The sequence below is a fragment of the Neoarius graeffei genome, chromosome 2, assembly GCF_027579695.1.
Source record: "Neoarius graeffei isolate fNeoGra1 chromosome 2, fNeoGra1.pri, whole genome shotgun sequence".
NCBI lineage: Eukaryota > Metazoa > Chordata > Actinopteri > Siluriformes > Ariidae > Neoarius > Neoarius graeffei.
Genome location: NC_083570.1, coordinates 89,895,536 through 91,048,968, shown reverse-complemented (window position 1 = coordinate 91,048,968; position 1,153,433 = coordinate 89,895,536). Strand labels below are relative to the sequence as shown.

Genomic DNA, 1,153,433 nt, shown 5'->3' with positions numbered 1-1,153,433 from the left:
TGATGACATGGCAAGTCCATCTGGCTTGGGCTTTCTGAAGAAGAGTGCTAATGCTGGGAAGTCCAGTCTGTTTTAGGACTGCTGTGTCCAGGATTTAGTCCTGCCACTTGATATGAAAGAGTTTGCAGAGGCAGTTCAAGTGGAAGTGATTGAGCTGCTTAGCGTGTCTGCTGTAGACAGTCCAGGTCTCACAGACGTAAAGTAGGGTGGTAAGTATCACAGTATGGTAGACCTTCAGCTTAGTGGTAAGGATGAGCCCTCTCTGTTCCCAGACATTCTCATGAAGTCTCCTGAAAGCGGCACTGGCCTTTGCAATCCTGTTGTTCACTTTGGCATCTATGTTCACTGCTCGGGAGAGGGTGCTGCCCAGGTAAGCGTATTTGTCAACTGCCTTAATGTTCTGCCCATTCACTGTTATGATGCTGTGGTGCTCATTTCAGTTTGAGAATTTGATCATTGCTGTAATGTTGAAATTCTGGATGAAAAAATGGCAGTTCAACCAAAGTATTGTCTGTCAATAATAGTTTGTTTGTCCACAGGAATGGTCACCCAGGCCAAGCAGATTTGTTGTTATAATAATAATAATAATAATAATTATTATTATTATTATTATTATTATTATAACAAAGGTCTAAAGTCCTTCCCGTGCCATGCAGTCAGGTGCATTGGGCAGCACCGATCTCCATTTTCATAGCCCTCAGCCTTTCACCTGTACAGCTAGGGTTACAGTGGGGGGTTAGTACTCTGGTAACTGCGAGAGTTTGACTCCCCACTTGCATCTGTATTGCAGCATGCCTTGCCAGATGGCAGTAGGTATCATTTTTATGATGGTCTTTGGTATGACCCCATCGGGAGTAGAACTTACTAGTTCCCAATTGAGAGGTGGACATGCTAACCATTAGGCCAACTCGCGTTATTATTATCTCATCTCATCTCATTATCTCTAGCCGCTTTATCCTTCTACAGGGTCGCAGGCAAGCTGGAGCCTATCCCAGCTGACTACGGGTGAAAGGCGGGGTACACCCTGGACAAGTCGCCAGGTCATCACAGAGCCATTATTATTATTCATCTCATCTCATTATCTCATTATCTCTAGCCACTTTATCCTTCTACAGGGTCGCAGGTAAGCTGGAGCCTATCCCAGCTGACTACGGGCGAAAGGCGGGGTACACCCTGGACAAGTCGCCAGGTCATCACAGGGCCGTTATTATTATTATTATTATTATTATTATTATTATTATTATTATTATTATTATCTTTTTTAAACCACTGTAACTTTGTTGGAGGCGGTTATGTTTTCACGTTTCATTTCTTTGTTTGTTTATTTGTTTGCTTGTTCCCAATGTAACTCAAAGTAGTGAACAGATTTTGATGAAATTTTGAGTGCCCTTCTAATTTATTTGTATTTTTCCAAAAAGAAGGGAAAATAGCCCTACAGTGGTGCCTGAAAGTTTGTGAACCCTTTAGAATTTTCTATAATTAGATTAGATTAGATTAGATTAGATTAGATTAGATTAGATTAGATTAGATTAGATTAGATTAGATTCATCTCATCTCATTATCTCTAGCCGCTTTATCCTTCTACAGGGTCGCAGGCAAGCTGGAGCCTATCCCAGCTGACTACAGGCGAAAGGCGGGGTACACCCTGGACAAGTCGCCAGGTCATCACAGGGCCGTTATTATTATTATTATTATTATTATTATTATTATTATTATCTTTTTTAAACCACTGTAACTTTGTTGGAGGCGGTTATGTTTTCACGTTTCATTTCTTTGTTTGTTTATTTGTTTGCTTGTTCCCAATGTAACTCAAAGTAGTGAACAGATTTTGATGAAATTTTGAGTGCCCTTCTAATTTATTTGTATTTTTCCAAAAAGAAGGGAAAATAGCCCTACAGTGGTGCCTGAAAGTTTGTGAACCCTTTAGAATTTTCTATAATTAGATTAGATTAGATTAGATTAGATTAGATTAGATTAGATTAGATTAGATAAAACTTTATTGATCCCTTTGGGCAGGTTCCCTCAGGGAAATTAAGATTCCAGCAGCATCATTACAGATAAACAGAAAAAAGAAATAGAGAAAACTTCTAGATAAATTAAAATAAATTAAGTATTTACATATACAAATATAAAATAAGATATGGGGAAGAGAGGAAAGGGGAAGGAGGGGGGAAAAGGTGGGGAGAAAGGGGGACGGCGGCAGGAGAGATATTGCACTTTATATTGCACATTATATTGTACATTGTCCGGTATTGCTTATTGTTAGGCCAGGCTACTGCTCCTTCCCGTTCTCTGTCCTCCTGTTACCCCTCCTCCCCCAGAGAGGAGTTGTACAGTCTGATGGCATGAGGGACAAAGGAGTTTTTAAGTCTGTTCATCCTGCACTTGGGAAGGAGCATTCTGTCACTGAACAGGCTCCTCTGGTTGCTGATGATGGTGTGCAGAGGGTGACTGGCATTGTCCATGATGTTCAATAGTTTGTCCATAGACGTCTTCTCTGCCACCGTCACCAGAGAGTCCAACTTCATGCCAACCACAGAGCCGGCCCGCCTGATCAGTTTGTCCAGCCTGGATGTGTCCTTCTTGGATGTGCTGCCCCCCCCAGCACACCACGGTGTAAAACAGGACACTGGCAACCCCAGACTGATAGAACATCCACAGGAGTTTCCTGCAGATGTTAAAGGACCACAGCCTCCTAAGGAAGTATAGCCTGCTCTGTCCCTTCCTGTATAATTGATTGGTGTTGCAAGTCCAGTCCAGCTTGCTGTCCAGCCACAGCCCGAGGTACTTGTAGGAATCCACAGCCTCCACCTCGACTCCCTCGATCAGAACTGGTCGTGACCTTGGTCTGGACCTCCCAAAGTCAATGACCAGCTCCTTGGTCTTCGAGGTGTTGAGCTGCAGATGGTTTCTGTTGCACCACACAGCAAAGTCCCTCACCAGGCTCCTAAACTCCTCCTCTCTGTCATCACTGATACACCCAACGATGGCTGTGTCATCAGCAAACTTCTGAATGTGACACAGCTCCGAGTTGTAGCAGAAGTCCGCGGTGTACAAGGTGAAGAGAAGAGGGGCCAGCACTGTGCCCTGGGGTGCTCTGGTGCTGCTAATCACAGTGTTGGACGTGATGTCCTTCAGCCTGACATACTGTGGCCTGTCAGTGAGGTAGCTGGAGATCCAGGTGACCAGGCAGGGGTCCACTCGCATCCTGTTCAGTTTGTCCTGAAGCAATAGGGGCTGGATGGTGTTGAAGGCACTCGAGAAGTCCAAGAACAGGACCCTCACTGTGCCATTTCTCTTATCCAGATGCAAGTGGGCTCGGTGTAGCAGGTAGAGGATGGCGTCTTCCACACCGACACCTGCCCGGTACGCAAACTGCAGACAGATCATATTTTAGATCATATTTCTGCATAAATATGATCTAAAACATCATCAGATTTTCACACAAGTCCTAAAAGTAGATCAAGAGAACCCAGTTAAACAAATGAGACAAAAATATTATACTTGGTCATTTATTTATTGAGGAAAATGATCCAATATTACATACCTGTGAGTGGCAAAAGTATGTGAACCACTAGGATTATCAGTTAATTTGAAGGAGAAATTAGAGTCAGGTGTTTTCAATCAATGGGATGACAATCAGGTGTGAGTGGGCACCCTGATTTATTTAAAGAACAGGGATCTATCAAAGTATGATCTTCACAACACATGTTTGTGGAAGTGTATCATGGCACGAACAAAGGAGATTTCTGAGGACCTCAGAAAAAGCATTGGTGATGCTCATCAGGCTGGAAAAGGTTACAAAACCATCTCTAACGAGTTTGGACTCCACCAATCCACAGTCAGACAGATTGTGTACAAATGGAGGAAATTCAAGACCATTGTTACCCTCCCCAGGAGTGGTCGACCAACAAAGATCACTCCAAGAGCAAGGTGTGTAATAGCCGGCGAGGTCACAAAGGATCTGAAGGCCTTTCTCACACTGGCTAATGTTAATGTTCATGAGTCCACCATCAGGAGAACACGGAAAAACAATGGTGTGCATGGCAGGGTTGCAAGGAGAAAGTCACTGCTCTCCAAAAAGAACATTGCTGCTTGTCTGCAGTTTGCTAAAGATCACGTGGACAAGCCAGAAGGCTATTGGAAAAATGTTTTATGGATGGACGAGACCAAAATGGAACATTATGGATAAAATGAGAAGAGTTATGTACAGTATGCAGAAAGGAAAACACTGCATTCCAGCATAAGAACCTTAGCCCATCTGTGAAACATAGTGGTGGTAATATCATGGTTTGGGCCTGTTTTGCTGCATCTGGGCCAGGATGGCTTTCCATCATTGATGGAACCATGAATTCTGAATGATACCAATCAATTCTAAAGGAAAATGTCAGGACATCTGTCCATGAACTGAATCTCAAGAGAAAGTGCGTCATGCAGCAAGACAATGACCCTAAGCACACAAGTCATTCTACCAAAGAATGGTTAAAGAAGAATAAAGTTAATGTTTTGGAATGGCCAAGTCAAAGTCCTGACCTTAATCCAATCGAAATGTTGTTGAAGGGCCTGAAGCGAGCAGTTCATGTGAGGAAACCCACCAACATCCCAGAGTTGAAGCTGCTCTGTATGGAGGAATGAGCTAAATTTCCTCCAAGCTGTTGTGCAGGACTGATCAACAGTTACTGAATACATTTAGTTGCAGTTATTGCTACACAAGGGGGTCACGCCAGATACTGAAAGCAAAGGTTCACATACTTTTGGTGCCACTCACAGATATGTAATATTGGATCATTTTCCTCAATAAATAAATGACCAAGTATAATATTTTTGTCTCATTTGTTTAACTGGGTTCTCTTCATCTACTTTAAGGACTTGTTTGAAAATCTGATGATGTTTTAGGTCATATTTATGCAGAAATATAGAAAATTCTAAAGGGTTCACAAACTTTCAAGCACCACTGTACTCTGTATTGACTTTCACAAAACAAATGGTTTGATATGGAATGTATTTTTTTTGGTGGTGAAACTTTTTTTCCTTTAAATCTTGCTACTGGCCTTACTTTCCTGCCCATATTTGAGAGCACCATATTTTAATCTTCAATAAGGATTCCACTTACTTTTAAACAGATTTATTTTTCTCTCCTACAAAATTGTCCTGCTTGAGCACAGATTTGTCTTGCTCACAAAACTGAATGCATTTAAAAGCACTCTGTGCACGCATACATTTGCTTTTCTTGCCTGTGGAAAATGTGCATGTGGAAACCATTTTTTCCCCTTTCAAGTTTTTTTTTCCTCTCAGCAAAATAAAAATGCCAAACTGCTCAACCAACAGAGTTTATGAGAGTAAGAAGAATGGATCTTAGCTTGTGGATACACTTTCCAAAATACGTCATTCATTTACTTTGGTGACTGAGCAAGACAAAGTCATGCACCAGAAGGGTAATTTGTTTGAGAGAAAAATGAATCTCTGCAAAAGTAAATTAAATTGTACTCTTGATTTTTTGGCAAGAACGTACACAGTATCTTGTTGGTCTGTACACATCAGGTGAAGCAAGAACAGGTTGTGGTAGAACGGTTTTTACTCTGAGGACTAGGTTGATAATTGGAGGTGTGGCATAACCGTGCACACACACACACACGGGGGGGGGGGGGGGGGGGTTACTGAATTTAACTCAGAATGGGTGTTGAGGAAGGTATACAGCTGTGCTCACTGAGTTTCAGTGTATGTGCTTTGTGAGAGCCATGGTTCATGAAAGTGGGAGTTCGAGCATGGTCCTGTAGTTTACTGGTCCTTAGGGGGGATATAGAAAGCATATGCTAGCTGGAGAGAGCTAGAGTATTTTGCTCAGTGTTTGATTTCATCTGAATTAAAATTGAAACAAAATGTATGAGTGCTAACTCCATCTATAAACCTATAAGGTGTATGTGAAATAGAGTCAAGGGTGTAATGAACACACATAAGATGATTTTATTTATTCTGTCATCTTTTTTCTTTTTTTTTCCAGAATGCATTTGGATTTGAGGACAAATTAGAAGAAAACACACTGACCCATCAAATTATAAATTACTTGAAAGGAAAGAAAGAACCAAACTTTAGTATTTGTTGTTTGTTTGTTTGTTTAAATGAAAGGGTTCCAGCTTTTCAGCATAAAGTCAACAGAGGCTTATGGACTTGAAATACAAAATTAGAAATTGTGACTGCAATAATAATAGTTTGCCCGACATCATTCTTATTACATCATCAATGATATCTGTCATGCATCGCTCAACCCTTATAAATGAATTGCTGAACCACTGGTAAATAATTAAGTTATTCCACAAAATTGAGTCGTACATTAGCTGATAGCCGATGAGGCACATAGTGCTGAGTTGACCTTCAGCCATATATGATGAGATTGAGTGGAATAATTGTTTTATTCTATCCACAATCACTGTATTTTGCATTTTTATTTTTTGCAAATTCGAGAAATAAAAATTTTATACAAAATGTCAGACAAAATCATTTCCGCTTCGGCGGACTTCTTAAAAACCTATTGATTGCTGCATGAATTGACTTTAGTGTTTTGGGGTTTTTTTTGGTAGAAAATGCCATCTTGCTGTCTTGCCGAGCTATAGAACAGCTTTAGACATTTATTTAATTGTTCCTTCGACATTTCAGTTCTGTAATTTTCAAACTTCTTTGAGCTTTTGAACCAGTCTAAAAAATTCAACAAATTTTAATGCTTAAAGATGAAGAATGTAAACAAACCAACGAAATGGCAGAAGCAATTTGTGAAAAATGTTATAATAATAATTCTTGAAAAATTAAAAAAAGATACATTCTTGCCATCAAATACTTTCCATATTTTGTTGCTTTTTTATGTTTTGGGTTTTTTTGTTTTTGAGTAGAGTTTTTAATTTCGCCCTCAGTTGGTTCATCAACACACTTTTTTATGTTTTGGGGGTTTTTGTTTTTGAGTAGAGTTTTTAATTTCGCCCTCAGTTGGTTCATCAACACACTGTAAATAATTAAGTTATTCCACAATATACTCACAATACTGTGAGTTTTTCTCTACTCACAGTATTGCTGGGTTTCAGTCACGTGACTTTTCTTAGTGGTTTTACTGGAAGTGAAATAGCTGATGGTCTAAAGGGCTGCCATAATGCAAACAACTAGCGATAACTTATCAGCGTATGCTTGTAATCTAGAAGCCACTGCTTGCTTTAGATATATTCAGAAGATTGCTGTGTGCAATGGAATCGACCCCTACAGTCTGGGAAAGAAGGATTTGTCATATGATCTCGAAAACTACCCTTCAGTCGAGTTCCCCGACATCTCAAACTATCTCGTGTTGCAGACATCCTTCTACACCGCAAAACAGCATGGAAGAGTATGGAGGCTAACAACTTTTTTGTATGTGTCTGGGTAAAGGACCTCAGTATCAAGTCGCTGCCGAATGAATCTTGTATTGTTTTTGCCAGTGTAAGTATGTTTTTTTTTCTAAGCTTTTCATTCACGTCTTTACAACGAAGCGCTGCAAGTTGAAGTGTAAACAAACAACAGTTAGCTTGATTCTCACTTGTGTTGGCTCTTATCTCTCAGGTAAATCATTCACAAAGATCATCAGAAACCCCTTTAAAGACCTGGATCTTAGTTAAACAAGACGGAGAAGTGATCATGGCGCATTGTAACTGTATGACTGGGTAAGAATTTTGTCGCGAGCTTCATGCATATGGACTTTGTGAGGAGTAAACAAAGAAACTGGGGACTTTAGCGCTTCATGACTAAAAAAAGGTATTGTAAAATAATGACACATAGCAAGAAAAATACTTGGAAAACACTAAGGACATAGCTGAGAGGGAGATACAAACCTTTCACGAAGTGATCACTGCAAACTCGAGAATGCTTCGGCTCCCTTCAATTTTAGTCAGAGGTTCAAAAGCCACCTTTCTCGACGTCTTTTTGTGAAATCCTGTGTTCATTCACCCTTTTTATTACTTCACAGGGAACCCTGAAGAAACTTTTATCAGTTTCACGGTTTGATCGCTTCGAGCAACCTAAAACAATGCAAGCATAAGGCATTTTTCATGCGAGCAGTGCACCTCCGTACAAACGCTTTGTCAACTCAGCTTTGTTAAACCATCAGCTAAAGTTTTCAATAACTAATGAGGTGGATGTGATGTCACGTGAAACCCAGCAATATGAGCTGATACTACTCGAGTAGTAGGGTAGCCAATCAGAGCATGCAATTACTCATATCCAGTGGATGTGGATGTAATAATAGATGTTAGACTCCAATCCAATATCACTCTAGATCTTTGACATTTTGGTCCACTTTTCTGGCCACAAGCTTCAGAATCTGGAAGTTTTCACACACACATGCACCAACATCAGAAAATTCTCTAAACAATACGGAACATTGTGTTAATTCAACACACATTAGAAATGTAAAATTAACTCACCAGAGGCTCGTGTTTAGATGGTGTTTTTGATGTAACAGAGCCAAGGGCTATGGTAGCAGGAACCAGTGTGGAACCAGTTTCTAGTATGTGCAATACAGCTCTGTTTTTCTTCTGGCTGCTGAAGTCGTCCCTGCTGTCATTGTTTAAAGTCCCTATTATTTGGGTGGTAGATCATTTTTAGTGAATGGTATGCTGGTGCAATATTAACAAACATGGCAGTACTGCAGACAGACAGACAGACAGACATGGACATGAGTGGATATGAATGTATTCAGCATAGTGTTGATGGTCAAATAATAATTTTGCAAAAACGGTCAGCAATTTAGTAAGATCACAGAACTTATTGCCAAACATAACTCACGGTTGACTTTTCCTTTGTTTAAGAATGCATTTTATTTTGGCCTTGAGCAGTTTAACCACCTGATCTGTCATGTCTGCTCTACTCGTCTGATCTTTAGCACTGTATTGGCAGGCGAAGAGAAACATTAAATTGGCTCAAATTGTCCGTCCAGTCACTGCTACAGAATCAATAATATTGCAACCCAGATTGGTCTTTCTGTCAATACTTGAGCATGTCCTGCTCCCTTAGTTCCAATTACCTTCTTGAGATTGGTTTCAACTGGCATATTTAATAAGAACCTAGTCAACTATATAGATTTGCAATGCAATAAAATTTGTGTTTAATTGGCCAGACAGAGCTAATTAAAGTTTCTCATAGTTTTAGGGAGAATTTCTATTCATTTATCTACAACTTTCAAAGAGAAAAATTCTACTCATATAAACAGAGTAACTACTGGGTTCAGATGCATTGCATAGAGACGTTTCACACACACACACACACACACACACACACACACACACACACACACACACACAGACACACACACATCCCAACATGTAGGAATTCTGTCATGTTTCCTGTCCACATCCTATCCCTTGCCATTATATATTTGTCTTTACCCATCTTTCTTCTAGATGTTGATTGAACCAATAGGCAGTTTCTTATGAAAAGGTGCGGCCTTTAAATGTCAGCTATAACCTGACATTTGCCTACCTGTTCCCATTTATTTTGTCCTGCACATACTAGGACACGGACACACATAATAATAATTGAAAAAAAAATGCATGCCCACGTATAGTATAAGAATTTACATACAGTATATTTTAAAAACAATTACACACATATTGGTTCTTCATTGCGTGAAGCAGTTAAAATACAGAAACAACAAAGGAGAACCATAAAAACGACAAACCCAGATGAAATGGAGGCCACACAAATTCCAACCTTCAAAAACTTACAATAATTAATAGGAGTCGGAAAGTAAGGTAGTGGACTGAATGTAAAACTGAAAGCGCTTGTAACTCTAATGCATTCATGCAGCTCTCTCTGCACTGGAAACAACTTCGAAGAGTCCATGATACTGTAGCAAGGGTGTGTGTCTCCTGTATGAATCTGTTCTAAAGGTCACTACCCAAACACAGAGTCCATTTAATGATATAATGGCCAATTTAGCCCTGAGGAAGTTACGAGACCTCATGCACAGTCAAACACGCATCAGTTTAATCCCCTGCTGCTATAAATGTCCAACATGCACACACAAATAACAGCTCCCAGAGATAAGAGCAGGGAGGAGATGAACAGTGAAGAAGGAAGACATAGATTAGCATTAACATGCAGCAGGGTTAAAGGAAATGCAGTCTATAACATCAGCCATTTGCAATATGTAGGTCTGGGGGAGTGCCTGAGCATATAACTACCACAAAAAATCTTGCAAAAGGAAAGAGCTACCCCTGAGCAGTAAACAGCTCAAACCAGCATGGATAGGAAGAGTTTCATGAACTTTGAAAAAAAGATGCCAAATGGCACCCATTTCCTTTTGACCTTGTGAAAAACACAGTGGTATAAAATGTTGGTGGTTGTAAATCTGAAACAATTTGATGGTATAAGTGGCCTTGTCATTTTCTCCATTTGTTATTTATTTAGCAGAAGCTTTTGAGGATCTGTTTCAATCACTGTTGGTCGTTAACATAATTTCAAATAAATTCCATAATTACATTTCAGTCAGGTTACATGCCTGAAATTCCTAGAGAGACTCTGCTCATTACTTAACATAAAGTTTGCATTATTTATTTTATACATGTGTGATGTTGACTGACACAACACTGATCTGCATGTCGACAGCTCACACAAATCATCTTAAAGGAGTAAGCAATTGTGGAAGAAATTCGATGTCCACGGTTCTCTACAAAGCGACAGCCCTTAAATGTTCACACGCTGCCTAGGTTAGAACAAATGAAGACAGTCTTTAACGGCTAAATTCATGATCATCAACCTGTGATCAATTTAACAATTAGTCCACAAAATTGAGTCGTACATGAGCTGATAGCTGACGAGGTGCATAGCACTAAGCCCATGTTTACATTAGACCGTATCAGCGGATCATCAGATTAATGTTTTTAAAACGATTAGTGTGCACACAGCAACACCAATACACAATTAGCGTGCACACAGCAACACCAATACATGATTTGCGTGCACACAGTAACACCAATACACGGATACGCTTGGCTCCGCAGGCATCCTGCGCTCCAAATCACTCCGCCCTGAACAGCGAGTGCCCTCTGGAGGGTGCGCACTCCGGCCTTGCGCAGCTCACAGAGCGCGCGAGTGTAGTGCACAAGCTGTGATTCGGGACTGAGCCGCTGTGTGTGTGATCCCAGCGCATATCACTTACCACTTGCAAGTGGAAGGATAGCAAGCCTAAAAACAATCATAACTACACAATGGGCAGTATTTGCATCAGTATTTGCAGTATTTTCATACTTTTATACTCTTTAACGAAAGGTGATACAAGGCGGAAGTCCGCGCCGTTTTTCAGCAGTCGCGTCACATGACCAACGCCAGCGAATCAGGAAGGTGGATGTCACAGTGACGTTGTCCAATGACGACGCCAGCTAGAGCTGATAGACGCCAGCTAGAGCTGATAGCTGACGAGGTGCATAGCGCTAAGCCCATGTTTACATTAGACTGTATCAGCGGATCATCAGATTAATGTTTTTAAAACGATTAGTGTGCACACAGCAACACCAATACACGATTTGCGTGCACACAGCAACACCAATACACGGATACGCTCGGCTCCGCAGGCATCCTGCGCTCCAAATCACTCCGCCCTGAACAGCGAGTGCCCTCTGGAGGGTGCGCACTCCGGCCTTGCGCAGCTCACAGAGCGCGCGAGTGTAGTGCACAAGCTGTGATTCGGGACTGAGCCGCTGTGTGTGTGATCCCAGCGCATATCACTTACCTTTTCACAGCGTATCTGCGTATCCACAATGTTTACACAGCACCGGAGCTGACACGATCTGGATTGAATACGTGGACCCTGGCGGATTCCCGTTTCCCGGCGTTTCCAGGCGGTTTAATGTAAACGGACAGTGCATCCGCGAAGAAAACGAGACAGATACGGTCTAATGTAAACTTGGCCTAAGTTGGCTGTAAGCCATGTATGATGAGATTGAATGGAATAACTGTTTTATTCTATCCTCATTCACTGGATTTTGAGAAACAGAACATTTAAAAAAAAATTGTGAATTTGATAAGTTAAAACTTTATACAAAACGTCCAACAAAATCATTTCCACTTACAGTGGTGTTTGAAAGTTTGTGAACCCTTTAGAATTTTCTATATTTCTGCATGAATACGACCTAAAACCTCATCAGATTTTCACACAAGTCCTAAAAGTAGATAAAGAGAACCCAGTTAAACAAATGAGACAAAAAATATTATACTTGGTTATTTATTCATTGAGGAAAATGATCCAATATTACATATATGTGAGTGGCAAAAGTATGTGAACCTCTAGGATTAGCAGTTAATTTGAAAGTGAAATTAGAGTCAGGTGTTTTCAATCAATGGGATGACAATCAGGTGTGAGTGGGCACCCTGTTTTATTTAAAGAACAGGGATCTATCAAAGTCTGATCTTCACAACACATGTTTGTGGAAGTGCATCATGGCACAAACAAAGGAGATTTCTGAGGACCTCAGAAAAAGCGTTGTTGATGCTCATCAGGCTGGAAAAGGTGACAAAACCATCTCTAAAGAGTTTGGACTCCACCAATCCACAGTCAGACAGATTGTGTACAAATGGAGGAAATTCAAGGCCATTGTTACCCTCCCCAGGAGTGGTCAACCAACAAAGATCACTCCAAGAGCAAGGCGTCTAATAGTCGGCGAGGTCACAAAGGACCCCAGGGTAACTTCTAAGCAACTGAAGGCCTCTCTCACATTGGCTAATGTAAATGTTCATGAGTCCACCATCAGAAGAACACTGAACAACAGTGGTGTGCACGGCAGGACTGCAAGGAGAAAACCACCGATCTCCAAAAAGAACACTGTTGCTCGTCTGCAGTTTGCTAAAGATCACGTGGACAAGCCAGAAGGCTATTGGAAAAATGTTTTGTGGACGGATGAGACCAAAATAGAACTTTTTGGTTTAAATGAGAAGCGGTATGTTTGGAGAAAGGAAAACACTGCATTCCTGCATAAGAACCTTATTCCATCTGTGAAACATGGTGGTGGTAGTATCATGGTTTGGACCTGTTTGGCTGCATCTGGGCCAGGACGGCTTGCCATCATTGATGGAACAATGAATTCTGAATTATACCAGCAAATTCTAAAGGAAAATGTCAGGACATCTCTCCATGAACTGTATCTCAAGAGAAGGTGGATCATGCAGCAAGACAATGACCCTAAGCATACAAGTCATTCTACCAAAGAATGGTTAAAGAAGAATAAAGTTAATGTTTTTGGAATGGCCAAGTCAAAGTCCTGACCTTAATCCAATCGAAATGTTGTGGAAAGACCTGAAGCGAGCAGTTCATGTGAGGAAACCCACCAACATCCCAGAGTTGAAGCTGTTCTGTACGGAGGAATGGGCTAAAATTCCTCCAAGCCGGTGTGCAGGACTGATCAACAGTTACCGGAAACGTTTAGTTGCAGTTATTGCTGTACAAGGGGGTCACACCAGATCCTGAAAGCAAAGGTTCACATACTTTTGCCACTCACAGATCTGTAATATTGGATCATTTTCCTCAATAAATAAATGACCAAGTATAATATTTTTGTCTCATTTGTTTAACTGGGTTCTCTTTATCTACTTTTCGGACTTGTGTGAAAATCTGATGATGTTTTAGGTCATATTTATGCAGAAATATAGAAAATTCTAAACGGTTCACAAACTTTCAAGCACCACTGTAATTGGAGTTCTTAAAAATGACTTCGCAATTTTTTTTTTGTAGAAAGTGCTGTCTTGCTGGGGGTGGCATGGTGGTGTAGTGGTTTGCACTGTCACCTCACAGCAGGAAGGTCTTGGGTTCAAGCCCAGCAGCTGGCAAGGGCCCTTCTGTGTGGAGTTTGCATGTTCTGTCTGTGGGTTTCCTCCAGGTGCTCTGGTTTCCCCCACAGTCTGAAGACATGCAGGTTAAGTTAATTGGTGGCTCTAAATGGCCCATAGGTGTGAATGTGAATTGTTGTTTGTCTCTGTGTCAGCCCTGTGATGATATGGCGACTTGTCCAGGGTGTACCTGCCTCTCGCCCATAGTCAGCTGGGATAGGCTCCACCTTGCCTGTGACCCTGTAGAACAGGATAAGTGGCTACAGATAATGGATGGATGCTGTCTTCTTGTTGTGCCAAGCTATAGAATAGCTTTAGACATTTATTCAATTCTTCCTTGGATGTTTTCAGTTATGTATTTCAAACTTCTTTGAGCTTTTTTACCAGTTAAAAAAAAATCAACAAAGTTTAATGCTTAAAGATGAAGAATGTAAACAAACTGGCAAAATGACAAGCAATTTGTGAAAAAAAATGCTATAATAATAATTCTTGAAAAATAAAAAAAGGTACATTCTTGCCATCAAATACTTTCCTTCCATATTTTGTTGCTTTTTTAAAAAATATTTTTTGGGGTTTTATTTTTGAGTAGAGTTTTTATTTCATCCTTGGTTGGTTCAGCAAAACACTCCGCCATTTTGTTTTTCTCTACTCACGGTATATGAGCTGATATCCTAGTAGTAGAGTAGTCAATCAGAGTGCATGATTGGTCATATCTAGTGAATGTGGATAGAATAACTATATTTATATGGAGGAAAGTTCTCTGTATTCATGCCCATACTACATATGTATGAGCACTATGGACTGTATGAGCACTACCTTTTAAAACAAGCATTATGTAAATGCACACAAGGACCATCAACCATGATTTATTTCACTGAGAAAGGACAGCTGTATTAAACCACCCACTTGTCGACCACCGCAAGGTTCTTCATTATAGAAAAGGAAGTTGGTGAACTCAGATCATGTACTGATTATTGGATTATTGGTGTTAATACAATAAGAGTGAAGCCTTTTTATCTGTTACCTTCAATACACACTGCCAGAGGGTGATGAATATATTTACTAAAGTAGACTCACAGAGGTCCAATAAATTGATTAGGCTTTGAGAGGGGAATGGATACAAGACCATAAGGAGCACTATGAATATTGCATAATGTTATAGGGGATAAATAGAGTCCTGTCCCTCGTTCAGGAAATATGCTTAACAAGGGGGTACTTGCCTGTAGAGATGTCTTATTAGTGTGCTTGCTGCACAAAGCAGCGCTGCGCACTTCACATTTCTTGGTGCAGAAAGCACACTATTGTTCTTCTTAAGTTTACTTTATTTTTCTTTATTTCTGTCCACCCGTTTTTTGGAGCCACTACTCCTCCTACAGTTTTTGAGATACCAACACCGCTCCAACTCAGAAACATCCGTCCTGAACCAGTGTAGTGTGCTTATATACAGCTTTTGGATCAATGCCCCCATTCTCTCGTTCTTGTCATTTTTCTGTATTTTTTTCCCATAGAGAATGAATGGGGCTTACAAATCGATTCGTCCTGCTCGGACACGCTTCATCGAAGACACACCAAACCTCATGTGATACTTCAGGCCAACTCCCCTGACACATACATGCAATCGGTTCTGATCTGCACTTGTTTTTCCTTTCTTTTTGCTCATCCCTTTTTCCTCCATAGGCTTCCATTGATTTTTGGCCCCATTCAAATGAATGGAGTTTTGCTCAGTAACACTTCACCACACATCTACCAAACTTTATATGGCACCTCAGGCCAACTCACCCATCACACACATGATATCAGGTCTGACCTGCACTCATCTTTGATCCATCTCTTTTTCCTCCACATTGCAGCTAATTATTGGATGCTTGACTGAGTCATCCCTCCATTCCCCCATAGGTGATAATATATTTGGCAAGGATCTGCTCATTTGATACTTTGACAACAAATCAACTTCAACTCAATGGGCACTTTATTAGGAATACTTGCATGTGCACATGCACACAACACATATTATCCATTAGCATATGAGCATGCTAGCTGTTAGCAAATAAGCCTTACCATGTTAGCATGCTAACTGTTAGCCTGCTAGCATTAACATGTTAGCATGCTAGCTGTTAGCACATTAGCATTAGCATGTTAGCATGCTAACTGTTAGCATGTTAACAGCTAGCATGTTAGCCAGAAAGTGTTAATGCATTAACCTTAGCATGTTCAGATGCTGGCGGCACGGTGGTGTAGTGGTTAGCGCTGTCGCCTCACAGCAAGAAGGTCCTGGGTTCGAGCCCTGGGGCCGGCGAGGGCCTTTCTGTGCGGAGTTTGCATGTTCTCCCCGTGTCCGCGTGGGTTTCCTCCGGGTGCTCCGGTTTCCCCCACAGTCCAAAGACATGCAGGTTAGGTTAACTGGTGACTCTAAATTGACCGTAGGTGTGAGTGTGAATGGTTGTCTGTGTCTGTGTGTCGGCCCTGTGATGACCTGGCGACTTGTCCAGGGTGTACCCCGCCTTTCGCCCGTAGTCAGCTGGGATAGGCTCCAGCTTGCCTGCGACCCTGTAGAAGGATAAAGCGGCTAGAGATAATGAGATGAGATGAGATGTTCAGATGCTAGCTGTTAGCTTTTAGCACATTAACATGCTAGCTTTTAGCCAATTAACTTCAACATGTTAGCATGCTCACTGTTAGCATGTTAGCATATTAGCTGTTAGCATGTTTGCCATTAGCTGATTACCATGCTAGCTGTTAGCATATTAGCCTTAACATATTCACTTGTTACCAGTTTGCATGTTAGCACTAGAATGTTAGCATTAGCTTGTTAGCATCTTAGCTGTTAGCATGTTCCCTGTTACCATGTTAGCCATAAGCATATTAGAATGTTAGCTGTTTACATTTTAGCATGATAGCTGTTCTGCTACAGCTCAGCAAGCACACTTTGCATTTTCTCTGTGGAAATGCAGTCTAGATTATTTTATTCTCACAATCTTTAGGAACATTTTCCACACAGAAGAAAAGAAAAGAGGTCATTAAAGAATGTCAAAGATTTTGCTATAAAAGTGTTATCAACATTATACTTATGTATCCAGTCCCATACATGTAGCCCCCAAACTATAATTAATAAAGAACGCCATGGCCCGAGTCCACATACAGGTCCCCCACTACCTTTTATTATAGAAGCAGATGCTTTTGAAATTGATCTGGGCTTTGTATTCTCCCAACACCATGGGGCCACCTGTTAGCTATGTCATTGTGCACTCTCAGAAATAAAGGCACCAATCTCTACTTTATCCTTAGGGTGGTACCATCAAGAGTACATCTTTTTCAAGTTTAGTATGTATCTTTTATGTGTGAAGGTGCATTTGGTGTCTATTTAATTATCTTTTATTACAGTGCCTTATAGGTATATCGGTCTGGTACGTTTATTTCTGAGTGTGTGTGTGTGTGTGTGTGTGTGTGTTTGCTTCTTCTGCAAGCATATAACCATGAAGAAAAATGTGGGAAATAAGGAATTATTAGCTAGAAAATTGGCTCCCAAATGGTGGCCTGATTTACAGTGCCTTGGAAAAGTATTCATACCCTTTGAACATTTTTCACATTTTTCCACCTTACAACCACGAACTTAAAAGTTTTTGATTGAGATTTTATGTGATAGACCAACACAGAGTAGCACATAATTGTGAAGTGAAATGAAAATGATAAATGGTCTTCAAAATTTTTTAAACAAATAAAAATATGAAAAATGTGGTGTGCATTAGTATTCAGCCCCCTGTTCTCTGATACCTCTAAATACAATCCAGTGCAATTAATTGCCTTCAGAAGTCATTTAATTAGTTAATAGAGTCCTACTGTGTGTAATTTACTCTCAGCATAAATACCCTTGTTCTGTGAAGGCCTCAGTGGTTTGTTAGAGAACACTGAAGAACAAACAGCATCATGAAGACCAAAGAACTCACCAAACAGGTCAGGGATAAAGTTCTGGAGAAGTTTAAAGCAGGGTTAGGTTATAAAAAAATATCCCAAGCTCTGAACATCTCAAGAAGCACTGTTCAATCCATCATTCAAAAATGGAAAAAGTATGGCACAACTGCAAACCTACCAAGACATGGCCGTCCACCTAAACTGACAAAGTGAGCAAGGAGAGCACTGGTCAGAGAAGCAGCCAAGAGGCCCATGAACACTCTGGAGGAGCTGCAGAAATCCAGGGGCTGCATGGTGGTGTAGTGGTTAGTGCTGTCGCCTCACACCAAGAAGGTCCGGGTTCGAGCCCCGTGGCCGGCGAGGGCCTTTCTGTGTGGAGTTTGCATGTTCTCCCCGTGTCTGCATGGGTTTCCTCCGGGTGCTCCGTTTTCCCCCACAGTCCAAAGACATGCAGGTTAGGTTAACTGGTGACTCTAAATTGACTGTAGGTGTGAATGGTTGTCTGTGTCTATGTGTCAGCCCTGTGATGACCTGGCGACTTGTCCCCGCCCGTCGCAGGCAAGCTGGGATAGGCTCCAGCTTGCCTGCGACACTGTAGAACAGGATAAAGCGTCTAGAGATGATGAGAATGAGACGCTCTCCATCCAATCTGGCTGAGGTTGAGCTGTTTTGCAAAGAAGAATGGGCAAAAATTTCAGTGTCTAAATGTGCAAAGCTGGTAGAGACATACCACAAAAGACTTGCAGCTGTAATTGCAGCAAAAGGTGGCTCTACAAAGTATTGACACAGGGGGGCTGAAAACTAATGCACATCACATTTTTCAGATTTTTATTTGTTTAAAATGTTGAAGACCATTTATCATTTTCGTTTCACTTCACAATTATGTGCTACTCTGTGTTGGTCTGTCACATAAAATCTCAATAAAAAAACTTTTAAGTTCGTAGTTGTAAGGTGGAAAAATGTGAAAAAGTTCAAGGGGTATGAATACTTTTGCAAGGCACTGTACCATATAGACTCAATAGACTCCAGCATAGGGCTTAGTGAGAGTTGGGGGCCTCACATCAACATGTAAAAAGCACAGTTTGAATCTTTAACATACTGTCTTATGAGTATGATGGTAGGATCAGGGTGGCACAGGAGAGGGTCTGACATCAAATATAAAGCTTATTTAGCATTAGTATATAATTGCAATTTAGCATTTCATCGAAGTAGTCTGGCCCATAAAACTAGAGCAAAGGAAACAAGTTGAACTAATGAGCTAATAGATACAGTTCTTAACCATTGGAAATATGGCACGTATTACTTAAGTGATCAGTCCTCTTCTTCCTCTTTTGGCTGCTCCTGATTAGGGGTCGCCACAGCGGATCTTTTGTCTCCATTGCTCCCTGTCTTCCGCATCCTTCTCTACCACACCTGCCACTTTCATGTCCTCTCTCACCACATCCATGTATCTCCTCTTTGGTCTTCCTCATTTTCGTTTGCCTGGCAGCTCCATCCTCAACATTCTCCTTCCCACATGCTCTGCATCTCTTCTCAGGATGTGCCCATACCATCTCAGTCTCATCTCTCTTAGCTTAATTCCCAAGCTCTCCACATGTGCTGTCCCTCTGATGTGCTCGTTCCTTATCCTGTCCAACCTTGTCACTCCCATCGCAAACCTTAACATCCTCAACTCCGCCACCTACAACTTTGCCTCCTGTCTCTTCGTTAAGGGTACGGTCTCCAATTCATACATCACAGCTGGTCTCACTACTGTCTTATACATCTTACCTTTCACTTTTGCTGGGACTTTCCTATCACAAATGACTCCTGAAATCCTTCTCCAACTGCTCCACCCTGCCTGCACTCTCTTTCTCACCTCACTATTGCAGCCCCCATTTTCTTGCACAGTTGACCCCAGGTACTTGAATTCACCAACTTTCTTTACTTCTACTCCTTGCATCTTCACTACACTCTCATCCCCATTCTCATTGATGCACATGTATTCTGTTTTGCTACTGCTCACCTTCATCCGCAAACATCATGTTCCATGGTGACTCTTGTCTCACTTCGTCTGTCAAGCTATCCATCACTATGGCAAACAAGAAAGGACTCAAAGCAGATCCTTGATGGAGTCCCACCTTCACTTTGAACCATTCAGTTGTTCCAACTGCACACCTCACTGCTGTTTCACTGTTCTCATGCATGTCTTGCACCACTCTAACATAATTCTCATTCACGCCACTCTTTCTCATACAATACCATAACTCATCTCTCAGCACTCTATCGTATGCCTTCTCCAGGTCTACAAACACACAATGTAGCTTTCTCTGGCCTTCTCTGTACTTCTCCATTAACATTCTTAAAGCAAAAATTGCATCCGACATGCTCTTCCTTGGCATAAACCCGTACTGCTGTTCACAGATTGCTACCTCTCTTCTCAATCTCGCCTCCAATACCCTTTCCCATAGCTTCTTGGTGTGGCTCATCAATTTTATTCCTCTGTAATTACTGCAGCTCTGTACATCTCCCTTATTCTTGTATATTGGGACTAGCACACTCTTTCTCCATTCATTTGGTATTTTCTCAATCTCTAGGATCTTATTAAACAATCTCGTTAGGAACTCCACAGCCGTCTCACCCAAACATCTCCAAGCCTCAATCGGGATACCATCTGGTCTGACTGCTTTCCCAGTCTTCATTCTTTTCATGGCTGCCCTCACCTCATCCTTACTAACCAACTCTGCTTCCTGATTTGCTGTCTCCAATGAATCTGACCTTTTCTCTCTTGGATTCTCCTCATTTAATAAATCCTCAAAGTACTCTTTCCACCTTCTTAATACACTCTCTTTGTTTGTCAGCACATTTCCATCTTTCATCACTCTTACCTGCTGTACATCCCTCGCTTCCCTGTTTCTCTGCCTAGCTAGTCTGTACAGGTCTTTCTCTCCTTCTTTGGTTTCCAGTTTTTCGTACAACTCCTGGTCTGCATCTGCTTTCGCCTTTGCTACAGCTCTTTTTGCCTTCTGTCTCGTCTCTCTGTATAACCACCTGTTTTCCTCGTCTCTCTGATCATCCCAATTCTTCTTTGCTAGCCTCTTCTCTTTTATGATTTCCTGCACTTCTTTGTTCCACCACCATGAAGGGAGAAAAATACAGTAACAGAAGAGCTCATTTAATCTTGCAACTCAGTAACATCAGCGGTGAGTCTCTGCTCATTTTCTGCATTTTTCAATCTAATAATCACTGAACTGTCATTTTCAGTAATTATTTGCCAGGCTATAGCCTGGTTCAAGATATTTTATGCTGGCCTATTCATTATGCTATCAAACATTCATTCGTTCATCCACCCATTATCCGTAACCACTTATCCTGTGCAGGGTTGCGGGCAAGCTGGAGCCGATCCCAGCTGACTATGGGTGAGAGGCGGGGTACACCATGGACAAATCACCAGATCATTGCAGGGCTGACACATAGAGACAAACAACCATTCACATTCATACCTACAGTTAATTTAGAGCCGCCAATTAAAGCGCCAGTCTAATGAAAATTACATCATAAAATCCCAGGTTTTCTGTGTGATATGCTCACACAGAATATTTAGTTCACTGATAAATAAAAAAAGGTTTGATTTTATTTATTTATTTATTTATTTATTTTTTGCGTCTGAATTCTGTTCCAAAAAAATCACTAAAAGCTTGTCTGCCATTATTAGATCGCAGAGATTTATAGGTCAGTGGCACTGCATGTGTGGCATCATATGCACCACTGCCTTCTTTTGTGTCCATACAGATGCTATACTATTCTCTGCAATGCCATGCGTTCTTGATACTGATTCTTTTGAAAAAGATGATGAAAGCTCTTCAACTTTGTCCTCAATCTTTGGTTGGTTGTCTGAAGATGATTTAGAACCTATAGCCACGGAGAAAGAGGCAGAGGAATATAGAATAGAATAGAATAGAATTCTTTATTGTCCACATTGTGGAAATTCATCTTTGGCCCCACAAAACATAAAAACATATAATACATATACACAAGACTTCACAGCAGTACAACAGACACACAAGAGCTTCTCACCCTATGGGCTTACAGACCCCAAGATAAAGTGGCCCAATATAAATAACATTATAAATAGAAGCACTATAATTAATACATAAGTCCCAGCAGTGCCATTGTACAAGGGAAAGTTGGCACCTAGTAATTTATTTAGTAAAATAATGGAAGATGGTATGAAAGATTTCTTATAAATGTGTCTTGTTGTTGAGGGTACTCTGTCTCATCTTCCTGAGGGGAGTTTTTCAAATTCATGGTGAAGTGGATGTGAGGAGTCTTGAACTATTTGCAAAGCTTTCCTCTTTGTCTGAGTTATGTACAATTCCACAAGCTGCCTCTGGGGGTCTCGTATGATCTTACTGGCTGTGTTAATTATCTTTGTGAGCTTGGTTTTGCTCCTAGCCCCAAGATTCTCATACGAGCATGTGATATTGTACGTGATAACACTCTCCAACAGACTAATATAGACCATCCTCAGAATTCCTTTGCTTACATCAAAACTACTGAGTTTCCTTATAAGAAACAATCTTTGGCTTGCCTTTTTAAACATGTAATCTGTATGTTCTTTAAAACAAAAGTTACTATCCAGGATAGTTCCTAAGTATTTAAAACTGCTCACAATCTCAACATGCTGGCCCCCAATAGTGACTGGCTGACATGAAGGTTGCCCTCCCCAAGTGCTGACAAGAAGTTCTTTGGTCTTGTCAGAGTTTAGGAGCAGAGCACTTTCCCCACACCATGCCACAAGGCGGTCAATATGCTCAAAGTAGGCCCTCTCTAGCTCTCCATTTCCTCTGACCATTAGACCAATCATTGCCATGTCATCAGCATATTTAAACAGGCTGAAATTACTGTTACAAATCTGCATTTCATTTACGTACATAGAAAACAAAACAGGAGACAAGACGCAGCCCTGAGGCACCCCTGTATTCAAAATAGCCTCATCAGATATGTTACCCTGTACAAACACTCATTGAGGACGGTCAGTTAAAAAATACTTGATCCCATAACAGAAGGTGGCCATTGGCATCAAGTTTTAGCAATCGATTTAATAAAATATCAATCCTAACAGTGTTAAAAGCTGAACTAAAATCAATAAATAAGATTCTGGCATAAGCCTCAGAGTGCTGGATGTGTTTACAGACCGTGTGAATTAAAGTTAAGGTAGCATCCTCAGTACTTCTTTCTGATTTATAGGCAAACTGTAGACCAGGGGTTTTCAAAGTGTGGGAGAATCAGCCCCCCCAGAGAGCAAATAAACAACAGCCCCCCCCTTACAATTTTTGTTGTTGCTATACTTAATGTTCCATTCGTATTTAAAAAAAAATGATTGTTGTACACATTTTTATTTTTTTTCTTTTACACATTTTAAACATCTGTGCTTTTTGAAAACATCTTTTTTTTACACATTTAAAACATCTGTACTTTTTTAAAACCTCTTTTTTTACACATTTTAAACATCTGTGCTTTTTTAAAACTTTTTTACACATTTTAAACATCTGTGCTTTTTTAAAACTTTTTTACACATTTTAAACATCTGTGCTTTTTAAAACATCTTGTTTTACACATTTTAAACATCTCATAGCATTGTTAGCTAGCACCTCTTGGCAGACAACACACTGTGGCAGTGGAGCATCTTCAGATCCAGTCCATGAAAATCCAAATTTTAATTAATTGTGGTCATACTTCCTTCTTTTTTTGCTTGGCCCAGACTGTCTCCTCACTGTAGCTTTAGGTACTAAAAATCAATCCATTTTGTCTCTGGCAAAGGCTAGCTGAAATTCGCTAAATGTCCGCAATAGTAACTTATTCTGGTTTATTTTTCCTCACGTTGCCCCCCCCCCCAGAAGAATTCTGGCGCCCCCTAGGGGAGGCATGTCCCACATTTTGAAAAACCCTGCTGTAGACTATAACAAATGGAAATTTGCCAGATGCCCCAGTACTGCTCTTTCCATACATTTACATAAAATGCTGGTAAGGGCGATCAGTCTGAAGTCATTGAGTGAGACAGGGTTATTTTTTTTAGGCACTGGGATGATTGTAGAGCTCTTCCATGATAATTGGACAGTGTGTGTGTCAAGCAGAGTCTGAAATAGTCTAGTGAAAACACCTTTAAGTTGGTAGATGCACCCAGCTATGGCCCTCCCCCTAAGACCATCTGGGCCAGGTGCTTAATGAAGGTTTACTCTGACAAGACAGCCAGCTATCTTTCATCTCATCTCATTATCTCTAGCCACTTTATCCTGTTCTACAGGGTCGCAGGCAAGCTGGAGCCTATCCCAGCTGACTACGGGCGAAAGGCGGGGTACACCCTGGACAAGTCGCCAGATCATCACAGGGCTGACACATAGACACAGACAACCATTCACACTTACAGTCAAATTAGAGTCACCAGTTAACCTAACCTGCATGTCTTTGGACTGTGGGGGAAACCGGAGCACCCGGAGGAAACCCACGCGGACACGGGGAGAACATGCAAACTCTGCACAGAAAGGCCCTCACCGGCCACAGGGCTCAAACCCAGACCTTCTTGCTGTGAGGCGACAGTGCTAACCACTACACCACTGTGCCGCCCTCCTGACTTGTCTACCCATCATATTGTTAAGACATGGAGTACCATGCTTTACAGGCATCCCCTGTAACAAGCTGTCTCTCTATTTTATCTCTATGATGTTGTTTAGATTTTTTAATAATCCCCTCTGAGTTCTCGTCTCTTCTCTTTAAACAGCATCATATTTCCCTGAGCAAAAGCAATCCTTTTCTCACCAAGACATCTCTTCATTTCATGTGAGACCCAAGCCTTGTTATTAGGGTATGTTTTCACAGTTTTTGTTGTAGCAACATTATTCTCACAGAACATGATATAAGATGTTATTGTCTCTGTTAGCTCATTTGCATTTGCACAAGTATTAAAGAAAATGTCCCAGTCCGTATCCTGATAACAGTCTCTTAGTCTCTCCTTACAAATATCAGACCATAAAGCTACTTTTTTAACAGTAGGCTTCTCCTGTTTAAGTTTGGCTTTATACTTTGGCAGCAAATGTATAACATTATGGTCTGACTTACCCAGAGGTGGGCGGGACACTGCCTTATACGCATCAGGTATGTTGCCAAAACACTGGTCTAGAGTCTGAGAAAGTTGTGTAGGACAGTCTATGTACTGGTGCAGAGTAGGCAAGTGTTCAGAGAGATTGCAGTTGTTAAAATCCCCAAGAATGAAGATAGGTTGGTCCACAGAGCACAAGAGTACATTGTTAAAACGCTCACTTATCCGACTCACAGCTTCATCATATTTAGGTCCCGGTATATACAACTCCAATTCCAAAAAAGTTGGGACAAAGTACAAATTGTAAATAAAAAGGGAATGCAATAATTTGCAAATCTCAAAAACTGATATTGTATTCACAATAGAACATAGACAACATATCAAATGTCGAAAGTGAGACATTTTGAAATGTCATGCCAAATATTGGCTCATTTGAAATTTCATGACAGCAGCACATCTCAAAAAAGTTGGGACAGGAGCAATAAGAGGCTGGAAAAGTTAAACGTACAAAAAAGGAACAGCTGGAGGACCAAATTGCAACTCATTAGGTCAATTGGCAATAGGTCATTAACATCACTGGGTATAAAAAGAGCACCTTGGAGTGGCAGCGGCTCTCAGAAGTAAAGATGGGAAGAGGATCACCAATCCCCCTAATTCTGTGCCGACAAATAGTGGAGCAATATCAGAAAGGAGTTCGACAGTGTAAAATTGCAAAGAGTTTGAACATATCATCATCTACAGTGCATAATATCATCAAAAGATTCAGAGAATCTGGAAGAATCTCTGTGCGTAAGGGTCAAGGCCGGAAAACCATACTGGGTGCCCGTGATCTTCGGGCCCTTAGACGGCACTGCATCACATACAGGCATGCTTCTGTATTGGAAATCACAAAATGGGCTCAGGAATATTTCCAGAGAACATTATCTGTGAACACAATTCACCGTGCCTCCGCCGTTGCCAGCTAAAACTCTATAGTTCAAAGAAGAAGCCGTATCTAAACATGATCCAGAAGCGCAGACGTCTTCTCTGGGCCAAGGCTCATTTAAAATGGACTGTGGCAAAGTGGAAAACTGTTCTGTGGTCAGACGAATCAAAATTTGAAGTTCTTTATGGAAATCAGGGACGCCGTGTCATTCGGACTAAAGAGGAGAAGGACGACCCAAGTTGTTATCAGCGTTCAGTTCAGAAGCCTGCATCTCTGATGGTATGGGGTTGCATTAGTGCGTGTGGTATGGGCAGCTTACACATCTGGAAAGACACCATCAATGCTGAAAGGTATATCCAGGTTCTAGAGCAACATATGCTCCCATACAGACGACGTCTCTTTCAGGGAAGACCTTGCATTTTCCAACATGACAATGCCAAACCACATATTGCATCAATTACAGCATCATGACTGTGTAGAAGAAGGGTCCAGGTACTGAACTGGCCAGCCTGCAGTCCAGATCTTTCACCCATAGAAAACATTTGGCGCATCATAAAACGGAAGATACAACAAAAAAGACCTAAGACAGTTGAGCAACTAGAATCCTACATTAGACAAGAATGGGTTAACATTCCTATCCCTAAACTTGAGCAACTTGTCTCCTCAGTCCCCAGACATTTGCAGACTGTTGTAAAGAGAAAAGGGGACATCTCACAGTGGTAAACATGGCCTTGTCCCAACTTTTTTGAGATGTGTTGCTGTCATGAAATTTAAAATCACTTAATTTTTCTCTTTAAATTATACATTTTCTCAGTTTAAACATTTGATATGCCATCTATGTTCTATTCTGAATAAAATATGGAATTTTGAAACTTCCACATCATTGCATTCCGTTTTTATTTACAATTTGTACTTTGTCCCAACTTTTTTGGAATCGGGGTTGTATGTCAGGATGAAAGTGATCTGCCCGAATTCCCTCGGCAGGTAAAAAGGCCTGAATGATACTGAGAGAAGTTCATAATCGGGGGTGCAAACCTTCTCGTGAATACACATTTGGGTTGCCCATTTACTATCCACAAATATACACATGCCCCCGCCAATCAATTTGTTTGATTTATGTTTGTCCTGGTCGGCTCTAATAGTGATGTATCCAGGAAGAACAACTTCAGTCTTGTTTTTGAGCTATGTCTCTGTAAGACAAATTAGGTTGCTCCGCTTGAAGTCATTCTCGACTTTTGCCCTGGCCATCAGTTCATCCATTTTATTATTAAGCAAGCGCACATTTGATAGTGTTATCACAGGTAGAGGGAAATGTGAACCCCGCCTTCTAAGCCTGGCTCGAATGCCCCCTCTTGAACCCCTCTTCTTCAGTTTCGTTGATTTTAAGCTTAGGTTTCCATACAATTTCAGGGTAGTCATGCATTAATCTGAAATCCAGATGTCCAGCATGCCTTTGTAGAGACAGCAGGTGCTCTCTGGAGTAAATCAGACCTTGCCCTGGCCTGGAAAGGCAATTGACGGAGAACACTGATAGTAAAACGCACAGAGTTGCCAATGCTCTTGTTATATCCATAATCCACAATGTAAGGAGCTCTGCCACACGATCAAAACGGGACAAAAGTTATGTTACCGAATAAAAAGCAGTAAACAAACAACAGATATTGGCATAAGGCTCTGGGTCAGCCACCGAGCAGCGCCCCGGAAGTGAACATGCAAGCCAAGTCGCTCATGAAGAAGAAGATCAACAACTGCTCCAGCAGTTTTCTGGAACCCAGGAAGTTAATACTGTACATGGTACAAATCATAGTTTGCTTATTTGTTTTTTTTACTGACTTGGTGTTCAACTTTCACAGGTATGATAAAGCAGTGTCTCTTTGTAATTGTCATCTTTGTAACCTCACTTGATAAATAATACCTCACAAGGATAAATAATGGCAATAAATAGGCACTTTCAGTGCTAGAGCTGGCAGGAGTGGGTGGTGCATTGTGCCGTATGCATTGTGCGCAGCGAGCGTGCAGCAGCCATGAATTTGTTAGGGTTCACCTCCAAAACTAAGTTGCTCATAAAACTAAAACCTTTTCTGGTTCTAACAGTACCAATTAGGACCATGTTGTGCTACAACATTAAGTAAAGGTGTGTGTAGGGGGGTTTGTTGGTGTGCAAGTACCGTTATTTAGTTTAGTTTTGTTTTTTTGACTAAAATCAATTTACTTTTATGGTTTACTCTGCAACCATAATTTTTTTTTTTTCAAAATTCCAAAATCTATGATCTTCTTATGGTGTCCCTTTACAGAGAGCTGATTTTAAGGTGACTTTAACCTGTTTTAAATTTTAAGGAAAAGTCCCTACAATAATCATGGAATTGGCACAAAGGAAAAGGCCACTGCAAGATTTATTTAAAATCACTGTGTAATAAACTTCTCTGTGTATTTCTGAATCTTTTAGTTGCCTTTTTGCCCACTGAAACATGTGTGACTTTTATATTGCATCTAAAAACATGATTTCAATATCAAATGAATGGACACTCCATCCTGTTATCTCTCTCAACTAACTCATCATTTTTTTCTGTATTTATAGGCTCTGAAAGACATTAATCTCAGAAGGGTGACCTTCTCTTGTCCGGTTTGTCGTAGTGCCATATTCTTTCCATTTTGCTATAATGGATTTAATGGTCCTCCCTGGGATATTCAAAGTTTGGGATATTTTTTATAACCCAACATTGATATATACTTCTTCACAACTTTGTCTCTGAGTCTGACCTGTTTGGAGTGCTCCTTAGTTTTCATGTTGCTTGCTTAGTAGTATTACAGAGTCAGGGTCCTTCCAGAACAGGTTGAGTTATACAAATATCATGTGACGATTTTCTCGGGGGGACACCGAGCAAGATGGCTGCTTAGGTTGGAGGCTGTGGCACCACTAGCTTATATTTTGTGTGAATACTGAGGCATTCGCAACGTGTGATATGTTTCTTCTTGCTTAAGTTGCCAACTATAAGTTTCTCCCTTTACCGACATGCCAAATTCCCAGAAAAACGAAAGTGCTTCTCAACAACAGCAAAGTGCCAAGGCTACCGCCAGCTCGAGAGCAGGCCATGCCCCTCCCGGTTCGCCAGCTCGGGAGGCTGCGGATGAGTCCATCTCCACTGCCAAAATACACGCCCTCCTACAGAAACTGTCAGACCACCAAGTGAAAATCCTGAATGATCAAGCCAAACATTTTGCAGACATCCACAAGGATGTGTCTGAAACGAGAAGAGCTGTCGAGGCAATTGAGGGTAAGCTAGACGACATGCTAACTAGGATGACTAGCACAGAAGCTCATCTGGATATGCTAGAGGAGGTGGAGAGGCAGCGCTGTGACTCGCCCCTGGCTTCAGAGTGGGTCGAAGATAAAGATGCCATTTCATTTTTGAGGGCTACTCTCCCCGAGATCCTTCAGGCTGACTTCGAGGGGGGCCTGGATTTGGAGCGTGCTCACCGGTCGCTACTACCAGTTAAGCCCGGAGCCCCCCCAAGGCCTTTCATGGTGCGGTTCTTGAGGTTTCAACAGAAGGAGCGGGTGAGACGACTTGCTTGAGAAATGGGAGACGTCCGTTGGCAGAACCAGAAGATAAGCTTCTATCAAGACTTCTCCAAGGCCACACAGGAGCACCGACACTCCTTTCTGGAGTGTAAACGTCTGCTTCACTCAGCCAAGATACCATTTGGCATTGGCTATCCTGCTGTGCTTTCATTTACAACGCCAGCCGGAGTTAAGCATCGCTTTGAAGATCCTAAGAAGGCTTTGCAATGCATCAAAAACCTTTAATTGACCCAGCCTTTGCACTGTGATGGCCCCCTCCTCCTAATCCCTTTCTCCTTTGTTGCACCTTGCAAACTGACTTGGGTAAGACAATGATAGACAATCAGATGAACGTTTTGGTTTTATAACACTGTAAGTTGAAAAGGTTGCTTTTCACCATTACCTGTAACCTACCTCATAGCACAGGTCTACTATTTTTTTTTCTTGTCTCTTACAATTGTTATTGTCTCTATTGTTGTTATTATAGGCTCATGCTTTTTCATAACTTGTAGACCATCGTGCACGTTTAACAGGTAGGCATTATTATTTTTGCCCAGGTTGCAAGTCACGTGTTATTTGTTGTGTGGGTGTGTGGGGTTGGTGGCTTGTCCAGAGGTGCCATGGACAGTTAATGGGGTACCATGCTGCTATAAAGGAGATGTTAATGTTGAAGAAAATGTTCACACTGCTGCTATTTCGCCTTTCGATGATTGGTGGTGTCTCTGCCACACCAGAATGGCCGGACACTCTGAGTTTCTTAAGTTAGTTATCCAGTTGTGGATTTATCAGGAAGGTTTGACAGGTTGCTGTTTTCTCACCTTCCTTGCCTTTTTTGTCCTTTTGGGTATTTTCAATGTTTTTTATTTTTTCTTGTTTTGGGGTGTTTTTCTTTTTTGGATCCAGACTTCTCTCTTACTGTTGTTGGGGCAACTCTACTTTTTATTCTCCGATTTTTTCTAACATATGACAACTCTCAATTTAATTTCAGGTAATGCCAGGGGGCTTAACATTCCACACAAAAGAACCACTGTTCTAGAATTCCTCCGCAAGAAAAATATAGATTTTGCTATGATTCAGAAATCACATTTATTGCGCAAAGATGTGGGTCGTTTAGCCAAGTTTTATCACCCTATTGCAACTTCGTCTGCTGCTTCTAAGTGTAAAGAGGTAATGGTACTTTTGTAAACGCAAACTAAAATTTGATCTGATTGACACTTGGGTGGGCGGCACAGTGGTGTAGTGGTTAGCGCTGTCGCCTCACAGCAAGAAGGTCCTGGGTTCGAGCCCCGGGGCCGGCGAGGGCCTTTCTGTGTGGAGTTTGCATGTTCTCCCCGTGTCCGCGTGGGTTTCCTCCGGGTGCTCCAGTTTCCCCCACAGTCCAAAGACATGCAGGTTAGGTTAACTGGTGACTCTAAATTGACCGTAGGTGTGAATGTGAGTGTGAATGGTTGTCTGTGTCTATGTGTCAGACCTGTGATGACCTGGCGACTTGTCCAGGGTGTACCCCGCCTTTCGCCCGTAGTCAGCTGGGATAGGCTCCAGCTTGCCTGCGACCCTGTAGAAGGATAAAGCGGCTAGAGATAATGAGATGAGATGAGATGACACTTGGGTGGATAATGCAGGTCGGATAGCTATTGCCAAGTGTGGCAGCGGGGGCGTGGTCAAGCGTCGGTCTGTGAATGGAGGGCGGAGTCAGGGAAGGTAAGTGGTGGAATCACTGCACCTGACGGGAATTAACCTGTGTTTGTGCGTCTTCCCCAGTGACCGCGCCCTATAAGAGGAGAGGGAGAGCAGAGGAAGGGAGCTTCTCCCCAACCTGGATACTTATATGCGTGCGTGCGCGCGAAATATTAAGCTGAAAAGCTGTAGTAAACGAGTCTGTTGAGAACTCAGTTCTGGCCTGCTGTGCTTCTGTGCTCCACCCACTTAGACACTTGTTACACCAAAATTCGCATGGATGGGATAAACATTGCACTTATTTCTGCCTATGCGCCTAATGTGTTTGATACCACATTTTTTAAACTATTAACCAAATCTTTGCTTGATCTCACAGGATTTCATCTAGTTGTTGGAGCAGACTTCAATGCAGTGTGGGACTGGGACAGCAGCATGGACAGAACAGGTGGCACTGAGACTAGGGACCAACGTTTTGCGTCTGAAGCGTTGTGATAGTGGGCAACCGACACAGGCATGGTCAACATTTGGCATATGTTAAACCCTTCTTTAAAAGACTTTTCATTTTATTCAGGGAGACATAAATCCTTTTTGAGGCTAGATTTTATCTTTGCCTCAAAAGATCTATTTCAAAATATTCAATATGCACATTATATTCCAGTTACCTGGTCTGATCACAAACCAATATTCTGTTCAGTCACAGTTCGTCCATCTCCCACAAAAGCCCCTAGGTGGTGCTTCAATTCTTCTTTACTGCGAGATGAAGCTTTCAAAGCCCAGTTTGAAATAAATTTTAGCGAATTTTTGGCGTTTAATGTTGGCTCCGTTTCCGACCCAAGGATTCTTTGGGAGGCGGTGAAGGGCTTTATAAGGAGCAATACCACTTCATACGCATCAACATGAAACAAGGAATGTGCAGCCAAATTGGAAGCTTTAGAGTTAAAATATGCAACCCTCGATGCTGCCTTGCAACATAAGTTTAACGACTACATAGCTCTACAGAAGGAATTGACTAAAAAAGAGAGTAACTCTTTTTTGAGGCGCCGATCTGAATTTCTCATGCATAAAACAAGGCAAAATTACTATTTTAACTCCTCAAAACCCAGTCATCTACTGGCAATGAAGCTTCGGACAGATGAGCACTTTGCTGATGTTTTTTGCATTAAAGACAAAAATGGTACTATACAATGTGATCCAAAAAAAGGTAAATGCTTCTTTTGCCTCCTTCTATCAGGAGTTATATAGTTCTGAAATTAATTTTGAGAATTATGCCTGCAATAATTTCCTAAACAACATTAAACTATCCCGTCTTAGTAATGATGACTCTGTAAAGCTAGATAATCCTATCACATTGCAGGAGTGTGAGGCAGCTGTTAGGGATATGCGTAAAGGTCGATCTCCAGGCCCGGACAGAATTCCACCTGAATTTTACCTCACCTTTTGGCCCCTGATCGGCCCGCTGTTAGTGGACATGATCCAATATTCAATCAGAGTGGGATCGTTTTCTAGGGATGTTAATTCTGCATTAATTTCACTGCTTCTCAAAAAGGGAAAGGATCCGGATGAGTGCTCCAGTTACAGGCCTCTCTCACTTTTAAATGCAGATTTAAAGATTTACGCGAAATTACTGGCCCGACGGCTTCAAGGCTATATGACAGAGTTGGTTCATAGTGATCAGACAGGCTTCATAAAGTCTAGACTCTCTACTGATAATGTTAGAAGATTATTACATGTTATAGATGGTGCCCGGGGCTTAAGTTCCCCTGCTGCTGTCCTTTCACTAGATGCAATGAAGGCCTTTGACCGCCTGGAATGGCCTTTTTCATGGTCAGTGCTTGAGTTTATGGGGTTTGGTTTGCCATTCATTAATATGATTAAGGTGCTGTATAATAACCCAACAGCTGTAGTGCTCACAGGCAAAACTAGCTCTCCCCCCTTTCCTATCTCGAGAGGTTCAAGACAAGGCTGTCCTCTCAGCCCTCTGTTATTCGCCCTTTCTCTCAAACCACTAGCACAAGCCATCCGCAGCTCACCCACAATCTCTCCAATCTCTATTAGAGGAATACATCATCACATCTCACTTTATGCTGATGATGTTTTATTGTATATAAACGACCCAGTGCAATGTGTCCCACATGTTTTATCAGCCTTTGAGCATTACGGCAGGCTTTCAGGTTTCAAAATAAATTGGCAGAAATCAGCATTGCTACCTTTGAATCAGGCTATGTGTGATGCTCCCATCCATGCCACTATTCCAGTTACTAAAAACTTTACCTACTTTACGTCCTCCATACAGACAATAGTTAAAAACAATTTTTGTAACACACTTCACAAAGTTATGGCGGATCTAGACAGGTGGTTTAACCTGCTTAATTCACTTCATGGCAGGGTAGCCATAATTAAAATGAATATCCTACCCAGAGTCAATTTTGTTAGTTTGATGCTCCCCCTTCCCCTGCCCCCTCAATTTTGGAACAAAATACAGTCTGCAATAACTAAATTTATTTGGCATGGCAAACGACCTTGCATTAAACTTACTACAATGCAGCGAGAGAGGCAGGCCGGTGGCCTGTCTCTCCCGAACTTCAAGTTTTACGGGTGGGCCTTTACACTTAGACCTCTCCTAACTTGGTTACAGTCTAATGCTCAAGTGTCATGGCGAGCTTTGGAGGAGCAGATGATTGCGCCATATTATTTTAATAACTTTCTGTATTCTAATATCTCTCTCCATCACTGTCACTCGAGATTTGGTCCTATTATTTCATACTTGTTATCAGTATGTAGGAGGGTGGAGAAATTAGCTGGTCGTTCTTTTGTCTGTGGCTCACACTTCCCAATATTTAACAATGAGAGATTGTTGATTGGTGGTCATCCTATTCGTTTTCCTGACTGGGAAAACAAAAACATTTGCACACTTGGTGATATTTATGGGGAGGAGGGGTTACTTTTCAGAACATATGTATTAAGCATAGTATACCACGTACCTCCTTTTTCTTTTATTTGCAGTTGAGATCGATGTTAAAAGGCAATGGAGTCCCCTTACAGCTCTCACACCACATCCACTTCATAAAGTGTTTTACTCTGCAGGGAGCACAAGCCGTTTCGTATCAAGACTCTATTGGTTCTTATTGCAGCATTCTTACGGTCCTCTGGCATTGGACATGATGTGGAGGAGAGATGTTCCAGATTTGGAACCTACATTTAACTGGAATAAAGTTTGGACTAGTGTGGGCTTAGCATCCAGAAATCCTGATCATCAGCAAATACATTATAATTATATACATAGAGTTTATTTATGTATATAAACTCCCAGGAAGCTTCATTCAATGAAGGTTATTAATGATCCTACTTGTACTTTCTGTTTTTCCGAGGTTATTGGCACTTACTTTCATATGTTTTGGGAGTGTACCCCAGTGGCCGAATTTTGGAAGATGGTTGCCTTTAATCTCTCTAAATTGTTTAAGGTCAGATTGCAGTGTTCGCCTGCTACACTCATTTTGAACGACCTGTCAAGGCTGGATTTGACACTGGTCAAGAAAAGAGCATTGTTGGCTGGACTTACAAAAAAACTTGCAAAAAAACTTGTTGCCACACGGAAACCTCCACATTCAGTCTCTTTTCAAACATGGGTTTTAACATATGTGGATATTGTTTATTTGGAGTTGTCGACTGCTAGAGTCCACGGAGCGAAAGAGTCAGTAATAGAGGCTTGGAATTCACTCCTAACTATCCTCCGTGGGTTTCAGGAGTAATGCGACTGATTTCGGAAGATCTGGATCCAGGGGGTGGGTGGGTTACATTTGTGTGTCTCCCCCCCCCCCCCTTTTTATTATTTTTATTTTTTTATTTATTAGTTGTGGCGGCACGGTGGTGTAGTGGTTAGCGCTGTCACCTCACAGCAAGAAGGTCTGGGTTCGAGCCCCGTGGCCGGCGAGGGCCTTTCTGTGCGGAGTTTGCATGTTCTCCCCGTGTCCGCGTGGGTTTCCTCCGGGTGCTCTGGTTTCCCCCACAGTCCAAAGACATGCAGGTTAGGTTAACTGGTGACTCTAAATTGACTGTAGGTGTGAATGTGAGTGTGAATGGTTGTCTGTGTCTATGTGTCAGCCCTGTGATGACCTGGCGACTTGTCCAGGGTGTACCCCGCCTTTCGCCCGTAGTCAGCTGGGATAGGCTTCAGCTTGCCTGCGACCCTGTAGAACAGGATAAAGCGGCTAGAGATAATGAGATGAGATGAGATGAGACTTTAGTTGTTTGTTCATATGTCTGTATATATGAATATGTATGGGTATGTATAAGAATGTATATTGTTGCTTTATTTTTCTAACATGCATGTACCTATCTATATTTTTTCTTAAAATAAAATAAAAATTTGATCACAAAAAACAAATATCATGTGACAGATCATGTGACACTTTGATTGCACACAGGTGGATTTTAATCAACCAATTATGTGACTTATGAAGTGAATTAGTTGGACCAGCTCTTATTTAGGGGTTTCATACGAAAGGGGGTGAATACTGTACCTGTGCACATTCCAGAGTTCTGTTTTTTCATCTTAATTATTGTTTGTGTCACAACAAAGAGACAATTTGCACCTTTAAAGTTGTTGGCATGTTGTGTAAATCAAATGGTGCTAACCCTCCAAAAATCCATTTTAATTCCATCTTGTAATACAACAAAACATGACAAACACCAAGGAGAATGAATACTTTTGCAAGACACTGTCCATAAGTAGCTGGCAAAAAATACACCTGGGTTTTTAATCTCTTCAGGTGTGACCAGACCAAAACAATATATGAGAGAGAGGATATTAAAAGGTTGCGTGAAGATATGAAGTTTATCTTCGAGTGGTGAACATATTCACGAGTGAGCAAAATGAATGAGTGAAAATATTTTCAAAACAAGAAGATAATCTTCATATATTCATGCCACCATGTAATGTTTATATATATATATATATATATATATATATATATATATATATATATATATATATATATAATGAATTATATGGACACATCCACAAATAACTAACTAATTAACTAACTAACTTTATTTGTTTATTAAAATACATAAGTTAATCAAAAGACTTTTAATTATGAATCAGTTCTCCATTTTGACAGTGCATGTCTATCTAATCAGTAGAAAAACACTGGGAGTGACGTCATCAGAGTGAAATATCAGAAATTATTATACATACAGGACACTTTTTTGCTGGAATAAAAACGTTATCTATTCCCTTCTTGTGGGTTTCATTCATTTGGTTTGACAGCATGCAATATTGTTAGCATATCGCTTATCATATGTGTATGATAAGCAATTAGTTCAAAATGCAGCAGCAAGAGTCCTTACTAGAACTAGAAAATATGACCACATCACCCCTGTCTTATCCACACTGCATCGGCTCCCAATCAAATTTTGTATTGATTATAAAGTACTACTATTGACCTTTAAAGCACTGAATGGTCTCGCACCACAGTACCTGAGTGAACTTCTGCTCCTCTATGACCCACCTACCTAGATCAAAAGGTGCAGGCTATCTGCTGGTACCTCATATAGTGAAGGCTACATCAGGGGGCAGAGCCTTTTCTTACAAAGCCCCACATTTATGGAACAGCCTTCCAAGTAGTGTTCGGGAATCAGACACAGTCTCAGTGTTTATGTCTAGGCTGAAAACTTATCTGTTTAGTCAAGCCTTTTGTTAATGGTGTTCATGAGGTAAAGGTGTAGATCTGGAGGGTCCTCAGACATAGAGTGTTTTGGTAAACTGTGATGTATGGATGCTGTCAGTCCCCACTCGCTTGCTCACTCGAGTTTGTTGACGGTGTAGTGGCTGCTGCTTTATGTCCTGGGGCTCCATCATGCCTGTGTTACCTTGGCTCTCCCCTTTTAGTTATGCTGTCATAGTTAGTTGTCGGAGTCCCTGCTTGTACTCAGTGCAATATGTATACTGTTCCTACTTATTCAGGTGACACTGGGCATACCTAACAACCTGTGTCCCCCCCCCCCCCATGTCAGTCCTACATGTCGGTCCTGGGATTGAGATGCTGACCTCTTCTGCTCCTCAGACCTGCCTGATCCATCCTGGTGCCCTGTGTCTGGTTGGAGTCTCATCACATTGCTCCTGTGGAGGGTGGCCCCATGTGGACAGTTGGGGGTCGCGCCTGGAGGATGCTCTGGACTCTTGCAGTGGTGCTTTTGTGGCTGGGGGCTACAGTTGACTTGCTGACTTTAGGACTGCAGTTGACTTGCTGACTTTGGGACTATGGTTGTCGTGAACGGTTTTGCGCTCAGGTTTCTGTTGGTGGGGGGTTTATAACATCAATGAAGCTGACTTTATGTTAGGACTGTTAATGTTATAGTCATGTTGTCTGTTGTTGCCCGGATGGGGATGGGTTCCCTTTTGAGCCTGGTTCCTCTCAAGGTTTCTTCCTCATGTCATCTGAGGGAGTTTTTCCTTGCCACCATCGCCACAGGCATGCTCATTGGGGATAGATTAGGGATAAAATTAGCTCATATTTTAAGTCGTTCAAATTCTGTAAAGCTGCTTTGCGACAATGTTTATTGTAAAAAGTGCTATACAAATAAACTTGACTTGACTTGTATAACGTTACTCTACCCAATGGGGAATGAGTGTGCAATATTGTTACACTATTGCATGTTGTCAAGACAAGAAGATGTCACACATCGACGATGTAAAACTTCTGTGCTAGCGAGCGACTGTGACAATTTGTAAACAAACATGGCTGCCAGGTTTGCTTCATTAAAAACGGAAGATTTTGAGAGAATTTTGGCTGCCAGGTTGCTCCGTTGTGTGTAGTTGTCAATGTTGATTTTAAAAGTAACTAAGTAAATTGCACAGGGAAATGAATACTTAAGTCTGAGTGAAAAATGCTGTGGCAAGTGTGTGTGGAAGAAGAGTCTGGAGACAGATATCTTAGTTTCTCAGTCGTTAGTTCCACAGTCACTGGCTCGACTGTGCTCGCATTGGCCTTCACCAACACTAGTGATGAATGCTACACCGGCTGGAAGGTAACTGGACTTCTGTGCTAACAGCACCGAGTTTTAGGTAAGCTAGCATTGGCCTTTGAGAAGGATGATATGAAGAGTGTGTATGTATAATCTCATCTCATTATCTCTAGCCACTTTATCCTGTTCTACAGGGTCGCAGGCAAGCTGGAGCCTATCCCAGCTGACTATGGGCAAAAAGCGGGGTACACCCTGGACAAGTCGCCAGGTCATCACAGGGCTGACACATAGACACAGACAACCATTCACACTTACAGTCAAATTAGAGTCACCAGTTAACCTAACCTGCATGTCTTTGGACTGTGGGGGAAACCGGAGCACCCGGAGGAAACCCACGTGGACAACATGCAAACTCCACACAGAAAGGCCCTCGCCAGCCATGGGGCTCGCACCCGGACCTTTTTGCTGTGAGGCGACAGCACTAACCACTACACCACCATGCCGCCTGTGTATGTATAATAATAATAATAATAATAATAATAATGGCTTTTTTGTGGTCTATCAGCTATATTCCATTCAGCTAGCATGTATGGAACTTTAGCTGAATAGAATATATCCAATTTACCACTCAATGCCAGCCAATACTATTTAAATGTATCACTCAGAGCCATGACTTATTTTGTCTGAAAAATGCGAGATTTTCAACACGAGAAGATAAACTTCATATGTTCAAGCCAATGTGTGATGTTCTTTTTATTATACAGACACATTCACAAACAAAAAGTACTCAAAGTTATCAAAACAATTCATTGATTTTCTCACGAATGATATGTAGAGATTTATGTCACGGTTTTGGTTCTCCATGTCCCGGATGTGGCTCGTATGACAAATACGAATGGTGTATTTCCCAGTAAAACACTTGAGTCGCACACATGCCAAAGGGGATGAGCAGGATTCACAAACAAACAGACCAATCAGAAATAAGATAATGAGCATTAAGCCAACAAGTCCAAAGTGTTGAAGTTCCAGAGTTCCAGACAGGAGTTTGGAATTTGCAGTGAAAATTTGGCATGGGTTTTTACATGTTGCACAATAGAGAAGGAAATGAACCTCTGTCTCAACATTACCTGTGGTGCAGTGAACACACAGTCCCTCCTTTCTGAACAGCCAGCTGTTTCTCTGCCTGCCCTTTTCAAAGGTGAGCCTGTGGGCACCGAGCCTGTACCTGCTCATTATCTGTATCTGCTTTGTACCTCTGACAGTGAGGAGATACTCAGCCAATGCATTCTCCCTGTCTAAAGCCTGATAATACTCTCCTGACTTGTAGTTTCAGATGACATTGTTCCAGGTATTTGGCTTTAACTGTATTTTGAGCTGCTTGGTGTTTATATTTATGAAGGTCTGGCCATGATCTGTGTTCATATGTGTTTCAGGGTTAGTTATCCGGAGAACTAGCAGACTAAGGACACTCTTTGCATCTGTATAAAATTAAAATGCAGTAGGGATCATTGCTCAGGACTTTTTTCTGTTTTTAAATAGTGGGAGTCACCACAACATACTATTCTTTTTATAGTGATGTTTAATACTGCACCCCCTCTGCTATTGTTTTAAGTTAATTTTTAATCAGGAAAAAATAGTCAGTAATCAAACAATTGAATGTAACTTTTATAGGTAATTATTTTCTTTTTTTCTTAATTTTATACTACTACTACTACTACTACTACTACTAATAATAATAATAATAATAATAATAATAATAATAATTAAAGCTGCTAGCAGCCTTGATGGGCCCTCACACGTGTTGTTCCGCAACCCAGGACATTCCGCCACCCAACAAAACAGTCACATGTCATATATTCATCAAATGGTCAAAGGTGATGTGCATGTTGCAAATGCCATGACTGCTTGATCGATGAGAGATAGACAAAGAGTGTGTGTGTGTTTCTGTGGTGTGAAAATGTACATTTATATATGTACAAAACTATACATGTGTCTCCTCCTTATCTCTATCTCACGCTGTAATATTACAGTATGTCATCTTAGCTTTCCTGTGTCTGCAGTGTGTGTGTGCGTGTGTGTGTGTAGAGTTTTCATATGTTTTCAACAAAATGCACAATGATGGCAGGTCACTATTATTGTGTGTGTGTGTGTGTGTGTGTGTGTGTCTGTTTGTCAGAGAGAGAGAGAGAGAAAATGTGTGTGTGTGAAAGAGAGTGTGCTCATAGATGTTGCGTGTGCATACTTGTGAGTGTATGTGTGTATGCATAAATATGCATATGATGGGGGCGTCGTGGCTCAGGTGGATAAGGCGCCATACCATAAATCCGGGGACCCGGGTTCGATTCTGACCCGAGGTCATTTCCCGATCCCTCCCCGTCTCTCTCTCCCGCTCATTTCCTGTGTCTACACTGTCCTATCCAATAAAAGGTGAAAAAGCCCCCCCCCCAAAAAATGCATGTGTGTGTATGAGTGTGCACAGAATTGTATGTTACCCATTCTCGTGAGTATTCATGTATGTGTATATGAGTGTGTGTGTACTACATGTACGTATGTGAGTGAGTGTGTTGGTTGCGCTATGTCAGGCATGTCATAGATCGATCCGTCAAAGCACTGAAAATTTCCGGCACGTTTCCTGCTTGGCCAGGTGGTGGTGCTATAACAGGCAGGCCCATTGGGATTTAGACGTGTCAATATCATCAGAATCACGATATCCAATATTTTGTAAAGTTTCAGATCAATCCATCAATGAATTGAATATTTTTCCCCATTTCCTGCTTGGCCAGATGGTGGCGCTGTGTTAGGCATCTGAATTACACATGTGAATATCATCACAATCATAATACACAATATTTTGTAAAGTGTCAGATCAGTCAGTTAAGGCATTGCCAATTTCTGGCACATTTCCTGCTTGGCCAGGTGGTGGCGCTATAAAAGACAGGCCCATTGGGCATCAGGTTATCATAATAAACATTATATCTATTGAAGTAAGAAGTGTCCGACCATACAGTCAATGCACTGTGGCTTTCTGATACGTTTCCTGTTTATGTGGCAAGCTATTAAAATCATAAGGCCATTTCAACATATTACAAGATATCAAAAATCCCTTCGCAATTTAATATCAGCGACATCTTGGCATCACATATAACAAATTTCACATGAATCTCATGAACCATCTAGGAGGAGTATGTTAAAATTCATCATGTGTCAAAACACACATATTCAAAACCCTATTCTTTCCTTGGCCAGTTGGTGGCGCTATACCAGACAGGCATATTGGGCATCTAGAAGTCATAATAATCACATTCTCTAATAACCTGAAAGGTTTCAGCCAAATCATTAAATGTATTATGACTTCATGACACATTTCCTGTTTATGTGGCGAGTATTAAAATTCATCATGTTGCCATTTCAACATATTAAAAATCCCTCCTCAATTCAACATCAGCAATATCTTGGCATCATGTTTGCCAAGTTTGACATGAATCTGATGAACCATCTAGGAGGAGTACGTTAAAAATGACCATGTGTCCAAATGCATATAAGCCCAATTGCCTCACTTCCTGTTGGGCATGGCTAATGCCATGTATATACGAAAGTTGTTTGTCTTGGGACGAACTACATATGTACCAAATTTTGGTATGCGTAGCTGAAACTATATGCCAATCCAAGGACTCCATGACATTAGGGGGCGCTATGAAGTCCCTAGGCCACGCCCGGGGCCAAACGTCTGTGGCTGAGAAGCGGTTACAATGACTGATGTGTGTATCAAATTTCATGAGTTTTCGTGCATGGGAAATGCCTCAAATAAGGCCAAACGCGACAGAAAAAAAAAATATAATAATAATAATAAGAAGAAGAAGAATCCTTCGAAAAACAATAGGGTCTCGCACCGAATGGTGCTTGACCCTATTGTTTTCCTTCAAAAACAATAGGTTCTTCGCACCGTACGGTGCTCGGGCACTAATAATAATAATAATAATAATAATAATAATAATAATAATGCATTTCTACCTTATTTGCATTGTGCTTTTTTGCTGTTTAAATCAATGGATCCCTTAATATTTCTTTATTTATTTTTGTTTAGTTATTTATTTATAAATAAAAACAGGATTGCTCCTCCTCTCGCTGTCTCTCTATCTCAGTCAATCTGGGTTTCTCTGCTGTAAGACAGTCAAGTGTCCTAATCATGTCAGTTGAGAGGCACTCAGTGTGCGATTGGGGTGTCTGATTCCCAGGGTTAACAGGTTACCCACTCAGTCGAGAGAGTCCTAATTACTGCTGAGTTGGGACTTGGGGTCACTATGACAACATGGTTAAAATTTGCAGAAATGCTTGTAGAATGGAGAAATGATGTGACTGGACTGAGTGACAAAACACTGAATCTCCACTAAAAATATTGAAACATTCATTCCTCCTGGAGTGATGTCACTAATTTTTATTAGAATTATTTATTCTTTACACGTTGTGTGTGTGTGTGTGTGTTCGAAAGATACTTGCATTACCATGGTGGCCTGGGAAAACCCTTCAAATGGTGAAATCCTGACATTTTCTATTAGATCCCACTCACGCTCTCATTTTTTAGTAACTCTCCAGGTCAGGGATGCAGTGGATCTGGAGCCTGAACTGGGCTTGAGGCAGGAATACACCAATGATGGGATCCCATTTTGAAAAACTACAGGCTTTCCAGAGCAGAAAGTTATATCTCTTTTGCAGATTTCTGTGAAGTAAACTTTTAGCATATTAAGGTCTGTTTACCCCAAAAAGTGAGAAAATGCATTAAAAGAGTCCTCCCAATTCTGCCAGAATTACCTCACTTATTGTCCTGCCAAAATGTAAATAATTATAATTTTAAAATAGGAAAGGAGTTCTCACTTTAATTATTAGCTTCAGTTTTCTTCAATTAGCTTCAATTTAATTATTCTTTAATTTTCACTTCGGTTATTAGCATTTACATCAGTCTTTGTCACATCAAATGAGGTAAAAGTCATTCATTGCATTTAAATGAAAGCCTCATCTCTTCACTCAACTGAGCTCAGTTCACGTTAACATTCGTGTGGAAATAATCACTGATTCATTCAGTCACTTCTGTTGGCTAAATGTCTTGTTTTAATGCCTTTAATTAAGTCTTTTAATTAAACATTTTAACACTTTTTCTACTGTCATCTGTACAGTGTGTAAGCAACATCTTGATCAAACCATGAGCTTGCAAGGTTGTATTTTTACAATTTTTAATAGAAACTGACATTTTTGGTCAAGGGTGGTGTAGTGGTTAGCACTGTCGCCTCACAGCAAGAAGGTTCTGGGTTCGAGCCCAGTGGCTGATGGGGTACTTTCTGTGTGGAGTTTGCATGTTCTCCCTGTGTCTGCGTGGGTTTCCTCTGTGTGCTCCGGTTTCCCCCACAGTCCAAAGACATTCAGGTTAGGTTAATTGGTGGCTCCAAATTGACCGTAGATGTGAGTGTGAATTGTTGCTTGTCTCTGTGTTGGCCCTGTGATGATTCAGCAATTTGTCCAGGGGTGTACCCCACCTCTTGCCCATAGTCAGCTGGGATAGGCTCCAGCAACCCTGCACTGGATAAATGGTTACAGATAATGGATGGATTTTTGTTCAATTTTTTAAATGGTTGTTGCACTTCGTAGGGGTGGGTGGAGCACAGAAGGATGGCAGGCCAGAACTGAGTTCTCAAAACTTTCATTTTTGCTTTTCAGCTTTGCAACCACACTCTCCCAGTCACCCACGTGCACACACACACACAAGTCATCTGGTTGGGGAGAGAGCTCCTTTCAACTACTCTCTCTCTCCTTATGTAGGGTGCGGTGACTGGGGAAGACACACAAACACACGTTAATAGACATCAGGTGCAGTGATTCTGCCAATTACCTTCCCTGACTCCGCCCTCCGGTCACAGACTGATGCTTGACCACGCCCCCGCTGCCGCATACCCCCACCGCCCGACTCAGGCCGGGCGGCTGTCCGGCCTGCAGCCGACTCCCCCCCCGATGGGAGAGGAAGTCCGCCACGACCATCTGCGCCCCCGGCCTGTGGATCACCTTGAAGTTAAAGGGCTGGAGTGCCAGATACCAACGGGTGATCCGCGCGTTGGCACCCTTCATGCTGTGGAGCCACTGGAGGGGCACGTGGTCCGAACAGAGGGTGAAAGGGCATCCCAGCAGGTAGTAGTGGAGGGCGAGGACCGCCCACTTGATGGCAAGGCACTCTTTCTCGATGGTGCTGTAGCGCCTCTCACGCACCGACAGCTTTCTGCTGATATACAGCACTGGGCGGTCCTCCCCCCCCACCTCCTGGGACAAAACAGCCCCCAACCCTCTGTCCGACGCATCTGTCTGTAACATAAAGGGGAGAGAAAAGTCAGGGGAGTGTAACAGTGGCCCCCCACACAGTGCAGCCTTCACCTCAGAGAAAGCCCCCTGGCATTGCTCCGTCCACTGGACCGGATCTGGTGCCCCCTTTTTAGTGAGATCAGTCAGTGGGCTGGTGATATCCGAATAATTAGGTATAAACCTACGATAGTAGCCAGCCAGCCCAAGGAACTGTCTCACCCCCTTTTTGGTCTTGGGCCTCTGGCAGGCCGCAATCGCTGCTGTCTTGTTAATTTGGGGACGCACCTGCCCATTGCCCAAGTGGAAGCCCAGATACCATACTTCCACATGCCCAATCGCACACTTCTGCAGGTTGGCCGTGAGACCCGCTCGCCTCAGCAACCTAAGGACGGCCCTCAGGTGTTGCAGATGCCGCGGTCAGTCATTACTATAGATTATTATGTCATCTAAGTATGCAGCTGTGTAGGTGGCATGGGGGCAGAGGACCCTGTCCATAAGCCACTGGAACGTAGCAGGCGCCCCAAACAGCCCAAAAGGAAGTGTAACAAATTGGTGTAAGCCAAACGGTGTGGAAAAGGCCGTTTTTTCTAGGGATAGTGGAGTCAAGGGGATCTGCCAATAACCCTTTGTCAAATCCAGTGTCGAGTAAAAGCGAGCCGTGCCTAGTCGATCCAGCAACTCATCAATACGAGGCATTGGGTACGCATCGAATTTAGACACCATGTTGACTTTTCTAGTGTCTACACAGAACCGGACCGACCCGTTGGCCTTGGGCACCAAGACCACCGGGCTGTGCCAGTCACTGTGGGACTCCTCGACGATGCCCATTTCGAGCATAGCCTCGAATTCTTCCCGAACCACTTTTTTCTTGTGTTCGGGTAGCCTGTAAGGGCGGCTGCGCACTACCACCCCCGGGGGCGTCTCGATGTGGTGTTCTATGAGGTTGGTGCGGCCGGGCAGGGGCGAGAACACATCTGAAAATTCGGTCTGCAACTGGGCAACCTCCGTGACTTGGGTCAGGGAGAGGTGGTCTCCACAGGGGACCGGAGAGGTACGCGATGTCAATGTTCCCTTTTGAACCTCTGGCCCCAGCTCCGCCTTCTCCGGAACCACCGACACCAAGGCCATGGGGACCTCCTCTTTCCAGAGTTTGAGCAGATTGAGGTGGCAAATCTGTAGCGCCCCACCCCTGTCCGTTCGCCTCACCTCATAGTTGACGTCCCCGACTCACCGTGTGACCTCAAAGGGTCCTTGCCACTTGGCGATCAATTTGGAGCTCGATGTGGGCAACAGTACGAGTACTTTATCTCCTGGTGCGAACTCCCTAAGGCGCGTACCCCTGTCGTACAAGCGGGTTTGCCGTTCTTGGGCCTGCCACAAATTCTCCTGGGTTAGGTGTGTGAGTGTGTGGAGTTTTGCGTGCAGGTCAATAATGGATTGAACTTCATTTTTGCTCAGGGAAGGTCCCTCCTCCCAATTTTCTCGCAGTACATCTAGGATGCCGTGCGGCTTATGCCCATATAATAATTCGAACGGGGAGAACCCTGTGGAGGCTTGTGGGACCTCTCGCACTGCAAATAACAAGGGTTCAAGCCATTTACCCCAATTACGTGCGTCCTCGCGAACACATTTTTTAATTATGTTCTTGAGTGTGTGATTGAACCGTTCGACTAAACCGTCCGTTTGTGGGTGATAAACGCTGGTGCGGATCGGCTTAATTCCCAATAACCCATACAGTTCGCTCAGTGTGCATGACATAAACGAGGTGCCTTGATCAGTCAGAATCTCTTTGGGGATTCCGACTTGGGAGATGACGCGGAAGAGTGCCTCCACAATACTGCGTGCTGAGATATTGCAAAGAGGCACTGCTTCCAGGTATCGCGTTGCATAGTCCACCAGAACTAAAATAAAGCGGTACCCTCATGTTGACCGATCTAATGGCCCGACGAGATCCATCCCAATTCTTTCGAATGGGGTCTCGATTAATGGTCGAGGGTGCAAAGGCGCTTTTGGAATGGCCACTGGAATTACTAACTGGCATTTGCGGCATGCCGTACACCACCTACGGACATCGCCGCGAATCCCTGGCCAATAGAACTGGGCCATTATTCGGGCTAGTGTCTTATCCTGCCCCAAGTGTCCAGCCATGGGATTAAAGTGAACCGCCTGGAATACTAATTCCCGGCGGCTCTTTGGAATCAAAAGCTGTGTAATTGGCTCCTTAGTCTGAGTGTCCTGCATCACTCAGTATAACCTATCCCTCATAATAGAGAAATAGGGGAAGGACGGGGTGGCGTTTGGCTGGAGCGTTTGACCATCGATTACTCTCTCTTGGTCAAATGTATGCCGCATACTCGCATCCCGCGACTGTTCTAACAGGAAATCTGCAAGGGATTCCCTGAGAGAAGGAGGAGGAGCCTGCGGCTCCTCACTCTAACGCGGTGATGACGTAGACAGCTCTGTGACAGCTGCTCCCAACAATGCCACACTGGGACCTCCCCCTGCTGAACTACGGCAGGACTCACTCTTCACTAAATGCCTCATTAACTCCCGAAATCCCGGCCAATCAGTCCCCAAAATTATCGAGTGGGTAAGGCGGGGATTAACTGCCACCTTTACAGTAAATTTTTCCCCTTGAAAAAAAATGTGGACTGCCACTAAAGGGTAGTTGTGAACATCCCTGTGCACACACAACACCTTCACCAATTGTGCTCCCCCCAATGCCTCGTCTTGCACCAGGCTTTGGTGGATTGAGGTCTGATTACAGCCAGAGTCCACCAACGCCTGATATGTATCCCCTTGGACACTCACCGGTATGCAATACACTCTGGCCCAATCGAGGGCGGCTCCTGGTGCATCGGGGATCCGAACAACCGCACCCACCTCCATTGCCGAGCACTGCTGCTGGAGATGGCCCGTCTTCCTGCAGTGCCAACAAACCGGCCCAGGCTTTCTCTCTGCACCGGCGCTCTGGGGCTCACTCACCTGGGGGGGGGGAAGAGACAGACACAGAAATGGGAAACAGGAGGGCACCACGGCTGTGGCGGGTCGGCTGGGGTGGAGCCGGCCCCTGCCTCCGCAGTGGGGGAACTGGGTGAGGTCAAGACACAGAAGGGGAGGGGGAGAGAGAGAGGAGAGGGGAGAAGAGGAGATCTGCTGTCCTGCCGTCGGAACAGCCACCAAATGGTCCTCCGCGAGCTCGATGGCCTGATCCAGCGACGCCAGGCAATGGCACTGGACCCACTCCGCGGTCCCTTCGGGTAGTCGGGCGATGAACTGTTCCAGTACCACCTGATCGACGATTCCCTCGGCGTCGCGGTTGTCAGCCCTCAGCCACCGCCAGCAGGCGTCCCGGAGTTGCTGGCCAAACGCGAATGGCCGGCCGACTTCCTCCAGGCGCAGAGCGCGGAAGCGCTGTCGGTGTTGTTTGGGGGTGTGCCCCACACGCTGGAGGACGGCCCGGTGAAGGTCCGCATAGACCAGCCGGCTGTCGGCAGGGAGCTGTAGCCTCTGCGGCCAACTGCGCCTCGCCCATTAGCAGGGGGAGGAGGCGCGCTGCGCGCTGTTCCACCTGCCAGCCCGAGGCCTCTGCTGCCTGCTCAAAGAGCATGAGGAAGGCCTCGGGGTCGTCATGCAGGCCCATCTTCATTAGGGTGAGGTGGGAAGGGCCCACGGCGGTGGAGGTGGTGGACCCCGCCGATGCGAGTAGGTGCCGGAACGCCTGTCGATCTTCCTGCTGTGCCAGCACCAGGGCCTTGAACCTTTGCTCCTGTTCCTTCCGGAGGGCAACTAGCGCCTGGTGCTGGATCTGCTGGGCCATGACCAGGTCCACGAAGGGGGAGGACTCCATGTGGCTGTTCTTCTCTGTGCTCTGTCCCGGGTTTCGGCACCATTGTTGCACTTCGTAGGGTTGGGTGGAGCACAGAAGGACGGCAGGCCAGAACTGAGTTCTCAAAACTTTCATTTTTGCTTTTCAGCTTTGCAACCACACTCTCCCAGTCACCCACGTGCACACACACACACAAGTCATCTGGTTGGGGAGAGAGCTCCTTTCATCTACTCTCTCTCTCCTTATGTAGGGTGCGGTGACTGGGGAAGACACACAAACACACGTTAATAGACATCAGGTGCAGTGATTCTGCCAATTACCTTCCCTGACTCCGCCCTCCGGTCACAGACTGATGCTTGACCACGCCCCCGCTGCCGCATACCCCCACCGCCCGACTCAGGCCGGGCGGCTGTCCGGCCTGCAGCCGACTCCCCCCCCGATGGGAGAGGAAGTCCGCCACGACCATCTGCGCCCCCGGCCTGTGGATCACCTTGAAGTTAAAGGGCTGGAGTGCCAGATACCAACGGGTGATCCGCGCGTTGGCACCCTTCATGCTGTGGAGCCACTGGAGGGGCACGTGGTCTGAACAGAGGGTGAAAGGGCATCCCAGCAGGTAGTAGTGGAGGGCGAGGACCGCCCACTTGATGGCAAGGCACTCTTTCTCGATGGTGCTGTAGCGCCTCTCACGCACCGACAGCTTTCTGCTGATATACAGCACTGGGCGGTCCTCCCCCCCCACCTCCTGGGACAAAACAGCCCCCAACCCTCTGTCCGACGCATCTGTCTGTAACATAAAGGGGAGAGAAAAGTCAGGGGAGTGTAACAGTGGCCCCCCACACAGTGCAGCCTTCACCTCAGAGAAAGCCCCCTGGCATTGCTCCGTCCACTGGACCGGATCTGGTGCCCCCTTTTTAGTGAGATCAGTCAGTGGGCTGGTGATATCCGAATAATTAGGTATAAACCTACGATAGTAGCCAGCCAGCCCAAGGAACTGTCTCACCCCCTTTTTGGTCTTGGGCCTCTGGCAGGCCGCAATCGCTGCTGTCTTGTTAATTTGGGGACGCACCTGCCCATTGCCCAAGTGGAAGCCCAGATACCATACTTCCACATGCCCAATCGCACACTTCTGCAGGTTGGCCGTGAGACCCGCTCGCCTCAGCGACCTAAGGACGGCCCTCAGGTGTTGCAGATGCCGCGGTCAGTCATTACTATAGATTATTATGTCATCTAAGTATGCAGCTGTGTAGGTGGCATGGGGGCAGAGGACCCTGTCCATAAGCCACTGGAACGTAGCAGGCGCCCCAAACAGCCCAAAAGGAAGTGTAACAAATTGGTGTAAGCCAAACGGTGTGGAAAAGGCCATTTTTTCTAGGGATAGTGGAGTCAAGGGGATCTGCCAATAACCCTTTGTCAAATCCAGTGTCGAGTAAAAGCGAGCCGTGCCTAGTCGATCCAGCAACTCATCAATACGAGGCATTGGGTACGCATCGAATTTAGACACCATGTTGACTTTTCTAGTGTCTACACAGAACCGGACCGACCCGTTGGCCTTGGGCACCAAGACCACCGGGCTGTGCCAGTCACTGTGGGACTCCTCGACGATGCCCATTTCGAGCATAGCCTCGAATTCTTCCCGAACCACTTTTTTCTTGTGTTCGGGTAGCCTGTAAGGGCGGCTGCGCACTACCACCCCCGGGGGCGTCTCGATGTGGTGTTCTATGAGGTTGGTGCGGCCGGGCAGGGGCGAGAACACATCTGAAAATTCGGTCTGCAACTGGGCAACCTCCGTGACTTGGGTCAGGGAGAGGTGGTCTCCACAGGGGACCGGAGAGGTACGCGATGTCAATGTTCCCTTTTGAACCTCTGGCCCCAGCTCCGCCTTCTCCGGAACCACCGACACCAAGGCCATGGGGACCTCCTCTTTCCAGAGTTTGAGCAGATTGAGGTGGCAAATCTGTAGCGCCCCACCCCTGTCCGTTCGCCTCACCTCATAGTTGACGTCCCCGACTCACCGTGTGACCTCAAAGGGTCCTTGCCACTTGGCGATCAATTTGGAGCTCGATGTGGGCAACAGTACGAGTACTTTATCTCCTGGTGCGAACTCCCTAAGGCGCGTACCCCTGTCGTACAAGCGGGTTTGCCGTTCTTGGGCCTGCCGCAAATTCTCCTGGGTTAGGTGTGTGAGTGTGTGGAGTTTTGCGTGCAGGTCAATAATGGATTGAATTTCATTTTTGCTCAGGGAAGGTCCCTCCTCCCAATTTTCTCGCAGTACATCTAGGATGCCGTGCGGCTTATGCCCATATAATAATTCGAACGGGGAGAACCCTGTGGAGGCTTGTGGGACCTCTCGCACTGCAAATAACAAGGGTTCAAGCCATTTACCCCAATTACGTGCGTCCTCGCGAACACATTTTTTAATTATGTTCTTGAGTGTGTGATTGAACCGTTCGACTAAACCGTCCGTTTGTGGGTGATAAACGCTGGTGCGGATCGGCTTAATTCCCAATAACCCATACAGTTCGCTCAGTGTGCATGACATAAACGAGGTGCCTTGATCAGTCAGAATCTCTTTGGGGATTCCGACTTGGGAGATGACGCGGAAGAGTGCCTCCACAATACTGCGTGCTGAGATATTGCAAAGAGGCACTGCTTCCGGGTATCGCGTTGCATAGTCCACCAGAACTAAAATAAAGCGGTACCCTCATGTTGACCGATCTAATGGCCCGACGAGATCCATCCCAATTCTTTCGAATGGGGTCTCGATTAATGGTCGAGGGTGCAAAGGCGCTTTTGGAATGGCCACTGGAATTACTAACTGGCATTTGCGGCATGCCGTACACCACCTACGGACATCGCCGCGAATCCCTGGCCAATAGAACTGGGCCATTATTCGGGCTAGTGTCTTATCCTGCCCCAAGTGTCCAGCCATGGGATTAAAGTGAACCGCCTGGAATACTAATTCCCGGCGGCTCTTTGGAATCAAAAGCTGTGTAATTGGCTCCTTAGTCTGAGTGTCCTGCATCACTCAGTATAACCTATCCCTCATAATAGAGAAATAGGGGAAGGACGGGGTGGCGTTTGGCTGGAGCGTTTGACCATCGATTACTCTCTCTTGGTCAAATGTATGCCGCATACTCGCATCCCGCGACTGTTCTAACAGGAAATCTGCAAGGGATTCCCTGAGAGAAGGAGGAGGAGCCTGCGGCTCCTCACTCTAACGCGGTGATGACGTAGACAGCTCTGTGACAGCTGCTCCCAACAATGCCACACTGGGACCTCCCCCTGCTGAACTACGGCAGGACTCACTCTTCACTAAATGCCTCATTAACTCCCGAAATCCCGGCCAATCAGTCCCCAAAATTATCGAGTGGGTAAGGCGGGGATTAACTGCCACCTTTACAGTAAATTTTTCCCCTTGAAAAAAAAATGTGGACTGCCACTAAAGGGTAGTTGTGAACATCCCTGTGCACACACAACACCTTCACCAATTGTGCTCCCCCCAATGCCTCGTCTTGCACCAGGCTTTGGTGGATTGAGGTCTGATTACAGCCAGAGTCCACCAACGCCTGATATGTATCCCCTTGGACACTCACCGGTATGCAATACACTCTGGCCCAATCGAGGGCGGCTCCTGGTGCATCGGGGATCCGAACAACCGCACCCACCTCCATTGCCGAGCACTGCTGCTGGAGATGGCCCGTCTCCCTGCAGTGCCAACAAACCGGCCCAGGCTTTCTCTCTGCACCGGCGCTCTGGGGCTCACTCACCTGGGGGGGGGGAAGAGACAGACACAGAAATGGGAAACAGGAGGGCACCACGGCTGTGGCGGGTCGGCTGGGGTGGAGCCGGCCCCTGCCTCCGCAGTGGGGGAACTGGGTGAGGTCAAGACACAGAAGGGGAGGGGGAGAGAGAGAGGAGAGGGGAGAAGAGGAGATCTGCTGTCCTGCCGTCGGAACAGCCACCAAATGGTCCTCCGCGAGCTCGATGGCCTGATCCAGCGACGCCAGGCAATGGCACTGGACCCACTCCGCGGTCCCTTCGGGTAGTCGGGCGATGAACTGTTCCAGTACCACCTGATCGACGATTCCCTCGGCGTCGCGGTTGTCAGCCCTCAGCCACCGCCAGCAGGCGTCCCGGAGTTGCTGGCCAAACGCGAATGGCCGGCCGACTTCCTCCAGGCGCAGAGCGCGGAAGCGCTGTCGGTGTTGTTTGGGGGTGTGCCCCACACGCTGGAGGACGGCCCGGTGAAGGTCCGCATAGACCAGCCGGCTGTCGGCAGGGAGCTGTAGCCTCTGCGGCCAACTGCGCCTCGCCCATTAGCAGGGGGAGGAGGCGCGCTGCGCGCTGTTCCACCTGCCAGCCCGAGGCCTCTGCTGCCTGCTCAAAGAGCATGAGGAAGGCCTCGGGGTCGTCATGCAGGCCCATCTTCATTAGGGTGAGGTGGGAAGGGCCCACGGCGGTGGAGGTGGTGGACCCCGCCGATGCGAGTAGGTGCCGGAACGCCTGTCGATCTTCCTGCTGTGCCAGCACCAGGGCCTTGAACCTTTGCTCCTGTTCCTTCCGGAGGGCAACTAGCGCCTGGTGCTGGATCTGCTGGGCCATGACCAGGTCCACGAAGGGGGAGGACTCCATGTGGCTGTTCTTCTCTGTGCTCTGTCCCGGGTTTCGGCACCATTGTTGCACTTCGTAGGGTTGGGTGGAGCACAGAAGGACGGCAGGCCAGAACTGAGTTCTCAAAACTTTTATTTTTGCTTTTCAGCTTTGCAACCACACTCTCCCAGTCGTGCGCGCGCACACACACACACACACACACACACACACACAAGTCGTCTGGTTGGGGAGAGAGCTCCTTTCCTCTACTCTCTCTCTCCTTATGTAGGGTGCGGTCACTGGGGAAGACATACAAACACACGTTAATTGACATCAGGTGCAGTGATTCTGCCACTTACCTTCCCTGACTCTGCCCTCCAGTCACAGACCGATGCTTGACCACGCCCCCACTGCCACAATGGTTTTCCAGAATTAACCATAACAAAATCTAATTGTTTTACCAAGAGACAGTATATTCAATTTGTACTATGTGATGTTAAAAGAAAATGATTTGTGCATGGTATTTATAACCCTGCCCCCCAAAAAAAAGGGAGGATGTGTAAAATAATAAATAAGATAAAAACAGAATGCGATGATTTACAAATCCAAATCATGGAAACCATATATTTCATTGAAAAATAGTACAAAGAAAACATATCAAATGTTGAGCTTGAGGAAAAAAAAAGAAAATATATGCTCATTTTGAATTTTTTGCCAGCAACATGTTTCAAAACAGTTGGGAAATAGGCATGGTTACCACTATGTTGCATCACCTCTATTTTTAACAACACTGTAAATGTTTGGGAACTGAAGACACCATCTGCTGTAGTTTTGAAAGTGAAATGTTGTCCTATTGTTGCTTGATCAACAATTTCATCTGCTCAACAGTACAGAGGACACCTTTGTCATATTTTGTGCTTCATAATGTGCCAATTATTTTCTATGGGAGACAGGTTAGGACTGCAGGCAGGCCAGTTTAGCACCCGGACTCTTTTACTACAGACACATGCAGCTATAATACATACAGCATATGGTTTGGCATTGTCTTGCTGAAGTAAGCAAGGCCTTCCCTGAAAATGTGTCATCTGGATGGCAGCAGGGCGGCACAGTGGTGTCGTGGTTAGTGCTGTCGCCTCACAGCGAGAAGGTCCTGGTTCGAGCCCCGTGGCCAATGAGGGCCTTTCTATGCGGAGTTTGCATGTTCTCCCCATGTTCGCGTGGGTTTCCTCCGGGTGCTCTGGTTTCCCCCACAGTCCAAAGACATGCAGGTTAGGTTAACTGGTGACTCTAAATTGACCGTAGGTGTGAATGTGAGTGTGAATGGTTGTCTGTGTCTATGTGTCAGCCCTGTGATGACCTGGCGACTTGTCCAGGGTGTACCCCGCCTTTCGCCTATAGTCAGCTGGGATAGGCTCCAGCTTGCCTGTGACCCTGTAGAACAGGATAAAGCAGCTAGAGATAATGAGATGAGATGAATGGCAGCATATTGCTCCAAAACCTGTATATATCTGTAGCAAGAGTTCTAGGTGGGTGAAGCACGGCAGGCCAGAACTGATTTCTCAAAAACTCTTTTATTTAGCTTTTCAGCTTTTATATTCACTCTCTCACACACACACACACACACACACACACACACACACACACACACACACACACAAGTGTCCAGGTTAGGGGAGAGCTCCCTTCCTCTGCTCTCCCTCTCCTTCATAGGGCATGGTCACTGGGGAAGACACACAAACACAGGTTAATTCCCATCAGGTGTAGTGATTCTGCCACTTACCTTCCCTAACTCTGCCCTCCATTCACAGACTGATGCTTGACCACGCCCCCGCTGCCACATACCCCCACTGCCCGACTCAGGCCGGGGAGCCGTCCGGCTTGAAGCCGACCCCCCCTCCCCCCCCTGACAGGAGAGGAAGTCTGCCACAACCATCTGCGCCCCTGGCCTGTGGACCACCTCGAACTTAAATGGCTGGAGTGCCAGATACCAATGGGTGATCCGCGCGTTGGCATCCTTCATGCGGTGGTGCCACTGCAGGGGCACATGGTCCGAACAGAGCATGAAAGGGCATCCCAGCAGGTAGTAGCAGAGGGTGAGGACCGCCCACTTGATGGCAAGGCACTCCTTTTCTATTGTGCTGTAGCGGCCCTTGCGTACCGACAGCTTCCGGCTGATGTACAGCACTGGACGGTCCTCCCCCTCCACCTCCTGGGACAGAACAGCCCCCAGCCTCCTGTCCAACGCGTCTGTCTGCAAAACAAAGGGGAGAGCGAAGTCAGGAGAGTGTAATAGTGGCCCCCCACACAGTGCAGCCTTTACCTCAGAGAAAGCCCGCTGGCATTGCTCTGTCCACTGGACCGGATCTGGTGCCCCCTTTTTAGTAAGATCAGTCAGCGGGCTGGTGACGTCTGAATAATTAGGTATAAACCTATGATAGTAGCCAGCCAGCCCCAGATACTGTCTCACCCCCTTTTTGGTCTTGGGCTTCGGGCAGGCCGCAATCACTGCTGTCTTATTAATTTGGGGATGCACCTGCCCATTGCCCAAGTGTAAATAATGATGTCATCTAGGTATGCAGCCGCATAGGTGGCATGGGGGTGGAGGACCCTATCCATAAGCCACTGGAACATAGCGGGCGCCCCAAACAGCCCAAAAGGAAGTGTGATGAACTGGTGTAAGCCAAACAGTGTGGAAAAGGCCATTTTCTCTCGGGATAGCAGAGTCAAGGGGATCTGCCAATATCCCTTTGTCAAATCCAGTGTTGAATAAAAATGAGCCGTGCCTAGTCAATCGAGCAACTCATCAATACGAGGCATTGGGTATGCATCGAATTTAGACACCGCGCTGACTTTTCTATAGTCCACACAGAACCGGACTGACCCGTCGGCCTTGGGCACCAAGACCACCGGGCTGCTCCAGTCAATGTGGGACTCCTCGACAATGCCCATTTCAAGCATGGCCTCGAGCTCTTCCCGAACCACCTTTTTTTTGGGTTCGGGCAGTCTGTAAGGGCGGCTGCGCATTACTACCCCCAGGGGTGTCTCAATGTGGTGTTCTATGAGGTGGGTGTGGCCGGGCAGGGGTGAGAACATGTCAGAAAATTCTGTTTGCAACTGGGCGACCTCCGCAAGTTGGGTCGGGGAGAGGTGGTCTCCACAGGGGACCAGAGCAGTGGGCAATGTCAATTTTCCTTTTTGAACCTCCGGCCCCAGCTCCGCCTTCTCTGGAACCACTGACACCAATGCCACGGGGACCTCCTCACTCCAAAGTTTTAACAGATTGAGGTGGTAAATCTGTAACGCCCCGCCCCTGTCCGTTCGCCTCACCTCATAGTCGACATCCCCAACTCGCCGTGTGATCTCAAAGGGTCCTTGCCACCTGGCGATTAATTTGGAGCTCGATGTGGGCAACAACACAAGTACTTTATCTCCCGGTGTGAACCCCCTAAGGCATGTGCCCCTGTCGTACAGACGGACTTGACGTTCTTGGGCCTGCCGCAAATTCTCTGCGTGAGGGTGTGGAGTTTGGCGCGCATGTCGATAATGTACTGAATTTCATTTTTACTTGTTGAAGGTCCCGCCTCCCAATTTTCACGCAGCACATCTAGAATGCCACGCGGCTTACGCCCGTATAATAATTCGAACGGGGAGAACCCCGTGGAGGCTTGTGGGACCTCTCACGCTGTGAATAACAGGGGCTTGAGCCATTTATCCCAGTTGCGTGCATCCTCGCTTACAAATTTTTTAATTATGTTTTTGAGGGTGTGACTGAACCGTTCGACTAAGCCATCCGTTTGTGGGTGATAAACGCTGGTGCAGATAGGCTCAATTCCCAGTAACCCATACATTTCGCGCAGTGTGCGTGACATAAACGTAGTGCCTTGATCAGTCAGAATCTCTTTGGGGATTCCGACTTGGGAGATGATGCGGAAGAGCGCTTCTGCAATACTATGTGCTGAGATATTGCAAAGAGGCACTGCTTCCGGATATAGCGTTGCATAGTCTACCAGAACTAAAATAAAGCGATATCCTCATGTTGATTGATCTAATGGCCTGACGAGATCCATCCCAATTCTTTTGAACGGGGTCTCGATTAATGGCAGAGGGCACAAAGGCGCTTTTGGAATGGCCACTGGATTTACTAACTGGAATTTGCGGCACGCCATACACCACCTACGGACATCGCCACGAATCCCTGGCCAATAGAACTAGGCCATTATTCGGGCTAGTGTCTTATCCCACCCCAAATGTTTGGCCATGGGATTAAAGTGAGCTGCCTGGAATACAAGTTCCCTGCGGCTCTTTGGGATTAAAAGCTGAGTTATCAGTTCTTTAGTCTGAGTGTCCCGTGTCACTCGGTATAACCTATCCTTCATAATGGAGAAATAGGGGAAGGACAGGGTGGCGTTTGGCTGGAGCGTTTGACCATCGATTACTCTCACTTGGTCAAACGCATGCCGCAGAGTCTCGTCTCGTGACTGCTCTAACGGGAAATCCGCGAGGGATTCCCCGAGAGAGGGAGGAGGAGCCTGCTACTCCTCACTCTGACACGGTGATGACGTAGACGGCTCTGTGACAGCTGCTCCTGCCAATGCCACACCGGGACCTCCCCCCTGCTAAACTATGGCAGGCCCCACTCTTCACTAAATGAGTCATTAATTTCCCAAATCCCGGCCAATCAGTCCCCAAAATTATCAAGTGGGTAAGGCGAGGATTAACCGCCACCTGTACTCTAAATTTCTCCCCTTGAAATAGAATGTGGACCGACACTAAAGGGTAGTTGTGAACATCCCTGTGCACACACAACACCTTCACCAATTGTGATCTCCCCAATGCCTCGTCTTGCACCAGGCTTTGGTGGATTGAGGTCTGATTACAGCTGGAGTCCACCAAAGCCTGATACATATCCCATTGGATACTCACTGGTATGTGATACGCTCCGGCCCGATCGAGGGCGGTCTCTGGCGCGTCGGGGATCTGGACCACTGCGCCCACCTCCATTGCCGAGCACTGATGCTGGAGGTGCCCCGGCTCCCCGCAGCGCCAACATACTGGCCCAGGCACTCCCTCTGCACCGGTGTTCCAGAGTTCACTCACCTGAGGGGGGGAGACACAGACATGGAAGTAGGAAACAGTAGGGCACTGCGGGTGTAGTGGGCCGGCTGGGGTGGAGCCGGCCCCCGCCTCCACAGTGGGGGAACGGGGCGAGGATGAGGAACAGGGGGAGAGGGAAAAGAGAAGAGAGGGGAGAAGAGGAGACACGCTGTCCTGCCATCGGAACAGCCGCCATATGGTCCTCCGCGAGCTCAATGGCCCGATCCAGCGATGCTGGGCGATGGCACTGGACCCACTCCGCAGTTCCTCCTGGAAGTCGGGCGGCGAATTGTTCCAGCGCCACCAGGTCGATGATTCCCTTGGCGTCGCAGTTGTCGGCTCTCAGCCACCACTGGCAGGCATCCCGGAGCTGCTGGCCAAACGCGAACGGCCGGCCGACCTTCTCCAAGCGCAGTGCACAGAAGCGCTGCCACTGCTCTTCCAGTGTGCGCCCCACATGTTGGAGGAAGGCTCTGCGGAGGTCGGCATAGACCAGCCGGCTGTCGGCGGGGAGCTGTAGTGCAGCCATACTCCAACTCCCAGGTTTCAGCACCACTGTAGCAAGAGTTCTAGGTGGGTGGAGCACAGAAGCACGGCAGGCCAGAACTGAGTTCTCAAAAACTCTTTTATTTAGCTTTTCAGCTTTTATATTCACTCTCACACACACGCACGCACACAAGCATCCTGGTTGGGGAAGAGCTCCCTTCCTCTGCTCTCCCTCTCCTTTATAGGGCACGGTCACTGGGGAAGGCACACAAACACAAGTTAATTCCCATCAGGTGTAGTGATTCTGCCACTCACCTTCCCTAACTCCACCCTCCATTCACAGACTGACGCTTAACCATGCCCCTGCTGCCACAATATCACTCTGCATTAATGATACCTTCTGAGATGTGCAAGCTACCCATGTCATGTGCACTAACGCACCTCCATGCCATCACAGATGCTGTCTTTTTGAACTGTACACTGATAACAAGCCGGATGGTCCCTCTCCTCTTTAGTCTGGAGGACATGGTGTCCATCTCATCTCATTCTCATCTCATTATCTCTAGCCGCTTATCCTGTTCTACAGGGTTGCAGGCAAGCTGGAGCCTATCCCAGCTGACTACGGGCGAAAGGCAGGGTACACCCTGGACAAGTCGCCAGGTCATCACAGGGCTGACACATAGACACAGACAACCATTCACACGTATGGTCAATTTAGAGTCACTAGTTAACCTAACCTACATGTCTTTGGACTGTGGGGGAAATCAGAGCACCCGGAGGAAACCCACGCAGACACAGGGAGAACATGCAAACTCCGCACAGAAAGGCCCTCATGGGGCTCGAACCCGGACCTTCTTGCTGTGAGGCGACAGTGCTAACCACTACAACATGGTGTCCATGATTTCTAAAAAGAATTTCTACTTTTGATTCATCAGACCTCAGGACAGTTTTCCACTTTGCCTCAGTCCATCATAAAAGAGCTTGGGCCCAGAGAAGGTGGTGATGTTTATGCCTGGTTTTAACTTGCATTTGTGGATGCAGTAATGAACTGTTTTCACAGATGATGGTTTTCTGAAGTGTTCCTGAGCCCATATAGTGATTTCCACTACAAACACGTGTCTGCTTTTAATGCAGTGTCACCTGAGGGCCTGAAGATCACAGGCATCCGATATTGGTTTGTGGCCTCGTCCCTTGCGTACAGAAATTTCTCCAGATTCTCTGCATGACATTATGCACCATAGATGTGATCCCCAAATTCTTTGCAATTTTTCATTGAAGAAAGTTATTGTTAAACAGTTGTACTATTTGTCCATACAGTCTTTCACAGAGCAGTGAATCCCTCCCCATCTTTACTTCTGAGAGACTCCGCCTCTCTGGGATGCTCTTTTTATACCCAGTAATGTTATTGACCTGTTGCTGATTTTTTTTTAGCATTATGTAACTTTTACAGTCTTTTATTGCCCCTGTCCCAGCCTTAAAAAAAAAAAATGTGTTGCTGGCATTAAATTCAAAATGAGCATATATTTTTCCAAAAAAAAACCCCAATAAAATTTCTGTTTCAATGTTTGCTATTTTGTCTTTGTACTATTTTCAGTGAAATATAGTTTTTCCATAATTTGCAAATCTTTTTTTATTTGAATTTTACACAGGGTCCCAATTTCTTTTGGTAATGGGGTTATAAATCATTTTTTGACACAAATCAAAGAAGCAAATTTACTTTTAGATAGATTAAATTTAATACATTAAAACAAAGTTCTTTGTACTTTTGGACTTCCCTTTGTTAGGGAAGTCTGTTCGTTCTATTTTTGGATCATTGCTGAAGACTGAATCTTTAAATGGATGGGATTGTTTGAGTGGAGAATGTAATTGTCTGACACAATAAATAATGACTTCTTGGATAATTAAAAGTAACATGTGGAGAATGTCAAACTAGTGTGTAAAACTATGTGTGTAATACATCCAGAGTGACTCGCCATCATCAGTCACCTTACTGTTTAAAAGGATTTCATTTGTGTTTAATTAAACATGTCATAAATAAAACGTTTTTTAAATGAACTTGACCACTCAGTTTATCAAAGATTAGAAATTTGCAGTGAAAAAATGAGTATCATCCATATCAGTTTCTCGAAATTCATTTCCTGAGATAAATGCAGTCACGCCATTTGAGTAACTGGAGCTGCATCATCACTCTACTTGACTAGTCACTGTCTGTCTCTTCTGGTGCTGAAATAATAGCTAATTAATTCAGTGAGATTTCTTCTCTTGGCAAATTTTCCATTTGTTTAATTAGAATTCAGATATTAAAAGTTGTTTGCTCTCGTCTCTATAGAGTACTCGTGTGCACCGTGGACAAATTGTCAGGTGATATTTATAATGTTTACAAATTGGATTGATTAGGCTTATATGGCAAATAACCAAGAACTTGATCAAAGCAGAAGAGAAAGTACTGCAAGAACTTACTACTTTCTTTTTTTTTTTTTAGTTTCTTTTCCCAAAACATCTGTTTCATGAGTTTTCATGTCAGTTTGCCAGCATTGCTAATTATTTATGGGGGGTGTCTTCATTATCATTCAGAGTAATTATAAAAAGTGTCAAATAAAAAGAGACTTAAAAAGACTCAGAACAACAGTGGCATATTAGGGCCATCATAAGTAAAAATAAATTAATTAAATAATAATAATAATAATAATAATAATAATAATAATAATTAGCTATATAAATATAATATACAGGGGGATGCAAAAGTAGGTATACAGTAATGAAAAATAAAACGCTCACCCAAAATGTTATTTTATTGATTATACAAACATATATCAATAATAACATATCAATAATAAACATATTAATCCTTCAAATATTCAAACTGTTTGCCCCCGGTATTCCCACACTCCACTAGTCGAGTGTGGACACCCATGCACACTCTGGCACAAAGGTTTTATCAGCATCAACTTCCTGGCAAGCCTCCCGTATGAACTGAATCATGGCATCAACAGAATGTGGCTTGCGTGCAAAAACCCTATCTTTTACACATCTCCAGAAAAAGAAGTCCATAGGGGTGAGATCTGGTGAACATGGTGGCCAGTTAATGGCTCCCTGATGTCCAATCCACCTGTTGGGAAATTCTTTGTCAAGTAGTGCACACACATTGAGTGTGAAGTGTGATGGCGCTCCATCCTGGTCCTGCTGTTATTTGCATATAATCCTTAATGTATACCTACTTTTGCAGCCCCCTGTGTGTGTGTGTGTGTGTGTGCATATATATATATATATATATATATATATATATATATATATATATATATATATTCTGGTCAGGGTGCTTGTAGAGTATCCTTGGTGGATACCTTGGTAATCAGTCACAGGGCACCATGCAAATGCTCATTCACACCTATAGGTACTTTATCTCAGACAATCCATCAACTAGCATTTTGTGTTTGCCGGGAGGAAACCAGAGAGCCAGGAGAAAACTTGCACAGAAACTCCATACAGACATTAACCTGAGCTCATGTCAGAAATTACCCCATATCAGAAATTACCACACCTTTGTCAGCCAATCATATACACTGTGGCCATGTTCTGAAACACTACATCATCAGATTCAGATTTCTTATAAAACATATTTCAGTGTTCTATATTCTCTCATACCCACTGTACTGAAGAGCAGAAATACAATGATACATAAAATATAATAAAATAAAATATCATAAAATAAAGTTATCTTATAAGTATGTGTGCATGCAGAGAGAGAGAGGTTGAGAGAAAGAATTGCCTTTAGGCTTGCTCAGAAATAATTGTAAAAAACAAAACAAAACACTTTTACATCATAAAACCAAAATGCAACACTCGCATCTCTCTTTCTGTGTGTGTGTGTGTGTGTGTGTGTGTGTGTGTGTGTGTGTTGCTGAGTCAGCACTGAGCAGCAGATAACAGAGCAGAAGCTGCTGAGTGAGCATGTGAACCATACACTCTCATTATCTCACAATATTCTCCAGCTGTAGGTCACCTGGCAACACACACACACAGACACATACATTCAATTGATACAATTATTAATGCACCTAATTAATCTTATGTAATAATGAAAGCTTCAGTTTTAGTTTAATTAATTAAATAATTGAATAAATACATACATACATACATACATACCCTTGTGGGGACTGACCAACTTTACCCAGATAGTTAAAACTCTCAAACATTCAGGGCAGGATAAAGAAGTCACAGAAATAAACGAATGAATGAGGTACGGTGGTGTAGTGGTTAGCACTGTTGCCTCACAGCAAGCAGCTTCTGAATTCGAGCCCAGTGGCTGACAGGGGCCTTTCTGTGTGGAGTTTGCATGTTTTTCCCCATGTCTGTGTGGGTTTCCTCTGTGTGCTCCAGTTTCCCCCACAGTCCAAAGACATGCAGGTTAGGTTAAAGTGCTAGTCTTACAAAAATGACATCACCCTCGAAAATTATACCTTATTTCCTAGACATGTAAAATAGTTTACTGTCTAAACTGTATTTTAATACGAGACTTGGAACATGTTCTATTACCTGGTAAAGTTTGGCTCTTTGAGTCCGCCATTACATGAATGCGTTCCTGGTAAATTACTGTTAGTCCAAAGGAAGTGACATCATATGGCAATGCTTGAAAGTTCGTGGCATTTCTGGCTTTGTCTGCTTTGCGAAGTGTAGCACATTTTTAACGATTTATTTTTATTTCCACAACAAAACTAAAATCTAAGCATGCCTCCAAAGAGGGGTGTTGTTCAAGGCTGTTCAAGTGTAGCCGATAAAAAAAAAAAAAAAAAGCAGAATTTTAATCCAATACAACCCAAAGTCAGCAGGACATTTACAGAATGAATGGGTTTGATTTGTATGGACAAAGAGAGGCAACTTCAAGCCGACAGGATGGTTTGGAGTCTGCTCCATACATTTTCAAAAAGATAAATTTGTGAGGCAGATTCACATAGAAGGATCTGAGCGACATCTGGTACATGGAGCAGTTCCTACAATCTGCAAACAAAAGTGAGAAGTGTCATTCCAAAGAGCTCACCGTCACACAGTAAGTGTCAAGCTTGTGTTTAGCCTGTTGTTTGAAGTTATTAGGTGTCCTTAGGCTTTTATCCTTTTCACTGATAGCAGTTCTGAAGTTTTATACAAGGCTAAATAATGGCAGTAATTAGGCACTTTCACTTTCAGTGCTGGAGCCGGCAGGATTGGGTGGCGCGTTGTGCCATCCGCATTGTGCGCAGTGAGCATGCAGCAGCTGTAAGATTTCACATCCAAAACTAAGTTGCTCATAAAAGTACAACCTTTTTTTTTGGTTCTAAGAGTACCAATTAGGGCCATGTAGATCCTTTTTTTTTGTGCTACAATGCTAAGTAGAGGTGCGTATGTGTGTGTGGCGGCAGGGGGGTCAGTGCACAATTACTGTTATTTACTTTTTTACTAAAATTCTGATGCTGTAATTAAAGGAGAGGGTGGAAAGGCTGTTTCTGTTTGTGCCTGATGCAGTATTTGAAGAAGGAGGAGCTGCTATTTGTACAACAGGAGACACAGATGCTTTGGCTGTTTTGGCTACAGCACACTCAGATAAAATCCCAAAAGGAGGAGAGAGTAGTTGTTTAGACAGTTTATTTTGTTGACGGGCAGTATTTGATGGAAGATGGATATGATGTGTTAATAGTACCTGAAGATACAGTATTAATTGAACAGCGGACATTTTGCTCACCAAAACTCACAGACCGGGTAAGGAGGGCATTAATCAGAGATACAACAAAAACACCAAAGATAACACTGAAGGAGCTACAAAGATCCACAGTGGAAATGGAAGTATCTGTCTATAGGACCACTTTAAGCCTTACACTCCACAGAGTGGGGCTTTATGGAAGAGTGGCCAGAAAAAAGTCATTGCTTAAGAAATCACGTTTGGAGTTTGCCCAACAGCGTATGGCAGACTCCCCAAACACATGGAAGAAGATTCTCTGGTCAAATGAGACTAAAATTGATCTTTTGGCCATCATGGGAAATGCCATGTGTGGCGCAAACCCAACACCCTGAGAACACCATTCCTACAGTGAAGCATGGTGGTGGCAGCATCATGCTGTGGGGATGTTTTTCATCTAGAGGGACAGGAAAACTGTTCAGGACTAAAGGAAAGATGGATGGCACTAAATACAGGGCAATTCTGGAGGAAAACCTGTTTGAGTCAGCCAGAGGTTTGAGACTGAGACGAAGGTTCATGTTCCAGCAGGACAATGACCCTAAACATACTGCTAAAGCTACACTGGAGTGGTTTAAAGGGAAGCATTTAAATGTCTTGGAATGGCCTCATCAAAGCCCAGACCTAAATCCAATTGAGAACCTGTGGCATACCTTGTAGATTGCTGTACACCAACACAACCCATCTAACTTGAAGGAGTTGGAGCAGTTTTACCTTGAGGAATGGGCAAAAATCCCAGTGGCTAGATGTGCTAAGCTAATAGAAACATACCCCAAGAGACTTGCAGCTGTAATTGCAGCAAAAGGTGGCTCTACAAAGTACTGACTTCACCTATGCACACTGCAGATTTCTGGTTTTTTTATCTTAATTATTGTTTGTGTCACAATAAAACAACTTTCACCTTTAAAGTTGTAGGCATGTTGTGTAAATCAAATGGTGCTAATCCTCCAAAAATCCATTTTAATTCCACCTTGTAATGCAACAAAACAGGATAAACACAAAGGGGGATGAATAATTTTGCAAGACACTGTATAATATATTCTCATTTTGTATTCCCAGTATCTGTGTGCTGTTTTGTACAGTATCCTTCATATAATCTCAGCTATCTATAAAACCTTTTCTTTATTCAACCATTCTGCTATTGCCTGTAACAGATCATTGTCAGTCTTTCCAGGTGAAAGTAGCTAAGAAATGCCAAATCACAAGAAGTTGCCATATGACACCATAGACTGATTTCATGGTTTTCCCCAAAGCGTTTTAGCGTATCGGGCCCGATACGCTTGCTCTGCCTGCCGATACACTTAGTCGCTTTAGTTAAAATCTGATACGCTTAGATTTATACCGATACGTTAAATTTCCTACCCACAACTAACTAGATACATAGGAGAGCAAATAACAGATCCATTTACATATTGATTGATGTTTGTGTTAAGCAAGCGGTCTTTTTTCCCAATGTTTGTGTTGATTCTGTCAAAGTAATACTGTATGTCCGCGTGGTATAATCTAAACAAACTAATCTGTTGGCTATGTCAAGATCATGTGTTCAAACCGTCCAATAAAAACATCGAAAGAAAACGTCAGACATCCCGGAATTTTCCGATTCATTATAAGCGATCTCATTGGCTGCCGATGTTGTCCCCCACCAGACGTACAAAGCCAACTGATTTTAATAAGCTAGGAGAAGACTCACTGGACAAATTAATCCACATCAGCATGGATGACAGCGAGATGGACTGTGAGAGGGTTGCCCAACATTGGGCCAAGCAAAAGCCAAGGAGAATTAATCTGCTTTAAAGGAGTAGAAAACTTAATTCATTAGTTTGAGTTTGCAGAAAGATTATGTACTTATAAACACTCTCATGAAGTGAAGTTGTCCAAATGTGTCAAATACAGCATAATTTCAAATAATAATCATAAGCATTTTTGGCAGTGTGATGTCACTGGGATCCATTTAACAAAAGAAGGCTCCGGATTATTCTTTTGTTAAAGGCTCAGTGACCTCACACTGCCAAATATGCTTTCGCAATTATGCTACATTTGACACTTATAAACAAATTCCCTTCATGAAATGTGTTTAAAAGCACATAATCTTTCTGCAAACTTAAACTGTAGAAATTAAGTTTTCTTTTCCTTTAAATATATGTTTTAATCTTAATCTAGTCCATTTAATAAAGTGCCAAAATTTAAACTTTATAATATGCAGTTGCCTTACTTTTCTTTTCAGTGTATCTTAGTTCTACATATATTATGGTAATTGCATCAGAAACATTCTAAATCATTACAGTTATAGTAATACAGCAACTTATTTTAAGGTGGCAGTTCTTAGGTTCAGATCCCTTTGTGATCAACAGGAGGTCATGATCGATTCTCTTCATTGGATTGCATAAGATGGAGCAAACCACTGTTCATATCTTCATGCACATTTTTGTTACAACACTACTTGATCATAGGTAATTAAGGGATCCCTGTAGATTTTCAATCTATCATATACCTCAGTAATCTAGAACAAAACAGTTTAACTTGCATGTTGAACTTTAAGGTGAAATTTCAAATGTGTATACATTAATACTATTTAGGTCAGAAATCATTGAAACACTGGTAAAATCTATCCTATAATCATGTATCTAAAACCTCTCAGAGACCCTGAAAATGCACCTGAGAGCATCTATTTTCAAAAAATTTTCCGGGGGAGCATGCCCCCGGACCCCCCTAGTTGCGCTTGGTGCCTTTGGCGCTTACTGTACTTTCACACCATTGGCACTCAATTGTCTGTGCATTATCATGCCAGAATTTAGGGGCTTTAATTTTTTTTCTGGGGAAAACACTGGATTTGCATATCAGTATATGTTGCATGAAGAATCAGGATTTTCTGAAGACACTTGGAATAAAACAGAATCAATTATTTGTAAATAAATATGTGATTGGTGTTTGTGATTAGTTACTGTATTGGTGATTGGTGATTAAAAAAACTGTGACATGAGAGACAAGAGAACCCAAATGCAGAACATCGTCAATGGTTAAAAGAATTAAGCAATATTTATTTTTAGTTGCAGGGAAGGTTAGAGAAAGAGGAGTAGGGATGGTGAAGCAGCTAGGGTGAGCTGGGCTTGTGTGTGGATTGAATGCAGGTTTCTCTGATGACAGTGCTGTGTGCAACCGCTGAGCTGACTAGGAGTGTTGAAGCTTTAGCAGGGATCAAACCTGGACCATGGTGATGAGACTGCAGCATGCAGTGTCTGAGCCAGTGGGGAATGCAGGCAGGTGGAAGGATGAAGAAGAGCAGGAATGCAGAGCAAGATTGCAGGAGGCATGCAGAGTCTGTGGGAACATGGAGAGAAGTGAGATTAGAGCAGGAATTAAGCACATGAAAATACACTGATCAGACATAACATTAAAACCACCTGTTTAATATTGTGTAGATCCCCTTTGTGACACCAAAACAGCTCTGACCCATCAAAGGTGTGTTGTGGTATCTGGTCCCAAGATTTTAGCAGCAAATCTTTTAAGTTCTGTACGATACAAGGTGGGGTCTCCATGGATCGGACTTGTTTGTCCAGCAGATCTCACAGATGCTCAGTCAGATTGAGATCTGAGGCATTTGGAGGCTGAGTCAATCCTTCCCGGATTTGTCATGCTCCTATAACATGACTCTTTTCTGGAAGAAAACAAATGGCATCAGCTGTTGATACTGACACACACATACCCAGTGTAGGTGAATGGTCATGTGATACTGTATGTGCTTTCAGGCATGTTAGTATAGATGGAGATTATTTCTGATCCAGAGCAGAGATGTCCACAAGCACTGGTGACCGGCGGTTTTCTCCGCCTACACAGACAGTCCGCGCCAGCTACTCGATCCCAGAAAAATAAAAATAAAAGCTTGCCTTTCAATGTTCAAGCAATTTATATTGTCTCCACTGCCCATAATTTGCTGCAGATCCAATGGGGAGCTGTATCAAGTGCAGGACACTCACTCACATCTGCTCTCAAAAAAAAAAAGTTGCTTTATTTGTACTTAATCTTTCTCTCTTTAAAAAAATAAATAAATAAATTCAATAAATCTAGTGACAAAGTTAATGACACTTTGTCCTGACACAGTGGCTGACATCTCCCATCTCCCATTTCAAACCCAAAAGAGAAGAGAGAACTCTGAAGCAATTCGTGTTTGCAATCAACACATGCTTTATTTGGAACAAAAGCATCATATAAGAAATAGACATATTGTGTCAATTTAATAACATAACCCCTGTCTACAAACATCCCTGAGACACAGCCATGGAAATCTCCTTTCTGAGGAAAAAATAAATTGAGAGTGTTGCAATCCACTGTGAGTTTAGCCAGGTGTGCGTAGACACAGTAAATTGTGGCAGCAATAACTATTCCCGAATGTGTTTTTGGCTCAGGTATAATTAACCCACAGGGAGAATAACAACACACCTTCTCGTATGACCTCTGACCCTAACACCTGCTGAGTGTGCTCCCATCTCTCTCATTACATAGATGGACTTGCATGATGCAGAGCTTTATGTATTATGCAATGATGGGCATGAATACATGAAGATGAACAAGAGAAAATCAAGAATAAGTGGAGTAAATATTTGAAATTAGTATTTTAAGTGGCATTTAAGGTTAGAAAGACTGAAATTAGTACATACTTCATTAATATCATTATTTCTGCTTGTGATGAGAAGAATCGCAATGAAGCCTGGACTTGATATTGAGAGGTTTTTTGTTTTGTTTTTTAGTAATTTTTTTTAGCTCTACCTACTAGCAGTGGCCACTAATATACACTAAAATGCTACTTAAACCTTTTGGAAATGTCCTGTGTATAGGGGAAAGACCAACATTAGGTGCCATTGTGGTTACCGTGAGCCACGACAGTTTCAAAGTTTCAATTAATCTTGGCACGGATTCTACAAGTCTCTGGAACTGTACGACAGGGATGAACACTATTCTTCTCAAAGATATTCCATCATTTGGTGTTTTGATAATAAGAGCACAAACATGTCACTTCAGTGATTTGTAAATAATCTTTGAGTTGTACTGCATTCAAAGTAACACAGCAGCACATTATTTGATGTTTTACCTCATGAATTTTATTGTTGTTTTTAAAATAAATACTTATTTCAATGTTGATTCTTGCAACACGTTTCAAAAAATACATATAAAATTCACCACACATTATCTTGAGGAGGGAACAGGCACTCTCTTTTTTCACAGCCATGCCTTTGTAATGTGTGCAGAATGTGCTTTTGCATTGTCTTGTTGAAATATCCCTGGAAAAGATGGCATCTTGGAGGTATAATATGTTGCTCCAAAATCTCAATGTACTTTTCTGCATTAATACTGCCATCACAGAAGTGTAAGTTACCTTTGCCAAGGGCACTGACACAATCCCATACTATGACAGACCCTGGCTTTTGGCCTTGTTGCCAGTTGCAGTCTGGATGGTCCTTTTTGTCTTTGGTTTAGAGCACATGGCATCCATTTCTTAAAAAAAAAAGTTTGATCACAATACATGTTTCCACTGTGTGATGGTCAAAGGCATCTCTAGACCCAGTTAACATAAGGCTTCCTTTCTGTACAGTAAAATTTTAACTGGCATTTGTAGACGTAACTCCATATTGTAGTGCTTGACAAAGCTTTGCCAAAGTAATCCTGAGCCCATGTGGTTATATCAGCTATAAATGAATGACAGTTCTTGATACAATGCTCTCTGAAGGATTGGAGATCACGGGTGTTCAGATTAGGCTTGTGCCCTTGCCCGTTATGCACCAAAATTCCCCCAGATACTTTGAATATTTTAATAATACTATGCACTGTGGTAGGTGAAATATCCAAATCCCATCTTATTTTTATTTGAGGAACATTGTATTTAAACATTTCAATAAGTTTCTCATGCATTTGTTGACAAATTGGAGATCCTTGGCCCATCTTTGTTCCTCAATGACTAGGCTTTTCCAGGATACTGACTTTGTGCCAAATCATGATTACATTCACCTGTTGACATCACCTGCTTCACATCACATCATTATTTAATTGCTGTACTTCATTACTAGCCCTAAATTCCTAAATTCCTCTTATCTCAACTGTTTATGGAATGTGTTGGCCTGACATCCGGAATGAAGTTGGCCAGACAAAACATGACATATCTTGGACTCATACTGTCTGCAATGAAATACAAGTTAAAAAAAAAAAATCACTGATTACTTTTTTATTTGCATTTTCCATACCAGATGGACTTTCTCTTATTTAGGGTACAACAGTTACCTCCGTTCCAGTAATTTGATTGGTTGAGTGGCTTTCTATAAATGAGTGCTGATATTTACTTTGATGACACTGGGACATTTCTTTGTGTATATCAACGTCTCATCTCATCTCATCTCATCTCATCTCATTATCTGTAGCCGCTTTATCCTTTTCTAGAGGGTCGCAGGCAAGCTGGAGCCTATCCCAGCTGACTACGGGCGAAAGGCGGGGTACACCCTGGACAAGTCGCCAGGTCATCACAGGTCTGACAAGTAATTTAAATTTAGAAATCAAGCAAGTCAAAGTAAATTTAGAAATCACTTTTTTTTATTTGCATTTTCCATACTGTCCCAACATTTTCTGATTTGGGTTTGTATACTGGCTCAACCAGGTATTCACTCACTGTTACTGCCATTCCCATATTAGTAGTTCCCTGTTACAGGAAGGAACAATATGCTAAATATCAGGTATGGATAATGGAAGAAAGGGCTAAGAGGGTCAAAACAGTTTTGTAAAAAAAAAAATACAGAATGATATGGAAGTGATGTGAGACCCTTAACCCAAATCTATGCTTTACAGCCTTTGTCTCAACCTGTTTCTTTTCCTGATAATGTCGAAACAAGCACATTTTTCATTAATTTAGCTACAGCTTTGCGTGCAACACAGCATGGTAATGGGGTACACCATCAGCCAAGCATTTATAATGACATTTAATATCACTTAAACACAAAGAAATAACCTGCCAGAAAGCAAAAAGGTCAAGCACAGCCTTTCAAGGGAGTGTGTGACACACAGAATCAGTCAACCAAATTATTAGGGACTTGTTATACTCTGCTTCCTAGCATTTAAAAAAAAATAAATAAATAATTTTTAAGAATGGATTAAAGTGCAAGTGTACTGCACCTAAGAGTGGAGTCATGTGACTTCAGCTGGAGGTGGAAATGTCGCTTCCAGCTCTCTTGGAGCAGAATTAACGAATGGCTCGAAAAAGGCATTAAGAATAGCATTATCAACATTGCTGCCAGTCCAAAACTTATGAAGCATATGAAGTACTAAATGAAGTACAGCAACTATTTCCACTTCCTAAGGAAACCTTCAAGATGAATGTGAATGGTCATGTTCCTTCAGATTTCAGCAAAATGTTACAAAAATAATAATCAAATAATGATTCAGTGACCTCAATAGTTTAGTGCAAAACATCTTCACTAAAAGCACAAAAGTAACTGCCTTATTTTTAGAGGAACAATTGAAAACTACACAGGATTTACTGGTGTAATACAACCCTAACTCCAAAACAGTTGGGACACTGTATAAAACAAAAACAGTGTGAAGATTTGCAAGTATTTCATTGAAAATAGTACAAAGAAAACATATCAAATGTTGAAACTGAGAAATTGTAGTGTTTTTTGAAAACTATATGCTCATTTTGAATTTGATGTCAGCAACACCTTTCAGAAAAGTTGGGACAGGGGCATGTTTACCACTGTGTTGCATCACCTCTAGTTTTAACAACTCTCTGTAAATGCTTGGGAACTGAGGAGACAGGGGCAAGAAAAGACTGAAAAAGTTGTGCAATGCTTTAAAAAAATGTCGTTAATTGGCAACAGGCCAGTAACATGACTGGGTATAAAAAGAGCATCCCAGAGAGGTTGAGTCTCTCAGAAGTAAAGATGGGGAGGAGTTCACCACTCTCTGAAAGAATGCGTGGGCAAACAGTGCAACAATTTAAGAATAACATTCCTCAATGTAAAATTGTAAAGAATTTGGGGATCACATCATCTATGGTACATCCATCCATCCATCCATCCATCCATTATCTGTAGCTGCTTATCATGTTCTACAGCTGCAGCCTATCCCAGCTGACTATGGGCGAGAGGCAGGGTACACCCTGGACAAGTCGCCAGGTTATCGCAGGGCTCTATGGTTATCATTAAAATATTCAGAGAATCTGGAGAAATCTCTGTATGCAAGAGACAAGACTGAAAACTGACATTAGATGCCTGTGATCTTCAGGCTTTCAGGCAACACTGCATTAAAAGCAGACTCATGTATGTTGTGGAATTCACTGTACTGTATGGGCTCAGGAACACTTCAGAAAGCCATAGTTTGTGAAAACAGTTAATTACTGCATCCACAAATGCAAATTAAAACCAGATATAAACAATATCCAGAAACACCGCCACCTTCTCTGGGCCCGAGCTCTTTTACGATGGACTCAGGCAAAGTGGAAAATTGTCCTGAGGTTTGACGACTCAAAAGTAGAAATTCTTTTTAGAAATCATGGACACCACATCCTCCAGGCTAAAGAGGAGAGGGACCATCCGGCTTGTTATCAGTTCGCAGTTCAAAAGCCAACATCTGTGATGGTACTGTATGAGGGCGCATTAGTGCACATGAAATGGGGAGCTTGTACATCTGGGAAGGCATCATTAATGCTGAATTATATATACATGTTTCAGAGCAATAAGCTGCCATCCAGACAAAATCTTTTTCAGGGAAGATCTTCCTTCTTTCAGCAAGACAATACCAAACCGCTTTCTGCACATATTAAAACTGCATGACTCTGTAGTAAAAGAGTCCGGGTGCTAAACAGGCCTGCCTGCAGTCCAGACCTGTTTCCTATTTAAAACATATGGCGCATTATGAAGCACAAAATATGACAAAGGAGACCCCAAACTAGTGAGCAACTGAAACTGTATATCAGGCAAGAATGGGACAACATTTCTCTTTCAAAACTACAGCAATTGGTCTTCTAAGTTTCCAAATGTTTACAGACTGTTGTTAAAAGTAGAGATGATACACAGCGGTAAGCATGCCCCTGTCCGACATTTTTTGAAACATGTTGCTGATATCAAATTTAAAATGAGCATATATTTAAAAAAAATAAATTTCTCAGTTTCAACATTTGATATGTTGTCTTTGTACTATTTTCAATGAAATATAGGGTTTTCATGATTTGCAAATTATTGCATTCTGTTTTTATTTACAGTTTACACCACATCCCAACTTTTTTTGGAATTGGGGTTGTACTACACTCACATCTGTTGAATGGAAACTCTGCTTGTTTTTTCTTTATGTGAAAAGCATTTTTAATTCAGTCTCTCTTAATTCATTAGTGTATGGAGCGGGACTGTTTATAGCCCAAAGGTTACATGGCTGAGGCTGGCCCACTCCAAATGCTAAAGAGTCTAAAAGGTTGTCTCAGATAGTACATTTTCAATGTGTATATTTTATTTATTTAATTTTTTTGAAAACCATTTATAGATCTCATCTCATTATCTCTAGCCACTTTATCCTTCTACAGGGTCGCAGGCAAGCTGGAGCCTATCCCAGCTGACTACGGGCAAAAGGTGGGGTACACCCTGGACAAGTTGCCAGGTCATCACAGGGCTGACACATAGACACAGACAACCATTCACACTCACATTCATACCTACAGTCAATTTAGAGTCACCAGTCAACCTAACCTGCATGTCTTTGGACTGTGGGGGAAACCAGAGCACCCGGAGGAAACCCACGCGGACACGGGGAGAACATGCAAACTCCACACAGAAAGGCCCTCGCCGGCCCCGGGGCTCGAACCCAGGACCTTCTTGCTGTGAGGCGACAGCGCTAACCACTACACCACCGTGCCGCCCCCCACTTATAGATGGTTTAGCTAATTTTGCTTTTATCTAAATGAGCTGAGCAGAGATTAGTGACTATGGCAGTGGGGGTGTGGTCAAGCGTCGGTCTGTGACCGGAGGGCGGAGTCAGGGAAGGTAAGTGGCAGAATCACTGCACCTGATGTTGGTTAATCTGTGTTTGTGTGTCTTCCCCAGTGACCGCACCCTATATAAGGAGAGAGAGAGCAGAGGAAGGGAGCTCTCTCCCCTACCAGGCAACTGATGTGTGTGTGCATGTCTGTGTGACTGGGAGTAGTATTTGAAGCTGAAAAGCTGAAAATAAAGAGTTTTTGCAAACTCACTTCTGGCCTGCCGTACTTCTGTGCTCCACCCACCCGCTCAACATACTACAGTGACCTATTCCCTTAATAAACCCTGTGTTTTGTTTATGGTTTGTTGTTGTTGTTGTTATTACCTCACCCAGGACGGAGTCCACCAGGGGGTGAGGTATTGTTTTCAGTGGGGTTTGTTTGTTTGTTAATGATGTTACAGGAAAACAGCTTGACCAACCTTCATGAAACTTTCAGGATAGATGGGTATTGGTTTCAAATAGAACCTTCAAAATTTTGGGGGTCATCTGGTTAAGGTCAAGGTTTTTGTGGCTACTGCTTCATATAGAAGTGGTAGCCACTATGTCATTGTGCTGTAAGAATGTAAGAGTGGAACAATCATGCAATAAGGTGTGTTCTGATTGACTGAGAGCAGTACAATGTGTTCTGATTGGCTGAGAGCAGCAGAGACTCAGAATCATGTTTATTGGCCAAGTATGTTCACACACAAGGTCAGAATCAAGGTCAAGGTCACCAAAAAGTTCCAAATCATTTTTTCATGACATCTTCCTTCATATTCATCATAACTGCTACCGGGCAAGGTTTGTTTTGCCTGGCAACTATTGTTGTTGCTGGCATATTTTACAAAAGCCTGTAATAGTCTCACACATTTATCATGGTGTAAAACCCAAACTGGTTAAAACTAATAAAATTAAAAGCAAGGAAGATAGTTTGTTAAAGGGGATGTACAGGTATGGTTATTGTTAACTTGGTACATCAGATTTAGTGTTTCATGCTGTCCAGAATATAGTCTGATTCTGTTTATGCCTCCGCCACCGTAATGTGCAGGAGGCATTATGTTTTCGGGTTGTCCATCTGTCCATGCGTCCGTCCGTCCATCCGTCCGTCCCACAACCTTGTGAACGCGATATCTCAAAGGCTAATGAAAGGAATTCCACCAAACTTTCACCATTTGTGCGCTTTGGGACAAACATGAACTGATTAGATTTTGAGATCAAAAGGTTTAAGGTCAAGGTCACTGTGAGGTCAAATGTCTGTCCGAAAACCTTGTGAACACAATATCGCCAAGGCTAATACAAGTAATTTCACCAGGTCAAGATTACTGTGAGGTCAAATGTCCATCCCCAAATCACAATTTAATAAGGCGTGTAGTCTACCGGGCGGAGACATCCCCATCAACGCCGTTGGCATCAAGTTCTATCTAGTTTCTTGATGTTTTTATGTCATATTTTTTACCTTAACTAAGCCTTTAAGAGCTTTACTTTTGCATTTATTTCTTTCCCACTGCTCTCTATTCTCTTTGTGCTTCCACCTGATGTAAAAAGACTGCAGGTGCCAGATTTGATCATTGTTTTGTGCTCAAGTGTGTGAGACTCATTAGTTATCTAATTACAATTCAAGGCAAATCAAAGCTGTAGCACTTAGAGAGACGACCTGTGTTTACTTGTCTGAATTTGTATTAATATAGTCTTGGTTTACAGTTTGCGAGGGTGTTTGTGCATTTATATGCAAAGCCTGGCTGTGGACAACTTCTTGTAATGTTGTTAGCTCACATTAATCAGCCTGAAATATGACCGACCCCCTGGGAAGTCTCCTGAGTCTTCCTATAACTACTCAAGCATTGATCTCCACTTATCTCCATTCAGGTCCACTCATCTTTGTGCATCTTTAATCTCCACTTATCTCCACTTTGTCATTGTTTATATTTAATCACCTCTATTCCTGTCAACGTATCTCCTCTCCACTCATCTTCAATCAGCTCCATACATCCCCATTCAACTTCACTCACATTCTTTAATCTACATTCCTATCCACTCATCACTGCATACCTCCATTCACCCGCACTCATTACTCATCACCACTCACCCGCAGTCATCTCTACATTTTTTCACTAATCTCCATTGATCTCTAATCCTCTACTCTCATCTCCATTCATCTGCATTCATATCCACTCATCTCCTATAATCTCCACTTTTCTCCATTCAGCTACATTCCCTTCCATTCATTTCCACTTATTTCCTTTCCTCTCCACTGATCCCCACTCATTTCCATTAATCCCAAGGCTTACCTTGGTGAAATGTGAAAGCAATGCCAGTTAAACTAGAGCCATGGATGCTTGCACAGTCAGATTCCAGAGAGAATTTTAGCCAAAATTTCAGTAGATTAGCTGTCAAAGTATATTTTCATGAAAGTCAAGATGGTAGTTTGATAACAGTCAAATTCCACAACATGTTTTTAGGCCCAAATTGAGTAGATCTTCTCTCTGTTGGTTCAAGATTGGGGGAGAAGCTGTTTGTCTGTGCCAGGATGCTGTGCTAATTAAAGAAGACTGACTAGAAAAAGGCAGAAACACATGATGAAAGACAAAAGGCTGGTTTTGCAGCACTAATTCCCAGTGTGACCGAGTCCTCCTCTCCAGCAAAACTGGTGAACAAGCTGAGAATTAAATAAGAGTTTATTTATTTATTTATAAAACCTACATTACTGTGTGAGAGGGTAGCGAGGGCATATTGCACCATGTTACCCTTGTAAAGTGAATCATCCTACTTAGTTTACATAGCACTCATAAGATCACCTCCTTTTTTCACACTGATAACAGCAATGTTAAAAGCTCATCCAGCTCATTTTCTTGTGATGGTTATTGAAGAATATGATGCAACATTTATTGATAAATCACATGATGGATCAAGATGGAGTCTTTGCCAGCAATGACAATCAGGAGTGACTAATCTGGCTCTCTTGTAGAGATGTAGAGACATAAGAGCATCCCAGATCTTTCCTGCAGACTCCAAGACTTTCACTCCATCAGCAATTACTAATGAAGCTCTGAGAGCTAAAGCTACAGTGGTGCTTGAAATTTTCTATATTTCTGCATCAATATGACCTAAAACATCATCAGATTTTCACACAAGTCCTAAAAGTAGATAAAGAGAACCCAGTTAAACGAATGAGACAAAAATATTATAATTGTTCATTTATTTATTGAGGAAAATGATCCAATATTACATATCTGTGAGTGGCAAAAGTATGTGAACCTCTAGGATTAGCAGTTAATTTGAAGGGGAAATTAGAGTCAGGTGTTTTCAATCAATGGGATGACAATCAGGTGTGAGTGGGCATCCTGTTCAATTTAAAGAACAGGGATCTATCAAAGTCTGATCTTCACAACACATGTTTGTGGAAGTGTATCATGGCACAAACAAAGGAGATTTCTAAGGACCTCAGAAAAAGTGTTGTTGATGCTCATCAGGCTAGAAAAGGTTACAAAACCATCTTTAAAGAGTTTGGACTCCACCAATCCACAGTCAGACAGACTGTGTACAAATGGAGGAAATTCAAGACCATTGTTACCCTCCCCAGGAGTGGTCGACCAACAAAGATCACTCCAAGAGCAAGGTGTGCAATAGTCAGCAAAGTCACAAAGGACCCCAGGGTAACTTCTAAGCAACTGAAGGCCTCTCTCACATTGGCTAATGTTAATGTTCATGAGTCCACCATCAGGAGAACACTGAACAACAATGGTGCATCTGTTTTGCTGCATCTGGGCCAGGACGGCTTGCCATTATTGATGAAATAATGAATTCTGAATTATACCAGCAAATTCTAAAGGAAAATGTCAGGACCTTTGTCCATGAACTGAATCTCAAGAGAAGGTGGGTCATGCAGCAAGACAATGACCTTAAGCACACAAGTAGTTCTACCAAAAAATGGTTAAAGAAGAATAAAGTCCTAAAAGTAGATAAAGACAACCCAGTTAAACGAATGAGACAAAAATATTATAATTGTTCATTTATTTATTGAGGAAAATGATCCAATATTACATATCTGTGAGTGGCAAAAGTATGTGAACCTCTAGGATTAGCAGTTAATTTGAAGGGGAAATTAGAGTCAGGTGTTTTCAATCAATGGGATGACAATCAGGTGTGAGTGGGCGTCCTGTTCAATTTAAAGAACAGGGATCTATCAAAGTCTGATCTTCACAACACATGTTTGTGGAAGTGTATCATGGCACAAACAAAGGAGATTTCTAAGGACCTCAGAAAAAGTGTTGTTGATGCTCATCAGGCTAGAAAAGGTTAAAAAACCATCTTTAAAGAGTTTGGACTCCACCAATTCAAGACCATTGTTACCCTCCCCAGGAGTGGTCGACCAACAAAGATCACTCCAAGAGCAAGATGTGCAATAGTCAGCAAAGTCACAAAGGACCCCAGGGTAACTTCTAAGCAACTGAAGGCCTCTCTCACATTGGCTAATGTTAATGTTCATGAGTCCACCATCAGGAGAACACTGAACAACAATGAACAACTGAATCCCAAGAGAAGGTGGGTCATGCAGCAAGACAATGACCTTAAGCACACAAGTAGTTCTACCAAAAAATGGTTAAAGAAGAATAAAGTTAATGGTTAAAGTTAATGTTTTGGAATGGCCAAGCCAAAGTCCTGACCTTAATCCAATCGAAATGTTGTGGAAGGACCTGAAGCGAGCAGTTCTTTTTTTTTTTTTTATTTGCTAACAAATACAAACAAATACAAAGTAAAAAGGACAGAATGAAACAAATCAATACATACACATGACATACAACAGAAGCACTGACGTAACTAACAACAATTTCAAAGGCTGGACAATACTACTAATATGTTAACAGAGATGTAACAGAACACATGGAGACAAATTCAACAAAGATAAACAAGAGCTATATTGCTGTATAGAGGAGGATGGGTGGGGTTGATTAGGGGTTGAAGCGAGCAGTTCATGTGAGGAAACCCACCAACATCCCAGAGTTGAAGCTGTTCTGTATGGAGGAATGGGCTAAAATTCCTCCAAGCCAGTGTGCAGGACTGATCAAAAGTTACCGGAAATGTTTAGTTGCAGTTATTGCTGCACCAGATACTGAAAGCAAAGGTTCACATACTTTTGCCACTCACAGATATGTAATATTGGAGTATTTTCCTCTATAAATAAATGAATGAAAAGTATATTTTTTGTCTCATTTGTTTAACTAGGTTCTCTTTATCTACTTTTAGGACTTGTGTGAAAATCTGATGATGTTTTAGGTCATATTTATGCAGAAATATAGAAAATTCTAAAAGGTTCACAAACTTGCAAGCACCACTGTATCTGTCCAAGCTAATTATACACTTTCTTTCTTTTCCTAACTCGTTTCCACTTCAGTCCTCTTGTTGTTTGATAATCTGCCTTTTGAGTTTTCACTTCAGATATTAAACACAGTGTAGTCTTGAATATAATATTATATGAAAGATGAAGGCTAATGACAAATTGCATATTGAGTGAAAGCCAATGTTTTTCAGTAATGGAGAATCAGTTCAAAGTGTGTGTGTGTGTGTGTGTGTGTGTGTGTGTGTGTGTGTGTGTGTGTGTGCACGTGTGTGTAGGTGTTTCAGAATGTGTGATTATGTAGCAATTAAGGACATCTAATCTCATTTCAAATATACTGTTTATAATTTTCCACTGTGTATAAAAGTGCAGATGTGCTATAATTATAGCTTTGATGAAGCACCAAGGCTAAAAGGGACTGTTATTATTTTTTTCCCCAAAGAAAAATCTGCATTAATGTGGGAGAATAACTGAGTCATACACACAATATGTACATGATTAGAAGTGTATGTGTGTGCATTAGTCTTTCTGCACCATTGTTGGGTTGGATGGGATGGTATGTGTTGGTGTATGGTGGAAGGCGATAACCCACAGTGCAGAGATCAAGCAGTAATGAGTGATTTTCTCAAGCCCCCCCCCGTAGGCATAAGCCACTTTAATTCCATAGACACTTTAGATTCAAAGATTCAAGATTCAAAGATTTTTTATTATCAATTCACTATATATCCAGGACATATAGGAGAATTGAAATGCCATTTCTCTCTCACCTTACTTGTAAAAACAGATAAAGATTACAAAATTATATACGTTGTGTGTGTATATATATATATATATATATATATATATATATATATATATATATATATATATATAATTTATAATTCTAGATTACAAATACACTCTAAAATCAATGCACAAAATAGCAGTAGTGCAAATCCAGTACAATATCTAATGGAGAAGGTGCTTAGAAGAGCAGCTTATGAGGTGTTTGTAGTGTGATGTGCAAACGGATGAGATAGAGTTTCTTGTGTCAGTGAATGTGTTACAGACCAGGGGTAGGTAGTGGACAGAGTTCAGCATCCTGACAGCCTGGTGGATGGAGCTGTTCAGCAGTCTTGTGGAGCAGGCCCGGAGGCTCCGGTACCTTTTCCCTGAGGGCAGGAGGTTGAAGAGTGAGTGTGAAGGGTGGGAGGTGTCACCAGCTATGCTGATGGCTCTGCGGGTGAGACGGGAGTGATAGATGTCCTTAAGGGAGGACTGAGGGGTACCGATGATCTTGCTGGCCGTGTTCACTATGCGTTGCAGAGTTTTCCGGCAGGAGGCACTGCAGCCTCCGTACCACGCAGTTATGCAGCCAGTGAGGACACTCTCAATGGTGCCCCTGTAGAATGAGCACATGATGGGGGGTGGGACTCATGCACTCCTCAATTTGCAGAGGAAGTAGAGGCGAGTTTGAGCCTTGTTGGCCAGTGATGCGGTGTTGTTGGACCAGGAGAGGTCCTCAGTGATGTGCACCCCTAGGAATTTGGTGCTGCTCACCCTCTCCACTGCAGCACCATCGATGGTGGTGGGCCTCTTCATCACTTCTCTTCAACTTTAACTCCAAACAAACATTCATTTATTCACTTTTCCAAAGCTCATTAAAAGACATTTTACCATTAATTCACCAAAGGTCCCCCCACATATTTTTCAACCTGTTTTATTAGACTGACCTCCAATTTCCTTCTGTGACTGTTTAGGACTTTATCACCACTTCACCTCTAGCTTCTGTTAATGTGAAACTGTTGATTTCCCTGATGCATTCTGGGAGATGTCGTTCTAAAATTGAGCTGTCGTAGTGAAATGGAACATGATAGAATACAATAAAGGTTGATTTACTGTCGGTGTTCTGCTTCAGTCATCAGGAATCGATTTCCAACAGCATACATGAAATGTGCAGCATGAGCGAACTATATAGTCAGTGTTATTGATTTAACAAGCAAATATGTCTGGATGTTGCTTGATCTAAAGCAAATATTAATATATACAGTACATTTTAAAAGTAAAGAAGTGCTACTTTGTTTACTGTTGATGCTGTGAACAGCCATTTAGATCTGATGTCACTTGGGGTTGAGGAGGCAGAACTAGGAGGGCATTTTCTTTTTTTGATTTTTTTTCCCCAGTCAGTGGTTGGAAATAACCAATTTTTCATGAGAGAGAGAGAGAGAGAGAGAGATGTCCACTAAATGGGACATTTTAGTCTTATTACTACCATCCCTGTAAACAAGAATATGAAATAAAATAAATAGATGCTATTAAGTACAGTATTTTTCATTGTCAGCGAGTCTTCATTAATCAACAAAGTGGATAAAGGATCCTGTATAATCAAGTTGCTTGTTTTGTTTTCCCTCTGCTTTTACCTTCATATATAGACCCCTTTCACATGACGTCACCGCGCCGCGAGATTTTGTTAGGCGCCATATTGGAAGACCAAGTACATGCGCTCACAATATAAAACAAAGTACGAGCGAGAGTAAAGTGACACGATGGATGATAATTTGGGTTATGTGAGTACATTACCAGTTGCAGAAAGGGCACGGTATGTGGAGAAACTCGCTGTGATTGATGGGTTTGACCCATATGATAAGACTCAGAAAAAATTATGTGAATCCAAGCACACAGTTTAACACAAAAGTTCGTTTATATCCCGACCTTGTCAGCTGTCAGATTTATGTTAATGGACCCGGTAAGCTGGTAAATAATATATTTTTTTTTTCTGTACCAAATTCTAACAGAAAACGAGAGCGCCCGAAAGGGAAAACCGAGCCGAGCTGCCTCACGGCTGTAATGCAAATTGCTTTCCTCCTCGGTATACAAGTGAGCGTCCATGGCAGGGAAAAAGAAACTACATTCTGCCGCCTATGTAGTCCCCTATTTAAACAAATAGGAGTCATTCAGGATTCAGCCATGTTTTTGCTCCGTGCTTTTACTCGACCAAAGTTATACAGTATTATGAGCTTTAAGTTGCATAAATAAAACCATTTGGTGAAACTTTGAAGAAGAGATTGTACTGGTTTAAAGTTTTTACCTAACGTTTTCATGTCAACTCCAATTAATACACTAGTAGAATTGATGACTAGTTTAGTAGGCCAAAACTTTTTTCAATTTTTGACTGTACCAGCCTGAAAAAACTTGCGACAGTCAAATGGAAAAAAAGCAAGCTGGTCATGTTGGACTAATCTATGACTGATGAGTATAGTAAGTGATACTAGTACTGATACAATAAAACAGACGACTGTAATCTGGTAGGCAGCATGATTTATATTATTTCTCCGTGTCAGATACATAAGGAGGACCGGACATCAATTCTGCCATCTGTTGCTACCCAGACATTGTAAACTATTTGTTGTTTACACCCAGTGCCTACACTGCTGATGACTTGAAAGCCTCCAAAGGGCTGCAGGCTTACAATTATGTTGTTAGTGGCTTGGTTCGTGATATTACAGCTGTTATTAAGAATAACCTACACATAGTTATTATTATTAAATTGTAGAAGTCTGGGAGGCTTGCTCCTCATACAGTTATCAACTTGAGGCCAATTTAGCATGTTTTAAATCTGAATTTCTTGCGTTTGCTTACCTCAAAGTGTCCGCAGATCATGCACAGACTTATCCATTATATCCACAGTTTTTTGCCAAGTCTCACACAGGTTTCTTTCAAGTCTACTGTTGGGCCAATAAATCATAAATGAAACAGCTCAGATTTGTTTGTTTAAGTTGTTTGCCACTCCACTTTATTCTCGTGGGTTCACATACCGCTGCCGTTATCACGAGTTTGTTGGTCTTCCAAAATGGCGCAGGGTCTGTTTACTTCCGGTTTCGGGTGACGTCAGTGAAAGGGGTATATATATATATATATATATATATATATATATATATATATATATATATGCGCTCCAGCTTGCCTGCGACCCTGTAGAATAGGATAAAGCGGCTAGAGATAATGAGATGATATATATAATTTATTTATTTATTTTTTCCTCAGTAACCATTCTGAAATTTAACCCTGATGATTCTCCATAGATATTTTAATACCAGTTGTATTCATCAAAAAGGGTGACATGCTGTCTTCCTTTAGGGGACTCAGATAGGAGCAATCCCCCCCCCCCCCATCTAGTTCTTGTCCTGTGGGCTTGTTTTCTGTTAATGATGAAAATGTTTGTTGAAATCCTATTACAACCTTTAGCTGAAACTGCTTTCTATCCTGGCGCTGCACACAGAAGAATTTTATTTGCTTTATTTTGTAATGAAATGTGAAATAGTAATTATGCTGCACAGAAAGAGGGCAGCACTGTTCATGCTGTAAACCCTACAGTGTTTAGGGTCTCTCTCTCTCTCCCTCCTCTTTTCCCCAATTCTTCTTGCCTTACCCCTACAGGTACGCAGGGAATGAAAGAACAGCTCTTTCATTATTATTACATCAAAGCGGCTTGATATTAACACCAATTATGTGTGTGTGTGTGTGTGTGTGTGTGTGTGTGTGTGTGTGTGTGTGTGTGTGTGTGTGTGTGTGAGAAAATGAAGTTTGATTTTGTGCCTTAGGAGCCAAGGATAAATACACACAATGAAAAAGTTCATGGATTTAAAAAAAAAAAAAAGTTTATTTCCTCACTCTATTTTCTGACTTTTTCAGACTTTTGAAAGCATCTGTATGAAAAGAACGTTTAGATAGGTTGCATCAGTTCTGGGTCACTGTGAGTGTAAGGGAGTGAGAAAAGACTATTACATGCACAGATGGTCACCTGTACTTGACCAAACAGCAGATATCCTTATCCAGAATGACTTGCTGAAATTTTGGAAGCCCTGTCAAAAAAAAAAAAAAAAACTAGAAAGGCACTTGGTAGAGTGCGTACCTTCACCAAGCCACATATCTGGATTTGTATATCAAAATCAAATCACTTGAACGTAGGGTAATACTAAAGCTGTACACCAAATTTTATCAAAATCCATTCACTACTTTTTGAGTTATGTTGGAAAGAGTACAGAAAAAAATCCTGGATCCACCAACACATCTGGATTTGCATCGAAAGCTAATTAATTCTTCCTTGTCCAATGGCTCACCTTTCCTCAAAATTTCATCAAAATCCATTCCATTCCAAAATCTGATTTCCGTTGGGAACAGACAAACAAGCAAACAAACAAATGGAGGCAAAAACATAACCTCCTCCAACAAAGTTGGCAGAGGTAAAAAACATCCCTACTATAGAGGAGTTAAGCTAGGAGATAGTACAGCTACAAATTTACAAGTCAGATCATTATTTTTGGCAGCACAGTGGTGTAGTAGTTAGCACTGTCACCTCACAGTAAGAAGGTTCTGGGTTTGAGCCCAGTGGCCGATGGGGGCTTTTCTGTGTGGAGTTAGCGTGTTCTCCCTGTGTCTGCATGGGTTTCTTCCAGGTGCTCTGGTTTCCCCCACAGTCCAAAGACATGCAGGTTAGGCTAATTGGTTGTTTGTTTCTATGTGTCAGCCCTGCAATGATATGGCAACTTGTCCAGGGTGTACCCTGCTTCTCACCCATAGTCAGCTGGGATAGGCTTCAGCTTACCCATAACCCTGCACAGGATAAGCGGTTATGGTTAATGGATAGATCATTATTATTATTAGCTCGTCCAGCCAATCGATAATAAGCTCATGCCATCCTGTGTTGTCCGTTGTCTGTCCGTCATTCCTCTGACGTCGTCCACATTTCAAGAAAATCGCTTCTTCTCTCTCTCAATTATTCACCGATTTTTATTCTTCTTGGCAGGAAGGTAGGTCCTCCTGGGGTGCATATCGCGTCCAAATTTCCATAATTGCAATTAATAATGAAGATATGGAGTAATTAAGCCCTAATCTGCAGTGTCCACCAGGGCTGAACGATATGGACAAAATTTCATATCTCGATATTCATGCCAGATATCTCAATATCGATACGATACGATATGACTACGGGTTCGATGAAAACCAAGCATTTTTCAGAAAAATAAAAACATCATAATACAAAAAAAATGTGGAAAGTGCAGTTTTATTTTTAAGAACTCACTGCCAGTCATAGGTGGCACGGTGGTGTAGTGGTTAGAGCTGTTGCCTCACAGCAAGAAGGTCTGGGTTCGAGCCCCGTGGCTGGCGAGGGCCTTTCTGTGTGGAGTTTGCATGTTGTCCGCGTGGGTTTCCTCCGGGTGCTCCGGTTTCCCCCACAGTCCAAAGACATGAAGGTTAGGTTAACTGGTGACTCTAAATTGACCGTGAGTGTGAATGGTTGTCTGTGTCTATGTGTCAGCCCTGTGATGACCTGGCGACTTGTCCAGGGTGTACCCTGCCTTTTGCCCGTAGTCAGCTGGGATAGGCTCCAGCTTGCCTGTGACCCTGTAGAACAGGATAAAGCGGCTAGAGATGATGAGATGAGATGAGATGAGACTGCCAGTCATCAACATTAACAAATTATGAATGAATAAATTACAAATCAAACATTTTACTGCAGCTCTGCTTTAACAATAAATAACAAATGCAGCAGCTGGTGGAACATTGAAAGTGCATTGAAGTGCAACATCTTATATTCTTCAAAAGATCACATAACTGTATGCAGAAAATGCATTTATATGCATTATAACTCATTATAGAGTTTTGGAATGGCCACTTGATTAAAATGTGGTCGGGATGGTATTTTATAACGCTTGTCCAGCATTCGAACCATTTTTTTAAAGCCCTCTTTCGAGACTGTGTACACAGGTACCATGTCTTTTGCAATGTGGTCTGTTATAGTGTCTGTAATTTCTTTGTGTCTGGTGGACGTTGACTCGTACGGTGTAACACTACTGAATGCATCAGCAATCAAACTTTGCTTTGGCTTATTTTGGGATGACTGAGAAGTCCCCGGTGTTTCCCTCATTGTCATACACTCTTCGTGCAGCACGCGATGGTGTTGTTTCAGGTGGTGAAACATGTTTGTTGTGCTACCTTGCTTCATCGCAAGTTTTGCTAAGCACGACCTGCACAACACCTCACTCTGGTTAACATCGTCCTTTTTGAATCCAAAATACCTCCAAATAATGGAGGATGATTTATGTTTTGGCACCAAGTCAGATTCTGCACCGCCACTGGCCGCATTATCTTCTGCACTCATTTTCTTTCTTTCTTTTTAATTTTCCCACTGTGTCTGTAGTGTGTGTGTGCGTCGGTCTCCGTCTCCCTCACTCCCGCCCTCATATGTTTGTCATTGGTTGGCTTCAGCTGTCGATCCACAGCAAGCATGAAATAAGGTTTGTGGTTGGCTGGCCTTAGCGGTGCATTTAAGGGCAATTGTAAAAATGATGTTTGTTGTGACTGCCAGAGCTGTACATGCAGGGCGAGCGCGGGGAGGGGAAATCTATATCGTCTATATCGTTGCTTTTTTAATATTAATATCTTGAATGTTCATATCTAGATATAGATATGATAACGATATATTGTTCAGCCCTAGTGTCCACACAAATCACTTCTCACTCAATTCTTCACTGATTTTAATTCTTTCTGGCATGAAGGTAGGGGTACCTAGGGTGCATATAACTTCTACCAAGATTTGCTTAATTACAATTATTAATGAAGTTATGGACTACTTCAGCCTTAAGGTAGCCTAGTAAACTAGACCCACCCGCCTAGCGGCCAAAAATATTTTTGCCTAGCGAATGGGTCTAGCCTCGCACCATATAAACAAAAACACCCCGGGCATCAAATCGTGCCCGCCAATCACAACGCAAGGTTTTTGTTTGGATTCTTTGGGCGGGCTTTTGCAGGAGTGACGACAAAGCTGTGCGACGCTGGAGAAAGCACAGCAGGAAAGATGGCTACCGCTAGTGAACAGCGCGCATTTGACTCCGCTTTGGAATCAGTTTTAGAAGAATTAGACTTGGAGTTTTCATTGAAACATGAGCAGGAAGAGGCTCTCCGCTCATTCCTTTTCAAGAAGGACGTTTTCGCTGTTTTGCCGACCGGCTATGGCAAAAGTCTGACCTACCAGCTGGCTCCGCTCGTAGCCAAAAGGATGGGCTAGTTTGTGCAGTATGAAGAATTAATAAACAGCTTTGAAACATTACTTTTTGATTGTTTCTTATTTCCCTGTTATTTTAAATTTAAGGGAAATTATTTCACCAAACACCACTAAATAAAAACTCTCAAAAACAGTTTAAGCAAACCCTTGAAAAACACTTGAAAAAAATAAGAGTGTATGTTAAGTATGTGGTACAGACTCCAAACTTGTGGTCATTATCTCCAAACTTCTTAATATCTAGAACCTGTTTATTAATTAATACGCATTTTGAAAAATTATTTATTTCAAGGTCTCCGCCACTGTGCGCTCTGACTACGTCACAGTCACTGTTGCGCTGATTGGTCAGAGCGTTGGCCTATTGAGGTATTTCACCTGACATCACAGGGTCACGTGACGCCCACCATTTTGGATGGCAAGCTAGCTAATGTCAACAACAGTAGCTAGTATGTTACTGTAGCAATATTTACCTTCAGTCATTTGGATGACTGTTAAAACCTTTCAGTCTCAAGTTTTTCCTTTACTGGATTTACTAGTTTACTGAGCTAGCGCGCGATGGCTCCCGGCTCGGCCGGAGAGCGCGCGATGGCTCCCGGCCTGGCCGGAGAGCGCGCGATGGCCCGGCCGGAGAGCGCGCGATGGCCCGGCCGGAGAGCGCGCGATGGCTCCCGGTTTGGCCGAGCGCGCTAGCTCAGTAAACTAGTAAATCCAGTAAAGGAAAAACTTGAGACTGAAAGGTTTTAACAGTCATCCAAATGACTGAACGTAAATATTGCTACAGTAACATACTAGCTACGATGTTGTTGACATTAGCTAGTGCTAACAGCTAGCTGCTAGTACACTGCTACAACACAGACACCGACCCTAATAATACAGTTCTTGGTCATTGCCTGGTAACAGCAAATTTATAACGGGCCATGTCTCAACAGACTAAGAAGTTATTTCAATGACATTTAATAACATTTTGTTTATCCTGAGGACCGAAAGTAAATGAAAATGTGAACAAACCTTAGCTGTAATCAGATGGTGACCACCGGCTCCAGGGACGACCCGCTGATGTAGGCATGTTACCCAGCCTGACAAAATATTTGTAGGCATCCAAACTCTTATACGCTTTCAGATCAATACCTGTGTATGGCGATGGGTTTTTAACGACATAGGTATACAGATCCTGTGGGCCGAAGTCAGGTAAAGACGAGGGCTTCGTGTACTTCCGTACGTCAGTGAACAATCCTGGTGGAAGCAGGTAAACATCGTTCTCTAAGCCTGCTAACCTCAATTTTTGCAAATACCTCTCCCTCTGCTCGCCCTGTAAATGCCCTACATCACTGGATAGTGAAGGTGTTTTCTGCATCTCGCTCCTTTTTCTTTTATGTTTTTCATTTGTCGCCTTCCTCGCATTCAAACTGATTCGAGCCGTGCCGTCCAAAATGGCAGCATCACATGACTTGGTCACATGAGTGAAATACCTCAATATGCACAGAGACCATTTGAAAGACAGTGGTTTGTTCCACCCCCACCCTTCAGAAATGTCTACGGATCGAGGCCAGACTAAATATTCACATTTAGTCTGGCTTGCCAGGCTAGCCTTAATGAGCAGTTCAACAAAAATTGCTTCTTCTTGGTCAATTCCTCGCCATCTTGGATTCTTTCAGACTAATAGGTAAGTATTCCTAGGGTGTATATCGCTTCTATATATAGCTTGTATATAGTTTGTATATAGTGTCTATAGCAGACCTGGGCATTTTACGGCCCGCGGGCCGCATCCGGCCCTTTGGTTCATTCTGACCGGCCCGCTTAAGGTTAATTAGAAATTACAAAATAAACGTATTTTCTAATTTTACCTCATGCATGGACTGAATGTGCATTGCTTTTATTTTGAAAAAATAAAAGGCGCCGGAGCCCGAGCCGATCTGTAGATCTGATACCTACACCAAATCGACTGATAATCATCTGTCAGCTGTGCTTCGCATCTCCACCTCAGACATTCGATGCACTCGTTAAAGGCCAACAGAGACTAAATTTCTTTCACTGAACAAATAAAAAACTGAAAAACACCAAATGAGGTGATTAGACTACAAATGTGGGCATCATGAGATGAAATAAACACCAAAGGTGCTTTGCTACAAGCAGAGACTGCAGGAGCAACTATGGATGTGGATGTTTAGGTTCTATCTGGTGGAGTACCACGGTGATCACAGGGACCCCTCCGCATCCTCAGCAGGTATCTCAGGGTCACAGGTGTTTCGCCCCTTAACCTGTACACCTCTCCTGAGTGGGGCAGCGAGGGCTGAGTTAGCCTTCACCTGCGGAGGGGGTCCAGCTACGATCCCTTGACAGCCACAGCCACCTGGAACAACTTTCGGCCACTGCGGCTATCTCCCTGATAGCCTTCTGTACCTGTCTGGAGTCAAGTCCGATTTTCTGTAGAAAACTGCGCATAGATGAGGCAGGGAAACCCCGAGCCCCAACCTCAATTGGGTAGAGGGTGGCATGCCACCCTGCGAGGGTCGCCTCACCCACTATGTCCTGGTACTTAGCCTTCTTTGCCTGGTGGGATATGGCAAGCCTCTCTTCCCAGGGAACAGTGAGTTCGGCGAGGATGATGGACTTTGAGCTCCTTGAAAGAAGGATCATATCCGGTCAGAGGGTAGTTGCCACCACCTCCTGAGGAAAGACCAGCTTCTTTCTAAGATCCACCCTCAGCTCCCAATCTGATCCGCGGTATAGCATTGATGGTAGGCAGTCAGGTCTTTTCTTTGAGACTTTGCTGCCTTCTGGCTGGAAGCTTGTGAGCCTTGGTGGTATTGGTGGCTGTTTGTTGGCGTGGCACCTCTGTAGTTCGACCCACTTAGCGACCTCGGTGAGGACTTTGTCATGTCTCCACCGGTAGCACCCATCCGCCAGGGCTTTTGGGCAGCTGGTCAGAATGTGGTTCAGTGTGCAGAGGCTGGCGCCGCACTGGCCACAGGATGCCTCTTGCTCCTTGCCCCAGACCTTTAGGTTGCTTGGTGTGGGTAGGAGATCAGCCACAGCGCGCAGCAGGAAACTCAGCTTGCCTTGGTCAGTGCCCCAGAGCTCCTTCCAAGACAATGATCTCTCGAGTACCCCCTCCCACTGCATCCAGCGCGCCTGGGAGCCCAACCCCACTGCTTTAACTCGGCGGTCTTCTTCAGTTACCTCCCGCACCCTCTGTACCACCAAGTCCCTTCTGTCTCTGATGTTGCTTTTCGACCAGCTCTTGACGCTGTAGTTGCCAAGCCCGAGCCGTCCGCGACACGCAGTGCCCACAATTTCCTGGTGCCTCCAGTACGCTTCTGCTTCTTTCACCGCCTCAAGGGGTTTCCACTTCCTACCGCAGTTGATGGCGGCACTTGCATGCCTCACTTTTGTGTCCCTGGAGTCCAAAAGCGTGCATGCTGCCCTTGCCTTGGTGGCCTTGAATTCTTCTATGACAGAGGAACATGGTAACCGGAGAATTGATGACCTGCTGTAGAGGTTGACTGAGCTGAAAGCTGGAGGAACGCCCAGCCATTTACGGATAAACCTGCTACAGACCCTCTCCATTGCTTCAACTCTGGTCATAGGGAAGTCATAGAGCAGAAATGGCCACTGAAGTCTTGGTATGATGCCATGCTGAAAGCTCCATACCTTGAACCTGCCCAGCAGCAAACTCCTGTCTATTCTTCTCAGCCACTCCTTTAGTTGGGCTGCAGTATCCTCAAGGTTCCCGCTGTCTTTCAGGGTACTGTCATAGCTCTTCCCCAGGCACCGGATTCGCTCCTCCTGGATGGTTGGAATCTGTGATCCCTGGATGCTGAAGGTATTATTCGACAGACTACCCTTCACCATGCACAAGCTCCTGGATTTGCCAGGCTTAAACTGCATACGGCCCCAGGTGGCCATCTTCTCCAGTGAGCTCAGGACCCATCGTGTCCCAAGAATGGATGGGGTCATCACGGTGATGTCGTCCATGAAGGCTCTGCAGGCTGGATGCCTTGTCCCATCCGCTGCCATTGGCCCTCTACACTGAGACTCTCCGGCTCTGAGCAGCAGGTTCATAGCTGCCACAAACAGAGAAACTGATATGGTGCAGCCAGCCATTATCCCTTTTTCCAGCCTCTGCCACTCGGTGGTAAAATCCTGCACGGTGAACCTCATGTGTAGAGAGCCCATATGCGACATCACCAGGTTGATGACCTCTGATGGCACTTGGTAATGTTGCAATGCCTTGCAGATAAGCTGGTGTGGGACGTTTGGGTAAGCCTTGGCGAGATCCAGCCAGACCACTGAGAGAGACTTCTTGTTACTTTTTGCCTCCTTAATTATCTGGCTGATTACCGATGTGTGCTCCAAGCACCCAGAGTACCCCGGTACTCCTCCTTTCTGGACACTTACATCGACATAGCCATTGGCAAGTAAGTATGAAGTCAACCTTCTAGCGATGATTGCCCAGAAGACCTTCCCCTCGATGTCCAATAGGGAAATCTCTCTAAACTGGTCAAGGCTTGATGAATTCAGCTCCTTGGGAATGAAACAGCCCTCTGCCAGTGTCCACAGCAAGGGTTCTTGCTTCTTCTTCCACAGTGTGCGCAGGAGTGTGGCCAGTCTCCTTAGCAATTGCGGGCAGTTCTTATAAATCTTATATGATGTCCCTGATGGACCAGGAGCAGATCCCGCCCGAGCTCGTCTCACTACTGACCTTACTTCTTCAAAAGTGAAATCTGCCATGTTGAACGGGGTGCTTGGATTGGGCTTTGGAATAGGGAAGGGGCACTCTCCTAGTGGTAGGTCTCTGTTGGGGTCGCTATGTGCTGCCTTTACAGCATCTTCCACTTCTTCCTTGGAACATGCCAGTCTCCCGCTCTTGGGCTGGCCGAGGAGGTCCGATGTATAGTGGAATGGATTGTTGAAGAAAGATTTCCTCTGCCGACGCTTCTCTTTCTGTCTTTTCCGCGTTGTCTCTGCCCTTTGCAGCTGGAGTAGGTTTCTCCGCACCTCTGAACTTAGCTCGCTCAAGGCTTCCTTCTCTTGATGTTCTGCCTTCCGCCACCTCTTCTTGAGTTCTCGCAGATCTTTACGCATTTCGGCAATGCGGCATTGCCTTCTACTGGGGCCTGATGGCTGTTTCTCAGGCTTTCCTTCCTTGACTCCAAATCTGTCGTGGCATGCTTGGTACACTGTCTCCACCAGAGTCTTTATCTTTTTCACAGCATCCCCTTTCAAGGTGTTGTCTAGGATGATGCTGAGGTCTTCATCCAGTTGCGCCCACCTGTGGTCCGTGGCAGATGGTAGGTTTAACCGCGGCTTCTTTGGCAAGCCCTCCATGCGCTGGGCTTCTTGGCTCATCCTTGAACTCGTAGCAGGTACAGCTAGGGGGTCCTGAGCACTGTGGTGTGCCTCCTGACTCTGGACCTCCATCGACTGACAAACAGGGCTAACAAACTCTGAGATTAAACTCTGGGTTATGCTAGCTGTTTTGCGCTGCTGCAACTGCTCTTTGCACTTGGATTTGCCTTGGTGAATTTTCACGCCGTGCTCGTTCTTAAAGCTTCTCCCACAGATGGAGCACCTTCTATTTACCTCACTGTCCTGTCTTTCCGCATCCAAGTTCGTAGTCCTCGTATCGTTGTCCGGGTCAGTTGCCGTGTGATCCGTCCTTGACAGCAGATTATCCTCCCCCCCTCCTCGGTCTACTTGGGGGTATTCTCTTTGATTAGTACTCGTAGCGTTTGGTGCAGTCTGTCGGGGTGCTAGCCCTAGGACTATTGCGTGCCGTCTTTCCGTGCAGTCATCCATTCTTTCATGGAAGTCCGTGGGTCTTCCCCCACCGCCAATGGGCCTTTCCCCATGGTCACGACAGTTAAGATGAAATAAACACCAAAGGTGCTTTGCTACAAGCAGAGACTGCAGGAGCAACTATGGATGTGGATGTTTAGGTTCTATCTGGTGGAGTACCACGGTGATCACAGGGACCCCTCCGCATCCTCAGCAGGTATCTCAGGGTCACAGGTGTTTCGCCCCTTAACCTGTACACCTCTCCTGAGTGGGGCAGCGAGGGCTGAGTTAGCCTTCACCTGCGGAGGGGGTCCAGCTACGATCCCTTGACAGCCACAGCCACCTGGAACAACTTTCGGCCACTGCGGCTATCTCCCTGATAGCCTTCTGTACCTGTCTGGAGTCAAGTCCGATTTTCTGTAGAAAACTGCGCATAGATGAGGCAGGGAAACCCCGAGCCCCAACCTCAATTGGGTAGAGGGTGGCATGCCACCCTGCGAGGGTCGCCTCACCCACTATGTCCTGGTACTTAGCCTTCTTTGCCTGGTGGGATATGGCAAGCCTCTCTTCCCAGGGAACAGTGAGTTCGGCGAGGATGATGGACTTTGAGCTCCTTGAAAGAAGGATCATATCCGGTCGGAGGGTAGTTGCCACCACCTCCTGAGGAAAGACCAGCTTCTTTCTAAGATCCACCCTCAGCTCCCAATCTGATCCGCGGTATAGCATTGATGGTAGGCAGTCAGGTCTTTTCTTTGAGACTTTGCTGCCTTCTGGCTGGAAGCTTGTGAGCCTTGGTGGTATTGGTGGCTGTTTGTTGGCGTGGCACCTCTGTAGTTCGACCCACTTAGCGACCTCGGTGAGGACTTTGTCATGTCTCCACTGGTAGCACCCATCCGCCAGGGCTTTTGGGCAGCTGGTCAGAATGTGGTTCAGTGTGCAGAGGCTGGCGCCGCACTGGCCACAGGATGCCTCTTGCTCCTTGCCCCAGACCTTTAGGTTGCTTGGTGTGGGTAGGAGATCAGCCACAGCGCGCAGCAGGAAACTCAGCTTGCCTTGGTCAGTGCCCCAGAGCTCCTTCCAAGACAATGATCTCTCGAGTACCCCCTCCCACTGCATCCAGCGCGCCTGGGAGCCCAACCCCACTGCTTTAACTCGGCGGTCTTCTTCAGTTACCTCCCGCACCCTCTGTACCACCAAGTCCCTTCTGTCTCTGATGTTGCTTTTCGACCAGCTCTTGACGCTGTAGTTGCCAAGCCCGAGCCGTCCGCGACACGCAGTGCCCACAATTTCCTGGTGCCTCCAGTACGCTTCTGCTTCTTTCACCGCCTCAAGGGGTTTCCACTTCCTACCGCAGTTGATGGCGGCACTTGCATGCCTCACTTTTGTGTCCCTGGAGTCCAAAAGCGTGCATGCTGCCCTTGCCTTGGTGGCCTTGAATTCTTCTATGACAGAGGAACATGGTAACCGGAGAATTGATGACCTGCTGTAGAGGTTGACTGAGCTGAAAGCTGGAGGAACGCCCAGCCATTTACGGATAAACCTGCTACAGACCCTCTCCATTGCTTCAACTCTGGTCATAGGGAAGTCATAGAGCAGAAATGGCCACTGAAGTCTTGGTATGATGCCATGCTGAAAGCTCCATACCTTGAACCTGCCCAGCAGCAAACTCCTGTCTATTCTTCTCAGCCACTCCTTTAGTTGGGCTGCAGTATCCTCAAGGTTCCCGCTGTCTTTCAGGGTACTGTCATAGCTCTTCCCCAGGCACCGGATTCGCTCCTCCTGGATGGTTGGAATCTGTGATCCCTGGATGCTGAAGGTATTATTCGACAGACTACCCTTCACCATGCACAAGCTCCTGGATTTGCCAGGCTTAAACTGCATACGGCCCCAGGTGGCCATCTTCTCCAGTGAGCTCAGGACCCATCGTGTCCCAAGAATGGATGGGGTCATCACGGTGATGTCGTCCATGAAGGCTCTGCAGGCTGGATGCCTTGTCCCATCCGCTGCCATTGGCCCTCTACACTGAGACTCTCCCGCTCTGAGCAGCAGGTTCATAGCTGCCACAAACAGAGAAACTGATATGGTGCAGCCAGCCATTATCCCTTTTTCCAGCCTCTGCCACTCGGTGGTAAAATCCTGCACGGTGAACCTCATGTGTAGAGAGCCCATATGCGACATCACCAGGTTGATGACCTCTGATGGCACTTGGTAATGTTGCAATGCCTTGCAGATAAGCTGGTGTGGGACGTTTGGGTAAGCCTTGGCGAGATCCAGCCAGACCACTGAGAGAGACTTCTTGTTACTTTTTGCCTCCTTAATTATCTGGCTGATTACCGATGTGTGCTCCAAGCACCCAGAGTACCCCGGTACTCCTCCTTTCTGGACACTTACATCGACATAGCCATTGGCAAGTAAGTATGAAGTCAACCTTCTAGCGATGATTGCCCAGAAGACCTTCCCCTCGATGTCCAATAGGGAAATCTCTCTAAACTGGTCAAGGCTTGATGAATTCAGCTCCTTGGGAATGAAACAGCCCTCTGCCAGTGTCCACAGCAAGGGTTCTTGCTTCTTCTTCCACAGTGTGCGCAGGAGTGTGGCCAGTCTCCTTAGCAATTGCAGGCAGTTCTTATAAATCTTATATGATGTCCCTGATGGACCAGGAGCAGATCCCGCCCGAGCTCGTCTCACTACTGACCTTACTTCTTCAAAAGTGAAATCTGCCATGTTGAACGGGGTGCTTGGATTGGGCTTTGGGATAGGGAAGGGGCACTCTCCTAGTGGTAGGTCTCTGTTGGGGTCGCTATGTGCTGCCTTTACAGCATCTTCCACTTCTTCCTTGGAACATGCCAGTCTCCCGCTCTTGGGCTGGCCTCTCCCAGGGACTCCAAGAAGGCTGGATACTCTATACTGCTATTTGGCCCGTAGGCACAAACAACAGCAAGAGCCCTCTCCCCAATCCGAAGGCGCAGAGAGGCGACCCTCTCATTCACTGGGGTAAACTCCAACACATGGCGGCTGAGCTGGGGAGCTATAAGCAAGCCCACACCAGCCTGCCGCCGCTCACCACGGGCGACTCCAGAGAAGTGGAAAGTCCAGCCCCTCTCGAGGAGCTGGGTTCCAGAGCCCAAGCTGTGCGTGGAGGTGGGCCCGACTATCTCTAGCCGGTACCTCTCAACCTCCCGCACAAGCTCAGGCTCTTCCCCCCCAGCGAAGTGACATTCCATGTCCCAACAGCCAGCCGCTGTGTCCGGGGATCAGGTTGTCGAGGCCCCTGCCTTCGACTGCCACCCAATCCACACTGCACCAATCCCCTACTGGTACCTCTGTGGGTGGTGAACCCACAGGAGGTCGGGCCCACGTCACCTCTTCGGGCTGAGCCCGGCCGGGCCCCATGGGCAAAGGCCCGGCCACCAAGCGCTCGCATACGAGCCCCAACCCCGGGCCTGGCTCCAGGGTGGGGCCCCGGCTGCATCATACCGGGCGACGTCATGGTCCTTGATTTTTTCTCCATAGGGGTTTTTGGTGAACTGCTCTTGGTCTGGCCTGTCACCTAGGACCTGTCTGCCTTGGGAAACCCTGACAGGGGCATAATGCCCCCGACAACATAGCTCCTAGGATAATTCAAGCACACAAACCCCTCCACCACAATAAGGTGGCAGTTCTAGGAGGGTGCAGGTAAAGATGGAAAATGAAAAAGGCAAGCACTGAGACCTTGTGGGACTGTGAAAAGACTTTGACCTTGGGCCTGCATGAATCAAATGTCACTTGATATGACCATTCCTCCAGGTAGAAGCAATCCAGCACCATGAAGGGCCATTACTTCTGAGTCTCATGAGAATGTAAACTCCTAAGTTTACTCCTAAGCTGATCTAGCAGTGTGAACTTTGTCAATAACAGTTGCAAGGGAGCCATACCATATGTGGCTGATGTTTGGTAGCATGAAACCTTGCAGCCTGGACTAAATTTTGGACTGTTGATCAGAAGGCTGAGAGTTCAAATCCCAGCACCTCCAAGTTGCTCTGTTGGGTCCGTGAGCAAGAACTTTAACTCTCAACTGCTCAGTTGTATAAGTGAGATAAATGTAAGTCACTCTGGAAATGGAAATGTAACTAAGTGAGAAATATTGGTTATAGGCAGCATCTTTAAGAATTGTAGAGATGTAGGATAAAATAATACCAGTTGATTGTTGCTAACATCTGCATTGTCCAGTATAGGCTTTTTATCAAACTGTGTATAACACTTCCTGTCAGTATGTGAACGGAGGTTATGAAGGCGTTTACAAGGGAAGTCATGAAGTGAATGGGGGTCTTATGACAGCATCTGGAACACTGTGGATGGGATGGGATGTTGCACAGAGGTGAGAGAATTGATGAGAGAAGCATCAGAATATGATCCTGAAGCCAAAAGAGCCAAGCAGTGAAACTAAAAGACTACCTCACCAAACAGTGAATAAATAAAAATAAGAAAATTCAAGGATTGTCCAGTTTGTCAGAAAGTATTAAATAGCTATGGTGATGCATGAGTAGTTTTCATGTCCTCTCCACTCACCGTGCTTTGAGCTGCTATGCTTGGGCAAAGGATATGGAGGAAGTGTGGGTACCCAAGTTCCCCTCTCAGCCACTCTAAGAGTATCCAATGGAGAGATGAGGTCAATACATTTGTGGCTTAGTGTGACTGCAGGGGATGCCAGATGAAGGTTTGAAGAACGTATTTTGCCAGTATCTGCCTAAGGGTACCTCCCACCAGATTTTTCTCACTTTACTCCCTTAGCCTTATCCTGAAAAGGAACATCCTACAAGGCAGCAGGAGGATTTGAAATTGGAGTTACCTTCTCCTAGCCTTTGTCTGAAGGAGACGGAGCCTACAAGGCAGCAGGGGGATTTGGAGTCAGAGTTACCTTCTCCTAGCCTTTGTCTGAAGGAGGCAGACCCTACAAGGCAGCAGGGTGATTTGAAGTCAGAGTTACCTTCTCTTATCCTGAATGCTGGCTAGGCTAGGCCAAACAGGAAGCAGGCCATACAGATAAGAAGGCAGACCAGATCTACCGATAGGGACATAATCCTTAGCAAAAGGAGCACCCCAGGGCATGGTGCTGGCCCCTCTTCTCTTCACCCTGTACACCGCAGACTTCTGCTACAACTCAGAGCTGTGTCACATTCATAAGTTTGCTGATGACACAGCCATCGTTGGGTGTATCAGTGACGACAGAGAGGAAGAGTATAGGAGCCTGGTGAGGGACTTTGCTGTGTGGTGCAACAGGAACCATCTGCAGCTCAACACCTCAAAGACCAAGGAGCTGGTCATTGACTTTGGGAGGTCCAGACCAAGGTCACGACTAGTCCTGATCAAAGAAGTCGAGGTGGAGGCTGTGGATTCCTACAAGTACCTCGGACTGTGGCTGGACAGCAAGCTGGACTGGACTTGCAACACCAATCACTTATACAGGAAGGGACAGAGCAGGCTATACTTCCTGAGGAGGCTGCGGTCCTTTAACATCTGCAGGAAATGCCTGTGGATGTTCTATCAGTCTGTGGTCGCCAGTGTCCTGTTTTACACCATGGTGTGCTGGGGGGGCAGCACATCCAAGAAGGACACATCCAGGCTGGACAAACTGATCAGGTGAGCCGGCTCTGTGGTCAGCATGAAGCTGGACTCTCTGGTGACGGTGGCAGAGAAGAGGACTATGGACAAACTATTGAACATCATGGATGATGCCAGTCACCCTCTGCACACTGTCATCAGCAACCAAAGGAACCTGTTCAGTGACAGAATGCTCAGTCCCAAGTGCAGGATGAACAGACTTAAAAACTCCTTTGTCCCTCACGCCATCAGACTGTACAACTCCTCTCTGGGGGAGGGGTAACAGGAGGACAGAGGATGGGAAGGAGCAGTAGCCTAGCCTAACAATAAGCAATACTGGACAATGTGCAATATAATGTGCAATATAAAGTGCAATCTCTCTCCTGCTGGCCCCTTTCCCCCCTTCCTCTCTTCCCCATATCTTATTCTTTTTATATTTGTATATGTAAATACTTTAAGGTCTCCTTGCATCGTTTTTCATTAATTGTGTGGTGGTCTCTAGTATGAATGAATTCCCTGTGAGCTGGTTTTGGTGAAAAAATGCTGTGGTTCTCCTGTTTCAGGCTGTTCTAGTTTGCTGGACGAGTGGGTGGCGGGAGAACGACAGGATTTCAGCTCTTACTCATTAATATTCATGACATGTAAACGTGTTACCTCTGATTGGCTAACAGCACTGTGATGCTACCTCCAGTGAGTCAGAACAAGTGAATGTGGGTGTCTTACTACGGCGAGAGAGAAGGAACAAACCACGAAGGGAAAAATACTGCGTGCTGACGTCATTGAGGTGCGACGTGAGGAAATAAGAAAAATTCAACAAATGTTTGGGTTTTTACTGAACAAACAAACGAATAAAATGAACAAGTGACTTCAAAAAAAAGAATGTGGGTGTCTTTGTAAAACTGTTTTGATTGGCTATTATGGTCTCGACGTCAATGTTTTGACCAATAACAATGTAGATAACACAAATTTTACATCACATTCAACGAGATTTAAATGAGAATAAAGATGGCGACTTACAAATAATGTGTAAACATCGTTGGAGTTAATAAAGTTTGAACAGCATGAAGGAACATACCCCAACCCCCCGAAATTAATCTCATCTCATCTCATTACCTCTAGCCGCTTTATCCTTCTACAGGGTCGCAGGCAAGCTGGAGCCTATCCCAGCTGACTACGGGCGAAAGGCGGGGTACACCCTGGACAAGTCGCCAGGTCATCACAGGGCTGACACATAGACACAGACAACCATTCACACTCACATTCACACCTACGGTCAATTTAGAGTCACCAGTTAACCTAACCTGCATGTCTTTGGACTGTGGGGGAAACCGGAGCACCCGGAGGAAACCCACGCGGACACGGGGAGAACATGCAAACTCCGCACAGAAAGGCCCTCGCCGGCCACGGGGCTCGAACCCGGACCTTCTTGCTGTGAGGCAACAGCGCTAACCACTACACCACCGTGCCGCCCCGAAATTAATAAAAAAAATTCTCAACGGATTTGGCATAATATAAAAAGGTCGTTTTTTACTCAGAAAAAGTGGAAAACTCTCATCCCTGCCTAACTTGTGACCATGTCATGTATGCTGACGTGGAGAATATGAACATGCTATTTTGTAACAAAAACCTTCGAACAAAAAGTTCACGTTTTACTTACAGCTTGTGAGCTGGTGGTCGATCGTCTTGACGGCACAGATCCAGGGATTAAATGCAACCTCGAAGCAAAACCACTACTGAAGGCACCAAAGTTTGAAAAGTCACTGTGGTTGAAATGATCAGAACACAGTACTAACGCTGCATTATACTTCGCTGGTGGTGTTCCAAAGATAAATTCCAACCATTTCTTCTTCACCTCTTCTATCTTGGGCAAGAAATGCAACGTTGATGTCTTACTGCCACAAATAACACAGGCACAAACTTGTTCAGACATGTTTTCAACTTGCTGTTAGGTTCTATTCGTTAGCTACTGACGAGATGGGCTCTGCTCAGTATTGCCAGATACTGCTGACTTTTTCCAGCCCAAAATATGTTCAAATTCCGCCAAAATGCACTTAAAACCACCCAATCTGGCAACACTGGCTCTGCTGTCTCTCCTCGCGCTTAAATCTGAACTTCCTTCTCGTGGGCGGTCGCAAGCCAAGGTGGGTGAGGCCATGAATACTAATTTACGAAGTGACATAAGATCGTATGGCTTTTTCAGATTTGCTCGTTTTTCCAACTATTTTCTTTCATAAGCTAATACAGGGAATGGGGGTAGAATTACACATGCAGCATGCATATGCAACTCGGAGTGAACTATGGTATTTCAAAAAGAGCCAGTATGAAACGTTTTTGGTGGAAGGGCACCTTTAATTTAATTTAATTTATCTAGAAGTTTTTTCTCTATTTTCTATTCTCTGTTTATCCTGTAATGATGCTGCTGGAATCTTAATTTCCCTGAGGGAACCCTCCCAAAGGGATCAATAAAGTTCTATCTAATCTAAAAAGGGCCCTTTCTAGGGTAAGGTGCCACCTCTCTTCCGGTCTGCGGTTGCAGTTTAACCTCGTACCCAGGAGGAATAATACCTTATATATCACAACTTTTACCACTGAAAGAGGTTCTGAAGCTGAGTTGCTCAAGAGTGTAGTCACTCAAGACTTACACTCACTGTCCACTTTAATAGGAACCTGTTTTGATTCTAAGATTCCTGTTCTTGGTTGCAGGAGTGGAACCAAATGTGTTCTTCTGCTGTTGCATGCTGAGATCCTTTTCTGCTCACCATGGTTGTAAAGAGTTGCTAGGAGTTGCTATATCCTTCTTGGTAGCTCAAACCAATCTGACCATTTTCCTCTGACCTCTGTTATTAACAAGGCGTTTATTTCCACCCACAGAACTGTCACTCACTCAAGGTTTTTTTTTTTTTTTTTAATCTGTATGATTTTATGCATTGTGCTGCTGTCACGGGATTAGCTGATTAGATAACTGCATAAAAGAGCAGGTGTGTGGGTGTCCCTAATAAAGTGATCGGTGAGGGTATACAAAATAGTTAACTGAATTGTATCCAGTTTGGTTTGTTAGAGCATGTTAGTTGTTAAACAGGTATAATATGCATAATAAATTAAGTGTTGCTTTTTTGCCATGGCACCACTGATCAGAGCAGCCCCAAATATAATCACGTAATTCTCAGCATTGTGTGTAAACAATTGTTACATTTGTCTCAGCAGTCATGACAGTGATAAAATTATAATTATTCAACAAATATTTGTCTCATTATTCAATTTCACAGTGTGTGAGTACCTAATGTGAGCAGAAGTAACAGGAGTGAGATTTCCCCCCCTTTTGTTTCTATCATATTACCCAGATATACATTCATGTACTATTTGTCCACCAACCCTGCCTGCTGTTGAGCATTTCTAATTGAATTTGTTTGTCTTATCTCATTATCTCTAGCCGCTTTATCCTGTTCTACAGGGTCGCAGGCAAGCTGGAGCCTATCCCAGCTGACTACGGGAGAAAGGCGGGGTACACCCTGGACAAGTCGCCAGGTCATCACAGGGCTGACACATAGACACAGACAACCATTCACACTCACATTCACACCTACGGTCGATTTAGAGTCACCGGTTAACCTAACCTGCATGTCTTTGGACTGTGGGGGAAACTGGAGCACCCGGAGGAAACCCACGCGGACACGGGGAGAACATGCAAACTCCGCACAGAAAGGCCCTCGCCAGCCACGGGGCTCAAACCCGGACTTTCTTGCTGTGAGGCGACAGCGCTAACCACTACACCACCGTGCCGCCCCTTGAATTTGTTTGTATTAAACTATATTTATTAACCATTTATATCATTGGTAGTGTTTTAATATAATTACCATATATTTCTGCTTTGTGATTTTCTTCACTAAAGGAACTGACACCTTTTTTCACCTTCTATATTTTATGTGATATGATAAATGTGATATCCATTGTGTAATGCTACTCAATATAACATTACAGACTTATTACTTTATTTACACTTTGCCAAAAAAGTACAATGCTATGTTTTATGTTATAAAACTGGTGGTGTTAGAGGGGCTGACTCACCCTTCTCAGAAGCCTCTGCACCAAGTAGCAAGTCTCCATTTTCACATCCATGGATATTCCACTTTTTAAAAACAATCCACAGCAATCTGGTAACATCCTAAGCCATAGATCATAAACTGTAACATGAAATTGAAGATTTTTTTTCAAAATATTTACATTTTAATTTCTTTCAACTGCTGAATTTAGTTTATTTTATGGTTATTCCATTGTAATGGACCAGAACCAGCATCAGCCATTTCACAGGTGATCATGAAGGAAAAAAAGTATCAGGCATATTCTATTCAGAACTTCCATGTTTGGCACGAGGCTGAAGGGGAAAAAAATGCATTTGGAAGGGATCACTAATAGTAGGCATATCAGGTGGAAATTCAAATTCAATCCAAATTGCTTGAAACTGCTCTCACTGAATTCAGAATTGAATGCTAAACAACATACTTTTTTAGGGATTAAAATGTTTATCCATTTTTGAGAGATTACCAACAAAGATTGAAAAAATGGCTTAATTTATAGAAAACTGACATAATATTCTGTATTACGGTCACATGGTCCAAAATGGGCCTCATTAATGAATGAGATCAAATGGTTTTTCTGAATAACTCTTTTTTTTTTTTTTAATCTTTCAAGATATTTACAGTGCATGGAAAGTTGCAGGCACATAGATGGTTGTATACCGAGTACAAAGTTTAAAAATTAATAAAAACAAATTATGGAAATTAGTATTTAATTCAGGGTGGCACGGTGGTGTAGTGGTTAGCGCTGTCGGCTCACAGCAAGAAGGTCCGGGTTCGAGTCCCGTGGCCGGCGAGGGCCTTTCTGTGCGGAGTTTGCATGTTCTCCCCGTGTCCGCGAGGGTTTCCTCCGGGTGCTCCGGTTTCCCCCACAATCCAAAGACATGCAGGTTAGGTTAACTGGTGACTCTAAATTGACCGTGAGTGTGAATGGTTGTCTGTGTCTATGTGTCAGCCCTGTGATGACCTGGCGACTTGTCCAGGGTGTACCCCGCCTTTCGCCCATAGTCAGCTGGGATAGGCTCCAGCTTGCCTACGACCCTGTAGAACAGGATAAAGTGGCTAGAGATAATGAGATGAGATGAGTATTTAATTCATATCAATGATGCTAATTAGGTTAAATGTTAAATCAGTACACTCTCTTCTTCAAAGTTTCACCAAATGGCTTTTTTGTGCAATATAAAGCTGATCTTAACTCTCATTTATACATCACAAAGAAGGAGAAATCAATATTAATTGTAAAATATACATAAATAAGCATTGAATGCCCTTCACATCTAACATTCTCTATCAAAATAAAAAAGCAATAAAAGAATACAACCCCGATTCCAAAAAAGTTGGGACAAAGTACAAATTGTAAATAAAAACGGAATGCAATAACTTACAAATCTCAAAAACTGATATTGTATTCACAATAGAGCATAGACAACATATCAAATGTCGAAAGTGAGACATTTTGAAATTTCATGCCAAATATTGGCTCATTTGAAATTTCATGACAGCAACACATCTCAAAAAAGTTGGGACAGGGGCAATAAGAGGCTGGAAAAGTTAAAGGTACAAAAAAGGAACAGCTGGAGGACCAAATTGCAACTCATTAGGTCAATTGGCAATAGGTCATTAACATGACTGGGTATAAAAAGAGCATCTTGGAGTGGCAGCGGCTCTCAGAAGTAAAGATGGGAAGAGGATCACCAATCCCCCTAATTCTGCGCTGACAAATAGTGGAGCAATATCAGAAAGGAGTTCGACAGTGTAAAATTGCAAAGAGTTTGAACATATCATCATCTACAGTGCATAATATCATCAAAAGATTCAGAGAATCTGGAAGAATCTCTGTGCGTAAAGGTCAAGGCCGGAAAACCATACTGGGTGCCCGTGATCTTCGGGCCCTTAGACGGCACTGCATCACATACAGGCATGTTTCTGTATTGGAAATCACAAAATGGGCTCAGGAATATTTCCAGAGAACATTATCTGTGAACACAATTCACCGTGCCATCCGCCGCTGCCAGCTAAAACTATAGTTCAAAGAAGAAGCCGTATCTAAACATGATCCAGAAGCGCAGACGTCTTCTCTGGGCCAAGGCTCATTTAAAATGGACTGTGGCAAAGTGGAAAACTGTTCTGTGGTCAGACGAATCAAAATTTGAAGTTCTTTATGGAAATCAGGGACGCCGTGTCATTCGGACTAAAGAGGAGAAGGACGACCCAAGTTGTTATCAGCGCTCAGTTCAGAAGCCTGCATCTCTGATGGTATGGGGTTGCATTAGTGCGTGTGGCATGGGCAACTTACACATCTGGAAAGACACCATCAATGCTGAAAGGTATATCCAGGTTCCAAAGCAACATATGCTCCCATCCAGATGACGTCTCTTTCAGGGAAGACCTTGCATTTTCCAAAATGACAATGCCAAACCACATACTGCATCAATTACAGCATCATGGCTGCATAGAAGAAGGGTCCGGGTACTGAACTGGCCAGCCTGCAGTCCAGATCTTTCACCCATAGAAAACATTTGGTGCATCATAAAACGGAAGATACGACAAAAAAGACCTAAGACAGTTGAGCAACTAGAATCCTACATTAGATAAAGGCCCGGTCCCACTGGCCGATGGACACAAAACGTATGCAAAAAGGACACAGCGGACGAGCAAAATTTCTGGGGTGGCTCTATCCGTTTTCATCCGCTCCAGAAATGGACAAAATTGGCGAAAATTTGCGAAAACAGAACGGAAAAGAACGGACGTGGGTAGTATATAGCGAGGATGTTAAACGCATGTTCATAGGAAGCCTAGCGGATGAAAGCGGATGGAAGTGGATGACAGCTCCGAAGGGGTTACCGGTGATAACTGAGAAGCGGACGCATAGCAGAAAGAGCGGATGCATAGCGGAAGAAGGGGATGCATCACGTACGCCTAACGGAAACAAAGGGGATGTTGCGCGGATGTATATCGGATGCAGACCGATTGTCCGCTAGGTGTCCTTATACATACTCTAGACATACTCCAGACATCCTAAATATACGAGATACATCCCAGATATAAACGCTTTGTCCATTTTGAATACTTTATATACGACATGCATACGCTTACATTCTTTCTATTTCCGTGCTACTAACGATGAATAGACGTTTCATGCACCTTATCTTTCCTCCCTCTTTCCGTTTTCAGCTGCAGCGGATATGAGTTGCGAGGATGCCCAGAGGATGCAGAGAGGATACAGCAGACGTTTAACGGATGATAACGGACATAGAACGTTTGTTGCTCGTATATGTCGCGGATTTACATCGTACACGGCAGAAAATTCATCTGTTCTAAAAGTTTTGTGCAGCTCAAAACTTTTTGCGCGGATGAAATCACAGTGGACGGATGCTCGATGGATAGAGCGTATGAAGCACGTATGCAATGAGTACACAACGGATGCATAGCGTTTTCCAACGGATGGCAAAGATTTTTTTACGTTTTACATCCTCTTTGCATCCGTAAGTGCAGTGGGACCGGGCCTTAAGAATGGGTTAACATTCCTGTCCCTAAACTTGAGCAACTTGTCTCCTCAGTCCCCAGACGTTTACAGACTGTTGTAAAGAGAAAAGGGGATGTCTCACAGTGGGAAACATGGCCTTGTCCCAACTTTTTTGAGATGTGTTGTCATGAAATTTAAAATCACCTAATTTTTCTCTTTAAATGATACATTTTCTCAGTTTAAACATTTGATATGCCATCTATGTTCTATTCTGAATAAAATATGGAATTTTGAAACTTCCACATCATTGCATTCTGTTTTTATTTACAATTTGTACTTTGTCCCAACTTTTTTGGAATCGGGGTTGTATTTTAATACCCTCTTTATGCTCAGTAGGCCTTTATATTTCTAAGTAGGGCCTACTAGTGTTTATATGAAAGAATATAAATGATCATTTCAATTAATATTCACAGCTTTGGGTGGCACGGTGGTGTAGTGGTTAGCGCTGTCGCCTCACAGCAAGAAGGTCCGGGTTCGAGCCTCGTGGCCGGCGAGGGTCTTTCTGTGCAGAGTTTGCATGTTCTCCCCGCGTCCGCGTGGGTTTCCTCCGGGTGCTCCGGTTTCCCCCACAGTCCAAAGACATGCAGGTTAGGTTAACTGGTGACTCTAAATTGACCGTAGGTGTGAGTGTGAATGGTTGTCTGTGTCTATGTGTCAGCCCTGTGATGACCTGGAGACTTGTCCAGGGTGTACCCCGCCTTTCGCCCGTAGTCAGCTGGGATAGGCTCCAGCTTCCCTGTAGAACAGGATAAAGCAGCTAGAGATAATGAAATGAGATTCACAGCTTTCAAGGCTAACCTTGAAAAAACTGTATGATCCACATCCAATAAACAATTCCAGTTAATTGAATTGAAATTGACACGTTTCTGACTTCCGTTTTTTTTAAATATCATTCTGACCACTAAGATCTCAATATTTTTCATCAAAACAACTACAGTTATATTCTAAAATAGTTATTTATTTACATGAATCAGTTTGATTTGAAAAAAAGTAGGTAAAGATATGAAAACTCATTTCAATGTCTCCCGTGAAGCATAACATCAACATTAGTGGATGGAAAATTTTGCTGAATACTTCATCAGAAACAGTGAGAACTAGAGAACATCCCTATAAAAGTTACCTGATTTATATTCATGAGTAATCCAGTGGGAAACTGATCAAAAGAGAGAAAGCCTGACCGCTTTCCCGTTTCTCAAAAAGCACCGGCAGTTTCCCGACGTCCCGCGAGCAGAGAGTGAACTGTGTTGTACCAACTTCAACCTGCCGTTACTCCCAAAGTACTGAACAGGCCTGAGTTTCCCAAAAGCATCGCAGTACAAAGATAACAGTTAAATGGTAGAACGAGCAGCACAATGAATACTCTCTGTCCTAGTTAAGATGCTCTTAGCGTTAAGAGGCTTTTGGGAAACCCAACCCAGATCTTAATGAGATAAATTGCTTTGGAAAGCAGAGATTATAAGCTTTTTAATGATAGCATCACAATAGAAAATATTGAAGAGTTAAGCAATGACAGATTTGGAAACTTAAATGAGCGTCTACATGCACAATTTTCACAGCACAGCCAGCGAGCGTCTGATACGCCTACTAACAGTGAATTTGCTGAGGTTTTGCTGCACAGAAAGCTAGCAGAGTAGCAGTCATTTGCTTTCAAAATAAAAACCACAAACTGAATTCTGGGAAGGATGAGTCGGTCTCTTTAAGTAAAGCAAAATAATTTCATTCACATTCCATGTGTTTATTAACACTACAGTACATAGGTCTTTTGCTGTTGATGTTTGTGTTGTTGTTAAAAAATCATTACTGAGTCTAGGGGAAAATAGCTGTTGTGAGTTGCCATTACAGGCCTCTGATTTATGTGACAGAGGTGTTGGTTGCTCAAAGGGCGGCATGACGGTGTAGTGGTTAGCACTGTCACCTCACAGCAAGAAGGCTCTGGGTTCAAGCCCAGTGGCTGACAGGGGCCTTTCTGTGCGGAGTTTGCATGTTCTCCCCGTGTCTGTGTGGGTTTCCTCCGGGTGCTCCGGTTTACCCCACAGTCCAAAGACATACATTTAGGTTTACTGGCTACTCTAAATTGTCCATAGGTGTGAATGTGTGTGAATGGATGTTTCTCAAGCAGCAGGAGGAGTAGGCGTAAAATAATCCAGCATAAAACTATCCTCCAATAGGATCAATAGGGTCCCCACATACATACCGGTAAGTGGAACAGATGGACAAAGTGAGTGAGTGAGTGAGTGAGTGAGTGAGTGAGTGAGGTGTTGAGCTAAAATAAATCTAGCTATGTAGTGACAGCCAGGAGCTCCAGACAGTCAGCACACAGATGGTCCTTTCATGTACAAAATCCACTATTGTATGAGGTAAAAACAGCATGGAATAGATTTAAAAAATTCATTCCCACTCAGTCTTCTACCAGGGAAAATAACAGATATCATGTATCCCCACCTGACTGTATTTAATAGAATGCTATGGAGCGCAAACCTCCACGAGACATAAAAAATGCAAGACCAGATATGCCATACTGTAATTCACAAAGTGGCAAGTCTATTATTGTGAAAAGCCCAAGCTGAGACATTAGCTAATTAGAAACATGGCACAAGTCAAGCTGCATCACATCTCTATTGAGAGAGTGCTCTTCCTGTTTCTGAACATAAATTTCGTTTAAGGAAAGGCTATTAAAAACATTTTTGCTTGTATCTGCCGATGTTTTCTTTGCTTGTTATTTTGAGTTTGCTGCTGGTTGCTTTACATTGAGGCAGTATGAGTAATCCTATCGCCACATCACTGTATCATTATTTATGTCACCACCAGCAACATTATGACTGGTCACAACACGTAAATCTGATGGTTCCAATTCCCACTGGAGCCATGGTAAAAGATTCCCGTAAACATTACTGGGTTGCCAGGGGATACATTAACATTTCAAATTTACCATTTTGCTCCCATTCCCACAGGACACCATTACAGAATAATAGTAGAAAATATATACGGTTTTCAGTGCGAGTGGGAATGGGGTAAGAGTGAGAATGTGAGTGTGTTTTATGCTATAACACCAAATAAATTTAGCTATGCTGGAGTTTTGGCTTTTTTCTTGCCAAACAGGAATTTGTTCTGCAATGTGGTAGGAATGATAGGCAATTTATTCTCATTGGGGCATTTGTATTGTTAGCCAGTTGCTGTTTTTCGCTGGATATAGCTAACAGGGTGTGTTGGATGAGTTTTGTGATTTCAAACTCCATTAAACTGGCACAAGAGCAAGTCAGTTCGATACTTCTGTGTACTTTGGTGTGTGAAATTTTGAGATATCTCTGTCTATTCATCCTTTAAACTATTTTAGCCATCATGCTAACATAGGCGAGTGTATAATGAGTGTTTTAGTCTGTTGTGTTTTTCTTTCTGTAGTTTTTAACTCCTTTAAAACTTGTATTAGTGGGTGTATTTTTTTCTACACATCTGAGTGAGTTTTCATTGCTGCTCTGCTTTAGTTAGCATGATAGTGGCTAAAGGCATGTGCATGTCTTTTTTCCCCTAGACTTCTACTGTATGTATTTCAGTTTAGTTTTATTTTCTGAAAATTATGACACTTTAATTCTCATGAAACTTCTTGCCAAACAGGTGTTATGTCACCACCAGCAACATTATGACTGGTCACAACACGTAAATCTGATGGTTCCAATTCCCACTGGAGCCATGGTAAAAGATTCCCGTAAACATTACTGGGTTGCCAGGGGATACATTAACATTTCAAATTTTCCATTTTGCTCCCATTCCCACAGGACACCATTACAGAATAATAGTAGAAAATATATACGCTTTTGGGCGGCACGGTGGTGTAGTGGTTAGCGCTGTCGCCTCACAGCAAGAAGGTCCTGGGTTCGAGCCCCGGGGCCGGCGAGGGCCTTTCTGTGCGGAGTTTGCATGTTCTCCCCGTGTCCGCGTGGGTTTCCTCCGGGTGCTCCGGTTTCCCCCACAGTCCAAAGACATGCAGGTTAGGTTAACTGGTGACTCTAAATTGACCGTAGGTGTGAATGGTTGTCTGTGTCTATGTGTCAGCCCTGTGATGACCTGGCGACTTGTCCAGGGTGTACCCCGCCTTTCGCCCGTAGTCAGCTGGGATAGGCTCCGGCTTGCCTGCGACCCTGTAGAAGGATAAAGCGGCTAGAGATAATGAGATGAGATGAGATATACGGTTTTCAGTGGGAATGGGGTAAGAGTGAGAATGTGAGTGTGTTTTGTGCTATAACACCAAATAAATTTAAATAAATTTAACAAATATAACACCAAATAAATTTAGGTTTATACCTGACAGAACCACAATAACAGGAATTACTGGGGCAAATTCAAAATAATACTTGACCCTAAAATATAGAATGCTAATATACATATATTAGTTGAAATTTCAACCAAAAGACATCGGAGAAATCCAGTAAGACTGTGTGTGTCCAGGGTGATGGGGCTTATCAAGCATAACAAGGATTAGTCTTCCCCTGCTGCCAACCTTATCGTGCTACACACAGACACACAGACACAGTATGATGCTGGTGTTCCCTACTGTAATGTGTAATGGTGACCAAAATTGAGGTTACTCTATGAGCTGGACCTTGTTCCTTTTTCTTAGAAATGTTCAAAAAAGTCAACAAAGTTTAGGATCAACTCAGTCTTGTGCATACATAAGCTCACACAGCAACAGATTCCCACCATGTCCAACCTGTATATATGTAACACGGATTTATTCTGTAGATAGATAGATAGATAGATAGATAGATAGATAGATAGATAGATAGATAGATAGATATCCATACACTAATATATTTATCAGTTATTCCACAGAATCGAGTCATACATGAGCTGATAGCCGATAAGGCATGTAGTGCCGAGTTGGTTATAATCCATGTACGATGAGATTGAGTGGAATAATACTTTTATGCTATCCACATTCACTGGATTTTGAGAAACAGAGCATTTTTATTTTTTGCAAATTTGATAAATAAAAACTTTATACAAAATCTCATCTCATTATCTCTAGCCGCTTTATCCTGTTCTACAGGGTCGCAGGCAAGCTGGAGCCTATCCCAGCTGACTACAGGCGAAAGGCGGGGTACACCCTGGACAAGTTGCCAGGTCATCACAGGGCTGACACAGAGGCCAAGTTTACATTAGACCGTATCTGTCTCGTTTTCTTCGCGGATGCACTGTCCGTTTACATTAAAACGCCTGGAAACGCCAGGAAACGGGAATCCGCCAGGGTCCACGTATTCAATCCAGATCGTGTCTGGTCTGGTGCTGTGTAAACATTGAGAATACGCGGATACGCTGTGCTGAGCTCTAGCTGGCGTCGTCATTGGACAACGTCACTGTGACATCCACCTTCCTGATTCGCTGGCGTTGGTCATGTGACGCGACTGCTGAAAAACGGCGCGGACTTCCGCCTTGTATCACCTTTCATTAAAGAGTATAAAAGTATGAAAATACTGCAAATACTGATGCAAATACTGCCCATTGTGTAGTTATGATTGTCTTTAGGCTTACCATCCTTCCACTTGCAAGTGGTAAGTGACGCGCATGCCCGACATGCACTGAGATCACACACACAGCGGCTCAGTCCCAAATCACTGCTAGTGCACTCCACTCGCGCACTCTGTGAGCTGCGCAGGGCCGGAGTGCGCACCCTCCAGAGGGCACTCGCTGTTCAGGGCGGAGTGATTTGGAGCGCAGGATGCCTGCGGAGCCGAGCGTATCCATGTATTGGTGTTGCTGTGTGCAGGTGAATCGTGTATTGGTGTTGCTGTGTGCACACTAATCGTTTTAAAAACGTTAATCTGATGATCCGCTGATACGGTCTAATGTAAACCCCACCAGAGACAAACAACCATTCACACTCATGGTCAATTTAAAGCCACCAATTAGCCTAACCTGCATGTCTTTGGACTGTGGGAGAAACCAGAGCACCCAGAGGGAACCCACGCAGACACGGGAAGAACATGCAAACTCCACACAGAAAGGTGCTCGCCGGCTGTTGGGCTTGAACCTAGGACCTTCTTGCTGTGAGGCAACAGTGCTAACCACTACACCACCATGCTGCCGGGGGGAAAATAAATATATATATTTTAGCTATTTCTTTTAAATACCCACCCATCCATTAGCTGTAACCACTTATGTGTAGGGTCACAGGCAAGCTGGAGCCTATCCCAGCTGACTATGCATGAAAGGCAGGGTACACCCTGGACAAGTCACCAGGTCATCGCAGGGCTGACACATAGAGACACACAACCATTCACACCTACGGTCAATTTAGAGCCACCAATTAGCCTAACCTGCATGTCTTTGGACTGTGGGGGAAACCAGAGCACCCGGAGGAAACCCACACAGACACAGGGAAAACATGCAAAATCCACACAGAAAGGCCACTGGGCTCAAACCCAGAACCTTCTTGCTGTGAGGCCACAGTGCTAAGCACTACACCACTGTGCCGCCCCTTTCGTTTAAGTACTTAATAACAAAGTGATATATCTGACTTGATGTGCTCTGCCATTTTGTTTTTCTCTACTCACGGTGTATGAGCTGATTTCCTAGTAGTAAAGTAGCCAATCAGAGCGTGCAATTGCTCATATCCAGTGAATGTGGATAGAATAAATACATATATAATATTTCTCTCTCTCTCTCATATACATATTTATATATAACTTTACCGATCAAGCTTGGTTAAACAGAAGCTGCTTGATTACTCAAGTGTGTGACGGAAAAGTGTGGAGGACAAAATATCTCTTTCATCATGATCATCTCTCTCTCTCTCTCTCTCTCTTACATGTAGTCTGTCAACTGGAATCATAAGCACACCTTATTTCTTTCATCACTTCATTGCTTTTTCTGCTAAACACACACACACACACACACACACACACACACACACACACACAGTGGAATAAGTGTTTGAAAATGAATTGTGTTTTTCCTCTTCATTTTTCTTTCTAATGGAAAAATAATCAAGCACTTCAGAGAACAAACAGCCCTTTGAGCAATTCACACTTCACCAAGCACAGAATGCATGCTCCTGCCTATAACTCTGAGTCTGTTTCTGACTCTGTTTATATTTACTTCTACTGAAACACTTTTCTAGGACACTAATCGCCCTGCAGTGTGTCAGTAATGATGGTTGTGCAGATTCTCATACTGTTCCTGCATGCTCATACCTTTTACAGTAGTTCATTCATCAACAGCTGCAAGTCATTTGCATCTATTTCATTCATTCTTCATTCACAGACTCTGTTGGAGGAGACTGTGATGTCCATATGAAGGCCTGGATGTTGAGGTCCATGGAAAGTTTTCCCAGAAGAACATCAGCATGAGAAGGGATCAGAGGATCATTTAGATTTGCTAGATGACTCAGGACTCAGATGATTCCTTGGTAGCACAAATCAATCGATTTGACAAAACAGCAAAATTTTATATAATAACTGGTTGGTGTAGCAGGTAAGCAGATCAAAAGACCTACATTGGTCAGGATCTTTTCATCCAAGGCTGGGCTCTTGACTGATCAACTCTGTGGGCAGTAGAAATAATAAAATGCAAAAATTCTACTTGCCTCAGACATGAGTAAACCGAGCTTCTCAAAAGCCATCAACATTGCATCCATGGTGCAGATAAGTTGAGGAGGATGCTCCGAGTTAGCATCCACTGAGCAAAAAACTAAGCAAAAACGTGTAACAACTTCAAACAGTCTTTGTCATGCAGTGTCTCATGCTTCACATACCTAGTTGCTGCATAAATGAAATCAAAAACCTAAAACAATTCAGACTAATAGAATCAGACAGGATCTTCTTCTTCTTCTTCTTTTGGCTGCTCCCGATTAGGGGTCGCCACAGCGGATCTTTCGTCTCCATTGCTCCCTGTCTTCCGCATCCTTCTCTACCACACCTGCCATTTTCATGTCCTCTCTCACCACATCCATGTATCTCCTCTTTGGCCTTCCTCATTTTCGTGTACCTGGCAGCTCCATCCTCAACATTCTCCTTCCCACATGCTCTGCATCTCTTCTCAGGATGTGCCCATACCATCGCAGTCTCATCTCTCTTAGCTTAATTCCCAAGCTCTCCACATGTGCTGTCCCCCTGATGTGCTCGTTCCTTATCCTGTCCAACCTCGTCACTCCCATCGCAAACCTTAACGTCCTCAACTCTGCCACCTCCAACTTTGCCTCCTGTCTCTTCGTTAAGGGTACGGTCTCCAATCCATACATCACAACTGGTCTCACGACTGTCTTATACATCTTACCTTTCACTTTTGCTGGGACTTTCCTATCACAAATGACTCCCGAAATCCTTCTCCAACTGCTCCACCCTGCCTGCGCTCTCTTTCTCACCTCGCTATCGTAGCCACCATTTTCCTGCACAGTTGACCCCAGGTACTTGAATTCACCAACTTTCTTTACATCTACTCCTTGCATCTTCACTACACTCTATCCCCATTCTCATTGATGCACATGTATTCTGTTTTGCTACTGCTCACCTTCATTCCTCTTCGTTCCAATGTACACCTCCATTTCTCCAAACCCAACTCAAACTCCTTTCTACTTTCACCACATATCACAATATCATCCGCAAACATCATGTTCCATGGTGACTCTTGCCTCACTTCGTCTGTCAATCTATCCATCACTATGGCAAACAAGAAAGGACTCAAAGCAGATCCTTGATGAAGTCCCACCTTCACCTTGTACCCTTGAACCATAGAATCAGACAGGATGCACATGTGTATTCAAAGTATGTTTACTGAAGGGCCTTCAAGTTATTCTAGGTGACCAGTGAGTAATGCATAACCATGAAGCATGCAGACCTGCAAGGGTTTGTCATATGTACTTGGAAGAAATCTAAATCAAATGGAACAGGTAAATAAATAAATAAATAAATAAATAAATAAATAAAATAATAGGCAGGGGCTAAGAATAAAAGGAAAGTGTCAGTGAGTTAAGTGGAAAACAAAGTGGGTTGGCTGTATACACAAAGTGTGGGAAGAGAAAGGGCTCAGACTCAGTGTGTGTGTGTGTGTGTGTGTGTGCGCGCACGAGAGAGAGAGAGAGAGAGAGAGAGAGAGAGAAAGAGTAATGACTCAGGGCAGTTCAGTGTCAATCTCAGCATGTGTTAAAGTGTGTGATGTGTGTGACCATGAGTGAGTTGGTACATTTCCATTTTGATCTCACTGTGTGTTTAATGTGTGTGACTGAGAGATGAATAGTGAGGATATTTTACCTGCACACTCAGTGTAAGTCTCTCTCTCTCTCTCTCTCTCTCTCTCTCCATTTTGCATTAAGAACAAATGGAAAAAGAAATCAAACAGTCAGAAAATTAAAAATTGAAAAAGTATGGCACATTTCTCAAAAATGATGAGTCTCCTCAGCGTCTGTGTCTTTCACTGAATATTTCAGACTGCTAAATGTGTGTATATATAATTTTAATCATATGAAACCCTACAAACTCACTGTATATCTCCTGTCAGGTTTGGAGGTTGGACATTCGTAAAAGTCCTCAGTGCGGTATCCATTTATTTAGCACAAAAGTCTTTTAGCACAAATCTAAATTCTTTTAGCACAACTCTGGATTATGGTCACAATAATTGAAAAAAAAATACTCTTGATATACAGTGGCTTGAAAAAGTATTCATACCCCTTGAACTTTTTCATATTTTTCCACCTTACAACCACGAACTTAAAAGTTTTTTATTGAGATTTTATGTGATAGACCAACACAGAGTAGCACATAATTGTGAAGTGAAACGAAAATGATAAATGGTCTTCAAAATTTTAAACAAATAAAAATCTGAAAAATGTGATGTACATTAGTATTCAGCCCCCCTGCGTCAATACTTTGTAGAGCCACCTTTTGCTGCAATTACAGCTGCAAGTCTTTTGTGGTATGTCTCTACCAGCTTTGCACATCTAGACACTGAAATTTTTGCCCATTCTTCTTTGCAAAATAGCTCAAGCTTAGCCAGATTGGATGGAGAGCGTCTGTGAACAGCAATTTTCAAGTCTTGCCACAGATGCTCAATGGGATTTAGGTCTGGACTTTGACTGGGTCATTCTAACACATGAATATTCTTTGACCTAAACCATTCCATTGTAGCTCTGGCTGTATGTTTAAGGTCATTGTCTTGCTGGAAGGTGAATCTCCTTCCCAGTCTCAAGTCTTTTGCAGCCTCCAACAGGTTTTCTTCCAGGATTGCCCTGTATTTAGCTCCATCCATCTTCCCATCAACTCTGACCAGCTTCCCTGTCCCTGCTGAAGAAAAGCATCCCCATAGCATGATGCTGCCACCACCATGTTTCACAGTGGGGATGGTGTGTGCGGGGTGATGAGCAGTGTTAGTTTTCCGCCACACATAGCGCTTTGAATTTAGGCCAAAAAGTTAAACTTTGGTCTCATCTAACCAAAGCGCCTTCTTCCACATGTTTGCTGTGTCCCCTACATTTCTTATGCCTGTCTTTCAACAATGGCTTTCTTCTTGCCACTCTTCCAAAAAGGCCAGATTTGTGGAGTGTACGACTTATAGTTGTCCTGTGCACAGATTCTCCCACCTGAGCTGCGGATTTCTGCAGGTCCTCCAGAGTGTTCATGGGCCTCTTGGCTGCTTCTCTGACCAGTGCTGTCCTTGCTCGCTCTGTCAGTTTAGGTGGATGGCCATGTCTTGGTAGGTTTGCAGTTGTGCCATACTTTTTCCATTTTTGAATGATGGATTGAACAGTGCTTCTTGAGATGTTCAGAGCTTTGGATATTTTTTTTATAACCTAACCCTGCTTTAAACTTCTCCAGAACTTTATCCCTGACCTGTCTGGTGAGTTCTTTGGTCTTCATGATGCTGTTTGTTCTTCAGTGTTCTCTAACAAACCACTGAGGCCTTCACAGAACAAGTGTATTTATGCTGAGAGTAAATTACACACAGTAGGACTCTATTAACTAATTAGATGACTTCTGAAGGCAATTGATTGCACTGGATTGTATTTAGAGGTATCAGAGTACAGGAGGCTGAATACTAATGCACACAACATTTTTCAGATTTTTATTTGTTTAAAATTTTGAAGACCGTTTATCATTTTCGTTTCACTTCACAATTATGTGCTACTCTGTGTTGGTCTATCACATAAAATCTCAATAAAAACTTTTAAGTTTGTGGTTGTAAGGTGGAAAAATGTGAAAAAGTTCAAGGGGTATGAATACTTTTGCAAGGCACTGTAGGAAGGGGTTTATTATGATTGCTTAGGGACTGGAAGCCAGAATTTCTGCTGCTGTGCATGTTAAGGATCAGTTGTTGATCCCTGAAACGTGGACTGAAAATCCGATTCTTTGGTGTCTTTGGATATTTGTAGTTAAGCCATAACAAACTTTGAATTGTCGGCACCTTCATAGATAACTTCAGTCACTTCTGATCATATCACAAATTCAACTGACTGTCAATAATTACGCGTTTGTCGAATTAATTAACCGGGGGATTATGTCTCTTGCCCTGCTTAACAACGTATGTTTTGCGGACTAAGAAGTAATCAACAGTTGTGATATGTAAACAAATGAAAGAAACTCCCACTAAAGTATCCTAGAACGAATGGCAATTAAATAAAAGTGCAATATAAACATTCAGGAATGATAAAACAACCAAACTTAATATATCAGTTGTTTATAATATGGTAATCGTGAAGCAACCATATCTTCTAATCTTAATAAATGCAAATCTTGTAAATTTCGCTTAACTTTTCATTTTTTATCAAATTAGCAAATTGTAAATAATATATGAGATATAATTTAAGCTTAGCACTTTAATAAAGACAAAACAAACCTGGACGTTGGCTGTAGCGGTTTACTGTGTCAGGGTATGTGCTGTGTTAAATAATTTGGAGGGAGGATTGGTGACTAACATACGGGCTACATCAAACATGGCGGTTTCAAGATAGCGGAGTGGGGAAATACAATCGCTCGTTTTCGATTGGAATCTCAGCAACTTTCATTAAAAAATCCATCAACTATCTTTAAACATGATCAGTAAGTTCGTAATAAAGATTAAATGTTCTTGGATCTTGTGCTAAAGAACAGAGTTGTGCGAAGAGACTTTAGATTTGTCCTAAAAGACTTTTGTGCTAAATAACCATAAACCCTTAGCACACACTGTCCTCCTCGCAAAGTTTCAGTAAGTCATGGCCTCCAAATTGCCATCTACATCCAATCACAAATGTTCACAGCACAAGTCTCTCTCTCTCTCTCTCTCTCTCTCTCTCTGACTGGAATAAACTCCAGCAGAGGTAGAGAGCTGAACTGATATTAGCTTAATTTTATTCTGCACTCTATCACCGACAGCCAACTCACATAATCTCCCATTAATACTGAATCACCATCCGACTGCCATCTGCACTAGAAAACGACTTCATAAACACGATGAAAAACCTTCTACAAAGCTAAATGAGCCAGCTCCACCTAATATAGCTAAAAAAATTAGGCTTAATTGTTTACATTTTACTAATAAGCTCACATTCCCAGCAGCCATGTGATCAGGGTCCAGTTAGAGGTTTTTATGAGGGCTGACCTCACAATTTTTGACACCACCCTTGCCTCTAAAACCCACACATTATTAATTGTATATTGGTCCTGTGAGAGGGCACAGGAGTTCATTAGCTATAATTACTCTCTCTCTCTCTCTCTCTCTCTCTCTTTCTCAATGAGCAAACACAGAGTAGACAGTGAACTGCCAAATCCTGTAATAACATAGCACTGATGGTGCATTCCAGTAGACCTGGGAAGTCGGAATTTCCACGTTCACAGTCAGAAATTTCAAACAGGAATGCCTGTTGAAGTCAAATTTCCAACTTGGAAAGTTGGAAAAACTTCCCAAACTCAACCTCAAGATACAAAAGCCTGCTCCGCACATCAACAGTAAAAATCTTTAACAGTTATTCCACAAAATCGAGTCGTACATGAGCTGATAGCCGATGAGGCACATGGCAATGAGTTGGCTATAAGCCATGTACAACGAGATTGAGTGGAATAACTGTTTTATTCATCCACATTCACTGGATTTTGAGAAACAGAGCATTTTTATTTCTTGCAAATCCGATAAATAAAAACTTTATACAAAATGTGTGACAAAATTATTACCACTTAGAATGTAAACAAACTGGTGAAATGACAATAGCAATTTGTGAAAAATACAATAATAATAATAATAATTCTTGAAAAATAAAAAAAAGATGATACATTCTCACCATCAAATACTTTTATTCCATTTTGTTGTGCTTTTTTTGTATTTTGGGGGGTTTTGTTTTCGAGTAGGGTTTTTATTTCGTCCTCAATTGGTTCAGCAACACGGTCCTCCATTTTGTTTTTCTCTACTCACAGTAAGCTGATATCCTAGTAGTGGAGTAGCCAATCAGAGTGCACGATTGCTCATATCCAGTGAATGTGGAGAGAATAAATTGTAATATACTGTTTATTAGCACTTCTGTGTTATTTGACTCTCATTAAATCAGTCATACACACAATACTGTTCAACGTCTATCTTGAGGATAGCCTGCTTTATCCTCCACAACCAGCTCTGATGTGTGTTTGGGTTCATTGTCCTGTTGTAACTCCCAAGTTGTGTTCAAGTTTCTGATGGTTTATGCTGAAGAACTGTGAGGTAGTCCTCCTCCTTCATCATTCCATCCACTTTGTGCAATGAACCAGTTCCACTGGCAGCAAAACAGCCCCAGAGCATGATGATCCTACCACCACCACCAGCTGGCACAGTGTCCCTCTGTACATGGTGGTCATTGTGGTGAAACAACTCAATATTTGTCTCATCTGACCATACAGCTACCTCCTATCCTCCAAAAGGCTTTTTTCTTTGTCTGTGTGGTCAGCTTCAAACTTTAGTTAAGCTTGAAGCTGTCAATTTTGTAGCAGGGATTATTTCTTGGATAGCAGCCTCTTAGTTCATGGTGATCTGAACTGTAGACAGTGATCCATCAGCTTCCAGTTCATGGCAGGGCTGTGCCGTGGTGGTTCCCAGGTTGTTCCTGACAACCTGAACCAATTTCCTTTCAGCTAAGAACCCAAAGAAAATTAAAACTTGTACACCAAATTCTGGGGCGGCACGGTGGTGTAGTGGTTAGCACTGTCGCCTCACAGCAAGAAGGTCCAGGTTTGAGCCCCGTGGTCGACGAGGGCCTTTCTGTGCAGAGTTTGCATGTTGTCCGTGTGGGTTTCCTCCGGGTGCTCCTGTTTCACCCACAGTCCAAAGACATGCAGGTTAGGTTAACTGGTGACTCTAAATTGACCGTAGGTGTGAATGTGAGTGTGAATGGTTGTCTGTGTCTATGTGTCAGCCCTGTGATGACCTGGCGACTTGTCCAGGGTGTACCCCGCCTTTCGCCCGTAGTCAGCTGGGATAGGCTCCAGCTTGCCTGCGACCCTGTAGAACAGGATAAAGTGGCTAGAGATAAAGAAAGCCCAAATATTGCCATGACATTCATATCCAAGATGACATTCATGTCACTGTACAGTATGTAAACTTCTGACAACAACTGTATATTGTATTAGGCTGACCAGGATCATGATTTACTAAGTAATTATCAATAAGAGCTCACATCATGGCAGATTGAATTTATTTTTTTCTCGGGGGTGGGGTGGGGGGGTGAAGGCTACACTGAGTCTGTTCTGCTCAGCTGTGTATTTTGCTCGGCTATGTACAGTGAGAGTCAGTGGTTGGAATCTTTATAAAAAGTACTGATTTAATCTCAGCTCTCCATTGAGTTTCAGGTTAATTCAGTGCCAACTATGAATGCAGTCTAGTGCTGTATCTGAGTCTGTCAATATCCAGTACAGTAAAAGGAAGGCGGAAAAGTAAATACTTCATGAACAAAAATAGCAGACAGACATTGAAGGTTACGGTGGAGCTCCTGAATGTTTACATATTGAGTTGTGGCAGAAGCACAAGTATCTGTACAAAAGAATTGTGAAGAGAGCTGCCAGTGCCAAAGACTTGAACCAGTTCTGCTAAACGTTCATATTCTTTTTGCTTTCCTAATAATGGAAACTGGGCGGCACAGTGGTGTAGTGGTTAGCGCTGTCACCTCACAGCAAGAAGGTCCTGGGTTCGAGCCCCGGGGCCGGCGAGGGCCTTTCTGTGTGGAGTTTGCATGTTCTCCCCGTGTCCACGTGGGTTTCCTCCGGGTGCTCCGGTTTCCCCCACAGTCCAAAGACATGCAGGTTAGGTTAACTGGTGACTCTAAATTGACCGTAGGTGTGAATGGTTGTCTGTGTCTATGTGTCAGCCCTGTGATGACCTGGCGACTTGTCCAGGGTGTACCCTGCCTTTTGCCCATAGTCAGCTGGGATAAGCTCCAGCTTGCCTGCAACCCTGTAGAACAGGATAAAGCGGCTAGAGATAATGAGATGAGATGAGAATAATGGAAACTATTATTAATTATTGTCTTATCTTGGTTTGGTTAAGCAGTGATGAGACTTTACTCATCATATACCCTCACCAGACACTTTAATAGGAACTTGTTCTTGATTTCTAAGATTCCTGTTCTTGGCTGCAGGAGTGGAACCCAATGTGATTTCTGCTGTTGCATGCTGAGATGCTTTTCTGCTCACCATGGTTGTAAAGAGTTGCTATGAGTTACTATATCCTTCTTGGCAGCTCGAACGAATCTGGCCATTTTCCTCTGACCTCTCTTATGAACAAGGCGTTTGTTTCCATTCACAGAACTGTCGCTCAATCAGTGTTTTTTTGCTTTTCACACCATTCTGTGTAAGCTCTCGAGACTGTTGTGTGTGAAAACCCCAGGAGATCAGCAGTTTCTGAAATACTCAAACCAGTCTATCTGGCTCAATCCAACACCCATGCTACAGTGAAAGAAAGTCACACTTTGAGATCACAATTTTTCCCATTCTGATGTTTGAAGTGAACATTAACTGAAGCGCTTGATTTGTATCTGCATGATTTGATGCATTGTGCTGCTGTCAAGGGATCGGCTGATGAGAGAACTGCATAAAACAGCAGGTATATGGGTGTTTCTAATAAAGTGGCCAGTGAGTGTAGGCTACAGTGCTGACAAAAATTAATTTGAAGGATTTTTAGTTCTCTATTGCATGGTGTTGCATCAGGGTAACATATGCTTTTTCTCACACACACACACACACACACACACACACACACACACACACAGACACCAATTAAAATAAAAGGGAGGAAGTAAAGCAAACAAATAGTGTTTATTTGATCACATGACCTTTCCCACTTTTTTTTTCACTAACTGTCTTCCTCAACTGACCACATTCACAGCCACCATATTTTTGGTCTCCAAAAAAACTGTCTAAAAATGACACCATCTTGAAAATTTTAATCAACTAAAATATTTTCACAGCCATGGGTTAGTTCTGATTTCATTTTTATCAATGTTTAATGTTTTCATTAAAAAAAAATTGTAAATTGATAAAATAGCTATGTTGCTTCAAAGCAACAACATGCATCGGTGGACTGAGGATTCCATGTTGTCATGCTTGTTAGTGATATGCCACTAAGATGTCAGTAAATCAACAATTATTGTATTAACTGTCACGACATACATTTTTTTTTTTTTACCATAACCATATTTTGTATGTTTATTGATTTAGCTACTGGTAGTCACCCATTCATGATAGAAATGCATCCAATACAACCCAACCACCATGGTCCAAAGGTGGAACAAGTAGGTCAAAGAAATGGTAGAAGTTGTCCGTCCCAATATTGTATCCATTAACAGCAAAAGCATGGATGGAGTAGACCTCCTCGATTCCCTCATAGCACAAAAGTATAATCAAAGAAGTGGTTTCACTGACTGTTCTTTCATATGATGGATGTCACAATGGTGGAAGCTTGGCTGCTCTCCGGAAGGGATTCCACTGGTTGTGGTGTCCCAAAGAAAGAGCATCTCAGCTTATTGGACTTCATAGCTGAGGTTGGAAACTGCCTCTGCAATCAAGCAAAAGTTTGCAGTAAGAGGGGAAGGCCTTCTCTGAGTGTTGAGGCAAGTCTGGGTATGAAGTATGAAACAAAAAGTGGCCTTCTTACACATGGACCACTGTTCAAACATTTTCCTTTGTTGCATGTTGTTGCTTGTAGGTAAAAAACCAACACTTAAAGAATAATTGACAGGAACAAGGTTTTTTTTTCAGTGCTAATATTTTTGTATTTATATATTGTTAGGACTGGGACTGTTTTGGCCTCTAGAGGCTGCTGTTATTTCCATCTTGTCATGTTTGTTTTGGCCTCTAGAGGCCGCCACTGTGTTTTTTGTGTTTGTCTTCATTGCCTGTTTCCTGCCCCGCCCTGTTCCTTAATTAGTGTGTGTATAAATACCCTTCTGTTTGTTCCCTTGTCACGGAGTCTTTTTCCTTTGCTATGCTGTTAGTGCTAGTTCCCTCTGTCCCATGTACGTTGCCTGTGTCTTTGTATTCTTGGTTTTTTGCTTCTTTCTTTTGGACTTTGTGGATTTTGTTTTGACCTTTTTATCTTCTGAGCATTTGAGTTTTTGCCTCTTCTTTTCTTATTTGGATTTTGGACTTTGAACCTTGGGATATTTTATTTTTGTTTATCTTCTGAGCTTTGGATTATCCTTTTTGTTTTTTTCCTTGGATTGTACATATTGTAAATAAACTGTTTTTGATACTCTACTTTCGCCTCATGCCTCTGCACTTGAGTCATCCCCCTGGTGGCCTAGTGGGGGTTTGCTGGATTATCACACCAGTGACCCGGGGTCGAATCCCAGCAAAACCCTAACATATATACACATAACGTTTTGTGTCTGTCACACTCACACAGACATTTATAATCAGTATTTAAAGGATTGTCACAATTTCTCTCTCTCATATATATTAGTATAAATACACAGGTGATTATAGAAAACTGTGAGTTGGCCTAGTGGTTAGCGTGTCCACCTTATGACCGAGATGCTGCGAGTTCTACTTGCGGTTGGGTCATATCAAAGACCATCATTAAAAAAAAATGGTACCTACTACCGTCTGGCAAGGCACACTGCAATACAGATGCAAGTGGGGAAGTCAAACTCTTGTGGTTACCAGAGGACTAGCCCCCCACTGTAACCCTAGCTGTATAGGCAAGAGGCCAAGGGCTATTGAAACGGAGATCTGATGCGCACTGATTGGCCAAGAAATTCAGACTATTTCTCAATAATCACCTCAAACGACTCGGCAAAATGGCGGCCAATCGCTTTGTCACTGTAAGTGAGGAAGAATTACAAATTATGAAAGAAAATGCTGGTCCTAAAAGCACTAAAGATGCTATGAAGTTTGGTCTAAAACTATTCAAAGGTAAAGTGGAATTGTGATTTATCTATTTTAAAACAAAATATTTTTTGAGTTGGCATAGATAAGTGACACAAGTCTGCTCGTACTTTTATTACATTTTCATGCTGCTTTTGAAGTTTGAAATAAATTATTTTTTGAATATGTTTTTTTTTAAATAATCACATGTATTTATACTAAAACAATTATCTGCTGAAGGCGAAGTGAATATCCAAGATTAAGTCCAGGTTATTATTCACCAATATTCACTTTGTCTTTGCTTCAATATTCACTTATATACAGTATCTTGCAAAAGTATTCATCCCTGTTGGTGTTTGTCCTGTTTTGTCGCATTACAAGCTAGAATTAAAATTGATTTTTGGCTTGATTTTGACATTGTGTCACAATAAAACAACAACTTTCACCTTTAAAGTGGTCGGCATGTTGTGTAAGTCAAATGGTGCTAAACCCCCCCAAAATCCATTTTAATTCCAGCTTGTAATGTGACAAAACAGGACAAACACCAAGGGGGATGAATACTTTTGCAAGACATTGTGTACACACACACACATACATTATATATATATATATATATATCACAGTATACTACGCTACTACAGACAACACAACTATTATAGGTCTGATAACCAACAACAATGAGGCAGCATACAGGGAGGAGGTCTGGACACTGTCTACCTGGTGCAAGGAGAATGACCTCAACAGAAAGAAAACCAAGGAAATAATCATGGACTTCAGGAAAAACAAGAAAACACACCACAATGAGCTGTGCATTGGCAGGGAGAAGGTTGAGAGGGTCTCCAGCTTCAAATTCCTAGGAGTCCACTTCACCTGGAGCCTTAACACCACATCCCTGATCAGGAAGGCCCAGTAGCATCTCTTTCACCTGAGGAGGCTGAAACACAACAGACCCCCCTCAGAAGCTGCTCATAAATTTCTACTGTTGCACCACTGAGAGCATTTGAACTTATGGCTGTGCAGTCTGGTACTCCAGCTGCACTGCAGTGGAGAAGAAGGACTTACAGCGGGTGGTAAAAATGGCTCAGTAGATTGTTGTCTCTCTACTCCCACATCTGAGTGACATCCACTCGAGCCACCACTACAAGTGGGCCTCTGACATCTTTAAAGATCCCGCACAGCCTGTACATTCCCTGTTCATCACTCTCCCATCAGGCAGGCTGAGAACCATCTGAGCCAGAACAAACAGACTGAAAAACAGCTTCTTCTCAAGAGCTGTGGACTCACTCCTGAAATCATAAAAATGCATACACACACCTGATGGACAGGTGCAATGCACAATCATGCTGCTCTATTTTTAATACAGTGATTTTCTATATTGCTTTTATTTCACTGTTCTTTTGATTGACTGACTGACTGACTGACTTCATTTATTTATTATTACCTATTAAATAACAATGCTGCTATATGGAGAGTTGCTGAAAACAAAATTTCATTGTGTTTTATATGTAATGACAATTAAAAAAACATCTATGTATCTATCCATATATCTGTCTCTATCTATCTACTTCTGCTGCTCAATTCGGCCAATATCAGTTCTGCTCTCTACCACTGCCAGAAGATTTCCCAGAGATCATTACACACTGTGACCTCAACAGAAACGGAGAAAGAGAGGACCAGATAATTATTTAGACAGTGAGAAAGTGTGTCTTCGCTGTGTAGAATTACACACACACAAACTTGAAGTTTTAATTTTCTTTTCCAATAACTTGTGAACCAACCAGAACATTTGTTTGTTCATTCGTTCATTCATAACAGTCACAAAATAAATGACAGTAAAAGCACCTGCATTAGTGTTAGCATGAGTAACGATGCCCTTGTGAAATTGTTAAAAATATATTTTGATCTAATTGACTATTTTTTATACTAGCAGGTTACCAAGGCATTGCTTGGGTTTTGCAAAATTCTGGCTTGCCCCTAGACTTCCATGTCAAATTTGGTGAAGATCCATCAAGAAATGGTGGTGTTAACCCAAGACAAGCAAAAATCCAAACATCCACTACCCAGGGGCCCACTGGGGATCCCCTGGGGGCCAAATATGGAATTTCTTAGTTCTGCCAAATTGTGGCTATCTCCTGTACCTACGTGCCAAATTTAGTGAAGATTTGTCGAGAGTTTGTGTTGATAAATGTAATGTCAAAGGCATTGAGGGAGGGGGTGGGTGGATGTTGTGCCCCACCCCCACCCCCCAGGGATTTCCCTGGGGCCCTCACATGAATTTTGTTTACATCTGCAAAATTCCGGGTCATTCCCGGACCTACTTGCTAAATTTGGTGAAAATCCATCGAGAAATGGAGACATTAGCTCAAGACAAACAAACTTTGCCACTTATTATATAGATTACTGATGAAAAGGAACAATCCAGAATGTAGCACACCTCTGTAAATCCACTGGCACGTAGACACCCTATAAGCTCTGCAAACTGATTTGAAAGATTTAGCCTATTAGTCCGTCCTTTTACTGTTTTTGTTGGTTCTTTTTTTCTTTAGGTATTAAATCTGGTAAACAGGCCCAGAGAGCCCAACTTCACTCTAACACCCCAATTGTTCACTCTCTCTCTCAGAGGATTGTGGATAGTGGGGGAGAGTGAAGGTGTTTGGAGCACACCTCTCAACCTTCTCTAACTTTCCCCATTTTCACTCTTTTCTGTTTTCCTTTTCTGAGTTGTGTTGATTTTTTACTGAAATTTAATGCAGTTGACAGTGTGTGAGCTGGCTCCTGTTGGCCAAACTCACTCCATAATGGAGTTTAATGGGGATTTCTCCCACCTGACCCTGAGACACGGGTGCAAGTGTATGCCGGACGATTCCATACCCACTAAGGACATCCTCTCCGCATTCAGTGATGAGGTTGATGGAGCAAACATCAGATCAGCTTCTAGGATGAACAAGGCTGTGGTGTTTTTTTCTTTGCTGAGGTTGAAATGATTGACAAGCTAATCACACAGGGGTTAATGATACTGTAAATAACATGCATGTACCAGTGTTTCCACTTTCCAGTGTGTCTAAGAAAAGCATCCTATCTAACATTCGTCCTTTCATTAAAAACGAAATCTTGAGAAGCGTGCTTGAGTGCTACGGAAAACTAACAACCCAGATTAAAAACCTTTGGGTTTAAAATACCCCAAGATCAAACACGTCGTGTCTTTCCGCCGGTTCACCTACATAATCCTAAACTCGCAGCACGAGCTGCTAAATCTCTCTGTTAAATTAACAGTAGAAAGCAGAGATTACACCATCTTCATCAGCTCAGAACAGATGAGATGTTTTGTATGTGGTGAACATGGCCATGTAAGACAGGCGTGTCTGCGTCAGCACGAAAACAACCAGGCTGAGATGCAGACACCCTGTGTGTGCTAAGCATCTGAGCAAATCCATAGAACTGGTAATGACTTCCATCAAGAAAGGAGAGCAATTAACGCCCATCCCCACTGGCCAACCTGGTACAGACAATAACAGGTCACACCAATAACACCACTGAAGCCTCTGTGATCCACAGTGCTGATCTTATGGTGCAGCACAACCCCAGCACCAAGATAAAGAAAAAGGTTAAAAAGCAGGTACCGACTCCTCCGAGCCTCCCATCGGTTCCATCACCACCTCAGACTGAACCAGTTCAGAGTGAGGAGAAGTTACAGCCTGTTCCTCCAGAAGCTGATCCCAGTGTTATAGTTGAAGCTGAGACAGAGGAGGAAACACAGAGGACGTGCTCTGAGATGGCTTTAGAAAACTTGCAAGGTGACAACAAGACAGAGAACGAGCTCAAGGACATCGAGAGCTGCTCTGATGAAGACACTGACACATCTGAGGTGGTCACCAGATGAAGTAAATCCTTTAACAGTTCTCAGTTATACATGTTATCACAAATAAACTCAAAGTTTATTTGGTCTAGACTTGACCAAAGGGGTTAGAAAACCCCAAATCGATGCTTTCTTCCCAAATTTATCACGTTTCTACCTGTTCTGTCATGTAGCCATGCAGCATGCAACCCTTGAAGAGCTTGATCAACCAAAATGATACTACTTAAAGAAACTAAAGTAAAAAGAATGATTCAGTGCAAGTCCAAAAAGAAGAGAGACTATTAAAAAGAAAGGAAAAGAATCACCATATACAGTGCCTTGCAAAAGTATTCATACCCCTTGAACTTTTTCACACTTTTCCACCTTACAACCACAAACTTAAAAGTTTTTTTATTGAGATTTTATGTGATAGACCAACACAGAGTAGCACATTATTGTGAAGTGAAACAAAAATGATAAATGGTCTTCAAAATTTTAGACAAATAAAAATCTGAAAAATGTGGTGTGCATTAGTATTCAGCCCCCTGTACTCTGATACCTCTAAATACAATCCAGTGCAATCAATTGCCTTCAGAAGTCATCTAATTAGTTAATAGAGTCTTACTGTGTGTAATTTACTCTCAGCATAAATACACTTGTTCTGTGAAGGCCTCAGTGGTTTGTTAGAGAACACTGAAGAACAAACAGCATCATGAAGACCAAAGAACTCACCAGACAAGTCAGGGATAAAGTTCTGGAGAAGTTTAAAGCAGGGTTAGGTTATAAAAAAATATCCAAAGCTCTGAACATCTCAAGAAGCACTGTTCAATCCATCATTCAAACATGGAAAAAGTATGGCACAACTGCAAACCTAACAAGACATGGCCGTCCACCTAAACTGACAGAGCGAGCAAGGAGAGCACTGGTCAGAGAAGCAGCCAAGAGGCCCATGATCACTCTGGAGGAGCTGCAGAAATCCACAGCTCAGGTGGGAGAATCTGTGCACAGGACAACTACAAGTCATACACTCCACAAATCTGGCTGTGACAGTTCGTATGGGTGGGTGGAGCACAGAAGGACGGCAGGCCAGAACTGAGTTCACAAAACTCTTTTATTTTTCACTTTTCAGTGCAAACTTTTGACTGTCCCAGCCACACACGCACGCACACACACACACACACACACACACACACACACACAAGTCGTCTGGTTGGGGAGACAGCTCCCTCTGCTCTTGCTCCCTCTCCTTAAATAGAGCACGGTCACTGGGGAAGACACACAGACACATTAATTAACATCAGGTGCAGTGATTCTGCCACTTACCTTCCCTGACTCCGCCCTCCGGTCACAGACCGACACTTGACCATGCCCCCGCTGCCACATACCCCCACCGCCCGATTCAGGCCGGGCGGCTGTCCAGCCTGCAGCCGACTCCCCCCCTTGATGGGAGAGGAAGACGGCCATGACCATCTGCGCCCCCAGCCTGTGGATCACCTTGAAGTTAAAGGGTTGGAGTGCCAGATACCAACGGGTGATCCGCGCATTGGCATCCTTCATGCAGTGGAGCCACTGGAGGGGCGTGTGGTCTGAACAGAGGGTGAAAGGGCATCCTAGCAGGTAGTAACGGAGGGCGAGGACCGCCCACTTGATTGCTAAGCACTCTTTTTCAATGGTGCTGTAGCGCCCCTCACGCACCGACAGCTTTCTACTGATGTACAACACTGGGTGGTCCTCCCCCTCCACCTCCTGGGACAAAACAGCCCCCAGCCCTCTGTCCGACGCATCCATCTGTAACATAAAGGGGAGAGAAAAGTCAGGGGAGTGTAAAAGTGGCCCCCCACACAGTGCAGCCTTTACCTCAGAAAAAGCCCGCTGGCATTGCTCCGTCCATTGGACCGGATCTGGTGCCCCCTTTTTAGTCAGATCAGTCAGCGGGCTGGTGACGTCCGAATAATTAGGTATAAACCTACGATAATAGCCAGCCAGCCCCAGGAACTGTCTCACCCCCTTTTTGGTCTTGGGCAGGCCGCAATTGCTGCTGTCTTGTTAATTTGGGGACGCACCTGCCCATTGCCCAAGTGGAAGCCCAGATACCGTACTTCCACCCGCCCAATCGCACACTTCTTCGGGTTGGCTGTGAGACCCGCTCGCCTAAGCAACCTAAGGACAGCCCTCAGATGTTGGAGGTGCCTCGGACAGTCATTACTATAGATAATAATGTCGTCGAGGTAGGCGTCCGCATAGGTGGCGTGGGGGCGGAGGACCCTATCCATCAGCCGCTGAAATGTAGCGGGCACCCCAAACAGCCCAAAAGGAAGTGTGACAAATTGGTGTAAGCCGAACGGTGTGGAAAAGGCCATTTTTTCTAGGGGGTGTATCCCACACGCTGGAGGACGGCCCGGCGAAGGTCTGCATAGGCCAGCCGGCGGTCGGCAGGGAGCTGTAGTGCGGCCAGCTGCGCCTCTCCCGTTAGCAGGGGGAGGAGGCGCGCCATGTGCTGTTCCACCGGCCACCCCGAGGCCTCTGCTACCTGCTCAAAGAGCGTGAGGAAGGCCTCGGGGTCATTTTGCGGGCCCATCTTCGTTAGGGTGAGGGGGGAAGGGCCCGCGGCGGTGGAGTTGGTGGACCCCGCCGACGCGAGGAGGTGCCGGAACGCCCGACGATCTTCCTGTTGCACCAGCACCAGGGCCTCGAACCGTTGTTCTTGCTCCTTTTGGAGGGCGAGCAGCGCCTGGTGCTGGCTCTCTTGGGCCGTGGTGAGGGCGTGGATCAGGCCTGCGAAGGGGGACGACTCCATGGGGCTGTTCTATTCTGTGCTCGGTCCCGGGTTTCAGCACCACTGTGACAGTTCATATGGGTGGGTGGAGCACAGAAGGACGGCAGGCCAGAACTGAGTTCACAAAACTCTTTTTTTCACTTTTCAGTGCAAACTTTTGACTGTCCCAGCCACACACGCACACACAAGTCATCTGGTTAGGGAGAGAGCTCCCTCTGCTCTCGCTCTCTCTCCTTAAATAGGGTGCGGTCACTGGGGAAGACACACAAACACATTAACATCAGGTGCAGTGATTCTGCCACTTACCTTCCCCGACTCCGCCCTCCGGTCACAGACCGATGCTTGACCACGCCCCCGCTGCCACACTGGCCTTTTTGGAAGAGTGGCAAGAAGAAAGCCATTGTTGCAAGACAGGCATAAGAAATGTAGGGGACACAGCAAACATGTAGAAGAAGGTGCTTTGGTCAGATGAGACCAAAGTTTAACTTGTTGGCCTAAATGCAAAGCACCATGTGTGGTGGAAAACTAACACTGCTCATCACCCTGCACACACCATCCCCACTGTGAAACATGGTGGTGGCATCATCATGCTATGGGGATGCTTTTCTTCAGCAGGGACAGGGAAGCTGGTCAGAGTTGATGGGAAGATGGATGGAGCTAAATACAGGGCAATCCTGGAAGAAAACCTGTTGGAGGCTGCAAAAGACTTGAGACTGGGAAGGAGATTCACCTTCCAGCAAGACAATGACCTTAAACATACAGCCAGAGCTACAATGGAATGGTTTAGATCAAAGAATATTCATGTGTTAGAATGGCCCAGTCAAAGTCCAGACCTAAATCCCATTGAGCATCTGTGGCAAGACTTGAAAACTGCTGTTCACAGACGCTCTCCATCCAATCTGGCTGAGCTTGAGCTATTTTGCAAAGAATGGGCAAAAATTTCAGTGTCTAGATGTGCAAAGCTGGTAGAGATATACCACAAAAGACTTGCAGCTGTAATTGCAGCAAAAGGTGGCTCTACAAAGTGTTGACGCAGGGGGGCTGAATACTAATGCACATCACATTTTTCAGATTTTTATTTGTTTAAAATTTTGAAGACCATTTATCATTTTACTTCACAATTATGTGCTACTCTGTGTTGGTCTATCACATAAAATCTCAATAAAAAAAAACTTAAGTTTGTGGTTGTAAGGTGGAAAAATGTGATAAAGTTCAAGGGGTATGAATACTTTTGCAAGGCACTGTATCTCTCAGTGCTAATTTTAAGCTCATTATTATGGCGTCTCTAAACATCAGCTCTCTTAACATCAACAGCTGTCATAGTGCTGAGAAGAGGTTTGGTCTTTTCAGCTTTCTACCTCTAAAAAAGTGAACATCATTTTCTTGCAAGAGACCCACACAGACATTAACAATCAGACACAGCTGGCTAAGCGAGTGGAAAGGTCAGGGTTTCCTTAGTTATGGCTCAAACATGAGCGCCTGGGTCCCCATACTGTTTTCTGCAGACATTCAGGAGCAGCCAGTAAATGTAGCAGAAATAGTACCTGGGAGGATGCAGAGAATAGATATTGATCTCAACAAACTCCTTTTCCCTGATCAACATCTACACTCCCAACATTGGCAAAGACCACATTCAGTTTTTCAATTGTTTGAATAAAGCCGTCTCAGACATTCCCCAAAAAAGGATCATTATTTTAGCTGGTGATTTCAACTGCACATTGAACCACAGTTTAGACCACAACCACAGTGAACCTCATCCTCACTCAGCAGAGACACTCAGAACCACAGCCTAGTAGATGTGTGGAGAGAAACTCTACCCACAGACAGAGAGTACACCTGATTAAAATCCAGGTGTACTGAAAAGATCCACATAGCAAGATTAGATAGGTTTTACACTCAGTTTCAACAGAGGCAGGTTCTACAACAGTTACATCCATCCCACTCCACTCTCTGACCATCACTACATCTCCATCACTGTCACAACCTCACTGAGCACTTCCATCAGCATTACTGGCACTTTAACAATAGTTTACTACAGGATCACCATTTTATTTACGCTTTTACACTTTTGAGCAATTCCAGCGTTATGGACGTGACACTTGAACTCAAAATGGCAACAAATGACCCAATGCATGTTTTATTGTCTCCCAGTATTTAAACAGGTGTTGCATATTTTAAGGCTGTACCATACTGGAGAAGTGATAGAACAAGAACAATTCCCATAGTACATCTAGGGCATGCCAGAAAATGCCAATAAAAGATGCGTTATGGATGTGACAGAAAAAGTATCACTTTTCTTGGGTGACTGTACATTTTTATCAAACTCTGTGAAATTGTAAACCTAATGTCAAAATGGAGATATCCATTTGATAGAGGGGTCCAAGGTGAATATTAAAAAAAGTCAGAAGGAAAAGTCAGCGTTATGGATGTGACGAAATTCCGTTATGGATGTGACGCATCTGAAATAGACATGGCATATGTTTAGAAAATCAGCAATTTAACCACCATAACCCTTTGAAAAACTCTCTAAATATCAGCTAAAACTATCAAAGTTCTTAAATAATATTTAGGATGACTATTGTTTTGCTGTTTTGTGGATTTTAGCATACATTTCTGTGGCAATAATATAGAATTGTACATGATCAAAGTTGATTTTAGTTTGGGTTTTACATTATAAGAAAGAAAGACTGACAGTGACATATTAGGTTGGTTACAAATTGGTTCAACTTCACATCTGTAAAATACAGGCCTAGGTGATATCTCTGGGAGTGGTTTTGATGTATTACATGTTGCTTTATTTTTGCATGGTGAGGTTGACATTTACATGGAATTGCCCTTTTCTGGGTTTCTTGGAGAGGGAGAAAACCACAGTACTCATCACTAAGTCAGTGGTGGGACATCAGCAAAATCCAGATCCAGCTTTTCTGCCAACAACATACCAGAAACAACACCAATGAAATCAAGAAGATCAGCTTTCTTGAAAAAGAAATCCTCAGACTAAAGACTCAATAAGCAAAGAGGAAATAACAACCACAGAAATGCTGGAACAGAACAAACTTCTTCTGAAACACTTGTACGAAGAGAGCAATCAAGGTGCAATATAGGACAGCCTTGGGCTGAGGTGCCCTTAAGTGAGGCACCTAACTCCCAACTGCTCCCCAGGTACTGTTAGCATGGCTGCCTGTTGGGGTTTTGCTGGGATTCAAACCTGGTTCGTTGGTGTGATAATCCAGCAAACCCCCACTAGGCCACCAGGGGGATGACTCAAGTGCAGAGGCATGAGGCAGAAGTAGAAAAGTATCAAAAAGTTTATTTACAATATTTACAGTCCAAACACAAATATAATCCAAAAAATGCTCAGAAGATGAAGGGAAAAATAAAATATCCAAAAGGTCAAAGTTAAATACAAAAGCAAAAAACTAGAAAAGAAAAGGCAAAATACCAATGCTCAGAAGATCAAAAAACAGTAAACACAAAGTCCAAAAAGAAAAGCAAAGTGCAAAACCAAAGAGACAACGGCAAGGAACACAGAACAGTGGTAACTGGAGCTAAACATAACAGCACAAAGACTCCGTGACAAGAGGACTGAACTCAGGGGGTATAAATACACAAAATAAATTGGAAACAGGTGACACTAATGAAAACAGGCAATCAACACCAACACAAAACACAGGACACAGTGGCGACCTCTAGAGGCCAAAACAAACAGACAAAAAACAGGAAATAACAGCGGCCTCTAGAGGCCAAAACAGTCCCAGTCCTAACAGCTGCCCACTGCTCTGGGTATGTGTGTGTGCTCATTGCTCACATGTGTGTGTTCATTGCTTCAGATGGGTTAAATGCAGAGAGGAAATTTCACAAGTATGTGATGAATAAAGTTGTGCTTGCTTGCTTTCTTTCTTTCTTTCTCTTTCAATGGTACAAGCCAGGTTCACACAGTTTAACAAAATGGATTCATCAACTTCATTCTTCTTCACACTGGAGAAAAAAGTCAGAGGGAAGAACTTCATCAGCCACCTAAAACTACCCAGAGGACAATAAATCACTGATAAAAATGAAAAAAAAAATCTTGCACACACTATCCTTTTACAAAGAACTGTACAGCAGCCAGCTATGTGACCCTGAAGCCACTGAGGAACTTCTGAGCAGACTACCACAGCTTAGTGAGTGCAAGAGAAATTAACTTGAAAAACCACTCTCACTCAAAGAATTCAATGCAGCTGCCCAACAACTGTCAAACAGCAAGTCACCAGGGCTGGATGGACTGACCTCTGAGTTTTACAAAGCTTTCTGGTCTCTCATTGGCTCAGACCTGCACTCTGTTATACAAGAATGCACAAAATCTAAAATTTTACCCCTCAGCCTTAGCAGAGCTGTAATCACCTTGCTTCCCAAAAAAGGTGACCTTGGGAGCTTAAAGAACTAGCGACCTGTATCTCCCCTAGGAATAGATGACAATTTTTTTTCAAAGACACTAACAAACCACCTAAAAAGATTCCTGGCCACAGTTATCCATGAGGACCAATCATACTGCATCCCTGAACGTTCAATTTTTGACAACGTCTTTCTAGTGTGAGACCTTATACACCTCACCAAAATATACAAAGCAAATGCTGGACTAGTTTTGTTAAACCATGAAAAGGTATTTGACAGTAGACCACAGCTACCATTTCAAAACCCTTACAGCCTTTGGTGTTGGTGAACGTTTCATTGCATGGATCAGGGTGCTTTACGCTGATGTATGCAGCATGCTGAAAATAAATGGAACACTAACACAAACCCTCTCTGTACACAGAGGTGTTCAACAAGGCTGCAGCCTGTCTGAACTCCTGTATGCACTCTCCATTGGGCCCCTGCTAAAACACCTGCGAGAAAACCTACAAGGCTTCTGAGTACTAAGTCCTGACCTGACTGACATGACCACAGTCAAACTCACAGCATATGCTGATGATGTGACCATAATAACAAGATCCAATGATGACATTAGTCACCTGTATTCAAGCCTTGAGGTCTTCCAGAAAGCATCATCTGCACGTGTTAACTGGAACAAAACTGACACTCTACTCTCAGGACAATGGCAGGAGGAGAGTCCACCTCAACTGCTACAACAGTGTACATGGAATAAAGAAGGACTATGGATACTGGGAATCTTCCTTGGGACAGAAAGGTACATGCAGAAGAACTGGGATGGACTGGGAAACAAAGTGCTGGAAAAACTGGACAGATGGAGATGGATTCAACCACAACTGTCCTCCAGGGGCAGAGTCCTGGTCGTAAACAACTTGGCTGCTTCAAAACTGTGGCATCATCTGACAGTACTGGACCCACCTCCAGAGCTGCTACATCAACTACAGAAGTGCTTTGTGGACTTTGTCTGGAATGGTCACCACTAGCTACCAGCTGGTGCACTGAGCTTACCAGTGTGTGAGGGCAGGCAGGGTTTGATCCATCTTCCGCCCAAAGTGAAGGCCATGAGGCTACAAATAGCTCAGAAAATGCTGTACTGTCCTGACACTGTACCATGGTTGAGGTTCGGACTCACAATACTGAGATTTTCAGGCAGAATGGGGCTTGACAGGCAGATGTTTTTAATGTCCACCAATGCTACAAAGACTGTGCCTGTCAGAATCTTTTACAGGACCATTTTTAAAGACTGGGGCCAGGTTAGAGCACATTGGAAAGACCACTACGGTCTGGACGAACCACTCTTTTACAACACCTGGTTCTCTGAACAGATCATGCCCAAAAGTGAGATCACTGCCTTTATCTCTGCAGGAATGACAAAAGTAAAAGACCTCATTGACCAGGAAAAGAGAGAGTGGTTACCAGTATCCCAGTTGACCAGGGAGATCGGGGGCAGATCAGAGAGGATTGTGGGTAACATACTGTAGTAAAGATGGTGAAAACTCTGTTTCCCACACCACTACAAACCTACATAAATGACTATATAACTGGAGGTCCAGAGCAAACGTTCTTTCCAGAGCTGTACATAACCCCCTGCAAAGCCCTGGACAATGACAACACAGGGCAACTGCTCTTGTACAAAACAGTCAAAAACATTCCGCTTTCAACAGCAGCAAAAAAAACAACTATACATCTCCTGTATAAAAAAATGAACTTTCCAGAGAAATGAAAGGCAGAACAGACACAAAATGGCGAACACACCTGCCCATGTCTCCACCTCAGTCCCCCTCATGGACAGTGCTATACAAGAGTCCACTACCAAAGTGATCCAGAGACCTACAGTGGTAATTTCTCCACACTGTGATGCCAATAAACACCTTCCTGTTCAAGTGCAACCTCACTGGCTCTTCCCTCTGCAACTTCTGTGGATTACCAGACACCATGTTCCACTGCTTCAGTGACTGCCACCGACTGGACCCTCTTTTCAACATACTGGGGAGAACCATAAATAACCTTGGAGCACCCTTTTCAAAAAACACGTTCATTCTAGGATGCAAATATTCCAGCTCATGCCAGGAGCTCTGTACTTTGGTTAACTTTCTGACAGGCCAGGCAAAAGTAGGAATCTGGAAATCATACAAACTAAAGACTGAAGGAAAAGACATGAACATTGTAAACTCATTTAAAGCACTGATAGAAATCACAAATAAAACTAGAGCACTAATTTCACAAACAGTAACACAGAAATCTTTGAAAAAAAATGGTGTGCACACAAGGGACTATTCTCAATAGTGGATGATAAAATTGTTTTTCACTGGTGATCAATAATCCTTAATATAACCATTTTCATGCTTTTAAATATTTGAATAATTTACTTTTCTTTTAACTATCACAGTTGTAAATAAAGAGCACATAAAAGTCAAAGTCTCTCTCTCTCTCTCTCTCTGTCTCTCTCTCCCTCTCCCTATTGTGTGTAAATTGCTCAGTCATTGGTGATGGATGATTGGATGGATGAACTGTGTCTGCTGACAATATCACGTTTCAAAGTCCATGCACTCCTCTCTCTCTCTCCCTCCTATTTATTCATATCTTGTCTGCTCTATTACCTCATCCAATCCCCCCCCCCCACACACACACACACACCTCTGCAGTACAGAGGACAAAAACAGAACAATTATAACACACACACACACAGAGCTTCAGCAACAAGTGTCCAAAATCTCAATGAGTTTCTGGTGGAAATGTTTCAGAAACTCTAATGATGTTCTCCATACTAAAAAAAAAAAATCCAGTTTGGTATGACCAGCTAATGAGCACAGTACAAGGTTGTCAGACTTGTAAACCAAAGAGAAAGAAATGTACTTGCCAAGTTACCAAGCTATCAAGTTGTTTTTTTTTAAGAATGCACAACAGTAAGGCAATTAGAAAATCCTTTCTTTTTTAGATTAGAAAAGTAATAAGGGCCCTGGTAAATACTTTTGCAGCATAAATATGGTCTCCCAGTTTAACCAGCTTGGTCTGTGTTTTACCACCTGGTCAGATTAAGCAGAGGACTGATTATTGTGATTGTAAAACTAAACCTAGACTCTCAATCTCCTGTCCCACAATGCATCCTTTAACACCTCACTAATCTCTGGCTCTCAGCTCCACACGCCCTGGTGGAGCTCAGCTCTGCAGTGCTGTGGTAATGCACATAAAATAAAGGACAGTGATGTTTTTTTTAAAGCTCATCTACACTGGATGGCACTCACTGAAGCATAGAAAGAGCTGAGACAGAGCCGTGGCTGAGTTCATCATTCACTTCCAAGAAACTCCAGTCTGACATTCACTATGACAGACACAGTATGAAAATGGAGTGTGTGTGTGTGAATGTTATGAAGGTGGAATTGTAAGTCACAGTGGCTGAAAAGGATTTTAAAAAGGGCTAAGTTTGAAATTCAGCCCCCTTTTACAGAAAACGACAGACAGTTTCTGAACATCATCATTCAGTAGCCATTCCCCCTTTTTTCTTATCATTTTGATACTTTGATTTTTGAAAGAAAATAGTGATTTCAACAATAGGAAAAAAAAATGAGCAATGTACTCAGGTGAACTCTTGCAAGTGATAAGCGCCTAAACTGCACTTGTAGTTTGGTGTAATCTTTTAACATGTTTGTTCCAACTATTTATTTTCAAGAATCCCAACACTAGACAGTTGTGTATTGTTGGAGTCAAGACCACCTAAACTGAGACCAAGTCAGGACCAAGACCAGAGTGTACTGAGACTGAGATAAGACCAAGACTTTGAGGGGTTGAGACCAAGTCAAGACCAAGAATAAGGCAGGGCAAGACCAAGACCAGACCAGTGCGTGAGGGTAGGGAGGGGTGATGGCCGTCAACCGTAACAAAAATTTCAAATTAGCAATGAGTCACATTTTTTGTTGCATCTAAAGCAGGAAGTTTTAGGAAGTGATCCACTCATGATAATGATGTCAACAAATAATTCAGACAATGTACAGGCAATTTAGTGAAATCCCCACAGTTGTGGTCTTGACCGGTCTTGAAATAAAATCCTCAGTGCTCTATGTCTGAAACCGAGACAAGACAGAATAAAAATGTGGTCAATTCCAAGACAAGACCAAGATCTTCAAAACATGGTCTCAAGACTGATCTCAAGACCGAGACCAATATAAAAGTACTACAACAACACCTACTGGAAACCAACATCAAGAACTGAATTTTAAAATCTAGCAAGAACAAGATTTTCACAGAAAATAATGCAATGAACCATTCCACAATATCAATTCATGCAAAACTCCTCCAATTAAAAAAAGAAAAGAAAAAAAAGAAATGAGATGTGCATCCTAAAACACTGAGACACTGGGGAGAAGATGTAAGTTTCAAACAGAAAATAACCCCAGACAGCCAGAATAACTCAAGAAGACCTTGCATGGCCTAGCCAATCTCCTGATTTGAATGCCATTGAACATTTATAGATTTTGAAATGTGAGTCCATCAGAGAGAGACATTAGGGGATTGAAGATGACCTGCCAAGAGGAATGAGCCAAAATTGTACCACAATGCTGCAAAAAGTGAATTACTAATTGCCAGTGATAAAAGTACTAATGTTGGTAATTTACAGTGTCCAAATACTTCTCATTCTCATCATCTCTAGCCACTTTATCCTGTTCTACAGGGTCGCAGGCAAGCTGGAGCCTATCCCAGCTGACTACGGGCGAAAGGCGGGGTACACCCTGGACAAGTCACCAGGTCATCACAGGGCTGACACATAGACCCAGACAACCATTCACACTCACTTTAGAGTCACCAGTTAACCTAACCTGCATGTCTTTGGACTGTGGGGGAAACTGGAGCACCCAGAGGAAACCCACGCGGACAACATGCAAACTCCGCACAGAAAGGCCCTCGCCGGCCACAGGGCTCAAACCCGGACCTTCTTGCTGTGAGGCCACAGCGCTAACCACTACACCACCGTGCCACCCCTGTCCAAATACTTAAGATTTTTAAAATGTCTTTGTTTATCCCATTGAATACATACTTATTTGTTCAGATTCATAAGTACAAAGTGAAAAGACACTGTGTGAAGTGGTTATACTGTATGCACTACACAAAAGTGTCCAAATGCTCATTTCCCCTTACTATATACAAAATACCGTGATGAGAACAATAAGCAGAACGGCCATGCCACTCCCTGGTAGACGAGTAAAAAGTTGCAGATGTTGATTTAGTGTTAGTTATACACCCCAATTCAGAAAAATGATAAGTTGAAATTGCACTCAAAACAACACAGCAGCACATTATTTGATGTTTTACCTCATGCATTTTTTAAAATAAACACTTATTGCAATTTTGATTCTTGAAACACATTTCAAAAAAGTTGGGACAGTTAAGCACTTACCACTTTATAATTTTGCCGTTCCTTCTCACAACACTTAAAATATGCTTAGGGACTGAACACACCAAGTGATGAAGTGTTCCAGGTGATATTTTGTCCCATTCTTCCTGTAAACAGGTCTTAAGGTGTGCAATAGTAGAGGGTTGTCATTTTCATATTTCATTTCAAAATTCACCACACATTCTCTATTGGGGACAGAGGGGACAGGCACCCTCTTCTTCCACAGCCATGCCTTTGTATTGTGTGCAGAATGTGGTTTTGCATTGTCTTGTTGAAATATCCCTGGAAAAGATGTCATACTGAAGGCAGCACATATTTCTCTAAAATCTCAGTGTACTTTTCTGCATTAATGCTGCCATCACAGAAGTGTAAGGTACTTTTGCCGAGGGCACTGACACAACCCCATACCATGACCGACCTTGGCTTTTGGACTTGTTGCTGGAAACAGTCTGGATGGTCTTTTTCATTTTTGGTCTGAAACACTTGGCGTCCTTTTCTTACAAAGAAGACTGGAATACTGATTCGACTGACCACTATACACATTTCCACTGTGTGAAGGTCCATCCCAGATGCCTCTGAGCCCAGAAAAGTCAATGTTGCTTCTGGACAGAAGCAAACTCCATGTTGTAGTGCTTGACAAAGGTTTGCCAAAGTAATCCCAGGCCCATGTGGTTATATCAACTATAGATGAATAACGGTTCTTGATGCAGTACCGTCTGAGGGATCAGAGATCAAAGGTGTTCAACTTAGGCTTGCGCTCTTGCCCTTTATGCACCAAAATTCATCCAGATTCACTGAATCATTTAATAATATTATGCACCATAGAGTGTAAAATATCCAAATTCCTTCCTCTCTTTCTTTGCAGAATATTGTTTTTAAACATTTCAATAATTTTCTCAAGTATTTATTGACTGGTGTTCCTCAGCCAATCTTTGCCCCCAAAGACTAGGCTTTTCCTGGATGCTGATTTTGTACAAATTCATAATTACAATCACCTGATGACATCACCTGTTTCAAATCACATCATTATTTAATTGTTTTACCTCATCACTAGCCCTAAATTGCCCTGTCCCAACTTTTTATGGAATGTGTTGCGGGCCTGAAATTCAAGAATGGATGTATATTAACAAATGAAATGAACTTGACCAGACAAAGCATGAAATATATTTGATTCATACTGTCTGCAATGAAATACAAGTCAAAGAAATCACTGATTGCTTTTTTATTTGCATTTTCCATATCATCCAAACTTTTTTTGATTTAGGATACAACAGTTACCTCTGGTACAGTAATTTGATTGGTTGAGTGGCTTTCTATGAAAGAGTGCTGCTATTTATTTTAATGACATTGGGACATTTCACTCTGTAGATCACTCCACTCATCTGTTTTCACCTCATAAAATTCCACTTCCTAGTTTGAAATGGTTATGACAGTATTGCTAGCAACATCATTAATGTGCAAGGAACATAATATTTTTCAGGAATATAACTTTTTAAAATATGAACGCTCATCAAATGAAGAAGAAAGAGAATAAGGGAGGCCAGTTTTACCAGATGCATGATAATGTACCAGATTCATGGCAGTGTTATATGTAACAGTTATTCCACGAAATTGAGTCATACATGAGCTGATAGCGGATGAGGCGCATAGCGCCGAGTCGGCTATAAGCCATGTACAATGAGATTGAATGGAATAATTGCTTTATAATATCCACATTCACTGGATTTTGAGAAACAGAGCATTTTTTGGTAAATATGATAAATAAAAACTTTGTACAAAACATCCAAAAAATCAAAGATGAAGAATGTAAACAAACCAGCGAAATGGCAGTAGCAGTTTGTGAAAAATGCTATAATAATAATTCTTGAAAAATAAACAAACATACGTTCTTATCATCAAATACTTTTATTCCACATTTTATTGCTTTTTTTGTTTTTTTGGGGGGGGGTTGTTTTCGAATAGAGTTTTTATTTCGTCCTCGGTTGGTTCAGCAACATACTCCGTCATTTTGTTTTTCTCTACTCACAGTATATGAGCTGATATCCTAGTAGTAGTGTCGCCAATCAGAGTGTGCAATTGCTCATATCCAGTGAATGTGGATAGAATAAAAATCAATGTCAGCTAACTAGTCAGTTAGTCGACAGACTTCTTTGGGTTCTTTTTCTCCTAGCAAAGGAAAAGTAAACAGAACATATCACCATATTGTTTCTGAAAAATCAATTATTCATTGTTAATTTCTTGTTTACAGAACTATTTGTAACCCTCAAGGCTCTTGGGAAATGAGGAAGTGGGAGGCAGGCTTGACAACTCAGTACTTTTTTTAAATTTTCCATTTCAAGTTCACTTTTCAGTGACTTTATTTTGCTCTCTAGGCAAGCAAACACACACACACACAAAGCACTGGATTGCTCAGCATTTTCTCTCTCTCTCTCTCTCTCTCTCTCTCTAGCTACCAGCTTCTCTCTGCAAGAACATTAGAGACACAAATAAAATGCCAGTAATCAGACACAAACAAATCACGTTACCTGCTGGTTGTACCTGACTCCTCACCACCCACAGCTGACCCTCGATCACGCCCCCGCTGCCACACTGTTGTATGAAAGTAATATCACACTCGAGGTTGTGCTGTTTTACTGAACAACAGCATGGCTGTAATTATCTGTGTACTGATATTCAGTACAACAGCATGACCTCGTGTGATTGTTGTGCTCAACTATAGATGATGGCCAAAGAGGAATTTACAAATTACTAGTTTCTTGGGCAAGAAATAATTTATTATTCAACGCATTTCCACAGTTTACACATTTAAAGGTACTTTAAGTGAATTTAAGGATAATACTCTCATGTAGGCCTAGACTCAGTTGCATGTGTATTTAGTTATACGGTAGCATACCACATACAGTACGTACTACTACATATGTGGAAAGTGATGACCGTAGGAACAACACTGATCAAAATGAACACCTCCTAGCAGGAACACTACATCTGCAAGGCCACCAGCATTATGGATGACCCCACCCCTGTACTCCTCTCACAGACTCTTTGCCCTCCTGCCATCTGGCAGAAGTTACCGGAACATCTGTGCTGCCACCAAGAGAGCCCACAACAGCTGTTCCTCTGAGGCAGTTAGACAATTCAACACACTCCTGCCCCTGAACTAATCACCTGGTCTAGTCAAAACCCTTCCCAGCACCCACCTTCATATGACCATCACATCTGTGCTTTAAAATTACAGTAATATCTCATGGATTGTATTATGCCAACAGAGAAAATGTACTCATCTCACATTGTTGTGTATTAGTCCTGTATAACAGGCTACTGTATTGAGTGTTACACAAAGGTCCTGGAGTAATGGCATTTTGTTGTGTACAATGTATAATGGCACTTGATGTATACAAGTTCATCTCATCTCATTATCTGTAGCCGCTTTATCCTGTTCTACAGGGTCGCAGGCAAGCTGGATCCTATCCCAGCTGACTACGGGCAAAAGGCGGGGTACACCCTGGACAAGTCACCAGGTCATCACAGGGCTGACACATAGACACAGACAACCATTCACACTCACATTCACACCTACGGTCAATTTAGAGTCACCAGTTAACCTAACCTGCATGTCTTTGGACTGTGGGGGAAACCGGAGCACCCGGAGGAAACCCACGCGGACACGGGGAGAACATGCAAACTCCACACAGAAAGGCCCTCGCCGGCCACGGGGCTCGAACCCAGACCTTCTTGCTGTGAGGCAACAGCGCTAACCACTACACCACCGTGCCGCCCTGTATACAAGTTATATAGAGAAATGACAAACTCTAATTGAATTGACTTAATTTGTCACATAGTGACAGGGGAAGAATACAGGGCAAAGCCCCAAATAATTTTCAACCCCCTTTGGCATAGATTTTTACACCGGATGCCCTTCCTGATGCAACCCTCCCCAGTCTTTCCAGGCTTGCAACTGGCATTATGTATGCACTTTCCTGTACAACCCCAGTGGCTGGATATTTTACCTAATCTGTATGTCTGTGAGCCATGGGAGAAACCCACACAGACACAGGGAGAACATGCAAACTCCACACAGAAAGAAGTCAACCATGGGGTTCAGACCCGGAACCTTCTTGCTGTGAGGCAACAGTATTAACTGTGCTGCCATGTGGTGTAGTGGTTAGCACTTGGACTTGGATTAGTGGATCATTCTCATCACAGAGGTGACACTGACATCATAGTGGACTAGTAGCGTGTTGTGCTGGCAGTGATGATATTAGATGGGAGGGCTAAAATCTAATATCTGTCAATAGCTTGGCAGTGAAGCTGTTAGGGATGAGCAATGTATTACATTAAAGTTCTCAATGATGGCATAAAATGCATGATATGGGGCAAAATATGAGAGAGAGAGAGAAAGAGAGTCAGTCAGATATTCAGCTGCATTTCAGATGTCCATAATGCTCTCCTGGATTCATGCTGTGTTTCCAGAATTAACAACCAGGGTAAACAGAAAATGCACAGTTCTGTCATTTATTTATTTATTTATTTATTTATTTAGTATGTAATGTGTGCACCGTTTGGACAGTGCATTCTTAGTCCATCTACTTTTTGTTTCCCCTTCATGTAAAAAGTATAATAGAAGTAACGTTTCACAGAGTAAACAATTCACCTTGGCCATGTGCATTAAACCCGTGCCTTCTTGATCACTGCTAATGTGTCACGGATGTTTTACAAATTGGATCCCAATACACACGCAATCTTTCATGCTGTAATCAACTGATATGATTTTCACTGACATGTGGCATGAATCTACAGTTCTGAACTCAAAAGAAAAAAAATCAATGCTAGCTTTGCTTTTTTATACCACTCTGAGTAAAAGACTCTGAGTAAAAGAGGGTGAGCAGCACCAAGTTTCTGGGTGTGCACATCTCTGAAGACCTGTCCTGGAACAACAACACCGCATCACTGGCCAGAAAAGCCCAACAGCGTCTGTACTTCCTCCGCAAACTGAGGAGAGCAAGAGCCCCGGCCCCCATCATGCACACATTCTACAGCGGCACCATCGAGAACATCCTGACCAGCTGCATCACCGTGTGGTACGGCGCCTGCACCGTGTCCTGCTGCAAGACTCTGCAGCGCATCGTGAGAGCAGCTGAGAAGATCATTGGTGTCTCTCTCCCTTCTCTAATGGATATCTATAACTCCCACCTCACTCGCAAAGCCATCAGGATTGCAGGTGACCCCACCCACCCATCTCACAGCCTCTTCAGCCTGCTGCCGTCGGGGAGGAGACTGCGGAGTCTCCGGGCCAAAACCAGCAGGCTCAAGAACAGTTTCTTTCACCAGGCGGTCAGGAGGCTCAACTCCCTCCCTGTTCTGCCCCTCCTCCCCCCTCTGCCCCCTGCCACAGATTCTGCTCGCACACACCCCTTCAGCATCTGACATGCCATCCTCACAGTTTCCCCTCCGCCCAACACACACACACACACACACACACACACACACACACACACACACACACACACACACACACACGTACATCTCATCGTTCATTAACACACTGAACTCAGGGACCGCACATCTCACTTTACCTCGCTCATTTGCACTATTCCGCACTACCTCACCTTAACAGCTGCTAGTTTGTTTATTCTGCTTATTACATGTTTCATGTTTACCTGCTATACCTCAAGTGCCCTTGACTGTTTGGTTTTTTGTACCAATTTGTGTGTGTGTGTGTGTGTGTGTGTGTGTGTGTGTGTGTGTGTGTTTAGTCTAGTTAATATCTAGAGTGTTTATACTGTTTATATTGTCTGAGTGTTTAGTCTGTCTTGTTGTTATCTAGTGTTTATACTGTTTATTTATACTGTTTATATTGTTTGAGTGTTTAGTCTGTCTTGTTCTTATTTAGTGTTTATACTGTTTATTTATTCTGTTTATATTGTTTGAGTGTTTAGTCTGTCTAGTTCCTATCTAGAGTGTTTATACTGTTTATATTGTTTGTTTTTTTCAATTATTCTATTTTTATTTATTGCATTGCCAGTTTGCACCGTGGGTCAGAGAGGACTGATATTTCATGTATAGCATATTTGACAATAAAGTTGACTTGACTTGACTTGACTGTGTATTATTATGACAACCACTGGTGGTGCTATTGTGCTTGGTTCCACAAAAGTCCAAAATTATCTTCTTTGGGCATTTTATTAACAGCCAACAATCTATAAAAACAAACAAACAAAAACATCTAAATTGGCTTATTTTTACTCATGGAAATGGCAGTGCAGCTTAGCCCTGCTAGCCCATTTACAAACCCCATTTCCAGAAAAGTTGAGATATTTTCCAAAATGCAATGAAAACAAAAATCTGTGATTGGTTAATTCACATGAACCTTTATTTAACTAACAAAAGTACAAAGAGATATTTTCAATAGTTTTACGGACCAATTGAATTGTGTTTTGTAAATATAAATGACATTAGAACTTGATGCCGGCAACACACTCAAAAAAAAAAAAAAAAGGTGGGACAGAGGCATTCTTGCTTAATACAAGACTTCAGCTGCTCAACAGTCCATGGTTGCCATTGTCTGATTCTCCTGTTCATGATGCACGACACATTCTCAATAGTCGAGTCAAGTCAAGTTTATTTCTATAGCGCTTTTAACAATAGACATTATCGCATTTGAATGACTTTAAACATAAGCTAATTTTCTCCCTAATCTATCCCCACTGAGGAAGCCTGTGGCAATGGTGGCAAGGAAAAACTCCCTCAGACAACACGAGGAAGAAACCTCAAGAGGAACCAGACTCAAAAGGGAACCCATCCTCATTTGGGCAACAACAGACAGCATGACTATAACATTAACAGTTTTAACTTGAAGTCAGTTTCATTTATGTTATAACTCTTCATTGATGGAAACTTGAGTGCAAAACTGTTCATGACAACTGTAGTCCTAAAGTTAGCAAGTCAACCGTAGTCCTCAGCCATAAGATCATTACTGTAAGTGTCTAGAGCATCTTCCAAGTGTGACTTTCGACTGTCCATATGGGGCCGTCCTCCACAGGAGTGAAGTGATGAGACTCCGACCAGACATAGGGCATCAAGATGGATCAGGCAGGAGACAGATCTGGACTGGCAGCAGGCCAGTCAAGCACACACACTCTGTGTCTATGAAGCTATGCTTTTGTAGCGTGTGCAGAATGAGGCCTGGCATTGTCCTGCTGGAATAAGCATGGACTTCCTGTTAAGAGACATCACTTTGATGGCAACATATGTCTCTCTAAAATCCCAGTATACACCTCTGCATCAATGGTATCTTTATACATAAGCAACTCATCCATGCCATGGGCACTGATGCCCCCCATAACATCACAGATGCTGGATTTTGCACCTTTCTCTGATAACAAACTGGATGGTTGTGTTCACCTTTGGCACTGAGAACTTGATGTCCAGTTTTCCCAAAAACAAGCTGAAATGTGGACTCATCTGACCACAGCACATGTTTCCACGGTCTTTCGGTTCATCTGAGATGAGTTCAGGCCCAGATCAGTGGTGCTTCTGAATAGAATTGATAAATGGCTTCCTCCTTGCATAACACAGTTTCATATTGCATTTCTGGATGCAGTGGTGGACTGTGTTGAGTGACAACGGTTTTCTGAAGCACTCACAAGCCCATGTGGCTATATTTGTCACATTATCATGACAGTTTCTAAAGGCCAATTTATGCTGACAACCCAGTCCTCACAGATAGCGTCGCAGACAGTGTCTGCGTAGCCCCCCCACCTTCGCAGACGCTCTGCGCGCACCTCCCAAAAATTGTGACCACCGCAGAAGCCTCGCAGACAGCGCCGCAGACAAGAGGGCTCTGATTGGTCCACTCTACATCCGCTGTACACGCACTTCCGCTTCCCTACTTTCCCGGTTTGTTTTGTTTTCACGACTGGCATTTTTAAAAACACGAGCGAAGATGGAGCAGCATGAAGAGCGGTTGCTTGAGGAAGTACGTACATCTATTCGACTCCAGTTCTAGTCATTATAAAAAAAAAAGTTCTAGTCATTATAAGTAACTGGAGGATAAACACTCCACTAACCACACCCACCAACTACTCCTAGCGACTTCGCACCCCTTGCGTTGTGCCGGTGAATAACATCGCGCACGCCTTTACTCCCCGCTCAACAATAAATTACAACTGTCTGCGAAAAGCTATCTGCGAAAGCCTTGTCGCACGAGCATGCAGAGGCCTTCAGGCAGTGCTGCTTGAGGGCTCAAAGGTCACACATATTCAACAGTGGTTTCCAACCTCACCCTTTACACACTGAGATGTCTCCAAATTCCCTGAATCTTTTCATAATATTACAGTATGCACTTTTAAATTTTGAAAGAGCTAAATTTTCTGCAATCTTGCATTGAGATTTTTTTTCTTTAATTGAGTAACAATTATTTCAAGAATTTTGGCACAAAGGAGTGAGCCACACCCCATCCTTGCTTGCAAAGACTGAGCTTTTGGTGTTGCTCCTTTTATACACAATCATGATACCAATTAACCTGCTTATTGTAGAATCTTCCAAAATGGTGTTACTTGAATATCCTATAAACTTTTCGGTCTTATTTTGCCTCTGTACCAACTTTTGTTTGTGTGTGTTGCAGGCATCAAATTCTAGCTTTGTTTATAAAGTACAATTAAGTTGGTCAGTAAAACTATTGAAAATATTCTCTTTGTACTTTGTCAGTTAAATAAAGTTTCACATGAATTAACAAATCACAGATTTTTGTTTTTATTGCATTTTGGAAAATATCCCAACTTTTCTGGAAATCGGGTTTGTATACTAGCTTCCCCTGTGTACTGCATTGAGTATGTGTATTTTGCACAGCAGTGTTTCTCAGAATTTTAAATACTCATTGGTTGAGAATTAGTTCACTGACCCCAAATCTCCAGCCAAGAGCAGTCCTGTGGACAGAAACTGTCACAGATGAAGGGCTAGAGCAGAATCAACACTGAATATGTCCACAGTAGGTAACATATAGTAAAATACCAAGATATTTAACCTTTTTTAAAAGTACATTTCTGTATATTACTTCCATTCCATATAAACCCACTGAGTGAAAGACTTGAATGTTTGCATCCCGCACAGAGATGAGAATAATATGGTACTGGACGAAGATCAACAGTGTTTAACAAGTGCTGGTCTGATTAAACATTTGCATAGGTTCCTTATTTTATCTTTTCATGAAAGATTCATTTGAAATGTTTAATAATGTTCACAGTGCATCATGGTATAGCACAGAGATGATTAGAGAGAGAGAGAGAAATGATAAGATAGTGTATGAAAGAGGCAGAAAGAAAAGACTAAGGGAAAGAGAAGGCCATAAGTATTTGCATATTAAATGTTGGCAGTAGAAGAAAAGTCAATCCCGAGTCAAGGTCAGTCATTCTTCTACATGTCCTCTGAGAGTTATATCACATCTGTCCACTCTGCTGCCTGTGTGTAATTAATCTTAATAGCCAGTCCTTTATTTAATTCTCATTTACCGGTCACTGAGAGTCATCACTAGTCTGGAAGCACAAATTTAAATGGCAAATTTCAACTTCCTGTTTTATCTAGTGGGAAACTATTAAACTCAAATTGTGATTACATTTGATGTTGCCCAACTATTCAGATTCTGGTTAACATTCTATAAAAATCCCAGTCAGCTACATCAAATACTTACAGTACCAATAAATGTAATCAGAATTTTCTTCTTGGCCCTGAAAGTAGATTTGCCCACTTCCTTCCTTTCTCTAATGGGAAGAGGCAGAGGGAGATAGAGAGACACTTGAGAGAAATTATTATGCATCTTTCTTCAAGGAACTATCTTGCAAATAAACAAATTGAGCTAAAAGTCGGTCTTTATGTCTGTCTTTGATAAAAAAAAAGCTGCATGTTGAATTTGTTCTTAACAATACAATCACTAAAGTGATGAAAATAGACAGGACTATTTTTTGTCAGGGAGGCCGCCATGACTCCATCATGCATGATGTCATTTTCTATGAACACAGTGGACATGTACAAGTGTATGATATACTAGACTATAGTATAATATTATGGTCTAGCATGACTTCTCAGTCAATTTGTTTGCATTTCTCCACAATAAATATGGCAATGCAGGATTAGAAAAGGAATCAAAATAAAGTAGTGGCTAATTTATTGCCTGTTTAGTTAAAAATATATATATTTATCTGCTTATCTTCCATCTGTTTGATGCATGACATGGTCTGCTGTTGTGCTGCCATGTCGGTGTTTTGTGGTGAAACAGTCGGGATCATGTCTGGCTTCAGTTGTCATTTCTGCCTCGTGTCTCGCTTCTTCTCAGTGATTTTTTCATACAAGTCTTCCACAAAACAATCTTCTGTAAAATGCTCACTGCACAATATGCTGCTTTTTCCAGGAGTAAAGTTTTCTCGCTTTACTTGATGAAGTCACGCGGACAAACATCTTGGATCCAGGATGGAATGAGGAAGACATTCCTACGTCATATATCTGGCTAATCCAGTATGGCTACGCCTGTGGAAATGGCCCAACGGACTGATGTTACAACTTTAGCATGTTTTTTAAACTAAAGTCTGCTTAATTTTTTCATCTAGAACACCTTGTATTAATGTATAATGATGACATTTCATAATCCCATAATTTCAAAATTTCCTGGTTAATTACTTTCAGTAATATCAAGTGTAGCACTAACACTTTCCAGTTATAGTGGCAACCTCTAAAGGATTAACCTAATCTCTGAGCAGGGAAAGAACCAATATACAAATAACTCTTGAAAAAGCTTTGATTTGTTTACCTAAAGGTACAGTATGTCTTAGTAGTTACAGTTTTTTAAAAAGGGGCCAGGATAGGTGATTTTTAGCAATGTTCTACAACCCCAATTCCAAAAAAGTTGGGACAAAGTACAAATTGGAAATAAAAATGGAATGCAATGATGTGGAAGTTTCAAAATTCCATATTTTATTCAGAATAGAACATAGATGACATATCAAATGTTTAAACTGAGAAAATGTATCATTTAAAGAGAAAAATTAGATGATTTTAAATTTCATGACAACAACACATCTCAAAAAAGTTGGGATAAGGCCATGTTTCCCACTGTGAGACATCCCCTTTTCTCTTTACAACAGTCTGTAAACGTCTGGGGACTGAGGAGACAAGTTGCTCAAGTTTAGGGATAGGAATGTTAACCCATTCTTGTCTAATGCAGGATTCTAGTTGCTCAACTGTCTTAGGTCTTTTTTGTCGTATCTTCCGTTTTATGATGCGCCAAATGTTTTCTATGGGTAAAAGATCTGGACTGCAGGCTGGCCAGTTCAGTACCCGGACCCTTCTTCTACGCAGCCATGATGCTGTAATTGATGCAGTATGTGGTTTGGCATTGTCATGTTGGAAAATGCAAGGTCTTCCCTGAAAGAGACATCGTCTGGATGGGAGCATATGTTGCTCTAGAACCTGGATATACCTTTCAGCATTGATGGTGTCTTTCCAGATGTGTAATCTGCCCATGCCACATGCACTAATGCAACCCCATACCATCAGAGATGCAGGCTTCTGAACTGAGCGCTGATAACAACTTGGGTCGTCCTTCTCCTCTTTAGTCCGAATGACACGGCGTCCCTGATTTCCATAAAGAACTTCAAATTTTGATTCGTCTGACCACAGAACAGTTTTCCACTTTGCCACAGTCCATTTTAAATGAGCCTTGGCCCAGAGAAGACGTCTGCGCTTCTGGATCATGTTTAGATACGGCTTCTTCTTTGAACTATAGAGTTTTAGCTGGCAACGGTGGATGGCACGGTGAATTGTGTTCACAGATAATGTTCTCTGGAAATATTCCTGAGCCCATTTTGTGATTTCCAATACAGAAGCATGCCTGTATGTGATGCAGTGCCGTCTAAGGGCCCGAAGAGCACGGGCACCCAGTATGGTTTTCCGGCCTTGACCCTTACGCACAGAGATTCTTTCAGATTCTCTGAATCTTTTGATGATATTATGCACTGTAGATGATGATATGTTCAAACTCTTGCAATTTTACACTGTCGAACTCCTTTCTGATATTGCTCCACTATTTGTCGGTGCAGAATTAGGGGGATTGGTGATCCTCTTCCCATCTTTACTTCTGAGAGCTGCTGCCACTCCAAGATGCTCTTTTTATACCCAGTCATGTTAATGACCTATTGCCAATTGACCTAATGAGTTGCAATTTGGTCCTCCAGCTGTTCCTTTTTTGTACCTTTAACTTTTCCAGCCTCTTATTGCCCCTGTCCCAACTTTTTTGAGATGTGTTGCTGTCATGAAATTTCAAATGAGCCAATATTTGGCATGAAATTTCAAAATGTCTCACTTTCGACATTTGATATGTTGTCTATGTTCTATTGTGAATACAATATGTTTTTGAGATTTGTAAATTATTGCATTCTGTTTTTATTTACAATCTGTACTTTGTCCCAACTTTTTTGGAATCAGGGTTGTAGTAAGACAACTGTTCTAGGTTGTAGGATTTTGCAAAGAAAGTTGAGGTTTATTGAGGAATTGTTTTTAATCTAAAACCCCAATGGCAAAAGTCCTAAAAGCCATTTGGATATATAGTATGACTTACATGTTGAAATACTTGGACCATAGGCTCATTCATCTTCAGTAGCCACTTTATGCTCGACAGTCCCACACTGCATCTGGAGCCTATCCCAGGAACGCCAGGCAAGACCCCCTGGATGGGACACCAATTTATCACAGGGCACAAACATTCGCAAACTCATTCACAATTAGTGCACCCACTGGATAAACCATAGCTGCAACTTTTCACAGCTCTAATGAACTAATCAGGCCTAAGTTTCCCAAAAGCATTGTAGGACAAATATCATTGTTAAATGGTAGAGCAAGCAACACAATGAACACTCTCTCTCCTAGTTAAGATGCTCTTAGCCTTAAGAGGCTTTGGGGAAACCCACCCCTACTCTGTTTACCCCTATATATACCTGACTGACTCCAATATGAAGTGTCAGGTGGAAATCAGTCCAGAAAGACTGAATATGAGGTGAATATGAATGCTTACGAGGTTCAAAAATTCAGGCTGTGTGGACGCTGAAGGTCAGACAGTGGTGCAGACAGAGTTTAAACTTGTGCATGCTGGGAAAAATACTATATGAAGGTCTGAAAGGGGGAAATGGGAAGATATATGCAAGGGCACCAGGAAAAGAAGAGAGTCCTTGAATGGTTCAGGAAGCCAGTGGTAGACAGGAGTCATGGCATTGGATTTTACATTGGAAATTTAGTCTGAGCCTTTAGCTCAGGTGGAACTTATTAATGGCACCGATGAACTAGTGTTCTGGGGATATAAACTGATTCATCCAAAGTCCCCCACTTTGACTCCAGTTTGATTGGAGACTTTCTAATATTTCAAAATGTATTTCTAGTTTAAAAACTTTGAATCTTGGCCATTCCACAGCCATCCGTGGCCTAGAACCAAGGGAACAAAATTGGCCATGCTGTTTGGGTGGGAGTGATTACATACTCCCTTTTCCCTGTCAATCTCAGTAACACTCAGGAATTATGTGAGCTCATGCTCACAGAAGAGGGTAGATAGCATTTTCCTGCAGTTGTGTAATGAAGCCCTGTAGTGTTCAAAGATGCTTTCAAAGAAGAATTCAGTCCAGCCTGATGCAGTATATACACAGCTTCAATTTGCTGAACAGTTACTCCTTTTCACCAATGTGAACAAAGTGCTAGTTCTGGGTCGGGGCTAGTGCTGGTTTGGATGTGATTCAACTTGCAAACCTTCTAAGAACTACAGTGCCTTGCAAAAGTATTCATCCCCCTTGGTGTTTGTCCTGTTTTGTTGCATGACAAGATGGAATTAAAATGGATTTTTGGGGGGGTTAGCATCATTTGATTTACACAAAATGCATACAACTTTAAACGTGCACATTTTTTTTTATTGTGACACAAACAATAATTAGGGCGGCACGGTGGTGTAGTGGTTAGCGCTGTCGCCTCACAGCAAGAAGGTCCTGGGTTCGAGCCCCGTGGCTGGCGAGGGCCTTTCTGTGTGGAGTTTGCATGTTCTCCCCGTGTCCGCGTGGGTTTCCTCCGGGTGCTCCGGTTTCCCCCACAGTCCAAAGACATGCAGGTTAGGTTAACTGGTGACTCTAAATTGACTGTAGGTGTGAATGTGAGTGTGAATGGTTGTCTGTGTCTATGTGTCAGCCCTGTGATGACCTGGCGACTTGTCCAGGGTGTACCCCGCCTTTCGCCCATAGTCAGCTGGGATAGGCTCCAGCTTGCCTGCGACCCTGTAGAAGGATAAAGCGGCTTGAGATAATGAGATGAGATGAGATGAGATGAGAAACAATAATTAAGATGAAAAATCAGAAATCTGGAGTGTGCATAAGTATTCACCCCCCTTTTGTATGAAACCCCTAAATAAGAGCTGGTCCAACCAATTCACTTAATAAGTCACATAATTAGTTGAGTAAGATCTACCTACAGTATGTAAACTCAGTGTCACATAATCTGTCACATGATGTCTGTATAAATCAACCTGTTCTGGAAGGACCCTGCCTCTGCTAAACTACTAAGCAAGCAACATGAAAACCAAGGAGCCTCCAAACAGGCCAGAGACAAAGTTGTGGAGAAGTATAGATCAGGATTGGGTCATAAAAATATCCCAAACTTTGAATATCCCAGGGAGAACCATTAAATCCATTGTACCAAAATGGAAAGAATATGGGACCACTACAAACCTGACAAGACAAGGCCACCCACCAAAACTCACAGACCGGGCAAGGAGGGCATTAATCAGAGATACAACAAAGACACCAAAGATAATGCTGAGGGAGCTGCAAAGCTCCACAGCAGAGATGGAAGTATCTGTCCATAGGACCACTTTAAGCCATATGTGTGCTAAGCTAATAGAGACATACCCCAAGAGACTTGCAGCTGTAATTGTAGCAAAAGGTGGCTCTATAAAGTATTGACTTTAGGGGTGAATACTTATGCACACTGCAGATGTCTTTTTTTTCATCTTAATTATTGTTTGTGTCACAATAAAAAAAAAAAAAACAATGTGCACCTTTAAAGTGGTAGGCATGTAAATCAAATGGTGCTAACCCCCCAAAAAATCCATTTTAATTCCAGCTTGTAATGCAACAAAACAGGACAAACACCAAGGGGGATGAATACTTTTGCAAGGCACTGTACTTGGCTATTCCAAAGAGCTATCATAGAGCCACATTATTAAGTCACTGTATACGTCTCTGCTTTGCCAGCTGCTAGGAAGCCATGCTAATGCTGCTAGTCCACCACACTAGCAGCAAGCACAACAACAATGGAGGACTACATCATCTATTTTTCTTCTTCTTTAGATTAGTCAGACAAGATGCAACACAAACTCTCTTTTTTGTTGTTGGTTGTTTTTAGTCTTGTTGGTCATGATAATCCCTGATGTATCCCTTAGTCCCTGATGTAAGCAGTTGGCTCTATACTAGCAAAGAGTTGGTGCCAATCTAGAACCAGCTTTCCAGTTCTTTGGCTATCGGAATGCAAAGAACTAGTTTGAGATCAATCACTGGCTCCAAACCAGCCCTCGAACTGCCTTGGTGGAAAAGGGGCATGTGAGGATTTTTCATTAGCTTATCCATTGATTGGTACACCAATCTATTATCTACATAAACTAGCAACACAGACAAAGCTTTGACTAAACTAGTTATCTATATGATCCCATATTGTTGTCTAATTTGCAAGTGCAAAAATAAAATCAATTTCATTCTGAATTGAAATCTGAAATATAGAATCTATAGAACTGAAATCTATAGGTCTATTTGAAGCTTGCTAAGAAAATCATAGCATAGAAAGAGGGGTTTGTGTAACAACCCGAGTTGCTTCAGCAAAATCCTTCAAAGACAGAAAGCAAAGCTGAGGCCAAACTGAACATACTATAATGCATACATACATACATACATACATACATACATACATACATACATACATACATACAGGAGTTACTATATATTATATATAGTTATTCTATATATAATATATAGAACCTCCTATCATTTATTATGGTACTACCCCCCATTAACATATGCTCATAAATATAATTATTATATCCATATTCACTGGATATGAGCAATCGCGTGCTCTGATTGGCTATTCTACTACTAGGCTATCAGCTCATATACTGTGAGTAAAGAAAAACAAAATGGTGGAGCATGTTGCTGAACCAACTGAGGATGAAATAAAAACTTGACTCAAAAAATATAAAAAAAGCAACAAAATATGGAATGAAAGTATTTGAAAGCAGCTTTGCTTTCTGTCTTTGAAGGATCTTGCTGAAGCAACTGGGGTTGTTACACAAACCCCTCTTTCTATGCTATGAACAACTCATCTCATTATCTCTAGCCGCTTTATCCTGTTCTACAGGGTTGCAGGCAAGCTGGAGCCTATCCCAGCTGACTACAGGAGAAAGGCGGGGTACACCCTGGACAAGTCGCCAGGTCATCACAGGGCTGGCACATAGACACAGACAACCATTCACACTCACATTCACACCTAATTTAGAGTCACCAGTTAACCTAACCTTCATGTCTTTGGACTGTGGGGGAAACCGGAGCACCCGGAGGAAACCCACGCGGACACAGGGAGAACATGCAAACTCCACACAGAAAGGCCCTCGTCAGCCACGGGCTTGAACCCGGACCTACTTGCTGTGAGGCGACAGCGCTAACCACTACACCACCGTGCCACCCGGTAAGAACATCTTATCTCATCTCTCATTATCTCTAGCCGCTTTATCCTGTTCTACAGGGTCGCAGGCAAGCTGGAGCCTATCCCAGCTGACTACGGGTGAAAGGCGGGGTACACCCTGGACAAGTCGCCAGGTCATCACAGGGCTGACACATAGACACAGACAACCATTCACACTCACATTCACACCTACGGTCAATTTAGAGTCACCAGGTAACCTAACCTGCATGTCTTTGGGCTGTGGGGGAAACCGGAGCACCCGGAGGAAACCCACGCGGACACGGGGAGAACATGAAAACTTCGCACAGAAAGGCCCTCGCCGGCCACGGGGCTCAAACCCGGACCTTCTTGCTGTGAGGCGACAGCGCTAACCACTACACCACCGTGCCACCCCCCGGTAAGAACATATCTTTTTTAATTTTTCAATAATTATTATTATCACATTTTTCACAAATTGTTACTGTCATTTCGCCAGTTTATTTAGATTCTAAGCAGAAATTATTTTTGTCGGACGTTCTGTATAAAGTTTTTATTTATTGAACTTGCAAAAAATAACAATAAAAATGCTCTGTTTCTCAAAATCCAGTGAATGTGGATAGAACAAAACAATTATTCCAATCAAACTCATCATACATGGCTTATAGCCAACTTGGCACTACGCACCACATCAGCTATCCACTCGTACTACTTGATTTTGCGGAATAATTGTTTTATATATATTTAATATAGGCACTATCTAAAAGTGGAGTTCCCGATGAGTGTAAAATGTGCTTGTAAGTGGCAACCAGAGCTGTCATTCATTATTGATGTTTTGTTTTCATTAATCTTCATGGTGCTCAGTGTATGGTGTATGGCATTTGATGTTTGATGCTATACTCGTGTTCAAGAGGAATAAAACGCATCTGCATCCATCAGAGACTCTCTGCTATTGTTCTTAATGTCAAGAGCTGCTACAGTGTTGGTGAATAATCCAATGTTATTTTATAAAAAGCAAAATAAAAATAAGCACTGGATAAAAACCCATGTAAGTAAAGATACAAATTCCGATGTCTGGTGGTCAAGTGTTTATGAGATGCATTGCCTTGCACTTACAAAGGGCTCCCTGTGATGGTACACGTATGCTGTTCATATGTACAGATTGTTAGAACCTGCGTCTGTCCTAGTTCAGATGCGTCGACATAAGAGCGCTCTGGAGCAGGGCTAAAACGAACCACACGAGTTAAATCAATCTGGTTTATTCAAGCACTGCTCAGTGATACATAGAAAAAGCAGGGTTTATATACATCAGAAGCTTGCGTGACAAGACAAGGTGAAACTCGCCAGATAAGGAGTCGTTTTTGTTATACATGAAAGAGCAGACCATACACCCCCTAGAACAAGAGGAACCAGGAAGGTGGTTTCAGCGAAACTAGAAGGTACAGAGAAAACAAAAGAGTCTGTTCTCGCGATTATGCACGTTTACCAGGGTGTGAAAGGGTCATAAAGCTCAGGACAGCTATGCACGAGAACACACACAATCTTACAATCCCCTCTTTTATACTTTGTTTACAGAGTATAACTACAGTTTAGACTCTAACGTATTGACAGACATAACAAGACTGATTAGTATGTTGTTTAGCAGTCCAATTGGCAAATCGCCAAAAAACGTTGTCCTCGTGGCTGGCTTGAGCGGGATTCCCTGCTCCAAGCGCTAAGACCAATACCAGAAGGAAAGTCATACTGGTCACTGACTTTGTTCTTTCTGTGTCCACAGGATGTAGATAGTTGAAGGTAGCCCAGGCTCACGTGTCTTCCAGATTCCTCAGTTCAGAAGTCTGCGGGACGCACCGACCATCCCCTCTTTGTAGATCAGCCGAAACCGGATCACTCCGGATGCTGGAAAGGGGATCCCTGAAAAGGCCGTCAGCTATTGTCACAGCAACTTTCTGAAACACAAAAACCTGTTAAGCATCAACAATATAGATTTCTATTACATTGGAGCCTTCTTTATTCGACTGGCATGAATCCACTGTGGAAAAAGGTCAGTTAGTACAGCCGTTCGAGTTACAGCGAGCACATCCGTGGGTTCACTGTAGGGTGGTTCCTCTAGAGGAGTGCCTAATTTAGCGAATTTCTTTACCAACACTTTATCCCCTACCTCAAAGGGGTGAGTGGGTGCCTCAGGAATGGGAGGCTTTTTGGAATTTAGTCTCGTCCAGTACTCATCCAACACCCGCATGAGACCCACGGCGTACTCACTGAGATGTACATCAAGATCACTCGTTCCTATAGCCTGCATACCTCTGCGCCAGGGTGTAGGAAAAGGCCGGCCCATCACGAGCTCGTACGGAGACAGGTTGTCGAGGGCCACTTGAGCGGTCATTCGCATGTCAGCGAGAACTAAAGGCAAAACTTGTACCCAATTTTTAGTACCAGCTTCTTGCATGGCTTTACGCAGCTTACCCTTGATTGTTCTGTTTGCGCGCTCCACAATGCCGGAGGACTGCGGATGGTACGGGATGTGGAAACGCCAATGGATTTTTAGGTCCTTACATAGTTCTTGGGTCACCTTAGAGGTGAACGGCGTACCTTTGTCAGAGTCTATCCCTACCGGGAGACCATAACGCGGAATGATTTCTTGCGTCAATTTGTTTACCGCCGTGCGAGCGTCTTCTTTCCCACAGGGGAAAGCCTCCACCCATCGTGAAAATTTGTCGACCATGACCAAAAGATACTTAAAGGGGCCCTGCTTTGGCATGTGAGTGAAGTCAATCTGCCATTCTTGGAACGGCGTGTCTGGTAAAGGAATGTGCTGATGTACCGCGCCTGGTTTAGATGGATTATTCTGTGCGCACGTTAAACACCTGTCCAGAATGTGATGTACATCAGTGTGTATTTTGTCAATACAAAATGTTTTGGATAGATCCTCCACTACCCCTCTTCGGCCGCGGTGAGTGGGACCATGAAACTCGCGGACGAGAAATGGAGTACAATGTCTAGGCAAACAAAGGCGGCCCTGAGCATCGATCCGAACGCCGTCAGACGGCTGCGCGCCGCATGAGTCCCAGAAATGGTTGTCTGAGGCCGAAGCGGAGGCCTGGAGGGAGATCAAGTCAATGTCTGGAAGAACGGCACTAATCATACGGCTGGATGAGACCAGGGAGAGAGTAAGCGAAGGCGGAAAAACACCGGAGGCAGCCGCGGCTTTGGCAATGCGATCGGCGAGAGAGTTTCCCCTGATCTCAAAAGAGTCCCCAATACAATGAGCACGAGTCTTAACAATGGCTAAAGAGCGCGGGAGAAGACACGCTGTAATAAGATCAGTAACAAGCGAAGAATGAGAAATGGGCTTACCGTCTGCAGTGGTGAACCCACGCGAAGCCCAAATCCGACCAAAGTCGTGAGCAACGCCGAAAGCGTAACGTGAGTCAGTGTAGATAGTGACGTCTGTGTCCTGAGCAATAACACATGCACGGGTTAGAGCGTATAGTTCGGCAGCCTGAGCCGAGGAGAAAGGAAGAGAAAAAGCTTCAACAGTTTCATCAGGAAGGCGGCACACAGAATAACCACACACAAAGACGCCGTCAGAGGGGCGTGAACACGAGCCATCCACAAACAGCGAATCACCTGAAAGTAAGGGGGTGGAACGTAAGTCGGGGCGGATACTTGTCTCAAAAAGAATGTCAGAAATGCAGTCGTGTGTTTCAGAAGGAAGAAAATCATCCTGTGAATTGAGGAGGCGCTGAAGAGCGTGTGCGAGAGAATCAAAGGAGGAGGAGGGCTTAACAGTAAGGTTTTCGGTGGCCAAAAGAATAGACTCGTATCCAGAGCGACGCTGCGCAGATAAATGCTGGGTACTGAGGTTCTTTAAAACGTGCACTACATCATGTGAGGTGTGGAGAACGAGCGGGTGAGATAAGACCAGCCGTTCAGCGTCCGTGACCATGACAGCACATGCAGCCACCGCCCTGAGGCAAGCAGGGAGACCCTGAGCCACAGAATCGAGAGTTTTAGAGAGGAACGCACAAGGCCGCATACCCCCCCCGTGCTCCTGCGCCAAAACCCCAGACGCAGTTCCCTGCTGGTTGCACACATATAAATGAAACGGCAAACGGTAATTCGGAAGTCCGAGAGCAGGAGCCGAGCATAAAGCCTGTTTCAAGGCCCTGAAGGCCGACAACATCTCGTCAGACCATACCAAGGGCTGAGTCAAAGGGTCCGAGTGCAGAATTGCAGAGCGCAGACACTTGTCATAGGTGGAACAGTCAGGAATCCACTGGCGGCAGTAATTGATAAGTCCCAGAAAAGCCATGAGGGCGTGTTTGGTGGCAGGCACCTGAGTGTCTAGGATGACCTGCACACGCTCGGGGCTGAGCCTGCGGGAGCCCTGGGAGAGATCGTGACCCAGATATCGAACAGTGGGGAGGCAGAACTGAAGCTTAGTTCGTGAGACCTTGAAACCTTCTTGCGCCAGAAGAGAGAGGAGAGCGAGTGTAGCTGTAGCGCAAATGTCCTTATCCTCCGCCGTTACCAGAAGATCATCCGCATACTGGAGCACGGAGGAGCCCGAGGGGAGGCACAAATCGGCCAAGGCGTCCCTCACTACGGCTGTAAAAACCGCAGGAGAATCAACATACCCTTGAGGTAACCTGGTCCAGGTGTACTGCTTACCCCTATGCGTAAAAGCGAACAGGGGCTGCGTGTCGTGGCCCACAGGGACGCTGAAAAAGGCAGAACAGAGATCAATTACAGAGAAAAAAGCATGTTCACACGGAATCGAGGCCATAAGAGAGGGAACGTCTGGAACTAATGGGGCGACTGGGATAATTAACTCATTAATCTTACGCAAGTCCTGGGTGAAACGCCACGTGCCGTTGGGCTTCTGCACCGGGTTCACTGGAGTGTTATAAGGGCTAACACAGGGAACAACCACACCTTGCTCTAGGAGAGAACACAGAACATCATCAATGCCAGATAGTTTAGCGGGGGAAAGGGGGTACTGTTTCACATACACAGGCGAGGAATGTTTAATGACCGCCTCGTAAGGGGTACACTTAACAAAGCCCACCTCGTCCTTATGTTTCGCCCAAAGAGAATCTGGAAGGTCAGAAAGAGAGGGTGTGAGGTAGGTAGCGGCACAAGCAGCATTAAGAAGATTATGAGGAAGGGAAAGGGAAGTGAGAGCTTGGGCATCCGATGGAGCGTCGTCAGGTATATCCACACGCATGTGCGAACCACTGAAGGAAATAGAAAGCCCCAAAAGGCTCATGAGGTCCCGTCCTAGCAGATTGAAAGGGCATTCAGGCATGCAAACAAAAGAGTGAGAAAACGTTAGTAGAGGATCAAGGGCACAAGTAACAGAAAGGGGGGGCGTGCAACTGGAATGGAAAGGAACCCCTTCTATTCCCACAGAGCTTACAGACCGTGTAGATAAAGGACCCGCATATTCCCTCCCCACCGAAGACATCGTGGCCCCAGTGTCAAGTAAGAAAGAATACTCAGTCCCTGCTAGGCATAACACAATGGTAGGGAGATCTTCGTTAAGGGGGGAGCTGAATGAAAGATTTAACATAACAACGGTCGGGGTTTCATCGCTCTGAGGGCAGCCCTATGGGCGGGAAAAATCCCTCTGCCCAGAAGGGCTCGGGGCAGCGTGAATGACAGGCTTTTCACGTTCCCGTTCATCACGCTGTCTCGCATGGCACTCTCTTATCCAATGTCCCTCTTTTCCACAATAGTGGCACTTTCCATTTCTCCTCCCTCCCCCGCCGCGCGGCCCCATTCGGCGACCCCTCTCCTGTCGTCCATCCACCCGTCCGCCCGGCACAACAGATAAACATGCTTTATTCATCTTACAGTCTAGGAGACCATCGCTCTCCAACGTGCGCACCCGCTCCCCGGCCTGACGGAGGACCAGATTATTCCGGTCACTCCAGTGATGTTTTAATACGCTCTGTATTTCGGGGCGACAATTAGACAGAAAGGTGGACAAGAACATTGGGTTCGGGTTTGCCAAATCAAGTTCAAGACCTCCCAAGTGTTGCCAAACTTCCCCAAAGCGCTTCCAGAAAGCCGACGTCAGCTCAGAACGCTCCTGTTTGCAGTTAGTGACCTGTGACAGGTCTCTATTTGCTTGTTTTAAGGCGAGCAGGTATCGCGTCAACTGCTCGCGAAGCTACTGCAGCGCGTCCGGCGTGTCTTTCCAAAAGAAGGTAGTCACGGTGCGCCGACGCGGGCGACCGTCATCCCCTTCATACTCTTCCTTAATATTTTCAGCTTGATCATTGACGGGGGCGAGAACCTGAACGTTTTCTAACAGGGCTGTCTCATCATATGCGCCTCCTAATTTATTTTGCAGAATAAACCGGTAATCAGCTCCCGTAAGCTGACAATTACGAGATATATTTTAGGAATCGTTTTTGCAGCTGACGGCGATTTACCAGTAATTTTTCCGGTCTTACTATAAGGTGGAGGTTTACTATCTAACGAGGCTGGAGGAGCAGAATGAGATTTGGATTTTCCTAGCGCCGCCTCCTCCGTTTCCTTGGTGACGGGTGCAGCCCGAGGCTTCGGGATGGATTTCAGGACTGAACGGGGAGTATAAGCCTGTTTAAAATTATCCCAAATCTTCTTCATATCATACCATTTGGCATATCCATCCCGCATATACGGGCGATCCCAGCCGGGGTCCCCTAATCCCTCATAAATCATGCGATAGGCCGATGCAAGATAACCAGGATCGAAAGTACCTTGGCGAGGATATGAAGGAATTTGAGGGTTGGCCTCGGTCCAACCTGCCAAATTATCGAGCCAAGGAGAAACATGATAAGCGAAACCGCACCTAGTCATCCACTCGGCCGGGGTTTCCCCTGGCGCAGGTTTAGGGAACGAGTTTCCCATCGTACAATGACAACAGACGGATCTGAAGAGGAACAGACGGAGATGTGTCGTAAATTTGTATAGCGCGCTCTTCCTGGACTCGAACCAGGGAAAACAAAATCGAAACTACTGCCAACCAGGTAGTCAATTAAACATGTCTTACCTGATTGAGAGTATCACGTCGGGGTCACCAAATTGTTAGAACCTGCGTCTGTCCTAGTTCAGATGCGTCGACATAAGAGCGCTCTGGAGCAGGGCTAAAACGAACCACACGAGTTAAATCAATCTGGTTTATTCAAGCACTGCTCAGTGATACATAGAAAAAGCAGGGTTTATATACATCAGAAGCTTGCGTGACAAGACAAGGTGAAACTCGCCAGATAAGGAGTCGTTTTTGTTATACATGAAAGAGCAGACCATACACCCCCTAGAACAAGAGGAACCAGGAAGGTGGTTTCAGCGAAACTAGAAGGTACAGAGAAAACAAAAGAGTCTGTTCTCGCGATTATGCACGTTTACCAGGGTGTGAAAGGGTCATAAAGCTCAGGACAGCTATGCACGAGAACACACACAATCTTACACAGATGTTGTATGGTTGCAAAAGCCATCAAAAATCAGGTTGATGCATTACCATATTCTCTTAAGTATGGAGCTCCACTATTACACACAATGAAGAAGATTAATTATACAGGGCATGCCGATCCTCAGCTCTTACAGAGCTCCATGACTACAGTAAGAGAGAGAAAGCTGTGTAGCTCAGGTATATGCATCCCATTGTCTTCTTGATTCATGAGGCAGAATATATTCATTGAGTATTGATTTGAAAGAGCTAAAATCAGTCAACACTCAAAACAGAAACACACAATTTCCAATGCCCTCCAATGTAATCCAACACAGAGATCAATAGTCTCAACCATTCAAATTACTCACTTGAATGTTAATAGACTATGTGCTGCCTATGTATTTTGTATCACGTATACTGAGGAAATCTCTCTCTCTCTCTCTCTCTCTCTCTCATAACTAGTAAGTGGAGATCAGAGTTATACAGTCGCTTTGCTGCACTGCATGGCAGTAACTTTCATTTATTCTTAATGCTGTGTATACTACAGAAAGAGGAGTGTAGTATGTACATTAGTACTGCAAATCCTCTCAGCAGGCCAGGACACATTGTTGTAAGTGTGTGTGTGTGTGTGTGTGTGTGTGTGTGTGTGTGTGTGTGTGTGTGTGTGTGTGTGTGTGGTGTGCCTGTTAATTATTGAAATAGGGTCTGTAGCAGCAATGGCTCTTCCTGCGTAGCTCCTTAACAGCCTCAGCAGGCATCTGCTTGGAGAAACCTAGTCCACTTCATGTGTCAGCGGGGGTCCAAACCGCCATCACTACTGGCTTTTTCTGCATGTCTGACACACACACACACACACACACACACACACACACACACACACACACACACACCAATTCAAAATACTGTTAAGTGTCACTTTACATTTTTTTTGCCTTCTATTTTAGTGCGTGTGTGTGTGTGTGTGTGTGTGTGTGTGTGTGTGTGTGTGTGTGTGTGTTGATTTTGCAGCAGTTTGAGCTCCTGCTCTCTGAATTTATTATTAATCACCTCAAACAAACCAAATTAAAAATCTCAGCACAAAAGGAAATGTGCTCTTTCTCTCTCTCTCTCTCTCTCTCTCTCATACTAGTTTCTCAGTTTTTGTGGTCTTGAGTGTGGGTGGCAGATGGTTCACGCCGACGCTCTAACATATAATTCTATTAATCTTTTCTCTGAGAGATTCAACACATTTAGACTTCTTTGAAAGTATACTGCGTGTGTACTTGTGCAGTATTTTCACAGTTCACATTATAGCATACTGCTCTATGTGTATGTGAAGTGTGTGAGTTCCCTACCGGTATGTGTGTATGTGTATTTAGCACTCTATTTAGCACTCTGTTATAGCTCTGGTCCAGTATAATCCTGAAATGCTCGTTCTCCTTGCTCACTGGCTTGCTCTGATGCTTAAATCACCACGTGATACCCTTGTATCACCACGCCACCATGTAGTGGACCTTTGATACGTTTTGTGGCTGAGTGCCCATTATGAATTCCAATTATATAGACCTTTGATCTTAGAATCAGACAACATTGAGTTTTAGGGTCAAGGGAACTGAAAGTTTGGAGGAAAAAAAACAAAGCCTGTACTTTAATATTTTATAACTTATGGGTAATGCAACACCCAAATAGCTCTGTCTCGGTTTGCAACACTTTTCTTTTAAAGATACGATTTCATTCATTCATCTTTAGTAAGTGCTTTTATCATGGTCAGGATCATGGTGGATTGAGAGCTTATCCTGGGAACACTGAGTGCAAGGTGGTCCATCGCAGGGCACCATGCACACATTCACACCTAGGGGCAATTTAGCATAGCCTACCATCTACCAACATGTTTTGGGGAAGTGGAAGGAAACCAGGGAAATCAGATATGGACATGCAAAGAAACTCCATACAGACAAGAAGGCTGATGATACACAGGGCAACTTTCTTGGCAATGTTGCCGGGTAGTATTGCCGAGCAATTGCGCTTTGACACTTTCCCACTGAACATAATTTCTACCTAAACGAATTTGATCATTTTGGGCAAATTTTTAAGATCATCCAATCAGAGTGCTAGCAGCAAATCACATGACCACCTGAGAGCTTCTGAAATTTTCAGCAAAGATGGTGGCGTCTCCAGTAGTGAAGCAAAGAAAAAGAGAAACAACTGATATCTTTTTATACCAGTAAATTATGTAATGTGTAAACCCAAAGTGGTGAATTTACCTCATTGAATGCTTAGAAAACCAACAGACATCTATTTTTATGTGCTCAGGTTGTAATTAAGACATCGATTTTTTTCAGCTAAGTGTAAACTGCCGTTAGCTAACCACCGCTCTTGAATGGGATTTAGCTAACTAGTGGTGGTTTTTGCAAACATAGTTAGCTGAAAGTTATCACTAGCTATGTAGGGATAACATTAGCTCTCTTGCGTCAAGTTAAAGTGATGGGCAGCTCATGATTTTTTTTTGTGAGTTGTAATAGAGATTGTGTAACTTATTGTCTGATCTAATTTGACTTATAAATGTTAAAATAATGGCAGATTATCTTTTGACAAGAGTATCTATTCAGTTTTGTTCTAGAAGTGATACTTACTTGAGGCAAATAAAGGCTGAAGCCAAGACAAAAGTGATAGCTGCAAATGTTTCAGTGTCCATCTTTGCAGTGCCTGTCTTCCTGGCAGTAGATTTGCTCTTATCTGATTGGTTGTTGCCAATTGTCTGTTGCCCTAATTAGTTACCCCGTGTCTTACTTGGTTGCAGTGTTGTAGTCAAGTCACTAAACCTCAAGTCTGAGTCCAGTCTCAAGTCCCCAGTGTTCAAGTCCGAGTCATTAAAAAAAATTTGAGTCAAGTCAGACTCGAGTCCACTATTGATCTGAGTCAAGTCCGAGAACAAGATTCCAACCGCACCATTTGACGGTGTCTGTTTTAGTGCCATTAACATTAGTGTGTTCCTGAACATGACCTATGAACAGGTAAATGTGCTTCTCTTTATCAGGGAGTGTGAAGTATTCTGTCAGAGATGGTTGGGAGACGGATGTAAGTGCAGAAGGTGTTTATTAATACAAGTGAAGACAAGTAAACAATCCAAAACGGCAGGCAAAATGTAAAACAGTGAAACAGGCAATAGGTCAAGTGAGGCACAAGCAGGCTATCGTAGACTCGGCAGAATCAAAAGACAAGAAACAGGAAATCAGGGATCAGGAAACCAAACAAGGAAATAAGGCTCTGTAATGTGTCAGGAATGCAACTCAATACTTCACAAAGTAAGTGTGTTTTCACAGTTTTTATATAGGTGCACTGATTGTGCCTTAATCCTGTGCAGGTGCGAGTCGTTTACGGCATGCACAAGAGAATCCACTTGACGCACGAGCTGTCCGGAGCACACCTGAGAGTCTATCTGATGCACGCGCCAAGGCACGCAGGTGTGACACTCTTATATGAAATTAGTACAAAATTAATGTAGCTATAGATATCTTATGCCAAATTATTATGCCATGTTACAAAAAATAAAGAAAAAATCTGAGTCCTCACCTCCAATTTATGAGTCTGAATGCAGTTAATGCACAAGTCCAAGTCGAGTCACAAGTCCTTAAAATTAGGGCACGAGTCAGAGTCCTGGACTCGAGTACCACAAGCTTGCCTGGTTGCCCGTTGCCAGCAACACTGCCCCCCAAAAAAAAGTTGGCCCGTGTATCATCAACTTAAGTCAAGCTCAGGATCAAACCAGGGATTAATGGAGTTGTGAGATGGCAATGCTACCCACTGATCTGCTGCTCTGTCTCAGTCTGTTCATATATGATGTTTCCTCACATCTGTCCCATACAGTTACTCTCACAATGGCTCACGCCTTACTCAGTGTATTTAGTTCTATTAGTTTCATTCTTTTCTTGGCAAATCCTTACATTTATAGCTGTAATTCTGATACTTGTCTCTTGTAGTGTTGCAAATTCCCACTTACTAGTTCCTTTTTCTCAGTGCCTTTGCTTGACTGTGTTTTGTCCTTGAATATGTATCAGGCATAAGTCAACCATGCCTGCTAGAGACGTGAACCCTAGTATGGATTCTCGCCTGATTGTTGGAGTAACTTCAATAAAGCTTTTCAACTGCATCCAACTTCCTCTTGCTGACTGTCTAACTGACTTTGCGTAATGTTAAATAATCTCAGAATGAGAAAGATTTGATGATGGAAACATCAACAAGATAAGGAATATATCTTACATATGAAGACGTGAAAGCTCTTGGGGATTTACTTTAAGTTTGGATCACCTGATCAAGAAAGTTGGCCCTTTTATTGTGCTGGGAAATGAGCAGCATCAGTCAGACAAATGGGCAACAAAACCTTCAACAGCTCCCAAGAACTACAGATGCTCAAACTCCAGGGGGTTTCCTTAAGATAGGACATAGAGCTACCATAGGAGTTCTGTACTTTGTTTCCTGAATCAAGCTGCTATTATGTTCTCCGAGTTCTCGGAAAAGGCTTGCATGTTGGTGCATATGGTAAATTGGGAGAGATTCAGAATCAAATGAATGGCGAGTAGTTGCATGATACACTGAAGCTTGCTATGACACTGAAATGAAAGACATAGCTTATGCCTTAAAACAGGTACATTTGACAAAATATATGCTTTGCAACAAAAGATTAGTGTTTATATTTATACTATAGCACACAATTAAAATCTATTACATTAAAGGTCCTCCCCTACAATAGGCTCTGCACAATGTTAACAATAATTAAGTTACTGGTGGTCTGGGTTTTTTTTTTCTTACAGCAAAATTGCAGCGTAGACTTGCCAAAATTAGCCCACCAACAGAATTCTGTGTTAACACAAATCATTTTAAGCATGTAATTATCCATGAGAACTATGTTAGGTGGATGGGGAATTCAGATGGATGTGTAAAGAAATTAACTTGTCAAACAAATTTAATTAAGGTACCAGTGATTAAATTTTGTTGTTTGTTAATTAATCAAAGATTGCGAGCTTTAGTTACTCCATGGTAGTGTGTTAAAACAATATTTGTCATTTGTGTGTCATCAGAACTCAATAACTCAACAATTACGCCAAAAAAATCAAGCAATATCATAGAAATTGATTTTTTTAAAGTCTCACCACAATACAACATGTAATGCCCCCCACCCCACCCCACCCAAAAAAGGGTTTAAGCATCAAAGTATACACAATGTGAACATAACTGGCCTAACCAAAAATTTAAAAAAGAAACAAAAAAACACAATTCTCTCACTTCCTAGCTAACCCAAAACCAAGATATAAAGGATCACAAATAAATGGGCCAACTTCATACTAACTACAATTTACAATTCGTTAATTAAAAAAGGTGTTTACTGGTGTGTGTTATTTGCAAAATATATGAAGTTTATCTTCATATATATTGCAAATAACAATGGATCCACACTCACTGGATATGAGCAATTGCGTGCTGTGATTGGCTACTCCACTACTAGGCTATCAACTCATATACCATGAGTATAGAAAAACAAAATGGCGGAGCATGTTGCTGAACCACCCGAGGATGAAATATAAAAAACAAATGCTACTCAAAAACAAAACCACGAAAAATACCAAAAAAAGCTACAAAATATGAAATGAAAGTATTTGATGGTAAGAATGTATCTTGTTATTTTCCAATAATTATTATCACGTTTTTCACAAATTGCGACTGTCATTTCGTTGGTTTGTTTACATTCTAAGCAGAAATGATTTTGTCGAATATTTTGTATAAAGCTTTTATTTAACAAATTTGCATGTTCTCGGTATGTTTGCATGGGTTTCCTCTGGGTGCTCTGGTTTCCCCCAAAGACATGCAGGTTAGGCTAATTGGTGGCTCTAAATTGACCGTAGGTGTGAATGTGAGTGTGAATGGTTGTTTGTCTCTACGTGTCAGCCCTCCAATGACCTGGCGACTTGTCCAGGGTGTACCCTGCCTCTCACCCATAGTCAGCTGGGATAGGCTCCAGCTTGCTTGCGACCCTGCACAGGATAAGCAGCTACAGATGATGGATGTGTGTGTGTGTGTGTGTGTGTGTGTATAAAACATGGTTGCGCGAAGATATGAAGTTTATCTTCAAATGGTGACTGTATACACTGTAAAAAATGTCCGTAGAATTAACAGTGAATTTATGTAAAATCATGACATAAAAAAACTGTAAATACAAAAACAATGAAGCAGTGTGTAATTTACATCAATATACTGTAAAACTCCTAACCAAATGCCACTGTTAATTTAACAGTAAGAATATGTTGAATTGATCATATTTTTTTATATAATTTACAAATTGTTGTAGTTTAAACACAGACAAACTGTAAGACTAAAACAGAATGTGATGGTTAAAATTACATCATTGCCCTGTTAAAAAAACAAAAACATGCCCACCATTGTGGCTCAGTCAACTAAGGTGTCATACAATGAATCTGGGGACCTGGGCTCAATTCCGACCTGAGGTCATTTCCCGATCCCTCCCCGTCTCTCTTTCCAGCTCATTTCCTGTCTCTGCACTGTCCTATCCAATAAAGGTGAAAAAAGCCCAAAAAAATTCTAAAAAAAATATATCTGTCTAGTAGATCATTGCTTGTAACCATCATTTTGAATCATTGTTTATTGTACAATGAATATCCATAAAATTAACAGTTATGTACTGATTATTGTACATTGAATACCTGTAAAATTGAACATTTTCAAACTGTTGTTTTTACAAGTGTTGATATACCTTACCGTAAAGCCATATACACTGTCACTGTATTTTTTACGGTGAAAAAATGGCAACCACAGCTGCCAGTTTTTCACTGTAAATTTGACAAGATTATTTTTTACAGTGTAGATCACAAGTGAGTGAAGCAAATGAGTGAAAATATTTTCAGCATGGGAAGATAAACTTCATATCTTCACACCACCATGTAATCTTCTTTATATTATATTGACACATCCACACACAAAAAAATATGCAAGTTACTCAAAAGAATTTTAATTTTGAACTGGTTCACCATTTTGACAATGCGCATCTAGTCAATAGGAAAACACTGGGAGTGATGTCACTGGAGTAAAATGTCGGGAAATGTGTCACTCAGATCCATGATGTATTTCATATGAAAAATATGAGTTTCTCAACATGAGAAGATAAACTTAATATCTTTTTATTATACAGACATACACAAACAAAAAGCACCCAAGTCTCATCTCATTATCTCTAGCCGCTTTATCCTGTTCTACAGGGTCACAGGCAAGCTGGAGCCTATCCCAGCTGACTATGGGCAAAAGGCGGGGTACACCCTGGACAAGTCGCCAGGTCATCACAGGGCTGACACATAGACACAGACAACCATTCACACTCACATTCACACCTACGGTCAATTTAGAGTCACCAGATAACCTAACCTGCATGTCTTTGGACTGTGGGAGAAACCCACGCGCACTCGGAGAAAACCCACGTGGACACGGGGAGAACATGCAAACTCCGCACAGAAAGGCCCTCGCCGGCCACGGGGCTCGAACCCGGACCTTCTTGCTGTGAGGTGACAGCGCTAACCGTGCCACCCAGCACCCAAGTCTATCAAACCAATTCGTCGATTTCCTCACGAGTGACATATAGCGATTTATGTCACGGTTTTGAATCACCATCTCCCAGATGTAGTGTGTATGAAAAATACAAGTGGCATATTTCCCAGTAAAACACTCGGTATATATAACCAATTTGAATAACAAGGTTTTTCACAAATTTCCAGGCCTGATGTGTCCACATTAAATTCCAATGAGACATTTAGTGACAATAAATGCCTCACATTATTCACATCTTTTCTAGTTTAGTGTATGTCTCCCTCAACCCTATTCATGAGTCTCTAGTAATCTCAGGCTTAAAATATTTGTGCTCTGTGCATACTGTAATTTCAATCTACCTTCCATTTCAACCATTGCACTCCACATAATGTAACAACATGGATCATCATGAGTAATGTAACCGTCCTTCTTTACATGGGACATGTGAGTTAACTCTATCCCTAGCCTAAGAGCCAGTGTAAGATATACAGTGTCTTGCAAAAGTATTCATCCCCCTTGGTTTTTGCCCTGTTTTGTTGCATTATAAGCTGGAATTAAAATGGATTTTTGGGGATTTAGTACCATTTGATTTACACAGCATGCCTACCACTTTAAAGATGAAAATTGTTGTTTTATTGTGACACAAACAATAATTAAAATGAAAAAAAAAATACATAGAAATCTGGAGTGTGCATAAGTATTCACCCCTTTTGTATGAAACCCCTAAATAAGAGCTGGTCCAACCAATTCACTTCATAAGTCACATAATTAGTTGATTAAGATCCACCTGTGTGCAATCAAAGTCACATGATTTGTCACATGATGTCTGTATAAATCAACCTGTTCTGGAAGGACCCTGACTCTGCTAAACTACTAAGCAAGTAACATGAAAACCAAGGAGCCTCCAAACAGGTCAGAGACAAAGTTGTGAAGAAGTATAGATCAGGGTTGGGTTATAAAAAATATCCCAAACCTTGAATATCCCACGGACCACCATTAAATCCATTATAGCAAAATGGGAAGAACATATGACCACTTCAAACCTGAAAAGAGAAGGCCACTCACCAAAACTCACAGACCGGGCAAGGAGGGCATTAATCAGAGATGCAAGAAAGACACCAAAGATAACACTGAAGGAGCTGCAAAGCTCCACAGCGGAGATGGGAGTATCTGTCCATAGAACCACTTTAAGTCATACACTTCACAGAGTGGGGCTTGATGGAAGAGTGGCCAGAAAAAAAGCGATTGCTTAAGAAAACGCGTTTGGAGTTTGCCCAGCAGCATGTGGCAGACTCCCCAAATACATTGAAGAAGATTCTCTGGTCAAATGAGACTAAAATTGATCTTTTTGGTCATCATGGGAAATACCATGTGTGGCGCAAACCCAACACCCTGAGAACACCATTTCTACAGTGAAGCATGGTGGTGGCAGCGTCATGCTGTGGGGATGTTTTTCATCTAGAGGGACAGGAAAGCTGGTCAAGACTGAAGGAAAGATGGATGGCACTAAATACAGGTCAATTCTGGAGGAAAACCTGTTTGAGTTGACCAGAAGTTTGAGACTGGGACGAAGGTTCACGTTCCAGTGGGACAATGACCCAAAACATACTGCTAAAGCTACACAGGAGTGGTTTAAAGGGAAACATTTAAATGTCTTGGAATGGCCTCATCAAAGCCCAGACCTCAATCCAATTGAGAATGTGTGGCATAACTTGAAGATTGTTGTACACCAACGCAACCCATCTAACTTGAAGAAGTTGGAGCAGTTTTGCCTTGAGGAATGGGCAAAAATCCCAGTGGCTAGATGTGCTAAGCTAATAGAGACATACCCCAAGAGACTTGCAGCTGTAATTGCAGCAAAAGGTGGCTCTACTTATTGACTTTGGGGGGGGGGTGAATACTTATGTACGTGCCAGATTTCTGGGGTTTTTTTGTTTGTTTTTTTTCATCTTACTTATTGTTTGGGTCGCATTAAAACAATTTTCACCTTCAAAATGTTAGGCATATTGTGTAAATCACTTGGTGCTAACCCCGCAAAATCCATTTAATTCCAGCTTGTAATGTGACAAACACCAAAGGGGATGAATACCTTTGCAAGACACTGTATCACCATGCTGTTACCAAGCTATTGTTTCTAAATGCTCAGTTTCCTTTTCACACTCATGGTCAATTTAGAATCACCAATTAACCTAACCTACATGTCTTTGGGGTAAACCAGAGCCCCTGGAGGAAACCCACGCAGACAAGGGGAGAACATACAAACTCTACACAGAAAGACCCTCACCAACCGCTGGGCTTGAACCCAGGACCTTCTTGCTGTGAGGCGCCAGTGCTAACCACTACACCACTGTGCCGCCCCGGTATACCACTCAGTCAGTGCGTTTACATGCACATCCAAATCGAGCTACTGTAGGTAATCAAGCTAAGGGTCCCAGCAGGGGTGCCAGAGAAATCCAATCCTACATGCACACAAGGAAATCGAGCTATTGTGTGAGGTACATTGTGCACCCGAGCCACAGGTGGCGCTACACGCCCCATCGTGTTGGTACACTTCCAGTTGTCGTCATGAAGAAGAGGAGTGATTTCCACTTTACATTCACACCACATGTCATTGCCACCTGTTGGCTACAAACTGTCCTGTGCAGACCACTGTTTTGTAAGACAACTTATTTTGCACAATTGTATATTTTTCTAAAGTCCATTTTTTGCTTACAATTTAACTTATGTCTTAATAAACACACAAAAAGTTCAATTGTTTTTGTTTTTTGTTTCCTTGTTCCTCCTGACCTCTTCTGCTGCTCGCTACTACTACTGTTGTAATGCCGACCGAGGCTGTTGTGTTTCCCGCTTGTGGTCTCGTCACTCGTCACTTCCGGAAGGGAAGTAAGTAGCTCGACTACGTAGCTCGATAGGGTTACATGCACTAAGTAGCTCGGCTACAATCGCATAATCTAGGTCGCGTAGCTCGATTACAAGAAATCCAGTTCGTTTTGATTTCAGCCGAGCTAAAGTGTAGCCATGGCATTTAGAACTTTGATTTCAGTCGAGCTACGGCAGAAATTCGATTTTCTCTATGTGCATGTAAACGCACTCATTGTCAGCTAATATTATTTAAATATATTCAGAGGGTCGGTGTGTGCATGCAGAAGGAGACAAACCCACACTTTCTGAAATTAATTATGAAGTAATACCACATATAAGGTACAGTACTAGATTGCAAATATTTTAATTGGCAAGTACTTTGTAACAAATAAATAATCCACTTCCACCTTCAGTCAACTGTTAGCAACTAGCTATATACAGTGTGCTAACCTACAAACTAGCTGTATATAATGGTAACATATTAAATGGCTATCCTTACCTTACTAGCTGCTACTTACCTGCTTGCTAATAACTTGTTTGAAGAGCATACATCACATACAGCTAAAGCATTCTGTATTTAAGTCAAACAAATTGGAATGTTCAGGCAAAAACATTTCAATGTTAAAAGAAAATCTGTTCATCTCAGTTTGCTGAATTTGAATGTAGATCATGTTTCCCAGTCAGGGTTGCCAGATTAGACTGGTGTCTTTTCTATGTGTTATTGTCCCATCCATTTGGGTTGAAACTGGAAGGCGTGCAATAATGCAAAATAAAATAAATAATCGATAATTCCCATCAAATGCATTAAAACTAAAGTAACAAGCTTCATTTGAAAATGTAAGAAGAAAGTACAGTTATTTGTGTTACACTGTAGGGAGTAAAAGTAAAAAGTTGTCAGAAAAGTAAATAAGTAAAGTACAGATACCTGAAAACTCTACTTAAGTACAGTAACAAAGTATTTGTACTCCGTTACTTCCCACCTCTATACAAGGCAGGTTTGATTCATGCTGTTGATGCCAAATTCTGACTCCACCCTCTTGCGTCCTTCAACAGAAATCAAGATTCATCAGCACAGGCTACGTTTTTCCAGTCCTCATCTGTCCAGTATTGGTGAGCCTGTGCCCTCTGCAACCTCAACTTTCTGTTCTTGGCTGACAGAAATGGAACCCAACGTGGTCTTCTGTTGTTGTAGCTCATCTGCCTCAATTTTCGATGTGCTATGTATTCTGAGATGCTTTTCTTCTCACCACAATTGTACAGAGCGGTTATCTGAGTTACTGTAGCCTTTTTGTCAGCTCAAATCAGTCTGGCTAGTCTCCATTGACCAGTGTCTCATCAAGGCATTTCTGTTCAAAGCACTGTGGCTCACTGGATGGCTTTTTTTTTTTTTTTTGCCATTGTGAGTAAAATCCTTAGCAGTGGTACTCAACTGGTTTTCCCTCAGGATCTACATTTTATGTTGGACATTAAGTGGTGACCCAATATTACCCTAACACTGTTTATTATTTGGAAGTAAACAAAGAAATGCACATTAATTTGGATAATTATGCTATGAATACTACTAAAAATTATCCATTGCATAAACCTAATGAAGTTGAACAATAATAATTTATTATCTCAGGAAATAAATTCATTTTACATATTAGGTTGTTAAGGTTGTACCCCATAAGGTATGAAATCAAATGCAAATGTATTATTCACATGACATTAATGTGAAAATGGACCAATAAAAATGCATACATATAATCCTAAGTGCAATTTACCTTGCCTAACAAAAAGACAAATATTAAATTAGAAGAAGAAGAAGAAGAAGAAGAAGAAGCCTTTATTTATCACACATACACTCAAGCACAGACTTAAGCACACAATCAAATTCTTCCTCTGCATTTAACCCATCTGAAGCAGTGAACACACACTTGCACACATAAGTGAGCAATGAACACACACACACATACCCAGAGCAGTGGGCAGCTATGCTACAGCACCCAGGGAGCAGTCGGGGGTTAGGTGCCTTGCTCAAGGGCACTTCAGCCCAACCTTCAGGCCATGGCTGCCCCATGTTAACCTAACCGCATGTCTTTGGACTGTGGGGGAAACCGGAGCACCTGAAGGAAACCCACACAGACACGGGGAGAACATGCAAACTCTGTGCATGTTCATTGTGCACTCAATATGAAAAATGCACAACTATTAAATACATAAAGATAATAATGATATTGAACTCTGCCTGACAAGAACAGAGCTGAAATCAGAGCCTGTGCAAATCAATGAGTAACCTGAAGATGTGATTTCATTCTAAGTGTCTCAATGATCGGATACATCTGGTGATTCGCAGTTTGAGTGAATAATAATCACTTGCCTTATTGCATGTTATCTGGAGCTGCTTAATATGTTCAGATGTATTTTCTCCATATTCTCCTCTGTATGGTGTCATTGGAGATCCAGATTTTTTTCAACTCATTTGTGGCAGATTTACGCTGAGGATCTTTCTGGTCATGTCAAATGCAGCAGGTAAAACAAGATCCTCTGTAACTGCATGGACCTTTTTGCATTTTGAAATGCAATGAGCAAGTTTGTATGATGCACGAAGTGATTGCTCCTGAGCAGTACACATGACAAACACCTCAACAGGCTTGAGTGTTTTATCTCTAAATATTTTCATGAATCTCGATGGTTTCATGCTTTCTGCAGCCTCTAACTCACTGCATTGTGGACTGCACAAACCATGCAGGTCATATTTTCATTTATGTTGCATAGTTTGTTTGTTTTTCCAGCCTTTTATGGAAAAAGGAATTTCACTCTGTTTAGTGTTGGCACCAATTGTTACAGACGAATTATCACCAAAACCGATAGAAATCGATTGGACACACAGCATGACATCACCAAATTTTCATTGGCTATGAGGAGTGGTCATTTTTTATTAGTAGTATTATCAATATTACTTTTTTGAAACAATAATTTGCTTTATTGCTTTTTTCCACAGTTAGTATATTTTATCATTTGCATTTAGAACCTTTTTTTTTCTCACCAACAGACTGCACCATCACATAGTGCCACGTTTGTTGGCTTGGACACGTCCTGCACTGCACAGATGACCAACCCACAAAAGCCATTTATGAGTTTGATCCACCAGCAGTGGGATGGAGATGCCCTCACAGCTGACACACCCCTGTTGGAACAATGTCATTTGTCAAGACTTCCAGTAGATCAGTTTGAGGCTGGAGGACGTCCTGGGACTCAGCCAAGACCGTGAGAGATGGCGGAGTTCAGTGGCACTGGTGGGCTCAATACCATGCTGGCATGAGGTTTTGGAGGAGGAACAGACTGTGGCCCAATCTGAAAGGGCCTGTGACCCATTTTTGAGTAACAACCCACCAGTTGAGAAACACTGCTTTAGACACTGGTGTGTGTGAAAATCCCATGAGATCAGCAGTTATATAAATACTCAAACCAGACCATGTGGCATCGACATCCATGCCACGGTCAAAATCACTGCGATCGCATTTCTCCCCCATTCTGATGTTTGATGTGGACTTTACCCGAAGCTGCTGGCCCATACCTGCTTGATTTTATGTTGTATCATGATTGGCTGATTAGATAATTGCATGAATGATTAGGTGTACAAGTGTTCCTAAAGAAGTGTTCAGTGAGTGTATAATCCCACTATCTAATGTCATGCAAAAGAGGATGGGTTCTGTAATGGAAATTTCTAATAAACACTTCAGAACGCTTAACAGTTGTCTTTTCAGTCATTTATTATAGTATATCATATAAAGATATATAAAATAGGAAAGGAAAGAGAAGAATAGAAGAAGACATCACTCCTGATGATGCAGAGAGTACGCGCACTCTGAGTTGTGTTTTAGGAATGTTATCTATTATACTCTGAAAGCATTCGCTCACTGCTTGTGTCTTCACGTGATTGGCTCAAGATTTTCTGTGAAGCTTTGTTAGAGCGTGCACCTGGCGTGCGGGCGGATGCGTAGTTATGAGAACTCAGGCACCCTGCTTATCACCACCAAGGCCAGGAAAGGTGGTTACATCACGAGAAGATGCAAGCTAGGATGAACTCAAGCACCCTGCTCATTACCACCAAGGCCACAGAAAAGCGATTACAACATAGGAAAAAACATCTTTCTCAGTATAGGCCACTTGAGCTCAACACACAGAAACACAGAGACTAATAATGTTCATCCATTAAAAATTCCCTCACATTCCCCCCTTTTTATCCAATAGGATAAATTGCTAAAAGGAAAGAAAAGAACTGTACACAGTTTCAGTGATAAGAGTTCTCAGAGAGATTCGACTTAACACGTCATTGAGTGTACAGGGATAATGCTAAGGCTGTTTTTATAAGACATAGACATCTTAAATAAATGCTAGCAAGCCATATACATAGATCAGGAATAATAGAACAGGAAACAATCATAATGAAAGTGTTTTAAGTCAGGACTAATTTCATGTCAACTGTGCTGATGTCATGGAACGGTGGGTTATAGTCTTCGTGTGGGTTTAGAGGCCAGTCAGGCAAGTCATCGGAGTCTATTTTCACCATCTGGTAACCGATATTTGTCAGCTGCCTCTGAAACACAGACATACAACATTGACAGAGAACAGGGAGCAAACATAACATCACAATCACTAGGGCCAGGACCGGTATGGTGGATAGAATTAGAGTCTTCCATCCACTAAACCAATGCCACCAGCTGTCTTTGTCTCCTCCATGTTCGTCTGCTCGTAATTGTTCAGCAACCTTGCGCATCTTGTTCAGTGCCTCAATGATGTTACCGAGTTAACCCTTGCCCTTCTTGACGTGTATTGGTACTCAGAGGGCGGGCACGCCCTATCAGCCCTCGTCCTACCTCACCGGGACTTGGAGAAACTCAGGACTTCTGAAACTAGTTTTACTGACTAGATACTAAATACTCTTCTCTATTGAGGGTGCAACAGCGTAACTGTGCTGTCACGCTCAGTCCCGTGGAACTTGCTCGCCACGTGGTTTAGATCAAAGCAGGAAAGCGGTCATGTAGGGCACCTTCTGAATGATAATCGCTTACCTCTCCTCCTGAGTCTCAGGTTACCACTTGTCCCACCTTATGGTTGGGGTTCTGTTGTCAGATGTACTTAATTAACACTTCTTTCTCCTCGAGCTTTAGTCAGCATCTGGGTCACTTAGGCCTTCTTTTCCCTCCTGCTCAGCCGGTTCAGGAACCCTCCTGCAGTGGCTAGCGTGGATCCACATCACTCTGCCTGTGACTTTCACTGCCGTTGGGGTCGTGAGCAGGACCTGGAATGGGCCGTTCCACTGTGGCTTGTTCCACTTGGTTCGTCGGAAGTCCTTTACCACGATCCAATCCCCTGGTTGTAGATCATGCAGAGGTCCCTCAGCGGGTTTGGGAAGTGCTTCTTTACCTGTTTGTGGATAAATTTCAAAGCAGAGGACAACGTTGCACAGTAATTCAACATTGCATCATCACACAGTGTGGTGTCCGGCAGTGTTCCTTGAGCTAGCCCTATCCCCGTGTTGGGTACTCGTCCAAACAGAATTTCGAATGGTCTTAACCCATGTTTAGGCCTAGTTTGCATCCTCATTTGTGTGAGTGCTACAGGGAGGACCTTTGTCCATCCTAGCCCTGTTTCTGCACAAGCTTTGCTTAGTTTATTTTTAAGTGACCCATTTTCCCTCTCTGTCAGTTCAGTGAAGTCCATTTTGAGGTGATCAAATGGTTTGTCTGGTATTGGGTGTGCTGCTTGAGTTAGTTTGATACCTTGATCTGCATTATATTGTGCACATATCGAGCATTGCTTGCAAAATTTCGCAGCATAATTTGAAAACCCCTTTGTGAACCATCTCTTTGTTACTTCTGCTACCATCCCCCCTTTTTGACACATGGGTGAACCCATGTGCCAATTTTGCATAGAAAGGGAACATGTATTTTGGTAGACAGGGATGGCCCGAGGGACAAACCCAGACCGAGTTTGCAAGGATACAGCCTGCCTGTTTCCAGACTCATCTCTCGTCCTGGGTGGCAGTGCTCTGAAGGTCCGCTAGCTGTAAACAAGGGGTAGAAACCTGAGGAAAGGCAAGGTTAGAGGGTGAACTGGAAGCCAAGGCTGCACACTTAGCTGCCGCGTCCGCCCTGGCATTCCCTTGAGACACAAGATCAGTATTGTTAGTATGGGTAGCACACTTACACACAGCAATAGCTCTAGGGAGTAGAACAGCATCCAACAACTCAGAGACCAGTTTATGATGTGCAATGGGAGATCCTGTGCTAGTGAGAACATTTCTATGTTTCCAAATGGTGCCAAAATCGTGCACAACGCCAAATGCATACCTACTGTCCGTAAAAATATTGACAGATTGCCCTGCCGCCAATTTGCATGCCTCAATGAGGGCACAGAGCTCTGCAGCCTGCGCCGACAGGTTCGAGGGCAGACGTGACGCCTTGAGGACCTCGTGATCTGAGACTACGGCAAAACCTGCTTTGTTCTTTCCCGTCTCTGGGTCTCTGGAGGCTGAACCATCCACATAGAGGATCATGTCTGGATTTTCCAAAGGGTCGCTCTTTAAATCTGCCCTGGGGGAACAAAAATCGTTAGTGAGAGCAACACAGTCATGTGGCTCTCCATCGTCCTCTGTAGGGAGAAGAGAGGAAGGATTCAGAACAGTACAACGTTTCACAGTGATGTTAGGCATATCAAGTATGACTGTGTTATACTTCAGCCATCTCTGTGCTGACAAATGTGACATCTTTTTCTCCAACAGAAGCAGGGAGACAGCATGTGGGACCAAAAGGGTGAGGTTAGAATACCCCACAATATTTCTGGAGGCAGTTACTGCCTTTTCAGCTGCAGCAACTGCACGCAGGCAAACAGGAAGTCCAGCTGCCACTGGATCCAGCCTGCTGGAGAAGTAAGCTACAGGTCTCAATCTATCCCCGTGTTTCTGCAAAAGAACAGAGGTCATAAAACCCTTCTTTTCATCTACAGTTTGAACAAATGGTTTATTGGGATCAGGCAGTCCCAGTGTGGGTGTGGTCTGCAGGGCGCCTTTTAGGGCCAGGAATGCTTCTTCAGCTTCTGGTGTCCATACGACAGGTGATGAAGCGGTGAGGGACGAACCGTGCACGAGCTCTCTCACTGGACTTTCCAGGATGGAATAATTCGGAATGAATGCTCTGCAATAGGAACACATACCCAAAAATGACAAAACTTGTTTCACAGTGATCGGCTTGGGAATTTTCTGAATAGCTGAGACTCTGTCCGCAGACAGCGTTTTTCCCTCCCCTGTGATATCATGCCCCAAGAAATGCACCTTCTGTTTTGCAAACTGTAATTTTGTGAGGCTAGCCTTATGACCTTCCTTAGCGAGGTGTCGCAGTAGCATTATGGTGTCATCCTCACATTGAGCTTTAGTTGGGGCACAAATCATTAAATCGTCAACATACTGCAGCAAAGCTGATCTTGGTGACAAAGTTAACGAAGCGAGGCTGTCTCTGAGGCACTGGTTGTATATGGTTGGGGACTCACAGTAACCCTGGCACAAACGAGTGAAAGTGTATGGATGACCATCATACATAAAGGCAAACCAATACTGGCTGTCTTTATGTATAGGAATAGAAAAGAACGCATTTGCTAGATCCACCACTGAAAACCACTTACTGTCAGCGGGCACCTGGCCCAAAATGGTGTATGGGTTAGGGACGTCAGGTGCGCGCGGAACAACCGCAGCATTGACTGCTTGCAGGTCTTGGACAACCCTCCACTCATCGGGCTGAGACGATTTTCTTGCCTTCTTAACTGGAAAAATAGGAGTGCGCACTGGAGAGTCCTGGCAAGGGACAATTACATCTGCCTTCAGCAACAAATCAAAGACCGGTCTTATACCTGCGATTGCTTCTGGTTTGAGTGGGTACTGGGTCTGTTTAGGACTGAAATCTGATTTGGGGGTGATCACCACTGGTTCAGCATTCTTTATTAGGCCCACATCATGTTTACCCTTTGCCCAAACGGAATTTGAAACTCCCGCCAATTTGGGGTGCACCTCTGCTGGAGTTATGCCTGTGGAAACAGAGACAAACAGGCCACTATGGCCAGGGTCCCCAGGACCCTGGTCATCAGTGGCTAATATTACGCTGCGCTTAACATACACACACATAGCATGACTTTGTTTGTAGACCCCAAGCCTTTGACAAAACAACACACTAGGGTCCTCTGTTTGGGACCATTCATTGCCATCGACTGCACACTTCCTGACCCACTTCCCCACGTCTTTCCAATGGGTGGCTCATGGCCTTGGTAATGAGACATGGGATATAGAATTAATGATGTCAAAGAAATCATGTTGGCAGCAGTCAACCTCAGAGTCCTCTGTTCTGAGGCCGCGTATAACATGTTTGAGAACACTGCAATGAACATTGATGCAGCTGTTTGGACAACGAGTAAAATGGACCTGCACAGCGCAATAATGTTTAGACCAATACATAGTTTGAGGGTCAATCTTTCACGTGCATGGGGGTCTGCAAACCAAGTCTTTTCAAACTCTACATCTTGCCCTTGGTGAACATGTGCTGTACAATGCAAATCTTCCTCTTTCATATAATCTGTGTCAACTGATGAGGTGTTCAAGCGTGCGAGCTGTACAAGGTGTTTTGGAGTTTGTGTGAGCTGATCTGAGCAGAGCCGCCAGACATACACATACAGGGGGCTTCCAAACCCATACTGCACACCGCACATGTCACTTACTTCAATGGTTAGCCCATCTGGAGTGGACATGAGATTTACTCCTAATTTGCACATTAAATCACGTGCTAACAAATTCACTGGACATGTATGTGAGATGAGAAATGAGGGGGACGTAACTATTCCTCCCTCGCTTTCACACGGGAGGTTGACTGAGAAAGTTTCGGTTACAGGTCGTCCTGACATGCCCACTGTCTGAATAGAATTTGAGCTGAGCGGTGGGTCTACTGGAAGTACCCCATGTTGTATCACTGAGTGTGCTGCTCCAGAATCTACTAAAAAGGTTAACACATGCCCACACACAGTGAGGGGCATACAAGGGAGTTTAGAAAAGGGAGTAGTTGTGTATTTTTAACAAACTTAATGCAACTTCAGGTGTATCTATCTGGACTGGTGTATCGGGCGTTTCTGTGTAGTCTTGCTGTTGCATGCAGGTGCTGCTACTAATGTGTTTAACGTTATGTGAATGCTCCTGTCTATGTGTATGTGTATCATCAGGTGTGTGTGTGTTACCTCCCCTGTTCTCTGTGTGGGGCCCGTTCCCAGAGTCCGCCCATCAGTCTGCTTTGCTGTACTCCTCACAGGGCTTCTGGCTGCTTCTGTGGAGACAATTTCGAGCAATGTGTCCCTTCTGATTGCAGTTGTAGCAGGTTGCATCCTTTATCCAGGACGAGTAACTCCAGGTCGTCCTGTCTCGGCCCCTACTTCGATCTCTTCCTCTTCTTGTACCTTTTTCTCCAGGCTGAACAGTCTGGAAAAGAGTGATAGTGGTGGCGTGTAGATCTTGGTCTCTTTGTGTCGACTTTGCCTTCTCCTTCTCCTTCAGCAGCTTTTCTGCATGCACAGCATACTGCTCGATCTTGGTGAGACTGGTGGTTTCCCACAGGAGACAGAGCTGCTTTACTAACTTGGCCACTGCTGGATCCATACCGCTCATGAAACTGTTCCGCAGGTGCGCTTCCCAGACCTCAGGAGTGCCTTCCACTCCAGCCAGGGTCGCGGGTCTGGTCAGGCCACTGTGTTTCTCATGCACGGCAGTGAGACGGGTGAGAAATGCTGACACCCCTTCTCCATCTTCTTGCTTACACATACTGATCTTAGTCATGTCTATGTTCAAAGGAAAAGCACTATCCAGATGAGCACAGAGAGCAGTGATGGTATCTCTATACTCACTATTGCCAGCCACGCTCCAGTCTGGTGTAGTCATTCGCTGGTCAGCTTCCGGCCAATCTTTGGAAACTTTGCTCCAATCTATACCCATCTTGATCATGAGTAGGCAGCGAAGTTCATGGGTGGTCGGTCGGAATTCTCTGCAAAATATCAACAGCTCATTACCAAATGTCTTTCCTCCTACCTCTCTCACATTGGGAAGAGAAGCCATGCTTTCCTTCATGTCCGCTGTCGTCCAGGGTCTGTGGACTAAAAGCACGCCATCAGCTCCAGCCACTTCCACCATTGGAAGATTAAGGACTTCAGACTTTAGATCATGGCCTTGTGGACCCACTGGTGAGCACGTGGTCAGGTCCAGGAGAGTATCTTTTCCATCGCCATATGTAAGACCGGATCTCGTGTGTGATGGAGAAGCGAGGGGAGGTGCTGATGCTGGAGGCGGCTGGTAGGCTGGAGGAGATTCCAGAGGCTCAGTTTTTTCCTTCGTCTCAACTTCTCCCCTTCTCTGTGGGTGAGGCGCTTGTGGGAATGATGCTCCGCCTTGCTGAGGAGGCAGTGTGTGTTGGGGTGGTGGGGCAGACTCCAGGTCAGGGTCCATCTGAAATTTCAAACACTGAGAAGAGGGTGAGAGCCCTGCTTGTCGTTTCTCTCTTTTGTATTCCCTCTTAAGTGTTTCTTCTTTCCATGTAGAAAACGCCCTCCAGTCCCCTAAGAACTTAACATTATCTGCAGGCTCTTCTTTTTCCTTCTGTTTCAACTTTTCTTCTAACTGTCCTATCTGCCTGGGACTAAAACTGCCCTTTTCAGGGAATTCTAAGTCCTTTACCCATATATCAAACTGTGCCAAATAATCCTCGCCATACGAGGTTTTCATAAACTGGATGTTTGGGCTGTCATAGGAACATCCAATTCTTATTATAGCACACGTAGCTTCAGGCTTACTTGCTTTTTCTTTTCTTTCCCTAACTTACTGTTTCTGTTCCTCATTGTACACTTTTATATCAATAGGTTATGACAACAATGGCTGAGTTTTTATTAGGATCACAAGAAGAGCAAGTTGGACTATGTCCAAAAATGCGACACAATAATTTTTTAGGTGTGTTCTTATTAGTAAACAATTTATCTGACATTTGCCTTAAACCAAAGTAGGTATCATTTAACACAACAACCTCAAAGACAACTAGCGCATGTGTACAAAAGCTGTTTCTCTGTTTCAGAATTTGGAGGAGGACAGTACTCTGTTAATTCATCAATATTTTGCGTGCACACCGGTGTGTCTTTGCGACTTCGTGATCGAACCTCTCTATCCCGTTCCTCCGACGGGCCAGTTGTTCACACAGAACAAAGGGAGCAAGATTCAATTCTTTCCCAGTTATGAATCGCTGAATGTGAGTCCGTCGAGACACGCACCCGTACTTCCTTCGCTCAAGTAGGTGAGCCGTTACCCAGTCGTCACTTGGGCAGATATTTCTCTTACACAACCCAATAAACTACTCGTGGTTTATTGTCTCAAAATTGTGTTTATCCATTTCGGCAAACATATTGATGGTACCACAGCTTAGCAGTCCTCCTGGGCTCGGACAAACTTCTGTCCATCTCTTATATCAGTCTTCCTTGACTGGGACAATCTCTGTCCATCTCTTATATCAGTCTTCCTTGACTGGGACAATCTCTGTCCATCTCTTATATCATTCTTTAAATACTAGGACAAATCTCTGTCCATTTCTTGTTTCATTCTTTAAATACTGTTTCCACTAATTTCTTTACACAAGAATGCAAAGTTATCACTTACTGGTTCGGTGAGCCCTGATGGCCTGGTCTCTCGTCCGAGTTCTCAGCTCTGCACCGTAGCCTTGGGAGTGTTCCGTCGTCCGAGGATCAGACGCATAGGGCCCACCCAGGGGACGCCAAATTGTAATGGAAATTTCTAATAAACACTTCAGAACGCTTAACAGTTGTCTTTTCAGTCATTTATTATAGTATATCATATAAAGATATATAAAATAGGAAAGGAAAGAGAAGAATAGAAGAAGACATCACTCCTGATGATGCTGAGAGTACGCACACTCTGAGTTGTGTTTTAGGAATGTTATCTATTATACTCTGAAAGCATTCGCTCACTGCTTGTGTCTTCACGTGATTGGCTCAAGATTTTCTGTGAAGCTTTGTTAGAGCGTGCACCTGGCGTGCGGGCGGATGCGTAGTTATGAGAACTCAGGCACCCCGCTTATCACCACCAAGGCCAGGAAAGGTGGTTACATCATGAGAAGATGCAAGCTAGGATGAACTCAAGCACCCTGCTCATTACCACCAAGGCCACAGAAAAGCGATTACAACATAGGAAAAAACATCTTTCTCAGTATAGGCCACTTGAGCTCAACACACAGAAACACAGAGACTAATAATGTTCATCCATTAAAAATTCCCTCACAGTTCCCATTTCAGTCTGTTTCCTCTCAAGGTTTTTTGCTCATGTTACCTCAGGGAGTTTTACCTTACCATGCTTAGAGATTTAGACCTTTATACACATTCCTGCAAAGTGGGTTTGTAACAAAATCTATTGTTAAAAGCACTATACAAATAAAGCTGAAATGAAATGAAATTGAGGTTTATTGTACTTTATACAACAGTTAGTTCCAGTCTGCTAATTTGTTTGGTCGAGTGGCATTCCAAGAGTGCTTATGGGTAGTTCTTTGGTAACGAAATTACATTCATAACAAAATGTGGTAACTTTTTTAGTTGCAGTACTCAATATAATGGTATTAAATAAAACTTTCACACTGTATGGGGTATCTTTTGACCCTAAAAAAGCATAGAAAAATTGGCTGTTTATCTTTTGGGTGGCATGGTGGTGTAAGTGGTTAGCACGGTCGCCTCACAGCAAGAAGGTTCTGGGTTTGAGCGCTGTAGTGTGGCTGCCCACTGCTCTGGGTGCGTGTGTTCACTGCTTCAGATGGGTTAAATGCAGAGGATGAATTTCACTGTGCTTGAAGTGTGCATGTGACAAATAAAGGTTTCTTTTTCTGAATGCAAAATCTTTTATGAGGAAAGAAAAGTCAGTAACAGAATTGCATTAGAAAAAAATAGGTACCCGATGGGTACATGTGGCTACTTCTTATAAATAAAATTGTTTTCTGATACCATGTTCATACAGTAAATATAGCATATATACATGTTATCAGTTATACTCGCCTCATCTCTTGCAAGCATCACGAAGCTGTGAGCAGCATCAGGGCTTGTAGTATTTTGGTTACCAATTTTGTTTACTGTGTTTTGTTCAAAATACAGTGCTGTGAACTATATTTTCAATATAGTAAGAAAGCACTTGTTCATGAATTGCCTTAGAAGGATTATTTAGTACAAATGGACACATTTTGTTTCACAAGTATAGTGTAAAGACTCTAAAATAAAATTTAAAAATTAAAGTGAATAGCAGAAGTTTGATATCGGCTTTTCAATATATCTGCCAAAAAGCTTAAAGAAACTTACAAAACCTTTCATTTGACCTTTCAGAAGGACTAAACAAAAGCTGTGAGAATCAAAACATAAATTTTCTTTAACGAAACAAAACACCACTTACTTGATATTGAATCAGTCGCCTTGGTGAACCACAAGGTGAATTTTGTTTATCTTTTTGCACTGAAAAAAAAAAGATATCTTAGCAAGTGAAAATATCTTGAAAATAGTTTAAACAATCTAATATTTCCTATTAGACGAATATAAGACACCAATAATGAGATTATTAAACCTAGTTCTAGAGACACAACCAACTTATTCTAAGATGTCTTATCAAGTAAAAATATGTCCATGCAGCAAGATAATTTCACTAGTATTGTCATTTTCTACTCAAATTCAGTTTTCAATTTTTTTCAGTGTATCTGCTGATTATCTTCCAATACTACGAAGTTATAATGAGGTTTCTCTTATTTTGTTTCTGACTGGTTCCAAAGTTTATCAAGAAGAAAAACAGGTAATGGGGTGGCACGGTGGTGTAGTGGTTAGCGCTGTCACCTCACAGCAAGAAGGTCCGTGTTCATGGCCGGTGAGGGCCTTTCTGTGCAGAGTTTGCATGTTGTCCACGTGGGTTTCCCCCCACAGTCCAAAGACATGCAGGTTAGGTTAACTGGTGACTCTAAATTGACCGTAGGTGTGAATGGTTGTCTGTGTCTATGTGTCAGCCCTGTGATGACCTGGCAACTTGTCCAGGGTGTGCCCCGCCTTTCGCCTGTAGTCAGCTGGGATAGGCTCCAGCTTGCCTGTGACCCTGTAGAACAGGATAAAGCGGCTAGAGATAATGAGATGAGATAGTTGAAACAATCTAATATTTCCTATGTAGGTACAGTCCGTCTAAGAACCACAACAGTCCCTTTAAGGACTACATTTCCCGTCACCACCTTCCGCGTTGACCTGCGTCACGCGAGGGCGGGATCACCAACGTCACATCCTACAGGAAAGCATAAATAACGGAACACACTTCCGCTTCCTCCTCTTTCTGTCCGGACCAGCGGCCTGGACACAAGGAGGATCGCTTGCCCCGCCAAGCACCCAGATAAAGACGTCTTTTTCTTTTCTTTCTTGCAAGAATCAGAGTTTCGCACTTTTCTTTGTTTACCTTTGGCCACGGTAGACTCTAAGATCGCGCGATTTTAAACTCAGCTCGAGTTTACAACCGTTTTTTCATTTGTTCCTTATAAGTATGTAGAACACTGCAACCAGGTAGTTATTTTAAGGCTAAGAAGCGATTGAATTCTTTTTAACTCAAAAGCTGTGCACAGTATTTAATCAGAGACTTTCTTTTCATCACGAGCGACGCGTCGGATCAAGTAGTTCTCTGCTCCACTGAATCGATTCACGGAATCGACTCACGTGCTTCACAACGGTGAAAAACTCCAAAGTCTTGGGACATCTTCTCATAATCTCGCGTAGAAGCAGGATACAGAAGTAAGACTTGGCATTTTTGGGCATAATTAAAGCTAGTCTTAGGAATTTGCTTCTATTGAAGAGTGTGAATTTAAACCCAGGTTTATTTGTTACACTGTTAAACACACAGCGTGTTGATTTATTTTGTTCTATGTTCTCTCAATTGTTTAATAGATAGGCTGTGCATGCTTCTCTTTACTCCTACTAACATATTTAGTTCTCTTATTATACATCTTGACCGCATCAAGATTTCAGTGGATTCAGTATTGTTATAAGCTAGTGAAATTAGCCTACGGCTAATTCTTTGTTCCATTAGCCTCCAGGGCTAATTGTATTTGTCTCAAGGGATCACAAGGCCTCCACCATGTGGAGTTAGCTACACAGGCTAATCTAGGCCTACACAAACACGTGGCCACTCACAATTCCTTTAGCTAGCTCCCCTTTGTCTTAGCTTAGCCACACGAGGTTAATCTAGGCCTACCTGAACACGTGGTCAACTCCTCCCCCACACCCACACAAGGCCTCACACACACACACCCACACACACCTCACTGTTTGTTTCAATCTGCTATTATCCATTTTTATTTTTGTTATAATAAATTCATTTATTATTGAAACTGTGTGTTTTATTTGTGTTCCATTGTTTATGAAGTCACACAATCTCCCAAAGAATTCAAAAAGGTGCATATAATTTATGTAATATGATAAGTGATCATAATTTGGAATATACCATAATTTAGCTGTTTGGTAATTTATTATTAAGCACCAAAATTAATGGTATTAATTAATGAGACTGATTCCATGAGTGATTTAATGATAATATGAGACTGATTTCAATTTAAATAATTCAAATGAGACTGATTCAATTTAATTATTAACCTTCTGATTTAATGAGATTGATCACTCAATTACCCAAATGCACCTACACCTATTAGAAAAATATAAGACACCAATTATGAGATTATTAAACCTAGTTCTAGAGATGCAACCAACTTATTCTAAGATGTCTTATCAAGTAAAAATATCTGTCCATGCAGCAAGATAATTTCACTAGTACTGTCATTTTCTACTCAAATTCAGTTTTCAATTTTTTGCAGTGTATCTGCTGATTATCTTCCAATACTACAAAGTTATAACGAGGTTTCTCTTATTAGGGCCCGAGCCCTATGGGCGAAGGCCCTATTGTTCTTGTAAGAGTTCACTATTATTATTCTTCCGTCTTCTTCTTCTTCTTCTTCTTCTTCCGTCTTCTTCTTCTTCTTTATTTTTCTCCGCTGTTGGGCCATTTTCGGGGCGCTTGCCATGGGCGAAAACGCACGAAATTTGGCACCAGTTCCGAGAATTGCCACCACTACTCAGAACCAGAAGCCCAAACTTGGCCGGGGCTCAGGGCCTCCATAGCGCCCCCTAAGTCGTTGTGATTTTGGCCTCCCGCATTAAGGTGCCTGCTTGCCATATAGTTTGTAGTAGTGGCATGCAATTTGGTACGCATATGTATCTCACTAAGCCGGACAAAAATGTAATGCCAATGCATTAGCCACGCCCAACAGGAAGTGAGGTAATTTCACTTTTGTGCGAAATGCATGGCCACGAAGATGGCGCAACTCCTCCTAGACCGTTCATAGGAATGTCACCAAAATTGATACACATCATCTACAGACATGGCTGACAAAAGTTACTAAATAGGTTTCACGTAGGATTAACCGTTCAGAAGTTATACATCAATCAATTTTCGCTGCAAAATTTTACATGCTTAAAAATTCATAACAAATCTTCTGATTGCTCAAAACTGCTCATACTTCACACGCAAATCACTCATTGGGCTTCTGACATGTTACCCAATTTCTGTGATATTTCGCCACTGGGGGCGCTATTTTTGGGCAAAAATTCCAATCTTTCCTCAATTTTGGTCAAACTTCACGGCCACCCTCTTACTACCTCCCATGTCATGTATACCACGTTTTGGAAATTTTCATCCATGGGGGGCGCTGTTTTTGGCCGACGCAATTGCTCCAAAACGGGTTTTTGGTAAATAATTCCATAATGCTTTTCCTTCACACCACTTCCTTGTGATAGTACGTTGCTGTTGTAGACACTTATTTTTCCAACTCATAATCGCTCATGTACAGCATAGCGCCACCTACTGACATGGGAGAAACCAAAAAATTTATTCTTCAAAAATCTATATCTCATCTTCTATTTACTCAATTGTCATCAAACTTCATACGCAAACTCTTCATAGCTCACCTGACGTCTACGCCAAATTATGTGCACTTTCGCCCCTGGGGGTGCTGGTTATGGCAAAAATGATATTGCAGCTTCTGATTTGTCAAACTTGCCAGGCAAACTCTTTACAAGACCCTTATTGGGGCGCTTGCCATGGTCGACAACGCACGAAATTTGGCTCCTTTTTCTTAGACTGCCACCGCTACTGAGAACCAGAAGCCCAGATCCAGGCGGGCCTCAGGGCCTCTATAGCGCCCCCTAACTCGTTGTGATTTTGGCCTCCCGCATTAAGGTGCCTGGTTGCCATGTAGTTTGTAGTAGTGGCATGCCATTTGGTATGCATATGTATCTCACTAAGCCGGACAAAAATGTAATGCCAATGCATTAGCCACGCCCCACAGGAAGTGAGGTAATTTCACTTTTGTGCGAAATGCATGGCCACGAAGACGGCGCAACTCCTCCTAGACCGTTCATAGGAATGTCACCAAAATTGATACACATCATCTACAGACATGGCTGACAAAAGTTACTAAATAGGTTTCACGTAGCATAAACCGTTCAGAAGTTATACGTCAATCAATTTTCAATGCAACATTTTACATGCTTAAAAATTCATAACAAATCTTCTACTTGCTCAAAACTGCTCATACTTCACAAGCAGATCACTCATTGGGCTTCTGACATGTTACCCACTTTCTGTGATATTTCGCCACTGGGGGCGCTATTTTTGGGCAAAAATTCCAGTCTTTCCTCAAATTTGGTCAAACTTCACGGCCACCCTCTTCCTACCTCCCATGTCATGTATACCACATTTTGGGAATTTTCGTCCATGGGGGGCGCTGTTTTTGGCCGACGCAATTGCTCCAAAACGGGTTTTTGGTAAATAATTCCATAATGCTTTTCCTTCACACCACTACCTTGTGATAGTGCGTTGCTGTTGTAGACACTTATTTTTCCAACTCATAATCGCTCATGTACAGCATAGCGCCACCTACTGACATGGGAAAAACCAAAAAATTTATTCTTCAAAAATCTATATCTCATCTTCTATCTACTCAATTGTCATCAAACTTCATAGGCAAACTCTTCATAGCTCACCTGACATGTCCGCCTAATTTTGTGCACTTTCGCCCCTGGGGGTGCTGGTTATGGCAAAAATGATATTGCAGCTTCTGATTTGTCAAACTTGGCAAGCAAACTCTTTACAAGACCCTTATTAGGGCGCTATTATTATTAGGGCCCGAGCAGGGTACAGTGCGAGACCCTATCGTTGCCATGTGTCCAATTCTGTTCTTTGTCGCCATTGCGGGAGTAATGTCTCTTGCCGAAGAAGCTGTGGAAGGTATTTCGTGGGGACGCATGCCCCCGCCCCCCTTGGCCGCTGGCGCGAGGGCCCGTCGAGGCCGCTTGCGGCTTTAATTTTGTTTCTGACTGGTTCCAAAGCTTATCAAGAAGTAAAACGGATAATGGGGCAGCACGGTGGTGTAGTGGTTAGCGCTGTCGCCTCACAGCAAGAAGGTTCGGGTTCGAGTCCTGTGGCCGGTGAGGGCCTTTCTGTGCAGAGTTTGCATTTTCTCCCCGTGTCCGCGTGGGTTTCCTCCAGGTGCTCCGGTTTCCCCCACAGTCCAAAGACATGTAGGTTAGGTTAACTGGTGACTCTAAATTGACCATAGGTGTGAGTGTGAATGGTTGTCTGTGTCTATGTGTCAGCCCTGTGATGACCTGGTGACTTGTCCAGGGTGTACCCTGCCTTTCGCCCGTAGTCAGCTGGGATAGGCTCCAGCTTGCCTGTGACCCTGTAGAACAGGATAAAGTGGCTAGAGATAATGAGATGAGATAAAACGGGTGTGGCAGCGGGGGCGTGGTCAAGCGCCGGTCTGTGACAGGAGGGCGGAGTCGGGGAAGATAAGTGGCAGAATTGCTACACCTGAGGGTAATTAACCTGTGTTTTGTGTGTGTTTTCCCCAGTAAACCGCGCCCTACTTAAGGAGGGAGAGGGAGAGCGGAGGGGAGCTTCCCCAGAGGAGACTACAGTGTGTGTGCGTGCGTGTCTCTGACTGTTGGGTTACTTTGTCCAACTGAAAAGTATGGAAATAAAGCCTTCTGTTTACCTTGATCTCTGTCCTGCCGTCCTCTGTGCTCCACCCACACGTTACTCACGCTACAGTGGTGCCGAAACCCGGGAAGGTGGAGCATCAGTCCTGCAGCCCCATGGAATCCTCCCCGTTCGCGGACTTGGTCCACGCCCTCGCCACGGCTCAGCAGAGCCAGCACCAGGCACTCGTCACGCTCCGGAAGGAGCAGGAGCGCCGCTTCGAAGCCCTGGTGCTGGCTCAGCAGGAAGATCGAGAGGCGTTCCGGTGTCTCCTCGCATCGGCGGGGTCCACCAATGCCCCGGCTGCGGGCCCGTCTCCCCTCACCTTGTTCGAGCAGGTCGCCAATGGAGCAGCGCGCGGCATGCCTCCTCCCCCTCCAGACGGGAGAGGCGCACCTGGCCGCACTACAGCTCCCCGCTGACCGCCGGCTGGCCTACGCCGACCTTCGCCGGGCTGTCCTCCAGCGCGTGGGGCGCACGCCGGAGCAGCAGCACCAGCGCTTCCGCGCACTGCGGATGGAGGAAGTCGGCAGCCCGTTCGCATTCGGCCAGCAGCTCCAGGACGCCTGCTGGCGGTGGCTGAGGGCCGAAGATCGCGACGCCGAGGGAATCATCGACCAGGTGGCGCTGGAACAGTTCATCGCCCGCTTACCAGCCGGAACCGCGGAGTGGGTCCAGTGCCACCGCCCGGCGTCGCTGGATCAGGCCGTAGGACTGGTGGAGGATCATCTGGCGGCTGTTCTGGCAGCAGGACAACCAATGACATCGTCTTCTCTCTCCTCTTCTCTCTCTCTTTCTCCCCCCCTCCTCCCGTGTCCCGTCCTCACCCCATTCCCCCACTATGGAGGCGGGGGCCAGCTCCACCCCAGCCGGCCCGCCACACCCGTGGTGCCCTCCCATTTCTCCCTTCTGTGTCTGTCTCCCCCCCCCTCAGGTGAGTGAGCCTCAGAACACAGCTGCAGAGGGAAGGCCCGGGCTGGTTTGCTGGCGCTGCGGGGAACCGGGCCACCTGCAGCAACAGTGTGCAGCTATGGAGGTGGGGGCGGTGGTGCGGATCCCCGACGCGCCAGAAGCTGCCCTCGATCGGGCCGGAGTGTATCGCATACCAGTAAGTGTACAAGGGGCTACATATCAGGCGTTGGTGGATTCAGGCTGCAATCAGACCTCGATCCGCCAAAGCCTGGTGCAAGACGAGGCATTGGGGGGAGCACAAGGGGTGAAGGTGTTGTGTGTGCATGGGGATATTCACAGCTACCCATTGGTGTCGGTCCACATACATTTCAGAGGGGAAAAATCGATAGTGAAGGCGGCGGTTAATCCTCGCCTTACCCACTCTTTGATCTTGGGGACTGATTGGCCGGGATTTCAGGGTTTGATGGCACACCGAGTAAAGAGTGGGTCCTGATGGTTGACAGGGGAGGGTCCTGGTGTCGCTTTGGCTGGAGCTGCGGTCGCAGAGCCGTCTACGTCATCTCCGCGACAGAGTGAGGAGCTCCCGGCCCCTCCTCTTTCTATTGGGGAATCCCTCGCGGATTTCCCACTGGAACAATCACGAGATGAGACTCTGCGACACGCGTTTGACCAAGTGAGAGTAATCGATGGTCAAACGCTCCAGCTGAACACCACCCCGTCCTTCCCCTATTTTTCCATTTTGAAGGATAGGTTATACCGAGTGACGCAGGACACTCAGACGAAAGAGCGAGTCACCCAGTTGTTAATTCCAAAGAGCCGCCGGGAATTGGTATTCCAGGCGGCTCACTTTAATCCCATGGCTGGACACCTCGGGCAGGATAAGACACTCGCCCGGATAATGGCCCGATTCTATTGGCCGGGGATTCGCAGCGACGTCCGTAAGTGGTGTACGGTGTGCCGTGAATGCCAGTTAGTAAATCCAGCGGCCATTCCAAAAGCGCCCTTGCGCCCCCTACCATTAATCGAGACCCCGTTTGAAAGAATTGGGATGGATCTCGTCGGGCCATTAGATCGGTCAACACGAGGGTACTGCTTTATATTGGTTCTGGTGGACTATGCAACGCGATACCCGGAAGCGGTGCCTCTTCACAATATCTCAGCATGCAGTATTGCAGAGGCCCTCTTCCACGTTATCTCCTGGGTTGGAATCCCGAAAGAGATTCTGACTGACCAAGGCACCTCGTTTATGTCACGAACACTGAGCGAACTGTATGGGCTACTGGGTATTAAGCCGATCCGCACCAGTGTTTATCACCCACAGACGGACGGTTTAGTTGAACGGTTCAATCACACCCTCAAGAATATTATCAAAAAATTCGTAAGTGAGGACGCACGTAACTGGGATAAGTGGCTCGAACCCTTGCTGTTTGCAGTGCGAGAGGTCCCCCAAGCCTCCACAGGGTTCTCCCCGTTTGAATTATTATATGGGCATAAGCCGTGCAGCATCTTAGATGTTCTGCGGGAACATTGGGAGGAGGGACCTTCACAGAGCAAAAACGAAATTCAGTACGTTATGGATCTGCACGCAAAACTCCACACGCTCACCCACCTAACTCAGGAGAATTTGCAGCAGGCCCAGGAACGGCAAACCCGCCTGTACAACAAGGGCACGCGCCTTAGAGAGTTCACTCCGGGAGATAAGGTACTTGTCCTGTTGCCCACGTCGAGCTCCAAATTAATCGCCAAGTGGCAAGGACCCTTTGAGGTCACACGGCGAGTCGGGGACGTCGACTATGAGGTTAGGCAAACAGACAGGGAGGGGGCGCTACAGACCTACCACCTCAATCTGCTAAAACTCTGGAACGAGGAGGTCCCCGTGGCATTGGTGTCAGTAGTTCCGGAGAAGGCGGAGCTGGGGCCGGAGGTCCAAAAAGGGACATTGGCATCTCGTACCTCTCCGGTCCCCTGTGGAGACCACCTCTCCCCGATCCAACTCACGGAGGTCGCCCAGTTGCAGGCCGAGTTTTCGGATGTGTTCTCGCCCCTGCCCGGTCGCACTAACCTCATAGAACACCACATAGAGACGCCCCCGGGGGTGGTAGTGCGTAGCCGTCCTTATAGATTACCCGAACACAAAAAAAAGGTGGTTCGGGAAGAACTTCAGGCCATGCTCGAAATGGGCATCGTCGAGGAGTCCCACAGTGACTGGAGCAGCCCAGTGGTCTTGGTTCCTAAGACCGACGGCTCGGTCCAGTTCTGCGTGGACTATAGAAAAGTCAACGAGGTGTCTAAATTGGACGCGTACCCAATGCCTCGTATTAATGAGCTGCTCGATCGACTAGGCACGGCTCGCTTTTACTCGACACTGGATTTGACGAAGGGATATTGGCAGATCCCCTTGACTCCATTATCCCGGGAAAAAACGGCCTTTTCCACACCGTTCGGCTTACACCAGTTCGTCACACTTCCGTTTGGGCTGTTTGGGGCGCCCACTACGTTTCAGCGGCTGATGGACCGGGTCCTCCGGCCCCACGCCACCTATGCGGCCGCTTACCTAGACGACATCATTATTTATAGTAATGACTGGCAGCGGCACCTGCAACACCTGAGGGCCGTCCTTAGGTCGCTGAGGCGGGCGGGGCTCACTGCCAACCCGAAGAAGTGTGCGATTGGGCAGGTGGAAGTACGGTATCTGGGCTTCCACTTGGGTAACGGGCAGGTGCGTCCCCAAATTAATAAGACAGCAGCGATTGCGGCCTGCCCGAGGCCCAAGACCAAAAAGGGGGTGAGACAGTTCCTGGGGCTGGCTGGCTATTATCGTAGGTTTATACCTAATTATTCGGACGTCACCAGCCCGCTGACTGACCTCACTAAAAAGGGGGCGCCAGATCCGGTCCAGTGGACGGAGCAGTGCCAGCGGGCTTTCTCTGAGATAAAGGCTGCATTGTGTGGGGGGCCACTTTTGCACTCCCCTGACTTCTCTCTCCCTTTTTTGTTGCAGACGGATGCGTCGGACAGAGGGCTGGGAGCCGTTTTGTCCCAGCGGGTGGAGGGAGAGGATCGCCCCGTCCTATACATCAGCCGAAAGCTGTCAGTGCATGAGGGGCGCTACAGCACAATCGAGAAAGAGTGCCTGGCGATCAAGTGGGCGGTCCTCGCCCTCCGTTACTACCTGCTGGGGCGCTCTTTCACCCTCTGTTCGGACCACGCGCCCCTCCAGTGGCTCCACCGCATGAAGAATGCCAACGGCAGTGGGGGCGTGGCAGCGGGGGCGTGGTCAAGCGCCAGTCTGTGACAGGAGGGCGGAGTCGGGGAAGGTAAGTGGCAGAATCGCTACACCTGAGGGTAATTAACCTGTGTTTTGTGTGTGTTTTCCCCAGTAAACCGCGCCCTACTTAAGGAGGGAGAGGGAGAGCGGAGGGGAGCTTCCCCAGAGGAGACTACAGTGTGTGTGCGTGCGTGTCTCTGACTGTTGGGTTACTTTGTCCGACTGAAAAGTACGGCAATAAAGCCTTCTGTTAACCTTGATCTCTGTCCTGCCGTCCTCTGTGCTCCACCCACACGTTATTCACGCTACAACGGGTAATGAAACTTCATCAGGATAAGTGCTGATTGGTGATGAAGTTTCACTATTGTTACATTCATTCTTACAACATGATGACATCGTGGCTTTGCCACTCGTTCTTGTGTACCTTTGATAACGCGAGATCAACTGTTTGTACAGTGAGATCATGATTTGCCGTTCTGGTGATTGTAATGCTTATGCGTATGCGCAGCGCTCTAATGTTACACTCATTCTTACATTCTTACAACACGATGACATAGTGGCTATACTGCCTCACTTCGCCTCTATGAGACAGTAGCCACAAAAACTGAACTTTCATTTCTTAAAATTCAAACCGAGATTCTCTAAAGTGACATTGCTATAATCCGGGTGATAATTTTTAAATATGGATTTCAGTATATTTGGCTTGGATTCCATACTTTAGCAATATCACTGAGCTGACAAGTTAAGGCAATCTTAATCATTTCATAATTTTGGCCTCTCTGCAAGAATTGCCCTATTATTTATTTCCTACAATACAGTGGTGCTTAAAAGTTTGTGAACCCTTTAGAATTTTCTATATTTCTGCATAAATATGACCTAAAATATCATCAGATTTTCACACAAGTCCCAAAAGTAGATAAAGAGAACCCAGTTAAACAAATGAGACAAAAAATATTATACTTGGTCATTTATTTATTGAGGAAAATGATCCAATATTACATATCTGTGAGTGTCAAAAGTATGTGAACCTTTGCTTTCAGTATCTGGTGTGACCCCCTTGTGCAGCAATAACTGCAACAAAACATTTCTGCTAACTGTTGATCAGTCCTGCACACCGGCTTGGAGGAATTTTAGCCCATTGCTCCGTACAGAACAGCTTCAACTCTAGGATGTTGGTGAGTTTCCTCACATGAACTGCTCACTTCAGGTCCTTCCACAACATTTCGATTGGATTAAGGTCAGGACTTTGACTTGGCCATTCCAAAACATTAACTTTATTCTTCTTTAACCATTCTTTGGTTGAACGACTTGTGTGCTTAGGGTCGTTGTCTTGCTGCATGACCCACCTTCTCTTGAGATTCAGTTCATGGACAGATGGCCTGACATTTTCCTTTAGAATTTGCTGGCATAATTCAGAATTCATTGTTCCATCAATGATAGCAAGCCATTCTGGCCCAGATGCAGCAAAACAGGCCCAAACCATGATACTACCACCACCATGTTTCACAGATGGGATAAGGTTCTTATGCTGGAATGCAGTGTTTTCCTTTCTCCAAACATAACGCTTCTCATTTAAACCAAAAAGTTCTATTTTGGTCTCATCCGTCCACAAAACATTTTTCCAATAGCCTTCTGGCTTGTCCACATGATCTTTAGCAAACTGCAGACGAGCAGCAATGTTCTTTTTGGGGAGCAGTGGCTTTCTCCTTGCAACCCTGCCATGCACACCATTCTTGTTCAGTGTTCTCCTGATGGTGGATTCATGAACATTAACATTAGCCAGTGTGAGAGAGGCCTTCAGTTGCTTAGAAGTTACTCTGGGGTCCTTTGTGACCTTGTCAACTATTACATGCCTTGCTCTTGGCATGATCTTTGTTGGTCGACCACTCCTGGGGAGGGTCTTGAATTTCCTCCATTTGTACACAATCTGTCTGACTGTAGATTGGTGGAGTCCAAACTCTTTAGAGATGGTTTTTAACCTTTTCCAGCCTGATGAGCATCAACAACACTTTTCTGAGGTCCTCAGAAATCTCCTTTGTTCGTGCCATGATACACTTCCACAAACATGTGTTGTAAAGATCAGACTTTGATAGATCCCTGTTCTTTAAATAAAACAGGGTGCCCACTCACACCTGATTGTCATCCCATTGATTGAAAACACCTGACTCTAATTTCACCTTCAAATTAACTGCTAATCCTAGAGGTTCACATACTTTTGTCGCTCACAGATATGTAATATTGGATCATTTTCCTCAATAAATAAATGACAAAGTATAATATTTTTGTCTCATCTGTTTAACTGGGTTCTCTTTATCTGCTTTTAGGACTTGTGTGAAAATCTTATGATATTTTAGGTCATATTTATACAGAAATATAGAAAATTCTAAAGGGTTCACAAACTTTCAAGCACCACTGTATCATGGTTCTGGAACATTTCACTGTATGTATCATGCCACTTGTCTGTGTTCACACCTTAAACTTCCACTTCATTAGTCTAGGCAACATCATTAGCAGACATGGCAAATTATACTTTTCAGAATATAACATATGGACTGAAATATGAAAGCTTGTCAGAGGAAGATGAAAAGGAAAAAATGCATGCCAATTTCACAGGAAGCACCTTCAACCGGAATGTACAAATCAGCGTGAGCTAGCTAGCCAGTGGGTGTGATTTCTTTGGGATTCATTTCCACTTGTGGAGCAAAAATAAACAGAATGTTCAAGGTTTTCCATGGCCTAATGGTTAGAGCTGCAGCTTTTGGGGCAAATGGTTGCTGGTTTGATTCCCTTGACCAAACAAAATGGCTTGAGCAGGACACCTAACCCCCAACTGCTGCTCTGGATATGTTGTACATCATTCTGGATAAGAGTGTCTGCTAAATGCCTGTCATGTTATGTAAAGGTTTGGCCATCTTGTGTCTGAAATCTCACTGACTTGATATTTATTTCTTGTTTATAAAACTGTTATATAAAAGCAATATTGCACTTGCAATTGTGTGGTTATACTGAATATCAGCACAGCTGTGTTTTGGCTGTAGGTACTCATAGCCCTTCCAATATTCAGTCTAACCACATGACTGCGAGTGTGATATTGCTTTTTGCTCGTGTGATATTGCTTAAATGAAGTCCATTTTCATTCAAACAGCCATGGCGTATTCCCAGTGTCTCGTTTCACCCATCTAGAAGAGAAACCTATACCGGCAGATGCATTTTCCAATTTATGCTAAATTTGGCAGTAGATCAGAGAATACAGGTCTCACAACAGTGTCAAAGAAAAACAGTGTGTTAAAACACAACCCTCTACTGCAGTGTTTTTATTTTGTTCCTTAAGGAACAATGAATGTCATCACAGTGAGGAGCAATCCGTATACAATATACATGACTATATAAAGCATATTTTAACTCTTTAACTCTGAACATGCCTACACACACTCATTCAGAAAGGGATGGTTAAATTAAATTAAATATCACTAAAGCTGTGAGCTGAATAAGCCTCTCAGCTGAGATTCGCAGTTATCATGTCTCGGCATATTACTCACACTGCTGCGTGTGTGATTGTGTGTGTCAGTGAGAGAGAGAGGCACTTGGCGTATGAGAAAATGATTCTACACGTGCATGCACGTGTGTATGTGTGTGTGCGCACAATTTGGACAGCAGGGATGGTGGAGAAAAACAGTATCAGATACGTAATCCATCTACAAGCCTCAAATATCAGCATCACAGCTGCTAGACTCCATCCTGTAGCAGTGATGCAATCAGTCTACAGCATCAAATCTCATCCAGAGCCGTCGCTTCAGAATAGTCACCCTCTGTCTTTCTATTTATTCATCTTTTACTTTCTTCTCTTTCAGATTTCACTGGCACATTTATAGAATAAATATTTTACTTTCTCAAAAAACTGCAAGAGTACTGCTGTGACAAATACACTGCAGAAAAAAAAAGTTTTAACCACCAGTTGTTGTTGTTATTATTATTATGATTATTATACCACATCACTCTTGAATTTTTAATTGGTCAGCAGCTGTAAATTAATTTTCGATAACAGCAGCTTAGAACAGTGATACCAGCTGAAAGACAAATCACAGGTTTACTGTATATTACTGCTCATTTAGGGAAAGCCTAATGGTTAGAGAAACAGCTTTGGGACAAAAAGGTTGCTGGTTTGATTCCCTGGACCAGCATGGCTGGCTGAAGTGCCCTTGAGCAAGGCATCTAACCCTTAAAGGGGAACTGAAGGCAAATTTTTTTATCATGAAAATTCTATTTCTCATTTTATTTCAATCATGCAAACCCCAAAAGCGTGTTTCCAAAACTCTATGGACATATCAACTTTCCTACACGTGGAAACAATACTCTGGACAATGTTTACACCATGCATAAAGACGCCTACAAAGCCCTACTCCTCCCCCACCTTGGAGCCTCAGATCACCAGAACCATCTCCATTCGGGCCAATCAGAAGCCATGGCTGACAGGGGAAGTCTATAGGCTCCTGTGGGCTCGGAACGCCGCCTTCAGAGCTGGGGATGAGGTGGGCCTGAGGACAGCTAGGGCCAATCTGTCACGTGGCATCAGGGTGGCTAAGAGTCAGTATTCCAGGCACATTGCTGACCATTTCAACGACAGCAGAGACACCAGGAACCTGTGGCGGGGGATTCAGACCATCACAGACTACAAGCCCTCGCCACAAACCTGTGACAACTCCACGTCTCTGCTGATCAGTTGAACGACTTCTTCGCTCACTTTGAGGCAGACAACAGCACCACGGCACAGAAGACCCCACCACCTCCCGGCAACCAGGTGTTGACGCTGTCCCCAGACAGCATGAGGAGAGCTCTCAGGACGACAAATGCACGAAAAGCCCCGGGTCCTGATAACATTCCTGGTCGTGTCCTGAGAGACTGTGCCAAGGAGCTCACAGATGTCTTTACAGACATCTTCAACATCTCGTTGAGCCAGGCTGTTGTCCCCACGTACCTCAAAACCACCACCATCATCCCAGTCCCGAAGAAGCCATCTCCTTCCTGCTTCAATGACTACCGCCCTGTAGCACTCACTCCCATCCTCATGAAGTGCTTCGAGTGGCTAGTCATGAGGCATATCAAGTCTGCCCTCCCCCCCACCCTGGATCCTTTCCAGTTTGCATATCAGTCCAACCATTCGACCGATGACGTCATCTCCACTGCCCTCCACTCAGCCCTCACCCACCTGGAGAAAAAAGACTCGTATGTCAGAATGCTGTTCATAGACTTCAGCTCAGCATTCAACACAATCATTCCTCAGCAGCTCATTCACAAACTGGACCAGCTGGGACTCAACACCTCCCTGTGCAACTGGCTGCTGGACTTCCTGACGGGGAGACCACAGACTGTACGGGTCGGCAGCAACTCCTCCAGCACCATCACACTGAACACGGGGGCCCCCCAAGGATGTGTGCTGGAGGAGTTGCTTCACTCTGCTGACCCACGACTGCACACCAACATCCAGCTCAAATCTCTTCATTAAGTTTGCGGATGACACGACTGTGGTGGGTGTCATCAACAATGGCGATGAGACAATCTACAGGAGTGAGGTGAGCCACTTGGCCATGTGGTGCAAGGACAACAATCTCCGTCTGAATGTGGAGAAGACGAAGGAGATTGTTGTGGACTTCAGGAGAGAGCACACCCAGCATGCTCCACTATCTATCGATGGTGCTGCAGTGGAGAGGGTGAACAGCACCAAGTTTCTGGGTGTGCACATCTCTGAAGACCTGTCCTGGAGCAGCAACAACACATCACTGGCCAAAAAAGCCCAACAGCGTCTGTACTTCGTCCGCAAACTGAGGAGAGCAAGAGCCCCGGCCCCCATCATGCACACTTTCTACAAAGGCACCATCGAGAACATCCTGACCAGCTGCATCACCGTGTGGTACAGTGCCTGCACCATTTCCTGCTGCAAGTCTCTGCAGCGCATCGTGAGAGCAGCTGAGAGGATCATTGGTGTCTATCTCCCTTCTTTAATGGATATTTATAACTCCCGCCTCACCCGCAAAGCCATCAGGATTGCAGGTGACCCCACCCACCCATCTCACAGCCTCTTCAGCGTGCTGCCTTTGGGGAGGAGACTGCGGAGTCTCCGGGCCAAAACCAGCAGGCTCAAGAACAGTTTCTTTCACCAGGCAGTCAGGAGGCTCAACTCCCTCCCTGTTCTGCCCCCCCTCCCCCCTCTGCCCCCTGCCACAGACTCTGCTCGTACACCCCCCTTCAGCATCTGACATGTCATCCTCACAGTTCCCCCCCCAACACACACACACACACACACACACACACACATACATACATCTCATCGTTCATTAACACACTGAACTCAGGGACCGCACATCTCACTTTACCTCGCTCATTTGCACTATTCCACACTACCTCACCTTAACAGCTGCTAGTTTGTTTATACTGCTTATTTCATGTTTCATGTTTACCTGCTATACCTCAAGTGCCCTTGACTGTTTGGTTATTTGAACCAGTTTATATATATATATATATATATATATATATATATATATATATATATATATATATATATATATATATATATGTGTATGTGTGTATATATATATATATATATATATATATATATATATATATATATATATATATGAGTGTTTAGTCTACGTCTAGTTCATATCTAGAGTGTTTATACTGTTTATATTGTCTGAGTGTTTAGTCTATGTCTAGTTCCTATCTAGAGTGTTTATACTGTTTATATTGTTTGGTTTTTTTAATTATTCTATTTTTATTTATTGCATTGCCTGTTTGCACCGTGGGTCAGAGAGGACTGATATTTCATCTGTGCTGTATGTCGAGCATGTATAGCATATTTGACAATAAAGTTGACTTGACTTGACTTATTAAATATAGGAATGCATTTTTGATCGCTATTTTGTCACTGCTATAGCAAGTTATGAGTGTTTGAAATATGCTCTGTAATATATCAGTCCATATGTCAAAGCAATGGCCGTAAACGAGATTTGTTGAGACCTGTGCAAGACATCGTAGGATGGAAGTAAAACATACAGCGGAAATCAAAGTGACCAACATCTGCCAACGTTGTCAAAAGAAGTGCACACTCTCTTTCGGCTCTGCTCCTCCTACTCAAGCAAGTAGGACGCTTCTTTGCTTTGCTCCTGCTTTCTTGATCTTTATTTCTATACTTTACTTTCTCATTGAATTTCCACTATTTTTTTCTCATTTTATTTTTCATCTTTATAAGCTTTTAATTTAATTTTAATTTAATTTCCACTATTTTTTTTTTTCATCTTTATAAGATAAGTTAGTTTTAATACAAAATGCCAGGGAGCAAAAAATCCTGCAGAAAATGCATGGAACTAGAACAGAGGATTTCTATTCTGGAATCAAAGATTGATGCTCTGCCAAAGACGGATGATTTAAAAGCGATATCTCAGGAAAGGAGTACAGAAACAGTGGCTGAGAATGCAGAGATTGCACTCCGACAGACCGAGGACATTGCAGATCAAGTGGAAGAATTAATCAATCAAGCTGGGCAAAATGTGAGTACAGAAAATTGGCAAATGATGGGTGGTAAGCCCAAAAATAAAAACAGAAGAGTAATTACTTCAACACCAGCTCGTTCTAAAAATTACAATAGGATCTACAATCCTATGGAAAATCCACAGCCCATAAGGCTTCAGAACAAATTTGAATGCCTCAGGGATGTGGAAGAGGATTTTTCAAGCGGACAAACACATAGTAAAAAGAGATCGCACCAAGATCGAAGAGCTGTGAGAAGAGGCAAAAAGCAGCTCGTAACACCACCTGATCCCACAACCCTTGTTCTTGGTGATTCCACTGTAAGACAATTAAAAGGTTATGGGATGATTATTTGTTGCCTTCCAAATGCATCCATCTCTGACACCAAAGACAGCATTTTGAAACTCATGTCCGAGCATAAAACTATTAAACGTATTGTTGTGCATGTGGGAGCAAATGATGTTTTCAGAGAACAGCTGTTTGTCCAAGATGATTTCAGAAAACTTTTTTCTGAGCTCTATAAGACTGGAATTCAATCTTTTATCAGTGGCCCACTCCCAGCGAGAGGAAGTTTTGCTTTTTCTCGACTCTTCAGTCTTAACACCTGGCTTGGAAAAACTTGTTTTTCATTTGGTATGAACTTCATAGACAATTTTAACCTTTTCTGGAATCGCAGAGAATTTTACAAGCCAAATAGCACTGAACTCAGCTGGATTGGAGCCAAAGTCTTAGTAGACCATTACAGACTTGCAATCTTTTCTCAGCCAGCATTGAGGAAAACAGTTGATAAGATGTCGCAGACTGACATAGTTACAAAGCCTAAACAATCATCTTTGCAAGTTGTCATCAAGGACACACAGACATCTGACCTGCAAGACTCCCAACATTCAAAGACAGATGACTCCACTTCCCCTCGGATGGATTTCCCAAATAGCATGAAAAAATTGCTCCCAATGGCTACACTCTCTTTTTCCAGCCCAAATCTGTCGCGACAAGCAGTGTACCCAGTTCATCAAAATTGTGTTCACCCAGGACTTTCAGCTGGCTACAAATCTTTTTCACCATCCAAAAGATACATGTCATCTCCAATCCTTTCACCCTCAAACCAAATGGAACATTTAGAAAGTCTTGTTTGATGTACTCTGGGTCCCTGCAAATGGGTGTAGTGTTGAAAACCAGCTGGGATCCAATGTGCCTATGCCACTCTCTATTCCTGTGTTGATAAGAAACAGAAAACATAGAGCACATTTAACCCTGGGGGTGAACCAATCTAATCTCCTTCCTGTTTTAAAACAGCATCAGAGTGCACAAGCAGATATTACTTCTAGACTTTCTGTAAAGCTAGCTCTTCTGAACGTTAGATCACTTTTAAACAAGTCATTTTTAATTAATGATCTTATTTGCAAACACAATCTTGATTTTTTGCTTCTAACTGAAACCTGGCTGGATCAAGCAAATAGTGCTACCACCCTTATTGAAGCAGCTCCCCCAAATTTTAATTTTTTGAATGTTACCCGACAAGGGAAAGGTGGAGGGATCGCAAATATATTCAAAGTCTCTTTTCAATGTAAGCAATCCTCACTTGGTGATTTTATGTCCTTTGAACACTTATGTGCACTTGTTACATGCTCTCCTAACATATTATTATTAACTATTTATAGGCCTCCGAGACATTCAGCCAAAGTCTTTCTTGAAGAGTTTGGTGAACTGTTATCAGTCATTTGCTTAGAGTTTGATTGTCTTATTATATCTGGGGATTTTAACTTGCATGTAGATAATACTGATAACATTTATGCCAAAGAACTACTTGCAATTATTGACAACTTCAACCTAGTACAACATGTACAGGGGCCGACCCACTCTCGTGGTCATACTCTTGACCTCGTCATCACAAAGGGTCTTACTGTTTCTAATACTGTTGTTGACCTGGCCTTATCCGATCATTTCTGTGTTTTCTTTGATGTTTCTATGTCTCCTCACATTCAGAACAGCTCAACGACTATAGGTAGGAGAGTCATAAAAGACAACACATGTGCTCTCTTTGAGCAAGCTCTCTCTCAGAACTCAACCAAAATGTCAGACTCTGTAGATGATTTACTGGAATTTTTTAATTTAAATATGACCCAAATTATGGATGATATTGCTCCATTCAAAATCAAAAGAGTCAATGATAAGCAGAAAGCACCATGGAAGCAGTACCCGGCTGTTAAACTGCTAAAGAGAGAATGTAGAAAGACTGAAAGAAAATGGCACAAATCTAAACTTCACATCCATTATCAAATCCATAAAGAGATGCTTTGTAATTATAATTATGAAATTCGTAAAGCAAGACAGTCTTTCTTCTCCAACATCATCAGCAGGAATATGAACAATGCCCGTGTGCTATTTTCAACAGTAGAGAAGCTAACTAATCCCCCACCACAATTAGCACATGAACTTCTCTCAGTTAATAAATGCAATGAGTTTGCATCCTTTCTCAAAGGTAAAATTGATAAAATACGGCAGAATATTCCTCATAATATATCTCAGTTGCAAAAAATTTAAAAACTGCAATCACCAATGACACAGATAGATAACTTCAACACAATGTCAGAATTTTGTTTAATTGATTATGAGACTCTTGAAAAAACTGTACAAAATCTCAGTTCCTCAACATCTGAATTGGACATTCTGCCCACCAACTTTTTTAAGTCTGTTCTTCATCTTATAATTACAGATGTGCTTCAAATTATAAATACATCCCTGGAGACTGGCGTTGTTCCTGTGTCCCTAAAAAAAGCCGTTGTAAAGCCCCTTCTTAAAAAAAAATAATCTGGATCCTTCAGTATTAAATAACTACAGGCCAATATCAAATTTAACATTCTTCGGGAAAATCCTTGAAAAAATTGTCTTCAATCAATTAACTGCCTTCTTGATATCAAACAGACGTTTTGATAATTTTCAGTCAGGATTTCGTGCCAATCATAGCACTGAAACAGCGCTGATTAAAGTTATAAATGACATATGTCTTAATGCTGATGCAGGCAAAACATCGGTCCTGGTATTACTGGACCTCAGTGCAGCTTTTGATACTGTTGATCACAACATACTGCTATATTGACTTGAACACTGGGCTGGATTGACTGGTAAAGTTATCAATTGGTTAAATTCATACTTAAAAGATAGAAGCTTCTTTGTTACCCTGGGAAATTGTTCCTCAACGTCAATGTCCTTGACCTGTGGTGTCCCCCAGGGGTCGATTCTTGGACCATTACTTTTCAACCTTTATATGCTCCCACTTGGGCAAATTATCAATAAAAATTCAATTTTGTATCACTGCTATGCAGATGACACCCAAATTTATTTTGCTCTATCACCTAATGATTATGCCCCCCTTGAATGTCTCTACCAGTGTATCGATCAAATCAATAGCTGGATGTCACAAAATTTTCTTCAGCTGAACACAGATAAAACAGAAGTAATTGTATTTGGAAAAAAAGATGAAAGACTCAGGATTACCACTATTATTGACACAAACGGGATTAAAACTAAAGAAATGGTTAAAAATCTTGGTGTTTTCATTGACAGCGAGCTAAACTTTGACAGTCACATGAAAGCAATCACTAAAACGGCATTTTATCACCTAAAAAACATTTCCAAACTAAGAGGACTTATGTCAAAAAATGATCTGGAAAAACTAATACATGCCTTCATCTATAGTAGGGTTGATTACTGCAATGGCCTTTTCACAGGCCTGCCAAAAAAGACCATCAAACGACTTCAGCTGGTTCAAAATGCAGCGGCTAGGGTTCTCACACGAACAAAAAGAACAGAGCACATTACTCCAATTCTAAGGTCCCTTCACTGGCTTCCAGTAAGCTACAGAATTGACTTTAAAGTATTGCTGCTGGTGTACAAATCTCTAAATGGTACAGGGCCCAATTACTTCTCTGATATGTTGCAGCGGCCTAACCCAATCAGATCTACCAGATCAAAACAGAAAAATTTACTATTAAAACCAGTTGTTAAAACAAAGTATGGTGAAGCAGCTTTTAGCTACTATGCAGTACAGCTATGGAACCAACTGCCAGAGGACATTAAAAATGCTCCTGCTGTTGGCAGCTTCAAATCTAGGTTAAAGACCAAGCTGTTTTCAGATGCTTTCTGTTAAATAATTAATATTGTCTTCTTTACATTTTTTATAATCTTTACTTTCTCTGCATGTTTTAAATTTACTTTAACTTTATTCTATTTTATTCTTTATTCTATTCTGCTGGTTTCTTTTTTCTCCTCCTATTTGAACTACTACTTCATTTTATTATTTTATTTCTACTATTGTTTAATTCTTATTATTTTCTTTTCATTCTTTTAATTAATTGTTTTAGAATAAAAATAAAATTATTTTATGTAATTTTATTTCTCTATTGTTTACTGTTTTTGTTTTTACTTCTGTAAAGCACATTGAACTGCCATTGTGTATGAAATGTGCTATATAAATAAAATTGCCTTGCCTTTCGAATGCTGATGTAATCAAGCGGAAGTTTTGTTTGTTTTGATAGCAATCAGGAAAGTTTGAAAAAAGTATACAGTAATCATCATTTAAACTCGCTTTTGTGCAATATTTCGTTTGGAAAACAGTTTTCAAAATGGCGGCACTGACACCTGCCTGACACTTCACGTTTCCAAGTTTCGTGAAGATCGCATGGATAAGTGACACCTGCCGTGGACCAAACAAATTAAATTCAACATGGCTAAAAACCGAATAGGCCGATAAGTATAATATTTAATTGCAATTAGTTGCCAGTACGAGTCACGATATAAGGTTACTAAAACCGAAAACGTAATTGAATAACACATTAATTAAGAAATAAAGCAAGTTTAAAAATGACTTCAGTTCTCCTTTAACTGCTCTGGCAAGAGTGGTGGTGTACCATATCTCTGGTTGATTGTGTCTGATTGATTGAGTCTGATTAGCCAATGAAAAACTGATGATGTGATGATCAGTTCGGGCGGGAACTCAGCCATAACCATAACATACTGCTCATTCTTGTCATGTTGTTGATTTGTATAGCGCTTCTAATGACATTGTCACAAAGCAGCCTTACAGAAAAATAAAGACATTAAACATATGCTCTAATTTTATCCCAAATAAATTCATTTATCCCTTTATATTCTAATATGTTATCATTTCTATAGTAATGATTCATTGACATGTCCTTGTACGATGGACAAAATCTAAGACTAATAATTGAAAAATGTGTTATTTAACAAAACTGAAAGAAAATCCTTGATACAGTGAAGTTTTCTGTAAAGATACTTTTATTTAATATTTATGTTAAAAGTGTCCAGCGTCAGTGCTTTCTAACAGTCTAAAGCTGTTTCTTTATATTTTCAGACATGAAGGATTTGAAGGCGGGGTATGAAGGCATGAAGGCGGGGATCCCATTGAAAAAAAAATGATGCAGCAGCAAAGCATAAAGCAACACTCAGACCAGAATAATTCTATGAAGTTCTATCTCATTCCTGAAGAATGATGCAAAGTACAAGTGTTCCATATGACAAAAAAGAAAGAAAGAAAAAAATGATTTGGAAAAGTGGATACCAATAATAGAGTTTTGCTCATGTAGGTTTGGGACTGGAGGGTGAGGAAAATTAAAAAATAAATAAATAAACATTTTAAAAAAGAGGGAGAGAAAGCTTGTTCACTTTGGGTCCATGAGGTCCTCCTTTCACGAACAACTCAGGGAGAATATCAGGATATTATGATATTAATTAGAAGACAACACGTTGTACAACTCTGGGTAATTTGAGATTACGTTAAATCAATCTTTCTGCTTTGATTGGTCAAAACACCTGAACCCTTGCTCTATCTATTGTTGGTAACTCGCCAGCGCCCCCTATAACGATCCCACAATTCCTTGCGTGCTCCACCCGGATGTGACGTAAGGTGGAACTGCTTTAACTGTATCGAGAGCGCCTCGATTCGTCCTCTCGTGTTCTGGCTACTGAAGTGGTCGGACGGACTGTTGGCACGCTCGCCTACAGTGTTGAGACTAACCGCTATTGTCTGAGAACAGCCTGTTCAAATTAGTTTCGGCCGAACTTTTGAACGACCCGCTAAGTTTCAGCGATATAGTGGTTTTGATTCTAAACCTTTGCAAAGTTTAACTACAGTTAAGTAGTTTTCCACGCTAAGAGGCATTTGCGGACAGCTTCGCTCCTCTCAGCCTTTTTCTCGTCGACGCATCACCGGAGGTTTCTCCTGAAGCACCGTGGGCCAGCTAGGCCTCCATCTCCCTGCTTCGTTAGCCGCGGTTGGACGCAACGCGCCGCTAACCTCCTCTCCTCGGACTGCGACCCTCAGCGCGGACATCGGAGAAAGAACTTCCATCGCATTGAGTAGGCACTTGGGCAAATTTTTAATTTGTAGCTTATTCAGATGGTTGTTAGGGTCATGTTTAAGCTTTGAGCTATTTAGCATACCCGCTCAGACACGGAAGGTGTTTGTTTTTATTGTTTGTTTTGGTTCTGTTTTTTTTTTTTTTTCTTTGAACTTGTTAGACAGGGTATCTTGCATGATATCTTTCCTTAACTCCATTGCTAGCTTCCCTATCTGATTAGCAGCGCAGCGACAAGTTTGTTATTTTAAGCTCCGAGGCTAGACCGCTACAAGGCCTAGTTCTCTCCATCCAACACCTATTACACACACATATACACACACTCTCTCTCTCTCTCTCGTGTTGAGTTCTTTGCCTAGATAGTCTGTTGGAAATTGTTGTTAAGTGCAGTGTTTGGATCCAGCTGTAGCGTGGTCAGATTCTCCTTAGCAACTTATTGCTAGCTACCTCAGGGTGATACGCTAGCTCGTAGGCTTGTGTTCTCGACTAGGCCTGCAGGCGCCATTTTTCCGACGCCATTTTGATACCTTCCTCATTGAGTTACCTGTGATACGACACCTAGGCACTGACCGCCATTTTGTTCAAGCATTGCCAGAGTGGCTAGTCATTAGCATCTGCCCACAGATACCTACACAAAGCACACATTAGCCACAGAGCTAATCCTTTGTTCTATTTAGCTAACATTCCTTTGTTTTAGCTAACGACAAGCTAGGTCTCACACACACACACACACACACACACACAAGGGATTCTCTTTTTCTATCTTTTTCTCTCTCTCTTTCCCTCAAATTTATAGTCCAGGTGTAATTGTTCCATTGTTTTGTCTTGTTATTACCTTTGCCGACATTGAATGTATTTTGAGATTATTATTATTAGTGAGTAGTAGACAAATAAAAGCTAATAAAATTGAATTGCATTTTACTTGTTCCTGTTGTTTATTCACAAGGTCAACTATTTAGAACTCCTTTTTCCTTCAGAATTTAGCTTTTGTATACAACTGGGTTTCCCATCTAATACAGAGCTACCATTAATCTTGAATGTAACCATTCACGGTGAGTATTAAGATTAATAATTTAAGATTTTATGAGACTGATCTTTATTTATAAATTGATTAATTTAATTATCAATTATTACATAATTCATAATTTAATTAATCCCAATTCAACCTACATTAAAGTGGTGCCCCGTGTGAGGCATAGTTTAATGACCTTGTGAATTTCTCAACAATAACTTGTAAACTGCTGTATACCCAAAATCAACTGCCAAGGTATAACACAGATGACTTTAATGGTGAATCATTAACAGTGTGTTAATCACAGAACTGAAATTCAGCTGCCAACCACAGTTAGCTGATAGACTGGTTTAATTGATTAGTACATTAGAGTAATATCTAATCCAAGTACTTAATTAATATTATTAATAATAATCATTATTGTTAACTAATTATTAATTGAGCTAATTAATACAAGTGAAACATTAGTGAAAACAAAGTAGCTAAGAAACCACATCAATTATTTAGCAACTTGGATTAAATTAAATTCTAACCTAATCAATCCCTAGTATTAATTTCCTTTAAGTTAATTAATACATTTCGAACAAAATGTCGCGTTCCCCATCAAGGGAGTCAGAAGGGCCCCTCCTCTCGCTCTTCGACGTTGTAGGCGATTTAGGCCAAGTCCCGGAGGATAGGAGAAATTACTTCTGTGATCTGGACCAAAAGGCTCGCTTTGATGAAATACACATAGCCGTTAGGGAACTTAAGGAGCGTACTATGACTCTCCCAGAAGGGCTACCCAAATTGTTCATGATCTACTATAAGGAAATGGAACATGTGTGTATGACCCTCGAACAAGAGAAAAGAACACTAAAACGACAACTGGCCGAAGCTCAAAGGAGAGCAGAAAGCGCGGAGAGTAGCCTCGTGGGCCTGAGAGCCACACAAGATGAACTAAAGCGCGAAATAGAATACCTCAGAGAAGAAGTGACGCAAGCACGTCGCTCAGATGAGGGATCGGCCAAACCCTCCCAAGAACAGAGTTCCGCTCTGGAGGAGGAAGAACCTGAGCTTAGAACGGTAGATCAGACACCGCACTCAAGCTCAACTCGCGTGAAAGCCGCGCGGTCGCCACCTCGTGGCGCTGGGAGTTTTTACTTTACTCCCCACTACACCCCCTCGCGCTTCAATATCGCTGCAGCCTCTAGCCCGCAGAAAACGCCGCGCTACGTACCCTCAGACTCCTCTGACGGAGAGGCCGCCTACAAGCCGAAACGCAGACATAGGCGATATGAGAGCAGCTCAAATAGCGAAGACAGCGAGGACCCCTACGGGTCAAAATCAAAACACCTCGTCGCAGAACGCAAAACTAGGATCCGCCAAATCGACGTCCTTGCGAAAGACATAGAGCGTTTTGAGCCGGAAAATCATAGACACCGAAGCGTTAATGATTATTTCCGGGAAATCGAGCGTAGCCTCCTGGACCTGCCAGTGGCTACGTCGCATGAAAAGGCCAGACTGGTCTGGAAAACTTTAGGTAGTGGCGTACGAGCATTCGTTGAGACCCTACCGCAGTCAGTCCTCGACGACTACAAGAAAATACGTAAGTACTTGAAAGAGGAATACTCGTTGTACGAGGACGAGACTGCTGCGACGATGGGTGCTATTCTGATCAGACAGAAACGAAGCGAACACCCTCGCGAGTACTACCGTCGGCTCCGTGCAGCGTACTTTCAGGGCAGAAGCGAGCCCGGGCTAGAGGAAGATCGCAACTTCAAGTCCCTCTTCCTCCATAACCTTCACCCGTGCATCCGTAACCAAGTAACACTCGCGTGTCGCCAGCGCCCCCATACTATGAGAGAAATGCGTCGCACCGCACAACTAACGTGGGAGACGTTCGTCCGACCCACGGACCGCCACGAGGACGATCCCAGAGTCCTCAGCCTATATGAGCAGGAAGATCAGTCCTTAGGCCTAGAAGGGGGTGAAGCCCCAAACCGCGGGCCCCCTTGGGCGAACCCAAACCCCGGCCACCAGACGTCGAGTCAACCCAAAGGTAACTGGAAAGTTCGACAAGCTGGAGCCAAGGGGGAACAGGGCCCCAACGCCCACGGGCAAGGTAACCGCAAACCTGGCAGTCACGGCCCTAAATCTCAGAATAGCGGACAGTCAAGGCCCCATCGCAACTCCTCTCGAAGGAAGCGGAGCCCTAAGCTAGCTACCGCTAAACAAGCCAACCAAGAGCCGCTTGGGATGGCAGAACTGAGGGCTGAATTAGCACGGATTAAACAAGCCAACCAAGAGCCGCTTGGGATGGCAGAACTGAGGACCGAATTAGCACGGGTTAAACAACTGCTGAGCAATAAGAACAGGAAGGGTAAGCCGAGCAAGGACAGGGACGAACCGTCAGCATGACTAGGCCGGGACCCATCCCCACCACCACCGCGTGTCTACCTCGTGGGGTGGGGAAAGGACCCCTGCCCAATAGGCAGCGATGAGTTGAAACCACCCCCCCCGGTAGTGAAGCCTGACCCGCAGGATGCACCCCTGACGCAGTTTCTTGGAGATTTGGTTAGGAAAGGCAACGCCAAGCGTATCTATACCCCAGTGGTGGTAGAAGGCAACGTTTCCCTCCAAGCTCTCTTGGATACCGGGTCAGAAATCACCCTGATGTGTTCCAAAGTCTTTGCAGAGGTTTCTGATGCGCGGCGCGCGCAAGGTAGACCCATCAGAACCGAACGTTGTGACGTCAACTTGGTTAGCTTCACCCAGAATCAAGCCCCAGTAACAACCATTGCATGGTTAGAACTCACCTTCCAGGGCATGTCCATCACTCACCCCACTTACATCTGCTCTGTTGGGGTAGAACCGTTCCTCATTGGCCAAGACCTACTAGATAGGCTAGCGCCCCTCATTGACTGTCGTCGTGGGCAACTGTGGGCCCAGGTCGCGTCCCCACAGACCCCAGATCCTCGTCGTCACGATCGAGCCTGTTGCGATGAAGTTAGCGTGGAGGCTACTCCACCGATAGCTGAGTCAGGGCAGGTCCCCGAGAACCTCGAGACCACTCCGCTCCACCCTGAGCCGAGTCAAGACGCACCAAACTCAACCGACACTCTTCTCAACCGCAACGCGCTTGATGGCCACCCGTCTTTCCTTTGCTTTCTTGGCGAATCTGCCCCAACCAGGTACTACCCCTGGATATCTGGCAACATTACTGTCAACGGCGTCACGGCACCTGGCGTCAGGTTAGCGCTTTGGTCAGAGAAGTCAGCCATCAGCCAAACGTGGTTTGACATAGTGCGTCAGAGCACTCCTTCCCCTGTCTTTGTGCAAAAGAGCCACCGGCTACTGTCAGCCAAACAACCCCAGAGCCCCATCAAAGCCACGGGCGTCTGCGCCGTGTCGCTCGCCATCGGTCAGAGAGAATTCCTTCATTTCTTGAGTGTCGTCCCCGGACTTCCTGACCCACTGGTCATTGGGGCAGACATCTTGGTCAGACTGGGAGCCCAACTGGACCTAGTCAACCGGGTCATCTGGACCCAAGCCGACGCTGCTAAGCACCCGTTCCAAGCTGACCCGGAACAAATGCGGTCAGGACAAACGATTCCCCAAGCCTGCCATGTCGCTAGCGAATTTGACATCGTCATTCCCGCTAGGACTGCTGGTTCCCCTCTTAAGCTGGTCATCATGAAAGACCAACAGTTTCGTAGCTCCCAGGCGTTCTTCCAGCCTCTCAGATTCTTCATGGAGCTCGATTTAGCCGTGTGTGGGACTCCGCTGCTTGAAGTGAGTCATCGTTCCGCTTACCTCCTGGTTCAAAACTCCACGCGGGACGCCATCACGATCCCCGCCCGTCGGCCTTTAGGCCTTCTGATAGACCAGGCATTCCATGACTTTGAACTCACCATTCCAGTCATTGGTGAGCTGCCAACGCCGTACACTCATTCCGATCCAGTGGAACCTCCCTGGATCACTCTTCCTTTCCACATGATCCGCGTCGAACCTCACGACATGCTTCGCGACGAGCGCATAGTCATGACCAAAACTAACACCCCGAAACACATGCTGGTGTACGCTCTTGCCACGCAATCGAGCAACAACACCCCTGCAACTGAGGTCGGCGATTCAGCTCTAGGTGAACCGTACCCAGGCTTCGAACGAGAAGTTCAACAACAGCTGGTGAAAGCTGACAGCCTGACCACGGACGCCCAGAGACGACAGCTCCGTGAACTGTTCTACGACTTCAAGGCGATCTGGGCGCGAGATTCTAATGACTGCGGAGTCACGGACATCCACACCGTCCGAATCCCAACAGATCCGAACGCTCCACCGACGTTCGTGCGGCAATACAAAATCCCGTTAGCCGCATACGACTCAATACAAGAAACACTGGACACTCTGCTGGAAAAGCAGATCATTCGCGAGTGTAACTCGACTTACAACTCCCCCTTGTGGCCGGTGCTGAAACCGAACGGCAAGTGGCGTCTCACCATTGACTATAGGCAGCTGAACAAGCAAGTGCCCTTGTCAAGATGGCCCATGATCCATCTGGATCAAGAACTTGCCAAGGTGAAGGGTGCAAAGTTCTTCTCCACCGCCGACGTGGCGAGTGGATTCTGGACCATGCGCATGGATTCAGCTGACCAACACAAGCTGGCCTTTTCCTTTGGGAACCGCCAGCTAACTTTCAACCGATGTCCGTTCGGCTACGCGAACTCCCCCGCTGAATTCAACATCATCTTGCATAAGGCAATGAGCGATGCCGCAGCTCGTGGCAACTTGATCTATGTCGATGACATCCTCATTAGGTCACAGACTTTTGATGCACACCTCAAAGAGATACGCCATGTTCTGTCTCAGCTGTCCAGAGCAGGAGCGAAGCTCTCTGTCACCAAAGGGCAGTGGTGTCGCACCAAAGTCGAATACGTTGGACTGTGTGTTGGGCCAGATGGCATTGAACCCCAGTCGGGGAGGGTGCGGGCTATCCAAGACATCAAAGCCCCATCCAACGTACCCGAACTCAGGAGCTTCTTAGGGGTCTGCAACTACTCCCGACAGTTCATCGAGGACTACGCGGAGATAGCACGACCGCTCACCGAGCTCCTCCGGAAGGATAAACCCTTCCAGTGGAGTGACCCTCAAGGACTCGCGTTCAAGAGCATGAAGCAGAAGCTCTGCTCCGCTCCCTGCCTCGCGTATCCCGACAAAGACAAACCGTTCTTCTTGGAGGCTAGTTTCTCCACCCACTGCCTGAGCGCTGCACTGTCACAGCAGCATGACAAAGATTGCCGTGTCGTAGCATACGCCAGTCGGCCCCTCAGTGCTGTGGAGTTGAAATTTTCAGACTGCGAAAAAGCCCTGCTGGCCACGGTCTGGGCCGTTGAACACTTTCGCAGTTACATTGGTGGCCAGAAGGTGGTGATAGAGACCAATCATCAACCGGTCTCGTTCTTGAACAGCCAGAGGCTGAGAGAGGGAAGAGTTTCGAATAGTCGCATCGCAGCTTGGATGATGGCACTACAGGGCTACAACGTCGAGGTGAAGTACGCCCAGAACCACAAGATGGCGCTTGGCCGAGGCCTGGCGGAATGCCAGCATTGCGACTGCGAGAATAGTCCAGATCAAACCGAACTAACAACCGTACCTGCTCTCCCCTCCGACCACCACTACTATGACGAGAACGTCTGCAAAGACCTCCCCACCGCTTACATAGATGGATGCTCATTCCATCATGAACGCAAAGTGCAAGCCGGTGTCGGTATCGTATGGGCGAACGGCCCTATACAAGGGAAATACCAACATCGACTCAGGGCTAAGACTAGCCAATATGCGGAGGTAGCAGCCGTGCTCATCGTCCTGCAACAAGCTGCCCGTGAGAACATCAAGCGGTTAGTCCTCTGCTCTGATTCAAATTATGCCAGGCATAGCTTCGTCTCACACTTTCCCTCGTGGAAGGTGCAGGACATGAAAAACGCAAGGGGCAAGGAAGTGAAACACTCCGAACTCTTCCTAGCATGCGATCGACTCGTAACCGAACAGGGAATGTGCGTCTATTGGAAGAAGGTGAAGGGACATTCTCAAGTCCCAGGACCTGACAAAGTCGGTAACGATGAGGCAGATGGCCTCGCCAAAGTGGGAGCCGTAGACGGCCCCCTTTGGGAATTCCAGCCGTCATGGCTTCCCGAGACGCCACGCCATAACGTAACCGCGATTACTCACCGACAGGCTAGAGCAGGTCAAACTGACGCAGTACCCCAAGCAGGAACAGTGCAACTCGGCCGACTGCCCCAGGATGCCGACCTGGTGTCTATGCAGGAAAGGGATCCCGTGATCCACCAAATCCGTAAGTTCCTTGCGGACCCCGTGGCATCCCCAATTTCCCCACAAGAGTTGCAACAGTCCCGAGACTTAAATCACCTTCACAATCTCAAAAACGGCTTAAAACTCGAGAAAGGACTCCTGGTGTACACACCACGCAACCAGGGACCTCCCCGGTGGGTCGTGCCCACAGATCATAGGGGGGTCATGTTGCAGTACGCTCACGACAGCCCGTGCGGGGGCCATAGGAACGCTCAGGCGACCTACCAGACACTCCAACAGATTGTCTATTGGCCCTTCATGATTCAGGACGTTACTGAGTATGTCAAAGGGTGCTTGATTTGCTGCCAATTCCGACCAGCCCAACCGTTGAACCGCGCCCCACTGCAAAGCAAAGGCATCTCATTCCCCTGGTCTAATCTCCAGATAGACTGGGTTGGACCGGTGCCGAAATCGGCTCGAGGTAATAAGTACCTCCTGACCGTCACTTGCGCGTTCACGAAGTGGGTGGAATGCTTGCCCGCCCCAAACGAAACCGCAGAGACCACCGCTCTCCTTCTTATGAACCATGTGTTCAGCCGTTGGGGCTTGCCCCTATCCATTGATTCCGACCGAGGTACTCATTTCACCGCAGAGGTCATGAGAGTGTTGTGGGAGATGCTCGGAGTCGAGGCAAAATTCCACATCGTGTATCATCCTCAGTCTTCCGGTCAGGTCGAACGCGCCAACCAAACCATCGTGAGCATGCTTCGCAAGTATGTGAGTCACCATGGCAAAGATTGGGACATCAAACTCCCTCTGGTGCTGATGGCCATTCGGTCCACTCCTCACCGCACCACCGGAGTCACCCCGTTCGAAATGATGACTGGCCGTGAAATGGTTCTTCCCTTACACCTCCTCTACCGACCAGAGGACCTAAGCGTTGCCACTGCGTACACCGCACACCAGTACGTCACCGACTTGCAACGCCACTTGCAGGCCACATTTGCGTGGGCCCAGGAACACCTCGAAAAGAGTGCGAAAGGACAGAAAGCTTACTACGACAGAAAGGCGACACACCGTGAGTACGAAGTAGGCGACAGAGTCCTATACTTCAATTTCACCAAACCGGTAGGAGTAGCCAGAAAATTCTTACCCCGTTGGTCCGGTCCTTTCGAAATCGTCGGTAAACTGTCCCCCGTCGCCTACCGCATCAAAACTTCGAAGCCCAGCCAGGCGCCTTCGTATAGATGGGTCCATAGCAACCAAATAAAGCTTTTTGAGCAGTCCACACTCCATAGGGGGGTGGACAAACAATAAGTTATAGCCTCCCCAACTTAGTTGCATGCCTCTCAATCCATAAGCGTGCATCTATAAGTAACCACCCTTGTTACCACTCAAATCGGAATAACAAACTCCTGTATGTTGCAGAATGGCCCCTCTCTGGATCCTCGGCATCTTCCTAGTCCTGCAGACCACATTGGCCGGTAACATAGTGGAACCAGGTCCGCCGAGTGGCATTGTTCTCCAAGATGCCCCAGGACTGCTCCTCACCAATTGCCGCGTCCATACCCAGCGCGTGTACACCCGCCTCGATCCTTGGGACGTGTACCGTAAGCATTTTAGATCGCCCACACAAACAAACCTCGAAACCGGGCCTGACTCCGAGATTGGGTCCAACATCGAACACGCCAAGCGTACCACAGTTCACATGCTCGAACAGTTACAGAAGTTCATAGTCACTGAGGAGGAACTCAGCGGCAAAACACGCCCTAAACGGTTCCTCGGAGGACTACTTACTGCTGCATCCGCCATTGGCTCTCTGTTCTCAATGGGCCTCTCTGCCGTTAACACCGTTAGCCTAACCGCGGTCAAACGAGAAATGAACATTCTTAAGGAAGAAATGCCAGAAATCCAGGGTAGACTACTAACTCAACAGGAGGAGCTGCAGGGCCTAGGCAAAACCCTGCAGGGAACCATACTAACCGTTAACATGCATTCTACATTAATCAAGAACACAGTACATGCCGTAGACAGGCTAGCGACAATCATGAAAAGCGAAGTCAAGTACGTCCGAGTAATCCGAGACCTAATGCAGGACCTGATGAGAGAAGTAAGTAGCTCTCTCAGCACCCTGAGTGGAGGTAAAATCCCACCATATTTGATACCCCTCAGCATGGTTGACAGCATACTCCGATCTACTACCACGACTAACGTTTACTCATCACAGATTCATCTGGCTTATAGTCTTGGCAGTGCTATCCCCATTTTTGTGAACCCTCAAAACCTAGAAATAGGCTTCATCCTCAATCTCCCCGTTATTGAACGGCAAAACATATACAGAATCAAATCTGTCCTTAATGTAGGTTTCTGGAACAACGACGTACACGTACGTTTGCAGACACCTCCCACCATAGCCTATCACGATGACAACCCCTCTATCTACCTCGTCCCTAACTTAGACATGTGCACCTCTACCAAAGATATCCACTGGGTCTGCCCCAGCAATCCCCTTTATCCGAGACACCACAGACCGTCTCTGTGGATTGACAAAAGTCCCCGAGCAGAAGTGTGCAGGCAAATTGTCTATTAAAGATGAAGGAATAGGAACTAGAGTAGAAAGAGCTGGTAATCGGTGGCTAATCAACACTCCCCAAACTGAGATTCTGGTATCATATGATCAACATAACACTGCCACTAGAATGAAGATCCCTAACGAAACCTCTCTCCTAAGTGTCCCACTAGGAGCCACTGTTCACGTGGGTGACATCACCCTCCATCACCTTAGCGCTGACCAGTATGAGACCGAGATAGAAATGCCCGATGCCTTCCCAGGTCATGAACTTGAGATAAACTCCACCCTCCAAGCACAACTACTGCTGGAAGGGACCAGAACCGTGCAATTCGATCTTAAGCCCACTGGCATCGCTACCACTTTCTTGAATAACCGCGCAAACCCTTCGTCCGATCAAGGATCTTTAATAAGCCGAATTGCGCTGGGATTTCTAACTAGCGGTTGGGTTATCACAGTCTTCATAGCCATCACTCTACATAGGTACATCCTGACACTACACCGCAAACTGGACAAAACGATCTACGCACCTGAGAAATTAGATCGTGGCATTGTCCGATTCTCCATCAGGCCTAAGGCCTCCACTAACTTTCTTGAAGAGTAGGCTTACTAACACGCTAACTAACCCCTCTTTTCCATTTTCCTTTATGGAGTTTTGATTATTTTTCCTGTTTGCTGTGTGAAATGTTGTATGTAGAAGGTAGTTAACTAGCCATAGTGTAATTGTTTTCATGTCCAAGTGCCTATGCTTTCATGCCCAAGTGCCTATGCATCTTATGGACTGTATGAAATGAATTGAACTGTTGAACTGTGTCTGAAAGACTTTTCACAGAAAGGACCCTTGGAACTACCTCATTGTGGAACTACCTCATTGTGGAACTACCTCATTGTGGATTACTAGGGACCGTGGGTCGCAGACTAAACACCATGTGCCCATAGGGTATCACTCCTTTCAGCGCCTATGGCCAAGGGGGGAATGTTGGTAACTCGCCAGCGCCCCCTATAACGATCCCACAATTCCTTGCGTGCTCCACCCGGATGTGACGTAAGGTGGAACTGCTTTAACTGTATCGAGAGCGCCTCGATTCGTCCTCTCGTGTTCTGGCTACTGAAGTGGTCGGACGGACTGTTGGCACGCTCGCCTACAGTGTTGAGACTAACCGCTATTGTCTGAGAACAGCCTGTTCAAATTAGTTTCGGCCGAACTTTTGAACGACCCGCTAAGTTTCAGCGATATAGTGGTTTTGATTCTAAACCTTTCCAAAGTTTAACTACAGTTAAGTAGTTTTCCACGCTAAGAGGCATTTGCGGACAGCTTCGCTCCTCTCAGCCTTTTTCTCGTCGACGCATCACCGGAGGTTTCTCCTGAAGCACCGTGGGCCAGCTAGGCCTCCATCTCCCTGCTTCGTTAGCCGCGGTTGGACGCAACGCGCCGCTAACCTCCTCTCCTCGGACTGCGACCCTCAGCGCGGACATCGGAGAAAGAACTTCCATCGCATTGAGTAGGCACTTGGGCAAATTTTTAATTTGTAGCTTATTCAGATGGTTGTTAGGGTCATGTTTAAGCTTTGAGCTATTTAGCATACCCGCTCAGACACGGAAGGTGTTTGTTTTTATTGTTTGTTTTGGTTCTGTTTTTTTTTTTTTCTTTGAACTTGTTAGACAGGGTATCTTGCATGATATCTTTCCTTAACTCCATTGCTAGCTTCCCTATCTGATTAGCAGCGCAGCGACAAGTTTGTTATTTTAAGCTCCGAGGCTAGACCGCTACAAGGCCTAGTTCTCTCCATCCAACACCTATTACACACACATATACACACACTCTCTCTCTCTCTCTCGTGTTGAGTTCTTTGCCTAGATAGTCTGTTGGAAATTGTTGTTAAGTGCAGTGTTTGGATCCAGCTGTAGCGTGGTCAGATTCTCCTTAGCAACTTATTGCTAGCTACCTCAGGGTGATACGCTAGCTCGTAGGCTTGTGTTCTCGACTAGGCCTGCAGGCGCCATTTTTCCGACGCCATTTTGATACCTTCCTCATTGAGTTACCTGTGATACGACACCTAGGCACTGACCGCCATTTTGTTCAAGCATTGCCAGAGTGGCTAGTCATTAGCATCTGCCCACAGATACCTACACAAAGCACACATTAGCCACAGAGCTAATCCTTTGTTCTATTTAGCTAACATTCCTTTGTTTTAGCTAACGACAAGCTAGGTCTCACACACACACACACACACACACAAGGGATTCTCTTTTTCTATCTTTTTCTCTCTCTCTTTCCCTCAAATTTATAGTCCAGGTGTAATTGTTCCATTGTTTTGTCTTGTTATTACCTTTGCCGACATTGAATGTATTTTGAGATTATTATTATTAGTGAGTAGTAGACAAATAAAAGCTAATAAAATTGAATTGCATTTTACTTGTTCCTGTTGTTTATTCACAAGGTCAACTATTTAGAACTCCTTTTTCCTTCAGAATTTAGCTTTTGTATACAACTGGGTTTCCCATCTAATACAGAGCTACCATTAATCTTGAATGTAACCATTCACGGTGAGTATTAAGATTAATAATTTAAGATTTTATGAGACTGATCTTTATTTATAAATTGATTAATTTAATTATCAATTATTACATAATTTATAATTTAATTAATCCCAATTCAACCTACACTATCTATCTGTCTGTTTGTCTGGCATATCACTACAGTGATGTGGCCGCTCTGACGGCTTCAGCCATCAAAGTCTCTAGGGAAGAATTACAGTAGTGGTTTCTGATTGCCTTCTACTGGATTATGATAGAGGTTTTCTCTTCTCAACCATTCACACACACCCATGGACAATTTAGAGTAGCCAGTTTACCTAACTGTATGTCTTTGGGAGAAACCGGAGCACCCGGAGTAAACCCATGCAGACACCGGGAGAACATGCAAACTCCACACAGAAAGGCCCCTGTCAGCCACTGAGCTTGAACCCAGAACATTCTTACTGTGAGACGACAGTGCTAACCAACTGCACCACTCTTGCCAAACTGGTGCTAGGATACACTAAACTGACATTGATGAGCATTGTGCTATGCTCAGAAAGTTGAATCAAGTTTAACTTGAACCAACCCCCTGCTCCTACATCACTAGTGCAATGCTAGTGGTGGCAACCATCCCACTACCAAATCTTAGCAAACATCAGAAAATCTGCTGCTTCTGCTAGTAATACCACTGGTCAGTGTGATTCCCACTGTAGTGGTTTATGTTTCTCAATAACATGCTCCATTTTTGTGAGTTATTAACTTCAAATGATGGTGAAAGAACAGGAATTAACTTGTCACATGGATTTTCCATGACATTAAATGTGACTATAGATAGATATAAGTGTATAATGTGTTGTTGTTTTTCAGTACAGTGTTTCTCAACCACTGGGCCATGGCCCACTAATGAGCTGTGAAGCGCCATCTAGTGGCTGCGATTTTTTTTTAAGTTGAAGCTAATTTTTACTCATAGTAGGGTACTTGGTTGCATCAGATGTCACATCCACCCCATTAAGCTACAGTCACACTAGAGCTCGCAATGCTTTGCGATGGGTTGTCAATGAAAATGAGGCATTTTGGTAGCGATGCATGGCAATATACAACCCCGATTCCAAAAAAGTTGGGACAAAGTACAAATTGTAAATAAAAACGGACTGCAATAATTTACAAATCTCAAAAACTGATATTGTATTCACAATAGAACATAGACAACATATCAAATGTCGAAAGTGAGACATTTTGAAATTTCATGCCAAATACTGGCTCATTTGAAATTTCATGACAGCGACACATTTCAAAAAAGTTGGGACAGGGGCAATAAGGGGCTGGAAAAGTTAAAGGTACAAAAAAGGAACAGCTGGAGGACCAAATTGCAACTCATTAGGTCAATTGGCAATAGGTCATTAACATGACTGGGTATAAAAAGAGCATCTTGGAGTGGCAGCGGCTCTCAGAAGTAAAGATGGGAAGAGGATCACCAATCCCCCTAATTCTGCGCCGACAAATATTGGAGCAATATCAGAAAGGAGTTTGACAGTGTAAAATTGCAAAGAGTTTGAACATATCATTTACAGTGCATAATATCAAAAGATTCAGAGAACCTGGAAGAATCTCTGTGCATAAGGGTCAAGGCCGGAAAACCATACTGGGTGCCCGTGATCTTCGGGCCCTTAGACGGCACTGCATCACATACAGGCATGCTTCTGTATTGGAAATCACAAAATGGGCTCAGGAATATTTCCAGAGAACATTATCTGTGAACACAATTCACCGTGCCATCCACCGTTGCCAGCTAAAACTCTATAGTTCAAAGAAGAAGTCGTATCTAAACATGATCCAGAAGCGCAGACGTCTTCTCTGGGCCAAGGCTCATTTAAAATGGACTGTGGCAAAGTGGAAAACTGTTCTGTGGTCAGACGAATCAAAATTTGAAGTTCTTTATGGAAATCAGGGACGTCGTGTCATTCGGACTAAAGAGGAGAAGGACGACCCAAGTTGTTATCAGCGCTCAGTTCAGAAACCTGCATCTCTGATGGTATGGAGTTGCATTAGTGCGTGTGGCATGGGCAGCTTACACATCTGGAAAGACACCATCAATGCTGAAAGGTATATCCAGGTTCTAGAGCAACATATGCTCCCATCCAGACGACGTCTCTTTCAGGGAAGACCTTGCATTTTCCAACATGACAATGCCAAACCACATACTGCATCAATTACAGCATCATGGCTGCATAGAAGAAGGGTCTGGGTACTGAACTGGCCAGCCTGCAGTCCAGATCTTTCACCCATAGAAAACATTTGGCGCATCATAAAACGGAAGATACAACAAAAAAGACCTAAGACAGTTGAGCAACTAGAATCCTACATTAGACAAGAATGGGTTAACATTCCTATCCCTAAACTTGAGCAACTTGTCTCCTCAGTCCCCAGACGTTTACAGACTATTGTAAAGAGAAAAGGGGATGTCTCACAGTGGTAAACATGACCTTGTCCCAACTTTTTTGAGATGTGTTGTTGTCATGAAATTTAAAATCACCTAATTTTTCTCTTTAAATGATACATTTTCTCAGTTTAAACATTTGATATGTCATTTATGTTCTATTCTGAATAAAATATGGAATTTTGAAACTTCCACATCATTGCATTCCATTTTTATTTACAATTTGTACTTTGTCCCAACTTTTTTGGAATCGGGGTTGTACACATGAACTAAAAGTTGTGGTCACACAGCAGGTGAACACGTGACGGTCACGCCTTCACACGCTTGAGTTGTTATGGGAAACACCTGATACTAATTGAAGCGCAATTAGCACACTCCAATACAGATCTGTTTTCACAGAGGCTTTGCGAAGTATTATCATTATCACTGTCATGATTTGTTTCTAGCCATGTTTATAATGCTGTTTAAATCCTCTGCTTTATGATTCTGCTTTGCTGTCATTTTTGTAAATATCAAACCTGCTAATAAACACTCTTCCTGCACTTAGATCCATCTACCGCTGTCTATCTTGTAGTGTCCTGATCACCAGATCTTTAACCCAGTCACATATAAAAAGTTGTACTCCTCCGTGCTCTTCCAGGTTTTCATCTGTTTGTCCATCTAGAATGATGTCTGCAGCACCAAGTAGTCTGACATGTCAGGGAACTCAACGGATGGATAAATTTTCCAATTCGTAGGAAAAAAATCTCTCTTTGTTGGCGTGTAAGGATCTATCCCATTGAGTGATTTCTATATCCACTTCTTTTGAGTGAACGTCTTGGTTTTAATAACTTACTTGTTTGCTGTACACAAACATGGCAATAAGTTCTTGTGCTAATTGACCAGACTCCACTTTTGGATCATGAATCCCTTTTGAGTGAGAATGCCCTGCATGCATGGTTTGGCTTCTGGCACATCCATACAGTTTTAAATACAATACCGACAATTAAAAACAGTTTGTTTGTATTGCATTTATTTAATTCTTGGGCTTCTATATGTAACAGGGAGTGATGTTGCATTCCATTAATACATGTTAATAGATTATTGGATTCTAATAGAATCTATGAGCCAAAATAATTGGGGATCTTTTTTAATGGGCCCCGACTCGTTACAAGTACGAATAGGTGGGCCTCGAAGTAGAAAAGGTTGAGAACCCCGGTAGTAGATAAAAAATGTAACATGTTGGGAAATTGCTATGCTCTAGGAGAGGAAAAAAAAGCACTAATATTTGTTGTGGTTAAATAATCATTGTTGAGGTACATTGGGCTCTATCACCCCACCCTGTCGTGCATTGTGCCTTACTTAAAAGACAATCTATAACATCAACTTTTTTTTTAACTCGCCACACCAAAAAAAAAAAAAAAAACTACTGAGTATTTCACACACAACCTTGTGTATTTTGATGCAGGGTACACAGGGCAGTGAGAAAAGGCGAAGCACAATGATGCAATGGTTAGCACTGTCAACTCACTGCAAGAAGGTCCTGGGTTTGAACCTTGTGGATATTAGGATATTTGTTGTAGAAGCAAGCATTTGGGGGGGGGCAGTAAATCAGTGCTCCCCCCAAATACAAAACCTTGTAACCAGACAATCTCATTCAGAGAGACATATTTATAACCACTTCCTGGTTCCTGAGTTGTTTGCGCCGAATCCTTTTTTCCTGCGAGTGCTGGCATTAATTACTAATCTTTTTTAACTTTTTTCTACAAATAATTTTCCAGTATCCTCTTCATTTTTATTGTACTGTCGCTTTCCTTTTTGTACTTTTCACTTTTGCTTTCCTTTTTCCATTTTTTTTTTCTCTCTCTCTTTTTTCGGAAGAACACCAAGACCGGAAGCTTTCTTTTTCTTTTTTTTTTTCTCCTCCTGTGTAAAGACCACGAGCGGAGGCCATCTACATTGGATCTGCTTTAATATCAACAGATCTTCGATTAAGGTACGTGAATCTTTTCATCATGGCTCACCTTTAGCCTGTTCAGTGTGCTGAGTGCAGGATGTTTAGTCATTCTTCCTCCGTCGCTAGCGTTAGCTTTATTTGTGATAAGTGCAGATTAGTTAGCTCTCTGACGGAGAAGATTACAGTGCTAGAAGCGCGTGTCCAGGCTTTAGAGAAGGTCAGTGAGCATGAGAACAGTGTAGTTTCTGTAGGGGAAAGTCTGGATGCCCTAGGTGGAGTTAGTAATCCCCCAAATGGGGGGATTACTAACTCCAGTGGGGCAAAAAAGTATTTAGTCAGCCACCAATTGTGCAAGTTCTCCCACTTAAAAAGATGAGAGAGGCCTGTAATTTTCATCATAGGTACACTTCAACTATGAGAGACAGAATGGGGGGAAAGAATCCAGGAAATCACATTGTAGGATTTTTAATGAATTAATTGGTAAATTCCTCGGTAAAATAAGTATTTGGTCACCTACAAACAAGCAAGATTTCTGGCTCTCACGGACCTGTAACAACTTCTTTCAGAGGCTCCTCTGTCCTCCACTCGTTACCTGTATTAATAGCACCTGTTTGAACTCGTTATCAGTATAAAAGATACCTGTCCACAACCTCAAACAGTCACACTCCAAACTCCACTATGGCCAAGACCAAAGAGCTGTCAAAGGACACCAGTAACAAAATTGTAGACCTGCACCAGGCTGGGAAGACTGAATCTGCAATAGGTAAGCAGCTTGGTGTGAAGAAATCAATTGTGGGAGCAATTATTAGAAAATGGAAGACATACAAGACCACTGATAATCTCCCTCGATCTGGGGCTCCATGCAAGATCTCACCCTGTGGGGTCAAAATTATCACAAGAACGGTGAGCAAAAATCCCAGAACCACATGGGGGGACCTAGTGAATGACCTGCAGAGAGCTGGGACCAAAGTAACAAAGGCTACCATCAGTAACACACTACGCTGCCAGGGACTCAAATCCTGCAGTGCCAGATGTGTCCCCCTGCTTAAGCCAGTACATGTCCAGGCCCGTCTGAAGTTTGCTAGAGAGTATTTGGATGATCCAGAAGAGGATTGGGAGAATGTCATATGGTCAGATGAAACCAAAATAGAACTTTTTGGTAAAAACTCAACTTGTCGTGTTTGGAGGAGGAAGAATGCTGAGTTGCATCCAAAGAGCACCATACCTACTGTGAAGCATGGGGGTGGAAACATCATGCTTTTGGGGCTGTTTTTCTGCAAAGGGACCAGGATGACTGATCCGTGTAAAGGAAAGAATGAATGGGGCCATGTATCGTGAGATTTTGAGTGAAAACCTTCTTCCATCAGCAAGGGCATTGAAGATGAAACGTGGCTGGGTCTTTCAGCATGACAATGATCCCAAGCACACCACCCGGGCAATGAAGGAGTGGCTTTGTAAGAAGCATTTCAAGGTCCTGGAGTGGCCTAGCCAGTCTCCAGATCTCAACCCCACAGAAAATCTTTGGAGGGAGTTGAAAGTCCGTGTTGTCCAGCAACAGCCCCAAAACATCACTGCTCTAGAAGAGATCTGCATGGAGGAATGGGCCAAAATACCAGCAACAGTGTGTGAAAACCTTGTGAAGACTTACAGAAAACGTTTGACCTCTGTCGTTGCCAACAAAGGGTATATAACAAAGTATTGAGATGAACTTTTGTTATTGACCAAATACTTATTTTCCACCATAATTTGCAAATAAATTCTTTAAAAATCAGACAATGTGATTTTCTGGATTTTTTTTTCTCATTTTGTCTCTCATAGTTGAGGTATACCTATGATGAAAATTACAGGCCTCTCTCATCTTTTTAAGTGGGAGAACTTGCACAATTGGTCACATCACACATCACATTATCTCTAGCCGCTTTTATCCTTCTACAGGGTCGCAGGCAAGCTGGAGCCTATCCCAGCTGACTACGGGCGAAAGGCGGGGTACACCCTGGACAAGTCGCCAGGTCATCACAGGGCTGACACATAGACACAGACAACCATTCACACTCACATTCACACCTACGGTCAATTTAGAGTCACCAGTTAACCTAACCTGCATGTCTTTGGACTGTGGGGGAAACCGGAGCACCCGGAGGAAACCCACGCGGACACGGGGAGAACATGCAAACTCCGCACAGAAAGGCCCTCGCCGGCCCCGGGGCTCGAACCCAGGACCCTCTTGCCGCGAGGCGACAGCGCCAACCACTACACCACCGTGCCGCCCTGCACAATTGGTGACTGACTAAATACTTTTTTGCCCCACTGTATGTAGCCTCGAAAAATAAGTCTACCCAATTAATTCCATTGCTTATTATTTACAGGCCCCCGGGGCCATATTCTGAGTTTCTTTCTGAATTTGCAGATTTTATCTCAGATCTGGTTATTTCCTTAGAAAAAGCTTTAGTTGTTGGAGATTTTAATATTCACTTCGATAACCCAGAAGACCCTTTAAAAACAGTGTTTGTGTCCATTTTAGATTCAGTAGGGATTAATCAGAATGTCATAGGACCGACCCATAATGGTGGTCACACCCTTGATCTAATACTAACATTCAGGTTAAACATAGACAATATAGTCATACTTCCACAGTCTGAAGTTCTCAGATCATTATCTCATCTAATTCAAACTATGTCTGAGTAATAATATATGCACCTCACCACGCTACTGTATTAAACGTACATTCACATCAAGTACTACACAGAGCTTTATAAATGATCTCCCAGAGTTATCAACTTTGATTGGGTCACTGTCAGCCCCTGCAGAACTTGATCAGGCAACTGAATGCTTCGAGTCAACATTCCGCCATACCTTAGATAATGCAGCTCCTCTAAAAAGGAAAATGGTCAAAGACAAAAAATTAGCACCCTGGTATAATGATGACACTCACACATTAAAACAGGCCACTCGAAAATTGGAACGTAAATGGCGTCAAACAAAATTGGTAGTGTTCAAATTAGCGTGGAAGGAGAGCTTCCTGAAGTATAGAAAAGCTCTTAGTGCTGCGAGATCAACATATCTCTCCTCCCTAATAGAAGATAACAAAAATAATCCTAGATTCTTATTTAAAACTGTAGCAAAATTAACCAGGAATAAGCCCACTATAGACACATGCACACCTGCAGTATGTAATAGTAACGATTTCATGAATTTTTTTAATGACAAAATTGAGAATATCCGACAAAAAAAAATTCAAACTACTAATTTAAGGTCAGACAATGAAAGTGACCTTGTAGTTAACAATATAACTGTATCAGATCATCAATTAGAATGTTTTACTCCCCTTAAAGAAATTGAATTACTTTCATTAATCTCGGCATCAAAAGCCTCAACTTGCGTACTAGATCCCTTACCTACACATCTATTCAAACAGATAATACCTGAAGTAATAGAACCGCTTCTAAAAATAATACATTTTTCTCTCACGATTGGCTATGTACCCAAATCCTTTAAACTAGCAGTTATCAAACCCCTGATTAAAAAACCTGACCTTGATCCCTGTCAGCTGTCCAATTATAGGCCAATATCAAACCTCCCCTTTATCTCCAAGATCCTTGAAAAAGCTGTGGCACAGCAGTTATGCTCATATTTACATAAGAATAACATCCATTAAATGTATCAGTCAGGATTTAGACCTAATCACAGCACAGAAACAGCTTTGGTTAAAGTAGTAAACGACCTACTGTTGGCGTCTGATCAGGGCTATGTCTTGCTGCTTGTGTTGCTTGACCTTAGTGGGAGTTAAGGGAACGGCCCTCTCCTGGCTCAGCTCTTACTTAACTGATCGTTATCAGTATGTTGATATACAGTAAATGGTGATATTTCTAGATGTACTGAGGTAAAGTTTGGTGTTCCACAAGGTTCTATCTTGGGTCTACTGCTTTTTTCTCTATATATGTTACCTCTGGGTGATATTATTCATAAACATTGTATTAGTTTCCACTGTTATGCTGATGACACACAGTTGTATGTTTCAGCAAAACCTGATGAGAGACACCAGCTTTATAGAATTGAGGAATGTGTTAAGGACATTAGACACTGGATGCTTATTAATTTCCTTGTGTTAAGGACATTAGACACTGGATGCTTATTAATTTCCTTCTGCTTAACTCTGACAAGACTGAAGTACTTGTACTAGGACCACATACAGCTAGAAGTAAGTTTTCTGATTACACAGTGACTCTGGATGGCCTTTCTGTTTCTTCACGTACAGCAGTAAAAGACCTCGGGGTGATTATTGACCCCAGGCTTTCATTCGAAACTCACATTGATAATATTACCCGGATAGCTTTCTTTCATCTCAGAAATATTGCTAAGATAAGAAATTTAATGTCACTACATGACGCGGAAAAATTAGTTCATGCTTTCGTTACCTCCAGGTTGGATTACTGTAATGCCTTACTGTCTGGATGTTCCAATAAGTGCATAAACAAGCTCTAGTTAGTTCAAAATGCAGCCGCAAGAGTCCTTACTAGAACTAGAAAATATGACCACATCACCCCTGTCTTATCCACACTGCATTGGCTCCCAATCAAATTTCGTACTGATTATAAAATACGACTATTGACCTTTAAAGCACGGAATGGTCTCGCACCACAGTACCTGAGTGAACTTCTGGTCCTCTATGACCCGCCAAGCCTACTTAGATCAAAAGGTGCAGGCTATCTGCTGGTACCTCATATAGTGAAGGCTACATCAGGGGGCAGAGCCTTTTCTTACAAAGCCCCACAGTTATGAAACAGCCTTCCAAGTAATGTTCGGGAATCAGACACAGTCTCAGCGTTTAAGTCTAGGCTGAAAACATATCTGTTTAGTCAAGCCTTTTGTTAATGGTGTTTATGAGGTAAAGGTGTAGATCTGGGAGGTCCTCAGACATAGTGTTTTGGTAAACTGGGATGTATGGATGCTGTCAGTCCCCACTCGCTTGCTCACTCGAGTTTGTTGATGGTGTAGTGGCTGGCTGCTTTATGTCCCGGGGCTCCCTCATGCCTGTGTTACCTTCTGGCTCTCCCCTTTTAGTTATGCTGTCATAGTTAGTTGCCGGAGTCCCTGCTTGTACTCAGTGCAATATGTATACTGTTCCTACTTATTCAGGTGACATTGGGCATACCTAACAACCTGTGTTTTCTTTCCCTCTCTCTCTCCCCCCTCCCCCAAATCTGTCCCTCTGAGTTACTTGGAGTCAACAGGACATCTTTTGGTGGAGAGGGTGGAGACCTCGACTGGCTATCGTAGCTTGCAGGGAATTGGCCGTCAGACATTCTGTCGCATGTCCCAGACCCGGTGAAATGTAACTGAATTGTCTTGGCCAGCCCTAAGGGTCCCATCTGCATCCCATCATTGCTGAGGAGTGTGCTCCCATCACCCAATCAAGCATCCAGCCAGAGCAGGTCATGATATTTTTTAATCATATTAACATGCCATTGTTGTGTATTATGCCTGATGTCAAGACTCTCATCTCTGCGAGCCTACCACACAAACTTAATACTTGTGTCATTTTTAGGGCATACCTAACAACCTGTGTTTTCTCCCCCCCCCCCCCCCCCCCCCCAAATCTGTCCCTCTGAGTTACATGTTGGTCCTGGGATCGAGATGCTGACCTCTTCTGCCCCTCGGACCTGCTTGATCCATCCTGGCGCCCTGTGTCTGGTTGGAGTCTTATCGCATTGCTCCTGTGGAGTGTGGCCCCATGAGGACAGTTGAAAGTTACACCTAGAGGATGCTCTGGACTCTTACAGTAATGCTTTTATGGCTGAGGACTACAGTTGACTTGCTAACTTTAGGACTGCAGTTGTCATGAACAGTTTTGCACTCAAGTTTCCATCAATGAAGAGTTACAACATCAACGAAACTGTCTTCATGTTAAAACTATTAATGCTATAGTCATGCTGTCTGTTGTTGCCCAAATGAGGATGGGTTCCCTTTTGAGTCTGGTTCCTCTTGAGGTTTCTTCCTCATGTCGTCTGAGGGAGTTTTTCCTTGCCACCATCACCGCAGGCTTGCTCATTGGGGATAGATTAGGGATAAAATTAGCTCATGTTTTAAGTTGTTCAAATTCTGTAAAGCTGCTTTGCGACAATGTTTATTGTTAAAAGCGCTATACAAATAAACTTGACATATTTAAGATAGATTATTGTATGGCTACTTTATTTCCTAGCTTCATGAACAAACATAGTTTCAATTTCATCACAAGTCTCACAGTACCGTATCTTTTTTCCTTACAGTTCCTCACTGTTTCATTGCTGAAATTTGATCAACCATCTCCAGTCTGTGAGGGATGATTTATGTGAATCAAAAGGAAATAAGACAGGAAGAGAATGACAGCAAAAATAAGACACGGAAAGGGTCAGTTATGAGACAAACAGATTATGTGGCAAATATATAAGTGCCATATATAATATAGTGTATATAAATCCTATTTTTGTCACAGCAATGAAGCTTTAGTAATACTATGTTGTATAGTTGAAGACTAGTGAGAAATTAAGTATTCATTAACTACTATGAATTACTGAACTACAGTTAAACACACACACACACACACACACACACACAGGAAATGTACATAAAAGGTACAGTCTTTGGAATATAAAGGGAAAAAGTCAATATAAAAGTCAACATTGTGTGTGTGTGTGTGTGTGTGGTTGCCTGTGATGAACTAACTTCTCATCCAGGGTGCCTTGCACCTAATGTTCCCAAGATAGGCTTTTACAGCCACCACAACAATGACCAGGATAAAATGCTAAACTGAAGATGACTAAATGAATGAATAATTGGCCAAACTGGAATTCTCAACTGGGCTAGAGACCATATGTATCTTATTAAAGGCAGATGAACTTGAAGGGTAAATCTGTTAAGCACATACAACACAGATTCCAAAAAAGTTGGGACACTGTGTAAAATGAAAATAAAAACAACCGATTTTCAATTTAATACAATACAAAGACAAGATATTTAATGTTTAAACTGTTAAACTTTATTTTTTTTTCCTAAATATACACTAATTCTGTATTTGATGGCTGTAACATTGCAAAAATGTTAGGAAAGTGACAAGAAAAGACTGAGAAAGTTGTGGAATCCTCAAAAAATACCTGCTTAGAACATTCTACTGGTAAACAGGTTAACTGGCAGTAGAAAAGGTTCAGTCATTCACAGCAAGGATGGAGCAAGGTTCACCACTTTTGTGAAAAACTGTGTGGACAAAGAGTCCAACAGTTTAAAGCATATACGCAGAGCCATGGCCTCACTTTTGTTTATAAATGTCCTGAGACCTCAAGAATGGCACAGGAATAGTTTTAAGCGTCAACAATAAATCTAATATAGTAATTTTTATGATTAAAGTGATTTATATAGGTAGCAGTCTGATTGAATGACCTTGACGTCCATAACGTCACAGCAGGAAGTCTATCGGTCTCATCGCCATTTCCACTATACTAAAACACAGAGCTGACTGCAAGTCCGATCCTCCATTTTGAGCTAATTTATCACCATGCCACATAGATGTGTTGCAGGCCGGTACAGCAACATGACAGAAGATGGATTTACGTTGCATTCATGGCCCAAGAATGTTCAAACTGCAAAGATTTGGAGGCCTTTTGCGAGAAGTTCATGGGCACATTGGGTGCCTACGAAGTGGTCTCTCCTCTGCTTTGCACATTTTACTGAAGACTTGTACGAGACCTCTGATCCGTTGAGGAGCGTTGGAACGGGACATATCGCTCAGGCAGTGACCTCCCCGCGGTTGTTGCTAAAACCGGTGACATCCCGTTCCGTTCCGGGTTTTAGTAATTGCCTGAGCCGAGCAGTAATGGTGGAGTACACAGTATGGAGAGAATGAGTGTGGCAGCCATCTGATTTTCTCCACTGGATATTGCTGCCATCTCACCCTTACATGGAAGAAGCGAATGAATGGAGAACTGAACGAACAACTGAAAGTCAGATTGTTTCAAAACAATCGGCCAGAAGCTCGGCCTTCAAGAAGCGAGAACACAGACGGGTAAGCGCTGACTCTCATTTGGATGCAAAACAACAAAACACTCGTTGTTTACCTGCATTTAGATTAATACATGTAACTTGTACTGTATTGTGTGTTTAAGTTACCGGTATAAGATTATTTAATTTGCTTCAGAATGTGATTGTCTCAGTTCATCTGATTATTTAATTAGCCTTTTACGTTTTGTCAGTGAAAATGCATGCATGTACATGTATGTTATATACTGTAAGTTATAACACCTATCCTGTTTAAATGAGAGTCAACCCACAATCAGTGAAGTCAAATCAGTCTTAGTTGGACAAGTGGGTAACGGTATTTCTTACTTTCACCATAAATTTTTATTTATATGACTTTGGTCTATAGCTATAAAAGGCCTCGGCCTTAAAACCAGTTCCGGCTGTGACATCACACACTCAGGGCTGGCTGGCAGCTCGAATGCCAACTTTGCGGTCGATTTTAACTCTCAAAAATATATATCTTTTTTTTTAATTCCCATTTATGCAACATACAAGAGTCAAGGATGGAGATACTATCCACTCAGAAATTTATTTAAAAATAAAGGTTCTGTGTATCTGCTTTAAGAACAATGTTTCTCAAATGTACAATTGCAAAGACACCTAACCCCCAACTGCTCCCCAGGCTGCTCTGGGTATGTTGTACATCACTCTGGATAAGAGCGTCTGCTAAATGCCTGTAATGTAATGCAAGGAATTTAGGGATTTTGCCATCAACAATCCATAATAACATCAAAAGCTTCAGAAAATCCAGAGAAGTCTCTGCATATAAGAGGCAAGGCCCAAAACATTGAATGCCCATGACCTTCATCCCCTCAGACAGCACTGCATTTAAAAACTGGCATGGTTGTATAAAGGATATTAATACCCATGTATTAATAAACCATGCTCAGGAACACTTTGGAAAACCATTGTCAGTAAACACAGTTTGTTGCTGCATCTACCATGCAAAGCAAATGCCGTACATCAACAACATCCAGAAATGCTGCCAAATTTTTTGGGATAAAGATCATCTGAGTTGGAATGATATAAAGCAGAAAACTGTGTTGTGGTCTGACAAGTCCACGTTTCAAATTGTTTTTGGAAATCATGATTGTTGTGTCCTCTGGATTAAAAAGGAAAAAGACCATCCAGATTCATCTCATCTCATTATCTCTAGCTGCTTTATCCTGTTCTGCAGGGTCACAGGCAAGCCGGAGCCTATCCCAGCTGACTACGGGCGAAAGGCGGGGTACACCCTGGACAAGTCGCCAGGTCATCACAGGGCTGACACATAGACACAGACAACCATTCACACTCACATTCACACCTACGGTCAATTTAGAGTCACCAGTTAACCTAACCTGCATGTCTTTGGACTGTGGGGAAAACCGAAGCACCCGGAGGAAACCCACGTGGACACGGGGAGAACATGCAAACTCCGCACAGAAAGGCCCTCGCTGGCCACGGGGCTCGAACCCAGACCTTCTTGCTGTGAGGCGACAGCGCTAACCACTACACCACCGTGCCGCCTACCATCCAGATTATTCCCAGCAAATTTCAAAACCCAGGGATCTGTGATGGTATAGGGGTGTGTTAGCACCAATGGCATGGGTAACTTTCACATCTCTGAAGGCAACATTAATGCTGAAAGGTACATACAGGTTTGGGAGCAATATCTGCTGCCATTCAGACAACATCATTTTCAGGGATGTCCCTGCTTATTCCAGTAAGACAGTGCCAAGCCATGTTGTTCTGAATGTGTTACAACAATGTGACTTCATAATATTAGAGTGTGGGTGCTAAACTGACCTGCCTGCCTTCACTGAAAGTGTGTGGTTCATTATGAAGTGCAAAATGTGACAATGGAGACCCTGGACTGTTTACCAACTTAAATCTTATATTAAGCAAGAATGGGAAAGAAATTTCATTTTAAAAGAAAGAAAGAACAACTTTATTCATCACACACTTGTGAAATTTCCTCTCTGCATTTAACCCATCTGAAGCAGTGAACACACACATGCACACACACGCGCAATGAGCACACATACATACCCAGAGCAGTGGGCAACCATACTAACAGCGCCCGGGGAGCAGTTGGGAGTTAGGTGCCTCGCTCAAGGGCACCTCAGCCCAAGGCCGTCCCATATTAACCTAACCGCATGTCTTTTGACTGTGGGGGAAACCGGAGCACCCGGAGGAAACCCACACAGACACGGGGAGAACATGCAAACTCCACACAGAAAGGCCCTCGCTGGCCGCTGGGTTCGAACCTTCTTGCTGTGAGGCGACCATGCTAACCACTACACCACCGTGCCGCCCAAAACTTTTAAAAACTTCAGTAATTAGTGTCCTCAGTTTCCAGATGCTTACTGAGTTTTGTGAAAGAAAAGGTGTTATAACACAGTTTTAACCATGCCCCGTCCCAACTTTTTTGGAATGTGTTGCAGGTATTAAATTAAGGAGTGTACATTTTTAAAAAATCAGTTTGAACATTTAAACATCTTATTTGTATTGTATTCAATTGAATATAGGTTGAAAATTATTTGCAAATTATTACATTCTGTTTTTAATTTACATTTTATACAACATCCCAACTTTTTTGGAATCTGGGATGTAGATCACGAGACTCACGGGCAGCATTATTATTAACTGGAAGACAAATATATGATTTGCTTCAGGTGCATTGTTAGTGTGATCAAGATACAGGCCTTTTCAAGTCAGAGCTTGATTTCCGTTTCCGGTTGAAAGTACACTGTGCACATTCTGGCTGCCGCTTCTCACCAGAGCTTTTTATTTTATTTTCCATTTTGTTTTTCTTTTTTGTTTTTGTTTGAGTGCTTTGTTCGCCAGTTGTGGTGTAGCTCCGGACCCAGTTTTGCGCATTGGTTCCCTCCAGGTCTCGGTCTGCCGTAGGTGATGCTTGTGCTCCTTGCTCTGGACTGCAGTAAGCTCATTGCTCTTTTAACATCATGGTTGTCCAGCGCTCTGTGCAGCGGTGCTTTTGTGTTTGGTGGGGTTTTCCAAGCGATGTTGCTCAGTGGCATTGCAGCAGCTGTGCAGGTGGTTTGGGACATTCCAGTGCTCTGTGAGACGGTGTTTCTGTGCTAGCTTTGTGGATCCATGGCACAGTGTTCCGAGCGATGTTGCCCGGGGGCATTGCGGCAGCTGTACAGGTGGTGTGGGATTTATTTCTGTGCTCCTTTTGGCGGGACTATGGCTGCTACACCATTGGAATGACATCCTGACCTTCTTTTGGTGGACTTTTTTTCTTCCCAATTGTAACATGACTTTGGGTATGAGAAAGGTGCTACCGTATATAAATTTAACTGATTGTTATTTATTTTTTCCAGTTGAATGACAATTCACATTGATTTTTTTTAAGAATATTTAACTCCTTGGCTGAAGTTTTGAAAAAGAATAATGTACTGTGTGGTTAATATGACCGCCTTGATCGAAGCCTATAGGAGAGCAAAAATACTGCTACAGATTCTGTTACTCCCAGACCTCTGGATCCAGAGTGTGATGGAGGAAACCAACTACATACAGTTGATATAAAAACTCTACACACTCCTATTAAAATTGTAGGTTTTTGCGATGTAAAAATGAAACCAAGATAAAGCATGCCAGATGTTTTTTTTCCAACTTTAAAGTGATATTCTGTAGCAACCAACAAAATTCAAGTGAAAAATAAATTGAAATGATTTAGAGGGAAAACAAAAAACAAGAAGACAATTTACAGTATCCTGGTTGCAGAAGTGTGCACATGCCTCAACTAATACTTTGTTAAACAACTTTCTGCATATAATCTATTGAGTAAGAGTTTAGCTTTCAGTCTATTGGGTAAGAGTCTACCAACTTAGTTCATCAAAATTGATTTGGCTTTGAAAACTTCCACAGATCTATCAAATTGAGAGAGGATCTCATGCACAGCCCTCAAGTCATTCCATGGGCTTTTGATAGGATTTAGATCTGGGCTCTGACTGAGCCATTCCAAAACACTGATCTTCTTCTGAAGCCATTCCTTTGGCTCCGATTTTTGTTTAGGATCGTTATTCTGCTGGAAAGTGAAAAGTTTTCTTCATTTTCAGCTAACAGATGCCTGCAGCTTTTGTGACAAAAGAAATTGGTATTTGGAGCTATACATGATTCCTTTTATCTTGCTGCCACTACCAAGCGTCACCATCGGTATGGTGTTCTTTGGGTGATAAGCCGTTTTGTTTTCGTGCCAAAAATATCTTTTGTAGTTATTCCCAAATGGGTTTATCTTGCTCTGAGCAGACCATAACAGATTTTGCCACATTTTTTTTAAATGAGAAAGGACCATCTAGCCACCCTACCCCAAAGCCCAGACATGTGAAGAATACAAGAAATGGTTGTCACATGCAGGGAGTGACCAGTACTTGCCAGATATTACCGCAGCTCCTTTAATGTTGCTGTTGATCTCTTGGCAGCCTTCATGAAACCATTTCTTCTTGAGGAATGTCCTATTCTTAGTAATGTCACTGTGGTGTCCCATTTTCTGTACTTCTTACTGATTGGCCTCATTGTGTTCTATGTACACCCGATGTTTTGGAAATTCTTTTGTACCCCTCTCCTGATCAATCCTGTTTGACAATTAGATCCCATATATGCTTTGTAAGCTTATTGCAGACTATGGCTTCAGCATTCAAATGAAATCAATTTTGCTTGCTTTATAACATTAAATGTGGGAAAATATCTGGCATGATTTATCTTGGCTTCATTTTTTTACTTCACAAAAACCTGCAAATTTAATATGGGTGGGTAGACTTTTATATACACTGTATATAATAACAAAACTAGAGAAATACGCATAGAGTGCGAGAGACATAAAAAGAGCATAGTGATGCATAAAATTTGGTGTAATCAGCAATTTTGGAGTTCTCCCACCTCTCTAACTATACTCTTAACCTAGAGATTTTGGATTCATTCAGAATGCCTGCGTATCCATTCATCATCCATACTGCTTATCTATCAGTGTCACGAGGGAAGCTGGAGCTGATCCCAGCTGACTTTAGGCGAGAGGTGGAGTATACCCTGAGCAGGTCGCCAATCTATTGCTGGGTTTCATGTGACGTCACATCCGCCTCATTAGTTATTCAAAACTTTAGTTGGTGGTCTACCAAAACTCAGTTGACAAAGTGTTTGTACAGAGAAGGTGCATTGCTCGCATGAAAAATGCCTTACATTTGCGTTGTTTTAGGTTGGTCGAATCGATCAAACCGTGAAACTAATAAAAGTTTCTTCAGGGCTCCCTATGAACTAATAAAAAGGGTGAACGGACACAGGATTTCACAAAAAGACATCAAGAAAGGTGGCTTTTGAACCTTTCACTGAAATCGAAGGGAGCCACGCTGAAGCATGCTCGAGTTTGCAGCGATCACTTTGTGAAAGGTTTGTATATCCCTCTCAGCTATGTCCTTAGTGTTTTCCCAGTACTTTTCTTGCTATGTGTCATTATTGTACAGTACTTTTTTTAGTCACAAAGCGCTAAAGTCCCCAGCTGTTTCTTTGTTTCCTCCTCACTCCTCAAAAAATCCATACGCATGAAGGTCGCGACAAAATTCTTACCCAGCCATACAGTTACAATGCACCATGATCACTTTTCCATCTTGTTTAACTAAGACCCAGGTCTTTAAAGGGGTTTCTGATGATCTTTGTGAATGATTTACCTGAGAAATAAGAGCCAACACACGTGAGAATCAAGCAAACTGTTGTTTGTTTATACTTCAACTTGCACCACTTCATTGTAAAGATGTGAACAAAAAGCTTTAAAAAATACTTCCATGGCCAAAAACATTCATTTGGCAGCGACTTGATGCCGAGGTCCTTTACCCAGCCACATACAAAAAAAGTTGTAAGCCAACATACTCTTCCACACTTTCATCTGTTTTGCAGTGTAGATGGATGTCTGCAACACCAGATAGTTCAAGATGTTGGGGAACTCAGCTGAAGGGTAGTTTTTGAGATTGTATGACAAATCCTTTTTTCCCCAGACTGTAGGGGTTGATTCCATTGCACATAGCAATCTTCTGAATATATCTAAAGCGAGCAGTGGCTTCTAGATTACGAACATACTCTGATAAGTTATCGCTAGTTATTTGCACTACAGCAGCAGTTTAGACCACCAGCTATTTCACTTCCAGTAAAACCACTAAGAAAAGTCATGTGACTGAAACCCAGCAATTGTAGGGTTAACACAAAGATGAACAAGCATTCACACTCACACCTATGGACAATTTTTAGAGTAGACAGTTGACTTAATCTGCATGTCTTTGGACTGTGGGAGGAAACTGGAGAACCCGAAGGAAACCCATGCAGGCACAGGGAGAACATGCAAACTCCACATAGAAAGACCCCAACTGACCACAAGGTTTGAACCCCAGAACCTTTTTGCTCTAAGGTGACAGTACTAACCACTGTACCACTGTGCCACCCAATATCTGAGTATTTAAACTTTAATTTCAACTTGAATACCATGTCCACATACAGTATTAAAAACAATCCCATTCAGTCCTGCTCAAATAAACACAGTCTCACAAAGCACATATACAAACACATTTGAATTAAAATGTAAGCACCACATTGGCTCAAACTGAACCACATCTTTTAAGGGGAAAGAAAACTACATAAGAAACAAATAGAAATGAGCTTATTAAAGATGAGCAATCACATTTATGTGTGCTTATAGAATAAATAAATCAGTTTGGCCTTGTATCCATTGTTAATCATGGTCAGTAGTCCACATTTATTATACTGTGTTATCGCACTCCCAGATACTCCAGGGACCAGCTAGAGAAAGACAAAGCCTAACTGATTGTAATGCTGGTGAAATAAGATGATAGAATTTGAATTATTAAATGACTGTGATGGTGTACAAAGAGGATTATCTCTACAGTAAGAGAAAATTGGAATTCGAGCTTAGCTTCAACACCAGATAATCTAACACAGATGCTCAAGACGTATGCTGTAATTACAGTATAAACTATCACAAACATATGGTGGTCTATGTCCACCACTGATTGCACTCAGCAGACAAGTGTCCGATTTGAGTTGCGGTTAACACAAACACTGATTCCAATCGTTTTGCCAGCAGTTAAAGGTAGACTGCCTTTCAAGTGTACATCATAAAAATAAGTTTCCCTGACACCCAATTATTTTTGTTTAGTGAACCGAAAGCTATTGAATTCGAATCACAGACTTCCAATTTTATTAGGTTTTTTCGCGCAAGGCATTGTGGGAAGCAAATTTGAAATTGGAGAGAAAAATGGAGGATGTGAGTGTGTGAATGAAACATGAAAGACCAACTACAGTAACAGAAAATGAGAAGAAAAGACATTATGTTGCAAAGGAAAAGAAACGCAGGACCAAACTAATAAATATCGGCGGTCAGCGAGCACCTCGGTGTGATCAGCTGTTCGTTTAGAGACAGAATGATGGAACTGTCAGTGCACAGTCAAAGGTAAACCTGTAGATGGCAGTAATGCAACACTGTGGATGCCAGCTGTCGTAAAACCCAAAAGAAGAAGAAGAAGGTAAACCTGCACATGCACACATGGACTTCTTCTGTCTGCTTGACTGCACAAAGCGAGTGATTTCATGCATATTATTTGCTCGGGGATCACCTCAAATTAAATAACTTCCCAGCCACAGAATTGCCTTTTTTATTTATAATTTTTTTTTTAGATATTACAGAAATAAACATATAATCACAATGACCAAATTTCGGAGGAAACTAAATTTCACCGATTTTATGAAATTGAAAGGCCATCTAGCTTTAATAGCAGAGCAGAGCAGAATTAAACTGCTATTTCTCTGATTGTGGACCCATTGCCACTAAAATGAAGCTTTGGCCTGCACTAAAATGTGAGTCAAAAACTGTTCTTTCACTGATTTGCATTTTCTGTGTGACTCATTAGCATGCCATGTTATTATATATTACAAAATTCAATTACATTATATTGATTCTATGAATTTGCACTACTTGTTAGCATTAAAAAGGGTTTCCATTTTTTCACCTGAATAGAAGTAGTAAAGGTAAGGCAAAAAGCATACTCTGTCACTGGTTCAAAGCATCTCTAAACATTTTTCTGGCCATAAGATTCAGAATCTTGAGTTCTATGCATGCATGTGTGTATGAACTTCCCAACTCTGGTTTGAGGCAGTGTTGAGAAAATAAGATGATGTCAGTCAGATGGCCTTTACCCTGAAAATAGGTGGATCCTGCCTGCATTTTGTGTTAAAAAAAAAACTCTAGAGAATGTATACAAGACTAGAAAGCATGCTACAGAAAAACAAAACCATTTTCCCAATTGCCTGCCATGAACATTATGCAAAATATTGTTCTATGTTTGGTGGTAAAAGCAATCCCAGTCCTGTGAAAGGAAGCAGCTATTTTAAGTGAAGAAACTAGTAAACTCTTTTGCAACAGCCCATGTATTCATTTGGATTTAAACAGTTAAAAACTAGTCATGGGTCAGCACCTTTATTCTCTGATGGTTCGATAACTGTGGGCTCAGCTCCATACAAAGAAAAAAAGCACAACTTTATTCATCACACACTTGTGAAATTTCCTCTCTGCATTTAACCCATCTGAAGCAGTGAACACACATACACAGAGCAGTGGGCAGCCATGCTAACAGTGCCCAGGGAGCAGTTGGGAGTTACTGTAGGTGCCTCACTCAAGGGCACCTCAACCCAAGGCCAATCCATATTAACCTAACCGCATGTCTTTGAACTATGGGGGAAAACAGAGCACCCAGAGAAAACCCATGCAGACACAGGGAGAACATGCAAACTCCACACAGAAAGACCCTCACCAGCCACTGGGTTTGAACCCAGAACCTTTTTGCTGTGAGGTGACGGTGCTAACCACTGCACCACCATGCTGCCCAAGCTCATGATGATGAAGTGACTGAACCTGAACTTTCAATAAGTTAATAAAAGACTCAACTCCAATTTCATATTCATTGAAATGTTACAGACAGCTTTATAATTACACATTTTTGCACTCATTACAAATTTTTCATATGGCAATACCAAGACCAAATCATTCAGAGCCAAATCTTTTAGAACAGCTCAATGAATTTTAATTACTGAAGTGATTATCCTGCCTGAGACCATTACAAATTTTTTGATATGATAAATTGAACTTACCTGAATGAATGTTCTTTTTAATCACATCAGAGCATGTGATGCAATTTCAATGAATTTGTAAATTATGACAGGTTTACAGTGGTGCTTGAAAGTTTGTGAACCCTTTAGAATTTTCTATATTTCTGCATAAATATGACCTAAAACATCATCAGATTTTCACACAAGTCCTAAAAGTAGATAAAGAGAACCCAGTTAAACAAATAAGACAAAATATTATACTTGGTCATTTATTTATTGAGGAAAATTATCCAATATTAATTATCTGTGAGTGGCAAAAGTATGTGAACCTCTAGGATTAGCAGTTAATTTGAAGGTGAAATTAGAGTCAGGTGTTTTCAATCAATGGGATGACAATCAGGTGTGAGTGGGCACCCTATTTTATTTAAAGAACAGGGATCGATCAAAGTCTGATCTTCACAACACATGTTTGTGGAAGTGTATCATGGCACAAACAAAGGAGATTTCTGAGGACCTCAGAAAAAAGCATTGTTGATGCTCATCAGGCTGGAAAAGGTTACAAAACCATCTCTAAAGAGCTTGGACTCCACCAATCCACAGTCAGACAGAGTGTGTACAAATGGAGGAAATTCAAGACCATTGTTACCCTCCCCAGGAGTGGTCGACCAAGGTGCGTAATAGTCGACAAGGTCACAAAGGACCCCAGGGTAACTTCTAAGCAACTGAAGGCCTCTCTCACATTGGCTAATGTTACTATTCATGAATCCACCATCAGGAGAACACTGAAGAACAATGGTGTGCATGGCAGGGTTGCAAGGAGAAAGCCACTGCTATCCAAAAAGAACATTGCTGCTCATCTGCAGTTTGCTAAAGATAACATGGACAAGCCAGAAGGCTATTGGAAAAATGTTTTGTGGATGGATGAGACCAAAATAGAATTTTTTGGTTTAAATGAGAAGCATTATGTTTGGAGAAAGGAAAACACTGCATTCCAGCATAAGAACCTTATCCCATCTGTGAAACATGGTGGTGGTAGTATCATGGTTAGGGTCTGTTTTGCTGCACCTGGGCCAGGATGGCTTGCCATCATTGATGGAACAATGAATTCTGAATTATACCAGTGAATTCTAAGGGAAAATGTCAGGACATCTGTCCATGAACTGAATCTCAAGAGAAGGTGCGTCATGCAGCAAGACAACGACCCTAAGCACACAAGTCATTCTACCAAAGAATGGTTAAAGAAGAATAAAGTTAATGTTTTGGAATGGCCAAGTCAAAGTCCTGACCTTAATCCAATCAAAATGTTGTGGGAGGACCTGAAGCAAGCAGTTCATGTGAGGAAATCCACCAACATCCCAGAGCTGAAGCTGTTCTGTATGGAGGAATGGGCTAAAATTCCTCCAAGCCGGTGTGCAGGACTGATCAACAGTTAGCAGAAATGTTTTGTTGCAGTTATTGCTGCATAAGGGGGTCACACCAGATACTGAAAGCAAAGGTTCACATACTTTTGTCACTAGCAGATATGTAATATTGGGTCATTTTCCTCAATAAATAAATGACCAAGTATAATGTTTTGTCTCATTTGTTTAACTGGGTTCTCTTTATCTATTTTTAGGACTTGTGTGGAAAATATGATGATGCTTTAGGTCATATTTATGCAGAAATATAGAAAATTCTAAAGGGTTCACAAACTTTCAAGCTCTACTCATGAAACCAGTGGTATTTCACAGTTAAGTATGATGTTCAGTATTTGGCAGATCTCATAAAACTATCCTTAGAATGAGACAAAAATAAAATATCTCCCAGGATTTTGTTTTTTTTTAATATAATTCTTGTGGATATACTATACAAGGAGTGGTTCTCGCATATCATGCAATGTAGTTAGCATAGTCCATAGTTTGCACAGTTTCCCGGATGTGTGTAAATCAACTCTGCAAAATTTGTTTTGTGAATGAATCAGCAATATGAAATGTGCAAAGTCTGTCTAGTGGTCTAGGACTGCTTTCTGAGGCTTCCACCAAAGAGAGCACAAGTTTCTGAATCAGGAAAGCAGCATGGGCAAACAGATTGACTATAAAACATTTTTATGTTATCACATGACCCACAATGGTTCTGTTGACCTTATGCAAGCCATAGATAAGGAGAGTCACACACTGGCTTATAGAAAGCACCTGAGGACTCCCCCACCACAAAGTGGTCCCAGAAAGTAGATGAAGGGCAGGGAAACCTGTCCTAACCAAACAAATTGGGTTAAATGCTTTCTCCTTCAGAAAAAAAAAGAATTGTTTTTGTCTGATTCTACACAGAAGGCTCACCTAGTTCCAAAAAAGCCCCTCCATCTTTTTTCCATATGCTTATCCATAAGCCATAAGGTTTTCAGATATAATTCATGACATGCATCGACAGGACTGGTTCACATTGGCGAGATTGCACAATGCCTATGTTCCCATTGACCCAGAACACAGATGCTTTTTGAGATTTTTTCTTCCAAGGACATGGACTCCACTTCAAGGTCTACCCTTCATCCTCTCTCTGTCCACTGGTATTTGTAAGATCTAAGTGGCCCTTTCTTGCCTGATGACCAGAGACATTAGATTACTGCTTTCTTTTGCCAGTAAATGAGTTCATGCAATTAATCAGAATTAATTTAGTCTGGTCCTCAGGTTTTTCTTGCTGGTGTTGCCTGTACTGGTCCATTCCCATGCCATAAGAATCAGATATAGCAATTATTTCAGCAGCGTTATTAAGATGAAATGGCTCTCTTCAGCTTGCATGGAAGCTCTTTAAAGTTGGCCCATCCAAAAAAAAAGTTGGCCTCACAGTTGTACACCCAAGAAAGTGGCATCTGTTCCTAGAAATTGTGTTCCAGACATTGGAAAGGTTTGACAAGGTGCAGGTGGACCCCTTTGCAGATTCCAAGCCAGCTCATTGCTGATTGTGCTTCTTCCAGGCCAAGCTGGACAGCCTGTATGTCTGGCCTCACAAGCTATTGTGTACCTTTCCACCTCTACTGCCAATTCTAACCTCATCTCATCTCATTATTTCTAGCTGCTTTATCCTGTTCTACAGGGTCGCAGGCAAGCTGGAGCCTATCCCAGCTGACTACGGGCAAAAGGCGGGGTACACCCTGGACAAGTCGCCAGGTCATCACAGGGCTGACACATAGACACAGACAACCATTCACACTCACATTCACACCTACGGTCAGTTTAGAGTCACCAGTTAACCTAACCTGCATGTCTTTGGACTGTGGGGGAAACCGGAGCACCCAAAGGAAACCCACGCAGACACGGGGAGAACATGCAAACTCCGCACAGAAAGGCCCTCGCCGGCCACGGGGCTCAAACCTGGACCTTCTTGCTGTGAGGCGACAGTGCTAACCACTACACCACCATGCCGCCCAATTCTAACCTCAATACACAAAATTCAGTAACCAGGCCACAGTCCTAATCGTCTCGCAAAATGTTTGGTTTCCAGTCCTACTTTTGCTAGTGGTCAGAGCACCTTGGTGATTTCCACACCAACCAGATTTGCTTTCCCAAATAAACAGAGAGATTACACAACATACAGCCAAGTTACTTGTGCCTACACAAGAACTGTGACCTATCAGCCCAGGAAACACTCTTAAATGCGAGAGTCACAAATGCACAGGCCTTGTATGCCCTTAGGTGAAAGCACTTGATCTGGTGCACTGCCCAATCCCCAAAATACTTCTTCAGGGACTGCTAGAAAGTGGCAAGTCCCAGTCTACCTGAGGTGTATAGGGTGGTAACTCATCTTTAACTCATTCAATATCATGCTCGCTGAATGGAATATATCTGATAGACCACTGAACGCCAGCCAGTATTATTTAAATATTAAATGAGTATATCCATTCAGCCCTTGACTGGGACATTTACACTGTAGTGGCTTCAGGCATCATGTTCTTTTTCCTGTGTAACGTATTTGGTCAAATAGTCAAATGGCTAAAATGTAAATACATACTCTGTGACAAAGGTGAGAGGAGCAGATCTGCATATTCAATTAATGTTGTCTTCGACCAAGTATGTTAGTGTACAAATATTTTTAATGTCCAGTTTTACTTTGCAAATTACATTTGGTTGCAGTTAATGAACAATCTGTTTCTTCTTCTCAAACAGCTCTTCTTCTCAAAATAGCATTAAATGTCCTAATGATAAATGCTATTTATATGGAATGCTAAATAAACAGCCATGTTAATATTGTTCACTGTCTTATGTGGGATTTGCTCTGTGTGTCATCCAAAGTCTTCCGAGACTAATGCACGTGAATTAAACCACAGTATGCGCTCTCTCACACTAATGGCAGTGATGCACAGAACAATTTTCTTTTCTTGGACAGAAATCCTTAAAGCTCAAAAAAAAAGTCTTTGTTTATTTATAATGGATTTATAAGTCTTTACTGGTAGCTAACTGAAAGGAAGCAGAGAAAACACAATGACCAAATTAAACGCATTATTTTGGGGATACAAGTGCAGAATATGGATTTTACGTGTATATCTTCATGTTTAAGAATAAAAGGTTGTGTCATGGGGGTGTATGGACACAAGTTAAACAGTCCTTTGACTGTGAATATGGTTTAAATCTCAGGAGTGCATTTAAATAAAAAATGTGTTCGCTGGAGGAGGCAGAAGGTGGAAAGTTTCCAGAACATTCTTTGGCGAATGACACAGGAATGCAGAAAAAGGATAACAGTGGGGCTGAAGGAAAATAAACATGTTGTATGCTTCATTACCTGCCAAGGAGAATGACTAGAGAGAGGAATACAAATCCCTTGTGAAAAGCAGGAGCTTACACAAGCAAAGCTGTTCACCAGCTGACCATCATTATTTTAGTTGTTGTTTGTAAGAAAGCAACCAGTGTCACAAATCCGAGGTGACTAGAGTTCACAATGGACAATCCCAGATGCCCTACTTCTGGTTGGAGTTATCATCACCTGACAGTCATTCGCTGATCCTGAGGATGGGCTCACAAGGACACCCTTATCAAAAAGAAGTATACTTCAAGTTCATTTTATTAAGTATATGTAAGTAAAGTTAAAGTATATTTCCTTAAGTATACTTTTGTGTACCAAGTATACTGATATCAATGTACTTACAGTATACTTGTAAGTAAACTAATCTAATACTTCTTGGAACTAAATTGGTTTATAAAAAGTATACTTTAAATCTAAGAGAAGTAAACATTGAGTATACAACTAGTATTTTTTTTTAAATTTGTACTGCAAGTAAACCATAAGTAAACTTATATACTAATAGTTTACTAGTTCTATACTTGTAGTCCACTCTTTAGTTTACAAAAGCATACTTCATAGTATACTGGAAATATACCATGAGTTTACTTGTTTTATACTGCTAGTCCACTTTTTAGTTTACTAAAGTACACTTTGTAGTATACTGGAAATATACTATTGGTTTACTCGTTCCACACTCTAGTCCACTTTTTAATTTATAAAAGTATACTTTATAGCATATTGGAAATACACTATTAGTTACTGGCTATATACATCTAGTCCACTTTTTAGTTTTGAAGTATACTGCAATTACCCTTCTAGGTATACTATTAGTTTTCTAGCCCTAACCCTTACCTCATGCACACTACCAGTAGACAACTTAAGTGTTTTGTACCTTAAGGTACAATGAAGTTATAAAGGTAAGAATTCACAAAATAACAACAGATACTCAGGATTAAGAACATATTCATTTTCTTTAAAAATCAAAATTTAAAGCAACATTGTATTAAATGCCAAAATATAAACACATGGCAATGTAAACTGAAACTGACATCCAAGCTCTAAAGAAAATTCAAAAATTCAGATGTATTTCAGTGATGGCGTATAATGACAGCCAGTATGATTCAAGTCTGTCACAATGTTCTCACCTTTGTTTTCAAATTTGTTGGCAAATAAAATAAGAGAAAGGTTTATCTGTCTCTTTGTGGGTGTAGCTTTCCCTAGGTGTGGGTGGAGCACAGAGGACGGCAGGACAGAGATCAGGGTTGTAACTCGGCTTTATTGCCAACTTTTCAGTCTTAACCACTACGAGTTACTTTAGCAGACAGACACACACACACACTCCGTGTCTGGTTCCAGGGAGAGCTCTCTCTCTGCTCTCGCTCTCCCTCCTCATATAGGGCGCAGTCACTGGGAAGACACACAAACAGGTTAATTGCTCTCAGGTGAAGTGATTCTGCCACTTACCTTCCCTGACTCCGCCCTCCTGTCACAGACCGGTGCTTGACCACGCCCCCGCTGCCACAGTGGGTTAATAACACTATGTATGTAAAAGATAAGTTTAAGTTAAAGCACTGTTTACTCTTAAGCTATTCAACCCCAGAGCTGACCACAAATGGTACATGTAGGTTTAAAAGATGAGATTTAAAACATGCTGCCGTATATCACAAAGAAGCCAATATATGTGAAAAAGAAGTATTTTATAGGCTACTATCAAAAGGATAAGCACAACTACAGGGCAAGTACACTTAAACATAAGACACAAATATTTTAATACTTTATTACACTTTTGTTAAGTATATCTTGATCAAAAGTTTAAGTATAAGCTTAATATACTTAGACTTTTCTATATACTTTTCAGTATAAGCCAAGTATACTTATGTATAACTTTATTAAATATATCTCTGATAAGTAAATAAGAAGTAAACTGAAAGCATACTCTCTTATTTTTAGTTTAAAGGAAGTATACTAGAAGCACACTTGAATAAACTTCTTTTTTGTAAGGGCAGTCTAAAGATCAATGCAATTACTGTGAATGGTACCACACTGAAACCATAAAGTTGGCTATGGATGTTCTTCCTTGGATAGCACAGGACTGCAAATGTCACAAACACTTTTGCATCATTGAACAGTTGATAGTTTCAATAAAACAGACTTCAAATTAAAAATCTAATGAATTCAGAAATTATTCTGATGTTCATAAGCTCAGAAGTTCCTGGTTACACAATTGCACTTTTTGAATATATAATACAATGTAACCCCGTTATAATGAACTCCTTGGGGGAGGCCCAAATAGTTCGTTATACTGAAATGTTTGTAATACTGAAATGGATCCAATTGTCACACCAAACACTCGTGTTATATACAAAATTTTCGTCATACTCTCCTTATCACAAATTTCTCCTTCTGAGTCACTATCAGAGTTCAGTGACTAAGTTAAAGTATCATGAAGGGAGGCAATGGTGTCTTCGTCTGTTACAGAAATGATAGAGGTTACCGGTGTACCATTGTCAATGTCCACCCACTGACTCGCTATGTTTTCTAAATCTTCACCGTTCCATTCATTCATGTGTTGCAAATTACCAATATCACTGATGTCATGCTGTGGAGCTAGATGGGGGTATTAAAATGCTGCTGGTACGCTTTAATTATGTGTTAAGTTTAGTGGTATCATTAGTTATTTTGTTCTTTTTTTGATCCTTTGATCACCATTCTCAATAATTGTTAGTGATGGACAGCTAAGTGAGGCTAGGTAAGCCTTTGTTTTATGATGTTAACATGTATTATTAACTTGACTGCAGATTTGACTACTTATTTTTTTTCTCTGGTGGGAAGAGGAGCACATAGCTCAGAGTGTCAGGTAAGCAGATGAATGATGGATGCAATTGTAAGAAGAGAGTTTGTTTACAAAACAGGCAGGCTAACAGTTCAAAAAGGTAAGACAAAGGCAGGGCCTTGAAATGGGCAATGGTCAAGTGAGGCACAAACAGAATAGCAGAATCCAAATATACAAAACAAAGTCAAAACCAGAAAGGCAATACACAGATACCAGGCTTACATAATTTGAAACTGGAAGTAAGTTGGCAGTGTTCATGCATTGACAGAACAGCAAATTGTTAATTGGTCTTATTAAGGAAGCATAAAATTTGGTGAGTTATTTAGGGGGGAAAAGAGATATATAATAACAGGAGATTCAAAGGGATAATTAGGATTTTCCAGTATTTCAACATAATCAGGTGTGCAGTGGTCGGTAAACAAATAGTCAAAGCAAGCTTAAGCAAAAAATCAGAATCCGTATCATTAAACAAAGCAGTTAGGAGTAAGAACACCCAGAACATACACTAATAAGAGGTATGACAAGACTTCACAAAGACACTGAGGTTTGCAAGGATTTATACTATGTATGACTGAATCAGGAAGTGAAACATCCATCCATCCATTATCTGTAGCCGCTTATCCTGTTCTACAGGGTCGCAGGCAAGCTGGAGCCCATCCCAGCTGACTATGCGCGAGAGGCAGGGTACACCCTGGACAAGTCGCCAGGTCATTGCAGGGCTGACACATAGAGACAAACAACCATTCACACTCACACCTATGGTCAATTTAGAACCACCAATTAACCTAACTTGCATGTATATGGACTGTGGGGGAAACCGGATCACCCAGAGAAAACTCACACAGACATAGGGAGAACATGCAAACTCCACACAGAAAGGCCCCTGTTGGCCACTGGGCTTGAACCCAGAATCTTCTTGCTGTGAGGTGACAGTACTAACCACTATACCACTGTGCTGCCCCAGAAGTGAAACCATCCATTTTCCATAACTGCTTATCCTGTACAGGGTCATGGGCAAGCTGGAGCCCATCCCAGCTGACTGTGGATGAGAGGAAGAGTACACCCTGGACAAGTCACCAGGTCATTGCAGGGCTGACACAGAGACAACCACCAATTTACACCTACAGTCAATTTAGAGCCACCAATTAACCTAACCTGCATGTCTTTGGACTGTGGGGGAAACCGGAGCAAACCCCCACAGACATGGGGAGAACATGCAAACTCCACACAGAAAGGCCCCCGTTGGCCACTGGGCTTGAACCCAGAACCTTCTTGCTGTGAGGCAACAGTGCTAACCGCTACACTGCTGTGCCACCCAGGAAGTGAAACCAGATGTAAAAAAGAAAGTATTGTGATTCAGGAGACAGCACCCTCTGCTGGTGGGGAGGGCTATCTTTTGGAGTTGCTGTGAATATTTTTTTTCAAAATTTAGGACCAATTTTATTTGTTGTTTGCAAGCCCATTAGGCACATAAGTCCTCTTCACAGGACAGTTTGGAAGGGGAACTGGAATCCAGGGCTTCAAGAGTGTCCTTAAAGGAATACTCCGGAGTGAAATGCTTTTTAGGTCTATTTTCGCATTATTGGGAGTGCATACGTTGAGTTGCTACCACAATGACATCAATCAGATGTGTTTTGAGAAAATTTGTTTTTTGTGATTTCAACCAGAAAGCGCTAACACGGCAGTGCGCGGGGCATGTCTTTTTGCCGATACAAAACGCTAGTTTTAAAACCATTGCAAAGCTCAAAACAACATAACAGTTCTGTGGAAGTGAGTAGAGGGTTCCTACGAACAAAATGAAGTGTCCCGAGCTCTGCAAGTGCACGGACAGTGTGTAGAAGAGTAAATACAAAGCCAGTGACCTTACCTGAAGTTGGTCTTCCTCAGACGCCATCTTCATGGGACAGTCCATAAAAGTCGAGTGCCGAGTGCAGAGCCCATCCCGCTGGAAATGCACAACATACCACAATTGTGCATTTCCAGCGGGATGGGCTCTGCACTCAGCACTCGACACTCTGTCCGTGCACTTGCAGAACTCAGGACACTTCATTTTGTTTGTAGGAACCCTCTACTTACTTCCACAGAACTGTCATGTTGTTTTGAGGTTTGCAATGGTTTTAAAACTAGCATTTTGTATCTGCAAAAAGACATACCCCGCGCACTGCCATGTTAGCGCTTTCCGGTTGAAATCACAAAAAATGAATTTTCTCAAAACACATCCGATTGATGTCATTGTGGTAGCAACTCAACGTATGCACTCCCAATAATGCAAAAATAGACCTAAAAAGCATTTCACTCTGGAGTATTCCTTTAAGCGAGTCCTATAAAAGACTCAATGATTATTGTGCTAATTTCTCTTAGGATACAGTTATAATTGTGCACATGAGAAAGGTAATCTGCTTTAAGATACTGTAAACCAGGAGTGTATGATATTGTGAAAGTGAAGGGTAAAAAGAATAACATCAACCTGAATTGACTTAGTCTATTTGCATATTTAGTGTATTCCAGATTTCAAAAATCTGAGCTCCCTCTAGACAATGCCTTGACTTCTCTAAAGCTGTCTTTATGGCCTGCAATTTTCTGTTGTCTGTGTTTGTAGTTTTGCTCATTTAAAAAAAAACTGGATATATTCACAGGGGACTTACTTTGTGAGCGCTGATCCTATTCCAACTTCAGACATGTCCACCTCAATGATAAATTGGAGGGCAGGCTCAGGATACCTGCGCAGTGGGGCAAGGGTAAAATGTTTTCCAAAGATTGTAATGCTTGAATGGCCATCTGAGATCAGTCTAGTTTACGAGGCCATGCTCGGAGGAGAAAAGTCATAGTAGCATCAATTGCATGATCATGCCTGGGCATTATTTAGCCTTCAGAACCCTGAACTCCTTCTTTTGCACACACTGAACAATGCACACTGGTGTTCCAAACATAGTGAAATGATTATGATTGGGATAATTGTAGAGAGAAAAAAATAAATCAGATAAAGTCCAGTCATGCAGTATTTCAGATAATTTGTCAGTACACAATGTGATATTTTCTTTTAACATTGAGAAGGGAAAGTGAGACAGGGAAGTACTTTGTCCATATACCGTATACTCCATCTAATAGCAAGTTTCTGACGAATGAGGGGGAAACTTAGATGGATGAATCGTTCATTAATTAACACCAATTTCCTCTTTCTGTTCTGCTTTTTTCATTGGACTGAATAGATACGAAACACCCATTCAAAACACCCACTGGGTTTGGGCTACTGGGCTCAAACCCTGAACCTTCTTGCTGTGAGGTGACAGTGCTAACCATTACACCACCGTGCCGTCCAAACCAGTGAAATGACAGTAGCAATTTGTGGAAAATGCTATAATAATTCTTACTGTCTGTGCATGTTCTCCCCATGTCCATTTGGGTATTTTCAAGGTTCTCCAATTTCCTCAGACTATCCAAAAACATGCCAATAAGAGGATTTAAATTGGCCAGAGGTGTGAGTGAGTGTGTGAATGTGTATCTGCATGGTGCCTGTGATGTACTGGTGTCCCTTCCAGGGTGAATTATTTCACTTTGCTTCCTATGTTAAATGGGTAGAAATAGACATATACAGATGTCTGACATTATTGACTTTTTTTCATTGGGCTGAATAGACTCGAAACACCCATTCATTTTCTAATCATGGACCACTACAATTCTCAAAACATTGCAGGAGGGCTTCATTCATGATGTTTATAGAGCTATGACATGTTAAATTGAGTTGTCCCAGCAGAGTTTAAAGACAAAGTAATGAAGAACATCTAGATAGCAAATGACTGATGGACAAGTGACAGTTCACACTTACCACACTCATATTGCCATTGGGGGTTAGGTGCCTCACTAAGGACACTTCAGCCCAACCTTCAGGTCATGGCTGCCACATGTTAACCTAACCACATATCTTTGAACTGTGGGGGAAACTGGAGCACCTGGAGGAAACCCATGCAGAAACAGGGAGAACATGCAAACTCCACACAGAAAGGCCCCCGTCGGCAACTGGGCTCAAACCCAGAACCTTCTTGCTGTGAGGCGACAGTGCTAACCATTACACCACCGTGCCGTCCAAACCAGCGAAATGACAGTAGCAATTTGTGGAAAATGCTATAATAATAATTCTTACTGTCTGTGCATGTTCTCCCCATGTCCATGTGGGTATTTTCAAGGTTCTCCAATTTCCTAAGACTATCCAAAAACATGCCAATAAGAGGATTTAAATTGGCCAGAGGTGTGAGTGAGTGTATGAATGTGCATCTGCATGGTGCCTGTGATGGACTGGTGTCCACACTTCCAGGGTGAATTATTTCACTTTGCTTCCTATGTTAATGGAAATAGACACATACAGATGTCTGACATTATTGACAGAAATAGAAACAAACAGGATGTTATGTTTCTTCATGAAATGTCCAGTGAAAAAATGAATTTTGTACAGAGTATATGAGGCCATTTTCTGTTTTGTGAGTATGAGTACAGCATTGCTATAACCCTGGCCTTACTAAGCCACTACTCAGACCAACTGGCCCCAGTCTTTGCGGACATCTCTCACTCCCCACTCAGTAAAAAAACAAAAACCGTCCCAGCTCCCTTAAAAAAAAAATCCACCTTCATCCCCATTCCCAAAACAGCAAAAAATATATGACCTCAATGACTACAGGTGTGTGGCCCTGACATCAGTGACTATGAAGGCATTTGAATGAATAGATGAATAGTCCTGGTGCACATTAAATCAATCACATCCCCCCGATGAACCCACTACAGTTTTCATATCATCCAAATTGGTCCACAGTTGATGCCATCAACCTGGCACTGCACATCATCCTCCAACATCTGGAGTCCAAATCCATCCATCCATCCATTATCTGTAGCTGCTTATCCTGTGCAGGGTTGCAGGCAAGCTGGAGCCAATCCCAGCTGACTATGGGCAAGAGGCAGGGTACACCCTGGACAAGTCGCCAGGTCATCACAGGGCTGACACATAGAGACAAACAACCATTCACACTCACATTCACACCTACAGTCAATTTATCTATTTTGAGTGTGGATTTAGAGCCACCAATTAGCCTAACCTGCATGTCTTTGGACTGTGGGGGAAACTGGAGCACCCGAAGGAAACCCACACAGACACAGGGAGAACATGCAAACTCCACACAGAAAGGCCCTCATCAGCCTCAAACCCAGAACCTTCTTGCTGTGAGGCGACAGTGCTGACCACTACACCACCATGCTGCCTGAAGTCCAAATATACTTAAGAATTCTGTTCATTGATTTCCGTTCCGCGGCAGGGTGGTGTAGTGGTTAGCACTATCGCCTCACAGCAAGAAGGTCAGAGTTTAAGCCCCGTGGCCGGCGAGGGCCTTTCTGTGTGGAGTTTGCATGTTCTCCCTGTGTCTGCATGGGTTTCCTCTGGGTGCTCCGGTTTCCCCCACAGTCCAAAGACATGCAAGTTAGGTTAACTGGTGACTCTAAATTGACCGTAGGCATGAATGTGAGTGTGAATGGTTGTCTGTGTCTATGTTGCCTCTTTTCCACCAAATCAGTTCCAGGGCTGGTTCGGGGCCGGTGCTGGTTCACAACTTGTTCAACTCGCGAGCCAGCTGAGAACCAGTTTGCTTTTCCATAGCTCACGGTGCTAAGGGAAGACACATCATTACGTCACTGTATACGTCATTACGTCGCTGTATACGTCAGTTACGTCACTACGTTTGCATAAACCTTGGCGCGAATATCGAAGCAAAAACAGCACTGAAGAAGCAGCAGCAGCAACAACAACAATAATAATAATGGATGACTTCGCGTTTGTACAGCTGCTGCTTCTCGTCGCTTAAAAATGGCGATCTTTCAGGGTCTTGTTATTGTTGTTGGTCTTAACAACTCCATCCCCCCACTGATGTAAGCGGTTCTTTCCTCTGGCCCAGCAGAGAGTTGGTGCTAGCCTGGAACCATTTTTTCTGGCCCCAGAGCCAGTTCTTTATCAGTGGAAACAGAAAACCCGGTTCCAAACTAAGCACTGGCCCCGAACCAGCCCTGGAACTGCTTTGGTGGAAAAGGGGCATGTGTCAGCCCTGTGATGACTTGGCGACTTGTCCAGGGTGTACCCCGCCTTTCGCCCATAGTCAGCTGGGATAGGCTCCAGCTTGCCTGCGACCCTGTAGAACAGGATAAAGCAGCTAAAGATAATGAGATGAGATGAGATGATTTCAGTTCTGCTTTTTATACTATCAACTCTCTCAAGCTGCTTTGGAAACTCCAGGAAATGAACATTAACACCTCATTGTGCTTTTGGCTCCTGGATTTTTTTGAAAGACAGGAAGCAAGTTATGAGATTTAATAACATCGATTCCCACCCACTTACCAGTAGCACAAGGATGCCACAGGGATGCATTCTGTTGCTCTTCTCCCTCTTCACTAATGATTTCAGATCAACATCAAACTCAATCGGGACTCTGAAATATGCAGACACCACCACGATTGTAGGACTGATCTCATGAGACAATGATGACGCCTACAGGCTGGATGTCAAGAAATCAGTCAATTGCTGAATATAACCTGGTTCTGAATTTAAAAAAAACAGTATTGAAATTATCATCGATTTCAGAACAAAACAATCAATAAAAGCACCTATCCTCATCAACAGCCAACCAATTACAATAACTGACTCCTTCAAATTCCCTTGGCACACACATCAGCAGTAACCTGAAGTGGGACCTCAGCACCAACCATTTAATGCAAAAAGCCCAACAGTGACTCTACCTCCTGAGAAAACTCAAAAGACACAGTCAAGCAGGGCTTACACAGCCATAATCCTGAGCATCCTGTCTGGTATGGAAACACATTTAAGAACACAATAAAGAACATAGAATTATCAGAAGGCTGGAAACTTCCCACACTGTACTCCATATATACACAATGCAACATCTCATGAACAATCAAGATCATGTATAACCAACCCTCTCCACCAGCTCACCAACTTTTTCAGCATCCCCCCCTCAGGCAAAAGGAATGGCTCACTAGAAGGAAGGACAGAACACCTTAACCGGAGCTTCTTCCCCAAAGCCATGTAATTGATAAAAACACAACATTTAGACTAATTGCATGATATTTGGAATCGTGCCCTGTATGTTTTTGTCTTGTTTTGTCTTGTTTTCTATTTTGCACTCATGTCCTTATGTTTGCACTTATGTTATGTCCTTATGTTCGCACTCCTCTCTTAAAGCTGGGCTCCGCAGTCATTTGAAGTGGGACATATAATCAGAGGTTGACACTTTAAAGCTCTTACTATTTTTGAACACTGACATTTAACTTATTACATAATGCAAATTATGCCTGTCCGTAGGCGGTTCCAGTTTCTAATTGTTTTTGCCTTTTCATTTGGATGGAGATAATTTTCCATAATGCTGTTTGTGTGGATAGGATTTTTTTTAAACAGATGAGTAAAAAAAATATATGTTTTCAAAATATATCCATATACATGGGTGGCATGGTGGTGCAATGGTTAGCACTGCCACCTCACAGCAACAAGGTTCTGGGTTTGAGCCCAGTAGCTGACGGGGGCCGTGTGGAGTTTGCATGTTCTCCTCATGTCTGCATGGGTTTCCTCTGGGTGCTCCAGTTTCCCCCACAGTCCAAAGACATGCAGTTAGGTTAATTGACTACTCTAAATTGCCCATAGGTATGAATGTGTGTGTGTGACTGCACAGAATGGAACCGGCCACCCTACTGCTGCAATTCTGGCCAAGTTAATAAAGCATGGTGCACCTCAAGCCTGGATTGGGTTTGGCAGTGATGATGACAGTCCATATACATGTGGATGCAGTCTAAACCAATTAACATTTGTCATGGGATATTTGATGGATTTTTAATGGCTGGCAAAAGCAATACACATTGATTACACTAGAGCCTTTCATGACTGGGAGTCCAAGAGACCATAACTGCCCATGCTCTCTGAGTGGGTGGGGTAATTTTTCAATATCCCCTATCAGAGCAACACTAGCCAATCACTGTAATCTGTGAGCACTTGTATGCAGAAGAAGGCAGTTTGCACTTTCTACAAATACACAGTGTCATTTGCATCAATTATACTGACTGACCATTACATTGGTTTGGTCCATTGTGTAGAGGGGTGAGGGACATTCAATTAGCAAGTGTATACTGGCATTTTAAGAAACTTTATTGTTCTGTTTGGTTCTGGAAGAACCAAAACCAAAATAAGACCCAAATAAGACAGTTACACTGTATCAATAATATAAAGTACCTACACTGTCACAAAAGACAATCTATACATGAGAAGTCTTGAGAAGGAAAGAGTGGATCTCCAGTATCTGTATTTGGCAGAGCTCCCAGGAAAATGTGACCATATTGAGGCTCTGAAGACAAAAACAGTTGCAATTGCTGATTTGCTCTGTGTATCAGCACAGTGGGATCAGGATCAATCGTGCTTTCAGAGCATAGCGCAGATGTTTCTTCCAAACGCTTCTTTAGTCTGAAGCACAAAAAGCATCAGATACAGTGCAGCTGTCTAAGTCTTACTGAAGATATCTCATCTCATTATCTCTAGCCGCTTTATCCTTCTACAGGGTCGCAGGCAAGCTGGAGCCTATCCCAGCTGACTACGGGCAAAAGGCGGGGTACACCCTGGACAAGTCGCCAGGTCATCACAGGGCTGACACATAGACACAGACAACCATTCACACTCACATTCACACCTACGGTCAATTTAGAGTCACCAGTTAACCTAACCTGCATGTCTTTGGACTGTGGGGGAAACCGGAGCACCCGGAGGAAACCCACGCGGACACGGGGAGAACATGCAAACTCCACACAGAAAGGCCCTCGCTGGCCCCGGGGCTCGAACCCAGGACCTTCTTGCTGTGAGGCGACAGCGCTAACCACTACACCACCGTGCCGCCCCTTACTAAAGATATAATTCACTGATTCATTCATTCATTCATTCATCTTCATTAACCACTGAAGATCAATATGGTCAAGGTTGTGCTGGATCCAGAACTTATCCTAGGAGCACTGGGCAGAAGACACGACTGCACCCTTGATGGTACAAAACACACAAAGGTTCAATTTACCTCTACCATAGACACTTCACCTACTACCATGTTTTGAAGGTGGGACAAAACCAGAGAACCTGGAGGAAAGCCATATAGATACAGAGAACATTCACACAGACAGTAACTTGAGCCCAGGATCAAACCAGAGACTATGGAGCTGTGAAATGGCACTCATAGCCATTGAAGTTATTTTGGAGATACTGTGCATACGCTAAGCCAAAAAAAAAAAGAGTATGCTTGAAAACGTTAAGGCGGCATGGTGGTGTAGTGGTTAGCACTGTCACCTCACAACAAGAAGGTTCAGGGTTGAGCCCAGTGGCCGATGGGGGCCTTTCTGTGTGGAGTTTGCATGTTCCCCCCATGTCCGTGTGGGTTTCCTCTGGGTGCTCTGATTTCCTCCCACAGTCCAAAGACATGTAGGTTAGGCTAATTGGTGGCTCTAAATTGACCATAGGTGTGAGTGTGAATGGTTGTTTGTCTCTATGTTGGCCCTGCAATGATTTGTTGGCTTGTCCAGAATGTGCCTTGCCTCTTGCCCATAGTCAGCTGGGATCGGCTCCAGCTTGCCTATGACCCTGCATAGGATAAGCGGTTACAAATAATGGATGGATGGATGAAAAAGTTTAAGACATTTTCAGTAGACAGACCTGGATGCTGCCTCCCATGTCTGAAAGAGTTTTTTTGTTTGTCTGTTGTTTTTTTAAATGTGTTTTATTTGAAACAACCTGGTATCATCTTCTCTATGGCACAATTTAACATGTTTGAAACCACCTCCAGATCTACTGTACAACATTCAGATTTTTTTGAAGGAAGATGAAGGAAAAGGATTTGTCTAGTATGAGTCACATAGATCTGCAGCTCTTCATCTCCAGTTCTAGCAGATACAGTATTTATCACAAGGCCAGAAAACAGAATGCTGAGGACATTCGCTCTATTTCAGATACTTGAAGTCTGGATATGGATTTATCTGGACTTTTTTGAAAAATAGCATGTGCTTATAAATTCTACCATGATTTCCTTTCCTTTCTTTCTTTTTAAGCTTTGTAAAGTACTCTATTTCTTAAGATTCAGGGGAAGAGAAACAGCCTCTCTATACCGGCATTTGAAAGAGACAATAACGAAAGGGCTAAACTGGATGTGAAGAACAAGAGCAGAATGAATCCTTCTCCTGAAAAAAAAAACCCTCTTTACAACAGTGAACTTAAAACCTTGAGAGATTTCGTGGACTTAGCTGACCCTGAACTTTTTCACCTCCTAAACCTCCCAGTTCGTACTACATCAATGATCTTTGCCTATTGTTTGCTTAAATTATTCAGAAAAATCTTACATTACATTCTAATTCACAATATACCACTGTACTCTGCACTGTCTTTATTATAAAATCTATTGTAATGAATGTAATAGCATCAATGCTAAATATTATACCCCTGCTCCGAAGGAGGGGGGTATACTGGTTTACCTCTGTCCATCCGTATCTCCGTATTTCTGCCCGTCTGAAACACCCTTTTTCTCAGCAACCACAAATCATAGCCACTTGGTACTTGGTACCAAACTTCAGCTTGGGGTTCTATACCATTGGTACCGTTTTCAGGTCTGTCACACATCAACTTCCTGTTTACCGATTTAATGTATTTACAAAACATATATAGTGGTGCTTGAAAGTTTGTGAACCCTTTAGAATTTTCTATACTTCTGCATAAATATGACCTAAAACATCATCAGATTTTCACACAAGTAGATAAAGAGAACCCAGTTAAACAAATGAGACAAATATATTATACTTGGTCATTTATTTATTGAGGAAAATAATCCAATATTACATATCTGTGAGTGACAAAAGTATGTGAACCTGTAGAATTAGCAGTTAATTTGAAGGTAAAATTAGAGTCAGGTGTTTTCAATCAATGGGATGACAATCAGGTGTGAGTGGGCACCCTGTTTTATTTAAAGAACAGGGATCTATCAAAGTCTGAGCTTCACAACACATGTTTGTGGAAGTGTATCATGGCACGAACAAAGGAGATTTCTGAGGACCTCAGAAAAAGTGTTGTTGATGCTCTTCAGGCTGGAAAAGGTGACAAAACCATCTCTAAAGAGTTTGGACTCCACCAATCCACAGTCAGATAGATTGTACATCCTACAAATGGAGGAAATTCAAGACCATTGTTACCCTCCCCAGGAGTGGTTGACCAACAAAGATCACTCCAAGAGCAAGGTGTGTAATAGTCAGCGAGGTCACAAAGGACCCCAGGGTAACTTCTAAGCAACTGAAGGCCTCTCTCACATTGGCTAATGTTCATGAGTCCACCTTCAGGAGAACACTGAACAACAATGGCGTGCATGGCAGGGTTGCAAGGAGAAAGCCACTGCTCTCCAAAAAACATTGCTGCTCATCTGCAGTTTGCTAAAGATCACGTGGACAAGCCAAAAGGCTATTGGAAAAATGTTTTGTGGACGGATGAGACCAAAATAGAAATTTTTGGTTGGAAGGAGAAGCGTTACGTTTGGAGAAAGGAAAACACTGCAATCCAGCATAAGAACCTTATCCCATCTGTGAAACATGGTGGTGGTAGTATCATGGTTTGGGCCTGTTTTGCTGCATCTGGGCCAGGACGGCTTGCCATCATTGATGGAACAATGAATTCTGAATTATACCAGTGAATTCTAAAGGAAAATGTCAGGACATCTGTCCATGAACTGAATCTCAAGAGAAGGTGGGTCATGCAGCAATACAACGACCCTAAGCACACAAGTCATTCTACCAAAGAATGGTTAAAGAAGAATAAAGTGAATGTTTTGGAATGGCCAAGTCAAAGTCCTGACCTTAATCCAATCGAAATATTGTGGAAGGACCTGAAGTGAGCAGTTCATGAGAGGAAACCCACCAACATCCCAGAGCTGAAGCTGTTCTGTACGGAGGAATGGGCTAAAATTCTTCCAAGCCGGTGTCCAGGACTGATCAACAGTTACCGGAAACGTTTATTTGCAGTTATTGCTGCACAAGGGGGTCACACCAGATACTGAAAGCAAAGGTTCACATACTTTTGCCACTCACAGATATGTAATATTGGATCATTTTCCTCAATAAATAAATGACCGAGTATAATATTTTTGTCTCATTTGTTTCACTGGGTTCTCTTTATCTACTTGTAGGACTTGTGTGAAAATCTGATGATGTTTTAGGTCATATTGATGCAGAAATATAGAAAATTCTAAAGGGTTCACAAACTTTCAAGCACCGCTGTAGCATGGATTTACAAAATTTTCATAACGTTTTTCTCATCAACTACAAATCACGACTGCTTGATATTTGGTTCTGAGCTTCAGCTTGGAGTTCTATACCATGTGTACCATTTTCATGTCTGTCACACATTGACTTCCTGTTTATTGACTGAATGCATTTACAAAATATATAGCGTGGATTTACAAAATTTTCATAACACTTTTCTCATCAACTACAAATCACAACTGCTTGATATTTGGTACACAGCATCAGCTTGGGGTTCTATACCGTGTATACCATTTTAGGTCTGTCACACATCAACTTCCTGTTCACCGACTGAATGTATTTATGAAACATAAAGGGTGGATTTTGACACTATTTCAAGAAGCAAAATACTATTTCAAAATGACAGTTTACCAGGATGCTATTTGAAATACATGGGGGGAACATTGCTCTTTACTTACTTGTTTCAGGGTTAATTATTTGTTGAAGTCAACGTTCATAATAAGTGTCCTATTCCTTCGATTGCTTGTATTCTGATATAAGCGAGAGCGGGGGAATACGTAAGTGAGCAGTTGATCTTGTTTGCACTGAAAAAGTCAAACAATTCTTTTGCCTGCATTTAACTTTCCTAAAGTACAGTCTGAAGAATATTCCTTTCAGCCCACCCTCAATACATTACACACATCATCAGCAAGCAGCAGTGCAGTCGAAAGCTCATGCTGCCTCAATTATACACAGATGAGATTCATACACATCTCATCATTCTTGCTAGAGCTATCTCTAAATCATTCTGTGCCAAACAAATCAGATGTTGATAGGATCCACTGCATGCATTTCAGTCATGATAGCAGTATGTATGATTAATGGCATTAGAGAATGAAAATGATAAACAGAGAAAACAAGCACAGTTTCATCTAAAAGTTGGAACAATCCCAACATAAAAGTGCCTGTTCAAAAAGTTTCGACAAATCAATATTAGATATACAGTACATATAACCTAATCAACAGCTGTCTGATAGAGATGTTATTTGGTTAAGACTGGTGAGAGGCACAATAATGAAATAATATTAAACACAATGATTTTAACTTTTTTTTAAATTAGTGTGTGAGGTTACAGGAATTGTATGCTTCTTTGAAAATGACACTAAGTTTTTTTTTTTAAAGACGTAAAACCTCTCCTCAGTTATTACACACACACACACACACACACACACACACACACACACACACACACATTTGCTGTATTCCCATAATATACTGAATATATAAATATATAATAAATAATTAACAATTATTTAAGAAAATTGAGTCGTACATGAATTGATAGCTGATGAGGCGCATAGCACCAAGTTGTCTATAATCCATGTATGACGAGATTGAGTGTAATAACTGTTTTATTCTATCCACATTCACTGGATTTTGAGAAACAGAGCCTTTTTATTTATTTTTTTTTATTTCTTGCAAGTTCGATAAATAAAAACTTTATACAAAACATCTGATAAAATAATTTCTGCTTAGAATGTAAACAAACTGGCGAAATGACAGTAGCAAATTGTGAAAAAATGCTATTATAATAATTCTTGAAAAATAAAAAAGATATGTTCTTACCATCAAATACTTTTATTCCATGTTTTGTTGCTTTTTTGTATTTTTTGGGATTTTGTTTTTGAGTAAAGTTTTTATTTTGTCCTCAGTTGGTTCACCAACACACTCCGCCATTTTGTTTTTTCTCTACTCATGGTATATGAGTTGATAGCCTAGTAGTAGAGTAGCCAATCAGAGTTGCCGATTGCTCATATCCAGTGAATGTGGATATAATATGTATACATAATAATAATAATAATTATTATTATTATTATTATTATTATTATTATTATTATTAAGTATATACAGAATAACTAAATATATACTATATAAACCATAAACTCTCAACTTCCTTCAAATCACAAGAAAAGTCACACATAAACAGACACTGTATCACTCATGTTTAATTAGCTTCTCCCACAGATTAACCTTCATTCTTTACCTCTTTTATTGCTCATGTCCTTTTTCTTTGGACTCCATCTGTCTTCCTTTTATTCACCATTCTTCTCTCCTCTTCATTGCGTACCATTGTTTTCTCCCACCTCTGCCCAACTCTGCCCAAATAAAACCTTCTGTTCTTCAGCTGTAGATGTGATGTGCTTGAGAATATCAAGGCTGTTAATAAATGAGGTGGGGTAGGATTACCAGTTGACCATTCATTCCCCAAACTAAGGGTAGCAGTGGTGCACATTATCTAGAAGCACAGGGACCAGGAATGCAATAAAACTGCTAAAAATGAATTAGCAAGGGCTGTCTATTCAGAGAGTCTGTGTGTGTGTGTGTGTGTGTGTGTGTGTGTGTGTGTGTGTGTGTGTGTGTGTGTGTGTGAGGACACGACATCCTAACAAGATGGAGATGTTGTTCTAATGCTGAATGAGGAACTGAAAGAGTGGCCTTGGTGGTCTAAAGCAAAGTGCGTAACTAAGCATTGATTTATAAAGGTGGGGTTAGGAATGGAAGGAGACTACAGTCTAGCCAGGCTTTAGCACATGAAAGAACACATGAACATTGCATTACAGGCATTTAGCAGACACTCTTATGGCCCTTTTCCACTACCCTTTTTCAGCTCACTTCAGCTCACTTCAGCCCGACACGGCTCGCGTTTCGACTACCTTAGAGCAGCACGACTCAGCTCGCTTCAGCCCTGCTCAGCCCCCAAAACTCACACGGTTTTGGAGTGGGGCTGAAGCGAGCCAAACCGAGCCGAGTGGGGCTAGGGGCATGAGCAGACACTCCCCTGTGCACTGATTGGTGAGGAGGAGTGTCCTCACATGCCCACACACGCCCCGCGAGCACGCTGGGATCTGTAAACACCGTAAACCCGGAAGAAGAAGAATTACGAATTACGAGAATTTCTGAAGCCTTATGCGCCTCGCCTCATCTATACGCTCTTGCCAGTATCTGTTGGCGTTATCGGTGACAACAAGCCACAGCACCAAGACCAGCAACGCTAACGACTCCATGTCCTCCATGTTTATTGTTTACTATCCAGGTCTTGAGACTACCGCTTAAAAGGTCACTGATGTCACTGTTTGCGCCGCCTAACGACATCACGTGACGTCCACCCACTTTCGCTAACTCCACCCAATGGTTCCACCCACTTCCAGCCAGCACGGTTCAGCGCGGTTGTAGTCGAAATGCAACTCCAACAGCCCCACTCAGCTCGACTCAGCCCGACTCAGCCCGACTCAGCACGGCACGGCTCAGCCCAACTCAGCCACGTTGGTAGTGGAAAAGCGGCATTATTCAGAGCAACGTACAACATACGCAGAGCAGCCTGGGAAGCAGTTGGGGGTTAGGTGCCTTGCTCAAGAGGACTTCAGGCATTCCTGGTGGTCCAGGGAATTGAACCAGCAACCTTTTGGCCCCAAAGTTGCTTCTCTAACCATTAGGCCATGGCTTCCCACCAAATGAACAAATGCAGTATTCAGCTGAAAACCAAAGAATTTGTAGCTTGGTGGTGGCTCAGTGGTTAAGGCATTGGGCTACTGATCAGAAGGCTGTGAGTACAACTCCCAGCACTGATGAGCTCTTGAGCAAGGCCCTTAACTTTCAAGTGCTCCATTGCATCCTGTTCCAATTGTACATCGCTTTGGATGAACAGTCAAGTTTTCTGACAAAAGGACAGAGGGCTTTCTGGATTTTTGTTAATGATAAACTGTATTTTCTTCTTATTCACTTCAATAGAGAGAGAAAAAGAGAGAGTCTGGTGAGGGAAAGAGTTTTCATAGATTTTTACAACTTCAGTGATATCAGAAAAGAACTTCAGGACATTTTTGGAAAATAAATAAATAAATGTAGCCTTGAAAATAACCTGATATACAATACTGTGCAAAAGTCTTCAGCGCCCTATTTTTTTTAATACAAACTGTTATACAACCCCAATTCCAAAAAAAAGTTGGAACACTGTGTAAATTGTAAATAAAAACAGAATGTGAAAATTTGCAAATCATGGAAACCCATGGAAATCCCCATGTTAACCACTGTGTTGCATCACGTCTACTTTTAAGAACACTCTGTGAATGTTTGGGAACTGAAGAGACCAGTTGCTGTAGTTTTGAAAGAGAAATGTTGTCCCATTCTTGCCTGATATACTTTCAGTTGTTCAACAGTTTGGGGTCTCCTTTGTCATATTTTGCGCTTCATAAGGCACCATATGTTTTAAATAGGAAACAGGTCTGGCCTGCAGGCAGGGAGTTTAGCACCTGGACTCTTTTACTATGGAGCCATGCAGTTTTAATACGTGCAAAAAACAATTTGGCATTGTCCTGCTGAAAGAAGGAAGGCCGTCCCTGAAAAAAAGATTTTGTCTGAATGGAATCATATTGCTCTGAAACATGTATATATCATTCAGCATTAATGATGCCTTCCCAGATGTACAAGCTCCCCATGTCATGTGCACTAATGCACCCTCATATCATCACAGATGCTGGCTTTTAAACTGTGCATTGATAACAAGCCGGATGATCCCTCTCCTCTTTAGCCTGGAGGACGTGGGGTCCATGATTTCTAAATCGAATTTCTACTTTTGATTCATCAGACATTGGGACAATTTCCCACTTCACCTCAGTTCATCATAAAAGAGCTCAGGCCCAGAGAAGGTGTCAGTGTGTTTCTGGATATTGTTTATATCTGGTTTTAGCTTGCATTTGTGGATGCAGTAATTAACTGTTTTCACAGACAATGGTTTTCTGAAGTGTTCCTGAGCCCATACAGTGATTTCCACTACAGACACGTGTCTGCTTTTAATGCAGCGTCACCTGAGGGCCTGAAGATCACAGACATCCAGTGTCAGCCTTGCCTCTTGCATACAGAGATTTCTCCAGATTCTCTGAATCTTTTAATGATATTATATACAACCCCGATTCCAAAAAAGTTGGGACAAAGTACAAATTGTAAATAAAAATGGAATGCAATGATGTGGAAGTTTCAAAATTCCATATTTTATTCAGAATAGAACATAGATGACATATCAAATGGTTAAACTGAGAAAATCTATCATTTAAAGAGAAAAATTAGGTGAGTTTAAATTTCATGACAACACACCTCAAAAAAGTTGGGACAAGGCCATGTTTACCACTGTGAGACATCCCCTTTTCTCTTTACAACAGTCTGTAAACATTTGGGGACTGAGGAGACAAGTTGCTCAAGTTTAGGGATAGGAATGTTAACCCATTCTTGTCTAATGTAGGATTCTAGTTGCTTAACTGTCTTAGGTCTTTTTTGTTGTATCTTCCGTTTTATGATGTGCCAAATGTTTTCTATGGGTGAAAGATCTGGACTGTAGGCCGGCCAGTTCAGTACCCGGACCCTTCTTCTACGCAGCCATGATGCTGTAATTGATGCAGTATGTGGTTTGGCATTGTCATGTTGGAAAATACAAGGTCTTCCCTGAAAGAGACGTCGTCTGGATGGGAGCATATGTTGCTCTAGAACCTGGATATACCTTTCAGCATTGATGGTGTCTTTCCAGATGTGTAAGCTGCCCATGCCACACGAACTAATGCAACCCCATACCATCAGAGATGCAGGCTTCTGAACTGAGCGCTGATAACAACTTGGGTCGTCCTTCTCCTCTTTAGTCCGAATGACACGGCATCCCTGATTTCCATAAAGAACTTCAAATTTTGATTCATCTGACCACAGAACAGTTTTCCACTTTGCCACAGTTCATTTTAAATGAGCCTTAGCCCAGAGAAGACGTCTACGCTTCTGGATCATGTTTAGATACGGCTTCTTCTTTGAACTATAGAGTTTTAGCTGGCAACGGCGGATGGCACGGTGAATTGTGTTCACAGATAATGTTGTCTGGAGATATTCCTGAGCCCATTTTGTGATTTCCAATACAGAAGCATACTTGTATGTGATGGAGTGCCATCTAAGGGCCTGAAGATCACGGGCACCTAGTATGGTTTTCCAGCCTTGACCCTTACGCACAGAGATTCTTCCAGGTTCTCTGAATCTTTTGATGATATTATGCACTGTAGATGATGATATGTTCAAACTCTTTGCAATTTTACACTGTCAAACTCCTTTCTGATATTGCTCCACTATTTGTCAGCGCAGAAGTAGGGGGATTGGTGATCCTCTTCCCATCTTTACTTCTGAGAGCCGCTGCCACTCCAAGATGCTCTTTTTATACCCAGTCATGTTAATGACCTATTGCCAATTGACCTAATGAGTTGCAACTTGGTCCTCCAGCTGTTCCTTTTTTGTACCTTTAACTTTTCCAGCCTCTTATTGCCCCTGTCCCAACTTTTTTGAAATGTGTTGCTGTCATGAAATTTCAAATGAGCCAATATTTGGCATGAAATTTCAAAATGTCTCACTTTCGACATTTGATATGTTGTCTATGTTCTATTGTGAATACAATATCAGTTTTTGAGATTTGTAAATTATTGCAGTACGTTTTTAATTTACAATTTGTACTTTGTCCCAACTTTTTTGGAATCAGGGTTGTACCATAGATGATGTGATCCCCAAATTCTTTGCAATTTTACATTCAAGAACGTTATTCTTAAATTTTTGCACTGTTTGCCCATGCAGTCTTTCACAGAGCAGTGAACCCCTCCCCCTCTTTACTTCTGAGAGACTCCGCCTCTCTGGGATGCTCTTTTTATACCCAGTCATATTACTGACCTGTTGCCAATTAACCAAATTAGTTTTTTTTAGCATCACACAACTTTTTCAGTCTTTTGTTGCCCCTGTCCCAATTTTTCTGAAACATATTGCTGATATCAAATTAAAAATGAACATATATATATTTTTTTTAAAAAAGCAATACAATTTCTCAGTTTCAACATTTGATATGTTGTTTTTGTACTATTTTCAATGAAATATAGGGTTTCCATGATTTGTAAATTATCACATTCTATTTTTATTTACAGTTTACACAGTGTTCCAACTTTTTTGGAATAGGGGTTGAAGATTTATGACTTCTACATTATCGAGTCAGTACAAAAACATTTTAGAGCACAAACATTCATTTTCCAGCACAAAATTAAATGTTACAGGAAAAAAAAATTGTATCTGAGCAGCATATTACATAAGAGAGCACTTTTCAGATTAAAAAAGAAAACATAATGAAGGCTGCTGGGTTTTGTTACAAAATTAAGAAGCAAGTGTGAGAGTCAAATTGTCCAGAAGAACTAGGGCTGGTTCTGCAAGATTCTCAGTAAAACCTACAGCTCATTTCCTTATAAAATTGCACTAACTGAGACTACTATGTATATATTTTTTTTTCAAAGCAAAGGGTCGTCTCACACCAAATATTGACTTTGTTTCATTTGTTATGGCTTACTGCTTTTTATAGCATTTTTAACCTGTTGAAACATTTAATTTCATTGTCTTTTTAAGCCATTTTTGGTTGACATTTCTTTATAGGGGCCTAAGACTTTTGCGCAGTACTGTACATTACCGTGTAACTTTTTTTTTTGGTCATAGGAAGTTACCGTTGTTCATTTTGCAGTGGTAAACAAAAATCCACATTAATGGTAAAGACAGAATAATGATATAATGCCAGAGCTGAATATCTTAATAATTGCACTTTGTTGTGCCTGCATTATGTTTACTGCAAATGGGAGTCTACAGGCAGCGAAGGGATGTGCTGGAGATAAAATAGCAATATGCAGGTAGTCAAATCATATAACTGGGCTCAGGTTAGCTCAGGAATTAAAGCTGTGCTGGTCACCCGAAAATTGGCAGCACTGGCATTTGAACTCACAAGGCCACGGAATTGAACGCTTAAAAATAGGTTTTGAATCCTTCACTGCTAAGATGTGCACTTGGGTTGGATTCTGCCTTGTAAGTCTTTTTGGATGAAAGTGAATTTTAAATAAATAAATGTAAATATGATATCACATTGCCACACATTTTCAGAAATGACTTGAGATATGAATATAAGGCACACATTTGCATAAAAATGTAATGTCACGAAAGAACGGTTTGACAGCATGATAAACAAAAATGAGAGGGAAGGGAAAAAAACTGCAAAAAAATATTCAGAAAAAAACTGAGTTACAGACAAATACCTTCACCATCTAAAATTGTAACATTGCTCTTTTTGTGATCTCATCTCCCATTTCATGCGCAATAGAACAAAAAGTGGATGAAAATGCCTCGGTTTCTGCAATGGTCGTATTTTAAGCTATGCTTTTCTACCATCAGGAATATAAAGCAAGACAAGTGAAGGAGCTGAGAGCTCTGTACATAAAAGCCGTGAGCAATGGTGTGGAAAGAAGTGTGGATGTTTGAAGCATCCTCTAAGAAGACAGGCTTCTTTACTAACTGCATTATAACTCTGAACCATGACATGGCTCCCAGTCAGGCAGAACATGGTCAGAAGTAGAGAGAGATAGACTTCAAACTTTCACATAACTCGAGAGGAATTAGAGTTCTATAAGGACGCCTTTAGCTAAATATTTTCCCCAGCATGTCCAGTAAGATATGAAGACTTCCTGTCCAGGCAGGCAGGGACACAGTCCTTCATACTTCACTGAGATGCTCTTTTGAGAAACATATGCTTGGAACTTCAGCTTACACTGATGTGACAGAAAAGGATTCTGGGTAATGTTTGTTTGGTTGGAAAATATATAACATTACCAGTCAAAAGTTTGGATGCACCTTCTAATTCGATATTTTTTTCTTTATTTTTATTATTTTCTACACTGTAAACGATGCTGAAGTATCATAGCGAGCAAAATAAAATGTAAACAAAGCAATATGTTTTATATTTTAGATTCTTCAACCAGCTTCATGAGGTTGTTTCCTGGAATGGTTTTCCAACAGTCCTGAATGAGTTCCCAAATCTACTGACCATTTGTTGGCTGCTTTTCTTTCACTCTGCAGTCCAATTCATCCCAAACCATCCCAATTGGGTTTAGGTTGGGTGATTTTGGAGCTAGGCCGCTCCTTCACTCTCTTCTTGGTAAAATAGCCCTTGCATAGCCTGGAGGTGTTGTTTACATCATTGTCTGGTTGAAAAAAAATGATGGTCCCAATAAACATAAAACAGATGGGATGGCATGTCACTGCAGAATGCTGTGGTAGTGATGCTGGTTAAATGTGCCTTCAATTTTGAATAAATCACCAACAGTGTCACCAGCAAAGCACCCCCACACCATCACACCTGCTCCTCCATGTTTCACAGTGGGAACCATACATGTAGATACTATCCATTCCTCTTTTCTGCATCTCACAAAGACACAGCAATTGAAACCCAAAATCTCAAAATTGGACTCATCAGACCAAAGTACAGATTTCCATTAGTCTACTGTCCATTCCTCGTGTTTCTTGGCTCAAGATAAGAACAATGAAGCTCTTCCTTTTATTGGCCTCAATCAGTAGTGGCTTCTTTGCAGCAGTTTGACCATGAAGCCCTGATTCATGCAGTCTCCTCCTAACAGATGATGTTGAGATGTGTCTGCTACTTGAACTGTGTGAAGTATTTATGTAGGTTCTAATATAAGGTGATGTTAACTGGTGATTTCTGAGGCTGCTAACTAATACACTTATCTTCTGCAGCAGAGGTAGGTCTTCGTCTTCATTTCCTGGGACAGTCCTCATGAGAGCCAGTTTCATCAGATCATTTAATGGTTTTTGCAACTGCACTTGAAGAGACATTCGTTGTTCTTGCATTTTGCTAAATATTTTTCCAGGATGCCTTTAGCTAAATCATTTCTGAGTGATGTCTTAAAGTAATGATGGATGTCATTTCTCTTTAGTTAGTTGAGCGGTTCTTGACATAATATGGATTACTACAGTTGTTTAATAGAGCTATTCACTGTATAAGAACACTACCTCATCACAACACAACTGATGATCTCAAATTCATTAAGAAGGCAAGAAATTGCACAAATTAACTTTTGATGAGACATACCTGTTAACTGAAAAGCATTCCAGGTGACTACCTCATGAAGCTGGTTAAGATAATGCCATTAGTGTGTAAAACGTCAACAAGGTAAACACTGGCTACTTCGAAGAATCTAAAATGTGAAACATTTTACTTTAACACTTTTTTGTTGACTACATAATTCCATATTTGTGATGTCATAGTTTTGTTGTCTTCAGTACTCCAAATATTTTATGCAGTTATCTAATCAGCCAATCCCTTGACAGCAGCACAATGCATCAAATCATGCAGATACAAGTCAAGAGCTTCAGTTAATGTTCATGTCAAACATCAGAATGGGAAAAATTGTGATCTCAAAGTGTGACTTTCTTTCACTGTGGCATGGATGTTAGTGCCAGATGGACTGGTTTGAGTATTTCAGAAACTGCTGATCCCCTGGAGTTTTCACACACAACAGTCTCTAGAGTTTACACAGAATGATGCAAAAAACAATAAAAAAACACTGAGTGTGTGACAGTTCTGTGAGTGGAAACAAACGCCTTGTTGATAAGAGAGATCAGAGGGAAATGGCCAGATTGGTTCGAGCTGCCAGGAAGGATATAATAACTCATAGCAACTCTTTACAACCATGGTGAGTAGAAAAGCATCTCAGCATGCAACAGAAGAAGGCCACATTGGGCTTCACTCCTGCAGCCAAGAACAGGAATCTTAGACTCAAGAACAAGTTCCTATTAAAGTAGCCGGTGAGTGTATTTTTTTTTTTAATAATTACCATCAATGATTAAAGTTAAACCAACAATTTCCAGTCTGAACACTTTAATGAACATTGCTAACTGGTAAAGTTTAGAACCGAGCCTGAAGCAAATTCCACTATTTCCATCTGGAGACCAGACTTTAAAGTGTATATCACGGGTAAATTCAGGAGCAAGATCAATGTAATTCTCTTATTTTATATTAAACTTTGGTCAAATATCTGTAACATTCTGCATTCTCTGCGATTTTTTTACCTTGCGCAATACCAGAAAAATTCAGTTGAAATCAAGCATTTGAGGCGAATTGGTCTACCTCTGAAAAAACTTGGCATTTGAATTTCCTGGCAAACATTGATTTTCAGGCGGCATGGTGGTGTAGTGGTTAGCGCTGTCGCCTCACAGCAAGAAGGTCCGGGTTCAAGCCCCGTGGCCGGCGAGGGCCTTTCTGTGTGGAGTTTGCATGTTCTCCCCGTGTCCGCGTGGGTTTCATCCGGGTGCTCCGGTTTCCCCCACAGTCCAAAGACATGCAGGTTAGGTTAACTGGTGACTCTAAATTGACCGTAGGTGTGAGTGTGTATGGTTGTCTGTGTCTGTGTCAGCCCTGTGATGACCTGGCGACTTGTCCAGGGCGTACCCCGCCTTTTGCCCGTAGTCAGCTGGGATAGGCTCCAGCTTGCCTGCGACCCTGTAGAACAGGATAAAGCGGCTAGAGATAATCAGTACGTTTACATGCACGTCCAAATCGAGCTGCTGTCGGTAATCGAGCAAAGGGTCCCAGCAGGGGTGCCAGAGAAATCCAATCCTACATGCACAAGTGAAATCGGGCTATTGTGCAAGGTGCATTGTGCACCCGAGCCACACGTGGCGCTACACGCCCCATCATGTTGTTACACTTCCGGTTGTCGTCATGAAGAAGAGCTATAGTGTTGCCAGATACTGCTGACGTATTCCAGCCCAAAACATGTTCAAATCCGCTAAAATGCACTTAAAACCCCCAATCTGGCAACACTGGCAGTTCCGTGTTCAAGCTGTTAGGCTTGCTCTAACAGACTGTATGGCTACAAACTGTCCTGTGCAGACCACTGTTTTGTAAGACAACTTATTTTGCACAATAATATTTTTCTAAAGTCCATTTTTTGCTTACAAAATTTTTTTTTTTTTTTGCTTACAATTTAACTTATGTCTTAATAAACACACAAAAAGTTCAATTGTTTTGCTTTTATTGACATTCTTCAGATGTTGGACATATATACACACACACACACAAATACAATGACTTGTTTATGTACACAATTCACAGCTATGCAACAGCTGTACAGATGTATTTGGTGATACAGTAAGTGAGCTAAATTTTAACAGTGCAAACAATGCCACAAAAAGAAAAGATTCATGCCGTTGTCATGATTCGTTGTCATGCCGACCGAGGCTGTTGTGTTTCCCTTGTGGTCTCGTCACTTGTCACTTCCGGAAGGGGCAGTGCTGAAGTAAGTAGCTCGAATACGTAGCTCAATAGGGTATACATGCACCAAGTAGCTCGGCAGAAATCGCATAATCTAGGTCGTGTAGCTCGATTCCGAGAAATCAAGTTCGGTTCAATTTCAGCCGAATTAAGGTGTATACATGGCATTTTGAACTTCGATTTCAGTTGAGCAACGGCAGAAATTCGATTCCCTCTATGTGCATGTAAACGCACTGAATGAGATGAGATGAGACATTGATTTTCGTGACGTTATCTGCGGGATGCCTCCCTCTGAATCCTACGTCAGCGCTGGTTTGTTTATGAGAAAACGACCTGGTGGTTTTCTGCAAATTTCTTCAACATTATCGAGTAATTATTAAAATGGTTAACAGATGTATCATAGGAGGGTGTAGCAACACCAATCTTGATGGGATTAGTACTCATCGTTTCCCAAAAGACCGGACAATGAGAGAGAAATGGGAGCGCTTGGTCTACACAGGCTGTGCACTGAAACCGTGCAAAGCTCACGCAGCCTGCTGGCGCTTCCGCAGGTGACGTCACGAATCTGGCTCCAGACTCCCTTGGGATTTTTCCAGATGCATTTTATTTTATTTTTTTCTGCTGTAGACAGATGGCCTTGTGCAAAATTACTCTTCTGGATGAGTGTGTAAAGGGACATACTTTCATATAAAAAAAAAAACACGAAATTGGTCCAGAATATGCACTTTAACAGAGTGTTTAACACTTAGAAACATGCTACCATTTTTCTGTCCTAATCTGTACTAATGTATTTGGATTTTTAATCATGGATTGAATAGTCAACAGTCAGTGTAACTGGTATTTAGTAAACATTTAAACATGCATCAATTAACACATGGTAAGTTACTGTTAACATTACTTATGGTTCATTAATACTGAATCTCTTGGATGGATAATGTTAATTAATGCAGTAAATCCCATTAACATTAAAGAAACTTAATGCAAAGCATTACACAAATTCAATGAAGGAACTGCAGCACTTTCTGCATTATGCAAAAGCCACTGCAGTAATATAAACTTTAGGGTTATTATCCATTGTGTGTCTGCCAAGTAACACTGAATGAAAAAGCAAAGAATTAATCATCCAGCCATGCAGAACACAATTCAAATTCAGGGAATAAACAAGAATGAGATATCATCATTATTTACACTGTCTGTCCTGGAAGAAAAACAGAACTAATATTTGTGTTCAGACTTTTAAGTAGTATGTGTTCAAAATCTATAAACAGTTCTTATTAATTGTTTAGTATCACATTCAAACACACACTGACTGTATCAACAAAAAATTATGAAAAAGTCTGTATTATAACTTTTTTAACATAATTTTCCAATGTGATAGTAACAATATAAGTACAAAGTAAACATAGTGGCAAAAACTGTAAAATGGTCATCTACATGATCAATCATGTTCCTCAAACTTCAAATATTCAAGTGTTTAAATAAGCATTTATTGACACTTTGATCAAGGAACCAAGAAGCCTCACATTCAGAATGAAGCAAAACAAATACAGAAGGTATGTTATTATATTTATTTATTTATTTAATTTTTTTTAAGAAATCATGCAAAAAAAAAAAGGTTTCCAGGAAGATTAGAAGTGTGCATGAAGACTAGGATCACATGGGATGCAACAAAAATTTGGCAAATTTTAATTTAAAACAAAACAAACTTTCAGTTAATGTCACACTGACTTCAGGTTTCAAATCAAATCTAGACACAACAGATATGTGAAGCACTAAACTAAAACAGAAGCAGATAGTGTCGCTAAGTTACACCCCTAATAGACCATAATATGTTGGAATCACAGCAATGGCACATAGTCCTGGTTTTGAACTGATTGCTATCAGTTTACAAGTGTATAAGGTCATTTTCATTATTTATCCTTCTATATATGAGCCATTCTGGAATTTGGGGTACATTTCACATCTCTGAGATAAACCTTTTCTTATTTTCCACAAAAGAAATCTTTACTGAATCAGTTTTGAACAATAATGCAAATTATGACAAACTTTCACCAACAGCAATGCTTGATGTACATTTTAGACCCAATTTATCCATAAAATATTAACTAAATGACTCCCACCCCTCCCCCCACATTGTTGGCTGTCTTCGACTCCTGATTCATCCATTCAACTCGAATAAACATGAAGTGATTCAGTCTAACAATCTGTTGTTGTTGTTGTTGTTGTTGTTGTTTTGGGGGTGGGGGCTTATTCTATTAACTGTTATAAAATCAATTGCATAGAAAGTCTATTTTCTGTATGATATGAAATTTCAGTAATAAAAAATAAATTTTTATTAGGGCTGTCAAACGATTAAAAAATTTAATCGCGATTAATCTCAGAATTTCATATAGTTAATCGCGATTATTCGCATTTTTTAAAATCTATGTAAATGAATAAGGCTTTTAAAGTGAAATGTTACAATTAAAATGGTGAACACATTTTATGCTAAAAGTACTTGTTAAAAACTGCTGGGACAAAAGAAAATGGTAAGGGAATTTATTCACTCACATACTAGGCAGTACTGAACATACAAAACACAAAATTGGATTTTGTGATGGATTAGGGAGCTGTAGTCTCAAATATAAAACATGTAGTCACATTCTACTGTGTCTCAGTTCAGACATGTGTGACAAAAGAAAATAAAAATGAAATAAAACTTCAATTGTGCTGGAGTTGTATTCAGTCACAGCCTATAGGACTTCACAGTACTGTGCAAACAAAAATAAATTGCAGCTGGACTTCAATAAAGACATTTAGTGTCATATCACAGTGCTACAGCATACTGAAATCTCACTTTACAAAAGTATTTTAGAACTGCAAAGTGCATGCCAAAACCAATTCAATCACACTCTACTTTTGAAATGAAACTTCCCATTTAACAGACCTGTCTCCATCACTCACACTTACTCTTACTGATCAGTCCCCCCAGGATTCTGCGGGCCTTTTTTGTGATTGTTGCGGGCTAAAATGTCTGATGTTGCGGGGGGTTTTCCAAAAAATTGCGATGAAAGTTGCGGTGTTTTTTAGGTTTTTGTTGCAATTACATTGCGGGAGGAAGTGAAAGTTGCGAGAAATTGTTGCGATTTTCTCTTTTTGTGATTAAAATTGAGTGATATGTTAAATATTAAGTTATTACTGAAAAACTATTGATTAAAAAAAGAAAGACACTGAGAAATGGTCCTATAAACAACTTTACCACTATAAAAGATTACCAGGACTACAAAAATGCAGAAAAATAGGCTTTACTTATCCAAATGCACCTGTTGGTTCAAAAGTTAAAGTGCATAGAACCTCACAGCACAACATGAAGTTACCTTAAAATATAATATAAATGCCTCAGCTTTCATGTAAGAAAAAAAAAACTATTAATACTAGTACTTTGTGCAGGCAGTCTCTCCTGAAGACTAAATTAAACAATAATTATAAACTAATAAAATAAATGGCTCAGGCTTCATAGAAGAAAAAAAACAATTTGAACAGAATCTCACAGTATGATGCTGAAGCTGCTTAAACAATGGAAAATAAAATACCATTTTGACAAAAATGTTGGAATCCATTAATTTCTTGTATTAAGTAAAACAATGTAAAGTGCGCACAGTCCTTCACTGTAAACATAACACACTTTCAGTAACAGAATTTAAGCCTACATAAACACTGACTCGCACGCACATGCTGCTTCCCTTGAATGTAGACACGGAAGTAAGGCGGAAGGTAGTTTGTCGACATCACCTCAAGACGACGCCAACGATTGGTCAAATTTGCGGGAAAGTTGCGGTGATTGGATATAATTGCAACACTGCCCTGAATTCGCGGGGATTGGTTGAATTTGCGTTGAAGTTCCAAATTGCAACATCGCGAAATCCTGGAGGGTCTGATTGAAGCAGCGCGCGACAAGCCTCAACATGAACTACGGGTGACACGCAGGGCCAAATTAGAATTTGCGTTAACGGCACTATTTTTTTTAATCGCGATAAATTGAGATCGCGTTAATGCGTTATTATCGCGTTAACTTCGACAGCCCTAATTTTTATCCATCCCAATGTTCTTATCAACTCTGTTAACTCTGTTATAAAACCGCATAAAATCCAGAAAGACTTAATAATATGCATGACACCTGCACCGAGAGATGTTACTTTTTCTGGTGGGAAACTACAGAAAGGCAATGAGGTATGTTATCTTTCATTAATTTGAACAAAATGTTGAGGATACACGAACAGTAGATGAATTATTAATGAAATGTGTTATTGTAATATTGGAGTGAATCTCTCGCTCATTAAAAAAAACAAAAAACAATGGTACAGTGGTGCTTGAAAGTTTGTGAACCCTTTAGAATTTTCTATATTTCTGCATAAATATGACCTAAAACAACATCAGATTTTCACACAAGTCCTAAAAGTAGATAAAGAGAACCCATTTAAACAAATGAGACAAAAATATTATACTTGATCATTTCTTTATTGAGGAAAATGATCCAATATTACATAGCTGTGAGTGGCAAAAGTATGTGAACCTCTAGGATTAGCAGTTAATTTGAGGGGGAAATTAGAGTCAGGTGTTTTCTTCTTCTTCTCAGGTCACCACCTCAGTCTGATACACTCTTCCGCTCCAGTACTCCGCACACGCCCTTCCTCTGGGGGTCAGAGCTTCCAGATCTTCCTTAGTGCAAGGTTCAGGCAGGAGGGGGCAGACAAGAAAGTGTCTCATAGTCTGCTCCTGCCCGCAATCGCATGCCGTTTGTCCATCTGAACTGAGACCCCACTTTTCCATGAGGGTCTTGCATCTTCCTGTGCCTGTTCTAAGTCGGTTGAGACATGACCAAAGTGGCCATGCTTCCCCCGCTCCTGAAGGAAGGGATTCCTTCGGGGTGATGGTGAGTTTATGTGGTGCTGTCTGGAGGTGGTGAGACCACATGGCCATCCTCTGTGACTCTGCACTGCCACTGAGTGGTTCAACTGAGTGCAAAAAGCTATGTCTCGATTTTAGTCTTTTTTGTGCAGAAGCATGCAGATAGAGTACATGATGTGGATCGATCTCGTTTGAGTTTCTCTCATTGTGCTGCCACGGCTCTTCTGGTGTGTGGGGGAGCGATACCGCACAGCAGGTATAGGTCATCAACTCTAGTGGAGCGTAGGCAGCCAGAGACGGCTCTACAAGCTGAGTTCAAGGCTGTATCCAGCTTTGTGGTGTGCAGTGATCTACACCACACGGGGGCTGCATACTCTGCAGTAGAGAAGCACAGTCCAAGAGCTGTGACTCGCACAGCACTGGCATCTGTGCCCCAGTTAGTGTTTGCAAGCTTCTTAAGGATGTTATTCCTGACACCCACTTTCATTTTGGTGTTCAGGATGCGGTTCTTGTATGAGAGGGTCCTGTCTAGGGTGACACCAAGGTAGACTGGCTTATTGGTGCTAGTCAGCCACTTGCCCTGCCAGCATACCCTCAGTTGGTGGTCTGCATCCCTATTTTTCAGGTGGAAGACACTCACTTGTGTTTTGTCAGGGTTGGCTCACAAGTGGTTTGCAGCGTAGTATGGGGTGAGGACTATGAGGGCATCACTGAAAGTGTTCTCTACTTCTTTGAAGGTCCTTCCCTGTGCACTAATGCTGAGGTCATCAGCAAACAGGAATCTCCTAGTGTCGGGATGTACTGGTTGGTCATTGGTGTAGATGTTGAAGAGCAAGGGAGCGAGGACGCTGCCTTGAGGGAGGCCGTTTTTCTGCCTTCGCCATCTGCTACGGTCGCCATTGAGATCTAGAAAGAACCGTCTATTTGATAGTAGGTTCTGGATCAGTTCAGTTAGCCTTACATCCTTCATTATCTCAAAGAGCTTTTGGTGAGGATCCTGTGGTTCACGGTGTCATATGCTGTGGAGAGGTCCACAAAGACAGCTCCCATGATCAGGCCTTTCTCATAGCCGTCCTCAATGTACTGTGTGAGGTTCAGGAGTTGGCTGGTACAAGACTTTCCAGGTCTGAAGCCAGCCTGCTCAGGAATGAGGAGCTCATCCACAAATGGTGCAATGTGGTTGAGTAGTAGTCTTTCAGAGAGTTTGTATGTATGGCATAGCAGAGAGATCGGCCTGTAGTTCTTGGGTATGGATGGATCTTTGCCAGGTTTCAATAAAGCGATCACTCTAGATTTTCTCCAAATCTTGGGGATCCTGTTGGTGCTCAGGCTTTGGTTGAACATGTCAAGCAGCCACTGAAGTGCGAGAGGCCCAAAATGTTTGATCTGCTCGCATAGAATGTCATCAAGTCCAGCTGCCTTGTTGTTTTTCATGTCCTTGACGGCACTGCATAGCTCATCCATGCTGAAGGGCCTTGTGAAAAGTGAGGTTCCTTCAGAGCTCATAACATCTTTGGGGAGCTTGGCTCTTCAGGGATGATGATTGGGGTTTCCTTGGCTGTTCAGAAGAAGTTGGTGAGCAGCTTGATCTGCAGTGACTTGTGGCACTAGTTGGGCTTTAGTGTAGTCATTTCCAAGGATCCGAATTGTTTTCCATGCCTTCTGGCTGCTATGGGTTAGATCAGTCGATTCAACGAACTCCCGCCATCGCCTCTGTCGACTTTCCATGACTATGCTTGTGAGTAAGTCTCCACACTCAAGTGTTTCTGCACTGAATGGGTTGGACTCAAAGCGATTAACGTATTCGTCATACAGTGCCTTAGACTCTTCATTCAGGCCTGGGATGTACTTTGTCCGGCAGCCTCGGGGGATGTTTTGCCGTGAGGATTTCTTTATCATTTTGACAAAGGTGTCATAGTGTATAGGCAGGGCGGGTAGATCCTGGATGTACATGTCCAGGTCGTCGGCGAACTTTTCCAAGTTAGCCTTCTTCCCTTCTTCAGGTTAAACCGCCGTCGGAAGGGGACTGTTCATGGTATGATGACTGCATTTACTCTGAGCACAACTGGACGGTGTTGGTAGTGTGGGATTGGGTGCAGCACTACCGTCTCGTATTGACTAGCAATAGTGTTGGAGGCAAACACCAGGTCAGGGTTGTATCCACGTCTCCATCTAGAGCTGTTAAAGGAGGCTGGAAGTTTTGGGTCATGTATGAGAGACATCTGGTTTACATCAGCCCAGTTTTCAACTTCGTTGGTTTGCCGGTAGCCCCAGGTGGTGCTATGGCTGTTAAAGTCTCCAATTGCTATATTGAGGTGGCTATTGGTGACTTCCCTTGGGAGGTTGAATGTCTCTGTTGGTGGTTTATAGACCGAGCTTACACTGATTCCCATGAGATCAATGGACAGGACTTCAATGTTGTTCCTGTCAGACAGAGAGAACTTATCAATATTCAGCCCATGACGTACAAGGATGGCGCTTCCATACTGGTCATGTGGTCTCTCCACTATGAGGGTCATACCATTGATGCATGGGTGAGATCTTGTGGGCCCATGGTGTGTCTCCTGGAGACACAGGATATCTCATCTCATCTCATTATCTCTAGCCGCTTTATCCTTCTACAGGGTCGCAGGCAAGCTGGAGCCTATCCCAGCTGACTACGGGCGAAAGGTGGGGTACACCCTGGACAAGTCGCCAGGTCATCACAGGGCTGACACATAGACACAGACAACCATTCACACTCACATTCACACCTACGGTCAATTTAGAGTCACCAGTCAACCTAACCTGCATGTCTTTGGACTGTGGGGGAAACCGGAGCACCCGGAGGAAACCCACGCGGACACGGGGAGAACATGCAAACTCCACACAGAAAGGCCCTCGCCAGCCCCAGGGCTCGAACCCAGGACCTTCTTGCTGTGAGGTGACAGCGCTAACCACTACACCACTGTGCCGCCCGACACAGGATATCACAATTGTTTATTACACACAGTTCAGCCAGGAGATCTTGCTTGGCTCCAGTAAGGCCTTCCATGTTGAATGAGATGATGCTCAGTGCCGGTCCTGACAAGGACCCATGTGGATGACGCTGAGCCTCGTCAACCGGTCGGCCGCTCGTCGCCATGATGGTCGAGGCGAAGTTGTAGCAGTTGTAGCTTTAACAAAAGCAGTGGTGTGGTAGAAGGATTTGCAGGTAATGTAGTTGCCTGGCAGGGACTGCGACGAGAATGCTCCTTCTGTGGTGTTTCAATCAATGGGATGAGAATCAGGTGTGAGTGGGCACCCTGTTTTATTTAAAGAACAGGGATCTATCAAAGTCTGATCTCCACAACACATGTTTGTGGAAGTGTATCATGGCACAAACAAAGGAGATTTCCGAGGACCTAAGAAAAAGCATTGTTGATGCTTATCAGGCTGGAAAAGGTTACAAAAAGATCTCTAAAGAGTTTGGACTCCAGCAATCCACAGTCAGACAGATTGTATACAAATGGAGGAAATTCAAGACCATTGTTACCCTCCCCAGGAATGGTCGATCAACAAAGATCACTCCAATAGCAAGGTGTGTAATAGTCAACAAGGTCACAAAGGACCCCAGAGTAACTTCTAAGCAACTGAAGGCCTCTCTCACATTGGCTAATGTTAATGTTCATGAGTCCACCATCAGGAGAACATTGAACAACAATGGTGTGCATGGCAGAGTTGCAAGGAGAACGCCACTGCTCTCCAAAAAGAACATTGCTGCTTGTCTGCAGTTTGCTAAAGATCACATGGGCAAGCCAGAAAGCTATTGGAAAAATGTTTTGTGGACAGATGAGACCAAAATAGAATTTTTTTTGGTTTAAATGAGAAGTGTTATGTTTGGAGAAAGGAAAACACTACATTCCAACATAAGAAGCTTATCCAATCTGTGAAACATGGTGGTGGTAGTATTATGGTTAGGGTCTGTTTTGCTGCATCTGGGCCAGGATGGCGTGCCATCATTGATGGAACAATGAATTCTGAATTATACCAGTGAATTCTAAAGGAAAATGTCAGGACATCTGCCCATGAACTGAATCTCAAGAGAAGGTGGGTCATGCAGCAAGACAATGACCTTAAGCACACAAGTCGTTCTACCAAATTATTGTTAAAGAATAATAAAGTTAATGTTTTGGAATGGCCATGTCAAAGTCCTGACCTTAATCCAATCGAAATGTTGTGGAAGGACCTGAAGCGAGCAGTTCATGTGAGGAAACCCACCAACATCCCAGAGTTGAAGCTGTTCTGTATGGAGAAATGGGCTAAAATTCCTCCAAGCTGGTGTGCAGGACTGATCAACAGTTACCAGAAATGTTTAGTTGTGGTTATTGCTGCACAAGGGGGTCACACCAGATACTGAAAGCAAAGGTTCACATACTTTTGCCACTCACAGATATATAATATTGGATAATTTTCTTCAATAAATAAATGACCAAGTATAATATTTTGTCTCATTTGTTTAACTGGGTTCTCTTTATCTAATTTTAGGACTTGTGTGAAAATCTGATGATGTTTTAGGTCATGTCAGTCATTCTTGAGATCAGGGACAAAAGGGGTTTTGATTTTCTAACAATAAAATCTCATTATTTCCAAAACATATTCATATATTATGGTTGCACAAGGTGTTGGCCCTCTTATACAGTTTTCGGACAATCTCCCAGGTCAAGATTTTTAACATTATTTTCATGTTTGCGGGGCAAGTCAGAGATTTTGTCAACACCATAAGACACAAAGAAATTAAAATAATATATATATATTTTTACAAGTTTTTCCAGGCATTTTTACTCTTGGAGGTTGCTTTAATCTGTGTCATTCTGTCTGTGTTTTCAAACTAGTAATATTACTTTTAAAAGTTAATTTATTAAGATGTTATTGACTATATTTACCGGTATGTGACTTTATGCATTTAGTTTTTATCCTCCATAACAAACAATGGTATTAAGCAATATAAAGTATACACATTTAATTTGGAAATGCAGTGTTTTTATTGTAACAACTTGAAACAATGTAATAAAATATCCTTTTAAAGAAAAAAAATTAACTTAACAGTCATATTATGGAGTTGACAAGCTGTTTACGGTGTTGACACACCACTTACGGTGTTGACGAAATAGAAGGGAAATGGAGATAATTTCATTGAACATTTTATTGACATAAAATACCACTTAGGGTTAATCATATATTTGAATTAAAACCTACTTTAAAAACATGAACCAGGCAGTATGCATATTTATATCTTATACAGAGCGAAAAGTCAAATACTCTTGTCAAACAAAATAACATCCAGACATTCAACCAAACAACTGATGCAATAGAACATTGTGTGTGTGTGTGTGTGTGTGTGTGTGTGTGTGTGTGTGTGTGTGTGTGTGTGTGTGGCATGCACACATTATCATACAAATATATATGTGGCACTTATTTCTGGTGTGCTTCTCCGTGAGGTTGTAACAAAGAACATTCAGTAACTAAGCCTACGGACATCTGGAAATATTGAACTCATGAAAATGGGTTTAAAGACCTGGCAACAACCGACTGAAAAGTTCCTCATCTATGAAGTCCATAACCTCAGAAGAGAGCTGGTATATGTCCCTGGTTCGACTTGTACGGACTGGTGAGGATGGTTCACTAAGTTTAACTATGACATCAGCAAATTGGACAAAGCAGACATCCTGGTTTCCTTTGGAAGCGAGAGTTTGGACCATGAGGGTAAAAAAATTTGACTTGAACATCTCCATGTTCTTCATCCATTCTGAGGGCTTTCGCCAACCACCAGTTATGGTCGTACATGACAGCAAGCCAATCTCCGATGTGGACATCACTAGGCCCTATTGTTGTTGTTAAGCCCTCAGGTGTTCTCTGCGGCTCATTTTCCATTGCTTCCACCAACATCGCAAGAGGACTCTATTTGAGCATGGTCATCACTCTGTATTTGAGCATGTTCATCCTGGTGCTGAGAGATGCCATGGAATTGGTGTGCAACTGGATTGAAACAATGGCAAATTTCTGGCTCGTTACAAAAACACAACATCTGTCTACAGTAAATCATATTGCGCTGAGCCACAACTTGATGGATCTTTCTTGTTCCTGTGATGGATCGCAGGGGGTGGGCGAGAACAGCATCATAAGTCAAGAAGTCATCATTGGTGATATAGTGTAGGTGGACTCCACTTAGGCAACTGGACACCAGCTGATGAAATGTCACGCCATCCACAATGTCCTGACCTCTGAGAACAATTCTGTCGGCACATCTCTTAACAGTCGCCCCAATGCCATCTGGGGCACCCTTGCCATGGGATGTGGAGAAGAAGTTCCATGTTACATTCTTGAACCCCATTTGAAAAGGAATGGCAGAGAGGAGGAGGAAGTTCCTTTTGTTTTTGTATTGCTTGCTTGGACCATCAGACCAGAAGTGAACTGTGTCAATGTGTGGGAATCTGGAATGAATGTCTGTCAGCACGTTATCCATGTAGGCCCATATAGCTGCTGCATCTTGGCACCTGGACTCTGAAATTGTGTGTGTATATATATATATATATATATATATATATATATATATATATATATAGACTGAATTCAGTGTGAGGATGATGGATAATTTTCAATAAATATGAAGTATATATAAAAACTATGCAACGCGGATATGCAGAAATGTCATTAAAATACATAGGACATAATACGACTTAAATTTTAATTCATAAAACTGAATTAAATGTGGAAAATGACACACATTTGTCAACACCATAAGGCCAAGGTCAACTCCATAAGACAAAAAATCTTATGGAGTTGACGTTTGACGGAGTTGACAAAGTAGTCTACTTTTCATCATAACTTGTGTTTTTTTTGGCAAAAGCCATCTTGTTTTTCACCAGCTGCTTGTGGCCTCAATAATAAAGTTAAATAAAGCTTTCATTACAAAAAGAGTCAAATAAATCTTGAATTTTATTGACTATGGTGTTGACACACTATGGCTGTGACACAAAATTATTTCTAAAAGAGATAGTTCAGGGGAAAAATATAAAATATTAACTTACCAGAGCAGTGGCCTCATGGCATGTGTATCAAGCAGGAAGTGTAAAGGGGTCCTTAGATTGAGAGCTGCCCACAATAATGCCTGATTTTTTTCTAATTTTTGAAAAATCTTATGGTGTTGACAGAAACTCTGGACATGACTTCAATCGCTTAAAAATTACACAAAAATGTTTCTCAAATTGTAAACTTGTGTACAGTTTGAATAATTAATTAGAATACTTGATGACAGTAGCTATGATGTTTGTTTTATTTTACATTAAACAATTTTTTAAGTGTTAAGAAATTATGAAACCTGCTTTCGGACAAGGTTTATTTACGGTGCTGGTAACACATTCACTCATCTCATCTCATCTCATTATCTGTAGCCGCTTTATCCTGTTCTACAGGGTCGCAGGCAAGCTGGAGCCTATCCCAGCTGACTACGGGCGAAAGGCGGGGTACACCCTGGACAAGTCGCCAGGTCATCACAGGGCTGACACATAGACACAGACAACCATTCACACTCACATTCACACCTACGGTCAATTTAGAGTCACCAGTTAACCTAACCTGCATGTCTTTGGACTGTGGGGGAAACCGGAGCACCCGGAGGAAACCCACGCGGACACGGGGAGAACATGCAAACTCCGCACAGAAAGGCCCTCGCCGGCCCCGGGGCTCGAACCCAGGACCTTCTTGCTGTGAGGCGACAGCGCTAACCACTACACCATCGTGCCGCCCCCACATTCACTCATGTAAAATAAAATATATGTGTACAAAACCTTTAAATCATACTTTATAGTGCAAATCTGTATTTGTTTTTTATTTAAGATAATTATGTGACATATTTTATTTACATATTTAACCACAAAATGAGTTTCATCTCTCGGACATGTTTTGTCCCTTATCTGAAGAATCACTGATATTTATGCAGAAATATAGAAAATTCTAAAGGGTTCACAAACTTTCAAGCACCACTTTATGATTAAAATCCATAAATTTCTGATTTTATACATGCCATGTGGTAGCTAGTTTGAGGTTAGTGTGTGGAGGTAAGACAAAATGGTGGGAAATGTCAACTCTGTTATCATCAAGTCTGTGAAAGGAGTGCCCAGTTTAACGATAACAGAGTTGACGATGGCTGACAGAGTCAACACTTGAAATGTACCCGCAGTTATAGAATGGGCCATATGCCTTCAACTCTTTAAGGTGGGGTTTACATTAGACCATATCAGTGGATCATCAGATTAACGTTTTTAAAATGATTAGCATGCACACAGCAACGCCAATACACGATTCGCGTGCACACAGCAACGCCAATACACGGATACGCTCGGCTCCGCAGGCATCCTGCGCTCCAAATCACTCCGCCCTGAACAGCGAGTGCCCTCTGGAGGGTGCGCACTCTGGCCCTGCGCAGCTCACAGAGTGCGTGAGTGAAGCGCACGAGCAGTGATTCGGGACTGAGCCGCTGTGTGTGTGATCCCAGTGCATATCGGGCATGCGCGTCACTTACCACTTGCAAGTGGAAGGATGACAAGCCTAAAGACAATCATAGCTACACAATGGGCAGTATTTGCATCAGTATTTGCAGTATTTTCATACTTTTATACTCTTTAATGAAAGGTGATACAAGGCGGAAGTCCGCGCCGTTTTTCAGCAGTCGCGTCACATGACCAACGCCAGCGAATCAGGAAGGTGGATGTCACAGTGCCGTTGTCCAATGATGACGCCAGCTAGAGCTCAGCACAGCGTATCCGCGTATTCTCAATGTTTACACAGCACCGGACCAGACACGATCTGGATTGAATACGTGGACCCTGGCGGATTCCCGTTTCCTGGCGTTTCCAGGCGTTTTAATGTAAACGGACAGTGCATCCGCGAAGAAAACGAGACAGATACGGTCTAATGTAAACTTGGCCTAAGGTTGGATTGTTGTCATGGCTTGCTGACTGTTTGTCCCAGTTTGAAGATGAGAATCTGAAGGCTTCACACGATTGACACAGCAGTGTCTGCCACTGAAATTCCCGAATTGAGTATTTGATTGAAGCCATGACATACAGTATTCAGACACCTTAGGTGTTGTTGTTGCTGTTGTTGTTCGTTATACTTACAGTGCACCCACTTTAAATTTACACCCATAATGCTTGTTAGATGAAAATGAACAAACGTATGTATTTATAAGCAGAAACAAAAAGAATGAAATGAAATTTCAATTAAAAATGAAATTGTTATGGGGAAAAAGTATTTGGACACCACACATTGACAAAATTCGTACTTAATTGCCAAGTTCACGTTTACAGCTTAGAAGTTTACACTGTAGAAGTTTACAGCTTCTAGATATCTACAGTAAGAAGTAATTAGGTATTTACTGCATTGTGGTTCAATATTGATCCATTCCTCTTAGCAAACTCTATTCACATTTCTTTCTTTCAAGGCCCTCATAGAGCCTTGAAGGAGCCTCATATCATCACAGTCCCACCTCTGTACTTCGCCGTGTGTATGGTGTTAGTGAGATCATACGTGCATGTACTCTTTCTTCTCCAAACCTGATGAGACAAGTTATCACCAAAAAGTTCTATTTTTGTTTCACCTGGTCAGAGTATATCACTCCAAAATAATTCTGATTTGTCTAAAAGGTTTTAGATGTCCTTCTTTTCCAACAGAAGAGTTTTGTGTGATGTACAGGAATAGAGTTGGCTGTGCAGCTCATTGTTTATCCTTCTCTTTGTAACTATTGCTCATGCTGCTGTCAGGTTGTCCTGCAACTCGAATGACAGGTTTCCTGAGAAACCCCCCCCCCCTTTTTTTAGTATCAATATCTAGAATCTAGTGTCCAAATGTGTTTTTTTTCTTTCAATTTAATTTTAAAACATACATTTGTTATGCTTTTGAATGCATTCTTTTTGTTCATATTTATAAGAACAAAGTCAATTGACATAAATTTTAAATGGATTTACTTTATCTATTGGAATATTCTGCATGATTTTTTTTGTCAAAGGGAATCTTTAATTTTAATAAATTACAGCTAAAATGACAAAATATTCATTTATCTAATCTCATTATATACTGTATAATAGTTGAAAATATTTCTTGATGAAGAGTTTGTTTTTTCTCTGTATAAATTTATTTCAATTAAAGGTTGAATTTTTCTCATTTTTATATTTTCAGTGTGAGATGACGCGACATCACTGAAAGGTAGATTTTTTTTCTAACATTTAAAAAAAAATCTTTTTAAGGGGTGCCAATAATTGTGGATGACACTATATGCCCTTGTGTGCGCGCACACACACACACACACACACACACACACACAATGAAGTGTGATATGCGATATTTATGGAATATAGCAAATGGATGTAAGTGCAGGAAGGTGTTTATTATAAAAAAAAAAAGTAGGCATCCAAGTCCCAAACTTCAGGCAGAATCAAAAACAGTGGACAGGCAAAGGTCATGCAAGGCACAAACAGACTAGATGAGGCAGCGACAAAAACAGAATCCAAAATACAGCGGGGAGTCAGTAAACCAGAACAGCAATAGAACCACAACGGCTAAGTAAGGTCAGACACTGGGAGCTGAGTGGATATTTTCACAAAGTCCATCTGTGTTCTGAGTCCTTATATGCACGCACTATGATTGCCTCCAATCAGGATCAGGTGCCTTATACTTGCAGTGTGTACTGCTCAGAGCACGTGGACACGAATGATAGTTTGAGGTGTGCTAAGCATGAATGGGACACGTGGTATGTACATATTTAGTATAAACACACAGGTGATTATAAAAAATCATGCACGTTGATTCAGGGACAGATCCAGAAAAATGGGAAGGGGGGCGTCAACCCTGTAAGGCTGGGGGTCCGGGGGCCACCAGATGCCCCTGGAAGCTCTGCAGTTTTTAAATGCCTGGAGATGCATTTCGAGCTGTCAGAGACATGTTGTAAATGAAATCTCTTCAAGAAAATTACCATATCAAAAATATGTTTTAAAAGTAGGAACTTTCAGAACCATTTTTTTAGTCACAGAAAATGATATTGTCAGAGTTGTATGTATATGCATAGAATATAATTACAACTGATATATGGTAAAATTGATGAAAGTTGCATTGTCATATAATACATTACCACATGACACACTACAGTGTAGTACACTGACCACAAAACACCTCATATCAATAAATTATTACTAAATTAGCAACTGCAATCTGAGCTCCTGCTCAGGGCATTCGGTGTACAACCCCGATTCCAAAAAAGTTGGGACAAAGTACAAATTGTAAATAAAAATGGAATGCAATGATGTGGAAGTTTCAAAATTCCATATTTTATTCAGAATGGAACATAGATGACATATCAAATGTTTAAACTGAGAAAATGTATCATTTAAAGGGAAAAATTAGGTGATTTTAAATTTCATGACAACACATCTCAAAAAAGTTGGGACAAGGCCATGTTTACCACTGTGAGACATCCCCTTTTCTCTTTACAACAGTCTGTAAACGTCTGGGGACTGAGGAGACAAGTTGCTCAAGTTTAGGGATAGGAATGTTAACCCATTCTTGTCTAATGTAGGATTCTAGTTGCTCAACTGTCTTAGGTCTTTTTTGTTGTATCTTCCGTTTTATGATGCGCCAAATGTTTTCTATGGGTAAAAGATCTGGACTGCAGGCTGGCCAGTTCAGTACCCGGACCCTTCTTCTATGCAGCCATGATGCTGTAATTGATGCAGTATGTGGTTTGGCATTGGCATATGTTGCTCTAGAACCTGGATATACCTTTCAGCATTGATGGTGTCTTTCCAGATGTGTAAGCTGCCCATGCCACATGCACTAATGCAACCCCATACCATCAGAGCTGCAGGCTTCTGAACTGAGAACTGATAACAACTTGGGTTGTCCTTCTCCTCTTTAGTCCGAATGACACGACGTCCCTGATTTCCATAAAGAACTTCAAATTTTGATTCGTCTGACCACAGAACAGTTTTCCACTTTGCCACAGTCCATTTTAAATGAGCCTTGGCCCAGAGAAGATGTCTGCGCTTCTGGATCGTGTTTAGATATGGCTTCTTCTTTGAACTATAGAGTTTTAGCTGGCAACGGCGGATGGCATGGTGAATTGTGTTCACAGATAATGTTCTCTGGAAATATTCCTGAGGCCATTTTGTGATTTCCAATACAGAAGCATGCCTGTATGTGATGCAGTGCCGTCTAAGGGCCCGAAGATCACGGGCACCCAGTATGGTTTTCCATCCTTGACCCTTACGCACAGAGATTCTTCCAGATTCTCTGAATCTTTTGATGATATTATGCACTGTAGATGATGATATGTTCAAACTCTTTGCAATTTTACACTGTCGAACTCCTTTCTGATATTGCTCAACTATTTGTCGGCACAGAATTAGGGGGATTGGTGATCCTCTTCCCATCTTTACTTCTGAGAGCAGCTGCCACTCCAAGATGCTCTTTTTATACCCAGTCATGTTAATGACCTATTGCCAATTGACCTAATGAGTTGCAATTTGGTCCTCCAGCTGTTCCTTTTTTGTACCTTTAACTTTTCCAGCCTCTTATTGCCCCTGTCCCAACTTTTTTGAGATGTGTTGCTGTCATGAAATTTCAAATGAGCCAATATTTGGCACGAAATTTCAAAATGTCTCACTTTCGACATTTGATATGTTGTCTATGTTCTATTGTGAATACAATATCAGTTTTTGAGATTTGTAAATTATTGCAGTCCGTTTTTATTTACAATTTGTACTTTGTCCCAACTTTTTTGGAATCGGGGTTGTATATATAAGACAGTGAATATACACAGGGAAACTGAGGGAATGTCAGTGGCAACTTAAGACAGAGCTTAATCCCGAGATAACTATAAACAAAGACTGCAAGAGTTGCATGTCTATAATGCAAAGTCAGTAACTGCAATCTGAGCTCCTGAGGCTAATAGACTGAGATAACTCTACAGTGATTGTGTGAGTTGCATGTGAACAAGTCCTATAATAAGTCTTATTTCCCAAGACTCAGGGGATTTCAAGCAGATTTTCTTCAGAGCCATTGCAAAAACCAACATCTCTCACAGACCTATCCAGCCACTGTCGTAAAAATCAAAGTAAGTCTCACCCCCCAAACAGCACGTGTCCCATGTACATACGCAGGGTATAGTGAATACAGGGATACCCTGTTAATGAATACGAGCAGTAGTCGGACAGCCAACATGTGTGTGTATGCAGTAATCCTGCTGCAGCAACTTATCATTTTGGCTTGTGAAAATGCATGTTAATGATACCATAAACATAAAAGGATGGCGCACACCCTTTACATGTAGTCGACAGTGCAGTCCGAGAATACAGTATGTTATTATGTCAATGCACGAAGTTCCCGTGCCCTGTTAAAATCCAATGGGACTCGCCCAGCTTGCTTTTCATTGCATTTGTGTCATGAGCAAAAAAAAAACAAAACTAGGACCTACTATTAAATATAAATTTATATCAAAAATTATTCAGCTCAATCCCACATAACAGTTTATTTTGTTTATTTTCTTTAAACCTTATTAATTAAATAAAAAAAAAAATCATGCATATCTTGGTATCTGCAATACCAAAACTATTTTTGGACCCCCTCCCCCCTTAAATCCGCACCAGTGATTGGTCAAGAAATTCTGACTAATTCTCAATAATCACCTCGAGCGACTCAGCAAAATGGCGGCCAATCGCTTTGTCACTGTAACTAAGGAAGAATTACAAATGATGAAAGAAAACGCTGTTCCTAAAAGCACTAAAGGTGCTACAAAGTTTGGTTTAAAACTATTCAAAGGTAAGGTGGAATTGTGATTTATTTTATCAATTTCAAAACAAAGTATTTTATGTGAGTTGTCATAGATAAGTGACACAAGTCTGTGCTGCGCTGTTATTACATTTGTATGCTGCTTTTGAAGTTTGAAATAAATTATTTTATAATTTTTTTTAAAATAATCACTTCTGTATTTATACTAAAACATACAAAAACAATTATCTGCCTCAGGCTCAGTGAATATTGGTGAATAATAACCAAGGCAAGATCTCGGGTACTATTCACCGATGTTCACTTCACCTTCAGCTAATAATTGTAAAATATATTTCAGAGTTCATTCTGTAAATATCAGACGTCATTCAATACATATCAGTTTGATGGATCTGATTACATTGTCTATCTCAAAATAAACTTCCCATGACCTATATGTGGGTCATTCTTCAGTAACGGAATTACATGTGGTAACTGTAATTGTGTACCAAACTGTGGTAACTTTTTTTAGTTACAGTACTCAAGATAATGGTATTTAATAAAAAAAAAAATCACACTGCATGGGGTATTTTTTGACTCAAAAAAGCATCGATAAATTGTCTGTTTAACTCTGAACACAAAATCTTTTATGAGGAAAGAAAAGTTCAGAATGGAATTACATCAGAAAAAAAATTAACTTTCATTTCTTAAAATTCAAACCAAGATTTCTCTGAAGTGGCATTGCTAGAATTGGGGTGATGATTTTTAAATATGGTTTTCACTACATTTTGCCTTGGATTCCATGCTTTAGCAGTATAACTGAACTGTGCCAAGTTTCCCAAAAGCATTGTAACACAAAGATCATCGTTAACTGGTTGATCGAGCAGCACAATGAACACTCTCTCTCCTAGTTAAGATGCTCTTAGCATTAAGAGGCTTTTGGGAAATCCACTTCTGACAAGTTAAGGCAATCTTAATAATTTCATAATTTTGAAATTCTCATCTCATCTCATTATCTCTAGCCGCTTTATCCTTCTACAGGGTCGCAGGCAAGCCGGAGCCTATCCCAGCTGACTATGGGCGAAAGGCAGGGTACACCCTGGACAAGTCGCCAGGTCATCACAGGGCTGACACATAGACACAGACAACCATCCACACTCACATTCACACCTACGGTCAATTTAGAGTCACCAGTCAACCTAACCTGCATGTCTTTGGACTGTGAGAGAAACCGGAGCACCTGGAGGAAACCCACGCGGACACAGGGAGAACATGCAAACTCCGCACAGAAAGGCCCTCGCCGGCCACGGGGCTCGAACCCGGACCTTCTTGCTGTGAGGCGACAGCGCTAACCACTACACCACCGTGCCGCCCTGATTTTTGAAATTATTATTTCTATTTCTATTCTGGCAGCACGGTGATGTAGTGGTTAGCACTGTCGCCTCACGGCAAGAAGGTTCTGGGTTCGAGCCCCGTGGCCGGTGAGGGCCTTTCTGTGTGGAGTATGCATGTTCTCCCTGTGTCTGTGAGGGTTTCCCCCACAGTCCAAAGACATGCAGGTTAGGTTAACTGGTGGCTCTAAATTGACCGTAGGTGTGAATGTGAGTGTGAATGGTTGTCTATGTGTCAGCCCTGCGATAACCTGGTGACTTGTTCAGGGTGTACCTCACCTCTCACCCATAGTCAGCTGGGATAGGCTCCAGCTTGCCCGCGACCCTGCACAGGATAAGTGGTTATGGATAATGGATGGATATTTCTATTGTACTATTTATAATTGACAAAGACCCATAGAGGGTAAACAAATGAAAAAAACCTCTGTCTGAATACTTGCTTCTCCTCAATCTATTATGATCCCCGATGCCTACATTTAGAAGTCACGATTGTCTTGCACGTCATCAGACTTGGGACTTGACTCAGGCAAGCACTTAACAGGCTTGCAACGCAACCCAGATTCTACACTTGTATAGAATCTGGCTCCTTCTTGGTATGTAGAACTGAGAAAACCTTACTACTTTGTCTTCAGCTTTCAAATTAAAGATGCATTCTTTTCTGGTATCTGAGATGCTGTCGATACCAGACTCCGATGTGGTACATTTGCTTTTGATCCTGACTGTTCTCCTGCTAGACTCAGAGCACATCCCTGCTCCTCCTAAACTCATGCTAGTCCTGCTCCTATTATAGTTCACTATACATTATGTACACTGCCAATCTGCATGAAATTTAGAGTTTACGAAATCATATGGTGCTCTGTAACTTTGATCAGAAGTCATGATTGTCTTGCACATCATCAGACTTGTGACTGACTCAGGCAAGCACTTAATGGGCTTGCAACGCAACCCAGATTCTACACTTGTGTAGGGTTTAAGCATCTGTATCAGATAATTTGCTATGAACAAAGGTCTTATAGTGGGTTCTTGTGGAACCAATTAACAACAGCACAAACCGCCACAAGAAAAACACAGAATGGAATGAACAAGTGATGCTGGGGCTCATTTCTTTCTATCCCAGACTGCAGATTCATGCAGGTAGTCAGTGTGGAGCAATGTTGGGAGCAGAACTGATTTGTAGTGCAGCTCATTACCACCAGTATGCATAACAATCACAGGAGGATGGGTTCAACTTTCTGACCATTAGTTCGATTCTATGTTTCTTCCTGTTCATAGTATTTTCCTAGACACTGACTCTTGCATGTAGTGAAACCAATGCAGGATCAAATTATTTGTTTGAAATCAACCCCACACACACACATATGCACACTTATTATAATTTTTTTAACACACGTGCATGAGTGGAACATATTTGAGTAATTGTATGTCAATAATGTTTATTTATTTGAGTTTTATTGAAATTGGATGAGGTGGCACAGTGGTGTAGTGGTTAGCGCTGTGGCCTCACAGCAAGAAGGTCTGAGTTCGAGCCCCGTGGCCGGCGAGGGCCTTTCTGTGCGGAGTTTGCATGTTCTCCCCGTGTCCGCGTGGGTTTCCTCCAGGTGCTCTGGTTTCCCCCACAGTCCAAAGACATGCAGGTTAGGTTAACTGGTGACTCTAAATTGACTGTAGGTGTGAATGAGAGTGTGAATGGTTGTCTGTGTCTATGTGTCAGCCCTGTGATGACCTGGCGACTTGTCCAGGGTGTACCCCGCCTTTCGCCTGTAGTCAGCTGGGATAGGCTCCAGCTTGCCTGCGACCCTGTAGAACAGGATAAAGTGGCTAGAGATAATGAGATTAGAACAGGATAAAGCGGCTAGAGATAATGAGATCATCTCATTATCTCTAGCCGCTTTATCCTGTTCTACAGGGTCGCAGGCAAGCTGGAGCCTATCCCAGCTGACTACGGGTGAAAGGCGGGGTACACCCTGGACAAGTCGCCAGGTCATCACAGGGCTGACACATAGACACAGACAACCATTCACACTCTCATTCACACCTACGGTCAATTTAGAGTCACCAGTTAACCTAACCTGCATGTCTTTGGACTGTGGGGGAAACCGGAGCACCCGGAGGAAACCCACATGGACACGGGGAGAACATGCAAACTCCGCACAGAAAGGCCCTCGTTGGCCACGGGGCTCGAACCCAGACCTTCTTGTTGTGAAGCAACAGCGCTAACCACTACACCACCGTCCCACCCACAAATTGGATGATTTAAAATACAAATTAAATATTAATTACATTTCCAAGAAAAAATACCCCTTGTTTTTATTTGGACCTTGAAAATACTTGTTACAATTTTTAAAGAACTCTTCTCCTGTCATCCAGCCAATGACTGCATACTACTATCATTGTGTGTGTGTGTGTGTGTGTGTGTGTGTGTGTGTGTGTGTGTGTGAGCTCAGTTTAGCATCCAATTATTTCAATTTATCTTCCAGTCATTTTAATTTAGCACCCAATCAATTTATTTTATGTAAAAAAAATTGCAAGAAATACACAAGTTCGTCATCTCCTGTTTCCTTCTCATACTACACAACGTAACTAGTGCTACAGCTAACCACATGCATTTAAATGCAGATAAGCCTCCAGACTTCGGTGGTGAGGATGAGCACCCCAGCCCCACCCCAAGAAATGCTTCAATATACTGGAGTAAACCAAAACTCATAAGTTGGCATGTCTCATTTGCCTCCTTAGAAAGCATAAACTGTTTCTTCTAATGCTAGGTCAGACTAGCATTGATTACTGTAGCTAAACTAAATTTGCTCGGCAGCAAGTCAACATCTAGCTAATGTTAAATATTGGTTATTTCCAGGATATTTTACTTCTGATTAATTCAAGAAAGAAAACCAGAAAGCTAACATGCTTTCAACTGAAGATAGGCAAACTAAATTTAACACATCACAGGACAGCTGTATGTGCTTTAAGAGAGTGATAGCTGCCTTATTTTAAGAATTAGCCAATGTATTTGCGAGCATTGCTCTGATTGTCAGGAGAAAATGGAAGCCGTAGTTCCTATCCAGAGGGCAGGACCAATTATGGCACAGAAATCATATGGTTTCAATTTCACACTTGTTAGACAGTCCTGTTCTGGGTGGGAAGAATCATAATCATTGTATGTAGTTAGATAGATGACAAAAAATTATTTCATGTTGATGGGACTTTTTTGTTTTTTTGGTCAGTGTGTATGGTGTTCGGGTCTGTGGGACCCTTTTTCATTTTTTATCAAAGGAACAATGATATGATTAATTATTTTTTCAAACTCAGAATCATTGGCCTTGGCTCATTTTCTGTGAAGAACATACATCAGAATACATTTTCGATGACCACACACTGTACACCCCCCTACACATTTATATTACATACAGGATGTTCAGGTCCACTGGACCCGGGGCTAATAAAAGTGTGTACCTTCACTCTGTCCTCCTCCTGTCTGGGCCTGCTATTAGTGTGTGTGTGTGTGTGTGTGTGTGTGTGTGTGTGTGTGTGTGAGAGAGAGTTTTGTGTTTCTGCCCCTGCCGTTCAAGCACCAACACCTGTCTGCTCTCACATTCCTACACATTTTACCCTCTGTCTTGTGGGAACCAAGACAGAAGTTCCCATAAATTGGGGGCAGGACACAATAACTATAGCTTTTCCAATGTGGCTCCTTATCACAACTGATCAAGATGGCCAAAAGATTCTCTGCTCAGATGGACTTGCAAATTATTTTGGAAGAGAGAGAAGCTTTTGATGATGATGTAAAGGAAAACGTTTCAGAACGTGAGGATCACATTTCTGAAAATTCAGAGTCTGACAGTGACTTTGAAGAAGAGGATGAGATGGAGCATCAGCCAGTCCCAAAACGAAGACGAGCATGGGGATGATGTGTTGTACAGACTGACATGGTTACTGTATGTGTTCAGCTTGTGTTGTGTAAACTGAACTGAATGGGTTAAATTTCTAATGAAATTCAAAGAAATAAAAATCAGTTGTTATGAAAAACCTTGCTTCATTTGTAAATTTGAAGATAAAGATCTTTTTTCCACTCATATCTTGACTGTAATTGATTTTCTTTTTGTAAAATTACATTTTATTTGTAAATTTTTACAATTTTATACATTGTAAAATTGTTTGATTGTGTTGAATTTAAAGCACCAAAATGCAGCGGGTCCACCAGACCCACGAACACTGACTGAGTAACAAAAATACGAACACCATACAAGAGTTAAATCCAGCTCACCTCACGAACTTTAGCTGAAGCAGACAGAATGTGCCTTTTATTCAGAGCTGTAAAAGAACTTCAGGTTTGCAGGTTTTCTTGTAGCAGCTGTGTGTCATCAGACAGTTTGGCAGCAGAAACAGACACCATCTTGACTGTGGAGAGTCTGTACTGCGACAGCTTGATGTGAAGCTTCCAGAAGCACAGTCATATCTGTCGAAGCAAATCTATTCTGCTTATCTGACACTGTCATTTTTCTCTGCTTATGCATCAGCTAATTAAAAAAAAGCAGCACTGCTAATTGAAGAAGATAACACACACACACACACACACTCGCTCCTTGTGAGGACCCTCCATTTACACAATTATTATTGCAGTTAATTAATGCTATGTCTGCACCTAAACCTAACCTTAACCTCAGAAATGACAAGGAAACATTTTGGCTCTTTGTTTCTTATTTATTTACGTACTTGTTTGTTTGTTTGTTTGTTTGTTTGTTTGTTTGTTTTTTTGTTTAAAAACTAACAATAGTAACCATTTCCTTGTGGGGACCATCTAAAAGTCCCCACAAGATCAAAATTGTCAGATTTTACTATCCTTATGGGGACGTTTGGTCCTCGGTAGGACCAAATTATTATTATTGCAGTTAATTATTATTATTGCAGTTAATTATTATTATTATTGCAGTTAATTATTATTGCAGTTAATTAATGCTATGTCTGCACCTAAACCTAACCTTAACCTCAGAAATGACAAGGAAACATTTTGGCTCTTTGTTTCTTATTTATTTACTTACTTACTTGTTTGTTTGTTTGTTTAAAAAAACTAACAATAGTAACAATTTCCTTGTGGGGACCATCTAAAAGTCCCCACAAGATCAAAATTGTCAGATTTTACTATCCTTATGGGGACGTTTGGTCCTCGGTAGTATATAAACACACGCGCGCACACACACACACAAAATGTTTGCTCACTATCCTTCTGAGGACCTTACACTGACATACAGTAATTATTATTGCAGTTAATTCATATTATGTCTGCACAAAAACCTAACCCTAACCTCAGTAATGGCAAGGAAACGTTTTGGCTCTTTGTTTCTTTCTTATTTATTTATTTAATAAAAAAAAACAACAGTCACAATTTCCTTGTGGGGATCATCCAAAAGTCCCCACAAGGTTAAAATTGTCAGATTTTACTACCCTTGTAGGGATGTTTGGTCCTCACTAGTAACACACACACACACACATACACTTTTTTTATACTCATACTCAAATAGTTTTTGATGAACTCCATCTGAGTTTGTTTGTGTGTGTGTGTGTGTGTGTGTGTGTGTGTGTGTGTGTGTGTGTGTGTGTGTGTGTGTGAGTGATGCTACTGTGGTAAAGATAGGAAAAAGGGAAAAAAAGGAAAAAAGAGCTGTAGCTGATTCAACAACACTGATAGACCTGAGTCACATAATCAGTTCTACAGTCTCAAAAAAGAAGAAGAAGAGAAAAAGAGGAAGAAATGAACTCTGTTTCCATGTAGAATCCTCTACCAAAGTATTTCCATTTGTGAGAGTATAACCCCTTTAGGAAGGACCATAACTATGTAAATGACCCTTGAAAAACCTTTTCTACCAATAGTGTATATACAGATAATGCAGCTGATGAGGGTGAGTCAAACAATAGTCTCTCATAATGTGTATTTTTACCGCAGACTTTTAAAGCAAACTCTCGAGCTTGTACCGCAATTGCTGTGAATGGACTGTGACTAACCACCATGACTCCCTTGCTCCACTTATAAAAGGGTTGTTCTAAATGAAAACAGAAGCTGAATTTAATTTGTTGGATCCACTCAGGGAATAAATGGATATAACCTGCTTACTGGTGCATCGATTTCTCTCTTTTTCTGGTTTAGCATGAAAGGACATCACATGCATATTACGAGCCGCATCTAATTCCCAACTGGCCGCACCTCTCCATTTTGTTCTAAATAAATCAGTCAGAGAGAGAGAGAGACCAAGCCTTAGAAACACATTTAGCCATTTTATTATGCCCTTGTTCAATATCCCCTCATAATGCAGAGGTGTGAATCAGTTATGTCACACGTGTACTCATTTTCGGCACAATAGGAATGGACTTTTAAATCAAAATGTTCTTGCCCTTGGCAGCAACAATGGTATATTTCAGAAGTGTCAAACTCAAGTCTTGGTGTTTCAGATGTTTAGAGTTACGGATATTTGTACTTTTTCTGATAGCACAACAAATTGAAAATGAATTACCTTCAAAATTACTAACATCTTTTGTCCTTGGGGTCAATTTGACCCCAGCAAACTTTCAAAAAATGATGAAAATTGAAATTGTTCCCCAAGTTTATTTGTCAGGTACTTTGTTTGTTTGTTGACTACCTAAATAGCCCTTTAAAGAAAACAACCCCCCCCCCCCCCACCCCGCTTATACATCCAGAATACCTGTTACGCGACTATGGAGAAATATGCAGATCACCATAAAATCTCACTGACTGACCTAAAACTGGAAAGAGATATCACATCCAAGTCTTTCCAACTGTTCCCATACACACACCTCCCCTCTAAATTTGTCATCTCAAGTATGTCCTTTTCGACTGATGGTGTTATGAAGAGCTCAAATGCTGATTTTATGTCTTGGACATGGCTGACAGCGTACCTGGTGGGGCCTGGAACCATTTTGATGACATTAGCAGCACTAAGTCTACCCTGTTGTTCAAGTGGGGAGACTGACCATAATAACTCTCCATTTTTGGAAGGTAGTGTGTTTGCTGGTGGTTGAGAGACAACAGGAGGGTCAACACTGAGGGTCTCATTCTCATTAGAGGAGGATGGCTCATAATCAGGGTCCTCCTCAACATCATCGTCTGTCTCAGACACATTTTCCTCGACGTCACTTTCATGGTCAAAGACATGTGACAACACCTCATTGACAGAAAACCTTTCCTTAGATGTCATTTTCAGTTGAGAGGGAGCAGAAAGAGAAAGCACACAGAGCACCAAGAGAAATGGTTTAGAAGGCTGCTATGCAAGCTTTTATATGTTTGCTCCACCTCTTTGTTGTGTGAAGTATCAATATTTTTTGGCGGGAACCATATTTTCCCAGCCCCACAGTGTGGGAAATATCAAATTTCTCACGAGAATGATGTTTTCCCCTCCCCCATGTCATGTGAACTATTGGTGGTTCTCGCACTGCTACAGTTATGGTTATGTTAGGGCCCTAAAGCCTTTGAAGATTATAAAATTGCATGTTATAGTGACCTCAGTATCATCCAAAACAATTAAAACAGATGTGTGTAAAATGTTGATATTTCTTTTATGTTTTATACAGCTAAAACAGCCTGGGGTCAAATTGACCCCAAAGAACACCGATGCGTACAACATGTGTACAGGAAATTGAAAACATATCATCATGTTAATTTTATGTTTACCCAGTTGTCCCCATTAAATTAGGAAAAGTCATTAAATATGAAGCAAAAAAATGATATCAATCATATATTTAGAGATGTTAAAGGAACAGTCCACCGTACTTCCATAATGAAATATGTTTTTCTCTGAATTGAGACGAGCTGATCCGTACCTCTCCGAGCTTTGCGCGACCTCCCAGTCAGTCAGACGTGCTGTCACTCCTGTTAGCAATGTAGCTAGGCTCAGCATGGCCAACGGTATTTTTTGGGGCTGTAGTTAGATGCGACCAAACTCTTCTGCGTTTTTCCTGTTTACATAGGTTTATATGACCAGTGACATGAAACAAAGTTCAGTTACACAAATTGAAATGTGGCGATTTTCTATGCTATGGAAAGTCCGCACTATAATGACAGGCGTACTAACACCTTCTGCGCGCTTCAACAGCGCATTGATACCTTCACTCCTGAGTGCAGGTATCAATGCGCTGTCGAAGCGCGCAGAAGGTGTTAGTACGCCTGTCATTATAGTGCGGACTTTCCATAGCATAGAAAATCGCCACGTTTCAATTTGTGTAACTGAACTTTGTTTCATGTCACTGGTCATATAAACCTATGTAAACAGGAAAAATGCGGAAGAGTTTGGTCGCATCTAACTACAGCCCCAAAAAATACCGTTGGCCATACTGAGCCTAGCTACATTGCTAACAGGAGTGACAGCACGTCTGACTGACTGGGAAGTCGCGCAAAGCTTGGAGAGGTACGGATCAGCTCGTCTCAATTCAGAGAAGAACATATTTCATTATGGAAGTACGGTGGACTGTTCCTTTAAACATTGAATGGGGTCAAATTGACCCCAAAGATAATAGTAGGGTTAAATCAGGTGTGTTAAAATTCATTAGTGTTGCAGATCTAGCTTACACTGAAGGTGCATTGAAGGTGTCTTCAGTTTTTCCAGATAATTTGAGTGATTTCCTGTTCCAAAACAACCCAAGTTAGTGTCATGGTTCCAATAAGTTAAGCCAAGCTATGTTTAGTGGAATGTAGTGGGATTGTTTTCTCATTTAATCAAACCAACTGCCATTTTCTGGCTAGCTTATAATGTGTTGACATCCATTTTCTGGGAAATGCCTCATATAAACTCGACTTTAAATTTATTCCATCCATCAATCCATTATCCATAACCGCTTATCCTGTTCAGGGTTACAGGCAAGCTGGAGCCTATCCCAGCTGACAATGGGTGAGAGGCAGGGTGCACCCTGGACAAGTTGCCAGGTCATTGCAGGGCTGACACATAGAGACAAACAACAATTCATAATTTAATATGCCACTGTGGGAGACGGCTGCCTCTCCAGTAGCTCTATAGTTTTTAGCTCTTTACACTTCTTTTTTTCCCACTTTTTTACTTTTCTGCTCTTCTTACGAAGACATAGTGTGTTTTTCTTCATATCCCATGGATATTTTTAACTTTAACATGCAACCAGGAGCCAGTTCTCTCGCTTATTCGAGAGAGGAGCTGCTGGCCCTTAAAACAATGGGATGAGCCGGGATATGACACCCCATCCCGGCGGAGCTGAGGAGGAGACCCAGGGGCTGCAAAGCCAGGGCTAAGCTAAAGGCTAGGCTAGTAGACAACCAGCAGTGCTGCAAACCATCCATTCCCTCCATTATCATGGGGAATGTGAACTCACTGCTGAACAAGGTCAACGAGCTATCCGCACTGAACAACCAGCGGATTTACCGGGACAGCAACTTGTTTATCTTTACAGAGACATGGCTAAACCATCTTGTACCGAATGCTAACATGGATGTGTGGGGATTCACTGCTGTGAGAGCCGACAGAGACACTAAAGCATGCGGGAAAAGCAAAGGTGGGGGGCTCATCATCTACGTGAACAACCGCTGGTGTAACCCGGGACATATCTCCATAAAGACAGTCTTATGTTGCCTGGACTTGGAGCTGCTAGTCGTTAGCCTGCAGCCATATTATCTGCCGAGGGAGTTCAGTCACATGATCACCATCTGTGTTTACATCCCTCCGAGGGCAGACACAGCCGCTGCATGTGAGAGGATTCACTCTGTCACAGCAAGGCTGCAGACACAGCAACCTGAGGTATTTATGATCATTTCTGGGGACTTTAATCGTGCTACTTTGGCTGCTTTTTACCAGGTTGTGGACTGTCCAGCAAGGAACAACAGGACAATTGACTTGCTGTATGCTAATGTGAGGGATGCATACAGAGTCACACCCCTCCCCCCACTAGGGAAGTCTGACCACAACCTGGTTCATCTACAGCCGAAGTACACCTCCCTGGTCCAAAGGCAGCCTGCAACAATTAGCTCCATCAGGAGGTGGTCCCCTGAAATGGAAGATGCCCTCAGAGACTGTTATGACACCACAGACTGGGATGTGCTGCTTAGCCCACACTGTGAGGACATAGAGGGGCTGACACACTGTCTGGCGGATTACCTTTACTTCTGTGCAGACATGGTCTCCCCCGCTAAGACTGTATGGTGTTACCCTAATAACAAGCAGTGGGTAACACAGGAAGTCAAAGCTGTCCTCAACAGGAAGAAGGCCACCTTCAGGAGCAGGGACAGGGAGGCCATGAAAGCAGCACAGCAGGAGGTAAAACGCTGCGTGAGGGAAGCTAAGGACAGCTACAGGAGAAAGGTGGAGCAGAAACTGAAGGAGAACAGCATGAGGGAGGTCTGGGAAGGTGTGAAAACCATCACAGGCCACAACACAAAAACCAGAGTCATGGGGTGGGACAGTGGAGAGGGCAAATGAGCTGAATGACTTCTTCAACCGGTTCAACCAGCCCACGTCCCCCCCTCACTGCAGCCATCTCTCCTTCTTCCCTCAACACACCTCCCCCCAGTCATTGCAGCAGACCCCTTCTCCTCCTCCCCCATCTCAACACAGACTCCTCCATGCATCACTGCAAACCAGGTCAGAGGTCAACTGAGGAAGCTTCACCCCAGGAAAGCAGCAGGCCTGGACAAGGTGTGTCCCTGACTACTGAAGACCTGCGCTGCTGAACTGGGTGAACCACTCCAATGCATCTTCAACCTCAGCCTGCAGCTGGGGAGAGTGCCCACCCTCTGGAAGACATCATGCATCATTCCAGTTCCCAAGAAGAACCGGCCCAGTGAGCTGAACGACTTCTGACTGGTGGCACTCACTTCACATCTGATGAAGACATTGGAGCGGCTCTTCCTCAGCCTCCTCAGACCCCAGGTGCAACACGCCCAGGACTGTCTGCAGTTTGTGTTGATGTGGAAGACACCATCCTCTACCTGCTCTACCTCACATCCAGATAAGGGAAATGGCACAGTGAGGATCCTCTTCTTGGACTTCTCGAGTGCCTTCAACACCATCCAGCCCCTTATGTTTTAGGACAAACTGAACAGGATGCGAGTGGACCCCTGCCTGTTCACCTGGATCTCCAGCTACCTTACTGACAGGCCGCAGTACATCAGGCTGAAGGACATCACATCTGACACTGTGATTAGCAGCACCGGAGCACCCCAGGGCACGATGCTGGCCCCTCTTCTCTTCAACCTGTACACCGCGGACTTCTGCTACAACTCGGAGCTGTGTCACATTCAGAAGTTCGCCGATGACACAGCCATTGTGGGGTGTATCAGGGATGATAGAGAGGAGGAGTATAGGAGCGTGGTGAGGGACTTTGCCGTTTGGTGCAACAGGAACCATCTGCAGCTCAATACCTCAAAGACCAAGGAGCTGGTCATTGACTTTAGGAGGTCCAGACCAAGGTCACGACCAGTTCTGATTGAGGGAATCGAGGTGGAGGCTGTGAATTCCTACAAGTACAGCCCCGTCTAGCAGTATTGGCACCCCTTAATTTTATTCACAACTTTTGTAATATCTCCAGAAATAAATGGAAATGGACACAATTTGCAATACCAAGATCTTTTAATTGAAGGTCCAAAGGAACTGAAAAGTTGTTTTCATTCAAAATAGGCATTTTAATTTCTAAGACAACAAAAAACAGAAATACAGCAGGTGCAGGAATATTGGCACCCCTCCTTAGTATTTGGTTGCACACCCTTTGGCAGCGATGATGGCCTCCAAACGTTTCCTGTAGCCATCAATGAGCTTCTTGCATTTGTCTTGTGGTATTTTCTCCCACTCTTCCTTCACTATGCGCTCTAGGTCTTGGATATTTGAAGGATTTCTTCTGCCAATGGCAGATTTCAACTCCCCCCAAAGATTCTCAATTGGATTGAGGTCAGGACTCATTACTGGCCATTTCAAAACAGTCCATTTTTTTTTCTAACCATTTTTGTGTGCTTTTAGATGTGTGTTTGGGGTCTTTGTCCTGCTGGAGTACCCAAGATCTTCACCTCAAACTGAGCTTTCTTACACTGGGCAGGACATTTTGCTCCAAAATCTGTTGATAATCTTCAGATTTCCTAATACCTATGACACGGGTAAGGCCTCCAGTCCCAGATGCAGCAAAGCAGCCCCACAGCATTATTGATCCTCCACCATGCTTGACTGTTGGTAGGATGTTCTTTTCTTTGAATGCTTCATTGCAGCGCCTGTAAACATACTGCCTGTGAGAATTCCCAAAAAGCTCTACTTTTGTCTCATCTGTCCACAGGACATTTTCCCAGAAGGACTGTGGCTTGTCCAGGTTCTCTTTTGCAAACTCCAGACGCTCCTTTTTGTGTCTTTTTTTCAATAATGGGGTCTTCCTTGGCCTCCGCCCATGTAGCCCTGCTGTGTTGAGTGTGCGCCTTATGGTGCTCCTTGAAACAGTTACCCCAGACTGTTCCAGGTGGGCCTGCAGGTCCGTAGATGTTAACTGAGGTGATTCTGCCACCAATCGCACCAACCTTCGACGACTTCTATCATTGATTTTTCTCTTACCCCCACGCCCAGGGAGGTTCTTGACAGTTCCATGCTTCAAATATTTCTTAATAACATTACGCACTGTTGACACAGGGATACCAAGCTCTTTGGAGATGGCTTTATATCCTTTGGAGCTCTTGTGTTTGTCAACAACTGCATTTCTTGTTTCTTCAGACAGCTCTTTTGTCTTCACCATTGTGAAAAAGGGACTGAGTGAAACAGTTGGTTTTTCAAAACACAAATCTCATCATTCATTGGCCATTTCATGTCACATGGGCACAGACAGATCTTCACAGGTGATTTCCATTTGCAATTTACCATAGGTGAGTCAAATTAGGTTTAGTTAGGTTAGGTTTTAGGACTAACAGCAAAGGGTGCCAATACTAGTGATACAGCAAGATTTACCTTTTTCATTTTTTTCACTCTAATTGTTTATTTTTTTTATTTTGTTGATACTTTGCTCTTTTATATTAACCACGAGCTATCTGTAGAAAAATTCTGCATCACTACATCACTTTTGTTCAGGAGATGCTTAACTTTAAGTACATAAACTTCAAGGGTGCCAATACTCCTAGGCGGCACTATACCTCAGGCTGTGGCTGGACAGCAAGCTGGACTGAACTTGCAACACCAACCACCTGTACAGGAAGGGACAGAGCAGGCTGTACTTCCTGAGGAGGCTGCGGTCCTTTAACATCTGCAGGAAACTCCTGTGGATGTTCTATCAGTCTGTGGTCGCCAGTGTCCTGTTTTACACCATGGTGTGCTGGGGGGGCAGCACATCCAAGAAGGACACATCCAGGCTGGACAAACTGATCAGGCGGGCCAGCTCTGTGGTTGGCATGAAGCTGGACTCTCTGGTGATGGTGGCAGAGAAGAGGACTGTGGACAAACTACTGAACATCATGGATGATGCCAATCACCCTCTGCACACCGTCATCAGCAACCAGAGGAGCCTGTTCAGTGACAGAATGCTCCTTCCCAAGTGCAGGACTAACAGACTTACAAACTCCTTTGTCCCTCACCCCATCAGACTGTACAACTCCTCTCTGGGGGGGAGGAGGGGTAACAGGAGGACAGAGGACAGGAAGGAGCAGTAGCCTATAGCCTGATTAAAAGCAATACTGGACAATGTGCAATATAAATATGTGATATAATATGCAATACCTCTCCTGCTGGACTTTTTTTTCCATATCTTATTTTTTATATTTGTGTAAATACTTTATCTAGAAGTTTTCTCTATTTTCTATTCACTGTTTATCCTGTAATGATGCTGCTGGAATTTTAATTTCCCTGAGGGAACCCTCCCAAAGGGATCAATAAAATTTTATCTAATCTAATCTATTTAATCTAATATTTTCACACTCACATTCACACCTACGGTCAATTTAGAGCCAACAATTAACCTAGCCTGCATGTCTTTGGACTGTGGAGGAAACCGGAGCACCCGGAGGAAACCCACACAGACATGGGGAGAACATGCAAATTCCAAACAGAAAGGCCCCCATCAGCCACTGGACTCAAACCCAGAACCTTCTAGCTGTGAGGCAACAGTGCTAACTACTACACCACCATGCCACCTTAAACTTATTCAATTTGAATATTTCTAACACAAACATCAAAAACTGATTGTTAAAAGCACTCCATTGTTAAAAGCACAATATAAATAAAATTGAATTGAATGTAATATAAATATATTACAAAGATTAAAAAACCTGCACAACTTTTAACTTGTAATTTCATTACTTAAATAGCTACAACAAGTAAGCTTTCAGAATAATTTGCTAGCTTACTAATGAGCTCGAGAAGACTACAAACGTAGGCCTTTATTCTTTGTTTGCAATAGATGTCACTTCCAGTAGTGATCCGCCTCATTATGTATTCAGATTTCCAGCCGACACGCAGGCATCATATTTCTTTACAATCACTGTGCAGTAGTTTCTTGTGTTTCACCTCCAAATATGACAGATTGCTTCTTTGTATTTGGATGTTCAAACCAATCAAATCAAGAAAAAGACAAAAAGTGTTATAGGATACTAAAAGAAGTTGTGCACAAGGGTGAAAGAACAAAAAATCTCAAAAATACACTGTGAAAAATGGCTCGCAAACCTTCCACTGTGTTCAAAATGAATCAAGTCCACACGCTTGTGTTTGTTAAAGGTACGTACATCAACTTTATGTATCTAAAATCAAAACTTCGAATGTTAAATGAGTTTTCTTACGTTTTGGATGTCATAAAACAAACTGTTCATGAAACAATGAAACGAGTTTGTAGGTCGGCCCTGATTGAAACTCGATCATTTACGTGTTTTTTTCAGGTTGTCCAATGATGTCAATTCATAAGTCTGTGCTACATTTGAAATGTCATGAAATAAAATGTAAGGTATCGTTGCAAAGATGCCTACAGCAGCTCCAACTTGAATAACATACTACACTTCGGCTTACATTACTCACCCTCACAAAAATATGATGATTATTGTCCTTTAGAAGTCTTATTCCAACGTCATGAAACCAGCCACAAACGAAACAGTTATTGGCTTCAAGACTTTTGCAAGCTTTCATTTGATTTTTCATGTAAAACGATGTTTGGATGACCAGATAATTGGAAATGTCCATAAACTGTATGTTTGGAAAGCAATGTTGTAGTCGAGTCACTAAACCTCGAGTCTGAGTCCAGTCTCGAGTCCCCAGTGTTCAAGTCCGAGTCAAGTCCAAGTCATTAAAAAAAATTTCGAGTTGAGTCCATGATTGATCCGAGTTGAGTCTGAGAACAAGACTCCAACTGCACCATTTGTCGGTGGCTGTTTTAGCGCCATTAACATTAGTTTGTTCCTGAACACGATGTATGAACAAGTGAATGTGCTTCTCTTTGTCAGGGAGTGTGAAGTATTCTGTCAGAGACGGTTGGGAGACGGATGTAAGTGCAGAAGGTGTGTTTATTAATACAAGTAAAGACAGGTAAACAATCCAGAATGGCAGGCAAAATCATAAAACAGTGAAACAGGCAACAAGTCGAGTGAGGCACAAACAGGCTATCATAGACTCGGCAGAATCAAAGACGAGAAACAGGAAATTAGGGATCAGGAAAAACAAACAAGGAAATAACGCTCAGTAATGTGTCAGCAACGCAACCCAATACTTTACAAAGTAAATGTGTTTTCACAGTTTTTATATAGATGCGCTGATTGTGCCTTAATCCTGTGCAGGTGCAAGTCATTTATGGCACGTGCACAAGAGTCCGCTTGGCACATGTGCGCTGTCCGGAGTGCACCCGAGACTCAATCTGATCCACATGCCAAGGCATGCAGGTGTGACACTCTTGCACGAAATTAGTACAAAAATTAATGTAGATATAAATATCTTATGCCAAATTATTATGGAATGCTACAAAAAATAAAGAAAAAAATCTGAGTCCTCATCTCCAATTTACAAGTCTGAATGCAGTTAATGCACGAGTCCGAGTCCAAGTCCGAGTCATCAGTGCTCAAGTCCAAGTTGAGTCATGAGTCCTTAAAATTAGGGCATGAGTCAGACTTGAGTCCAAATCCTGGACTCAAGTACTACAAGCATGTTGGAAAGTTGTTGAAGTCGTTTGAACAGTAAAGTTTTTTAAGCTGTTGGGGTCCAATCCATTACATAAATATATTTTTTCTTGATATCTCCATTTTGCTTTTGGTTCTAGTCTGTTAACCTCGTCAGATGTAGAATGTTTTCCACAAGATGATGATGGACGCGTACTTGGCTTGGACGCTATCTTTGATTGTTGCCCATCACTTGGAAACCAGAAGTGAACCAGCAGGCAAAAAGCCACATGACTGCAAGCAAAGAATTGTGGAGCGAGATGGCTATATAAACCAGCAAATCAGCTATTTTAGTCGCTCTTATATAAGCAGTACTTAAGCACAGCCTCAGTTACTCATTCATCTTCAGTAACTGTTTTATTCTGGTCAGGGTTACGGTGGATCCAGACCTGATCTGAGGAACACTGAGTGAAAGGCAGGAATACACCCTGTAGGTAGGAGGAAACTGGAAAGCCTGGATGAAACCCACATGGACATGGGAAGACAGTAATCAGGATCAAAGTGAATATCCTGTAGCTGTGAGCTGGCAACTTTCCTTGCTCTACCATCTTGCCAGTCCTTTTTCTGTTTTGAAAAGGAAATTGCATTAATTTGTATAACCTTCTGGGCAAGTTCTTCTACAAAAGTATATGGTTACATTACCTCAATTGCTCGGTCCTCTAAAGGCTTATCTTCTGCATTTCCATATAGCTGATGGGAAAGAAATGAAATGGCTGTTAAGATGGTGATGATGATTACTCCAAGGGGGAATGGGGTACGAGGAGGACTTAATGAAGATATGGTAGCAGTGTACTGTTTCATGTACCATGTACTGTACAAAAAAACTTTTGTTCCCAAAAATACAGACAGTGTAAATTCACAACAGTGCTTATAAAGATTAAGATCTTATTATGTTTCTTGTCACTTATGCTACCCTTGAGGGAGCCACCGCAAAGACAAGCCTTTGTACCTTTGAGCAATGGTTTTGTACCCCTTTTGTTCTGAGACTATACTATATACTGTATGAATACAGCTCAGATTTTTTTGCAGGGAATTGTCAGGTTCTTTCTTGGTGTGAAGAAATACTGGTAATGGTTATAAAACTGGAACAGTGCTACCACACTCTATTTGGGCAAATAACATGCCAGTGGAGATATTTCCTATTGCATTCCATCATTTCTCTCGTTGTCAATTTTCCCTTTTTTCCTCACACAGACACAAGATTTCATCTAGTTAACTCTCTTCAATGAGCAGAATGAGATGATGCAGCATCTTTTCCGACAAGTCCGACTTAGACCAGGATTTGCCCCAAATGATACTGCAATCCATCACTCTGGGTGTGCATTATTCGCCGTCCTTAGCTGTCAGTCAGCACTGTGTCCGCAGCTTCATCCTCCTGATAAACACACATTTGCAGTTCAGACAGCGAGGCCTCCTGTCTAGCATCACATTGACTATCTGACACCTGTGCCCAAACATGTGTGATAACAAATAGGCGACTGACTCCACACAAAAGGTGGCTTTGTAGCGCACACATCGGCAGCCATTCATCACTTATAATTGCACATATCTCCTTGTTTATCCTGCGTGCCTTGGCTACTTCTTATGCATCACAGGTTGGAGTGTGTACAGGGATTTGCTCTGCTCTTGCACCACAAAACCTGATCTCACTAATTAAACCACCATGTTTTTGAAAGAAGGGAGATCATTAGTGAAAATCAGGCTGTGTTGTACACATGAGACTGGGAGCTCTGATGAAGCGTAATAGAGGAGCTTGTAAATTCAGCTATAGAACCAAATCTTGTGCCAAAGAAAAAAAAACATAATTTGCTATACCTTTATTCTGGCTGCTCAATGTATAAAATAGTATACACACTGCTTATGCATTTGCCAGCTTAATTGGGGACTGATTTAAAAAAAAATAGAAGTCAATATAGTATATGGATATTTAAGAGTGGGTTATGCAGCTGCTTAATTTGATTTTTGGGGGTATGACATTCAGATTATGTAAATTACCTCTATGTTGGTCCCACCTCTTGAGTAGAGAAAGATGAGATTTTTCAGTAGTCACTGCCTTTAAACCCAAAGATATATACATGTTACATTAATGGCATTTTAGCAGGTGCTCTTATCCAGAGCTACAAAAAAAAGCAGCCTGGGGAGTAGTTGGGGGTAAGGTGCCTTGCTCAAGGACACTTCAGCCATTCCTGCTGGTCCAGGGAATTAAACCAGCAACCTTTTGGTCCCAAAGCTACTTTTCTCACCATTAGGCCATGGCTTCCCCATATTATATATATACAACCTCAATTCCAAAAAAGTTGGGACAAAGTACAAATTGTAAATAAAAACGGAATGCAATAATTTACAAATCTCAAAAACTGATATTGTATTCACAATAGAACATAGACAACATATCAAATGTCGAAAGTGAGACATTTTGAAATTTCATGCCAAATATTGGCTCATTTGAAATTTCATGACAGCAACACATCTCAAAAAAGTTGGGACAGGGGCAATAAGAGGCTGGAAAAGTTAAAGGTACAAAAAAGGAACAGCTGGAGGACCAAATTGCAACTCATTAGGTCAATTGGCAATAGGTCATTAACATGACTGGGTATAAAAAGAGCATCTTGGAGTGGCAGTGGCTCTCAGAAGTAAAGATGGGAAGAGGATCACCAATCCCCCTAATTCTGCAAAGACAAATAGTGGAGCAATATCAGAAAGGAGTTTGACAGTGTAAAATTGCAAAGAGTTTGAACATATCATCATCTACAGTGCATAATATCATCAAAAGATTCAGAGAATCTGGAAGAATCTCTCTGCGTAAGGGTCAAGGCCGGAAAACCATACTGGGTGCCCGTGATCTTCGGGCCCTTAGACGGCACTGCATCACATACAGGCATGCTTCTGTATTGGAAATCACAAAATGGGCTCAGGAATATTTCCAGAGAACATTATCTGTGAACACAATTCACCATGCCATCCGCTGTTGCCAGCTAAAACTCTATAGTTCAAAGAAGAAGCCGTATCTAAACATGATCCAGAAGCGCAGACGTCTTCTCTGGGCCAAGGCTCATTTAAAATGGACTGTGGCAAAGTGGAAAACTGTTCTGTGGTCAGACGAATCAAAATTTGAAGTTCTTTATGGAAATCAGGGACGCCATGTCATTCGGACTAAAGAGGAGAAGGACGACCCAAGTTGTTATCAGCGCTCAGTTCAGAAGCTTGCATCTCTGATGGTATGGGGTTGCATTAGTGCATGTGGCATGGGCAGCTTATACATCTGGAAAGACACCATCAATGCTGAAAGGTATATCCAGGTTCTAGAGCAACATATGCTCCCATCCAGACGACGTCTCTTTCAGGGAAGACCTTGCATTTTCCAACATGACAATGCCAAACCACATACTGCATCAATTACAGCTTCATGGCTGCGTAGAAGAAGGGTCCAGGTACTGAACTGGCCAGCCTGCAGTCCAGATCTTTCACCCATAGAAAACATTTGGCACATCATAAAACGGAAGATACGACAAAAAAATACCTAAGACAGCTGAGCAACTAGAATCCTACATTAGACAAGAATGGGTTAACATTCCTATCCCTAAACTTGAGCAACTTGTCTCCTCAGTCCCCAGACGTTTACAGACTATTGTAAAGAGAAAAGGGGATGTCTCACAGGGTAAACATGGCCTTGTCCCAACTTTTTTGAGATGTGTTGTTGTCATGACATTTAAAATCACCTAATTTTTCTATTTTAATGATACATTTTCTCAGTTTAAACATTTAGTATGTCATCTATGTTCTATTCTGAATAAAATATGGATTTTTGAAAATTCCACATCATTGCATTCCGTTTTTATTTACAATTTGTACTTTGTCCCAACTTTTTTGGAATTGGGGTTGTCTCCCTGTCAAATGTAATATGATGTAAGATAAAGACAAGAAACAATTTTAAAAATTAACAATTTAAAGAATAATGTGGTCATAAATGAATGAGAGGACAGTGTTGATATAAGCATCTAATAGGACTCTAGCATATTGCCAATATATTGCAGTAAAAATAGTTCTAGGTTTTATAGTAATTCAGTAACGATGAGTGCAGTAATCACTACCTGGAGCCTGGAGGAAACCCATGAGAACATGCAAGGAGAACATAATTAGGCTTCAACTGCTAATAATATTGAATCAACACACCGATATCAAACAAATGTAGAATACCTTTCCAGAAAGAAAGGACGATATTAATCCAACTCTGTACTTTTACAGATATTTCCAGATTCAGTCACTTTCCCTCTGATATGCAGTGTAGCTTGCATAGTGAGGCAACTTGCCAATCACATAAATGGCCATTTGGTTCACATAATGAGGTACAGGTGGAATAATGTCTAATCCATTCCAAGTCCCCTTTAAAAAAGAAAGATCTTAATTCAAAGCTTTGACCACTGCATAAAATTAACATTAAGTTCTCCTCTTGTGCTTTCCTTTCCATGAGACATGAGGCAGATGGTCATGGCAAGTTGCAGGTGAACATGTCCTATGCCAAAATCGCCAGTCACTGGTGTAAACCCACTCTGTTGTGTCGTGACTGCAGGCAAGGTTTTATCTGGTTCCCTTCACCTGACTTCTGTCAGCACCTGTGGGATGCCATGAGTCACATCAGGAGACATCGTGCCTCTCTGCCTGCTCCTGACCCTTCTGCACTAATGAAATCATTCTGGCTTGATTTTGTTGCTTTGTTTTCAGTATATTCTTGAGCGATGTGCATCAGCAAAGGCATTACTGGCTACTTTAGTAGACCGGGGCTGTTGTAAAGGGCTTGTACATTTACATAATCACAAGAACTCCAAGTCTTCATGGCAGGATTAGTGTTAGAGCATTATCCATTAAGAAAAACCTACCTATCTGAGATAGTGCTACCTAGTTAGTTTGGTATAATAGATATTACAAAGTGGGTTGAAAAGTAAAAGTAAACATAACTGCTGTTCAGAAATACCAGTAGAGAAAGCAAATAAAATCAACATATATTAGGAGGAGGAATGGCTGATATAAATAAGCTAGTATGGCTAAACTGTTCTTAATTGCTGTTTTCTAATCTCTCTTGTGCTATAATTGCATTCGTCCATGAACTGCTCTGTCTCAATTTTATTTTGTGAAATATTTTGCATAATAGGTCTCTGAGCATGTGCTCATCCTCATTTCTCTCTCTCACTCCTCCTCATTAATTACTTAAAAATGCATACATTAATAATGTGCCCAGCAGCTAGTGTTTAACTGCAATTACCAAGCTGATTTGACCAGCAAGGTTATGTTTGTATTTTATCAACAACCTAATGCCCTCATAAACATTTCTCCATCATATGTTCTTAGATAAACTTAAACAGTTACACTCACTGGCCACTTTAATAGGAACTTGTTCTTGATTCTAAGATTCCTGTTCTTGGCTGGCAGGAGTAGAACCCAGTGTGATCTTCTGCTGTTGATCACAAACCAGTCCATCTGCCTCAGATAGGTAGGTTTTCCTTTTCTGCTCACTACAGTTGTAAAGAGTTGCTATGAGTTACTATATCCTTCCTGGCAGCTTGAACCAATCTGGCCATTTTCCTCTGACTTCTCTTATCAACAAGGCATTTGTTTCCACCCACAGAACCATCGCTCACTAAATGTTTGTTTGTTTGTTTTTCGCACCATTCTATTGTGTGTGAAAACCCCAGGAGATCAGCAGTTTCTGAAATACTCAAACTAGTCCATCTGGCTCAAACCAACACCCATGCCACAGTGAAAGTCACACTTTGATATCACAATTTTTCCCATTTTGATGTTTGAAGTGAACATTAACCAAAGCTCTTGATTTGTATTTGCATGATTTGATGCATTGTACTGCTGTCAAGGGATGGCTGATTAGAGAACTGCATAAAACAGCAGGTGGATGGGTGTTCCTAATAAAGTGGCCGGTGAATGTATATCATAGCTAAGTCAAATGGTTGGAATGTCTCTTAACTCAAGAAGTTGAAGTCTGGTACTGCAGCATCACATCAGATCTAAACATCTATGAGCAAACATTAAGCATCCTTTGTAAGCTGATATGAGATCAGTGTCAAACCAATCATCACTGCTGATTGGGTCTTGAAAGTATGCTGTTTCCATATGTTTCATATTGAATTTGACAACTGGATGTCCAGCCCTCTGTATCTTCAGATACATATAATCAATTTGAGCCTCCCATCTAATCACAACCAGCCATCATTGATTATTAAAGAAAAATGCAAATATAGGCTGCATTACCTACACCTAGGCCATGTGGTGATCCCTTTCCACTGACTGTTGGATCCAAGGTCTGACCTGGGAACACTGGACATAAGATGGGAATACACAAGTACTTACCAAATCACTTGACTTAGAAATAGATACTGTGGCTTGAAAATCTATTCAACCCCCCTGGAATTTGTCCAATTTGTCTTTTCCCTCCAGGTTCCACAAGACCCAGATGAAAGATATGTAATAGACCTTCACCGGTGAAATATTAAAACTGCTAACATTTTCTGAAGAAAAGCACCTCAGTTGAACTGCCATTGAAAACACTGTTAGTCTGAAGGAAAGGAGTGAAACTGAAGCTGAGAAAGCATTCTAATGAGGTGAAAGATTAGGTCATAGAATTGAATAACATCGATATAGGGTGCAAAATGGCAGCTTATCTAAAAGCTTAGACATCCCAGTTAGCACTGTTGGATCAGTAATGGGAAAGTGGAAGGTGCATCACACCACCCAAGCACTCACTGCAAAAACAAGACAGAGGCTGGAGAGGGAAGCCACAGTGAGTCACTCTGAAGGAGCTACAGAGTACAGAGGCTGAGAGTAGCATGACGGTTCACTGGATCCTTTTAGAGTTTTGCATAATTGAAGACTTTACGAGAGGGTGGCCAGAAAGAAACTGGAAGTAAGTTCATTTATATCGTGCTTTTCACAGACAAGTGTCACAAAGTGCTGTACAGGGAATAAATAAGAGGAAACGTAAGAAATGAGTCACAATATACAAGAAACAGGAAAACAGAGACACAAGAGACAGTAGATACAGATATACAATATATAAAATCCACAAAGCACAATACACAGAAGTGTAGCAATATATAAAGGACTGAAACACAAGTTACCCAAATCCCATATTGCACTAATGTGTTTGTGGCAGCGGGGGCGTGGTCAAGCACCGGTCTGTGACAGGAGGGCGGAGTCAGGGAAGGTAAGTGGCAGAATCACTTCACCTGAGAGCAATTAACTTGTGTTTGTGTGTCTTCCCAGGGACCGCGCCCTATTTAGGGAGGGAGAGCGAGAGCAGAGGAGATCTCTCCCGAACCAGACACCTGATGTGTGTGTGTGCGTGTGTCTGTGTTAAACATATTGTGTTCCCTGAAAAGTGGAGCAATAAAACTATTTGTTGAACCTGATCTCTGTCCTGCCGTCCTCTGTGCTCCACCCACACCTAGGGAAAGCTACAGTGGTGCCGAAACCCGGGAAATGGAGCACCAACCCAGCAGCCCCATGGAATCCTCCCCGTTCACCGACCTGGTCCACGCCCTCGCCACGGCTCAGCAAAGCCAGCACCAGGCGCTCGTCACACTCCGAAAGGAACAAGAGCGGCGCTTCGATGCCCTGGTGCTGGCCCAGCAAGAAGATCGCAAGGCGTTCCGGCGTCTCCTCGCGTCGGCGGGGCCCACCAGCGCTCCGGCCGCGGGCCCGTCTCCCCTCACCTTAACTAAGATGGGCCCGCAGGATGACCCCGAGGCTTTCTTCACGTTATTCGAGCAGGTCGCTGAAGCCTCGGGGTGGCCGATGGAGCAGCGCGTGGCGCGCCTCCTCCCCCTCCTGACGGGAGAGGCGCAGCTGGCTGCACTACAGCTCCCCGCCGATCGCCGGCTGGCCTACGCCGACCTTCACCGGGCTGTCCTTCAGCGCGTGGGGCGCACGCCGGAGCAGCAGCGCCAGCGCTTCCGCGCGCTGCGGATGGAGGAAGTCGGCAGCCCGTTCGCGTTCGGCCAGCAGCTCCGGGACGCCTGCTGGCGGTGGCTGAGGGCCGAAGATCGCGACGCTGAGGGAATCGTCGATCAGGTGGTACTGGAACAGTTCATCGCCCGCTTACCAGCGGGAGCCGCGGAGTGGGTCCAGTGCCACCGCCCGGCGTCGCTGGATCAGGCAGTCGAGCTGGCGGAGGATCATCTGGCGGCTGTCTCGGCGGCAGGACAGCAGATGTCGACATCTCTTCTCTCCTCTTCTCTTTCTCTCTCTCTCTCTCTCTCTCTCTCCCCTCCTTCTGTGTCCCGTCCTCGCCCCATTCCCCCACCGTGGAGGCGGGGGCCGGCACCACCCCTGCCGGCCCGCCGCACCCGCGGTGCCCTCCCATTTCTCCCTTCTGTGTCTGTCTCTCCCCCACCTCAGGTGAGTGAGCCCCAGAGCACCGGTGCAGAGGGGAAGCCCGGGCCGGTTTGCTGGCGCTGCGGGGAACCAGACCACCTTCAACAGCAGTGCACAGCAATGGAAGTGGGCGCGGTGGTTCAGATCCCCGACGCGCCAGAGGCCGCCCTCGATCGGGCCGGAGCGTATCGCATACCGGTGAGTATCCAAGGGGCTACATATCAGGCATTGGTGGATTCTGGTTGTAATCAGACCTCAATTCGCCAAAGCCTGGTTCAAAACGAGGCATTGGGGGGAGCACAAGGGGTGAAGGTTTTGTGTGTGCACGGGGATGTTCACAACTACCCTTTGGTGTCGGTCCATATTATTTTCAGAGGGGAAAAATTTATAGTGAAGGCGGCGGTTAATCCTCGCCTTACCCACTCGTTAATTTTGGGGACTGATTGGCCGGGATTTCGGGGTTTAATGACGCGCCTAGTAGAGAGTGGGTCCTGCCAGTTGACAGGGGGAGGTCCCGGTGTCGTTTTGGCGGGAGCAGCTGTCGCAGAGCCGTCTACGTCATCTCCGCGTCAGGGTGAGGAGCCACCGGCTCCTCCTCTCTCTATTGGGGAATCCCTCGCGGATTTCCCATTGGAGCAGTCGCGAGACGAGACTCTGCGGCATGCGTTTGACCAAGTGAGAGTAATCGATGGTCAAACGCTCCCGCCGAACGCCACCCCGTCCTTCCCCTACTTCGCGATTATGAAGGATAGGTTATACCGAGTGACGCAGGACACTCAAACTAAAGAGCGAGTCACGCAGCTTTTGATTCCAAAGAGCCGCCGGGAATTGGTATTCCAGGCGGCTCACTTTAACCCCATGGCTGGACACCTCGGGCAGGATAAAACACTAGCCCGAATAATGGCCCGATTCTATTGGCCGGGGATTCACGGCGATGTCCGTAGGTGGTGTACGGTATGCCGCGAATGCCAGTTAGTAAATCCAGCGGCCATTCCAAAAGCGCCATTGCGCCCTCTACCGTTAATCGAGACCCCGTTTGAAAGAATTGGGATGGATCTCGTCGGGCCATTAGATCGGTCAGCACGAGGGTACCGCTTTATATTAGTTCTAGTGGACTATGCAACGCGATACCCGGAAGCAGTGCCTCTGCGCAATATCTCAGCACGCAGTATTGCAGAGGCACTCTTCCGCGTCATCTCCCGAGTTGGAATCCCGAAAGAGATTCTGACTGATCAAGGCACTACGTTTATGTCACGAACACTACGCGAACTGTATGGGTTATTGGGGATTAAGCCGATCCGCACCAGTGTATATCACCCACAAAGGGACGGTTTAGTAGAACGGTTCAACCGCACCCTCAAAAATATCATTAAGAAATTCGTAAGTGAGGACGCACGTAATTGGGATAAGTGGCTCGAACCCTTGCTGTTCTCAGTGCGAGAGGTCCCTCAAGCCTCCACGGGGTTCTCCCCGTTCGAATTATTATATGGGCGTAAGCCGCGCGGCATCCTGGACGTGCTGCGGGAAAATTGGGAGGAGGGACCTTCACAAAGTAAGAATGAAATTCAGTACGTTATGGACCTGCGCGCAAAACTCCACACGCTCACCCACCTAACTCAGGAGAATTTGCGGCAGGCCCAGGAACGGCAAGCCCGCCTGTACAACAAGGGTACGCGCCTTAGAGAGTTCACACCGGGAGATAAAGTACTCGTACTCTTGCCCACGTCGAGCTCCAAATTAATCGCCAAGTGGCAAGGACCCTTTGAGGTCACACGGCGAGTCGGGGACGTCGACTATGAGGTGAGGCGAACAGACAGGGGTGGGGCGCTACAGATTTACCACCTCAATCTGCTCAAACTCTGGAACGAGGAGGTCCCCGTGGCGTTGGTGTCGGTAGTTCCGGAGAAGGCGGAGCTGGGGCCGGAGGTTCAAAAAGGGAATTTGGCATCACGTACCTCTCCGGTCCCCTGTGGAGACCACCTCTCCCCGACCCAACTCACGGAGGTCGCCCAGTTGCAGGCCGAGTTTTCGGATGTGTTCTCGCCCCTGCCCGGTCGCACTAACCTCATAGAACACCACATAGAGACACCCCCGGGGGTGGTAGTGCGTAGCCGCCCTTATAGACTACCCGAACACAAAAAAAAGGTGGTTCGGGAAGAACTTCAGGCCATGCTCGAAATGGGCATCGTCGAGGAGTCCCACAGCGACTGGAGCAGCCCGGTGGTCTTGGTTCCCAAGGCCGACGGCTCGGTCCGGTTCTGTGTGGACTATAGAAAAGTCAACGCGGTGTCTAAATTCGACGCGTACCCAATGCCTCGTATTGATGAGCTGCTCGATCGACTAGGCACGGCTCGCTTTTACTCGACACTGGATTTAACGAAGGGATATTGGCAGATCCCCTTGACTCCATTATCCCGGGAGAAAACGGCCTTTTCCACACCGTTCGGCTTACACCAGTTCGTCACACTTCCGTTTGGGCTGTTTGGGGCGCCCGCTACGTTTCAGCGGCTGATGGACCGGGTCCTCCGGCCCCACGCCACCTATGCGGCCGCCTACCTGGACGACATTATCGTTTATAGTAACGACTGGCAGCGGCACCTGCAACACCTGAGGGCCGTCCTTAGGTCGCTGAGACGGGCGGGACTCACGGCCAACCCAAAGAAGTGTGCGATTGGGCGGGTGGAAGTACGGTATCTGGGCTTCCACTTGGGCAACGGGCAGGTGCGTCCCCAAATTAATAAGACAGCAGCGATTGCGGCCTGCCAGAGGCCCAAGACCAAAAAGGGGGTGAGACAGTTCCTGGGGCTGGCTGGCTACTATCGTAGGTTTATACCTAATTATTCGGACGTCACCAGCCCGCTGACTGACCTCACTAAAAAGGGGGCGCCAGATCCGGTCCAGTGGACGGAGCAGTGCCAGCGGGCTTTCTCGGAGGTAAAGGCTGCACTGTGTGGGGGGCCACTTTTACACTCCCCTGACTTCTCTCTCCCTTTTATGTTACAGACGGATGCGTCGGACAGAGGGCTGGGGGCCGTTTTGTCCCAGCAGGTGGAGGGGGAGGATCGCCCGGTCCTATACATCAGCCGGAAGCTGTCAGTGCGGGAGGGGCGCAACAGCACGATTGAAAAGGAGTGCCTGGCGATCAAATGGGCGGTCCTCACCCTCCGGTACTACCTGCTGGGGCGCTCTTTCACCCTCTGTTCGGACCACGCGCCCCTCCAGTGGCTCCACCACATGAAAGATGCCAACGCGCGGATCACCCGTTGGTATCTGGCGCTCCAACCCTTTAATTTCAAGGTGGTCCACAGGCCGGGGGCGCAGATGGTCGTGGCGGACTTCCTCTCCCGTCAACGGGGGGGAGTTGGCTGCGGGCCGGACAGCTGCCCGGCCTGAGTCGGGCGGTGGGGGTATGTGGCAGCGGGGGCGTGGTCAAGCACCGGTCTGTGACAGGAGGGCGGAGTCAGGGAAGGTAAGTGGCAGAATCACTTCACCTGAGAGCAATTAACCTGTGTTTGTGTGTCTTCCCAGGGACCGCGCCCTATTTAGGGAGGGAGAGCGAGAGCAGAGGAGATCTCTCCCGAACCAGACACCTGATGTGTGTGTGTGCGTGTGTCTGTGTTAAACATATTGTGTTCCCTGAAAAGTGGAGCAATTAAACTATTTGTTGAACCTGATCTCTGTCCTGCCGTCCTCTGTGCTCCACCCACACCTAGGGAAAGCTACAGTGTTCTTAGTAGTTTCTTAAGAGTCAGTGGTGTCGACAAGCCTGATGGATAAAGGTAGAGCAGTCTTTTAGAAGAAACCATTATTTGTCACATGTATACTCAAGCATAGCAAAATTTAACCCATCTGAAGCAGTGAACATGCACATACCAAGAGCAGTGGGCAACTATGGTGCAGCACCCAGGGAGCAGTTGGGGATTAGATGCCTTGCTCAAGGGCACGTCAGTCATAATACAGAGGGAGGGGAAAGTGCTATTCATTCACTCAACTCCCCTTACATTGTTCCTGCTGGTCCTGGGAATCAAACCAGTGACCCTCTGGGCCCAAGACTGCTTCTCTAACCTTCAGGCCATGGCTGCCCCCCGTGGGCAGTATTTGACAACCTCAGAGCAATGGACCTGAATACCCGATCGCCACAGGTTTTTAGACAGGTACAGGGGATAAAAAGTAGGTTTAGGTTGAGAGCTGCTGAATAGGGGTGGATGATATTGGTTAGATAAGCAGGGGCCTGCCTATGCAGTGTTCTGTAGGTGAGTGTGGAAATTTTAAATCTGATCCTGAAAGTAACTGGGAGCCAGTGAAGAGACATGAGTAGAGGGGTGATATGGGGTGAAATCGGTTTGACTTGGTGAGCAGTCTTCTGGCAGCATTTAGAATAGCCTGTAGATGATCTACAGCAGACTTATTCAGTGATGAAAACACTCAGTACGTTTACATGCACGTCCAAATCGAGCTGCTGTCGGTAATCGAGCAAAGGGTCCCAGCAGGGGTGCCAGAGAAATCCAATCCTACATGCACAAGTGAAATCGGGCTATTGTGCAAGGTGCATTGTGCACCCGAGCCACACGTGGCGCTACACGCCCCATCGTGTTGGTACACTTCCAGTTGTCGTCATGAAGAAGAGCTATAGTGTTGCCAGATACTGCTGACGTTTTCCAGCCCAAAACATGTTCAAATCCGCTAAAATGCACTTAAAAACCCCAATCTGGCAACACTAGGTTCCGTGCTCAAGCTGTTAGGCTTGCTCTAACAGACTATGGCTACAAACTGTCCGGCGCAGACCACTGTTTTGTAAGACAACTTATTTTGCACAATAATATTTTTCTAAAGTCCATTTTTTGCTTACAAAAAATATTTTTTTTGCTTACAATTTAACTTATGTCTTAATAAACACACAAAAAGTTCAATTGTTTTGTTTTTATTGACATTCTTCAGATGTTGGACATTATATATATATATATATATATATATACACACAAATACAATGACTTGTTTATGTACACAATTCACAGCTATGCAACAGCTGTACAGATGTATTTGGTGATACAGTAAGTGAGCTAAATTTGAACAGTGCAAACAATGCCACAAAAAGAAAAGATTCATGCCGTTGTCATGATTCGTTGTCATGCCGACCGAGGCTGTTGTGTTTCCCGCTTGTGGTCTCGTCACTCGTCACTTCCGGAAGTAGCTCGACAACTAGCTCGATAGGGTATACATGCACAAAGTAGCTCGGCAGAAATCGCATAAACTAGGTCGTGTAGCTCGATTCCGAGAAATCAAGTTCGGTTCAATTTCAGCCGAATTAAGGTGTATACATGGCATTTTGAACTTCGATTTCAGTCGAGCAACGGCAGAAATTCAATTCTCTCTATGTGCATGTAAACGTAGTGAGTGAATTCCAGTAGTCTATTCGCAAAGAAATGAAAGCATGGATGAGCATCTCGAACTCAGTATATGAAACTACTGCTCTCAATTTACTGATGTTCCTTAGTTGGAAAATGCATGACCTAGTCATACTCAACTTTTGCTCAAGAAGTACCATATGAAAGCATGTGACTGACCCAGTGTTTTTTTTTTTTTGTGTGTGTGTGTGTGTGTAAACCAAGCTCAAGAAATTTGTTCAAGATGAATTTCAAAGTACTATGTCTGGCACAAACAGGTGTTGTAACGGTTAGCACTGTCACCTCACAGCAAGAAAGTTCTGGGTTTGAGCCCAGTGGCTGTCGGGGGCCTGACTGTGTAGAGTTTGCATGTTCTCCCTGTGTCTGCGTGGATTTCCTCCAGGTGCTCCAAGTTCCCCCACAGTCCAAAGACATGCAGGTTAGGCTAATTGGTGGCTTTCAATTGACAGTAGGTATAAGTGTGAACTGTTGTTTGTCTCTACGTTGTAGCATTGAAAATCCCAGCCAGGTTAAAGCTAAGTTATTTATGTTTCTTTTTTCTTTTACGTTTGTTAGTCCAGAGTGCCAGGCAAACAATACTGCTTATTTTTAAATCTGCTACAGCAGTTCAAACCCATCAAGGAAAACAGCAACACTAGTTTTAAATGGAAAAGTGCATATATTGGAGATGTAAAAATGAAGTTAATATTATAAACTGAGATTTGCACATAGTTTCATACAAAGGGAAGGCCGTGGCTTGGCGATGCTGATACCATTTCAAACACACAAAGAAAAGAAAAAACAGAGCATAAATCATTCCCAACTCAAAACTCTGAAAAGTTCATTTTCTACCATTGCAAACAATCAACTCTGGTTGTAAATCAAAGCATTACACTCATTCACATATGCATGTTTCTGTTAACAAGCAGTCATCGCATCAACCAAGGCCCGACAACGTCAGACTTGCATGCGGCATTGTATTTGAAAAAAAAATCTAAACTTAACTGGATGAACCCTGTGTAACGATAATTAAAAGGAATAATTTTAGAAACAAAATTAATTGCTTTCAACTTAGGAAGACAAAGGGCACAACATAAATTGGGGCTTAATGTTCGGAGGTAAGAGGTTTAAATGAACCGAGTTGTATGCAGATAAGCCAGTGGAATGAAGGGAATTGCAAGGGAAAGCGATAACTTTGGGGAAGAAGAGGTTTAGGACAATTTGGCCAGTGGGGATAGTAAAAGAAAATGCCTTTCCAACCTGTTTGTCCAACGTTGATTTTCTTTCCATCACCGTTCCCGTCCCCTTCCCAAGAAACCTGCAGTTCAGTCGCAATAAAATCCACACTCCAATTGCAGTTGTAGTCGGTTGCAGCATCCTCCCAGGGAAAATCCAGCAGTAACTGGGTTCCAGAGGCTACTACACTTGACTTATTGATTTTTAGTACTACCGCTACATGGCCATCTATCATCAGCTTCCTACCACTACATTCTCGACTCATTCATAAAAACCTCCTCATCAGGACGTCACCAGGTTAGCCTACCATAATTATGATGGTAGACAGTCCAACCCCCGCAGCAATGAAGAAAGAGGGTAAACAAACACTGCTTTACTGTACAGGATTTATGCAAACATTGCAGCCACCTGCTACACTCCCTCCCCCCGGAAAGACAACCCAAGGTTTGATTAAGTGACTCATTGGGGAAACCAGGGAAGTCTTCATCATTGGGTTCCTCTAATAAAATGTCAGTGATGGACTGAATCTCCCATGCATTGACTTCAGTGGCAGTTGGGTAACACGGCTTAAGATTATTTATATGGACAGTGCACATGTCCTCGCCACTGTCTTCTCTGACAACTTGATAATTCACTGGGCCTAACTGTTGCAAGACATAGTACTGTCCTTTCCATTTAGGAGCTAATTTTGCAGAGAAGTGTTTTGCTGAGGATGGTCACGGACCCACAACCGATCTTTTGGACGGTAAGTCATATCCGTCTTATTTTTATTGTAGTTTCTGATTTTTCTGGACTTTGCTTTTCTGCTACTGTCTTTTTGACTTTAAATCATCATGCAGGTAGGTCCAACCGGACTCCTAGATAGGGCATCAGGCACTACATTGAGTTTGCCCTGATGGTGTTCAATAACAAAATTACATTTCTGAAGCTGGAGTGCCCACCTAATGAGACAGCTGGAGGTTTTGGTGCTATTCATGACCCACTGCAGGGAGGTGTGATCAGTCACCATTGTAAACATCTTTGGCTCTAAATAGTGTTGTCACCTTTCCAGAGCCCAGATGACCACAAGATATTCTATCTCTGGTTGAGTAGTTACGCTCTGCTCTGTTCAAAGTCCGGCTAGCATAAGCGAGCACTTCCTCATGGCCTACTCCTTTCTTTTGTGCCAGAATTGCACCCAAACCCACATTGCTTGCATCCAAGTACACTATGAAAGGAAGACTCAGGTCAGGATGTCCAAGAATTGGTGAAGAAGTAAGAAAGTTCTTCAGTGTGTCAAATGACTTCTGACACTCACCCCCCAGTTGAACACCTGTCCTTTCCTTCTCAGGGCATTGATGGGCTCTGCCACTTGAGAAAAACCTGGCAGAAAGTGGTAGTATCAACCTGCTAAACCCATGAAGCACTGAACCTCCTTGATGTTGGTTGGTACTGGATATACTTTGATGGCTTCAATCTTGGCAGGGTCTGCTGCTATGCCTTCAGCTGAGATAACATGGTCCAAGTATTTGATTTGCCTTTTTTTTGCTCCACCTACTCAAGCGAGTAGGACGCTTCTTTGCTTTGCTCCTGCTTGATCTTTATTTTTTTACTTTTTCACTTAATTTCCACTATTTCTTCATTTTATTTTTCACCTTTACAAGATAAGTTAGCTTTTAAAACAAAATGCCAGGGGGCAAAAAATCCAGGAGATCCAGGAGATTCATGCAGAAAATGCAAAGAACTAGAACAGAGGATTTCTATCCTGGAATCAAAGATTGATGCCCTGCCAAAGACGGATGAACTAAGAGAGATATCTCTCACGAAAGGAGTACAGAAACAGTGGCTGAGAATGCAGAGATTGCACCCCGACAGGCTGATGGCATTGCAGATCAAGTGGATGAATACATCGATCTAACAGAGCAAAATGTGAGTACAGAAAACTGGCACATGATGGGTGGTAGGCCCAAAAATAAAAACAGAAGAGTAATTACCTCAACACCAGTTCGTTCTAATACTATGCAACCCATGCTCCACAGTCATGCTATTAGAAATAGAGCCAGGTCTACAAACTACAATAGGATTTACAGTCCTATGGAAAATCCACAGCCCATAAGGCTTCAGAACAAATTTGAATGCCTCAGGGATGTGGAAGCAGAATTTTCAGGCGGACAAGCACATCATAGAAAGAGATTGCATCACAACCGAAGAGCTGTGGGAAGAGGCAAAAAGCAGCTCATAACGCCACCTGATCCCACAGCCCTTGTTCTTGGTGATTCCACTGTAAGACATTTAAAAGGACATGGGATGATTATTTGCTGCCTTCCAAATGCATCCATCTCTGACACCAAAGACAGCATTTTGAAACTCATGTCCGAGCATAAAACTATCAAACGTATTGTTGTGCATGTGGGAGCAAATGATGTTTTTAGAGAACAGCTGTTTGTCCAAGATGATTTCAGAAAACTTTTTTTTACCTCTATAAGACTAGAATACAATCTTTTATCAGTGCCCCACTCCCTGCAAGGGGAAGTTTTGCATTTACTAGACTCTTCAGCCTTAACACCTGGCTTGGAAAAACTTGTTTTTCATTTGGTATGAACTTCATAGACAATTTTAACCTTTTCTGGAATCGCAGAGAATTCTTCAGGCCAAATATCACTGAACTCAGCCGGATTAGGACCAAAGTTTTGGCTGATCACTATAGCCTCTCTCTCTCCAGCATGCATTCTTTTCTCAGCCAACATTGGGCAGAACTGCTGATAAGTGCTTACAGACTGACCCAGTTACAGATATCAACAAAACCTCTGCAAAGCCAAAACAACTACCCATGCAAGCACAGCAGAGATGCTTCAACAAGGACACACAGCCATCTGGGGCAGACTGCCAAGGACCATCTGGGGCAGACTGCCAAGGACATCAACAATCACATGGAGAATGTGAGCATGCTGTTAACAATGGGCAGCCACAGATATCTGCATCGCCCATCCAGATTGAGGACCTGACCAAAGAAAATCATGTCAAGGCTGCATCAGCCACATCTTGACCCCATGCAAGTATCACAGAGACTGTCAGGGAGACAGTCACCACAGAGACAGTCATGGAGACACTCACAAAGACCTCACCAAAGTCCCAATCTCAGTCTCACTCTTCTGACTTTATTGTACCAACCCCGTCTCCCCCCTGCATGGATTTCCTTAAAAGTATGCAGAGATTGCTGCCAATGGCTGCACTCTCTTTTTCCAGCCCAAATCATTCATGACAAGCAGTGTACCCAGTTCATTGAAAATCAACCAACAGACTGAACTGTGTTCGCCCAGGACTTTCAGCTGGCTACCAATCTTTTTCACCATCTAAAAAATACATGACATCTCCACTCCTTCCCCCTCCCAACCTCATGGAATATACAGAGAGTCTTGTATGATGTGCTGTGGGTCCCTGCATTGGGTGTAGTTTTGAAAACAAGCTGGGACCCAGTATGCCTATGCCATTCTCTGTTCCTGTGTTGATAAGACATAGAAAACATAGAGCATATTTAACCCAGGGGGTAAACCAGTCTAGTCTCCTTCCTGTTTCAAAACAACATCAGAGTGCCCAAGCGGATATTACTTCCAGACTTTCTGTAAAGCTAGCTCTTCTGAACGTTAGATCACGCTCAAACAAGTCATTTTTAATTAATGATCTTATTTGCAAACACAATCTTGATTTTTTGCTTCTAACTGAAACATGGCTGGATCAAGCAGAGTGCTACCACCCTTATTGAAGCAGCTTCCCCAAATTTTAATTTCATGAGTGCTACCCGACATGGGAAGGGTGGAGGGATCACAAATATATTCAAAGCCTCTTTTCAATGTAAACAGTCCTCACTTGGTGATTTTACATTCTTTGAGCACTTATGTGCACTTGTTACATGCTCTCCTAACATATTGTTATTAACTATTTACAGGCCTCCGAGACATTCAGCCAAAGTTTTTCTGGAAGAGTTTGGTGAATTGTTGTCAGTCATTTGCTTAGAGTTTGACTGTCTTATTATATCTGGGGATTTTAACTTGCATGTAGATAATCCTTGGACCATTACTATTCAACCTTTATACAGTATGCTCCCACTTGGACAAATTATCAAGAACAACTCAATTTTGTTTCACTGCTATGCAGATGACACCCAAATTTATTTTGCTCTATCACCTAATGATTATGCCCCCCTTGAATGTCTCTACCAGTCAACAACTGGATGTCACAAAATTTTCTTCAGCTGAACACAGATAAAACAGAAGTAATCCTTTTTGGGGAAAAAGATGAAAGACTCAGGATTACCACTATTCTTGACACAAAGGGGATTAAAACAAAAGATATGGTTAAAAATCTTGGTGTTTTCATTGACAGCAGGCTAAACTTTGACAGTCACATGAAAGCAATCACTAAATCGGCATTTTATCACCTAAAAAAACATTTCCAAACTAAGAGGACTTATGTCAAAAAATGATCTGGAAAAACTTATACATGCCTTCATCTCTAGTAGGGTTGACTACTGCAATGGCCTTTTAACAGGTCTGCCAAAAAAGACCATCAAACAACTTCAGGTGATTCAAAATGCAGCGGCTAGGGTTCTCACATGAACAAAAAGAACAGAGCACATTCCTCCAATTCTAAGGTCCCTTCACTGGCTTCCAGTAAGCTACAGAATTGACTTTAAAGCATTGCTGCTGGTGTACAAATCTCTAAATGGTACAGGGCCCAATTACCTCTCTGACATGTTGCAGCGGCCTAACCCAATCAGATCTACCAGATCGCAGCAGCAAAATTTACTGGTAAAACCTGTTGTTAAAACAAAGTGTGGTGAAGCAGCTTTTAGCTACTATGCAGTACAGCTATGGAACCAACTCCCAGAGGACATGAAAAATGCTCCTGCTGTTGGCAGCTTCAAATCTAGACTAAAGACCAAGCTGTTTTCAGATGCTTTCTGCTAACTGATAAATATCATCTTTACATATTTTAAACTTTACTTAACTTTTACAGTCTTTGCATGTTTTAAACTTTACTTAACTTTTATTCCATTTTATTCTGCTGTTTTTTTACTGAACTTTTACTTCATTTTATTACTTTATTTCTACTATTGTTTAATTCTTATATTATTTTAATTTTTCTCTCTTCTTCCCCCTTTATTTAATGTAATTTATTTTCTATTGTTTACTGTTTTGCCTTTACCTCTGTAAAGCACATTGAACTGCCACTGTGTATGAAATGCGCTATGTAAATAAACTTGCCTTGCCTTGCCTCAGACAGAATTTACTTTTCTTGATGTTTAAGGTGAGCCCTGCAGCTCAAAGTCTTTCAAGTACTGCTTGCAGGTCTAGAAATTGCTGTTGGATTGTAGATGAATACACAACTATGTTGTCCAGGTAAACCAAACAAATCTTCCCCCTAAGCTCAGCCAGCGTGAGCGCCATAAGACAGTGAAACATTACTGGTGCATTCTTAAGTCCAAAGGGCATAACCTTGAACTGGACTAGGTCAACAGGGGTCACAAAAGCAGTTTTCGCTTTGCTAGAGGGATCCATGGTGACCTGCCAATAACCACTGCTGAGGTCAAAGGTGGTAAAGTCAGAACTCCCAGCAAGTGACTCCAGTAACTCATTGATGTTAGGCAGAGGGTAGGCATCTGTTTTGGTCACTGCATTGAGTTTCCTCTAGTCAGCACAGAACCTAAGACTGCCATCCTTCTTGGGGACTAAGACTACTGGTGAGGCCCATGCTGAATAAGATGGCTCGATAATCCCTTCATCAAGCATCTCCCTCAGTTGTTGTTCAACAATAGATTGTTTTTCTGCAGACATGTGATATGGTTTCTGTTTGATGGGTATTTCAGTGTTGGTGTATATGCAGTGTTGCAATATGTTGGTCTTCCCTGGCTTTAAAGAACAGAGCTCAGGTTGTTTTTCCCACATCTGTCTCAGTCTAGGTTTCTCCCACTCCAGCAGGTCACAATTCTCCACCGCAAGGTCGATGTAGTCTTGAGAAGTCAGAACAGCAGGTGGCAAAACCAAGTAAGGGGGAGGGACAGAGGACAAAGGAGTAAGCTGATGATGTTCTGTAACACACAAAGGACACTTGGAGGGTGTTCCACACTTCAACACTAGCTCATCAGGCTGCTGGAAGAAGTAGGTCTCAGGCTTATTTTTAAAACTATAGTCATGCTCACAATTCTCCACCGCAAGGTTGATGTAGTCCTGAGAAGTCAGAACAGCAGGTGGCAAAAGCAAGCAAGGGGGAGGGACAGAGGACAAAAGAGTATGCTGATGATGTTCTGTAACACACAAAGGACACTTGGAGGGTGTTCCACACTTCAATGCCAGCTCATCAGGCTGCTGGAAGAAGTAGGTCTCAGGCTTATTTTTAAAACTATAGTCATGGTCAGATGCATTGATTTGCAGACCACTTTGCTTATAGCCAAACCACTCTGACAATGCCTGATCCCATCTGATCTCAGAAGCTAAACAGAGTTGGGCCTGGTTAGTACTTGAGTGGGATCCTGCCTAGGAATACTAGGTACTGTAAGCACAGGGGGCTAAGGGGCTTTTTCTCCAGGGTATGGTGAAGTGGAATACGTAACCTCTCCTATACCAAGACTGTAGTCTGTGGTGAAGAGCCACATCCTTCTCGAGGTGCTCCTGTTAAGCTTAGTAGCCTGTTCTGGGTGATTCCAGACTAAACAGGTGAAAGGTGACAGAAGACTATGGATCTAGACTTGGTCAGTTTAAGACAGGCCAGGATGTCTGGTTAGGGGTTGCATCCACCAGTCTACAGGCAATTAGCAACTGAAAGTTAAATAATGGATATGAACCACAGCACCAGGGTTAAAGCCCCTGCATTAACACTGAGCTCCTTGGCAGCAGAAGATGATGACACTATCTTAAACCCCTCAGAAGAGCAATCTTTAAATACCCTTGGAGGGATGGTTCCTGATGGTGCACCAATGGCTGGCTCTCCAAATAAATTTACCAAACCTGAAAATACCATATACCTTTCCACATTTAATGTAAGAACTCTAACAGGACACAAAGTAAATGAAATTATAGCACTGGCTGAAAGAACTTCTCAAGAAATCATTTGTATTCAAGAACACAGGCTTATACATGAAGACTCTGAAGTAAAATATTGGCAACACCCTAAAGGTTGGTTACTTGTTACTGCACCTGGATGGTTAAATTATATCAATTGTCCTAACGGTGGTATTGGAATTCTTTTAAGCCCAAAAGCTGCTAAGTGTGTTAACAATATTACAGTACACAACTCTCGCATTATGCAAGCAAACCTACAGGGTAACCCTATAACAACTGTTATCTGTGCTTACAGTCCAACAAACTGTTCCGATCCACAAGAGTCAGATTTTTACCAACAACTCACTGATATCATTAAATCTATACCTAAACACAATTTCTTAACATTAGGGGGAGACTTCAATGCACAACTAGCGCAAGTACATCTGTAACACTTTGAGCGGGTGGGTGGAGCACAGAAGTGCGGCAGGCCAGAACTGAGTTTTCAAAACTTTTTATTTGCAGCTTTTCAGCATTCACACTCTCCCAGTTCACACAGACACGCACACACATATCATCCGTCTGGCTGGGGAGAGAGCTCCCTTCCTCAGCTCTCTCTCCTTATATAGGGCACGGTCACTGGGGAAAACACACAAACACAGATTAACAGACATCAGGTGCAGTGATTCTGCCACTTACCTTCCCTGACTCTGCCCTCCGGTCACAGACCGATGCTTGACCACGTCCCTACTGCCACAACATCCATTCCAAAACTCAACTTACCATCAAATCCCAAATAGAAATGGCCTTCTCCTCCTTGAACTCTTATCAGAATGTGAACTTATCACATAACACTTAACACTCGCTACCAGAAAAGAAAAGGGAAACTATGGGCCATAGAATATATCAACAGAATGACGGGACAGATTGACTATGTTCTAATCAACAGAAAATGGAAAAATAGTACACTTAACTGTGAGGCTTACAACTCTAACTTCCATTCTGATCATCGTATTGTAACTGCAAAATTATGGTTAAGCTTAAGATCCAACAAACCCAAGAGAAAGACCAAGCACTACAACTGGTCTGCACGTCTACAGGATGAAGAAGTACATATGAAATACCTCATGGAAGTACAAAATCGTTATGAATACCTGAGCAACAATGTTGATCTGGATACTATTAACAGCACTCAGATCTATGAAAACATTGTAAAAGCCCTCTCAGTGGCTGCAGAAAAATGTCTACCAAAACCCCCAAAACTGAGGAGAAGCGTACCTTGGGAAGATACTCAGGTTATTAAGAAGCGTGAAAAACTATGTGAGATATCTAGAACCAAAAGATCTGATCCATCTGACAAACATATCAAGGAATTTCACAAAGCAGTTGAAGACTTAGAGGAGGCTTAAGAAAATGATATAAGAGAGGCTTATGAATATGTTGAAAGGTACATAAAACAGATTGAAGAAGCTAAAGAAAACTGCAAAACATCACAAGTTTGGAAAATCTGCAATCAAGTCGCACAAAGGAAGGCTTCTAACCATGGTATACTTAAAGCTGATTCACCAGACAAATGGATGGATCTCTGGAAAAAACATTTTGAAAAACTGCTTACACACCCTAATAAACCCAACGAGTTTGAAGCCAAAAGAATTGTTAAAAATGAACTAAAAATTGATACAGAAGAGTTCACTATGTCGGAATTTGAGAGTTGTCTGAAAGGGCTCCCTAACAACAGAGCTAGTGGTCTGGATGAAATCCCTGGAGAGGTCTGGAAAATAGGAACCCTTAAAGCACAACTCCTTGATGTTTGCAACAGGACCTTTAATGGAGACAAACCAGCGATATGGTCTCTAAGTGGAATTGTCGCTATTCCCAAGAAAGGTAACCTCAGTGACCCGGAGAACTACAGAGGAATTAGCCTGACACCAATAGCTACTAAGATCGACAACAAACTTTTCTTACAATGACTTCATCCTTTTGTAGATCCGATACTAAGGAAGAATCAGAATGAGTTCAGGAAAGGAAGGGCCACTACCTCTTAGATCCTTACCTTGAGAACAATTATAGAAGGAATTAAAGCTAAAAACATCCCAGCAGTCCTAACCTTTGTTGACTTTAAAAAAGCATTTGACTTAGTTGGTAGATCTAAAATGTTCCTTTTCCTAGCAGCTTATGGAATCCCTGATAAAATGACTAATGCTATCTTGATCATGTACTCGGACACCAAGGCAAAGGTTTTGTCAGTAGATGGGGAAACAGAATATGTTGACATCAGTGCTGGAGTTCTACAGGGTGATACACTGGCTCCATTCTTGTTCATAATAGTTGTGGATTATAACATGATATGCACACTTGAAGACCATGGACATCTGGGTTTTACTCTTAATAGAACAACAAGTAGACAACAGCACTTATCATAACCGACACTGACTATGCAGATGACCTGTGCTTACTATCAGACACCATCAGAGATGCTCAATTGTTCCTAACACGGCTGGAGGAACCTGCAGAAGAGGTCAGTTTATGTGTTAATCCTTCTAAAACTGAAGTCATGCTCTTTAACACCACAGGAGCATTAAAGTCAAAGACAGGTGACAATCTAATACCGCTTTTCCACTACCAATGCGGCTGAGTTGGGCTGAGCCATGACGTGCTGAATTGGGCTGAGTCGAGCTGAGTGGGGCTGTTGGAGTTGCATTTCAATTACAACCGCGCTGAACCGTGCTGGCTGGAAGTGGGTGGACACATTGGGTGGAGTTAGCGAAAGTGGGTGGACGTCACGTGATGTTGTTAGGCGGCGCAAACAGTGACATCAGTGACCTTTTAAGCGGTAGTCTCACGACCCGGATAGTAAACAATAAACATGGAGGACATGGAGTCGTTAGTGTTGCTGGTCTTGGTGCTGTGGCTTGTTGTCACCGATAACGCCAACAGATACTGGCAAGAGCGTATAGATGAGGCGAGGCGCATAAGGCTTCAGAAATTCTCGTAATTCTTCTTCTTCCGGGTTTACGGTGTTGACAGATCCCAGCGTGCTCGCGGGACGTGTGTGGGCATGTGAGGACACACCTCCTCACCAATCAGTGCACAGGGGAGTGTCTCCTCACGCCCCTAGCCCCACTCAGCTCGGTTTGGCTCGCTTCAGCCCCACTCCAAAACCGTGCGAGTTTTGGGTGCTGAGTAGGGCTGAAGCGAGCTGAGTCATGCTGTTCTGAGGTAGTCGAAACGCGAGCCGTGTCGGGCTGAAGTGAGCTGAAGTGAGCTGAAAAAGGGTAGTGGAAAAGGACCATAAGAAATGTTGATTGTTATAGGAACATCCCCAGTTGCTGTGGTAAGTGGCAGTCACCAGGTTCTTTACCTCACTTGTGTTTGGTGGGTGATTTAAAAACACTGTGACTTGTAGCAGAATTGGGCTTGGTAGATGACACTGACATATTGTCACTCCATTTTCCAGATTTGGATTGCTTAGGATAGTTTTTAGAAGACTGATCATGTGATGGAGGAGCTTCTGTGGAGGGGTGGTACTGCGGACATAAGCCAGGTGGATGTTGGGCCTTACATTGCCAGCATATGATAGGAGCATTCTCAGGAGGCTTTCCAGTAGATCCTATCTTCTATTGTACAGCTATATTTTTACTATACACTCCAGTGTGCTCAAGTTGATATTGTTCCGGTTCTTTCTCTAATTGATGACCAAGCCTCACCAGCTTGTCAACCAGACTGACCCAGCCTTGAAGCTGACTGGGAAGCTGTGGTTTTGCATTTTTTAGTATGACTTTAACTATGCCTGCCTCAGAAATATCTGATTTCCAATGCTTACACAAAGCTCGGTAAGAGAAAGCAAAGTCATGAATAGATTCAGTTCACCCTTGTCTTCTGCTTCTCACCTGCTCAGCTAATTCATCATCATAGTCCTCTGACAGGAAAGCAGTTTGGAACTCAGCCCATGTTGTTACTTGCATCCTTGCAATCTCCCACCAGTCACGTGCAGTTCCATGAAGGACGGTTCTGAAATTTGCAAGAATGTCAGAGTCTCTCAAAGGCTATACAGCCAGAAAATCATAGCACTTAGATAAATAAAAAACAGGATCAGCATTGTTGTGTGATCTACTATATGTTGGAAATAACAACTTAAGATGGTCAGTTTTTATGGCAGCAGGAACAGGAGTTGCAGGCACAAAGGGGGTAATTGGTTGCCTTGAACTACTCACAGGAGAAGAGGTGTGGACAGCCAATTTCTCTACCTGTTATCACAAGTTTTGAATCTCCTCCTTTTGCTCATGGCTTTGCTGGGATATTTGCGTGTGCAAATTCCCAAGGGAAGTACAGAGCTGGTCCAGAACACTAACACAATAATCTAATTTTGGTAACAGGTAATCATGAGAAGCCTGAAAATCTTGGTGGTTGCTCTGTATATCTTGCTGAACCTCAGTTTGGAGCTGTTCCACCATGAAGCGAAACTCAGAGAGCTGTGCAACTTCCTGGTTTTTCCACTCTTCAGAAATTCGTGTCTTCATGCTCTTTAATACTGTGTCTAGTTCTCTTGTTATTGTTTTTGTGTTATTTGTTATAGTTGTGCTGAGTTTTGAAAAGGACTGTTCTGTTTGATCAATAAAAGACTTGAGTTTTGCCTCCAAATGAAAATGACTCCTGGCTGTCTGTTTACTGTGCTTTTCTATTGTTTCAAAAAGCAGAGACCAGTTATCTTGAGTTGTCATAGCCAATCTCCCAAGCTCTCTTGCTGAGGTAGGAAGCACAGCACGTAGGTCACACTGAGCAGAAGCTTTGGAGGAAAAGGAGGTAGCCATTTCCATACCTGATGGGGAGGTTGTTTGGTTTCCAGTCAATGTAACTGGCTCATTATGAGTTGGCAAACTTGACTACTCTGCATGCAGCACAGAAGAGGCGGGCAAGGTAGGCATTGACACCTGGAATTTTGAGGCTCAGGAAGAACAAGAGAACTAACTGTAAGGAGGTATCTGATGTGGAGCATGACGAACATATAGGCGAGTTGAAATATCAGGTAATACATGCTCTAAAAGTGGGCTGGAATGAGACAAATCCGTATGCTTGGATTGTGCTATGCTTAGGCCTACTAGTGGCTACATCATAGAAATGTTATTACTTTCAGAGTAGATTATTTATATGCCAGTACAAAGGAAAAAAAAACTAAGTAAGAAAAAATTCTCTTTGCATAGTGAAGTTACTCAAAGACAACAACCAATACCTCTAAGAAGCACAGCAAACACAATACAGAACATCAAATGGCATGACATTTCAACATGGCACATAATTGATACAACTTCAAAAGGAAGTCTTTTTTCATCTTTTTTATTTTTTATTTTTTTCAAAACATCTCAGAGTTTTAAAAGCAAGTCAAAGTCCAGTGGAAAAAAAAAAAACACTTGTTTCTCAGTTAAGCAGCAGCAAATAAGTCATTCAGTTCAACTCCCAAAAATGATTTCAATTCATTTATTTAGTTAGAATTTGTGTGTCCAATCTGGGGTGCCATTCTGTAGCATCAAAAATCACAGCCAGGTTAAAGCTAAGTTATTTATGTTTCTTTTTTCTTTTATGTTTGTTAGTCCATGGCACCAGGCAAACAATACTGCTGATTTTTAAATCTGCTACAGCAGTTCAAACTCATCAAGGAAAACAGCAAAACTAGTTTTAAATGGAAAAGTTCATATACTGGAGATGTGGAATGAAGTTAATAATTATTATACACTGAGATTTACACATGATTTCATACAAAGGGAAGGCCATGGTTTGGCAATGCCAATACCATTTCAAACACACAAACAAAAGAAAAAACAGAACATAAATCATTCCCAACTCAAAACTCTGAAAAGTTTGTTTTCCACCATTGAAAACAATCAACTCTGGTTGTAAATCAAAGCATTACACTCATTCACCTATGCATATTTATGGTAACAAACAGTCATCACATCAAGCAAGGCCCGACAATGTCGAACTTGTGTGTGGCATTGTATTTGACAAAAAATAAATACCTAAACTAAACTGGATGAACCCTGTATAATGATAATTAAAAGGAATAATTTTAGAAACAAAATTAATTGCTTTCAACTCAGGAAGACAAAGGGCACAACATAAATTGGGGCTTAATGTTCGGAGGTAAGAGGTTTAAATGAACCGAGGAGTTGTATGCAGATAAGCCGGTGGAATGAAAGGAACTGCGATGGAAAGCAATAACTTTGGGAAAGAAGAGTTTAAGGGCAATTTGGCCAGTGGGGATAGTAAGAAAAAAATGCCTTTCCAACCCGTTGGTCCAGTGCTGATTTTCTTCCTGTCACCGTTCCTGTCCCCTTCCTAAGAAACCTGTAGTTAGGTAGCAATAAAATTCATAGTCGGTTGCAGTGTATCCTCCCAGGGAAAATCCAACAGCAACCGGGTTCCAGAGGCTACTACACTTGACTTATTGATTTTTCGAACTACCGCTGCACAGCCATCCACCATCAGCTTCCTACCACTACACTCTCGACTCAATCATAAAAACCTCCTCATCAGGATGTCACCAGGCTAGCCTACCGTAACTACTATAGTAGACAGTCCAACTCCCACGGCAACGAAGAAAGAGGGTAAACAAACACTGCTTTACTGTACAGGATTTATACGAACATTGCAGCCATCTGCTACAATGTGCCAGCCCTGTGATGATCTAGTGACTTGTCCAGGGTGTACCCCACCTCTTGCCCATAGTCAGTTGGGATAGGCTCCAGCTTGCCCATGACCCTGCACAGGATAAGCGGTTACAGATAATGGATGGATATGTGTGGCACAAACATAACACAGGCTAAACTGCTTGGTTAACACCATTCCTAGAGTGAAACATGGTGGTGGCAGCATCATATTCTAAGGATGCTTTTCAGACTTAGAACCTGGGATTCTTTTTCAAAATTGAAGGGATAATGGATGGAGCAAAATACAGGTGGATATTACAGGAAAATCTACTTAAAAATAATAAGCTAAATCTTAAGAGAAATGTCACCTTTCAGAAAGACAGTGGTCCCAAACACCCAACCAAAGCATTCCAGGCTTGTTTAAAAACAGAAAGCTGAATGTTCTAAAGTGGCCAAAGTCCAGATCTGAATCCTACTGAGAATCTGTGGCACTGTTTGAAAATTGCAGTCAACAAACAACATCCAGCTAACGTGAATAACCCAGAGAAAATCTGCCAGAAAGAATGGGTGAAAATCACTCCCAAATCGTGTGTAAAGCTGGTAGAAACTTACCCCAACAGACCCTGTACTATGCTATAAGTGAAAACAATGGATGGAACAAAATACAGGGGGATAGTACAAGAAAATCTGCTTAAAAATAATAAACTAAATCTGAGAAGAAACTTCACCTTTCGGAAAGACAGTGGTCCCTACAACAACACTCCTGGGATGCTTTGGTCTGGTGTCTGGGACCACTGTCTTTCTGAAAGGTGAAGTTTATCTTTAGATTTAGTTTATTATTTTTAAGCAGGTTTTCTTGTAATATCCCCCTGTATTTTGCGCCATCCATTGTTTTCACTTCTAGCAATATTTTTTTTTTCACTTATAGCATATGGTGTGCAATAAGAATACTGGCTGGAACAAGCTATTAAAAAATCTGTCAAAACAATGCTAGAAAAAGTGTCATTTGTAATCCAAATGAATCTGCTGACTTTTAATAGGATACTTTTGCAAGGGACTATACACTGTATACTTCTTCCGTGGTAGCACAAATACAAATTCACAATGTTGTGAAAAAGAGCTGATTTGTTAGAACTAAACCAAGAGATCACCTTGGCCAGGCAGGAGGTTATCGCACGGGCGATTGCTCTAAGACAACGAGGGAGGCCCAGCCTCCTCTAAAAATGACGAACATCATGTAGGATGAATTGCACTAGGCTTATGTTATAGCCGACCTTATAACACTGCTATCTCAGATCCAGAATCATAGAAATATATGTGCTCAACCCAACTACTGTTAGGACTTGGACTGTTTTGGCCTCTAGAGGCCGCTGTTATTTCCTTTTCGTGTCTTGTTTATTTTGGCCTCTAGAGGCCGCCACTGTTCCTGTGTTTTGTGTTTTTGTTAATTGCCTGTTAGTCCTAATTATCTTCACCTGTGTCCTTAATTAGTTTGTGTATTTATACCCCTGAGTTCAGTCCTCTTGTCACGGAGTCTTTGTGCTGTTATGTTTATCTCCAGTTTCCTTTGTACTGTGTTTTGTGGATCTTCTGAGCTTTTGCATTTTTGCCTTTTTCTTTTTGAATTATACTCTTTGTTTTTGTTTTTTTTGTTTTGCCCTGGATTGTTTATAGTGTACATAGTATAAATAAACCTTTTGTTACTTTTTCTACTTCCGCCTCACGCCTCTGCATTTGAGTCATTCCCCTGGTGGCCTAGTGGGGGTTTGCTGGATCATCACACCAACGAACCAGGTTCGAATCCCAGCAAAACCCTAACAGAAAGACTCCGTCATGACCGACTCAGCAGAGGCTGCTTCAACTGTCTACCCGGCCAACCTTCAGGGAATTATGGCAGCTTTGACACGCTTCGGAGCGACCATGGACGCTCATGGACGTACGCTCACCAGCCAACGTGAGGCCCTTGCTCGCCACGAGGAACTGCTTCAGCAAATTGGGAAAACCCTGGCACAGCTGACATCTCTGCCTGCATCTCCTGCTCCTGATCCAGTTCCTGCTCCTGATCCAGCTCCTGCTCCAGTGCCTCCTGCCATGCTGCCTTCTTCACCTCGCGAACCCAGCCTTCCTGCACCACAGAGGTATGACGGCAAGCACAGTGAGTGCCGAGAGTTCCTTACCCAGTGTCAACTCACCTTTGAGCTTCAGCCTACCACCTACACTACGGATCGCCGCAAGATTGCCTTTGTGATCACCTTATTAGCTGGTAAGGCGCGAGCCTGGGCTACTGCTATCTGGCAAAGACAGGGACCTGAGTGCTTTGATTTCCAGCTGTTTTCTGAAGAGATGCTTCGGGTCTTCGATCAGGCAGACATCAGTACCGACACAGCCCGAAAGCTCATGTCCATCCGGCAAGGAGGAAGCGTCGCAGATTACGCCATCTCGTTCCGAACACTCGCAGCAGTAAGTGGATGGAACGAGACTGCCCTGGTGTCAGCCTTCCACCATGGTCTGTCTGACCCCATCAAGGACGGTCTGGCCTCTATTGGATGCCCAAGTGACCTCGAAACCCTCATCTCACATGCTATTCGTCTGGACAACAGGATGAGAGAACGCCACCAAGCCTTGAGCCCCCCCAGCCTCCCTACCTCTACCTGGAGACCATCTACCTCCTTCAGTGACTGTCCAGAACCCATGCAAGTGGGTCGTACTCGCCTCTCCGCATCTGAGAGGGAGCGCAGAAGGAGGGACAAGTGCTGCATCTACTGTGGCAAGCCTGGTCACTTCCGAGCATCATATCCCGAACTCTTGGGAAAAGGACCGCCCCGTCCAGCTGAGGGAGGGTTGTGACGGGGCCTACCCTCTCTCCTGGACTCCCTGGTCAAGGAATCTACATCCCGGTCTCCATCTCCTGGGGTGAGTCTGTCCACTCTTGTCAAGCTTTGATAGACTCAGGGGCGGCTGGGAACTTTATGGATATTCACTTCGCCCAAAGCATCAATATACCTACTGCACCTCTTGAAGTCCCTCTGTCTGTGTCTGCCCTCGATGGCCAAGCGTTAGGTGATGGAAGAGTCACCCAAGTTACTTCTCCAGTCTTCCTCCAGTCTCAAGGTCACAAGGAAGAAATATCCCTGCACCTGATTCCTTCACCTGAGTTCCCAGTTATTCTAGGCCTTCCTTGGCTTATTCGCCACAACCCTCGCATAGACTGGGTAACAAGCCAGGTTGTGGAATGGGGCCCTGCATGCCATGCCTCTTGTCTGCTCTCTAGCTCTCCTGTGTCTCCTGCCGAGCCCCCTGATCTCACCGAGTTATCTCAAGTTCCCACAGAGTACTGGGATCTCAAGGAAGTATTCAGCAAGAGCAGGGCCGCCGTTCTTCCTCCGCACCGGGCCTACGACTGTGCCATCGACTTGCTCCCTGGGACTACCCCTCCTCGTGGCAGACTGTTTTCCCTCTCTCAGCCAGAACGCAAGGCTATGGAGGAATACCTCAAAGACGCCCTGGTCTCTGGGTTCATTCGACCCTCCACCTCACCTGCTGGTGCCGGCTTCTTCTTTGTCGGCAAGAAGGATGGGGGGCTTCGACCATGTATTGACTACAGGGGCCTGAACAAGATCACTGTGCGCAACCGATATCCCCTTCCGCTGATGTCCACTGCTTTCGACCTGCTCCAAGGCGCCACCGTCTTCACCAAGTTGGACCTACGGAACGCATACCACCTCATCCGTATCCGACAGGGAGACGAGTGGAAGACTGCCTTTAACACCCCGTCTGGGCACTACGAATACCAGGTGATGCCCTTCGGACTCACCAACGCACCAGCTGTTTTTCAGGCCCTAATCAACGACGTCTTAAGGGACATGATTAACCTGTACGTCTTTGTCTACCTCGATGACATCCTTATCTTTTCCAAGACCGTGCAGGAGCACCGCCACCATGTCCGCCAGGTTCTCCAGAGGCTGCTGCAGAACAATCTGTTCGCCAAGGCCCAGAAATGCGAATTTCATGTTCCCGAGGTCTCCTTTCTGGGATTTATTGTACGGACAGGCCAACTCCAAATGGACCCTGCCAAGACCCTGGCCGTCCGGGACTGGCCTACTCCCAAGTCCGTTAAGGAGGTTCAGCGGTTCTTAGGATTCGCTAACTTCTACCGCAAGTTCATCAGGAACTTCAGTTCTGTGGCAGCACCCATGTCAGACCTCACCAAAGGGACAGGTGGATCTTATGGCTGGTCTCCTCAGGCAGAAAAGGCGTTCAAAGACCTCAAGGCCCGCTTCTGCACGGCACCCATTCTGGTCCTCCCGGACACCTCCCAACCATTCATCGTGGAGGTGGACGCCTCGGACAGTGGTGTCGGCGCGGTACTCTCTCAACATTCGGAAGGAAAGCTGCACCCCTGCGCTTACTTCTCCCACCGCCTGAGTCCTGAGGAGTCCCGGTACGATGTGGGGGATCGAGAACTGTTAGCGGTCAAACTGGCCCTTGAGGAGTGGAGGCACTGGCTGGAGGGAGCGCAACATCCATTCCTGGTTTGGACTGACCACAAGAACCTGGAGTACCTCCAGCAAGCCAAGAGACTGAACCCTCGACAGGCTAGGTGGGCCCTGTTTTTCAGTCGGTTTGACTTCACCCTCTCGTACCGTCCCGGCTCCAAGAACACCAAACCTGACGCACTGTCCAGGCTGTTCTCTGCCACTAACAGGGAGAATGAAGTCGGGCCTATTATCCCGGTGTCCCGGATTGTGGCCCCTGTCCGCTGGGGTATTGAGGAGGTTGTTCGACGAGCCCAACGCCAGGACCCCGGTCCTGGGACGGGGCCACCGGGCCTCTTGTACGTCCCACATCAAGCCCGGGCCAAGGTTCTCCAGTGGGGTCACTCTTCCCCTCTCACCGCCCACCCGGGAGCTCGGAGGACCCTGGACTTCCTGAAAAGACGCTTCTGGTGGCCTAACATGGAGCAGGAAGTAAGGTCATTTGTCCTGTCCTGTGAGGTTTGCACCAGAACCAAGAACCCACGACAGCGTCCCCAGGGTCTCCTGCATCCTCTGACCATTCCCCGGCGTCCCTGGTCCCACGTGGCAGTCGACTTCATCACGGGTCTCCCTGAGTCACAAGGTAACATGGTCATTTTGGTCATTGTTGACAGATTCTCCAAGGCCTGCCGCTTCATACCTCTGTGCAAACTCCCCTCTGCTCTTGAAACAGCGAAACTTATATTTAATCATGTCTTCCGAGTCTTTGGTCTTCCACAGGACATCGTCTCAGACCGAGGGCCCCAGTTCTCCTCCCGAGTGTGGCACGGGTTCTGCAAGGTCATCGGAGCCACTGCCAGCCTCTCCTCTGGGTTTCACCCACAGTCCAATGGTCAGACGGAGAGGCTCAACCAGGACCTGGAAACCACCCTGCGAGGCCTGGCTATGGATAACCCGACATCGTGGAGCACCTGGCTGCCATGGGCAGAGTACGCCCACAACACCCTGCAGTCATCGGCCACCAAGCTGTCGCCATTCCAGTGCCAATTCGGGTTCCAGCCACCTCTGTTCCCGGACCAGGAGGAGGACGCAGGGGTGCCCTCGGTCACACCAATGAACCAGGTTGAATCCCAGCATGAATCATCACACCAATGAACCAGGTTCGAATCCCAGCAAAACCCTAACAACTACAGTGCGAAATCATTCCGTTATAACTTTCCCCAGTTCGCCTAATGTGTGCGTGAGTTTTTCCCCCTCGTGACAGCGCGATGCAGCCCAGCCTCAGTGGACTTCAATGGCATTTGGGAGCTATGCGCTTTTCAATATCAAAATGCAAGACGATTATTGGACAAATACTGCGAAAATGGCCGCCCACCGACTCCCACAGACTCCCAGCCTCAGTGGACTTCAATGGCATTTGGGAGCTATGCGCTTTTCAATATCAAAATGCAAGACGGTTATTGGACAAATACTGAGAAAACGCCCGCCTACGGACTCCGAGCCTCACAGTGGGAGGGACATGGCAGTTTCCGCGAGGAGACTGGTGATTGGTGAAAGCGGCCGGATATTTTCTTTGATTGGCAGCTTGTTTCAAATATAGACAGGCAGCGGTGAATTTCAGTTCAGTCCCATGCGGATTCACAAGTGCTGTGGTGTATTGTAAGAGATCAGCTTACATTTCGATTTCATTCATTACATACGGTTTCTACCAGCTTTTTTAGTTTGTATATATTTTCATTGTAAATAAAGTGTAAATATAGTGTTGTCAAGTTTGCTATCTTAGTTCCAGAAATTTCGTTTATTTGAGTGACTGAACTTGAACTTGAGGGGGCTAGTCAGCTAGCAAGAAAGCTGCGCACGGATGCCAAGCATTGCTGATTTAATTTTGGCAAAGCCATTTGCCAGTCTTCCTTTCGAGGAAAAAATTAAAATTAAAGAGCAGGGTAGACCAACGCCTCAAATTGACTTGGTGAAAAAGGTAGGGAATAATACTCGTTCCTTTCAGCCCTCCTGGTACGAGAAAGTGAATTGGCTAACAGCAAGTGACCCACATCAACAACAGTAAATAGGCTACTTTAGTAATATGTCATGGATGGACCAAAAATATAGAATCTATTTAAAATGTTTATGCTGAGTATATTATATTGGAATATATATTTTTCTGGATATGAATTAAACACAGCTACAATTTGGAAAACATTTTTAAACAAAAACACAGCTGAGAACATTTCACACTACAGACCTGGACTAAAAGTGAAGGGTTATCAAAATTGTCAATAAAACATTTCTCAGTCAAAATAAGTAAAATATAGGGAAAGTGTCATTGAATGAAATGTGTGGCACCCAGCTCTATGTTTGGCTCCCCAAGGTCAGTGCTTGTGCCTATTCCAGAACACTCTGCTGTTACTGCTGAGGTTCCTGACAAAGAGCTGCTTTCAATAATGATCAATTTTTAAACAACATGCCACAATTTTAAAATATAAAATGTTAAAATATACCCCCCCAACACCACCATCATGTATATTGGACAGTAGGCTAATGGGCCAAAAGAACCTGTTATTTCACAGTTTGTGACCCTGCCAACAATCAGCCAGATCAGAGGCAAGAGTATGGGCAAAATTGATGTGTTTTTTTTTTTTTAATCTGGAAATATCGTAACCGACCAGCCTCCCCTGTTTGAAAGACTACCAGCCGCCACTGGGTTATCGGTATACCTTTCAGAAAGACACACACACACAGAGAGAGAGAGAGAGAGAGAGAGAGAGACTCACAAGCACTGTTCAGGTCCCCTTTGTTTCATTCTCCATTTGTGGCTATCTGTTAATTATACCGAAGGGGAAAGGGACATTCAGCACATTTATATTCACACTAATATTTGATACAGGTCATGAAAACAGCATATTCTCTTTGGATATTCCAAATTTGGCCTTCTTCTGAATTTAACATTTTCTAATTAACACATGTGGGATATGCCAATATTATTATTGGGTTTTCAGACCATTCTTTGTACACATATACAGCACATTTGGAATACGCATCTCAATTGGAGTTTTTATGCCAGTTTGTGACACACAGCCTCTTACCTGTTTACGGTCAGCTCTGTGTGGTGTTCATCAACCAACCAGACAACAGTTTGCAATGCTGGGGTAGAAATGTGGCTGCATGTAAACAGGAATATTAGTGGAACATTCATTTTCATTAGCCATGTACATTGTAAACAGTTTAGGAGGAATATTGTCTTTTTTCTTTTTTTTTTTAGAATAAGGGTAAAACCCAAAATATTTTGTGTATGTAAATGTAGTGACTGAGAATGAAAAGTGTGTGTGTGTGTGTGTGTGTGTGTGTGTGTGTGTAGGGTTTTCCAGTGCCATGCTTCCTCTATTATCCAGATATGGGGGTAAAAAAGTGTGTATAGGTAATAAATTGTGCATATGAAATATTAATGTTCCCATTCTGGGTCTTATGTTCCTCCCATCCCTGCTCTCTCTCTCTCACACACACACACACACACACACACACACACACACACAGTTGCGGCCAAAAGTTTTGAGCCTGACACAAACAGTCTGAAGGGGGCTTCATCAGAGAAAATAACTTTACCCCAGTCCTCTGCAGCCTGCAAAAAGTCCTGCAAAAAGTTTTCTTCTCCAATGAAGCCCCCTTCAGACTGTTTGGGACATCTGGAAAAATGATTGTCCAGAGAAGAAAAGGTGAGCGCTACCATGAGTCCTGTGTCATGCCAACAGTAAAACATCCTGAGACTATTCATGTGTGGGGTTGCTTTTCATCCAAGGGAGTGGGCTCACTCACAGTTTTGCTTAAGAACACTGCCATGAATAAAGAACTGTATCAAAACATCCTCCAACAGCAATTTCTCCCAACGATCCAGGAGCAATTTGGTGATGAACAGTGCTTTTTCCAGCATGATGGCGCACCATGCCACAAGGCAAAAGTGATAACTAAGTGGCTCGGGGAACAAAACATTGAAATTTTGGGTCCACGGCCAGGAAACTCCCTAGATTTTAATCCCATTGAGACCCTGTGGTCAATCTTCAAAAAGCAGGTGGACAAACAAAAATCCAAAAATTGTGATAAACTCCAAGCACTGATTATGCAAGAATGGGTTGCCATCAGTCAGGATTTGGCCCAGAAGCTGATATCGAGCATGCCAGGGCGAATTGCAGAAGTCTTGAAAAAGAACGGTCAACACTGTAAATATTGACTCTTTGCATAAGCTTGATGTATTTGTCAATAAAAGCCTTTGAAACTTATGTAATGCTTATAATTGTACTTCAGTATACCATAGAAACATCTGACAAAAAGGCCTAAAAACACTGAAGCAACAAACTTTGTGAAAACCAAAATTTGTATCAGTCTCAAAACTTTTGGCCACGACTGTACAGATTCACACATAAGCTCAAATACACATAAATGGTGCTTTGAGATTCTATCAGTATCAGAATCTCATATTCAAAGAGAAAATGAAGAATCAGGACATATACACTGGAAATTAATTTAATGACTGAGACACGATAATGAGTAAAGATTCCCTTCTTTTTCAGCAGATCTCCAGTGACGTACTGCTATGTATAGGCCAGGGTCATTTAAATACTGCTAATAAACAGGATTGTTTGTGTGCGAGAGTTGACAAGTCATCACAACTCCAATGCAGACATCTTTGTTGTTCCCAGATGCTGTGTGCATGCATTTATTGCCACGCCACTTTAGTTTGTCACTCACTTGTACCTTGTTCGTCTTTGTTCATTTTTCACTCTAATATTAGTGGTCACATTGCTGCCTCATCCCTCTCTCCTCGCCTCTCCTCCCTGAGAGAAATGGAGTGAGGCACTGTGCTCCTGCTCTGAAATATTAAGTGAATTAATGAAGAATTTAACAGCTGCAGAGTCATAAATATAACACAACAACAGAGAAGGGAGTTCAGGCTTGCTGATAATGGGGATATACGGTATGTATCTTCATATTTTAACACACATAGCAAGGTTATTTAATGTCTTGTTGTTATTGTTTTTTTTTTACACAAAGGCCAGATCCTAGTGGATACAGGTGTGAGTACTCTGCATAGTGCTTGCCAAGACTTTTACTTGTAAAAAGGCAGGATGAATTGTACCACGATTGTAAGAGTTGTTAGCATTAGCCTTTATATATTTCAGTGGCATCTGCTTACTGATAATTGTCTGGTGAGGCAGTAAGGGCTCCTCATTGTCACTTCATGTAATGTTTTGTGAAGCGTTCATGGGAATTTCTGACTTCCAGGTGGGGAAAAAAACCTCATTCAGGTGCCCCTCCATCTCATACTTCCTCCTTGAGAAGTCTGAGTTGTCGTTTGAACATGGCAGCCTCCATAATGCAAATATGGTGTTTTAAAGTCACCACGAAATGGCTTGAAAGTCATGGTTTGATTATGTTGATGTATTTTCTTTTGAAACAGGAAATGATGTATTGAAATTCTTTACCGATTTACAGCCAATAGACTTCAAGATACACCACACTTTCCTATCCCATTCGAAACAAACTTGATAGAAGCTAAGTTAACTTTCATAATTAGGGAAGGTGACTGCTTTCTTTGAGACACATGAAGCCATTCACCAGATTCCAAAACTTTACTTACATGGGGAAGCCATGAACTAATGGTTAGAGAAGTAGTTTTGGGACCAAAAGGTTGCTGGTTTGATTCCCTGGACCAGCAGGAATGGCTGAAGTGTCCTTGAGCAAGGCACCTAACCCCCAACTGTTCCCCAGGCTGCTTTATATGTCACTCTGGATAAGAGTATCTGCTAAATTCCGTGAATGTAATTCTGTTCAATTGAACATCTTGGTTTGACCCTTTTTTTAAACAATCTAGAGTGGATGAAGCAAAACAAGTGGATGAAATTTTGTATTAATAGTTTAGCAATGTCCCTAATGCTAGTTTCTGCAGCTAGGGATTGGACTGCCAAGGCCCCCGCCTTTGGCTGCTTCCCAATCCACAAGCGGTGGAAATAAGCTTTCTGTGAAGGGTGTCTGGGCTCACCCTTTGAGACAGGAGGAGGAGCTCAGGCATTTGAGAGGGGCTCAGATTAGAATCTCTCCTCTTCCTCATCAAGAGAAACCAGCGGAGATGGTTTAGACATCTTTCTAGGATGTCTCCTTGGTGAAGTATTCTGAGCATGTTCAATATGTCCATGGGAGGAGACCCCAGAGCAGATCCAGGACATGCTGGAGAAATTATATGTCTCGGCTGGATTGGGAATGCCTCCCTTTCCCTTTGGAAGTGCTGCAGAAGGTGGCTGGGGAGAGGACGGCCTGGGCATCTCTGATGGAACTGCTGCCACTGCAAACTAGACCTGGATATGCAGCAGAAAATGGATGGATGAATGGGGTAGTTGAGCAACTAATGGGAAGTTAACAAAGAAGTAAAGACTACAGCAATTTGAAAAAGAAATGAACCCAGAATAGCTTTCCCTTTAGGTTTTACACATGGGCGTCACAATGTTGTTCCATTCAGGCTTTCCACAGATAATAGATTAGCTGTCAAGAAGCTGTGTTTGGAGTTTTAACTTGAATGGCCTGTATCACTTTTATGGCACAAAAGAACCTGTAGAGTGTATAAAGGAATCCAGTCGAATCATTTCCCCTTATAATGCTTTCTTTCATACTGCCAGTCATAAAATACCAGCTAATAATAACTAAATAAAGCAGATTTATTATAATTGCTATGTTGTTCTCTGGAGGAAGCAGAAGCACTGGCATATGCTGGACTTATCCACCACACACTAGAGGCGTTTGAAATGTCTTTTTATTTCCTGACAGGGCCTGAGGGGGAAGCAGTGACATGCTGAAGACAGGCGTTTTAAACTCTCCAGATGGTGGGAAATCCCCTGAAACTGACTACAAAAAGAATCATGCACTGCTGTTTGTCTGACGTGAAGCGACCATTAAGTGACAGAGGAGATCGGAGATCCCAGATCAATAAACGGCTCCAGAATGGATAGGGCTTTCGAGAGTTCCCGTGACAACAGTATCTGTTAGAGTGCTCTAAGTGGTACAAAGGAGGAGAGGAAGAAGAATGTGGCCCTCTGTATGTGTGAGTGGGAAAAGAAAGGGAGGGTTAGAAATAGGGGTGTGTCCTGGTTTTTAGACAAATGAATACACACTAAAGGTTGTTGCCTAATTATTTATAGAACAAGGTTGCATTTGCATTACCTGATTGTGTGTGTGTGCAAATAATAATGATATTATTGTATTATCTTCTTTTGGCTCAAATATATATTTTTTTAGATATTTTTTTGGGCTTTTTCACCTTTATTGGATAGGACAGTGTAGAGACAGGAAATGAGCAGGAGAGAGAGACAGGGAAGGATTGGGAAATGACCTTGGGTCGGAATCGAACCCGGGTCCCCAGATTTATGGCATGGCGCCTTATCCCCCTGAGCCATGACGCCCCCAGCTCAAATATTTTAATCTAAATACCTACAACACTACAATAATGATAGGTATATTGGTTCAGGGCTATAAATGACTCTTAAAAGAGCATTTTTAAAAACATTTTTTCCCCACTTTTGACTTGTGCCATAGTCTCTGAACAGATAATGTTTTTTGTTCTGAAACTGATGTGGTGAGAATAATCACATATTTCTCTGCCCAGCTGTCTTTAAACATTGTGTTTTCATCAATTTATCAATTTTTAAAGTATATTTAAGTAAATATTTTGCAGAAGGGGCAGCATGGTGGTGTAGTGGTTAGCACTGTCGCCTCACAGCAAGAAGGTTCTGGGTTTGAGCCCAGCAGCCGGCGAGGGCCTTTCTGTGTGGAGTTTGCATGTTATCCTCGTGTCTGTGTGGGTTTCCTCTGGGTGCTCCGGTTTCCCCCAAAGACATGCAGGTTAGGCTAATTGGAGGCTCTAAATTGACTGTAGGTGTGAATGGTTGTTTGTCTCTGTGTCAGCCCTGTGATGATCTGGCATCCAGGGTGTACCCTGCCTCTCACCCATAGTCAGCTGTGATAGGCTCCAGCTTGCTTGCGACCCTGTAGAACAGGATAAGTGGCTACATGTGATGGATGGATATTTTGCAGAAATGCATATTTGGTTGGTTGCAACAGAGGATCTAGTACTAAAGCAGAGATTTCCAGCTCTTTTTTCACCCATTGATTAATAGTTAGTTTGATTCGCTGAAGTACTTTCTTGGATCCTTATCTGCATCAAAGTTCATTGATGGATCTGGTTTTAGATTGGGGGAAAAGCCCGCCAAATTATAAAAAGTAAATGCAAAAAAAGAACCAACAGTGACAGGGTCAAGGCTTGACATCAAAGGGGGAGGGGCCAAAATAATTAACAGGTATTCCATGAAATCGAGTCGCACATGACCTGATGGTCAATGAGACGCGGCGTGCCGAGTTGACTATAAGCCATGTACAATGAGAGTGAGTGGAATGGCTGTTTTATTCTATCCACATTCACCAGATTTTGAGAAACAGAGCATTTTTATTTTTTGCAAATTCGATAAATAAAAATTTAGAAAATGTCTGACAATCATTTCTGCTTAGAATGTAAACAAGCCAGCGAAATTACAGTCACAATTTGTGAAAAATGCTATAATAATTTTTGAAAAATAAAAAAAGATACGTTTTTACCATCAAATACTTTTATTCCATATTTTGTTGCTTTTTTTTGTATTTTTCGGGATTTTTTTTTCAAGTAGAGTTTTTATTTTGTCCTCGGTTGGTTCATCAACACACTCAACCATTTTCTTCTTCTTCTTTAGGTTTTTCTTTGAAGGTTGGCAAACCAACATCAAGGTGCATTACCACCACCGACTAGGCTGGATTGTGGGGGGAACTATATTCTTTTAGCTATTTCTGTTTCTTTTAAATACTTGAGAACAAAGTGATATATCTGACTTGATGTGCTCCACCATTTTGTTTTTCCACTCATGGTATATGAGCTGATATCCTAGTAGTAGAGTTGCCAATCAGAGCACTCGATTGCTCATATCCAGTGAATGTTTATAGAATAATTATAGCTGTCCTTTGATACCGAAGTATATATTGTCAGCCTCTTGAAATCCATATATGGAGGAAAATGGAACAGAAAAAAAAAACACAATTTAATGTGTCTAGTTAAGATCATTAGCTTTGTGTGATCTGTCAGTTTGGAGAGACTCTAGGAAATAATACTGATTTGCCTGTCTGGGACCAAGGAAAAAAGCCATTGAGAAGTGATACATGTCACACAGATTAAAAGCTCGATAGCCAAGCATAACAGATAATAAGGATGAGTGGTTGTGACTGATGACATTCCTTTGTCTCTTCCACTACGTTCAGACTGCAACCTGAAACGACCCATATCCGATTTGTTGTGAAATCCGATTTTTTTGTTAGGCCGTTCACATTACCAATTATATGAGACTTGTATGCGATCTCCAATATGAACGGAAAACGACCCAAAAGTGTCCCGCATGCGCAAATTGACACGTGATAAGCACATCTACGTAATACTTAAACAAAAAAAAGCGCACTCTTCATGTTTAATGATTTCTTTTTTGTTTGTTTGTTTAATTATCTGGTTAGTGTTAAAGTGTGAGGTCTCGTGTGTGTTTTTGTTTCTGAACTGAAATGAAAACGTGTAGCCTGGTAACGAGGGTTGACTAGGAAGTAATGGATTTTTAAACTCTATATAGTGCACTCGAGCTTCAGTAGGCAGTCATTTGGGATACGGCCGCTGTATTACCAAACTTAATTCAGGCTTAATAATTTGCACATATTTATTCCGTCATATTAATAAACTTTTTCTACATTTTTATAAATATTTATTTAGATTGTTTATAGCCAGCTGAATTCTGCAACTTCTCTCAGCGCTGGCTCAAGGTGCATAAACACCAGTGCAGTTTGCTATGGAGATGAGGCGAGACCTGGCGATGTGGTTTTTGTGGCGGCGGCGGAACTCACACAATAATCTGATTAATGTGGGCAGCAGACTAATGAGACCGAAGGTGTCAAATTACTGGAAATTTCCAGAACAATCTTATAATATTGTAATACAGGATGGTTTAAGTTATAAATCAGTTATAGAAACTGTTTTATTTAATCAGGCTAACAGATAAACATCCAGGTCCCTACCAAATCCACCATTAGCTTGATCAATTCTATAAAAGTCTATTTAAATTCTGAAAACTGTATAAATGTTGTTGTTTTCCACCAAAGAGGCGGGATTAGCCAATGCAGAATAGTGACGTTTGTCTCTTGTTGATGACGTGTAGGTCGCATGAATGCGACCTGTCCAGTCAGACTGCAGTTGCATGTGAAAATAACGGATATACATCGGATTTAGGACCACATATCCAAGCGGCCTGGGTCGCATGTGAAAAAATCGGATCTGTGTCGTTCAGATTGTCAATAACAAATCGGATACAGGTCGCATATGGGCAAAAAAATCGGATATGGGTCGTTTCAGGGTGCAGTCTGAACGTAGTTTTCATGTCTGTGAAGCTCCACATAGACATTTCTTGAAGTAAACTCCAGAGCAGGCCCGCCAACAGGGGGGGACAAACGGGTATGTTGTCCCGCCTGGGCCCAGGAATGGGGAGGGCCCAGAACTGGGCTCTCATGAAGTTGCGATTAAATTATTTTATTTCATTTCAAAATGTGTTGATTTGGGGGAGAAATGTGCTATATTTGCATTCAATAAATGATTTCTAGATCTTTTGCCTTTATTGTCTTTGAAAAAGGCGTCAAGAACCCCCTACCACCCCAATGCAAAAATGGTTTGGTCTGACTCTTTGATTAAGGGGAAAAAAAACGACATCGTTCGATCATAGCGCTTCATAGGGGAGAGCAAGTCACACTGATCATATCAAACGCACAGGGCATTGAATCAGTTCATAACCACAACAGCTTAATAACATTGCGTTTCATATATCTGATTGAAGCTAAGAATATTCACATTAGCCCGCAATCATATCCCGCCATTTCTCAAGCGATGTGTTCTTCTCTGCTTTTCACACTGGACAGTACGCACGCACAGTATACTATGTTCGCCCCCAGCCCTGCCCGAAATCCCCTGTCCATCGCTGCTCCTTCAAGAGCACCCCAATCGCGTGATTATAGTAGACTATCCATGAGTTTAGGAAGGCATTGCGGGGGCTGTCGCATGCAGGCTTGGGGCGTAACGGAATACATTTAATAGCGTTCGGTTAAAGGATACAAAATAACAGTAACCGCTTATTCCGTTACAGTACAGGGGGGAAAGATTCAGTGAACTGGTTGAATGGTTTTTGAATACCTGTCATTTAAGGGTTGGAGTGAGTAGAGACTGGGATAAGAGAGGTGGGGGTGTGTGTGGGTTGGCCGGGGGGGTTTTGTTAGGGGGGGCCCATTCAGAGCATTTTGTCCCGGGCCCAGCCAAAGCTGTCAGCGGCCCTGCTCCAGAGTATTCAAAACAAACCCATAGGTGGCCCATTTCCTATTAATATTACATCCCTAAACTACTCTTTCAGCTCCCTGTATGGTAAATCCGACAGTAATTACTTGAAAATAATTTGCTCTAAGCAGCTCTGCAGTCTTAAACTCTTACCAGACAAATCAACCCTTAACACGCTATTGACTGTACATGAAATGCCATTATTGAAAATCATTGGAGAGAAAACAAATAAAGAAAGGAAAGAGCTGGAGAGAAAGTGGACAAGGACAGACTCCAGATTTATTCAGACAAACATTATTTTTTTCATGAAACTGTTTTACAGATGATTTTTTTTTTAAAAATCAAATCAAGAAAAATAAAGAAATACATAAATAAATAAACAAATAAAACCTGAACAAACAGAAAGGGATTCAGCCCAGAACATCAACATTTCAGCAGGACTCAGGATCAGGGAGAGGAAGAGGGAAAAGAAGACAGGCATAAAACTGAGAACACTTGTACACACTTTGAAAGAGAGAGAGAGAGAGAGAGAGAGAAGAAGAGGGAGAGAAAAGGGTTTACATTACAGTTAAGACTACAGGGGAATTATACACCCAATATCTGCAATGCAAATGGACAAAGCCACATTACTGTATTATATTACATCATCATTTTAGTACTCTTTTTTAATCTGTTGTCTTTATCTTCATCTTTACAAAGTAAAAAATATAGAGAATTAACAAAGAAGACTCTTGCAAGTATGGCCATTTACTGTAATTAGTGGGATCTGCAATAGCATTCGCAGTACTGTTATCTGTGTGTGTGTGTGTGTGTGTGTGGTAAGGATGATTAATGAATTAACAAGGTGGTACCAAACCGAGTCATGGTAGAATGGAAGGGGCGGAGCTTCATGCTGAAGCAGGACAGACACTGGACAGTGGTCAGTAATGACCTCACACACCACAAACATCACTGCATGAAGATGTCGATTGTGTGCTTATTTAAAGTCAGCATTCTTAAATCTTCTCCGCTAGGGGCTCCTAGCTAGTTTAACTAACTAACTAACTAACTAACTAACTAACTAACTAACTAACTAACTAACAAATAAATAAATAACAAGTACTACTCAGTACAGACTTGTTTCACTGAATACAGTATAACCCAACTTTTGAACTATTACGCTCATTCTTCAAATGTGTACAAAAATTTGTTTGGTTATTTATTGCAGCCACAGATATTTTTATTTCTGAATTTTCCATGAAGAACGCATTACGTCCAAGTTGGCATTATTTCTCGGCTACTTATTTTTAAGTTATTGAGCTCTGAATTAAAATCAAGTGACCAGTCAAGCAGGATCATAAGTACAAGAGTAATATAATGACCTCATGGGAAAGTAGCAGGAATTTTAACAAACAAGAGCAATATGGTTGGTTTCATGTTATGGATATCACATCAGCCCTAACCTTCACCTTAATAACTTTTATTTGTATAAATACAGAGGTGATTATAGGAACTCACGTGTGCTGATTGGTTGAGAGATTCAGACCATTTCTCGATAATCATCTCCAGCAACTCAGCAAAATGGTGGCCAATCACTTCGTCACCATAAGTGAGGAAGAATTACAAATGATGAAAGAAAATGCTGTTCCTAAAAGCACTAAAGATGAGGTGAAGATGCGATGATGAAGTGATTGGCCGTCATTTTGCCAAGTCGCTTGAGGTGATTACTGAAAAATAGTCCAAATCTCTTGACCAATCAGCGTGCGTGATTTCCAATAATCACCTCCTATTTTTATAAAGATGCTACAAAGTTTGGTCTAAAACTGTTCAAAGGTAAGGCAGAATTGTGATTTATTTTATCTATTTCAAAACAAAGTATTTTATGTGACTCGGCATAGATAAGTGACACAAGTCTGTGCACATTACATTTGCATGCCGCTTTTGAAGATAGAAATAAATGATTTTTTTTCAATGTGATTTTTTTTTAATAATCATTGTGTATTTATACTAAAACAATTATCCACCTCAGGCTCAGTGAATATTGGTGAATAATAACCTTGACTTCATCTCAGTTGTTATTATTAACTGATATTCACTTCACCTTCGGTGAATAATTGCTAAAGATGAATGGTGTTGGGCAAATTAGGACTTACAGAGTTTTGATTATCTGGACAGATTTCTAGTCAGTTATCCGGACCTATTCTACTTCACACTCTCTTTAGCTCAATGATCAGTGTCTCTATGCACTCCTGTGCATAGAGTATGTAGTATGTAGAGTTGCATCAATAAATATGTATATTCATAACAATAACAACTTAATAGTGGGTTGTGATTTTCATCAATGTTAAAATGGTAGGCAAATAAATAAATAAAGTCCCCTAGTTATACCCCTGAGAGTCGCCAAACCCCACTTTGAGAACCACTGATTTTGAGGACAGACCTGCAAATTGAATGGCAAAAGTGTATTTTCATGCCAAAGACAAATAATATGATGGAAATCATTATATATTCCCATCTAGATCATCATCATCATCATCATCATTGTTTCTCCCTCTATCCCTCACACATGCTGATAAATATCTCAGGGATGTGTGTAAGTGTGGCTCTGAGGGACAAAGACAAATACACTGTGTTGCATGCCGTGATGTAATCACTTCTGCTATCAGTAATAAAATGCACTATAATCCGTCTCCTCACTGATCAGACTCCACAGAGGGACACATCATTATGATTAAGCCTATGTGACAACATTAATCTAATTTATTAAACCCAGCACTCAGGACTGAGTCTTAGCGCAAAACATCCCCTCAAAACTGACAACTACTGTAGTTAATCACCAACTTTTTCACCTAGTCTTATGCTGGACTGTTATACACACGGATCTACCCAGAGTGTGAGTTATCTCTGTATGATGAAGGGGAGCAAAGATCTAGTCTCAAATAACTCTATTCAAAAGTGTGTGGTGGCTATTTATTTATTTATTTATTTATTCATTCATTTATTTAGTCACCATGTTGATGGCTGAGTATGGCGGGAAAATGCATTTACAACATCCATTTTTCTTAAGACATTGTCAAAATAAAATGTTGCCTGCTTCAAAAGGAAGTGGGGGGATAAAAGGGCCATAGCTAAGGTACCAAAAGCACACAGCTTGACACTGAAGGGGCCAGGAAGAGCTTTTTTGTCCCCATCCATTATTTCTGTTCAGAATGAAAGAGCATGTCGTGGAATTGTGTGAAGGGCAGGTTGAAAAACTTGACGGTGTGTCACAAATGAGGATGAACACACCACACTACTCGGGAATGGGCCTAAACTTTCACTGACACATGCAGTTGGAAAAAAAGATTGAAAAAGAATGATTGCTTAAATCCATTATTTGACTCATGTCAGGGATGATGGGATGATATAAGTTTTGGCTACTAATTGGTTTGGACACACACACACACAGACACAGACCAACATGTTTGTGCTTTTCCCCTGGACAGTGTAGTATGGTATGGTATGGTTCCTAACCCCAATTCAGAGCTAGTTGCATCCTGGTTGAGTACTTGTCTCCATTTCCTTTAAAAGTGCTCAGGAAAATTGTATGAGTTCTCAAGAGGTTCTGGGGTGATGATGCCATTTCCCACACAATGCTCAAGTTAACATCCAACACTAATGATGGTACCAATGGAGGAGCTTCATGGTCTGTTTTTCCATTACTCTGCATTTGGAATTATGTGAAGAGACCTAAAATAGCCAGTAGTAGTGTTGTTATGATTATTATTATTATTATTATTATTATTATTATTACAGGTGACTCATGTGTAACACAGTGACAACTACGTTTCAACAGTCAAAGGTTTACACCATTTATAGCTCCAAGCTTGGTGTTCTTGACGCCTTGGCACTTGACACTGGTATTTGTGGGATCATGGATTAGTTACAGTACCACAACATCACCGTACCACACTGTCCAGCGGAATAGAAACTTTTGTTAATAGAGACTCGTGGTAGCACTGTGGCAACCATCCAACAACAGAACGAAGCAGAGCATCAGCAAACAACAGCAGTATCACAAAATAAAATGCTCATCGGCTTTTTATTAGCCACCAGCTGAAAAAAAAACAAAAACCAAACAAGAACGTCACCTTCTTCTCGCCTCCACTGTGGGGAACATGCATAGGCCCATCGAGAGTCTCACTCGAGCCTCCTAAAACACACCAGAACCTCTGCTAATTAATTCTCGCATACTTCTTGTATCTCATATATATATATATATATATATATATATATATATATATATATATTTTTTTTTTTTTTTTTTTTCTTATTTAATGACATTTTACACCACCTGAAGAACCTTCTAGAACTTGGAGTCTTCTAGAAGGCTCAGGTGAGAGACTCTGGGATGGAGGCAGACATACTCTAGCGCCTCATCTGTCTGAACAGAAAAAGAAATATTTACAGCCGCAGCTTTCAAATGGCTTCAGGGGCTCTGTGGATGGAAAGAGAGAGAGGGGAATAAACGAAAAACGATACAACGAAAAGTCGGTACAGATTCCTGTCATGGAAAAAAGAGTGGGAGAATGTGGTTGCTATTTCCAGATACAGAAGGTGTTAACGCAGCTATGAGAGTTTTTACTGGTTTATATTGTTTCGAACAGCCAGAATATATGATACAGACAAAAAAAGAGAAGGAAAATAAAATAAAACAGGTGATGCAGGTTATAGTTATTGATGTTTTATTGAGATTCTGATCCAGATCATGGGGTTGGAATGGCTTCAGAACTGTGCATTACAACCGGGGTCCCTGGCAGGCCGACGGGAGATGGGGATGGAGCTACCAGATGTAGCCAATCTCGTCTTCTTTGTCGTCCTCTTCATCTTCATCATCCTCGATGGCCCCGCGGGGGCGGAGCCTGCCTCGCTTCTCCTTCTGTCTGCGCCGCCTGTTCTGTGGAGGCTCCTCCTCCTCCTCCTCTTGGTCATCAAGAAGAATGATGGCTCCTCCGCTGCCAAAATCCCCTGAGGTCTCCTGATCCTCCTCTACACACACACATACAAACAAGTGCACACACACAAACCACACAGAGATGGTGAAATAGGTTAGCAGGTGTTCGATAGATATGAAATTAGACATGACAGTGGAAGATGAATGAATAGCTAGTAGAGCAAGAAGGAAGAGTGTTATTGTTTATCTATTATCCTCTTTTAGTGTAATGGGACAGGAAAACAGCACCATCCTAAATTATAGGTCCTCTGATGACTCCTAAAGCAAGCACTGTAAAATTACACACACACACCCACACATGTCTGATATCCTTCATTCAGTCTTGGATGTCTCAAAGAGCAGTAGCGACAGCAAACATGCTATGATGTGCTCCTGTAAATGTGTTGCCTTATGTACCGCACTGAAGCAATAAACCTGTCCTCACTCATGTAATTATGGGATTGGACGGGAACCTACCACAGATTGGGTTGCCTTGTTTCCTGGAGCCTGCAATCTCATTGCCATATTTATCAACACACCAACACTGGCCTGTGCTACTGTGACACTGTGTGGCCTTAAAGTAGCCGTCCTCCGTACAGCGTGGGACATATGCTCCTAGAGGAAGGAAGGAAGGAAAGAAGGAAGGAAGAGAAGAGAAAAGAAGAAAAGAGAAAAATTCTTACACATTTGCAATATGTGTGGTGGTCTGGGTGGTGTAGTGGTTAGCACTGTCACCTCACAGCAAGAAGGTTCTGGGTTCGAGCCCAGCGGCCGGTGAGGGCCTTTTCTCCTCGTGTCTACGTAGGTTTCCTCCAGGTGCTCCAGTTTCCCCCACAGTCCAAAGACATGCAGGTTAGGCTAATTGGTGGCTCTAAATTGACCGTAGATGTGAGTGTGAATGGTTGTTTGTGTCAGACCTGCAATGACCTGGCAACTTGTCCAGGGTGTACCCTGTCTCTTGCCCATAGTCACCTGGGATAGGCTCCAGCTTGCCTGCGACCCTGCACAGGAGAAGCGGCTGAAGATAATGGATGGATGGATGGTTCAGCAACATGCTCTGCCATTTTGTTTTTCTCTACTCACGGTATATGAGCTGTTATCCTAGTAGTAGAGTAGCCAATTTGAGCATGCGACTGCTCATATCCAGTGAATGTGGATAGAATAAAACACATTATATTAATAGTATGTGAGGTTCAGTTATTATTTTACAGAAACATCCAGTAGAAATATCTTTAAAAGGGCTGCTTTTCACCTACCGGTACATTGTGTACATTTTAGAGCCTGTACTGTTAAACTTTTACTTAAGTAAAGAAACTGCATCAGTACAACCCCGATTCCAAAAAAGTTGGGACAAAGTACAAATTGTAAATAAAAACGGAATACAATAATTTACAAATCTCAAAAACTGATATTGTATTCACAATAGAACATAGACAACATATCAAATGTTGAAAGTCAGACATTTTGAATTTTCATGCCAAATATTGGCTCATTTGAAATTTCATGACAGCAACACATCTCAAAAAAGTTGGGACGGGTCAATAAGAGGCTGGAAAAGTTAAAGGTACAAAAAAGGAACAGCTGGAGGACCAAGTTGCAACTCATTAGGTCAATTGGCAATAGGTCATTAACATGACTGGGTATAAAAAGAGCATCTTGGAGTGGCAGCGGCTCTCAGAAGTAAAGATGGGAAGAGGATCACCAATCCCCCTAATTCTGCACCGACAAATAGTGGAGCAATATCAGAAAGGACTTCGACAGTGTAAAATTGCAAAGAGTTTGAACATATCATCATCTACAGTGCATGATATCATCAAAAGATTCAGAGAATCTGGAAGAATCTCTGTGCGTAAGGGTCAAGGCCGGAAAACCATACTGGGTGCCCGTGATCTTCGGGCCCTTAGACGGCACTACATCACATACAGACATGCTTCTGTATTGGAAATCACAAAATGGGCTCAGGAATATTTCCAGAGAACATTATCTGTGAACACGATTCACCGTGCCATCCGCCATTGCCAGCTAAAACTCTATAGTTCAAAGAAGAAGCCGTATCTAAACATGATCCAGAAATGCAGACGTCTTCTCTGGGCCAAGGCTCATTTAAAATGGACTGTGGCAAAGTGAAAAACTGTTCTGTGGTCAGACGAATCAAAATTTGAAGTTCTTTATGGAAATCAGGGACGCCGTGTCATTCGGACTAAAGAGGAGAAGGACGACCCAAGTTGTTATCAGCGCTCAGTTCAGAAGCCTGCATCTCTGATGGTATGGGGTTGCATTAGTGCATGTGGCATGGGCAGCTTACACATCTGGAAAGACACCATCAATGCTGAAAGGTATATCCAGGTTCTAGAGCAACATATGCTCCCATCCAGACGACGTCTCTTTCAGGGAAGACCTTGCATTTTCCAACATGACAATGCCAAACCACATACTGCATCAATTACAGCATCATGGCTGCATAGAAGAAGGACTGAACTGTCCAGCCTGCAGTCCAGATCTTTCACCCATAGAAAACATTTGGTGCATCATAAAACGGAAGATACGACAAAAAAGACCTAAGACAGTTGAGCAACTAGAATCCTACATTAGACAAGAATGGGTTAACATTCCTAGCCCTAAACTTGAGCAACTTGTCTCCTCAGTCCCCAGACGTTTACAGACTGTTGTAAAGAGAAAAGAGGATGTCTCACAGTAGTAAACATGGCCTTGTCCCAACTTTTTTGAGATGTGTTTTTGTCATGAAATTTAAAATCCCCTAATTTTTCTCTTTAAATGATACATTTTCTCAGTTTAAACATTTGATATGCCATCTATGTTCTATTCTGAATAAAATATGGAATTTTGAAAATTCCACATCATTGCATTCCGTTTTTATTTACAATTTGTACTTTATCCCAACTTTTTTGGAATCAGGGTTGTACTTCTACAAGCGTTTTTTTTTTTTTACGCACAAGTACACTGCAACCCCGCTATAACGAACTTCTTGGGAGATGTCCAAATAGTTCCTTATACCGAGAGGTTTGTAATACTGAAATGGACCCAGTAACACTCACTCTTACATAAAACAAGACCAACTGTGTTTAATTTATATTTACACTTAATTCACTTACATATTCACGAAGTAAAGGAAATATGTTACCCTTTTATACATGTCATGTAAATGAGGTGGATGGATGTAATTGCAGAAAGACTGTTTATTTACAAACAGGCAGGCAAACAGATCCAAAACATAATGTGAAAGCAGAGTAAGGAAACAAGCAAGGGTCACACAAGGCAGAAACACAATAGCCAAGGCAAGAATGAAAGGCAGAATCCAAATTATACAAAACAAAGTCAAAACCAGAAGGGCAATACAAAGACACAAGGTACAGCGTGTATACTTCACAAAGTCTGTGTGGTTTCAGAGTCCTTATAAGCGTGCTGTGATTGTGCTCTGATCAGGAACAGGTGCATGGCAATTAGTCCTCATGAGCTTGAGCACAGTGTGCACATGAGTAGCAGTTTGAAGTGAGCTACTGCATATGGACATGACACAATGTCATTAAAAATAATGCCTAATGGTTAGTGAAATAGCTTTGGGACCAAAAGGTTGTTGGTTCTATTCCCTAGACCAGCAGGAATGGCTGAAGTGCCCTTGAGCAAGAAACCTAACCCCCAACTGCTCCCAGGCTGCTCTGGGTACGGTATATTGTTCATTGCTCTGGATAAGAGCATCTGTTAAATGTCTGTAATGTAATAAAAATAATGTGAATATTGTAAACTTTCAGTTAGTAAACGTATGATACAAGTATCCCATCAGTTTTACTTGCTGAAGAAACTTGTAATCCTGGACTGCTTTAATTTTCGGCACACTCTCCTTATCACAAATTTCTCCTTCCGAGTCACTATCGCACTTCACTGACTGAGTTAAAGGATCACAAATGGAGGCGATGACTTCTTCGTCTGTTATGGAAATGATGGAGGTTACCAGAATATCCTTGTCAGTGTCCACCCACTGACTCGCTATGTTTTCAAAATTTTTACTGTTCCGTTCATTCACATGTTGCAAATCACCAATGATATCAGCAGTCATTTCATCCCTTATTGATCATTTGTTCACCATTCTCATTAATTGTTAGTGACTGACACCTAAGTGAGGTTCATTAAGCCCTTTTTATGGCATTAACACATATTGTTAATTTGACTGCAGACTTGATTACTTATTATTTGTCTCTGGTGGGAAAGAGGAACACATGGCTCAGTGATTTTTTTTTTTTTTTTTTTGGAAGTCTCTGACTCATTGTCATTAAAGTCAGGGAACATGCTACTGCAGTAAAGGATGTCTGTACTTTTGTGATCTCTGCCTCAGAAATGCTCCAAAAGCGAGTGGAAAGCCTACGCAGAAGAGTGGAGGTTATTGCAACAGAAAAGGGGGAAGAAATCTGGAATGGGAACTTTAAAAAGCACATACAAGTGTTAGAGTAAAACACTGTACTAGTATAAGTTTTAAGAAGCCATATATGTATTTGATCAAAATCATGTTTTCTAAGATCCAGTTTGAGAAATGTAGTCAGTCTGTAGAAAGATTAAAAAAAAAAAAAAAAACTTGTTAGCCAAGTGTGATTTTCTGAGTGACTTTATATGTGACACTCAGACATAAGCCTAATCAGTTCAGTGTGTAATCAGAAACCTGCTATCAATATACCCATGATACTCCAGCAGCAACTCAGGTTGAATGCATGTGTGTATTACAGCGCCCTCCACAATTATTGGCACTCCTGGTTAAGATGTGTTAAAAGCCTTAAAATAAATTCAATTTTTATTGCAGAAGCATAATCTCACACTGAAAATTGTAGAAAAAATGTAACCCTTAACTCAAGTGAATTAAAAAAAATCCCTGACTAAGAAATAATTATTTTTCATAAAATCACCTGTTCCACAATTATTGGCACCCATAACAATTCCTAGGAAATAAATGTAATTGAAGCATTTCTGTCATTTATACTGTAGTTTATAAAGTGGATCAGAGTATCTAGGAACCTTTAATTAGTAATTCATCACATCCTGTTTCCCTGGGATATAAATATGATGTGACACAGAGGCCTATTTCTCTTATCCACTCTTCAACATGGGAAAGACAAGAGAACACACCATTCAAGTAAAGCAGATGTGTGTCGACCTTCGTAAGTCAGGCAATGGCTACAAGAAAATAGCCACTCACCTACACCTGCCCATATCTACAGTCAGAGGAATCATCAAGAAGTTTAAAACAACTGGAACAGTGGTAAACAAGCCTGGAGGAGGATGCAAGTTTATCTTGCCACCACACACAGTGAGGAGGATGGTAAGAGAATTAAAAAGTTCTCCAAAGCTCACTGTTAGAGAATTGCATCAAAGAGTAGCATCTTGTGGTCACAAAGTCTCCATAACAACCATCAGGCGCTATCTACATGCCAACAAGCTGTTTGGGAGGCATGCACGGAAAAAGCCTTTTCTCACTAACAAGCATAAAGGTAAACGTCTGGAGTTCGCTAAGTGGTACTGGGACTTCAACTGGGACCGTGTGCTTTGATCAGATGAGACCAAGATAGAGCTTTTTGGCAACAAACACTCTAATACATCACAAAAGATGAGTATGCGGAAAAGCACCTCATGCCCACTGTGAAGTATGGGGGAGGATCGATGATGCTGTGGGCCTGTTTCTCTTCCAAAGGCCCCGGGAACCTTGTTAGGGTGCATGGCATCATGAACTCTTTGAAATACCAGGACATTTTAAATCAAAATCTGGTGGCCTCTGCCCGAAAGCTGAAGACGGGTCGTCACTGGGTCTTTCAGCAAGATAATGACCCTAAACATGTGGCCAAATCTGCACAAAAATGCTTCACCAGACACAAAATCAAGCTCCTCCCATGGCCATCTCAGTCCCCAGACCTCAACCCAATTGAAAACCTGTGGGGTGAGCTGAAGAGAAGAGTGCATAGGAGAGGACCCAGGACGATTTAGAGAGATTGTGCAAAGAGGAATGGTCGAATATCCCTCTCTCTGTATTCTCCCATCTTGTAAAATGTTATAGGAGAATATTAAGTGCTGTCTTGTTGGCAAAAGGGAGTTGTACAAAGTATTAACATCAGGGGCACACATGATTTAATGTAAAAGAATTATTTCTTAATGTGGGATTTTTTTCCCACTGAATAAATGCACTTGAATTAAAGGTTGGATTTTTCTCTTTTTTTGCATTGTTGTCCTGTATTATTTAAAAAAAAATGAATTTATTAGAAGCCTAAGAACATATCTTAACGAGGGGTGCCAATAATTGTGGAGGGCGCTGTGTGTGTGTGTGTGTGTGTGTGTATATATATATATATATATATATATATATATATATATATATATATATATATATATAAAAGGTTGTCATCCATTTATCCTTACCTTCTCAAGCAGTGCTCTTAGCAAAACCTGCAGATGGCCAAGTATTTCTCTATTCCAATTTGGCAGACACATAGCTGTGACTGCGGAGGTCTTTTGGATATTTTCTGCATGACTTCCCAGTTCAATCCTTATATCTGATGACCTTTGCATGTGTGGATGAAAGGAGGTTTAAAAAGATGCCTTCTTTAAATTTTTGTTTTTCTTTTTTTGTATTTCCCCATTTTACTGAGAATGGAAAGGAAAATGGATATGAAGCGTTTTCCCAGGCATGTATTACTGATTCATGTATTAAGCAATCTACAAAAACACCATTGTGACATAAATTCAATCTGCCATATTACAGTATTATATCTGAACTAAAAGCGTTGTCGTTTTTTATACCTCCTGCTGCTTCATCAAGAGGGACCACAGAGACATGTTTGGCCTGCATTGCGCATGAGCCCGAGCAGGATGGCTGCAGCAGATTCTGGGCCTTAGGCAGTAGATATCACTAGCGCTGATTGGATTTCACTGTCTAAACTGTGACTCCCACACACTCACCCATATTAATGCACACTCAGGCGGTTGTTTTTCAGCCTGTGTTATGGCATGAGTTATGAAGCAGTTATGATTGTACAGGATTATTGATGCCTGTTGGGCCGAATGGGACCCGGGGCAGGAGCTTTGGGTGAGGGTGTCAGCTAGAGTGCACGTTATTGATCGCAGAGGAAAATATCAAGTGTGGAAGCACATAAATCACTCTGAAAGCCATTACGATTCAAATCAATTATAGCCCCACTTCTGTGAGGCTTCTGCAGCAAGACATGCATGAACACACACATCCACACATGTGTAAGTCCACACACACACACAGTTGGTTGCTTTTTGTGGATGATGTAAATTAAAACCTGTTCATTATTTTGGATGAAATAAATCTTGGGCTTAATGACTGACCCACCTATGAGAGACTTCCGTCGGCTTTGAGTGTGAATCCTATTTATTTCATTCTGACAGGGCAGACCTGGGGAAATGAGACACACACACACACACACACACACACACACACACACACACACACACATTAGCAAATCTATGCAAATACATTTAGTTAGTCTTATAAATGTAGCCCACTTGAAGTAAAATTACTTTATGCCCCACTTTTTCTATTTCGATCAATTTCCCTCCATTTCTCTCGCTCACCATCTGGTTTCTGGAAGCAGTAGCACCACTCATTGTTGGAAAGCTTCCCATCCTTAAAGGAATCACAGGAATTGAAGAGTGGGCGCATACACAGCTCGTACTTGTCCAGATAAATGGCGCTGAGCTCTGACTGATCGAGCAAGAGGTCATAGTTCATGTCCAACTTGTTGAACATCCAACCAAGAGAGTCTTTACAGATAGGGAGGATGCTGGTGTCAAAACCTATAGTAGGGAGAAAGGAGATTCGTTCTGTTGTAATCATAAAGACTGTCCCTAGAACTCTTAATTGCAGTAAAATCATACTGACCAGCCTTTCCTTTCAACACAGCGAGTCACTGTGTCCGAAATCACTCACTACTCACTATATAGTGGGCTATATAGCGAGTTTGCCATTTTGAAGTGCTGTCCGAATGTATAGTGAGACTTATTACACCCTATATAGTGGACTCATAGTATCCCACAATGCATCACGAAAAGTAGTGTACAACCAATGGTCACTAAACAAGCAATATATACACCATCATGCATTGCGGTCACGCTGAAAGAAAAAAAATGTGTAGGGAGTGAATGGACGGAGGAAGAAACACATTATAAACAGACATTCAAGTACAATTAAAAATAGTCTGAGAATAGAAAATAAGCTAAAATAGAATAAGACAGATAAAATACAGGAATAAAAGTTACAGTGCAGAGCGAGGAATTAATCAAAAGCCTAAAATTTGATTTAATAAAAGGCAGCGGCAAAGAAAAAAGTATTCAGCCTTGATTTAAAAGAACTGAAAGATGCAGCAGACACAAAGTACTTTGTATTTATTAATGTGGGAAATACGCTCAGTATAATATGGATTTATCATTTTGAAAACCCACCAGCCGACTGATCTGGCAGGCTTTAATTGTGCGACAGTAATGACGTACGGTAAATAATGGCATGGTGGAGTAGTGTCCGAAAGTGTTTTTTTTTTTCCATTTTAGCAATGAACTCACAATATAGTCCTCTATATAGAATTTCCTATATAGTGGTTAGGGAGTAGTGAACAAGTGAGTGAGTGATTTCGAACACAGCTACTGTCCTGACTGTCCTCTAAAACTGCAATTACTATTAATCCGACTTTCCAGCGTCTTTCAACTATAAATGGTGTCTAAACATACAAAAGCCTCACAAACACACCAGAAATGTACAAAAGGTTATGTGCTTACGTCCTTGACCGTTGTCACTGGCAGAAATCTTCAGATCTCGGTTGGCGTCCATGTGCAGCACACCGAACCAGTCCTTCAGTCGAGACGCCAAACTCTTCAGATCAGCATCAGTGCAAGCTGTACACACATACACACACACACACACACACACCTTGTCAAGCTATGAAATCTCATTATTTTATTATCTGTAACAGAGGCACAAAACAAATTAGTGTCCCATCTCAAGCTGGTTACATGCCAAAGTAATGAGGAAACACAAAAGTCCTGACTCTCAGCTTTTTTTTTTTCAATTTGAAAATAATCTGCAGATGAAAGCACAACAGTTCAGTCATGTACTGCTGAATGCATGGAGATGGAAAAATCCAGTAAACAGCTTTGGAGAAATACCTGCAGCAATCAAACATGCCATGTACTGATGGAGCACAATAAAACCCAACATCATAAACCGAGCCTCCGCCAGTCTGCCTTCCATTACATTTCACCTGTCTGAGCTTCACTTTCATCAGCTGATGCGAACCATACTATTCAGAAGTGCAGACTTTTATTGGCTATTTGGGAAGAGTTCATCTCACACAGTTATCAGTCAGAGATATAAAAATAAAAAAAAGAAAGATGAGCAATAACACTATGGTCTGAACTGCAGAACAGACAACAGAATTGGACCCAGTGCAATAAAGAAATGGAGTGTGAGAGTGTATGAGGCATCTCAAAGCAGCAGGCAATACAATATACCAAAATGTAGCAGCTCTTGGGGGAAAAAATGAATAAAAGCTTTGAATGTTTGGAAACATCCATTCAATGATCTGCCCAGGTTGACTTGAACTTTACTGACAGACAATTAAACAAGCATTTTGTGAGTTCTGGCCTCATTCTCAGGTCGTGAGGTTATCACTGTCACAGTCTGGTCCAGTCCAGTCCATCCTTGCCTGAGTTTGTGGGACTTCCACGCTGGCTCCAGGCCGGATCCGGGACAGGAATTCAGTCCTGCCTGGCTGAAGGCCATTTTCCTGAAATGGCACTCCCACACCTGCTGCCATTCTGCTCCCATCAGCCAGGGCCTTTTTAAGAACTGTTTGGAGACACTCCAGTTGCCAGACTGTCTCTTGTAGACTTTCCTTGTCTTGCTACAGCCCTTTGGTATTGCGGCTTCTTGATTCCCCTCTGCCTGAATTGTTCCTTGTTTTTTGCCCTGGTTTTACCTGCCTGCTCTTTTGGATTTGCTTCTTCTGCCTGGATTTCCCTTGTGTCTGTGTTCTTGGGTTTTTGTGAAGATTTTTCTGTCCTGTTTTTGTCCCTGACTGTGCCTACCTGCTCCTCCGTGTTTTTGACTTCCTGGCCCGTTCTTTGACCACTGATTTTTGCCTGAGCCGTACTGTACCTCTGCACTTCATTAAAGATTTTCTCTGTACACTGCCTGTTTTGAGTCTGCTCTTGGGTCCTCACTTCACCTCAGCTCGCCATTTGACAATTACTGCTGTTCAAAACATGTTTGTTCAAGTTATTCAGTACAAGTATGCTCTTGAGATACTGGTGGGTTTCTGTCCGCCTGTTTTAAGCATGTATTGAAGAAAAAAACAGCAAAAAGTGAAAGTTGGTATACTAAAACATGATATAAAAATTGATGACAGTGGATTTATCAAATAGAGTATCATATAATTAAAAACAAATGGGGATATTTAGGAAATGTGCATCATTTGTATTGAAATTCAGACTATTTCTCGATAATCGCCTTGAGCAACTCGGCAAAATGGCAGCCAATCACTTTGTCACCGTAAGTGAGGAAGAATTACAAATGATGAAAGAAAATGCTGTTCCTAAAAGCACTAAAGATGCTACGAAGTTTGGTCTAAAACTATTCAAAAGTAAGGTGGAATTGAGATTTATTTTATCTATTTCAAAACAAAGTATTTTATGTGACTCGCATAGATAAGTGACACAAGCCTGCGTGCATTACATTTACATGCCGCTTTTGAATTTTGAAATAAATTATTTTTAATCTCATCTCATTATCTCTAGCCGCTTATCCTTCTACAGGGTCGCAGGCAAGCTGGAGCCTATCCCAGCTGACTACAGGCAAAAGGCGGGGTACACCCTGGACAAGTCGCCAGGTCATCACAGGGCTGACACATAGACACAGACAACCATTCACACTCACATTCACACCTACGGTCAATTTAGAGTCACCAGTTAATCTAACCTGCATGTCTTTGGACTGTGGGGGAAACCGGAGCACCCGGAGGAAACCCACACGGACACGGGGAGAACATGCAAACTCCGCACAAAAAGGCCCTCGCCGGCCACGGGGCTCGAACCCGGACCTTCTTGCTGTGAGGCGACAGCGCTAACCACTACACCACCGTGCTGCCCTATTATTTTTAATATGACTTTTTATTCTTTTTTTTAATAATCACCCGTGTATTTATACTGAAACAATTATCCGCCTCAGGCTCAGTGAATATCAGTGATTATTGTATGGCACGAGCTACTTCCGGTAAAATCGTTCACTCTGATTGATTCCTTGGTGGGCAGTATTTTCCCGTAGTGCCCATGGGCGATTATGGACTTTCTTTCCAAGGCACCAGCTTTCAATGTTGCAAAAACAAAAATAAAATGAAAAAAAATATTACTTGGAAATCAAAATGGAATAAAAAAATGGCCGAAACACAAAAGACAAACAAAAGTCACCGAGTTATTCAAAAATGAGCAATGAACAGCGTTCAGAAACTGCTAACTGCTAACAGAAATTCAGTTTTGAAGCCGCTAGCCGTTTATTCTGCACGTGTGACTCAACTACGTTACGAATATGACGTGACTGAAAGCAGTGTCATGCCTCATTATAATGCTGATCTATTTTAACCTTAGAAATAAAAAAGCCATATAATAAACTCAATAACCTCACTTGTTTGGTCTTTATGGGAAAATATCAGACCGAGGTCTTTTTGTATGGACCGAGCCGTACTGTCAAGACCTCGAGCTGATATTTTCCCATAAAGACCTCATGCTTAGTTAAGACTGTAACAACCTTGATTTTATCTCTCTGTCTGTTGCCATCCTCACAGTTGAGGGTTGGCAATCCAGGAAGTTATCAACTAGCTTCCCTGAATTTTCTTGGGTGATTATGGCACACCAGAGGGACCCAAACCCTCATCTGGTGGCAGGTACACAAATACACCTACTGTATGGACAATTTAGAGTAGACAATCAATCTAATCCACATGTCTTTGAACTGTGGGGGAAACTGGAGCACCTGGAGGAAACCCACACAGACACGGGGAGAACATACAAACTCCACACAGGAAGGTCCCCCTTGGCCATTGGGCTCAAACCTAGAACCTTCTTGCTGTGAAGTGATAATCCTCACCGCTACAACACCTTGCTGCCCGTCTCTGTTATTATTCACCAATATTCACATTGCCTTTGGCAAATAATTGTTAAATAACAGCAGTTCTGATATTAGTTCTGGCTCAAATGCAAATCACAGGTTTATATTAATTCAGTTTTATTCAAATATTTTTGTATAGCTCTTTTAACAATGGGCATTATCATAAAGCAGCCAATCCAGATATAAAATTTTCATTTCAATTTACTCCTATTGAGCAAGCCAGAGGCTATAGCAGCAAGGAAAACCTCCCTAAGATAACAAAAACAGGAACCAGACTCAAAAGTGAACCCATCCACTTCTGCGTGATTGCAATGATGAATCATTTCACTTCTATAACTTTAGACTACATCTTCAAGCAGTGCTAAGTGTATTGAAAGGAACTTGAGTATGAATATCATTAGAGTTTTAACTTTAAGTTCCTTGTATCAAACAAAATGCTAATTATTAAGACCTCTTTCTCACATGTTATCATTTCCATAGTAACAACTTGCACAGGAACTTGACAAAGAAAAGATGTGTGTGACTGGTGATATGGTGATGTTTTCTGTAAGATAGTTCTGTGATATGTTCAGCATGATTAAAGGGAGTCTCCAGTGTCAGCGCTTTGTAATAGTTAAGAGGTAACGCTGTAACTTTAAGTTTTCCGCCACAGGAAAGTCTTCAGGATTTAGCACTGTGTGGTTTATCCGTAACGTGAAAAGCTGCATTTGTTTTGTCTTATTAGCTTCAAGAGAAAGAAATAACGACTGGCTGGTGAAGGATGGACTATTTATAGCTGCTATCAGTTTATTTAATTCCTTATATACAGTGGTGCTTAAAAGTTTGTGAACCCTTTAGAATTTTCTATATTTCTGCATAAATATGACCTAAAACATCATCAGATTTTCACACAAGTCCTAAAAGTAGATAAAGAGAACCCAGTTAAACAAATGAGACAAAAATAGTATACTTGGTCATTTATTTATTGAGGAAAATGATCCAATATTGCATATCTGTGAGTGGCAAAAATATGTGAACCTCTAGGATTAGCAGTTAATTTGAAGGTGAAATTAGAGTCAGGTGTTTTCAATCAATGGGATGACAATCAGGTGTGAGTGGGCACCATTTTATTTAAAGAACAGAGATCTATCAAAGTCTGATCTTCACAACACATGTTTGTGGAAGTGTATCATGGCACGAACAAAGGAGATTTCTGAGGACCTCAGAAAAAGAGCATTGTTGATGCTCATCAGGTTGAAAAAGGTTACAAAACGTTCATGTGAGGAAACCCACCAACATCCCAGAGTTGAAGCTGTTCTGTATGGAGGAATGGGCTAAAATTCCTCCAAGCCGGTGTGCAGGACTGATCAGCAGTTACCGCAAACGTTTAGTTGCAGTTATTGCTGCACAAAGGGGGTCACACCAGATACTGAAAGCAAAGGTTCACATACTTTTGCCACTCACAGATATGTAATATTGGATCATTTTCTTCAATAAATAAATGACCAAGTATAATATTTTTGTCTCATTTGTTTAACTGGGTTCTCTTTATCTACTTTTAGGACTTGTGTGAAAATATGATTATGTTTTAGGCCATATTTATACAGAAATATAGAAAATTCTAAAGGGTTCACAAACTTTCAAGCACCACTGTAATTCACTGTTCACACATCTACCAGTAAAGAAAGAGAGAGAGAGAGAGAGAGAGAGAGAGAGAGATTAAGGCAGAAACACTGGCACACAGAAACTAGAAATGAGAGGAAAAAAGTGAAGGAAGATTTGATCAGCTTCCTGTCCGCGTTCTGTTTCTGCGTGGAAGACAACCCAAGGTGTCTTTTGTGTACTGGTATGAGAGAGTAAGACGAATGGAGACAGGACTTCATGTGCACGAGTGTGTTTCTTATTCAGTATCTGATCAAAGCTCACACCAGCTGTCTCATACATAAATGCCTCCAGGCCAAGCGTACACTCATGTTGTGACCCTGTTTGCTGAATTCTCCCTTTCATCCTTCTCCATTGTCACTCCTTCCATCCTGCTGCCTTTTTATACCACAATATCTGGATTCTGTCCCTCCATCTTATTCACATTCCCAGATTTTCACAATGGGAATTGTTCTGGAGTTGAGGTACTCGCACACTGCTTTGCTTTTCACTTGCTATAACATACTGTACACTGGGTTTGTTTCAGGGAAATACAAGAGTGAGACGAATGAAAACCTGTAACATCTGACGTAAATGAGAAAGGTACTGTCACCAGTGCCACATAAAGCATACTATATAACAATGTGAATGTGCAATAAATGTGTGTACACTCACAAGCCACTTTAATAGGAACTTGTTCTTGGTTCTAAGATTCCTGTTCTTGGCTGCAAGAGTGGAGCCCAATGTGGTCTTCTGCTGTTGCATGCTGAGATGCTTTTCGGCTCACCACGGTTGTAAAGAGTTGCTATGAGTTACTATATCCTTCCTGGCAGCTCAAACCAATCTGGCCATTTTCCTCTGACCTCTCTTATCAACAAGGCATTTGTTTCCACTCACAGAACTGTCGCTCAATCAATGTTTTTTTTTGTTTCTCGCACCATTCTTTGTAAACTTTAGAGGCTGTTGTGTGTGAAAAACCCAGGAGATCAGCAGTTTCTGAAATACTCAAACCAGTCCATCTGGCTCAAACCAACACCCATGCCACAGTGAAAGAAAGTCACACTTTGAGATCACAATTTTTTCCCATTCTGATGTTTGAAGTGAACATTAACTGAAGCTCTTGATTTGTATCTGCATTATGTTATGCATTGTGCTGCTGTCAAGGGATCGGCTGATTAGAGAACTACATAAAAGAGCAGGTGGATGGGTGTTCCTAATAAAGTGGCCAGTGTGTGTATGCATGTGTGTGGCCAGTGTGCGTGTGTGTATGAGTGGCAAAAATATAAAATGGAGTTGGGTTTATGGACATTAGTAAGAGGGATTCTTAGATATGCTGTTGTGATATCCAATCAAATCATCTCCTCATATTTCCTTTAAGAACCGAGTGTGATCCAGCACAGTGACATTTTCATAATGATGTACTATTATAACAGTGTATCAAATGAAAGTCTGTGAAAGAGTGTACAGTGGTGCTTGAAAGTTTGTGAACCCTTTAGAATTTTCTGTATTTCTGCATACATATGACCTAAAACATCATCAGATTTTCACACAAGTCCTAAAAGTAGATAAAGAGAATCCAGTTAAACAAATGAGACAAAAACATTATACAACCCCGATTCCAAAAAAGTTGGGACAAAGTACAAATTGTAAATAAAAACGGAATGCAATGATGTGGAAATTTCAAAATTCCATATTTTATTCAGAATAGAACATAGATGACATATCAAATGTTTAAACTGAGAAAATGTATCATGTAAAGAGAAAAATTAGGTGATTTTAAATTTCATGACAACAACACATCTCAAAAAAGTTGGGACAAGGCCATGTTTACCACTGTGAGACATCCCCTTTTCTCTTTACAACAGTCTGTAAACGTCTGGGGACTGAGGAGACAAGTTGCTCAAGTTTAGGGATAGGAATGTTAACCCGTTCTTGTCTAATGTAGGATTCTAGTTGCTCAACTGTCTTAGGTCTTTTTTGTCGTGTCTTCCGTTTTATGATGCGCCAAATGTTTTCTATGGGTGAAAGATCTGGACTGCAGACTGGCCAGTTCAGTACCCGGACCCTTCTTCTACACAGCCATGATGCTGTAATTGATGCAGTATGTGGTTTGGCATTGTCATGTTGGAAAATGCAAGGTCTTCCCTGAAAGAGACGTCGTCCGGATGGGAGCATATGTTGCTCTAGAACCTGGATATACCTTTCAGCATTGATGGTGTCTTTCCAGATGTGTAAGCTGCCCATGCCACACGCACTAATGCAACCCCATACCATCAGAGATGCAGGCTTCTGAACTGAGCACTGATAACAACTTGGGTCGTCCTTCTCCTCTTTAGTCCGAATGACACGGCGTCCCTGATTTCCATAAAGAACTTCAAATTTTGATTCGTCTGACCACAGAACAGTTTTCCACTTTGCCACAGTCCATTTTAAATGAGCCTTGGCCCAGAGAAGACGTCTGCGCTTCTGGATCGTGTTTAGATACGGCTTCTTCTTTGAACTATAGAGTTTTAGCTGGCAATGGCGGATGGCACGGTGAATTGTGTTCACAGATAATGTTCTCTGGAAATATTCCTGAGCCCATTTTGTGATTTCCAATACAGAAGCATGCCTGTATGTGATGCAGTGCCGTCTAAGGGCCCGAAGATTACAGGCACCCAGTATGGTTTTCTGGCCTTGACCCTTACGCACAGAGATTCTTCCAGATTCTCTGAATCTTTTGATGATATTATGCACTGTAGATGATGATATGTTCAAACTCTTTGCAATTTTACACTGTCGAACTCCTTTCTGATATTGCTCCACTATTTGTCGGCGCAGAGTTAGGGGGATTGGTGATCCTCTTCCCATCTTTACTTCTGAGAGCCGCTGCCACTCCAAGATGCTCTTTTTATACCCAGTCATGTTAATGACCTATTGCCAATTGACCTAATGAGTTGCAATTTGGTCCTCCAGCTGTTCCTTTTTGTATCTTTAACTTTTCCAGCCTCTTATTGCCCCTGTCCCAACTTTTTTGAGATGTGTTACTGTCATGAAATTTCAAATAAGCCAATATTTGGCATGAAATTTCAAAATGTCTCATTTTCAACATTTGATATGTTGTCTATGTTCTGCTGTGAATACAATATCAGTTTTTGAGATTTGTAAATTATTGCATTCCGTTTTTATTTACAATTTGTACTTTGTCTCAACTTTTTTGGAGCCAGGGTAGTACTTGGTCATTTATTTATTGAGGAAAATGATCCAATATTATATATCTGTGAGTGGCAAAAGTACAGTATGTGAACCTTTGCTTTCAGTATCTGGTGTGACCCCCTTGTGCAGTAATAACTGCAACTAAATGTTTCCGTTAACTGCTGATCAGTCCTGCACACCGGCTTGGAGGAATTTTAGCCCATTCCTCCGTACAGAACAGCTTCAACTCTGGGATGTTGGTGGGTTTCCTCACATGAACTGCTCACTTCAGGTCCTTCCACAACATTTCGATTGGATTAAGGTCAGGACTTTGACTTGGCCATTCCAAAACATCAATTTTATTCTTCTTTAATCATTCTTTGGTAGAACGACTTGTGTGCTTAGGGTTGTTGTCTTGCTGGATGATCCACCTTCTCTTGAGATTCAGTTCATGGACAGATGTCCTGACATTTTCCTTTAGAATTTGCTGGTATAATTCAGAATTCATTGTTCCATCAATGATGGCAAGCCGTCCTGGCCCAGATGCCGCAAAACAGGCCATGATACTACCACCACCATGTTTCACAGATGGGATAAGGTTCTTATGCTGGAATGCAGTGTTTTCCTTTCTCCAAACATAACGCTTCTCATTTAAACCAAAAAGTTGTATTTTGGTCTCATGCGTCCACAAAACCTTTTTCCAATAGCCTTCTGGCTTGTCCACATGATCTTTAGCAAACTGCAGATGAGCAGCAATGTTCTTTTTGGAGAGCAGTGGCTTTCTCCTTGCAACCCTGCCATGTACACCATTGTTGTCCAGTGTTCTCCGGATGGTGGATTCATGAACATTAACATTAGCCAATGTGAGAGAGGCCTTCAGTTGCTTAGAAGTTACATACTTTGTGACCTTGCCGACTATTACACGCCTTGCTCTTGGAGTGATCTTTGTTGGTTGACCACTCCTGAGGAGGGTAACAATGGTCTTGAATTTCCTCCATTTGTACACAATCTGTCTGACTGTGGATTGCTGGAGTTCAAACTCTTTAGAGATGCTTTTGTAACCTTTTCTGGGCTAATGAGCATCAACAACACTTTTTCTGAGGTCCTCAGAAATCTCTTTTGTTCGTGCCATGATACACTTCCACAAACGTGTTGTGAAGATCAGACTTTGATAGATCCCTGTTCTTTAAATAAAACAGGGTGCCCACTCACACCTGATTGTCATCCCATTGATTGAAAACACCTGACTCTAATTTCACCTTCAAATTAACTGCTAATCCTAGAGGCTCACATACTTTTGCCACTCACAGATGTAATATTGGATCATTTTCCTCAATAAATAAATGCCCAAGTATAATATTTTTATCTCATTTGTTTAACTGGGTTCTCTTTATCTACTTTTAGGACTTGTGTGAAAATCTGATGATGTTTTAGGTCATATTTATGCAGAAATATAGAAAATTCTAAAGGGTTCACAAACTTTCAAGCACCACTGTATATAGCACCTTTCTTACACCCAAGGCTTTACAATTAAGAAAAAAACAAAAACAAAAAAGAGTCCACCAAAATAGGATCAGGATATAATTCTAATGGCGTAGCTACCACAGTCCCACCAGGCGCACGAAGATAAATCCCACACCTCTTGCACAGCCGCCGCGCCGCTACTGGGCAGCATCACCAAGAACACCGCACTATGGAGTCACAAAGCAAGCATAGAAGCACCACCACACAGATCGCTGGTATGTCCCAAACCACCTGCACAGCTATCATGACACCACCGCGCAACATCGTTTGGAAAACCGCCCCAAGCACAAAAGCATCGCCACACAGAACGCTGGACAACCTTGATGTTAAAAAGAGCAACAAGCTCATTGCAGTCCATAGGAAGGCGCACAGGCATCACCCGCAGCACACCAAAGCCTGAAGGAAACGAACACCAAAACTGCGTCTGAAACTACGCCACAGCCAGCGGACAAAACACTCACACAAAAAACAAACATCAGTTTACACAAACACAAAAAAAGAAGAAAAAATGAAAAGCTCTGGTGAGAAGCGACAGCCAAAACGTGCACAGTGTACTCTCAACCAGAAACGGAAACAGGGGGGAAAAACAACAACAACAACAACAACAACAACGTCAATATTTGGTGTGAGATGGCCCTTTGCTTGGAAAAAAAAAATAGTAGTCTCAGGTACAGTGAGTGCAGTTTTATTAGGAAATGAGCTGTAGGTTTTACTGAGCATCTTACAGAACCAGCCACAGTTCTTCTGGACACTTCTGGGTCCTGGTGTCTTGTTGCAGCATGATAACACATAGCCACATATTGCACCTCACACTGTTACAACCATCAAGGTCCTGCAGTTGCAGTTTGAGTGTCTGCTACATCTGCTTTATTCAGCAGATCTTATTCTGTGTGACTTTCATGTTTTTGTATGAGTAAAGGACACACCAGGTTGAAAGACCTTTCAGTCAGATGAAGAAGTGCAACAGATGGTGCATTAGTTACTGTATATGTAACCGGAATACTGTTTTTTTTTTTTCCCTTCTGGAGAATGTTTTATTGATCTTTTTTATTTTATTTTTTAACTTGACTGACCTTTAAAAGTTTGTGAACTAATGTATACAGTAGACAAGTTTAATATCATACATACTTTAGAAATTATGTAGCATTTACACCATAAAGTCCTTCCCACACCATATGGCGTATAAGGCGGTGCCGATCTCCGTTTCTGTAGCCCTTGGCCTCTTGCCTATTACATAGCTAGGGTTACAGTGGGGAGCTAGTCCTCTGGTAACCGCGAGAGTTTGAAAGTATGGCGCAATTTATGCCATATCCACAAAAACATTCATTTAAAAAATCCTTTATCAATATTCCATGCATTATGTAACCATGACAACAGACACAGATAATGGTTTTATTCTAACCTATGTTTATGAGCCATTATCACCTTCACTCGCATGTTGCTACAGTAAATGACAAAAACGGAGAAAAAATGAATAGCATTGATTTTCACAAAAAGGAATGAGTTATAGGATCCACTGGATGCAAGTGATTTCATGAAACACCTACAGAGATCAGAGAACAGAGTTGTTTTCAAAATATGGTGACACGTCTGTTCCATAAATAACTGGTCATTACATAGTTTTAAATAGATGGATGGATGGATGGATGGATGGATGTTCACATAGCCCAACATATCACAACATATAACTTCAAAGCTTCCTCAGCAATAAAAATAGTTCAATTCTTTATTATTATTACACAAATTTTTATCACTGTGTACTTTCAAATTTTCTTTGACACTGCCAAGTTATGGGAAAATAGTTTGTCCTGAAAGCCAGCTGTACTGCGAAAAAGCTTTTGCAGACATTTTAATAAATATGCCTTATTCATTTTAAAATCTCATCTCATCTCATCTCATTATCTCTAGCCGCTTTATCCTTCTACAGGGTCGCAGGCAAGCTGGAGCCTATCCCAGCTGACTACGGGCGAAAGGCAGGGTACACCCTGGACAAGTCGCCAGGTCATCACAGGGCTGACACATAGACAACCATTCACACTCACATTCACACCTACGGTCAATTTAGAGTCACCAGTTAGCCTAACCTGCATGTCTTTGGACTGTGGGGGAAACCGGAGCACCCGGAGGAAACCCACACGGACACGGGGAGAACATGCAAACTCTGCACAGAAAGGCCCTCGCCGGCCACGGGGCTCAAACCCAGACCTTCTTGCTGTGAGGCAACAGCGCTAACCACTACACCACCATGCCGCCCCCATTTTAAAATCACAGGCTAAATATACTGTAACTATGACGTCTATCACATATGTAAATTAGCAAAATACAACCTTTTTAAATAATATCAATCATTAAAAAGAACATTTGTCTCTGCATTTCATGTCAAAAACTAACTGTGAAATCAGAAGGTGTGGATAATAGCTTCCAGGGTCAAAGTTCAGAAGAATGAGTGGCAGCTTCAACCAATATTAGTAGTTTCCTGTCACACTTTACACAGTACATTATTAATTTACTTGTAAATTCTATTTTTTCTTTTGGGAAATTTGACATGTCATTGCGGTGACACCTTTCAATCTTCCTGTAAAATAATTTCATCCAAAAGAAGGATTTACAGTGTGTTGTAAAAGTATTCATCCCCCTTGGTGTTTGTCTTGTTCTGTCGCATTAAAAGCTGGAATTAAAATGGATTTTTGGAGGGTTAGCATCATTTGATTTACACAACATGCCTACCACTTTAAAGGTGAAAACTGTGAAAACAAACAATAATTAAGATGAAACCCCCCCCCCCCCCGAAATCTGGAGTGTGCATAAGTATTCACCCCCTTTCGTATGAAACCCCTAATTAAGAGCTGGTCCAACCAATTCACTTCATAAGTCACATAATTAGTTGATTAAAATCTGCCTGTGTGCAATCAAAGTGACACATGATCTGCCACATGATGTCTGTATAAATCAACCTGTTCTGGAAGGACCCTGACTCTGCAACACTACTAAGCAAGTAAGATGAAAACCAAGGAGCCTCCAAACAGGTCAGAGACAAATTTGAGGAGAAGTATAGATCAGGGTTGGGTTTTAAAAATATCCCAAACTTTGAATATCCCAGGGAGCACCATTAAATCCATTATAGCAAAATGGAAAGAATATAGCACCACTACAAACCTGACAAGAGAATCCACAAAGATCCACAGTGGAGATGTGAGTATCTGTCCATAGGACTGCTTTAAGCTGTACACTCCACAGAACGGGTCTTTATGGAAGAGTGGCCAGAAAAAAAGTATTTGCTTAAGAAAACATGTTTGGAGTTTGTCAAACAGCATGTGGCAGACTCGAGGACTGTCCCATGGTACCCCGCCTCCCACCTGATGTCCTGCTTAATGTTCTGCTGTCCTTCGCTGTCATTTTCTCTTCTTAAGAGATTATTGCCTGGTAGCTGATGTACTCTCCACACATCCTGCCATCCTCAGTGATGCACTTAGCTCTGGTTATGACTCTAATGCTGCTACATGAATATGTGACTGAAATTTCTCACGAGTACTTGATCCATTCGTATATGGCATATACTAACACTTTCATGAACTCCTGATAGTGTGTGATCCTTTTTTCCCCCGTCTTGATTTGAAACATTCAACCACACGCACGCATACAAACAGTTACAACTAAATCCATGTACAATACGGCAAGCACTAAGGAATAATTTGCTGTGTTAATTATCTATGTCATTACGCCTTTTTAAGCCATGTACTTTGAAATTACACAAGTAATATTATTATATATGAATGCAATACTGGTGTTTGTTTCAATGATACATTAGCCAGTGTTTATTCTATCCAGATGTAAATTAAATAAATAAACAAATAAACAAACAAATAAAACAAATAATTAAACTATTAGGGTGGCACGGTGGTGTAGTGGTTAGCGCTGTCGCCTCACAGCAAGAAGGTCTGGGTTTGAGCCCCGTGGCCGGCGAGGGCCTTTCTGTGCGGCGTTTGCATGTTCTCCCCGTGTCCGCATGGGTTTCCTCCGGGTGCCCCGGTTTCCCCCACAGTCCAAAGACATGCAGGTTAGGTTAACAGGTGACTCTAAAGTGAGTGTGAATGGTTGTCTGTGTCTATGTGTCAGCCCTGTGATGACCTGGCGACTTGTCCAGGGTGTACCCCACCTTTCTCCCGTAGTCAGCTGGGATAGGCTCCAGCTTGCCTGCGACCTTGTAGAACAGGATAAAGTGGCTAGAGATGATGAGATTAAACTATTATTATTATTATTATTATTATTATTAATAATAATAAACCTACATAAATTAGTGTAAGATAAATTACAGCATGTTATTAAAATGTTGATAATCAGCTGAACATAGACCATTTGGTGTAAATGCTGAAACACAATCCGGGGTCAGGTATGAATTCCAACAATTAACCACCATGAACTTGTTAATTAAGTCACTCATTCATGCCAGACAGGAATAAACATTAATGCAGGTGTTCATTATTTAGTTAATATTCTTTTTTTAAATCATACAAGTGGTAATTACTGCGTTAAATATTTATCCATTATCCGTAGCTACTTATCCTGTGCAGAGTTGCAGGCAAGCTGGAGCGTATCCCAGCTGACTATGGGCGAGAGGTGGGGTACACCCTGGAATAGACACCAGATCATTGCAGGGCTGACACATAGAAACAAACAACCATTTACACTTACTGTATGGTCAAGTTAGAGCCACTAATTAGCCTAACCTGCATGTCTTTGGACTGTGGGGGAAACCGGAGCACCCAGAGGAAACCCATGCACACATGGGGAGAACATGCAAACTCCACACAGAAAGGCCCCCGTCAGCCACTGGGCTCGAACCCAGAACCTTCTTGCTGTGAGGTGACAGTGCTAACCATGGCACCACCATGCTGCCTAAAAACATTTATAGTTTATTAATCCTCAAGTTCATGCTTTACTAATATTTATGACTGAAGTAAATCAATTATGTTAAAGAAGCTGTAACGTGGAAAAAAAATGGAACACAGGCCAAACTGAAGTTTATACACACATCTACTGCCACAGCTGGTGTGCACTCATGCTGGATGCTACACATGAACTCCTATTTCATTTTAACTACAAGATCAAATGAAGCAGAAAAAAGACAAATCTCTTTACAGCATGAACCACTGACGTGTAGTTTATGAGGCAATTCTGCTAAGAAAGCAACAGCCAAAGATAACACATCTATTTCAGTTTGTGTGTGTGTGTGTATATACACTTTACAGTCCATTCATAACACTGTCTCTGTTTATAAATGACACATTTCTATGCACACCTTTAAAACATTGAGTCAAAAACCAGGAACACACACACAAGGTCCCATGAACACATCCCCATCTTCTGCCAGCCAATCAGCTCACACTTTCCTCATGAATATTCATTCACAAAGGCAGTTTTCAAACCATGAGTGGAGATACTCAGCTTAAGGGGAAGCATAATTGTAATGATCTCCCATTGCGACATTGAAAGGAAGCCAAATCTGAACGGCTTGTTGAGACACATGCTTTCTGAACTAAACAGCCTCAAAGAAACTAGATGAGTTGACTTATTTCTGAGTTTGTGGTTTGGTAGGTATTCCAGATAACCAAATGCACTGAAAAAGTGACCAGTATCAGTCAAAAGTTTGGACACCCCCACTCATTCATATGTTTTTCTGTATTTTGACCATTTTCTACATTGTAGAACAATACTGAAGACATTAAAACTATGAAATAACATCTGGAACATATATGCAATCATGTGGTAAGCAAAAAAGCATTAAAAAACAAAATGTGTTTCATATTTTAGGTTCTTCAAAGTAGCCAGCGTTTACCTTGATGACGCTTTGCACACTATTGGCATTATCTTAACCAGCTTCATGAGGTAGTCACCTGGAATCCATTTCAATTAACAGGTGTGTCTCGTCAAAAGCTAATTAGTGCAATTTCTTGCCTTCTTAACACGTGAGATCAAACAATAACTAGTAAATAATAAAAATACAGTTTTTTATTATTATTATTATTATTATTATTATTATTATTATTATTATTATTATTTGTGTGTGTGTTTATGTAGTCTGATATTTGTTTTTGTTTGAGTGTTTTGTGTACCGGTTGTGGTGTAGCTCCAGACCCAGTTTTGGGCGTCGGTTCCCTCCAAGCCGTGGGTGATGCCTGTGCTCCTAGCTATGGACTGCGGTGAGCTCGTTGCTCATTTTAACATCGTGGTTGTCCAGCGCTCTGTGCGGCAGTCCTTTAGTGCTTGGCGTGATGTTCCGAGCGATGTTGCTACTGTAGGTGGCATCGCAGTGGCTGTGCAGGCAGTTTGGGACATACCAGTGTTTTGTGTGGCGGTGCATCTGTGCTCGTTTTGTGGATCCATGGCGTGGTGTTCCGAGTGATGTTGCCCGGCGGCAGTGTGGCGGCTGTGCTGGCAGTGTGGGACTTGTTTTCGTGTGCCTTTTGGTGGGACTGTGGCTGCTACACCACTGGAACGACATCCTGACCTCTATTTGGTGGACTTTTTTTTTCCTCCCCTTATAATTGTAAAGCAACCTTGGGTTTTGAGAAAGGCGCTATATCAATTGAACTTATTATTATTGGGCTGGCACGGTGGTGTAGTGGTTAGCGCTGTCGCCTCACAGCAAGAAGGTCCAGGTTCGAGCCCCATGGCCAGCGAGGGCCTTTCTGTGCGGAATGTGCATGTTCTCCCCGTGTCTGCGTGGGTTTCCTCCGGGTGCTCCGGTTTCCCCCACGGTCCAAAGACATGCAGGTTAGGTTAACTGGTGACTCTAAATTGACCGTAGGTGTGAATGTGAGTGTGAATGGTTGTCTGTGTCAGCCCTGTGATGACCTGGCGACTTGTCCAGGGTGTACCCCGCCTTTCGCCCGTTGTCAGCTGGGATAGGCTCCAGCTTGCCTGCGACCCTGTAGAACAGGATAAAGTGGCTAGAGATAATGAGATGAGATTATAAATAGCCCTATTCCACATCTGTAGTAATCCATATTATGTCAAGAACTGCTCAAGTAAGTAAAGAAATGTCAGTCCATCATTACTTGAATACATGAAGTGCCTTTTAATTAATAAAGAAAAACCACTAAATTGCAAGGTGTGTCCAGGTTCTAGCAGGTTATACCATACTAACCCATTACTTCCTTCTCGCCTGGACACTGTAGATTTGTACCTAAGAACTGCTGCTGTATTTATAAAGACGACCTTGCGTTTATTCCCAGAACTCTTCTTCATAATATGATCATACTGAACATTCAATTTCCTTTCAACCCATTTAATAACTAACATGCTGTCTCTAAAAGGCGCAAACTTGTTCCAGCATGACAATGCCTCTGTTCACAAATTGAGCTCCATGAAAACATAGTTTGCCAAAGGTGGACTAGGAAAACTTGAGTGACCTGCACATATCCCTGACCTCAATCCCATTGAACACCTTTGGGATGAACTGGAACACTGACTAAACCCCAGACTTCCTCACCCAACATCAGTGCCTGAACTCACTAATGCTCTTGAATGATCACAATCCCCACAACCACACTCCAAAATCTAGTGGAAAGTCTTCCCAGAAGAGTGGAGGTTATTATAACTGCAAAAGAGGATTAACTGGAATGGGATGCTCAACAAGCACATATGGGGGCGATGGTACTGTAGTACATCATATACTATATATGTATCCTCTTGAAAACTTTGGCTCTGTTGGCCATGAACAACAGAGTCAACAGCAACATGATGTTTTACAAATGCACATAAGCAAATCCTCTCATGTAGGCAACCAAAAAACAAGACACTTTAGTCTTATGTGTGTGGGTGTGTGCTTGTGTGTATGTGGGCAGGTGGGAGGTCATGAATTTGTTTGCATATGTGTTTGAAATGTTACTAGTTATTCATTTGAACTGAAATTGAGTTGCTTGGGGAGATTTTTTTTTTTAATCCAGGGCAAAGAAAGATGGAGAATGTAATCCTTTCCATTCTGCCAAGAAACAGAGCGATCAGGCCAATTTACGTGTTACTCCCTGCTGGATATGTGTGTATGTGTATGCTCCTCACCCCAATTTCCAGCGCAAACATCTAGCGCACAGCTATAACACCCAGCTCAGTGTAGTAGTCAGTTAGTTGACATGTTTAGAAAGTGGTAAGAAAGAAAGCTGAAACTTATCACAGCAAAAAATACTCAGAATTCAGAGAAGATAACCAAGAATTACAACAGTCACAGTGTGTGCCATTTCAGACCAATAAATCCCAAGAGGGGGGGAAAGATATGAGAAGCGAGAAGCTGCTGTAAACTGCAGATGACAGTGCCACAAATAAAACAGACTGAAATGGTGCAAAATGAGTCAGACTGACATTAATTTGATGAAGCTGTAGTAAAATAGAGTGAGTCCTGCTGTAAAGTGCTATAAAATGCTATAAAGCTGTAAGAGACCTGACTGCTAATCAGTGCTGGACTGTGGTGATGGATTAAGCACTTTTGTCCATTTTATTCTTATCCTAAATTCGGAAATGGTCTCATCAAAAGGCAATAACACGCATCTCTTGGAGAGCAGAGAGAGAGAGAGAGAGAGAGAGAAAGAAAAGTAATGGCTACAGGAACTTTTACATGGAGTAGCAATTAGGATTTCGAGGTCTGTGTGTCAAATCCTGTGCAATGGTCCAAAACTACCTCGTTAAACTTTGTATTAATGGAACAAATTCTGAGGCAGGTAGATGTAAAGGTGAGTAAAATCTTTAATAACAAATCCAAATCATTGTCAGCTTAAAAAAAGGCCGTGACATGAGCAAGCAGACTTTTGCAGAAAAATGTAGACTAGAAAATGGTCACCATCAACCACAAGGGGCTACAATGTATCCTCAAGTTTTGCTGGACAAAGCAGTCTTCAGACCCAAAGATATCACAAAGATCCCAAGACATCTAAAGCCTGACAAAGCTACTGGTCCTGACCAGGTTCCAAGTCGAGTCTTGAAAGAATACTGTGCAGAACAGGCAAGTCCATTATGCCTTCTCTTTCAACTATGCTTCTCCAAAGGTGTTTTCCCAGACCAATGGAAGACTGCTTTTGTTATTCCAGCACACAAGAGAGATTCAAGAGCTGATCCAATAAAGTACCAAACCATTTCCTTGCCAGATAATGGAAGCTGTGGTCTACAAGCAACTTCTAAACCACCTGCTCAATAATAAGTTGATCTCCAGCAGACAATTTGGCTTCAGACCAAATCACAGCACTGCTGACCTTCTCATCATCCTTGCTCAGATATGGAATACTTCCAGAGATGAAAATTAAGAAGTATGCATCATCACTCTTGACATCAAAGGAGCCTTTGACAAAGTGTGGGACGATGCTATATGTGACAGTTTGAGATCCAAGGGAGTGTCAGGTATGCTTCTCACATGGTTGTAGAGTTATCTTCATGGAAGGTTCATTAAGGTTGTTCTCTCAGGCCAATCATCTGACATTTCACCCATCAATGCCTCGGTGCCTCAGGGCTCCATACTTGGCCCACTTCTGTTCTCTGTCTCTATAGATGACCTACTGGGCACTTGTGAAAACCAGCTATACCTCTATGCTGATGACTCTACATTACTTGCACCAATAACATCTGCAAACTAGAGGGAAAGTGCAGTAGCTAGTCTAAACACAGACCTTGAGAAAATGAGTGTGGGCTGCCAAACGGAAAGTTGTCTTTGAGCCTGCAAAATGTAAGACCATGATACTGTTCAGGAAAAGGATGCCAACAACTCCTGATCTGTACTTTGGAAATACCAAACTGGTAGTAGAGAAGGGACTTAATATCCTCAGCATCACAATTGACAGTAAGCTTCTGGGGACCAGGCACTTCTCTGATATCTCAAAGAGGGCTGGGGAGATACTTGGAGCGCTGCAGAAAATTGCCAACAAATTTAATATTGCAGGAAGAGCAACTGACTACAAAGCTCAAATCCGTAGTAGTATTATGGAATACGCCTGTCTGTCATGGATTAGTGTCTCACCAACTGTCTTAAACCAACTTGACTCAATTCAGCAGAAAGCTCTTGGAATTATTGGAGTTGATCAAGTTACTGCTTGCAGGGAATTGGCCATCACTAGTCTCCGACACAGAAGGGGCATTGATGCTGTCACAGTGCTCTACAAAATGCATACCAACCACTGTTCCAAAGACCTCCAGGCAATGATACCAAATTTGGACACATCCCGCAGAAGTATTCATGCTAGCACATCTATGCCTGATCATGCCTTGGCTATGCCAAATTGCCAAGTTTCCTTCACTCTGCAATAAGGATGTGGATATGGCGGTTCGGTGCTATAGTGGTTAGCACTGCTGTCTCACAGCAAGAAGTTTCTGAGTTCGAGCCCAGTGGCTGATGGGGGCCTTTCTGTGTGGAGTTTGCATGTCTCCACATGTCTGCGTGGGTTTCCTCTAGGTGCACCGGTTTTCCCCACAATCCAAAGATATGTGGATTAGGTTAACATGGGGCAGCCATGGCCTGAAGGTTAGGCTCAAGTGCCCTTGAGTGAGGCACCTGACCCCCAACTGCTCCCCCAGTGCTGTAGCATAGCTGCCCACTGCTCTGAGTATGTGTGTGTACTCATTGCTTACTTGTGTGTGCATGTGTGTGTTCACTGCTTCAGATGGGTTAAATGCAGAGGAGAAATTTCACTGTGTGCTTTTGTCTGTGCTTGAGTGTATGTGTGATAAATAAAGGCTTCTTGTGTTGTCTTGAACAACCTTCTGGACACAGTTGTAGGAAAAATAAAGAGTGATGGTGTCCAGTCTTTTAAACAGATTTGTAATTAAAAAATATATATATATCCTAATATGCTGCCATAGTAACCAATAGAATCCCTGGTAAGAGTTAAAATTAATTATAAATAGATTTATAAAACAATCCTATTAATATTTTTTTCATATTGTTAAAGTCTGGAAGTTAATGGATAGATTGAAATCTATAACTGAATGCCTGACTGAAGGGATGTGGCTCTATAGCTGTAGCTCTTAGAGAAATTAAAATTGATCACTGTCCCTGATGTCACTTGGGGTTCGCAAATGATTGAATTTTCTGTATGCAGGGGAAAAGGAACAGGACGAAAATTTTAACTTTTTATTTACTTTATAATACTATCATCCATTTAACTTTTTAGCTACCAACTATCAGCTTCAGTACACAGTTATCAACTACAATTGGACTTGTATTTATAGTCATGTCATTATGACTGAATTCAATCCAGTACACAAGATCTTTTTCATTTTACTATATTTCAGGTTAACTTTATAGTAAAATGATACTATTTTCATCCTTATTCACTGAGGAGGTTTTACCTTGTGCCAACCTTTCAAGCAGTTCCGGAGTTGGACAAAAAAAATATATATTCGATCTGTCCTTCGAAAAAAATGAGTAACAAACAGAAGCAGAAGGCTGTAAAATCTTGGATTTCCCAACACCTGTTGATTGCCCTCACCCTTGGTCTCTTGTTCTCCAAAAAAAAAAACCCTGTAAAATCTGTAGTGCAACCTCATGTGACACCGTCTAGACTATCTGAGGCAAAGCCCTGCATTATTGCTCACTGTGGTGCTTACTGAGCCTACATGGATCTCTTACCGTATCTCTCAAAGATCATGTTTTGAGCAGGGTCTTGCAGAAAGTCAGAGAGCTGAAGAGGGAAAATGAACCTCTGGTGCCATGTCTCTGTGCTGTTTCTTCTTTTCTTTCTTTTTCATATGTGTATTTGATGACTTCCTTTCATTATTCAGATGTGTGTTTGAACTACATTATATAACTGGTGGCTCCTAACAGATAAGGGAAGAATTTTTCACTGTCCTATGCTGCACAATACAGTTAAAACAATTTTCTATTTTTTTCTTTGGAAAAAATAACAATAAATAAATAAATAAATAAATAAATAAATAAATAAATGTGTGTGTGTGTGTGTGTGTGTGTGTGTGTGTGTGTGTGTGTGTGTGTGTGTGGCTAATTAACTCGCAAGGTAATTAACCTGCATTCTAACTAGCATATCTAATAGCTAATGAAGTAATAAGCTGTTATCTCGGGGTGAACAAAACATATGTATTCATTAGTGCACTAAATACATAGAAGATGGCTAGGCTTAAAAAATGTGGGAGTAAATGTAATATAAAAACATTACGAGCTAGTTTGGGCCAAAGGCTGATCTCTAACCTTCAGGTCATGGCTGCCCCCAGAACATTTCTCTTCATAAAAAAATATTGTATGCTTTTATTTATTATTATGGCTGGGTTCTTGCCCAAAAAGATCATCACATTATCAGGTTTTCTCGAGCTCATCAGACACAAGGTATGCCACCACACTTGCCAGAGCAGGTGCCTTGCTTAAGGGCACTTGAGCCAATCCTGCTAGTTCAAGGAATCAGCAACTTTTTAGTTTCAAAGCCATTACTCTAACCATTTGGCCAAGGCTTCCCCAATATTCTTCCCACGCTTTTTATACTCCTTACTAGTGGTTTGGGATTTTTTAATTTTTATTTTTTAATGTTGTGTTACTTTATAAAATGACCTTGACTTTTAAAAAGGAGTTTGATGGGCTCCTGAGTGGCAAAACAGGAGAGAAAAGAGAAGAAGAAGAAAAAAAAACCTTGGCCTTTTCATTAGGAGATCACAACTTCAAATCCCAACAATGCCACAGCCATCTGTAGCTAGGAGTCCAAAGGAGCAGTACTGAAGTGACTCTCTCCTTTGTGAGTCACACTAACCAACTATGGGTATCTGTGAGTTCATGTATGCAAAAGAGGGCAGATATACTAGCACTTTCCAGTAAGTGTGTAACTTTGGCCTGTGATACAGCACAAAATAGCAGGTTGAAAAGATACAACTGGTTGGCTTCATACAGTATGTCTCAGAGGAATGTGTTAGTTCTTCTAGCCTTCACCCTCCCTGGCTGATAGACATCATGCGATAGGCAAGAGCTACACAGATAGTGGATGGGAACTGAAAAAAAAGGTGCTGGATAAAAAGCAAGATAGTGCATTAAATCTTATTTAAACCTATCAAATCAAAGAGTATTTTCTTTTAAACATGGATTTCATCAGTTTGACATTTATAAACAGCTTTGCCTGTCACCTGTTTATGATATTTTGAAAGCAAATCTGATTAGGTTGCAATACCTCCTGGACAATATCTGTTCTTAACATCTATAGTCATGCTGATTCAATGTCTTTGCAATATAAAGGTCCATCTGAAAAACTTCCTTGAGCTAATAAAGGAAAGGAACAGCCCCTAGGTTGGCAACAAGGATTCTCTTAAGGATATATGGCAGGGACAAATCTTTAAGAGTGGGTTTAAAAAGGGAAAAAAAGCAGACTGGACTACAAAGGGTATGAAACAGTGGGGAATATACTTGAAAGAAAGAAATAAGCTGAGAGACAAACTTGAGTCCTATATAGTCCACATCTAGAGTCCACATCTGCACCACCTCAGTGCTGCACTGCCAAGCGAGGAGTTCCAGTTGAGAAAAAGTGCAAAGGTCTGAGGCTAACAAATCTGAGACACTTGCTAATGAACTGACTGCCACAGAGGCAAAACCCACATCTCAAACTGGCATCAGCCCATGCACAGTTCACATCAAATGGACTTGACTGTGAAATGTAACATGATGTCATTCTACATGCTTTGTGAAACCACAATAGTTAGTCCCCCTCCATACTCTATGTCTATATGAATGAGATGATCATAAAAACTGAGACAGTGCTGAATTTCCCTGGAGCTATCATCATTAACTCTGCCTTGCATCAGAGATAACGGCGGGATGCACAGCTGTACATCATCAGTGAAATCATTCATGAGATCACCAGAAGCAATGCTACACTTCCTGACTTGGCAAGTGACAATCAACCCTTTACCAGTCATTTTAAAGGAATGTTTGTACACGTACTCATTCCTGCAATTATCCGATCAGCCAATCATGTGGACCAGGCAAACACCCCCACCCCCCATCAGTGAATCTGTGCCCACTGTAGCCTCGGATTCTTGTCTTTGGCTGACCGAAGTGGAACCTGATATTGCTTTCTACTGTTGTAGCTCATCCACCTCAAGGTTCCATGTATTGTGCATGTATTGTGATGTTTTTCAGCTCAACACGGTTGTAGAGCCTTCCTGTGAGCTCATCCATGTCTAGCCGTGTTCTGTTGTTCTGTCATCAGCAAGCCATTCTCATATACATAGATGACTTGCAACCACGCAATCAAAATGTGCTATGTTGTCGGGCGATTAGTTAATTATTGAAATTAAGTGATCAATCTCATTAAATCAGTCTCATTAAATTTGAAGGTTAATAATTAAAATGAATCAATCCCATTGAATTGTTTACTTTGACTCATTTGAATTGAATCATACCATTGAATCAGTCTCATTTGAAGTGAATCATTTAGTGAATCGTTCAATGAATCATTTAGTGAATCATACCATTAATCCTGGTGCTTAATAATAAATTACCAAACAGCTAAATTATGGTATATTTCCAAATTATTACGATCACTTACCATATTACATAACTTATATGCACCTTTTTGAATTCTTTGAGAGATTGGGGACTTCAGAAATATTGGAACACCAACAAGATGAATACACACAGCTTTGATAATAAATGGATTTATTATAACAAAGATAAAAATGGATAATCAATATATACAAATATGATATGGTGTGTGTGTGTGTATGTATGGCCTAGCTTGTTGCTAGCTAAAACAAAGGAATGTTATCTAAATAGAACAAAGGATTAGCTCTGTTGCTAATGTGTGCTTGTGTGTGTGTGTGTGGGAAGGACTTGACCATGTGTTTAGCCTCGTGTAGCTAACTACACGTGGTGGAGGCCTAGATTAGCCTTGTGTTGCTAGTGTGTGTTTGTGAAAGGCCCTATGGCCTAGCTAAAGTGTGTTTGTTAGGCCTGGTGAGGCCTACTGAGCACATGTTGCTAAAGACAAAGGAGGGTGTGTTTGTGAGTGGCCACGTGGCCTGAACAAAAAGCTAGCTTGTGGATTTCTAGCTGAGGTGTGGTTTATCAGGCCTGATGGCCTGCTGAGCACATGGTAGGCCTTGATTAGCTTTGTGTTGCTAAGCAGACAAAGGGAAGCTGTAGCTAACCCACTAGCTCATAACCATACTGAATCCACTGAAATCTTGATGAGATCAAGATGTCTCATCTCATCTCATTATCTCTAGCCGCTTTATCCTTCTACAGGGTCGCAGGCAAGCTGGAGCCTATCCCAGCTGACTATGGGCGAAAGGCGGGGTACACCCTGGACAAGTCGCCAGGTCATCACAGGGCTGACACATAGACACAGACAACCATTCACACTCACACCTACGGTCAATTTAGAGTCACCAGTTAACCTAACCTGCATGTCTTTGGACTGTGGGGGAAACCAGAGCACCAGGAGGAAACCCACGCAGACACGGGGAGAACATGCAAACTCCACACAGAAAGGCCCTCGCCGGCCCCGGGGCTCGAACCCAGGACCTTCTTGCTGTGAGGCGACAGCGCTAACCACTACACCACCGTGCCGCCGACTAGCTTAATTATTATGCCCAAATATATTTTACTCAATATCTTGCCTCAAGCAAAGTTCTGAGAAGATGTTCGCCGTTGCAGAGCTTCGCTGTTCATGAAGCATGTGAGTCGATTCCATGGACAGAAAACTTCTCTTGATCCGACACGTCGTTCGTGATGAAAGGAAAGTCTCTGATTAATGTGCACAGAACTTCAAGCAGGAGGAATTCTGGTCGCTCCTAATTACAAATTAAAACTGCGTTTGAGTGGCAGTCGTGACATCACTTCTAATACGAATAAACCGGTTGTAACTCAGGTTGAGTTTAAAGATCGCGCTATTCTGGACTTTTACCTTGGCCAATGGTTAAGCACAGAACGCGCTGGATGGTGAATCTTGCAAGAAAGAAGTGTTTTCGGGTTTGAGAGCATTTCTTTTGTGCGTCTAGATTCCTTGGAATCCGGACACGAGAGACAAAGAGCGGAGCTTCCGCCTGGACTTATGCGCGCATGGCGGACTGACGTAGATGATCCCGCCCACGCGTGACGTAGGTCACGCGGAAGAGGACTGGGAGTTGTAGTTCTTAGAGACAAAATGGCGGCATGATACCTACAATGTCATGAGCATCCGCCATGATGGTGGATATACAAAGCAACTAGGATGGCAGCCGCTGAAAGCATGTCTGTAAACAATACTGAATTTTCTCAGTATTACCATAATCTGGATGGTTGAGCAAAGATTTGATACAAAGAGAAGATAGATGTGTGTGGTTTTGACCCATATTATTTTAAAAAGTCAGACTTTTATGAAGATAAGACGCTTCTACTGACCAAGTACCCAGATATCACGTTCTATCTGGTTTGGCTGCCAAAGAATCAAGTCTGACCTCGGATGAAACATAGCCCATGTTCTGAGTGGGTGCCCAGTCTGGATTGTTTCTATCGTATAATTTTGCTCGTGCTCCTAGAAGCGAAATGGTAATACACGTGTAAAAATCATAACAACGACTGAGTGAACCATGACAAGAGAACGCTCATTTTATAACAAAATTCTAGCAACGCGAAATAAAATTCTTCCATGATCTTATCAAGAAAGATTTTGAATCTCACCTGAGATAAAATGATTACTGCAAACACAAGCTGTTTTGGTTTTAGCCTCTGTTAGATCAGCCCTGCCGATGTTCAGCTGTGCTCGTCTCCTCTCCATACTAAGCCTCACAGTTTCCTCGCCCTCTTGGGATCACAACCATATACAGCACAAGATATGGCATAGCTAAAAGAACGCTTAAAACAGTGGAAAAACAGAGTTGCGCATGCGTGACTCTTTTTGGAATGTCGCTTGACCCTGCATTTGTATATCCACCAACATGGCCGACATCTGGGTTTCTATTTTGCTTTGACGTTACTTGCAAGTCAAGGATACCACACCAGAGCAAAGAAGAAAGAACAGAGGACAGCAATCGCCTATGTAATCACAACAGATAAAGAGCAAATATAGTTCACTTCAAGGCCAGCATGAAAATGACACAAGTCAAGTCAAGTTTATTTGTATAGCGCTTTTAACAATAAACATTGTCGCAAAGCAGCTTTACAGAATTTGAACGACTTAAAATATGAGCTAATTTTATCCCTAATCTATCTCCAATGAGCAGGCCTGTGGCGACGGTGGTAAGGAAAAACTCCCTCAGACGACACGAGGAAGAAACCTACTTATGTCATTCACACAGCTCAACCACGAAAATGCTGTAGTTTTTTATACTACACAGCTACTTTTTCTACACATAGGGTTTTCAAATCCAGCAACGAGAACTCACTGTCCTTTTTTTTCCCCTATAGACCCTTTTCAGTCATGTGACCTTCATAAACGCGACCACCATTTTGGACATGTAGCGGACTTCGGCTCGAATTGGTTTGAATGCGAGGAAGGCGACAAACGGAGAACATACAAGAAAAAGGATGCAGAAAATACCTTCGCTATCCAGCGACGTAGGGCATTTACAGGGCGAGCAGAGGGAGAAATAACAACAGTAATGACACATTAGCAACACCGTACAGGTTTATGGCACAGACCCTTTCGGTTCTCGCTCATCTAGCTGCTACAATGACTGCTTAGACTGCAACAATAATACCTAACACACATTTAAGTATCCGTCGTAAAGACGTGAAACTTGTCGAGTGACGAGTGTGTTCACTGATAAGCTAACACAATCTAAAAGTAGACATACCATCACACTGCCCTGGCACTGTGTACAGTTTACCTTCTACGGTTTGTGCACTCACTATTTGCCATTACTTTCTCCAACCGTTGTGACAGATTACAGGGAACGGCCTGGATTTAAGAGACAAATACATGTTCCTCTTGTTTTTGAACACTTATTTGTAGGCAGTGCTTAATTTGTAAAGTGGGAGGTCCCGGAGCGCAGAGGATGAGCGGCTCCGGTGCGGAAAAAAAGAGGGGGGGAGGGGGCGCAGCGCTGCGCTTCTGGGCATGTTTTGTAATAACACTGCAAATTAAGTTCATCTGCAGATATTTTGTGGATGTCGTTTCATGAGAGAAATCACCAACAAGACAGATATCAAAATCAGACATTAACACTAAATAAACTTGCATTTTTTTATTTAATTATTTGGTTTTTTTTTTTGTTACATAGTCAAAAGAGGTGTCGGATCACCGGATCCAGTATAAATAGCTGCCAGAGCAAACGCCCCAGGTTCCGGAGCGCGCTCCGGCTTGCTCCCCCTCAAATTAAGCGCTGTTTGTAGGACACTGCCTCTGATCTGTCCTACAGTCTACCAACAGCAAAGGAACACAACGCTAGCTAATGTCGTTAGCTAATAGCTACTACAGAAGAACAGAGGTTACAATGGGTTATTTTAGCCTGTTTGGTTACACACTCGCCGCCACAGAATGTTAACAGCAATGTAATGCCTTTTCTGGCTAATTTTATTCGTCTTACCTCCAACAAAGTGGTCACTACACAAGCGCTGGTATGCCGAGGGCTGCCAATCTTTCCTGTTTATGGCCGCTATCCATCTTCTCCGTCGGGATCCGATAAAATGATAACCCTTGCCTTGTTTGTTGATGGTTACTACATCCAGGTGCACAACAATATAGTGGCATGATGGAAGTCTTGCTGAAAATAAACACTTTCTTTGCTGCCGTTCCTCAATGCTGGCTGTGGTAAACTACTGGTAATACATGTCCAAAATGGCGGCCGCGTTTGTCGTGACGTCACATGAAAAGGGTCTATAGCCAACAAGGGCTGTAAGGGCACCACTGATGACATTTTAACAGTCCATCATTGGTGTGTCTAGGGCATTTAACTTGGTGGAGCCCATCCCTCTCCAAGCTTGATCAATGGACAATTTAGAGTAGCTAGTTAACCTAACTGCATGTTTTTGGATTGTCTGTGAAGGTTCTCAGTCATCCAGGTCATTGTAATCCGTAGGTGCTAAAGAAGGCAACTGGACTTGCTTGAAATCCTTGAAGACGTTTCACCTCTCAGCCAAAGGCTTTTTTTCAGTTCTGTCTGACTAGTGGGGAGTTTCAGGTATTTATCCTCTTGTGGATCAATATCAACCCTTAGGAGAGTTGTTGAGGTCACATGGGTTGTTGACCCTCTCAGCCATCCTGTAGGTTGTGAGGGTCACTGGAGGCTAGGTGTGAATGGTGTTAGCAGCCTAGAGGGTTGTTAGGGTGATCTGTGGGTCGTTGGCTCTCTCTGCCATCATGTGAGTCAGTCACTACGTTTACATGCACATAGAGAGAATCGAATTTCTGCCGTTGCTCGACTGAAATCGAAGTTCAAAATGCCATGTATACACCTTAATTCGGCTGAAATTGAACCGAACTTGATTTCTCGGAATCGAGCTACACGACCTAGTTTATGCGATTTCTGCCGAGCTACTTTGTGCATGTATACCCTATTGAGCTAGTTGTTGAGCTACTTCCGGAAGTGACGAGTGACGAGACCACAAGCGGGAAACACAACAGCCTCGGTCGTCATGACAACAGTAGTAGCGAGCAGCAGAAGAGGTCAGGAGGAACAAACGAAGAAGAGAAAATGGCGATGTAGAGCTCTCTGAAGTGTGGGTGGAGCACAGAGGACGGCAGGACAAAGCTTCTGGTACTAATAGGCTTTTTATTGTCAGACTTTTCAGTTTAACAGCCTACTTTTATTCTTGAGAGAAGCGCGCATGCACACACACACACACGCGCGCTGTGTTCTAGTCCCGGGATGAGCTCTCCCCTCTGCCTCCTTAAATAGGGCGCGGTTACTGGGAAGACACAAACACAGGTTAATTACCGTCAGGTGTACCGTCGTTCTGCCACTCACCTTCGCTGGCTCCGCCCTCCTGTCACAGACCGGCGCTTGACCACGCCCCCACTGCCACAGGCAAGCAGAAACGTGCACTTCTGGAGCAATGAGGAGACAGAGTTCATGCTCATTCAGCTTAAGGAGTTGAATATATTAAAATTCATGGACGGGAGAAAAACGCGCAATGGAGAACACGGAACTGATAACTTTGTTTACACTCTTGAATAGCTCTTCTTCATGATGACAACCGGAAGTGTACCAACACGATGGGGCGTGTAGCGCCACCTGTGGCTCAGGTGCACATGTAGGATTGGATTTCTCTGGCACCCTGCTGGGACCTTCAGCTCGATTACCGACAGCAGCTCGATTTGGATGTGCATGTAAACGTAGTCAGTGAAGTCAGCTGAGTTGGGGTTTACATTAGACCGTATCAGCGGATCATCAGATTAACGTTTTTAAAAACGATTAGCGTGCACACAGCAACACCAATACACGATTCGTGTGCACACAGCAACACCAATACACGGATACGCTAATCACATGACTAATTAGACGGCACGTAAGTTGAAATGTGTTCTCCTCACCGGCTCGGCTCCGCAGGCATCCTGCGCTCCAAATCACTCCGCCCTGAACAGCGAGTGCCCTCTGGAGGGTGCGCACTCCGGCCCTGCGCAGCTCACAGAGCACGCGAGTGAAGTGCACGAGCAGTGATTCGGGACTGAGCCGCTGTGTGTGTGATCTCAGTGCATATCGGGCATGCACGTCACTTACCACTTGCAAGTGGAAGGATGGCAAGCCTAAAGACAATCATAACTACACAATGGGCAGTATTTGCATCAGTATTTGCAGTATTTTCATACTTTTATACTCTTTAATGAAAGGTGATACAAGGCGGAAGTCCGCGCCGTTTTTCAGCAGTCGCGTCACATGACCAACGCCAGCGAATCAGGAAGGTGGATGTCACAGTGACGTTGTCCAATGACGACGTCAGCTAGAGCTCAGCACAGCGTATCCGCGTATCTCAATGTTTACACAGCACCGGATCACATACGAACTGGATTGAATACGTGGGCCCTGGCGGATTCCCGTTTCCCGGCGTTTTAATGTAAACGGACAGTGCACCCGCGAAGAAAACGAGACAGATACGGTCTAATGTAAACTTGGCCTGAGTCTCCCAGAAAACTAAATACACATCCACACCAAGACTCAACTGACTTCAACGACTCCCATGATGACTGAGAGTCAACAACCCACAGATCACCCAAATGACCCTCTAGGCTGCTAACACCATTCACTCCTGGTTTCCAGTGACCCTGAAGGCCTCTGCATGCTCTTGCGACAAGGCTTTCGCAGATAGCTTTTCGCAGACAGTTGTAATTTATCGTTGAGCGGGGAGTAATAGGCATGCGCGATGTTATTCACCGCCACAACACAAGGGGGCGCAAAGTCGCGAAATCGCTAGGAGTAGTTGGTGGGTGTGGTTAGTGGAGTGTTTATCCTCCGGTTACTTATAATGACTAGAACTGGAGTCGTATAGATGTACATACTTCCTCACTTCCTCGATCAACCACTTTTCGTGCTGCTCCATCTTCGCTCATGTTTTTAAAAATGGCGGTCGTGAAAACAAACCAAACCGGGAAGGTAGGGAAGTGGAAGTGCATGTACAGTGAATGTAGAGTGGACCGATCAGAGCCCTCTTGTCTGCGACGCTGTCTGCGGTGGTCACAATTTTTGGGAGGTGCGCGCAGAGCGTCTGCAAAGGGGGGGGCTTCGCAGATGCCATCTGCGACGCCATCTGCGAGGACTGCGTTGTCAGCATAAATTGGCCTTAACAACTTACAGGATGGCTGAGAGGGCCAACAACCCATGTGACCTCAACAACTCTCCTTAGGGTGCCTTTTGGTCAGACAGAACTGAAGAAGCCTTTTGGATGAGAGGTGAAGCATTTTCAAGGATTTCAAGCAAGTCCAGGTGCCTTCTTTAGCACCCACAGATGTGTTTGGATTGTGGGGGAAACCCACGCAGACATGGGAAAAACATGCAAACTTCATACAGAAAGGCCCCTTGTCTGCGGTGAGGTTCAAACCTGGACCCTTCTTACTGTGAGGCAATATTGCTAACCACTGTATCGCTGTGCCATCCTCACTGTCCTAAACAGTGTTAAAGATCTTGCTAATAAGATGACTTGGATCTGGTTTATTTGTGAAAAAAAAAACTATTGTCCATTTGGGAGAAATCATTAAGAGACACAAAATATTTTGCTACAAGTCAGGGTCCCATGCAGAACTCATTTACAAAGCTAATAAGTCTTAGATTTCCAAAGAACGCCAAACATGGGAAAGCAAGCATAATGTGCAACATGTGTAGCATGATCTTCCCATGACCACAGCGTTAGACTACTGTTACGTTTCTCTGTACATCTGGAATTTTCACCTCAAATGTTTCACATGAAGTTATACTTGCATTTAGTACACCTTCATGAAATATCAACAGGAGAATTTCCATAGACTGCAGTTGTTGCCAGACCAAGACTCATGGACCCGAATAGTCTTTTAATTATTCAAAATATGGTCAGTTTTATACTGCAAGAGACAATAGAAAGAGTTGTTATCCTAGCCCATAGTTTCATCATAGATAATGATGAAATAGTGTTGCCTCTTCTACACAAACAGCAATAGTAGTAGAGGTAGTGATATTGGAAAAAACATTCCACAAAAAGATGGATTTTTTAATTAATAATTTTTTTTAAATGCACTTAACTTTCATCAGCCATAAAAATAACATTTTGACTCAGGTAAAACTAGTGTCCCTTATAACCTTAGACCTGAGCTGCTAAAATATATGGCACTAGACAGGCAAGAAGCTGTGTTTAAATTATTCAGTATAGTTCTCACTGCAGGCTGCTCTCCTGAACTCGGGAATATGGGGTCGATATCACCAATTCAAAAGAGTGGAGAGAAACCAAACCCCAACAGCTAGTAAAGTGTGTGTGTAGTTTAATCAATACCTGAGAATGTGCCTTTTCTAATTAAACACAGCATCTTACAGAAAAATTCATTTAGTTTCCTTTCAAATCATAGAGCCATAAAATCATACTGATTGCATTTACACACCTTAATGAACAAATATTCACGAAGCTAAGTAAACCAAAGGAAACAAACATGCAAGCTTTATTGATTTAAAAAAACATTTAATTCTATATTAGCATGAAAACCCCTATTACCGAAAGAAAACAAAGAAAACAAAGCACAAGCTAGCACTAGCTCTACTACACAGTAATAAATAAGCATGAGCTAACATTAAACCTATAATATCTACTTAACACTGTCAATCAGCATGGCATGTTTCAGTGTAGCTGACAAGTATAGGTAAGCTTATTACTCAACAAAAAGATAAAAATGAAGCTAATGCAGTTAGGTTCATAAATATTTAGACTGCTAAATTGCCTGAAGTTAATCACCTGAGCTGGATCCAATGGAGCATGCATTTCACTTGCTGAAGGCAAACCTGAAAGCAAAATGCCCCAAGAACAAGCAGGAACTGAAGAGAGCTACAGTAAAGGCCTGCCAGAGCATCACCAGGGAAGACACCCAGTGTCTGGTCATGTCTACGGCTTCCAGATTTCAGCTAGTCATTGACTGTAAAGGACTAAAGGCAAGTATTAAAAATTCATGCCATTGGCATCCAAATATTTATGAACCTGACTCTATTAGCTTCATTTTTTATAACTTTTGTTGAGTAATAAGCTTACCTTACTAGTCAGCTACATTGAAACATGCTGATTAAATAGATCTTCTTCTTTTGGTTGCTCCCATTCGGGGTTGCCACAGCAGACCATCATGAGCTGCATATTTGATTTGGCATAGGTTTTTACACCAGATGCCCTTCCTAACGCAACCCTCCCCGATCTGTCTTGGGACCGGCAGCCAATATACACGGGCTAGGTATTTTTACCTAATCTGCAAGTCTTTGAGCTGTAGGAGGAAGCCAGAGCACCTGGAAAAAACCTACACAGACACAGGGAGGCCCCTGGTAGCTTTGAACCTGGAACCTTCTTGCTGTGAGGCGACAGTGCTAACCACTACACCATTAAACATTAAGTAGATACTATAGGTTTAGTGTTAGCTCATGGATATTTATTACTGCATAGTGTTAGAGCTACATTGATCTTTGTTTCTTTATATTCCTTTGGTAATTGAGCTTTTTATGGCAAAATAAAATGAAATGGTTTTTAAATGCTAGTTTCTCCAGTTACTTTTGGTCCCTTAAAAGGGGGTGGGATGCAACATAAGCATAAAGTGTTCTAATTCCTACACTGTATCTCAGAGTTGGATGTATTTAATTTGGTTTATTTATGAAATTTGAATATTTATGAATCTGACTGTAGTTGTAGAGTACAATATGGAAGGTTTGTGTTAAATTTGGTTGAATAAACTAGGCTTCATGTTAAAACTATAATGAATTTCCTGGTTACACAATTGCATTTTTTTACTTTATAGGACACACTTATAGAAACAAGTTATTTATAATCACACTCTCTCTTTTTACCCAAATGAGGATGGGTGAATCTTTGAGTTTGGTTCCTCTCAAGGTTTCTTCCTCATATCGTCTCAGGGAGTTTTTCTTGCAACCATCACCACAAACTTGATCATGAGGGATAAATGTATAAATTCATATGTTTAAAAATTATATCTCATCTCATCATCTCTAGCCGCTTTATCCTGTTCTACAGGGTCGCAGGCAAGCTGGAGCCTATCCCAGCTGACTACGGGCGAAAGGCGGGGTACACCCTGGACAAGTCGCCAGGTCATCACAGGGCTGACACATAGACACAGACAACCATTCACACCTACGGTCAATTTAGAGTCACCAGTTAACCTAACCTGCATGTCTTTGGACTGTGGGGGAAACCGGAGCACCCGGAAGAAACCCACGCGGACACGGGGAGAACATGCAAACTCCACACAGAAAGGCCCTCGCCAGCCACGGGGCTCGAACCCGGACCTTCTTGCTGTGAGGCGACAGTGCTAACCACTACACCACTGTGCCGCCCTAAAAATTATATCATTATATTTAATTTTTAAACATATGATTTATATGTTTTTTTTTTCTGTAAAGCTGCTTTGTGACAGTGTCTATTGTTGAAAGAACTATACCAATCAAATTGAATTGAATTGTGTAAATTGGATTATTTATGTTAAATACTGTAAGTTAAATGCAACAATTGTGTTTAGATAAATATTTAAATAATACTGGCTGGCTTTAAGTGGTATATCACATATATTCCATTCAGCTAGAATGATACTGAACGAGTTGAAGACGAGTAGCCGAATGGAATATATCTGATCTCATCTCATTATCTCTAGCCGCTTTATCCTGTTCTACAGGGTTGCAGGCAAGCTGGAGCCTATCCCAGCTGACTACGGGCGAAAGGCGGGGTTCACCCTGGACAAGTCGCCAGGTCATCACAGGGCTGACACACAGACACAGACAACCATTCACACTCACACCTACGGTCAATTTAGAGTCGCCAGTTAACCTAACCTGCATGTCTTTGGACTGTGGGGGAAACTGGAGCACCCGGAGAAAACCCATGCAGACACAGGGAGAACATGCAAACTCCGCACAGAAAGGCCCTCACCGGCCACGGGGCTCAAACCCGGACCTTCTTGCTGTGAGGCGACAGCGCTAACCACTACACCACCATGCCGCCCCAATATATCTGATATACCACGAAAAAAGCCAGCCAATATTATTATTATTATTCTACATACACATTCGATGGAAAAATTAGAGTTTACAAAAAATTGAAAACTTGTCAATATTGAATGCTGATTCTGATCAAATGTAATTCAATGTTCTGTCAATCCAATGTACAAATTCAAAGTTCTAACAATAAAAATGGTACAAGTCCAAAAAGCCTGAACAACAACCCAACTTTTATACAAGCTATATCCAGGTAGACAGTTCAAGTTCACAGTTACTTTTGGTTGTAGTTAATTGCAGTTGTTGTAATCGTAGTTGCAATTGCAGTTACATTACAGTTGTTCAAAACAAAAGGGCTTTGCAGAGTGAAGTCCACGATTGAAGTCCTCTTGTAAAAGTCTCCGTCACTTTTCCTCACCTCCAAGTAGAACTTTGACAATATTTCCGCTATTACTCTCTTTTCCAGTTTTTCGATGTTCGTTGGTATGTTTTTCTCTTGTAAATATGCGTGAAGAATATCCAGTGAAGTTTTGGTAGCCTTTTGGGTGTTCATCGCGTCTTTCTCTTTAAATCTTCAGCTTTTAATAAAGCAAACCTCACGGCCATGTTTGTGTACAAATTGTCACAGTTACTCGCTAGTGCGGAAGTTTTATATCTCCGACATGTATCTTTTCCAGTTTTCCGATGTCTGTTGGTATGTTTTTCTAAGAATATCTAATGAAGTTTTAGTAGCCTTTCGGGTGTTCAGTGCGTCTTTAGTTTCAGTTTTCAGTTTATTTATTTAGTGCTGAAACCTAGCACTGGATCTTCTCTCTTTCCCAGCCAACAAAGAAATGATTGTGCGCATGCGCAGCAGAAAAGTTGTCATTGGATCTTCGCATGAGCTCCGATGTGTGATGTCGTGTTGTCTTGACAATGTGCAATATTATAAAAATATTCCATGCTCATTCTCCATTGGGGAGAGTGGCGTAATACATGAAGGATAAGTGATACGATAATATTGCATGCCATCAAGAAACCCACTTGAAGGGAATAGAATACATGTTTTTATTCCATGGAAAAAGTGGCCCGTATGTATAATAATTAACGTTATTGGATACTCAGCCTCAAGTATTTGCAAGATGCTTTATTGTAAAATATTTTGCGATTGAATTTAAAACATTAATTTGGTTTGCTTTCCTTACTTAAAAAAATAAATAATAACAAGAAATTATTTGTAAGGTTAAAGCTTGTTCAGTTGAAGAATTTTTGTCCGATATTTTGAGCTACTGTTCTTCTCATGGTTGATATCCAAAAGGTAATTAATTGTGCTATAAGTGTAGCTTTACAGCAGTTTATTTTATTTTTAAAGTATTAAGGCTAAAAATACCTTCAGTGATTTGTTTGAATACATATACAGAATAAATGAGTTTAATAATGTTCTAAATATCATTTAAAAAAAAACAGGATGGAATTATAGCTTATTGGCTGGAAAAAAAACCTGTCATCTGCTAGACACACACACACACACACACACACACACACACACACACATAGCAAATGTCAACAAATATCTCCTTTCTCTTTATTTTCTTATCCTGCTCACCTATCTTCCAAAATCTTTTGTTGCATCTCCTCTCTCATTTTTTTTTTCCTTCAAGCTTCATTACAAGCTCAGGGGAAATATCTCAGTCCTTCAGAAGCCAAAATATACATTACAGATATGCAAACCATAATGCTGTAAACAAAACAATAAGAACATTAAAGCCTCCTTCAGGATCGTGGTGAATATTGCTCATTTCATCCTGAGTGCTGTTTATGAATTACAATCGGATGACATACTGCCAGAACTACCAGATCAGTGCTAAAGCTGAAGAAAAAGTTACACAATCCCATTATTCCTCCATTTTAATCCAAAAATTCTCAAAATTTTCTAAAGTACATCATCCTGAAATCAGCTTCTTCTTCAGAAATACAACATCTAGTATAACATCCTGAAGTCTTTTTAAACAGACCTCATATCAACCGCAAAATTAATTGGTTGCTAACTCCCTTGATAAAAATGTCTCAATTGTCACTTCATTATGTGATCTACTCTATAGCATTAGCTAGTAGGATTTTAAAATTAATACAGTGTAATCATAAATTTTGCCACCACTATTCATTTTACAAATAGTGTAAGTGTACTTCATAATGTGCAGGTTGATCAGGCACGATGCCAGTGCGTAAAAATCCGTTTAACTGTGATCAATGTAAAAATAATTATCATAGTCTATTGAGTGTGTCAATGCACAAGCAGGCAGCAACAAATAGAGGAATCCAAAATAACCCCAAGAATGAAAAACCAAAATGACTGAGAAACAGGAAGTCAGAACTTCATCATAACGATACATAAATGGATGATACACCTTTGCAATGAAGAACACAGAAACAGAAGGGTAAAAGTAGACAAACTAATTTAGTGCTAAACACAAAACAGGTGCACACATTAGAGGAGCAAACCAATGACATGACAGGGGTGGAGACATCACCAAAACCAAAACACAGGAACATGGAGAATAAATAACCAAAACACCAAGGATGTAGTTGCTCATCTGGCCTGCCATCAAAACAACCATGATGCCCAAAACATCAAGCAGAACTGAAATGTGACAACATGAGAGAGGACCAACCTCCACGACAAATTGTTTACAACAGGAAAATTAACAAAGGACTAAATTTTTGTTCCCCAAAGGAAGATCTACCCGAAACGTCGATGAAAACTGAATGTGCATGATAAATGAGAGAGGAGATACAATTCTGGTCAGAAGAAAATGTGTTAAGTTGACCTAATTACTAATTTGTTCATAAAACAATTGACAATACAATGACCAAGTTTTGTGCAGAAGATCTAGTTCTTTCAAATAAAACAATCAGAAATAACTGAAATGCATTGAGAACTGAGGGAGGAGATACGATTTAACTGAAAATAAACAAAGTTGGAAACAAATTGTTTAAATCAAGAAAATGAACAAATAAATGACCAAGTTTGGTTCGCTGAGGGAAGATCTACCCAAAACATCAATCAGAACTGGAATCGGGGGAGAACTGCAAGGGGAGATATAATTCTAATGAGAAGTCCCAAAACTCGTTAAGGTGACCTAATTAGCAGATCGTTAGCAAAAAATTGACAATACAATGACCAAGTTTTGTGCAGAAGGACTAGTTCTTTCAAACAAAACAATCAGAACTGAAATCCATTGAGAACTGAGGGAAGGGATACAATTTAACAGAAAATGAACAAAGTTGTAAACAAATTGTTTACAACAGGAAAATCAACAAACAAATGACCAGGTGTTGTTCCTCAAGGGAAGACCTACCCAAAACATTGATCAGAACTGGAATCAGATGAGAAATTAGAGAGGAGATACAATTCTAGTGAGAGGCCTGGAAAATTTGTTAATTTGGCCTAATTAGTAACTTGTTTAGGTGGCATGGTAGTGTAGTGGTTAGCACTGTCGCCTCACACCAAGAAGGTCCTGGGTTCGAGCCCAGCGGCCAGCGAGGGCCTTTCTGTGTTGTCTGCATGCTCTCCCTGTGTCCACATGGGTTTCCTCCGGGTGCTCCAGTTTCCCCCACAGTCCAAAGGCATGCAGGTTAGGTTAATTGGTGGCTCTAAATTGACCGTGAGTGTGAATGGTTGTTTGTGTCTATGTGTCAGGCCTGTGATGATCTGGCGACTTGTCCAGGGTGTACCCCGCCTCTCACCCATAGTCAGCTGGGATAGGCTCCAGCTTGCTTGCAACCCTGTAGAACAGGATAAGCGGCTACAGATAATGGATGGATGGATAGACTAACTCACTTATTAGCAAAAAAAAATGACAAAACAACCAAGTTTTGTGCAAAATGATGAGTTCTTTCAAACAAAACAATCGGAACGGAAATCCGTTGAGAATTCAAAGAGGAGATATGATTTAACTGAATTATGGATGATGGATGCCATGCCATGGCAATAACTCACCGGCCTTATGGCCAGATGAGCTAACAAGTGCAAGAGAGAGGAAATTCATCTGACTTATAAAGTAGCAAATAATTCAGAAAAGTTCCTGCATAGATTTACAGGTGAAGGTATTCCAGGGATTTTTTTATATAATGAAACAATGCCCTCATAAAATAGCATTCCATTTAATGACGAGCCCCATCACTCACGTTGGACTGATCTACACTGCCTACAGCCAATGATCAATGCTCATCCTCACTGTGCCAGCCTCTGCTCATCATCATCTTTATCATCATTGACAAGAAATGAGACCAATCTGTATATAACACTATCAATGCTGTGCACCTGTGTGCTGTGTCTGCTATCCATGTGACAGACTGTCTCCTCACTGAAACATTTTACTGTCCATTAGACAAGGCAGACCTCAGGCTTCCGCTGTCTAATTCCTTGCTGCAGTGAATATGAGTTTACACACTTTTTTTTCCCTGTTAAAATTGCAGGTTTTGTTTAAAAAAAAAGACAAGATAAATCATATCAGATCTTTTCTGCCTTTAATGTGATTTAATGTAGCAACCAACAAAATACAAGTGGAAAAAGAAAAAAAATGTGCAATTTTGTTTTTCACTTGAATTCCACTATATCACAGAAAGTCAAAAGTTAAACTCCTTTGTGTGCCAGTACCTGATCTTCCCAAGCAGCCCATCCAAGTACTTACCAGACCCTCAGGGCACATTAAGCAGCACCAATCTCCGTTTCTATAGCCCTCAGCCTCTCACCTAAACACAGTCAGGGTTACAGTGGCTGGTCTTCTGGCAACCATAAGAGTTTCACTCCATACACACATCTGTATTGCGGTATTGCAACGTGTCTCACCAGATGGCAGTAGGTATCATTTTTATGATGGTCTTTGTGATAACCTGACCGCAAGTAGAACTCACAAGAGAGGTTTTGCACCATCATGTGACCCCATAGCAACGCTAACTATGCCGCCATGACAGGAGCACATTGTAGTGCTTCATTCAGCTGAGTTAGTTGTTATCCTTGACTTGCAAGTGATGTCAAAGCAAAATAGAAACCTGGATGTCGGCCATGTTGGTGGATATACAAATGCGGGGTCAAGCGACATTCCATACAAAACACAGTCACATGTGCGCAATTCTCTTTGTTTTTCCACTGCTTTAAGCGTTCTTTTAGCTATGCCATATCTTTGTGCTGTATATGGTTGTGGTCACAACAGTACTCATGACCGTGGCACGTTCCGATTTTTTAGAATTCCATCCGTGATTCGGAAACAGGGCAAGGAAACTCTGAGGTTTCGTACGGAGAGGAGACCAGCATGGCTGAACAATATCGGCAGCGCTGATCTAACAGAGGCTAAAACCAAAACAGCTTGTGTTTGCAGTAATCATTTTATCTCAGGTGAGATTCAAAAGCTTTCTCAATAATATCATGGAAGAATTTTATTTTGTGTTGCTAGAATCTTGCTATAAAATGATTGTTCTCTTGTTGTGGTTCACTCAGTTGTTGTTATAATTTTAACACGTGTATTACCATTTTGCTTCTAGGAGCACCAGCAAAATTATATGATAGAAACAATCCAGACTGGGCACCCACTCAGAAAATGGGCTATGTTTCATCCAAGGTCAGACTTGATTCTTCAGCAGCCAAACCAGATAGAACGCAATATCTGGGTACTTGATGGTCAGTAGAAGCTTCTTATCTTCAGAAAAGTCAGACTTTTTAAATAATATGGGTCAAAACCACACATATCTATCTTCTCTTTCTATCGAATCTTCGTTTGACCATTCAAATCATGGTAATACTGAGAAAATTCAGCGTTGTTTACAGACATGCTTTCAGCGGCTGCCATCCTAGTTGCTCTGTATATCCACCATCATGGTGGACACTCATGATGTAACACATTTTGATCATGTGGTTGCAAGTCATCAATTGATCAGTATGAGAAGAATTTGCTACATTTTTGGATGTACAAATCGATTTGTATGAAAAAAAAGACAGATTTTTTTAATTTACCAAAAGTAATTCATCATCAGGGGGAAGAACGAGAGAAATATCTAAACATAGAAGAGAAAATGAAAAAAAAAAGATCTGTGTTGAACAGCGAGGTCAAAAACCTTATGGTATGCTCTCTTCATTTCCATGAAGGTAAAAATTAAAAAAAATAATTTCACAAAAAACCTTATGGTATGCTCACTTTATTTCCACGAAGGTAAGAATTAAAAAAGTAATAATTTCACACCCCTCCTTGAATCGCTACCTTAACGTGGTGGAGGGGTTTGAGTGACTCAGGGATTCTAGGAGCTATGCTGTCAGGGCATTTGCCCCGGTAGGGTCTCCCAAGGCAAACAGGTCCTAGATGAGAGGTCAGACAAAAAGCGGTCAAAATGACCCTTATGAAAGGAAAAACAGGTATCTAAGTACCCTCACCTGGACCAGGGATACTGGGGCCCCACCCTGAAGCCAGGTCTGGGGGAGGGGCTCATCGGCGAACGCCTGGTGGCCGGGCTTATGTCTGTGGGGCCCGGCTGGGCCCAGCCCGAATGAGCAACACGGAACCACTCTCCTGTGGACCCACCACCCGCAGGAGGCACCAAAAGGGTCCGGTGCACTGTGGATTGGGTGGCAGCCAAAGGCAGAGGCGCTGGCATACTGATCCCCAGCTGACAAAACTGGCTTTTGGGACATGGAATGTCACCTCTCTGGTGGGAAAGGAGCCTGAGCTTGTGCGTGAGGTTGAGCGGTACCAACTAGATACAGTTGGGCTCACCTCAATGCATAGCTTGGGATCTGGAATCAATTTCCTGGAGAGGGGTTCGACTCTCTTCTATGCTGGAGTTGCCAAGGGTGAGCAGTGCCGGGCTGGGGTGGGGCTATTGGTAGCCCCCCAGTTCAGCGCCTAACATCAGAATTTTCCCCAGTGAATGAGAGGGTCGTTTCCCTGCACCTTCCGGTTGGGGAAAGGTCTCTGACTGTCATTTGCGCTTATGCGCCAAATGGTAGTTCAGAGTGCCCGGCCTTCTTGGATTCTTTGAGTGGGGTGCTAGATAGTGCACCATGAGGGGACTCCATTGTTTTACTGGGGGACTTCAATGCTTATGTGGGCAATGACGGTGAGACCTGGAGGGGTGTGATTGGGAGGAACAGCCTGTCCGATCTGAACCCAAGTGGTGTTCAGTTGTTGGACTTCTGTGCCATGCACGGTTTGGCCATAACGAACACCATGTTCAAGCATAAGGGTGTCCATAAGTGCACATGGCATGAGGATACCCTAGGCCGTAGATCGATGATTGACTTTGTAGTCGTTTCATCTGATCTACGACCATATGTCTTGGACACTTGGGTGAAGAGAGGAGCAGAGCTGTCAACTGATCACTATCCTGGTGGCGAGCTGGATCAGATGGCAGGGGAGGAGGCTGGACAGACCTGGCAGGCCCAAATGTGTAGTGAGGGTATGCTGGGAACGTCTGGTGGAGGCTCCCGTCCATTGGATCTTCAACTGCCACATCCGGCAGAGCTTCAAGTGCATACCGGGGGAGGATGGGGACATTGATTCCGAGTGGACCGTGTTCAGCACCTCCATTGCTGAGGCGGCCATGTAAAGCTGCGGCTACAAGGTTGTTGGTGCCTGTTGTGGTGGTAATCCCCAAACCCAGTGGTGGACACCTGTGGTGAGGGGAGCTGTCAAGCTGAAGAAGGAGTCCTATCGGGCTTGGTTAACCTGTGGTTCTCCAGAGTCAGTTGGCAGATACCAATGGGCCAAGCAGAATGCAGCTCTGGCGGTCACTGAATCAAAAACTTGGGTGCGGGAGGAGTTCAGTAAGGCCATGGAAAGTGACTTTCGGTTGGCCTTGAAGAGATTCTGGCAAACTGTCCAGCACATCAGGAAGGGGAAGCAGTGCTCTGTCCCTGCTATTTACAATGAGGATGGAGTGCTGTTCACCTCAACTGGGGACATCATCTGACGGTGGAAGGAATACTTTGAGGATCTCCTCAATCCCACCTTTATGTTGTCCGAGGAGGACACAGAGTCTGAGGGTGCTTGGGAGGACTCGCCCATCAAAGGGGCTGAGGTTGCCGAAGTGGTTAAAAAGCTCCTTGGTGGCTGGGCTCTGGGGGTGGATAAGATTCGTCCTGAGTTCCTGAAGGCACTGGATGTTGTTGGGCTGTCTTGGCTGACACACCTCTTCAACATTGCATGGAGGTCAGAGACAGTGCCTCTGGATTGGCAGACTGGGGTGGTGGTCCCCTTTTTTAAAAAGGGAGACCGTAGAGTGTGTTCCAACTATAAGGGGATCACACTTCTCAGCCTCCCTGGGAAAGCCTATGCTGGGGTGCTGGAGAGGAGAGTCCAGTCAAGAGTCGAATCTCGGATTCAGGAGGAACAATGCGGTTTTTGTCCTGGTTGTAGAACACTGGACTAGCTTTTTACCTTTGCAAGGGTACTGGAGGGTGCATGGGAGTTTGCCCGACTGGTCTACATGTGTTTTGTGGACCTGGAGAAGGCTTATGACCGTGTTCCTTGTGGTGCCCTGTGGGAGGTGCTTCGGGAGTATGGGGTTCAGGGCCCACTACTGCAGGCCATTCGGACCCTGTATGACCAGAGGAAGAGTTTGGTTCGCATTGGCGGCAGTAAGTCGGACTCATTCCCAGTGCATGTAGGACTCTGCCAGGGCTGCCCTTTGTCACCAGTTCTATTCATAAATTTTATAGACAGAATTTCTAGGTGCAGCCAAGGGGCATAGGGTGTCTGATTTGGTGGCAGCAGGATCACGTCTCTGCTTTTCGCAGATGATGTGGTCATGTTGGCTTCATCAATCTGTGACTTACAGCATGCACTGGGGTGGTTTGCAGCTGAGTGCGAAGCGGCTGGGATGAGGATCAGCACCTCCAAGTCTGTGGCCATGGTGCTCAGCCAGAAATGGGTGGAGTGCCTACTCTGGGTCAGGGGGGAGTTGCTACCTAAAGTGGAGGAGTTTAAGTATCTCGGGGTTTTGTTCACGAGTGAGGGTAAGGGGGAGCGGGAGCTGGACAGACTGATCAGGGCAGTGTCAGCAGTGATGCGGACACTAAACTGGTCTGTTGTGGTAAAGAGAGAGCTGAGCCAAAAGACAAAGCTCTCAATTTACTGGTCCATCTACATTCCTACTCTCACCTATGGTAACGAGCTATGGGTAGTGACTGAAAGAATGAGATTGCGGATACAAGTGGTAGAAATGAGTTTTCTCCACAGGGTAGCTGGGCTCTCCCTTAGAGACAGGGTGAGAAGCTTGGTCATTCAGGAGAGACTCAGAGTAGAACCGCTGCTCCTCCACATTGAAAGGAGTCAGTTGATGTGGTTCAGGCACCTTGTTAGAATGCCCCCTGGATGCCTCCCAAGGGAGGTTTTCTGGGCATGCCCCACCAGGAGGAGACCTCGGGGCAGACCCAGGGCACGCTGGAGAGATTACATCTCTCGGCTAGCCTGGGAACACCTCGGTATTTCCCCAGAAGAGCTGGTGGAGGTGGCCGGGGAGAGGGAAGTCTGGGCTGCTCTGCTTAGGCTGCTACCTCTGAGACCCAGATCCAGATAAGCGGTAGAAAATGGATGGATGGATAATTTCACAACTGCAGCTCAGTGCTCATTCTTATACAAAGAAGTGAAAATTAGCATCAACACAGCAACTCTGCAGAGCTTAACCATCACGAGACTTAAAAACTGTATTTATATCCGGGGATCCTTCGGAGTGTGTTACGGGGAAACACCTGGTGCTGATTTGAATGCAATCAGCACACTGTTTTCACAGAGACTTTGTAAAGTATTGTGTCTGATATGTGGCGGTAGACGGGTCTAAGTGCAGGAAGAGTGTTTATTATCAGGCATGATATTTACAAAAATCAAACACAAACAAAACCAAAAGCAGAGTCATAAACATGGCTAGAAACAAATGTGACAGTGATAATGATACTTCCCAAATCCTCTGCGTCCTTACGTACACATGCTGATTGCGTTCAAATCAGCATCAGGTGTTTCCCATAAGGACGGGGTCCCAAGTGCACACACAACGCGCTCCAAAGGATTCCTGAATGTAAATGCACTTTAAGTCTCAGTGAAGGTGAGGCTCTGCAGAGTCACTGTGTTGAGGCTCATGTTCACTTCACTGTATAAAAATGAGCACCATGCTGCTGTTGTGAAATGATTTTTTTTCTTTTTAAATTCCTACCTTAGTGGAAATGAAGTGAGCATACCATAGGGTTTTTGACCTCTCCGTTTGACATCGAGTCCTGCTGAATGTTTTTTCCCCCCATTTTTCCCTTCTACATTAAGAAATGTCTCTTTGTTTCCCCCTGATGATGAATAACTTTTGGTAAATAAAAAAAAATCTGATGTCTTTGTTTCATTCAAAACGATTTGCACATTCAAAAATGCAGCAAATCCTTCCCATACCGATCAATAACAACTAACTCGGCTGAATGAAGCACTACAAACATGCCCCCTGTCATGGTAGCATAGTTACCATTGCTATGGGGTCATGTGATGGTGCAAAGCCCCTATCTCCTGGTCGAGTGGTGGACATGCTCAACATTAGGCCAATTATATCACCGTAAAAGTGCAGAGATTTCACCTTTTTATATCAAAAAACCTCCAATTTTAACACAGGCGTGCAGACTTTTTTTTTATGTCCATTGAATGTAGCTAGGCATGAGTCATTCACTATTATTATTATAATCATCACTGCCTGGTAATTTACTCTACCTGGAGTTTATTAGCCACCCCCGTAGCATTAGGGCCCTAGCCACAGACACCTTTTGATGTATTCAATTCAGTTCAAATTTATTTGTATAGGATGTATTTGTAAAGGGTGTTTCGATGTATTCACAGCTGAGGTCCTAATAGAGCCGTGTTTTTCTCAATCATGGCTTATCATGGCTTATTTTCAATGATCCCTATTACATTGCATTATAATTCACATGGGAGAGAAAATAGACACAGGCAACAGATCTCATCACAATACAGGTCACAAAGCAATGCCAGAAGAGCATTAAATGCTATGATGCACCTATACGCTGATCAGCATTGTTATCTCTGCCAAGAAGATTATGTTCTCAGTGTGGTTTGTTTACTTGTCTGTTTGTCTGCCTGTAAGCAGGACCACACAAATCCTACCAACCCACTTTCCATGAAACTTGGTGGAAGGGTGTAGCATGAGCCAAGGAAGAATCCATTCAATTTTGGAGCAGATCTGAGTTGCAGGGCAGCTCCACAATTTTGGTTTCACATTCACTAATGTTACAAGATACGGCATTTGGAATAGAGGCTTTGCACCATCACGTGACCCCATAGCAATGGTAACTAGGGGCCATGACAGGGGGCACCTTGTAGTGCTCCATTCAACCGAGTTACTTGCTATTGGTCGGTATGGGAAGGATTTGCTGCATTTTTGGATGTGCAAATTGTTTTGAACGAAACAAAGATATGAGCTTTTTTTAATTGACCAAAAGTAATTCATCATTGGCAGAAAAATAGAGAAATGTCTAAATGTAGAAGGGAAAAATGGGGGAAAAACATTCAGCGTGACTCTGTGTCGAACAGAGAGGTAAAAAACCTTATGATATGCTCACTTCATTTCCAGAAAGGTAAGAATTAAAAATAATAATAATTCACAACTACAGCAAGGTGCTCATTCTTATACAGAGAAGTGAACATGAGCAGCACAGCGGCTCTGCAGAGCCACTTTCAACGAAATGAATTTACATTAGGGGATCCTTTGGAGTACGTTGTGCGCACGCTTGGGACCCAGTCATTATGGGAAACACCTGATACTGATTTGAGCACAATCAGCGCACACATAAGGACACAGAGGCTTTGTGAAGTATTATAATTATCACTGTCACATTTGTTTCTTGCCATGTTTATGACTCTGCTTTCGATTTCACTTTTGTTTTTGTAACTATTACACCTGCTAATAAACACTTGTTCTGCACTTAGACCCGTCTACCACCGCATACCTGATGTAATACTTGCAGGCTCTGTGAAAACAGCATGCTGATTGTGCTCAAATCAGTATCAGGTGTTTCCTATAACAACTGGGTCCCAAGCACATGCACAACGCACTCCGAAGACTCTCCGAATATAAATGCACCTTGGTGAAAGTGGCTCTGCCGAGCGGCTGTGCTGCTCATGTTCACTTCTCTGTATAAGAATGAGCACCTTGCTGTAGTTGTGAAAAAAAATTTGGGGGGGAATTCTTACCTTTGTGGAAATGAAGTGAGCATACCATAGCGTTTTTGACCTCTCCGTTCGACGCTGAGTCCCGCTGAATATTTTTTACCCTTCTATGTTTAGAAACTTCTCTAGTTTTCCTCCGTTGATGAATTAGTTTTGGTAAATTTAAAAAAAAAATCTGATGTCTTTGTTTCATTCAAAACAATTTGCACGTCCAAAATCTCAGCAAAACCTTCCCATACCAACCAATAACAACTAACTTGGCTGAATGAAGCACTACAAGAGTGCTCCCTGTCATGGTGCCCTAGTTACCATTTCTATGGGGTCATGTGATGGTGCAAAACCTCGATTGGCAGATGTCTGCACTCACCGATGCAATACATCTTAAAATCCAGTAGATGGCAGTAAAGTTCAATAATGATTAAAACAGTCAATGTAGAAATACGATGACTCCATATTACAATCCACATTCATAGCTACCAGAGGACTACTGGTGCCTGTGAATATGGATCGTGATATGGAGGCTTCAACTAGGCACAATCATAGTTTGAGCAAATTCTAATAATTTTGGAAATATATCCAGACAGGGGTGGCATGGTGGTGTAGTGGTTAGTGCTGTCGCCTCACAGCAAGAAGGTCCGGGTTCGAGCCCCGTGGCCGGCGAGGGCCTTTCTGTGCAGAGTTTGCATGTTGTCCATGTGGGTTTCCTCCGGTTTCCCCCACAGTCCAAAGACATGCAGGTTAGGTTAACTGGTGACTCTAAATTGACCGTAGGTGTGAATGGTTGTCTATTGCCGCTTTTCCACTACAAACGCGGCTGAGCCGTGTCGAGCTGAGCGGGGCTGTTGGAGTTGCATTTCGACTACAACCGCGCTGAACCGTGCTGGCTGGAAGTGGGTGGACACATTGGGTGGAGTTAGCGAAAGTGGGTGGACGTTAGGTGATGTCGTTAAGCAGCGCAAACAGTGACATCAGTGAGCTTTTAAGCGGTAGTCTCACGATCCGAATAGTAAACAATAAACATGGAGTCGTTAGTGTTGCTGGTCTTGGTGCTGTGGCTTGTTGTCACCGACAACGCGAACAGATACTGGCAAGAGCGTATAGATGAGGCGAGGTGAGGCGCATAAGGCTTCAGAAATTCTCGTAATTCGTAATTATTCTCCTTCTGGGTTTGCAGTGTTTACAGATCCCAGCGTGCTCGCAGGGCGTGTGTGGGCATGTGAGGACACTCCTCCTCACCAATCAGTGCACAGGGGAGTGTCTGCTCACGCCCCCAACCTCACTTGGCTCGCTTTGGCTCGCTTCAGCCCTACTCCAAAACGGTGCGAGTTTTAGGGGCTAAGCAGGGCTGAAGCGAGCCGAGTCGTGCTGTTTTTTGGTAGTCGAAACACGAGCCGTGTTGGGCTGAAGTGAGCTGAAGTGAGCTGAAAAAGGGTAGTGGAAAAGGGCCATATGTGTCAGCCCTGTGATGACCTGGTGACTTGTCCAGGGTGTACCCCACCTTTTGCCCGTAGTCAGCTGGGATAGGCTCCAGCTTGCCTGCGACCCTGTAGAACAGGATAAAGCAGCTAGAGATAATGGGATGGGATGGGGATATCCAGACATATGAAGTGGTTGTGGTTGCACATTTGCATATCAGAGAGAAGTCGACTCTTTCCCTTGGCGGAGGTCTGCGCTCTCCAAATGCTCTTCTAGTTATCATAACCTTTTTATAGGATTTTGTCTATTATACACTAAAGTAAACATGTCTGCTGTTGAGCCATCCATAAATAATACACATGACTATATAAAGCCTCACTCACAACCTGCTGTAAGTGTTTTGGATATGCATGGGTTGCACGGTTTGGTAGCTCGTAGCCGTCCCACAGGGTCGCAGTGAACCTGGGGGAAAGTTTGGGGGAGGAGTACGAGCAAAGTACTTGTCAAGTACAGGTTGCACACCTGACTTCCTCAAGGCATGGGAAAAATTGTGCCATTAGCCCGTGGAAAGCATATGTCTGACGCACGTGATCGGTGTGTGTTCAGTGAGTGTGGAGTGTGTGAGACTTGCATTTTACCAGTTTCCTGCACTACGAGTTCGGGCCGCACTTGTGAAGCATGTGTGATGCATGTGATTAGCACGTTACAATCACTCATAACTTGTGTGTGATGCAAGCCAGGAGTGGGTATAAAACCAGCATGTCTGCAGCATTCTGCATCTGTCTTTTGACTGAAGAACATTGGATATTTTGTGGGAAAATTTTTTTTTTTTAATTCAGTTTAAAGTTTAGAAAATGGGACCCAAGAAGAAGTGAGTAAAAGTGAAGTAACCCAGCCTGAAACAGCAGAGGGGGAGGAGGGGGAAGAGTTTGATGATGATGGTAACAGCACTGGCGAGCCCTGCACGGACAGGGAGAAGTATGCCTTCAAGCTGGCAGAAGGCACAGCACCCCGCCAGAGGGATTTTCACAGGTAAATACACATGCTTTAAAACATTCATTTCAGTATTTATATGCTTATGTAATGAATATTATATATGCTGATTTTCATGTATGTTTCAGCTAACGATGCCCAGAAGTGAGGACATTGCAATCCCATCATCGCTGTCAGGCCATTGTGCCATGCTCAGTGATCAGGACAAGGACATCCTGACACCCCGTCCCACCACTCAGCAGGAGTAGGAGCAGGACAGTGGCTTGGAGTCAGAGTGTGTTTCAGTGCTCAAACTCATCTCATCTCATTATCTCTAGCCGCTTTACCCTGTTCTACAGGGTCGCAGGCAAGCTGGAGCCTATCCCAGCTGACTATGGGCGAAAGGCGGGGTACACCCTGGACAAGTCACCAGGTCATCACAGGGCTAGTGCTCAAACTGTTGTGCTATTTAGTTGGGATTTTTACCTCCGTCAAAGAGGTTATGCTTTCGGTAGCGTTGGTTTGTTTGTTGGTTTGTCTGTTAGCAACATTACGGAAAAAGTTATGAACGGATTGCTCTGAAATTTTTTCCAGAGGTGTGACTGGGCACAAGTAAAATCCATTAAATTTTGGTGGTGATCTGGATCACCTTCTGGATCCCGGAATTTTTTAAAGGATTCTTGGCGGAGGTCTGCGCTCTCCGAGTGCTTTTCTAGTTTACAATGTAATAAAATGCATTATTCCCTTATACTAATATTTTATTATTTGATATTTGCATGGTAAATTAACATATACTCAAATAAAAACAGCAAATGAGATGGTCTTCTTCCCTTCTACAATGCTACATGATCGGTTCCTTGGTTCCTCCCCTATATACCCAGAGTCTTGCCCCTCGGGTCACGTGTGCTGTGTGCAGGTAATGTGCGCTGTGTGCAGGCTGCGTGTGCTGTGAGCATGCCACACATAGGGGTAGAAAGTGAGATGTACTTCTGTCTTGCAGGCCGCACAAATAGCAAGTATGGAATACTTATGTAGTACTTCTGAGGCACGTCACTCATACAATGACCGTGCGTCACTCATGCGTCTTACTGTCATCGCAAAACACCCCTACTATCCGTGCTGCTGACTTGGTTCAGGCGTATAAAAGGAGTACGGGTCCTGTACGTAGTGTATGCATTCTTGATTTGTCGCAAGACCCGTAGAATTTGCATGTGCAGGACCAAAAGTCTCCACGAGCAGTCTGTGACCTTCTACGGCGCTGAACACCCGCAAGTGTCGTGTTAGTCTCAAGCATGGGTTTGCCAATTTTTTTACCGTAGACCGCCCGTAGCAGCACGTACGGCGGGTTGTGAGTGAGGCTTCAACTGCTCAACTCTGAACCCATATTCACATAACTACAAAAACACACACACGGTTAGAAGGGGCTGTCCTTTCTATTAAATTTCAATAAAGCTGTGAGCTTAATGAGCCTCTCAGCTGAGAGTTGCTGTTAACACGGTTCAGTGTATTACTCACACTGCTGTGTGCGATTGCGTGTGTCAGGAAGAGAGGCCAAATGTGTATGAGAAAATGATTCTACACCACATGTCTACGTGTGGAAGATATGGTGAAGAAAAACAGTATCACATATAAAATCCATCTACAAGCTTCAAATATGAGCATCACAGCCGCTAGACTCCGTCCTGTAGCAGAGATACAATCAGTCTACAGGATCAACTCTCATCTAGAGCCATTGCTTCAGGATATTTGCCCCCTCTCTCTCTCTCTCTCTCTCTCTCTCTCTCTCTCATACACACACACATACCCACACATGCACGCACACACACTATTAAGCTTTCCTCTCTTTCACACACACTATTTTTCACTCTCGCTCTCTTTCCCCTTCTGACTACATATAACATAAAGGACCTTGTGCTTCAGTCTGAAAATAAAATGAGAAAAGTGCACTATCATTACTCTAATAATGGCATCACTCTAGATTTAACTATATTCTTCCTGATGTAAGATTGGGGAATACCAAGCTCTTTGGGGAAAAATGCTATTTTGTACATCGGTGTGACTATCACAGTTACTAGATGAATGTAAAATTATCCGTTGTTTTCCACTGAGTGCAAAACAAGGTATCATAACGGATACTTTTGGTACAGTATCTTCATGACTTTTGATGTGAGGTAAAGTGGCACAGAGTGGCAGAAATATAAAATGGAGTTGAGTTTATGGACATTAGTAAGAGGGATGCTTAGATGTGCTGTTGTGATATCCAATCAAATCATCTCTTCATATTTCCTTTAAAAACCGAGTATGCAGTCCAACACAGTGACATTTTCATAATGATGTACTATTATAACAGTGAGTTAAATGAAAGTCTGTGAAAGAGTGTATGTGTATAATTGGTATAACTGAGAGCATACAAAAATGTTAAGAATAAAAACGTGACAAAAGTGACAAAGTGAAAAGGAAATCATACACTTTTGTGACACCTATTTGCAATAAAGCAAAATAAAAAATTCTATTGACTCACTCATGTACATGTTCACAAACAGATGTTTATACCAATTGTTAATGACAGAAATAACTAGAGGACTGATTAGTTATTAGTTATTGTTAATGTCTCAAATATTGAGATTTTTTTAAATCAACTCATTATATATCATGAATTATTATACATACAGGACACTTTTTCAATGGAATAAAAAACATGTATTCTATTCCCTTCTAGTGGGTTTCATTCATTTGATTCAATAGCATGCAATATTGTAAGCATATCACTTATCCTATGTGTATTACGCCACTCTACCCAATGGAGAATGAGCGTTGAATATGGTTTACGATATTGCATGGTTGTCAAGACAACATGACGTTGCATGTCAGAGCTGATGCGAATATTCAATGAGAAAATTTTCTGCTCTGCATACACAAAGCATTTCTTTGTTCACCAGGAAAGAGAAAGACGTGCTGAACACCCCGAAAGGCTACCAAAACTTCATTAGATATACTTCATATGTATTTACAAGAGAAAAACATACCAATGGACATCAAAAAACGGGAAAAGAGACACGTCAGAGATGTAAAACTTCCACGCTAGCGAGCAACTGTGACAGTTTGTAAACAAACGTGGCCGCCAGGTTTGCTTTGTTAAACACAGAAGATTTTGAGAGAATTTTGAAAGGGAAAGACGCATTGAACACCTGAAAGGAATGTGTATTAATAATAATAATAATAATAATAATATTGGTTGGCTTTTTTTCATGGTATATCAGATATATTCCATTCAGCTACTCATCTTTGACTCGTTCAGTATCATGCAAGCTGAATGGAATATATCTGATATACCATGAGAAAAAGCCAGCCAATATTATTTAAATAATCTGCCTCAGATCACTCCAACAGCAAAATCTCCATAGGTATAAAGCACCAGTCAAAAGTTTAGACACACCTACTCATTCATAAACTTTTCTTTATTGTTACTAATTAAAAGTAGCTTCATGTCTTAAAGTAATGATGGATGTCATTTCTCTTTACTTAGTTGAGCGGTTCTTGACATAATATGGATTACTACAGTTGTGGAATAGGGCTATTTACTGTATTTTTATTATTTACTGTTTGATCTCAAACTCATTAAGGCAAGAAATTGCACTAATTATCTTTTGATGAGGCATAGCTGTTAACTGAAAAGCATTCCAGGTGACTACCTCATGAAGCTGCTTAAGATAATGCCAATAGTGTGCAAAGCATTGTCAAGGTAAACATTGGATACTTTGAAGTATCAAAAATATGAAACATATTTTGTTTTTTAACGTTTTCGTTTACCACATAATTCCATATGTTATGTCATAGTTTTGATGTCTTCAGTATTGTTCTACAATGTAGAAAATAGTCACAATATAGAAAAACCTATGAATGAGTGGGGTGTACAAACTTTTGATTGGTACTGGATGTAGGGAGGTCATAAGAGAGATATCAGAAGTGTGCATAAAGTGAAAATGGGCTATTGGTATCCTAACTGCATTGATACTGCTAACTATTATAATGAGTAAGTACTATCAATTGTTGTTTTAATAGAGTAAGGCCTTTTTTAATGGGTTTGGATGCCGTTTTTACGGACATGTTTAAAAAAAAAAAACGCCTTGCATCCATCCTGCTGCAAAGAGGGGGTCTTGGGAGGTGGTACTGCACATTATTATTATCCATCCATCTATTATCTGTAACTGCTTATCCTGTGCAGGGTCATACTGTAGGCAAGCTGGTGCCTATCCCAGCTGACTACGGGCGAAAGGCGGGGTACACCCTGAATAAGTCGCCAGGTTATCACAGGGTTGACACATAGAGACAAACAACCATCCACACTCACATTCACAACTACGGTCAATTTAGAGCCACCAATTAACCTAACCTGCATGTCTTTGGACTGTGGGGGAAACTGGAGCACCCGGAGGAAACCCACGCAGACACAGGGAGAACATACAAATTCCACACAGAAAGGCCCCTGTCAGCCACTGGGCTTGAACTCAGAACCTTCTTGCTGTGAGATGACAGTGCTAACCACTACACCACCGTGACACCCATTTATTATTATTATTATTATGTGAAACAAAACTAAGTTTGAAAATTCCACTACCCCAGTTGATGTAAATGTTACACCTCCTTTTCTGCTACTCCACCCATATCAGTGCAATGCATTACTTTATGATCATAAAAATAGCAACACAGGTCAAATATGATAAATTACCTTGCACACATCCAAAATAACAACAAGCTGATGCTAAGCGGCAAATTACACCTGCACTGGAATGAAAGGGCCCCTTATCTTTAAGCTAACATGATGCTTAGCTACCAGCTACTGTAACATGTTTGCTATGTTGCTGGTTTGTGCTTTATTGTGGTCCTGCAAGGTAATGCAATGCTGTGCTGGTGAATCCCCAGCATAATCACCCATGTTGTGGTGTAACTATTTTCACACTGACAGATTAAAGTGTAAGGCAGAGCCAATCAATAGCCACAACACCTTAAAGGAGATACACAGAACCATGGCCTCACTTTTTGTTTATAAATGCCTTGAGACCTCAAGAATGGCACAGGAATAGTTTTAAGCATTAACAATAAATCTAATATAGTAATTTTTATGATTAAAATGACTCATATAGGTAGCAGTCTGAGTGAATGACCTTGACATTTGTGACATCACAGCAGGAAGGCTATCGGTCTCATCGCCATTTTCGCTATACTGAAACACAGAGCTAACTGCAACTTCGATCCTCCATTTTGAGCTAATTTATCGCCATGTCATGTAGATGTGTTGCTGGTGGGTGCAACAACATGACTGAAGGTGGATTTATGTTGCATTCATGGCCCAAGAATGTTCAAACTGCAAAGATTTGTACGCGTTTTGCAAGAAATTCACGGGCACATTTTACTGATGACTCGTACGAAACCTGTAAACTGTTGAGGAGCGTTGGCTATAAGCCTGTATTGAAAGAGGGTGCAGTACCAACAACTAAAGTAAAAGAAAACTATAAGAAATGGAAAGTAGGTTCAGTTGCACCAGGTCTCCCGGTGTGTGAGCCGAGCAATAATGGCGGAGTACTCAGTATGGAGAAAATGGAGAATGAGTGGACCAGTCATCAGATTTCTCTGCTGGATATGCTCCCCCCCTGCTGGATATGCTTGCCTCAGCAACAATATCTCGCCCTTACGTGGAAAAAGCGAATGAATGAAGAACTGAACAAAGAACTGAAAGTCAGATTGTTTCAAAACAATCAGCCACAAGCTCGGCCTTCAAGAAGCGAGAACACAGACGGGTAAGATGCGACTCTCATTTGGTTATATAACAACAACAACAACAAAACCCGTTGTTTACCTGCATTTAGATTAATACATGTAACTTGTATCGTGTATTTAAGTTACCGGTTGTGGCAGTGGGGGCGTGGCCAAGCAGTAGTCTGTGAATGGAGGGTGGGGTCGGGGAAGGTAAGTGGCTAAGTCATTCCACCTGCTGTCAATTAGTGTGTGTGTGTGTGTGTGTGTGTGAGACTGTTACAGGGACGGAGCATAAAAGGAGAGAGAGAGCAGAGGAAGGGAGCTCTCTCCCCAACCACAATGCATGTGTGTGTGAGTGAGTGAGTAAATGAATGAACGAACGAACGAACGAACGATAGATAGATAGATAGATAGATAGATAGATAGATAGATAGATAGATAGATAGATAGATAGATAGATAGATAAAAAGGAAGCTGAAAAGCTCAATAAAGTTTTGGATAAACATCAACTCTCGCCTGCCGTGCTTATGTGCTCCACCCACATCAGGAAATGTTACAGTGGCGCCAAAACCAGGGTGCACAGAAGAGAACCACCCCATGGAGTCCCCGCCATTCGAAGAGCTCATCCTTGCCCTCGCTACCGCCCAGCAGAACCAGCATCAAGCACTGATCGCCCTCCAAAAGGAGCAGGAGCAACACTTCAAAGCCTTGATGCTGGCCCAGCAGGAAGATCGCCAGGCGTTCTGGCACCAGCTCGCGTCAGGAGGGGCGTCAACCACCGCTGCCGCCACCCTCACAAAGATGGGACCGCAGGATGATCCAGAAGCGTTCCTCGCTCTTTTTGAGCAAGCAGCCGAGGCGTGGGGGTGGCTGCAGGAGCAGCGCGTGGCGCGCCTTCTCCCACTCCTGACTGGCGAGGCGCACTTCACAGCGCAGCAGCTCCCTGCTGACAGCCAGCTGGTCTGCGCTGGCCTGACAAAAGCCATCCTGCAGCGGCTCAGCCGCTCCCCGGAGCAACATCACCAGCGCTTCCGGACGCTGGCATTGGAGGAAGTCGGCTGGCCGTTTGCATTCGGCCAGCAACTCTGGGATGCCTGCCGGCGGTGGCTGAGGGCGGAAAACCGTGATGCCAACGAGATCATCGATCTGGTGGCACTGGAGCAGTTTGTCTTTCGACTTCCGGAAGGAATGTCGGAATGGGTCCAGTGTCATCACCCGGCGTCGCTGGAGCAAGCCATGAAGCTGGCGGAGGACCATCTGGAGGTGGCTCCGATGGCAGGCAGACGAGGTGTCTCCCCTCGCTTCTCTTCTCTCTCTCTCTTTTCTCCCCCTGTCTCTCGTCCCCCTCCCCACCCCATTCCCCTGCCACACAGGCGGTGGCTGGCCCCTCCGTGGCTGGCCCATCGCACTCGTGGTGTCCTCCCCTCTCCCTCTCCTGTGTCTGTGTTGTCTCCCCCTCAGGTGAGTAACACCCATAACACCAGTGCAGAGGGAAAGCCTGGGCCGGTGTGCTGGCGCAGCGGGGAATCGGAGCATCTCCAAGGCCAGAGGTCTGCAAGGGAGGTGGGTGCTCTAATCTGGATCCCCGACACGCCAGAAACTGCCCCTGATTGGGCCGGAACGTATCGCATACCGGTGAGTATCCAAGGGGCTACATATCACGCTTTGGTGGATTCTGGTTGCAATCAGACCTCAATTCACCAACGCTTAGTGCAAGGTGAGGCATTGGGGGAAGCACAAGCAGTGAAGGTGTTGTGTGTGCACGGGGATGTTCACCATTACCCTCTAGTGTCTGTCCAAACTCTATTCCGGGGCCAAATGCATAGAATAAAGGCAGCGGTTAGTCCCCGTCTCACCCACTCGTTGATTTTGGGTACTGATTGGCCGGGATTTAAAAACCTAATGGAATATTTAACACGCAGTGGGTCCTGCACTAGTAGGTCGCGGGAAGGTCCTGGTGTGGCGTTGACTGGAGAAGCTGTCGCAGAGCCGTCTACATCAACACCGCAACAGAGTGAGGAGCAGCCCGCTCCTCCTCCCTCTCTTGGGGATTTCCCGTTAGAGCAGTCACGAGACGAGACTCTGCAGCATACATTTGACTAAGTGAGAGTAATCGATGGTCAAACTCTTCAGCCAAGCGTGGCACTGACCTTCCCTTATTTTGCTATTATTAAGGATAGATTGTACAGAGTGATGCAGGACACTCAAATTAGTGAATGAATAACTCAATTGTTAATCCCAAAGAGCCGTAGGGAACTCGTGTTCCATGCAGCTCACTTTAATCTCATGGCTGGACACTTGGGGCAAGATAAAACACTAGCCCGAATAATGGCCCGATTCTATTGGCCAGGGATTCGCGGGGATGTCCGTCGGTGGTGTGCGGCATGCCGTGAATGCCAATTAGTAAATCCCGCGGCCACTCCAAAAGCGCCTTTGCGCCCTGTTCCTCTAATCGAGACCCCGTTTGAGCGAATTGGTATGGATCTCATTGGGCCATTAGATCGGTCAGCACGGGGTTATCGCTTTATTTTAGTTCTAGTGGACTATGCAACGCGATATCCGTAAGCAGTGCCTCTCCACAATATCTCAGCACACAGTATTGCAGAAGCGCTCTTCCGCTTTATCTCCTGGGTCGGGATTCCGAAAGAAATCCTGACAGACCGAGGCACTTCGTTTATGTCACGCACACTGCGCAAGCTGTATGGGTTACTGGGGATCAAGTCTATCTGCACCAGTGTTTATCACCCACAAACGGATGGCTTAGTAGAGCAATTTAACCAGGACTCAAAAACATAATCTGTAAATTCATAAGTGAAGATGCGTGTAATTGGGATAAGTGGCTCGAGCCCCTGTTGTTCGCAGTACGAGAGGTCCCGCAAGCCTCCACGGGTTTCTGTCCCTTCGAATTATTATATGGGCGTAAGCCGCATGGCATTCTGGACGTGCTACGGGAAAACTGGGAGGAGGGACCTTCACCGAGTAAAATGAAATCCAGTATGTTCTTGACCTGCGTGCAAAACTCCACACCCTCACGCACCTAACCCAGGAGAATTTACGGCAGGCACGAGAATGTCAAAGCTGGCTGTATGACAGGGGCACGTGCCTTAGAGAGTTCACGCCGGGAGATAAAGTGCTCGTATTATTGCCCATGTCGAGTTCTAAATTAGTCGCCAAGTGGCAAGGGCCCTTTGAGGTCACATGGCGAGTCGGGGACATCGACTATGAGGTGAAGCGAACGGATCGGGGTGGGGCACGGCAAATCTACCACCTCAACCTTTTAAAACGCTGGAATGAAGGGGTCCCCGTGGCGTTGGCGTCGGTAGTCCCAGAGAAGGCGGAGCTGGGGCCGGAGGTAAAAAAGATAACATCTTGGACCACTCCGGTTCCTTGTGGAGACCACCTCTCACCGGCCCAACTCATGGGGTAGCAAAGTTGCAGAAGGAATTTTCTGACGTGTTCTCGCCCCTTCCTGGTCGTACCCACCTCATAGAATACCACATCAAAATAACCCCGGGGGTGGTAGTGCGTAGCCACCCTTACCGCTTGCCCGAACACAAGAAAAAGGTGGTTTGGGACGAACTCAAGGCCATGCTTGAAATGGGCATAGTCGAGGAGTCCCACAGTGACTGGAGCAGCCCAGTGGTCCTGGTTCCCAAGACCGACGGGTCAGTCCGGTTCTGTGTGGACTATAGAAAGGTTAACGCGGTGTCTAAATTTGATGCATACCCAATGCCTCGCATTGATGAGTTGCTTGATTGGTTAGGTGCTGCTTGCTTTTATTCGACACTGGATCTAACAAAGGGATATTGGCAGATCCCCTTGACTCCTCTATCCCGAGAAAAAAACGCCTTTTCCACACCGTTTGGATTACACCAATTTGTCACGCTCCCTTTTGGGTTGTTTGGGGCGCCTGCTACATTCCAGCGGCTTATGGACAGGGTCCTCCGCCCACACACTGCCTACGTGGCTGCTTATCTAGATGACATTGTAATCTACAGTAATGATTGGCTGCGGCGCTTGGAAAACCTGAGGGCTGTCCTAAAGTCGCTGAGGCGAGTGGGCCTCACAGCTAACCCAAAAAAGTGTGCGATTGGGCTGGTGGAAGTACGGTATCTGGGGTTCCACTTGGGTCATGGGCAGGTGCATCCCCAAATTAACAAGACCGCCGCAATTGTGGCCTGCCCGAGGCCCAAGACCAAAAAGGAGGTGAGATGGTTCTTGGGGCTGGCTGGCTATTATCGTAGGTTTCTACCTAATTATTCGGATGTCACCAGCCCGCTAACCGATCTCACTAAAAAGGGGTCTCCAGTTCCAGTCCAGTGGATGGAGCAGTGCCAACAGGCCTTCTCGTTGGTAAAAGCTGCACTGTGTGGGGGGCCACTTTTACACTCCCCTGACTTCTCTCTCCCGTTTATTTTGCAGACTGATGCATCGGACAGAGGGCTGGGGGCCGTTTTGTCTCAGGAGGTGGAGGGTGAGGAACACCCTGTGCTGTACATCAGCCAGAAACTCTTGATGCGTGAAAGCAGGTACAGCACAATCGAGAAGGAGTGTCTCGCCATCAAGTGGGTGGTCCTCACCCTCCGATACTACCTGCTGGGGCGCCCTTTCACTCTCTGTTCGGACCACGCGCCCCTCCAGTGGCTCCACTGCATGAAGGATGCCAATGCGCGGATCACCCGTTGGTATCTCGCCCTCCAGCCATTTAAGTTTGAGGTGATCCACAGGCCGGAGGCACAGATGGTGGTGGCGGACTTCCTGTCTTGTCGGGGGGGAGTCAGCTTCAGGCTAGATGGCTCCCCGGCCTGAGTCGGGCGGTGGGGGTATGTGGCAGCGGGGGCGTGGCCAAGCAGCAGTCTGTGAATGGAGGGCAGGGTTGGGGAAGGTAAGTGGCTAAGTCATTCCACCTGCTGTCAATTAGTGTGTGTGTGTGTGTGTGTGTGTGTGTGTGTGTGTGTGTGTGTGTGTGTGTGTGTGTCACTGTTTGTTACAGGGATGGAGCATAAAAGGAGAGAGAAAGCAGAGGAAGGGAGCTCTCTCCCCAACCACAATGCATGTGTGTGTGAGTGAGTGAGTGAGTGAGTAAATGAATGAATGAATGAACGAACGAACGAATGATAGATAGATAAAAAGGAAGCTGAAAAGCTCAATAAAGTTTTGGATAAACATCAACTCTCACCTGCCGTGCTTCTGTGCTCCACCCACATCAGGAAGTGTTACACCGGTATAAGATTATTTAATTTGCTTCAGAATGTGATTGTCTCAGTTTATCTGATTATTTAATTAGCCTTTTACATTTTATCAGTGAAAATGCATGCATGTACATGTATGTTGCATAAGTTAAAACACCTATCCTGTTTTAATGAGAGTCACACGAGACTGTCAGTTCAATTCCATCCAGTTCTCTAGACGGCTTTGTTCTCTGGCTTTATTTCGTAAGGTGGGGGCCTCTGTGGCCGACGTGTTACTATTGGATTCACTTTTCAATGGTTCGAATTGATATGGTTCTATGTGTATAGCAGTAGCATGTACACACACTCCAATTTCAGGAGTATCACAGTCAGATGTATTACTATCTGAGGAATCCAAAGAATCTCCAATAAATCTGAACGAAGAGGCCATCCAGTGAGGATGAGAGTAGGGAATAATGGTAAGATGAGGAATAGTGAGGTGAGAATTGGGAGAGAGGGAGCAGTAGGACCGAGATGATGTTGATGGATGATATTTAGTGCAGTATGGTATGGATTGCATCAACAAGCCAGGATTGGGGTTTTCCAAATTTCCCAAGTTCTCCTCTGCTCAGGCCTTCTATCCTGGGATGCACTCAAAAAAATCGCCCTCAAGAAAATGTGGCTGATTTTGTTGCTGATAATTTTGTTGAATCTTTACTATATAAGGCTAAAGTTAAACATCCTGCAAGCCAGGAGTCTGCATTGTATGCATCAGACAACCACATCTGTCACATTACAAATAAATGTGAGTGTGATTTTATCTCAGCATAAAGCATGTATGCACTCACTAAACTACAGCTCCTGCTGTGAGAAGACATACATAAACCCCAGTCTTCTGTGGGTGAGTAAGTGCATAAACACAAACAAACTGACAAATTGAAGACTTGAGACAATAAGCCAATATTATTCCTTATACTGTAATTCATGCTGATTTATAGCAAACCATTGATTACTCTCTTTCTCTCCCTCCCATTTGTATGTGTGCTGTCCAAAATAAATTAAGAAAACCTCGACTCAGTGTGTGGAAACAGACAATACAAAGGCATTCTGGTTAAAAATCTTGTATTATCAGCACACACCCATTCCATACACATTTACAAACACTCTGTAAACATTGCTGAGCTCGTATTCTTGATTTCCTGCATTTTTGGATTCAACCCTGCTTTGTTTTCACATTTCTGCTATTTAGCTTAGTCTAGTTTGCTAATTGTGTGTGTTTTCTAATGTTTGCGTATTGTGTTGGCCCTCTGGTTTGTTTGCCTGCACTTAATAAAGCCTTTAAGTTGCACCTACATCTTCATGTCTCTTCTTCTGTACAGAGATGGCAAATAGAAGCCCTTACAGAAATGACGCTAGCTGAGATTTACAATGTGCGGCACGGTGGTGCAGTGGTTAGTACTGTTGAATCACAACAAGAAGGTTCTGGGCTTGAACCTTGTGGTTGACTCGTGCCTTTCTGTGTGGAGTTTGTGTGTTCTACTCGTGCCTATGTGGGTTTCCTCCAGGTGCTCTGGTTTCCTAAACTGAATGGTTCTTTGTTTCTGTGATTGTTTGGCGATCTGTCTGGTGTGTATACCGCCTCTCGCCTGAAGTCAGCTAGTTCCCCGGTTCGGGGGGGACTTGTAAAACAGATGGAGAAAGATAGAAAGGGAGAACGCATGGTAAAGATTTGCTGCAAGGACTGGTCACATACGAAGTCTAAAAAACAAGTTTAAAAGAATCAGAGGTCAGGGTGGTCGGGTTCACAAATAAAGTGAAGCCCACAGCCTACGTGCTGCTTGATGCAAGCAGTATTGATGTTTATGGACATATTTTTTGAGGGATGTTCTATTATTATCATAAAACCTAGGCTCCTAGACGCACTGATGCTGAGTTTCAGTATATACTATAACACCTTTCCTTAATAATGGAAATAATAATGGAAATTCCTTAATAATTGGCCCTGTTTCCCCAAAGTATCGTTACATTAAGATAATCTTTACTGCTAAAGAGAGGAAGTTCAATGTGATGATCGCTCTAGCATTTAATGATGATTTTTCTGTTATGATGTGCCATCCTGGATAGGATTGTTCTATATTTATTATCTGCTGGAAGTAAAAAAAAAAAAAAAGAAAGAAATGTAGCACAATACTACAAGCTTGTAAAGATCTCACAGGAAGCTAACATGACCGTCATGTTTAAAACTTATGAATACTTCAATATCTATAAGTGGAAGAGATTTTACTTTAAGACATAATGCCAGATGGCGGCACGATGGTGTAGTGGTTAGCACTGTTGCCCTCACAGCAAGAGGGTCCGGGTTCGAGCCCCGTGGCTGACGAGGGCCTTTCTGTGTGGAGTTTGCATGTTCTCCCCGTGGGTTTCCTCCGGGTGCTCCAGTTTCCCCCACAGTCCAAAGACATGCAGGTTAGGTTAACTGGTAACTCTAAATTGACCGTAGGTGTGAATGTGTCACACCTTGTCTGTGTCTATGTGTCAGCCCTGTGATAACCTGGCGACTTGTCCAGAGTGTACCCTGCCTTTCGCCCGTAGTCAGCTGGGATAGGCTCCAGCTTGCCTGCGACCCTGTAGAAGGATAAAGCGGCTAGAGATAATGAGATGAGTAAATGCCAGATTTTAAAAGCATGTACTGTCTGTCACCATCCTCAAAGTTGAGGGTCAGCAATCAACTAGCTTCCCTGAATTATCTTGGGTGATTATAACACACCAGAGGGACCCAAACCCTCATCTGGTGGCACGTACACACCTATGGGCAATTTAGAGTAGCTAATCGAACTAATCCACATGTCTTTGGACTGTGGGGGAAACCAGAGCACCCAGAGGAAACCCACGCAGACATGGGCAGAACATGCAAACTCCACACAGAAAGGCCCCCGTTGGCCACTGGGCTCAAACCCAGAACCTTCTTGCTGCAAGGCGACAGTACTAACCACTACACCTGCCCAAAAGCTGCCCAAAAGCATGAACAGCTTATCAAATCCTTACCTACAAATCTGACAGTATGGTATGCATGTGAGTAAAGTCAACAAGAATAAATATCAGGTATACCATGAATAAAACCACATGCACACACAGTGACAGATGAACAGAAGCTTCTATTCTATTCTCCAGTCCCATGTTTTGGTTGTCCAGAACCCTGTAATAAAAGCTAGCTAGTGCATTATAGTTTTTTCTCAGTCATTTTGATGCATTTCTCAGATCAGAACTGAAATTCTCAAAACTGCTTGTTCAAACTCTACATCATCAAGTCAGTTGTGCACATGATAAAAGCAGTTTCTCATTATCTTGAACAAACAGCAAATGCTTTGGTACATCCAGGCAACTGATTGTGTACAATTGTATACTGTTTTTTACATTATCAATTGCTCATGTCATGTCGGTTAAAATGCATTATACTGGTTCTCTGTTGAATCGTCCTACCACCCAAAACATCTGGGTCTTATTTCATTGCTTGAGCCATGACATGTAAAAGTGTTTAAAGCTATATGGCCTTTAGATTTCATAAACTCGGTGAAATTTAGTTCCCTCTGAAGTTTGGTCATTGTGATATATATTTATTTCTGCAATATCTCATCTCATTATCTCTAGCCACTTTTTCCTGTTCTACAGGGTCGCAGGCAAGCTGGAGCCTATCCCAGCTGACTACGGGCGAAAGGCGGGGTACACCCTGGACAAGTCGCCAGGTCATCACAGGGCTGACACATAGACACAGACAACCATTCACATCTATGGTCAATTTATTGTCGCCAATTAACCTAACCTGCATGTCTTTGGACTGTGGGGGAAAACAGAGTACCCGGAGGAAACCCACGCGGACACGGGGAGAACATGCAAACTCCAAACAGAAAGGCCCTCGCTGGCCACGGGGCTCGAACCCGGACCTTCTTACTGTGAATGAATTGTTCTATTTAAAAAAAAAAAATGGAAGTCTGTGATTCGAATTCAGTAGCTTTCAGTCCACTAAACAAAAATAATTGGATGTCAGGGAAAATTCTTTTTATGGCCTAAACTTGAAAAATCTGAAAGGCAGTCTACCTTTAACTAGTTTCCATAATCTGTCAATCATATTTTATACTTTTCAATTACATTTTTTGGTAAATGTGTCCTAAATTGATGAAATGGTGTCAGGTGAATCTTAACTTTCACTTATGAGGGGGAATGTGTGAAGCATCAGATTAACCAATGATCAACTAGTTCTCTACAATAGCTCAGAGGTGAATCCCATGAGCCTTCAATTGGCAAGCATATACACTGATCAGCCATAAGATTATGACCGCTGACAGGTGAAGTGAATTAGATTGATTATCTCATGACAATAGCACTTGTCAAGGGGTGGGATATATTAGGCAGCAAGAGAAGTCAGTTCTTGAAGTTGATGTGTTGGAAGCAGGAAAAATGGGTAAGCGTAAGGATCTGAGCGACTTTGACAAGGGCCAAATTGTGATGGCGAGATGATTGAGTCTGAGCATCTCCAAAATGACACATCTTTTGGGGTGTTCCCGGTATGCAATGGTTTGTACCTACCAAAGGTGGTCCAAGGAAGGACAACTGATGAACCGGCAACAGGATCATGGGTGTTGAAGACTCATTGATTCGCATGGGGCATGAAGTCTATCCCATATGGTCCAATCCCACAGAGGAGCTACTGTATCATAAACTGCTGAAAAGGTTATTGCTGACACTTTTCTGTTTTAGCCAGCATTAACTTTTTCAGCAGTTTGTTCTACAGTAGCTCTTCTGTGGGATTGGACCATATGGGCTAGCCTTCGTGCCCATGCAAATCAATGAGCCTTCAACAGAGGTGTTTCCTGTGTTTTTTTTTTTTAAACTGTAAATTTGTAATTTTTCCTTTGTGCAATGTAGTGGTGTAAAAGCCTTTCTTTTCTTTATAACAATGTCTGTCAACAAAAAAAGGTGCTGCTTTGTGCATTTTCAGTCAGTGTTACCAAAATCCTAGTCACAGTTATCATTAAAAAAATACTTACAGAGCAAACTGCTACACTGACAACATGACAAAGCATTTTGACTATCTTGTTCAATGGTGCAAGGACTCGTCATTCTAATGGCACTGACAGTTTCATTGGCATAAACATTTGCTTTTGAGACATAAACTAAGCATTTTGAACTTTGACAGGTAATCCACTGTGTTTTGCAGTTTGCACACATTTTTTTCGAGAAACGTACTTACTTTTGTGCAAACATTAATGATGACTCGAGATGCACCAAAGTGACTGAGAAAAATTGTAATGCAGATGAAGGGGAATAGAGTACATGCTTACTATTCTCTTCTAACAAACTTCCTTAAGTATCACACTGCAATTTTGGGTACAACTCAGCAAATTGTTGGTTGTGTTTTCTGTTCTCAAATCACATGTAAAACATATAATCTGAGTCTGTCTTGAATTGTTATTTGCTTTCAAGCTGTTTACTGGCTAAGTGATTGCTGGTAGCAAACAATGGAGCTATATGACAGCTCTGTCGTACTGTCATCAGTGCATGCTGTAGTAAAAATGGTTGAACCAACAACCATGGCCTAAAGGTAAGAGAACCAGCTTTGGGACCAAAAGGTCACTAGTTTGATTCCCTAGACCAGCATGAATGGCTGAAATGCCCTTGAGCAAGGCACCTAACCCCTTCCTGGGCTGCCCACTCCTCAGGGTCCTATTGTATGTTACTCTGGATAAGAACATCTGTTAAATGCCTGTATTGTAAAGTAATGTAACCAAATCACCCTATGTGTGTGGTGCAGCAGGTGGTGGTGTTCATGGTACAGCTACAGCATCCTCATTCTTTGCCCCACCGTAAAGTTCCTTAAGTTTAAGCACAGCCACTTACCAAATGGAAACCTTTGTTCACAAGTCAATGAGGCATTGCTCAGGCATGAGATCTGCTCATCCTGGGCATCTGGGCTACTGATCTGTCAATTCTTGAATAGGAAAGCTACTCAAGGTGGCACGGTGGTGTAGTGGTTAGCACTGTCGCGTCACAGCAAGAAGGTCCTGGGTTTGAGCCCGGTGCCTGACGAGGGCCTTTCTGTGTGGAGTTTACATGTCCTCCCCATGTCTGTGTGGGTTTCCTCCGGGTGCTCTGGTTTTCCCCACAGTCCAAAAGACATGCAGGTTAGGCTAACTGGTGGCTCTAAATTGACTGTAGGTGTGAGTGTGAATGGTTGTTTGTCTCCATGTGTTAGCCCTGTGATGACCTGGCAACTTGTCCAGGGTGTACCCCACCTCTCGCCCATAGTCAGCTGGGATAGGCTCCAGCTTGCCTGTGACCCTGTACAGGATAAGCGGCTACAGATAATGAATGGATGGATGGAAATCTACTCAAACTCCACTGTCTATCATGAGAACAATATAAAACTCCAGAAATACTAAATGAACACAGAGTCCCCTTTGCCTGAGGCCTTCAGAGTCCCTAGAAATGTCCTTGGACAGAACAGTATGTCATTGTTCATAGAAAACTAGGAATTACAGAAGTATTCACTGTGTTCCTGTTTTAACAATCCAGCCTCAATGCTCAAGACGTTAGCTGTAATTACAGGCTGAACTGTCACAAACCATCAGTGTCCACCACTGATTGCACTCAGCAGACAGGTGTCCCTTTCAGCTGTTGAACACAAACAATGACTCCAATCACAACGACAACCATCACTCAGCCTCGCATGCTGCATTTAGTTAATCCTGCAGCTCAGAGTGAAGCACAATACTGCTGTTGCGCCAATTATGGACCCATCAGTAATAAAATGACAGCTTGTGCCAAAATGCCAAATAAATGTAATGCTCAAAAGCTATTAGTTCACTAATCTGCACTTTCTGTACGACCAAAGAACAAGCCTCAAATTATATTGATGAATCTAAGAACATGCAGTGCTTGTAGTCATTAAACATATAATGAACCACATTTCATCTGAAGACAAGCTGTGAGTGTGTGGTAAGTCTGAATTTTTATTTTTATTTTTTATTATCTTGAAGCTACAGTGGATATAACAAGTGTACAGACCCCGTTAAAATGATAGATTTTTCTGATGTAAAAAAAAAGAGAGACCATGATAAATAATTTCAAAACTTTTCCCACTTTTAATGTGACCTAAAGCCTGTACAATTCCATTGAAAAACAAACAAATTTGTTAGGGGGAAAAAAAACGTACAATAAGCTGGTTGCATAAGTATGCACACCCTTAAACTAATACTTTGTTGAAGCACCTTTTGATTTAATTACAGCATTCAGGCTTTTTGGGTTCACACCTGCCATCAATGAAAATGACTCTGATTAACCCCAAATAAAGTTCAGACATTTACTCAGTTGCATCCTCCAGCAAAAGCCAGGGTTCACAGAGAGCTTACAAAGCGTCAAAGGGATCTCATTGTTGAAAGGTATCAGTCAGGAGAAGGGGACAAAAAAATGTCCACGGCATTAGATATACCATGGAGCACAGTGAAGACAGTCATCAAGAAATGGAGAAAATATGGGACAACAGTGACATTACCAAGAACTGGACGTCCCTCCAAAATTGATGAAAAGACAAGACGAAAACTGGTCAGGGAGGCTGCCAAGAGGCCTACAGTAACACTGAAGGAGCTGCAGGAATGTCTGGCAAGTACTGGTTGTGTACTACATGTGACAACAATCTCCCGTATTCTCCATATGTCTGGACTATAAGATAGGGCCAAAGAAAAACATCCAGGCCCGGCTAAATTTTGCAAAAAAAAATATACATCAGCTCTCCCAAAAGCATGTGGGAAAATGTGTTATGGTCTGATGAAACCAAGGTTGAACTTTTTGGCCACAATTCTAAAAGGTATGTTTGGTGCAAAAACAACATTGTGCATAACCAAAAGAACACTATACCCATGGTGGTGGCAGCATCATGTTTTGGGGTTGTTTTTCTTCAGCTGGAACAGGGGCTTTAGTCATGGTGGAGGGAATTATGAACAGTTCTAAATACCAGTCAATTTTGGTCCAAAACCATCAGGTGTCTGCTAGAAAGCTGAAGATGAAGAGGAATTTCATCTTTCAGCATGACAGTGACCCCCAAAAAGTTTTGGAACGGCCCAGCCAGAGCCCAGACCTAAATCCAATTGAAAATCTGTGGGGTGACCTGAAGAGGGCTGTGCACAAGAGATGCCCTCGCAATCTGACCAATTTGAAACGCTTTTGCAAGGAAGAGTGTGAAAATATTGCCAAGTCTAGATGTAGCAGGCTGATAGACGCTTACCCAAAAAGACTGACTTCTGTAATTAAATCAAAAGGTGCTTCAGCAACATATTAGTTTAAGGGTGTGCACACTTATGCAAACAACTTGTACGTTTTTTTTTTTTTTAATGTTTTCCCCCTTTACAGATTTGTTTGTTTTTTCAATTGAATTGTACAGGTTATAGGTCACATTAAAGGTGGGAAAAGTTTTGAAATTATTTATCGTGGTCTCATTTTTTAATATAAAAAAAACCTATCATTTTAACAGGGTGTGTACACTTTATATCCACTGTAGCTGGCATGATCCTGTCTCCAGTGGAAGCTAGACAAGATGGAATTGCTGTGATTTAATTAGGAATAAAACAGATCAATAAACTATTGAATTTATGTCTGATAGTGTGTGAATGCAAATTCCATCAGTAATCCAGGATGTGTAATTACCGATTGCATATTAATTGCACTTCTGCACAAATTCTACCAATAGCCCATGTGATACAGTGGTATCAAGCTTAAGCTTGGGTAGGGGGACAGGGGGTGGGGTAGGTGGACAGGGAATGGGATGGGTATACAGATATACTGTATACTGTGGGAATCAAACAGGTACTCATTTTCAAACATGCGATTTTGTAAAAGAAGAAGTTAAAATATGAGAAAACAAACAAACAAACAAATAAATAAATGCTCTTTTTAGTAGAAAGCTGTCATTTTTCCAAAACATCCATCCATCCATTATCTGTAGCCGCAGGCAAGCTGGAGTCTATCCCAGCTGACTATAGGCAAGAGGCAGGGAAAAGAAAAGAAAAGAAAGAAAGAAAGAAAGAAAGAAAGAAAGAAAGAAAGAAAGAAAGAAAGAAAGAAAGAAAGGTTGAACAACTTTCGGCACAGTGGTGTAGTGGTTAGCACGGTCGACTCACAGCAAGAAGGTTCCAGGTTTGAACCCAGTGGCCGGTGAGGGCCTTTCTGTGTGGAGTTTGCATGTTCTCCCCGTGTCTGCATGGGTTTCCTCTGGGTGCTCCGGTTTCCCCCACAGTCCAAAAACATGCAGTTAGGTTGACGTGGGGCAGCCTTGGGCTGAGGTGCCCTTGAGCAAGATACCGAACCCCTGACTGCTCTCCGGGTGCTCTGGGCTGCCCACTGCTCTGGGTGTGTGTGCGTGTGTTCACTGCTTCAGATGGGTTAAATGCAGAGGATGAATTTCACTGTGCTTGAAGTGTGCATGTGACGAATAAAGGTTTCTTCTTTATTCATCACACACTTGTGAAATTTCCTCTCTGCAATTAACCCATCTGAAGCAGTGAACACACACATGCACACACATGTGAGGATTGAGCACACACACATACCCAGAGCAGTGGGCAGCCATATTCCATTTTCATCAACCTGATGGGAAGGACAATTTAGAAACATCTAATAGTCATAGTTGATTGTTTCATACTAATTAATACTTATGAGCTAATTATTATCATTTATGAGCATTTATCCAAATATTATCTCCCATTTTAACATTTAAAAAAAGTAGTTAGTGCTGAAATAAACAACCCACCAAGGGTTTTTGCACAGTACTGGAGAAGCAGGTAATTACTGCTCTTATAAGTGTATTAATAAAGATTTAAATGAAAAAAAAAAACCTGCTTGTACATGAGTACTTTTACTCCATGAAGTTTTGATAACCATGTGCTTGACTATATAGAAGCGCTTGATGATCTGGCAAATAAAGCTCTCAGTATTTAATAGAATAATAAATGACTCCATTCCATTTTCATAATTATTGCAAAATTACAGTCAATTTTATAATTACTAAAGAAAAAGTTGGACTTGATTATCATATTCATAGAGCAATTCCAAGACAAAAACTGTTTTATAGTCAGAGCAAAGTATTTTTAAATGAGCTTCATAAACTTGAATCACTTAATGTCATTAACGTTTCTTGAGATTATTTATGTCTTGGATATGATTGAAACATTTTTTTAGCTGTTTTATATATCTGCATGATCAGTTTAGGGTGGCACGGTGGTGTAGTGGTTAGCACTGTCGCCTCACAGTGAGAAGGTTCTAGGTTTGAGCCCAGTGGCCAACAGGGGCCTTTCTGTGTGGAGTTTGCATGTCCTCCCCATGTCTGCGTGGGTTTGTTCCGGTTTCCGCCAAAGACATGCAAGTTAGGCTAATTGGTGGCTCTAAATTAACTGTAAGTGTGAATGGTTGTCTGTCTCTATGTGTCAGCCCTGCAATGACCTGGTGACTTGTCCAGGGTGTACCCCACCTCTCGCCCATAGTCAGCTGGGATAGGCTCCAGCTTGCCCGCCACGACCCTGCACAGGATAAGTGGTTATGGATAATGGATGGATGATCAGTTTAATGAAATAATTGTGAATTTTTCATGGTTATATAATGCAAATGCATCGGATGTTCCCTAAATTTGAAAAAAAAAAAAAAAGGCTCACAGACACTGGACAGATTGGAAAACATTTCCTGATCTATTTCTGATCTTCAGCTGTCCAGTTTGAGTGAGCCTGTGTACACTGCAGCCACATATTCCTGTTCTTGACTGATAACCTGATGTGGTTTTCTGCTGTTATAGCTCATCTGCCTCAAGATTTGACATGTTGTGCATTCTGCATTTCTGCTCACCACGGATGTACAGAGTAGTTATTTGAGTGACAGTAACATTCTTTTTTTCTGAAATATTTAAACTTGCAAGTCTGGAACCAACAACTATGCTGTGGGCAAAGTCATTGAGACTGAGGGAAGCTTGTGACCGATATCGTGCTGCTGCCACTTGATTGGCTGATGGGATAATTGCATGAAGTTCTAGAGTCTGGATCTTCCTAATAAAGTGAGGGTATAAGGGGTGAGTATATTTAGGAATGTTCAAAATTCAAAGTGAATTTTTCTTACAGTTTGTGCTCTGAATACCCTCTGGGTACTTATATAGTGCATTTTAAAGAAATATCACCTTCACCTGTACCATGCCCCCTTTAGCACCTACAGTACCAGACAAAAGTTTGGACACACGTTCTAATTCAATGTTTTTTCTTTATTTTTATTCAATAAAAGTCACTTCATTTCTGAAAGTAATGATGGATGTTGTTTCTCTTTACTTAGTTGAGCGGTTCTTGACATAATATGGATTACTACAGTTGTGGAATAGGGCTATTTAATGTATGTTTATTATTTACTATTTACTGTTTGATCTCAAATGCATTAACAACGCAATGAATTGCACTAATTAGCTTTTGACGAGGCACACTTGTTAATTGAAAAGTATTCCAGGTGACTACCTCATGAAGTTGGTTAAGATAATGACAATAGTGTACAAAGCGTCATCAAGGTAAACACTGGCTACTTTGAAGAATCTAAAATATGAAACAAATTTTGTTTAACATGTTTTTGTTTACCACATAATTCCATATATGTTCCGTATGTTATTTAATTATTCCGATGTCTTCAGTATTGTTTTACAATGTAGAAAATAGTCAAAATACAGAAAAAAAAACTATGAATGAGTAGGGGTGTCCAAACTTTTGGCTGGTACTGTATGTGATTAGGTTATTTATCCATCAGTAAGGAAACAAAGCAAGGAAAGCTATGTTGAGCTCCCAAAACTCCAATCCAGATTATTACTTATTAGTAAATGTATATTTAATGTACAGATTTTCCTTTTGCTTAGTCTCCAAGTTAAAATAAACATTTCACCTTTATGTTTTATGATGTCTGTGTTACAGGTCAAAAAATTCAAACTTGGTGCTTTTTTTTAACCTGGGTTAAAATTTTAACCTAGTTCATAATTTAAAAAAAAAAAACCTAGGTTATAATTCAGTTCAAAAGAATTTCCTCTTATCTGTCTACCTAATTAGCTTTTTTTTAAATATCTTTTTTCATACTTAACCAGGATTCAACTCAGAATCTTCTGATTCTTAACCCAACACTACAACCACTAGACCAGCGACAGTTGTGATGGAAGGAGTGCTATCCATCCATCCATTATCTGTAGCCGCTTATCCTGTTCAGGGTCGCGGGCAAGCTGGAGCCTATCCCAGCTGACTATGGGTGAGAGGTGGGGTACACCCTGGATAAGTCGCCAGATCATCACAGGGCTGACACATAGAGACAAACAACCATTCACACTCACATTCACACCTACAGTCAATTTAGAGTCACCAGTTAACCTAACCTGCATGTCTTTGGACTGTGGGGGAAACCGGAGCACCTGGAGGAAACCCACGCAGACACGGGGAGAACATGCAAACTCCACACAGAAAGGCCCTCGTCAGCCACTGGGCTTGAACCCGGACCTTCTTGCTGTAAGGCAATAGTGCACTACACCACCATGCCACCACGAGCGATATATATTTTGAATTTATTCATGAGGCCAGTCTTATTACATCTTCAAGTAGTTTAAAATACAAAGTCTTCCCAAATCCTAACCTTAAGTCTTCCTAATACAAGTAGTAAATTATGAATTCGGTTAAAAAATCTAACCTAGGTTGATTCCACATGACCTACAATTCTGACCTGAAACATCTGCATGTTGCATATGAAGTTTAGTCCTGTGCAACGGCTGATGTGGTTTTCAAGATTTATATCCAAAATTGATAAATCTCTATAAAGCTGCTTTGTATCAGTGTTCGTTGTTAAAGGTGCTATATACTGAATTAAATTAAATTGAATTGAAGAGTCACATCAAAATATCTCTGAATAAAGTTAAACAAAACAGACAGATAGCTTAAAAAAAACCCACAATGACCTGAAAAATCTAGCAAGTAAGAGAGATCATATTAGACTTGTAATTAAGTCCTGCTGAAATCCAATCCACACTAAACACTTTCTATTGTTTAACACCTTCTCTCAGACACTTCTGAAATTAAACCCACTCCGTCTTCCCATTCACAAATTAATAAGAAAAAAGGATAAAAATAAGATCAGCTGTGAGCTACTGCTCACTTACGTATCCCCCCACTCTCGCTTATATCAGAATGCAAGCAATCGAAGGAATAGGACACTTATGATGAATGTTGACTTCAAAAAATAATTAACACTGAAACAAGTAAGTAAAGAGCAGTGTCTCTCCCCAGGGATTTCAAACAGCATCCTGGTAAACTGTCATTTTGAAATCGCATTTTGCTTCTTGAAATAGCGTCAAAATCCACCCTATATGTTTCGTAAATACATTCAGTTGGTAAACAGGAAGTCGATGTGGGACAGACCTGAAAATGGTATACACAGTATACAACCCCAAGCTGAAGTTTGGTACCAAGTGGCTATGATTTGCAGTTGCTGAGACAAAAGGGTGTTTTGAACAGACGGAGATACGGATAGACAGATGGACAAAGATACCCCCCACCCCGGAACGGGGGTATAATAATAATAATGACTCAGCAGTCCATACAAGCAATCAGCTGTTTCAGTTCAATAGCAAAGATCTTGTTCATCATTCAAGCAAATTCTTTGTATTTTATGATCCATATTTTTATCTTGTCTGACTTTAGCTTATAATGACGTTTGCTTTGAGATGGAGTATAAAGGTAGCTGTGCTGAGTGTCTGCACTGCTGTCTACTGAACAGATGTGCAACACAGATGTGATTTTACATCAAACTGGCAAAGTGTCACAGCCAGCAAAACCTCCTTTGCTGTCTAAAAATTCTGATAGTAAAGACAAATGTATACTTTTATAAATTTTTCTTCATTTATTCTCTAGGTTTCTTTTCTCTAGATATTTATCTAGCTGTGTATCATGGATCACTGGCCACTCCTCATTCGGCTTGTGTCAGTGAAACAACATAACGGGAGAGTCCTAATAATATTTTGTTGTTGTTGTTTTAAATATACTTTTGTGTCTGATTTCGCTTTTCAAGTAGCAAGAACAGTTTCTCAGTTGCTAGGCAACAGAGAATTTTCAACACTGAGAATAAGAGAGCTAATCCATCCATTATCCGTAACTGCTTATCCTGTGCAGGGTCGCGAGCAAGCTGAAGCCTATCCCAGCTGACTATGGGCGAGAGGCGAGGTGCACCCTGGAAGTCACCAGGTCATCACAGGGCTGACACAGACAAACAACCATTCACACCTACGGTCAATTTAGAGTCACTAATTAGCCTAACCTACATGGCTTTGGACTGTGGGGGAAACCAGAGCAAACCCACGGGGAGGACATGTAAACTCCACACAGAAAGGCCCTCGCTGGCCACGAACCCAGAACCTTCTTGCTGTGAGGTGACAGCACTAACCACTACACCACCGTACCACCCTAAGAGAGCTAATGATGAACAATAATATTTTAGTTAGCTAGTGATCCAGAATATTACTCTAGAGTCTAGTACTAAACATGGCTAAGAACCTTGTAACATTGCAAAACTTTTCTTTTTTTTATTTAATCCATTGATTATATCTGAGAAGTTTAGCATTTTTGTTAGAAAGTGGTATATGGGAGTGGGAGAGGATGGAAATGTGGATGGCCAATCAAAATCCTGAAGCCTGTGACCAGCTAAGTGTATAAACTTCTATCAGGTGCTCCATGAAACATGGGCAGGATACTAGCTACCATACAGCCATGAAGAATTTTATATGTACAACATACGGTATGTACACCCAGAATGAGACTGCAAATGAGACAAATGAGAAATTCAACATTTTCCACAGATTTGCTGGTAAATTACTGAGTGCCTTCGTCACTGCTTGAGGTGAAACATGTTTGGTTGACTTGGCCAGAATTACAGCAGTAGGATGGCCAGTTTCTTTGCACACTCACACATGGGCCAATTTAGAGTAGCCAGTTAAGCTAACTGCAGACAGATCCCTGTTGGCAACTAGGCTTGAACCCAGAACCTTCTTGCTGTGAGGTAACAGCGCTAACCACTGCACCACCATTCCTTAAATTACTGAGCAATTGCTTCTTACCACTAAGAATGACACTTTGATTACAATTATTACTGTAATCACAATTTTCCATAGATGTCACCATGTTGAATTCAAGAGTTATCCGAAAACTTTGATTTTCATAATTAAATAAAATGAGTTGGCTGATCTCTGTACACTGTTCTTAAGAAGTGTACACTTAAGTCTATACTGTTCTCACTCATTAGGTGAAACTGGGCATACCTAATAACCTGTGTTTCTCTCTCTCTCTCTCTCTCTCTCTCTCTCTGTGTGTGTTGAGTTACATGTCGATCCTGAGAAACCACTGATGCTAACCTCTTCTGCCCTTCAGACCTGCCTGATCCATCCTGATGCCCTATGTCTGGCTGGAGTCTCATCACATTGGAGGATGGCCCTATATGGACAGTCAAAAGTTGCACTTACAGTAGAAGATGGCTCTGGATACTTACAGTTTTACTACGATGGCTGAGGACGACAGTTGACTTGCTCAATTTAGGACTGCAGTTGTCGTGAACACTTTTGCACTCAAGTCTCCATCAATGAACAACTAACAAATTAAACAGAACAGACTTCATGCTAAAACTATAATGAATTTCCTGCTTACACAGTTGTACTTAGTGACTATATAGGACACAGTTATAGAAGCGAGTTATTTATAATCTGTTATCACCCAAATCAGGATGGGCTCCCTTTTGAGTCTGGTTCCTCTCAAGGTTTCTTCCTCATGCCATCTGAGGGAGTATTTCCTTGCTACCATCGCCACAGGCTTGCTTATCAAGGATAAATTAAGGATAAAATGAGCTCATGTTAAAAGTCTTTAATTTTCTGTAAAGCTGCTTTGCGACAATGTTGTTAAAAGCGCTACACAAATAAACTTGACTTGATCATATGGAACGTTCTCAAAAGCAAGATCAACATAACCCTATTTGTAAATAGCGTGAGCTATGCAAGTCCAAAAAACCAGAATCAAATTGATCAATGTCACAGGAAAACCATTTTCAAGAAGAGATATTAATGAAAAAACAAATAGAAACATGAAATGCCACTGTTGGCATTTACCAAAGGGGAAAAAAAAATCAAAGCCTCCATGGGACACTTTAAAATTAGCAACTATGCCTTTTATTTATTTATTTTTTTTAAGACAGTCATGAGTTAAGGACTTATCGAATGTGGATCTGGTTCAACCTTTGCATAAACATAGTGTAGAATGAGCACTGTGGGTTTGTGATCTATTTGTGCAGATGGACATTTAGAAATGAAGCAAACAAGCACAACACCTATGACATTAAAAAAAAAATGTCTTTTGTTTGAAAGGTCAGATGAAAATCTTTTACATCCAAGGATCCACTCTTTAATAAAGGCAGCTACACAAAATGAGGTCTGCCTATGAACTTTTCGATAATGCATAGCTAAAATCCCTAGTAACAAAAGCTTTGTTTAAAGAAACAGTCCACCGTATTTCCATAATGAAATATGCTCTTATCTGAATTGAGACGAGCTGCTCCGTACCTCTCCGAGCTTTGCGCGACCTCCCAGTCAGTCAGACGCGCTGTCACTCCTGTTAGCAATGTAGCTAGGCTCAGTATGGCCAACGGTATTTTTTGGGGCTGTAGTTAGATGCGACCAAACTCTTCCGCGTTTTTCCTGTTTACATAGGTTTATATGACCAGTGACATGAAACAAGTTCAGTTACACAAATTGAAACGTAGCGATTTTCTATGCTATGGAAAGTCCGCACTATAATGACAGGCGTACTAACACCTTCTGCGCGCTTCGGCAGCGCATTGATATCTGAGCTCCGTATCAATGCGCTGCCGAAGCGCGCAGAAGGTGTTAGTACACCTGTCATTATAGTGCGGACTTTCCAAAGCATAGAAAATCGCTACGTTTCAATTTGTGTAACTGAACTTGTTTCATATCACTGGTCATATAAACCTATGTAAACAGGAAAAACGCGGAAGAGTTTGGTCGCATCTAACTACAGCCCCAAAAAATACCGTTGGCTATACTGAGCCTAGCTACATTGCTAACAGGAGTGACAGCGCGTCTGACTGCGTCTGACTGATTGGGAGGTCGCGCAAAGCTCGGATAGGTAAGGAGCAGCTCGTCTCAATTCAGATAAGAGCATATTTCATTATGGAAGTACGGTGGACTGTTCCTTTAAGACCTTTTACAAATAAAAGTGAGCAGTGTGATACAAGCGTAGCTCTGAGGAGATCTTGAGGGATAAAATGGGACTTTCTGGACAAGCTCATGATGCCTTCGGAGTGTGTGAAAGGCAATGGGGACGAGGCTGTGGATGTGTTGCAATTCAGCAACCAGAGTGCAACCAGAGTGTTTGGAAGATGTGTGAATGAACGAGGGACAGAAACCAGTCAGCTCTGACAGCATGTCTGACACTCCCTTTCCTCATCACAAAAAGTGTTAGATCTCAGCACGACTGCATTTCCTACAGCAAGGTGAGCAAAGTCAATACTTTTTCATCAAGCAGCTTCTGAATCAGGAAACTAATTTAGAGTTAAATATTTATGTAGTGGAGACAAATGCGACTCTGTTTCATGTTCATGCTATTGAGCAGACTGATGAATATAGAGAATGTTCCAGTGCTGTTGTAGTGTTTATCTTTTCTCCCAGGTCATCAATAGCTCAACAACTTGGTCCTTCAGAGCTGCTTTTCTCTTTGAAATCAACGCAGTGAAGGTGTTCATATGGAACATGTTTTAATGCACATAGATTAACAGCAAGCTACATTTTAAAATTAGGTTGCCCATTCAAGTGTAAATTTTAAAGAGCTGTGCTTTAATTGAGCTCTGATAAGGTGATGTGTGGCGGCCTGCAAAAAGCTTTCACATGGCCACATTTTGAGATCTTATATACAGTTCTGAAAACTACAGACTTTCCTGAACTGAAATACTGTTCCCTTCTGCATCCAGAAATAACATTTTAAAAGTGGAAAAAGGAGAAAAAACACATTTAAAGATTTCTTTCCAATTCCACTGAAAAATATCTTACATCTATGGTTATGACCTTATCTCCTTATGGATTACATTACAGGCATTTAGCAGATGCTCTTATCCAAAGCGACATACAGCATACCCAGAGCAGCCTGGGGAGCAGTTGGAGGTTAGGTGCCTTGCTCAAGGGCACTTCAACCATTCCTGCTGGTCTAGGGAATCAAACTTGTGACCTTTTGGTCCCAAAGTTACTTGTCTAACCATTAGGGCATGGCTTCCCCCATGGGAAAAAACAACCAAAACAATAAAACTAATCTTATACTAACAGGTTCCAAATCAACAGCCTCTTCCAATAGCAGTTTTAATCTGGTCACTGGGGGTACTATTATAACCTTCACCTAGCCTGGGCCCGCCCATCCTAAGTGTGACGCAATACGAGGGCCTGTTGCGAGCTTAGTCTGGCAAGGCAAGCTATCTCCAGCTCTTCCAAGCTCCCGAAAAATCGGGAGCCAATCAACTTTGAGCATCTCCAACGGCCCTGGGTAGAGGTGTGTTCAAGGCAGTGACGTAGTAGAACTGCGACCGGAAGCCATAGACTGTTTACAGAATCTATGCCGGAAGCGCTTCATTCACTAGAAACATTACGAACATGGAGCAGCGGCAAGCCTTTGACACAGCGGTAGATGCTGTATTGAAAGCATTCAACGGGAAGTTCTCATTGAAAACGCAGCAAAGAGCGGCCCTGGAGGTATTTATCTTCTTCCTGTTACTCAAGCAGTTTCCGTCGCGTCACATACGTCAGAGGAAAGAGTGATGTGATTGGTTTAAGCTTCATCACAGCCTTTTCTGGCTTCGACCAGTAGCAAACTGAGGCATTTCAGGGAGGCGGGTCAACCACGCCTTTGGGAAACGGTTGGGCTTAATATCTTTGCCAGACCAAATGCTCACAGAGCTTTGAAGTCGCATTAGCCAGACTAACCTTCACCCACTCTATGTAACCTTGGTGTTATCTTTGATTCTAGTCTCATACCTCAGTTTAAGACAGTGTTTTTTTTTTTTTCACTTCTGCAGCATCACAGATCTCAGTCCTGTACTCAGCATCAAGGATGCCGAAATGCTCACTCATGTATTTGTTGCTTGACCCCAATATATCCAAAACTCTGCAGCCAGAGTGCTGCAGAATGTTACTCCTCACTAGCAGGGTTCTTCTGAAAATCTGAAGTAGGCAGCTAAAAAAAGTAGTAGACAGCTAATGCTAAGGGGGTCTGGGGGCATGTCCCCCCGAGAAAATGTTGAAATTTACATGCCTTCTGGTGGCTCTGGTGCATTCTCAGCTAGTAAATTACCAATCATTTCCCTATAAACTACTTGCAAAATATGTATGAAATTTCCCTCCAGATGTCTGTGTGCTTGGCTTTCTCAGTTACCCTTTGTAGTACACTGCCTGACTCTGTAACATAACTGCATATGCTACGGTGTGGTCGTGTGGTCCGGCTCAGCCAATCAGAGCACAAGAATCGATCAACAAATATGACGTCGCTTCCGGTCATGTTAGACCCAAATCGAAGAGAATTTCATGGTGGAATAATTGGATTTGCAGCAAATTATGGGCAACAGAGGTGATATAAATCACTTGAACATTGAAAGGCAAGTTTTTGCTTTTTTCTGGGATCAAGTAGCCGGCGCAGACCGTTTGCGAGGGCGGAGAAAACCGCCAGTTGCCAGCACTTGTGGACATCTCTGCACTGGTGTTGTAGTACTTGAGACCGGTCTCAGTCTTGAGACGACTTTTTGAAGGTCTCAGTCTCATCTCAGAATCGACCATGTTTTTACTTGGTCTTGTCCCAGCCTCAGGCATAGAGGACTCTGGATTTCATTTCAAAACCAGTCAAGATCACAACTGTAGGGATTTCACTAAATTGCCTATGTATTGTTTGATTTATTTGTTAACATCGCTACTTTGATTGGATGTAAAATTTCCTGCTTCAAATGTGACTCATTGCTAACTTGAAATGTTTCTTCCTGTTAATGGCTGCACCTCTCCCCACCCCCCTTCACACACACTGGTCTGGTCTTGACTTGGTCTCACCCTACCTAGGTCTTGGTCTTGACTTGGTCTCAGCCCCTTAAATTCTTGGTCTTTTCTCTGTCTCAATACACTGGTCTTGGTCTCAACCCCTCAAAGTCTTGGTCTTGTCTCTATCTTGATACACTCTCTTCTTGGTCATGACTTGGTTTCAGTTTAGGTGGTCTTGACTACAACAGATATCCTCACCCACACTGAACACTCAGCACACACATCACCCCTGTCCTCCATAACCTCCACTGACTCCCAGTTCAATATCCCATTCAATATAAAATTCTTCTGTTTACATGTAAAGCACTCCATGGCTATGTTCCTCACTATCTTACAGAATTACTCCTGCACTACTCTCCCACTCAGTCTTACAGCATCATCTACTGGTCTACTGTCTGTCCCAAAAGTTAAACTGGCCATTAAGGGGTCCAGTACATTTAGGGTCACAGTCCCCAAGCTGCAGGATTCTCTCCCTTAGAGCCTTTGTGAAACTATATCTCTACCTATTCAAAACTCAATTCATATTATCTCTTTTTTCTCTGTTACTCTTCTGTTTCTGATCACTGACTATCATTTTGTCCATTCCTTTTACCACGGTTTGAGCTCATCTGCTGTCATTTTCCTTATGTTATTTGGAATTATGTTACACTGTCAGAAATAGGGGTATAGTAGGAGTCCATTTCTGTACCCCAAGGAACAATCTACACTAATGTACCCCCGAGGGCTCATTATTGGACCTGAAGGTAACTATTGCCGCTTTTCCACTACATACGCGGCTGAGTCGGGCTGAGCCGTGCCGTGCTGAGTCGGGCTGAGCGGGGCTGTTGGAGTTGCATTTCGACTACAACCGCGCTGAACCGTGCTGGCTGGAAGTGGGTGGACACATTGGGTGGAGTTAGTGAAAGTGGGTGGACGTCAGGTGATGTCGTTAAGCAGCGAAAACAGTGACATCAGTGAGCTTTTAATCGGTAGTCTCACGACCCGAATAGTAAACAATAAACATGGAGGACATGGAGTCGTTAGTGTTGCTGGTCTTGGTGCTGTGGCTTGTTGTCACCGACAACGCAGACAGATACTGGCAAGAGCGTATAGATGAGGCGAGGCGCATAAGGCTTCAGAAATTCTCGTAATTCGTAATTCTTCTCCTTCCGGGTTTGCGGTGTTTACAGATCCCAGCGTGCTCGCGGGGCGTGTGTGGGCATGTGAGGACACTCCTCCTCACCAATCAGTGCACAGGGGAGTGTCTGCTCACGCCCCCAGCCTCACTCGGCTCGCTTTGGCTCGCTTCAGCCCCACTCCAAAACGGTGCGAGTTTTAGGGGCTAAGCAGGGTTGAAGCGAGCTGAGTCGTGCTGGTTTTTGGTAGTCGAAACGCGAGCCGTGTCGGGCTGAAGTGAGCTGAAGCGAGCTGAAGTGAGCTGAAAAAGGGTAGTGGAAAAGGGCCATATGTGTACCCTTTTAGGGCCAAAAAGGTACATACAGTGATGCTTGAAAGTTTGTGAACCCTTTAGAATTTTCTATATTTCTGCATAAATACGACCCAAAACATCAGATTTTCACACAAGTCCTAAAAGTAGATAAAGAGAACCCAGTTAAACAAATGAGATAAAAATATTACACTTGGTCATTTATTTATTGAGGAAAATGATCCAATATTATATGAATTACATAAATAATCCAATATTATACATATTGCAACATAAAGTGCAATATCTCTCCTGCCGCTGCCCACCCTTTCCCCCCTCCTTCCCCATATCTTATTCTTTTTATATTTGTATATGTAAATAATTTGTTTTAATTTATCTAGAAGTTTTCTCTATTTATTTTCTCTGTTTATCTGTAATGATGCTGCTGGAATCTTAATTTCCCTGAGGGAACCCGCCCAAAGGGATCAATAAAGTTTTATCTAATCTAATCTAATATCTGTGAGTGGCAAAAGTATGTGAACCTCTAGGATTAGTAGTTCATTTGAAGGTAAAATTAGAGTCAGGTGTTTTCAATCAATGGGATGACAATCAGGTGTGAGTGGGCACCCTGTTTTATTTAAAGAACAGGGATCTATCAAAGTCTGATCTTCACAACACATGTTTGTGGAAGTGTATCATGGCATGAACAAAGGAGATTTCTGAGGACCTCAGAAAAAGCAATGTTGATGCTTATCAGGCTGGAAAAGGTTACAAAACCATCTCTAAAGAGTTTGGACTCCACTAATCCACAGTCAGACAGATTGTGTACAAATGGAGGAAATTCAAGACCATTGTTACCCTCCCCAGGAGTGGTCGACCAACAAAGATCACTCCAAGAGCAAGGCGTGTAATAGTCAGCAAGGTCACAAAGGACCCCAGGGTAACTTCTAAGTAACTGAAAGCCTCTCTCACATTGGCTAATGTTAATGTTCATGAATCCACCATCAGGAGAACACTGAACAACAATGGCGTGCATGGCAGGGTTGCAAGGAGAAAGCCACTGCTCTCTAAAAAACTTGCTGCTTGTCTGCAGTTTGCTAAAGATCACATGGACAAGCCAGAAGGCTATTGGAAAATGTTTTGTGGATGGATGAGATCAAAATACAACTTTTTGGTTTAAATGAGAAGTGTTATGTTTGGAGAAAGGAAAACATTGCATTACAGCATAAGAACCTTGTCCCATCCATAGACATATAAACATAGACGCCGCCTTCTGCGTAGAATCATACGTCATCCTCGCCGCCATATTGGATGTGGCAAAGTGGAGATTCTTCAACCGTCTCTGGTATAGCGTCTAGACAGCAGCCGAGAATAAAGATGCCTCATTCATGTGTTGCATTTAACTGTACCAACAGGTTTACCGTCCAAACGAGATCACATGGGATTACCTTTCACAGGTGAGACTGGAAAAATAGTTTTCATTGTATTTGGTCATTTTAACGTAATTTTACAAACAGATTTTTCTGACTTTGTGGCTAATATGAAGTCTCACGCATAATAGCCGCTCGGTGAAACCTGTCTCCAAACAACGAAGTATTTCCTTCATAACTACGCTGATTGTTGTTAGTTGCTTAGCTAACTTTTCACATACTATGTAGGTTTCCCAAAAATAAAGACATGAAAAAGCAGTGGGAGACAGCTGTGCGACGGGAAGGGTTTTCTGCTACTCCGTCATCCATGCTCTGCAGTGAACACTTCAGAACGGAGGATTTTGACAGAACAGGTCAGACAGTCAGGATCAGAGAGGGAGCTGTTCCTTCAGTCTTCAGTTTCCCAGCTCATCTCCACCGGGTAGGTGTATAGTTATAAGCAGTGAGAATTAGATAATACAGTGCGACACTATGATGAACGTTTTTGAACGTATGATGAATGTTTTTAACCTTTCTGAATGTGAAGGAATCAGTGATGTATTTTGTTTTGGTATGACGTTAGAACCTGGCCTAACTCAATTTGGCGGTCATTCAGCTCACTTTATTCAACGAGAGTAGGTCTGTGTGGTGACTCAATAAATAAAACAGTAAATTTTTATTTTCATTCACTATTTCCAGTTTTTCCACTATTTCCATCATTTATCATATTCAGTCTTGTAGGTTGGTTATTTTGGCCTCAGGTTTTGGTAGCTTGCTACGGTATGCTGACTGATTAGCTTACCTGAGCTATCTATCGCGTATCTGTCGCTAGTTTGCAGTGTACAGGGTATTTCGCACACTGTTTATAACCATCACATTAAAAGTTATATATGTTGTTTTGATGCCTGTTTGTTTCCCAAATATATACGTGTGTGTCTTAATGGGTGAATAAAAGGCATCGAGTTAAATATTATTGTAGAAAGGGGCTTTATGAAGTTCAGTCCATTTACTTGCATTGGTTTACGGGGAAGATTTGCCACATCCAATATGGCGGACACTCTGACGTATCCCAGCAACGGGCCACCAGCTCAATGCGGCGTCTATGTTTATATGTCTATGGTCCCATCTGTGAAACATGGTGGTGGTAGTATCGTGTTTTGGGCCTGTTTTGCTGAATCTGGGCCAGGATGGCTTGCCATCATTGATGGAGCAATGAATTCTGAATTATACCAGCGAATTCTAAAGGAAAATGTCAGGACATCTGTCCATGAACTGAATTTCAAGAGAAGGTGGGTCATGCAGCAAGACAACCACCCTAAGCACACAAATCGTTCTACCAAAGAATGGTTAAAGAAGAATAAAGTTAATGTTTTGGAATGGCCAAGTCAAAGTCCTGACCTTAATCCAATTGAAATGTTGTGGAAGGACCTGAAGCGAGCAGTTCCTGTGAGGAAACCCACCAACATCCCAGAGTTGAAGCTGTTCTGTACGGAGGAGTGGGCTAAAATTCCTCCAAGCCGGTGTGCAGGACTGATCAACAGTTACCAGAAATGTTTAGTTGCAGTTATTGCTGCACAAGGGGGTCACACCAGATACTGAAAGTAAAGGTTCACATACTTTTGCCACTCACAGATATGTAATATCGGATCATTTTCCTCAATAAATAAATGACCAAGTATAATATTTTTGTCTCATTTGTTTAACTGGGTTCTCTTCATCCACTTTTAGGACTTGTGTGAAAGTCTGATGATATTTTAGGTCATATTTATGCAGAAATATAGAAAATTCTAAAGGGTTCACAAACTTTCAAGCACCACTGTATATGTTCCTAAGCAGTATATAAAGGGTATTAATAAGTACATTAGAAGGTACTGCCCCAGTGGCAAACTATTGTACCCCTAAAGCTACAAGAATATACTTTATTTTCTGAGAGTGTATGTTGGCTGGATGGATTCTTCTGTCTCTTATTTCTAATGATTTCTTTTTGAATGCTTTTGTTCTATTTAGGCTTTGTGGTAGTGTTTTTTATTGTTGTTGTTTATTAACCCCGCCGACAGTAGTCGGAGGGGTTATTATTTTCACCTGCGTCAGTCTGTGTGTGTGTGTATCTGTCTGTCTGTCTGTCTGTGTGTCTGCAAGATATCTCAAGAACCAATGGATCGATTTGGACCAAATTTTGTACGTGTTGCCAATCACCCAGGAAGGAAACCATTAAATTTTGGAGGTCAAAGGTCAAGGTCATGGCAGAACTTTGAAATTTTCGCCCAATGTATTTTAATAGGGAAAAGGCGGGGTTTGCACTCGTTAGAGTGTCCCTGTCTAGTTTTTCTTGAAAGTGTCCTTGGATTCATGTAAGGCGTGATATAAATCAAACTTCTTTCTCTTATTGTTGATGCTGCTGTTGTTGTTACCTCTGCCAACTTTGTTGGAGAAGGTTATGTTATCACCTCCATTTGGTTGTTTGTCTGTTCCCAATGTAACTCAAAAAGTAGTGATTGGATTTTGGTGAAATTTGGAGGAAAGTTGAGCTATCGGTCAAGGAACACGTGATTAGATTTTGATGCAAATCGGAATATGTGGCTTGATGGAGGTATGCGCTCTACTGAGTGCCCTTCTAGTTGTTGTTGTTGTTGTTGAATTACACATTTACGATGGGAAATGAGCTTTCACATTGATTTTCAGAATCATCCACATCAGTCATCTCATCAACTGAGGTAAAATATGCGTGTAGCTTTTAAATACAAGCCTCCTCATCATCTCTTCACTCTACTGATCTCTGCTCATGCTAACATCATCAGGGAAATAACTGATGATGAATTCACTATGCTCTGTTCAATAAATGTATTGGTATTAATGACCTTCCCGACATTCTAAAACTTAGTCCACTGTCATACATGTGTAAGTGCTTTTCACACTCTAATCACACTGTGATCACACTCTGCAGGCAAAAAGCCAAGGCAAGATTATGAAAGTAACCGAGATAAAATATGACGTTTTCAAAAAGTTCAGAGACTGTTCCTGTTGCAAACAAACAGAATGTAGAACAGTCATGCGTGCGCAGCAGGGATGATCAATAACTTCCTTTAGTCAGTATATCATGTGATTTTGTGCTGTCAACATGAGGCCATCTGTTACATGCATTTTTGTGACAACATGCAGATGTGCATTTTCCATTTTACACAGACAATCTGTGTCAAACTCAGGAAATCGGCAATGGAGACCCTTATAATGATTCAGCAGGCCTATAACTAAGAAGCAATGAGCTGAGCGAGGTGTTTTTAGTGGTGTTCACACTTCAAGAGGGGCAGAAGTCAGGGTGATTCAATGCTCCTGACACAATGTGTTCAGTTCCTTGGACATTTTCAAGGGTTGTGCTCGTGAAGCAGTTCAAGGGTCTCTGTTGATGATTTCCTGAGTCTGACACAGAATGTGACATTTGCTCGTTGCTCAAGTTTGAGGTCCAAACACAGGTCCTGATGCTCACAGCACAATATATATGTAACATACTGACTCCTGAAAGCTACTGCTCGCTCTTAGTGCACATGCATGGCCGTACTATGCTCTGTTAATTTGCAACAGGAACGGTCTCTGAACTTTTTGATCACAAAAACCTTGGGCTTTAACTGCCTAGTCACATGATAAATGTGAGTGTTGCTGTTTAAAGCATTTCCCTTAGCACTGAACAAGATGTGACTTTTTTTATAGAATAAAAGCAATAATAAAGACTGATGATCTCTGATTCAGGGCGGTATGGTGGTGTAGTGGTGAGCACTGTCGCCTCACAGTAAGAAGGTTCTGGGTTCGAGCCCAGCGGCTGACGGGGGCCTTTCTGTGTGGAGTTTGTATGTTCTCCCTGTGTCTGCGTGGGTTTCCTCTGGGTGCTCCAGTTTCCCCCACAGTCCAAATAAATGCACGTTAGGCTAATTGGTGGCTTGAAAGTGAATGGTTGTTTGTGTCTATGTATCAGCCCTGTCATGATCTGGTGACTTGTCCAGGGTGTACCCTGCCTCTCGCCCATAGTCAGCTGGAATAGGCTCCAAGCTTGCCTGTGACACTGTAGAAAAGGATAAGTGGCTACAGATAATGGATGGATGGATCTCTGACTCATCTCTGATACAGTGTTCAGCGGTTTCTCAGAACGCTTTTTCTCACTAATATTTGCCATAACCAGTGTTAACTGTGACATAATTAATTATAAAATGGCTACATTATGCCTTTGACTGAGACCTTTCAGAGTAAAGCTGGGCTCCTTTTCCTGTGACAGACATCTGGTCAAAAAGCAAATGGATGAATTGTATATCCAGATTCTGCAAATTACAACCCCGATTCCAAAAAAGTTGGGGCAAAGTACAAATTGTAAATAAAAACAGAATGCAATGATGTGGAAGTTTCAAAATTCCATATTTTATTCAGAATAGAACATAGATGACATATCAAATGTTTAAACTGAGAAAATGTATCATTTAAAGTGAAAAATTAGGTGATTTCAAATTTCATGACAACAACACATCTCAAAGTTGGGACAAGGCCATGTTTACCACTGTGAGACATCCCCTTTTCTCTTTACAACAGTCTGTAAACGTCTGGGGACTGAGGAGACAAGTTGCTCAAGTTTAAAGATAGGAATGTTAACCCATTCTTGTCTAATGTAGGATTCTAGTTGCTCAACTGTCTTAGGTCTTTTTTGTCATATCTTCCGTTTTATGATGCGCCAAATGTTTTCTATGGGTGAAAGATCTGGACTGCAGGCTGGCCAATTCAGTACACGGACCCTTCTTCTACGCAGCCATGATGCTGTAATTGATGCAGTATGTGGTTTGGCATTGTCATGTTGGAAAATGCAAGGTCTTCCCTGAAAGAGACGTCGTCTGGATGGGAGCATATGTTGCTCTAGAACCTGGATATACCTTTCAGCATTGATGGTGTCTTTCCAGATGTGTAAGCTGCCCATGCCACACGCACTAATGCAACCCCATACCATGAGAGATGCAGGCTTCTGAACTGAGCGCTGATAACAACTTGGGTCATCCTTCTCCTCTTTAGTCCGAATGACACGGCGTCCCTGATTTCCATAAAGAACTTCAAATTTTGATTCGTCTGACCACAGAACAGTTTTCCACTTTGCCACAGTCCATTTTAAATGAGCCTTGGCCCAGAGAAGATGTCTGCGCTTCTGGATCATGTTTAGATACGGCTTCTTCTTTGAACTATAGAGTTTTAGCTGGCAACGGTGGATGGCACGGTGAATTGTGTTCACAGATAATGTTCTCTGGAAATATTCCTGAGCCCATTTTGTGATTTCCAATACAGAAGCATGCCTGTATGTGATGCAGTGCCGTCTAAGGGCCCAAAGATCACGGGCACCCAGTATGGTTTTCCGGCCTTGACCCTTACGCACAGAGATTCTTCCAGATTCTCTGAATCTTTTGATGATATTATGCACTGTAGATGATGATATGTTCAAACTCTTTGCAGTTTTACACTATCAAACTCCTTTCTGATATTGCTCCACTATTTGTCGGCGCAGAATTAGGGGGATTGGTGATCCTCTTCCCATCTTTACTTCTGAGAGTCGCTGCCACTCCAAGATGCTCTTTTTATACCCAGTCATGTTAATGACCTATTGCCAATTGACCTAATGAGTTGCAATTTGGTCCTCCAGCTGTTCCTTTTTTGTACCTTTAACTTTTCCAGCCTCTTATTGCCCCTGTCCCAACTTTTTTGAGATGTCTTGCTGACATGAAATTTCAAATGAGCCAATATTTGGCATGAAATTTCAAAATGTCTGACTTTCAACATTTGATATGTTGTCCATGTTCTATTGTGAATACAATATCAGTTTTTGAGATTTGTAAATTATTGCATTCCGTTTTTATTTACAATTTGTACTTTGTCCCAACTTTTTTGGAATTGGGGTTGTAATTTATCATGCTCCTTTAATAAGTACTATTCATTGCAGTCTATGAATATTTTCAGAATACGGTTTAATTTGCAAACTACATTTGGCAGCTATTAATGAACCATCTGTTTCTCCTCAAACGCCATTAAATAACCTAAAGATAACCGATGCAGTGCTAATTAAACAAAGTCGTGTTAATATTGCTCACTGTTTTATGTGGGATGTAAATGTGCGTGTGTCACGTAAAAGTCTTCCCAGACTAATACACATGCAGCAAAGCCTAGTGTGCTCTCCCACGCTAATGCTTGGCAATGGTGCACACAGCAATTTTCTGTTCCGGGACAGAAATCCTAAAAGCCCTGGCTTGGCTGTAATGAGCTTTTAGGGGATGGCGAGTCGATCCTTAGCTCATAGGTTAACGATGGCTCAGCCAGGGACATATGGTGCACGTGTACAAATCCCCAAGCACAAAGACTACGCTTAGAGAAAATTAGAGCATTTTCTCTAAGCTTGCTTTTCATGTCCTTGTCTAATGAGAGTAATTCTGTCTATCTCAGCCACGTCTGTGTTTTTATAAGCCTTTACTGGTGGCTAATTGAAAGGAGGCAGAGAAAACACACTGACCAAATTAAACTCATTATGTTGGATATGTGATGTCTTTAAGAACAATGTAGAGGAAAAGACTGCGTGGTGATTTGTGTGTGTGTGTGTGTGTGTGTGTGTGTGTGTGTGTGTGTGTGCGCGCACGCGTGTCTGGAATGTGTTTAGAACAAGAGATTAAGAGCTTGTGCTGCGGGGGTGTATGAATTCTTTTTTTTTTTCTCCTTGATTCTGGACTGCATGTCTTAAATCGAGCAGCAGAAAGCGTGCTGTTCATCATTGGAGGAGGCAGTGGGTGGAAAGCTTCCAGAAGATTCTTTGGTGAAAGACAGAAATAACAAAGAAAAGGGATAACAAAGTGGCAGAAGGGAAATAAGCATGCTGTATGCTTCATTACCTGCCAAGGAATGTGAGTGTATGGAACTGTGTGTCAGAAAATGCAATGACTACCAATATCACATTAAAACACACACACACACACACACATATGAATTGCAGATAGAATCACGGAATCTCGAGGTGGGCTTCCATGAACCTGCACAATTTGAAAGTGAAAACTAAAACATAAGTATGGCTGCACAAGGTGGTTTTACAGACGATGTGACAAAGCAACATTTTGCAAAATTGAAATGGAAGCACATTTTTCGCATTGAAGTCACATGACATGATGAGGAACAAAAATCACCGTGCTAACACTTTTCAGGGCTGCATCTGAATCTGAATACTTCCATACTATTAGTACGCCAAATTTCAGTAGGCATACAGTATAATCGTAGAAGAACGGTACCTGAATGACCTTCGACATCCATAGTATGCAGATGTGCCACACTATGCTATCCCATAATTCAGCCATTCCAAGTGACCATTCCAAGTGACCTGGTTGCAACATGCAAATACGCTGACGACTGCATGCAATACCAGACAGTGGTATGCAGGATGTCATGCACTATTTGGAATCTTGGGCCACAAGTAACAAAAGGGAACTCGATGCCAAGAGAACAAAAAAGATGTGGATTTCTTTCAAAAAACTAACAATTATCTACCTCCTTTACGTGTCAACAATGTAGAGCTTGAAAGACTCACCAAGTTCAAGTTGCTTGGAGTTGTAATACAGGGTGATTTAAAGTGGAACTCTCACATATTGAGTATCATCAGTAAAGCTAGCAAACATATTTATTATGTAGGAAAGCTGGTCTTCCTACTGAAGTTGGCCTTACTACCTACATAAAGATCCAGCCATTGCTAGACTATGCCAGTCCCATTTGGAATGGTATGCCTGAGTTTCTCTGTGTGGAGCTACAAAGAGTATAAGACTGCTGTCTAAGGATCCTTGGACTTCCAAAGGACACAATGGAACCACTGGCCCAAAAAAGAGACACTTTGACTAAGAACAAACTAAAGCGTATGATGGAGAGTAACAACTTTAATGACTAATTTCAACAATCTGAACCCGTACACAACTACAGCCTAAGGAATAGGAAAAGTAACCAAGCACCACTTTCCAGAACTAAGAAACATCAGCAATCAACCATTCATCCCCAGAGCTTTGAGACTGTAGCTTTAGGACCTATCTATTCTATTATATTTAACATTCACATAAATATCCATCCATCATCTGTAACCGCTTATCCTGTGCAAGCTAGAGCCTATCCCAGCTGACTATGGGCGAGAGGCGGGGTACACCCTGGACAAGTCGCCAGACCATCGCAGGGCCGACACATAGACAAACAACCATTCACACTCACATTCACACCTACGGTCAATTTAGAGCCACCAATTAGCCTAACCTGCATATCTTTGGACTGTGGGGGAAACTGGAGCACCCGGAGGAAACCCACACAGACACGGGGAGAACATGCAAACTCCACACAGAAAGGCCTTCGTCAGCCGCTGGGCTCAAACCCAGAACCTTCTTGCTTAGACAGTGCTAACCACTATGCTACCGTGCCACCCATATACATATACAGTTGTGGCCAAAAGTTTTGAGACTGACAGAAATTTTGGTTTTCACAAAGTTTGCTGCTTCACTGTTTTTAGATCTTTTTGTCAGATATTTCTATGGTATACTAAAGTACAATTGTAAGCATTTCACAAATTTCAAAGGCTTTTATTGACAAATACATCAAGTTTATGCAAATAATCAATATTTAGTGTTGACCGTTCTTTTTCAAGACTCCTGCAATTCGCCCTGGTATACTCGATATCAGCTTCTGGGCCAAATCCTGATTGATGGCAGCCCATTCTTGTATAATCAGTGCTTGGAGTTTATCGCAATTTTTGGGCTTTTGTTTGTTCACCTACTTTTTGAGGATTGACCACAGGGTCTCGATGGAATTAAGATCTGGGGAGTTTCCTGGCCATGGACCCAAAATTTCAATGTTTTGTTCCCCGAGCCACTTATGGCCCTTTTCCACTACCCTTTTTCAGCTCACTTCAGCTCGCTTCAGCTCACTTCAGCCCGACACGGCTCGCGTTTCGACTACCTCAGAGCGGCGCGACTCAGCTCGCTTCAGCCCTGCTTAGCACCCAAAACTCGCACGGTTTTGGAGTGGGGCTGAAGCGAGCCAAACCGAGCCGAGTGGGGCTAGGGGCGTGAGGAGACACTCCCCTGTGCACTGATTGGTGAGGAGGAGTGTCCTCACATGCCCACACACGCCCCGCGAGCACGCTGGGATCTGTAAACACCGTAAACCCGGAAGAAGAAGAATTACGAATTACGAGAATTTCTGAAGCCTTAAGGCCTCTGCATGCTCTTGCGACAAGGCTTTCGCAGATAGCTTTTCGCAGACAGTTGTAATTTATTGTTGAGCGGGGGAATAGGCGTGCGCGATGTTATTCACCGGCACAACGCAAGGGGGTGCGAAGTTGCTAGGAGTAGTTGGTGGGTGTGGTTAGTGGAGTGTTTATCCTCCGGTTACTTATAATGACTAGACCTTTTTTTTTTATTTATAATGACTAGAACTGGAGTTGTATAGATGTACGTACTTCCTCACTTCCTCAATCAACCGCTCTTCATGCTGCTCCATCTTCGCTCGTGTTTTTAAAAATGCCGGTCGTGAAAACAAACCAAACCGGGAAAGTAGGGAAGCGGAAGTGCGTGTACAGCGGGTAGAGTGGACCAATCAGAGCCCTCTTGTCTGCGGCGCTGTCTGCGAGGCTTCTGCGGTGGTCACAATTTTTGGGAGGTGCGCGCAGAGCGTCTGCGAAGGTGGGGGGGGCTACGCAGACACTGTCTGCGACACCGTCTGCGAGGACTGGGTTGTCAGCATAAATTGGCCTTTATGCGCCTCGCCTCATCTATACGCTCTTGCCAGTATCTGTTTGCGTTGTTGGTGACAAGCCACAGCACCAAGACCAGCAACACTAACGACTGCATGTTTATTGTTTATTATCCGCTTAAAAGGTCACTGATGTCACTGTTTGCGCCGCCTAACGACATCACGTGACTTCCACCCACTTTCGCTAACTCCACCCAATGTGTCCACCCACTTCCAGCCAGCACGGTTCGGCGCGGTTGTAGTCGAAATGCAACTCCAACAGCCCCACTCAGCTCGACTCAGCCCAACTCAGCACGGCACGGCTCAGCCCGACTCAGCCGCGTTGGTAGTGGAAAAGCGGCATTAGTTATCACTTTTGCCTTGTGACATGGTGCTCCATCATGCTGGAAAAAGCACTGTTCATCACCAAATTGCTCCTGGATCATTGGGAGAAATTGCTGTTGGAGGATGTTTTGATACAATTATTTATTCATGGCAGTGTTCTTAGGCAAAATTGTGAGTGAGCCCACTCCCTTGGATGAGAAGCAACCCCACACATGAATAGTCTCAGGATGTTTTATTGTTGGCATGACACAGGACTCAAGGTAGCGCTTACCTTTTCTTCTCCAGACAGTCATTTTCCAGATGTCCCAAACAGTCTGAAGGGGACTTCATTAGAGAAAATAACTTTACCCTAGTCCTATGCAGACTGCCTCTGAGTAACCAAAGAAGAAGAATTCCCCAGGGAAAAACAGAAAGAAGATGGCTGCCTGAAGCGAAGTCAGTTGTTGCAGCAGTGTACAAACATATCGGGAATTGTTTAAACATTTCTGCCATTGCAGGAAAAAAATATATATATTTTTTTTTTCCTAATTGCATGGCACATATGGGTCATCTATGAACATTTGGGTCAGAGGACAGGTACAGTAAGATGGTGATGGAATACGACTGAATAGTGTCCTTACTACTTGCTTACATACACTGCAAAAAATATATTAGCAAGTGAAAATATCTTGAAAATAGTTGAAACTATCTAACATTTCCTATTACACGGTGTTCCAAATTATTATGCAAATCATATTTTCTCAGATTTTCCTAAATTATCTATATTAATGGCAGTCATCATGATTTTCCAGTCATCAACCATTAGAGTACAATTCAAATGTTTTTGAACGAACCTCCCAATGATAACAGTAAATTTTTAAGAAATAAAAAACACAAATGCACCCAAAATGCATGTTCCAAATTATTACGCACAATTGAGTTTCCAAACATTTTATTGTCATAAAGAACAAAAAATGGTCATGTGTGAAAATAGAAACATTAGCAGGTCATGACTAACTGAAATGTAACTGAAATCAAACACTATTTAAATCAAAACATTATCACAAGTGAAGTCACATCTGAACATAGGACCCCTTGTTGAAAAGGACCTTCTCAAGTCTTCCATCCATTGAATTTGTCAGTTTTTGGATAGTATCTGCTGGAACTGCCTTGCATGAGGACAGAATAGCCTCCCAGAGCTGTTGTTGAGATGTGAACTGCCTCCCACCATCATAAACACTTCTCTTGATGATGCTCCAAAGGTTCTCAGTAGGGTTGAGGTCAGGGGAGGATGGGGGCCACACCATAAGTTTGTCTCCTTTGATGCCCATTGCAGCCAGAGATTCAGATGTATTCTTTGCAGCATGACATGGTGCATTGTCATGCATGAAAATTATCTTGTTTCAAAAAGCACGATTCTTCCTTTTGAACCATGGCAGGAAATGTTCTTTGAGGAACTCCACATACGTTATGGATGTCATCTTCACACCGTCAGGGATCCTAAAAGGGCCGACAATCTCTCTCCCCATGATTCCAGCCCAAAACATCACTCCACCACCTCCTTGTTGGCGCCGTAGCCTTGTTTGCATGGGGTGGCCGTCAACCAACCATCCACCACTCCATCCATCTGGACCATCGAGGGTTGCACGACATTCATCGGTGAACAGAACAGTTTTGAAGTCAGTCTTCATGTATTGCCTGGCCCACTGGAGCCGTTTCTGCTTGTGTCCAATGGATAGGGGAGGTCGAAACGATGGCTTACGCACCGCTGCAAACCCCTGGAGGACCCTGCATCTTGTTGTTCGGGGCATGTTGGAGGCACCAGCAGCTTCAAAAACTTGTCTGCTGCTATGACAGGGCATTTTTACAGCTGCTCTTTTGATCCAACGTATTTGCCTGTAGGAAAGAGTCCTGGATTTTCCATTATCAGCACGCACACGTGTGTGCTCTGAATCAGCTACATACTTCTTGATAGTGCGATGATCGCGATGAAGTCTCTTGGCAATTTTGATTGTTGCCATGCCTTGACCCAAACATTCAACTATTTGTTGCTTTTCAGCATCCGACAGGTCCTTTTTCTTGCCCATTTTGGTTGAAAATGGTAGCCTGCTTAATAATGTGGGACAACCTTCTTTAGTAGTTTCCCCTTTAATTGGACTCACCTGCCAAACTAATTAGCACAGGTGTCTTCAATTGGTTTCAGTGATATACAGAGCCCTGATACACATTACCATTCATGAGTTTAACTGACAAACAAAAAATATCTTACCTTACCACTCTTAAACACTTGTTGCATAATAATTTGGAACACAGTGTAGAAGAATACAAGACACCAATTCTGAGATTATTAAACTTAGTTCTAGATCGCAACCAACTTATTCTAAAATGTCTTATCAAGTAAAAATATCTGCCAATGCAGCAAGATAATTTCACTAGTATTAAGTAATTTTCTCCTCAAATTCAGTTTTCAATTTTTTGCAGTATATTCAGAGTGTGTACTACAGTTACAGTCAGGTAGCAGGTACTTAACTGGCATTAGTACACACAGCCCTGGTATTGGAGATTCACTGCCATGTTTAATCGGAATGATGACAGCAAGACAAGAAAACCTGGTGAAAACCCAGTGAAACTTGGTGGAAACACGGACCATTTGCAATTGTGCTTTGTCCACTTTTTTAAATTTATTTATTTATTTTGTAATCACTTCTATTTTGAGAATGCCAGCTATCAAATCATCACCAGTGGGAGCCATATCTTAATGCAGATTAGCATGGCTATGATCTTTTAAACATCAGAGCTTCAATGTGTCTACAGATAATCCTCAGAAATTCTTTGACTTCTACCCTGATTTTGTCTTTCATTTTTTTTTTTAATCCTTGCTTAACTCCAATAACACTTGGTATAATTTTTGCAGCACAGACTTAGTTTTAAATCTGGTTCTCTTTTTTTTTTTTGTCAACTATGAACTGGGTATCTGCTAGAAAAAAATAAGTAAAATCTTGTCTTTACATATAGTATTTATAGACAATACATATGTTTATGAACACTTAAGATGCTGCCAATAATCATTCCAGGATATAAAAGTCCTTAAAAGGTATTTGGTGACATTTTAATGGCAGTAGGGGAGAGTGGGGAGACTTGGGACAGTGTGTATTCCCATAAAGTAATTCCAACCAATCAGGTTTTAGATGACATCAGAAGTTAGATGTTGCCCCTTAAAGTAACCTACTTCCTTTGGAGCCATGAAGCTGGACACTGCAGTAAGGTTTGTGCAGTTCAATATTTTTTCAACCAAAACTTGTATTTTCTGCTTCGTCCCCATCTCCATTCTATGGTGTAATGTACGCTGGTGAATTTAAGTTTGTTAGGAATTAAAGGATGGAGCCTAGAGGTACCAGATATAGTATTATTTATTAAACTTAAATTCTGGGGAAAATCATTTAGGATTGTTTTTCTTTTTTTTTTTTTTCAAAATGGCCAGATGGGGAGAGTTGGGACAGTTCATGATGTTACAGGGTTTTTTTTTTTCTCTTGTTGTTTACAAATGTTTATTTATTTATTTATTTATTGTAAAAAATGTGGGCATGTCCCTGCATGAGGATTGAACTTACTTCATTCGTTCTTGAGAATGGAACTGTTTTGTCTCATCCGGTTTTGGAATAAACTGATATTTTTCTATCATTGTGCCAGCATTGTGTATTTATACAGTTCATATCTTACAAGATTTGATAATAAATAAAAATTAAACCTGTAGGATTAAGCTAGGTATTTTATTTTTGTTCCACGTCTCCCCACTATGTCCCAAGTCTCCCAACATACCGTAAAGCTCCATGTCTCCCCTCAACGTCTCATGTCTCCCTGCAAAAAATAATGACAGAAAAAGTGAAGCCTGAAGGCCAGTATATGTGACAAGCTGAGAAACTAATGTTGTGGTAAGAGGGTACAGTAAGTACTTTCTAATGCAATATGAATGTGACGCTACCTGCAAAGAATTTCACACAATTTACAAAAGCTGAAATCTTGTCCCAAGTCTCCCTGCTTCCCCTTAATGTTCAATGTCTGCATGATGAATATTACACAAACTCTACACAGAAAGTGGATGTGTTTCCAATATGAAGCTCCATATCACAACAGCTGAGCTGCATTTATTCTGCAGAAGCACCTCAGTCCTTCTAGTGCTGTTCCTGAAATGACTGAAAGGTTTCTACGTTAGATTTTTGTTGAAGTGGATCGAGAAAAAGAGAAGCTCAGTTCAGTCCAAAGATCTGCAGCAGGTGTTACCTTACTTTTTCTCAAAAGTGTTTTCTCTGGTGTACATCATTATACTAGATATAGCTCTCCTGAACCGTGATTAGGCTGTGATGTAACACACACACACATAAACACAAAAAAATATTCTTTCTTGCCACAGGGCATGCACTGATCATTGAAGATTTGCCAACAAACACAAATTCTGTGTGTGTGTGTGTGTGTGTGTGTGTGTGTGTGTGTGTGTGTGTGTGTGTGTGTGTAAAGCACCTTTGAACTGCATAAAATTATCCTAAATGATCGACACACATGCTTCACGGTTCATTTGCGAACACAGCTGTCAGTGTGTATGCAGCTCTCACTTTGTATATCAACTGAGAAACCTGCTCAGACATAATGAATTATTTATTGCTTTACTTATTTGTGTTTTACATGCAGTGTATACAAGTGGAATGAATAAAGAAAACTATGATTTTTTTTTAGACAATTATGGAAAAATCCCCAGCCTCATTCATCGACATTATCCTTGCCCTCATCACCATCTACCCCTACAGCCTCTATTCACACCTCTTTACGTCGCTGAATATTCATGTGCGATACATCTATTAGGCGGTACATTGATTGAATCTTGGCTGGCAGGTCGAGACATTTCATACAATTTCATTTGGATCAGTGCATCTCAAAAAAACTAAACAAAACATGATGATAGATGGACTGTCCACAGTAAATTAACCCTGGGTGTGGATGAGTGTGTGAATGTATATGATGCATGCATTCTCAGGTTACACCCTGGAGCCACTGTGATCCATCCATCCATACATCCATTATCTGTAGCTACTTATCCTGTTCTACAGGGTCGCGGGAAAGCTGGAGCCTATCCCAGCTGACTATGGGTGAGAGGCGGGGTACACCCTGGACAAGTCGCCAGATCATCGCAGGGCCGACACATAGACACACAATCATTCACACTCACATTCACACCTACGGTCAATTTAGAGCCACCAATTAACCTAACCTGCATGTCTTTGGACTGTGGGGGACACCGGAGCACCCAGAGGAAACCCACGCAGGCACAGGGAGAACATGCAAACTCCACATAGAAAGACCCTCGTCGGTCGCTGGGCTTGAACCCGGACCTTCTTGCTGTGAGGTGACAGTGCTAACCACTACACTGTGATCCTGAACAGGATAAAGTACTTATGTAAAGGAGAATGCTGGGATTTTTTTTTTTTAACCTGGGCCCTATTTTCCCATCTCTTTTGGTCTAAATATGTACGGGGGGCGGCGGCAACATTGAAATCAGTCCAGCATTAAGTTAAGGTGATGATACATGGTTAAGGTGATGATACAACTTTTTGGGCAATGTTGCCAGCAATGGGCAACCAGGTGAGACACGGCAACTAATTCATGCAACAGACAATTGGCAACAACCAATCAGATAAGAGCAAATCTACTGCCAGGGAGACAGACACCGCAACGATGGACACTGAAACATTTGCAGCCATCACTTTTATCTTGGCTTCAGCCTTTATTTCGCTCAAGTAAGTCTCACTTCTGGAACAAAACTGAATAGATACTCTGGTCAAAAGATAATCTGCCATTATTTTAACAATTATAAGTCAAATTAACCACATTATTCTCTTAATAATAAACACTTTAAATCTCTTTAAAAATGCTACTATCGTCAATCACATAGGCTATAACTAATAACTGACATATGCATCACAAAAACATAACGGAAAAAAACCCCAGAATCATTTACTTCCCATCTCAGCAAAAAAGAAAAAAGGGTATGAACCCAGAGATGTCTGCTGAGGAGGAAAAGGAGCTGACAGAGCTGCTGAAAGCCTGTTTTTACATCCCGAAGTTTGTACTGTTGAAGTCAATGCAATAATAACGCATTAATCCCGAAGTTTGTGCTGTTTCGCCCTCGGGTTCCACAAGTAGTCGTGCTCTGTCTGTGAATTAGATCAGACAATAAGTTACACAATCTCTCTTACAACTCACAAAAAAATCATGAGCTGCCCATCACTTTAACTTGATGCAAGAGAGCTAACATTATCTCTACATAGCTAGCGATAACTTTCAGCTAACTGTTAGCAAAAAAGCACCGCTAGTTAGGTAAATCCCATTCAATCTCTATGGAGCGGTGGTTAGCTAACGACAGTTTACACTTAGCTGAAAAAAAAAAACGATGTCTTAATTACAACCTGAGCACATAAAAATAGATGTATGTTGGTTTTCTAAGCATTCGATGAGGTAAATTCACCACTTTGGGTTTACACATAACATAACATAACTTACTGGTATAAAAAGATATAAGTTGTCTCTCTTCTTCTTTGTTTTACTGCTGTTGAGATGCTGCCGTATTTGTTGAAAATTCCAGAAGCTCTCAGGTGGTCATGTAATTCACTGCTAGCACTCTGATTTGATGATATTAAAAGTTGCCCAAACTGATCAAAATCTTTCAGATAGAAATTATATTGCCCAATCTCAATTGCCCAAGTTCAGTTGGTCGGGTTCAATGCCCAAACTGATGATCACATCATCAGTTTTTCTTTGGCTAATCAGACACAAGGTACGCCACCACTCTTGCCAGAGCGGTTGGGGATTAGGTGCCTTGCTCAAGGGCACTTAAGTCAATCCTGCTAGTCTGGGGACTCGAACCAGCAACCTTTTGGTCCCAAAGCTGTTTCTCTAACCATTAGGCCATGACTTCCCCAAAAAGTTGCCCTGTGTGTCATCACCTTTAGAACATTATAACTGGCAACCGCAAAATAGCTACTGTATAATCAGAGATTAAACTGGGCCGGAGCCCTCCGGAGCTCAGCTCCGCTTCCTCGCCTCGGCATTACAGCCAGCAGGAGCTGAGCTCCCTCTGCTTCAGTGTTTATAATAATATAATACTTTTATTCATTTTCACCTATTCTAAAAACACCATCAATATGAGAGTTCGTCAATAACGATTTAGACAACAAAAAATAAGCTAAAGTGAATTACACCCATCAATTTAAAAAAAAAACATTTTCATTGGAATTATCATTGAATGCACATGCACTGCGAGAATGCGTGACATCACACAGCATCATCATACGTTTATGTTAATGTTAATGGACTTCAGCTCGAGAAATTGGCGCCACTGTTTTCTATCAGTCCATCATACTTTATATTTTATGAGGACTTATGTCGTACGAAGTTGTAACTATCTGCTAAACACGATGCCTTAGCAAAGTAGACAGAGGTAAGTCATGGTTCTTTTGTTTATTTTGTCTTTAGTTGAGAAACTTTCTCAGGCAAAATATACTAGTGCAGCAGATGACATAAGTAGCGTTATCTAACACTGACAGACAGGATGTTCGTCGAAAAATTCACGCCTCCATTTGCTGAAGTTCAGATCTTTTTTGTCTGTAGTTCTGTCATATTTTATCTTCATTTACTAAGTTGTAGCTGTTTTCTGTGTTTTTAGCTTTTAGGTAAATATCAGAAAATTGATTTAGCCAATTTAATGTATGCCCGCTAACCTACGGTATCTGTGCACATGGAACGCTAGCAAACCTCCCTTGTGATAGTGAGAACTGGCAGCCTGGACTTTTCCATTGGCTCGCGCACTCGATTCCCAATCCAATGCTGCTTTGGTCGGCCAAAGTTATGAGGTTGCTGTGGGGTACTAAGACTAGACTAAATAACAAAATTAAACGATTCAGACATCCCTAGTCTCCCGGATGCTCTGGGAGTCTCCCCGGGAGCATGTACAACCCTGATTCCAAAAAAGTTGGGACAAAGTACAAATTGTAAATAAAAACGGAATGCAATAATTTACAAATCTCAAAAACTGATATTGTATTCACAATAGAACATAGACAACATATCAAATGTCGAAAGTGAGACATTTTGAAATTTCATGCCAAATATTGGCTCATTTGAAATTTCATGACAGCAACACATCTCAAAAAAGTTGGGACAGGGGCAATAAGAGGCTGGAAAAGTTAAAGGTACAAAAAAGGAACAGCTGGAGGACCAAATTGCAACTCATTAGGTCAATTGGCAATAGGTCATTAACATGACTGGGTATAAAAAGAGCATCTTGGAGTGGCAGCGGCTCTCAGAAGTAAAGATGGGAAGAGGATCACCAATCTCCCTAATTCTGCGCCGACAAATAGTGGAGCAATATCAGAAAGGAGTTTGACAGTGTAAAATTGCAAAGAGTTTGAACATATCATCATCTACAGTGCATAATATCATCAAAAGATTCAGAGAATCTGGAAGAATCTCTGTGCATAAGGGTCAAGGCCGGAAACCATACTGGGTGCCCGTGATCTTCGGGCCCTTAGACGGCACTGCATCACATACAGGCATGCTTCTGTATTGGAAATCACAAAATGGGCTCAGAATATTTCCAGAGAACATTATCTGTGAACACAATTCACCGTGCCAGCCGCTGTTGCCAGCTAAAACTCTATAGTTCAAAGAAGAAGCCGTATCTAAACATGATCCAAAAGCGCAGACGTCTTCTCTGGGCCAAGGCTAATTTAAAATGGACTGTGGCAAAGTGGAAAACTGTTCTGTGGTCAGACGAATCAAAATTGGAAGTTCTTTATGGAAATCAGGAACGCCATGTCATTCAGACTAAAGAGGAGAAGGACGAACCAAGTTGTTATCAGCGCTCAGTTCAGAAGCCTGCATCTCTGATGGTATGGGGTTGCATTAGTGCATGTGGCATGGGCAGCTTACACACCTGGAAAGACACCATCAATGCTGAAAGGTATATCCAGGTTCTAGAGCAACATATGCTCCCATCCAGACGACATCTCTTTCAGGAAAGACCTTGCATTTTCCAACTTGACAATGCCAAACCACATACTGCATCAATTACAGCATCATGGCTGCGTAGAAGAAGGGTCCGGGTACTGAACTGGCCAGCCTGCAGTCCAGATCTTTCACCCATAGAAAACATTTGGCGCATCATAAAACGGAATATATGACAAAAAAGACCTAAGACAGTTGAGCAACTAGAATCCTACATTAGACAAGAATGGGTTAACATTCCTATCCCTAAACTTGAGCAACTTGTCTCCTCAGTCCCCAGACGTTTACAGACTGTTGTAAAGAGAAAAGGGGATGCCTCACAGTGGTAAACATGGCCTTGTCCCAACTTTTTTGAGATGTGTTGTTGTCATGAAATTTAAAATCACCTAATTTTTCTCTTTAAATGATACATTTTGGCGGCACGGTGGTGTAGTGGTTAGCGCTGTCGCCTCACAGCAAGAAGGTCCTGGGTTCGAGCCCCGGGGCCGGCGAGGGCCTTTCTGTGTGGAGTTTGCATGTTCTCCCCGTGTCCGCGTGGGTTTCCTCCGGGTGCTCCTGTTTCCCCCACAGTCCAAAGACATGCAGGTTAGGTTAACTGGTGACTCTAAATTGACCGTAGGTGTGAGTGTGAATGGTTGTCTGTGTCTATGTGTCAGCCCTGTGATGACCTGGCGACTTGTCCAGGGCGTACCCCGCCTTTCGCCCGTAGTCAGCTGGGATAGGCTCCAGCTTGCCTGTGACCCTGTAGAAGGATTAAGCGGCTAGAGATAATGAGATGAATGAGATGATACATTTTCTCAGTTTAAACATTTGATATGTCATCTATGTTCTATTCTGAACAAAATATGGAATTTTGAAACTTCCACATCATTGCATTCCGTTTTTATTTACAATTTGTATTTTGTCCCAACTTTTTTGGAATTGGGGTTGTAGACAGAGACAGGAAAGGCAGGAGAAACTTGATCTAAGTCCTATTTGGAAAGTTGTAAATTAAATTGTAATGACTGGCTATTGCTGATATGTGGTTTGATGTTGTGACATGTAAGTAAGTTTAGCAAACAATTGATTTGATTGATGTAGATTTATGGTGTGAGATGTAAAGAACTATTGTTAATATGTGAATTGATGGTGTGAGATGTAAACAAGTAATGCAAATAATAGTGTAGATTGATGACATGTACATAACTATTGCTAATATGTGAATTGGTGGTATATATTGTGAATAAGTTTTACAAATTACAGTGTAGATTGATGGTGAAACGTAGGCTTAATAAGTTACCAATATGTGCATTGATGTGAGATATAAATAAGTAGGCCACAAGTTGATAAAATATGTATTAAACCGATGGTGCGATAAATAAAAATGTTTTGAGAGATATTGACCACTGTGAGTGAAGAAGGGCTCCCCCTCCTTACAAAAGCCAATTTAACCACTGGCTATAATAATTGTAATTCTCTGGGGCAATCATTCGTGTAAAAGTAAAACACTTGTTTTGGCCACTGAGAGACTTAAAATGTTATTATTAGTGTCTGACAACATAGACACTTGTAGAATCAGTCATTTTCTTCAGTTTCATTACAGTTACTGAGGTAAACAGACACAGATGTATCTCTGCAGGGATCATTTCCATGTTGTCAGACACTTATAATATGCAAATATGCAAAATGTGAGGAGAGAGAGAGATTATTAAATAGGAAGCTGGCAAGGATGAACTGTTTATTAATTAACACCAGTTACCTCCTTCCTCATTTCATTGTACTGGATGGGCTTTAAACACTCATTCACCAATCAGGCTTCTCTAATTACTGATCACTACAATTCTCATGACACTGTGCTCTGTGTGTGTGTGTGTGTGTGTGTGTGTGTGTGTGTGTGTGTGTGTGTGTGTGTGTGTGTGTGTGTGTGTGCACGCTCTTACATACACAATTTTCATAACAAAAAGAACAAATTAAAAAAAAAAAACTAGAGCTGTTGCAATAATCACACAATCATTAATGCAAATTCCTTTTAACACCACTAATTTTTTTTTGCCGTGTACACGTTCTGTGCCCCTCCCCCGTAGTTTGGGAAATTACGGCGTGACGTAGCGTAAGGGCCTCTGCATGCTCTTGCGACAAGGCTTTCGCAGATAGCTTTTCACAGACAGTTGTAATTTATCGTTGAGCGGGGAGTAATAGGCGTACGCGATGTTATTCACCGCCACAACGCAAGGGGGCGCGAAGTCGCGAAATCGCTAGGAGTAGTTGGTGGGTGTGGTTAGTGGAGTGTTTATCCTCCGGTTACTTATAATGACTAGAACTGGAGTCGTATAGATGTACGTACTTCCTCACTTCCTCGATCAACCGCTCTTCGTGCTGCTCCATCTTCGCTCGTGTTTTTAAAAATGGCGGTAGTGAAAACAAACCAAACCGGGAAAGTAGGGAAGCGGAAGTACGTGTACAGCGGATGCAGAGTGGACCAATCAGAGCCCTCTTTGTCTGCGATGCTGTCTGCGAGGCTTCTGCGGTGGTCACAATTTTTGGGAGGTGCGCGCAGAGCGTCTGCGAAGGGGGGGGGCTATGCAGACGCCATCTGCGACGCCATCTGCGAGGACTGCGTTGTCAGCATAAATTGGCCTTAAGTGAGCAATGTAGTTTGGTGTAATTTGTGATGAGGTGCACTTATGTACAGAATTGACATCTATCCTTGACTTGCAAGTGATGTCAAAGCAAAATAGAAACCCGGATGTTGGCCATGTTGGTGGAGACACAAATGCGGGGTCAAGCAACATTTCATACAAAACACAGTCACGAGTGTGCAACTCTCTTTGTTTTTCCACTGCTTTAAGCGTTTTTTTAGCTCTGCCATATCTTTGTGCTGTATATGGTTGTGGTCACAACAGTACTCATGACCGTGGCATGTTCCGATTTTTTAGAATTCCATCTGTGATTCGGAAACAGGGTGAGGAAACTCTGAGGCTTAGTACGGAGAGGAGACGAGCACGGCTGAACAACATCGGCAGAGCTGATCTAACAGAGGCTAAAACCAAAACAGCAAAACAGCTCGTGTTTGCAGTAATCATTTTATCGCAGGTGAGATTCAAAAGCTTTCTCAATAATATCATGGAAGAATTTTATTTCGTGTTGCTAGAATTTTGCTATAAAATGAGCGTTCTCTTGTCATGGTTCACTCGGTCGTTGTCATAATTTTAACACATGTATTACCATTTCGCTTCTAGGAGCACGAGCAAAATTATACAATAGAAACAATCCAGACTGGGCACCCACTCAGAACATGGGCTAAGTTTTGTCCAAGGTCGGACTTGATTCTTCGGCAGCCAAACCAGATAGAACGTGATATCTGGGTACTCGATGGTCAGTAGAAGTGTCTTATCCTCAGAAAAGTCTGACTTTTTAAAATAATATGGGTCAAAAATACACATATCTATCCTCTCTTTGTATCGAATCTTTGCTCAACCATTCAAATCATGGTAATACCAGGCCCAGAAATTCATATATTTTTTCACCAGCCAGCTGGACTAGTTACCTTCCAAAGTAACTCGCCAAACAGAAAATCAACTACCCAAAATTTGTTCATGTATGAATTTTACTTCTGTCAAAAATAACGCAAAAGAGAGTAGTTACCATTGTTCATGACTAATGTGCATTTATTTCAAGACCCGAGTATTTTGATACTGTTGTTAAATACATAAATGAGAACAACACAGAGCACCATAATATAATATCAACAAATAATAATATATTGGAAAACTTGGCAACTTGGTGTATGAGTATTGAAAACAAATATGCTTACTATCATGACTATAGCACCCAAAACATGTCCAACATGCTTTCTGTATTTAACCATTTATGAGAGAGAAAGCATTAGGAGCTTCATATTGACTAGGAATCAACTTGAAAAAAGTTAATTATTCCATAAAAATTGTATCGCAGCCAAGGCCTACCCTGCTCCCACGTTTGCTTATAAGTCCTTTGTCGTTTCTCCTCTTCAGACCGAGGTCGCTTTGTCCCCGTCTCTGGCGGTTTCTGTACACCTTTCAGAAAATTCCACATCGCAACGTAGCTTTGGTAGATGTAAACAACAACAAAACACACGTGTTTAAATGGGTGATAATGTGGCCACATCTACTGAATTTGATAACGTGATGTGGTAGCGGGGGTGTGGCCAAGCGTCGGTCTGTGAATGGAGGGCGGAGTCAGGGAAGGTAAGTGGTGGAATCATTGCACCTGATGGGAATTAACCTGTGTTTGTGTGTCTTCCCCAGTGACCGCGCCCTTTAAAAGGAGAGGAGAGCAGAGAAAGGGAGCTCTCTCTCCCCAACCAGAACACGTGTGTGTGCGCATGTGGCTGGGAAGTGATAAAAGGCTGAAAAGCTAGCAATAAATAGTTCATTGAGAACTCAGTTCTGGCTTGCCATGCTTCTGTGCTCCACCCACCTGGTCCAATACTACACGTGATTACCGCAATATTCAACAAGATACGTTATATGCATGCACAGTAGTGAAAAAACCGACAGCTTGACTCGTACACGATATGATTCGGAATTCTTCGGTAGTTTCCGTCCTGCCGATAAACACATCGATTAAGACAGACACGGCACACACTTAATATGTGGCGGCTTTAGTTGACGGTGTCTCTGAATCTTCCCTTCATATATATTTTTTATTTTCAACTAGCCAGCCGGGCTGGCTAGTGACAGGAATTACCCGCCAAATGACAAAGTCGCCTCGGGCGACCGGACCACCGTGAATTTCAAGCCCTGTTAATACTGAGAAAATTCAGCATTGTTTACAGACACGCTTTCAGCAGCTGCCATCCTAGTTGCTTTGTATATCCACCATCATGGCAGACGCTCATGACGTACCGGTAGCACATTTTGATCATGTGGTTGCAAGTCATCTATTGTTGCATTCTGACTGTTTACATGAAATATGTGTATTTTTTTATAGCGGAGGTCCAGCGGAGCACCATACCTAAGAAAAAATGGTAAACCCATCGAGTCGATTTTTTATGGTTTGTCCATGTACCGGTACGTGTACCACCAGTCATACACACCGCCTAGTGGTCAGTGATAGTAATTACCAGTCATACACACCGCCTAGTGGTCAGTGTTAGTAATTACCAGTCATACACACCGCCTAGTGGCCAGTGTTAGTAATTACCAGTCATACACACCGCCTAGTGGCCAGTGTTAGTAATTACCAGTCATACACACCGCCTTACCAGTCATACACACCGCCTAGTGGCCAGTGCTAGCCAGTAAAGAAATAAAGCAAAAGAGACTGGCTATGATAGAAGATTCTACAACCCAGGAACAGATGGGAGCTCCGCTTTTAGGCAGTGCCTAAATCTATATATTATGCTTTTGATGGTCCTGAGGGGAGAAAAGATGACATGTTAAGGTCTAGGTGTGTGTGTGTGCGCATGTATGTGTGTGCGCGCACGTGTGCATGCAGGCTGCACACTGGAATGAGAGTTTGTTTTATTCTGAGAAATTTGTGAGTTATGTAAAAGTGTTTATAAATGCAGTTTTTGCTCGTGAATGTACTGTATATTTACCAGTGAGTTATTGCATTTTACTGGAAAACATCTTTATGAGCTGTGTGCCTGAACAAGTGTATTTATTTGGGTTTTGTATTTTATTTTCTTTATTTAAAGATAGCCACTCCTGTTGTCCACAGTCCACATCACCGAGTTAGTTTAGTTTATCGCATAGTTTGAAGCTGGAAGTTAAGTCCAGAACGAGAGGAAAATACTATCTTGTTTTGATCACACTGAATTGTGCTAAACCCTCAAAATAATAAAGTTAATGTTGATTTACAGTGCCTTGCAAAAGTACTCATACCCCTTGAACTTTTTCACATTTTTCCACCTTACAACCACGAACTTAAGTTTTTTATTGAGATTTTATGTGATAGATCAACACAGAGTAGCACATAATTGTGAAGTGAAATGAAAATGATAAATGGTCTTCAAAATTTTAAACAAATAAAAATCTGAAAAAATGTGGTGTGCATTAGTATTCAGCCCCCCTGCGTCAATACTTTGTAGAGCCACCTTTTGCTGCAATTACAGCTGCAAGTCTTTTGTGGTATGTCTCTACCAGCTTTGCACATCTAGACACTGAAATTTTTGCCCATTCTTCTTTGCAAAATAGCTCAAGCTCAGCCAGATTGGATGGACAGCGTCTGTGAACAGCAATTTTCAAGTCTTGCCACAGATGCTCAATGGGATTTAGGTCTGGTCTTTGACTGGGCCATTCTAACACATGAATATTCTTTGATCTAAACCATTCCATTGTAGCTCTGGCTGTATGTTTAGGGTCATTGTCTTGCTGGAAGGTGAATCTCTTTCCCAGTCTCAAGTCTTTTGCAGCCTCCAACAGGTTTTCTTCCAGGATTGCCCTGTATTTAGCTCCATCCATCTTCCCATCAACTCTGACCAGCTTCCCTGTCCCTGCTGAAGAAAAGCATCCCCATAGCATGATGCTGCCACCACTATGTTTCACAGTGGGGATGGTGTGTGCAGGGTGATGAGCAGTGTTAGTTTTCCGCCACACATAGCGCTTTGCATTTAGGCCAAAAAGTTCAACTTTGGTCTCATCTGACCAAAGCACCTTCTTCCACATGTTTGCTGTGTCCCCTACATTTCTAATGTCTGTCTTTCAACAATGGCTTTTTTCTTGCCACTCTTCCAAAAAGGCCAGATTTGTGGAGTGTACGACTTATAGTTGTCCTGTGCACAGATTCTCCCACCTGAGCTGTGGATTTCTGCAGCTCCTCCAGAGTGATCATGGGCCTCTTGGCTGCTTCTCTGACCAGTGCTCTCCTTGCTCGCTCTGTCAGTTTAGGTGGACGGCCATGTCTTGGTAGGTTTGCAGTTGTGCCATACTTTTTCCATTTTTGAATGATGGATTGAACAGTGCTTCTTGAGATGTTCAGAGCTTGGGATATTTTTTTTTATAACCTAACCCTACTTTAAACTTCTCCAGAACTTTATCCCTGACCTGTCTGGTGAGTTATTTGGTCTTCATGATGCTGTTTGTTCTTCAGTGTTCTCTAACAAACCACTGAGGCCTTCACAGAACAAGTGTATTTATGCTCAGAGTAAATTACACACAGTAGGACTCTATTAACTAATTAGATGACTTCTGAAGGCAATTGATTGCACTGGATTGTATTTAGAGGTATCAGAGGACAGGGGGTTGAATACTAATGCACACCACATTTTTCAGATTTTTATTTGTCTAAAATTTTGAAGACCATTTATCATTTTCGCTTCACTTCACAATTACGTGCTACTCTGTGTTGGTCTATCACATAAAATCTCAATACAAAACTTTTAAGTTTGTGGTTGTAAGGTGGAAAAATGTGAAAAAGTTCAAGGGGTATGAATACTTTTGCAAGGCACTGTATGATTTTAAATGCAGTGGGGGAATAAAATACCCACAAAAATTATTTTTGCTGTGTCCAACCTTATCCTTCCTGACCTGGCCACATACATTTGCATAAAGCAAGCAAAGTGTTCACTCCTAGATCCCCAATGATTGAAAGTACATTTAGAATGGATAACAGTGTGCGATTAATTCGCGATTAATTGTGAGTTAACTACGGACAATAATGTGATGAATCGTAGTTAAATATTTTAATCAATTGACACAGGAAAGGCGGCACGGTGGTGTAGTGGTTAGCACTGTCGCCTCACAACAAGAAGGTCCGGGTTCGAGCCCCGTGGCCGGCGAGGGCCTTTCTGTGTGGAGTTTGCATGTTCTCCCCGTGTCCGCGTGGGTTTCCTCCGGGTGCTCCGGTTTCCCCCACAGTCCAAAGACATGCAGGTTAGGTTAACTGGTGACTCTAAATTGACCGTAGGTGTGAATGTGAGTGTGAATGGTTGTCTGTGTCTATGTGTCAGCCCTGTGATGACCTGGCGACTTGTCCAGGGTGTACCCCGCCTTTCGCCCGTAGTCAGCTGGGATAGGCTCCAGCTTGCCTGCAACCCTGTAGAACAGGATAAAGCGGCTATAGATAATGAGATGAGATGACACAGGAAAAAAAAAAACACCACAAAACTTCCATGCTACAGATGAAAGCAGGATATGTACTTGCAGCAGTGAATTATGGGTAATCTGGTAAAATTCTATGTTGTTTGCAATGAGGTAGAGTGTAGTCTTAGAAATATACGCACTGAACAGAAATGGCAAGTTTTACAGAGAAAAATATCCTTCCTTTCTGTAATTCAGCATCTTTTCCTGCAGATGAGACAGAGTTCCTGTGCCGCATGACACTGTAGGATCAGTCATAATGGTAGGATCGAGATAATGGCAGAGTGAAACAGGTGCTTATTAGAGGGAGAGTCAGATGGCAGTTCACGGCTCAATCATCTGTTCCTTTTGCACATGTAACAATACTGATATTTCTGAGAAGTTCTTTATGCACACGTCTGCCTAAAGTACACACAAACACCCTTCTGAAGGTGAAGGTGTGAGTGGAACATGTGGGTAAGAAATCTTAGCGTGAGATGAGAAGTATCAGGTCAAGCTGGGTGTGCTCGATGAGTATTAGGAAGATTGTTGGTTTATGGACCTCAGACTGAGAAAACCTCAAGGACCATGGAGAGATTCTTCCACTTTGTCCTTTCTGTCCACTTGCTCTCAGCTAAAATGAGAAGTAGGATAGAATCGGTGGTTCAGTGGTTCGTATTATTGATCAGAAGGTTGCTGTGAGCTCAAATCCCAGCCTGTTGGGGCCTTGAACAAGACCAGATCTTGAAGGAGGAAGGACAGGAGAAAGAAGAACCTTTAGCCTGTCTAGGATTGGTGTTGCTGCAATGGCACCTTGAAGCCAGAGTACCATAACCCTACTGCTGTTCCACTAGATGAGCTTCAGAACACCAAAACAGGGCAAAGACAATACATAGCGTCACACTGGAACTTCAGGAGTCTCATTTATCGTCCATTTATCTGTTGTTTATTTTATCTGATTTATTCTTGTAAAGTGTCCTTGAGTGTCATGAAAGGCACTTATAAATAAAATTTATTATTATTATGGCGGCACGGTGGTGTAGTGGTTAGCACTGTCGCCTCACAGCAAGAAGGTCCTGGGTTCGAGCCCCGGGGCCAGCGAGGGCCTTTCTGTGTGGAGTTTGCATGTTCTCCCCGTGTCTGCGTGGGTTTCCTCCGGGTGCTCCGGTTTCCCCCACAGTCCAAAGACATGCAGGTTAGGTTAACTGGTGACTCTAAATTGACCGTAGGTGTGAATATGAGTGTGAATGGTTGTCTGTGTCTATGTGTCAGCCCTGTGATGACCTGGCGACTTGTCCAGGGTGTACCCTGCCTTTCGCCCGTAGTCAGCTGGGATAGGCTCCAGCTTGCCTGCGACCCTGTAGAAGGATAAAGTGGCTAGAGATAATGAGATGAGTTATTATTATTATTAAACAAGGTACAGCGTGTTTGTATTTGCAGTTGGTGGTGTTACTGTAATGATTTCTTGGCTCAGTTGGTTTTCCTGTTTTGTTTTGCCTCCTCCCACCTGCTCACCTGAGGCCTGTCTCACCTGGTTCAGCCTCTCTACAAGATCAGTTTGGCAGATACCAGAGAGAGAGAGAGAGAGAGGAAAGGACTGGAGGCAGCTGTCATTTTTTCCCCATTATTTTGTTTGCCTTTAACTCTTTCTTCAGTTTAAGTTTTGTTGATGTTTATTCCAATAAATCATTGAGTTTTCTAATAAAAAGACACGTCCTCCTCTTTTGTTACGGCCTTCAGCCGGGTCATAAAAATACTGTAAACCTGACACTTTCAAAATTATTCTACTTGAACACAAACACACTCATTTACATAACTGCCATATATGGGGCGTGTCACCACAAAATGAGCCCAGTGTAGCAAAAAGCAATTTGAAATGAGAGTACGTCAAAAAATTATATAAACCCATGTATTGTTTTTATTTCTAATTTTGCCATAAAAAACATTACTTAAAGGTAGACTGCCATTCAGATTTTTCATGTTTAGGTCATAAAAAGAATTTTCCCCGACACCCAATTATTATTTTTTTTTCGTGGACTGAAAGCTACTGAATTTGAATCACAGACTTCCAAATTGTATTACTTTTTTTCTAAATAGAACAATTAATGAATTTAGAGCCATGTGGCCATAAATTCTCCGCCATTTTTTTTCCTGCTTCACCATGACCTCATTCAAGATACTACATCATGCATGAGGAGGTGGGCTTTCGCCGTTCACGAAAGGCATTGTGGGATACAAATTTGAAACAGGAGAGAAAAATGGAGGACGTGAGTGTGCGAATGAAACGTGAAAGACCGACTACAGTAATGGAAAGTGAGAAAAAAAGATGTTACCGTATGTTCCGAAGGAAAGGAAACGCAGGACCAAACTAATAAATATCGGTGGTCAGTGAGCACCTCGGTGTGATCAGCTGTTCGTTTAGCAACAGAATGATGCAACTGTCAGTGCATGGTCAAGGTAAACCTGTGCATGCGCACATGGACTTCCTCCGTCTGCTTGACTGTGCGAAGCGAGATTTCATGCACATTATTTGCTCGGGAATTCCTTCAAATTAACTAAATTTTCCAGCCACGGAATGGCCTGTGGGGTGGCACGGTGGTGTCCCCCCACAGCACGGTGGTGCCCCCCATGGCCAGCGGGGGCCTTTCTGTGTGGAGTTTGCATGTTCTCCCCGTGTCCGCGTGGGTTTCCTCCGGGTGCTCCTGTTTCCCTCACAGTCCAAAGACATGCAGGTTAGGTTAACTGGTGACTCTAAATTGACCGTAGGTGTGAATGTGAGTGTGAATGGTTGTCTGTGTCTATGTGTCAGCCCCGTGATGACCTGGCGACTTGTCCAGGGTGTACCCCGCCTTTCGCCCGTAGTCAGCTGGGATAGGCTCCAGCTTGCCTGCGACCCTGTAGAACAGGATAAAGCAGCTAGAGATAATGTGATGAGATGAGAATGGCCTGTTTTTTTTAAGATATTACAAAAATAAACATATATCACAATGACTAAATTTCAGAGGGAACTAAATTTCACCAATTTTATGAAATCTAAAGGCTGTCTACTTTTAATCTATATAATATTTTGTGACATATATATTACTGTAAAAGCCTATAAATATGAATTTGTAGGCCAAATAAATGTGTATTATGCATAAATTTCAATATAAACATCACAAAACTTACAGCTGATTTTCTCCAAACTTGATTTTCTGTAATCATGATGATGATGATGATACCTTTAATATTTTCTGTTAATTTCTCTGGACTGGCTGCACCATATTTAACAAATGACCCCTTATTTTAATCCTTTCATAACACACACACACACACACACACACACACACACACACACACACACAAGTCCAGGTTGCCGACAATAACTTGAAATCAATCACTGCATCAGCTGTCAAATACATCTCTTCAGATAAAGACAGATATTCTAGGAAGCATGAGTATGACGTAATCGAAAATAGTATATTTTATTTACATTATTAAATTCATCATATAGTCATTGTGTAGATGAAGTAGCAGGACCAAATAAAGTTTGAGCTGATGACTGAAGTCAGCACTTTCCACACACATTATAAAAAGGGTTAAAGATAATAAACTATAGATTTATAATATCCAATAAAACCACTTTTCTTTTTTTTTTTGACCAATTGGATTCATGTTGTGTTGACATGCCCCAAATGGTAATCAACTTCCTTTTAAAGGAGAACTGAAGGATTTTTTTTTTTATTATCAAAATTCTATTTCTCATTTTATTAAATATAGGAATGCATTTTTGATAGCTATTTTGTCACTGCTATAGCAAGTTATGAGTGTTTGAAATAATGCTGTGTAATATATCAGTCCATATGTCAAAGCAATGCCAATGTTCCCTGTGTCTGAAATCGCTCACTCGTTCACTACTCCTTACTCATTATATAGGGAATTACTAGATAGAGGACTATATAGTGAGCTCATTGGTAAAATGAAAAAACGCTTCCGGACACTAGTCCGTCGCGCTGGTATTTACGTCATTACTGTCGCACAATTAAAACGTGCCAGATCAGTCGCCTGGTGGGTTCTCAAAATAATAAATACATGCATGTGTTTTTGTGATAAATACATATTATACTGAGTGCATTTCCCACACTAATCAATACAAAGTAGCTGCATCTTTCAGTTTTTTAAATCAAAGCTGAATACTTTCTTCTTTGCCACTACCTTTTATTAAATCAAATTTGGGACTTTTAATTTGATGTCTTTCAGTGCGGACAGCACTACAAAATGTCGTCCCCACTATATAGTGAGTAGGGAGTGATTTCGGACACAGGGGTTGTCAAAAGACGCGCGTGCCTTCTTTTGAATGCTGACGTAATCAAGCCAGAAGTTTTGTTTGTTTTGATAGCAATCAAGAAAGTTTGAAAAAAGTAGACAGTAATCATCATTTGAACTCGTTTTTGTGCAATACTTCATTTGGGAAACAGTGGCGGCACTGACACCTGGCTGACACTTCACATTTCAAAGTCTCGCACAAGTCTCGTGAAGATTGCGCGTATAAGCGACGCCTGCCGTGGACCAAACGCACTAAATTCAACATGGCTAAAAACCGAATAGGCCAATAAGTATAATATTTAATTGCAATTAGTTGCCAATACGAGTCACGATATAAGGTTACTAAAACCGAAAACGTAATTGAATAACACGATAATTAAGAAATAATAAAGCAAGTTTAAAAATGACTTCAGTTCCCCTTTAAAAGGAGGATTTTTGTAGATATGTTTGTGCAATCTACAACCCCAATTCCAAAAAAGTTGGGACAAAGTACAAATTGTAAATAAAAATGGAATGCAATGATGTGAAAGTTTCAAAATTCCATATGTTATTCAGAATAGAACATAGATGACATATCAAATGTTTAAACTGAGAAAATGTATCATTTAAAGAGAAAAATTAGGTGATTTTAAATTTCATGACAACAACACATCTCAAAAAAGTTGGGACAAGGCCATGTTTACCACTGTGAGACATCCCCTTTTCTCTTTACAACAGTCTGTAAACGTCTGGGGACTGAGGAGACAAGTTGCTCAAGTTTAGGGATAGGAATGTTAACCCATTCTTGTCTAATGTAGGATTCTAGTTGCTCAACTGTCTTAGGTCTTTTTTGTCGTATCTTCTGTTTTATGATGCGCCAAATGTTTTCTATGGGTGAAAGATCTGGACTGCAGGCTGTCCAGTTCAGTACCCGGACCCTTCTTCTACGCAGCCATGATGCTGTAATTGATGCAGTATGTGGTTTGGCATTGTCATGTTGGAAAATGCAAGGTCTTCCCTGAAAGAGACGTCGTCTGGATGGGAGCATATGTTGCTCTAGAACCTGGATATACCTTTCAGTATTGATAGTGTCTTTCCAGATGTGTAAGCTGCCCATGCCACACGCACTAATGCAACCCCATACCATCAGAGATGCAGGCTTCTGAACTGAGCGCTGATAACAACTTGGGTCGTCCTTCTCGTCTTTAGTCCGAATGACACGGCGTCCCTGATTTCCATAAAGAACTTCAAATTTTGATTCGTCTGACCACAGAACAGTTTTCCACTTTGCCACAGTCCATTTTAAATGAGCCTTGGCCCAGAGAAGACGTCTGCGCTTCTGGATCATGTTTAGATACGGCTTCTTCTTTGAACTATAGAGTTTTAGTTGGCAACGGCAGATGGCACGGTGAATTGTGTTCACAGATAATGTTCTCTGGAAATTTTCCTGAGCCCATTTTGTGATTTCCAATACAGAAGCATGCCTGTATGTGATGCAGTGCCGTCTAAGGGCCCGAAGATCATGGCCACCCAGTATGGTTTTCCGGCCTTGACCCTTACACACAGAGATTCTTCCAGATTCTCTGAATCTTTTGATGATATTATGCACTGTAGATGATGATATGTTCAAACTCTTTGCAATTTTACACTGTCAAACTCCTTTCTGATATTGCTCCACTATTTGTCGGTGCAGAATTAGGGGGATTGGTGATCCTCTTCCCAGCTTTACTTCTGAGAGCCGCTGCCACTCCAAGATGCTCTTTTTATACCCAGTCATGTTAATGACCTATTGCCAGTTGACCTAATGAGTTGCAATTTGGTCCTCCAGCTGTTCCTTTTTTGTACCTTTAACTTTTCCAGCCTCTTATTGCCCCTGTCCCAACTTTTTTGAGATGTGTTGCTGTCATGAAATTTCAAATGAGCCAATATCTCATCTCATCTCATCTCATCTCATTATCTCTAGCCGCTTTATCCTTCTACAGGGTCGCAGGCAAGCTGGAGCCTATCCCAGCTGACTACGGGCGAAAGGCGGGGTACACCCTGGACAAGTCGCCAGGTCATCACAGCAAATGAGCCAATATTTGGCATGAAATTTCAAAATGTCTCACTTTCGACATTTGATATGTTGTCTATGTTCTACTGTGAATACAATATCAGTTTTTGAGATTTGTAAATTATTGCATTCCGTTTTTATTTACAATTTGTACTTTGTCCCAACTTTTTTGGAATCGGGGTTGTATTACCTCAAGTACTGTATATTTGGATCATTTGGAAATCCAGTGTATTGTGGCATGAATGATATAAACAGAAGACGTTATTCAGTGGTTTAAGAAATGTCAATAGTCTCCAATCCAATTTCTCACTGAAATGTACTGGTGGCTGAAAACTTTAGAGCAGAAAGGAATTGAGTTGTGTGTGGATGCTATTGTTGTGTTTTGTTGGCCTTTCCATCCACAATCAGTCTTCACATGTGCCTTTTATAGGATTTTATTTTACAACCCTGATTCCAAAAAAGTTGGGACAAAGTACAAATTGTAAATAAAAACGGAATGCAATGATGTGGAAGTTTCAAAATTCCATATTTTATTCAGAATAGAACATAGATGACATATCAAATGTTTAAACTGAGAAAATGTATCATTTAAAGCAGGGGTCTTCAATCCTATCCGCAAAGGGCCGGTGTAGCTGCAGGCTTTCATTACAGCCAAATTGGAGGCTCACTTGATTGTTGACTGGAGACGAGGGTGAAATGATTAAACAAGTGAAATCAGGTGTAGCTCCTGCTTGGTTGGAATGAAAGCCTGCAGCCACACTGGCCCTTTGTGGATAGGATTGAAGACCCCTGATTTAAAGAGAAAAATTAGGTGATTTTAAATTTCATGACAACAACACATCTCAAAAAAGTTGGGACAAGGCCACTGTGAGACATCCCCTTTTCTCTTTACAACAGTCTGTAAACTTCTGGGGACTGAGGAGACAAGTTGCTCAAGTTTAGGGATAGGAATGTTAACCCATTCTTGTCTAATGTAGGATTCTAGTTGCTCAACTGTCTTAGGTCTTTTTTGTTGTATCTTCCGTTTTATGATGCGCCAAATGTTTTCTAAGGGTGAAAGATCTGGACTGCAGGCTGGCCAATTCAGTACCCGGACCCTTCTTCTACGCAGCCATGATGCTGTGACTGATGCAGTACGTGGTTTGGCATTGTCATGTTGGAAAATGCAAGGTCTTCCCTAAAAGAGACGTCGTCTGGATGGGAGCATATGTTGCTCTAGAACCTGGATATACCTTTCAGCATTGATGGTGTCTTTCCAGATGTGTAAGCTGCCCATGCCACACACACTAATGCAACCCCATACCATCAGAGATGCAGGCTTCTAAGGGCCCGAAGATCACGGCCACCCAGTATGGTTTTCCGGCCTTGACCCTTACACACAGAGATTCTTCCAGATTCTCTGAATCTTTTGATGATATTATGCACTGTAGATGATGATATGTTCAAACTCTTTGTAATTTTACACTGTCGAACTCATCTCATCTCATTATCTCTAGCCGCTTTATCCTTCTACAGGGTCGCAGGCAAGCTGGAGCCTATCCCAGCTGACTACGGGCGAAAGGCGGGGTACACCCTGGACAAGTCGCCAGGTCATCACAGGGCTGACACATAGACACAGACAACCATTCACACTCACATTCACACCTACGGTCAATTTAGAGTCACCAGTTAACCTAACCTGCATGTCTTTGGACTGTGGGGGAAACCGGAGCACCCGGAGGAAACCCACGCGGACACGGGGAGAACATGCAAACTCCACACAGAAAGGCCCTCGCCGGCCCCGGGGCTCGAACCCAGGACCTTCTTGCTGTGAGGCGACAGCGCTAACCACTACACCACCGTGCCGCCCACTGTCGAACTCCTTTCTGATATTGCTCCACTATTTGTCAGCGAAGAATTAGGGGGATTGGTGATCCTCTTCCCATTTTTACTTCTGAGAGCCGCTGCCACTCCAAGATGATTGATGATTTGTCGAGTGAAATACTCGGTCAACCATTTGTCAATTTCCTCCATTTTTCTCGGTCGTTCATTACATCTTGCAAATTTTGTATGTCCAGTCCAGCATCTTCAATTAATTGGTGTATATATGTGAAACAGGGACGTCCTCTGGTTCTTTTTCCATGTGTAGGTTCCCAGAGTAGAAGTTTGCATATTATTTCATCTTTTTTTCTCCAGCAGTGACCAATGAACCTAAGTCTTCTTATTCTTAATGTTTCCGACACTTGTGGAAGATTGCCATAAAGCTCTTTGTTGGTTTTGTGCTCTTTCCAAGAAACATTGAGAGCTAATCATAATAATCTTGTGTAGACTCCATCAAGCCTTCTTTCTAATGATTTTGTAAGCATCCAGCTTTCAGCACCATACAGTAACACACTTTCGACAACAGCTCTGAAGAAATTAGTTTTTTAATTTTCTGTTTAGGGTTGATGACCACACATTTTCCATTTTATTTGCTGCAGACCATGCTTTTGCTATTCTGATATCCATGTCTTTCTTGGTATTATCAATCCAAGATCCCAGATATTGGAAGTCGGCGACACACTTTAGTATTTTGCCATTTGATGTAGTAATATCCTCTTTTGACTGGTTATATACCATATACTCTGTCTTGAATTTATTGATATGTAGACCAATTGTTTCAGCAGCGATTTCTACTTGGTGCAGTAACAACTGTGCTTTTTCTAGTGTATCTGAAATTAAAGCGATATCATCAGCAAAGTCGGTGTCAGTAATGATTGTAGCAGGATATCTTGAACTGCGACTGTGGGATAATGTGAAGCCTATTTCTTGGGGATTAGATGTTGCAGTCATGGCATAATCCAATGCAATAATGAAAAGGAGAAGTGCTAAGGTGTCACCTTGAAGAACTCCTGCCGATATTTCAAAGAAATCTGTTTCACTATCAGGAGAAAGAACTTGTACTTTTGTATCTTCATAAAGTATTTTCACAGCATTGACAATGATTGCTGGTATACCATATGCTTCTAGGATTTCCATTAATTTACCTCGATGAATGGAATCGAAAGCTTTGCTGAAATCAACAAATGTTAGAACAGCTGATAAATTCTTTGCCTTGGTTCCTTCTATTAGTCTACGAAGAGTTAATATCTGTGCTGAAGTCGATCTGTTTGGGTGAAATTCATTTTGATTTATACGGAGAAGTGGTTCAATGTGAGGTCTAATTCTGAACAGTAGCATCTTGTTGTAGATTTTGGCTGCAATTACTGATAAACTTATTCCTCTGTAATTTTTGGTGTATCCTAGGTCACCCTTTTTTGGGAGTGGTACAAGCCCACTCTTTCCCCATAGATCTGGTTTCACTCCGTTGAAAGTTTGGTTACAGACTTCCAACAGGGGATCTATTAATGCCCCTGTCTTCCAGACTTCTATTGGGATGTTGTCAAGCCCGGCTGCTTTGCCATTGGAGAATGATTTGATGCATTTTTGTATTTCCTCTTTGGTGAAATTCTCTGTGCTTATTGGTAGAATATCTTCCACTACCTTGATGGTTTCTTTAGGACTGATTTGAGGTGGTTTACCCAAAAGATTACTGAAGTGTTCTTTCCATTTTGAGATCCGTTCCTTGGGATTGTTTGCTTTTATTTTTCCACTGGGTGTGTGTTTTCTTCCTGTGATCTCATTTACAGTTTTCCACGCTAGATGTGATTGACGATTTTCAGAAGCATTAGTGATAACATTGCTTTTCTCTGTGATATATGAGCTGAATTCGCGTATATAAGCAGCATTAAGATCTTCTTTTGCTTTTTCGAGTATTGCAACACTAGATCTAGTTGATCTTCTTGAATTTGCTCTAGCTGCATTTTTTACTGCTTCACATTTCAGTTTTATATCTGTGTTTTCCCAGGGCACCCTCTGTTTGCGTTTTTCTTTTACAGGTATGTGAATTTTTGCAGATTGTTCATGTGCTACAACGATGTTGTTGTATGTAGTGTTAGCATTTTTATTTTCTGATAGATCTTGTAGTGCTTGGAAACGTTTTATGACTTCTGCGGCATATTCTGTCTTGACTTTATCTACAGAGAGCAGTCTACTCCAGTCATAGTTAATCCTCTTTCTGCTGGTGTTTTTGTGCATCCTGAGGCTTAGTCGAATTTTTGATGATACTATTCGATGATCTGAATTTACTATGGTAAATGAATTATAGGCTTCACAATTTAAGGCACTGTTTCTCCATTTCTTGTTTATAAGTATAAGGTCAAGTTGTGCTTTGTTGCCGTTTGGGTATATGAAAGACCAAAGCTTGCCTTTTTTCTTCTTATACTGGGAACTTAAATTAATAAGATCACATTCTGTTGCAAAGTCAAGAAGGTATTGACCATTACGATTGGTAATTTTGTGGAATGATGACCCTTTAGAATCTTGTTGTCCAATTTTTGCATTCATATCTCCCCCAATTAGGATAACGTTATGCTTAGGAATAACTCTTACTAAATCTGACAATTCAGCATAGAAATGTATGACATCATTTTTGTCAGAGCAATTTGTTGGATGGTAGCACGATATGATTGTTGTTGCAGGGTTTCCATTGAAGTTGGCAACCAATATTCATGGGCTGATAGACTCAATGGTGTTAAGTGCTTTATAGCTGTGTAGGCTTAAGAGTATTCCTACTCCTCTAATCGTTGCATTGTTAGCAGCTTTTTCTGCTGATGCTGTTAATAGCATCCATCCATTTCCCATTTTGTGGTGTCTATTATTGATGTCCTTGTGGTATATTCGGTGCTCTTGTATGCATAGCACATCGATTTTATGTTCCTGTGATGCCGATGTTATCTCTCCCATTTTCTTTGCAGAATTGAGCGTGTTTACATTAAGTGTGGAGAAAAGATGTGTTGCTTTACATTTTAGAAGATGGTTGTTCCGACCAGTAGTGGATTTGTCTAACTCAGCCTGGTTCTTCACTGAGGTACGCGCTCCTTGGTAACCCGCACGATGAGCGATGCAGTATAAGTTTTCATTTTGGAAATTTATCATGATTGACTTTCTAATTGCTACCATGCCAAGATGGTTATATTAGTGGTCGCAACTCCTACTAATAGTGTAGTTCCCTGCTAACTAGGGAGGTGTCCCCTTGCCGTTGTCTGTTAAGATCTTTCGCCAAGCGCACGCAGAGATAAGAACCAGAAAGACAGTCTGTCATTTTCTGCCTCTTCCTCTATCCATCGTCCTACACCCAACGATTTTGGTTTTCTTTTGTCTAGTTCCTACCCTTTGACCTGCCTGGCTTGGTAAGACCTGCCAGGAGTAAATACTCCAGCCAGTGTAGCTCTCCGGGTCACTGGAACACTCAAGCTACTTCGCCCCGTCAAGGCAATAATCATAGATGTAGAACTCCAAGATGTTCTTTTTATACCCAGTCATGTTAATGACCTATTGCCAATTGACCTAATGAGTTGCAATTTGGTCCTCCAGCTGTTCCTTTTTTGTACCTTTAACTTTTCCAGCCTCTTATTGCCCCTGTCCCAACTTTTTTGAGATATGTTGCTGTCATGAAATTTCAAATGAGCCAATATTTGGCATGAAATTTCAAAATGTCTCACTTTCGACACTTGATATGTTGTCTATGTTCTATTGTGAATACAATATCAATTTTTGAGATTTGTAAATTATTTCATTCCGTTTTTATTTACAATTTGTACTTTGTCCCAACTTTTTTGGAATCAGGGTTGTACAACCCCAGTTCCAAAGAAGTTGGGACACTGTGTAAAACATACCTTTAAAAATTTTAAGATTTGCACATCTTGGAAACACTATATTTCATTGAAAATAGTACAAATACAACATCTCAGATGTTGAAATTGAGAAATTTTATTGTTTTTTGAGAAATATATGCTCATTTTGAATTTGATGTCAGCAACATGTTTCAGAAAAGTTGGGACAGGGGCAACAAAAGAATGAAAAAGATGTGTTAATCTAAAAAAACTAATTTGGTTAATTGGCAACAGGTCAGTAACATGATTGAGTATAAAAAGAGCATCCCAGGCAGGCAGAGTCTCTCCGAAGTAAAGAAAGGGAGGGGTTCATTGCTCTGTGAAAGACTGTGTGGGCAAACAGTGGAACAATTTAAGAATAACATTCTTCAATATAAAATTGCAAAGAATTTGGGGATCACATCATCTATGGTACATAATATCATTAAAAGATTCAGAGAATCTGGAGAAATCTCTGTATGCAAGAGACAAGGCTGAAAACTGACATTGGATGCCTGTGATCTTCAGGCCCTCAGGTGACCCTGCATTAAAAGCAGACACATGTCTGTAGTGGAAATCACTGTATGGGCTCAGGAACACTTCAGAAAACCATGGTCTGTGAAAAACAGTTTATTACTGCATCCACAAATGCAAGTTAAAACCAGATATAAACAATATCCAAAAACACCGCCACCTTCTCTGGGCCCGAGCTCTTTTACGATGGACTGAGACAAAGTAGAAAATTGTCCTAAGGTCTGATGACTCAAAAGTAGAAATTCTTTTTAGAAATCATGGACACCACATCCTCCAGGCTAAAGAGGAGAGGGACCATCCGGCTTGTTATCGGTGCACGGTTCAAAAGCCAGCATCTGTGATTGTATGAGGGTGCATTAGTGCACATGACATGGGTAGCTTGTACATCTAGGAAGGCATCATTAAAGCTGAATGATATATACACATTTCAAAGCAATATGCTGCCATCCAGACAAAATCTTTTTCAGGGAAGGCCTTCCTTCTTTCAGCAAGACTGCCAAACCGCTTTTTGCACATTAAAACTGCATGGCTCTGTAGTAAAAGAGTCCAGGCGCTAAACTGGCCTGTCTGCAATCCAGACCTGTCTCCCATTTAAAACATTTGGAACATTATGAAGTGCAAAATATGAAAAAGGAGACCCCGGATTGTTGAGCAACTGAAATTGTATATCAGGCAAGAATGGGACAACGTTCCTCTTTCAAAACTGTAGCAATTGGTCTCCTCAGTTCCCAAACATTTACAGAGAGTTGTTAAAAGTAGAGGTGATGCAACACAGTGGTAAACATGTCCCTGTCCTAACTTTTCTGAAATGTGTTGCTAACATCAAATTCAAAATGAGAATATATTTTTCAAAAAACAATAAAATTTCTCAGTTTCAACATCTGATATGTTGTCTTTGTACTATTATCAATAAAATATAGGCTTTCCATGATTTGCAACTCTTCACATTCTGTTTTTATTTATGTTCTACACAGTGTCCCAACTTTTTTGGAATTGGGGTTGTACATTTTGTCTATGTTAAATGTCTGGACGAGCTTCTGAAACCAAGGGTGTACTTACTTTCTCCACAAAAGAATATGACATCTATTGATATTTTTGTTGAATAGTTAACAGTTATTCCAAGAAATCGAGTCGTATATGAGCTGATAGCCGACGAGGCGCGTAGTGCCAAGTTGGGTATAAGCCATGTAAGACGAGATTGAGTGGAGTAACTTAATTATTCAACAAAACTATCAATAGATGTAATTTTTTTTTGTCCTTCACTACATTTTGAGTTACACTCAGAATAGAGAAACAAACAAACAGAGGCGAAAACGTAACCTCCTTCAACAGAGATTAAAAAGACAAGAGGAAGGAATAAGAGATACAGAGAAAAACAAGAGGAGGGAAGGCAGGTAAAACGATGTGAAATAAGCTGAAGCTCTATCGAGAAAGACAAGGGGACAAGGCAACAGAAGATGCCAGGAAGAACATGATGATTAAAAAAGGCGATGCTGAGAAAAGAGAGGCTGTAAAAGCCAAGATGAAGAAACTCATGAAGAAAATTAGTGGGGCTGAGACAAGAGACAGGAGAAAAGGAGTTTAGACCAGAGAGACAGATATTTGACTGTGTGAAAGCATGTAATAGTAATTGTCCTGCTATGTATTCAGATTTATTCTGGTTACTAGCTTGGCCAAATCAAGACGTGTTTAATATATTAAACACGTGGATAAGACATAGAAAATTAGAGGATAAGGGCCCGGTCCCAAAATACCGATAACCATGACTATCCCTCTGCCTGAATGTAGTTCCAGTCTGGAGCAGTCACACCACAATTATAATCCAGACTACAATATCGCTTGGTTCTGCCACTCAGCTAAATAAATGCATCAACTTAGGAATAGTCATGGAAGTTTTTCCAAGTCATAGCACATTATTCCGGGTCATACTGTACAGCTTGGGCTTCAAAACAACCCATGCACACACTTCGGCGGTTGACATAAAACAGATAGGTCACGGACTACGGAAATATGATGTTAAAAAAAGGATACAAAATACGGAGTGGTTACGGATTTTAATATGGATGCATCATGGATGCTAATAATTTACAGATTGGTCATGGACGTTTCAGTATATTACAGATTGGTTACCAATTTCATATGGATGATGCATCATAGATAAAAAAAATTAACAAGTCTAAAACAATTAAATGTTTGGACTGCTGAAGTTCATAATTAAAATATCTTACCTGTATTTATATATTTAATTTACTATTGATGTTTCACAGAGGGGGTGGCACAGTGGTGTAGTGGTTAGCACTCTTGTCTCACAGCAAGAGGGTCCTGGGTTTGAGCCCAGTGGTCCACGAGGACCTTTCTGTGTGGAGTTTGTATGTTCTCCTAGTATCTGCGTGGGTTTCCTCCCGGTGCTACAGTTTCCCCAACAGTCCAAAGACATGGAGGTTAGGCTAATTGGTGGCTCTAAATTGACCATTGGTATGAATGGTTGTTTGTATCTATGTGTTAGCCTGTGACCCTGTACAGGATAAGTGACGATGGATGTTTCATGGAAAATCACATCTGTGAATAAAAGATCCGTGCTTTGTATTATATTTTTTAATTTTCCATGAATCCATATTCTGTGACTTCATGAAGCAACAAGGATGTACACAAATGCCTGGGGAAAAATAGCATGTGCTCAGACAACATCACATGTAAACAATTACCTGATTGGTCAGATGTTTTATCGGATCAGGTTCAGGCCAAGAAAAAAAAAAAATCGGTCCAAAAGCAATCTCATCAATACAGATAAACCCAGGCCTGGGCTATACGGTAGGTATCGTTATCGGTCTGGCGTGAGCACCAACCACATAAACTGCAGGGGACTGATTTATTTATAGTTATCGGTATTGTGGGACCAGGCCTGAAGACATAGAAAATTTTCTTTTCCCTGTCAGCAAGCAACAGTCCGTGTCACTAACATTTGGCTCATGGTAGATTAGAGAATGAAAGGAAACCAAAGATCACTCATTTTTAGTAGCAAAAGTAAAATGCAACACTCAATGTTTACATCAAATGTTCTTGTTCACACTGTCTCTTTTTTCTGGTGTCATTACAGTTTATCTTCAAGAGAAGAAAAACAAAACCTTTATTCGTCACATGCACACTTCAATTCATCCTCTGCATTTAACCCATCTGAAGCAATGAACACACACGCAGCAGTGGGCAGCCACACCAAAGCACCCAGGGAGCAGTCAGGGGTCAGGTGCCTTGCTCAAGGGCACCTCAGCCCAAGGCCACCCCACATCAACCTAACTGCATGTCTTTGGATCGTGGGGGAAACCCACACAGACACGAGGAGAACATACAAACTCCACACAGAAAGGCCCTTGCCAGCCGCTGGGTTCGAACCCGGAACCTTCTTGCTGTGAGGCGACCGTGCTAACCACTACACCACCGTACCTTCACAGTTCATTCTGTGATAGTAAACAGATCTACACCACAGCGCGCACACAAACATGCTGACAAAACACACACACATTAAACATCAAAGTCATCATATAGCTGCTTTTTACCAGGTTATGGACTGTCCAACAAGGAACAACAGGACAATTGACTTGCTGTATGCTAATGTGAGGGATGCATACAGAGTCACACCCCTCCCCCCACTAGGGAAGTCTGACCATAACCTGGTTCATCTACAGCTGAAGTACACCCCTCTGGTCCAAAGGCAGCCTGCAACAACTAGCTCCATCAGGAGGTGGTCCCCTGAAATGGAAGATGCCCTCAGAGACTGTTATGACACCATGGGCTGGGATGTGCTGCTTAGCCCACATTGTGAGGACATAGAGGGGCTGACACACTGTCTGACGGATTACCTCAACTTCTGTGCAGACGTGGTCTCCCCCGCTAAGACTGTACGGTATTACCCTAATAACAAGCCATGGGTAACGCAGGAAGTCAAAGCTGTCCTCAACAGGAAGAAGGCCACCTTCAGGAACAGGGACAGGGAGGCGATGAAAGCAGCACAGCAGGAGGTGAAACGCTGCATGAGGGAAGCTAAGGACAGCTACAGGAGAAAGGTGGAACAGAAGCTGAAGGAGAACAGCATGAGGGAGGTCTGGGAAGGTGTGAAAACCATCACAGGCCACAATACAAAGACCAGAGTTATGGGGGGACAGTGGAGAGGGCGAATGAGCTGAATGACTTTTTCAACTGGTTCAACCAGTCCACGTCCCCCCCACCCTCTCACTCACTGCAGCCATCTCTCCTTCTTCCCTCAATACACCTCCCCCCAGCCACTGCAGCAGCCCCCTCCTCCTCCTCCCCTACCTCAACACAGACTCCTCCATGCATCACTGCAGACCAAGTCAGAGGTCAACTGAGGAAGCTTCACCCCAGGAAAGCAGCAGGCCCGGATAAGGTGTGTCCCTGACTACTGAAGACCTGCGCTGCTGAACTGGGTGAATCACTCCAACGTATCTTCAACCTCAGCCTGCAGCTGGGGAGAGTGCCCACCCTCTCAAAGACATCACGCATCGTTCCACTTCCTAAGAAGAACTGGCCCAGAGAGCTCAACAACTTCCAACCGGTGGCACTCACTTCACATCTGATGAAGACTCTTCCTCCACCTCCTCAGACCTCAGGTGCAACATGCCCAGGACTGTCTGCAGTTTGTGTACCGGGCAGGTGTCGGTGTGGAAGACGCTATCCTTTACCTGCTATACCAAGCCCACTTGCATCTGGATAAGGGAAATGGCACAGTGAGGATCCTCTTTTTGGACTTCTTGAGTGCCTTCAATACCATCCAGCCCCTTATGCTTCAGGACAAACTGAACAGGATGCGAGTGGACCCTTGCCTGGTCACCTGGATCTCCAGCTACCTTACCGATGGGCCGCAGTACATCAGGCTGAAGGACATCACGTCTGACACTGTGATTAGCAGCACCAGAGCACCCCAGGCATGGTGCTGGCCCCTATTCTCTTCACACTGTACACCGTGTACTTCTGCTACAACTCGGAGACGTTCAGAAGTTCGCCGATGACACAGCCATAGTGGGGTGTATCAGGGACGACAGAGAGGAGTAGTATAGGAGCCTGGTGAGGGACTTTGCCGTTTGGTGCAATAGGAATCATCTGCAGCTCAACACCTCGAAGACCAAGGAGCTGGTCATTGACTTTGGGAGGTCCAGACCAAGGTCACGACCAGTTCTGATTGAGGGAGTCGAGGTGGAGGCTGTGGATTCTTACAAGTACCTCGGACTGTGGCTGGACAGCAAGCTGGACTGGACTTGTAACACCAACCACCTGTACAGCCTGAGGAGGCTGCGGTCCTTTAACATCTGCAGGGAACTCCTGTGGATGTTCTATCAGTCTGTGGTCACCAGTGTCCTGTTTTACACCGTAGTGTGCTGGGGGGCAGCACATACAAGAAGGACACATCCAGGCTGGGCAAACTGATCAGGCGGGCCGGCTCTGTGGTCGGCATGAAGCTGGACTCTATGGTGATGGTGGCAGAGAAGAGGACTATGGACAAACTACTGAATATCATGGACGATGCTAGTCACCCTCTGCACACCGTCATCAGCAACCAGAGGAGTCTGTTCAGTGACAGAATGCTCCTTCCCAAGTGTAGGACTAACAGACTTAGAAACTCCCTTTGTCCCTCACGCCATCAGACTGTACAACTCCTCTCTGGGGGGGGGGGGGGTAACAGGAAGACAGAGGATGGGAAGGAGCAGTAGCCTAGCCTGACAAAAAAGCAATACTGGACAATGCAATATAAATGTGCAATACCTCTCCTGCTAGATTATTTTTTTATATGTTAATACTTAATTTATCTCGAAGTTTTGTCTATTTTCTATTCTCTGTTTATTCTGTAATGATGCTGCTGGAATTTTAATTTCCCTGAGGGAACCCTCCCAAAAGGATCAATAAAGTTTTATCTATCTATCTATCTATCTATCTATCTATCTATCTATCTATCTATCTATCTATCTATCTGTAGTACATTTGCTGCTTTGTAAAGACATGTTAACAGCATTCTGGATCACTATTGATGCAGAAATGTTTCTGCTTTTATAGCTTTAGATACATGCGGGTATTTAATCTGTTGCTGAATGTAGAGAGATGTGTGTTACTTGGTTAAACATCGTCCCAAAAAAGTAAATTATGTCAATTAATCAGGGGATGCAAGGGAAGAGAAAGAACCCGAGCTGAATTTGCTAATCATATGGCAAGAGTATGGAGATGAAATAAAGCATGACCAAAAGGGAGGCTGCTTAACAACACTTAAGCCCATCAATCACACATTTTTACTCAGGAATGGCTGAAAAAATTGGATGATAAGGAAATAAAAAAAAAATGTAGTAACAAATCTCCAATTAGCAAGGGCCTGCAACATCACAGGAACATAAATCATGTTGATGTGTGTGTGTGTGTGTGTGTGTGTTATCTGGAATGTAAAGTCAGAGCTAGGGATCCTAATAATAGTACTTTCTTTACACGTAGGATCATGTCTAATCCGGTCATTAGGTTTAGCGCAAATTTGCAGGATCACTGTTTTACTAACGTTCTTTTTGAAGTCCAGCATATGTTTGAGTATTTTTCATTTCTAACATTGCAGTTCCCTGCACCACTCTAGACATGCAAGGTTTTTTTTTTTCCTCCTCCCTGGACATTCTGGGCTATTTTTGTCTCCTTCGACAACTGATCACACTGTTCAAAATTGCACAAAAACACAGCAGAATTGTAGAAATGTTGACTGATAGTTCTTGGCACATTTTACAAATCATCCAGGGATTCCTGTTGGATTTTTTTTTCTGAGAGGCTACAGAAATGAAAGACAAGAAAAAAAACGATATTGAAAAATTTGAAGGAAAACATAAATAACAGAAATAAAAATGCCATGACAAAAAAAAGATAAGCCAAAACAGACAGACAAAAAAAATCCACACTTTTTTTTTTACTTATACCATGATCAAATAATGCAAAAAGAGAGCAAAACCCCATCATCCCCTAGCCGCCGGTGAAGCAAACAGGCGCCGACATGGACAGGCTGATTCCTTTAGGAGTTCAGGAGCAAATGGCTGTTTCTCTTCAAGGAGAGCACTTCAGGACCCTCACATACCCCATTTCAACCAACAGGGAATGGGCTCCTTTCTGGTTCATACACCAACTTTTGAACCTTTCAGAGCATTTCGACCAAAAAGAAATTGGTGTGGAACCTAAAAAATTGGTTCCCAGCGTGAATCAAACTATAGCTGTTTTTTCCAGTGCAAACTGTGAAGACATCAGTGAGCATGTCATTAGTTTGGAGAGGAAGCAGAGTGCAGTGATGGAGAATGCAACAGAAAAGGATACATCTTCAGAAAAAAATGGACCAAAAACAAATATCTGCAATAACAGAACAAAAGCTTGCAGGTAATCAATGCACACCACCATCTTACTACTACTGTTTACTCCCATTGTGGATTGTGCAACGCCCTCCGTTCATAATGTATCCTTGATTACAACAGTTCCACTCAAAACTGGTGAAAACGTGGGCTGGTGTGCTCGCTAGCACCAAGGTTCAAAGAATCCTGAATGGAACCGGTTCAAGAATTCATTCCCTGTTGATCGAAAAGTGTTATCTAATAGTTTTTTTTTTTTCCCCGCCAATGTAGTGCTGGTACCTGTGCTGGTTCCTCATCTAAAGCTAGTTCCAGGTGTTTCAACTGAAAAAAAAAAAACACTGAAATGGCAGGTCCCAAACTTGGAACCATTGATATCAGTGGCTATGGGAAGGACTACCACAAGACATTTGCTGCCGTTTTGATAAAATCAGAATTCCCTGCACTCAGGCAACCTCTAAATGCAAGATGCAATGACTTTAAAAGTACAGCACCAGTCAAAAGTTTGTACACCCCTACTCTACTCATTCAAAGGTTTTTCTGTATAGTGACTATTTTCTACATTGTAGAACAATACTGAAGACATCAAAACTATGAAATAACAAATGGAACAGATATGGGATTATGCGGTGCACATAAAAAGGTTTAAAAAACAAAATATGCTTCATATTTTAGATTCTTCAAGGTAGCCAGCGTTTACCTTGATGACGGTAGATAGATTAGATTAGATTAGATTAGATTAGATTAGATTAGATTAGATTAGATTAGATTAGATTAGATTAGATTAGATTAAACTTTATTGGTCCCTTTGGGAAGGTTCCCTCAGGGAAATTAAGATTCCAGCAGCATCATTACAGATAAACAGAAAAAAGAAATAGAGAAAAACTTCTAAATAAATTAAAATAAATTAAGTATTTACATATACAAATATAAAAAGAATAAGATATGGGGAAGAGAGGAAGGGGGGAGAGAGAGAAGGGGGAAGAGGAAAGGGGGGGCAGCAGGAGAGATATTGCACTTTATATTGCACGTGATATTGCACATTGTCCAGTATTGCTTATTGTTAGGCTAGGCTACTGCTCCTTCCCGTCCTCTGTCCTCCTGTTACCCCTCCTTCCCCCCAGAGAGGAGTTGTACAGTCTGATGGCATGAGGAACAAAGGAGTTTTTGAGTCTGTTCGTCCTGCACTTGGGAAGGCGCATTCTGTCACTGAACAGACTCCTCTGGTTGCTGATGACGGTGTGCAGAGGGTGACTGGCATCATCCATGATGTTCAATAGTTTGTCCATAGTCCTCTTCTCTGCCACCGTCACCAGAGAGTCCAGCTTCATGCCGACCACAGAGCCGGCCCGCCTGATCAGTTTGTCCAGCCTGGATGTGTCCTTGGATGTGCTGCCCCCCCAGCACACCACGGTGTAAAACAGGACACTGGCGACCACGGACTGACAGAACATCCACAAGAGTTTCCTGCAGATGTTAAAGGACCGCAGCCTCCTAAGGAAATATAGCTTGCTCTGTCCCTTCCTGTAAAAGTGATCGGTGTTGCAAGTCCAGTCCAGCTTGCTGACCAGCCACAGCCCGAGGTACTTGTAGGAATCCACAGCCTCCACCTCGACTCCCTCAATCAGAACTGGACGTGACCTTGGTCTGGACCTCCCAAAGTCAATGACCAGCTCCTTGGTCTTTGAGGTGTTGAGCTGCAGATGATTCCTACTGCACCAAACATCAAAGTCCCTCACCAGGCTCCTATACTACTCCTTTCTGTCATCCCTGATACACCCCACTATGGCTGTGTCATCAGAGAACTTCTGAATGTGACATCTCCGAGTTGTAGCAGAAGTCCGCGGTGTAAAGTGTGAAGAGAAGAGGGGCCAGCACCGTGCCTGGGGTGCTCTGGTGCTGCTAGTCAGTGTCAGACGTGATGTCCTTCAGCCTGACGTACTGCGGCCCATTGGTAAGGTAGCTGGAGATCCAGGTGACCAGGCAAGGGTGCACTCGAATCCTGTTCAGTTTGTCCTGAAGCATAAGGGGCTGGATGGTATTGAAGGCACTCAAGAAGTCCAAAACGAGGATCCTCACTGTGCCATTTCCCTTATCCAGATGCAAGTGGGCTCGGTATAGTAGGTAAAGGATAGCGTCTTCCACACCGACACCTGCCCGGTACACAAACTGCAGACAGTCCTGGGCATGTTGTACCTGAGGTCTGAGGAGGAAGAGTCTTCATCAGATGTGAAGTGAGTGCCACCGGTCGGAAGTTGTTCAGCTCTCTGGGCCAGTTCTTCTTAGGAAGTGGAACAATGCATGATGTCTTCGAGAGGGTGGGCACTCTCCCCAGCTGCAGGCTGAGGTTAAAGATACGTTGGAGTGATTCACCCAGTTCAGCAGCGCAGGTCTTCAGTAGTCAGGGACACACCTTATCCGGGCCTGCTGCTTTCCTGGGGTGAAGCTTCCTCAGTTGACCTCTGACTTGGTCTGCAGTGATGCATGGAGGAGTCTGTGTTGAGGTAGGGGAGGAGGAGGAGGAGGAGGAGGAGGGGGCTGCTGCAGTGGCTGAGGGGAGGTGTGTTGAGGGAAGAAGGAGAGATGGCTGCAGTGAGGGAGAGGGTGGGGGGGACGTGGACTGGTTGAACCAGTTGAAAAAGTCATTCAGCTCATTCGCCCTCTCCACTGTCCCCCCATGACTCTGGTCTTTGTATTGTGGCCTGTGATGGTTTTCACACCTTCCCAGACCTCCCTCATGCTGTTCTCCTTCAGCTTCTGTTCCACCTTTCTCCTGTAGCTGTCCTTAGCTTCCCTCATGCAGCATTTCACCTCCTGCTGTGCTGCTTTCATCGCCTCCCTTTCCCTGCTCCTGAAGGTGGCCTTCTTCCTGTTGAGGACAGCTTTGACTTCCTGTGTTACCCATGGCTTGTTATTAGGGTGACACCGTACAGTCTTAGCGGGGGAGACCATGCCTGCACAGAAGTTGAGGTAATCCGTCAGACAGTGTGTCGGCCCCTCTATGTCCTCACAATGTGGGCTAAGCAGCACATCCCAGTTCATGGTGTCATAACAGTCTCTGAGGGCATCTTCCATTTCATGGGACCACCTCCTGATGGAGCTAGTTGTTGCAGGCTGCCTTTGGACCAGAGGGGTGTACTTCAGCTGTAGACGAACCAGATTATGGTCAGACTTCCCTAGTGGGGGGAGGGGTGTGACTCTGTATGCATCCCTCATATTAGCATACAGCAAGTCAATTGTCCTGTTTTTCCTTGTTGGACAGTCCACAACCTGGTAAAAAGCAGCTATGTGATGACTTTGATGTTGTTAGGACTGGGACTGTTTTGGCCTCTAGAGGCCGCTGTTATTTCCTTTTCTTGTCATGTTTGTTTTGGCCTCTAGAGGCCGCTACTGTTTCTGTTTTATGTTTGTTGTTTTCCACATGTCTTGTGCCCCGCCTAGTCCTCATTAGTGTCACCTGTGTCCTATTTTAGTTTGTGTATTTATACCCCTGAGTTCAGTCCTCTTGTCATGGAGTCTTTGTGCTGTTATGTTTAGCTCCAGTTACCTTTGTACTGTGTTCCTTGCCTTTGTCTTTTTGGTTTTGCACTTTGCTTTTCTTTGTGGACTTTTGGACTTAGTATTTACTGTTTTTTGGATCTTCTGAGCGTTGGTATTTTTGCCTTTTCTTTTCTGTTTTTTTGGCTTTTGTATTTACTTTGGACTTTTGGATATTTTTTATTTTTCCCTTCATCTTCTGAGCGTTTTGGATTATTTCTTTTGGACTGTTAATATTGTAAATAAACCTTTTGATACTTTTCTACTTCCACCTCACGCCTCTGTACTTGAGTCATTCCCCTGGTGGCTGAGTGGGGGTTTGCTGGATTATCACACCAGCAACCCAGGTTCAAATCCCAGCAAAATCCTAACATGTTTAATACGTATGTCTTTTGTCAGTATGTTTGTGTGTGCGCTGTGGTGTAGATCTGTTTACTATCACAGAATGAACTGTGAAGATAAACTGTAATGACACCAGAAAAAAGAGACAGTGTGAACAAGAACATTTGATGTAAACATTGAGTGTTGCATTTTACTTTTGCTGCTAAAAATGAGTGATCTTTGGTTTCCTTTCATTCTCTAATCTACCATGAGCCAAATGTTAGTGACATGGACTGTTGCTTGCTGACAGGAAAAAGGAAGTTTTCTATGTCTTCAGGCCCAGTCCCACAATACCGATAACTATACAGTAAATAAATCAGTCCCCTGCAGTTTATGTGGTCGGTGCTCACACCAGACCGATAACGATACCTATGGCCCAGGCCTGGGTTTATCTGTATTGATGAGATTGCTTCTGGACCGATTTTTTTTTTCCAGGCCTGAACCTGATCCGATAAAACATCTGACCAATCAGGTAATTGTTTACATGTGATGTTGTCTGAGCATGTGCTATTTTTCCCCAGGCATTTGTGTACATCCTTGTTGCTTCATGAAGTCACAGAATATGGATTCATGGAAAATTAAAAAATATAATACAAAGCACAGATCTTTTATTCACAGATGTGATTTTCTGTGAAACATCCATTGTCGCTTATCTTGTACAGGGTCACAGGCTAACACATTGATACAAACAACCATTCACACTCAATTTAGAGCCACCGGTTAGCCTAACCTGCATGTCTTTGGACTGTTGGGGAAACCATAGCACCAGGAGGAAACCCATGCAGATACTGGGAGAACATACAAACTCCACACAGAAAGGCCCTTGTGGACCACTGGGCTCAAACCCAGGACCTTCTTGCTGTGAGACAAGAGTGCTAACCACTACACCACTGTGCCACCCCCTCTGTGAAACATCAATAGTAAATTAAAGTAAACATATAAATACAGGTTAAGATATTTTAATTATGAACTTCAGCAGTCCAAACATTTAATTGTTTTAGACTTGTTAATCCCTGTGATGACCTGGCGACTTGTCCAGGGTGTACCCCACCTTTCGCCCGTAGTTAGCTGGGATAGGCTCCAGCTTGCCTGCGACCCTGTAGAAGGATAAAGCGGCTAGAGATAATGAGATGAGATGAGACTTGTTAATTTTTTATCCATGATGCATCATCCATATGAAATTGGTAACCAATCTGTACTGAAATGTTCATGACCAATCCGTAAATTATTAGCATCCATGATGCATCCATATTAAAATCCGTAACCACTCCGTATTTTGTATCCTTTTTATAACATTATATTTCCATAGTCCGTGACCTATCTGTATTATGTCAACTGCCAAAGTGTGTGCATGGGTTGTTTTGAAGCCCAAGCTGTACAGTATGACCCAGAATAATGTGCTATGACTTGGAAAAAACTTCCATGACTATTCCTAAGTTGATGCATTTATTTAGCTGAGTGGCACCAGCTAAATAAATGCATCAACATGGTTCCTGTTGCACCACAGAGCAAAGTCCCTCACCAGGCTCCTATACTCCTCCTCTCTGTCGTCACTGATATACCAAGTGATGGCTGTGTTTGTACACTATTGGCATTATCTTAACCAGCTTCATGAGGTAGTCACCTGTAATCCTTTTCAATTAACAGCTGTGCCTCGTCAAAAGTTAATTAGTGCAATTTCTTGCCTTCTTAATGCATTTGAGATCAAACAGTAAATAATAAATAATAAAAAATACAGTAAATTGCCCTATTCCACAACTGTAGTAATCCATATTACGTCAAGAAGCGCTCAAGTAAGTAAAGAGAAATGACATCCATCATTACTTTAAGACATGGAGTGACTTTTATTGAATAAAAAGAAAGAAAAACATTGTATTTGAAGGTGTGTCCAAACTTTTGACTGGTCCTATACATTCTTAAAAAGCAAGCAAATTAAATGTGTCCTGTTCACCATGATTTTTCCACATAAATGTGACCCCGGGAACATTTCCTCTGCTATGTAACAGTCAGTTCTCAAATATGTTGAAATGTGGCAGAAGTGGCTCCGCACCAGCACCATACTGGTGGAAAAGATCTAATATTGAGATTGACTTGTAATTGGTCTTCCTGCATGTGCCAGGAGGTAATGCTAGCTTGTGCATCAAATCCCAGTTGAGTTCCTTGAGTTAGCTGGGTAGTTAATCTAAGTAGCTGATTTCATCTGCAAGCATTAAACAGCAGTATTTATGTGTGTGAGATTAGGCTATTTATTTATTTGAGAATATTATTTATGCAAGTAAACTTACTGAGTCAGAACCAGATAGAAGTTAAGAATGTAAATAACTACAACAAGTTACAAGGTCATAGAACATTATGGATTTTTTTTTTAATAATCCAACATCATGGACAATAAAAATCCTAAACTTAAAATGCTCTCTGCAGAAATTAACATTTTATTTGGTTGATATATCTTTAAGAGAAGACTGTTATGAAGCACTATTTAATAAAAAATAAATAAATAAATAAATAAATCTCCTAACCGCTCCTAAAATTTCTGATAACCATGCCTCAATTTTGGGTGAGGTTTTTTTTTTTAATTATCATATTATTAACAGGGTGGCACGGTGGTGTAGTGGTTAGCACTGTCACCTCACAGCAAGAAGGTTCTGGGTTCGAGCCCAGTGGCCGATGATGGCCTTTCTGTGTGGAGTTTGCATGTTCTCCCCATGTCTGCATGGGTTTCCTCCGGGTGCTCCAATTTCCCCCAAGGACATGCAGGTTAGGCTAATTCGTGGCTCTAAATTGACCATAGTGAATGGTTGTTTGTCTCTATGTGTCAGCCCTGTGATGACCTGGTGACTTGTCCAGGGTGTACCCTGCCTCTCACCCATAGTCAGCTGGGATAGGCTCCAGCTTGCCTGTGACCCTGCACAGGATAAGTGGCTACGGATGGATGAATATTTTTAAGAAATATAATTTTATAGTTTATGCATGCAAGCAATAGCAAAGGGAGTTCCATGTGACCCTAATCCTCTGTTTTACTTTTGCAGGAGAAGAAATAAGAAGCAAAATAACAGGAAGAAGCTGAGAGAGTGATAAGGACTGAGCGTGAAAAGGGGAATGGATGTCTCTCTCTCTCTCTCTCTCTCTCTCCCCCTCCTCATGTAGTGCAGTCAGGGTATGAAACATTTAATTCAGCATTTACTGCGACCAACCATCACCTCAAGGCTCAATCTCACACACACACACACACACACAGTTTAGCTCAGAGTGTTACTGACCTGCAAAACCAAATCACAGAAAAACACACACAAAAAAACCCAGATCAACTGTGAGCTACTGCTCACTTGCGTATCCCCCCGCTCTCGCTTATATCAGAATGCAAGCAATCAAAGGAATAGGACACTTATAATGAATGTTGACTTCAACAAATAATGAACCCTGAAACAAGTAAGTAAAGAGTAGTGTTCTCCCCAGGGATTTCAAATAGCATCCTGGTAAACTGTCACTTTGAAATAGCATTTTGCTTCTTGAAATTGCGTAAAATTCTAACCTATATATTTCATAAATATATTCAGTCGGTAAACAGGATGTTGATGCGCGACAGACCTGAAAATGGTATACACGGTATAGAACCCCAAGCTGAAGCTCAGTACCAAATATCAAACAGTTGTGATTTGTAGTTGCTAAGAAAAGTGTTATGAAAATTTTGTAAATCCACGCTATATTTTTCGTAAATACATTCAGTTGGTAAACAGGAAGTCGATGTGCGACAGACCTGAAAACAGTAAACACAGTGTAGAACCCCAAGTTGAAGTTTGGTACTAAGTGGCTATGATTTGTGGTTGCTGAAAAAAAGGGTGTTTCAGATGGATGGAAATACGGAGATATGGACAGAGGTAAAAAAAATACAGTAGCCCCCCCAGAGCAGGGGTATAAAAACAGGAAGTGACTCACCATTCCTTTCAGCGTGTGGCTTGAAGACTTCCTGTCCAGGCAGGCAGGGACATGGTCCTTCACACTTCGCTAAAATGCTCTTTCCTGAAATACATGCCTGGAACTCCAGCTTACACTGCAGACAGACAGAAAAGGATTGTGGGTAACAGACTGTAGTTCATAGTTATGCAGAAGTTTCAACAATGTGTGATGTACTTTATTAATTTATTACTTCATGTGTTTAAAACGGTTATTTTTTTATAAAGCTGCTATTGTTAAAAGCGCTATACAAATAAATTGAATTGATTTAAATAAATCGCCAAGTAAATTATAAAACCCACTGTTCACTTTTATTACAAAGATCTAATATCGAGAGTGCGGCGTTGAATAACACACACTGCATTATGCATAAGCTGCTGCAGTCATGTAAATTTTGAGATGATTACCATTCTGTGGGTGCTGTCGAGAAGAAGGGAAATGTGAAGGAAATAAGTGAATTAGCCAGCCCGTACAGGGCAAAATTAAAAAGCAGGGAGCGAATGAGGAAAAAAAAAAAATCCCATCAAGTCAAATGCTTTCTGATGGAAAAGCAAGATGGAGGTTTGTGTTCAGTGTGTGTGTTAATTCTGCTTCAAAAACCTTAAATGATCCTCTCTTATTAATCAGCGCATCTCATTCAATCAAAGACAGCTCAAACTTGTGTGTGTGTGTGTGGGGGGGGGGGGGGGGGTGGCAGTAGATTGAAATTCACCACATGAATTGATTTATGAAGGAGGTGAAATAGAAGGAAGCTGACTCTCCATAATTTCATCAACTGATTCTTCAATATTTTTGTAGGATTTTTTTTATTTTGCTTTTCACTTTAATCTACAAATAAATAAATAAATAAATAAATGCTCATCTTTACACATGCCTGCTTTCCGACCTGGCATTTCAACTTCTACTATAGTTGTGGTGTTGAATTCTCTAATCCGTTTGGTCAGAAGGCGTTGATTAATTTCCTAACAGTAGCTCTAACAGTAGTTCTTGACACAATTAAAAGGATATTATTGACTGTATACTAAAGCATGTGTTCTAATACATTATCATTTCTGTAGTAACAGCTACAGTTGTGGTCAGAAGTTTACATACAGTGACATGAATGTCATCTTGGATATGAATGTCATGGCAATATTTGGGCTTTCAGTAATTTCTTTGAACTGTTCTTTTTCTATGGCAGAATGTACAGAATGTAAATTTAATTGAACTCTACCAATTCTACCACGAGTCATGAAATATCTAACCAGAATTCTGCCAGAAGCTTGCTCATGGTAAACAAAAAATAATGTTTGGTCAAGGTGAATCTTGCGAAGATAATTTCACCCAAATATTAGGGGTGCTGTATGTATATTTTTGACCCTGCATGTACCATTTTCATCCTGTGTTGATTTCAGAAAACCCAAAGAAAATTCAAACTTGTGCACCAAATTCTAGTGTTTTTTTTTATTAAAAATGTATGATGTACAATCATTCTGCCACAGAAAAAGAACAGTTCAAAGAAATTACTGAAAGCCCAAATATTGCCATGACTTCTACATCCAAGATGACATTCATGTCATTGTATGTAAACTTCTGACCACAACTGTGTATCAAGCAGATATCATCTTTCATTTGTTCAATATCATGCTAGCTGAATGGAATACATCTGATGTACTATATATCTATAGCTATACTATATCTGATATAATCGAATATATCTGACACACTCAAACCAGCCAATATTATTTAAATATTAAATGTTCAATGGTTAGGAAGCCTGGCATATCATCCATCCATCCATTATCTATACCACTTATCCATCAGGGTCTTGTGGAAGCTGGAGCCAATCCCAGCTGACTTTGGGTGAGAGACGAGGTTCACCCTAGGCAGGTCACCAATCTATCACAGGGCTAACAAAGAGACGGACAAGCATTCACACTCACATTCACACCTATGGGCATTTAGAGCAGTCAGTTGACCCAATTTATACGTCTTTTGGACAGTGAGGTGGTAGCAATGACGAACGACGAACGTGTACCACCACAGGGAACCCAATCATAAGTGCAAGGCAACATATCTCAAACATTTGACCACCAGACAACAAAATTTGCATATTTATTTGCATAAGATAGATGGGTTTTTGTCCAGCGCTCATATTTAATTTGCTTTTTAAAAAATAATGTGGTATTATTTACTAACATGTGTAATAGAAAATATTCATGACAGTTTCATAGAAAACTAGTTAAAACAGTTTCATTATTTAACTAGCTTGTTGAACAGTTAACAGTTTCTGTCATGTAAGTGCAGGAAAAGTTTTACTGAAAACGTGCTAGCAAACAGATCCAAAATGGAGACAAAGGCAGAGTCGAAAAACCAGCAGTGGTCGAGTAAGGCACAGAGAGGATATCAGAGGTAATACAATACTCACAGCCCAAAAACACAAACAGGATCAAAACCAGAAAAGCAATACAAAATACAAGGCTTTCACAAAGTCTCTGTGTTACTGAGAGCCCGTATACGCTGTGATTGAGCTCTAATCAGGAACAGGTGCATGAAAATTAGCCCTAATGGCATGCATACACTTTGCAATGTGCTCCAAAACAAACATGGATGTGACAGATATGACCAGACAACTGTTTGACATATGAAATTTGATATTCGATGGTAACTATACAGTGATGCTGTAAAGTGAAAGCGCTGGTTCACTGCTGTCCACCAGGCACCCAGCAGAGTCACACAATAATAAATGTTGTGGTGTTGTTTCTGGCGCATGGCATGTGGTGTCAAAGAAAGGAATAAATATGTATTTGTAACTGCGATGTGTATCTCATTATTGGTATCACTGTCACAAGACCATGCAGCAATTTACTGACGCAAAATACACAAAACTACAGAATTCCATGGTTCATTTGCTGTAATATTATTATTCTATTCAGGTTGATTTTGTGCCTTTGCAAATATTTTGCTCATAAACTCATTAGGAGATCCGCTTTTAGGCGCTGCCAGTATGGCGGCAGGATGGTGTAGTGGTTAGCACTGTCGTCTTACAGCAAGAAGGTTCTGGGTTTGAGCCCAGTGGTCAACAGCAAGAAGGCTCTGGGTTTGAGCCCAGTGGTCGATGGGGGCCTTTCTGTGTGGAGTTTGCATGTTCTCCCCGTGTCTGCATGGGTTTCCTCTGGGTGCTCCGGTTTCCCCCACAGTCCAAAGACATGCAGGTTAGGCTAATTGGTGGCTCTAAATTGACTGTAGGTGTGAATGGTTGTGTGTCTCTATGTGTCGGCCCTGCGATGGCCTGGCGACTTGTCAGGGTGTGCCTCGCCTCTCGCCCATAGTCAGCTGGGATAGGCTCCAGCTTGCCTGTGACCCTGTACAGGGTAAGCGACTACAGATAATGGATGGATGGATGAATAGTCGTAGTAGTAGTATTTTAGCTTCATATGGGGTGGGATAAAAGCTCAACACTCCCGCAGAGTTAAACCAGTGTGTGAGCTCCTGGAGTTGGTCTGTGTTGAGCCCAGCTTGGTGTGTTTAAGTCAAGCAGGCCTACCTGATCTCAGCTGGATTTCAAAATGTTTGATTCACCTAAAGGTTTATAGGTTTTACTGTAACACTTCAGCAGCAGGAGCACACACTTCAGCTTATTGTTACTGTGACAACTCAGTATGAGGTTTGCAAAAGTGCAGTGATTTCTTATGATGCAAATCTGTCCTAAGTCTGACATATTCATTTTCTAATGCTCACACACACACACACACACATACACACACACACACACACACACACACACACACACACACACACACACACACTTGCATGTACAACGTACATTTCTTTCCCCTCATTCTCTGACATTCAATTTCTTGGCATCAGGTTTAAACTCGTCACTATCCTGTTACATCTCTCAGCTAATTTAAGAAGCAGCTCGACTAATTAAAAAAGCTGACACACACACACACACACACATTTGTGTATAAATGGCTACACAAATGCTGCAGTCATATCTACAAAAATTAAAACATATACATATGAATATACACACAGTTAATGAACTGTCAAACTACTAAGCCAAAGAATTTATATGAGACATTTCTGTAGAAAAAAAATCAGTTTGGTAGAAGAAGTAGGAAATGGTATCTGGATCTGTTTTAAATTAATCACAGCGTGACAGATGTGATCACACCAGGTAATCACACATGGTGCAGAAATACAGAGAGATTAAAAAAAGAACCCACAGTATACTGTTCTGTTTCAGGAACTCTCTAACAAGATAGTAAGATATCTCCAAGATATGTTCCAAATTCAATTGAACTGAATTCAAAGTAGATTTTGTGGCATGACTGCATCTAGTATAAACTGAAAACATCACTAATATCACATCACACACATCACATTATCTCTAGCCGCTTTATCCTTCTACAGGGTCGCAGGCAAGCTGGAGCCTATCCCAGCTGACTACGGGCGAGAGGCGGGGTACACCCTGGACAAGTCGCCAGGTCATCACAGGGCTGACACATAGACACAGACAACCATTCACACTCACATTCACACCTACGGTCAATTTAGAGTCACCAGTTAACCTCACCTGCATGTCTTTGGACTGTGGGGGAAACCGGAGCACCCGGAGGAAACCCACGCGGACACGGGGAGAACATGCAAACTCCGCACAGAAAGGCCCTCGCCGGCCCCGGGGCTCGAACCCAGGACCTTCTTGCTGTGAGGCGACAGCGCTAACCACTACACCACTGTGCCGCCTCACTAATATCAGTACTTATATAAATTATAATAATAGATATAACAAACCATTATACATTAAACTATAAACTAACAGAGGCGTCTCCTTTCTCCTTTCCTCAAATTATCAAGTGAACTGATTAAATGTGGTGTCTGTCTATTCCCACCTGCTTATTTCCTTCAGGGCTTTATGCAGACTATAGCAGAAAGGACTGAGAGATGGAGAGAACAGTAACTGGGAATGCAAGACATGAACAGAAAGATGGATTGGCGTGGGGAAGACTTGGGAATCCAATAACAATAGTGGACATGGTTCATCCGCAAGATTATCTATCAGCACTGACTGAGCAATTTACACATAAAATGAGAGAGAGAGAGAGAGAGAGAGAGAGAGAGAGAGAATGTGTTAACTGCTATATTGGGAGGTTAAAGATGTTGATTTACAACCCCGATTCCAAAAAAGTTGGGACAAAGTACAAATTGTAAATAAAAACGGAATGCAATGATTTACAAATCTCAAAAACTGATATTGTATTCACAATAGAACATAGACAACATATCAAATGTCAAAAGTGAGACATTTTGAAATTTCATGCCAAATATCGGCTCATTTGAAATTTCATGACAGCAACACATCTCAAAAAAGTTGGGACAGGGTCAATAAGAGGCTGGAAAAATTAAAGGTACAAAAAAGGAACAGCTGGAGGACCAAATTGCAACTCATTAGGTCAATTGGCAATAGGTCATTAACATAACTGAGTATAAAAAGAGCATCTTGGAGTGGCAGCGGCTCTCAGAAGTAAAGATGGGAAGAGGATCACCAATCCCCCTAATTCTGTGCCGACAAATAGTGGAGCAATATCAGAAAGGAATTCGACAGTGTAAAATTGCAAAGAGTTTGAACATATCATCATCTACAGTGCATAATATCATCAAAAGATTCAGAGAATCTGGAAGAATCTCTGTGCGTAAGGGTCAAGGCCGGAAAACCATACTGGGTGCCCGTGATCTTCGGATCCTTAGACGCCACTGCATCACATACAGGCATGCTTCTGTATTGGAAATCACAAAATGGGCTCAGGAATATTTCCAGAGAACATTATCTGTGAACATAATTCACCGTGCCATCCGCCGTTGCCAGCTAAAACTCTATAGTTCAAAGAAGAAGCCGTATCTAAACATGATCCAGAAGCGCAGACGTCTTCTCTGGGCCAAGGCTCATTTAAAATGGACTGTGGCAAAGTGGAAAACTGTTCTGTGGTCAGACGAATCAAAATTTGAAGTTCTTTATGGAAATCAGGGACGCCGTGTCATTCGGACTAAAGAGGAGAAGGATGACCCAAGTTGTTATCAGCGCTCAGTTCAGAAGCCTGCATCTCTGATGGTATGGGGTCGCATTAGTGCATGTGGCATGGGCAGCTTACACATCTGGAAAGACACCATCAATGCTGAAAGGTATATCCAGGTTCTAGAACAACATATGCTCCCATCCAGACGACATCTCTTTCAGGGAAGACCTTGCATTTTCCAACATGACAATGCCAAACCACATACTGCATCAATTACAGCAGCATGGCTGCGTAGAAGAAGGGTCTGGGTACTGAACTGGCCAGCCTGCAGTCCAGATCTTTCACCCATAGAAAACATTTGGCGCATCATAAAATGGAAGATATGACAAAAAAGACCTAAGACAGTTGAGCAACTAGAATCCTACATTAGACAAGAATGGGTTAACATTCCTATCCCTAAACTTGAGCAACTTGTCTCCTCAGTCCCCAGACGTTTACAGACTGTTGTAAAGAGAAAAGGGGATGTCTCACAGTGGTAAACATGGCCTTGTCCCAACTTTTTTGAGATGTGTTGTTGTCATGAAATTTAAAATCACCTAATTTTTCTCTTTAAATGATACATTTTCTCAGTTTAAACATTTGATATGTCATCTATGTTCTATTCTGAATAAAATATGGAATTTTGAAACTTCCACATCATTGCATTCCATTTTTATTTACAATTTGTACTTTGTCCCAACTTTTTTGGAATCGGGGTTGTAGATCCTGCTGCTGAGCCTGAGAGATTAAATATTGAGTCCAAGTGTCACTAGTATACAATCATTTTATATCTGAGCTTCTTATTGTCATTATACATGTGTGTAGGACAACGATTTTCATCCATCCATCCATCATAGAAGAAGAAGCCTTTATTTGTCACATGCACACTTGAGCACAGTGAAATTTGTCCTCTGCATTTTATCCATCTGAAGCAGTGAACACATGCATGCACACACAAGTGAGCAATGAGCACACACACATACAGTGGTGCTTGAAAGTTTGTGAACCCTTTAGAATTTTCTGTATTTCTGCATAAATATGACCTAAAACATCATCAGATTTTCACACAAGTCCGAAAAGTAGATAAAGAGAACCCAGTTAAACAAATGAGACAAGAATATTATACTTGGTCATTCATTTGCTGAGGAAAACGATCCAATATTACATATCTGTGAGTGGTAAAAGTATGTGAACCTTTGCTTTCAGTATCTGGTGTGACCCCCTTGTGCAACAATAACTGCAACTAAATGTTTCCGGTAACTGTTGATCAGTCCTGCACACTGGCTTGGAGGAATTTTAGCCCATTCCTCTGAACAGAACAGCTTCAACTCCGGGATGTTGGTGGGTTTCCTCACATGAACTGCTCACTTCAGGTCCTTCCACAACATTTCGATTGGATTAAGGTCAGGACTTTGACTTGGCCATTCCAAAACATTAACTTTATTCTTCTTTAACCATTCTTTGGTAGAAGAACTTGAGTGCTTAGGGTCGTTGTCTTGCTGCATGACCCACCTTCTCTTGGGATTCAGTTCATGGACAGATGTCCTGACATTTTCCTTTAGAATTTGATGGTATACTGTAATTCAGAATCCAATGTTCCATCAATGATGGCAAGCCGTCCTGGCCCAGATTCAGCAAAACAGGCCCAAACCATGATACTACCACCACCATGTTTCACAGATGGGATAAGGTTCTTATGCTGGAATGCAGCATTTTCCTTTCTCAAAATATGACCTAAAACATCTGTGGGTGGTAAAAGAGAGCAATTGCAAAAGTTGCAGACCTCAAACTAGACTCAGATGAAACCATGGTTTCCTACAATGTCACTTTTTTCACCTGCATTCCCACCACAGAAGCAATCAAATCTGTTAGAAAACGACTCCTAGATTATTCCCACTGACGTCCTCACAAGTGAAATTGATGTTGATATCCACTGCATTGATGTGCTTAGAGAAGGCTTCCACCTCATGGGTTTTGATTTTAACCCAGGTGTCATCCACATATCTGAACCAGTGGCTGGGGGCAACTCCTGAAAAAGTGGTCAAAGCTTTATGTTCCACTTCCTCCATGTAAAGATTGGCCACAATAGGGGACACTGGTGAGCCCATGGCAAATCCATGCTTCTGTCTGTAGAAACTTTCATTAAACTGGAAATAAGTGGTAGTCAGGCAGAGGTCAAGCAGGGTGCAAATCTGGTCCGTGGTGAGGTTCGTTCTATCCAGTAAGGTGCTGTCTTGAAGGAGTCGTTTTCTAACAGATTCGATTGCTTCTGTGGAATGCAGGTGAAAAAAGTGACATCGTAGGAAACCATGGTTTCATCTGAGTCTAGTTTGAGGTCTGCAACTTTAGTAGCAAAATCTTGGGAGTTTTTGACTTGGTGTGGTGTATTCCCAACAAGAGGATCCAGGATGGTGGCTAGGTGTTTGGCAATGTTATACGTGACAGAGTTTATATTGCTGATGATAGGTCTGAGTGGAGCTCCTTCCTTGTGAATCTTGGGGAGTCCGTATATGAGAGGAACGGCTTCCCCAGGGTACAATCTGTAGTACAGAGATCAGTTGATGGCTTGGTCCTTTTCTAGTTGTTGCAGGCAGCTAACAACTTTCTTTTTGTAACAACTGGTGGGGTCCCGCCTCAAGGTTTCATAGGTGGTTGTGTCGCTGAGGAGACTGGTCATCCTGGAGTGGTAGTCTGCTGTGTTTAGCACCACTGTGCATCTCCCTTTGTCAGCAGGAAGGATGGTGATGTCCCGGTCTCTTTGAAGCAATGTAAGAGCCCTCCTTTCTTGGCTGGTGAGGTTGGAGGGGGGTGCTTTTGCACTGGACAGAGAAGCTGATATCTTCAGTCTAAGTTTTACTGCCTCTGTGTTGGTCAGATTGTTGTTTCTGATGGCTGACTCTGTAGCTGTGATGAGGTCTACCACTGGTATCTGCTCTGGTGAAACTGCAAAGTTAAGTCCCTTGGATAAAACATCTTTCTCTGGTTGGGTGAGTACCCTGTTGGATAGGTTCTTCACCCATTTCTCTTCTGTGTCCAGTTGTGTAGCCTGGTCAGAGTTCTTCCTCCAAGTCAGCACTTCTGTCTTGCTGGAGGAGGTGGTTTTAGACAGCAATGTTTGAAATTTGCGCATCTGTCGTTCCTTGCCTTTGGTATATTGTGAAACTATCTAGCCACCATCCTGGCTTCTCTTGTTGGGAATATGCCACACCACATCAAAAACTCCCAAGATTTTGCTACTAAAGTTGCAGACCTCAAACTAGACTCAGATGAAACCATGGTTTCCTACGATGTCACTTTTTTCACCTGCATTCCCACCACAGAAGCAGTCGAATCTGTTAGAAAACGACTCCTTCAAGACAGCACCTTACTGGATAGAATGAACCTCACCACGGACCAGATTTGCACCCTGCTTGACCTCTGCCTGACTACCACTTATTTCCAGTTTAATGAAAGTTTCTACAGACAGAAGCATGGATTTGCCATGGGCTCACCGGTGTCCCCTATTGTGGCCAATCTTTACATGGAGGAAGTGGAACATAAAGCTTTGACCACTTTTTCAGGAGTTGCCCCCAGCCACTGGTTCAGATATGTGGATAACACCTGGGTTAAAATCAAAACCCATGAGGTGGAAGCCTTCTCCAAGCACATCAATGCAGTGGATATCAACATCAATTTCACTTGTGAGGACGTCAGTGGGAATAATCTAGCCTTCTTGGATTGTGATGTACACATTAGACAAGACAGAAGCCTTAGCATCGAGGTCTACTGGACCCCCCCACACACACACAGACCAGTACCTACTCAACTCTCACCACCCACTGGAACACAAATTGGGGGTCATTAGGACCTTGCAACACAGGGCTCAGAACATCCCTACAATGGTAGAGGGAAAAGAGAAGGAGCAGAATCACATCAAGAAAGCACTTCAGAACTGCGGGTATCCCAACTGGTCTTTCTTCAAGAGCAGAAAAAGGAACATAATGGACAAGGAGGATAACAGGAACAAACGCAAGAACATTGTCATTCCCTACATTTCTGGTCTATCTGAGAAACTCAGGAGGATCTTCTACAAACACAACATTCCAGTTCATTTCAGACCCAGTAACACCCTGAAGCAGAAACTGGTCCACCCTAAGGACAGAATAGCCAGACACAAACAGGACAACATAGTGTATGCAATTCAGTGCAGTGGGGTATGCATGGACTCGTATATTGGGGAAACAAAACAACCACTTCACAGGTGCATGGCTCAACACAGGAGAGCCAGTTCCTCAGGCCAGGACTCTGCTGTCTACCTTCATCTTAACAACAAAGGACACTCATTTCAGGATTGCAACGTATGCATTTTAGCCAGAGAGGATCGTTGGTATGAGCGAGGAGTTAAAGAAGCCATTTTTGTCAACCTGGAACGGCCATCACTGAACAGAGGTGGTGGTCTAAGGCCCTGTCCACACGGCAACGGATTCAGGTGAATCCGATACAATTGTTTATCGTTTAGGCCTGGCGTCCACATGGCACCGGCGTTTTGGGTGCCCCAAAATGCAATCTTTTGAGAACGGGTTCCAGAGTGGAAAGATCTGGCAACGTTGCCATTGCGAAGTTGTCTGGATGAGTAGAATGGATTTGTTTACGATGACATCACAACCACATGACTGTGAGTGCTTCACGCCGGGTAGAAGTGTAACGAACTCGATGTGAGTTGTCAACAAATCCTATAACTTGGTTCATGAAACGCGCTTACAAAATATTTTCACTGTGAATATTTATTGTGTAATGGTGCAAAGTGAGAGAGAGAGAGAGAGAGAGAGAGAGAGAGAGAGAGAGAGAATAGCCCTTAGGGCAGAGTCAATCCTGCCAGCAAAAATAGGGAAAAAAAGGAGCGATCTCACCTCTTCAGATGTTGGTTTAAGTCCTACAATACATTCCTCAAAAAGGGTGTAGAAGAACAAATTAATCCATCAACGTGTAGCATTCAATTTATTCCGGAGCATTAAAGACGCCGCCTTCCACGTAGAATCATACGTCATCCTCACCGCCATATTGGATGGGTCAAAGCGGAGAATAAAGATGCCTCATTCATGTGCTGCGTTTAATTGTACCAACAGGTTTACCATCCAAACGAGATCACATGGGATTACCTTTCACAGGTGAGACTGGAAAAATACTTTTCATTGTATTTGGTCATTATAATGTAATTTTACGAACAGATTTTTCTGACTTTGTGGCTAATATGAAGTCTCGCGCATAATAGTTTATGCGCATGCGTCCTTACTTCTATTGTTCTGGTGTCTCCAAAGGGACCGTCTTACAGCGCCCCTAGAGGTGTGGCATGTGTATTGTATCGTTTTCAGCAAGCGTTGCGTTGCCATATGGACCTGATATTTTACTGATCGTTGCCCATGTGGATGCGATATTTTTTTAAATAACATCTCGTTGCCGTTGTCGTGTGGATGTAGCCTAAGACACAATTTATCAGCCACCTACAATGCAGTCCTTGGCACACTTCCCAGACAACTGAATGCACACCAAACCCCAGCTGTTTTCAGTGACTCACAGGAGGACAGAGAGAATCAGCATTCCATTGATCACCCTAACAGGCAATCCATTGATCACCCTAACGACACTTAAGGTAGTTCACACCCAGCCACCAGTGACCCACACCAACAGGATGACTCAACGACACCTTAGATGAGCTTTTCATCCATGAGAGGATAAATACCTGATACTCCCTACTAGTCAGACAGAACTGAAGAAGCCTTTCAGATGAGAGGTGAAATGTCTTCAAGAATCTTCAAGCAAGTCCAGTTGCTCTCTTTTACCACCCACAGTTTACTATGACCTGGATGACTGAGAATCTTCACAGACAGACCTAAAACATCATCAGATTTTCACACAAGTCCTAAAAGTAGATAAAGAGAACCCAGTTAAAGAAATGAAACAAAAATAGTATACTTGGTCATTTATTTATTGAGGAAAATGATCCAATATTATATATCTGTGAGTAGCAAAAGTATGTGAACCTCTAGGATTAGCAGTTAATTTGAAGGTGAAATTAGAGTCAGGTGTTTTCAATCAATGGGATGACAATCAGGTGTGAGTGGGCACCCTGTTTTATTTAAAGAACAGGGATATATCAAAGTCTGATCTTCACAACACGTTTGTGGAAGTGCATCATGGCACGAACAAAGGAGATTTCTGAGGACCTCAGAAAAAGCATTGCTGATGCTCATCAGGCTGGAAAAGGTTACAAAACCATCTCTAAAGACTTTGGACTCCACCAATCCACAGTCAGACAGATTGTGTATAAATGGAGGAAATTCAAGATCATTCTTGCCCTCCCCAGGAGTGGTTGACCAACAAAGATCACTCCAAGAGCAAGGCGTGTAATAGTCGGTGAGGTCACAAAGGATCCCAGGGTAACTTCTAATCAACTGAAGGCCTCTCTCACATTGGCTAATGTGAATGTTCATGAGTCCACCATCAGGAGAACAATGAACAACAATGGTGTGCATGGCAGGGTTGCAAGGAGAAAGCCACTGCTCTCCAAAAAGAACATTGCTGCTCGTCTGCAGTTTGCTAAAGATCATGTGGACAAGCCAGAAGGCTATTGGAAAAAATGTTTTATGGACAGATGAGACCAAAGTAGAACTTTTTGGTTTAAATGAGAAGCATTATGTTTGGAGAAAGGAAAACACTGCATTCCAGCATAAGAACCTTATCCCATCTGTGAAACATGGTGGTGGTAGTATCATGGTTTGGGCCTGTTTTGCTGTATCTGGGCCAGGACGGCTTACCATCATTGATGGAACAATGAATTCTGAATTATACCAGCGAATTCTAAAGGAAAATGACAGGACATCTGTCCATGAACTGAATCTCAAGAGAAGGTGGGTCATGCAGCAAGACAATGACCCTAAGCACACAAGTCATTCTACCAAAGAATGGTTAAAGAAGAATAAAGTTAATGTTTTGGAATGGCCAAGTCAAAGTCCTGACCTTAATCCAATCGAAATGTTTTGGAAGGACCTGAAGTAAGCAGTGCATGTGAGGAAACCCACCAACATCCCAGAGTTGACGTTGTTCTGTACAGAGGAATGGGCTAAAATTCTTCCAAGCCGGTGTGCAGGACTGATCAACACTTACTGGAAATGTTTAGCTGCAGTTATTGCTGCACAAGGGGGTCACACCAAATACTGAAAGCAAAGGTTCACATACTTTTGCCACTCACAGATATGTAATATTGGATCATTTTCCTCAATAAATAAATGACCAAGCATAATATTTTGTCTCATTTGTTTAACTGTGTTCTCTTTATCTACTTTTAGGACTTATGTGAAAATTTGATGATGTTTTAGGTCAAATTTATGCAGAAATATAGAAAATTCTAAAGGGTTCACAAATATTCAAGCACCACTGTAAGCAGCTTATGGTTTTTCAAGTTAAAGAATTATATAGGCTGTATTTTGTTTGTGATATATCTGTTTAATGGTAAATTATTATTCTCCATGAGAATTTATGTCAGACGAAATTTATTATTTGTGTATTTTATCTAGTTCTCACGGCATGTTGACAACATGGATATGCAAAATAAATGCCTATAACTAGAAGAATGCCTTGTGGTCATGACTTAATTGAAGCGCTGATCCTCTCCTGCTTGGACTGCTGCAACTCTCTCCTTGCTGGCCCTCCAGCATCTGCCATCAGACCCCTGTAGCTCACCAGAACACTGCAGCTCGCCTGGTCTACAACCTCCCTAGTTCTTCCAACCTGCACTGGTTACCTATCACAGCTCAGATCAAATTTAAGGTATTGATGCTAGCTTACCAGGTTGTCAAGGGGTTAGGGCCAGCATACCTCCAGAGTCTGTTCCAACCCTATGCCAGCTAGATCCCTACACTCCACTACTACTGGTCACCTGTCTCCTCCTCCTCTCTGCTCCTGCCCAGCCCACTCAAGACTACTGTCTGTTCTGGATCCCCGTTGGTGGAATGACATTCCCATTGAAGTCAGAACTACCGACTCCCTGACCACCTTCAAGCGTTCACTGAGGACTCACCTCTTCAGGCTGCACCTCTCCCCTGTTTCCCTGCCCACTGTGTAACTGCATTTCGGTCTAGACCAACCCAGGCTGTGTATGGTCTAGTCTGGTGTTAGCTGTTTTGAGTTATCTATTTCATTATTCTTTATATGGTTGGTTTGTTTACTTGGTTGTTTGAGTATTGGGATTTTCAACAGCATATTACACTAGGTATTGCTGTCACTTGTTCAGTTGGCACTAGAACTTTCTTGTCTAGAAGTTCAGCATTTTGTGTACCTGACTTTTGCACTTGTTGTACGTCGCTCTGGATAAGAGCATCTGCTAAATGCCATGTAACCTAATGTAACTGAAGGGAGTAATACACTCACCAGCCAGTTGGTTACCAATGCCTCAAGACAGAAATTGAAGCAATCTAGCAATTACTTCTTGTGTACAGATTTACATGTTGCTACTCATTCAGCCAGGTATAAAGGAATTTGAGTATAAAAGAAAGCAACTCGGCACGAAGCATGACTATAGCTGGAGATGAAATCATAAGAGTAGCTGAGAGAAAAATAAAAGACCATTGAGAAGCTTTAAAACTAGCCAAGTCGAGTATAGAGTGAGCTGTATTTCAGACAAAACATATGCTGTTAAAACAGTTTCAGTTCATATGCAAGAAGCTGTGAAGCTCATTAAAAAAAAGGTCTTACCAAGTTTGATTGAAACACAATGTAAGAAAGTTTCAAAGCTATGGCACAGAATTCAGCAACAACTTGAGCATCAGTCTGATTTCCAGGCTAGGGGAATCTGAGCTGGAGCTAAGGAAGGAGGAGTACATTTTAATGAGTTGTCTTAAGCGCTCAGAGTAACACAACTCATCTTATGTCATGACGAACATATTAAATCCATTTAGGGGCATTTGCACCTCAATGTGTCTCATGTAATTAGGACTCACATTGGATCAGGTTAGCTAGAATACCAACTAGAGGACTCTTCTGTGGAGATTTGATACTTGAGCAGAGTTCAACGATATTGAGCCCAAGGCTTTGGGGTGGTCTTGTCTCCACTTCAAAAGCATATCATTAGTTACTCTGACACGTAGCATGTCAATATCTTGATTATGCCTCCATCCCCATCCCAGGGACCAAGACATCACTTCAACAAGTAAAACTCTACACCTAAGTATTTTCACAGGTAACTGAATTATGTAATCGCAGGCATTGCCTTTTGGTGAACTTACTTCCTATTAGTGTAGGACCTGGCTTAGATATGTATGCACATCATTTAGGAGAGGATAACTCAACTGTTATAAGCTAATTTGACCCCAAGGAATAACTTGGGATGTGTGCCAAAATCGCTATCCGGGGTGAACAGCCTGAAAATTACCAATCCAAGATGGCCACCGGTATTACGGTATTATTATTGTGTTGCTCTTCATGTTCCTGACTCTGGTTTATGTGACACATAAACAGTAATAATCTCATCTCATTATCTCTAGCCGCTTTATCCTTTTACAGGGTCGCAGGCAAGCTGCAGCCTATCCCAGCTGACTACGGGCGAAAGGCGGGGTACACCCTGGACAAGTCGCCAGGTCATCACAGGGCTGACACATAGACACAGACAACCATTCACACTCACACCTACGGTCAATTTAGAGTCACCAGTTAACCTAACCTGCATGTCTTTGGACTGTGGGGGAAACCGGAGCACCCGGAGGAAACCCACGCGGACACAGGGAGAACATGCAAACTCTGCACAGAAAGGCCCTCGCCGGCCCCGGGGCTCGAACCCAGGACCTTCTTGCTGTGAGGCGACAGCGCTAACCACTACACCACCGTGCCGCCCTAAACAGTAATAATGTAATATTAAAAGTTGTATTGTTCACTGTTAAACATTTAGGCTCTCAAGATATTGCTGCCCACTAAAGTAATACGTTTTGTTTTGTATTTTTCACTTTAAGTTAACATTCCATTGGTCATAATAATATGATTGAAAATACAATTTCTTTATGAGTCAAATGCTTGCTTTCTTATACTCTCCTAAATTATGTGCATAGGTCTCCCAATTCCATGATTTCATGTTTGGGGTAGGGTTATTCTGTTTTTTTTTTTTATGTTTTCTGTGAAACTGCAATTTTGGCCAATTTTTGGTGGGTTTTTTACCTTGTCCTTAACCATAGCTTATTCCCTTTTCCTTCAATCATGAAAATGATGTCACTAATGGATTCCCCATACCCAAAAACCCATAAAATGAGGTATTGCACTGTGGCAGTGGGGGCGTGGCCAAGCAGCAGTCTGTGAATGGAGGGCGGGGTTGGGGAAGGTAAGTGGCTAAGTCATTCCACCTGCTGTCAATTAATGTGTGTGTGTGTGTGTGTGTGTTTTACAAGGACGGAGCATAAAAGGAGGGGGAGAGCAGAGAAAAGAGGCTCCCTCCCGACCACAACGCATGTGTGCGTGTAGAGTGTGTGATAGTGTGAGTGAGTGAGTGAGTGAGTGAGTGAGTGAGTGAGTGCTGAAAAGCTAAATTAAGTGAAATAAAGAGTTTGTGTGTGACCATCAACTCCCACCTGCCGTGCTTCTGTGCTCCACCCACATCGGGAACTCCTACAGTGGTGCCGAAACCCGGGGCGCGCAGAAGGGAACCACCCCATGGAGTCCTCCCAATTCGAAGAGCTCATCCTTGCCCTCGCTACCGCCCAGCAGAACCAGCATCAAGCCCTCTGAAAGGAACAAGAGCGATGCTTCAAAGCCTTGATGCTGGTCCAGCAGGAAGATCACCAGGTGTTCCAGCATCTGCTCGCGTCAGCAAGGGCGTCGACCATCACCGCAGCTGGCACCCTTACGAAGATGGGCCCACAGCATGATCCAGAAGCATTCCTCGCCCTCTTCGAGCAAGCAGCCGAGGCGTGGGCGTGGTCGCTGGAGCAGCGCGTGGCGCGCCTCCTCCCACTCCTGACTGGCGAGGCGCAGCTCGCAGCGCAACAGCTCCCTGCTGACAGCTGACTGGTGCATGCTGACCTGAGGAAAGCCATCCTGCAGCGGGTTCGGCCACTCCCTGGAACAACATCGCCAGCGATTCCGGACGCTGGCATTGGAGGAGGTCGGCTGGCTGTTTGCATTCGGCCAGCAACTTCTCTCCTCCTCAGGTGAGTGACACCCATAATGCCCGTGCAGAGGGAAAGCCTGGGCTGGTGTGCTGGCGCGGCGGGGAGTCGGAGCATCTCCAGAGTCGGAGCGCCGCAAGGGAGGTGGGAGCTGTGATCCGGATCCCCGTTGTGCCAGAAACTGCCCCCGATCAGGCCGGAACATATCGCATACCAGTAAGTGTTCAAGGGGATACATATCACACTTTGGTGGATTCCGGTTGTAATCAGACCTCAATTCACCAATGCCTGGTGCAAGGTGAGGTATTGGGGAGAGCACAAGTGGTGAAAGTGTTGTGTGTGCATGGGGATTTGTTCACAATTATCCCTTGGTCTCTGTCTGTATTCAATTCCAGGGCCAAATGCATAGAATAAAGGTGGCGGTTAGTCCTCGTCTCACCCACTCATTGATTTTGGGTACTCATCGGCCAGGGTTTAAAAAGCTGATGGAATATTTAACATGTAGTGGGTCCTGCACTAGTAGGTCATGGGAAGATCCCAGTGTGGCGTTGACCGGGGAAGATGTCACAGAGCCGTCTACGTCAGCACCGCATCAGAGTGAAGAGCAGTCCGCTCCTCCTCCCTCTCTCAGGGATTCCCTTGGGGATTTCCTGTTATAGCAGTCACGAGACGAGACTCTGCGGCATGCGTTTGACCAAGTGAGAGTAATCGATGGTCAAAGTCTTCAGCCAAGCATGGCACTGACCTTCCCTTATTTTGCTATTATTAACCCCGCCGACAGTAGTCGGAGGGGTTATTATTTTCACCTGCGTCAGTCTGTGTGTGTGTGTATCTGTCTGTCTGTCTGTGTGTCTGCAAGATATCTCAAGAACCAATGGATCGATTTGGACCAAATTTTGTACATGTGTTGCCAATCACCCAGGAAGGAAACCATTAAATTTTGGAGGTCAAAGGTCAAAGGTCAAGGTCATGGCAGAACTTCGAAATTTTCGCCCAATGTATTTTAATAGGGAAAAGGCGGGGTTTGCACTCGTTAGAGTGTCCCTGTCTAGTTAAGGATAGATTGTACAGAGTGATGCAGGACACTCAAATTAGTGAATGAATAACTCAATTGTTAATCCCCAAGAGCCGTAGGGAACTCGTATTCCATGCGGCTCACTTTAATCCCATGGCTGGACACTTAGGGCAAGATAAAACACTAGCCCGAATAATGGCCCGGTTCTATTGGCCAGGGATTCACGGGGATGTCCGTCGGTGGTGTGCGGCATGCCGTGAATGCCAATTAGTAAATCCCGTGGCCACTCCAAAAGTGCCGTTGCGCTCTCTTCCTCTAATCGAGACCCCGTTTGAGCGAATTGGAATGGATCTCATCGGGCCATTAGATCAGTCGGCACGAGGGTATCGCTTTATTTTAGTTCTGGTAGACTATGCAACGAGATATCCGGAAGCAATGCCTCTCCGCAATATCTCAGCATGCAGTATTGTGGAAGTGCTTTATCTCCTGGGTCGGGATTCCGAAAGAAATCCTGACAGACCAAGGCACTTCGTTTATGTCATGCACACTGCGCAAGCTGTATGGGTTTGTAGGGACAGCGGCCATGCCCATAACCATGTTAACCCTTTCACAACCAGTTTGAAACACACCCATCTCTGTACTTGATGCCATGGTTTATCTCCTCCCCTTCCTCTGACTTCCTGTAATGGTATTGGACAGGGAGGATACCTGATACCAGGTACAGTGATGTCACGACTGCTTTAAATCAGCGAGGGAAATGAAATCTCCCTCACTCTGGCCATGGATGTCCTCTCTGGTGGACTCCACATGTGAAAGAGAGGCCGATGAATTGGCACTACAGAAGGACAGAGAGCAAAGACCGAGCTATTGATACCAGACTTTAGCCAAAGTTCAATGTATTTGACCTTCTCAGAGTTGTAATAATAACTGAACCGGTTAGTTACTGCAGCCCAGGCAGTGTTTCAAAGAGAAAAGGCGACCAGATCCCTTTTCCCTTTTTCAACATCGATGAATTATAAACAAGATTCCTTCCAGATCATCAGACGACCGAGGATCTCCAGCTGACGAGCTAAAGGAACAAAACCGTCTTCTTCCTGGATCTGCGTCCCGCGCTATCCCGGATAACAGAAGGCACTTCCAATCGCTAATAAAAGCGATCACCCCGAGTAAGGAGCAAAACCATCTTCACTCCAGATCTGCGTTCCACGCTATCTCGGATCAGAAGGCTCACTTTCAATACCGTCTTCTTCCTGAATAGGAGAAGGCACACTTCCAATCGCTAATGAGTAAAGCTGGCATCTGGGCAAAGTTTGTTAGTTTTACTTGTAGCTAGTTAACGTGAACAGTGTTGTTTATTTGAATTCATTTATGCTTTTAAATGTACACATTTTGATTCACATGAAAGTCGGTCTTAGACCATGTGTTGTTGATTTACTTTGTTTACTATCTGTTAGATTGTGCATGCGCTCTCTTTCTTTCTTGCTTTTTAACCAAGGCTAGTTCAAACTCCAGATTCCTTGTCTTAATTTTTGCGTGCTCTCCTTGTAGGCACGGCCTGGCACGGCTCATGCATTCCATTCGCATTCCACACACACACACACACACACACACACACACACACACACACACACCCACCCACGTGATTTTCCCTATCACATTTTAACATCCACTTGCCCTATTACTTCTGATCGCCATTAGTGCCTCAATTATCATACACACTACTGATTCTTCTCATCTCATTCTCATTATCTCTAGCCGCTTTATCCTGTTCTACAGGGTCGCAGGCAAGCTGGAGCCTATCCCAGCTGACTACGGGCGAAAGGTGGGGTACACCCTGGACAAGTCGCCAGGTCATCACAGGGCCTACTGATTCTTATATGTATATATTTTGTATATATTGTACCATTTCTATTGAATTATTCGTTGGCTGCTATTGTTGCTATATCTGATCAGTATTAGTTTGTTAATTCCTGTCAGCTATTTCAATAAATGGTATCTTTGGAATAAACTGTGTCCTGTCTATTGTCACAATATTTACTGAAGTGCCAACCTCTGCCAAGAAAAGAACTTTAATTGCCTTCACCCATTTTGTTAATGAATTTATGAGACTGATTAATTAATTTATGAGACTGATTCCTTTTTATGAGACTGATTTGATTTACTGATTAATGAATTTATGAGACTGATACCTTTTTACATGAAACTGATTTGATGAGACTGATTTGGTAAGCCCATTGCACCTACAGGTTACTGGGGATTAAGTCTATTTGCACCAGTGTCTATCACCCACAAACGGATGGCTTAATAGAGCGATTTAACCAAACACTCAAGAACATAATCTGGAAATTCGTAAGTGAAGATGCACGTAATTGGGATAAGTGGCTCAAGCCCCTGTTATTCACAATACAAGAGGTCCCCCAAGCCTCCACGGGGTTTTCTCCATTTGAATTATTATGTGGGCGTAAGCCACATGGCATTCTGGACGTGCTATGGGAAAACTGGGAGGAGGGACCCTCACCTAGAAAAAACGAAATCCAGTACGTTCTTGACCTGCATGCAAAACTCCACACCCTCAAGCACCTAACCAAGGAGAATTTGCGGCAGGCACAAAATGCCAAATCCGGCTGTATGACAGGGGCACACGCTTTAGAGAGATCACGCCAGGAGACAAAGTGCTTGTATTATTGCCCACATCAAGCTCCAAATTAATCGCCAAGTGGCAAGGGCCCTTCCAGGTCACATGGCGAGTCGGGGATGTTGACTATGAGGTGAGGCGAATAGATGGGGCGGGGCATTGCAAATCTACCACCTCAACTTTTTAAAACGCTGGAATGAGGGGGTACCCATGGCGTTGGTGTCGGTAGTCCCGGAGAAGGCGGAGCTGGGGCCGGAGGTGAAAAAGATAACATCTCGGACCACTCCAGTCCCTTGTGGAGACCACCTCTCACTGGCCCAACTCACGGAGGTGGCCAAGTTGCAAAAGGAATTTTCTGATGTGTTCTCACCCCTTCCTGGTCGTACCCACCTCATAGAACACCACATCAAAATGCTCCCATGGATAGTAGTGCATAGCCGCCCTTACCGCTTGCCCAAACACAAGAAAAAGGTGGTTCGGGACGGACTCAAGGCCATGCTCGAAATGGGCATAATCGAGGAGTTCCACAGTGACTGGAGCAGCCCAGTGGTCCTGGTTCCCAAGACCGACGGGTCAGTCTGGTTCTGTGTGGACTATAGAAAGGTCAATGTGGTGTCTAAATTTGACGCATACCCAATGCCTCTCATTGATGAGTTGCTTGATCTGTTAGGCGCTGCTCGCTTTTATTCGACACTGGATCTAACAAAGGGATATTGGCAGATCCCCTTGACTCCTCTATCTCGAGAGAAAATTGCTTTTTTCATACCGTTTGGATTACACCAATTTGTCACGCTCCCTTTTGGGTTATTTGGGGTGCCCGCTACGTTCCAGCGGCTTATGGACAGGGTCCTCCACCCTCATGCTGCCTACGCGGCTGCCTATCTGGATGATATAATAATCTACAGCCATGATTGGCCGCAGCACTTGGAACACTTGAAGGCCATTCTTAAGTCGCTGAGGTGAGCAGGCCTCACAGCTAATCCAAAAAAGTGTGCAATTGGGCGGGTGGAAGTATGGTATCTGGGGTTCCACTTGGGTCATGGGCAGGTGTGTCCCCAAATTAACAAGACTGCAGCAATTGCGGCCTGCCCAAGGCCCAAGACCAAAAAGGAGGTGAGACGGTTCCTGGGGCTGGCTGGCTATTATCATAGGTTTATACCTAATTATTTGGATGTCACCAGCCAGCTAACCAATCTCACTAAAAAGGGGGCTCCAGATCCGGTCCAGTGGATGGAGCAGTGCCAACAGGCCTTCTCTGAGGTAAAAGTTGCACTGTGTGGGGGACCACTTTTACACTCCCCTGACTTCTCTCTCCCCTTTATTTTGCAGACTGATGCATCGGACAGAGGGCTGGGGGCCGTTTTGTCCCAGGAGGTGGAGGGCGAGGAGTGCATCAGGAGTGCATCAACCTGTACATCAGGCTGTACATCAGCCGGAAACTCTCGATGCGTGAAAGCAAGTACAGCACCATCAAAAAAAAGAGCATCTTGCCAGCGTCTTGGGTGGTCCTCGCCCTCCGATACTACCTGCTGGGGCACCCTTTCTCTCTCTATTCGGACCATGCGCCCCTCCAGTGGCTCCACCACATGAAGGATGCCAATGCATGGATCACCCGTTGGTATCTCACCCTCCAGCCATTTAAGTTCGAGGTGATCCACAGGCCGGGGGCACAGATGGTGGTGGCGGACTTCGTGTCCCATCGGGGGGAGTCAGCTTCAGGCCAGACAGTTGGGCGGTGGGGGTATATGGCAGTGGGGGCGTGGCCAAGCAGCAATCTGTGAATGGAGGGTGGGGTCAGGGAAGGTAAATGGCTGTCATTCCACCTGCTGTCAATTAATGTGTGTGTGTGTGTGTGTGTGTGTGTGTGTGTGTGTTTGTTCCAGGGACGGAGCATAAAAGGAGGGAGAGAGCAGAGAAAAGAGGCTCCCTCCCGACCACAATGCATGTGTGCGTGTAGAGTGTGTGATTGTGTGAGTGAGTGCTGAAAAGCTAAATTAAGTGAAATAAAGAGTTTATGTATGACCATCAGCTCTTGCCTGCCATGCTTCTGTGCTCCACCCACATTGAGAACTGCTACATGCACATACTTCTGTGATGAGTGGTTCAAAAATTGACATTTTCAATATGGCTATTGGCAGCCATCTTGGATTGGTAATTTTCAGCCTGTTCGCAATTTTGGCACACATCCCAAGTTGTTCCTTGGATTCAAATTAGCCTAAAACAGTTGTGTTATCCTCTCCTAAATTATGTGCATACATATCTAACCCAGCTCCTCTACTATACGTGTGCTTCAGAAATGAAATACTTTTAGTTCCCAAAGCTTGAGAGACAAATCAAGAACAATGACAATTTTGCCTTTCAAACAAGCAAACAGGCAAAACCTAGATTTTTTTTATTGGCACACAACTGAACAAAATTCAGCATTTTCAACACCATGTCTCTTGATTACTCACCTTTTATGTAATGAGGTTTGGTTTGTGAATGTGCTACATGCTATGTAGTGTGTTTCTACAGCTTTAGAAGAAAGTCCTTGGAGAACAGAGGTGTTAATTGTAGGCTTCCCTGTTACTTTGTTAATTTTCCATTGGAACTTCTGCTGCTATGCCTATTAGTAGTTCTAGAAATTTATAAACACCTAAATTCAGTTAAATTGTATTTGTACTGTGCTTTTAATCATGGATATTGCCACAAAGAAGCTTTACAGAAATATTTGAATTCCAGTTTTAAATTTTAAATTTGTAAATTTATCCTTAATGAGTGATGGTGGCAAGGAAAAACTCCCTGAGACGACATGAGGAAGAAACCTTGAGAGGAACTAGACTCAAAACAAAACCCATCCTCATCTGGGTGACCCCAGATAATGTGATTATAAATCATTTCTCTTCTATAACTGTATACTATATAGGGCTGAACGAGATATAGTTATCGTATCTATATCTAGATATGAACATTCAAGATATTAATATCGAAAAAGCAACGATATAGACGATATAGATTTCCCCTCCCCGCGCTTGCCCTGCATGTACAGCTCTGGCAGTCACAACAAACATCATTTTTACGATTGCCCTTGAATGCACTGCTAAGGCCAGCCAACCACAAACTTTATTTCATGCTTGCTGTGGATTGACAGCTGAAGCCAACCAATGACAAACATATGAGGGCGGGAGTGAGGGAGACGGAGACCGACGGGGAAATTAAAAAGCGGGGAAATTAAAAAGAAAGAAAGAAAATGAGTGCAGAAGATAATGCGGCCGGTGGTGGTGCAGAATCTGACTTGGTGCCAAAACATAAATCATCCTCCATTATTTGGAGGTATTTTGGATTCAAAAAGGACAATGTTAACCAGAGTGAGGTGTTGTGCAGGTCGTGCTTAGCAAAAATTGCGACGAAGCAAGGTAGCACAACAAACATGTTTCACCACCTGAAACAACACCATCGCGTGCTGCACGAACAGTGTATGACAATGGGAGAAACACCGGGGACTTCTCAGTCATCCCAAAATAAGCCAAAGCAAAGTTTGATTGCTGATGCGTTCAGTAGCATTACACCGTACGAGTCGACGTCCACCAGACATAAAGAAATTACAGACGCTATAACATACCACATTGCAAAAGACATGGTACCTGTGTACACAGTCTCGAAAGAGGGCTTTAAAAAAATGGTTCGGACGCTGGACAAGCAGTATAAAACACCATCCCGAACACATTTTAATCAAGCGGCCATTCCGAAACGCTATAATGAGCGTAAAATGAATGTTGAATCCGAGCTCCGTGAAATCGATCATTTCGCCACAACCACGGACCTATTGTTAAAGCAGAGCTGCAGTAAAATGTTTGATTTGTAATTTATTTATTTGTAATTTATGTTAATGTTGATGACTGGCAGTGAGTTCTTAAAAATAAAACTGCATTTTCCACATGTTTTTGTATTATGATGTTTTTATTTTTCTGAAAAATGCTTGGTTTTCACCGAACCCGTAGTCATATCATATCGTATCAATATCAAGATATCTGGCATGAATATCGAGATACGAAATTTTGTCCATATCGTTCAGCCCTGATACAATACAGTCAAAAATATCAACCGTGTTAACAGGAACGTATGAGCTTATGAGAAAATTATGGGTATGAACATCAGAATAATTACTGAATTCATTATAGTTTTAACTTAAAGTCTATTGTATCAAACTGAAGTTATTAACAGTTCAGTGATGGAGACTTCAGCGCAAACTTTTCTTACAATGACTTACACACGACTGTTGAATCACATGGTTAACACTGTTGATCTTGACTGCTATGGTATTATAACCATGCCCACCTTCAGATGATGAAAATCTACCATACCAATATATTATATATATATATATATATATATATATATATATATATATATATATATTCAATGGCCACTTTATTAGGAACATCCATCCACCTGCTGTTTTATGCAGTTATCTAATCAGCCAATCCCTCGACAGTAGCACAATGCATAAAATCATGCAGATACAAATCAAGAGCTTCAGTTAATGCTCACTTCAAACATCAGAATGGGAAAAATTGTGATCTCAAAGTGTGACTTTCACTATGGCATGGGTGTTGGTGCCAGATGGACTGGTGTGAATATTTCAGAAACTGCTGATCTCCTGGGGTTTTCACACACAGCAGTCTCTAGAGTTTACATGAACGGTACATTGGTGCAGTGGTTAACACTGTCACCTCACAGCAAGAAGGTTCCAAGTTTAAACCTCACAGCTCACGAGGCCTTTCTGTAGAGTCTGCATATTCTCCCTGTGTTTGCTTTGGTTTTCCCCACAATTCAAAGATATGCAGATTATGTAAAAATACCCAACCATTGGGGTTGCACAAACCAGCGCATACTTACGGTAGTGCCAGTCCCAAGCCCAGATAGACTGGGGAGAGTTGTGTCAGGAACGGCAACCGGTGCAAAAACCTATGCGGGTCAGAATGATCCACTGTGGCAACTCCTAACGGGAGCAGCCGGAAGAAGAAGTCTCTAGAGTTTACGCAGAATGGTGCAAAAAACGCTTTGTTGATAAGAGAGATCAGAGAAAAATGGCCAGATTGGTTCGAGCTGCCAGGAAGGATATAGTAACTCATAGCAACTCTTTACAGCCATGGTGAGCAGAAAAGCATCTCAGCATGCAACAGCAGAAGACCACATTGGGTTCCACTCCTGCAGCCAAGAACAGGAATCTTAGAATCAAGAACAAGTTCCGAGTAAAGTGGCTGGTGAGTGTATATTGGGAATATAAATATAGGAAGAACATTGGTATATACAGTACAGTACCAGTCAAAAATTTTTGACCACCCTATATTTAGTAAAATACCAAATATTGTCTCACTAAAACTGTTTACTATCAGTTGCAAGGCTTACAGTATAATAGACTTACAGTAAGTAGTTGGTTCACCAAAAACTTTGGCCCCATTCACACCTGGTATTAACATGCACCCTATATTTTCAGGTCACAAGTGGTCAGCTCTAAGTACATGTCTGAAAGGGGTGAAATGTTTCCCAATGATGCACTGAGATCTGATCGCTCAGGCCACATACAGAGGTGGTCTAGGCCACACATGGCCACTTTTTGAAAAATTGTGTATGTGAATGTGTCCTCACTGAAGGGCCGCCTACTCAACACTGTGTAAAAGGAAGTATGTATTCATTCGTGTGCCAATGGTGTCATATTAAAATGCAACAACAGGCAAAATTTTTAAAAAGCTTCATTTAAATGCTTTAATTTCCAGCAGATGAGGATGTACACTGCTGCCTCCCACCAGTTAAAAACAATGCATTTGGTCTTTGCAAACGGAAATGATGCATGTGTATATTATACACTAATAAAGATTTACTTATTATTTACAGTGCCTTGAAAAAGTATTCATACCCTTTGAACTTTTTCACATTTTTCCACCTTACAACCACAAACTTAAAAGTTTTTTACTGAGATTTTATGTGATAGACCAACACAGAGTAGCACATAATTGTGAAGTGAAATGAAAATAATAAATGGTCTTCAAAATTTTAAACAAATAAAAATCTGAAAAAATGTGGTGTGCATTAGTATTCAGCCCCCCTGCGTCAATACTTTGTAGAGCCACCTTTTGCTGCAATTACAGCTGCAAGTCTTTTGTGGTATGTCTCTACCAGCTTTGCACATCTAGACACTGAAATTTTTGCCCATTCTTCTTTGCAAAATAGCTCAAGCTCAGCCAGATTGGATGGAGAGCATCTGTGAACAGCAATTTTCAAGTCTTGCCACAGATGCTCAATGGGATTTAGGTCTGGACTTTGACTGGGCCATTCTAACACATGAATATTCTTTGATCTAAACCATTCCATTGTAGCTCTGGCTGTATGTTTAGGGTCATTGTCTTGCTGGAAGGTGAATCTCCTTCCCAGTCTCAAGTCTTTTCCAGCCTCCAACAGGTTTTCTTCCAGGATTGCCCTGTATTTAGCTCCACCCATCTTCCCATCAACTCTGATCAGCTTCCCTGTCCCTGCTGAAGAAAAGCATCCTCATAGCATGATGCTGCCACCACCATGTTTCACAGTGGGGATGGTGTGTGCAGGGTGATGAGCAGTGTTAGTTTTCCGCCACACATAGCACTTTGCATTTAGGCCAAAAAGTTCAACTTTGGTCTCATCTGACCAAAGCACCTTCTTCCACATGTTTGCTGTGTCCCCTACATGGCTTCTGGCAAACTGCAAATGGGACTTCTTATGTCTGTCTTTCAACAATGGCTTTCTTCTTGCCACTCTTCCAAAAAGGCCAGATTTGTGGAGTGTACGACTTATAGTTGTCCTGTGCACAGATTCTCCCACCTGAGCTGTGGATTTCTGCAGCTCCTCCAGAGTGATCATGGGCCTCTTGGCTGCTTCTCTGACCAGTGCTCTCCTTGCTCGCTCTGTCAGTTTAGGTGGACGGCCATGTCTTGGTAGGTTTGCAGTTGTGCCATACTTTTTCCATTTTTGAATGATGGATTGAACAGTGCTTCTTGAGATGTTCAGAGCTTGAGATATTTTTTTATAACCTAACCCTGCTTTAAACTTCTCCAGAACTTTATCCTTGACCTGTCTGGTGAGTTATTTGGTCTTCATGATGCTGTTTGTTCTTCAGTGTTCTCTAACAAACCACTGAGGCCTTCACAGAACAAGTGTATTTATGCTCAGAGTAAATTACACACAGTAGGACTCTGTTAATTAATTAGATGACTTCTGAAGGTAATTGATTGCACTGGATTGTATTTAGAGGTATCAGAGTACAGGGGGCTGAATACTAATGCACACCACATTTTTCAGATTTTTATTTGTTTAAAATTTTGAAGACAATTTATTATTTTCGTTTCACTTTACAATTATGTGCTACTCTGTGTTGGTCTATCACATAAAATCTCAAAAAACTTTTAAGTTCGTGGTTGTAAGGTGGAAAAATGTGAAAACGTTCAAAGGGGTATGAATACTTTTTCAAGGCACTGTACTTATTGCAGGAGTACCATGAGTTGGCCTAGTGGTTAGCGTGTCCGCCTCTCGAATGGGAGATCACTAGTTCTACTCGCAGTCGGGTCATACTAAAGACCATTATAAAAATGGTGCCTACTGCTGTCTGGCAAAGCATGCTGCAATACAGATGTGAGTGGGGAAGTCAAATTCTTGTGGTTATCAGAGGACTAGCCCCCCGTAATCCAAGCCGTATAGGCGAGAGGCAGAGGGCTATCGAAACAGAGATCAGTGCCACACCCATACGCCTCAAAGAGCTGGTTAGTACTGGGACAGGAAACTGCCTGGGAAGACCAGATTCTGGTGTGAGAGGGACTTTGACTGCATGAGTGCATCAGATTTTTTTTGTCTTCTTTTTCAGAGAAGTTCAGAGGCCCAATCTTATGAGCACCCTGCATTTTTTATAAGAATTGTTTGCATTTTTCAGACCCAGGGAAGCTTTCGCTTTCTCCTTCTCTTTGATGACCATGATTATTTCTATATAGAGCAGGGAAGTGAGATCCGATCACAAGTGGTCCCTCAAGACACATGTGGAGATGTATATTAATGCCAGGTGTGAACAGGGCCTTTGATTTTAATAAAGCTGTAATTTCAAGTCCTCGTAGAGTCAGGCTCATAAAATGCCTTCTAAGCTCTAACCGTACAGTATGTTACCAACCCTCTCTTGCAATTCACTGGTTTTTTTCTGATATTCTTGCCTTTGTGTATCTCTGGAGCGAGTTCCATAAATACACAACATCTCAGTTTTAAGCTTTCTCTGGCAGTTTGATTTTGAGTTGCAGCCCAGGACACGTGTCTGAGCAACGCCTGATCAAAAGAAGAGGCAAAGAAACTGACTCTCTTCATTACTCAGTTTCAGATGCTCTTCCATGGGTTATGGAGTGTCTGAGGCTGAGAAAATCCGTTGAATAAATACACTTTTCTGGCCACAAGCTTCACACAAAAATGAAGCTTTTCTGAGCATTTCTCAGCTTTTCTGAGCATTGATTCATATCATCCAGTGTTTGGAAGTTATTAGTGGTGCTAAAATCTCCAATCCAATCTTTAATCCAAGTCTGGATAAATACATTTATTAGGGATAAAATTAGTTCATATGGTTAAAGTCTTTATTTTTCTGTAAAGCTGCTTTGTGACAATGTCTGTTGGTAAAATCACTATACAAATAAACGGACTTGACTTGACTAGTGTTATTAACTCTCATGTCAGTCACAGTCAGACAAGGCTCAATGCAAACATACATTCTGGAACGTCAGCATTATTTCTGCTGCAAACTGCACACATTGAGTTCAAAGACTTAATCTCTGTAATCTTTGTATAAACTGACTGGATTGGATTGCCTTGCCCAGCCATGCCTCGTCATCAACCCAAGGACTCTTATAACAAAAGGACTTCTAGCAAACTAAAAAGGATTCAGATTACAGTCTGTGCATAAAATTGGCAGTTCAAGGGCTAATACTGTGAAATAAATGCCTGGCTTGCGGTGTGCTTCTGATTTTTTTTTTTTTGAGTGTAGTACAACCCGGTTACAATGAGCATCATATTCAAAATGAGCATTTACAACCCCAATTCCAAAAAAGTTGGGACACTATGTAAACTGTAAATGAAAACAGAATGCAATAATTTGCAAATCATGGAAACCCTATATTTCATTAAAAATAGTAAAAAATAAAAAAAAGACATATCAAATGTTGAAACTGAGAAATATTATTGTTTTTGAAAAATATATGCTCATTTTGAATTTGACATCAGCAACACATTTCATGTTTATTGCTATGTTGCATCACCTCTACTTTTAACAACACTCTGTAAATGTTGTAAACTGAGGAGACCAATTGCTGTAGTTTTGAAAGAAAAATGTTGACCCATTCTTGCCTGATATACAGTTCCAGTTGCTCAACAGTTCGGAGTCTCCTTAATCATATTTTGCACTTCACAATGCGCGAAATGGGAGACAGGCCTGGACTGCAGGCAGGCCAGTTTAGCACCCAGACTTTTTTACTACAGAACCATGCAATTTTAATACAGTATGTGCAGAAAGTGATTTGGCATCGTCTTGCTGAAAGAAGGAAGGCCTTCCCTGAAAAAGATTTTGTCTGGATGGCAGCATATTGCTCTGAAACGTGTATATATCATTCGGCATTAATGATGCCTTCCCAGATGTACAAGCTACCCAAGTCATGTGCACTAATGCACCCTCATACAATCATAGATGCTGGCTTTTGAACAAGCCAGATGGTCCCTCTCCTCTTTAGCCTGGAGGATGTGGTGTCCATGATTTCAAAAAAGAATTTCTACTTTTGATTCGTCAGACGTTGGGACAATTTTCCACTTCAACTCAGTTCATCATAAAAGAGCTCGGGCCCAGAGAAGGTGGCAGTGTTTTTGGATATTGTTTATATCTGGTTTTAACTTGCATTTGTGGATGCAGTAATGAACTGTTTTCACAGACGATGGTTTTCTGAAGTGTTCCTGAGCCCATACAGTGATTTCCACTACAGACACGTGTCTGCTTTTAATGCAGTGTCTCCTGAGGGCCTGAAGATCACAGGCATCCGGTGTCAGTTTTCAGCCTTGTCTCTTGCATACAGAGATTTTTCCAGATTCTCTGAATCTTTTAATGATATTATGTACCATAGATGATGTGATCCCCAAATTATTTGCAATTTTACATTGAAGAACGTTATTCTTAAATTGTTGCACTGTTTGCTCATGCAGTCTTTCACAGAGCAGTGAACTCCTCCCCATCTTTACTTCTGAGAGACTTTGCCTCTCTGGGATGCTCTTTTTATACCCAGTCATATTACTGACCTGTTGCTGATAACCTAATTAGTTTTTTTTAGCATTACACAACTTTTTTCAGTCTTTTGTTGCCCCTGTCCCAACTTTTCTGAAACGTGTTGCTGACATCAAATTCAAAATGAGCATATACAGTTAGGTCCATATATATTTGGACACTGACACAAATTTTGTTTTTTTACCTGTTTACTGAAACATATTCAGGTTATAGTTGTAGGGTGCAATTGGTCTTAAGTGATCAATCTCATTAAATCAGTCTCATTAAATCATTAAATCAGTCTCATTAAATCAGTCTCAAATCAGTCTCATTAAATCAGTCTCATTAATAATACCATTAATTTTGGTGCTTAATAATAAATTACCAAACAGCTAAATTATGGTATATTCCCAATTATTATGATCAATACCAATGCAGCAATAATGTATCACTTACCAAGCTACATAAATGCTACAGCCAATGGCACACTGAAGGCAATTTGGAGGTCTTTTAGATTGTGTGACTTCAAGTATATAGGCAAAACAGACAATCACAGGTTCAGAATAATTGAATTTATTATAACAATGATAAAAATGAATAATAGCAGTTGAAATACATTCAAATGGTCATCAGTGATATATGTGTGTGTGTGTGTGTGTGTGTGTGTGTGTGTGTGTGTGTGTGTGTGTGTTTCTGAGAGGGGGCTATAAAGTTTGGAATTTCATCTATGTGGTTGAGACAAAGGACCTCGTGGTAAAGGACGAAGGGGGGTCACCACGTGGGTTTGAGGAGAACAAAGGATTAGCCCAGATTGCTAATTCACTAGCTTACAACATTACCAAATTCACTGAAATCTTGATGAGGTCAAAATATGTGTAATAATGAAATTAAAAGTGTTAGAAAGGATAGAGGAGCATGCAACAGCCTATCTATTAAACAACTGAGATAACAAAAATAGAACAATGATCAATTCAACACCCTGAGTGTCTACAGTGTACACAATTAAACCATTCCTGAGTTTAAATTCACACTACTTCATAAAGCTAATTCCTAAGACTAGTTTTGCCCAAAACGCCAGTCTTACTTTCCAGTATTTTGCTTCTATGCAAGATTATGCAGAGATGTTCTGAAGAGGCGGAGTTTCACAGAGCTTGTGGAGGTTTCTGTAAAAACGCAGAGAATTTCTTGGTCCGAACTTCAGCGTTCGTGAGGAAAAGTCTCTGATCAAACAATGTGCACAGCGATTGAGTCAGAAGGAATCCGGTCGCTTCTAACTTTTAATTAACTGCTTTGGGTGGCAGTTGTAACGTTACTTATAATAAACAAATGAAAACCGGTTGTAACTCAATCTGAGTGAAATAGCGCGATTTAAGTAGTTTTACCGTGGCCAGTGGTAAACGAAAACGTGCTGAATTTTCTTTCTTGCCAGGCAGAAGTCGTGATTTCGGACGGTCCGGAGAGAGTGCCTCTTTTTATGTCTGTTACCGCGTGGTTCACAGAGCCAAAGAGGAAGACGGAAGTGTGGTTGAGTCACTTATGGGCTCATGGAGGAAGTGACGTAGGTGATCCCGCCCAGGTGTGACGTAGGTCATCACGGAAGTTGGTTGATGGGATCTGTAGTTCTTAGACGGGCTGTAGCGCTGTACCTACATAGTTATATAATGGACATGGACATAAAGTCCAGACTTTCAGCTTTCATTTGAGGGTATCCACATTAAAATTGGATGAAGGGTTTAGGAGTTTCAGCTCCTTAACCTGTGCCACCCTGTTTTTAAAGGGACCAAAAGTAATTGGACAATTGACTCAAAGGCTATTTCATGGGCAGGTGTGGGCAATTCCTTTGTTATCTCATTCTCAATTAAGCAGATAAAAGGCCTGGAGTTGATTTGAGGTGTGGTGCTTGCATTTGGAAGATTTTGCTGTGAAGAAAACATGCGGTCAAAGGAGCTCTCCAGGCAGGTGAAACAAGCCATCCTTAAGCTGCGAAAACAGAAAAAACCCATCCGAGAAATTGCTACAATATTAGGAGTGGCAAAATCTACAGTTTGGTACATCCTGAGAAAGAAAGAAAGAAAGAAAGAAAGAAAGAAAGAAAGAAAGAAAGAAAGAAAGAAAGAAAGAACTGGTGAACTCATCAATGCAAAAAGACCTGGACGCCCACAGAAGACAACAGTGGTGGATGATCGCAGAATAATTTCCATGGTGAAGAGAAACCCCTTCACAACAGCCAACCAAGTGAACAACACTCTCCAGGAGGTAGGCCTATCAATATCCAAATCTACCATAAAGAAAAGACTGTATAAAAGTAAATACAGAGGGTTCACTGCACGGTGCAAGCCACTCATAAGCCTCAAGAATAAAAAGGCTAGATTGGACTTTGCTAAAAAAAACATCTAAAAAAGCCAGCACAGTTCTGGAAGAACATTCTTTGGACAGATGAAACCAAGATCAACCTCTACCAGAATGATGGAAAGAAAAATGTATGGTGAAGGTGTGGTACAGCTCATGATCCAAAGCATACCACATCATCTGTAAAACATGGCAGAGGCAGTGTGATGGCTTGGACATGCATGGATACCAGTGTCACTGGGTCACTAGTGTTTATTGATGATGTGACACAGAACAGAAGCAGCCGGATGAATTCTGAGGTATTCAGAGACATACTGTGTGCTCAAATCCAGCCAAATGCAGCCAAACTGATTGGTCGGCGTTTCATAATACAGATGGACAATGACCCAAAACATAAAGCCAAAGCAACCCAGGAGTTTATTAAAGCAAAGAAGTGGAATATTCTTGAATGGCCAAGTCAGTCACCTGATCTCAACCCAATTGAGCATGCATTTCACTTATTAAAGACTAAACTTCAGACAGAAAGGCCCACAAACAAACAGCAACTGAAAACCGCTGCAGTAAAGGCCTGGCACAGCATTAAAAAGGAGGAAACACAGCATCTGGTGATGTCCATGAGTTCAAGACTTCAGGCAGTCATTGCCAACAAAGGGTTTTCAACCAAGTATTAGAAATGAACATTTTATTTACAATTATTTAATTTGTCCAATTACTTTTGAGCCCCTGAAATGAAGGGATTGTGTTTAAAAAATGCTTTAGTTCCTCACATTTTTATTCAATCATTTTGTTCAACCCACTGAATTAAAGCTGAAAGTCTGAACTTCAACTGCATCTGAATTATTTTGTTCAAAATTCATTGTGGTTATGTACAGAACCAAAATTAGAAAAATGTTGTCTCTGTCCAAATATTTATGGACCTAACTGCATTTAAAAAATAATAAAATAAAATTTCTCAGTTTCAACATTTGATATGTTGTCTCTGTACTATTTTCAATGAAATATAGTGTTTCCATGATTTGCAAATATTCACATTCTGTTTTTATTTATGTTTTACACAGTGTCCCAACTTTTTTTGGAATTGGGGTTGCATTAAAAAAAAAAAAAAATCATAAATAAATAAATACAATTTCTTGTTGTCTTTGTATTATTTCCAATGTTGTACAGGGTTTCCGGGTTTCCAAATCATCGCATTATGTTTTCATTTGCATTTTGCACAGCATCCCATTTTTTGTGGCTACTGCCTCATAGAGGCAAAGCCACTGCAGACAAAGCCACTACGTCATCGTGTTGTAAGACTGTAAGAATGAGTGTAACAATAGCACACTATGCATGCGCATAAGCATTACAATCACCAAATTGGCGAATTGTGATCTTGCGATATGAACAATTGATCTTGCGTTATCAAAGGTACACAAGAACGAGTATAAGAATGTAAGAATGAGTGTAACAATAGTGAAACTTCGTAAGCAATCAGCACTTATCCTGATCAAGTTCAATTACCCATTCTACTTCTTGATAAACTTTTGAACCAATCAGGACCAGAAACGAAATAAGACAAACCTCGTTCTAACTTCGTAGTATCAGAAGATAATCGGCAGATAAAAAGACAAACGAAATTCACTTCATGGTTTGCCAAGGCTACTGAGTCAATATCAAGTAAGTGGTGTTTAGTTTAAGAAAATTTACCTTTTGGTTATCACAGCTTTTGTTTGGTCCTTCTGAACGGTCAAATGAAAGGTTTTGTAAGGTGTTTTTGAGCTTTTTGGCAGATATTTACGGCAAGAATTCCAGCCATTCAACAAAAACTCGAGAAGACAGCGAAGACAACGTTGGAATCTTTTGAGCGATCTGTTTGATTTGCAATTACAAAAGTCCCATGTGGGAATAAATCAGCTCCTTCAGAGGATAATTGAGCCCTTTCAAGGGATTATTTATTTTAGAGTCTTTACACTACACTTGTGAAACAAAATGTGCTCATTAGTACTAAATAATGCTTCTAAGACAATTCATGAACAAGTGCTTTCTTATTATTTCGAAAATAGATATAGTTCACAGCACTGTATTTTGAACAAAACGCAGTAAACAAAATTGGTAATCAAAATACTACAAGACCTGATGCTGCTCACAGCTTGGTGATGCTTGCAAGACATGAGGCGAGTTGATAACATGTACTGTATACATGCTATATTTACTGTATGGACATGTTATCAGAAAACAATTTTATTTATAAGCAGTAGCCACATGTACCCATAGGGTACCTATTTTTTTGAATTGGGGTTGTACATTACGATGATGATGATGCTAATGATCTCACCTTTGAAGTGTAGGTATGACCATCTGAGCCACACACTGGACGAGGATGGACAATAGGACAAGGTTTACATTTCCCATGATTATTTGCTCCCATCCATTGCTTACGGAGATGACTGCCTTTCCTTGGCCTAATGCTGAAAGAGAAAAAGTTTTTTAAATACAGTTTTATTCTTTATTCTATAATTACAGGATAATGTGTGACCTGGGTTATATCAAAGAGTGAAAGATGGTGTGACAGCAGTTTATTTGCTGAATATCAAAGACTCTTTAAAAAGAGAGAGAGCAAGAGAGAGAGAGAGATGACATTATAATAACAGATTAGAAATGTCAGCGAGGCGTGTTGCATGTGAGCCGCACTGATTAAACAATGAACTAATGTCAGGTTAGAAAAGGCCACAGCGCTGCCAGTGTGTGTGTGTGGGGGGGTCCCCCTTTGGAGAGATCCCCTTTCTCCATCAGAAAAACAAAAACAAAAAAACTTTTCAGTTTTCCCTCTCTCTTGCTCAAAACTCATCATCTCATCCTTTCATCTTGTCATCTCTTAAACACTTAAATATTCTTCCATTGCCATTCTCTGAGCTTCTGCACTGATCTGTACTTCTATTTTTTTCCATTTACTACCTGTTCACTCTTTGCAATATTTAGTGTTTGTCTCACTTTCTATCAGATACAATAAAATATCTGCTTACAGAAGAAACTCTGGTCGCCATGGTGCTCTAGGTTCACTAAATAGGAAGTTAGAAACACCTACATCCAAGCAGTCAGGATTAGAAAGTGTTCCTCCTGACCTGTCAATCATAATGTTGTCAAGTCTGAAAGCACCAGTAGTGTTTGAGGAGCTTCGCTTTCGCAGGAACCCTGAAGGGAGGGGCTGCATGTTGATAATTAGAGTTTCAAAAAAGTTAGCAACAGCTAACTTATATTTAAATAGCGGATTATAGATTTAAGGTCAAGGTCTTTCATATAGGGTGAATTTAGGTATACTGGAACGTCGAGCAAATTTGGACGGTTTAACTTTGCAGCATTTCATTTCTGGCCTGATAAGTGAAAGTCAAAACATATGTGACTGCAACTTTATTTTCTATGGCTTGCCAGATTCTACATTAAAGAGCTTATCTTCTGTTCAGAAGGCGGCTGTGAGGTTGATAACTGGAACGAAGAAGTATGATCATATAACTCCAGTTTTGTGAGAACTGCATTGGCTACCAATCAGAAAACGTATTGATTATAATATTTAATTGCTGACGTTTAAATTTATTCATGGCATTGCACCTGCATATCTCATGGATTTGGTTCGCAAGCGTTGCACCAAAGGAACATGAGCTGACAACAAGAACGTCTTACAAGTTCTGATTGTGAAGAAGTTGAATTTTGGGGGATGTAGCTTTACCTTTGAATCTCCTTTTCTGTGAAATAAGCTGCCGGAAGATCTTTGATTTGCAACTGATGTTAACTCTTTCAAGAAACATTTAAAGACATTTTTATTTTCATATTGAACACTTACTAGTAATAATGCCACTAATTTTAAATTGATTAGTTTTATTTTTTTAATAATTCTATATAATTTTAATTAATTAATTAATTAATTAATTAATTAATTAATTAATTAAATCTGTGAGCTCATCCGACCGACAGTTGATGAGTTTATGCCATCACGTGTTGTCCGTCGTCCATCCGGCATCGTCCACACTTCACAAAAATCACTTCTCTCTCAATTCTTCACCAATTTTTTATTCTTTTTGGCAGGAAGGTAGGTCTGCCTGGGGTGCATATGGCTTCTACCCAGATTTGCATAATTGCAATTAATAATGAAGATATGGAGTAATTAAGCCCTAACAAGCAGTTTCCACACAAATCGCTTCTTCTCCCTCAATTCTTCACCGATTTAGACTCTCTTTGGCACAAAGGGAGGGGTACCTAGGGTGCATATAACTTCTACCCAGATTTGCTTAATTACCATTATTAATGAAGTTATGGACTAATTAAGCCTTAATGAGCAGTTCAACAAAAATCGCTTCTTTTCGGTCAATTCTGCGCCATTTTGGATTCTTTCTGGCAAATAGGTCGGTATTCCTAGGGTGGATTTCAATTCTATATATAGCTTGTATATAGTGTATATAGCTTGCAACATTTATTGTGCAATGTGTCCCACTTTAGATCATTCCTTCTGGACTAGACAGGGCTGTAGTGAGTGACGCCATCATTGACAATCTCGTTGTTATTATTATTATTATTATTATTATTATTATTATTATCTAAGCTATTGCTTAGTAATTGGAATTGCTTGATAAAATCACATGAGATGGGGTGTGTGGTCTGCATCAGACAGGAAGTTGACCCCAAAAAGCTTTGGGAAAATGATATACACTTTGACTGGGGTTATTTTTTCTTTTTTCTAATTTTGTTAATGTAATACAATTATAACTAATAAACTAATTAAACACACACACACAAGATGTACTACTGTAATAAAATAAGCATAAATCTAATAATGTATCTCTATGTCTATTAATTAATCTTTATTAAATGTTACTTACCTTTTAGTGGTGGTTTTTACTGTGGATTGTACTTAATGTGTTTACACTGACTTTTAGAAAATACTGGTTATGAATTTGGAAAATATTGAAAACTTCATTGTATCTTAATATATAGTCAGTTTTACTCAGTCTGCAGTTTTCATACAATATTACAACCCCGATTCCAAAAAAGTTGGGACAAAGTACAAATTGTAAATAAAAACAGAATGCAATAATTTACAAATCTCAGAAACTGATATTGTATTCACAATAGAACATAGACAACATATCAAATGTCAAAAGTGAGATATTTTGAAATTTCATGATAGCAACACATCTTAAAAAAGTTGGGACAGGGGCAATAAGAGGCTGGAAAAGTTAAAGGTACAAAAAAGGAACAGCTGGAGGACCAAATTGCAACTCATTAGGTCAACTGGCAATAGGTCATTAACAAGACTGGGTATAAAAAGAGCATCTTGGAGAGTGGCAGCGGCTCTCAGAAGTAAAGATGGGAAGAGGATCACCAATCCCCTTAATTCTGCACCGACAAATAGTGGAGCAATATCAGAAAGGAGTTCGACAGTGTAAAATTGCAAAGAGTTTGAACATATCATCATCTACAGTGCATAATATCATCAAAAGATTCAGAGAATCTGGAAGAATCTCTGTGCATAAGGGTCAAGGCCGGAAAACCATACTGGGTGCCCGTGATCTTCGGGCCCTTAGACGGCACTGCATCACATACAGGCATGCTTCTGTATTGGAAATCACAAAATGGGCTCAGGAATATTTCCAGAGAACATTATCTGTGAACACAATTCACCGTGCCATCCGCCGTTGCCAGCTAAAACTCTATAGTTCAAAGAAGAAGCCGTATCTAAACATGATCCAGAAGCGCAGACGTCTTCTCTGGGCCAAGGCTCATTTAAAATGGACTGTGGCAAAGTGGAAAACTGTTCTGTGGTAAGACGAATCAAAATTTGAAGTTCTTTATGGAAATCAGGGACGCCGTGTCATTCGGACTAAAGAGGAGAAGGACGACCCAAGTTGTTATCAGCGCTCAGTTCAGAAGCTTGCATCTCTGATGGTATGGGGTTGCATTAGTGCATGTGGCATGGGCAGCTTACACATCTGGAAAGACACCATCAATGCTGAAAGGTATATCCAGGTTCTAGAGCAACATATGCTCCCATCCAGACGACGTCTCTTTCAGGGAAGACCTTGCATTTTCCAACATGACAATGCCAAACCACATACTGCATCAATTACAGCATCATGGCTGCGTAGAAGAAGGGTCCGGGTACTGAACTGGCCAGCCTGCAGTCCAGATCTTTCACCCATAGAAAACATTTGGCGCATCATAAAACGGAAGATACGACAAAAAGACCTAAGACAGTTGAGCAACTAGAATCCTACATTAGACAAGAATGGGTTAACATTCCTATCCCTAAACTTGAGCAACTTGTCTCCTCAGTCCCCAGACGTTTACAGACTGTTGTAAAGAGAAAAGGGGATGTCTCACAGTGGTAAACATGGCCTTGTCCCAACTTTTTTGAGATGTGTTGTTGTCATGAAATTTAAAATCACCTAATTTTTCTCTTTAAATTATACATTTTCTCAGTTTAAACATTTGATATGTCATCTATGTTCTATTCTGAATAAAATATGGAATTTTGAAACTTCCACATCATTGTATTCTGTTTTTATTTTCAATTTGTACTTTGTCCCAACTTTTTTGGAATCGGGGTTGTATAATACAGTGGTGATTACGTTCGGTTACTGAAATTTGATTTACTGATATCATGAATACGCAGACTAAGAATAAATGAGGGCAGATGAAAGTAAAGGACTAAACCAATGAAAATGTGTCCTAAATATGCTGTCCCAAATTATAAAACGTATTGTTAAAAAATGGTTTTCAATCAGTCTTGAGAAAACGGTAGAATATGATTCAAACAAAACAGGTAGTTAACATGTTCATGATTTCAGAAATGTATGATATATTTTTGGATTTTGCTTTATTAGTTTAGTAAAAGTAGAAATTCAAAAACTGCCTCAATATATCTTAATTCACCCTTTTAATGCATGTCTTGCAAATGCAACATAGGAAAACAAATTCAGTAGGCCAATTATGTGGATCCAGAGCCTATCCCAGGAGCATTGGGTGCAAGGTGGGATTTCGAGTATCCAATGACCTCCAGGTTAGTTTTTAGGAGGTTGGGGAAAACACTGCTAAATATAACTTGATGTACGTAGCTTTCATAACACTAATCACTGTTTCATCTAGGCCGAGCAAGAGCATAATAAAACTCAAGCTCTACCATATCGGACCATGGATGAGTGAAGTATGCAAATTGTTGTGGTGTTCTCACAAGCTTCAGTGTGATGTTATCACAGGATTTGGCAGTTCATCAGCTACTGTGTGTTTACTCATCAAGAGAGAGTGAGTAATTATAGCTAATGAACTCCTGTGCCCTCTCACAGGACCAATAAATAATTAATGTGAGTTGAATCTTAATAAGCCATGGGCTAAAGAGGAAAGGGTGGTGTCAAACACTGTGAAGAGGTCAGACTTCATAAAAGACCTCTAATGGGACCCTGATCACATGGCTGCTGGGAATGTGGGATTATTAGTAAAATGTAAACAATTAGGCCTCATTTTTGAGCTATATTACTTGGAGCTGACTCATTTAGCTTTGCAGAAGGTTTTTCATCGTGTTTATGAAGTCGTTTTCCAGTGCAGATGGCAGTCGGATGGTGATTCAGTATTAATGGGAGATAACGAGAGTGAGTTGTATATGATAGAGTGCAGAATGCACTTCAGCTAATATCAGTTCAGCTCTCTACCTCTACCGGGGTTTATTCCGGCCAGAGATCATTACAGCATGAGAGAAAGAGAGAGAGAGAGAAAGAGAGAAAGACTTGCGTCTTACCTGTGCTGTGGAGGTTTGTGATTGGTGCAGATGGCCGTTTGGTGGTCATGACTCACACAGGCTTTGTGAGGAGGACAGTGCACATTCATACAAGGATCTTTAGTCATGTCCAAACCTGACAAAGAAAGGCAAACAGATAATAAGAATTATTCTATCCCCATTCACTGGATATGAGCAATCACGCACTCTGATTGGCTACTCTACTACTAGGCTATCAGCTCATTTTCTGTGATTAGAGAAAAACAAAATGGCAGAGCGCATCAAGTCAGATATATCACTTTGTTATCAAATATTTAAAAGAAACAGAAATAGCTAAAAGAATATAGGGTTTTTTGTTGTTGTTGTTGTTTTTCCCCCAATATCTCCTGTTCCACACTCCAGCCCAGCTGGTGGCAGTAATGCACCTTTATATTGGTTTGCCAACAGCCAAAAAACCCTAAAGAAGAAGAAGAAGAAAATGGTGGAGTCTGTTGCTGAACCAACCAAGGGCGAAACCCCAAAAATTACAACAAAAAAGCAACAAAATATGGAATAAAAGTATTTGATGGTTAGAATGTATTTTTTTATTTTTCAAAAATTATTATTATAGCATTTTTCACAAACTGGTACTGTCATTTTGCAGGTTTGTTTACATTCTAAGCAGAAATGATTTTGTCTGACGTTTTGTACAGTTTTTATTTATGATATTTGCATAAAAATAAAAATGCTCTGTTTCTCAAAATCCAGTGAGTGTGGATAGAATAAAACAGTCATTCCACTCAATCTTGTCGTACATGGCTTATAGGTAACTCAGTGCTATGCACCTCATCAGGTGTCAACTCATGTATGACTTGATTTCATGGAATAACTGTTAAATATAACTCAACCTGACCTTTGACCTATTTTATATTAATTGTGATGACGGGTCTTACAGGAGAACATAAATACACCACAACTAAAAAGGTAATAGTGCCATGGCAAGCAACCCTCATTCAATGCTCGTTAGCTTCCCGTGGATAAACAAATCACAAGCATCCATGCTGGAAGCCTCAACACTTCTGGCAATCAATTAATGTCCTCTTAAGGGACTAAATAAAAAAGCAGCAGCAGGAATACTAATGACAGTGAATGCATAATAGTGTTCTTTCTCAGTTTTTTTTTCCTTTCCTATGGACTCGTTGCACAACATGCCACCAACCTAACACTTAGCTATCACTGTTACACCATGGATATCACACCACAGGCTTTCACATTTCTTTCACATCGCTCCTTTGACTGTAAATAAACACACTCCTACACAGTTAAATCCTTAAATCCTTGAACCTTTTCTGTCTTGAGCCTACTCAGCTTGATCATGTTAAATAATCCGACTTATATGGTAGCTTTCAGAGAATATATCTGATTAAATGCAAATGTGATGAGCAAGGAAGGGTTTGTCGGATTTTATATAAGTAATGTTTATTAATTGCCATGGCCTAAAGGTTAGAGAAGCAGCTTTGGGACCAAAAGGTCACCAGTTTGATTCCCTGGACCAGCAGGAATGGCTGAAGTGCCCTTGAGCAAGGCTCCTAACCCCCAACTGCTCCTCAGCCTGCTCTGGGTATGTTGTACGTCGCTCTGGATAAAAGTGTCTGCTAAATGCCATTGATGTAATGTAATTGCTTGCTTGCTTGATTCATTCATTCATTCATTGATTCTTCAGTATCTTCAGTAATCAATTTATACTTGTCAGAGTGACCATGGATCTGCAGCCAATCCCAAGAACACTGGGCACAGGGCAAGAATAAACAGAACACCAAGCATAGTAGGGAACCATTTCAAGAAGAAGAAGAACAACAACTTTATTCATCACACACACACACCTGTGAAATTCCTCTCTGCATTTAACCCATCTGAAGCAGTGAGCATACACCAAAGCAGTGGGCAGCCATGCTGACAGCACCTGGGGAGCAGTTGGGGGTTAGGTGCCTCGCTCAAGGGCACCTCAGCCCATGGCTGCCCCATGTTAACCTAACTGCATGTCTTTAAACTGTGGGGGAAACCAGAGCACCTGGAGGAAACCCATGCAGACACAGGGAGAACATGCAAACTCTCCACAGAAAGGCTCCTGTTGGCCGCTGGGCTCAAACCCAGAACCTTCTTGCTGTGAGACGACAATGCTAACCACTACGCCACCATGCCGCCCCGAGAATTACAGCTTGTCCAAATTGTTCAATTTGAATATTTAACAATTTTGGTTTCCACTCATTCTAACATTCATTCGTTTTTAGTAGACAATTTATTCCACAGTCACAGTGGATCCAAAACCTAACTGAACATGAAGCAATATTACATCACAAGGCTGTTTCCACTCCTCACTATTATTTTATGATGAAAGAGTAAACTGATACTATGGAGAAGGACCATCCTTATGCATGTCTCCACTTCACTGTGGGTAGTTGATGCTTCAGAAATGTGGGAGCAATATTATCCCAATGCCAAGCTAATATTCGAAAATGATATATTTTCTCATGAGTCACCCCTTGCAGAGAAAACAAATTATGCTGCAATCAGAACTACAAACAGTGAAATTAGCCCTGCAGGAACAAAGAAATTAACAACTTAGAAATGCATTCCCCTGACAAGACACATGGACCCCATTTTCTCAAGATTCAATTTGACCATTTCTTTTCACCCTGAGCCAAAAGGTACATGAATAAATAATAAAATGATATCCATGTGGCCAAACAACTGAACTCTGAATATGGCCCTGTGGGCAGAGGCGATTCTAGAGTCTGTTGTGGCCCCAAGCAAAAATTTCCAGGGGGCCCTTCTGACCAGTGTTCATTACCAATATGTTATAAATAATCTGACACCAACAAAAAATGTATGAAACCAAAGTTTTTTAAATTCCAAATGTGAAAATACAATGGTAAAGAACAATAAAAACAATAAAAAACAAAATAAATAAGCCCTCGGGCCCTGACTCTTGGGGGCCCCTGGGCCAGGGGGCCCCAAGCAGTTGCCTGCCTTGCCTGTTCACAAGCTGCACGTCTGCCTGTGGGAAAAAAATCTGTTTCTTTACTGTGTATACAAACTTCCAGTGTAGCGTAAGTGCTTATGATAAATTAACCAACATTCAGCAATATTTTGAGAGAGAGAGAGAGAGAGAGAGAGAGAGTGAGAGAGGCATGCTGGTGGAAAATTTCTCAAACTCATGAAGAAAAAGAAATGGGTTTTAGACAAATGTTTCATCACATACACTTTACATCTCTGATTTCAAGGAATAGCCTGCTCTCAAAGCATATTGTCATTCCTGTACTTCCTTTACAAAGACGGGAAAAAAACTGTGAGAGACAGTGAAAGAGAGAAAGAAAGAAAAAGAGAGAGAGTAGGGGATGAGGGATGCTTAGTGCAGCAGTGCAGAAGAAAAAGGAGATGCATCATTTTTGAGAAATGCTGCCTTGTGCTTTTTTTGCTCTCCCCCTGACTTTTTCTCTGCTTTCATGTTGCTGTTGCAGGGTATCACATACACTGGGTTTGGAGTCTCTACCTGTTTTTTTTTTAACCTTAACTGTGGAATGTAGACTGTTTTTTGCTTTCAATAAATCTATTTTTTTTTAATCAAAGGGGGTGGCACGGTGGTGTAGTGGTTAGCACTGTTGTCTCACAGCAAAAAGGTTTTGGGTTTGAGCCAAATGGCCGACGAGGGCCTTTCAGTGTGGAGTTTGCATGTTCTCCCCGTGTCTGGGTGTTCTGGTTTCCTCCCACAGTCCAAAGACATACAATTAGGCTAACTGGCTACTCTAAATTGCCCATAGGGGTGTGTGTGTGTGTGTGTGTGTGTGTGTGTGTGAATGGTCATTTCCCAAACCCAAAAATGGGAAGATTGTGGCAGGAAGGGCATCTGGCATAAAACTATGCTCCAATTAATATGACATGTGGCTCAGTAGGGTTCATATGGACCCCGACCTGGCAATAGTGCTGGACAATGAGGAATAAGAATAATTATCTTTGTATCAAAGTCTCTGTATGTGTGATCATCAAATGGATACAGCAATAAGCTCCAGTGGCAAAACAGAAACCAATGTAAGCAGCGGCAATGAACTCGGGAAAGAACACAGCCCACCCAATAAGTGCCAAGCTGGATTACTGTAACTTACTCTTTGTATTTTGCCCATCAATTAGGTATCTTGATTTGATAAGTTTTTAAAGTTCTGAACTATGATCTCTCTGCTCTTTGCACAGGTTTTGACCAAGACGTGCCCGTATTGTACCGGAGATGCGGGAGCGAGCAGCGCGCATCAACGCTAACTGCCCAGTCTTTCAAGGGCGGCACGGTGGTGTAAGTGGTTAACACGGTCGCCTCACAGCAAGAAGGTTCTGGGTTCAAGCCCAGTGGCTGGCAAGGGCCTTTCTGTGTGGAGTTTGCATGTTCTCCCCGTGTCTGTGTGGGTTTCCTCCGGGTGCTCCGGTTTCCCCCACAGTCCAAAGACATGCAGGTTAGGTTAATATGGGACGGCCTTGGACTGAGGTGCCCTTGAGTGAGGCACCTAACTCCCAACTGCTCCCCGGGTGCTGTTAGCATGGCTGCCCACTGCTCTGGGTATGTGTGTGTGCTCATTGCTCACGTGTGCGTGCATGTGTGTGTTCACTGCTTCAGATGGATTAAATGCAGAGAGGAATTTCACAAGTGTGTGATGAATAAAGTTGTGCTTTATTTCTTTCTAACTGGGAAACGCTAGAATAAGCAACAGCAGTCTGTCAGATCAGTTCCTATGAGTATGCCTTGTACACACACCACTTCCAGAGGCTAGAATAAAGCTGCTGCATATTGTTCAGTAAAGCACTCAGTAAAGAGGCTAAAAAAATCATAAAAATAAATTACCACATTTAATATGCATATTGATATGTCAGTAAAACTAGACAGCCTGACTAAAGACCAAAATCCCAGCAGTGAAGAATCTTCTGCCTAAGCACCATCTCCACAAGTCCAATACACCAAGCCCATGCAACGGAGTCTCAATCATACTCCATCTGATGAATGCAGAAGGTGTTTATTTCTTGGGGGAATGCCACAATTGCAGCTGGCATGGACACCAACTAGGTGTATGCCGAAAGAGACCAATTAAGCCTAAACCCCAGCAATCTCTTGGATCCTATAAAAGTCAAACTCTTACTTCATTGCCTGTTAATTATTATTGCCATGGTTTATCCCATTTTATAGGTCTCACTGTCTCTGAAGCAGATGGAAAACTTGAGGAAAGGGATTCCGTATGTACAAGTCAAGATCCCCAAACCCCCATCCACTAAAAGCACCCATTTCTTTGCCTGTATTAGATTCAAGACCAGCAGGAGCTCGTATCATCATTCTTGTCACAGAACCCACAAGCTTTATTGTGGGTGCAACTCATGAATAAACAAACTTGTTCCTAATCATCAATGCATAAAATTATTTTAGGAAACACACAAGACTGTTACTACAGGGAAATAACACCCTGACTTGTCTCTCCATTCCATATGGAGTTCAGTTCAATTTCAATACAGTTTCAAGTTTATTGCCATATACTTGATAACAATGCACCAAAAGGTTGACGGTTCAATTCCCTGGACCAGCAGGAATGGCTGAAGTGCCCTTGTGCAAGGCACCTAACCCCCAACTGCTCCCCGGGTCCTGTTGTACATCGCTCTGGATAAGAGCATCTGCTAAATGCCTGTAACGTAATGCAAACATCATTACCAGGATTGAAATTCTTAGCTTCAGAACCAACTCAACTTATATAATAAATAAAATAATTAAGACATCAGTATAATAAATAAAATAAGTAAGATGGTAATATAATTACAAATAAATAAGTAAAATATGTAACAATGTAAGCAACAGTGCAGAGTGATAATGATATAGCTAAAGTGACTAGTGGTAAACATTTGTTTCCTTAAAGTGGCCAATTGTGTGAGTTAAGTGTCCATTCACTGTGGTGAGTGTATGCCATGTGTATGGTGTGTGTGCAAGTGTTCATGTCAGCAGATTAGCAGTCTGATAGCCTGCAGGTAGAATCTGTCTCTAAACCTGCTGGTTTGGATCTGGATGTACTGTGCCACCTGCCAGACAGTAGGAGCGCGAAAAGTCTCTGGCTGGGATGGCTGGGTAAGAGACGTTCCTCCTGCAGAGCTGCCTGCAGAGGTCCTGGATGGCTGGCAGCTCAGTCCTGGTGATGCATTGTGCTGATCTGACCACTTTGAGCTTTGCATCAAGCATGGTTCAGCTGCTGTACGAGGCTGTGAGGCTGCCAGTCATCATTTTTTTGATGGAACACCTGTAGAAGTTGGTGAGTCCATGCCAAACCTCGTACTGGATGATGAAGAGTCACTGCTTCGCCGCCTTCACAACCACACCTGCGTGTTGTGACCAGCTCAGATCTTTGCTGATGTTGATCACCAGGAATCTAAAGCAGCGTACCCTCTCCACTGCTGTTCCCTTGATGTGGATGGGGGTGTGCCCCTCTCCCTGCAGACTGCTGTAGTCCAAGATCAGCTCATTGGTCTTGCTGATGGTTGTTGTTGAGCAGGAGCAGGAGGTTGAGGTTGAGCAGGTTGTTGCCCTGACACCACGATGTCAGGGCTCTCATGCCTGCTCTATAAGCAGATTAGCCTCCATCTGCGATGCAGCCAATGATGGTGGTGTCATCAGTAAATTGTATCATAGTTTTGGAGCTGTGTGTTGCTGTGCAGTCATAGATGAAGAGGACGAACAGCAGGGAACTGAGCACACACCCCTGTGGGATACTGGTGCTGAATGTCAATGGGGAGGAGGTGGCATTGCAGATCTGTACCACCTGTGGTCTGCCCATCAGGAAGCCCAAGATCAAGTTGCACAGGGAGGAACTGATGCACAGGTCTTAGAGTTTCATGACAGCATCATGGTGTTAAAAGCTGAGCTGCAGTAGATGAACAGCATACACATGTAGGTGTTTTTCTGGAGGTTGATGCCTCAGGGGTGTGGGATAAATATTATCACCACACTGTAAAAAAAAATCTTGTCAAATTTACAGTGAAAAACTGGCAGCTGTGGTTGCCATTTTTTCACCGTAAAAAATACAGTGACAGTGTATATGGCTTTACGGTAAGGTATATCAACACTTGTAAAAACAACAGTTTGAAAATGTTCAATTTTACAGGTATTCAATGTACAATAATCAATACATAACTGTTAATTTTACGGATATTCATTGTACAATAAACAATGATTCAAAATGATGGTTACAAGTAATGATCTACTAGACAGATATATTTTTTTTTTAGAATTTTTTTACCTTTATTGGATAGGACAGTGCAGAGACAGGAAATGAGCTGGAGAGAGAGACGGGGAGGGATCTGGAAATGACCTCAGGTCAGAATCGAACCCGGGTCCCCAGATTCATGGCATGACGCCTTAATCGACTGAGCCACGATGGTAGGCATGTTTTTATTTTTTTTAACAGGGCAATGATGTAATTTTAACTATCACATTCTGTTTTAGTATTACAGTTTGTCTGTGTTTAAACTACAACAATTTGTAAATTCTACAAAAAAATATGATCAATTCAACATATTCTTACTGTTAAATTAACAGTGGTATTTGGTGAGGAGTTTTACAGTCTATTGATGTAAATTACACACTGCTTCATTGTTTTTGTATTTACAGTTTTTTTATGTCATGATTTTACATAAATTCACTGTTAATTCTACGGACATTTTTTACAGTGCATGTAATGATTTAAAATTATCCATTTTGTAGAAAGTTGTCACCAGCAGAGAAAGGTTGTGATGCGAACATTAAAAGGCCTATATGAATGAAGGTTCAACCCCTGACAAGACAGGCAGGCCTTTTTCCCTCTAGATTAATTCTGACCAATTCTCTTCATACACTATCCCAAGTACATGATTGTTCTAAGGAAGCAGCTATATAAAATCATATATGAATTCTACATTGTGACTCTTGTACTCTGGAATATTAAGGAAGACATTCACAGGGTCCTAGAAGATAATCCAAGTTCACTCATGCAGCAAAGGATCAAACCACTCATGCAGCAGATCCATTTCCTGATGGTAAATTGACACCTCCATCCATATCTAAACAGCCATGGGTGCACACTGACTGTTTGATGTACTTTCAACCTTTATTAGGATTCACCAAAATACGAGCTGCTTCATCAAAAAAAATTCACTACCTACAGCATTCCAATTTGCTGAGAGACTGTCTATTACGGTATACTGGAGGACCATCATGGATCAAGATTCCTAATTTACATACAATATCTCAAGAGTCTTCAAAGAAATTTGGGACAAACCTCACCTTTGGCTACCACCTGAATTCAGGATATTCCTGCAGACTCACTGGCACAGCAACCAAGGTTAGTGGGTTCACATCCTAACCTGGGATGAAGATGTATCACAAAAATCCTTGCATTAAGAGGTATCAGCCACTGTTAACCTCAAACCACCCTGTGTCACCAAGTTCAATCATGGGCATCAGACTGTGTGTACCTCTGGGTTGTAAATGTCCACCTCGTCTGCCATAAACTTAGTTACCGATTCTTGAACCTTTTCCAGGATATACAGAGGACCATGTAGGTAGTTTATAAATTAGTTTCCACTTTCTTCTGAAGGACATCTTTCCATGTTTCCATTCTATACTTGTTAGTTCCTGGTGGCTAATGCAATGCTCCCAAAGCTCATTACAAGCTGACAGAGCTGGAGGTTTGTGACTGGGAACATGTGTTGGAGTGTTGCTAGTCTACTCACCACTGGCTGTGAGACCATTTACATCACCAATTAATCAGAATATTACCAGGCCTTTGTACATTGTTTCTTAATATGCTTCAATGCCCCTATTATTTGCAAAATACCTGCAAACGTGTTGAGGGTCAACTTCTATTTCATTATATGGCTCAAAACATGGCCTTCAGCCCCCAGGCCCCTTCCAGGCCCCTCTGGACCAATTGACTTCTCTTAGAAACCACACTTGCATGCAACTCAATGCTGACAGGGGATGTGGCACAGCAGAGGAGGGAAGGAACAAAAATACTTTGTTACTGTACTTAGAGTTTTCAGGTATCTGTACTTTACTTAAGTATTTATTTTTCTGACAAATTTTTACTTTTACCCTCTACAGTTAACACAAATATCTGCACTGTCTACTCATGACATTTTCAAATCAGACTCGTTACTTTAGTTTTAATGCACTTGAGGGGAATTATTGATTTTTTTATGATTATTTTTTATCATTGTGTGCCTTCCCAACATCAATACCAATTTCAACCTAAAAGGATGGGACAATAATACACTAAAAGACAATGCTGATTACACCTACCCAATCAGATAATCCTGCCTCTGAATCAAAACATGAGTTGCATTCAAATTCAGCAAACTGAGGTGAACTATTTTTCAATATGAGAAGATAAACTTCATGTCTTCAAGCCACTGTGTAATGTTCTTTATTTTATATAGACATAACCCAAAAAAAAAACACAAGTCAAACAAAAGAATTTTTGAACCGGTTCGGCATTTGACAATGCACATCAAGTCAGCGGGAAAACACTGCGAGTGACGTCATTGACTAATAATAGTTGACTAATAATTAATTAGTCAACTGCCTCAATCAAAGGACTTATACCTGCTTGGTGACTTTAAAGTGAATGTTGGTGCAGACCATGATATCTAGCCAGAATGCATCGGTCATCATGGAATAGACAAAATAAATAAAATAAAAAAAAACAATAAAATAAATTACGAACAAGGAAAAATATAGAGTCTCGTGGATGCACCTGAGATCACATCAATGGCACCAACTTGACCTTGTCATCACCAGAAAAAAAAACGTCTCCAAACTGTTCACAACACACGGAGCTATCACAGTGCTGACTGTGACTCTGATCACTCCCTGGTCATTAGCAAGGTAGTACTACAGGCAAGAAAACCATTCCACCCTGCAAGGCCAAAAGGTCTCCCAAAGATTAATACTGCTGACACCACTGACCTTGACAGCAAGGACAAGTTTATCTCCCTGGTTAACAAAGGGTGTAACTGCAGAAGCACGATGGTGTCAGCTCAGCTCCGCCATCCATAAGTCTGCTTTAGAGGCCTTTGGAAAGAAAGAAAAACGAAATGTAGACTGGTACGAAGCCAACCATCAGGCCATGGAACTCTCTATCCAAAAGAGAAGCACTAATCGGGTGGAAGAAAGACCCTACACAGCAAAACTTACTTGCACTCAGAAAAGCCAGGGCTAAATGTCAGGCGATAGCCAGGAAATGCGCAAATGTTTACTGATTACAGCTATGCTCTTCCATCAAACTTGCATCCTCCACTGGCAATATCAGAGCCATGTATGAAGGCATTAAACAGGCCACTGGACCTAATGTCAGGAAAACTGCCACCCTGAAGTCAAAATATGGCGACATCATTACCGACCCCAGGAGACGGGCAGGTGGGTGGAACACTATCTGGAACTGTATAGCACAGAGAATACAGTGTCTGAGAAGGCCATCAACAGCATCCCAACCCTGCCAGTACTTGTAGAGCTTGATACTGAGCCAACTGTAACTGAGCTAGAAAAAGCTATAGATGCCCTTGCTTGTGGAAAAGCACCAGGGAATGATGCTATCCCTCCAGAAGTCATTAAACAAGGGAAGTCAGCACTCCTCCCGCATCTCCATGAACTCCTATGCCAATGTTGGAGGGAGGGTGACGTACCACAAGCCATGAGGGATGCAAAGATTGGTACTCTGTTCAAAAACAAGGGAGACAGATGTGATTGCAACAATTACCATGGCATCTCCCCCTTCAACATTGTTGACAAGGTATTTGCTCGGGTCGTTCTCACCAGACTGTAGGTGCTAGCGGTCTGTGTATACCCAGAGGCGCAGTGTGGCTTCAGATCAGGCCATTCTACTATTGATATGAGCTTCTCTGTGAGGCAACTACAGGAAAAGTGCAGAGAGCAGAAACAACCATTGTACTTGGCATTTGTTGACCTCACAAAGGCATTTGACTTTGTCGGTCACAGCAGGCACTTCAAGCTACTACAGAGGACAGGCTGACCACCAAAACTACTCAGTATAATCAGATCTTTCTACAATGACATGAAAGGCACTGTGAGCTTTGAGGGCAACACATCGGAGTCATTTCCAATCCTCAGTGGAGTTAAACAGGGCTGTGTGCTTGCCCCTACCCTCTTTGGAATCTTCTTCTCACTGCTTCTGACCTACGCCTTCAAGTCTTCTTCTGACGGCATCTACATCCACACTCGACACGATGGCAAACTATACAACTTGGCTCGCTTAAGTGCCAAAACTAAGATAAGCTGTGTCCTCCTCAGGGAACTGCTATTTGCTGATGGTGCAGCTCTTGAAAGCCACTTACCTGATGGCCTCCAGCGCCTCATGGACCAATTCTCCAATGCATGCAAAGAGTTTGCCCTAACCATTAGCATAAAAACCAGAGGTCATGGCCCAGGATGCTCCCAACCCACCTCACATATCAATAGATGGCTCCATGCTCACTGTGGTGGACAGGTTTATGTACCTCGGATCACAAGTCTCCAGCAACCTGTCTCTCGATGCTGAAATCAATACCAGGATTGGTAAAGCAGTTTTAGTAATGTCTAAACTCAACAAGAGAGTGTGGGAAAATAAAAACCTGACTACAAACACCAAGCTGAAAGTTTACCAGGCCTGTGTCCTGAGCGTGCTACTTTACGGTAGTGAAACATGGATGACATATGCTGCACAGGAAGCAAAAGTGAATACCTATCACATGAGATGTCTCCGCAGGATCATGGGTATTACATGGAAAGATAGGGTCACTAATTCTGAGGTCCTCAAAAGGACAAGATCAGTGACCATTTCTGTAATGCTCAGTGAGTGTCAACTCAGATGGCTCAGCCATGTGCGCCGCATGGACAAAGGCCGCATTCCCAAGGATCTACTATATGGACAGCTGGAATGTGGAAAATGTCCAACTGGCCACCCACATCTGAGATATAGTGACACATGCAAAAGAGACCTCAAGTCAGCACACATTGACACTCAGTCTTGGGAGGACATTGCCCTAGACCATTCTGCATGGAGGCATGTTGTCCAAATTGGAGTAAAACGAGCAGAAGATGACCAGAGCCAGCTAAGAGAACACAGATACCAAAAACAGAAGGAAAAAAACACCACATCACGACATAGACTACCTGCTCCATCTGCAATAAGGCCTGTCATTCAAGAATTGGACTCTACAGCCATCGCAGATGCTGCACAAGGCGTCACTGGAGTGAAATCATGGGAATTATTATATATACAAGCCACTTTTTCCATGGAATAAAAATGTATTCTGTTCCCTTCTAGTGGGTTTATTGATGGCATGCAATATTGTTATCATATCGCTTATCCTCCATGTATTACGCCACTCTTCCCAATGGAAAATTAGCATGCAATATTGTTATAATATTGCACGTTGTCAAGACAACACAACGTCACACATCGGAACTGATGCAAAGCTCCAATGACAAAACTTTTCTGCTGCTCATGCCCACAGTCATTTCTTTGTTGGCTGGAAAAGAGAGATCAAATGCTAAGTTTAAGCACTAAATAAATAAACTGAAAACTGAAACCAAAGATGCGCTGAACGCCCGAAACGCTACCAAAACTTCATTATATATTCTTCACGCATATTTACAAGAGAAAAACATACCAACAGACATTGAAAAACTGGAAAAGAGACATGCTAGAGATGTAAAACTTCCATGCTAGAGAGTGACTGTGACAGTTTGTACACAAACATGGCCACGAGGTTTGCTTCATTAAAAGTGGAAGATTTAGAGAGAATTTTGAAAGAGAGAGACACGCTGAACACTCAAAAGGTTACCAAAACTTCCCTGGATATTCTTCACGCATTTAATCTTCTGCATTAAATATATGGAAAAACTGGAAAAGAGACACATCGGAGAAGTAAAACTTTGATGCTAGCGAGTGACTGACAATTTGCACACAAACATGGCAGCGAGGTTTGCTTCATTGAAAGTGGAAGATTAAAAGTGGAAGATATATTTTGAAAGAGAAAGATGCATTGAACTCCCGAAAGGCTACCAAAATTTCACTGGATATTCTTCATGCATATTTACACAAGAAAATCATATCAACGGACATCAAAAAACTGGAAAAGAGAGAAATAGCAGAAATATTGCCAAAGTTCTACCTGGAGGTGAGGAAAAGTTACGGAGACTTTTACAAGAGGACTTCACTTGTAGACTTCACTCAGCAAAGCCCTTTTGTTTTGAACAACTGCAATGTAACAATTGACTATGACCAAAAGTAACTGTGAACTTGAACTGTCAACCTGGATATAAATTGTATATAAGTTGGGTTGTTGTTCAGGCTTTTTGGACTTGTACCATTTTTAATGTACATGTACATTGGATTGACAGAACACTGAATTGCATTCGATCAGAATCAGCATTCAATATTGGTAAGTCGTCACCCCCCATTCTAAACTTCTTGTAAAATCTATAATTGTTCAATCAAATATGTATAATAATAATAATATTGGCTGGCTTTTTTGTGGTATATCAGATTCCATTTGGCTACTCGTCTTTGACTTGTTCAATATCATGCGAGCTGAATGGAATATATCTGATATACCACTGAAAGCCAGCCAATATTATTTAAATATGTCACTTAGAGCCACAATGTATTTTTTATGAAAAATATATTTTTTTTCAAGATGAGAAGATAACTTCAAACCAACGTGTGATTTTCTTGTTATTATATCAACATGTTCACAAACAAAAAGTACTCAAAAACAAAACAATTCATCGAGTTCCTCAATTAGGATACTGATAAACATGTCACGGTTGTAGTTCTCAATGTCTCGGATGTAGTTCGTATGAGAAATATGAAATAAAGAACATTACACTGTGGCGCGAAGATATGAAGTTTATCTTCTCGTGTTGAAAATACCTTGCATTTTCCATAAGAAATACACTGCAGATCTGAGTGACATATTTCCTGATATTTCACTCCAATGACATCAATCCCACTGTTTTTCCACTGACTAGATGCACATTGTTAAAATGGAGAACCAATTCAAAATTAAAATTATTTTGATTAACTTGCATTTTGTGTGTGTGTGTGTGTGTGTGTGTGTGTCCATATAATATGAAGAACATTACACAGTGGTGCAAAGATATAAAGTTTATCTTCTCGTGTTGAAAAAATATTTTCACCACTCGAAGATAAACAATATCTTCACGCAACCATGTAATGTCCTCTATATTATATTATATTATATTATATTATATTATATTATATTATATTATATTATATTATGAGAGCTTCAGTTAACTTTGCACAGAAACAGCTTGTAGAAATGTCCATCAAAGGGCATACTTCTTATTTTTATGGTTTGAGTACATCTCACAGCTGGTACTTTTGTACTTTTACTTGAGTAAAGAAGTTGAATCAGTATTTCTACTTTTATCAGAGTATTTATTTATTTATTTTTTTACAAAAGCACATGTATTTCGGGGCGGCACGGTGGTGTAGTGGTTAGCGCTGTCGCCTCGCAACAAGAAGGTCCTGGGTTCGAGCCCCGGGGCAGGTGAGGGCCTTTCTGTGCGGGGTTTGCATGTTCTCCCCGTGTCCGCGTGGGTTTCCTCCGGGTGCTCCGGTTTCCCCCACAGTCCAAAGACATGCAGGTTAGGTTAACTGGTGACTCTAAATTGACCGTAGGTGTGAATGTGAGTGTGAATGGTTGTCTGTGTCTATGTGTCAGCCCTGTGATGACCTGGCGACTTGTCCAGGGTGTACCCCGCCTTTCGCCCGTAGTCAGCTGGGATGGGCTCCAGCTTGCCTGCGACCCTGTAGAAGGATAAAGCGGCTAGAGATAATGAATGAATATTATATTATGAGAGCTTCAGTTAACTTTGCACAGAAACAGCTTGTAGAAATGTCCATCAAAGGGCATACTTCTTATTTTTATGGTTTGAGTACATCTCACAGCTGGTACTTTTGTACTTTTACTTGAGTAAAGAAGTTGAATCAGTATTTCTACTTTTATCAGAGTATTTATTTATTTATTTTTTTACAAAAGCACATGTATTTCGGGGCGGCACGGTGGTGTAGTGGTTAGCGCTGTCGCCTCGCAACAAGAAGGTCCTGGGTTCGAGCCCCGGGGCAGGTGAGGGCCTTTCTGTGCGGGGTTTGCATGTTCTCCCCGTGTCCGCGTGGGTTTCCTCCGGGTGCTCCGGTTTCCCCCACAGTCCAAAGACATGCAGGTTAGGTTAACTGGTGACTCTAAATTGACCGTGAGTGTGAATGGTTGTCTGTGTCTATGTGTCAGCCCTGTGATGACCTGGCGACTTGTCCAGGGTGTACCCCGCCTTTCGCCCGTAGTCAGCTGGGATAGGCTCCAGCTTGCCTGCGACCCTGTAGAAGGATAAAGTGGCTAGAGATGATGAGATGAGACATGTATTTTGACTTAAGTAATGAATGTGTGTACTTTTGTGACCTATGTGGCACAGGTCAAATGCCACAAACTTCAAGCTGTAGAATTCCTATGGCAACCAACACCTGCCTTTCCCTCTCTCTCAATCTTACAGGAGCCGACTCGCCCTTCCCAGAATCCAGTTCATTATTTTCATTGTGAAAGAATGTGACCACTACTCTGTGCAGCAAAACCTCTGCAATTTCACTGTTAGTGAGACCTTCAAAATCCATCCCAGAATTTTTCTTCATCTACATGTATGTGTCATACGTGAACATGTTTTATAGAGTATGCCTGATATATTCTTTCCTTCGTGGACACCCGCGAAACCGCTGAGGCCAGTTCTAGTCCATTACAATGGAATAACCGTACAAAAACAGAACGGATCGTTCAAAAAAATTTACAATATAATTACTGTGACAAAATAGCTTCACGGTGCAATTTGTGATCTATGGTTTTGGATGCTACAGATTGTTGCGGATTGTTTTTCAAACAGTAGAATATCAATTGATGTGAAAATGGCAATTCGTGACTTGGTGCAGAGGCTTCTGAAAAGGATGAGCTGGCCCCTTTAATCTCCATCACTTTCTTTTAACCTCTATAACCTTCATATACTCTCTCTCTCTCTCTCTCTCAAAATACCGTATCTCTCTCAAAATATCTCTCTCTCTGTACTAGCTTGATGCCAAACCTGCTGTTGTTCTGGAGTGCAGCCATGCCAGCTGGGCAGTAATTCTGCTCTGCCATTCGCTGATCTTACATTCTGTCACGATCTTGATGTCCCTACTTCATGTCATTGCTCCCCTGGCAACAGCACCGTGTGCTCTTTGTTTTGGTTTCAGGTCCTGTGTTGGTTTAGTATCCAGCCCCAGTTAGTCATTGGTTCATTTTCTTGATGGTTTTCACTTTTTTTTGCCCCATTTTTTGTTCATTTGTATACTTTGGTGTCTTTGCAACGTCTCATGTGTACAACCCCAATTCCAAAAACATTGTGATGCTGTGTAAAATGTAAATACAAACAGAATGATTTGCAAATCTCAAAAACCCATATATTTTTTCACAATAGAACAGACAACATATCAAATGTTGAAACTGAGCCATTTTACTATTTCATGAAAAATAATTAGTTCATTTTGAATTTGATGGCAGTAGCACATCTCAAAAATGTTGGGATGAGGCAACAAAAGGCTGGAAAAGTAAGTGGTACTAAAAAGAAACAGCTGGAAGAACATTTTGCAACTAATTAGCTTAATTGGCAATAGGTCAGTAGCATGATTGGGTCTAAAAAGAGCATCTTAGAGAGGCAGAGTCTCTCAGAAGTAAAGATAGACAGGGGTTCACGTTCACTAATCTGTGAAAAACTGCATCTACAAATTGTGGAACAATTTCAGAATAATGTTCCTCTACATAAAATTGTGAAAACTTTGAATATCTCATCATCTACAGTACATAATATTATCAAAAGATTCTGAGAATCTGGAGAAATCTCTGTCTGTGAGGAACAAGGCCGAAAATCAATACTGGATGCCTATGATCTTCAGGCCCTCAGGTGGCACTGCATTAAAAACAGGTGTGATTCTGTAATGGAAATCACTGCATGGACTCAGGAACACTTCCAGAAATCATTGTCTGTGAACACAGTTCGCCATGCCATCCACAAACGCTCTATCATGCAAAGAAGGAGCCTTATGTGAACATGATCCAGAAACGCTGCTGTCTTTTCTGGGCCAAAGCTCATTTAAAATGGACTGAGGCAAAGTGGAAAACTGTTCTGTGGTCAGACGAATTGAAATTTGAAATTCTTTTTGGAACCCATGGATGCCACATCCCCCAGACTTAAGAGGAGAGGGACTATCCACCTTGTTATCAAGGTGCTCAGTTTAAAAGCCTGCATCTCTGATGGTATGGGGGTGCATTCGTACCGATGGCATGGCCAGCTTGCACATCTGGAAAGGCACCATCAGTGCTGAAAGGTATATACAGGTTTTAGAGCAACATATGCTCCCATCCAGACGACGTCTTTTTCCAGAAAGCCCTTGCATATTTCAGGAAGACAATGCTAAACCGCATACTGCATCTATTACAACAGCATGGCTTCATGCAGAGTATGGGTGCTAAACTGGCCTGCCTGCAATCTAGACCTTTCACCAATTGAAAACATCTGGCACATCATGAAATGAAAAATACAACAAAAAAGACCCAGGACTGTCGAGCAGCTAGAATCCTATATCAGGCAAGAATAGGACAATATTCCTCCCCCAAAACTCCAGCCACTGGTCTCTTTAGTTCCCAAACATTTATGGACTGTTGCTAAAAGAAGAGGGGATGCTACACAGTGGTAAACATGGCCCTGTCCCTACTTTTTTGAGATGTGTTGCTGCCATCAAATTCAAAATTACCTTTTTTTTCTTAAAATGGTACATGTTCTCAGTTTAAACATTTGATATTTTGTCTATGTTCTATTGTGAAAAATATATGTGTTTATCAGACTTACAAATCATTGCATTCTGTTTTTATTTACATTTGGTACAGTGTTCCAACTTTTTTGGAATTGGGGTTGGAGGTTTTAATCCATTTCTGAGTATCAAACAGCCCTGTAATGACAGGAATACATTTCCACAATGTAATTTTCATGCTCATGAAATTATATGAGCAAATTTTTTCATGAGACCCAATCAGCATATATTATTAATGCAGTTATGGTTCTTTTATCAGTGAGACTTACCAGTAATTTAATGGAAACTTAATATTTCACTGTTTCACTGGCCACACAATATATTGTTCAAGCACTAGCATTGTTGTTTCGGAATTGATTGGTTGCTTAGATAGATGTTTCCTGATATCTTGAGAATATGACTAAAAAGTGCGAAGAAACACAAAACATTGCTTTCATCTCTTATCACCATCATCACTGCTCTCCCTCACCCTCTGTCTGGGATCACTAACATCCCTCATTTCTTAGTTTCATTGATTTTTTTTTTTCGGTGAAGATATACACACTTTGTGGAGCAGCGTTTGAAAATGAATGACAGTTTGTGGAAAGCAAAACATCACTTTCATCTCATCATCATCATCTCTGTCTCTCTCTCTCACACACACACACACACACACAGAGTGATGGTTACTGATCATCCTGGAGTATGTTAGTAGTAAGCATTACTGATTACCCTGGTGTGTGTGTGTGTGTGTGTGTGTGTGTGTGTGTGTGTGTGTGTGTGTGTGTGTGTGTGTGTGTGTATTGGCAGTTACTGATCACCCTGGAATGGGTATGAGTAATGATGGTTACTGATCGCCCTGGAGTGTGTTAGTAATTTGCTCTGGGGTGTGTGTCATTAATGATGGTTACTGATCACCCTGGAGTGTGTGTCAGTAATGACAGTTCTGCTGGTTCTCATGCTGTTCATTCACCCTCATAGCTCACAGTTCGTTTATCAACTACTGCAAGACAGTATCATCGAATGAAATCTTTCAAACTGTGAGATTCAGATAAAGGTCTCTCTCTCTCTCTCTCTCTCTCTCTCTCTTTCTCTCACCCACTCACACAGAGAGAGAGAGAAAGAAAAAGGAACAGGAACTAAAAAAAAAAAAAAGCCACAGTAAGAGCACAGCCAAAAGAGATGATAATTGAAATGGCCCACTAAGGCTGTATCTGAAGGCAGAAAAGCATGAAATCTAGGTTTTCATCATAAGTTAAATTTTTATAGCACTTTTCAATATCCCAAGGTCATTTTACATGGAAAAAAAGACTAAGCAGTAAGAGAGGAAGAGAAATGTTCATGGAAGAGATAAGTCTTCAATGGAGATTTGAAAGTAGAGACAGAAGAGCAGTCGCGGAGAGACTGAGGAAGAGAGATCCAGAGTTCGGGGGCAATGGCACTGAAGGACCTGCCTCCCATGGTGGAAAGTTTGGTGCATGGGACAGCAAGTAGGCTGTTACTAGAAGACCTGGGTGAGCGAGAGGGGGTGTAGGGGGTCAGCAGTTCCTGAAGGTAGACTGGAGCAAGATTATGCAGGGCTTTGAAAGAGACAAGGAGATTTTAAATTTAATATGGCACAGAACTGGTAGTGTAGCTGAGAGAGGATGGGGATGATGTGAGCAGAGCGTTCAGTACGGGTGAGAACTCTAGCTGCAGAGTTGTGAATATATTTTAGCTTTTTGTAAAGACTGCAGGAAAGCCTTGGAAAAGTGAATTACAGTAATCTGAACAAGGCATAATGAAAACATGAACCAGAGTTTGTGCATCATGACTGTTTTGCCTGGAATGCTGCCTTCAGAGACACCTACATCTCAGTTATTATTATTATTATTATTATTATTATTATTATTATTATTATTATTATTGGTGATGTATACTGGTCTTCAAGTTGTCTTAAAAAACAACTGATATGAGACCTCAAGACAGCTTCCTTCTGTTTCATACACAAATGAAAATTTCATTGAGCAGAATTTCAACTTGAGCATCAGTAAAAGAAAAAAATGTGAAACGAGACCGTCAACAACAGTGTAGCTCACTCCGGCCCGTCTAGTCCAGAAGGAACGATCTAATGTGGGCCACCTTGCACAATAAATATTGCAAGCTATACACACTATATACAAGTTATACTGTATATAGAAGCAATATACACCCTAGGAATGCTTATCTATTCGCCGGAAAGAATCCAAAATGGCGAGGAATTGACTGAGAAGAAGCGATTTTTGTTGAACTGCTTATTAAGGCTTAATTAGTCCATAACTTCATTTATAATTGTAATTAAGCAAATCTGGGTAAAAGTTATATACACCCTAGGTACCCCTACCTTCATGCCAGAAAGAATCAAAACCAGTAAAGAACTGAGGGAGAAGAAACGATTTGTGTGGAAACTGCTCGTTAGGCTTTAATTACTCCATATATTCATTATTAATTGCAGTTATACAAATTTACATAAAAGCTATATGTACCCCAGGTAGACCTACCTTCCTGCCAAAAAGAATAAAAATCGGTTAAGAACTGAGAGAGAAGAAGCAATTTTCGTGAAATTTGGATGATGCCGGATGGACAACGGACAACACAGGATAGCATAAACTCATTGCCTATCAGCCAGATGAGCTAATTAAACCCTTTCAACATTCAAACACCTCTTTAAATTCCACTGCTCAGACTTTACAATGAACCGAAGAACCTGAACTGCTTAAACGCTTTACAACCAGGAAGTGAACAGAAACTAGTTGCAAGCGGTTGCACTAAAATTTTAGTGACCGTGACCTTTGCTGGCAGGGAGGGGAAATGTCCTGAGCTCTCATTACAACAATTACCGTATTCAAATCCATACTGAGTTATCAGTTTATTAAAAACGTTTAGTTGGAGCTATACTTACTGGCCATTTGTATCATACAGGTTACTTTGCAGGAGCACAATTATTACCTGTAGCGCATCTGGCTTCTGTGCTTGCTGTGTATAATGTGTCAGCCTCCTTCTACAACTCCCATCACTGGTCAGCTGCTACAGGGTCGCTGATGGCCAGATGTTATTTTGGTAGTGGATCATTCTCAGCACTGCAGCAACAATGGTGTGTGTGTGTGTGTGTGTGTGTGTGTGTGTGTGTGTGTGTGTGTGTGTGTGTGTGTGTGTGTGTGTGTGTTGCTGGTTTGAGTCTATCAGTTACAGTTGACAGCAGTTGTTTTGTCAGAAATTGACACTGATAAATGGAATTACTGTAAGATGCACTGTTTATGAATAAATAATGTAAATAATAGGGTGGGGTTTATGAATAAATAATGTAAATAATAGGGTGGGTGTGTCTAATAAATGAACCAGTATTCCTAAAAAAATCTCCCTCTCTCTCTCTCTCTCTCTCTCTCTCTCAATTCTTCTTCTTCTTCTCCTTTCTCTCCCTTTGTATCTCTTTCTCTATCTGTTTTTCCAATTTCTCCCTCCGTCTCCCTGTATCTCTATCTCTCTATTGTTTTCTCTTTCTTCATACATAATCAGTCAAAAGTTAGACACACCAAGATGAAATTTACTGTATTTTTTTGTCTGAGCAACATTTTCCAATTTGCTCAAAGGAAAAATGTAAACGGTGGAAGTTAACGCTTCAAACTTTCAAACTCGACTTTTATTAAAGTCTTTACTTAATATTAAATTGTTTCCCCAAATAAGCAGTTCATGTCTTGAACTTATGAGAAGCACTGAGGCGCTCTGCCTGTTTGGAAAGCTTCCTAGTTTGAAGAAAAGCTTCTCATGAAGCTGATCAGGAAGATGCAACAAGCTTCATCAGGAATACCATTAAGAATTCAAATACAATAAAATAAAATAATCAACTCAAAATTCCCCTCCATTAATCCTCCCCTCATCCTTTCTCTCTCTCTCTCTCTCTCTCTCTCTCTCTCTCTCTCACACACACACACACACACACACACATACACACTCTCTCTCTCTCTCTCTCTCTCTCTCTCTATGCTACTTTACAAAGAAACAATGTAATGCATAATCAGTGGATTCATTTCACAGAAATAAGAAGATTGCGTTCTCCGCAGTCATTTATTAGAGAGGGGAAATAAAAGACTTCCTCCAGATTGTCACTATGGAAACAGCAGGGGCCGGAGGGCAAGTGGGGTCACAGCTGAATAGAAGTTTTATTGCATTATGGTTAAAATTAAAACAGATAGACATGGAGAGAGAGAGAGAGAGAGAGAGAGAGAGAGAGAGAGAGAGAGAGAGAAGAATTATTCAGGATATAACGGAATATGAATACTTTATCTGGATTGAACAGATAATGCTTTCTACAAATGCAGATATGAACTGGAAGTGCATCATTCTTTTTCTTTCTCCATTTTTTTTCCCACTGTTTAGAGAGAAAGCTCTCAGAAAATATCCTTATGAGTCTACTGAATTTCATAGTAATTAGCTGAGGAGCTGTAATAAGCACTCATACAAGGTGCTGAAGGAAACTTCAAAACTGCGGAAGTCAAAGGGACTGGACAATACTGCTTCTTGACATTGCCTGTAACGGTACTAGGGTATAGTGTTGTAGTCAAGACCACCAAAACCAAGACCAAGTCATGACCAAAACCAAAGTGTATTGAGACCAAGACAAGACCAAGACTCTGAAGGGTTGAGATCAAGTCAAGACCAAGACCAGACCAGTGTGTGTGAAGGGGTGGAGAGGGGTGACGGCCATTAACAGGAAGAAAAATTTAAAATTAGCAATAAGTCACATGATTGGTCACATTTGAAGGAGAAATTTTTACATTCAATCAATCACAGTAACACATTAGTACTTAGTACATTAGACTACGTTCAGACTGCACCCTGAAACGACCCATATCCGATTTTTTTGCCCATATGCGACCTGTATCCGATTTGTTATTGACAATCTGAACGACACAGATCCGATTTTTTCACATGCGACCCAGGCCGCTTGGATATGTGGTCCTAAATCTGATGCATATCCGATATTTTCACATGCGACTGCAGTCTGACTGGACAGGTCGCATTCATGCGACCTACACGTCATCAACAAGAGACAAACGTCACTGTTCTGCGTTGGCTAATCCCGCCTCTTTGGTGGAAAACAACAACATTTGTACAGTTTTCAGAATTTAAATAGACTTTTATATAATTGATCAAGCTAATGGTGGATTTGGTAGGGACCTGGATGTTTATCTGTTAGCCTGATTAAATAAAAAAGTTTCTATAACTGATTTATAACTTAAACCATCCTGTATTACAAGATTATAAAATTGTTCTGGAAATTTCCAGTAATTTGACACCTTCGGTCTCATTAGCCGCCGCCACAAAAACCACATCGCCAGGTCTCGCCTCATCTCCATAGCAAACTGCACTGGTGTTTATGCACCTTGAGCCAGCGCTGAGAGAAGTTGCAGAATTCAGCTGGCTATAAACAATCTAAATAAATATTTATAAAAATGTAGAAAAAGTTTGTTAATATGACGAAATAAATATGTGCAAATTATTAAGCCTGAATTAAGAGTTTGGTAATACAGCGGCCGTATCCCAAATGACTGCCTACTGAAGCTCGAGTGCACTATATAGAGTTTAAAAATCCATTACTTCCTAGTAACATGTAGTTCACTTATATAGAAATTAGAGAGACATTTAGGAGTCAACCCTCGTTACCAGGCTACACGTTTTCATTTCAGTTCAGAAACAAAAACACACGAGACCTCACACTTTAACCAGATAATTAAACAACCAAAAAAAAAGAAATCATTAAACATGAAGAGTGCGCTTTTTTTTTTTGTTTACGTATTACGTAGATGTGCTTATTACGTGTCAATTTGCGCATGCGGGACACTTTTGGGTTGTTTTCCGTTCATATTGGAGATCGCATACAAGTCTCATATAATTGGTAATGTGAACGGCCTAACAAAAAAATTGGATTTCACAACAAATCGGATATGGGTCGTTTCAGGTTGCAGTCTGAACGTAGTGTTAGTAATCACATTATTAATGTAATGTGTAATGTACTAATCAATTAGTACATTAGTAATCACATTAGTACTTTAGGCGCTGACGCAGAGCGGCGGCATCTCCAGTAGCTCCGTCCATATTGCCTTTCTTTGATTTTAGTGTTTTCTTTTAGCGTTTTTTTTTAGTCTTTTTACAACTATACACGTCTGGTGTGTATTATTATTATATCCTATGGATATTTTTGGTGTCAATATGCGGTGAAAATCCAGAGGCTCTACAGGGAGTGTAGTTTGTTGTGTTTCACGGAGACGTGGCTTAACAGCGACACACCGGATTTTAATGTGGCGCTACCTGGATTCACTACAGTGAGAGCGGACAGGGACGCGAAGCTAAGCGGCAAGCGCAAAGGTGGGGGACTCGCACTGTTTATTAACACCAGATGGTGCAACCCGGGACACGTAAACGTGAAGGTGATCATCTGCTGCCGGGACACTGAACTGTTAATGGTGAGTCTCCGACTGTATTACATGCCTCAGGAGTTTACACACGCCATTTTCACCTGTGTGTACATTCCTCCGCTTGCGGACATGCAGGTGGCATGTGACGTCATTCACTCCACCATAGCAGTGCTGCAGACACAACATCCCGAGGCTTTCTTCGCGATCTCTGGGGATTTTAACCATGTCACTCTGGACTCCATTCTCCTTGCCTTTCATCAGTTTGTGGACTGTCCCACTAGGAAAAACAGGACCATAGACCTATTGTATGCCAATGTAAGGGACGCATACAGGGCAATCCTACTACCACTGCTGGGGAGATCTGACCATAATCTGGTTCTCCTACAGCCTCAGTACAAACCAATGGTTCTGAGGCAGCCCACCACCATGCGTTCATTCAGGGCCTGATCTCCTGAGGCAGAGGAAACTCTTAAGGACTGCTTCAAGACCACTGACTGGAATGTACTGGTAGACCCACATGGGGAGGGCATTGAGGAGGTGACACACTGCATAACAGACTACTTGAACTTTTGCAGAGATGTTGCTGTTCCCACAAAAACTGTACGCTGCTTTCCAAACAACAAGCCCTGGATTACCAGTGAAGTCAAGGGCCTCCTCAACCAAAAGAAGAGAGTGTTCAAAGATGGAGACAGGTCAGAGCTGAAGCGTGTACAGGGGGAACTCAAAGTCCAGCTAAAAGAGGCCAAGGAGTCATACAGGAAAAAGGTGGAACAGAAGCTGAGGAGACTCCACCCCAGGAAGGCAGCAGGTCCGGACAAGGTGTGTCCCAGGATGCTGAGGGCCTGTGCTGCCCAACTGGGGGAGCCCCTCCAACACATCTTTAACCTGAGCCTTCGCCTCGGGAGGGTTCCTGTCATGTGGAAGACATCGTGCCTCATTCCAGTTCCCAAGAAAATACATGCTAAGGAAATGAATGACTACAGGCCGGTCGCCTTGACATCACACGTGATGAAGACCATGGAGCAACTGCTGCTGAACCTCCTCAGACCCCAGGTCCACCATGCTGAGGACCCACTGCAGTTTGTGTACTGGGAGAAGGTGGGAGTGGATGACGCCATCTTCTATCTTCTGCACAGGACTCACTCTCATCTGGACAAGGGGAGCGGCGCAGTGAGGATCATGTTTTTTTTTTTACTTCTCCAGCACCTTTAACACCATCCAGCCCCTTCTACTGACAGACAAGCTGCAGGAGATGGAGGTGGACACACATTTGTTCTTCTGGATCACAGACTACCTCACCGGGAGACCACAACACGTCAGGATTAGGGATGGCATTTCTGATACGGTGATCAGCAGCACAGGAGTACCACAGGGGACTGCGCTCTCTCCAGTTCTGTTTGCTCTCTATACATCAGACTTCAAATACAACTCGGAGTCTTGCCACATGCAGAAGTTCTTGGAAGATACTGTGATTGTGGGATGTGTTCATGATGGACAGGAGGAGGAGTACAGGAGCCTGATACAGGACTTTGTGTTGCGGGGTAAATCCAACCACCTGTAGCTGAACATTGGCAAAACAAAAGAAATGCTTGTGGACTTTAGAAGGTCCAGGCCGACTCTGCAGCCGATTTCTATTGAGGGGGTCGATGTGGAGATGGTCAGGACCTACAAATACCTGGGTGTACATCTGGATGACAAGCTGGACTGGACAGTGAACACTGACACCCTCTACAGGAAGGGTCAGAGCAGACTCTACTTCCTGAGGAGGCTCGGGTCCTTCCGGATCTGCCGAAAATTGCTGCTGATGTTCTATCAGTCTGTGGTAGCCAGTGTCCTCTTCTGTGCTGTAGTGTGTTGGGGAGGCAGCATTAAGAAGAGAGACACTGGAAGGCTCGACAGGCTGGTGAGGAAAGCTGGCTCTGTGCTGGGAACTGAGCTGGAGTCCCTTACATCAGTGGCAGAGCGAAGGGCCCTGAGCAAACTGCTCTCAATCATTCCATTGCACATAGCAATCTTCTGAATATATCTAAAGCAAGCAGAGGCTTCTAGATTATGAGCATACTTTGATAAGTTATCACTAGTTGTTTGCAATATGGCAGCCGTTTTGGTTTGCTTGACCACCAACAGTTTTACCGGAAGTGAAATCGCTAAGAAAAGTCACGTGACTGAAACTCAAGAATATAATCAGTTTCGATGTTCAAATATCAGATGTTCAAATATGATTACAAGTTTAGATTTTTTCAAGATTAATAGTGCTCGAAATGATGGAACATTTACAATTTGTGATCAATATAAATGTACACCGTTAATGTTGTTGGCCAGAGTTATAGTGCTGAGTAGTTGGAACATGCATTTCATGAAAACAATGCAGAGTGAAAGTGAAAGGGCTGTACTGTATGGGCAATAATCTCAAGATGACCGATTAAAAGCTTCTGTCCTGACGAAAAATACCATGGAACTAGTAACTAGACATATAAAAGCAATCTAATATCATCACATTTCAGCTTGCAGCTGATATTTGAACACTGAAACTGATTATATAGCCCAATATTGGTTTTTGTACCGTTATCAGCAACCTGGGGCTGGCCACTGGAAGTTTCCAACCGCACAGTGGATTGTGGGATATGTGAAAGGGGCGAATAGGCAATTCAGTGAAATCCCCACAGTTGTGGTCTTGACCGGTTTTGAAATAAAATCCTGAATCCTCTATGTCTGAGACTGAGACAAGGCCAAATAAAAGTGCGGTTGATTCTGAGACGAGACTGAGATCTTCAAAAAGTGGCCTTGAGAATGGTGTTGAGACCAAGACCAGTCTCAAGTACTACCGTACAACACTACTCGGGCACTCAGCAGCTGTACTCTAGTGTCTTTTGGAATCTAGAGCTAGAACTATATCCGGTTTTCTCTGAAGCTGTTTGCGTGATTTAATGTGCATAATCAGTAAAGGCTCTCCACTGGAAGTGTTAATATGTCATTAGGAAGGAGGTGGAGTGTCACACACGATCTTCCCCTGTGGAATTACCACCATTCCTTCAGTTCTACTGGTGTGTGACTTCTAATATTGCCTCCTGCAGACACGAAAACTGGAAACTTTACTCTAAATCTCAGTACATGCAGGGACTGAGGACATCGAAATATATCATATATATTAATATACTATGGGTTCCACAACGATTAATTTTTACTGCTTGTGCAGCAGTGGCGGCTGGTAGTCTTTCAAACAGGGGAGGCTGGTCGGTTACGATATTTCCAGATTTTAAAAGAAAAAACACATCAATTTTGCCCATACTCTTGCCTCTGATCTGGCTGATTGTTAGCAGGGTCACAAACTGTGAAATAACAGGTTCTTTTGGCCCATTAGCCTACTGTCCAATATACATGATGGTGGTGTTGGGGGGGTATATTTTAACATTTTATATTTTAAAATTGTGGCATGTTGTTTAAAAATTGATCATTATTGAAAGCAGCTCTTTGTCAGGCGGCACGGTGGTGTAGTGGTTAGCGCTGTCGCCTCACAGCAAGAAGGTCCGGGTTCGAGCCCCGTGGCCGGCGAGGGCCTTTCTGTGCGGAGTTTGCATGTTCTCCCCGTGTCCGCGTGGGTTTCCTCCGGGTGCTCCGGTTTCCCCCACAGTCCAAAGACATGCAGGTTAGGTTAACTGGTGACTCTAAATTGACCGTAGGTGTGAATGTGAGTGTGAATGGTTGTCTGTGTCTATGTGTCAGCCCTGTGATGACCTGGCGACTTGTCCAGGGTGTACCCCGCCTTTCGCCCGTAGTCAGCTGGGATAGGCTCCAGCTTGCCTGCGACCCTGTAGAAGGATAAAGCGGCTAGAGATAATGAGATGAGATGAGATGAGATGAGATGAGATGAGATGAGCTCTTTGTCAGGAACCTCAGCAGTAACAGCAGAGTGTTCTGGAATAGGCACAAGCACTGACCTTGGGGAGCCAAACATAGAGCTGGGTGCCACACATTTCATTCAATGACACTTTCCCTATATTTTACTTATTTTGACTGAGAAATGTTTTATTGACAATTTTGATAACCCTTCACTTTTAATCCAGGTCTGTAGTGTGAAATGTTCTCAGCTGTGTTTTTGTTTAAAAATGTTTTCCAAATTGTAGCTGTGTTTAATTCATATCCAGAGAAATATATATTCCAATATAATATACTCAGCATAAACATTTTAAATAGATTCTATATTTTTGGTCCATCCATGACATATTACTAAAGTAGCCTATTTACTGTTGTTGATGTGGGTCACTTGCTGTTAGCCAATTCACTTTCTCGTACCAGGAGAGCTGAAAGGAACGAGTATTATTCCCTACCTTTTTCACCAAGTCAATTTGAGGCGTTGGTCTACCCTGCTCTTTAATTTTAATTTTTTCCTCGAAATGAAGACTGGCAAATGGCTTCGCCAAAATTAAATCAGCAATGCTTGGCATCCGTGCGCAGCTTTCTTGCTAGCTGACTAGCCCCCTCAAGTTCAAGTTCAGTCACTCAAATAAACGAAATTTCTGGAACTAAGATAGCAAACTTGACAACACTATATTTACACTTTATTTACAATGAAAACATATACAAACTAAAAAAGCTGGTAGAAACCGTATGTAATGAATGAAATCGAAATGTAAGCTGATCTCTTACAATACACCACAGCACTTGCGAATCTGCGTGCGACTGAACTGAAATTCACTGCTGCCTGTCTATATTTGAAACAAGCTGTCAATCAAAGAAAATATCCGGCCGCTTTCACCAATCACCAGTCTCTTCGCGGAAACTGCCATGTCCCTCCCACTGTGAGGCTCGGAGTCCGTGGGCGGGCGTTTTCGCAGTATTTGTCCAATAACCGTCTTGCATTTTGAGATTGAAAGCACATAGCTCCCAAATGCCATTGAAGTGCATTGAGGCTGGGCTGCATCGCGCTGTCACGAGGGGGAAAAACTCACGCACACATTAGGCGAACTGGGGAAAGTTATAACGGAATGATTTCGCACTGTAGTTGGGTTGAGCACATATATTTCTATGATTCTGGATCTGAAATAGCAATGTTATAAGGTCGGCTATAACATAAGCCTAGCGCAATTCATCCTACACGATGTTCGTCATTTTTAGAGGAGGCTGAGCCTCCCTCGTTGTCTTAGAGCAATTGCCCGTGTTGTGCAGTAATCCAAAAACAAAAGCAGTCAAATAAGTATTCTACTTAGGGCAAAAACTGATTTGGGGACATTTTTAGACAATGTTATAAATACAGTATGAAACTGCACTTCAGCTTGTAGCCACATAGGCTATCCATCCATCCATTATCTGTAGCCGCTTATCCTGTTCTACAGGGTCGCAGGCAAGCTGGAGCCTATCCCAGCTGACTATGGACGAGAGGCAGGGTACACCCTGGACAAGTCGCCAGGTCATCACAGGGCTGACACATAGACACAGACAACCATTCACACTCACATTCACACCTACGGTCAATTTAGAGTCACCAGTTAACCTAACCTGCATATCCTTGGACTGTGGGGGAAACCGGAGCACCTGGAGGAAACCCACATAGACACAGGGAGAACATGCAAACTCCACACAGAAAGGCCCTCGCCGGCCGCTGGGCTCAAACCCGGACCTTCTTGCTGTGAGGCGACAGTGCTAACCACTACACCACCATGCCGCCCCACATAGGCTACAATTTACATTTCCAGCTCTACTGATTTATATGCTACACTGTTAACAATGAAAATGAATAAATCTGTGCAAATAATATATCATGTATAGTGTATTACACTAAATTAAAATGCACTCCTTTCCTGGTGAAAACCTGGTGGCTGATCTGAAAGCTGAAAGTGCTGATTGTATGTGCAGCATGGAAGCTCATACCCATCAACACAACTCCCCTAACCCCTAATAAGCAGACTTTCTTGGATGGAGGATGTTATGTCTATAGCAGCATTTATGACGTTTTTCCAGGCTGATAATAACCTGGGAGTTGAACCAGTATGTTCAGCTCCAGTCTCAGCAGCATCCAAGGACAAGTCTCGGTCAGCTTCCGTTAGATTGCATGCGCTGCTCGGCTCCAAACTAGCTGAATAGGATGTGATAGTAATGTGCAACCTGCCACACAGAATGCAATATTTCGCACAGCGCTGGTCATGATGGAATTCACTATGCCCCAGTGTAAGGAGTTTATTTTAATTTAATTTCATTTTAAAAGATAACAAATGTGTGGGAGCACATGGGATTGGGCAGAATTCTATCAGCATGATCTTAAAGAATATGTGCAATTAACTGTAGACTTGGATTAATTTATTCTGAAATATTTTCAGGCAAAATACAAGATAAGTACCTTTAGCCTGTTTTTTTTTACCTCGCCTGGGACGAAGTCCACCAGGGGCGAGGTATTGTTTTTGATCAGGTTTCTTTGTTTGTTTCTTTTTTTTTGTAAACAATATTACAGGAAAATGGCTGGATCAATCTTCATGAAATTTTCAGGATAGATGGGCATTGGTCTTAAATAGAACCTCCAACATTTTGAGGGTCATCCGGTCAAGGTCACCAAAAAGGTCAAAATCAATTTTGTTGTGTATACTGCCTCATATAGAGGTGCTAGCCACTACGTCATCATGCTGTAAGAATGTAAGTGTAACGACCACGCACTGTGCATGCACATACACATGTTCCGATTAAAATGGCCGGTGAGTGTATATAATTCGGTTCACCATTCGAAATAAATGGACTACACTAAAGAAATCAGTTTCAGACATGTTTATGCTTATTACAGAGGGAACGTGCATTCCATTGAGCTCTAGCACCGGGCCATTTCTGGGAAATAAGAGTTTGGGTCATGGCGACAGCGTGTGTATGTCAGCCTCAGTTCGGAGGTTTCAGTTTCAAAAACTGTAAGAGGTAAGAGTAGAATAATATAAAGTACGGACACCTGGTATATTTTACTTCTGGGATTTTTAAATTGTTCATTTTTGGATTACGCTTCATTTTTGTGGCTACTGCCTCATAGAGTAAATACAGTATATATGCGAAATTTACTGTATGGACATGGTATCAGAAAACAATTTTATTTATAAGTGCTACCGGGCGAGGTTTGTTTTGCCTGGCAACACTTGTTTTTTGTTGGGTTTTTTTTGCTGTTTGTTTGTTTGTTTGTTTGTTTGTTTGTTTGTTTGTTTGGTGTGTAACCATCTGCCTTGCTGCCTATGGTGTCTTAGTTGACTATTTGATTAGGCACATGACTACATTCACAGATGGCATGTGCTGCAAATCTGACTAAACTAGCTGAGTCGGACTGATTCAATTTTCCCACAATATTTTTGAAAAAAAAAAGAAGAAAATTGTATTACCAAAAATATGAAAGATGTATTTTCCTATTCATTATCAATCTATTTTTTTTCCTTTTGTTTAAAAAAAAACACTTTTGTGTAATATTTTAATAGGCAACAATATTTATTTACCCACATTTGTGAAAGTTGGAGTAACATATATTATTCTATCCACATTCACTGGATATGAGCAATCGTGTGCTCTGATTGGCTATACTACTACTAGGATATCAGCTCATATACCATGAGTAGAGAAAAACAAAATGGTGGAGCATGTTACTGAACCAACCGAGGATAAAATAAAAACAAAACAAAACCCCAAAAAATACACACACAAAAAATGGAATAAGAGTATTTGATGGTAAGAACATATGTTTTTCAATAATAATAATAATAATAATAATTATTATTATTATTATTATTATTATTATTATAGTATTTTTCACAAATTGCTACTGTCATTTTGCCAGTTTATTTACATTCTAAGCAGAAATTATTTTGTTGGACGTTTTGTATAGACCCCTTCGCATGTTTGTAAACAAACCAACCGTTGCCAGGATGCGCGCGCAGCCTGGACCCAGAAACAATGGCGCTGCCCATAGACCGGCATTATGAGCTGTCAGATTATGCAAAACAATTGTCGTTACAAGATCGAGAATGCTACATAAATAAGTTAACTCTAACAAGTGGACATCGCCTACCGGATCCGTATTTAATTAAAGAGTGGACGGACGATGTTAGTAAGTTCCCTGGTATACAATGGCCAGATATATACTCGTACCTTATTGACAAGACTTCAGTGTACACCCACGAAAAACTTCGTGCCTACAAGTCTTTAGACGCATATGATTATGTTATGTGCGGGCATGTACAACTTGATTAACAATGGGACATTCATATTCATTTTGTTTTAATCAAATTATACCAGTGATGTGATGGCAATGTGGCTTTAGCTACAACAGCAAATACCAACACTAAACAGCAATTTGCAGGAGGTAATGGCATGAAAGGAATGATAGTGTAAAGAGTGCAGCTAAGAGAAATCAGAGCTGCGTAAAAAGCGAGAGGCAGAGACCAGAAATGAAACTGAACGGGGCGGGAGCTACTGTAGGTTAGAGCAGTCAACGTAAGTTGGCATTAAGAGTGAGGGCACACAATTTTACCTTTCCATCCTTGCTTTAAAATTGTGATTTTCGGCATACACAAATAATGATGGCACAAAATCTGGACTGCTTGAGTCAAGCGAGACCTCTCCTACAAACAAAATTGCATACAAAGCTAAGTTAACATGCTAACAATATTCATTACATTGTGTAACTATGACCCAGCTAATCAGACAAACATTACCAAAGTATTTTGCTACATCAATAAACGAAGACTAGAAAGAATGAAAAAGAAAGATTTAATAAATAGCCTGATCTTACCTGTGATGAACTGGGTGCTGCAAACCCGCGCATTTTTGATAGTACTTTCATCCCAGTCTACACGTTTGATGGCTTGTAGCCATAGACGTCGGCGATTTTTTTGGAATGGGTGAGATCCTGCTGGAATTCTGTACATTTTAACCCCATCACTGCTATGATTCTGACACCCGACAACACAACAACTAGGCATTTCTGAGTCTTTTTGGGGTCCAGGCTGCGCGCGCAATTTCCGCTTACGTATAAATGACGTTTACTGCAAAGGGGTCTATAAAATTTTTATTTATCAAATTTGCCAAAAATAAAAATAAAAATGTTTTGTTTCTCAAAATCCAGTGAATGTGGATAGAATAAAACAGTTATTCCACTCAATCTCGTTGTACATGGCTTATAGCCAACTCAGCACTTTGTGCTTCATCACCTATCAGCTCACGTATGACTCAATTTCATAGAATAACTATTAAATACCCTATTAATAAAAAATGGCAAAAAGTTAATAACAAATAAGCTTTCTTAATAACCTTTTATGGACATTTGTACTCCCTCCTTTTGCTTCTCTTTTCTTTATCTTTCAGCAGTCTGTAAAAAGAGAGCTCTGATTTCTTGTTAAATCTATTTGAATAGTCGATTGCACAACAGCTCTTCCTAGTTTAGTTCTGGGTTGTTGGTTTTTTTATTTTTGTTTTTTTGGGGAGAGTTTTTTGTGCCTGTGTGTGTTTTCACAGCATTAGAGCTATGGTACTTCTGCCTAGAGTGAAGTCGTGCATTTGTGCTATTGTACCTTATTATGCCCCCTCCTAGAACTGCCACCTTATTGTGATGGAGGGTTTTGTGTGCTTGAATGATCCTAGGAGCTATGTTGTTGTGGGCATTACACCCCTGTTAGGGTCTCCCAAGGCAGACAGCTCCTAGGTGACAGGCCAGACCAAGAGTAGTTCACCAAACCCCTTATGGATATTAAAAGAACAAGGACCGTGATGTCATCCGGTATGGCGCAGCTGGGGCCCCACCCTGGAGCCAGGCCCAAGGTTGGGGCTCGTATGCGAGTGCCTGGTGGCTGGGCCTTTGCCCACAGGGCCCGGCCAGGCTCAGCCCGAAGCGGTGACATGGGCCCTACCTCCTGTGGGTTCACCACCCACAGAGGTAGCCATAGGGGGCCGGTGCAGTGTGGATTGGGCGGCAGTCGAAGGCAGGGGCCTCAACGACCTGATCCCCGAACACAGCGGCTAGCTGTTGGGACATGGAATGTCACTTTGCTGGGGGGGAAAGAGCCTGAGCTTGTGCGGGAGGTTGAGAGGTCCCGGCTAGAGATAGTCGAGCTCACCTCCATGCACAGCTTGGGCTCTGGAACCCAGCTCCTTGAGAGGGGCTGTACTCTCCACTTCTCTGGAGTCGCCCACGGTGAGCGGCGGCGGGCTGGTGTGGGCTTGCTTATAGCTCCCCAGCTCAGCCGCCATGTGTTGGAGTTTACCCCAGTGAACGAGAGGGTCGCCTCTCTGCGCCTTCGGATCGGGGAGAGGGCTCTTGCTGTTGTTTGTTCCTACGGGCCGAATAGCAGTACAGAGTATCCGGCCTTCTTGGAGTCCCTGGGAGAGGTACTGAGAGGTGCTCAGACTGGGGACTCCATTGTTCTACTGGGGCACTTCAACGCTCACGTGGGCAAAGACAGTGACACCTGGAGGGGCGTGATTGGGAGGAACGACCTTCCCAATCTGAACCCAAGTGGTGTTTTGTTATTGGACTTCTGTGCTAGTAATGGTTTGTCCATAACAAACACCATGTTCGAGCATAGGGGTGTCCATAAGTGCACATGGCACCAGGACACCTTAGGTTGGAGGTCAATGATCAACTTTGTTGTCGTTTCATCTGATCTCCAGCCCTATGTCTTGGACAATCGGGTGAAGAGAGGGGCTGAGCTGTCAACTGATCACCACCTGGTGGTGAGTTGGATCCGCTGGCAGAGGAGGAAGCCAGACAGACCTGGCAGGCCCAAACGTATGGTGAGGGCAGGGCTCGAAATTAACTTTTTTTCTTTGTGTCCCCCAGTGGTCCCGAATTCTGTGTTGTATTGTCCCGAATGGAAGCAATAGTGTCCACATTTTTTTCCTCTCTGAAATAACCAGTGGTTAATATTATCATATGAAGTCTCATCTCATTATCTCTAGCCGCTTTATCCTGCCCTACAGGGTCGCAGGCAAGCTGGAGCCTATCCCAGCTGACCACGGGCGAAAGGTGGGGTACACCCTGGACAAGTCGCCAGGTCATCACAGGGCTGACACATAGACACAGACAACCATTCACACTCACATTCACACCTACGGTCAATTTAGAGTCACCAGTTAACCTAACCTGCATGTCTTTGGACTGTGGGGGAAACCGGAGCACCCGGAGGAAACCCACGCGGACACTGGGAGAACATGCGAACTCCACACAGAAAGGCCCTCGCCGGCCCCGTGGCTCGAACCCAGGACCTTCTTGCTGTGAGGCGACAGCGCTAACCACTACACCACCATGCCGCCCATCATATGAAGTTACTATTATATTTGTAACTATGCGATTTTGAACCCTTTATATCATTTTTACAATAAGTCACAAGACACAAGCGACACATGTCCTATACATCATCTACTTCAAAATTACAGTTATTGCATTTTCAGTTTATTAAACTTTGGCGATCTCACTGTATGAATAGATACCCGTTTATTTAAAGGGGCCAACTAGCTCATTCAGAAAATGTTTCAACTCCCTACATCTGCAGTACACTTTAGCTGAAAATAAGACCCCTTTTATGTTCATTTCATCTACTTATACCTTCAATATCTGTTGGCACTTATAAGGCCAACTTATAATTTTCACCATTACCGTTATCCATTTTTATGAACTTTCCGTTATCCATTACCGTTATCCATTTTTATGAACTTTCCGTTATCCATTTTATAAACTTTCGCTGCCGGGTGGAAATGTTAGCACCATCAACATAGTGGCAGGTCCGAGCCTAGTTGTGCTGCTGACTGACTAAACTTTCTGAACTAGAAAGACACCAAGAAAACTCACTTATTCTGTTGAACGGTATCTTCCGTCAATATCATCCACATCATTCCTGTTGTATTTTATAACGTGTCTAACAGTGTTCATTAAGTTCATTCAGTTGCTAGTGTTGCCTGCAGACCAGGCGATGACACTTTGGATCCTGAAGGTCCCGGAGACGTTATGTCTGGGCTTTCAGTTTCTTCCCCGCGGTCGGTCCGCTTCAACCACTTAAGCATTTTTGTTCTGGCAAGAATCGGCGCAGCGTGTGCGGTAGCAATTCCATTCCAAGTCCATATAATGCGGACTCCGGCCGAAGATTCTAGAACAGAATGCGCTGCTCTGTAGCCTACGGATGCAGGTGCATCGAAAGTGTAGCTACTATGTATTTTTCGCTGTTAACGTTTTAAAATTAAAATTGACAAATTAGGTGAATGTGTACGTATGTGTTACGGCTTTGTAAATAATATTAATGTAGAACTTTTTTTCTAGATCTGTTTTTTTCCATTGTCCCGGGATTGTCCCAGATATGATAATTTTGTGTCCCGATGACATTTTTTATGGTCCCCGGGACATCGGGACACCGTTAGTTTCGAGCGCTGGGTGAGGGTATGCTGGGAACGTCTGGCCGAGCACTCTGTCGGGGAGGTCTTTAACTCCCACCTCCAGGGGAGCTTCTCCCAGCTTCCGAGGGAGGTGGGGGACATTGAGTCTGAGTGGACCATGTTCTCTACCTCCATTGTAGACGTGGCTGTTCGGAGCTGTGGCTGCAAGGTCTCCGGTGCCTGTCGTGGCGGCAATCCCCAAACCCAGTGGTGGACACCAGAAGTAAGGGATGCCGTCAAGCTGAAGGAGTCCTATCGGGCCATGTTGGCCTCCGGGACTCCTGAGGCAGCTGATGGGTATCGGCAGGCCAGGCATGCCGCAGCTCGGGCAGTTGCAGAGGCAAAAACTCAGAACTGGGAGGAGTTCGGTGAGGCCATGGAGGAGGACTATTGGTCAGCCTTGAAGAAATTCTGGCAAACTGTCCAGTTCCTCAGGAGGGGGAAGTAGTACTCTACCAACACTGTTTACAGTGCAGGTGGGGAGCTGTTGACCTCGACTGGGGACACTGTCAGGCAGTGGAAGGAATACTTCGAGGATCTCCTCAATCCCACCATCACGTCTTCCATTGAGGAAGCGGAGGCTGATGACTCAGAGGTGGACTCGTCCATTACCCAAGCCGAAGTCACTGAGGTGGCTTGCAAGCTCCTTGGTGGCAAGGCACCGGGGGTGGATGAGATCCGCCCTGAGTATCTCAAGTCTCTGGACGTTGTGGGGCGGCCTTGGCTGACATGCCTCTGCAACATCATGTGGCGGTCGGGGATAGTGCCTCTGGAGTGGCAGACCGGGGTGGTGGCCCCTCTTTTTAAGAAAGGGGACCGGAGAGTGTGCTCCAATTATAGGGGAATCACACTTCTCAGCCTCCCCGGGAAGGTTTACTCCAGGGTACTGGAGAGGAGAATTCATCCAATAATTGAACCTCAGATCCAGGAGGAACAATGCGGTTTTCGTCCTGGTCGTGGAACACTGGACCAGCTCTATACCCTTCATAGGGTGCTCGAGGGTTCATGGGAGTTTGCCCAACCAGTCCACATGTGCTTTGTGGATCTGGAGAGGGCATTTGACCGTGTCCCTTGTGGTATTCTGTGTGGGGTGCTTCGGGAGTATAGGGTTCGGGGCTCTTTGCTAAGGGCTGTCCAGTCCCTGTACGAACGGAGCAGGAGTCTGGTTTGCATTGCTGGCAGTAAGTCAGAACTGTTCCCAGTGCATGTTGGACTCCGGCAGGGCTGCCCTTTGTCACCGGTTCTGTTCATAATTTTTATGGACAGAATTTCTAGGCAAAGCCAGGGGCTGGAAGGAATCCTGTTTGGGAACCACAGGATTTCATCTCTGCTTTTTGCGGATGATGTTGTCCTGTTGGCTTCTTCAAACCAGGACCTTCAGCATGCACTGGGGCAGTTTGCAGTCGAGTGTGAAGCGGCTGGGATGAGAATCAGCACCTCCAAGTCCGAGGCCATGGTTCTCAACCGGAAAAGGGTGGCTTGCCCTCTCCAGGTTGGTGGAGAAGTCCAGCCTCAAGTGGAGGAGTTTAAGTACCTTGGGATCTTGCTCACGAGTGAGGGAAGAATAGAGTGTGAGATCAACAGGTGGATCAGTACAGCCTCTGCAGTGATGTGGTCACTTTACTGGTCCGTCGTGGTGAAGAAGGAGCTGAGCCAAAAGGCGAAGCTCTCGATTTACCAGTCGATCTACGTTCCGACTCTCACCTATGGTCATGAGCTCTGGGTAAGGACCGAAACAACAAGATTGCGGATACAAGCGGCTGAAATGAGTTTCCTTCGCAGGGTGGCTGGGCGTGCCCGTAGAGATAGGGTGAGAAGCACAGTCACTCGGGAGGAGCTCAGAGTAGAGCCACTGCTCCTCCACATCAAGAGGAATCAGCTGAGGTGGCTCGGGCATCTCTTTTGGATGCCTTCTGGATGCCTCCCTGGGGAGGTGTTCCAGGCATGTCCCCCAGGGAGGAGGCCCCAGGGAAGACCCAGGACACGCTGGAGGGACTATGTCTCTCAGCTGGCCTGGGAACGCCTCAGTGTTCTTCCCAAGGAGCTGGCCAAGGTGTCTGGGGAGAGGGAAGTTTGGGCTTCCATGCCCAGACTGCTGCCTCCATGACCTGGCCCCAGATAAGCGAATGAAGACGAGACGAGACCTTACTATGCCCTCTGCTGTCTCAACAACACAATTAGAGCTAGGAAGAACTAAGAGATTATGCAACCTGACACTCTTCCCAATACATGTTTTATTTCATTGATTCGAATCATCATACATTTGTATCGCAATTTATCATCACATAATATATCGTTACATGCCTATTGGATAGTGATGGTCGAACTGTGCATGTGAGTGGGAAGAAGGGATTGGTGCACAGAATGCTGATCAATGAAGAAAACTCTCTCAGGTATAATGTACTGCAGGCAGAGATGGAAACCATTTCCTGCACAAAATGAGAAAGCTTGCTTTCTGTCTGTATGTGTCAGTGCTTGAGTTAAGAGCTTATGTGCTAGCGCTATGATTACTGATGTGATATAATGAAAGAGGGCTGATTTAGCGTGTCCGTGTTTGTGTTTGCGGGAACATGTGTGTATCTGTGTGTGTCAGCACTTGAGTTGAGTGTTGTAGGGTTCAGCAATATGATTAGTGTAGTAGTATGATGAAAAGAAAAAAAAATAGAATAAGTGTGTGTGTGTGTGTGTGTGTGTGTGTGTAGATGTTAGATGAGGAGTTAATAGTTTCATTTGATTCCTTCTCCACATTGCTCCATCTGTCATGGTCAATTACTCATTGTGATGTCTCTCTCTCTCTCTCTCTCTCTCTCGCTCAGAGGACATGATCAGATTGGGGACAGATTGTGAGAGTCCTGTATTGGCAGATGAACTAAAATTGGTTAATTGCAAACACAACAGCAGGTGATGATATTACATCTGCATTCTCCATCTCTCTGGCTCACTTTAATAAAAGGTTATGCCATTAATCCAGCTGTTCCACAGCTATACACTGTATCTTAAACATCTGGCAATGAGCACTGTCATCATTTGTGGCTGCTCTGTGACAATTAAAAGCACTATACAAATAACAGTCATGTAAAGGGAATTGAATATGGACCCCATGATCACCCTGTAGTTATGGCAACCGCAGATGGGTTGTAATTATGGGAAAGATGGCTGAGTCAGTGCTGTGATCTAAGTACAGGTGTTTCATCCAAACAAATATCAGAGTCAAGCTGGGACAAGTTAGCTGCATGGTGTAAAACTCTCACCATGTCCTTCAGAATGTGTGTGAATTTAAAATGACAGGTGAAAGTTAATCAATCACTCCACTGTCACTGGTGTAAAATGTGTGTCCTTGAGACTGAAGACCACACAATATCAATATGCACGCACTGAACTATGGGGATCTTTAACCTGAAGCAGCAACTATCACCAAAAACAACAGCTGGTGCTGAATCTGCACCACATGAATGTAGCCCTCGATTTCCCTGTTGTAGACTAATTTCAGGGATCTGAACCAACCCCCAAGGCTCAGCGACAAATCCCTGGTCAGCCCTGCAATGTGATTTTCTCAGCCTCCAAACTGTCATAGATGCTCCGATATTTTTGATCATGTTTGAAATTCTGGGCAATGAATCAATTAGTCTTTGTACTCTTACAACAAGTTAGCAAGAACAGTGCTGAGCAATCACCAGTAAAGACTCCATCCATCCATTATCCATAACCGCTTATCCTGTGCAGGGTTGCAGGCAAGCTGGAGCCTATCCCAGCTGACTATGGGTGAGAGGCAGGGTACACCCTGGACAAGTCGCCAGGTCATCACAGGCCTGACACATAGACACAAACAACCATTCACACACACATTCACACCTACGGTCAATTTAGAGCCACCAATTAACCTAACCTGCATGTCTTTGGACTGTGGGGGAAACTGGAGCACCCGGAGGAAACCCACACAGACACGGGGAGAACATGCAAAGTCCACACAGAAAGGCCCTCGCCGGCCGCTGGGCTCGAACCCAGTACCTTCTTGCTGTGAGGCGACAGTGCTAACCACTACACCACCGTACTGCCCCCAGTAAAACTTTAAGAGGAAATCAAATTCATCTGTGGTCTCTCTGAATCCAAATTTATTGTACATCTATTTGCAAGTGTGCTACGCCTGGCCTAGGGGAAACCTGAGCGTAGCATAAAAGTGACTTCCCCTTTCCCCACTCCCAAGGACAACCAGCACCAGAGCCGATTGCAGTCCAAAACATATTTATTTCAGCACAAGTAAAATTGGTGTCAGGATCAGCACAGCTCAGAATAACAAACAAAACAATCACTAACTTACCACTAACCACTAACTTACCTGGACAATAAAAGAAAACAAAATAAAATACAGGGATCTTACCCAACTCCCTAACATAAACAGGAGAAAATGGAGTGCAACAAAAAGGATTTCTCACCCCTCCAGTTACCTGGACTGCTTTTAGGGAATTTATTTACACTGTTTACAACTCAACCACTTTCATCAGTCAACAAAACAAGACACACTCCTGTTGGGAGTCACAGTGCAAAAAAAACTGAAAACTGAATTTGAGGAGAAAATTACTTAATACTAGTGAAATTATCTTGCTGCACGGACAGATATTTTTACTTGATAAGACATCTTAGAATAAGTTGGTTGCAATCTAGAACTAGGTTTAATAATTTCAGAATTGATGTCTTGTATTCTTCTAATAGGAAATGCTAAATCGTTTCAACTATTTTCAAGATATTTTCACTTGCTAAGATATCATTTTTTTGCAGTGCAGGAGAAAATGAAGCGCATCCATCTTCTCCAGAAAGTATTTTAAAGTAGGTGTAATTGACCATGGTCCAATCCACTGCCCCCGCCTACAACTGAACATCCTTCAAGAAAAAAATCACAGGAACAGATGAAAAGCACCCCCCTCAGACAGGGAGGAAGAACAGCGACAACAAAAAGAAATCAATAATAATACACATTATGACCCAGGGGGTGGCATGGTGGTGTAGTGGTTAGCACTGTTGCCTCACAGCAAGAAGGTTCTGGGTTTGAGACTAGCGGTTGACAGGAGCCTTTCTGTGTGGAGTGGGTTTCCTCTGGGTGCTCGGGTTTCCCCCACAGTCCAAGGACATGCAGGTTAGGCTAACTGGTGGCTCTAAATTGTCCATAGGTGTGTGTGTGTGTGTGTGTGTGTGTGTGTGTGTGTGTGTGTGTGTGTGTGTGTGTGTGTGTGTGTGTGAGAATGGTTGAGAGGAAAAAAACTCTATAATAATCCAGTAGAAGGCAAGAGAAAACCACTACTGTAATGTTCCGTAGTGACTTTGACAGCTGAAGCCGTCAGATCGGCCATGTCACTATAGTGATGTGCCAAAATGGATGGATGGGGGATGACCCAGGGTCATAACAAAGTGCAAAATTTAAGCAGCAACATGTTGCATCTATAAGAAATTATTTAGTGTGTCATCCCCAAATGGTTATTAGGAATAGCAAAAATAAAAGCAAACCCAGTGCAATTTCTGCTGATGCACAATATACAAATTGCGACGTTTCTTTCCACGATACCTCTAGTTTTCTTCGTACAGCAGACGTCTCCCGAAACCAATGCTTCCTCCACTTTGTTATTCTTTTTTATTGTTGTTGTTTCCAGCTGTTTTTATTTTTGTGAGAAATTGGGATTTGAGGTGATCTGCAATCACCTGTGTAGTGTGGACACCGTTATGCCCACCAAATAACAAATTGCAAGTAATAAAAGTCATAGAGTGCAAGTAGAATGGCCATTCTGAAATTTTGAATGTTTACTAAGTATAATGTACGTGTATCTTTCGCAGCTGGAGTCTAGTAATTAGGTTAACTCTGTTTGGTTGGCAGTGCTGAAATTCTATGATACAAACAGCACTTAGCAAAGAGAAAGGTAGGTTAAAAAAAAGTTTAAACCAATAAAATTCTTTGTTTCCACAAAGTATGGACTCTATCCTAGCACAGAGCCACCAATCCCCCAAACCGGACCTGTCAGCTCACTTGTTACATGAACTGGAGTCTCAGGTTCAGCCATGTACATTACATTAATGGCATTTAGCAGACGCTCTTATTGTACAACATACCCAGAGCAGACTGGGGAGCATTTGGGGGTTAGATGCCTTGCACAAGGGCACTCCAGCCATTCTTGCTGGTCCAGGGAATCAAATCTGTGACCTTTTGGTCCCAAGCTGCTTCTCTAACCATTAGGCCATGGCTTCCACATGGAGAAAAGTGTGACTCTATAACCTGATAACAATTTTGGGTCGAGCTTTACATTAAGCTTTCTTTAAATGGCATTATTTAAGACGTGTTAACATGAACAAACTGTGCATTTCAGCATTAATACACCACCATTAACATGAGCAAAGTTACTAACTCTGGTATTAATGGATGATTTTATAATAAACCAAATACACCAAATGACCAACATCTGTATTAACCAATGAGTAAAATTAATCCCATAATGAAAACATGAACCAGAGCCTTATTGAACATGTTCATGGTTGTTAACTGGCAAAAAATCAGAATGGAAGCTGAAGCAAGTTCCAATATTTAAACCTCGAGAGCAGAGTTCAGTGACCTGCCCGGGGTGTACTCCACCTCTTGGCCGAAATCAGCTTGGATTGGCTCCAGCTTCTCCCACGACCCTGATGGATAAGTGGTATAGCTTATGGATGGATGGACCAGAGTTCAGTAAGTTCTCAACATTTAGGAATACAGTGCTTATAAATAGTTGCTAATTTACTTACTTTATTATTTTGCAAACCATATGTACGGTTCTATTTTTGTGCATTATCATGAGCAAAGAAAAAATGGTAAAGTAAGATGTACTCTTTCATGCTCTCTCGCTTTCTCTCTGCATTGGGCAATAAACAAACTCAGATACAACCTCACGGCATGGCCCTTTAGCTCAGTCACAGACCATATGCTTTTTCCAGTGAAGAGGTAAAGAATAAATACTTAGAGGGACAGGCCATTGCATTTCAAGACATAGGTTTGAGTGGTTCTTTAGGATCCTCTCCCCAATAGCAGAACCGACCAGTGCTCCAGGCTTCAAGAGGAAAACTGTGAGGGTCTCAAAAATGGCAATTACGTCTCCTGCAGCCTTGGACAACTCCTCAATCAAACTGATAACAAATACATGTGGGCTGAAACTCCCCTGTCTCGAGTCTACTGACTCATAGATCAAAATGCTACTCATCAAAATGTTGAGAAATCTAACACTTCTTTGATTTTGGAGGGAACACAAACACTCTCATAGAAAATCATGGATAATAATTGCTTGCACATAGGCACACTCATAATGATGCAAAACCTGAACTGTTTTCTCAATATAAGGATCAAATCACATTTTTCTTCATGAAATTATCTCATCTCATTATCTGTAGCCGCTTTATCCTGTTCTACAGGGTCGCAGGCAAGCTGGAGCCTATCCCAGCTGACTACGGGCGAAAGGCGGGGTACACCCTGGACAAGTCGCCAGGTCATCACAGGGCTGACACATATAGACACAGACAACCATTCACACTCACACCTACGGTCAATTTAGAGTCACCAGTTAACCTAACCTGCATGTCTTTGGACTGTGGGGGAAACCGGAGCACCCGGAGGAAACCCACACGGACACGGGGAGAACATGCAAACTCCGCACAGAAAGGCCCTCGCTGGCCACGGGGCTCGAACCCGGACCTTCTTGCTGTGAGGCGACAGCGCTAACCACTACACCACCGTGCCACCAGAAATTATTATTATTATTATGTCATGAAACTGCACTTGTTTTCCCTTGAATTCCCCGGCAGTCCTCTCTCTCTCTCTCTCTCTCTCTCTCACACACGCACACAGAGAAAGTGCTTGAGGAATAATCGGTGTTAATGTCAAGTCGCTTTGATGTAATAATAATGATAAAGCCAATCTCTCATTTCCCTTGGACCTGAAGGGGTAAAGAGTGAGGGGAAATAAAAGCAAGTGGAAAAAAACACCTCTCCTTCTTTTGGGAGTGACATGCTGGGGGAGAGAGAGACAGAGAGAGAGAGCGCGCTAGCTGTGTCATCACTCTGTAGGTTTTACAGAATTAACAGCACTGCCCTTTTTTTTGTGCAGCATAATTACTATTTCACATTTCATTACAGGATAAAGCAAATAAAATGGCTGCGTCCACAGCGCCGGAACTGAAAAAAATGTTTCGACTAAAAGATGTAATGAGGATTTAAGGGAGATAGTCACCATTAACAGGAAACAAGCCCTCATAACAAGAACACAAAGAGAGTGAAGGACACCGCTGCAGCTGGAGTGCCATAGAAGAGTATATTGTATATCAGCATGGAAAATCATCAGGTTTGAACGTAGAGGAAAGATTATATCATTGTAGAGATGTCCGGAGCTTCAGATTTTTAAAAACTGAATAAATTGCAGGCTGAACATACAGCTTACAAGCCACACTAACAACCAAGCAATGCTTAATGTACATTTTAGACCTAATTTATCCATAAAACATTAACTAAATGACCCCCCCCCCCCCCCCCCACACACACACACACACACACACATTATTGGCTGTTTTCAATTACTGATTCATACATTCAACTCGAATAAACATGAAGTGATTCAGTTTAACAATCTGTTTTTTGGGGGGCTTATTATATTCACTGTTATAAAATCAATTGCATAGAAAGTCTATTTTCTGTATTATGTGAAATTTCAGGAATGAAAAAAAAATGTCCCAACATTCTTGTAAACTCTGTTAACTCTGTTATAAAACCACATAAAATCCACAAAAACCTTTAATAATACACACGACACCTGCACCGAGAGATGTCACTTCCTCTGGCGGGAAACTTCAGAAAGGCAGTGAGGTATGTTATGTTTCTTCTCTCATTAATTTGAACAAAATGCTGAGGATACACGAAGAGTAGATTAATTATTTGTCAACTCTGTCATTGAGATATTGGAGTGAACCTCTCACTTGTTTTTTTTTAAACAATGATATGATAAAAATCCATAAAATTCTGTCTTTATACATGCCATGTGGTAGCTAGTTTGAGGTTAGCATATGGAGTTAAGACACAAAATGGTGGAAAATGTCAACTCTGTTTATACACACACAATATATATATATATATATATATATATATATATATATATATATATATATATATATATATATATATATGGTGGTGTAGTGGTTAGCGCTGTCGCCTCACAGCAAGAAGGTCCGGGTTCGAGCCCCGTGGCCAGCGAGGGCCTTTCTGTGCAGAGTTTGCATGTTCTCCCCGTGTCCGCGTGGGTTTCCTCTGGGTGCTCCGGTTTCCCCCACAGTCCAAAGACATGCAGGTTAGGTTAACTGGTGACTCTAAATTGACCATAGGTGTGAGTGTGAATGGTTGTCTGTGTCTATGTGTCAGCCCTGTGATGACCTGGCGACTTGTCCAGGGTGTACCCCGCCTTTCGCCCGTAGTCAGCTGGGATAGGCTCCAGCTTGCCTGCGACCCTGTAGAACAAGATAAAGCGGCTAGAGATAATGAGATGAGATGAGATGAGATGAGATATATACACACACACAGGGTGTTTCAAAAAATTTTATCTCATTTCACAATCTAATAACTTTGCCAATTCTCATTCAATTGACCTCAAATTTTAACAGCATGTGTGGAAACAGGTCAAAATTTTATGTTTAATGTTTTTGTTTTTATATATTTAGGTATAGAAATGCCATTCACTGGAAAAGAAAAGGCGTTTTGTGTGTTAGAGTACGCGCAAACACAATCGAACAAGACTGTGCAGCGTGCATTTATAAAAGAATTCTCTAAAAATGCACCAACTGCAATGCAGATTTGGACACGGCACAAAAAGTTCAAAGAGGAAGGCTGTCTGTGCAGGGCAAAAGGATCTGGACAACCACCAGCATCAGAAGAGACGATCGAGCGAGCAAGTTCGCGAATATTGAACATATTGTGAAATCGTTCATGGAATCCACATACCTTTGAATTTCTCATTCAAATTTTGAAGAATAAATCTTATATTGCTCAGCATTAAGCCTGTTCAGTTTCCTTTGCCTAGACTATGTAGTTTCTGGGATATTTACATCTCAAATAATATCAAATTTTTTTAAACACCCTGTATATGTGTGTGTGTATATATATATGTGTGCGCATATGTGTTCATACACGTGTTCATACTGTATCCTATATCCAGTTACTGTGACAACTTCAAGATCATTACACCAAGTCAGCAGCAATTCCCACAAACAGGTTAACTGCTGTAATCATTAGATGCCTCTGCTGGTGAGAAATGAGCTGGTATGGAGAAAATAAGATAAATCTGTGTCCTCTCTGACACTACTCAATATGGACACACACATACCTACACAAACCTCAGCACCCTTATCAGTTCAGTGTTGCATAATGGCACATCCACAAGATAACAGCAAAGCAAAATCATGGACAACCCTCAATAAACACTTCATATTAATTCACTGAAGGAACTATAAATCAAATCCTGATGACTGAAGCAGGAAACATAAATTGACCTTATTTTGGTGTATATTATACAGCGTCCTACTTCATCACTACAGCTCTCTGAATGCCATGAACTCCCGCAGGAGGAAATCTCCATTAGAGGAAACAAAAGTTGCAGAAACCAGAGTGTCTCACTCAGGGGTAATGAAATCCCAAACAGCCACAGATTAAAATTTGAGGCCAGTCTAATAAAACAGGATGAAAAATGTGTGGGTGGATTTTTGGGCTAATTAACAGTAAATTGCTGTCTTTGACGAGCTTTAGGAGAAAGAGAGGTGAGCAGTGATGTGTCTCTGGAGTTAAAGAGGATCAGCTTTGCAGGGATGGAGGGAGGAGAGGTCTCTGCACTGTGGCTGGTCACGTCATACCACACACCAACACACACCAACACACACTTACTCATCTGACTCAATGCTGAGAGTTAAATGTGGATGAGTGGTCACTACTTGATCTAATCTATAATTACACAACACATGCACTTTTACATGTGACACAAAATTATAAGAAATACATTTGCCGTGAGCTCAGGGCACAAGGTTGTTTTATTTCTTTTTCTTTCTTTTTTTTTGAAGATAGATATGCCATCTTGCATGACTTTGTTGCACCTCACATGATCCCACTGCATACCTCCAATCAGACACCCTGTGAAAATTATGGCTCCTCTTTGTATCTGTATTGCATCTGCTTAGGAAACATTATCTGTGACATTAAATATGATGTGAAATATCAAGAGACAGTATAACATAATAAAAGACAAAGAACAGGAGTAGGTTATCAAAGGCTGGGAGTAGAAAAGAGTCAGAGAAGGAAAGCATATGTGTGTGTGGATAATCAGCTCTGACAAGTAGCTTTAACTCTCCGAGCTTCAATTGTAATTGCTGATGGAGTGAAAAAGACTTGGAGGCCTGAGGAAGGATCTGGGATACCCTCACGTCTCTAAGGGAGACAGCCGAATTAGTCAGTCCTGATTAATAGCACTGGGAAAGACTCCATCTTCATCTGTTATGTGATCTATCAATATTGTTGCTTTGTATTCTTCAGAAACCACAACAATAAGGAGAATAAAGAGCATCACTGCATCACTCCAAGCTCGTCATAATAGGTGTATAAAGAGGTGATATAATGAAGGCTTCATAGTGGATAGAAAAAGTCTACACACCCCTGTTAAAATGGCAGATAATGTGAAGTGTAAAAAAATATAAAATAAAAAAAAATACAAAAAAAAAAACCTAAAATAAATAATGCCAGAACTATTTCCACCATCAGTGTGAAATTACTACGTGTACAAATTAAGTGAAAACCAAACAGCAGCATTTTAGAGGAAAAAAAATTACAATGGGGCGGCACGGTGGTGTAGTGGTTAGCGCTGTCGCCTCACAGCAAGAAGGTCCGGGTTCGAGCCCCGTGGCCAGCGAGGGCCTTTCTGTGCAGAGTTTGCATGTTCTCCCCGTGTCCGCGTGGGTTTCCTCTGGGTGCTCCGGTTTCCCCCACAGTCCAAAGACATGCAGGTTAGGTTAACTGGTGACTCTAAAATTGACCGTAGGTGTGAATGTGAGTGTGAATGGTTGTCTGTGTCTATGTGTCAGCCCTGTGATGACCTGGCGACTTGTCCAGGGTGTACCCCGCCTTTCGCCCGTCGTCAGCTGGGATAGGCTCCAGCTTGCCTGCGACCCTGTAGAAGGATAAAGCGGCTAGAGATAATGAGATGAGATGAGAAAAAATTACAATAACCTGAGTGCAAAAGTGTGCACACCACTTTAAAACTGAGAATGTGGCTGTGTTCAGAATGAACAAATCATATTTAATGTCAAGTTCAAAAGTCATCATCATGCAGCCCTTGTCAATGAAATTATTCTGATTAACCCCTAATACAGAGCAGCTGTTTCTTGACATCTTTTGGTTTCATCTGAGTGCTGAAGAAATGGTCCACAAAGAGCTTACATTGCCTGGATAGTATCTCTCTTGTCAAAAGATATTGATCAGGAGAGGTGTGCAAAAGTATTTCCAAAACATTAGATGTACTATGGAACACCATGAAGGCCATCATCAACAAGTGGAGAAAATGAAGCACCACAGTGATATTACCAAGAATAAGACATCCCTCCAATACTGACAAAAGGATGAGCCAAAAACTGACCAGGGAAGCTACCAAGAGATCTACAGCAACATTAAAGGAGATACAGGAACATTTGACAAGTACTGATTACTCTCTGTATGTGACAATAATCACTTGTGTTCTTCACACGTCTGGGCTATGGGGTAGTGTGTCTCAATGAAAGCCCTTTCTAACGAAACAACCACCCAAGCCCAACTAAAATCACCCTAAGCCATGTGGTAAAATGTGTTATGGTCTGATGAAAACAATTCCAAAAAGTATGATCATTCTATAATTCCAAAAGATATGTTTGGCAGGAAAAAAAGCACATCGCCAAAAGAACACCATACCTGAGGTGAAGCATGGTGGTGGCAGCATCATGCTTTAGGGTTGCTTCTTTTCAGCCAGAACTGGGGCATTTATCAAGGTGGAGAGATTAATGTATAGCTACAATTACCAGTCTCTTTTGTGCAAAATAATCAGGCATCTGCTAGCAAGGTGAAGATGAAAAAAAAATTACCTTTCAGCACGATAATGACCCAAATCACACATCCAAATCAAGAAAGGAATGACTTAACTGAAGAAGATCAATGTTTCTGAATGGCCTAGTCAGAGCCCAGACCTGAATTCAACTAAAAATCTGTAGGGTGACCTGAAGTGATCTGTGCACAGAAGATGCCCTCACAATTTGAGGGCTCTAGAATGTTTTTGGAACAATGAGTAAGAAAATATTGCTAAGTCAAGATATGCCATGCTCATAGACTCTTACTCAAAAAAAAAAAAGTGTTGCCAGGCAAAACAAACCTCACCTGGCAGCACTTATTTTATACCTATATGTTGATAATGGTAATATTTCTCAGTCACCAGCTGTCAGATTATAGTCCTATGAAAATCCATGACTTTGAGTTTGACATTTCAAAGTCATTCAAGGTCAAAGGTCATGGCGGCAACTGAAAGCCCATATGGCACTTATGTTGAAATTGGTAAACATCTGGCTATCATGAACCATTTTAAATTTATAGCCCTTTGAAAACCCACTACCTTGAGTTTGACTTTTCAAGGTCACTCAAGGTTAAAGATCATGGTGTCAAATGAAAGGCCATATGGGAGTTCCTATATGCTCATAATAGTAAACATTTGTCTATCGGGAACCCTTTTTGAGGTATAATGGAAAATACGTTATTTTGACCAAAAGGTTGACCTTTCCAGTGACCTTGACCTTCACCTTGAACCGATTACCCCCAAAATTTAATCAGGTAATCTACGGACCATTGCCCACCTACCCTGAAAATTTGAAGTCAATCGGTGCAACCATCTAGATGCTAGATTATTAACAGACAGACACACAAACAGACAAGCAAACAGACGAAAAGTCATGCAGAGCATGACACTTGCAAAAATCACAAAGAAACAAAGCAAAACCAAACAAAATCAAGAAAGTAAGTAAAAACAGAAGAAAACAGTGATAGTAAAAAGAAGAGTAACTGACCCAAGAACTTCAAAGATGAAATACTCTACAAATGAAATCTATATGAGGGTGTGTGTGTGTGTGTGTGTGTGGGGGGGGGGTCCCCTGATCACAATTCATGGTAAATAAAAACACACTTTCACAATTCACGAGAAATAAGCACAAATTTCCTAATCTTGCAAAATTTGACCTCATTTTTCTACCTCAAGATGATGTCACAGGTAAAACATCAGTGGTGTACTCGAAAGTGATTCAAAAATGCTTTCCAACGCCACCAGTTCCATCTTGATATGAATGCTGGTTTGGAAATTATGGCCGATTAGGTGTTTTTACCAGATTTGACCTTGGTGACCTTGACCTTTGACCTTGACCCACCAAAAACTAATGGTGTCTTTGTGTCACCCTAGTGAGTTGTCCTGTGCAGATTGGCCAAGAAATGACGATGCTAGAGCACCAACAAACAAACAAACAAACAAATGGAGAAACAGACAGATCAACATACTTGCAAAAATCTCAGATTTTTGCAAGTAACAAACAAACTGCACTGATTACAATACTTCGCCCTGCTGACTCTGTCATGGGCGAGGTAAAAAAAAAAAGGCTGAGTGGTGTAATAAAATCAAAAGGGTTTTCAAGAAAGTATTTGTTTCGGGGTGTGCAAACTTATGCAACTAGGTTATTGTGAGGTTGTTGTTTTTTTTTCCTAAAAACATTTCTGATCATTTTTCCCTTTATTTGTATACTTTGCAATTTCACATTAAGCTAGGAGAAGTTCTGACAGATTTTATCTTAGTTTCATATATATTTTTTTACTTTACAAAAACCTGCCATTTTCACAAGTGTGTAGATTGTATAATGAGTTGTGTCTCAGAGCAAGAGGAGAAACTTGGTTGTCTATTTCACGGTAAAATGGTGCAATATGCCCTCCCCATCCTCCCGCACAGTAAAGTAGGTTTGCAACACTTCTTTATGTAAAAAAGTCAGCGCTTTCTCAAGTCCCAGCTTGTTCACCGGTTCTGCTGGAGAGGAGAAGGGATTCTTGTCTTTGTGACGGGCCACACTGGGAATAACTGCTGCAAAACAGCCTTTTGTCTTAAGTTTCACTTTTTTGCCTTCTCCTAGTTCATCATCTCTAATTAGGACAGTGACTGCAGAAACCGGGCACAAACAGCTTCTGCTCTTGTATTTAACGGATAAAGAAACCCATTGTGGCCGAAAAAGCTAGAAGCATGGAGACAATCAAAGATGAGTGGAGATGAATGGGAATGAGTGAAGTGGATATGAATGAAGATGAGTGGAGTGGAGATGAGTGGACATGAGTAGTGATGGCTGAAGATGAATGGAGATGAAGGAGATGAGTGGAGATGTGTGGAACTGTGCATCTCATGAATGGAGATGAAAGGAGACAAGTGGAGATAAATGCAGATGAGTGGAGGTGAATGGAAGAGAATAGAAATGAGTGGAGATGAATGGAAATGAGTAGAGAAAAATATATATCTGTATTTCCATTTCCAGCTGCGAGTACGCTGTGCACATTTTGGCTGCCACTTCTCACTGGAGCTTTTTGTTTTTCTTTTTTTTTCCTTTTGTTTTTCTCCCCCACTGGCCAAAAGGCCCAAAGGGGGATTATGTCGTGGTGATGTCCATCCATCCATCCGTCTGTCCCAGGAAAGGGTTCTCACCTTCTGACATCAACTCCTCTCACAATTTTTGGAGGAATTTCACGAAACTTAGCAGAAGGCTTTGTTATAGGACATTAATACGCATATTGGATATGCGGGATATGGATATGGATATGGGGGATATTGTGCTCTCAGAGCACTCTTGTTCTTTTTTTTTTCTTTTTGTGATTGTATAGTTTGATGTTTGTTCTTTGTTTCAATGTTCTTTGTTTGAATGCTTTGTCCGCCAGTTGTGGCGTAACTCCGGACCCAGTTTTGGGCGTCGGTTCCCTTCAGGCCTTGGTCTGCCGTGGGTGATGCCTGTGCTCCTCGGTATGGACTGCAGTGAGCTCATTGCTCTTTTTAACATAGGGGTTGTCCAGCACTTTGTGTGGCGGTACCTCTGTGCTTGGTGTGGTGTTCTGAGCGATGTTACCTGGTGGCGTCGCGGTGGCTGTACAGGCGGTTTGGGACATACCAGCGCTCTGTGCGCCAGTGCTTCTGTGCTCGCTTTGTGGATCCATGGCGCAGTGTTCTGGGCGATGTTGCTCGGTGGCATCGCAGCAACTATGCAGGTGGTATGGGGCGCATACCTTCATACCCTGTTTTGGTGGGATCATGGGCAGCTACACCACTGGAATTACATCCTAACCCTCTTTTGGTGGACTTTTTTTTTCTGTAATTGTAAGGTGACCTTGGGTGTGAAAAAGGCACTATGTAAGTTGATTTTTATTATTATTATTATTATTATTATTATTATTATTATTATTAATAAAATACAGATGACTGAAGATGAATAAAGACGATTGGAGATAAGTGGAGTAGAGAGGAATGGAGATAAGCACAGATGACAAGAGATGAGTGGAGATTAATAAAGATGATTGAAGATTAAAAAAAAAACAACAGCAACAAGAAAAAAAAAATTTCCAGCAGAGAAAATTGACAAAAAAGGAAATTTTAGAAAGTTCCTCTTCTAACAGTTTCCTGCACCTTTAGGTGCACATTTGTCTCCGCTTTTGAACAAGATTTTCTTGTGCAGTTTCAGTTGCCTGTGTTTGTGTGAGATTTCTAATGGCTTTGTGCTAAATGTAACTATTAACACTATCCTATGAAGCTTTCCCTCAGAAATAAAAGTGGTTGCCGTATTTCATTAACTCTGAGGTTTGAGCAGGAAGTAGTGTCAGTATTCTTCTTAACAGCTTTTCTAATCCATAGGTTAATTCTGCTCCAAGAGAGCTGGAAGTCTCCTGACTCTACAGTACATTTACACTTTAATCCATCAATATTTGTAATTATTGACATCATTATATTGTATGCTGGAAAGATTAGTGTAATAAATGTAATAATTTGGTTGACTGACTCTTACACTTAGTTAGAAGATTATACTTAACCTTTTCACTTTTGGCAGGTTATTTATTTGTCTTTAAGTGGTATTAAATATAATTAAAATGGCATAGCAATTGGATTACTCAAATCACACTCCCTGCCCTGTGTTACAGTCCATGATTTAAGGCAAATATTTACAGTTTTTTCAGCCATCGAGGCCGGACTGATTGGCAATCGAAGCAAGTTATAAAATCCTGGTTCTTGCAAGCTGTCTATTACTGAAGCAAATAGTTTCTTCCACTTGTGAGCTGATTATCATCAGGATTTTCACCACCACCACCAAAAAATAATAAAATAAAATAATTGAATGTACCAAAGTGTGTACATCATATGGTATAATGAAGCCGTGATGCACAACTGTCTTAGAAAAGAAGATATTGGCTTTCAAGAAAACAATTCATCTATGAGGAAAGAACTTAGGAATTCTCAATCAACCAGTAAACTTAAATTATTCTATCCATATCCCCTGGATATGAGCAATCACGTGGACCAATTGGCTACTCTACTACTAGGATATCAGCTCATGTATCGTGAGTAGAGAAAAACAAAATGGTGGAGCGTGTTGGTGAACCAACTGAGGACAAAATAAAAATTCTACTCGAAAACAAAACGCAAAAAAATAAAAAAAAGCTAAAAAATATGGAATAAAATAATTTGATGGTAAGAATGCAGCTTTTTTTATTTTTCAAGCATTATTATTATTGCATTTTTCACAAATTGTTACTGTCATTTCGCCGGTTTGTTTACATTCTAAGCGGAAATCATTCTGTCGGACGTTTTGTATAAAGTTTTTATTTATTGACTTTGCAAAAAATAAAAATAAAAATGCTCTGGTTCTCAAAATTCAGTGAATGTGGATAGAATAAAACAGTTATTCCAGTCACTCAATCTTGTCGTATATGGCTTATAGCCGCACCTAGTCGGCTATAAGCCATATACGACAAGATTGAGTGACAAGATTGTCGCATTACAAGCTGGAATTAAAATGGATTTTTGGAGGGTTATCACCATTTGATTTACACAACATGCCTACCATTTTAAAGGTGAAAATTGTTGTTTTATTGTGACACAAACAATAATTAAGATGAAAAAACAGAAATCTGGAGTGTGCATCGGTATTCACCCCCTTTGGTATGAAACCCCTAAATAAGAGCTGCTCCAACCAATTCACTTCATAAGTCGCATAATTAGTTGATTAAGATCCACCTGTGTGCAATCAAAGTGCCACATGATCTGTCACATGATGTCTGTATAAATCAACCTGTTCTGGAAGGACTCTGAAACACTACCAAGCAAGCAACATGAAAACCAAGAAACACTCCAAACAGGTCAGAGACAAAGTTCTGGAGAAGTATAGATCAGGGTTGGGTTATAAAAAATATCCCAAACGTTGAATATCCCATGGAGCACCTATGCATGTTCCAGATTTCTGCTTTTTCATTGTAATGATCATTTGTCACAATAAAAATAAATAAATAAACTATTTGCACCTTTAAAGTGGTAGGCATGTTGTGTAAATCAAATGGTCCTAACCGCCCCAAAAATCCATTTTAATTCCAGCTTGTAATGCAACAAAACAGGACAAGCACCAAGGGGGATGAATACTTTTGCAAGACACTGTATTTAGATCATCTGCTATACAAGTCCCTGTGGAATAATGTATTAGAATGAACACATTAATATAAGCATGTGATTTACCTAGATGCAATAATGAGTCTGTGGTTCTGTAGCTGCTGTTACAGAAAATGAACCAACACTTTGGGATTAATCAATATCGAGAATTCAACAGATTATTAATAGAAAATAAATCAATAGGAGTGAACTGGACTGTAATGTAACCTTGCATCACATAGCCTTGTTAGCAACATATGCCAGGTTGTGTGAGCCTGAGTTAATACCCTGCCAGTCAGCTGGACACAGACCAAAAATAAATAAATAAATAAATAACTGTTGATGTGAAAAATATCTCGCTTTCTTACATCAAGTAAAGCAACATGAGATTCCACCTGCATGATGATAAAAACAGTAGCACCGTGGCAGCTGTTGGGGTCAGAAGTCACATAAGGAAGTGTACTGTTTCTCTCTAGGTTGCATCTCTGTGGGTTAATTTGATCAGAGAATTACAGCCTGAGAGCACACCTGGCTCATAAATGGCCCACACACATCTGGCTGAACAGTAAACCATTGGTTTTCCAGGGCTTTCTCATTCACCTTTCTTGTATTCTTTTCAGAAAAGCAAATAAAAACATGAGTGCATGCTCTCGGATGGAGACCCTTTTGCAGGAATGAATCTGTGGTTCTCTTTCATACATATTGCCTTTGTACTGAACAGAATATTTGTAGCTTCGGCTGCAATCACCAAATATTTACACGGCTCTGCAAGCTAACATTTTCTCATTATGCAGTGACATTCACCGTTGCTGCACACTTGGCCTTTAGAGTTACTTGGATATCAGCATTATTCTGGCTGAAAACAACAAATGTGTGTATTGGTAAGACAGCTCCACAATTCCAAGGCTATGTTTCATTTGGATAGCACTCTTAATAACAGACAGGCATCAGAGATCAGAAATCTGGATCTACATCTTGATCCATGATCAACAAGCCAGAGGCAGCAGACTCAACACCAGTCTCAAAGGGAAACCCATCCTCTTCTGGATTAGTGGATTTCTCATCTTAATTTTTTAGAACTTAAGTTCCTGGAGGAGGTATTAGGCTCTCTGCTCCACTTTACTCTGACTCACACATTTACCCTCTCCCCAATCCCTCATTCTGTCTCTCTCTCCCTGCCGTAAGGAGGTCAAGTGCACTAATCATACCTATTCAAAGGAACCTTATGTGCAATTGGGGTTCCTGAACCCCAGGGGTGAAATGTCATCACTTTTCCCCACTCAGCAGTAATTGGGACACTGTGCTGAATCACCATGGCAACATAGCTCAAATTTACAGGAACACTACAGAACAGACAGCCATCAAAACAACCTCTAAACTCACGAGTAATACAGTGGTGCTTGAAAGTTTGTGAACCCTTTAGCATTTTCTATATTTCTGCATAAATATGACCTAAAATATCATCAGATTTTCACACAAATCCTAAAAGTAGATAAAGAGAACCCAGTTAAACAAATGAGACAAAAATATTATACTTGGTCATTTATTTATTGAGGAAAATGATCCAATATTAAATATCTGTGAATGGCAAAAGTATGTGAACCTCTAGGATTAGCAGTTAATTTGAAGGTGAAATTAGAGTCAGGTGTTTTCAATCAATGGGATTACAATCAGGTGTGAGTGGGCACCCTGTTTTATTTAAAGAACAGGGATCTATCAAAGTCTGATCTTCACAACACATGTTTGTGTAAGTGTATCATGGCACGAACAAAGGAGATTTCTGAGGACCTCAGAAAAAGTGTTGTTGATGCTCATCAGGCTGGAAAAGGTTACAAAACCATCTCTAAAGAGTTTGGACTCCACCAATCCACAGTCAGACAGATTGTGTACAAATGGAGGAAATTCAAGACCATTGTTATCCTCCCCAGGAGTGGTCAACCAACAAAGATCACTCCAAGAGCAAGGCGTGTAATAGTCGGCAAGGTCACAAAGGACCCCAGGGTAACTTCTAAGCAACTGAAGGCCTCTCTCACATTGGCTAATGTTAATGTTCATGAGTCCACCATTAGGAGAACAATAAACAACAACGGTGTGCATGGCAGGGTTGCAAGGAGAAAGCCACTGCTCTCCAAAAAGAACATTGCTGCTCGTCTGCAGTTTGCTAAAGATCACGTGGACAAGCCAGAAGGCTATTGGAAAAATGTTTTGTGGACGGATGAGACCAAAATAGAACTTTTTGGTTTAAGTGAGAAGCGTTATGTTTGGAGAAAGGAAAACACTGCATTCCAGCATAAGAACCTTATCCCATCTGTGAAACATGGTGGTGGTAGTATCATGGTTTGGGCCTGTTTTGCTGCATCTGGGCCAGGACAGCTTGCCATCACTGATGGAACAATGAATTCCGAATTATACCAGCGAATTCTAAAGGAAAATGTCAGAACATCTGTCCATGAACTGAATTTCAAGAGAAGGTGGGTCATGCAGCAAGACAACAACCTTAAGCACACAAGTCGTTCTACCAAAGAATGGTTAAAAAATAATAAAGTTAATGTTTTGAAATGGCCAAGTCAAAGTCCTGGCCTTAATCCAATCGAAATATTGTGGAAGGACCTGAAGTGAGTAGTTCATGTGAGGAAAAAAAAATAGTCAAGGTCCTTCCCGTACCATGTGGTGCATCGGGTGGTGACGATCTCCGTTTCCATAGCCCTCGGCCTCTCGCCTATTACATAGCTAGGGTTACAGTGGGGGGCTAGTCCTCTGGTAACTACGAGAGTTTACGGAAACGTTTATTTGCAGTTATTGCTGCACAAGGGGGTCACACCAGATACTGATAGCAAAGTTCACATACTTTTGCCACTCACAGGTATGTAATATTGGATCATTTTCCTCAATAAATAAATGACCAAGTATAATATTTTTGTCTCATTTGTTTAACTGGGTTCTCTTTACAGTATCTACTTTTAGGACTTGTGTGAAAATCTGATGATCTTTTGGGTCATATTTATGCAGAAATATAGAAAATTCTAAAGGGTTCATAAACTTTCAAGCACCACTGTGCATTCATTCAACAGCAAGAGTTCAAAAGCTTGATAGCTGTTAGTTAGTGAAACAAATGCAATGAAATGGAAGTAGTTACTGAGTTGTCGACTCACACTGCAAAAAACTGAAAACTGAATTTGAGGAGAAAATTACTTAATACTAGTGAAATTGTTTTGCTGTATGGGCAGATATTTTTACTTGATAAGACATCTGAGAATAAGTTGGTTGTAATCTAGAACTAGGTTTAATAATATCAGAATTGGTGTCTTGTATTCTTCTAATAGGAAGTGTTAAATTGTTTCAACTATTTTCAAGATATTTTCACTTGCTAAGATATCATTTTTTTCCAGTGCAGTTCTTGGGCTTTGAGATAGTTCTTGAGTTATGGAGTGAGTTCTTGAATTGTAAATTCAGTTTCTGAGTATTGGAGTTAGTTCTTGATTTGTAGAGTCAGTTCTTGGATTTCCAGTCAGTTCTTGAGTTTTGGAGTGTGTTTTTGAGTTATGGGGTCAGGGCTTGAGTTGTAAAGTCAGTTCTGGGGGGTTTTGAGTCGGTCCTTGAGTTCTGCATTCAGTACCTCGACGTTGGTGCCAGTTCTTGAGTTATGCAACCAGTTCTTGAGTTGTACAATCAATTCTTTAGTTTTGGAGTCAGTTCCTGAGTTCTCGAGTCTGTTATTGAGATTTGCAGTCAGTTCATGAGGTTGAGAGTCCATTTTTTATTTATGGAGTCAGACCTTGAGTTGTATAACCAGTTTTTGTTTTAGTTTTTGAGTCTTGGGATATGTAGTAAATGCCTAGACTTTGGAGTCAGTTCATGAGTTCTGTGACCAGTTCTTGAAGTGTAGAGTCAATTTTTCAGTTTTGAAGTCAGTTTTTGATTTCTGGAGTCTGTTCTTGATTATTGATGTCACTTCCTGAGTTATGGAGTCTGTTCTTTACTTATGGAGTCAGGCTTTGAGTTATAAAGCTAGTTTTCGAGTTTTTGAGTCAGTTCTTGAATTCTGCAATCAGTTCTTGAATTGTCGAGTCAGTTCTTCAGCTGGGCGGCACGGTGGTGTAGTGGTTAGCGCTGTCGCCTCACAGCAAGAAGGTCCGGATTCAAGCCCCGTGGCTGGCGAGGGCCTTTCTGTGTGGAGTTTGCATGTTCTCCCCGTGTCCGCGTGAGTTTCCTCCGGGTGCTCTGGTTTCCCCCACAGTCCAAAGACATGCAGGTTAGGTTAACTGGTGACTCTAAATTGACCGTGAGTGTGAATGGTTGTCTGTGTCCATGTGTCAGCCCTGTGATCACCTGGCGACTTGTCCAGGGTGTACCCTGCCTTTCGCCCGTAGTCAGCTGGGATAGGCTCCAGCTTGCCTGCAACCCTGTAGAACAGGATAAAGCGGCTAGAGATAATGAGATGAGATGAGTTCTTCAGCTTTGGAGTTAGTTGCCAAGTTCTTGAGTCTGTTCTTGAGTTTTGATGTCAATTCTTGAGTTTTGGAGACTATTTTTGAGTTATGCAGTCTGTTCTTCAGTTACAGAGTCAGGTGTTGAATTGTAAAGCCAGTTTTTGAGTCAGTTGTTGAATTCTGCAGTCAGTACTTCAACTTTGGAGTCAGTTCCTGAGTTCTGCAATCAGTTCCTGAGTTCTGCAATCAGTTCCTTAGTTGTAGAGTTAGTTCTTCAGCTTTGATGGTATTGAATGCTATGATTAAATCAATGAACACCACATAGAGTCATGTTTTGTTCACAGCTTTTTTCCTGGATGTGCCTCATAGTAAATATCATGTCTGCGGTCCCTCTGCCCTGCCTGAATCCACACTGGGATTCTGGATATATTGAGTCAGCCAGGTGTTCAATCAACCTATTAAGTAGAATCTGTGCCAGTATTTTCCCTGCGATGGAAAGAAGAGATATGCCTCTATGGTTGTCACAGATGTCACGGTTGCCCTTTCACTTGTATAAATGTACAACAGAGGCATCCTTGAAGTCTTGAGGAACTGCTCCCTTCTCCCATATCAGTGCAAATAGTTGAGTGAGTTTGCTCCACATATAGGTATCACCATCTCAGCAGGAATACCATCCACACCAGGAGACTTCCCAGAAGAGGTCTGTTTGATGGCTTTCATTATCTCCTCCAGTGATAGAGGTACATCAAGTTCCTCTAGGTTCTGGGGTATTGCGTCGAGACCATCAACCATGACAGCCTTTGGATAATCCTACAGAAACTTGGCTGCCCAGATAGGTTTGTGGCAATCATGAAGTCATTTCATGAGGGGATTTTGGCTAGAGTTCAGGAATGTGGCATCATTTGACGCATTTCCTGTCACCAATGGAACAAAACAAGGTTGTGTTCTGGCTCCATCCCTGTTCTCTATTGTGTTTTCTCTTCTGCTACTAGATGCATTCCGAGATTTAGACAAAGGGGTTTATATACAATTTCGGTCTGATGGTGGGTTGTTCAACTTAAGATGTCTTCAGGCTCACACAAAGACACTGTCAATGCTAATTAGGGACCTGCTTTTTGCAGACAACTGTGCTCTAGTGGCCCATACCCTGAGGACATCCAGCTGATTACAACTAGGTTTGCTCATGCATCAGAAAGATTCGGCCTGACAATTAGTCTTGAGAAGACAGAGGTCATGCTTCAGCCAGCTCCTGGTGACTCTCATGTAAATCCTGTAGTCACCATCAATAACACAGCTCTAAAGTCAGCAGAGAAATTCTGCTATCTTGGTAGTATCCTGTCAAGCTCAGCAACTGTAGATGATGAAATCACACAGTGCCTGGCTAAAAGTAGCAGCTCATTTGGTGCACTGAGACACAGACTGTGGGATGAACATGGTGTTCGGCTTCAAACTAAAATCAATGTGTACAAAGCAGCAGTTCTCACTACACTCCTATATGGCTGTAAGATCTGATCAACTTACCGCCGCCACATTCAGCTTCTGGAGCAATTTCAACAGCACTGCTTGAGATCTATTTGTGGTATTAAATAGCATGACAAGGTTTCTAATGTTGAAGTTCTTGAGTGCTGTGAGGTCTCCAACATGGAATGTCAGGTCATTAAGGCACAGTTGCATTGGGTAGGCCACCTAGTTAGAATGGAGGATACCAGGATACCCAAAGCTGTGTTTTACTCCCTTAATTGGGAAAGATTAAAGATAGGACAAAGACCAATTAGAAGGCAAAGACTCCATTATAAAGATACACTGAAACAAAATCTCAAGGTATGCAGCATCGATACTGACTCCTGGGAAGCTACTGCTTACTGCTTAATTGTGTGACGTGGCGACAAACCTGCCTAAACAGTATTGACACATTCGAAACAAATAGGACAAGGTGGCTTAATGAGAAAAGGGCCAGGAGAAAAGCCAGTGCCAGCACCTGTCTAGACACTAGTGCCGTATAAACCTGCAGCACTTGCAGCAAAGTTTGCTGTTCCAGGATAGGATTGCTTTCCCACAAGAGAACTCATCACTAGATGTTGCTGGGTACTCATGCACCACTCACTTTCGAAGTGAGATTCCATCATCATCATCTTCGGCTTTGGAGTCAGTTCCTGAGTTTTCAAGTCTGTTCTTGAGTTTTGATGTAAATTTTTGAGTTTTGGAGACTATTTTTGAGCTAAGGAGTCTGTTCTTGAGTTATCGAGTCAGGCCATAAGTTGTAAAGCCAGTTTTTGAGTTTGAGCAAGTTCTTGAGTTCTGTGATCAATTCTTGAGTTTTAGAGTCAACTATTCAGTTTTAAAGTCCGTTCTTGAGTTTTGGAGATGGTTCTTGATCTCTGAACCCTGTCTCACAGCTTTACTACTGGCTCATTGTTGAACAATCCCTAAACAGAAGTCAGATCCAATGTGAGAGCTCATCTTTACTACCTGAACCTAAGTACATTTAATTTTCAACCTGCCTTCTACATTTAACAGATGATAGGCAAAGACACACCAATACACACTGCACACCCATCCTTTCATTTCATAGAAGACAGAGGGAGTGTTCATTTCATAGAAGACGAAAACACTACATGTGTAATATATCGAGTAACTTACCATCATCAGTCCTCCATTTAGCCTGCACTGGATGTGTTTTGGACCCTGGTTCCCCATGTCTCCTGGGCCTATTCTCTGACTCTGTGGAATAAACAGAACCATTAGAACCACTGTTGATCAATCAAATACGCCCACCAGAACTGGGGCATGACCTTGGGTAGTTTGGTTATTTTTACTCTGTTGTTTCAAGTCTGTCATTTCACTGTGCATTTATGTCCTTAAAACTCACTCGTAATCCGTTAGCAAATGAGTTTCTACTTCCATGTGTAGCACTTCCTGGTTCCCTCACCTGTATTACTGTGGATGATTATGAATATATCTATGATGACCCTGCCTACCTGTGCTTTTTCAAACGCTACAAACTTTGACATTTGCCCTAATAAAGAAAATGTTTCCATAACTGCATGTGAATTTGCTAGGACGGAGATATCAATCGTCCTGCCATCCTACTGCCACATTGCTCTTCTTTTACTCTGCTGTTCTCGCAGTCTGTTTCTCTCCATCCTCACCTGTCTTTTTGTTGTCACTCAGTCCTGCTTTGCTGAGAGCCAAACAAATAGAACAAACCCTAAACCAATTTCCTCGATATTAGTTCCTTCAATCCAATCTTGCCTGGAGTATCTTTTGTGTGTGTGTGTGTGTGTCCAAATACACAACAGCACCACTGGTGAAAGAGACCATCCTAAGCAATCACCATTTACTTTGTATCTCTCTCTCTCTCTCCCCTGGATTGATTTTGTGGTTAATCTCAGGTATGGGCTTGCACATCACTTGTTTTTCAAGGGTCTCTTGCAAATTGATAGGACTGCACAAAGAAAATCAATTTACCAACTCACACAAGCGTACACATATACACATCTGATTCTGCTTGTCCTTTCTTAACAACCACCATTTTGGGAGGCTTTTCACACTTGGTCCACAGACATGGTTCCGCACACAGGACCGATTCTGGACTTGTTTCGGGCAAGGGCCCAAATCTCAGGTTTCTTTTCATATTGAAAAAAATCCCTTCTGAATATTGAATTGATTGCACAATTCCACACATCACATTTGTGCAAGCTGGTTTGCAAAGTGGTAGGCACTGACTTCATCCATTGCATGGCGTTTCACTGTGTAGACAAACAAGCCATATAATCTGACATGAGGACGTGCATTTTTCATGAAGTTCATCTTCTCAAGTTCAACTTTAAGCATCACAAAGGTGAACTAATTACAATGCTCCGATCCTAGGAAAGTCTGGTTTTATATATCAGTAAGGCATTCTGTCTCCTCCACTGACCATTACAACCCTTTCCCCAGCATCAAGAAACTTGAAACAGGAGGTAACATGACAAACTGAACCAATCCACATCTGATGCAGATTAATCCACAGTTTAGCTACACTGAACTCCAGACCACTGTTTTCAAGAGGATCAGGGATCTGTTGAACTCTGTAGGACTGCTCCTGGGATTGAAAACAACGTTCACATTTCACCAAAAGGAGCTAACTATAGGTTTAAATGTCTGGAAAAAAAATATTAAGCTTATTATATTTATTATCAAGCTCTAGGTATAAGGGACCTGCTTGATTGAACAGGTTTAATCCAAATCTCAAGAACTCAAATAACTGGATCTATAAATAATGTCTTCAGTCTAATGATAACTAATAAAAGTGTGTTCCATCAGAGGAAACTACAAAATAAATGTCTATGACTCATATTGTTGAAAAAAAAATGAGCCTAAGTATTACTGAACTGTAAATAATGGGCCTAATACAACCCCGATTCCAAAAAAGTTGGGACAAAGTACAAATTGTAAATAAAAACGGAATGCAATGTTTCAAAGTTTCAAAATTCCATATTTTACTCAGAATAGAACATAGATGACATATCAAATGTTTAAACTGAGAAAATGTATCATTTAAAGAGAAAAATTAGGTGATTTTAAATTTCATGACAACAACACATCTCAAAAAAGTTGGGACAAGGCCATGTTTACCACTGTGAGACATCCCCTTTTCTCTTTACAACAGTCTGTAAACGTCTGGGGACTGAGGAGACAAGGTGCTCAAGTTTAGGGATAGGAATGTTAACCCATTCTTGTCTAATGTAGGATTCTAGTTGCTCAACTGTCTTAGGTCTTTTTTGTCGTATCTTCCGTTTTATGATGCGCCAAATGTTTTCTATGGGTGAAAGATCGACCTCCTTTCTGATATTGCTCCACTATTTATCGGCGCAGAATTAGAGGGATTGGTGATCCTCTTCCCAGTTTTACTTCTGAGAGCCGCTGCCACTCCAAGATGCTCTTTTAATACCCAGTCATGTTAATGACCTATTGCCAATTGACCTAATGAGTTGCAATTTGGTCCTCCAGCTGTTCCTTTTTTGTACCTTTAACTTTTCCAGCCTCTTATGGAGCATTTGCATGTGACGTCACAGCCGATCCAGATTGTGACAGACGCCATCTTGTCGGTCAAACGTCATATTTCCGCCTTCTACTTCTACTTCTGCTTCTACCTTTTCTTCTGGAAAACCCTACTATATACAATTCTACTACAACGGCTGCGGCTACAAGCTCTCCCTACCTGTGCACGTTTTTTATGTTTTTTGTGTGTATTTTTGCGTGTTGTTCATCTGTACCGGACTTCAATATCCACTACAACCGTATGGACTTACTGGACATGGGTTTCCAGCAGAAAATGACAGTTTGTAGCGATTTCCATCGCATGCACAACATTCCGGACGAGGAAAAAAAACATTCCGGACGAGATAGCGAGACCAGCGGGGTCTCCGTGGATTGTTATAGGAAGCAAAGCAAAGGAGGCAGCGCCGGGAGCGGAAGCAAAAGCGAGGCTGTAGAGCCGGCCTGTTGACTAAGCTCAGAAAACAGCTACTCAAACCTCCACTGCTAAGCCTTTACCTCTCCAACACCAGATCCATGGTAAACAAAACGGACAATTTGGAATTACAGCTGGAATTACCTTATTCTATTCTATAATCGGCTGGTCAGTGCAGTACTAGTAATACTTAAGTGACTTACCCATCCAGTGAGGATTATTTTCTTGTTTACAAGATGCCACATCTGAGTCGCTGACAAATCCTGAATTTCTGTAAAGATAACTGTGCAGAGATTTATAAGTACGCAGTGCTTCACCACTGAACAGCGAGGGAAAGTTAATGAGGTAATTATACACGTCCGGGTATTCCGCTGGCAGTTCAAAATCCACTGACACGGTCGTGAAAACTCCGTCCGGAAAGCCATAAGGGTCACTAATCTGTAGATCGTTTATTTTAGACATATATCTAGTTATCTGTTCATTAGAAAAATGAGCCGTGTAGTCCGTCAGTTGAAATTGATCCATTCTGTACACGAGTGCAGCAGTATTCAGCGGTGTTTTTGACCGACAAGATGGCGTCTGTGTACTTTCCGGTCACGTGACTGCAAGATCTCTATTTTGAGATGTGTTGCTGTCATGAAATTTCAAATGAGCCAATATTTGGCATGAAATTTCAAAATGTCTCACTTTCGACATTTGATATGTTGTCTATGTTCTATTGTGAATACAATATCAGTTTTTGAGATTTGTAAATTATTGCATTCCATTTTTATTTATAATTTGTACTTTGTCCCAACTTTTTTGGAATCGGGGTTGTATTTGAATAGCTAAAGTATGTTCATAAAATGGGTAAGCCATGGCTTAAAGGTTAGAAAAGCAGCTTTAGGACCAAAAGGTTGCTGGTTTGATTCCCTAGACCAGCAGGAAGTGTTGAAGTTCCTTTGAGCAAGGCACATAAACCCCAACTGCTCCCTGAGCTGCCCACTGCTGTGGGTATGTCAGGGTCCTGTTGTATATTGTTCTGGATAAGAGTGTCTGCTAAATGCCTGGAATGTAATAAAGTAAATCTACAGGGTTTGTGTTTTTTTTTTTTTTTGCTGCTGTTTGTTTTTAAATACAAGTGATCACTGGGTGCAACTCTGAGAAGACCTGCTGTATGAGAAAATATTAAATGCATGTCAGTGAAATAAATCTAACTTCTCTTGCAATTTTGGTGACAAAGCAAGTATGCCTAAGCCTGAGGCCGTGTTCCCATTAGACGTTTTTGGATAGAAAAAATGCTGCCAGGAGAGCACTTTTTTCTGCTCCTTACTTAATAGATCTGCCCTGTAATTGTTATGGAAATTGAAATTTACCTTGTTTAACATACTTTATAGCTGCTTATATTCCCACTGGCCCTCTACCCTCCAACTTGCTACTTTGCAATTTGGAACCTGATTGGCTGAGTGAGAAAAAAAAAAATTCTCTTGACACCATTCAGGACTTTTGTGATACTTTTTACAAAGAAAATACAGGAAACAGCAAAAACAAACACACACAAAAAAAACAACCGCATTCTGATCTGATCTCATGGGGTCACAAGTAAAGAATGTGTTGGCGGTTTAAAAAAAAAAAGCTACTGGAAAAGTAGTTTCTAATTCAATGTTTTTACTTTATTTTTATGAATTAAAAGTCACTTCATGTCTTAAAGTAATGATGGATGTTCTGTCTCTTTACTTAGTTGAGCAGTTCTTGACAATCTATACTACTAAAGGAAGGCTGTCTGTCTCTGTCTGTTCACCTATGCAAATCAACATGGATGGACGCTCGTACTCCATACTTTGGACATGGATTGGTGACATCCCAGAGGGGCCCAAGACAACATTTTTGATTTTCCAAAACATGGGATTAGTACTAATCCAACACGCATTCATTTCACATCGTCTAAATGCTCATGCAAACTGTGGTAGCGGGGGCGTGGCCAAGTGGCGGTCTGTGAATGGAGGGCGGAGTCAGGGAAGGTAAGTGGTGGAATCACTGCACCTGATGGGAATTAACCTGTGTTCGTGTGTCTTCCCCAGTGACCGCGCCCTTTAAAAGGAGAGAGAGAGCAGAGAAAGGGAGCTCTCTCCCCAACCAGAACACTTGAGTATGTGTGTGTGTGCATGTGTGGCTGGGAGAGTGTGAAAGACAAGCTGAAAAGCTAAAAATAAAAGTTTTTGAGAACTCAGTTCTGGCCTGCCGTGCTTCTGTGCTCCACCTACCTGGTCAGATACTACAGTGATGCCGAAACGGCCACATGGAGTCCTCCCTCTTCAAGGACCTGGTCCATGCCCTCTCCACGGCCCAACAGAGCCAGCACCAGGTGCTGATCGCCCTCTGGAAGGAGCAGGAACAACGGTTCGAAGCCCTGGTGCTGGTGCAACAGGAAGATCGCCAGGTGTTCCGGCACCTGCTCGCGTCGGCGGGGTCCACCATCACCACCGCCACGGACCCTCTCTACCTCACCCTAACGAAGATGGGTCCGCATGATGACCCCGAAGCCTTCCTCGCTCTTTTTGAGCAGGCAGCAGAGGCGTGGGGTTGGCCGGTGGAACAGCACGCGGCGCGCCTCCTCCCCCTGCTAATGGGCGATGCGCAGTTGGCCGCGCTACAGCTCCCTGCCAACAGCCGGCTGGCCTATGTGGACCTCCGCAGGGCCATTCTCCAATGCGTGGGTCGCACCCCGGAACAGCAACGGCAGCGTTTCCATGCACTGCACCTGAAGGAGGTCGGCCAGCCGTTAGCGCTTGGCCAGCAACTCCGGGACGCCTGCCGGCAGTGGCTGAGGGCCGACAACCGCGATGCCGAGGGAATCATCGATCTGGTGGCGCTGGAACAATTCGTCGCCTGGCTTCCGGAAGGAACAGCGGAGTGGGTCCAGTGCCATCGCCCAGCGTCGCTGGATCAGGCCATCGAGCTGGCAGAGGACTATATGGCAGCCGTTCCGATGGCAGGACAGTGTGTCTTCCCTTCTCCCCTCTCTTCTCTCTCTCCCTCTGTTCCTTGTCTTCGACCCATTCTCCCACTGCGGAGGCAGGGGCCGGCTCCACCCCTGCCGGCCCACCGTACCCGCGGTGACCTATTGTTTCCTACTTCCTTCTCTGTGTCTTCCCCCCCTCAGGTGAGTGATCTCTGGAACACCGGTGCAGGGAGAGAGCCTGGGCCAGTATGCTGGCGCTGCGGGGAACCGGGGCACCTCCAGCATCAGTGCTTGGTGATGGAGGTGGGCGCGGTGGTCCGGATCCCCAATGCGCCAGGGACTGCCCTCGATCGGGCCGGAGCGTATCACCTACCGGTGAGTATCCAAGGGGATAGATATCAGGCTTTGGTGGACTCCGGCTGTAATCAGACCTCAATCCACCAAAGCCTGGTGCAAGACGAGGCATTGGGAAGAGCACAATTGGTGAAGGTGTTGTGGGTGCACGGGGATGTTCACAACTACCCTTTAGTGTCGGTCCACATTCTATTTCAAGGGGAAAAATTTTGAGTAAAGGCGGCAGTTAATCCTCGCCTTACCCACTCGATAATTTTGGGGACTGATTGACTGGGATTTCGGGAATTAATGATGCATTTAGTGAAGAGTGGGGCCTGCCATAGTTCAGCAGGGGGAGGTCCCGGAGTGGCATTGGTAGAAGCAGCTGTCACAGAGCCGTCTACGTCATCACTGCGTCAAAGTGAGGAGCAGCATGCTCCTCCTCCCTCTCTCAGGGATTCCCTTGTGGATTTCCCGTTAGAGCAGTCGCAAGACGAGACTCTGTGGCATGTGTTTGACCAAGTAAGAGTTATCGATGGTCAAACTCTCCAGCCAAATGCCACTCCATCCTTCCCCTATTTTTCCATTTTTAAGGATAGATTGTACCGAGTGATGCAGGACACTCAGACTAAGGAAAAAATAACACAGCTTTTAATCCCAAAGAGCCGCCAGAAATTTATATTCCCAGCGGCTCACTTTAATCCCGTGGCCAGACACTTGGGGCAGGATAAGACACTAGCCCGAATAATGGCCCAGTTCTATTGGCCAGGGATTCATAGCGATGTCCATAGGTGGTGTACAGCGTGCCGCAAATGCCAGTTAATAAATCCCGTGGCCATTCCAAAAGCGCCTTTGCGCCCTCTGCCATTAATCGAGACCCCATTCGAAAGAATTGGGATGGATCTCGTCGGGCCATTAGATCGGTCAACACGAGGATATCGCTTTATTTTAGTTCTGGTGGACTATGCAACGCGATATCCGGAAGCAGTGCCTCTTCGCAATATCTCAGCATGTAGTATTGCAGAAGCACTCTTCCGTGTCATCTCCCGAGTCAGAATCCCCAAAGAGATTCTGACTGATCAAGGCACTACGTTTATGTCACGCACACTGCGCGAACTGTATGGGTTACTGGGAATTAAGCCTATCCGCACCAGCGTTTATCACCCACAAATGGATGGCTTAGTCAAACGCTTTAATCGCACCCTCAAAAACATAATTAGAAAATTTGCAAGCAAAGACACATGCAACTGGGATAAATGGCTTGAGCCCCTGTTATTCACAGTGGGAGAGGTCGCACAAGCCTCCACGGGGCTCTCCCCGTTCGAATTATTATACGAGCATAAGCCGCGTGGCATTCTGGATGTGCTACGGGAAAATTGGGAGGAGGGACCTTCAACCAGTAAAAACGAAATTCAATACATTATCAACTTGCGCGCCAAACTCCACACACTCACGCACCTAACCCAGGAGAATTTGCGGCAGGCCCAAGAACGTCAAGTCCGTCTGTATGACAGGGGCACGCGCCTTAGGGAATTCACACCAGGAGATAAAGTACTCGTGTCGTTGCCCACGTCAAGCTCCAAATTGATCGCCAGGTGGCAAGGACCCTTTGAGATCACACAGAGAGTCGGAGACGTCAACTATGAGGTGAGGCAAATGGACAGGGGTGGGGCATTACAGATTTACCACCTCAATCTGCTAAAACTTTGGAACGAGGAGGTCCCCGTGGCGTTGGTGTCGGTGGTTCCGGAGAAGGCGGAGCTGGGGACGGAGGTTCAAAAAAGAAAACTGACATCGCCCACCACTCCAGTCCCCTGTGGAGACCACCTCTCCCCGACCCAGCTCACGGAGGTCGCCCCGTTGCAAACAGAATTTTCTGATGTGTTCTCGCCCCCTCATAGAACACCACATTGAGATGCCACCGGGGTAGTAGTGCGCAGCCACCCTTACAGACTGCCCGAACACAAAAAAAGGTGGTTCGGGAAGAACTCGAGGCCATGCTCGAAATGGGCATCGTCAAGGAGTCCCACAGTGACTGGAGCAGCCCGGTGGTCTTGGTTCCCAAGGCCGACGTGTCAGTCCGGTTCTGTATGGACTATAGAAAAGTCAACACGGTGTCTAAATTTGACGCATACCCAATGCCTCGTATTGACGAGTTGCTGGATCGACTAAGCACGGCTCATTTTTATTCGACACTGGATTTGACAAAGGGATATTGGCAGATCCCCTTGACTCCGCTATCTCGAGAAAAAACGGCCTTTTCCACACCGTTTGGCTTACACCAGTTCGTCACACTTCCTTTTGGACTGTTTGAGGCACCCGCTATGTTCCAGCAGCTTATGGATAGGGTCCTCCGCCCCCACGCCACCAACGCGGCTGCCTACTTGGATGACATTATTATTTACAGTAAAGACTGGCCGCGGCACTTAGAACACCTAAGGGCCGTCCTTAGGTTGCTGAGGTGAGCGGGTCTCACAGCCAACCCGAAGAAGTGTGCGATTGGGCGGGTGGAAGTATGGTATCTGGGTTTCCACTTGGGCAATGGGCAGGTGCGTCCCCAAATTAATAAGACAGCAGCGATTGCAGCCTGCCCGAAGCCCAAGACCAAAAAGGGGGTGAGAAAGTATCTGGGGCTGGCTGGCTACTATTGTAGGTTTATACCCAATTATTCGGATGTCACCAGCCCGCTGACTGATCTCACTAAAAAGGGAGCACCAGATCCGGTCCAGTGGACGGAGCAATGCCAGCGGGCTTTCTCGGAGGTAAATGCTGCACTGTGTGGGGGGCCACTGTTACACTCTCCTGACTTTTCTCTCCCCTTTATTTTGCAGATGGACGTGTCGGACAGAGGGCTGGGGGCTGTTCTGTCCCAGGAGGTGGAGGAACGGCCAGTGCTGTACATCAGCCGGAAGCTGTCGGTGCGTGAGGGCAGGTACAGCACAATCGAAAAGGATGGTCCTCGCCCTCAGCTACTACCTGCTGGGGTGCCCTTTCACCCTCTGTTCGGACCACGCGCCCCTGCAGTGGCTCCACCGCATGAAGGATGCCAACGCGCGGATCACCCATTGGTATCTGGCACTCCAGCCGTTTAAGTTCGAGGTGGTCCACAGGCCGGGGGACCAGATGGTCGTGGCGGATTTCCTCTCCCATCGGGGGAGTCAGCTACAGGCCAGACGGCTCCCCGGCATGAGTCGGGCAGTGGGGGTATGTGGCAGCAGGGGCATGACCAAGCGGCGGTCTGTGAATGGAAGGCGGAGTCAGGGAAGGTAAATGGTGGAATCACTGCACCTGATGGGAATTAACCTGTATTTGTGCATCTTCCCCAGTGACTGCGCCCTTTAAAAGGAGAGAGAGAGCAGAGAAAGGGAGCTCTCCCTAACCAGAACACTTGTGTGTGTGTGTGTGTGTGTGTGTGTGTGTGTGTGTGTGTGTGTGTGTGTGTGTGTGTGTGTGTGGCTGGGAGAGTGTGAAAGACAAGCTGAAAAGCTAAAAATAAAAATTTTTGAGAACTCAGTTCTGGCCTGCCGTGCTTCTGTGCTCCACCCACCTGGTCAGATACTACACTAACACACTGCGTGCAGCCTCGGAGAGGAATCCCCTCCCTGACTCGCCTGAGAGTTTTGATTGTCACGGGCAATAACTACTAGTATGGATTACTACAGTTGTGGAAGAGGGCTGTTTAATGCACGTTTATTATTTACTATTGAACATCATGGACAATGCCAGCCATCCTCTGCACACCGTCATCAGCAACCAGAGGAGCCTGTTCAGTGGCAGAATGCTCCTTCCCAAGTGCAGGACGAACAGACTCAAAAACACCTTTGTCCCTCATGCCATCAGACTGTACAACTCCTCTCTGGGGGGGGAAGAGGGGTAACAGGAGGACAGAGGACGGGAAGCAGCAGTAGCCTAGCCTAACAATAAGCAATACTGGACAATGTGCAATACAATGTGCAATATAAAGTGCAATATCTTTCCTGCTTCACCCCCCCCACACACACACACACACTTAACTTAACCCCACTTCTCCCCCCTTTCCCCCCTCCACTTCCTCTCTTCCCATTATCTTATTCTTTTATATTTGTATATGTAAATACTTAATTTATTTTAATTTATCTAGAAGTTTTTCTCTATTTCTTTTCTCTGTTTATCTGTAATGATGCTACTGGAATCTTAATTTCCCTGAGGGAACCCTCCCAAAGGGATCAATAAAGTTTGATCTAATCTAATCTATCTCATCTAATCTTTACGGTTTGATATCAAAAACATTAAGGAGACAAGAATTTGCACTACTTAACTTTTGACGAGACACACTTGTTAATTGAAAAGCATTCCAGGTCACTACCTCATAAAGCTGGTTAAGATAATGCCAATCGTGTGCAAAGCGTCGTCAAGGTAAACGCTGGCTACTTTGAAGAATCTAAAATATGAAACACATTTTGTTTTTTTCTTTACCACATAATTCCATACAGTGGTGCTTGAAAGTTTGTGAACCCTTTCAAATGTTCTATATTTCTGCATAAATATGATCGAAAACGTCATCAGATTTTCACACAAGTCCTAAAAGTAGATAAAGAGAACCCAGTTAAACAAATGAGACAAAAATATTATACTTAGTCATTTATTTATTGAGGAAAATGATCCAATATTACATCTTTGTGAGTGGCAAAAGTATGTGAACCTCTAGGATTAGCAGTTAATTTGAAGGTGAAATTAGAGTCAGGTGTTTTCAATCAATGGGATGACGATCAGGTGTGAATGGGCACCCTGTTTTATTTAAAGAACAGGGATCTATCAAAGTCTGATCTTCACAACACATGTTTGTGGAAGTGTATCATGGCACGAACAAAGGAGATTTCTGAGGACCTCAGAAAAAGTGTTGTTGATGCTCATCAGGCTGGAAAAGGTTACAAAACCATCTCTAAAGAGTTTGGACTCCACCAATCCACAGTCAGACAGATTGTGTACAAATGGAGGAAATTCAAGACCATTGTTACCCTCCCCAGGAGTGGTCGACCAACAAAGATCACTCCAAGAGCAAGGCATGTAATAGTCGGTGAGGTCACAAAGGACCCCAGGGTAACTTCTGGGCAACTGAAGGCCTCTCTCACATTGGCTAATGTTAATGTTCATGAGTCCACCATCAGGAGAACACTGAACAACAATCAGTACGTTTACATGCACATCCAAATCGAGCTGCTGTCGGTAATCAAGCAAAGGGTCCCAGCAGGGGTGCCAGAGAAATCCAATCCTACATGCACACAAGAAAATCGAGCTATTATGTGAGGTACATTGTGCACCCGAGCCACAGGTGGCGCTACACGCCCCATCGTGTTGGTACACTTCCGGTTGTCATCATGAAGAAGAGCTATTCAAGAGTTCATCAGTTATCAGTTCCGTGTTCTCCAATGCACGTTTTTCTCCCGTCCATGAATTTTAATATATTCAACTCTGTCTCCTCATTGCTCCAGAAGTGCACGTTTCTGCTCGCCATTTTCTCTTCTTCGTTTGTTCCTCCTGACCTCTTCTGCTGCTCGCTACTACTGTTGTCATGCCAACCGAGGCTGTTGTGTTTCCTGCTTGTGGTCTCGTCACTCGTCACTTCCAGAAGGGGCAGTGCTGAAGTAAGTAGCTCGACTACGTAGCTCGATAGGGTTTACATGCACTAAGTAGCTCGGCAAAAATTGCATAATCTAGGTCGCGTAGCTCGATTACGAGAAATCAAGTTCGGTTCAATTTCAGCCTAGCTAAGGTGTATCCATGGCATTTAGAACTTCGATTTCAGTCGAGCAACGGCAGAAATTGGATTTTCTCTTTGTGCATGTACAGTAAACGCACTCAATGGTGTGCATGGCAGAGTTGCAAGGAGAAAGCCACTGCTCTCTAAAAAGAACATTGCTGCTCAATTGCAGTTTGCTAAAGATCACATGGACAAGCCAGAAGGCTATTGGAAAAATGTTTTGTGGACGGATGAGACCAAAATAGAACTTTTTGGTTTAAATGAGAAGCATTATGTTTGGAGAAAGGAAAACACTGCATTCCAGCATAAGAACCTTATCCCATCTGTGAAACATGTTGGTGGTGGTATCATGGTTTGGGCCTGTTTTGCTGCATCTGGGCCAGAACAGCTTGCCATCATTGATGGAACAATGAATTCTGAATTATACCAGCAAATTCTAAAGGAAAATGTCAGGACATCTGTCCATGAACTGAATCTCAAGAGAAGGTGGGTCATGCAGCAAGACAACGATCCTAAGCACACAAGTCATTCTACCAAAGAATGATTAAAGAAGAATCATGTTTTGGAATGGCCAAGTCAAAGTCCTGACCTTAATCCAATCGAAATGTTGTGGAAGGACCTGAAGTGAGCAGTTCATGTGAGGAAACCCACCGACATCCCAGAGTTGAAGCTGTTCTGTCCGGAGGAATGGGCTAAAATTCCTCCAAGCCGGTGTGCAGGACTGATCAACAGTTACTGGAACATTGAGTTGCAGTTATTGCTGCACACGGGGATCACACCAGATACTGAAAGCAAAGATTCACATACTTTTGCCACTCACAGATATGTACAGTAATATTGGATCATTTTCCTTAATAAATAAATGACCAAGTATAATATTTTTGTCTCATTTGTTTAACTAGGTTCTCTTTCTCTACTTTTAGGACTTGTGTGAAAATCTGATGATGTTTTAGGTCATATTTATGTAGAAATATAGAAAATTCTAAAGGATTCACAAACTTTCAAGCACCGCTGTATATTGCCCATATGCTATTTCATAATTCTGATGTCTTCAGTATTGTTCTACAATGTAGAAAATACAGAATCAAAATACAGAAAAACCTATGAATGAGTACGGGCATACAAACTTTTGACAGGTACTGTACATGTACAGAATTGTGAAAAAGAACAGTACATTCTTCTGTACATTATACCACATTTATGTTCCACATAAACAGATTAAAATGTGTTAATGCCTGGAACAGGAAAGACTGTTTATAGTTAAAACAACCTAACTGATATCAGGAATGATCTTGTTTTGTAGATGCAGCTGTAAACAGATACAAAGAAGTTAAGACCCCTGTGTTATAATAGAAGTGAAACGTGGACATGTTATAGGAATATAATCAACTTTAGGATGATCACATAAACGCTGCTTCAGTGTCGATGTCACCACCATCAACTACAGAATGAAAAGAGGACACTGTGCTCAGCAGTATGAACACCCTTATTTCCACAGACATTTCATCATCAAATCTTTCACACAACAGCTGACAGCATCACAACTGAATGCGAGTGTGTAAGCGTGTCTCCAGTGTTACACCAGGCAGCTTTAATAAAGCTTTCAGTCACAGCTAAACACCATCCACTGCACCTGATCCTTCACACATCTCTGTTTCTCAAAGATCCCTGTCCTTCATTTTACAGCATGGTATTTATCCAAAAGGACTTACAACAACTGAGGGTTAAGGGATTTATTCACAGGCACAGCAGTGGCAGCTTGTTGATACTAGGATTTGAACTCATGTCCTTCTGATCAGAAGGACAACAGTTTAACCATTGCACTGCCCTTATCCTTCGCAAAGCCGTGTCTCTGACAGATCCCGATACATGTCTTTTTTTAAACATTTACAGGAAAGATTTTAATAAATATATTTTACTTGAATATTTATATTTTGAGTATTTAATATAATAAAAAAAACTATTAAATGAACTTGACATTAAATAAACATGACATACAAAATATTTTAATTATCCTCTAATTATTCATACTTGCCAACCCTCCCGATTTCGGCGGGAGGCTCCCGATTTTAGCCTCTGCCTCCCGATCGTATTTGTTAAAAACTGGATAATCTCCTGGTTTGGGGAAATCCCTATCGCCAAGTTAAAAATACTCCCGATTATGTCCAATCAGAATCGTATGAGAAACACTGCTGATGTCAACTGATTTTTAACCAATCAACGAACAGAACAACAGTCACTTCCGTAATGTAGGATTCACCCAGGCTGTCTGACATTTTTTACAAGCATTCATTCATCATGGCCACTAAACCCAATACCAAACGGCAAAAATATGAATGCAAATACCAGGTTGCATGGGAGAATGAATTTCCATGGATAAGCAAATGTTCGACCAGCCAGATCAACGCATTTTGCAAGATAAGTGATTCACTGAGCGCACAGGTCAAAGTTTAGAAGTCTGTATGTTTATATCCGGGTCTTGCGAATTTATTTCAGTTGGAAAATTAATGCTGGGTCGGGTGGCCGTAACTATCGAATTTGTTTGATGAGTGCATTTGAATAGTATAGTAGTGTCTTAGTGCTATTTTGAATTTATGTTTGAAAGTTTTAAGAGAAAGTTTACAAGTGAATTATCTGGAAAGTGATTGATTTTGATAGAGTTTTGAGGTTTTACTGTAAGTGAAAGATTACTAGTGAGTGTATTTTGGTAGTACTAAAATTTTGCATTCAAGTGAATTTATTTGCGGAGTATATTTTGATAGTATGGTAGTATTTATAGTGCCATTTTTAAATTTTGTTTGAAAACTTTCAGTCAAAGTTTGCAAATGAGCAAATTCCTTTGATGCATTCCGATAGGATTTTGATAGGCTTTCTAGTGCTTTTTAAAAATTCTGTTGGAAAGTGTTTAGTGAGAGAGATGCATTTTAGTAGTACTAAGACAGTGCAGTAGTTATTTAATTGAGTTGTTACTATTTTGGTCAAATCTTATTAAAATTTAATGTATATATGATATAGTTCTCTGTATTTTTACATGAGCTTACAGAAGGAAAACACATTTGATGCAATACAATAATACTTTCATTCACTGTGACTATTTTAAGAAATTATAAACATTCTTCTAAAGCATCACTTGTGTTATTTTCTGTGGGACTCTGTATGTATACAATATTCAGGCATGAGATTTTTTGCTAAAAATCTGATTTAAGACTTCCCTTTCATTGTTATTATATTAAAATTTAAGACGAGTATTATTTCAGATTTTTCACTCTGAGCTCTCTCATGCCTGATACATGAATCCCATAACCTATAGTAATTGATAGACCAATATCAACAATTCAAAAACTCTTTAACTGTATAAATTTCAAATGGTTTGCAATTAATTGGGAGCCACTGATTTTATCATTTCAACCATGCATCATACCCTCGTCTAATTGAAAATGTCATTCATGCACTTTTCTCCCCCATGAGAATTTTGAAAAGTTGCCAAGTATGATTATTTAGATGTGTTTGAGTGGCAAAGAAGTACATCACACAGTTTTTCTAATTGTGCCACTTAACCAACGATCAAACACAGATTTCAGAGTTACACACGCACACACACACGAAAAAAAAAATTGCTTTCCACCTTCTGAAATCAGAGTTAATGACTCAGCAGGGGGGAAAATGCATTTAGATTGTGAAACTAAGATGCAACACCAGCATTTCTCTCTCACTTTCTGTTGTACAGTAATGGAATGTAGAAAGAGCTCGGGTTGAATGACAGAATTTAATGTTCAAAACTACAACGTGTTTCCATAAAAATAAAACAGACATTCGTCTCTCTACGCTTACACACGATATACTGTGACATTTATTCAGTTTATTCCTATTGACATGAGACCCATCTGGCAATGTGTGTGTGTGTGTGTGTCTGAGTGTTTCACCTTGGCAGCATCTCAGGTGTCTCAATGTGTGGAATATCTGGACAAGTTTTGGTGTGTTTATTATGGTTTTGGTGTTTGAAGGGTTTCTGGTGCATTTTTTTCAGAAAGGTTACTGGCCCAAAACCCATCACACAGATCTGGCGAGACCTGAATCAGCATCGAACAGCAGATAACAATGTAGAAGCTGCTGAGTGAGCATGTGAATCTTACACTCTCATTATACCTCATAATATACTCCAGCTGTAGGTCAACTGACCACACACACACAATTTCCTTTACCAAAAAATTGGTAGTATGAAAACCACTATTTTCTGTTCAAAACTTCAATATAACACTATGAGGGTGTAATAAAATTAAAATGCAAATCTAGATTTTGTTTTTTTTTTTAATTTTCTGAAGAAAATTTTGTTTTTCCAAAATGCAATATGTCTATGACAAGGTTTTTTTGTTTTGTTTTGTTTTGTTGATCTACACATATGACAGCTTCTGAACTTGGACAATTTTTATATCAGGCCACAGATTTTCCAAAATTACATTCATCTTGTCTACAAGACCCAATCTATTTTACACACAAAGCCCTGAGGAATGCTAATAGACCCAGTCAGATGTTTACATGGAAACTTAAAAGGACAAACTTTTTCATTCTTAACCACAAGGAACCTGATCATAAGTGCAAAGCAACATATCTGAAACACTCGCCCACCGGACAACAAAATGTCTATCTTTATTTTAATAAGATAGATGGGTTTTTATTCAGCACTTAGTTTTAATTTGCTTTTTTAAAAATAATGTGGGATTATTTACTAACCCATTTTACACTCGGGTGGCACGATGGTGTAGTGATTAGCACTGTCACCTCACAGCAAGAAGGTTCTAGGTTCAAGCCCAGTGGCTGAGAGCGGCCTTTCTGTGCCTTCTGGCTCTAAATTGACCGTGAGTGTGAATGGTTGTTTGTCTCTATGTGTCAGCGCTGTGATGATTTAGCGACTTGTCCAGGGTGTACCCTGCCTCTCACCCATAGTCAGCTGGGATAGGCTCCAGCTTGCCCGCAACCCTGCACAGGATAAGTGGCTACAGATAATGGATGGGTTTTTACTCATCAGGAGCCCCACTTTTAGGCAGTTCCTATTAAAAATTATATATGAGAGAGAGGGAGAGGGAAAGAGAGAGATATTTTAGCAGTCTACAACTGTGAATTGCTGATAGTAAATTTAGCATGTTGTATTACTCTGCGACTCCAGCAGTTAGACTCATTTCCAGCACCATGTGGTAAATTACCACTGCTGTTATCTTGAATAACACTGAAAATCGCGTAACCACACTAGCATCAATTACCATCATCTTCTCAGCAAATGTGATGTATATAAAGTGAATGACGAGCTTTCATCTCAAATAAATCTACATTATTACATTTATTTCATGAAGACAGACCTACAGACAGATATAGTTTAACAGACGATCTCACAGCAGGGATTGCTTTATTGCAAAATAATCAGTATCATGCAGTCCAATGTGTTTTATCGGTCTGATACAATAGCAATTTGACAATGATTAATTTTTTTTTATTGATTAATGAATGACAGTGGATAGACAGATAGAAAGAGAGATAGATAAATAGATAGATTTATTATGGTACAATTACATGCAAGTAGGACAATATGCTAATGTACAATTGAAATAAATACATGAAACTAAACCAAGGATAGCACAACAAAGTGTAAAACACTTATCTCAATTGTGGTCCTTACATACATGCATTTAAAAAAAAAAAAAAATATATATATATATATATATATATATATATATATATATATATATATATATATATATATATATATATAAAATATACAGTATGCATGCATAGGTATTCACTCCCCAAAGTCAATACTTTGTAGAGCCACCTTTTGCTGCAATTACAGCTGCAAGTCTTTTGGGGTATGTCTCTATTAGCTTAGTACATCTAGCCACTGGGATTTTTGCCCATTCCTCAAGGTAAAACTGCTCCAACTCCTTCAAGTTAGAAGGGTTGTGTTGGTGTACAGCAGTCTTCAATTCTGAATTGGATTGAGGTCTGGGCTTTGACTCGGCCATTCTAAGACACTTAAATGTTTCTTTTTAAACCACTCCAGTGTAGCTTTAGCAGTATGTTCAGGGTCATTGTCCTGCTGGAAAATGAACCTTTTCCCAGTCTCAAACCTCTGGCTGACTCAAACAGGTTTTCCTCCAGAATTGCCCTGTATTTAGTGTCATCCAGCTTTCCTTCAGCCAGAAAGGCCTCCAGCTTTCCTGTCCCTGCAGATGAAAAACATCCCCACAGCATGATGCTGCCACCACCATGCTTCACTGTAGAAATGGTGTCCTCAGGGTGTTGGGTTTGCACCAAACATGGCATTTCCCATGATGGCCAAAAAGATCAATTTTAGTCTCATTTGACCAGAGAATTTTCTTCCATGTGTTTGGGGAGTCTGTCACATGCTGTTGGGCAAACTCCAAACGTGTTTTCTTAAGCAATTACTTTTTTTTTTTTTTCTGGCCACTATTCCATAAAGCCCTGCTCTGTGGAGTGTATGGCTTATAGTGGTCCTATGGACAGATACTCCCATCTCTGCTGTGGATTTTTGCAGCTCCTTCAGTGTTATTTTTGGTGTCTTTGTTGCATCTCTGATTAATGCCCTCCTTGCCCTGTCTGTGAGTTTTGGTGTGCGGCCTTCTCTTGTCAGGTTTGTAGTGGTGCCATATTCTTTCCATTTTGCTATCATGGATTTAATGGTGCTCCCTGGGATATTCAAAGTTTGGGATATTTTTTATAACCCAACCCTGATCTATATTTCTTCACAACTTTGTCTCTGACCTGTTTGGAGGCTCCTTGGTTTTCATGTTGCTTGTTTAGTAGTGTTGCAGAGTCAGGGTCCTTCCAGAACAGGTTGATTTATACAGACATCATGTGACAAATCATGTGACTTTGATTGCACACAGGTGGATCTTAATCAACTAATTATGTGACTTATGAAGTGAATTGGTTGGACCAGCTCTTATTTAGGGGTTTCATACAAAAGGGGGTGAATACCTATGCACACTCCAGATTTCTGTTTTTTTTTCTTCATTTTAATTATTGTTTGTGTCACAATAAAACAACAATTTTCACCTTTAAAGCTGTAGACATGTTCTGTAAATTAAATGGTGCTCACCCCCCAAAAAATCCATTTTAATTATATATGTGCAGTTAAACGTATGTATGTAAGGACCAATATATATATATATATATATATATATATATATATATATATATATATAAAGTACAGTAAAAAATCTCTGTCAGCCAACAACCAGTCTGTCCAAAAGGATCCAGAGGATACCACAGGTCCCAGCAGTGTAGATATAGATAATGTAGAATAGAAAAATTTCACTCTGATACCTAACAGAATTTTTTAGTTTTTTACAACACTGAAGAAGGCCGAAGGCCGAAACGTTTGTCGAGAATATATTTTTAATAATGTTCAAAAGTTCAGAGTGAAATTTTTCTATTCTACATTATATTATATTATATTATATTATATTATATTATATTATATTATATTATATTATATTATATTATATATAAAACCTGACCATAAGTGCAAGGCAACCTCTGTCAAACCTTTTATGTAAAGTGAAAGCGCTGGTTCATTGTTGTCCACCAGGCACCCAGCAGAGTCACACCATAATAAACATCGTGGTGTTGTTTCTGTCACATGGCATGTGGTTTCAAAGAAAGAAAGAAATATGTATTCCTAACTGCAATGTGTATCTCATTATTGGTATCACTGTCACAAGACAATGCAGCAATTTATTGATGCGAAATACACAACACTACACAATTCAGTGGTTCATATGCTGGAATATTATTTTTCTATTCAGGTTGATTTTGTGCCCTTGCAAATATTTTGCTCATACACTCATCAGAAGCTCCACGTTTAGGCACTGCCTAAATACCTATATTATCATCTTATTATTGAGATTTGCGCTTTAATGGATTCTGTTGTATCATCAGGTTGTTTACATTTCAATGCTAAATTATCTACTGCCCGAAAACCTTTTAGTAAATTTAGTCTGAACTCAGAAGCTATGATTCGACTCAATCCTCACTTTAAACTTAGCATTTTCATCACTCCACCATAAACAGTTGTGTCTCAGACTGCATTATCGTCCTTTAACCTTGCTGCGTATTAATAATAATCTCTGTTATCCTTCACCACTGTCCATCTCCTCTCTGCTCTTATCTCTGGAAGATGTTATTAGTGTGTGTGTGTGGGGGGGGCGGGATTCATGACTATGTATAAGGTCTTGTTTCTTCCCTGGGGCTAAATTGACCATTAGTATATCATTAAATGGACTCTGTGTTCTTGTAACAACCTTTAGAACAGGTTCAGATGGGAGACACACACTCTGGCCCTGACTTAAATTAATGTAATCCATAACAAGACCGTCAGTCCGGCCCCATCTGGTCCAGAAGGAACGATCTAAAGTGGGCCACCTTGCGCAATAAATGTTACAAGCTATATACACTCTATACAAGCTATATATAGAAGCTCTATACACCCTAGGAATACCGACCTATTCGCCAGAAAGAATCCAAAATGGCGAGGAATTGACCAAGAAGAAGCGATTTTTGTTGAACTGCTCATTAAGGCTTAATTAGTCCATAACTTCATTAATAATTGGAATTAAGCAAATCTGGGTAGAAGTTATATGCACCCTAGGTACCCATATCTTCATGCCAAAGAGAGTCAAAATCAGTGAAGAATTGAGTGAGAAGAAGCGATTTGTGTGGAAACTGCTTGTTAGGGCTTAATTACTCCATATCTTCATTATTAATTGCAATAATGCAAATTTGGGTAGAAGCCATATGCACCCCAGGCAGACCTACCTTCCTGCCAAAAAGAATAAAAATCAGTGAAGAATTGAGAGACAAGAAGCGATTTTCGTGAAATGTAGACGACAACAGACAGACAACAAACAGACAACACATGATGGCGTAAACTCATCACCTGTCGGCCGGATGAGCTAATAATGATGAAGAGCAAGTGTGTATACTTTCATAATATATGAAGCTCTCACTGCTGGTGCGTGCATGCATCTTTTATGTCTACGTGTGTGTTGTGTTTGTATATGTGTGTATGTGCCTTGTTATATCTCGGGAAAAAAAAATCCACGGGATGAGGTAAAATGTCAGGATATAGCTGACAATTTAAAGCCTGCACACTTTTATAAGAAAGCACCTGCTTGGTCAACAACTGGAAGAAAGAGAGATGGCTGGTAAAGATGGATAGATAGACGGCGGTATGAAGGGCTGTTTCAGAAACTTCAGGGGCCTTAACTGAAATCCATCTTTTTTTTTTAAACAAATGTCTGCTTATAAAGAAAGCGTAATGGAATTATTACATGATGATTCCTGTCGTACTGTGTGATGTGTGAGATGTCTCTCAGCAATGCACCTGAGTACAGTACTCACTGTGACCTGTTCATCTGAGAAAAAAAATCATAATTTTAGTCTTTGAAAGGAGGAAATGGTTTAATATAATTTCCCTCAGACATCTGTGAAACTTTAATTAGCTCTGCGCAATTAAATAGCAACATTTTCCCAACCTACACATCTATTCATTTGACTAAGTTCTTAATAAACATGTCAGTAGAAACCTAATGCTACCTATAATGTTATCTCTACTAAGGGACCTGGATGTGCTTGAGTATTTTCAGAAAGTCCAATCCGAGTTGCAGAATTAATGACTCTGTCGCAGTGGCAGAACAGACACTTAATTTGGACCAATTTGATGTGTCTTTGCTCAGTAACAGAGTTTTGAAGCTCAGGTTAGGACAGAACAACATACGCACAACATACATTTTACACATAGTGCCATATTCGAAAGTTAAAATTCAATAAGCCAGTTACATTATTATGTTTGTTTGTTTTTTTCCTGAAATTATAAAAAGATTTCTACACAGAACAGCATGTTACATCCATACATAATATAAGAGACGGAGCCAACACTGAGACCTATATTCCGTTCATTAACATCATCAGTAATACTCAGGTTATCTTCAGGCCAGAGGGGCTCGTTTCTATATTACTTTACTTCTTCCTTTCTGCTTCAGTTGTTTTACACCTTAATAATAATTAAGCATCAATCAGACATCTGCATACCTAAAAATTGTGAAAAGAAATACAAGGAAATTAGTGTATACCTCACATTAATGACATTATTTCTATTTTAAGTGCCTTGCCAATATATTTCATACATTTTTTTTCTTATTAGCAACAAATCCACAGTTTGTCATCATTGAGATCAGATTGTTTGCCTCATTTCATTCCCATTGCTCATGCTACCTCACAGGCCACTGTTAAAGTGCATATCACGTGTAAATTCAGGAGCAAGATCAATGTAATTCCCCTATTTTATATTAAACTTCGGTCAAATATCTGTAATATTTTGCATTCTGTGCAATTTTTTTACCTTGCGCAATACCAGAAAAATTCAATTGAAATCAAGACATTTGAGGCAAATTGGTCCGCTTCTGAAAAAACTTGGCATTTGGATTTCCCGGGAAACATTGATTTTCGTGACGTCGCGTGCGGGACGCCTCCCTCTGAATCCTACGTCAGCGCTGGTTTGTTTATGAGAAAACGACCTGGTGGTTTTCTGCAAATTTCTTCAACGTTATCACGTAATTATTAAAATGGTTAACAGATGTATAGTAGGAGGGTGTAGCAACACCAATCTTGATGGGATTAGTACTCATCGTTTCCCACATTGCGCTCAGGTGACAATTCCATATTTCAATGCAAAATCGCTAGCTGCTAAACTTGGTCTACACAGGCTGTGCACTGAAACTGTGCAACCTCTCGCAGCCTGCTGGCGCTTCCGCAGGTGATGTCACGAATCTGGCTCCAGACTCCCTTGGGATTTTTCCAGACGCGTTTTGTTATTTTATTTTTTTCTGCTGTAGACAGATGGCCTTGTGCAAAATTACCCTTCTGGATGAGTGTGTAAAAGGACATTCTTTCATATTAAAAAAAAAAAAAACGAATTTGGTCCAGGATATGCACTTTAAGGTCCAGTCCCACAATACTGATAACTATGAATAAGTTCCCTGCAGTTTATATGGTTAGTGGTCACACCAGACCAATAACGATACCTATAGCCCAGGCCTGGGTTTATCTGTATCACTGAGATTGCTTCTGGAGCGATTTTTCCAGGCCAGGACTTGAGCCGATAAACATCTGACCAATCAGGTAATTGTTTACATGTGACATTGTCTGATCATGTGCTATTTTCCCCAGGCATCTTTGTACATCCTTGTTGCATCATTAAGTCACAGAATACAGATTCACGAAAAATTTAAAAATATAATACAAAGCACGGATCTTTTATTCACAGATATGTGATATTTTCCGTGAAATATCAATAGTAAATGAATAAAGTAAACATATAAACGCAGGCAAGATATTTTAATTATGGACTTTGGCAGTCCAAACATTTAATTGCTTTAGACGTCTTATTATTTTAATCCGTGATGCATCATCCGAATGAAATCGGTAACCAATCTGTAATAGACTGAAATGTCTGTGACTAATCTGTAAATCATTAGCATCCGTATTAAAATCTGTAACCACTCCATATTTTGTATCCTTTTTTATTATATTTCCGTAGTCTGTGACCTATCCGTATTATATCAACCACCGGAGTGTGTACATGGGTTGTTTTGAAGTCCAAGCTGTACAGTACAACCCGGAATAATGTGCTACTACTAAGTTGCATGTATTTATTTCCCTGAGTGGCAGGACCAAGTGATATTATCATCGGGATTATAGTTATGGTGTGACTGCTCCAGACTGGAACTAAATTCAGGCAGAGGGATATTCATAGTTGTAGTTATAGGTATAGTTATAGGTGTTGTGGGACCTTAAAGCAGATACGCAGAACCATGGCCTCATTTTCATTTATAAATGCCTTGAGACCTCAAGAATGGCACAGGAATAGTTTTAAGCGTTAACAATAAATCTAATATAGTAATTTTTACGATTAAAGTGATTCATATAGGTAGTGGTGTGAGTGAATGACCTTGACGTTCGTAACGTCACAGCAGGAAGTCTATCAGTCTCATCGCCATTTCCGCTATACTAAAACAGAGCTGACTGCAACTCCGATCCTCCATTTTGAGCTAATTTATCACCATGCCACGTAGATGTGTTGCTGGTGGGTGCAGCAACACGACAGAAGGTGGATTTACATTGTATTCATGGTCCAAGAATGTTCAAACTGCAAAGATTTGGACACGTTTTGCGAGAAGTTCACGGACACATTGGGCGCCTATGAAGTGGTCTTTCCTCTGCTTTGCACACTTTACTGAAGACTCGTATGAGACCTCTGATCTGTTGAGGAGCGTTGGCTATAAGCCCATATTGAAAGAGGGTACAGTACCAGCAATTAAAGGAAAAGAAATCTACAAGAAAAGGAAAGTATTTCTTTATTTTATTATTTAATTTTAATTTTGGGCGGCACGGTGGTGTAGTGGTTAGCGCTGTCGCCTCACAGCAAGAAGGTCCTGGGTTCGAGCCCCGGGGCCGGCGAGGGCCTTTCTGTGCGGAGTTTGCATGTTCTCCCCGTGTCCGCGTGGGTTTCCTCCGGGTGCTCCGGTTTCCCCCACAGTCCAAAGACATGCAGGTTAGGTTAACTGGTGACTCTAAATTGACCGGAGGTGTGAATGGTTGTCTGTGTCTATGTGTCAGCCCTGTGATGACCTGGCGACTTGTCCAGGGTGAACCCCGCCTTTCACCCGTAGTCAGCTGGGATAGGCTCCCTGGCGACCCTGTAGAAGGATAAAGCGGCTAGAGATAATGAGATAAGATGAATTTTAATTTTTAAGGAAAGTGAGTTCAGTTGCACCAGTCCTCCCGGAGTGAGCCGAGGGTCATTGCTAAAACCCGGGATGAAACGGGACGGGACATATCACTCAGGCAGTGACCTCCCCGCAGTTGTTGCGAAAACTGGTGACATCCCATTCTGTTCCGGGTTTTAGTAATTGCCTGAGCCGAGCAGTAATGGCGGAAGACACAGTATGAAGAAAAGTGAATGAGTGGAGCAGTCATCTTATTTCTAAACTGGATATTGCTGCCATCTCGCCCTTACGTGGAAGAAGTGAATGAACAGAGAACTGAACAAACAACTGAAAGTCAGATTGTTTCAAAAACAATCGGCCACAAGATCGGCCTTCGAGAAGCGAGAACACAGACAGGTATACCTTATAAGCTCCGACTCTCATTTGGATAAAAAAACAACATGTTGACCTGCATTTAGATTAATACATGTAACTTGTATTGTGTGTTTAAGTTAGCAGTGTAAGATTATTTAATTTGCTTCAGAATGTGACTGTCTCAGTTCATCTGATTATTCAATTAGCCTTTTACGTTTTATCAGTGAAAATGCATGCATGTACATGTATGATGAATAAGTTATAACACCTATCCTGTTTTAATGAGAGTCAACCCACAATCAATGAAGTCAAATCAGTCTTAGCCAAGCAAGTCGGTAACGGTATTTCTTACTTTCACCATAAATGTTTATTTATATGACTTTGGTCTATAGCTGTAAAAGGCCTCGGCCTTAAAACCGGTTACTGCTGTGATGTCACACACTCAGGGCTGGCTGGCTCAGCGGGGCAGCTCGAATACCAACTTTGCGGTTGATTTTAACTCTCAAAAATATATTTTTTTAATTCCCATACAAGAGTCAAGGATGGAGATACTATCCACTCAGAAATGTATTTAAAAATAAAGGCTCTGCGTATGTCCTTTAAACACTTGAAAGAAAGCACTGTCTACCCTCTTCCACATACACGAGCTCAGAGATGCCCTCGATTAACAAGTGTTGCTGTGACTGACAGAGGAGAGACAGAATGCCGTCCCTCCCACACAGAAAACCAGCTCATAGCTAGTTTTTCTCTCTTGACTCCTGGCCATGGATAACTGTGGCATCATCATGATTCAAACTCGTGGTTTCCTAACCTTATAATGAACACATGTCTGTTTCACCACTCAGACACCCAACATCAACATCATGATTCATAACAGGAACACATTTAGCTGGTGTCTAACACTGTAATCGCTACCATGGTGTTCTTTGGTTGCCTTTTTTTATAGATGCTCCTGATATATAGCGTTACTGCATCTCTGTGTTCTCATGAAGCTGTCTCCTCAGACCAACCTCATGTTCCTCTTGGGGAAGACAAATCTAGGACAAAATCTCCACAGTCCCAGCCTTCAGTGCTTTAAAGAAAACCGATATATAAACTTCATTAGGGCTTGAAGCTGCAGAATATTTCTGAGTGAAGTATTTTGCAGGTATGCTCTTGCACCAGTGCAAACATGAGTGACATATGATATATTGGATTAGATAAAACTTTATTGATCCCTTTGGGAGGGTTCCCTCAGGGAAATTAAGATTCCAGCAGCATCATTACAGATAAACAGAGAAAATAAATAGAGAAAACTTCAAGATAAATTAAAATAAATTATTTACACATACAAATATAAAAAGAATAAGATATGGGGAAGGGGGGGAAGGAGGGGGAAAAAGGGGGGCGGCGGCAGGAGAGATATTGCACATTATATTGCACATTGTCCAGTATTGCTTATTGTTAGGCTTGGCTACTGCTCCTTCCCATCCTCTGTCCTCCTGTTACCCCTCCTCCCCCCCAGAGAGGAGTTGTACAGTCTGATGGCGTGAGGGATAAAGGAGTTTTTAAATCTGTTCATCCTGCACTTGGGAAGGAGCATTCTGTCACTGAACAGGCTCCTCTGGTTGCTGATGACGGCGTGCAGAGGGTGACTGGCATCGTCCATGATGTTCAGTAGTTTGTCCATATACCTCTTCTCTGCCACCGTCACCAGAGAGTCCAGCTTCAGGCCGACCACAGAGCCGGCCCGCCTGATCAGTTTGTCCAGCCTGGATGTGTCCTTCTTGGATGTGCTGCCCCCCCAGCACACCACGGTGTAAAACAGGACACTGGTGACCACAGACTGATAGAACATCCACAGGAGTTTCCTGCAGATGTTAAAGGACCGCAGCCTCCTAAGGAAGTATAGCCTGCTCTGTCCCTTCCTGTATAAGTGTTTGGTGTTGCAAGTCCAGTCCAGCTTGCTGTCCAGCCACAGCCCAAGGTACTTATAAGAATCCACAGCCTCCACCTCAACTCCCTTGATCAGAACTGGTCATGACCTTGGTCTGGACCTCCCAAAGTCAATGACCAGCTCCTTGGTCTTCGAGGTGTTGAGCTGCAGATGGTTCCTGTTGCAGCACACAGCAAAGTCCCTCACCAGGCTCCTATACTCCTCCTCTCTGTCGTCACTGATACACCCAACGATGGCTGTGTCATCAGCAAACTTCTGAATATGACACAGCTCTGAGTTGTAGCAGAAGTCTGCGGTGTACAGGGTGAAGAGAAGAGGGGCCAGCACCATGCCCTGGGGTGTTCCGGTGCTGCTAATCACAGTGTCAGACGTGATGTCCTTCAGCCTGACATACTGTGGCCTGTCAGTGAGGTAGCTGGAGATCCAGGTGACCAGGCAGGGGTCCACTCGCATCCTGTTCAGTTTGTCCTGAAGCAATAGGGGCTGGATGGTGTTGAAGGCACTCGAGAAGTCCAAGAAGAGGATCCTCACTGTGCCATTTCCCTTATCCAGATGCGAGTGGGCTTGGTGTAGCAGGTAGAGGATGGCATCTTCCACACTGACACCTGCCCGGTACGCAAACTGCAGACAGTCATGGGCATGTTGTACCTGGGGTCTGAGGAGGCTGAGGAAGAGCTGCTCCAACATCTTCATCAGATGTGAAGTGAAGTGAACCTTCTTCCAGAGGGTTGGCACTCTCCCCAGCTGCAGGCTGAGGTTGAAGATGCATTGGAGTGGTTCACCCAGTTCAGCAGCACAGGTCTTCAGTAGTTGGGGACACACCTTATCCAGGCCTGCTGCTTTCCTGAGGTGAAGCTTCCTCAGTTGACCTCTGACCTGGTCTGCAGTAATGCATGGAGGAGTCTGTGTTGAGGTGGGGGAGGAGGAGGCTGCTGTGATGACTGGGGGGAGGTGTGTTGAGGGAAGAAGGAGAGATGGCTGCAGTGAGGGAGAGGGTGGGGGGGACGTGGGCTGGTTGAACCGATTGAAAAAGTCATTCAACTCATTCGCCCTCTCCACTGTCCCCTCAACAACTCTGGTCTTTGTATTGTGGCCTGTGATGGTTTTCACACCTTCCCAGACCTCCCTCATGCTGTTCTCCTTCAGCTTCTGCTGCACCTTTCTCCTCTAGCTGTCCTTAGCTTCCCTCACACAGCGTTTTACCTCCTGCTGTGCTGCTTTCATCGCCTCCCTATCCCTGCTCCTGAAGGCGGCCGTCTTCCTGTTGAGGACAGCTTTGACTTCTTGTGTTACCCATGGCTTGTTATTAGGGTAACACCGTACAATCTTAGTGGGGGAGACTACGTCTGCACAGAAGTTAAGGTAATCCGTCTGAAAGTGTGTCAGCCCCTCTATGTCCTCACAGTGTGGGCTAAGCAGCACATCCCAGTCTGTGATGTCATAACAGTCCCTGAGGGCATCTTCCATTTCAGAGGACCACCTCCTGATGGAGCTAGTTGTTGCAGGCTGCCTTTGAACCAGGGGGGTGTACTTTGGCTGTAGAAGAACCAGGTTGTGGTCAGACTTCCCTAGTGGGGGGAGGGGTGTGACTCTGTATGCATCCCTCACATTAGCATACAGCAAGTCAATTGTCCTGTTGTTCCCTGTTGGACAATCCACAGCCTGGTAAAAAGCAGCAAAAGTAGAGTCCAACGTAGCATTATTAAAGTCCCCAGAAATGATGATAAATGCCTCAGGGTGCTGTGTCTGCAGCCTTGCTGTGACAGAGTGAATCTCCTCACATGCAGCGGCTGTGTCTGCCCTCGGAGGGATGTAAACACAGATGGTGATCACGTGACTGAACTCACTCGGCAGATAATATAGCCGCAGGCTAACAGCTAGCAGCTCCAAGTCCAGGCAACATAAAACTGTCTTTACGGAGATATGTCCTGGTTTACACCAGCGGTTCTTAACATAAATGATGAGTCCCCCACCTTTGCTTTTCCCGCATGTGTTAGTGTCTCTGTTGGCTCTCACAGCAGTGAATCCCCGCAGGTCCACGTTAGCATCCGGTACGAGGTGTGTTAGCCATGTCTCCATAAAGATAAATAACCTGCTCTCCCGGTAAATCCGCTGGTTGTTCAGAGCATAAAGCTCGTCGACTTTATTCGGCAGCGAGTTCACATTCCCCATGATAACGGAGGGACTGGATGGTTTGTAGCGCCGCCGGTTGTCCACTAGCCTAGCCTTTAGCTTAGTTCCAGCCTTGCAGCCCCTGGGTTTCCTCCTCAGCTCGGCCGGGATGGGGTGTCGTATCCCGGCTCGTCCCATTGTTTTCAGGGCCAGCAGCTCCTCTCTCGAATAAGTGAGAAAACTGGCTCCTGGTTGCGTGTTAAAGTTAAATATATCCATGTTATGTAGTTAAACACACTATGTCTTCGTAAGAAGAGCAAAAAAGTAAAAAAGGTGGAAAAAAAGAGGTTTAAAGAGCTAAAACTACAGAGCTACTGGAGAGGCAGACGTCTCACACAGCACCCATATGATAATATGGGCAAACTGGTGTCTGATTCGTGACATCTGACATCAAAAGTGTAAATAATTAATCAGCTTCAGCTTGAAGGAAATAAGCTCCTGTCTTAATTTACATGAAACAAACCTGAGTTCCTGAAGGTGCTGTGATAATGAGGTTGCTGAGAATAAAATAACAGTTATGGAAGTGTTTGATTTATTTTTTTTGTTTTTGTTTTTTAATAAACCTCTTTTGGTCTATAATCAGGTAGAAATCTGAAATGTTTTCTCACCTTACTGGCAGATAGATAGTTATGTGAACACTATTTATTGCATATAGGACAGATTTAACTCAAGTCAGATTTAATCAAAGCTTTATTTATGACTACAGGCAAGCTAAGCTTCCATCCTGTACAAATAAACATATTTCCGTTCCATAGTGATGCAATTTGGAAGAAATTAATTAAGCACTGAAAATCTGACTACCAAAATAAATAAAAAAAATGTATCTGGCATGATTTTATGTGAAAATATGCAATGATTTATTGGATTACTTCTGAATAACCCAGTACTCCAGGTCAGTGCTTCATGTTTCCTCTTGTAGATAAATGCATCTATTTACTCAACTGAATGTTTACTTAGCTGATAAAAATCCATGTTTCAAATTACATACAGACATTAACCCCATAACCTACACTCACTGGCCACTTTATTAGGAACCCCCATCCACCTGCTGTTTTATGCAGTTCTCTAATCAGTCAATTCCTCAACAGCAGGACGATGCATAAAATCATGCAGATACAAATCAAGAGCTTCAGTTAATGCTCACTTCAAACATCAGAATGGGAAAAATTGTGATCTCAAAATGTGACTTTCTTTCACTGTAGCATGGGTGTTGGTTTGAGCCAGATGGACTGGTTTGAGTGTTTCAGAAACTGCTGATCTCCCAGGGTTTTCACACAAAACAGTCTCTAGAGTTTACACAGAATGGTGCGCAAAACAAAAAACATTGAGCGAGCAACAGTTCTGTGGGTGGACACGTCTTGTTGATAAGAGCAGAGGAAAATGGACAGATTGGTTTGAAGTTTTTTTGCCAGGAAGGATATAGTAACTCATAGCAAATCTTTACAATCGTGGTGAGCAGAAAAGCATCTCAGCATGCAACAACAGAAGACCACATTGGGTTCCACTCCTGCAGCCAAGAACAGGACTCTTAGAAATCAAGAACAAGTTCCTATTAAAGTGGCCGGTGAGTGGATATGCTAATTCAGGTTTCTCTTTTAATTATGAATATTACTATCTATATCTGTTTGTTGTTATTGCATATACTATTATTATCAAGTCCTTCCCACGCCGTGTGGCGCATAGGGCGGCGCTGATCTCCGTTTCCATAGCCCTCAGCCTCTCGCCTATTACATAGCTAGGGTTACAGTGGGGGGCTGGTCCTCTGGTAACCACGAGAGTTTGACTCCCCACTCGCATCTGTATTGCAGCGTGCCTTGCCAGACGGCAGTAGGTACCATTTTTATGATGGTCTTTGGTATGTCCCAACCGTGAATAGAACTTGCGATCTCCCGATCGAGAGGCGGACATGCTAACTACTAGGCCAACTCGCGGTATACTATTATTATACTTATTATATATAGTGTAATTATTGCTCATAAGATTTTTCAGGTTGAGCTCAAATTTACACACCAGATATAAAATTAATGTATACAGATACACCATAGATCAAATATCATGAATTAGGAAACTGTGAGTGGAAATTTTGGAAGCAATGTTGTTATTTTAAGATCAGATGCAGCCTTGTCAATAACTACCGGCAGCCAGCGATTTTGCTGCCTCTAGATGCTCCAATGCCGGCGACTTGTAGGTAGTTTTTTTGTTTTGTTTTTTTTAAATCTAAGTTTCCCTTGTATTTTTATGACATGCTTTATTTGTTTTTTATTCACTGAGAAAAGTGATCTTTTAAAACAGCAAGAATCGCGTTCATACTAAGAAAACAGCCATTGTTTACTCGTATCTGTGCCAGTGCTGAGCGTGCATTATCTAGCCGAGTGAGATTTACAAAAAAAATAATAAAAGTGAAGTCTGTTGATTCACATATTTTGTTGCCAGTAAAAATCACGTTTTGATTGACTGAGATCTTTATTGTCTTCATTGTAATGAAGTACAAAGTTGATAGATAAGGAAAAAGTTGGGTTTGTGCTAGCTGTTGTTTAGATTAATAGAATTACAACTGAATGGAAGTTTCAATTTTTTGCATTAAGTTTTTAATAGTAGCATAAATACATAAATGTATAAAGCATATTCAGAATGATAAGATAAGATAAGATAAGATAAGATAAGATAAGATAAGATAAGATAAGATAAGATGCAGCACTGTGGTATAGTGGTTAGCACTGTTGCCTCACAGCAAGAAAGTTCTGGGTTCGAGCCCAGTGGCCGGCGGGGTCCTTTCTGTGTGGAGTTTGCATGTTCTCCCCGTGTCCGTGTGGGTTTCCTCCAGGTGCTCCGGTTTCCCCCACAGTCCAAAAACATGCAGGTTAGGTTAACTGGTGACTCTAAATTGACCGTAGGTGTGAATGTGAATGGTTGTCTGTGTCTATGTGTCAGCCCTGTGATGACCTGGCGACTTGTCCAGGGTGTACCCCGCCTTTCGCCCGTAGTCAGCTGGGATAGGCTCCAGCTTGCCTGCGACCCTGTAGAACAGGATAAGCGGCTACAGATAACGGATGGATGGAAGATAGATAAGACTTTATTGTCATTGTAGTTATACAACAAAACTTAGTTTGGTAGCACTCAGATAAAACAGCAGCAGTAAAAAAATATATAAATAAATAAAATACAAAATAAAGTAAGTAGAGGAATTGCAGTGTAGGCGGATATTGCACTATTATACAAGGTATATTTACGTACTTATGTGTAATGTGATCAAGTCAGTAAAATAAAGTGCAGCGTGAGCAGATATTGCAGAGATTGTAATAATTGTAATTACAGTTAATTTACACTAACACAAGTTTTAGCTCAAATTCCTCATTTCAGTGTTTCCCACAGACCAGGTAGCAATTTGTGGTGCTCCACTGTGCCAATGAGGGAATCGTGCGCGGTCTGCAGTCTCAAAAGTAGCTGGTCACCAGTGGCAAATCGCCGTCTGTGGCTTGTTATTTCGCCGGCTATTGTCAGTCGAGTCACAAAATTTAATATTAAATATTTCTGACGGCAAAAAAAGTTGTGAACGTAAATTACATCCACTATGTCATGTATGTCCGTTGCCGCGTCAACTTTGTTTACATCCTCGACATGAGTGCAGCCATTACTGCCCCTTGTGCCATATGTAAGCCGTACTCTGATTGGCTTAGAGTGTTCCATGGACTGTGAATGGTTCATACCATCATGTGACTCACAAATGGCGACGAAGAGAGTTGCAAGCGGCTCCATGCTGGATGCGTGGCTAAAAAGGTCTAGAGGGAAAGGTAAGTACGTTTTGAACGCAAATTTATTCTGTCATTGTGTTGATATAGAAAAATAAATACGTCTTAGTCAACCATTTCTCAGCCTTGCTTAAGACATTATAATCGCAGATCGTAAAGTTGACTCTGCGTTTGACAGCTGCTCGAAAAAACAAACTGCGTGCGTAACAACGCTAATCAAGCTTAAGCTAGACGACCCGCCTCAAATACCCGTCCCGGGTAAATGTTATCCCAATTTTAGATGACCTGTTCCAAACCATCCCGCCCCATGAAAAATTTGTACTTGCATCTCTCTCTCTCTCTCTCTCTCTCTCTCTCTCTATAAAAAAAAATCTCCTTCTCACCCCCGGCGGGGGGGTGGTATCCATGTCATCCTCAAGCTTGGGTCCTCTACCAGAGGCCTGGGAGTTTGAGGGTTCTGCGCAGTATCTTCGATGTTCCTAGGACTGCGCTCTTCTGGACTGAGGCTTCAGATGTTGTTCCTGGGATTTGCTGGAGCCACTCTCCCAGTTTGGGGGTTACTGCCCCAAGTGCCCCCACTACCACGGGGACCACGCAACCCTTGACCTTCCACATCCGTTCCAGCTGCTCTTTCAACCCTTGATACTTCTCAAGTTTCTCATGTTCCTTCTTCCTGATGTTGGCGTCAGCTGGGATCGCCACATCTATCACCACCACCCTCTTCTGCTCTTTGTCCACCACCACTATGTCCGGTTGGTTAGCCAGGATCTGTTTGTCAGTCTGGAAGCTGAAGTCCCACAGAATCTTGGCCCTGTTGTTCTCAGCCACCTTCTGTGGTATGGCCCATTGGGACTTGGGTACTTCTATTCCATACTGGTTGCAGATGTCCCTGTATACTATCCCAGCCACTTGGTTGTGCCTCTCCATGTACGCTGATCCAGCTAGCATCTTACACCCTGCTACTATGTGCTGGACTGTTTCAGGGGCTTCTTTGCACAGTCTGCATCTTGGGTCTGATCTACTCTGGTAGATCCTGGCCTCTATGGCTCTTGTGCTTATGGCCTGTTCTTGCGCTGCCATGATTAGTGCCTCTGTGCTGTCTGTCAGTCCTGCATTATCCAGCCACTGGTAGGATTTCTTGATATCAGCCACTTCCTCTATCTGACGGTGGTACATGCCATGTAGGGGTTTGTCTCTCCAGGTTGTCTGTTCCTCCTCCTCCTCTGCACTCTCATCAGGGTTCTGCTGCCTGAGACATTCACTTAGCAGTTCATCCTTTGGGGCCATCTTTCTGATGTATTCTCGGATTTTCGATGTTTCATCCTGGACCGTGGTCTTGACGCTCACTAGCCCTCGGCCTCCCTCTTTCCGCTTAGTGTATAGTCTCAGGGTGCTGGACTTGGGGTGGAACCCTCCATGCATGGTGAGGAGCTTTCTAGTCTTGATATCTGTGGCTTCTATCTCCTCCTTTGGCCAGTTTATGATACCAGCAGGGTATCTGATGACTGGTAGTGCGTACATGTTGATGGCTCGGACCTTGTTTTTACCATTCAGCTGACTTTTCAGGACCTGCCTTACTCTCTGGAGGTATTTGGCTGTGGTTGACTTCCTTGTGGCCTCTTCATGGTTTCCATTAGCCTGTGGGATGCCAAGGTACTTGTAGCTGTCTTGGATATCACCTATGTTGCCCTCTGGTAGGTCAATCCCTTCAGTCCGGATCATCTTGCCTCTCTTTGAGACCATCCGGCCACACTTGTCCAATCCGAATGACATCCCTATGTCATCGCTGTAGATCCGGGTGGTGTGGATCAGCGAGTCTATTTCTCGCTCATTCCTGGCATACAGCTTGATGTCATCCATGTAGAGCAGGTGGCTGATTGTTGCCCCACTACGGAATCGGTACCCGTAGCCGCTCTTCGTGATGATCTGACTGAGGGGGTTCAGGCCTATGCAGAACAGCAGTGGCCTCTTCATGGTTTCCATTAGCCTGTGGGATGCCAAGGTACTTGTAGCTGTCTTGGATATCACCTATGTTGCCCTCTGGTAGGTCAATCCCTTCAGTCCGGATCATCTTGCCTCTCTTTGAGACCATCCGGCCACACTTGTCCAATCCGAATGACATCCCTATGTCATCGCTGTAGATCCGGGTGGTGTGGATCAGCGAGTCTATTTCTCGCTCATTCCTGGCATACAGCTTGATGTCATCCATGTAGAGCAGGTGGCTGATTGTTGCCCCACTACGGAATCGGTACCCGTAGCCGCTCTTCGTGATGATCTGACTGAGGGGGTTCAGGCCTATGCAGAACAGCAGTGGTGATAGCGCATCTCCTTGGTATATGCCGCACTTGATGTTGACTTGGGCAATGGGTTTTGAGTTGGCCTCTAGGGTTGTCTTCCACATTTCCACTGAGTTCTGTATGAAGGTCCTTAGGTTCCTGTTGATCTTATACAGTTCCAGACATTCCAGTATCCATGTGTGTGGCATTGAGTCGTAGGCTTTCTTGTAGTCAATCCAGGCAGTGCACAGGTTGGTCTGTCTCTTCTTACAGTCTCGGGCGACTGTTCTATCGGCCAGTAGCTGGTGCTTGGCTCCTCTGGTGTTACTGCCAATTCCTTTCTGTGCCCCGCTCATGTATTGAGCCACATGCTTACTCATTTTTGCCGCAATGATGCCTGACAGGGCCTTCCATGTTGTGCAGAGACAGGTAATTGGCCGGTAGTTGGATGGGATGGGTCCCTTCTGGGGGTCCTTCATGATTAGGACTGTCCTGCCTTGGGTTAGCCATTCTGGGTGGGTTCCATCCCTCAGCAGCTGGTTCATCTGTGCTGCTAGGCGTCCATGGAGTGCAGTTAGCTTCTTCAGCCAGTACGTATGGATCATATCGGGGCCTGGTGCTGTCCAGCTCTTCATCTTTGACACTCTTTCTTGGACGTCTGCCATTGAGATGGTTACTGGTTCTTGTTCTGGGAGGTTGCTGTGGTCAGCTCTTAGGTCCACTAACCATTGGGCATCGGTGTTGTGTGATGCCTTTCTTTCCCATATGTCTTTCCAGTATTTTTCCACCTCAGCTCTTGGTGGGTCTGACCGGTTGTTGTTCCCCTGCCATTGAGAGTACACCTTGGCTGGTTCAGTGGAGAACAGCTTGTTTATTCTCCTGGCCTCTCCTTCCTTGGTGTATCTCCTCAACCGGGTGGCCAGAGCTGTTAGTCGCTGTTTGGCAGTTTCGAGTGCCTCTGGTATGGAGAGTGAGTTGTACTTCCTGGGCGCCCCTTTATTCACCATGTTCCCTTTCTGTAGTTCAGCTAGCTGGCTAACTTCTCTCCGTGCTGCCTTTATCTTGGCCTCTAATCGTCTCTTCCATGGTGGATACTGTTTATGTCCCGAGCCCACCTTGTGTCCAAGCATCTCCATGATTACTGTTGCTGTACTGTGTATCAGCTTGTTGGTCTCAGTGATGGTTCTTGTGGAGATTGTCTTCAGAGCAGCATTCACATCTACTAGTAGATCTTCTGAAGGTACTTGGCAACTCAGCTTCGGTATTCGTTGGGGGCTCCAGGTTTCCAGTTGGGTCACGATCTTCCTTCTCAGGTCAGCAGCTCTTGTGTTGAGGCTGTTAGCTGTTGGGGCTTGGTACCCAATCTCTGGTTGTGGGGATGATGACATCTCCCCGCTGACCTGTCTTCCTGGCTCCCCCTTGCCGTAGCATCGTTGTTGTATTTCATTAATCTCTAGTTGTGATAGCAGATTTCGATTATGGATGTTGGAACACTGGGCTAATAGCTGTTTCTTTGTTAGCCTTGATTGTGGGTTTCGAAGTATCCAATGGTCCCACATTCTCTGCATGTATCCCCTCTCTCTGGGATCGCTTGTATAGTAGCATTCCAGCAAATCCGTATTTTCTGTCCTCGTCCATCGATGTCTTGTTCCAGTAGCCCATTTCTCATCAGTTTGCCCTGGTTCCCTAGCAACTGACGCAGACCTTGTTGACCCGGGCGACGTCTGAGCCGGTATGACTCTATCAGTTATGTTTTCACTCATTCCTGAGGTAGGCTGATGTATCATGAGGGGTTTTGCCTAAGGACCCTTACTGGATGATGTTTTGCCCCGACCGGGATTCGAACCCCGATCTCCTGCGTCGTAGTCAGTGAGCATTACCACTGTACTATCCAGCTGATATATATATACAGTGGGGCAAAAAAGTATTTAGTCAGCCACCAATTGTGCAAGTTCTCCCACTTAAAAAGATGAGAGAGGCCTGTAATTTTCATCATAGGTACACTTCAACTATGAGAGACAGAATGGGGGGAAAGAATCCAGGAAATCACATTGTAGGAGTTTTAATAAATTAATTGGTAAATTCCTTGGTAAAATAAGTATTTGGTCACCGACAAACAAGCAAGATTTCTGGCTCTCACAGACCTGTAACTTCTTCTTTAAGAGGCTCCTCTGTCCTCCACTTGTTACCTGTATTAATGGCACCTGTTTGAACTTGTTATCAGTATAAAAGACACCTGTCCACAACCTCAAACAGTCACACTCCAAACTCCACTATGGCCAAGACCAAAGAGCTGTCAAAAGACACCAGAAACAAAATTGTAGACCTACACCAGGATGGGAAGACTGAATCTGCAATAGGTAAGCAGCTTGGTGTGAAGAAATCAACTGTGGGAGCAATTATTAGAAAATGGAAGATGTACAAGACCACTGATAATCTCCCTCAATCTGAGGCTCCACGCAAGATCTTACCCCATGGGGTCAAAATGATCACAAGAATGGTGAGCAAAAATCCCAGAACCACACAGGGGGGACCTAGTGAATGACCTGCAGAGAGCTGGGACCAAAGTAACAAAGGCTACCATCAGTAACACACTACGCCGCCAGGGACTCAAATCCTGCAGTGCCAGACGTGTCCCCCTGCTTAAGCCGGTACATGTCCAGGCCCGTCTGAAGTTTGCTAGAGAGCATTTGGATGATCCAGAAGAGGATTGGGAGAATGTCATATGAAACCAAAATAGAACTTTTTGGTAAAAACTCAACTTGTCGTGTTTGGAGGAGAAAGAATGCTGAGTTGCATCCAAAGAACACCATACCTACTGTGAAGCATGGGGGTGGAAACATCATGCTTTGGGGCTGTTTTTCTGCAAAGGGACCAGGATGACTGATCCGTGTAAAGGAAAGAATGAATGGGGCCATGTATCGTGAGATTTTGAGTGAAAACCTCCTTCCATCAGCAAGGGCATTGAAGATGAAACGTGGCTGGGTCTTTCAGCATGACAATGATCCCAAACACACCACCCGGGCAATGAAGGAGTGGCTTCGTAAGAAGCATTTCAAGGTCCTGGAGTGGCCTAGCCAGTCTCCAGATCTCAACCCCATAGAAAATCTTTGGAGGGAGTTGAAAGTCCATGTTGCCCAGCGACAGCCCCAAAACACCACTGCTCTAGAGGAGATCTGCATGGAGGAATGGGCCAAAATACCAGCAACAGTGTGTGAAAACCTTGTGAAGACTTACAGAAAACGTTTGACCTCTGTCATTGCCAATAAAGGGTATATAACAAAGTATTGAGATGAACTTTTGTTATTGACCAAATACTTATTTTCCACCATAATTTGCAAATAAATTCTTTAAAAATCAGACAATGTGATTTTCTGGATTTTTTTTCTCATTTTGTCTCTCATAGTTGAAGTGTACCTATGATGAAAATTACAGGCCTCTCCCATCTTTTTAAGTGGGAGAACTTGCACAATTGGTGACTGACTAAATACTTTTTTGCCCCACTGTGTATATATATATATATATATATATATATATATATATATATATATATATATATATATATATATATACTCATATAATATTTGTTGTGCCTAACCCGCACTAAATAACTAGATTTATATAATTTCTATTCAGTAGGCCCCTACATGATTAGGTTGATGAGATTTGGATAAAAGTTATTTTCAATAGAAATGCTGAGACTGTCAATGAGTGCTGCTAGCTGCTGTTTTTTAATAATGATGAAGTCAGCTGATGAAGTACATGTAGCTGCATTTTATGTAACAGTTTACTGACTGCCAAAAAATAAACATTTTGATTATAATTGAAGTTGTTTTGTTCTTCATCTGTATTCAAGATTTCACCATATTCTTCAATAGTATTAGAGAATCTGGAGAAACTTGTCACCTTAGCTTAGTCAAAGTGTACATCAGACTTAAAATTATTATATCATCCATATGTGGATTTCAATCGGACTACTTTTTATGTGTTTGTTTGCAAATATTTCTGAAATTTGATAAAATGACTGAGGTATGGTTTCATATTTCAAGTTTCCAAATAGTATTGATTACCTTTTATTTTCACTGTTAAAAGTTACCAGAGGCCACCATTTCTCAGTGCATTTCATAAAATTTTCCGTGCCAAAAAAGGGGGGTGCACCCCCCTTTGAAACCCCTCCTGCACACTTTGCATGCATTATGTCTGCCACTGGCAGACATTTTACCATTTTGAACCCTGCTGTAAATTATTTGTACCCTGCTATTCTCCCAAACTTTGAAGCCCCTGCGCGGTGGTGTCGTGGCGGTCGGTGGAGTCGGTCACTGGGGTGTATGCAAAGTGTTTACAGCGGGCGGTGTTCAAACACACAGTATTTTTCTTCAGAGTCACCTGCTGGGACTATTTTAAAGCTACAAGAAGCATTTGAGATTATTCAGATCAATCTAAATTCTTTTAAGTTCTTTAAGAGAAGACAGCTAAAACAATTTTTACCAGAACCCTGCCTGGTTTCATTCCTCGACCCGACTTTACATTACAGGGCAGGCCATTAGTTTGCTGGGCTTGATGTTGGTGGAAAACCTGTCTTTTAGATTTATGAAAATTACTCACCAAAATTGAAGTTAAAGTTTAGTTTTTTGCCTTTTTTGGTGGCAATCTTTCAATCATTCTTTAGTTGACATTCAAGGAATAAATTGCAAAAAACAAGCTGGAGGTTTTTATTTTAAATATTGAACTCAACACTTACCTCAACCAATACTAAAATGAAATAAATAGTATAATGTAACAACAAAATAATAATAAAATTAGGCTAGTGGGAAATCCTTATTTATTGTGAATGTCAAGCCATTATTAATAACTTGCATGAATGCTGAAGCAGGATAAACGGGATAATGCAATAAGGCCGGTTCCTCGCGTCAAGCTGCTACTGTATGCATCAAAATTGGTTTATAGCCTGACTCAGGGATGTCCGTTTCCTGTAAGCCAAGAAGGCTATGATAAAGCTCATCACGAGCACGACGTAGGCTACCTTTTAAAATAAGGGGTCGGAAGGCGAATCGGGAAGGCTGCGTTATTTTTAATTAGCCTAACAGGCCTACTTGCAGTCCGGGTATATGCGCAACGGCAGGCCTGTGTACACGCCTCTCCGTCTCTCTCTCTCACTGTCTCTCTCTCTCTCTCTCTCTGTCTCTGTGTGTGGGTGTGTGCGTGCGCGCGTGAACGAGAAGAAAGAGCACTATGAATGAACAGAACGATACGCAACGGAATTTTTTTTTTCAAAATCGCGAGTCTGATTGTGTGGCGATAGGAATCCATTGTGTGGCGCTGTGCAACACAATGGTCTATGTATGGGAAACCCTGCATTTCAAATGTTTTGTCTCTTTAGTTCTGAGAGTTAAAGTTTGTGAAATATTTCAATTTCACAAGACCTCTTTATTTTCTTTGTTGTTGTTGTTGCTCTATTCTTGAAGCAGCTCTTCTTAGGCTTGCCTTTTTCTTATCGAATCCTCAGTCCCTGAAGAATTTTGAAGACAGTATTGACTTTCACTATAATTAACAGTTATTTCACAAAATGAGGTTGTACTTGATTTTCACTATAATTAACAGTTATTCCACAAAATGAAGTTGTACTTGAGCTGATAGCCAGCGAGGTGCGTAGCATCAAGTTGGCTATAAGCCATGTATGACAAGAATGAGTGGAATAACTGTTTCATTCTGTCCACATTCACTGCATTTTAGGAAACAGATCATTTAATTTTTTTTAAATTCTATAAATAATAAGAGTGCTCTGAGAGCACAATATCCCCAGCTGGCAACTATGCCATAACTCTGGTAAAATGCGACTGAATTGAACGAAACTGCATTATGCATATTACCGACATATAACAAAGAATCCTGCCAAGTTTGATGAAATTCTTCCAAAAATTGAGAGAAGTTGATTTCAGAAGGTGAGCACCCTTCCCGGGATGGAAAGACGGACATCACCACGGCATAATCCCCCTTCGGGCCTTTCGGCCAGCGGGGGATAAAAATTGTGAGGGGAAGTTGGTTTCAGAAAGCAAGCACACCTTGATGAAATTGACAAAGTACAAGTTTGTTGTTAATCAAGGGCATAACTCTGGTAAAATGTGCCCAAATTAAATGAAATTTCAATATGTGTATAACTGTCATATAACAAAGCCTTTTGCCAAGTTTGGTGAAATTCCTCCACAAATTGTGAGAGGAGATGATTTCAGAAGAACGTACACCCTCATGAAATTGTCAAAGTACAAGTTATTTAATCAAGGGTCAAAACTCTAGTAAGGTTTTCACAAACAAAATTAAATCGCAATATGCGTATTACCGTCATATAACAAGGCCTTTTGCCAAGCTTCATGAAATTTGTCCAAAAATTGAGAGAAGAGCTGATGTCAGAAGGCGAGCACACCTTCATGAAATTGTGAAAGTACAAGGTTGTTAATCAAGGGCCACAACTCTGGTAAAATGCGACCGAATTGAACAAAATAATATGCGTATTACCGACATACAACAATGCCTTTTGCCAAGTTTGGTGAAATTCCTCCAAAAATTGTGAGAGGAGTTGATTTCAGAAGGTGAGTACCCTTCCCGGGACAGACAGACAGACATCGCCACGACATAATCCCCCTTCGGGTCTTTCGGCCAGCAGGGGATAAAAACTTAATTCAAAACATCCAACAAAATCATTTCCGCTTAGAATGTAAACAAACCGGTAAAATGACAGGAGCAATTTGTGAAAAATTATATAATAATAATTCTTGAGAAATAAAAAAAATACGTTCTTCCCATCAAATATTTTTATTCCATATTTTGTTGCTTTTTTGTACTTTTGGGGATTTTGTTTTCAAGTAGAGTTTTTATTTCATCTTCGGTTGGTTCAGCAACACGCTCCACCATTTTGTTTTTCTCTACTCACGGTATATGAGCTGATATCCTAGTAGTACAGTAGCCAATCAGAGCATGCGATTGCTCATATCCAGTGAATGTGGATAGAATAATAACTGGATATTCAAGAATTTACTCCATATATTATCAATTGACCCAGGATTGACCTATAAAACCTGAAAATAAGTCAAACTGACATGAAGGATCATTCAGAATGCACTATTTCACACCTATATTTTAAAAAATTTCCATGGACGTACCCACAGACCCCCTGCCTTTTTTCGCAGCACAGTGGCGGCGTTGCTTACACGTTGGCTCTGCCTACTACTCTTTTCCAAATACCGCCTACTCTAAAAATTATTGACAAAGCTGAAAATTTCATATTAGATGAAAATTTGTTGTTGTCTGCAGTTATTATCCTAAAACCACATGTACAGTATTTCTATTAAAAACACACTGCACATGAATGCATTAATGAAGGGTATATTATTATCACCTTTAATCTTTTTAATATGATTTTGTTTGATCTGATGGTTTTAATCTGTATTTCTGATCATTAAGAAGCTATTTCCTCTCCTCTTTCTCTTTAGAGTTATATTTTTATTATTACTACAATTATTCCAAAGTGTTTGTGGATATAAAGGACAGAAAACAAGTTCTATCTTTAACTATGTGGATCAAAAAGAGCAGCAGAAATCTGTTATATGAAGTGAAAAAAGGCTTAACCTATTTAATGATTTAATTTGAACATGTGAAGGTGAGAGAGAATCACAGAGGAGAAAAGGAGAGGTGAAGGTACAGAAGCTTCAGAGAAAATTAATCAAGAGCAGAGCTGGAGAGCGTAGAAGTGCTGATAAAAAAAAAAAAAACTGAACAAACTACTGATGAACTGTTGAATCCAAAAGAAACACCAAACTTTACCCTGCAAAGCATGTTAGGATCGAACTTTTTTTTTTTGTTCTCTCTCAAAATAAAAGCACTGAGGCAATCGATCCATAGATCCACACTGAGTGTCTTGGGAGCCTGGTTCCACAAAGCACACAAGCTTTGGTCCGAGCCAAACCTGTCTGAATTCAGAATGTAATCTTTGCAAGCCTTGAAAAGATGGTGCTCATTCAAGGCAAGAAATGCAGATAAATAAGGTAATTATTTTTAAAACTCACTACCCTTATAAGTTTTTCTTTTTTTCTTTTTTTTGCATTGGAACTTTTCCAAAAATGTGCAATTTGTTACACAAATACTGTACATCATAAAAATATTTATAAATTTGCATACATAATAACCACAAGTTATTCTAGTCTAGATTAAAAGTGTTCATTTCACCATGAACACACTCTTCAGAGAAAGACGTTTACATAATATTTCTTGGAATGTCGTTTATTATTCCCTGCCCAAACGAAGTTTGGCATGGGATATAGAAATAGGTTCTGTCCGTCCGATTATCCATCCGGTCACGTTTCTGTTTCCGGGCTATATCTTTAAAACTACTAAAGATATCTTCATGAAACTTTTGCATATATATCAAGCAACATGTGAACTGGTGCCTTTTGCTATTTTGGATTTTTGAAACAAAAAGTATTTTTCAAATATTTACATAAAAAAATAGATTATGACTTAGTTTCTAAGAGCAATGTTCGTTTCCGGAGCATATATCCAAAACTATTCATGATATGGATTTGAAACTTGGTATACATGTTAACAAGGTGATATCGATGTGCCTTTTCAAAGTAAGAAATTTGAGAAATTTTAATTTTTCATGTTTCCATGGAGGGCGGCACAGTGGTATAGTGGTTAGCGCTGTCGCATCACAGCAAGAAGGTCCGGGTTTGAGCCCCGTGGCCGGCGAGGGCCTTTCTGTGCATAGTTTGCATGTTCTCCCCGTGTCCGCGTGGGTTTCCTCCAGGTGCTCTGGTTTCCCCCACAGTCCAAAGACATGCAGGTTAGGTTAACTGGCCTAGTTAATTTCTGACAATCCAGAGCCAAGGCCAGGGAGCAGACGAACAGGCTAAACCGACTGTCTGCTAGCTGCACAGAGTCGTCACTCAGGGCCCACTACATCAAGACTGTGTCTGTTCCCCGAGCTCAACAAAAAGGTATAAATTTTCAGAGAGTTTGTTCCAGTAACCTAATCAATATAAAATTAGATCATACTGACTGTACAGCTGCTGCCAGCACCTTTGATCTAAAGGTGGGGCTATTAAATATTAGATCTCTTACATCTAAAGCGCTAATGGTTAATGAACTCATTACTGATCAGGAGTTTAATGTACTGTGTTTAACAGAAACATGGATTAAGCCAAATGAATATATAGCATTAAATGAAGCGAGTCCTCCTGGATACAGTTATATACACCAGCCTCGTCTAACTGGCAGAGGAGGAGGCGTCGCGGTTATTTATAACGATTATCTAGGTGTAACACACAAACCTGGTTATAAATTTAATACATTTGAAGTTCTTCATAGTCATATAATGTATGTAGCCTCGAAAAATAAGTCTACCCAGTTAATTCCATTGCTTATTATTTACAGGCCCCCAGGGCCATATTCCGAGTTTCTTTCTGAATTTGCAGATTTTATCTCAGATCTGGTTATTTCCTTAGACAAAGCTTTAGTTGTCGGAGATTTTAATATTCACTTCGATAACCCAGAAGACCCTTTAAAAACAGCGTTGGTGTCCATCTTAGATTCAGTCAGGATTAAGCAGAATGTCATAGGACCGACCCATAATGGTGGTCACACCCTTGATCTAATACTAACATTCAGATTAAACGTAGACAATATAGTCATACTTCCACAGTCTGAAGTTATCTCAGATCATTGTCTCATCTCATTCAAAATATGTCTGAGTAATAATATATGCACCTCACCACGCTACTGTATTAAACGTACTTTCACGTCAACTACTGCACAGAGCTTTATAAATGATCTCCCAGAGCTGTCAACTTTGATTGGGTCACTGTCAGCTCCTGCAGAACTTGATCAGGCAACTGAATGCTTAGAGTCAACATTCCGCCATACTTTAGATAATGTAGCTCCTCTAAAAAGGAAAATGGTCAGAGACAAAAAATTAGCACCCTGGTATAGTGATGACACTCGCACATTAAAACAGACCACTCGAAAATTGGAATGTAAATGGCGTCAAACAAAATTGGTAGTGTTCAAATTAGCTTTGAAGGAGAGCTTCCTGAAGTATAGAAAAGCTCTTAGTGCTGCGAGATCAACATATTTCTCCTCCCTAATAGAAGATAACAAAAATAATCCTAGATTCCTATTTAATACTGTAGCAAAATTAACCAGGAATAAGTCCACTATCAACACATGCACACCTGCAGTATGTAGTAGCAACGACTTCATGAATTTTTTTAATGACAAAATTGAGAATATCCGACAAAAAATTCAAACTACTAATTTAAGGTTAGACAATGAAAGTGACCTTGTAGTTAACAATATAACTGTATCAGATCATCAGTTAGAATGTTTTACTCCCCTAAAAGAAACTGAATTACTTTCATTAATCTCTACATCAAAAGCCTCAACTTGTGTACTAGATCCTTTACTGACACATCTATTCAAACAGATAATGCCTGGAGTAATTGAACCGCTTCTAAAAATAATAAATTCTTCTCTTATGATTGGCTATGTACCCAAATCCTTTAAACTAGCAGTTATCAAACCCCTGATTAAAAAACCTGACCTTGATCCCTGTCAGCTGTCCAATTATCGGCCAATATCAAACCTCCCCTTTATCTCCAAGATCCTTGAAAAAGCTGTGGCACAGCAGTTATGCTCATATTTACATAGGAATAACATCCATGAAATGTATCAGTCAGGATTTAGACCTCATCATAGCACAGAGACAGCACTGGTTAAAGTAGTAAACGACCTACTGTTGACGTCTGATCAGGGCTGTGTCTCGCTACTTGTGTTGCTTGACCTTAGTGCAGCATTTGATACCATTGATCATTCCATTCTTCTGGATAGACTAGATGATGTTGTGGGAGTTAAGGGAGTGGCCCTCTCCTGACTCAGGTCTTATTTAACTGATCGTTATCAGTATGTTGATATAAATAGTGATATTTCTAGACGTACCGAGGTAAAGTTTGGTGTTCCACAAGGTTCTGTCTTGGGTCCACTGCTTTTTTCTCTATATATGTTACCTCTGGGCGATATTATTCGTAAACATTGTATTAGTTTCCACTGTTATGCTGATGACACACAGTTGTATGTCTCTGCAAAACCTGATGAGAGACACCAGCTTAATAGAATTGAGGAATGTGTTAAGGACATTAGACACTGGATGCTTATTAATTTCCTTCTGCTTAACTCTGACAAGACTGAAGTACTTGTGCTAGGACCACATACAGCTAGAAGTAAGTTTTCTGATTACACAGTAACTCTGGATGGCCTTTCTGTTTCTTCACGTGCAGCAGTAAAAGACCTCGGAGTGATTATTGACCCCAGTCTTTCATTCGAAACTCACATTGATAACATCACCCGGATAGCTTTCTTTCATCTCAGAAATATTGCAAAGATAAGAAATTTAATGTCATTGCATGATGCAGAAAAACTAGTCCATGCTTTCGTTACCTCCAGGTTGGATTATTGTAATGCCTTACTGTCTGGATGTTCCAATAAGTGCATAAACAAGCTCCAGTTAGTTCAAAATGCAGCAGCAAGAGTCCTTACTAGAACTAGAAAATATGACCACATCACGCCTGTCTTATCCACACTGCATTGGCTCCCAATCAAATTTCGTATTGATTATAAAATACTACTATTGACCTTTAAAGCACTAAATGGTCTTGCACCACAGTACCTGAGTGAACTTCTGCTCCTCTATGACCCGCCACGCCTACTTAGATCAAAAGGTGCAGGCTATCTGCTGGTACCTCGTATAGTGAAGGCTACATCAGGGGGCAGAGCCTTTTCTTACAAAGCCCCACTGTTATGGAACAGCCTTCCAAGTAATGTTCGGGAATCAGACACAGTCTCAGCATTTAAGTCTAGGCTGAAAACATATCTGTTTAGTCAAGCCTTTTGTTAATGGTGTTTATGAGGTAAAGGAGTAGATCTGGAGGGTCCACAGACATAGAGTGTTTTGGTAAACTGGGATGTATGGATGCTGTCAGTCCCCACTCGCTTGCTCACTCGAGTTTGTTGACGGTGTAGTGGCTGGCTGCTTTATGTCCCGGGGCTCCCTCATGCCTGTGTTACCTTCTGGCTCTCTCCTTTTAGTTATGCTGTCATAGTTAGTTGCCGGAGTCCCTGCTTGTACTCGGTGCAATATGTATACTGTTCCTACTTATTCAGGTGACATTGGGCATACCTAACCACCTGTGTTTTCTTTCTCTCTCTCTCCCCCCCCCCACTCCAAATCTGTCCCTCTGAGTTACATGGAGTCAACAGGAAATCTTTTGGTGGAGAGGGTGGAGACCTCAACTGGCTATCGTAGCCTGCAGGGAATCGGCCGTCAGACATTCTGTCGCATGTCCCAGACCCGGTGAAATGTAACTGAATTGTCTTGGCCAGCCCTAAGGGTCCCATCTGCATCTCATCATTGCTGAGGAGTGTGCTCCCATCACCCAATCAAGCATCCAGCCAGAGCAGGTCATGATATATTTTACCATATTAACATGCCATTGTTGTGTGTTATGCCTGATGTAAAGACTCTCGTCTCTGCGAGCCTACCACACAGATTTAATACTTGCCATTTTTAGGGCATACCTAACAACGTGTTTTCTTTCTCTCTCTCTCTCCCCCCCCCAATCTGTCCCTCTGAGTTACATGTTGATCCTCGGATTGAGATGCTGGCCTCTTCTGCCCCTCGGACCTGTTTGATCCATCCTGGTGCCCTGTGTCTGGTCGGAGTTTTATCGCACCGCTCCTGTGAAGGACGGCCCCATGAGGACAGTTGAGGGTTATACCTGTTAAAACTGTTAATATTATAGTCAGGCTGTCTGTTGTTGCCCAAATGAGGATGGGTTCCCTTTTGAGTCTGGTTCCTCTCGAGGTTTCTTCCTCATGTCGTCTGAGGGAGTTTTTCCTTGCCACCGTCGCCACAGGCTTGCTCATTGGGGATAGATTAGGGATAAAATTAGCTCATGTTTTAAGTCGTTCAAATTCTGTAAAGCTGCTTTGCGACAATGTTTATTGTTAAAAGCGCTATACAAATAAACTTGATTTGATTTGATTTGACTCTGAATTGACTGTAGGTGTGAGTGTGAATGGTTGTCTGTGTCTATGTGTCAGCCCTGTGATGACCTGGTGACTTGTCCAGGGTGTACCCCGCCTTTCGCCCGTAGTCAGCTGGGATAGGCTCCAGCTTGCCTGTGACCCTGTGGAACAGGATAAAGCGGCTAGAGATGATGAGATGAGATGTTTCCATGGAAACAATTTCAGACTTAGTCTCTCAGGTTAGTCTTAGGTGTAGGTTGTGTTTCCGGAGCAGAACTTGAAAACTATGAGTGGTATGGTCTTGAAAGTTGGTGTATGTGTTGATTAAGTAATGTATATGTGCCTTTTGATACTAAGAAATGTGAGAAATGTTAATTTTTAGCTCACCTGGACCAAAGGTCCGGTGGGTTTATGCCATGGGCTGCTGAGGTCAGTGTAAAGAGGTAGGGTTGGTTGGTTTCCTGCGACAGAACTTGAAAAATGTGACAAATAATATCTTGAAACTTGGTATATAGTTGGTATATAGGGTGGGGGATACAGATGACTCTGTCTTCGTGCTTATTTATCTTTTAATCAAGAAAAAATATGCTGTTTTTAGTCTATCATTAATTCAACAATTCTATAAATATATACAAAGATAAACAGCATCATTGGAAATCACTGTAAACTAGACAGATTTCTGTGGATAATAAAGTTTTTATTATTATTATTATTATTATTATTTCCCTGAAAGATACTGCCACCCTGGAGATGCCGGACTACTTACCATACATGGCACACACACACACACACACACACACACACACACACACACACACACACACACACTCTTCTACAGCGGTTTATGAGGCCGCTCCCTGAGGAATTCTGTGCCTCGGTCCATCAGAGACACAACAAGGCCTGAACATCATTTTGGGTCGACCTTCGAAATGTAGAGTACTGTAACAGTTACTTTAGTGTGAACTAAAGGGACGATAAAAACCCAGAGACTGTTTAAGAGCACAGCTGGAGAGAGTGAGACAGGAGAGCAGAGCTGGAGAGAGTGAGACAGGAGAGCAGAGCAGGAGAGAGTGAGATGGGAGAGCAGAGCTGGAAAGAGTGAGACGGGAGAGCAGAGCTGGAGAGAGTGAGACGGGAGAGCAGAGCTGGAGAGAGTGAGACGGGAGAGCAGAGCTGGAGAGAGTGAGATGAGAGAGCAGAGCTGGAGAGAGTGAGACGGGAGAGCAGAGCTGGAGAGAGTGAGACGGGAGAGCAGAGCTGGAGAGAGTGAGACGGGAGAGCAGAGCTGGAGAGAGTGAGACGGGAGAGCAGAGCTGGAGAGAGTGAGACGGGAGAGCAGAGCTGGAGAGAGTGAGACGGGACAGCAGAGCTGGAGAGAGACAGAGACGGGACAGCAGAGCTGGAGAGAGTGAGACGGGACAGCAGAGCTGGAGAGAGTGAGACGGGAGAGCAGAGCTGGAGAGAGTGAGACGGGAGAGCAGAGCTGGAGAGATTGAGACAGGAGAGCAGAGCTGGAGAGAGTGAGACGGGAGAGCAGAGCTGGAGAGAGTGAGATGGGAGAGCAGAGCTGGAGAGAGACAGAGACGGGACAGCAGAGCTGGAGAGAGTGAGACGGGAGAGCAGAGCTGGAGAGAGTGAGATGGGAGAGCAGAACTGGAGAGAGTGAGACAGGAGAGCAGAGCTGGAGAGAGAGACACACAGGGATACTGACCAGTCCCCCCAGGATTTCGTGGGCCTTTTTTGTGATTGTCTCATCTCATTATCTCTAGCCGCTTTATCCTTCTACAGGGTCGCAGGCAAGCTGGAGCCTATCCCAGCTGACTATGGGTGAAAGGCGGGGTACACCCTGGACAAGTCGCCAGGTCATCACAGGGCTGACACATAGACACAGACAACCATTCACACTCACATTCACACCTACGCTCAATTTAGAGTCACCAGTTAACCTAACCTGCATGTCTTTGGACTGTGGGGGAAACCGGAGCACCCGGAGGAAACCCACGCGGACACGGGGAGAACATGCAAACTCCGCACAGAAAGGCCCTCGCCGGCCACGGGGCTCGAACCCAGGACCTTCTTGCTGTGAGGCGACAGCGCTAATTGTTGTGATTTTCTCTTTTTGTGATTAAAATTCAGTGATATGTTAAATATTAAGTTATTACTGAAAAACTATTGATTAAAAAAAACAAAGACACTGAGAAATGGTCCTATAAACAACTTTACCAATATAAAAGATTACCAGGACTACAAAAATGCAGAAAAATAGGCTTTACTTATCCAAATGCACCTGTTGGTTCAAAAGTTAAAGTGCATAGAACCTCACAGCACAACATGAAGTTACCTTAAAATATAATATAAATGCCTCAGCTTTCATGTAAGAAAAAAAAAAACTATTAATACTAGTACTGTGTGCAGGCAGTCTCTCCTGAAGACTAAATTAAACAATAATTATAAACTAATAAAATAAATGGCTCAGGCTTCATAGAAGAAAAAAACAATTTGAACAGAATCTCTGAAGCTGCCTAAACAATGGAAAATAAAATACCATTTTGGCAAAAATGTTGGCATCCATTAATTTCTTGTATTAAGTAAAACAATAATGTAAAGTGCACACAGTCCTTCACTGTAAACATAACACACTTTCAGTAACAGAATTTAAGCCTACATAAACACTGACTCGCACATGCTGCTTCTCTTGAACGTATAAACGGAAGTAAGGCGGAAGGTAGTTTGTCGACGTCACCTCAAGACAACGCCAACGATTGGTCAAATTTGCGGGAAAGTTGCGGCGATTGTATATAATTGCAAGACCGCCCTGAATTCACGGGGATTGGTTGAATTTGCGTTGAAGTTGCAAATTGCAACATCGTGAAATCCTGGAGGGTCTGACTGACAGACAAGAGATTGATGGAAGTTCATGGCCCATAGTATGATGCCAGATTAGAAAGTACGGTAGGCACCTGGGTCTCTTGCCTTTGGTCATGCGCGTGCACACACACACACACACACACACACACACACACACTTTAGTCATGACAGATCAACTCCAGGAACAATATAAAACTAGGAAGATAATAAAACACCCATATGTGTGTATGCAGGTTCTGCACCGCTGAATGTTTCCCTCCACTTTCTTAGTTTTGGAGTGTGTTTCCAAGGAAACAGACTTCTTCCAGAATCAACCAGCATACTGATCAACTGCACAAACACTCAAATACACACACACACACAATCAACCACCCACACACAGCTTGCTCTTTCACTGCTTTTGTAATGAGTTGGATTTTGCATTGCTCAGATCTTTCAGTTAAATGTTTTATTGTCATATTGCATATTTTGTATTGACGTTGGCCATTTGTAGGGGTGTGTGTCAGTGAGAGAGAGAGAGAGAGAGAGAGAGAGAGAGAGAGACCTGGTGTCCTGCCAGAGCAGGACTGGCTACCATACCGTAGCCAAACAAACATTAGCATTCATCTGGAGCTAATGAGGAGATTTACAAGGGATAAATACACAAACAAGCTTCTACACACAAACACAATCAGAGGGAATTCCATCAGGAAGCGTTGTTCTGTCACAAGTGAGGCAAAGTTGTCAGGAAACAGACCACGTTCCTCGAGCAGACACACGCTTCCTCCAGTCACGTCTGTTGTCTTTACTGTGAACACCGCCCTGCCCTTCCCCCTTTTCATTAACAACGGTCATGTCCCATGTTTGTTTTGTGCGCTAGTTTCATTGCTCTGAGGTACCCTGGCTGATTAAATGTTTTTTGGCCTTTCTCTGTCTCCCTGTAGTTCAAGAGCAGCCTAATGACCCCACACTGAGAGGAACTTAGTTGTTGCACTCAGCTTCAATATCCCTGTGTGATGGATGGGTCTATGGGCTTGAGGAAATTGCCCTGAAAATCCATATCCCGAGAGACAACAGATAGCATCAGAGTGTGGAGAGAGAGAGAGAGAGAGAGAGAGAGAGACTTCCTAAGAAATCATGCATAAAATATCAAAGTACTGTATGTCTGAAATCAAAGTGCAATTTCACATTTAATCATTAAACATCTAATGGTCATAATCATTAGATTACAATCTAATGATAAACTGACCTTAATCCAGCACTCTCAGGCCTCCCAAGTGGAACTAAACACAACATCAATATCAGGCAGCTTGCTAAGTTCACTTTTACTCGGTCAGTCGCTTTCAATCACTAAGATGCTCAGGAGAAAAAAAAAAGTTCAAGCTAGAGTGCACCGTCTCAATAAAATCTCGGTAAAAGAGACAACTGACTTTGGCTTTGCGACTAGTAATAGTAGAGACTGTATTAAGATAACATTAATGTTATGCTAACTTCAATAACCACTCTTTACAGCCGTGTTGAGCAGAAAAGCATGTGGACAGTTTTGATTTCGATTTTCAAGATTGGAAAAGCATCACCTGGTCTTTAAGGTTCAGCATGTTGTGTGTTCTGAGGTGTTTTTATGTTGTTATTGTTGTTTTTCTCACCACAGTTGTAAAGAATGTGATTTGCATTAACATCAGCTCCAATCAGTTATACATTTGACTCTGAAAGTTTACATACACCTAGGTTAAAGACATTCAAAGTCAATTTTTCACAACTCCATACATTTGATGTTAGCATACATTTTCTGTATTAAGTCTCATCTCATCTCATCTCATTATCTCTAGCCGCTTTATCCTTCTACAGGGTCGCAGGCAAGCTGGAGCCTATCCCAGCTGACTATGGGCGAAAGGCGGGGTACACCCTGGACAAGTCGCCAGGTCATCGCAGGGCTGACACATAGACACAGACAACCATTCACACTCACATTCACACCTACGGTCAATTTAGAGTCACCAGTTAACCTAACCTGCATGTCTTTGGACTGTGGGGGAAACCGGAGCACCCGGAGGAAACCCACGCGGACACGGGGAGAACATGCAAACTCCGCACAGAAAGGCCCTCGCCGGCCCCGGGGCTTGAACCCAGGACCTTCTTGCTGTGAGGCGACAGCGCTAACCACTACACCACCGTGCCGCCCCCTGTATTAAGTCAATTAATGTATCAACTTTATTCCCATAAAAAGGTCATTTCGAATAATAGTTAAAATATGGATTCATTTGACTTTGCTCAGACATGTTTTTCAGTTCAGGCCACAGATTTTTATATGAGATATATGGGATTCATGGCTTTGTAATGGCCACTTCAATGCTGTCACTTATGGACAATTTGTGTCTCCTTCCTGACCAATGTAGTGTCTGGGTGGTCCCAAGATTTTTACATTTGCATACAGTTGTTTGTACAGATGCTTATGGTACCTTCAGTTGTTTAGAAATTGCTAGGGAGGAACCATTATATATATAAAATGTCTATTCCACGAAATCAAGTCGTACATAAGCTGATAGCCGACGAGGCGCATAGCATTGAGTTGTCTATAAGCCATGTATGATGAGCTTGAGTGGAATAATTGTTTTATTCTATCCACATTCACTGGATTTTGAGAAACAGAGCATTTTTATTGTTATTTTTTGCAAATTTGATAAATAAAAACTTTATACAAAACGTCCGACAAAATTATTTCCGCTTAGAATGTAAATAAATTAGCAAAAAGACAGTAGCAATTTGTGAAAAATGGTATATTAATCCTTGAAAAATAAGAAAAAATGATACATTCTTACCATCAAATACTTTCATTCCATATTTTGCTGTTTTTTGTAATTTCTGGGGTTTTGTTTTCGAGTAGAGTTTTTATTTCGTCTTCGGCTGGTTTAGTAACAGGCTCCGCCATTGTTTTTCTCTACTCTGTGCTGTATGGAGAGCTGGCCTCTGGGCACCGTGACACAGGGGCCCCAAAGAAGAGGTATAAAGGCTGCCTGAAGAAGTCCCTCAGTTCCTGTCAGATCGATCTCTGATGGTGGTCTGTCCTGGCGGTTGACCGCGATGACTGGAGACACATCATTCACCAGGCCGTCTCCTCCTTCGACGCCAACAGGCGAGACAACCTCACTGAGAAAAGGAGGAAGTGGTAGGCTCGAGAAGCCTCAACACCTGACATGGATCAATCCCTCATCTGTAGGCTCTGCAGTCTGACCCGTTTGTCCCAAATCGGTTTCTACAGCCACCAAAGGGCTTGCAGTCAGCGTGGAAACCCCCTTTCATATGAAAATCTTCGCCCGCGAAGAAAAGCCAAGAAGATGACTCACGGTATATGAGCTGAGATAGTAGATTAGCCAATCAGAGTGTGCGATGGCATCAAGGGACTGACACTAAAGTTGGCCCTTAAATACAGCTACAGGAACACTCCCAGACTGTTTTTTTGTTTGTTTGTTTTTTGTTTGTTTTTTTCACAGTGAAGCACAGAGTAATAATCAATCTGACATACAGGCTTAAAGTTCTGCACTCATAATGCACGCACACAAACACAATGTGAAAAGAATAATGCATGGCTTATCCAGTATGTAAGATTGGAAGGGGAGCATTGTGTAGTCCTACACTGTGGTTTGAACAATGTCAACGTCTCTGTTCAGTAGCTGATAAGAGAGTTGAGGGAATGCTCTTTGACCTTTTCAATCCTGTCCTCTGGTATAGACATTCTTTGTCCCCCTTGCTCACTTTGCCTCAGTCAGTGAGAACAGACTGAAGATCCCCAAGGATGGCTCGAGGTCAGATTTCTCCACTGTTCGGAGGATTGATATGGGATTCATTTTTTGATGAATGCATGTTCCCTCCAGGACACAGAAGACTGATATGGCTCTATAGCACTGCTGATCTGTCACTCAGTTTTCTTTTGTGGAATGAGTTTCAGTAAATCTAATATAATTATGCATGCCTACTTTTAAGGTTATGGTACTATATGCAGTATGCTTTATTGTAGTTCTGCAGATTGATGCAAAATTCACTTTTATGGTTGCATATATCAGAATTTAATTTCTATAGCAGCGGCTCTTTTTTCTTCAACAAACAGACTTACTCGATTATGTTTGCCCTTCAGCTCGGCACCGACCCTTGAGCTATCTCCCACAGACATAAAAATACCACACGCACTGACTCATTCATTACTGCTGCGGCAAACACAACAGCGCAACTCTACCCTTTCCCTTTTACCAATTCTATACTCATTATCAAAATTAAATTCCTTCCAATGCTCAACTACCTACCTACGTTGTAATCGCAATGTGCATGTTTATTGCAAATTATGAGCTAACGCTATTACATGCTCACAGTTTATCCATCAAACTAACTGAAGTGCTATCAATGCTATTCCTATAATTTCTCGCTTTGACACTCCTTGGAGATGCGAGTGAGATTAAACAAGTAGAGCCAAAATGAAGTGCACAAGTTGCTGTTGCAAACATTTAAAGAGGCATGTTATTACATTATATCCAACCTACACTCGGCACCATGTAGTGCTGAAGGTACATTTTAGTGAGCCAAGTAATCTCAGAGGGTTCGAAGCAGAAATGAAATGTCAGAATAAATTCGGACACTTCTACTTGGAGAAAACACACAAAGAACTACAGTTCACCCTGATGTCCACAATATACAGTATGAAAAGAATAAAATAAGATACAGCATGCTGCAACAGGAAAATAATCAACAATGTGGTGGTGTGATATACTTTGTGGCAGTCTGTGAACAGGCTTGTAGTACTCGAGTCCAACATGTGCCCTAATTTTAAGGACTCGTGACTTGACTTGGACTTGAGCACTGATGACTCGGACTTGGACTCGGACTCGTGCATTAACTGCATTCGGACTTGTAAATTGGAGACAAGGACTCAGATTTTTTCTTTTGTTTTGTAACATGCCATAATAATTTGGCATAAGATATTTATATCTACATTAATTTGGATGCTAATTTTGCGCAAGAGAATGCACATTCACCTGTTCATACATCATGTTCAGGAACAAACTAACATTAATGGCACTAAAATGCCTGGAGAAAATACCCCCAGGATTGTCCACTTTGCTTATACAGACTTCTCGTGCAGTGGGAAAAAATGCACTGCTATGTGTTCCATATGTAGAAGAACTATCGAGGAGACGAAGGGAACAACCTTGAACTTCAATTGTCATTTGGTAAGACTCCACCCATAGAAGGAAGTGACACGCTATGTTCATTGCTCTGTTGATAGCGGGGTTTGCTTGCTGAGCGATGAACTAGCTAGTGTTAACTCTCTCTCATGTTATTTGCCCTGCTGATAGTGGGCAGGGCTTGCTGAGAGATGAACAAGCTTTTTATCTGTAGCTTATTAACTAAAATGGGGCAGTCGAGCAGGAACATTAGTCCAACACAGTAGCAGGGACACTTTCACATAAAGGCAGCAATGGCCACCATCAAATGGTGCAGTTGGAGTCTTGTTCTTGGACTCGACTCAGATCAATAGTGGACTCGACTCAATTTTTTTTTAATGACTTGGACTTGACTCGGATTTGAACAGTAGAGACTCAAGACTGGACTCAGACTTGAGGTTTAGTGACTTGACTACAACACTCTGTGAACACCTCAAATTTTCCAATAACAGCATGTCCCAAAACGTTTTATTCCTCTTTTACCACAGCAATTTGCCAATGCTAACCTTTTATTTATGAAAGAAAATTGGACATACAGTTAGGGTCGGAAGTTTACATACATGAACATGAATGTCATCATGGACCTGAATGTCATGGCAATATTGGCCTTTCACTGATTTCTTTGAAATGTTTGTTTTCTGTGGCAGAATGATTGTACAATATACATATTTAATTAAAAAAATAATTTGGTGCAGAAGCTTGAATTTATTTTGGGTTATCTAAAATCAATACAGGATCAACATTATACATAGATGGTCAAAAATATACATACAGGACACCTAATATTTGGTTAAATGTCCCTTAACAAGTTCCACCTTCACCTTGATCCCCATTACATTACAGGCATTTAGCAGACACTCTTAACCAGAGTGATATACAACATATCCCAAGCAGCCTGGGGAGCAGTTGGGCAATAGATGCCTTGCTCAAGAGCCCTTCAGCCACTCCTGCTGGTCCAGGGAATAAAACCAGCGATCTTTTGGTCTCAAAGCTGTTTTTCTCACCATTAAGCCATGGCTTACCCCCATTAACAAGCTTCTGGCAGAAATCTGGTTGGATATTTGATCAGTCTTCTTGGCAGAATTGGTAGAGTCCAACAGACCCCTTCGCAGTAAACGTCATTCATACGTAAGAGGAAATTGTGCGCGCAGCCTGGACCCAAAAAAGACTCAGCGACAGTAGAGACGAGAAGAAATAATTTGGAAGAAATGCCTAGTTGTTGTGTTGTTGGGTGTCAGAATCGTAGCAGTGATGGGGTTAAAATGTACAGAATTCCAGCAGGATCTCACCCATTCCAAAAAAAATCGCCGACGTCTATGGCTACAAGCCATCAAACGTGTAGACTGGGATGAAAGCACTATCAAAAATATGCGGGTTTGCAGCGCCCACTTCATCACAGGTAAGATCAGGCTATTTATTAAATCTTTCTTTTTTATTCTTTCTAGTGTTCGTTTATTGATGTAGCAAAATACTTTGGTAATGTTTGTCTGATTAGCTGGGTCATAGTTACACAATGTAATGAATATTGTTAGCATGTTAACTTAGCTTTGCATGCAATTTTGTTTGTAGGAGAGGTCTCGCTTGACTCAAGCAGTCCAGATTTTGTGCCATCATTATTTGTGTATGCCGAAAATCACAATTTTAAAGCAAGGATGGAAAGGTAAAATTGTGTGCCCTCACTCTAAATGCCAACTTACGTTGACTGCTCTAACCTAGCTCACGTCCCGTTCAGTTTCATTTCTGGTCTCTGCCTCTTCCAGCAGCTTCCAGTTCATGGCAGGTCTGTGCTTTGGTGGTTCCTGGGTTGTTCCTGATCATCTGTACCAATTTCTTTACAGCTGAGGGTGACGGTTTGGGTCTTCTTCCAGTAAAGAGTCTTGCCAAAATGGCTATACATCCTAAAAACTTGGACAGTACTTGTATAGTTGTTTGAACTGATGATCTTAGAATCTGCACTGCTGAGTTGTGTAAATCTATGATCCTCTTTTTCAGATCTGCACTGAGCTCCTTGGACTTTCCCATTGTAATGTGTGTTGGTGAAGCTAATGAGTGCTTTAAACAAACCCTTTTTATGTTGGCACAGAACAGCTACCAGCGATAGTCAGTCATGATCATTAACAGAAAGTTAAGAGGCCTTGGCCTTGGTAAGTTAAAAGATTTTGGAATTTTCAGCACCACTGAATTAATAATCTAAGTAGTATGTAAATGCTTGGCCCCATGTGTGTAAATTTGACTGTGTTGATTTCAGAAACCCAAAATAAATTAAAATTTGTACACTACATTCTTGCTTTTTTAATTAAAGATATGTTTTACAGTCATTCTGTCACAGAAAAAGAACAGTTCAAATAAAAAATTGAAAGCCCAATATTGCCATGACATTCATGTCCATGATGACATTCCTGTCCCTGTCCATAAACTTCTGACCGTAACTGTATTTCACTATTTTCTCTCCAACTTGGTCTATGTGAAGGCAATCATGTACGTCTTTGTTATTCAAGACACATGAAACCAGCCTCTGCCTCTTTTCAAACTGCTGTGCATGATGCTTCACAGGACAGTCTAACACACTTCGGTGGTGTTTACATTAGACCGTATCAGCGGATCATCAGATTAATGTTTTTAAAACGATTAGTGTGCACACAGCAACGCCAATACACGATTCACCTGCACACAGCAACGCCAATACACGGATACGCTTGGCTCCGCAGGCATCCTGCGCTCCAAATCACTCCGCCCTGAACAGCGAGTGCCCTCTGGAGGGTGCGCACTCCGGCCCTGCGCAGCTCACAGAGCACGCGAGTGGAGTGCACGAGCAGTGATTTGGGACTGAGCCGCTGTGTGTGTGATCTCAGTGCATGTCGGGCATGCGCGTCACTTACCACTTGCAAGTGGAAGGATGGCAAGCCTAAAGACAATCATAACTACACAATGGGCAGTATTTGCATCAGTATTTGCAGTATTTTCATACTTTTATACTCTTTAATGAAAGGTGATACAAGGCGGAAGTCCGCGCCATTTTTCAGCAGTCGTGTCACATGACCAACGCCAGCGAATCAGGAAGGTGGATGTCACAGTGACGTTGTCCAATGACGATGCCAGCTAGAGCTCAGCACAGCGTATCCGTGTATTCTCAATGTTTACACAGCACCGGACCAGACACGATCTAGATTGAATACGTGGACCCTGGCGGATTCCTGTTTCCCGGAGTTTCCAGGCATTTTAATGTAAACGGACAGTGCATCCGCGAAGAAAACGAGACAGATACGGTCTAATGTAAACTTGGCCTTAGTGGAAAGCTCTAACTGCCCTCTTCCACATATATGATCTCACAAATGCTCACGATTGCAGAGTCATTGTGATTGACAGGGAGAGAGAGTATGTCATCCCTTCCACCCAGAGAGCATGACCGAGTTTGCCGTCTTGACTCCTGGCCACAGATAGCTGTGGCATCATGAAAGTCAGGTTTGAGCAATGTATAATTATGTTTATTGGGCCACATTCATCAGTCTTTTAGTAAAACTAGGTGTAAATATTTTGTTCAGTTTGGCTGATGCAAAAGTTTCTGATAATAATAATAATAATAATAAGAAGAAGAAGAAGAAGAAGAAGAAGAGAAATAATAATTTGTCATAACTGAATGATTAGTTTTATTTGTCTTAAACCACTGGATTGTCTTGGCAGCTGTCCACACACACACACACACACACACACACACACACACACACACACACATATATAAAATATATATATTTTTTCCCTTTAATTAATGGGGTTGATATAAAACAACTTGTTTTCATGAATTTTTCTCAATGGTACTCTTATGCCGCTTTTCCACTACAAACGCGGCTGAGTCGAGCTGAGCCGTGCCGTGCTGAGTTGGGCTGAGTCGAGCTGAGTGGGGCTGTTGGAGTTGCATTTCGACTACAACCGCGCTGAACCGTGCTGGCTGGAAGTGGGTGGACACATTGGGTGGAGTTAGCGAAAGTGGGTGGACGTCACGTGATGTCGTTAAGCGGCGCAAACAGTGACATCAGTGATCTTTTAAGCGGTAGTCTCACGACCCAAATAGTAAACAATAAACATGGAGGACATGGAGTCGTTAGTGTTGCTGGTCTTGGTGCTGTGGCTTGTTGTCACCGATAACGCCAACAGATACTGGCAAGAGCGTACAGATGAGGCGAGGCGCATAAGGCTTCAGAAATTCTCGTAATTCGTAATTATTCTTCTTCCGGGTTTACGGTGTTTACAGATCCCAGCATGCTCGCGGGGCGTGTGTGGGCATGTGAGGACACTCCTCCTCACCAATCAGTGCACAGGGGAGTGTCTGCTCACGCCCCCAGCCTCACTCAGCTCGGTTTGGCTCGCTTCAGCCCCACTCCAAAACCGTGCGAGTTTTGGGTGCTAAGCAGGGCTGAAGCGAGCTGAGTCGTGCTGTTTTGAGATAGTCGAAACGCGAGCCGTGTCGGGCTGAAGTGAGCTGAAGCGAGCTGAAGTGAGCTGAAAAAGGGTAGTGGAAAAGGGCCATTAGTCCCTGTCCTAGTAAACTAGCATGAGCTTCTTTAAGTCTCTGTGAATCAGAGCATCTGCTAAATTCTGTAAACGTAAGAAAAATAAGCAAATTAAACTTGACAGTATATACGGTCGATATATAAACGTGCAGTAATCCATGCTAATTATATAATTTGAAGTCAATCAAGTTGAGGTTTACAACAGTTAGTCTTCTTATGTGTAAATTTACACACACTCAGGAGCAGGAGTAAGACACAAATGTTCTTCTAAATTTACAGGATTTTCATGAACACCAAATTTCTTGTGTAAACACTCATAAGAACAGTTTGTGAATAAATTTGTTTGTTTCCAATTTGTTAACTGAGGCCCACTGCTGCAGAATGTTCTCAAAACAAGTTAATTCCTATTATTAGTTATGTTATAACAAGTTGTTCCCTCACTTTAATTTAAAAAAAAAACAGCTTGTCATATTACTGAGAATCCAAAGTCCTTCGTCCTTACTTTTTTTTGGTGTAAAACTGAAAGAAAGAACCTTTACCTGTACAGTTGACATAATTGAATGCAAGGTATAAAAAATTAGATTAGATTCTTCCCATTCCTATGCCGTCAACTCTCAAAATCTCAGTCAGGAGTGGGGAAAAATATAGAACAGATACATAATACATTAAAATACATTTTACAACAACACTGTTGAATACTTGATTCTGATTGGTTAAACGGTGTTATACTGTTGTTCAGAAGTTGTTATAACATAGTTGTAACATTCTTATAAGTGATAACATGAACTAACATGTTTTGTGTAGGTTCTCCACCATGAAGGGCCCGGTCCCACAACACCGATAACTAAAACTATACCTATAACTACAAATATGACTATACTTCTGCCTGAATTTAGTTCCAGTCTGGAGCAGTCACACCACAACTATAATCCCAACTGTAATATCGCTTGGTCCTGACACTCAGGGAAATAAATCCATGTAACTTAGGAATAGTCATGAAAGTTTTTTCCAAGTAGTAGCACATTATTCCGGGTTGTATTGTACAGCTTGGACTTCAAAACAACCCATGTACACACTCCAGTGGTTGACAAAATACGGATAGGTCACGGACTACGGAAATATTATAAAAAAAGGATACAAAATACAGAGTGGTTATGGATTTTAATACGGATGCATCACGGATGCAAATAATTTATGGATTGGTCACGGACATTTCAGCATATTACAGATTGGTTACCGATTTCATATGGATGATGTATCACGGATAAAAAATTAACAAGTCTAAAATAATTAAATGTTTGGACTGTCGAAGTTCATAATTAAAATATCTTACCTGCATTTATATGTTTACTTAATTAATTTATGATTGATATTTCACAGAAAACCACATATCCGTGAATAAAAGATCCGTGCTTTGTATTATATTTTTTGATTTTCCGTGAATCTGTATTCTGTGACTTCATGATGCAACAAGGATGTACAAAGATGCCCGGGGAAAATAGCACGTGCTCAGACATCACCACATGTAAACAATTACCTGATTGATCAGATGTTTTATCGGATCAGGTCTAGGCCTGGAAAAGTCGCTCCAGAACCAATCTCAGTGATACAGATAAACCCAGGCCTGGGCTATACAGTAGGTATTGTTATCAGTCTGGTGTGGGCACCAACCACATAAACTGCAGGGGACTGATTTATTTATAGTCATTGGTATAATTGTAGTTATAGTTACCGGTATTGTGGGACCAGGCCTTAAATGTAATTATAAACAGATAAAAAGTATGTCATTCTTTAATAAAATAAAGGATTGTAGCATTGGCATATGCTGTACTATTAGAGGAATAAAATGTGCTGTTATAGGAAAAATGGGGTGATGAGTATCTTTGCTGTGTGTCTGAACAAATCACACCATAACATTGTTATTTTCCTCTAACAGTACACCTGCATTGTCTTAAAAATGGCATCAGTGCTGCAAAAGCAGGGGCGTGGAGTGCTGAAACTGTGTTTGTTATTCATGGTGTGAGAGTGTGAAAGTTCGAAGCTGTAAGACACAGATTGTACAGGCTGGCTGTCTTCGATCACCATTATCGAGAGAGATGTACCTTTCTATTCACATGTCTGCCTGTGTCAGTATCTCTTCGACTTCCTCTCTCTTTATCCTTCTCGATATATCCATATAGACGAGTAAGGCAGTGTGTGTGTGTGTGTGTGTGTGTGTGTATGTGTGTGTGTGTGTGTGTGTGTGTGTGTTCATCTAAAAAGCAGGTTTTAATATCATTTTCTCTTTTAAAGAAGACAGTACTGTAAATGTAATGATATCAATTAATATAAGTTCATACATTCTCACAGAGTTAATGCCGAAAAAAAAAAACCAAATACATCTTCATCTTCCCCCCATCTCTCTTGTTATTGATTGGCTGGATGTGCAGTACAGATTGAGATCAATAACATAGAAAATGGAGAGTCCCCCTGTGAGATTGGAGGATTTTCTATACAATTAATCCGGGAGACCAAACAAGGAGAGATGAGTGAAAGCAGGCTTATGGAGTGAGGCAGCAAGAATTGACACAGCGGCACACAGACACAATTCTCATACCTTTGTCTTGTGCTTTGCTTGGGCCCCAGGTCCTGAAGTAATCATCCTACAGAGAAACAAAATGAGTCCTCCATCAGCAGTGAGAAGAAAAACCCTACACACATCTTCCATCATGTGTGAAGAGAAAAATACCATGTGGGTGTAAAGATAAAAGACATTTTATTTGGAGGTAATGTGTCCTACTCAATGACCAACGTACACTGACATAATTAACTTAAGATCATTTTAAATTATTAACTTAAATCATTCATATATCCACATCTCCAGCATTTTGAAAACATTTTTGTATGTCCCATACCAATATATTTAACAGTTATTCCATGAAATCAAGTCGTACATGAGCTGATAGCCGACAAGGTGCATAGCGCTGAGTCGGCTATAAGCCATGTATGACGAGATTGAGTGGAATAACTGTTTTATTCTATCCACATTCACTGGATTTTGAGAAACAGAGCATTTTTATTTTCTGCAAATTCGATAAAGAACAATACTGTACTAAACGTCCAACAAAATCATTTCCGCTTAGAATGTAAACAAACCGGCGAAATGACAGTAGCAATTTTATTAATTGCTACTGTAATAATTATAATCACTTATTAATCATGATATATTAATTAATAAGATGGAACAATATCAGGGTACCCCCAGGATTGTTAAACCAAAATTTAAGACTTTTTAAGACTTTTTTAATGCCATTTCAAGTTAAATTTAATACCTTTGTCGCACTCATTAGGGAAGAATAAATCATATTGAGCACCAGATTAAACCTCAAATAATTACTATTTACGAGTGTTTGAAATAACAAAATTACATTTATTAAAATAATCAATCAGAATTCATTCTGCTCACACCCCCTGGACACCATGCAGAGGAGAGCACCCCCATGTAAGTCCAGACAATCACCCCTCATACACACACACACACACACACACACACACACACACACACACACACACACACACGCCAGAGAAGCATTCAAAAGACAAAAAGAATAGTATAGCTATAATAGTATAGTATAGCTGCCTGCTTCTGAATTGTGGATGCAAACGAAATATGTTTACCACTTTTCATGTGAGAATCCAGAGCTGTAAGCCCCATTGTCCCTAGTTGAAAGTTTTTTTTTTTTTTACACAAAGTGCATAATGCCTCACGGTCATTATTTGGAACCCCCTTAAGGCCCCGGTCACACCGCCCGAACTTTGCTGGAGCGTTCCTGGAGCGGTGAAAAAAATTCATCACCGCTCGTAACCGTTCACCACTGTTTAACAAAAGTTGGCCCCCGTTAAAGCAACGCCGTATATGCTCGGCCACCGCTGATGTTTCTCGAGGGGCCCTCCTACCGCTCCGAAAGTTTTGAGCTGCACAAAATATTGCGAGCGGTGAGGAGGGGGCAATTTTCCGCCCCGGCAAAGTTCACCCTCACTCCACCAATGCCCAGTCAAAGTTTGGCATCGCTAGACGCAAGTTCGTGGACGCTTGGGTCCGCTAGGCCAACGCCAGTGTTGCCCGGGCAGCGATTAAACGTTGCACAAACTTCGGTGGAGCGGTTGTAAGCGTTTTACGAGCGGACACGGGGTTGCTGGAACGGTGTCGGGCGTTGAAGCAGCTATCCATGGCGGCGATGAACTTTGGTTTGGCGTTGGTATAGAGGTGTCGGAGCGAGACCAGAATTTGGCTATAAATACGGGGAGAAATGGACCAGGAGCTCATTTGGAATCGAGCTGCCGTTGAGTTCAGACCTCATCTATATCGAATTTGCTCAAAGTTACAGTAAAACTGTATCACCATGGATGCTGAGAGACTTGCTATGATTGGTGCTAAACCAACTTTATACCCCCGCCGAGCCAAAGCCCGCATGCGCAGAACGCCGCTATACCAACGCTCGCTACTGCTAAACCAACGCTAAAGCAATGCCGGCTTCAGCGGTGCACCGCTAAGCCAATGCCCGTGTTTTCGATTTTTTTTCCCATTTTGTGCGCGGTGACGAGCGTTGTCGAAATTCGGCCCCCCCTCCCTACCGTTCAAGGAACGCTCCAGCAAAGTTCGGGCGGTGTGACCGGGGCCTTAGGGTCGAGCGGCCACTTCAGGTTGAATCTGCACTTCCCCATGCTCTCTCCCCCTCACCCTCTCTGCTCTATGCGCCTGCTGCTCTCGTTTCGTGTGAACCCTTTACGGCGCGACGTGAATTTCCCGCTGTTTGCGTGTGAACGCCAGGGCAGCGCAAAACATTTTAGATTTTGCTTCATTTTCATCACAGAGAATTTAATCTAGGTTACGCAACGATGTTAGACTTTCTTTGGAAAATTAAGACCTCCGTGGAAAAAATTAAGACTTTCAAGATGAAATTTAATACTTTTAAGGCCTTAATTCTGGAAAATGAAATTCAATACTTTTTTAATACTTTTAAGACTCCGCGGGTACCCTGAATATGGGATAAGGGAATTGTATTAAATTGGATAAGAAGTTATTTGAGCAACAGGACACAATTTGTGAAGTTGGGTGATTCTGTGTCATCTTGTTTGAACATTGTTTGTGGTATCCCCCAGGGGTCAGTATTGGGTCCTAAACTGTTCATTCTTTATATAAATGACATGCAATGTATCAAAGATATTTAAGATGGTATTATTTGCAGATGACATGAATATGTCTTGTTCTGGAACAAATTTACATGAGTTAGAAAACATAATCTCTTCCGAATTGGGCAGGTTAAAAAGTTGGTTTGATCGAAATAAATTATCATTAAATCTGTCTAAAACAAAAATCATGTTATTTAATAATTATAAAATAATTAAGGCAATAAATGTACAGGTAGATGGTGCTGACATTGAAAGAGTTTCTAATAATAAATTTCTTGGGGTAATAATAGATGATAGAATTACTTGGAAATCACATGTAAAATACATACTAATTAAACTATCAAGAAGCATATCTGTGTTGAGTAAAGCTAAGCACGTCCTGGACTATAATTCACTCCGCATTCTTTACTGTTCCCTGGTTTTACCGTACTTAAATTACTGCTCAGTGGTGTGGGGAAATACGTATAAATGTTCATTTCATGCAATAACTATACTTCAAAAAAGAGCTATAAGAATAATTCATAGTGCTGGTTACCGAGATCATACTAATTCACTATTCTTAAATTCTAAATGTTTAAAATTCAGGGATATTATAGAATATAAAACTGCCGTAATAATGTACAAAGTAAGGAATTATAAAGTACCAAGGAATATTCAAACAAAGTTCTCGGATAGAGAGGGGGGCTATAATTTTAGGGGGAAATTGAAATTTTAAACTCGCAGTGCTAGGACAACGTTAAAAATGTTCAGTATCTCTATTTGTGGAATAAAGCTATGGAACAGTTTGAATGTGGAGCACATGAAATGTACAACTATAAACCAGTTCAAAAAAAAGGTATAAGGAACAGATCTTTATGAGGTATAGGGAGGAGGAATTACAATAACATTCTATTGATCATACAAGTGTATATATGTGGCTATGGGTACGTACGGATATATATATATATATCATCTCATTATCTGTAGCCGCTTTATCCTGTTCTACAGGGTCGCAGGCAAGCTGGAGCCTATCCCAGCTGACTACGGGCGAAAGGCGGGGTACACCCTGGACAAGTCACCAGGTCATCACAGGGCTGACACATAGACACAGACAACCATTCACACTCACATTCACACCTACGGTCAATTTAGAGTCAACAGTTAACCTAACCTGCATGTCTTTGGACTGTGGGGGACCCGGAGCACCCGGAGGAAACCCACACGGACAGAACATGCAAACCCCACACAGAAAGGCCCTCGCCGGCCACAAGGCTCGAACCCGGACCTTCTTGCTGTGAGGCGACAGCGCTAACCACTACACCACCGTGCCACCCTTTTATATATATATATATATATATATATATATATATATATATATATATGAATATGCATAATTGTATATAATATATATGCATAATTATGATATTATGGGTGTCTGTGTACATATGGATATGTGTATAGTTATATTATACCATGTTGGTATGTCTTGGTAAGTTAGTATTTTTTCTTTTTTGTTGTTGCTTTTGTTTTCTTTCGTATATATAGTTTATTATGGCGGAAAGTGATGTTTGATTAGCGGTGGTATAGAGGGTTAGGATTTGATAAGTTATTTACTTCTTCCTAATCTTTTGCGAACATTATGTTACTGCCTTGTGGCTACGCTATTCTGTTTGTTTACGACGATGTTTTGATTATTGCATTTTTTTTATATCTTCTTTACTGTTTGGAATCAATCAATCAATTTTTGAAAAATGCAATAACAATAGTTCATGAAAAATAAAAAAAAAAGATATGTTCTTACCATCAAATACTTTCATTCCATATCTTGTTGCTTTTTTTTTTGTATTTTTCAGGATTTTGTTTTCAGGTAGAGTTTTTATATCATCCTTGGTTGGTTCAGCAACATGCGCCACCATTTTCTTTTCTTCTTTTTTATGCGGTTGGCAAACCAACTTAAAGGTGCATTACCGCCACCAACTGGGCTGGAGTGTGGAACAGGGGATAATGGGGGGCGGGGCTATTTTAGCTATATTCTTTTATTTAGCTATTTCTGTTCCTTTTAAATAATTGACAACAAAGTGATATATCTGACCTGATGCACGCCGCCATTTTGCTTTTCTCTACTCACGCTATATGACTTGATAGCCTAGTAGTACAGTAGTGTAGCCAGTCAGAGCATGCTATTGCTCATATCCAGTGAATGTGGATAGAATAAATTCTAATATAATCAACAAAATGCTTTTTTAAAAAATCATTATTTTTGCATTAATGTGTAAATTATTTTAATATCTAATGCTCAAAACATCATTTTACATGAGTAATCCATTATAGGTTATTATGAAATGTGCATTTTAGTTTCACACAACTTTCAGTTTACCCCGAAATATCTGGAATATCACAGGACAGAGTAACACATTTGGAGGAAAATGCTATCTACCTTCTTCTGCGTAAACAAGCTTAGTTTATGATTAGTTAGTGTCACTGTGATTGACAGTCGAGGGAGACTATTGATGCTTTTCGACCGGAGGAACTTTTTTATAGTTCTTAGAACTGTTGGAGGAAGTTCCCCTTTCCTGTGCATCCATACTGTGAGACCTTTTTTTTTTTTTTTTAGCTCTGAGTTTAGGGTAGGTACTCTTCCAGCACAGCCAACAGGTAAAAGTGATGTAAGTGCATGGTAATTAGGCCAGATGTAAGTGTACACTTATTGGTCGAACACGAGCCAGTGCAGCACTAGCAACCACCATTTTTACAAATCTGTGTCAAACCTTACCCATGCAAACAACAGCTTTCAGTGATAGAACTAAAAACAGACAAGTGGACTGACAGAGAATCCACACTTCATTGAGCGTACACGTGGAGGAGGAAATACAGCGCGGTTTTGATGTCTATGTGAAATATAAAATCGTTGCTAGCATTTCTTGCTAACATCACGCAATCAAGCTAGCTTGTGTCACTTCAGCATTCCTACTGGCAGTGCAAATGGAAATTGAAAAAAACAAAAACATTTTAAGCTATGTAGTTCTCAATGAAGCTCTCCAGTCGGTAGTTCCTCTCAATAAGTCTGAAATGAAAAGCATCTTTTTTTGGGGGGGGCTTTTTTCACCTTTATTGGATAGGACAGTGTAGAGACAGGAAATGAGCAGGAGAGAGAGAGACAGGGAGGGATCAGGAAATGACCTCAGGTCGGAATCAAACCTGGGTCCCCGGATTTATGGCATGGTGCCTTATCCACCTGAGCCACAACACCCCTGAAGTGAAAAGCATCTTATGTAACTCCTCCCACCCAGAAAGCATGGCCAATTTTGCTCTCTTGACTCCTCACCATAGATGTATGTGGGATTGTCAGGATTGAAATTTATGATCTCCTGAATGATAAGGCAAACACTTTTCTGTTATGCACTCAGGAGTCAAAACACAAACGAGACCGTCAAAGATGGCGTAGCTCACTCCAGCCCCATCTAGTCCAGAATGAATGATCTAAAGTGGGCCATTTTGTGCAATAAATGTTGCAAGCTATATACACTATATACAAGCTATATACAGACGCTATATCCACCCTAGGAATACCGACCTATTTGCCAAAAAGAATCCGAAATGTCAAAGAATTGACCGAGAAGAAGCTATTTTTGTTGAACTGCTCATTAAGGCTTAATTAGTCCATAACTTCATTAATAATTGGAGTTAAGCAAATCTGGGTAGAAGCCATATGCACCCCAGGCAGACCTACCTTCCTGCCAAAAAGAATAAAAATCGGTGAAGAATTGAGAGAGAAGAAGTGATTTTCGTGAAATGTGGACGACGCCAGATGGACGATGGACAACACATGATGGCATAAGCTCATCACCTGTCGGCTGGATGAGGTAATAATTTTAAACAAATTGTTAGGATATACTCATCCACTCAGCAGGGATGCTAATATTTTTTGTGCGTTATGCTTTAAAAACAAACACTGTTGAAAAGTATTTAGGAGCAAAATGCAGCCATTGTTTGCAAAAGACACCTTGTAAAAATAAGATTATTGCTCGAAATGAGTTAACCCATTTTACCATTTTGAATGATTAAATAAATGTTTTGTTTACTTCAAAGCTGAAAATAAACAAAGAACAATAAAGTAATAAGAGTTACAATGAGTCCATTTTCATTACCAGTGATCACACTCATAAGTCCTTTCTGAGAAATTTAACACGATCTTGGGTTGGAGAGAGCAACCTGGTTCATACATCCTGTTCATTTCTCACTATGCAAAAATAAACCAGGCTACACAGATTGGAACTGAACACACACACACACACACACGTGAAGGCAAACCTCATGGCACATTAGTCCCAGCCAGGGTTTTTTTAAAAGCTAAGCATTTTGGGCCGAAATAGCAACAGTGTTTTGAGCCATCAGCATTATGAGGACTTAAAGCCAATATTCATTAACTGCTTTTTCCCCTGGTGGTAATGTACATATCACAGCAAGTTCATTCATTCATTCATTCATTATCTCTAGCCGCTTTATCCTTCTACAGGGTCACAGGCAAGCTGGAGCCTATCCCAGCTGACTACGGGCGAAAGGCGGGGTACACCCTGGACAAGTCGCCAGGTCATCACAGGGCTGACACATAGACACAGACAACCATTCACACTCACACCTACGGTCAATTTAGAGTCACCAGTTAACCTAACCTGCATGTCTTTGGACTGTGGGGGAAACCGGAGCACCCGGAGGAAACCCACGCGGACACGGGGAGAACATGCAAACTCCACACAGAAAGGCCCTCGCCGGCCCCGGGGCTCGAACCCAGGACCTTCTATCACAGCAAGTTATTTCAGTTAAAGGAATGGTTCGGGGGGGATTATTTGAACAGTGTTCCACTTACAACTGAGCGCATTTCCTGAATTTTTTCCCCCCTCACTGAAGTTATGAAGGTTATGGTGTTTGCAAATGATGGAAGTCTGTCTCAGCCAAAACACAGTGTGATTTAACCTATATGTATAAAAATATAATATATAATATAAATATTAAAAGTATAATGTAGGTTTATTTTATATAATATTAACTTATCAAATATTTTAATAATAAATATAAAATTATATATTATATAATTTAATATAAATATTAAATTATTTTATATATAAATATTTTTAAAAAAGTAATTGTGTAACAAAGGGCGGAACGTTGGTGTAGTGGTTAGCGCTGTCGCCTCACAGCAAGAAGGTCCGGGTTTGAGCCCCGTGGCCGACAAGGGCCTTTCTGTGTGGAGTTTGCATGTTCTCCCCGTGTCCGCGTGGGTTTCCTCCAGGTGCTCCGGTTTCCCCCACAGTCCAAAGACATGCAGGTTAGGTTAACTGGTGACTCTAAATTGACCGTAGGTGTGAGTGTGAATGGTTGTCTGTGTCTATGTGTCAGCCCTGTGATGACCTGGCGACTTGTCCAGGGTGTACCCCGCCTTTCGCCCGTAGTCAGCTGGGATAGGCTCCAGCTTGCCTGTGACCCTGTAGAACAGGATAAAGCAGCTAGAGATAATGAGATGAGATGAATTGTGTAACAAAGTGCTGGAAAAGTACAGGGCAGCCATCTTGGACAACTGGAATTTGAAAGGTTTGGGTTTTGTTTGTTTGTTTTGTTTTTTTCTTTTTCCCTCAGTGCAATTTGGCGTCACTGCTTCCAAAAGTTTGAACGTGCAATTGTAGAGGAAATCTGGAGGTCACATGGATGATGGAGTTATTTCACTAAAGTTATTATTATTATTATTATTATTATTATTTTTAAATACAGTAAAATTCCTGCTGTTTCACAAAATCATACAAGCTATATTATAGCACATCGATGTCGGTTAAAGGAATGATATTCCCACTTACAGTACCACAAACAAATATAATATACACTCATTGGCCACTTTATTAGGAACCCCCATCCACCTGCTGTTTTATGCAGTTCTCTAATCAGTCAATTCCTCGACAACAGGACGATGCATAAAATCATGCAGATAGAAATCAAGAGCTTCAGTTAATGCTCACTTCAAACATCAGAATGGGAAAAATTGTGATCTCAAAGTGTGACTTTCTTTCACTGTGGCATGGGTGTTGGTTTGAGCCAGATGGACTGGTTTGAGTATTTCAGAAACTGCTGATCTTCTGGGGTTTTCACACACAACAGTCTCTAGAGTTTACACAGAATGGTGCAGAAAAACAAAATACACTGAGTGAGTGACAGTTCTGTGGGTGGAAACGCCTTGTTGATAAGAGAGGTCAGAGGAAAATGGCCAGGAAAATGGTTCAAGCTGCCAGGAAGGATATAGCAACTCTTTACAACTGTGGTGAGCAGAAAAGCATCTCAGCATGCACCAGCAGAAGACTACATTGGGTTCCACTCCTGCCGCCAAGAACAGGAATCTTAGAATCAAGAACAAGTTCCTATTAAAGTGGCCAGGGAGTGTATACTAAATGATATACACAATATGTTTCTATAATGGAAAAACAATGGAGGATTGTGATGGCAATGGCAACATACACATCAAATGCCACTGAATGCGAAATAACTAGGTGAATAAGTAACTAGAGGAGAAATAAGTGAGTCCATGTGTGAGTGATTTTGTAGAAATGTGACAGCAGATGAAAGCAAAGAGAGAGATGGAGACACAGAGAGAGCGAGAGAGAGAGATACAAATGAAAGAGAGTGAGTGACACAGCACAGAATAAGCAGGCAAAGTCATGTTGGACCTGAATCAAGGTTGTGTCATCCCAAGTTAAACTAGGCCATGGCTGACCACAGGCTTACAGCCAAGAGTGACACTGAATTGTGGGTAAAATAGGACAACATCAAACTCCATAAATTGCAAATAATTTCCAACCAAACAGCCCTTCACGCCTCAGGCCATATGAATGCCGCTCCATAACTCACTCTCTCTCTCTCTCTCTCTCTCAAATATGTACTGAGCAGCAGTGATTCACCCCCTTAAACTATTCCACATTTTGTAGTCTGTAACCTGGAACTGAACTGGAAATTATTATTATTATTATTATTACCACTTGAGGCAGCTACAGTGGTGTAGTGGTTAGCGCTGTCGCCTCACAGCAAGAAGGTCCGGGTTCGAGCCCCGTGGCCGGCGAGGGCCTTTCTGTGCGGAGTTTGCATGTTCTCCCCGTGTCCGCGTGGGTTTCCTCTGGGTGCTCCAGTTTCCCCCACAGTCCAAAGACATGCAGGTTAGGTTAACTGGTGACTCTAAATTGACCGTAGGTGTGAATGTGAGTGTGAATGGTTGTCTGTGTCTATGTGTCGGCCCTGTGATGACCTGGCAACTTGTCCAGGGTGTACCCCGCCTTTCGCCCGTAGTCAGCTGGGATAGGCTCCAGGTTGCCTGCGACCCTGTAGAACAAGATAAAGCGGCTACAGATAATGAGATGAGATGAGAGTACCACTTGATTTACACAATACATCTAGCATTTGAAGCTAAAAAACTATTGTGACAGACATTTCTTAGTTCCATTAACCCCTTCAATGCCCTTGGACGAGTCACGCATGTCATGAAATCTTTTACCGCTGTGCCTTATGACGGAAGAATGTTTTAGGCATTGACTGTAATTCATATGTGCCACTCTGAAGTAAAAGTAATGTGCCATGTAAGGTACATAAAAGGAGGTGTTTATGATGAGTAGCGTACATCATAAGGCACAGCAGTAAAAGATTTCATGATGTACGTGACTCGTCCAAGGGCATTAAAGGGGTTACTATTCACAATTTGGGTCAATACTTGGTAGAAACACCTTTGGCTGCAATTATGGCTGTTATTTTGTACTTCATCTTATCACACAACCTTGTATTTCGTGATTCATGGCATATACTCCTAATGAAATCCATTTCAATTGAGACACTACAAAATGTGGAAAAATTCAAGGGAAATGACTACTCATGTAAGGCACTGGACATTGTTTAGTGACATCACAGATCCTCTGAGTGGATGAGAATCAGTTTTTATTGCCATACCCTACTCACACTGAAAATAATTTATTTTCTACTATCATCCTGTAATGGTGTAATGGGAATGAGAGCAAAATGGTAAATTACAAACATTAATCTATCCCCTGGTGACCTAGTAATATTAATGTCAATTTTTTTGCGATAGCTCCAGTGGGAAGAGGAACCATTGGAATCTGCTCCACTCATTTACAATTTCATTGTTTGATTTACAAAGAAAAACGAGAAATGCAGTTTACATTTAAATTTTATATCTGAGATTTATGAGAATGAAAAGAAAGATTTCTGTTATGGACATGAAAATAGAATGACCAAATGGAGCATTAATGTCCTTTTAATAATAAGTAAAATAGGCTAGAAAAAAAGTGATATTAAAAAGCTGAATGCACTGACTGGACTCAAGTGCTCCATGTTGTCATGGTAACATTGCCAATAGCACATAATGTGCGCAACTCTCTGCTCATGTGGTCAGCTATTTGGCTATTAGGTTCTGGGTTTCAGCCCAGCAGCCAACGGGGGCCTTTCTGCATGGAGTTTGCATGTTCTCCCTGTGTCTGTGTGGGGTTCCTTTGGGTGCTCTGGTTTCCCCCACAGTCCAAAGACATGTGGTTAGATTAACATGGGGTAGCCATGGCCTGAGGTTGGGCTGAAGTGCCTAGCCTAACCCCCAACTGCTCCCCGGGCACTGTAGCATAGCTGCCAACTGTTCTGGGTACGTGTGTGTGCGCTCATTGCTCACTTATGTGTGCATGTGTGTGTTCGCTGCTTCAGATGGGTTAAATGCAGAGGTTAAATTTCACTGTGTGCTTAAGTCTGTGCTTGAGTGTACGTGTGACAAATAAAGGCTTCTTGGCTTCTTCTTCTTCTAATCATTCCAGCATAAAACAGTTCCTTTTAGCAGTACAGTACATTATGTTCATTATTATTTGTCTCCTGCTCACAGAACATTCTTGTTTTTCCATACTTATTTCCTAAAATGGGTAACCAAATTAAAGTCCCGTCTGCCCAAGTAAAGTCTATGGCTGAATCCAAATACTCAGTATGCACTAACATCAGTTTAGTACCTACTACCCAACCGTTACTGTATGTTCTGGTACTAGTATGTTTGCATACTACGGATGTATTAGATCATCTGAGTATCTTTGTATATCTGAGTATACTGCTTTTTGCATACTGTATACACCGATAGGCCATAAGATTATGACTACTGACAGGTGAAGTGAATAACATTGATTATCTCATGACAGTGGCACCTGTCAAGGGCTGGGAAATATTAGGCAGCAAGAGAACAGTCAGTACTTAATAATAATAATAATAATAATAATAATAATAATAATTTTTTATTTATAGAGCACTTTTAACAATGCTCAAAGACGCTTTACAAGGGGCAAGTAGAACAGTAAAATCATACAGTAAAATCATAACAGTAAAATCATACAGAATAAAGAAAAACATCAATAAAAACATACAACCCCGATTCCAAAAAAGTTGGGACAAAGTACAAATTATAAATAAAAATGGAATGCAATAATTTACAAATCTCAAAAACTGATATTGTATTCACAATAGAACATAGACAACATATCAAATGTCGAAAGTGAGACATTTTGAAATTTCATGCCAAATATTGGCTCATTTGAAATTTCATGACAGCAACACATCTCAAAAAAGTTGGGACAGAGGCAATAAGAGGCTGGAAAAGTTAAAGATACAAAAAAGGAACAGCTGGAGGACCAAATTGCAACTCATTAGGTCAATTGGCAATAGGTCATTAACATGACTGGGTATAAAAAGAGCATCTTGGAGTGGCAGCGGCTCTCAGAAGTAAAACTGGGAAGAGGATCACCAATCCCCCTAATTCTGCGCCGACAAATAGTGGAGCAATATCAGAAAGGAGTTCGACAGTGTAAAATTGCAAAGAGTTTGAACATATCATCATCTACAGTACATAATGTCATCAAAAGATTCAGAGAATCTGGAAGAATCTCTGTGCGTAAGGGTCAAGGCCGGAAAACCATGCTGGGTGCCCGTGATCTTCGGGCCCTTAGGTGGCACTGCATCACATACAGGCATGCTTCTGTATTGGAAATCTCAAAATGGGCTCAGGAATATTTCCAGAGAACTTTATCTGTGAACACAATTCACCGTGCCATCCGCCGTTGCCAGCTAAAACTCTATAGTTCAAAGAAGAAGCCATATCTAAACACGATCCAGAAGCGCAGATGTCTTCTCTGGGCCAAGGCTCATTTAAAATGGACTGTGGCAAAGTGGAAAACTGTTCTGTGGTCAGACGAATCAAAATTTGAAGTTCTTTATGGAAATCAGGGACGCCGTGTCATTCGGACTAAAGAGGAGAAGGACGACCCAAGTTGTTATCAGCGCTCAGTTCAGAAGCCTGCATCTCTGATGGTATGGGGTTGCATTAGAGCGTGTGGCATGGGCAGCTTACACATCTGGAAAGACACCATCAATGCTGAAAGGTATATCCAGGTTCTAGAGCAACATATGTTCCCATCCAGACGACGTCTCTTTCAGGGAAGACCTTGAGCAACTAGAATTCTACATTAGACAAGAATGGGTTAACATTCCTATCCCTAAACTTGAGCAACTTGTCTCCTCAGTCCCCAGACGTTTACAGACTGTTGTAAAGAGAAAAGGGGATGTCTCACAGTGGTAAACATGGCCTTGTCCCAACTTTTTTGAGATGTCTTGTTGTCATGAAATTTAAAATCACCTAATTTTTATCTTTAAATGATACATTTTCTCAGTTTAAACATTTGATATGTCATCTATGTTCTATTCTGAATAAAATATGGAATTTTGAAACTTCCACATCATTGCATTCCGTTTTTATTTACAATTTGTACTTTGTCCCAACTTTTTTGGAATCAGGGTTGTACAAAGAAGAATAAAAAGCAATTAAAGCCGCAAGCGGCCTCGACGGGCCCTCGCGCCAGCGGCCAAGGGGGGCGGGGGCATGCGTCCCCGCGAAAAACTTTCCACAGCTTCTTCGGCAAGAGACATTACTCCCACAATGGCGACAAAGCGCAGAATTGGACACATGGCAACAATAGGGTCTTGCACTGTACGGTGCTCGGGGCCTAATAATAATAATAATAATAATAATAATCCTTCAAAAACAATAGGGTCTCGCACTGAACGGTGCTCGGGCCCTAATAATAATAATAATAACTAGAAACTATAGGCCAAGCAGGCACCTTAATGCGAGAGGCAAAAATCACAACACGTTAGGGGGCGCTATAGAGGCCCTGAGGCCCGCCTGGATTTGGGCTTCTGGTTCTCAGTAGCGGTGGCAGTCTAAGAAAAAGGAGCCAAATTTCGTGCGTTGTCGACCATGGCAAGCGCCCCAATAAGGGTCTTGTAAAGAGTTTGCTTGCCAAGTTTGACAAATCAGAAGCTGCAATATCATTTTTGCCATAACCAGCACCCCCAGGGGCGAAAGTGCACAAAATTTGGCGTATATGTCAGGTGAGCTATGAAGAGTTTGCGTATGAAGTTTGATGACAATTGAGTAAATAGAAGATGAGATATAGATTATTGAAGAATAAATTTTTTGGTTTTTCCCATGTCAGTAGGTGGCGCTATGCTGTACATGAGCGATTATGAGTTGGAAAAACAAGTGTCTACAACAGCAACGTACTGTCACAAGGTAGTGGTGTGAAGGAAAAGCATTATGGAAGTATTGACCAGAAACCCGTTTTGGAGCAATTGCGGCGGCCAAAAACAGCGCCCCCCATGGACGAAAATTCCCAAAATGTGGTATACATGACATGGGAGGTAGTAAGAGGGTGGCCGTGAAGTTTGACCAAATTGGAGGAAAGATTGGATTTTTTGCCCAAAAATAGCGCCCCCAGTGGCGAAACATCACAGAAATTGGGTAACATGTCAGAAGCCAAATGAGTGATTTGCGTGTGAAGTATGAGCAGTTTTGAGCAATTAGAAGATTTGTTATGAATTTTTAAGCGTGTAAAATTGTGCATTGAAAATTGATTGACGTATAACTTCTGAACGGTTTACCCTACGTGAAACGTATTTGGTAACTTTTGTCAGCCATGTCTGTAGATGATGTGTATCAATTTTGGTGACATTCCTATGAACGGTCTAGGAGGAGTTGCGCCCTCTTCGTGGCCATGCATTTCGCACAAAAGTGAAATTACCTCACTTCCTGTTGGTCGTGGCTAATGCAGTGGCATTACATTTTTGTCCGGCTTAGTGAGATACATATGCGTACCAAATGGCATGCCACTACTACAAACTACATGGCAACCAGGCACCTTAATGCGGGAGGCCAAAATCACAACGACTTAGGGGGCGCTATAGAGGCCCTGAGCCCCGGCCAAGTTTGGGCTTTTGGTTCTGAGTAGCGGTGGCAATTCTCGGAACTGGTGCCAAATTTCGTGCGTTTTTGCCCATGGCAAGCACCCCGAAAATGGCCCAACAGCGGAGAAAAATAAAGAAGAAGAAGAAGATTAAAGCCGCAAGCGGCCTCGACGGGCCCTCGCGCCAGCGGCCAAGGGGGGCGGGGGCATGCGTCCCCGCGAAATACCTTCCACAGCTTCTTCGGCAAGAGACATTACTCCCACAATGGCGACAAAGCACAGAATTGGACACAGAGTACACGGTGCGCTGAGATGTTGTCATGGACAGAACATTTTATGCCATGGCTTCCCAACCAAATTAATGTATTTACCTCATCAGTCACCAAGCTAAAGCTACATAGGATTGTCTTCTGTTAGACATCTATTAGTCAGTATGCAAGGCTACAACACTTGCTCCCGACTGCCCACCCATTCCCCACAAGTCATGTGTGTTTAAGGCAACCAAAACAACATACTCCGGGTGCCACATGATTGTAAACACCTCTCCTGCAACTGCTACAGCACAATGAGCGCCCCCAGTGGTGAAAGTTCACCAAATTTGGTATACATGTCAAGGGACCTATGAAGAGTTGTTTTGTCAAGTGTGATCAAGTTTGACCAATCAGAAGCCGAGATATAAATTGTTGCCTGAAAACAGCGCCCCCAGTGGCAAAAGTTCACAAAATTTGGCACATATGTCAGGTGACCTGTTAAGAGTGTGCGTATCAAGTTGGATCAAGACTGAGAAAATAGAAGATGAGATATTGATTTTTGAAGAATAAATTTTTCGGTTTCTCCCATGTCAGTAGGTGGCGCTATGCTGCACATGAGCGATTATGAGTTGGAAAAATAAGTGTCTACAACAGCAACGTACTATCACAAGGTAGTGGTGTGAAGGAGAAGCATTATGGAATTATTTACCAAAAACCTGTTTTGGAGCAATTGCGTTGGCCAAAAACAGCGCCCCCCATGGACGAAAATTCCCAAAATGAGGTGTACACGACATGGGAGGTAGTCAGAGGGTGGCCGTGAAGTTTGACCAAATTTGAGGAAAGATTGGATTTTTTGCCCAAAAATAGCGCCCCCAGTGGCGAAATATCACAGAAATTGGGTAACATGTCAGATGCCCAATGAGTGATTTGCGTCTGAAGTATGAGCAGTTTTGAGCAATTTGAAGATATGTTATGAATTTTCAAGCATGTAAAATTTTGCATTGAAAATTGATTGACGTATAACTTCTGAACGGTTTATTCTACGTGAAACGTATTTAGGAGCTTTTGTCAGCCATGTCTGTAGATGATGTGTATCAATTTTGGTGACATTCCTATGAACGGTCTAGGAGGAGTTGCGCCGTTTTCGTGGCCATGCATTTCGCACAAAAGTGAAATTACCTTACTTCCTGTTGGGCGTGGCTAATGCATTGGCATTACATTTTTGTCCGGCTTAGAGAGGTACATATGCGTACCAAATGGCATGCAACTACTACAAAGTACATGGCAACCAGGCACCTTAATGCGCGAGGCCAAAATCACAATGAGTTAGGGGGCGCTATAGAGGCCCTGAGGCCCGCCTGGATCTGGGCTTCTGGTTCTCAGTAGCGGTGGGAGTCTAAGAAAAAGGAGCCAAATTTTGTGCGATGTCGACCATAGCAAGCGCCCCAAAAAGGGTCTTGAAAAGAGTTTGCTTGCCAAGTTTGACAAATCAGAAGCTGCAATATCATTTCTGCCATAACCAGCACCCCCAGGGGCGAACGTGCACAAAATTTGGCGTACATGTCAGGTGAGCTATGAAGAGTTTGCGTATGAAGTTTGATGACAATTGAGTAAACAGAAGATGAGATATAGATTTTTGAAGAATAAATTTTTGGTTTTTCCCATGTCAGTAGGTGGCGCTATGCTGTACATGAGTGATTATGAGATGGAAAAATAAGTGTCCACAACAGCAACGCACTATCACAAGGTAGTGGTGTGAAGGAAAAGCATTATGGAATTATTTTCCAAAAACCCGTTTTGGAGAAATTGCGTCGGCCAAAAACAGCGCCCCCCATGGACGAAAATTCCCAAAATGTGGTATACATGACATGGGAGGTAGTAAGAGGGTGGCCGTGAAGTTTGACCAAATTTGAGGAAAGATTGGATTTTTTGCCCAAAAATAGCGCCCCCAGTGGCGAAATATCACAGAAATTGGGTAAGATGTCAGAAGCCCAATGCGTGATTAGCGTGTGAAGTATGAGCAGTGTAGAGCAATTAGAAGATTTGTTATGAATTTTTTAGCATGTAAAATTTTGAAGTGAAAATTGATTGACGTATAACTTCTGAACGGTTGATCCTACGTGAAACGTATTTAGTAACTTTTGTCAGCCATGTCTGTAGATGATGTGTATCAATTTTGGTGACATTCCTATGAACGGTCTAGGAGGAGTTGCGCCGTCTTCGTGGCCATGCATTTCACACAAAAGTGAAATTACCTCACTTCCTGTTGGGCGTGGCTAATGCATTGGCATTACATTTTTGTCCGGCTTAGTGAGATACATATGCATACCAAATGGCATGCCACTACTACAAACTATATGGCAACCAGGCACCTTAATGCGGGATGCCAAAATCACAACGACTTAGGGGGCGCTATAGAGGCCCTGAGCCCCGGCCAAGTGTGGGCTTTTGGTTCTGAGTAGCGGTGGCAATTCTCGGAAGTGGCGCCAAATTTCGCGCGTTTTCGCCCATGGCAAGCGCCCCGAAAATGGCCCAACAGCGGAGAAAAATAAAGAAGAAGACGGAAGAAGAATAATTAAAGCCGCAAGCGGCCTCGACGGGCCCTCGCGCCAGCGGCCAAGGGGGGCGGGGGCATGCGTCCCCGCGAAATACCTTCCACAGCTTCTTTGGCAAGAGACATTACTCCCACAATGGTGACAAAGCACAGAATTGGACACAGAGTACACGGTGCGCTGAGATGTTGTCATGGACAGAACATTTTATGCCATGGCTTCCCAACCAAATTAATGTATTTACCTCATCAGTCACCAAGCTATAGCTACATAGGATTGTCTTCTGTTAGACATCTATTAGTCTGTATGTAACGCTACAACACTTGCTCCCGACTGCCTACCCATTCCCCACAAGTCATGTGTGTGTAAGGCAACCAAAACAACATACTCCTGGTGCCTCATGATTGTAAACACCTCTCCTGCAACTGCTACAGTGCAATGAGCGCCCCCAGTGGTCCACAAGTCATGTGTGTTTAAGGCAACCAAAACAACATACTCCTGGTGCCTCATGATTGTAAACACCTCTCCTGCAACTGCTACAGCGCAATGAGCGCCCCCAGTGGTCCACAAGTCATGTGTGTTTAAGGCAACCAAAACAACATACTCCTGGTGCCTCATGATTGTAAACACCTCTCCTGCAACTGCTACAGTGCAATGAGCGCCCCCAGTGGTGAAAGTTCACCAAATTTGGTATACATGTCAAGGGACCTATGAAGAGTTGTATTGTAAAGTTTGATCAAGTTTGACCAATCAGAAGCCGAGATATAAATTGTTGCCTGAAAACAGCGCCCCCAGTGGCAAAAGTTCACAAAATTTGGCACATATGTCAGGTGACCTGTTAAGAGTGTGCGTATCAAGTTTGATCAAGATTGAGAAAATATAAGATGAGATATTGATTTTTGAAGAATAAATTTTTTGGTTTCTCCCATGTCAGTAGGTGGCGCTATGCTACAACACTTGCTCCCGACTGCCTACCCATTCCCCACAAGTCATGTGTGTTTAAGGCAACCAAAACAACATACTCCTGGTGCCTCATGATTGTAAACACCTCTCCTGCAACTGCTACAGTGCAATGAGCGCCCCCAGTGGTGTAAGTTCACCAAATTTGGTATACATGTCAAGGGACCTATGAAGAGTTGTTTTGTAAAGTTTGATCAAGTTTGACCAATCAGAAGCCGAGATATAAATTGTTGCCTGAAAACAGCGCCCCCAGTGGCAAAAGTTCACAAAATTTGGCACATATGTCAGGTGACCTGTTAAGAGTGGGCGTATCAAGTTTGATCAAGATTGAGAAAATAGAAGATGAGATATTGATTTTTGAAGAATAAATTTTTTGGTTTCTCCCATGTCAGTAGGTGGTGCTATGCTGCACATGAGCGATTATGAGTTGGAAAAATAAGTGTCTACAACAGCAACGTACTATCACAAGGTAGTGGTGTGAAGGAGAAGCATTATGGAATTATTTACCAGAAACCTGTTTTGGAGCAAATGCGTTGGCCAAAAACAGCGCCCCCCATGGACGAAAATTCCCAAAATGAGGTGTACATGACATGGGAGGTAGTAAGAGGGTGGCCGTGAAGTTTGACCAAATTTGAGGAAAGATTGGATTTTTTGCCCAAAAATAGCGCCCCCAGTGGCGAAATATCACAGAAATTGGGTAACATGTCAGATGCCCAATGAGTGATTTGCGTGTGAAGTATGAGCAGTTTTGAGCAATTTGACGATATGTTATGAATTTTTAAGCATGTAAAATTTTGCATTGAAAATTGATTGACGTATAACTTCTGAACGGTTTATTCTACGTGAAACGTATTTAGGAACTTTTGTCAGCCATGTCTGTAGATGATGTGTATCAATTTTGGTGACATTCCTATGAACGGTCTAGGAGGAGTTGCGCCGTTTTTGTGGCCATGCATTTCGCACAAAAGTGAAATTACCTTACGTCCTGTTGGGCGTGGCTAATGCATTGGCATTACATTTTTGTCCGGCTTAGTGAGATACATATGCGTACCAAATGGCATGCCAGTACTACAAACTACATGGCAACCAGGCACCGTAATGCGGGAGGCCAAAATCACAATGAGTTAGGGGGCGCTATAGAGGCCCTGAGGCCCGCCTGGATCTGGGCTTCTGGTTCTCAGTAGCGGTGGGAGTCTAAGAAAAAGGAGCCAAATTTCGTGCGATGTCGACCATGGCAAGCGCCCCAAAAAGGGTATTGTAAAGAGTTTGCTTGCCAAGTTTGACAAATCAGAAGCTGCAATATCATTTCTGCCATAACCCGCACCCCCAGGGGCGAAAGTGCACAAAATTTGGCGTACATGTCAGGTGAGCTATGAAGAGTTTGCGTATGAAGTTTGATGACAATTGAGTAAACAGAAGATGAGATATAGATTTTTGAAGAATAAATTTTTTGGTTTTTCCCATGTCAGTAGGTCGCGCTATGCTGTACATGAGTGATTATGAGATGGAAAAATAAGTGTCCACAACAGCAACGCACTATCACAAGGTAGTGGTGTAAAGGAAAAGCATTATGGAATAATTTACCAAAAACCCGTTTTGGAGAAATTGCGTCGGCCAAAAACAGCGCCCCCCATGGACGAAAATTCCCAAAATGTGGTATACATGACATGGGAGGTAGTAAGAGGGTGGCCGTGAAGTTTGACCAAATTTGAGGAAAGATTGGATTTTTTGCCCAAAAATAGCGCCCCCAGTGGCGAAATATCACAGAAATTGGGTAACATGTCAGAAGCCCAATGAGTGATTAGCGTGTGAAGTATGAGCAGTGTTGAGCAATTAGAAGATTTGTTATGAATTTTTTAGCATGTAAAATTTTGAAGTGAAAATTGATTGACGTATAACTTCTGAACGGTATATCCTACGTGAAACGTATTTAGTAACTTTTGTCAGCCATGTCTGTAGATGACGTGTATCAATTTTGGTGACATTCCTATGAACGGTCTAGGAGGAGTTGCGCCGTCTTCGTGGCCATGCATTTCACACAAAAGTGAAATTACCTCACTTCCTGTTGGGCGTGGCTAATGCATTGGCATTACATTTTTGTCCGGCTTAGTGAGATACATATGCATACCAAATGGCATGCCACTACTACAAACTATATGGCAACCAGGCACCTTAATGCGGGAGGCCAAAATCACAACGACTTAGGGGGCGCTATAGAGGCCCTGAGCCCCGGCCAAGTGTGGGCTTTTGGTTCTGAGTAGCGGTGGCAATTCTCGGAAGTGGCGCCAAATTTCGCGCGTTTTCGCCCATGGCAAGCGCCCCGAAAATGGCCCAACAGCGGAGAAAAATAAAGAAGAATAATAATAATAGTGAACTCTTACAAGAACAATAGGGCCTTCGCCCTATAAGGCTCGGGCCCTAATTAAAGCCGCAAGCGGCCTCGACGGGCCCTCGCGCCAGCGGCCAAGGGGGGCGGGGGCATGCGTCCCCGCGAAATACCTTCCACAGCTTCTGCGGCAAGAGACATTACTCCCACAATGGCGACAAAGCACAGAATTGGACACATGGCAACAATAGGGTCTCGCACTGTACGGTGCTCGGGGCCTAATAATAATAATGCCATGACTGCCTGACGGATGAGAGACAGACAGACAAACACTAAAGTATGTGTGTGTGTGTGTGTGTGTGTGTGTGTGTGTGTGTGTGTGTGTGTGTGTTTCTCTGGTGTGAAAATGTACATTTATATATGTACAAAACTATACATGTGTCTCCTCCTTATCTCCATCTCACGCTGTAATCTTAAGTCATCTTAGCTTCCCTGTGTCTGCGTGTGTGTGTGTGTTGCCAGGACAACTATCATGATTCATGTCATTTTTGTACTGATCTAAGGGTTCTGAGTAAGGTTCTGGCCATAAGTTCTGAAGAGTTTTGTTTCAATTAGGGGGCACTATGAAGTCCCTGGGCCACGCCCGGGCCAAACGTCTGTGGCTGAGAAGCGGTTACAATGACTGATGAGTGCATCAAATTTCATGAGTTTTCGTGCATGGGGAAATGCCTCAAATAAGGTCAAATGCGACAGAAAAATAATAATAATAACCCCCAGGCGCGAAAGTGCACAAAATTTGGCGTACATGTCAGGTGAGCTATGAAGAGTTTGCGTATGAAGTTTGATGACAATTGAGTAAATAGAAGATGAGATATAAATTTATGAAGAATAAATTTTTTGGTTTTTCCCATGTCAGTAGGTAGCGCTATGCTGTACATGAGCGATTATGAGTTGGAGAAATAAGTGTCTACAACAGCAACGCACTATCACAAGGTAGTGGTGTGAAGGAAAAGCGTTATGGAATTATTTACCAAAAACCCGTTTTGGAGCAATTGCGTCGGCCAAAAACAGCGCCCCCCATGGACAAAAATTCCCAAAATGTGGTATACATGACATGGGAGGCAGTAAGAGGGTGGCCGTGAAGTTTGACCAAATTTGAGGAAAGATTGGATTTTTTGCCCAAAAATAGCGCCCCCAGTGGCGAAATATCACAGAAATTGGGTAACATGTCAGAAGCCCAATGAGTGATTTGCGTGTGAAGTATGAGCAGTTTTGACCAATTAGAAGATTTCTTATGAATTTTTAAGCATGTAAAATTTTGCATTGAAAATTGATTGACGTATAACTTCTGAACGGTATAGGCTACGTGAAACGTATTGAGTAACTTTTGTCAGCCATGTCTGTAGATGATGTGTATCAATTTTGGTGACATTCCTATGAACGGTCTAGGAGGAGTTGCGCAGTCTTCGTGGCCATGCATTTCGCTCAAAAGTGAAAGTACCTCACTTCCTGTTGGGCGTGGCTAATGCATTGGCATTACATTTTTGTCCGGGTTAGAGAGCTACATATGCGTACCAAATGGCATGCCACTACTACAAACTACATGGCAACCAGGCACCTTAATGCGGGAGGCCAAAATCACAACGAGTTAGGGGGCGCTAAAGAGGCCCAGAGGCCCGCCTGGATCTGGGCTTCTGGTTCTCAGTAGCGGTGGCAGTCTAAGAAAAAGGAGCCAAATTTCGTGCGTTGTCGACCATGGCAAGCGCCCCAATAAGGGTCTTGTAAAGAGTTTGCTTGCCAAGTATGACAAATCAGAAGCTGCAATATCATTTCTGCCATAACCAGCACCCCCAGGGGCGAAAGTGCACAAAATTTGGCATACATGTCAGGTGAGCTATGAAGAGTTTGCGTATGAAGTCTGATGACAATTGAGTAAATAGAAGATGAGATATAGATTTTTGAAGAATAAATTTTTTGGTTTTTCCCATGTCAGTAGGTGGCGCTATGCTGTACATGAGCGATTATGAGTTGGAAAAATAAGTGTCTACAACAGCAACGCACTCTCACAAGGTAGTGGTGTGAAGGAAAAGCATTATGGAATTATTGACCAAAAACCCGTTTTGGAGAAATTGCGTCGGCCAAAAACAGTGCCCCCCATGGACGAAAATTCCCAAAATGTGGTATACATGACATGGGAGGTAGTAAGAGGGTGGCCGTGAAGTTTGACCAAATTTGAGGAAAGATTGGATTTTTTGCCCAAAAATAGCGCCCCCAGTGGCGAAATATCACAGAAATTGGGTAACATGTCAGAAGCCCAATGAGTGATTTGCGTGTGAAGTATGAGCAGTTTTGAGCAATCAGAAGATTTGTTATGAATTTTTAAGCATGTAAAATTTTGAAGTGAAAATTGATTGACGTATAACTTCTGAACGGTTGATCCTACGTGAAACGTATTTAGTAACTTTTGTCAGCCATGTCTGTAGATGATGTGTATCAATTTTGGTGACATTCCTATGAACGGTCTAGGAGGAGTTGCGCCCTCTTCGTGGCCATGCATTTCACACAAAAGTGAAATTACCTCACTTCCTGTTGGGCGTGGCTAATGCATTGGCATTACATTTTTGTCCGGCTTAGTGAGATACATATGCGTACCAAATGGCATGCCACTACTACAAACTATATGGCAACCAGGCACCTTAATACGGGAGACCAAAATCACAACGACTTAGGGGGCGCTATAGAGGCCCTGAGCCCCGGCCAAGTTTGGGCTTTTGGTTCTGAGTAGCGGTGGCAATTCTCGGAACTGGTGCCAAATTTCGTGCGTTTTCGCCCATGGCAAGCGCCCCGAAAATGGCCCAACAGCGGAGAAAAATAAAGAAGAAGAAGAAGACGGAAGAAGAAGAAGAATAATAGTGAACTCTTACAAGAACAATAGGGCCTTCGCCCATAGGGCTCGGGCCCTAATAATAGTGAACTCTTACAAGAACAATAGGGCCTTCGCCCTATAGGGCTCGGGCCCTAAATAGTGAACTCTTACAAGATCAATAGGGCCTTCGCCCATTCGGGCTCGGGCCCTAATAACAAAATAAAAAAGGCAAAGCAATCAAACATTAAAGGCAGATTTAAAAAGGTGAGTCTTGAGCAATGATCTGAATGTGGTTAGGTCGGTGCAGTCACGGAGGGATTTGAGGAGTGAGTTCCAGAAGTTGGGGGCAGCAACTGAGAAGGCTCTATCCCCCAGGTCCTGTGCTTGGACCTGAAAGCAGTGGAAAGGAGGTTGGCATCCGATGATCAGAGGCTGCGGGAAGGGGTGTATGGATGGACCAGGTCAGTCAGGTAGGAGGGGGCGAGGTTATGGAGAGATTTGAAGGTGAAGAGGAGAAGTTTATGTTGGCTGTGGTAAGGGATGGGGAGCCAGTGAAGTTTCTGGAGGACAGGGGTGATGTGGTCATAAGAGCGGGTTCAGTTCTTGAAGTTGATGTGTTGGAAGCAGGAAAAATGGGCAAGCATAAGGATCTGAGAAACTTTGACAAGGGCCAAATTGTGATGGCTAGATGACTGGGTCTGAGCATCTCAAAAATGGCACATCTTGTGGGGTGTTCCTGGTATGCAGTGGTTAGTACCTATCAAAAGTGGTCCAACGAAGGACAACCAATGAACTGGTGACAGGGTCATGGGTGCCGAAGGCTCATTGATTCGCATGGGAAATGAAGGCTAGCCCATATGGTCCAATCCTACAGAAGAGCTACTGTAGCACAAACTGCTGAAAAAGTTAATGCTGGCTGAAACAGAAATGTGTCAGCATATCCGCTCAAGCACGTTTTATATGTCTCATGGAGGTTCACACTCCATAGCATCCCGTTAAATAGTCAGGTGGGAATGCATGGCACCCGTTACTTTCCCGATATGGAAGACTGAGTGGGAATGAATATTTGTTATCTATCCCATGTTGTTTTTACGTGATACATTAATGGGTTTCTTATGTGAAAGGGGTTACACATTTCATGTGCTAGGAATTTGAGTTGGTGCTGCTGGTGCATACAAACTACAAGAAGAACCATAAGTAAATAAAGTGCACTCTGCAATAGGCTGATATACATCCAGAAATAATGGATTGAGAGGTACATACTGTACAGTGGTATGCAAAAGTTTGGGCACCCCTGGTCAAAATTGCTGTTACTGTGAACAGTTAAGCAAGTTGAAGATGAAATGATCTCCAAAAGGCATAAAGTTAAAGATGACTCATTCCCTTTATATTTTAAGCAAAAATATTTTTTTTTTAATTTTCATCTTTTAGATTTTTAAAATTACAAAAAAGGTGTGATGTTTGCTTCCAGAATTTGCTGGTATTTATTTGAATCCATGCTTCCCTCGACCAATGAAATGTACCCTGTGCTACTGGCTGCAATACAACCCCAAAGCATGATTGATCCACGCCCATGCTTCAGAGTTGGAGAAGTGTTCTTTTCCTGGAATTTGGCACCCTTTTTTCTCCAAACATACCTTTCCATATTGTGGCCAAAAAGTTCTATTTTGATTTCATCAGTCCACAGGATTTGTTTCCAAAATGCATCAGGCTTATTTAGATGTTCATTTGCAAACTTCAGACACTGAATTTTGTGGCTAGGACACAGGAACGGTTTTCTTCTGATGACTCTCCCATGAAGGTCATATTTATTCAGGTGTCGCTGCATAGTAGAACAGTGCACCACCACTCCAGGGTCTGCTAAATCTTTCTGAAGGTCTTTTGCAGTCAAACGGGTTTTTATTTGCCTTTCTAGCAATCCAACGAGCAGTTCTTTCAGAAAGTTTTCTTCGTCTTCCAGACCTCACCTTGATCTCCACTGTTTCTGTAAACTGCCATTTCTTAATAATATTACAATCTGAGGAAACAGCTACCTGAAAACACTTTGCTACATTCTTGTAGCCTTCTCCTGCTTTGTGAGCATCAATTATTTTATTATTCAGAATGCGAGGGAGTTGCTTAGAGGAGCCCATGACTGTTGATTTTTGGGACAAGTTTGAGGAGTCAGAGAATTTATACAGCTTTGAAATCTGCATCATCTGACCTTTCCTAATGAAGAATTTGAACAAGCCACAGCTCAATAAGCTAATTAAGGTCTGGAACCTTGGTAAAAGTTACCTGAGAACTCAAATGTATTAGAGTGCCCAAACTTTCGCATGGTGTTCCTTTTCTTTTTTTCACTCTCCAATTGTGCAAAACAAAAGTAATACACAAATCTTGAAGAAAAGGCTGAAAAGAAATGTATCGTCTTTATCTTTATGTCTTTTGGTGATCAGTTCATCTTCTGCTCACTTAACTATTCACAGTAACAGACATTTTCAATAAGGGTGCCCAAACTTTTGCATGCCACTGTATATCAGTATTGTACTTAGATAAATCAGTGTGAATGTATACTCATGGGATTTACAGCAGTGGGATAAAGTTGTCTTTATGGTGTGAGGTTTTGGTCCTGGTATCTTGAAGAGTTCATGCCCTGGGGGGAGCCATGGCCTAATGGTTAGAGAAGTGGCTTTGGGACCAAAAGGTTGCAGGTTTGATTCCCTGGACTAGTAGGAATGGCTGAAGTACCCTTGAGCAAGGCACCTAATTCCCAACTGCTCCCCAGGCTATTTGTTGTACATCGCTCTGGATAAGAGTGTCTGCTAAATGCCAGTAATGCAATAGTTGGCTGCTGTCAGCTATAATCTTTCTTGCCCGCCTGACAGTTCTGGTGGTGTAAAGGCCCAAGAAGTGACGGCAGCTGGTAGCCAATCACTTTTTCAGCATTATGGATGACATGCTATAGTTTATCCTTGATTGTAGCAAGAGCATGCCATAGAGCCAACCAGTTCTAGGAGAGCTGTGCAGAAATGCACCAACATCAGCTTACATCCTTTGCCTTTTTAATGAGGGAGTTGATGTTTAGATCCGCCTTTAAGTCCTGAGCAATGATCATGTCCAGGAAACAGAAGAACTCCACTATGGATACAAGTGAGTCATGTTGTGTGATGTGGGTCCTCAGGGATGGGCTCCTCCTGAAGTCCACTACCAACTCTACCATGTTCTGGGCATTGAGCTCCAGACTGAACTGGCTGCACTATGACACTACACTCTTAGAAAATAAAGTATATTATTGTACCTTTGGGGATAAAATGGCTTGTCACTGGGGCACTACTTTCTGTGATATTTATTTGTACCCTTTATATGATGCTTTGGAAAATATAGGTACCTTTTTGGCCATAAAAAGATGCACATAGTTACCTTGAGGTCCAGTAATGAGCCCATTACTGGGCTCATTACTGAAATCATCAAAAAATTAAAAAAAATCCATGTGTGATGAAATATAAATATAAAATGATACTTAAAAATCAAGCTACAAAAAATTGTTTCAGGGGCATATTAAGCTTTACTCCACTGTTACTATTGACTTCTGTAGTCATGAAGACTTGAGTGACTTGTGTTATACCATCTAAGGACCATCATTCCTCCTCTATTAGACCTTCTTCAGTTTGCCTGTAAGGCCAACAAAGCTGTTGATGATGCAGCCAACATGGCACTACACTTCATCCTTCAACATCTTGGCTGTGCTGGTAATTACACCGGTGTCTTGTTTGTGGACTTCAGTGCTGCAATCTACGCTATTCTTCCAGCACTACTACAGAAAAAAAGTCTAATCCAGCTTGACATTCTTGTCTGCACCTGCCAGTGGATTATAGACTTCCTTGCTAACAGGAAGTGACAGGTAAAGTTAGGTAAGCATGTCTGAGACCCCTTGACCACCAGTACTGGCTCCCCTCAAGGCTGTGTGCTGTCTCCACTACTTTTCTCATTGTACATGAATGAGTGCATTTCTAGCCACCATGCTGTTAAACTCCTGAAGTTTGCAAATGACACGACCCTCATTGGGCTCATCTCAGATGGAGGATACAAGGGAGCTCAATCAACTACACTGTCAGAAATAGGGGTACAGTAGGAGCCCATTTTTGTACTCCAAGGTACAACCTACACTAATGTACCTGCACTTCCTAAGATTGCAGTTCAGTGCAGGTTCCTAAGATCACTTCCTAAGATTGAGTGAGAATGTGATTCTGTCATGTGCAGGAAATTTTGATGGGTGTTTTCCCAAACTGGGGCTCTTCAGTGCTGGAATAGATCACTAGATTGAGTGAGAATGTGATTCTGTCATTATACACTGCTGGTGTTTCTCCATCCGTAAGAACAAATAAAAGGTTCTCGCTCATCTCTTCCATATTTAGCTAGCTTGCTAAGATACTGTCAAGTTTATTTTTCTTGAACATAATTGGATCTTGTGTAAGTCAGTCAAGCACTTCAACACAATGTTATTCTGACTTTGTGTCCACTAAGCAGGGCAAATTAGCATGAGGCAGTAATAAAAAAAAAAGTGCCAATGGGAGTGGCCAATTCTGCCTGTGATCTACTATTCATCCATCCTTCCTATTTATCCATCAGGGTCATGGGGGAATTTGGAGCCAATCCCAGCTGACTACACCCTGGGCAGGCTGCCAACCTATTACAGGGCGAACACAAAACAAGGTACCAGTCACACTCACATTCACACCTATGGGCAATTTAGTGGAGAAATTTGACCTAACTGACACAGGCACAGGAAGAACATGCAATCTCAGCACAGAAAGGCCCCATTCGGCTGTGAGTTTCAAACTCTTAAACTACCTTCTTAAAATGAAGTGAAAGTGCTAACCCCTGCACCACAGTGCCGCCAGGGGATCTACTAACAACATACAAATTGATGAACACAGACGCAGTCACCAACCTAATTTACTACAAGGAGCACAAATTGGCATAAGGTTGCCAACAGGTCCAGGACAACATCTTCCTTTTGCCATTCCAAATAAATTAACACAAGTGGAGTAAATTATCTCTCTTTTACCACGCATTATCTTTTTTGTCCTGCATTCCTGAATGAGCAGTGAAACTTTCACAAGCACATAAATGATATTTTGAAGAATAAATATTAATCTGAGCAAACAAAAATATATTCTATGCTTGCTCAACTCTGCCTGCATGCTTGCGCAATCTCTGTGCTGACAGACGCCTGTGCACTCGTTCACAGTTTCTCTTGCTCTCTCAACATCTCTGCAAAATTAAGACTTGCTTTTTTTCAGTGAAATAATGGCACAATTAGCAGTAAATCGACTACTGCAAACCTTAGTAAATCATATTGCATTTAAATTACTCATTTAAATACTCTCCACCCCCCAAAATTTGTGATCTGAAAGGGAACTTCCTACGAATACATATCAGGGTTCTCCAGAAAATCTGAAGTAGCTGGCTAAAAAAAAAGTAGTAGACAGTTCTGGAATTTGTGGCAGTGAAGCCGAGCTAATGCTTGAGGGTCTGAGGGCATGCCCTCCCCCAGAAATTTTTGAAATGTATATGCCTTTTGGTGGCTTCTGGTGCATTCTCAGCTCATAAATTATGAATAATTTCCCTGTAAAATACTTGCAAAATATGTATGAAATTTCCCTCCAGATGTGTGTGTGCTTGGCTTTCTCAGTTACCCTCTGTAGTACGCTGCCTGGCTCTGTAACATAACTACATATGCTATGGCGTGGTCACGTGGTTTGGCTCAGCCAATCAGAGCATGAGAATCGATCAACAAATATGGCATCACTTCTGGTCATGCTAGACCCGAAGTGAAGACAATTGGAATGATTGGATTTGCAGCAAATTATGGTCAGCCGAGACGATATAAATTGCTTGAATATTGAAAGGCAAGCTTTTAATTTTTTTTCTGGGATCGAGTAGCTGGCGCAGACCGTCTGTGTAGGCAGAGAAAACCACCAGTCGCCGGCGCTTGTGGAAATCTCTGACCTATGCAACGAGGTCAGTGGAAAGATAACTTTGTCCACGTCTTTCCATCGCCAACTTTTCATTGCGTGTCTAGTAAATTCCAACCATTTTTATCCCCCGCTGGCCGAAAGGCCCGAAGGGGGATTATGTCATGGCAAAGTCCGTCTGTCCATCCGAGAAAGGGTTCTCACCTTCTGAAATCAACTCCTCTCACAATTTTTGGAGGAATTTCACAAAACTTGGCAAAAGGCTTTGTTATAGGACAATAATACCCATATTGCAGTATCGTTTGCAATATATTGTTGCGGGGGATATTGTGCTCTCAGAGCACTCTTGTTTTAATTTGGTAATTTTTTTTTGTGAGCATCTGTAATAATAATAATAATAATAATAATAATAATAATAATAGGCATTGCTTAAAGAAAAACAGTGTCAGATTGCACCTATATACACATAGTATATAGGTGCAATATTCTCTCTCTCTCTCTCCCACACACACATACCCACACACACACACACACACACACTTGGCATAAACAGTGACAGAAGACCTACAAAAACTGCTTGCTAAGGTTTATTCTCACCAAAGCTTAACTGATCTAAATTAATAATAACATGGCTCTGTGTTCTATTCCCACAAGCCTCAGTGAAAAGCATAAGCAACACAATTCATTATTCATTATTATAATGACAGAACAACAATGGCAGCTTTAAAAGTAGCACTGAATAGTAAATCACAGCTTTGTGTTGTTGTTCCAGTTCCTGGATCCGACTCTAAAGAGAGAAAATGCAGTGCTGATCATTTCTATCTACTTCAGAGTCAACATTAAAAGTGCTGCTTCACAATAACAGCCATTGTTCCTATCACAAAATGGGCTTTTGTCCACCATGAAGAATAGGAGGAACTACCGGAACAACCTGGGGGGAAAAAAAAGCCTCAGGCTTCATTTTCCCTATGCACAAGACACCCGTTTCATCTCTCAGTAAACACACAGCAAGAAAAAAAATAGGATATGAGACTTCTGACAGAAATACTGCTGTAGGTGCAATAGGCGTATCAAATCAGTCTCATGTAAAAAGGGATCAGTCTCATAAATTCATTAATCATTAATTCAAGTGTCTAATAGTTTATAGCTAAACTATTAAAATCAATGGAATAACTTAGTGGTGATGTTGCTATAGTTTATTGAGTATTGTAGCTCTAATGTAATATGTTTACTCTAGATCTACGTATAACATTTATATCACAACCAAATGGGTGAAGGCAACTAGAATACTTGTTTGGCAGAGGTTGGCACTCAGTGAATGTTGTAGCAATAGACAGGACACAGTTTATTCCAAAGATACCATTTATTGAAATAGGTGACATGAATTAGCAAACTAATACTGATCGGATATAGCAACAATAGCAGCCAAGGAATAATTCAATATAAATGGTGATACAATGTATACAAATACGAATCAGTAGTGTATATGATGATAACTAAGGCACTAATGGTGATCAGAAGTAATAAGCTATGTGCCAGGGTTACAGTGTAGGGGCGAGTGGATGTTAAAATGTGATAGGGAAATCACATGTTTATGTGTGTCTGTGTGAGGATGTGTATGAGTAGGTGTGTGTGTAAGTGTGTGTGTGTGTGTGTGTGTGTATGGAATGCTAATGGAATGCGCAAGCCTTGTGCTAGGCCCCGCCTAGAAGGGGATGGTCAACAAGGGGAGCGTGAAAAGGGGAGACAAAGGGTCTGTGGTTTAAACTAGTCTCGGCTAGGCCTTAAACCCAACTTCGACTCAACCCTTAGCTACTCCTGAAATCCCAGTGTTGAGGAGTGTAGTCCGACGGAGGGAGTTAAAAAGAGAGTGAGAGAGAGTGAGAGCGCGCATGCACGATCTAACTAAATACAGATAACAAAGTAAATCAAACAACACGCGGTCTAAGACCAACTTTCATGTGAATTAAAATGCATACATTTAAACCATAAATGAATTCAAATAAACAACACTCTTCACATTAACTAGCCACAACTAAGACTAACAATTGCCCAGATGCCAGCCTTACTTGAGATTGCTCTTGTTTGGCGACTGAAAGTGCACCATCTGTTATCCAAAGATAGTGAGGAGCACAGGTCCAGGGAGAAAACAGTTCTCTTCCTTTCACTTTTACAGCTCGTCAGCTGAAGGTCTTCGGTGTCCCATCGGTTGTCTGATGATCTGGAAGGAATCTTGCTTGTAGTTCGTCGACGTTGAGAAAGGGAAAAGGGATCCAGTCACCTTTTCTCTTTAAAATACTGCGTGGGCTGCAGTAACTAACCGGTTCAGTTATTATTACAACTATGTGAGGATCAAATACATTGAACTTTGGCTAAAGGTCCGGTATCAATATCTCGTTCTTTGTCCTTTGTTCTCCTGTAGCACAGATGCAACAATGTCTCTCTTTCACGCGTTGAAACCCACCGCCAGAGAGAAAGAATTTCGATTCTGCCGCGGGTTTAAAGCACAGTCGTGGCGTCACTGTATTTGGTATCCCGTATCACCTCTGTATCCAATACCATTACAGGTAGTCAGAAGAATGGGCGGAGATAGAACATGGCATCGAGTACAGGGATTGGTGTGTTCAATGCTGTACAGTGAAAGGGGGAAGATGGTTACTATGGTTACGGCATGGCAGCCCCCCCTACACTGCTAAGATTGGCTAATAATCAATCCTTCACAAATTGTTAGTCCTTTATACTTGAATAACACATACTTGGATGTGAAAGACTGATCAATATTCTGCAACGTAGTAAAGTGTTCTGTGTGCAAGATAAATGGAAGGACCAGGGTGAAATATTCTTGCAGATCACAGGCCACAGAAGGTGGAAGTACAACCCTGATTCCAAAAAAGTTGGGACAAAGTACAAATTGTAAATAAAAATGTAATGCAATAATTTACAACTCTCAAAAACTGATATTGTATTCACAATAGAACATAGACAACATATCAAATGTCAAAAGTGAGACATTTTGAAATTTCATGCCAAATATTGGCTCATTTGAAATTTCATGACAGCAACACATCTCAAAAAAGTTGGGACAGAGGCAATAAGAGGCTGGAAAAGTTAAAGGTACAAAAAAGGAACAGCTGGAGGACCAAATTGCAACTCATTAGGTCAATTGGCAATAGGTCATTAACATGACTGGGTATAAAAAGAGCATCTTGGAGTGGCAGCGGCTCTCAGAAGTAAAGATGGGAAGAGGATCACCAATCCCCCTAATTCTGCGCTGACAAATAGTGGAGCAATATCAGAAAGGAGTTCGACAGTGTAAAATTGTAAAGAGTTTGAACATATCATCATCTACAGTGCATAATATCATCAAAAGATTCAGAGAATCTGGAAGAATCTCTGTGCGTAAGGGTCAAGGCCGGAAAACCATACTGGGTGCCCGTGACCTTTGGGCCTTTAGACGGCACTGCATCACATACAGGCATGCTTCTATATTGGAAATCACAAAATGGGTTCAGGAATATTTCCAGAGAACATTATCTGTGAACACAATTCACCGTGCCATCCGCCGTTGCCAGCTAAAACGCTATAGTTCAAAGAAGAAGCCGTATCTAAACATGATCCAGAAGCGCAGACGTCTTCTCTGGGCCAAGGCTCATTTAAAATGGACTGTGGTGAAGTGGAAAACTGTTCTGTGGTCAGGTGAATCAAAATTTGAAGTTCTTTATGGAAATAAGGGACACCGTGTCATTCGGACTAAAGAGGAGAAGGACAACCCAAGTTGTTATCAGCGCTCAGTTCAGAAGCCTGCATCTCTGATGGTATGGGGTTGCATTAGTGCGTGTGGCATGGGCAGCTTACACATCTGGAAAGACACCATCAATGCTGAAAGGTACAGTATATCCAGGTTCTAGAGCAACATATGCTCCCATCCAGACGACGTCTCTTTCAGGGAAGACCTTGCATTTTCCAACATGACAATGCCAAACCACATACTGCATCAATTACAGCATCACGGCTGCGTAGAAGAAGGGTCCGGGTACTGAACTGGCTAGCCTGCAGTCCAGATCTTGCACCCATAGAAAACATTTGGCGCATCATAAAACGGAAGATACGACAAAAAAGACCTAAGACAGTTGAGCAACTAGAATCCTACATTAGACAAGAATGGGTTAACATTCCTATCCCTAAACTTGAGCAACTTGTCTCCTCAGTCCCCAGACGTTTACAGACTGTTGTAAAGAGAAAAGGGGATGTCTCACAGTGGTAAACATGGCCTTGTCCCAACTTTTTTGAGATGTCTTATTGTCATGACATTTAAAATCACCTAATTTTTCTCTTTAAATGATACATTTTCTCAGTTTAAACATTTGATATGTCATCTATGTTCTATTCTGAATAAAATATGGAATTTTGAAACTTCCACATCATTGCATTCCATTTTTATTTACAATTTGTACTTTGTCTAGGGTGACCAGACGTCCCGGTTTTACTGGGACAGTCCCAATTTGGGGTTGTGTGTCCCGAGTCCCGACAAAAGTCTGTCGGGACACGGATATGTCCCGGTTTTCGCCACTCGCGACGTTTGCGACTGAGCAGCGTGGGAATCATTAGCGGAGAAATGTCTGCATTTACTATTTTGATGAATTGACAGGAATCGCAAACTTTCCTGGTTACTGCCCCCTGGCCCTGTGGCATGGGTGTTTATTTAGCCACATTATTCCAGACAACAGAACGTGTTGCCATGCAACAATAAAATAAACATTAACTGGCGCGAATGTTCTTTGTCTAGCAGCTAGCAGCAGTAATGCCGCAGCAATTATGCCGAAAAGAAAATGTACCTTTTCCAAAGATTTACAGGGCACCTACCCCTTCCTCCGAGAGGTGCAGAACAATGCGCACGAAGCCGACTGCACACACTGTAAGTGCTTTGTTCTTGTACTGAGTTGGGTAGCCTATGCTGCAAATGCTGTGCGCTCCTGTGGGGGCTTTCCTCGGGCTGTCGCCCCTCTCCTCCTTATTGCTGTTTTGTTTGAGTGTATATTTACGGAAGCTGCGAGAGGCCCTTCATATAATCTTTTTTTATTCACCTTGTTATCCCGAGATAACGACATAATTAATTCAGGATCTCGAGAAAACAACACAACTAATTCGAGATCTCGAAAAAACAAAACCGTTATTTCGAGATCTCGAGAAAACAAAACAATTATTCCGTGATCTCGAGAAAACAAAACAATTATTTCATGATCTCAGCTGGATCACTGTATCTCCGTCGGTAGAGACGAAGCTGGGCCAGTCTTCTGTGGAGGTGCCGCGGACTAATTTTGAAATAATCCCTTATTAAAAGACTTAATGCAATCTCTCCCTGTGTCAACCCCTGATCAAAATATTGCCTTATTAGGTGGTCGATTATTCCAGACATTCTAATGACCAAAGTTGCGTCTATACAGAATGAGAAATAGCCCCGAAGTCAGCATATCACAAGTCTCTTGGCGCACCTGAATGAACCATTTCTCAGCTGTTTACTCGAGATCATGAAATAATTGTTTTGTTTTCACAAGGTGAATAAAAAAAGGATTATATGAAGGGCCTCTCTCGGCTTCCGTAGTATATATTCTCAAATCACTTGTCTCTTTTTTTTTGTTTCTGTTTAACATACCATTCTGACAGTTTGGCCATATTGCTGTGTTGAACAGCTTGTTGCACCTTCCATTAAAGTGTTCACTTTTGTACACATCTTCTTGCTTTATTCATTCAGTTGTGGGGAATGGTTAGTAAGGTTGATTCTGACCTAGGCTATGCTGAGGTCACATATCTACTTTTTAAGTTCATGCTATAGTGCATACAATTTTAGAGATATAGCCTACATGTGCATATGCATTCTTCTTGGTGTTCTCACAAACAGGTGAAATAAATATCAGTTTAAATTTGGCCTATGGACATAGCCTGGCCTATTCTCAGCCATTACAAAATCTGTTGTCTGACCATAATTTAACTGATCTGTCCAGGCCCGCCGACAGGGGGGACAAACGGGTATGTTGTCCCGGGCCCAGGAATGGGGGGGGCCCAGAACTGGGCTCTCATGAAGTTGCGATTATTTTATTTCATTTCAAAATGTGTTGATTTGGGGGAGAAATGTGCTATATTTGCATTCAATAGATGATTTCTAGATCTTTTGCCTTTATTGTCTTTGAAAAAGGCGTCAAGAACCCCCTACCACCCCTAATGCAAAAATGGTCTGGTCTGACTCTTTCAGCCCGCCCCTTCTGTGTGTGTGAGAGAGAGCGAGCAGCCCCTCCCCCAACCCGCGCGCTGCGAGCAGAGTGTCATAGGATTTTCTCAGTGCGCTCCCTCCAAACAGTGGGGATTTACACGAAAACGGAAGGAGATATTCACAAAATTCTTTGACACTGAGTGCCACAAGGCTCTCCTGAACACACTGATGTAATTTTTTTGTCTGTAGTGTAAAAAATGAGGTCACTAGAGCGAGTTAAAAACGAGTGACTTTTCTGCCAAGTTTATAATGGCAGTCTATGAGGCTGCGCGGCTGTCCTCTCCTCACTTTCAGGCTTCTCATTCAAAAACTGCAAGTCGTATCGTGTAGGTAGACACATTGTGTGAATCAGGACAAGTGTGGCTACTACTTTTGAGAAAATTATGTGTGTGGAGTGAAAATTGGGGCTGAAAACACAGTTTAAATGAGAAAGTTTGAGCTATTTTTCCAAGCTCTCTACACTCTAACTTAACGAGCTCCACTGGTGTGTAACACAATAGACACCCATTATAAAGTCTGACTTTCTCAGGCTTTATAAGGGGGAGGGGGTGGAGCATGGCGAGGGTGGGCGTGTTTCTTTTCAAAATATGGCTTGCGGGAACCGTTATTCCAAAATCTCATACCCCACCTTTAAGGGGAAAAAAACGATATCGTTCGATCATAGCGCTTCGACAATCAGCGTGCGTGCCATTTGCCAACATGCACAAGTCAGGAGCACAGAAAAGAAAAGAAAAGAAAAGAGAAAAAGAGAAAAAGAGAGGAAGAAACCAAGAGACTCAGGGGCTCACTGCATAAATATTTTAAAAAAGATTCGGATGATGCAGCAGGTACTAGCAAAGGCAGTGGGGCAGCTGAGCCAGGTAAGACACAGCCAACTTTTTCCAGCCCTGTAAAGTAACCCCAACCAAGGCACGCGGGGCACGCAATTCATGTTACAAACGAGGGGACAGCAAGTCACACTGAACACCATATCAAACGCACAGGGCATTGAATCATTTCATAACCACAACGGCTTAATAACATTGTGTTTCATATATCTGACTGAAGCTAAGAATATTCACATTAGCCCGCAATCATATCCCGCCGTTTCTCGAGCGGTGTGTTCTTCTCTGCTTTTCACACTGAACAGTACGCACGCACAGTATACTATGTTCGCCCCCTGCCCGAAATCCCCCGTCCATCGCTGCTCCTTCAAGAGCACCCCAATCGCGTGAGTAGAGACTGGGATAAGAGAGATGGGTATGTGTGTGGGTTGGCCCGGGGGGGGCCCATTCAGAGCATTTTGTCCCGGGCCCAGCCAAAGCTGTCAGCAGCCCTGGATCTGTCTACCACCATGCTACTAGATAACAAAATGCCTGTTTGTTTTATTTCATGTGAGATGTTGATAAACGTGAGCTTCAACAAAATGATAAGAGCACCTCTCTGAGTGTCACGTTTACGTAAAAAAAAGGTGTGCGTGCACGAGCATGGTCGCGCGCAAAAGTGTCCCGGTTTCAGACTAGGGAAATCTGGTCACCCTAACTTTGTCCCAACTTTTTTGGAATCGGGGCTGTAAAAAGAAGGACTAAATTGATTATGCCCCCCTTGAATGTCTCTACCAGTGTATCGATCAAATCAATAGCTGGATGTCACAAAATTTTCTTCAGCTGAACACAGATAAAACAGAAGTAATTCTATTTGGAAAAAAAGATGAAAGACTCAGGATTACCACTATTCTTGACACAAAAGGGATTAAAACTAAAGAAATGGTTAAAAATCTTGGTGTTTTCATTGACAGCGAGCTAAACTTTGACAGTCACATGAAAGCAATCACTAAAACGGCATTTTATCACCTAAAAAACATTTCCAAACTAAGAGGACTTATGTCAAAACATGATCTGGAAAAACTAATACATGCCTTCATCTCTAGTAGGGTTGATTACTGCAATGGCCTTTTCACAGGCCTGCCAAAAAAGACCATCAAACGACTTCAGCTGGTTCAAAATGCAGCGGCGAGGGTTCTCACACGAACAAAAAGAACAGAACACATTACTCCAATTCTAAGGCCCCTTCACTGGCTTCCAGTAAGCTACAGAATTGACTTTAAAGCATTGCTGCTGGTGTACAAATCTCTAAATGGTACAGGGCCCAATTACCTCTCTGATATGTTGCAGCGGCCGAACCCAATCAGATCTACCAGATCGCAACAGAAAAATTTACTATTAAAACCAGTTGTTAAAACAAAGTGTGGTGAAGCAGCTTTTAGCTACTATGCAGTACAGCTATGGAACCAACTGCCAGAGGACATTAAAAATGCTCCTGCTGTTGGCAGCTTCAAATCTAGTTTAAAGACCAAGCGGTTTTCAGATGCTTTCTGTTAAATAATTAATATTTTTACATTTTTTATAATCTTTTTCTCTGCATGTTTTAAATTTATTTTAACTTTATTCTATTTTATTCTGCTAGGTTTTTTTTTTCCTCTTTCTCTTTCTTTTTCTCCTTTTTCTTTTTGGCATTTTAATATTTTATTTCTACTATTGTTTAATTCTTATTATTTTCTTTTAATTCTTTTAATTAATTATTTTAGAATAAAGATAAAATTATTTTATGTAATTTTATTTCTCTATTGTTTACTGTTTTTGTTTTTACTTCTGTAAAGCACATTGAACTGCCATTGTGTATGAAATGTGCTATATAAATAAACTTGCCTTGCCTTACCTAAATTGGCGTTTATATACAGTACAAGTACATTCTCCCTGTGTCTGTGTCGGTTTCCTCAGGGTTCTCTGGTTTCCTCCTGTGTCTACACAAAACTGCCCCGAGGTGCCAACAAATGTTCTGACAAACTTCCATGATATGAAATGCAGTAAATCACAATGGCTTGTTAGAGTTTCTATAAATATTTTGTGAGATATGTCTTTAAATGAGGAAGTAGGAGAGACAGAGATAATTCCAGACCATGAAAAAGTGAGTGCATGAGAAAATACTAAAAGCTTGAGAAAGTGGGAGAGAGTGGGAGAGATTGTGAGGTACACATGCGAGAAAAATGGAAGGAGGAAATGAAAATAGGGAAACAGGAAGCGCATCACAATGCAAAATGAAATGCAAACAGGTGCTTTATTAATGAGCTTATTTATAAATAACTTACCTCAACCTCCTTTACATGCAAGCAGAGAGAGAGAGAGAGAGAGAGAGAGACTCTTGTTATTGGTCACTGGCAAAACAACAAATCAACATTTTTTTTAATTTAATTGCCAATGTATCTTATATCATATAAAGTGAGGTCCAAAGTGAAAGTGACCCCAAGTGAAATTGCTTCTGTTTGGCGTACTTAAGTTTCACAGCAAAGCTCCATACTTTTGTGACTGTATGATATCTGTATGTATGTACGAATGACAAACGTGTACCACCACAGGGAACCCGATCGTAAGTGCAAGGCATTGTATCTCAAACAGCTGACCACCGGACAACGAAATTTGCATATTTATTTATATAAGATAGATGGAGTTTTTATCCATCATTTATTTTTAATTTGCTTTTTAAAAAAAATAACGTGAGATTATTTACTAAAACGAGCAGCACGGTGGTGTAGTAGTTAGCAGTGTCGCCTCACAGCAAGAAGGTTCTGGGTTCAAGCCCAGTGGCTCATGGGTGCCTTTCTGTGTGGAGTTTGCATGTTCTCCCCGTGTCTGTGTGGGTTTCCTCCGGGTGCTCTGGTTTCCCCCACAGTCCAAAGACATGCAGGTTCGGCTAATTGGCGGCTCTAAATTGACCGTAGGTGTGAATGTGAGTGTGAATGGTTGTTTGTCTCTATGTGTCAGTCCTGCAATGATCTGGCGACTTGTCCAGGGTGTACCCCGCCTCTCGCCCATAGTCAGCTGGGATAGAATCCAGCTTGCCTACGACCCTTCACAGCATAAGCAGTTACGGATAATGTCTAAGTCTAAAGTCCTTCCCGTGCCATGCAATCGGGCGGTGCCAATCTCCGTTTCCATAACCCTCAGCCTCTCACCTATACAGGTGGGGTTACAGTGGGGGGGATTATGTGATAAGTGGATTATTTACTAAAACATTTTACAGAAAATATTCACGACAGTTTCATATAAAACTAGTTAAAACAGCTTTACTAGTCCACTAGTAACTGTATAACACAGTTAATATGAGCAATATCCCACATTTGCTTCCATTTAAATAGGGACCAAGAAATATGCCGCTTTTCCACTACAAACGCGGCTGAGCCGTGCCGTGCCGAGTCGAGCTGAGTCGAGCTGAGCGGGGCTGTTGGAGTTGCATTTCGACTACAACCGCGCTGAACCGTGCTGGCTGGAAGTGGGTGGACACATTGGGTGGAGTTAGCGAAAGTGGGTGGACGTCACGTGATGTCGTTAAGCAGCGCAAACAGTGACATCAGTGACAGTGGCGGAACAAGTCAGAGCCGGGCCGGGGGCGGGGCAAATGACCGGGCCCTTTATTAAAGCTTATCATAACATCATTTTAGGCTACAAAATGTCCGCAACTGCGGTGTTTACCAATTTCAACACTACCGGGTGCAACTATGTTATTTAGTACATTAAGTCCTTCAAACGAACATGTAACTCAGAAACAAAAAACATTAGGATACTGTACATGGCTCATAATAAAACATCAATAGCCTATACTGCGCACATTATTTGAAGGGCATACGAATGAGCGCTCAGAGGCTGCAACGGTGACAGGAAGAGTCAGAAATAAAAGGAGGGCGGTGCAAACCTCACTGAATGCACTGTGTTTACCAATTTCAACACTACGGGGTGCAACTATGTTAGTTTGTACATTAAGTCCTTCAAACGAACATGTAACTCAGAAACAAAAAAACATTAGGTGACATACTGTACATGGCTCATAATAAAACATCAATAGCCTACTGCACGCATTATTTGAAGGGCATACGACGAGCCTTGCGCTCCGCGAACTCGTCCACGATGCTCTGTATGTCACTGATTCAGTGATCTTTTAAGCGGTAGTCTCACCACCTGGATAGTAAACAATAAACATGGAGGACATGGAGTCGTTAGTGTTGCTGGTCTTGGTGCTGTGGCTTGTTGTCACCGACAACGCCAACAGATACTGGCAAGAGCGTATAAATGAGGCGAGGCGCATAAGGCTTCAGAAATTCTCGTAATTCGTAATTATTCTCCTTCCGGGTTTGCGGTGTTTACAGATCCCAGCGCGTTCGCGGGGCGTGTGTGGGCATGTGAGGACACTCCTCCTCACCAATCAGTGCACAGGGGAGTGTCTCCTCACGCCCCCAACCTCACTCGGCACGGTTTGGCTCGCTTCAGCCCCACTCCAAAACGGTGCGAGTTTTAGGGGCTAAGCAGGGCTGAAGTGAGCTGAGTCGTGCTGGTTTTTGGTAGTCGAAACACGAGCCGTGTCGGGCTGAAGTGAGCTGAAGTGAGCTGAAGTGAGCTGAAAAAGGGTAGTGGAAAAGGGCCAATAGTGCAACATCTTGTGTCCTAAATGGTCAAGATGCTGCACATTTCTCTTTTGTGTTTTAGAATTTTCAAAATTCTAACATTTTTCTGTTTAGTTCCAGTTTTAGATTTTCAACGTAGTCTCAGACAAGTTGCTTCGTGTGAATACAGTCCTACAGAGGGCACAGTTTAATCCTACTGTGCTCCGGTCGGCTGTCACTCTCTCTCTCTCTCTCTCTCTCTCTCTCTCCAACACACACACACACACACACACACACGCACACTGCTCAGTATTGTTACTGAATTGCATAATTCTGTGTACAGAGATAAAACTGTAAAAGCTGAGAGAAGAGAATGTAAAGCTATGACTCAGAGTGGAACAGTCTTTCTTGACAGTTCACACTCTGAACGCCAAGTAACTCATATCTGTCATTAATATGAACACACCAGTCCTCCAAAGTGCTGTGTATCATACTGTACTCATCAATTTCCTCATCGTTTCACAGTAGGATCCTTTTACTATTGCTTGAATGGATTCTGTAAATATGAACTAAATCACCAACTTCCCCATCCTTCTATTGAATATCCCTGTTGTTGTCCTCCATTGTTGTTTTGACAATGATAATGATTTGCACGCTCGCATATGCACGTGCACTTGGGAAAAGCCAAGTGAATTCCGATCTGATCATTCTCATTCATAATGCGTTACAGCTGTGTGGGTGCAATCAGTTAATTATTGAAATTAAGTGATCAATCTCGTTAAATCAGTCTCATTAAATTTGAAGGTTAATAATTAAAATGAATCAATCCCATTGAATCGTTTTACTTTGACTCATTTGAATTGAATCATACCATAGAATCAGTCTCATTTGAAGTGAATCATTCAGTGAATCGTTCAATGAATCGTTTAGTGAATCATTCAGTGAATCGTTCAATGAATCATTTAGTGAATCGTTCAATGAATCATTTAGTGAATCATACCATTAATCCTGGATAAATTACCAAACAGCTAGATTATGGTATATTTCCAAATTATTACAATCACTTACCATATTACATAACTCATATGCACCCTTTTGAATTCTTTGAGAAGATTGGGGACTTCATATATCGTTCACACAAATAAACACAGTTTGTTTAATAAATTAATTTATTATAACAAAGATAAAATTAATAAATCAATATATACAAGCAGTGAGGTGTGTATATACATGTGTGGTGTGTGTGTGTATGGCCTAGCTTGTTGCTAGCTAAAACAAAAGAATGTTATCTAAATAGAACAAAGGATTAGCTCTGTTGCTAATGTGTGCTCGTGTGTGTGTGTGTGTGTGTGTGTGTGAAGGACTCGACCATGTGTTTAGCCTCGGGTAGCTAACTACACGTGGTGGAGGCCTAGATTAGCCTTGTGTTGCTAGTGTGTTTGTTAAAGGCCCTATGGCCTAGCTAAAGTGTGTTTGTTAGGCCTGGTGAGGCCTACTGAGCACGAGGTAGCTACAGACAAAGGGAAGCTATCTAAAGTGTATCAGGCCTGGTCAGGCCTGTTGAGCACGTGTTTTCTCAGTAACAAAAAGATTCCACACTCATAACATTACCAAACTCACTGAAACCTTGATAAGGTCAAAATGTATGATAAGGAAATTAGTGTTAGTCAGAGAGAAGCATGCACAACCTATTAAACAATTGAGAGAACATAGAACCAAAATAAATCAACACGCTGCGTGTTTAACAGTGTAACAATAAACCTGGGTTTAAATTCACACTATTTCAAATAAAACCAAATTCCTAAGACTATCTTAATTATGCCCAAATGCCAAAATCTTACTTAATCCTGCCTTTAGCAAGATATGAAGAACTATTCACCGGTGTAGTTTCGGGCCTCGCCGTGGGAGCACGTGAGCCGCTCGTGATGGAGGCGTAGAAAACTTTCGGGTCCAGTGGAGCACTTGGGTGGTTCCCGTGGAAAGCAGAGGATTCTTGGTCTGAACCTCAGCGTTCGTGAGGAAAAGTCTCTGATCAGAATAAGATGCACAGCGCTTTTGAGTTAAAAAGGATTCAATCGCTTCTTAACTTTTAACTGCCTGGGCTGCAGTCATGACGTCACTTCTTATACGAAGACACCGGTTGTAACTCAGGTTGAGTTTAAAGATCGCGCTATTCTGGACTTTTACCTTTGGCCAGTGGTTAGGCACAGAACGCGCTGGATGGTGAATCTCGCAAGAAAGACGTGTTTTCGGGTTGGAGAGCATCTCTTTATGCGTCCAGACTCGTCGGAAACCGGACGCGAGAGACAAAATGGCGGAGCTTCCGCTTGGATTTATGCGTGCATGGCGGACTGACGTAGGTGATCCCGCCCACGCGTGACGTAGGTCACGCGGAAGTTGCCTGGGAATTGTAGTTCTGACACAAGATGGCGGCATGATACCTACAATCCCCCTTTTGGTCTCAGGGGTATGACGGAGTCGTAGCACTGAGAGCACCGTATCGTATCATCGCCATGTCCATAGTCCTTGAGGTAGCCTTGCTCTGCACAGTCCATGGTGTCCTGCGAAGACTGTGTAAACTTGTGAGTTCCAGTAAGACAGTTGGAGACAGAGGCACTTTGGGCATATCACTATGGGCATTTTGGGCATATAATCACTATCTAACTAACTAGATCAAAACCACATCAAAAAAATTAAACATTGAACATGAAACATGTAGTGTTCAATTTCTTATGCATAAAAAAAAACAAGAAAAAAGAGAGGAAATGAAGGAAGGAAAGAAGTATTAGTGTTTGGGTTGGCAAACCTGATCTTCTAGAAATCTTCTGTGTTTGGTAATCACAGTGGGTGGTCTGGCCAGAGAGCGTGCGCTACTGCGGCTAAAGCTGTCAGGGACACAGACCATCCTATCTAGCTTGGCGTGTATTATGTATGGGTTGCCTGGGCAGACCCAGTGGATGTCTTTAGTGAAGGTGCACATCTCTAAGTTTTGTGGATTCACAAAAATGAGGATAGCACTGCCAAGACTATATGCCAGGTGTATTTGCGATGAATACACACTAGTAATAATAGCGGATTTTAGTATTTTATCTACCATGTTATACCGAAGGGTTATTACTTCATTGGGTTGGTGAAGTCTGACCGGGAATGTTAGTGTACGCTTATGGTTGAGTGATGCATACAAGCTAGGTGGACATGATGGGCCTAGCTGTCGTCCACCCCCTTTTGGAGTGAGGACTGTTCAAAAGGTTTGATTCGATTATCATGGAAATCGATATGAAAGCGTTTGATTAGGCCTAGATGTCCTAATGTGATACGCGACGGGGAACGGTTTTCCCACGATCGAAAGGTCTCGACCAGGGTGGTAGGAACTTCTCTGAGATTCGAGCGTAGTAGGCTTTGTGTCTTACTACTCTCGAATCGAGATTCTTTTGGGCACCTGTAAAGGTTGACTGTAGGTGGCGTCGTAGGTCGGCGACATGTTGATGTGCGGTGTATGCAATCGCGACGCTCATGGCCTCTGGTTTGTATAGGAGATGCGGGGGAAGAACTGACTCTCGCCCAGTCATCATCCCAAAGGGTGTGACTTCAGTGGCGCAATGAGGGGTGGACCAAATGGCCCTTAGCACCAAGGGAAGTTTCACGTCCCAAATTTTACCATGGTTTGTGATATACTTTCGCAGCATGCTCACAATGGTTTGAATGGCTCGTTCAGCCTGACCAGAGAATTGAGGGTGGTACGCGATATGGAATTTCGCCTCGACGCCTAACATGTTCCACAGCGCAGCCATTACACCAGCGGTGAAATGGGTGTCTGTGTCGATGGATAGAGGGAGATTTTTTTGCCACTAGGGGGAGTCGCGATGTCAGGTGTCTCGACATCGGACTCGGTGTTCAAAGACATGAACTGAAGTTCATCAGAAATTTGATCTCGCGTGGCACTTGGTTGATCAGTATTCACACTAATCTCGTCGCAACGGTTTTGTGCATATTTTGTGGGATCCAACGACTGTGGGGTTTTGTTTTGTGTGAAGTTGACTAAGTTTATGTCGCAGGGCTTGGTTGGGATTGGGTCGCCTTGTGAGAGCCGTGTGTCTGAGAAATGGTGGTGAAGACTTTAGCGCACATGAGAGGTGCGTTTTGTGTGTTTGCCTTCGCCACCAGGGGGGGCCCTACATCCTGACCCTCGCCTGCTGTTTCAGAGGGATCTCCTCCCCCTTTCACGAGATATACCCGTGGTTCCTGGCCTAGTTATGCCAGCGAATAGCTTTTTGTCATTTTTCTTGGGCTCTTTTGTTTTACCTGTTGAGGGGTCTGACGTCTCCTGGAACAGTTCTTTAATCTCAGCCAACTGGGCTTTTAAAGAGTCCAGCTCTGAGGGGAACTCACCAGGTTGGTCTGAGTCACTGTGTTGGTCGTCTCTACCGTTACGTTTAGAGCTACGGTCGGAACGCTTCTGCCGTTTCTGGTCAGAGCGGGGATGACGGTTTTGCTGCCAACCGTTTTGTTCCCTACGACCCTTTTCATGTGATGAGCGATTGCCATAGTCACTGTGGACTCGCCCTCGGTCCCTCCTGGCCTTACCTTGTCGATTTTTCCACTCACCCTTGTGATGGCTCGGCAAGGATCGGGCTGGACCGGAATTTTTCCAGGTGGGTCCCCCTTTTGGAGCTTTGCCTCCTTCTAAGGTTAGCGGGGGCCCATTTGCATCCTGGAGCCTAAGGACTCTGGGTTCATCATCATTTCCGTTTGCGGTTTTGACAATGGTCTCCCAGGTCATTTGGGCTAGTCGCCTAATTTCCCTCATCGAATAGCGACCTAGTCGACATGTCAGTGTGACATGGGTCCGCACGCTTGGGTGGAGGTTATGTAAGAAGAGAGATATGAAACCTCTATCTTCTTCCAACCCTGGTGCGCTACTACCTTGGAAATAGGCAGTACGTAGCCGTCTGTAATATTCACGAGGCGCCTCAGACCGTTTTTGTTTGATTTGTAATGCACACAATATCGCGGAGGTTTCGTCCGTGTATGGCGCATATTCTTCCCTCATGTAATTGCGAAGTTTCGAATAACTATCGCGAATGTTTGGGGGTAGTGTCTCTAAAAAGGCACGAATGCTACTACTGGAGGTCTTCCAGATTAGTCTAAGTTTTTCACGTGTTGTGGCATTCAGCAGGTCCATCAGGCATCGGTCAATTCCTCGTAAATAATCATTTACATCTGTTCTTTTATTATCGGGATCGAATCGCTCGATATCTTGGGCAAGTAGGTCAATTTGCCGTAGGCGGAGGGCTTGGTGCGCGTCCTTACGCGACTTCTTTTGCTCTCCTGAGTACTCACTGTCTGAGCTACTCTGGAATCGCTCCCGCTTCGCACGAGATGCGTGGTCTGATTCATCTGAAGATGGATCAGGGAAACTGAAGCGCACTGACCTAGGTGTGCTACGGGCCTGGGCTCGGGATGAGCGCAGGGCGGCTCCATCCTGGCTAGACGACGACGGAGTCGTGTAGCGAGTTAATGGAGTTTGGCGGGATGTCTGGTTCTCGACCAGATCATTTACGGTGTCCGGTTCGGACGCCTCATCCCGCTCTGAGCTTTGGCGCATTGTTGGGGGTCTTTCACACCCCTCGCGCTGCTCTTGGGGGGTCTGCTCCTGGGCAGCCCTCTTAGCAACCATTTCGGCTTTCTCTAGCCGTTCGGTGCAATCATCAAGGGAGGTCTTCAAGAGCTCACGCTCCCTATGTAAATCATTATTATCGGCTGTCAGCTTGGCGTTGCTGGTGGTCAGCCTTTCAACCTCTCCGCGGAGGCGTCTGATTTCTGAATCAGCATCTTGGAAGTATGATAGGAATAGCTTACCTAGTGCCGCTTGGACATTAAAAGTTGTTCTTTTTGGATCTCTCATATGTTTGTTTGAATTATCTAAGTTGTTTTGGCATTCACTCTCACTTGTGTACTTAATGTCTGCCGTTTCGGAGGCAGAGCAGTGAATGAGGTCTGCGATGACCTCAAGGAGAGACACGTCTTGAGCGTTGTCTTCCATTTTTGAGACACGAGGGGATGCCATTTTACTTAGGCTGGATACTAGATAATTAATCAAGTTAATTATTAATTTAATCATTATTAATTAACTATGTAATTATTTAATAAGGTTTATTGGGAAATGCTCTCTTATCCTAAGTTAAATAGGTTATGAGTATTTGTGATATGGTTATCACACTACTGTTAACCGTTTTAACACACCTGGGGATATACCTTAGCAGTTGCTGAATCAACTGATAGTTTATTTGTTGTTAAACAATATTCCAGAAGTCAACAAACCAATCTCTCCTCACACGGGGCACCAATTTAACTGTGGGTGCAATCAGTTAATTATTGAAATTAAGTGATCAATCTCGTTAAATCAGTCTCATTAAATTTGAAGATTAATAATTAAAATGAATCAATCCCATTGAATCGTTTTACTTTGACTCATTTGAATTGAATCATACCATAGAATCAGTCTCATTTGAAGTGAATCATTCAGTGAATCGTTCAATGAATCGTTTAGTGAATCATTCAGTGAATCGTTCAATGAATCATTTAGTGAATCGTTCAATGAATCATTTAGTGAATCATACCATTAATCCTGGATAAATTACCAAACAGCTAGATTATGGTATATTTCCAAATTATTACAATGACTTACCATATTACATAACTCATATGCACCCTTTTGAATTCTTTGAGAAGATTGGGGACTTAATATATCGTTCACACAAATAAACACAGTTTGTTTAATAAATTAATTTATTATAACAAAGATAAAATTAATAAATCAATATATACAAGCAGTGAGGTGTGTATATACATGTGTGTGTGTGTGTGTGTGTGTGTGTGTGTGTGTGTGTGTGTGTGTGTGTATGTATGGCCTAGCTTGTTGCTAGCTAAAACAAAAGAATGTTATCTAAATAGAACAAAGGATTAGCTCCGTTGCTAATGTGTGCTCGTGTGTGTGTGTGTGTGTGTGTGTGTGTGAAGGACTCGACCATGTGTTTAGCCTCGGGTAGCTAACTACACGTGGTGGAGGCCTAGATTAGCCTTGTGTTGCTAGTGTGTTTGTTAAAGGCCCTATGGCCTAGCTAAAGTGTGTTTGTTAGGCCTGGTGAGGCCTACTGAGCACGAGGTAGCTAAAGACAAAGGGAAGCTATTGCCGCTTTTCCACTACAAACGCGGCTGAGTCGGGCTGAGCCGTGCCATGCTGAGTTGGGCTGAGTCGAGCTGAGCGGGGCTGTTGGAGTTGCATTTCGACTACAACCGCGCTGAACCGTGCTGGCTGGAAGTGGGTGGACACATTGGGTGGAGTTAGCGAAAGTGGGTGGACGTCACGTGATGTCGTTAAGCAGCGCAAACAGTGACATCAGTGAGCTTTTAAGCGGTAGTCTCACGCCCCGAATAGTAAACAATAAACATGGAGTCGTTAGTGTTGCTGGTCTTGGTGCTGTGGCTTGTTGTCACCGACAACGCCAACAGATACTGGCAAGAGCGTATAGATGAGGCGAGGCGCATAAGGCTTCAGAAATTCTCGTAATTCGTAATTATTCTTCTTCCGGGTTTACGGTGTTTACAGATCCCAGCGTGCTCGCGGGGCGTGTGTTTGCATGTGAGGACACTCCTCCTCACCAATCAGTGCACAGGGGAGTGTCTGCTCACGCCCCCAGCCTCACTCGGCTCGCTTTGGCTCGCTTCAGCCCTACTCCAAAACGGTGCGAGTTTTAGGGGCTAAGGAGGGCTGAAGCGAGCCGAGTCGTGCTGTTCTTTGGTAGTCGAAACGCGAGCCGTGTCGGGCTGAAGTGAGCTGAAGCGAGCTGAAGTGAGCTGAAAAAGGGTAGTGGAAAAGGGCCATATCTAAAGTGTATCAGGCCTGGTCAGGCCTGTTGAGCACGTGTTTTCTCAGTAACAAAAAGATTCCACACTCATAACATTACCAAACTCACTGAAACCTTGATAAGGTCAAAATGTATGATAAGGAAATTAGTGTTAGTCAGAGAGAAGCATGCACAACCTATTAAACAATTGAGAGAACATAGAACCAATATAAATCAACACGCTGCGTGTTTAACACTGTAACAATAAACCTGGGTTTAAATTCACACTATTTCAAATAAAACCAAATTCCTAAGACTATCTTAATTATGCCCAAATGCCAAAATCTTACTTAATCCTGCCTTTAGCAAGATATGAAGAACTATTCGCCGGTGTAGTTTCGGGCCTCGCCGTGGGAGCACGTGAGCCGCTTGTGATGGAGGCGTAGAAAACTTTCGGGTCCAGCGGAGCACTTGGGTGGTTCCCGTGGAAAGCAGAGGATTCTTGGTCCGAACCTCAGCGTTCGTGAGGAAAAGTCTCTGATCAGAATAAGATGCACAGCGCTTTTGAGTTAAAAAGGATTCAATCGCTTCTTAACTTTTAACTGCCTGGGCTGCAGTCGTGATGTCACTTCTTATACGAAGACACCGGTTGTAACTCAGGTTGAGTTTAAAGATCGCGCTATTCTGGACTTTTACCTTTGGCCAGTGGTTAGGCACAGAACGCGCTGGATGGTGAATCTCGCAAGAAAGACGTGTTTTCGGGTTGGAGAGCATCTCTTTATGCGTCCAGACTCGTCGGAAACCGGACGCGAGAGACAAAATGGCGGAGCTTCCGCTTGGATTTATGCGTGCATGGCGGACTGACGTAGGTGATCCCGCCCACGCGTGACGTAGGTCACGCGGAAGTTGCCTGGGAATTGTAGTTCTGACACAAGATGGCGGCATGATACCTACAGCTGGCTCAGGTCCGATTTGAAATTGATCAGATTTTTGTGTTCACAAAGTCCTGCATAACATCTGTGTAACACCAAGGCAGAAAATCAGATGTGTTACTTCAACCTGGTAATGTGTGTGTATATATATATATATATATATATATATATATATATATATATATATATAGGCGGCACGGTGGTATAGTGGTTAGCACTGTCGACTCACAGCAAGAAGGTGCTGGGTTCGAGCCTAGTGGCCCTTTCTGTGCGGAGTTTGCATGTTCTCCCTATGTCTGCGTGGGTTTCCTCCGGGTGCTCTGGTTTCCCCCACAGTCCAAAGACATGCAGGTTAGGTTAATCGGTGGGTCTAAATTGACCGTAGGTGTGAATGGTTGTCTGTGTTTATGTGTCAGCCCTGCAATGATCTGGCGATTTGTCCAGGGTGTACCCCGCCTCTCACCCATAGTCAGCTGGGATAGGCTCCAGCTTGCCTGCGACCCTGTACAGGATAAGCAGCTACAGATAATGGATGGATGGACTACCATCTGGAATTAATATCGCTCCAGAAATTTTTCAATGGAAAATTAATGAACTGTTAGAGGGCTTGGAGGGCATAGCAGTGTACATGGATGATATGACAGTCCAGCTTACCTGTGACCCTGCACAGGATACATGGTTAAGGATAATGAACAGATAGATAGATAGATAGATAGATAGATAGATAGATAGATAGATAGATAGATAGATAGATAGATAGATAGATAGATAGATAGATAGATAGATGGATAGATAGATGGATAGATGGATGAGTATGGACTGGAAGTCCCAAGGTCAAATTGGGATACACCTCCAAAGGTGGTTGAGAATGACCAAATTAAAATCCTGTGGGACTTTCAGATACAGATGGACAAAATGGTAATGGCTAACCAACCGGACATAGCAGTGGTGGACAAATGGGAGAACAAGGCTGTGGTGATAGTTGTGGCAATACCAAGTGACAATAACATCAGGAAAAAGGAACTTGAGAAGCTTGGGAAGTATCAAGGGCTAAAAGAAGAGCTAGAAAAGATGTGGAAGATAAAGACAACAGTGGTCGCCATGGTGATAGGAGCCCTCGGTGCAGTGACCCCCAAATTGGGAGAGTGGCACCAACAGATCCCAGGAACAACATCCGAGATCTCTGTCCAGAAAAGCACAGTCCTAGGAACAGCCAAGATACTATGTAGGACTGGTAGAGGACCCGAGCTTGAGCGAAAAAATGCCAGGGAGACTTGGGACAGTTTGTATTCCCATAAATTAATTTCAACCAATCAGGTTTTAGATGACATCAGAAGTTAGATGTTGCCCCTTAGTGTAACCTACTTCCTTTAGAGCCATGAAGCTGGACACTGCAGTAAGGTTTGTGCACTTAAATATTTTATTCAACCAAAACCTGTATTTTCTACTTCGCCTTCACCCCCATTCTATGGTGTAATGTATGCTGGTGAATTTGGGATTTGTTCGGAATTAAAGGATGGAGCCTAGGGTTACCAGATATAGTGTTATTTATTAAACTTAAATTCTGAGGAAAATCATTTAAGGATTTTTTTTTTCCAAAATGGTCACATGAGGAGAATTGGAACAGTTCATCATATTACAGGTTCTTTCTTTTGGTTTACAAATATAACATTGTTTAAAATTTGATGTTAAAAATGTGGGCGTGTTCCTGCATGAGGATTAAGCTTATTTCATTCCTTCTTCAGAATAGAACTCTTTTATCGAGTCAGGTTTTGGGATAATAAATAAAAATTAAACCTGTAGGATTAAGCTAGGTATTTTATTTTTGTTCCACGTCTCCCCACTATGTCCCAAGTCTCCCAACATAATGTCCCATATCTCCCCTCAATGTCTCATGTCTCCCTGCAAAAAATAATGACAGAAAAAGTGAAGCCTGAAAGCCAGTATATGTGACAAGCTGAGAAACTAATGTTGTGGTAAGAGGGTACATTAAATACTCTCAAACGTAATATGAATGTGACGCTACCTGCAGAGAATTTCACACAATCTACAAAAGCTGAAATCTTGTCCCAAGTCTCCCCGCTGTTTCTCCTCTAAGAGAGAAACATTTTGCCACTCATCAGCAGAGAATGTGAATGTGGTGATGTTCAGAGCTGGCATGTTGAAAACACATACAGACTTTGCTGGAATTGCCAGGGTTATTCGATTTCCTATGAAGTGCTGTGTGCTTTTAACAAATTCACATTTGTGGACTTCGATTTCCTACAAAGTGTGACACATTTGATAAGAGCCTCATTATCAACACTGACATTACAAACCATTAAACTGTGATTATCCACACTCTCCATCTTTTTCTCTCACACACATACGTTCTCCTTTCAGCTGTTTCTCTCAACTCAGTACGCCATCACAGTGAACAGTGATTGGATTTTCTGCTTATTCCGCTTTCCAATAAGATTAAAAAAAATTCTCTCTTTCACTCTCCCAGAAAATGTCTTTCCTATAATGGCCATTAGCACTTACATCTGTAGAACAAACACACTCATCTATATGAGGAGGGACAGAAAACAGATCATTACTAATGTGTGATTGATTATTATTGTAAATAAATGCAGGACTGTCATGTTTTTGACTGCTGCATTCACTCTTTTTAAGCTAATTTTTCTAGTCTTAGGCACAGCAGATTGATAAGTTGCTACTTGTCTCATTGGATGCTGTGTCACAGCAATAAAGCATGAAGCACCATGAAGAAAGAAAATAATATATACAGGACGAGCCCTGATCTCTGGCCCTGATCTCTCCCTGATACTGTAGATTTGTACCTACTCATCTCATACAGACTGTCCTGTGCTCACTGAAAATACTATCATACCGAACACTTGCTTGAGTAATAATTTATAATCTCACAATCCAATGCCACCAGAAAGACGTTGAATCCGGTTCCTCTCAAGGTTTCTTTATCATCTCATCTCAGAGAGATTTTCCAGTCAACTCTTACACTGGATGACTCATAACAGATATAAGTCTACATCCAGATTTCTATACAGCTGATTTGTGGTAATGTCTTTTCTTAAAAGTGCTATACAAAGGAAATAAAACTGGACTGAACATATACAGAAGATGGATATTAGGCATTGATGTTCAGCTGCCCAGTCACATTGCATGAGGCAGATATTAGACCTAGTGCTCCCAGACTGGTACCTGTTGTGTGACAGGAGAACTAGCTAATGGCTGGAAGTGTCGCTGTTCATTTCTTCATTCATTCATCTTCAGTAACTGCTTTATCCTCATCAGGGTCATGGTGGAAACAGAGCTTATCCTGGAATCACTGGATATGAGGTACTATGAATACACCTGGCAGAGGGGAACCACCAGGGCCTTCTAGGCTTTCAGAGAAGGCCCAAACATATCAGCATTTCAAATATTATATTGAATTCCTTTCATTCTTTCATTATAATTATTCTCTTCTAATTCGGCCTCATTTTCTATCAAGTTTGCTTCAGAAATGAAAGGGTTACTATCCTGAAGACATCAAAATTGAGTTATCCAATGAGATTTTGTTTGTTTGTTTGTTGTCTCTAGGAAGAGAATAGTTTAGAGCTGGCTCACTCATTGGTTAGGACTTCATTGCTGAGACAGAAGGCCAGGGCAGTGTATGTTTATGTAGGAAGTGACAGATGAATTAACCAATCAGATTTTGAGTTATAGTGGGAGGGACCAAAAATGTATCGCCCTCAGCCTTCTTGAAGGCCAACGCTAGCTTAACCACGAGTTGGCGCCGTCAGAGCAGCAGTGGCGTCACCTTCCAGCCGGTGTAGCGTTCATCAGGAGTGTTAGCGAATGCTAATAAAGCAGTCAAGCCAGTGCTATCGAGAGCAAGTAACACAGGCTAACAACCGAGAAACTAAGATTTCTGTCTCCAGACTCTTCTTCCAAGCACGCTTGCCACAGTATTTTTCACTCAGACTTAAGTATTCATTTCCCTCTGTAATTTACTGAGTTACTTTTAAAATCGACATTGACAACTACACACAATGGAGTGACCTGGCAGCCTGTCACTAATATTTTGCCCTGTTGCTTTTTTTGGTGTGTCTGGCTAAGTTTTGGCTGAGCTGAAGTCCCAGCTCTAATAGTAATGGTTCACCACTGGTAGGAATACACCTGGGATAGGGTGCCAATACTTCAAGACACATACATACACACACACACACACCTAGGGGTGACTTACAGTCACGTACCAGCATGCTTTTGGGCAATCTGCTCAGGAATCTGGAATCACATTGAACCAAGGAATATATGTGAATCTCCACCGAGACAGTAACCTCAAATCAAACTGGAGATGCTGGAACTGTGAGCTGACAACACCACCCACTGCAACACTGCCCCACCTAGGTAACATTTAATAAATAAATTAGAAGACTGTTTTAATCACCAACAGACACAAAGTATGCTTCTTGGAAATTATTCCTGATCCTGTGTCTGTGATTTTATCTTCATAGAGCTGAGAAAGCGGCAGAAATGTTCTGTCAGAATTGAGGACACTAAATCGGTGTTTAAGAGGAGAGCAGGAACGTTTCTTTAATTTTCCACTATTATCATCTACACAGGGCGGCACGGTGGTGTAGTGGTTGGCACTGTCGCCTCACAGCAAGAAGGTCCGGGTTCGAGCCCCATGGCCGGCGAGGGCCTTTCTGTGTGGAGTTTGCATGTTCTCCCCGTGTCCGCGTGGGTTTCCTCCGGGTGCTCCAGTTTCCCCCACAGTCCAAAGATATGCAGGTTAGGTTAACTGGTGACTCTAAATTGAGCGTAGGTGTGAATGTGAGTGTGAATGGTTGTCTGTGTCTATGTGTCAGCCCTGTGATGACCTGGCGACTTGTCCAGGGTGTACCCCGCCTTTCGCCCGTAGTCAGCTGGGATAGGCTCCAGCTTGCCTGCGACCCTGTAGAACAGGATAAAGCGGCTAGAGATAATGAGATGAGATCATCTACACAGTTCACTGAATGGACAAAATAGCCACCGGGATTAACAGCTGGGGTTGTGCTGACAAACATAATCTGATATGATACATTTTGTGTATACGGCGTGTTTTTTTTTTTCCCCTCCATGATCAAGGGCAAAATTAAACATATCAGAATGACAGAAATAACTCCAGTATTCAACCAACTTCAAAGGATGCAAGTGCATTGTTTCCACTTTTCTTTATCTCTCCCTACTTCATGTTCGAGTTCAGCTTTTAAGTGAATATGCGATGAATGAAATGAGAGTCAGAGAGTATCAGGCAGCGCTGCTTTGAATTCTAGTGTTTATACAAAGACACAGTTTTCTGCCTGGAAAAACATTCTTTTATCAGATTTTCACTTTTGTGCCCATGGTGGCTTTCACTCTGAAACTGCATTTGCATTGGAAACGCAACACAATAAGCCTATTCATATATTCAGATTGTGGTATGTCCGCAATATTTTGCACATGCTCCTAGGGGATAAAGATTTTCTGATTAATTTGAATGATTTATAGTTCCAAAGCAACACTAGTGAGCTCCAATACATTTCCAAAAGTTATGAAATGAATTCCATCTCTGAAGGGAAGTGTGATGAAGTGAAGAAGTCAAAACTGTTTTTTATTGCTGACTCCTTTCTGGTTTAGTCAGCATTAACTTTTTCGGCAGTTTGTGCTACAGTAGCTCTTCTGTTGGATTGGAACATATGGACTAGCCTTTGTGCCCCATGCGAATCAATGAGCCTTCGGCACCCATGACCCTGTCACCAGTTCACCGGTTGTCCTTCCTTGGAACACTTTTGGTAGGTACTAACCACTGCATACCAGGAACACCTCACAAGATGTGCCATGTTGGAGATGCTCAGACCCAGTCATCTAGCCATCACAATTTGGCCCTTGTCAAACACTACGTTCACACTGCAAGGCTTAATGCTCAATTCCGATTTTTTTGTGAAATCTGATTTTTTTGTGAGGTCGTTCACATTAACAAATATATGCGACTTGTATGTGATCCTCAGTATGAACGAAAAGCGACCTAAAAGTGTTCCGCATGTGCATTGCAGGATACGACGACGTCACACGCAGTGAGCATGGCCAGTGTTTACGGAAGTAACCTAAAGTTTCCTGTGTATGACAGTAGCCAGCATGGAGTACCTGGCGATGATGCAGTTGTTGTTGAGACGGAGCCAGAACATGCACAATAGCCTGATGTTAAGGAGGAGGTTGAGAAGGAAGAGGGCAAGGGTTTTGGCTCAGGCGTTCTGCGGGGTAGTGACTGCAACCTCCGTTCAAAGGAACATCAAAGCCATGTTGTTGTAACTTTTTTTGAGAGACCCGCCGCCTACTTCAGCGCAGAATAGTGACGTTTGTGGCTTGTTGATGACGTGTAAGTCGGATGAATGCGACCTGGCGGTTCAGACTGAAGTCGCATATGAAAAGATCGGATAGGAATCGGAATTAGGACCACATATCCAAACGGCCTGGGTCGGATTTGAAAAAATCGGATCTATGTCGTTCATATTGTCAATAAAAGATCGGATACAGGTCACATATGGGCGAAAAAATCGGATTTGAGTCACTTCAGCCTGCAGTGTGAACGTAGTCAAAGTCACTCAGATCCTTATGCTTGCCCATTTTTCCTGCTTCCAACACATCAACCTCAAGAACTGACTGTTCTCTTGCTGCCTAATATATCCCACCCCTCGACAAGTGCTATTGTCATGAGATAATCAATGTAATTCACTTCACCGGTCAGTGGCTTTAATGTTATAGCTGATTGGTGTATAAGCACATTGTACACACTGAAGTTTAATTTGTAGCCAACACTAAGTGTAATTACAGTTTAGTTTTAATTATTCCTATTCACATCTGAGGTAAGTGTAGCTATGTTTGATTTTTTTTCTTATTCTTTCTACATTGCATGTGCCTATACACTGTCTGATATACAAGACTTAACAACTAAATGCTAGCTAAACTCAGCCATCAGGCACCTTATGCTCTGTGTCTGTATTCCCCAGTTACCTGGCAACAATGTCCTCACAACTTTAACCACTTTAACAAAAGGCAAACATATGGTGTATTATTCTTATCATGTCAAAATAATGTACAACTCCAAATCGGAAAAACTTGGGACGGTATATTGAAATTGAAATTAATACTGAACACAATGATTTGTAAATAACCTTTGACCTGAATTGCACTCAAAACAATACAACAGCACATTATTTGATGTTTTTCTTCATGAAATTTACTGGGTTTGTTTGTTTGTTTGTTTGTTTTTATTTTGTAAAAAACAAACAAACTTATTTCAATTTTGATGCTTGCAATAACACATTTCAAAAAAGTTGGTACCATAAAGTACTTATGACTTTATATTGTTGCCGTTCCTTCTCACAACACTTAAAATATGTTTAGGGACTGAAGACACCAAGTGATGAAGTGTGTCAGGTGTTATTTTGTCCCATTCTTCCTCTAAACAGGTCTTAATGTGTGCAACAGTACGGGGTCATTGTCATTTTTTTGTTTCAAAATTCACCACATTCTCTACTGGGGACAGCGGGGACAGGCACCCTCTTCTTCCACAGCCATGCCTTTGTAATGTGTGCAGAATGTGGTTTTGCATTGTCTTGTTGAAATATCCCTGGAAAAGATGTTGTTTCGAAGGCAGCATATGTTGCTCCAAAATCTTAATGTATTTTTCTGCATTAATTCTGCCATGGGCGGCACGGTAGTGTAGTGGTTAGCACTGTCGCCTCACAGCAAGAAGGTCCTGGGTTCGAGCCCCATGGCCGGCGAGGGCCTTTCTGTGTGGAGTTTGCATGTTCTCCCCGTGTCCGCGTGGGTTTCCTCCGGGTGCTCCAGTTTCCCCCAAAGACATGCAGGTTAGGTTAACTGGTGACTCTAAATTGACCGTAGGTGTGAATGTGAGTGTGAATGGTTGTCTGTGTCTATGTGTCAGCCCTGTGGTGACCTGGCGACTTGTCCAGGGTGTACCCCGCCTTTCGCCCGTAGTCAGCTGGGATAGGCTCCAGCTTGCCTGCGACCCTACAGAAGGATAAAGCGGCTAGAGATAATGAGATGAGATAATTCTGCCATCACAGAAGTGTAAGTTACCTTGCCAAGGGCACTGACACAACCCCATACCATGACAAACCCTTGCATTTAGACGTGTTGCTGGTAACAGTCTGGATGGGCCTTTCTGTCTTTGGTCCAGACCACATCATGTCCATTTCTTACAAAAAAGACCTGGAATACTGACTCATCTGACTACAAGACACGTTTCCACTGTGTGATGGTCCATCCCAGATGTCTCTGAGCCCAGAAAAGTCAATGGCACTTCTGGACACAGTTAACATAAGGCTTCCTTTTTGCACAGTAAAGTTTTAACTGGCATTTGTGGATGTAACTTGGCATTGTAGTGCTTGACAAAGGTTTGCCAAGGTAATCCCGAGTCCATGTGGTTATGTCAGCTATAGATGAAAGAAGGTTCTTGATGCAGTGCCGTGTGAGACATCGGAGATCACAGGTGTTCAGCTTAGGCTTGTGCCCTTGCCTTTTAAGCACCAAAATACTTCCAGATTCCTTGAATCATTTAATGATATTATGCACCACATAGGGTGAAATATCCAAATCCTTTCCTATCTTTCTTTCAGGAACATTGTTTTTAAAATTTTCAATAATTTTCTCATGCATCTGTTGACAAATTGGAGATCCTCAGCCCATCTTTGCCCCTCAAAGACTAGGTCTTTCCTGGGTACTGATTTTGTACCAAATCATGATTACAATCACCTGTTAACATCACCTGTTTCAAATGACATCATGATTTAATCATTTTACCTCATTACTAGCCCTAAATTTCCCTGTCCCAACTTTTTTTTTAGGAATGTTTTGCAGGCCTGAAACACAGGAATGGATGTATATTTATGAATGAAATGAAGTTGACCACACAAAACATGAAATATCTCGGGTTCTTCCTGTCTGTAATGAAATACAAGTCAAAGTCAATTTAGAAATCACTGATTTTTGTGGCGACTGCCTCACAGACGCAGGAGCCACTATGTCATCGTGTTGTAAGAATGAGTGTAACAACAGCGCACTGCGCATGCGCATATGGTGAGTGATACAATTTGGTTCACCATTTGAAATAAATGGACTAGACTAAAGAAATCACTTTCAGACATGTTTATGCTTATTACCGAGGGAAAGCGCATTCCTATTTTAAAATATACTCCAGGTCGTCCCCCTTTCCTCGCCTTCTTCTGCCAGTGGGTCCCATGTTTGATGTAGATGTGACGCACTTCCAAGTTGTTACAGGAAGTTGTCGAAAAGAGTATTGAGACCACTGAGCTCTAGCGCCGGGCCTTTTCCAGGAAATAAGAGTTTGGGTCATGGCGACAGTGTGTGTATGTCAGCCTCAGTTCGGAGGTTTCAGTTTCAAAAACTGTAAAGGCCAATTTATGCTGACAACGGGGTCCTCGCAGATGGCGTCGCAGACGGCGTCTGCGTAGCCCCCCCCTTCGCAGACGCTGTGCGCGCACCTCCCAAAAATTGTGACCACCGCAGAAGCCTCGCAGACAGCGTTGCAGACAAGAGGGCTCTGATTGGTCCACTCTACATCCACTGTACACGCACTTCCACTTCCCTACTTTCCCGGTTTGGTTTGTTTTCACGACAGCCATTTTTAAAAACACGAGCGAAGATGGAGCAGCACGAAGAGTGGTTGATCGAGGAAGTGAGGAAGTACGTACATCTATACGACTCCAGTTCTAGTCATTATAAGTAACCGGAGGATAAACACTCCACTAACCACACCCACCAACTACTCCTAGCGATTTCGCGACTTTGCGCCCCCTTGCGTTGTGGCGGTGAATAACATCGCGCACGTCTATTACTCCCCACTCAACGATAAATTACAACTGTCTGCGAAAAGCTATCTGCGAAAGCCTTGTCGCAAGAGCATGCAGAGGCCCTAAGAGGTAAGAGTCGAATAATATAAAGTACAAACACTTGGTATATTTTACTTCTGTGATTTTTAAATTGTTCATTTTGGGATTACACTTCATTTTTGTGGCTACTGCCTCATAGAGTAAATACAGTATATATGCAAAATTTACTGTATGGACATGAGATCAGAAAACAATTTTATTTATAAGCAGTATCCACATGTACCCATAGGGTACCTATTTTTTTTTATTAATTAATTTATTTATTTATTTTGCCTTTACCATACCGTCCCAACTTTTTTCCTGATTTGGGGTTGTATTCAGAAGTTCCGTTTGAATACATCAAATCTAAGCTTCATGGGATGTGCTTCTATCCTGTCTTAGTCATTCTGTCTTCCCTGTGTGTGTCCATATTTCATTACCCTGCTTGTCTTTTTCTCTCTCTCTGACCCCTGTTGTTCATGCATTTTCTTAATCATGGGATGTTAAAGGATCTGTGTGTAATGTTTTCTGATTGGATCTAAAGGAATAGCCTAAGGAGAAACCATTGGGCTTGGTGAAAAAGTGAAATCAGCCTTTCTCCCAGGAGCCATGTCATTTCCTGATCAAAGAGACATTAAGAGACTGATAAAAGCTTGGTAATATTTGTAAAGTACTGTTTTAAACTCCTTACTGAGCTTGAAACACCAGAGAATATTAACAAGTAATATTAAACCATAAACCAATGAACGGTAATATCAAAGAGAGCAGATGAGCAAATTTTATTCTGATTTTAATATCCCTCTTGTGGTGGGAAATGAAAATTAGAAGCATATCCTATAAATCCATTTTAATATTTCATAATGCGTTCTCAAAAATGAATGTTCTTTTCTTAAACAAGCATATTAGCGTTGCTAACTGAGAATAGAGAAACAGGTAAATGCACTAATGAGCACTAAATTATTATTATTATTATTATTATTATTATCACTTGCATCACGCTAGGAGCAGTTTTTGTGTGGAAATGAAAAATTAAAACATCCGAAATATGTATTGTTAACAGCTCTCATCTCATTATCTCTAGCCGCTTTATCCTGTTCTACAGGGTCGCAGGCAAGCTGGAGCCTATCCCAGCTGACTACGGGCGAAAGGCGGGGTACACCCTGGACAAGTCGCCAGGTCATCACAGGGCTGACACATAGACACAGACAACCATTCACACCCACATTCACACCTACGGTCAATTTAGAGTCACCAGTTAACCTAACCTGCATGTCTTTGGACTGTGGGGGAAACCGGAGCACCCGAAGGAAACCCACGCGGACACGGGGAGAACATGCAAACTCCACACAGAAGGGCCCTCGCCGGCCACGGGGCTCAAACCCGGACCTTCTTGCTGTGAGGCGACAGCGCTAACCACTGCACCACCATGCCGCCCATTGTTAACAGCTGTACTAGCTAACTGTAAAAAGTCTACACAGATTTTTTTTTGTCCGTAAAATAAAAGAATGAATACGATAAATCATTTCAGATGCTTTCCCCCTATGAACTAATGAGATTCAAATGAAAAACAAGTAGAAATGAATAGAAATGAAACATTTCAAAAAATGTACAACAACCTAGGTGCATAAGAGTACACACCCCTAAAATTAATAAGCTATGGGGAAAGCCATGCCTTAAGAATGAGCGAAGCAGCTTTGGGACCAAAAGGTTGCCAGTCTGATTCCCTGGACCAGCAGAAATGGCTGAAGTGCCCTTGAGCAAGGCACCTAACCCCCAACCGCTTGCTGGGCTGCTGTGGGTACATTGTATGTTGCTCTGGGTAAGAGCATCTGCTAAATGTCTGTAAGGTAGCGTAATACTTTGTTAAAGCATTTTTTGCTTGTACTGTAATACAGCACCCAGTCTATTTGGGTAAAAGTCTACCAAATTAGCACATCTTAATTTGGTAATTTTATTCCATGTTTCCTTGCAAAAATGACACTAATGACATGCTAGTTCGGGCCTGATGCTAGTGCTGGTTTGGAATTGGTTCAACTTGCAAACCTTCTAAGAAGTGGTCTGCTTTTCTACAGGCTAGAGAGCCACATCATTATCATTACATCACTGTATACATCTGTATACGTCTTCATGTTCCCAGTAATGCTAGCAGCAATAACACTTGTAATAACGCTTTTTTTTTGTAGCCTATTTAAGTGATTATTAAAAGGAAGTCAACGGTTCATGTCCATTTGGTCATTCAATTTTCATGTCAGTAACAAATTAATAGGCCATTTTTTTGTTTTATTAAAAAAAAACTGGATACCAAATTTAAATGCAAATTGGTTTTCTGAAACCTGTGGTTGTCACTGATGGATTATATGCGACATTCAGCACAAGTGGGACCTGATTTGAAATCACATGTACTATTTATTTCTATATCTATTTTTTTATTTCTGTATCCATTTCAGACCTGTGGTTTAGGCACACTAGACGCTACACTAGCTCGGTTTTGTCATTGTTGTTTGCTTGTTTAATGGCAGTCACAAAGTTTGAGTTGATCTTGTGGTGACACCCCCAGCCCCTAACAAAGCAACTATTGGTTCTACACCAGCAAAGTGGAACCAGTTTTCCTGGCCAAGAGCTGGTTCTTTGGCTGTTTAAATGAGAACAAATGATTCAAGATTAGGCACTGGATCAGAACTGGCCATGGTCATGGTCTAGGGGCCACAGGTCCCTGGTTGGGTCCAGGGTGATGCCCTAGTGGGGAGTTCGGGGGGGGGGAGCCCCCCGACAGAAAATGCTTTTAAGCAATTTAAACCTGAAAATTGGGATCTACTGTATTGTTCTGCAGATGACTTTTGAAACATACATTAGCTGTCTTGGTTACCTTCCTCCTACCACTGGTGACACAAAAATTCAAAACCATATTAAAAATGACCTTTTATTGCATACTTTCCAACTGACAGTGTGTATATAAATGATCTATCTGTACTGATGCAAAGTGATGTTTGTTAGCCATGACATCAATGTATTATAGAAATAGCAAGTGACAAAATACAGTAACATGCAAACTTGTCATAACAGCAGTCTGACAAGGCAATTGGAAGTCTGTAAATAAAATTTCTGCATCGATAACTTCCAATGCATTGGAAGGAGCAATAAAAAAAGTACTTAGTTTGCTACAAGAATCAGAAGCATGGGCAAAAGATTTGTGCTTTTTTGTACCCATATGGTCTTTGATGTCACCGATTCCTCCATGTCTGACTGAAAAATCCTGGCGGCACAAGGTGCAACATGTGTGATTTTCCCCTTCTCATGAAGGAAGTATAACACCTGGATAACTCTGAGCATTCCTCTTGAAATGTTTGCAACTTGTGTTTTTGTTGGACCTTTTGTTTAGAAATTAGGTCATTACCATCCACAACGTGATTGCGTGCTTGTATCGAGCAACTGACTGATGGTGCTGGCGCTGAATACTGTTGTGCTAAAAATAGTCATAGCCAATTACAATTCCTCGGTCATTTATGTAACCCAGTATGCATTGTACAAGGAAGTAAGATGGAAGCAGTGCAGAGTGTCAAAACAATGGCAGAGTTTAACAGCAAAGTATTCAGGTTTTTATTTTCAATGTTAATGAAGTTAATATCATCAACAAAGGTTTGTTTTTCTTTGATTTCTACACCAAACAAAAAAAAATTATAAAATGACATAAAACCGTAACAAATTCATGAAAATCCGTAGCCCGTAGCGAGATTGTGAAAACCATAATGATTATGGGCAAACCATAATAATTGGCAGGTATGTAGTGTTGTAGTCAAGACCATCTAAACCAAGACCAAGTCATGACCAAGACCAAAGTGTATCAAGACTGAGACAAGACCAAGAATGAGAGGGGTTGAGACCAAGTCAAGACTAAGACCAAGGCATGGCAAGACCGAGTCAAGACCAGGACCAGACCAGTGTGTGTGAAGGGGAGGGGAGGAGTGACAGCCGTTAACAGGAAGAAAAATTTCAAATTAGCAATGAGTCACATTATTGGTCACATTTGTCATATTGGTCACATGAAGGAGGAAATTTTACATCCAGTCACAGTAATGATGTTAACAAATAATCAGACAATGCATCGGCAATTTAGTGTAATTCCCACAGTTGTAGTCTTGACTGGTCTTGAAATAAGTTCTCTATGTCTGAGACCGAGACAAGACCGAGTAAAAATGCGCTCAGTTTGGAGATGAGACTGAGACCTTCAAAAACTGGTCTCAAGACCAAGACTGGTCTCAAGTACTACAACACTATACTATAACACACACACACACACACACACACCCAGCACCAAGGACGCGTTATCCTAATGGGCTTCATGGGCAGCTGCCCAGGGCCTCGGCCACTAGGGGGCCTTGGAGGTAGCGAGATCGGAAAATATGAAACGATATTTTCAGAAGTTTTGATCATATTGATAACATTTTTGATGCATTTTGCTACCCATAAGGAAGCCCACCTTGTCCTGTCGCATAAATCACCCATCATTGTCAATATGATCACTGTCCACCATGTCTTCACACGCTACGCCAGCTTGAGTTCAATGATTTAATTAATGACTTCGCTTTCCAGAAAAGTAGGAAAGTGCCCTTGTAAGTTGACCCATGGCTGTCAAACTGAATGCGCAAAGCTGTGTGCCACTGCTGTTTGGGACATTATGTGTGTGAAAGGATGAAATGTTTCACATAGCCTAACATTTTGAGATTTATTTCTGAGAAGCAAGATATTTTTCTTTCTTTGTTATCGCTCTTTGTTTTCACAGGTTAAAAGTCGCCTGGATTCCAAAATGAAAACGAACAGTTATATACCAAATGAATGTTCTTGTTCTGAATACTAAAGAAACTGTTGTAGGCCGAGGTTATGTTCTTGACATGTTGTTCATTGACTCACTCATTCAAAGGCTTCTTGAGGCTAAACTTTAGTTAACCAGACTTGTTAACCGTGATGTCTGATGGATTTTTTCACCATGCAATTGCCTATTTCACCATTGCTTTTTCTCGATTAAATAGGTGTTGATGGATATAAAGTTTTATCGTTCAATAGTATTTCTAATTGTGCCACTGTCATTATTTAAGTTTCTGTGCCTAGTTAAACAGGCACGTCTGAGGGGGTTAATTTGCTGAGCGCAGTTGATAACAGGCGGAGGTGGGGCCTCGGGGGCAGGGCCTCGGGGTGTGTCTGCCCAGGGCCTCGGCAAGGGTTAACGCGGCCCTGCCCAGCACTCCAACTCCTGTCACAATTGGTGGGAGAGCACAAAGGTCTGAAGCTTTCACTCAAACATGGCTACAGTGACAGATTCCACACTTATATGAACACACACACACACACACACACACACACATATTCTAGAGGCTTTGACATCTAGGATGCTTCTTCTCTTCTACAGAAAGAAGAGATTGGTGAAAGGTGCTAACTTGGCAACAATTGAATGTTGCGTCCATGCATGATTATGCTAACTAATGGTTTTGGTGCTCTACTAGCTTCCATTCATTGCTAGCCCTGTAGCAGGTTTTTTTTTTTTCAAGCATCCTCTTTAAGCCCAACATCAGCCAATACAAGAGTTTCTTTCAACAAAGTACCGTGCTGTGCCCTTTACATTGCTCTATATTTTGCTTGTGCTCTTTCATCGTGTCCCGTGCAGTCAGCTAAAATGCCTACAATATCTTTCATCCCCACACATATTTGTGTGGTTTAAAAAAAAATACAAATCACTCCCATTGGAACCAAAGCTTGTGACTAACCCAGATGTAAATTTGCTGAAAAAATAGTTTAGTCTGACAAGCTACCACAAGCTGGGCCACTCAAACTGGATAGTGAGTTATTTTCCAGCTTCCTAATTATTTGATGAAACTAAAATATATATATATAGGGCGGCACGGTGGTGTAGTGGTTAGTGCTGTCGCCTCACAGCAAGAAGGTCCTGGGTTCGAGCCCCGTGGCCGGCAAGGGCCTTTCTGTGCGGAGTTTGCATGTTGTCCACGTGGGTTTCCTCTGGGTGCTCCGGTTTCCCCCACAGTCCAAAGACATGCAGGTTAGGTTAACTGGTGACTTTAAATTGACCGTAGGTGTGAATGGTTGTCTGTGTCTATGTGTCAGCCCTGTGATGACCTGGCAACTTGTCCAGGGTGTACCCTGCATTTCGCCTGTAGTCAGCTGGGATAGGCTCCAGCTTGCCTACGACCCTGTAGAACAGGATAAAGTGGCTAGAGATGATAAGAAAATAAATAAATAAATATATCTCATCTCATCATCTCTAGCCGCTTTATCCTTCTACAGGGTCGCAGGCAAGCTGGAGCCTATCCCAGCTGACTACGGCCGAAAGGCGGGGTACACCCTGGACAAGTCGCCAGGTCATCACAGGGCTGACACATAGACACAGACAACCACTCACACTCACACCTACGGTCAATTTAGAGTCACCAGTTAACCTAACCTGCATGTCTTTGGACTGTGGGGGAAACCGGAGCACCCGGAGGAAACCCACGCGGACACGGGGAGAACATGCAAACTCCGCACAGAAAGGCCCTCGCCGGCCACGGGGCTCGAACCCAGGACCTTCTTGCTGTGAGGCGACAGCGCTAACCACTACACCACCGTGCCGCCCCTTAAATAAATATATATATATATATATATAAAACTATATATATAAAAGTTTGTATATATATACATATAAACACACACACATATATATATGGTGGTGTAGTGGTTAGCACTGTCGCCTCACAGCAAGAAGGTTCTGGGTTCAAACCCAGTGGCCGACAAGGGCCTTTCTGTGTGGAGTTTGCATGTTCTCCCTGTGTCTGCGTGGGTTTCCTCCCACAGTCCAAACATATGCAGGTTGGGTTAATTGGTGGCTCTAAATTGACCGTGATTATGAATGGTTGTTTGTGTCTCTATGTGTGTGATTGCCCTGCAACTTGTCCAGGGTGTGCCATGCCTCTCGCCCATGGTCAGCTGTGATAGGCTCCAGCTTGCCTCCTGTGACCCCGCATGGGATAAGCGGTTACAGACAAAACACACACACATGGGCTGCAAAAGTAGGTGTATAGTAAGGATTATACATGAACAACAGCAGCAGGACAACTTCTATTTTCAGTAGGATAGGACACCTTCACACTCAGTGTGTGTGCACTACTTGACAAAGAATTTCCCAACAGGTGGATTAGATGTCAGGGAGCCATTAACTGGCCACCACGTTTGCTGGATCTCACCCCAACGGACTTCTTTTTCTGGGGATATGTAAAAGATAGGGTTTTTGCACGCAAGCCACATCCTGTTGATGCCATGATTCAGTTCATACGGGAGGCTTGCCAGGAAGTTGATGCTGATAAAGACCTTTGTGCCAGAGTGTGCATGGGTGTCCACACTCGACTAGTGGAGTGTAGGAATGCTGGGGGCAAACAGTTTGAACATTTGAGGGATTAAAATGTTTATTATTGATCAGTTATTATTGATATGTTTGTATAATCAATAAAATAAAGTTTTTTGTGAATGTTTTGTTTTTCATTACTGTATACCTACTTTGCAGCCCCCTGTGTATGTATGTATGTATATATCTCATCTCATTATCTCTATCCGCTTTATCCTGTTCTACAGGGTCGCAGGCAAGCTGAAGCCTATCCCAGCTGACTACGGGCGAAAGGCGGGGTACACCCTGGACAAGTCGCCAGGTCATCACAGGGCTGACATAGACACAGACAACCATTCACACTCACATTCACACCTACGGTCAATTTAGAGTCACCAGTTAACCTAACCTGCATGTCTTTGGACTGTGGGGGAAACCAGAGCACCCGGAGGAAACCCACGCGGACACGGGGAGAACATGCAAACTCCGCACAGAAAGGCCCTCGCTGGCCACGGGGCTCGAACCCAGACCTTCTTGCTGTGAGGCGACAGCACTAACCACTACACCACCGTGCCGCCGTGTATTTATTTATTTATTTATTTACAGTGTTAAAGGATTTAAATTTACATCTTGGTCCCAGTGGGAGTGATTTTTTTTTTAAACCAAGCATAAATATGTGTGGGGATGAAAGATATTGTAGGCATTTTAGCTGACTGCATGGGACATGGTGAAAGAGCACATTGAATTATATATACAGTAGTGCCTGAAAGTTTGTGAACCCTTTAGAATTTTCTATATTTCTGCATAAATATGACCTAAAACATCATCAGACTTTCACACAAGTCCTAAAAGTAGATAAAGAGAACCCAGTTAAACAAATGAGACAAAAATATTATACTTGGTCATTTATTTATTGAGGAAAATGATCCAATATTACATATCTGTGAATGGCAAAAGTATGTGAACCTTTGCTTTCAGTGTCTGGTGTGACCCCCTTGTGTAGCAATAACTGCAACTAAACATTTCCAGTAACTGTTGATCAGTCCTGCACACCGGCTTGGAGGAATTTTAGCCCATTCCTCCGTACAGAACAGCTTCAACTCTGGGATGTTGGTGGGTTTCCTCACATGAACTGCTTGCTTCAGGTCCTTCCACAACATTTCGATTGGATTAAGGTCAAGACTTTGATTTGGCCATTCCAAAACATTAGCTTTATTCTTCTTTAACCATTCTTTGGTAGAATGACTTGTGTGCTTAGGGTCATTGTCTTGCTGCATGACCCACCTTCTCTTGAGATTCAGTTCACTAATCCCCCACCACAATTAGCACCTGAACTTCTCTCAGTTAATAAATGCAATGAGTTTGCATCCTTCTTTAAAGGTAAAATTGATCAAATACGACAGAATATTGCTCATAATATATCTCAGCTGCAAAAAATTGAAAAACTGCAATCACCAATGACACAAATAGATAACTTCAACACAATGTCAGAATTTTGTTTAATTGATTATGAGACTCTTGAAAAAACTGTACAAAATCTCAGTTCCTCAACATCCGAATTGGACATTCTGCCCACCAACTTTTTTAAGTCTGTTCTTCATCTTATAATTACAGATGTGCTTCAAATTATAAATACATCCCTAGAGACTGGTGTTGTTCCTGTGTCCCTGAAAAAAGCCGTTGTAAAGCCCCTAGTTAAAAAAAATAATCTGGATCCTTCAGTATTAAATAACTACAGGACAATATCAAATTTACCATTCATCGGGAAAATCCTTGAAAAAATTGTCTTCAATCAATTAACTGCCTTCTTGATATCAAACAGCCGTTTTGATCATTTTCAGTCAGGTTTTCGTGCCAATCATAGCACTGAAACAGCGCTGATTAAAGTTATAAATGACATACGCCTTAATACTGATGCAGGCAAAACATCGGTCCTGGTATTACTGGACCTCAGTGCAGCTTTTGATACTGTTGATCACAACATACTGCTATATCGACTTGAACACTGGGTTGGATTGACTGGTAAAGTTATCAATTGGTTGAATTCATACTTAAAAGATAGAAGCTTCTTTGTTACCATGGGAAATTGTTCCTCAATGTCAATGTCCTTGACCTGTGGTGTCCCCCAGGGGTCGATTCTTGGACCATTACTTTTCAACCTTTATATGCTCCCACTTGGGCAAATTATCAATAACAATTCAATTTTGTATCACTGCTATGCAGATGACACCCAAATTTATTTTGCTTTATCACCTAATGATTATGCCCCCCTTGAATGTCTCTACCAGTGTATTGATCAAATCAACAACTGGATGTCACAAAATTTTCTTCAGCTGAACTCAGATAAAACAGAAGTAATTCTATTTGGAAAAAAAGATGAAAGACTCAGGATTACCAGTATTCTTGACACAAAAGGGATTAAAACTAAAGAAATGGTTAAAAATCTTGGTGTTTTCATTGACAGCGAGCTAAACTTTGAAAGTCACATGAAAGCAATCACTAAAATGACATTCTATCACCTAAAAAACATTTCCAAACTAAGAGGACTTATGTCAAAACATGATCTGGAAAAACTGATACATGCCTTCATCTCTAGTAGGGTTGATTACTGCAATGGCCTTTTCACAGGCCTGCCAAAAAAGACCATCAAACGACTTCAGCTGGTGCAAAATGCAGTGGCTAGGGTTCTCACACGAACAAAAAGAACAGAACACATTACTCCAATTCTAAGGTCCCTTCACTGGCTTCCAGTAAGCTACAGAATTCACTTTAAAGCATTGCTGCTGGTGTACAAATCTCTAAATGGTACAGGGCCAAATTACCTCTCTGATAGGTTGCAGCGGCCTAACCCAATCAGACCTATCAGATCGCAACAGAAAAATTTACTATTAAAACCTGTTGTTAAAACAAAGTATGGTGAAGCAGCTTTTAGCTACTGTACTATGCAGTACAGCTATGGAACCAACTGCCAGAGGACATTAAAAATGCTCCTGCTGTTGGCAGCTTCAAATCTAGGTTAAAGACCAAGCTGTTTTCAGATGCTTTCTGTTAAATAATTAATATTGTATTCTTTACATGTTTTATAATCTGTACTTTTACAATTTCTGCATGTTTCAAATTTTACTTAACTTTTATTCTATTTTATTCTGCTGTTTTTTTTTCTCCCCCTATTTGAACTTCTACTTCATTTTATTATTTTATTTCTACTATTGTTTAATTCTTATTAATTTTCTTCCCCATTTATTTTATGTAATTTTATTCTCTATTGTTTACTGTTTTGCTTTTACTTCTGTAAAGCACATTGAACTGCTACTGTGTATGAAATGTGCTATATAAATAAACTTGCCTTCCCTTGCCTTGCCTTGCCATGGACAGATGTCCTGACATTTTCCTTTAGAATTCGCTGGTATAATTCAGAATTTATTGTCCCATCAATGATGGCAAGCAGTCCTGGCCCAGATGCAGCAAAACAGGCCCAAACCATGATACTACCACCACCATGTTTCACAGATGGGATAAGGTTCTTATGCTGCAATGCAGTGTTTTCCTTTCTCCAAACATAACGCTTCTCATTTAAACCAAAAAGTTCTATTTTGGTCTCATCCGTCCGCAAAACATTTTTCCAATAGCCTTCTGGCTTGTCCACGTGATCTTTAGCAAACTGCAGACAAGCAGCAATGTTCTTTTTGGAGAGCAGTGGCTTTCTCCTTGCAACCCTGCCATGCACACCATTGTTGTTCAGTGTTCTCCTGATGGTGGACTCATGAACATTAACATTAGCCAATGTGAGAGAGGCCTTCAGTTGCTTAGAAGTTACCCTGGGGTCCTTTGTGACCTCGCCGACTATTACACGCCTTGCTCTTGGAGTGATCTTTGTTGGTCAACCACTCCTGGGGAGGGTAACAATGGTCTGGTCTTGAATTTCCTCCATTTGTACACAATCTGGCTGACTGTGGATTGGTGGAGTCCAAATTCTTTAGAGATGGGTTTGTAATGTTTTCTAGCCTGATAAGCATCAACAACGCTTTTTCTGAGGTCCTCAGAAATCTCCTTTGTTCGTGCCATGATACACTTCCACAAACATGTGTTGTGAAGATCAGACTTTGATAGATCCCTGTTCTTTAAATAAAACAGGGTGCCCACTCACACCTGATTGTCATCCCATTGACTGAAAACACCTGACTCTAATTTCACCTTCAAATTAACTGCTAATCCTAGAGGTTCACATACTTTTGCCACTCACAGATATGTAATATTGGCTCGTTTTCCTCAATAAATAAATGACCAAGTATAATATTTTTGTCTCATTTGTTTAACTTGGTTCTCTGTATCTACTTTTAGGACTTGTGTGAAAATCCGATGATGTTTTAGGTCATATTTATGCAGAAATATAGAAAATTCTAAAGGGTTCACAAACCTTCAAGCACCACTGTATGTGTGTATATATCCTGTGTGTGTGTATATATATATATATATATATATATATATATATATATATATATATATATATATATACACACACACACACACACACACACACACACAGGATATATATATATATATATATATATATATATATATATATATATATATATATATATATATATATATATATATATAAAATTCATGTTTGATGTAGTTTCAGCAGTTAGCATTGCTAATTTAGAAGCTGTTTCCTTTCCACTCGCTGATAAAGATGATCATACCAAGCTAAATCTTTTTCAGCAAACTCAAAGTGGCACCCGCAAACTGAAAAAAGTATGATCCTGATACACAGTGTCAGTTCAGCTTACACGTTACACAAAGCAAATTCATTGTGAGAACCTTGTGGATCCAGTGATGGTGAACAGGAAGGTACAGGAACAGTGTAAGGTGAGAGGACGGCTCTGTAAAGTGTGTGCTATAGACTGAGTCCTTTATGGACAAGTCAGCTCTTTGAATAAGCTCTTTTAATTGACTGTTGAGAGTCAACTCAAGACATGAAACATATGTTCTTTTATTTCTTTGTGATACATGTTAATTGTAGAGGTGCCAATACCTCGGGCTTAGGTGTAGCATTATTGATGATTTATGACCCCCTGCTCTGGTGCCTGAGAGGGGGTATGGGGAAGGGCTGAGGAGGGGGCAGAGTGGGGAAATGGTGTACACTACCATGAATGATGAGTCTTGATCAGCAAATATTTGAAAATGAGTGTAGCTTCACAGACTCCCACTCAAGGGTGTAGGCTTGGGGAGGTGATTAGAGGATGATACATTTCTTTTTATTCTATCCACATTCACTGGATATGAGCAAACGCATGCTTGGATTGGCTACTCTACTACTAGGCTATCAGCTCATATACTGTGAGGAGAGAAAAACAAAATGGCGGAGCGTGTTGCTGAACCAACAGAGGATGAAATAAAGACCACTCAAAAACAAAAGCCCCAAAATTGTTGTCTGGTATTTAAAAGAAACAGAAATAGCTAAAAGAATATAGTATTTTTTTGTCCCCTGCCCCCAAATATCTCCTGGTCCACACTCCAGCCCAGTCGGTGCATGCACCTTTAATGCACCTTTAAGTTGGTTTGCCAACCGCCAAAAAAACCTAAATAATAAGAAAACCCCAAAAAATACAAAAAAGCAACAAAATATGAAATAAAAGTATTTGATGATAAGAATATATCTTTTTTTTATTTTTCAAGAATTATTATTGTAGCCTTTTTTCACAAATTGCTACTGTCATTTCGCCGGGAACAGTTGGGGATTAGGTGCCTTGCTCAAGGGCACTTGAGCCATGATACAGAAAGAGAGGAAAGTGTTGTTCATTCACTCAACTCCCCTCATGTTTTTCCTGCTGGTCCTAGGAATCAAACCAACGACCCTTCGGGCCCAAGTCTGCTTCTCTAACCTTCAGGCCACAGCTGCCATAGCCCATAATACATGGCTTGGTGGAGGTATGCACTCTACCGAGCACCCTTCTAGTTTCTTATTGATTTTTTTGGTGCACATCTAGGAAAAAACAGTAGTCTTGCCCAACACCATGCTAGCAAGGATGTAACCTCTGTACTCCTGGAAACCTCTTTCTAACATCTAGGCTGGTATTTTTTTTATTTTTTTATTTTTATTTTTTTAACATGTCTGATGAGCAGTGTGTTTGACTCGCAGCTCTTAAATGTGCATGCCTTGCTGATTTAACCATTTTATATATATATATATATATATATATATATATATATATATATATATATATATATATAATTTTTTTTCGATCAGCATTTTGCAGTCAGAACCAGACTGCAAAATGCTGATAGAAGTGAACGTAGTGCAAATGCACTATGGATGAAGCTGAAAGAGGCCGTACTGAAAAGTGCAGAGGAGAACACTGGGCTTGAGAAAAGAAGAGCAGCAAAGAAGCCATGGGTGACAGAAGAAATGATCCATAAAATGGATGAGAGGAAGAAATTGAAGAATCAGAACACCGAAGAAGGACGCAGGATGTACTGGAGACTGAACAATGAGTTAAGAAGAGAAACAGATCGTGCCAGGCGGCATGGTGGTGTAGTGGTTAGCGCTGTCGCCTCACAGCAAGAAGGTCTGGGTTCGAGCCCCGTGGCCGACAAGGGCCTTTCTGTGTGGAGTTTGCATGTTCTCCCCGTGTCCGCGTGGGTTTCCTCCAGGTGCTCCGGTTTCCCCCACAGTCCAAAGACATGCAGGTTAGGTTAACTGGTGACTCTAAATTGACCGTAGGTGTGAATGTGAGTGTGAATGGTTGTCTGTGTCTATGTGTCAGCCCTGTGATGACCTGGCGACTTGTCCAGGGTGTACCCCACCTTTCACTCGTAGTCAGCTGGGATAGGCTCCAGCTTGCCTGCGACCCTGTAGAAGGATAAAGCGGCTAGAGATAATGAGATGAGACAGATCGTGCCAGAGACCAATACTGGGAAGAAAAATGTAGAGAGCTGGAAGATCTGGAAAGAAGAGGAGAAAGAAGAGGAGCAGTGGACAAAGTATATCAGAAGGTCAAAAAGTTGACTTGGGCCAAGAGGACAGAGGATGAAAAGCATCTTCAGTGAGCAGGGCAAGTTACTGACAGACCCAGATGTTGTAAAGCAAAGATGGGCTAAGTACATTGAAGAGCTTTACAACAAAGAGGAGAAGCCTCAAGAAACCCCAATGGAGGAGGAAAGTGAGGTGGAAGATGAGAAACTTGGCCCAGACTTACTCAACAAAATACTCAGAGCTATTGAGGATTTGAAATCTGGGAAAGCAGTAGGAGTCAGTGGTATCCCTGCAGAGATGCTGAAAGTGCTGTGCCCTGAAATGGCACAAGTTTTGATAGACCTATGCAGAGAAATATACAACACTGGAACATGGCCACAAGACTTCTTAGAAAGCATCATCGTAACTGTATAAAAAAGAAAACAAATGCCCAGAAATGTGAGGACCACCATACAATTAGCCTCATATCCCATGCATCAAAAATCATGCTGAAAGTGCTCAACAACAGATTGAGGTCCAAAGTATCTGACTACATCGGAAGAGATCAATTTGGTTTCAGGAAAGGAATGGGAACTAAGGAGGCTAATGCTGTCATGAAGATCTTATGTGAACGCAGTATTGAGCAGGACCTGGGACGTCTACATCTGCTTTGTAGATTATGAAAAAGCATTTGATCGGGTTGACTGGATGAAGTTGATGAATATCTTGAGAGAACTGAATGTAGATTGGAGAGATACAGTAGATGCCTGATTACATCATTGTATATGGGCCAAACAGTAATAGTGCGAACTGACCATGGCATGGCAGGGCCATGCACCATCGGAAGAGGAGTAACACAAGGCTGTCTGCTCTTACCCTTACTCTTCAACATCTATGCAGAGGCTATGATGAAGGAGGCAATGGAAGATTTTGATGTAGGAGTTAAAGTTGGAGGACACTTGAGCCAAGCTGTTAGATTTGCCGATGATCAGGCAATGATAGCAAGCTCAGAAGAAGGTCTGCAGACCATCCTGACAAGACTGAATAAAGTGGTTGAGAGATATAAGATGAAGATAAACCAGAAAAAGACCAAAGTAATGAAAATTGGAAGGAACAACCCAGACTAACTCCATATTGTCATCAGTGGAGCCAAACTGGAACAAGTCTACCCATTTAAGTACCTTGGAAGCCTAATAACGAATGAAGGAAAAAGTGAAAAAGAAATAAGAACAAGAATTGCCATGACAAAAGATGCTATCAACAAACATAAAATGCTGCTCAAAAAAAGGATTGAACAGGAGATTGAAGAAGAAACTAGTCAAGTGTCTGGTTTGGAGTGTGCTCCTGTATGGCTCAGAAACTTGGACAATGAAGAAAACTGACGTGAAGAGACTGGAAAGTTGTGAGATGTGGTTTTGGAGACGTATGGAGAAGATCAGTTGGATAGAGAAGATCAGTAATGAAGCAGCGCTTAGAAGAGTTGGAGAGAAGAGGACGCTAATGAATACCAGGTACACCCTGGACAAGTCGCCAGGTCATCACAGGGCTGACACATAGACACAGACAACCATTCACACTCACATTCACACCTACGGTCAATTTAGAGTCACCAGTTAACCTAACCTGCATGTCTTTGGACTGTGGGGGAAACCGGAGCACCCGGAGGAAACCCACGCGGACAACATGCAAACTCCACGCAGAACGGCCCTCGCCGGCCACTGGGCTCGAACCCGGACCTTCTTGCTGTGAGGCGACAGCGCTAACCACTTCACCACCGTGCCGCCAAATTAAAATGTTGTATTAAAAAGTCTCATCTTATCTCATTATCTGTAGCCGCTTTATCCTGTTCTACAGGGTCGCAGGCAAGCTGGAGCCTATCCCAGCTGACTACGGGCGAAAGGCGGGGTACACCCTGGACAAGTCGCCAGGTCATCACAAGGCTGACACATAGACAGCCATTCACAGTCAATTTAGAGTCACCAGTTAACCTAACCTGCATGTCTTTGGACTGTGGGGGAAACCGGAGCACCCGGAGGAAACCCACATGGACATGGGGAGAACATGCAATTCAATTTCTTATTTAAAGGAGAACTGAAGGCAAATTTTTTAATTATCAAAATTCTATTTCTCTCATTTTATTAAATACAGGAATGCATTTTTGATAGCTATTTTGTCACTGCCATAGCAAGTTATGAGTGTTTGAAATATGCTCTGTAATATATCAGTCCATATGTCAAATCGATGGTCGTAAACGAGATTCGTTGAGACCTGTGCGAGACATCATAGGACGGAAGTAAAACGTACAGCGGAAATCAAAGTGACCGACATCTGCCAACGTTGTCAGAAGACGTGCGCGCGCACTTTCGAATGCTGATGTAATCAAGCCGGAAGTTTTGTTTGTTTTGATAGCAATCAGGAAAGTTTGAAAAAAGTAGTCAGTAATCGTCATTTAAACTCACTTTTGTGCAATATTTCATTTGGAAAACGGTTTTCAAAATGGCGGCACTGACACCTGGCTGACACTTCACATTTTGAAGTCTTGTGAAGATCGCGTGGATAAGTGACACCTGCCATGGACCAAACTAACTAAATTCAACATGGCTAAAAACCAAATAGGTCGATAAGTATAATATTTAATTGCAATTAGTTGCCAGTACGAGTCATGATATAAGGCTACTAAAACTGAAAACGTAACTGAATAACATGTTAATTAGGAAATAACGCAAGTTTAAAAATGACTTCAGTTCTCCTTTAAAGAGAAACACATATGCTCATTCATTGTTACAGTGTTAAATAATCATAATGGTTAAAAACTTTAGATAATTCATAATTGATGTAAAAAGGGATAAAACAATCCATAGGAGAAATGCTGTACAGTTAAAAAAAATAATTCATTTAATTACTATTGAGTTACAGTAGTTTTTGAGAATTTTGATGTGATGTCCCTGGAAATAGATTTGGATTTTGGATTCTCCTTGATGAAGGAGATACAGAGCCAGCCCTGAACTAGATCACCTCCTTACCCCAAGGAGTTGGGTGAGATCACCTTTCACCTGAAGAGGAGACCCCCATCTCATCATCATTTGGATACAGCAGTGCAGTAGGACTGTTAAAGCCCCACAACAACATACTATTTGACTACTTCTCTTTTGACATGCCCAAGAACACTTTGGACTGAAACTGACTTGCGACTACCTTATATGACTAAAGCTAGCTGAACTGATGACAACAAAGGGACAAAGTTGAGCTGAAATGAATGGACCAAAGGAAAGCTGAACTGTATTAAACGCAAGGAGACATTTTCTTCCATTGTGAGTGAATTGTGTTAAGTAACCAGTTTATGGGTTTTTTGTTCAAACTGTGAAACACTTAAAGCATTTACTGTGGTATTGAATGCCCTCAGTATGGCATCCATATATTAGTTAACATTAGAATGCCAGCTTAGTGAAAGTGATTTGAAGAGTCAGTTGGATCAGAGAAAGCTAACTCCAAATGGTTTCTCATTGCATTTTCAATCAAGTTTTGACTTTTCCAACCAAGGCAGCAAACCTACCTGAGCTCAAACATCCAAACAGGGACTTGAACCCTCAGATTACAAGTCTTATGCACTACTAACTGAGCTATCCAGAAATAAACAGGACTTAACTTAGTGAAAGAACTCTTAATTGGTTTAATCTTTTTTTGTTTTTGTTGTGGAGTAATTTCGTGCCAAATCACCAGATTTTAGAGAAAGTTCCCGACTGACCATCTCAGATTTTGTTCATATTTTTTTATTTTAATGTCCTTGTTACTAATAACTGCTGTGCAAAATTTTAGGCCAATACTGTATCTCCACTAGTTTCGGAGATATTAAGCCTTCAAAAAGGGGGCGTGGCCCCATATTTAGCATAAAAACAAGTGTTACAATCAAACACCCATAGTTTGATGGCTAATAACTTTTGAACTGTTCACACTAAATGGTGCAAATTTGCACACATGATTATTTGATATAATTAGGCTCTGTACACAGAAGGAGAGCTTTGTATGTGACATATTTGCAGATTCATGGCATGCCAAATATGGCTTCCTGGAATGCGCATTTGTCCATACTAGCACTTTTGGCTCTCTAAATCTCCAGATTTAATGACACCAGATGTCTGATTCTTTTTAATATATGAGATATGCTATAGTACTATCAGGAAAATGTTATATCTGTGACAAAAATTATACTTGTCTCATATATAGGCCCCTAAAAAATGGACAAAAGCTTGTTGTGTCTGTATTTTGAATGCTTATAGCAAAAATCTGACAAGGTCTACCAGAAAACAAATTAGATCAGTGAAAAGAGCAAGGTCTAATTGATATATGTACCAAATATGAAGTTGGTGCTGTGAAGAATACTATTTTATTCCAGCTGTTGAATATAGAAGGTTTTATGACATGCGAAAATGCCATTCACAAGGTTACATCACATGCTACATCATTATTAATTCAAATTCTCTTGACTATATATACACTACCATTCAAAAGTTTGGGGTCACCCAGACAATTTTGTGTTTTCCATGAAAAGTCACACTTTTATTTACCACCATAAGTTGTAAAATGAATAGAAAATCTAATCAAGACATTTTTCTGGCCATTTTGAGCATTTAATCGACCCCACAAATGTGATGCTCCAGAAACTCAATCTGCTCAAAGGAAGGTCAGTTTTATAGCTTCTCTAAAGAGCTCAACTGTTTTCAGCTGTGCTAACATGATTGTACAAGGGTTTTCTAATCATCCATTAGCCTTCTGAGGCAATGAGCAAACACATTGTACCATTAGAACACTGGAGTGATAATTGCTGGAAAAGGGCCTCTATACACCTATGGAGATATTGCACCAAAAACCAGACATTTAGTAGAATTTAGCTAGAATAGTCATTTACCACATTAGCAATGTATAGAGTGGATTTCTGATTAGTTTAAAGTGATCTTCATTGAAAAGAACAGTGCTTTTCTTTCAAAAATAAGGAAATTTCAAAGTGACCCCAAACTTTTGAACAGTAGTGTATATGTAGTATATTTGTAAATATGATAAATGATTTACAAATCTCACCAAAGTCAATTACACAAATTTAATTCTATTTATGTAGACTTAGCATGTCTATTTGAAGCGTTTGAATAACTGGTTGTGGCAGTGGGGGCGTAGTCAAGCGTCGGTCTGTGAATGGAGGGCGGAGTCAGGGGAGGTAAGTGGCAGAATCACTGCACCTGACGGGAATTAACCTGTGTTTGTGTGTCTCCCCCAGTGACCGCACCCGATAAAAGGAGAAAGAGAGAGCAGAGAAAGGGAGCTCTCCCCCAACCACAAGACTTGTGTGTGTGTGCGTGCGTGGGAGAGTAAATGTAAAGCTGAAAAGCTAAAATAAAAGGGTTTTTGCAAACTCAGATCTGGCCTGCCATGCTTCTGTGCTCCACCCACCTTAACTATTTCTACAGAGGTGCCGGGACAGAGTACAGAAGAGAACAGCCTCATGGAGTCCTCCCCCTTCAAGGACCTGGTCCATGTCCTCGCCTCGGCCCAACAGAGCCAGCACCAGGCGCTGGTCGCCCTCCAGAAGGAGCAGGAACAACGGTTTGAAGCCCTGGTGCTGGCACAGCAGGAAGATCGCCAGGCGTTCCGGCACCTGCTCGCGTCGGCGGGGTCCACCATCACCACTGCCGCGGACCCTCCCCACCTCACCCTAACAAAGATGGGTCCGCATGATGACCCTGAAGCCTTCCTCGCTCTTTTTGAGCAGGCAGCAGAGGCATGGGGTTGGCCGGTGGAACAGCACGTGGCGCGCCTCCTTCCCCTGCTAACGGGCAAGGCGCAGCTGGCCGCGCTACAGCTCCCCGCCAACAGGTCTATGCCGACCTCCAACGTGTAGGGCGCACCCCGGAGGGCCGTCCTCCAACGTGTGGGGCGCACCCCAGAGCAGCAACGGCAGCGCTTCCGCGCGCTGCGCCTGGAGGAGGTCGGCCGGCCATTTGCGTTTGGCCAGCAACTCCGGGACGCCTGCCGGCGGTGGCTGAGGGCTGACAACCACGACACCGAGGGAATCATCAACCTGGTGGCGCTGGAACAATTCATCGCCCGACTTCCGGAAGGAACAGCGGAGTGGGTCCAGTGCCATCGCCCGGCGTCGCTGGATCAGACCATCGAGCTGGTGGAGGACCATATGGCGGCTGTTCCGATGGCAGGACAGCGTGTCTCCTCTTCTTCCCTCTCTTCTCTCTCTCTCCCCTTCTGTTCCTCATCCTCGTCCCAGGCGGGGGCCAGCTCCACCCCAGCCGGCCCGCCGCACCCATGGTGCCCTACTGTTTCCTACTTCCATGTCTGTGTCTTCCCCCCCTCAGGTGAGTGAGCTCCAGAACACCGGTGCAGAGGGAGAGCCTGGGCCGGTTTGCTGGCGCTGCGGGGAGCCGGGGCACCTCCAGCATCAGTGCTCAGCGATGGAGGTGGGCGTGGTGGGCGCCCTCGATCGGGCTGGAGCGTATCGCATACCGGTGAGTATCCAAGGGGATACATATCAGGCTTTGGTGGACTCCGACTGTAATCAGACCTCAATCCACCAAAGCCTGGTGCAAGACGAGGCATTGGGGAGAGCACAATTGATGAAGGTGTTCTGTGTGCACAGGGATGTTCACAACTACCCTTTAGTTTCGGCACCACTGTAGAAATAGTTAAGGTGGGTTTAGCACAGAAGCACGGCAGGCCAGAACTGAGTTCGCAAAAACCCTTTTATTTTAGCTTTTCAGCTTTACATTTACTCTCTCACGCATGCACACACACACACGTGTTCTGGTTGGGGGAGAGCTCCCTTTCTCTACTCTCTCTCTCCTTTTATAGGGCGCGGTCACTGGGGGAGACACACAAACACAGGTTAATTCCCGTCAGGTGCAGTGATTCTGCCACTTACCTTCCCTGACTCCGCCTTCCATTCACAGACCGACGCTTGACCACGCCCCCGCTGCCACACTGGTCAATTTCTTTTACCACACCAGACGAAACTACATATTGTCTACCAGTTGATGTGATTGGTGCATCTATGATCTTTATGATGTGTATCAGTGGAACCCAACAGATATCTTCTCTTCTGGGACAACTGTAAGACTTTGCAGGACCATGAGGGTGCATAAATTTTACTTGCACATCCTGTTCCTCCTCCGATATTGCACAGATATTACCAATCCACCATTGCTGGTCATACAAACATGCAACATATTTTCCTGGGATCATGTCTGACAGGGTGTAACCTTCTTTCACAGCATCATCTACAACCTGGGGATGAGTTCCACTCACGTCCACAATGAAGCTTGGTCCACCAGACACTCTGCTGATCTGCAACTGGCTCTCTGAGATAGGAACAAATGAGTGGTTGTTCCTAGTATTGTTGAGGACTTTGAAAGTCTCTTCTGAAGAACTTTTCCATTGCTTGTTACTTCCCCCTTTTCAATCCAAATGAAATGGATGTTTTTTACGTTTTTTTTGCTGCCCACGCAAAGAGATCTCGTAGTGTCAGTATGTGTTGTGAAGTAACTGCCTGTAAGCTGGCTCTAGCTGCAGAATGCTTCACGGTGCCACCTATCCCGTCACAAGATGAGTTTCCATGGGAAGTAGCAAAAAAGTGCCATTCAGCTGTCATACCAAAGTCTTCCTGGTGATGCAACAGATTTGTACAGTTTTTTGTGGTTTTTGTACTGGGCAGCAGATCCATCACTAAAGTATATAAGTTTTGAAATTTGGGGACTGAGTTGTTGAATGTATGGAATCACTGCTTTTAAGAATGTGTGAACGGCTACAGTATCATGCTTCAGGCAGTCACTTATGACTAGATATGCATGTTATTTCATATATCCCATCATCTCTGCTCTTCTTCATGTAAACAGCAAATGGATGAAGGGTGCGCTGGCAGTTGTCCCAGTGGTACCCCTGCGCTGCATCCTGTACCAAGAAAGAGTAGTTCTCAGCGAAATCCAAAAGTACAATGATGTAGCATGTGATGTAACCTTGTGAATGGCATTTTTGCATGTCTTAAAACCTTCTATATTCAACAGCTTGAATGAAATAGTTTTCTTCACAGCACCAACTTCATATTTGGTACATATATCAACTAGACCTTGCTCTTTTCACTGATCTAATTTGTTTTCTGGTAGACCTTGTCAAATTTTTGCTATAAGCAATCAAAATACAGACACAACAAGCTTTTGTCCATTTTTAGGGGCCTATATATGAGACAAGTATAATTTTTGTCACAGATATAACATGTTTTCCTGATAATACTATAACATATCTCATATATTAAAAAGAATCAGACATCTGGTGTCATTAAATCTGGAGATAAAGAGAGCCAAAAGTGTTACCATGGACAAATGCGCATTCCAGGAAGCCATATTTGGCACGCCATGAATCTGCAAATATGTCACATACAAAGGTCTCCTTCTGTGTACAGAGCCTTATTATATCAAAGAATCATGTGTGCAAATTTGAACCATTTAGTGTGAACAGTTCAAAAGTTATTAGCCATCAAACTATGGATGTTTGATTGTAACATGTTTTATGCTAAATATGGCGCCATGTCCCCTTTTTGAAGGCTTAATTTCTCCAAAACTAGTGGAGATATTGACCTAAAATTTTGCACAGTAATTATTAGTTACAAGGGGATAAAAATAAAAAAAATTATGAAGCAAATCTGAGATGGTAAGTTGGGAGCCTTCTGATGATTTGGCACAGAATTACCGTTTTGATTTTTCTGAAAATACTTTTTAATACGGTGGCATGGTGGTGTAGTGGTTAGCGCTGTCGCCTCAGAACAAGAAGGTCCGGGTTCGAGCCCTGTGGCTGGCGAGGGCCTTTCTGTGTGGGGTTTGCATGTTCTCCCCGTGTCCATGTGGGTTTCCTCCGGGTGCTCCGGTTTCCCCTACAGTCCGAAGACATGCAGGTTGGTTAACTCTAAATTGACTGTGAATGGTTGTCTATGTGTCAGCCTTGTGATGACCTGGCGACTTGTCCAGGGTGTACCCCGCCTTTCGCCCGTAGTCAGCTGGGATAGGCTCCAGCTTGCCTGCGACCCTGTAGAACAGGATAAAGCGGCTACAGATAATGAGATGAGATGAGACTTTTTAATACAACATTTTAATTTGGCGGCACGGTGGTGAAGTGGTTAGCGCTGTCGCCTCACAGCAAGAAGGTCCGGGTTCGAGCCCAGTGGCCGGCAAGGGCCGTTCTGTGTGGAGTTTGCATGTTCTCCCCGTGTCCGCGTGGGTTTCCTCCGGGTGCTCCGGTTTCCCCCACAGTCCAAAGACATGCAGGTTAGGTTAACTGGTGACTCTAAATTGACCGTAGGTGTGAATGGTTGTCTATGTGTCAGTCTAGGGTGTACCCCGCCTTTTGCCCGTAGTCAGCTGGGATAGGCTCCAGCTTGCCTGCGACCCTGTAGAAAGATAAAGCGGCTAGAGATGATATTTTAATTTTAAAGTACCCTGTGGATCCAGTTCCTTATTGTGTCCATCATTCTCTCTTTAACTTCTCTTTTTTCTCCCAATATCTTATTCTTTTTTATATTTGTATACTGTATGTAAATATTTAATTTAATTTATCACAAGTCTGATGCACTACTGACTGAGCTATCCAGAAATAAACAGGATGTGACTTAGTGAGAGAACTCTTAATTGGTTTAATCTTTTTTGTTGTTGTTTTGATTTTTCAGAAAAGACTTTTTAATACAACATATTAAGTACCCTGTGGATCCAGTTCCTTATTGTGTCCATCTTTCTCTCTTTAACCCCTCTTTTTTTTCTCCCCATATCTTATTCTTTTTTATATTTGTATATGTAAATACTTTAATTTAATTTATCTAGAAGTTTTCTCTATTTTCTATTCTCTGTTTATCCTGTAATGATGCTGCTGGAATTGTAATTTCCCTGAGGGAACCCTCCCAAAGGGATCAATAAAGTTCTATCTAATCTAATCTTACCAACTCAGACACTGGTCCTATACATTTGAGCGCTCTGTGAACCTTAGGTGGGTTACATATACTTTACGAAATGTAATGTAGCGTAATGTTTTGTTATTAAGATGGAGTATAAAGTACAACCCCGATTCCAAAAAAGTTGAGACAAAGTACAAATTGTAAATAAAAACGGAATGCAATGATGTGGAAGTTTCAAAATTCCATATTTTATTCAGAATAGAACATAGATAACATATCAAATATTTAAACTGAGAAAATGTATCATTTAAAGAGAAAAATTAGGTGATTTTAAATTTCATGACAACAACACATCTCAAAAAAGTTGGGACAAGGCCATGTTTACCACTGTGAGACATCCCCTTTTCTCTTTACAACAGTCTGTAAACGTCTGGGGACTGAGGAGACAAGTTGCTCAAGTTTAGGGATAGGAATGTTAACCCATTCTTGTCTAATGTAGGATTCTAGTTGCTCAACTGTCTTAGGTCTTTTTTGTCGTATCTTCCGTTTTATGATGCGCCAAATGTTTTCTATGGGTGAAAGATCTGGACTGCAGGCTGGCCAGTTCAGTACCCGGACCCTTCTTCTACGCAGCCATGATGCTGTAATTGATGCAGTATGTGGTTTGGCATTGTCATGTTGGAAAATGCAAGGTCTTCCCTGAAAGAGACGTCGTCTGGATGGGAGCATATGTTGCTCTAGAACCTGGATATACCTTTCAGCATTGATGGTGTCTTTCCAGATGTGTAAGCTGCCCATGCCACACGCACTAATGCAACCCCATACCATCAGAGATGCAGGCTTCTGAACTGAGCGCTGATAACAACTTGGGTCGTCCTTCTCCTCTTTAGTCTGAATGACACGGCATCCCTGATTTCCATAAAGAACTTCAAATTTTGATTCGTCTGACCACAGAACAGTTTTCCACTTTGCCACAGTCCATTTTAAATGAGCCTTGGCCCAGAGAAGACGTCTGCGCTTCTGGATCGTGTTTAGATACGGCTTCTTCTTTGAACTATAGAGTTTTAGCTGGCAACAGTGGATGGCACGGTGAATTGTGTTCACAGATAATGTTCTCTGGAAATATTCCTGAGCCCATTTTGTGATTTCCAGTACAGAAGCATGCCTGCATGTGATGCAGTGCCATCTAAGGGCCCGAAGATCACGGGCACCCAGTATAGTTTTCCGGCCTTGACCCTTACGCACAGAGATTCTTCCAGATTCTCTGAATCTTTTGATGATATTATGCACTGTAGATGATGATATGTTCAAACTCTTTGCAATTTTACACTGTCAACCTCCTTTCTGATATTGCTCCACTATTTGTCGGCGCAGAATTAGGGGGATTGGTGATTCTCTTCCCATCTTTACTTCTGAGAGCCGCTACCACTCCAAGATGCTCTTTTTATACCCAGTCATGTTAATGACCTATTGCCAATTGACCTAATGAGTTGCAATTTGGTCCTCCAGCTGTTCCTTTTTTGGACCTTTAACTTTTCCAGCCTCTTATTGCCCCGTCCCAACTTTTTTTGAGATGTATTGCTGTGATGAAATTTCAAATGAGCCAATATTTGGCATGAAATTTCAAAATATCTCACTTTCGACATTTGATATGTTGTCTATGTTCTATTGTGAATACAATATCAGTTTTTGAGATTTGTAAATTATTGCATTCCGTTTTTATTTACAATTTGTACTTTGTCCCAACTTTTTTGGAATTGGGGTTGTAATAGTTAGTCAATGAAGAACAGTGAATGAATAATTGCTAAAGGATGTATGGGGAAGGGGGGAAATGACAAAGTGCATACATAAATCACAAAAATCATCTGATCAAATAGAACATGAAGCCAGTGATGCGTAAATTATTATATTCTGTCAAATTTCACTGAATATGAGCAAATCGCGTGCTCTGATTGGCTACTCTACTACTAGGCTAACAGCTCATATACCGTGAGTAGAGAAAAACAAAATGGTGGCACGTGTTGCTGAACCAACTGAGGACAAAATAAAAACTCAACTCAAAAACAAAACCCCAAACTTATCAAGTATTTAAAAGAAATAGAAACAGCTAAAAGAATATCATCCCTCCCAATAGCGCCTGTTCCACACTCCAGCCCAGTATGTGGCAGTAATGCACCTTTAAGTTGGTTCGCCAACTGCTAAAAAAACGCTATAAAGAAGAAGAAGAAGAACCCCCCCAAAAAAAGAAAACGGAAAAAAGCAACAAAAAATTGAATAAAAGAATAATGGTAAGAACGTATCTTTTTTATTTTTCAAGAATTATTATTATCGTATTTTTCACAAATTGCTACTGTTATTTTGTTGGTTTGTTTACATTCTAAGCGGAAATGATTTTGTTGGATGTTTTGTATAAAGTTTTTATTTATCGAATTTGCAAAAAATAAAAATGCTCGGTTTCTCAAAATCCAGTCAATGTGGATAGAATAAAACAGTTATTCCACTCAATCTCGTCGTACATGGCTGATAGCCAACTCAGCGCCTCGTCGGCTATCAGCTCATGTATGACTCGATTTCGTGGAATAACTTACCGTAAATCCTCTAATATAGGCCGGGGCCTTTATTTCACTCAAGTGCATCTTGGTCCAGGCCATTATTGGAAGGAGGCCAGAATTAGAGGCAGGCCTCTATTTCTATTTGAGCAAAACAGACTACCAGTGGAATGAATAAAAACGAGATTTTGTGTCTATTTGTCAAGTTGATGCTTGGTTGCCTGGTTACCACCAGACCTACCGGTAATCACAATCAGGGGCGCCTGCAGGGTTGAACTGTAAGGTACGCACTAGCGGTGTAATCCCCCCCCCAAAAAAAAACGCTTGCGTGCTGCAGTTTCTATGAAGAGTCGATCTATAGGCTTATACACAAAACAACGATAGAACTTTAACTTGAAATTGAACAATAGCCTTCCATGAACACAGGCTGATATTTGAACAACATATGTGAACTACACACGACAATAAACAATAAACTCTTTATAGCCTCGATTAGAATCTAGTGAACTTGCTCAGCACTACCGCACGCACGACTCTGACACACACTGTAGCGCAACGTGGGGTACATAGACTCGCTGAAAAACTCCTCGGGTATTTTTCTGAGTTTACTGAAAATCAGAGTAGAAGGAGCCACCCACCCTCTGTCTGGTTTGAAGCGGTTCTGTAGGACATTGAGCTTTACAGAGTCCGGTGCACATTTTAAGGCATCTGGTTGAAGTTTACCTATGTCTGATAAATCTGATGTCAGTGATAGCGGGCTGACTCGTGGCTCATTAGTAAAGCTATCTGATGGCTCATTTGTCAGCAAGGTGGAGCAACCATCTACTTCTGATCGTAAGGGACATGGGGGAGATGTAGGTGTTTTTATATGAAATTCACTGGATGTATGGCTAGTTTCAAACTCAGAGGTAGATGAAGGCAATTCCCTCAAAGGAACTGAGCTCGCATCCAGCTGCAGCGTACTGCTGCTCGGTTGCGGAGGAGTGGAAGCTGCCGGTGCCGTGTTACTAGCTGATACTGGAGAGGACTGGCAAGCAGATGACACCCCTGGATCACTGCTTTTGGACTTTTTCGTAAAAGTCTGAAACAAGCTCGTTTGTTTCAGGGTTCGTTTACTCATTTTTGACTCGCTTCTCAATAAATTCTCGCACAAGCTCTGACTACTGACGATTGTCTGTCTCCGTTTCTCAAAACTGGAGAGAATCTCAGTGGTGCAAGAAAAGTATATCTGCATTGACCAATGAGCTTTCTTGGTCACGCACACCCCGCCCACTCCTGAAGCACACAAATGCGCCGGCACACACACGTCTCTCTCTCTCTCTCTCTCTCTCTCTCAAATTATGTTGCATTGCCAAAGCATTCAGGTAACAATTATAATTAAAAAAAATATCTCTCTCCCCAAGGTACGCCTAGTGAGTACGGCCATACGCCTGGCGGCGCCACTGATCACAATTGTCTTTCAGATCGGAACGATTGTGTAAGGCCACTATGATCTCAGAAACATCGTTGGTTATAGCCCCGGCCTGTATTAGAGTCCGGCCATTATTTACCTCCTCCGACAGCGAGACCGGCCAATATTAGAGTCCCGGCCAGTAATAGAATACAGGCCAGTATTAGAGGATTTACTGTAAATCTACTAACTTTCATCCAGCATTTCTTTCTTTCTTTCCTATTTGTTCTTCGGTCCAGATTTCCAAAACACAACATGCTACTGTAGCATGACAGCTCTGTCCTTTGGCTTAGTTCGTTCATCACTTAAATAAATAAATAAACTACCGTTCAAAAGTTTGGGGTCACTTTGAAATTTCCTTATTTTTGAAAGAAAAGCACTGTTCTTTTCAATGAAGATCACTTTAAACTAATCAGAAATCCACTCTATACATTGCTAATGTGGTAAATGACTATTCTAGCTAAATTCTACTAAATGTCTGGTTTTTGGTGCAATATCTCCATAGGTGTATAGAGGCCCATTTCCAGCAACTATCACTCCAGTGTTCTAATGGTACAATGTGTTTGCTCATTGCCTCAGAAGGCTAATGGATGATTAGAAAACCCTTGTACAATCATGTTAGCACAGCTGAAAACAGTTGAGCTCTTTAGAGAAGCTATAAAACTGACCTTCCTTTGAGCAGATTGAGTTTCTGGAGCATCACATTTGTGGGGTCGATTAAATGCTCAAAATGGCCAGAAAAATGTCTTGACTAGATTTTCTATTCATTTTACAACTTATGGTGGTAAATAAAAGTGTGACTTTTCATGGAAAACACAAAATTGTCTGGGTGACGCCAAACTTTTGAACGGTAGTGTAAATATCCATGAACCACCTAAAATACACAACCTACTTTTGGGTCAGTGCTATTAGATACACAAGAACATGGAATTAGACTGTTTAATTATTTGGTCTGTTTAATTTTAGGTCCACATCTGAAACAAGAGGATAAACGCAGCAGGGTTTGGATAAAACAGACTAAATGCTGCATATCTGAAATCACCCTGAAGAATTTGTTAACTCCAGTGTGTATACATGCACTTCTCTAGATCACTATTCATTCATTCATCTTCAGTAACTGCTTTATCCTGGTCAGGGAGGAGCCGGGGGATTGCGGGGTAATTCATTCTAACTGGAAGGCCAGCGCATCACATGCAAATTCTTACCTCAGGGCAACGGAGAGTCAATAATCCAGCAATCAGCATGTTTTTGGGAGGTAGTAGGAAACTGGGACTGGGTTCAGTCTTTGGATCTGTCCTGACTTACGTTACATTCTTCACTTGAACAGTTACATACCATTCCTGTTAGTTTTTAAATGATATGTTTGAAGATGATTTCCAAGCCAGGGCTTTAGAAGGTTAAAAGGAGTAGAAAAGGGTTTTGTTCTTTAACTTTGAGTCCAATTTTGTCTCTCTTCTATTTGATGTTTATCTCTGTAAGAGCAGTCTTGTTCATCCAGCTGTTCACAGCAGCGATGACAGAACTGGTGCTTCTCTCTGTATGCAGTATCTCCTTTTAGTGCTGTTTGCATTCATATGTTCTCTGTCTGTATCACAATCGTGGTAATGAGTGATGTTTATGTGATGTGTTCTAGTTGTCTGCGTTCTGCACACACGATTGGATTCTTTTCACTGCTCAATCGGTGAGTAAGGTACGTAGCTACAGTAGACAATAGGAGATCAGACAGTTGTGAACATGGCAGGAGGAGCATTATCAGAGATTTGTATATCTCTAAAAGAAATTTCAAAAAGGAATTTATGAAACAATGTTCAACAATCACACCAAAAAGATTAAAAGATTTCAAAAATAAGATGAATAAATCTGGAAGGATTAGCTGCATCTTGAACATGGAGGAAAACCAATACACAAAAACAGCTGTAGTAGCAACGCTCCACTGCTCAACCCAATCTGAAAACACACCCTCTCTCTCTCTCTCTCTCTCTCTCTCTCTCTCACACACACACTCACACACAGGAGAAATGTAACACTGACTGACAGTGTATATAGATAAAGAAGAGTGTGAGAAGGAAAATCTGTCATTCTGCTCTTACGCTATCTGATCTGATCTAATCGAACAGAAGTAGTGTGCTATACTGTAACACACACACACACTTTCTCACCCATATTCTTTGAGTGTTTTGCACATAGGTGGAAACTCCCCAAGTGCATATTCATCAATAAAACACACAAGACAGACAACACTTGCTTGTATGTTCACATCAAAGACAAAATGCTCTGTTGACCCTGTTAGTAAATCAATCTATATGTTTTACAGAGGTGTCAGAAGGGAACCATCAGGGCCTTCTAGGCCTCAGAGAAGGCCCAAACAAATCAGCATTTCAAATGTTCTATGTAATTTCTTTCATAATTTCATGATAATTACAGTGGTGCTTGAAAGTTTGTGAACCCTTTAGAATTGTCTATATTTCTGCATAAATATGACCTAAAATATCAGATTTTCACACAAGTCCTAAAACTAGATAAAGAGAACCCAGTTAACCAAATGAGACAAAAATATTATACTTGGTCATTTATTTATTGAGGAAAATGATCCAATATTACATATCTGTGAGTGGTAAAAGTATGTGAACCTCAAGGATTAGTAGTTAATTTGAAGGTGAAATTAGAGTCAGGTGTTTTCAATCAATGGGATGACAATCAGGTGTGAGTGGGCACCCTGTTTTATTTAAAGAACAGGGATCTATCAAAGTCTGATCTTCACAACACATGGTTGTTGAAGTGCATCATGGCACAAACAAAGGAGATTTCTGAGGACCTCAGAAAAAGCATTGTTGATGCTCATCAGGCTGGAAAAGGTGACAAAACCATCTCTAAAGAGTTTGGACTCCACCAATCCACAGTCAGACAGATTGTGTACTAATGGAGGAAATTCAAGACCATTGTTACCCTCCCCAGGAGTGGTCGACCAACAAAGATCACTCCAAGAGCAAGGCGTGTAATAGTCGGCGAGGTCACAAAGGACCCCAGGGTAACTTCTAAGCAACTGAAGGCCTCTCTCACATGGGCGAATGTTAATGTTCATGAATCCACCATCAGGAGAACACTGAATAACAATGGTGTTCATGGCAGGGTTGCAAGGAGAAAGCCACTGCTCTCCAAAAAGAACATTGCTGCTTGTCTGCAAATGATCACAGGACAAGCCAGAAGCCAAAGCCCTTCCCATGCCAAGTGGCACATAGGGCGGAGCCAATCTCCGTAGCCCTCGGCCTCTCGCCTATTACATAGCTAGGGTTATAGTGGGGGGTTAGTCCTCTGGTAACCACGAGAGTTTGACACCCCACTCACATCTGTATTGTAGCATGCCTTGCCAGACAGCAGTAGGTACCATTTTTATGATGGTCTTTTGGTATGACCCGACCGTGAGCCGAACTCGCGATCTCCTGATCGAGAGGGGGACACGCTAACCACTAGGCCACTCGCCAGTACAAGCCCAAAGGCTACTGGAAAAATGTTTTGTGGACGGATGAGACCAAATTAGAACATCTTGGTTTAAATGAGAAGTGTTATGTCTGGAGAAAGGAAAACACTGCATTCCAGCACAAGAACCTTATCCCATCTTTGAAACATGGTGGTGGTAGTATCATGGTTTGGGCCTGTTTTGCTGCATCTGGGCCAGGACAGCTTGCCATCATTGATGGAACAATGAATTCTGAACTATACCAGCGAATTCTAAAGGAAAATGTCAGGACATTTGTCCATGAACTGAATCTCAAGAGAAGGTGTGTCATGCAGCAAGACAACAACCCTAAGCACATAAGTCATTCTACCAAAAATGGTCAATGAAGAATAAAGTTAATGTTTTGGAATGGCCAAGTCAAAGTCCTGACCTTAATCCAATCGAAATGTTGTGGAAGGACCTGAAGCGAGCAGTTCATGTGAGGAAACCCACCAACATCCCAGAGCTGAAGCTGTTCTGTACGGAGTGGGCTAAAATTCCTCCAACCCGGTGTGGAGGACTGATCAAGAGTTACCGAAAACGTTTAGCTGCACAAGGGGGTCACACCAGATACTGAAAGCAAAGTTCACATACTTTTGCCACTCACAGATATGTAATATTGGATAATTTTCCTCAGTAAATAAATGACCAAGTATAATATTTTGTCTCATTTGTTTAACTGGGTTCTCTTTATCTACTTTTAGGACTTGTGTGAAAATCTGATGTTTTAGGTCATATTTATGCAAAAATATAGAAAATACTAAAGGGTTCACAAACTTTCAAGCACCACTGTATTCTCTTTTCTATTTTTAATTTGGCCTCATTTTCTATCACATTTGCTTCAGAAATGAAAGGGTTACTGTGCTGAAAACATTAAAATAGAATTACCCAATGAATTTTTTTGTTGTTGTCTCTAGGCTGAGAAGAGTTTCGAGCTGGCTCACTCATTGGTTAGGGCTTCATTGCCAGGACAGAAGGCCATGGCAGTGTATGTTTATGTCAGAAGTGACAGATGAATTAACCAATCAGATTTTGAGTTATAGTGGGAGGGACCAAAAATGTATCGCCCTCGGCCTTCTTGAAGGCTTTACTGTAAGTCAGTGCCATTAGCGCAGCAGTGAAGTCACCTTCCAGCCGGTGTAGCGTTCATCAGTAGTGTTAGCGAATTCTAATAAAGCAGTCAAGCCAGTGCTATCGAGAGCAAGTAGCACATGCTAACGACCGAGAAACTAAGATTTCTGTCTCCAGACTCTTCTTCTACGCACATGTAACAATGTCATAAGTTCATATGAATAAAGTTTTGGGTAGTTTTTGTGACCTTCCCCAAATCCCTGTATTGTAAAATATGTTAGTTTGCTGGGTTCCATTAATGGTTCCACTATTGTTTCTGAAGGGGTCTTAATTAGTGTAACACACCTGTGGACATTATCATGCTTGGGATGTCTGGAAAGGGGTAAGCTGGCTTCGTGAATCCTGCATGGACAATATTCACTAATACAGTGTCTATATATAAATTTCTCCCCAATATATGATGTTTATTTTTTGACGTAAGAATGTTTTGACACACATCAGCTGTTTGTATTGGATCAAATATGTAAATTAGCATCATAAAATTCCGTGTGAAAAGTCGAGTGTTTATCTGAGTAGCCATTTGGCTGGGTGCTAACTGATGTATTATGTTGTCGGGATGCCAGGATTCTTTCCCCAGTCTCCATATGTTTATAGCCCTGTCATTCATTGTTTTCCAGAATAAATGCTGACAGATGAACTCTTCACCTCCTCATCATCTATTAGCCACACAGAGACTTTTAGTTATTATTAGAGTAACTGACTGGTTATAGTCAGTTACACACACTCGCCCCAGTATTTTTCACTCAGACTTCAGTATTAATTTCCCTGTGTAATTTACTTAGTTACTTTTAAAATCAACATCGACAGCTACACACAGCGGAGTGATCTGGCAGCCTGCCGCTAATCCCTTGCAAAAATATTTTGCCCTGTTGCTTTTTTGGTGTGTCTGGCTAAGTTTTGGCTGAGCTCAAGTCCCAGCTCTAGTGGTACCAGTTTGCCACTGGGAGGTGTTATTACCTTGCCCGGGACGGAGTCCACCAGGGGGCGAGGTATTGTTTTCGGTGGGGTTTCTTTGTTTGTTTCTTTGTTTGTTAGCAACATTACAGGAAAACGGCTGGACCAATCTTCATGAAACTTTCAGAATAGATGGGCATTGGTCTCAAATAGAACCTCCAACATTTTGAGGGTCATCCGGTCAAGGTCACAAAAAAGGTCAAAATCTTTTTTTTTAAATATTCATCAACATATTCATCATGTTTACTTCAAACCAATTCCAAAATGTTCATCTTTCAATTCTGCTTCCATTAATATGCTACATGATGGGGTATCTCTCATAGTCTTCTTAGCAGTTGGGGGTCAAATGTCAGACAGGACAAGGTCATTGCTAAAATTTGCATATTTTCCATGATAACTTGAAAACGGTTAGAGATAGAGAGATGTTTATCATGGGTGCTGTGTGAGACGGCTGCCTCTCCAGTAGCTCTGTAGTTTATAGCTCTTTAAACCTCTTTTTTCCACCTTTTTTTTTACTTTTCTGCTCTTCTTACGAAGACATAGTGTGTTTTACTATATAACATGGATATATTTAACTTTAACACGCAACCAGGAGCCAGTTTTCTCACTTATTCGAGAGAGGAGCTGCTGAGCCCTGAAAACAATGGGACAAGCTGGGATACGACACTCTATCCCGGCCGAGCTGAGGAGGAAACCCAGGGGCTGCAAGGCTGGAGCTAAGCTAAAGGCTAGGCTAGTGGACAACCGGCGGTGCTACAAACCATCCATTCCATCCGTTATCATGGGGAATGTGAACTCGCTGCCGAATAAAGTCGACGAGCTTTCCGCTCTGAACAACCAGCAGATTTACCATGAGAGCAGCTTATTTATCTTTACGGAGACATGGCTAACACACCTCGTACCGGATGCTAACATGGACCTGTGGGGATTCACGGCTGTGAGAGCTGACAGAGACACATGGGGGAAAAGCAAAGGTGGGGGACTCATCATTTATGTTAACAACTGCTGGTGTAACCTGGGACATATCTCCGTAAAGACAGTTTTATGTTGCCTGGACTTGGAGCTGCTAGCCGTTAGCCTGTGGCCATATTATCTGCCGAGGGAGTTCAGTCACGTGATCACCATCTGTGTTTACATCCCTCCAAGGGCAGACGCAGCCGCTGCATGTGAGAGGATTCACTCTGTCACAGCAAGGCTGCAGGCACAGCACCCTGAGGCATATATCATAATTTCTGGGGACTTTAATCATGCTACGTTGGACTCTACTTTGGCTGCTTTTTACCAGGCTGTGGATTGTCCAACAAGGAACAACAGGACAATTGACTTGCTGTATGCTAATGTGAGGGATGCATACAGAGTCACACCCCTCCCCCCACTAGGGAAGTCTGACCACAACCTTGTTCTTCTACAGCCGAAGTACACCCCCCTGGTTCAAAGGCAGCCTGCAACAACTAGCTCCATCAGGAGGTGGTCCCCTGAAATGGAAGGTGCCCTCAGGGACTGTTATGACATCACGGACTGGGATGTGCTGCTTAGCCCACACTGTGAGGACATAGAGGGGCTGAAACACTGTCTGACAGATTACCTTAATTTCTGTCCAGATGTGGTCTCCCCCGCTAAGACTGTATGGTGTTACCCTAATAACAAGCCATGGGTAACGCAGGAAGTCAAAGCTGTCCTCAACAGGAAGAAGGCTGCCTTCAGGAGCAGGGATATGGAGGCAATGAAAGCAGCACAGCAAGAGGTAAAACGCTGCATGAGGGAAGCTAAGGACAGCTACAGGACAAAGGTGCAGCAGAAGCTGAAGGAGAACAGCATGAGGGAGGTCTGGGAAGGTGTGAAAACCATCACAGGCCACAATACAAAGACAAGAGTCATTGAGGGGACAGTGGAGAGGGCAAATGAGTTGAATGACTTTTTCAATTGGTTCAACCAGCCCACGTCCCCCCCACCCTCACTGCAGCCATCTCTACTTCTTCCCTCAACACACCTCCCCCCAGTCATCACAGCAGCCTCCTCCTCCCCCACCTCAACACAGACTCCTCCATGCATTACTGCAGACCAGGTCAGAGGTCAACTGAGGAAGCTTCACCCCAGGAAAGCAGCAGGCCTGGACAAGGTGTGTCCCCGACTACTGAAGACCTGTGCTGCTGAACTGGGTGAACCACTCCAACGCATCTTCAACCTCAGCCTGCAGCTGGGGAGAGTGCCCACCCTCTGGAAGACATCACGTATCATTCCAGTTCCCAAAAAGAATCGGCCCAGCGAGCTGAACGACTTCCGACCGGTGGCACTCACTTCACATCTGATGAAGACATTGGAGCGACTCTTCCTCAGCCTCCTAAGACCCCAGGTACAACATGCCCAGGACTGTCTGCAGTTTGTGTACCGGGCAGGTGTCAGTGTGGAAGACGCCATCCTCTACCTGCTACACCGAGCCAACTCGCATCTGGATAAGGGAAATGGCACAGTGAGGATCCTCTTCTTGGACTTCGAGTGCCTTCAACACTATCCAGCCCCTTTTGGTTCAGGGCAAACTGAACAGGATGCGAGTGGGCCCCTGTCTGGTCACCTGGATCTCCAGCTACCTCACTGACAGGCCGCAGTACGTCAGGCTGAAGGACATCACGTCTGACACTGTGATTAGCAGCACCGGAGCACCCCAGGGCACGGTGCTGGCCCCTCTTCTCTTCACTCTGTACACCGCGGACTTCTGCTACAACTTGGAGCTGTGTCACATTCAGAAGTTTGCCGATGACACAGCCATTGTTGGGTGTATCAGTGACGACAGAGAGGAGGAGTATAGGAGCCTGGTGAGGGACTTTGCTGTGTGCTGCAACAGGAACCATTTGCAGCTCAACACCTCAAAGACCAAGGAGCTGGTCATTGACTGGGAGGTCCAGACCAAGGTCACGACCAGTTCTGATCGAGGGAGTCAAGGTGGAGGCTGTGGATTCCTACAAGTACCTCGGGCTGTGGCTGGACAGCAAGCTGGACTGGATTTGCAACACCAAACACTTATACAGGAAGGGACAGAGCAGGCTATACTTCCTTAGGAGGCTGCGGTCCTTTAACATCTGCAGGAAACTCCTGTGGATGTTCTATCAGTCTGTGGTCACCAGTGTCCTGTTTTACACCGTGGTGTGCTGGGGGGGCAGCACATCCAAGAAGGACACATCCAGGCTGGACAAACTGATCAGGTGGGCCGGCTCTGTGGTCGGCATGAAGCTGGACTCTCTGGTGACGGTGGCAGAGAAGAGGTCTATGGACAAACTATTGAACATCATGGACGATGCCAGTCACCCTCTGCACACTGTCATCAGCAACCAGAGGAGCTTGTTCAGTGACAGAATGCTTCTTCCCAAGTGCAGGACGAACAGACTTAAAAACTCCTTTATCCCTCACGCCATCAGACTGTACAACTCCTCTCTGGGGGGGAGGAGGGGTAACAGGAGGACAGAGGATGGGAAGGAGCAGTAGCCTAGCCTAACAATAAGCAATACCGGACAATGTGCAATATAATGTGCAATATAAAGTGCAATATCTCTCCTGCCACCGCCCCCTCCTTCTCCCCACCTTTTTTTCCTCCCCTCCTTCCCCCCTCCCCCTTCCTCTCTTCCCCATATCTTATTCTTTTTATATTTGTATATGTAAATACTTTATTTTAATTTATTTAGAAGTTCTCTCTATTTCTTTTCTCTGTTTATCTGTAATGATGCTGCTGGAATCTTAATTTCCCTGAGGGAACCCTCCCAAAGGGATCAATAAAGTATTATCTAATCTAATCTAATCTAATCTAATCTAATCTAATCTAATCTAATCTAATCTAATCTAATCAGCTTTCATTTGGCACCATGACCTTTGACCTTGTTTGTTTGTTTGTGTGTGTGTCTGTCTGTCTGTCTGTTAACAAGCTAGCGTCTAGACGGTTGCACTGATTGACTTCAGATTTTCAGGGTAGGTGGGCAATGGTCTGTAGATTATCTGATTAAATTTGGGGGGTAATAAGGTCAAGGTCACTGGAAAGGTCAACCTTTTGGTCAAAATAACATTTTCCATTATAACTCAAAAACAGTTGCCGAAAGACAAATGTTTACTATTATAAGCATATAGGAACTCCCATATGGCTTTTCGTTTGGCACCATGATCTTCATGACCTTGAAAGGTCAAACTCAAGGTCACAGATTTTCAGAGGGCTGTAACTTGAAAACGGTTGATGGTCGACAGATATTTACTATTATCAACTTTTAGGAAGTGCCATATGGGCTTTCATTTGGCACCATGACCTTTGACCTTGAATTACTTTGAAATGTCAAACTCAAAGTCATGGATTTTCATAGGACTATAACCTGACAGCTGATGATTGAGAAATATTACCATTATCAACATATAAAATAAGTGCTGCCGGGTGAGGTTTGTTTTGCCTGGCAACACTTATTACTTTTGCATTTGTTTTACATATGCAAATCTTTATTAAATTAGGTCTCAGATTCACTTAAACAGAATTCTCTTCATAAAATCAGCCACTCTGGTCGACAGATTGTTCATGCACTTAACATTACAAAACCCTATTCATGCAATTGCATATTTAATTAAATACAGTGTGATTATTCAATGTAAAAATGGTTAAACTGCATTGTTAAAATATTGATGTACATCAATCGTACACTCGCTCCCACTTAGGGGCAATTTAGAGGCACCAATTTCCTACAAAAACCTTTCGGAGTTGGGAGGAAACAGGTGAACCTGGAGGAAACCCTTCCAGACATGAGAACATCTGAAACTACACACAGACAGTAACATGAGCTCAGGGTCAAACTAGAGTTGTACGGTAAGAGGGCGACGTTATTCACTGCTTTCAATGTTTTAAGTATGTTTTTTTAATAGTTTACTAACCTGTGTAGCTGCTAGCTGGTTAAGAGAGCTCAGGTCAGGGCAGGCACTCTGTTCTCATCAGGTTAAGCTTCAGAATAAACTTCGATTCTCAATGACTGTACTCCCGGGATCAAATAATTCTCTATACACCCTACATAGTGCACTACCACCGAGCTCACTAAAGACACTTTAATCCAAAGTACAAACATACACAACAGACACTGTGATCTCAAATCCCCTTGTTTGACTGATATAAAACCTTCTTCAGAAATAACCCCACACTAGTAATGTCCACACAAGATTAACGACAAGATCATTCATTCTTTCATATTCACTAACCATAGGGAGGGCAGAGATGAAAGAGAGAATAATAAGCTTAATTTTATAGTTTTTCTGCCTTCATGGTGCCTTGTAAGTGGTAATTTACAATATGACGCGGTACGCGGTGGTCCGGACTACCGTTGTGGTCCGGACCACGCCGTTTTCAGGTGTGGTCCGGACCACCAAGTTCAGAAGACAAATAAATTTTAAATTTTCAGCTACTTCTTCCCCTAATTTAGAATAAATTCTTTCCTTTGCCCTTTCTTCTGTTGCTTTGTAGTCTCTAGCACATTTTTTCTTATTCCTTAGAAGCTGTTCATAACCACCCTGAGACATAATGACGAAAGTTGGTAAAATTATTTTTCACTTCCCTCGTGGCAGCTCCCGCTTTTTTACATGCGTTAGAACTGGTATCTTTTATTGCGCGTGTGTTTTACGCATGCATTTCTCTTCCGGTTTGAGAAAAAATAACAAATGATGTACGACTTTGTAAAAAAACTCGTATTAAATGACAAACACAGTATGATTTTGGTAAGTTTTTATTTATATCGTAATATAATACAGCATACGGTGAACCGGACCACAATCCAGGAAAAATAATTAATTAATGCCCTCGTTTTGTATGGAAAATACGGTGATCCGGACCACCGCGTACCGCGTCATATGTAATTTAACATCATTCCTCACATCAGGAGTTTCAATCCATGATGTGGGGGTGGGGGGAAACATGAAACCTCCATGAAAGTGTGTATTTCATTTGCTCTGTCAGAGCATGTCAAAGTCTTTGAGTCATCTTTGAGCTTGCCTAACTAGCAGTTAGTGTTAGCTACAAATGTTAACAGAGTGGAGCGGAAGAAAGATACCAGCTTCTGCTATGATGCAGCAATGAATCATGGGAAAGGTCAGAGTTCGGGAAAGTTGTGGATAGTGAACTTCAAACAGTCATGCAACATTTTGGACTGAAATGGCAACACAGCAACAACAGCAATCAATAGCGAGTAGCTTAGCCACAAGATAGCCACCGGACAATAGCGAGTAGCTGAGCAGCAAGATAGCCAGCGGACAATAGCGAGTAGCTGAGCAGCAAGATAGCCAGCGGACAACAGTCGAGTCAAGTTTATTCATATAGCACTTTCAACAACAGACATTGTTGCAAAGCAGCTTTACAAAAAATTGAAGACTTTAAACGAGCTAATTTTATCCCTAATAAATTTATTTATGCTTTTGCTAAGTGAGTGGCTTAGCAACAAGCTAGCCAATGCACAAACGTGCGTAGTTTAGTAAGAAGCTAACCAGCTTATAATAGTGAGTAGCTTTGCAACATACATATATGTTATTTACCAGCTGGGAGGTCCGTATCATGAAATACCGTGACCGAGGTCTTGAAAGTACTGAGCGAGGCCCTCTGGGCCGAGGTCGCGGTATTTCACCACATTTACCTTAAGCTGGTAAATAATATATTTATTTTTTCTTTACCAAATTCTAACAGAAAACGAGAGCGCCCGAAAGGGAAAACCGAGCCGAGCCGCCATTTTGAATCCTCATTCACGGCTGTAATGCAAATGGCTTCCTCCTCGGTATACAAGTGCACTTCCATGGCAGGAAAAAAACTACATTTTGCCGCTAATGTAGTCCCCTATTTATACAAAATTGAGTCATTCAGGATTCAGCCATGTTTTTGCTCGGCGTTAGCAACAGTTACTGTACAGGTTTTTAGCTTTCTCCTGAAATGTTTTCTTTTATTTCTTCTTCCTCAGGGTAGTAAAACTCGCTTTCTCTGTGAACACTGTCGTTATCACTATCCATGCTGTAAAATTAATGCTATTCTCCTGAGAAATGCGAAAATAAATGTTGACAAAAATTGCTACTATGTTTGTTGCTGTTGTTGTGAACGAGCGAGTCGCCAGAGGTCCATAACTGGGGTCCATATCGTAGGATACGGACCCGCTCGCCACCCAATCAGAGCGCAGGATTTGATGGAAACCGGACCGCAAAAAAATAATAGCCAGTTAACCTTAGTGATAACTTTAATGTTGATGATTACCTTCTGAAAACAGTGATCAATACAATCAATTTAACTAAATCCTGTGCCTGTATATTAACTGATCTAAAGCCATTATTGATATAAACTAATTTAAAAGTAGATAAGTGGCACTGTTCACAGCATGTGCAGCCATAAGCAGGGACATAAGCCTGGTAGTGGAGAAGAAATCCAAGTTGACGAGTCAAAATTTCCAGTTTTTGCTGGCTTTTATCAGTTGTAGGTAAGGAATTACAATGTGTTACTTCAGCTCAAACGCAGCATTAGCTACAACTCCAGCTGAACTAAGCATGCAATAGTTTGTTGTTTGAGTGACAAGTACATTAACCTGATTCATCTCTACCATTTTGGTAATATCGCGTTACATGAGATGAGATCTGTGTTTCCAGAAGATACATACACCTCATCACCACCCTAAAGTGTCACAAGCAAAGTGCAGACCCTGGCGAGCAACAGGAAAGGAAGTGCACTATTTTCTGTGCTCAGTGCTCACTGAACTGAAGTGCTCTCATGTGTGACAGTTTCTCTGCATCCTCGGGAAATGAGGACCACTGATAATACTCAAATACTGTTAAACTCCATCCTGGTAACACTGCCTACCGAGCCACCATACCACCCTGACTACAAATTTATTAATGAAAAACTACATCATGCTTTTTTTTTCCATTAGTGGAATGACTTGAATGTGGAATAAAGCAGAATCGAATGAGGCGGCAAGGAGCAACGTGGCTGTGAAATTAGGAGGCGTAGAATGAAGCGCTTTATCCTTTCCTTTTCGGCTCCTACAGAACGGACACCTTGCCTGAGGTGAGATGCAAGGGTAACACGACTTTAAGATAATAATACATCATGAGTGTGTGTGTGTATTTTTCCCTATGGATGAGACTGGGGGATAAAACGGGATAAAGGATGTGTCCGCACAATCTTGCCCTTTTTTTTTTTGGTAAATGTAGCTGTATCATATCCCTACTGAGGATTAGCGAACGGACAGATAGTCACAATCCTCTCACAGCATCTTGTCTTCAACTCACTGAATCCCCTAGTGAGAGATGTCCGTTATGCAATTTTCCGCATGGAGAAAGAGAGACATCCAACTCAGCTGCTGCTGATAGGGTGTCAAGGGATTCTGGGAAATTTTGTCAGTCTTGCAAGAGCATGTCCATTAGAGCAGTAGCTCCATGTTTACAGAACAGACACTCCAGAATGCACAAGAATCTCAGCTCAAGGCCTTGCTCCTTCTTTCCTCATTATATATTCTGTGCACTTTTTTTTTTTCATGTATAGGAAAATTGTTTAGATGTGTATGTGTGTGAGTGTGTATGGGTCAGATGTGTGTGTGTGAACATCATAATGAGGCCATTATCGGAGAGAACAGCTAATCTGGCTCCTCACAGAGAGTAAACACAATTAATCATTCATATCATCCGTCATCCCTCCATCGTTCTCGCTCCCTCCCTATTCACTTTCTCTGCAGTATCTCATCTCTCGCCACAGAGGTCAAACCATGTCTAAAACCAACCAGACACCATTAGCGTGAGCATAAGTCATAGTTATTGCCTGCAGTTTTGATTGTTCATTTTACATTTTAAAGATTACTTCCTTTTTATGATAAAAAGGTATGTGACAGAGCAATAAAAGCGTTTTATTCAAATTCTACAGAGGTCACAGATAAAACTGGACACAATTATTAAGTCAGGAAAAACAGGACAAGAAAATAGAACGCAAAAACCTTTGAATACTTATGCTAATGGTACATTCAGAGGAGTTTGTGTGTTAACACTGTTTATAAGATGCTTGATGAATGGCCTGCCCTTTTGGTATTGGCAAATTTAATAGTCACAATTTGACAGCTTCGCAAGATGAAATGTAATATTGACTTTTTCAATATGGCAGAACACATCAGAATGTGTTTCCGATCAATGCTAAGTAATTCAGTGCAAATTTACTGCAAATACATGTGACTCTTTTCTTAATTCTTTACCAGCACATTTGAGGTAAATGTTGATATCATTAATGTATTTGTCAGGTTTCCATTGTCATTTTTTCATATTGTGTATATCATTTATTATTATATCCGCATTTAGTCAAGTCAAGTCAACTTTACTGTCAAATAATGCTATACATGCTCGACATACAGCACAGATGAAATTTCAGTCCTCTCTGACCCACGGTGCAAACAGGCAATGCAATAAATAAAAATAGATTAATTGAAAAAAACAAACAATATAAACACTGTTTACTGGAGATAAGCAATCACACGCTCTGATTGGCTATGCTACTACTAGGATATCAGCTCATACACAGTGAGTAGAGAAAAACAAAATGGCGGAGCATAGAATAGAATGCCTTTAAGGCCTCTGCATGCTCTTGCGACAAGGCTTTCGCAGATAGCTTTTCGCAGACAGTTGTAATTTATCGTTGAGCGGGGAGTAATAGGCGTGCGCGATGTTATTCACCGGCACAACGCAAGGGGGCGCGAAGTCGCTAGGAGTAGTTGGTGGGTGTGGTTAGTGGAGTGTTTATCCTCCGGTTACTTATAATGACTAGAACTTTTTTTTTTTTTATAATGACTAGAACTGGAGTCGTATAGATGTACGTACTTCCTCAATCAACCGCTCTTCATGCTGCTCCATCTTCGCTCGTGTTTTTAAAAATGCCGGTCGTGAAAACAAAACAAATCGGGAAAGTAGGGAAGCGGAAGTGCGTGTACAGCGGATGTAGAGTGGACCAATCAGAGCCCTCTTGTCTGCGACGCTGTCTGCGAGGCTTCTGCGGTGGTCACAATTTTTGGGAGGTGCGCGCAGAGCGTCTGCGAAGGTGGGGGGGCTACGCAGACACTGTCTGCGACGCTATCTGCGAGGACTGCGTTGTCAGCATAAATTGGCCTTTACACATTATGGAGTGAGGTATTGCACATATAAAGTATTGCACAGAGACAGTCACATTATAAATTATTGCATGAGAGAGTCACATTATAAGATAAAATATTACACATTATGAAGTATTGCAAGGTAAGGTAAGGTGCACAGACTTGAGGTGTATGTGTTGTGTGTAAGGTGCACAGTCCTGAGGTGAATGTGTTGCGTTTCACATTATGGAGTGAGGTATTGCACATTATAAAAGTATTGCATAGAGAGTCACCTTAGCATGTTGTTGAACCAACCGAGGAAGAAATAAAAACTCTGCTCGAGAACAAAACCTCAGAATATAAAAACAGTAACAAAATATGGAATAAAAATATTTGATGGTAAGAACATATCTTTTTTTTATTTTTCAAGAATTATTATTATTATTGCATTTTTCACAAATTGCTACTTTCACCAGTTTGTTTACATTCTAAACAGAAATTATTTTGTCAGACATTTTGTATAAAGTTTTTATTTCTCGAATTTGAAAAAAATAAAAATGCTCTGTTTCTCAAAATCCAGTGAATGTGGATACAGTAAAAGAGTTGTTCCACTCAATCTCATCGTGCATGGATTATAACCAACTTGGTGCAATGCTCCTCATTGGCTTTTAGCTCATGTACGACTCGGTTTCGTGGAATAACTATTAAATATACACTCACTGGCCACTTTAATAGGAACTTGCTGTTGATTCTAAGATTCCTGTTCTTGGCTGCAGGAGTGGAATCCAACGTGGTCTTCTGCTGTTGCATGCTGAGATGCTTTTCTGCTCACCACGGTCGTAAAGAGTTGCTATGAGTTACTATATCCTTCCTGGCAGCTCGAACGATGAATCTGTCCATTTTCCTCTGACCCACAGAACTGTCCCTCATTCAGTGTTTTTGTTTTTCGCACCATTCTGTGTAAACTCTAGACTGTTGTGTGTGAAACCCCCAGGAGATCAGCAGTTTCTGAAATACTCAAACCAGTCCATCTGGCTCAAACCAACACCCATGCTACAGTGAAAGAAAGTCACACTTTGAGATCACAATTTTTCCCATTCTGATGTTTGAAGTGAACATTAACTGAAGCTCTTGATTTCTATCTGCATGATTTTATGCATTGCGCTGCTGGCAAGCGATTGGCTACCGTAATTAGAGAACTGCATCAAACTGCAGGTGGATGGGTGTTCCTAATAAAGTGGCCAGTGAGTGTATATCAAAATGGCATATGTTAAATACTAAGATTGTAGTTTAGATTCTAACTGAATATGTACTATCTGGATTTATGTAGTGTAGCAATATCACAAATTTTGCAGTAAACATGAAAATTGCCACAGTGAACTTTGCAGCACTGATCCGTGTTAGAACAGCTATTCGTTAGCATGTGTTTGGTGTCCAGGTTTCAGTTTCCTAGCAACAGTGTTCTCAGGACTTCCAGCACTTGAAAACTGAGTGTAAACAGCAAGCGCAGTTCTATGTAAGTGCACCGTATGTGTCTACACATACTTCACATTCCTCTCATTACAGTTATGGGGAAAAAAAAATAATTCAAGACTGATGTAACCTTGGGTAACACTAATGTAATATTCAGAGATATTTTATTAGAGGCAACAAATGCATAGTTTACTTATTAAATATCAATATTAATTAATCCTGAATAACTAAATAATTATTGTACAAACTTTACAACTCATTTTATATATAAGGAACAAAATAGGAAACAGATAGTTAAATAATCAGTAATGGGGTGGTGTTATGCAGCGAGATGCTTCCTGCCAACCTGTTACCACCCGACATGTTGCTATTATCGCACATCCTGATGTGTTTTCGTTCCCTTTTAACCGCAGAAATTTGCCAACATTTTTTTGTGGTGTTTGTTGTGAATTAAAGCCTGGCATGTCGTGATTTTTATCCATTTATACTTACATTTACTGATGTGGAAGCTCCAGGAAACAAGTTAGTTGTAATCAACACCTTCTGACCAATCTAAAATAAGCAATCAATAATAAGCGTAATTTCTATAGCGCCTTTCACAGACACCAGGTTGCTTTACAAAAATAAGAAATAAAAAATTGCTAGACTAAACGGCGGAAGAGGAAGAAAAGTATTCATAGAAAAGAAAAGTCTTTAAATCAGATTTGAGGGTTGAGAAAGAAGAGCAGTAACGGAGAGATTGAGGGACAGAATTCCAGAGCTTGGGGGCCATGGCACTGAAGGACCTGCCTCCCAAGGTGGATAGTCTGGTGCCTGGGACAGTAATGCCGCTTTTCCACTACAAACGCGGCTGAGTCGGGCTGAGCCGTGCCGTGCTGAGTTGGGCTGAGTCGAGCTGAGCGGGGCTGTTGGAGTTGCATTTCGACTACAACCGCGCTGAACCGTGCTGGCTGGAAGTGGGTGGACACATTGGGTGGAGTTAGCGAAAGTGGGTGGACGTCACGTGATGTCGTTAAGCAGCGCAAACAGTGACATCAGTGACCTTTTAAGCGGTAGTCTCACGACCCGAATAGTAAACAATAAACATGGAGTCGTTAGTGTTGCTGGTCTTGGTGCTGTGGCTTGTTGTCACCAACAGCGCCAACAGATACTGGCAAGAGCGTATAGATGAGGCGAGGCGCATAAGGCTTCAGAAATTCTCGTAATTCGTAATTATTCTTCTTCCGGGTTTACGGTATTTACAGATCCCAGCGTGCTCGCGGGGCGTGTGTGGGCATGTGAGGACACTCCTCCTCACCAATCAGTGCACAGGGGAGTGTCTGCTCACGCCCCCAGCCTCACTCGGCTCGCTTTGGCTCGCTTCAGCCCCACTCCAAAACGGTGCGAGTTTTAGGGGTTAAGCAGGGCTGAAGCGAGCCGAGTCGTGCTGTTCTTTGGTAGTCGAAACGCGAGCCGTGTCGGGCTGAAGTGAGCTGAAGCGAGCTGAAGTGAGCTGAAAAAGGGTAGTGGAAAAGGGCCATAAGTAGGTTGCAGGACAAGGACCTGAGAGAACAAGAGGGAGAGTAGGGGGTCAGGACTTCACTGAAATTCACTGAGAGGGGAGCCAAATTATATTGAGCGTTAAAAGTGAGAAGCAGTATTTTGAATTTTATCCGGGACAGGACCAGTAACCAGTGTAGCTCAGAGAGGATGGGGTGATATGGGCCATGCATTTTGTGTGAATGAGAACCCTGGCTGCTGAATTTTGAGTGTACTGTAATTTTTGAAGGGATTTTGCAGGGAGGCGGCATGGTGAAGTAGTGGTTAGCACTGTTGCCTCACAGCAACAGTTCTGGGTTCTGGGTTTGAGCCCAGTGTCCAATGGGGGACTTCTGTGCAGAGTTTGTATGTTCTCCCTGTGTCCGCATGGGTTTCCTCCGGGTGCTCCGGTTTCCCCTACAGTCCAAAGACATGCAGGTTAGGTTAACTGGTGGCTCTAAATTGATCGTAGGTGTGAATGTGAATGTGAGTGTGAATGGTTGTTTGTCTCTATGTGTCAGCCCTGTGATGATCTGGCGACTTGTCCAGGGTGTACCCTGCCTCTCGCCCATAGTCAGCTGGGATAGGCTCCAGCTTGCCCGCGACCCTGCACAGGATAAGAGGTTATGGATAATGGATGGATTTTGCAGGGAGCCCGATGAAGAGAGAGTTGCAGTAATCAATACGGGACATAATGAAAGCATGAACCAGAGTTTGGGTATCATTATTAGACAGGAATGGGCAAAGGTGTACAATGTTACGGAGGTGAAAGAAAGCAGTCTTGGTGAGGCATTTCAAATAGTATGCCAAGACTTTTGACCACTTTTGCAGGCTTAAAAGGCACCCCATCAATGCTAACTGAAAGATTGGAATATATGGGATGTGAGGATTTGGGACCAATCAGTAGGACTTCTGTTTTACTGGAGTTTAGCTTGAGAAAGTTGTCATACGTCCACAGTTTTAAAATCAGATCTGTTAGTTCACTGGGGGTGGGGGGGTGGAGGAACGTGAGCTGAGGTACAACTGAATATCATCATTGGAGTAGCAATGAAAGTTAAGGCCATGACTATGGATTATCTGGCCAATAAGAAGATGTAGATTAAGAAACGGAGGGGCCCAAGTACAGAACCCTGGGGGACACCACATGTGACCAGAGAGATGGAGGACTTGTGTAGACCAACCAAGTGTGATAAACTGTTGTCTATTAGTGAGATATGGCTTGAACCACTGTAAGGCTGGATCAGAGATTCGAATGGAAGAGAGACAAGAAATGAGAACAATTGTGATTGAACGTGGCAAAAGCTGCACTTAAGTCTAACAGGAGGAGGATAATGAAAAAAACATTATCAGCCGAATGGACGAGATTGTTAACCACATGTAGGAGAGCTGTCTCAGTGCTGTGGTGCTTACGGACGCCGGATTGAAATGGCTCATAGAACAAGTTAGTAGTGAGAAAGGATTGAAGTTGGGAAGCAATAACCCTTTCCATTACTTTGGCTAGAAAGGGGAGATTTGAGATAGGTCTATAGTTGGAGAGAGAAGTTGGATCAAGCTCAGGTTTCTTAAGGATAAGGGTTACTGCAGCAGTTTTGAGGGCAGTAGGAACAAAGCCAAAGGAGAGACATGAGTTTACAGCAATGGCAATAGGAGTGTTCAATATAGTTGAACAGGCTTTAAGTAGTGGAGTCTAAAATGTTACTCATTTACTGATGAATTTCTTTTTAACTTATTAATGACGTCTTTAGCTCAAATCTAGTCTTAAGTTCCTACTTCACTCTACAGTTTCAAGATCCCTCAAGGTCGTGATAATGAGCTGAATCAGGTGTGATGGGAACCGAGATAAAGGCAAGGCAGCAAGTCCTTTAGGATTGGAATTGAGCTTTTTTTTTCTCTTCCCCTGATTTTCTTCCTAATTTATTCATGACCAATACCTACCCACCAGACAGCTCTCCCTTATCACATGCTTCCTCCAAGGCACATGAAGCCAGCTGACTCCTGCTCATGCAACATCGGGGCGACATAACACACTTGGAGGAAAGCGCTATCCACCCACCTCTGCAAACAAGAGCTCACAGACAGCGTACCATCCCTCCCTTCCTGAGAGCTTAAAGTTATTCTTTTGAGCCCTCGGCCATGGATGGCTGTGGAATCACTGAGATTCAAACTAGCGATCTCCAGATGATAGGGCGAATGCTTTTCTGTTGCAATTTAGAAGTAATCTTAAATTAGTAAATTATATATTACTTGCTAACAAACAGTTAATTACCAAACTTTAGTGTGTTACAAAACTTCAATGTGTTTAATGAGGTCCAGGTGGAACAATGTCAAATCAAACTTTCTAAGTTTTCTGCTTGCTGCATACTGAATAATTTTCCTGTGCTTCCCATTACACATTGAATGTCTGATGAAGTGAGACAGATGGCCCTTGGCATGCTGCAGAGGGCATGGCATGTGCCAGTGTTACCTGCCACCCAAGAGAAAACCGGTTCTGTTGTGTCCAGATTTAAGATAAGATTTAAACAGACTGGCCAAATAGATGAGCCCTGAAGACCTGGTCTCTGTCTCCTGGCATTCAACCTCATACAGCATCTGTAGGACTCTCTGGATCCCATTGGGTGGACATGTGACATGCCTGCTAATGACCAGCAACCATCAGACCTTTTTAGATAATAAAGAAGTCATCCTTCACCTGCACATTAACACACTGGAGTTTTGTGTTGTTTTTTTGTTTTTTAATATAAAGATTCAGAGACACTCTGGCTCACAGAAATCACTGGGTGCTCTTAGTCACTACATAGTGCACAGTGCTATTTAACTGCACATAAGAACACAGTTGGGAATATCCAGAGCAGTTGTAAAATGCCACAGTGAAGTATCCGTATGAAGTACACTGGCAGGTTAAGATTACCTTGCATGCGAGTTGTGTTTTGAAGGGAATAGGGAGTAGAGTACCATTTTATACACATGACTGTATTACTGAGATTTAGAAAGTCACTGGCTCTATGATTAAGATTCAGAGACACGATGGCATTATAATTTAAATTTAGCAAGGCGGATTCATATTTAGGGCAGTACGGTGGTGTAGTGGTTAGCACTGTTGCCTCACAGCAAAAAGGTCCGGGTTCGAGCCCCGTGGCCGGCGAGGGCCTTTCTGTGTGGAGTTTGTATGTTCTCCCCGTGTCTCCATGGGTTTCCTCCGGGTGCTCTGGTTTCCCCCACAGTCCAAAGACATCTAGGTTAGGTTAATTGGTGGCTCTAAATTGATCATAGGTGTGAATGTGATTGTGAATGGTTGTGTCTATGTATCAGCCCTGCGATAACCTGGTGACTTGTCCAGGGTGTACCCCGCCTCTCGCCCATAGTCAGCTGGGATAGGCCCCAGCTTGCCTGTGACCCTGTAGAACAGGATAAGCGGCTACAGATAATGGATGGATGGACGGATTCATGTTTATAGAATAATTGGCTCGATGATTCAGATTCAGCAAATCACTTGTCCTTTATTCAGATTCCTACATGTTGGATCTCATCTCATCTCATTATCTCGAGCTGCTTTATCCTTCTACAGGGTTGCAGGCAAGCTGGAGCCTATCCCAGCTGACTACGGGCGAAAGGTGGGGTACACCCTGGACAAGTCGCCAGGTCATCACAGGGCTGACACATAGACACAGACAACCATTCACAGTCACGGTCAATTTAGAGTCACCAGTTAACCTAACCTGCATGTCTTTGGACTGTGGGGGAAACCGGAGCACCCGGAGGAAACCCATGGAGACACAGGGAGAACATGCAAACTCCACACAGAAAGGCCCTCGCCAGGCACGGGGCTCGAACCCGGACCTTCTTGCTGTGAGGCGACAGCACTAACCACTACACCACCGTGCCGCCCTACATGTTGGATATACGATTCAAAATGAACAGATCGTTATTGTTATATAATTCAGATTCAAAGACATATTGGTCCAATAATTCATATTATTCGATCCACAGTCACTGGATATGAGCAATCACATGCTCTGATTGGCTACTCTACTACAAGGCTATCAGCTCATATACCACGAGTAGAGAAAATCAAAATGGCGGAGCACATCAAGTCATATCACTTCGTTATCAAGCATTTAAAAGAAACAGAAATAGCTAAAAGAATATAGTTTTTGTTCTTTTCCCCCAATATATCCTGTTCCACACTCCAGCCCAGTCGGTGGCGGAAATGCACCTTTAAAGTTGGTTTGCCAAATGCCAAAAAAACCCTAAAGAAGAAGAAGAAGAAAATGGCAGAGCGTTTTGTTGAACCAACTGAGGATGAAATAAAAACTACTTAAAAACAAAACCCCAAAAAATACAAAAAAAGCAACAAAATATGGAATAAAAGTATTTGATGGTAAAAACATATCTTTTTTTTATTTTTCAAGAATTATTATTATAGCATTTTTCACAAATTGCTCCTGTCATTTTGCTGGTTTGTTTACATTCCAAGTGGAAATGATTCTGTTGGACGTTTTGTATGAAGTTTTTATTTATCACATTTGCAAAAAATAAATAAAAATGCTCTGTTTCTCAAAATCCAGTGAATGTCGGCCATCAGCTCATGTACGACTCGATTTCGTGGAATAACTGTTAAGCATGGGCGTCGCCACCATTGAATGTGAAGGGGACGTGTCCCCTTCACATTTTATAATTCTTCATTTGGACCCCCCCACATTTAACATAAAATATTAGTTCACCCAGCGCTGTTTCTACTGCTTCGTGAAAGAATCCATTCCACTCGATCGATAAGAGAATACACATACCACTGAAAATCCACTCAGCGTTTTCCAGGCATTACTGTACCTACAATAACTCACCGTACGCAAGTGAAGTGAATCTCAGTGCAAGCAGAGAAATTTTGGTGCAAGGTGCAGGCTGCTCGAAAGTGGAGGAGGGAACGTCAGCCCCATTGCCACCTCACAATGTCTAGCTTTTGCTAAAACCTTATTCTTTTGTTATATGCCTTCAAAATTAACCCTAGGCCACGTTAAATTAATGTTCAACTAAACAATGAAATAAGCTTAGCCTAATGGGGTATTCTTGGTTGATGATGAATTGTTTGCAGTATTTGCTCCTCCCCAGACACAATGGACATAAGGAAATTCTTTACAAAGAAGCGGAAAGTCAGTCAAAATTTCCCCACAGGACAGGGTTTTTTTGTCCCAATGGAAATGTTAGTGCAGTTAGCTGGCTAGTCAATGTTAGGAGATGTATCAGCTAGCTCAGGGGTGGCCAACCAGTTGGAGACCAAGAGCCACATTTTTTACTGTGTTACCGCAAAGAGCCACATCATACACATGGGCACACGAACATCACCCATCCCTTCCTCTCTCTCTCTCTCTCTCACACACACACACACACACCCCTCTGCTCAGCCAGATTAATAGTAAATGTCACACGCCAACATGAGAGAAATTTACTTCCTCAGTCAGTACTAATACCACAGGCCAGTCATTTACAGCAATCAATATTGTGTGCACTTACTATGCATGTTGCTTAGTGGGACTTCTGACATTCCTTGCCTTGAACAATCCTCTTCAAATCTGCCTTGTATTCCGTCGTTGCCACTCGAAGCAGTTCTTTCACATGGGTGTCAGTCAGAACAGAACGATGCTTTGACTTCACATGTTTCATGGTAGAGAACACAGACTCGCAGACGTATGTTGACCCAAACATTGACAGTATCTTAAGCGCAGCCTGTTTCACATTCGGGTATTTTTCCAATGGCACACTTTTCCAAAACTCAATGGTGCCTTCCCTCAAAACAGGTTTCAGTTGGTCTTCCTCACAAAGATCGATCATCTCCAACTCAGCCGCAGCCTCATCTGTGACTAGCGGGGCTTTCAAACAGTCCATCTCTGCATTGAATGGGTCGACGAGGAATGTAATCTGTGGCCTTTTCAGTTGTATATCACAGAACCGGGTTACAAAGCTTTCGTGCAGGTTTTCAATTAGTGTTGCATATCTGGCTCCTTGCTTATTCAGGGAGGCGGTGGTGACTTGCCCGCTGGCTTTTAGCAGAGTGGGAAAATGCGTTAAATCTCCCTTTTGAATGTGCGCCTTGAACAGCTTCAGTTTGTTGACAAACGCAAACACACTTTGCACCAGGTCAGGCAGCACTTTTAATTTACCCTGCAGGGTAAGGTTCAGTCTGTCCAAGTGGCACAACATGTCGACCAAAAAGGCCAGATCCATAATCCACTTGAGGTCCGAGAGCTCCGGATAGTCCTTGTCCTTCTCTTCCATGAACAGTTTCACGGCATCCAAAAGTTCAAAGAAGCGAGAGAGTACCTTGCCTTTTGACAGCCACCTCACAGTGCAGTGCAGTGGCAGATCACCTGGAAGTCCTTGGTCAAGCTCAGCGATGAGATTCTTGAATTGCCTGTGGTTAAGAGCATGTGTGCGGATGTAGTTGATGATTTCCATCACAGGTTTCATGACGTTGTCTAAATTCAATGATTTAGACACGAGTTGCTCCCTGTGGATGATGCAGCGGAAATTCCAAAACTCGGGAAATGTTTCGTCAGCTTTGCACAGCCCAACAAGCCCGTTCACAGATCCGATCATGGCTGGCGCTCCATCCGTGGCTATCGCAGTTAGTTTATGTATGGGCAAATTTGCTTTTTCAAATGCAGCCATCATTGTTTCTTTCACATCTATACCACGGGTTCTGTCTTTCAATGGCACAATATCAAGGAGTTCTTCTTTGATCACACAATCGTTTGACACAAAGCGTGCAAATATTGCTAACTGAGGCTTGTCTTCTATGTCACAACTCTCATCCAAAGCAACACTAAAATACGCACAGGCTTGAAGGTCGGAGTGCAACTGTGATTCAATAGCTGTGTTAATGTTCGATATCCTGTGTTCAACAGTGTGGCGGGACAGTTCGATGTCTGATACCATGCGTTTTAGTTTGCCATTTTCAGGAGACAAGATTTCAACAGCGTCACTGAGACATTTCTTAACAAACTCCCCTTCGTTGTATGGCTTTTTAGCCCATGCAATGTTCCAAGCCAGTTGATACGATACAAGCGTTACTGTCTCTGAGTGCTTCGTAAATTTTTGGAAAATCTGTACCTGTTTTTCTGCCTGACTCTTTAAAGTGGCCAACTTGTTCTTGCGAAGTTCAGTCCCTTTTGGAAATTCCTTGTCGATGTTAGCATGAAGTGAGCTGAAGTGGCACTGAAGATTGGAAGCTTTGAAATGAGCTAATGACGACTGACATATAAGGCAGAATGGCTTGCCATTACGTTCAACAAAAAGTATAAACTCTCCCACTCTGTTAAAAATGTCCTATGTTCGTCTTCATATTTTCATTTTGCTGTGCATTTTTTCATTGCCATTTTGAGAGGCTACTTGACAAGATACACCTTGCCCAAAAACTTAGTGCGCGGTATTTTCAGGTCATGTCAAATGCGCATGTGCGTGAGATAATCGCTAAATCTTAGCGATTATCTCATGCACATGCGCATTTAACATGACCTGAAAATACCGTAATATACCCAAGCAAAGCGAAGATGCATTTGACGAAAATACCATACTGAACTCAAGCAAACACATACACAAACACAAACTTCAATATGAACGTAAGAGCCGCATGACACCGGGCAAAGAGCCGCATGCGGCTCGCGAGCCGCGGGTTGGCCACCAAAGAGCTAGCTTAATGTTAGCTATCATTTAATTCAAACCCAGTAGGCCTGCCTTACTTTAATGCCAAGAATGAGGTCAAGTCTGCTCTGATGATATTTATTGATTCCCTGTTGTGATTTGAAATTGCATACAGTGAATGACAGAAAGCGGCACATTTTTGGAAGCTTTGTGTAATCTGAGCAGGAAGAACTTGTTTTGTCTGGTCTTTGCCAGTTTTCTGGAAAGTAACATGGGAAATCAGTGTATGCGGAAGGAATAGTAGAAAGGAAAGCAATGGAGAGAGATGGATGTTATTCCAGGTGGATTGTGAAGGAAAGGGGGATAAAAGTTATGAAGTGGTAGAAACTGTGGTGGCACCAATGTAAGGAGTTATATCTATAAATCTATTTGTTATACTAATCTGTAAATGTTACTGTAGTCCCACCATTGCATGTAGGTTGACAAAACTGCACTTGTTCATTGTGTGAAGTTCTCTTTTTATGTGTAGTTGCTTGACCCAGTGTAATTTTGTGTTATGAAGACTGCATGATGCCATGTCATTTTTGTTATGAGTACCGCTAAATCAGAAAAAAGTAAAATGCACCCACTAAAGTCACTGTTGGTGGTTAATAAAATTGCACCTGTTCATTGTGTGAAGTTATTTGTGTGTCACCGTTGCTTGACACAGTGTGATTTTGTGTTAGGAAGTTTGCATGATGCCATGTCATGCCTGTTCATTGTGTGAAATTATGAATATTCTTATTTTTAAACATACAGTTGAGTGTCACTATTGCTTGGCCCTGTGGCATGTTGTGTTACATCTAAAACTAAATAAAAAAGGAAACACAAAATAAAAAGTAAAATGCACCCATAAAGTCATTGTTGGTGATAAATTGTGTCACATTCATCTCATTATCTTAGGCAGAGCAGTGGGTTTAAAAACAGGCTGATGAATATATGGACTAGTTGAATGAGGACTTATTGTTGAGTCTCTAAAATAGTCATTGAACTAAGTGACTTTTACAGGTAAAATTAGGTGTTTAACAACCTGTTAAAAATACACCAGAATGCAGGAAATGGCATCTAATTAATTAAAAAATTTCTGGGGGAGGACCCCCAGACCCCCCACCAGTGTGTCCCCCCTACATTAAAAATGCTTCTGACGCCCCTGCTGTTAAGTATAAGAAAGTCACTGGCCCGATGATTTAGATACATATTGCCACTATAATGGAGATTTAGCACATTGGTTGTCCTGTGATTCAAATTCAAAGTTGTTTAAAAACAATCTATCTTTCTATTTGGCATACCGCTGCAGTGATGTGGCCACTCTGACAGCTCCAGCCATCAAAGTTTCTAGGGAAGAATTACAGTAGTGATTTCCCGTTGCCTTCTACTGGATTATTAGAGGTTTTCTCCTCTCAACCATTCACACCTATGGGCAATTTAGAGTAGACATTTAGCCTAACCGCATGTCTTTGGACAGTGGGGGAAACCAGAGGAAACCCACGCAGACACGGGGAGAACATGCAAACTTCACACAGAAAGGCCCCCGTCAGCTGTGAGGTTCAAACCCATAACGTTCTTGCTGTGAGGTGACAATGCTAACCACTGCGCCGCCCTTAACCGCAATAATTCATCATAATTCATCCATTATTCAGACAGATTTATGATTCAGATTCAAATAAGTATTGGTCTTAAAATTCAGGGCCCTGTGATGGATTGGTGACCTGCCCAGGATGTACCCCACCTCTCACTCAAAGTCAACTGGGATTGTCTCCAGCTTCCCCAGCGACCCTGATGGATAAATGATATAGATAATGGATGGATAGATGGGCAATTTAAGCTACAGATCCTTATTAGGTCCATGATTCAGATTCAGGGATATGTTTGGAGTGTGTGGTTCATCTGAAGTCACATCTGAGTCACAGGCTGACTGGCTCCATGATTCAGAGTCAGTGGCTCAAAATGTTTTAATGGCTCAGAAGTTATTCTAATATAAGTCATTTACACAATGTACTGAAGGATTGAAGGCCAACTGACAGATATTGTTCCTCATGCAGTGAAAGTTTTAAGTTTTATTTTTTCCACAATGTCAGTACATTTATCAAAGATATTGCCTGTCAGTACAAGTTTATATTTCTATTTGTCTTATAAATAGTGCTATGCTTGTTATACAAATTCTTATTAGCCCTAAACACTTACCAATATCTCTCTCTCTCTCTCTCTCTCTCTCTCTCTCTCATACAAAGGCAGAAAAAGCAGCAGAAAATCAATGATGAAACTGAAAAAAGGTGTCATAGAGCTACAATAATTCTCTGTATCTGTGTCTCAATGACTGAAATTGTATCATCCGATATAGGTGCATCACTAAATACAACATAAATCCTCAGAGGATTTGTGTCCCACATATAGAGAGACTGTAACTTTGTTTGGACTTTTGCAGACTTGAACAACATTCTTCCTTTACTAAAGCAAGCATGAACTCTCAAGGGAAAACCAACACTTCTCAGCTTAGACACTTTTCCAATCAGACATTCACAAGGGTCTCGTCCCTCATGGGGGGAAAAAAAAGGAGAAACTGTATGGTAAAAACGTAAACTTACTCACGAAGGGCCTCCTGAAACTAAACGCTACAAGAATTGTGCAGCAATCTAAAGAGAAGCGAAAGTTTCAAATTTTATTGTCATGTGTATTCAGAGAATATAGTGAAATGCTTATACCCCGGTGGTCTTCCAGTCTCATCTCATCTCATTATCTCTAGCCGCTTTATCCTTCTACAGGGTCGCAGGCAAGCTGGAGCCTATCCCAGCTGACTACGGGCGAAAGGCGGGGTACACCCTGGACAAGTCGCCAGGTCATCGCAGGGCTGACACATAGACACAGACAACCATTCACACTCACATTCACACCTACGGTCAATTTAGAGTCACCAGTTAACCTAACCTGCATGTCTTTGGACTGTGGGGGAAACCGGAGCACCCGGAGGAAACCCACGCGGACACGGGGAGAACATGCAAACTCCACACATAAAGGCTCTCGCCGGCCACGGGGCTCGAACCCGGACCTTCTTGCTGTGAGGCGACAGCGCTAACCACTACACCACCGTGCCGCCCGGTCTTCCAGTCACTTTATAAAAAAAAAAAAAAACAGTATCCAAAGGACAGTGCAGAAAACAGTAGACAGCACAATACAAGTGCTACATGAAAACAAGTACAATATACAACCCCAGATCAGAAGAGAAAAAATAAATAAATAAAATAAACTTGGGACGGTATGGAAAATGCAAATAAAAAAAGAAAGACATGATTTCTAAATTTACTGACTTGTATTTCATTGCAGACAGTATGAACCCAAGATATTGCATGTTTTGTCTGGTCAATGTCATTTCACTTGTTACATCCATTCCTGCGTTTCAAGCCTGCAACACATTCCAAAAAAATAAGTACCCTATGGGTACATGTGGCTACTGCTTATAAATAAAATTGTTTTCTGATACCATGTCCATACAGTAAATATAGCACATATAGTTATTCTATGAGGCAGTAGCCACAAAAATGAACAATTTAAAAATCCCAGAAGTAAAATATACCAAGTGTCTGTACTTTATATTATTCTACTCTTCCCTCTTACAGTTTTTGAAACTGAAACCTCCGAACCAAGGCTGACATACACACGCTGTCACCATGACCGAAACTGTTATTTCCCGGAAAAGTCCTGGCGCTAGAGCTCAGTGGTCTCTTTTCGAAAACTTCCCGTAACAACTCGGAAGTGCGTCACATCTACATCATACATGGAACCCACTGGCCAAAGAAGGCGAGGAAAGGGGGACAACCTGGAGTACCGTATATTTTCAAATAGGAATGCACTTTCTCTGGGTAATAAGTATAAACATATCTGAAAGCGATTTCTTTAGTCTCATCCATTTATTTCGAATACTGAACCGAATTGTATACATAATCAGAACACATATATGTGCATGCACAGTGTGCGATTGTTACACTCATTCTTACAATACAATGACATCGTGGCTACAGCCTGTCATGAAATGAGACAGTAGCCACACAAAGTTCTGAGAAAAGTCAAAAAAATGAAACAGGTGATGTCAACAGGTGATTCTAATCATGATTTGGTACAAAATCAGCATCCAGGAAAGGTCTAGTCTTTGAGGAGCAAAGATGGGCCAAGGATCTCCAGTTTGTTAACAAGTGCATGAGAAAATTATTGAAAATGTTTAAAAACAATGTTCCTCAAAGAAAGATACAACGGGATTTGGATATTTCACCCACTACGGTGCATACTATCATTCCACGATGCAAGGAATCTGGAGGAATTTCAGTGTGTAAAGGTTAAGAGCACAAGCCTAAGCTGAACACCTGTGATCTCCGATCCCTCAGATGGCACTGCATCAAGAACCGTCATCTATCTAGCTGATATAACCACATGTTTGATCTCCTTGGTCTTGATGACATTCAAGGTGAGGTTGTTCTTGCCGCACCATACGGTCAGGTCCTGTACAGTACTTCTCTCTAGTAGGCACTCTCGTCGTCGTCGTCACTGATAACTCCTATGACTGTGGTATCGTTAGCTAATTTAACTTGTGCAATACAGTCATGAGTGAATAGACTGTATAGCATTGGGCTGAGGCAACAACCTTGTGGCACACCGGTGTTGAGGACCAGTGTGGATGTACACCTGTTCACAATTCTCACTGTGTGAGGCTGGTTGAATGGGAAGTCTAACACCCAGGATCAAACTGAGTCACAAAGACCTGAGTCATTGAGTTTAATCAGCAGTTTGGTTGGAACAGTGCTATTAAACGCAGAGCTGAAATCTCTAAACAGTATCCTTATGTAAGTGTTCTTCCACCCCAGGTGTTCCAGAGCAGTGATCTGTTGTGAAAATATGAAAACTGTAGTAGGTCCAGGTTGGTGGGGTGGTGGGGATGCAGCTATTGATATAAGAAAGGACCTGTTTTTCCAGGCACTTCATGATCAGGTCAGTCATCAGTAGATCAGGCAGAAGATAGTGTTTATCTTTGACACAGACATGATCATAGTTCTCTTGCAGTGCGTCAGGATTATGCACAAGGACAGAGAAAGGTTGAAGATTTCTGTGAAGACCTTGATATCTGGTCAACACAGGACTTGAGGACACATTATGGGATGCCATCAGAGCCGGCAGCTTTGTGAGATTTAATGTACTTAAACATATTGTTCACATCAGCCACCATCACCTGTAGTGCGGGGACTATCTGATGTAAACACCAACAAGAACATGTACACTCAAGCACAGACTTAAGCAAAGTGAAATTCCTCCTCTGTATTTAACCCATCTGAAGCAGTGAATACACACATGCACACACACTTACCCAGAGCAGTGGGCAGCTATGCTACAGCACCCAGGGAGCAGTTGGGGGTTAGGTGCCTTGCTGAAGAGCACTTCAGCCCAACCTTCAGGCTATGGCTGCATGGCCACATGTCTTTGGACTGTGGGGAAACCAGAGCACCCAGAGGAAACCCACGCAGACATGGGGAGAACATGCAAACTCCACACAGAAAGGCTCCCATTAGCCGCTGGGCTCGAACCCAGAACCTTCTTGCTGTAAGGCAACAGTGCTAACCACTACACCACCTCCTTCAGCACGTTTGAGCTGAGTGACTCAAACCAAGCATAGAAGTTGTTTAACTCCTCAGGTAGTGAGGCGGAAGTGTCCAAAAGTGCAACTGGCAACAAGGGTCAGAGTCACTGAAATTGTTCTCCACTTCTCTCCTGTACAGTCTCCTAATGCCCTTAATTGCTCTCCGCAGTTTGTACCCGGAACTCCTGCTCCCAAACTGAACACAGCACTTTTGCTCCCTCAGATGGTGCCAGACCGTTATTTATCCAGGGTAGATGTAATATGAAACAAACCTAGGCAAATATTCATTTTTAATAGGAAAAATATTAGACCAGATTGCTTTTGATACAGAAAAAATTGCAGGGTCAAATTCCAGATATTAAAGGAAGGTCGGACATATTAGAACTTTCAAGTTCCCTGTAACATTTGCAGTAATTTATTCCTTCAGTGTAGTATGAGAAATTTAAACTGATGACCTTGTATGTATAGATGAGAAGTAATTTTCCTCATCCACCAGTTTTACAGAAGTGGTTAAATATCACTGAGAGGACGTCATGGCTTAGAGAAGCTCTTTCAGTCTCTTTTCAATCTCTAAGTGCTTTCATTTGCCCTGCCATATCTTAATGATGGATGACCTCATTCTTGGGTTCCAACCCCAATTTCAACACATTATAAGATGAAACAACATGTACATGTGCAGTAGCACCAGCCATCTAACTCAACTGAACATTCGCCAATACTAGTAATTCTAGTCTAGCTGATATACTGTATACCACAAATGCAGCATGACTGTCGTATGAGCACAGGGGTGTGATTTTTGGATATGCCTAAACAGGCTTGATGATTCCAAGTGGGGTCTTTTTATAACACACTGAAGCTGGAGAAATGCTGGTCTACATATTTGCTCTATTTAAACAGTTGCTTTCTATAATATGCCCCGTAAAATGGTAACCGACTATCGTTTATAACAGGCATCACCAAATGGCGGACCTCGGTCCGGATCCGGACCCAGTGATGGTTCTGTCCGGACCCGTGACCAATGGTAAATTCACGAGATTAAGTAATTTTCATGGAGCATTATTTTGGACGGTCGTGGCTATTGACAGCGGGCACTGCTACTCCAGTTAATACGACAATAGCTTCACTCAGTTGAGCCAATAAAATCGTTAGTTTACCCAGCGCACCACAGCAGAGCAACAAGCAGAGAGTTAAGTTCAGAGACAACCGACCGAGACAACATGGCTTGCTCCAAAAGGCGGCGGAAAGTAGACAAGGAAAATCGTTGTTTTGAAGATGAATGGACGGAGAAATATATGTTCATTCTTCCGGCGAGCAGTTCAAAACCAGTGTGCCTCATATGCTCCAAAAATGTGGCATTAATTAAAAGCGGCAACGTGAAGCGCCACTACGAAACGAAGCACAGCTCTTTTGAGCAAAGTTATCCCCTGAAGTCCGAGCTGAGGGCATGCAAAATAACCCAACTGCAAGCACAGTATGACAGGGCTACCCGACTCATTACACATACACTTACAGCCCAGCAACGTGCAAACGAATGTTCCTTAAAAGTAGCGTGGATTTTGGGGCAACATAAAAAAACATTTAGTGATGGGGCAGTTGTGAAGGAGTGCTTAAACACCGTTGCTGAGACATTGATCTGCTCATTGAGCTGCAAGGAAATGCTGCATTAAGGCTACGTTTACATTACGTCGAATCAGCGGATCATCAGATTAACGTTCTTAAAACGATTCGCGTTTACATAAAACCGTTAGCCGTGCACACAGCAACACCAATACGCGGATACGCTCGGCTCCGCAGGCATCCTGCGCTCCAAATCACTCCGCCCTGAACAGCGAGTGCCCTCTGGAGGGTGCGCACTCCGGCCCTGCGCAGCTCACAGAGCGCGCGAGTGAAGTGAACAAGCCACGATTCGGGACTGAGCCGCTGTGTGTGAGATCCCAGCGCATATCACTTATTACTTGCAAGTGGAAGGATGGCAAGCCTAAAGACAATCATAACTACACAATGGGCAGTATTTGCATCAGTATTTGCAGTATTTTCATACTTTTATACTCTTTAATGAAAGGTGATACAAGGCGGAAGTCTGCGCCGTTTTTCAGCAGTCGCGTCACATGACCAACACCAGCGAATCAGGAAGGTGGATGTCACAGTGACGTTGTCCAATGAGACGCCAGCTAGAGCTCAGCACAGCGTATTCGCGTATTCTCAATGTTTACACAGCACCGGAGCTGATACGATCTGGATTGAATACGTGGACGCTGGCGGATTCCCGTTTCCCCGCTTTTTCAGGGGGGTTAATGTAAACGGACAGTGCATCCGCGAAGAAAACGAGACAGATACGGTCTAGTGTAAACGTAGCCTAAGAGAGCATTTTGAGACGACTGACCCTGCTACTTTCTGGTTACAGTCTGTTTCTGAGAGTGTGTTCCCTGGTCTAACCAAAGGAGCACTGCACACCTTGACTATGTTTGGATCGACTTACAGCTGTGAGTCAGCTTTTTCCACTATGAACATTGTCAAAACCAAGTGCCGTTCTAGGCTCAACAATGAACACCTACATATCTGCATGAGAATGGCGCTAACTCCATTCCAACCAAGATTTAAATTACTGGCAGGTCAGCCACATGCCCATTTTTCTCATTAAGAAAAGTAAAAGAAGAAGAATTAAAAGAGAAAAGTTCAAAGAAAAATGTTCTGTTTGCATTGCCCCCCCAAAAAAGCCACTTGTTTTCTGAAGATGTGGACTTTTTTTTCTTGAAAAGTAGGCCCTCATTTTTTTAGGCTGGGACCTCCTTATTTTAAGAACAAAGAAGAGAAAATGTTAAGTCAATGCTCTGTTTGCACTTTTTAGTTAATGTTTTCTGAGTTTACTTTTTTACTTGAAGTGTAGGCCTTCAATTCTTCAGGTTGGGACCTCTTTAATTTAAGAGAAAAGGAGTTATTCCACTCTGTTTGCACTTTTTTATTTATTTTATTCTGAGGTTTCTGTTTTCTTTAATCTGAAATAAAGGCCTTGAATTCATTTTCCTGGGACTACTTTTATTTGTGGTAAAAGAGATAGTTGTGCACTCAGTTCATTTCCTGCATTGGAAATTAACAATAAATATTGTTGAAACCATATGAAAATGTGAACATAGGGGAAGGCTATAAGACACAAGCTGGACTTCGGTTCGGACCTTCTACTTGGACAAAATTTAATAACTGGACCTCAGTGACTTTTAATTGAATACCCCTGGTTTATAAGATAAATTGTGTAAATATGGCTCTTGATCTGAAATGCAGGTTAACAGAAAGACCAACTGACATATGCCCCTTTTCCACCAAAGCAGTTCCAGGGCTGGTTCGGGGCAAGTGCTTAGCTTGGAACCGGGTTTTCTGTTTCCACTGACAAAGAACTGGCTCTGGGGCCAGAAAAACTGGTTCCAGGCTAGCACCAACTCTCTGCTGGGCCAGAGGATAGAACCGCTTACGTCAGCGGGGGGGCAGAGTTGTTAAAACCAACAACAGTAACAAGACCGCGAAAGATCGCCATTTTTAAGCGACAAGAAGCAGCAGCTGTACAAACGCGAAGTCTCATCTCATCATCTCTAGCCGCTTTATCCTTCTACAGGGTCGCAGGCAAGCTGGAGCCTATCCCAGCTGACTACGGGCGAAAGGCAGGGTACACCCTGGACAAGTCGCCAGGTCATCACAGGGCTGACACATAGACACAGACAACCATTCACACCTACGGTCAATTTAGAGTCACCAGTTAACCTAACCTGCATGTCTTTGGACTGTGGGGGAAACCGGAGCACCCAGAGGAAACCCACGCGGACACGGGGAGAACATGCAAACTCCACACAGAAAGGCCCTCGCCGGCCCCGGGGCTCGAACCCAGGACCTTCTTGCTGTGAGGCAACAGCGCTAACCACTACACCACCGTGCCGCCCCAAACGCGAAGTCATCCATTATTATTATTGTTGCCGCTGCTGCTTCTTCCGTGTTGTTTTTGCTTTGATATTCGCGCCAAGGTTTATGTAAACGTAGCGCCATAACTTCCGTATACAGCGACGTAACTGACGTATACAGCGACGTAATGACGTATACAGCAACGTAATGACGTGGCTCCGCTTAGCACCGCGAGCTATGGAAAAGCAAACTGGTTCTCAGCTGGCTCGCAAGTTGAACGAGTTGTGAACCAGCACCAGCACTGGCTCTGAACCAGCCCTGGAACTGATTTGGTGGAAAAGGGGTAATAGTGAACTTGAGGTGAGTTTACTCAAGTGAATTCACTGATACCTTATATATCGATTATCATTCATTAGTTTTGACAGTTTTGGCTCGATAATTCATATTCAGAAAGTAATGAGATCAATGATTCATATTTAGGCCGAATCCCATTTCACCCCTTGGACCAACCCCTTGGCCCTTCCCCTCCATTTTGCGCGTTCACGTGAAGGGGTAGGGGTATCCCAATCCCAGTTAACGCGGAGGGGTAGGGGAAGGGGTAGGGCTTCTGTACCCCTCCAAACGGAGATTTTCCTGGAGCTGACTCCGAACGAAGGGGTTTGAGTGATTTCCCACAATGCCATGCGGATTTCAGCGAGATTTCATGCGGATTTCAGAAAGATGGCGATTCCCGCGGCGAAAGATTGTCATAAATGTATTTTCTCCATTATTTACGTGTTTTAAGTTGTTATCCAGAGGAAACACGCCGCTTGATTCGCTTTCGAGCTGAGAATGAGCAGCGATTTCTGAAATCCAAGCTGCTGCTAAAAAGCTTTGGGAGTGAGTATTGTTTTCGGTTGCTTGACTGCGTACGTTTTGTTCTGTTATTCTCGCTTTTATTGTTTACATGAGTGTTCTGACACCTCATTCTGTCGGATAAGGTGCACGAAGCGCCAAAGATATCCCATTCAGTGGTGTTAGTTAACAAATCACACCCTGCCAGCAGAGATTTCTGGTTCTGCCTCTGGCTCTGACTGTAGCGGCTGGTCGCAGCCAATGACGCATTTGGTCGCGTTTTGCTAACGTAAACGCTGACGGAGGTATGCGATGACGTATGCGATCGTTGAAGGGCTATCCCAATACGTAGGGGTTGAATTTCAAGCCCTATCCCTTGTAGCTCAGTTTCAAGGGGAAGGGCCAAGGGGGAGGGGGAGGGGAAGGGGGAGGGGTAGAAATTAGAATTGGGATTGGGCCTTAGACTTACTGGTTCTATAAAGGATGGCGTATGAATTGTGAATATGGGGAAGCCATGGCCTAATGGTTAGAGAAGCAGTTTTGTGACCAAAAGGTCACCGGTTTGATTCCCTGGACCAGCAGGAATGGCTGAAGTGCCCTTGAGCAAGGCACTGAACCCCCAACTGCTTCTCAGGCTGCTCTGGGTATGTTGTACATTGCTCTGGATAAGAGTGTCTGCTAAATGCCTGCAATGTAATGCATCATGCAATTGCTGAAAAATTGTGCGGTTGCACATTCCTGCATTCTGTTCCACCTCATCCCAAATATCCTCAGTAGGGTTGAGATACAGGGACACTGCACCAATGACACTTGCTGCCATGGTCCTGAAACCATTCATATGTCACGGTGCATAATAAGCCAGGAAGTGTCCTTATGAAAAAAATAAAAATAAATTCAGCAACACAGTTGCACAGTGCCACTCATATATATACAGTGGTGCTTGAAAGTTTGTGAACCCTTTAGAATTTTCTATATTTCTGCATAAATATGACCAAAAACATCATCAGATTTTCACACAAGTCCCAAAAGTAGATAAAGAGAACCCAGTTAAACAAATGAGACAAAAATATTATACTTGGTCATTTATTTATTGAGGAAAATGATCCAATATTACATATCTGTGAGTGGCAAAAGTATGTGAACCCCTAGGATTAGAAGTTAATTTGAAGGTGAAATTAGAGTCAGGTGTTTTCAATCAATGGGATGACAATCAGGTGTGAGTGGGCACCCTGTTTTATTTAAAGAACAGGGATCTATCAAAGTCTGATCTTCACAACACATGTTTGTGGAAGTGTATCATGGCACGAACAAAGGAGATTTCTGAGGACCTCAGAAAAAGCATTGTTGATGCTCATCAGGCTGGAAAAGGTGACAAAACCATCTCTAAAGAGTTTGGACTCCACCAATCCACAGTCAGACAGATTGTGTACAAATGGAGGAAATTCAAGACCATTGTTACCCTCCCCAGGAGTGGTCGACCAACAAATATCACTCCAAGAGCAAGGCATGTAATAGTCAGCGAGGTCACAAAGGACCCCAGGGTAACTTCTAAGTAACTGAAGACCTCTCTTACATTGGCTAATGTTAATGTTCATGAGTCCACCATCAGGAGAACACTGAACAACAATGGTGTGCATGGCAGGGTTGCAAGGAGAAAGCTACTGCTCTCCAAAAACAACATTGCTGCTCGTCTGCAGTTTGCTAAAGATCACGACAAGCCAGAAAGACTATTGGAAAAATGTTTTGTGGACGGATGAGACCAAAATAGAACTTTTTGGTTTAAATGAGAAGTGCTATGTTTGGAGAAAGGAAAACACTGCATTCCAGCATAAGAACCTTATCTCATCTGTGAAACATGGTGGTGGTAGTATCATGGTTTGGGCCTGTTTTGCTGCATCTGGGCCAGGATGGTTTGCCATCATTGATGGAACAATGAATTCTGAATTTTACCAGCAAATTCTAAAGGAAAATGTCAGGATATCTGTCCATGAACTGAATTTCAAGAGAAGGTGGGTCATGCAGCAAGACCACGACTCTAAGCACACAAGTCGTTCTACCAAAGAATGGTTAAAGAAGAATAAAGTTCATGTTTTGGAATGACCAAGTTAAAGTCCTGACCTTAATCCAATCGAAATGTTGTGGAAGGACCTGAAGCGAGCAGTTCATGTGAGGAAACCCACCAACATCCCAGAGTTGAAGCTGTTCTGTACGGAGGAATGGGCTAAAATTCCTCCAAGCCGGTGTGCAGGACTGACCAACAGTTACCGGAAACGTTTAGTTGCAGTATTGCTGCACAAGGGGGTCACACCAGATACTGAAAGCAAAGGTTCACATACTTTTGCCACTCACAGATATGTAATATTGGATCATTTTCCTGGATAAATAAATGACCATGTATAATATTTTTGTCTCATTTGTTTAACTGGGTTCGCTTTATCTACTTTTAGGACTTGTGTGGAAACCTGATGATGTTTTAGGTCATATTTATGCAGAAATATAGAAAATTCTAAAGGGTTCACAAACTTTCAAGCACCACTGTATATATATTTTTTTTCTATCACATACCAGAAGCCCTAATGTGTGCCAAGATTATTATGTACCATTCAGAGTTACACTTCATCTTAGCCAATGTTATCACTTGCATTATGGCAGTAAGTCCGTCACCAGTGTCTCTTGTAAATAATCAGACAAAACCATGCAGCTTGTCATGTCACAGAAAAACCAGGAAGTGTAAACTCCTCCGTCCTGAAGACTCTCCCATGCAAAAAATGGAGACTCCATCCATAAATGTCTCCAAACACCAAACATATCACCATATCAATAATTCTGCATTTTTCTTTGTTAAATAACACATTTTTATCCGTTCATCATTTGCCTTTATGTGGGTCATCCAGCATACAAGTTCCTGTGTCTGCGCTATAGAAATGATGGCTGTTATAGAAAATGGATCAACAACATCTGATTCCAGAATTCAAAAAGCACTGATTAGCAAGTGATTAGAAGGTTTTCTTCCAGCACAGTGTGTCTTGGTTTATATTTGGATGACATTTTACTGTACACTTCTCTTCCCATTTTATGTCAAAGTTTATTCTGCTTTTGGAACTTCTCTATAACGGATAATCTTGTTGATTATCAAAATTGAAAGGGACATCCAGCAAATGCAATCTGAAAATGTCAGAGTTCCTTCCTTCCCCTCATGCTCTGTCTTTGTGTCTCTCCATCTCTCTCTCTTTCCCACTATCTACCCATTTTTGTTCTTTCTTGTCATGTGTGTGTGTGTGGAAGGGGAGACATGAGGTGAACTCTGGCTCCTGTGTGCTTTATCGTGTCTGTCAGCAGTGAATGAGGACAGAGCCGGGAGTCTTCCAGGCGTCTGAGACACAACGCATATTTTACCCTGATCAAGGTCTCACACACCGTCAGATGCTGCGTCCTTCCATCTTTTATTCTTTTCTTTTACAGAAGAGTCAGTTGAGCTAGTCTGGGCTAAGTAATGTCTGCCAAACAGTACAACCCCGATTCCAAAAAAGTTGGGACAAAGTACAAATTGTAAATAAAAACGGAATGCAATGATGTGGAAGTTTCAAAATTTCATATTTTATTCAGAATAGAACATAGATGACATATCAAACGTTTAAACTGAGAAAATGTATCATTTAAAGAGAAAAATTAGGTGATTTTAAATTTCATGACAACAACACATCTCAAAAAAGTTGGGACAAGGCCATGTTTACCACTGTGAGACATCCCCTTTTCTCTTTACAACAGTCTGTAAACGTCTGGGGACTGAGGAGACAAGTTGCTCAAGTTTAGTGATAGGAATGTTAACCCATTCTTGTCTAATGTAGGATTCTAGTTGCTCAACTGTCTTAGGTCTTTTTTGTCGTATCTTCTGTTTTATGATGCGCCAAATGTTTTCTATGGGTGAAAGATCTGGACTGCAAGCTGGCCAGTTCAGTACCCGGACCCTTCTTCTACGCAGCCATGATGCTGTAATTGATGCAGTATGTGGTTTGGCATGGTCATGTTGGAAAATGCAAGGTCTTCCCTGAAAGAGACGTCGTCTGGATGGGAGCATATGTTGCTCTAGAACCTGGATATACCTTTCAGCATTGATGGTGTCTTTCCAGATGTGTAAGCTGCCCATGCCACACACACTAATGCAACCCCATACCATCAGAGATGCAGGCTTCTGAACTGAGCGCTGATAACAACTTGGGTCGTCCTTCTCCTCTTTAGTCCGAATGACACGGCGTCCCTGATTTCCATAAATAACTTCAAATTTTGATTCGTCTGACCACAGAACAGTTTTCCACTTTGCCACAGTCCATTTTAAATGAGCCTTGTCCCAGAGAAGACGTCTGCGCTTCTGGATCATGTTTAGATACAGCTTCTTCTTTGAACTATAGAGTTTTAGCTGGCAACGGCAGATGGCACGGTGAATTGTGTTCACAGATAATGTTCTCTGGAAATATTCCTGAGCCCATTTTGTGATTTCCAATACAGAAGCATGCCTGTATGTGATGCAGTGCCGTCTAAGGGCCCGAAGATCACGGGCACCCAGTATGGTTTTCCGGCCTTGACCCTTACGCACAGAGATTCTTCCAGATTCTCTGAATCTTTTGGTGATATTATGCACTGTAGATGATGATATGTTCAAACTCTTTGCAATTTTACACTGTCAAACTCCTTTCTGATATTGCTCCACTATTTGTCGGCGCAGAATTAGGGGGATTGGTGATCCTCTTCCCATCTTTACTTCTGAGAGCCGCTGCCACTCCAAGATGCTCTTTTTATACCCAGTCATGTTAATGACCTATTGCCAATTGACCTAATGAGTTGCAATTTGGTCCTCCAGCTGTTCCTTTTTTGGACCTTTAACTTTTCCAGCCTCTTATTGCCCCTGTCCCAACTTTTTTGAGATGTGTTGCTGTCATGAAATTTCAAATGAGCCAATATTTGGCATGAAATTTCAAAATGTCTCACTTTTGACATTTGATATGTTGTCTATGTTCTATTGTGAATACAATATCAGTTTTTGAGATTTGTAAATTATTGCATTTTGTTTTTATTTACAATTTGTACTTTGTCCCAACTTTTTTGGAATCGGGGTTGTATAATATGTGGGTCTATTTCCATGAGTGTGTGTGAAATAGCAAACAACAGCCCAGGTTTTGTTAGAAATTTAACAGCTTTGGACCTCAAAAGGTGGTTATTGTTGGGGTTTTTTCAAAGCTGAAATGAAATACACAGAGACTGAAATATATACAGTGATACAGTGTGCGCATTGTTGCAGAGGGTGCTGCTCATTTATCAACACACGCACACACACACGCACTTTTTCTTGCCATCCTTTTAAGGACCCTCCACTTACATAATTTACCCCTCACTCTCCACCATTTACAAACAGAACCATGGTCAAAGGTTCAAAAATTTAATGTATTTATCCCATCCATCCATTATCTGTAGCCGCTTATCCTGTTCTACAGGGTTGCAGGCAAGCTGGAGTCTATCCCAGCTGACTATGGGTGAGAGGCGGGGTGCACCCTGGACAAATCACCAAGTTATTGCAGGGCTGACACAGAGACAAACAACTATTCACACTCACATTCACACCTACGGTCAATTTAGAGTCACCAGTTAACCTAACCTGCATGTCTTTGGACTGTGGGGGAAACCGGAGCACCCGGAGGAAACCCACGCGGACACGGGGAGAACATGCAAACTCCACACAGAAAGGCCCTCGCCGGCCACAGGGCTCGAACCCGGACCTTCTTGCTGTGAGGCGACAGTGCTAACCACTACACCACCGTGCTGCCTGTAATTTATTTATCTTTTATGATATTTTTGCAGAGTTTAAACCATAAAGCATATTTTAAAAAATCATTGACTTCACCAATTAAATCCACGTTGATGCAGATGTCCTCACAAGGACAAAATGGTCAGATATTCCTATGTTTGTGGGGACATTTCCCTGGAGAGAATGATAATGGAATTGTCTGTCTGTCTCTGTCTCTCTCTCCTTTCTCATTCTCTGCCCTGTTCAACAGAGTTGAAATTTCACAAGAAAGGGTGCTATATAGTCTTTACAGAAAATCAATTCCTCACTGCATCTACTCAGTCCACAGACTATGTAGTATAGATTAGACATAGAATTAGACGTATGCAAAAATCTTAGGCACTGTTTTTTGTTTGTTTGTTTTTTCCATTCATACTTTGCTATAGATTTCTGTTTTATGACTACTACATTATCGAGTCAGTACGAAAACATTTTATAGTGCCAAAAGTTAATTTTCCAGCACAAGCTTAAATGTTACAGGAAAAAAAGAAAAAGTTTGTATCTGAACAGCATATGACACAAGAGAGCACTTTTCAGATTAAAAAAAAGAAAACATCATGAAGGCTACCGGGTTGTGCTGCAAAATTAAGAAGCGAGTGTGACAGTCAAAGAACTGTGGCTGGTTGTGTAAGATGCTCAGTAAAACCTACAGCTAATTTCCTTATACAGTAAAACTGCACTCATTGTACCTGAGACTACTATATATATATATATATATATATATATATATATATATATATATGGCACGGTGGTGTAGTGGTTAGTGCTGTCGCCTCACAGCAAAAAGGTCCGGGTTCGTGGCCGGCGAGGGCCTTTCTGTGCGGAGTTTGCATGTTCTCCCTGTGTCTGCGTGGGTTTCCTCCGGGTGCTCCGGTTTCCCCCACAGTCCAAAGACATGCAGGTTAGGTTAACTGGTGACTCTAAATTGACCGTAGGTGTGAATGTGAGTGTGAATGGTTGTCTGTGTCTATGGCTACGTTTACATTACGTCGAATCAGCGGATCATCAGATTAACGTTCTTAAAACGATTCGCGTTTACACTAAAACCGTTAGCCGTGCACACAGCAACACCAATACGCGGATACGCTCGGCTCCGCAGGCATCCTGCGCTCCAAATCACTCCGCCCTGAACAGCGAGTGCCCTCTGGAGGGTGCGCACTCCGGCCCTGCGCAGCTCACAGAGCGCGCGAGTGAAGTGAACAAGCCACGATTCGGGACTGAGCCGCTGTGTGTGAGATCCCAGCGCATATCACTTATTACTTGCAAGTGGAAGGATGGCAAGCCTAAAGACAATCATAACTACACAATGGGCAGTATTTGCATCAGTATTTGCAGTATTTTCATACTTTTATACTCTTTAATGAAAGGTGATACAAGGCGGAAGTCTGCGCCGTTTTTCAGCAGTCGCGTCACATGACCAACGCCAGCGAATCAGGAAGGTGGATGTCACAGTGACGTTGTCCAATGAGACGCCAGCTAGAGCTCAGCACAGCGTATTCGCGTATTCTCAATGTTTACACAGCACCGGAGCTGATACGATCTAGATTGAATACGTGGACGCTGGCGGATTCCCGTTTCCCCGCTTTTTCAGGGGGGTTAATGTAAACGGACAGTGCATCCGCGAAGAAAACGAGACAGATACGGTCTAGTGTAAACGTAGCCTATGTGTCAGCCCTGTGATGACCTGGCGACTTGTCCAGGGTGTACCCCGCCTTTCGCCCGTAGTCAGCTCCAGCTTGCCTGCAACCCTGTAGAACAGGATAAAGCGGCTAGAGATGATGATATATATATATTTTTTGTTTGTTTGTTTGTTTGTTTGTTTGTTTGTTTGTTTTTTAAGCAAAGGGTTGTCTCACACCAAGTATTCACTTTGTTTAATTTATTATGGCTTACTGGTGCTGTTTTTTTTTTTTTTTAAATATTGAAACATTTCATTTAATTATTTTTTAAAGCCCTTTTTGGTCTACAGCATTTCTTTACATACGCACTTTACTTTTGCACAGTTTTATATATATATATATATATATATATATATATATATATATATATATATATATATATATATATATATATATATCACACCCAATGTGCCACTGCAATTCATATTAATGGCTCTACATTTACCTTAATGTTACTCTTGAGGTCCCGACCAGTTTAAAGCATCCTGTATTATGTGTGTCTACAGAAACAGTTACACTTCAAATACACACCAAAGTCAAACTGGCACAGTGGTGTAGTGGTTAGCGCTGTCGCCTCACAGGAAGAAGGTTCTGGGTTTGAACCCAGTGGCCGGCGAGGGCCTTTCTGTCTGGAGTTTGCACGTTCTCCCCGTGTCTGTGTGGGTTTCCTCCGGGTGCTCCGGTTTCCCCCACAGTCCAAAGACATGCGGTTAGGTTCATATGGGACGGCCTTGGGCTGAGGTGCCCTTGAGTGAGGCACCGAACTCCTGATTGCTCCCCGGGCGCTGTTAGCATGGCTGCCCACTGCTCTGGGTGTGTGTGTGTGCTCATTGCTCACGTGTGTGTTCACTGCTTCAGATGGGTTAAATGCAGAGAGGAAATTTCACAAGTGTGTTCATTATCTAGTATCATTCCTCATGAATCATTAGTGATGTTACCAATACTTCACTGCTTATTCTGGTTTTGACTCTATTGTTGAGCTTATCAAGATTGTTTTGTCTACAGTTGTATTCTCGCCTGTTTGTTGATCATCGGTAGTCTATAGGACTTTGTGTCTGTCTTCACTCTTTGAATGTGTCTGCTTTTCTATTTGCACCCATAAACCTACACTTGAAATCAAATCCTTGTCTGTGCTACACACACACACACACACACACACACATACTACAGATTCTAAATGTTTTTTTTAAAACCTATCAGATAGGAACTTTCCACTTGCAGTGGAAATATCGACAGCTGGCATAACAAAATGAATACAATGGAGTTTCCGAAATGCTTTATACTGTCTTTCTGAAGGTTTAGTTGTTTATTCAATTTCTGTTCTCACACTTATTTTTGTTAAGTAACTCTTCCCATCATTTTCAGTTTTCAGTACATCCCTTCATTGTCATGCAATGCCATTGCACATGTCTCAATCTCTTTCTCTGCCCTCTTACCAGTTAAGTCTCTCAATTTAAAACATGCACTGAACCGAGCTTTTGCTCTCGCTCTCTCTCCTCACTCTTCAGGTTTTCAAACACACACTCAATTTTTTGCTCGCTTTCTGACATTTCAACCAGCGTTCAATCAAGCACAGTGTCACTGCAGCTTCGAATTCTCAATCTGACCGTCTCACCCATCTCACTCCCTCCTCCATGATTCATGAGCCTCTCCCTTCCTCACTGTATTGTTCTGATGAGATGCAGCTGCCGCAGTCTTTGTAAAGAAAAACCTACAGTGTGTGCGAGAGAGAAAGTCAGAAATCAAAGAACTTTGTGTCAGTCTCATGTGTTACTGACTGAGCTAGAACTGTGATTATGCATGCGTTGTCAATCCAGGCTTGGTAAGGCCAAGCATCTGATGAGAACCAGAATACAGAGAGAGAGAGAGAGAGAAAGAGAAAATATGAATGGCAGAGAATTGGGGGCAAAAATAACGATCACATTTCTCAGAGCTGATCAAACATGAGAGCATGTAGTGTATAATGCTTTGGACATGGTATTCCTCAAATCCATGTGAAGTGCTGATAGCCACATTAATGGCCTCATTTAGTTTTACACAGATGGTTTTGGTGAGGTCGTGTGCTCCACCATCATTTGCTGATCACACTCCAGTTCACTACCATCTGCATGATGATTAAAATGCTGAGAAAGTACAAATGCCTCCAAAGATGGCAATTAAAAACAAGCTGAAATCAAACCTGACCTTGTTTGCTACATCATGTCCCTGCTCTTACTGTGCATCATGTTACACAGAAATACATCACCCATCACATACAAGTGATACAAAATACAGGTACAAAAATACATACAAGTAAACACGAAAGAGAAGGCGTTTCTTCTTTTATTGACTGAGGTTGTTGGTGGAGGATAATAACATTGCAAAAGCAGAAAAGGAAAAGAAAAGGAAAGATCACGACATCAATCACTATAATAATAACATAATAATATAATACTAGAGACCTGTGCAGGTCTGAGCTCAGCCTTTTACATTGACGCCAGGATTCAAACCGATTTTGCAAAATCTGTTCCTTTCCCGGACAGCACGCTAGACCGCTTGGCCACAGAGGATTACATCACAAACTGAGGTTATGTAATATGGCACTTAATAGTCAGCACGCAGTGGCGCCACACTGTGACTGTGGAATCGCTACCTGACGCCTGCACGCCAATTACATTCTTAAACACGCTTGAACTCGGTTAAACATACACATACAGACAGGTGCCTCTATAGGCTGAGCCAATAATATAATATATAATATAATACAGAGACATACACATACTGGATAACATACTTAAAGTGAGCAATCAAACAAATGGTGGGGCTAAACACAAAAATGACATTTGCAGCACAACACAAAGTGTTGCATTTCTCTTATAAAACGATGCACTGCCATCTTTTCGAAAGGTTCTTAATTAAAACATCACACATCAGAGAAATTTTTTTTAAGTGTTTACTTAGTTCCTTTAAAAAGACTAAGTTCTCAGCAAGTGAGTGGTGTAATAAAGAAGCATTCGCCCTATCATGCAGCGAGCATGTGTTCAAATCCTGACAATGCCACACCCACCTGTGACCAGATTCCAAGACAGAACAATTGGCCATGCCCTCTAGATAAGAGAGATAGTAATACAGATACTCTGTCTCTCTCCCCTGTCAATCACAGTGGCACTTGACAATTGTGTGCATCTGTAACCTCATGTATGTAGAAGATGGTGGATAGCAATTTCCTCTGAGTGCAATACGCTGATCTGTGACACAGCATAAGGAGTAGTTGGTAGCTGTTGTATAGGAATTAGGAATAAGATGGATAAATAAGACTATTATCTTGTTTTTTTCATAATTCATTTTCAACTTAATAATATCTGAAACTTTCGAATCACCATGAGTTGGCCTAGTGGTTAGCATGCCCACCTCTCGATCGGGACATTGCGAGTTCTACTCGTGGTCAGGTCATACCAAAGACCATCATAAAAATGGTACCTACTGCCATCTGACAAGGCATGCTACAATATCGATGTGAGTGGAGAGTCAAACTCTCGCGGTTACCAGAGAACTAGCCCCTAGCTGTATAGGCCAAGGGCTACAGAAGCGGAGATCTGCGCCACCCAATGCGCACTAAGGGCCTGGTTAGTACTGGGACAGGAGACTGCCTGGGAAGACCAGGTCCTGGCAGGGGAAAGGCTTTGACTTTTTGAAGCTTTCGAATGCTATAAATTTAAACACAAATAATATGTTGCGTTTTGTTTGCCGTTTCGTCAATCCCAGGTCACATGGAGTGAAAGCTGAACTGTTTCACTCAAACACACCATGTTACAGAAAACATGTAATCATTTCCCTTATAACGTGTTCAGAAATCAAATAAAAGCTATGAAGGACACTATTGAACCTGAATCATCACTTGCACAGAATCATCACAATAGCCAATGGCATCAGGAAAACCCTGGACAGCACCCATAGCAACAAAGCATACACTCTTGAGGTGGGGCTGGACCCATGCTGCCAGCGCTGGAGGGCACTGATTACCACCAAACATTCCCCAGCAGGCAGTTCAGTTAGCAACAGTGCTACACCGTGAGACCAGGGATAAAGAAATATATAAAGCTTTCCCAGAAGAAACCTGCCCTCTAATCACCCACGAAGCCAAAAACATCACCTGTACAGATCAGAACAACTCACATTTTCCCTTCATGGGCCTCCCAATGATAAGCACCATCTCTGCACATTTCCTTTTCTTACTCTCTCCATGCAGCATGTGAAGAAAAATGCTGCTGGGGCACTAACAGTATTCATGGCTTGAACTGTTACTTTGTCAGTTACAAGCTATACTGGCAACTTTCTTAAAAGAGCCTTTGCAATAGCTTGTAGTATCAAAGAAATACTAGTACTGTTATTATGTAGCACAACCACTGGCGGTCCCTGGAATAGGAAGGAATAGCTGGAAACTTGCCAGGGGCAGCATAGCAAATTGCACTTCTGAGGACTGAATCTCGGAGCCTGCTGAACCACTACATGAAATGATCAGTCTATGGATTAGCACCTGCTGCACCACTACTCCTCCGCAACATTGTGTAATACGGCCTTGTTTTGGCATCCGCCACTAGTGATTCGATCACCAGTTGACAGCAGAGATAAATAACCATTCACACTTGGTGTTGTCTCAAACAATGTTTACACTGAGCACTTGTGATTTCATATCATCACTAAAAGGAATGGCAATGCTGCCAAAGGAAAATGATGTCACTTCCAATCCAGCCACCAAACTTAGGTTTATTTCATGAGACTTACCAGGCTCAGGAACCCAACCTAACTGTTGTTCTTCTCTGCAAACACAATCGGGTTTACAAGTCACATGGTAATGTGGCAGACATTTTCAAACTGTGGAAAGTTTTGGTATTCTCTGTAGCCTAAACTCCTACTTATTCTTGAGGAGTATTATTTCGGTGAGAGAGAATACAGAGAGTTTGAAAAACCTGACCTTGTTACCATTCATAGTACTACATGACTTGCAATCCTGATTGTGTTTTCAGAGAAGAGGAGCTGTTTGGCTTATTGAGCATGAGCTTGGTAAGACTATTCATAGTTCTAGTTCAAATGCCATTCATTCATTCGTCTTCAGTAACTGTTTTATCCTGGTCAGGGTTGCGGTGGATAGGGACCCTAACCCAGGAACAGTGACCACAAGACAGGGGAATTCACTCATCTTTTACAGGGCACCAAGAAAACACATTCATTCACACATTTAAACAGACAGATTGGGACTTATTTGAACACCAGGAGCTGGAGACATTCACAGGAACGGTGCTGGACTATATCAAGTTCTGCATCGGGAATGTGATGGTGGATAAAAACATCCGGGTCTTCTCAAACCAGAAACCCTGGATGACCAGCCAGGTCCACTCACTCCTCAGGGCTCGCAATGCTGCCTTCAGGTCAGGTGATAGAGCTCTGTACAGAGCTGCTCGAGCTGATCTGAAAAGAGGAATAATTAAAGCCAAGGCGAACCACAGGCTGTGCATAGAATCCCACCTGTCCAGCAACAACACATGGGAGGTGTGGCAGGGTATTCAGGACATCACAAACTTCAGAGACTGTGATGCGCCAAAAGGAGACTGGAGTGCGCCACTAGCAGAGGTAAAATCAAAGAGCTAAATCGCTTCTTTGCTCGCTTTGAAACATCTCAGCAGCACTCATCTGCTCCTGCCCTGCCCCCACCACCACACAGTTCCCACACCACTCCTTTCACTGTACAGGAGCACGATGTCAGACGGGTGCTCCTGGCAGTGAACCCCAAGAAAGCTGCCGGCCCAGATGGTGTACCTGGTAAGGTGCTCAGAGCGTGCGCCCACCAGCTCGCCCCTACCTTCACCAGGATCTTTAACCTCTCCCTGGCTCAGGCAGTCATCCCGCCCTGCCTAAAATCTGCAACAATAATCCCAGTGTCAAAGAAGTCTCCCGTCACCAGCCTGAATGATTACCATCCTGTGGCCCTCACCCCGGTAATCATGAAGTGCTTCGAGAGACTAGTTCTTCAGCACATCAAGGACCACCTACCCCCAGACTTCGACCCCTACCAGTTCGCATATCGCACAAACAGATCCACAGAGGGCGCCATCGCCGTAGCTCTCCACTCTGCGCTAAATCACCTGGAGCAGCAGCAGAGCTACGTCCGCATACTCTTTGTGGATTACAGTTCAGCTTTTAATACAATAATCCTGGACATCCTTATTAGGAAACTGGACACTCTCGGCCTCCCCCCTCTCACATGTGCCTGGTTAAAGGACTTTCTTACTAACCGGCCCCAGACTGTGAGACTTGGCCCCCACTTCTCCTCCACCCGCACGTTGAGCACTGGCTCTCCACAGGGCTGTGTGCTGAGCCCCCTCCTGTACTGCCTCTACACCCACGACTGTAGTTCGACCCACAACAACAACCTCGTCGTTAAGTTTGCTGACGACACCACAGTGGTCGGACGCATCTCAAAGGGAGACGAGGCAGCCTACAGAGAGGAGGTCCTGAAGTTGGCAGCCTGGTGTTCAGAAAATAATCTCGCTCTGAACACCAAGAAAACCAAAGAGCTCATTGCTGACTTCAGGAAGCACAGCACCGACCTAGCCCCCCTCTACATCAACAATGTGTATGTGGAGAGGGTCCACACCTTCCGGTTTCTCGGCGTCCTCATCTCTGCCGACATTTCCTGGTCAGTAAACATCACAGCAGTTATTAAGAAGGCTCAGCAGCGGCTACACTTCCTGAGAGTCCTCATGAAGTACAACCTAAACTCCAACCTGCTGCTGACCTTCTACCGCTCATCCATCGAGAGCCTGCTGACATACTGTATTACAGTATGGTACGGCAGTTGCACTGCTGTAGACAGGGAGAGGCTCCAGAGGGTAGTTAAGGCAGCACAGAAGATCATTGGCTGCCCTCTCCCCTCCCTGATGGACATTTACACCTCTCGCTGCCTTAGCAGAGCTAAAAACATTATCAAGGACCGCTCCCACCCTGGCTTTGATCTGTTCGACCTGTTGCCCTCAGGGAGGCGCTACAGGTGCATCAGGACAAAGATAAACCGATTCAAAAACAGTTTCTTTCCAAAAGCCATGACCGCCCTGAACTTGGATATGCTCTGACTTTATAGTCTATTTATTTTACTATGTGACTCTCCTCGTGCAATAATTTATAATGTGCAGTACTTTATAAGGGACTCTCTATGCGCAATACTTTTATAATGTGCAATACCTCACTCCATAATGTGAAACACAACACATTCACCTCACCTCAGGACTGTGCACCTTACATACAGCACATGCACCTCAGGACTGTGCACCTTACACACACTTCAAGTCTGTGCACCTACCTTACCTTGCAATACTTCATAAATGTGTAATATTTTATTTTATAATGTGAATCTCTCGTGCAATAATTTATAATGTGACTCTCTCTGTGCAATAATTTATATGTGCAATGAGCAATACCTCACTCCCAGTGGCGGCTGGTAGTCTTTCAAACAGGGGAGGCTGGTCGGTTACGATATTTCCAGATTTTAAAAGAAAAAAGAAAAAACACATCAATTTTGCGGGCGGCACGGTGGTGTAGTGGTTAGCGCTGTCGCCTCACAGCAAGAAGGTCCTGGGTTCGAGCCCCGGGGCCGGCGAGGGCCTTTCTGTGTGGAGTTTGCATGTTCTCCCCGTGTCCGCGTGGATTTCCTCCGGGTGCTCCGGTTTCCCCCAAAGACATGCAGGTTAGGTTAACTGGTGACTCTAAATTGAGCGTAGGTGTGAATGTGAGTGTGAATGGTTGTCTGTGTCTATGTGTCAGCCCTGTGATGACTTGGCGACTTGTCCAGGGTGTACCCCGCCTTTCGCCCATAGTCAGCTGGGATAGGCTCCAGCTTGCCTGCGACCCTGTAGAAGGATAAAGCGGCTAGAGATAATGAGATGAGACATCAATTTTGCCCATACTCTTGCCTCTGATCTGGCTGATTGTTGGCAGTGTCACAAACTGTGAAATAACAGGTTCTTTTGGCCCATTAGCCTACTGTCCAGTATACATGATGGTGGTGTTGGGGGGGTATATTTTAACATTTTATATTTTAAAATTGTGGCATGTTGTTTAAAAATTGATCATTATTGAAAGCAGCTCTTTGTCAGGAACCTCAGCAGTAACAGCAGAGTGTTCTGGAATAGGCACAAGCACTGACCTTGGGGAGCCAAACATAGAGCTGGGTGCCACACATTTCATTCACTTTCCCTATATTTTATTTATTTTGACTGAGAAATGTTTTATTGACAATTTTGATAACCCTTCACTTTTAATCCAGGTCTGTAGTGTGAAATGTTCTCGGCTGTGTTTTTGTTTAAAAATGTTTTCCAAATTGTAGCTGTGTTTAATTCATATCCAGAAAAATATATATTCCAATATAATATACTCAGCATAATATTTTTGGTCTATCCATGGCATATTACTAAAGTAGCCTATTTACTGTTGTTGATGTGGGTCACTTGCTGTTAGCCAATTCACTTTCTCGTACCAGGAGAGCTGAAAGGAACGAGTATTATTCCCTACCTTTTTCACCAAGTCAATTTGAGGCATTGGTCTACCCTGCTCTTTAAATTAAATTTTTTCCTTGAAAGGAAGACTGGCAAATGGCTTCGCCAAAATTAAATCAGCAATGCTTGGCATCCGTGCGCAGCTTTCTTGCTAGCTGACTAGCCCCCTCAAGTTCAAGTTCAGTCACTCAAATAAACAATATTTCTGGAACTAAGATAGCAAACTTGACAGCACTATATTTACACTTTATTTACAATGAAAATATATACAAACTAAAAAAGCTGGTAGAAACCGTATGTAATGAATGAAATCGAAATGTAAGCTGATCTCTTACAATAGACCACAGCACTTGTGAATCCGCATGGGACTGAACTGAAATTCACCGCTGCCTGTCTATATTTGAAACGAGCTGTCAATCAAAGAAAATATCCGGCCGCTTTCACCAATCACCAGTCTCCTCGCGGAAAGCTTTGCCATGTCCCTCCCACTGTGAGGCTGGGAGTCCGGTGGGCGGGCGTTTTCGCAGTATTTGTCCAATAACCATCTTGCATTTTGAGTTTGAAAAGCGCATAGCTCCCAAATGCCATTGAAGTCCACTGAGGCTGGGCTGCATCGCGCTGTCACGAGGGGGAAAAACTCACGCACACATTAGGCGAACTGGGGAAAGTTATAACGGAATGATTTTGCACTGTAGTTGGGTTGAGCACATATATTTCTATGATTCTGGATCTGAAATAGCAATGTTATAAGGTCGGCTATAACATAAGCCTAGCGCAATTCATCCTACACAATGTTCGTCATTTTTAGAGGAGGCTGAGCCTCCCTCGCTGTCTTAGAGCAATCGCCCGTGCTCACTCCGTAATGTGCAACACAACACATACACCTCAGGACTGTGCACCTTACCCCCCTGACACACTCCTCCCCCCCTTTTTTTTCTCCTCCCCTTCCTCTCTCTCTCTCTCTCTCTCTCTCTCACTCAACACGCTGTTTTGCACTGTTATTGGAGATGCTTTAATCTCATTGTACATGTGTATAGTGACAATAAAGGCATTCTAGTCTGTTCTATTTATTTATTGCTGTACATTCATATACTTAAGTACAAATCTAATGTTGAGAACTGAAACAAGGGGTATGCATATGAAATCAAACTACCTCACATGTGTAATGTAACTGCAACTAATGAAACGTATTCACTCCATTCCGGGGGGGACTACCTCTGGTAACACTGGTGACTAGATGGTCTTGTCAGGGATTCAGTGCTGTTCACACTGTAAATCCGTCCCAGACCTCAACTCAACCAGTCTCTGTGATTTTAGAACAAGATGCATAATTTGGTTCACGGTTATTTAGCACAACTCTATGTTCTTTAGCACAAGATCCAAGAACATTCATCCATCCATTATCTGTAGCCACTCATCCTGTACAGGGTCGCAGGCAAGCTGGAGCCTATCCCAGCTGACTATGGGCGAGAGGCGGGGTACACCCTGGACAAGTTGCCAGGTCATCACAGGGCTGACACATAGACACAGACAACCATTCACACTCACATTCACACCTACGGTCAATTTAGGCTACATCCACACGACAACGGCAACGAGATTTTTTTTTTAAATATCGCGTCCACATGGGCAACGGATCAGTAAAATTTCAGGTTCATATGGCAACGCAACGCTTGCTGAAAACGATGCAATACACATGCCACAACACTACGTGCGCTGTAAGACGGTCCCATCGGAGACACCAGAACAATAGAAGTAGACGCATGCGCATAAACCCCTTCTTCTGTAGCATTAGCCACATAAAGTTTTGATTATTAATCAGTAGTGTAAAACGAAAGACGCGGAAAGAGGAATGAACGGGGGTAGATGGAAGCTGGTACGCCAACATTCTGATATCCTCCAGAATTCTTTAATGGTCTGGAATAAATTGAATGCTACACATTGATGGATTACTTTGTTCTTCTACGCCCTTTTTGAGGAATGTATTGTCGGACTTAAACCAACATCTGAAGAGGTGAGATCGCTCCTTTTTTTTTCCTATGTTTGCTGGCGGTATTGTTTTTGTTTTTGGAAAGTGCACGGGTGGTGCGCCATTTGGTACTGCTTCCGCAGTGTTTGGACTAAAGACTCTGCCCTAAGGGCTATTCTCTCTCTCTCTCACTTTGCACCATTACACAATAAATATTCACAGTGAAAATATTTTGTCAGCGCGTTTCATGAACCAAGTTATAGGATTTGTTGACAACTCGCATCGAGTTCGTTACACTTCTACCCGGCGTGAAGCACTGACAGTCATGTCATCGTAAACAAATCCGTTCTACTCATCCAGACGACTTCGCAATGGCACCGTTGCCAGATTTTTTCCACTCTGGAACCCGTTCACAAAAGATTTCGTTTTGGGGCACCCAAAACGCCGGTGCCGTGTGGACGCCAGGCCGAAACGATAAACAATTTTATCAGATTCACCTGAATCCGTTGCCGTGTGGACAGGGCCTTAGAGCCACCAGTTAACCTAATCTGCATGTCTTTGGACTGTAGGGGAAACCGGAGCACCCGGAGGAAACCCACGCATGCAAACTCCACACAGAAAGGCATCCGTCAGCTTGAACCCAGGACCTTCTTGCTGTGAGGCGACAGTGCTAACCACTACACCATCGCTGACGAGCCTAGCCTGTAAACTCTCGTTTGTTTACATATCGCAACTGTTGGTTACTAAGGAGACATGATTCTCATTTTTTTCTCATTGAAATTGGTCTTTTTTTGGTTGAAGACTTTGTAGCTTTATTCGTCAAATATATATGAAAAAAACAGTAATATGTGATATCAAATGGACTTTTAATAATTTGAGTAAGTTTTTAGGAATAGATTCCGCTCTTAGTTGGCAAAACACACGTTGTCAAGCAGGGCAAGAGACATAATCACCCGGTTAATTAATTCAGCAAATGCATAATTATTGACATTCAGCTGAATTTGTGATATGATCAGAAGTGACTGAAGTTATCTGTGAAGGTGCCCACAGTTCAAGGTTTGTTATGGCTTAACTACAAATATCCAAAGACATCAAAGAATCGGATTTTCAGTCCACGTTTCAGGGATCAACAGCTGATCCTTAACATGCACAGCAGCAGAAATTCTGGCTTCCAGTCCCTAAGCAATCATAATAAACCCCTTCCTATATCAAGATGAGTATTTTTTTTTTCAATTATTGTGACCATAATCCAGAGTTGTGCTAAAAGACTTTGGATTTGTGCTAAAAGACATTTGTGCTAAATAACCAGATACCCATAATTTGACCACATTCAGGCCTGTTTTTAAACCAGACCACTTGTAATTGGATCACTACAGAAGTGTGTTATTACTATGGATGCTACTATGACAATAAGAATCTCTCTATCCTTGACTATATCTTAAATCAGTTAAACTCAGATTCTGTCTCGGGTGTAGGTCAGGACCACCCTGGTGAGGTTTAACAAACCAAATGGTGCAGATCTTCATTTTTTGTTTTACTAACCATAAAGCTGTACAAGTTGACCTGTTCTAGGAAGTGACAAAAAACTCCTTCCTCCACTTTTGGACATATATATAAAGTGTATTAAAATAAGCATGCGTTTACTCCACCCAACATACAGTATCTCTAAACCAGACCTGGGCATTTTCCGGCCCGCGGGCCGCATCTGGCCCTTTGGTTCATTCTGACCGGCCCGCGTAAGGTTAATTAGAAATTACAAAATAAACGTATTTTCTAGGCGGCACGGTGGTGTAGTGGTTAGCGCTGTCGCCTCACAGCAAGAAGGTCCGGGTTCGAGTCCCGTGGCCGGCGAGGGCCTTTCTGTGCGGAGTTTGCATGTTCTCCCCGTGTCCGTGTGGGTTTCCTCCGGGTGCTCCGGTTTCCCCCACAGTCCAAAGACATGCAGGTTAGGTTAACTGGTGACTCTAAATTGACCGTAGGTGTGAATGTGAGTGTGAATGGTTGTCTGTGTCTATGTGTCAGCCCTGTGATGACCTGGCGACTTGTCCAGGGTGTACCCCGCCTTTCGCCCGTAGTCAGCTGGGATAGGCTCCAGCTTGCCTGCGACCCTGTAGAACAGGATAAAGCGGCTAGAGATAATGAGATGAGATGAGACGTATTTTCTAATTTTACCTCATGCATGGACTGAATGTGCATTGCTTTTATTTTGAAGTTGTGTTCAACAAAAACGCAATGCGCGCGACATGAACATGACATGAAATCCCACGAAACCTAATCCCGCGATAACTACTTCCGTAATTTGTCCAGACCAACCACAAACTTGTACGTCATCCTTCAAACGGTCCAGTCAATCACATAGTGTGACGTCACCAGCAGGCGCCGGAGCCCGAGCCGATCTGTAGATCTGATACCTACACCGAATGGACTGATGATCATCTGTCAGCTGTGCTTCGCATCTCCACCTCAGACATTCAACCTGACTTTGATGCACTCGTTAAAGACCAACAGAGACTAGATTTCTCTCACTGAACAAATAAAAAACACCAAATGAGGTGATTAGACTACAAATGTGGGCATCATTATTATAATATGATGTATCTTGTTTGATATTGGGAGTAGAAAGACAATATTGTGATGTCTTTATTGTGTTTTGGGGTGAATGTGACTGAAAAAAAAATGGTACAAACGTTCACATTTTGTTAACCATTGTTTTGGGAAATTTGATTGAATAAATGACATTTTTTGTAAGGCAACCTCGTTTTTTCCATACTCTTACCAGTCTTAGCAGCTTGTAAAAACAATGATATTTATTGCTTTATATAAAGAAATACAATTAATATTATGCAGAATTTAGTTCAGCCTTATGGTCCGGCCCTCCACAAAATTTTCTGTTTCTCATGTGGCCCTATGGAAAAAATAATTGCCCACCCCTGCTCTAAACTATTACAACCTAAAACTCAATTATAATGTGATTAAACTCTGTAATATCTTTGCACATTAATAATTACATTCAAAACTATGTTAAATATAATATAAACAGCACATTGCACAAAGCAAAGTGCTTGGCATCCCCCCTCAAAGCAGTTCTTTAAAATTCAATGTTTAGTGTTTCAGACTACAGGAAACATTCAGCCTTCACAATGCAATCTGTCAGCTCGCTGTAATTACCGCCTGTCATTCAACTCCATCGAGCCACCAAGAAGCAAACCTAATGAATGTTCTAATCCTGTCCTGAGCTCAAATTCATCACAATAAACCTCAAAATCTGCATAAAAACTGTTGTACACTCACAATCACAGAATCACAGACTTAAGCTCCAGCTGATATTTTGTATTTTCTTATTGCCGTTGTTTTGAAGCCCGTCAGAATACCACTGATTAATCTGAATAGGAAATTTATTTAGAACACACTGCAATGCAAAAAAAGACTTTATCATAAATCAGTCTATCTCTCTCTCTCTCTCTCACACACACACACACACACACACACACACACACACACACACACACACACACAGTGGAATCCAGATGGCTAATTAACAGCCCATAATCTTAAGTGCGTAAAGATCCTGTGTGAAGCGAAAGAATTTAAAAAAAAAAATCAGTCAATGGGTGGAGAGAGAGAGAGAGAGAGAGAGAGAGAGATATGATTAAAAGGGAAAACGGTGGAACAGACTGCACAATGAAGACAAGTGAGGGAGAAACAAAGAAAGAAATGTATGACAGTGCAAAACAGATATGATATGTTAGACTGACTAACACACACACACACACACACACACACACACACACACACACACACACACACACACACACAGTCACCTGCTGTTTGATGCCATTGTACACATCCCACAGTGTAACTCTTTTCACTGTGTTAAATTACACCTGAGAATTTAAGTCGATTTTCTGACCAGATTCCATTAAAACCAGTCAAATCAGAATGAGGATGAAATATGGAAAGTGTTCACAGGTTCAGATGTGAGAATTTGTTGCTGTTTCTGTTGTGTGTGCGTGCGTGCACACTAACTGTGCACCAGCAAGATGGTTTATGAGAGCGTAGAACTGTGAAAACCCTCACAGAAAAGATTTTCTTTTTCACACATTAACTGACAGTGATCTTTATTCATGCAGGATGGTGCACATCCTGAACTACAAAAACAAGTTAATCGCAACAGGTTTTATGGCTCCACTAAAGCAAAATGTCCGTCCATCCATTATCCGTAACCGCTTATCTTGTGCAGGGTCATGGGCAAGCCGGAGCCTACCCCAGCTGACTATGGGCAAGGGGCGGGGTACACCCTGGACAATTCACCAGATCATCACAGGGCTGACACAAAGAGACAAACAATCATTCATACTCACATTCACATCCATCGATTATCTGTAGCCGCTTATCCTGTTCTACAGGGTCGCGGGCAAGCCGGAGCCTACCCCAGCTGACTATGGGCAAGGGGCGGGGTACACCCTGGACAATTCACCAGATCATCACAGGGCTGACACAAAGAGACAAACAACCATTCATACTCACATTCACATCCATCGATTATCTGTAGCCGCTTATCCTGTTCTACAGGGTCGCGGGCAAGCTGGAGCCTATCCCAGCTGACTGTTACCCCTTTTCCACCAAATCAGTTCCAGGGCTGATTCGGGGCCAGTGCTTAGTTTGGAACCGGGTTTTCTGTTTCAACTGACAAAGAACTGGCTCTGGGCCAGAAAAACCGGTTCCAGGGTAGCACCAGCTCCTTGCTGGGCGAGACGAAAGAACTGCTTACGTTGTTAAGACCAACAACAACAGCAAGGCCGCGAGAGGGCGCCATTTTTAAATAAGCGACGAGATATCATGGATGCAGTAAAGCAGCAGTCATCCATTATTGTTGTTGCTGCTGCTTCTTCTTCTTCTTCTCCGTGTCGTTGTTTCAATGTTCACGCCAAGGTTTATGCAAACACAGCGACGTAACTGACGTATACAGTGACGTAATGATGTGGCTCCCCTTAGCACCCCGAGCTATGGAAAAGCAAACTGGTTCTCAGCTGGTTCGCAAGTTGAACGAGTTGTGAACCAGCACCAGCACTGGCCCCGAACCAGCCCTGGAACTGATTTGGTGGAAAAGGGGTATATGGGTGAGAGGCGGGTACACCCTGGACAAGTTGCCAGATCATCACAGGGCTGACACATAGACACAAACAACCATTCACACTCATCGATTATCTGTAGCCACTTATCCTGTTCTACAGGGTCACGGGCAAGCTGGAGCCTATCCCAGCTGACTATAAGCGAGAGGCGGGGTACACCCTGGACAAGTCGCCAGGTCATCACAGGGCTGACACATAGACACAAACAACCATTCACACTCACATTCACACCTACGGTCAATTTAGAGCCACCAGTTAGCCTAACCTGCATGTCTTTGGACTGGAGCACCCGGAGGAAACCCACACAGACACAGGGAAGAACATGCAAACTCTACACAGAAAGGCCCCTGTCGCCCGCTGGGCTCGAACCCAGAACCTTCTTGCTGTGAGGCGACAGTGCTAACCACTACACCACCATGCCGCCCTAATGCAAAATGTGTAAATGTAAAATCTCCTCAATTCTTTGCACATTTATTCACATGAAACACTGGAGCTAACATGAATTCCTTCTGAGTTAAGGTTAGGTTTGGATTTAGAAATAGCATCAATTAGCAGCATTAATAATTACGTTAATGGATGTTTCTCACAAGAACAGTATGACTAATATGCATGTGTGTGTGTGTGTGTGTGTATGTGTGTACACCATTGCAGTGAGCCATATTCCTTAACTTAAAATTGAGTTTCACTGTACCAGAGGCCACTAAGACTACAAGGGAAGCCCAGGTTCCTGTAAAATGTCACGAAAAAGTTCATCAGTTAAATATGTATTTACATGACTTAACTCTCTTATTCCAAATCGATATTTTGTGCTAGAAAGTGCTCAGCTTTATGGCTAGTTCATTCATTCATTCTTAATGTGGTGTCGTCATGATCTGATAACGTGATTTTTTCCCCATAGAAGCCTGTAGAATCACAACCAATTGAAAACCCATTGATGCTCAGCGTCTCTGTGGTTTAATGCCACTATGGGATATGCTTTGATCTTAGTGCAGCAAAGCGAGACACTTAATGGGCAATATGCTTTTAAAACGTAATTTCCAGATGCCCGGCTTCACTGGGGGTCTGTGGAGAGTCACTCACTACGTTTACATGCACATAGAGAGAATCGAATTTCTGCCGTTGCTCGACTGAAATCGAAGTTCAAAATGCCATGTATACACCTTAATTCGGCTGAAATTGAACCGAACTTGATTTCTCGGAATCGAGCTACACGACCTAGTTTATGCGATTTCTGCCGAGCTACTTTGTGCATGTATACCCTATCGAGCTAGTTGTCGAGCTACTTCCGGAAGTGACGAGTGACGAGACCACAAACGGGAAACACAACAGCCTCGGTCGGCATGACAACAGTAGTAGCGAGCAGCAGAAGAGGTCAGGAGGAACAAACGAAGAAGAGAAAATGGCGATGTAGAGCTCTCTGAAGTGTGGGTGGAGCACAGAGGACGGCAGGACAAAGCTTCTGGTACTAATAGGCTTTTTATTGTCAGACTTTTTAGTTTAACAGCCTACTTTTATTCTTGAGAGAAAAACACACACACACGCGCGCGCGCTGTGTTCTAGTCCCGGGATGAGCTTTCCCCTCTGCCTCCTTAAATAGGGCGCGGTTACTGGGAAGACACACAAACACAGGTTAATTACCGTCAGGTGAAGTGATTCTGCCACTCACCTTCCCTGGCTCCGCCCTCCTGTCACAGACCGGCGCTTGACCACGCCCCCACTGTCACAGGCAAGCAGAAACGTGCACTTCTGGAGCAGTGAGGAGAGAGTTCATGCTCATTCAGCTTAAGGAGTTGAATATATTAAAATTCATGGAAGGGAGAAAAACGCGCAATGGAGAACACAGAACTGATAACTTTGTTTACACTCTTGAATAGCTCTTCTTCATGACGACAACCGGAAGTGTACCAACACGATGGGGCATGTTGCGCCACCTGTGGCTCGGGTGCACAATGCACCTCACACAGTAGCCCGATTTCACTGTGTGCATGTAGGATTGGATTTCTCTGGCACCCCTGCTGGGACCTTCAGCTCGATTACCGACAGCAGCTCGATTTGGATGTGCATGTAAACGTAGTCAATGACAGTAAGGCCGGACTGGACGCTGGGCTTCTGTATGATGATTGGAGGAACTCTCAAATCTCTTTTGAATGTCATGTGACTGACGGAGTTTTAAAATTACACATCGCATCGGAGAGATTCAAGTTCAGTCCATCACGCAGTGTGTTGGCAAGTGAAGTCATGCAACTAGCTGATGCTCATTCTCGTTCTTCTCCTACCAATATACAGTTCCTGTTTCCATTTGTATATACTGTAAACAAAATTGTAAATATAGAGTTTGTGAGTTTGTTACTTGCTTTCATTTCGGTTCATTAAAGGCTGTTTATTTTAAGCCAGGCAATAGAGGGGAAATCTAGCCAGCTAGCTAGCTATTAGCTGTGCGAAACAGCAATGTTGCTAATGTTACTGACCTGATTTTGGAGAACGTATTTGATGCTTTTCCTTATGAGGAAAGGCTCAAAATTAAACAGCAGGGCAGATCAATGCCCAAGATCGATTTAATTCAAATGTCAGGGAGACCCAATCGCTCATTTGAGCTGTCGTGGTCTCATCTCATCTCATTATCTCTAGCCGCTTTATCCTGTTCTACAGGGTCGCAGGCAAGCTGGAGCCTATCCCAGCTGACTACGGGCGAAAGGCAGGGTACACCCTGGACAAGTCGCCAGGTCATCACAGGGCTGACACATAGACACAGACAACCATTCACACTCACACCTACGGTCAATTTAGAGTCACCAGTTAACCTAACCTGCATGTCTTTGGACTGTGGGGGAAACCGGAGCACCCAGAGGAAACCCACGCGGACACGGGGAGAACATGCAAACTCCACACAGAAAGGCCCTCGCCGGCCACAGGGCTCGAACCCGGACCTTCTTGCTGTGAGGCGACAGCGCTAACCACTACACCACCGTGCCGCCCCAGCTGTCATGGTATGACAAAATAAACTGGTTAACTGCGAGTGCTTTGACAACGAGAATATACTGTTGTCCTTGTCTCTTACAGGTTTTTACAATAATTTTCACTTTTGTCTCACTACCATGTTCACAGTTTCAAAACACTTAAATTCACCATATCTGCAGACTACGTGAGCGAAACTGAGAATGCTTTTGCATTGCTTTCATACAAAATGCATTCAGTGACAACTTCTGACAAAAATTCATAAATACCTCTCGCAGTCAAAACAGTTAACTTTCAGTTCAAAAGATAAAATTTAAATCACTTTAGATGGAAATATGCTGCATTTCGACAGTTGAAACTACTGTAAAAGCATGAATTACTGTCAGATTATTCTGATGTTAGCTGAAAGTCAATTCAATTTATTTGCAGCCTTGTTACTATCGATACAAAAGTGGTGATGATTACAGTATATTTCATATTTGCACATGTGAAATTTATGTAGGAGGAATACTGTGGGAGGAAACCAGAGCACTCGGAGGAAACCCATGCAGGTAAAAGGAGAACATGAAAACTCCACATAGAAAGGCCCCAGTCAGCCACTGGGCTTGAACCCAGAACCCACTGTGCCACCCTTCTGAGACACTGATGGACAATATATGTGTAAATTACTGTATACAGTGAAAGCTTGCTATTTTGCACTATTGGTATTGAATGTAGCGTATTTTCAGTAAATGACTGTAATGTATTTTTCTTTTATTGCATAAATAGCTGAATTTCATATTTACTGTATTTTTTTATATTACAATACTTACTGTAAGAGGTGTCATACTTTCTTCTATTTTGTAATGCAACACTTTGTAAAAAATATAGGATACAGTAACATAATATATATGCATTTTGCAGTGCTTCAAGTTGTTTGTGTTTTTCATTCATTGTACTTTGAGGGACAAAGTAGTCTTATGGGAGATTGCATGTGCTATACAGTAGTTATGGCTGCATGAATCACTTTTGGGGTAAGTATGAAGTGTTTTCGTGGTTTTAGTGTATTTTGCACCAAAAGTTAATTGATATGCTCAGGTGCATGCAGTGTTGTAGTCGAGTCAGTAAACCTTGAGTCCGAGTCAAGTCTCGAGTCCCCAGTGTTCAAGTCCAAGTTATTAAAGAAAATTTCAAGTCCACTATTGATCCGAGTCAAGTCCGAGAACAAGACCCCAACCGCACCATTTGACGGCGGCTGTTGCTGCCTTTATGTGAAAGCGTCTCTGCTGCTGTGTTGGACTAACGTTCCTGCTTGACTGCACCATTTTAGTGAATAGGCTACAGATAAAAAGCTTGTTCATCTCTCAGCAAGCCCCGCCCACTATCAACAGGGTAAATAACATGAGAGGGTTAACACTAGCTAGTTCATCGCTCAGCAAGCCCCGCTATCAACAGAGCACTGAACATAGCGTGTCACTTCCTTCTCTGGCCGGAGTCCTACCAAATGGCGATTGAAGTTCGAGGTTGTCCCCGTTGTCTCCTCGATAGTTCTTCTACATATGGAACACATAGCAGTGCATTTTTTCCCACTGCATGAGAAGTCTGTATAAGCAAAGCGGACAATCCTAGGGGCTTCTCTCCAGGCATTTTAGCGCCATTAATGTTAGTTTGTTCCAGAACATGATGTATGAACAGGTGAATGTGCATTCTCTTGCACGAAATTAGTATTCAAATTAATGTAGATATAAATATCTCATCTCATCTCATTATCTCTAGCCGCTTTATCCTTCTACAGGGTCGCAGGCAAGCTGGAGCCTATCCCAGCTGACTACGGGCGAAAGGCGGGGTACACCCTGGACAAGTCGCCAGGTCATCGCAGGGCTGACACATAGACACAGACAACCATTCACACTCACGGTCAATTTAGAGTCACCAGTTAACCTAACCTGCATGTCTTTGGACTGTGGGGGAAACCGGAGCACCCGGAGGAAACCCACACGGACACGGGGAGAACATGCAAACTCCACACAGAAAGGCCCTCACCGTCCACGGGGCTCGAACCCGGACCTTCTTGCTGTGAGGCGACAGCGCTAACCACTACACCACCGTGCCGCCTAGATATAAATATCTTATGCCAAATTATTATGGCATGTTACAAAAAAATAAAGAAAGAATCTGAGTCCTCGTCTCCAATTTATGAGTCCGAATGCAATTAATGCACGAGTCTGAGTCCGAGTCAAGTCACGAGTCCTTAAAATTAAGGCATGAGTCAGACTCGAGTCTGAGTCCTGGACTTGAGTACTATAAGCCTGGGTGCATCTTTGTAAAGCACACTGTGTGAAGAGTTTTAAAAAAGTGGACATGGTATTAAGACAAGTGTGAAAATGATTGTAAAAAACTGTATTAAGACCATCCCAGGGATGTATAACGGGTTTTGGAGATTTGGTCAACTTTGACAGGGCATATAAAAGGCATGAGAAAAGCAAGGAACACTTAAGTTCATGTGTACACTTAAGTTTACTTGGCAGAGTAAGAGTAGAACATGGCAGAATTCACATACGAACAACACATTGACAAATAACTGACTCATCTCATCTCATTATCTCTAGCCGCTTTATCCTTTTACAGGGTCGCAGGCAAGCTGGAGCCTATCCCAGCTGACTACGGGCGAAAGGCGGGGTACACCCTGGACAAGTCGCCAGGTCATCACAGGGCTGACACATAGACAACCATTCACACCTACGGTCAATTTAGAGTCACCAGTTAACCTAACCTGCATGTCTTTGGACTGTGGGGGAAACCGGAGCACCCGGAGGAAACCCACACGGAGAACATGCAAACTCCACACAGAAAGGCCCTCGCCGGCCCCGGGGCTCGAACCCAGGACCTTCTTGCTGTGAGGCGACAGCACTAACCACTACACCACCGTGCCGCCCTAAATAACTGACTCATGACAATTAATTGAAAAATTTTATTACGTAGACCTAAAACTGAGCTTGCCCCATTTCAAAGACCACCAGCCACCACTGCACTGTACCGCAGTTCATGTCTGTCCATTTTAACTTCCTGTGTGTTGGGATTATTCTTTGTCAGAGCCAGACCTCTTTCTCACACTCACATACTGTACACACAAACACCATATAAGAGACTGTTAAAGCTCACACTGTGTCTCTCAGTCCTCCCACCTTCTCTGAAGTACGAAACAATGGGCTCTGAATATTAATATCTGTGTCATTGTCACTGTATATGACATCAAATAAATAAATAAACTGCAGAAAAGACAGACAGAGGGTTGGGTTTGTAGCCAGTGGCTGTGCTTTTTGCATTTTAAATTTTGCACTTGGCTCAGTGTAATCAATTTGCAGAATGGGAGAAAGACGAGCGAGAATACGCCTGCAAAAGAGAAGGACTCAGATAACAGAGTATAACAGCAGGTCACGGAATTAATGTTTTTCATGACTGTCCCGGGGAGCAATTTTAGACACCTAACTGTCTCAAATACAAAATCCCACACGCTTTTGTAATGATAAGTTATAAAAGCAAAATGTTACGCTGTGACAGCAAACCTTTAGGCTGTTGTCAATCATTGTGTGTGTGATACTCCAGCTACTGAGTAGGCTGATGGTAAAGTCACACAAACACACACAGTTTTCCCACCGCACATTCAAACAGAAGAAAAAGTCCAAACAAAAATCTACTGAACTTTTCTTTCTGGTTCATTTTCCGCCCACATGGAACAATTATACGTAGAATTCACCATCAAAACAAATGCACTGAAATTTCTGCATGGAACAACACCATAGAGTTCAAGAGGAAACAATCGTTTGGATTAACATTGTTCTTTTCTTTAAAAAAAAAAAGACACAAATCCACAGAAAATCAATTTAAATTAAATCCCTACCCTTATTGATGAAAATATGATGAAATGAAACTTGTCTTGTATGGAGGTATTAAATAAACTGAATATCTCCATGTCACCTCTTTCATAAAACAACAGTATTTCAGTTCATTCGCTTTCATATGGCTTTACTGTGCGATAAAAAATTGTTCTAGTAGTATTTCTGAGAAATAAAACATCTGTGTCGGTTGAACAGTAAAGATTAAAGGGCATGGTGTTATGGGAAAGAAATCAAGAACGACACACCGATTTGTATGTGTTTATAGCTTATATTATGTGGGCGGCACGGTGGTGTAGTGGTTAGCACTGTTACCTCACAGCAAGAAGGTTCTGGGTTCGAGCCCAGTGGCTGACGGGGGCCTTTCTGTGTGGAGTTTGCATGTTCTCCCCATGTCCGTGTGGGTTTCCTCCAGGTGCTCCAGTTTCCCCCACAGTCCAAAGACATGTGGTTAGGTTAACATGGCCTGAAGGTTAGAGAAGCCGCCTTGGGCCCAAAGGGTCGCCAGTTCACCAGGAGTAAAAATGTGATGGGTGCTGAGTGAATGAACAGCACTTTCCCCTCCCTCTGTATCATGGCTGAGCGAGGCACCTGACCCCCAACTGTTTCCCCAGTGCTGTAGCAGAGCTGCCCACTGCTCTGGGTATGTGTGTGTGCTCATTGCTCACTGGTATGTGCATGTGTGTGTTCACTGCTTCAGGTGGGTTAAATGCAGAGGACGAATTTCACTGTGCTTAAGTCAGTGCTTGAGTATACGTGTGATGAATAAATAAAGACAGTAACTACAATCAAGAATCCACTGTGATACTCATTGTGAAATGCATTAAGAAGGCACTAATTAACTTTTCAAGAGACACAGCTGTTAATTGAAAAGCATTCCAGGTGACTACCTCATGTAGAATAGGGCTCTTTACTGTATTTTTATTGTTTACTGTTTGATCTCAACTCATTAAGAAGGCAAGAAATTGCGCTAATTAGCTTTTGAGGGCGGCACAGTGGTGTAGTGGTTAGCACGGTCGCCTCACAGCAAGAAGGTTCTGGGTTCGAGCCCAGTGGCCAGTGGGGGCCTTTCTGTGTGGAGTTTGCATGTTCTCCCCGTGTCCGCGTGGGTTTCCTCCGGGTGCTCCGGTTTCCCCCACAATCCAAAGACATGCAGGTTAGGTTAACTGGTGACTCTAAATTGACTGTAGGTGTGAATGTGAGTGTGAATGGTTGTCTGTGTCTATGTGTCAGCCCTGTGATGACCTGGCGACTTGTTATATATTATTATTATTATAATATACACTGGGAGGCATGTTATATTGCTCAAATTTATTTTATGTCACACATCTGTCATAAACAATAGTGTTAAGTCCTTCTTAAACACTATAACTTGTGTTTTTAGTTTTGCTGTCACACGTAGACCTGTCAGAGTCCCGCTTTCACACAGAACACAATGTATACCCTTTTATAACCACTGTAACAGAAGTATTCAAACTGTGGGGGAATTGTAGGTGGCGTGTGGGCGTGATGGAAAATGCAAAAATATACACTATATACAGTATTTCTTCTATCCACATTCACTGGATATGAGCAATCGCATGCTCTGATTGGCTACTCTACGACTAGACTATCAGCTCATATACCGTGAGTAGAGAAAAAAAAATGGTGGAGCGTGTTGCTGAACCAACCGAGGACGAAATAAAAATTCTACTCGAAAGCAAAACCCCAAAAAATAAAAAGCAATAAAATATGGAATAAAATATTTGATGGTAAGAACAGATCTTTTTTATTTTTCAAGAATTGCATAATTATTATAGTATTTTTTCACTAATTGCTACTGTCATTTCGCCAGTTTGTTTACATTCTAAGCGGAAATGATTGTCGGACATTTTGTACAAAGTTTTTATTTATCGAATTTGCAGAAAATAAAAATATTCTGTTGCTCTAAATCCAGTGAATGTAGCTAGAATAAAACAATTATTCCACTCAATCTCTTCATACATGGCTTATAGCCAACTCGGTACTACATGCCTCGTTGGATATCAGTTCATGTACGACTCAGTTTCGTGGAATAGCTGTTAAATATTAGTGCTGTCAAACTGTAAAAAAAAAACGTAATTTAAAAATTAACCCATTTAACACAGCTGCATTTTGTGTACTTCCTGTGCTGGCTGACCTATGACCTGTAACGATGTTTGCCACTAAACCAAATCATTCAAGTTAAAGATGGATCAGGACAAGGATGGAGTTTTACACAGAAAGTTTCACTTTAAAAAGTTGCTTGATAGATCTTTAAAGAAAACAAAAAGTAATCTGTGCAGCGTGCAAAGCCGAATTTAATTACTACAGAAGTAATTCATCTTTGACAAATCACTTTAAAGCAAAACGCCCAACTGAAACATTCTCTACGGGACCACGCTGGACTACATTACAGGAGTGTAGTACGGGGGGATTAGGCCACACCAATTTAATTAGTTGGTTCTCGGAATCGCCGCTTGAAAAAAATGCAAAATGAAAAAAAAAATAAAATCAAACTCAAACTCCCGCCAACAGAAAAGGTCACGTGACGTGAGGTCACGTGACGCCGAAAACCAATCAAATCGCCCCTTTCACTTTAGATAAAGACTTGTGGAAGAAACATGCCTGTGGAGGGGAATCCTACAAAGCCTGTGTTTGTGATTGTTAGGATATTCAGCGAACAGAAGCGTAAAATCTTTGACAGGTATGTTGAAATTCTGTTTACTGGTTTGCCTGTATTGTTTGGTCTATTTCCACCGCTAATTTTACCATCAGAGCATTTTTTTAATTTTATTTTTATTTCGCCCGCTCACTTCATATTTTTCCCGAAAAAATCCAAGAACCGGGGCGGCACGGTGGTGTAGTGGTTAGCGCTGTCGCCTCACAACAAGAAGGTCCTGGGTTCGAGCCCCGTGGCCGGCGAGGGCCTTTCTGTGTGGAGTTTGCATGTTCTCCCCGTGTCCACGTGGGTTTCCTCCGGGTGCTCCGGTTTCCCCCACAGTCCAAAGACATGCAGATTAGGTTAACTGGTGACTCTAAATTGACCTTAGGTGTGAGTGTGAATGGTTGTCTGTGTCTATGTGTCAGCCCTGTGATGACCTGGCGACCTGTACAGGGTGTGCGCCGCCTTTCGCCCGTAGTCGGCTAGGATAGGCTCCAGCTTGCCTGCGACCCTGTAGAACAGGATAAAGTGGCTACAGATGATGAGATGAATCCAAGAACCAACTAATTACATTGGTGTGGCCTTAATGAAGTCTGTAAGTGAGAGGGTAACTATATACCCTGATAATATAAACAGACTGGCCTGTCTCAGTAACTGGTTGAATGTAAAGGAGGATGACGCCAAATTATTTGTCAAGTGAAAAAGATTCAACATTCTGAACTCAGCAGAATCATTCCTTGGTCTTTCTTCATGTTTGTATGGACTATTGTGAACTTTTTGAAATTCACCTGGCAAACATGCAACCAGGTTTTTTTTTGTTGTTATTAATATTATTTATATTAGTGCAATTAAGAAATTATTGCCTTCTAAGCTGATATCTAATTTTAACGGCCTTCCTAGTTTTGAAATTCAGCTAGCACTTTAACAGACAAACCTAGGTTTTGTGATTATTTATTTTAGTTAGTGCATATAAGTACAACCCCGATTCCAAAAAAGTTGGGACAAAGTACAAATTGTAAATAAAAATGGAATGCAATCATTTACAAATCTCAAAAACTGATATTGTATTCACAATAGAACACAGACAACATATCAAATGTCGAAAGTGAGACATTTTGAAATTTCATGCCAAATATTGGCTCATTTGAAATTTCATGACAGCAACACATCTCAAAAAAGTTGGGATGGGGCAATAAGAGGCTGGAAAAGTTAAAGGTACAAAAAAGGAACAGCTGGAGGACCAAATTGCAACTCATTAGGTCAATTGGCAATAGGTCATTAACATGACTGGGTATAAAAAGAGCATCTTGGAGTGGCAGCGGCTCTCAGAAGTAAAGATGGGAAGAGGATCACCAATCCCCCTAATTCTGCGCCGACAAATAGTGGCGCAATATCAGAAAGGAGTTCGACAGTGTAAAATTGCAAAGAGTTTGAACATATCATCATCTACAGTGCATAATATCATCAAAAGATTCAGAGAATCTGGAAGAATCTCTGTGCGTAAGGGTCAAGGCCGGAAAACCATACTGGGTGCCCGTGATCTTCGGGCCCTTAGACGGCACTGCATCACATACAGGCATGCTTCTGTATTGGAAATCACAAAATGGGCTCAGGAATATTTCCAGAGAACATTATCTGTGAACACAATTCACCGTGCCATCTGCCGTTGCCAGCTAAAACTCTATAGTTCAAAGAAGAAGCCATATCTAAACATGATCCAGAAGTGCAGGCGTCTTCTCTGGGCCAAGGCTCATTTAAAATGGACTGTGGCAAAGTGGAAAACTGTTCTGTGGTCAGACGAATCAAAATTTGAAGTTCTTTATGGAAATCAGGGACGCTATGTCATTCGGACTAAAGAGGAGAAGGACAACTCAAGTTGTTATCAGCGCTCAGTTCAGAAGCCTGCATCTCTGATGGTATGGGGTTGCATTAGTGCGTGTGGCATGGGCAGCTTACACATCTGGAAAGACACCATCAATGCTGAAAGGTATATCCAGGTTCTAGAGCAACATATGCTCCCATCCAGACAACGTCTCTTTCAGGGAAGACCTTGCATTTTCCAACATGACAATGCCAAACCACATACTGCATCAATTACAGCATCATGGCTGCGTAGAAGAAGGGTCCGGGTACTGAACTGGCCAGCCTGCAGTCCAGATCTTTCACCCATAGAAAACATTTAGCGCATCATAAAACGGAAGATACGACAAAAAAGACCTAAGACAGTTGAGCAACTGTAATCCTACATTAGACAAGAATGGGTTAACATTCCTATCCCTAAACTTGAGCAACTTGTCTCCTCAGTCCCCAGATGTTTACAGACTGTTGTAAAGAGAAAAGGGGATGTCTCACAGTGGTAAACATGGCCTTGTCCCAACTTTTTTGAGATGTGTTGTTGTCATGAAATTTAAAATCACCTAATTTTTCTCTTTAAATGATACATTTTCTCAGTTTAAACATTTGATATGTCATCTATGTTCTATTCTGAATAAAATATGGAATTTTGAAACTTCCACATCATTGCATTCCATTTTTATTTACAATTTGTACTTTGTCCCAACTTTTTTGGAATCGGGGTTGTAATATGACTTTCAAGCTGACAGTCAGTTTTGATGGCCTTGACGGGTTTTATTGGAAATCTGTAGTTCACAGGACAGCATCTGTTTTCAAAGTTAAAAACAAGGTATTAAACAATAGTATTTGAATTTGCAAACTAAAAAATGAGAAATGGAAAGATGAATTTAAAAAAAAAAAAACTCTCAAAAACATTGATTCTCGTGACGTCGCGTGCGGGACGCCTCCCTCTGCTGAATCCTACGTCAGCGCTGGTTTGTTTATGAGAAAACAACCTGGTGGTTTTCTACAAATTTCTTCAACGTTATCACGTAATTATTAAAATGGTTAACAGATGTATAGTAGGAGGGTGTAGCAACACCAATCTTGATGGGATCAGTACTCATCGTTTCCCACATTGCGCTCAGGTGACAATTCCGTATTTCAATGCAAAATCGCTAGCTGCTAAACTTGGTCTACACAGGCTGTGCACTGAAACCTTGCAACCTCTCGCAGCCTGCTGGCGCTTCCGCAGGTAACGTCACAAATCTGGCTCCAGACTCCCTTGGGATTTTTCCAGACGCACTTTGTTATTTTATTTTTTTCTGCTGTAGACAGATGGCCTCATGCAAAATTACCCTTCTGGATGAGTGTGTAAAGGGACATACTTTCATATTGAAAAAAAAAAAAGAATTTGGTCTAGGGTATGCACTTTAAAGGAACCTTAAATAGTGCATGTAAGTTACCTTAAAGCCCAGCCCTTAAATTTAGTCATAAATTTAAGTACCTTTACCAAGCATTTTAAATTCATTAAATATACTACTCACTGGTGGCACAGTGGCATAGTGGTTAGCACTGTTGCCTCATAGCAAGAAGGTCCTGGGTTTGAGCCCCGTGGCCGGCGAGGGCCTTTCTGTATGGAGTTTGCATGTTCTCCGTGTGTCTGTGTGGGTTTCCTCTGGGTGCTCCAGTTTCCCCCACAGTCCAAAGACATGCAGGTTAGGCTAATTGGTGGCTCTAAATTGACCGTAGGTGTGAATGGTTGTTTGTCTCTGTGTCAGCCCTGTGATTATTTGGTGACTTGTCCAGGTTGTACCCCGCCTCTCGCCCATAGTCAACTGGGATAGGCTCCAGCTTGCCTGCGACCCTGTAGAACAGGATAAGTGGCTACAGATAACGGATGGATACTAGTTACTTTAAGAGCCTTCATTGGTATCCTTAAAAGTAGAAGTAACTTTAAGTACATTTAAATGTTAAATTTAGTTACTTTAAGCGACATCTTAAACGTTCTTTTTAACAGAATTTCATTATCTTTAAGTGACTTTCCATGACTTCTTAAAAATATACTCTCACAATTCTTAAAGTAATAAGTAAATACACTGAAATTTAGCATTTTGTAAATTTTTAGGATACTTTAAGAATATCTTACAGCTGTTAATTTGTCTAGTGAACATCTTTATGCCTGCATGAGGTGGTTTTTCATACGATTTGAGCAAGCAATATTTCACAAAATTTAAATGTAAACACGTTTTTCACATGACATGAAGAGCAAATGGAAGCGCTACCTTTCTGCAAAAAGAACATTCTGTAAGAGCTATCGCAAGAGGAGAAAAAACATTTTTAATGGAAACACAGACCATTTGCAATTGTGTTTTGTCATTTTTTTTTAAATATCGCTTCTATTTTGTGAAGCACAGGTACTGGCAGTTGTGCAAGTATTTTGAACTCTGAAAGACATGCTGACATGGTACCCTCATTTTCTGTCATGGTAAATGGTAAGTTGGTTATTATGATTTGGGTTGGGTTTTTTTTTTGGCTCATTAATTTGAAAAAAAAAATCATCAGTGTACAGTACTAGGGAAAAGTTTGGACACACCTTCTAATTCAATTGTTTTTCTTCATCTTAAAGTAATGATGGATGTCGTTTCTCTTTACTTACTTGAGCGGTTCTTGACATAATACAGATTACTACAGTTGTGGAATAGAGTTATTTACTGTATTTTTATTATTTACTATTTACTGTTTGATCTCAAACTCATTAAGAAGGCAAGAAATTGCACTAATTAACTTTTGATGAGACACACCTCTTAATTGAAAAGCATTCCAGGTGACTACCTCATGAAGCTTGTTAAGATAATGCCAATAGTGTGCAAAGCATCACCAAGGTACCTTGAAAAAATCTAAAATATGAAATATTTAACATTTTTAACCACATAATTCCATACGTGTTCCATATGTTATTTCATCATTTTGATGTCTTCAGTATTGTTCTACAATGTAGAAAACAGTAAAAATACAGAAAAACCTATGAATGAGTGAGGGTGTACAAACTTTTGGTACTGTACATCCAACTTATCCGTTATTAAATTAATATATAGTGAAATCAGTTAACTGTGTTTATAGCAGAGTTCCATACTTAAGAGAATATGCGAATGAATCAGCCTGATTTTTGATGGCTTTTGCGACCGTACTATGGCCGTACGAACGACATACTGTACGTGTACCACCACAGAGAACCTGATTGTAAGTGCAAGGTAATGTATCTCATCAACACTTGACCACCAGACTACGAAATTTGTATCTTTATTTATATAAGACTAGCAAGTTACCTGGCGTTGCCGGGGTTTTGCAAAATTCTGGATTGCCCTCAGACTTCCATGTCAAATTTGGTGAAGATCCATTGAGAAATGGTGATGTTAACCCAAGACAAACAAAAATCCAAACATCCACCACCCAGGGGCCCACTGGGGGCCCCCTGGGGCCCAAATATGGAATTTGAGTTCTTCCAAATTGTGGTCATCTCCTGTATGTACGTGCCAAGTTTAGTGAAGATCTGTAAGAGTTTGTTTTGATAAATGTAATGTGAAAGGCATTGGGGGAGGAGGTGGGTGGATGTTGTGCACCTCAGGGACCTCCCTGGGGCCCGTACATGAATTTTGCTTATATCTGCAAACGTCCGGGTCATACCTGGACCTACTTGCCAAATTTAGTGAAAATCCATTGAGAAATGGCAATGTTAGCTCAAGACAAACAAACAAACAAACAAACAAACAAACTTTGCCACTTATTATATAGATAGATGCATTTTTATCCAGTGCTTATTTTTATTTTGCTTTTTAAAAAATAACAGGGGATTATTTACCAACACTGTAGCAGCTCTCAGCATTAAAAACAACAGCAGAGAGTCTCTGACAGGTGCAGATGCATTTTATTCCTCTTGAACACGAGTATAGCATCGAACACTGAACATCAAACACCATACACTGTACACCGAGCACGGTCAAAACTAAAGAAAAAAAATTAAAGTAACATGGTTGTAAACAAATACACAATTTTGCAGAGTAGTGTTTACAGACTATGTTCTGAACATTACACACTTTGCTCCACTCAACCAAGAGTGCAAACCTCTACAAGTTAGCCAAACGTGCACCATTAGCCTCTGCGCTCAAAGTCTCGTGCTAAACCACAGTTCAACCAATGCACCGAACAAAAACAAAGCACCTTCAATAAACAGCACACAAACTTTACATTGTGCATGAATGACATATCAGGATGACAGACAGCAAAGCTTTATAACAAACTGTGCTAAACCTCTGACGGAGCCATACGGTGGATATAAACACAGCAGCGAGCATCTGTAGCTTCCTGGGCTGACAGCGCTGCCCATAACATGAATAATGAGTGATGCTACTTCTAAACACATTTTACACTCACTCATCAGGAGCTCTGCTTTGAGGTAGTGCCTAAATAGATATATTTAAGAAAGTAACCACACAATTTAGCCAAAAATAGTGCAATTTCATTTATTAGCTATCAGACAAAAAAAAAGGGGTGAATTGCTCAAGAAACTGGAACACGGGGCTCATGGGGCTCACTGTACATAGATGATCCTCATGAACACCCTAAAGAGTTGTTGGTCAAAAAAAAAAGAAAGAAAGACTCACTCTTGCTTCAGTGATTAATCTCATCATAAATACTGTAGATCTGAATCCAAGAACTGCTGCTGTAATCATAAAGACTGTCTTATATGCATCCCAGGACTCTTATACACAATATACTAGCACTGAACATTCTTTTAGCACACTTAGTACTGCTTGGCTGTATAGTATACAATTGCGAAATGATCCTGATCTTTTTTTTTTTGACATGCCTGAGAAGATGGATTCCATTTTGAGTGTGGTTTTTCTCAAGGTTTCTTCTTCACAGGATTTTAACTAGACCAAAATATCAGCATAGTGGCACCAGTCATAATGACCAGGGGTTTGGGGGCCGCCTTAAGCCACTGAAAGCTCATGGGTTCTACATGCTTGGAGATGCATTCTAGTGCATTTCCTGGCACTTGCAGGCCTCCCTGAAAGTCACTCTTTTTTGGTAATCTTAATGAGATTTTTTTTTTGCCAAAAGTTGCTGTGATGGGTGGCGCGGTGGTGTAGTGGTTAGCGCTGTCGCCTCACAGCAAGAAGGTCCGGGTTCGAGCCCCGTGGCCAACGAGGGCCTTTCTGTGCGGAGTTTGCATGTTCTCCCCGTGTCTGCGTGAGTTTCCGCCGGGTGCTCCGGTTTCCCCCACAGTCCAAAGACATGCAGGTTAGGTTAATTGGTGGCTCTAAATTGAGCGTAGGTGTGAATGTGAGTGTGAATGGTTGTCTGTGTCTATGTGTCAGCCCTGTGATGACCTGGCGACTTGTCCAGGGTGTACCCCGCCTTTCGCCCGTAGTCAGCTGGGATAGGCTCCAGCTTGCCTGCGACCCTGTAGAAGGATAAAGCGGCTAGAGATAATGAGATGAGATGAGAATAAAACAACCAGTTGATGTTCACCAAGTGTCAGCTTTATTTTCAGCTTCAGCCATTCAATTACAACACATGACTATCCAGATCTAACTCGTATCATATCTTCCCCTGCTGACCGTCACTCCGACGGTTTCAATGCACCATGTTGCGTCATAAAAAACATTGACGGGGACGGGCACGTATTATGTGCATGGCACATAAGGACCTCATAACACGGATGGCACTTTACCGTGAATACAGCATAAGGAAGGAGGTAAACCGGACTAGCATGATCAGTGACAGTCTCCATACGGAACTACTCGGGCAGGTATAACAATGGGAGTGGAGTATGTCCGAATGTAGAACATTCGCATGGCGGTGTGCTGTCGCCACTGCATAGGGATAACAAGAGAAAAAGTAAACAAAAGACCACATTTTCAAGATTGACAAGTCTTTGTTTTAGCGTAGCGGCAACTTTTACAGGCGTGTCGTCAATATTGTGTGTGTCGCAGTAAGGAAACATTGCGTATCGGTTCAATCTGCAGAAAAGGCCTAGTTAGAACACTGCTTCATGTTGCCTTGGAAAGTTTTTCCATTAACAGTGTTTATTAGGAATCTAAATAGGTAAAGCTGCTTTGTGGTATTGTCTACTGTTAAAAGTGCTATGCAAATAAAATTGAATATTAACATAATGGATTAATACTTCCTGTTGGTGCCAATCTTTGACAGGTAATAAATAACCTCTAAAGGGGAACTGAAGTCATTTTTAACTTGCTTTATTTCTTAATTAACGTGTTATTCAATTACGTTTTCAGTTTTAGTAACCTTATATCGTGACTCATATTGCAACTAAATATTATACTTATCGGCCTATTCAGTTTTCAGCCATGTTGTATTTAGTTCGTTTGGTCCACAGCAGGTGTCACTTATGCATGCGATCTTCACAAGACTTGTGTGAAACTTCGAAATGTGAAGTGTCAGCCAGGTGTCAGTGCAGCCATTTTGAAAACTGTTTTCCAAACGAAATATTGCACAAAAACGAGTTTAAATGACGATTCCTGCCTACTTTTTTCAAACTTTCCTGATTGCTATCAAAACAAACAAAACTTCCGGCTTGATTACGTCAGCATTCAAAAGAGGGCGCGCACGTCTTTTTACAATGTTGGCAGATGTTGGTCGCTTTGATTTCCGCTGTACGTTTTTCTTCCGTCCTACGATGACTCGCACAGGTCTCAACGAATCTTGTTTACGGCCATCGCTTTGACATATGGACTGATATATTAGAGCATATTTCAAACACTCATAACTGGCTATAGCAGCGACAAAATAGCTATCAAAAATGCATTCCTATATTTAATAAAATGAGAGAAATAGAATTTTGATGATAAAAACAAAAATTGCCTTCAGTTCTCCTTTAAGTGCAACTTTTGGTTCTGGATTGGTAGCCAGTTGAAATAAGTACAGTTCCAACCCTTCATTGCCAGAGCAAAGGTGGCGAATGTCTGAACAATACAATCTGACAGAAACTTTATTCCTCATATTATCAGAGGTGGTGACAGATCTCAGAGTTACTCGATGAGCCTTTGCTCTTTTTATTGCAATAAATCCCAGTATGGATCATCGAAACACTTATCAAATAATGTAGGTTAGGCTAATTAAAGGCCCCCCAAACTGTCTCTGGATCGCACACAGGCAGCAAGTTTCGACAAAGCTCATATTGGAAGATTTGTGATTTAAGACACAGATGTTATACTGCAATCTGATTCTCAAAATTCATTGCACAGTAATAACCCACTTGAATTTTCCAATTTTATGAGCAGCAGACATAATTCACTATAGACTTAATAATGAGTCCATTACAGCCACCATCATCCTAAGCAAGAGCTTCCATCATCCCCAGCAATTTTAATAGACTGTGGGATGACATGACGCTGTTAATTTTGAATGGAATACATTCATTAGCTTTGAAGAGAGCAAGAGATCATAAGCCAGTCCAGGCCAAGGGACATAAATTGAGATGGGAATCAAATGAAAATGGGAGAGAAAAGAGAAAAGGGACTGTGAAAGCAAAAATAGAGCAGACAAGGCACAAGAGAAAGAATGAGAAATGGACAGGGGAAAAAGAAGTCACTTAAAGTAAAGGAAGGATAATCACCACAGAGCACCGCTATAAACCTTCTGAACTCTCAAAAGTAGAGCTGTCCATGGGGCTGTTTTTTGCTTGTGCAAATTTTTTTTTTTTGCAGTGGCTATTCTTACGACGAGTTGGAAGAATAATATTTTCCCAATTCTTATGACGTGAACGTAACTGCCGGTAGCGCATGCGCTAATCAGTATCACTTATTCTTATGCCTCACCTTGGTGTCAGGGTCGTAAGAATTATGCTTACGGAACTGGCCGTAAAAATATTTTTATCTTTAGCTATCACATGTATATGACAAAAATTGCCGATTAAAAAAAAAAAAAAAAAAACTCGGCAAATAAAGTAGAAATGATTTGATACTTTTGGCTTTGCCTTTATGGGCAACTCGATTTCTTTGCCCGGTTTATTGTCGCTAAAACTTCAGTGGCTGCCCACACTTTAAAGGTACACGGCAACTGTATAAGAAATAATTTCCTTATCCATTTTATTTTGGGGGCAGCACGGTGGTGTAGTGGTTAGCGCTGTCGCCTCACAGCAAGAAGGTCCGGGTTCGAGCCCCGGGGCCGGCGAGGGCCTTTCTGTGCGGAGTTTGCATGTTCTCCCCGTGTCCGTGTGGGTTTCCTCCGGGTGCTCCGGTTTCCCCCACAGTCCAAAGACATGCAGGTTAGGTTAACTGGTGACTCTAAATTGACCGTAGGTGTGAATGTGAGTGTGAATGGTTGTCTGTGTCTGTGTCAGCCCTGTGATGACCTGGCGACTTGTCCAGGGTGTACCCCGCCTTTCGCCCGTAGTCAGCTGGGATAGGCTCCAGCTTGCCAGCGACCCTGTAGAACAGGATAAAGCGGCTAGAGATAATGAGATGAGATTTTATTTTGGTGCCTAATGTCAGTATCTATTTCCATTATATAACATTTATCATTTTTAATTTTTTCCTAGTAAGACATAAACAGCAGGTTGCCGTTACACCACACAGCCCAGTCAATAATCTTAACGTTTCCAGTAACTGTTGATGAGTCCTGCACACCAGCTTGGAGGAATTTTAGCCCATTCCTCCGTACAGAACAGCTTCAACTCTGGGATGTTGGTGGGCTTCCTCACATGAACTGCTCACTTCAGGTCCTTCCACAATATTTCGATTGGATTAAGGTCAGGACTTTGACTTGGCCATTCCAAAACATTAACTTTATTCTTCTTTAACCATTCTTTGTTAGAACGACTTGTGTGCTTAAGGTTGTTGTCTTGCTGCATGACCCACCTTCTCTTGAGATTCAGTTCATGGACAGATGTCCTGACATTTTCCTTTAGACTTCGCTGGTATAATTCAGAATTCATTGTTCCATCAATGATGGCAAGCTGTCCTGGCCCAGATGCAGCAAAACAGGCCCAAACCATGATACTACCACCACTATGTTTCACAGATGGGATAAGGTTCTTATGCTGCAATGCAGTGTTTTCCTTTCTCCAAACATAACGCTTCTCATTGAAACCAAAAAGTTCTATTTTGGTCTCATCCGTCCACAAAACATTTTTCCAGTAGCCTTCTGGCTTGTCCACATGATCTTTAGCAAACTGCAGACGAGCAGCAATGTTCTTTTTGAAGCGCAGTGGCTTTCTCCTTGCAACCCTGCCATGCACGCCATTGTTGTTCAGTGTTCTCCTGATGGTGGACTCATTAACATTAGCCAATGTGAGAGAGGCCTTCAGTTGCTTAGAAGTTACCCTGGGGTCCTTTGTGACCTTGCCGACTATTACACACCTTGCTCTTGGAGTGATCTTTGTTGGTCGACCACTCCTGGGGAGAGGAACAATGGTCTTGAATTTCCTCCACTTGTACACAATCTGTCTGACTGTGGATTGGTGGGGTCCAAACTCTTTAGAGATGGTTTTGTAACCTTTTCCAGCCTGATGAGCATCAACATCGCTTTTTCTGAGGTCCTCAGAAATCTCCTTTGCTCGTGCCATGATACACTTCCACAAACATGTGTTGTGAAGATCGGACTTTGATAGATTCCCTGTTCTTTAAATAAAACAGGATGCCCACTCACACCTGATTGTCATCCCACTGATTGAAAACACCTGACTCTAATTTCACCTTCAAATTAACTGCTAATCCTAGAGGTTCACATACTTTTGCCCCTCACAGACATGTAATATTGGATAATTTTCTTCAATAAATAAATGACCAAGTATAATATTTTTGTCTCATTTGTTTAACTGGGTTCTCTTTATCTACTTTTAGGACTTGTGTGAAAATCTGATGATGTTTTAGGTCATATTTATGCAGAAATATAGAAAATTCTAAAAGGGTTCACAAACTTTCAATCACCACTGTATGACCACTAACCCACATGAAACTAAAAATCCATGTTCCAGAATCCCAATCCCAATACACGTCTTGTCTCAAACAGGTGCCCTATGAACCAACGAAGAAAATAATAATAATAATAATAATAATAATAATAGCATGTGTCCTATTCGTTTTTGTATTTAGACGTTTCAAGCACATTGTCTGTTCGTTCCGAATAACATATTCATATTTAATTATGTCCTTACCATCGATGCAATTAGCGAAATTCAGCTTGCTTCCATTTTCTCAACAGCTGTCATCAGGACAGTCAAAAGTACATGTAATCCTTACTGAAGGTGCTGGTGTTTCATTTACAACACAGAAGGGGTTTAATTGCAACATGGTCCAATTCAGCTGATTTAAAAAAATTAATAAACTGCCAACAAAACATTATAAGCAGCTATAATGTTTGTTGTACTGTGTAGAATCATTGTGATATTTTGTGCTAGAATTTGATCTCAGGTTGAAAATTATATTCTCAAAGCCGGAAGCATAACTTTGCAGGCACTATGTGCAGGAGGAAGAGACAGACAGTGTGTGTAGTGTGTGTGCGCTTTGCAACTTGTCAAAGTCAAGGGCAAAGTTCATAACCCAGGCAGACGGAGCAAAACACCGCTGTAATTAGTAATTAAGGGAGCAGACGTGGGGTCAAAACCAGAAATCAACACAAAACTACAGAAAGTCAAGCTTTTTACAATTGTACATAAAAGGCAAGGAACAAACAAAACACAGGGAGTAAACATATAAAAATAATTCAGACACTAGACACGTGTGAATGCAAAGACAAAACTAGAAGGGCACCCAGTAGAGTGTGTACCTCCGTCAAGCCACATATTACCAACATCAAAATCAAATCACTTGAACTTAGGATAATACTAAAGCTGGACACCAAATTTCATCAAAATTCGTTCACTACTTTTTGAATTATGTTTGGGAACAAATTTTTAAAAAAATACTGGATCCACATACATATCTGGAATTGCATGAAAAGCTCATCCATTGTTCCTTGACCCATGGCCCACCTTTCCTCAAAAGGTTATCAAAATTCGTTCACTACTTTTTGAGTTGCTTTGGGAAAAGACAAAATGAGACCGTCAATGACAGCGTAGCTCACTCCGGCCCCATCTAGTCTAGAAGGAACGATCTAAAGTGGGCCACCTTGCGCAATAAATCCATCCATCACTCAGTTTCCGTTTCCGGTTAAGAGTACGTTGTGCGCATTCTGGCTGCTGCTTCTAACCGGAACTTTTTATTTTATTTTCTCTCCTTTTTTTTTTTAAATTTAAAATTATTTTGTGTGTGTTCGTGTCGTTTGATGTTTGTTTTTGTTTGAATGTTTTTGTCCGCTGGTGGTGGTGTAGCTCCAGACCCAGTTTTGGGCATCGGTTCCCTCCAGGCCTTGGTTTGCTGTGGGTGATGCCTGTGCTCCTAGCTATGGACTGCAGTGAGCTCATTGCTCATTTTAACATTGTGGTTGTCCAGCGCTCTGTGCAGCAGTGCTTGGCGTGATGTTCCGAGCAATGTTGCTTGGTGGCGTCGCAGCGGCTGTGCAGGAGGTTTGGGACATACCAGTGTTCTGCGTGGCAGTGCGTCTGTGCTCGCTTTGTGGATCCATGGCATGGTGTTCCGAGTGATGTTGCTCGGCGGAGGCATGGCGGCTGTGCTGGCGGTGTGGGACTTGTTTTCGTGCGCCTTTTGGTGGGACTGTGGTTGCTACACCACTGAAATGACATCCTGACCTCTATTTGGTGGACTTTTTTTTTTCTCCCTATAATTGTAAAGTGATCTTGGGTTTTGAGAAAGGCACTATATAAATTGAACTTATTATTATTATTATCCATTCATCCATTATCTGTAGCTGCTTATCTTGTTCTACAGGGTCGCAGGCAAGCTGGAGCCTATCCCAGCTGACTATGGGTGAGAGGCGGGGTACACCCTGGACAAACTGCACAATAAATCTCACAAGTTATATACAGTATATACTGTACAAGCTATATATAGAAGCGATATACACCCTATTTGCCAGAAAGAATCCAAAACGGCGAGGAATTGACCAAGAAGAAGCGATTTTTGTTGAACTGCTCATTAAGTCCATAGCTTCATTAATAATTGTAATTAAGCAAATCTGGGTAGAAGCTATATGCACCCTAGGTACCCCTACCTTCATGCCAGAAAGAATCAAAATCGGTGAAGAATTGAGAGAGAAAAAGCGATTTGTGTGGAAACTGCTCATCAGGGAGTAACTGCTCATTACTCCATATCCTCATTATTAACTGCAATTATGCAAATTTGGGTAGAAGCTATATGCACCCCAGGCAGACCCAACTTCCTGCCAAAAAGAATAAAAATCGGTGAAGAATTGAGAGAGAAGAAGTGATTTTCATGAAATGTGGACAACGCCGGACAACACATGATGGCATAAACTCACTGACTGTTGGCCAGATGAGCTAACAAACAAACAAACAAGAGGTGAAAATATAACCTCCTCCTACAAATTTGGCAGAGGTAAAAAAAACAAATAACTGGACGAGGGAGGAGATGATTACAAACTAAAAACAAATGCACATGGAGCTGTTGCTATGGATGCTGGATTATGAAGGGGGGGGATTGTGACAATGCAGTTTTTATTTTTCGGTCGAGCATTAGGAAGCTGCCACGTCCGATGATGTAATATGCACAGAGCAGGGGAGTTTTGCGAATTTACTGATACCTCATCAGTGGAAAAGTTGAATTAGAGGAAAGAACACTGCTGCTCGGATCAGTTCACATGAGACAGCTGATGTCCTCTAGTGTTTAGCAAGAAGCCTCTCCCACCAGCAAGAACGTGGCCAGAGTTGACAACTTAGTGACTTTTTTTTTTTACTATATTTGCATACATTTTATACAAGTTGACAGAGCAAGTTCTGTCAACTCACAACCCGTGTGTAAATTCTGACCGAGTTGGATGAAATGATGTTACCCTCAACCAATCATTGATCACCACTGTTCCCAGCAATCAATCATTTCTCAAGTGTCTAAAGAAAATCTTCCTTCTTCGTGTAACTCATTTTAATATGCAAATGATGACTTTTTTCTGAATATGCAGATGAGCCGATGACATCATCTTCTAGTAACTTGTTGAGCATGCATTAACTATTAACTAATTGTCCCTGAAAAATATCGGCAACATTGAACACGGCCAGTGGTGCCCCAGTGAGCTGAGCAATGCATTCATCCTTCTTAGACATACAGTACTGTGCAAAAGTCTTTGGCACCATTTTTGTTTTGTTTTTTTCATACAAACTTTGTTATAGATTTCTATTTCATGACTCCTACATTATCGAGGCAGTACAAAACATTTTAGAGTCCAATCGTTTGTTTTCCAGCACAAAATTAAATGTTACAGGAAAAAAAAAATGTATCTGAGCAGCATATTACATGAGATCACCTTTCAGATTAAAAAAGAAAACATAATGAAGGCTACTGGATTTTGGTGCAAAATTAAGACGCGTGTATGACTGTCAAAGTGTCCAGAAGAACTGTGGCTGGTTCTGTAAGACGCTCAGTAAAACCTACAGCTCATTTCCTTATAAAACTGCACTCGTTGTACCTGAGACTACTATTATTTTTTTTTTAAAGCAAAGGGTCATCTCAGGGGCCGCACGGTGGTGTAGTGGTTAGCGCTGTCGCCTCACAGCAAGAAGGTCTGGGTTCAAGCCCCGTGGCCGGCGAGGGCCTTTCTGTGTGGAGTTTGCATGTTCTCCCCGTGTCTGCGTGGGTTTCCTCCGGGTGCTCCGGTTTCCCCCACAGTCCAAAGACATGCAGGTTAGGTTAACTGGTGACTCTAAATTGATCGTGAGTGTGAATGGTTGTCTGTGTCTATGTGTCAGCCCTGTGATGACCTGGCGACTTGTCCAGGGTGTACCCCGCCTTTCGCCTGTAGTCAGCTGGGATAGGCTCCAGCTTGCCTGTGACCCTGTAGAACAGGATAAAGCGGCTAGAGATAATGAGATGAGATGAGGGTCATCTCACACCAAATATGGACTTTGTTTCATTTATTATGGCTTACTGCTGTTTATAGTATTTTTTAATGCTGAAACATTTCATTTCATTTTTTGAAGCCATTTTTAGTCTTCAGCATTTCTTTACATGTGACTAAGACTTTTGCACAGTACTGTGCTTCTCTGCCTACACACATCACACTTACACAATTACGCACTTAGACAAACATGTACATTCAAATTCCTCATTGTATTTTAACCACAAATGATACACTGACCGTGAGTTCACTGAAAAATAGTTCATGTACTTACCTAAAATTAAGGAGGAAGAAATCCCAGATTAAAGCATGAAAAAGTGCACAAGAGAAAGAGAGAAGAAAAATAAACTCATTAGAACATATCATCATCATCATCATCATGCATCTTGTTCTTCACCTGATAACATTTTTGTGTGAAAGTGATGACGTATGGCATGTGAAAGAAAGTATTTTGGTACTTTAGAAATCTATTTCACTTGAAGAGCTTCAGCTCTTCACTGCATGCCAAAGCTTCAATCTTTTTTACTCTGGTTGCAAAAGCTGTTTTGATGCTACTTATCTCAATGACTAAATTTAGGACTGAAGTAGGTGGAATTGCTCCTACATCAACATAAATATCCAACTTCGAACCAAAGCATACAAATCCAATCACGTAGCAGTGAACCTGGGGCGAGACAGAAATACACAGACCTATTTGAGATCATTTATTGGATTGGCTATGAAAAAATGCTAATTGTGGATTAGATAACTGGCTAACCCACTTACTGCAGGCTCTCGAACACAATCTGCAGAATGACTGTAACAACACAGTTTGGGTTTTTTAACCAAGCCAGCCTTTACTTAGGTCAATGATTAAATCGTAGATTTTTTTTTCAAATCTACTCTGTGCAGTGATTTTAAAAGATAGGATCTCATCCCATTAGATTAGAAGATAAATTCATGACTACCAACCTGAAGATACTCAAAATATCCTGTGTATTTTGCTGATGTTGGATGTTCATGACTTATTTATATACTGTAGTGTAGGGATAATCTTTTTACATTTTATGATCTTACTTTTATATTACGTTGTCTTGGAATTGATAGCATTACTATTTCTATCTATCTTTGGGCTTAAAAGCAAAATATCAGTTTAATTTTCCCCTTACTCAATAAATTACTATCTATCCATCTATCTAATGTATATACAGACAGAGGATATTACACGGTGGCGTGAAGAGACTAAGTTTATCTTCGAGGTGCGAACATATTCACGAGTGAGTGAAGCAAACGAGTGAAAATATTTTCAACATGAGAAGATAAACTTCATAGCTTTGCACCACCATGTAATGTTCTTTATGGACACATACACACACACACACATTATATATATATATATGGTTAGCACTGTCGCCTCACAGCAAGAAGGTCCGGGTTCGAGCCCCGTGGCCGGCGAGGGCCTTTCTGTGTGGAGTTTGCATGTTCTCCCCGTGTCCGCGTGGGTTTCCTCCAGGTGCTCCGGTTTCCCCCACAGTCCAAAGACATGCAGGTTAGGTTAACTGGTGGCTCTAAATTGAGCGTAGGTGTGAATGTGAGTGTGAATGGTTGTCTGTGTCTATGTGTCAGCCCTGTGATGACCTGGCGACTTGTCCAGGGTGTACCCCGCCTTTCGCCCGTAGTCAGCTGGGATAGGCTCCAGCTTGCCTGCGACCCTGTAGAACAGGATAAAGCGGCTAGAGATAATGAGATGAGATGAGATATATACAGAGATGCCTACTAGTACGGATTGGCCGTATTTTGTACGGAAAAGTTACGTAAATACGATGTTACGGCAAACAGTGTTATTCTGTACGGAATTATTATAAAGTCTTAAAAAATTCCAGTGAGTTGTTTTTAAATGTCCAAGCGACTTTTTCAATCCATGCGCGATTCACGGCCATTTATTTTTATGACAACCACACATGCTGTGCGTGACATGCGCAGATACCGCACATGCTGTGTGTGACATGCGCAGATTCCGCACATGCTGTGCGTGACATGCACAGATACCGCACATTTGTTCGCGCTATTTTCGCTCGGCATCACACACGCATGGTGCTGCTTCTCAATAGTGGAAATGAAACGCTCAGTATCGGGACAAGTGAAACACAGGTCTCAGGTGTTCCTCCCATGATATACAGTAGAATGGCTGTGCATTACACCCAGTCAAAAGGGCAATGGATACGCGCACTGCAAACTGTGTAGAACTGACATTAACATCACTCATGGTGGTCGCGATGACTGCACGCGGCATGTCAACTACAAAAAAAAAAACATATGGAGTATGCTGAAATGGCGAGTCAGGCGGAAAGTAAATCTGGGGGTATCCAGCAGTTTTTTACGAAATCTGTGGATGAAAAGACACGGAACGTGACACATGCTGAAGCGGTGATGGTTGACCTATGCTTGGAGTTGAACTTGCCGATTAGTGCCATGAAATGTGAGTTAAACTTATTCAGTTTCTTTTTACATGTCTGATTTTTATTCACTGAAATATCAAACACTGGCTGGACTTCTTTAATTCAAAGTCTTTTCAGTGTTGCAAGTACAAATGTACATGTAGTATGATCAAAAACAGAATTTTATGATTAGTGCTGTTGGGATTGTGGCAAAAAATTGATCATTCCACTGTTTTAAATACAATTATGTCATTTTATTCAATGTCTCTTCTGAAGCATTATGCTGAAGTATTTATATATTGGGACATTAAGATAACAATGTCGGACTCTCTTTGGCATGAAATAAGAATTTTTTTTTTTATTTTATTAGAATCTGTTAACAGGTAGAACATTTTGCCAGGCAATATAATATAATACTTTTGAGGAGTTACATTCAGTACCAATGATTGGTAGTCAACCGTAATGTCTGCAAACAGGGAACACTATTGTATTTAGAAAAATGTGATATATTGTATGCTCGAGAAATTTGTTGAGTGGAAATTCAGTTGAGATGGCTGCTCGCGTTTTGTTTATTCAATTCACACAAAACAGTTCTTTTTAATAATTTAAATGTTAAACATATTGGTATATACACCTCTTTATAATGGAAATGCGCATAAATTAATGTTACTGAAAGTCATTCCAAAATACTGAAAAATGTTTTCAAGAATACTGAAATTCAAAATTTGGGGTAGGCATCTCTGTGTATATATATATATATATATATATATATATATATATATATATATATATATATATATATATATATATAATTTTTTTTTTTCACAAGTTAATCAAAAGAATTTTAATTTTGAACCAGTTCACCATTTTGACAACGCATGTCAAGTCAGTAGGAAATCACTGTGAGTGACGTCATCGGAGTGAAATATCAGAAGTTATCATACATACAGGACACTTTTCGATGGAATAAAAACATGCATTCTATTCCCGTCTAGCGGGTTTCATTCGTTTGGTTTGATAGCATGCAATCTTGTTAGCATCTACCTGTATTACGTCACTCTACTCAATAGAGAATGAGCGTTGAATATGGTTTACGATATTGCATGGTTGTCAAGACAACATGATGTCACAATACATGTTTGCTATGTCCCCTACATGGCTTCTGGCAAACTGCAAACGGGACTTCTTATCCCTGTCTTTCAACAATGGCTTTCTTCTTGCCACTCTTCCAAAAAGGCCAGATTTGTGGAGTGTACGACTTATAGTTGTCCTGTGCACAGATTCTCCCACCTGAGCTGCGGATTTCTGCAGCTCCTCCAGAGTGATCATGGGCCTCTTGGCTGCTTCTCTGACCAGTGCTCTCCTTGCTCGCTCTGTCAGTTTAGGTGGACGGCCATGTCTTGGTAGGTTTGCAGTTGTGCCATACTTTTTCCATGTTTGAATGATGGATTGAACAGTGCTTCTTGAGATGTTCAGAGCTTGGGATATTTTTTTATAACCTAACCCTGCTTTAAACTTCTCCAGAACTTTATCCCTGACCTGTCTGGTGAGTTCTTTGGTCTTCATGATGCTGTTTGTTCTTCAGTGTTCTCTAACAAACCACTGAGGCCTTCACAGAACAAGTGTATTTATGCTCAGAGTAAATTACACACAGTAGGACTCTATTAACTAATTAGATGACTTCTGAAGGCAATTGATTGCACTGGATTGTATTTAGAGGTATCAGAATACAGGGGGCTGAATACTAATGCACACCACATTTTTCAGGTTTTTATTTGTTTAAAATTTTGAAGACCATTTATCATTTTCGTTTCACTTCACAATTGTGTGCTACTCTGTGTTGGTCTATCACATAAAATCTCAATAAAAAAAACTTTTAAGTTCGTGGTTGTAAGGTGGAAAAATGTGAAAAAGTTCAAGGGGTATGAATACTTTTTCAAGGCACTGTATTCATCTATGTGTCTATCTAAAAGATGGTGGACTAGATACGATTGTGAATCTTATGCCATTCATGTTTTACCCCCAGGTGAGTTCAGCACACACTTAGCACAAGTCTGAATAAAGACGACTTTCTCTACTTATTGACATATCCTTTAACTGTAAGTAGCTGTCGAGCCACCAACTCTGACTACAGCCCAGAGAGCAGCTAGTACATCACACATAGTGCAAGCTGAATAAATAAGAGATCATTCAGTTACTTCTAATCAATATTAAAGGGGATAAAAGTCTTCTCTCTGGCTCCCTCTTACTGTGTGTGTGTGTGTGTGTGTGTGTGTGTGTGTGTGTGTGTGTGTGTGTGTGTGTGTGTGTGTGTGTGTGTGTGTGTGTGTGTGTCAAGGACAAAACTAAATAAAAGAATCCGTTCTTGTGCTCACTCTTTCATTACACATCACACACACCTCATTATGTTAGCCTTGAACACTGTGAAGCAAATCTTTCACAACACCAATTACCACTGAAGTTAAGAGGTCTGACTGTGGCAATGTAGCCACACACATGCACTTACACTGCAAAAGTAAGGTTTGCTGTAAAAATAAAAAATAATAATAACTGGCACAATTAAAAAGGAATTTTTCCTCTGTGTTTCATCATATTTGTACCCCAGTTAATCAGAAAATCATGGATTACAGAAGAAAGTTCCTACACACTCCAACTCAAAAATGTACAATTTAAATGGGAAACATGCTTCAGTTACATTGTGCTCACTATAATTTCCAGGGGTGCCAATAATTGTGGCACATGTGTTTTTGTTGAAAATCATTATTTCTTTATGAGGGATTTGTTTTTTTTCTCTGAATAAATTTCAGTTAAAGGCTGGATTTGTCTCATTTTTTCAGTGAGAGATGAAGCGACTTCACATAAAATAGGATAGACACTGCCCGCCACAATTATTATCTCATCTCATCTCATTATCTGTAGCCGCTTTATCCTGTTCTACAGGGTCGCAGGCAAGCTGGAGCCTATCCCAGCTGACTACGGGTGAAAGGCGGGGTACACCCTGGACAAGTCGCCAGGTCATCACAGGGCTGACACATTGGCACAGACAACCATTCACACTCACATTCACACCTACGCTCAATTTAGAGTCACCAGTTAACCTAACCTGCATGTCTTTGGACTGTGGGGGAAACCGGAGCACCCGGAGGAAACCCACGCGGACACGGGGAGAACATGCAAACTCCGCACAGAAAGGCCCTCGCCGGCCACGGGGCTCGAACCTGGACCCTCTTGCTGTGAGGCGGCAGCGCTAACCACTACACCACCGTGCCACCCACAATTATTATTATAATTATCTATCTATCTATCTATCTATTGTACAGGGTGTTTCAAAAAATGTGATGTTATTTGAGATGTACAGTAAATATCCCAGAAACTACAGTCTTGGCAAATGAAACTGAACAGGCTTAATGTTGAGCAATATGAGATTTATTCCTCAAAATTTGAATGAGAAATTCAAAGGTATGTGGATTCCATGAACGATTTCACAAATTTTCAATATTCGCACCGCCTGAGACACAGACACACAAACACACACAGACAGCCTTCCTCTTTTAACTTTTTGTGCCATGTCTAAATCTGCATTGCAGTTGGTGCATTTTTAGAGAATTCTCTAATAAATGCACGCTGCACGGTCTTGTTCGGCTGTGTTTGAGTGTACTCTAACACACAAAACAAAACGCCTTTTCTTTTCCAGTGAATGGCATTTCTATACCTAAAAAGATAAAAACAAAAAACATTAAACATAAAATTTTGACCTGTTTCCACACATGCTGTTAAAATTTGAGGTCAATTGAACAAGAATCGGCAAAGTTATTAGATTGTGAAATGAGATCAAGTTTTTTTTCTTGAAACATGCTGTATTTCTTATTTGATTCTATTTTATTTCTTGTTTTATTATTTTTTCTTCTTATTATTTTAATAACAATTATTATTTTCCAAAGACATGCAGGTTAGGTTAACTGGTGACTCTAAATTGACTGTAGGTGTGAATGTGAGTGTGAATGGTTGTCTGTGTCTATGTGTCAGCCCTGTGATGACCTGGCGACTTGTCCAGGGTGTACCCCGCCTTTCGCCCGTAGTCAGCTGGGATAGGCTCCAGCTTGCCTGCGACCCTGTAGAACAGGATAAAGCGGCTACAGATAATGAGATGAGGTGAGATGAGATTATTTTCCAACCCTTTTCACTAATCTTTACATTATGGAGGGCACTATATATCCTGTCTCATGTTTATCTTCCATTTCTTCTCATGTAAATGGAAATAAAATGATTACTTTAATTAACATGTTTACACCAGATTCTTTTGTAAGGACCTTTTGACTATTTCAAATACATTTCAAATGTATAGTCAACAGTGAATGGGTTACATTGCTGCAATCTATATGTCGTTGGGTAAAAATACTTTTTGCACTCAATTTACAAAGGCAGTATAACGTGTCACTCCTGTAAAGAAACATTTGAATAAGAATGCTCTAAATATTAATTACAATAACACTACGTTCAGACTGCAACCTGAAACGACCCATATCCGATTTGTTGTGAAATCCGATTTTTTTGTTAGGCCGTTCACATTACCAATTATATGAAACTTGTATGCGATCTCCAATATGAACGGAAAACGACCCAAAAGTGTCCCGCATGCGCAAATTGACACGTAATAAGCACATCTACGTAATACGTAAACAAAAAAAAAGCGCACTCTTCAAGTTTGCAAGTAAAGCATGGAGATGAGGCGAGACCTGGCGATGTGGTTTTTGTGGCGGTGGCGGAACTCATACAATAATCTGATTAATGTGGGCAGCAGACTAATGAGACCGAAGGTGTCAAATTACTGGAAATTTCCAGAACAATCTTATAATCTTGTAATACAGGATGGTTTAAGTTATAAATCAGTTATAGAAACTGTTTTATTTAATCAGGCTAACAGATCAACATCCAGGTCCCTACCAAATCCACCATTAGCTTGATCAATTCTATAAAAGTCTATTTAAATTCTGAAAACTGTACAAATGTTGTTGTTTTCCACCAAAGAGGCGGGATTAGCCAACGCAGAATAGTGACGTTTGTCTCTTGTTGATGACGTGTAGGTTGCATGAATGCGACCTGTCCGGTCAGACTGCAGTCGCATGTGAAAATAACGGATATGCATCGGATTTAGGACCACATATCCAAGCGGCCTGGGTCGCATGTGAAAAAAATCGGATCTGTGTCGTTCAGATTGTCAATAACAAATCGGATACAGGTCGCATATGGGCAAAAAAATCGGACATGGGTCATTTCAGGGTGCAGTCTGAACGTAGTCTAATAAGCTCTGAACTCTGCTGCCTGTATGTTTCTTAAGTGTACAATGCAGCAGAGCCTGAGGCCCATATTGTTCATCATTGGCTGTTAGCATGTCGACCCATTCTGTAACTCTGAGCTTTCTCACAACAGCTCCGTTCCCAAGGAACTCCAGTTACCAGAACACAATAGCTCTCAGCAACACACTTCCCTGATGTCCACTAGTCAGCTCAGTTCATGTTCAACAGCCTACTGATCACACCTACAGTGGATATAAAAAGTTTACAAATCCCTCTTAAAGTTGCAGGTTTTTGTGATGTAAAAAAGGAAACCAAGGTGAATCATGCCACATCTTTTTCCACCACGCAAACTTCCATCACATTCAAACTCAGAGGTGGACAGTAACGAAGTACATTTACTTGAGTACTGTACTTAAGTAAAATTTTTGAGTATCTGTACTTTACTTGAGTATTTTCTTGGGAAACTTATGACTTTAACTTCACAAATATTGTACTTGTCACTCCACTACATTTCTATCAAGGTCCTCGTTACTATGAAGCAGCTTTGAAAGTGGATGTTTTTTTCTTTTCTTTTCTAAAACGTGATTGTTTTTTTCGCAGGTGACACTGAGACAGTCTATCAGTAATCACTAGGGTCACGTCACATCCACAGACTGGATAAAATCAAGTTCAATGATGACAGATAGTTGATGACAGAATGGAAGGAGGTGGTTCTTCTGGAGAATGTACGCACTCATGGCTATACCTAGAACCCATGTTTCAGTTTTCTGAAAGGATTAAAGAATCGTTTTGTTTTAAATGTTTGCTTTGTTTGCCAAAAACAAACCACATCAAGGCCTACAAAAACTCACCGTCCAACCTGCGGAAGCATATTGAGGTCTGTAAACGTTTTATTCCAAGAAAAAGCTTGCAACGAAGTTGTCTGTGCTTTAGAGCTAGCGATCACGTTGCAAACGTAGCTATGCAGTCTGGTTAGTCAAATGACTTTCTGTGGATTTGTCCGCTAAGTTGCCGTAGCCTTGTCCACGGTAATGTTTACACATAGCTAGTTAACTTGGACACTGTTAGTTAGCATGTAAAAACAGAGTTACGCTGACATGAATAATGTTAACTTATCTGAAGTCCTTTCAGAAATATGTTTTAGCATAATCTTGCCAAATAAACAATGTAGAAATCTTTCTTTTCTAGTAACGTTAGCTACCCAATATGATTTCGAGTTTGAAAAGCGTTTGCTAGCATGTTAGGTGGAGCTTCACTGACTAGCTAGCTTAATGTTAAACCACCAGCATGCATTCATTTTGTGAATTCACATTTCTGTCTTGGTAGCGGCACTAGGTTTTGTAAGCGTTGTGGCAATAATACAAATGTGTTGACAGAAAATGTACTTTTAATACTTAAGTATTTTTAAAAGCAAATACTTCAGTACTTTAACTTAAGTAAAAAATTGACTGGACAACTTTCACTTCTATCGGAGTAACATTTGACCAGTGGGATCTGTACTTTGACTTAAGTAATGAAGTTGGGTATTTTGTCCACCTCTGTTCAAACTTACGTTCAAAAGTCACTGGAATCAGTGAAGCGATGCTGATTAACCCCAAAATAAAGAGAAGTGGTTTCTGTCGGATCTTCTTGATATCTTTTGTTTTATCCAACTTCAATGAGCAATGAGTGTACAAAGCATGAACAGGATTTCACTGTCAAAAGGTCTCAATCAGGAGAGGAGTACAACATTTCTAAAACATTAGATGTAGTATGGAACACCATGAAGGCAATTATCAACAAGTGAAGGAAATGGGGCACCACAGTGACATTACAAACAGGACAATCCCTCCAAAACAGATGAAAAAGCAAGACAAAAATTATCAAGGAGGCTGAAAAGAGACATACAGTAACATTAAAGCGGCTGCAGAAATCTCTGACAAATACTGCCTACTTCCTGCATGTACTGTAACAGCAATCTCCTGTATTATTCATATGTCTGGGTTATATGGTAATGTGTTTTGTTGTTGTCGTCTCACAAAAACATCCAAGCCCACTTAAATTTTGCCAAAATATACATACAATCACCCCAAACCACGTGTTATAGTCTAATGAGACCAAGCTAGAATGTTTTGGGCGTAATTCTTTTGTTGAACAAGATCACCCAAAGCACACCATATCAGTGGTGAAACATGGTGGTAGTAGCATCATACTCTATGGCTGCTTCTCTTCAGCTGAGAGTGGGGCTCTATTCAATGTAGAAGGAATCATGGATGGCTCCAAATACCCAACTATTTGACACACAACCTGCAAGACTCTGTTAGCTGAAGATGAAAAATCTCATCTTCCAGGAAGATAACAACTCAAAGCACAAATCGACATCAACAAAAGAATGACTTCAGAAGGTGGTCAGCATTTTGGAATGGTCCAGTCAGAGCCCAGATCTAAATCCTTTGAAATGCACAAGAGATCTGCTTGCAATTTGATAGAGCATTCTGGAAAGAAGAGTGGAATGTTCTAAGTGTTAAGTTAATAGATTCTTACACAAATGACTGCATGCTGTATTACAAGCAAGAAGTGCTTTAACAAAGTATTAGTTTTGGAGTGTGTACACTTGTTTTATGTATTACCCTGTATAAAGATCTTGGGGGAAACCAGAGCACACCCAGGCAGACATGGGGAGAACATGTAGAAAGGAGCTCGTTGGCCACTGGACTCGAACCCAGAACCTTCCTGCTGTGAGGTGACAGTGCTAACCACTACACTACCATGCCACCCCGAATGAAGATATGAAAGTATGAAAAAAATAATAATAACTGACGAATAGAATGCAAATAATGATGTTCACATTAAACATCTGACAATGGAGTGATGATAATCTGGTGCTTATTCTTTTACAAAAAAGGGAGGGAGAGAACATTTTGGGTATATCCTATCCTTAATAGTAAGCAAGAACATGGGGAGATTTGCTGCTAGGTTCAGGAGATGCTGAGACTGATAGCAGGCTTCACCGCATCACAAAGTAGGCTACGGACCATGAACTGTCCACCCACCGTTTTCATTCCTGAGCTCCTCATCTATTTTTTTTTCCAGACATTGTCTTCAAAGTTAGTATCTTTATCATTTTTGCTGCCCTTGTCAAACAGTGCTGGGTTTTGAGACACAAAATGAATGAGAGACTCCACCAAGCCTGCAGCAGTGTGATAACATTTCCACATCCTGCACTCTGATTGGCTGAATTTGTTCTTTTCTGGATGAAATAATAGAAAAACTAAATCTGAAAAACATTCACCCTTGATGTGAAAGCATTCATTTACAAGATCTTCTTCCTATAGTCAGCAAGGGCCATGGGGCACCACTGATGACGTTTTAACAGTCCATCATTGGTGTGTCTAGGCCATTTAAACTTGGCAGAGCCCATCCCTCTCCAAGGTTGATCAATGGACAATTTACAGTAGCCAGTTAGCCTTAGTGCATGTCTTTGGACTGTGGGGGAAACCAGAGCACCTGGAGGAAACCCACACAGACATGGGAAGAACATGCAAACTCCACACAGAAAGTCCCCTATCAGCCACTGCGCTTGAACCCAGAACCTTCTTGCTGTGAGGCAACAGTGCTAACCACTACACCTAGTGTACACCTACCCAGTTACAGGATAGTCATTTGAAAATATATATTTTTCAAATGAAAATATCATAAATTGTGCTGTATGTATAAATACCATCAGTCTTGTTTGTTCCACCCCCCTAAAAATCCATGTATTGTGTCATTCTGCTGTTTATTTGTTTGGTTTGATTTATTCTCTTTGCTGTATTTTGCTCATCAGCCACCCAACTCCAGCTCTGCTCATATTCCCTCATCATTTCCCTGTTGACCTGCAAAACACCAAAATGTAATTTGGACTCAAATGGGTGAATTAACTCGCAATCATGAACCTTTTACTCGACTCTTCTGTAATGTTTTTATTTATCTCCCTCAGGAAAAGTAAAGCAAGTGGTAAATTACTTTTCATTCGTACATCAAGGTTTACGTTCAACTGCCAATTATGAGCTTGATATTCATACCCTAGATGCCAGTATTGGCTGGAACGTTTCTGCGCAGGTGGTGACTGATAAAATGGGTCTGAGAGCAGATTTAGTCATGGAACTTGCTGCAATGAAGTGGTCAACTTACTCACACTAATCAACCTTTCTATCAAACTGGATAATCTCTTCCAAGAGCACCAAATTAGCAACAGATTAAGTCAGCCATCCTGCGCAGAGATCTCTGGTCTGGGTTGTTGAGGGAGATGCCTCGAAGCCATTGGAGCAGTTCTTCTATTTTTACGCTGTTGCTTAACGATTCTCTGGTCTTGTCTTTTTTTTTGCTCCATTGACAATTACTGTTTTCCCTGCTGTTTCGGATTGTCTGTTCTCGTTTTAACCTGCAGTCATCTTCACTAAGTTAGTCACTGCCTGACAGCTTTCCCTAGCTTTCAAATAATCCCCTCTTTCAGCCCTTTTCACGTTCATTCCATATACTTTAATCAGCGGTTTGTGTATACTTCATCACCCTTTATTAGTGTTTCTGCAGTTGAAAAATGTACAGAAAGTCTGGAAACAAAGTAAACCCCAAGTTATGTGAAGCAAATTAGCTTTGGAGATCACATTAAAGTTGCAAAAGTAAAGTTCAACCTCAGCACTTGTTTTGGTAGATCAACCAGTGAGTCAGCATTTTATAGTGTTACTTTCTGGAGGTATAACAAATACAGACTATACCACTGTCCCAATTAAATTCTCTGAGATGTTCTGCATCTCAAATTCACTGGTCTGTGAAAAGTAGATACAAACTAAAGCTACTGCGACATGTTCCCATGCTTCAGGATCCTGCTTCAGTTATAACAGAAGGTCAGTTATGAGTCTGGCCTCTTGTAGAACCTGAGCATGACTGAACTCATCTAAACGGCTTTGTGAGTGGTGAAACATCTCCAAAATTAGAACCGAGTTGGCTGAAATCCATCATTTTTTAAAGCCAGGGTTCATTTAGCATTTCAGCTAAAACCCTACAATCAACTTTTAAGAAAAAATCCATATAGACTTTACAAAGGATTATCCTAATGCTACGAAACAGCAGGAACTCAGGAACTCTCACTAAAAATCTCCCTCAGGAAACAGGGCCAGCTATCCATTTGACATAATGTAGACATAATCCAAAGGTAATATTCTCCCTCTGTCGAAAACAATGCTTATATAACATGTGGGTGCATGAGTTTGAGGCAGTACACATGAGTGAGAGCTGAATATAAGTTTATAAGTAGGAGTCTGAAAATTGGAAGAAAAAAAAAATCCCAGACATACAGGATGAGGTTTAAAAAAAAAAAACCAGACAATTTGAAGTGTGAGGACCTTGGAACATGGACGAGACTAGGAAAAAGCAGTAGTTACATGATAATACTTTCCAGACACAAACACACTGTCAGAAACTGTACCCTTATGACAGTGTAGTGCACCATTTTCAGGGTCCAAATGGGTCTTGTAGATAGTGTATCAACGGTGTACGCTAGTGGTCATGGGAATTGGTGATTTCATTGGTGCAGATCTTGAGAAGATTGGAGGAAGACCGCAAGCTAAATTAGTAACATCCCTTCAGACTTCTTACAAATGTGAGGAGTGGATTAATTGTTTTGTGAAGTTCCTATAGCCACACATTTAGAGTTTCCATTTGGTTTGGTCACTTTATTGTCCTTAGGTTCGATATGGGTCAAATAATTAAATAATATTGGCTGGCTTTTCTTCATGGTATATCAGATATATTCCATTCAGCTAGCATGATATTGAACGAGTCGAAGACTCGTTCAATATCATGCTAGCTAAATGGAATATATTTAATATACCACGAAAAAAAGCCAGCCAGTATTATTATTATTGTACATGCGCATTCCTTTCAGGTGTTCAATGCGTCTTTATCTTTCAAAATTCCCCTCAAAATCTTCCATATTTAACGACGCAAACCTAGCGTCCATGTTTGTTTACAAACTGTCACAGTCGCTTGCTAGCACGAAAGTTTTATGTCTCTGACGTGTGATGTCATGTTGTCTTGACAACCATGCAGTATCATAAACCCTATTCAACGCTCATTCTCCATTGGGTAGAGTGTAGGATAAGTGATATGCTAACAATATTGCATGCCATCAAACCAAATGAATGAAACCCGCTAGAAGGGAATAGAATACATTTTTTTATTCCATCGAAAAAGTGTCCTGTATGTATAATAATTGAATAGAGTGACTAAGATAAAGTTGTGACTGTTTCGATGAAAGAATGTGACTACTATTACAGCAAACCTGTGTAATGTATGAAATGATTTACTTCATCACAAAACCCATTCCCTATAGCAGTGCTGTGTAAAAGTGATTTGACTTTCCAGTGTAGGTAGGGATGGATTAGTAAATCCTGGGCTCCGGGGAAGAAAGCTAAGCAAGGCTCACCTCCGCCAATGCATTACGCATCCATTATGAGTGTTTGAATCTCTGTGTTACAAAGGAGGCAGTCTTACTGAAGGCAATTGGCTTCTTTTTTGATTTTCATCTCGGAAACTCAACGACCAAATCATCAAAGTCCAGCTGTTTAACAAGCTTCGATTCAACAGCCAGTACTGACAGCATGGTGAGCCTTCTTTGGTCCCTTTTAGTTTGGAGTTCAATGTTAATCCTACCCATTAGGGAAAACCAGTGTTCTCTGGCTTATCCTTCCTTTGATTTCTTCTTCCAACAAAGGTTTACAGTTATGCTTTTTTTCTCTGATTATCTAGCTCCACTGTCCATTATCGGTTAAAAATTCAGACCCACACACCAATAATACAGTAGTTCCAAATTTATTTCAGTTTATCTGACTTTACATTCACGGTCTTGTGTTTTGTATGTTGTGTTCTGTGTGACTACATAATGGCCTAATCTTTCACTTCAAATCAGTGCTCTTCAAGGACCCCTAGAGGCCAGGGCCACTGGGAACATGTCTAGTAGGACCAGTTGCTAATCAATCCTTGAGTATACGCATTGTTAATCATGGCCTGTGGGTTACAGAAGCAGCTTTGGGACCAAAAGTTTGCTGGTTTGATTCCGTGGACCAGCAGGAATGGCTGAAGTGCCCTTGAGTAAGGCACCTAACCCCCAAATGCTTCCCAGGCTGCCCTGGGTACATTGTACGTCACTCAGGATAAGAGCATCTGCTAAATGCCTGTAATGTAATGTAATGTAATCAGAGCACCATTTCAAACACTAATAGTTTAAAGAGGCAAAATATCCAGATGTGCCATCATAGGAAACTAGCAAGCGTTTGGAAAGTGGGCAAATTAGTATCGATAGAATACAAATTATTAAGAGGAATCAGGGACAGAATCAGGGTGGACATGACAGAGTATTTGACTTAACAAATAAATAAATAAAAATACTTCACCCAATTCAACAAAATAACACAAAGGTGTACAACATTAATGCAAGAGCTATGAGCAGGGTATTATTAACTATTTATCACCTGAGCATGAGGTCTTTACGGGAAAATATCAGACCGAGGTCTTGACAGTATGAACCAAGCCGTGGGCGAGGTCCGTACAAAAAGACCAAGGTCTGATATTTTCCTGTAAAAACCGAGCAAGTCAGGTTAATAAGGAGTTCATTATATGGCTTTTTTATTTCTAAGATTAAAATAGACGGTCATTATAATGAGGCATGACGCTGCTTTCAGACACATCATATTTGTAACGTAGTTGAGTCACGCAGGCAAAATAAATGGCTAGCGGTTTCAAAACTGAACTTCTGTTAGCATTTAGCGGTTTCTGAATGCTCTTCCTTGCTCGTTTCTTGAATAACCCTGTGACTCTTGTTTGTCTTTCGGCCGTTTTTGATTCCATTTTGATTTCCAATTAATCTTTTCTCGTCGTGCTGTTTTTGCCAACATTGAAAGCCGGCACCTTGGAAAGAAAGTCCGTAATCACCGACAGGCATTACGGGAAAATTCTGCCCGCCAAGGAACCAGTCAGAGCGCATGATTTTACTGGAAGTAGCTCGTGCCATATAATAATAAAGCTTAAGTAATACTTGTAGTCTGTGCATGTCTCTTACTTTAACAAATTTAGGAGCTATCTAACTAGAAATATTATTACAGCTTAGCAATGAACTGTACAGCTCTTCACTGGATGTCTCTGTATCTCTGTATTCTACTGAAAAGACATTCCGCAGCTTGAAAATGTTATTTTCTCTGAGCACAAACTGTTGAGGCATATGGGCGTGTTCTTGTTTTGGGCCCACGCACAATGGTTTCTTAGGTTCAAATCTACTTTCCACACTGCCTACATTCTCCCGGTGTTGCTTTGCCTGCCTGCATGCCTCTCATTGTGTATCAGTGGAGGTCGAGTGACACTAAAAGAGACGCAATACACGACTGGATGAAAAACCACTTTAAAATGTAATACATGCAAGAGCTCATAAACAAACTAGGAAAAAACAGACTGTTTTAACAGATAAACTAGATATAAGACAAAACAACAGAGCTGAGAGCAAGGACAGAAAAGAATGGCCATATAAGGAAGTCAAAGGGTGTAGAATGAGGGTGGACAAGACAAACTTGTTCCACTGAGGAAACAGCACGAAGACTAGGGCATGGGCTTAGAAAGTGGTCTATGATTTAAAGATCTTATGTAGATTCATGTTCTATTTCTTTCTCTATCCCGACCTCATGCTCTAATTTTCATTCTCTTTTGTGAAAGTAAAGCTACTCTCGCTGGGAAAAAAAAAAACCAAAACTGTCATCCATGCCAAGCAGAACAAATTGGAAAAAAACTCATTTTTGCTAAACTGCAATTTACAAATGTTAATAATCATTTCCAGTGGAGAGAGAAGGACCTGTCACAGTCACTGACCAATATGCCTGGAGCGTGTGTGTGTGCCTGCCTATATTTATAAGCATGAGAGTGAATACATGTTGACTAGGAGTGTAAGGTAATGCCAATATCTGTACCCATATTTGGGGGAAGCCATAACCTAATGGTTAGAGAAGCAGCTTTGGGACCAAAAGGTTGCCGGTTTGATTCCCTGGACCAGTGGGAATGGCTGAAGTGCTTTTGAGCAAGGCACCTAACCCCAACCTGCTCCCCAGAATGCTCTGGATATGAGTATCTGCTAAATGCCAGTAGTGTGTGTGTGTATACGCATGAAAGTGAATACATGTTGATTAGGAGTGTAAGGCAATGCCAATATCTGTATTCATATTTGTGTCAGTTTACTGCTCTAATTATGCTTACCTGAATCTGTATTTGGAATTAAACCTGGGGTGGGTGTGGCTTAAACCAAAAAGGGTATTAAACCATCACAACCCTGATGAGGCAGTTACAAAGAATGGATGGATGGATGAATGAATGAATAAATTAATGGATGCTGTAATCTCAACTCTATTCTCAACCAGATGCCCTGCGAACTTTTCTGGCAGTTTTGGCAAGTGTACCGGTATCTGTTTAGAACACATCTGCTCCTTCCAAATGATGTATTTGTATTCAGTTACATCTTCTCAACTGTGACAGGGTGCAGGCACTTAAGGATGCAGGCACAGGGGAGAGTGGGTGTGTCACAAACTGGTACCCAAAACCAAACGGCAAATGTAAGACGTAGTCAGGTTCGGGCGAAGGTTGGTCGATCAGCAAATAGTATATCAAAGGGCAGGTGAGGAATCAAAGTCAAATAAACGTAAGCAAAGTCAAAAAGCACTAGAAGCCAGGCAGAAAGTCAGAAGACTCGGTATATTCAGGTACTGGACAAAGAACAATACTTCGCAGTGAGTGTTTGTGAATGCTGGGCTTATATAGAGCGGTGATTAGTGGGATGATGGAAAACAGGTGTACTTCCTAGAATTCAGGAGATGAGGGGTGCTGTGGTGTTTGGGAAATGTAATCCGGAGAGGCCATATTTGGAGGCCGCTCCAAATTAGGATTTTCGGCGCCATTACTGATAAAATGTTTTTCATAGGGTTGTTCTGATACCAATTTTGGTACTATAGAATAAGCAAGATACATAGTCAAATTTTGTTGCTGTTATGTACATATTGTAAACCATCATTATAAACACCCAGAATTGCTTTAGTTCACCAATACCCATATTGGCAAGTTTGGCTCGTTTGATTATGATTGACACCCAGAGAACAGGGAGAATTCTGCCCTAGTGGAGTCCTGGCTATAGATGAGTACAACATTATCAAAATTCAAACTCACCATTGCACCTCTCAGGATGCATATAACATAATCCAATATTTCAAGTCACATGGTATTTGAGAAGATGGTATTACATCCTTAGGCATATTGTGCTTTCAAGGTTTTGCTCACCACGTTCTCTGAATCCCATGCCTTCTGTAATAAAATTTCTGTATCCATTTTAGATGCAGGTTTTTCATATCCTCTAAAAGTCTGAGTCAGGTTGTAGCTAAGAAACTCACAAGCATGTACTATTTGTTGACTAGTTGCAATGCTTTCACATGTTGTGATACTGACATTTTGACTCACTTTAATGAAGTTTATGGAAACAGTATTTCCAGGTAACATATCTTTTTGCAAATATTATGATTTGCAGATGAAATGCCATCTTTAATAATAAAGTATAATAATTTTATACCTTATACATTCTTGCTGCTTTGGCCCCCATATCACTATTAGCATTTGGGATTAGCTTGTGTGAACATATGTGTTGGAGCAAAGTAGAATCTGAATTGTTCACACCATGATGGAAGGAAGAACCACCTTAATACAGTGTGTGGTGATAATTAAACATAGAAAAACATGAAAGAAACTTTTTTTAAAGTGAGCCGGCTTTTCGATTTCATAAAGTCGGTGAAATTTAGTTCCCTCTGAAATTTGGTCATTGTGATATATGTTTATTTCTGTAATATCTTAAAAACAGGCCATTCTGTGGCTGGGAAGTTATTTAATTTGAGGGGATTCCCGAGCAAATAATGTGCATGAAATCGCTCGCTTTGCGCAGTCAAGCAGACAGAGGAAGTCCATGTACGCATGCGCAGGTTTACCTTCTTCTTCTTCTTCTTTTGGGTTTTATGGCAGCTGGCATCCACAGTGTTGTGTTGCATTACTGCCATCTACAGGTTTACCTTTGACTGTGCACTGACAGTTACATCATTCTGTCGCTAAACGAACAGCTGATCACACCGAGGTGCTCACTGACCACCGATATTTATTAGTTTGGTCTTGTGTTTCTTTTCCTTCGCAACATAACGTCTTTCTTCTCACTTTCCATTACTGTAGTTGGTCTTTCACATTTCATTCGCACACTCACGTCCTCCATTTTTCTTTCCTGTTTCAAATTTGTATCCCACAATGCCTTGCGCGAATAGGGAAAGCCCACCATGTGATGCATGACGTAGTAGCTTGAATTGGGTCATGGTGAAGCAGGAAAAAATAGTGGAGAATTTAGGGCCACATGGGCCTAAATTTATCAATTGTTCTATTAAAAAAAACCTCATAAAATTGGAAGTCTGTGATTCGAATTCAGTAGCTTTCGGTCCATGAAACAAAAATAATTGGATGTCATGGAAAATTCTGTTTAAGACCTAAACTTGAAAAATCTGAAAGGCCGTCTACCTTTAAAACAGCACTGTTCTTAATGAGGACTCTGGGGACAAACCCACAGATTGAGTTCTGCTCCTGTGGTCAAACTTAATGATGATGTTACACTGCGTGTTGTTATTCAGGGCAGCAGGTAACTAGAGCAACTTTCCCCAGAGGAACTAACAGAGGAGCCACATCAAAAGTGTCACATTGATATTTTAATCCAACATGACTTCATACACAAGCAATGCTTGATTATTCAAATCCTAATAAATTATATGAAACTCCATGAGTCCTTCATGAACATCATCTGGAAACATGCAACAGTTTGACAGCTGAGTAGCAAACTTTTGTCTCCAGGTCTTCACTTTGCCATCTGCAGGTCAAGGAGTTCATCTAAGTAACTGGCACATTTTATTGTGTCATTTTAACATGTTTGTCATTTTCATACCGTAAATGTCCATGTTCTATGTAATGCTGATGTAATGTCAATAGTTGACACTACCAAAAGTTTTTTTTAAATTCTTGCAGGATGATGAAACTACAAATTGTGAAGTTTTATACTGCCCATAGTTGAAGCTGTACAAAGAAGTGTTTCAATGTTTCGACTGGACATCTATAAAAATAGTGGGACAGTAACATTGTGCAAAACTGTTAGCGATCTAATTTAACTAGCTAGGTTACATGTTCCAGTAGCAAATTGGTGTTGCTTAGTTTGTAAGAAAGCATGTTATAATTTGTTTATACCTATTTTACTAACTGAGCATTAAAGCACTACTGGGGGGGGGGGGTGTACTAAATTCCCTTTTCTGTATGTCCACAACATAAAAATGAGACCAAAACAAGACAAAATGTATGTTCTTTTGATTCGCTATTCTTTGTAGTTAACACAAGAGGTGATGTTACTGGAGTTATTGGTTTTTTATAGCCACCAACACCAATTCAGCACCATGGACAGCATCACAAGTCCATGGCTGTGATTCCATGTGTAAAAACGTGAAAATCTGTGAAAACCAAAAAAATATTAGAAATGTATTTAATATCAGGGTCTATGAACAAATGTAGAGCAAAATAATGTTTTGTTTGTCTTGTACATTGGCCTTAATGAATATGCAAATAATTTACAGTACTGTGCAAAGTCTTAGACACATGGAAAGAAATGCTGTAGACCAAAAATAGCCTCAGCGAGGCTGTAGCTCATACCAGCTACTGTTGTTGTGTGCGAGTTTGAAATCCGATCAATCCTGTGGGAGGAGTAGCAATTTTTGTGAAATTGCATATGACCCCTGTATAGCCTTATCCATGGCAGGTGGCGCCACCTGGTGAACAAATCTTGTTGGTCTATGTCTTTAGAGTCTTCTGGTTGAGTTTCAGTGAAAACATCCTCGCAGTTTACGAACAGCAACGTTTGGTGTGATGAGTCACCAAAAATTTTCAAACGCCCATAAAATGTTAAATATGACAGATGGTGCCATCGTCTTGACAACTTTTCCAGACCAACCTGGGAAACATTTCCATACGAGTTTGATCAGAATCTGATCAGTCCTGCAGGAGGAGTAGCGATTTTCATGAAATTGCACGTGACCCTGCTGTAGCCTTATCCATAGTAGGTGGCGCCACCTGGTGAACAAATCTTGTTGGAACTTGTCTTTAGAGTCTTCTGGGTGAGTTTTAGTGAAGACATCCCAGCAGTTTACGAAGAGTAGCGTTTAATGTGACGAGTCACCCAAAAATTTCAGATGCCCATAAAATCATAAATATGACAGGTGGCGCCACCATCATGACAAATTTTATGCACACCCACCTGGGGAACATTGTATGTGGGTTTGATTGAACTCTGATCAATCCTGTAGGAGTAGCGATTTTTACCTCGACTGCGACAGAGTAAGCAGGGCGAGGTATTGTAATCAGTTTGTTTGTTTTTGTGTCTATCTGTTAACAATCTAGCGTCTAGACAGTTGCACCGATTGACTTCAAATTTTCAGGGTAGGTGGGCAATGGTCCATAGATTACCTGATTAAATTTTGGGGGTAATCAGGTCAAGGTGAAGGTCAATGTCACTAGAAAGGTCAACCTTTCGGTCAAAATAACATATTTTCTATTATAACACAAAAACGTTTGCTGATAGACAGATGTTTACTATTATGAACATATAGGAACTCCCATATATCCTTTCATTTGGCACTATGATATTTGACCTTGAGTGCCCTTGAAAGGTCAAACTCAAGGTCATGGATTTTCAGAGGGCTGTAACTTGAAAACGGTTGATGGTAGACAGATGTTTACCATTATCAACTTATAGGAAGTGCCATATGGACTTTCATTTGGCACCTTGATATTTGACCTTGAATGACTTTGAAATATCAAACTCAAGGTCATGGATTTTCATCGGACTATAACCTGACAGCTGATGATTGAGAAATATTACCATTATCAACATATAGATATGAGGTTTGTTTTGCCTGGCAACACTTGTTGTAAATTGTGGACAGATGATGGTGACAGACGACGACGGATGATGTGTGATCGCATAAGCTCATCTGGCCTGGCCTACAGTCGGATGAGCGAATAAAAATGGCTTAAAAATAATGAAATGAAATGTTTCAACATTAAAAAAATACTATAAACAGCAGTAAGCCATAATAAATAAAACAAAGTCAATAGTTGGTGTGAGACGACCCTTTCCTTTAAAATAATAGCAGTCTCAGGTACAATGAGTGCAGTTTTATAAGGAAATGAGCCATAGGTTTTATTGAGCATCTTGCAGAACCAGCCACAGTTCTTCTGGACACTTTGACTGTCACGCTTCCTTCTTAATTTTGCACCAAAGCCCAATAGCCTTCGTTATGGTTTCTTTTTTAAGCTGAAAATCGGTCTCTTATGTAATATTCTCCTCCTAAGATACAAACATTTTTTTTCTAACATTTAATTTTGTGCTGGAAAACAAACGTTTGGAACTCTAAAATGTTTTTGTGCTGACTCGATAATGTAGAAGTCATAAAGTAGAAATCTATAACAAAGTTTGTATGAAAGAAATAGAACACCTAAGACTTTTGCACAGGACTGTATTTTGAAAGAATGCAGCCGATGCAAATAGATTAATTCTGTATCTGCAGTAAGACTTACTGCAGCTTCAATGTCATTTCAGAATGATGATTGTATGCAGATATTAATAGCTCTGAATGAATCGAACATTAAAAATGTTTTGGCATTTGAAGACAAGCTTGACAAAATAATGAGAAATGACAAATGAAGAGAAAATATTATTGGAATTGTGCTTGAGGAATATTCATGGAGGGTTTTTTCATTATTTAATATTACAACAGTAAAGCTGGTTTCATATTAGATATCCATCTCTTAAACAGCATTTAAGAAGTTTTCTTTCACCTATTAACTGACTCAAACCCATGTACACACACTTATTAGCTCATCCAGCTGACAGGCAATGAGCTTATGCCATCGTGTGTTGTCCATCGTCCGTCCGTCGTCCATCATCTGTCATCCGTCTGGTGTCATCCACATTTCATGAAAATCGCTTCTTCTCTCTCAATTCTTCACCAATTTTTATTCTTTTTGGCAGGAAGGTAGGTCTGCCTGGGGTGCATATGGCTTCTACCCAAATTTGCATAATTGCAATTAATAATAAAGATACAGTGCAATTAAGCCTTAATGAGCAGTTCAACAAAAATCACTTCTTCGCTGATTTGGATTCTTTCTAGCAAATATTTGCGCTGGACTGGTTGAGAGTAGAACTGCGCAAGGTGGCCCACTTTAGATCGTTCCTTCTAGAGTAGACGGGGCTAGAATGAGCTACGCCATCACTGACTGTCTCGTTTTATGCTCATATCAAGTTTCTTAAACATTCTTCAATGTATCTCTTTATCTTAAAGCAGATACGCAGAACCATGGCCTCACTTTCGTTTATAAATGCCTTGAGACCTCAAGAATGGCACAGGAATAGTTTTAAGTGTTAACAATAAATCTGATATCATAATTTTTACGATTAAAGTGATTTATATAGGTAGTGGTCTGAGTGAATGACCTTGACGTCCATGACGTCGCCATTTCCGCTGTACTAAAACACAGAGCTGACTGCAACACCGATCCTCCATTTTGAGCTAATTTATCACCATGCCATGTAGATGTGTTTTTGGCCGGTGCAGCAACACAACAGAAGCTGGATTTATGCTGCATTCATGGTCCAAGAATGTTCAAACTGCAAAGATTTGGACGCATTTTGTGAGAAGTTCATGGGCACATTGGGTGCCTATGAAGTGGTCTCTCCTCTGCTCTGTACATTTTACTGAAGATTCGTACGAGACCTCTGATCTGTTGAGGAGCGTTGGCTATAAGCCCGTATTGAAAGAGGGAGCAGTACCGACAATTAAAGAAAAAGAAAACTACAAGAAAAGGAAAGTATTTATTTTATTTTATTTTATTTTATTTTATTTTAAAGGAAAGTGAGTTCAGCTGTACCAGTCCTCCCGGAGTGAGCTAAGGGTTATTGCTAAAACCCGGGATGGAATGGGACGGGACATATCGCTCGGGCAGTGACCTCCCCGCAGCTGTTGCTAAAACCGGTGACGTCCCGTTCCGTCCTGGGTTTTAGTAATTGCCTGAGCCGAGCAGTAATGACGGAATACACAGTATGAAGAAAAGTGAGCAGCCGTCTTATTTCTAAACTGGATATTGCTGCCATCTCGCCGTTACGTGGAAGAAGTGAATGAATGAACAACTGAAAGTCAGATTGTTTCAAAAACAATCGGTTACAAGATCGGCCTTCAAGAAACGAGAACACAGACGGGGAAGCGCCGACTCTCATTTGGATAAAAAAACTTGTTGTTTACCTGCATTTCGATTAATACACGTAACTTGTATTGTGTGTTTAAGTTAGCGGTGTAAGATTATTTAATTTGCTTCAGAATGTGATTGTCTCAGTTCATCTGATTATTTAATTAGCCTTTTACATTTTATCAGTGAAAATGCATGCACGTACATGTATGTTGCATAAATTATAACGCCTATCCTGTTTTAATGAGAGTCAACCCACAATCAAGGAAGTCAAATCAGTTTTAGTTGAGCAAGTCGGTAACGTTATTTCTTACTTTCACCATCAATTTTTATTTATATGACTTTGGTCTATAGCTGTAAAAGGCCTCGGCCTTAGAACCAGTTCCTGCTGTGACGTCACGCACTCAGGGCTGGCTGGCTCAGCGGAGCAGCTCGAATGCCAACTTTGCGGTCGATTTTAACTCTCAAAAATATATATATTTTTATTCCCATTTATGCAGCATACAAGAATCAAGGATGGAGATACTATCCACTCAGAAATGTATTTAAAAATAAAGGCTCTGCGTATCTCCTTTAAACACTTTTTTAGTTTCGGTTTTACTCTTCCTGGAGTCTCGGGTTAGAGAGCCAAACTAGCCATTGCTTATTAAGCACATTTAGCACACACAGAAACCTGATTTTGTTTCCTTCCCCTACTTTGTTTCTCATTATCTGCGCTGACCAAAAACCACATCCATTTGGAGGAAGATATCATTTGACTGACTGGTGATTATGTAACACCAGTTCAGGATATTACCTCTCCCCACCAGTGGAGGTTGCACTCTCCTGAGTTCTAGCACAACATCCGACCAGTGTGCTGATCACTTCCTCATTTCACATTCATAAGCTTACACTTTTCATTACCCATTCCATTTTCCATCCATTATCCGTAACCGCTTATCCTGTGCAGGATCGTGGGCAAGCTGGAGCCTATCCCAGCTGACTATGGGCGAGAGGCAGGGTACACCCTGGACAAGTCACCAAATCATCGCAGGGCTGACACATAGAGATAAATAACCAACCATTCACACTCGCGGTCAATTTAGAGCCACCAATTAGCCTAACCTGCATGAACAATGAGCACACACACATACCCAGGGCAGTGAGCAGCTATGCTACAGCACCTATAGGAGCAATTGGGGCCCTTGCTCAAGGGCACTTCAGAGCAACTTTCAGGCCATGGCTGCCCCATGTTAACCTAACTGCATGTCTTTGGACTGTGGGGGAAACCGGAGCACCCGGAGGAAACCCACACAGACATGGGGAGAACATGCAAACTCCACACAGAAAGGCCCCCACTGGCCACTGGGCTCGAACCCAGAACCTTCTTACTGTGAGGCAACAGTGCTAACCACTACACCACCGTGCCACCCCAGTTTTCAGTAGTTCATTGCAAAGTCTTGCCAGTTCTCCAGTTGCAAGTTCTGAGCCTTGTTCATAAATGTTAGCTTTGAATGTTTCAGACCCATGTCCTGTTAATCGTACCTCTGTATAGATTATAGACTCGATGGCCTGATTGTGTTTTGACCTTTGTCTGCTCTACTGTTTTGGATGTGTATGGTCTACGGACAGAGCACCAAAGGCTGAGGCTAAACTACACACAACGTGCTGTCAGCACAGAATCAAGTTTAAGAGTGTGCAGCTGGAGGAAGCTGATTACATCAAGCCTCCTTGACTGACAGGAAAATTTAGAAAGAAAAGTCAGAGAAGAAAACACCAGATGTTTGCTACATAGCATCATAATCCCTTGCACTCTCTCTTAAATTGCAGAAGAGGCCTGCCCTCCAGCATGACATTGATTATTATCTGAATCATCCAAAATGCACGGAAAAGCACCCCAAGATATCCACACAAGCACAGAGACTTGCTACTTTCTCTACTTGCAAAGTAAATGTAAACCCCTACAGGGCTTTAACTGTTGTCAGTGCGTTTGTTTTCAAGCTATGCCTCGGGTTTTACAGCATCGCATCACATCACATCACAACATCACAGCATCCTGTTTCGTACATATATTTCTGCTACAGTTATGAAATTCAAATTCTACAAGTACAGCCTTCTGAGTAAGTTTCGTGGATGTAGAGTGCTTTTCTGATCCATATGTTCAATTTGCATATCTTGGTACAAATGTCACTGTTATAGCAACAGTAGCTTCATACGTATAATTAACCAAAATTAACTTACATTAAGTCACATTAACCTCAACCAAAGCTACCAATCACAAAGCAGGAATCAGTGTTTGTATAAGGCAGTGTGTTTGTGTACATCACCATTTTAAATTGCACTTTTTTTTTAAAGAGTGTAGATGTACATTGTTTAAGCGCTAAACTAAATGGATGTCATACACTGTTTTTTTAAGTATTTGCTAAATGTTTGTTTGGAAAACAAGAGTGTAGTTTTACACTGTTTTAAAATGTGTTAACTTTTGTATTGTTTTTAATGCTGCCAGTAGAGAGTTACCTGGCTTAACTGTTGTTTTGTTTCCCATTAAATGTCCGGAGCTGTTCTGGGTTGACATGAAGTTTATGTCACGTCTGCACTTGCTCGCACTCAAGACTCCACTTCGCCGAGTTCTCAGCGGCCTCCAAACATGGCCGCCATGGACTACAATAACCAACCTGCACCGCACCACACCGCCCTCCATCTCCAGAATACTGATTATCGCTAACACCTGTTCTCAATTTCACCTAATCAGCGCTGTGTATATAAGGACCCTCAGTTCATGGTCACATTGTGAAGTACAGTAAGCACTCCGTGTTCTCAGAGCTCGAAACTAACGGTGTCCCGACGTCCCGGGGACCATAAAAAATGTCATCGGGACACAAAATTATCATATCTGGGACAATCCCGGGACAATGGAAAAAAATAGATCTAGAAAAAAAGTTCTACATTAACATTATTTACAAAGTCGTAACACATACGTAGACATTCACCTAATTTGTCAATTTTAATTTTAAAACATTAACAGCGAAAAATACATTAGTAGCTACACTTTCGATGCACCTGCATCAGTAGGCTACAGAGCAGCGCATTCTGTTCTAGAATCTTCGGCCGGAGTCCGCATTATATGGACTTGGAATGGAATTGCTACCGCACACACTGCGCCGACTTTTGCCAGAACAAAAATGCTGAAGTGGTTGAAGCGGACCGACCGCGGGGAAGAAACTGAAAGCCCAGACATAACGTCTCCGGGACCTTCAGGATCCAAAGTGTCATCGCCTGTCAATGTGGTAAGTTATTTGTGATTATTAGGTTATGACTTATGATGCTATGGTTAGGTAGGAACTACTGTGGATAGGGCTGGTCTGCAGGCAACGCTAGCAACTGAATGAACTTAATGAACACTGTTAGACACGTTATAAAATACAACAGGAATGATGTGGATGATATTGACGGAAGATACCGTTCAACAGAATAAGTGAGTTTTCTTGGTGTCTTTCTAGTTCGGAAAGTTTAGTCAGTCAGCAGCGCAACTAGGCTAGGACCTGGCACTATGTTGATGTTGCTAACATTTGCACCCACGTTTCGGCAGCGAAAGTTCCTAGCCTAGAAGCTAGCAGACTAACCAAACTTAAAGAAAGACACTGCAGTGGAGATTCCACACATTTATGAACGGTACGTTTGTCATTAGATGCTATCATACACACAGTCATTCGGAATATACCTGGTTGGATTGTATAACGTTTGTCAATGAGCTGTTGCTAGGGCAGTGTGAAAAGTCATGAAATGTCAAGTCAGGTTGGGTACTCAAAGCGGCGAAGTTACAGTCTGCACAATGTTCATTTGTCAGGGAAAATTATATGTGAGAGGAAACGTGAGTCTAGCTGATAAAATATGATCTGACTTGTGTTGTCTGTCATATTCTGTCAAGAAACACTTGTCGCCAGCTTAGCTGCCAACATTCCCCTTTTTCTGGGTTTCTCCCGCGTTTCAGACCCATTAGCTGCCGCCCGTTCCCTGCAGTCTGTTCTTTCGTATTCTACATTGATCCCAAATCAGTATTCGTCCCGCCACCACCAGTAGATTTTTCCAAAGCAACGTTATGAGTGAACGGGCAGGTCTAAATTTTGTGTTAGCACTCCACCTAGAGGCACAAAAATCGCATAGTTACAAATATAATAGTAACTTCATATGATAATATTAACCACTGGTTATTTCAGAGAGGAAAAAAATGGGGACACTATTGCTTCCATTCGGGACAATACAACACAGAATTCAGGACCACTGGGGGACACAAAGAAAAAAAGTTAATTTCGAGCCCTGCGTGTTCTCTTGCCTGACTTTACCAAGCCTTATTACTCATACTGACTTCCTGATTGTAGATATTGTTCTGTATTTTTTTATCCCCTGCTGGCCGAAAGGCCTGAAGGGGGATTACGTCGTAGTGATGTCCGTCCGTCCATCCCAGGAAGGGTGTTCACCTTCTAAAATCGACTCCTCTCACAATTTTTGGAGGAATTTCACGAAACTTGACAGGATTCTTTGTTATATGTCAGTACTACGCATATTGTAATTTCATTAAATTCAGTCGTGTTTTACCAGAGTTACAGCCCTTGATTAAGAAAATTATACTTTGACAATTTCATGAGAGTGTGTTTTCCTTCTGAAATCAACTCCTTTCACAATTTTTGGACGAATTTCTTGAAGCTTGGCAAAAGGCCTTGTTATATGACGGTAATACGCATATTGCGATTTAATTTAATTTGTGAAAATTTTACCAGAGTTTTGACCCTTGATTAAATAACTTGTACTTTGACAATTTCATGAGGGTGTACATTCTTCTGAAATCAACTCCTCTCACAAGGGCAGCACGGTGGTGTAGTGGTTAGCGCTGTCGCCGCACAGCAAGAAGGTCCTGGGTTCGAGCCCAGGGGCTGACGAGGGCCTTTCTGTGCGGAGTTTGCATGTTCTCCCTGTGTCCGCGTGGGTTTCCTCCGGGTGCTCCGGTTTCCCCCACAGTCCGAAGACATGCAGGTTTGACTAATTGGTGGCTCTAAATTGACCGTAGGTGTGAATGTGAATGGTTGTCTGTGTCTATGTGTCAGCCCTGTGATGACCTGGCGACTTGTCCAGGGTGTACCCCACCTCTCGCCTGTAGTCAGCTGGGATAGGCTCCAGCTTGCCTGCGACCCTGTAGGACAGGATAAGTGGCTACAGATAATGGATGGATGGAACTCCTCTCACAATTTGTGGAGAAATTTCACCAAACTTGGCAAAAGGCTTTGCTATATGACCGTTATATGCATATTGAATTTTTTTAATTTAGGCAAATTTTACCAGAGTTATGCCCTTGATTAGTAACAAACTTGTACTTTGGCAATTTCATCAAGGTGTGCTTGCTTTCTGAAATCAACTTCCCTCACAATTTTTATTATCTCCCACTGACTGAATAACCCGTAAGGGGATTATGTCATGGCAATGTCTGTCCGTCCTTCCCAGGAAGGGTGCTCACCTTCTGAAATCAACTTCTCTCACAATTTTTGGAAGAATTTCACGAAACTTGACAGGATTCTTTGTTATATGTCGGTAATATGCATACTGCAATTTCATTCAAATCAGTTGCATTTTACCAGAGTTATGGAATAGTTGCCAGGGGGGAATATTGTGCTCTCAGGGCACTCTTGTTTATTCATGCTCTTTGTCTCTACCTGTCATATCCTATTTGTGTCTCGCCTGACCATTGCCTGTTTATTGACTCTGCCTTTGCTTTACATTTTGGATTTGTTTTTCAACTTGCCTTTAATAAACTCTCTGCCGCTTTTACATCCATTACATTACATTACAGGCTTTTAGCAGATGCTCTTCTCCAGAGCAATGTACAACATACCCAGAGCAGCCTGGGGAGCAGGTGGGGGTTAGCAGGTGGGTGCCCTTGCACAAGGGCATTTCAGCCATTCCTGCTGGTCCATAGAATCAAACTGGTGACCTTCTGTACCCAAAGCTGGCTTCCCCCTAGACATCCGTCAACATGATATCCATCTGTTGCCTGCATTTCTGACAGTTTATGGCTGCCACAACAGCCAAAAGAAACATGATCATGAACCTCTCATAAATAGAGTCATAACTAAAACAGAATGTTCAGCCACCATCGATAGACAAGAATATAAGAGTAAGAATATCAAGATACAGGGTGATAGTTTTAGTCATTGGAGGTTTATTGCCACCTGTCAGTGTCTATGGAATTTAAATTCCCTTTTGATATAAAAAAAAATAATGACAATTGTGATTAACTATTATTGACAGTCCATCAGCATTTAAGATTGATCCACCAGGTGTTAAACTGAATTCTTTCATCAAACCAAAAGCATTAGTTTCAGATTAATTCACACATATGCACATTGCACATGCTTGCCAAATTGGGTTTTACCAGTTTTAAAACAATCATTGCTTAAAGCATTCCTAATTACCAATAAACTCTCAAACTGCAGCCAAATTAAAACCACCAGCATGAAGTTATTTCTTTCCAGGCCAACTTGATTAACAATTTTCCAATTTCATAGCTGCAATCTGGCAACCCTAGAACTTTTACTTGGTAATGCAGTTGAGTGGGTAATGATGCAGAAGCACTGTTTCAAAAAGCAAATCAGATATTATGAATAAAATCTGTAGACTTAATTTAGAATGGGAAAAAAGAGAACAGGGATGAAAGATATCCAGTGAAAGATGTATGGGGTAAATTGAAATCCTTCATTATGCAATGCCTCAATAATTTCGACCATTTTTCCATCATCACCCTTTTTTTTATGTATTTGTATGTGTGATTTGCATGCATCCTGAACTATGTACTTCAGTCACCACTCAAGCTTGATGGTACAGCATGGCTGTGTCTCAACATTTGGCTTCACCCACACTACCTTGACTCCGAGTAAAATATCACATATAACCACTGAATGGCTTCTCCCCACAGCGTTCGATTGAAATTTTTTCCTATTTTAATCGACCATACTGGTTTTCTAGACCTGCGCGATTCATCCTGATGCTCTACTTTAAGTGCTTTTGCTCTTGTGACTCACTTTCTCACCATAAATATTTACACTTTACAAAAACAGCAAATGCCGAAGACTCTTTCTTGCTTCACTGCATAATTTAACCTGTACATTGTACATAACCTGTCCATAATTTAGCCTGTACCATAAAGTATGGCATTTAGCAGATGCTCTTATCCAGAGTGATGTACAACGAGTGCAAAAGTCAGGTACACAAAGTGCTGAACTTCTATACAAGAAAGTTCTAGTGCCAACTGAACAAGTGACAGCAATACCTAGTGTAATATGCTGTTGAAATACCAATACTCAAACAGCCAAGGAAACAAACCAACCATATGAAGTATAACTAAAGAACTCATCTCATTATCTCTAGCCGCTTTATCCTTCTACAGGGTCGCAGGCAAGCCGGAGCCTATCCCAGCTGACTATGGGCGAAAGGTGGGGTACACCCTGGACAAGTCACCAGGTCATCACAGGGCTGACACACAGACACAGACAACCATTCACACTCACATTCACACCTACGGTCAATTTAGAGTTACCTAACTAAAGAACTCAAAACAGCTAACCCCAGAATATCCCGTACACAGCCTTGGTTGGTCTAGACCGATAGGCAGTTACACAGTGGGCAGAGAAGAAGGGGAGAGGTGCAGCCCGAAGAGTCGAGTCTTCACTCTGTGCTTGAAGGTGGTCAGAGAGTCAGCAGTTCTGACCTCATTGGGAAGGTCATTCCACTCACGGGGATCCAGAACAGACAGCGGTTTTGAGCGGGCTGGGCAGGAGCGGCGAGGAGGAGGGGCCAGGTGACCAGCACATTGTAGATTTATCCATAAAAACTGCTGCTGGATTCATAAAGACTATCCTCATCCCAATATTTTTATACACAAAATAGATTGATAGTGTTCTTTATAAAGTACTTTGTACAATATACATCATACTGAACACAGTATTGTTAGTCTGTACTCTTCTGTATACTGTATTATTATACATAAGGACACTTTTTCGATGGAATAAAAACGTATTCTATTCCCTTCTAGCGGATTTCATTAATTTGGTTTGGTAGCATGCAATATTGTTAGCATATCATTTATCCTATGTGTATTACATCACTCTACCCAATGGAGAATGAGTGTTGAATATGGTTTACGATATTGCATGGCTGTCAAGACAACATGACGTCACAAGTCGGAGACGTAAAACTTCTGCACTAGCAAGTGACTGTGACAATTTGTAAATAAACATGGCCGCCAGGTTTGCTTTGTTAAATATGGAAGATTTTGAGGGAATTTTGAAAGAGAAAGATGCGCTGAACACCCAAAAGAAATAATAATAATATTTGCTGGCTTTTTTTTCATGGTATAGCAGCACTCAACTAGCATGATATTGAACTTTTCAACTATATATACCACTCGACATCATTTAAGAAGAAGAACAACAACAACTTTATTCATCACACGCTTGTGAAATTCCTCTCTACATTTAACCCATCTGAAAGAGTGAACACACACATGCACACACACATGAGCAATGAGCACACACACATACCCAGAGCAGTGGGCAGTCCAGGGAGCAGTTGGGAGTTTGGTGCTTCACTCAAGGGCACCTCAGCCCAAGACCATCCCATATTAGCCTAACTGCATGTCTTTGAACTGTGGGGGAAACCGGAGCACCCGGAGGAAACCCACACAGACACGGGGAGAACATGCAAAGTCCGCACAGAAAGACCCGCACCGGCCGCTGGGCTCAAACCCAGAACTTTCTTGCTGTAAGGTGACCATGCTAACCACTACATCACCATGACGCCCCAAATAATTTATAATCCAATTTTCTGCTATCACTTAGAAAAGGATGGGTTCCCTTTTGAGTCTTCTGAAGGGTTCTTCTTTTTTTCGTGCCACCATCACCTCTGATTGCTCCTTTGGCATCTAAGTTTGCATCATGGTTTCTGTAAAGCTGCTCTCATGATAGCAACATGTCAGATGTTAAAAGTGATATACAAATAATTGAAAGGTACTAATAATAATTGAAATAAATACTATACTAATCTGACGCAACCTAAGCAACGCCACTGCTATTAAGGTACTGATGTAATCCCTGGTGGTCTAGTGGTTAGGATTCGGCGCTCTCACGGCCTGGGTTCGATTCCTGGTCAGGGAACAATAACTTTTGGGGCAGCACGGTGGTGTAGTGGTTAGCACAGTCGCCTCACAGCAAGAAGGTTCTGGGTTCGAACCCAGCGGCCGGCGAGGGCCTTTCTGTGTGGAATTTGCATGTTCTCCCCGTGTCTGCGTGGGTTTCCTCTGGGTGCTCCGGTTTCCCCCACAGTCCAAAGACATGCAGTAGGTTGACGTGTGGCGGCCTTGGGCTGAGGTGCCCTTGAGCAAGGTACCTGACCCCTGACTGCTCCCCGGGCGCTCTGGTGTGGCTGCCCACTGCTCTGGGTGTGTGTGCATGTGTTCACTGCTTAAGATGGGTTAAATGCAGAGGATGAATTTCACTGTGCTTGAAGTGTGCATGTGACGAATAAAGGTTTCTTCTTCTTCTAATCTATGTCCTCACAATTGCTAAACATTTGCTAAAATAACGAAAATATATTTATAATTTATTTTATATGTTCATCTCCTGCATCCCTGTAGAATAGGATAAGAAGCTACAGATAATGGATGAATGGATGGATGTTCATCTCCCCATACAGCTCCATGGTTCAGTGATAGAAATTTTGAGTTTTAGAATTGTTTGTGAATGTTCCTAAATGTCTGTCAGCATTTAGCATAATTTTGTTGACACTTCATTAAAATTGTTGTATGTACTCTGTGCAAAGCATGCTGGGAAATACAACTCCAATTCCACAAAAGTTAGGACACTGTGTAAACTGTAAATAAAAACAGAATGTGATAATTTGCAAATCATGGAAATGCTAGATTTCATTGAAAAAGTACAAAGACAACATATCAAATGCTGAAACTGAGAAATTATTGTTTTTTGAAAAAATATACGCTCATTTTGAACTTGATGCCAGCAACACGTTTCACAAAATTTGGGACAGGGTCAACAAAAGACAGAAAAAGTTGTGTAATGCTAAAAAAATTAAAAAAAAAAAACTAATTTGGTTAATTGGCAACGGGTTAGTAACATGACTGGGTTTAAAAAGAGCATCTCAGAGAGGCGGAGTCTCTCAGAAGTAAAGATGGGGCGGGGTTCACCGCTCTGTGAAAGACTGCGTGGGCAAACAGTGCAACAATTTAAGAATAACGTTCCTCAATGTAAAACTCCAAAGAATTTGGGGATCGCATCATCTATGGCACATAATTTCATTAAAATATTCAGAGAATCTCGAGAAATCTGTGTATGTAAAAGACAAGGCTGAAAACTGATATTGGATCCCTGTGATCTTCAGACCTTTAAGCGATGCTGCATTAAAAGCAGACACGTGTCTGTAGTGGAAATCACTGTATGGGCTCAGGAACACTTCAGAAAACCATTGTATGTGAAAACAGTTCAGTCCTGCAGCCACAAATACAAGTTAAAACCAGATATAAACAATATCTAGAACCACCACCACCTTCTCTAGGCCCAAGCTCTTTAATGATGAACTGAGGTAAAGCGGAAAATTGTCTTGAGGTCTGATGAATCAAAAGTAGAAATTCGTTTTAGAAATCATGGACACCACATCCTCCAGGCTAAAGAGGAGAGGGACCATCCGGCTTGTTATCAGTGCACAGTTCAAAAGCCAGCATCTGTGATGGCATGAGGGTGCATTAGTGCACATGACATGGGTAGTTTGTCCATCTGGGAAGGCATCATTAATGCTGAATGATATATACACGTTTCAGAGCAATATGCTGCCATCCAGACAAAATCTTTTTCAGGGAAGGCCTTCCTTCTTTCAGCAAGACAATGCCAAGCTGCTTTCTGCGCATATTAAAACTGCATGGCTCTGTAGTAAAAGAGTCCGGGTGCTAAACTGGCCTGCTTGCAGTCCAGACCTGTTTCCTATTTAAAACATTTGGCGCATTATGAAGCGCAAAATATGACAAAGGAGACCCTGAACTGTTGAGCAACTGAGAGTATATCAGGCAAGAAAAGGACAACATTTCTCTTTCAAAACTACAGCAACTGGTCTCCTCAGTTCCCAAACATTTACAGTGTTGTTAAAAGTAAAGGTGATGCAACACAGAGGTAAACATGCCCCTGTCCCAACTTTTTTTGAAACATGTCGCTGACATCAAATTCAATATGAGCATATATTTTTCAAAATACAATAAAATTTCTCACTTTCAATATTTGATATGTTGTCTCTGTACTATTTTCAATGAACTATAGGGTTTCTATGATTTGCAAATTATTGCATTCTGTTTTTATTTACAGTTTACACCGCAACCCAACTTTTTTGGAATTGGGGTTGCACTGTGTGTATATTATTCAAATATTATTTTCTTTGATAGTGATAGAGTCACATCCGTATCAAGTCTGAAAAGTATCATACAGAGTAAATCCTGGATAAGTTCATATCTTGGCCCTTGGGAGCCATCCAGCATGGAAGAGAGCCTTTCTGTTTCTGCATGTCCTGTGTAAGCATTGAACTGCATGACTGAAATTTCTGTGAGACATCAAAAAACCATCTGTCTATTCCAGAAAAAAGTGAGTCAGAGAGAGCGAAGGACAGACGGAGAGAGGATGTCAATATGAGAAAGGGAGAGTAAGAGAAACATCGTCAGAGATGGATGAGAGAGTGAGATGAGTGAAATCAGTAGTGTGTTTTCTTCTCTGAGATTGTTGCTGGATTCACACTTTATTCTGTATCAAAGCAGAAGCAGATGCACCACCATGACAATGAACAGAAGCAAAGGGGTCAAGGTAATTAAAATTTCTGTCAGCTGAGAACATCTTACACACCAAAATTAATCAAAAACGCCAACCTCTGCGTGTGTGTGTGTGTGTGTGTGTGTGTGTGTGTGTGTGTGTGTGTGTGTGTGTGTGTGTGTGTATACGCAGGCACATGTCTACTGACCCCATTTTTTTGTGAACAGACTTAAACCGGAAATTATTTTCCATTTATTTGAAAATCAATTTGCATTTATTGTTATAAGGGTCACAGCGGAAATGAGCTCCGTGGCTTTATTGTGTTTATCTTCTGATATTTTAATGTGTGTAATGTTTGCTGTGCACTGTGATGTAAGGAGTGAAACAAAACAATGGTGGGTTTCCCAAAAGCCTCTTAATGCTAAGAGTCTTAACTAGTAGAGACAGCATTCACTGTGCTGCCTGCTCTACCATTTAACGATGATCTTTGTGCTATGATGCTTTGGGGAAAATTGGCAGAGAACTGTTACAGAAAACTAATCAACAATGGGGTAGGATGAAGAATTACTTTCTAACAGTGGTGTAAAGATACTGTACATTCCGGTTACAATTCAGTTCCTGTCACTGCACTCATGATTGGATTCAAATCCATTCTCAGAAAATCTGAATAAATTTTGAATGAAGAAAAATGATTGAGAAGACTCCTTTTTTATTTCAGTATAATTAACAACACAAAAAGAAGGTGCGTTTTTGTCTGTGAAGAACAAAATAGGTAAAAACAAGAGAGCTCTGAGAGCACAATATCCCCGCTGGCAACTATGCTATAACTCTGGTAAAATGCGACTGAATTGAACCAAATTACAGTGATGCTTGAAAGTTTGTGAACCCTTTAGAATTTTCGATATTTCTGCAAAAATATGACCTAAAACAACATCAGATTTTTTACACAGGTCCTAAAAGTAGATAAAGAGAACCCAGTTAAACAAATGGGACAAAAATATTATACTTGGTAATTTATTTATTGAGGAAAATGATCCAATATTACATATCTGTGAGTAGCAAAAGTATGTGAACCTATAGGATTAGCAGTTAATTTGAAGGTGAAATTAGAGTCAGGTCTTTTCAATCAGTGGGATGAAAATCAGGTGTGAGTGGGCACCCTGTTTTACAAGTATTTAAAGAACAGGGATCTATCAAAGTCCGACCTTCACAACACATGTTTGTGGAAGTGCATCATGGCATGAACAAAGGAGATTTCTGAGGACCTCAGAAAAAGCATTGTTGATGCTCATCAGGTTGGAAAAGGTTACAAAACTATCTCTAAAGAGTTTGGACTCCACCAATCCACAGTCAGACAGATTGTGTACAAATGGAGGAAATTCAAGACCATTGTTACCCTTCCCAGGAGTGGTCGACCAACAAAGATCACTCCAAGAGCAAGGCGTGTAATAGTCAGCGAGGTCACAAAGGACCCCAGGGTAACTTCTGAGCAACTGAAGGCCTCTCTCACATTGGCTAATGTTAATGTTCATGAGTCCACCATCAGGAAAACACTGAACAACAATGGTGTGCATGGCAGGGTTGCAAGGAGAAAGCCACTGCTTTCCAAAAAGAACATTGCTGCTCGTCTGCAGTTTGCTAAAGATCACGTGGACAAGCCAGAAGGCTATTGGAAAAATGTTTTGTGGACGGATGAGACCAAAATAGAACTTTTTGGTTTAAATGAGAAGTGTTATGTTTGGAGAAAGGAAAACACTGCATTCCAGCATAAGAACCTTATCCCATCTGTGAAACATGGTGGTGGTAGTATCATGGTTTGGGCCCGTTTTGCTGCATCTGGGCCAGGACGGCTTGCCATCATTGATGAAACAATGAATTCTGAATTATGCCAGCGAATTCTAAAGGAAAATGTCAGGACATCTGTCCATGAACTGAATTTCAAGAGAAGGTGGGTCATGCAGCAAGACAATGATCTTCTACCAGAGAATGGTTAAAGAAGAATAAAGTTAATGTTTTGGAATGGCCAAGTCAAAGTCCTGACCTTAATCCAATCGAAATGTTGTGGAAGGACCTGAAGTGAGCAGTTCATGTGAGGAAACCCACCAACATTCCAGAATTGAAGCTGTTCTGTACGGAGGAATGGGCTAAAATTCCTCCAAGCCGGTGTGCAGGACTGATCAAGAGTTACCAGAAACGTTTTGTTGCAGTTATTGCTGCAGAAGGGGGTCACACCAGATACTGAAAGCAAAGTTCACATACTTTTGCCACTCACAGCTATGTAATATTGGATCATTTTCCTCAATAAATAAATGATCAAGTATAATATTTTTGTCTCATTTGTTTAACTGGGTTCTCTTTATCTACTTTAAGGACTTGTGTGAAAATCTGATGATGTTTTAGGTCATATTTATGCAGAAATATAGAAAATTCTAAAGGGTTCACAAACTTTCAAGCACCACTGTATACGACGGTAATACGCATATTGTGATTTAATTTCATTTGTGAAAATTTTACCAGAGTTGTGGCCCTTGATTAACAACCTTGTACTTTGACAATTTCATGAGGGTGTACAGTCTTATGAAATTAACTCCTCTTACTATTTGTAGAGGAATTTCACCAAACATGGCAAAAGGCTTTGTTATATGACAGTTATACGCATACTGAAATTTCATTTAATTTGGGCAAATTTTACCAGAATTATGCCCTTGACTATGAACAAACTTGTACTTTGGCAATTTCATCAAGGTGCGCTTGCTTTCTGAAATCAACTTCCCTCACAATTTTTATTATCCCCCGCTGGCTGAAAGGACCGAAGAGGGATTATGTTGTGGCAATGTCCATCTGTCTGTCCCAGGAAGGGTACTCAACTTCTGAAATTAACTCCTCTCACAATTTAAACCAAAAAATTCTATTTTGGTCTCATCCGTCCACAAAACATTTTTCCAGTCGCCTTCTGGCTTGTCCACGTAATCTTTAGCAAACTTCAGATGAGCACCAATGATCTTTTTGGAGAGCAATGGCTTTTTCCTTGCAACCCTGCCATGCACACCATTGTTGTTCAGTGTTCTCCTGATGGTGGACTCATGAACATTAACATTAGCCAATGTGAGAGAGGCCTTCAGTTGCTTAGAAGTTACCCTGGGGTCCTTTGTGACCTCGCCGACTATTATACGCCTTGCTCTTGGAGTGATCTTTGTTGGTCAACCACTCCTGGGGAGGGTAACAATGGTCTTGAATTTCCTCCATTTGTACACAATCTGCCTGACTGTGGATTGGTGGAGTCCAAACTCTTTAAAGATGGTTTTGTAACCTTTTCCAGCCTGACAAGCATCAACAACACTTTTTCTGAGGTCCTCAGAAATCTCCTTTGTTCGTGCCATGATGCACTTCCACAAACATGTGTTGTGAAGATCAGACTTTGATAGATCCCTGTTCTTTAAATAAAACAGGATGCCCACTCACACCTGATTTTCATCCCATTGATTGAAAACACCTGACTCTAATTTCACCTTCAAATTAACTACACTGTAAAAAAAATATTTGTTGTTTTAACTTAAAAAAGTTAGTGCAAGGGCTGCCTTAAAATTTTGAGTTCACTGGAATTCACATAGTAAGTTAAATTGTTGTGAACTTACTATATTAATTTCAGTGAACTCAAAATTTTAAGGCAGCCCTTAAGGCAACCCTCGCACTAACTTTTTTAAGTTAAAACAACAAATCATTTTTTACAGTGTACTAATCCTAGAGGTTCACATACTTTTGCCACTCACAGATATGTAATATTGGATCATTTTCCTCAATAAATAAATGACCAAGTATAATATTTTTGCCTCATTTGTTTAACTGGGTTCTCTTTATCTACTTTTAGGACCTGTGTAAAAAATTTGATGATGTTTTAGGTCACAATTATGCAGAAATATAGAAAATTCTAAAGGGTTCACAAACTTTCAAGTGCCACTGTAACAAGGCCTTTTGCCAAGCTTCGAGGAATTCACCCAAAAATTGTGAGAGGAGTTCATTTCAGAAGGCGTGCACACCTTCATGAAATTGTGAAAGTACAAAGTTATTAATCAAGGGCCATAACTCTGGTAAAATGCGACTGAATTGAAGAAAATAACAATATGCATACTACCAACATATAACAAGGCCTTTGGCCAAGTTTCATGAAATTCCTCCAAAAATTTTGAGAGGAGTTGATTTAACAAATAAAACACACTCATGAAATTGTCAAATTTTAATTTTGTTAATCAAGGGCTGTAACTCTGGTAAAATGTGACTGAATTGAACAAAATTGCAATATGCCTATTACCGACATATAACAAAGAATCCTGCCAAGTTTTGTGAAATTCCTCCAAAAATTGTGAGAGAAGTTGATTTCAGAAGGTGAGCACCCTTCCCAGAACGGACGGACGGATGGAAATTGCCACGACATAATCCCCCTTCGGGCCTTTCGGCCAGTGGGGGATAAAAATTGCTATGAAATGAGGTTTAATATTGTAAACAAAATGTACTACAATTTTAACATATCTTGAAAATAAACTTTGAAGTAATAAAAGTTGAAAATGATCAACTGAAACATAATGAGCTCCATAGTAGAAATAGAGCTCCAAAGATGGCTAAAGTGACCGTTTTCCCAGCCTAACAGCAATCTGCTGGCAACCTAAAATAAATATTTATTAAAGAAAAACACATCATACGTTTATCCATTTATAGTTATGTTTAATGTTGTAGAGTGTTAAAAGTGCAGCAAAACACGACACGAGCTAATTCCTGTTACCACTTACCTTTTAGCAGCTTTTAACACTTTGTGGCAGCGGGGATGTGGTCAAGCATCAGTTTGTGAATGGAGGATGAGGCTGGGGAAGGTGAGTGGCAAAATGATCACACCTGTCATTAATTGATGTGTGTGTGTGTGTGTGTGTGTGTGTGTGTGTGTGTGTGTGTGTGTGTGTGTGTGTGTTTTGCAGTAATGGCAGAACGCTGATAAGGAGGGAGAGAGTGGAGATGTTGGTCGTCTCCTGACAGAAGCATATGTGTGTACGTGTGCATGTGCAAGTTAAAACGTAACTTAAAGCTGAAAAGCTATTTTGAAAATAAGAGACTGAGTTTACCATCACTATCCACCTGTCTGCGCTTCAGTGTTCCACACACTCTTAGAGACGTTCTATACACCTGTTCCTTCACCAGCCTCTTATTTTACTTAGTTTGACAAATGAAAAGCAGATTATTATGTTACTAATATTATAGAAACTGCAAAGTCCTCTGTCCTGAAGCCTCTCCTGTAAATTTCAATTATATTTGTTATGACCTTGGGTCATAATGTGTATTATTATTGATTTCTTTTTGTTGTCGCTGTTTTCCCTCCATGTCTGAGGGGGGTGCTTTCCATCTGTTCCTGTGATTTTTCTTTAAGGATGTTCAGTTGTAGGAGGGGCAGCTGATTGGACCATGGTTGATTGCACCTGCTTTAAAATACTCTCTGGAGAAGATGGATGTGCTTCACTTTCTCTTGATTCCCAACAGGAGTGTGCCTTGTTTTGTTGACTGATTAAAGTGGTTGAGTTGTCTCATCTCATTATCTGTAGCCGCTTTATCCTGTTCTACAGGGTCGCAGGCAAGCTAGAGCCTATCCCAGCTGACTACGGGCGAAAGCCGGGGTACACCCTGGACAAGTCGCCAGGTCATCACAGGGCTGACACAGAGACACCCATTCACACCTACAGTCAACTTAGAGTCACCAGTTAACCTAACCTGCATGTCTTTGGACTGTGGGGGAAACCGGAGCACCCGGAGGAAACCCACGCGGACACGGGGAGAACATGCAAACTCCGCACAGAAAGGCCCTCGCCAGCCACGGGGCTCGAACCCGGACCTTCTTGCTGTGAGGCGACAGCACTAACCACTACACCAACTGTGCTGCCCTTGGTTGAGTTGTAAACGGTGTTAATAAATTCTCTAAAAACAGTCCAGGTATCGGGGGGGGTGAAGCCCTTTTTGTTGCACTCCATTTTCTCTTTGGGATTTGAACCCAAAGTGAGAATCATACTACATACAAAATACGCATTTCAAGGACCAGGGTTGCCAGACCTTGTGTGATTGTTAAATCAAAGGACAAGCAGCAGCCTATTAAAACACATAGTTGGCCTGAATAGTTATAAATTTAAATAATTGTTTGGCATTGAAGTTCCTATTTTTCTCCCTAATTAAATTTGTAGTGGCACAAATAAAAAGCGAATTAATGGCTTTCAGTGTTTGATTTGTAGTGCTCAGTACAGCATTATAACTCACGAAGGATCTATTATTTGGTAATGACCACAGATGAGAGAGACCTGTTTTACTTGCTATTTTTCACAGCGGCATTTGTACAGTATATTTTTCTTTATTTGTATCTCTCTCTCTCTCTCTCTCGCCTCCTATTTCCCCCTTCTCTTTGAATGATTGTCAGTGGAAATAATACTGCCGTCATCTCCTCCTCATACCAAACTCCACCATGACATCATCAATCATCATGACAGACAGCTGTCCAGCTCTCCATTCTTTCTCTACCTCCCCCCTCTCTCATCCACTTGTGCTGTTCTGGAGGCACCAGGGTCAGGTTTGAAGTTAGATGTTCAGTCAGCAGAGATATAACTGCAACATACAGCAGATGCTTTGATTGAAAGTGACGAGTGAGGCAGAGCAGCAACCAAGCACAAAGCTCAAGCACTTAACTGTGGCTTTGCGGCTCTACTGGGATTTAAACGCACAATATTACATTAGCTAACACATTATTTGTTTTTCGCTGTCAGGGGCTTAATCTGTCATTTCAGCACTCAAAGCAGCTTCATCATCTACTGTTGCTTAAGAAAGAGCCCCGGTTAGCTTACAGAGCGCAAGACGAAAAGCCAACAGGATTTTTGTCCAATATTGGTTACTTTACTTCTTATGCTGCTATCTCAGTTTTAAGGCAGCTTTGAATTACCACAGTTACCACAACAGAACATGTGTTTATAAGTTTGTATGTTAATCACCTTCAATGCACCCTTAACAAGTCTAATATTTTCAGTTGCAACAAAATGTACTTAAAATATCATCATTAACAAGAGTGCCGCAACACAAAAGTGTTCACCCTATCTTCTGGAGATTGTGACTTCCAATCCCGACAATTTCTCAACCATCCATGGCCGGGAGTCCAAAAGAAAAAAATTGAGTGGGAAGTGTGGCCTTATCAGAAAAATAAGGTGCTGGATGTTGCAGTAGACGGTGAGCCTGTAGAGCAAGTGAACCACTTCAGATATCTCAGATCCACTATCTCTAATGGCGGTTCCTTGGACAAGGAAATCAATGTGAGAATTGGCCACGCTTCCGGTGCATCCAACGCTCTAAATAATATCTGGAGAAACTGTGGTATCACACTCAACACAAAACTCAAGACATACAGTTGTTCCACATGGGCTCTGAAACAATAACAGCTAAGCGGACTTGAAAGCTTCCATCAAGCTGGCTTACGGAGAATCTTAAAGGTACGGTTTTACCATCACATCTCAAACAAGGAAATGAGGAGAAGGACAGACTGTTAGAAAATCAGCACTTTAATAAGTTCCAGTCGACTCTGCTACTTTGACCACGTCTCACAGGTGCAGAAAAGCAGACTACTTAGATACCTACTTGACCGAGTGCCCGTCTACAGCTGTCGGAGTGTTGGTCACCCGTGGACAAATCTGATGCAAACTTGACAATCAGACATGATACTATTTGGAGAGAGGGGTGTGACTTGGAGCTGGCTAGGCATTACACAGGGAAAGATGGAGACAGCTCTTCTCCACTGTCAAACATGATCTGACCTGTAGCGAGCAGGCAAACGTCCTAAAGTGGATGAAGACTTGACCGAGTCCAAGTCCAAGTGTGGCACAGTCTCTCTGTCAATCACATTGAAACTAGCCAGTTGGGGGTGTTTGTGAGCTCTGGTATTGAGAAGCTATGTTACACTGTCGTGTATTGTTGTGAACACTGGGTTCAAGGTGGAAGAATTCAAACCAGATAGGATGCCCGTCCATCACAGAACTTTTTTTTTTATGCATTTGTTAGTTTGATTCTTTGTTTGCTTATAGACATCATATTAGTGCAGCAGGAAGCATTGTCACTTCACAACTCCAGGGTTCTTAGTTGGGTTTCTCTCCGTGTGAAGTATATGTACAGTACATGTTCTCCGTGGTGGCCATGTGGGTTTCCTCTAGGTTCACTGGTTTCCTCTGATTGTTCAAAAAACAAGCCGGGGGTTCGCCCGTAGTCAGCTGGGATAGGCTCCAGCTTGCCTGTGACCCTATAGAACAGGATAAAGTGGCTAGAGATAATGAGATGAGACGAGACGAGACGAGACGAGATGATACGAGACGAGACAAGACAAGACAAGACAAGCCGGGGGTGGGTGGACCTCCATCATCCACTTCTTTGGATGGAATAGGAATTTTATTGAGTTTGAGCTCTGTTATTTAGGTGTATAGTTGAACAAGTAGCCCATTGGATTGCTACAGTACATAGCTACGATAGTAGTAATGGCGGCACGGCGGTGTAGTGGTTAGCACTGTCACCTCACAGCAAGAAAGTTCTGGGTTCAAGACCAGTGGCCAATGGGGGCCTTTCTGTGTGGAGTTTGCATGTTCTCCCCATGTCTGTGTGGGTTTCATCTGGGTGCTCTGGTTTCCCCCACAGTTCAAAGACATGTGGTTAAGTTAACATGGGGCGGCCTTGGGCTGAAGTGCCCTTGAGCGAGGCACTTAACCCCCAACTGCTCCCCGAGCGCTGTAGCATAGCGGCTCACTGCTCTGGGTATGTGTGTGTGCTCATTGCTCACTTGTGTATGCATGTGTGTGTTCACTGCTTCAGCTGGATTAAATGCAGAGGATTAATTTCACTGTGCTTGACTGTGCATGTGACAAATAAAGGCTCCTTCTTCTTCTAGGAACAAATTTGCATTCATCAGTGTTTTTAGTTCGCACTCATAAAATATGTTACATACATTACATTTCCAAGCTCCCACTAACAGATATTTCCAGTTTACCCTTCAAAGTAATGATACAGTGACTGAAACTAACAGAATTATTACTCGTCTCCGCTTTCCTCTTCTAACGCTGCTTCTCATCGCGCCTCTCCATCCGTCTTACTTTGCTTTCTCTGTGAGTCTGTCCTCTCGTCACCCCTCCTTTTCTCCTGCCAAGGCTCTCACTCAGAATGCAGAGAAACAGCTTTCTACTGTGTCCTTCATTTTTCTGTTTACCCTTCAAGTTCTCTCTCTCTCTCTCTCTCTCTCTCTCTCTCAGTCTCACTAAGAGAGAAATTAGTTTGGTCATGTACAGTAAATGCAGGGCTAAAGGAATGTCATGTGCAGAATGCTAATATGATTAGCCTAATAACTGGCTAATCCTTGCAAACCAAATCAGGCTTTATGATAACTTAAGCCCTTTTTACACAGATATTCCGTCATATTGGCGTAAAGAAGGCACCTCAATATTCCTGCTTTAGTGATTTACACTGAACCAAATGAAGCTGGCAGTAAGCCACACCAGTGTGTGTTTTTGCATCGCGAGCCGGCGTTCCATAACCAGAGGCGTGACGTGTGACAGCAGAGCATCGGTGTCTAGAAAGACATATTTACACATCAGAAATATGAGTATCTCGATCATACACTTCAGGTAAACTGAGTGTTGAGGTGCTTTTGGTAACCGTGCCCATTTATAGCACTCTTCAAGCACAAGCAATGTTGCTGAACATCACATGCAATGTGTAATCACTTCTATTAAATAATTCAGGTTTAAGGGAAGTAATAGTCTCAATATATAAACTATAACACGTTTGCATCCTTTAGTCGAGCTGGTTTTTCAGGAACGCAGTGCAAACAGGATGAGGAGAGAGAGCAGAGTGAAATGTAATGAAAAAGACAGGAGTAGAGAGACTTGTGCAAGCTACATGTTTGTGGATCAGAAATATGCTGAGGAGCAAGTTTAGAGAAGTAGGAAGTGATTTGAGACAGAAAGACGCACTGACCTTAGATGCCATCGATGGAGACATTTTAATTTGCACTGGTCTCCGAAAGAAGAATGCCAATGTCAAAAAGATCCCACCCCTGTCCCACCATTCCGACTGTCCCTTCTACACAGATGATGATTCCGGCTCTGTTGCTACCAACTGTTCCAGCTTGGAGGTGGAACAGCACAGACCCCCCCCCATTCCATATTAGGATGTTTTATACAGAACACGAGGTGGAATAAGGGCATAAGACTTCTGCCTTGAACAGGCTGTGTAAAAGGGTCTTTAGTCGAGGTGGAAGGAGAAGTATAGAGATCTTGCAGTCACGTGACCGGAAAGTACACAACCGCCATCTTGTCGGTCAAAAACACCGCTGAATACTGCTGCACTCGTGTACATAATGGATCAATTTCAACCGACGGACTACATGGCTCATTTTTCTAATGAACAGATAACTAGATATATGTCTAAAATAAACGATCTACAGATTTGTGACCCTTATGGCTTTCCGGACGGAGTTTTCACGACCGGATTTTGAACTGCCAGCGGAATACCCGGACGTGTATAATTACCTCATTAACTTTCCCTCGCTGTTCAGTGGTGAAGCACTGCGTGCTTATAAATCTCTGGACAGTTATCTTTACAGAAATTCAGGATTTGTCAGCGACTCAGATGTGGCATCTTGTAAACAAGAATCCTCATTGGATGGGTAAGTAAGTATTGAGTATAGCACTGACCAGCCGATTATAGAATAGAATAAGGTAATTCCAGCTGTTATTCCAAATCGTCCGTCTTGTTTACATGGATCTGGCGTTGGAGAGGTAGCGGCTTAGCAGTGGAGATTTGAGTGGCTGTTTTCTGAGCTTAGTCAACAGGCCGGCTCTGCCTGCAGCCTCGCTTTTGCTTCCGCTCCCGGCACCACCTCCTTCGCTTTACTTCCGATAACAATCCACGGAGACCCCGCTGGTCTCGCTATCTCGTCCGGAATGTTTTTTTTTTTTCTCGTCCGGAATGTTGTGCATGCGATGGAAATCGCTACAAACCGTCATTTTCTGCTGGAAACCAATGTCCAGTAAGTCCACACGGTTGTAGTGGATATTGAAGTCCGGTACAGACGAACAACACGCAAAAATACACACAAAAAACATAAAAAACATGCACAGGTAGGGAGAGTTTGTAGCCGCAGCCATTGTAGTAGAATTGTATATAGTAGGGTTTTCCAGAAGAAAAGGTAGAAGTAAAAGCAGAAGTAGAAGTAGAAGGCGGAATATGGCGTTTGACCGACAAGATGGCGTCTGTCACAATCTGGATCGGCTGTGACGTCACATGCAAGTGCTCCATAGGGCCATATACATATACACACACATTCTCTCTCTCTCTCTCTCGCACACAAAATGAAACGAAGGGCCAAAAGCAATCTCTGCCTGTAGCGTTTAGAGCGACATTCCCCCCCTGTTGCTACTGAAGTAAAGCTCATGCTGAATGTTAATAGCAGCACAGTTAATAGCAACAGTCCTTCGGCATCCTAACCAAGGCCACGATGAAACAAACAGAAAGCATTTAACAGCACACTCAAAAGAGCTCAATTCAGAAATCTGCAAATCAAACTCACTGAGGAATTGGAGTCAGGAACAGAAAATGAGGGTTGCCGATATGAAAGATTAATATGAATATACTTATACACTTATACACGCTGTCAGAATGAATTAGTACTGTTCTGAAAGCCTTCCAACGTTGCTTCGTGATGATGATGATGATGATGATGGCAAGAAGGAATGTTGTGCTTGTTTTTGTTTTCTTTATTCTTTGATAAAGCTGAAAAGTCCTAAGAGTTAAAAGGTGCTTTTATGCATTCCAGAAACCCTGAATGGAGAATCATTGAATTAATTTGGGAATGTAATGTTTAGCTGCCTAGTGAGCTCAGCAGGTCAGTTTCAGTCCTGTCCTGGCTATACATTTACATTTGCATGCAACCATGGCAGGCTGGTATAAATGGCTAAGCCTTCCGTATCATTCAAGGAATAATACATAAAAATAAGGTTCATGTTTTTGCATCCACATCAACTTATTTTTTTTTCCAGTGCATTTTTACTTTTCTGGAACTAAGAACAGCAGCAGGCGGCACGGTGGTGTAGTGGTTAGCGCTGTTGCCTCACAGCAAGAAGGTCCGGGTTCGGGCCCCGTGGCCGGCGAGGGCCTTTCTGTGTGGAGTTTCCATGTTCTCCCCGTGTCCGCGTGGGTTTCCTCCGGGTGCTCCGGTTTCCCCCACAGTCCAAAGACATGCAGGTTAGGTTAACTGGTGACTCTAAATTGAGCGTAGGTGTGAATGTGAGTGTGAATGGTTGTCTGTGTCTATGTGTCAGCCCTGTGATGACCTGGCGACTTGTCCAGGGTGTACCCCGCCTTTCGCCTGTAGTCAGCTGGGATAGGCTCCAGCTTGCCTGCGACCCTGTAGAACAGGATAAAGCGGCTAGAGATAATGAGATGAGATGAAGAACAGCAGCAACACCAATGGCTGTAAGTCAAATTGCTCCTAATGGTATGAAGTAGTAGAGGATGGTGCTGATTTCATTCTAGCTCAGACTATAGGCTCACACACCATATCACTCACATTCTTATCGAGTGCTTCACTGACACATCCATAATATGAACATGCCATCAGCAGTGACTGAGAAAGCACACCACAAATACAGTCTTGTCTGTAATAAACATGAAGAACGTACAGTCCTGTGCAAAAGTCTTAGGCACATGTAAAGAAATGCTGTAGACCAAAAATGGCTTAAAAATAATGAAATGGAACGTTTCAACATAAAAAATACTATAAGCAGCAGTAAACCATAATAAATTAAACAAAGTCAATATTTTTTGTGAGACGACGCTTTGCTTTGAAAAAAAATAGTAGTCTGAGGTACAATGAGTGCAGTTTTGTAAGGAAATGAGCTGTAGGTTTTACTGAGCATCTTACAGAACCAGCCACAGTTCTTCTGGACACTCTGACTGCCACACTCGCTTCTTCATTTTGCACCAAAACCCAGCAGCCTTCATTATGCTTTCTTTTTTAATCTGAAAAGTGCTCTCTTATGTAATATGCTGCTCAGATACACTTTTTTTTTTTTTTGGTAACAATTAATTTTGTGCTGGAAAACAAACATTTGGAGTCTAAAATGTTTTTGTACTGACTCGATAATGTAGAAGTCAGAAAATAGAAATCTATAAGAAAGTTTGTATGACAAAATAGGGTGCCTAAGACTTTTGCACAGTATTATATATAACTTTCTCGATCACTGATTTTTCAAAATGCCTTTGGCGGAGAAAGTAGAAGTAAGTAGCTGAAACAAACATTGTCTGATCGATGTACTAAGCACAAGCTCAACTTTTCTGTTTACCATTCTTGCTATTTGAAAGGAGACAGTTTAATTACGGTTTTGAAATGCTTAACTTTAAGAATTATGAATGCTATTGCTGTATTTCAGTGAGCATGATCTTATGTGTATGCATAATAGTATTTTGCCGACAGTAAAGCCCCTAGCTATAAACCTCAACCATTTAATAATATGCTGAAGTTACTGAATATTATTTTTCAGCCCTCCCATTCAAATCTTTACCAGCCATCAATAAATGCCTTTTACACAATTTGTATCATGTTTTACCAAGAAAGGTGCATGCATCGCATGTCTAAAGCTCTAGCCATACTTTGAAATGTCTAGACTGAGACTTTTCATCAATAACTCTCCGTTCATTCACTGACATTTCAACTCACAGCTAGTATATTAACATTTGACATCATTTTAATTGTTAAACTTTTCTCACCATTTGGAGTTGAATATAAATCTACATTATTAAATGATTAGGCCTCTGATACAGTGGTCAGTGAAATAGTTTTGTTTGAGAATCCTTTGCCAATAAGGGATCTGCACTGTTGTCTTCAAACTGGACCAAAATAAGGTTTCTTCGCAGACCACCTACCATATGTTGTCTGAACAAGTAGTGAGCAAACACTACCCACAATGCAGTATATCAAAAGCCTTGAATACACTCAACATGTTTAAAAAACCCTCAAGAAATTATATATATATATATATATATATATATATATATATATATATATATATATATATACACACACTCACCGGCCACTTTATTAGGTACACCTGTCCAACTGCTCGTTAACACTTAATTTCTAATCAGCCAATCACATGGCGGCAACTCAGTGCATTTAGGCATGTAGACATGGTCAAGACAATCTCCTGCAGTTCAAACCGAGCATCAGTATGGGGAAGAAAGGTGATTTGAGTGACTTTGAACGTGGCATGGTTGTTGGTGCCAGAAGGGCTGGTCTGAGTATTTCAGAAACTGCTGATCTACTGGGATTTTCACGCACAACCATCTCTAGGGTTTACAGAGAATGGTCCGAAAAAGAAAAAAATATCCAGTGAGCGGCAGTTCTGTGGGCGGAAATGCCTTGTTGATGCCAGAGGTCAGAGGAGAATGGCCAGACTGGTTCGAGCTGATAGAAAGGCAACAGTGACTCAAATAACCACCCGTTACAACCAAGGTAGGCAGAAGAGCATCTCTGAACGCACAGTACGTCGAACTTTGAGGCAGATGGGCTACAGCAGCAGAAGACCACGCCGGGTGCCACTCCTTTCAGCTAAGAACAGGAAACTGAGGCTACAATTTGCACAAGCTCATCGAAATTGGACAATAGAAGATTGGAAAAACGTTGCCTGGTCTGATGAGTCTCGATTTCTGCTGCGACATTCGAATGGTAGGGTCAGAATTTGGTGTCAACAACATGAAAGCATGGATCCATCCTGCCTTGTATCAACGGTTCAGGCTGGTGGTGGTGGTGTAATGGTGTGGGGAATATTTTCTTGGCACTCTTTGGGCCCCTTGGTACCAATTGAGCATCGTTGCAACGCCACAGCCTACCTGAGTATTGTTGCTGACCATGTCCATCCCTTTATGACCACAATGTACCCAACTTCTGATGGCTACTTTCAGCAGGATAATGCGCCATGTCATAAAGCTGGAATCATCTCAGACTGGTTTCTTGAACATGACAATGAGTTCACTGTACTCAAATGGCCTCCACAGTCACCAGATCTCAATCCAATAGAGCATCTTTGGGATGTGGTGGAACGGGAGATTCGCATCATGGATGTGCAGCCGACAAATCTGCGCCAACTGTGTGATGCCATCATGTCAATATGGACCAAACTCTCTGAGGAATGCTTCCAGCACCTTGTTGAATCTATGCCACGAAGAATTGAGGCAGTTCTGAAGGCAAAAGGGGGTCCAACCCATTACTAGCATGGTGTACCTAATAAAGTGGCCGGTGAGTGTATATATATATAAGTCTAGAAAAGCACTCGGAGAGCGCAGACCTCCGCCAAGAATCCTTTAAAAAAATCCGGGATCCAGAAGGTGATCTGGATCACAGCCAAAATTTAATGGATTGTTACTTGTGTCCAGTCTCACCTCTGGAAAAAATTTCAGAGCAATCCGTTCATTACTTTTTACGTAGTGTTGCTAACAGACAAACCAACAAACAAACCAACGCTACCGAAAACATAACCTCCTTGGCGGAGGTAAAAAGTACAGACTGTATAGACTGCAGAGGGAGTTGAAGGTGAGTAGAATACCAGTTAACACATACTGCCAAAGTAATAAAGTGGGAGTTGAAAAAGTTTGTAGAAAGTAATTATTTTAGTGTATGTTGTACAGGTACACATGCTCAATTACTGCAGCTCTAATAACACACTCTGAAATGTGAGTCACTGACTGGCCCACACAACTAAATCTTCTAGTTACACTCGTGACTGGTAAATTGGAAATTCAGATGCACCAATGGGTGGTTGGTGTCTGGTATGGTTGGCTCAGGATCACATCATTGATTTTTGCAGATGATGAGGTCCTGTTGGCTTCATCGAGCTGTGACCTTCAGCTTTCGCTGGGGAGGTTTGCAGCCGAGTGTGAAGCAGCTTGGATGAGACTCAGCACCTCCAAGTGTGAGGTCATTGTTCTTAGCCAGAAAAGGGTGGATTGCCTGCTCTGGGTTGGGGAAGGGTTGGGATTGTCTCAAGTGGAGGAGTTCAAGTATCTTTGGTTCTTGTTCACGAGTGAGGGAAGAATGGAATGGAAGATTGACAGGCAGATTCTACAAGGATGCAGATGCTGTATTGGTCTGTCATAATGAAGAGAGCTGAGCCTAAAGGCAAATCTGTCAATTTACTGGTCGATCTACATACCTAGCCTCGCCTATGGCTATGAGCTGTGGGTAGTGACCAAAATAACAAGACTGCAGATACAAGTGGCAGAAATTAGCTTTCTCCAAAGGGCATCTGGGCTCACCCTTAGAGACAGGGTGAGGAGCTTAGACATACGGGAGGGGCTCAGTGTAGAGCCGCTGCTCATCTACATCAAAAAGGAGCCAGCGATGGTGGTTTAGGCATTTGTCTAGGATGCCTCCCAGATGCCTCCTTAGTGAGGTGTTCCGGGCATATCCAACCAGGAGGAGACCCCAGGGCAGACCCAGGACATACTGGAGAGATCTCAGCTAGGTTGGGAATGCCTCGGTGTCCCCCCAGAAGAGCTGGAAGAGGTGGCTGGGGAGAGGGAGGCCTAGGCATCTCTGCTGGAACTGCTGCTCCTGTGACCTAGACCCAGATAAGGGGCAAGAGATGGATGGATGGATGGATGGATGGATGGATGGATGGATGGATGGATGGATGGATGGATGGATGGATGAGAAGCACTTTTTGTGTGTTATCAGTCTTTTTTAACAAATAGGTGATTATTTGCAGTAGCCTACTTTTAGTCAAGCCTGGCAGAATGATATACTGTACATAGAGAGGCAGGTTGTTTGGCATAATGTTATCATTTTCAAATTATATTGACATTACCTTTTTATAAGGCTTTTTTTAACCATTTTACCGTCAAAGACGGTATATGAAATACCCACTTACTTGTTTAAAGGCCCATTTATACTTGACACATGACTTTGCATGCACTTGCAAAAGCAGCAGCAGTGGAAGCATCATCATTTCCACACTCTTCAGCCTCTTATGTAGATCTGGAGGATTAAGAGACGTCCACTAGATGGCACATCAGAGCCAAAACATCCCTGTCTGTCTGGTTTCCTAATCAACCTGTAATGTTTAGCAATTTCTTGCACAGCAACTTTAAACACACTCACAAGCCTTTTTCACTTTGAAACTTTCTGCCATCAGTGTGATTGCTGTCATGGTCTGTGTTTCAAATTGAAAATCCAAACTGTACATTCGAACGTAATTACTAATCTATAAGCTTGAGAAGACTGGTACACAAAAGACATGTTGATACGATTAAAGGCTACATGAGGAGTTTTACCTTCAAATACTGTCTGTAACAAGAAAACCAGTTAATGTCAGCACGCAATAATAGTCTAGAATAATATGGTATATAAGTAGGAAATGGCTCTTGGAAGGCCCAAATTTAGTATCTGTATTCAGGATTAAAACCAAATGTTGGCAAGGCCTAAAATAGAAAAGTTTTTCTTTCTTGGTTTTGGAATTCAATATGAACCCAACAACTATGCCCCCAGAACCAGTGGAAAACGCTGGAAAGAATCTCCAATGTTTCTTCGAGAGGTAGGAATGTCAGCGCTTTCTGCATTGTATGAGAACTATGACAGTTCCTCAACCTCAGCTACATCACTCAAGTTCATAACTAGAGATGTGCAATAAACTTTTTTGCCTTGTTCTGTTATTTTTACTGTCCTTTCACAGTAATTGTTTGTTTGCATCACGCCATAATACTTGTGAACAAATCTAGCTGATTTCCCAAAACGTAAACAAACCCTGAAGCTAATTTAAACCAACAATACCCCAACCAGGCTACTACCAAGGAATAATGAACCCTGTATGTTGATATTAATGAAAATGGTCTTTGTTTGAACTGCAAGCTTTATATCTGACTGCTTGCTCATGCTATACATGAAAGTAAAAACCTCAATTGGCACAACTTTTTTTTTTTTTTTTTTTGGGGGGGGGGGGGGGGGGTTGTTTAAATTTTTTTAAGGTTTTGTAGAATTTTTGTCCAATTCTATCTCAGTTACATGATCAACCAGTTTAAAATAACACAATTTTAGCCGATCAGACTTCCCACAAATAGCTGGTACTTGTAAAGGTTGCCGAGGAACAAAAAAATTAAATTAAATTAAATTAAATTACATTACATTAAATTACATTAGTTATATTTGCAGGAAGTAATCCTTAGATTATAAGTTATGATAAAAAATATTTTGATGCTGCAGCCCAAGTTTGCTAACTTTAAAAAACAGAGTTTACACTTAAACCTGAGAAAAAAACAAAACAAGTGGCTAATAAACTATCCACCAATATTGAAGTTTATTTGGTTGGAACAACCGCACCATCCTCAGAAAACCCCTATTTCTTTGTAGTCACACCCATTTCCCCTGTTTCTGCCAAGTTCACCAGTTCAACCCCCCCTTCTGGTCTTCTTACATCCTTCCAATTTCATTTGCATTAGTGTATATACACTGCTCTGTTCACTGGGCGGCACGGTGGTGTAGTGGTTAGCATGGTCACCTCACAGCAAGAAGGTTCTGGGTTCAAGCCCAGCGGCTGATGGGAGCCTTTCTGTGTGGAGTTTGCATGTTCTCCCTGTGTCTACGTGGGTTTCCTCCGGGTGCTCCGGTTTCCCCCACAGTCCAAAGAAATGCGTTTAGTTCAACATGAGGTACCTTAGCCTGAGGTTGGACTGAAGTGCCCTTGAGCAAGGGCACCTAACCCACAACTGCTCCCTGGGTGCTGTAGCATAGCTGCCCACTGCTCTGGGTATGTGTGTGTGTTCATTGCTCACTTGTGTGCGCATGTGTGTGTTCACTGCTTCAGATGGGTTAAATTTCACTATGTGCTTAAAGGTCATAGGCAAGAGTCGGAGGTGAAACGCAGAATATCAACTTTACTGTCTAGAAGAACGACCCAAAAAGCGAATTCAATCTTCCTAGTGTCTAATTTGTACCCTAAAATTGAATAAAATGGTTAAAATATACTGTTTTGCCCAATTTCCGAAGGTTTGTTTACATCTCACTTATGCGCATTTTCACTGCCAGGGGACCGTCGTCGTGACATCATTTAAGGCAAACAGACCGGGAGCAGCTCTGTGTTTACTTGCGAACCGACCACACGTGTATGGACTTTGGTCGTGAGAGGTTGTGTAAAATGTCTGAAAGCGATAGCAATTTTGAAGTAGGAACTCTCCAAATTGAATATCAAGAGGTGAAACCATATATGTATGAACCTATGGCTGTTGCAAAGCAATCGGTGAATGTGGCTCACTGGTTTGACCGTGCAGCCTCGGAATCGGACAGCGACTCGGCCGACTCTGATCGCGGTGACCCCGGACCCCAACGATTTATCCTGGTAGTTATAATAAATTCCTACTTTCGTCATAATACTAAATAAGAGCCCTTTTGAAGAATAATTAAACCACCCTCCCTAGTAGATATCGGTAACGATTACTGGACAGTGTGCCGGTAGGCCACATTAGCCTGCCATCCGCAGCATTATACTATTTATAGCCGACTCTAAGCGAGGAAATATCCCTTTGTCTCATTTCCACAATGATTATACAGGATCCCTCAGGATTCTTGACTTGTCAATTGCAAGCAAAAGTAAAAATGTTTACCTCCAATCTTCTCCTTTTTGCTTGAGTGATGCTGCTCCGTTTCTTCTTTGACTGCTTGATTTTGTTTCACGCGCACAATCCACTCTCTCCGCCTCTTCTCCTCTTTCGGAAAAAGCCAACCCTCTGGCTTCACGCACACAATCCAATCTCTCCACTTCGTCTCCTCTTCCGGAAAAAGCCAACCCGCTCGCTCCACCTCGTCTCCTCTTCCGGAAAAAGCCAACCCACTCGCTCTGCCTCTTTTCCTTTTTCGGAAAAAGCCAACCCACTCGCTCCACCTCTTCTCCTCTTTCGGAAAAAGCCAACCCACTCGCTCCGCCTCTTCTCCTCTTCCGGAAAAAAACAACCCTCTGGCTTCACGCGCACAATCCACTCTCTCCACTTCGTCTCCTCTTCCGGAAAAAGCCAACCCACTCGCTCCGCCTCTTCTCCTTTTTCGGAAAAAGCCAACCCACTCACTCCGCCTCTTCTCCTCTTCCGGAAAAAGCCAACCCACTCTCTCTGCCTCTTCTCCTCTCTCGGTAAAAGGTAAAAACTTCTTCCTGAACCGGTCCCGTTGTTACAGTTCACTGCACAACAATAAGGCATGTTTTTTCTTTGGAAATTCCTGAATGCACGTCTGCACTCAAGCCGAACGGCAAGGTAACTAAACGGAAGTGGACTCAACTCAAGCGGTTTGTTTGTCTTAAATGACGTCACGTGCCGAGTGGTCACGAAAATAGCCGAACAGAAATTTGCCACGATCCGCGCTAACTTATTGTAATTATTATTTATTAACAATACTTCCTGGGACCAGAAGAAAATTACAGAGGGTTTTTTAACATATAAAGTTTCAAATGTGCATAAAATTAAAACCGTTGCCTATGAGCTTTAAGTCTGTGCTTGAGTGTACATGTGACAAATAAAGGCTTCTTGGCTTTTTATTGCTACTGTAAAGCAACACAGTACTGAAACATGCCTCATGATGTTTACCTGTTCTGTGGAGTTTTGGATTCTAATCGCTTTTGGACTGTTTATTTTCTGTATTGTTTCCAAAAAAGCTATTTTTTTCTATTTCAACCTGGTCATTATATTTTTGCTTTAGAATTCCAATGTTCTTCATCTGATTTCAAATATATTATACCAGCCTAATATATAGCAACGGCAAAACAGCTGTTATTCCACAGACTGCATGATAATATAGATCCATCTGAATATATATATATATATATATATATATATATATATATATATATATATATATATACACTGGCAATAAAAGTATAGTATCTCACCATAACATGCAGTATGCCTCATCGGGCTTCATAATCACTCTGACAGTTACAAAAATGATGAGGAAAATAAAGATGATGGCTGGAATAAAGGTTAAGCAGCTCACGCCGACTGTTATTAATGAGCAAAAGAGTCATTAAAGGAAAGTTGAGTCCAATGTGATGCTGTTGCTGTAGGTTTAACTGTCATTATGTGTGTGTGTTTACAGTGTGTCACCGTACAAAGAGATGAAGAGACACTAAAGGATAGAGAAAAAATGTTTGCTGGTTCACTGGAGTGAGAACTGAGGGACAAGGGTGACTGAAAAATGAACTGGGGAGGGGGAAAAAGCAAATAATAATAGAGTGGCACGCTCTTTTCATCACAGAGAGAAGGAGATATTGAGAGAGGAGGTGGAAAGTGGGCTTCCTTGGAGTATCATCTGGCAAGAGACAACAGATCAATCAATGACAAAAACAGAGTGACAAGGACAGAGTGAGTGAGTGATAGAGTGTGTGTGTGTGTGTGTGTGTGTGTGTGTGTGTGTGTGTGTGTGTGTGTGTGTGTGAGAGAGAGAGAAGAGAAAGGCTTGGTACATGAACCCATCATGTCTACAAACAGAGCTGCAGGTTTTCACATGACACAAATTCACACACGCACACACATACAAAGCAAACTGACAGGAGGGGGGCAAAAGAACACGGAAAAAAAATCGTTCCACGTCCATCGTGTCTAGGAGGCTGCAAATTTTCGCTACACACACACATACACACACACACAGAGCAAGATATGGATTCTGAGAAAGAGAAGGGGAACAAAACTAACTGAGCTGCAGGTAAACGGTGCATGCTGTGCACAGCAGGACTGTATGTGCATGAACACGAACACACACCCTGAACCCATGCACCTCACAGCTGTTTCTACCCACAGCATTTTATTTAGTGGAAAGCACACACACACATACACACATACACACACACAGATTGATACCTGTGGCCTAACTACAAGCTGGTATGATCAGGAGAAATTACCGCATCTCCGCAACGTTCCCCAAAAGCCTGGCCTTGGTAGAGAACACATTAATAATACAAGTGTCTGATGAGTGTAAGAGGAAGTGAGAGCAGACAAGTGGTACTGATCTGGTAGTTACTAACCTTACATACAGCCCTGTGACTGATCAGCCTCTGTCTCTCCTGCCACAACATTTGAAGGCCAAAACAACAAGATAAACAAATGATCTAATACTGTGTGTGTGTGTGTGTGTGTGTGTGTGTGTGTGTGTGTGTGTGTGTGTGTGTGGCGCGCGCGTGTGTGTGCACGCGCGCGCCTGTAAGACACATGATGATGAGATTCAGAAGCTGGGATATTTCTTCTCTTCCTCTTGGAGGATCCAGGAAGGATGTGGATTTGAAAGAGGTAGAGAGAGTTCAATAATAATAATAATAATAATCAGTGAGGGAGGCACGGTGGTGTAGTGGTTAGTACTGTTGCCTCACGGCAAGAAGGTCCTGGGTTTGAGCTCAGTGGCCAGCGAGGGCCTTTCTGTGCGGAGTTTGCATGTTCTCCCCGTGTCTGTGTGGGTTTCCTCCGGGTGCTCCGGTTTCCCCCACAGTCCAAAGACATGCAGGTTAGGTTAACTGGTGACTCTAAACTGACCGTAGGTGTGAATGTGAGTGTGAATGGTTGTCTGCGTCTATGTGTCAGCCCTGCGATAACCTGGCAACTTGTCCAGGGTGTACCCCGCCTCTTGCCCATAGTCAGCTGGGATAGGCTCCAGCTTGCCTGCGACCCTGTAGAACAGGATAAGCGGCTACAGATAATGGATGGATGGATGGATGGATGGATGGATAACCAGTGACTGGCTGAGGGTGTGATCCCTCAGGAGGAATGTAACACAATGCGTAGACATGAGAAATGATCACATACACTGTGTATCTTTACTCCTGTGTTTTACATCAAGACACACACACACGTTTAAGAGTGTTTAACAGAAATGTTCACAGAGCAGCTTTGCATGAATGTAGTTGTAGATGTTCATCCTTAAAGAACAAGCCAGAGGCGACATATTCTCTTTCTCTCTCTCTCTCTCTCTCTCTCACATACACACACACACACACACACACACACCTTACCCTGCACAACACGACAGTCTCACAACTTTATTTCCTACCTGCAATTATTTCCTATTGTGCTGCTTGTCTCATAAAAAATGGAAGCCAACCATATTATAACTGTGATTTCATCTTATCTTGTCTTACACTACGTCTCATTAAAACTATAGAAAGACATTTAATAAAGCTTGAAAAGAAGTGGCAAAGATGACTGGTGTCTCTGGAGAGTTTGTAGTTAGTACACTTAGCTTGCTCTGCTAATCTGCTAATATCTAATCCAAATAATACTTGCCATGTAAAATGAAAATCAACAACCAAGTTTCACACTAATTAGTTCATTAATTAGTTAATTTGCGTAACTAGAACGAGAATATACAGAAATATACACATACTGTATGGTGATATGTCTGGTGATTGTACTGTGATGGCAACCACAAGAAACCACCGCCCACGCAGCGCATCGCTCCTCACACAACTGCTCCTGTGGTGCTGAAGAAACAGCAGCATTTCAGCACCATTGTTTTGGACAGCCAGAAACAGTGTGGCCATGGGGTGGGGCCCATTGATCACATATGCCTGGAGCAGCATAATCGGCACCTTAATTCACCCTCCTCAAGCAACAAGGGGAGTATATAAAGACACCACAGCTCAGAGAGGTTAGTCTGCGCTTCTATGTGCATGACTGCTCACAAGCTCTCTCTCTCTCTGCACAGGCCACCATGCAGAAGACAATGAGGAAGAGCCAGAGCACCCTACATAACATGCCAGTGAATGCCCCTGCTCACGAAGCCTCTGGACCACCTGCAACCTCACCTTAGGCCAGTTTGTGCTCCAATGCCACCTGTATAGACTGCACAAATGCACCTTTCAGTCTCTTTGCACTTCCCCAACCCTAATTTTTCATAAAACTTCACAGTTTCTGCACTGACAATGTGGGTTTTGTGTCTGTGTTCTCTCCCCCTCTCAGCAGCAAGTGCTACACTGGTGGAGAATGCAGGAACAAGCACGATACCCTGCCCACCCCCTGAATGGAACCACTTCTGCAGCACCTCCTGGAGATCAGTCTCCAACAACAACATGTGATGCAGGAACTCGCAAAGGGCCTCTAAGTTGCCACCCAGGAGCTGCTGCAGCAATGGGCCAGAGTCTCTCCTCTCCCGGACCACCTTCTAGACCCCTGCCAAGAGGCCCAACCTGATCTGCTCAACCAGCTCACTCCGGCAGACAATGTGGAGGCCTACCTGTACACATTTGAGCAGATGGAGCATCGGGAGGGTTGGCTTAAAGAGGAATGGACCCAGACTCTGGCCCCCTTCTTCACGGGACAAGCCCAGCTGTCCTACTTCAGCCTCCCACCGGCCTCAGCAGAGGACCACCCACTCCTGAAAGAGCAGATCCTGCAGTGCTGCAGGTTCTCCATCTGCCAGGCTGTGATGGAGTTTCACTGCACCAACACCCGCAGCCAGATGGACAAACTGCTAAGGACCACCAAGCACTGGCTACAGCCCAAGCAGCACTCAGCAAAGCAGGTCATAGAGCAGATCACCTTGGACCGGTTCTTCAGGGCCTTACCTCCTAGTGCATGGCTGTTGGGATAAGAATGCCCCAGACCCCCTCAGAACTGGTGGGGGCCCTCGAGTGCACCCTGGCAAAATTGGACACTAGTAAACAGGAAACCACAAGGGCAAGAACTACAGCCATGGGGACTCCTTACCTTCCTCTTGGGCCAACATGGGGCCCCAAAGGTGCCCCTCCTCACCCCTGCACCTATGCAACCTCCTCTCACTCCAGCCCAGAAACCATGGCTTGCTGGTTGCATTGTTCACTCACCAGACAGCCCTCATCTCCCAAGTGGCCTTGTGCAGGTGGAGGGCTGGCCAGTGAAAGCCCTCATCAACTCAGGCAGCACCATCACCTGGGACCAGCCCTCCAGCCAGATACACTTCCTGAAGGGAAAGGACCAACACCCGGTGCAGTCACTCCCTGGCTCCTACTTCTTGGTCCACCAGGGCTTCCTATATCAGCACACAGAAAGGTGAGGCCAAGAAGTGGGCCTACTGGTTGTCCTCTGCTCCAAAGTGGAGCTTGTTATGCACCTGGCCCACTCCAACCCTCTAGGTGGCCACCTGGTGGGCCAAAGCACCCTGGAGAAGATCAGGGACCATTTCCTCTGGCCAGGAATGAAGACGGAGGTCAAGAACTTCTGCCAATGATGTCCCCGCTGCCAGAGTACCACCTCACAGTGCCCTGCACCTGCCCCGCTCATACCTCTCCCCATCATCAGTGATCCCTTCAAGAGAGTGGGCATAGATCTGGTGGGTCCCCTTCCCAAGTCTGCCTGGGGTCACAAACACATTCTAGTCATCGTGGATGACATCACCCAATACCCTGAGGAGGTCCCCCTATGGAAGGCCACCTCCAAAAACATTGCCAGAGAACTGGTTTTGCTGTTCTCCTGCATGGGGCTCCCAAAGGACCTGCTTATGGACCAAGGTATGCACTTCATATCCAAGCTCATATCAGATGTGTGTCAGCTGTTGCAGATAGTGGAGGGGAAGCCATAGCCTAAAGGTTAGAGAAGTAGCTTTGGGACCAAAAGGTCACTGGTTTGATTCCCTGGATCAGCAGGAATAGCTGAAGTGCCCTTGAGCAAGTGCTCTCCAGGCTGCTCTGGATAATAGTATCTGCTAAATGTCATTAATGTAATGTAAAGGAGATCTACACCTCTGTTTACCACCCAGAGATTCAACCAGATGCTAAGGTGGGTCTCCTTCTCCCATATGCCCTGATCACCATCAGGGAGGCCCCTCGGGCATCAACGGGCTTTACACTTTTCGGGAGAAGTAACCAAGGAGGCCTGGGACTGCCATTGAGCATGTAAGGGAGAGGCAACAATGCATTGATAAAGTGGCCCCCATTGTGCACCAGCACATGCTTTCTGCTCAAGCTGAACAGAGCTGCCTCTACAACCACCTGGGAGTTCCAGGTCGGTGACTCTGTCCTCCTCCTTGGCCCCATTGCCAACTGCAAGTTCCTGGTAAGGTAGCAGGGCCCGTTCACAGTCCCAAGCATGTGGGACCAGTGAACTACTGCCTGCAACAGCCAGGTAAGCAAAATGACACTAAAGTTTACCATATTAACCTTCTAAAATGCTGGATTGAACCATGGCCACTCTTTTCAGCCCTGTTATCCACAGATCCACTAGGGTGTACCCTAGTCCACCAGGGAGAAGACCTCTCCAGACATCAATGCCAAGAGCTAGGGGAATTTCTGGCTTCTGGATCAGTTCTCAGACATCTTTGCAGCACAACCAGGGTGGACCCCCTGATCCTACATGCCATCAAGCCCCCCCCACACACACATGGGGTGATGACCCAGCAATGCCCCCATCACGTCCCAGAGGCCTGCTGTCATGTGATCGAGGAGGAGGTGGCACAATTGCTATGGGCCGGCATCATTGAAGAGTCTACCAGCCACTGGTCGAGCCCCATTGTGGCAGTGCCCAAGCCTAACAGGAGTCTGATACTTTGCAATGACTTTAGAAAGCTCAACACAGTCTCAAGCATCAACAACTACCCCCCTGCCCAGGGTGGACGACCTGGTTGACCGGCTGGGGAGGGCCTACTTCAGTTAGACCCTGGATCTCACCAAGGGCTACTGACAGGTGGCCCTGACTGCCTGGGCCCATGCAAAGACCGCTTTTATCACAACATCAGGCAGTTGGCAGTACTGGGTCCTCCACTTTGGCCTCCATGGAGTGCCTGTGACATTCCAACACCTCAAGGACTTCATACTGTGCCCCCACTGTGACTTTGCCACTGCATACCTGGATGTCATCATTTATTTGTCCACCTGGGCCAATCACTTGCACCACCTCAAATTCTTCCTGGGAGAGCTGCGGAATGCAGGACATACTGTCAACCCCCAGAAGTGCCATCTGGGGCTGACTGAGGCACTGACCTAAGCTACCACACTGGCCGGGGCCTGCTAAAGCCTCAGGAGAAAAAGATACAAGCCATGCAGAACTACCCCCAGCCCAGCATCAAGTGACAGGTATGTGCCTTCTTGGGGTTAGCTGGGTGCCCAACTTCTCCTCTTTAGCCTCTCCCCTCAGACCTGACCAAGAAGGGGTAGCCTGACAAGATAAAGTGGACTGGTCAGACATTCTAGGCCCTGAAGAAGGCCCTCACCACCACTCCATCCTCTGAAAACTGGATTTTGACCTCTCCTTCATCGTCCAGACAGACGCCTTGGAGACGGGCCTGGATGGCATCCACTCACAAGTTACAGATGGCAAAGAGCACCCTGTGCTGTACATCAGCCACAAGCTATTCCCTGCCAAGGAGAACTACACAGCTCTGCAGAGAGAAACCCTGTCCATCAAGTGGGCAGTAACTGAGCTAAGCTACTGTCCATCTGGTTGTCATTTCACTTTGGTCACTGACCATATCCCCCTCCAGTGGATAGCAGCTGCTAAAGACACAAATGTGGGTACATTACTCACTGATACTTGTCTCTCCAAAACTTTTCTTTCCAGATCCAACACAGAGCCGGGATCCAGCACGGGAACACCAATGGCCTCTCCAGGACCGACAGCCTCTGGGCTGAGCCTTGAAGGATGGTCGGCTTGGAGCTAGGGGGGGTGACAGCGGCCACAAGAAGCCACCACCCACGCAGTGCCTCACTCCTCACGCAACCACTCCCGTGGTGCTGAAGAAACAGTGGTGTTTCTGCACCTTTTTTTTTTTGACCACCAGAAACAGCGTGGCCATGGGGTGGGACCCGCTGATCACACATACCTGCAGTGGCATAATCAGTGCCTTAATTCACCCTCCTCAAGCAGCCAAGGGAGTATAAAAAGGTGCAATGGTTCACAGAGATTAGTCTGTACTTCCATGTGCACCACTGCTCACAAGCCCTCTCTCTCTGTGCAGAGACCACTTTGCTGACACCGAGGACAATGAGGAAGAGCCAAAGCACCCCGCACAGCATGCCAGTGAATGGCCCTGCTCACCGCCGCCTGAATAGACTACACCAATGCACTTTTCACACTCCTTGCACATCCCCAACCCTAATTTTTCATTAAACTTCACAATTTCTGCACTGACAATGTGGGTTTTGTGTCCGTGTTCTCCCCTCTCAGCAGTGAGTGCCACAGTCTGCTAACAAAGTAAATACGAAGGCTTATCTGAACAGACGGTACATGCAGATGAGCGACAGCAGTAGCATTCACTCCACACCAAGAAATGACAAAATACAAGCAAGATGAGTGACTTAGCGCTTATTAGCGTGAATGCAGTGTTCATAATACTCAGTGTAGTAGCCTGGACAAAGCAACATGATTGCAAACAAGTTGTTAGGTTTGAATGAGCACGTTATTATGTGTGTACTATGTGAATGTAATGCTTGTAATGTCATTGTATAATCTTGATTATTTTACTATGCACCATGGCACAGTTCTTGACTCTATCAAAAGAATATTACAGCCAATAAACAACGACTCTGTGTGTGTGTGTGTGTGTGTGTGTGTGTGTGTGTCCTCTGTGCTGGCTGTTTGCCGTGTCCTTACAGAAATCACCAGGGGAAATGTGTGTACTGGACAGAAATAGAGAGTTTGTCCTATTGATCTCCTCTTCTCCATGGCTCTTTAATTAACCTCCATACAAGTACCCACAGACAGTAAACACAAACACACACATACACACATGCACATACACACTCAAACTACAAGCAGCCTCATATACATATCTAAGCATTGTGGCATAGAGATGTTATGCTCTAGGACAAAATGTGAAGTTCTCTGCATATGACGAATACATGCAGTAGTTATGAACCAGTCAGATATGCAATCAACCCTATTTACAACGCACCTTCTTTATCAAAAATAGAAGAAGAGAGAAAAATATGAGATAGGAAGAGCGAGAGACACAGAGAGAGAGAGAGAGAGAGACTTTGCGTCCCTCGTCCTTTGTGTCACATGTCGATGATGCAAGTCTCTGCAGTAGGGAGTAGCGTCTGTCTCTAAATCGATTTGAGACGCAACATTTGGACTCATGACAGGCAGCCGTGATATCACAACACCTTTCTGTCATAGTGTGTTTCTTTGACTGTCTGTTCTCCTTTTAGCTCTTGTTCTCCCTGCATCTCCAGGCAGGCTGAGGGATCAGAATTGCAATCTTATCATCTCTTTCTTATCCAACTTGTCTATTGCAGACATTAGAATCTGACTAACATCATGAACTGATGATCACAGGAAGGAAACACATACAGTATTGTGAGATACAACAATTTATTTTTGTTGAGCTTAAAGCTGCAGATAAAACATTTTCCGATAGACTTTGCAATAGCTGAAGTCTGTTGCAATTCTAGATACTATCATCAATCATCCCAAGCCTGGTAGGTACAATATGTAACTTAGTATACAACAGTTAGTTCCAGTTCTTGTTTTTGCATGGTTCCTAAACTGCTTGGATTTACTACAACCGCACTGGGATGCTTCACTGTTTCTATCACTCCGTTTGTAAAAATTCAAATTCTAGCAACTGTCCCACTGAAACAGTTACTACAGTCGTGTTAGCGACATCATGGATGGCATGGTGGTGTAGTGGTTAGCACGGTTGCCTCACAGCAAGAAGGTTCCGGGTTCGAACCCAGTGGCTGGCGAGGGCCTTTCTGTGTGGAGTTTGCATGTTGTCTGCGTGGGTTTCCTCCGGGTGCTCCGGTTTCCCCCCACAGTCCAAAGACATGCAGTTAGGTTAACGTGGGGTGGCCTTGGGCTGAAGTGCCCTTGAGCAAGGTACTTGACCCCTGACTGCTCCCTGGGCGCTCTGGTGTGGCTGCCCACTGCTCTGGGTACATGTGTTCACTGCTTCAGATGGGTTAAATGCAGAGGATGAATTTCACTGTGCTTGAAGTGTGCATGTGACAAATAATAATGTTTCTTCTTCTTCTCGTTAGCAGACATGGAAAAATTATAAATTTTTCCTGAAGACAACTTCTGACTTAAAATATGAAAGATGAATATGTAAAGGAAGAAAGGAAGCTAGTTTCAATGGATACACCTTTAACATGAATGTACAAATCAATGTGAGTGATTTAGTCACATAGTCAACTAGCTGATGGACTATCGGTGAGTGTGGCTTCTTTGGCATCTACAGGTATTTCCATTCATGGAGCAAAAATAATCAAATGATTTGGCCAAATTAAGTCTGAAATGTCAGTTATTTATATCAATTTCTTATTAATAAAACTGCTGTATAAAAGCACAATCGCACTCACAATCATGCGGTTATGCTGAACATCAGCATGTGCAGCCTTGTCCCTGCAGCCGAATCACAGCCATGCCGATATTCATTATGAATGCTCTCTAGCTTATGCGATATTGCTTAAGTATCCTGTCCCATTATGACAAACCTGGGCAGTGCACACTTCCTGACTCATTCTTGTAAATGTGTATTATGAAAGATAAACAACTAGGGATCCACATGTCCAACTTGGGATGTATTTTTTCTTTTTTTTCTTCTTTGTTTTAAGAACTGAAAGCAAACTCATGAATCTCTCAGCCATAACGAAACAAAATCGACCTCACCAACCTGATTTAAGGCTTCAGTAATTACAGCACCTTTATTTTTGTTGCATTTCTTCAAGTCAATGTACTCCTGCTCCAACTTAATACCATTACATTACATTGCATTATATTACATGGCATTTAGTAGATGCTCTTATCCACAGCAATGTACAACGAGTGCAAAAGTCAGGTTTATGAAGTGCTGAACTTCTAGACAAGAAAGTTCTAGTGCCACCTGAACAAGTGGCATCAATACCTAGTGTAATATGCTGTTGAAATCCCAATACTCAAACAGCCAAGGAAACAAACCAACCATATAAAATAGAACTAACTAGAGAACTCAAAATGGCTAACCCCATGCTAGATGGTACACAGCCTGGGTTGGTCTACCGATAGGCAGTTACACAGTGGGCAGGGAAGAAGGGGAGAGGTGCAGCCTGAAGAGGTGAGTCTTCAGTCTGCGCTTGAAGGTGGTCAGGGAGTCGGCAGTTCTGACCTCACTGGGAAGGTCATTCCACCAACAGAAACCAGGACAGACAGCAGTCTCAAGCAGAGAGGAGGAGGGGCCAGGCAACCAGTAGGAGCTGAGCGTAGGGATCTGGCTGGCGTGTAGGGGCGGAACAGACTCTGGAGGTATGGTGGCCCTAAGCCCTTGAGAGTTTCACACTCTGAACTAATGGGATCAGTTTGGATTTGAAGTCACTGATCATTCTAAACTGCTAGATGACACCCAGAGTGTGGTGGAAAATGTCAGACCATTGATCCTGACTGCTTTCGATTCAACCCAAAAATGTTAGCTATAAAATATTGTCATGTGATTAAAACCTCTCACTTAATGTCTGATCATTTTTTGAGATAGTGAAGAAGTCAGTACTACAGCAGGCCAACACAATGTTCAACGTCTCTTGAACATTTCGGTCACTTTGATTACTGGTGCTAGAACAATCACACAGTGGATAGAGACCGATAGAAATCTCTTTCTCTTCGGCACAAGCATCTAATGGTTTGTAATTTTTTTTCTCTTCATTTACACTGACATATATAGAGTTTCTAATTATAAATTTTTTTTTTTTTTGGGGGGGGGGGGGGGGTTTCATTCCTACTGCTCTCATTATGCTTTTCAACCAACAGGGAACGGGTTCCATTCTTGTTTGCACATCAAAGTTTGAACTGTTCAGAGCATTTCAACTAAAAATAAATTGGTTCAGAACCTGAAAATTTGGTTCGCAGCTGGAACCAAAATATAGCTGGTTTTTCCAGTACGAACCATGGGTGTCTCATGAGTTTGGAGAGGAAGTGGAGTGCAGCAATGGAGAATGCAACAGAAAAGGATATATCTTCAGAAAAAAAATCTACCAAAAAAATATCTGCAATAACAGAAGAAAAGCTCACAGGTAATCAGTGCACTCTGCATCTTGCGACTCCTGTTGTGGATTGTGGAACGCCCACCGTTCATGACGCATCCTTGATTACAACAGTTCTGCTCAAAACTGGTGAAAATGTGGGCCAGTTCACTAGCAGGCACCAAGGTTCAAAGAATCCTGAATGGAACCAGTTCAAAAACTCATTCCCTGTTGGTTGAAAAGGGGTATCTGTGTCCTTTAATATCACCGTGTATGATTGTGTCAGACATGACTGCCGTTTCTATCGGTTAAAATGCAGTTTCATCATGTTTAAACTCCAGTCATCAAGCTATTCTATGCCAGACATTCACCACACACATTATGACACCACATGTCTCCTATAGGGGTGCTACAGTTCCAGATTTGTTGAAATACTGAAATACTGTTCTTCATTCTGAGAAAGATATAGTAGTATTGAGAATGAGTTGCCAGTAGTGTTGTGCAAGTTCACACTTAACAAGAGCTAGATCAAAGTTCAGTTCACTCAGATTAAAATGAACTCATTCACATTCATAGTCTCAAAAGTGAACTCGTTTGCATTCCTTTCATCTGAATTTTTAATGAGCTGGTCTGAATCCAAAGTGAAAATTTTGATCGGCAATTCATTCATCCATCCATTATCCGTAACCGCTTAACCTGTGTAGGGTTGCGGGCAAGCTGAAGCCTATCCCAGCTACTATGGGCGAGAACACCCTGGACAAGTCGCAAGATTATCGCAAGGCTGACACATAGAGACAAACAACCATTCGCACTCACACCTACGGTCAATTTAGAGCCACCATTTAGCCTAACCTGCACATCTTTGGACTGTAGGGGAAGCCGGAACACCTGGAGGAAACCCATGCAGACATAGGAAGAACATGTAAACTCCACACAGAAAGGCCCCTGTCGGCCACCGGGCTCAAACCCAGAACCTTCTTGCTGTGAGGCAACAGTGCTAGTCACTACACCACCGTGCCGCCTTAATCAGTAATTAAAATATCAAGTTTCACCTACCATTGGTAAAATCTTGGAGTCTACTTTATTGATATAAGCAAATCAGTAGTGTCACGATCAGCGCACCGAAACGCATCGCCGTAAGACAACACAACACAGGTCAAGATAAGAAACATCGAGATGGTCACGTAACAATTTTCCAAGGTGCAACCCTGAGACGTCATAATACATCGTATTTCATATCACAACAAGTTACATTTTTGCATATTATATGTATGTTCTTGTGCATGACTGACGTTCACTCTCACCAGACTGAACTACACTCATTCATTTTCATTAGTTGTAAAATTATTCGTTCAGTTCACCAAAAATGTGAGCACCTTCAATGAACGGGGTTCATTTAGCACATTCATGCACACCACTAATTGCCAGTATTCATCACATTCTTGCTATAAGCTAAAAGAGAGAGAGGTTGTGAGGGGAAAAAGCAAACTAGTGAGGCAGTACACAGCATTGCTGAGCCAAAAATAGCTGTTTTGTTTAGTTCTTGTCAGCAGGGCCAGGTTCTTCTGTGTGTTTGATAGCTGTCATATTTAATAAAGTTCAGAATATACTAGTAGTAGATGAGGCAGCAATGTAACATGTTTATAGCAGTAACAGATTACAGTGAAGGCCACTGGGGTCCCCTGTGCCGAGAAACAGAGGTTGGTGTAGTATGATTTAGGGCAGCTCCAGAGGGAGGAGGTCGCAAAAAGTTTGCCAAGTCACAGTTGGATACAAAAGGGAAAAAACACTGGAGTAAGGAATTTGATCAGGTTAAAAAAAAAAAAAAGATGGTAAGAGATGGAAATTTTTGAAGAAGTCAGGTCTGATCAAACACTGTGACTAAATGTGAAACCTTGACGCTAGAACAACCCTCAAGCACTGCTCCACTTTATTCTCCCTTACACACTGCACACTATTCCAAATCTCATGTGTCCTACACTTGTGTTCTCTACACATTCAGTGTTCTCAGTGTTTAAGACCCCGTCCACACGTAGCCGGGTATCTGCTAAATCGAAGATATTTTTCTACGTTTTGGCCTGTCATCCACATGAAAACACATCAAAAACGAATATTTAAAAAATCTCTGGGCAAAGTGAAGATTTTTGAAAACTCCGTGTATGCCTTTTCGTGTAGACAGAGATAACCGGAGTTTTGCGTTTTAGAACGTCACAATCTGCGCCAAAAAAATGACAACAAATCTGCCCTGACGTCAAACGTGCGACCTTTGTTTACTGCAGAAGCCAGATTAAGCATGGACAAAGAGTAATGGATCGGAGTAGTGCCTTGAAAGCGTTAATTATTGTGCAGGTGCTATTTACATGTTTAATTTTAGAAGTCCAACTACTGCTCCACTGATGTGATTAGGGGGTAGGATTTGGGGAAATAATGCCATCTACAGGTTTGGAATGCTTATGAATGTGATTGAAAACGCAGATGTTCGGTTATGTGTGGAAGGGATTTTTTTCGAAGACGAGGTGGTGTGGATAAAACATTTTTATAAACGGGGGGGGGGGGGGGGGGGGGGGGGGGGGATGTTCGGTTTTAAAAATACCCGGCTACGTGTGTACATGGCATAAGTCTAGGCTGAAAACATATCTGTTTAGTCAACATTTTTGTTAATAGTTTTATTAGTTAAAGGAGTAGATCTAGAGGGTCCTCAGGCATAGTGTTTTGGTAAACTGGGATGTATGGATGGTGTAGTGGCTGGCTGCTTTACGTCCCAGGGCTCCCTCATGTCTGTGTTCCCTTCTGGCTCTCCCCTTTTAGTTATGTTGTCATAGTTAGTCTTGCCGGAGTCTCTGCCTGTACTCAGTGCAAAATGTATCCTGTTCTTGTGCTTTAGGTGATATTAGGCATACTTAACAACCTGCGTTTTCTCTCTCTCTTTCTCCCCCCCATCTCTTCCCTCTGTCTGTCCCTCTCTGAGTTACATGTCAATTCTGAGACACCATTGGTGCTGACCTCTTCATCTCCTCGGACTCAACTAATCCATCCTGATGCCCTACTTCTGGCTGGAGTCTCATCACATCGCTCCTGTGGAGGACGGCCCCATATGGACAGTCGAAAGTCGTACTTGGAAGATGGCTCTGGACATTTACACATTTATGTCCAAGGACGACAGTTGACTTGCTAACTTTAGGACTGCAGTTGTCATGACCAGTTTTTCTCTCAAGTCTCCATCAATGAACAGTTTATAACTTCAACAAAACAGACTTCATGCTAAAACCATAATGGTTTTCCTGGTTTCACAGGTATACTTTGTGACTCTATAGGACACTGTTATAGAAGTGAGTTATTTATAATCACACTATCTGTTATTACACAAATGAGGATGGGTTCCCTTTTGAGTCTGGTTCCTCTTGAGGTTTCTTCCTCACGTCATCTGAGGGAGTTTTTCCCTTACCACCACCGCCACAGGCTTACTCATCAGGGATAAATTATGGATAAAATTAGCTCATGTTGAAAGTCTTTACTTTTCTGTAAAGATGCATTGCGACAATGTCTATTGTTAAAAGTGCTATACAAATAAACTTGACTTGACACACTCATCACAACCCTAAATCTCAACTCCTTAACATTTCCAAGTGCTATTCCAAGCCCCACGTTCCCCGTCCTCTACATTTGCTACAGTAGGTGTCCTCTACACTCCTACCATTATTCCAATCCCCATGTCCCGCAGAGTCTCTAAGTGTCCCCTCCACTCTCCCCGCTGACCAAAGCTCAGTCACAGTTCAGCTCTTCCCTTAAAGCCATTACAAACCATTCAAGCAGTGAGTGAATGAGATTTCTTGGATGCAGTCATACAGCAGGATAATTATACATCGTAGTTAAGTCCTGAATGTGAGAATAATTTTCTGTCATACGAACAAATGACCAGGAATGAGTTGAGATGACTCTAAACGTACTCAGTGTGCTTCAGAATAACAAAATGGCAGTGAAAGCCTTTAATTTTCTAAAGCAGTGTGGTGCCATGCTCTTGTCTGATCATTTATTCGATGCTGTGAATATAAAAAACACTAACAAAGGAGAAACTTCATGTTCACACTGGGTGTTGAATTAAAATTGAAACTGATAATCTGGCTACCAGGGGTTTAGTTTTATTTATGAACAGACATTTCATTTTCAACATGCGGTGATCAATATACCACCTACAAGAATAATACGTGAAGTAAAGGAAAACGTGTACAAATCCAGGACATTCAGTACTTCCATTCAAATTAATTAAAGCATGTAAACCTGTGTGAAGAGATGAAGAATAGAAAATCACTTACCTGTGTTATGAAATAGATCAGGCATGAAAGGTATGAAAGAGAAAAGGAAAGACAATCATAAGGACAATTATAAAATACATACATACTGTATAATACAGCTCAGGCAAATATTTTGTTTAGGCCAGGCTAATGCAGACTGATAACTTACACTATATTATGTGCAACATGATCTAGTACAGTAAAGTGTAAATGAAGAAGCCTTTATTAGGTCGCATGCACACTCAAGCAGTGTGAAATGCATCCTCTGAATTTAACCCATCTGAAGCAGTGAACACACACACACACACAAGTGAGCAATGAGCACAAACACATACCCAGAGCAGTGGGCAGCTATGCTACAGCACCCAGGGAGCAGTTGGGGGTTAGGTGCCTTGCTCAAAGGCACTTCAGCCCAAAGCTGCCCCATGTTAACCTAACCGCATGTCTTTAAACTGTAGGGGAAACCGGAGCACCCGGAGGAAACCCATACAGACAACATGCAAACTCCACACAGAAAGGCCCCTGTCGGCCACTGGGCTCAAATCCAGAACTTCCTTGCTGTGAGGCGACAGTGCTAACCACTACACCACCGTGCCACCCTAAATTTCCTAATAAGAGGAGAACAGGAGTAGGATCTCAGTAGGATGTTCGCATGCGTCCAAAAAGCAAACACTGATGGTAACATTATGCGAAACTAATCCCAACACACACACACATACATACTCTCGAGTTCCGAATAATAGCGCAGTTGGGAATAAGAGTGTAGGGCGGCAAAATGGGCAAAAATTAATAAGAGTGTAGGGTGGAAATAAGCATGCAGGCCGGAAAATTCTCGAGTTTCGAATAATAGTGCAGTTGGGAATAAGAGTATAGGATGGCACATTAGGACAAATATAATAAGCGATAAGCACACTTGTAGTCTAGAAAATTATGCTGAACAGATCTTGGAGACCAAATATCAATTCAGTAAACAGACAAATCATATCATGGCTGTCAAAATTTCTTGTTCGTGTTCTTTTTATCTAAAACAAAAAGAATATCTGGATACTAGTAGAGTACTTTTGCTTGAGAAACTCAAGTATGCAAATTGCTTTAATTTACCTTTATTTAAGGTCTTAAAACATCAAAATTCTAATTTAAAAATGTCAAAATTCTATTACAGAGGCAGAGGAAGACTTTATTGCACCATTTGAATCCAGCAGGTGAAAGAGCATGAACCGTTAAGTCTTCATCCAGCAATATTGAACGGCTGGCATAAGTATTTAATTACTTGGAAAAATTGCATTGTAAGGCGGCACGGTGGTGTAGTGGTTAGCGTTGTCGCCTCACAGCAAGAAGGTCCTGGGTTCGACCCCCGGGGCCGGCGAGGGCCTTTCTGTACGGAGTCTGCATGTTCTCCCCATGTCCGTGTGGGTTTCCTCCGGGTGCTCTGGTTTCCCCCACAGTCCAAAGACATGCAGGTTAAGTTAAGTGGTGACTCTAAATTGACCGTAGGTGTGAATGTGAGTGTGAATGGTTGTCTGTGTCTATGTGTCAGCCCTGTCATGACCTGGCGACTTGTCCAGGGTGTACCCCGCCTTTCGCCCGTAGTCAGCTGGGATAGGCTCCAGCTTGCCTGCGACCCTGTAGAACAGGATAAAGTGGCTAGAGATAATGAGATGAGATGAAATTGCATTGTAATTCACTTCTATGCTATTATATCTCAAGAATATGGAACTGGATGGGTGAAATTCATGTCAATTTTCGGTGGATTGAAATCAATCATAGATACCGTTGTTTACCACCGGCAGTGTTGTTGGTGCATCGGCGGTGCTTCGTTGTGTCTGCGCATGTGCGTAGTGAGTCGTCTGTGTTCAGGCGTTATTTTCGCTCATTCGTCACACGTGCTTGTATTGACAAATAGAATAAGCGTGTAGGCCCGAATAAGACCGTGCAGGCGGGAATTTTTTGCAAAAATAAATAGCCGTGCATGCACAGTTATTCGGAACTCGAGAGTACACACACATAACACACTATGTTTTTGAATGATGCTTCATGTCATGTCATGTGACTTAAATGTGAAGAATGTGCTTCCATTTCAAATCTGCAAAATCTTGCTTTGTTGAATCATCTGAAAAACCTCCTCATGTGAGCATATTAAGTTTTGGGAGATTTGATTTCCCTCTGGAACTCCCTCCCCAAACACATCCATGACTGCACCGACCTGTCTAGTTTCAAATCATCTTTAAAAACTCACCTCTTCAGAACTGCATACAGTCTATAATCCAATTTGGACTTATGTTTTTATGTAAGGGCGGCAAGGTGGTGTAGTGGTTAGCACTGTTGCCTCACAGCAAGAAGGTCCTAGGTTCAAGCCCAATGGCCGGCGAGGGCCTTTCTGTATAGAGTTTGCATGTTCTCCCCGTGTCCACATGGGTTTCCTCCGGGTGCTCCGGTTTCCCCCACAGTCCAAAGACATGCAGGTTAGGTTAACTGGTGACTCTAAATTGACCGTAGGTGTGAATGTGAGTGTGAATGGTTGTTTGTCTCTATGTGTCAGCCCTCTGATGACCTGGCAACTTGTCCAGGGTGTACCCCGCCTTTCGCCCGTAGTCAGCTGGGATAGGCTCCAGCTTGCCTGCGACCCTGCACAGGATAAGCGGCTACAGATGATGGATAGATGTTTTTATGTATTGTTTATTCTATTGTTTTAACCTGCCTTAACCTTGTTTTTATTTTGTAAAGCGTCTGAGTATTTAGAAAAGTGCTCTATAAATAAAATTTATTATTATTATTATTATTGAAAGGTTTTTTTATTTAATGTGCTTCCATAACTCGCTTTTAGTTCACAATTTCAAATTGTGCATTAAGCAGGATATATAAATCAAGACACATTCTGGACTATAAATCACTACATACTCTGTATAATGCACTCATACTTCCATATCTGAGCTACTGTGTGGAGATATGGGGTAATACCTACAAATCTAACCTGCAGCCGTTATGCACATTACAAAAAAGAGCAATAAGAATTGTCAATAATACGGGATATCTTGAGCATACAAACGCATTATTCGTAAAAGCACACACTCTGAAATTCACTGATCTGGTTAAACACAAGACTGCACAAATTATGTATAAAGCAAGACATAACCTTCTTCCGGGTGAGGTACAAAATACGCTTATGGAAAGGCAGGGTGGGTATAACCTGAGAGGGGAAATGAATTTTAAGAGAGTAAATGTTAGAACAACTATGAAAAGTATGTGCATAACAGTCTGTGGGGTGAAATTGTGGAATGGTCTGGAAAATGAACTCAAAAATAGCACCAACATAAAACTGTTTAAAAAATTATATAAAAACATGTTAATAAAAATATATGAGAATGAGGACAGGCAGACTATATAGGTGATGATGAAATTGAGAGCAAGTCTGTGACTGGTCTTCTTGTATTTAGTGTATAGTTATAGGTATGTGTATATGTATGTACTGTATATATGTATTGTATGTGTGTATATATGCATAACATAAGTATCTGTATATATGATTTGATTTGGTCAATATTATACCATGTCGGTATGTTTTGGTATGTTGGTATGTTTTCTTTTGTATATATAGTTTATTATGGTGGAAAGTGACATTTGATTAGCGGTGGTATAGAGGGTTAGGATTGGATAAGTTATTACTTCTTCCTAATCCTTTCTGAACATTATGTTATTGCCTTGTGGCTACACTATTCTGTTTGTTTATGATGATGTTTTGATTATTGTATTTTTTATTTACATTTTTATTTTTATATCTTCTTTATTGTTCAGAATAAAGTAATCAATCAATCAAAAAATCAATCAAAACATGCCTACATGTGTATGCATACTCCACTAACACCCTTTTTACACAGATATTCCATAATATTGGCATAAATAAGGCACCTCAATATTCTGGCTTTAGTGATTTACACAGAACCCAAATAAAGCCAGCACAAAGCCATGCCAGTGTGTGTTTTTACACTGCGAGCTGGCATTCCGCAACCAGAGGCGTGATGTGTCACAACAGGGCATCGGCGTCTAGGGTGACATATCTACGCATCAGAAATATGAATACCCCAAGCATACATACCAGTGCTGTTTTCAAAACAACAGCAGGTGAACTGAGTGTTGAGGTGCTTTTGTTAGCTGTGCAAATTTATACCACTCATCAAACACAAGCAAAGCTGCTGAACATCATATACAACATGTAACCACTTCTGTTAAATAAGTCATGTTTAAGAGAACCAACAGCTTCGATTTATATATAACGGTTAGAACTCAGGAAGCGTCTACCTTCCTGAAGTGTCCAGGAAGTGTTTTATTCCTCTCATACCACAGCAATCTGCTAATGTTTTATTTATTTATTTTATTTTGGGTGGCACGGTGGTGTAGTGGTTAGCGCTGTCGCCTCACAGCAAGAAGGTTCAGGTTCGAGCCCTGTGGCCGGCGAGGGCCTTTCTGTGTGGAGTTTGCATGTTCTCCCCGTGTCCGCGTGGGTTTCCTCCGGGTGCTCCGGTTTCCCCCACAGTCCAAAGGCATGCAGGTTAGGTTAACTGGTGACTCTAAATTGACCGTAGGTGTGAATGTGAGTGTGAATGGTTGTCTGTGTCTATGTGTCAGCCCTGTGATGACCTGGCGACTTGTCCAGGGTGTACCCCGCCTTTCGCCCGTAGTCAGCTGGGATAGGCTCCAGCTTGCCTGCGACCCTGTAGAACAGGATAAAGCGGCTAGAGATAATGAGATGAGATTTTATTTTTTTAATGGCCTAATGGTTAGAGAAGCAGCTTTGGGACAAAAAGGCTGCAGGTTCAATTCCCTGGATCAGCAAGAATGGCTGAAGTGTCCTTGAGCAAGGCACCTAACCCGCACCTGCTCCCCAGGCTGCTCTGAGTATGTTGTACGTCACTCTGGATAAGAGCATCTGCTAAATACCATTAACGTAATGTAATAAATGAATGTGTGACAATCTGTACATTTTAACCATTTATAGTTACATTTAAGATTGTGGAACATTATCACTGAACTATAAACTCATAACCTTTCATAAACTGTTGGAAAATTGTATATTTGACTGTTCCAAGTCTCTGCCACCGGAGACTCCTTCCATAAAATGTTAAATAAATGGTTCCTTCCAAAAACATTTACCATGTCAACAATGATACATTTTATAATACAATGAACCCATTTATTATTCGTCTTAGATTATATGGAGCGTCTGCCAAACAAGGCCCTGAGAATGAGTTACTGTAGAAACAAAAATGTATTAGAATGAGCGCATTAATATAAACCTGTGATTTGTCTTCCAACCAGAACTACTGACAGAAAAAATGAATCAAAACCTTCTGACCTATCAGATTTGAGAATACAACAGCGCTGTTGTATAACTCTGTTTAAAAGTTAGAGACGAGAGAGAGGGCACATTCCCAAATGAGTTTATTGTAAAGCAATCATTTCTTGAAGAATTGCAGAAATCAACCAAGATACACGATCGATCAGAAGAGTAAAACAAAGCCCCACAAACTGACAGTCACAGAAAGTTATGAAGCATCAACTTTTCAGCTTTTCTTTCACTTTATTTGGGTTTCTGTCCAAACGCACACGTACACACAGCAGAACACATCACACATTCAGACTCCGCAGATCTAAATGTCACAGAACCCTCATGACTAAAATACTTCATGCTTTGTTTTGTTTTCTTACAGAACTTCAACAGGTTTAACATGAACATCTATTAGAGACTGAGGACTGGAGAGGAACCATTTTCATCTCCCAAATTTCCAGCTTGTTACTAACCATTAGCCTTTCATCATGGCAGAGGAAAGGATGGTTTCAGATGTCGATGGTAGGTAATTCACTCTTTCTTTCAGTCGTTCTTTTATCTTTAGTAAGCACTTTACTTTGGTCTGGGTTGTAGTGAGTCGATCCAAGGAACGCTGGCCATGATACAGAAATACATCCTGGATGAAACACCAGACACACACATTTACACCCTCGTTGACAGCTTGAGGCAATTTTGTATATCCAGTTAGCCTCAATGCATAGATGGGGGGGGTGGGGGGGCGCAGTAGGAACCCAAAAAACCTGGAAAAAACCCACACAGAAATGGGGAAAGCATACAAAACTCCAAACAGTATCCTGAGGTCAGAATCAAACTGGCAACCCTGGAGCTGTTAGGCAGCAATGCTACCCTCTATACAACCGTGCTCCCTTCATTCTGATTGTCCGTCCATCCATCCATCCATCCATCAATTATCTCTAACCACTTATCCTGTACAGGGTGGTGGGCAAGCTGGAGCCTATCCCAGCTGACTACAGGCGAGAGGCGGGGTACACCCTGGACAAGTCGCCAGGTCATCGCAGGGCTAACACATAGACACAAGCAACCATTCACACCTACAGTTAATTTAGAGTCACCAATTAGCTTAACCCGCATGTCTTTGGACTGTGGGGGAAACCGGAGCACCCGGAGAAAACCCACAAAGACATGTGGAGAACATGCAAACTCCACACAGAAAGGCCTCCATCAGCTGCTGGGCTCGAACCCAGAACCTTCTTGCTGTGAGGCGACAGTGCTAACCACTACACCACCATGCTGCCCCATTCTGATTGTCTCATCTCATCTCATTATCTGTAGCCGCTTTATCCTGTTCTACAGGGCTGCAGGCAAGCTGGATCCTATCCCAACTGACTATGGGCGAGATCATCACAGGGCTGACACATAGACACAAACAGCCATTCACACTCACACCTACGGTCAATTTAGAGTCACCAGTTAACCTAACCTGCATGTCTTTGGACTGTGGGGGAAACCGGAGCACCCGGAGGAAACCCACGCGGACACGGGGAGAACATGCAAACTCCACACAGAAAGGCCCTTGCCGGCCGCTGGGCTCGAACCCAGGACCTTCTTGCTGTGAGGCGACAGCGCTAACCACTACACCACCGTGCTGTAATTACTTGGAAATTTCTGGATAAATTGAATCATACATCTTATTGAGCATAAGAAACAAAGAGTGTGCTTTGAGTTTGTTACAGGAGACAACACTGGCACAGTGGGCCCAAAGGGTTGCTGGTTCGATTCCCGGGACCAGCAGGAATTTGAGGGGAGTTGAGTGAATGAACAGCACTTTCCCTTCCCTCTGTATCATGGCTGAAGTGCCCTTGACCAAGGCACCTAACCCCCAACTGCTCCCTAGGCGCTGTAGCAGAGCTGCCCACTTCTTTGGGTATGTGTGTGCTCACTGCTCACTTGTGTATGGGTTAAATGCAGAGGAGGAATTTCACTGTGCTTGAGTATACATGTGATAAATAAAGGCCTCTTCTTCTTCACGCTCATACCATAGAATCGATTGTGTAATCATGGTCCAACTCATCTCATTCTGAACAACAGAACTAACAAGGGATGAGTCAGCATTTAATAGTGTGTATGATTCTGCATCTTCAAAATACGAAGTCGATGATGCATTCCTGAAATCCTACAATGAAATGCAGTAAGTTAGTGTATGCACAGTGTAAACTAGGGCCTTACAGCAACTTTAAAGCATTTTGCAGTAAGCTGTAACCTTGTTATTGATTTCATGTTTCTCTCTTTTACCTCTGTGAGCTTTGCCATTACTAGTAGTGATATCATGTTTATAGGCATGTTGTATAAATCAAATGGTGCTTCAAATGGTGCCTTCTCCTTCATTTTCTCACTGAATACAGCAAACACGTCGGCATTTTTCTGTGTTCTCTCCAAAAGCTCAGATATGTGGACATCTGCCCATATATCCACAAGGGTACGCGTTTCTTCCTCGGCCCACGTTTGCCCCCTACTCATTTTTTGTACTCTGTAGTCTAGCCTACCACTGGTCTGAATGACTGAACGACTGTTGTAAGGTTCCCTTGGCAACTGAAACAGTGTTTGCACTTTGCGGTGGAGTGTCAAGACTCTGTTTCCCATAATGCTCGACAAACGACGGAAGCTCCCGAGGTACAAAAAAGCAAAACTGTCGGATTAGGTCCGGTCTGCTTTCACACCTCCAAAAGATCCGCACCAGGGTTCCTTTGGTCCAGACCGAGTCCGACCTTGCAGCTCGGTCTCGGTCCGCTTGTTTGGTCCGGACCAGAGTTCGGTGGTTTGTATTCAGACCAACCCAAAAGGTCCGGACCAAGGGAAATTTGGTTTGTTTGGTCGTTTGGTCTGGACCAAACAACGTAGGTGTGAATACGCCATAAAATTGTTAACCATTAAAAAGTACCACTTGTTTTTTTTCCTGTGTGTATTTAAGCTACTTGTACTTGGCCTTGTTGTTGGTTTTATAAAACATTTTAAAGGCCCCTGAGCTTCTGTCATGGTAACAGATGGATGTTTGAGTAAACTTCGCCTGAGATATGATTTGCTCATTAGCGATCAGAACAATCAGAGCCAGTGATGGCGAATTCTGTAGGTAGGTGACGTAAAGCACTGAGCTGTTTTCTTCCTTCCTTTCTTTTCCTTTGTGTTGTGCTGTTATGAGGCATGAGTAAAAATAACCCATCGTTTTGTAATTCCCTTGTTAGCTTGTTAGCAGCTTTCACATCTAGTCTGCTGTGTTCCTATTGGCTCTTTGACCCCATTCCCACAGTTACTGTTGCCACGGCTCTTGACACTGGCTAAACATTGGGTCATTGATTTTCTCTTGTTCAATGAGAGAATTAGAAAGCCCATAGGGATGAATTGTTTATTGGTAACAAAGTGGAGACGTCTTCATGTTACTGCTTTAATAGCCTGCCCTCACAAAGACATGCTGTCTGTCCTACAAACAGTGTGAGACACCATTAAAGAGGTTTGAGTCAGAGAGCCTAACTGTATTTTAGCACCTGTACGTGTACGTGAAGTTAATAAGACAGAAAATACAGCCTGTCATGATACAGACAAACCAGAAAGCACAAAGTCCTCTGTCCTGTTGATTTTCCGGTGGCGAAAAACCTATTAACTGTTACAAAAAGGACTTTGTACACCAATTGCAAAAGAAATTGAAAACTGAATTTGAGGAGGAAATTACTGAAAACTAGTGAAATTACCTTTCTGCATGGACAAATAATTTTACTCGACAAGACATCTTGGAATAAGTTGGTTACAATCTAGAACTAGGTTTAATAATCTCAGAGTTGGTGCTGTGTGTTCTTCTAATAGGAAATGTGTTTCGACTATATTCAAGATACACTATATTGCCAAAAGTATTTGCTCATCTGCCTTGACTCACATATGAGCTTAAGTGACATCCCATTCCTAATCCATAGGGTTCAATATGACGTCGGTCCACCCTTTGCAGCTAGAACAGCTTCAACTCTTCTGGGAAGGCTGTCCACAAGGTTTAGGAGTGTGTTTATGGGAATTTTTGACCATTCTTCCAGAAGCGCATTTGTGAGGTCACACGCTGATGTTGGACGAGAAGGCCTGGCTCTCAGATTCATCCCAAAGGTGTTCTATCGGGTTGAGGTCAGGACTCTGTGCAGGCCAGTCAAGTTCATCCACACCGGACTCTGTCATCCATGTCTTTATGGACCTTGCTTTGTGCACTGGTGCACAGTCATGTTGGAAGAGGAAGGGGCCAGCTCCAAACTGGAAAAACAGTCCGCATGCCGAGGTGCTTGATTTTATACACCTGTGGCCATGGAAGTGATCGGAACACCTGATTCCGATAATTTGGATGGGTGAGCAAATACTTTTGGCAATATAGTGTATATTCAATTGCTCAGATGTCGTTTTTTGTAGCATATTGAGAGTGATCTCCGATGAAATGCGTTTGTCCTAACGGCTGATGAAAAGAACGTGTTCCAGGACGCAGTGTGTAAGCGATCCTAAAAAACTAGAAGCAAATTTATTTACAAACAAATCCGATCATGAAGTACGTTTTCATCAACAGCATCTGGCGTATCAGTAAACTCATGTCTGCTCAGATGCTGTGTAAATTTGATTTAAACAACCATGATTTGCACTCAGATCATCATTAATATCAAAATAGCATGAGCAGCAGGGAAGCCAGCCTGAGTTCCAGAGTGTCGTCTGCCAAAGTTTGCACTCAACATTCTCTCCATTTTCACCAAGATTCATTTACTGGCACATTTCACTCAGGTCGCTTGCAGGAACAGCAGGTCAACAAGCTTGTTTTGTCTCAATATTTCGCCCTCAGAGGTAGACAAGCAACATAGGCATGACATTTATTCACACAGTGCCAGGCCGAAGGAACTTTGTACGTTTCAAGTCGTACTTAGATATTCAATTGTGTGGTTTCTTAAGAAGTGCTCTTTTATTCAACTGCTCATGGGCAAACTTTTGACAAGGACAAAATACTTGTTGACAAAAAAAGAATGATACTGTGAAATAAATAGACCAGCTGTTGCCTAGAGAGAGAGAGAAAAAGAGAGAGAGAGAGAGAGAGAGAGAGAGAGAGAGATAAAACGTTCACCTGTGAAATAATTTGTGTGTAGGTCATAAGTGTGTAATAATAGCTAGTCCAGGGCAAAATGTCCCACATGCCCTTATGTGCTTGGTATTGTACCATTACTCTAGCTGAATGCACTGAACTACACACACACACACACACACACACACCATATTGAAAGTACTTGTCTAAATTTACCCTCTGGCCCTAAAGCCATAACCTTGACTCAAGATACACAATGGTTTCCAAACTACATCCACAGATATATCCAAGCAATATAATTTAGAGTTTTAAAACGAAATTAAAACACATCAAATATTGTCACACTGACACACCACATAAACACGTTCTGACAGAAATCATCTACCCGTAGTCACTTCCACCATATGGCAGCTCTTCTCTTTTGCCAACATCCATCATAAAACACACACACACACACACTGTGTGCGTCTGAAAGACAAGACACCCTACCCATTGTGTTGCCATGGTGAGTGAAGGTGACAAACATGTGGATGGATAGCCTCCACATCTGCTCCACTCACATGATCACCCAGAGAACATGGCATTATGGGTGCTGATTGCAAACAGTCGACATAAGAGGCATTTAATTTTCATCCTCACAAAATTTAACACACACACACACACACACACACACACTGCTAATCCTCACGAAACACACTCCTAACTCTCCCAACATCCAACTCATGCCCAAATTCACTGCAACCCTGACCAGGATAAAGTGCTTACTAAAGAGGGATAAATAAAATATGTATGATGTTTTGGTGTGAATAATTCATTCTCTTGAAAATTATTAAGGTTTTGGACCCAGTGCTTTATTTTGCTCACAACATACTGCACGAGATTTTGAGACACTGTTCCCAGAAACGTGTGGAGGCAACTGAAAAATAAATGATTGATGTATTTCTCCTGTTTGCTGGTTCTTGTAGTTTTTCTTCTCTTAAACTCTCAGTGCTCAAATGCTCACATTTCTGGTTATGATTTTTCCACAGCAGCAAGAAGACTAAAAGGCAGTGGTGGAAATGGTCTGTAAGGCTGGAGGCATTACTGTCTGTTACCTTGAAAACACCAAAATGATCTTAAGAAACAATAAAAGCAACAATGATGGAGGGATGATGTAATGGATGAGAGTCTCTAGTCCAACAGTGTCTCTGTGAATGATGGCTGAGTTGATTTTGCAATCGTTTATTACAGTTCTTTTTCACTGCTTACACACATTTCTGGAAAGGAGTTTCTCAGTGTTTCAAATGCTCTAGCATCTTACTCAAAACTATGCACCCATTTTGTAAGTAATCATACTGTGAGCAAAATGAAAGACTGGTGAGAAAACACTGGGTAGAACACTCCTCAAAATGAATGATTCCCACACTACAATACCACGCACTTATAACATGAAATTCATGTCATATGTAAAACCGTACAGTGTATACTGATTATTTATTTATAGCAGAGCAAAGTTCCATACTTAAGAAAATATGGTAATGCATCGACTTGATTTTTGATGGCTTTTGCGACCATACAACATCCATACATACAACGAGCGTGTACCACGATAGGGAACCTGAGCGTAGGTGCAAGGCGTCATATCTCGTAAACACTTGACCACCGGACAATGAAATTTGTATCTTTCCTTACATATGATAGATGGGTTTTTATTCAGCATTTATTTTTAATTTCCTTTAAAAAACAAACAAACAAAAAATGTGGGGTTATTTACGAACACATTTTACACTCATCGGGAAGTCCGCTTTTAGGCAATGCCTATATATATATATATATATATATATATATATATATATATATATATATATATACACACACACACACACACACACACACACACACACACATTTTCAGGTTTCTCCAGAAAATCTGAAGTAGCCAGTTAAAAAAAGTAATAGGTGGCCAATACTAATGCGCTAATGCTAGGGGCATCTGAGGGCATGCCCCCTCAGAAAATTTTGAAATTTACATACTTCCTGGTGCATTCTCAGTTCATAAATTACTCACCATTTCCCTGTAAAATACTTGCAAAATATCTATGAAATTTCCCTCCAGATGTCTGTGTGCTTGGCTTTCTCAGTTACCCTCTGTAGTACGCTGCCTGGCTCTGTAACATAACTACATACACTTGGCATGGTCACGTGGTCCGGCTCAGCCAATCAGAACACGAGGATTAATCAACAAATATGGCGTTGCTTCGGGTCATATTAGATCCGAATCGAAGACAATTTCATGGTGAAATAATCGGATTTGCATCAAATTGTGGTCAGTGGAGACAATATAAATTGCCTGAACATTGAAAGGCAAGTTGTTTTTTTTCCTGGATCGAGTAGCCGGCGCAGACTGTCTGTGTAGGTGGAGAAAACCGCCGGTCACCGGCGCTTCTGGACATCTCTGTATTTTATTTTAGATTATCTACCAAGCTTTAGTCACGATTAACTTCACATTTTCAATGTAGTGCAACAGTGCTCTATGTGGACCAAAACTAGAAATATATACAGTTGTGCTTGAAAGTTTGTAAACCCTTTAGAATTTTCTGTATTTCTGCATAAATATGACCTAAAACATCATCACATTTTCACACAAGTCCTAAAAGTAGATAAAGAGAACCCAGTTAAACAAATGAGACAAAAATATTATACTTGGTCATTTATTTATTGAGGAAAATGATCCAATATTACATATCTGTGAATGGCAAAAGTATATGAACCTTTGCTTTCAGTATCTGGTGTGACCCCCTTCTGCAGCAATAACTGCAACTCAACATTTCCGGCAACTGTTGATCAGTCCTGCACACCGGCTTGGAGGAATTTTAGCCCATTGCTCCGTACAGAACAGCTTCAACTCTGGGATGTTGGTGGGTTTCTTCACATGAACTGCTCGCTTCAGGTCCTTCCACAACATTTCGATTGGATTAAGGTCAGGACTTTGACTTGGCCATTCCAAAACATTAACTTTATTCTTCTTTAACCATTCTTTGGTAGAAGATCGCTGCCTTGCTGCATGACCCACCTTCTCTTGAGATTCAGTTCATGGGCAGATGTCCTGACATTTTCCTTTAGAATTCACTGGTATAATTCAGAATTCACTGTTCCATCAATGATGGCAAGCCGTCTTGGCCCAGATGCAGCAAAACAGGCCCAAACCACGATACTACCACCACCATGTTTCACAGATGGGATAAGGTTCTTATGTTGGAACGCAGTGTTTTCCTTTCTCCAAACATAACGCTTCTCATTTAAACCAAAAAGTTCTATTTTGGTCTCATTCGTCCACAAAACATTTTTCCAATAGCCTTCTGGCTTGTCCACGTGATCTTTAGCAAACTGCAGACGAGCAGCAATGTTCTTTTTGGAGAGCAGTGGCTTTCTCCTTGCAACCCTGCCATGCACATCATTGTTGTTCGGTGTTCTCCTGATGGTGGATTCATGAACATTAACATTAGCCAATGTGAGAGAGGCCTTCAGTTGCTTAGAAGTTACCCTGGGGTCCTTTGTGACCTCGCCGACTATTACACGCCTTGCTCTTGGAGTGATCTTTGTTGGTCGACCACTCCTGGGGAGGGTAACAATGGTCTTGAATTTCCTCCATTTGTACACAATCTGTCTGACTGTGGATTGGTGGAGTCCAAACTCTTTAGAGATGGTTTTGTAACCTTTTCCAGCCTGATGAGCATCAACAACACTTTTTCTGAGGTCCTCAGAAATCTCCTTTGTTTGTGCCATGATACACTTCCACAAACATGTGTTGTGAAGCTCGGACTTTGATAGATCCCTGTTCTTTAAATAAAACAGGGTGCCCACTTACACCTGATCATCATCCCATTGATTGAAAACACCTGACTCTAATTTCACCTTCAAATTAACTGCTAATCCTAGAGGCTCACATACTTTTGCCACTCACAGATATGTAATACTGGATCATTTTCCTCAAAAAATAAATGACCAAGTATAATATTTTTGTCTCATTTGTTTAACTGGGTTCTCTTTATCTACTTTTAGGACTTGTGTGAAAATCTGATGATGTTTTAGGTCATATTTTTGCAGAAATATAGAAAATTTTATATATATATATATATATATATATATATATATGTGTGTGTGTGTGGGCGGCACAGTGGTGTAGTGGTTAGCGCTGTCGCCTCACAGCAAGAAGGTCCGTGTTCAAGCCCCGTGGCCGGCGAGGGCCTTTCTGTGTGGAGTTTGCATGTTCTCCCCGTGTCCGCGTGGGTTTCCTCCGGGTGCTCCGGTTTCCCCCACAGTCCAAAGACATGCAGGTTAGGTTAACTGGTGACTCTAAATTGACCGTAGGTGTGAATGTGAGTGTGAATGGTTGTCTGTGTCTATGTGTGAGCCCTGTGATGACCTGGCGACTTGTCCAGGGTGTACCCCGCCTTTCGCCTGTAGTCAGTTGGGATAGGCTCCAGTTTGCCTGCGACCCTGTAGAAGGATAAAGCAGCTAGAGATAATGAGATGAGATGAGATATATATATATGTAGGTGTGGGTTTTTTTTAATAGTTTTAACACAAAATGGAATTCATCTTCAAAATTCTTGCTGACATTTTTCAGTCCATTTCTACCACCAGCAAGTATCTGTATCTCTAAATCTCAAGCTGCAAATGTTTACATACTTTGTGTCAAAACTCTTTACTTCCAAGTGGCACAACCAACAGAAAAGTGTTAACTGGAGAATTCGAAACCTGCCATTTGTGGTATCCAGGTCAATGGAGCCATTCCAATGGAGCTAAACTGTCTGTACTCTCAGGGTGGGAGGGGCATACTTTCTCTCTCCTGTCAATCACTATGCAACACTAGTCAATCATGTGCACCTATGAGCTCATGTTTGTGAAAGAGTGTAGCTAGTGCTTTCCTCCGAGAGATAGAGGAGAGATGGCTGGTGGGAAAGAATTGATAAGTGACCAAATTAGAGAGAAAATTGGGAGGGAATAAAGTTTAGAACAAAATATATACAAGCTTGGACATCATACTGATAGCATTTAGATAATCAGCAATTAGTACACCTGTGATGATCTGGCGACTTGTCCAGGGTGTACCCCGCCTTTCGCCCGTAGTCAGCTGGGATAGGCTCCAGCTTGCCTGCGACCCTGTAGAACAGGATAAAGCGGCTACAGATAATGAGATGAGCAAGTAGTACATTGAACGAAATGAACATGCTAATAATTAATGCAGTAATTAATAATACACAAGGAGCACTCACTGTGTGTATGTTGCTTTTGCTATTCAAGGAATTTGGTCTAGAGCAGGTTCTTTATTATTGTTAAAATCTTCTGCCTCTCTTCTACTCAAATCATAGTTAATGACATTATAAACTAGTGTAACTTCAATTTCATTTGCGATTCTTGGTCTCTTTGAGAGACAGCCTTCCTCCTTCTGCACTTCTAACTCATTATCTCTTCTTTCTTTCCATATCATTTCCCATATGCAGTCCGGTTTGGAAGTTTACTGGGGTAGCAGGTGCAGACTACATAAGCTCTGGAGAGTTTGGCCCTTACATGCAAATATACTGTACCTGTTTTATGTCGGTGGCATGGTGGTGTAGTGGTTTGCACTGTCACCTCACAACAAGAAGGTTCTGGGTTCGAGCCCAGTGGCCGACGGGGGCCTTTCTGTGTGGAGCTTCCTCCGGATACTCTGGTTTCCCTCACAGTTCAAAGACATGCAGGTTAGGCTAATTGGTGGCTCTAAACTGACCACGAGTGTGAATTGTTGTCTATGTGTCAGCCCCGTGATGATTTGGCGACTCGTCCAGGGCGTACCCTGCCTCTCGCCCATAATCAGCTGGGATAGGCTCCAGCTTGCCCGCGAACCTGCGCAGGATAAGCGGTTACAGATAATGGACGAATGTATGTGTATTTTGAGATGGACCACTGTGTGTAAAGCAAAAATAATGAGCAATGACTTTGTACATCAGTTGCAAAAAAAAATAAAAATTAAACTGAATTTGAGGAGAAAATTACTGAATACTTGTGAAATTACCTTTCTGCATGGACATTTTTTACTTGACAAGACATCTTGGAATAAGTTGGTTACAGTCTACAACTAGGTTTATTAATTTCAGAGTTTGTCTTGTATTCTTGTAATAGGAAATGCTCGACCGTTTCAACTATATTCAAGATATTTTCACTTGTTAAAATGTCATTTTTTAAAGTGTATTCACTGCAAATTATCCTGTGCTTGCCAAGATTTAAAATCTTAGATCTGGGAATATGAGATTAATTATCTTCTTTTAAAAAAGTTATTTACTAGTTTCCATCTTTGAATTGAGGGTATATTCTTAAATTGATCATGAATGTTTCTTTTATGTCTCAGTTAGTGAAGAAGTCTAAAAATCGAGTAATTTACTGTTAAAACAAGCTACATTAGACAGATTACCAATTTGTACCATTCTCTTCGTGAACTGCTGTGAAATGTGTTTGTCCTAACGGCTGATGGGAAGAACATCGCTACGTTCACACTGCAAGGCTTAATGCTCAATTCCGATTTTTTTGTGAAATCCGATTTTTTTGTGAGGTCGTTCACATTAACAAATATATGCGACTTGTATGTGATCCTCAGTATGAACGAAAAGCGACCTAAAAGTGTTCCGCATGCGCATTGCAGGATACGACAACGTCACACGCAGTGAGCATGGCCAGTGTTTACGGAAGTAAAACCGCCCGGTTGCGGTATGACCCATCCAATCTAGCTTGAATAGCTGTATCCCCCCAAATGGAAATCAGCTCCCTAACCTCTGCGTCCTTCCATTGAGAAGATTCAGAACCTTCACAGCCCGAAGCGTCCCTCGCATTGATGTCATGCGCCATGTTGTTGTAACTTTTTTTGAGAGACCCGCCGCCTACTTCAGCGCAGAATAGTGACGTTTGTGGCTTGTTGATGACGTGTAAGTCGGATGAATGCGACCTGGCGGTTCAGACTGAAGTCGCATATGAAAAGAGCGGATAGGAATCGGAATTAGGACCACATATCCAAACGGCCTGGGTCGGATTTGAAAAAAATCGGATCTGTGTCATTCATATTGTCAATAAAAGATCGGATACAGGTCACATATGGGTGAAAAGATCGGATTTGAGTCACTTCAGCCTGCAGTGTGAACGTAGCCCATGTGTCCCAGGATGCAGTGTGTAAGCAATCCTAAAAAAACTAAAAGCAAATTTATTTACAATCAAATCCGATCATAAAGCATGTTTTCATCAACAGCATCTGGCGTATCAGTACAAACTCATGTCTGCTCAGATGCTGTGTAAATTTGATTTAAACAACCATGATTTGCACTCAGATCATCATTAATATCAAAATAGCATGAGCAGCAGGGAAGCCAGCCTGAGTTCCAGAGTGTCGTCTGCCAAAGTTTGCACTCAACATTCTCTCTATTTTCACCAAGATTCATTTACTGGCACATTTCACTCAGGTCGCTTGCAGCAACAGCAGGTCAACAAGCTTGTTTTGTCTCAATATTTCGCCCTTAGAGGTAGACAAGCAACATAGGCATGACATTTATTCACACAGTGCTAGGCCGAAGGAACTTTGTACATTTCAAGTAATACTTCACTATTTAATTATGTAGTTTCTTAATAAGTGCTCCTTTATTCAACTACTCATGGCCATCATTAGTCTAAATACAACCATGCACACACTGCACATAAATCTAATAACTTTTACCTTAGTGAGCAAAATTTATCAAATAATCCATCCATCCGTCCATCCATTTTCTGCCGCTTATCCAGGTCCAGGCCAAATAATCTATCAAAAAAAATCCATCTTTGTGAGGACACTCACTGATGTATTGCATTCCCCAGCATAACAATCACAACCAACCGCAACCCTTACCCGAACCCCAACCTAAACCTAATTTTAACCTGAACCCTAAAACTAAGTCTTAAAGTGGCATTCCACCATTGGATGTATTCTTTGGCATAAAATACGACAACATATATAAACGGTATCACTAGATAGAGAAATCTTTTAGCTTCAAAATGATATATCAAACATAATTTTTTGACAACGACAAGTATATTAATTTTGCGACCAAAGTCACCTACCCTTTTAATTTCCGTGTGGTAGTGAAACGTGATGTCATCGGCAGGTTCCCCTTCTTGTGTACCACGTGACGTATCCTACCTCTTGGATTTGTCCTACCAAGCCTACTGCGCATGCGCGAAATCGCCTACTGCACATGCGCGAAATCCAGGAGGGTAGGAAAATTCAACAGTAGTAGTGATGGGAATTTCGGCTCTTTTTCAGTAGCCGGCTCTTTTGGCTCTTCTTACTATAAGGAGCCGGCTCTTTCGGCTCCCAAACGGCTCCCAAACGGCTCCTGAGAGTTTATTTTTGATTTAATTGCTGCAATTAACTAGTTAATTAATTACATTATTATTTATATTTTATCAATAGGATGTTTTCCATTTTATTTTTTAGTTTTTGTAGCCATTGTAAAGCTTTGTAAAGTACACTGTGTGCACAATTATTAGGCAAGTGAGTACTCTGACCCTACCATTATTTCTATGCATGTTTTCCAACTGCAAGCTAGATACACTTGAATACTAATTGGATTTAAGCATTCTCAGGTGGTATTTATTTGTGTAATGAGGGAGGGTGTGACCTAAAGTCATTAATACCCTATATTAAGGTGTGCATAATTATTAGGCAGCTTCTTTATCTCAGGCAAAATGGGCCAAAAAAGAGATTTAACAGACACTGAAAAGACAAAAATTGTAAAATGCCTATCAGAGGGATGCAGCACTCTTGAAATAGCTAAGCTATAGAAATGTGAGCACAAAACAATCAAACGTTTTGTTGCAAATAGTCAACAGGGTCGCAAAAAATGTGTGGAGAAGAAAAGACACAAATTAACCGCAAAAGACTTGAGAAGGATTAAACATGAAGCTACCAGGAACCCATTATCCTCCAGTGCCACAATATTCTAGAACTGCAACCGACCTGGAGTGTCCAGAAGGACAAGGTGTTCGGTGCTCAGAGACATGGCCAAGGTAAGGAAGGCTGAAACACGACCACCACTAAACAAGACTCACAAGTTGAAATGTCAAGATTGGGCCAAGAAATATCTGAAGACAGATTTTCCAAAGGTTTTATGGACGGATGAAATGAGAGTGACTCTGGATAGACCAGATGGATGGGCCCATAGCTGGATAACTAATGGACACAGGGCACTTTGACTCAGACACCAGCAAGGAGGTGGAGGGGTAATGGCATGGGCTGCTATTATTAAGGATGAGCTAGTTTGACCATTTCAGGTTGAAGATGGACTTAACATCAACTCCCAAACCTACTGCCAGTTTCTAGAAGATAAATTCTTCAAGCAGTGGTATGGGAAGAAGTCTGCATCATTCAAGAAGGCCATGACTGTTATGCAGAACAATGCACCATCACATGCACCCAAGTACTCCACTGCTTGGCGAGCCCACAAAGGCCTTAAAGATGACAAAGTAATGACATGGCCCCCTTCCTCACCTGACTTAAACCCTATTGAGTACTTGTGGCCCCTTCTTAAGCATGAGATTTACAGCGAGGGAAGACAATACACCACTCTGAATAGCATTTGGGAGGCCATGGTTGCTCCTGCACAAAAAGTTGATCGTCAACAAATCAAAAAACTAACAGACTGGATGGAAGGCTCATGGCAGTTATTGAAAAGAAGGGTGGCTATATTGGTCACTGAATATTTTTGAAATGCTAGAAGTGTTTATTTGTTAATTCTGAGTTGTTTATTTGTTACACTGAAAATTAAAATAAACAAGTGAGATGGGAAACTTTAAGCTTTTCATTTAGTTGCATAATAATTCTGCACACTAAATGTTGCCTAATAATTCTGCACACTTGTATATTCCCCTGAGAAGGCCTAAACTCCCCTTTCCTTTGTTAATCATTCTGGTTTTAGGTTTATTAACAATTTGGATTGACTGAGAGCACTGTATTTGTTCAACGATAAAATTAATCATCAGGAATACAACTTGCCTAATAATTGTGCACACAGTGTATAGCAGTGTAACAATGTTCTAGCTATAGAAATAAAACTTACCAATTAATAAATTATTTTCTCACAAACACAATGCAAAACTGTGTTATATTACCAATATAAAATACACAGAAGACATCAACTGTTTATCCTTTATGGCTTTATTTCACACTTGACCTTGAACAAAATGCCACAAAATAAATTGTGAAGTATAAATCAGGCCTAAGAAACTATGAAGCAAAGTTGGAAATTATTTTAACAAACACAGAACAATGTGCAACAAAATATTTTATTAAATAAATAAGTATATAAAATAAGTATAAAAAGTATAAAGTACAATGAACAAAGAAGTAAAAATTACAAAGAAGTGTCAATAACAAAAAACTATTTACATTAAGGCTGCACAAACTCCCAGAATAAGTCTTTAGTGGAGATTGGCATTGAGGAAAACCAAGTGTCTCAGCTTGGAAGGGCTGATTCTATTTCTCCTCTCAGTTATAATCTGTCCTGCTTTTGAAAAGATCCTCTCTGAGGGGACATATGTTGCCACTATACACATCCTCCGTGCCATCACGTGTGTAAGCCGTGGATAGAGTGCAGCCTTGGTCTCCCACCAGCTTAGGGGGTCTGCGTTTCGCTGTAACAGGGGCTCCTTTGAATGGTAATAAACAACACAAAGACGCAATCGGACAGCAACTTTTTTTGTGAAAGTCTCTCTCTCTCTCTCTCTCTCTGAGGCACCTAAGGACAAAAAACTAATTCGGCTCCCCAACTCGGCTCCCACCGAAGAGCCGGCTCCCGTCGTTCACTTCAAAGAGCCAGCTCTTTGAACCGGATCGTTCGCGACCGACACATCACTAAACAGTAGTTTTGTCCTACCGATCAGCTGGGCTGATAGAAAATCGGTGAGTATTTCACGCATTTGCCAATTTTTATGTTTTGTGCGTATTGGTCGAGTTTTTGGCCGAGTCAAATAATTTGTAATGACTTGTTGTGAATAATAAAACGGTCTGCATGAGAACTTGCTAATTGTAATGGCGTCATGTGTTCTGCGCATGCGCAGTAGGCTTCGCGCATGCGCAGTAGGCTTGGTAGGACAAATCCAAGAGGTGGGATAACTTTACAGAACACCGACACGTGGTACACAAGAAGGGGAACCTGCCGATGACGTCACGTTTCACTACAGCGCGGAAATTAAAAGGGTAGGTGACTTTGGTCGCAAAATTAATATACTTGTCGTTGTCAAAAAAGTATGTTTCATATATCAATTTGAAGCTAAAAGATTTCTCTATCTAGTGATACCGTTTATATATGTTGTCGTATTTTATGCCAAAGAATACATCCAATGGTGGAATGCCACTTTAACCCTGGAACAGCCCTCTGAAGAAGTGAGAACCAGCCAAAACGTCCTCACTTCCCAAAAATGTCCAATCTCCATTGGTTAAAAACGTGTTCCAGTCCTCAATATGTAGCAAGTACAAGTACCCACACACGGTTCATCTCACAACCCTGTGCCACTGTGTTTCTCTGCCAATCTAGAACAGCAGGATTCCACTTCATTTATTTATTTTTTTTACTTACCCCTCAATTCCTCTCTTTCTTTCTCACACACACCCATGCTCCCTGCCTCAGCAAGCTTTCGCACCACCATGCAGTTTGTTTATTAGCGATGTTTGTGGGAGAACTCTGACTCAAGAGTACTGTTAACAGAAAACCTCAGCAGAAGTGTATAAACACACAATCAACCACTCACTCACACACGTACACTATGTCAGGAAATGTCACTTTGAACCATAGTGAAAACAGGGATTTTTTTTATTTTCCTCTCCCTGCCAGTGTAAGTGGATATTTGTGTGTGTGTGAGGGACATTAGCAGGATGTGTGTAGAACTGTAGCAAAGAAGGAATGAAGATGTAATTACATGTATGAGAGTTTCTGTACCAAAAACTTCACAATGTTTTTTCATTCATTCCATTCATTCATTTATATTCAGTAACCAATTTTTCCTGGTGGATTTGGAGCCTAACCCTAGAATACTGGAAATGAGGCAAGAACACACCATGCCAGTCCATCACAGGGCATCATGCACATACACATTTACTAAGGGCAATTCAGACTAGCCAATCCATTGGCAAGTTTTTGGGAGGTGAGAGGAAACCAGAGAACTCAGAGTAAACCCACACAGACACAGAGAGAACATACACAGACACACCATACACTGTAGACAGTAACCCGAGCTTGGGTGTGAACCAGCAACCTTGGACAGGGCTCGACATTAGCACTTGCCCGATGGCCCGGCGGTGTTTTTTACGTCTTTCGGGCCAGTTCGGGCCACTAAATTTGGCCAAACAGTGGCCCGGGCGGGCCAGTACGTTTTCGATACAAATTAACAAATTTTATTACGCATATTTTACCCAGAATTGTGAAGAAATTGTTCGTAAAATGCACCTTTTCAATACGAGGTCCGCCATCTTTGTTTTTGTCATCCTCCGCTCCGTGGCAGGAGTGTGTCGTCTTCGTGCATCTTCGGAGATGTTCGGCTTCATTTTGAACTCGGCAGCCAATCAGAGCGCGCGACGTCACGCTCGGGTTACAACTCGCCAAATCGTGAAACAGCATTTCAACACACACGCTTTAGCTTCAGATGGTGTAAAATCGTTCAGACTTTGTACATTAATATCAAAATTTCAGGATACACTGCCAAGAAATATGGCTACACGTGTATCAACTTTTAGTGATTCAAGAATTAAGTATAAATGTTGGTTGCTATGACTGAAATAGAAGAACAGATAAAATAATGTGGTAAATGAGATCTGATCCCAGATATTACATTATTCAAATATCCAAAGATGATGAAATCTATCAAAATAGCCAACCTAGGTTTACATTAGTTCATTACAACAAAAATAATAACTATTCTGACCCTCTCTGGTACAACTAGACCATGTTAAACCCAGTATACCCCCAGTTGCTAGGGTATCTACTGTTGCCATGGCAACGGTTTATGCAAATGAGCTGAATTTGCAAAAATTTACTACTAGTTCCCCCAAGGGCATATCCTGAAAATTTGATGTTTATATCTTGTCTTATTAAAAAAAAAAACATTTCACCCCTTTTTGGCTCACCTGAGCATACCTGTTACTTAGCTAATTAACAGGTAATTAGGGTTATAAATCACCCCCGAGCAGGTAAGGCTTTGCAAAAATCTCAGTAGATTATTCCCCAAAGTCCACCCTTTCAGGAAATGTATGGTTTGTCAGTGATTCTCATGATATTTTATTAATTAAGAAATAAAACTTCTTCATGGGCAATAAAAATGCCCATTTAAATCCAGCATGATGAGGGTTAGTATGCCACCCTCACCTTTCATCCAGACTTGGGACTGGCCTGTGTGTGTCTTGTGACTATTATATAAAGGTGTATTTAAAAAGTTCATTGTACCTCTATTTCTATTAGAATATCTAGTGGTGAGAATTCAATATCTACAATGTTGAGAATATATGAACCAAAGTTGAAACCATGACAAAAAAGGAAAATATGTCTACATCACACAGGGTGGGTTACAGGCAAAGCTTATTCCATAAACAAGTTAGTTGCATGGTGAGGCAAAACTTAGCTTATTCTAAAACTTACACAAACAATTGTTAATGTAAAACAGTAATCAACAGCATGTGTTAAACAAACAGAGAACAAGAACAAAGGAAATTTTTAAATGTAACTAAGAAATTGATAGAACAAGAAATGCAAACAATAAAATATCAATGTGAACAAACAATAAAGATATAATAATGTTAGCAAAATATGAATAATCTTATTTTCATTAATTTCACCTTAAAATGCACCAGAATGCACGAATATGAATTGAAAAATCAAAGTTTTCCAGGGGAGGGCCCCCGGACCCCCCTCTTTGTGCAAGCACCTGCGGTGCTTGCAGCGGCTGCCTGCGGCAGCTGTGGTTCGAGTACCGTGCGCATTCGGGCCACCACATTTTCCATTTGGGCCAGTAACTTTTCAATTCCACTGGCCCAATGGGCCACCAGTGGTAAATGCTTAATGTCTAAGCCTGTTGGAGCAGTGCATGCGGCCTGCCATGTTACTGAGACACCCAATCGCAATGTGGTTGGATAAAAGTGTTGTCATTTACACAAAGAACATCTGTATAAAAATTTAGTGGATGGATGGATGGATGGATGGATGGATGGATGGATGGAAAAGCAGATGGATGGATGGACAGATGGAAAAACAGTTGGATGGAAAAACAGATGGATAGATTTATTTATAATGGATGGATGGATGGATGGATGGATGGATGGATGGAAAAACAGATGATGGATGGATTTATTTATAATGGATTGATGGATAGATGGATGGATGAATGGAAAAACAGATGGATGGATAGATGGATGGATGGACAGATGGACAAATGGATTGATGGAAAACAGGTGGATGGGTTTATTTATAATGGATTGAAGGATGGATGGAAAAACAGCTGGACGGATGGATTTATTTATAATGGATTGATGGATGGATTGATGGATAGATGGATGGATGGAAAAACAGGTGGATGGAGGAATGGATGGATGGATTTATTTATCTATAATGGATTGATGGATGGAGGGAGGGACAGATGGAAAAACAGATGGATGATGGATGGATGGATGGATGGAAAAACAGATGGATTTCTTCATAATTGATGGATGGATGGAAAAAAAGATTAATGAATAGATGGATGGATGGTAAAACAGATGGATGGATGGAAAAAGGGATGGATGGAGGAACAGATGGATGGATTTATTTATAATGGCTTGATGGATGGAGGGAGGGACAGATGGAAAAACAGATGGATGGATTTATTTATAATTAATGGATGGATGGATGGATGGATGGATGGAAAATGGATGGATGAATAGAAAAATAGATAGATGAATAGATGGATGGATGGTAAAACAGATGGATGGATGGATTAATTATAATGGATGGATTTATGATGGATTGATGAATGAATTAATGAATGGATTGTTGAATTAATTAATGGATGCATGGATGGATTTCAGCTTTCAAACCACATGGTCATTGGAACAAGCTCTTAAAACTGATCAGCTACATAATCTGGCTATAACTATAACAAAAAGTCGATATAAAAAGGGACTGACTATAACACACATCATTTCCATGAAACTTTCATTTCTTACTCTCATAACTGCATAACTGTTCTTATTCGTCTAATTATAGTGACATTAACAGGTTTATTAAAACACTGCAGAAAAATAAACATGACATGATGATATGATATAATGTAGCCTAGTTATATTATGATCACTCCAATACTGCGGAGCATCTCTGACAGGGCGGGGCCGAGTCAGTGGCGACTGGGTGTGTTAATAAATGGGTGGCAAAAGTCTAATGTGAGCGCAAGAGCGATGAAGCTCTTTTAACCCAAGTTGACGAAATAAATGTAGCACTGTGATATGTAACTTTTTTTTTTCAGATACACTATAAACATTTGGGCTATTCAGTGTTTAAACACAACTGAATAGGGCTGGGGATAATGGTAGTGGTCACAGTAATTTGTCTTCTGCTGGTGAGAATGTGTGGTTAATTGCTTTGAGCATTTAAAATGTGTGGTTGGTTGGCAAATCATCCGTTAGTGATGAAGTCCATTTAGAATGGAGCCCCTTTGGGTTTTCCCTGAACAATTCCCAATGACAATGTACTCTGATTAAATAGGCTTAATATGTTTCTGGAAAGCCACACACAGATTAATACCATGCCTAGTCTAAAGAGGATTCCAGTTATTGATTTCCTATTGGCATGACTTAATGCTAGTCTTAATTTTCGCTCTCAAAGACAAAATGAACACAAATTGAGAAAACGCACGAGAAGTCCTGTGAGGCAAGGTCTATTGATTTGTGGCAAACTGCTTCAATTTAGGACACTTCTGGACTGGACCCAAAGTAACTCTGCTTCACTCAACCTTGAGCTGAACACTACTTTAAAAGAATACTTTGTCCAAAAGTAAACGTACACAATTTTCCACTTCGCCTAAAAGTAGTCAGTTGGCCAAGATATACAGTGTTTCATGTCCAGAGCTTGGTTCTTTAGTTTGCACTGGGACTAGTGTGTATCCTCTAGTGTATCCTCCAGTTGAACACTAAAGAAGCGAACAAACATGGACCCAAAGCTGATTAAGTGCATCTGGAGTGAGAGAAAATTTGTGGACATTTCATTTCTTGACTTTGTCAAGAATGGTAAATGTCTCCCTCAATTTTCATAGGCTGAGAAAGGCTGATTTTCCTCCATGAAAATCCATCTAGTATTAACCACCAGAATGTCAAGGATGTAGTAGCTCATCTGGTCTGCCATCAAAACAACCATGATGGGGGGTGTTGTGGCTCAGGTGGCTAAGGCACCACACCATAAATCCGGGGACCCGGGTTTGATTCTGACCTGAAGTCATTTCCCGATCCCTCCCCGTCTCTCTCTCCCACTCATTTCCTGTCCTATCCAATAAAGGTGAAAAAAGCCCCAAAAAATCTTTAAAAAAACCATGACGACTAAAACATCAACCAGAACTGAAATGTGACAACATGAAAGAGGACCAACCTCCACGACAAATTGTTTACAACAGGAAAATCAACAAAGGACTAAATTTTGTTCTCCGAGGGAAGATCGACCCAAAACATCGATCAGAACTGAAATCACATGACAAATGAGAGAGGAGATACAATTCTAGTCAGAAGTAAATGTATTAAGTTGACCTAATTACTCATTTGTTCGTAAAAAATTGACACTACAATGACCAAGTGTTGTGCAGAAGCTCTAGTTCTTTCAAATAAAACAATCAGGACTGAAATGCATTGAGAACTGAGGGAGGAGATACGATTTAACTGAAAATAAACAAAGTTGTCAACAAATTGTTTACAACAAGAAAATCAACAAACAAACGACCAGGTTTTGTTTGCTGAGAGAAGCTCTACCCAAAACATCGATCAGGCCTGAGTTTCCCAAAAGCACTGTAGCACAAAGATCATTGTTAAAGGGGAACTGAAGTCATTTTTAAACTTGCTTTATTTCTTAATTAACATGTTATTCAATTATGTTTTCAGTTTTATTAACCTTATATCGCGACTCATATTGGCATATTATATTGTACTTATCGGCCTTTTCGGTTTTTAGCCATGTTGGATGTAGTTTGTATGGTCCACGGCGGGCGTCGCTTATCCGTGCAAGCTTCATGAGACTTGTGCGAGACTTCAAACGTGACATATCAGCGCCGCCATTTTGAAAACTGTTTGCACAGCCATATCATTCCAGTTTAGATTAATTTCGAGATTGGCCAGCTTCATCAGTGATGTCGATTATTCCATACGACTTCAAACCAATGTGGAGTAGAGAAGAGTTGGAAAGACGACAGGATAAGGACGAGTCTGTCGCGCTGGTATTTACGTCATTACTGTCGCACAATTAAAATGTTCCAGATCAGGCGGCTGGTGGGTTTTCAAAATAATAAATACATGCGTGTATTTTTGTGATAAATACATGTGTACATGTTATACTGGACGCATTTCCCACATAATCCTCACTAAGGTTTCGGACAGCACTACAAAATGACGTCCCCACTATAAAGTGCCCTATATAGTGAGTAGGGAGTGATTTCGGACACAGGGAAAACTTCCGGCTTGATTATGTCAGCATTCAAAGGAAGGCGCACGCATCTTCTGACAACGTTGGCAGATGTCGTCACTTTGATTTCCGCTGTACGTTTTACTTCCGTCCTATGATGTTTCGCACAGGTCTCAGCGAATCTCGTTTACGGCCATCGCTTTGACGTATGGACTGATATATTGCATAGCATATTTCAAACACTCATAACTTGCTACAGCAGTGACAAAATAGCTCTCAGAAATGCATTCCTATATTTAATAAAATGGGAGAAATAGAATTTTGATCATAAAAAATTTGCCTTCAGTTCTCCTTTAAATGGTAGAGTGAGCAGCACAATGAATGCTCTCTCTCCTAGTTAAGCTGCTCTCAGCATTAAGAGGCTTTTAGGAAACCCACCTCAGAACTGGAATCGGGTGAGAACTGTGAGAGGAAATACAATTCTAAAGAGAAATCCCAAAACTCGTTAAGTTGACCTAATTAGCAGTTCGTTAGCAAAAATTTGACAATCCAATGACAAGTGTTGTGCAGAAGGTCTAGTTATTTCAAAGAAAACAATCAGAACTGAAATGCATTGAGACTTGAGGGAGGAGATACAATTTAACAGAATATAAACAAAGTTGTCAACAAATTGTTTACAACAGGAAAAATCAACAAACGACCAAGTTTTTTTTTTTTTTTTAAAGATATTTTTTGGGCTTTTTTTCACCTTTATTTGGATAGGACAGTGTAGAGACAGGAAACGAGCAGGAGAGAGAGACGGGGAGGGATCGGGAAATGACCCCGGGTCGGAACCAAACCCGGGCCCCTGGATCCATGGCACGGCGCCCCATCCACCCAAGCCACGACACCCCCAAACGATCAAGTTTTGCTCCTCAAGGGAAGATCTATGCAAAACATCAATCAGAACTGAAATCGGATGAGAAATTAGAGAGGAGATACAATTCTAGCGAAAGGCCTGGAAAATTCGTTCCTTTGGCCTAATTAGTAACTTGTAAGCAAAAAAATTTGACAAAACAATGACCAAGTTTTGTGTGGAGTGATGAGTTCTTTCAAACAAAACAATCCGAACGGAAATCTATGGAGAATTGACGGAGGGGATACGATTTAACTGAATTGTGGACGAAGGACGGATGACGGACGCCAACAGCTCGCTTGCCTTATGGTCAGATGAGCTAATAACGCAGCTCTCTTACACATACTGTGAACATTTTACACTGAAGGTGCTGTTCAGTCTTGGTGCGGTGGAAAAAAAGCCCCTGAATGTGCTCAGAACTTGCATGTAGTGTAGGTCTGATCGGTGTGTGTGTGTGTGTGTGTGTGTGTGTGTAGCCCAGGTGTATGTCTAAGCTGAAGAGAGTAAACATCTTTCATTACGTGTGTAAAGAACACACAGTGTCCTCAATCGCACTGATCCACTCTGCTTACAGAGTGTGTTATCATAGACTCGGTGAGGATAAACATGCTTGAATGTGTGTGTGTGTGTGTGTGTGTGTGTGTGTGTGTGTGTGTGTGTGTGTGTGTGAGAGAGAGAGATTCAGGGAGATGTGTATACATATGTGGTGTGTGTAACTGAGAGCTTATCAGGGAACTGGAGGGCAGAACGACATTCCTGCCCCTTTAAATATTTAATGCGCAGTGAGATCGCTCGGCCCAGAGGGAGGGCAAACTCGTTTTCCTCTGTCAAACACCTACAGTACAGAGGAGCGTGAGATAGAGAAAGAGAGAAAGAAGAAGAGATGCAGAAAGTAACTTATTGTGTGAGAGTTTCAATATCTCATCCTTCCTGCTAGAGTTACTAATCTGACATGAAAACACACACACACACACACACACACACACAAATGAAAAAATGAGGAAGAGTAACAGGATTGTCACAGAAATAGACAGGAGGGATGAAAATAAAACAGCCCCATCCTTTCACTTCATCTCTCTCTCTCTCTCTCTCTCTCTCTCTCTCACACACACACACAGCATGCATACTTATACACACAATCACATAATTCAAACACATCCCATTATCATCTTTAAAGTGTTTTCTCTCTCTGACTGACTTGATTTAAAGTTGAGCATACAAAGACATAGCTGAGCAATTACATTTCTTTGTCATAATTACACCTGTAATTACTAACACACACGCACACCACATCATGCAGCACATCTTTACTCTGCCCTTTTTCTCTCATCTCTCATCATCTGCTCTGCTGTACCACACATCGACTACGCACACCTAACCGAGAGGTAAGCATTCTTCCTCCACTCGTATTCACAAAGCATTTTATCTTACCAATAAGAATACTCCTAAGTCACGTTAACAGTTTCTAACGCAATGTTTGCTCTTCAACCCTATTCACAAAGCTACTGAGACCGACTCAAACTACGGAAAAGCGAGAACACTGAAGCTAAGAGTAAGACTGTTGCTTAGTCTGATGTCAATTCTCATGCATGAGCTTGCTTGCAGTGACGGTGGAGATTGTTTGAAGAGAGACAGGACTGCGCCAGTGAAAACTACGCATGCACAACATCCTGCAAATACCAATAACAGCCTGCAAATAGCAATAAAGAAACAAATAAATAGGCCTAGTGAAATAATAACGGATTAGGTGTAATTTTCAAAAGCAGTGCAGTGACACGCTTGTGCTGTGGGTTGATGGTGTGGTTTTTATTTTCTTGTTTATAAAGACTTCGCGATGATGCAATAATTTTTATATTCTCCATCTGTAGCACCAATCACACCAGGTAGACCGGTAATTACCAGGAAGCTGGCTTTATTTCTTTGTAAATGGAGAATGTTGAAAGGGAAAGATGTGAACTGCCCTATGATGTGGGGTCTGCATCATACGGTATTTATCGCATTTCATTTTCGCTGGATAGCTCGGCTTACAGACGGCTGGTCTGTTGCCAAGTAGCGCAGCATTGCCAAACACTTAATTTCGGCACCTACTGGGTTGTTTTGGCTTGTTGGAGATGTTATCGCGTCCCTCACAAGCTCCACAACAATCATTATTCCCTTGCAATTGCAAGTGCAGTATCTTTTATTAATTCAGCATCGTTTAAAGTTTCCAAAACGCTGTGATGTGGAATGACAGCAGCTGTTTTATGATCCTTTGTGAGTTGGTCTTAGTGAGTTAGGAGTCCTCTCGACTACTTCTTAGTTCTCCCAGAATTATATTACATTAATGGCATTTAGCAGACGCTCTTATCCAGAGTGACGTACAACATACCCAGAGCAGCCTGGGGAGCAGTTGGGGTTAAGTGCCTTGCTCAAGGGCACTTCAGCCATTCCTGCTGGTCCAGGGAATCAAACCAGTGACCTTTTGGTCGCAAAGCTGCTTCTCTAACCATTAGGCCATGGCTTCCCTAAGGTGAATTAGGTGCTACTTTTAGCACAAAGGCCTTTTGTGAATTACTTTTTGTAATAAAAAAATTAGAAATTAAATTAAACATTTTAATATAAGTTAGAACTGATGGCCATTATTTTTAGGAGTTTCACCTAAATCAGCAAGTTAGGAGCTACTTTTAGCCTTAAGCTGATTTGTGAAGACAGTGCGTGAGGTGTAAAGCCACAGTCACACTGCATGCACGAACAGATCGCGTTTCTCACAGACAACCGTGACACTTTACAACCGATGTACAGAAAAAGTACATAAGTATTTATTAATTCTCACTCCAGCAGGCTTCAGATGCCTTGTTTTCAAACTAATTTGACATCTACAGAATGATAAGTAATACAGATTTTTGGGAATGTGAGGTTGTGTCATGATACTATCTGAGCTCAGGGCAGCCTTGGCCCCAAAGAGTCGCCAGTTCGATTCCTGGGACCGGCAGGAAAAATGTGAGGGGAGATGAGTGAATTTTGCTGTGCTTGAGTGTACATGTAGACATAGAAGATTTTATTTGTCACATGTACATTCAAGCACAGTGAAATTACTCCTCTGCATTTAACCCATCTGAAGCAGTGAACACACATGCACACATAAGTGAACAATGAGCACACACACATACCCAGGGCAATGGGCAGCTATGCTACAGCACCCGGGGAGCAATTGGGGGCCTTGTTCAAGGGCACTTCAGAGCAACCTTCAGGCCATGGCTGCCCCATATTAACCTAACTGCATTTCTTTGGACTGTGAGGGAAAACGGAGCACCCAGAGGAAACCCACGCAGAAACAGGGAGAACATGCAAACTCCACACAGAAAGTCCCCCATGGGCCACTGGGCTCGGACCCAGAACCTTCTTGCTGTGAGGCAACAGTGCTAACCACTACACCACCGTGACAAAAATAAAGGCTTCTTCTTCTTCATTATGACAACTGTGGCCCATTCTCAGCATATCTAGTGTAGTGTGTGTTGTATTGGTTAGGCTTGTTAGAAGAGTAAAGGTTGTTATAACAGCAAAGAGTGGAGGAACCCTGGCTCATGGTTTGTGAATGAGATGTCCAACAACCACATATGAAGGTATCTACATACAGTATTTCTTGGCCATTGGTCATTAAAGGGTAAAATGTATTAATGTTACACATCAGGTTTTCACATCAGTGTTACACCATAGTGCAGAAGATCCTACAGAGGATCTTTTAAATTTTTACTTTTGTTCCATTTGGCAACCAGCTTCACTTGGCAAACCTTCATCAGCATTATGTCACTGTGACACCAAAAAATACACTGTGCGACAAAGTCAGTTGTCATAATGTGGTACGTGTTATGTCATTTCACCTCTTTGTCATGACACACCCTAATATCAACAGAATGGCCAGACTGGTTTGAGTTGATTGAAAGGCTACGGTGACTCAAATAACTGCTTTTTACAAACATGGTGAGCAGAAAAACATCTCAAAATGCACACCATGTTGATCCTTGAGAAAGATAGACTGCAGCAGACGCCAATGAATTCCACTCTTGTCAGTCAAGAACATGAATCTGAAACTACAGCGAGCACAAATTCACCATCACTGTATAGCTGAAGACTGGAATAACACCAAGCAATGTTTTTCCATTACCTTCGGAGAAGCAGGAAATGTGTTTATACATGTGCGAGACGTCTGTGAGTCGGCTAACTTAGTTTGAGTCTTCTGCACTGAATCAAATAAAACGGTTAAAGTGTATTTGTGTGTTTTTGAAAGCGAGTTTACCAAAAGTTTTCTCCTGCAGAATGATACCATGCTCAAATATTCTACACCATGCTGTGAGCAGCTTGGACTACAGTCTGGACCATCACAGCGAGCTTCAGTGCCTACACAGTGTCCGTGCTGTTCTTTTATCAGTGTGGGTGGAAAATGGCTGTCATTAGCCTGAAAAGCTCAACAATGTTACACCATCGGCGTCCAATCAATGATGCAGAGGGAGACGCAGACGCTCTAAACAAGCCGGGCAATCACCGTTAACGTTCAGCATGGAGGAATCAATAACTGTAATCTCCACCGGCAGAGTTGTTGCTCAGAGTGAACACTGTCATTCCAGCAAGATCAGGATCTACACAGCTTCAGAGAATAAAGGCCAATCAGTGGGTGATTATTACAGCTCAAGGCTGATGTTCACTTTTGATTTAATCACCAGGTGCATGCTGGTGTTGGTTAACACTACAATCTGGTTTGGGGCAGATTTGGGGACTGGGGAAATGACTTTATAACTGATCTAATGTAAGGGATAACAGGAACTTGTTTCACAGATGCACCACAACATTAAACAACTCTAAATGCTTAATGAGACCGTCAATGATGGCGTATCTCACTCTGGCCCCATCTAGTCCAGAAGGAACGATCTAAAGTGGGCCACCTTGCATAATAAATGTTGAAAGCTATATACACTATATACAAGCTATATATAGAAGCTATATACACTCTAGGAATACTTACCTATTTGTCAGAAAGAATCCAAAACAGCGAGGAATTAACCGAGAAGAAGCAAATTTTGTTGAACTGCTCATTAAGGCTTAATTAGTCCATAACTTCATTAATAATTGTAATTGAGCAAATCTGGGTAAAAGTTATATGCACCCTAGGTACCCCTACCTTCATACCAGAAAGAATCAAAATCGGTGAAGAATTGAGGGAGAAGAAGCGATGTGTGTGGAAACTGCTCGTTAGGGCTTAATTAGTCCATATCTTCATTATTAATTACAATTATGCAAATTTGGGTAGAAGCTATATGCACCCCAGGCAGCCCTACCTTCCTGCCAAAAAGAATAAAAATCAGTGAAAAACTGAGACAGAAGAAGCGATTTTCGTGAAATGTAGACGATGCCGGCCTGACGATGGACAACGCATGATGGCATAAACTCATCGCTTATTGGCCGGATGAGCTAATGACATGTTGTTCATTAATAAATAGGAAATTGGAATCGTTGGCAAACTGCTGTGGTATAAAAGGAATAAAACACTTCCAGTAATGCTGTTATTGGACAATAGTCAAACTAAGCTTTGTTTCAGACCACACCACAACATCCCGTCTTTAATTATTTTCCTAGAACAGCACCCGTATCATGTTTTATACCTTACTTATTCAACAATTACTTACTAAAACAAACAAATACAGTAAACTCGAGACAAAATATCACCTGTCACAAAGGATTTAAGCTGAAAAAAAAGCAACATTTCAAATCCAACTACTCAGAAAATAAAGTACAAAGAGGTACCTTTAGGGATATGAATGAGAATACATCAATGTGCAATACATTGTGCATCAATGAGAATGGGGATGAGAGTGTAGTGAAGATGCAAGGAGTAGACGTAAAGAAAGTTGGTGAATTCAAGTACCTGGGGTCAACTGTGCAGGAAAATGGGGGCTGCGATAGTGAGGTGAGAGGGTGAGTGCAGGCAGGGTGGAGCAGTTCGAGAAGGATTTCGGGAGTCATTTGTGATAGGAAAGTCCCAGCAAAAGTGAAAGGTAAGATGTATATTGCCCCTCTTCCACCAAAGCAGTTCCAGGGCTGGTTCGGGGCCAGTGCTTAGTTTGGAACCAGGTTTTCTGTTTCCACTGACAAAAAACTGGCTCTGGGGCCAGAAAAACCGGTTCCAGGCTAGCACCAACTCTCTGCTGGGCCAGAGGAAAGAACCACTTACGTCAGCGGGGGGGGCGGAGTTGTTAAGACCAACAACAATAGCAAGACCGCGAAAGGTCGCCATTTTTAAGCGATGAGAAGCAGCAGCTGTACAAACACGAAGTCATCCATTATTATTGTTGTTGTTGTTGTTGCTGCTGCTGCTGCTTCTTCCATGTTGGTTTTGCTTCGATATTCGTGCCAAGGTTTATGCAAACGTAGCGACGTAACTGATGTATACAGCGACGTAATGACGTGGCTTCCCTTAGCACCGCGAGCTATGGAAAAGCAAACTGGTTCTCAGCTGGCTCGCAAGTTGAGCGAGTTGTGAACCAGCACCAGCACTGGCCCCGAACCAGCCCTGGAACTGATTTGGTGGAAAAGGGGTATAAGACAGTAGTGAGACCAGCTGTGATGTATGGATTGGAGACCGTACCCTTAACGAAGAGACAGGAGGCAAAGTTGGAGGTGGCAGAGTTGAGGATGTTAAGGTTTGCGATGGGAGGTTGGACAGGCTAAGGAACGAGCACATCAGAGGGACAGCACATGTGGAGAGCTTGGGAATTAAGCTAAGAGAGATGAGACTGAGATGGCATGGGCACATCCTGAGAAGAGATGCAGAGCATGTTGGAAGGAGAATGTTGAGGATGGAGCTGCCAGGCAAATGAAAATGAGGAAGGCCAAAGAGGAGATACATGGATGTGGTAAGAGAGGACATGAGAGCAGCCAAAAGAAGAATAAGATTGTACCTTTAGGGGTACAATGGCTTGTCACTGGGGCAGGACCCTCTAAGGTGTAGGTACCATGCGCCATCTTGTGTCTAAGAACTACAACTCCCAGCCAGCTTCCACATTGACCTACGTCACGCCTGGGCGGGATCACGTACATCACATTCTTCAGGATTCCATAAAAAGTGCTTGGAATACACCATTTTATGTCTCTGGTGTCTGAACTCAGCGAGGAACAGACTATAGAGAGACGCTCACCATCGGACCGTCCGAAACCTCGACTCTTTCTTGCAAGATCCACGCTTCCAGCGCGTTTTCCTCCTCCTGGCTACCCTTGATCACGGTAGACTCCGGAAACACGCGCGCTTTAACTCAAGCGAGTTATAAACCAGTTTTCAGTTATTCTTTTCAATTATTCTTTTAAGACGTACGCAAATGCGAGCAAAAAGCAGTTTATTGGTGCTGAGAAAAGCGGCTGGTCCCTTTCTTAAGCCCGTGCACGGTGTTGAAAAGAACTCTTCTTCTCATCAGCTAAGAAGCTTCTAGAAAGAAACTCCTCTCTTCCTCACCGAAGAGCTCCTCGAGCCTACTCTACAGAGACAGAGACTCACCTTTCTACAGAAGACGAGACTTTTTGCAGTAAGAACAGGCATTGGGCAAAAGATTAAGTCTTAGGAATTAGTTATTCACTTAATGTGAAGTTATATGAAGTTAAATGAAGTGTATACACTGAATTTTGGTTCTCTATCATTTGTTTGTTGATTTAAATTGGTTAATCAATAAGTTTTTGCATGTTCTCTCTCTCTCTCTCTCTCTCTCCTTCCTAACATCCTAGTAATTTCATTACTCACACATATCTTTACCTCATCAAGATTTCAGTAATTTGGAAAATACTATAGAGCTAAGGGTGAGCGGTCTGGAAGAGCCTTTGTCTGCAAAACAGGCCCTGACTGCATGCTTAGCTAGCAAAGCAGAGCTAACTCTTTGTTCTGTAAGGGGACACGTGGCAAGCCCTTCCCCCCTTCTTTGTTTTTTTTACCAAGAGGTCCTTATCTCATCTTTAGGAAAAAAATCATAAGTCCTGATTTCAATTCAACCTTTATAGCAAATTCTCCTGTGCCTACATTTAAAGCCATATATATATATATATATATATATATATATATATATATATATATATATATATATATATATATGAGTGATTCCACGCTTATGGGTACTGAAATGGGGACATGAACTTATTTTTAAAAATTCACCTAAAACCATTTCTTTTTTTTACCATCAGGTCACAAAACATGTAATCTTTAATGAATGATATGTTAAAAGATAACTTTAATTTTCTGAGATGTAATAAAAACATATTTATATGCCAAAGTCAGAACGTAACAGAAGTGTTGTGGACATATATATTCTCAATTTTAACAATGTAGAATTACTTTTTGAAACATAGGAAGGTGATGTTTTAGCAAATATAATTAATAAACATGTGTAGTAGAATAAACATACACATTCTTTCAATAAGATTAACATGGTATATAGCTAGATTGTAATTAATTTGTAACAGACGCGAGATGGACAGTCGTAACAGAAGTAATGTAACAGACATCATTTTGGAACTCATAGGCTTGACTTTGGCATATAAATATGTTTTTATTACATCTCAGAAAATTAAAGTTATCTTTTAACATATCATTCATTAAAGATTACATGTTTTGTGACCTGATGGTAAAAAAAGAAATGGTTTTAGGTGAATTTTTAAAAATAAGTTCATGTCCCCATTTCAGTACCCATAAGCGTGGAATCACTCATATATATATATATATATATATATATATATATATATATATATATATACACAGTGGTGCTTGAAAGTTTGTGAACCCTTTAGAATTTTCTATATTTCTGCATAAATATGGCCTAAAACATCATCAGATTTTCACACAAGTCCTAAAAGTAGATAAAGAGAACCCAGTTAAACAAATGAGAGAAAGATATTATACTTGGTCATTTATTTATTGAGGAAAATGATCCAATATTAAATATCTGTGGGTGGCAAAAGTATGTGAACCTCCGTGGATTAGCAGGTAATTTGAAGGTGAAATGAGAGTCAGGTGTTTTCAATCAATGGGATGACAATCAGGTGTGAGTGGGCACCCTGTTTTATTTAAAGAACAGGGATCTATCAAAGTCTGATCTTCACAACACATGTTTGTGGAAGTGTATCATGGCACGAAGAGAGGAGATTTCTGAGGACCTCAGAAAAAGTGTTGTTGATGCTCATCAGGCTGGAAAAGGTTACAAAACCATCTCTAAAGAATTTGGACTCCACCAATACACAGTCAGACAGATTGTGTACAAATGGAGGAAATTCAAGACCATTGTTACCCTCCCCAGGAGTGGTCGACCAACAAAGATCACTCCAAGAGCAAGGCGTGTAATAGTCGGCAAGGTCACAAAGGACCCCAGAGTAACTTCTAAGCAACTGAAGGCCTCTCTCACATTGGCTAATGTTAATGTTCATGAGTCCACCATCAGGAGAACACTGAACAACAATGGTGTGCATGGCAGGGTTGCAAGGAGAAAGCCACTGCTCTCCAAAAAGAACATTGCTGCTCGTCTGCAGTTTGCTAAAGATCATGAGGACAAGCCAGAAGGCTAATGGAAAAATGTTTTGTGGATGAATGAGACCAAAATAGAACTTTTTGGTTTAAATGAGAAGCGTTATGTTTGGAGAAAGGAAAACACTGCATTCCAGCATAAGAACCTTATCCCATCTGTGAAACATGGTGGTGGTAGTATCATGGTTTGGGCCTGTTTTGCTGCATCTGGGCCAGGACAGCTTACCATCATTGATGGAACAATGAATTGTGAATTATACCAGTGAATTCTAAAGGAAAATGTCAGGACATCTGTCCATGAACTGAATCTCAAGAGAAGGTGGGTCATGCAGCAAGACAACGACCCTAAGCACACAAGTCATTCTACCAAAGAATGGTTAAAGAAGAATAAAGTTAATGTTTTGGAATGGCCATGTCAAAGTCCTGACCTTAATCCAATTGAAATGTTGTGGAAGGACCTGAAGCAAGCAGTTCATGTGAGGAAACCCACCAACATCCCAGAGTTGAAGCTGTTCTATACAAAGGAATGGGCTAAAATTCCTCCAAGCCGGTGTGCAGGACTGATCAACAGTTACCGGAAATGTTTAGTTGCAGTTATTGCTGCACAAGGGGGTCACACCAGATACTGAAAGCAAAGGTTCACATACTTTTGCCACTCACAGATATGTAATATTGGATCATTTCCCTCAATAAATAAATGACCAAGTATAATATTTTTGTCTCATTTGTTTAACTGGGTTCTCTTTATCTACTTTTAGGACTTGTGTGAAAATCTGATGATGTTTTAGGTCATATTTATGCAGAAATATAGAAAATTCTAAAGGGTTCACAAACTTTCAAGCACCACTGTATATATATATATATATATATATATATATATATATATATATATACATACACCAAGGATGACCGTTTGAATGTATTTTAATTGTTCACACACACTAGGCCTGGAAAAAGCACATGCTAGCTAGCATCTCTTTGTCCAGCTAGCCTACAAGCTAACCACTCGGAAGCACATGGTTAGCTAGCAATTCCTTTGTCCAGTTAGCTTACAAAGCTAAATCTGCTTACACATACTTACACACACTTATACACACACACATTCTGTTCACGGAAGATTTCATTCTGCTGCCATTCAATTATTCAAATTTCTTTTTTTTCCTTTTATTTTTACTTTTTATCTTTGTTATAATAAACCTCATTATTATTGGAATTTTGTGTGGTGTCTGTCTGCTGTTTCGATACTTTTGAAGTCGCCCAATCTCTCAAAGAATTCAAAAAGGTGCAGATGATTTATGTAATATGGTAAGTGATCAATAATAATTTGGAATATACCATAATTTAGCTGTTTGGTAATTTGTTATTAAGCACCAGGATTAATGGTATGATTCACTAAATGATTCATTTGAATTATTCATTTGAATGATTCACTTCAAACGATTCAGTGAGACTGATTTCATGGTAGGATTCAATTCAAATGAGTCAAATTAAACGATTCAATGTGATTGAATCCATTTAATTATTAAAGATTGATCACTTATACCAACCTAAATACACATAATCATTAATTACACCTACAAAGGTACTTATCTATACCCTTTATATACTGCTTGGGAACATATATGTACCTTTTTGGCCCTATTTACCTTGAGGTCCAATAATGAGCCCTAAGGGGTACATTAGTGTAGATTTTACCTTGGGGGACAGAAATGGATTCCTGTTGTACCCCTGTTTCTGACAATGTACATTTTAATAATTTATCATACAGAGAACAGAAACATTTCACATGCATGCCTTCATCTGCATACAGAGCAGTTATCAATCATTCAAAACAAGTGGCTGTTTATCACAAACAATTTCTCTTACGGTGCTTTAATACACGAGACTGAAATAACACCTTATTGAATCTAGCAGGGGAAAAAAAAATCTGTCCAAACAAAGAGCCAGGCCAGAACATGGCATAAAATGATAACCAGACCTCATCTCTAAGCCCACAGAGAAGACAAATGAACTCAGACATGAAACTCGAGGCCAGATCCAGCACTGGATACAAAATGGACTCAGTAATCACATCAGGTACTCCAGAAAACCTTCAAGACCTTAAAGTTCCTCAAACTACCTCAAATAATCAGACTATAGACTGTAATCTATACATACTGCATGAGTAATCCTGACACACTGTTCACTGCTTATCAGGAGGTCATGTGTTTCACTAACTCACTCGATCATGTGCGTTTGGTAAAATGGAGTCATTAATAGTGACAGAGATCACGTATAGAAGTGATAAAATTTTGCTCTTCCCATCCCTCCATTTCACTCCTTCACTCTCTCTCTCCTGAGAAAACAGCACAGCCACTTACTGAATTATTAAAGCTGTTACAAACCTACAAACTCACATGTGCGCACACACACACACACACACACACACACACACACACACACACACACACACACACACACACACCCCTATCCATTTCTGTGGCCTGAGGGAGCAGGGAAATAATGACCAATTCAACTGGACATGGCTGTAGACACTATAAACACAAGGGCAGTGGGGAGTAGGGAGAAAGGGAGAGAAGGAGGAAGGTAGTAAGCAACTGGGATAAGAAGGAGAAAAGTAGGAAGGGGAAGGAAGGGCAAAAAAAGGACATAGATTGTTCTCTTTCTCGGCTCAGGAAAGCTCTAAATGGTGTTACATTATTTACAGGGCATTTTAACAATTAGTTCTAACAGAATCTGATGGATGTTTCTTGGCTATGCACTTGTAATAAAAATGTACACACCCACATGACATTCATTAACATATTTAGATTAGTGGTGTGTGTTTCACTCAATATAGGCTCATTTATTTTCAAATCCATCCATCCGTTATCTGTAGCCGCTTATCCCGTGCAGGGTTGTGGGCAAGCTGGAGCCTATCCCAGGTGACTATGGGCGAGAGGCGGGGTACACCCTGGACAAGTCGCCAGATCATTGCAGGACTGACACATAGAGACAAACAACCATTCACACTCACATTCACACCTACGGTCAATTTAGAGCCACCAATCAGCCTAACCTGCATGTCTTTGGGGGAAACCGGAGCACCCGGAGGAAACCCATGCAGACACGGGGAGAACATGCAAACTCCACACAGAAAGGCCCTCGTCGGCCACGGGGCTCGAACCCAGGACCTTCTTGCTGTGAGGCGACAGTGCTAACCACTACACCACTGTGCCGCCAAAAATAATAACTACAGTAAGTATATTGTATTTATTACTATTTTTCTACTCCGTAAGGTATAATGCCCTTGTTTTTACTCAGAAAATTCATTAAAGCAAGGAAGTATCTCATTAAACCCACAGGGTAAAACAAGTACACACACACACACTTGTAATGAGAGGCTTTAGAAAAAAATAAACACCCCACCATTTCTGTCTGAAGGTGCTCTCACTATTAAATGTTCCATTACCATAACAAATCTCTCATGCTGCTTCGCAGAGCAGAAATGTCAACTTATTATCAGAGTCTTTCCAGACACTCCAGTACCACGATAGAGCAAACGCTCTGTCCACACACACACACACACACACACACACACACACACACACACACACACACACACACACACACACACACACACACAGAGAGAGAGAGAGAGAGAAAGAAATCCCAAAACACTGACTTCCAACAGTCTTAGTCTGTACCTCAGTTCAGAGGTAAACCTTCACTCACAGGACCAAACTGGACTGAGATGATCCACTCACCAGATAACTCTAAACTGCCAAAATGTCCCAAGCCTTTAATATTCTAAGATTTTTCTTAAAAATCCCTCTGACTTCAATATTGTAGCACTCTGCAGCACAGGGATTGAGGAATGGGGAGATAGGCTTGACAATTCAATGTGCACTTTTTTTGAGTCTGCTTTTCAGTGACTTATTTTTGCTCTCCGCACTTTAGACACACACATGCGTGCACGCACATGGCCCTGGGTTGCTCATCCATCTATCTATCTATCTATCTATCTATCTATCTATCTATCTATCTATCTATCTATCTATCTATCTCGCTCTGGTAACTGGCTTCTTCGAAAGAACACAAAAGGCACAAACAAGTAAGCTGCCAGTAATCAAACACAGGTGAAACTCATTACGTGTTACCTACCGATTCTTCCTGACTCCTCTCCGCCTATAGCGGATGCTTGACCACGCTCCCGCTGTCACAAATATTTAACAGTTATTCCACGAAATCGAGCCGTACACGAGCTGATAGCCGATGAGGCGCATAATGTCGAGTCGGCTATAAGCCATGTACGACAAGACTGAGTGGAATAACTGTTTTATTCTATCCACATTCACTGGATTTTGAGAAACAGAGCATTTTTATTTTTTGCAAATTCAAGAAATAAAAACTTCATACAAAACGTCCAACAAAATCATTTCCACTTGGAATGTATACAAACCGGCGAAATGACAGTAGCAATTTGTGAAAAATGCTATAATAATAATTCTTGAAAAATAAAAAAAAAAGATATATGTTCTTAGCATCAAATACTTTTAATCCATATTTTGTTGCCTTTTTTTGTATTTTTTGGGGATTTTGTTTTCGAGTAGAGTTTTTATTTCGTCCTCGGTTGGTTCAGCAACACGCTCTGCCATTTTGTTTTTCTCTACTCACAGTATATGAGCTGATATCCTAGTACTAGAGTAGCCAATCAGAGCATGCGATTGCTCATATCCAGTGAATGTGGATATAATAATAATAATAATAATAATAATAATAGTTATTATATGACAGCATATTAAGGCCATTGTAGGTAAAAACAAAAAAAATGAAGCTGAGGCAGGGGGTAATAGTCTGAGAAAAAAAGTTCTGAGATTAAATTCATACGTTTACAAGACAAAACTCAGATATTCTCTGAGATTAGAAAGTCATAAAATTTGCGAGAAAAAACTCAGAAATTACAAGAAAAATACTTTTTTTAACCTACAATGGGTCTAATACACTATGGTATTTTTATTAATATGTTATCAAGCGGGGCGGCACGGTGGTGTAGTGGTTAGCGCTGTCACCTCACAGCAAGAAGGTCTGGGTTCGAGCCCCGTGGCCGGCGAGGGCCTTTCTGTGTGGAGTTTGCATGTTCTCCCCATGTCTGCGTGGGTTTCCTCCGGGTGCTCCGGTTTCCCCCACAGTCCAAAGACATGCAGGTTAGGTTAACTGGTGACTCTAAATTGACAGTAGGTGTGAATGTGAGTGTGAATGGTTGTCTGTGTCTATGTGTCAGCCCTGTGATGACCTGGCGACTTGTCCAGGGTGTACCCCGCCTTTCGCCCGTAGTCAGCTGGGATAGGCTCCAGCTTGGCTGCGACCCTGTAGAAGGATAAAGCAGCTAGAGATAATGAGATGAGATGTTATCAAGCTTTATTTTGTTATTCTTTTTGTAATGTATTTTGCGATTCAAAGGTGATTGACATCTAAACTTTCATCATCTCTTTTCACTTTGGTTAACGGTTTCCTAAATTACCCACAATGCCATTCGATACCTTCTGATTGGGATTTAGCCAAAGTCCTTACAGACAAGCCTCGCCACTTAGCAGCCATCTTGGTATCACATCCTGGCAGTTATTTCAGGCTATTGAGATCAGGCACTTATCTAACTGAATGGAGAGAGAGCCAGAACTGCACTTTCAATGGCCACCAGGACATAAAAACTGCATTTATAGAATCACCAGACAAATGTGATAAAAAAAAAACATTTAAAAGTCTGGTGAACCTCACAGGTTATATTTCTTCTAGTCAAGTCAATTTATTTGTATAGCGCTTTTAACAACAGACATTTTTGCAAAGCAGCTTGACAGAAAAATAAAGGATTTTGAACATATAAACAAAAATGTATCCCCAATGAGCAAGTCTGAGGCGACGTTGGCAAGAAAAAATTCCCTGAGGCGACATGAGGAAGAGACGCTGAGAGCAACATTGTATGTATTATAGTTTAAAGGTGCTGACTCCAAAGTCATCTGAAATTTTCAGTTTTGTTTTTTTTTATTGTGCATGGCATTTTTCCATGTCTCACAAGAACAATATCATGCAGACGAGATGTGATCATTTTGATGTGCTGTGGGTCGCATTTCTCCGTTTTGGGACTGTTTTCCTACCTCTTGAGGTAAACAGTACAGCGCTATGGAAACAGTCAAACGTGAGGAACTTGAACTAATTAGCATAACTATGGAACTATGTCACACCAAGATGGCGATGCGCAGACAACACCGTGACTCTGCATCGACCTCGGAGAGTTTTGAGTCGCAGGGATGTAATTTGTGGTTGACATTCGCAAATAGATCCGTGAAACAAAAGACGAATATACTGTATCTTTTCTCTGTTAGTGCGTTTGTGTTATCGTTTCTTTTTCTGTAAGATCCAAACATTCGGTGTATAACTCCGTACTCGCTACCGTGGAGTCGAGCTCATGCATTCTAAGACTAAGATAGCGAGGCACTAGCTAGAATGATTTAGTTATCGGTCCAGAAAAACGACATGCCATCGAACTTTGCTCTATCTTGCAGTTGTACTCACTAGGCAGGCTTTCATTTTCTTTTCTGCTGGATTTTAGCTGGCAGGAGAGTGGAGTCCATGATGTTTGCCCACGCCAACTTGTTTTGGTTAAAAGCAGGTCAAACACCCCCCACAGTAGTCACACGATATTGCTGCTCACTTGCTTCGGCAATCTCCGGAATCGTAAAACGCGGGACATGTTTTATCTCGGCGAAACATTTCCACACAGGATACACGGTGTGTGTGTGTGTGTGTGTGTGTAGCAGCGAAACATCTTGAAACTCCAACAGCAATAGAAATAGAATATTTTACCCAGAATTCAACTTTGCAGTCAGCACCTTTAACTCATTTTCATAGGACTATCAAAAGACAGTCATTGTTGTTGGCAAGCTATCATACTGATCTTGAGACTACACTACGTTTAGTGTAGAATAAAAAGACCGAAGGAGGAGTCTTACAGTTTTCGGAGGCTATTATAATTCCACAATCTGTCAGCGCAGCTCCATTACGAAGTTTGCTCAGATGAAAGCTGAGGCTAGTGTTGAAATTCTGTCATCCTACAATAAACATGAAATTATTGTCACAGTACCAAAGACACAGGCATGTATACACAATTATATTCAAGCACAGTGGTGAGTCCGAGTACATCCCAACAGGGCGGCAGTGGCATACACACACCTATTAGGCTATTATGCAGTTTGCTTTGTTAAAGAAAGTAGAATTATTTCACTGTCTCCTACTGCTGAAGAGCCTGTTACTGACATCCCATAATGATCAGGCCCAGAGGAGCTGTCAATCATCCAGCACGCAACCACTCCCACTGAGCATCAAACCAAGCAGTGAAGTGAGTATGTGTGTTAAAGAGAGAGAGAGATTGTAATTCGAATGAATTCTGAACTATAAGCACCTACATTATACATTCACAATAATATTAGAGCTCCGGCTACAATTATCGACAGTCCATAATTATCGTCACCTTTTCAGATTTACCAATTAAAAACAATTTGACAAAGGTGAGTTTCAGTTACAACAGTTATTATTGGTTAATTAATCATCCGGAAGGCCCGCCTCGCCCTTTGATCTTGTCGTCTGATGACACAGCTCGTTACCTGAGATGGATTTTTTTTTTAGCACGATCAGCAATTTGAGGAAAACCTTGACGTTATCATCGCAGGTAAACATGGTGGAAAGATCATGGACATGTTTTTAATGAACAAATTCACAGATATTTCATGATCTCCTTGCCGAAACCTACTTTGTTTCTTACGCTTTCATTTGACAGTCGCCATTTTGTATCTAAACACGCGTTTGAGAAGTCACGTGAGGTGTCGATAATAGTGATCACTTTCACCGGTGTCCACCATTATCAACACCCTGTGGAATTAAAGGGGAACTGAAGTCATTTTTAAACTTGCTTTATTTCTTAATTAACGTGTTATTCAATTACGTTTTTGGTTTTATTAACCTTATATCATGACTCCTATTGGCATAATAGTATACTTATCGGCCTGTTCGGTTTTTAGCCATGTTGAATTTAGTTCGTATGGTCCACGGCAGGCGTCGCTTATCCACGCGATTTTCACGAGACTTGTGCGAGACTTCAAATGTGACGTGTCAGTGCCGCCATTTTGAAAACTGTTTAAACAGCGGCCAGATCGCCATATCATTCCAATTTAGATTAATTTTGAGATTGGCCAGCTTCATCAGTGATGTTGATTATTAAATACGACTTCAAACCAACGTAGAGTAGAGAAGAGTTGGAAAGGCGACAGGATAAGGACGAGTCTGTCGTGCTGGTATTTACGTCATTACTGTTGCACAATTAAAACGTGCTGGATCAGGCGGCTGGTGGGTTTTCAAAATAATAAATACATGTATGTATTTTTGTGATAAATACATATTATACTGAGCGCATTTCCCACATAATCCTCGCTAAGGTTTCGGACAGCACTACAAAATGACGTCCCCACTATAAAGTGCCCTATATAGTGAGTAGAGAGCGATTTCGGACACAGGGAAAACTTCCGGCTTGATTACGTCAGCATTCAAAGGAGGGCGCGTGCGTCTTCTGACAATGTTGGCAGATGTTGGTCGCTTTGATTTCCGCTGTACGTGTTACTTCCGTCCTACGATGTCTCGCACAGGTCTCAGCCAGTGGCGGAACTAGACTTTTTTTCCTTAGGGGGGCAAGGGGGTGGCCAGGACTATTTCAGGGGGGTCAACGGTTCCTACTACTACACACACAAATGCACGAGCACTCACGATTAATGTTAGCGATTGTGTGCTGTATATCTGTTTTTTATCTTATGTGTTTAAATTATGCATTATTGTTATTATTATTATTTATTCTTACATGGTGTTGCACCTGTTCTTGTCTTGTGTTCTTGGCCATGTCATGACTTCTAATTATTTTTGTCTTTTTGTTATATATACATACACACCTTTCTTTCTTTCAACATTAAAATTCCAGGGACTACAGACAAAAGAAAACTAGTCAGTGATTATTTCTAGTGCATTTACATGTTAATTAATATACATTGATCCTTCTTAAATAAATAAACTTATAAACAATACTTTCAATTTACAATCATGTTTAAGTAGCTACGTATTAAGCACACAGAAGATGTCATTTTGAGTGTAATTTGTAGTTTATTAATGTACAAAATGAATACGGTGCATTTACCAACACCCTGACACCACTGACTGGAACTAAAATGCACATAGTAACTCAAGTCACACAGTTACTCAGTTACTGACACACTGAGTCAGTTACACAGTCACACAGTTCCTCACACACACAGGTACATATAGTCAGTTGTTCACACAGCCAGTTGTCCATCAAACCATCAACTTTCCACAAAAAATAAATAAATAAATTGCCTTAAATAAATAGCCATCTTTTCTGTCCGCCAACTCCACACCCCCTTAATGCGTGACCATAAGCTACCATACCAGCAACGCCGAGTAGGTCCAACTTAAAGTCAATAAACTAAGAACCCAAATCATCACACAGATATCTACCGTCTCTCTGTAATCCGCGGCTAGCCTCTACAAATGACGCAAAAGATGCCACTGTTTATTAAGAATGTGCAGAAGGCATCTAGCTTCTAGCAGTAGCACAGTGCTCCGTACACTCTTTCCCTAGCAGAATGGGCGTTTTTTGCACTTACAACAAGAAGGTTGAGTGCCACGGTAATAAACACACTCCCTGTACTTCCTTCAAAAGAGGGTCTAGTCTTCAAAATACGCCATGATTTACTTAATTCTGAACATTGTTCATACTGCTAAAGGTCACTTCACATCACACACCTAGTTTTGACTACATCTGCGTTTTCACCTTTTCTTTTATTTTTTATTTTTTTATTTATTTATTTCGAACATGTATAAAAAAAATGTATTTAACTATTTGTACATACAAAAGAAAGAACACGAGAAAGTGACAAAAAAATTAATAAATAAAATACATAAAGAGCTAAGACATTACAATACACCGCACATTGTTCGAAAAAGGAGTGGGAAGAAGTACAATACTTCTATTGCCAAATCATTCTGATTTATGAAACGAAAATCGATTGGCCAGAAGATCCACTGACTGATCTTATTGAACTCGTGAACTTATTTTGGGATAAACTGCGGTCGTGTACTCACCGATATAGGTCAGTCTTAAAATCCATCTGGCTGAGGAGCAGCTGCCTTTTCTGTTCAATGATTCCTTCTTCTTCTTTTTCTTCTTTCCCATGTCTTCTATTGTAAATTGGATTGCAACGCCTTGTGGTAGCTTGCATTGCGCCATCTACTGTACAGGAGGAACCTAGCAGTCACAGACTTCAATGCAACTGGCTTTTCTCGTGCAGTGCCGCAACATGTCAATCATCTGGGGGGGCACCTGGGGTAGCCAATCAGATTCCAGGGGAGGCTAGTGCCCCCCCAGCCACCCCTGTAGCTCCGCCCCTAGTCTCAGTGAATCTCGTTTACGGCCATTGCTTTGACATATGGACTGATATATTACAGAGCATATTTCAAACACTCATAACTTGCTACAGCAGTGACAAAATAGCTATCAAAATGCATTCCTATATTTTATAAAATGAGATAAATAGAATTTTGATCATAAAAAATTTGCCTTCAGTTCCCCTTTAAGTGACATTTACAACTGTTATGGATCGATCTTTGTGTAACATTGTTGAAGTGGATGAAGTACTTTAAAAAAATAAAAGTGCTGTGATTCATAATAATTTTTTTTCTGATTCATAACAGAATGGAATGTTTATAGAGTATTTGGAATCATATTGTAATAAATAGAATTCGACCAGAATTAAATTCCGAGCATGTAAAAAATTACATGCTTGAAATATTCAGATTTTTCGATTCCATTCAGAAAATATATATGTATTTTTTGCAGTTTGTTGTAAATATCTTGGTTCGAGGAATGACATGAGACCTTTGACCTGGATTTTCATGTGGTTAAAATACGATACGATACGATATCTACTTTATTGTCAGTTTTCACTGAAATTCATTTTGCATCCCTGAACAAGACTCGTTTTAAAAAAGACAGGACATACATATAACATCACAGGACTATTGCACATTAGTGCCATGCATGTGGAGCATATAGCATCATCAGACAAACAAACATGGAGCCTGGGACCACAGTAGCCCACAACCTGTTACAGATATAGCAAGACAAAAGACACAGACCTACTTACAGTATAAATACATACATACATACATACTGTACATACAGTACTGTACAGTATGCATACATACATACATAACATGGGGACAATTTTCTCCATGGAATGATCGCACTACATACAGTCTTAAGACTGCAGATTCAACAGAAGAATTGATTGATGTATGAAGGAATGTTTAAGTCTGTTGCGGTTGAAGAAGGGAACTCTGACACGCCTATTTGAGGGTAATAATTGATATTCTTGGTGTAGGATGTGTGTGACGTCAGTGGAGATGCGTGTGGCCAGTCTGAGCATACTCTTATTGTTGGCTTCCTGGAAAAGGTGTGCTATGGGCAGCCCAATGATCTTAGAGCAGATTTTAATTTGGTGTTGGAGTTTAGCTTTATCTTTAACAGAGAGGCTACTATACCAAGCTGTACTACAGTAAAGCATAACGCTCTGGATCACAGAAGTAAAAAATAAAAAGATTATTTGGGCACTAACCCCAAAGGATCTTAATCTTCGCAGGAAATAGATGCGCTGTTGTATTTTTTTTACATGTGAAGTCTATGTGGTCGGTCCATGTCAGATTTTGGTCAATCATGACACCCAGGTATTTGTAGGATGGGACTTGAGTGATGTCTGAGTTGTGGATTTTTACTGGAAGTAGTTGGAGATTGGGTGGTTTTCCAAAAATGACCTCCTCGGTCTTCACTGTATTAATGATGAGGTAGTTATTATCACACCATTCAATTAACCAATCCACATTGCTTTGGTACTGAGTGTGGTCATTGGATTTTGTGAAAAGAGTCACTAATGTGGAGTCGTCTGAGTATTTGAGAAGATATTGATTAGGCACATTGGTGGTACAGTCAGAGGTATACAGGGTAAACAACCTAGGGGAGCTTATGCAACCCTGGGGAACTCCAACATTGGTGGTACAGTCAGAGGTATACAGGGTAAACAACCTAGGGGAGCTTATGCAACCCTGGGGAACTCCAACATTGGTGGTAATGGGAGAAGATAGTGTGTCGTTTACCTTAACCAGCTGGACCCTATTTGTGAGAAAAGAAAAGTACCAGTGGATAATGTATGGGTTTATCTGAAACTTAATCATTTTGGACAGAAGTATGTTTGGCTGAATGGTGTTGAACGCTGAAGAAAAATCAAGGAAAAGAGCCCTGGCATAAGTGTTGGGTTTGTCCAGATGTTTAGATATGATGTGTACCAGTGTAACCACTGCATCCTCTGTGCTACGGCCTTGTTTGTATGCAAACTGGTATGAGTCTTGAAGCCCCCCCATCTGTCTGTTTAGATGTTGAACTATGATTTTCTCTAGTGACTTCATGATCACTGATGTAAGAGCTATTGGCCGATAGTCATTATGTTCCTTAGGACATTTCTTTTTAGGGATAGGCTTAATGTGGGATGTTTTCCATGCTAGAGGTATATGATGGGTGTCTAGAGACTGCTGGAAAATGGGTTGCCATACAGGGGCTAATTCCCTGGCAAAGGTTTTTAGAATGAGTGCGCTGCTGTGGTCAGGCCCAAAGGCTTTCCTTGTGTTATTGCACTGGAAGGTACCTCTGACCTCCTCCACAGTTAAAAGAACTCTGTCGGAGTTGGACGGTTTAATGGTCTTTACTATGTTTTTACAGTCATTGAGGTGGGAGGAAGAATCAAACCTACAGAAAAAGTCATTCAGTTCATTTGCAAACATGAGTTCATTTCCAGTCACAATGGGTTTATTAGAGGATGGCATTCCAGTCATTTTTTTCATATTGTCCCAGAGTCTTTTAGGGTTTTTTTCTTTGAAGTTTTCCTCCAGCTGATCTCTGTGCACCTGTTTAGCTTCCCTTAGTTTGTTTTTTAAAACCCTCTCCAACTGTTTGCATTCGACGGCATCTTTGTTTTTAAAAGCTACTTTCCTTTTATTGATTATGTCTTTAATGTCCTTAGACACAAATCGCTTGTTGTTGGGATAAATCTTTATTCGTTTGGTGGGGATAACTAACTGTGCACAAAAGTTAATATAGTCCGTGGTGACTGAGGTAGTGACATCTAAAGAGTTCTGGTCATGGAATACATCCCAGTTTGTCAGTTCAAAACAAGCTCTCAGTTCCTCGCAGGCTTCAGGAGACCAGCATCGTATTTCTCTTGCTACTGGTTTACAGCGTTTCAATTTTGATTTATATGTCGGAATTAAATGAACCACGTTGTGATCGGAATTGGCGATAGGAGGTCTAATCTTAGACCCATAGGCATCTTTCACGTTCACATAAGATTTATCAAGTAGTCTGTCTTTTCGTGTTTCACCTTTGACCGTTTGGTAGAAGCCAGATAGAACAGCGTCCAACTGACAATGGTTTAAGTCCCCTGCCACAATGGCAGGTGTGTCAGGGTATTTCTGCAATAATCTGTGAACATGGTCCGCGATAGTGGCTGCGACCAGCGAAGCCTTGCCACTTGGTGGAACGTACACCACACACAAAAGCACACATCCGAACTCACGTGGCAGATAGAAAGGTCTTAATGTCAAACAGAGCATCTCAACGTTTGAGTCACATAGCGTCTCTTTGACAGTGAACTGGCGGCACCATTGATCATTGATGTATACACAAATCCCACCGCCCTTGGTTTTCCCGGAGTTGTTATCTCTATCGAACCGGATCAAAGTGAATCCGTTGATCTCAAATAGGGAATCGGGGGCATTGGATTGCAGCCAGCTCTCTGTGAGACACAACAGCGAAGCTTCACGGAATTCGGAGCAGTACCTTGCATGGGTTCGGAGGTCGTCAATCTTGTTGTTCAAAGACCGAAAGTTGCTGAGAATGATTTCTGGAAGTGGAGGTTTGGTGTATCTTTGTCGGAGCCGGTTCCGTATTCCACCTCTCCTGCCTTGTTTCCTACGCGTGGGCCTTCTCAGCTCAACGGGGATGTCACTCAGGAACGGCAGGGGCAACAAGGATGGTGATTTGTGGCGAAGTGCGAGCAGGGCATCCCGACTGTAACGTGCGCTTGGTCGAAGTTCCCGGTAAGGTTTTAAATCCATTTCTCTCTCAGATGCAACAGAGGACTTTGAGTGTACAGGGGGCCGGCCAGTGGTGGCAATCCCAACTAGAGTCAATATAATCCACGGATAAATCATCTTCCAAGTTACAAGTAAACATACGCGAAGGGTGACATCTTAGACACAAAACAAAACGGCGCGAGCACACTAATAAACACATACAAACGAACTCAAAACGAGCTTGACATGCTCAGGATGCGGTTCGCAGCCGAGCAGCGCACCAGAAGTTTTCAAGCACGTGAGACCATATCAGTTGCCTGTTGGCATTTATTGGTAAACTACAAAACTAGAAATTAATACAAACAACAACGAATGATTAACAAAATGTGGTCTACGAAAATATTTAGAAAGTGGATAGAAAGTGGAAGAAAAAGATTTTCTGACACAGGTTCAACACTATCAGTTCATTTCTTTACAAACATTAGAATTATTTCCTCATTTACGTAAGCACCAACATCGATACATTTATATAAAAGATATTTTGGACTAAATATAAGTCTTTGTAAAACAAATTTTAAATAAAAACTGTTTTCTTAACTTAACACCACAGACCGATTATTTTTTTTATAAATAATCATCTGGATGTCGATAATTGTGGAACAGTGTCGATAACCGTGGACAGAGGTCTCAATAATTGTGGAACGGTGTCACGTGATCTGATACACTAAGTAATCAGGAATCAACTCGTTTTTTTTTTCCAGTGGAAGTTTGAGTAACTATTCATGCACAATTTATGTATTGAAAGTCTTTTCTACTTCTGCAGTGACCGAAAGATCATTAAGGTCTCGATAATTGTAGCCACCACTCTCTATACAATAGACTATATAGTAAAATAAATCCAGCTGCCTGTCAGATTAGATGAAAATCTCTATAGCAGAAAGCTTTCTTACGCTCCCAATGAAGGACATTGTTTCATTCTCCCATCATCAACACATTCACAACTATGACGCAGGAAGAAAGCGAGAACAAAGGAATGGAAAACACAAGTACAACTGAAAGAACGTGAAGCTGTAATAAAGTGCGAGACATGATGTGGGAAATATTCAATGTTCATCACCTGAGAATATTAATAACTCGCTGTCGGGTAATAAACAGCTTTCTAACAACGGGAGATGTGCACGCAGAGCATCATGTTACTCATTAGCTGAGTTTAGCTCCACATTAATTAGTAAATGTGGAGCTAAACTCTCCCAGAAAGAGCTGAAGGTATAGCGACAATGAGTGTGCATGTGGTCGATGACACCTTCAGCAAAAACATCTGAGAACACTGGTGGTATTTCGAAATGGATGTGAGAACTGACAGATATCTCAGCTGGCACATGTAGTACACACTGTTCATTTGATCGCTTATTATCACATCAGTCTAGAACACATTGCAATAATTCGTTTAGCGTTAGTAATCTACCAATGTCGCAATCTAAAAATATTCATTCACGTGCCTTTTTCTCAGCTTCAGAATTGGCAACACTGACAAGAAGAAAATCTTATCAAGTAGAATTTTACCACAAAAACACTAGCATGTGTCAGTAGATGGGACGGCGCCATGCTAACAGTGTCCATTTTAAAAAGTCCTGCAACAGCAAGAAAGCCGTGTGGGAAAAGTCGGATGGAACTTTATAATAATTATCATCTCCTCCATGTTTTCTTTTACTGACGTAAGCCACCACAGCCCAGCCTTCTTTGCTTTATATTGGTTCCCAATGCCAAGGTTTGCAAATTCACAGGGCACAGTGCACTCAAAGTTAAGTTGGCACAAAGCAAACGTAATCACGAACAAAAATAAATACAGTGGAGCGCTGTTATAATACGGATCACTATTACACGAAAACCGTTGTAACATGGTCAGCTCATGGCTCCCAAAACTCCCAACACTCCCCATATTCACATTACGAGGAAAGCCTTTATTTAAACCAGAACATCAAGGGCATAGTAGCTCATCTGGTCTGCCATCAAAACAACCATGACGGCCAAAACATCAAACAGAACTAAAATGTGACAACGTAAGAGAGGACCAACCTCCATGACCAATTGTTTACAATAGGAAAATCAACAAAGGACTAAATTTTGTTCTCCGAGGGAAGATCGACCCAAAACATCGATCAGAACTGAATTCGCACGATGAATGAGAGAGGAGATAAGATACAATTCTAGTCAGAAGAAAATGCATTAAGTTGACCTAATTACTAATTTGTTCGCAAAAAATTGGCAATACAATGACCAAGTGCTGTGCAGAAGAACTAGTTCTTTGAAATAAAACAATCAGAACCGAATAGCATTGAGAACTGAGGGAGGAGATACGATTTAACTGAAAATAAACAAAGTCGTAAACAAATTGTTTACAACAAGAAAATCAACAAAACAAATGACCAAGTTTTGTTCCTCAAGGGAAGATGTACCCGAAACATCGATGAGAACTGAAATCGGATGAGAAATGAAGGAGGAGATACAATTCCAGTGAAAAGTCAGTAAATTCGTGAAGGTGACCTAATTAGCAGTTCGTTAGCAAAAATTTGACAATACAATGACCAAGTTTTGTGTAGAAGTACTACTTCTTTAAAACGAAACAATCAGAACCAAAATCCATTGAGAACTGAGGGAGGAAATACGATTTAGCTGAAAATAAACAAAGTTGTAAACAAATTGTTTACAACAGGAAAAATCAACAAACAAATGACCAAGTTTTGTTCCTCAAGGGAAGCTCTACCCAAAACATCGATCAGAACTGAAATCGGATGAGAAATTAGAGAGCAGACACAATTCTAGTGAGAGGTCTGGAAAATTCGTTCAGTTGGCCTAATTACTAACTCGTTTATTTGCAAAATGTTTGACAAAGCAATAACCAAGTTTTGTGTTGAAGTGATGAGTTCTTTCAAACAAAACAACTGGAATGGAAATCCGTTGAGAACTGACAGAGAAGATACGATTTAACTGAATTGTGGACGACGGATGGATGATGGACACCACACCATGGCAACAGCTAATCGGCTTTATGACCAGATGAGCTAAGACGCCAAAAAAAGTAGGATGAAAAAAGAATGCCATTAATCATGATCAACAAAATCTACATGATCACATTCTTCATCATCATCATGATCTATCCAGCTCACCAGCTCCGTTTCTCATAACAGGAGCATGAGACGCCTCGAGTATAAGCCCAACTGGCCCAGTCTAAGCTCCTTTATTCTCTTTTTTTCTTCCAGTGTACGCTGTGTAAATGATGTTCCTGTAAACAAATAACAGTATTTTCTTTTCCCGTGGGTTCACTTGAACTTGTCATCTTGTGAAAGCTCCGGTCTCACGAGCAGCAGTGAGTGACAGCTGTAAATATGAAGGTCTATAGAAAACTGTCCAATCACATGAGGAAAAAAAAAAAACCTAAAAAAAAATTCCATTGGCTGCTAATAAAAGAAGGCGTGTCCAGGGCACACTTTGCTCCACCCCAAGCCAAATTACATTACAGCCATTCTTATCCAGAGTAACATACAACATACCCAGAGCAGCCTGGGGAGCAGTTGGAGGTTAGGTACCTTTCTCAAGAGCACTTTAGCCATTCCTGGGAATCAAATCGGCAACTTTCTGGTCACAAAGTTGCCACGCTAACCATTAGGCCATGGCTTTCCCCAGATCTTGAACTGGCCAATAAAAACATAGCCTCAGGTCACCTGTTCTCCAAAAGTTTGTGTAGCCATATACACACTCACCCGCGGGTGGATATATACAGGAAGTGTCTGTTCACATAAAATTTAAATAAATATGACCAATTATTTACAACAGGAAAATCAACAAAGGACTAAATTTTATTCTCCAAGGGAAGATCGACCCAAAACATCGATCAGAACTTAATTCGCACGATGAATGAGAGAGGAGATACAATTCTAGTCAGAAGAAAATGCATTAAGTTGACCTAATTACTAATTTGTTCGCAAAAAATTGGCAATACAATGACCAAGTGCTGTGCAGAATAACAAGTTCTTTCAAATAAAACAATCAGAACTGAATAGCATGGAGAACTGAGGGAGGAGATACGATTTAACTGAAAATAAACAAAGTTGTAAACAAATTGTTTACAACAAGAAAATCAACAAAACAAATGACCAAGTTTTGTTCCTCAAGGGAAGCTCTACCCAAAACATCGATCAGAACTGAAATCAGATGTGAAATGAAAGAGGAGATACAATTCCAGTGAAAAGTCAGAAAATTCGTTCAGTTGGCCTAATTACTAACTCGTTTATTAGCAAAAAGTTTGACAAAACAATAACCAAGTTTTGTGTCGAAGTGATAAGTTCTTTCAATCAAAACAATTGGAACGAAAATCCGTTGAGAACTGACAGAGAAGATACGATTTAACTGAATTGTGGACAACGGATGGATGACGGACGCCACACCATGGCAACAGCTTTATGACCAGATGAGCTAAGATGCCAAAAAAAGTAGGATGAAAAAAGCATGCCATTAATCATGATCAACAAAATCTACATGATCACATTCTTCATCATCATCATGATCTATCCAGCTCACCAGCTCCGTTTCTCATAACAGGAGCATGAGACGCCTCGAGTATAAGCCCAACTGGCCCAGTCTAAGCTCCTTTATTCTCTTTTTTTCTTCCAGTGTACGCTGTGTAAATGATGTTCCTGTAAACAAATAACAGTATTTTCTTTTCCCGTGGGTTCACTTGAACTTGTCATCTTGTGAAAGCTCCGGTCTCACGAGCAGCAGTGAGTGACAGCTGTAAAACTGTCCAATCACATGAAGAAAAAAAAAACCTGAAAAGAAAAAATTCCATTGGCTGCTAATAAAAAAAAGGTGTGTTTAGGGCACACTTTGCTCCACCCCAAGCTAAATTACATTACAGTCATTCTTATCCAGAGTAACAGCTGGAGGTTAGGTACCTTGCTCAAGAGCATGTTAACCATTCCTGGGAATCAAACCAGCAACCTTCTGGTTCCAAAGCTGCTGCTCTAACCATTGGGCCATGGCTTTCACCAAATCTTGAACTGGCCAATAAAAACACAGCCTCAGGTCACCTGTTCTCCAAAAGTTTGTGTAGCCATATACACACTCACCCGCAGATGGATATATACAGGAAGTGTCTATTCACATAAAATTTAAATAAATACAGTTTTAAAACAAGTTAAAAATAATTAGCTGGATACAGGGTGCAGTAGGATGAGTCAGCAATTTTGACGTAATAAATAGTTTTGCTTAATTAATTTATGTTTAAGGGGTGGCACGGTGGTGTAGTGGTTAGCACTGTCACCTCACAGCAAGAAGGTCCGGGTTCGAGCCCTGTGGCCAGCGAGGGCCTTTCTGTGTGGAGTTTGCATGTTCTCCCCGTGTCTGCGTGGGTTTCCTCCGGGTGCTCCGGTTTCCCCCACAGTCCAAAGACATGCAGGTTAGGTTAACTGGTGACTCTAAATTGACCGTAGGTGTGAATGTGAGTGTGAATGGTTGTCTGTGTCTATGTGTCAGCCCTGTGATGACCTGGCGACTTGTCCAGGGTGTACCCCGCCTTTCGCCCGTAGTCAGCTGGGATAGGCTCCAGCTTGCCTGCGACCCTGTAGAACAGGATAAAGCGGCTACAGATAATGAGATGAGATGAATTTATGTTTAATATCACATAGTCTTTCTCATCTGGATAATTGGAAGGGCGCAGCATCCCAGCGCCCCCTATTGACCAGCCACCACTGCATATACATGTCAGTAAAATGTATTTAAATAACATACATTAGCATCCATTGCTCTAATCCGGGATAGGTGCATGTATTCAGTCTTTGAGGTGCGTGCTGCTCAGAGCGTGGAAGCGCACGAGTGAGAGGCCGAAGCACACAGCTATGACAGGCAGCAAAATATTTTATTACATATTATTTGTTACATTGACAGTCAACAATTAAAGAAAATTAGTTATCAGCATGATAAAAACGGTCGCAGTTCTTGGAATTTCTTCATCGGATATCTTCAGGGAACTGGTGTATTTAAAAATTAAAGCTCATAGTACGTTTTCTACTCGAGCCATGCCAGATCTTCCATACTGTTATAACACGGATTCACTCATAACACCATCAGATTCCTGGATCCCAACTACCGTGTTATAACGGCACACCACTGTACAGTGGCATGCAAAAGTTTGGGCACCCTTGCTGAAAATGTCTGTTACTGTGAATAGTTAAGTGAGCAGAAGATGAACTGATCACCAAAAGGCATAAGGGTAAAGATGACACATTTCTTTAATATTTTCCGCAAGATTAAATTTTTATTTCCATCATTTACAGGTGTAAAATACCAAAAAATGAAAAGGACCTGAAGCAAAAGTTTGGGCACCTGACATGGTCAGTACTTAGTAACACCCCCTTTGGCAAGTATCACAGCTTGTAAACACTTTTTGTAGCCAGCTAATAATCTTTCAGTTCTTACCTGGGGGATTTTCACACATTCATCCTTGCAAAAGGCTTCCAGTTCTACAAGTTTCTTGGGCTGTCTTGCATGCACTGCTCTTTTGAGATCTATCCACAGATTTTCAATGATGTTTAGGTCAGGGGACTGTGAGGGCCATGTCAAAACCTTCAGCTTGTGCCTCTTGAGGGATTCCATTGTAGATTTTGAGGTGTGTTTTGGATCATCGTCTTATTGTAGGACCCATCCTCTTTTTAACTTCAACTTTTTTACAGATGGTATGATGTTTGCTTCCAGAATTTGTTGGTATTTATTCGAATCCATGCTTCCCTCGACCAATGAAATGTGCCCTGTGCCACTGGCTGCAACACAACCCCAAAGCATGATCGATCCACACCCATGCTTCAGAGTTGGAGAGGTGTTCTTTTCCTGGAATTTGGCACCATTTTTTCTCCAAACATAACTTTGCACATTGTGGCCAAAAAGTTCTATTTTGATTTCATCAGTCCACAGGACTTGTTTCCAAAATGCATCAGGCTTGCTTAGATGTTCATTTGTAAACTTCAGACACTGAATTTTGTAGCTAGGCCGCAGGAAAGGTTTTCTTCTGATGACTCTTTCATGAAGGTCATGTCCACGATCTTGCCACCAAGGCCAGGCCTACCACCTGCCTCCTGGACCTCATGCCCACCCCTCTAGTCAAAGCCTGCCTGCCAACTCTCTGTCCCCTCCTTGCCAACATCATCAACACTTCTCTCCAGACAGGCGTTGTTCCTAATTCTTTAAAAACTGCAGCCATCACGCCTGTATTAAAAAAATCTGGAGCTGCAGTGGATGATTTTAAAAACTACCGCCCTATTTCAAACATTCCCTTCATCTCCAAGCTGCTACAGCGTACTGTGGCCTCACAGCTTCAGGACCACATGACGGCGTGTAGCCTGTGGGAGGAACTGCAGTCTGGCTTCAGGATTAAACATAGCACAGAAACGGCCCTTGTGAAGGTCGTCAACGACCTACTGATAGCTGCTGACACAGGACACTTCAGCATCCTCCTGTTGCTCGACCTGACTGCTGCATTTGACACAGTTTGCCACAACACTCTACTTACACGGCTAGAAACTCTTCTGGGCATCACTGGCACTGCACTTTCCTGGTTTAGGTCTTATCTCACGGGTAGGGAACAGTTTGTCTCCATTGGTGATTTCCGGTCCCCTAGTGCACCCCTCCTCCATGGTGTTCCCCAAGGTTCTGTTCTAGGCCCCCTGCTCTTCATCATCTACATTTTCCCCCTGGGTTACATCCTCCGCCAGCATGGCCTACACTTTCACTGCTATGCTGATGACACACAAATTTACATTCACTCTAAACCCTCTCACTCACTTCCCCTTTCACAACTGTCCACCTGTCTCAACGATATAAGCAACTGGATGACACATAATTTTCTAAAACTCAACCATACCAAGACAGAAGCCATAGTCATTGCCACTCCAGCACTGCTGAAAAAGTTAAACACTACATAGTTTTCCATTCCTGGCTACTTCACCACTACCTCATCTGAAGTAAAAAATCTGGGTGTCATTATCGATTCTGTTCTCTCCTTTGACTCACAGATAAAACATATCACTAAAACTGCATTTTTTCATCTTAAAACCATCTCCAAACTCCGTCCTTCTCTCAGCCTCACTACTGCAGAGACCCTCGTCCATGCTTTCATCACCTCTAGACTTGATTATTGCAATGCCCTGCTCATTGGTCTTCCGGCTAAATCTATCAACAGATTACAATACATCCAAAACTCTGCAGCTAGACTACTCACACACACCAGACCTTGGCATCACATAACACCCATCCTCCATCAATTACACTGGCTTCCTGTTCAATATCGCATCCAATTCAAAATTCTCCTGCTTGTCTACAAGGCCCAACACAACCTAGCACCCACATACCTCACTAGTCTCCTTAACCCATACCTACCAACTCGCACTTTACGCTCCTCTGACACGCTTCTTTTGTCTATCCCCTCCACGAACCTCCGCTCCATGGGTGACAGGGCATTTAGTGTTGCCGGCCCTAAACTCTGGAACAACCTCCCACTTTCACTGAGACAATGCACTTCCCTTTTGTCATTCAAATCCACGCTCAAAACTCACCTCTTCAGCCTTGCTTTCCCTGCACAATGATATCTTATTGATTTTTATTATTTTATCCCATTTATTTTATTTGCTTCTTTCTCTGATTTTATTTTGTATCATGATACAATGCCTTTTACCATGTACTTATTGATTTTTGTTTCTTTTCCTTTTACATATATTACGGACCTGTATTTTTATTGTTTTATTACCCATCTTGCTATTGTTTTAACATTCTAGTATTTTAACATTCTGTACTGTAAAGTGTCCTTGGGTACCTTGAAAGGCGCTACAAATAAAATTTATTATTATTATTATGTTCAAGTGTTGCTGCATAGTAGAACAGTGCACCACCACTCCAGGGTCTGCTAAATCTTTCTGAAGGTCTTTGCAGTCAAACAGGTTTTTATTTGCCTTTTTAGCAATCCAACAAGCAGTTCTTTCATAAAGTTTTCTTCAACTTCCAGACCTCACCTTGATCTCCACTGTTTCTGTTAACTGCCATTTCTTAATAACATTACAATCTGAGGAAACAGCTACCTGAAAACACTTTGCTATGTTCTTGTAGCCTTCTCCTGCTTTGAGAGCATCAATTATTTTATTATTCAGAATGCGAGGGAGTTGCTTAGAGGAGCCCATGGCTGTTGATTTTAGGGACAAGTTTGAGGAGTCAGAGAATTTATACAGCTTTGAAATCTGCATCATCTGACCTTTCCTAATGAAGAATTTGAACAAGCCACAGCTCAATAAGATAATTAAGGTCTGGAACCTTGGTAAAAGTTACCTGAGAACTCAAATGTATTGGGGTGCCCAAACTTTCACATGGTGTTCCTTTTCTTTTTTCGCTCTCCAATTGTACAAAACAAAAATAATACACAAATCTTGCATAAAATGCTGAAAAGAAATGTCTAGTCTTTACCCTAATGCCTTTTGGTGATCAGTTCATCTTCTGTTCACTTAACTATTCACAGTGACAGACATTTTCAGCAAGGGCGCCCAAACTTTTGCATGCCACTGTACATCTTTCATGTCCTGTGTCCTTTCCCCTTCAGTCAATATGCATTTCCATCAGGCAAATTTTATCTGCTGCTTTATCTGAGAAAGCAGAGCATAATTTTCAGGTGTCTACCAGGATACAGGACACCGTCCAATGCCATTTTATCCAATAGTTAAGACATTTTGTCCAAAGCCTTTTTCATACGCACTATCAATTATTTTATATTTCAGGGATTTGTTTGTTCAAAAAAAGGAGGAATTCTCAACGGCATTTGACCGAAGCAAAACACATTTTTGCAGCGTGTAGTTTAACCACCCACCACTCGCCAAACGCGAGTTGTGAAATCTAATGGTGAGTAAAGATCGCCCCAGACTCGCCTGTCTCGGCAAGTGTGTTCAAAACGATGGGTTCCTATCTAGTATTCATGTAAAATCCAAGAAATATTCAACAAAAACTCCTTTCTCGGGTGCACCCTGGACTGCGCACACGCCTTATTAAGACTGGCTATATGATGAATTAAACGGCTTCACTGGACTCAAAGCTCGGAGAGCAGCCTGTAATGGTAAGGGTCTACTTGTTTACGCCCCTTATACCGCTCTTTTGTGTCGAAGTGCTCGTACTACAGCACTCGTTTGCTTTACAAAAATTGTTATGGGGAGACGCAGTTATAAACCTGCTTAAATGAAGCATGGTTTATTTATATCTCTATCTTGTCGCACATACAGTGGTGCTTGAAAGTCTGTGAACCCTTTAGAATTGTCTATATTTCTGCATAAATATGACCTAAAACATCATCAGATTTTCACACAAGTCCTAAAAGTAGATAAAGAGAACCCAGTTAAACAAATGAGACAAAAATATTATACTTGATCATGTATTTATTGAGGAAAATGATCCAATATTACATATCTGTGAGTGGCAAAAGTATGTGAACCTCTAGGATTAGCAGTTAATTTGAAGGTGAAATTAGAGTCAGGTGTTTTCAATCAATGGGATGACAATCAGGTGTGAGTGGGCACCCTGTTTTATTTAAAGAACAGGGATCTATCAAAGTCTGATCTTCACAACACATGTTTGTGGAAGTGTATCATGGCACGAACAAAGGAGATTTCTGAGGACCTCAGAAAAAGCGTTGTTGATGCTCATCAGGCTGGAAAAGGTTACAAAACCATCTCTAAAGAGTTTGGACTCCACCAATCCACAGTCAGACAGATTGTGTACAAATGGAGGAAATTCAAGACCATTGTTACCCTCCCCGGGAGTGGTCGACCAACAAAGATCACTCCAAGAGCAAGGTGTGTAATAGTCGGCGAGGTCACAAAGGACCCCAGGATAACTTCTAAGTAACTGAAGGCCTCTCTCACATTGGTTAATGTTAATGCTCATGAGTCCACCATCAGGAGAATACTGAACAACAATGGTGTGCATGGCAGGGTTGCAAGGAGAAGGCCACTGCTCTCCAAAAAGAACATTGCTGCTCATCTGCAGTTTGCTAATGATCACGTGGACAAGCCAGAAGGCTATTGGAAAAATGTTTTGTGGATGGATGAGACCAAAATAGAACTTTTTGGTTTAAATGAGAAGCGTGATGTTTGGAGAAAGGAAAACACTGCATTCCAGCATAAGAACCTTTTCCCATCTGTGAAGCATGTTGGTGGTAGTATCATGGTTTGGGCCTGTTTTGCTGCATCTGGGCCAGGACAGCTTGCCATCGTTGATGGAGCAATGAATTCTGAATTAAATACCAGCGAATTCTAAAGGAAAATGTCAGGACATCTGTCCATGAACTGAATCTCAAGAGAAGGTGGGTCATGCAGCAAGACAACGGCCCTAAGCACACAAGTCATTCTACCAAAGAATGGTTAAAGAAGAATAAAGTTAATGTTTTGGAATGGCCAAGTCAAAGTCCTGACCTTAATCCAATGGAAATGTTGTGGAAGGACCTGAAGCGAGCAGTTCATGTGAGGAAACCCACCAACATCCCAGAGTTGAAGCTGTTCTGTACGGAGGAACGGGCTAAAATTCCTCCAAGCCGGTGTGTAGGACTGATCAACAGTTACCCCAAACATTTAGTTGCAGTGATTGCTGCACAAGGGGGTCACACCAGATACTGAAAGCAAAGGTTCACATACTTTTGCCACTCACAGATATGTAATATTGGATAATTTTCCTCAATAAATAAATGACCAAGAATAATATTTTTGTTTCATTTGTTTAACTGGGTTCTCTTTATCTACTTTTAGGACTCGTGTGAAAGTCTGATGATGTTTTAGGTCATATTTATGCAGAAATATAGAAAATTCTAAAGGGTTCACAAACTTTCAAGCACCACTGTATTGTCACCACATATAAAATAATTGATAGTGTGTATGAAAAAGGCTTTGGACTCAACTATTGGACGAAATGTCTCAACTATTGGACGAAACGGCATTGGACGAAGTGTCCTGATTCTGTCTATCATATTGTGTTTGACCAAAAATTGTCACTGCTATGACTAGACTGTCGATGTTGGCACATATACAACTTAAAGCATATACGAAGAACCATGGCCTCACTTTTTGTTTATAAATGCCTTGAGACCTCAAGAATGGCACAGGAATAGTTTTAAGCATTAACAATAAATCTAATATAGTAATTTTTACAATTAAAATGATTCATATAGGTAGCAGTCTGAGTGAATGACCTTGACATCTGTGACGTCACTGCAGGAAGGCTGTCAGTCTCATCGCCATTTTCGCTATACTAAAACACAGAGCTGACTGCAACTTCAAGCTTCCATTTTGAGCTAATTTATTGCCATGTCACATAGATGTGTTGCTGGGTGGTGCAGCAACACAACAGAAGGTGGATTTATGTTGTATTCATGGTCCAAGAATGTTCAAACTGCAAAGATTTGGACGCGTTTTGCGAGAAGTTCACAGGCACATTGGGCGCCTATGAAGTGGTCTCTCCTCTGCTCTGCACATTTTACTGAAGACTCATATGAGACCACTGATCTGTTGAGGAGTGTTGGCTATAAGCCTGTTTTGAAAGAGGGTGCAGTACCAACAATTAAAGGAAAAGAAAACTACAAGAAAAGGAAAGTAAGTTCAGTTGCACCAGTTCTCCTGGAGTGTGAGCAGAGGGTTGTTGCTAAAACCCGGGACGAAACGGGATGGGACGGGACAGGACAGGACATATTATCACTCAGGCAGTGACCTCCCCGCAGCTGTTGTTAAAACCGGTGACGTCCCGTCCCAGGTTTTAGTAATTGCCTGAGCCGAGCAGTAATGGTGGAGTCCTCAGTATGGAGAAAATGGAGAATAAGTGGAGCAGCTGTCTGATTTCTCTGCTGGATATGCTTGCCTCAGCAGCAATATCTTGCCCTTACGTGGAAGAAGCGAATGAACGGAGAACTGAATGAACGACTGAAAGTCAGATTGTTTCAAAATAATCAGCCATAAGATGGGCCTTCAAGAAGCGAGAACACAGACGGGTCAGATGCGACTCTCATTTGGATACAAAACAACAAAAACAACAACACTCGTTGTTTACCTGCATTTAGATTAATACATGTATTGTGTATTTAAGTTACCGGTATAAGATTATTTAATTTGCTTCAGAATGTGATTGTTTCAGTTCATCTGATTATTTAATTCGCCTTTTATGTTTTATCAGTGAAAATGCATGCATGTGCATGTATGTTGCATAAGTTATAATGCCTATCCTGTTTTAATGAGAGTCAACCCACAATCAAATCAGTCTTAGTTGAGCAAGTCGGGAACGCTATTTCTTACTTTCACCATAAATGTTTATTTATATGACTTTGGTCTATAGCTGTCAAAGGCCTTGGCCTTAAAACCAGTTCCTGCTGTGATGTAACGCACTCAGGGCTGGCTGGCTCAGCGGAGCAGCTCGAATGCCAACTTTGTGGCCAATTTTAACTCTCAAATATATATATATTTTTTATTCCCATTTATGCAGCATACAAGAGTCAAGGATGGAAATACTATCCACTCAGAAATGTATTAAAAAATAAAGGTTCTGCGTATCTCCTTGAATAAACTTCAAGGTTACTGTGCTCCAGCTGAAAGTTCACAAAGATCTCGTGCTCGTCTTTACGTGTGAATAAATGATAGCGGACAACACACAATAGCATTTAAAACTTTAAATTACAGGTATGTGTTATAATTCAAACCTTGCATTAGCCTGACCCTTTTACTCTGACCAAGCTCTTCATAATGATGGATCAGTAACTGCATCCTCTTAGCAAAGGATATTAAACTGACTAATTACTCCCTTTACATATTCTGAATAGAGAAAAGGAGGCACACACGCATGCACAATGCTGTGTAATTATTCCAAAATAAATTAAACAGGTAGTGATTTATGACATCATGTCTACATGAGGGCATAAGGGGTAATGAATGAGAAAACGACCCTCACCTTATGTAACAAAGAAACACAAAAGCTCAAATTACACACTGGTGCAAATGAGATCTAATGGAAAATTCATACAAATTTGACAAAGACATGATAATGTGGTTGGATTTAGAAAGGTTCTTCAGTCATTAAATGTCATGAGACCTGCCTGTTGGTAACTGAATCAGAGAGTAAAAAGAGTTTGAATTTTCAGAGTTCAAACTCTGAGAGTTAAGAGGACATTGTTAATTTGCACTAGCAGTGCTTGCGCAAATTGTTCCTCTCACTCAGGATCTTTCAACTTAATTATTATTACAACCCCGATTCCAAAAAAGTTGGGACAAAGTACAAATTGTAAATAAAAACGGAATGCAATAATTTACAAATCTCAAAAACTGATATTGTATTCACAATAGAACATAGACAACATATCAAATGTCGAAAGTGAGACATTTTGAAATTTCATGCCAAATATTGGCTCATTTGAAATTTCATGACAGCAACACATCTCAAAAAAAGTTGGGACAGGGGCAATAAGAGGCTGGAAAAGTTAAAGGTACAAAAAAGGAACAGCTGGAGGACCAAATTGCAACTCATTAGGTCAATTGGCAATAGGTCATTAACATGACTGGGTATAAAAAGAGCATCTTGGAGTGGCAGCGGCTCTCAGAAGTAAAGATGGAAAGAGGATCACCAATCCCCCTAATTCTGCACCGACAAATAGTGGAGCAATATCAGAAAGGAGTTCGACAATGTAAAATTGCAAAGAGTTTGAACATATCATCTACAGTGCATGATATCATCAAAAGATTCAGAGAATCTGGAAGAATCTCTGTGCGTAAGGGTCGAGGCTGGAAAACCATACTGGGTGCCCGTGATCTTCGGGCCCTTAGATGGCACTGCATCACATACAGGCATGCTTCTGTATTGGAAATCACAAAATGGGCTCAGGAATATTTCCAGAGAACATTATCTGTGAACACAATTCACCGTGCCATCCGCCGTTGCCAGCTAAAACTCTATAGTTCAAAGAAGAAGCCGCATCTAAACATGATCCAAAAGCGCAGACGTCTTCTCTGGGCCAAGGCTCATTTAAAATGGACTGTGGCAAAGTGGAAAACTGTTCTGTGGTCAGATGAATCAAAATTTGAAGTTCTTTATGGAAATCAGGGATGCCGTGTCATTCGGACTAAAGAGGAGAAGGACGACCCAAGTTGTTATCAGCGCTCAGTTCAGAAGCCTGCATCTCTGATGGTATGGGGTTGCATTAGTGCGTGTGGCATGGGCAGCTTACACATCTGGAAAGACACCATCAATGCTGAAAGGTATATCCAGGTTCTAGAGCAACATATGCTCCCATCCAGACGACGTCTCTTTCAGGGAAGACCTTGCATTTTCCAACATGACAATGCCAAACCACATACTGCATCAATTACAGCATCATGGCTGCGTAGAAGAAGGGTCCGGGTACTGAACTGGCCAGCCTGCAGTCCAGATCTTTCACCCATAGAAAACATTTGGCGCATCATAAAACGGAAGATACGACAAAAAAGACCTAAGACAGTTGAGCAACTAGAATCCTACATTAGACAAGAATGGGTTAACATTCCTATCCCTAAACTTGAGCAACTTGTCTCCTCAGTCCCCAGACGTTTACAGACTGTTGTAAAGAGAAAAGGGGATGTCTCACAGTGGTAAACATGGCCTTGTCCCAACTTTTTTGAGATGTGTTGTTGTCATGAAATTTAAAATCATCTAATTTTTCTCTTTAAATGATACATTTTCTCAGTTTAAACATTTGATATGTCATCTATGTTCTATTCTGAATAAAATATGGAATTTTGAAACTTCCACATCATTGCATTCCATTTTTATTTACAATTTGTACTTTGTTCCAACTTTTTTGGAATCGGGGTTGTATTATTATTATTGTTGTAATTTTTTAAGACACTATTTCTCCCTCAGTTTTCAACCAGTCATCACCAAATTTCACATGAAGAATACCTCTGGGCTGAATTACTTTGCTATGACTTTTGGTGGTGATCTGGATCACTGATCCGGAATAATCCATGAAAAACTTTTTTTTTTTCCAATCACTTGTAACTCTGTCAATTTCATTAGTTTTTCAATCAGTTTATTATTATTATTATTATTATTATTATTATGTTCAGGGCAGCACGGTGCAACTTTTCCTCACTAAGCATCATTCTCTATCTCTTACCGTTTCGGATCTATAGGGTACGGTGACCAGACGTTCCGGTTTGTAACAGCTAGCGCAATTTACTGTGACTTTAGTCACAGTCTCTATCTAGTTATATACTTATTTTCCCGTCCACAAAACAAAATGTTTTTAAAACTGAAAATGAATGAAAAAAGAGGGGTGGGGAAAGGGTGCAAAAATCAACTGAAAAGAAAAAGCAACAACCAAACAAATTGCTAAGCAAAATAGACATTACAATTTCAGTTGTAAAGCAGTACAATGAAAGAAACTTCAAAACCCAAACTAAAACACACTACAAATTTGAGTTGAAAACAAAATGAAGCTTTTTCTGAAAGGGCCCTTGGGCTCTCAATCGCCTGGTTTCTTTTATAGCTTCAGGCGAGTGTCATTCTGTAATTTGTAAGGTGAACTCTCTAAATATGCAAGTGGGAGTAGATCTTGTCCTTTTATTCCTCTAATATTATCCTAGTCTGCCTCTCTAACTCAATTCGGGAGAAACAAATTTCTTTCGTTCTCTCAGTTGACATTAAATATAAAACATAAACAAGAGAAAAGCAACTGTACTGCAGCCTAATTTGAGCTTGAAAGAGTATTCATCTGTCCCTGAGGTGAGAACAAAAACCCACACGTATATTTGTGAATAATGTATGAGCGTCTATGATAAACAAATAAACCTCTCCAAAGGTTTAATAGGTGGCCGTTATGGAATGTTAGAAATGTATTTGCATGTGTCATTTTGTGGGAAAGCGTTAAAGATTCTAACAAAGATTCTCGCATATTTATGGTTAAGGTTATAACATTTTATTCAAGTTAACATACAGCCTAATAGTTTTCCCAACACTATATGAGACTGTTGCACCACTTTCTGTATATCACACATATACAGTATCGGATTACAGCTTCATGTATTTTTTAAAAGAAAAGCATGCCACTAAATGCCTTATACTGCCACATAATGCAGCTGAGGTAAAGATGTTATTGTCAGGAACTGACCCCCGAGACCCAGAACATGACCACTTCATTTTACTGATGAAAACTGCTCATCAATTACTTTTTTCTATGATGAAAACTAAATGAAAAGTAAATGATTAATTCACCCTAGTGTTCAAATCTATTATGAACTGTAATGAGACTTTGCTGAGTGAATTTAAAAAAAAAAAGACAAAAATGTCTGAAATGGTTGATTGGACAAAGGTGAAATCTTTTTCCCCCTTCATCATTGAGCAGTTACTGTGGGAAAAAAAATGATAATACAAGAGAGGACACACTGACTATACACCAAAGAAGGAGAAGGAGACAAGTTTTAGTAAGCATGCAATAGAAATGTGCATGTGTAAAGTGATCTAGCAAAACATATTACTGCATTTGCAATTAGTGAATGTGCGTTTTAGATACTGTACATATTGAGAAAATTTGATGGGTAAAAAACAGACTAAATTGACTTAAATGGTTCAGTTATAGTTGACTAAATTTGCTGTATATTGTCTCAATCTGAATGTGAATTAAACAATAAACAAATGACTAAAATATGACAACTATTAACTATCTTTGACAAAAGACTACAACTACATTCAAATTAGCTGTTAAAATTAACACTGAAACAAGACTGAACCAAACCAACCAAAACTAAGACCAAGACCAGACTAGCCAAGACCATGACCAGACTCCCTGTGATCCAGCTCAAGACCAAACTTGCTATGATTCCACAAGAACCAAATGTGGAACAGGCACCCTGAGAGATTCAGGCCCTCACCAAAATCAGACCAACCGAGACCCAGACCACAACCAAGATCAGACCAACCGAGACTCAGACCATGACCAAGATCAGATCAACCGAGACCCAGATTCCAACCAAGATCAGACCAACTGAGGCCCAGATTCCAACCAAGATCAGACCAACCAAGACCCAGATTCCAACCATGATCAGATCAACAGAGACCCAGACCCCAACCAAAATAAAACCAACTGAGACTCAGACCCCAACCAAGATCAGATCAACCCAGCTCCAGACCCCAACCAAGATCAGACCAACCCAGATCCAGGTTCCAATCAAGATCAGACCAACCAAGACCCAGATTCCAACCAACATCAGACCAACCGAGAGCCAGACCACAACCAACATCAGACCAACCAAGACCCAGATTCCAATCAAGATCAGACCAACTGAAACCCAGATCCCAACCAAGACCCAGATTCCAACCAAGATAAGAACAACTGAGACCCAGATCCCAACCAAGAAAAGAACAACTGAGATCCAAGATCTGACCAAGATCAGACCAACCAAGACCCAGATTCCAACAAAGATCAGATCAACTGAGACCCAGATCCCAACAAAGATCAGATCAACTGAGACCCAGATCCCAACAAAGATCAGATCAACTGAGACCCTGACCCCAGCCAAGATTAGAACAAACAAGACCCAGACCACAACCAAGATGAGACCAATTGAGAACCAGACAAGGTCAGAGCAACTCCAACCCAGATCAGAAGGTCAGAAAAACACCAAAACTCGACCCCTTGTTGAGACAGTTTTATTTCCTATTTAATGCCTTGTTTTGTTTTTTACTTTCTGTTCCACTACCTTAAACAAGGGGTGTGTGTGTGTGTGTGTGTGTGTGTTCACTACTTCAGATGGGTTAAATGCAGAGGATGAATTTCACTGTGCTTGAAGTGTGCATGTGACGAATAAAGGTTTCTTCTTCTTAAAAAAATGTTTCTTGTAACATGTTAGTCTCCATTTACCAGTGTAAATATACTTCGTCTTCTTTGCCCGTCCAGTGTGTTCTGAGTTGGGTCCCTTTCCGAGGGTTTCTTGGGCTAAGTAAGTACAGACGGCTAGCCACTCCTTTGCTGCACTGCTTTTGGTCATGGACATTTTAAAGTAGCCAATTAGCTTAACTGCATGTCTTTAGACTGTGGGGGAAACCAGAGCACCCGGAGGAAACCCACGCAGACACGGGGAGAATATGCAAACTCCGTAAATATGCTCCTGCAGTGTCATGTGGTTTCCTGAGATTTCCTACATTACTACTTTTATTCTTATGCTTCCATGTTTCTTATTTCTCAGTTATTTCTGTTTCCAGAGTTTTTTGGTTTTTACCTTTGCCTATGTCAATATTTTTGTCTTAAATTTAAAATAAATAAATAAATAAATAAATAAATTCACCCACGTTTTGCGACTCACTATGGAGTAAAACCATGGTTCAGTAATAAGCCCTCACTGCCAATATGTCACTCATAGATTATCTCAAACTACCCTTTTGTGACAGCTATTTTGTTGGACTTCATCTGAATGAAGTTTAATAAAGCTGCAAGCTCTAACACTATTTTTCTCTGAAAAGTATCTGTTGATAACTTTTATATTCGTTGGCTCTATTGTTGACAGTGCAGGTTTTCATTAAGTCGGACATTAAAAAAAAGAGCTTTATAAAACACTAAATAATTCAGTCATTTAGGAGCTAATCCACAGGGATTTGTAAATCTCCTTTGATTAAAGGAACAAAGTACATTGTTTTATGAGAATTCAATATTCATTCCACTCCTTGTGCTTCCTGTGAGCTCTGGGCTGAAAGGAACTGAACGGTCATTGACCTGGGATCAGGTTGCATATTATGCCTTAAAAATATGGCATAATAGGGATTCAATTTGATTCTGTAATTTATCATCTTGTCAGTTTAATGACTGTAAACAACCATTTTGCTATTGATCAGACAATAAAGAAAAGTAAATGCTTGGATGACTAAACCTATCAGCATAGAGCAGTGTAGCAGAACTGAGATGACAATCTAGACTGGTTGGATGACAGGTTTTTTTTTTGACTGATTGATTGATTGATTTTTTTTTTTATGGGACTGCAGCATGAACACCATTGTGTTTTATCATTAGCAGGCAGATGCTATTTTCATCTCAGACAGTGAAGTGTTTAAATCACAAAGCTAGGAAAAAGTTGCCAATCTTCACCCTGCCGTAGTTATTATCAAGGCGGATAATGTGTGTGATTTTCATTTTTGTAATGAATCTGCATCTAGTTTCTTGGTCAGATCCTCCTCCTGCAACCACTTAGGCCAATACACCTCAGTGATTTATGGAAATACACCTTTCATGAACCCAGACACACACAATCATTCATGGATGCACTTCGCTGAATATATTCCTCCTCCATATATTTCTTTCCTTCACTTTTTCTCTTCATCCTACTTTTCTTTTCCACTCCTTCTGTCTCCTCCCAAGTCTCTGACCATCTCTCCTGTCTCAGGCTTGAGCTGCTTGATAAAAGCTGCCTGGATGACAACTCGTTTCACACACCACTTATTACTGATGAAGCTCTGCTCATACAGAATGATCCCTCTCCTTTACCACCTCATTCTCTCTCTCTCTCTCTCTCTCTCTCTCTCTCTCTCTTTCTGAGTCAGCGAGCTCTCTGCAGAAGATTAAAAACTGATTTTTCCAAGGATGAACATCAATAAACCATGAGCATATGTGTGAGATGACTCGACCGTGGTCAGGCGAAACCTCCTCACATCTGAACGTCTGTCAGTGCCATGGAGAAGAGTTGAGTTTTCTGAAAGCTGATTATCCAGACTGTAAACTCGTCATATTTCATTTCTAATTCACTCACCCCTCCTCTTCAGAGTGAGAAGAAAATCGCACTCGGATGCTGAGTGTGTGTTGATGAATCTTTGAAATTGTGTGTGGCTGGACGGCAGAGGAGGAAATCAGCCCGAGAGCACATCTCAGCGGACTGAAGCCTCTATCAACGAGCGCATCGCCTTCGCACCTCTGGCAAGCACGATCGAACAAACAGCCGGCTTTACAGCGAGCACAGTTATTATGCATTTCGAGGTGAAAGTATCCGCTTATGGAATTCACACAATTTCACAGCAGTGTTTGGAAAAGATATATAACTTGTTAAAACACCTTCAAAATAAACTAATATAGCAGTAGAACAAAAAAGACAATGCTACAGTATAATTTTGCGTCAATGTACTGTATTTAGTAGCTAAACAAAAGCTTAAAAGCTAATTATCTGATTAATATGGTGTAATATTGCTAACAGTTAATCAACAAATCCAGATGAACCTGATGGAGTACAGGAATATTAAACACATAGGATCTCAAGGCTTGTGAAAATTTGAAAACTGATGGAAATACCCCCAGTAAAATCTCCATTCCCATTTCTCTTTTCTATTCCCACTGGAGTCATGCTGATATGTGATCAGACGAATTATATCAACAGCCCAATGTGAATATTATAATAAAATCTGCTAGGGAAATGGTATTTTCATGCCATTTTGGTCTAAAACTTTTCTACAATCCATTGCTTGCTAGAACACACTCTCTGCATTTTCTATGAGAAAAAAACAGCATTTTCTTGACTTCAAGCACAACCTGAAAAGCCTTGACCCATCACACGCAACAGTAAAAAACCTTGGCGCGATCATTGACTCTAGTCTTTCGTTTGAAACTCATATCGATACGATTACTCGGATAGCTTTCTTTCATCTCAGAAATATTGCAAAGACAAGAAATATAAGGTCACAACATGACGCAGAAAAACTAGTTCATGCTTACTGTTAATACCTTACTGTCTGGATGTTCCAATAAGTGCATAAACAAGCTCCAGTTAGTTCAAAATGCAGCAGCAAGAGTCCTTACTAGAACTAGAAGGTATGATCACATCACCCTTATCTTATCCACACTGCACTGGCTCCCAATCAAACTTCGTATTGATTATAAAATACTACTATTGACCTTTAAAGCAATTAATGGTCTTGCACCGCAGTACCTGAGTGAACTTCTGCTCCTCTATGACCCGCCATGCCTACTTAGATCAAAAGGTGCAGGCTATCTGCTGGTACCTCGTATAGTGAAGGCTACATCGGGGGCAGAGCCTTTTCTTACAAAGCCCCACAGTTATGGAACAGCCTTCCAAGTAGTGTTCGGGAATCAGACACAGTCTCAGTGTTTATGTCTAGGCAGAAAACATATCTGTTTAGTCAAGCCTTTTGTTAATAGGTTTTTATGAGGTAAAGAAGTAGATCTGTAGGGTCCTCAGAGGGCCCTCCTCAGTCCTCAATTGTCATGAACAGTTTTGGACTCAAGTTTCCATCAATGAACTTCAGCAAAACAGACTTCATGTTAAAACTATAATAATTTTCCTGGTTACACAGTTGCACTTTGTGACTACATAGAACACTGTTATAGAAGCAAATTATTTATAAATCACGCTATCTGTTATCACCCAGATGAGGACGAATTCCCTTTTGAGTCTGGTTCCTGTCAAGGTTTCTTCCTCATGTCATCTGAGGGAGTTTTTCCTTGCCACCATCGCCACAGGTTTACTCATTGGGGGTAAATTAGGGATAAAATTAGCTCATGTTTAAGTCTTTAAATTTCTGTAAAGCTACTTTGCGACAATGTCTGTTGTTAAAATCACGATATAAATAAACCTGACTTGACATTTCTTATTACTGGTTTTGTGAATGCACTCAAATTGTCACTCGATTTTATTACAAACCTTCCTCTTCACCCAAAAATGAACAATAGAAGTTGGATATGAAGATCTGAAGAATGTGAAGATGAATGAATGAATGAATGAATGAATGAAACAAGATCAACTGTGAGCTACTGCTCACTTACGTATCCCCCCGCTCTTGCTTATATCAGAATGCAAACGATCGAAGGAATAGGACACTTATTATGAATGGTGACTTCAACAAATAATTAACCCTAAAACAACTAAGTAAAGAGCGGTGTTCTCCCCAGGGATTTCAAATAGCATCCTGGTAAACTGTCATTTTAAAATAGCATTTTGCTTCTTGAAATAGCATCAAAATCTAACCTATATGTTTCGTAAATACATCCATTCGGTAAACAGGAAGTCGATGTGCGACAGACCTGAAAACGGTACACATGGTATAGAACCCCAAGCCGAAGCTCGCTACCAAATATCAAGCAGTTGTGATTTGTAGTTGTTGAGAAAAGTGTTACAAAAATTTTGTAAATCCATCCTATATGTTTCATAAATACATTCAGTTGGTAAACAGGAAGTCGATGTGCGACAGACCTGAAAACGGTATACACGGTATAGAACCCCAAGCTGAAGTTTGGTACCAAGTGCCAAGTAGTTATGATTTGTGGTTGCTGAGAAAAAGGCTGTTTCAGACAGACGGCGATATGGACGGACGAACAGACAGAGGTAAACCAGTATACCCCCACTCCTTCAGCAAGGGGGTATAATAAAAAAACCTACTTTCTATCAAATATACAGGGTACTGAACTTACATCTAAATGTGAATCAGACACATGGAATATCATACTGTATATTTAACCAAATCACCTAAAAGTCTCCCAAAAGTAATTCAATACTAACTCAGATGTGCTAAATGCATTGCTATGTGCCATCATAAGGAACCAGTTGTGTGTTAGGATGGGTGTTTATGATCTTCTTGTTCCTTCTGCCTTACATTTTTAACACACCCCATGCTAAAACAAAAGCCTTATCCATCAGTGTAAGCTGCAATGGGTTTAAATGAATAATGAATGGGACCAATACCGCCTGACTGCTACATGAATATCAGTATAACGTCTGGCAGAAGTAGCAACATATGTGGATAACTGTGTTGGGATTGAGAAATGAGTTCTTAAATGAGAAGCACGATCATTTATCTACATGCTGTGCCATAATGCACGAGTACACACACACAAACACACACACATAATACACTGATATTCATGTAGCAGACAGATAGGGTCAATCTCATCCATCAGAGACCTTCATTACAGACCGGATGCTTTATCCAAACAAATTGCAGCCTGAGGTGGGTGTGTGTGTGGGTGTGGGTGTGTGTGTGTATGGAGAGTTCTAATCTAGTATTTCAAGTGGATATGTCCATAGATATGTGTTTCAAAAGATGAAATAGTTGTGATCAGTTGGGGTTGAGGATATGACAATATAATATCAAATGTCTGATTCATATAATCATACAATGACTGCACACATCATTATCAGAAAGTTTCTCTCAATCCAGGTTATTAGAGGCCTCATTTCCATCCTGGCCACTTTGTATTTGCTTTTCAACCAACTACATACTGAATCATCGTCATCTCAGCATGCATTAAGTAAGTTTCTTACCATGCGCTTACACAGTCACTGACTCACTCACTGACTCATTCAGAACTTCATCCTGTACTTTTTCATATAATGCATTTTTGTTCTATCTATTAGAACTCTGTTTAGAACATGGCTGAGGGATTTGTGCTCTTTCAAATGATACTGATTGTTTAGGGGTGGCACGGTGGTGTAGTCATTAGCACTGTCGCCTCACAGCAAGAAGGTTCCAGGCTCTAACCCCATGGCCGACAGGGGCCCTTCTGTGTGGAGTTTGAATGTTCTCCTCATGTCTGTGTGGGTTGCCTCTGGATGCTCCGGTTTCCCCTACAGTCCAAAGACATACAAGTTAGATAAAATATCCAGCTACTGGGGTTGTACAAGACAGTGCATAATTAGTGCTGGTCCCAAGCCTGGATAGACTGGGGAGGGTTGCATCAGGAAGGGCATCCGATGTAAAAAATAAAATAAAATAAAAATCTATGCCAAACAGCAAACGGGGTTGAAAATCAATTGGGGCTTTGCCCTGTATTCTTCCCCTGTCACAAACTATGTGATCTATGTGACAAGTCAAATAAATCTGATGCTGGGTGAGGAAGCCTGGGGTTCCATTCCAATGCATCCCAAAGGTGTTTAATGGGTCTGAGGTCAGGGCTCTGTCCAGATCACTCATTTTTTCAACACCAACATTGGCATTCCATGTCTTTATGAACCTCACTTTAGTTCCAGTGAAGGGAAATCTTAAAGGAGATAGGTAGAACCTCATCTCATCTCATTATCTCTAGCCGCTTTATCCTGTTCTACCCGCCTTTCGCCCGTAGTCAGCTGGGATAGGCTCCAGCTTGCCTGCGACCCTGTAGGTAGAACCTTTATTTTTAAATATATGTCTGAGTGGGGGCGGCACGGTGGTGTAGTGGTTAGCGCTGTCGCCTCACAGCAAGAAGGTCTGGGTTTGAGCCCCGTGGCCGGCGAGGGCCTTTCTGTGCGGAGTTTGCATGGTGTCCGGGTGCTCCGGTTTCCCCCACAGTCCAAAGACATGCAGGTTAGGTTAACTGGTGACTCTAAATTGACCGTAGGTGTGAATGTGAGTGTGAATGGTTGTCTGTGTCTATGTGTCGGCCCTGTGATGACCAGGCAACTTGCCTTTCGCCCGTGGTCAGCTGGGATGGGCTCCAGCTTGCCTGCGACCCTGTAGAACAGGATAAAGCGGCTAGAGATAATGAGATGAGATGTCTGAGTGGATAGTATCTCCATCCTTGACTCTTGTATGCTGCATAAATGGGAATTTAAAAAAATATATTTTTGAGAGTTAAAATCGACTGAAAAGTTGGCATTTGAGCTGCTCCGCTGAGCCAGCCAGCCCCGAGTGCGTGACGCCACAGCGGTAACCGGTTTTAAGGCCGAGGCCTTTTACAGCTATAGACCAAAGTCATATAAATAAAAATTTATGGTGAAAGTAAGAAATACCGTTACCGACTTACTCAACTAAGACTGATTTGACTTCACTGATTGTGGGCTGACTCTCATTAAAACAGGATAGGTGTTATAACTTATGCAACATACATGTACATGCATGCATTTTCACTGATAAAACATAAAAGGCTAATTAAATAATTAGATGAACTGAGACAATCACATTCTGAAGCAAATTAAATAATCTTATACTGGCAACTTAAACACACAATACAAGTTACATGTATTAATCTAAATGCAGGTAAACAACGTGTTGTTTTTTTATCCAAATGAGAGTCGAAGTTTACCCGTCTGTGTTCTCGCTTCTTGAAGGCCGATCTTGTGGCCGATTGTTTTTGAAACAATCTGACTTTCAGTTGTTCGTTCAGTTCTCCGTTCATTCACTTCTTCCATGTAAGGGCGAGATGGCAGCAATATCCAGTTTAGAAATCAGACGGCTGCTCCACTCATTCACTTTTCTTCATCCTGAGTACTCCGCCATTACTGCTTGGCTCAGGCAATTACTAAAACCCAGGACAGAACGGGATGTCACCGGTTTTAGCAACAACTTTGGGGAGGTCACTGCCTGAGCGATATGTCCCGTCCCGTTCCGTCCCGGGTTTTAGCAACAACCCTCGGCTCACTCCGGGAGGACTGGTGCAGCTGAACTCACTTTCCTTTTAAAAAAATAAAATAAAATAAATACTTTCCTTTTCTTATAGTTTTCTTTTTCTTTAATTGTTGGTTCTGCACCTTCTTTCAATACGGGCTTATAGCCAACGCTCCTCAACAGATCAGAGGTCTCGTACGAGTATTCAGTAAAATGTGCAGAGCAGAGGAGAGACCACTTCATAGGTGTCCAGTGTGCCTGTGAACTTCTCGCAAAACGCGTCCAAATCTTTGCAGTTTGAACATTCTTGGACCATGAATACAATGTAAATCCACCTTCTGTCGTGTTGCTGCACCGGCCAGCAACACATCTACGTGGCATGGCGATAAATTAGCTCAAATGGAGGATCAGAGTTGCAGTTAGCTCTGTGTTTTAGTATAGTGGAAATGGCGATGAGACCGATAGACTTCCTGCTGTGACGTTACGAACGTCAAGGTCATTCACTCAGACCGCTACCTATATGAATCACTTTAATCATAAAAATTACTATATTAGATTTATTGTTAACGCTTAAAGGTGCCCTTCCACCAAAAATGTTTAATACTGGCTCTTTTTGAAATACCATAGTTCACTCCGAGTTGCATATGCATGCTGCATGTGAAAATGTAATTCTACTTCCATTCCCTGTATTAGCTTATGAAAGAAAATAGTCGGAAAAACGACCGGATCAGAAAAAGCCATACGAAGTTACGTCACTTCGAAAATTAGTATTCATAGCCTCGCCCACCTTGGCTTGCGACCGCCCACGGGAAGAAAGAGCGAGGAGAGAGACGTAATGCGCCCCGAGGCGCGGCACGGTGCTCCGCATCAGTTTCGTTTCAACGGTGGCTCCAGCACGACTTTGCACACTCATAACTCGGGCAGGGGAGGTCCCAGCCTCCCCAGACTTGGCAGCCAGCGGCCTCTGCCCTCTCCCGAATGAAAGAGTGCTCCCTGGGCGGGCTAGCTCCGCGCCTCGGGACGTAATTCACCTAACCCTAGGTCCCAGCCTCCCCAGACTTGGCAGCCAGCGACCCCTGCCCTCTCCCGAACGAACCAGCGCTGCCAGGCCCCGTCAGCTCCCAGCCAGGGGACGTTATTCCCCCCACACCCCCCGAGACGCGCTCCGCTCCGTGCCTCGTGCCTTGATGACAGCCGCTGCCGCAGGGAGTATTCAAATAAATAAATAAATAAATGAAAGAATGAATGAATGACTCACTCCCAGTCACGCGCACACACACACAAGCGTTCTGGTTGGGGACAGCTCCCTTTCTCTGCACTCCCTCTCCTCTTATAGGGCGCGGTCACTGGGGAAGACACACAAACACACGTTAATTCCCGTCAGGTGCAGTGATTCTGCCACTTACCTTCCCTGACTCTGCCCTCCATTCACAGACCGACGCTCGGCCACGCCCCCGCTGCCACATCTACATTGTTATTGGTCAAAACATCGATGTCGAGACCATAATAGCCAATCAAAACAGTTTTTACAAAGACACCCACATCCGCTTGTTCTGACCCACTGGAGGTAGCGTCACAGTGCTGTTAGCCAATCAGAGGTAACACGTTTACATGTTATGAATATTAATGAGTAAGAGCTGAAATCCTGTCATTCTCCCGCCACCCACTCCTCCACCAAACTAAAACAGCCTGAAACAGGAGAACCACAGCATTTTTTTTTTCACCAAAACCAGCTCACAGGGCATTCGTTCATACTAGAGACCACCGCACAATTAATGAAAAAATGATGCAAAGGAACTTTTAAAATTATTCCTGTGCTATTCTTGAGGTCTCAAGGCATTTATAAACAAAAGTGAGGCCATGGTTCTGCATATATGCTTTAATGCTTCAGCATACAAAGACATTCTAGACAATTGCGTGCTTCCAACTTAGTGGCAACATTTTGCAAAAGGCTCATGTATGGGTGTGATGGTCAGGCGTCCACAAACATTTGACCATATAGTATATGTCACATGTCCTTCTTATATCATTCCTGCTGTTCAATTTTAGAGTTTTCTTTGATGTATGTGAGCAGTTCATTTTAGCAATGTACTCCAAGTGTTTCTATATACACTCACCGGCCACTTTAATCGGAACTTGCTGTTGATTCTAAGATTCCTGTTCTTGGCTGGCAGGAGTGGAATCCAATGTGGTCTTCTGCTGTTGCATGCTGAGATGCTTTTCTGCTCACCATGGTTGTAAAGATTGATTATATGAGTTACTATGTCCTTCCTGGCAGCTTGAACCAATCTGGCCATTTTCCTCTGATCTCTCTTATCAGTACGACATTTCCACCCACAGAACTCAATGTTTTTTGTTTTTCACACCATTCTGTATAAACTCCAGAGACGGCCGTGTGTGAAAACCCCAGGAGATCAGCAGTTTCTGAAATACTCAAACCAGTCCATCTGGCTCAAACCAACACCCATGCCACAGTGAAAGAAAGTCACATTTTGAGATCACAATTTTTCCCATTCTGATGTTTGAAGTGAACATTAACTGAAGCTCTTGATTTGTATCTGCATGATTTGATGCATCATGCTGCTGTCAAGGGATTGGCTGATTAGATACCTGCATCAAACAGCAGGTGGATGGGGGTTCCTAATAAAGTGGCCAGCGAGCGTATTATAAAATAATCTTGAACATAATCTCATTTAATACACTTTTAATTGTTAAATGGTTATTTATTGAAAATGTTGTGTTTAAAAATCTGTTTCTTATAATATGGTTTTTGCTGCTCAGAGAGAGAGAGACAGAGAGAGAGAAGGAAGAGGAGGAGAAGGAGATGATGGTCATAATGGAGAAAGTAGAGAAGATTATCCAAGAAGTGATAATCAGTGAATGAATGGCGAACAGAAGAGATGATTGCAAGATACAGAAATGGTGAAGGCCATATCTATGAATGATGCGAGAGAGAGAGAGAGAGAGAGAGAGAATGCATAAAATCATGTTTCGAATCTATTACAGATCACTGACCCTGTAATGAAACTTGTAATCAACATAATGTGTACAATTACACAACCTCATTAAGGTTTTCTGCTTAATTTCTGAATATTTTTTTTTAAAGCCACACGGTGCTTTTTTTATATAAGAGTATGCGGCTCAATTTAAGTTTATACTACATACACACTGTATTATTATTTTTTTTTTTTACGTTTTAAGTATACTGATACTGTTTCTGCTAAACATGGTTGTGTGTATGTGGAATGCTAAAAGATTTTGTACATTACACAGGACAAGCTGCTAACAGAAAACTGCATGCATGAGTGCTACAGGACTGTATTGATTCAGAAATCCAATAATTAGTCAATATGTCAACAAAGCAGTTTGCCCTCTAAATCCTGCAAGGTGAATCACAACTGCAACAAGTGTTGCCAGGCAAAACAAAGCTCGCCCGGTAGCACTTATGATGAATATGAAGGAAGATATCGCGAAAAAAATAGGTACCCTATGGGTACATGTGGCTACTGCTTATAAATAAAATTGTTTTCTGATCCCATGTCCATACAGTAAATTTCACATATATATAAAATTTATTTTTTACTCTATGAGGCAGTAGCCACAAAAATGAAGCGTAATCCAAAAATGAACAATTTAAAAATCACAGAAGTAAAATATACCAGGTGTCTGTACATTATATTATTCTACTCTTACCTCTTACAGTTTTTGAAACTGAAACCTCCGAACCGAGGCTGACATACACATGCTGTCTTATTTCCCGGAAATGGCCCGGCGCTAGAGCTCAGTGGAATGCACGTTCCCTCTGTAATAAGCATAAACATGTCTGAAAGCGATTTCTTTAGTCTAGTCCATTTATTTCAAATGGTGAAACGAATTGTTTACAATCACCGTCCATTTTATTCGGAACACATGTATGCGCATGCGCAGTGCACAATTGTTACACTCTTACATTCTTACAGCATGATGACATACCGGCTCACGCTTCTATATGAGGCAGTAGACACAACAAAATTGATTTTGACCTTTTTGGTGACCTTGACCGCATGACCCTTAAAATGTTGGCGGTTCGGGGGTGTTGTGGCTCAGGTGGATAAGGCGCCATACCATAAATCCAGGGACCCGGGTTCGATTCCGACCTGAGGTCATGGCCCGATCCCTCCCTGTCTCTCTTTCCCACTCATTTTCTGTCCTGTCTCTACACTGTCCTATCCAGTAAAGGTGAAAAAAGCCCCCAAAAAAATCTTTAAAAAAAAAATGTTGGCGGTTCTATTTGAGACCAATGCCCATCTATCCTGAAAGTTTTGTGAAGATTGATCCAGCCATTTTCCTGTAATGTCATTAACAAAAAAACACAGAAACCCCACCAAAAACAATACCTTGCCCCCTGGTGGACTCTGTCCCGGGTAAGGTAATAATGTTGCTGATATTTAGATTTCCTCATGAGTTGCAATTGGGGTGGCACGGTGGTGTAGTGGTTGGTGGTGTAGTGGTTAGTGCTGTCGCCTCACAGCAAGAAGGTCTGGGTTCGAGCCCCGTGGCCGGCGAGGGCCTTTCTGTGTGGAGTTTACATGTTCTCCGCGTGGGTTTCCTCCGGGTGCTCCGGTTTCCCCCACAGTCCAAAGACATGCAGGTTAGGTTAACTGGTGACTCTAAATTAACCATAGGTGTGAATGGTTGTCTGTGTCTATGTGTCAGCCCTGTGATGACCTGGCGACTTGTCCAGGGTGTACCCCGCCTTTCGCCCGTAGTCAGCTGGGATAGGCTCCAGCTTGCCTGCGACCCTGTAGAAGGATAAAGCGGCTACAGATGATGAGATGCATTTGAAGTAAAAGGAACAAGACTGAGCCACTTTATTGTAGCTCTGACGAGAAGTGGAGATACTTTTGAAAAAAAAGATGATAAAATTGTCCATTTGTCTATAATTTATGTGAAATTATGTGACTAGGTCCCAACATTCTTTTCACCAAATTGCATCTTCAAGAAATAAGAATATATGTATATTGTATGGATCCATCCCCCTGCTGTTTGTTGTACAGGAAGTACTACATTTGGTCCATCACACAGTGCAGTGCAGCATGTGCAGGTATGTGTAAATACAACACAACCTGATTTACGCTAATGAGCTTTTCTCCATAATAAAGTGGGAGAATCCAATTAGTGAAGCCGGGGGTTGGGATGCGTGGTTAGAACAAATAGAGCTCAGTGCTCCAACTCAGCAGGGTGCAGCTGTGGGTAAACTGACAAAAATAACTTGCACAGATTTGTATTAAAGTCACTGACAATACAGAGTCAAAATTTTTAAGACACTGAAGAGCTGTCGTTTAGTTTAAAATTCCATGACAGAAATATAACTAATTACTGAATTATAACGAAAAAGCTCTGATGCTAGCTGACCAGGCAGTCAAGGGATTAGATCTAGCACCAAAGACTGGACCGCCTCTATATGCCAACCAGATCCCTACGCTCTGCTACTACTGGTTGCCTGGCCCCTCCTCCTGACTGCTGTCTGACCTGTTGGTGGAATGACCTTCACATTGAGGTCAGAACTGCTGACTCCCTGACCACCTTCAAGCTGCACCTCTCCCCTGCCCACTATGTAATCACAGAGCTACCTTAGCGGTCTTGATCAACCCAGGCTGTGTACTGTCTAGTCTGGTCATAATGACTCAGTGTTAGCCAGTCAAAGTCCTTGTGGCACATAGGGCGGCACCGATCTCCATTTCCGTAGCCCTCGGCCTCTCGCCTATTACATAGCTGGGTTACAGTGGGGGGCTGGTCCTCTGGTAACCACGAGAGTTTGACTCCCCACTCGCATCTATATTGCACCTTGCCTTGTCAGATGGCAGTAAGTACCGTTTTTATGATGGTCTTTGGCATGACCCGACCGTGAGTAGAACTCACGATCTCCTGATTGAGAGGCGGGCACGCTAACCACTAGGCCAACTCACGGCACTAATGTTAGCCAGTGGGGTTTTATTTTCTCTATTTAGTTGTACTTTATCAGTTCATTTGTATGGTTGGTTTGTTTCCTTGGCTGTTTGTTGAGTACTGGTATTTCAACAAAATATTACACCAAGTATTATTCGGTCACTTGTTCATTTGGCACTAGAACTTTCTTATCTAGAAGTTAAGCACTTCGTGTACCTGACTTTTGAACTTGTTGCATGTCGCTCTGAATAAGAGCGTGTGCTAAATGCCATGTAATGTAATGTAAAGTAAATACTACAAAAATTCGTTTTGTAAGGCAAGGCAAGGCAAGGCAAGTTTATTTATATAGCACATTTCATACACAATGGCAGTTCAATGTGCTTTACAGAAGCAAAAACAAAAACAGTAAACAATAGAGAAATAAAATTATATAAAATAATTTTATTTTTAATCTAAAACAATTAATTAAAAGAATTAAAAGAATTAAAAGAAAATAATAAGAATTAAACAATAGTAGAAATAAAATAATAAAATGCCAAAAAGAAAAAAGGAGAAAAAGAAAAAGAAACCAGCGGAATAAAATAGAATAAAATTAAAGTAAATTTAAAACATGCAGAGAAAGTAAAGATTATAAAAAATGTAAAAATATTAATTATTTAACAGAAAGCATCTGAAAACAGCTTGGTCTTTAACCTAGATTTGAAGCTGCCAACAGCAGGAGCATTTTTGATGTCCTCTGGCAGTTGGTTCCATAGCTGTACTGCATAGTAGCTAAAAGCTGCTTCACCACACTTTGTTTTAACGACTGGTTTTAATCGTAAATTTTTCTGTTGCGATCTGGTAGATCTGATTGGGTTAGGCCGCTGCAACATATCAGAGAGGTAATTGGGCCCTGTGCCATTTAGAGATTTATACACCAGCAGCAATACTTTAAAGTCAATTGTACCTGATAAGAACTGCATGTCACATTGACAGTGTTTTATTAATCATCCATGTTGCATGGTGCGTTAGTATATTTTGCAGGGCTAGAAATTCTTTTTTTTTTTTTTCACCAGCCAGCCGGACTAGTTACCTTCCAAAGTAACTCGCCAAACAGAAAATCAACTAGCCAAAATTTGTTCATGTATGAATTTTACTTCTGTCAAAAATAACGCAAAAGAGAGTAGTTACCATTGTTCATTATTAATGTGCATTTATTTCAAGACCCGAGTATTTTGATACTGTTGTTAAATGCATAAATGAGAACAACACAGAGCACCATAATATAATATCAACAAATAATAATATATTGGAAAACTTGCCAACTTGGTGTATGAGTATTGAAAGCAAATATACTTACTATCATGACTATAGCACCCAAAATATGTCCAAAATGCTTTCTGTATTTAACCATTTATGAGAGAGATAGCATTAGGAGCTTCATATTGACTAGGAATCAACTTGAAAAAAGTTAATTATTCCATAAAAATCATATCGCAGCCAAGGCCTACCCTGCTCCCACGTTTGCTTATAAGTCCTTTGTCGTTTCTCCTCTTCAGACCGAGGTCGCTTTGTCCCCGTCTCTGGCGGTTTCTGTACACCTTTCAGAAAATTCCACATCGCAACATAGCTTTGGTAGATGTAAACAACAACAAAAACACGTGTTTAAATGGGCGATAATGTGGCCACATCTATTGAATTTGATAATGTGATGTGGCAGCGGGGGCGTAGCCAAGCATCGGTCTGTGAATGGAGGGCGGAGTCAGGGAAGGTAAGTGGTGGAATCATTGCACCTGATGGGGATTAACCTGTGTTTGTGTGTCTTCCCCAGTGACCGCGCCCTTTAAAAGGAGAAGGAGAGCAGAGAAAGGGAGCTCTCTCTCCCCAACCAGAACACGTGTGTGTGTGTGTGTGTGTGTGTGTGCGCACGCGCGCGGCTGGGAAGTGATAAAAGGCTGAAAAGCTAGCAATAAATCGTTCATTGAGAACTCAGTTCTGGCCTGGCGTGCTTCTGTGCTCCACCCACTTGGTCCAATACTACACGTGATTACCGCGATATTCAACGAGATGCGTTATATGCATGCACAGTAGTGAAAAAACCGACAGCCTGACTCGTACACGATATAATTCGGAATTCTTCAGTAGTTTCCGTCCTGCCGATAAACACATCGATTAAGACAGACACGGCACACACTTAATATGTGGCGGCTTTAGTTGACAGTGTGTCTGAATCTTTGCTTCAAATATATTTTTTATTTTCAACTAGCCAGCCGGGCTGGTTAGTGACAGGAATTACCCGCCAAATGACGAATTGAGTCACCTCGGGCGACCGGACCACCGCGAATTTCGAGCCCTGTTTTTTACATTTTCCTGTTGTCGCAACACTCGTGGAAAGCAGCAAAATAAAGTAAGATTGTGGTTTATTAAGCAACAATGTTTAACATGTAATAACATTGCAACATGCAAAAACAGCACACTTAACATGCCAGGTTTGATAAAATGGTTGATGACGAGTTTTGCTGTCCTGTGATTATTTAACAATTATTCACCGAAGGCTCAGTGAATATCGCTTAATAATAACTGAGATGAATTTGAGGCTATTATTCACCGATATTCACTGAGCCTGAGGCGGATAACTGTTTTCACATAAGCAGGTGATTTTTTTTAAAAATCATATAAAAATGTATTTATTTCAGTCTTCAAAAGCGGCATGCAAATGTAATAACGGCACAATGCAGACTTGTATCACTTATCTATGCCGAGTAATATAAAATACTTTGTTTTTAAATCGATAAAATAAATCACAATTACACCTTACCTTTGAATAGTTTTAGACCAAACTTCAGAGCATCTTTAGTGCCTTTAGGAACAGCATTTTCTTTCTGAATTTGCAATTCTTCCTCACTTACAGTGACAAAGCGATTGACCGCCATTTTGCCAAGTCGCTCAAGGTGATTATCGAGAAATAGTCTGAAATTTTCAACCGATCAGCATATGATTTCCTATAATCACCTCTGTATTTATACTAAATTGGATTATTAACCATTTATGGTCATGTGCTTTGCCGCTGAGGACAAATAACGTGTATTTTTTTAATTTATGACATTGTGAGATGATACCATAGAGACAAGAAAAAAGCTGGTCAGACACCTCCCATCTTGGCTTTTCAATGTGCCCATGTGTAAGTAATATGTATTATAAAAATGTGTTAATTAGGCAAACATACAGCCTGTCTACCTTTTCCAGTACAACAGTGGTGTTTGAAAGTTTGTGAACCCTTTAGAATTTTCTATATTTCTGCATAAGTATGACCTAAGGCAAGGCAAGGCAAGGCAAGTTTATTTATATAGCACATTTCATACACAATGGCAGTTCAATGTGCTTTACAGAAGTAAAAACAAAAACAGTAAACAATAGAGAAATAAAATTACATAAAATAATTTTATCTTTATTCTAAAATAATTAATTAAAAGAATTAAAAGAAAATAATAAGAATTAAACAATAGTAGAAATAAAATATTAAAATGCCAAAAAGAAAAAGGAGAAAGAGAAAGAGAAAAAAAAAAAACCTAGCAGAATAAAATAGAATAAAGTTAAAATAAATTTAAAACATGCAGAGAAAAAGATTATAAAAAATGTAAAATATTAATTATTTAACAGAAAGCATCTGAAAACAGCTTGGTCTTTAACCTAGATTTGAAGCTGCCAACAGCAGGAGCATTTTTAATGTCCTCTGGCAGTTGGTTCCATAGCTGTACTGCATAGTAGCTAAAAGCTGCTTCACCACACTTTGTTTTAACGACTGGTTTTAATAGTAAATTTTTCTGTTGCGATCTGGTAGATCTGATTGGGTTAGGCCGCTGCAACATATCAGAGAGGTAATTGGGCCCTGTACCATTTAGAGATTTGTACACCAGCAGCAATGCTTTAAAGTCAATTCTGTAGCTTACTGGAAGCCAGTGAAGGGACCTTAGAATTGGAGTAATGTGCTCTGTTCTTTTTGTTCGTGTGAGAACCCTAGCCGCTGCATTTTGAACCAGCTGAAGTCGTTTAATGGTCTTTTTTGGCAGGCCTGTGAAAAGGCCATTGCAGTAATCAACCCTACTAGAGATGAAGGCATGTATTCGTTTTTCCAGATCATGTTTTGACATAAGTCCTCTTAGTTTGGAAATGTTTTTTAGGTGATAAAATGCCGTTTTAGTGATTGCTTTCATGTGACTGTCAAAGTTTAGCTCGCTGTCAATGAAAACACCAAGATTTTTAACCATTTCTTTAGTTTTAATCCCTTTTGTGTCAAGAATAGTGGTAATCCTGAGTCTTTCATCTTTTTTTCCAAATAGAATTATTTCTGTTTTATCTGTGTTCAGCTGAAGAAAATTTTGTGACATCCAGCTATTGATTTGATCGATACACTGGTAGAGACATTCAAGGGGGGCATAATCATTTGGTGATAGAGCAAAATAAATTTGGGTATCATCTGCATAGCAGTGATACAGAATTGAATTTTTATTGATAATTTGCCCAAGTGGGAGCATATAAAGGTTGAAAAGTAATGGTCCAAGAATCGACCCCTGGGGGACACCACAGGTCAAGGGCATTGACGTTGAGGAACAATTTCCCAGGGTAACAAAGAAGCTTCTATCTTTTAAGTATGATTTCAACCAATTGATAACTTTACCAGTCAATCCAACCCAGTGTTCAAGTCGATATAGCAGTATGTTTTGATCAGCAGTATCAAAAGCTGCACTGAGGTCCAGTAATACCAGGACCGATGTTTTGCCTGCATCAGTATTAAGACGTATGTCATTTATAACTTTAATCAGCGCTGTTTCAGTGCTATGATTGGCACGAAATCCTGACTGAAAATTATCAAAACGGCTGTTTGATATCAAGAAGGCAGTTAATTGATTGAAGACAATTTTTTCCAGGATTTTCCCGATAAATGGTAGATTTGATATTGGCCTGTAATTATTTAACACTGAAGGATCCAGATTATTTTTTTTAAGAAGGGGCTTTACAACAGCTTTTTTTAGGGACACAGGAACAACACCAGTCTCCAAGGATGTATTTATAATTTGAAGCACATCTGTAATTATAAGATGAAGAACAGACTTAAAAAAGTTGGTGGGCAGAATGTCCAGTTCAGATGTTGAGGAACTGAGATTTTGTACAGTTTTTTCAAGAGTCTCATAATCAATTAAACAAAATTCTGACATTGTGTTAAAGTTATCTATCTGTGTCATTGGTGATTGCAGTTTTTCAATTTTTTGCAACTGAGATATATTATGAGAAATATTCTGCCGTATTTTATCAATTTTACCTTTGAAGAAGGATGCAAACTCATTGCATTTATTAACTGAGAGAAGTTCAGGTGCTAATTGTGGTGGGGGATTAGTTAGCTTCTCTACTGTTGAAAATAGCACACGGGCATTGTTCATATTCCTGCTGATGATATTGGAGAAGAAAGACTGTCTTGCTTTACGAATTTCATAATTATAATTACAAAGCATCTCTTTATGGATTTGATAATGGATGTGAAGTTTAGATTTGCGCCATTTTCTTTCAGTCTTTCTACATTCTCTCTTTAGCAGTTTAACAGCCGGGTACTGCTTCCATGGTGCTTTCTGCTTATCATTGATTTTTTTTATTTTGAATGGAGCAATATCATCCATAATTTGGGTCATATTTAAATTAAAAAATTCCAGTAAATCATCTACAGAGTCTGACATTTTGGTTGAGTTCTGAGAGAGAGCTTGCTTAAAAAGAGCACATGTGTTGTCGTTTATGACTCTCCTGCCTATAGTCGTTGAGCTGTTCTGAATGTGAGGAGACATAGAAACTTCAAAGAAAACACAGAAATGGTCAGATAAGGCCAGGTCAACAACAGTATAAGAAACAGTAAGACCCTTTGTGATGACGAGGTCAAGAGTATGACCACGAGAGTGGGTCGGTCCCTGTACATGTTGTACCAGGTTAAAGTTATCAATAATTGCAAATAGTTCTTTGGCATAAATGTTATCAGTATTATCTACATGTAAGTTAAAATCCCCAGATATAATAAGACAATCAAACTCTAAGCAAATGACTGATAACAATTCACCAAACTCTTCAAGAAAGACTTTGGCTGAATGTCTCGGAGGCCTGTAAATAGTTAATAATAATATGTTAGGAGAGCATGTAACAAGTGCACATAAGTGTTCAAAGGACATAAAATCACCAAGTGAGGATTGTTTACATTGAAAAGAGACTTTGAAAATATTTGCGATCCCTCCACCTTTCCCTTGTCGGGTAACATTCAAAAAATTAAAATTTGGGGGAGCTGCTTCGATAAGGGTGGTAGCACTATTTGCTTGATCCAGCCAGGTTTCAGTTAGAAGCAAAAAATCAAGATTGTGTTTACAAATAAGATCATTAATTAAAAATGACTTGTTTAAAAGTGATCTAATATTCAGAAGGGCTAGTTTTACAGTAATATTTGGTTGTGCACTCTGATGCTGTTTTAAAACAGGAAGGAGATTAGATTGGTTCACCCCCAGGGTTAAATGTGCTCTATGTTTTCTGTTTCTTATCAACACAGGAATAGTGTCAACATCGGATCCCTGCTTTTTTCTACATCCATTTGCAGGGACCCAGAGTACATCAAACAAGACTTTCTAAATGTTCCATTTGGTTTGAGGGTGAAAGGACTGGAGATGACATGTATCTTTTGGATGGTGAAAAAGATTTGTAGCCAGCTGAAAGTCCTGGACGAACACAATTTTGATGACCTAAAACATCATCAGATTTTCACACAAGTCCTAGAAGTAGATAAAGAGAACCCAATTAAACAAATGAGACAAAAATATTACACTTGGTCTTTTATTTATTGAGAAAAATGATCCAATATTACATAACTGTGAGTGGCGAAAGTGGCAAACAGTAACCTTTGCTTTCAGTATCTGGTGTGACCCCCTTGTGCAGCAATAACTGCAACTAAACGTTTGCGGTAACTGTTGATCAGTCCTGCACACCGGGTTGGAAGAATTTTAGCCCATTCCTCCGTACAGAACAGCTTCAACTCTGGGATGTTGGTGGGTTTCCTCACATGAACTGCTCGCTTCAGGTCCTTCCACAACATTTCCATTGGATTAAGGTCAGGACTTTGACTTGGCCATTCCAAAACATTAACTTTATTCTTCTTTAACCATTCTTTGGTAGAACGACTTGTGTGCTTAGGGTCATTGTCTTCCTGCATGACCCACCTTCTCTTGAGATTCAGTTCATGGACAGATGTCCTGATATTTTCCTTTAGAATTTGCTGGTTTAATTCAGAATTCATTGTTCCATCAATGATGGCAAGCTGTCCTGGCCCAGATGCAGCAAAACAGGCCCAAACCATGATACTACCACCACTATGTTTCACAGATGGGATAAGGTTCTTTATGCTGGAATGCAGTGTTTTCCTTTCTCCAAACATAATGCTTTTCATTTAAACCAAAAAGTTCTATTTTGTCTCATGTGTCCACAAAACAGACAAGCAGCAATGTTCTTTTTGGAGAGCAGTGGCTTTCTCCTTGCAACCCTGCCATGCACACCATTGTTGTTCAGTGTTCTCCCGATGGTGAACTCATGAACATTAACATTAGCCAATGCGAGAGAGGCCTTCAGTTGCTTGGAAGTTACCCTGGGGTCCTTTGTGACCTCGCCGACTATTACACACCTTGCTCTTGGAGTGATCTTTGCTGGTCGGCCACTCCTGGGGAGGGTAACAATGGTCTTGAATTCCCTCCATTTGTACACAACCTGTCTGACTGTGGATTGGTGGAGTCCAAACTCTTTCGAGATGGTTTTGTAACGTTTTCCAGCCTGATGAGCATCAACAACACTTTTTCTGAGGTCCTCAGAAATCTCCTTTGGTCGTTCCATGATACACTTCCACAAACATGTGTTGTGAAGATCAGACTTTGATAGATCCCTGTTCTTTAAATAAAACAGGGTGCCCACTCACACCTGATTGTCATCCCAATGATTGAAAACACCTGACTCTAATTTCACCTTCAAATTAACTGCTAATCCTAGAGGTTCACATACTTTTGCCACTCACAGATATAAGGTAATATTGGATCATTTTCCTCAATAAATAAATGACCAAGTATAATATTTTTGTCTCATTTGTTTAACTGGGTTCTCTTTATCTACTTTTAGGACCCGTGTGAAAATCTGATGATGTTTTAGGTCATAATTATGCAGAAGTATAGAAAATTCTAAAGGGTTCATAAACTTTCAAGCACCACTGTACATGTAGATCATGATCATCTCAGTTGTGGTGCTCTCATTCTGCTAATTCTCATTCCTTTCACTGTACTATACTAAAATAGTGTCTATAAATGTTAAAAACTAAATACAGATCCACTCATGCTCAGGCACAAAGAGGCTGATTGAACAGGAAAGAAGGCACATCAGTTCCTGTGGTTTCCATAAACAAGTAACACATGGATCATTCTGATTGGTACTCTGGTAGCCTTGACATCATCAGTACCAAATATAGTCCCACCTAATTTCAATCTGTGAGAAGAAAATGAAATTCAGAAACCTCTGAGAAAATGTGAGTGTGTTTGCTCTAGAGTGTAAAAAAAGGCCAGTTTTTGCTCTGCTTTGCAATCACACTAACTAAGAAGCTAATTATGGACTTCAAAGTTCACAGGCGCTTGAAAGAACCTGGACTAATATTCCTTTGATCGATGTTCCCACAGTCTTCAAATACAGTCACTGTATTACAGTAAAACTTTTAGTTGTGCTGTCTTTAAGATAATAATTTCAATAAGTTGGTTAAAAAGAGTGTTAAAAAGCTCGAAATGTAATTTTCTGTTCTCTGTCGGTTCTTGGAAATAGCGACAGAGTGAGCGCTCTCACCGCTGTGTTCTCTACACGCATTGCTCCTGCTCTGGTCTCCTCAGCTAGCTTTGCTATTCTCGGGTTGAGCCCAGACAAATGAGACAGACGGGGCTGTAGTCATGGTGTTGCTGAAGGTTTTTCTGATACACTTGTGCCTTGGAGACTATTTTTCTGTAAGTAATCAAATAGATGCACTGTATTTTTAAGGAATGTCATGTTAGATATAGGGCGGCACGGTGGTGTAGTGGTTAGCACTGTCGCCTCACAGCAAGAAGGTCCGGGTTCGAGCCCCGTGGCCGGCGAGGGCCTTTCTGTGTGGAGTTTGCATGTTCTCCCCGTGTCCGCGTGGGTTTCCTCCGGGTGCTCCGGTTTTCCCCACAGTCCAAAGACATGCAGGTTAGGTTAACTGGTGACTCTAAATTGAGCGTAGGTGTGAATGTGAGTGTGAATGGTTGTCTGTGTCTATGTGTCAGCCCTGTGATGACCTGGCAACTTGTCCAGGGTGTACCCCGCCTCTCGCCCGTAGTCAGCTGGGATAGGCTCCAGCTTGCCTGCGACCCTGTAGAACAGGATAAAGCGGCTACAGATAATGAGATGAGATTTTAGATATTATTCTGTTGTTTTGGTGAAACCTGCTCTGTTAGCAGTTCGAGAAGTAGCTAGCTCTGTTTACTCAATGGGACTTGTAGCTGTTTTTGGTAGCTTAAGTGGGCGTTCTTTATACAGTACAGAGCTGCCTTATATTTTGTAGAAATAATGCATGTAGGTTGTTACAGTATGGGTATTATACAGTACTTACTGTCTATATGAACATCTTAATGTTTGCATACTGTTTTATGTTCTTCTCTGTAATGTTTCATTACATTACATTACATTACAGGCATTTAGCAGATGCTCTTATCCAGAGTGATATACAACATCCCAAGGACAGCCTGGGGAGCAGTTGGGGGTACTTCAGCCATTCCTGCTGGTCCAGGGAATCAAACCAGTGGTCCCAAAGCTGCTTCTCTAACCGTTACGCCATGGCTTTCAATGGTTTTCATTTTTACAACACAAAATCAAGACTAGTAAAATGCAAGAAAAGTCAAGCCTTGTGTATTTATTGGAGGATTTTGAACATTAACTAGCTGTCTCGCTTTGCACTAGATCACACACTGCAAGGACAGTATATTACACTGTAAAAAATGATTTGTTGTTTTAACTTAAAAAAGTTAGTGCAAGGGTTGCCTTAAGGGCTGACTTAAAATTTTGAGTTCACTGAAATTAATATAGTAAGTTCACAACAATTTAACTTACTATGTGAATTCCTGTGAACTCAAAATTTTAAGTCAGCCCTTGCACTAACTTTAAGTTAAAACAACAAATATTTTTTTTTACAGTGTAGTTTTTAGTCTTTTAAACTAATAGCTTAGCACAACTAATAAAAAGGTGTGATGTACGGCCTTGACATGTTCATTCGTGGAACGTCTGACAGAAGAGTTCAGAGCTCGGGCAGACAGAAATAGTGCAGGACAATTCATACACAAGAACACAAAAGAACAGGGAATAGTTAAAACTAGAAAAACATGATAGTCATGAAAACTAGGAACTAGGAAACAGCAAGGGTCAAGAGTAGAAATATACAGCTGGGAGTTGTAGCAATTACTCAACTGTTCATGAAACCATTATAAATACACAAACTAATAAAAAAAACAACAACAAGTAACAAGTGGGACCAATGACTGTAAAAAAAAAAAATAGACGGCGTCCCTTTCTGTTCTATAGATATGAATCCAAAATTCCTCCACCATGTTCTCAAATTTGGAACCAGAGATGAGAGTCAAAATCAGGTACACCTACTCATTTGGTAAATCTGCCCCTTTTCTCTGAATACAAAGGTCCAGCACATCACCAACCCTGTCAACTACTTCATTCCCAAGTGATGGGAAAAACTAAAAACTAATTTCTAAGGGGAAATGTGCAGATACCAGCAGAGGGAAAATGAACTCTTTGAATTAACCACTGTAGATGGCAAGACAGATTAGATGAGAAAACTGACATGGAAAATAGGCTATTTTGTCATTGCTGGGTTTCACGTGACGTCACATCCGCCTCATTAGTTATTCAAAACTTTAGCTGGCGGTCTACCAAAGCTCAGTTGACAAATCGTTTGTACGGAGAAGATGCATTGCTTGCATGAAAAATGCCTTACGCTTGCATTGTTTTAGGTTGTTCGACTCGATCAAACCGTGAAACTGATAATAGTTTCTTCAGGGTTCCCCGTGAACTAATAAAAAAGGGTGAACAAACAGGATTTCACAAAAAGATGTTGAGAAAGGTGGCTTTTGAACCTCTCACTGAAATCGAAGGGAGCCGAGTCGAAGCATGCTCGAGTTTGCAGTGATAATTTGGTATCTCCCTCTCAGCTACGTCCTTAGTGTTTTCCAACTACTTTTCTTGTTATGTGTCGTTATTTTACGGGAGTTTTTTTTATCACGAATCGCTAAAGTCCCCAGCTGTTTCTTTGTTTACTCCTCACTCGATGGCTGCCATACTGAAAACAATGCATGTCTTGCTTTCTTTAACAGGGTGTCCTAGCAGTCTTTTCAACGAGTCTTTCAGCACGTGCACGCGATCAAAACAACTACAAATAATAAAGTCCATATGCATGAAGGTCGCGACAAAATTCTTCCCCAGCCGTACAGTTACAATGTACCATGGTCACTTCTCCGTCTTGTGTAACTAAGATCCAGGTCTTTAAAGGGGTTTCTGATGATCTTTGTGAATGAGTTACCTGAGAGATAAGAGCCAACACAAGTGAGAATCAAGCCAACTGTTGTTTGTTTATACTTCAACGTGCAGCGCTTCATTGTAAATGTAGTAGTGTTAAGAATAAAAATGTTTCTCCAGTAGTGAACTTCCCAAAATCGGTGCTGTGTAAATACTTTAAGTTCCCTTGTTGCATTTTCTGGTGGGGCGATAATTAGTGTGACACACCTGGGAACTTCTTCACACTTTGGAGGCCTGGGAAGGGGTAAGCTGTTTGTGATTCCTCCATGAATGAAACTGATTAATATGATTTATTTACTGTACTTTTCTTTAAGTTATTTTGCTAGTTTTGATGGAGAGATATTCTGTAATGTTTTCGTTTTCAATACCGTTGTCAAATATGCAAATTAGCATCATAAATGCCGACGATTGTTATCTAGCTAAATAGGCGCTAACGGGTCTATTGTTTTGTAGGAATGCCAGCTTTCCCCTCATTCCCCCGTGTATGTAAATTGTCTGCCCCATCTGTCTTTTCAGGTATGTTGAAGTGTTAATGTAATGTTGTTTTAAAAAAAAGAGATCTGTCATGTGTTTAATGTGGTGCTGTACATTTTATTTGCTTTTGGTATATGTACTGTAATTCATACTATACGATCTAAGGTGCTATGATAGCTTTTCTTTTTTTTAGTTACACAATGTAAACAGTAGCTTAGGCTGCTGTATGCTACTCACACTTTGGAAGCCTGGGAAGGGGAATGCCAGCTTTCCCCTCATGTATGTAAATTGTCTGCCCCATCTGTCTTTTCAGAAAATAAATACTGACTGATCGAGACCCCGCCTGCTGTACTTCACTTCTGCATCAGCCAAAAGACTGTTTTGTTATTTTTAATGTAGCTGACCAGTTCAAGTCGGTTACATAAACTGGTGCCGTGACCTTTCAAGGATTCTCCTGATCAGCCACAGCCGATCTCCGGGGTTCAGCTGCCTGCACAGTGGAGGTTTGCGCGGAGGAGCCGGTCTTCATCAGCGACACAGACGCTTCTTTCAGTTAATTAAGGTTTTTGGCAGAAGCCCATACAGTCTCATTTATTTTTTATTTTTCTTGCTAAAATATTGAAGTAGCCTAATTTGCAATTCCTATTTTATGTTTGTTTATGACAACTATTTAGTTTCTCATGATGGATGATTATATATCTAAGGACAGCCTTTACTCTCACACACCTGTAGCTGGGGCGGGTAGAGGCGGGGGTCTTTATTTACTGAGGCGTGGAGGAGTTAAAAAGTTAACTTTCACTGACACAGTGGGGGAGGGTGGTTCTATGCATACACACCCAGTGGGGTCTACTTATGTTGTACAAACACCACAGCCACATATCAGTGATGGGGAGGGGGATTTACCAGCTCATGCATGGGAGGTAGGAGCATCCACGGTAGGGCCCACTTCATCCACGCCCATTTTACCTCCCAGTATTAATGACCCCTCAGCTGAGCTCCGTGATCTAATTACTGAATTGGGGAACAGGATTGGAGATTCAATAGCCAGTCGGCTGTTCACATCTACTCAGCCTATCTCACAGTCATGTGACCCAGTCTCTCCAGTGGTGCCAGACAGGCATGAACAATCCGGTAACATCAGTGGCACTCTTGATCTCACCAAAGTCAATGTGGTAGTCAAGCCAGATGTTCGTGAGCCTGCTGTGTTCAGAGGGGAGGGGTCTGATAAATGCACAGTACAGGAATGGATAGAGCTGATGGAAGTGTATTTACGAAAAAAGAATTGTCCTGCCTCAGATCAAGTTGACGAGATCCTGAGTCATCTGATGGGAAAGGCCAAGAAAATAGTGAAGGTGGGGATGAAAAGTAGCTCGACCCCAGACCACGCAGTCCAGCCAGACATGATCTATGATATCCTGCGGCGATATTTCAGTGAGTCCCCCGCATCATGCTTGCCGTTGGCTGACTTTTATGCCACCCAGCCCAGTGTGGGCGAGAATCCAGTGGATTATTGGGTGCGGTTGAATACGGCGGCGGAGCAGGCAGATCGTCTCCTGAAAAAGCAGGGCAGGAAATTGGAGAACATGATTGCTGAAATATCCATGATGTTCATTAGGAACTGCAATGATCCTGAGTTGTCCAGTGTGTTCAAAAGCAAGCCTATGAGCAAATGGTCTTCTACAGAGGTGCAGGAAGCGATCGATGAGTATCAGAAGGAGTTCTTGTCCAAGAGAAAGTCAGGGGAAGTTAAACCATCTAAAGTGACTGCGGCTGTTGCTTACTCCATGCCAGATGTTAAAGAGGAGGTGAGTGCTCGTGAGCCTAGTTCGCCTAGCCCATCCAGACCCAGCGAGTCCTCCAGTGCGGAGGGGGGTGCGTTCGAGCGTGTCCTGTGTATGCTAGAGAGGGTGCTGGAGAAGACAAACCAGGCTACTCCACCGGGTGTCACACAACCAGCCCAGTGGGTTCGAGTCACTCCCTGCCGCGTCTGTGGTGACAGCGCTCACTCTACAAGATCGCACTGCATGAGAGAAAAGAGATGCCTTGCTTGCTTCGAAAGTGGACATCAGAAAAAGGACTGCACAAAGCGCAGGACAGCTATGCCCAACACCACTGCGCCTGCTCAGGGAAACTAAGCCACCCACATGTGGGAGGGGACAATGTGGGTGCATTTAGTCAGTCCCTCAGTTTTGAAGATGATGTGCTATCTACTTATGAAGAAAAATGCAAGTGTGCTCCTGCTGGAAATAAGATTGTGTACCAAAATGTGCATAAATTAGCTAATTCTGGTAGTCTCTTTTATACTGATGTTTCAGTGAAGAATCAAGTTCTGTTACATGCGTTGATTGACAGTGGGTCTATGGCCTGCACAATGAATGAAGAGGCCGAACAGAAACTGCAGAGTGTGGGCTTATGTGCTGAGAGCATCACTTTAGACGCAGACATGGTACTGGTGGGGTGTGGTGGGGTACAAGTTAAGCCGAAATGCATTTATCAGTTGGAAATGAATGTGTATGGCCAAGAAGTGAGTGTTCCTACACTAGTCGTGCCAGGACAGTGTGATCAATTGATTCTGGGTTCCAATGTGATAAAGCACTTGATTCACCACCTCAAACAAAACTCCAGTTACTGGCGAGTGATGGAGAAGCCTGAATCGACAAATGACCCGGCAATTGAACATTTTCTGAATGTGTTATCTGGAATTAACAGATGGAGGGGGAGTGTGATTCCTGACATAATAGGCACAGCTAAGCTGACACAAGCCGTAACACTGCTGCCACGTCATGAACACCTTGTGTGGGGAAGGCTCCCAGCCGACTCGCCTGTTTCGGCAGGGAGTGCCGTTCTCATTGACGCTCCGAGTTCTCACACACACAAGAAGGATATCATGGTGGGGAGGGCTGTGGCTACGATGTCAGGGGACAGATGGGTGCCAGTCAAAGTCATCAATCCAAGTGACAAGCAGATTACATTGAGGCGGAACACCAAGTTGGCTGATGTTTTCCCATGTGTTGCGTTGGAAGACTTGGATGTGCCTGCCCTCCATTCCCCCTCAAACGATCTTCTGGTGAACAGCCAGAGCCTGCATGATGCTGACTCACCCCCCTCTATCCCCAACTTCAGTGAGGCTCTGAATGGACTCGGATTGAGTGACCTAGACATCGATTCATGTGATGTTTCAAGCTATTGGAAAGGCCAGTTGTTCAATTTGATACAGAAGTATGAGAGCCTGTTTTCCAGGAACAAGTTGGACTGCGGTGAGGCCACCGGTTTTGTTCATCGGATCCACCTGACTGATCCTCGGCCATTCAGACTCCCGTATCGACGTGTCCCACCTGGTCACTACCAAAAGCTGAGACAGGTGCTGTCTGAGATGGAGGAAAAAGACATCATCCGGAAGTCTTCCAGTGAGTGGGCGTCACCCCTGGTACTCGTATGGAAGAAGAACGGTGATCTGAGAGTTTGTGTGGATTACAGATGGCTGAATTCCAGGACTGTCAAGGATGCCCACCCGCTGCCACATCAGGCGGATTGCCTGGCTGCTCTTGGGGGAAGCGCACTCTTCAGTACCATGGACTTAACATCAGGATACTATAACATCCCCATGTGTGAGGAGGACAAGAAACTAACTGCCTTTACTACGCCCATGGGGCTGCATGAGTTCAATCGCATGCCTCAGGGGCTATGTAATGGTCCAGCTAGCTTTATGCGCCTCATGACTAACATCTTCGGCGACCAGAATTTTTTGACACTATTGTGTTATTTAGATGACCTACTGGTCTTTGCACCCGATGAAGGCGAGGCACTGAAGCGGCTCGATGTAGTGTTCAGCAGGCTGAGTGCACACGGATTAAAGCTTGCGCCCAAAAAGTGCCATTTTCTTCAGCGTAGTGTAAAGTTTCTTGGCCATGTTGTTGATGAGAGTGGCGTGGCGACTGATCCAGAGAAAGTGCAAGCAATTGCTGCCATGACTGAACAAGCGTTAATGCAAGATGATGGTATCACCCCATCCCCGAGAAAAATAAAGTCTTTTTTGGGCATGGTAATGTACTATCAGCGCTTCATTCAGAATTGCTCTAGCATTGCTAAGCCCCTCTTTGCCCTGACAGCGACACCAAAGAAGAGCAAAGGCCAGACTAGGGGTGTGGCTACCTTTAAGAAACTCAAGCCAAGTGACTGGACAAGTGACCAACAAAAATCTTTTGAGCAACTGAAGTCGGCCCTACTTGAGTCAGTGGTCTTAGCTCATCCAGATTTCAGCCGTCCCTTTATCCTGTCCACTGATGCGTCATTAGATGGGTTAGGGGCAGTCATCTCTCAAGTCCCAGAAGGGGAGAGCAAGGCCCGTCCGATTGCCTTCGCAAGCAAGTCTCTGACGCATGCCCAGACCAAGTACCCAGCACACCGGCTGGAGTTCTTAGCTCTTAAGTGGGCAGTCTGTGACAAATTTAGTCATTGGTTAAAGGGCCATGAGTTTATTGTCTGGACGGATAATAACCCATTAACATACATACTGACCAAGCCGAAGCTGGACGCATGCGAACAGAGATGGGTTGCAAAGTTAGCCCCGTACAACTTCAGTATCAAGTATATTCCTGGCAAGAAAAACATTGTGGCAGACACTCTCAGCAGGCAGCCTTTCGTTCAGAGCTGTGTCAGTAAGAGGCTGGTGTCTGAGCCGTACGGAGCGCTGCTTGAAGAAGCACAGCAGATTAAGGAAAACATGATACAGGAGGTCTTTAGACTGAGCGCCAATCACCAGGGGGTCAGTTGTCTCTCACAAATCTTCAGGCTGGAGCATTCCTCACTCGACAGCGAAAAAGTGAAGGCTGTGTTCGAGGGTCATGCTGAGTGGGAGATGGGAACAGCTGAGAGAGCCATCTCCTGGCTTGTCCAGGACGTGCAGCAGCTGGCTACCAGTGGTCAGAGCCCCTTGCCTGTGTTTTCCATCCGGGAGCTGCAAGACAAACAGCAGCAAGACGCCTGCCTTTCCAGAGTCCTCTCTTTTGTGATACGTGGGAGACGACCATCATGAAGGGAAAGGGCTCACGAAACAGATGATGTCTTGAGAGTGTTGAAGCAGTGGGACAAGCTGAAGATGTTGGATGGGCTACTGTACAGGGTGAGCAAAGACCCACTGACTGGCAGGAAAAGACACCAGTATGTTGTTCCTGCTTCACTGGCTAAGCAAGTGCTGCAAGGCATCCATGATGACGCAGGCCACCAGGGCCAGCAGAGGACCTTATACCTGGCGAGGCAGAGGTTCTTCTGGAGTGATATGGAGCGGGATGTCCGAGAATATGTGAAAACATGCAAGCGTTGCATAGTCAGCAAGACTCCTGAACCAGAAGGTAGAGCGCCTCTCGAAAGCATTAAGACTACAAGCCCGTTGGAACTTGTGTGCATTGATTTTTGGTCCGCGGAGGACTTGAATGGAAAAAGCGTGGATGTGCTAGTGGTCACTGACCATTTTACTAAAATGGCCCATGCCTACCCCTGCCGCGACCAATCTGCAAAACAAGTTGCCCGCCAGCTCTGGGACAAATACTTTTGTGTGTATGGGTTCCCTGAAAGAATTCATTCGGACCAGGGTGCCAATTTTGAAAGTGAACTGATCCGAGAATTGTTACAAGTTGCTGGGGTCAAAAAGTCCAGAACCACGGCATACCACCCCATGGGTAATGTGAATGTTGAACAGTTCAATAGGACTTTGGGCAGCATGATAAGAACCCTTCCCCCTAGAACAAAGCAGAAATGGCCACAAATGTTACAGACCCTAGCGTTCGCTTACAACTGCACTGCACACGAATCGACTGGTTACGCACCATTCTATTTAATGTATGGCAGAGTACCACGTCTACCAGTAGATGTTATGTTTCAAAATGCTGGAAGGGACTGCGACACTGTGGACTATGACCAGTATGTTGCTAGGATAAGGCAAGATCTGAAGGAGGCTCTGTCAGCTGCTCAGGACAACGCTCTCACAAGCCAAGAGCGCCAAGCAGACTTGTACAATAGGAAAACAAAAGGACGTGACATTGTTGAAGGTGACCGAGTCTTGTTGGCCAACAAGGGTGAACGGGGACGCAGGAAGTTAGCAGACAAGTGGGGGTCCACCCCGTATATCGTCATCTCTGCCGACCCCAGGTGCCATACTTACCGTGTCAGGAATGCAAGCAATGGACAAGAAAGGGTTGTTCACAGCAATCTACTTCTCTTGGTCAACTTTCTGCCGATTGAAATGGACAGTGTCGCTCATGAAACGACCCTGAGTGAGACGTGTGAATCAAGTGATGACCTGGAGTCGCATGTTGCTGAATCAGAGATCGACAGGACAGCTTGGACAGCCAGTTGGGTGGCAGGGGCCTCTGCCTCCAATCAGCTACAAGAGGGTTCATGCACACAAGGTTCTGACCTGGCCATGCAGTTGAACATAGGGGAGACTGATCAGTTGAATGATGCTCTCTCAGAAGAACCCTGTGTACCTGCCAGCTGTAGTGCTGACCAAAGATCCGAAGTGTCTGTGCAGCCTTCCAGTATTGGGAGCCCCCCTAGTAGTACAGTGGGCGTAGTGAGAACCAGGGTGGGAAGGATAGTTAAACCAGTGAATCGACTGATTCAGAACATGGCCCAGCAGTACGCTCAACACACAAACAGCTCAGTTCGTAGTTTGGCTAGGGCACTAATGTCATGAAGGAACACACACACACACAGATATACCGGTACTCAGACCACTAACATAGGCCTACTGTCCAGTTAGAGAGTGACAGATTTCTTCCTTTTTTTGTTTTGTTTTTCTCTCTTTCTATTTCTCTTCTCTATTTCATGCCAAGTCAACAGGCGGTTTTTAGTCTGGTATGGTATGGGTGGTGTATAAGGCACCCCTGTAGCAAGTACACTATGGGGGGTCTGCGCAGCCCTCTGTACTTGCTTTCCCTTTGAGTTGGGTAACATGCATGTTGCAGTATACTGTGAGATATACTTATCCAGTAGCTTTTTAGTGGTTGACTTGTGGGTGATATTTTGGTGAAGTTCAGAGGGGAGTATGTAGTAGTGTTAAGAATAAAAATGTTTCTCCAGTAGTGAACTTCCCAAAATCGGTGCTGTGTAAATACTTTAAGTTCCCTTGTTGCATTTTCTGGTGGGGCGATAATTAGTGTGACACACCTGGGAACTTCCTCACACTTTGGAAGCCTGGGAAGGGGTAAGCTGTTTGTGATTCCTCCGTGAATGAAACTGATTAATATGATTTATTTACTGTACTTTTCTTTAAGTTATTTTGCTAGTTTTGATGGAGAGATATTCTGTAATGTTTTCGTTTTCAATACCGTTGTCAAATATGCAAATTAGCATCATAAATGCCGACGATTGTTATCTAGCTAAATAGGCGCTAACGGGTCTATTGTTTTGTAGGAATGCCAGCTTTCCCCTCATTCCCCCGTGTATGTAAATTGTCTGCCCCATCTGTCTTTTCAGGTATGTTGAAGTGTTAATGTAATGTTGTTTTAAAAAAAGAGATCTGTCATGTGTTTAATGTGGTGCTGTACATTTTATTTGCTTTTGGTATATGTACTGTAATTCATACTATACGATCTAAGGTGCTATGATAGCTTTTTTTTTTTTTAGTTACACAATGTAAACAGTAGCTTAGGCTGCTGTATGCTACTCACACTTTGGAAGCCTGGGAAGGGGAATGCCAGCTTTCCCCTCATTCCCCCGTGTATGTAAATTGTCTGCCCCATCTGTCTTTTCAGAAAATAAATACTGACTGATCGAGACCCCGCCTGCTGTACTTCACTTCTGCATCAGCCAAAAGACTGTTTTGTTATTTTTAATGTAGCTGACCAGTTCAAGTCGGTTACATAAAGATGCGAACAAAAAGCTTAAAAAAAACCTTACACGGGCAAAAACAATACAGGATTCATTCAGGAGCAACTTGATAGCGAGGTCCTTTACCCAGCCACATACAAAAAAGTTGTAAGCCTCCATACTCTTCCATGCTTTCATCTGTTTTGCGGTGTAGAAGGACGTCTGTAACACCGGATAGTTCGAGATGTTGGGGAACTCGACTGAAGGGTAGTTTTCGAGACCGTATAACAAATCCTTCTTTCCCAGACTGTAGGGGTCGATTCCATTGCACATAGCAATCTTCTGAATATATCTAAAGCCAGCAGTGGCTTCTAGATTATGAGCATGCTCTGATAAGTTATTGCTAGTTGTTTGCACTATGACAGCCATTTAGACCACCAGCTATTTCACTTCCGGTAAAACCACTAAGAAAAGTCATGTGACTGAAACCCAGCAGTTGAAACACATGGGAATGGGTGGGGCTACACGTTGCACTGCAGCCAGCCAGCAGGGGCGCTAGACCTGTGGTGGCTTCACTTTTAGAGACATTACACTGTCCATGTTTTTAGTCATAGTTGGGACAAATTAACTGTCAAACATTGACCATATAAGGAAACTCATTTGCTCATTGCCCCCGCTATAAAACATGCAAAATGAAAAATTTTTCATTCTGTATTTTAGAAAAAGGGTTCTTTAAGGGTTCAGTGGACAATTTAGGGCTCTTGGCTTCCAAAACATTTATGATAGGGTATAGGGTTCCACATAGAACCTTCAAGAGGAATAAGGAAGAACCTTTAACAGGTCTAATTTTCAAGAAAACTCAAAATCTCATGGCACTGGAATGGAGAAAGCCTTGACAGGAAACAAGAAGATGAGAAAGAGGAACAACAACAACCCCTACCCAATCAGAGGAAAAATGTTTAGTTTTGTAGGCAAACAATAAAACTGAATGACAGAGAACAAATTTTCCTTCTCTGAACAAAGACAGTCTAAAGAGAGAAAAAAAACACACACCCGCATAAATATAAAGAAAGGGAGCCAGAAACAGGAAGACGGAGATAGAGACCCAGAAAAAGGGAGGGGACAGAACAAAGCAAAAACACTCCTCCATGCCTGTCTGTTGTATTTAGCAAAATGTTAGCTCTTCAGCAATTCCAGCGTTATGGACGTGACACTTGAACTCAAAATGGCAACAAATGACCCAGTGCATGTTTTATTGTCTCCCAGTATTTAAACAGGTGTTGCATATTTTAAGGCTGTACCATACTGGAGAAGTGATAGAACAAGAACAATTCCCATAGTACATCTAGGGCATGCCAGAAAATGCCAATAAAAGATGCGTTATGGATGTGACAGAAAAAGTATCACTTTTCTTGGGTGACTGTACATTTTTATCAAACTCTGTGAAATTGTAAACCTAATGTCGAAATGGAGAGATCCATTTGATAGAGGGGTCCAAGGTGAATATTAAAAAAAAATCTTTGTTTAAAATATTTTGTATTTCATGCAGAGTTTCGGAAGGAGAAGTCAGCGTTATGGATGTGACGAAATTCCGTTATGGATGTGACGCGTCTGAAATAGACATGGCATATGTTTAGAAAATCAGCAATTTAACCACCATAACCCTTTGAAAAACTCTCTAAATATCAGCTAAAACTATCAAAGTTCTTAAATAATATTTAGGATGGCTATTGTTTTGCTGTTTTGTGGATTTTAGCATACATTTCTGTGGCTTGTGGCAATAATATAGAATTGTACACGATCAAAGTTGATTTTAGCTTGGGTTTTACATTATAAGAAAGAAAGACTGAGTGACATATTAGGTTGGTTACAAATTGGTTCAACTTATTCACATCTGTAAAATACAGGCCTAGGTGAGATCTCTGGGAGTGGTTTTGATGTATTACATGTTGCTTTATTTTTGCATGGTGAGGTTGACATTTACATGGAATTGCCCTCTTGCAGCCTTAATATCCTTTTCACATTCGCTCCAACTTCATTTTTGAGACTTCTCAATTTTTGATATGGGACTTGTATTTTCTTTCTTTCTTTCTTTCTTTCTTTCTTTCTTTTTTTACATTATACATACATTACCACACTTTCTATAGATTTTAGAATAGTATGATTTGTTTATGTGCAGGGAAATGGAAATCATTGAGGAAAAAAACAGACAAAAGATGCCTTTGTGTTTCATGTTGATTTGTTTTTTTTTATTGTCTTCTCTCCTTCTTCTCTCTCTTTCCATCTTCCCCACCACAGAGTGTGTAGGTTGGGGTCATTTTAGGCTCTGTGGTGCTGAGGAAAAAGAAAGTGAAAGCAATTTATTCTGCTTGCAAAGCGCACTGGCATAAACGGGAAAGGAAGAATGATCAAACGCACACATACACATTGTAAGCAGAAGAGCAGATCATGCAGGTATTTTTAGCTCTCCTCCATGGTGATATATAAGGACGGATAGAACATCAGGTCCAGATTCGGCCTATTTGGAGAGGACTGTCCCCACTAGGTACACATCAATATTCTCCCAGGGAAGAGGGGGCAGAATAGAACGAGGCTAAAAATGTGAGATTTTGGATAAATGTGCAGTTATGGTTCTAGTGATCTACTATTCAGGATTAACCAGACTGATGGTGGCATAGTGTCAGTGTTACGGGGCATCTGCAGGCTACATTAACCATGACAACATAGTTGACTATGATTTAATCATGAAGATGGTGGCACTGCTCGAGGACCTATCCATATTTTATGATGACGGTTGCATCAATCCTCTACAATGGACATTTTGTATATTTTGTGTAAAAGAAGCACAGTGAACAAGAGAGTATTTTGAGATATCGATCTCTTTATAATATCTGGGCTGCCAATTCTCACGCAATGAGCGTGAGACACACGCATTTGATTGTCTTCACACGCTCACACGCCATACCTCCGATTTCTCACGCTAGAAAAAAATCTAGTTTATCTATCTGATCTAGGCTACCCATTGCGTTGCGCCAACCACTTGCGATCGATCAATTACGCCTTACGCATGGCTAAACAGGCAGAGAGGTGTTCCCTTCTGTACACACTCCTCTATGGTAGGTGGCGCATCTAATGATGCTGCACTCGCTGGAAGTTGGATAATTGCCTACCGTCAATTTAGAGGAAGAGGAGAGAGAAGAAGGTATCCGAGTTGAAGACGGGTGTCTCAGACAGGTTTGTACATATGTATGCCAATGTGTGGCGTTACTGGCGTAATTATGAACTTATATAAAGTTTCTTAATTGTTTTAGCCTATAAGTGTTGTGAGAATATTTAATGCCATATCGAGAGCTGTGTACTAGGCATGCTAAATCATTATAGGCCTACTGCCGTGCCACAGCCTCTATCTTCCCCAACAAGCAGCACAGGAGAGCACCTCCTTAGCACACGTTTATTAAGGCGCATTTTTAGTTTGTTTACTGTATGTTATCATACTTTATGACTTTATTTGAAGCCATACTGGAAATGTTGTAAAATAAAGCAAGTAAGAGATAATATTACAAATGCAAGAAGAGCCATTAGCCACCATACCTATTGTTTATTTACAGGGTATTTATTTTTAATTATTTATGATGTATGTAATTGCTCAGTTAAAGTAAATAAAGCATGGTCACCTGTAATATCAAAGAACTTGAATTTGTGAATAATTAAAAAAAAGACAGAGAACAATATACTGAGGAGACAGGGTTTCAAAGAGGGCAAGACAGGTAGAGAATATTTGTCAGATAACAGGCCCTGACGAATGCTCTATTACTAATAAGAAACATAGATAAGAAATAAATTAATAAGAAATATATTAATATAGCTTATTTAAGTATGACCAAAATTTTTAAGCCCAACTTTGTGTGCACATTCCCACCAATGGCCAAGGTTCAGCTTTTTGTGTTTCAATACTGTTCAAACTTAATCATTTTAATGTTTCTTGTGGCACATGCACATTTTGCTTACTGTTTAAGCATTTTGTTTGTTCTTTTGCTGTTGATATTTTTCCCCATGCCAATCTTCTGCTGAACCCAGTGGTGGGGAAAGCCCTTAAATGCATAATGAATAGTCAGTGAGGGACAATCTTATTTTTTGCAACAGTTATTAAAAACTTAACATTTAGTTTCAATTCAGAAGGTGTTTAGGCTTAGTTGATGAACTTGCCTTTAAATCTGAAACACAGGTCTATAGGGCTACAGGAACATTGGCAGTCATCTGTAGTTTTCTAGTGTGGGGGCTTTTAAACCAAAACTTGGTGCTTTTGTTGGCCACAAGCTGAAGGCCTGGCAAGTCAGGGTGTGTAAGAATGTAGGTATGGCACAGCAGGCCACTCCAAAAATCCACCAGAATGCAGGAACATCTACTAAATCCAAAATCTCAACACCCCCCCCCCCACCCCCCACCCCCCATTGTCCATCTCCAGCTGGACGACCCACAAACAAAACACCAGAATGCAGGGGGACAAGTGAATATCAAACTGAATACAAAATTCCCACTTACTGCATGGTGTGCGGAAAAATTTTGCTGTCGCCCCCTCCCAAAAAAAAATCTCACTCCAAGGAATTTCGAAAAGTTGGCAGCCCTGAGAATATAGAAAGCTCATTACTCAGAAACTTCTCCCACCCAACAGGAATAGTCATGTGCTAGTGTATTGTTGCAAGCAGTCCATAACCCAGTGATTGACAAACCAAAGAGATGTGCTGGTGGCAACTTGACTTGGCTTGATACCCACTTGACTCGAGCAAGAATTGATGGATATTATTCCTAATGTTACATAAGGATCTCACTGAAGTTGGTACAATTAAGGTTCATGGTGCTGAACAAGATGAGAGTTATGAATAAGTTCAAAGAAAAAAGTCATCTGATATCTGCGCTTTGAAAGAACTTCAAAGTGAACCTCCCCTTTCCAAGCACAGGGAAGTGCTTCAACACAAAAGTGTCTGGGGCTACGGTAACAGTTAAGTTAAGGCGGACAACTGTGGATGCAATAGAACTGGTAGAATCATGGCTGCATTATGGTAAGAATGTTGACAAGAGGACAAGCTAGACCTGGAAGAACAATTGTTCAATAATTATGATAAGGAAATAATCCCAGGATCTGGGCAAGATGGGAATGTACTGTGAAGAAGCACAGTGGCTGGACTAAACAAACCACAAAGCATCCAGTGCTCGGTTTGGTATTCTATGATGCTTTCTCCATTCCATCTACACTCTCGGAAAACAAAGTAAAGTATTGTACCTTTAGGGGTACACTGGCTTGTCACTGGAACAGTACCCTCTAAGGTACTGATTTGTACCATTTATATACTGATTGGGAACATATATGGACCTTTTTGACCTTGAAAACCAATAATGAGCCCTAGGTACATTGTACCTTGGGGGACAGAAATGACTCCTACTGTACCCCTATTTCTGACAGCGTACCTAGTTTTGGTAGTACACCAGCATCCCTTGCTGCCATCAAGAAGGAAAAGGTACCCTCAATCACATCCTGAACTGCTGTCCAAATGTGATGGGGGAAGGCCAATACCATTCTTGAAACTGAAGCCCATTTCAGAGACCATCTGTCGTGCCAAGAATAGTGGCAGATGGTCAAACCCTACAAAACTATAAATTAGGTCATGAAGGCCAGTGTGTTGTAAAGTGCAAGAGCAAAACTATGTCACACTACTGATTCGGAAACACTGGGCACAAGGCGAGAATACACCCTGGATGGGACATCAGTCCATCATAAGCCATCCTATACACACACATTTAGAACTTTGGATCAAATTCACCTCCCAGCATATTTTTGGGAGGTGAACGGAAACCAGGGAACCTGGAGGAAACTCACATGTACACGAGGGTAACATGCAAAAATCCACACATACCCCTTTTTGACCAACAAGGAACGGGTTCCGTTCTGATTTGTGCACCAAACTTTGAACCATTCAGAGCATTTTGACCAACAATAAACTGGTTCAGAACCTGAAAAGTTGGCTCACAGCTGGAACCAAAATATAGCTGGTTGTCCCAGCATGAGCCGTGATCGCATCAGTGGGCATGCCATTCAATTGGAGAGGAAGCAGAGTGCAGTGATGGAGAACGCAATGGAAAAGGATACATCTTCAGACAAAAAAATGGACTGGAAACAAATATCTGCAATAACAGAACAAAAGCCCGCAGGTAAATCAGTGCGCATCACCATCTTGCTATGACTGTTTACTCCCCTTGTGAATCATGCAATGCCCCCCGTTCATGACCTATCCTTAATTACAACGGTTACACTCAAAACTGGTGAAAACGTGGACCGGTTTTCTCTCTGGCACCAAGGTTCAAAGAATCCTGAACAGAACTGGCTCAAGAACCTGTTCCTTGTTGGTTGAAAAGGGGTAAGAGAGAGGAACCTGTAATCAATATCAAACCAGGAACCCAAGAGATACGAGTTAGCAATGCTACCCACTGTACCAACCTGCCACCCAGTTTTCATTATTGATGTGTTTTATTTGTCTCAAAATTCTCCATAACCATCCTCTTACTGCTGTCCAAAGTTATTCTTTGGCATACACAGCATAGCTCTCTCAAGACACCATTGTAAATCAAGGTCCGTTGAAAACCAAAGTCAGTCTGGAACAGCCGCAGGTTGTAAAATACTGATTTCAAAGAAGATTTTTGCTCATTAAGATGCAAAATAGCTAGCTAATTTACGAGAGTAAGTAAACAGTAAGTAAGATAAGTAAGTACTGTGCTTTCAACCTCACAGTTTAATGGGTTTTTCCTCCCTCTCTCTCTCTCTCACTTAATTTGAGTCAGACCATACTTAGACGAGTTCAAATGAGGAACAGCAACCATATTTTCGAACTTGCTCATGTTGACTAATGAATATTAATAAATTATGGTAGTCTTCTTATGAATATTCATAGGTTGTAGGCAGTCAGCAAAAATGGAATGAAGCTCGGAGAGACAGAGAATAACATTATGAATGTTTACTATGTTTATTTTACAGTTCATTAACAGTAGCTGACTAAATTATTAACCAATGATTTAAAAATATATACACATGATTTTTCAAGTTAAAAACACGTGTGGTAACACTCAGAAGAAATAGAATATAGCAGCTTTAAAATGTGCACATTCCATAGAGGCTCTGACCTGTAACAGTAAACACACACAGACAAGCATAAAGACACACACGTACACTAGTCCATTTCCAAGCATGCCTTTGATCGTTTTTCAAGGTGATGGACTGACCAGGAGTCTGGAATGCGACCAATAAAGCCTTACACACACACACTAAAAAAGTACTACCTTTTTTAGTACAAACTTTTTTCTCATCTCATTATCTCTAGCCGCTTTATCCTGTTCTACAGGGTCGCAGGCAAGCTGGAGCCTATCCCAGCTGACTACGGGCAAAAGGTGGGGTACACCCTGGACAAGTCACCAGGTCATCACAGGGCTGACACATAGAGACAGACAACCATTCACACTCACATCTACGGTCAATTTAGAGTCACCAGTTAACCTAACCTGCATGTCTTTGGACTGTGGGGGAAACTGGAGCACCCGGAGGAAACAGGGAGAACATGCAAACGCTGCACAGAAAGGCCCTCGCCGGGCACGGGGCTCGAACCCGGACCTTCTTGCTGTGAGGCGACAGCGCTAACCACTACACCACAGTGCCACCCCTACAAACTTCTTATAGATTTTTATTTTATGACTTCTGCATTATCAAGTCAGCACAAAAAAACATTTTAAGTTTTCAAACATTAGTTTTCCAGCACAAATTTAAATGTTACCGAAAAACGTTTGTATGTCGATAAAGAAAGCAACATATCACTGTATGTAAGAGACACTCACTGTAAACCCGAATAAGTTGAGTTTACTTAAAAAAATTGAGGAAAGTGGTTGCCTTAAAAAAAATAAGTAATTATTAATGATTGAATTGAGTACCTTAAACTTACCAGAAGATTGTAAGTTTAAGGTACTCAATTCAATCATTAATAATTACTTATTTTTTTAAGGCAACCACTTTCCTCAATTTTTTTAAGTAAACTCAACTTATTCGGGTTTACAGTGCTTTTCAGACAAAAACATAATGAAGGCTACTGAGTTTTGGTACAAAATTAAGAAGCAAGTGTGACAAAAGTGTCCAGAAGAACTGTGGCTGGTTCTGTAAGATGCTCAGTAAAACCTACAGCTCATTTCCTTACAAAACTGCACTCACTGTACCTGAGATAATTTTTTTTTAAGTAAAGTGTCATCACACCAAACACTGACTTTGTTTCATTTATTAATGTTTGCTGCTCATTATAGTGTTTATATAAATACATACACACACACATTTTCTATCCACATTCACTGGATATGAGCAATCGTGCGCTCTGATTGGCTACTCTACTACTAGGCTATCAGCTCATATACCGTGAGTAGAGAAAACCAAAATGGCGGAGCGTGTTACTGAACCAACCGAGGATGAAATAAAAACTCTACTCGAAAACAAAACCCCCCAAAATCAGGGCTTTGAACCAGAATTTTTTTCCTATTAGTTCATACAGAACAGAAACGAAATTTTAATGTTTCCGGTTTTGGGTTCCACCATTAAATAGACGTTCCCGAACCGGTTAGAACAAAAAAAATTTCGTTCCCGGAACGGTTAATTACGTTCCCTGTCAGCTGTTTAACAAATGGCTATAAAATTACGTCTCTGTCTCATCCAGCTTAAGCCAAATGTAGGCTAATTCTATTACAACCTTCATTAAATAAGACAAGAAATAATTCAAAACAATTATTTCAAATGTTGGCAATTTGGATTCTCAGTATGTCTTCCCATCTACACAAACAGAAAAAGTGCCAAAAATGAAAGATAATTAATTTAGTGTGTTACCAAAGGCTAGTCAGGCCCTATGCATTGATAGGCTAACAGAGGTTAACGTCATTTAATGTTCGCAAGCCTCTCATTAACGTGGACAAATACATTGATATCATGTTTGAAATTGACTTTTTGAATAATGATAGACTGCAATATTTACCTCTTATTTAAGATGTGGAGACGTGATAGTAGTCCACCCTCCCGCTCTCTCCATTCAGTCAGCGAACATCACACAGGAAGTGAACCCCAGCGGGTCATAGAAACTTGCGCAGGAGAAGAATGACTTTTTTATTTGTAGGCTACGGAAACTTTGAGGAATGAAATAAAAACCGGTATTAACCGGTTACCATTATTTTTAATAAGCGTTTCTGTTCCGGAACATAAAAAATAATAAAGTTTCTGGTTTCGTTTCTGTTCTATGTGAAATAGAAAAAGTTCCCGGTTTTCGTTTTCATTCCTTGAACCGGTTCAAAGCCCTGCCCAAAATATAAAAAAGCAACAAAATACGGGGCGGCATGGTGGTGTAGTGGTTAGCGCTGTCGCCTCACAGCAAGAAGGTTCTGGGTTCGAGCCCCATGGCCGGCGAGGGCCTTTCTGTGCAGAGTTTGCATGTTCTCCCCGTGTCCGCGTGGGTTTCCTCCAGGTGCTCCGGTTTCCCCCACAGTCCAAAGACATGCAGGTTAGGTTAACTGGTGACTCTAAATTGACCGTAGGTGTGAATGTGAGTGTGAATGGTTGTCTGTGTCTATGTGTCAGCCCTGTGATGACCTGGCGACTTGTCCAGGGTGTACCCCGCCTTTCGCCCGTAGTCAGCTGGGATAGGCTCCAGCTTGCCTGCGACCCTGTAGAAGGATAAAGCGGCTAGAGATAATGAGATAAGCATTTTTCACAAATTGCTACTGTCATTTCACAGGTTTTTTTACATTCTAAGCAGAAATGATTTGGTTGGGCGTTTTGTATAAAGTTTTTATTTATTGAATTTGCAAAAAATAAAAATGCTCCGTTTCTCAAAATCCAGTGAATGTGGATAGAACAAAACAGTTATTCCACTCAATCTCGTCATGCATGGCTTACAGTCGGCTCGGCGCTATACGCCTCCTCAGCTATCAGCTCATGTACGACTCAATTTCGTAGAATAGCTGTTTTATAACACACACACAAAAAGGTCTGATGCTCCCAGCTGAGCCCCAGCACTAAAATATTAACTGTCGGCACAAAACAAGCTGTACGTGCATGCCCCTCACCCCACTCTAATCACACACACACGCACACACACTTGCCTTTCTTTACATCGTGCTCCCCCAGCATCAGTTGCCAGTTGTCTGATAAAGTGAGGGATCTGAACAGTTCCACAGCACATACAAATGCACACATTATACATATAAACTACACAATGTACCGACGAACACAAGCCCTTTTTTTTTTGCACATTCAAAAACAAAAATTAATTTGCATAAGTGCCAGGGGAATTTGAAGTTCCCGGTTCCATCCGCTTTATCAGTTGTAGGAACAGTTACAGCAACAATGGTAAAGGCAACTGCATGATCAGTCTGTGCACACTGATGCTTTTGGATGTTTCTGTCCTGCTAACCCAGTCTCCAAGTACCATTAGTCCCTGTTAGTGTCAAACTTGAGCAGCTACTAATAACTGTACTTTTGGTACTGAACCAGTTGCATTTTTTTTCGCTGCAAATGTTCCAGCCCCAATTCTCCACCTGACACCCAAATAGATCCATATTTCTCATTGTCTCTCTCATGTCTAGAGTCAGCAGCGCATCAGCATTGGAACAGCAGGACTGCTGATATAAGCAGGTTGGTGTGTGTGTGTGTGTGTGTGTGTGTGTGTGTGTGTGTGTGTGTGTGTGTGTGTGTGTGTGTGTGTGTGTGTGATTTCACGGCTGAGAGAGCACAGTGTTGGGGACTGTCAGAGAACGCGAAAGAGAGAAACAGATAAAGGGGGTGGGGTGTGGAGACCTTAGACAAAAGATGGAGCAGCGAGACTCAGTATACAAAGACAAAGAGTCAGGGAGCTAAATCAACGAGAGAGAGAGAGAGAGAGAGAGAGAGAGAGAGAGAATGATAGAGGGTGTGAAAGATGCTGACACTTCACTACACTAGAGTTTAAGGACCCTTCATGGTGTTCCGCTAACAGGCCTCTTTACCTGAGGAGCGATAAAACATCAAAACACTAAGCCAAATGTCACAGACCTTTCCTCACTGCTCCTCTGCTCACACACTTTCATGCTCTCTTTCCTCTGCCTCTTTCACATTTCTCTCTATGTCTCTGTAATCCGCCGGATTCTGGGTAATGAGCCCCATGCAAGCACAGTGATTATCTATAATTTTGCAAAGAATGGAGATCGTGCGGGGTCATTATTTCCATGAGACAAGACGAAAGATAATATTAATCCTGGCTGATTTTATCAGAATGTCAAGTCAAGAAAAAGACTGACTTAAGACTGCTATCCTGACCACCTTACACCAAACGATCAAGATGGCAGGAGTGTTATATTACTGCTGTCTGAACTATAAAAGACATCAATATCTCAAAACACTCTTTTGTTCACTGTGCTTCTGCTTATTATTCCTGGAGTGAAGCACAGAACTTTCGTTGTGCAATTTGCTCTGCTGCGATATGTAGAAACAGTCAATTCTGCTGTGTTTCAGATGACAATGCCGAGAAGACACACACACCTTCTGTCAGAGATGTCCACAAGCGCCGGCGACCGGCGGTTTTCTCCGCCTACACAGACGGTCTGTGCCGGCTAAAACTAAATTAAATTAAATTAAAACTTGCCTTTCAATGTTCAAGCGATTATCTCCGCTGCCCATAATTTGCTGCAAATCCAATTATTCCACCATGAAATTCTCTTTGATTCGGGTCTAACATGACCGGAAGCAACGGCATATTTGTTGATTGATTCTTGTGCTCTGATTGGCTGAGCCGGACCACGTGACCATGCCGTAGCATATGTAGTTATGTTACAGAGCCAGGCAGCGTACTACAGAGGGTAACTGAGAAAGCCAAGCACGGATACATCTGGAGCACACATTCCGTTGTCCGGTAATTACCGGACATTGGCAGGAAAAAAAAAAAAATGTCCGAGAAAATGAAATCTCACCGGTCAAATTGTCTGATTGAAATTGACTAATAATCCCGTCTCTCTAACACAATTTGAATTTCAGAATAATACTACCATTTAGGTCTAATGTAGTAACACAATATTAAAATAAAATAATTTAACCTAATAAAAACACATCGGAAGGAACATGTGTGATTGGCCGACCAGCGTTTGTTTGCAGCAAAGATTCTACAGCGTAATCTGCATAAAAATAAACGACAACCACTTTGTTTAGTGAACGCGGCTAACGTCTTCTGCTAACAAACAAATACCTAGGCTAAGTTAAAATATGGCCGGTCCCAGGCAGACTAGCCTTAAAAGTTTTTTTCAGAGGCCAGATGCGACTCACAAGAGAGGTGATGGTGAATCCCATAATCAACGCTCTGTCCCAGATGTGCCGACAGCTCCACCTCCAGAGAAAAAGCAAAAGTGTCGGGGGTTTCGTTCAGAATGGAGTGAAAAGTTCCCATGGCTGAGATGTGAGGTAATTGGTAGTAATGAAACAATGTTCTGTTCGCACTGTGAAAAGGCCGGACGATGCAATGGATTCACAAGAGGATCGAATAATTTGAGAATGTCTGCTCTAATTGAACATAGCCAAAGCAATGATTATGTGTCCGCACTCCATTTAAAGCCACAGCAGGTTGCGATGAAAAGCCACTGTGACAAGGCCACGGAAAGTTCAAAGAAAAAGTTATCGTCGCAGCTCAAAGTTTGATAGTTAGCCTACTATTTGACAATTTAACCTGCACCATTCAATTATCACGTCAAGACACAGTGTTATTATTAGGCTGTTATTTAGTCTTATTTGTTTGATGTGGGGAAGGGGGATTAGTTTATTAAACCACAAGGAAGAACCTGTATTTTTTTCTGATTTGTTTGATATGGGGAAGGATGATTGCTGGTTCATCATTAATGATACGTTTCTTAAAAATAACTCGGGCACCTCGTGCGAATAACGCATGGGGTCGTTTGCGCAACGAGTGTTCATGGAATTATTTGAAAGTAAGGCCAATAAACATGTTGCATTATTTTTATACGGTCTAATTGTCATTCTTTAAGCTACTAGTCTACTTCCAATTTTTCTGCACTAGGCTAATTAGGAACGATGGAATATTTGACTGGCATGTTATCAAAATGTCCGGAAGGTGAAACCTCTGCCGGTCACTTTGATCGGCAGATTTTTTTTCTAGCGGAAACGCTGATCTGGAGGGAAAATTCATACATATTTTGCAAGTATTTTACAGGGAAATGGTTAGTAATTTATGAGCTGAGAATGCACCAGAAGGCATGTAAATTTCAAAATATTCTGGGGGGGCCGTGCCCTCAAACCCCACTAGCATTAGAGCGCCTTTGCTGCCACAAATTCCAGAGCCACCTGCTACTTTTTTTTTCATCCGGCTACTTCAGATGTTCTGGAGAACCCTGTTATGTGCAAGTGTAAATACTTCATCCTGCCTGAGCGTCGATCTACGACATAAATCCTATGCAGAAATATAAATCAGCCTGTATGTTCACAAATACAACAGAGTGTTCAATAGATTTCAGGTCATGCTTCATTATTTTAATGCCATTCAAAGCTGGTTCTACCTATAAAGAGAGCTAAAAAGGCTGAATCATTCACACAGAACTTCAACTGAAATAAAATTGCTAAGTCAAAGTTAGCAAAACCTCAACATCAAATGTTAGCTTTTAACTACCTGAGAGTTCAGTGAAAATGTTTTCATTGTTCACACGTTTAATCTGTATCAGTACAGTCAGCACTTCCTGTTAACTCTCACTCAGTAAAGAAGCTAATTAAAAAGTCAGTCTTTTGATATTTATACTGTGGAAGGTGCATGATTTTGATTTCTTGCATGAATGCGGTTCTGAGTGTTGATTCAAAATGGCTGCCTGCTCTCATCTCATAGCAGTGCACACCTAAAAGCTTTTAAAACTACAGTTAGTTACAACTCAGTGATTTTCACAACCTCACTAATGTAGGCATGGGTTTCACACCATATGTGCTGTTCACAAAGTGAAACCCAATATTCAGAACTCTCCTGAAGTCCTGAAGACACTTTCAGACAGACAGTTTGGTCTGAAACATTTTCTTCATTTCAAAACGCATACATCACCACAAAAGCAAACAACAACAAGAGTGCTCTGAGAGCACAATATCCCCCACTGGCAACTATGCCATAACTCTGGTAAAATGCGAATGAATTTAACGAAATTACAATATGCGTATTACCGACATATACAGTGGTGTTTGAAATTTTGTGGCCCCTTTAGAATTTTCTATATTTCTGCATAAATATGACCTAAAACATCATCAGACTTTCACACAAGTCCTAAAAGTAGATAAAGAGAACCCAGTTAAACAAATGAGACAAAAATATTATCCTTGGTCATTTATTTATTGAGGAAAATGATCCAATATTACATATCTGTGAGTGGCAAAAGTATTTGAACCTTTGCTTTCAGTATCTGGTGTGACCCCCTTGTGCAGCAATAACTGCAACTAAATGTTTCCGGTAACTGTTGATCAGTCCTGCACACCGGCTTGGAAGAATTTTAGCCCATTCCTCCGTACAGAACAGCTTCAACTCTGGGATGTTGGTGGGTTTCCTCACATGAACTGCTCGCTTCAGGTCCTTCCACAACATTTCCATTGGATTAAGGTCAGGACTTTGACTTGGCCATTCCAAAACATTAACTTTATTCTTCTTTAACCATTCTTTGGTAGAACGACTTGTGTGCTTAGGGTCGTTGTCTTGCTGCATGACCCACCTTCTCTTGTGATTCAGTTCATGGACAGATGTCCTGACATTTTCCTTTAGAATTCGCTGGTATAATTCAGAATTCATTGTTCCATCAATGATGGCAAGCCGTCCTGGCCCAGATGCAGCAAAACAGGCCCAAACCATGATACTACCACCACCATGTTTCACAAACGGGATAAGGTTCTTATGCTGGAATGCAGTGTTTTCCTTTCTCCAAACATAATGCTTCTCATTTAAACCAAAAAGTTCTATTTTGGTCTCATCCGTCCACAAAACATTTTTCCAATAGCCTTCTGGCTTGTCCACGTGATCTTTAGCAAACTGCAGACGAGCAGCAATGTTCTTTTTGGAGAGCAGTGGCTTTCTCCTTGCAACCCTGCCATGCACACCATTGCTGTTCAGTGTTCTCCTGATGGTGGACTCATGAACATTAACATTAGCCAATGTGAGAGAGGCCTTCAGTTGCTTAGAAGTTACCCTGGGGTCCTTTGTGACCTCGCCGACTATTACACGCCTTGCTCTTGAAGTGATCTTTGTTGGTCTACCATTCCTGGGGAGGGTAACAATGGTCTTGACTTTCCTCCATTTGTACACAATCTGTCTGACTGTGGATTGGTAGAGTCCAAACTCTTTAGAGATGGTTTTGTAACCTTTTCCAGCCTGATGAGCATCAACAATGCTTTTTCTGAGGTCCTCAGAAATCTCCTTTGTTCGTGCAATGATTCACTTCCACAAACGTGTGTTGTGAAGATCAGACTTTGATAGATCCCTGTTCTTTAAATAAAACAGGGTGCCCACTCACACCTGATTGTCATCCCATTGATTGAAAACACCTGACTCTAATTTCATCTTCAAATTAACTGCTAATCCTGTCAACTTTGATTGGGTCACTGTCAGCCCCTGCAGAACTCGATCAGGCAACTGAATGCTTAGAGTCAACATTCCGCCATACTTTAGATAATGTAGCTCCTCTAAAAAGGAAAATGGTCAGAGACAAAAAATTAGCACCCTGGTATAATGATGACACTCGCACATTAAAACAGACCACTCGAAAATTGGAACGTAAATGGCGTCAAACAAAATTGGTAGTGTTCAAATTGGCGTGGAAGGAGAGCTTCCTGAAGTATAGAAAAGCTCTTAGTGCTGCGAGATCAACATATTTCTCCTCCCTAATAGAAGATAACAAAAATAATCCTAGATTCCTATTTAATACTGTAGCAAAATTAACCAGGAATAAGTCCACTATCAACACATGCACACCTGCAGTATGTAGTAGCAACGACTTCATGAATTTTTTTAATGACAAAATTGAGAATATCCGACAAAAAATTCAAACTACTAATTTAAGGTTAGACAATGAAAGTGACCTTGTAGTTAACAATATAACTGTATCAGATCATCAGTTAGAATGTTTTACTCCCCTAAAAGAAACTGAATTACTTTCATTAATCTCTACATCAAAAGCCTCAACTTGCGTACTAGATCCCTTACCGACACATCTATTCAAACAGATAATGCCTGGAGTAATTGAACCGCTTCTAAAAATAATAAATTCTTCTCTTATGATTGGCTATGTACCCAAATCCTTTAAACTAGCAGTTATCAAACCCCTGATTAAAAAACCTGACCTTGATCCCTGTCAGCTGTCCAATTATCGGCCAATATCAAACCTCCCCTTTATCTCCAAGATCCTTGAAAAAGCTGTGGCACAGCAGTTATGCTCATATTTACATAGGAATAACATCCATGAAATGTATCAGTCAGGATTTAGACCTCATCATAGCACAGAGACAGCACTGGTTAAAGTAGTAAACGACCTACTGTTGGCGTCTGATCAGGGCTGTGTCTTGCTACTTGTGTTGCTTGACCTTAGTGCAGCATTTGATACCATTGATCATTCCATTCTTCTGGATAGACTAGAAAATGTTGTGGGAGTTAAGGGAATGGCCCTCTCCTGGCTCAGGTCTTATCTAACTGATCGTTATCAGTATGTTGATATAAATGGTGATATTTCTAGACGTACCGAGGTAAAGTTTGGTGTTCCACAAGGTTCTGTCTTGGGTCCACTGCTTTTTTCTCTATATATGTTACCTCTGGGCGATATTATTCGTAAACATTGTATTAGTTTCCACTGTTATGCTGATGACACACAGTTGTATGTCTCTGCAAAACCTGATGAGACACACCAGCTTAATAAAATTGAGGAATGTGTTAAGGACATTAGACACTGGATGCTTATAAATTTCCTTCTGCTTAACTCTGACAAGACTGAAGTACTTGTGCTAGGACTACATACAGCTAGAAGTAAGTTTTCTGATTACACAGTAACTCTGGATGGCCTTTCTGTTTCTTCACGTGCAGCAGTAAAAGACCTCGGAGTGATTATTGACCCCAGTCTTTCATTCGAAACTCACATTGATAACATCACCCGGATAGCTTTCTTTCATCTCAGAAATATTGCAAAGATAAGAAATTTAATGTCATTGCATGATGCAGAAAAACTAGTCCATGCTTTCGTTACCTCCAGGTTGGATTATTGTAATGCCTTACTGTCTGGATGTTCCAATAAGTGCATAAACAAGCTCCAGTTAGTTCAAAATGCCGCAGCAAGAGTCCTTACTAGAACTAGAAAATATGACCACATCACGCCTGTCTTATCCACACTGCATTGGCCCCCAATCAAATTTCGTATTGATTATAAAATACTACTATTGACCTTTAAAGCACTAAATGGTCTCGCACCACAGTACCTGAGTGAACTTCTGCTCCTCTATGACCCGCCACGCCTACTTAGATCAAAAGGTGCAGGCTATCTGCTGGTACCTCGTATAGTGAAGGCTACATCAGGGGGCAGAGCCTTTTCTTACAAAGCCCCACTGTTATGGAACAGCCTTCCAAGTAATGTTCGGGAATCAGACACAGTCTCAGCATTTAAGTCTAGGCTGAAAACATATCTGTTTAGTCAAGCCTTTTGTTAATGGTGTTTATGAGGTAAAAGAGTAGGTCTGGAGGGTCCTCAGACATAGAGTGTTTTGGTAAACTGGGATGTATGGATGCTGTCAGTCCCCACTCGCTTGCTCACTCGAGTTTGTTGACGGTGCAGTGGCTGGCTGCTTTATGTCCCGGGGCTCCCTCATGCCTGTGTTACCTTCTGGCTCTCTCCTTTTAGTTATGCTGTCATAGTTAGTTGCCGGAGTCCCTGCTTGTACTTGGTGCAATATGTATACTGTTCCTACTTATTCAGGTGACATTGGGCATACCTAACCACCTGTGTTTTCTTTCTCCCCCCCCCCACACTCCAAATCTGTCCCTCTGAGTTACATGGAGTCAACAGGAAATCTTTTGGTGGAGACGGTGGGGACCTCGACTGGCTATCGTAGCCTGCAGGGAATCGGCCGTCAGACATTCTGTCGCATGTCCCAGACCCGGTGAAATGTAACTGAATTGTCTTGGCCAGGCCTAAGGGTCCCATCTGCATCTCATCATTGCTGAGGAGTGTGCTCCCATCACCCAATCTAGCATCCAGCCAGAGCAGGTCATGATATATTCTTTTACCATATTAACATGCCATTGTGTGTCATGCCTGATGTAAAGACTCTTGTCTCTGCGAGCCTACCACACAGATTTAATACTTGTCATTTTTAGGGCATACCTAACAACATGTTTTCTTTCTCTCTCTCTCTTCCCCCCCCCAATCTGTCCCTCTGAGTTACATGTTGATCCTGGGATTGAGATGCTGGCCTCTTCTGCCCCTCGGACCTGCTTGATCCATCCTGGTGCCCTGTGTCTGGTCGGAGTTTTATCGCCCCACTCCTGTGAAGGACGGCCCCATGAGGACAGTTGAGGGTTATACCTGTTAAAACTGTTAATATTATAGTCAGGCTGTCTGTTGTTGCCCAAATGAGGATGGGTTCCCTTTTGAGTCTGGTTCCTCTCGAGGTTTCTTCCTCATGTCGTCTGAGGGAGTTTTTCCTTGCCACCGTCGCCACAGGCTTGCTCATTGGGGATAGATTAGGGATAAAATTAGCTCATGTTTTAAGTCGTTCAAATTCTGTAAAGCTGCTTTGCGACAATGTTATTGTTAAAAGCGCTGTACAAATAAACTTGATTGATTGATTGATTGATTGATTAATCCTAGAAGTTCACATACTTTTGCCACTCACAGATATGTAATATTGGATCATTTTCCTCAATAAATAAATGACCAAGTATAATATTTTTGTCTCATTTGTTTAACTGGGTTCTCTTTATCTACTTTTAGGACTTGTGTGAAAATCTGATGATGTTTTAGGTCATATTTATGCAGAAATATAGAAAATTCTAAAGGGTTCACAAACTTTCAAGCACCACTGTAACAAAGAATCCTGCCAAGTTTCGTGAAATTCCTCCAAAAATTGTAAGAGGAGTTGATTTCAGAAGGTGAGCACCCTTCCCAGGACAGACGGACGGACGGACATGGCCACGACATAATCCCCCTTCGGGCCTTTCGGCCAGCAGGGGATAAAAATTGTGAGGGAAGTTGATTTCAGAAAGCAAGCACACCTTGATGAAATTGCCAAAGTACAAGTTTGTTAATAATCAAGGGCATAACTCTTGTAAAATTTGCCCAAATTAAACGAAATTTCAATATGCATATAACTGTCATATAACAAAGCCTTTTGCCAAGTTTGGCGAAATTCCTCCACAAATTGTGAGAGGAGTTGATTTAAGAAGAACGTACACCTTCATGAAATTGTAAAAGTACAAGTTATTTAATCAAGGGTCAAAAATCTCGTAAAATTTTCAAAAATTAAATTTCAATATGCGTATTATCATCATATAACAAGACCTTTTGCCAAGCTTTGAGAAATTTGTCCAAAAATTGTGAGAGGAGTTGATGTCAGAAGGAAAGCACACCTTCATGAAATTGTGAAAGTACAAGGTTGTTAATCAAGGGCCACAAATCTGGTAAAATGCGACGGAATTGAACAAAATAATATGCGTATTACTGACATATAACAATGCGTTTTACCAAGTTTGGTGAAATTCCTCCCCAAATTGCGAGAGGAGTTGATTTCAGAAGGTGAGCACCCTTCCCAGAACGGACGGACATCGCTACGACATAATCCCTCTTCAGGCATTTTGGCCAGCGGGGGATAACAACACTATTATCAGGCTAGCGTACATATTATTAACATCACATACACAAGGTAATATTACTTAAAAATTTTCACAAATGTGCAGGTGTTATTGCTCAAATGATTTTGTGTGTCGATAGTTTACATTTGTGTTTGTCCATAACCCGTATCTGCTGTGACTGTAAACACAGCTCTGCTGAAACAACCCACATGAGCACAACGTCCAACATGCATGATCAACAACGTAATCCAACATGATGCTGATAAAAATCAATGAGCCAACAGCACAAAAGGCAAGATGCAGAGCTTTGACAGGCTTTGCAGCTAGTTATGGTACTTCTGTGCTTTAGTTCTAGATGAGAACCTTGAAACATATCCTTGTTTAATTAAGAAAGTTGTACCACACTAACAGCCTAATTATAAGTGAAACAATCAAGAATAAAGAAAGTTAAAAGATATTATAGCAGGGCTCCCCACACACGAAGAACACGGAGCACAGCTCCATACTTAAGAGACTATGGTAATGCATCGACCTGATTTTTGCAACTGGACGACATCTGTACATACAAATGATGTGCATGTACCACCACAGGGAACCTGATCATAAACACAAAGCAACGTATCTCATAAACACTTGGCCATGTGGCCTTAAATTCATTAATTGTTCTATTTAATTGTTGTATAATAATAATACAATCCTGATTCCGGGCGGTACGGTGGTGTAGTGGTTAGCGCTGTCGCCTCACAGCAAGAAGGTCCGGGTTCGAGCCCCGTGGCCGGCGAGGGCCTTTCTGTGCGGAGTTTGCATGTTCTCCCCGTGTCCGTGTGGGTTTCCTCCGGGTGCTCCGGTTTTCCCCACAGTCCAAAGACACGCAGGTTAGGTTAACTGGTGACTCTAAATTGACCGTAGGTGTGAGTGTGAATGGTTGTCTGTGTCTATGTGTCAGCCCTGTGATGACCTGGCGACTTGTCCAGGGTGTACCCCGCCTTTCGCCCGTAGTCAGCTGGGATAGGCTCCAGCTTGCCTGCGACCCTGTAGAACAGGATAAAGCGGCTAGAGATAATAAGATGAGATGCAATAATTTACAAATCTCAAAAACTGATATTGTATTCACAATAGAATATAGACAACATGTCGAAAGGGAGACATTTTGAAATTTCATGCCAAATATTGGCTCATTTGAAATTTCATGACAGCAACACATCTCAAAAAAGTTGGGACGGGGGCAATAAGAGGCTGGAAAAGTTAAAGGTACAAAAAAGGAACAGCTGGAGGACCAAACTGCAACTCATTACGTCAATTGGCAATAGGTCATTAACATGACTGGGTATAAAAAGAGCATCTTGGAGTGGCAGCGGCTCTCAGAAGTAAAGATGGGAAGAGGATCACCAATCCCCCTAATTCTGCGCCAACAAATAGTGGAGCAATATCAGAAAGGAGTTCGACAGTGTAAAATTGCAAAGAGTTTGAACATATCATCATCTACAGTGCATAATATCATCAAAAGATTCAGAGAATCTGGAAGAATCTCTGTGTGTAAGGGTCAAGGCCGGAAAACCATACTGGGTGCCCGTGATCTTCGGGCCCTTAGATGGCACTGCATCACATACAGGCATGCTTCTGTATTGGAAATCACAAAATGGGCTCAGGAATATTTCCAGAGAACATTATCTGTGAACACAATTCACCGTGCCATCCGCCGTTGCCAGCTAAAACTCTATAGTTCAAAGAAGAAGCCGCATCTAAACATGATCCAAAAGCGCAGACGTCTTCTCTGGGCCAAGGCTCATTTAAAATGGACTGTGGCAAAGTGGAAAACTGTTCTGTGGTCAGACGAATCAAAATTTGAAGTTCTTTATGGAAATCAGGGACGCCGTGTCATTCGGACTAAAGAGGAGAAGGACGACCCAAGTTGTTATCAGCGCTCAATTCAGAAGCCTGCATCTCTGATGGTATGGGGTTGCATTACTGCGTGTGGCATGGGCAGCTTACACATCTGGAAAGACACCATCAATGCTGAAAGGTATATCCAGGTTCTAGAGCAACATATGCTCCCATCCAGACAACGTCTCTTTCAGGGAAGACCTTGCATTTTCCAACATGACCATGCCAAACCACATACTGCATCAATTACAGCATCATGGCTGCGTAGAAGAAGGGTCCGGGTACTGAACTGGCCAGCCTGCAGTCCAGATCTTGCACCCATAGAAAACATTTGGCGCATCATAAAACGGAAGATACGACAAAAAATACCTAAGACAGTTGAGCAACTAGAATCCTACATTAGACAAGAATGGGTTAACATTCCTATCCCTAAACTTGAGCAACTTGTCTCCTCAGTCCCCAGACGTTTACAGACTGTTGTAAAGAGAAAAGGGGATGTCTCACAGTGATAAACATGGCCTTGTCCCAACTTTTTTGAGATGTCTTGTTGTCATGAAATTTAAAATCACCTAATTTTTCTCTTTAAATGATACATTTTCTCAGTTTAAACATTTGATATGTCATCTATGTTCTATTCTGAATAAAATATGGAATTTTGAAACTTCCACATCATTGCATTCCATTTTTATTTACAATTTGTACTTTGGCCCAACTTTTTTGGAATCGGGGTTGTAATGATAATAAAATTGGAAGTCTGATTCAAATTCAGTAGCTTTCGATCCACGAAACAAAAATAATTGGGTGTCGGGAAAAATTCCTTTTATGACCTACACTTGAAAAATCTGAAAGGCAGTTTACCTTTAAGATAATCTAAAACTACCACGGATCAATGTCATTTACTTCTTATGTCCAATAATATTCAATCATAACTATACAGTGATGCTGTAAAGTGAAAGCGCTGGTTCACTGCTGTCCACCAGGCACCCAGCAGAGTCACACCATAATAAATGTCATGGTGTTGTTTCTGGCGCATGGCATGCCGTGTCAAAAAAGGAATAAATATGTATTCCTAACTGTGATGTGTATCTCATTATTGGTATCACTCTCACAAGACCATGCAGCAATTTACTGATCTGAAATACACAACCCTACACACTTCAGTGGTTCATATTATTATTCTATTCAGGTTGATTTTGTGCCCTTGCAAATATTTTGCTCATAAACTCATCAGGAGCTCCGCTTTTAGGCCGTACCTAAATATATATTACCATTGCACTGTGGAATTCTCGAATCTGATTGGTCAGAAGCTCTGACAGTAATGCACAGTACAAGATAAATCACAGATTTATCACACTCGTTCTAAAACAACTGTCTGGCAGACAATCCACATAATCTAAGACTGCTAATAAACAGATCCAAAAAAAGATCATGTTATTTAATAACAAGGAGCCGCTGATATGGTGAGGTTTTCTGAAAAGCAATGTTTGTTTAACATTTTCCACCAAGAGAGAGTCTCCAGAACAGAAGACTTCATACGTACTTCACACCGAATTCATTCTGATTAACTTCAAGAAAGAGAAATAAGAGAGCCTGGTCACAGAACGGCTGTTTATAGCTGTTATAATTTTTGTGATAACATGAGCTAAATTGTCTCACGGACATTCGATGTTATGAACATTAAATGTAACTATAAATGGTTAAAAAATAATGATGTGTCATTCTGTAATTAATAAAAATTTTTAACATTGGTTGTTTGTCTCTATATCAGCCCTGCGATGATCTGGCGACTGGTCCAGGGTGTACCCCGCCTCTCGCCCATAGTCAGCTGGGATAGGATCCAGCTTGCCAGCGACCCTGCACAGGATAAGCGGTTATGGATAATGGATGGATGGATTGATGTTAGCATTGGTTATTGTTGTGCTATAAAAGACAAAAACAAAAGGGGATATGCTGTTTTAGGAAAAATTTTGGACTAACATTCATAACAGTGTCTCCACTTCAATTCAGCATGTTCCCATGAGTTTTATTTCTTATATAAATAATTTGGGGCGGCACAGTGGTGTAGTGGTTAGCGCTGTCGCCTCACAGCAAGAAGGTCCAGGTTCGAGCCCCGTGGCCGGCGAGGGCCTTTCTGTGTGGAGTTTGCATGTTCTCCCCGTGTCTGCGTGGGTTTCCTCCGGGTGCTCCGGTTTCCCCCACAGTCCAAAGACATGCAGGTTAGGTTAACTGGTGACTCTAAATTGAGCGTAGGTGTGAATGTGAGTGTGAATGGTTGTCTGTGTCTATGTGTCAGCCCTGTGATGACCTGGCGACTTGTCCAGGGTGTACCCCGCCTTTCGCCCGTAGTCAGCTGGGATAGGCTCCAGCTTGCCTGCGACCCTGTAAAACAGGATAAAGCGGCTAGAGATAATGAGATGAGATAAATAATTTGTTTGTAGACAATTGACAGCTCTGTATCTATACTTTCTATAGGTGTTTAATTAAAAGTGCAGTAAATAGTTGGTGTCACTTCAATGACAAACATATTCTACACAGGTAATTCAGCAAACAATTTTATTATCAGACTATTCTGACTGTTGGGATGGCAGCAGAATTGAACATTGCCTGTACTTCGCAAAATATATTTTGGGCCTACGAGAAGAAGAATGGGGCTTTTGGGGCCTTTATTTGTCACCTATACATTACAGCACAATGAGATTCTTCCTCTACATTTAACCCATCTGAAGCAGTGAACACGAACACACACACACCCAGAGCAGTGGTCAGCTGTGCTGCATCACCCAGGGAGCAGTTGGGGGTTGAGTGCCTTGTAGCGGGACAAGAAAGCACTGTTCATTCACTCCCCACCGCCCAGTTTTTTTCCTGCTGGTCCAGGGAATCAAACTGGCACCCTTTTGGTCCCAGACCTGCTTCTCTAACCTTTAGGCCATGACTGACTAAAACATGGGCTTGTCCAGGACCTCTACCACCCAAATCAAGACTCATACTCACCCCTAGAGCAATGAGCCAAATCCCCCACATGCAATTACACTATACAGAGAGTTAGTCAAAATTATGTTAACACTTAAATGGTAGAAACCATCTCATCTCATTATCTCTAGCCGCTTTATCCTGTTCTACAGGGTTGCAGGCAAGCTGGAGCCTATCCCAGCTGACTATGGGCAAAAGGCGGGGTACACCCTGGACAAGTCGCCAGGTCATCACAGGGCTGACACATAGACACAGACAACCATTCACACTCACATTCACACCTACAGTCAATTTATGGCCCTTTTCCACTACCCTTTTTCAGCTCGCTTCAGCTCGCTTCAGCTCACTTCAGCCCGACACGGCTCGCGTTTCGACTACCAAAAACCAGCACGACTCAGCTCGCTTCAGCCCTGCTTAGCCCCTAAAACTCGCACCGTTTTGGAGTGGGGCTGAAGCGAGCCAAGCCGTGCCGAGTGAGGCTGGGGGCGTGAGGAGACACTCCCCTGTGCACTGATTGGTGAGGAGGAGTGTCCTCACATGCCCACACGCCCCGCGAGCACGCTGGGATCTGTAAACACCGCAAACCCAGAAGGAGAAGAATTACGAATTACGAGAATTTCTGAAGCCTTATGCGCCTCGCCTCATCTATACGCTCTTGCCAGTATCTGTCCGCGTTGTCGGTGACAACAAGCCACAGCACCAAGACCAGCAACACTAACGACTCCATGTCCTCCATGTTTATTGTTTACTATTCGGGTCGTGAGACTACCGCTTAAAAGATCACTGATGTCACTGTTTGCGCTGCTTAACGACATCACCTGATGTCCACCCACTTTCGCTAACTCCACCCAATGTGTCCACCCACTTCCAGCCAGCACGGTTCAGCGCGGTTGTAGTCGAAATGCAACTCCAACAGCCCCACTCAGCCCGACTCAGCACGGCTCAGCCGCGTTTGTAGTGGAAAAGCGGCATTAGAGTCACCAGTTAACCTAACCTGCATGTCTTTGGGGGAAACCGGAGCACACCCACGCAGACACAGGGAGAACATGCAAACCCCGTACAGAAAGGCCCTCGCTGGCCACGGGGCTCAAACCCGGACCTTCTTGCTGTAAGGCGACAGCGCTAACCACTAAACCACCGTGCCGCCCTGGTAGAAACCATTTTTTCGCAAAACATACATCATATGTGCAAGATGATTTACAGGACGGCCTCAACCTGTTCGCCATTGTGTTCAACACACAAAAACCAGTGAGCAACAGTACCATTTAATCTGTCAACCATGGCATACGTCTATCTGCAGGAGAAAAATAATCCATTAGCGTTAACATAATTTTGACTAACCCTGTGTGTGGATACACATACAGAGATTTGTGAGCGCAAACAACAAACAGTTACACATTGTATATTCATCAGACAACAGTGGATAGAAATGCAGATGTGTTTTATACAATGGTATGAAGGAACTGCATTATTGTGATTTACACAACACAAATCTTCAGTATGAATTCAGGACTTGGTTGTCCATGTAATTTTGCAAACCAAACCAACTCAGATTGGTGTCGGGTATTGGACAATGCAACAAGCTCTGATATGAAGGTTGTATCAAAAAGATAAAAGTGGGAGTGGTGCAATTCCAAATCCAATCTAATCTAATCGAAGACATTTAGACTTGTTGTTAAAGTAACCCGCAGTTCTTATATACAGACAGAAATTGCGATTCAGTCATAGGCACGAGGCTGCAGGGTGAAGAGGGTGAATGTAGAGTAAATGACATTTCAGACACAATATGGCCAAATGTTCTGTTGATTTTTGCTTCGTGAGCAGAAACAGATTCCGAAGAAGCCACACTCACTTTATAGCCTGTCAGTTAGCTGGCTAGCTAGCTCACCTAATTTATAGGATACTACATTCCTGTAATGGGGTGGCACGATGGTGCAGTGGTTAGCACTGTTGCCTCACAGCAAGAAGGTTACGGGTTTGAGCCCAGTGGCTGACGGGGGCCTTTCTGTGTGGAGTTTGCATGTTCTGCGTGGGTTTGCTCTGGTTTCCCCCGCAGTCCAAAGACATGCAGATTAGGTTAACTAGCTATTCTAAATTGTCCCATAGGTGTGAGTGCATGGAAAGGAACCAGCCATTGGTGTGGACTTAAGGGGGGTACACCCAGTGTGTGCCCCCATCCAAAAAAAAAGTTTTAGTACTTGGAATTGTGACTTGATTGTATTGCAGATACCGAGATATGCCCGCCATTTTTTAATTAATAAGATTTTTAACAAAATAAATAAATCATTATGTGGGATTAAGCTGAAGAGTTTATGATATAAGTTTATATTTAATAGTAGGCCCAAGCTTAGGTTTTTTTCGCTCGTATCACAAATGCAGTGAAAAGCAAGCTGGGCGAGTCCTGTTGGATTTTAACAGGGCGCAGGAACTTCATGCATTGACATAATAACATACTGTATTCTCGGACTGCACTGTCGACTACATGTAAAGGGTGTGCGCCATCCTTTTATGTTTATGGTATCATTAACATGCATGTTCACAAGCCAAAACGATAAGATGCTGCAGCAGGATTACTGCGTACACACACATGTCGGCTGTCCGGCTACTGCTCGTATTCATTAACAGGGTATCCCTGTATTCACTATACCCTGCATATGTACATGGGACACGTGCTGTTTTGGGGGTGAGGCTCACTTTGATTTTTCCGACAGCGGCTGAATAGGTCTGTGAGAGATGTTGATTTTGCAACGGCTCTGAAGAAAATTTGCTTGAAATCCCCTGAGTCTTAGGAACTAAGACTTATTATAGGACTTGTTCACATGCTACTCACACAATCATTGTAGAGTTATCTCAGTCTATTAGCCTCAGGAGCTCAGATTGCAGTTATTGACTTTGTATTATAGACATGCAACTCTTGCAGTCTTTGTTTATAGTTATCTCGGTATTAAGCTCTGTCTTAAGTGGCCACTTACATTCCCTCAGTTTCCCTGGGCATATTCACTGTCTTATACAGTGGTGCTTGAAAGTTTGTGAACCCTTTAGAATTTTCTATATTTCTGCATAAATATGATCTAAAACATCATCAGATTTTCACACAAGTCCTAAAAGTAGATAACGAGAACCCAGTTAAACAAATGAGACAAAAATATTACACTTGGTCATTTATTTATTGAGGAAAATGATCCAATATTACATATCTAAGTGGCAAAAGTATGTGAACCTCTAGGATTAGCAGTATTTGCAGGTGAAATTAGAGTCGGGTGTTTTCAATCAGTGGGATGACGACAATCAGGTGTGAGTGGGCACCTGTTTTATTTAAAGAACAGGGATCTATCAAAGTCTGATCTTCACAACACATGTTTGTGGAAGTGTATCATGGCACGAACAAAGGAGATTTCTGAGGACCTCAGAAAAAGTGTTGTTGATGCTCATCAGGCTGGAAAAGGTTACAAAACCATCTCTAAAGAGTTTGGACTCCACCAATCCACAGTCAGACAGATTGTGTACAAATGGAGGAAATTCAAGACCATTGTTACCCACCCCAGGAGTGGTCGACCAACAAAGATCACTCCAAGAGCAAGGTGTGTAATAGTCGGCGAGGTCACAAAGGACCCCAGGGTAACTTCTAAGCAACTGAAGGCCTCTCTCACATGGGCTAATGTTAATGTTCATGAGTCCACCATCAGGAGAACACTGAACAGCAATGATGTGCATGGCAGGGTTGCAAGGAGAACGCCACTGCTCTCCAAAAAGATCATTGCTGCTCATCTGCAGTTTGCTAAATATCACGTGGACAAGCCAGAAGGCTATTGGAAAAATGTTTTGTGGGCGGATGAGACCAAAATAGATCTTTTTGGTTTAAATGAGAAGCGTTATGTTTGGAGAAAGGAAAACACTGCATTCCAGCATAAGAACCTTATCCCATCTGTGAAACATGGTGGTGGTAGTATCATAGTTTGGGCCTGTTTTGCTGCATCTGGGCCAGGACGGCTTGCCATCATTGATAGAACAGTGAATTCTGAATTATACCAGCGAATTCTAAAGGAAAATGTCAGGACATCTGCCCATGAACTGAATCTCAAGAGAAGGTGGGTCATGCAGCAAGACAACGACCCTAAGCACACAAGTCATTCTACCAAAGAATGGCTAAAGAAGAATAAAGTTAATGTTTTGGAATGGCCAAGTCAAAGTCCTGACCTTAATCCAATGGAAATGTTGTGGAAGGACCTGAAGTGAGCAGTTCATGTGAGGAAACCCACCAACATCCCAGAGTTGAAGCTGTTCTGTACTGAGGAATGGGCTAAAATTCCTCCAAGCCGGTGTGCAGGACTGATCAACAGTTACTGGAAATGTTTAGTTGCAGTTATTGCTGCAGAAGGGGGTCACACCAGATACTGAAGCAAAGGTTCACATACTTTTGCCTCTCACAGATATGTAATATTGGATCATTTTCCTCAATAAATAAATAACCAAGTATAATATTTTTGTCTCATTTGTTTAACTGGGTTTTCTTTATCTACTTTTAGGACTTGTGTGAAAATCTGATGATGTTTTAGGTCATATTTATGCAGAAATATAGAAAATTCTAAAGGGTTCACAAACTTTCAAGCACCACCGTAGAGTATTTGGAATCCTACTGCAATAAATAGAATTAGACCAGAATTAAATTCCGAGCATATAAAAAATTACATGCTTGAAATATTCAGATTTCTCTATTCCATTCAGATTTTTTTTTTTGCAGTTTGTTGTAAATATGTACCACGTATTACAATATCAGTAGACATTTTATCCAGTTTTGATTCGAGGAATGACATGCGATCTTTGACCTGGATTTTCATGTGGTTACAATATCAGTTGCCTGTTGACATTCATTGGTAAACTACAAAACTCGAAATTAATACAAACAACAATGAATGATTCACAAAATGTGATCTATGAAAATATTTAGAAAGTGGGTAGAGAGTGGAACAAAAAGATTTTCTGACACAGGTTCAACATTATCAGTTCATTTGTTTACAAACATTAGAATTATTTCCTCATTTACGTAAGCACCAACATCCATATATTTATATAAAATATATTTTGTACTAAATATAAGTCTATGTAAAACAAATTTTAAATAAAAACTATGTTTTGTTTATACCACATAACGATTTTTTTTATAAATAATCATCTGGATGTCGATAACTCCGTTCTCGACCGGAAAAGGGTGGCTTGTCCTCTCCAGGTTGGTGGAGAAGTCCTGCCTCAAGTGGAGGAGTTTAAGTATCTCGGGATCTTGTTCACGAGTGAGGGAAGGATGGAGCGCGAGATCGACAGGCGGATCGGTGCAGCCTCCGCAGTGATGCGGTCGCTTTACCAGTCCGTCATGGTGAAGAAGGAGCTGAGCCAAAAGGCGAAGCTCTCAATTTACCGGTCGATCTATGTTCCGACTCTCACCTATGGTCATGAACTTTGGGTAATGACCGAAAGAACAAGATCGCGGATACAAGCGGCTGAAATGAGTTTCCTTCGCAGGGTGGCTGGGCGCTCCCTTAGAGATAGGGTGAGAAGCACAGTCACTCGGGAGCAGCTCGGAGTAGAACCGCTGCTCCTCCACATCGAGAGGAATCAGCTGAGGTGGCTCGGGCATCTTTTTCGGATGCCTCCTGGACGCCTCCCTGGGGAGGTGTTCCAGGCATGTCCCCCCGGGAGGAGGCCCCGGGGAAGACCCAGGACACGCTGGAGGGACTATGTCTCTCGGCTGGCCTGGGAACGCCTCGGTGTTCTTCCCGAGGAGCTGGCCGAGGTGTCTGGGGAGAGGGAAGTTTGGGCTTCCCTGCTTAGACTGCTGCCTCCGTGACCCGGTCCCGGATAAAGCGGAAGAAGACGAGACGAGATGTCGATAACTGTGGACAAAAGTGTCGATAATTGTGGAAAGGTGTCGATAACTGTGGACAAAGGTGTCGATAATTGTGGAACGCTGTTGATAACTGGACAAAGGTGTCGATAATTGTGGAACGCTGTTGATAACTGGACAAAGGTGTTGATAATTGTGGAACGGTGCTGATAACTGTGGACAAAGGTGTCGATAATTGTGGAACGGTGTCGATAACTGTGGACAAAGGTGTTGATAATTGTGGAAAGGTGTCAATAACTGTGGACAAAGGTATTGATAATTGTGGAAAGGTGTCGATAACTGTGGACAAAGGTGTCGATAATTGTGGAACGCTGTCGATAACTGTGGACAAAAGTGTCAATAATTGTGGAAAGGTTTCGATAACTGGACAAAGGTGTTGATAATTGTGGAACACTGTCGATAACTGTGGACAAAGGTGTCGATAATTGTGGAACGGTGCTGATAACTGTGGACAAAGGTGTCGATAATTGTTGAATGGTGTCAATAACTGTGGACAAAGGTGTCGATAATTGTAGAATGGTGTCGATAACTGTGGACAAAGGTGTCGATAATTGTGGAAAGGTGTCGATAACTGTGGACAAAGGTGTCGATAATTGTGGAAAGGTGTCGATAACTGTGGACAAAGGTGTTGATAATTGTGGAAAGGTGTCAATAACTGTGGACAAAGGTGTCGATAATTGTGGAACGCTGTCGATAACTGTGGATAAAGGTGTTGATAATTGTTGAATGGTGTCGATAACTGTGGACAAAGGTGTTGATAATTGTAGAATGGTGTCGATAACTGTGGACAAAAGTGTTGATAATTGTGGAAAGGTGTCAATAACTGTGGACAAAGGTGTCGATAATTGTGGAACGCTGTCGATAACTGTGGATAAAGGTGTTGATAATTGTTGAATGGTGTCGATAACTGTGGACAAAGGTGTTGATAATTGTAGAATGGTGTCGATAACTGTGGACAAAAGTGTCGATAATTGTGGAAAGGTGTCGATAACTGTGGACAAAGGTGTCGATAATTGTGGAACGGTGTCGATAACTGTGGACAAAAGTGTCAATAATTGTGGAAAGGTGTCGATAACTGGACAAAGGTGTTGATAATTGTGGAACGCTGTCGATAACTGTGGACAAAGGTGTCAATAATTGTGGAATGCTGTCGATAACTGTGGATAAAGGTGTCGATAATTGTGGAATGGTGTCGATAACTGTGGACAAAGGTGTCGATAATTGTGGAACGGTGTCGATAACTGTGGACAAAGGTGTCGATAATTGTTGAATGGTGTCAATAACTGTGGACAAAGGTGTCAATAATTGTTGAACGGTGTCACGTGATCTGATACACCAAGTAATCCGGAATCAACTCATTTTTTCCAGTGGAAGTCTGAGTAACTATTCATACACAATTTACGTATTGAAAGTCTTTTTCCACTTTTGCAATGACCAAAAGATTGCTAAGGTGTTGATAATTGTAGCAGCTACTCTAGTAAATATCAACACTCTTGGAAAAGGTGCTCAACCGACCAATCAAATTAGAGGAATTAAAGGCTAACTGTTAAAGGCTTTATCCTGGTCAGGGCTGCAGAATCAATCCCAGGAACACTGGGGATAAGGTGGGAGAATACACCCCAGATGGGACATCAGATCATTGCAGAGTACCATGCACACACACACACCATGTAAATCCCACCTCCCTCAGGAAACCAGGCTCAATGAGTTTATAGAAATCCAGTGAAGTGCCTGCATCAGTGAGCTATTTTTTTTTCCTGTTCTTTGTGACTCTGTTGCCTTCAGAGCTCTGCTTCAGATCAGTCTGATCACACTGTCAGTCCGATTCGGCTTTAGAAACACAGAACCGAGTGTGCGCGTGTTTGGGTGCGTGCGCGCCTGTGTGAGTGCGCGTGTGCGCAGACTCCTTACAAGATTCAAAGAGCACTTTAAAGAAGTTGAACCGGGGACACTCACGTCACGGAATCTGCTCCAGTACTTGTCCTTGTCACTGATCCACTTGTCCGTGTCCGCCGCGTCCCCGTTGTTGTTGTTGTTGTTGTTGATGTTGATGATGCCGACCGCCGCCTCCGCGCGCAGCAGGAAAGCGGCGATCGGTAACAGCAGCACGCACAGCATCGCCTGCAGGTGAGAACACAGGACACCTCAGAGAACAAGGGCACAGTGGACACACACACACACACACACACACACCCAATGAACAGACAGCCGCACGCACAACCGGGATGCAGGCTCGTGCCCTGCTGAGTGCAATTGACCGGAATGCAGCACTGGAATTAGCCTGACACTGGATTAAAACTGGATTAAAACTGGATTAAAGGAGCATGACTGGTTCATTAGGAAATTCTTCCTGTGTAAAAACAATATTCTAGTCCATATGAGTCTGTAAGGATCAGAAAAGAAAAGATGCCTCTGTGATATAATAATAATAATAATAATAATAATAATAATAATGATGATGATGATTACTGTGGATTAAGGGGAACGTGGTGAGAGCACAGCACAGCAGATGGAGCGCTTCCCGGGTCTGGAGCCAATAAGCGTGTCCTTCACACAGAACAGTTAGAACAATCCTCATCCTCATCCTCATAATCCTCTCCTCTAACGCGTCTTTTATCACTCCGCTTTTCCCCCCCAGTTTGACTTCTATTCAGGTTTACTTACCTTGGATGGCCCGCGCTTGGCTATCCGGTGTGGTTAGTGCACCAAGTTTTGGCAAACGGTATGGGGACAAAAAAAAAAAAAAAAACCGTAGATGTAAATATCCAAAGGAGCGCAGGTGGGAGTGGGAGCGTGCGTAACGAGCAAAGTGCGCAGCTACACTGAGCCCGACTGGGGAAGAAACAGAGGCGCGCGACTGAACACTAACCGTCTCCGCCCACCTGCTCACACTTCCGCTCTCTGGCTCCTCCCCCTACAAGGCTCTTTCTCCATCTCGGACTGCAGCAGTGCTTTTAGGTCTTAGGAAACGCTTAAGTACAATCTGGAGTCAGATAAACTTGGAGAGCGTCCTTAATAACAGTGCAGTTGGTCATTTTAGATGGCTGTCTAGATCAGTAATAATCATGTCGTGATACCTTTGTAAAAGTCTCATCTCATCTCATCTCATCTCATCTCATCTCATCTCATCTCATCTCATCTCATTATCTCTAGCCGCTTTATCCTGTTCTACAGGGTCGCAGGCAAGCTGGAGCCTATCCCAGCTGACTACGGGCGAAAGGCGGGGTACACCCTGGACAAGTCGCCAGGTCATCACAGGGCTGACACATAGACACAGACAACCATTCACACCTACGGTCAATTTAGAGTCACCAGTTAACCTAACCTGCATGTCTTTGGACTGTGGGGGAAACCGGAGCACCTGGAGGGTGCTCGAACCCGGACCTTCTTGCTGTGAGGCGACAGCGCTAACCACTACACCACCGTGCCGCCCTGATTTAGAATAATTAAAGCTATCCATCCATACATTATCTCTAGCCGCTTATCCCTGTCCAACAGGGTCGCAGGCAAGCTGGAGCCTATCCCAGCTGATTATGGGACATCTGTGACATTTATTCTGGTCAGGCTCTTGATGGACACACAGCTTGTTATTGGATGGGTCCGTTTGGGACATCGTACACACATTTATACCTGGGGAAATTTGGAGTTACGACAAGTGCCATGTTTTTGGGAAAAAGGTCTAAAGTCCTTCCCGCACCATACAATCAGACAGCACCAATCTCTGTTTCGATAGCCCTCAGCCCCTCGCCTATACAGTTAGGGGCTAGTCCTCTGGTAACCACAAGAGTTTGACTCCCCATTCGCATCTGTATTGCAGCACACCTTGCCAGACAGCAGTAGGTACCAGGTTTACGACGGTATGACTGGACCGCAAGTAGAACTCGCAATCTCCCAATAGAGAGGCAGACACGCTAACCACTAGGCCAACTCGCGGTATGTTTTTGGGAGATGGGAAGAAACTGGAGAACCCAGAGGAAACCTACAAGGCCAATTAGGAAAACTTGTAAAACTCTGTACAGAATGTAACCTGAACACAGGGTCGATCCAGTCACCACACAGTCATAAGGCTACAAAGCTACACTCTGAGAAAATATAGTATATTATTGTACCTTGAAGGGTTCAACAGCTTGTTACTGGGGCAGTACCCACTAGGGTACTTATTTGTACCCTTTAGATACTGCTTAGGAACATATATGTACTTTTTTGTCCCTAAAAAGGTACACATAGTTACCATAAGGACCAAAAGGCAAGGTAAGGTAAGGCAAGGCAGCTTTATTTGTATAGCACATTTCATACACGGAAAAAAGAAGCCTTTATTTGTCACTTACATACTCAAGCACAGTGAAATTCATCCTTTGCATTTAACTCATCTGAAGCAGTGAACACACACACACAAGTGATCAATGAGCACACACACATACTCAGAGCAGTGGGTAGCCAAAGGCAACTCAAAGTGCTTTACAGAGCAATAAAATAGAGAATATGATAAAAGATATAGATTTACAATAAAAAGAGTAAAAATATAAAAGGTCATATTTCCAAAGTGATTTACAACTTAAAATACAACTTAAAATTAATTAAAAATAGCAAACATGCAGACAGGAGGTACAAGAATAAAAGATTTTAAATGATTTAAAATTAAGCTTTAAAAAAATAATAATTTGCCCTGGGGGGAAAATAGTGTAGATTGTACCATGGGGACAGAAATGGACTCCTACTGCACCCCTATTTCTGACAGTGTACCTGCTGTGATACTGTTCCGCCCTCTTTATTTAATTGCCATTATTTTTTTTCCAGGCTCTTCTGGCTCTAAGTCACACCATCCTTTCTCTATTATTTGCTGAAGCAAAGTTCATAAAGAATTGGTATATTTGAAAAAGAAAGCAATCTGCTTGGATTTTGTTCAATTAAATCATAAGAAAAGGTGCACACTCTAAGCCAGCCTCTAACCCTAACCTTTGTAAGATTTAATACCAGTTATATTATTATTATAATGCAAGCCAAAGATTATAGTTTTACCACAGGGATGGAGGATCTTCTGTGGAGGAGGAGGAGAAGGAGGATGAAGGCCCGTCAGTGATTTAATTGCAATTGCAATTTACCTTGAAGGCAGCTAAGGAAAATTGAAAACTGCTCTTTTAATAGACTTTATGTAAATAGGCTTTCCAATAGCCTCCTAAAATTTTATTACAATCAAAAACTTTTTTTGAACAATAAAAAGTTTTGTAGGATATATATTTATTTCATAACCAGTATGAAGTTGCAGTAGGAGAGAAACTGATACCCCTTTCCCACCAGGTCTGGTTCGGAGTCGGTGCCTGATCTCAAACCAGTTCTTTGCATTTCAACAGCCAAAGAACTGGCTCTCAGGAGGCACCAACTCTTTGCTGGTCTCAAACCAAGAACTGCTGAGGGGAGCTGATGGCAGTATCATCATGACCAGTAAGACCAACTAAAACTTTATGACCACCATTTTTAAAAGACCAAAGTTGATGGAGCGTCTAGTCTGATTAATCCAAAGAAGAAGAAGATGAATTAATTCACTATTGTTGTTGTGCATGGTGCTAGTGGGGCTGGCTAATGGTGATAGCGTGGCAGGCTATTGGCTCTAGCAGTGCTAATGGAGTGGACTAGCTGTTGGGAAAGTGGATACATATGCAGTGACGTAATAACTTGGCTCTATGGTGCCTGTCTGGCCCACGGAAAAACAAACTTAGCAGGTTTGCAAGTTGAACCAACTCTGAACCAGCACCAGGCCAGAACTAGCACATGGTTCATGGGGAAAAGGTTGATGAATGGCGTTGCCCTGAAGCTGTAGGACCCTGATATTCAGCTAGGAGTCATGTTCTTATTTCAGTGGCCAAAGGTGGCCCGACCATAAGAATTCAAACTTGTTAAGCTCTGGTCCTGAACAGTCAGCAGAGTCGAATACACATAGGGATTTCCCTGCTCTAACACATTTCATTTTATTTATCAGCTAGTTATCAGATTACTGTGTTTTGGCAGTCAGATTTGGATGAGTGTGGAAAGGAACACCGCTCTATTACTTGTTTGCTATCATGAAACTGCACTTTAGTGTAACCCCTAAAGTGAACAAGACATGATTCAAAATCCAGGTAAGTCCTCAGTAGCACAGCAGGCGCAACAATGTGGCAATGCTGCCATCTAGTGGTGAAATAGTGGAGACACTGATATAAATACTGATATATAGTACACAAATGGAGCATAATGTACTCCAGTATTACAAAGTATTGGGTTAGTATTGTAAATATTAGTATGATAGTTTTGGCAAAATGATATTGATGCATTTTTGGAGAACCTGAACATCATTCAATAAATTTAACTGATTTTTTTTCTTTTACCAGTTGCATTTCTGTGTGATAATAATAATAATAATAATAATAATAATAATAATAATAATAATAATAATAATAATTATTATTATTATTATTATTATTATTATTATTTGTACAATTTGTCTTCAGACTTTTTGTGGCCATTGCATTGATCTTCATCATTGCACTGTTGTCTCCGTCCTCAGTGGAAGTCTTTGTCAGCACAATTTGGAGAGCTGAAACCCAGGAACATCATTATCACATGGACAGAAAGCAAAACTGAGAGCTTAAAAACTGTATAATAAAAAAATATATATATGACTTTTATTGGCTACTTAAGTAACACAATCTCAACCAGATTAATGCAGGATAATTCCACCTATTCATCCTCATCAGTCTTACCTTTAATTTTCCACAAGAACATCTAAAAAGTCTATAGTAGCTTCCATGGATTTCATTTTTTGTAAGGACGATTGGTGCTGACATAATGAGGACTCTGGCAGGTTTTGTGAAGCCCCACAGATGTACCTGTTTCAAAACAACAGCGAACATAAGTCACATTATAACCATATACTAATGTTTATTCATAATCCTGTGAGAAAATTGATTGAAATATACTGAAAAGCACACACACACACACACATACATGGCATGGTGGGGTAGTGGTTAGTATTGTCGTCTCACAGCAAGAAGGTCCTAGGTTTGAGTGTTTCTGGTTGAGGGGCCTTTCTGTCTGGAGTTTGCATGTTCTGTCTGTGTGGGTTTACTTCTGGGTGCTCTGGATACTGGAAAATGTTATTCAGTGTCCCGGATGTAGTTCATATGAAAAATATGAGTGGCGTATTTCCCAGTAAAACACTCGCATCTATATAATATATATATATATATATATATAGCATTAATCCTTTCCATAACTGATTATTTTTCTATAACAGTATACCCTGCTATATTTTATTCCTCGCATCAACAATTTCATATTAAAATTTATTATTTCTAACCCTTGTTACCCAGCTATTATCTGTAGCCACTTATCCTGTACAGGGTCGCAGGCAAGCTGGAGCCTATCCCAGCTGACTATGGGCGAGAGGCAGGGTACACCCTGGACAAGTCGCCAGATCATCACAGGGCTGACACATAGAGACAAACAACCATTCACACTCACATTCACACCTACGGTCAATTTAGAGCCACCAATTAACCTAACCTGCATGTCTTTGGACTGTGGGGGAAACCGGAGCACCCGGAGGAAACCCACGCGGACACGGGGAGAACATGCAAACTCCGCACAGAAAGATCCTCATTGGCCACTGGGCTCGAACCTAGAACCTTCTTGCCATGAGGAGACAGTGCTAACCACTACACTACCATGCCACCCCATGTTACCCATATGCACTACATTTTAAGACACCAATAGTATTTTGGCAGATATAGACCTCTCTGTCATATCTCATTCATTGTGATAGATAGTAAGAACTTACAAGATATTTAAAACCATGAAACTGAGGAAATAAAAATAATTTTCCAAGATATATATTTCTATTTCAAGTATGGCTTAAATGCATAGGTTCTTGAAGCTCATGTATAATTCACAAAAGGATGCCCATTAAGTGCCTTTCAAATGAAGGTTAGATATGTGACAAATGCTTCGTTTGCAAGTTACATTTTCTCAGCCTTCAGTTTGACAATTAGAAGAATCGATATTAAACCTAATCCATGGCCAAGAGACCAAAGGAGAATAAGTTGGAAAAGAATCATGTCATTACTTTCTCCTCTGGTGAGAAGAGCAACACTGGCCAATCATGGGCATTTCTGGGCTCGGGTATATGGAACATGACAGTTAGTGTCTCTTCCAAACATGTTTGGCAACCCTGGGAATTCAAATCTCCACAATGCCATAGTTGGGCCCTTCAGCAAGTCTCTTAAACCTCAATTGCTCAGGATGCTTGGATTATAATTTTGCTTCATTTGACTCTCAAATGAATAGATATTGCCATGAATATTACTCATATCACCCATCCATCAATTATCCATAACCGCTTATCCTGTGCAGGGTTGCAGGCAAGCTGGAGCCTATCCCAGCTGACTATGGGCAAGAGGCAGGGTACACCCTGGACAAGTCACCAGATCATCACAGGGCTGACACATAGAGACAAACAACCATTCACACCTACGGTCAATTTAGAGTCACCAATTAGCCTAACCTGCAAGTCTTTGGACTGTGGGGGAAACCAGAGCACCCAGAGAAAACCCACACAGACACGGGGAAAACATGCAAACTCCACACAGAAAGGCCCCCGTCAGCCACTGGGCTCAAACCCAGAACCTTCTTACTGTGAGCTGACAGTGCTCACCACTACACCACCATGCCACCCCTCATATCACCCATTGCCATCATCGTTCAAGTGTCTTTGACAGGGAGGGAAGAAGAGGAATGGGGTGGTAAATCTGGATGACAGAGGGGTTTAAGGTGGGTTTTTTTTTTTCAGCAGATGGGTGATGTGAGGCTTGACTGGCCTGCTACCAGTCCAGATCTGTCTCCTATTGAGAATGTATGGCACATCGTGAAGAGGAGAATCAGACAACGGCAACAATGGACTGTTGAACAGCTGAAGTCTTGTATTGATTGATTGATTGATTGATTGATTCCGAACAGTAAAGAAAAAAAATGCAATAATCAAAACATAGTCATGAACAAACAAGGATAGCGTAGCCACAAGGCAGTAACATAATAATGTTCGGAAAGGATTAGGAAGAAGTAAATAACTTATCAAATCCTAACCCTCTATACCACCATTAATCAAACATCACTTTCCATCATAATAAAAATATATATAAAAGAAAACAAAAGCAACAAACAAAAAAGAAAACATACCAACATACCAAGACATACCAACATGGTATAATATCGAACAAATCAATCATATATACAGATACTTAGTATGTTATACATATATATATACACACATACAATACATATATACAGTACATACATATACACATATACATACACATACATATAACTATACACGTATCCATACGTACACAGACACCCATAATATCATATAATTATGCATATATATATATATATATATATATATATATATATATATAACACATACAAAATACTCATTATGATATAAATATATATCCATACGTACCCATACCCACAAATATACACTTATATTATCAATAGAATGTTATTGTAATTCCTCCTCCCTATACCTCATAAAGATCTGTTCCTTATACCTTTTTTTTGAACTGGTTTATAGTTGTACATTTCATGAGCTCCATATTCAAACTGTTCCATAGCTTTATTCCACAAATAGAGATACTGAACATTTTTAACGTTGTCCTAGCACTGCGAGTTTAAAATTTCAATTTCCCTCTAAAATTATAGCCCCCCTCTCTATCCGAGAGCATTGTTTGAATATTCCTTGGTACTTTATAATTCCTTACTTTGTAGATTATTAGGGCAGTTTTATATTCTATAATATCCCTGAATTTTAAACATTTAGAATTTAAGAATAGTGAATTAGTATGATCTCGGTAACCAGCACTATGAATTATTCTTATAGCTCTTTTTTGAAGTATAGTTATTGCATGAAGTGAACATTTATACGTATTTCCCCACACCACTGAGCAGTAATTTAAGTACGGTAAAACCAGGGAACAGTAAAGAATGCGGAGTGAATTATAGTCCAGGACGTGCTTAGCTTTACTCAACACAGATATGCTTCTTGATAGTTTAATTAGTATGTATTTTACATGTGATTTCCAAGTAATTCTATCATCTATTATTACCCCAAGAAATTTATTATTAGAAACTCTTTCAATGTCAACACCATCTACCTGTACATTTATTGCCTTAATTATTTTATAATTATTAAATAACATGATTTTTGTTTTAGACAGATTTAATGATAATTTATTTCGATCCAACCAACTTTTTAACCTGCCCAATTCTGAAGAGATTGTTTTCTAACTCATGTAAATTTGTTCCAGAACAAAACATATTTGTGTCATCTGCAAATAATACCATCTTAAATATCTTTGATACATTACACATATCATTTATATAAAGAATGAACAGTTTAGGACCCAATACTGACCCCTGGGGGATACCACAAGCAATGTTCAAACAAGATGACACAGAATCACCCAACTTCACAAATTGTGTCCTGTTGCTCAAATAACTTCTTATCCAATTTAATACAACTCCCCTTATCCCATATTGTTCCATCTTATTAATTAATATGTCATGATTAATAGTATCAAAAACTTTTTGGAGATCAATAAATATCCCAGCGACATGTTTTTTTTATCATCTATAGAGTTACTGATTTCTTCAATTGATTCCATTAGTGCCATCTCTGTTGATCTATTTGCTCTAAATCCATATTGACTATCACTGAGTAATTTGTATTTTCCAATGAATTTATCTAATCTGTTCTTGAATAGTTTTTCAAGAATTTTGGAGAATTGAAGAAGTAAAGAAACAGGTCTGTAATTTGTGAAGTTGTGTTTGTCCCCAGATTTATACAGTGAAATTACTTTTGCTATTTTCATATTGCTTGGAAATGTACCGGTTTGAAATGACCAGTTACAGATGTATGTTAATGGTTTAGAAATCCCCCCAATAATAGTTTTCACTAGTTTCATATCAATATCATTACAATCTGTGGACATTTTATTATTACATTTATTAACTATATCAATAATTTCCTTCTCATCTACTGGTGTAAGAAACATAGAACAAGAATTCCTCTTTATAATATTATCTATACAATCATCATTTGTTACCAGATCAGAGATATTTTGAGTTTCCTGAGTTGTTCGCGCCGAGTCTTTTTTCCCGCGAGTGCCGGCGTTAATTACTAATCCTTTTTTAACTTTTTTTCTATAAATAAATTTCCAGTATCGTCTTCATTTTTATCATACTGTCGCTTTCATTTTTGTACTTTTCACTTTCGCTTTCCTTTTTCCGGTTTTTTTTTTCCGGTTTTTTCTCTTTCTTTTTTCGGAAGAACCCCGAGACCGGAAGCTTTCTTTTTTTCTCCTCCACAAGCGGAGGCCATCTGATTTGCTTTACTATCAACAGATCTTCATTTAAGGTACGTGAATCTTTTCATCATGGCACACCTTCAGCCTGTTCAGTGTGCTGAGTGCAGGATGTTTAGTCATTCTTCCTCCGTCACTAGCGATAGCTCTATTAGCTTTACTTGTGATAAGTGCAGATTAGTTAGCTCTCTGACGGAGAAGATTACAGTGCTAGAAGCGCGTGTCCAGGCTTTAGAGCAGGTTAGTGAGCGTGAGAACAGTGTAGTTTCTGTTAGGGAAAGTCTGGACGCCCTAGGTGGAGTTAGCAATCCCCCAACTCCGGCATTAGAGCCCTTACAGCGGGGCGAATGGGTGACGGCTCGGCGGCATAAGCGTAGAGCCAAAGCTACCGCTGAGGCTCGCCCACGGGAGCACCACTCCTCTCCGCGTCACGTGCCGAACAGGTTTGCTCTCCTTAGTGATGCACCCACTGAGAAACCTGAAAGAGCTCTGGTTATAGGGGACTCTATCATACGGCACGTGAAATTAGCTCAGCCTTTAGGGGCACCAGCAGCTTTAGTCAGGTGTATACCGGGAGCCAGGGCGCCGGACATAGCAGGTAATCTTAGGGTCCTAGGCAAGCATAGGTTCTCAAAGATAGTTATCCATGCAGGAGCTAATGATATACGCCTTCGTCAGTCTGAGGTTACTAAGAGTAACTTTGTAGAGGTGTTTAAATTAGCGAAGGCGATGTCCGATGCTGTAGTATGCTCTGGCCCCATCCCAATGCGGCGTGGCGATGTAGCTTACAGCAGGTTATGGTCGCTGAACTGCTGGCTGTCCAGGTGGTGCTCTGAAAACAGTGTGGGCTTTATAGATAATTGGGCTAATTTTGAGGGCACTGCTGGCCTGTTAGGGCGGGACGGTATCCATCCCACTCGGGAAGGTGCTGCTCTCATTTCCTGCAGCATAGGTCATAGTCTCAGAACAGGCCTAGTTAATTTCTGACAATCCAGAGCCAAGGCCAGGGAGCAGACGAACAGGCTAAACCGACTGTCTGCTAGCTGCACAGAGTCGTCACTCAGGGCCCACTACATCGAGACTGTGTCTGTTCCCCGAGCTCAACAAAAAGGTAGAAATTTTCAGAGAGTTTGTTCCAGTAACCTAATCAATATAAAATTAGATCAGACTGACTGTACAGCTGCTGCCAGCACCTTTGATCTAAAGGTGGGGCTATTAAATATTAGATCTCTTACATCTAAAGCGCTAATGGTTAATGAACTCATTACTGATCAGGAGTTTAATGTACTGTGTTTAACAGAAACATGGATTAAGCCAAATGAATATATAGCATTAAATGAAGCGAGTCCTCCTGGATACAGTTATATACACCAGCCTCGTCTAACTGGCAGAAGAGGAGGCGTCGCGGTAATTTATAACGATTATCTAGGTGTAACACACAAACCTGGTTATAAATTTAATACATTTGAAGTTCTTCATACTCATATAATGTATGTAGCCTCAAAAAATAAGTCTACCCAGTTAATTCCATTGCTTATTATTTACAGGCCCCCGGGGCCATATTCTGAGTTTCTTTCTGAATTTGCAGATTTTATCTCAGATTTGGTTATTTCCTTAGACAAAGCTTTAGTTGTCGGAGATTTTAATATTCACTTTGATAACCCAGAAGACCCTTTAAAAACAGCGTTTGTGTCCATCTTAGATTCAGTCGGGATTAAGCAGAATGTCATAGGACCGACCCATAATGGTGGTCACACCCTTGATCTAATACTAACATTCAGATTAAACGTAGACAATATAGTCATACTTCCACAGTCTGAAGTTATCTCAGATCATTGTCTCATCTCATTCAAAATATGTCTGAGTAATAATATATGCACCTCACCACGCTACTGTATTAAACGTACTTTCACGTCAACTACTGCACAGAGCTTTATAAATGATCTCCCAGAGCTGTCAACTTTGATTGGGTCACTGTCAGCCCCTGCAGAACTCGATCAGGCAACTGAATGCTTAGAGTCAACATTCCGCCATACTTTAGATAATGTAGCTCCTCTAAAAAGGAAAATGGTCAGAGACAAAAAATTAGCACCCTGGTATAATGATGACACTCGCACATTAAAACAGACCACTCGAAAATTGGAACGTAAATGGCGTCAAACAAAATTGGTAGTGTTCAAATTGGCATGGAAGGAGAGCTTCCTGAAGTATAAAAAAGCTCTTAGTGCTGCGAGATCAACATATCTCTCCTCCCTAATAGAAGATAACAAAAATAATCCTAGATTCCTATTTAATACTGTAGCAAAATTAACCAGGAATAAGTCCACTATCAACACATGCACACCTGCAGTATGTAGTAGCAACGACTTCATGAATTTTTTTAATGACAAAATTGAGAATATCCGACAAAAAATTCAAACTACTAATTTAAGGTTAGACAATGAAAGTGACCTTGTAGTTAACAATATAACTGTATCAGATCATCAGTTAGAATGTTTTACTCCCCTAAAAGAAACTGAATTACTCTCATTAATCTCTACATCAAAAGCCTCAACTTGCGTACTAGATCCCTTACCGACACATCTATTCAAACAGATAATGCCTGGAGTAATTGAACCGCTTCTAAAAATAATAAATTCTTCTCTTATGATTGGCTATGTACCCAAATCCTTTAAACTAGCAGTTATCAAACCCCTGATTAAAAAACCTGACCTTGATCCCTGTCAGCTGTCCAATTATCGGCCAATATCAAACCTCCCCTTTATCTCCAAGATCCTTGAAAAAGCTGTGGCACAGCAGTTATGCTCATATTTACATAGGAATAACATCCATGAAATGTATCAGTCAGGATTTAGACCTCATCATAGCACAGAGACAGCACTGGTTAAAGTAGTAAACGACCTACTGTTGGCGTCTGATCAGGGCTGTGTCTCGCTACTTGTGTTGCTTGACCTTAGTGCAGCATTTGATACCATTGATCATTCCATTCTTCTGGATAGACTAGAAAATGTTGTGGGAGTTAAGGGAATGGCCCTCTCCTGGCTCAGGTCTTATCTAACTGATCGTTATCAGTATGTCGATATAAATGGTGATATTTCTAGACGTACCGAGGTAAAGTTTGGTGTTCCACAAGGTTCTGTCTTGGGTCCACTGCTTTTTTCTCTATATATGTTACCTCTGGGCGATATTATTCGTAAACATTGTATTAGTTTCCACTGTTATGCTGATGACACACAGTTGTATGTCTCTGCAAAACCTGATGAGAGACACCAGCTTAATAGAATTGAGGAATGTGTTAAGGACATTAGACACTGGATGCTCGTTAATTTCCTTCTGCTTAACTCTGACAAGACTGAAGTACTTGTGCTAGGACCACATACAGCTAGAAGTAAGTTTTCTGATTACACAGTAACTCTGGATGGCCTTTCTGTTTCTTCACGTGCAGCAGTAAAAGACCTCGGAGTGATTATTGACCCCAGTCTTTCATTCGAAACTCACATTGATAACATCACCCGGATAGCTTTCTTTCATCTCAGAAATATTGCAAAGATAAGAAATTTAATGTCATTGCATGATGCAGAAAAACTAGTTCATGCTTTCGTTACCTCCAGGTTGGATTATTGTAATGCCTTACTGTCTGGATGTTCCAATAAGTGCATAAACAAGCTCCAGTTAGTTCAAAATGCCGCAGCAAGAGTCCTTACTAGAACTAGAAAATATGACCACATCACGCCTGTCTTAGCCACACTGCATTGGCTCCCAATCAAATTTCGTATTGATTATAAAATACTACTATTGACCTTTAAAGCACTAAATGGTCTCGCACCACAGTACCTGAGTGAACTTCTGCTCCTCTATGACCCGCCACGCCTACTTAGATCAAAAGGTGCAGGCTATCTGCTGGTACCTCGTATATTGAAGGCTACATCAGGGGGCAGAGCCTTTTCTTACAAAGCCCCACTGTTATGGAACAGCCTTCCAAGTAATGTTCGGGAATCAGACACAGTCTCAGCATTTAAGTCTAGGCTGAAAACATATCTGTTTAGTCAAGCCTTTTGTTAATGGTGTTTATGAGGTAAAGGAGTAGATCTGGAGGGTCCTCAGACATAGAGTGTTTTGGTAAACTGGGATGTATGGATGCTGTCAGTCCCCACTCGCTTGCTCACTCGAGTTTGTTGACGGTGCAGTGGCTGGCTGCTTTATGTCCCGGGGCTCCCTCATGCCTGTGTTACCTTCTGGCTCTCTCCTTTTAGTTATGCTGTCATAGTTAGTTGCCGGAGTCCCTGCTTGTACTCGGTGCAATATGTATACTGTTCCTACTTATTCAGGTGACATTGGGCATACCTAACCACCTGTGTTTTCTTTCTCTCTCTCCCCCCCCCCACCCCAAATCTGTCCCTCTGAGTTACATGGAGTCAACAGGAAATCTTTTGGTGGAGACGGTGGGGACCTCGACTGGCTATCGTAGCCTGCAGGGAATCGGCCGTCAGACATTCTGTCGCATGTCCCAGACCCGGTGAAATGTAACTGAATTGTCTTGGCCAGGCCTAAGAGTCCCATCTGCATCTCATCATTGCTGAGGAGTGTGCTCCCATCACCCAATCAAGCATCCAGCCAGAGCAGGTCATGATATATTTTTTACCATATTAACATGCCATTGTGCGTCATGCCTGATGTAAAGACTCTTGTCTCTGCGAGCCTACCACACAGATTTAATACTTGTCATTTTTAGGGCATACCTAACAACGTGTTTTCTTCCCCCCCCCCCCCCCCCCCCCCCCCTGTCCCTCTGAGTTACATGTTGATCCTGGGATTGAGATGCTGGCCTCTTCTGCCCCTCGGACCTGCTTGATCCATCCTGGTGCCCTGTGTCTGGTCGGAGTTTTATCGCCCCACTCCTGTGAAGGACGGCCCCATGAGGACAGTTGAGGGTTATACCTGTTAAAACTGTTAATATTATAGTCAGGCTGTCTGTTGTTGCCCAAATGAGGATGGGTTCCCTTTTGAGTCTGGTTCCTCTCGAGGTTTCTTCCTCATGTCGTCTGAGGGAGTTTTTCCTTGCCACCGTCGCCACAGGCTTGCTCATTGGGGATAGATTAGGGATAAAATTAGCTCATGTTTTAAGTCGTTCAAATTCTGTAAAGCTGCTTTGCGACAATGTTTATTGTTAAAAGCGCTGTACAAATAAACTTGATTTGATTTGATTTGATTTGAGTTCATCTTGGTCCAACATTAACAAAAAAATTATTAAAACTATTAGCAACTACATCCATGTTATAATTTTCGATATCTTTGTCATTAAAGTATTTAGGATAATATATTTGTCCAGAGCCATCTTTAATAATACTATTTAATATATTCCATATTCCTTTAATATTATTTTTGCTATTATCTATTAATTTGCCATAATAATCCTTCCTACATCTCCTTATGATACTCGTTAACTTGTTTTTATATTTATTTTCTGCCTCTTTGGTTCTTAATTTAATAAATTCTCGATATAGAGTGTTTTTCTTCTTACAGGCATTTTGTAATCCCTTAGTAATCCAAGGTTGGTCATTATAGTTTTGTTTAGTACTATATTGCTTCAGTGGGCAATTCTTATCATATAATAATTTGAATATACTTAAAAAGTTATCATATGCTCTATCAATGCTATTCTCTGTATAAACTGATTCCCAGTCTTGCAGTAATAAATCATTATTTAATGCAAACATGGCTTCCTCTGTCCTAACTCTTCTGTACTTAAGTTTATGGTCTGTCACATTTCTCTTACAATTACAGTCATAAATTGTAAAAACTGGTACATGATCACTGATATCATTGATTAATATTCCACTTATAATGTTATTATCTATATCATTGGTAAATATATTATCTATTAAAGTAGCACTATGGTCATTAATTCTGGTGGGTCTGGTCATTTTGAGGTGAAGACTCATACTGTACATGGTATTAATAAATTTCTCTGTCATACTGTGCTTATTAGGGTTCAACACATCAATATTTGTATCTCCACAAATGAAGCTAACTTTTTTATTGTCTACTGTAACTGTCTTTTCTACCCAGTCCTTAAACGCCTCTATACTAGTTTCTAACGCTCTATATATGTAGCTAATTAATACATTTCTAGTTTTTTCAATATTAATTTCAATTGTTAAACATTCTAATAAATTATCAATCACAGTTGTCATGCCATCTATTAACTTATAATTCAAATTACAGTCCACATACAGGGTGGCACGGTGGTGTAGTGGTTAGCGCTGTCGCCTCACAGCAAGAAGGTCCGGGTTCGAGCCCCGTGGCCGGCGAGGGCCTTTCTGTGCAGAGTTTGCATGTTCTCCCCGTGTCCGCGTGGGTTTCCTCCGGGTGCTCCGGTTTCCCCCACAGTCCAAAGACATGCAGGTTAGGCTAATTGGTGACTCTAAATTGATCGTAGGTGTGAATGTGAGTGTGAATGGTTGTCTGTGTCTATGTGTCAGCCCTGTGATGACCTGGTGACTTGTCCAGGGTGTACCCCGCCTTTCGCCCATAGTCAGTTGGGATAGGCTCCAGCTTGCCTGCGACCCTGTAGAAGGATAAAGCGGCTAGAGATAATGAGATGAGATGAGTCCACATACACCGCCACTCCTCCTCCACCTTTATTTTCTCCCCTTCGTGGGGTGTATCAGGGACGACAGAGAGGAGAAGTATAGGAGCCTGGTGAGGGACTTTGCCATTTGGTGCAACAGGAACTATTTGCTGCTTAACACCTGGAAGACCAAGGAGCTGGTCATTGACTTTGGGAGGTCCAGACCAAGGTCACAACCAGTTCTGGTCGAGGTGGAGGCTGTGGATTCCTACAAGCACCTCGGGCTGTGGCTGGACAGTAAGCTGGACTGGACTTGCAACACCAATCACTTGTACAGGAAGGGACAGAGCAGGCTGTACTTCCTGAGGAAGCTGCGGCCCTTTAACATCTGCAGGAAACTCCTGTGGATGTTCTATCAGTCTGTGGATGCCAGTGTCCTGTTTTACACTGTGGTGTGCTGGGGGAGCAGCACATCCAAGAAGGACACATCCAGGCTGGACAAACTGATCAGGCGGGCCGGCTCTGTGGTCGGCATGAAGCTGGACTCTCTGGTGACGGTGGCAGAGAAGAGGACTATGGACAAACTACTGAACATCATGGACGATGCCAGTCACCCTCTGCACACCGTCATCAGCAACCAGAGGAGCTTGTTCAGTGACAGAATGCTCCTTCCCAAGTGCAGGACTAACAGACTTAAAAACTCCTTTGTCCCTCACGCCATCAAACTGTACAACTCCTCTCTGGGGGGGAACAGAAGGACAGAGGACGGGAAGGAGCAGTAGCCTAGCCTGACAATAAGCAATACTGGACAATGTGCAATATAATGTGCAATACCTCTTCCGCTGGACTTTATTTATTTATTACCCCCCCTTCCCCGTACCTTATTCTTTTTTATATTTGTATATGTAAATATTTAATTTAATTTATCTAGAAGTTTTTCTTTATTTCTATTCTCTGTTTATCTTGTAATGATGCTACTGGAATTTTAATTTCCCTGAGGGAACCCGCCCAAAGGGATCAATAAAGTTCTAATCTAATCTAATTTCTTGATGTGTTTGAAGTTAGCGTACATGCTTCTGCTGTTGAAATGTATTATTGATCATTTCCCCACAGCCTTAGTGGACTGATTGTACTGTTCATCTGTGTAATAGTGGCAATTATCATTAATGGTTGAGAAAAAGTTATTGTCCGGGTCTATGTCATTTTCTATATCCAATAGTTTATGGTCAGTGAATTCATGTTGTTTCAGTTCCAGGTTTTCATAATCAACAAGCATTTGCGTGAGCCGAGTAGTGTTCCGAGTAATGGATGAAAAAGTTATTTCAGTGTGTGTCATGGTTGAGTTTGGTGTCGTGTCACATTGGTATTGATTACCTTACAGTCCGATAACTATCACTGGTATTTGTCCAAGTCCTCAATGTTCCGTATGACCAGAACTCTAGCTTCCTCCGGTGTACCGTTCAGCTTAATGAATACTTTGCAGTTGGTTATCCATGTAGATTGAATTTTATTTTCTTTCTTCAGATGACATGCTTTTCTGGCGATGTCAACATTGCGTTTTGTCAGGTGCTCATTGATGTAGACGTTTGTACCTTTCAGTTTCCTTCCTTGTTTCAGCAATGCAGCTTTATGTTTTCGATTGACGAATCTCATTATGATGGCAGTGTTTTCCTTGTCTCTCCTGGGTAGAATGTGGCAGGCCTCGACGCTACTGCAATCAATATTGATTCCCTTTGAGTGTAGGAATGCCGACACTTGCAAGAATGGAAAATATTCCAATTGCAACACTGCAACAGTTAGTATCCTCAGAATGAATAACTTTATTTAAACATGATAAGTTGATCAGCAGAGCTGGTGGGGTTGTGCATGTACATATACAAATAATTACGAATACAAAAGACTAAAATATACACAATCTCAAAAAAAGTAAAATCTGTTGATTATCTGTTAATTATCTTCACATTAAGTTCATTAATAGTATGCCTAACTATTGTATTTGTATTTAGTTACGGCTACAATAGGATCAAAATTTATTCTACGAATGTTAAATTTAGTGAGTAAAATTTTCTATCATAGGAAAAATCCTTTTTGTTAGTGTGTAAGGATCTAATACCATTGAGTGGTTTCTATATTCACTTCTTTTGAGTGTACTTCTTGGTTTTAATAACCTGCTTGTTTGCTGAACACAAATATGACAATAAGTTCTTGTGTTAATGGACCAGAGTCCACTATTGGATCATTAATCCCTTCTGACTGAGAACGCCCTGCATGCATGGTTTATTGTTGGCTTCTGGTACATCCATACACTTTTAAATACAAAACCTACAATTAAAAACTTTGTTTTTATTGCATTTATTTAATTCCTAGGCTCCCATCTTTAACAGGGAGTGATGTTGCATACCATTAATACACTTTACAGTAGATTATTAGATTCTAATAGAATAGATGAGCCAAAATAATTGGGGATCTTTTGTAATGGGCCCCGACTCATAACAAGTATGAACAGGTGAGCCTTAAAGCAGAAAAGGTTGAGAACCCCTGGGTTAGAAGATGCATCATCAGGGTATGGTGGACATAAATCTATTTCAGTGAAACCTGAGGTCACTTACTGGTTTATAGGTGATGTGTTCATATAGTGAGGTTTCCGCCATAACAGAATGTTTTGCTGCTGTTCAGTGCTGTCAGGAGAGAGAGAGAGAGAGAGAGAGAGAGAGAGAGAGAGAGAGAGATTTATACTGGTGAGGAAACAATGGTTTATTGAAGCTATAATGTGGGTGAAAACAGGAACTTGTCTCTTGGATATCTGACAACATCAAATCTAATTATAAACCTTTAAAATGTGGGACATGTCATTCATTATGAAATGAAAGATTTTAATCATTTGTAAGTGGCTGTGGTATATGGTAAATGAAATAACACATGAAAGACTGTGCTGTTATACAAAAATTATGCACTGTGCATGCCAGTGCATGTTGTGCTGCATCCCACACCATTGCATTATTTGGATGTGCAGTACATTTTCTTGCCGACCCTCAAAAGTGAAAAAGTAGAAAATTGCAACATGATTTCATTCCAACTACATCCCAGGAGCATCACAGTCACAGGAATTGATTAGGTTTATATCTGTTTGTGGCACATAGAACTTGTTCAAAGTGTGATATTCACTGCATGATGAAATCCCATGCAGCTAGCACACTTAGCCGACTGTTTTTATTGTTGTGGTTGTTACAATAGCTCCTTACATAACATGATGTTTCCAAATACAGTTGTGGTCAGAAGTTTACATACAGTGACATGAATGTCATCTTGGATATGAATGTCATGGCAATATTTGGGCTTTCAGTAATTTCTTTGAACTGTTCTTTTTCTGTGGCAGAATGATTGTACAGCATACATCTTTAATTAAAAAACACTTGAATTTGGTGCACAAGTTTTAATTTTCTTTGGGTTTTCTGAAATCAACACAGGGTCAAAATGATACATACAGGGTCAAAAATTTACATAGGTTCACTTAGATTATTAATTCAGAGGTGCTGAAACTTCCAAAATGTCTCTTATCTTGCCAAGACCGAGGTCTCTTAACTTCCTGTTAGTGATCATGGTTGACTACAGCTGGTAGCTTCTCTGTGCCTTCATAAAAAGGGTTGTTTACAGCACTCATTGGATTGACCAACACACAGTGAAATGGGAAAGTCCAAGGAGCTCAGTGCAGATCTGAGAAAGAGGATCGCAGATGTACACAACCCTGGAACGTCTCTTGGCGCCATTTCTAAACAGCAAACTCCAAGATCAGTTCAAACAATTGTATCCAAGTTATTGTGAGGTGTAATCACTTTGCCAAGCAACTTTGCTTCAAGAAAACCCAAACTGTCACCCTCAGCTGAAAGGAAATTGGTTTGGATGGTCAGGAACAACTTGGGAACCACCGTGGCACAGCCCTGCCATGAACTGGAAGCTGATGGATCACTGTCTACAGTTCAGATCACCATGGACTAAGAGGCTGCTATCCAAGGAATAAGCAAGCAGCCATCCACTACTGCAGCCATGAAGGTGCCGGTCACACACCCGCTTGTCACACTGGAGATGAAAACGGCGATCGCGGAAAGTTGGACAAGGAATGCGAGGAATGCAAGAGCGTCTCCCAGCAGTGACCTTCAGGGGGAAATGTTGTCTCAGCAATGGCCTTAACCAAGGCCAGTGCTGTCTCAGGGAGCCGAATGTCGATAAGATAGAAATTGTTTGGTCTTTCCAGATGCAGTCTTTGCGCGTCCACACCGCTCGTCCATATCTGTCCATTCCGTCCGTTCTGTTCAAATTGGTCTCTGAAATACTTATTCCTTGCAAAGTCGAAAGCTTTTCCAAGATAACAACCATATTGTGGTTCAAGTTCTGAATAGCCACAGTCTGAGTGCCGACAGCTTTGCCCACCACTTCAATCATATCGGGCAGCTTTGTGGGGCTTTGAATAGCTGTCACCATTGTCTGATTTCCTCGATATGCCAGGGCAATGCCTAATCCAATCAGCAAAAGTCCTGTAATCATGGTTCCGAATAGGTAGATATCTTCAGTGTCCTCCACAGAAAGAATCGCCAGGCACATGACCCGCCACCGCTCCCACGCGTCCATCATGTAACCAGCCGCGAACGTTCAGGCAGGACAGGCGGGTTCCCCCGAACCCAGAACTGTGTCAATTTCGTTAGGAGACCAGTTTATCAATTCCATGCTTGTTTTTTTTAAGTTTAGTAAGTAATGCGGGGAGAGTCTCTTCAAAAAGTACAGCAGACGAGACGAGACAAAGAAGCACAAGCAGGGAAAAAAAGGAGGGAGAGGGAGAGAAGAGAAAATGCGACCGCCTTCCGTGGAAGCACGGAGAGAAAAACATTGTTACAACAGGACAATGAACCCAAACACGCATCAGAGCTGGTTGTGGAGGATAAAGCAGGCTAACATTAAGCTTAAAACAACTCCTGACTTCAACCTTATTGAAAATATATGGACCGTGCTTATAAGTCGAGTCCATGCCAAGAAAAAAAATTAATTGAACTCTACCAATTCTACCATGAAGAGTCATGAAATATCCAACCAGAAATCTGCCAGAAGCTTGTTCATGGCAAACAAAAATGTTTGGTCAAGGTGAATCTTGCAAAGAGACATTTTACTCAAATATTAGGTGTGCTGTATGTATATTTTTGACCCTGTATGTGTAATTTTGACCCTGTGTTGATTTCAAAAAACCTAAAGAAAATTGAAACTTGTGCACCAAATTCTAGTGGGTTTTTTTCAATGAAACATGTATGCTGTACATTCTCCCACAGAAAAAGAACAATTCAAAGAAATTACTGAAAGCCCAAATATTGCCATGACGTTCATATCCAAGATGACATTCATGTCACCGTATATAAACTTCTGATCACAACGGTAGATACTGTAACCTAGGCAGGTTTTAGAAAGAAATAAAAACTTTCTTACAACATTTTGTTGAAATATATTTATGGCTTCAAGTTGATGTGGCAAAGTATATTTTAGGCATACAAACATGTTTGCTTTGTTTGTTAGCCAGAATTCAAGAAACGTGACATCTATTGGGTTTTTGCAAGCCACTACAGGCATCTTAATGTTTCCTCTTTGTGTTTAAGGCCAATATGATCTGACACACATCCATTTAACCAAAGAGCTGACTCCCATCTATGGCATTTTAAATTGCACATTAATACAGACCTCTTGCACTAATATGACACTTACATTAACAACTGTTGCTACCCAAGCAAACTTTGTTTACATGAGACTTTATTTTCAGAAGGTTAATAACACTAATCTTACACTTACAATATTTGTTAAAGATACTACAAATATTTCAATGAAACTACTACAAAGAGTTCATGGGCCTTCTGTCTATCTGAGCTTGGGACCAGCACTAAGTATGTACTGTCTCATATAGCCCTAGTGGCTGGATATTTCACCTAACCTACACATCTTTGAATTATGGGAGAAACCAGAGCACCCATAAGAAACCCATACAGACACAGAGAGAACATACAAATTCCACACAGTGCTTCTATCAGCTGTAGGGCTTGAACCTGGAACCTTCTTACTGTGAGGCAACAGTGCTAACCACTACACCGCCTGGACTGAAGACAAGCAATGTTGAAGATGTCAGACATCTGTAGTTTGAAGAACATCCATCCATCCATTATCCATAGCTGCTTATCCTGTGCAGGGTCGCAGGCAAGCTGGAGCCTATCCCAGCTGACTACGGGCGAAAGGCGGGGTACACCCTGGACAAGTCGCCAGGTCATCACAGGGCTGACACATAGACACAGACAACCATTCACACTCACATTCACACCTACGGTCAATTTAGAGTCACCAGTTAACCTAACCTGCATGTCTTTGGACTGTGGGGGAAACCGGAGCACCCGGAGGAAACCCACGCGGACACGGGGAGAACATGCAAACTCCACGCAGAAAGGCCCTCGCCGGCCCATCAAATTCAAAATGAGCTAATTATTTTTCATGAAATAGTAAAATGTCTCAATTTAAACATTTGATATGTTGTCTATGTTCTACTGTAAAAAAAAATATGGGTTTATGAGATTTGCAAATCATTGCATTCTGTTTTTATTTACATTTTACACCGTGTCCCAACTTCTTTGGAATTGGGGTTGTAATATGTCGCATTCTTTACTTATCAAACCAGTCAATGTACAGTCATGGGACTACAAAGATACCTGCTGTTCCACCCTCTTTAATTATCATTATTTTTTCCAGGCTTTTCTAACTCCATGTCATGTCATCCTTTCTCTATTATTTGCTGAAACAGCATTCATAAGGGGGCGGCACTGTCGCCTCACAGCAAGAAGGTCCGGGTTCGAGCCCCGTGGCCGGCGAGGGCCTTTCTGTGCGGAGTTTGCATGTTCTCCCCGTGTCCGCGTGGGTTTCCTCCGGGTGCTCCGGTTTCCCCCACAGTCCAAAGACATGCAGGTTAGGTTAACTGGTGACTCTAAATTGACCGTAGGTGTGAATGTGAGTGTGAATGGTTGTCTGTGTCTATGTGTCAGCCCTGTGATGACCTGGCGACTTGTCCAGGGTGTACCCCGCCTTTCGCCCGTAGTCAGCTGGGATAGGCTCCAGCTTGCCTGCGACCCTGTAGAACAGGATAAAGCGGCTACAGATAATGAGATTAGATGAGAATGAGATGAGCATTCAGAAGGAACTGGTAAATTAAAAAAAAATTTAAATTAAAAAATTTAAAAAGCAGAAACTGCACTGTGTAAACCAGCCAAGACTTGTCAGTGATTTAATTGCAACTGCAATTTATCTTGAAGGTACCTGAGGAAAATTAGAAAACTGCTCTGTTAACAGGATTTATATAAATAAGATTTCCAGTAGCCTACTAAAATTTGATGACAAACAGTAAACTTTTTCATACAATAAAAAAGGTTTTATATTTATGTTATGTTTTGAATGAAGTTGGAGCAGGAGAGAAGCTGAACTGTGTTGCACTGAACCTGTAAGACACTGGTATATTAAGCTCAGCGTTTCAGTTATAGCAATGGCAAATATAATGTTTATCAAAGGTGGCCTGAGAATACGAATTCAAACTTTTTAAACTCTGGTCATGAAGAAAGTGTCAAAGACGAGGTAGGAGGCAGATGTAAGTGCAGAATTACAGTATATTTTATTTTAATAGTGAAAACACACAGGCAGACAGTCCAAACTCACAGCCGTTAAATGAGTGAAGGGTCGGGCGAGGCACAAATGGGATGACACAGGCAAAGAGAAAAACATAAACTAGGAACAGGAATCAGAATTCAGACAACCAGAAAATCAGTCACAGGAACAAGTCTTGGTAAAGTGTTGCAACAAACTCTATACTTCGCACTGAGCGTGCATATAAACAGTCTTTGTATAGGTGCACATATTGCTCCTTAATCATGTGCAGGTGTATGTCGTTAACAGCGTGCATGTGAGAGTCCGCTCAACACGCACACAGCCCGGGGCGTGCCTGAGAGTTCTTCAGGTGCATGCACCAAAGTACGCAGGACTGACCGACACCCCCCCCACACACACACACCCCAAAATCCATCTTTCTTGGCTCCAGTGGGGGCTTGGACTCAGGCTCAGGACAAGACTTGGGCTCTTGGCTTGAAATGGTCTCAGGCTCTGGAAATGACTCAGGCTTGAGCTCTGGAGATGACTCAAGCTCTGGACTGGACTCGGACTCAAGCTCTGGAGATGACTTGGGCTCTGGGCAGGAAGCAAGCTCAGACTCTGGACTTGACTCGGACCCTGGACTTGAACTCTGGACTGGACTCTAGTTCGAACTCTGGACTTCACTTGGACCTTGGACTTGACTTGGACTCTGGACTTGACTTAGATTCTGGGCTGTAAGAGGGCTCGAGCTCTAGACTTGACTTGGATTCTGAACTGGGCTCAGGCATGGGCTCGAGCTCTGTCAGCGCATTGCTACGGTCCTGGTCAGGACCCGGTGGTGGGACAATGATAATGTCTTCATAGCCAGGTGGCGTCAGGACGATGACGATGTCTTCATAGATGGATAGCAGCAGGATGACGATGACATCTTCATAGCCAGGTGGTGGTGGGACGACAACGACGTCTTCATAACCAGTTGAGGCAGAGGTCGCTCCGTCATCCTCCGACACTGGTTCTGGAACAGGCTCAGGTTCAGGCACTGGCTCCAACTCTGATGCTGGCTCTGATGCTGGAGTTGACACAGGCACTGGCTCCAACAAAGGCACTGGCTCTTGCACTGGAGCTGACTCTGACTCTGGCACCGACACTGGCACTGGCTCCGACGCAGGCACTGAAGCCGACACTCAGTCCAACTCAGGTGCTGACACTGGCTAAGACGCTGGCACTGGAGCTGACTCTGACTCTGGCACTGGTACTAGTTCTAGAGTAGACACTGGCACAGGTTCTGGCATTGGCTCTGGCACTGGCTCTGACTCTGGTGCTGGCACTGGTGCTGGAGTAGACACTGCTGCAGGGTCTGATGCTGGCTCTGGAACTGACACCAGCACAAACGCTGGCACTAGCATTGGCTCAGGCTTGGGTTCAGGCACTGGCTCTTGCTCTGGCTCTGATGTTGGCTCTAGTGTAGGCAGTGACTCTGGCTGGACCTCTGGTTCAGATGCTGGCTCTGATGCAGGCTGAGGGACTGGTTCTGGTTCAGGTGCTGGTTCTGATTCTAGCTCAGGTTCAGGTGCTGGCTCTGACTGTGGAACAATCTGTGGGACTGGCTCTGGAACAACAGCCTCTAGGAGGGGCTCCGGAGCAGCGGCCTCCTCTGCTGTCACTGCAAAGGCCATTGGAGGGAGCTCTGGAGCAACAGCCTCCTCTACTGCCACTGCGTCGGCCACTGGAGGGAGCGCTGGAGCAACGGCCTCCTCTGATGCCGCTGCGTCAGCCTCAGGCATGATAGCCCCCTCCCCAAAATTCCATGGGGGTCCTCTTCTTCTACTGATTCATAGATAAACGTAAGCATGCATAGGAAAGTCTGTGAGCTCCAAAGGCCCGGGTGCTCAACTCTGATGAGGTACTCCACCCATTGCCGAGCTCATCCAGCTATCCAAGTGAACATGGAGCTCAACCAGATCGGCTCTGGTGGCTTGGATTCTTCGAGGTCTGCATAGAACGGGTTACACTGCAGGCTGAATCCCCGAGGGTGATATATTCCATCGTATGGTGCTGGGATGTCCATTCCAACATGCTGCCGGAAATAAAAGGGTAGGGGCTGAGACTAGGGAACCCGGTAGATGTGTGGGATGACGAACTGGATAACTTCCGCTACATTCATTGTGTTGGCAAAGTATTCTGTCAGAGACGAGGTAGGAGGTGGATGTATGTGCAGAATTATGTTTTATTTTAATAGTGAAAACACACAGGCAGACAGTCCAAATCAGCAGGCAAAATCACAACCATTAAACAAGCAAAGGGTCAGGTGAGGCACAAATGGGATGACACAGGCAAAGAGAAAAACGTAAACTAGGAACAGGAATTAGAATTCAGACACCCAGGAAATCAATCACAGAAACAAGGCTCGGCAAAGCGTTGCAATGAACTCAATACTTCGCACTGAGCGTGCGTATAAACAGTCTTTGTATAGGTGCACATATTGCTCCTTAATCATGTGCAGGTGTGCATCATTAACAGCACGCATGTGAGAGTCCTCCCGACGCACACGCAGCCCAGGGCATGCCTGAGAGTTCTTCAGGTACATGCGCCAAAGTGCGCAGGACTGACAAAATGAAAGTCCTTTCAAGATCTGCCTTTTATCAAGAGCTTTTTATGTCTTTAACTTGTCCCTATTGCCTCCATTACTGCACATTAATATAGCTGTGAGTATAAAGTTATTCGAACACAAAAACTTTGAAGGATGTTTGAAGGTAACACTGAATTTAGTAGAATATTACGAGAGGTACTCATTTCAAAGCTTCTTTTAATGGAATGAAGCAATGACATGTCAAGCTGTTTAGTTTAAAAAATTTGAACTTGGGGTTACTGGAAACCTTTCCTACAACATCATGCCCTGTCATATTTTATTTGTTACATACAGTTCTGCCTCAAAAAGAAAAAAAGTCTTACCTCATGTTTTTGTTTTCAGGAAGAGGGTTATGTTGTGAATTCATGCCTCTGTGATTATCTGTGTGTAAAGCCAAGCTTCTTCTGCAACGTTCCTTTATTAAAACTCTGATGTCATCTCTCATCACGTGACATTTTTCTGACTGTACAAGTAAAACCTGATTGAGGTGTGGCTCAATGTCAGTTGTCAACTCTTTTACAAATAACAAATAGCTGTTGCTAGTCTTATACAAAATAAACATCCATACAAGGACATATGATGCCTTCAAAATAAATTAAAATTTCTACATTAAAAAATACTACAAAGAGCAGTAAACAGTAATAAATGAAACAAAGTCAAGACTGTATTTGGGGTGCTGACCCTTTATTATTATTTATTATTATTTTTATATCCTTTATTATCATTGCACAATGTTAAGCTCAGAGAGATGAGACTGAGATGGTATGGGCACATCCTGAGGAGAGATGCAGAGCATGTTGGAAGGAGAATGTTGAGGATGGAGCTGCCAGGCACACGAAAATGAGGAAGGCCAAAGAGGAGATACATGGATGTGGTGAGAGAGGACATGAAAGTGGCAGGTGTGGTAGAGAAGGATGTAGAAGACAGGGAGCAATGGAGAAGAAAGATCCGCTGTGGCGACCCCTAATCGGGAGCAGCCAAAAGAAGAAGAAGAAGAAGAAGCTTATCATTGCACAATGTACAACGAAATTCTACTTCTCTAGTGAATCATATAAAAAGTGTGGGTGGTAAAAGAGAGCAACTGGACTCGCTTGAAGATTCTTGAAGACGTTTCACCTTTCATCTGAAAGGCTTCTTCAGTTCTGTCTGACTAATAGGGAGTATCAGGTATTTATCCTCTCATGGATGAAAAGCAATCCTAAGGTGTCGTTGAGTCATCCTGTTGGTGTGGGTCACTGGGGGCTGGGTGTGAACGGCCTAGAGCAGGGGTCTTCAACGTTTTTCAGGCCAAGGACCCCCAAACTGATGGAGAGATGGCGCAGGGACCCCCTACTAGAAAGCTGCCGGCCCAGATGGTGTACCTGGTAAGGTGCTCAGAACGTGCGCCCACCAGCTCGCCCCTACCTTCACCAGGATCTTTAACCTCTCCCTGGCTCAGGCAGTCATCCCGCCCTGCCTAAAATCTGCAACAATAATCCCAGTGCCGAAGAAGTCTCCCGTCACCAGCCTGAATGATTACCGTCCTGTGGCCCTCACCCCGGTAATCATGAAGTGCTTCGAGAGACTAGTTCTTCAGCACATCAAGGACCACCTCTCCCCAGACTTCGACCCCTACCAGTTCGCATATCGCACAAACAGATCCACAGAGGACGCCATCGCTGTAGCTCTCCACTCTGCGCTAAATCACCTGGAGCAGCAGCAGAGCTACGTCCACATACTCTTTGTGGATTACAGTTCAGCTTTTAATACAATAATCCCGTTCATCCTTATTAGGAAACTGGACACTCTCGGCCTCCCCCCTCTCACATATGCCTGGTTAAAGGACTTTCTTACTAACTGGCCCCAGACTGTGAGACTTGGCTCCCACTTCTCTTCCACCCGCACGTTGAGCACCGGCTCTCCACAGGGCTGTGTGCTGAGCCCCCTCCTGTACTGCCTCTACACCCATGACTGTAGTTCGACCCACAACAACAACCTCGTCGTCAAGTTTGCTGACGACACCACAGTGGTCGGACTCATCTCAAAGGGAGACGAGGCAACCTACAGAGAGGAGGTCCTGAAGTTGGCAGCCTGGTGTTCAGAAAATAACCTCGCTCTGAACACCAAGAAAACCAAAGAGCTCATTGTTGACTTCAGGAAGCACAGCACCGACCTAGCCCCCCTCTACATCAACAACGTGTATGTGGAGAGGGTCCACACCTTCCGGTTTCTCGGCGTCCTCATCTCCGCCGACATTTCCTGGTCAGTAAACATCACAGCAGTTATTAAGAAGGCTCAGCAGCGACTACACTTCCTGAGAGTCCTCAGGATGTACAACCTAAACTCCAACCTGCTGCTGACCTTCTACCGCTCATCCATCGAGAGCCTGCTGACGTACTGTATTACAGTATGGTACGGCAGCTGCACTGCTGTAGACAGGGAGAGGCTCCAGAGGGTAGTTAAGGCAGCACAGAAGATCATTGGCTGCCCTCTCCCCTCCCTGATGGACATTTACACCTCCCGCTGCCTTAGCAGAGCTAAAAACATTATCAAGGACCACTCCCACCCTGGCTTTGATCTGTTTGACCTGTTGCCCTCAGGGAGGCGCTACAGGTGCATCAGGACAAAGATAAACCGATTCAAAAACAGCTTCTTTCCAAAAGCCATAACCGCCCTGAACTTGGATATGCTCTGACTTTATAGTCTATTTATTTTACTATGTGACTCTCCTCGTGCAATAATTTATAATGTGCAGTACTTTATAAGGGACTCTCTATGCGCAATACTTTTATAATGTGCAATACCTCACTCCATAATGTGAAACACAACACATTCACCTCACCTCAGGACTGTGCACCTTACACACAGCACATACACCTCAGGACTGTGCACCTTACACACACCTCAAGTCTGTGCACCTACCTTACCTTGCAATACTTCATAAATGTGTAATATTTTATTTTACTTTATAACGGGAATCTCTCGTGCAATAATTTATAATGTGACTCTCTCTGTGCAATAATTTATATGTGCAATGAGCAATACCTCACTCCATAATGTGTAACACAACACATACACCTCATGACTGTGCACCTTACCCCCCTTACACACTCCCCCCCTTTTTTTATTCCCCCCTTCCCCTCTCTCTCTCTCACTCACTCAACATGCTGTTTTGCACTGTTATTGGAGATGCTTTAATCTCATTGTACATGTGTATAGTGACAATAAAGGCATTCTATTCTATTCTCATCTCATTATCTGTAGCCGCTTTATCCTGTTCTACAGGGTCGCAGGCAAGCTGGAACCTATCCCAGCTGACTACGGGCAAAAGGCGGGGTACACCCTGGACAAGTTGCCAGGTCATCACAGGGCTGACATTCTATTCTATTCTATTCTATTCTATTCTATTCTATTTATATTGTATAAAATTGTGTTTTATGTTAAACTGGGCCTAGTGCCATGTATAAACATAGCTACCCTGTTATTCATCTCATCTCATTATCTCTAGCCGCTTTATCCTTCTACAGGGTCGCAGGCAAGCTGGAGCCTATCCCAGCTGACTACGGGCGAAAGGCGGGGTACACCCTGGACAAGTCGCCAGGTGTTGGGGTTCAACCCAGTCTGAAACGGTCAATCGGTCAACTTATTTCTCGGGACCTCCGCCCTCGTACCACCCAGACGTCTGGGACGGAACACCGCAAAAAAACAGAGAACCAGAGATCGGTTTAACTGCTGTTTATTCACAGTATTCTCGCCAAAGATGAAAGATTACAAACACCTTTTATAACAAATCATAATCTCTCCAAACGGCTACTGGGTCTGTCGAATGTGTGTGTGTGTTTGTATGTGACCTCGGAGAAGGGTGTGTGTGTGTGTGTCTGTCTATGGGAGGGTGTGAGTAAGTGACATCATTTTGATATCTGTGTCTATGTGTGTGTGTGTGAGGAGGTCACATTTTAATTACATCACTGTTCTGATGGAGTGTTCAGATGTATGTGTGTGTGGTTGACTTGCGAGCAAGTGAGCAGCTTGATCTTGGGGCAGGTCAAATAATCATAACAAGGTCATTGCTTACGCACATACGGAATCTTTCAACAAAGATATGTTATAAGTAAATAAGAACAAACCTAAAAGACAGTCATACGAAAAATAAGAATATGTCTGGAAATGCTACTTCACCAGAGAAAGGTCAAACAGGATTCAGGATTAAACTCATGAAGTCTTAACATTAGAATCATAAGGTCTTAACAACCCTAAATTATATTCTGTAATTATAAAACTAACTTAAAACTATAAAACTAACTTAAATCATTGAATACATCTTAGATCTAACAATTAAATTTAAATCACTGCCATAGTATATGCAATAATCCAAAAATATAAAGTCTTAACTCTTTGTTCAGCAATAAGGCTACCATTACATCCAACATTAAAGTGTGTGTGGGTCGATCTGACATCAAAACAGACCTTGGTGTCGTTCAGACATCTCTGATCAAAAATACACATTTCATATCAAAATAAACAAAATGTTCCCAAACAATGTCCAGCCGAGACAGAAGGTCATTTTTAACTGAACCGAAGTTAATCCTTAATTTTGTCACCGTTTTAATAAATTACTGCCTTCTTGGTCAAGAATAATACTTATATAAACCTAACAATCCCCCCCTTTGATAATAGTATCACTATTATCAAATCCTAGGACCATATATTATCACCTCATGATCATATATGTGATTAGATCGAGAATTAATCTTGAGTTAATCTTTGCCCTTCTTGACGTATATTGGTGCTCAGAGGGCGGGCATGCCCAATCAGCCCTCGTCCCACCTCACCGGAGCTTAGAGAAACTCAAAACCTCTTAATTCGTCCCAAATACACGCTACTTCCTTCAGAGTAATTTGTTCTAAAACAGTGAGGGGAAAAATGAAATTAGAAGGCATATCGACCTATAGTGAGAACAGAGTCCTGTAAGAATACAGAGTTTCAGAGCATAGAGATGTGTAATAATAGTAGAAAACGGTATCAGATGACAGACATAACACATTCGTGTGGTGTGCGCTTGTGCAGTCCAGTTAGCGAAGTTAGTCCAGAAGATGTTGTCTCGAAGTCCAGCTCGAGCGGGTAACCCTGCTCCGAGCAATGAAGTGGTCCAGAAGGCTCGGGCGGGTAACCCTGCCCCAAGCACAGATGAAGTAGTCACGAAGGCTCGGGCGGGTAGCCCTGCCCCGAGCAACAATGAAGTCACGAAACCCGTGATGAGGACTGTCATGGTTGTAGTGAGGATGATTGGTTCCAAACGGGGCTCAAGATCTCTTCCCCTCTTTGTTCACAACGTCTTGAGGATTCTCAGTCGAATCTGTGTAGAGCTCAGAAATAGAGAGACAGAGAGAGAGAGAACAGAGATTCTCAGGACACGGAGAAAACGTTAGTAGCAAACTTGTCATTGTAACACAACTTTGTTATGGAGCCTTCTTCAATCGCGTGGCATGGATCCACTGTGGAAAAAGATCAGTTAAAACAGCAGTAGAAGTAATGGCGACTAATGGCCCTTTTCCACTACCCTTTTTCAGCTCACTTCAGCTCGCTTCAGCTCACTTCAGCCCGACACGGCTCGCGTTTCGACTACCAAAAACCAGCACGACTCAGCTCGTTTCAGCCCTGCTTAGCCCCTAAAACTCGCACCGTTTTGGAGTGGGGCTGAAGCGAGCCAAGCCGTGCCGAGTGAGGCTGGGGGCGTGAGCAGACACTCCCCTGTGCACTGATTGGTGAGGAGGAGTGTCCTCACATGCCCACACACGCCCCGCGAGCGCGCTGGGATCTGTAAACACCGCAAACCCGGAAGGAGAATAATTACGAATTACGAGAATTTCTGAAGCCTTATGCGCCTCGCCTCATCTATACGCTCTTGCCAGTATCTGTCCGCGTTGTCGGTGACAACAAGCCACAGCACCAAGACCAGCAACACTAATGACTCCATGTCCTCCATGTTTATTGTTTACTATTCAGGTCGTGAGACTACCGCTTAAAAGCTCACTGATGTCACTGTTTGCGCTGCTTAACGACATCACCTGACGTCCACCCACTTTCGCTAACTCCACCCAATGTGTCCACCCACTTCCAGCCAGCACGGTTCAGCGCGGCTGTAGTCGAAATGCAACTCCAACAGCCCCACTCAGCCCGACTCAGCACGGCACGGCTCAGCCCGACTCAGCCGCATTTGTAGTGGAAAAGCGGCATATGTCTGCAGGCCCATTATATTGTTTTCCCAATTGTCCAAATCATTACTTTAAAAAAATCACACCAGCACTTGTCTCCCACGTGAAAGGGGTGTGTGGTGGAGATATTGTACTATTGACCTTGGTACAAATTTTATGCAACTTATCTATAAGGGCTGCAGAATACTCATCCATATGCATTTTCAAATCAGAGGTACCCAGAGCCGGAGTTCCCTTCTTCCAGGGGAGAACTTTATTTCCAAAAATAATTTCTTGGTGTCACACGAATTTCAGCCAGAATGAATTATGGATTACAGAACCAAACCTGTGTCCTGCATGACCTTAATTAATTTGTCTTTCAGTGTTCGATTAGTACGTTCTACGATACCAGAGGATTGAGGAATGTGAAAACACCAGTTTAGTTAGAGATACTTACAAAGGTTTTGTGTGACTTTTGAGGTGAAAGGGGTACCCTTGTCTGAGTCTATGGCATTTGAAACCCCATAACTATAATAATAATTATTATTATTGATTTCTTATTATTTTATTGTTGTTATTTTATTGTTCTGCTTTTACTGTTTGTTTTTCTTTTTTACTGTCCAGTGTCCTTGGGTACCTTGAAAGGCACTTATAAATAAAATGTATCATTATTATTATTATTATTATTATAACTAGGTATTATTTCTTTTGCCAGAGTACGAGTGAACTACCTTCGTGTTCTCTCGAGAACAGGGAAAAACTTCTACCCCATTTAGAGAATTTGTCCACAATCAAGATGACAAAAATCAAATGAGAAAGAAAGAGCGTATGTCTCATGCGGAATATCAGGCTGATATTGATTGAACACACAGAATAACCACAGAGGTATGATAAATAATTTCAAATTATAAATTATAAAACAAGAACCGTCTGAGGGTTTAGATACTACTAGTATGTACGATTTTTAGACAGACAATATCAATGTCATCCCAAGTATCATCCCGAGAATTAAGGAGGCGTGCGAGAGCGCGACCTACATTATCAAAAGAGGATGTGACACGAATTTCGAGATTGTTAGTAGAACAGAGAATAAATAGTCATATGTTAATTTAATTATCTATTAAATTACTGATAAATTAATTTAATGGGTCTGTAAATTTTGCAACACCTGTTTAACTTGATGTGACGAGTGCAAGGTCAGTGGGTGAGACAAAACCAACTTTTCCGCATCTAAAACCATCAAAGCACATGCGGAGACAGCCCCCAGACACGCAAAAGGGGAGTCCCATATACGATTCGTACATTGGGGGAGTGCCTGTTAGAGAGCGCACTTGTCCTGGGCCATCGGCATAGTGAGGTAGGGTGGCCAGTTCCTTTCCTCGCCGCCTTTAACTTCCCCAGTGTTTCCACCAGGTCCCCATTCACTGCTGGGTGGACAGGGAGCAAGCCCTAGATCCCCGTCGAGCCGAGGCTCGAACCAGGGACCGTTTGCTTAGCGGTCAAGCGCTCTAACCACTTGGCCACCTGCGCTCCCCCAGACATGCAGGTAAGCCTTGAGCAACAATGTCTAATGTTTTGGATAAAAACGCACAATGATGCATTCCCCCCCAATGCTCCCCAGAGGCTGTGCCTTGGTGTTCACAGGCATAGAGGTGGAAGGGCTTGAAGTGATCGAAGGGTGCTTTTGAGGGAGTGATAAGCGACCACCATACCGTCAGTCCAGGTCAAAGGATGTTGCAGTGGATCATGATGAGAGATTGCGGAACGGAGAAGCTTGTCATATAAAGAGCAGTCAGGGATCCATTTTCTGACCCAGAAAAGACATCAGTGCATGTTTAGTTGCAGGGCGTTTTGTGTCTAGAATGACAGCCTTGAGAAAGTTCAAAACTTCAAAAGTTCAAATACTTAAGTGTCCATGCAATATTGCAGCTTGGTTCTGGAAACGTTAAAGCCCTTATGCGCCAGATGTTGGAGCAGGCGCAAGTGTCAGTGTCTTGGCAGATTTCTGGTGACTCAGCAGATACCAGAACACACAGACCACAGAGTCCTGAGGGAGGGAGAAGGTCACAGAGCACGTTATGAATTACAGCTGAAAAAAAAAACAGCAGGAGAGTCAAATGAAACCTTGAGTCCAAACGCTATCTCATGTGCGTGAAAAAAAGGCAGAACAGAGATCATTAATGGCAGGAACCTGTGATATTACAGAAGAAACAATCAATTCATTAATCTTACGTAAATCTTGTGTAAAGTGTCTCGCCACGCCTTGCTCGAGAAGAGACTGTAGGATGACATCCAGAGAGAGGTCCTGCTTATTAAATCATATTCTGTGTAGTTTCATGTCAATTTAAGTGCAACAAAATGCGGAAAGGTTCAAGGACAATGAATACTTATACAAGCCAATGTATCATAATCATGATAATTTATGAAGTTTTTTTCTTAATGGTTAAACAAAGATAAACCCAAGTCTCCGATTTATAAACAAAAAGTTATTCAAGTAAACATTTGTTAACTCTGTTTCTTGCTGAAAAAATTATGGTTAACTAAATACATGAAAAGCCTATCCATTCCATATCCTCTGTGGTTTTTAAAGGCAAAAGTATGGAGGTTTAAAACTCAGCAAGCAGTTAATCAGAGCATTTCATATCAATAATTCGAAATTAGGAGGAACATGTTTAAGCTTAGCCTCATAAGTAGCAATAAGTTTAAAGAAAGAAAAGGAGATAAAAAAAAACGGGGCAAATTGAAATGACAAACAATTTCACTGAATGTAATTTGAATAAAATTGAATAGCTGATAAGCACTCTTTGTTGGATTTGATATGTGACAGAGACTCAAAATACATTTTTTAATTCAATTAACAGTATTAATGAGAATGAGAATTGGTTGTCTTGGACATTTCGACTTTATGTATATGGAATTTACTTAGTAATATAAAGAGATTACTTCATCTCATTATCTCTAGCCGCTTTATCCTGTTCTACAGGGTCGCAGGCAAGCTGGAGCCTATCCCAGCTGACTATGGGCGAAAGGCGGGGTACACCCTGGACAAGTCGCCAGGTCATCACAGGGCTGATACATAGACACAGACAACCATTCACACTCACATTCACACCTACGGTCAATTTAGAGTCACCAGTTAACCTAACCTGCATATCTTTGGACTGTGGGGGAAACCGGAGCACCCGGAGGAAACCCACGCGGACACGGGGAGAACATGCAAACTCCACACAGAAAGGCCCTCACCGGCCCCGGGGCTCGAACCCAGGACCTTCTTGCTGTGAGGCGACAGCGCTAACCACTACACCACCGTGCCGCCCAAGAGATTACTTATTAAATTTATTATTGTGAGAAAGTGCCAAAAATAATGATTTTCTCTGCCCATTGCAGATTTCTGTGGCTGTCCTTGCCTGCCATGCTTGCATGAGTTATTTATTTATATTTTAGCTATCTGTAACAGTCTGGGAGTCTTATCTCAATGCTGACTGAGAAAGAGACAGAGAGACTATAGAGACGGAACAATTATTCAAAATATTATTTATAATAGGACGACAATTATTCAAAAAATGTCAAAAATGAAGTAAAAAGCGGGTTAGCTCGCTGTTGAACTAATTTCATGCTTCCCAGACAAGACAAGTCCACATTTCGCTAAAACGCGTTAGAAACAGGAGTATATAGGATATTTAAAGGTTAGAATTACATATGATTAATAAAAATACCACTACACCAGCGGCGGTGGGAGCGCCGAATCCTAACCACTAGACCACTACACGATCAGTTTTAAAATGTTTTAGATCAACATTAAACATTTGGTTAAACATTAAACTTTTCGGCATTTCCATTCACACGTAGGGTGAATATATTTGATGCCTTTTATTATGCCTTTAAACAGGAAGTGGTATAATACTCAATATTTTAAAAATGATTCCTGATAAATATCTTCAAATCTGAAAGTGATATTTGATTTGGCTGAATTAATCAAACTCTAAGCCTTAAATATATTTCTTCTGTTTTTACCATGTCTGGTTAATTTAAGTGAATGTTTTAAAAATGGTTTTTGTGTTGTATTTGCTTGTACAGCTATTTCATTATTTAAGGTCTGAACGCATAGAATTACTGCCCAAATCTGATGAGACGAGAGTTTTGCCCTAAAGAGCTGTTTTTTCTTTTATCCAGTGCGCATGCCCAGTTCACAAGCATCATGGGAACTGGAGTTCTCATAATTTTGAAAACTTCGTATTCATCATTTATAAGATCTAGACATGAAACTGTATTAATAGCTGCACTATTAATTATTAAAACGCATTAATAGTCTTGTAGAGTGCTCGCGGACCACTCGTGACTTTAGGACTCCCTAAAGTGAATGACGCATGAAATGGAATGACGAATGACAGGTAGTAAATTTGAACAATAAATGGTCCCTTGTCATTCAGATTCTTACAAATGGAATAACGATTGAAATCTTTAGTTTTAGACCTCCCTAGGATAAGATAAGTGGGTGCTTGGTGGGATATCAGCTTTTACAAATGGAATGACAGGGTTTCTATATGTATTGACTTACTTTGAGCTAATGTTGTCAGTGATGTCACCTTTTACAAATGGAATGATAAGGTTTCTAGGTGGAATGACATACTTTGAGGCAATGTTATCAGTGATATCAAATTAACAAATGGAATGACATTGTTTCTAGGGTTAGGGTTAGGTTATAGGTGATATCACTGATAACATTGCCTCAAAGTATGTCATTCCACCTAAAAACACTGTCATTCCATTTGTAAAAGGGGATATCACTGATAACATTAGCTTAAAGTATGTCATTCCACCTGGAAACGCTGTCATTCCATTTGTAAAAGGTGATATCACTGATAACGTAACCTAAAAGTAGGTCATTCCACTTAGAAACAAAAACTAAAAGTATGTCATTCCACCTACATTTCAATCGTTATTCTATTTATAAGAATCTGAATGACAAGGGACCATTTATTGTTCAAATCACTAGCTGTCATTCGTCATTCCATTTCATGCGTCATTCACTTTAGGGAGTCCCGTGACTTTCCTGATAACTTTCCAGTTACAAGTTTCGGACTATCAACACACAATGAATATAAAATACAGATTATCTACTCACCAAACGCTGAAACTAATTGATTAAGAAGCAGATTTTTCCTCTGATGATTCCATTCTTAAAGTTTGTTATTATTAATATTGAATAAAAAGTAACTGGGATATATCATTTTTAATTATCATTCAAATTTTAGGTAAATCATTTTAATTTGCATCTTATACGGATTTTATAAGGGAAATAAGGACTTTGGAAGTTGGTTATACAGGTTTGATTGAACAAAGGTTTGACATTTATGCACACCAGGAACACAGTTCTGACTGTTCATGTCCAGAGTACTGATTTGTTGTTTCATTATTTTGTGCATATCCAGTAATGCCTTATATAAATGCTAAAACAATTAAAGATACATTACACAGCTCCCAGAGATTGCAAATACCTGAATGAGGATAAATCAAAACTGAGCCGGCCAAACTGTCTAGAATTTGTGTAGAATGCTAAACCACAGCAATTCATCCAGTCCCGTGGGTTTTTCAGAATCGGGGTCCGGGTACCTTAATACAATAATACAATTAATATAATACAATTTTTCCCCCCATGGTGGCACGAAGGAATCAGTCCCGAGATTAATTAGGGTAATTATTATGGGTTTAACATAAAAAGCGCGCTCTTCCCGTGACAGCTCCTTCACTTCACGAGGGTCACCTTCTCGTAAACAAATTACGAGGATAGCCTTCCCGTGTTTTTACACGAGGTTTAACCAATCTTCCCGTGGCTCTTCCACGAGGTTCAAACCAAAACGTCCCGTGCCTATTCACGAGGATTACCAATAACATAACCAAAATAATAAAGAACTGTTTTTTTTTTTTTGAGACCTCCAACCAGGCGGAAGTCCAACCAATCAAACTAATCAATTAAAAGAGACCCCTGACCTGATTGGGGTCCCCGTACGGGCCACCAAATTGTTGGGGTTCAACCCAGTCTGAAACGGTCAATCAGTCAACTTATTTCTCGGGACCCCCGCCCTCGTACCACCCAGACGTCTGGGACAGAACACCGCAAAAAAACAGAGAACCAGAGATCGGTTTAACTGCTGTTTATTCACAGTATTCTCGCCAAAGATGAAAGATTACAAACACCTTTTATAACAAATCATAATCTCTCCAAATGGCTACTGGGTCTGTCGAATGTGTGTGTGTGTGTGTGTGTGTGTATGTGACCTCGGAGAAGGGTGTGTGTGTGTGTGTGTGTGTCTATGGAAGGGTGTGAGTAAGTGACATCATTTTGATATCTGTGTCTATGTGTGTGTGTGTGAGGAGGTCACATTTTAATTACATCACTGTTCTGATGGAGTGTTCAGATGTATGTGTGTGTGGTTGACTTGCGAGCAAGTGAGCAGCTTGATCTTGGGGCAGGTCAAATAATCATAACAAGGTCATTGCTTACGCACATATGGAATCTTTCAACAAAGATATGTTATAAGTAAATAAGAACAAACCTAAAAGACAGTCATACGAAAAATAAGAATATGTCTGGAAATGGGGGTGGCACGGTGGTGTAGTGGTTAGCGCTGTCGCCTCACAGCAAGAAGGTCCGGATTCGAGCCCCGGGGCCGGCGAGGGCCTTTCTGTGCGGAGTTTGCATGTTGTCCGCGTGGGTTTCCTCCGGGTGCTCCGGTTTCCCCCACAGTCCAAAGACATGCAGGTTAGGTTAACTGGTGACTCTAAATTGACCGTAGGTGTGAATGTGAGTGTGAATGGTTGTCTGTGTCTATGTGTCAGCCCTGTGATGACCTGGCGACTTGTCCAGGGTGTACCCCGCTTTTCGCCCGTAGTCAGCTGGGATAGGCTCCAGCTTGCCTGCGACCCTGTAGAACAGGATAAAGCGGCTACAGATAATGAGATGAGATGTCTGGAAATGCTACTTCACCAGAGAAAGGTCAAACAGGATTCAGGATTAAACTCATGAAGTCTTAACATTAGAATCATAAGGTCTTAACAACCCTAAATTATATTCTGTATTTATAAAACTAACTTAAAACTATAAAACTAACTTAAATCATTGAATACATCTTAGATCTAACAATTAAATTTAAATCACTGCCATAGTATATGCAATAATCCAAAAATATAAAGTCTTAACTCTTTGTTCAGCAATAAGGCTACCATTACATCCAACATTAAAGTGTGTGTGGGTCGATCTGACATCAAAACAGACCTTGGCGTCGTTCAGACATCTCTGATCAAAAATACACATTTCATATCAAAATAAACAAAATGTTCCCAAACAATGTCCAGCCGAGACAGAAGGTCATTTTTAACTGAACCGAAGTTAATCCTTAATTTTGTCACCGTTTTAATAAATTACTGCCTTCTTGGTCAAGAATAATACTTGTATGAACCTAACACCAGGTCATCACAGGGCTGACATTCTATTCTATTCTATTCTATTCTATTCTATATATATTGTATAAAATTGTGTTTTATATTAAACTGGGCCTAGTGCCATGTATAAACATAGCTACCCTGTTATTGTGCATTCAATTCTAAGCTATTCAAATAATACACAGGTTCATATATTCATGTTTTTATTTTAAACATGTGCAAGGTAGGGCGGCACGGTGGTGTAGTGGTTAGCGCTGTCGCCTCACAGCAAGAAGGTCCTGGGTTCGAGCCCCGTGGCCGGCGAGGGCCTTTCTGTGCGGAGTTTGCATGTTCTCCCCGTGTCCGTGTGGGTTTCCTCCACAGTCCAAAGACATGCAGGTTAGGTTAACTGGTGACTCTAAATTGACCGTGAGTGTGAATGGTTGTATGTGTCAGCCCTGTGATGACCTGGCGACTTGTCCAGGGTGTACCCCGCCTTTTGCCCGTAGTCAGCTGGGATAGGCTCCAGCTTGCCTGCGACCCTGTAGAAGGATAAAGCGGCTAGAGATAATGAGAGATGATAATGTGCAAGGTACAGGGTGGCTGTGCCACTGCCATTTATAAACATATATCTTGCATACAACTCTGAGCTATTAAAATAATTCACAGATTCATGTAGAAGGGACAGTGAATCCTCAAGCCATCTTTGGATGGCATACATACTTCCACATTAGTGAGATGTCTGACCCTGATGAGTAGCACACAACTTACCTAACCTTGGATGGATGGAGGTCGTCAGGCAGAGGGTCATATCAGCCTCAAGCTGCAGTCTTGACCTGTATCTGTTTTTCAGGTAGGTGAGTGAGGAAAATCCACTTTCACAAAGATATGTTGTTGCAAAGGGCAAAAGGCTCATCATAGCTTTTGCTGCCAATTGTGGAAAGTCTTTCTGGCAAGAGATCCAGAACTGGGTGAGTGGTTTAGTTTCATATACGTTTCTGAACGTACTGTCAGTGGATAGTTCGATGAGCTGATCCTCCTCTGTCACTGTCAGGCGTGTGTCCTCTGCTGCGTTGTCTCTGAATGGAAACTGTATCCATGTCTTGTCCCTCCGCCAGGAGTCAGCCTCAGAAAAGTAGTTCCTAAACTGTCCCTCAAGCGCTTCCAAGTGCGCAAGAATTGCGCGTGTTACAGGAGGCGAGAGCACAGTAGAATCCCCCAGCTCATCCACTGATGGAAACATGGAAAATATTCCCTCCCCGATGCGCTCCCTCCATCTTCTGATTTTTTTGAGAAAGCCTTCCATTCTGTCATACAGCTGAATAGCATGTGCATTGCGACCTTGCATAGAACTGTTAAGTTTGTTCAGCTCAGCGAAAATGTCAGCAAGATATGCAAGTTTGGTGACTGAAAAGTGCAGCCAGCTCTGTGCGCTTTTGGAGAAGTAAAAACTCCAGAATAGACGTGCGTAATTCCAACACACGTGACAACACTGTTCCACGTGAAAGCCATCGAACCTCAGAATGGTACAGTAGCACAGTGTGTTCTTCTCCCTCAGCAGCACAGAGATTAGAGAAGAGATGCGTTTGCAAAACACTCTTCTTGACTATATTGACAACTTTCACGACCGAGTCCATGACATCTGATAATTCTGCACTCGTGTCTTTGGCAACAAGTGACTCCCTGTGTAGCATGCAGTGCGTCCAAATCACTTGCAGAGCCACATCCCTTACAAGTGCGATTAGTCCACTTTTTAAACCAGCCATGGCTCTTGCACCGTCGGTGCACAGCGCAATACATTTTGCCCATGGAATGTCATTTTCTCTGAAAAAAACATCAATCACTGAAGATTTCAGAACTAGTTGCGCGTTCAGGAAGCCGCTTACAAAAAAAATTCCTCCTGCATTTCCTTTTGATCGACAAAGCGCACAAACGCCAGAAGCTGTGCGTCCTTTGACACATCTGTTGATTCATCTAATTGTAATGCAAATGCATCTGCCAACCTCAGCTTCTCTATCAGTTGCACCCTCACATCAGATGCCATTGCGTCAATGCGGCGAGCAATGGTTGTGTCTGACGCTGGAATAGCTTTCAGTTTATTAATGTCAATATCATTCCCATACATTGTTTTACACATCAGTTGCTGAAGGCAATATTAAATCCTCTCCAAGTGTGTATGGCTGTTTCTTCTGGGCAATCCAAAGAGCAACTTGGTAAGAGCATTTCAAAGCAGGTGCAGCCTCGCCACTTGCATTTTCATCGGTGGTTTCTGAGGTGGAGGGTATCTCTCTGAAGCTTGTGGAGTTTTTTGGTCGAGCTACAAAACGATCCATTTTCGCTCACAACAATGTCCATACACTTGGCATAATAATATACTGGCCTCAGTACTGGCTGTTGCGGATAGGAGCTGCAGTGTTTTAGACCAGGAATATCTTGCAAAAAAGATTTCAAAAGGGTCCACTGGGGAACTAAATGTCGTCGTTTTTTTTATTTGTTATTTAATCTATTTTTTTTTACAAAGGTATCTTCTTTTCAATAATATTGCAGTGTGCGTCTTGTGTCTGGGATCTTAGTCAGCTGGGGACTGAATAGGTTCGGCCAATCACGGGGAACCTGACAGGGCCAGCCTGTAACATGCGGCCTCGTGATTGGCACAGCAGCGATGGGGCGAGTCCTCTTCTTTGTGTACAGGAGGCTTGGAGGGACAGGTCCAGGCTAGTCTCGTGCTGTGAGTGAACCGGTGCACAGCCTGAGAGAGCTCCTGTGTGTCCTGAATTTGTGCATTGCTGACTGAAAGATAACATCTTCTGCCTCCATTTATCCGTTCACTAAAATATGTTGTATTCATGTTAATGTGTATTTAAAGACATTTAAATTTGTGGGAAAAAAATATTAAAAAATATAAAAAATTGTCTAATCAACCACAAATTTCGCGACCCCCCTGCAGTACCTCTGCGGACCCCCTAGGGGTTGCGGAACCCCTGTTGAAGACCTCTGGCCTAGAGAGTCATTGGGGTGAGGTGGTTCTCTCTGTCCTCCTGTGAGTCACTGAAAACAGCTGGGTTTTGGTGTGCATTTGGTTGTTGGAAACACACCACATCATGTCAAAAACTCCCAAGATTTTGCGACTAAAGTTGCAGACCTCAAACTAGACTCAGATGAAACTATGGTTTCCTATGACATCACTTCGATATTCACCTGCATTCCCACCACAGAAGCAGTCGAATCTGTTAGAAAACGACTCCTTCAAGACAGCACTTTACTGGATAAAACGAACCTCACCACGGACCAGATTTGCACCCTGCTTGACCTCTGCCTGACTACCACCTATTTCCAGTTTAATGAAAGTTTCTACAGACAGAAGCATGGATGCACCATGGGCTCACCAGTGTCTCCTATTGTGGACAATCTATACATGGAGGAAGTAGAACATAAAGCTTTGACCACTTTTTCAGGAGTTGTTCCCAGCCACTGGTTCAGATATGTGGATGACACCTGGGTTAAAATCAAAACCCGTGAGGTGGAAGCCTTCTCTAAGCACATCAATGCAGTGGATATCAACATCAATTTCACTCGGGAGGACGTCAGTGGGAATAATCTAGCCTTCTTGGATTGTGATGTACACATTAGACAAGACAGAAGCCTTAGCATCGAGGTCTACCGGAAACCCCCACACACAGACCAGTACCTACTCTTCGACTCACACCACCTACTGGAGCACAAATTGGGGATCATTAGGACCTTGCAACACAGGGCTCAGAACATTCCTACAACGGTAGAGGGAAAAGAGAAGGAGCAAAATCACATCAAGAAAGCATTTCAGAACTGCGGGTATCCCAACTGGGCTTTCTTCAAGAGCAGAAAAAGGAATATAATGGATGAGGAAGATAACAGGAACAAACGCAAGAACATTGTCGTTCCTGATATTTCTGGTCTATCTGAGAAACTCAGGAGGATCTTCGACAAACACAACATTCCGGTACATTTCAGACCCAGTAACACCCCGAAGCAGAAACTGGTCAGAATAGCCAGACACAAACAGGACAACATAGTGTATGCAATTCAGTGCAGTGAGGAATGCACGGCCTCGTATATTGGGGAAACAAAACAACCACTTCACAGGCGCTTGGCTCAACACAGGAGAGCCAGTTCCTCAGGCCAGGACTCTGCTGTCTATCTTCATCTTAACAACAAAGGACACTCATTTCAGGATTGCAATGTACACATTTTAGCCAGAGAGGATCGTTGGTATGAGCAAGGAGTTAAAGAAGCCATTTTTGCCAACCTGGAAAGATCATCACTGAACAGAGGTGGTGGTCTAAGGCTGCATCCACACGACAATGGCAACGAGATGTTATTTAAAAATATATTGCGTCCAAATGGGCAACGATCAATAAAATATCAGGTCCATATGGCAACGCAACGCTTGCTGAAAACGATGCAATACACATGCCACACCTCTAGGGGCGCTGTAAGACGGTCCCTTCGGAGACACCAGAACAATAGAAGAAGTAAGGACGCATGCACATAAACTATTATGCGCGAGACTTCATATTAGCCACAAAGTCAGGAAAATCTGTTCGTAAAATTACATTATAATGACCAAATACAATGAAAAGTATTTTTCCAGTCTCACCTGTGAAAGGTAATCCCATGTGATCTCGTTTGGACGGTAAACCTGTTGGTACAGTTAAACGCAGCACATGAATGAGGCATCTTTATTCTCCGGTTTGACCTATCCAATATGGCGGCGAGGATGACGTATGATTCTATGCGGAAGGCGGCGTCTTTAATGGTCCGGAATAAATTGAATGCTACACGTTGATGGATTAATTTGTTGTTCTACGCCCTTTTTGAGGAATGTATTGTAGGACTTAAACCAACATCTGAAGAGGTGAGATCGCTCCTTTTTTTCCCTATTTTTGCTGGCGGGATTGACTCTGCCCTAAGGGCTATTTTCTCTCTCTCTCTCTCTCTCTCTCTCTCACTTTGCACCATTACACAATAAATATTCACAGTGAAAATATTTTGTAAGCGCGTTTCATGAACCAAGTTATAGGATTTGTTGACAACTCGCATCGAGTTCGTTACACTTCTACCCGGCGTGAAGCACTCACAGTTATGTGGTTGTGACGTCATTGTAAACAAATCCGTTCTACTCATCCAGACGACTTCGCAATGGCAACGTTGCCAGATCTTTCCACTCTGGAACCCGTTCTCAAAAAGATTGCGTTTTGGGCACCCAAAACGCCGGTGCCGTGTGGACGCCAGGCCTAAACGATAAGCAATTGTATCGGAGTCACCTGAATCCGTTGCCGTGTGGACAGGGCCTAAGACACCATTTATCAGCCACCTACAATGCAGTCCTTGGCACACTTCCCAGACAACCGAATGCACACCAAAACCCAGCTGTTTTCAGTGACTCACAGTAGGACAGAGAGAATCAACAACCCATTGATCACCCCAACGACTCTCTAGGCCGTTCACACCCAGCCCCCAGTGACCCACACCAACAGGATGACTCAACGACACCTTAGGATTGCTTTTCATCCATGAGAGGATAAATACCTGATACCCCCTATTAGTCAGACAGAACTGAAGAAGCCTTTCAGATGAGAGGTGAAACGTCTTCAAGAATCTTCAAGCAAGTCCAGTTGCTCTCTTTTACCACCCACAGTTTACTATGACCTGGATGACTGAGAATCTTCACAGACATCATATAAAAAGACACATTTTTGATTAAAAAAAAGTAGTCTCAGGTACGAGTGCAGTTTGATAAGGAAATGAGCTGTAGGTTTTACTGAGCATCTTACAGAACCAGCCACAGTTCTTCTAGACACTTTGATTGTCACACTTGATTCTTAATTTTCCACCAAAACCCAGTAGCCTTCGTTATGTTTTATTTTTAATCTGAAAAGTGCTCTCTTATGTAATATGTTGTTTTCTTTAGTAATATTACGCTACTGTAAATATATTTTAATCATGAATTACAACCCCAATTCCAAAAAAGTTGGGACAAAGTACAAATTGTAAATAAAAACAGAATGCAATAATTTACAAATCTCAAAAACTGATATTGTATTCACAATAGAACATAGACAACATATCAAATGTCGAAAGTGAGACATTTTTAAATTTCATGCCAAATATTGGCTCATTTGAAATTTCATGACAGCAACACATCTCAAAAAAGTTGGGACAGGGGCAATAAGAGGCTGGAAAAGTTAAAGGCACAAAAAAGGAACAGCTGGAGGACCAAATTGCAACTCATTAGGTCAATTGGCAATAGGTCATTAACATGACTGGGTATAAAAAGAGCATCTTGGAGTGGCAGCGGCTCTCAGAAGTAAAGATGGGAAGAGGATCACCAATCCCCCTAAGGCTACATCCACACGACAACGGCAACGAGATGTTATTTAAAAATATATCGCGTCCAAATGGGCAACGATCAGTAGAATATCAGGTCCATATGGCAACGCAACGCTTGCTGAAAACGATGCAATACACATGCCACACCTCTAGGGGCGCTGTAAGACGGTCCCTTCGGAGACACCAGAACAATAGAAGAAGTAAGGATGCATGCACATAAACTATTATGCGCGAGACTTCATATTAGCCACAAAGTCAGGAAAATCTGTTCGGAAAACTACATTATAATGACCAAATACAATGAAAAGTATTTTTCCAGTCTCACCTGTGAAAGGTAATCCCATGTGATCTCGTTTGGACGGCAAACCTGTTGGTACAGTTAAATGCAGCTAATCTTTATGCTCCGCTTTGACCTATCCAATATGGCGGCGAGGATGACGTATGATTCTACGTGGAAGGCGGCATCTTTAATGGTCCGGAATAAATTGAATGCTACACGTTGATGGATTAATTTGTTGTTTCTCACCTGTGAAAGGTAATCCCATGTGACCTCGTTTGGACGGTAAACCTGTTGGTACAGTTAAATGCAGCACATGAATCTTTATTCTCCGCTTTGACCTATCCAATATGGCGGCGAGGATGACGTATGATTCTATGCAGAAGGCAGCGTCTTTAATGGTCTGGAATAAATTGAATGCTACACGTTGATGGATTAATTTGCTCTTCTACGCCCTTTTTGAGGAATGTATTGTAGGACTTAAACCAGCATCTGAAGAGGTGAGATCGCTCCTTTTTTTCCCTATTTTTGCTGGCGGGATTGACTCTGCCCTAAGGGCTATTTTCTCTCTCTCTCTCTCACTTTGCACCATTACACAATAAATATTCACAGTGAAAATATTTTGTAAGCGCGTTCCATGAACCAAGTTATAGGATTTGTTGACAACTCGCATCGAGTTCGTTACACTTCTACCCAGCGTGAAGCACTCACAGTCATGTGGTTGTGACGTCATCATAAACAAATCCGTTCTACTCATCCAGACGACTTCACAACGGCAACGTTGCCAGATCTTTCCACTCTGGAACCCGTTCTCAAAAAGATTGCGTTTTGGGCACCCAAAACACCGGTGCCGTGTGGACGCCAGGCCTAAACGATAAGCAATTGTATCGGAGTCACCTGAATCCGCTGCCGTGTGGACAGGGCCTAATTCTGCGCCGACAACACTGCAAAAAATGGCCTTTCAAAAATAAGAAATAAAAGATTAAAACAAAGCATATTTGCTTGAATCAGGTGAAAAAAATCTGCCAATGGAACGAGTCAAATTTGACATGGTAAGATTTCTTAAAGTAAGATGAAAAATCTAACCTGTTTTTAGATGAAATAATTCCAAAATAAGATTGGGGAACTTATTATGCGAGATCTGATTAACTCAAAATAATCAAAATAGTTCTTATAACAAGATCGTACTTCTTACATTTAGCCATTCAAGTCTTTTTTTTTTAAAGATTTTTTTGGGGCCTTTTCCACCTTTATTGGATAGGACAGTGTAGAGACAGGAAACGAGCGGGAGAGAGACGGGGAGAGATTGGGAAATTACCTCAGGTCGGAATCGAACCCCTGTCCCCAGATTTATGGTATGGCGCCTTATCCACCTGTTTTTTTTTTCTTGAAACAAGATGAACTGCATTTGACAAATGTCCAAAATGTACTTACTTGTTTTATTTTCAAAGGTGCTCCAAATAAGACTTTTTCAAGACATTTTGTCTATACAAGATTTTCAAGATGGACTGTCTAAAAACTAGCCTTTCTAGCTAAGTGAGGTTTTGCTTGTTGGGCAATTATGTCTTATAATAAGGGTGACTAGATGTTTTGACTTGAAAATAGACAAATAACCTTCCTAAGATTTTTATTTTTTGCAGTGAAATAGTGGAGCAATATCAGAAAGGAGTTTGACAGTGTAAAATTGCAAAGAGTTTGAACAGATCATCATCTACAGTGCATAATATCATCAAAAGATTCAGAGAATCGGGAAGAATCTCTGTGCGTAAGGGTCAAGGCCGGAAAACCATACTGGGTGCCCGTGATCTTCGGGCCCTTAGACGGCACTGCATCACATACAGGCATGCTTCTGTATTGGAAATCACAAAATGGGCTCAGGAATATTTCCAGAGAACATTATCTGTGAACACAATTCACCGTGCCATCCACCGTTGCCAGTTAAACTCTATAGTTCAAAGAAGAAGCCGTATCTAAACATGATCCAGAAGCGCAGACGTCTTCTCTGGGCCAAGGCTTATTTAAAATGGACTGTGGCAAAGTGGAAAACTGTTCTGTGGTCAGACGAATCAAAATTTGAAGTTCTTTATGGAAATCAGGGACGCCGTGTCATTCGGACTAAAGAGGAGAAGGACAACCCAAGTTGTCATCAGCGGTCAGTTCAGAAGCCTGCATCTCTGATGGTATGGGGTTGCATTAGTGAGTGTGGCATGGGCAGCTTACACATCTGGAAAGACACCATCAATGCTGAAAGGTATATCCAGGTTCTAGAGCAACATATGCTCCCATCCAGACGACGTCTCTTTCAGGGAAGACCTTGCATTTTCCAACATGACAATGCCAAACCACATACTGCATCAATTACAGCATCATGGCTGCGTAGAAGAAGGGTCCGGGTACTGAACTGGCCAGCCTGCAGTCCAGATCTTTCACCCATAGAAAACATTTGGCGCATCATAAAATGGAAGATACAACAAAAAAGACCTAAGACAGTTGAGCAACTAGAATCCTACATTAGACAAGAATGGGTTAACATTCCTATCCCTAAACTTGAGCAACTTGCCTCCTCAGTCGCCAGATGTTTTCAGACTGTTGTAAAGAGAAAAGGGGATGTCTCACAGTGGTAAACATGGCCTTGTCCCAACTTTTTTGAGATGTGGTGTTGTCATGAAATTTAAAATCACCTAATTTTTCTCTTTAAATGATAGATTTTCTCAGTTTAACCATTTGATATGTCATCTATGTTCTATTCTGAATAAAATATGGAATTTTGAAACTTCCACATCATTGCATTCCGTTTTTATTTACAATTTGTACTTTGTCCCAACTTTTTTGGAATCGGGGTTGTATATTATATAGTTTTAATAGAATATAATGTGCACACACACCTTGGGGAGTTTTCAAACCAGTTACTCTAGTCATGAAATTAAAAAGATACCTGCTATGCCGCTGTTCCACCCTCTTTAATTATCATTATTTTTCCCAGGCTTTTCTGACTCCATGCCACATCATCCTTTCTCTATTATTTGCTGAAACAGCATTCATAAGGAATTGGTATATTTCAAAAAGAAACCAGAAACTGCACCGTGTGAACCAGCCAAGACTTTTCAGTGATTTAATTGCAACTGCAATTTACCTTGAAGGTAGCTGAGGAAAATTAGAAACTGCTGTGTTAACAGGATTTATATAAATATGATTTCCAGTAGCCTACTAAAATATGACGACAAACTTTTTTCCATACAATAAAAAAGGTTTTATAATATAAGGTATTATAATGTGAATGAAGTTGGAGCAGGAGAGAAGCTGAACTGTGTTGCACTGAACCCGTAAGACTCTGGTATATTAAGCTCAGATTTTCAGTTATAGCAATGGCAAATATAATGTTCATCAAAGGTGGCCTGAGAATACGAATTCAAACTTTTTAAACTCTGGTCATGAAGAATGAGAGTCCAAGACAATTGAGGATTTCCCTGCTCCGACACATCTTATTTATCAGCTGATTATCAGATTTACTGTGTTTTGGTAGTCAGATTTGGATGAGATTGGACAGTGTGGTCTGACTCCGTTCCATCATTTGTTTACAATCATGAAAGATAATGAAATTGCACTCGAATGCTCTCCTCAAAGTCAACAATGCAACTTTACAGTGTGGCAATGATGCCATCTCAGGGTGGGATGAGACAATGCTTGAGATTTTTACTTACTCTCTCACTTTTTAAAAAAAAAATTTTAATCAAAAGTATTAGAGAATACAAGCATGCAATGAAAATAAAGCAATGCAGTAAAATATCAAAATACCAGCAATACCATAGTAAGTGCAGAGCCAATCCAGTGAAACAGAACTTGGAGAAATACAGATATACAGAAATAAATAAATATGAAATGTCATTAATCATTAATCTATTACAAGCTCAACACTTAAAGTAAGCCTAATCATTTGAAAGCTAATACAGCTTTACAGTATGCAATATAATTGCTTAAAATATCTTTCATACATTTCTGGTATGAGCATTTTACATCATCATTGATGACAGATTGTGTAATGAATGTGCACTGGATGGACTGAAGCAATTCATTTAAATGGTAATCAACATAATGACAAGTACATTAAGGTTTGGGTGTGTTCCATTTCTTTAGCAGGAGACCAGGTCAGAAGGCACAGAAAATGTAGCACAATATATTCCAGCATTAGAAAGTTCTTACCAAAGTATCCTAATATTGTAAAGTAATGATTAATTTTTTTTTTTGCGGTCCAGTTTCCATCGAATCCTGTGGTCTGATTGGCTGGTGAGCGGGTCCGTATCCTACGGTATGGGCCACAGTTACAGACCCAGGTTACGGACCTCTGGTGACTTGCTCGTTCACAACAAGAACAAACATAGTAGCAATTTTTGTCAACATTTATCTAAGATTTATTTATAAGATTATCAAAAATCTTGTAAATTTTTGCCAGCATTTCTCAGGAGAATAGCATTAATTTTACAGCATGGATAGCGATAACGACAGTGTTCACAGCGAAAGTGAGTTTTACTACCCTGAGGAAGAAGAAATAAAATAAAACATTTCAGGAGAAAGCTAAAACCTGTAACTGTTGCTAACGCCGAGCAAAAACATGGCTGAATCCTGAATGACTCCTATTTGTATAAATAGGGGACTACATTGGCGGCAAAATGTAGTTTTTTTTCCTGCTATGGAAGTGCACTTGTATACCGAGGAGGAAGCCATTTGCATTACAGCCGTGAATGAGGATTCAAAATAGCATTAATTTTACAGCATGGATAGCGATAACGACAGTGTTCACAGCGAAAACGAGTTTTACTACCCTGAGGAAGAAGAAATAAAAGAAAAAACATTTCAGGAGAAAGCTAAAACCTGTAACTGTTGCTAACACTGAGCAAAAACATGGCTGAATCCTGAATGACTCCTATTTGTATAAATAGGTGGCTACATAGGCGGCAAAATGTAGTTGTTTTTTTTTTTTCCTGCCATGGGAGTGCACTTGTATACCGAGGAGGAAACCATTTGCATTACAGTCGTGAATGAGGATTCAAAATGGCGGCTCGGCTCAGTTTTCCCTTTCGGGCGCTCTCGTTTTCTGTTAGAATTTGGGTAAGAAAAAAATAAATATATTATTTACCAGCTTAAGGTCGGTCCGTATGGTGAAATACCGTGACTTCGGCCTTGAATACTGACCTCGGCCCAGAGGGCCTCGCTCAGTACTTTCAAGACCTCAGTCACGATATTTCACGATACAGACCTCCCAGCTGGTAAATGACATTATTATACATTTATTTCCTTACCTTACATTATATTACAGGCATTTAGCAGATGATCTTATCCAGAGCAATCTACAACAAGTGCTGAACTTCTACACAAGAAATTTCTAGTGCCAAATGAACAATTGACAGAATAACACAGTGTAATATTCTGTTGAAATACCAATACTCAGCAAACAGCCAAGGAAACCAACCAACCATACAAATGAGCTGACAAAGTACAAGTAAATAACACCAAGTCATTGTGACCAGGCTAGACGGTACACAGCCTGAATTGGTCAAGGCAGCTATGTGATTACACAGTGGGCAAGGAAGAAGGGGAGAGGTGCAGCCTGAAGAGGTGAGTCTTCAGTCTGTGCTTGAAGATGGTCAGGAAGTCAGCAGTTCTCACCTTAGTGGGAAGGTCATTCCACCAATGGGGCTCCAGAACAGACAGTCTTGACTGGGCTGGGCAGGAGCGCAGAGGAGGAAGGGCCAGATAACCAATAGTAGTGGAGCGTAGGGATCTGGCTGGCTTATTGGGTCAGGTCAGACTCTGGAGCCATGCTGAACCTGACCCCTTGACTACCTAGCACCAAAGTCTTAAATTTGATGTGAGCTGCAACAGGAAGCCGGTGAAGGGCAGCGAGCAGAGGGGTGACATAGGAGGAATGATGGAGGTTGATCAGGCGAGCTGCAGCATTCTGGATGAGCTGCAGGGGTCTGGTGGCAGATATTAGTACCCGTGACCTCGTTGGTGCATTTTTGAAGAACTCCATAATACTCAGAATAATAATCTTTTAATGATTTATCTCAGTGCTTTTTGTTATGGTATTGATCCTCATCTTTGGTCTCGGTCCTCAGCGGATGTTTATGTTGGTGCTCTTTGCAGGACTGAAACACAGCAATGTAATCATTACATGGCCAGAAAGTGAAACTGAGATCTTCAAAAGTAAGATTTTTATTGATTGCTTAAAACCAGATTCATGTCTATTCACAATTCCACATGTCTATTCACATCTGGCTCACCTAAGATATTCCATAGGAAGATCTTTGAATTCTATGGGGTTTGTCATGGAATTTTTTCTGAAGTTCCACGTGCACTGACCGACTGATAGATAATATGAAGCCCCACAGTTGAACCTATGACAAAACAACAGCAAAGATGCAGTAAAGCCATAAACTAATATTTAGTCACAATCTGATGAGAAAAATGACAGAAATATATGGAAAGGAACATGTCCAAATACATTCTCCTTAATCTGAACTCAAATGCAGCCTGCTGTGTATTTAAATCCTTACTGGATTGTATTAATAATTTGAGCCAAAAGCAGACTTGATTGCTTTGTCACTTTTGCATTCATTTAACAAATAGAGTTGTCACATAAGATATTTCTATTGTTTAAAAGTATTTACAGCACAGTGCTGTTTAATTCTCAATTCTGATCGATCAGAAAGTTGTGATTCATTTTCAGCAGCTCTGACTGAACGTCCAGCTGCAAGACAAACCATGGGCTTCTATTAATGCATTCATTCTAAAATATGTCGTGATGCAAAAGCTCCACATATACAGATTTTAAAAAGGTGTGTAATAGTGAAGATTTCTGAAAGGGGACCTTTATTAAGCATTTTTGGAAGGAGTATTCAGTGTCCAGTGAAGTAAATCTAATTTATTTCTGATACAGGAATTGTTCAGGAAAAGAGGTTTTGTGGTTTCTTAGCATCATGACAAGCTGCATTTTTGTCTAACTTAAAGAGAAGCAAAATAAATAAATAAATAAATAAATTTGGGAGGGGGGGAAAAAAAAGGAGAGAAACTAGTGAAAGGATGACTGTTTATACCTGCAATAATAAAAGCGATTCCACAACTTTACATGCAACCGTAAATGGATAAAAAGTACAGCATGCCATTGGCAAATTGCTGTAAAACAATGTTCCAGGAATCTAGAGTACCAGTCAACAGTTTGGACACGCCTACGCATTCATAGATTTTCTGTCTTGTGACTATTTTCTAAGCCCTGTGATGACCTGGCGACTTGTCCAGGGTGTACCCTGCCTTTCGCCCGTAGTCAGCTGGGATAGGCTCCAGCTTGCCTGCGACCCTGTAGAACAGGATAAAGCGGCTAGAGATAATGAGATGAGACTATTTTCTACAGTCTAGAACAAATACTGAAGACATCAAAACTAGAAATAACACATAGAACATATATGGAATCATGTGGTGAATAAAAAAAAAAAGTTTCATATTTTAGATTCTTCAAAGTAGCCAGCGTTTACTTTGATGATGCTTTGTACACTACTGGTATTATCTAACCAGCTTCATGAGGTAATCACCTGGAATGCTTTTTAATTAACAGGTGTGTCTCGTCAAAAGATAATTAGAGCAATTTTCCACCTCCTTAAAGGGTTTGAGATCAAACAATAAATAATAAATTATAAAATTACAGTAAATAGCCCTGTTCCACAACTGTAATCATCCATATGATGTCAAGAACCACTCAACTAAGTAAAGAGAAACAACATCCATCATTACTTTAAAGCTAGACTGTCTTTCAGATTTTTCAAGTTTAGGTCATAAAAAGAATTTTCCCTGACACCCTATTATTTTTATTTAGTGGACTGAAAGCTACTGCATTCGAATCACAAGACTTCCAATTTATTCGTTTTTTTTTAAATAGAACAATTAATGAATTTAGAACCACGTGGCAGGCGGCACGGTGGTGTAGTGGTTAGCGCTGTCGCCTCACAGCAAGAAGGTCCGGGTTCGAGCCCCGTGGCTGGTGAGGACCTTTCTGTGTGGAGTTTGCATGTTCTCCCCGTGTCTGCGTGGGTTTCCTCCGGGTGCTCCGGTTTCCCCCACAGTCCAAAGACATGCAGGTTAGGTTAACTGGTGACTCTAAATTGACCGTAGGTCATTAACATGACTGGGTATAAAAAGAGCATCGTGGAGTGGCAGCGGCTCTCAGAAGTAAAGATGGATAGAGGATCACCAATCCCCCTAATTCTGCACCGACAAATAGTGGAGCAATATCAGAAAGGAGTTCGACAGTGTAAAATTGCAGAGAGTTTGAATATCATCATCTACAGTGCATGATATCATCAAAAGATTCAGAGAATCTGGAAGAATCTCTGTGCGTAAGGGTCAAGGCCGGAAAACCATACTGGGTGCCCGTGATCTTCGGGCCCTTAGATGGCACTGCATCACATACAGGCATGCTTCTGTATTGGAAATCACAAAATGGGCTCAGGAATATTTCCAGAGAACATTATCTGTGAACACAATTCACCGTGCCATCCGCCGTTGCCAGCTAAAACTCTATAGTTCAAAGCAGAAGCCGTATCTAAACATGATCCAGAAGCGCAGACGTCTTCTCTGGGCCAAGGCTCATTTAAAATGGACTGTGGCAAAGTGGAAAACTGTTCTGTGGTCAGACGAATCAAAATTTGAAGTTCTTTATGGAAATCAGGGACGCCGTGTCATTCGGACTAAAGAGGAGAAGGACGACCCAAGTTGTTATCAGCGCTCAGTTCAGAAGCCTGCATCTCTGATGGTATGGGGTTGCATTAGTGCGTGTGGCATGGGCAGCTTACACATCTGGAAAGACACCATCAATGCTGAAAGGTATATCCAGGTTCTAGAGCAACATATGCTCCCATCCAGACGACATCTCTTTCAGGGAAGACCTTGCATTTTCCGACATGACAATGCCAAACCACATACTGCATCAATTACAGCATCATGGCTGCATAGAAGAAGGGTCCGGGTACTGAACTGGCCAGCCTGCAGTCCAGATCTTTCACCCATAGAAAACATTTTGCGCATCATAAAACGGAAGATATGACAAAAAAGACCTAAGACAGTTGAGCAACTAGAATCCTACATTAGACAAGAATGGGTTAACATTCCTGTCCCTAAACTTGAGCAACTTGTCTCCTCAGTCCCCAGACGTTTACAGACTGTTGTAAAGAGAAAAGGGGATGTCTCACAGTGGTAAACATGGCCTTGTCCCAACTTTGAGATGTGTTGTTGTCATGAAATTTAAAATCACCTAATTTTTCTCTTTAAATGATACATTTTCTCAGTTTAAACATTTGATATGTCATCTATGTTCTATTCTGAATAAAATATGGAATTTTGAAACTTCCACATCATTGCATTCTGTTTTTATTTACAATTTGTATTTTGTCCCAACTTTTTTGGAATCGGGGTTGTACTTAAAGTTTCTTCAAGTTGACCTGTCAAAGTCTATTTTAGGCAAACAAAAATAAGTTGTTTGTTGGCCAGAATTCAAGAAATGTGACGTCAGTTGCTCTTTTGCAATCCACCACAGGCTTGGTTTCCTCTTTGTGTTTAAGACGGATACGCTCTGACACACATCCATTTAACCAAAGAGCCGATTCCCAATTATGGCATTTTAAATTAGACAATAAATATAGTGACTGTGTATTAATTTGCAAGTATGACAACATTAAATTCCATGAACTAAGTTCCATGTAATGCTCCAAAAGTACCGTATCTGGATAACAATTTAATTGCTTCGACGTGCATACACTGGTGTAAAATTTCCATGCTTATTTCAGATTTATATAAATTATAAAATACAACCTCACCATGCCTTTTGTTGCAAACAGGGACTGCCTTTTATCAAGAGCTTTTTGTGTCCTTAACTAGTCCCTATTGCCTCCATTACTGTGCATGAATATAGATGTGATTATAAAAGTTATTCGAACACAAGAACTTCAAAGGGTGTTTGAAGGGAACACTGAATTTAGTAGAATATTACTGGAGGTGCGCATTTCAAAGCTCCTTTAATAGAATGGAGCAATGGCATGTCAAGCTGTGTAATTAAAATTCAGTGTGAGGAAATGTTTTAACTTGGGGTTATTGGAAACCAATGCCCGGTCATGTTTTATTCCTTATAGTTCTGCATTTATAAACAAACAACTTTACAAGCTAGACTCAACCTGTAACTAGTAATGAATGAGTAAATAATTTGGATACTTTTTTCCACCTCTGTTATATTGTTAGCATGAAAAATACAAGAAAAGCCTTACCTCATGTTTTCAAAAGCAGGTTCTGCTATGATTTAAACCCTTTGTACCTCACTGTGTGTAAATCAAAGCTTTCTCTCCACAGTGTTTGTTGAAACACTTCCAACGAAACCTCTGACGTCAAGACTTATCACGTGATAGGTGCCAAACATTCCAGGTAGAACCTGATTAAAAGTTGGCAGTGGACAGAAGAACACCTTAAACGACCATATGTAGTCATGAGCGCCACCAAAGAGAACCAACCACTAGGTGGCACCAATGAATCTGAACTTAATGTATGCACAGTGTCTTGCAAAAGTATTCATCCCACTTGGTGTTTGTCCTGTTTTGTCATATTACAAACTGGAATTAAAATGGATTTTTGGGGGGGCGGTTAGCACCATTTGATTTACACAACATGCCTACCACGCTACACAAGTTTAAGAATGTACAAGCTATCACGGAAGAAGGAAACCATCTCCTGGTTCCTAATGAAACAAGGAGCCAAACAAAAAACTTTGACAAGAACAATCTTGTTCCAATGGTGAAGTTCAAGCAGAATTACTACAGGTCTTCATTCTTTCCAAGATCGATCGATCTGTGGAACAGCCTCCCAAGCGAAACGAAATGTCAAACAGTAGGGTGCCACGGAGTCTAATGGCCAAAAATTTTTTCAATGTTTTCCGGGTCCCACCCTCTCATTTTGTTCCTTTTATGAAGCATAGTAATTACTCCAAGTTTCATACAATATATGCATATTTTTTGTTAGCTCAATGGGCTGAAATGTTTTCATAGAGTAACTATTCAGTAGCTGTTGCATGCGTGTATTAACACTCTTATTCAACACGTTTGTGATAAAGGTTTACCTAAAAGCCTGGTTCACATGCGCATGTGCATCATCTGCTCCGCAGAATGATTTGCAGCTGCTGCGTGAGCTGGAGAGCTACAAGAAACAACATGAAGCTGTTGCTAAAGCTGCAATAAAATCATTCTCTGGACACTTGTGGTACTGGAGTGAAATCCTGGTCGGTTTAGCATTCTTTGACTCTGCAGTGTCAGCTGAGGTGAAGTCAGCCATGGTGAAAGCCCTTGACAAGAAAACAACATATCATCCTCGACGCATTGCCTTCAACCCCACAGCACCTCAGAAGCAGTTGTTTGACTTTGTATCACAACACACCAAGCAGCTTTTCACAGCCTTTAACATACCACAGAAATTCCTCATGAACAGTCCAGATACATGGAGCAGTGGCAATGATTACACTGTTGGCCAACAGAAAGTGAGAAGTCTGAAAGTCGTCAGCGATGCAGCTGAGCGAGGGGTGGCCTTGATTCAGGCGTTCAATGGAGTCCTGACCAATCAAGAAGAACAAAAACAGTTCTTGTTGCAAGTCGTGGAGAAACACCGCCATGACTTTCCAAACAGTAACAAATCCACCTTGACTGCACTCACTGCAGCTGCTGTTGACAACTAAATTGCGGACAACTAATTTACACTGTGACATTTTGGTCACTGTTTGTGTTAATCTGTTTGTGTTCAAAATTCATTTGTTGACTTTTGAAGTAACTGCTAGTAACTGTTTGATTTTCATGATTTCTGCTAGCCTAGTAAACTAGACCCAACCGCCTAGCGGCCAAAAATATTTTTTGCCTAGTGAATGGGTCTAGCCTCGCACCATATAAACAAAAACACCCCGGGCATTAAATCGTGCCCGCCAATCACAACGCAAGGTTTTTGTTTGGATTCTTTGGGCGGGCTTTTGCAGGAGTGACGACAAAGCTGCATGACTCTGGAGAAAGCACAACAGGAAAGATGGCTACCGCTAGTGAACAGCACGCGTTTGACTCCGCTTTGGAATCAGTTTTAGAAGAATTAGACTTGGAGTTTTCGTTGAAACATGAGCAGGAAGAGGCTCTCCGCTCATTCCTTTTCAAGAAGGACGTTTTCGCTGTTTTGCCGACCGGCTATGGCAAAAGTCTGATCTACCAGCTGGCTCCGCTCGTAGCCAAAAGGATGGGGCTAGTTTGTGCAGTACGAAGAATTAATAAACAGCTTTGAAACATTACTTTTTGTTTCTTATTTTCCCATTATTTTAAATTTAAGGGAAATTATTTCACCAAACACCACTAAATAAAAACTCTCAAAAACAGTTTAAGCAAACCCTTGAAAAACACTTGGAAAAAAAAAAATGAGTGTATATGGTACAGACTCCAAACTTGTGGTCATTATCTCCAAACTTCTTAATATCTAGAACCTGTTTATTAATTAATACGCATTTTGAAAAATTATTTATTTCAAGGTCTCCCCCACTGCTTTCTGTCGCTCTGACTATGTCACAGTCACTGTTGCGCTGATTGGTCAGAGCGTTGGCCTATACGCACAGAGACCGTTTGAAAGACAGCGGTTTGTTCCTCCTACCCGCTTCAGAAATGTCTACGGAACGAGGCCAGACTAAATATTCACATTTAGTCTGGCTTGCCAGGCTAGATTTCTGCAGTATTCTGGCTTTTTATGTTAAATTTAACGTTATATGATTATATCAGAATTTTTCGGAAAATTACACATATTGTATAACTTTGGAACTGTTGAGCTACCAGTAAAGATTATTATAATACATCCACACTTTGTCACAGTTTTTCTTTTCACATTATGAACACATTTAGGGGGTGGGACAATGAAAATTAGAAACTTCATTTTTGAGTGGCACCCTAGTCAACAGTCTCTGTACAAATTCAAAACTTGCATTAACTCTTTCTATGACATGAAACAAGCATTTTACCAAGCTCCATAAACTGTATTAGTCATTATATGTAGTTTGTTTAGACATTTTATTTCTCATTATTATTTAGTTAGACACCCAAATTAAGATTGACCTTCTTAGCCTAAATGAATTCCTTTTAAAGTAAAAGTTTTTTTATTCCTTTAAATTAGTGTATAATATTATATATATATATATATTTTTTTTTTTCCTTTGTGGGAAGGGTTGTCAATTGGGACGAGAGTCCTGTTTCCTTTTCCAGTCACAAAAATGTATTTTGTTTCATAGTATTTTTCCTGTTTGATTTTTGTTTGTGTATATATCGATAATTTGTTTGGTCTGTAACATTTTGCAACTGTGACAAATAAACTAAACTTTAAACGTGCAAATTCTTGTTTTGTTGGGACACAAACAAAAATTAAAATGAAAATACAGAAATCTGGGCGGCATGGTGGCGCAGTGGTTAGCGCTGTCGCCTCACAGCAAGAAGGTCCGGGTTCGAGCCCCGTGGCCGGCGAGGGCCTTTCTGTGTGGAGTTTGCATGTTCTCCCCGTGTCCGCGTGGGTTTCCTCCGGATGCTCCGGTTTCCCCCACAGTCCAAAGACATGCAGGTTAGGTTAACTGGTGACTCTAAATTGACCGTAGGTGTGAATGTAAGTGTGAATGGTTGTCTGTGTCCATGGCAAAGTTTACATTAGACCGTATCTGTCTCGTTTTCTTCGCGGATGCACTGTCCGTTTACATTAAAACGCCTGGAAACACCGGGAAACGGGAATCCGCCAGGGTCCACGTATTCAATCCAGATCGTGTCTGGTCCGGTGCTGTGTAAACATTGAGAATACGCGGATACGCTGTGCTGAGCTCTAGCTGGCGTCGTCATTGGACAACGTCACTGTGACATCCACCTTTCTGATTCGCTGGCGTTGGTCACGTGACGCGACTGCTGAAAAACGGCGCGGACTTCCGCCTTGTATCACCTTTCATTAAAGAGTATAAAAGTATGAAAATACTGCAAATACTGCCCATTGTGTAGTTATGATTGTCTTTAGGCTTGCCATCCTTCCACTTGCAAGTGGTAAGTGATATGCGCTGGGATCTCACACACAGCGGCTCAGTCCCGAATTACTGCTCGTGCACTTCACTTGCGCGCTCTGTGAGCTGTGCAGGGCCGGAGTGCGCACCCTCCAGAGGGCACTCGCTGTTCAGGGTGGAGTGATTTGGAGCGCAGGATGCCTGCGGAGCCGAGCGTATCCGTGTATTGGCGTTGCTGTGTGCAAGCGAATCGTGCATTGGCGTTGCTGTGTGCACGTTAATCGTTTTAAAAATGTTAATCTGATGATCCGCTGATACGGTCTAATGTAAACCCCACCTATGTGTCAGCCCTGTGATGACCTGGCGACTTGTCCAGGGTGTACCCCGCCTTTCGCCCGTAGTCAGCTGGGATAGGCTCCAGCTTGCCTGCGACCCTGTAGAACAGGATAAAGCGGCTAGAGATAATGAGATGAGATACAGAAATCTGGAGTGTGCATAGGTATTCACCCCCTTTCGTATAAAACCCCTAAATAAGAGCTGGTCCAACCAATTCACTTCATAAGTCACATAATTAGTTGATTAAGATCCACCTGTGTGCAATCAAAGTGTCACATGATCTGTCACATGATGTCTGTATAAATCAACCTGTTCTGGAAGGACCCTGACTCTGCAACACTACTAAACAAGCAACATGAAAACCAAGGAGCCTCCAAACAGGTCAGAGACAAAGTTGTGACGAAGTATGGCTCAGGGTTGGGTTATAAAAAATATCCCAAACTTTGAATATCCCAGGGAGCACCATTAAATCCATTATAGCAAAATAGAAAGAATATGGCACCACTAGAAACCTGACAAGAGAAGGCCGCACACCAAAACTCACAGACCGGGCAAGGAGCGCATTAATCAGAGACGCAACAAAGACACCAATGATAACACTGAAGGAGCTGCAAAGATCCACAGCGGAGATGGGAGTATCTGTCCATAGGACCACTTTAAGCTGTACACTCCACAGAGTGGGGCTTTATGGAAGAGTGGCCAGAAAAAAGCCATTTCTTAAAGAAAAAAAAGAAAACACATTTGGAGTTTGTCCAACAGCATGTGGCAGTCTTCCCAAACACATGGAAGAAGATTCTCTGGTCAGATGAGACTAAAATTGAACTTTTTGGCCATCATGGGAAACGCCATGTGTGGCACAAACCCAATACTTCCCTTCACCCTGAGAACCCCATCCCTACAGTGAAGCATGGTGCTGTGGGGATATTTTCCATCTGCTGGTCAGGACTGAAGGAAAGATGGATGGCACTAAATACAGGGCAATTCTGGAGGTTTGAGTCAGCCAGAGGTTTGAGACTGGGACAAAGGTTCACGGTCTAGCAGGACAATGACCCTAAACATACTGCTAAAGCTACACCGAAATGGTTTAAAGGGAAACATTTAAATGTCTTGGAATGGCCTAATCAAAGCCCAGACCTAAATCCAATTCAGAATCTGTGGCATAACTTGAAGATTGCTGGACACCAACACAACCCATCTAACTTGAAGGAGTTGGAGCAGTTTTTGCATTGAGGAATGGGCAAAAACCCCAGTGGCTAGATGTGCTAAGCTAATAGAGACATACCCCAAGAGACTTGCAGCTCTAATTGCAGCAAAAGGTGGGTCTACAAAGTATTGACTTGGGGGCTGTGAATACCTGTGCACACTCCAGATTTCTGGTTTTGTTTTTTTTTTAAATCTTATTGTTTGTTTCACAATAAGAAGAAAAATTTGCACCTTTTACAGGGGTAGGCATGTAGTGTAAATCAAATGATGCTAACTCCCAAAAATCAATTTTAATTTCAGCTTGTAATGCAACACAAAACAGGACAAATACCAAGGGGGGTGAATACTTTTGCAAGACACTGTAGATAGATAGATTCTTGTACGTGTATTTTTTCACATGAATTTATTTATTTACAAGAAAAATCACAGATGTTCACTTCTGAGATTTTTGTTACCTGCTCTTTTCAATGTCATTCCTCTCTCCCCCACCAACTAATGAAACTAACTTTTAAAATTTCGCAGCTTTTTTTTTTATTAAAAAAAATAAAACTTTGCTGATGTATTTTTGATGCTTGCTGTATGTTATGCTTGTTTTGTGGTCTTTTTTTTTGGACAGAAATTGTATCTCCTCATCTTCCCACCACATTAGTATCAAGTACAATGTAATCAGCCTTGAAAGCATCTGTTTACTCATGGGAAGGCTTCTGGATCTTATGTCAGTATCAGAGGACATCGAATCACCAAGCAGTTTTATCTGTCGAAATGCTGGATATTGTAATAGCTCTACAGTGGCCTGAGAATATGGTCATTAGTTCAGACTCATTGTCAGCTTGATCATGTATTCAGGTTGTGAGGTCTACATGTAGGCAAGACCTCATCTCATCTCATTATCTCTAGCCGCTTTATCCTGTTCTACAGGGTCGCAGGCAAGCTGGAGCCTATCTGGTATGGCTGGGTTTGCGCCACACATGGCGTTTCCCATGATGGCCAAAAAGTTCAATTTTAGTCTCATCTGACCAGAGAATCTTCTTCCATGTGTTTGGCTGGTATGGGGTTGCATTAGTGCGTGTGGCATGGGCAGCTTACACATCTGGAAAGACACCATCAATGCTGGTTTGAACACATCTACAGTGCATAATATCATCAAAAGATTCAGAGAATCTGGAAGAATCTCTGTGCGTAAGGGTCAAGGCCGGAAAACCATACTGGGTGCCCGTGATCTTCGGGCCCTTAGACGGCACTGCATCACATACAGGCATGCTTCTGTATTGGAAATCACAAAATGGGCTCAGGAATATTTCCAGAGAACATTATCTGTGAACACAATTCACCGTGCCATCCGCCGTTGCCAGCTAAAACTCTATAGTTCAAAGAAGAAGCCGTATCTAAACATGATCCAGAAGCGCAGACGTCTTCTCTGGGCCAAGGCTCATTTAAAATGGACTGTGGCAAAGTGGAAAACTGTTCTGTGGTCAGACGAATCAAAATTTGAAGTTCTTTATGGAAATCAGGGACACCGTGTCATTCGGACTAAAGAGGAGAAGGACGACCCAAGTTGTTATCAGCGCTCAGTTCAGAAGCCTGCATCTCTGATGGTATGGGGTTGCATTAGTGCGTGTGGCATGGGCAGCTTACACATCTGGAAAGACACCATCAATGCTGAAAGGTATATCCAGGTTCTAGAGCAACATATGCTCCCATCCAGACGACGTCTCTTTCAGGGAAGACCTTGCATTTTCCAACATGACAATGCCAAACCACATACTGCATCAATTACAGCATCATGGCTGCGTAGAAGAAGGGTCCGGGTACTGACCTGGCCAGACTGCAGTCCAGATCTTTCACCCATAGAAAACATTTGGCGCATCATAAAACGGAAGATACGACAAAAAAGACCTAAGACAGTTGAGCAACTAGAATCCTACATTAGACAAGAATGGGTTAACATTCCTATCCCTGAACTTGAGCAACTTGTCTCCTCAGTCCCCAGACGTTTACAGACTGTTGTAAAGAGAAAAGGGGATGTCTCACAGTGGTAAACATGGCCTTGTCCCAACTTTGAGATGTGTTGTCATGAAATTTAAAAATCACCTAATTTTTCTCTTTAAATGATACATTTTCTCAGTTTAAACATTTGATATGTCATCTACAGTGGTGCTTGAAAGTTTGTGAACCCTTTAGAATTTTCTATATTTCTGCATAAATATGACCTAAAACATCATCAGATTTTCACAAAAGTCCTAAAAGTAGATACAGAGAACCCAGTTAAACAAATGAAACATTGGTCATTTATTTACTGAGGAAAATGATCCAATATTACATATCTGTGAGTGGCAAAAGTATTGGAACCTTTGCTTTCAGTATCTGGTGTGACCCCCTTGTGCAGCAATAATTGCAACTAAACGTTTCCGGTAACTGTTGATCAGTCCTGCACACCGGTTTGGAGGAATTTTAGCCCATTCCTCTGTACAGAACAGCTTCAACTCTGGGATGTTGGGGGGTTTCCTCACATGAACTGCTCGCTTCAGGTCCTTCCACTACATTTTGATTGGATTAAGTTCAGGACTTTGACTTGGCCATTCCAAAAACATTAACTTTATTCTTCTTTAACCATTCTTTGATAGAATGACTTGTGTGCTTAGGGTCGTTGTCTTGCTGCATGACCCACCTTCTCTTGAGATTCAGTTCATGGGCAGATGTCCTGACATTGTCCTTTAGAATTTGCTGGTATAATTCAGAATTCATTGTTCCATCAATGATGGCAAGCCATCCTGGCCCAGATGCAGCAAAACAGGCCCAAACCATGATACTACCACCACCATGTTTCACAGATGGGATAAGGTTCTTATGCTGGAATGCAGTGTTTTCCTTTCTCCAAACATAACACTTCTCATTTAAACCAAAAAGTTCTATTTTGGTCTCATCCATCCACAAAACATTTTCCCAACAGCCTTCTGGCTTGTCCACGTGATCTTTAGCAAACTGCAGACGAGCAGCAATGTTATTTTTGGAGAGCAGTGGCTTTCTCCTTGCAACCCTGCCATGCACACCATTGTTGTTCAGTGTTCTCCTGATGGTGGACTCATGAACATTAACATTAGCCAATGTGAGAGAGGCCTTCAGCTGCTTAGAAGTTACCCTGGGGTCCTTTGTGACCTCACCGACTATTACACGCCTTGCGCTTGGAGTGATCTTTGTTGGTCGACCACTCCTGGGGAGGGTAACAATGGTCTTGAATTTCCTCCATTTGTACACAATCTGTCTGACTGTGGATTGATGGTGTCCAAACTCTTTAGAGATGGTTTTGTAACCTTTTCCAGCCTGATGAGCATCAACAATGCTTTTTCCGAGGTCCTCAGAAATCTCCTTTGTTTGTCATGATACACTTCCACAAACATGTGTTGTGAAGATCAGACTTTGATAGATCCCTGTTTTAAATAAAACGGTGCCCACTCACACCTGATTGTCATTCCATTGATTGAAAACACCTGACTCTAATGTCACCTCCAAATTAACTGCCAATCCTAGAGGTTCACATACTTTTGCCACTCACAGATATGTAATATTGGATCATTTTCCTCAATAAATAAATGACCAAGTATAATATTTTTGTCTCATTTGTTTAACTGGGTTCTCTTTATCTACTTTTAGGACTTGGGTGAAAATCTGATGTTGTTTTAGGTCATATTTATGCAGAAATATAGAAAATTCTAAAGAGTTCACAAACTTTCAAGTACCACTGTATGTTCTATTCTGAATAAAATATGGAATTTTGAAACTTCCACATCATTGCATTCCGTTTTTATTTACAATTTGTACTTTGCCCCAACTTTTTTGGAATCGGGGTTGTACTTAAAGTTTCTTCAAGTTGACCTGTCAAAGTCTATTTTAGGCAAACAAAAATAAGTTGTTTGTTGGCCAGAATTCAAGAAATGTGACGTCAGTTGCTCTTTTGCAATCCACCACAGGCTTGGTTTCCTCTGTGTGTTTAAGACGGATACGCTCTGACACACATCCATTTAACCAAAGAGCCGACTCCCAATTATGGCATTTTAAATTAGACAATAAGTATAGTGACAAGGTGTATTAATTTGCAAGTATGACAACATTAAATTCCATGAACTAAGTTCCATGTAATGCTCCAAAAGTACCGTATCTGGATAACAATTTAATTGCTTCGACGTGCATACACTGGTGTAAAATTTCCATGCTTATTTCAGATTTATACAAATTATAAAATACAACCTCACCATGCCTTTTGTTGCAAACAGGGACTGCCTTTTATCAAGAGCTTTTTGTGTCCTTAACTAGTCCCTATTGCCTCCATTACTGTGCATGAATATAGATGTGATTATAAAAGTTATTCGAACACAAGAACTTCAAAGGGTGTTTGAAGGGAACACTGAATTTAGTAGAATATTACTGGAGGTGCGCATTTCAAAGCTCCTTTAATAGAATGGAGCAATGGCATGTCAAGCTGTGTAATTAAAATTCAGTGTGAGGAAATGTTTTAACTTGGGGTTATTGGAAACCAATGCCCGGTCATGTTTTATTCCTTATAGTTCTGCATTTATAAACAAACAACTTTACAAGCTAGACTCAACCTGCAACTAGTAATGAATGAGTAAATAATTTGGATACTTTTTTCCACCTCTGTTATATTGTTAGCATGAAAAATACAAGAAAAGCCTTACCTCATGTTTTCAAAAGCAGGTTCTGCTATGATTTAAACCCTTTGTACCTCGCTGTGTGTAAATCAAAGCTTTCTCTCCACAGTGTTTGTTGAAACACTTCCAACGAAACCTCTGACGTCAAGACTTATCACGTGATAGGTGCCAAACATTCCATCAACGACCATATGTAGTCATGAGCGCCACCAAAGAGAACCAACCACTAGGTGGCACCAATGAATCTGAACTTAATGTATGTACAGTGTCTTGCAAAAGTATTCATCCCACTTGGTGTTTGTTCTGTTTTGTCATATTACAAACTGGAATTAAAATGGATTTTTGGGAGGGCGGTTAGCACCATTTGATTTACACAACATGCCTACCACTTTAAAAGGATAGTTCGGGATTTTTGACATGAATCTGTATGGCATCCCCATCGATAGTGTCGTGCAAACACACTGACTTACCCCTGACAGCATCCTGTGAGTCCAGTTCTTGTCCAGTTTTGGTCCAGACGAAAGTAGTCCGGCAAGTTTGTTGGGGTCACGAAAGTAAAACGTTTTTCGTCTCAAAACAGTATGTGTTCAAAAGAGTGATATATTTGCATCACAAAACCGTTGCCAAATAAAAAGTCAGACCTCGAAATCTCATCTCATCTCATCTCATTATCTGTAGCCGCTTTATCCTGTTCTACAGGGTCGCAGGCAAGCTGGAGCCTATCCCAGCTGACTACGGGCGAAAGGCGGGGTACACCCTGGACAAGTCGCCAGGTCATCACAGGGCTGACACAGACAACCATTCACACTCACATTCACACCTACGCTCAATTTAGAGTCACCAGTTAACCTAAAGGCCCGGTCCCACTGCACTTACGGATGCAAAGAGGATGTAAAACGTAAAAAAATCTTTGCCATCCATTGGAAAACGCTATGCATCCGTTGTGTACTCATTGCATACGTGCTTCATACGCTCTATCCATCGAGCATCCGTCCACTGTGATTTCATCCGCGCAAAAAGTTTTGAGCTGCACAAAACTTTTAGAACGGATGAACTTTCCGCCGTGTATGATGTAAATCCGCGACATATACGAGCAACAAACATTCTATGTCCGTTATCATCCGTTAAACATCTGCTGTATCCTCTCTGCATCCTCTGGGCATCCTCGCAACTCACATCCGCTGCAGCTGAAAACGGAAAGAGGGAGGAAAGATAAGGTACATGAAACGTCTATTCATCGTTAGTAGCACGGAAATAGAAAGGATGTAAGCGTATGCATCTCGTATATAAAGTATTCAAAACGGACAAAGCGTTTATATCCGGGATGTATCTCGTATATTTAGGATGTCTGGAGTATGTCTAGAGTATGTAGAAGAACACCTAGTGGACAATCGATATTTTGTATAAAAAGGGGGAGAAAATCATCTAGTAGTAGAGATGTATCGATGTAGCCGCCAGCACGTCTTTCCGCTTTATGCTGACGGCGTGCGTGCTGCATCCCTTTATATCCGCGGAGCAGACGCAATTCATACCCCCCGCATGCACAGTGAACGGTCTGCATCCGATATACATCCGCGCAACATCCCCTTTGTTTCCGTTAGGCGTACGTGATGCATCCCCTTCATCCGCTATGCATCCGCTCTTTCTGCTATGCGTCCGCTTCTCAGTTATCACCGGTAACCCCTTCGGAGCCGTCATCCACTTTCATCCGCTAGGCTTCCTATAAACATGCGTTTAACATCCCCGCTATATACTACCCACGTCCGTTCTTTTCCGTTCTGTTTTCGCAAATTTTGTCCATTTCTGGAGCGGATGAAAACGGATAGAGCCACCCCCGAAATTTTGCTCGTCCGCTGTGTCCTTTTTGCATACGTTTTGTGTCCATCGGCCAGTGGGACCGGGCCTTAACCTGCATGTCTTTGGACTGTGGGGGAAACCGGAGCACCCGGAGGAAACCCACGCGGACACGGGGAGAACATGCAAACTCCACACAGAAAGGCCCTCGCCGGCCCCGGGGCTCGAACCCGGACCTTCTTGCTGTGAGGCAACAGCGCTAACCACTACACCACCGTGCCGCCGACCTCGAAATCGCTTGGCACTATTTTCTCTCCCTTCTTATCACTGCGCGCTGCCGCCAGGTGACAGCCACGGCTGTTTCATTCATTGTTTTAGTGATGGGAATTTCGGCTCTTTTTCGGGAGCCGGCTCTTTTGGCTCTTCTTACTATAAGGAGCCGGCTCTTTCGGCTTCCAAACGGCTCCTGAGAGTTTATTTTTGATTTAATTGCTGCAATTAACTAGTTAATTAATTACATTATTATTTATATTTTATCAATAGGATGTTTTCCATTTTATTTTTTAGTTTTTGTAGCCATTGTAAAGCTTTGTAAAGTATAGCAGTGTAACAATGTTCTAGCTATAGAAATAAAACTTACTTACCAATTAATAAATTATTTTCTCACAAACATAATGCAAAACTGTGTTATATTACCAATATAAAATACACAGAAGACATCAACTGTTTATCCTTTATGGCTTTATTTCACACTCGACCTTGAACAAAATGCCACAAAATAAATTATGAAGTATAAATCAGGCCTAAGAAACTATGAAGCAAAGTTGGAAATTATTTTAACAAACACAGAACAATGTGCAATAAAATATGTGGCACCTTGAGCGCATGGAAAAAGAGAAAAAAGTGCCGCATTCTGCTCCACCAGTAATGAGAAGCCGCTGGAACAGCAAATATGCTCCTGTTATAATGACATAATGACTGCTGTCTCGTTGTATACCGCAGATTAATCTGGCCATGCCAAGGCGGTTGCCGACCGAACCTGTCAATTTATGAGCGACAATTTATATCATGAGCTTTAGGAATTCATGGCAACAAAACAATGATCATGGTCACGGGCGCAGATAGAGGGGGGGGACGGGGGGGATTCGTCCCACCCAGATTTAAATTCACCTCGTTCGGTCCCCCCCACTTATAGGGAGGAAAAAACGTCTATGCTGTCTTTCTTTGCATAAGGCAAACCTCACGGAAAAATCAAAAGACTAATAATTACCATTCGGTTTATTGAGGTGCACAGCAGTACAGACATAGCTGCACCTGCGCAGATTGCACAGGTTGCGAGCTCGAGCTTGGTTGCTATGGTTACAAGTTTGACAGGCATATCGGGGACAGCGCCTCCTAGTTCAGGACCCCAACACGGCATGATGAAGGGTGCCAAAAGGCAGAAAACGATTGCATCGTTTTTTCAAAAAAACAAAACAAAACCCAACGACTGTAAGTAAACTGTGCCTTACTATATCATATCACCTTGCAATTTTTTGATAGTCTGTTCAAAGTAATGTCGTAGTGAAAGTAAAATCGTACGGAGTAGAGATGCCTTTCTGGTAGTCTCCTTCTTTCGGTGGCAGCCTGTAGATACAATGCTCAGAAGGCAGTTTTAATGTTTAATCTGGCGTTCCCTGCCATAATTTCAGCGAGCATATTGTTTCATAAGGAAACTTTGCGAAGAGTTGTTGACTGACTGCCGCTCACAACACACAGGCATAGTTAGAAAGTCAGGATGCACTGGTTTACACTTTACACACACACGCGTAGCCCAGCCTCTCGCTATGGTTAACAGTTGGAACTTAGCGGTTTTAAAACTAGTTTTGCAATTTCTGTGCGTGATGATAATGTGTAAACTTTGGATTTCCATAGGCTATGTTAAAATGTTATCATTGTCCTGGCCTGCAGGTAGTTCCTGGTGATGGCAGTGAGGGAGGTGAAATAACATGTATACACACTACCGTTCAAAAGTTTGGGGTCACCCAGACAATTTTGTGTTTTCCATGAAAAGTCACACTTTTATTTACCACCATAAGTTGTAAAACGAATAGAAAATATAATCGAGGCATTTTTCTGGCCATTTTGAGCATTTAATCGACCCCACAAATGTGATGCTCCAGAAACTCAATCTGCTCAAAGGAAGGTCAGTTTTATAGCTTCTCTAAAGAGCTCAACTGTTTTCAGCTGTGCTAACATGATTGTACAAGGGTTTTCTAATCATCCATTAGCCTTCTGAGGCAATGAGCAAACACATTGTACCATTAGAACACTGGAGTGAGAGTTGCTGGAAATGGGCCTCTATACACCTATGGAGATATTGCACCAAAAACCAGACATTTGCAGCTAGAATAGTCATTTAGCACATTAGCAATGTATAGAGTGGATTTCTGATTAGTTTAAAGTGATCTTCATTGAAAAGAACAGTGCTTTTCTTTCAAAAATAAGGACATTTCACAGTGACCCCAAACTTTTGAACAGTAGTATATATATATATATATATATATACACACACACACACACACACACATATACACAAAATGGAATCATTTGCTGACAACTCAGTCCCCCCCAGTTCAAAAATCCTATCTGCGCCCCTGATCATGGTTGTCAAATAGACAATCATCCTTCAGCTGAGCTGAACTCTCTCTCTCTCTGAGGCACCTAAGGACAAAAAACTAATTCGGCTCCCCAACTCGGCTCCCACCGAAGAGCCGGCTCCCGTCGTTCACTTCAAAGAGCCGGCTCTTTGAACCGGATCGTTTGCGACCGACACATCACTACATTGTTTACTGCTAGCAAAGTTAGCGACAACATGTCTGACTACGATGGTGAAATGTGTGCGGAGATTCAGCCACATCTTTGTTGCTACAGCCTGGATAGTCGCAAGTGCGCACCATTTTCACAAATATATTATTGTATAGGTTATAGAAGGTGATAAATTTGTCGCTGTTCTTGCTCTCAAATTAGCTTGTTAGCGCCGCTGATCTGAACTCCTAATCACTGCCGAACAATGGGAAAGGTGTTGATTCCTGCGCAGATGTCAACATGACAGCGCGCAGTGATACCGAGGGAGAGAAAATAGTGCCAAGCGATTTCGAGGTCTGACTTTTTATTTGGCAACGGTTTTGTGATGCAAATATATCATTCTTTTGAACACATACTGTTTTGAGACGAAAAACGTTTTACTTTCGTGACCCCAACAAACTTGCCGGACTACTTTCGTCTGGACCAAAACTGGACAAGAACTGGACTCAGGATGCTGTCAGGGGTAAGTCAGTGTGTTTGCACGACACTATTGATGGGGATGCCATACAGATTCATGTCAAAAATCCCGAACTATCCCTGTAACATGCCTACAACTCTACACAAGTTTAAAGTGCTGATGACACGTTTTTGACATCTTTGGCGATGTTTTATAACATAAAAAGTAATTCCCGATGATCCATATATTAATTCACGAAGGTGCCTATTTTACAAGTTATGATAAAAAACGCGGCTATTTGGGCAAATTTGACGGGGCTGCAGCACCCAGGAGACGAAGGAGGAGGAGGAGCTATATGACGTCAGCGAAAGAACCTTCCTCCTAACTTACCAGTTTGTTGTTGATGCGACAGGTGTTCAGTTTGTCATTATTAGTATTATTATTATACATTATTATATATATATATATATATATATATATATATATATATATATATATATATATATAGTTATTATGCCTTCGCGTTGTGTTGCCGGCTTTTGCTCCAAAACCCACAAGGATGGGGTAAGTTTATTCAAGTTTCCCAGAGATCCCGAGCTGCATGCGAAGTGGGTGAAGCAAGTCAGGCGCACTCGTGACAAGTGGGAGCCCTCACCAACATCCGTCCTGTGCTCTGAACACTTCGATTTGGATTGTTTTGACACCCTTCCCAGCTTAAAAGAATCTTTTGGGTGTTCAGTTCAGCACAAACGTGTGTTACTACCATCAGCAGTGCCTACACAGTGTTGCCAGATTGGGAGGTTTCCCACCCAGTTGAGCGGTTTCAAGTGCATTTTGGTGGGTTTTGAACATATTTTGGGCTGGAAAACTTCAGCTGCTGAAGTTTTCCAGCCCAAAATATGTTCAAAACCCACCAAAATGCACTTGAAACCGCCCAACTGGGCGGGATTCCTCCCAATCTGGCAACACTGCCAGTATTCCGGAGGGGGTCTACTAGTAGCTATGCCGGATCCAAAGACAGTCCTCCTGTCAGAACATGTGTTGTGAAACGACATAAGATAAAGGTACGTAGAGCTATAGATTCTACATGATAATCATAAATGTAATCATAAAGTCGGCGTGATATCAGTCATGTATTTGCTTGTGAAAGCTTGCGGCTTTCATGTAACTGCCGCCTAGCAACGAGAGGCAAAGGGTAAAGAGGGTAGGCTATCATAGATTCTATTCGGAAGAGATCAACACAATTCTAGACTCCCAGAAGAGGAAGAGCTAGCACTAGAGAGTTCACCGGTGTTTTCATGCGCCATTTCCATTGAGTAGAACCAGAGTAGAACAGCCAGTGAACCGCAGCGTGTTCTCCCGCTGACGTCACAACATGGCCGCGAGCCACGGACCCAGTTTTCTTGCGCTGTGCAATTAAAAGTTGGATATTTGCGTAACAACAGCTTCTTTTCACGTAATTATAACAGAAATCTAACATGTTTGCCATGTTGTATAGTTTATTTAAGAAATTGCATAGAGTCATGTTCGTGTCATCAGCACTTTAAGAATGTACAAGCTATCACGGAAGAAGGAAACCATCTCCTGGTTCCTAATGAAACAAGGAGCCAAACAAAAAACTTTGACAAGAACAATCTTGTTCCAATGGTGAAGTTCAAGCAGAATTACTACAGGTCTTCATTCTTTCCAAGATCGATCGATCTGTGGAACAGCCTCCAAAGCGAAATGAAATGTCAACAGTAGGGTGCCACTGAGTCTAATGGCCAAAATTTTTTTTCAATGTTTTCCAGGTCCCACCCTCTCATTTTGTTCCTTTTATGAAGCATAGTAATTACTCCAAGTTTCATACAAATATATGCATATTTTTTGTTAGCTCAATGGGCTGAAATGTTTTCATAGAGTAACTATTCAGTAGCTGTTGCATGCGTGTATTAACACTCTTATTCAACACGTTTGTGATAAAGGTCTACCTAAAAGCCTGGTTCACATGCGCATGTGCATCATCTGCTCCGCAGAATGATTTGCAGCTGCTGCGTGAGCTGGAGAGCTACAAGAAACAACATGAAGCTGTTGCTAAAGCTGCAATAAAATCATTCTCTGGACACTTGTGGTACTGGAGTGAAATCCTGGTCGGTTTAGCATTCTTTGACTCTGCAGTGTCAGCTGAGGTGAAGTCAGCCATGGTGAAAGCCCTTGACAAGAAAACAACATATCATCCTCGACGCATTGCCTTCAACCCCACAGCACCTCAGAAGCAGTTGTTTGACTTTGTATCACAACACACCAAGCAGCTTTTCACAGCCTTTAACATACCACAGAAATTCCTCATGAACAGTCCAGATACATGGAGCAGTGGCAATGATTACACTGTTGGCCAACAGAAAGTGAGAAGTCTGAAAGTCGTCAGCGATGCAGCTGAGCGAGGGGTGGCCTTGATTCAGGCGTTCAATGGAGTCCTGACCAATCAAGAAGAACAAAAACAGTTCTTGTTGCAAGTCGTGGAGAAACACCGCCATGACTTTCCAAACAGTAACAAATCCACCTTGACTGCACTCACTGCAGCTGCTGTTGACAACTAAATTGCGGACAACTAATTTACACTGTGACATTTTGGTCACTGTTTGTGTTAATCTGTTTGTGTTCAAAAATCATTTGCTGACTTTTGAAGTAACTGCTAATAACTGTTTGATTTTCATGATTTCTGCAGTATTCTGGTTTTTTATGTTAAATTTAACGTTATATGATTATATCAGAATTTTTCGGAAAATTACACATATTGTATAACTTTGGAACTGTTGAGCTACCAGTAAAGATTATTATAATACATCCACACTTTGTCACAGTTTTTCTTTTCACATTATGAACACATTTAGGGGGTGGGACAATGAAAATTAGAAACTTCATTTTTGAGTGGCACCCTAGTCAACAGTCTCTGTACAAATTCAAAACTTGCATTAACTCTTTCTATGACATGAAACAAGCATTTTACCAAGCTCCATAAACTGTATTAGTCATTATATGTAGTTTGTTTAGACGTTTTATTTCTCATTATTATTTAGTTAGACACCCAAATTAAGATTGACCTTCTTAGCCTAAATGAATTCCTTTTAAAGTAAAAGTTTTTTTATTCCTTTAAATTAGTGTATATATATATATATATATATATATATATATATATATATATATATTTTTTTTTTTTTCCTTTGTGGGAAGGGTTGTCAATTGGGACGAGAGTCCTGTTTCCTTTTCCAGTCACAAAAATGTATTTTGTTTCATAGTATTTTTCCTGTTTGATTTTTGTTTGTGTATATATCGATAATTTGTTTGGTCTGTAACATTTTGCAACTGTGACAAATAAACTAAACTTTAAACGTGCAAATTCTTGTTTTGTTGTGACACAAACAAAAATTAAAATGAAAATACAGAAATCTGGGCGGCACGGTGGTGTAGTGGTTAGCGCTGTCGCCTCACAGCAAGAAGGTCCGGGTTCGAGCCCCGTGGCCGGCGAGGGCCTTTCTGTGCGGAGTTTGCATGTTCTCCCCGTGTCCGCGTGGGTTTCCTCCGGGTGCTCCGGTTTCCCCCACAGTCCAAAGACATGCAGGTTAGGTTAACTGGTGACTCTAAATTGACCGTAGGTGTGAATGTGAGTGTGAATGGTTGTCTGTGTCTATGTGTCAGCCCTGTGATGACCTGGCGACTTGTCCAGGGTGTACCCCACCTTTCGCCCGTAGTCAGCTGGGATAGGCTCCAGCTTGCCTGCGACCCTGTAGAACAGGATAAAGCGGCTAGAGATAATGACATGAGATGAGATACAGAAATCTGGAGTGTGCATAGGTATTCACCCCCTTTCGTATGAAACCCCTAAATAAGAGCTGGTCCAACCAATTCACTTCATAAGTCACATAATTAGTTGATTAAGATCCACCTGTGTGCAATCAAAGTGTCACATGATCTGTCACATGATGTCTGTATAAATCAACCTGTTCTGGAAGGACCCCGACTCTGCAACACTACTAAACAAGCAACATGAAAACCAAGGAGCCTCCAAACAGGTCAGAGACAAAGTTGTGACGAAGTATGGCTCAGGGTTGGGTTATAAAAAATATCCCAAACTTTGAATATCCCAGGGAGCACCATTAAATCCATTATAGCAAAATAGAAAGAATATGGCACCACTACAAACCTGACAAGAGAAGGCCGCACACCAAAACTCACAGACCGGGCAAGGAGCGCATTAATCAGAGACGCAACAAAGACACCAATGATAACACTGAAGGAGCTGCAAAATTCCACAGCAGAGATGGGAGTATCTGTCCATAGGACCACTTTAAGCCGTACACTCCACAGAGCGGGGCTTTATGGAAGAGTGGCCAGAAAAAAGCCATTTCTTAAAGAAAAAAAAAAAAAGAAAACACATTTGGAGTTTGTCCAACAGCATGTGGCAGTCTTCCCAAACACATGGAAGAAGATTCTCTGGTCAGATGAGACTAAAATTGAACTTTTTGGCCATCATGGGAAACGCCATGTGTGGCACAAACCCAATACTTCCCTTCACCCTGAGAACACCATCCCTACAGTGAAGCATGGTGCTGTGGGGATATTTTCCATCTGCTGGTCAGGACTGAAGGAAAGATGGATGGCACTAAATACAGGGCAATTCTGGAGGTTTGAGTCAGCCAGAGGTTTGAGACTGGGACGAAGGTTCACGGTCTAGCAGGACAAACGATGCTAACTCCCAAAAATCAATTTTAATTTCAGCTTGTAATGCAACACAAAACAGGACAAATACCAAGGGGGGTGAATACTTTTGCAAGACACTGTAGATAGATAGATTCTTGTACATGTATTTTTTCACATGAATTTATTTATCTACAAGAAAAATCACAGATGTTCACTTCTGAGATTTTTGTTACCTGCTCTTTTCAATGTCATTCCTCTCTCCCCCACCAACTAATGAAACTAACTTAAAATATCGCAGCTTAAAAAAAAAAAATTCGCAGCTTTTTTTTTTTAATTAAAAAAAATAAAACTTTGCTGATGTATTTTTGACGCTTGCTGTATGTTATGCTTGTTTCGTGGTCTTTTTTTTTGGACAGAAATTGTATCTCCTCATCTTCCCACCACATTAGTATCAAGTACAATGTAATCAGCCTTGAAAGCATCTGTTTACTCATGGGAAGGCTTCTGGATCTTATGTCAGTATCAGAGGACATCGAATCACCAAGCAGTTTTATCTGTCGAAATGCTGGATATTGTAATAGCTCTACAGTGGCCTGAGAATATGGTCATTAGTTCAGACTCATTGTCAGCTTGATCATGTATTCAGGTTGTGAGGTCTACATGTAGGCAAGACCTCATCTCATCTCATTATCTCTAGCCGCTTTATCCTGTTCTACAGGGTCGCAGGCAAGCTGGAGCCTATCCCAGCTGACTACGGGCGAAAGGCGGGGTACACCCTGGACAAGTCGCCAGGTCATCACAGGGCTGACACATAGACACAGACAACCATTCACACTCACATTCACACCTACGCTCAATTTAGAGTCACCAGTTAACCTAACCTGCATGTCTTTGGACTGTGGGGGAAACCGGAGCACCCGGAGGAAACCCAAGCGGACACGGGGAGAACATGCAAACTCCGCACAGAAAGGCCCTCGTCGGCCACGGGGCTCGAACCCGGACCTTCTTGCTGTGAGGCGACAGCGCTAACCACTACACCACCGTGCCGCCCTAGGCAAGACCTTTTAAATGAAATGAATCTTTTCACCTTTTCACGTTAAAAGAACATTTAACATAGAATTTACATAGACTCCAGCACATATGGGCATTGAGAGAGATCCGAGATAAAAGGAATCCTTAATAAGGATGCAAACTGAAAAATATAGGATAAGGAAGACAATTATCCAGAATGCAGAAGGAAGTCAGTTCACAAAAGGATAGAAGTTGGAGTCAGCAAGAAGAAGCCTTATTTAACAAGACTGTGTATGCTACACTACCGTAAACTTTGATCTAAGTTTAATAGGAAAAGAGCAATCTGGGGCATGTTTTACTGTGGGGAAGCTGTTAAAAACGTGGGGAGATTGTTAAGCACATACTTGTGTAATGTAGGGGATATGCAGAAAAAAAGGAGGATTTAGCTGAAGTGGTAAAATGTAGGTTGAGGTTAAATTAGCCTGCTGAGTCTAATGCCTGGGACACTAAGGCTACATCCACACGACAACGGCAACGAGATGTTATTTAAAAATATATCGCGTCCAAATGGGCAACGATCAGTAAAATATCAGGTCCATATGGCAACGCAACGCTTGCTGAAAACGATGCAATACACATGCCACACCTCTAGGGGCGCTGTAAGACGGTCCCTTCGGAGACACCAGAACAATAGAAGAAGTACTGTAAGGACGCATGCGCATAAACTATTATGCGCGAGACTTCATATTAGCCACAAAGTCAGGAAAATCTGTTCGTAAAATTACATTATAATGACCAAATACAATGAAAAGTATTTTTCCAGTCTCACCTGTGAAAGGTAATCCCATGTGATCTCGTTTGGACGGCAAACCTGTTGGTACAGTTAAACGCAGCTAATCTTTATTCTCCGCTTTGACCTATCCAATATGGCGGGGAGGATGACGTATGATTCTACGCGGAAGGCGGCGTCTTTAATGGTCCGGAATAAATTGAATGCTACACACTGATGGATTAATTTGTTCTACACCCTTTTTGAGGAATGTATTGTAGGACTTAACCCAGCATCTGAAGAGGTGAGATCGCTCCTTTTTTTCCCTGTTTTTGCTGGCGGGATTGACTCTGCCCTAAGGGCTATTCTCTCTCTCTCTCTCTCTCTCTCTCTCACGTTGCACCATTACACAATAAATATTCACAGTGAAAATATTTTGTAAGCGCGTTTCATGAACCAAGTTATAGGATTTGTTGACAACTCGCATCGAGTTCGTTACACTTCTACCCGGCGTGAAGCACTCACAGTCATGTGGTTGTGACGTCATCGTAAACAAATCCGTTCTACTCATCCAGACGACTTCACAACGGCAACGTTGCCAGATCTTTCCACTCTGGAACCCGTTCTCAAAAAGATTGCGTTTTGGGCACCCAAAACGCCGGTGCCGTGTGGACGCCAGGCCTAAACGATAAACAATTGTATCAGAGTCACCTGAATCCGTTGCCGTGTGGACAGGGCCTAAAGCTGTTTTGACACTTCTTAAAATGACTGGTCTTACAAATACAATAATAATAATAATTATTATTATTATTATTATTATTATTAAGCTTTCATATTCCCATAAATAGGCGGCACGGTGGTGTAGTAGTTAGCACTGTTGCCTCACAACAAGAAGGTCCGAGTTCGAGCCCCGTGGCCGGCGAGGGCCTTTCTGTGCGGAGTTTGCATGTTCTCCCCGTGTCCGCGTGGGTTTCCTCCGGGTGCTCCGGTTTCCCCCACAGTCCAAAGACATGCAGGTTAGGTTAACTGGTGACTCTAAATTGACCGTAGGTGTGAAAGTGTGTGTGTCAGCCCTGTGATAACCTGGCGACTTGTCCAGGGTGTACCCCGCCTCTCGCCCGTAGTCAGCAGGATAGGCTCCAGCTTGCCCGTGACCCTGCACAGGATAAGTGGTTACAGATAATGGATGGATTCCCATAAGTATTCATACCTCAGTCGTGCAGATGGTGGTAATGCAAGAAAAAGTTGTTCAGTGTGAAGTATACGCTCAGTGTCATGTATCTGCTGAGGCCAAGCCTTATGTTCTTGCATGCTTGTGTTTATGACTCCATTCCTTATATCTTTTACCCAAGTAAGTCTCTTTGCATATCGCCTGACTGCTGCCTGTTTCCTGACCTTGATTCTGCTCAATGCTTTGGATTTGTTTGTCTGATTCTAAAATAAAGAATTTGCTGTCTGATATATCCCAGCTGATCCCAATGCAAACAACACAAGGAACTTTTCTCAGTTTTGATATTTCCTCCATTTTGAACCTCTAATTTATTCAATACATGTGGGTAAAATTTATCCAGAACAATCTCTATGTAGGAAAATATGCCGCACCCGTATCTGTGTGTTGTGTGTCACTTTAGGAAAAATCACCAAATATCTTGGGGGGGAAAATAAATAAATAAATTTAGGGCCTTTCAATGTCGAAAGGGGTGAGATTTGAACCAAACAGTATGTTTTAACTGAATCTTCAGCATTAACTAAATATCTTTACCTGTATGATCTTATGCTTTGCACTGCTGCTACATGATTGGCTGCTCATATCTGCATGATAACCATCAGGCATCTTGCTTATTAGCATACAGAATTGTGTCTTATTTATTGAATTTATGTGACATTTGACCATTATAATGTACCGTAAGACATGACACACTGTAGGAAAGAAGTAGAAGAATGGCTTTGCGAACATTATATAACACAACACTTCAGCATCTGGCAGAGGATTGTGGGAGCTGAGTAGCTAAAATTTGGCTGCATTGTGCACCTGGATAGACTTCATGACAGACATCTTATGCACTACTCTATTCATATTCATAGAACCTATTCTGTCAGCTAGCTCATAGTGACATGGGAAGTAATGAGCAGGAAGCTCACCATCTGGATCAGAGAAACCAATTCCTCAGAGACCGAACAGACAGTCTCTGAGTGCGAGGTCGGTAATGAGCATTTTTACTGCCCTTGATTAGTTGGCTCAGGTGTTCTGGAAATTTGAACAGAACAAAAATGCAGACTCCAGGGAAATGGTGGCTTGTTGGGAACCTGGGGAATAGAAGAAGTGATGCTGCAGGGGGTATCAACTCCAAATGTTTCCTACTCTAGACGCACCTGATCCAGCTCATGCTGATAAGCTAATGGAGTTGTTTCAGGTGTGTTACAGTTAAAGCTAGACATGTGTGCAGGGAACCAAGTAGCCAAGACTGGAGTTGAGAACCCTGTTATAATGAATAAATAACAAGCCACAAAATCAGATCCTGTTAGAACATATACACCACGGACGGTTATGTAGGCAGTAGATGAATGACAATTCATAATAAAACTGGGAACAGTGCAATCCTTTGGTTCATACAGTCTAAAAACTATTGTAACTCCTTTGTTTACATTTATTAATTTGGTAGATTATTTTATCCAAAGTAACAAATAACTATTGAAAGAAACAATATAAAGCAATTTCGGCTTAATATTTTTGTTTCAGGGCCCAAAAGTGTCTCTTTGGCTTTCCTGGGATCTTTCAATTACTGTCTAAAGATGACTTGCATGTTTTTGCTTTGCAGACAAACATAAAAGAAAAATGCTAATAGACAGGGGGAAAAAATCCTTCTTACTTCAAGCTCATCTCATCTCATTATCTGTAGCCGCTTTATCCTGTTCTGCAGGGTCACAGGCAAGCTGGAGCCTATCCCAGCTGACTACGGGCGAAAGGCGGGGTACACCCTGGACAAGTCGCCAGGTCATCACAGGGCTGACACATAGACACAGACAACCATTCACACTCACATTCACACCTACGCTCAATTAATGCCGCTTTTCCACTACCAACGCGGCTGAGCCGTGCTGTGCTGAGTTGGGCTGAGTCGAGCTGAGTGGGGCTGTTGGGGTTGCATTTCAACTACAACCGCGCTGAACCGTGCTGGCTGGAAGTGGGTGGACACATTGGGTGGAGTTAGCGAAAGTGGGTGGATGTCAGGTGATGTCGTTAGGCGGCGCAAACAGTGACATCAGTGATCTTTTAAGCGGTAGTCTCACAACCCGGAGAGTAAACAATAAACATGGAGTCGTTAGTGTTGCTGGTCTTGGTGCTGTGGCTTGTTGTCACCGACAACGCCAACAAATACTGGCAAGAGCGTATAGATGAGGCGAGGCGCATAAGGCTTCATAATTCTCGTAATTCTCCTTCTTCCGGGTTTACGGTGTTTACAGATCCCAGCGTGCTCGCAGGGCGTGTGTGGGCGTGTGAGGACACTCCTCCTCACCAATCAGTGCACAGGGGAGTGTCTGCTCACGCCCCCAGCCTCACTCAGCTCGCTTTGGCTCGCTTCAGCCCCACTCCAAAACCGTGCGAGTTTTGGGGGCTGAGCAGGGCTGAAGCAAGCTGAGTCGTGCTGTTTTTAGATAGTCGAAACGCGAGCCGTGTTGGGCTGAAGTGAGTTGAAGCGAGCTGAAAAAGGGTAGTGGAAAAGGGCCATTAGAGTCACCAGTTAACCTAACCTGCATGTCTTTGGACTGTGGGGGAAACCGGGGCACCCGGAGGAAACCCACGCAGACACGGGGAGAACATGCAAACTCCACACAGAAAGGCCCTCACCGGCCACTGGGCTTGAACCCGGACCTTCTTGCTGTGAGGCGACAGTGCTAACCACTACACCACCGTGCCGCCCTACTTCAAGCTCACACTGAAGAATATTTCTGTTTATGCAATCCCATGTTCTGTATGAGGCTGCATCACTCTGATTGATGCCGTAAGCAGAGCATGGTAATTTTCTTTAATCATCAGTCTATCATTAGAGGATCATCCTTGATGCCATGGAGAACATTTTAGGCTATGTTTGTTGGTATCATTGTATAGAGTAAAAATTGTTTAAAAACTGGCTTCACCACTAAGAACATAAACTGATGGATTTGGGTTTTTATTTTCTGCCTTTCTTGCTAACACTATATGGCCAAAAGCATGTGGACACCTGACCGTCATATCCATATACAGGCCTTACCCAAACTGTTGGCACAAAGTTGGAAACACACAATTGTATATATTGTCTTTGCATGCTGTAGTATTACAATTTCCCATCACCAGAACTAAGAGGCCCAAACCTGTTCCAGCATGACAATGCCCCTGTGTACAAAGTGAGGTCCATGAAGACACGGTTTGCTAAGGCTGTAGTGGAAGAACTCAAGTGTCCTGCATAGAGCTGCAACCTCAATCCCACTGAACACCTTTGGGATGAACTGGAATGCTGACTGCACCCCAGACCTCCTCACTCAACATCAAATTCAAATTTATTTGTCACTTACACAGTCATACATAGTATGACGTGCAGTGAAATGCTTATTACTATGCTCCATACGTAGTGAAGATAGTTTGGGAGGGTTAAAAAAGAAAAGGAGTAAAAAAAAAAAAGAATGTAATAAATAGAATAAAAATAAAAATGTGATGACAGAATGCTCTGCAGAATATACAGTACTGTGTATATATATATATATATATATATATATATATATATATATATATATATATATATACAGGGTGTGATTTGTCAAAAAACCAGAAGGGGGGATGTTTTTTTTTTTTTATCATGAAACGTCACAAAATTAAGGTAACAATAGGCTAACAGCTCAATAACATCCGATGATATCAAATGAATAACACTAAATGAAAACGAACACTAAACCAGAGATAGTAAATTCATCTTCCTATCTCTCTGACTAAATACACGAACACTAACGCACAACAAAGTTCGCATTGCTTGTCGCGTTGCTGTGATGTTTCTCTCCCTCCGGATTAAATGGACAGTGACTCGAAAATCACTAAAATACATGAATACTAAATGAACAGTTTGCTCTGATGGCGCAGTTCATGTGGCCTTTTCTGCTTTCCCGTCGGTGCGCTATCCGCCGCGTTTCGCCCTTCTTTAATCCACATTTCTGCGAATTTCTCAGCAGGGAAGGAACGCACGTCTGGCCCATTGACAGCGAGGAAAAGAAGGCTGTTCAATGTGGATACATTCATTCTGTTGCGCTCATCAGTAAGGATGTGATTCATGGCGCTAAATCCACGTTCACGCTCTGGATATTGTTATTATCTCCAATGTATCTATTTGCTGGGGACATTCGTGAACATCAAAGCTGCCACTTCGGGTCATTTTGAAAGTGAGTGCAATGTAGACCATAGAAAACTGTCTCACAACATGCCTGTCATGTCAACTTTTTTTATTTGGTTTGTTTGTTTTATTGACGGGGTTGTTCCCGAGGATTTTTTTTCAGCAGAGATAAAAACCAGAGGGGGGGGATGATCCCCCCCATCCCCCCCAGCAAATCGCACCCAGTGTATATATATATATATATGAGAGAGAGAGAGAGAGCTCTGCAATATGCACAATATACACTGCAGAATATACCCTACATTTCATGCACTGTCATGAAGTTGCACAAAGAGGTACAACATCAATAGAGATGTATCCGTGTCTGACCTTGCTAATGTTCTTGTAGCTGAATGAACACAATCCCCTACAGTTACGCCCCAAAATCTAGTGGAAAGCCTTCCTAGAATAGTGGAGGTTATTATAACGGCAAATATAATAATGAGCTCAATATTAAAATGCCTATGGGTTTGGAATAGGGTGTTCAATGATATCCATCCATCCATCCATTATCTCTAGCCGCTTTATCCTGTTCTACAGGGTCGCAGGCAAGCTGGAGCCTATCCCAGCTGACTACGAGCGAGAAGCGGGGTACACCCTGGACAAGTCGCCAGGTCATCGCAGGGCTGACACATCAATGATAATATATAATAATTAATATATCATAATAAAAACAAAAAAAGCAAAGCTTTATATTTATACTTACATTGACTTTACAGTGGATATAAAAAGTGTACACACCCCGTTAAAATGATAGATTTTTCTGATGTAAAAAAATGAGACCACGATAAATAATTTAAAAACTTTTCCCACCTTTAATGTGACCTATAACCTGTACGATTCAATTGAAAAACAAACAAATCTGTTAGATGGATAAACATAAAAATTAAAAAAAAGTACAATAAGCTGGTTGCATAAGTGTGCACACCCTTAAACTAACTTTGTTGAAGCACCTTTTGATTTAATTACAGCATTCAGTCTTTTTGCGTTCACACTTGCCATCAATGAAAATGACTCTGATTAACCCCAAATAAAGTTCAGACATTTACTCAGTTGCATCCTCCAGCAAAAGCCAGGGTTCACAGAGAGCTTACAAAGCGTCAAAGGGATCTCATTGTTGAAAGGCATCAGTCAGGAGAAGGGGACAAAAACATTTCCACGGCATTAGATATACCATGGAGCACAGTGAAGACAGTCATCAAGAAGTGGAGAAAATATGGGACAACAGTGACATTACCGAGAACTGGACGTCCCTCCAAAATTGATGAAAAGACAAGACGAAAACTGGTCAGGGAGGCTGCCAAGAGGCCTACAGCAACACTGAAGGAGCTGCAGGAATTTCTGGCAAGTACTGGTTGTGTACTACACAACCATTCTCCATATGTCTGGACTATGAGGTAGGGCCAAAGAAAAACATCCAGGCCCGGCTAAATTTTGCAAAAAAAATACATCAACTCTCCCAAAAGCATGTGGGAAAATGTGTTATAGTCTGATGAAACCAAGGTTGAACTTTTTGGCCACAATTCCAAAAGTTATGTTTGGCGCAAAAACGACACTGTGCATCACCAAAAGAACACCAAACCCACGGTGAAGCATGGTGGCGGTAGCATCATGTTTTGGGGTTGTTTTTCTTCAGCTGGAACAGGGGCTTTAGTCAAAGTGGAGGGAATTATGAACAGTTCGAAATACCAGTCAATTTTGGTGTCTCCGAGAAGGCTGAAGATGAAGATGAATTTCATCTTTCAGTATGACAATGACCCCAAAAAAGTTTTGGAACGGCCCAGCCAGAGCCCAGACCTAAATCCAGCTGAAAATCTGTGGGGTGACCTGAAGAGGGCTGTGCACAAGAGATGCCCTCGCAATCTGACAGATTTGGAGCGCTTTTGCAAGGAAGAGTGGGCAAATATTGCTAAGTCTAGATGTGGCAGGCTGATAGACTCCGACCCAAAAAGACTGAATGCTGTAATTAAATCAAAAGGTGCTTCAACAAAGTATTAGTTTAAGGGTGTTCACACTTACGCAACCAGCTTATTGTACTTTTTTTTAATGTTTTTCCCCCCAACAGATTTGTTTGTTTTTCAATGGAATTGTACAGGTTATAGGTCACATTAAAGGTGGGAAAAGTTTTGAAATAATTTATTGTGGTCTCATTGTTTTTTACATCAGAAAAACCCTATCATTTTAATGGCGTGTGTACACTTTTTTTTTTATCCACTGTACATTGCAGATGGCGCCACAGATGGGTGTGTTGGTGCGTATTGTTTTGTCTTATTTTGTTTGTAAACTCAATTCACTGTTGCAGTACTCGAATCTCTTTTACCAGAGAAGAGCTCCTGAACATCAGGCGAACAACTCCAGCGGACTTATCATCAACTTTTCTGGTGTCATCCGTGGAATTACTGGCCATTCTGGTCAAAAGTGCTCTCACCTGTGCTCACTCATTGAGACACTGGAGGAGAGGGAAATGTGCTGGTGCTCTCATGCATCTCCGTTGGCATGGACTTTGCATTCCGCTACCTGCGATATTTTTCTCCAACGTGTGCTCATTGTGCAACAAACTGGACGAACTCTTGCTGCTGATAGGGAGACACAGGGACTTTCCTACATCTTCCACTTTATGCTTCATGGAGACATGGTTATGCAGACTCGTACCAGACTCTGCGCTGCAGCTGGCCAGCTTCCAACTTTTCAGAGCAGACCGTAACACGGATCTCTCTGGAAAAAAAAAAAAGGGCGGTGGAATCTGTTTTTATGTAAACAGTGGCTGGTGCAGTGATGTGTCAGTGATCCTGCAACACTGTTCTCCTGACCTGGAATCATGTTTCATTAATTGTAAACCCTTCTACTCCCCCCATGAGTTTGCTTCATTCATTCCACCACAGGCCAACGTGCAGGACACACAGCGTATGCTGGCCAACCAGATACTGGGTGTGGAATAGACTAACCCGGACTCCCTAGTTATTGTCCAAGGCGACTTCAACAAAAGTAACCTCAGCCATGAACTACCCAAAAAGAAACAATTTATTAAATGCCCAACTAGAGAGGAGAATATTTTGGATAACTGCTACACTACAATCAACAATGCCTATCACGCAGTCCCCCGCACTGCACTGGGACACTCTGACCCGTCATGGTCCACCTCTTTCCTGCATACAAGCAGAAATTAAAGTTGAGGAAACCTGTAGTGAGGACATCATAGATATGGAGCAATGAGGCTGTGGGGAACCTTCAGGCATGCTTGGACTGTAAAAACTGGGATGTGTTCAGGATGCTACTAACAGTCTGGATAAGTACACAGAGGCTGTGAGTCCTACATCAGCTTCTGTGAGGACTGCTGTGTTCCATCGTGAACCAGGGTGAGTTACAATAATGACAAACCCTGGTTCATAGATGAGCTCAGACAGCTAAGGTTGCAAAAGGAAGAAGCATTCAGAAGTGGGGACAGGAACAGATTTAAAAAGTCTAGAACAGGTTTAGCAAGGTGGTGAGAGAAGCTAAACGACTGTACTCCAACAACATTTTTCAGCCAACGACTCTGCGTCTGTCTGGAAAGGGCTCAAACTGATCACTAACTACAAACCTTTAGCCCCCCGACTCTGTTCATGACTTGCGCCTGGCCAACCAACTGAGTAAGGCTACATCCACACGACAACGGCAACGAGATGTTATTTTAAAAAAATATCGCGTCCAAATGGGCAACGATCAGTAAAATATCAGATCCATATGGCAACGCAACGCTTGCTGAAAACGATGCAATACACATGCCACACCTCTAGGGGCGCTGTAAGACGGTCCCTTTGGAGACACCAGAACAATAGAAGAAGTAAGGACGCATGCGCATAAACTATTATGCGCGAGACTTCATATTAGCCACAAAGTCAGGAAAATCTGTTCGTAAAATTACATTATAATGACCAAATACAATGAAAAGTATTTTTCCAGTCTCACCTGTGAAAGGTAATCCCATGTGATCTCGTTTGGACGGTAAACCTGTTGGTACAGTTAAACGCAGCACATGAATGAGGCATCTTTATTCTCCACTTTGACCTATCCAATATGGCGGCGAGGATGACGTATGATTCTACGCAGAAGGCGGCGTCTTTAATGGTCCGGAATAAATTGAATGCTACACGTTGATGGATTAATTTGTTGTTCTACGCCCTTTTTGAGGAATGTATTGTAGGACTTAAACCAACATCTGAAGAGGTGAGATCGCTCCTTTTTTTCCCTATTTTTGCTGGCGGGATTGACTCTGCCCTAAGGGCTATTTTCTCTCTCTCTCACTTTGCACCATTACACAATAAATATTCACAATGAAAATATTTTGTAAGCGCGTTTCATGAACCAAGTTATAGGATTTGTTGACAACTCGCATCGAGTTCGTTACACTTCTACCCGGCGTGAAGCACTCACAGTCATGTGGTTGTGACGTCATCGTAAACAAATCCGTTCTATTCATCCAGATGACTTCGCAACGGCAACGTTGCCAGATCTTTCCACTCTGGAACCCGTTCTCAAAAAGACTGCGTTTTGGGCACCCAAAACGCCGGTGCCGTGTGGACGCCAGGCCTAAACGATAAGCAATTGTATCGGAGTCACCTGAATCCGTTGCCGTGTGGACAGGGCCTAAGTTCTACTGTCGCTTTTAAAGACAATGGGACTGTCCTGATATCCCCCATGATGCCACACTCCAGCTCCTGCCCACCACCCCCACCTCTACTGCTGCCAGGGCCTCTCTATAACCTCTTGCCCTGGAAGCCCATCCACCCATCACCACAGCCTCAACTCTCTCCATTCTGGAGAGGGATGTCAACAAGCTCTTTAAAAAGCTGAACCCCTGAAAAGCAGCAGGTCCTGACTCTGTCTCACCATTTACTCAGCACTGTGCTGATCAGCTGTCTCTGGTGTTCACAGACATCTTCAACACCTCACTGGAGACATGTCCTGTGCCAGCCTGCTTGAAGGCCTCCACCATTATTCCCCTTCCCAAAAATGCCAAGGATCACAGGATTAAATGACGACAGACCCATCACCCTGACTTCTGTGATTATGAAATCCTTTGAATGCCTTGTGCTTTACCACCTTAAAGCCATCACTGACTCACTCCCAGGCTTGTAGTACTCGAGTCCAGGACTCAGACTCGAGTTCGACTCATGCCCCAATTTTAAGGACTCGTGACTTGACTTGGATTTGAGCACTGATGACTCGGACTCGTGCAGTAACTACATTACAACTCATAAATTGGAGATGAGGACTCTGATTTTTTTTCTTTATTTTTTGTAACTTGCCATAATAATTTGGCAAAAGATATTTATATCTACATTAATTTTTGGACTAATTTCGTGCAAGGGTGTCACACCTGCACACCTTGGCGCATGCATCAGATACTCTCGGGCGCGCTCCGGATAGCGTGCACCAAGCAGACTCTTGCGCCTAATGACTCGCACCTGCACAGGATTAAACTGCAATCAGCACACTTAAGCCTCGGTCACAACTGGCCGTACGTGCTCCTACGGCCAGTCTACATGCAAAAAAACGCAAGAAATGCACGGAGGGCGCGTGTGTGACGTGCTGATTTTCGAGCCGTAGACTGGCCGCAGACCGGCCGCAGAGGTTCTTTGTCATGTCAAACAAACTCTATGGGTGCTTACGTGTTTTTCAGGTTGCAAGACAAACTTATGGCCAACGTGCGTCTTTCTCCACGGAAAAAAAAAAATGCAGCGATTTTGGAAACGCCAAAAATCGCACGGCCAAAAAATCGTACGTCCGATTGTGACCTAGGCTTTAGATAAAAACTATGAAAACGCACTTACTTAAAACCAACTTAAAGTAAGTGCGTTTTCATAGTTTTTATCTAAGCGTGCTGATGGTGCTTAGATAAAAAGTACTGAGTTGTGTTGCTGACACATTACTGAGGCCTTATTTCCTTGTTTGGTTTCCTGAGCCCTGATTTCGTGTTTTTCGTCTTTGATTCTGCCGAGTCTACGATAGCCTGTTTGTGCCTCACTTGACCTATTGCCTGTTTCACCATTTTATGATTTTGCCTGCCATTCTGGATTGTTTACCTGTCTTCGCTTGTATTAATAAACACACCTTCTGCACTTACATCCGTCTCCCAACCATCTCTGACAGAATACTTCGCACTCCCTGACAAAGAGAATGCACATTCACCTGTTCATACATCGTGTTCAGGAACAAACTAATGTTAATGGTGCTAAAACAGCCACCGTCAAATGGTGCGGTAGGAATGTTGGACTCAACTCAGACTCAACTTGGATCAGTCATGGACTCAGACTCGACTCAAAATTTTCTTTAATGAGTTGGACTTGACTCGGACTTGAATACTGGGGACTCAAGACTGGACTCGGACCCAAAGTTTAGTGATTTGACTAACTGCTCACTCCTGGACCCCATGCAGTTTGCCTAGAGACCCAACAGATCTGCAGACGATGCTGTCAACATGGCTTTTAATTTCATCCTACAGCACCTGGACTCCCCAGGAATCTATGCTAGGATCCTGTTTGTGGATTTCCGTTCCTCCTTCAACACTATCATCCTGGCTCTTCTGCAGGACAAGCTCTCCCAACTGAGCATGCCTGACTCCACCTGCAGGTGGATCACTGACTTCCTGTCTGACAGGAAGCAGCACGTTAAGATGGAGAAACACGTCTCTGACTCCCGAACCATCAACACCGGATTCCTCCAAGGCTGCATCCTTTCTCCTCTACTCTTCTCCCTGTACACCAACACCTGCACCTCCAGTCATCAGTCTGTCAAGCTCCTAAAGTTCGCAGATGACACTACCCTCATTGGACTCATCTCCGATGAGGATGAGTCTGCCTACAGGTGGGAGATTGACCATCTGGTGTCCTGGTGCAGGCAGAACAACTTAGAGCTTAATGCTCTAAAGAGGAGTGGAGATGATTGTAGACTTCAGAAGGAGCTCTGCCACACTCTCCCCCATCACCCTGTTTGACTCCCCAGTAACCTCTGTGGAGTATTTTCACTTCCTGGGCACTATAATCACCCAGGACCTTAAGTGGGAGACAAATACCTGCTCTCTCACCAAGAAAGCACAGCAGAGGATGTACTTCATGTGGCAGTTGAAGAAGTTCGATCTGCCTAAGACAGTCAGTGCGTTTACATGCACATCCAAATCAAGCTACTGTCGGTAATCGAGCAAAGGGTCCCAGCAGGGGTGCCAGAGAAATCCAATCCTACATGCATACTGTGAAATCGAGCTATTGAGTGAGGTACATTGTGCACCCGAGCCACAGGTGGCGCTACACGCCCCATCGTATTGGTACACTTCCGGTTGTCGTCATGAAGAAGAGCTATTCAAGAGTATAAACAAAGTTATCAGTTCCGTGTTCACAAGAAGAATGACGACGAGGACAGCAACATCGAGATATATTTTATATATATATATACACACACACACACACACACACATATATATATATATATATATACACAGTG

General features: G+C 42.2%; 3 protein-coding genes, 1 long non-coding RNA gene and 1 pseudogene across 7 annotated transcripts; 1 reads left to right on the top strand and 4 right to left on the bottom strand.

Moving 5' to 3' along the window:
* The first annotated feature begins 336,377 nt into the window (after window positions 1-336,377).
* LOC132882282 (5S ribosomal RNA) lies at window positions 336,378-336,496 on the top strand (annotated as a pseudogene).
* Window positions 336,497-363,853: 27,357 nt separating this feature from the next.
* spock1 (SPARC (osteonectin), cwcv and kazal like domains proteoglycan 1) lies at window positions 363,854-1,063,037 on the bottom strand. Of its 3 annotated transcripts, XM_060915187.1 has the most exons (13): window positions 1,062,955-1,063,037; window positions 1,062,247-1,062,411; window positions 679,046-679,091; window positions 615,695-615,775; window positions 553,165-553,279; window positions 547,717-547,849; window positions 511,937-512,051; window positions 470,875-470,913; window positions 373,252-373,368; window positions 372,055-372,276; window positions 371,813-371,875; window positions 364,939-365,076; window positions 363,854-364,517 (listed from the first exon to the last, which is right to left on the bottom strand). In XM_060915187.1, exons 2-13 carry the CDS (start codon window positions 1,062,406-1,062,408, stop codon window positions 364,312-364,314), a joined length of 1,437 nt encoding a protein of 478 aa, XP_060771170.1. In that variant the 5' UTR covers window positions 1,062,409-1,062,411; window positions 1,062,955-1,063,037; the 3' UTR covers window positions 363,854-364,311. The 3 variants fall into 3 exon arrangements, with proteins under 3 accessions (XP_060771170.1, XP_060771172.1, XP_060771171.1); XM_060915189.1 differs by lacking the exon at window positions 364,939-365,076; XM_060915188.1 differs by lacking the exon at window positions 470,875-470,913.
* A 1,505-nt stretch (window positions 1,063,038-1,064,542) lies between these two features.
* LOC132882014 (uncharacterized) lies at window positions 1,064,543-1,088,981 on the bottom strand. 2 transcript variants are annotated; one of them, XR_009654099.1, is made up of 4 exons: window positions 1,088,860-1,088,974; window positions 1,080,864-1,080,932; window positions 1,067,028-1,067,153; window positions 1,064,543-1,066,861 (listed from the first exon to the last, which is right to left on the bottom strand). XR_009654099.1 is itself a non-coding variant. In XM_060915186.1 (3 exons), exon 3 carries the CDS (start codon window positions 1,077,875-1,077,877, stop codon window positions 1,076,900-1,076,902), a length of 978 nt encoding a protein of 325 aa, XP_060771169.1. In that variant the 5' UTR covers window positions 1,077,878-1,079,965; window positions 1,080,864-1,080,932; window positions 1,088,860-1,088,981; the 3' UTR covers window positions 1,076,875-1,076,899. The 2 variants fall into 2 exon arrangements, 1 of the variants encoding a protein (XP_060771169.1); XM_060915186.1 differs by lacking the exons at window positions 1,064,543-1,066,861; window positions 1,067,028-1,067,153 and adding an exon at window positions 1,076,875-1,079,965 and having other exon boundaries at window positions 1,088,860-1,088,981.
* A 3,262-nt stretch (window positions 1,088,982-1,092,243) lies between these two features.
* Window positions 1,092,244-1,103,727, bottom strand: LOC132882012 (protein FAM200A-like). The gene is made up of 2 exons (XM_060915184.1): window positions 1,102,903-1,103,727; window positions 1,092,244-1,093,871 (listed from the first exon to the last, which is right to left on the bottom strand). The coding sequence occupies exons 1-2, from the start codon at window positions 1,103,477-1,103,479 to the stop codon at window positions 1,093,819-1,093,821; spliced, it is 630 nt and encodes a 209-aa protein (XP_060771167.1). The 5' UTR covers window positions 1,103,480-1,103,727; the 3' UTR covers window positions 1,092,244-1,093,818.
* An 8,837-nt stretch (window positions 1,103,728-1,112,564) lies between these two features.
* On the bottom strand, window positions 1,112,565-1,119,232 carry LOC132882013 (uncharacterized). The gene is made up of 3 exons (XR_009654098.1): window positions 1,119,085-1,119,232; window positions 1,115,059-1,115,172; window positions 1,112,565-1,114,923 (listed from the first exon to the last, which is right to left on the bottom strand). It is a non-coding gene; the product is annotated as an uncharacterized LOC132882013 (long non-coding RNA).
* Between the last annotated feature and the right edge of the window lie 34,201 nt (window positions 1,119,233-1,153,433).

Excerpts from the sequence above, each read along its gene's own strand:
- LOC132882012 (XM_060915184.1), bottom strand. The coding sequence starts at position 1,103,479 with ATGCAAGGTCGCAATGCACATGCTATTCAGCTGTATGACAGAATGGAA. Across the intron at positions 1,093,872-1,102,902 it reads CTCCATCCATCCAAGGTTAG|ATTCGACTGAGAATCCTCAA; the intron begins GTAAGTTGTGTG and ends AGCTCTACACAG.
- spock1 (XM_060915187.1), bottom strand. The coding sequence starts at position 1,062,408 with ATGCTGTGCGTGCTGCTGTTACCGATCGCCGCTTTCCTGCTGCGCGCG. Across the intron at positions 512,052-547,716 it reads GTCATACCTACACTTCAAAG|TGTAAGCTGGAGTTCCAGGC; the intron begins GTGAGATCATTA and ends GTCTGTCTGCAG. Across the intron at positions 372,277-373,251 it reads CAGTGACAACGGTCAAGGAC|GTTTTGACACCAGCATCCTC; the intron begins GTAAGCACATAA and ends TCCCTACTATAG.
- LOC132882014 (XM_060915186.1), bottom strand. The coding sequence starts at position 1,077,877 with ATGACAACTGTGATTGATAATTTATTAGAATGTTTAACAATTGAAATT.